The 1,153,433-nt window shown below is 39.5% G+C and overlaps 1 protein-coding gene, 1 long non-coding RNA gene and 1 other non-coding gene across 7 annotated transcripts; 2 read left to right on the top strand and 1 right to left on the bottom strand.

The window, feature by feature from the left end:
* Positions 1–4,553: 4,553 nt before the first annotated feature.
* LOC123613333 (uncharacterized) lies at positions 4,554–14,354 on the bottom strand. Of its 2 annotated transcripts, none has more exons than XR_012507109.1 (4): positions 13,961–14,354; positions 11,194–11,283; positions 10,628–10,934; positions 4,554–9,948 (listed from the first exon to the last, which is right to left on the bottom strand). It is a non-coding gene; the product is annotated as an uncharacterized LOC123613333 (long non-coding RNA). The 2 variants fall into 2 exon arrangements; XR_006720705.2 differs by having other exon boundaries at positions 10,628–10,718.
* A 69,437-nt stretch (positions 14,355–83,791) lies between these two features.
* On the top strand, positions 83,792–83,898 carry LOC123613346 (U6 spliceosomal RNA). Its single transcript, XR_006720722.1, has one exon. It is a non-coding gene; the product is annotated as a U6 spliceosomal RNA (small nuclear RNA).
* A 110,557-nt stretch (positions 83,899–194,455) lies between these two features.
* PARD3B (par-3 family cell polarity regulator beta) lies at positions 194,456–1,139,430 on the top strand. 4 transcript variants are annotated; one of them, XM_074364121.1, is made up of 23 exons: positions 194,456–195,294; positions 320,233–320,334; positions 545,777–545,948; positions 610,460–610,569; positions 667,382–667,470; positions 675,441–675,527; positions 681,203–681,328; positions 683,525–683,883; positions 686,308–686,447; positions 687,578–687,706; positions 713,027–713,212; positions 726,257–726,427; positions 730,624–730,756; positions 737,457–737,556; positions 745,884–745,999; positions 777,280–777,324; positions 829,809–830,015; positions 830,946–831,183; positions 921,575–921,685; positions 964,007–964,309; positions 1,012,386–1,012,518; positions 1,056,666–1,056,745; positions 1,139,288–1,139,430. In XM_074364121.1, exons 1-23 carry the CDS (start codon positions 195,175–195,177, stop codon positions 1,139,373–1,139,375), a joined length of 3,345 nt encoding a protein of 1,114 aa, XP_074220222.1. In that variant the 5' UTR covers positions 194,456–195,174; the 3' UTR covers positions 1,139,376–1,139,430. The 4 variants fall into 4 exon arrangements, with proteins under 4 accessions (XP_074220222.1, XP_074220220.1, XP_074220223.1 ...); XM_074364119.1 differs by lacking the exon at positions 1,139,288–1,139,430 and adding an exon at positions 1,114,086–1,118,778 and having other exon boundaries at positions 194,457–195,294; XM_074364122.1 differs by lacking the exon at positions 1,139,288–1,139,430 and adding an exon at positions 1,097,690–1,099,663 and having other exon boundaries at positions 194,457–195,294.
* Positions 1,139,431–1,153,433: the final 14,003 nt, after the last annotated feature.

Genomic DNA, 1,153,433 nt, shown 5'->3' with positions numbered 1-1,153,433 from the left:
TCACAACATAGGTCAAATCTTTAAGTCCAAACTCCATGCTCTTTCTATAAGTTCTGTTTGGAAATACACTCTTAAAATTAGAGACTTTAAAGAATATATGTGTGCATTTGTTCTTAATTCTAGTAGGATATACCAAAAATGTATTCTTACTTTTACATGGAGCTAAATTCGTGGGATAGGGAAGCTGATTGACAGGGATGAAGGGAAGGGCACTGAGCGTGGGGGGTTCAGAAAATTCTTCCACAGTGAGATTGGAAATTTCTGGCTATAGCCGTGTGTGTGTGGGTGTGTGTGTGTAGCGATGCAATGAGGTTAAATAAGAGCTACCATAAAGAGACAAAGAGGGGGTGTCACTAAGTGGAATTTATATGTAAATCCAAGGGAAGCAAGTGAACTCTTAATAGCGTTCCAGCAATAACAGACAAGACTTTCCTTTTCTTCCCTACCCCTTTCTTCACCCCATTAAAATGAATTTCAGAAGCACTATCACACCAGAGAAGAAAAGAACAAAATTGTGTTTGTGTTTAAGGTACTGGATTTAAAATTTTTATTTTATTTAAAAGGTTTAATCTTCTGTGCCCTTTCCACCCAAGTGGGGGTGACGTTATCTTGAAAAGTCACTTTCTTATTACCTTTAAAATAGACTTTTTTTTTTAAAGTGGTGGGAGGGAATCTTGTTAGGGACTTCTTTTTCTCTAATGAGCTGTGGTTTCCTGATGTAGCCTGGATCTGCCTTAAAAGCGTCTTCATTCACATGCCGTTTCACTCAAGGGGAATTAAGCAGGTCAAACCCAAACAAGTTTTTCATTTATACCAAGAATAAATGATGCTCCCTTGGAAGTGCCTAGAGAAAAAAATCTAAGGAGAGATTTGATTCTAAACCCCAGCACCCCATGAGCCTTGAACTCCAGGGATATTGTTCTTGCTTTGATCACAGATCTATGAAAGAAAAGAAGAAATAAAGACCCAGTATGTTCTTAGCTGCATCTTGTCTTTAGATGGAAAATACCATATTGAGTTTCTCCCAAAAAGTAAGAAAAGCTATGCATCCATGAACGGTAATTTCTGGAGGGATATATGGCTTAGCACCAACTTTCCCCCAATCTGCTGACTTAGTCCCCCCTTGCCCCCATTCAGATGGATTGGTACCACCCTTTCTCCATCATCAAAACTGCATACCAGCAGTCTGGGAGTATCAGCAGATATTTATCTAAATTACTATCATGCAATTGAAATAAACTCAGTGCTACACGAAGTGAGGGGTACCTGAAGATGTGGACTCCTATGTCAGGATTTTAAAACCAATCTGACCACCAGCATCATGCTAAGGTTGTGTGAGGTCTACAGTGAGCCAATCTATGTGCCCCTTCTCCACACGATAGCATTTTTATTTGGAAAAATTCAGATAAAAGCCAAGTACAGGCTTAAATGATAGAGTCATGAGCAAGGGCTGTAAGCAGAAGTCATTCAGGGCCACAGAGCTACTGGAGGTAAGGACACCTCCCCAAAGCAAGGACCAACCTGAGGTTGGAAGGCTGATGCTCAGAAGACAGGTCACCCCCATCCTCACCACCCAAGAGGGCAGGAGAGGCCTCAGGGGAATGAAGGCGTGGCCTGGGCTGATTCACCACCATCTGTTCAGACATTTTAATGATAATAGCAAATAGTTACTGGGCCTTTGCCTCTCACCAGGCAGTGTGTTAAGAACTTGACCTGGAGCGCCTTGATTCATTTTCACAACTCTATGGGATTCTTATTAGATTTTTCATGGAAGAGGTGACTAAGGCTTGCAAAAGTTAAGTAACTTGGCCAAGACACCATGGTAGTTAGTGGTTGAACCATGATTCAAAGTGGGCAGCTAGACCCCAGCTGGCTCCATAATACTAAGAATTAAACTGTCTTCCACATGCTAGATAGTGCCTTGGGCACTGGGAATATCAACATGATGGAGACATTTCTCTCTGGCTTATGGCTGATTTTTTTCTACTTAAAGATTCATATAATCTAGTTATTTCTTAATGCTTAAAGGCTTTCCATGCCTCCAACCCCCATATTCTGGAGCTGCCTGTGCAATCTCCTTGATAATGACTGTCCCAGGAGTGGTTCTCAAGCAAGGCTGTAGGGGACTCTCCACCACCCTTTCTGGGGGATGTGGTCAGGGCATAGATAATTTTTGTGAATCCCCAGGTTATCCAATGTTTAGCCAGAGTTGGGAATCTTTGCAGCAGTTCACGGCGCAGCATGGGCTGTGCTAGTATGTCTGTGCAAACTTTTTGTCCTTAATCTTGTTCTCTATGGTGGGGGTGGGGGCATGTCTGTATGTAGCACCATTTTCAACTCTGGGTTGGGAAGTGCCTTGCTTTCTGTTCAGTACATGGTATAGCCAGGGCCCCGGCAGCAACTATAAAGCAATTGAAGTCTGGAAAAATTGGCGAGGTCCAGCTCTCACAGTCTGGTTGCCCACAGTTGGTCTTGGACAGGGGTGTGGGGGAACAGATGTCAGGTTGTTAATAGCAACCCTAGGGTTTTACTTCTATTAAATAAACTCCCTTGGGAGGAACCAAAGAGCCAGTGGAAATGAGATGTCACTGTTTTAAGAGGGTCATTTGCCCCTAATGATGGAGATAAACAAAGTAGGTAATTGTTTCCTGCCCAGAGAAAGGTCACTTGGGTGACCTCGTGAATAGATTTTTTTTAACCTCGTTTTGTCTTCCTTATCAATCACCTTTCATTACAAAAATAAAACTTCTATATGGCACATGTTATTTCCCTTTTTCAAAAAGATTTTAGTGAACATATTTGGCTAAACAACTAAATTCAAAGTGTTGGGGTTGAAGGAGTATTTTGGTGAAAATTACCACCAACTAACAAGGCCAGCTGGGACCAGTCAGTTACAGTCTTTGACCTTCTGCAGTTCATTTGCTTTTCTTTAGTTATCTTTTCCCAAACGCACTGCCAGTGGTCTTCAGGCTTTCGTTTACTGGCAGGTGCCGACTGGATCCCCATCTATAGTTACTAAGAGTCTGCTCAACGCCTAGCTTAAGACCTTAGACCTGCTACCTATCCAGCCAAGCCTAGAATGGCTAACGGATGTACAGAGTGCTTAGGAACTACCCTCAAAAGGATTCATTCCCAACACCACATCCTTCGTAGGACACTCTGACCTCGTTCAAGGAATACCTGTAGCTATTTCTCAAGGAATTCAGCAAGAATATGAAATGGTCTCAGGTTCAAAGTTATCCCTTAGTTTTTACTCTTTTCTATAAAGCTGCTTGACGTCTTGGTCTTATTCACCATGTAGATTTTATAATAATTACTTGCTAAGTCAATGGCTAAATATAAAATGCAGGAGTAAAATCATTGAATTATATAAAGCCTGTGCCTTAGTGGGTTCATTTTGTATTATAGGAAGGATGTGGGAAGCATGTGAAATGTTAAATAACTAATGGTATTCTGGACCTTTCCACCCCAGAAAAATTCTTCAGTGAGTCATTTTCAGACAGCTTTTGAGATAGTTTTAGAGATTTTCTCAGCCCAAAGAACTGCTTATAATGGAAACAAGTAGAGATATTCAAGAAGGCTTTTACCAAATATCCTATTGTTATTCAAAGGGTATTTCAGCATTTTAAAAAATATTTTTCCCCTTTTTTAAAGGGAGGTACTGGGTATAGAACCCAGGACCCTGTGCATGTTAAGCATGTGCTCTACCACTGAGCTATTACTGCCCCCTCCCTTTCCCAGCATTTAATTCACTAATTATCCATTCAATTCTTTGACAATGTTGGATTTCTGAGTGGCAGGGCCCGAGACACCACCATCAGTGCTCATGGTGGGGACTAGGTGCTGGCCAGTCCCAGTGAGGTTTGCTGGTTTCTTTCCCTCTGCGGAACCCCTAGCCCAAGAACAAAGTCTCACCACTGCCCCAGCTCAATGTTGCAACAGAAACTTTGAGTTATGTGGGAGAAGGCAGAGGGTCGATTAAAGGACTGGAAAATGAGACCTATGAGGAATAGTGAAAGGAGTAGGGATTACTGAGCCTGCAGAAGACAAGGCTGAGGGTCGCTTTAACAGCCTCCTTCTTTTCTCTGGAACAATCTCTCAAGCCAAGGAACACGGCCAGCTGTTCAGCATCTCCGCTGAAGACCAACCGGGAGGAAATAGGTTCAAGCTACAGCATTAGGGATTTAGGACACAAGAAAGAATTTCCTGACTTTGAGAAATGTTAAACATCAGGAAAAGTTACCCACAAGGGTTGAGGAATCTCCTTCTCTTGGGTATTTTAAAATAGGAGATTTTCATAGCTGTCCAGAATGATTTAAAGACCCTAGCAATTGGGGGGTGGAAGAGATATGACCAAATAATCTCTTTTGGAGTATCTTTTGGTTTGAAAATCTAATAAGGCATTTTCAGAATTGTTCCTAAAAATTAATACACTTAGAGACATATTCTCTCCTGATCCTCATTTGTCAGTCTAGTACAAAATTTATGTTAAAGTAGTATTTAAAAAGGAAGAAACAGCAGGATTGAAGGCAAAAATAAAAACCCACCTCATTTACAGTTACAACTCTTCAAGCTATTTGCGCTTGAGAAGTGGAGTAATTCTCTCTCTGAACAGAGCCATTCAGTCTGTGTTCTCACTGTAAAGTAAAGCGCAACAGAACTGCATTGTTTCCATCACAAGGTTACCTGGAGTATCAATTAAGAAATGAAAGTGCCTTTTACAGTGACAATAATTATGTTATACACATGCAAAAACATCATTATGGAAAGGTATTTTTATTTAAGTATCTCAATACTTCTCTCTAGCTTTCATTTCTGCAGAGAACCGAGTCAGGTCTGACAGAAGAAACTCTAAACTCTCAAGGCACGGCTGGCTGTTCCTGCCATATCTCTGGCCCACAGTCAAGAAGAAAGTTTAGAGAATTTCACTTTGATGTCTGGCCTTGGAATATTTCCTGGTGGTCTGACAAACTCAAGGGCTTCCAACTAGAATTTCAAACCCAAGCAAACATCTGAGCTCCCAATCAACCACTTGGCTCCGTTAGATCCAGGTGAAGAGGCTATCATCTTGTTCCAACCATTCCCCAGGGATTTTCACGAGTGTTGGGGTGGATCACGTGGCTTAAAAGGCAGCTCAGGAAAATTGCTGAAGAGACCCCAACACGGGTTCTGGAAAGTGGCTCATGTTACAACATGCTGGTGCCATTTGCTTGGCTAAGAAGCTGTAAGAGGAGACGGCAGATGAGCCTGGAGGCACAGACTTCTCCTCTCTCCTTGTACAGTGCCTCCTTAATTTGGTGAATGTCAACTAATTGGGAAGGCTTGAGGAAGAAACCTACTGTGTAGCCCAGGGAACTCAATTCAATAATTTGTTATAGCCTTTAATGAAAAGGAATCTGAGATAGATAGATAGATAGATAGATAGATAGATAGATAGATAGATAGATATACACATACACACACACAACTGAATCACTGCTACACCAGAAATAAACATAACACTGTAAACTGACTATACTTCAATAAAACAAACTGAGAAGAAAAGAAAAGAAAAGAAACCACATCACTACTTCGAAGCCTGTTCCGAGGTGGGACTGGGTTTAACACACTCTCCCACGGCTGTGTGTTCCCGAGGCCAGCTTCGCAGCTCCCCTGTCATTTTTTTTTAATGCAAATCTCCCTCCCCTGGTGAGACCACTTCCCAGAGTCCTGGAGGTGGTTGTTTCCCAGGCATCAGTGTGGATTTACTAGAAGAACTTGGTTGGGATTCTACTCCAGAAGAATCCCATCTCAGTAATTTACAGGCTTTCTCCTTGCTAATGAAGATATTACTTTATCCCCAAATTACCAAGCAAAGAAAAGAGGAGGGAGAAGTTTTGGGATGGAAGGAGTTGGCTTATTGCTAGTGAACCGTGATGAGAATTGTCATTAAATCTTCAAGCTCAGGAAGACTCCACTCCCTAAAAAAGTGGAATAAAAGACGAAGAAGGCAGCATTTATTCAACAGCAATTGTACCACATAACCCATCAAAGTCAATGCACAAGCAGTCACGGGGAAAGAGCATTCAAAACCACATCCTGAAACCGGCGGCAGTGACCCCAGTGTCAGCCCACTGCCCTACAGTCAGAACGTGCATTTGCAGCAAACCACTGACTCTCGAATGGGAACGCTACGGAGTATTTTCATTTTTATCCTCAGATGAGTTCAACTTTTTCTAGGGCCTGACTCTTGGAGGAAAAAAAAATTTTTTTCTCTTCCTGCTGGTCTCTTGGCAATTTCTTAGGTGTGAGAAGGAGAATAAGAGCTAAAACAAATGCTACTTCTGGGGAAAAGCCACATTCCAGATGAATTTCTGTTGCTTAGTTTATTCCCATATTTTTCCTTCTCCCTGGGGCATAGAGTGTTTTTTTACCCCACTCTATATGCTGTGTGGAGTCACAACTCAACATAGTGAGACACACACCAAGTCAAGTGTGTGAAACTATTTCTTGAGTTATGCAGTTTTAACCTTCACATTAATACTTGCAGGGGGAAATGGGAGGGTCCCCCTCCCCACAGAGTTAGCTACCTTAGCAGGTTGTTGGAAGGAAATTACATTGATGAAACAGTTAGACAGTGATTAATATGCACCATAACTCATTGCCATATCCCTGTTTCAGCATTCTCCTCGTCACAGTGGGATGTCCAATTACTCACTATCGATCAGCAATTGCATTGCGTGCAATAGAATGGCAGCATCAATTTATTTCATCCTATTGAGTTCCCGCCAATAACAATTGATATTTGGCACATGCTTCGCAGAGACATTTGTCTGCCATCAGGGAGTTGATTAACAGGTTGGCAGTTTGGATGTTTGTGAAAAAGGGAGGAAAAGTGCAAACTGCTTATGAATTCGTTCTCAGACCTGATGTGAAGGAAAAGGCCGTGTTCTCCCCTCCTTGTCTAAATTTAGTCTCTGCGATCAGCTGTTTGCCCCTGCCAACCAGTTCACATTCAACACTGTTCTGCCCTTATTTTTTATTGATAATCATGTGAATAATTAAAGTCCAAGTGCATGAAACCCACATAAATCATCTTCAGGGGGCACATAATGAACCTGGGCTCAGCCATTGCTCACAGCATAAATTAAGGCCAAAATATTCACGGTGTAAACCAAGCATGTCGTTGCCTCCTGCAGAATTCATAGTAACCTGCTTGTCACTCAAAACCTACCACCCTCAGGGGAGTCCGCTAGCAGAGGACCCTTCTCTCCCCAACCATCACAATGACCACTGACTATTTGCCTCTCCTTTGCCTCAACCATTGATGCTACGCAAGCAGACGACATGCTATTTGTTTTGAAAGTCCCACTTGCTTCACTTGGCCAGTCCTGCTGCGGCCCTAGCATTTGCTCTGCGCTTACTTTGAGAAAACCCAAGCAGCCTCATCCAGGGCTATTAACCTCTCTCGCTAATGTCATCAATCACGTGCTTGGCACCTGGGCTTCGCTAGACAAATCTAACAACATCTGCCACGCATTCTGCAACTTTCTTTGGATTCCTCACACTTTATTTTCGCTTTCATCTCCTCTTGCTGGTGAGATGTATGTCTGATCCTGGTCAGATGCCAGGGAGCTGGTAACGTGCCATTCTTCCACAGGGCGGCGTGCCTTGTGAGAAATTGGGCTGGCCACTCACTCGGGGCTGGCAGGTGTACCTGGTGCCAACATCTGATGGCCACTGAAGCTTTTCCTCGGAGAACTTCCTTGATTCAGAGGACACTGGAGTCTGAGAAACTGCTCATATGTGTACATGGGAACAGTTGGCACATTAAAAGCATCTTTGGAAAAAAATCGTTTTATTTAGGCAATAGGTCACAGATTTCCTGCCCAGACCTAGGGAACATCCAAGAGCCCTACTCTTTGGTCATCCACACCCTCTCCTTCATCACCCCCAGAGGCAAGTCCCATTTTCTTTTTGTGTCATCATCATTCTTCAGACCAGCATTTGCCTGGCATCACGGGGTCCTACCTGTCACCCTGACTGTGGCTTTCACACACCCAAGATGACACCAAGATGCTTACTCTGATTGAAATGTTCAGGATCCCAAAGATCAATAGCAGAGGCTCCTCTTGGAGGCGTTAATGACTCCCCACCCATTTCCTTATGGCAAACATGTCCTCCAGCCAATATTCCTAGGACTTCTGCATCCACGAGCTTAGAGGAAAAAGCCAAGGTCCTGAAATATCCATCAGGCCTATTATTTTATTAGTCACCTTGTGAAAACTTAAATTTGTCCTCGACCTTTTGTGATGGAAGATGAAGAGCGTGCAGGAGAGAGAGAGGGACTGTTAAATAAAAAATATCTGCTTCCATGAAACTGTCATTAGTAATGAAGAGTGCATTTCAAAGTTCTCCATGAGGCATCCAGGGCTATTTAAATGATCAAGGGAAAGCGCACTCATACCTCAAAGATCTTTTTTTATTATTCGGTAACTTCACTCTTGGCTTACTAAGCCTAATATTTATCTTTTTCAATGAGCCTCATACATTGTGAATCTTTTTTTTTTAAAGAAAAACTCATGTTTATATAGTTTACAAGCTCATTTATCTTCACTACATAAAATTTATTTTTTATGATAAGGCTGTAAAGTAAGGGATCATATTTTAAGGTCCTCCTCATCTTAAAGAATTCTTGAACTGCCAGTGTCTAGGGGAGAGAGAAAAATGAGAGTGCTGATTCAGTCAACGCTGATGCCAGTGTATCTTCATTCTAAAGAGCTCTCAAATATTTAATAAAAAATTTTTTTGTAATAGACTTAAGTGAAGTAGGCAGCAAGACATGCATCATATGATGTCCATGATAAAGAGACTGTAATTGAGGTGATGGGAGGAGCAGGCACTGCCCTCAAATACACTGATATTACATTTTTTTCCACTTGGATGCCCTCCCCACGCACACTAATCCATGGACCTGAAGGGGAATAATCCACTGACATCCAATTTTCTGCGAGAATTTTTTTTTCCCTTCCTGAATGAGGCAATTTGTTCGTGAAGTAGCCTAAGTATTAACCCTTTCTCAACTAAATGGTCTTCACAAAAGAAAGATTAATTCTGGCATTGGAGATTAAGGTCACTGAATCAAAAAAACCTAGTCAGATGCCCTCAATTTCTAGCCATATCCCCTCTTGTCTAGAAAAATAACAAGGGAAACTGATTTTTTTTCCAGTAAAGCAGAAACCAGGAAAGCTCAATATTGAACCTGCAAAAATCTTGCGAATGAAATGGGGCGGCAGCTCCACCAGATTCTGGTTCTAAATGTTTTCTACCTCTGAGACAGAGCTAGAAAAATACACACACACACACACACACGTATATGCAAACAGTTGGTAATTTAACAAACATTTATATGATGCTCAGTTCAGAGTAAATAAAATATGAGCTCAGGTTGTTCAGAGTATAGTGGGAGAGATGCATGCAAGCAAATTACAGAAAGCGTGGAAATCATCAGGAACAAGAGTATTCAAAAGATCCGAGAAGACAGAGGGCAGGCGTGACTGCAGCAGGGAGCGTTTTTTCCAGGGAGGGCAGGGTTTAGAAGGAGGGATACGGGGAAGGCAAGCCAAGAGACAAGCCGGGATGGTGCTATGAGCAGCCTAAGAGAGCGAAGTCACAGGGTGGTTTGACCTGCTATTACAGGGCATACATAACAGTGACTTATTTTGCAAGCTCTTGCCCCATCTACCCGTGCACGACCTCAGGTCCCTCCACGTTCCCCGCCGCACCCCCACCTCAAGTTTCTCACGGAGTCTCCGGGAGGTACCTCACACGCGCCAACGGAAGAGGTCCAGTTATCATCCGCTCCGCGCGGGCCTCCCTCTGCCAGGCAGCCCTGGGTCCTCTGGTGCTGCTGAGTCCCTCGGCGCAACTGCCAGTTATGCTGAGCCCAACCTAGTAACAGAGCCGCTCCTGAAAGACAGTGTTGCTCCCACAAGATCTCACTTCCACTGCTGCTATGTCCCCTCCCCCCTTCAACTACTCCCCTGTTCTCTAACCTTGGAAGTGTCAGGATTGGTCCCTATAACTGTATCAAAGGCTACAGAGGACATTAAACATACTGTGGACTCTTACAGAATTTGTAGTGAGGCATTATTTCCATTTGCACACGCAGGTCCCTCTGTCTGAAGGCTCCAACATGGGGAACTAGGGACTACCCCATTGTATTCCCAGAATCATCCCCACCCACCCTGACCCAGGCCATGCTTGTACGCCTGGTTTCCACATCTCTCAGGTAGACTTCTCTCTTAAGATGCAATTCAGCCCTGTGCAAACACACACAGGGTAGTTGACTGCGTGCTGGGTTGTCTCAGTCCCTGCGATGGATGTGGTTCAAGCTGAGACACCCTCCCCCATACCCGGTGACCGGTGACATGATTTGGAGAGTTCCTTAAGAAGCCCCATTAAGTCACTACCACTGAGAAGAGAGGTCTTATGTACTAAAACTCTTAGTTACAAGAGGGGGGAAAACTGATCTCAAATGGTTTTTTTTAAACCCAGGAAAGTTCACATCATTGGACAATCAGATGGCTCCACTTCTACAAAACTTGATTCAGCCCTCAGACAATGGGATCAGAACTCAGTTTCTCACCTTCCATTTCTTGGCTCCACCTCCTTGGCTCTGCAATCGGGCTGGTTGGTACCAGGGCAGCTGCCAGCATGTCCCTACGCTATATCATTCTCTGTGTATTACAAGCAGGGAAAAGAGAAGGTAAAAAATTTCTCTGTCCCAGAAGCCCTGGCAAAATATCCCCTTACAGCACATGAACTTGAGCCGTCACGATGGCCAGAGTGACACAGTGGCTTAGGAAACTGCCCTTTGTCCCAGCCCTGGATCTGGGGATAGAGTCCACTCTGCTGGGAAGCACATGATGGAGTGTGGGTAAAGGAGCACTCTCCTAGAGGAAAAATCAGAAAACTGTCTTTTAAAGGGGGGGAGGAGGATAGAAGGTAAGTGACCAAAATTTTAAAATCGATATTACCCCACTATTTGTGTCCCTAAAATATTGTGGTTGCATTGGCACAAAGGTGATTTAACGAGCTGGAGTAGAGTTATTTGCACTGTCGGGAGAGCTTGATGGATGTTAGTCTGCGGGTCTGAGGCTCAGTGAAAGGTGTGGGCAGGGGGAGGGAGGTGGCTTGGGCACAGGCACTCACCTGGGGCTCTGGACACCTGGGAATGGGGAAGGTGGACCACTACCTGGATCAGTCAGACCAGAAACCAAAGAAGAACCAGCCGTGAGTCAACTGAAATGCACAAGATAAAAATAGTAGACTTCAACATAAACATAAAACAAAACATTGCAAAAATATCGGAGACTACATATCTAGTCTCTGGGCTGAGGAGAACTTCCTAACCAAGACTAGAAATTCAGAAGCTAGATAAGAAAGGATAGGCGTATCTGAACATATAAAAATCAAGAGGATTTGTATGCAAAAATCCAATAAATAAAATCGCAGGCAAATATCAGAACCGGAAAAAAAAATTTACCAGATTTAAAACAGTTGGTATCTATAACATATAAGATCTTTTTAACATTGTCAAGAATAAGCCAAACAATACGATAGAAGAGTCAGTAAAAGATACAAATAGACACATCACTGAAGAGCACATCTAAACGGCCAAAAGCATTTTTTTAATGTTCAGTTAACTAGTAGTTACGGGAAGGCAAATTAAAGTAACAATGCTATGCCATTTTATAACCATCAGATGGACAAATTAGTAAGAACCATCACACCAAGTGACGTTGGCTGGTAGGAATGTAGTAATTGAGAGAGTGTTCTTACATATAGTGGCAGAAATGTGATGCGTTATAGTTGTTTAGAAGAGCAATTTAGCAATAATTATAAAAACTGGAATTACATTTACTATTCAACTCAGCAATTCCACTCTTGAAAATTTATTTTATAGGAATAAAAGCACCAATACATGAGGATATTTGTGTGTGTCTATGTGAGATCATTGTTCAAAGCAGAAAAAAAAAACTGGAAACAAAATGAATGCCCATCAATAAGAAAACAGCCAAAATTGTATGGAGTATTCACAACATAGAGTATTGTACAGCCATAAAGAGAATGAACCAGAACTATACCAGCTGACTTGGTTTACTTCATGGGCATGTCAGGATGAGGAGGCACTTATAATATATAATATAATGTATAACCTCATTATATATGACAATTATAAAACCTGAACTATATTAATGCAGAGAAAAATATGGAAGAGCACACTTTAGATTGTATTAATTGATTACCTAGAGAAGAAATACCAGGGTATGGAGAGGGGGAAGTAAACAGCTGCCCTGGTTTGCCTGGGACTGGAGGATTTTCCAGAATGTGAGGTTTTCACTGCTAAAATCGGGACAGTCTCAAGTACTCTGGAATGCTTGGTCACCTGAGAGGGGCCAAGGCACAGGATGGCATGAGAAGGAAAAGGTGAACAAAAAAGGGGGGGGAAATGTGATTAAAATCATGTAATCATATATACATTCATGTGAAATTATTTATTCAGGTTGATAGTTGTAAAAAATGAGCTCTAAAAATACTTATTTTCACAATTTTCTGTACAATTTAAGGAAAGATTAAGTCCCACTCACTGACTCCTAGGATCTAGAGGAAGCTGCTCTAAAGATGCAAAGGCTAAAGGCAGCTTAGATTAGGGAGGGTTCATTCAGTAAATGTTCATTAAATATCCAGTCTGCGGAGTAACTTACCTACTGTTGACACAACACATAGAAGGTGGTCAATAAATATGTTGAATGAATAAGCAAATTTCTGGCCATAATTAGAATACATATTTCAGTTGATCACTGAGCAACATGGGTTTAAACTGTACAGGTCCCCCTACAGTTCTACAGGATCCGTGGTTGGTTGAATCCAAGATGTGGAACCATGGATACTGAAGGACGTCTATGGGATTTGAACATCCGTGGCTTTTGGTATACACGGGGCTCCCAGCCTAAGGGTACTGAGGCATGACTGTATTATAACCAGAGCATATTATAACCTGCAGACAGCATGATCTATCTCAACAACAAATGCTCTAGTAGAGGTAAAAACAGAAGCATATGAGAACACAGAAGAGGAGGCACTGACTTAGCCTAGTGATATCATGGAAACTCGACAGAGGAGGACCACTGAGGGTTTGAAGAAACAAGTGAGAGTCTGCAGAATGGAGAAAGTAAAAAGGAAACTCTAGGAAGCACAAACACCGAGTGCAAGGCCAAGAATCATGCAGAAGCAGAGTACCTCTGGGAAAGACTAAGAAGCGTCCTGGGGCCCGTGTGTAGGGGCGGCAGGAGTTGGGGAGGGGAGGGGAGGTGTCAGAGGCCTGCGTACCCTGCCAAGGAGTTTGAATTCACTTTGACGGCACTAGGGAGACAGAAGGAGTCTCCCACCAGGGAAGGGACACAACTGGATTTCATTTTTAGGAAGATAATACGAGCACCAAGATGGCAAATTGACTTTACGTCAAATGCCAGTTCCCACTGGCTGGTTGTGGGGACTTGAAGGACAATGCTAAGAAAGACTGTGCGGTCACCCCTGTCTGGGCTTAGCACTGAAGTGCCATGACTGGTCAGCACTGTCTACTGGGACAAGGGAGAAGGGGAGGCTGACAGATCTGCTGTGTCCTCATGCTGCACCTGCCGGCCCCGGGGAGGAGGAGCCTCCCGGAAGTGAGTGCCGTCGGGAAGAGCAGATTTGACTCATCCTCTCAGGGGATGAGGGACATCACTGACATCACAGAGGTAGAGAGGAGCAATCAGAATCAGAAGGGATTTCAGAGGTGAAACCAGTAGGACCGGCCGAAGGAATGGAGGAATGGACGAGGGCCAGGCACTAAGGGACCCTCTGGCTGACAAGTTTCAGACGAGGATTGCTTTACGATATTGGAACCAAACCCACTTGGCTTCCACACACACACCTCATGAGAGGGCACTGAGGACTCAGCAGTTCCCAGAGCTGCCGGGGCACAGCCGACACGTTTTGCCACCAAGTCACTTTCCGGTGTCTGTGGCCCCGGCTGCTTACCGCAGCAGTCCTGGTGATTTATTCTGCAGGCAGCTCTTGGAAGTTGGAAGTTCCTCCTGGAGCCGAAAACAGGAAGCATCGCCCCTCACCTGGCCGAGGGGCCAGGAAGGAATCCGTGGACTCTGACACCGCTGCGGGGCGAGCTCCCATGATGTCAGCGGTGTTTACCGCCACCCGGCGCTTCCCGTGACACAGGGGCGCAGCTCAGTCTCTTCACCAGCAGAGAGGAAGTGACTAACCAGGAAATCACCCCTCTCCCTCCACCCCCCGCCCCCCAAGCAGAGACGCTTTGGACTTTCACTAAAAATATCAACACCATCTAAAAATAAAGTCCATCAGCTCTGCCCTTGCCCCGGGAAATCCTGACCAAAGCTCGTCTGACGTCACCACCAGCCCGGGTCACGTCGCGTCTCAGAGCCACACCCCAGCTGGCCTCTCAGCTTAAAGTGCATTTTGAAACCAGTCCCCACCTGCCTCCCCATCAAGGAGAGGGAGAAGAACGGCTGACCACGATTGTAGCAAACGAGCGTCTTCCCAGGGGACGAATGGTCTTCCAAAATTCTTCCACGAGCTCACACACCCAAGTGGGTTTGTTTCCTGTCTGGTTGACTTCCTCCGGGCTCATTATGGTTTCAGTGTCGTTTTCCAGAGCAGGAAAGAGAGCAGGAGCGGGCCTTCGGCAGCCTCGAGTGGACATGCGGCGGCTGACCTGGAGGAGAGAGGGTCTCCGTGAAGCCATTTGTTAGGAAACCACTGACAGGCGCTTGAAGCATTTGGTAGTGGCGCTGTTCCTGCAGCTGGTTCCTGGGGCACTCAGTTTGCCGCAGAGTTTATATCCTGTCTTGTTCTAAGAAGCCGCAGCTGAAAGTTGGAATTTACCTTTAAGGAGGGGAGAGGAGGCTCCTGATAGGCTGGACTGATCTAGAAGCAGAGCTGGGATGCCTGAGCCCCAGTTCAAGAAGGAAGGATGGAGAAATCAGAACGAATTCTTGATTCAGCCCTTAACTCCTACATTCATGGAAGATTCCCGTTAATACGGAGCTGAGTTATTGGCTTTACTTCCCAAAACAAGGAAGCAGGAGGGTCTCAAATAGGACCCTGACTCCAAAGGAAGTAGCATAGCGTAGTGGACAAAGGCTTTGAAGTTAGACTCCTGGGTTTCCATGCCGTTGTCACCATGTGCAGCTGTGTGGTGTTGAGCTAATTCCTCAGGCTCTGTAAGACTCCTGTTTCCCAGTTATAAAAATGGGAGTTGGCGTGAAGATGAACTGCAATATGAAATGCCCAGTGTCCCATGCATAGCCAGTGCTCCTTGGACATCCCTGCAGGACACACAGTGTGCATGAATGAATGGATCCCGAGTGGTTGGCCGATGGGAAGGGCATGCAAGCTCAGTAATGAAACAAACTGAGACCAGGCAGTGGAAGGCATTCTTTTATTGCCAGTTCTCAGTCTCTGCACCAGAGAGCCCTGGAGGAAGGGGATGGAAACTGTGACACACAAGAGATTTTGGGGAGGGGGGTGGTGCACACATGAGGAGGCCATGCTGGGCTGTTGGATGCCCCCTCAGACCTCACTGTTGGCTGGAGCATTCTCTCTGGAAGGACCCCTGGGAAGGCTTCAGCGGTCACTGCAAGCCTGGCCCCCAGCAACTTGGCAGGCAAAGAACTCCAGCCACCTCCAGGGCACAGCAGTAGCAAAGAGGGCTATGGCCAGTGTGACTCCAAAGTGGTGATGGGGAGGGAATTATGGACTATCAGGAGGCACTTTAGGAGACCAGGAGGTGGGCACAGAATGAGGACCGTTGATAGATAGAGAAATAGAGAGATAGATAGACAGACAAATAGAAATGGAAAGACAGTTGACCCTTGAACAGTGTGAGTTAGTGCACCAACCATCCATGCAGTCGAAAAACTGCATATAACATACAGTTGCTCTCCCTATATGCTGTTCCTCCTATCTGGGGTTCTGCATCTGTGGATTCAACCAACCACCAATAGCATAGCATTGTAGTATTTACTACTGGAAAAATTTCCACGTATAACCCATGTCGTTCAAGGATCAACTGTATATACGATATACATATAAGAACAAAAACCTACAATGAACAAGAAGAAAACAAAAGGAAAGAAAGAAAAGGGAAGCACCATGTTAGGTCCCATGAAATATTTGGGGTTGCCTGTGAGCCGCCTCTGGAAAGTCCACGGTTCACTGCCCTTGTCTTCCAAGGCAAGTCAGCACCTCCTGGAACCGAGGAAAGCTCACTGAAGCGGAAGGAGGCACCCAGGAGATGAGAGGGGATGCTCCCAATATTAATTAGAATGTCAGCTCCATGAAAGCAGGGATCTTCATCTCCAGTTCGGTGAGTACGCTGCCTGGTGCATGGTAGCCTGTCAATAATTATATGATGAATGTGTTTGCTGACTCTGCCCTGTTGTTCTCTCAAAGTCTTGTTCTGGGTACATCGTGTGGGGCATACATGCGTCACGTTCATATCAGTAAATACAGTGTAGTTGAGGTTTTATTTCAAATGTTAATTGTCATTCCAGATGCTGGTTGTAGCCAACGCCCTTCTTCCTAACAGCTGAGGGAAGCAACCCAGGTCATGGAGAGCAAATTCTGACTCAGAAATTCTAGTGAGGCCCCAAACTGGTGCATATTTTTATTACTTAACATACATCATGGCCCAGGAGTAATTTCAAAGCTGTGCAGACCGTCACAGTCAGGGATTCAGCACTTCCCCTCGGAGCCAACTACACCCCCCTCCCTACCCCCTTCTGCAGATTTGGGGTTTTTTTGGTTTGGGGGTCATGGCAGAGTAGATCCTCTAGGGGGCAGTGTGTGCATACGTTTCAGCCAAGCAAGCACGGCGTTTTATGGTTGCTCAGGTAATTGCCACAGCAACAGGAGATCTGGGGGGTCTGAGAAACAAAACGCACTGTACAAAGTTGTTCTTTAGGGAGAGCAGCATAAAAGCGGCCTGAAAGAAGTGCGCAGTAGAGGAAAATCTGTGACACAGCAGAAAACTGGGGGATGGTCATGTTCAAAGCTCCAACCACCGAACTGCTTAAGGTTCAACACAGGAACTATTTGGCATGCTCCTTAACATTTGCTAAAGCGTTTTTAATATTTTTACTTATTACCTTCTACATTTCATGTTTCTGAAATCCATGCAGAATTGTGTTTCATCCTCTTATCTATTCTGGGTGGCAGTTCAAATTCAATTAAAGTTAACCAGTTTTAATTGAGTAATAATAGTTCATACTGTGTTATTGAAAGCTTATAACGTCCTGAATGTTTTACTGACATGACACGGTTTAATTATTTATATGACATTGTATAAAGCTCCCACATCGCTATGAGATGAGGATTCCTCTCATTTTGGAGAGGGGAAACCGGCTCCCTAAGGTCCCTAGCCTAAAACTTGAGTCCAGAACCCATCCTTATAATAATAATAATAATAATAATAATAATAATAATAATAATAATAATAATAATAATAATAATAATAATATATTCCCTTCTATAGCAGTGCCTCTCAAACTTAAATGTGTATACTTATTACCTGCAGATCTTGTTAAAGCACAGATTCTAACTCAGTAGGTCTGGGTGGGGCCCAAGGGGGTGCATTTCTAACAAGCAGCAGGTGATGCCAGTGCTGCTGGTCCTTGCACCACGTTTTCAGTAGCAGAACCTAGAAGAGTGTGTATGTGTATAGGGGGCGGTATAAAGATGTACACGTGGTACAGTCCCTGCCCTCAGGTAAGGGTTCAGGCAAGTACACAAGTAACAATACCGCAAGAGAACGCCTATGTGAAGGGCACAGAGGTACAGACGCAGAACAACTCAATAGATACTAAGTGACGGGCTCCTAGGGTAGGATAATGCAGCCCAAAGCTTTGGGAGGGATGGGCAGGAATGAACGAGACACAGCTTCTACCTGCAAGGCACGTGCAAGCTGGTGGAGGAAGGCCAATGGAGACACAAAACCCCACAGGTTTACAAAACAGGCTCCCAGGAGGGCTGTGGGAGCAGGAAGGAGGGACACAGCGGGGTCAGTGAGAATCTCAAACAATTAGAAAGCAATGTATTTAAGACGTTCAGGAAATGATGGCTCTCAGCTGGCTGCTGCCCTAGAGGAAGGCTTCGTGAAAGAGATGGTGTTGGAGAGATACCATGCAAGACAGATGGAGTTTTGACAGTGGATGGAGAAGGTTATTTCAGGGAGAAAAACCAATGTAAGCTAAAGTTCTGAAATATAATAGTACAAAAAGCTAATTTGGGGACGAGTGCAGAAACCTATTTTCCTATCTGGACGCTGTATAGAAAATTATGCTGGAAGCTATGTTTTCGAGCAGTGATTTTCAATTCATATTAAAAATCAAAGAGTTGAAAAAGATTTTGATGCTGGGGCTCCACTGCCAGAGATTCTGGTTTCATTAGTGGAGCTGGAATTGGTATGTTTTTGAATCTTCATATTTTTAGCCACATGATGTGTGTGAACAGGCAGGTTTGAGAGCCATGACCCTAGAGCAGTGCTTCTCAAAGTGTGACCCCTGGACCAGTAGCATCAGCGCCACTTGGGAACTTGTGAGAAATGTAAATTTCTGAGGTGGAGCCTGGAATCTCTGATTTTAACAACCCCTTCTGGGGATTCTAATGCAAGTCAAAGTTTGAGAACCGGTACTCTAGAGACTTGCCACTCCAAGTGTGGTCCATACCCTTGCTACACGGGCATCGCTGGGAAGCTTTGACAAATGCCAACTCTCAGGCCTCACCCCGTGGCTGATGAGTGAATCAAAAGCGCAGTTTTACAGGATCCGTAGGTGATGGGTATGTAAAGTTTGGGAAGCACTTTGAATTTCTGGGTGAGAAAATCTAAACTTTTTTTTTCATAGAAGTATAGTCAGTTTACGATACTGTGTCAATTTCTGGGGCACAGCATAATGTTTCAGTCATACGTATATATACCTATATTCCTTTTCATATATTCTTTTTCATTATAGGTTACTACAAGATACTGAATAGAGTTCCCTGTGCTGTACAGTAGAAATTTTTTACACTGTTGGTGGGAATGCAGTTTGGTGCAGCCATTATGGAAAATAGTATGGAGATTTCTCAAAAAACTAAAAATAGGCTTACCGTATGATCCTGCAATCCCACTCCCTGGCATATATATGGAGGGAACTCTAATTTGAAAAGATACATGCACCCCAATGTTCACAGCAGCATTATATACAATAGACAAGACATGGAAGCAACCTAAATGTTCATCAACAGATGACTGGACAAAGAAGGTGTGATATATATACACAATGGAATACTACTCAGCCATAAAAAATAGTAAAATAATGCCATGTGCAGCAACATGGATGGACCTGGAGATAATCATTCTAAGTGAAGTAAGCCAGAAAGAGAAAGAAAAATACCATGTGATATCACTTATATGTGGAAACTAAAAAAAAGAAAAAGAAGAAGAAGAAGAAGAAGAAGAGAGGGACAACAAATTAACTTACTTACTTAACAGAAACAGACTCACAAACATAGAAAACAAACTTATGATAACCGGGGGGGAAAGGGGTGAGAAGGGATAAATTGGGAGTTCAAGATGTGCAGATAAATAGATAAATGAGAAATCTAAACTTTTAAAAATAGTAATTGGGAGCAATTGAAGGTTATAGAGTGGTGACATAATTCATTAGGGTTCTAGGAAGAACAATTTAATAATTGTGTGTAAGATGGATTAAATACAACAGATCCTGCACAATATACTTTATTTGATCCTGCCAGATAATCATAGAAAATTCGCTTGTCACTCACACCTCCCCAGACCTTCTTCCCCCTTTGTTCCTTCTTCTTCTTGGCTCCAGCAGAGACTAGTGCACTGGGGTCCTGGGTACAAGCCTGCCTCACTGCTCAGAGCTCCTTTCATGGTGGAATCCTGCCAGCCATTGATCCAACAGTGGGAGTTATCTCAGCAGTGTGACTGCACTCAGGCCCCAATTCCAACTTGTATAATATTTCTGATAATAAGAGAGCCTAAATGAAGCATCCTTTAAAAGGCCTTCACTGTTAATTTGGCACAGGGAAAAAAGCCAGCCCATTATACTACGTTTTCCAGTCATCCTGCTTGTGCTGTATAGACTCTCTGAATAGATGTCTGTAATGAGATTACGCAAAATGGAATTCATTACCTGACTGAAGATTTATTGCTTTTTAACTAGAAATACAAGGCGATACACACTCTGCTCCCAGAGTTGGCTGTATGACTGCTCTGCATCTCCGTTCCAGAGTGGGTACGGGAAGGGATCGCTAAGGAGCACGGGGTCACAAGCCGGAAGGATGGAGTGAACAAATGTGTCTTCATTAGGACAGAAGCGCGGGAGCCCCAGAGCTCTGCGGCTAAGTTCTGCTTCCCCGGTCTCACCATGAGGACTGTAGATGGGCCAGTCATCTCCCCACCAGCATAGCTGGAAAGACTCTAAGGGGCCCTGAAATGCCGAGGTGCTATAAACTAGCGGTGTTCAGTTCTGATGAACATTAAAGGGAGAGTGTAGTTAATCCCTCCACACATACTGATGGCAGCGTCTTCCCACTGGGCACCTTCGGCTTGGGGCATTACAGGCCCACGTGTTCTGCCCAGCTTCTCCATCAAGGCAAGGGCCTCGAGGTGAGTTGATAGGCTTGGCTTCTCAGCGCTCGTTGTAATCTGTATTTACCATCATCATGTGTATTTTAACACACCTCTGGTGCATGGCGCGCCATTGAACGCTGCACAAAATAGGTAAGAGAGACAGGACCGTGGCCTCATTGGCGAAGGGTAGCAGCTGTATCCAGGAGCACCCTGGGAGCGTTCCTCCTTGCACGCTGGTTGATGATGCTCCTTGGTCCCCACGTGGTACCATCTTTGCTTCTTCACACTGTCCTGTGCCACCTCCACTGAACTGGCCGGAACCAAGAGAGGTCATGTCCATGCAGTGGCCTCTTATGACCACTGTAACCACCGCCCATTCTAGTGCCTCTGTCCTCGCCCCCTTCTTCCTCAAGCCCTTCCCTCTGGCACGCAATGTAAAAATACTGCTGATGCTGGCTCTATGTGAGATAATCATCTTAAATAGATGATACTCACATGGATAATAGGATAAAGTAAAGCAGGATGGGCAAATTGATAATTGCAGATTAGAAGGAAACTTAATTAGCAAACCAAACAAAAGCCAAATTTCGGGGGTAATAAGCATGATGTGTTAGCATTGTTAAGAATGAGATACCTTCCCATGTCTTTATCCCTGAAGTTAAAAACCTAAGCAGCCTCCTCGTGTGTGGTAAAAGTGTATCTGAAATGGCATGTTCTATTTGTTTGTTTAAAGATTTCACATTTTAAAAGCAAAAGAAGCCATTATTCCAGATATTTATTTTCCCCGTAGCTTTAGGAACTAACAGGGGGGAAATGTCATCATAGGTTATAATAGTGCCCTGGACAACTGCAGGATGAGCCACCAGCCTGAATTCTTGTTATTATTTTAATTTGTATATAAACCTTGTCAGATAGCCAGGCATATTTTTTTTAATGCAAACTAATAGCCATCCTCATCTGATGTTCCTGAGACAAATATGACAATGACAATGTGCTGTTAAAGGCCATGTTTGCACTATCAAAATAATGAGATGGTGGCCCCGGCTGCCTGGTAATTTCAGCTATCTTTTCATCAATTTGGATTGTCACTTGGGCAACACGATAGACAGATCTGGAATTAGCGGTTTCTAAAGCTAGAAAACATCACATTTTCCTCTTTTTGGTGAATGCAAAATGGTACAAGCTTCTTTGTGTCTCATGACCTTGCAATCTAATAGAATGCCTCTAATATCAGACCCTAAGTGCAGACTGGGATGCTGGGACTGGCCCACATGGTACCTTTGCCATGGCTGCAAGCAAAATCGTCAGGTCAATCTTTCCCAAAGAGCTAGAAGCCCATGGATGTGGATTCTGTGACTGTCCAGGGTCATGAATTCTACGGTGCGGTGTTCCTTCTGGGAAAGCTGGCCTGTCTTCTGCCTACTCTTGCAGTTTGAGGTCTCTCAAGATCAGATGGATGCTTTCAGGGCTTCAAGTGAATTTCCAATACTCTAACGCAAAGTCCCGAAACACCGGTCAGCGAGTCCCCACGTGCTCTTGCCTGGGCCAGGGGCTACCAGAGTCATCACTAGGATGTTTCCAAACAGCACATTTAGTTTGAGGAATTACTGACCAAAAGTCCTAACCTTGCTGACTTTGTTATTGTGTGTTGATGTTGCTACATTGTGACACGTCACAGAACAAAACAAAGACTCTTATCTGAAATAATTATTATTCATCCTTTGCTGGGAAAATACTTGCATTGCAGAACTTGACTAAAGGTTGGGAAGTAGGGGGAGTTGAAAGGATTTAACAAACTTTTAAAAGAGAAAACATCTCGTACACTAGCATATATTAAAAGTTTATGAAATCACAAACACACTTTTGCCAGAAGAGTATAGTTGCTAACATGTTCACTCCTTTTTTTTTATTATGTAAGCAAATAATGAGTCCTTCCTCGCTACAAAGGAGTCAGAGGTTTACATAAATGTATAGAGCAAAATTTGAAAGGTGCCCTTTATTCCCCCTCCCTTCTTTCTAGATTCTCACATTCTTTCCAAGAAAGCAGATACTTCCTTCCTGCTTTTTTCCTATGATTTTATAATACACATGTACATGTGTACAAATCTTTAAAGGTTAAAAATAAGTGGGATCACACCATCCATACTGTTCTGCAACCTGATTGACCATTAAATATGTGTCAGTACACATAGCACTACCTCATTCTCTTTAACAGCAGCCTAATGTTTCAAATTAAGGGTGAATCATAGTATATTTACACATTATCCTATTAAATATTGTTTATGATTTTATTTTACTTTTCCAGTTTCAAGCTCTGAACATTCTGCACATGGAACCCATGTGCAAGTACACCTTTAGGTTGGGTTTCTAGAGTAGAGCTGCTTTTATAATTTTAATGACTATAGCTACTTCCCTTCCAAAAGAGTTCCTCCACCATAGTGGGATTGCAGAGTCATAAACAGAGTACTCTCCAAATATATTCTCTTAGAGACAGTAGGCTCAGTACCTTGGAAATAAACAGACCTGAGTTGACATCTCAGTCAGTTCTGATACTTAGCTCCCCGGCAAGCTCACTTGTGTATAAAATGAGGATACTATTACTGATCCTTGAGGGCTGTTGGGGGGATAAACGTGATAACATCTAAAAAGCACTTGGCGCATAGTAGGTACCCAATAAGCCATAGTAATTATTAATGAGACTGTGGCCTGAATTCCACAACTTGAGAGAAACACAGCAACTAGCAGTTTCCAGAAACAGAAATGACATCCTGAGAACGAAAAAATTCAGATAAATGTATACACAGAAGCTGCATCTTGTTGGTTTTGAACTTCATCAACATTTCTATCTCCTTCTTACTAAAACCGAGAGAAGCCGCTCATTGTATTAGTTTCTTTAACCTTTGATCTCGATCTGCAATTCAGTCTCCAGAAGTAAACAGAGCACAGACAGCATTCCCAGTTTACTTCTGGATATTTTATATGACAGGGAGGTTTATGCAAGGAGTTATGCTTCGTTAATTCCCTGTTCCCAGGTTAATATTAAGATTAACTGGCATTCCCCGAGCACTTGGTGATGTAGATGTCCAACCTAATTTATCACTCTGGCTTAACGAAGAAAGTTGTCTTTCCCTGTCCCACCTCCCACTGCCTCCTTGGCCAAGATCATCCATAGAGTTGTCTCTTCTTCCACTTCTCCACTTTATAATATGGTGTGATTGCTGGCATCACTTGCCCTTCATATTTTTTATTAATAGGGGGCTTTCTAAGAGAATCAATTTTGGGGGGTAGATAATTAGGTTTAATTATGTATATTTTTAATGGAGGTACTAGGGATTGAACCTAAGACTCATGCAAGGTAAGCATGCACTCTACTACTGAGCTATACCCTTCCCTCAGCCCCTGGAACACTTATTTTAAAATTAATTTACCTCATCTGATTCCTAGCTTTCAGCTGTTGTAGCAAACCTGTGTGTGCACCTGATCACTCAGATTTAGATGGAAATATCTACCCTATCAGCTTAAGGAATGGCTAAGACGGGACTGCTCATTTATTGCCAAGAAATCATTTGGGGCTTATAAATGAGGAATGGTTTCCAAATCTCCATGTCCAATAATATCTGCATTGCCCTAAGCCTTATCTCACCTATTTAATTCTTTCTCTTAGCTGCCAGCTGCCATCCACAAAAGAAGAGCAGAGGCAAATATAAAGGGATAATTATGGGAAGCCTCTTTATTCAAAAAATGGCTTTTCATGATTTTAAAAAGAAAGATATAAATCAAAACCAACCAAAGGCAGCCCCAGCAGCCCTTTGGCAGAGGTGTGTTTTGAAGCCTTGCTAGATGCCTGGAATGGCGTGGTGGAGGGAAGACAGCTTCTCAGTTACAACGGAGTCTCTGGTCCCACTCCACCTGGCCATTTACCAGGGGGGTGACCTGGGGCATGTTACATGGCCTCTGTGAAGTTCACTCATCTCACCAATAAAAATGAGGTTAATTTCAATACCTATCTTGTAAAGTCAAGGTGAAGATTAAATGAGTCTCAAAAATGTAAAGCATTTAGTGCCCCCTACAAAGCCACAAAGCAAATGTTATAGAAATGTTGGCTATTGGTGTTTGTAGTTAAGAGTCCAGGACCTGAAATAGGCTTCCTGAGTTCATATCCTGGATTCGTCACTTATGACCTGGCTGACCTGGAGCTGCTAAGTCACCCTTTAGAATGTGCTTCTATATTTGTTAAGTGGGAATGATAACAGTATGTCAGGGGATTCTTTTGAGAAGCAATGGATAAGAGTCAGTGTTCGGCATTTAGAAAGTACTCATCAATGTATAATACAGTTCATATTGTTTTTGGTGAACTACATTGCAAGATAGTTATGCTATGTCCATAAAAAATTTGTTCTGGTATGAGTGACTGGGGATTCCTGCACTCTTTCTTCTTGTTTCTTACAAAGGCTGATTTTAAAATATACCTAGGTCTGCAGAAAACTATCTGGAGACATGGCATGCCATTCTTATTAATATGTTGGGATTTTATTGACGAGGCAACATGTAACCGGTGGACCTTGGACCTCAGCCAGAGCCGTCATTACTGCAGTAACAAATGGACCTAATTATAAGGTGGTTTTACCTAAAAGGTCAGCCAAAGCCACGTAACCAGAGGCTGGCATTATGGGAAACTCCTAGTGTATTATATTGCATGTCAGTATTAACACAATTTCTGCTACTGCTGTATGAATGTTACAGTATTTAGAGACCACAGCTTTCTATTCTGTGTGTACAGTCGTGCACACACACATACACACACACACTCATACACACATGCTTTTCCCTGGGGCAACAAGTCCCCCTAAGCCCCATGGTTCTGAAAGCTGGCTGTGTTGCTGGGGGACTCCTATTTTTCAGGCTAGTTGCACAGCTGAAATGAGTCCTTGCTGCTTGTAAGGCTTGTTCCATAATTCCGTTTGGCTGAGGCAGGAGACAAGTACCTCATTTTAATTAGAATTTCAAGCAAACTGCATTATGTTGTTGTGTGTTATTCCAAAAGGATGTACCACATCAAGGACAGCTGTTGATGGAGTAAAGCATCCTGTTATTCTGCTTAAGAAATAAAAATCCTCTCGTTCACTTCACATGCTCTCTCATGACACTGCTCCTTACACATCCCCTGGAACATAAAGATGAGCCCCGAGGCCCTCCAAGACCATCAACTTGCTAAACAAGATGCCAGGTAATAACCACGGTGCCCATGACAATGTGGCATTGTCACATCATTAGCGGGCAAATCACAGGTCTTATCCTGCTCTCTGTGTCTCTGAGGGATTGCTGCAAATCACAGAACCCTCTGAGGGATCCCCTGAGAGAGGTCCTAGCCTGTGTTGAGGAAAACCGGGAGCCCTGCTGCTTTAGACCCACAATTAAGTCCCTGCTGCTCTCCAAACCAATGAGTTCTTCCAAGTCATAATCTAATTTATTTTTCCCATTTTCTAAGTAATGCCAGGGTAAGTGCGTTCATCACTCCAGACTCACTGATTCTAATTCCTAATTCAGACTTGTTTGTTCAGTAGAAGGTAAACAACCCCAAGCTATCACCCACCCCCATTTATTTGGAAAGAGAGAGTTTCAGTGGGAAAAGATAAATAGCATGTCAAACGTGGTTTGGAGGGGCTGTGACTGAATAATTTCTAGTTTCCTTCACCTGTCTCCAGCTGTTGTGGCCCACTGTGACTCTGACGGCTTGTGCTGGCTTGGCTGAGCTGCTATTCAGTCAAATCAGATCAATACTTCTAAGTATTTGTCTGATAGAATAACCTTAGGCCAGTCCAGGAATTCACACATTGAACCACATGGATGAGGATGACTTGTTTCCAGTTATCTGCCCATGAACACAAGCTCAACTGGTTGATACCTGTAATCCTAAAATCCCTTAGAAAATTAAAGGCAGGCCACATTTAGGGGATTGATGGACCCAAAAAGCCCTGGGGATGCATCAATTCAATTCCGCAAACGTTTATTGGGTGCTAGTACATACAAGGAAACATGGGAGAGATAAAGATCAGCAAGATGTAGTCCCAATTCTCCAGTATAATTTAATACCAGGTTATAAACACATCAGTAGTTAATTAATTGTTATTTAGATTTGGCCTTGTTCCAAAGGAAGAACATTTGTAAAAAATACATACAATAAGTCAAAATGAAATAAAATAGTAATGCATGAGATGGGGTTGGGGAAAATTAAGGGTGGGGAAAATTCAAATGAAGATGGAAGTGAAGGAAGTTCAGAGAATATATACCATGAGAAATAATGCTCATCAGTGGTAGGCTGTAAATTTGTCTTGGAGCCTCCTGGAAGCTGACACAAAAGCAGAAACAAAATTGGTTTATTGTATGATTGACAATGTCTATATTGATCTTGCTCAAGAAAAGAAGGGCTCTACCAGGTATGGAGACTATAAGAGATCTTTCTCACACAAAGAGGATTTTGCTTTGTGCTAGTGAGTATCCATGACTTACTTATGGAGAATATAATCATGATTTTCATTGGCTGGGAGCAAGGGTTGTTTGTTGCTTATGACCCCAGCATTCCGTCACCTTCTTCCTTGCTGCAAACACCCAACTCATATAAGCCCCAACGGCTGGATATTGGCTTTCCCAGACTCCTTTGACATGTGACCCCATCATGGCAAATGGGACCCAAAGAGTAGCATGCTGGGAAGCTTCCTGTCTACTGAAAAACACCCAAGTCTGGATATATCTAGCATCGTTCTGGAAAGAGTAAAAATACTATTATAAACATTAATGGGACACATGAAAAAAATACAACAGTGTAAAAAATGGAAACATTTGACTCAAAGTACACACTCATTTCTGAAAGCAATCTACTACAAGATTCAGAAGATAACATTGGGAAATCATCAGGAATCTTTGAAAGAATGCAAGAAGACAGGCCACTATAAGTTAGATGCTTAATGAGACAAAAAGCTGAGATTAAAATTCAGATCAACAGAACTAACAAAGATCCCAAAAGATCTCAAAAGGTAATGGGAGTTCCAGGTAAAGATGGAACTTTAAACTAACATCTCATCCCTCCCTAACCCTTATTAAAGTCATACACATGTATCTTCATATGAGTAGAGAAAATAGAAGAAGAAAAAAAATGGCGAAGTTTTGAAGCTGGAAAACAGACATATAAAAGCTGACTTAACAGATCTGAGAAAGCCAAATTCTAAACTAAGAACCAACCTAGTTTATACCACAGACTCAGTAATCAGTAGCACCAGTACTTCTAGAAGATAGGATGAAGGAGGAAAGGACAAAATATTAGGAGGACTGAGAAAATTAAACAACTAGATCACCAGATTATCATCCCCAACGATGGACACACACACATGCTGCCATTGAATACAAGCTCTTGTCCCCAGCTGAAGCCTGAGGGTTATGTGATAGGGTAAAATGGAGGATCTCTAGGCATGGGGACACCAATGGAGACCCCTAAGGTTCTATACCACAACCAGGAAGGTTAAGTACATATTTACATACTGATCTCTAGTCCCTTTTTCCATTAGCTCCCAAAATGCAGGCCATCATTTTTCAGGAAGGAGATGGATGAGTCTTCTCTAAGGGATGTGGCCATCCCATGGTGCTAAAAGCCCCCAAATACTGACAGTGGAGACAGTAAAAGCTCTTCAGTGACTCACTGAGGTTAAGCTGCACCAAGGCACTTGGAGAACTGCCTATCAGCCCACTATCACTCCCCTCTTAAATATGAGCAAACAGTCAAAATTATCCAAAAGTCCAAAAAAGCAAAAGACAAAGGAGAAAACAAAAGAAAAAAAAGAAGAAATTGGAAGAAAAAGACAACATGCACGGAGAAGAGAACATTAAATAGTATACTATAATTAATATCACCCCAAAGATAAAACAGTTGCATACATAAAACAAGAACAGGATGCTCTGCAAATGGAACACAGAAACAGAAAATGTAAAAATCCTTTGGATAATATATTGTACAGCACAAAGAAGTATAGCCACTATATTAAAAATAATTTTAAATGGAATATAATCTATAAAATATTGAATCAATATATCATACACCTGATACTAATAGAATATTGTGAGTCAGCTATACTTCAGGAAAAGTAGATATTTGGAAAAATGCAATGGAAAATGGAATTCACACGAATAATAGTAAAAATCTGAATCATGTGGTGAAACTTGGAATCAGTCATATGGAAAGTAAACTTGGAAACTTTTCCTGGTTTGCAGGAGCAAAATCACAAGGATTAAAATGACAGGTATAAGATAGATACAGAAGGTATATAATGGAGAGAAAGCACAGGTCATTGGCGTTCTCAGAAAGGAGATCAGTTTAAGTAGAAGAGAAAAATAATAACCAAAGCTAAGAAGAAGAAAGCCTTCCTGAGAGGAAAAAGATCTGTACTTGCAGGTTCAAAGCACCCACTGCATCCAAGCCAAATGGACTTTAAAAGACCCTATCCAGGCACATTCTGGCCAACTTTGGGACTAAGAGAATGAAAGGAAGGTTTTGCAAGGCTCTAAGCCAAAAAGAAAAGAAATGACTGACTACAGAAGAATGAAAATGAGACTAGCCTCAAACATCTTTTCTATAGCTTGAAATACTAGAAGGCAAGGGATTAATTTCAATAGAATTTGAAAGAGAAACAACGCCATCCAAGAACGTTGTACCCAGACAAATTTTATGTGAAAGCAACAGAAGAAAGTACCCTCAAATATGCAATACATCATGAAGTTCTTGAAAAAAATTATCTGAAGATGTGTTTGTACTGCCTGAGAAGGAAAACTACATTTTTAAAGTTTCACAATGTGAAGTTAATTGTACAAAAGGACTGGTGGTAAATATGGAACCATTTAGAATTGAGAAAGATCCAAATTAATTTTTGTAAGTGTGGTTATAAAAGTGGACACCAACTTTCAGACTTATTTTTAAATTAGAAGATATATAATGGTTGGGAGGAAGAAAGAGAGAAAAGGGAAGAGGAGAGAGAGGGCAGAGACAGGGAGAGACAGAAAGCTTTAGTCGTTAATGACATTTAAACATTAATAATGACAGAAATGAGAAGAGAAGAAGGGTGGGAAGTAAAATTGTGCATAAACTTAGTAGTTGTCAGATTTTGCTGTGCATTGGAATCATCTTGGAATCTTTATGAAGCACTAATGCCTGACTTCCTCCCTTAGATATTTCCAGTTAATTGGTATGGGGTGCAACTACAAGCTACTTCCAATGTATGGCAACAATTGGGAACCAGTGGCTTAATTCATTAAATAGGAAAAAGCAAGGATGGCAAAAAGATTTCAGGTTAATTTCCAACTACTGACAATTGGCAATGACTGCCCTGGGGCTTTGTGGAGGTCATATCCAGGCTCAATGGGAAACTGCTCTGATCTGCTTATAACTATCCTCACCAGAAGAGGAGAGAATGACATAGCACATTTGGCATCCCTGGACTGAAGTAGATTTTGAAACTAAAGTAACTATTAGTGGCTTAAATAACAGCATAGATCTCTTCCAAAATATTAGAGATAATGAAAGCAAAGAAAATATTGCCATATAGTAAAAGTCAAGAAAGTTGGGGAGAAGACAGTGGAAAAAAAGACTAAGAAAGTGGGGGAGGAGGAGGAGGAAAGAAAGCACAGTAGGAGAAATCCCAAAATAAGATGGCAAAATATGATCAAATATGTTCACTGAGCCTATAAATGTAGTTGGGAAAATCTCCTTCCTTGACAAGTATATATTTAGATTGTATAAGAAGAGTAGAGACAAAAGACTAGGAATAGATTTACTGTATGACCCAGGAATCCCACTCCTAGGCATATATCCGAAAGAGCCCTACTTCAAAATGACACCTGCACCCCAATGTTCATAGCAGCACTATTTACAATAGCCAAGACATGAAAACAGCCTAAATGTCCATCAACGGATGACTTGATAAAGAAGATGTGGTATATTTATACAATGGAATACTATTCAGCCATAAAAACTGACAACGTAACACCATTTGCAGCAACATGGATGCTCCTGGAGAATGTCATTCTAAGTGAAGTAAGCCAGAAAGAGAAAGAAAAATACCATATGAGATCACTCATATGTGGAATCTAAAAAAAAAGAAACAACAACAAACAAAGCATAAATACAAAACAGAAATAGACTCATAGACATAGAATACAAACTTTCATCGTCTCTAACAATAAGAATAGCAAATAATGAGATTTATGGAATGTGCCAAAGCAGTATTCAGAGAAAAATTATAGATTTAAATATTTTTGTATAAAGAAGGAAAATGGGAAATAAATGCCCTATAACTGATGTGACTATGAGAAGGCTGTCCCCATTGGAGGGAAGCTGAGGTTGATGTTGGGGGCCATGAAGATTTCACTGTATGAGTTATGCTCTGCCTCTGATGTTCCTTCTTCCAAAGAAAAGTTCTTCAATTCAAATTCCAACCCTAGAGCTGCACTGATATTCCTCTCCGTTTTTCCTGATGATCCTAGCATAGGTGAAAAGTTTAGGATTTATATATGGGCTTTTACTTTGTTTTAAATTAAGCTGAATTAATATATGAGAACTGTAAGAATTAACAAGTTATTGTAGTACCATTTCTAAATCCATAATAGAAACAGCTTCTTTCTGAGCTCATCAACCCTGATACTGGGCATTTCTTTTCTGCTTTACTCCATTTGGGGGAAGAAAAACAGACATAGAAAAATAGGCTCCATCAAATAAATTATCATTTCCCACAAGCCCAACTGCCTTAAAAAAAATCATATCAGGAGCAAGTTAAAATGTATCCTAAAACAAGAAGCTTATTTTAAAAATCTTTAATAAGAAGTAAAATCTAAACCTCCATAGCGTAAAATTCTCGAGATTCCTCTATGCCCACATTGCTTTGCTAAGTACCTGCCTTCTCCGGTGTCACCTTATGCACTGGCCAGAAAGAACTCACCCAGAGCCTGGGCCCAAAAGTGTCTGAACCTGAGCCAAATGGAGATGCCTCACTCTGCATCTGCTCCATGTTTTCAATGACCCTTGCATCACGCTTGCCGAGTCTCCATAAACTAAATCTAAAACCGAGAGAGGCTGCTGTCCTGAGATGCCTACAACTGCTCCCGTTCCACTCCCTCCAGTCAGACCCTTCAGACAGGGACAACAGCATGAATCAGACTCAATGGGTCATGATGACTGGCTAATTCCCCCCACCGCTAGCTCCCTCCTTCTTCCCTGCTGGGAGTTTCCAGCATGCTGTGTAGCCAGGGCCAGGCTACTTACGATAACGCTGATTAGCCAAATTAACCAAGTGCTTTGCTTGTGCACATTTACCTCCCACTGTTTACTCTTTGGCCATTTTAGTGCTTGTAAACACACATATATCAAAGGCAGCAACAGCAACCAGCACTGAGCCTTTGTTATGGTACCATACATTAAAGGACACATATATATATACTTGTATATGCATCAAAAAAAGGCCGACAAGAAACCACATGAAACTGTTGCTAACGGAAACTCTGTCAACAGTGGAAACATTTCCTCCTAGGAGGAAAATGGGGGAGGTGATAGAGGAGAGAAGCTTTGCTGTATTCTTATTATTTGCTTTTTATTTCATTTGTAAGGATTGTTGTGACACAACTCTACACTGTTGGAAATTTCTTTTACAATGAATATGTAGTACTTTTGTAATTAAAAATATTTTTAATGGGGGGTACATACTGGTAGCTGAAATTATTGATGCTCTTAAGAAAAATATTTCTATTATACAGTGTCTATAGAATTTGAGAATTTGACTGGGGTATCTTGTATCATCATGACCAGGGGCAAAGATCAGAGGAAAACAAATAAGCTCTCTCAGGGCTCAGAAGTATACCAAGGAAAGAAATGGGGCAAGATGAGGCTTTGACTAAAGGTAAGAAGATGATGGAGTGGCAAGAGAGAAAGGGGTCCTAAATTGCACCAGTAGCATCAAGAACTAGTTTCCTCTTCTATGTTCTTGTTGCTAGTGTCCAATGACATAACAATTCCACTCACTTTCCTTTTGCTCTTTCCTCTTTTGAATAGTAGGTATCATTGTTCTTTCTGGTTTGTCTTCCTTTCCTCCCTACCATTGTGCATCAACTGTGTTGACATAATTATTTGATTCACTCACTGGTTGAAGAAAAAAGGTGAAGGAATGACAACAGAAGCAGAGAAGCAATGCACATCTCCGGGAGATCATGGCTTTTGAAGGCAGTGGCCGGCCGACATATCCTGTATATATGACGCTCTTGGTATGAACCTGGGTTACTTCTGTTTGGAAAGTGTTTATGAACATCTGGAGAAGCATCTTTAGAACTATGTGTGGCAACAAAAATTTGCTTGCTCTGGGCAACCAATGGGTGAAATAGCAGAACATTTGAGTGTTTCTTTCAAGATAAGTATAAAATTCTAGAAAAGTCATATATCAAAAGTCAAAAGGAACTATATATCTATATCCTTTAAGGGAACTCCTCCCATCTGCAGGGGTGGGGCTCCTCAGCAGTCAGGATGCTACTCTTTCTTATTGTCTTACTGCATTGGCTGGGTCTTCCAGTACAATCTTAAATAGAAGTGGTGGTAGCAGACAAACTTTCCTTATTACCAATAACAGGCATGTTTTGTTTTTCATCACTAAGAATGGTAATTTGCTCCTTTTTTTTTTCTTGGTAGATGCCTTTTGTCAGATTGAACAAGTTGCCCTTATTCCCAATTTGCTGATTTCATCATGAAGTGGTATTGAATTTTGTCAAGATATTTTTTTTCCGCTTCCATTGAAAGGTTCAAATGAGTTTACCCTCCCTCCCCTTTACTCTGTTAATGGTGACTTGCATTAATAGACTTTCAAATGTTAACCAACCTTGCCTGCTGGGATAATCCCCATTTGGTCATGATATATTTTGCTTTGTATATGTTACTTTTGCCCTATATCAAGAATAAGTCAAAGACACATATTGTAAACCTTAGAGCAACAACTGAAATAAAGAAATAGAACAAAGAGGCTTAGAGAATAAGACAATAATGGAGATGTAGGTGATTTTTGGAGCAAATTCTCTTCATATCTTTCTCTTCTCTAGTACTCTGTCTTGTAAATCCCAGCTGCCTTAGCCTGTTCAAACTCCAAGCTCTGTCTTTTTAATCTAGCAAGACCACTGCACTCTGCTTGGGTTTCCCTTCTGCAGACCATGATCCAGAAAGTGCCTTCAGATAGAAAGCTAATGTGATTCTTGGGCTCACTTTGTTTGCCTTCTATCATGGATTACAGTCTTGTTTTGCCCATTATCCAATGTCTGAAAATAGTTGTTTACAGTGGGAGGGCAAGCCTGATACTAGTAACTACAATATTGCCAAAAATGAAAATCACAAGATAGGTACTTTTAAAAACATCATCATTCTGCAAGTGTTATTACACAAGTAGGTATTCTTAACACACAAACAGGTAATGTTAGTGTTTCAGGAAGGACTGTGTAACATCAATAATTCAGACTCTTGTAACAAAGGTAATAAAAAGAGCATAAAAATTAACTACCTTTGTCCAGATATTTGAGGCTTAGCTATAAAAGTAGTGTCGGTAAAAATGATGGCTTGATAAGGAAAATTCAACTCAAGATGGGGTAGGTATCCTTTAAAAATCAGTGAAAAGACAAATGTAACTGAGAGAGGGAACACGAGTAAGCCAATTAAACACATACATGCTAATTATGGAGAAACAGTGACAGAGTGGGTGGGTTTTTTTTTTTTTAAGATAAAAGTAAAACAAAAATTGGCTACTTTGAAGCAAGTTACTGAAGAGAAAAAATGATGATCATTAGTCTTAGAACATTTAGATACAGGCAGAGGGTAGAGCCTCAGATCCTGTGGGAACTTTTCTGGTTTAAGGATTCTATGATTAAAAATAAAAACTTTAAAAGCCATTACATTAATAGGCCTCATTTCCAAACCATAAACTAAAGTATCACCTTATAGACATTCTGTTTATAGTTTTTAAGCAAAGGAAAAGGAACAGTTTTTCCCTCATTTTAAGGTGAATCTATATAATGAGACATGCACGAATCCAGGGATATCAATGCAGACTGGACCAAAGACACTTTTTACAAGATATTACACAAACCACATCATCATTATAAATGCTGCTTTACTTATTTGCATAGTTCCTCATATCATTAATTCTTGACTTTCCTGTATTTGATGAAAAACAAGAAAGTAACTTTCTCCAGAATTTTCTACGCCTTTCATTCATAGTTTTTCTTTTGAAAAGCAACCCCATCTATGAACAGAAGGCTAAGGGAGAGGTGCTCTATCCTTAAGAGAGCAAAGAGTTTAACTAAAGTTTGTTTTACACTTGTGCATTAATTTAATTCTTTCAACATTTTTTTCAGCTAGGTCAGGAAAGACAAATAGATTTTATATTTAATGCTATCTTCTAGTGACTGACAGGTGCTGTCTGGAGCTCTGTACTGAGACTGAAGATGCTTTTCTGGCTCAGCCAGGTTGATTTTCAGTTGCATCCCGCCCTGGGCAAAGACGGAGGAAGCAACCCAAAGGGGCATTGCCGTCTCTACACAAGTCCCCATACTTGGCTTGAGGAATACTGTGGTGTCCTCTCTCTAAGACTGATAAGGAGTCATTCCAGCAATAATGATAACTATGATAATAACGGTGTATCAATCAGGGCTCAGTTTGAAAAACAGAATCAACTCCAGATATTTCAAGTAGGAAGTGCCTGGAGATTTAACAGGGGATTGGGTAATTATCAAGCTGTTGCAAAGGCTGGAGGAAAGAGGACCAGGGAAAGCCATCACCTGATCTCAGCTCTGCAAGGAACTTTCAGAGAGTGAGAAAGTTGCAAGAGTTTTTGAAAAAGGCTGGTGCTGATCATAGCTGCCTACAGCATCAGAGCATGGAAAACTCAGCTCTGGGTAAGGAGTCAGGACTAGGACTCAGGTCTGACTCTCCCTTCACTAGTCTTTCTACAACACAGCCTTGTTCCTCCTCATTCAACTTTTGCCACCATTGTTCTGACATGCATACCCATAATTTTATTGGTTTTTTGCTAGTTGTTTCCTCTTATTTTTAAGTATCAGGTATGCTTTTTACAAAAGGAAAAAGGCTGCCAGTACTGTTAAAAACTTTATGGACCCTTGAAACTCTTACTTCTGGGGCTTCCACGCTACCCCCTAGTAGGGGTTCAAAACAAGCCAAGCCTCCCCAAAAGTGTTGCTTTTGCATAATTATTTTGAGCTAAAGGAAATCAAGACCCTGCAGTTTCCAGAGAAACAACTGGCCCTCCCTTAAAAACCCGGAAGAATTTAAATTAGGGATTTTTCCCCAAAAAAGATCTATTGTCAGAGATAAAATTTTGTCTCAGTGGCACCATCTATTTGGTGAGCAAATATCTAATTACCAAACATCTGCTCTTCTCCTTACTATCCTGTGAATGACCCTCCTGTCCTTGGAAGCCCCAGGTCCCTGTCCCATTCCTTAGCTCAGGATGATATATATACCTCATTTTACCTTTCTGTCTCTGCACCTTTCATGTATGTGGAGTTTCCCACACGTACAAAATTAAATTTGATTTTCTCCTGTTAATCTGTCTGTCCGTTTAAGTCTTAGACCAGCCAGAAAAACCTAGAAGGGTAGACAAAAGTTCTCTTCCTCCCCAACACCCTTTCAAATATATTAACATGCACCTACTTTTTGGGTTAAAAAAATTAATTTTGCTTATGAAATAATTTGGCTACAGACAACTAATTTAATTTGAGATTGGCTAGGATTTCTTGGCAATCACTTTGTGAGAATCTTGCAAAGTGTGAAAAATTTAACTTTCAAATTGTTTTAGGTGTAATGAAATATTTAGGAGTCGTAAACATGACAATTAATAAAGTTGGCCCAATGTTACATTTTGTAGATGTTTAAACATTTATTAAATTCAATTTTGCAGTTTTCTTTTTGGAGCTAATACTTTTTTTTTTTTTTTTCTGGCTCTCAAATGCTCTCTCTAGTACTGAATGGCCAATGGCCCAGGGCCCTGTGTATTCCGATCTGAGCTCTTGCTGCGTCTCTCTCGGTACCACCAGTTCAAGCATAGCTCTTGGAACAGGTGTGAGCCTTCATACACACTAATCCCAATGAATGGAATGACCTCCATTAGCCCCATACCCTCCCAGCCTGGTACTCACTCTTCAAGGTTTACCTTCTCATCAGGTCTTTCCTAAAGCCTCTCACCACACCGTCTACCTGCCTGTAGAGCTGACCTGTCCCTCGGCTCTCATGGAAACTAAAGTTTGAATGAAAACATTTGTTACTATGTCAGCTTTGCTTCTCAAGAGGGATCATTTCAATTTTGTAAGAGCTTATTCCAGCACAGGTGCTCATGCATGTAGAATTCACTACTAAAATATTGTGCATTAATGTAGATTCATTATGTAGCTTTTAAGCATCTCCCATGTGCAAGACACCAGGAGGGGTATCAACAAAGGATTTAACACCACCCTTTTCTTCTAGTCATCTCTAATTTTTCTTTGGGAGTTTTGACCTATGAGATAAAAATTATGTCATTTTAATTTATTTTTTAATTCTTATTTTTTATTGAAGTGTAGTAGATTTACAATGTTGGCATCAATTGTTCAGCAAAGCAATTCAGTTATACCTATACAAACATACATTTTTTTCAGATTCTTTTCCATTACAGCTCATTACAAGAAACTGAATACAGTTCCCTATGATATACAGTAGGTCCTTGTTGTTTATCTATTTTATATATAGTAATGTAAATCTGTTAATCCCGATCTTTTCTCCCCCTTCCCCCCCATTAACCACAGTTATTTAAAATGATGTCATTTTTAAATTGATTTAGTCACTAGACTCAAAACTCAGTGCTGTAACTATAAACTTTGCTAGTTATTTTCATGTGATTTCTTCTTTTTTTAATTCAGTATCCCAAAACTGTGTTCACAAAAGAAGATGGTATAACAATAATGTATGTGGTAGGTTCCTGAATATCAAAACATGTTCATGTTCATAATTTTATTTGATCCATACAAACAATGTGACAAAAGCAGGGCTGGTAACATCATCCCCACTTTACAGATAAAGAAACGGAGGCTTCAGGAAGCTAATAAGAGGTAGGGTCAGATGTTAGGTCAATATCCAATCATAGTTTCACACTGCAGTAGTTTCATGTAGTTACTCACTAAACATTTTGGCCCGGGTTCCAGAATGTTACATTGAAGGCAGAATGGTTACAAATTAGCAAGGCGGATAATTCAGCAGTGAATGTAAATGAGAGTTATAAGATAAATGACATTTAGTGACATTAATTAAATGATTAAATTAAACCTGATATTTTAATCAGAATTTGTTTGTGTAAAGTGCTAGATAAAATGAAATGTAGTTTAACCTAGTTACTTTTAAGATTCCAGTTACCATAACAACTTCTTGTGATTTCAATTAAAGGTGGTCTTTTCTTTAGATTATTTTTAGAACTTCGGTTACCATAACAACCAGATGCTGTGTATTTGATCAGTTAAATTATTCCCAGAGTTAAAATATGGTGTTCTCTTGAAAACAATCAAAATCTGATAAGTGGTGTGTCAGGAATTAATGCCCAAACGGTGACGCAAACTCAATTTTTCAAGGAGCTCACATGTGAAATAAACGACCAATGAATCTTCCTTTGTGTGCTGGGCTTATGATGTTTCTCAGTTACAGAAATCAAAAAGAGATTCTTTATCAATTGGAGGAAAGTGGAGATGTCAGGTTCTGGGGTAATACGAATTGTCAGAGCTACAAAGAGAAATGATGTAAATGATAAATTCGTTTTCGCTGAGTTTGGGGGCCTTGCAGGAAGTAACGTTACCAGCACGTTGCCCGAGCTGGCCGTGGGGAGAGGAATTAAGCTTTCCACAAGAGATGACAGCTGAAAAGAGCTCTGCCTTTCTGTGTCCATTTCCTCCCCCACCCCTCTTCCATGTCTCAGAATTTTGAAGGGGTCTGCTCCTACCTTAAGGAACTGGTTTCCTGGTATCGAGGACAAGAGCCACCACATACTAACAGGCTGTGCAGTTAGAAGCAGGAGTGAGAGGGCTCAGAAACAGGAGGATGGCAAACCAAGAGGTCAAAAGAGAGCCGGGAAGCGCTAAGCTACAGGGGGAGGCCGACTCACTGAGGAAGGCAGAAGAGAAGGAGGGGCAGGCAGGCTACGAAAAACAGCCTCCTCCGTAGCCACAGGCCCTCGGAAGACATAAATAGGCGTAAGTTAAAAACCCTGATGGCCATCAGCCTCCAATCATGTGGAAATATTCCTGACGTAATGGGCCCAAATGCACAGCAACATAACGTCTGGAAAATTCCCTCGCTCTCGGAATCAAAGTCCTCACCTGTTGGGGGTAAACTGGCCCTTCCAGGCAGATGTCTTGCTTTATTTGATGGGCACCCCTCCACGGTGGAGGTGGTTAAGGACAAGCGGCACATCTGGTTGCCCTGGAGGAAGCAGCCCATTAAGGGACAGGTAAAGATGGCCTCGCCCAGGTCCTCGCCCTCTGCCCGTGAAACGCGGGGGAGAGCGTGGCCTTGCGCCCGCAGCCGGCGCAGGAGCGGTAGACAGCGGGTAGGAGTGTCAGCCGTGGATTCCGGGCTTAATTATAGTCCTCCTGCTTAATGAGGTTCCATGAGGAGGAGGGGGGGGTGTTGGTGTGTGCTCATGTGGCTGGGGGTTATTTAATTAAAAAACAATAAAGCTGCCAGCTGCCGCTGGTTAACAATCTGGAACCCTCCCCGCCTCCCCCGGGGAAGAGCGCGGAGCAGAGGGCTGAGGCCCCTCCAGGCTGCGGTGCGCCGAGGTTCCCCCCGCACGTCGCCTCAAGCCACCCCGGCTTCCTTCCCCAGCCCCTTTTGGTTGCCAAAAATATAGCTATCAGGTAGATTTACTGAGCCAAAGTACAGCCAAAAATCCTATCCACCGTCTTTGCTGTGTGCTTGTGGGGAAACAGAAAAGTGCCTCTGGAAAGAGACGCAGGAGAACTGAGAGAAAGGGGTGTGTGTGTGTGTGTGTGTGTGTGTGTGTGTGTGTGTGTGTGTGTGTGTGTGTGTGTGTCCTGTGCTATATTTCAGTTACCGATAAAGATAAAGGACCAACGCCTGCATGTGAATGTCACCTTCAGTGACTCCCGCATCCCCTAACGCCTCTTAACTCTGCTAGCAAGAAAGCAGAACACACCTGCACCGTGAGTTTCCAGGGGGCCACAGCTGTGTACTGGTGAGGTGGGATGGGGTGTCTGACAACATCCTCATTTGCCCCACAAACGGAAGGATTCCCGTGGCAAATTATTCACTCCCTGGCGTGGCACTTAAACCCAGAGGCCCCACTTGCTAATGAATCCGATTCTTAGCTGACTTCCATGTTTGACTCCCTAGTAAGTGGTAACCATTCTGATTTGCCTGGGACCGTCTGCATTTTAGCGCTGAAAGTCCCATTCTGGGCTACCCCTCAGTCCCGGGCAATCCAGGGCAAGGGTCACTCTGCCTCTAGCATTCTAGGAACCAGCTTACATGATTAGGGTCTCTCTTGGAATTATTTAGCCTTGCTTTTTTGCCAGCCCAGGTGGGCCATGAACCTCACAGGAGTGTAGTCCATCTCGGGATTCTCAGCCTGTGGGTGTGTGTTCTCTGGCCCCACCTAGCATCCTGTGCCAGGTGTTCTCTTCTTCATCTCCTATCATTTGGCTAAAAAGACAGTTTATTCTCTTTCCAGCTTCCAATCATCTAATCTTCCTGCTTAGGAGCCTCACATGTCTCAAAGTCCTATCTTCTCTACAGCGAGACTCTCCTGACTTGCACATGCCCTTTTAAGTCCACCAAGTAGGCTGGCCTGGGATTAAATCATCTTTGTAATTACATTTAATTTGCATTCCTAATATACAATTTGCATGAAAATTGCTTATGCCTCAGTCTGATCTGGCTCTGATCTAATCCATATTTATTTGGGAGTTGAGGCACCATCATAGGAGAAAACTGTGGGCTCCTGGTCAGAAAAGCTGGCTCCAAATCCTGGCCTTGATATTTACATGCTTAGCAGACTTACATCAATCAGTACTGCCGTGTGAAAAATGAAGGTGGTATGATCAGGACCGAATTGCCTTCCCCCAAATTCATATGTCGAAGACCTAACCCCTAACACCTCAGAATATAAACTTTGAAATAGGGTCATTGAAGATGTAATTAGTTAAGATGGGTTCATACTGAAGTAGGGTGGGCCCATAATCCAGTGTGATTGGTGTCATCATAAAAGGGAAATTTGGAGACACACACAAACACGGAGAATGCCACTTGCCGATTCATGGAATCACAAGTTGAAAATACCCGAAGGTGGTACTAGAAAGTAATAAGTGAGAGGCCTGGAGCAGATCCTTCCCTTGGAGCCTTCAGAGGGAGCAGAGCCCTGCTGGCACCTTGACCTTGGACGGCTAGCCTCCAGAACAATGAGACGATAGATTTCTGTTGTTTAAGCCACTCAGTTTGTGGAACTTTATTATGGCAACCCTAGCAGACTGACACAGATGGTAACATCTATATCAGAGGATTTTTGTCGAGGATTAAATACATTTGATTATTTGTGTTGAAAGCACTTGGTACATAGGAGTCATTAATGAATAATAGGAAAAATAATACAGAGTGGTGGGTTACCTGAAACTTACACACCTTGCAGTGTCAGAGTTCAAATTCCGTTTCTGGCTCTGTTATAATTTATATGATGACTGCAAATCACTTCTGCCTCTCATCTCTCTGATCCTTATTTCCTCATCATCGAATGGATATAATAGCACAAACTTCATGGGGGAATTTTGATGATTAAATAAATGATTAAATAAAAGACAGTAGGAAAGCACGTTAACCAGCTTTATAACCAACGGCCCCAGGGCTTTTGCCTTTGCAATGCAGAAAGCACGAAATTTTAAGCCTCCTCTCTCAGCAGTTGCCCCCACCTGTGCCCCCTGAGTCCTCAATCTGAGGCCAAGAGTTGTGGCAGCTGACAGATGAATGAGCCTGAGAGGCTGCCAACCCTTTGTGTGTTGCAGGAAGTTGGAGCTGTAAGGCCTACCCTTTCCTTTCTCCCTCTCTGCCCACCCTCCCACTTGAGGGCAAGTTTCTTGCTTTTTTTCCTGAGGATCAAAAGAGCTATGACTCTGATAGTGAATGGTTTAAACCCCCTTTCTTTTCTTTTCTTTTTTGGAAGAAACAATTTGATAGCTATAATTATTCCTGCAGACCCAACTATTTTCACAGAAATTAAATACGTCTGTGGTAGTACTTCAGTACATCAACGTGTTTGTTACACTATCAAAACCAGGTTTTTGGGGTTTTTTTCCTGCTATGTTGAAGAAATGAACAATTGAGTGCCAGATTGCAGAACTGAGGTTTTCTTTAATATTTACTGCTAGCAGGCACATTTGTTCTCGGGGAAAAAAGCACAGAGTGGGGCTGCTTGTATCCAGTAAAACCCATGGTTGCCATTCATGTACAACCCCTCCCCCAGGATTAAACATTTAATATTGCTAATGAAATGTTAGCTCAAAATGAACATCCAAGGCCTTCAAATATGAATGCCCTTTGACCCAGTCAGTCTTATAGAAATTTAGCCTAAGGAAAGCAATATTCAGGTGTTCAATAATGCAAAGATTTGTGTACCAAGGGTATCAGCATACCTCAGAGATACGGAGGGCTGGGCTCCAGATCTCTGTAACACAGTGAGTCACACAAATTTTTTGGCTTCCCAGTGCGTGTAAGTTACGTTTATACCGTACGGCAGTCTATCCATTGTGCAGTAGCATTACGTCTAAGAAAACATTTTTATGTACTTTATTTGATATACTTTCATTGATAAATTAAGGTATATACCTTAATTGATAAATACTTCATTGCTAAAAAAATGCTAACCCTCGTCTGAGCCTTCAGCATGTTGTTAATCTCTTTGTAATAGCAGCATCAGAGATCACTGATTACAGGTCACCATAACAAATATAATCATGGTGAAAAAGTTTGAAATATTGGAACAGTTATCAAAGTGTGACACAGAGACTGGAAGTAAGCAAATGCTGTTGGGAAAATAGCACCAATAGAGCTGCCTGACCCAGGGCTGCCACAAACTTTCAATGTATAAAAACACACAGTATCTGCGAAGTGCAGTAAAATGAAGAGTGCTTGTATTCAGCAGAGAGTATTTCTAATACATTTTTGAGAGAAATCTTAAATTTCAGTCACTAGGAATTGGTCCAATAAATATGGTTCTTATTAATTATATATCATCTGACCATTAATAATGAAACAGATTTTTATCTATTGACATGGGAAAACTCTTACATGAGCAAGTTACAAAACAGTATGTAAAATATTATTCAAGTTTTGGGCTAAATGTTTGGATGTATAGGGAGATAGAGTGTATGTGACAGAAGAAAAAGGGCATAGACTAAAATATTAATCATAGTTACTTCTGGGTAGAAATACTATTACTGATTTTTATATTGCTCTTTATGCCTTTCTCTTTTTATTTTTAAAGTGAGTATGCTTTATCTTTATAATCAGAAAGGATTATTAAAGCTTTATTAGCCTAGAAACCTGAAGGGGAATTACTTTAAATCAAAGGAAGCAATAGGGTGTAACATTTCCCAAACCATGTTTCAAAATACATAGTAAGAATTCTTTAAAGCAAGGGTTCCCTAGTGAAATAAGTTTAGAAAACACCTTTCTTGTTCTCTTTCTTTCTCTCAGATTCACAATGCAAATTAGTAGCAGCAGCAGCAGCAAATAATTACCTAAACTCAATTTGATCATAAAACATCATTTTTTCTTGTTTCACCTCTTAATAATATCCCCTGACAGCTTAGTGCCCTGAGAAACACAGTTTGGGTGGGAAATAATGTCAAAACAAGAACCTTTCCTGCGTCTATCTACCAATTTGGAGGGATAGAGGAGTCGTTTGCTGTTTCCATCCCCAGCATACAGTCTCCATGTTCTCAGTTCCCCCAAACAGCCAGATTTGTCTTGTAAAATCGGTCCTTCCCACTGTCTAAGGGCTGTGTGAATTGGGGTCGGGAGTATAAGTCAGTCAAGATGACATCATCTCTCTAACCACGGTGGATTAAGCATGATCAGTAACCCCAGCCTAGTCCATCCAGAGCATGGCATTTCCCTAACCACAGTAAGTGGTACAGGTGAGTGCAGTTGGATCAGAAACTAGGACATTTGTTGAATAACTGTGGGAAGTATTGTGCTCACAGTACTTGGACATGAAGAAGAACACATAGAGCAGTTGCTGAGGGCAGCCATCCTGTGACCACAAGGAGAGATGCCACGTTAGGGAAAAATGACCAGGAAGCAGAGCTGGAGTCTTGATAGAATTGTATCTGATGTCTATGTACCTGTGGCCAATAAATCTCTTTTCAATTTGGATCCATTTTTCTACTTCCAGCTACAAGTGTTCTGATTCAGGAGACTCAAGAAGAATTTCAAAGAGATAATTAAGAGGAATAAAAAGGAGGCTAATCCAATGCCTTAAAAAACACAGTTCATAGAGACACATTTAATCAGTGCCTCAGTCACCTGTCCAATTCCACAGGCATCCTTTAGATTATGCATCCATTATAGTTTATATTATGCATATATATTCACATTTCCTTAGCTTTAAAGTGTCCCAGAATAGACATCCACAGTCACCTGGAGACTGGGAAGGTAAGGGATATCAAAGTTTTCTCACTAATCTCTTCCTTACACCCCCTATGTCTGGCCAGAACCCCACATCCTTAGGATGAAACAAGCAATAGTGGCAGTCCAACCAGGATTGGCGACCATCTATCTCTCTGGTATTTTCCCGATACAGTAATGAAAGTGCCAGTGAGTTACAGCATCAGAGCTGTAAGCAACTTGCCATCAATCAGTGTCTCTTCCCATTTTTTCATATTTCTTGCTGCTTTCTGAGCTTTTACTGAATCCATACCATGGGATTTCTGGGAAGTGCCAACAATCTAATAGAAAATGGAAGCTTTGAACGGACACACTACCCTCCTTGACTTAGGTTTCTCTCCAACAGCTTCCATCTCATTGATTAAGTGACATCTGCCACAAACAGTGTCATTAAATTGTCAGGAAGAACTTCCCCGAGAATTTAATGGGAAAAATCAATGCTGGCATTCCAACCACTTTTTCAACATGATAAAAGTCCTCCTTAAAAAAGGCATCCCTGTTGCACCTGTAAACCATGTCCCAAGAGGCTTGAGAGCCCATCTGCTGATAGAGTGTACAATTTCTATCTACAAACGGACTTTGTGTACACTTAAGAGTGGTTGGATATAAAAGGCTGGTTGAGCCCCATACCCTAGCAAGATCTGTCAAGAAACAACAGACAACAACCTGGATACAAATCACTACTGGTGCAGGGAGAAGTCAGAGAAGTGTAAGGGATGACACATTCTTTATGGACTTCAAATCAAATTGGGAGTGAAAACTTTGTTACCTTTTTTTTTTTTTCTCAAAGTTGAGGGCCTTCTTACCATAGCTGTGTGAGACAGGGGCCAGCTGTCCTGAGCAGGTACTGTATTCTCAAATGCAGACATACACCACTGGCTCCCACCACCAGATAAACCTAAGCTCTGGTTCTCCTTGCTCTATGAACTTGAAATGGAGACAGAGATTGAATATGATTTGTTAATCACTGGTGGTCACCCCAGATCAGGGTTTTTCAACCTGAGCAGTACTGATATTTCGGACAAGATAATTCTCTGTCGTGGAGGGCTGTCCTGTGCATGGTACTATAGTTAGCAGCATCCCTGATTTCTACCCACTAGAGGCAGCAGCTTCTTCCTTGTTGGGGCAACCAAAAAAACATCTTCAGACATTGCCTAATGTCCCCTGGAGGCAAAATAACCCCTGACTGAGATTCATTGTACTAGATTATTCTTATTGTGGTTGCTCCATCCTCTATCAATTTAGTTAAGCTGGGAGTGAATTCCTCCCCGACTCCCAGAATTCCTCTCCATGTATGTTTCCAGGTTAGCAGTGACTACAAGAGACATTTTGCATGAGATCTGAGAGGTAGTGTGAAGCCTTAGCTGTTTGGTAAAGCTCTGAATTTCAGTGCAGAGTGCCAAGCACTGTGGCACCCTGTGCACATTGTCGCTGATCTGCTGGCTCACCTTGTTGGCACAGGTGGCACCTAGACCCACGGCTCCTCCAGCGCCTGCCAGATCTCCTTTAGCTGAGTCCTGAGTCAAAGAGCACCAGCTTCCTTCGCAGTTGCTAGCCTATCGGAATTATCATGACTTTGGGCTCAACACTAGACATGGAGGCAGCGTTCTGCACAAACCGCTTCACCAGCTCCCACCATTGAATACCATCTAATCCCCGTAATAAATTCTTGATTCTGTGCCACTCATAGCAGTTCTGCTTCTCTGACTGAACCCTGACTGATATGCTTACAAGTAGGGGTTTCAGGTTGTAGTGACATTTTAGAGAAGAACTGGGAGAATTCCCAATGTTCATTGTACCCCAGATAATTAGTCTAAGCCAAGCCAGGTGGTTCCATCCCTCTTGCCAGGGATTTGTTCGGGGATGCACAGAACTAAGTCAGTTTAAGCCAATGAGATGTAAGGAGAAGCTTGCTTGGGGTTACTGGGAATAAAAAGTCCATCTATCTTATCCAAGTAGAAATAAACACAAAAGTAGGCTGTATCAGTGGCTGCTGGCAGCTGTCATGTGACCATGTGGGGAACTAGCTTTAGGATAAAGCTGAGACCATTGACAGCAAAGAGAAAAACCAAAAAGAACTTAGGTCTGAAAAATTCTGAGCTGTCGAATCAATAAACCCAGAAGCCTTCCCTGCTTCTGAACGTCCTTTTGTATGAGATAATAAATTTCCCTAGTATTTAAGCCAGTCTGACTGAAATTGTCATATTTTTAATGGGTTCAATCCCCAGTACCTTGTGCATGCTAAGCATGCACTCTACCACTGAGCTATACCCTCCCTCTGAACTGGCATATTCTTAGAGTCGAGTCTGGATTAGACCTTGGATACAAATAAATCCTCATCTCTTACAGAAGATTTGACCTGGTCACCCCAGGGTGAATACCCCATCATTTTTTCACACGTACTCTTCTGTTCCTATTCATCTCAGACCTGGAAGTCTAGACAGCCTTCCTTTGCTGCTTCTACCAATTTCAGTTGCCTCCTCGCTGCCTACTTCTCTCAGCCTCAGATTTCACCTAACACTTTCGATTTAAAGGCAAAAGACAAACAGAACTCAGCAAAAACATTCTCCAGGAAATTTGGGCATGTGCATTCTTGATTCCATCAGGACCAGGATTTACCTGAAAGGTTTGGGTCTTCTCCAACTATGACCCACACCTAGCAGTCCCAGGCCACCTACATCCAGCAGGAAACAGGCACGTATAGAGGCAACAACTTAAAACCCTACCTGGAGTCTCAGCACATTCTGTTCTCTGGGGCTATTCTTGTCCACTGTAAGCTTTTGGACCACTGGTCCCCACCCTTTGGATGCTCAGTCCGTGGGGATAGCAGGATGAAATGAAGAGTCATAGAGGGGCTGCTGTCAGCAAAAGGTGCCTCTGTCTCCAGATGGTGGTGAGAGGGGCCCAGCTGGATTTCATCTCCACTCACCTCTGCTGCCTGGCATCTCTACACCAGGACACAAGTGGCACAGCCCTGAGTGCTGCCATGGTCAGGAACGTTGGAATTCGACCAACTGACGTTTAGAGCTTTGCTGCTTTTACTGGAAATCAGGCATGCCAAGCAACCTCTCAAAGTCTCATTGTCTCATAAATAAACGGAGAATAGGAAACTCTGTCATCACGCGTGGTGCATGGTGGAAACTCCATAAACACGGTTGTCTTTGTCTGCTCCTCCTCCACCTCTTCACTGCTTTAGCTGACCTCTCTGACCCCCAGCCCCTCCTCATGGGTATCCGCCCAGTCCTTCAGCTTAGCTGAATGACCGGTCCTACCTGCAGCTGCCCACATTCTGGCAGCTGGAGGGACTCATATTAGGAAAAGCCTGCTGTCCAGGTTCAAGGCAAGCCATGAAAACTTTCTGGTCCTGTAAAAGGAGGGAGGCACACAGCCCCCAGGGCCAGAGTGTCACATTTCTCAGGGAAGACATGGAGTTGTCAGGAGAACTTGCTGAGCGCACCAGTGTTGCCTTCGGCCTTTCACTCATGTCATGCCTGACTCGGGCATCTGAGCCTCATGTTTCAACCCTGGTCACACCGATGATTGTCAAGTTGGCTTACAGACAGTGGCTTGAAAGAGGCATAATATGCACATGGCTGTGATCCAGCAACCTTGAGCTTAATCCCTCTCTACTGTTGATTAACTGTGTGACTTCAGAGAAACCATTTCAGCTCAGTTTCCTCCAGAACCTAATTGGGGGATTATCTCACACCATCTCAGATCCTGTATCATCTGAGGGTGGGGGAGGAATGAGTGCATTACGAAAAGTGCCCTCCTCTGGCTTGTTTTAAGGATTTAGTGTCTTTCCAACCAGATAATCCCTTGAAAGTCTTGGTTTCCTCAAGAGTCAGGTTTGAGCTCCAACCCCCATCACTGAGGTGGAGCCCAATATTTGGTTAACTGAATATCATTATATGCTTTGAACATGGCCCTGCATTTCAAAAAGCCTGTTCCTTATTAAGAAATATATATATACATACGTATAATCATTCAAAAATGCGCTCTAAGAAAAGCAGCTGCCTTAAGAATCTTTCTGTGGAGAAGCCAATTGTTTGGGAATTGGGAAGCATTCTGTCACTTGTGAAAAGCAGCAAAAAAGAGAGAGAAAAAAAAGAGGACACAAGAGAAAGAGAGAGATGAGAGGCACAAATATATTGACAGACGAGAAGAATAAATGTTTTCGTTGTGGGCGTCGCACAGAGGTGTCGCACATACCAAATTATGACATAACTGTTGGAGTAACAGCTGCAGCTGTTGGCTTTGTAAAGTGATCCCACAACACCCCACTCTACTCAGTGCAGCAACGTGCCCAGGTCACTTCACACAATGAGCACAGCCTCATCCCAGGCCACGTGAGCTCTGTGCCAAACGTGGCTGTATCACAGCAGCAGGATCAAGCCGGGAATAATCGCATCCTTAGGAATAAATCCCCTGTGTAACACGCTGAAATCCCTTTTAAACAAAGCAAGCATGTGAATCTGCTGGTGAGCAGGCAAATCCCTTGATGAATTGCCAAGGAAGAGCGCTGGGTAAAAATTCCATATGTTGCTCCCATTTCCATAGGATAAAAACTACTAGATGGAAAAAAGTTGACTTGGGTGAACTTAGGAAGATGCTTTTGGCTTTAGTCATTTATTTATTTGTTCAACGAATATTTCTTGAGCCTGTGTGTGTGCCAGGCACCAGGCTGTGAACCAGAAATACAGAGACGGAGGTAAGCACTGAGCCAATAGCGAAACAAATCATTAATTCACGGCAATTGTGACGACCTCTTTAAGGAAGAAGAACTGGATGCTAGGTGTGTGAATAACACACTGTGATTCCTCTTTGGGAGCAGGCGGAAATGTACAAGCTTGCAATCACTCTAAGCCCACTTTGAACAAGAGGCAGAGAGTTGGTACCCAGAGAACTAGAAGTTCCAGTGAGAATTTTTTAAAACTCATCTTTTAATGTTGTATTTGGTAGCATGGTCCTGTCATTGACTATCCAGAATTTGGCAGTGAAAGTGTCAGAAGTCTCATGGTCTCAAGTCAGGGAGTGGTAAGCACTAATGGTAATTGTACATAAGGGTAAAATCCCCTTGACAAGAAATACTTCCCTCTGTCTGCGTCGGTTCATGTGGCGTCCAAGATCACGGGCTCTGGGACCAGCCTGCCTGGGTTCAAGTCTGTCTCTACTGCTCACTAGCTGTAGATGTCAACTTACTTAAATTCTCTGGGCTACAATTGCCTCATCTGTAAGACAGGAATAACTCTATTACTTCTTTCATAGGGTTGTTGTGAGGATTGGGTAATTAAATACACAAATAGCACCTCGGTCATACTAAATGCTATGTTAGAGTTGCTGTTATTACTATTCCTCATACCTACATCTAAGACCCTCTACTGCAGCTAAATTATTATATCTTCTCCAAATATTTAATTTCTTATTATCCAAGGATATTCAGACTTGGGTTGTTCATTGATCTCAACCCAAAACCTCTGCTTTTTCCAGATGTGAAAATCTCCTGACCCCTATACCACCCTTAATTATTTTCATGCTATTAATCAAAATACGCAGCCAGTTATACAGTCTGCTTCCATCCATGACTAGATATGTTCTCATTTCTCAGGTTTTGTCAGGAAAGATTTTGCTAAAGATGCTGTCTTCTGTATGCGCCGGCAGTCACACAGCAGAGGGGTCAGGGTACCTCCGTAACATTTCCTTGTTTAAGAGTTAATATGAAGTGGAAGTCTCCAGCACCTAATTCCCTAAACCACACACCCTGTACCCCAGCCACATGGCCACCTTCAAGGAGTATAAACAACTAGGAAGAGCCCTGGAGAGGCCAAGTACCATCATACACATCCTTCATCCTTGAAATCACAGCCAGATACAGGAAGTCCAAAAATGAAAGAAAAAGTCTCACTAAGTCCGATTGATAATAAGTTATTTGGCCTTTGACTTCCATTGTTCATGGAGGGGTCAGGACATCTTTGACATCTTGGAAGAAGATTGGCTTTCTTGAGCAGATGATGGAGAAGATTGTGCTGAGTTTTGATCATTCGTGTATTCCCTAGTTCCTCCACACAAGCAGACTGTGAACGAAAACAACTCTAAAGACATGTAAGCACTATGGTTAATTGGGTATGCAGTAAATACAACTTACTCCTGAAGAAACAGTTTGCTGTTTATTCACTGGGGGAAAAAATCCTAGCTTAATACACTGACAGAACATGACTATTGTGGGGCAGGTTGGAGGAAAACCCTGTTCAAAATGTTTTTGAAAGGGCAAATAAAAGCCATCGGATTCTTTTCTTCCTTTTGTACGTCTTCACCTTATTTCCTCGTTTGTTCTTTCCTTTCCCTTTTCCGATTTCCTTTATAGCTTATCCTTCTATAAGTGTTGCAGGAGACTTTTCCCAGAGAGAGTTTTCTGAGGCATGTCAGCTAATTAATTATTTTTCAACATTTTTTCTATACCTGACCTCTGATCTCCTGGCAGCCCTACCAAAATTCTTGTTGCCTTCTTTACTCACCCTAGAAAGATTCTGGGAGGAGGTGATTAATTGGCAAACGGGGAAAACTACACTGTCTTGAGACACACAGAGCATATCAAAATCAGTCAGATCCAAGTTCTTGAACCCAATGCTGTTTCCCTTCCATGTACGTACGCCCCGTGGGAACCCGGTACATCTTCTGGCTCAGCTGGAAGCCTCATTTAGGTAAAAGCCAGAGAGAAAAGACTGTTTCACCCCTATGTACTGCGTGTTAAAATCCACCTCTCTTTCATCACTTCTGTTCTTGAGTCCCCAAATCAGAGGCCTGGTACTGCCTGACAGGCATCACTGATCTTTGGCTGAGAAGCCTGGTGATGATTCTTGCCCATCGCTGACGCTGTAAATTAGCTACAGCTGGTGTTCACAAGGCAAGGTTGTGCACCTGCTGCCCTCACTTGGCAATCAGAGACTTGTCTTCCAAAACACGTTACCTTCCCTCTTCCCCTCCCTCCACACTAGATGCACACAAGCTTTGATTTCTGAGGGTCTCTCTGAGGCAGTCTGCTGTTGGATATTTTGCTATCCTGGTTTTCCATTTGATGAAATAATTCAAATGACATAGATGCTACTAAACATGGGGCAGGCTAGAAGATTCCCTTTGCAGGGGTGAAACATACACCTCCGACTCGTCACAAGTCATAGGGAGTAATGCTTTCTCAGGGAAGTGCAGTCCTGCCCATGGTGGGGAGTGATTGTCAGCAACCACCAGCAACGGCAGAATAAGGATGGTGGGTAGGGCCAACCTTATGTGTGAGTTTCAAGGCTGCATGCGCTGACAATAACAGTTTTACTTTCTGTGATGGGCCTGATACCGTGACCAAAATGCACCACGTGGATGAGAAACTGGGCTCTTGCTCGCTATGGGCTGAATTCCATCATGACCATGTTTCTTGTACATTCAGTGGTTATTGACTCTATACACCTGCCCAACTAGCCCAAATTACCTTGCTGTGTGTGTGTGTTTTTTTTTTTAACCGAATTGCATACCACATTCAGTGTTTCAATAAACTAAGCATAGCCGTTTAAGCTACAAGGGGTCCACGCTTCCAAAATTTTGCTTTTCCTGTCCACCTAGAGCAGGATGTGTCTCATTACGGAGATGTGAAATGGGAATCTTTGCTTTCTTATGAATAATAAATAGAATCATGAAAACTGAAAAGAACATAGCAGGATCTTGCATTTGGAGCTGACATTTAGTTAGCAGAAGTAAAATTATGTTAAAAAAAATCAATATGCTTTGTGAAACTTTCCATATTTTTAATTCACTTGCAACAGATAATTAGCTCATATATTTAAATTAGCCTGCTGAATTTTATTCAGCAATTTTTAAGGAGATCGCATGCTATTTCATTCCAACATCAGTTCAGCCACTAATACAGAACAAAGAGACAGCTCCCCTTCCCCTGCTTAAAGGACTGTTTACGGCTCCATTTCCAGCCATATGATCTGGATAGTTTTCTCTCAATGCCACACATTTGCCAGTGAGTCTTTAACCTATGTGAGGGAGGGGACGGAAGATGAGAGGAGGAGGGGCAGAAAGACAAGGGACCAAGGGAGCATCTGAGATCAGGACTTTCACTTGGCTTCACCCTGATTGACTCTGGGTGACTCTGGGTGAGTGTTCATGGGTTTGGTTCTTCCTTCTCAAATGAGAGCACACACGATGGGAGAGCCTCCCCGGGCAGGGATTCTTTCAGGAACAGAGGCATCGGCAGAGAGGAGGCTCAAAGGACGTGGCATTTCCCCTTAAGAACCAAGTTTAAGCCCAAAGTCTCCTATGACTGAAAATATACGACCTCCTGGGGGGACATGGAGGGCAGGGTAAGTTCTCTTTATCATGTTCAATTTGTTTCCCAGAGCATCCCAGGTGGGGAATAGTTAGGTTCACTGGGGACTTGGCCTTGCCTTTCAGTCTTAAGTTTGGTTCTAAGGTTCAGTTACAAATATCATGCAACATCTTATTCATTATTTCAAGGAATCTTCTTTCCTTTTCATTTTTCCCTTTTTCCTTTATCTCTAGTGATTTTCAGATCCCTCTCTCTTCCCATCACTGTTCTTTCCTTCATTTCCAGGCTTCCCCCGTTCCCTAGCACAGACTTTGCTTTCTCACCTTTTGTGTCTGGCCAGTCCTTCAAGAACCATCCCCCATCTCGGAATAGAATGTTCTTGCCGTCACATTTTTAGCAGGCAGGGCACATTGTGACCGCGTCTATATTAAGGGAGAGGGGAGGACAAGACTGTTTACTTTCTCAGAAGGCTAAACATCTCGGCTGGGAGTCCTTGACTGTGTGTGTAAGGACACAGACAGAGAGGACAAAGGCCAGCAGAAAGTGCTTCTGCCACGGCGATTTGCATCTGAGCTCAATTCAGCTCTGCTTTAAACAGTCTCATTTGAATACGCAGTACATTAGCTCTGCTGCTCCTGCTCCGGATCCAATATGGGAAATGCATTCATAGCTCAGTAACCTCTCCCCCACCCACTCCAGACCACTGGGGAAGAGGGTGGGGAGGGGCTCCAGCAACTGCAGAGAAATTGTATGTCAGAAGAATGTCTTTTCATCAACTGCTCTGTATCCCTCAGCTGCACTCCAATAGGAGATTTGCATATTTTCTCTTACTAATGGAAATAAAGACACGATGAAGATTTTGTTTTGTCCATTTAAAAATACTGCTTGGCCCCTTGTGCTTCTAAATATGCAATGGGAGGAAACGCTTTGTTAGGCTAACGGAAACTGGGAGAGTTTCAGACGACAAGTCTACCATTATCATCCGTGTGAAGGACCGCAGCTAGCAATCGCCTCCAGAATACTTCCTGGCAAAAAATTAATATGTAGATTTATAATATAAGGCTATGTGAATGTAGTCGTGTAAAGGACCACTGATCTGAAGGAAATCAGCCTGCAGAGAGCCCTAAATTATGCAGGAGGCTGAAATGGCATATTATCCAGTCCCTTTCTTTTCAGTGTTCACAGAGATTCAGATATACCTTGTGGTCTTTGTGTATGTCTTATTAACTCCTTGTCTTCTTTCGGCCTGAGAAAACCAAAGATAACTGAAGGATGAGAATGTTTACGCGTGTAAGGAGGGTGGAGTTGACGAATGTTTGAACCCCAGAACAGTTCTTTATCTGGCTATATGTGAAATGTAATAATACTAAGGTAACGATATTGACTTTTTTTTAACAAACATGCCGTAACTTATATATAGCCCAGACTTTTATCAATGCCTTAAAAACAGTCACCATAGGAGGCTGAGTTTTTGTCATTTTATGGTTTTAGTTTTTAATGGTGGTTTTTGTTTTGTTTTAATATCACCCTGGGAATTGTTACTAAAGCCCACGGCATTTTCTATTGAATATTGCCAATGGAACCAAGTTTTTGTCATTTGAGGCTGAGTTTGATTTTTGCAAATAGTCAGATATTATCTGGAGCCTGAGTAACCGGCGAATGAGCTGTTAAGTGTTAGTTTAAGTAAGATCTTCTTCCATAAGTGTGGCCGTGGCAACACAAAAGGTCTTCTGAGCTTAGTTAAGTGCTGCTGGAAAATGGGAGATATGTGGAAATTCACACTCACTGTGCCTGACAAACCCCCTGCCTTTAATCAAAGAATTGTAGCATTAGAAGAAAACTCAGAGGTTACAAATTTCAAGCCCTTAGTTGAAATAAAAAGGCCACAGTGGTGAAATTTTACTTAAAACAGTGTTTTTTTTTTTCTTGACTATATAAGTTAAAGTAATTAAAATTGTGTTTAACTAGTTCTTAAAAACTACAAACATTTGGATGCTGTTTGTGTGTGTGTGTGTGGTCAGTGTGATTGTGTTTGTATTTGTACAACCTACTTCCAGAGTATCCGATCAGCTCTCTACTAATTTCCTTACTTTGGGACTGTCCTCTTCCTCCACATCTAATTCTTGAAACCACAGAGGTGGGGCCCAGCCATCCATGTTGGGAGGGTGACAGCTGCCCTTGGAGATGGCTGATTGGACCAACAGTAACACCTGATTCAAGGCAGGCCAATCAGATCCTCTCCTCTGGGAATCTGGGATTGGCACTTAGGGGGTCGTTCAACATGGCTGGATCTAGAAGATACAAAGTTGGCAACTTAAGATTTCCAGGGTGCAGAGAGCCAAGAAAGCTGGTCCAGAGAGAAGGAAAAAGTAATAGAGAAGACGTGAAGAGGAAGGTAAAAATGAGAATAAGGGAAGAACTGCCTGTGTGTCTGAAGCCTCTGGTTCCCAGTCAGAGCCTTCCTGAAGCCTGCTTGTGTTACTGCGCTTAGGTTCCTTAAGCCAACACTGCATCCTTAAATGATGTGTTTTAAATGTTTATTTTTATTTAAGTTAGATTGCTTTGATTTGTTACTCGCAACCCACTGGATCAGCCGGAACAGATTATGCATCTATCAACTCCCCAGGGGGCACGGAATCCGCCAGCCTCCCTCAGGAACCAGAGTTCTTTTCATGAGGACCTGATGGGAGAAACGGGAATGGGACAACGGCAGGGCCCAGGCCAGGAGACTTGAGTCATCTGCTGACCACAGCTTTCCAAAGGATACCAGGGGTGAGCAGGGCTCCCTGCGAGGTGTGGGAGAGTTGAGGCATCTGGACCGTAGCACACTGACTGCTGACTGTGGGAAAGGAGCAATTTTTAGTGTGACCTGTCTGGTCCTGTGAAAGGTCCTTATCTGACACAGCACCAGGGAAACTGGGAAAAGCAACTAGAACATTGTCATTCTCCCACATTCAGTGCGTTCAGGAACAGCCTGTGCACCGACCCCTCCATTGCCTGGCCTAGAAGATAGAAACCCAAGCTTTTAGAGCAGATGCACAAGGAGTGGCACCCGATCTCCATCTTCACTCATCTTCCAGCTCATCCAGCTTCATGCTTTTTGATGCAGAAACATGAAACTACTGGTGTGCCCCTCCCCGACGGCATACCTCCTGCCCGGATGCGTGTAGTTTCCTCTGCTTGGAGTGCCCAGCACACTCTACCTCCCCCTGCTCCATCCTAGCCTCCACTGCCTCGGCCTAGAAAATTCCTATTCAACTTTTAAAACACTCTGTAACAGTCCATTCTGGATGGCCTTCATGGGCCTTTCTCCAGCCCAGGATAGAATGAATCCCTCCTTTCTACTTCAGTACCTTATGAATATTTCCACCACTGTCCTCTCTCACACTCTATCGTAATGATTTGTTTATGTGTTTTCATGACAGTAACCATGTCTCATTCACTTCTTTTGTTTTAATTGAAGTATAGTTGATTTACAATGTTGTGTCAATTTTTGGTGTATAGCAGAGTGATTCATTCATATGTATATTTTTCGTTATAGGCCATTATAAGATACTGAATATAGTTCCCTGTGCTATACAGTAGGACCTTGTTGTTTATCTATTTTATGTATAGTAGTTAGTATCTAGAAATCATAAACTCCCAATTTATCCCTCCCCATCCCCTGTCCCCCTGGTAACTATAAGTTTGTTTTCTATGTGAGTCTGTCTCTGTTTTGTACATAAGTTCACTTGTGTCTTTTTTTTTTAGATTCCACAAAAAAGTGATATCATGGTATTTTTCTTTCTCTTTCTGGCTTACTTCACTTAGTATGATGGTCTTCAGGTCTATCCATGTTGCTGCAAATGGCATTATTTCATTCTTTTTTATGGCTGAGTAATATTCCATTGTATAAATATACCACCACTTCTTTATCCAGTCATCTGTTGATGGACATTTATTGTTTCCATGTCTTGGCTATTGTAAGTAGTACTGCTATGAACAATGGGGTGCATGTATCTTTTCAAATTAGAGTTTCCTCTGGATATATGCCCAGGAGTGGGATTGCATGATAACTCTATTTTTAGTTTTTTAAGGAATCTCCATACTGTTTTCCATAGTGGCTGCACCAATTTACTTTCCCACCAACAGTGTAGAAGGGTTCCCTTTCCTTCACACCCTCTCCAGCATTTGTTATTTGTGGCATGTCTCATTCATTTTTGAATGTCCAGCAGCTAATAGTTAGTGGGTGCACACTGACTAACCTGTAGCAGCTGCTCTGGTAGTTAACACCGTTTTTGTGTTCAATATATGTGGAAAGCAATGAACTGAAATTGTGTAAAGTCATCTTCTGAGGAGGCTCTAAAGTATTTGTTCTAGAGAACAACCTTACCTTAGTGCAAGTGACTATTGGAACTTTTTGCATTTTTAACTCTGCCACCTGCTGCTTCCCAGGAGATTGAGTAGATGTTCCATACCTGAGAGCTATTAGGAGCTATGTTGCTCAACAGAGATATTTGTATATGAGAAGCTCCCACCAGTCTTGGGGACCATGGCAGTGAATGCAAATGTCAATTATTTCCCCCTGGTTCATATAACTGGAAGAGGTTCTGCACTGGCACCAAAGTCCAAAAACTCTGTGAAGTGGGAACGACTTCTGTTTTCTGCTCAACATTGTATATGTAGCATCTGAATCCAAACAAGGCAGCCAGTAAATATGTGTTAAAAAAAAAAAATAACGGGTGGGAAGAATGGAGGGAGAGGAGAAGGGAGGGAGAAGGAGTAGAAGAAAGGAGGGACTTTATAAGGAACATTTTTAACTACTGGTGAAAAATTAAATTCACCCTCTAAAATGAGCCACATACAACAAAATCACAGTTAAGTGAAAACATACATAGTAAATGATAAATATTGTAGAGTGCAGTTCCACTGTTTCATATACACCATCCGTTATCAAAGTGTTGGTAAAATTCTTCATTTAAGCAGTAGGGTCAGGCTGTGGTCAAGATCACTGTGTGGTCCTATGTCTCCAAGCCAACTTTCTTCCTTGAAGATCCCACCCTGGCACTGGTGCTTTGGTGTTTATTTCAAAAACCTTTCAGTTAAACTCTGTTTGAATAACTGAACAGTCTGTCTATGAGCTTCAGGCATTCCTCCTCAAGATACAGTTCAGTAATTTGACTTGTGTTGCTGGTTTACTCAGAGTTGTTCTTCCCCCAACCATGTAACACTAGAACAGTGGGAGTCCAACAAAGCTCGAGTTGTAAAAGAGCTCTCTTCTCTGAAAATATCTCGTCTTTGCACAAAAGAAGTTGTCTAGACCTTCCTGGATTTGGAGGACACATGCCTACAAAGAGATATCTCTGAGGCTGAGTGCATCTCTTTTGTGGAAATTCTCTCTCCTCTATAATTATTTCCTATCTCATTTTCAAATCTTCCCTTGGCTTTAGAGCAGTGGTTTAAAGTGATAATGGTTCACTAAAATGTCACCATCAGTCTTTTCCAATTAAGTGTTTTGTGGTAGCTACTATTGCCTTAGATCATAAAATGGAATCATGGAAAGTTCGAACTAAAATTGTTGTGTGGAAGGTAATCTAATATAAAACCCTTGTTTTACAATTGACTTAATACAGTCTTTGCAAAGCCAAGGAACTTGCCTAAAATTATGAATGAAGTCAGTGGCAGAACAAAAAGAAGAATTTCAGTCACCTGTATTTCAGGCCGGTTGTCCTTTCTACCATACTAGGTAGGAACAAGTCAAGGAAGGTTACATGAGAGTGAATGAGGCCAAGGTCAAGTTCTTCTGATGCCTTAGACCGAGGAGACCTGAAGGCAAGGATTGACAGCATTGCAGAGTGGTGAAGAGAAAGATCTTTGAATTCCTATTCGGATTCTCCGTTCCAAGATTTAATAGTTATGTGACCTTGGGGAAAGTGGACCTTTCTGATCCTCAGTGTTCTTATCTATAAAAGGAGCATAATAAGGGTGCCTACACCAGACAGCTGTTGTGCAAACTAAATGATGATGTGAGTAAGCAATTAGCACAATATCTACACGTAGTAAGTACTCAAAATAGCAGAATTGTATCTTATATTGAACTTGGGCTAATTGGCTTCATCATATGTCCTCAATAATTGATAAAGAGAAAGAGAGAAAAGATGTATGTAAGAGTGAGACCTGGGGGGAGCATGAGAAGAGAACTGTGTGTTTGTGGGTCCCCTGGTCAGTCTCAGCTCCTAGATGCCTCTCGTACCATGAGCATCTCCTTGCCCCTCAGGAGATCTTTAAAGAATGTATTTGTTATATGCCATGTTCTTTGGATGTCAGCCAGCTTCATTTGGTATACATATGAAGAGACCCCAGTCTGCTCTGACGTTGGAAGGACAGCTAGATGGGTTAGGCTTGTTCAGAGTTGTAGTCTTCTGGTCTCCAGCATGACTCTCTACGAAATCAAGGAAAGTGTTGGTGAAATGTCATTTTTGCCTTAGGCTTTGACTTGCTGTTCTAATTCTTTCATTGGATACACTGGCACCTTAGATATCATTATCCTGGTATATATCATCATTATCACTGATGGCCTGTCACAAGTCCCTATTGTTGGTCTGGAAATCTCCTCTCTGGGCATTGTTCTCAGAGTTCCTCTCAAAAGATGACACTTACAGAGTCTCTCTGCTTCCCACACTATATGAGCAGAACCATCCCTGAACATCTCGGAGAAGATGCAGTGGGTCTTCCAGAAATCGGCACATACTTAGTGATTAATTCCAGGGTCCTGTGAACCCTTCCCGGGGCCAGGACTAGGGGAAGGCTAATGATGCACAGAATTTAAGGGGGCACAGAAAACCCAACAGAAAATATCTTGATGCAGCATTTTTTAATTATGTAAAAAGATCAATGGTGAACAAAATTTCAAAATGTTAAAGACAGGACTGGTGATTTTTCCTTCTACGTCAGACTCAAAATATCTTGCTCCTGCACTGACCTCACCTTCCTGGGTCCCTTGCACTCCTCAGCACACACACCAAAGATGTGTTGACCCTTAGAGCCTCTTGAGTGACTGTGGAATTACAAAATCAGCTCAATTTAGTCATGTATTCCACAAATTGTATTATTATATGCCAGACACTATTCTGGGTGCCTGATAGCACAGTGAATAACCAGGAAAAAAATCCTTTGCCTCCATGGGGTTTGCATCAAAGTGAGGGAAACAGACAATAAAGAAAGGAATGAAAAAATACATAGTATGTGTCAGGTTCCTTGGAAAAGGAGGATTGAGGATTCTATGGATGCAGCTAGGAATTGAAACCTTAAATAGGATGGTCAGGGAAGGACCCACTGAGAAACCGACAATGAGCGAAGGCCTGAAAGAGTGAGGAAGCAGGTGACGGGGCTGCCTGGGGAGAATCATCCCACGCAGGGGACCGGATAGTGCAAGAGCTCTGGAGATGGTTGTTCTGAGTGAAGCGTGGAGGTCAAAGACAGCAGCTTCCCCGCCAGAGTGGAGGTTTCTTGTAGGTAAACGGTAAAAATCCTTGTCCGGCAGCATTGGCAATAAAGATAGCAAACTCAGTAAGAAAAAGGAAAACTCTAGTTGGGTGAATGGGTGGATACCTGAAAAAAAAAAAAGAGAGAGAGAGTTCTAAAAGAATGAGGGGAAGTTTGGTGGGCAGTCAATACTGTCTGCATTAGGAACTTGTTTTTTTAATAAGAATGTGACATGAAGTAAATTAATAAAAGCAGAGGTATCCACATAGAGGCCAGAGTGCTGACAAAGAAGAAATTTTAAAAAAACTATCTGAATTTAAGGAAAACAGGAACCTCCTCTCACAATTTTGCTCTTCTTGGTACATAGAAAGTGATGCCAAGCCAACAGCCGGAGGCGGAGCAAATAGTACCTGATCTACAATCTTCAATCTCATAACTAAAAACCCCCTAATTATTCTAATGGCAAACAGAGCTCTTCCTTGTCCATGTAACATTGGGCCTAAGATCATAGTAGGGAGCAAAGGGTATGGAGTCCAATCTGAATGTCTTGAGGCGTATATTAGCTAGATGGTTACCACGGGCAAAGCTGTGGTTGCCATTCAAGATTTATTCAGCTGACAAATGCCAAATTCCTAATATGAGGGTGATATGAATTGCAGCAATGGATACTTACTCATTGTTCAGGCATCTTCGTAGGGCAAGGACTGCAACATCCTTCTGACGACTAGGCTTCCTATGACTAGACTTGCTTCTTGTTTTCAATCAAGAAATGCCAAAATGGTTGATAAAGAAACTAATAGCTGAAAATAGCACTGTTATGCACAGATGCTTGGTATTGGATTCTGCTTGGTATAGTTGCTTTATATCATTTAATAATCAAACGTCCAGAATTCCAGATAGGAGGGTCAGTCTACAGCATTATCAAAGATTTTGAAAATATTTAAAGTTTAAAGGACCCTACATTGTTCATTATTGCTCAAAACAATATTGAAATTCTTCTTGAGCAAATCTCTTTCTTGACCAAATCTCTTTCTTGACCTAGGAGATGAAAAAACACTGCTAAGCCTTTTTCTTTGGGTGAACTCGTGGGTCTGTGCTCAGAAGACAGACAGTTATACGTGTGATGACAAACCTTAGATTGCAGAGGCAGCAGAGATGTAATAGAGTGCCTGAACCAGTGCTTTCAGCAGCAACAGAGTGCAACCTTTTTCAAAATAGCTTTTCTTCAAAAACTGTTTGGAAATACATAGATCTTTGGATTTAATTTTCACTTTATATATAATGTCATCTCATGAAATCCTAAACCTTATTTCATCTTACACATAATTTCTACCATGAAATAAAAAGAAAAGAACTCTGCCTGCTTTCATCCCAAGTTTGCTAGACTTAAGAATTATCTCAAAATAACCCATATTACAAATATTCTCTGATGAATAGAAAAGACTATTAGTCAGGATAGACTAAGTTATGATACAGTTATAAATAAAATCTCCATGGCTTACTTCCATGTTTCTTTCTAGTTCATGCCCACTCCAATATGTGTGAGGCAGTCTTCCCTCATCTTGTCAATGCACCATCAGGAACATGATGACCAGAGGTGTCCACAGTCTCCTTGGCAGAAGAAGAGGGAGCTGGAAAATTAGACGGAGTGATTCTACTTACATCCAATGGCCAGAACGCAGTCACATGACCCCAACCTACTAGGGAAGATGGGGAACAAATATACAGGAGCTTATGCCTGGTATAGTGAGCGCCAACAGCCCTGCTTCAGTCTGATCTGATATACGCTCCTTCCTCCCACATGTAGAATCCAGTCACACCATCATCACCCCTAAGAGTCAACCTCAAATCTACTGCCTTTAGCTTACAGTCTGGGATCTCTGGGTGACACGTAATAGTCTCTGTCAAGTCTGGATGTGGCTTCTCCTGGTCCAGAGACCAGGGAACTTTAAAAAGACTATCTGTCCCACCTAATGATGGAATAAAGACAGAATCGTCACAATAAATGTTCCTATTTCAAAAAAAGAAAGAAAAAGAGACACAAAGTAACCACCCACCTGGAGTTCTGAAATCCTACCGGCCACATTTTGGAGACCACTACCTGGGTTGAGGGAGGTTCCTGGGTTAGCCCTGATCTGTGCTCCCGAGGGGCTTTTCTCGTTTAGCTTCTTCCCTGACCACACCTGAAAGGGGTGAGCAATATCCTCCTCCAGGCCATAGCCCTCAACGTTTGCTCCAGCTCATGGAAGGCTGAGGACCAAAAGTTGTACAGCTCAAACTGTCAAAGTCTTTTTATACTCCAGTCTCATGGGTTTTTGGGGGGAGAACACCACTCCCTCAAAAATTCAATAGACTTTTTATCCATTTGATTCTAATCAGCTCCGTGTGGTAATAAATACACCCAGAGGCATCTCTTAGTCATCATTTTCATGTTTCCTCTACTTCTTTGTTTTCTTACTTCTGTTCCTATCTGTTGAAACTAAATGGTGGCCATCTTTCAAATTTGGAGAGAAAAGTCACTCTCTTAACCTGATGTGTACTCAATTGCTTTCCATTTTATTGGGTGCTTGCAGCTCAAAACGTTTTTTAAGCTCCACCTCTTACCTTTTAGAATCTAGAAGCAGTAGGCTTTTCCAATCCTAAAATGCCTCAAATTTCTGGACTTGATTTCTCTTTGTAAACTGGTCAGTTCTCTTCTGAGCTCATCTTTCTTTACAGTTATTAACATACTGTTTTCCAACCTTCTCCCCTAGAGGTGCAGCTCAGTAAGCACATGGTCTGTGTCCCAAGTTACTGTAGATAGCAATTTTCCCAAGTGTTCTGCCTCTGCATAACGTGAATGAAGACTTTTCCAGCCTTCAGTATTAATTTCTTCACCATATAGTGACCATTCACTAATTCAATGGCACCTACAGATATGTTGAGTTTTAAGTATGAAAAAACAAAAACAACCCCCCCAACTTTTAGGGATTTAATAAAATAAATACTATTTCCAGCTCCTACAGTGTGTAATGCATGACAGGTAGCCCTCCTTCTTCTTACAGCTGCATCACCTTGACTACCTGGCCTCCAAGGTAACTGGATCTGAGGGATAAAATCACTGGCTGACCACACTAGAAAACTTTAAGGGATGGCCTAGAAATGGCAGACATTATTTAAACTCATCTTCCACTGGCCAGAACCCCATTATAAACTCCAACCCAACTGCAGGGTGAGTTAGGAAATATTGTGGAGCAAACAGATTTGGGGACAGAGCACTCCTTCTCTGTCACCTATATCCCCAAAATACTAAACCCAAAGATACCCACCAAAAAAATGTAAGGTTTGGGCAAGTTACTTTACCATTAATTCTTTGTTTTCATTATAAAATGACCTTAATTTTATTTAATCATAATAGAATTATTGTGAATATTTAATGCCATGACACATAAAGTCCTGGCGTAATACTTGATGGAGAACAGTCTCCCCTAAAAAGGTTTGTAAAAACCCAATAGAATATTTCTCATTTGTTCTAGGTTTTATGCAGAGGGATATCCTATTCTAATTCAGGCCTTAGTATTCTTTATAAAATAACTGCAGGAAGTAGTTTTGACCTTTGGCAGCCATGCAAGTTCCCTTTCAGAAGTCTGTTGATTGCATCTTTAAAATTGAGATTTTGTTCTTTCGTCGGGATTTTGGTATTCCCTCCAGTGTTGCTTTCAAGAGCCCCAGCTCAAGTGTAGATTGGATAAGTGTAGATCCTTCTGAAGGATCTGATGGGAGGTTCGGACCAATGGGCTAGAGGAGATGATATTCTCTTCAGATTGGGTACTTGGGACAAGGACAGTCTATTTGGGAGGTGATCTCAGGAAGCAAGGTGAGGGAGAAGGGAACTGAGACAGAAAGGAAGTAAAGGCAATAAAGGGTGTGCTAATGACTGGATCACCACAGTGGATGATGGGGAGTCTTCTTGGGCTTTCCAGGACATCCTGCAGAATACAGTTCATACAGGTCCTATGAAGGCTTGGAGAACCTGGATATGTATCCACCAACTCTTGTCTCTCAGTGTTTGGGGTTCATTCCTGGGACGTTGCTCTCCGTACTTCCAGCCTGCCCCCTGCACAAATGATCATGCTCCTCCAGCCAGAGCGCTCCCCAGGCAGCAAGAGGCAAGACCCCCTTGGAAGATCTGGGAACTCTCAGCAGCTGACTTCTGGAGTGAGCCTGGAATAGGAGTGTGACATCAACAGCATGGAGCTTATATTTAAAATAATTCCCCTTGGAATTTCTGAATCACGGGGCCATGTAGCCACCATTCCTTACCAGTATCTCCATTAAAAAAAATTATTGATAACTCTAAAGTGTATCTCAAAATTTTCAAATTACGATTTCCTCACAAGAAATTAAAAGGTTATACATTGGAAAATTTGCTTCTTTCCCAGTCTATTGCCGTCTCATCTCTCTCTGTACTGGATTCTGCCGCATCTTGTTCTACATTTGTTCATCATGGCCACATTCTCCTTCTATGGCAGGAGAGAGTCGAAGGGCTCTGGGCAGCCCAGCTGGTAGCATTCTTGAGGAGTGGAGGGAAATTTTCACTGAAGCCCAAGAGACGGCTACTATCACAGTAGCAAGCGAAGCTGAAAGCAATGTCATTGTAAACATGAGCCCAATAAACAGAAAGGATGGAGACGGGTGGGTGAGTTACAAAAACCGGAGAAGGCAGAAGCAAGCAGCTACTTTTGAGGTGGAGTCCAGAACCCAGGCATCAGGCAGACCAGAGCGGAGCAAGGGTTGGTTGGGTGTAAGTGGGAAGAAGCAATCACGTGGGAATGCTTGCTGCCTTCAGTTTCCTTCTAGGAGTCAGGTGGATCACTGCGCATGGGTGAGCCCCTGAGGCTGAAAGTCCAGGATGAGGCAGACGGTAGGAACCCCTCGACTTCTGTACATTTCCTGGACTTTGCCTCCCTCATCTCCTAATCTCAATCACTCCCATTTATCGTTTTTGTTACATTTTAACTCATTTTTGCTGTCTTACTTTTTCAGTGTAAAATGCATCCCTGGGTTAGAGCTCCCTTTTTATTCTGGATTAAAAAGTTATACTCTTCATAACTCCGACAACAACATTTTGGCAGGAAGTTAGCAGGAACATATGGGCCTCGGCATTTTGATGCCCAGACTGGCTTCTGCCAAAACATTTCTTTGCTGTCATATAGATAGCAGCAATGTTTGGGACTGTTGGGGAATCATCCCACACAGCTCAGGCTGGGGAACGCTGCTGCCTAACAGTCTTTGTGCGTAGCCGAGGGACTTCGCATCCCTGGGTCTGGGAATTTTCAGAGGCAGGAGGGAGGCGGAGTCAGTCAGCATCCACTTCTCAAAGTTGCGTGAGCTCCAGGCTGTGTCCCCTGACTTCAGGCACCCGAAGATGGTGGTAGGATGCCTGGGGTAGGAATGTAGGCGGTATTGGTCAGAATCCAAATCAGAAAACAGAAACCATTTTAGTTTTAAAAAGAGAGAATTTAATGCAGGTAACAGAAGAACTAAAATCAATCAAGAGACAGTAAACAACTCAGAGATTAGCTGGAATAGGAAGCCATCAGCACCTTCCAGTGGAGGGGCAACGGGGAAGGTGGCGTCAATGGAGCTCAATGGAATTTGGAACCATGATGAGCTTGTCCAATGGGATCTGGAGCCAGAGGATGGACTCAGTTACTGCCAGACATCTCCTGAGGCTGCCAAGGAGGGGGAAATACCCTGGCTCCCCTGGCCCCCACCCTCCATCTTCTTCTAGTCTTTGCACTAGATGAAACAGAAGGCACTAGACATGGGAGCCTGAGCCGCTGCCCCCTGCCATATAGAACCGAACAAAGGAGAGCTAGGGTGGACCTGAGAGCTAGTGGTACGCGTGGGGTGGCTGGTGAAGGCAGGACAGGTGGGGGGCTCTCCCTCAGGACCCCAGTGGTAATGGGAGCAAACTGGGCTCCCTGACTGTGGGAACCCCCAGCCTAGCACCAGGGAAGCTGCTCACCTTGTTACACCCCTCCTGGGGGCACTGAAAGGTCACTTTTCCTGGGAGATGGTCAGGAAGAGGGGACCTGAGGTCACAGGGCTCAGCGTCTGTCCTGACCTCGGCGGGCAGCTTGGGGCAGGCAAGGCCCAGGCAGGCACTAGACCTCAGCTCCCTGACTCCTCGGGGGCTGCAGGGGGGCCACGCGGGGCTGACTGGACCCTGGCATCCTGCATCAGTCATGTACCCTCCTGGGCCTGCTTAGTCACTGCCTCACTGAGCCTCACGGTCCGGGTCCTGGAGCAGTGCTGGGGATGACAGGAAGTGGACCCAGACAGGGAACAGGGAGCAGCCCTGGGCCAGACTGGGGTGGCCTTGTTTTTGTAAAACAAACATTTTAAAATAAAAAAAAAAAAAGAGGACTGATCTGCAAAAGGGCGGAAGAAATTAGTAGCTGGGATGGAATAAGCCACCCACTCCTGCCCTCTAAGGTGGGAACGCCCAAATCCCCATCAGTTTGTCTTGGGCCAGCTCCATACTCAGGATATCGTCACGTGAAGGAAAATAACAGTCACGTCATTATACCTGAATTCACACCAGCTACCTGATGTGACCCGTCTATAATCTGATATACTATTATATCCCCATTGAGTACGTGAGAAAACTCAGACGGAGAAAAGTTAAAGATCTGTCCTGGGAAGCAGTGGATCCAGGGTCCGGACACAGGCAGGCCAGCTGCAGAGCCCATTCTCCGCCTGCTCCCTCGCCTCCCCCGCCCCACCTCCTTGGCTCTGCTGCCTCCACCCACTAGCGATCTGGCCCCCATCACTTGTCATTCTCGGAGGGGCCCAAGGCTCACACGTGGCTTAGAGGTCTGTGAGCCCCTTCTGAGAACCCCCAAAGCAGCTCCTGGGAGGACCCTAGGATGCGGAGACGCTTCTTAGCTTCTCTGTTTCTCCATTGCTTCTTGTTTTCTATGCTGCTTATTCATTCTGCACCCTGACCTCCAGTGGCAGAGGTACGTGGCGGGGGGTTAGTTTTGTCATTTGCTAACCATAAATCCACCTTATTTTCCTTTTAATTCATGCCTGCAGTTTCTACTCGATATGTACCAGCTATCCCAAGCCCTTGGTATGATGATCTTGGTGCTGTTTTATTTCCAGGCAGCTGGGACCCAAGGGTTAATTGTTATTAAGCTGGCAATGGGAGGCTAGTATGTGACAGAAGACAGTTCTTTGGGCATAAGCTAACACTTTCAGCTTGCAGCTAAGGGACCTCCAAGGCGGGGGGGGGGGGACAAAACAAAACAAAACCCTGAGCCCAGACATTATAGGAGTTGGAGTACTGCCTGCAAAGAGGCCCGATCGACCAGCCAATGCACGGTTCTTCAAAGGCAGGAGGTCTGATGCCAAGAAGTGAGACGATGGTAGAATATCATATGGGAACCATAACAAGATGGTTTATATCATGAAACCAGGCCACTGAGGACTGGAGAGCAGCTGACATATTATGTTGAGGCATAAGAATCCCTAGACAAAAACCAGACTAGGCAGTCACAGTTGTCGGAGCGTGGAGCTCAGCTCTGGAGAGGGGACTTCAGTCACCCAGTAGTAGGTGCCAACCGAACTATATGAGGCTGGAGATGCTAAAGCCAACTGGGCTAGCCCCCAAGGTGTCTACAGTGTAAGAGGGAAGGACAGAAGTAAACACCTAATCACAGGAAAGCACAATAAATAACATAACAAAAGATGAGGAGGGCGTAAAGGAGAAGCATCCTGATTCCCAGGAAGAAGCAATAACATGCTAGAAATTTCTTAGGTAAGAGAGAGCATGGCTCGCTTAGGAAAATGCAAATGAGAGTCCCAAGAAGTGACATCAGAGAGATGAGTTTGGAGGCTACCTAACCAAATGGGTTTAGAAATCATGTTAAAAGATGTGTTTCCTTTTTCCCAAGGTCAGTGGGATGCTGTCAGAGGGCCTTATGAAGGGAAGGCACATGAGCAAATGTGGCTTTAGGAAGACCATCCTGACACTGTGACAGATGATGGACTGGAGAGGAATCAGGCTAGAGGCAGGAGAGAATTTAAGGGGTTGTTTCAGTAACAGGCAAGAAGTGAAAAAGTTCTGGAACAGTGACAGTGAGAAAAAGTTCTGGACCATTAGCAGTGAGAATGGATAGAAGGGGAATATAAGAGATTATTTAAGACTGTGGGAATGATCATAACTAGTGACTATTTGAAAGCAGGAGTGCGAGAAAATTAGGATTACGTCCAACTTTCAGGCTTGAGAACTTTTCAGGTAGTTCACTTTCTAAAGCAGACAACACAGAAGATGGGATCAATCTTGGACAGGTTGGGTTTCAGCTGCTGGGGGATAATTCGGGTAGAGATCCTGCTAAGAAATTAGAAGAACCATCTAAACTAGTAGTTAAAATCTTGAGAGAACCGTTGGCACTGGTTTGGGCCACTGGAGTGGAGAAATGTCATCACCCAGGAAAGACGTTGGCGAGAAGAATGTTGTGGTTGGTTCTCCGCGGAATCACCAACAACTAAGGAGATGGGAGGAAAAAAAACTGAAAAAAGGGCCAGAGTCAAAAGAGGAAAAGTTCAGTGTCACAGGTGTCAAAGGGGAAGATTTTCAAGAAAATTATAGTTAACACTGCCAAAATGCTGCCGACAAGATAAGGGCTGAAGTGTTTCTACAGGTTTTGGCAAATAGATCACTGGTGTTTTCGCATCTTCTCTGGACATTGCCTCATTTCCTCTGAGCTGTGTGGCCTTAAGCAAGTAGTTGAATAATAATCCTACTTCACGGAGTTTTTGCGAAAATTAAATGAAATCTCTGCCCACGCAGGAAGGGCTTGTCTCCCTCTAGAATTTACTTCCTTTAGACATATTTGCAGCCACGGTGCTCCAATATGTTTTAAAAATAGATGACCTTGAAGAAAAGATAGTCTTTCCAACAAATGATGCTGGAGCAACTGGTTAACCACATGTAAAAAAATTTTTTAAAAAGAATTCAGACACAGACCTTTCACACTTCACAAAAATTTTAACTCAAAATGGATCACAGACCTAAATGTAAAATGCAAAACTATAGAACGCCTAGAAGATAGCATAGGAGAAAATTGAGGCAACTTGGGGTATGGTGATGACTTTTTAGATAAAACACCAGGAAGGCACAGTCCATGAAAGAAATAATTGACAAGCTGGACTTCATTAAAATTTAAAACTTCTGCTCTGTAAAAGACACTGTCAAGAGAGTAAGAAGACAAGCCATGGACTGGGAAAAAGTATTTGCAAAAGACAGATGTAATAAAGGACTGTTATCCAAAATATACAAAGAACTCTTAAAACTGAACAATAAGAAAATAAACAACCAGATTTTTTTAATGTGCAAAAGCTTGAATAGACACCTCACCAAAGAAGATACATATGGCAAATAAGCATATCAAAGATGCTCAACATCGTATGTCATATAAAAATGCAAATTTTAACAACAAGATACCACTACACACCTATTGGAATGGCCAAAATCCAAAACACTGATAATACCAAATGCTGACAAGGATGTGAAGCAACAGGAACTCTCATTAGCTGCTGGTGGGAATTCAAAATAGTACAGCCCTACATTGGAAGACAATTTGGTGGTTTCTTAGAAAACTAAGCTTACTCTTACTGTATGATTTAGCAGTTGTGTTCCTTGATATTTACCCAAGTGAAATAAAAACTTACATCCATAAAAAAGCTACACATGAATGTTTATAGTGTCTTTAATCATCATTGCCAAAACTTGGAAGCCACCAAGACGTTCTCAGTAAGTGAATGGATTAGTAAACTGTGGTACATCCAGACAATGGAATATTATTCAGTACTAAAAAGAAATGAGCAATCAAGCTATAAAACCACATGGAAGAATCTTAAATGTATATTACTAAGTAAAAGAAGCCAGCCTGATAGAACTACATCCTGTATAATTTCAACTGTATGACATTCTGGAAAAGGCAAAACTATGGAGTCAACTAAAAGATCAGCAGTTGCAAGGAGCTGGGGGGAGAGTGAGATGAATAAGCAGAGCACAGAATATTTTGAGGTCAGAGAAATTATTCTGTATGGTACCACAGTGGTGAATGCATGTCGTTATACATTTGTCAAAATCCATAGAATATACAGCAAGAGTGAATGTAAATTCTAGACCATGGCTGATAATGATGTTTAAATGTAGGTTCATCAGCTGTAACAAGTGTACCACTCTGGTGATGGCTGTTGACAGTAGGGAGGATGTGCGTGTGTGAGGAGGGAAGGGCCCGGGGGTATATGGGGATTCTCTGTACTTTCTGCTCAGTTTTCCTGTGACCCTAAAACTTCTCCAAAAAATTATCTATTAAATATACATATACCTTTTAAAATTTAAATTTAATATATTATATATATAAAGCTTTATTAAATTTAATTTTTCATTTCACCCTTAGAAACAATGATCTGTCAAAGTCTTCTATAGTGGAAGTGGAAGTGGAAACATGGCGTATATCACATTTGGGAATATTACTCCAACCTATTTACTGGATGACCCAGCACACCTTTCTCCTAAATTTGGAAAAATATCCAATATTTAACATTAAGTATTATGCTGATAAATCTGATAAAATTGAGACCAAGTCAATGTCTCTCACTATCTCTACTTTTATTTCACATTGGACTTGAGGTCCTTGCCAGTGTTATAAGTCAAAATATATATATATATATATATATAAAAGATGTCTTTGCATGTGATATGTTATGTACATAGAGATCAAATGGAATCTACAAAGAAGCTATCAAGACAATTAGTAAAATGACCAAATATGGTCTATAGATTTAATATAATTCTGATCAAAATCCCAGCAACATATACTTATGTACGTTGACAAGCTGATTTTAAAATTTAAATGAAAACACAAAGGATTTAGAACAACCAAGACAATCTTGAAGATGAAGAAATTTGGAGTATTTACAGTGTCAGATTTTAAGACTTCTTATAAAGCAATGTAATTAAGACAGTGTGGTATTTGGATACAGATAAATAAACCTATGAAACAGAACACAAACATCCATCAACAAAAGAATAGATAGCATATTTTGGTGTATCCATATAATGTAATACTATACCACAAGAAAAAAGAGCCAATTACTGAAACATAAAACAACATAGATAAATTTCACGAAAAACATGTCGAGCAAAATAAGCCAATACAAAAGTACATGCACTGTGATTCCACTGAGATGGAGTGAAAAACAGGCCAAGTTAATCTATGAAGACAGAAGTCAGAATACTTGTTATCTTTGGGAGGATGGGATATTGACTGGAAAGGTTATGAGAAAATTCTGGGACAATAGGAATGTCCTTAATATGCACCAATCTGGATCATGATTATCATGATTATATCATGAGATATCTCTCTGTCTCTCTCTCTATCTCTCTCTCTCTGTCTCTCTGTCTCTCTCTCTCTCTCTCTCTGTCTCTCTCTCTCTCTCTATATATATATATATAGGCATACACTTAAGATTTATACTTTTCACTATATGAAAAACAATGAATTCTAAAATGCTTATTTGTTTCTTCTCAGTAAGAAGTTCAAGTTGCAATAATTCATCTTTTATATTGGAGGGGGTGCCCTGGCACACTCAGACAACTACACCCCTAAAAACATCACCAATGTGGGAGGTCCCTAGATCCTCATAAGATTTTTCTCTCACCGTGTTGTGCACATTTGTTTTGGGGCATTCAGAGTATTTGCCATTTCCTGCTCAACAGGTCTGCTTACCATGACATCATTAATATGTTGGATCAACTTCATATCTTTTGGAACATCAAGACAATCAAGACTAGGAAAGTGTCATAACCCTGGCGCATAACTGTAAACAAATGTGTACTCCTCTCATTCCCAGGAGAATCTGGATTTCTTTTGATCCTCCTTCATGATGGGAATTGAAAAGAATGCATTCACCCGATCAATAGCTGTATTCCAAGTGCTAGAGGCTACTTTGATCTCTTCTAGTAAAGATACCACATTTGGCACAGCAGCTGCAGCTGGGGCTCCCACTCATGTAAGTTTACCACAGTTCACCATCTTCTGCTATGATCCATCTGATTTTTAGGGACCATACAGTGAATCAAAAGAGAATAGGATGAACCACCTCAGCAACCTGTGACTCCTTGAGAGCAGTACTCAGCCCTGCCATTCATCCAGGGTGTGTCATTGCTTTCATTTTAATTTCTTGCAGGGGTAGAGAGGAGCGGTGCAAATTTAAGAGCTTCCTACATTAGCTTTCTATTGCTGCTATAACAAATGATCATAAATTTAGTGCTTAAAATGAAAGAAACTTATTATCTTACGGTTCTGCAGGCCTAAAGTTCAAAATAGGTTTCATGGGGATAAAATCAAGGTATTGGGAGAACTATGTTCATTCAGGAGGGCCTAGGGGAGAATCTCTTTCCTTGGCTTTTTTAGCTTCAAGAGGCTTCCTGCATTCTTTGGCTTGTGACCTCTTCCTCTACCCTCAAAGCCAGCATCATAGCATCTTCAAATCTCAGAATCTGACTTCCTCTTCTGCCACCCTCTTCTATTTATAACTCTTGTGATTTTGTTGGGCCTCCCAGATAATCTAGAATAATTTCTCCAGTTCAAGCTCAGCTGATGAGCAACCTTAGTTCCATCTGCAACCTTAATTGCCCTTTGCCATGTAACTTAACATAGTCACAGGTTCCAGGAAGGAGGACATGGACATCGTTGAGGAGCCACTATTCTGCCTACCATACTTCCACTAATTTCTGCTGTCATAACACCCCACAATCAAGTAATGAATATGAGGGCTTGCTCACCTTCTGGGTAAATTCAACCTAATGATGCATTTAGAGCTGGGAAAATAATCATAGGGTGGTCCACAGATCCATTGTGTTCACTGTGAGGTGGACCTAGAACAGGACTCTGTTTATCACATGACTTCCATAGCTCCTATAGGCATTTCAATTCCCTTGCTCTGTCACTATCACCTATGATCTGGTACCCAGCAGCCCTCAGAAATCAGCTTTCTGTGAATGTACAGTTATCCAGTAGATGACCTTTAGTCCTTTGAAGGTAGTTTGGGAAAATAGCTACTGCTATATGACGTTATACTTCCTGTGACATCACGGCATCTTTTCTCCAAATAAAATAGCCTCCCTTTCAATTAGTGGACTCTGGGTCTGAGAACTGAGGGATTGTGATTTTCCAGGACAGCTTCTGACACCAGCTTTCTGCTGGCCCACTATTAATTTTTCTGGTTGTATAGGTCAAACAACACCATCATCAGCTGCTCAACTGTCTTGCCCCGAGGAATACCTTGATCTGTTAGGTGTCTTCCAACAGATTTCGTGACCCACAGGGCTCCTCATTGTCATTCTAGCCATATACCCATTATGGAAATTATATTTGTCTCACCTTCTGATGGTTAAATGCTGACACCTGGTCTCTAGGATGCCAGAAGCGTATCCTCTGCAATGATACTAAGTACCCCAGTACTGTAATAACCTTCCATTCCACCCCTGGCTCACAAATGATAACCAACATTAATTTCTCTCATTCCCCACTGCCTAAGTGAAGCGAGTTCTCTGGGTCCCTCTGGAGAACACAGAGAGCTGTTTGTTTTTGTGTTTTGTTTTTTGGTTTTTGTTTTGTAATGAATCTATTCAAACAAGTCCACATCTCTGATTCTTTTGACCTGTTCCTTATTCCTCTGCCAGGACAGTCCTGGCATCTCCAGTTCATGTACTCTAGGCCTCCAGAAAATAGGAGGCTTGAGAATTAAGTTGCAGTAGATAAGGCTTGTCTCCAGAGGCCCTTGCCAGGATGTAAACCTTGCCAGTACTCATGTCAATACACTCTTCCTTACCAAACCTTCTTTTTATCCCCTCTGAGCAGCCTCAAGTTACATTCCAAGCATACTGCCTTGAAATTTATTGGGATACATAACCTTTGGTGAGTAGTTCCCCTTTTCCTCATAGTGTGGAATTGCGTGAGGGATTGTGATTTTTCCAAGATGTGCTTGACATCAGCTTCCGACTCCCCTACTAATGGCTTTTTTGTTTGTTGTAAGTCAAGCAGCACCATCATCTGCTGCTCAGCTGTCTTGCCCCTGGGAATACCGAGGTCTACTATACACCGTCAAAGGTTCCTGTGAGTCATGGGTCCTCATTATCATTCCAGCTGTATACCTTACTGTGGAAATTACATTCACCTTGTATATGAACAGTGCTTCCAGTTTGCGCTACACTAAGACTTGATGCTGGTTTTTGTTATAGACCAGGGGTTGGCAGACTAGGGCTGGACACTTTAAATTGTAGTAAAATTGTGGAACACAGCCATACCCATTTATTTATGTATTGCCTATGGCTGTGTTCATGCTACAGTGGCATGGTTGGGTAGTAGAAACAGGGACCATGAGGCCTACAAAGCCTAAGGTACTTGCTATCTGACCCTTTAAAAACCAGTTTGCCAATTTTTGGTCTAGATCAGCTCTGCCCAGCAGACCTTTCTGTGATGATGAAAATGTAAGGTCTGCACAGTTCAACATAGTAACCACCAGCCGCATGTGGTCGCTGAGGACTTGTAATGTGACTGAGAAAAAAAATCTTGATTTTATTTCATTTTGATTGGTTTATCATTGCATGAGACTAGTGGCTATTGGATTGGACAACACAACTGCAGAAGCAGTGAGGAAGTCGGGAAAAGGTAGCGATCTTAAGGAGGACAAACACATCTTGAAGTCATCCACCACAGGGAAAGATCTTGCACAGTCTTCAGAAAATGCAAGGTTGCTTTCCTCTAACCGAGGGGAAAGGATCACCTTTGCTGGTCCAGGGAGCAGAGGAATCTGGGGGTTGACAGAACTCAAACACATCCACCCAGAAGTCCTCATCCTAGGTCTCAAGCTGTGAAGCCAGCCTCTTTGTGGTCCCACCACTCTTATGTTTACATTTTGAGCCTGATTATTAGCACAGCCTTCTGGATGCAAGAGATGAAGTCCTCTTTAAACAATGGCACTGAGGCATTCTGGTTTCTGGACCATACCTTGAATTGATAGATTGTTGACCTGAGTTTTTTATTTTCTTCCTTCTTGTGTGTGTTAACAACAGCAACTAATTTCCCAGCCCTCATATCTTTCAAGTATTGCAGTTATTACATAAACCAGTACATCTTCTTCCACACGCTCCCACTCTTATCCACCATAGTTGAAATCTAAGAAACTGTGTTACTTTGCCAGGCCAGAGATGACTGTTGTCCCACTTACGGGGGATTACCCCATCTTTCCCATCAGTTTCCCATTCTGAGTGTCTGCTTCCTATAACTACTCTTGATGTCAACATTCTTAGTCTGGGTTCTCCTAGAAGAAGCCCCTGAGACAAGGATTTGGGCACATGTGGTTCACGGGGACCAATGCTAGGGGGGACGGGTTGGGGAGTGTGAAAGCAAGACGGGAAAGGGTAGGAAACCAGTATATGGTATGTTAATAAACAGATCACTATGAAGGGCACCTGGGGCTCAGTCCTGCTGGGAGCCCTGGAAAACGGCGTGGAACACACCTCAGATTTGTCCTCCGACATTATTGACTGAGGGATTCTCCCTGTGTGTCAATTTTCTGGCACTTCCTGCCTGTCAAGGGCATAGGAAGAGAGAAAAATCTCAAATGGAGAGTTACAGGTGCTTGCCCTCTTCATTTTCAGGAATGGTGAGTGTCGAGGTGATGTGGGCAGGGTACCAACTACATCTGCTACAGCACCGAATACGTTTAAAAAAAAAAATCTGTGAATCCATGATGGTGCTCAAACAAAGAGGGGTGGCCAAAGCAATAAATGGGAAATCAAAGCACAACACACACACACACACACACACACACACACACAAAACCTCTTTGATCGCCATTGGAGGTAATCAGTATATAACACGTCATTCTGACAATTGGCAATTAAAGGGGAAAATTAAGCATGGAACCTAAGTTTCCTGTATGAATAGTATTTCAGGGTCATCAGTTAGCCCTGGTCAATGAGGAAAAAGTCTTTAAAGAAAAGTTACCATTTTCATCATTGTTTTGTAAGACTGAAGTAACATGAAGTCATTAATTTGCTTTAACATATTTCGGAATATAAAAGGAGGGTAGATGAAACAAATGAGGGAAATCTTGATAAGTATTGAATAAATGGAGGTTCACTCTACTATGCTTTTTTTAATCTAAGAGAGAGGGAGAGAAAGTCTTTTGCATTTCTTCTCCCTTCCAGCACTATCATTAGCCTCAAGTTGCATACACATTCTTCAAATCCTGATTACCCATTATTAAGATAAACAAAGCACTAGATAATGCACTCGAACTGCAATCGACAGTTTTTTTCCTAAGATGCAAGTTCCAAATCATGATTCCCATTCCTGCTTTGATCACATTATAACCTTAAAGTTTCCCTGATGAACGGAATCACTTACAGGTAGCGAACGCTTGCTATGAAATCATGCGTGTCTGCACATCTCATAGGTTTTGTTGCATGTATTTGAATATGAGGTTCCCATCAGAATGCCTGGCACGTAAGGAAGGTACTAAGTGTTGACACTGTTTCCCACCATCTCCTCCCCTTCCCAAACCCAAGAAGGAAAAGATCCTTTCAAGGTTCTTCCAAATGTAAATATATTACCTGAGAAGGGCACTAAGTTAACTCATTAGCACCTTTTAACACATAAGCAGAGTTTACTTTATCAGATTAACTGTAGAAAACAAGGTCCCCCGAGGCAATGGGACATCGGCTGCATAAATGTCGACAGGGACAAGGTAGTAGGGAAAGTAAATACATAAAATTCGATCTCACATTTGTTTGTGGAAATGCACTTTCTGGGTTGCTTTTGTTATCAATCTCATTTCATCTTCACCGACCTCTATTTAACAGCGAAGCCTCAAGAAGCTTAAAGCATGGAGCCGGATTCAAACAGCTACTAATAGACAGAGCTAGAATTCGAACTTGAATCTTCTGACTTCTGAAGGAAGTGTGGAAGTCCGGAGCCCAGAAGGAGAGCTGTGAGGAACAGGGAAGAGCAGAGTGAGGACATCTCAAAGAATGAAGAAGAGGTGGGGTATTTGCCCTGTTCACAATGGGACCCCCTTGGGCCTCCCTACTGTAGCTGGGATTTCAGTTTCTGTATGTGCCTCTGTCTTACTTACACAGAATCACACCTGGGCCAGTCCTTTTGGTGCCTGGAATGGCCTAACGTTCAATTCTTGAACACCTTCCTCAGGAGAGTCATGATCGCATTGTTTTCACACCCAGGTCAAAGCCAAGTAAGATCTCCTTTCAAATTTTCTGAAAAACAGTCTTCAAATTATACCTACAGAATATGTTCTGATTCTGGAAAAATCTAATTTCATGTTTCCAATCTTGACTTCATATATGATATTTGATTTTTTTTTTGAAAAACTATTGATAATTACCCCTATTTTAGTCATTTGAGATCCAGGGCATAGTGAGTTTTAAAAATGCTTACATCCTGCGGAAAACACTTTAAAAAAGGAAAGAGTCATATATTTTGCTGATTTTATAAGTCATATATATTTGTAGCTTTAAAAATTCAATTCTTAGAGAAGTGTACAAATGAGACAGTTTCCCCCATAATCTCATTCTTCAACATGAACCCCAGTTAATAGCTCTATGGCTCTTCTTTCAGACTTTTTATTTTGCAGAGTTTACAAGACACTTTCACATACTTCATCTCACTGAAACTTCACAACAGCAGTATTCAATTATAAATGTGAGATTGGGGAAATTGTTTTCCAGTGAACTTTAATAACCTTCTCACAAAAAGGAGCTACCATGACTGACTACCTTCTATTCACATTTTTGCAAACCCAGGCCAGGATTTATTTGCTGTGACCTTTTCATGTTCAGTTCGTATAGCAAAGAACAGACTGGGCTGTGGAGAACAGAATCAATCCAAAATCTGCTAAGCATTTTGGTTCTATCAGCTTCAGCCTTAGCTAAACAAAAAAACATTTGCATGGGTAACAGATAAAATGGAGCAGTCTTCCAACATACTATCAAGGATGCTTCTTCAAGATCACTGACAAATTAAAATGGGGGACTAGCCAGTCTAACCGTGGTATAAACCTGAGTTCAAATTAGAGTAAATGGTGGTATCTCTTCCCAAATAAGTGGGTAGAGATAGACTTAACACACCAATTACCACTGGAGATAAAGTAACAGCTCTCAAATTAATGGGCTAAAACAAGTTCCCCCAGGCTAACAGCATAGTCTTGGGGTTAGCGCCTTAATTAGTGGGCTCTTTGTTCTAATAGATCTTTTAGACAAGATCTTGAAATCAAGTCTGGGTTGGGGCGGTGGAGGGGTTGGGCGGAGGATATTGGAGAGAGCTTGAAGTCTTAGGAGAAACCGCTTGCTATATTTTTAAACTAGATTAATGGAAAGATAAGAACCTTGATTCTAAAAAGAGGCAAATCAATCTTATCTCTTGATTTAGTTTGTCTATAATGAACTGCTTATTTCGGCCTAGGAAGTGGCTTCAATGAACCCATTATGATGGCCAAGGACTAACCATGATTAAATTTCCCTCCAAGGATAAACAAAAGGAGAGTTAATAATTTTCAGTCTTGCTCCATTTCCAAATCATGAAGAGAAGTGTTTACTAGGTAAATTAGTCTTTTTTAATCATGTTTATAATTGTGGCTTCAACATTTGACGCTTGCACTCTTTAGTCTCAACCTGAAGCTGCAGGAAATGGTGACTGAAGTGGGTTTGATTTCCCCTGAAACAAAGAGGCAGCAACAGTCCCTGAGCTCCCTGGCCTCGGAGCAAAATGCAGAGTGATCTGGAGTACTGTGACCTAGCCTGAAACATTGTAATGGCCCCGGTACTGAGTCACGTCCTCACAAAACAAACATCTGTCTCTCTAACCCTTCCCAGCTTGGGCGGGGCCCCCACCCCGGAGCCGGAGCCGGAGCCGGAGCCGGAGCCGCCTTCCATCAGCGCTGAGGGCTTTGGTGACCAGACTCTGGCAGCCCATCTAAGAAAAAGACATTCGGGGAATTTTAAGTGGTTTGGATCAGCAGTTGTCATGTACAATTGATGTTCATTTATATTTTACTAGCCAAAATCTAATGCTGCCCCAAATTGGGAAAGAAATATTTCAAATACTAATCAGGCCCAATCCTGCTTTAATGTGAAAAATGAGCTGTCCTACCTTTTTTCAATCCTAGTCTCAGAAGAGAGATTTAATATTTCCTGACAGTGCTTTAAATACTTTGCTGTTCAGACTTCAATGAATCCACAATAATTATATCAGTTAAACCAGCTTGGTTTTTCCAAAGCTGTCTCCAGGTTAGGGGACTTTTGAACTCCTTATCATGGCGTTCATTCTTTGATACTAGGTTTAATAGAGGAAGAGCTGATGATACTCAGAGGATCACCATTTAACCCTTTGACCCATTTACCTATTAGCTATTTTTATTTTTTGGTTTTTGTTTTAACCTATCAATTCAGGGCTCTACAATTTCCCAGCCTCCTCCTTTCCAGGCACTTAATTGCACTGAATCTAGGAGCCATATGCTATTCCCAGTGGAGTTTCAAGGGAGGCCCAATGGTTTTTAATTCCCAGAAGATCAAGCAATAAAGACTTCAGTAGATTATCATTCAGAACTGACTTAACAGTGAGGATCTAACCAAGCCTTTTATAGGAGCTTTTATTTTGTCATTTTGATAAAGAAGGCTAAAAAATGACCTTTGTTTCACAGATGGGGAAAGCATGAGATGGTTCACCATTGCTTTTTGTGGGGGGGAAATAGTACCAGGTTCTTTAGCTGGAACTCAGTTCCACTCATTCCTCATCACTCCTCAAGAAATCCAACAATTTCATCATAGTTGCGTCTTCAGTCAGTATACTCATTCTTACCGAACCACACTCTCCAGTAAAATGAGAATTTCTCAATGCACTGTATTGGCAATCTCCAACCTTCATCTCCACAAGGGTTGAGCAAACAAAGGAGCACAGTTGAGAATGATTTTCCATCAGAGGAACAGCCAAGGAGCACTAAACACTTACGTACAGCCACAAGGCAAGCGTAGGAGTTGGAAGGCCTCCCCTCTGTGTGCGCAGGGCAGCGGGCCTCGCCTTCTGAAGGTGTCAGGGAATGGTAGGTGGAGACCCTCTTTATTTCCACAGATGACCCCTGAATCTCCCCAGAATCTGTCTTGACTTCTTGGGAAGTGTAATTAATACCGCTACAAACCAGTGATCACATTTGGGAACTCTTTCATTGCTTTCCTACAATTTCCTATGTAAAAATAAATTAGAATCTGTAGAGTGGATGCTTATTAATAAAAAAAAGAAATAATCAAAGAGATGAACATAAATGGTTAAGAAATCAGAGCGGGCTTGCACAACACAGACATTGCAGGGTCGAAATTGAGGAGGGATGATAAGGTTTGCTTTGTGCTTCTCACTCCATATTTATGATGTTTCCCCTTAATTTTCTCATAATCAGTGATTTGCTGTTTTACATGTCACCACGTCTTATAAATTCAGACTTTCATTTGATGCTCTGTTTTTTAATCCTATCTTACCCATTGACAATGATGCTCCAGGAGAAATATCAGTAACTAAATCTGCTATTTTTACTCTAAGTGGGAAAATTTTTGATAATATTAACAGGCTAACTTAGAAAAGGTCACTTCTTAGGGCAATGAGTTTGGACTATTTGTAGGATTAATGCCAAATTGGGATGCTATGGTGGTAAGACTTTCAAATTTGGGAGTCAGAGGACACAAAGTCTAGTTCTGATTTGGCCCTTTATTAATTATAGGAGCTTCTTAGTGGAATGTGTGTAATTTAAACTTCCCCTTTTAGTTTATAGGAAGTATATAGCTATGCATATATTGGTTAGCTCAAGCTACACCTGAAGAGTGTCATTTGCTCTAATCAAAATTTCACACCATAGGTGTTGTCAGCTAGTCTTCTAGTAAGAAATCCCACCTTCCAGAGGGGCTCCCTAACAAGGATTTAGCAATCTTAGTCTTCCAACACCACCACCAGAGTATTCTTAATTAGCATAATGCATGTTAAAAATCTGTTTTTATTGGTAAAAATTAATTGTCAATTAGCATGGGGGTTGTTAGAAATGGGTTTTAACCAGTGCAAACAGTGATTTTAAAGATTCGTGGATCGTATAAAATATTCTAGAGACTCCCTTCCCAATTGTATAAACAGAATAAGAATCTAGAAAACCCTGTGTCCTGTACCTTAGGGATATCGTTCCTAGATTGTCCTGGGTCCGGCCATTGACTCAGTTCTCAGTCTGCCAGTGGCCTGATGCCTACCATGAGGTTACAGGAACTCTGCGTCTAGAATACGATCATATCTGCCTCAAGTGAACAGTGCCTGCACGGGTGTGGTTAGACTACCTAAAAGCTCAAGAGCTGGAATTGATCAAGCTTACAGGTTACTTTGTATGAGTTGTTTTGTGCCTGCTCCCTAGTAAGTGTTTAACGTGCACCTTTATACACAGACAAATTTGGTCAGAGATTTCTTTCAGTCTAAACTGGTGAAGAGGTTGTGTGGGACATAGTTATGCCTAATTATCTCTAATTATTGGTGATTATTACCACTGTCCACTAAATAATCTTTGCAACATTACCCTTCACTCAGCATTGACGTCTTTTTAGCCCCATGCTAAATATTCTTAATGTCACCCAGGTGCCTGTGGGCAACTAGAGGGTAATAAACTCATAGATCTCCAGACTATCAGTGGGATTCAGTGCACAGGGCTCTCCTGGGCTAGCAGTCCCCTCAGGACCCTATGGTCTGTTCTGACTATTACATGGTCCTTGTCCCCAAATCCCAGAGGCAGTAAAGATTTCTCCACTTCCCCTCAGGGAACAGAAGCCCTGAGGAGTACTGATCAGTACTTCCTGCAGACTAATTTCCTGCGGACTACTTCCATGGGGCCACAATCAACCCCTTTGGTAACCGCCCGTAAGAACAGAGCACAGATACGGATATCCTGTGGCCATATCATAGACAGAGGTGATGACGATGACGACAATGACCATGGTTGTTAATACAGCTTCCACACAGCAAAAAACAATGTCTCCGTGGATTGTTTGGCTGCACTTAAGTAAAACTCAAGGAATTTTAGCTTAAACCACTGTTTTCCTTTTCATATAAGTCGGGCAATCCTAAGCTAGTGCAGGGCTGCCACGATGCTACCAGGGACCCAGAGCCTCCCTTCCTGCTGCAGCATCGTTCATTTGTGGCCTTGGTCCCCGTGCTTTCTGGGTGGCTGCAGCACCTGCAGGCATACAGTGGAGAAGCATAGAGAGCATAGGGCCTTCACAAAATAAGCTTTTGCCTTTTTACTCAGGAAGGAAATCTCTCTCCAGGGAATTCTGCTTACATGACATTGATTGGAACTTTGTCATCCCCTAGCTGCAAGGGAGTTGGGGAAGGGCATAATTTTAGTAGGGCATATCACCATTCTGAAAAAAATAAAATTCTGGTAGGAAGGGAGAAGGGGAACGGATAGTGACAGGCAACTCGTACTGTGTGCCGTTCCTACTCATCACCAGTCACTTTACCATGTACTTTACATACGTACCATCTCTAACATTACCCAGTAACCACGTCCACATAAGGAGACTGAGAATCAAAGGCTTTTGGTAACTTGTCCAAGAAAATGGCAGATCCATGATTTGAATCCAGGTCGACTCAATTCACAATAATATTAGTTACCATTGGTCAAGTGCTTGCTGTGTGTCATGTTCCTCTAGGTGTTTCATGTGCATTGACTCATTTCCTCCCCCTAGAAGCCCTCCAAAGAAGGTATTTTTATTATCTCTATTTATCAGATGAGGAAACCAAAGCTCAGGGAAGTTAAGTAACTTGCTTAGAGTCACTTTAACCCAGATCTGTGTGAATCCTTAGCTGCTGACCATCCACTATACAGCATCTAAAAAATTCAATCCTTTAAACTGTGAACATTGCCACCATCTTACTAGGATAGTTAAGGCACCAAGCAAACAAGCCAAAGGTAAAATACCAATAAGGCAAGCTAATCAATAGTACAACTTAGAAGGAGTAAATAGAGGAGGAGCCGGAGAATGGAAACTGGGAATTCAAGAAATAGCAAGGAAATGAATAAGGTTCAAGATGGTGTTTAAGCGTGTGCCAGAATACACACTTATTATTTTCCCCTGATACAAAGGGCATCTTTCTCTACAGTGGTGTGTACTCTTGATGAAGTCACAAGGAAACATCTACCACAGAAGACCGATGCTCATTGCCTGCCCAGTAACCATTTTCTATTACGTACTAATGGAACTCCCATTTTACTAAGAGCAACATTAGGCTCGGTTAAAATGATTAACTTCTATAGACTTCCTTGCCTCTGTGGGTTAGCCAATGACGTATAAGTAAGCACCATTTTTGGTTAGGGCTTCCTGAAGAATTATTGTTTATCACTGAAAAGATACAAGTTTGTGCTTGCTTTAGCAGCCCATATACTAAAATTGGAACAATACAGAGAAGATTAGCATGGCCCTTGTGCAAGGATGCCATGCATATTTGTAAAGTGTTCTATATTTTGCACAGTTCCCAGACGTTCTGCTACATCACTGGCTAATACCAAGGAAACAATGAATCAAAGCACAGCATATGGCATCAGATATTGAAATTGTGATTTTCCTCACCCAAATGAGACAGACAGATAGACACAGAGACAGAGACAGAGAGATGACCTCTATTGGTTCATTCATATACCCTTTATTCACTTCTCTTCTTCCAGTCTGGAATGCAGTTGTGATGTCTGGTGTGGCAGCAGCCATCTTATGAGCATGAAGATTATAGTCTCATGCTAAGGATGACACAGTAGGAAGATGAACAACTGCTTAACTGCCAAGTCCCTGATGGCATTGTAGCACCTCTATACCACCTAAAGCTTGCCTATCTCTGGATTTGTGATGATTTATGAAAAATAAACCTCTATTTAGTTAAACTGCAGTCATTTTATTATTGTTGTTGTTGTTACATGAAGCTGAAAAGAATACCAACTGATAGAGGTGGGCATGCTATTTCCTTTTTCAATCAGCTTTATTCTTTCTTTACTACCAAAGTTATCTCCAGCATAAGGCATATCATTGTCATTGACCAGCTTCAACTGTATAGGGGACCAGGTGTGATGCTGATTAGTCTGGAAGGAGTGATCTTTTGCACTAAAGAAGGCCTCAGGGTAGTAATGGGGCATTATACGAAGAATAGAAGCTTTGGCAAATCTAATCTTCATGACAATGTTTACTCCTCCACTCTGAGCCTCAGCTTCCTTATCTCTAAATTGAAGGCCATACTAATCTAACTTAAATATTTACTGGGAGTTGTGTGAAATGCCTAACTCAAGTGGTCTGTATGTGTTTTTCATTATTATGAAGTCCCCTCTCTCTCACCAATACAAATGGAAGAACTCACCTCACACCCTCCTACTCCTTCCTCAGTGCATCCCTCCGCCTTCTTGTGTTTTGGAAAAGGATCTGCCTGGTTTTCATTTTATCTAGACTTCTTAAGGTTAAAAAAAAAGTTATTGGGGAAAGGAGTAGGAAGAAGAAACAGGTCTATAGCATGTAACCCCAGGCATGGATGACTCTGCTCTCAGGCAGAAGAGAAGCCACGAGAAGAGAGAAGCCAAACGTCTCCCCCTTCCTCAGAGCTTGCATTTTCCCCAAGTGAAACAGAGACCCGAGTTTGTGACCATATCTTAAGGGCCACAAAGTATAACTGCATTTTAATTAGGGTTTTCCTTGAGAGCTGAGTCTTCCGAAATGTGCCCTTGGTATCAAGTCATGATCATCTATACTATATATTTGCACTATGCACATATATACATACCACATACATATTTATATATAACATTAATCTGTTACCATGACAACTATTACAGGACTAACAAATTAAACATTATGACTCCACTTTAATAAGAAAAAAGAAATTCAAATGAAACACCAAGCATTTGTTTAAGCACAAATAGCATTAGTAATTAAATACACAGAGACAATACAAAAAAAACCCACAAATTAATATTTAGAAGCCTTTTCCAGTATGGAAATTGGCTTTGATGTTGTTTCCACTTTTCCTTTGCTTTGCATTATACATCTTTATAAATTAAGTGTGGCATTGGGTTAATAAGAATGGATCTGCTGTGTTGGAGCCCTCACACACCTGAAAGCTCAGCTCCCATTCTAAGTAGTCACACCTTCCGTAGTCAGGGAGAAAGATTTTATGGCTCTTTATATTCATCAAAAAGAGGACTTTTTAAAAAGAAAGCTTAAATGTGAATTTGGTCTTACATCTCCTGTTTCATTCAGACAACATGTAGAACTACCCCTGGGGTTCTGAATATATTAACATCCTTTCACAATTAACCCTAATGGGACAAGTGTAGCATTTTTCCAAGTAGATATATTCAGAGCTGAAAAATACATAGTGTTTAAATAGATCTCATTATATCAGCTACACCAAATCTCTCCTCTTTCTATACAGAGCATTGCACCTCTTTCCACTGTCATGCAACATTAAAATAGGAAGGCATACACAAGGATGACATGGATTTGACAAAATATTAATGATTTGTACATCACTTTAATGCTTCAAATCTGCAATTCATGTATGCTAATTAGTTCATAATGGGCTGTTGAAGAACAGAACTGTCATCCTGCTGCTTCACAGGTTTCTGGAAGCTCCGATTCAGCACAGACTTGCCCGGTTGGCTGCTGGATTCTGGGCTGTGTAACATGGCAGATCTATGGAAGCATCCCCCCCACCCACCCCAACACAACTGTTTCCTGAATGTGGTGCTTTAATCTATCTGAGTCACGACGGCGTATCTCAAATAAGTGATTCCTGGGTGCCGCAGTACATACCGGGAGCAATAGCATAGCATCACTTTATCTAAATGATTGATTTCTGGATTTAGGCTGTCAGGCTATACCTCAGAGGGCAGCTGTCAGCTTCCTAAATGTATGAAGTTGTATTAGGCAGCGTATTTTGAAAATGTATGTACAACTTTTTTTTTTTTATATATTTACAGATAAAAAGGGATGTAAAACTTGGAGAGAGGAAACAAAGGGGGCTTAAAAGATCAGATACCTCTTCTTACTGTGAAATCATGTCTATCTTCCCCAATGCAAGAAAAGCTGCTAACAGTCCCTTTTTCCTTTGGTCTTTGTGCTGCTGGGGCAGAGACAAAGACTGTCACGACAGCAGGAGAGGGTGAGACTGAACGGCTTCGCAGACCAAAGGGAAACACCAGGGCTTGCTGGGAGCTGCGAGAATTGAAAACAAGTTGCTCTGTTTTTACTGGAGAGAAAACTGATTTTCTCTGATCTCGTGATAGAGGCTGGACCCAGTGTGGTTCTCATATCTCATCTGCCGATCTGTGAACCCAGCTGCTGCGCATGTCCGGAAAGAAGTTTATACAAGGAAACAAGCATCAAGTTTGTCTTCAGATTTGAAATATTAGTCAGGTTCCTGCTTGCTAAGATTTTGTCTTGAAGACTCTAAAATGAAGATGTACTTAATTAAAAATAGTTTTTTCACTGGGAAAATATGAATCAGAGATCATAATGGAAGAACTGAACTAGGCCAAACAATATTCAGAATGTAGTTGAGCTATGAAGAGATTTTAGATAATTAGGAATAGAACTTTTATAAATATGCAAAACAATGGTATACTGAAAGGGGCTTTTCAGTGTGATTAAATTAATAAGAATTATTCTGTTTAGAGCTTTTGTTAAGGACTGCACATAATCATGGTGGAGGAAAAATTTACTACTCAGAATAGGTGTTTAATAAATGTTGAATGAATGAAGGATGCTCTTCAAATAATGTTGTGGCTTAGGGAACATATAAAATGATATTCCAACCTAGAGGTGCATATGCTTTCCAGTCAGCAAAGGAAACTTCACATTGACAGAAATGACAGTGTTTTATCTACATTAGACATCTGAATAACACATTCTCGGGAAGGAAATTAAACCATGAACTTGAAGCTCCCTCCAGACCTTGGGTTATTCAAATTTGCAGATTTAAAGTTGTGTTTTGGAAAGTATTTAGGAGTGGGATGGCTGGGTCATTTAGTAGATGTATGCTAAGCTTCCTGAGAAACTAACAAACTGTTTTCCAAAGTGGCTGCACCGTCTTATATTCCCACCAACAGTTTATGAGGGGTCCTGTTCCTCCACATCCTCACCAATACTTTATGTGACCAATCTTTTTAACTTTAGACGTTCTAATAGATATGTAATTATCTCTTGCTGTGGTTTTCTTTGCATTTTCTTAGTGACTAATGATGTTCAGCATCTTTTCATGTACTTATTTCCCACCTACAAGTCTTCTTTGGCAAAATGACTGTTCAAATCTTTTGCTAGTATTTTTTTTATTTTATTTATATTTTTAAAATTTGTTTTTCTTTACATATTCTATTTTTTATTTATTTACTTTTTTTAGCTTTTTTTTTTTTTTTTTTTTTTTTGGTGTGTGGGGTGATTAGATTTATTTATTTGTTTATTTTTGGAGGCGGTACTGGAGATTGAACCCAGCGCCTTGGGCATGCTAAGCATGCACTCTTCCACTTGAGCTACACCCTCCCCCTTTACTAGTGTTTTACTTGAGGTTTTTGGTTTTGTTTTTATCAAGTTTTGAGAGTTCTTTGTATATTCTGGATATAAGCTTTTATCAGAAATATTAGTTGCAAATATTTTCTCCTAGTCTGAGTCTTCTCTTTTCATTCTCAATAATATTTTTTGAAAAGCAGACATTCTTCATTGGTGAAGTTTTATATATGTGTGTGTGTGTGTGTGTTTTGGTATCATCTTTCACTGATCTGTCTACTAGAAGTTTACTATTTTATTATCTTCTGAAAAAATGGATTTTATCTTTATTAATTTTTACTCATTTTTTTGGCTTTGATTTCATTGATCTCTGCTCTGATCTTCATTATTTTTCTTCATCTGCTCATTACATATTTCATTTGCTTTTCTTTTTCTGCATCTTAAGGTGGATGCTAAAGTCATTGATTTTAGACCAAAGAGAAATGTAAGCATATGTAGATGCAAATATTGTTGTACAAATATTCTATTTATTTCTGATTGTCAAAACCTGGAAACTACTCACGTGCTCATCAACGGGTAAATAAAGACATAAATTTTGCTATATTTATGCTATGGACTACTACTTAGCAATAAAAAGAGAAGAAATATTATTACACAAACTATGTAGATACATGTGGAAGTAATTATGCTGGAGAAAAAGGCCAGAAAAAAAGATGAAACTCCATGTGATTTTATGTATATAAAGTTATAAAAAATGCAAAGTAATCTGTGATACAGGTAGATTAATGGTTGCCCAGGGATGGGCATGGAAGAGCAGTAAAGTGATGCTCAAACCAGGCACTGGGAAGCTTTGACAGTGATGGAAATTGTCGTTAACATCACTGGAATCAGTGCTTCAGGGGTGTACACAAGTTTTAAAACTGATCAAATCGTATATTTTAAATATGTGCAGTTTACTGTATGTCTATTATACATTAACAAAGTTCTTTAAAAATACACCATTATAAAAATCATAATGGCTGCAGGAGTGGAGAAAATAATTACAATACTTATATTTGAGTCATATACAGAATATATTAAGAAAAAATTTTTATAACTCCATAATAAGAGGAGAAATTGCCCAATAAACAGTAGGAAAAAGATTTCAACAAGTCTTTTATAAAGAAACACATATGAATGGCCAATAAGCCAAGAAAAGAGGCTCAACACTATTAGTCATCATGGAAATACAAACTAAAGCCACAAGGAGTTATCACAACACCCCATTCGGACAGCTAACATTAAAGAGAGTGATAACGTAAAAACACTGGCAAGGATGCAAAGGAGCTGGAATTTTAATCCATTGCTGGGTGAGTGTAAAATGAAAAAACCACTTTGGAAAATTGACAGTTTTTTTTTTAAGTTAAACTTATATGACCCTTAGTACCCAACAATTTCTCTCCTGGGTGCGTACCCAAGAATTTAAAGCATATATCTACATAATATATGAATAGTCATAGCAACTTTATTTGAAATAGATCAGACTCCCTCCTCTGCTTTGAGGACTCCAATTACATGTATATTTGATGTTTAAAGTTGCCCCCCCCCCCCCCAAATAATGCTCTGCTCATTTTATTTTTCAATTAAAAAAAAATTCTGTCTGGGGTTCATTTCGGATAGCTTCTATTGTTATGTCTTCAAGTTCACTGATCTTTTTTGCTCCAGGGTTTAATCTGCTGTATTTTTCATCTCAGATATAATAGTTTTCATATTTAGAAGATAATTCAGGTCTTTTTTATGACTTCTATGTATCTACCATTCAGTGTAATGTTTCCTCTGGCCCCTTGAACTTACAGAATACTGTAATATAATAACTCTTTTAGTATTTTATCTACTAATTCTATTATCTGTATAATTCTTAGATCAGTTTCTGTTGATTGATTTTTGTCTTCATTATGAGTCATACTTGACTACTTCCAAATGTTAATTCAGAATGTTAATTCTGTTCATTTCTGAATGGGTATCAGACACTGAATTTTATCTTTTTGGATGCTGGATATGGTTGTATTTTTATAAATATCCTTGAGCTGTGTTCTGGAATGAAGTTGAGTTACTTAAAAACAGTTCTGTCCTTTCAGAACTTTGCTTTTGAGCTTTGTTATGTGGTATTACAGCAGCCTCTATTCTAGGGTACCTTTGTCTCAATACTGAAGCTAGACCTTCTACCCAATGCCCCATGAATTATAAAGTTTTCCACTCTGCCTCGTGGGAACAAGAACTATTTCTGGCTTTGGGGGACTTCCTGGCACTGTTCTTCTAATCTTTTCAGAGAATTATTTCCCCAGGTCTGGATAGGCTCACAGACCAGCACTGATCAGTACTCAGCTGAAGACTCGAGCAGCACCCTCTACAGATCTCTGCTCTCTCCTCTGACTTGCTCCCCTGAAAACTCTGGCCACACAAACGCCACCAATGTACTCCACCTGGGATCCCACTCTGTACCTCAGACAGAAACCTTCCAGGCAGCAAATCAGGGCAACCATAGGGCTCATTGCATTTATTTCCCACCTCTCAGGGCTCAATGACTTTCACTGTGTATTGTCCAAATCTGAAAAACTATTGTACAATATATTTTGTCCAGTATTTAACTGTTTCAGGAAAGAAGGTAAATCCCTGTCATTTAGACATTGCTGGAAACGGAAATCCCACCTAAGTCTAAGTTTGCCCTGCTACTCAATGATGACTTTCAATGAGTAGGAGTTTTTAATTTTCAGTAAGTCCATTTTATCAACTTTTTTTTCATGTGCTAAGGACTATGAAGAATACAATAATAAGTGAGTAGAATACACTTGCTTTTCCAAGAGGCTCTCAATCTTGAAAAGAAGTAGGAAGTTACAAATAATACCTGGGGGAAAAGAAGGCTCAGGTGGTCAGCTGAGAAGAGTAGAGCAGGAAGAGTTAAGTATAGAAATGGCCAATAGCTTCTGGTTTGAGAGGAGAAGAGGGTGTTGTGTTAGGCAGAATAATAACCTCCAGAGATGTCCAAGTCCTCATCATTGAAGCCATGAATGTATTACCTTACATGGCAAAGGGGGTTTTGCAGATATGATTAAATTGAGGATCCTGAGATGGAGAGATGATCTGCGGTCATCTGGGTGTGCCCAGTATAGTCACAAGGGTCCTTATAGGAGAAAGAGGGAGACAAGAGAGTCAGAGAAGAAGATGTGACAATGAGCAGGTGTTGGAATGATGAGATTTCTGGAAGGGACCATGAACCAAGGATCAAGGGCAACTTCTAGAAGCTGAAAAGGGGAAGGAAACAGATTTCCCCCTAGAGTCTCCAGAAGGAAAATAACTCTGGTGAAACCCTGATTTTAATCCAGAGACCCATTTTGGACGTCTGAACTCCAGAACTATAAAGTATAAACTGATGTTATTTTAAGCCAGAATTTTGCACCGATTTATAATGGGAGGAAATTAATGTAGGTCTTGAATAGTAGGACTGCTTTTTGCTCCAGTGGGGGAATAAACTTCTCATATGGAGGGTTCCTCATACAGTGGTGACATGAAGGACCAAATTAAAAATACCTGTCAGCCTCTGTTGCTGGAATAAATATTTGGACTCAGCATGATGGGTAGTTCTTAGGCAGGTTCTTGGAGCAACCCTGGAGTCCTGTGAATCAGAAGGAGTTCCCCACCCTCTCCCCTCATTCCAAAAGGGAACCCACATAAGGACTGAGGGGAAGCAAGGACTTTACAAGATTTGGAATTAGGAATTTTATAGTATTTAGCATTCTAAATGGAACATTCTTCCTCCCTGTATAAAATTTAAGTCTATTCTTCAAATTTCCTACTTATGTTCAGAAACACAAGGCTGAATATCTGTAGCTAGAAGACTAGCTCTATATGACTCTCTTGGCCATATTTCTCTGCAGCTTGATTTTCCTTTTCTTGAAGTAATTTTCTAGTATTTATTCAAAGAAGTTCTTGTCATGATGCCTGAATACTTTGTGCCCATTTGAGGTTGAGACAAAATGCTTCTTTATTAATGAAAATTCCATAATAACCAGCACAAGATGTCCGTATAAAGACTACAAGCAGACACAAGTCTTTTGCCCAGATCATTGCGTTAGAGGGGCAGGAGCCAAGGAGATAGACTGCAGAGAGCAGAGCAGTCTCCTTCCTGTCTCGGGTGGGAACAGAGCCGAGGACACACGGTTGTCATTTTGGATTGTAAAAGTCCTCCCTGCGTGTGGGGATGTGCACAGACAAGCAATGAGCTGAACGTGCACAAGCATTGTATTGGATGAGAACCCTGCTCCTGGCCAAACAGCAAATAGCAGGGTGCATTGTTGAAGCTAATCCGGACTCCCTCGGCTTCCCGATGAGAAATGAATAATGCCCCACAGCCTCATATGTCCCGGCATTGTGCTCTAAGTCCAGGCAAGACTAGCAGGAGACAATGGGCTTAACGATTTTATTGCTCCACTTTTTGGGGGACAGGGCCGGGGGAACACTTCATAAGGGCCTCCTGAAACAGGCCAAGACAAGATCTCAAAACAGAACAGGTGAGACAAGATGTTCATGAGAGGAATTAGGTTTACAGTGCCCTAAATCTGTTTGGTTATTTTATTTACCAGATGAATAATGCTTTCAAATCAGATTCTGCCTACATAGGATCAAAACAACTGTACAAAAAAAAAATTTAAGATAACCAACTTTTCCTTTCTTGATGACATGACATTAAGGAATTGGTTTGATTGACAATTTTCTCAATTTTTTTTTTGAGTTGATTAAAAGAATTCACTTATTTCACTTACCTGAGAAAGTTTCCATTTAGAAATGGGTTCAGTGTGCAGTTGTATTGTGTGCCTGCTTTAAACATACACACACACACACACACACACACACACCCTTCTTTCATCTCTTCTTTCCCTCTCCTGACCTGGGAGATTCTTATTACAGCAGAGGCTAAAACAATACTAGTATAATTGAGTTGTAATTATTCCATGCTTTTGTGCTATCATGTGGCTCCCAGAATACTTATATCAGGTTCTCCCTTTTTGGAGTTGCCAGTGAAGTGGTACGTAGAGGTTGGGAAGCATGTTTGAAGAAATCTGGCTTGGAGGAATACTGCAGGGGCAAACATCTCCTGGCAGCCTATGGGGCTGAAGGATGCACGTCGAGTCATGTGAATCATGCTGTTTACGAGGCAGGTGAGAACAATTTCAATGTAGGAGGAGTTCAAGGGAGTTTGGTCCTAAGCGTTAGATGATTAGGCAAAGAGAATTCAACGTAGAAAAACTCTATGGACCAGAAGAGTAAACAGTAGAGTCATGGAACAGGTGATTTTTTTAGAACAATTGTGACGTGAGGCTAGAAGGCCCAGTAGAACGGGCCCTGTTTCCTTAATGGCTACAGAACTACAAAAAGACTTTCCCGTCTTAGACTTGGAAATAGAACTGAAAAAAGGAATTCTAAAATCTAAGCCAATTGCATGCAAGTGGCCTCAGTGCTATGACTTTATGCAGAAAATGCATTATTTAGCGCCTATCACGTGTAAGGCACCTGCTGGTGGCCAGAGTTCAGCAGTGGACAAGACAGGCCTGGTCCTCGTCTTCAATGGAGCTTAATATCTGGGGAGGAGATAAATACGGTAGGCCAAAGAATGGCCCCCAAATATATCCTCATCCTAATTGTTGGACCTGGTAAATATGTTCCCTTGCACAGTCAAAAGGACTTTGCGGAGGTGATTAAGTTAAGGTTCTTGAGGTGAAGAAATGAATCAGGATTATCCAGGTGGGCCCAAGGTAATCACAGCGATCCTTGTACAAGGGAGGCAGGGGGACCAGGGTCAAGAGAGATGTGATAACAAAGCACAGTTGGGAGAGAGAGAAGGGGCCACAAACCAAGGAGTGCAGGTGACCCTCAGCAGCTGGAAAAGGCAAGAAATCAGATTTTCCCCTAAAGCTTCCAAAGGAAATGCAGCCCAGCTGACACCTTTGCAGCCCAGGGAAACCCATTTCAGCTTTCTGACCTCCAAAAATGTAAGATAATAAACGTATTATTTCAAGCCACCGTTTGTGGTCATTTGTGACAGCAGCAATAGGAAAATAATACCAAAAAAAAAAAAAGCAAATAATCACTCTGAACCCTGTTTCACCATCGCCGTGAGGGCGCCACGCAGGGAAAGCACAGGGTGCCCGGGAAAGGATGGCAGAGTTCAGCTCTCAAACGAGCTGGCATCCCTCCACGCCTCCCCCCTGGAGGAGACAGAGGAGGAAGTTGAGCAGGAGAAGAGGGGAGGTGATGTGTTGCAGGCAGAAGGACCTTGGCAAGACCCCAGTGCATGAAGGAGTGTGACGCACTGGAGACTAGGGGAGGGGGCCTGCAGCCTAGTGAGCAAGGGGACAGTGGCAACAGGAGCATCACAGAGGGAGCAATTCTCCAGTGATCTTACACTTTATCCAAAAGGAAGGGTCATAACAAGTAGGTACAAGATCAGAGTCATGTTTTGGAGGCTTACTCTGGCTGCTGTGAGGGGAATGGAAGTGAGGAAGGGAGAGCAAAAGGGGTGATGCCCGGTGAGGACTGTGGCATTGTCGGAGCCCAGGAGGATTACAGGAGTTTAGACCAGCATAGTGATAATGCAGGTGGGAGAGCAGATAGATTTGGGAGAATAGAATCCATCGGACTTAGTGATTGGTTGATTTAATCAACAATTCTTTTTAAAATTGCTAATTAGTGTTCCATCACATGATTGTATCATAATAGGTTTATCAGTTCTCCTGCGGATGACCGCTGGGGATTTGTCCAGTGTTGGGCTATTCTGAATAACATTGCTAGCAGTATTCCTGTACCACCTTTATGATGAACATATAATATGCTTTCTCTTGGGGAAATACCTAAGAGTCCAACTGCTGGGTCCGGGGGGAGGGGTATATTTAACTTTTTAAGAAACTGCCCACACTGTTTCCCAAAGTGATTGAACCATTTCACACTCCCTTTGATGATTGATTGGACTGAGAGGGTGGTGCAAAAAAAAATCAAGCATGTTCTTTCAAACTGAACGATGTACCAAGCTCTTTAAACAGCTCCCTGTGTTTTGAGTGTGGAGAGAGACACAGAGGTGAAGGTCATTTTCCTGTGAGCACCTTCCCTGAAAGACAGAATCCCTTGGTTCCTTGGGTAGAGGAGGAGGGGAAAAAAAGTTGTTTAAATTGTCACCAAATCATTCTGGGAAGTATTTTAATTGCAGACTGGTGGAGGCCATATTTCACCAAATCAGAGATGGGATCAGAGGCTCAAATTTCAGAAGCTACTTGCTCTTAGTCTCAGACAGGGAAACTGAGGCCCCAAGCTGTTAGGAGATGCTCCTTCTGCCCTTAGTGGAATGGAAGTCTGGTTTTGATCTACACTGTGACACACTCTGTGTGCTCACACTGTCTTTCAGATCTCCCCCACTCCCCTTTTAGCCTCCAAATTTGCAATTTTAGGCAAAGGCCTCTCCCTCTTCATCACTCATCACTCACTGAACAGAATCCTTTCTGTCAATCGTCCCTCAAGTCCTCCCTCCAAAAAAGGAAAGTGTTCCAGAGAAGGGCAGCACCCAAAAACCTGGATTCTGAGAGCTAAAGACTGTACCAACCAGAAAGGACACTGAGACGAACAGGCTGAAAACAGGACAGGCAGAGCAGGATGTACAGCCACCAGTCTGGAAAGCTAAACTGATCTACATAGTCAAGTAACCAAGGAAGAGCTATGAAAGGATGACCTTCTAGAATGAGAGCTGAATCTATAGAACCCTGAAGCCCAGCAGACTCTGAGTTTCAAGGGAGATTTGAGGAGCCTTTTACAAGAGAGTGATGATCTTACACAGCTTTAGCTTGTAAGAAAACTGGAGAGGCAAGGAAGGATATATTAAAAAATACCTCGGTGGATTATAAATGGATTCTTTTTTTGATTGTTTAGTCTCTTACCTAGGGAGTAAGAATTCCTTGAATTTAGAAGAAGGGGTTCAATGATGGCTCCTCACCCAAAGATATGTCCACCCCAAGCCTCTAGTGTGACTTTATTCTGGAAAGGGGGTCTTTGCAAATGTCAGTAAGTCAAGGACCTCCAGATGAGATCATCCTGGATTATCTGAGGGGCCGTAAATCCTATGACAAGTGCCCTTAGAGGAGAAAGGCAGAAGAGGAGGAGAGGGCCGTGTGAAGACAGAGGCAGAGACTGGGGTCTGCGGCTACAAGTCAGGGAAGACCTGGGGCCACCTGAAGCTGGAAGAAGCAAAGAAGGACCCTCCCTTAGACCCATGAAAGGGAGTTCAGTCCTGCCAACACCTTGATTTCAGACTTCAGACATCCAGAACAGTGAGAGAATGAGTTTCTGTTGACTTTTAGCCACGTGATTTGGGGTTATTTGTTACACAGCCACGGGAAACTAATATAGGGTGGAAAGGAGATTCTTGTTCAGCAAGCCTAAGTTTGGGATGGAAGGAGGCAATGAATATATGAGTGCGGGAAGATGGAACCAAGGATGAGTGGGTGTGAAGTTCCAGCTAAGTCCAGGCAGAGTGAAATCTAAGAGCAGAGGCACTGGGGGAGCAGAAATTGTCTATGTGGCCGGCTTCTCTTATAGGACCACAGCCAGGGCGCCTCAGGACAATTCTCTCATGCTGCTCTTACGTTATCTACCCAGTTTGGAAACAAGATCCAGTTAGAGATTGGGAGGAAACCACTTCCCCCATCTCCTGCAGGTTCCGTAAACACATGCCACGACTTCACTTAGTTCGGGCTTATTACCAGTAAAACAAGACATGCAATTCCCTTCTTTTAATCATTCTTCTCATTATTTTTCATTTTCTGTTTTAGTCGTCTCATATTTCTCCTCTTCTGTCAACCAGTCCCTTGGTTATGCATTTTTCTTGTCATCCACCTTGGAAAAACAAACTAAACAGCATAATTAGTGTGGCTGGTATGAAAGATGTGACTTTTCAGGGGTGGAAAAGTCACTATTAATTGTTGATTCATATTGTAAACATCTTTGACTCCCATGAGTGGACTGGGTTTCTGGTCCCCACCAGGCCCTTCATGGGGTCCACAGACTCTGTCAAGAAATGATGACTCAGGTGTGACTCTAGCAAAGTGATCATGGTTAAGACTAGGGTGGCATCACACCAGAGTTTGTGTGTCGAGGAGAGAAGTTCATTCTCAGCTAAAACTCGACCAAACTGGGTGTCTATGTTCAAAATTTTAAACCCAGAATTTTAACTAGGAGGGCATTTCATCCTGCAAAAAATAACAATTCAATCTGAAATATAGTCTCTTTAATCCAGCAGTGCTTGATGTTTGCAGTTGATTTTCCTCTGCAGAGCCTGAGAAAAACCTCCCTCAACCTGGTTCTTAAACATCACCCCTGCCCCCCCAGCATCAGAGGATTAAATTGCTAAATTTTATTCAAGTTTAAAACTGGATTTAAAATTGGGGAAGTTGTAGAACGGGGTCCTTACAACCCTGAGCTTCAGGTTGTGATGAATCTGCATTTTGAACTGCAAACATGGTCCATCTCACAGACCTGGTCTACATGATAAAACGGCTGTTGTGAGCATCAAAGAACTTCATGCAAGTGCCTGGCATACTGTAACTGCTCATCAAATATGTTCATTTTAACAATACTGGCATGGGTTTACCCCGCCATGCCCTGTGATACACTTCTCCTTTTGATATCATTCATAAATTCTATGGTTTAAGCAGTTCATAAAATCTCGGGGAGGGGTCCCAGCAGCCCTTCCTGGGCTTTCCACCACAGCCCTCATGTCCCTCTTCTTCTTCCTCAAATGGTCTACAACAGAGAAGACAGGACTTGATCAATGTTTAGTCTTGCATCGTTAGCATTCCCGTCTTCCATGGAGAGCCAGCGTCACACGGTGCTTCAAGCCTGGACTACTTTCAAGCCATACTTTCTGGTTTCAAATCCTAGCCTACCACTTACTGGGAGTCTGTTCTTGGAGCTCAGGATGCCAGATGAAATACAGGATGCCCAGTCAAATCTGAATGTCCAATAAACCACAGATGATCCTTTCGTGTAAGTGTGTCCCACACATCACATGAAATATTTGGTTTGTCAGCAAAAATTTGTGAGCATGCAATATATGGGATGTACTTCTACTAAAATATTATCATTTGTTATTCTGAAATTCAAATTTCACCGGGTGTCCGTATTTTTATTTGCTAAATCTGGAAACCCTATCTTGGACAAGTGGCTTGATTTCTCTGAGCCTCAGTTTCCTCATCTGAAAAATGGAGCTAAAAACAGTATTGCCCTCTAAGTATCTGTCTCACAGACTTGTTCTGAAAGATTCCATGAGTTGATATGCGTGAAGTTCTTAGAACAGAGCTTGGCAGATAAGCACTAACAAATAAATACTAATTAAAGAAATAATCCAACCAACCTTTTTTCAAGCTGTCTATACATGCCTCACATAAACAATTGTACCTTGTTCTACAAAAGCAATATTTACAGTCTCTGAGCAAGGCTTAGGGAACGAGGGGCCTGATGCTGTCTTGGGTGCAGTCATTTCAATGATCTTCCCAGACTCCTTTTTCCTTCCCCACAGTAGTGCCCACGGCTGATTTGGACAATTAGTTACGTCCCCCCCATTCCCATTCCTCTCATTGCCCCAGTGTCACTCCACATGGGAGTCTGCTGGCGAGTGGTAGATAACAGGGCTGGAAGGAGGGAGGTGACCTCAGCTGCCTTCCCATCCCCCTCATCACCACTGCCACTCCTCTCACTGTCTCTCATCAATTTCAGGTCCCATGTCACCCCCTGCTCATCTCATCCTGTCCCCAAACAAACCATAGGAGCATAGGAGGCTCACACTGGATGGTATGCCCACAGGGTCGATGCCTCTGTCTTCTTGTTCAAGGTCTTAGGAAGGGGGCAGGGAGGAGGGGTGAGAGAGGAAGAACTGGGAAGGGGGAAGGGCGAAGGGTGCCTTCTCTGTTCCGAAGATCCTCCCAAGCCACATGTCTTCAAGCCCTATGGTTACTTTTAGTCTTCTTCTCATGACCAGCTCACCACCCTGTTGTGAACCCAGGCCAGGGATCTTCTGAAAAGCCTCCGAGGTCAGACTCAGGAGCCTCAGAAGAACGCCTCTTCGGGCAACTGGGGTCACATGGCCTCAGGGATCAGATCTGTTTTATTCTGTATGTTTTGTTTTTGCTCACGGTGGAGAACTAGAACCTGAGAAAAGACCTGTATCAAGGACAGGAAAGCCAACAGAAAGCCAAAAGACTGCAGAACGAAAAACAAAACCACCCGGCTGGAAAGAGAGGCTGAAACCACTGGAAAAGTGGGAAGGAAAGCCTGTGTGAGCGACAAAGTCCTCAGAGAGAAAAAGGGAAAGGACACCCAGACTCGGGTTCTGAGGAGTTCAAAGCAGCACACGGTTGCATCAGTCCCTCCTCCAACAAGGCGCCAGACCCTCGTGCCACGTTCAGCCTTCACGTCTCAGTCTCTGACCTGCAGGGAGACTCTGCTCGAAGCTGCAAGAGCCTCATTCAGTGGCCTATTGGTAGAGTCTCAGGGTCCCTGCCTTCCGGACCCAGAACCTAAGATCCCACCTGCAACAGTGAGAAGAGCGGCCATGGTGTCCCTGCGCCGCAGAGACAAGGCTGCCCTGGTATTGCAGTGACCCGTCCCTGCTGAATGAACCCCTTACGCCCAGAGGCTCAAAAACAATGTACTCTCCTGCAGTTCTGCAGCTTGTCTGGGCAACTCCCAGTCACGCCAGCTGGGGCACTGGAATGACTGCCGTCATCTGGAGACTCTCCTGGAACTCAGCCGCGGCCGTTGACAGACTTAGTCTCCATCCACTGAGGCCTCTCCACTTGGTGCTCGGGCTGCCTCACGGCATGGCGGTTGGGTGGTCCCCAAGGGACATTCCAACGGGGAAAGTTCCGAAAGGGAGGAGGTAGAAACTTCCAGACCAAGCAACAGCTGGTCCCAGAATTGGCACAGCATCGCTTCCATCATATTCAGCTGGTTAAAGTAGTTAGAGACTCAGCTCAGGGTCAGATGAGAGGCGAGTACACAAAGGTTTGGATACTGACAGGCATGGTCCTTGAGGTCATCAAAATAGCAGTCTGTCACATCTGTTTTGTAGATTCAGTAGCACTTCCAAAACAACACTCTGCCTCACTGAACACGTTTTGTTTTTTTGTTTTTTTTTTTTTTTTTTTTTTGCAGAGTGCTGCTTTCTACCTTTACTTAAGGGTCTCACAATTGAACAGACAGAACAAATACACAGGTACACAAATTCCAGTGGAAGGCATATCATGAAATCTTGCTATTTAAATAAATGAAAATGAAAAGGATTTAGCAGAGGGGAAATTATTCTGAGCGATAGGATTATGGGAAACTTCCATGAAAATTGCTGGGAATGTGCTTTAGAAATTGTAAACCATGATAAAAAATATATAAAATATTACCATTAGTGTTATAAAATCAGTGGCTCTTCAATAACGATACTTAGTAGCTTCTGCTTCCTCTAAGTCTAGTGCACCAACTTGTTCACTTCTCAAAAGCATACTGGTAAAGACTTTGGGCTCTGTTGTTAGCCCACCAAGGTTGAAATCGTAGCTGTGTGACCTTAGGCAAGTTAATTAACCTCTCTGTGCCTCAATGGCACGACATTAATGTGGAGAGAATAATATCTTTCTCATAAGGTTTTTATGATTTAATGTATTTGAGGTGCCTAGAATGGTGCTTGTCACATAAAAAAATGCTCATGTTAACTGTTGTTGGTGATTATAATGAGCTGAATAATGCTTCTCCCCCAAAGATGTCCCCCCTACAGGAATCTGTGACTATGTTAACTTACATGGCAAAAGGGACCTTGCAAAGGTGATTAAGGACCTTGAGATGAGAGAATAGTATCCTGGATTATCCAGGTGGGCTGATGTAAGTTCAAGGATCCTTGTAAGAGGAAGGCAGGAGGGTGAGAGTCCGAGCAGGTGATGTGATGGTAGAAGCAGAGGTCAGAGAGGTGCACAAAGAGTCGGCAACCAAGGAAAGCTGGCAGCCTGTAGAAACTGGAAAAGGCAAGAACAGATTCTCTCCTAGAGCCTCTAGATGGAACATATCCCTGCTGACCTATTTTTGGACTTCAAACCTCCAGAACAATAAAATAATAAATCTATGTTGTTGTCACCCACTAAGGTTTTGGGAATTTGTTACAGCAGCAATAGGAAATTAATGTGATGATGATGATAACGAAGATGATCATCTGAAAGCCAGTGCCTCCTACACACAATCAAGAAACAGAATCTAACCAGTCAGAGAAGTGCATGCTTTCCAGTCCTAGGGGACGGCATCAGGTAGCAGGCTTGATAAACACAGAGTGAGTCTGTGCATTTGATTCAATCAAGCTGTCACAGTTTTTTTTTTTCTTTTTAGATTTTGAAGCCTCTAGTTCAAACTTCAAAACAATGCTAACTACTTTGCATTTATATTTTATGACTTGTCTTTGAACATTTTCATCAATATTTTATCATGAAGTCATGAGTTTTACTTTAATTATATATTTTATAAAGGTTTTCATCTTGCTTAAGTGTGATTTTCTTACATATTGGGACCACTTAGGGTGTATATTCCCCTTTGGGTTACACATCCCTAAGCATATTACAGCAGGGAAAGAGAAGGGTGCAATATTCTGAAATACTAACAACTTACATCTGCATCGCACTTTACAGTTTACACGGTTCTTTCATCAACTTCATCTCACTTTGCCAGTACAACATTCCTGTGAGAGGAAAGCTAGACTTAGGGAGATTGAGAATGAATTACGGAAGTGGCATGGCTATTAGGTAGTAAAGTCAGGTTTTAACACAGGCCTCTTGACTCAAAGAACACATCCGTCTGACATCATCAAAGATTTTCAGGGAAAAAAATTCAGAGATTTATCTATTGAAAAATAAGGCTTCCCATCCCTCCCTACTAATCCCCCACTACTCATTTAGGTTCAGAGGGTCTAAAATGTTCCAGATTTGAAGATACATACATGACATGCAATACGGCTGTCCTGGTAAGTCCAAGTTTGAACACTAGTCCATTAAAGCCTGTGTATTCCCACCACCAAAAGAAAGACATTGAGGATTATGTGCTGAAAATTTCTCAACACCATCAGTAGCAGACACATTTCTTAGGGACTTGGGGGTGTGAGTGAGGGTTGTGGAGTAAGAGAAGATAATACATTTTCTTGGCTGGCAACCATTCTTTCAGAATCAGTCTAACTTTCATTTCAGTCTAGTAAGCTGAAAGTCTAAAATGTTGAATGAAGAACTTGGCTGTGGACTTCCCATACAGTTCCTAGCCAGGAAATCTGAATTCAGGTCTTAGATCTTTGAATCTGGGGAAAAAAGAGATATTGATTACCGGCGAGAACACGGAGCAATGCTGGAGATGTTTCAAGATTTTGTGCTGCAATCGTTACTAAGCCCATCATTTTATAGCACCTTTGGAAACAATTGCGCAGCTAGAGATTGAACAATAAAGCAATGAAGAGGAGCCTGGAAGAAGCCTAAAAATAAACAAACACACAGACTTGGAGACACTCCCACCAGAAGAATTATCCTTAAATAATGGCAACAGTGAAATCTCATCCCTTCCATGAAGCTTTTCTTTTGACCTTGACCAGATATTACCTTCCAATTGTGAAGTTCTATAACACCTAAGTTTGAGCACTTTTAGAGCTGAAATGGGAATCCAAGAAAACATCTAAGGGAAATAATCTAGCCAGCTGGCTGAATACAAGATCAAGATTAATTTTTTAAAAATAGCTTTACTATAAATTACCAAAAACCAACTTGAAAATACAAAATGCACAATAGGAACCAAAGATATAATAACTAGAAGTAAATCTAACAAGAATGTGCAAAACCTAAGTAAGTAAAACTAAAATTCTACTGAAGGAAATAAAGAAGAGTTACATAAATGGAGTTATGTTATGTTCCCGGATGCAAATACTGAACATTTTAAAGACTTCAATTCTTCCCAGATGAATCCTTAAATTCAATGTAATCTCAATCAAAATTCTACTGAATTTTCACAGAACTTGACAAGCTTGTTTTAAAATTCATATGGAAGTGAATATGGACAGAATTAACTAAGGCCTTTAGAAAAAAATAAACAGAGGCATATCTAACAGATTGCAAAACATGCCACAAATCTATAGCTGTTAAAAGAGTGTGATTTTAGCATAGAAATTTATTTTTTAAATCAGGGGAACAATTTAAAAGCATAGAAAAGAGTCATGTATCTATGGGAATTTAGTACATGATAAAGGTGGTATTTAAAATTAATGAGTATAAGTTACGAATGCATCCTGTAGCAAGTAACAGACACCAGAAAAATCGTAGCCTCATCGACAAGGGTTTATTCTCCTCACATAAGAAGTAAAGGCTTGGAAGATCCACGTTCCCTTCAGCTTTCTATTCCAGGCTCCCAACCACACGTTCTTACCTTCATGTTTGTTGCTTCATGGGCAACCCTAGCTGCCCATCCTCCAATCTCACATCCCCATTTTAAGCAGGGGTGAAAAAATAAATAAATAAAAGAAACAAGGAATAATGAATGTTTATTGAAAACAGGACTTTTCCGGAAGTCCCAGTGGGCTTCTGCCTCTGTCTCATTGGCTAGAACTCTTGTTGTGCTATCACTTCAGCTTCCAGGATGCCTGGGACATATGGATGTTTAACTGAACACAGACACAGTGAACAAAAAAGTCTGTTTTTCTTTTCCATAAAGAAGAAAAGGAGGCTGGCTGGGTGTATCTACCCCAAAAGGGCCAGTCTCATGGGTCTGAGTCCTGCGCAGTCACACAGGGCTCTGTGCTTGGTTTAATGCTCTGTTATAACCATCTTAAAATTCTTAATAATTTTACCTGTGAACTTCTGTTTTGTAAGTGAAGTCCAACAGGACAATGGCATATGTGCATGAGCCCAGGAGGTAGGTGTGATATGCATGCTCACTGGTCCTGTCACCCTGTTCACGTATAGCATTCACGATGACCCATGAGCAAAGAACCCTAGTGGATCCATGATTCATGGAAGCTCAGTGAGTCTCAAAGCAAGTACAAAGTAAGCACCTTGTATCTGTAACTGAGTAAGGGAGGACAGTAACAGCTCTGAGAGGCATGTTTTCTGTTCAAACCAGAACTTGCTCCAAACAGAAAGAAAGCGTCTTTTCTTAGAAGGCATTCTAAGAAACATGAATGATTTAGGAACCTTCTCATACCCTTTCTTATTCATGCTACTTCCCTGCATTAGCCAACTACTTAAGCTGAAAATGATGACATAGAGGAAAGGAAAACAGGGCAACATATAATTCCTTTTCCTTTCTGTTGTTCCTTACTAATTAGTAAGTGGAAGGCATAGAATGTGCATGTATCAAAAAGTGACATACAAAAAGGTGGAATTAGTTTGGTACAGTGTTCTCACCACTCCAGTAAGAATAAAATACATATGCATATACAAGCCATGATAGACAAAATGTACAATTTCAGTGATTATGCATACATGTTATGCACAGGGCTGTGAGCATGTCAGGAGAGTTCATATGATTAGAAAAGACCTGAGAAGACCCTAAGTTCTCATCTTTGGATAATGAAATCTCTATTAAATTACTAGTGATCACCAAAGCTAACCAAGTAGAGACTTCAGTGGCCACACATGTCAAGGAATACAAAATTGTTCGGAAAATTTGCTAAACAAACAACAACTACTACAACAATAACAAACTCCAGGAAGGGACAGAATCCAAATTCTAGAATTGGCACATTATAGAATTTAAAATGTCTGGTTTTCAACAGAAAATACGAGATAACAAGAAAGTATAAACCATACACAAAGGAGGAAAAAAACAATCAATAGAACCTGTCCTTGAGGAAACCCAGACATTGGGATTTTAAATCAGCTATTTAAAACATGTTCAAAAAACTAAAGGAAGCCACATTTAAAGAATTAAAGGGAGTCTGAGAATAATGCCTCATCAAATAGAGAACATTGTAAAGAAACAGAAATAATAAGAAAAGAACAGAATAATAAGAAAAGAAAGAATAAATAGAAATACTGGAGTTGAAAAGTAAAATAACTGAAAAAAAATTCACTAAAGGGATTTAACAACAGTTTAGAGCAGGCAGAAGAAGGAATCAGTGAACCTGATAATATAAATTTAGATTATCTAGTCTAAGGAATAGAAGGATAAAAGAATTTAAAAAGAAAAAGAACAGAGTCTGAGACATGTCAACCATACCACCATATGTACAATGAGAGTTTCCAAAAGAAAGGAGACAGAGAAAGGGGCAGAAAGAATATTTGAATAAATAATAGCTGAAAACTTCTCAAATTTGATGAAAAACATTAATCTACATATCCAAGAATTTCAGTGAATTCCAAGTAGTGTAAACTCATGAGTTTATACCTAGACACATCATACTTAAATTGTCTAATGACGAAGGCAAAGAGGGAATTTAAAAGCAATAAGAGAGTAGCAACTCATTACATACAAAAAAAAATCTATAATAAGATTAGCAACCAACTTTTCTTCAGAAGCTATGGAGGCCAGAAAGCAGTGGGCTGATATATTCAGAGTGCTGAAAGAAAAAGGTGTCAATCAAGAAATCTGTATACTGCAAAACTATCCTTTGAAGAAGAAATTAAGACATTGCCAAATAAACAAGAACTGAGACAGTATTAATGTATTTTTTATTTATAACACTTTTGTCTCCTATCTAATTTTACATACAGCTGCATAAAACAATAATTATAAATCTGAATTGAAGAGTACACAGTGCAAAAAGATGCAATTTTTATAATAATTACAGGACAAAAAAGTTTTATAGGAACAATATTTCTACATACTGTTAAAATTAAGTTGGTATTAATCTGAACTACACTATTTTAAATAAGATGTTGATTGTAATTCCCAAGGCAATTACCAAGAAAATAATTCAAAAATATATAATAAAATACATAACAAGAGAACTAAAAGATGTACTTAACAAAAAAAGAAGACAGTAGTGGAGTAATAACAGGAGCAAGAAGACATAAGTTATGTAGGAAACAAATAAGACAATGGCAGATGTAAATCCTACCTTTATTAGTCTGCTCAGGCTGCAATCAGAAAATACCACTGCTAGGTGGCTTACATAACAGATACTTATTTTCTCACAGTTCTGGAAACTGGATGTTCAAGATCAAGGTGCTAACAGGGTTGGTTCTGGTGAGGACTCTCCTCTGTTGCAGATGGTCACCTTCTCACTGTGTCCTCACAAGGGCTTTTCTCTGCGAACCTACACACAGTGAACAATCTCTAGTATCCCTTCCTCTTCTTAGAAGGTTATAAGACCTGTTGGGTTAGGGTCCTACTTTTATGACGTCAGTTAACCTTAACTAGCCCCTTTAAGGCCCTTTCTCCAAACAGAGTCACACTGGGGCTTTGGGCTTCTACATATGAACTTTTAAGGGGACAGAATTCAGTCAATAAAACTATCTTAGTAATTATTTTAAATATAAATGGATAAATACTCCAATCAAAAGAAATGAATGGAAGAATGAGTTAAAACATATGACTCAACTATATACTGTCTACAAAAGGCATACTTTAGATTCAAAGACACAGGGTAGGTTGAGAGTAAAACAATGGAAAAAGATATACCTCATAAACAATGATCAAAAGAGAACTGAAATGGCAGAAGATAAAAAGACTTGAAGATAAAACTTGTTACTAGAGACCAAGAAGGACATTTTATAATGATAAAATGGTCAATTCATCAAGAAAATAGAGCATATTTATGGAGCATATATAGGTATTATATATATATATATACATTATACATCTATATTATATTATATAATATATATCATATATTATATAAATGTATAATATATAATATAGATAGGTATCATATATGATATCTATATATACACATGATAAATATGTGTGTGTATATATATGTATGTGTGTGTGTATGTGTGTGTGTGTGTATGTATATGTATATATATATAAAATAACAGAGCACCCAAAACACATGAAACAAAAACTGGCAGAATTGAAGAGAGAAATAAGCAATTCAAAAATAATAATGGGAGACTTCAATATACCACTTCCAGTGATGGATACAACAACTAGCCAAAAGATTAATCAGGAAATAGACTTGAGTAACTATAAAACAACTAGATTTAGCAGACACTTGTAGAAAACTCCACTCGATAACAGCAGAATACTCGTTCTTCTCAATTGTACATGGAACATTCTCCAGGACAAACCATATGTTGGGTCATAAAAAAGTCTCAATAAATTTAAAAGGACTGCAATAGTACAAAGCATGTGTTTCCCAATCACAATGGAATGAAATTAGACAACAACAAGGAAATCTGGGAAATTCGCAAAAATGCAGAAATTAAGCAACACATTCCCAATAACAAACAGGTCCAAGAGAAAAACCACAAGAGAAATCAGAAAATACTTGGACACAAATGAAAATGAAAACAAACTTACCAAAATTTATGGGATGCAGCTAACACAGTGGAGAAATTTTGCTCTCTCTGCATTGCTTGAAATTCTTAAGAAACAATTTCTTAGGAAATAATTCTAACTGTCAAGAGTTTGTCGATTTCTCATTTAACAGTTGGTGATCTGGTAGCCTAGGAAGGCTGAACAACTCTCCCACAGTCGCACTGCTAGTCCATGGAGACTCAGGAGAGCCCAGGGACCCCAGGTTCCTGCATTATTTGTGGACCCATCACACATCCCTTCTCCATCACACTTCTGATACCACACTGCTAATACTCAAATAATTCTCTTTGCTTCTACAGACTACAGTTCACTGTGCATTTACTTGAATACACTAGACTGTTAGTTCATTCAACATGAAGACCTCCTTGTGTTTCTCTGGGTGCATCTGCACGGCACTTTGAATAGTAATTACGAAAGCATCTGTTGGGTACCTATTACCTTGTAGGCACTGGGCTAGGCAGTAGAGATAAAAGGTGCACAAGGCACAGTCCTTTCCATTGATGAGGTCAGTCACAGTCTAGTAGGTGCTCAATAAATTATTTGCTGATAAAGTAAATGGATTATGAAGACTCCAACTGGGCAGTCCTGTCTACTTAATAGCACTTGCTAGATTTACTGGAATATATTAAAACATCATATTAAAAAGCTCAGGATGAAGAGCTAACCATATGCCAACTTCTCCGATAATATATTAAAACCACTAGTGACTATCCCAAACTCACATTTTTCAGACCAGAAAGGTCTAAAATAAGGTCTAAGTAAAGCTTTTCCTATCCAGACAGGTGATTTCCACAGACAAATGAGATCATATGCTTCCAAGCAGTAGGCACTTCCTGAACTTTGACAAATAAACTTAAAAGAGATTTTTTAAATATTGACAGCAAGAATAGAAAATGCATCCAAGTTTAGAAGGTAAACTCAATTATGGATGCAGTGTTAACATACTCACATAGAGAAAGAAACCTGTAAGAAATGCATTGCACTGTGGTCTGGACTGTTCAGGTCTAGGTCTTCCTAAAGAGCAGTAGGTCTGGGCCTAGCTCTGTTACCACCAGACTCAGCCACGTGCTGTAGGCGGGACTGTGCCAAGGCTGGGCAACAGTGGATTTCATTCTCTGTGGACTCCAAGTGTCAGGCTGATGCAAAATGTAGCTCTGGGAAGACCCTGCACATTGGCTTTCAGAGGTCACACGGTCTCTTGCTATTTGGTGAATCTTTTTCCCTACGCAAAAAAGGAAAATTCTGTTATCGATCAGCTCAGTTACAAAGGATAAAGGCTGCAAAGGCTGGAAAAGAGTTCATCAGAAAAGGGACCTAGAATCAGTCTTGGTGACCCAGAGGCTAAAGAAACATTTTCATTGCTTCTAAATTGATGGCCCAATGAATTCAGATTTTTTTCAAATCTTAACTTACTATTTAATAATGAATATTTAGTGAATGCTTTAGTCCGTGTTGGATAGTTATGCTGCAGTGAAAAAAAAAATCTCCAAATGTCTTAGTGGGCTAAAATAACAAAATTTTATTTCTGGTTCTTGCAACATGTCTATCACAAGTTAGCAGAAGCCTCAGCCCATTCTAGTCACTGAGAATTCTAGGCTAATAGAGCTGCCACCCTCTCAAACACCATGCTGGTCACCGTGTCAGTGGAAAAGACTGGTCTGGCAGGTCTTGTTCTGGCAATGACATGATTTTGCCCAAAGTGACACATATTGCCTCCACTGACAACTCATTGGACAGAACTAGTCACGTGCCCCACCTCAACCTCCAGGGGGCAGGAAGGGCAGAGAGCCAGGAATATTTGGTGAATAGCAATGACTTTCACAGATTACAATAATGATACTCAAAGCAGAACAAGAATTCCAGCAGATTTAGTAAATCTCTGCCTAAGGACCATCAAACCCTCATTAATAAATGTTTAAGCTATTATGCGCCAGGCTCTGCATGACTATACTTCAGACATTTGCCCCACTGTTTTGTGATCTGCCCTGTCCTGTCCTGTTCAGCCCATCATTTACCTCCCAGCAGGCAATGTGGAATCATAACTTCTATGTCTCCACTGACTGCAGAACCCACCGTGTAGAGAAGCTGTGACGAAAAAATCAGTTCAACTGAAAATTGCAGGTGGAGTATTTTTTGAACAGGTTCTGCAACAATAGAACATGGGTTTTACTATGATTTGGAGTTGAACATCTGTAAAGACAAGGCTGCAGTCTCACCTGCCCGCAAGGGACAGACAGGTAACACAAAGGCATGGAGAGGCTCTGAGCGGGAGGGCGGAGAGGTGGGGGCTAACCTGAACCCGTGAGAACAAGGCCAATCCGAGGGCGCAGAGGTTCTCATCTGGACTCTTGTGGGGAATTTTGGTTTTGGATTTGCGTCCCCCAAAATCTTTTTTTTTTAAATTACACTCTGTGAACCAAATGAAGCATATCATAAGCAAAATTTCACCCTCAGGCTACCAATTGGCATCCTCTGCTGAACAGGTTCGGGTTCATAACATTCGTCTCACGAGCTGGTTTATCTGCTGTTAGGTTCCACTTCCTGTTAGGAGCATAGGCTCACAGTTTAGGTGCTGCCACTGGGTTAACGATGGAGGGGGCATCAGAAGTCACAGGCTGTGAGTGAGGACGCAGCTAGGTTTGAATTTTACTGCAGAGAGTGCATGAGCTGTACCTTGATGAACTAACAATCCTTCTAGAGAAATAGTACCCTAAGAATTTTAAAATGGACTTTTTAGTAATAGCTAAGATTTCCTTTTAAACACAGGGAGTAGTGAAATATATATTCAAATAAACAGCATCCAGTTATAGGTAACATGTAGCTATTACTAAATTTCATTATTACTAAATTGTGAAAATTTTTTATTTCATCCAATGAGCTTGCTCAAGTTTTAGCCTCCGCTCCAAGCTCCTCCTCAGATTACACGTGCAGGATTGCTTAATGGTTTCAAAACATGGAATATGGAGCCAAATTTGCCGTCATCAGCTGTGTGATCTTAGGTAAGTGGGCATAAGCTTCTTCTCTATGCCCCAATTTCTAATCAGAAAAATGGGGATAATAGTAGTAACTTCCTCTCTTAGTTTCTTAACACTTTCTTACTATTTATTTAACTATGAGAATCTGTGTTGTCACTCTTTACTAGAGTGAAAAGACCTTAATTTTCTTTTCCAGCAAACTCTGTCCTTGACAGCTATTCTTTGATTGTTATACAAAGTCACTCAAAATAAAGGAATGTCTGTACAGGTACAGTAAAATCTTAGCACAATGGTCTTTCTTTGGTTGGGCTTTCATTGCCATTTCACAACCTGGGTCTGGTCCACATTTCTCAGGAAGCCCAAACCCTGCCTCCTTTTCTTAGCTGGAGACTCCTATCCCACACCCACCCTTCTGCAGACACTTTAAAATGCACTTGAACACCATAGACCAATCATTTAGCAAAGTAAACAATAATTTCTTCACAGGGGACTCCTAAGGGATCTGTGGTGTTTTGATAATCTGCCGTCATGGAAACAGCAAATGAAGTGTTTGGGTCATTGGAATGCTTTTAACTCGCGCTTCCTGTGGCAGAGACTACTAATTGCTTCTCAGTAGCTTTTCTCCCCTTCTTTTTAAGAAATTTTTAGCTGAGCCCATTGCTGCCCCACTAAAACATTTCTCTTGCAGCTTAATGTTGCCACGTGAAAGTTTTGGCAGAAGAGATGTCAGCAGGACTGTTGTGAGCCTTCCAGGACTTCTTAAAGGGAGAGTACCAATCTTTTCTTCAAACTTTTCTCTGTCACAACACCTTGAATGTGGATATAATGGCTGGATTCTTACTCCAGCAGCTATTTTACAGTATAAGGCTTAAGACAGCAACTCTCAAAGTGTAGACTGAGGACACACAGAGTCCCCTAAACCCTTGTTTGGGAGGTCCAAATGTTTCAGTTCCCTTTTCCAATCACGTATCTATGTGACGCTTAGAATTTTCTTCATAGACTTCAAGCAAGGCAATAGATTGCAATGGCTTGCATGCAGTAACAAATATTTGATTCAAGTTGTCTTCTATTATGCCAGATATGGATTTAGAAATATGTAAAATAATGTCATTCTTCTCATTATTTTGTTTTGTTTTAGAAAATATCATTAATTTTCAGAAATCTGTGTTATTAATGTTTACATGTAATCAGTTTACTATTGTTATTTTAAATTAACTTACGTGTGTATAAAATTTCTCATTTTAATTTCTAATATGGTAATCCACGTAAAAACGTCTTTTGGGAGGGCCTCAATAATTTTTAAGTGTGTTGAAAGTGTGAAGAGTGCTCAAAGCTTGAAAACTAAAACTAGTCTAGTCCCACATTCCAGGAATGGCAGAGAAATGAGCTATAAAGAGCCTACGTTAATGTCACGTTCCTTTTTTGTGAACAAAAATTAAACTTCTATTATATGTGAGCCACTATCATTGGAAGTGTTTCTGTTATATACAGTCAAACTAATTTTTAACAGATACACTCATGCTTTCTGTTATTTCAATTGAGACTGTGGCTAAGAACACAACAAAGCAATTAAAAGCTCAAGATGTTTCATTAAACACCCTTAGTTTGAGGCGGGAAGCCCTATGAAAAAGACAGTAGGACCCCCAGGTAGGGCTACTACCCTCCTGCCGGCACCATTTGGTTCCCTGGCCCTCCGGCATTATCTCGCTTTTTAAACTCTGAAACGGCTTACTTCTAGGAAAGTGGAACATATCCCTAAGATTCTATTGGTTCCCTGAGCTAGCTCCTGATTGGTCCATTGCCCTCACTCCTGATTGGTCCATTGCCCTCACTCCTGATTGGTCCATTTCTACAAAGCTGTTCCTAATTAGTCACCTTTGTTATACCTTATTTGCATATGATGTTACAAAATGTTGTGAAGTCTAGACTGGTAGCCTATAAAAACCTGTGTAAACCTACAGACAGGGTCCAGAGCTCGGAGTGTTAACTCCTCTGGGCCCACTGGAGTAATAAACCTGAGTTCTCCAACCCTCAGAGTGCTGCTTGGTCTCTCGCCCGGATCCAGGTTGCTGTCACAACTGAGATATAACACTGAGCTGTAACACACTTTGCTGCAACATTTCTGGAGGGCCCAGCGAGATTCCAACCATGCTGGACCCTTGAGCCATGGGGGCAGCAGAGCAACTGCCTGGAGGTCGGGAACTCCAAAAGCGAACAAGGAGGCACACCACCCGACGGTATTCCAGGTCCTCCTTCGTGGAGGTGATTCAGTCCTCTGAGCGGCTATGCCCCAACTGGACTCGGTGGTGGGAGGGACCAACTTACCAAGCAACACGGCCAAACAAGGTAGGAGCCCCAGGAAGCGTCCATATTTAGGTTAGGGTATTCAGGTTCTGTCCAAGTGGACAGAAGTGGAGGCTGATCACCTCCTCCAGGTTCCCCGTCTGATGGTATTCCAAACGGGGAGATCAGGTTAGATTAGGTTAGATTAAGGACACCCTGGGTGATAGGGAGGGGAATGTGCAAATAATCTGTGTGTGTGTGTGAGTGTGTGTGGCCTGAAAAGCATGTGATCAGGTTTGAGTTTGTAGCTCCATGGCATTCTGCTACGGAGTTCAAGTGAGTCCCAACCTGAGGTTCCGTGGTGACCTCATATGGTTCATTGTGGTATCGGCCCCTCGGGGTATCAATTGGAGTCAGTGGCTTATACTGACCCACCAAAGCTAAGAGGCACCATCATCCCCGCAAGGGGAGAGGCCAGGTGGATGCAACGAAAACCCTCCCTTTGTCTCATTTGCCACACCGTCACAGGGTGGCTACACAGGGAGGGAAAGGACATACAACAGCCTATAAGTAAACAACCCCTGTGCCCTTGGGGACTAAAATGAGACTACTTTAAAAAGTCTCAGACACGACCTTGTCACCAGTCCCCTGGAATATCCTGTGGCAATTAATAAACCAGCCTCAATACTACCCATTTGTCTAAAATTAAAACCGCAAGACCTGAGCCAGAATGAGCCACCCCAGGACTGGCCGGAACCCTCTTTTGAGGTCCCCTTTTTGGTCCATTTATTCTGCCACCAGCTGGCCACCCCAGCCTCACATTTTGTCAGTTCAGGCTATTAAAAAACTTTGTGCAGGGACTTCTAGAGCTCATCCAGGCCCAGAAGAGCATCAGCAACACCTGCCTGACATGGAACTCTCATTGGCAGCACTTGCAGCCAAGCAGATAAATGTCAGGCACAGTGAGGCAGCGAGCTTTTTGAGAACTCCACTGTTCTGAGGAGTGGAAAAACACAAGACACTAGGGTCACAGTCCGTGGTGCCAGAAGCAGATCCACACCTATAGGCCATAAAATCTGTCAACTAATAATAATGGGAGGCTCAAAATCAAAGCCGACAATTCTGGACTGCATGATTAAAAATTTCAAAAAGGGTTTGGAAACTATGGGATTAAATTGTCACCAAGGGAGAGCCAGGTGATAAATAAGGGGCACCACTCTTAAAGTTGATGCTCACTTCACATGTTGATGAGAGCATCAAAAGGGGGAAATGAGGTGGGAGGCCCCATGAAAAAGACAACAGGACCTCCAGGCAGGGCCACTACCCTCCTGCCGGCACCATTCTGTTCTCTGGCCCTGTGGCATTATCTCGCTTTTTAAACTCTGAAATGGCTTACTTCTAGGAAAGCGGAACTTATTGCTAAGATTCTAATGGTTCCCTGAGCTAACTCCTGATTGGTCCATTTCCCTCACTCCTGATTGGCCCATTTCTACAAAGCTTGTTCCTAATTTGTCACCTTTGTTATACCTTATTTGCATACGATGTTACAAAATGTTGCAAAGTCTAGACTGGTAGCCTATAAAAGCCTGTGTAAACCTACAGACAGTGGCCAGAGCTCGGAATGTTAACTCCTCTGGGCCTGCTGGCATAATAAACCTGAGTTCTCCAACCCTCAGAGCACTGCTTGGTCTCTCACTCAGATCCAGGTTGCTGTCGCAACTGAGCTATAACACTGAGCTGTAGCACTGAGCTGTAAAACACTTTGCTGCAACAGTTGAGAGCACTAATTTAAACAAGACAGTGTGAAGCATGCAATCCTGGCCTTTTTTATACCTGGGATTTCACAAATGTCTAATTGCAGATTTTGCAGAAGTTCTGTATCCAGTTTGTCCTTCCTGTCACCAAACCTAGTTTTAAGGGAACAGAACTGGCTCCAATAGCCTGGCACACGTGTAGCCAGGGTGGAGGCAGGGAGATTCTTCTGTGTCTGAGGACCAGGTCGGTCACAGGGTTGCCCCAGTGCCCTTGGCAGAGGGCCGAGTTGGGTGGAGCAGAGGCCATGCCCCTGGGAAAGCTGCCCTCAGTCTCCAAGGCACCTCCTCTGTGTTTCCTGCCTTCACAAAAGACACGAAGGAAACCCAGCAGCTGGTCCCTGCCAGGAAGTAAAGGATACAGATTCTAGGGCCGTGGGAAAGGGGGACAGGAGGCCAGGGGAGGCGCTTCCATGCTGAACACCAGTCTAAGGAGCATTTCGGAAAAAGAAAAGCAAACGCTTCCTGTGATGTGTAACCCACTTTCTACACCAAAAGGAAGAGCCTCTGGTCTGCTGTATGAAATGCATACAATTCCCTTTTAGAACAGAAGACGCGGCAAGGAGGCTAGACTTCCTGTAATTCACAGGGCTGAAACTCATCATGTCTGAAATTCAATTTGCTGCTAGAATTTAAACCTGGTCTGTGCTGAACACTGAATAGAGGTGAAGCAGAATTTTTCCATATATTTGCAATGCATTTTAAATCATAACTCTCTTGAGAATAATACAGCAAATTTGCTTTGTTTTAAGGCTCACAAATCACTACATAATTCTCCAGTCTAGATTTTCTCGCCTTTTTTTACATTGCTGTGAATCCCTAACCATCCTGTCCACCACTATACCACCAACACCTGTAATAAAATTGTGCTGGGACAGGGCTGAAAATGCCTTCTTAAGGTCAGTTTGTTATCAGCAAAAGGAACTTACATGATCAGCATATGTTTAATGGCTAATTATTTAAACTGTACATTGATAGGAATTAAATATTCAAGTGTAATAGTTTAATTGATTAAGAGAATTTTTTCCTCAGATGATGTAGTAACTCAAAAAGCATATTGGTGAGAATGTGCTTTTACTATTTAAATGACTGATTTCCTGCATAGCTTCCCCGTTAAGAAGCTGCTTTGTTCCTACTGAAATGAAACCTTCACTCAAGGGCTGTGAAATCGCAGAGGTGGCTGTGAAGAGCTCAGCCAGAGAGACCAGCATGTGCAGAGCCCTAAATGGGGAGGGGGGAGGTCCTCATTCTTCTCCAGCTTCTGAGCTGACTCTCAGATGGTGCTGTCTGCTTTGTCAGGTAATATAGGTTGCTTACCTTGCAATCCCCCAGCAGGCCTCCTAGAGTGTCTAAGACTTAGATGGTGGATAGCAGTGACAAACTGTGTGCATGTGTGTGTATGCATGTGTATCCATGTTTTCCTGTGTTGCGCTGTGCTGTATAGTGGACTGGAGAAGCAGGACTCCTATGTTAAACAGTGGTGAGTCGTGCCCTTTGGAAAGAACTTTAAAAAAAAGTGCCAGAGGACTCTCTGAATTGTTAAAGGAGGGATTGGAAAGTTCATAGTAATGATGCTGGCAATCTGAATGAAAATGCACGTTATCTTATAAATGAGGAAACGGAGGCTTAGAGAGCTTCAATGACTTGCCCAAAGCCACACAACTAGTTAGTGGTAGCCAATCCAGCCCAGAGCCTAATTTTCGTGGTTCTTAGCTAGCACTCATTTCCCTCTGCCACACCACTGTAGGGAGCTGGTAAACAGTAAAGCAAAACTGTGAAGGCATTTTGAATATGCTTTCTGTGTCCTTATAGCATTTGTCACCATTTAGTAAAATTATTAGTTAACCTATATTCTCCACTAAATTGTGAGGTCCTTAAAAATCAATAAATACATAGTTATTTATTTGCTTCCCTTGTGCCTAGATCCAGTGCCTTGCACATAGCAGGCACTCAATAATTGAGGAAGAAAATTCCTATTTATTTTGAACTTGTCCTGATCATTCTTACATGAAGCTATGAAGTGGCCATACTGGGAAGATACATTAGTTAGGGTCCAGCCACGGAAACAGAAACTACTCCACATCTCTATAGGGGATAGCTACTATAGGAAATTAGGTACACGGTATGGAGGAGACAAACAGGGAGTGGTGAGATGATGATCAGAGATTATTTACAGAGGAAAACTGGGAGGACGCGGTATTAACAGAAGTGTTTAATGGGAACTAGTATTATGGAGGAAATAGTTGTCTTACAGGAGGTGGGGTCTTTGTGGAGTTGGACTCAAAGCTGGAGACCCCACAAGAAGCAGAGAGAGGGGAGAAATACCCATTTCCCCTCCTGCCACCACTCTCAGTAAAGGGGGCAGGAAAGAGCAGATGGTTCCTGGGAGCTTGGCCCTCTCCTCCAGTGTGTCTGCTGCATCACTGCCCCTGACGTGACAGAGGTCCTTCAAGACCATCCGCTTCGCTTCGTGCTAATGCAGCATTCACCAAGTAGCCCTCAAACCTTAAGCCGAATTCTTTTTGCCATGCTGTTATTTCAACCAAAGGATGGAGAACTTGTTTTTTAATAGCTGGTCCACTAATCCACAAGGAGAAGAAAAAAATCAATCCAAACAGCTAAAAGTTGTTAGTTTAGGAGCTTCTCTTGCTTTTTTGTAAATTAGGAATGAAGGACCTAAAACTTTTTGACTGATACAAAAATAAAGCCTGTATTTCAGCACAACATAGTGTCAAAGAGAGAAGGTGGGTCGGGGCGGGCTCCCAGCAAGGGTCCTGGAGCTGCTTGGATTCTTTTGTAAGTTCCACATGAGGGTCATCTTTTACATCTAGATGTTTCTCCCTCCTTTCTTTAACAACAAGAAATAAATTCTAGCCCAGAGAAAGAGATACCCTGGCCTAGGATTAGGAAAAAGATAAAGAAAGGAAAGGAGGATGATCTAAAGCTCCTTCTTGCAAAGAACCTGCCTCCTGCTGTCTCCAGCAGGCCTGGCCTCGTCCAGAGAAGCCCTCAAAGAACTCCCTTTACGCTCCACTCTCAGATACTTGCACAGTGAAATTTGTTGATGTCAACAGTTGCAACAGAAATTGACAGACACCGACATTTAGGAAAAAATCCTGCAGGCCAGATAAAATTGAGATTAAACCAGAGCAGCTCAGGGGACCAAAGAAGCCCCTACTCCCCGAGTCTGGATGGCAAACACACGACATCGATGTGTATCAGATGTTATCAAGGAATTATTGCTAGTGTTCTTAGGTATGATACAGGCAGTGTGGTTAGCAGGAGGTTCGGCAGTCTTAGGAGACACATGCGGAAGTACATAGGGGTGAAGCTTTAATGATGTTTGCATTTTATTTTCAAGTGATTCAGCAAAAAATGTTATAAGTGTGTGCATATATACACACATATAAACATAGATGGTTAAAAGACACAAGTATGGGAAAATGTTAATAATTATTAAATCTGGGTGATGAGTATAAGGATATTTTCAAAGCTTTTAAGTTTGAATTTTTTCACAATAAAGCTCAGGAAAAATAACTGTTGTCCATTCAGCAAGTATAGTTTCAGTCATCAACTAATAACATGGAAATTTTTTCTTATAAAAACCCCTATTTCTTGAGTTTGGCAAACTTGAACCAGCTAACTATAGTCTAAGTGAGTTAAAGAATTGGCTTTCTAAACCTGGTAAGCTTGAGTGACGAAGGCCTTGACTAGGGTTCACCCTGATGAAACCAGTATTACGAGCCTCCAAAATATCGTGACATTCCAACCACTGTAACATGAATGTCTGTTGTACTGACTTGGATTTAGGGCAGTATTCTCAGCTGTTCCTTTATTCAGCTGGCATTTATGCACTTGCCCTGGGGCCCTAGGACTGGAGAATAGGCACAGTCTACTCTCTAGGAGCTTCTAGACCACAGGGGAGATAAACACAGGAACAAATGTTGGCAGTGAACAGTGACCGGAGCAATGATTCAAGGGGTCACAAGGATAAGGGTGAGGACAAAGGAAGGAGTAGTTGCTTCAGCTGGGGGTCAGTGAAGGACTAGGAGGACAGGATTCAACAAGGAAGTATATCAGTCAGAGAGGATAATGAGGGGATGATTTACAATAGTGTGGTGGGATTATCACAAACCCACATGGATGGTGAAGCCACCAACTGTGGCCTAGAAGGAGCAAGAGGAAGGGGCCCTACCAGGACTCGGTGGAGAAAGCAGTTGTGGTTTGGGCTGAAGGATTCAGCCAACCTGCAGTGACCCAACAGGGAGGGAGACGGAGGAGGAAATCCCTGGATCCTGTCTGGCCCCATCAGCTCTCATCTCCCACCAAGGCCTCCCACTGGCTCAGGCCAGCCAGAAGCCAGGGGACCAGAAATCTTGGTTGTCCCAAAAGTTCAGCCTTCAGAGGTAGAGGGCAGGGTTGGGAAGCTCGGGGCCAAAACAACGTTATTCAGCAAAATGGATGATGCTGGAGAAGGCCTTGAAATAGGGGTAGGAGAAAGGGGGTATAGAGAGATGTCCACTATGGGAAAGCGAAGGCTGAGTTGTACAGCAGGAACAGCAAGGCAGAAGGTAGCCTCACAGGCTCAGGAAGTGCAGGCGTCTCAGAATGAGATTTAACTTGCTTGACCAATGGAAGAAGGGAATTGGTTATAGCCACCTCCTTGTCTCATGAGCTCTCCCTTAGGATCAATCTTGTACCATTTTGGCCTTTTTAAATATGCAAAATAGATGAGTTTAAATTCCTTGAGAACGGTGGCTGGCACCGTGCCCTTCAGAGTTCTTCGGGCCCGGTGGTGTTTGTTGGCTTGTCAGGTGTGTCTGCTTAGTACTTCCCCCTGAATTTTCAGCTTCTTGAAGGCAACCATGAGGTTGGACTTGCCTTGGCACCTTGTAGAGTGCTCTGCATGTTGTAAATAATGATAGATGTCTAGTAAGTGATTTATAGGCAAGGTAAGACCTGCATCCATGTCCTGAGACCAGAGAAACTTAGCTCTTATGAGAATTAACTGTGATTCACTATAGTACTAATAGATCACAGATTAAAAATAAAGGTGTCTTAGATCAGTGATTCCCAATTTGTGTAAGTACGAAGTTCTTCTCTGAGTATAGATTATTTTTACAGAGTCCACATGTACTAATGGATCTAGTGTACACTAAATAATGATAAAATTGCTCTGGGTTAATATATACTTAGAATTTATTAACCAAAGCATCCAAATTCATTCAAAAGTTGTTGTATTATTCAGTATTCATTTAATGCTTGGGATCCATGTGGACCTTGGAAATCTTCACAATAACTCTGTAGTTGAGTCTTCCAACTGTAAGTGACAGATACCTAGCTTTATAGTATAAGCAAAAAGAGAATTAGTAACTGAGACATTTGAGAAGTAGAATGAGTTTTAAAGAAGGCCCTATCTAGGCATTCAAATAATGTCACCATGCCTCCCTCTCCCTCTCCTCATCTATAAACTTTGCTTTCTCCTCTATTGGCTTCATTCTCCAGCTGATTTTCCCTAGTTGGTGGCAAAGATGGCCTCAGGAAGTTCCAGGGATATTTTGTCCTTACAGCCAGTGAGCCAGGAAAAAGAGAGCAGCCTCTTTTTCATGCAGCATCCCTGTCAGTCCCTCAGTGTGGATTTGCATCAACTCTGGTTGTGTTAAATGCCCACTTCATCCAAGGAGGAAGAAACTCAATTTGTCATCCAAGATCACGTGATCATCATGTGAGGGAAAATGGAGGAGGAGGGGTTGTAAATAGGGCTGGGCAATTCAGAGAAGGCCAGAATGCTGAACAGACTAAAAAGGCAGATAGGTGGTACTGCAACCCAGAGGCTGTGAATAATACCCTTTTCTGCTTCTTTTCTCCCTTTTCCTCGTTCATTCATGCAGCATTTTTGAAGATTCACTTTATGGCAGGTATTATAAGAAGAATAACGTTCCAGTAAACCATGAAGTCAGCAGTATCTTATAAGCCCTGTCTTGTTTTTGTTGTTGTTCTTTGAATCTCTTTGCAGAGATTCACATACCTCTCCAAAGATAATGGGAACTCTATTACAATTCTATAGTTTTTTAAAAACTTTTCCCGCCTGTACAATTCATTCAGTCAATAATTTATTGAGCAATTACAATGTGCTAGATAAAATAGTAAGTATGAATACAAAGCCTAAAACGTTTTTCAGGTTTTAGTTGCCAAGATCTAAATTAAGAATTCTTTAAACAGTGAATAACATTACAGCCATTCAAAATAAATGTCCATGTTTATAGCTATCTGTTGATATTAGCACTATTGTGGAGGAGATGATATGATTTTTTTTTTAACCAGAGGGAGAGAGAAAGCAATCTTTATGTCCATTTTTAGTGATTTTTTAAAAAACATTCTAAGTCTTCTATAAAGTATTTAGATTATTTTAAGTCTTGAATAAGCATGCTGTACCTTCATCACAGTAATGGGAAGATTTTAATCCAGGGTTATTTTCAAAAGTGTGAATTACATATTTCGCTTATGAGCTATAGTATTTGAATTTTAATGCCTTAATAAATTTCTTTGAATATATGGAAAAGATTCTACTCTGTTGACCTTTTTAATAGTCTACTTTCTCATTGGCTACCTATCCTAAACTTTTCTTCCATGTTAGTAGAAATTGTTGCAGGAAGAGGAGGAGTGGAAATGCCAGCCAGTCAGAAAGCAGAATATTAAAAAGGTCAGCCTTGCACAGTTTTCTGCCATCATTCATAAACACATTAAACATCCAGTATGTCATCTCAGGACCAAGATTGTAATAAGAGCAGAAAATGGCACAATATTAATTCATCTTCATGACAAATATTGTAATGTGAAAGGAAGTATACAAGCTACAAATATTTGGTTACCATTTTTTAAATATCTTAAATGCTGTATAATGTAATGAGACTAAGTTTACACTTCCTAAAGTCAAATCCTCGCTAAATATCTACTGCCTTTCAAAATTAATGGGGTTCCTTTGGGACTACACTGAAATTAGGCTTAATTCCCAAGAGAGCTACTAGTATTACTAGTAGCTAATAAAAGACATTCGCTATTTTAAAAAAATAAGTAGGAACTTTAGTTTGGCTTATATTTCACTTTCACTGTCATTAACGTATTTGAATATAACTAATCATAATTTTCTCACCGTTTTAAATCATTACTTTGTGACTACCTCTATGTTAACATAGTTCCCAAATAAAGTAGTATTCCTTCATGATTAATTCTGTCATGTGACAGAAGTTGCACTACATAACTAATAAGAACAGAAGTAGGGGCTTGTATATTCAGAGTCTGAGAAAACTCAGGCAGTCAATCAAATCACATCGGGTGGTAAGCGCCCTGTGCATTCAACATAGTTTTCAATCTCTGTCTTTCAGTTCGTGTGTATGTGAGGTAAGAGGGAGGAGAACCAGAATCCTAGCAGGACTCAGAATCCAGCTCCAATTATTTACTGAAAGAACTGATCCGAGTTGTGCACAGGAGTGTGGGAACTAGCGAGATGGAGGCAGCCAGAGACCGGCAACAGCAGAAGTTCATTATTGCCTCTAGCAAGAAGGGCAAGGAGAGAGTGCTGTAGCAGAGCTCTGTGAGAGCCAGAGCTTTGGATGAGGAGCTGGAACCAGGAGCTGGAGCACCAGGGGAGGAAGCCACCGCCAAGACAATGAAGCACAGGCAGGGAGGGGAGAGGGAAGGAATACCACGACCTCTCTCCTCCCACATCCCATTGGCCAAACCCAACCTCACACCAGCTGTCAGGGAAGCCTGGGGGAGAGAGGCGTCAGGGCCAGGCTGTCTGGCTCAGAGCAGAGAAAAGGATGGGCAGGGACACAAATGGACAATAAGCAGCAGAGACGTTAAGGAGGGGAATCTAAGGAAGCTTTGCTGAAGGCAGTATTTGAGGTCCATCATGAAAAGAAGCACAGTGGAGGATGAGAATAGGTGGACGAGAAAATGGAGATGAATGGAGAGAATGAAGGAAAAAGGAATCAAATATAGCTCTCTGGGTCAGACTGGAATGCTGCCGAAGCTATCTCTTTTAGAATATTATTTGAAAAGCTGCCTTAAATGATGTTAAAAATAAATAAATCTGCCAACAACTGTATAGAATATCTCCTGGCACATTCATTTTGAAATGGGAGATGATGCTGAGAGATTGTGAACATCCATCTTTGGTATTTTTTTCTTTCATGAGAGCTTTGGGCATTAAAAGAAAAATTCCCCTGTGAAATCTGCCAGTCTGAGTTCTTTGGTACTCGACCAGTTGTCGAAACAGTGAATGCAGCCAGAGTATTGAGTGACTTGTTAACAGCAGTACCATCACCGCCTGTCTTTTTACCATAGCTTATTTACTGCTAACAAATATCATCTTGCGCTGCTAACGCGTGCCTTTCGCCCACTGGATCCTGGAGTGCTTTATGAACTACAAATGCAGGAGCAGCTGAAATAGAGCTCTCTCTGGGGTAGAATAAGACAGCTGTTAGCCTTGCAGAAATGTTGCACAGCAGCCTGAGTGGAAACCAGGGAAGGGTTCTCAATCTAATTGAAACTGCAAGAAGAATTTAAGTTGATGGACTAATTGTGGAGGTTGGTGTTTATTTAAAAAAAAAAAAAAAAACACAAGGCTTGTTCTTCGCTGGTAGTGAGTGGCACAGTGACTTAGTTCTATTTACTAGATCTCGTGGCTTCCATTTAAGAGATGAGGAACCTGAAGCTGAGAACCACAAACTGTGCTCAAGAGAATTGGATTGTGATGTGTGCCCTTTGAGTTTCCAGTTGCTCGTTCTCTTTAGAGTCACAGAGCAAACAGGCACATCAGCTGGGAAGCAATGATTTAGTACCAACATAAGAGAGAGAGAGATTACACCCAGGGCGTGCACGATTTTGCAGAAACTGGGCTATTCTGGGAAGGTCACCATGTGATCCCAGCTCAATTTGACCCTACACAGTTTATGAACTCAAGCGAGTTCCCAGAGCCAGAGGTGGTATAAATGCAAAACACACTGTTGCCTTTAAGAAACAGCAGATTATGAGTCAATGAAGCTTGAGATGGATTCGTTTGCAGTGGGCTCCTCTTGTCTAACGCTTCCTTCATGCTGGAATGTCACATTAATTGGTTCTTAATTGAACAATGTGCTTCCAATTTTCAAAACCCAGCAGAGTATAAAACAGGAAGTCAGACTCTTGCTCCTTGGAATAGACAGTCATACGGGTAAAGACACAGTTCACAAGGATTAAACTCTCACAGAGGTTGGAAGCTGTCATGCAAACACTTCTCTACTCGTCGCTGTAAGGAATAGCCCTTCAGGTGGTTGATTGCCACATGGAGAGCATTTTAATCCTACTTGTTTGGAGGGACAGCATCCCCTTATCCTTGAGGTGTAAGATGATGACTAAAACCTTCTCAGCTACTTGATTTCTGGAAAACCAAGATCACGGAATGTAGCCATGTGTCGTATCTGGTTAATTACCAGTTCCTCTATAAAGAAACAATTTCCTCTTAATTTATGTATTTAAAATAAGTCATCATTGGCTCGTTTGTGTATTAAAATAAACCATCAGTGGTGGTAACTAGATAAGTCCTAGACATGAGAGTTTTATCTGCAATTAAATTTGGACCGAAAGGTCTCCTTTCCACCTGAAATTAAAAACCTGTTTGTTCATGTTCTCTCTTTGGAAGTGTTCCATGTACAGGCAAGTTTATCTTTCTATCCTGAAGAAATATTATTTTTAAACAGGAGCTGTGTTCTGAATTCATATGGTGTGAAAAATCAGACATAGAACTAAAGTTGGTTTCTTGCAACAAATAAACCTTTGGGAAAAAAACTTGTCAAGTTGCTGTGCTATTTTCCCCCCGATACTGCAGTGCCTGGGGAGAGCACAAGCAGAGTGCCTTAGCTCAGACTTAGGTGTGTGTTTGTTTCCAGGCACATCTGTATCATCCTTGCTCATCTTACAAGTCAGAGGAGGGCTTTTCTATTTGCATTCTCAGACATGGCTCACTCATCGAAGTTGGGCTATTTCTGCCTCTTGCATCAGAAGTAGAAATGACATTCTTTCTCCCACTTGCATCATAAAATATGGTCTTATGTAGCAATTAGTTAGCAACTGATAATGCAATTGATACAGACTTCACTGCTTCTTCCAGGGATGCCCTGGTCCCATGGTTATTATAAACATAGGTTTTAAAAAGGGAAGAAATAGCCCATGAGACAATGCCATTTTAACCACAATCACTCCGATTTTACTGTGGGCGTGGTGACGATATTTTGGATTAGGATGCAGTTAGATCGTGATTTAAAAAAAAAAAACCCAAAACAGTGTATATCACCAACAAATCAAATACAGCTATTGCTTCTCATCAGTGTAGAATCCTTGTGGACTTACATCCTTTAAAAACAGAGTTTGGAATAAAGGTCAATCAAAGGTGCATCTAAGAAACACACCGTGGTCTCAGTGAGTCAACTCTGAGCCTCTCCAGCTGTGAAAGGCCTCTGAGCCTTCATCCTCCATCTTCATGGCGTTTACTGTGCTGACACCCTGATCTCACATCTTCAAGCTGATCAGTCTCATTCACTCACCACCCATTCCTTCTGCTCTAACAAGACTTCCTTAAACTTCACGGGGACCAAGTCTGGCATCAGAGAAGTCAGCATGGCAGCAACACTGCCACAAGAGATAAATGTTTCCCTGGGTACAAACTCAACAATAAGTGCAACATTTGACAAAGAGGAATGCCTTTGGCAGCCCTGTTCATTCTCTTTAAGAAATTGACACCGTAGAGAACAGGAGCAAAGCCCAGATAATGACAGCTACAAAAAGCTTTGGTAAGCGAAGTAATCAGGCCCATGTCAGCCAAGCTCTTCTCTCATGATCTCTTTCCTGAACAGCTGGTAAACTCTGATCAATGAGATATTTTTCAACATCTATGGCAAATCATCAATCAGTGTAAGGTGATGCTCGACAGCAATGATCTAACGGCAATAGCAGACTTGAAAATGGCCCCTAGTTTGAGGAGAGTTGCCTATGGTAGGTTAGAGCTTTCAGGACTCTCTTGTCACCAATTGCTCACCCAGCAGAATTCAGTCTCTATTTTATGCAAGCAGCTATGCTCGACTGATTCCTGCACTACAAAGGTGCTTAAGACACCGGTATCTCTGCTGCTTCTGGGGATGGGGAGAGTCCAGAGACTCCTCTTTGCATGACTTCTCCTCCCTGCCCTCCTACAATGGCTCCACTGGTGAAAAAGAGGTAAATGGGTACAGGCAGAAATTATTGTTGTTTAGTCAAATGATCCTCTCAATCCATCCATTAATTTAGAGATCTTTCGCTTCCAATTCATACACTGACCATGCTCCCTGTTAGCTCTCGTGAGGGACTGTCATCATGAGGGTCCCTGATGAACACGAGGCGTTTGCTGCTAGAGGGAGGCCAAGTCACACACGTGTCCCTGCTTTAGAGGATGATAACTTCCATACAATTGGTATACAGTGTGAAGGTGTTGCAAGGAGGGATGAAGCACTTGCGGCAGAAATTAAAAAGAAGTAAGAGGAAGGGCTTCTTGGAGGCGGTGGCGTCTGAGTGAGGCCTCAAAGGATGTGGAGAATTTACATCTGTAGCAATGGAAAGTAAACAGTGCAAATGGAAAATACCACGGCAGAAAGACTCTTTACTAAGGTGTTTAAGATGTTTTAGCCCGAGGGAGAACGGTCCGGGCGTGCACTGGAAGGTTATTAACAACGGGTTTCTTGCTTTACCTTTTATAAAGTTCTTATAAAGTAATCCCCTGTTATTCAGGGGGAATGTTTTCCAAGACCCCACAGTGGATGCCTGAAACCTCGGATAGTACCAAACGCTATACTATGTTTTTTCCTAACATACATACCTTTGGTAAAAATTAATTTATAAATTAGGCACTGTAAGAGAATAACAGCAGTAACTAATAATAAAAATAGAACAATTATAACAACACACTGTAATAAAAGTTATGTCAATGTCCTCTCTCTCTCAAAATATCTTATTGTACAAATTTAGTACTTTCTCCATCTTAACTAAGTCCTTCTCCTGCACTGTGGCTGTAATTTTTGCAGTTTGAGGTGTGACAGCAAAACTAGCGCAAATTTCTTTTTCCTTCTTCACAGTTTTGAGGATAGAAGATTCTTACTGTAGCTCTTAGCAACCTCAGCATACAATTGTTTTTTCTTTCCTTATTCGGTTGAGAATTTCTACCTTTTCAGTTAGAAGAAGCACTTCATGGCTTCTCTTTGGCCTAACCGATGTGCCAGCATCAATGCTCTTGTGCTTTGGGGCCGTTATTAGGTAAAACAGGTTACTTAAACACAAGCGCTGCGATACTTAGCGAGGGTAACTGAATCAGCTGCTGAGTGACCAGTGGGCGGGATGCGCTGAGCAGAGGGATGATTCACGTGGACGGCGAGGGACTTCATCAGGCTACTCAGGGCAGCGTGAAATTGAAAACTTATGAATTGTTTATTTCTGGAATTTTTCATGTAATATTTCCAGAATTGCAGAAAGCAAAACCACAGATACAGATGGACCACTGTATACATTCAATCTTAGAGGGGCTGTGGGGTGCAGAGGGAGAGATGGAGAGTCACGAGCCGCAGTGCCTGGGCTCGTGGTCCCACGCTGCCACTTACCGGCCGTGTGACGTTGGACAGAATAGCTCCGTTCCCTCGGCTGTGAAATGGGGATTATTACGTGCCTACCCCAGAGGTCAATGCGGGGATGAAGTGATTTCATTCCCTGGAAACATCTAGAACACAGTCAATGTTCAATAAATATTAATTTTCTAGTCTATGTCTCAGACTACTCTATGAGAGTACATGCTTCGTGGCAGATGAGGAAACAGTGTTTTTCAGGAACCACCCAAGGACCTGGCAGAGTTAGCGGTCACATCACATCGTCTGGCTCTCAAACCCATGACCCCAAAGTGAGAGAACTCTTAAACATGCCTTACCACCACCCCATGCTTTGCACTCCAGGCAGTGGTCCTCAACCAGGAGTGGTTTTGTACACACGCTCCCCCAGGAGACATGTGGCAGTGTCTGGAGATACTTTTGGTTGTCATAATTAGGGGGTTGCTACTGGCCTCTAGTGGGTAGAGGTCAATTATGCTGCTAAACATCTTCCAGTGCACAGGATACCCCCACAACCAGAAACTTTCCAGCCCCAGATTTCAGTAGAGCCCAGGTTGAGGAACCCTGCTGTAGGCTATCTCTTGCAGAGGGAATCATATTTAAATATTTCAACAAGACCCCGTTTTGCATACAATACTATGCTGAAAACCATCAAAGCAAAGGGCAAGTTGTGGAGCCAATGAAAAATCTAGGTGTTGATAGAAATGTTAGGGGTTTTCCTCTCGAATAGAATGCCTATGTTCATAGCGGGGGGTGGGGGGGGAGCGTCCCTAGCAGTATGGGGTGGGGGAGAATCATGTGAAACCACGATTTACTAAAACAAATCCTGAAAAGCAGTTCAGCTGCTGCAAGAGGCAAACAGCCCGTGCCTTCCGCCTGCTGTCTGCAGTGTTTAAAGCCTGCAGCTTCGCACATACACACCCACAAAAATAAGTTATTTATTTCTACCCACAGCTCAAGGCTACCTCAACTGTCAAAGGTGCTAGAGAGAAAGTCCCCCTCTTCCTATAGTTAATCATCATTGAACTTGGAAATGTCACTCATTTCATTGATTGTGCTGTGATTATACTTTTTTCTCTTTAAAAGGCTATTAAATCAGGTAGAAAAGACCCATTAATTTTCTATTATAAATAGTCTCATAGGCATTAAATACTTCATTGCTTGAATTAGTTGCTGTAGTTTACGCAGAAGAAATTCTCTGCGATGCTGTGGTTTTATGCCTTCTGTCAGCCACTCTCATCTTCCCCCAGTCCTGGGAACAATAATTCAGCTTCCAAGCACATTAAATGTGCTGTAAATAGTACCTGCCTCCACAGCGCCACCTTGATGGACAGATCGACCTTGTTGCGGTGTCATAAATTTGAAGGCATCTAATAAAAACCACCACGTGCAGCCAGACAATTTTGTTCTGAGACTTACCAGGAAGTTCAGCAAAGCAGCTCACCTTGCCCGTTCTGCTGCCACCCTCACTCCCAACTTTGCTCCTGGAGTCACACCGTTATGGGATGTTAATAACAAGAAGAGCTAGAAAAACAGCATTTGTGTAACACTTTCCAACCTACAAAGCACATTTATGAACATTGTCTTATTTGATCTTTATGACAATACTTAGAGCTTGGAGTGGCAGCTCTTACAAAATGATTCAGTAGATAAGAGAACACGGTACTACCTACTCAAGTCATATAAAAACCTCTTCCAGGGCTTCAGGTGAGCTAAGACGAGGAAGACCTATAGGCAATGTTCTCATAGTAGTGCAGGGTCTTAGCTTGGCCTCCCCCAGCAGCAGAACTTGAGACATGGAACTGAGTTTAAGTGGTCTGGGAGATGATCCTAGGAAGTGCCAAGAAGGGAGTGGTGAGACAAGACAGGAAAAGGTGCTTTATGAGCACGTTACTCAGGCTCAGTCCTACAGGGGAACCTTATATATAGTGTGGAGTGGTCCCCCCCTGACGTGGGGAAGCTGGGGCATTGATGCTCCACTTCCCATCCATTATTGCCTGAAGGCTGTTCTTAGGAGGGCAGATGGGATGAACTCTCCGACATTCTGTCCAGGCTGAGAGAAAACTCCCAGAGTTTTAGACCAGCCTGTGGAAGGCTAAGCACACCAGGGAGTGTTTCTGTCTTGAAAATCACCAGTGTCTACTGTGGTAGCACAGTGTCAAACCTACTCAGTGAGAACGTGGAGATGGACCTTAGCTCTCTTTTCTGTGCCATCGTGTCCCTGACTTCCTTGTGACTTGCATCTTTTAATTGTCACAGCCCCTCTCCTCCTTCTGAGGCTTAGTACCTTCAGATGCATTTCTCCCTCGCTGGTAGGACATCTCCCTTCTTCAAAGCTTCTCCTCAGATTGTGGACTTATTCCAAGGCATGTCTGATTGCTAACTTAAAACATCTCCCTTCTTAGGCAGCAAAGCAGATCAAAATCTTAATTAACATTAGGCCCCCAGAAGTAGCTCTAGGTCTGTACATTGTTTGGTTTGACCCACTCATGGCTTTCACATTCTTAGTTACCTGCCACATTTTTTAAAAAATTAAAAGATTTCACCTCAAAACTGGCATTCCCCTTTTCTCCTGAAGCATCAGATGATCTGGCAACATGACTCTCGTGAAGGCAAGACAAGGATCAGCGGGGTGGAGGCTGCGTGTCTAGAGAGGACACATCTTCTTCAGCCGGCCACATCCCTGCCACCCTACACTCAGCATGTTCTCATCCCAGCCACCTGCCTGCTTCTGCAGGCTTTGGAATTGATAACACCTGACCTATAGCACATTGGCAAAGAGGGAGAAGATTCTTAGAGGTTGCTGCTTTTGTTACCCTCTGTCAGCGTCCTTGAAATCGCACTATCTAGTATGTAATTACTCTTTGCACTTACCAAGCCTTCTAGCTCTAGAAGAAAGTGAGGGTTTGTTGAGATCTTTGTATGAGGAATGACACACACCATTATATAAATGTACATCTAATTTTCATTAGACTTGTCCTAGGTAGTGCCTGAACTTTAAATCCTATCAAGGAGAAGCGGATCTGCGTTTGAAATAGAAATTGCTAGAAGAAAGAACCAGGAAGACATTTAGATAATTTCATCCGGACGTGAGGAGTCATAGCAAATTCCATCTTTGCATTATCTGTAAGTTGGGAGCCACCTGTTCTTCATGACTGTCTGACGGTCGGAATGAGAGGCTCTGAGTTTAATTAAGTTACACGTGTGGGAGGAACAAGCTTTGCAGCAGCAGTTAGATTATTAATGGACTTCTATATTGAAGTGCTCACATTTTTGAAAGGCTAATTACAATATAATTTTAGTTTTAAAATATTGCTTTGCCAAGGGTGGGAGTTGTAACATGTGTTATTAAGTGGTACCTATTTTTTTTTCCAATCTTGGAGGAAATACTGGTATGGTTATGGTCATCTTTAATATCCAGTTTTTTCCCTTGCTTTTGTACTTGATGCGTCTAACTCCTGGAATAGAAATATATACTCCTTGACTGTCAAATATCAAAGAGTGACCCTGGAGTTCTTTGGACTTTTCTGAATTTTCCTAGGAAGAAAGTCAAACTGTAGATTGAGTAAACTACATCTCATGTTTTTCTTTGCTATCTGAGACCCGTGATCTTATCAGCCGTACAATTTCAGTATTTCTCGGGGGAAGACTGAAGTAGCTGTCTGATGAGCTAGTTCTGGAATGGATACTACCATCACCTGGTTACAGCTGCACAAGTAGGGCTCCGGTTGATTGTAATGGGAATCACATGATTTTTAGATGCAAAAGCCTGATTTAGAGCTCTTGTGTTGGAAGCGCTGTTTACCACATATTCCACGTGGAAATCAACACACATCCCTTCTACCAGCATATCCTCCCAGTGAAAATCATGGTCACTCAGTAAAATTCCAGTTTTACCAAATCAGAGAGAATTAACCTACAGAAAGGAACATGAATAGTGAGTAATCAGGACTTTTATATGCACTGGGAAGAGCCTCGGGGAGAAGAGGTGTTTTTCAAGCAGCACCTGTTCAGAGCAGCCTTCCCCTGGGCCAGGGCCAGTCGACAGCTGTGATTAGCAGAGGTTGACACCAGCATCAAAGCGGCCCCCCAGCTCAGCATCTCCACGTGCCTATCCAGACAAACGCTGCAGTAGCTGGCTGAGTACGCTGGAGTGATACAAGGCTCAATTACCTCCCATTAAATTTTGCTGTATTTTTTTTAAGTCATTCTGCCTGAAGGAAGTGCTGGAATTAAGGAGAAAAGCCTTGTGGGCCCTGGAAGATGACCAGCCCCTTAGGCCATTCCTATCACTCTCACTCTCTTGTCTAGAGTCATGTTTTCTCCAGCATGACCAGTCCCTAGCAATGAACCAGGATCCTGCCATTCAATCCTTTGTGCAGGCATTTATACCAAGTCCTATTATCCTGGGAACAGAAGGGTGTCCGTGGAAACCAAAACAACACACAGGATCCTTTTATCTGAGTATCCCAAGGCCAAGCGTGTTCCTGCAGCTTTTGGAGCCTGCAGCAGAAGCCCAGTCCTGCGCTGGCTCTTCCCTCCCCATCTCCAGTGTTTTCTGACTGGTGGAGAGCTGACTTCTTCCTAAACCATCAAGAGCTAGTAGTGGCAAATCTAGCCTCCTGTCTTACCCCAACCAAAGCCTCTCCTAATAATTGCTTACCTATCTTCAGTTCTAACCATGGCTGTGAGCCAGCACCTCGCCTCTGACTTCCTCTTACATGTTATAGTTAATCATGCTAGTGAATCCAGTTCTCTGATCCCTCCAGCTGCAGCTGTTTAACTGCCGAAAGAGGAAGGGAAGAAAACTCCCACCATGTCTACATATCCTGTGAGCAGTAGTAAAAGGGTCAGAAAGAATAAGAAGTGAAAGAAATGCCAAGACTATGTGCACACAAGAATGTCCCCAGACTGGTAAGGATATGGTAAAAGAAGGAAAGGCTCCCTGATCCGGCTCTACTTGGCCTTAAAGTGGTCTAGAGTTGGCCACAGTTAAAGATGAGTCCGTAATCTTGAAAGAGAAGAAAGCCAGATGATCCAGAAGGAGACTGAACTCAGCTATGAACTCTTGTGTACTAGAGGTCGTGGCTGGCACTATAGCCGGACGCTCTGGGGGAAGGAGCAAAGATGCTTGATTTACTCAGGTTGAAGTTATAGTCAAGCCAACAAAGTCAGTGATAAAGCAAGTAACGGCCGGGTATTGTGATCTCTTTGGGATTTTATTCGAGTTGTGGAGTTTGGGGATGCAGAAAGAAGAGGGAGAGGTGGTATGTTTTTAAAAGCCTTCTGAGTTCTCATTCTGTCTCAGGCAGGAAGTATTAGCTGGAAGGGGAGCCCAGTTTGTGGGTAATCGAGCCCTCAAGCTCTCTACAACTTTACAGTGTCGGGGACTCTGATGCTTGAGGCTCCTCAGGTAACCTTCAGCGCCTTAGGCTCCTGGGCATCCCGTGATGAGAGCCTCAGGACCCTGAAGGCTCCCAGCCTGCAGTCCACCCTCCCAGGGACAAGTGGTGATGGCTTCTTCCTTGTGTCCTCTTTCTGGTTTGAAATGGGAAACGATTGTTAGACATAATTTCTTCTTCCCCTTCATCATTCCTAACCCACCTCCCTCCCACTTACAGTCTACACCACCTGGGACAACGCAACCTAAGGTAATCAGGTGCATTAATTACCGCAGAGCAAGGGCAGAGGCCTGGATACCTGTTGTGCAAAAGCCTAGGTGCCTGAGGGAGGGTTTCTGTACCTGTTTGCATATGGGAAGAAGGGCATGTTCAACTTTTGACAACAATTTGTCAGTATAATCCTTGCCTTATGTGGACAGCATGGAATCTCTTTTTTTCCCGGGGCTATATTCTGTCACTACGCAGAACACTGAACTGCAAGGTAATGTCCTTCAACCCGCAGAAACCAAGAGGGAGCAGTGGCTGGCCTCCACCTGGCACACCTCTGAATTCGTAGTGAGCCAGGGATCCGGGTAGAAAGATAAGAGCCTTAGCTCCAGGTGCAAAGGTGTGGGTGTTTGGCTGGCTGAGAAAGAACTGAGGTCCAAGAAGGAGAGATGAGTATCAGTTAGGTGTCACTGTGCCCTCTGGAAGCACGCCTTCCCAGCAGGTGCCCAGTCTCCTCAGACTCCTCTCAGCGCTCACTCCTGTGCCTGCACTGTCCCCTGAGGAGCGGGCAGGCCCTCCCCTCAGGGAGGGTCAGCCTCTCAGTAGCCCTTTCCTCCCTCCCTCCACCCCCACCATTGTGGCTTCCAAATCATTTCTCTTTCCTCCTTTAAAACCCCAGCTCAGATGAAACTCAAGGCTTGGACTACCCACTTGAGCGGCTCAGCACTCACCACCCTTCCCCCACCTTCGTGAAGGACTTCAGCGTATCCTCAGGCTCTCATCCTGAGGCCGCATTCAGCAGCCCAGTCCACCTGTGTTCAGGCCTCCCGGTCTCCAGCCCTTTGTTCATCTGCTTCAGACCCCTTTTCCCCTGGCTGCGTTCTGATCTATGTTGCCCCTCGTTTCAGATCTCATTCTTGGCCACCCTTGCCTGTCCTTCTAGAGCACTTTCTTTGGAGCCCTCCGTTGCAACAATTCATCAATGCAATGGAAGCCTCCCGTCTCTTGAAACCACCTACGTTTAGCTGTCCACATGCCTCGGTCCTGGGCTTCACTCTCCAGTTTATCCAGGTAAATCCCAAGGTCCCTTTGTGAGTCACTCTCTTGCTAACATCCCAAACCTCTGCCCTGCTTGGTCTTGGTCTTACTAGAATGGTAACACTTCGACCACCCCCTGGTTGGACATACATCTGGCCAGCTCAGTGTGACTGGAAAATATTAAACAACTAGACTAACTACTTTCACTTTCAATTTGTAACCGCCCAGTTTTACTCATAAATTACATTCTGTTTCCCCAGGGATTATAGCTCATCTTGGAGACCATTAAACTTTCCCTCCTACTTCCATTTCTCTGCAGTCTTAGCTGATGTCCCTTCTTCAACCACAAACTAAACACCTTCTGATCAAAACATCCTTATCCTGCCATCATCAAACTTACAAACCTGCCGGTTCCCTTCTATCGCAGAGGAAATGGTGTCCTTGCTCAGATGGGGCTCCAATACCCACCTCCTCTCACTTCCACCAGACGTTACTCCTTAGTTATCATCTCTCTTTCCTGCACCATCAAATGGTTTCTCATTCTCTGCTTGATTGCTCAAACACACTTTAGCAGAGGCTATTTATTTAATTTTTGGAAAAGCAAAGCATTCTCATCATTCAAATGTTGAAAGGTACAAAAAGTTTTCCAAAGGAGAGCCTCCCTTTCCCAGTGAGCTCAAATGACCTCATTCTCCTCCCGTGGACAGTCAGCCTTTTCACATTCTGGTGTATACTTCTTGAAATACTTCATGCGTATGTGTAGCTACATACAAATATGTATGTTCATTTTCTCCTTTTGAAAACAAAGGTGGCATACTACTTGAATTTTTCTGCAGTTATCTTTTTCACTTAACAGTACACGTTAGAGATCATATTCTGAGTTAGTTCACATAGCTTACTCATTCTGTTTTACAGCAGTATATTCCATTGTGTAGATGTATCATAACTTATTTAACCAGTTCTGCATTAAATATCTTTTTTAAAAATGAACAAAAACTGCAGCCTTCTGTGATCTCACATTTCCCCTCCAGTGACCTTCCATTTCTCCAAACTCCTCAGATGAGTTGCTACTCAGATCACGCCTAGATCTTTATCTCACATTCATTCTTCACCTAACTTCTGTCTGGCTCCATTCTTTACCAAAATTGTTCTTTTCCAGATTACTAAGTTCAAGGACTATTTCTCTGACTTTGTCTTACTTGAATTCTCAGGAGCAATGTTAATCACTTTCCCCTCTTGTTTCCAACACACCATATACTCTTGGATTTCTTATCTTCCAGTTTCCACCTTTCCTGGACCTTTCTCTACCGACCTTTATTTTTTGAAGTACTTTCAGTCTTCTTGTCTATCTACCCACTGTCCCTGCATGAATTCATTCTGACTTTTGGCTTTAAATTCACATACTGATGGTCTCCATATTGATAGTGCAAACCCAGACTCCTCTGAACTCCACATCCACCTGCCTGTTTACCAGCTTCCCTTGGAGGTGAAATAGGAATCTCAGCCTAGACTCAACTCAGATCCCCTGGATCCTCTTCCTCTTCCCCAAGCCTGTTCCTCCGTCAGACTTCTCACCGCGGTGCACATCAGCGGTCTCCACCATTATTAAGGCCAAAAACCTAGGCTTCATCCTTGATTCGTCTCTTCCAGTTATTCAGTCCATATCCAAGTCCTGTGAGTTTTATCTGCAAATGCATCCAACTTGTCTACTTCTCTCCATCTTCCTATCCCCCTCCACATCAAGCTACCACCCTCTCCCTTGGACCATCCCAATAACCTCCTGAGGCCTCTCTCTTCCAGCTCTTGTCCCCTCCAATGGATGCATTTTTCTCAAGGAGCCAAAGAATTCACTTCAAAATATAATGATTATCATGTAGATCAGATTATATCGCTGTACTACTCAAAACGCTTCAATGGCTTTCTTTTGCACTTAGAGCAAAATCCAAATTCCTAGTGATGGCCATTAAGATCCCAGATGAGCAGGCCAGGGTCTCCCTAACTGTTTCTATTCCCCTAATTTCAGCCCTAAGAGCAATGGCCTCCTTTCATTACCTCGACTCACTGTCCCCTCTGCCTGGAATAGTCTTCTGTTCATCTGGACATTACTGGCTCATTTGCACCCTTTAAATCACAGCCCCAATGTCACTGCCTCAGATAAGTCCTCCCTGACCATTTCTTTTCCCCACCCCCGAGCTTTCTCACAGCACCCTGTTTATTGCCTTCACATGAAGCATTACACCCTATCATTAGCTCATGTATTTGTTTACTGCTTTTTTCTGTCTCCCCCGCTAAGACATAAGCTCTAAAAGGCAGGACCCACTGGGCTTCTTTAGTGTCTAGCCCCTGGCACAGTGCCTGGAATTTCCTGGAATCTCAGTAATTCTTTGAAGACAAAATTTTTCCCTAAACTGTAATATTACTAAAAGAATTTTGTCAAGTGTTCTGATTTTTAGTAAAAATCCCATAAATATTATGTATTTTCACCCTACTCATAAAATTTTTTTGTCCTTTTGAAGGTACCAAAGGATTTACGTCTAGGACCAAAAAAACACATTTGGTAGTTGTTCAAAATCTATGGATTTTGCTTCACTTAAAGGCTGATGTTTTTGAAAATCCTAAATTTTACTTGTCCTACAATTTCATACAGAAATTTTAATTTTTAACTTTTCTCAAGTTTAATTATTTTTACTTGATTTGATGAAATAAAGCATTAAATAAAATTCTGTGATGTCATAGGCACATAATTTCTCTGAGAAAGCTCAGAACTTACCAAAACAAAAACAAAAACAAAAAACTTTGGGGGGATTGTCCAGCTGACAGTTTCAAAAGCAACACTGGTAGAAGTGATCCAAATGAGGCAGCATCTTGTCCTCAGATTCGTGTCTATTGTGGTCATGCATTAAGATCTTTAATCTTAGTTGAAGGAAACTATTGCCCCTCCGTGATTGTCATTGGCCAAATCACCACTCCCAACCACTTTTTTTTCCACCCCTTGTCTGTTCCCATAAAATGTGGTGCATTCTCCCCAGAGCTTTCTTAATGCAAAGTCATGCATACATGTTGGAGTTCAAATAAATAAATCTTCTCCTATTCACTGTTTACCATTTATATCACAAAGCTCCCGCTGACCAGCTGGCACCCATGGAGACTCTAAAGGTTCTGGGGCTTGATTTATTTTTCAGTCTCTTGATTCATCTGCATGATGCCACTGTTGTATATTACAGGGGCAGGGCCATCTCCTCTATAAATTATGAAATCAGCTGGGAAGTCTGATTGCCTGTTAGTGAATGTGCGCTCCGTGAACATTAATCTACACACTGGGCTGCAGTCAACAAAGTCCTGGCTTCAGGCCAAGCCACCAGTCCTGGAGCACTTTTGACTGCAAGTCAGGCTCACCAAGTTAGACAGGTGTGGAAGACGGATCGCAGAGCAGCAATCCCAGCTCTGGTTGGATACGGAGGAGGGTGGTGACTTTAGATTGAAGAAACTCCAGAAAGGCTCAGCAGAATAGCTTCAAGTAGACCATGACAACTGAGAAGCAGCAGTGAAGTCCAGCCTTTCTGGCACAGAGGATTCAGAGGTAGAGTGGCTCTGAGACATCACAGAAGAGGGGGGCCAGGATGCAAAACAGCTTGAGGCCCACAAAGATTCAGGATCTGGGAGACAAAATCTAGCTGATTAAGGGCATGTATGCTGTGCACATCAGACCAAGAGGAGTGTGTGTGTGTGTGTGTGTGTGTGTACAGATGCATCTACCAGAAATGAGGCAGCTTCCTTCCAAAGTTACACCATTTGTCAGTGGTGTCATCATTGCTAAAGTCCTCCATAAATCTTAGGACTACATCTTTTAAATTTTCTACAGAAATAATGCATGGCCTTTGCCAAAAAATAAATAAATAACACACACACACATATACAAAATTGTCCTGAAGTGTACAAAGAGTATAATGTCAAATGCAAAGTTGCATATAAAATAGATAAACACAAGGTCCTACTGTGTAGCACAGGGAACTATATTCAATACCTTGTAATAGCCTATAATGAAAAAGAATAAGAAAAAGAATATGTATGTATACGTATAACTGAATCACTATGGAGAACATTATGGAGAGTCCTTAAAAATCTAAATATAGAGTTACTATATGATCCTGCAGTCCCACTCCTGGGCAGATACGTGGAGGGAACTCTAATTTGAAAAGATACATGCTCCCCAATGTTTATAGCAGCACTATTTACAATAGCCAAGATATGGAAGCAACCTAAATGTCCACCAACAGATGACTGGATAAAGAAGATGTGAGATAGATAGATAGATAGATACACACACACAGTGGAACACTACTTAGCCATAAAAAACAATGAAATAATGCCATTTGCAGCAACATGGATGGACATAGAGACCACCATACTAAGTGAAGTAAGTCAGAGAGAGAAAGACAAATATCATATGATATCACTTATATGTGGAATCTAAAAAAAAAAATGATACAAATGAACTTACATACAAACAGAAATAGAATCACAGACATAGAAAACAAACTTAGGTTACCAAAGAGGAAAGCAGGGAGGTTGGGGGGAGGGTGCAGAGGGATAAATTAGGAATTTGGGATTAACACATCCACACTGCTATATATAAAATAGATAAACAGCAAGGACCTACTGTATAGCACAGGGAACTATATTCAATATCTTGTAATAACCTATAATGGAAAAGAATCTGAAAAAGAATATATATATATATAACTGAATCACTTTGCTGTACACCTGAAACTAACAGAACATTGTAAATTAACTATACTTCAACTTAAAAAGTGTAAAAAATAAAAATTAAAAAAGCAAAAAAAAAATCCCTTAGAGGTACAGCAGGTAGTTAAACCCTATGGAAGGTTTGAGACCCCTTGATTTTAACCTTAAATGTTTAATTCATATGACATTTTAACAAGTCATGAAATGCTTTTTTTCTCATCTTAGTGTAAAAGAAAATTTTCAAGAAAAGGGTAAATCTACTGGTGGATGGCATATGGAGGTCAAGATCTTACATAGATTTTTAGTATTAAGGCAGAACAAATGGACTGCAAGATTACCAAGAAAACAAATTCAGAGCAGTAACCTTTTGCAAACTGCCAAATTGCTGGCAAGATGAAAGCAGGGTTGCATTTGAGAAATTATGCAGTGTTGTGCGTCTCGGAGAAATGTACAGCACGGAGAAGTATATGTGTTTTCATCTGAAACTCTATTTTTAATATTCATAATGACACCAACTGAAGCAAATCTGACTATATGTAGAACATCCAGTAAATGGTGGATGGTGGCGGTAGGGAGGGGGGAAGTTAAATGGAAACAGAGGCTCTGGTGAACCAAGTATATTTTTGAAATATCAGACACCTTCAGCCTGGATGCTGAAGATCACTAAGCAGGGTGAAAAAGAAATCGAACGTTTGCCCAGAAAAAGTCTGAAATCGCAGCAAAGAGAAAGCTGGATTCTCAGCAGTGTGAAGGAAGGGAATATAGGAAAGAAAATGTCTCTCTGCATATCATAAAAACAGCAAAATTTCCAGCATATGCTGCTATTTTCCTTTTTTATTTTGGCAGACCATTTTTGTGACTTAGTTACGGGTGGGGTTGTTCTCGGATGTATGTTTCAGCCAAGAATGATGAATGCTCAGACTATTTTTCTGACCTTACATGCATTTACTTCTTGGTTTTTGTGTTTTTTTTAATTCCCCATGTGCCTTCTCCTAGTGTTTTCTATCAGATGGGGTTCCCAGGCAGCTCCATGTGGGATCACATCAGAGATGTGTGGAGTAATTCCACTTAGATATAATATTGACCCACTTCTGAAATGTGTTCCCTTATTTCCTATGTTTGTTTTGACATAAACAAGAGAGTGAGCCAATGAGAATTTAAGTAACAGAAGACTGATAAAGAAGCCAACACACACTAGTAAATTTCAGCTCCTACATCCATCACTTTTTTTCTAGACTTTGAGTAAATTACACATAAAGGTTTTTTCATAGTTCAATCAGGATATTAGATATTTGGGTCTATATTATTTTCTGATTTTTTTTCCCACTCACACATTTCTCTATGTTGATAAAGCTCACATATTTATGTTTAATACCTGCTGGATTGTTCCATGTTCTTAACATGCTATTGCTCGTTGAGCTGTTGCCCTTTTGCAGTGCATCTGAGTGATTATTAAATTTTTACTATTATATACAACAATATATTTGTGTAAGATATCATGTATTTATTTCTCTATTAAGTCACTTTTTACATATTTTTCAAAAAATGGAATTCCTGCATGAAAAGGAAGCTAGTTATGATTAGGAAGCTCCTGTAACCTCCTACCAAGTTGTTCTCCAGAAAGCTTCAATTTGCTGTGCCAACAGCCATGGAAAGTATGTCTGTTTTCCCATATCGTTTGTGAAATTGACCTTTCTCACATTTACTAATTTGAGAAGCTCACCAAATGGATTCTCATTTGTGTTTCTCTAATTTCAGAAAACACTGTGACTTTTAATGAAATTATTTATAGAATTTATTTCTTTGTGTGCTAACTCTCTGTTCATCTCTTTTGAACATTTATGAATGTATATGTTTATATGAATTTTCACATATTTTTATAATAGAGACAGTAGAGAAAAGAGGTCGAAAGCATGACTCTGGTGCTAAATTTCTGGATTTGAATTGAGGCTCTGCCACTTACTAGTTAGTAAACTTCAGCATGTTGTTCCACCACTCTGCATCTCAATTTTCTCATCTGTAGAATGGTGATAATAATAGGACCTGTCTCACAGAGATGCTGTGAAGATTAAATGTGTTGTTATATGCAAATGCTTAACACAGTGACTGGCACATAGTAAGTTTATGTAAATGTTCCCTTTTATAAATAAGCTTTTGGTTTTAAGTTTGCAATTTATTTTTCCATTCTGTTACTTTCTTTTTGGTATTTATTCTATGACACTAAATTGAATATGTAAATATACCCAAATATGCCCTTTTATTGCTAGGAAATATGTTGTTTTATTAAGAAAACTCTTTGATTATTTGGATTTTGTTGACTCTATGGTATTAGAGTATGACTTCAAGTGGAGGTAATAATTAAAATATTTAGCAGTTGACAACATTTAACAATGATTAATCACTGCTTCAGGAGCCAATCAAAAAATTTAACAATAGGAATCAATCAACCAAAACAAGGCATCCACCGATCAGAAAAGATCTTATCAAATCAAAAGTTGGCATAAACCGATAAAAATACACTCTGTGCATCAGTTAACTATTTTCTGCACTACTAGCTAATTGTTCTATTGACGTATATTTAATACCAAATTCTTTCCAAAGCAGGATATTACTTCGGATTTGCAGTACAGCCATTTCTCCTTCCAATAGGGATATTTAAGTGGTTTAATTGTGTTCAAAGCATGTGTTTTACCGTTTACTTCTAGTTACTTAAAACATCTACTATAGCTACTCTCATCAGGACCATACGAATTGCAAAGTAATACCAGAAATAAGCAAAGGTCAGCTTGTTTATGCAGATTTCGAATGAAATATTTAATGTATATCAGCCATTTAAGCCACGTAGTATAGATTTGGAGACGTGTTGTCACAACGTTAAAACCGGATAAAAAGTGAAATAAAATGGGAGCTGCATTTACCAATCTTATTAGCAAAGATTCCAGGACTACATGTTATGTGGACTATATCGTGACTTTGTTTATCACGGTTCCCCCATTCTGTCTCTTCCCTTTCGAACTGTAATTGGTGTGTTTCATCATGTGCACATACTGAGACTTTTGAATATCTCTGTAGGAAATACAGTGCGGGCCATCCTATTAGAGGGGCGTCCCCAGCACACTGAGGGGTGGGCTAATAAAGCCGGCACACGATGGGTGAGCTCAGATACAAGCAAAAGTCACCCGAGGAGATACTGCCTTGGCTAAAAAGGCAGCAAGATCAGGTCTTGACGATGGCTAATCATGGGGTTAACATGTTCTAAGAAAACAGGTGTCAACTTTGTGGAATCCACAATTTGGAAATCCAGAAAATGTGAGGGCCAACATTTCAGAGTTCACGGCCGTCATCGGAGGAGGGGGCATTGGACAGAGTGTGAAAGTGTATAAGAGGCACCCCCAGGAGCAGTGGGGAGTAGGGAGCAAAAACAGGGGGGAAGCCTATGTTTAAACCCCAGCTCTGCCACTTACCAGTGATTTCAGTCAAATTACTCAGCCTCTCTGGGCTGGCTTTCTCCTCTGTAAAATGGAGATGATGATGATAATGCTGACCCCGGGGACAGTGAAGTAAGCTGATAATACATGAAAGCATTTAGAAAACCACCCAGCATATAGGGACTACAGAAGTCGATAATGAGTAGAGACTTTAGAACACACCTAGGACATAGTTAGCACTCAATTATTGTTTGATGCTATTAGTCATAAAGATTATTGTGCTTGGATGACATAGTGACCAAAGCGACCCTCTGACTGTCAAACAACTTCCTATGTAAATTTCCCAAGTGGGACAGGACGTGCTGATCTAAGAAAATGACTGTCCGGTCCAATGAGGTGGTTGGAGCTCTCATGGAAGTTGATCTGGTGTACGTATCATCCTGTTATGCATTTGATTTGTATGACTTTGGCTGAGGAAACAACAAGATCTGCTTTTCAGACCTGCAACCCTGAAAGCTTGACTTTGGACAGAGGTGACTCCATTGAGATGTTATCCCTTTGCATGCTACTGCCTGGGTGACAGGACCATGGCCAGTCACAGTCACATCCTCCAGGAAACTACTCATGAAATGAGACCTGCGGAGCTGGCATGAGAAAGTTCTAGCGGAGCCACAGGAAGGTTAGTTGATTTGTGAGCACACACCCGCCTCAGGCCGACACTTGCAGACTGTCGACAGTCTCAGCAGCACAGTCGCTTTTGACCCTGAGCATCAGATAAACATGCAGAGTGCCATGCAGCCAAACTGCTTTCCCGTTAGTGTCTGTTACTCAAGGAATTGCTTATTCCAGCAAAGATGTGGCATTCACAAACATGCACAGTGCTTTTTGTCCTATTAATAGTATTCAAATAATTAATTGTGTTGTGTCATCCGTTATATTCACTGAGCGGCAATAATTTGACAAGCGTGGTGGTATAAATACCCACCAGGCACCCCATGGGTTGTAGGGAGTCCTGCAAAAGGTCACTGCGTCTGCTGGAGACTTGCTGAAATGGTGAGGAAGGCTTTACAGAAATTTTGCTGGAAACCCCCACTGGGAAGATCTGTTTTCTATGGTCTTATTCATTTAAAATTTAATAATTTTTCAGCATTTATTGCTTTGACAACAAGCTCCCATTAGAAAAGGAAAAAATACAAAGTAAAAATCTTCTCTCTTGCTTCAAACCGTGATAGTTTTATGGAATGCCATTGTTTGAAACCAAATGCCAGGACAGTGATGCTGGAGCTGGGTGAAAGTTACTGGCTGAACTCCAGGGAAAGGACTCAACAGCAATCTCACTCCAGTCCCAGAGACCAGGCTCGTGAATGAGTAATAGAAAGCAAGTTCAGGTGCTGAGGGTGCTATCATGATCCAGAGATGCAGTCCTCATCACGTGTATATAGCATCACATGTTCACCAAGACCTGGCATTCTTCCTGGCCTTCCAAGACAATTAATAAGTCCCTTACTGACTCTCTTTTTCTTTAGGTTAAATACCTATAATTCATTCATCATCCCTCTTAAGAGACGGTTTGTGTTCCATCACCATCTTGACAAGATTTGCCCAGAAGACCCTTTAAGAGGGCCATATCCTCTGTAGGATATATGGTATATATCCCAGAATATACGATATCCCAACTTTAGAAACCAAAGGGGTTACACTCGCCCATCAAAGTTGTCAGCTAACTACATTTCTATGCCAGTCCTGGAGGTCCTCCCAAAAGGAGCCATGTGCTATGACTCAGCTTTGACAAAACAGCCAAAATTCACCATGAACTTGTCATTCTTGGGACAGGGTAAAGTCTTGAGAGCAGTTTTTTGAAAGCTGTCAAAGCACAGATGTTAAACTTAGAGAATAATAAAAGAAAAAAAAGGAGTAATGAAACTGCCAACTCCTCTCTTCTCTCCAAGCTGTATTTAGGCAAAATTCTATTTGTTCTCTTAAGGAAAGAGAAGACTGTCAGATTTAAGGGCCCAAGCAAACAAGAAACAAGGCATGTTAATTGAAAGAATTATTGTAATCGAAGTTTGAGTGCAAAATTACATCCTTCATAATTTTACACTTAAATGAAGTGCATTTCTGCCCATGCTTGTAAAAGACAGAGAATTTTCCTCATGTCTGACACATCAGACACCAATAACCTTGCCATGCAGTAACCAGAGAAGAAGGCTGGATGAGTCTGAAAGCTTTTTTTATTGTAGTGAACACGAGGATGGGAAAAATGCATTGTCACTCCATTATGTGGCCATCTAGGTGTGGGGTAATTGATCAAAAGCCCTGAAAGTGTGTCTGCAGACAACAAAGCATGTAAAAAGAAAAGTTTTGGTTCTAGAAAAGTTATATGCATTTAGCTTTTTATATATTATAAACTTTCATATATTCTGTATTTCAGAATTAAAGCATCGTGATCTAAAAATGTTATAAAATAAACATCAGCTAAATGAATCCAGGCACCACTTGATAAATGTCACTATACTATATGCATTTGTGACACAATACAAAGTAGGGCTTAAAAAATATAAGGCACTGATGCTTAATCATTTTTAACAACTATTTTTGTAAAAGTCCCTGGTAGATGCAATTTACATGTAAAATCTTTCAAATATCAGAACGGATTAATACAATAATGAAGAGAACTCATAAATGAGCCAGGTGGGAGAGGACTGCCAGGAACCTTAAGTCAACTCTGCTCTGCTGATGGCTGCATTACTCATGATAAGCATCATATAGTTGATGTTCTAGTTGGTCCTGGATTATTTCTCTGTAACAATGAATAGCTTTTCTGAGCCACCTCTATGCTTTCCTTCAGTTTCTCCTATGACAAATGGCTTCTTGCAGTTAAAGAATCAAAGTGGTACAGTCATCCAAATGTAACAAAGACGTGCGGTGTCTCTGTGTCAAGCTAAACAGTCTTGAGGTCAGTGTTCCTTAAAGTGGGGTTCCAGACACCTATGCTGGAATCCCCTAAAGAGTGTCTTATTTACAAACAGGATTCCTAAGTCCTGTCCAAGACTTAATGACTCAGACTCTCCCAGTCTGTAGACTGGGACGAGGCCTTTTCAACAAGCTCTCCAGATGATGATCTATATCATAGAGCTATACACCAAAACCTACACACTAAGTCTTGAGAAACAACCCTGTAAGGAATTGCACCAGGTACTTGAACTTAATTAGTCTTGTAGAAATCAGTGGTCCACAGCCCTGAATGTGCAGTAGAACTACTGGGGGAGGCTTAAAGCCACACAACCATAACTGCACTGAATCCCCAAAATACCTAATCTGGCCTGAGGTGATGCCTCATGTGTTATTCTAATCTATAACTAGGACTGAATGTTCATAGCCGCATTATTCCCAACAGCCAAATGTAGGGAACTCAAGTGTCTATCAATAGATAAATGTATAAATAAAATGTGGTAAGTATATATATATATATAATATATATATACACACATAAAATATATATACAATGAAATACTATTCAGCCTTTAAAAGGAATGACATTCTGAAACGTTGCAACATGGATAAACCATTAAAACATTATGCTAAGTAAAATAAGCCAGACACAAAAGCACAATTACTGTCTTCTTCTTCTTACATGAGGTATCTAGAAAAAGCAAATTCAAAGAGTTAGAAGGTAGAATAGGGGTGACCAGATGCTGAGAGAAGGGAGAGATGGGTTTAGTGCTTACTGGTTACAGGGTTTCTATTTAAGGTGATAGAAAATATTCAGAATGTGTAGGGGTAATGGTTACTAATAGTGTGAATGTCTTTAATGCCACTGAATTGTGTACTTAAAAATGGTGACAGTTACACTCACAATTGTAATTACAATGATAAACTTCATGTTAGGTCTATTTCACCACAAAAAAAAGTTTAAAAAGGTAAAACACATATATAACTGGCACTGAGAACTTCTGTACATAACAGACACAGGTGAAGCAAACCACTTGCCAAAGAAACTCTTGCACTGGTCACTCCGTCAGTTAAAGCAATTTACCAACTCTTCATTTCCCCTGAAAAAAGGTGAAGTCCTGAGCATGGACTGAAAGGCCTCCAGGACTTGGCCCTGGCTCCCCATCCCATCTTATCTCTCATCCCTACCCCCCATCCTTCGTTCCAGCCATAAATTCAAACTGAATGACATGTAATTGCCTGAATTAACTATTTGGATCCACACATCCGTGCTTTTCCCACTTGCTCTTCTTTTCTGCAAAGCAATCTCCTTGCCAAAGGCTCCTGGTCCAGCTCATTATTGAAGGCCATAGTGTCAACCCTGGCTACACATTAGAATCACCTGGGGAGGCTTTTAAAACTAACCGTGCCTGGGCCTCTCCCTGGACCAATGCAATCAGTCTGTTTCAGAAGTGGGAACATCTGAGTATCGGTAATTTTTTAAAAAATGCTCCCCAGGTGATTCTAATGTGTCCCCTGGTTGGGAACCACTTGTGTACTTGTTCCTCGATGTGTGGCTTGCTGACCAGCAGCCTTGACATCCTCTTGGAGCTTGTTAGAAATGCACAATCTCAGGACTTGTTCTAGACCTACTGTGTGAGCAGGCCAGTCAAGATGACTGTTGTCTTGCTGTCTGTACATCCACTGCTCAACCAGTTCCTGCTTCATTCACATGACTATCTAATCCTCTTCATTGTAGAGTTTAATTAGTAACCGCCTATGTGCTTGCTCCCTGCCCCAGCTGCTGGTTTCCCTGGTAACTGATGAGCCAACGTGGCATCAATTCTCCCTATAAATGGTAGCCTCCTTCTCCCCCAAGGAGGGAGGTCTGCTGCCCTGTCCTGCCTGCTGCCCTGTCCTGCCTGCTGCCCACGGTGGGGCTGTCACTCCAGGATCTTTGGTTCTGGCAGGTAAGATTCCCCTGTCCTCCAGGCTCTTTCTTTGATCTCAAGGCTGGGCAACTACAAAGCTTGCAGGCCTGCAGGGTGCAGCCCAACACTTACTGATTCAATATTTACATTGTAACAATGTTCATTGGTCATTTATATGCACATTAAAATTTGAGAAGCGGTCTGAAGGCTCATCTCAGGGCTTGAAGAAGCCCACTCCCAGCCACTGTAGCTTTGTTGGCCACAACTGCCTAAAACATACCTCTGCAAGGGCACTTCTCTCACTGTATTAGGATTTTGAGATTTTGTGGTTAAGGATAATATTTTATATTTATATCTTTAGTACCTAGCTGAGCCTCTTTCATAGAAGCTTCTATAAACAATTACTTGAATTAAATTAAAACTTAAAAGCAACAGTTAATCTTCTTAGTTAGAAATCTCAAAGCCAATGATAACACTCTCAAAGTAAATAAGGCAGGACAGTAATAAAAAGAATCCACAAAAACAACCCACTTATTGAGCAAGTGTTATGTGCCAAGACCTTCAAATATGGTATGTTCAGTCCTTACGATAGCCACACAAAATAAGCATTTCCATCTGTTTAGTAGATGGGATAATTGAAGGTCAAAGAAGACAAGAAATTTGGTCTCAGAGCTGTACATGATGGGACTGGGATCTGAATCCAGCTTTGTCTTTCACGGCCCATTTTGCTGAGCTTCTAGCAATGTAAATAAAACAACCTTCATTTCAGGACCTCCTGAGGGTATCTTTATTCCCTGCTTGATTCCTTTCTGACCTGCCACTCCCATCCCTCCCTCTCTACCACTATGACCTCCCCATTGGGTTCCAAGCACTTTCTCCCGTCTCCGTTCTGTCCACCTCTGCCTGCTTTCCTCCCCCTCAATGGCCTTGTCCCCTCAACAGGAATTGAAGTACATTTTAGACTCTTGTTTTAATTTTCAAATGTATTTGCTTTTTCTAAAATTTAATATCAGGTCAATTACATTCCTCAGTAGGTATTTAAGATTTCTGATAAGTCCTCTTCCAATAGGACTTGAAATAGGTTATAGATTAAAATACAGTTCGAAGGTAATTTTAATTGGAAGTAAAGGATTGTATTGTTGCTTCTTTTTGGTTTGATTGTATGCAAATATATACATTATAAGCCTAAATTAAGTTATTTTTTGTTGGGAAGTCAGGCTCCAAGCACCACTCTTGTCCTTCCTTGCCCTTCAACAGGAAAAAAAAAAAAACCCAGTTCTGCTCCACACTTCTTTTGCTTCTACGTGTCAAATACCAGATTGGATGAAAACATTAATTTGAGGAAGTAAATGTTTTATTATTTATCTAAATATCATATATAAATATGTATCTTCACTGAGAACTGTAATAGTTGGACACGATCCAGTTCACAAATATTTTTTCTTTGAAAGAATGTGTTGTTGTTGTTGTTGTTGTTTTTAATAGAACATTTCAAAAACTTCCTAATAAGAAGCAATGGTAACATTAACTTAAGCAAAATGTCAAGACCGAAAAACCCCAAATTTAATATAGAACAGTAATTCCTCTGCTGGAATAAAATTTGAACAGAAAAGAAATAGCAGAGTGATGTATAGCCTGGTATAGCCAAATAAAGATTACCACAATGTTTTATGATGGCATTGTAAAGCCAAATGGGATAAAATCGCTGTAGGGTTGAGCCCCCACAAAATAACAGACCAGCCCTGGCAATTCAACCCCAACAGTAATATATGTGTTGGCTAGTGTACCCTCTTTGGATGTCTTTCCCCTGTATTTCTTGGTGAGAACTATACCCACTGTGAAGAGTTAGCCATCACTGTAGGGTGACCAACTTACGCAGGTGTGTCCAGAACTTCCTCACTTTAAGCTCTTACCTTTGTCCTGAAAACCCCTCAGTCCCAGGCAAACGGTAATGTTTGGTCACCCCACCTGGCGGTCGTGTTGTGCCTGACCACAGTGCCCCTCCCTATTTGCATGTACAGGGGCGGTACTCTGACTCACACTGAGTCAGTCACGTGCTGTCTCCTGGCTAATCGTCCTTTTCTGCTGCAGGTTTGAACTGAGGAGATGTAAACCAGGTCTTGGGCAGCCAGGGCACTGCATGACAGAGCTGGCTATGCCCTCTCCCGAGGCATCCCATCTAAGGCACCATTCACATTCTAGATGTTAGAATTCTATGTGTTCACTTAACACTTTCAGTGGCAAAGAGTCGTGTTACTCCAAAATCAATATAGTATGACAATTTCCTGAGCGATGGAATTAAAGTGTATTCAGGAAGGAAGCCTATTTCTAATTGACACCTAAGTGTCATATGGGCTGGTGGCCACCCTGAAGGCCGTGTGCTTGGTGATATGGTTTAGGGGATCTGAGAAACCCACTCAGTGGAGAGAAGGGAGGACAAAGAAGCCATGAGCATAAGCAAAGACCAGAGCCCATGTGTGTGAAGGCAGGCATCAGTTCTTCATTCCAATCTTCCACCCTGAGCTTGACTCCTTCTTTAGGAAAATATTCAGGGAACTTTCAACAAAATCCTCCTTTTTATTTAAATCAAATAAGTGGATGCTATAACTCAGAATTAACAAAGCTAAGCCTGTAATTTGCATCCAAAAATTGTAAGTTGCATCCACATGACCATAAAAGAAACATTATCTGACAAAAATTGTTACTTTTATTTATTTTCTGAAATGACCAGAAATTTCAATAAAAATAGTTAATCTTCTTAGCACATTACTCCATGCAGACATCGCCTCTGAAAAAAAAATTTATTAGGGAAATCATAACTGGGAAGAACATCTTGAGTGTACATTGCCAATTACATTTAGCAAATAATAATAAAGACATCTGGGAGTGTAGTATTAATAGTCAAGTACCCTTTGGATCTCTGTAAATAGATATTATTAAATCTTAGTAATCCAACAAATTCTGTATAAGAACTTAGCCTGATGGATAAGGATGTTGTTACTGGCAAAGAGATTAGAAATGAGCATCAAATTTGTTTATCTCTCCCTGTCAGTGATGGGCATATAATGCCATCCTTGAGAGAGCGAAATGAAAGAAGTCTTCAATTAAACCCTTGATAAGAAACTGCAGAATATCCATGCCACTTCATATTCTTTTTATAATTATAAGTCTTGATATTTTCCAAAGCATTTTGTGTGTGCTCAATCACATGTGATATCTAGAGGCTATCACATAAAATGTAATTCAGTGGTGGGATTGCAGGGTTTCTGTTCTATAGTATCACTAATAGTGGCAATACTGTGTATTTCTAGAGGGCTTTACTCTAAAAGCAGTTTAGAGAATTGTCTCGTTGCTCTGCACCTGTGAAAGCGGCAGCGTCAGTGCTTTGCCTAGGATGAAGAAATCTTTCTAATGTATTCTAAAGAAAGTCTCTTCAAATCTTTACTTACCAATATTACACACTCTGTGGCAAAACAAAATGAGCTCTGCATCTCTGGCATAATTGAAAAGCTTGTTTTTAAATGCCATATGTTGCTGGGATTCATGCTGTGTTTTTAATGATTATCACACATGCGAGCAAAATGCTATATTAGTTTTATATTCATATAATTCCTCATTATCACAAATCCAGACAATGAAAGACAGGAATGATATTAGGGTGCCAGAGATGCAAAGAATCTCCAAGTTCTCTAATCTAGCAACTCATCTTTCTAGACCACTGAATTTAAGTCATCGCAGATAAATGGTAGCATTTCCTTTTCGATTTAATAAGTGTTTTATGGAGGTCCACAATGCACCTATACAATGGAGAATAAGTTGAAAAATCCAATTCTGTCCCACTCTTAAGGACTATACAGTAGTTCCTTCAAAGAGGTATAAAATAAATAGAAAATAAATAGTAGTTTATCAATGTTGTACATAGCTTGGAATGACAAGTAGAGGTTCTCAAATTTCAGCATATCATCAGAATCCCCTGGTTGTTTAGTTAAAATACAGATTGCTAGGCCCCCACCTCCCATTTCTGATTTGGTAGATCTGGCATAGGAACCGAGACTTTGCATTTTCAACAAGTTCATAACGCTGACACCGTGGATTCCTGGATTGTACCCTGGGGAACCACTGCAGTAAAATACAGGGACTGAAAATATGGGCTCTGGAGTTCAAGTGCAGAGTTTGAATCCTGACTGCAAAATCTTGAATAAGTTACTTATGCTCATTGCCTCAGTTTATTGACCTGTAAAATGAAAAAAATAACAGCACTTAGCTCAAGTGTTGTTGTGGGAATTAAATGATGTAATGCTTATAAAGCAATAGCACGGTGCCTGGCACATGGTAAGCACACAATACATGTTCATTATTAAATGTTATTTTATGTTAGTAGTTCCATACACCAGTTCTCAGACCAGTACTGGTGTGTGGAAAACAAAAAACATGTGTGTGTGTGTATATATATATAGTATAAAGTTACAAAATGTCTTGGGAACAATTTTCTTTTACCCTAACCTAACATTCTTCCTAATTTTTCATGTTGACATATGTTTATGTCTATGAAAATAATGGTGATAGAAATAGTTTTATTTATTTGAATAATAAAAACTTGTCAATACCATAACTGTTACTCTCCCCCATTAAAATTTGGGGTTGCAACAGAAAGAAATAGAGGGGAGTTAGGATCGGGGGCTTCTCAAAAGGGCTACCATAACTGTGTCATCCCACAAATCTCAGAAGGGAGACGGGGAGCTCCTGTAGGAATGATACCCAGCTGTGACAAGAGTAGCAGTCGTGGGAAGGGCTCAGGAGGTCAGGGTGTGAGGGTGGAGTACACAGAGCACAGTGCTGTCTCTGTTCGACTCACTTGATGTAGCAGAACAGGGAGCTGAGATGTGCCGGGGTGGCCTCCCTGTGGCCTCCCCTAATGGTCAGCATATAGTGCAGGACACCCATCATGTTGTCATAGCAACTTTAAGGCAAACCTATGTCAAGGCCCAAAGCAAGAAGCCAGGGACTAGACCCATGTTCTGACCACTTGACTGATGATCTTTCTAATGGCCAATTCAATAAGGCCGGACTTAAAATGCATTCTCTTCTGCCAGTAAGAATGCAGGTTATCCCCTGGGCTTAGGGAGTGAGCCTGGTGGTGGCAGTCAGATGTTCCTCTCCCTGCCACCCTGATCCACGTTGTCATCAGGCAAAACACTTAAGCCATACAAAACTCTCAAAGATAAAATACAATATTTCCTGGCTATTTTAGTTTAACTGTTTTGGCCCTACCACATTTTTACCGACCTAACCACATTCTCAAGACTTTGGATAAGAAGGAAAAATTCTAAGCAAAGATTTTGAAGAAACATTTTAAGTTCCATTCAAACCTCTTTAGGTAGAGGTCAGGAATGGAAATGAGGGAGATCGTAGGATTCAGGTTAAGAATTAGTGGCATCTTTGGGGTCCACATAATAGATAATGGCTAAGTGTTTTGATGATTCATTGATCTCATTTTGAACATAAAAATGGCTCCCCAAATCAGCCATAGCAGAAGGACCTGCTTCAAGGTAGACAGAGTCTCAGTACCTAAAGGTCATCAAAAAGTATTGTCTTAGGGGAAGAGAGAGAATTTCTGCAAATCAGATATCTGATAAGAGGTTAACATTCAAAAATATATAAGGGACTCATACAACTCAATAGCAAAAAAATAAATAACCCAATTAAAGAAGGGACAAAGGACCTGAATAGACATTTCTCCAGCATATAAATGGCCACAGGTATATGAAAAGGTACCCAACATCACTAATCATCAGGGAAATGAAAGTAAGAACCACAACAGAGATCATCTCACACCTGCCAAGATGGCTACCACTAAAAAATAAAAGATAACAAGTATTAGCGAGGATGTGGAGAAAAGGGATCCTGTTACTCTGTTGGTGGAAATGTAAACTGGCACAGTGATTATTGAAAACAGTGTGAAGGTTCCTAAAAATATTAAAAATAGAACTATCATATGATCTAGCAACCCCACTTCTGGGTATTTATCCTAAGGTATTTAACTGATTTATTTTTGAAATCAGAATCTGAAAGAAATATCTGCACCCCATGTCCATTGCAGCACTACCCAAAATAGCCAGGATACAGAAACAACCTAAATGTCCGTCTACAGATGAACGGGTAAAGAAAATGTAGTGTGTATAGATATGTGTGTGTGTGTGTGTGTGTGTACATATACACACACACACATTATATATGTATATGTGGAAATTTATCACGAATGGTCATCAATATTGTCTCCTTTGGACCTTTACTGCCCAGATTCACTGGTGATGCCTGCAGCCTGGCTTATTCTCACACCTCATCTGGCACAGTTGTCATAACTTACAGTAGGTGAACAGTCCCTTATTTTAAATGAATAAACATGGATATACACCAAAAGGAAATAAAATCCAGATCTCAGGGAGGTATTTGCACTGCCATGTTTGTTGCAGCATTATTCATAACAGCCATGACATGAAAACTAAGTGTCTCATGACAAATGAATAGATAAAGAAATTCTGGTATATGTTCACAATGGAGTATTATTCAGCCCTTATAAAGAAGGGAATCCTGCCATTTGCAGCAACATGGGTGGACCTGGAGGACGTCACGCTATGTGAAAGAAGGACAGTCACAGAAGGACAGATCCTGAATGATCTCACTTATGCATGGAAACTAAAATAATCAAACTCATAGAAGCAGAGGGTAGAATGGAGATTGCCAGGGGCTGGGGGAATGGGGAAATGGGTAGGTGATGACTGAAGGGTACAAAGTTTCAGTTATATAGGAATAAATAAGTCCTGGAATGCTGCTGCATAGCATGGTGCCTATAGGTAACAATACTATAGTATACTTAATATTTGCTGAGAAAGATCTTATGTTGTGTTCTTACCACAAAAAGAGAAAATAATATCAAAGTACAGGGGTAGGAGGAAAGTCTGAGAGGCAATGGGTATGGCTGTGGCCTTGAAGGTGGTGATGGTTTCGTGGGTGTAAACTTAACCCCAGGCTCAGCAGTTCTATAACTTAAATATGTACAGTGTTTTACCAGTAGATCATACTGCAAAAAAAGGTTTTAGAAGAGATTAAGTGAAAAGCATTGTCTTAGTTTGGGTTTCTCCAAAAGCCAATCCTGAGATGAAGATCCGGGTGTAAGTGTTTATGTGGGAGGTGAGCCCAAGGAAGCGTGGTGAGAGAATGAAGTGAGACCAGGAAGGAGAAGAGCCAGTGAAAGCAGGTGGTGGCCGTGGACAGCAGGGCTCGGTCCTGCCAGAACTGCGTGGACCACTCAGAACTGTCCCCTGAGTTGTTAGAAGTGGGATTGCTGGATCATATAGTAGTTCTATCTTTAACATTTTTAGAAGCCCGGACACTAGCTTGGTTTTTATCCATTGCAGCAGCCTGGAGAATGTGCCTGGCAAACCAGCTCCTCCGGGAGCTAACTGGCTGAGGGTCCAGTGGCCGTGCTTTGAAATCACTGGCCACTTTTGTGCTGAGGCCGCACTTCCCATGGGCTGCCCACCGATGACCATGTGTGATGGAGAAAAGGCAGGCATTTTCCTGAGAGACATGGAACTCCTTTCTTGGAGACTTTGGCTTGAGGACTTTCTGATAGCTTTGCTGAACCTTCCCTAGAATGCACTGCCAAGTAGGATGCATCCACCTAAATTTCTCATCACCAGCTTCCTTCAGGGTCAAACTTGCATCCTGGTCTTACAGCTCTCCCAGCCTTCCTTGGCCCCCTCTCTATTTCCTTTCACACAGCATTTCCCCTGCAGGCCTTTTAAATCCCCTCTTCACATCTGCTTCTCAGAAGACCCAACTGAACACATCCACCACTGCCCAGCCTTCCTTGGGTGAGGACTGCTCCTGGGGGCTCTAATTTCCAGCACTTCCAGTCTACCCCATGCACTGGCTCCACCTGCTCCCAGGACCAGCAGACCCCCTCAGGCAGGGAGATACAGGAAGCCTCCTCCAAGGGGACTGTCAGTTGGTGGCCCCTGGGTGAGCCTATGGGCAAAGCATCCACAGTGACAGTGTTTGCTAGGAGGATTATGGTTTGCTTATCTGCTCACATAGGCAAATAGATTGTTACACTGTATGAATATGACTAGGAGAAGAGGAGGCTTCTAGGCAGTAATATTCCCAGGTCTTTATTGGGAAAAATAATTTCCATAATTAGGGCTACTTTGTTTTTGCTTTCCCAATATATCTAGAGGTTTATTTCATTTTCTTCCCGCTACTTTTCTCATGACTTCCCAATTGGATTGGTTGTTATTGATTAAAATGGGAAATGCCTCACGTTCAGAACATTTGCATCTTCTGGTAACAAATAGATGTAAAAAGATTCCGAAGAGTCGTATATAGCAATGAGTCTTATAGTAGGTGTTTCATAGTGTTGGTTTTCTTCCTACTTAGCCGCCTGTGGATAAAGGACCATATGTACAATTCGGAAGGCGCTGTGGGTCATATTCCTTGTGTGGTCATAAACAGGACCAAAATGACATAATTATATGAAAGCACTGCTGCAAAGTGTAAAGGGCAAGGAGGACTTACTTTGAGGTCTTTGCAACTCATTACTACACTGGTTCCGATGGACCGTGGTCAAGGCAAGTCCTCAGAATCAGGACACCTGTAAAGAGGAGAAACTTCCCAGAACATGGTTAGCATATAATATGTCCTTCCAAATGTATGTTCCACTCTACCAGCTTACTTTAAACACAACTTACAGCTCTTTTAGGATATTCAGACCATAAAAGCCGTTTTTAGCTACGGAGAAAACATTCTGTTCCATATGTTAGACAATGTACCATTTGCTGTAATTCCAGCGTCCCTGAATGGTCTACATTTATTTGTAATTTAATAGAATCCATCTTCTGCCTTTGGGATATTATAGAGCATGTGTACCATTAAAAATATAGTTGATGTATTCTACAGCCTGACTTAGCTGCAAATGTAGAGAAATTATTGACGCTGCGTGATAAAAATGACGAAACGTGAAACCTTAAGAAAAATGAAGAATCTAATTTAAAAGAATGGAAAAGGCAGAGATAAAATCAGGACAGTGACTGATCCAGCACCATGCACCAATACATCTTTTATACTTTCTCTTCTTAAACTGAATAATAGAGGTAGGGCAGAATTTGCATTGGTGTGAATCACTCAGATCAAGAGATAGGAAGAAGGGTATACATATATTATCTGGTCAGTTTTACCAGACACTGTTCAATTGCTCAATGATCCATCTGTCTTTTCTGAGCCAGATTTGAACAAAGGTGACCCTCAGAACTCGTTACAAGATCTTGTTATTTGAAAAACATTTTATTTTGTATTTTCTTAAGACAGCCTCAAAGATTAATGTCTAAAATAAACTCAGCTGTTGAAAAATTTTAAAGATACAATCAGCAAAGTAATTCAACCTGCCCCCGATGCTTTTAATGCCAGTGATGAAACTCTAATCTGTAACAAACTTGGAGAAAAGCAACAACAACACTCCTGGGTCTTCGTAACTCCTTATGTACATCTTTCAGCTAACAATTTTAGCTTCAATTTTATCCAAGGCAAATTAAATTAAACTTCACTAGAATTCTGTAGGCATCTTCCTTCTCCGCTAATCATCCCAAGGAGTAGAGTTGGCACAAATTAAAATACTAAAGATGTCTCAGATTTATCGGAACAATGCAAGGCTATTTAAGCAAAAACAAAAGGTGAGTGGGGCCAGGAGGGTTTAACTAAGAGTCAATTCTATTCCAGGCTCTACTATTCATTTGATATTGACCTTCCTTAGCTTCAACTGATTTATTTGTGAAGTGAGAGGGCTGGGAGAGGGGTATAGCCCAGTGGTAGAGTATGGGACTTGCATGCATAAGGCCCTAGGTTCAATCCCTGGTACCTCCACTTAAAAAAATAAATAAGTAAGCCTAATTCCCTCTCCTCCCCCCAAAAACCTACATTAAGGAGAGGTCTTCTCATTTTGTACCTTCTACTTAGCTCCGTCAAATTCTACATCACTAAATAATAGGATCACATTCCATGTCTTATCAGATGATATTTGGGAAGTTACAAAACAAGCAAAAAAGTTAGGATAATAAAGCAAAATGTCAGAGCACAAAGGAGCTAGAAGGAACCAAGGAAATGGCCCAGGAGATCCCCATCTTGTTAAGTAAGAGAAAATAAGGCACAAATGTATGTCCCATGTGACATGAAAAGCCCTACGGAAAAATCTATCTCTGGTCAAATCACGGGGATACTTGAGCTATTTCCTAAGCAACAGATTGATATTTAACTTGTGATCACTGAAGTTTACAGGCAATTGCATTTTCATTTTCATTTGGCTGTGAGAAAGCTCAGCACCAGATTTGTGGCCCATTTCCAGCAAGTTTATAGGGTAAACCCTACTCCTGCCTAATCCTGCTTTCTGACACATCCATGCAATTTTTTACTTATTGCTATCTTGATGTATTGAATGTGAGGCAGATGACCTTAAACAGTCCCTCACCCTGCTCACTCTCTAATTCCCTTTTACTCAAATCACGAAGACGTATATGGATTAGAAAAAGAAATTTTTTAAATGGTGATCAGAGAGAAATTATTTTAGAATAGTGCTACTCATCTTACATGACCCAGATGTTCCTTCATCAAGGGGTTAGATCTTACAAGGACTGTTATTATCTTGCAAGGAGTAAGATCAGAGTGATGCTAATTGTGAAACATTCATTCCTCTTGCAATTAAACAAGTGCGCACATACCCCCAGGTGGTACACAAGATGGCCTATTAGAGTACAGAAGGAAAATACAACAATTTTTATTTTTACATAATTTTTATTTAAGCTCTACTACTGATTTAATATAAAAATGACCATGGCAACACAATTCTGTCCATATGTCAAGACTGGTGTCACAGAAGGATTCATGAGGAATTAGGAGTGAAAAGTGGGATTTCCACAGTGCAGTCTTCATTCTTGTTGCTGTTTATACGAACCTGGCTTATTCACTCACTCTCACAAAAAGGACAACACTTACAATGTACAGAGACTCCTTACATTATTGACAAGGAAAAGACCCAATAGCAGATGAGCCAAAGATATAAACAGACAATTCACAGAACAGAAAAATCCAAATAGCAACAGACGTTAGAAAAGAAGGTCAAACAAAATGAAAGGAGTGTAAACTGAAGTAACGATGAAAAAGCATGCATAGGTTGGCCAAAAAAATAAGTACCGTTAACACCTGGGGCAAAAGAGTATTCTTGTGCGTTGTAAGTGGAAATGAGAACTTTTACAGGCAAGAGGCAGGAAATTATGTATGATTCCACATTCATAAACTAACACCAAAAAAACGCCCCTCTGCCTATGTGGATATATTTAGTACATGTGTGTTTAGATGTATATGAGCATGGAGAGACATATGGAAGGATATATATATTGGATTGGTAATATCAGTCACATTTTGGGGTGAGGAGGTTTAGTGTGGATGGAGTAGGAAGGAGAGGGGGAAGGAGAGTCCAAAAACATGAGGAAAAAAAGATTGCACTAAAAATAACATGTATGACATGAACACATTTTGAATTTTTTGCATAATTTTATATAGAAGAACTTAAAAATAAAGTGGAAAATAAAACTTCTTAAAGCTTTCAGCCAGCACAGTGTATGTCTACTCTAAGGAACTACAGTTGAGGTGTTAGAAACACGGCAACTTCTGCCTTGGTCAGTTCTCCCCAAGTCCCAGACATCTCCCGGGAGAGTGACCATCCCCCATAGGCAAGGGTAGGAGGCTAGACCTTCACCCGTGGTACATATGCATTTTACACAAAGCATTAAGTCCTTCTGAGATCACATTGAGGATATGAATGAACGAAGAAATGCATGAATAGTTCAGGCTACAAGGTTAATTTCTACCAGCTACCACCAACACCAAAACTGGGTTCTAATACACTGAATTACAGTTGTAAAGAGTTCTCGGGTTTTGTAGTCTAACCTCCCACGCAGGGGTAATAGACTGTTCTAGAGCTTTGCTGAATGTTAGCACAGTCTTCCTAGAACTGCCTCCCAGTGGTTCTAATTCTGTCCCACGGAACAAAACGGAACATCCTCTGGCACTTCTGTGCTATAACTCTTCACAGAGTTGAAGACAGCAAGACGATTTGCTTTGGTCTCCCTTTCTCTGGACCAAAGAGCCCCAGATTCTAAAATGATGCTTCCTGAGCTTCCAGATGTAGTTTGATTCTTTTAGAAAACAGCAGGGAAAGAGTGACTCTGTTTCCATGAAAGCAGCCCAAGACCACCCAAACACTGATTTTTTTTTTTTAAATCACATTATTAGTTCAATTTGAAGTTGTGATCAATTCCATTTATTTTAAAATAAACTGCTCCCGTATGAGCAATTGAGCTTGTGCAATTGATTTTAAGTATCTAAAAGAGTAACTGTGTGAAGCGTTTCTTAGAATTTTGGCCTAGGATTTTAAATTATTGTGATCACTTCACACACCAATTTTGCTATCTGTTCTATTAGTAGGTACATTGCTCCGTAACAAAATACTCCAAATCTTAACAGCTTAAATCAACACTGAGCATTCTATGGGTCAGAAATTGAGAGCAGCTTCACTGGCTGGTTGGTTCTGACTCATGACCTTTCATGAGGTTGTAGTCATCATGTCGGCCAGAGCTGCAGTCATCTGAAGACCTCACTGAGCTGGAGGATCCAAGTGCAAGTTGGCTTACTTACATGACAAGTAAATTAGCACTAGCTGTTGGCAGGAGTCCTCTTGGGCCAGGTGGGCCTCTCCATGGGGTTGAGAGTCTTCCCACTGGGTGGCTGGCTTCCCCCAGGGTGAGTGAACCAAGAAAAGAAGCAGGAAGGAAGCTGCAGGGCCTTTGATGTGTCTTGGAAGCCACACAGTCACTTCTGCCAAGTCCTCTGGAGAGAATTAGCTCTACCTTTTGAAGGGAAGGGTGTCAAAGAATTGTGGATATATTTGAAACCACCATAGTGATTTATTTGCAAACTGAACAAAAGGAAAAGAGGAGTCAAAAGATTATTAAATGGGCTTGGGTTTAAATCCTGCTTCTGCCACTTACTAGCTCTGTTAAGTCCCTGGGAAAATTATTAACCACTCTGAACCTCTTTCCCCATCCACAAAAGAGAAAGAGATATGGTGCGTACATCATTGGATTATAGTGGCAGTTAAATAAGATGAAATATTTAAAATACTTAGGACAGCATCTGGAATACAGTAGGTGTTCACTAAACTGTTCTATTTCTTCATTCAGTTGATTGATTGAAATGCTGAAAGGACAGAACATTGTGGTTTGAACAAAAGACTATCTTGCCATGTGCCTCATAAGGTCGTTGGTGCAAGAATGTGGTCCCCTATCTCTCTATTGCTAGGGTCCCAGGATAAAGAAATAAGACAGAAACCTGGTAATCAAGAATGGGACACAAGATTAAAGGGGTCAGACAAAAAGATACACATTAAATTTACATCCTGAGTACATTTTGTGGGCACCAAATAATTTGTTTAAATCTTGTGTCCATTACATGTTTTGCTGAAGAACAATTACCTTTGAAAGAGTAGAAAAGTCATCTATGTTCTTTAAACACATTAAAAAGTAGCATAAACAAAGGGATTTTTTTTTTTAGAAATGGCAAATAGTCCATTATCTTTAGCACTCGTTAAGAAACATAAGAGCTATATAATCCCTAAGCTATATGAAACATTTAGTAGAATAAGTTTAGTGTTCTTTTTCTTTCTAGATGAAAAAAAAAATGTAAGCAAGGGTGTCAAATAAAAGAAACTGATATTTGAGCTTCACCGTATCAAAAAGAAAAATCAAAATGTAGGCATCCCCTAATCTGTTTTCCTTGCTTCCATGCAGTGATTTGCATTTTCAAAGTTCCTTTTGAATGTAAATGAATCCTTACAATATTCCAAGACACAGAATTATTATCTCCACTTTACAGATGGAGAGACTGAGATACCAAGACCAATCTCACCTCAGTTCCTCAAGAAATTAGAGTGTGGAACCCAGTCAGAAATACAGCTTCTGTGCTGCCGTGTTGACGGGGAGGCTGTTACGATGTCAAGCGTTGTAGAATAATTTTGTGTATTCCCAGCCACTTTACAAATAGAAATGACAGTAATAACTCTTGCATGCTTTTCAATATCCAAACTTACAGGCCATTACCTAGCAGTTAAAAAAAGAAAAAAAGAAAAAAAAAAGACTCCGTCACCAGATTTATGAAGGCTTTCTTGAATCTCTGAAAATATAATTTGTATTCCAACCCAGAAGAAAGTGCTCTGATTTTTGTCTATGCAAGACCAATTTTAAGAGGGTCCAAGACTACTCTAGGGGTTTGACTGAGGCCGGCCCACCTTTCCGGTTTTCATATACTGTCTCTTAGTCATTTATGGCTCGGCATTGACTGTGGTAACAGATCATCAGGCACTCGTGACAATACGTGGCAGTTCACAGTTCATGGCAACGGTGTGCTCTGCATGATGGGGTTTCCAGCAGCTCCGTGGTTATGATTATACAACTGTGCATGGGCCAGAGAAAGAAAATAACCCGGCCGATTATATTTCAGTACACCCATTAGTGGATCAGCGTGAGACACCATCAGCAGTGCAGGGATTCATCAACCTCACAGGCACCCAAGCAGTGTTAAAAGCTTTAACTTTACTAGAAATATAACAAGTAATAAAAACAGACAAGACCTGAACTGGTCTAATGGACCTAGCACAAATGTGGCAGAAGATTAACAGCACTAAATTCTCAGGCGTGGAAACTTCCCCCAGTATTCAGTAAGCAGTTTTTTGAAATTCAGGGCCTTCGGTACAAATCTTTGTGTCAGCATAAATGGGTTCCTAGATGGACAAACTTTCATAGTCACACCGAGTTCATATTCTTCAAAACTGTGTTCAAGTTCTTAACTTAATGCATTTTGCCTTAATGCACTGTTGTAAATCCTTTTCAATCTATTTGTGAACATTTTATCTACTGTTGATGAAAATATTTTCTTTCTCATAGATCATATTTAGATCTAGGCACATCTACCAGGGCCATCCAGAGCATTTGCGTTTTTATTTTATGACAATATACTTGAAATGTATAGAAAGCTATGAAAATAATATAAGAAATTCCATCTCACTCACCACCCAACTAAAGGGTTATATTGTCAATATATTTGAAGCCTTCTGTAAACTCTTCCCAAATGCATTCACCTTTTACTCACTCAGCAACAACGCCTCTGCTGAATTTGGAGTTTATCATTCCTGATGCCCAGCTAATGTATAGATAGTGAACAACTAGTGTATAGATAATATATGTGTGTGTATGTATATATGCAATATTTACTATTATTTTTAAGCTGTATAGAAATGGAATCTCTTAAGTGTACTATAGATGTCTTTTGTAACTTGCTATTTCATTAAACATTATTTTTGTAAGACTCATCTGTATTGATACCTGTGGACCCAGTTCATTCCCTTTCATCACTGTATAGCGTTCTTTTGTGTAGGGATAACACCACTTGCTTATCCATCCCCCTGTTTTCTGTTAGGCAGCTTGTGATTATCATATAAACTTCAAGCACGTTTTTGTAATTTTCAGTGTGCCCTAAAGCTATTGAAGAAAACAAACACATGAATGTTAGCGGGTTGTGTTTTCTGGTGGCGGACCTTGAACTGCCTGTTTTTGAATGTTTGTGGCTATGCCATGTTTTTTGTCAAGCCTATGATACCTGCCATGATCAGATTTATTATTTTTTGTTATCATGATTATTATTTTGTTCTGAAATAGGTAGTCTATGTGTCTAAGGCAGTGGCATCACCTTATTCTTCTAGGCATTCTTAACATCTAATCTAGTGCCATATTATATCCATAAACATTCCTGAGTGGTCTCCATTTGAGAATAGCATTAATGCTTTATGGACGCATTTCTATTGACCAAGTATAGCTACGGAGAGGAAAGCTTCCTCTCCACAGTGTAAGCCTTCACAAGTACAACAGCCTGAACCGTAAGAGTAGACCAAAGACTAAGGGGAAAGGAATGTCGGTGAGTCGCGTGTGTTGCCTGAATCTAGTTTTCTCATTCATCTAATATATCAAACGCTGGCGATTATACTATTTTTCAATACTTTTATATTACAAAAATGGATAATGCTATTGCAATCTGCCTACTCTTAGTTGTTTCAAACTTAAAGCATAGGCTTTTGCAAGTGGCAAGAGAATCATACACATAAAAAATGTACAGAGAATAGTCATGTTTCTAATTCACAATAAATAACTTAAACAAGAGCAATACAATTGATGCATAGCTACATAGCCATAAATGATTGCTGTCCAACAAGTTACTTATTTGAAATAAAATGCATTTTCAATCAATAGGTGAAGTGCACATTATCTTACAATGCCTCCGGGAGGACAAAGAAAAAAATTGAAAGCGAGAATCAGCAGTCCATGGCGTATATGATGATTGCTGCTACCTTACTTTTTTTCCCACATTTTTTAAAAAGGTGATTTATTCTATTTTGTGTCAATTTTCTATTACAAAAGTAATGCGTGATCATTCTGGACAATTTTAACTATTTAAAAAATTACTAACAAAAAAATAAATATTCATTACTAATTTTATTTTTCAAATCTAACCACTGTTAATGTTTTAGTACAATGCATTCTCTTATCTATGCATATATATACATTTTTAATAAAACATGAATATATTATAGAAAATATTCTATGGCCTTTTTCACTAAGCAGTATATCATGCATATTCTTTTGTTGGCATTATTCTCCTTTACCCTCATTTTTTAATAGCTCTATATTATTCCATAATGTGGACAAGCTATCACTTATTTACCAGGCCTCCATTTTTGAACGTTTATTTTCACCCTAAGTTTTTTACCCTCATCAGCAATGTTGTAGTGAGCATCGTTAATGATAAATTTTTGTGTACATCCATGATGCTTCATCTGGGATAAATTCTTAGAAATGTGATAGCTAAGCCAAAAGCTACCCACACATAGAATGTTTCCTTATGTGCCACCAAACTGCTGTCCAAAGAAGTTGTACCAATTTTCACTCTCACCGTCATAGTTTGAGATTGCCCATTTCTTCAAACAATAGTTTTAGTACATTGCCTTAGTGACCTCAAGGCTTCACTTCTCCTGAATCTATACCATTTGCTCTGTGACTTTCCAGTGGCCTCCTACTGTGGCTGGGGCATAATTCCCTGCTCCTAACCTTGATCATGTGCACTTTCTCTAGCCAATGTGATATTAGCAGTAATGATGAATAAGCGTCCTCTAAAGTGCCTGCACTCTTGTGCCTCTGCCATCACTATGAGAAGACATTACCTAGGCTAGTCCACTGGTCTCAGGAAGAGGGTGAGAAACAAGAACAGCAGAACTGCTCTCCAGCCAGCCACAAAGTGTGTGTCTGAGTCCAGCAGAAACCAGAAAATCCACTCAATTGAGCCCGGTCAAGATTAGCCAACACCCAGCTGACCTGAAAACTTGGGAAAAATAATAAATCATTGTTATATTTTGCTTCTGATTTGGGGGATAGTTTGTTATGCAGCAATAGCTAACTGATAGAGTTACCAATGCTACTCTCCCCACAACAGTTAAAATTTGGATAAAACTTTACAGATTACAAAGCCTTTTTATTATATTGCCTTATTCATTATTAACATATAGAAAACCAGCATTCAGAAAGATTCTAATTTGCCCAAATACTCCCAGTGATTCAGTGGCAGAGACAGGGTTCAAACAGAGATCTTATAACCATGCACTTTCCTCTAGTCCAGACGTTTTCTGTGAAGAACCAGGTAGTAATTATTTTAGGTTTTTCAGGTCATAGGGTCTCTTATTGTAACAGCTCAATTCTGCTGTTGTAGCACAGAAGCAGCCATAGACAATACATAAATGAATGAGTCTGGTTGTGTTCCAATAAAACTTTATTTACAAAAACCATCTTGGCCACTCCACAGGGAATGTCTGTGGCTGGCACTTCCACCCCTTGAGTCAATAACTAGCAACTTCCTCATCAGTACTAATGAAGGGGCTGAAAGTTTGGCACCTCATCTTCCAAAGTGCAGACCACCTATCTGAATTACATATATACAACCTAGATTTTATGTATATATATATTTATATATATATATAAAATCTAAATGATATATGTAATATATATAAAATCCAAATGACATATATATACTATGTATAAAATCTAAATTATATATAAATTATATGTATGACTAATGCTAGTATATATCTAAATACTTTATTTATATATATATACTAAATACTATGTAGACACATATGTTATACCAAGATTTCACAGCTTCAGACGTGACAAAGATTTATCTTGTTCAATTTCATTTCAATTTCATTTGAAAACTGAAGTTCCCAGGGAACCACAGTAAAAAAAAAAAAACTGGTGGTAACATACCTCCGTGAAAGCAATCGCAGGTTGAAGGCCCACTGCTGCAAAGGAGATGACGTTTGGAAAAAAATGTGTAAACGGCTGCTGGTCAATCATGAAAATAGAAAATAACCGAGCAGAATCCATCAAAATAGGTGATGTGTGAAAATGAGAATTTCCCAACTTGGTTCACAAAGGAGCGATTTGAAATGAAAACCCATGAATGCATGAATGAATGAATGAGTGATTGAAGAGGTGCTTAGGGAGCTAATGTCAACCCAACTCGATCTCAGTAAAGGTTAATTGAGACAAGGCAGCTGTCTCATCTGCTGGGGGGTGTAGCCCACATCAAGAGGCTTGGCAGCAGCGATGGTTTGCACAGTTTTAAAGGGATCGGAAGCATTTTCAGTGATCGCTGGTTTTAGAAGAGCTCAGCTACGGGACACACAGTGTAGAAAGGAGCAAGAGGCCACACTGAAGTTCAGGACTGAATCCCAGCTCTACCGTTTACCAGCTGTGCGCCCGGGCAGGGGCGGGGTGGGGGGGTTGTTGAGGCCCCCTTGAGCCTCTATTAAAGAATATGTAAAATGAACATAGTAATAGATGTTGCCTCATAGGACTGTTCTGCAGATTAAATGAGGCAACATGCTTAATGTGCTTAGCACAGTCCCTGGCCATGTGGAAAAAATCCATAAATTATTGGCTTTTTGTTAAGGCCAGAGCTAGGTGCTGAGGATAAACCAAAATCTCTGCCCTGGAGAGACTCAAAGTCTAGCGGGAGACACAGATCCAAAACCAGGCAACTACAATGGTGAGTTGTGCCTTAACAAGAGTATTTATGAGGATTCTGGGGGGAAAACAGAAAGAAATGGCAGTTCTCTCCACTGAGAGTCAGAGGTACTGAGCGTGTGTGAGCGTGAGACAGAGATTATTATGAATGTTGCTGAGTTACAGTTGTAATAAACTACAATCACCCAACTGTAATATCCTTGAGGGTAGGGATTAAAGACTAGCCCTGTACCCAGCATAGCCCTTGGACCCCAATCATGCTTTGATGACTATTTGTTGATTTATAAATTATAATAAAGACAATTTTTACTTTAGCAAAGAAAAAATTCAGTTGTGTGAAGAAGAAAAGCAGTCTGGTCTTTGCTATCCATATGGTCAAGTCCTGTATTTTTGAGGCTCTTCGAGCTTATCTAGTGGTATTGGTAAGAGTTTGAGAATAAGTGAAATATAAGTTTGCATTTCCATTTCAGCCCTAATTTACTGACTGTTAGACCTGAGGTAAGTGATTTGCCCCCTCTGTGTGTAAAATAATGTTTGGTTTAGAAGTTAAGAGCATCATCTCTGCAGCTGGGCTGTCTGGGTCCAAATCCTGACTTTGCTACCTGTTAGCTGCATGATGGTGGACAACTTAGTTTGGGTTCCCCCTGCAAAACCAACCTTTAAATAAGGACTTGGGTGCATGTAGTTTATTTGGAAGGAAATCTCAAGAAGCACAAGTAAGTGAAGGGAAGGAAAGGGACAGGAAGGAAGAAAAAGCACCCCCCATTAAAGTGTGCAAATGGGCAGGTTACTGCTGGGGAACTGGGGCTTAGCTTCCATAAGGTGGCATGAAGAATTAGACTCAGAGTTCTTCCACCAGAGGTGGAGGAAACTGGGACATTCGTGCACCAACTTGTGAATGTCATTAAACATTTTTTTAATTGAAATATATTTGACATAAAACATTGCATAAGTTTAAGGTTACGGCATGTTGATTTGATACATTGATATAGGGTAGTATGATTGTCATTATAGCCACAGTTAGTGTCCTATCACATAATTATGTCTTTTTGTGTGTGTGTGTGGTGGGAGTAAGATCTAGTCTCTTAGCAAGTCTGATGATTATTGTTGTCCATACTCACTATACTGTGCATTAGGTCTCCAGGGTATATTTGTCTACTTGCTGCAAGTTTGTGCCCTTAAACAGCATTCCTCCTATTCTCCCACCCCCCAGCCTCTGGTAACCACTGTTTTGCTCTGGTGTTTTGCGAGTTTAGCTTTTTCAGATCCCACGTGTGTATTATTATACAGTGTTTCTCTTTCTCTGCCTGATATCTCATTTAGCATAAGATCTTTAAAGTCCATCCACATTGTCACAAATGGCAGGATGTCCTTCTTTCTCATGGCTGAATGATATTCTATGGTATAAATATACCACGTCTTCTTTATTCATTCATTCATCAATGGACACTTAGGTTGCTTCCATATCTTGGCTATTGTGAGTAATGCTGCGATAAACCTAGGAGGGCATTTATCTCTTAGATACCCTGTTTTCATTTTCTCTGGGAATATACCCAAAAGTGGAATTGCTGGATCACATGTTGAACTTCATTGATTGAGAGTTGTCCCTAGGGGAAGGATGAAGTACTCAGCTCTTCCAGGATGCCCTCCTCACAGGCTGAGCCCGCAACCCTGGCTCTGGTGAAAACCCCAAGGCAGAGAGCCTGAGACCATGGGCACGCGAGGCAAGGAGCTGTCTTTACACAGAAAATGTCCATGGCCACTGCAGGTCACGTCGCCACTTCAGGTGAGCCATGGCGACGTAAGCAGGGCATCAACAGTGTGTGATGTACATTCTAAGTTTTTTTCTTTCTTTCTTTCTTTGTCTGTATATTAGAATCCATAAGGGAGATTTTACAAATGACAACCTAAATGCAATGCTTGATCTTTGATTAGATCCAAGATAAAAAATACAGCTAAAAGGACATTATCAGGATGATTGAGGAAATTTAAATATACATGGTCTGCCTATTAGGTAACATGACTACATCACTGTTGAACTTCCTGGATATGAGAATCACATTGCGGCTGCTTAGGAGGTGGTCCTTGTTCTTAGGAGATACGTGCTAAAGTATTTATGAGTGATGTGGAATGATGTTTGCAACTTTCTTTCACTTGTTCCCAGAAAGAAAAAAGAAAATAAGAAACATACGCATACATGCAGATGGAGAGAGGGGAAGAAATTCAAAATGGAAAAATTTGAGCTGGTGAATGTAGGTTAGGGTACACAAATGCTCACTGTACTATTATTTTATGACTTTTGTGTAGTCTTCACATTTTTCAAAATAGAACAGTAAAAATGTGAAGAGTGACTCTGTCCCCTAGAGCAGCGTGAGGATTCACTGAGATTTCCTGTGTAGGGATGTGTAGTGGGGCTAAAAGCAAAGACTTGGTCCAGGCTGCCTGAGCTCCAGCTCTGGCTCTCCCAGTGGGTGACCTTAGGCAAGGGACTTCCTTGGGTGCCTAAGCTTCCCCACCTGCCAACTGGAATTGATAAAAGTACCTTCTTCATGACACTGTTGTGAAGGTCCAACGATACAACATATACACAGGGCTGAGAATTGGTGCCCGGCGTCTGGTAAATATGTAACCAGTGTTAGGTATTAACAGCATCATCACCACGAGTGAGTATATGTCCTAGTTTCCTGTTGCTGCTTCAGAAGGGTCCCAATGTGGGCAATAAATGATATGATCACCCTGCCGTTAACCTGGAGGGCTACTAAATGAAACTACATAAGAACAGTGACACTTTCACAGCTGGTGCTATCAGTTTTCTTCATCTTCCCTCACACCCTCATCCTATCTGTGTCGGGAGCAGGACAGTGTGGCACTAGGTAGCAGGTGGGGAGCCAGTAAGGAGATGAGAGGACAGTGGGGTCCAGTACCAGGCAGGACGAGTAGGGATGGATGCCCAACAAAAGCCGAGAATAAGGGATTCAGCCTTGGAACCACTAGTCCTAGAGGGACTGAGGAGATGCTGGACCACTGGGCAAGCCCCAGGCCTGTGGTAGAGGGGAAAGTTGGGGCTTAGTCATTAGAAATGTGACCAGAAGGTGAGGTTTGATCAAAGGAGAGCAACGCAGATGGTGCAACTGGTGGAAAGCCAGAGCATGACAGGGGTCTGGTTATCGTCGTGTCTATGTTTCCTAGGCTTACATTAGCTCTGCCTGGGGAGGGACCTTGTTCCAGCAGCTGTTGTGGTGCAGTTCAGGGGCAGCATGGTGAAGGAAGGGCACTGACAACGGGAGACCTAGCTTTCAGTCCTAGCTCTGCGACTGACTTGATGAGAGACCTTCGCCAGATGACATTCACTCTCTAAGCCTTGATTTTCTTATCTATAAAAGTGAGGCATCAGGTCCCTGCCAGCCTTCTAACCCTGTAGAGATAGAGTAGTTAAGAGCACAGATTCTAGAATCAGACAGAGCTGATTTCACTCCACAACAACGTGGTAATGGGCGAATCACTCAACCCCTCTAAGCCTTGATTTCCCTTGATTACATAGGGAAAATAATCATACTTATATCTTAGGGATTTCATCAAAATTTAAAAAAGCATCAGCTACGTACCTATGACAGAGACCAGATATAATATTTAGGATTAGGCTCAGCTGCAAATAACTGAAATACCCCCAAATAGCAGTGGTTTTAAAAGGTGGATGTTCATTCTTCTCTGATGTCCAAGAAGTGCCCAGAAGTCAGGGCAGGGGTTGTATGGCATTCCACCATGTCGGCCACTCAGGGACTTTCCGCCTTGTTGGTCACACTGAGTGGCTTTCCTGAGGTTACTCACTGGTCTGAGATGGATGTTGGAGAATGTTATCTTTAATTTGGGCAACCATCAATTAAAAACCAGGAGATTTTATGGAAAAAAGAGAACTAGATCTTAAGAACAATCAGTAGTTTCTGTCACAACCTTCAATAAATGTTAACTGCTATTTGCAACACTACTGTACAATTGTTTGCATTGTATTGTAGTATTTTGTATACATTTCTTATCATTTTTCCAATGATTCTACATGTAAGAATGAAATGGCTCCAGCAGCTCAAATTAAAAGGATTGAAGATAACCACCCAAAAGATTGTTAGAAAAACTGATTTCCATTAGAGCTTTACTTTCACTTCAGTCACTTTTAGGAATTTCAGTATAGAGAAATAAGTGTCACTCTGGCATCTGATTTCATATTCATAACAATGTGCAAAAAATGGATTGTGTCCTAACATGATTGAGAAACTATGGTTTGGTTGATGAACTAAAGATGATATAGAAGAGAAATCAAGCAACCATAAGGCCCTTAAATGTCTGGGAATAGTACATTTATTTTAATAGCACAAAATGGAAATCAATTCCAATTTCAAGTGAAGAATATATATGTGCTGGAATTAAATGCTCTTGAAATGTTTACACTTCATTTTGGCTCTAAAAGGAAGAGAAATATCAAGAAGACTGTGGGATATAAGAACAGTTATATATTAAAAAATAAGGATCCATCCTTCACTGAGGATTTTTTTAATTGGCACGATGCAAGCCAATTAAGACACATGCGCCATAATAAATTAGACGTTAGAAAACTGAGAAATAAACAATAAGAAATACATCAATGTAAAGATAAATGTTTAAAAGATGGAAAATTATGGATGCATCTATTCAGATCCCATCTCTCAAGCTGTTTGACGTTATTTGAAACTTTACATTTGCTCACATGAACATGAAAACCCAAACACAAGATTGGAACTCTGATCGCAGAAGTCTTCAGAGTACAGTGGATCTCTAGACTTTTTACCTTTTAATTTCCTAATCTTTAATCATCACGATATAATTTTTTATTGGGTTCAAGAATTTGTCATCCATCTTCTCTTTTGCATGATCTGGCTAAATACATGCAAGGATGCTTGGGGGAAACCACTCCCTCCTGCACAGTCACCACCCCTCCTGCACATCCACCTGGCAGGGTATTAACACGCCATTCAGGGAGCACAAGGAACACAGGGAAACATCAGCATAATTAAATCATGCCATCAGCCTCTGAAGTGCACTCCCAGCTGTGCGGCTCCACGTGAAGGTGCTTTTAAATACAGATCACCTAGGGGTCTCGTGTGCAAATCGAACTTTTCTTCCCTGCGTTCTGTCAGAAGAGGCAGAACAGGATGTAGCAGTTGAGAGCCAGAGACCCCAGCTATTTCCTCGATTTCAATCATTTTAAGCTCATTTTGCAGAAATACCCAGCTACCATTTATGTCTACAGGATGTTAATATCTGTTTGGAAAGCGGAAAATTCATATAAATTAGTCAAGTAGTGAATCTAATCACCTATTAGGAATCAAACATCTGGTGTCTGCCTTGAGCGAATAGAAGGCATTTTCTTGCTTGACCCCATGCTCCTATAATGGCCCAAATCAACCAAATCTTCCCTCTCCTGGCTCCCTTTACTGGTCAGTTCAAGACAATCTGTACCTGTGCCTCTAGCAGACTTGGATCTTGAGTGCTTTTTGTAAAGATTTCAGATTTCCTTTGGTTTTTAATGGCTTGTATTTTAATGTCAATGGATGGCCTTGCTGCCTTCTCCTCTTTTTTCTTGTCCTTTTACTGATTTGTTTCCTCCCTCTTTTTCACCTCTTGGTTCAGTCCTCACATCTCTGTCTCTGCACACATCCTCTTCTTGTGCTTGGTGTCTTTGGTGATGACTCAAGGTAATTTTCTCTCTTGCATTGTTTTCCCTAATTTCAGGACAAGCTGTTGAAACGTGTGCCCTGTCGCTGGATCCTTCAGCTTTGAGACACGGGCAGCAGTCTCTGCCGTAGGAGCAGATGAGCCATAGGCCCATTTTACGGTAAGGGTAAAAAGTGGCCAGAATGTTTTCAGAGGAACAGGGGGGGCTCTGATGCTTGGGGAGGAAAAGCATCTTCTCAGATCATTTCATTTTCCTCATTCAACACTGGAATGTTGAGTTGTCTGTATTGGCCAAGATTCCAGCAGGAAACAGATAACAAAATTAGCAGGGGTCATTGAAAAGAGTTTGGAGAAGGCACTGTCTACAAAGGTATAGGCATGATTCAGGGGACTCAACAGGAAACAGTGAGGTATGCTGGAACTGGTGAGGAATGGGAAGCCATCACCATCCTAGGCCTAAAGAGGAAGGTGTAGGAGGAGTTACTCAAGTTGAAAAAACCTATATCTGCAGGAGAGGACCACCTGACAGGAGTTGTGCGCTTTGTTCAGAGTCCAAGTCAAACTAGGGTGACTCAAGAGAAAGACGATGAGAAAGTAACTGAAGAAATAAATACCCTGACCTCTTTCTCCACCTCCCTCCAATCCCCTACTGGTCCTCCCATTGGCCAAACCCAACAGGAAGCCATAGGTCAATGAAGCTGATGCAGTCCATAGAGGATAGAAGCATGGAGGACAGTTCTGGAGGGCGAACAGTATATACTGCAATAAGTTAGTTTTTAGAAATTTGACTTGTGTGTGTAGGTCCGTGCAATGACACTGATGATATGAAAATATTTATGAGGATGAGGACAAATACGATGATAGTAGTAGTGTTGGTGACAGTAGTAGTGATGATATCACCTCACTTTAAACTTCCAAAGTGTTTCTATGCACATATCTCAGTGGCCCCAGGAGTAAAGGGACAAACTCTGAAGTGCTTGGATTTGCTTTGTGAATGACCAGGTCTTGGTAAATTGTTGACCTAGTGGTAGGTATGTAACTAGAATACTTTATTCACTTATTTTAATGATAAGTATTGAAAGCCTACTATGTGCCAGGCTCTGTACTAGTTGTTAGAGAAAGAATCCATTTCTCCTTGGAGTATATACTCTATAATTAAGTTTGAATTTGAGAAAATTTCCCTGGTGAAAAGGAGACCTAGCTCAGTAATAGAACCACCCAGAGCTATTGTTCAAACTTGGGGATGAGTATGACATCTGCAAGCATGATAATAGGGGCTCAGTCCGCCTTCCACCTTTGGACTCTAATGGAACCCTACTGGGTTTCCACTTTCTCCTTGTCTTATCTTGTTTAATGTTGAATGCTGGGAAGCATGAAAACACCAAGTTAAAAGCAAATACGGGGGGAAGGGTATAGCTCAGTGACACAGCACATTAAAAAAAGATAAGTAAATAAAAATAATTACCTCCTCCCCCCACCAAAAAAAAAAAAAAAGCAAATACAGCTATTACAATCTAATTTTAATCCCTGGCAAAGGGCAATAGCAGGATTGTTTTGTTTTTCTGTGTTTTCAATTTGTTAAAGACCTACATATCTCTTTGCTGAGGAAGTTGGTGAATTAGAAGGAACATGGGATTTGCAGCCAGATCAGAATTTTGAGACCTGGATCTGCCAGAGACAAGCTCTTGGGCATCAGACAAGTCGTTTTTTTTTCTGAGCCTCTATTTCTTCATCTACAGAATTGGAATAGTAATGTTCAGAGAGCAAGGTTTTATATGGATTAGATGAGTATATGAAAATTTTTGTTGAAACTACAAAGGCATATGCAAATCTTAGTTCTTATTATAAGAATTGGCTGGTGAATTCACTGAAATATTCAAATGATTTGTTGTCAAAAATTTGGATATTGAGAAAGATCCAGGTAATTTTATTTTTTAATCTAGATGTTTGGCATCATGCAGGCATAACCACAAGTGCTTCTATAAAATTTCTGTGCAAATGCATTTCCTTGCAAATGAAGTGAATTCTTCAGATAAAGGATTATTTCTCAGTAAGTTTATTTGAATGTAATTGCTCTTCTTTTCGGACTCAGCTACAACTTCAGCCACAGGCTTCCCCTGTCTGCATCCTGCCCTTTTCATACTGTTAACCTAGAGGGTTTCGGCAGGTTCCTACCCTAAAACCTACTTCCCTGCAGAATCTTCCAGAGGCTGTGGTTTCAGACTAACGAGATGTGAATGTGCAAATTCTGGCTCCGCCACTTTCTAACTATGTGACCTTGAGAAAGTACTTAACCTCTTTGAGCCTCAATTTCCCCATCTGTATTATGGAGGATAGTGCTGGTTATTCTCTGCTTAGCCTTCCACCACAAAGAAATTCCGTATTCCTTTCTGCTCTGCCCTGGGAGTCCAACCCCCTACAGATAACATCAGTGAGACTCACTTGAGCCCAGCCAATGGGATATTAGCATGCAGAAGATAGAGAACTGGAATATTTCTCTTTTTTATTTTTGAATGATGTATATTTGTTTTAAAAGAATTCTTTTTTTTTAAATTGAAGTATATAATTGATTTACAATGTTGTGTTAGTTTCCCATGTACAGCACAGTGATTCAGTTACGTGTGTGTGTGTGTGTGTGTGTGTGTGTGTATGTATATATATATATATATATTCTTTTTCATGCTCTTTTTCATTACAGGTTTTTACAAGTTATTGAATATTGTTCTCTGTGCTATACAGTAAGAACTTGTTGTTTATCTATTTTCTATACAGTAGTTTTTACCTACTAATCCCAAACTCCTGATTTACCCCTCCCCTCTTGTAACTTTGTTTTCTGTGTCTGAGTCCATTTCTGTTTTGTAAATATGTTCATTTGGATCATTTTTCTAGATTCCACATATAAGTGATATCATATGATACTTGTCTTTTTCTGTCTGACTTACTTCACTTAATATGAAAATCTCTAGAACCATCCACATTGCTGCAAATGGCATTATTTCCTTATTTTTTATGGATGAGTAGTATTCCATTGTGTATATATGCAACGTTTTCTTTATCCAGTCATCTGTTGATGGATATTTAGGTTGCTTTCATGTCTTGGCTATTGTAAATAAGACTGCTGTGAACATTGGGGTGCATGGATCTTTTTGGATTAGAGTTCCCACCAGAAATATGCCCAAGAGTAGGATTACTGGATCATATAGTAACTCTATTTTTAGTTTTTTAAGGAATTTTAACACTGTTTGAGAGTTGGAATATTTCTTACTCCTCTCTTGCCTCTCAGTACTGCAGATCTGACAGTGGCCACAGGACTCCGAGACCAGCTTTGGCAATGGCGCTTCCGTCATAGTGCTAGCGATCGCTGGCTCCAATAACACTGTTCCCCCCCTTTCTCCTCTAGACCTACAGCTACTCACCCTTTTGCTAGTGTCTGGTACCCGGGCATCCCTATTGGTTCCCATAACCCTGCACATACCTGTAAACAGTCTCTTCAGTAAGTTGTCTTTATGATCCTGCCTCCTCATGCTTTTTGTATCCTGCTGGGATACCTATTGATACAGGAGTTTAATAATAATGCTACATCCTAGGATTCTGGATTGAGGACTAAGCAAATAATATAGGTAAAGACTTAGAACAGGGGCTGAGACACAAGAGCTCAGTAAACATCAGCTGTTATCATCTTGCTCTCCACTTATCCCCGAAGCCTTAGTTTTCTGATCTGCTTTCCATCTCAGCCTAGAAATCAGCCTTCAGCTCCCCTTTATCCCATGCCTACCCCAGTTCGTAGCCCTCCCTGGCCCAGCTTCTGAGACCCCAGCTTTCTAGATTGTCCAGTAGGGAGACTGGACAAGAGCAAACATTCCTAAAAATAACTAATTCACGCTATTAAACAAAATCAATCTAAAAAATTACCCATGCAATTAGAAAATAAGTTGAGTGACCATGTCATTAACTCTCATTCATGAATTATAGCTTTAGCATGTGTATGCAGCAGAATAATTTGTGGAGAAATACATGAAAAACTAAGTGTTAACCTCTTAACAGGAGATCCATCCTCAGTAAATCATAGAGGGAGGAACACATTGGGATAATAACACAGACTAGTAATGGTGATAGTAGTAAATTTCAGTTTGTCAGATAAATTGAAGAGGCTCATAAAATACCAATGAAGTCCAGTTTTAAAAATAATTATTAGGCATTTAAGGTTTTTCAGAAATAGATAAACAAATATAAAACTCATTTTGTCAGGGTGTAAAATCTTCCTTCAAACATTAGTAAGGCAGTCTGGGGCATTGTGGAGAAATAGAACCAAAATAACTTTTAAAAAAAGCAAAGAGTCAATGTTTCAGTCAAATTATTTCCAAACCCAAGTTGTATAATTATAGGGATGACTTCCACAGAGATATTCTGGTACTGCACCATCTAGGACTGGTTCAAGAAAACAGAGCCACCCCCAGCTGGGGCAAAGAGGGGCTGGAAGCCTGCAACTGGGGGACTCAAGAGACGGTCACAAACCACCTCCCTGAAGCACTAGCATGGGTGGCACAGTCAGGGCTCTCAGGAGAGTCTAGAAGTCATGAGCATCTAGCCACCAAAGCAGAACCATGACCTACAGTTTAGAATCTTTAAGAAGTCTACAAAGAGCCACATGGAGAGTGCAGCCATGTCTGATCCTCACTGACCCACTAGAATCCAGAACCTCCTGGGGAGGAGGGTCTGGGAAGGGCAGTTCCCAGACTTTGAAGGGAGTGATGGTGGCGTTGATGAGTCAACAGCACACAATCCATCAGAAGTGCTACCAGGCACCATCCTGGGTACTTTAGAACCCTGTCGCATTTAATCCTAACAAGAATCATATGTAGTAGGTAGATGTATTCCCATTTTACAAAACTAAACAGAGAGCCAGAGATACGCAGTAACTTGTTCATGATCATACAAAGAAACCAGATTTATACTCACACTTATCTAGTTTTCTATAACATCCTCCTTCCCTATATAAATAACAAAAGACCATGCTTTTCTTATCTTCAGAACCCAAACTACTATCAAATAGGACGAACATTTTCTATCATAGAAAATTGAATATATGAGAATGATAAGTTGGGTTAGGTTGAATGAGTTTTGCAAATGAATGTCAATAATTTACCAAGTTCTCTTTTTTTTTTTTTTTTTTCAGATTAGCGCCCACTGTGCTCTCATGCTCTGTAGTGCCTCAGAATGCAAAATAAATCACACTCCCTGGAGCTGACTTAGTACTGAGTCCCAGTAAAATAATACCTCACTTTTCAGCTGCTAGAAGGCGATTTGGTTCTCCCAGCAGAGAAGAGTCATGAATAAAAATTAGTCAAGCAGAAGTCAAGCTTCAGGAAGTCGAAGGCTGGGAATGAGTGAGGGTGTGCTCTTAATCAGAACCAGGACTTCATTTCCACCTGCTCACCCCAAGGCCCAAGCTGGGCCCACTCAAGAACAGGTTCAAACTGGGAATTGCTTCAGAATTTAACTAGTCTTCTAGGACCACGAGTTTCTCAAATAGTAGAAAGCTCCCCAAACAGCTGCAATCCAGACATTCATTCCCGATCTGTCCATTTTCTGTAGGAGGGAGACATGAGGAATAAAAAGGATGCCAATTTCCCCTTGTTCACATAAATATGAGACTGGAAATAAGCAAAAATTAAACACAGACTATAAGCTAGCCAAGAAAGTATATTAATTCAAAGAAAAAAAGAGAAGCTGAAAGACAGAGGGTCCAGGTGACAACAAAGAGAAAATTTTAATGGAAAAAATGAGTAGGAGGGGTGAAGGGTATGAATCATGGTTAGAAGAGCATCTCAGAATCTAAGAGCCTTGAGATGGAACAGTTGTAAATAAAGTGGAGGTCTAGGGTGCAGATGCGAGATTAGGTGTCTGAGGTCAAGTTAAGTTGAAGGCTACCAACAATTAGGAGATTCAGGAACAGTGTTGGCGGTCAATGGACTTTGATGGTGAATAACTGGATCCCATTGTTCCTCATGTTAACTTCACTCTTCCAAGATCCTCTGTTCTCTGGTCATCCTCCCCACCCCCAATCCTCTCTCCCACTCACCTTGCTAATCCTCAGATTACTGTCAGAGACAACTGTATAACCAGGTTGATGGACTACATTGGAAATGCATAGTTTCTGAACCACACTGAGTCCCTACTCATTCATGCTTAGCAATCTTCAGGTGATCCTAGTTAATTCACATTTTTATTCACAATAGTAGCTCTTTCAAACTCAAAGCCACCTACCACCTACCCTTCCTGCTGCCATCCTGATTCTGAATAGACAACCTCACCTCTAACCTCACAGAAAAAGAGAAGCAGTCAGGCAGGCACTTCCCTAAAATCCTCCCCTTTTATATTCAGACTTATCCATCATTTTATCTGTCCTTACCTGACCATTGTTTGCTTAATCTACCTTCTACCCAACTGCTCTAAAGAATTTGCTTCCTGAATTAGCACTCCAAGCTTGTGTCAACAATACCTGCTTTGCTATTGGATTCTTCACCAAGACCCACAAATATGGTAAGTCGTCTTCACCTTAAAAGCAAACATGCCCTTGCCCATAATCACTTAAGCTGCCACCCTGTCTTTCTCATTAACATTTTATGAAGCCTCACTTTCTTCTTTCCTCACCAACCATTCATTCCTGCACTTCACTGAAACATGCAACAAATATGGATGACAGCTAAAAGCTGGTTTATGTATCTACTGCTTACCTGATACCTACTTTAAAAGACCACTACTTTTTCAGTTATACATAAACATACATATATTCACTGTCGCATTCTTTTTCACCATGCTCTACACTGAAATTGACACAACATTGTAAACTGACTATACCTCAATAAAATAAAATTAAAAAAAAAACAAAAAAGACCACTACTAACTTACTTGCCAAGTTCAGTCCTCACCGTTTTGGTCCCAGTTAGAATTTGTCACTACACCTCTCCTCATTGGAATCCTCTCCTACATTAGCCTTAGAGGTGCTTCCTTCTTCGTGAACTTTTTGTATTTCTCCATCCATTTGTTTACAGATTCCTTGGCGAATCCTCTCCTTCCTCCTTCTCTTTAAATGTTGATTCTCTTCAGGATCCATCTTCAGTCTTCCTTCTTTCTTATGTGTCTTCTCTTACCAGTTACATCAAATTCAGTGAATTCAACTATGCCATGATTCCAAAATCTATATCCAGTGCCCAGATATTATCTTCTTGGTTGCCTACTAAATGTGGCCATCATTTGGCCTGCAACTCAACACATTCAAAACAGTACTCATTAATTCCCCTGTATCAAATCCTTCTCCTTTGTTTATAAAATTTCTCCCCAGAAAAGAGGAGAGGAAGAGTTTGGGTAAAACGAACAACTTAAAAGAGTCTACAGCATGAGGGATGGGAAGGGAGGAGGGGAAAGGGTTAGTAAAACTTAGAGCAACATTTATTGTCTGTTTCTTATATTTCAGGCACTGTGTTAGGTAGTTTTCATAGATAACATATTTATTTATTATCTTTAGTGATTTCACAACAACCATATGACGTGGTGATAAAGGAAAAATAACGGCTCCCTAAAGATGCTCGTGTCTTAATCCCCAGAACCTGTGACTACATTACCTTCCGTGGCAAAATGAACTTTGCAGATGTGATTAAGTCAAGGATTTTGTGACAGGAAGATTATCCCGAATTATCTGAATGAGCTCAACATAATCAGGGTGTCCTTTAGGAGAGGTAGGCAGGAGGTTCAGTCAGTGAAGAGGATGTGAAGATGGAAGTAGAGGTGGAAGTGAGGCAGCCGTGAGCCAAGGAATGTGGACTGCCTCCAGAAGCTGCAAAGGACAAGGGAGGGGTTTTCACCTAGCATCTCCAGAAGGAATTGATTTTAAGAACCATTTCAGACTTCTGACCTTCAGGCTGTAAAATAAGAAATTTGTGTTGTTTTGAGCCAACTAAGTAACCCCATTTGCACATGAGGAAATTGAAGCCCAAGGAATTTAAATAGCTGGTCTAAGATCACATAACTAGTAAGTGGTAGAGCTGGGATTCAAGCTCAGGTATTTTGGCTAGCCACCCGGTGTGCTCAGTTGCAATGCAAGCCCAAAGAGGGCTGTCTAAACTGATCATCCAAACAGGGTGGAGATCCAGATGCAAACACCAAGAGCTAAAGAAGGAGAGATTGGAGAGCAAGGGAAATAAAAGCAGGGTGCAGGGATTCAAGAGTGGTCCTGGGCACCTAGGTGCAGTCAGCACTGCTGCCCAAGACTGACTTCTGCTCACTCAGTGCCTCAGTTCTAGGAGGGCCGGCACTGTTCACAGGATAAGCCAGGGTGGATTTTTGTTTTCCTCTCCATTTTCTCTCCATCCCCACCAACCAGTGTGCAAGCTAGAAACTTTGGATTCCTTTGTTCAAGAATCTTAATGAGCATTTCTTTGTGCTGGGTGATGTGCCCGGTCCTAGAGATACAAAATCATACGTCCCCTTGCCTCCTTGTTACTCTCTCTTTCATAATCGGCATATCTTCCTCTGGCCTCCTGCCGCATTATTGATAACTCTGCTATTGTATAGTTAATCCCCGTTCTTCTACCTGACTGCAGCAAGCAAAGTTAAATGTTAGACTGACTCTCTTTAGGAGCCCAGGGCTTGGGGCCATATCTATATGCTGCTGGCCGAGTGTGTTTGACAATATGCAGAAAGAGCCCTGAAATGCTGATGAAATGTAATAGTCAGCAATTCCACTCCTAAGACTCTCTTCTCTGAAAATAATCAGATTGAGATATGAGTGTAGTCATTTCAATGCTGTGCATGATAGTGTAAAAATTAGAAATCATCTAAATGTTAACATTAGTGGAAGGGGTACCCAAATCTTGGTGAATCCAGAAGATGGCAATCTATGCAGCCACTAAAAAATATAATGTTTTCACATAATGTTTGGTAATATAGGGGAATGTTCATGGTATCTTGTTAAATATAAAAAAGTAGAACCCATAACTATACTAATAGTAGCTTAATAGCGGTTAGCTTTGCGGAACAGAATTATGGGTTACTCTTATTTTCTTACATGTATTTTTACCTATATTTTTAAATTTTTCTATGAACATATATTGCTTTTATGGTCAAGGTAAATAGAACCAATAAATGTTATCTTAAAAAACAGTCGAGGAGTATGTTTATGCTGAATATTCTCTGCCTTTCTAGACTCTTCGTCATCCCTACTCTGTGCCCCAGGAGAAGCCAACCTCCGTGGACTGCATCACTAAGATATTCTTGCCCATGGTTTCAAGTTGAATTTGACCAATAAGAGGCTCTGGCCAAAGACTGGCAAATAGGAGAAGAGAGAGGTTGGGCTAGCCATTCTCCCTGCTCTCCGGCGCGTCGCGCATCTTTAGAAGGAAGCACGTTGGGCAGCGGCTGTGCTGCTTCACCTGTGGCCACACACGCCGCCGTGCCGCTCCTTCCCACAGCCCTGGCTCGCTCTCTCGGCTCTGGTAGATGCCCTGTCCTCTTGCATCTTCAGGCCTTGTGCCTCTAGGCTTTGTGCTTGCTAATCTCTCAACACCGTCCCTGGTGTTTCCCTTCACTCTGCCCACATCTGCATGTTGTCCCTGCATTAACTCTTTTCAGTTAAAGCTGTGAGGGCACCATCTGTCTCCTGCCAGGCCCCTGACTGGTTTGGTGTTTAAGGTGAGAATACCACAGCTGCAGGAATGCAGAGAGGGTGAAATAAGCAGATGGCTGGTGTGCAAAGAGCAGAGGTAGCTGCACAACGGCAAGATCATTGGGAAAAGCAGTGGAGATCCGGGTCTGGATACAGAGTGATTTGGTTGGAGACTCTTTCAAGAAAAGTGATGGTGTTATCCAAAATTCCAAGTTCAGCTGGGGTAAACAGAACGTTGTGGAAGAAGTTGAGCTTACAGTATCCCAAATATAAACTCTGCTGCTAGATTTGCAACTTTTCACGGGAAATTTGGAGAGAGTGGGTTGATGGCGCCAGTTCAGAGTTCATTTATAAAATTTATGGATGTGGAGGTACATCTGTGGATGCAGCATCCATCACCTTTCTAAAAGATGGACTCAAAGCGCAACACTGCAAAGAGCATCTCGTCACCTCTCTAGTGCTGGGTGACTTTGCTTTAGGAGTCACCCTTAGCCTGTGCTTCTTGTTCCCGCTCAAATTCAGTGACCCCTGCTGTTCTGACCAGATATCTAACCCTTCATCTTAGCCTGGGCCGCTGTTACTTTCTGAACCAGACTCTAACATTCTCCCCTAGTTTTTGGCTTCCCTGCACCCAACTCAGGATTGGCAGCCCTTACCGACTCCTTCCTGCCACTAGGCAGGTTAGACCAGATGACAGACACGCCCCTGCAAGTAGACTTCCTCAAAAGCTGGACTTTGGCCTTAGAGCCCGAGCCCCTGGCAGAGCGATTTGAGCAATAAAAACCTTACATGTGCACAGTATACTTTTTCCAAGGACTTTTGGCTCTATCTCATTTGAGTCTGGATTTTCCCCCAGGATGAAGGTCAGGGGAAAAGAAAGGTAAAGAGGCTGGGAAGCTGCCCCACAGCCAGATTTAACTCCCTTATTGCCCCTAAACTGGCAGTTACGGAGCAGTGTTTTCTTTTGGTCATAAAGTTGTAGGAATTTCCCTTGGGTATGAAACTCCCACCCCCACCTTGTACCCTTTCTCCCCGATTGCCCCTGCAACAGAAGGGCAATATTGCCGGAGGTGATTTCCAGGGATTCTTTCACAAAGTAGGCACTGAAACTGGTTCTTAGCCTGTGTGTCTAGATATAAAGCCTTTTTAATGACCCCAAATAATGAAGTCTTGGGCAACCGACTCACGCCAACTGAATTCACAAAAATTGAAGCACAAATCAAAAAGCAATGCTTTAAATTTTTTTTTTAATCTCATGTCAATTCTCACAACAATCCTAAAAGGTACATAGGTTCTATTATTTATTCCCTTTAAGACAAAGAAACTAAGACACATAAAGGTTGAGTAAGTTGTCCAAGATCCCACAGGTAAGAAATGGCAGAGCCCAAATTCGGCCCGGAAGGCAGCCTGCGTACCACACCCTTAACTGAAGCACCAGGCTTCAAGGGGCCACTTAGACTAGACTTTCACGAAGTCGTGTTTGGATCTCACATTTTCTCCCTGAGGCAAACAGATGGAAATGCAACCTACAGACAAGATTGCTTGGTGAATATTAAGTGCAAACAAATGGGAATTAGATTTTCTTAATGAAGGGTTCTTCAGCTGAGAGTGCTTGAAAGATATTCTTCCCCCACTGAGGAGAGCACCAGCCTACAAGATGCCTGGGATCTTCTGGTGAGGGCACCTCTTTCTTGGTCAGTGGTAGGGACCATCAGGCCAAATTCTCAGCCCCCTCCTCCTTCCCTCCCCCTGCCTCCGAGAGAGTCTTCAGTTAACGCTTTCTTCTCTTGGTATGTTAATGTCATTGTCTTTGCCACAGCTTTAAACATGCTAATTACCAGGCTTTGAGGGCTGCTATTCTCTAATCTCCTGATTGGAATTTAATCCGGAAGCTCATTAGCCAGCCCTTCCTGAGCACTGATTCTCGGTTTGCATTTACTGACTCTGGCCTCATCCTTTTGAGTTGATTTGCTTAGTTTAACTCTAAGTTCTGAGGTACTTTACTATCATTCTTATGTATCTTCAAAACTCCCTCCTTTCCAAAGTTGAATTTTTTTTACCTTCCTTTCTAATGTCGGCAGGAATGTTCCAAGTCAACAGTCATCACAAGTGGCTCCCATTTGGAAATGGACAAGGCATCTAGACCTTTGGTGCATGATTTTATTTTGACTGTTTTGCTCAAAGCTCCATGATATCAACTGTATAGAGTTGGAAGAAGTTTCCTTGGGGATGCTAGGGAGAGGGTGAGGTGATATTAAAACTCCGGGCATTTCTGTCCTGGACAAAACGTAGGAAAAGCACTGTGACTGGTCCTCCCAAGTAATCTTGATTAAGTGGCACATTTTAAAATGGATAACATGTTGATGGGACTGGTAAAACTAAGGCACCCATGACATTGGTGAGAGAATCAAAAACACGTATCAGCCACCACATGTCGGAAGTGACACAGCCTCACAGGAGAAAGATTTATTAAAATTTTTCACCGACAATGGTATGAAAATTTGCACTAATTCTCCTGTAGGCCACAGTCTACTGATCCAATCTTCTCTCCCTACAGTGTAACCTCTAGGAGAGCACAGGTGTGATATATCTTGTTCACCACTGTCTTAGTCTGCTCAGGCTGTTAGAATACCACTGACAATGGGATGGTATGATTACGACTTATAAACAACAGAAACTTATTTCTCCTGGTTCTGGAGGCTGGAAAGTACAAGATCAAGGTGCCAGTAGAGTCTGTATCTGGTAAGAGCCCACTTCCTGATTCATAGATGACCACATTCTTGCTGTGTTCTCACACAGCAGGAGGGGTGGGGAGATCTCTGGGGTTTATTTTATAAGGGCGCTAATCCCATTCATAAGGGCTCCACCCTCATGACCTAATCCCCTCCTAAAGGCTCCAAATACTATCCCATTGGGGATTAGGACTCAACGTAGAAACTTGGAGAGGACATTAGGTCTACAGTGCTCTTTGTATCCTCAAACAGAACCTGACCTGTAGTAATCCCTTGAGAAATAGTTACTGAACAACTGAATGGGTGTTTACTCAGTGATTACTCTGGTCTAGCTCATAAAGTTGTAAAGAATCTATTTTTATACACATATTTTGATTATAGTCTTCATGAAATATTGTAAACCTAAGGCAGAGGTGAGAAACTGCCTGGATGAAGTTGAAAGACTAACTGAAGTAGCATCTTATCCTTTAGCCAGAGAGATGGGGAGGAAACTTTTTGTCCTGATGGAACAGAATCTAAAACATATTTTTTAATTAATACAATATGGTTGTACTATGGGGTCAAATGCAAAATTCAAATAATATTTTTAGGTAGAATAGAGACAATAGAGGTGTGTTTTTCTTGCAGTGGCTGCCTTCCTGAGACTCTGGAAGTTCAGACTGAGTCTTCTATGCCTTTAGGAGCCCTGCTCAAAGACCCTCAGGTAATAGAAGTTTTAGCTATTGTATCAAGTCCAATGTGAGCCACCTTGACTGAATTATTATCAACGAAATCTCTTTGGTTTAGGCTCCATTTTCTGCTTGTCTCTCCCCTACCCACACTTTTAAAAAAAATAACGAGACATTTACAGTATATTGTCTCACTTATTTATCCATGCATTTTTATCTTTAAGTTGGTTGGTCAGTCATTACCTGAGCCCTTATTTACGTGCAAATCATCGTATCTGTGAATTTTTAACAAAGTTCTTTTATTACATTATGTCTTGGGTTGGGTTATCTGGAGAACACCCTATGAGATGGAGATCCATATGTAGAAATATTTTGGGGAGTGTACTTACAGTCAATTCTTGTATGGAAGTGAAGGAAGTAGGATTGTGCAGAGAAAAGAATTGCATAGTGATGCTTTTTCTACAGAGGTCTACTATAATTGGGATGACCATTCAGAGTTGACCAGTTTTAAGGAGGGGATCTGGAACTTCTTTAGGCCCTGCCCTCCACCTCTCTCCCCCACCATACATCACTCAGTGAATGTGGGTGTGTGGGCTGCACCATGAATGAGACATGATTTGGGTCAGGGAGGCTCTATGCCATTATGAGAAATTCCTGGATAGCAACTCAGCTGAGAGCCTCAGCAGGAACAATCTCAGCACCAGGAGAATGAGGGCTCAAAGTCCTAAAGAGGGGATCTATGTGATGCATCACAGCCTACACTGTTACCACAGTAGGGTTCAGTGCTCTTCCAAGGAGTTCCTCCTAACATGTTCTTTAAGAATGCATTTGCATTGCCTCTGGGTGTGTTGGCCATATTTACAACCTTCAAATACACTTAATTTATTTGAGACTTCAGATGGACACACCCATCTCTCTATTCTGGAATGCAGAAAAGTCACAGGCCTTGACTCTGTTCTTAGGCTGGATTTTCCCATCCTGATATCCATAGCAACTCCTGAAAACTAGTGTTTGACTTTCCAACTTTCTTTCTTCCGGATTTATTGAAGTATCCATGGACTGCCAGGTTATTCCCATTTATAATGCAGTTCACTCCTAGTATGTCCTGGGTTCCTTCTGACAACAATATATTTTAAAACCCTTGGGTCCATGGCTTGGCCATCATTAACTTATTGTTTATGAACTTATTTCTTCTTTAATGTATTAGTATTTATGTTCTTTGCTACAGATAGTTGTTTGGTTTGGTTTAAAGATTGGCCTCACTCAGAATAATGTAATGACAAAATAATTTGGGTCGAGAGTGGTTGTTACCGTGATAATGCCTGGGGACTGGTACTAACAGGTCAATGAAGGCAGCTCCAGTAGTGCCTTCTCCTTTCTCATGGACCACGGGGGCCTCAAGAATTGAAATGGGCTTTCATTTCTTTCACTAACGAGCAGCCAAATCTCTCTAGTCTCCAGCCTACTTACTAGAAAGGAGCCAGTTTGATTGGCTTTGCTGATCACCAATTACTTTCCCAGGTATAGCTCTTAATATCAGGTTATGTCATGGGTCATCGGTTGGTTTATGGATGGATGTCCTTGAATTAGGGGCTACTCTGGGTCTAATCAGTAGCTATCCTAGTCCTTTAAAGAGCCTATATTGGGAATACAGCAAAGGAATGTAGAGAAAAAGCTGATGAAGTTTGTTAGAGGTCATGACCAACATACACCGCTCATTGTTTACACCACCATTTGGAGGTATCATGTAACAAAAGTTTATTGTCCATTTGACAGATTGATAGCTCTTTTTATTTGCTGTGAAGTTATCCCTTTTGAGTCTTGTGAGATATGTTGATAACTCCATGTATAACTTATTTAAATTCTTTCTTATATTTATATTCTGGTTATATAAAGAGAAGTTTGAAGATCATTGCAAAAAGGTGTAACTAACATGTCCTAACAAGACTGCACATGCTTAAAGGAAAAATTCTAATTCAATCAAGTTTTCTTGATAGTATTGAAATAAAAATGACTTATTATTCATGTAGACATGTGCTAAAGTATTAATGGATTTCTCAAATAATTTTATGCTTATCACAAATTTAAAGTTGGATACTCTTCAAAGCTTCCATCGTGAATCCATGGATTAGTGTCTAAAATTATATCATATAAATTAAATGAAATATTATCAGATAGCATTGTAGTTAGACATCTTCAGCATTCAAAATTAACAGGATTTTTAGGTTTGCTGCTTATAGTCCTGTGTAATCAAAGCTAAACAAAGCTATTAATTTGGGTTTGATGACTGAGCAAGAGTAGGAATGTTTTTATTTCTTAAATGATGGAAATTAATAGTTACTCCAGCAATCAGGGAAAAGCTTTTACATTTTGCTGTTAAAATGTCGAAGCACTTTCTCTTGAGAAAAGTGTGAATTGAGCCTAGGCTAGGAAAAACGTATTTTCCTAAACATACCAAATTGAATTGAAAATATTATTAGCACCTTTCCTAAATCAAAAATATTTGTGAGGCTTAAAAGCTTTGTTTGTGAATTACTGTAGAAGCCTGCCAGGAAAGACCTTTTGGGCCAGTTGTTACTTTTGCTCCCAGTTATTTCCCTGCCCTTCTCCTTGTAAATGGCTTCCAGCTAGTTTAGCAAACGTGAGGCACTGGTGGGAGCGTGGAGTGCAGGAGAAAGGAATCCCAGGGTCTGGGCGTCTCTGTCTCTCTGTCTCTGTCTCTCCTCTGGCTGTGTTTTCTTGACACAACCCCTTACAGTTCCAGATCTCCTCTGAACAGCCCCTCTCTCTGTGCCCCCAGCTTCTGCCAGGCAGTCAGTCCCTGCTGTGGATTCAACTCCTGCAGAGCAGCCCAGCTTCTGGGTTCTGCTAACACTAACCTCTTCCCTGCATCCAGCCAGTCCTAGAGAAAGAAGCAGCTTCCTGCTGTGGCAAATCTCTAGTTTGCTTTGCATTTCCTGTTTGTGTTTCAGCTCCTCCCATTAGCAGAGTAATTAACTGCTTGTATTGGATTCCCTCTGTTTGAGATAAGGGACGAGTCATGTGGCACCCCTCCCCCCTGCTGCCCCAGCACGGGATTAGTAGTAGGGCTGGACTGTAAGCAATTATATAGTTCACTACTTTGGATAAACACAAGTACAGTTTGGGATATTCTACAATTATGTACATATACGATGTTTCACTTAAATATTGTTTTATTCAATTTACTCCAGCAATCATATTTTGGATTCTCCCCCAGCTTTCAGTTACTTTCTACTGTAATTTTTTATACATGAAGATGTCAGAGTAATAACAATCAAATGCTGTTTTATGAATATTACTCCTTTGCTCAAGCACCTAGAGGCTATTTCTTTGATGAAACAGATCCAGATTCCTTAGTCTAGGTTTTGTAGCTCTCCCTCAATTATTTCCCTCAGTCACTTCCTTCTTCCCATATCTTTATAAAGGTTATAACCTTATATCCTATGCTGTGCTCCCATGAAGCCTATCTGTTCCAGTCAAACTATCTTGCCTTCCATTCTTAACATTCAATTTCCTGTCCTCTACCACTGAGTATTCTCTAGGGCAGCAGCATCCATTCTTATCACATCTTTGATATTGATAATATGTTATATATAGAATAAAAATAATAACTGACACACATGTGTCACTTCCCTGGGTCTCTCTCATCTTAAATATTGCCATTCTCCTGGATTCTAGTCTAAGCCCTGTTGTCTTTTCCTTCTAAACTCCTTTTTTTAGATGATCTCCTCCAATCTGATGAGTTCACCTCCAAATCTCTGGCCCCTAAATCTAAATATCTAGTCCCCAGACTCTCTCCTGAGCTTCAAACCTTATATTTCCAGATAATTAAACACTTGTACCTGGCTCCCTTGCAAGCACATCAAACTCAAAATATCCCAAACTGAACTCACTCTTCTTTTCGCACCATGCCCAGTCCTCCTGCAGCCTTTTTAGGATTCTCTCGCTTTAATTAATCATGTCACCTCTTAGCCAGAAACCTGAGCCTTTCCCGACTCCTCCTCCAAAGCTTGCCATCTTTGATCTGTCACACATCCTGACAGATCTCCCCCATCTACCCTTCCTCATCACCAATGTCACCTGAGTCACTGTTGGAGACAATGTCTTCCACCTCATTCCCTGCCTCCCTCTCCTCACTTATTAATGCTCCAACCAAACATTCTTCCCTTTAATTCCCCTAACACACCAATCAGTCTTGTCTCAGGACTATTTGCATTTGCTGTCCCTTTTTCTTGGGATTCTTTGCAAAGTCCTTTTTCCTCTTGTTTATCCAATCTAAACAGATTCTCTCTGACTCCACTGTTCCTTATCACACAGCCTGTTGTTTATACCCTTCCTTACACCTTATCAAAATCTGCAAATATTTCGTTCACTTGGTTAGTCATTTATCATCTGTCTTCCTCACTAGAGTCTAAGCTTTGTGACCACTTTGTGTTCAGCAGATTACAGGTGTTGAGCAAATATTGCTGAATAAAGAAATGAATGATGGAATGAATGAACTAAGTAGGGGCTTTTATCTGTCTCCTAAGTCCCCTGTATTCTTCCAGGCACAAGTCTGATCATGTCACTGTCCTGCTTAATAGCCTCTCATGGCTTTCTATTTTCTGTAATAGTCATCTCAACACCCAGCAACTCTTTCTGAGATTTATCATGGTGGCAAGAATAAGGGTTCAGAATCTAAAGTTTAAATTTGAAACTGCAGGAACAGATAAAACAATGAGCTCCTTATGATCACCTTCTGGCCCAAAGAAAGCCCAAAGCCTTGAGCTAACGTTGGTCATATCTGTTGTCTTACATTTCACTACCAGGCAGACAGGAAGAAAAAAAAAGCACTGGACTGTGAACTAGAGGGTCTGGGTGCGGAATGTGGCTGGTCATCTGACCTTTCTAGTCCTTAGTTTCCTCATCTATAAAATGAGGAGATTGTACCAATAATCTCCAAGGCCCCTGTCAGCTCCGCATTTCTATGATTCTCATAGACTATTCTGTCCCAGGATTAGTTTTTGGAGGATCAAATTAAAAAAAGAACTTGTAAATTGTGTAATAGAACACAAATCATATTATTTTTCCTATGAGTGTGACACCCTCATTACAAAGCAAATAGTACTTGGACTTCAGGAATTGTTAATGACAATGATGGTGTGTAGCTTCCAAGTATTATTTATTACTTTTTAGAAGTAGTTTCAAGCCCTATGAAAATAAGTGATGTGCAGAAATGCCAATAAATAGAATACAAGTCAGAGGAGGGCAATACATTTTGCCTTCTATGTGCTGGGTGCTTTACGTATGTTAGACCTTAAAATAGGATTATCATCACATTTCATAAAGGAACACAGTGAAGCTTGGCTACGGTGGCATAGATGGTAAGTGATGGAGTACTTTGACACACGGCTCTATCTAGCTCCGCTCTGCTGGTTCTGCCTGCCATCTTTTTATACACTGAAGCATCTGGTGCCAAATTTCAGCTCTTTCTCTACCTCCTGCCAATTACCTACTTCCTGAGGAACACCAACTCACTTCTCAAAGTAAAGTAAAGGGATACAAATGAAGGGCAGACGGAGGCCTTAGGAAAAGTGTGTAGAATTGAAAAGAGAAGCCTTGATTACAACCTCACCTGCATTCAGGGTCTATCCTTGGGTAACTGAGCTTGTTTGAGAGCACCCCTGACCATTGCCTATGGCCTCCTTCTTAACTCTGTCACAGAAACCTAGTGGTGGGAGGACCTGGTGCTACTCTGAGTAGGACCTAGTCCTAGTGATCAGCACTCATGGGCCCTAATACACTTCAGACCAGGAGATCACACAATAAAGAAAAACATCTAATGATCAACTTCTAATGAAACATCTTTGGAACAGTTTCCTTGATTTGTGTTGGTTTATTTTATTTTTTATTTGTTTATTTTTAAAATTTTTGTGGGGGAGGTAATTAGGTTCATTTATTTATTTATTTTTAGAGGAGGTACTGGATATTGAACCCATGCCCTTGTGCATGCTAAGCAGGCACTCTACCACTGAGCTATAACCACCCCCATTTACTTTGTTTTTTAAAGAGGCACTCATTTCATGATTCAGGTCATTTAAAAAAAAACACAAATCAAAGTAGGATATTAATATTGTTAGGGTATAATTTAGTAGGATGGGTGGTCCAGGTGAATCATTGTGGAGACTGATGAGTCTTACTTACAGAACAGGCATAAATAAGAACCTTTCAAAAAGCTGATAGCCCACAATACTCCCTTCAGGGTGTAAAGTATTTATGTTTTAAGGAAACCTATAGAAACACTCAACAAATGAATGCCATAAGGTATTTGGAGACAAACACCTCTTAAGAAAAACTCATTCTTGCCAAGTTAAAAAACAAAAAACAAACCCAAACCCTTTGCTTTTAAATATGGAAGGAAAGAATGAAAAAATCATACCCATTTTTCTCTTTTTTTCTCTTATGCTATCACTCTGGCACCTGCCTTCATAAGGAAGCTAAGAACATAATCTATTATATAATTGCTCTAAGAGTCTTAGAAAAAAGACTATCTTCAATTAATTTTCATGATAAATAGTGCTTATTATAAATAATTCCTTGAAAGATAAAAATATTTTTTTAAGAGTACAAAACAGCAGAATGGATGACAGGTCAACTATGTATTAAAAATTATTCTTTCTTCAATATATACCTAATGGTACCTGTCATTTTAGTTATACGTTCCATAACGCAGAGCAGTTTAATAATACTGGCCAATATTATTGTTCCCTGCATAACACATTTTCACTCGCTACCCCAAAGCGGGCTAAGCTGTTGGACAACAAATGAGAAAATATCACACCACAGACAATATTTACCCATCCAACCAGCAAAACAAGAAAATGGAGCCCAGGCCTAGAATCCTCTCGTGTTACTCAATCAAGGCAAATTACTTATTGTCTTCTGCCCAGGAGGTCCCACGGGGCATGAAATACTGATTTAGGAATTTGCGGGGCATGATTATGTGTTGTAACTATGTTCTTTTATGTCACTTCTTAATATATGATAAACGGTTTCTATACATGCTGTGATGAGGTTGAATAACAAATTAAATCTATTTAATAAACATGAGGGGTAAACGCTAAACTCTTTATAAGTGCTAACTTGGGTCATTAAGGTTCACTCTCCGGTGTTCAGGATTGCCCAATGCTTTGTTCATATGCGCGCCTTGCTGTCTAGCTTGTCTGTTCCTTCATCTCACAACCTCACAGCCTCAGCTGCATCCGCAAGTCTTGATTCCGCTCTTTCTGGGAGTGGGATTTGGAGAGCCTGCGTGTTCTTCATGGTTCACTTGGGGCTTCTCAAAGCCAGGAGTTGGGTCAGGGCTCTAAGAATTGGAAAGGGGCTAAAGCTGGTCTAAGAGGATGCTTGTGATGTGAAGAAGAGCAGGAGCTATTCATTATCTGAGCAGAAGAGGAGGAGTCTGGAGCAAGTGTGGGGGGAAAAAAGCCATGAAACATAAGGAATAGTAACATGCAAGGTTATTTCACCAGCTAAAAATCTTTGCTCTGTACCATTCTCCATGTCTATATAATACTCAATACTAAAAGAAGGTCACCTATTAACGCAGTGTGTTAGTATTTACTTGTCTGTTTGCTTTTCTCGTTTGGTACTGCCCACGTACCCGTGTAAGATCAGCACAGCCGTTATTATGAGACTCTGCAGTCAGATTCCCTGGGTTCTAATCCAGCCTCTGCTAGTTCCAGGGAATGTGATCTTAACCTCCTTTGGCTTCAGTTCTCTTGTCTTCAAAAGGAAGATAACAAAAGTATCTCTCTTGTAATATTATTGCAAAGTAAAATAAGATGTAGATACATTATGCATACTTACGTATGTATGTATATATGTACATAAATAGTATCTATCTATCTATCTATCTATCTATCTATCTATCTATCTATCTATCCATCATCTTCACCTAGCACAGTGCCTGGTATTGATCTAAATTAATAATGTTCAGTAGAATGATCACATTCACTGTTGTTTTGTAGTTTCTATTTAACTTCTCTCATCTATAAGCCCTGCATCCCTTACCATCTATAAGACTTTGGAGGGTTAGGAAGCAATCTTACATTTTGTGATGGCTAATTGTTTCTTTGTTATCCCATCTGTTGGGGGTTCATCCTTCTCTTATTCTCAGTCCATATGATTTAGTGGCAGGTGAACCACATCTGGCCAATCAGGGTATGTGACATAAGCTTGGATATGCAAGTCCTCACCAGAAAAAGGCTCACTGATGTCTGAGATGGCTGACTTGAAGGCTGTGTAAACCTGAAACACTGGGGTGGCCATCTTTGCCTCCTTTGGGGAGAACCTGTCTGAGAATGGAGACACACCGACGAACCCAGAGCCAATAGATGGAGAGAGATGGCCCCTGAAGGCATTGTTTGAGTTTCTGATTCAATCTTGCCTCAAAGCAGTGCTCTTTGGCTCTTCTGATTTTAATAGGAAATAGATCCTGTCTTTAGTTTATTTAAATTTGTTTGTATTGGACTTGCAACCAAATTAATACTAGTCTACATCCTCTTCAAATCAACTTGCATGAGCCTCTTTGATGCCACTGACCTTATATGAGGCCTTGTACATAGAAAACACAATATATTTGTGGCATATATGAATAAATTTAAAAAAATTTAAAACTCTCAAAATCCATGAGCTCATTAATTTAATATCCTGTGCTTTATCAAACTGTCCTAGGCAATTCAAATTCAATTTAAGTACATCTTGATGTAGGAACAAATTCCTTTTTTAAAGAAAGGAATGATGTAGCCTTGAGGAACTTGTTGGATGAACTGGATTGTGAAGAAAACTGTGTGGGGAGACCAGAGATTCAGCGTTGAAAGAATTGAATTCCTTTTAGCATAACTAACTCCGTGGTCAGCTCATTCCCTTAACATCCAGGAGCACCTTTCTTCATGATAAAATGAGAAGAACAATGCTTGCCTTACAGGGTTGTTTTTAGGCTCAAAGGAGCTCACTGATGTGTGAGCTAAGAATGGTAAAGATGTTAATGTTGAATTTTTTCCCCCAAATACGCCGATATCAATTGGTGACGGATACATACCTGCCACAACATGAGCCTAAATGTGTTGAAAAAAATTTTTTTTCCTAGTCAAATGTACAACAGGAAGCAAGTTTCAGAAGTATTTATGTGAACATGCACAATCATATCTGGGTCTGGGATGTGACCTTTGGGAGAATAGTGAATGCTCTCGCCTGTAAAAGAAACGGTTCCACTGACGCGTTGTCTCCAAGAATCCCTTCAGTTTTGCCATCTCCGGGCTTCCGAAGGCAATTGCGATGCTGTGTTAAGTTCCCAACAGGTCCTCTGGCCATCCCTGCAGCTCAGTACCTGTGAGCCTTCACGCCTCAGGGTGTTTTTGATGGGCGTGGCGAGAAGCACCTGCTCCCGGGTTCTCCTCGAATCTTGCTCCAATCTCCTGGTTTTAAGGGTGTAGCTCTGCAGTCGCCCAGCTAGTCCCTCGAGTGTGCTGTATGAGATCCGGTTTCAGTCCCCCCGTGGGTAGCTCTGAGGTCCCGTTACAATTCCCTAGAGCCCGGTGTGTGTGCAGGAGGGACAGAGCCAGGGAGAGACCGAGTGAGGGGACGAGTCTCCGGGCTCCGGTTACCGCCCCGCACAGCCCCCGCCCCGCGCCGCCGAGTGTGCGGCGCGACCCGGAGCGCCGCGGCCCCTTTAAGAGCCGGGCCCAGGCCGGCCCGCGGGCCGCGGGAGCCCAGAGCGCGGCGCGCCGCGGAGGAGTTGGGATCCGGCGCAAAAGTTTCCTCCCAACTCCGGCCCCGCGCGCCGCCGCCGCCGCCCACTCCAGCCCGGGGCCTGGGGTCGGCCCCACAGCCGCGGCGGCCAGGGCCAGGGCTAGGGCCAAGGCCGGGCCTGGCCGGCAGTTTCGCTTTGGCGGGCGCGGAGCAGCCGCCTGGGCCGGGCCCGAGCGGGAGCAGGAGCAGGACCTGGAGGAGCAGCCCGGCCGCCGGACCGCCGCGTCCCCGGCCCCCGCCACCTGGGAGGTAGCCCTCCTCGCTGTCGCCCCCTCTCCGATTCCCGGCCGCCGGCGGCCGCCTGCCCGGGGAGAAGGGGCGCTGCTGCGAGTTCCCGGCCCGCAGGGGCGCCGCGGGGGAGAGGCGCCGCGGGTCTCCGTGCCCGCCCGCGCCGGGTGTCCCCCGGCAGTGGGGGCTGCGCCCGCCGGCCCAGACACCTGTTCGGCCGGGCCCGGCGTGGTCGCCGGGGGCCAGGATGAAAGTGACCGTGTGCTTCGGCAGGACCGGTATCGTGGTTCCCTGCAAGGAGGGCCAGCTGCGCGTCCGGGAGCTCACCCAGCAGGCGCTGCAGCGGTACCTGAAGACCCGGGAGAAGGTGGGCGCGGCGCGGGGGGCGCGCGGGCGGGGCGGGAGGAGAGGGCGCGGCTGCGGGCGGGCTGCCCGGGAGCGCTCCGCGGCCACAGCACCTGCCAGGTGCCCCAAGGGCAGGGTGGGACGCTCAGGGGACGCAGAGCACCCTGGCGACTTGATTTGCCACTACCTGTGGCCACAACTTTTGTGTGTTGCTAATATACGTGACGGGTGTGTTTGGGCGTTTGCGGGTCTTTCTTCAACAAGGGTGGTGGGAGGAACCACAGCATCGGAACCACAGCATCAGTATCACTTGGGGGCTCCTTAGAAATGCACCATTTGTGTCCCAGTCCGAGCCCAAGGCCTCAGAATCTGCTTTTCAACAAGCTCCCAGGTGATTGGTATGACCCCTGAAGTTTGAGAAGTCCTGCTTTAGGAGTTGTTTGAGGGAGCAGATCTTAAGGGAACGCCTGAAGGTGCTGCTCACCGCAGGTGTGATTTTTTGACCTGCTGAGGCCAGCCCCCAGCTTCTACTCCTCCGCTTAGAAAGTTGATTGGTTCAAGTCACAGTCACAGAAGTTATAACTGATGGGGTCCTTGGAATTTCAGTCTTGTGAGCCATCCTCCCTCAGTGACAGGCAGGAGATCAGGTAGAAAGATGCTGTTTGCTTACACCAGTCGGTCTACACTTTGCTGTTTTTACTTTAATCCCACACATGCTGTGAACATTTACTACATGTGTGGGCTGGGTCAGGTCCAGGGCGACTACTGAAATGATGACAAAGATTGTCTCCAGCTCTGTCCCTGAAGTCAAGGACCAGTGAAAATTAAGTGGAGCTCTAAAAGAGTGTGTGTAAGTGAGCAAGGCATGTTCAGAAGCCCTAGCTGGACTCTGGAACTCATGTAAGGTGTGTGGGTAACGTGCTGGGTCTTTGTGTCCTCTTCAGTGGAACCTTTAAATGAAGGTGTAGAAGAGCATCTTTATATTTTTCGCATCCTCAAATGGGACATCTTGTTCGCCCAGATCCTCCTCATAAAGTCGTAAACTCTTGCTTTAGAGGCCAATGGTTCTCTTAGTATTTGTTCTTAAGCTGTGAGAACTGTGGAAGTAGTGTGTTGGCCAATTTAGTGATGGAAGCCAATTTAGTGATGGAAAGATGTAATTTCTTTTAATGTCTTACAGGTTATCCAAAAAGTAATTTTGCTTCTTCTAAATATATAATTGAGGCATTTAGGAAAACCTCCGCATCTTCTGTGCCTCCAACAAGAATTGTTATACTATACAGGAAAAATTCTACACTAGGTAAATACATGTGTATGTTGCTTTGAACACTCAAGAGTTGGAGGAGAGCATAGTGAACAGTCTGTTAATATATTAAATATAATCGCCAAAGCTGGACCCTTTACTAATGGAATTGAGGCAGAAAGGGAAAATAATCAAAGTGACCTAGAAAACTATAGGAGTATCTACCCAACGTTTTTTGTTTTTTTTTCCCCCCATTTTTACAACACTATGTACTGTTTATTTTGTGTAATTCAGTTAAAAACAAATTTACACAAGTAACCAGTTGTCCTTTAAGTCATGTTTCACTAACTTTCGAAAGTAAGCCAAGATTAAAAGTAACAACATTATTCAAATTATTAAAGTATATCTCATTGAAGGATTGTTTTACTGAGATAGTAAACTTATTCTTAAATTTTTAAAATAATTATTAAAAATAATTTATCTCTAAAAACTTGTATATTTAGCAGTTTAGTACCTGGAGCTGTCCAAGTAATTGAAGTAAGCTATAAACTTAGAAATAACATTCAGGGAACTAACTATACGATAGTTAATGCATTGTAATTTGATCTTAAAAGGTGTTAAAAAGCTATTGATATTCTGGACTGAAAGCATAATTTATAATATCACAGATCCCATAATGTAATTGTATTGATCAGTTTACTATTATTACGAGACATTACATTTTTCTGTGTTTACATTTATATATTAGTGAGTATGACATTTAAAGGTCACCTGCAACCTATAAGTACCCCTTCCTTTCTTTGGCTTTTAAAATCTCAATTTAATAAGTGGCAAGTGATATTTTTCCTCTCCCAAAATATTTCTCTCTCATAATTTTATTTTAAATAGCACTGTAATCATAACAAGGCTTAACTAATATTAAATGATATGCCTAATGGAACTAAAATGTCAAGAAATATTCTGATAAATTCCATGCATTTATCCATTGAATTTCGAAAATAATGGGAAAAGACCAGAAATGTCAAAATTCAATTTGAAAAACAATTTGTTATAAATTTACTTCCTTTAAATCAGTGAAAGACTTAAAAGACTTGTTTCCGCGAACAGCAAGGTTTTAAGTCCTTATTTAGTAGTAATAACACGACCACCAACATGAATTGTGCTTACTCAGTGCAGGCACTGTTGTAGGAGCGTTACATATGTATTAAATGACTTACTCCATGAGGTGGGTACTAATATCTTCATTTTACAGATATGGGAAAAAGAAACACAAAAATATGACTAGTACATGGTAGAATTGGGATTTGAACCCAGGAACTGTGTCTCCAGATCCTTACTCTCCATCATCAACTAGCAACCTAGTAGGTCCTTATGCATTAGAATTTATCCATCTTATTTTTTTACAGTTTGTGTTAAAAAGATAGCTCCATCTACAAACTGCTACAATAGCCTATCAACCTGAAGACAGCAGTCTGGTTAATCTTGCACAGGGATGGGAACATCCACAAATTCCTCTTGATTTTATCTTTCATGGTATAGGGAGAAGTCAAATTGCAGTGACAAATTTTGCAGGATTTGCAAATCAAGTACGAAATATCTTCTTCAGCCTACTTACAAACTGAAAAATTAGGCAAGATCTCTGAGCTATCCAGGTAGAGACATATAAACAAATTTAGTGGGAACATTAATGAAAATAAGCCTGTCTCTTTTGGGGCCCTGAATAATTTAGATGGGAGAAAGGCCAGTTTCAAGATTGAGGCTGGTGTTTCTACAGTTTGAAGGCTAAGTGAAGCCCAAGGAGGCCATTCTAGATTTTGGGGGCAGCAGCAGAGAAGGAGCCACCTCCAAGTGGGAAGAAACAGAGAAAACTGGTATTTGTGGAATGTGGGGAACCAGCTGAATCAGCATCAGATAAGGCCAGAAGTAGGTAAGATGCTGAAGAAACGGAAGGAGCTTTGGGGAAGGGAGCTTTTAATCATGTCCTGAAACCTGGGACTTGGAGGTTCCTGCGGCCTGCCCCCTCCCTGTCATTGGATGAACTCTACTAGGGAGGTTCATTGACCAAGGGGCAAGAATTATAGGGTTGCTTGTTTTTGGATCCTGGTAGTTTGTCATTGTCCGAGGCTCTAAATCCAATTTAGTTAAGTAGTTAGTGGAGAGGAGATTGTCTTAAGTAGTCAAGGTGGGGATCATTGAGTAATTAGTTAATTTATCATCAGAATTATGTGTCGCAGGTGAGTGGGTAATTGAGCTGTATCCTGCAGGGCTCTCAACCCTGGCTGATCATTAGTTACCTCAAATTTTAACACTTAACATTTTAAATAATAGGAATGCCTGAGTCTCTTTCTCCAAGATTCTCATTCAGTGGGTTTGGAGCAGAACCTGGGCATAAGGATTTTAGAAAGTACTCTGGATGTTCCACGTGCCCTGCCAAGGTTGAGAACTGCTAAACTAGTCTACTACCACTGATCTTTTAGTATCACTGAACTTGTCTGATTTTTAAACTCTTTTGATGGCAGGTACCATGTCTTAGACATCTCCAGACCATCCTGCTATTAGCAACTATCTTCCTACTCCTACCCTGAATGAATTCTCACAGCAGGTGCTCAAGTAATTTATTAAATTGAAGACTCATTTTATATATAAGTAAATAAGGGAAAGATTTGTTTAGTAATGAAAGTATAAATGAGAGTATATTGTGTGTGTTCAGGATTTGAAATGAATCAGGTAAGACCATTGAGGTCATGGGAGTAGGTATGATGGAATTTTTAAGAAGACTTGCAGATCTCCATGTATGAGGATAGTTTTTTCTTTTTTTACGTCAAGAAACATCTAACTGACTTTCAAAATGAATCTCTTCTATATTCAGATATTTTGAATAATTTGCTTGATATGTTGAGACCAGCTTCCCAGATTAAAACAAAATCAGAGCAACAACTCCATTCCCTGATTGTGAGTTTAATCTAAGAACTCGTGCAGTAACAAGAATCTGGTGTGATATTCTATGGGACTGGCCTGGAGGGGGAGGCTGGAACTCTTGAATGCCTGAATTTTTCAGCTTTTAATGTCTCGTTCCCAGATTTTAAGGTTCCTGTATTCGTAAACTAGGACCACACTGGATTCCCAAAATGCTTTTCAGTTTACTGGGCACTGACTGACTCGCGTGCTTAATTTCCTATTCAGTCGTCTCCTCTCTGGATGCGCGGACTAGCTGCTCCTCCCGGCGTGCGGACAGGACCGACGCTCCGTCAGTGAGGAGCATGCTTCTGACTTGGCTTTGGTTCTGCTGCTTGACTTGCACGAGCAGCCTCTAAGTTTGCAAATGCAGAGCTTGTGTGGCCTGCTATGACCCACAGACGTGTTTTTTCAGTTCTGCTCAGTGTTATATTTTGACTTAGTTGCCATGTTTAAATATTTTGAGATTTCATGCAAAAATCCAGACTTCTGTCTTCTTTCAGGAAAAAAGACTCAGAAACCCTGATAATGCTGGACTTTACTTTCCCACCTAGCAACCATCAGTTGGAGCTGAGGACACCTCTTTCTCTCTGGAAGGAATCATTATGCTCTAGTCTCCATTATTACTTTCCCAATAGATGAATGTAAGTTATTATTCTCCAGTTAAAATGCTCTCAACAAGATTATCCAGACCTTACAGCTAAAAGCCATGGTTACTTTTCTGTCCTTATTTTTAATGTTATACCACCTTTTAAAACTCTCTCTACCCATGAGCTTTCCAGGACTTTTAAACATGTCTCTCTCTTCTGTGTCTTTGCAGGTGCTATTTCTTTGTTTGCTGGAGCCTCAGGGTTCTGGCCTTTCTCCTAATGGGGTCTCATCCATTCCATGGCTTCAGCTACCCTCAAACCTCTAGCCCTGAACTTGGTATAGACTCGAATATCCACTGGCCTCTGGATTTCACCACCTTGGTGTCCCACATAGAGTTGGAGCCCAGCCTGGTCTGTGCACATCTGCTTGTCTCCATGCTCCTGCAGCCTGTTTCTCCATTTCTGGTGCCATCATCCCCTTGGTTGTCTAATCCAGAAACCTGGAAATCCTCATTCCTTGATGACCTCTCCTCCTCCATGTTCCACCACCTGTCTACTTGGTCAGAAAGTTCCTTTAATGTATCCAAGTGATATTTCTTAGATCTGCTTCCTCCTTTTCACCCCAGATCACGTGTTTCTCATTTCTGCTGTGAGGAATTGCAGCAGACCCTTAACCCACCTTCCTGCCTTTACTAGCTCCCAACTCCTCCAACCTATTCTCCGTTGAACACCTTACAGCTGCAAATCTGATCATGTCTGGAGTACTGCTGGGAATAAATAGCTCTCCATTGCTTTTAGGTAAGAACCTAAATTTTATTTACCTGTCCAGTATCTTTATTCCTTTATACCCTTTCAGCTCATACATGCAACGTAGTGTGGGTTCACATTTTCCCCTACCCCAGATAAATCCTGCTCATCTTTTGGGATGAGTCTCCAGTTGCCTCTTCTCTAGGAATTCCCTCCCTTCCTCTCCTCCTCACTGTCACTTAGGGGCCTCATTCTTGGGTTCCTAGAGCTCCCTATGCTGTGCTTTCATTTTGAGAACTATGTCTTACATTGTGCTGTCTGTTATTCAGGGTCTCCTAACTTAAAAGACAGCCCCCGAATGACTGGCTTATGACAGCGGAGACTTCTCTTCTGGGTGGGAGGTTGGGGCTTTGACCCACACAACCCCCTGGCCACTGTTCCCTTTGGCTTTGGAGTTTTCTGCAGATCCTCTGCACTGTGCTAGCTGATGAACAATGCGTGTGTGGAGGATGCCACCGGAGACTTGGGGCCTGGACTGGACGTGGCAGATGTCACTTCTGCCAGCATTCCACTGGTGAGACTGGCCATGTGCAGTGTCTAGACGCAGTGGGCCCAGGAAAGTAGTCCACTTGGATATAGGAGAGCTCCTAGCCAGGCTCTAGCACGCAGTGCAGTCATTTTGTCTCCCCTACTATACTGTGAACTATTCAAGAGCAAAGACGAGTCTTAAGTTATTTTCCTATCCCTGTTTTTAGCACAGTACCTGACATACAGTATATATGCCATAAATGCTTGTTAAATTATATCCAATTTCACATCACTTTCATAAAAATGAGAATGACCTTGAATTCTACACAATGTTGTATAAGTTTGAATCTTTGTATGTGGTATAGTTTTAGAAAGTCTCAATGCAGCATCTCTCTCGATTGTCTTCAAATACCTCATCATATCTGCGTTTGCTCTGGGCAGTAGTTTACTGGTCCTTTATACCTGCCACACTGATTGTCTTAAATAACAGCGCCAAACTCTGACGGGTTGATTCACTTCTCAGATTTTGGAGACTGCTCTGTAGTTCCGGATTTTCAGTGAAAGAACATTGTAATGTTTTTGTTTCGTATTTGAACAATGTTTGATTTTTCAAATGTGTCCTGTTTCTGAATTCCATGTTGATTTTAAAAATGATTCCAGACTGTCTCAATTTGTGTGAATTCCTTATTTTTGAAAGGCACTGTATCTGCATTGCAGGACTGCCAAATTAGGCCTGCGTCCGTCTCTGGGCTCCACCACTCTTCTGATTGCTGGACTCTCTCTCTTTGGGTTGCAATGAGATGGAATTGCAGGATACGAAGGACGGGACTGTTAAAAAGGTTTCACTCTCAATTTAGTCTCTATCAGATGCTGCCAAGTATCATCCAGATAAATATGCCCTGTACCGTTTCTGTCCTCCGCCTCAAGGTGAAGCTGTTAAACTCAGCAGGTGGTCCTGGGCCCTGGAGGAAGAGCTAGTGGTGTCCACTGGGGGATGGAGGCAGATAACGGAAGAGATGTCTGCAGTTCTTGGCTAAGCCACTGTCAGCAAGACTAGAGAGCCACACTGACAGGAGAAATGATCAGACCCATTTCATAGCTTCATTTGAGGCAGAAATTAAGAATTTATGGGAGTTCCAGTAATATACTATAGCAAGATTCAGAGTGAGTCTTGCCACTATTCTTTCTTTATAGAGACATGAACCCTCGAAAGAGTGATCTCTAAGCAAAGATGGGCATCTGACAAGGGATGTGTAGACATAAAATGCACTCCTTCCTGTTTATACGCAGGTGGCCTGTCCTGGGGAAGGGATGCAGAGAGAGAGTGGGATACCTGACTTAAGAATGATGGGAAATAACTGCCATGTCTTAACCCCATCTGCATCACATGAAAAAGTATGTTGTGCATTCAGTGAGGCCCTAGTCGCTTTGCTGGGTGGCTTATAACAATCTAACAACCCAAATGTCACTTCAATCACATGAGAGAGGATTTACAGAGTGACGCTGGGTCAAGCACTGTGTTTTGTGCTGGGGGTAGAGAATAAAACAAGGCATGGTCGCTGCCCTCATCAGGCTGTAGACTAGCAGGGCAGAGAAAGCAATGTCCATAAGCACAGTGTGGTAGCCGGGCCCCGGAGTGGTGGACAGAGGCAGTGGTTGACTTTGACTGTGGAGCAGGGAGAGATGGGGAAGCCGTGCAGGTGTCACTGGGAGTTATACCTGGACAGGGTTTAGAAGAAAGAATAGACATTTGCCAGGGCCATAAGGGTAGGGAGGGCTGCGGTGGGGGCGGGAGGGTGGGAGAGGAGCAGCCTGCCTCCCATTGAAGATAGACAAGTGTTTTCGGGGGGTGGGGAAGAGAAGAGCATTGTGGACAGTTTCCCAGGGGCTATGGTGGGAGGGAACAGTAGGAATGAGGCTGTAGGGAGGAGGTGGGATCCTAGCCAGGGGGCCTTTGCTGTGACTGTCTGAAGAGCTTGAGGGGTCTCCCGCGTGCTCTGGGCAGGGTGGGTGGCGATGTTGTTTGATGGGCTTTTTTCTGTCCATCGCCCTGGCGGATGGAGACAGAGGGAGCTGAAACTGGAGGAGGACTGGTCCCCGTGCTGGCTGTGGGAGTGGGGGGCCAGAAACATTGAAGCAGGAGAGGAAATGGTCTTAGAGACTTCAGGGGCAAAGAAACCAGTCTTGGGAGTTTACCCTTGATGGCAAGAGAAGCGTGGGTGGAAGTGAGGGAGACGGAGCAGCCTGAGATCCTGTTCAGTAGGCGTCTCAGTGACTTTACCTGTGCTCCGGGTGTTGAAGCCTGGGGGCCCAGAGACAAATGGGATGGAGCCCCAGAGGTCGGGGTGGGGAGAGGCGGCAGGAGAGGTGGGAGACTAAAGGCGGATGCAAGGGTTGTCGGGGAGTGTGTGAGGGCTTGGCCAAGATCATAAATCATGAGTTTGTAAAGGTGCCAGTCTTTTGCATCAGATTTTTGGCTTTGGGTTAGAGCCTTGATTCAAGACTGGGATTGAGGGCAGATGTGGAAAAAATGTGGCATACAGAAATAAAAGTGGTCAGACTAAGTTGATGAAGGTATGAACTATGTTGGTTCTTTCAGACTTTTGTGATGGAGTCGCAGTGGCCGGAGCCCTCTGTTTGCCTCTGCAGACCATCTCCTGACCTTTCTCCAGCCCCCTCTGTGACCTAGTAGGCTGAGCAGTGTGGGCTCTGTTGTTCTCTGGAGTCTCCCATGGAGAGAGGTCCTAACCATCGGAGAGATCCCAGCAGGAGAATGGAGATGGGGCATCCCCCTTCCTGCCAGGTCACTGTGGGTTGGGAGCCCTCCCTTATTCAAGGACTTCCCAGGCAGTCCTCCCTGCGTGCCTCTCTCCACTGGATCGGCATCCACTCCCTCCCAGGCCCTTTGGGTACCAGCTGGTGGCAAGGCCTCACCACTTAGGAGCGCTATCCCTTAATGTTTTACCATAACCTGGTGCAAATCTTTACACATAGTTTCTTTGTTAAACTCGTAAGTGCCTAATTTGAGTGAACCTTCTGTTTCTTGCCAGGACGTGGACTGATAAACACAGCAGTAGTAGGTTTTCCTTTATGACCCAGTCTCCACAGCATGTATATATAAATGAAAGAAGTTTCGGGAGGATACTCACCCTTAGTATAAATGATGCCCTCTTATTTTTTTATTCTGTTGTTTTATTCTTTAAAAAAAAAAAGTAGTTGGGACATAGTAAATTGATTTCACTGACCACTAATGGATTAGGGTCTATAGTTAGAAAGCCACTGGGGCGACCTGATATTTAGGGGACGTTGGATAGGTCATCAGGTCAGATGATACTGGAAATCTCCACAGCTTTAAGATCCCATTGGGTTTTGTTGTTGTTGTTGTTGTTTTGTTTCCTTTTGGATTGAGATAAACTGTGAGGTTAAAGGTAAATTCCTAAAATCAAGTATGCGTCACAAGGATTTAAATTACACTTTATAGATTATATGGCCAAGTACCTTCTATAGATAAGATTTAGATCTTGACACTAGTGAGTGGCCAGCATGTGAGCTCAGAGGCACCTTGGCCCAGAAGTTCAGGTGGCTTGATAAACTTCTGGAGAAACTGAAAGACTTTTACTTGCCATCCCATATTTCTTTCATCATGACATAGTCATAGTATTGGTAACTTCAAATATTAGGTTCTGGATTACTTCCTTTTGTAGCAGAGTTGAGGAAATGCAAGATGGATAAATGATCCTTGTCTGTATTTATAGACACATTTATAGAGATTCAGTGGGTTTGAATTTTGACAGCAGTGTCTGATCAGAGGCATTTTCCCAGAACCTGAAGAAAAACCCCAAACTGCAGTTCAAAAATCTCTAGTAAAAAAAAAAAAATTCTTTTTTGGTCGCTGCTACTAAATTTGTGTTTCAGATCTTTCTCCCTTTCCTTCCACTTTTGTCTGTGGATGAGGAGGGCTGCTTGGAAAAGTGACCGTGGGTAGCCCAGAGCCCCTCACCCCATTGCTGGGTTAGTCTCCTAGGATGGCAGGGACAAAGTGCCACAAACTGGGTGACTTTAAACTGCAGAAATATTTTCACAGCTCTGAAGGCTAGAGGTCCAAAATCAGAGTGTTGGCAGGTTCATGCATCCTGGGAGAGGAGCTTCCTTCCCCCTTCCAGCTTCTGATGGACCTAGATGTTCCTTAGTTTGTGGCGGTGTAACTCCCATCTCTGCTGCCATCTTTATGTGGCCGCCCTCTTCCCTCTGAGTCTCTCCTCTTATAAAAACACAAATCATATCAGATTAAGGCACACCCTAAAGACCTTACTTAATGGAATTACGTCTGTAAAGCCCTTGTTTCTAAATAAGGTCACATGCACAGGTACCAAGGGTTAGGACTTCCACATAACTTTTGGGGGCACAGTTCAACTCACAACAATTGCTATTCAGTTTAATGCATTTTTTTCTGCTTTTATAATAAGAGATATTGAGAAAATTCTATTGATTCCCCATTGTCCTATGCACAATTTTATAAATTTTTGCTCCAAAATGATCCAGATAACTTGCTTCTGGTTTTATTCAGAAGTAAAGGTCTTATGGTTTGATACCACTTACTACTACCATCTCCACTTGGACATTTTGATATCTGTGCCCTTATTTCTATCTGCCTCTTCAGCTGACCTTGTTGAGACTCACGTTGGTCCTAAGTTTCGCCTCATCCCATGTCCTTTGTGCTCTGGCTTCACCAGGCATGACTGAAGCCTTGTGGCTTGTATGAACTGAATTCCTGTTCAGCCTGTAATTACATTAGAGTGATTTTGAGCACCTGTCCTGTGCCCTACAGTGCCGTCCTTTCCTTGGGGCTTCATAGTCCAGTTGGAGAGACATGTATACACCCCTGTTTACTCTTAGGGTTTGAAGGACCTGAAAGAGCTTTTTTATGTGGATCAAACCTATCTATTATTTACCATATCAGAAATTAGATTAAATGAAAAGTTAAAAAATATGTATAATTTAGGATAATGAACCCATAATGAGATCACTTATTGTCATGAAAATAACTGTACGTTTCAAGCAAAAGAAAACTTGAGTGAGAAGTGTGGCACATTTTTCCTTCTCTTTGATGTTTGCTTGTTAGGCAGCTGGATTGTCGAGTGTGCCTGCCTGCTTATTCAGACTGTTGCAGTATGTTATTTTGGTTGAAATATAGGAAGAAAACCCTACCTCGCATAGATATGTAGTTGGAAGGAGGAGCATTTTAAAAGCTTTTTCAGATACTTATAGGTGTGCTTTTGGTGCGCTATGTGCAAATCCAACAAGTGATGGTTTGTTTCTATCTTTCTTCTTTTCTCATACATTTATTACACTGTAGTTTCTGTGGGTCAGGATTCTGGCACCAGTTACCTAGAGTCGTCTTCTTACAACCTCACCAGTTACAGTGGAGATGTCAGCCAGGCTGTGTTCTCAGGAGGCTCGACTGAAAAGAATGTAATTCTGAGCTCGCTCAGATTGTGGGCAGAATTCATTCCTTGCAGCTGTAGGACTGATAGCCCGACCTTTTACAGGCTGTTAGCTGGAGGCCACTCCCAATTCCTAGAGGTCACTTTCCAGAGGTCACTAGCAGTTCCATACCACGTGGACTTTCCCAGACTGACTGATTGCTTATCAAGCCAGCAAGGAGGATCTCTAAAGCATGTTGGCTAGCAAGACAGATTCTTTATTACTTAACAGATCACGGGAATGACATATCAATAAGGATTGATTTCTTAATGATGAGTTGCAACGTGGACTCTGAAATTATACCAACATAATTTTCATACTGTTACATTGTAATTCACTCATTTATGTTGTACTTTGAATAGATCTTCTATCCATGTGCCATATTCTAGCATCATACATTGGTCATTTGGAAAGCATTGGCTCACCAAGTTATACAAATCTCCCAAATGTTGAAACATTTCATTATACAGTTTCAAAAGCCACATACGTTGATATTACCATCAATTTCATCAGAAAGGTGTAAGTCTTGGGAAACTATCAAGCAGACAGTGGTGGATACAGTTTTCTAAAATTTTAATTTTTGCTTTAACATTGGCAACAAATACTGTCATTTGTTTTTCATGAAGTGCCGAGGTTCACATCATTCATTTTTGACATGAAAAATGCCGAAAGCTCAAGTGTAAATAATCGCAGTTTGTCTGTCAGTCATTCTTTCAGATGAAAATAGTACTCCATGACAAAACCCGTTAGTTCAGTTCAACTCGATCACTCACTCATACGAGTGCTTGTCCCTGAGGTGACCATTGTGTATCAGTGTGCAGAAGTGCTTTATGTGTACTTTCTGTTTCTTTACAAGAGTCAAAAAGATGTGAAATCAAGGGTCAAAAATGAAATTTTTGTTGTTTCATCAAGGTCATTCTTAAGTTAACTTGATCCTTTTTTTAAATGCAAATGAGTGACAGCAAAGAATACAGTGATTTCTAGCAGTTTACTGCCTTGATTCTAACTAAGCAATTTTACCCACCATTGCTTTTGCACCAGGAATGCCAAGTGTCAACATACTTGTTCCAAGTGTAAACCATGAGATTCCAAAAACGTGTTCAACATGTTGACTATTTCAGTGCCATTGTTTATTGCCGAGCATTCACATACAAAAAAATTCTCCAGTCAGTATCAGCACCGAGTAGCCATCTCATCCAGAAGAAACAGCAAGTTCAGTTACATCTGTAGATTAATCCATTTGTGAGGCAAAGGTGAAGTTCTGCAGATGGAATATTAACTCAGTCTCCACATTTGTAGCCCGATGTTTCATTTGAGGAATTCTTGTATCGTTGGAAAGTGGAACTGTCATACTCTTTTTTTTTTTTTATTCAAACTGATTTATCATCCAGCAGGCATTCTGCAATCTCAGTTGTACAAGACTTTCTTAGTCTGTTAGCATGCACTTCTCCAGCTAATGCAATGCAGTGGCTTCCCCTGTAAGGTGCTCCAGTGGCTTTTTCATTTCTAGTTAGAAAAGCTGTAATGTTTGGCTTTAAAGTACTCATCATACCTGCATTTTAAAATACTCACTTCCTTTTCCTTTAAATTCTTAGTGATTCATTTCAAAATGATGCTACGACTTAACTATTTGAAAGTGTTCTGTTGCATTAGACACAATAATGTAAATTACTAATACCTATTAAAGTCAAAGAAAAGATGATTTTCATGTTTTTATCTATTTACAGTTTTACACCCTCCTCCTTTTTTGGTAGATTTTTCCCTTCCATGAATCAGAGACCTCTAGTTTGTCAGTTTCATCTTTTGAAAAGTATCCTTACATGTCGATAGTCCAGTTGTGGTGGGTGGAGGAAGCAGAGTTTCTAATTCTCCTCTTTTATATGTTGAATTTTTTTATTGTAGCAAAATATATAACAAACTTTACCATTTTCACCATTAAGTGTACAGTTCTGTGGCATTCAGTACTTTCACACTGTTGTGCATCCATCACTACCATCCATCTCCAGAACATTTTCATCTTCTCAACCTGAAACTTCATACCTATTAAATAGTAACTCTCCATTTTCCCCTCTCCTGAGTCCCTGATAATCACCATTCTACTTTCTGTCACCATGAATTTTACTATTCTAGGTACTACACATCAGTGAAATCATACATAGTCCTTTGAGACTGGCTTATTTCATTTAGCATAACGTCTTCAAGATTCATCCACGTTGTAGCATGTGTCAGAATTTGTTTCCTTTTTAGGTTTGAATAATAGTCCATTGTGTGTGTATACCACATTTTATCTGTTGTTTATCCATTCATCCATTGATGGACACTTGGGTTGCTTCCACCTTTGAGATATTATGAATAATGCTCTATGAACATAGGTGTACAAATATCTATTCGAGTACCTGCTTTCACTTCTTTTGAGTGCATATCCAGAAGTGGAATTGCTGGATTATATGGTAGTTTTATGTTTAATTTTTTGGAGGAAACTCCATGCTGTTTTCCGTAGTGGCAGCATCACTTGAGATTCCCACAAGCAATCCCAAGGGTCCCAATTTCTCCGCGTCCATGCCAGTGTTTGTTGTTTTCTCTGTGTGTGTGTGTGTGTGTGTGTGTGTTTAATATGTGACAGCCACCTTAATGAGCTCAATTGAAGTATCTGATCTCTCCTGTTAAATCAATGATCTATCTTTAAAATATAAAAACATTATACTTTTTAAAAATTTTAGAGTCAAATGTTACATTCTAAATTATAGTTTTATATATTTGAACATTTAGAAATACTTCTGAAAAGATTTGAAATACTACTTTGAATTTGTGAAAGGACAAATAAAATGTGTAATTAACCTTTTGGCTTTGGCCGTGTAAACTTCCTGGAAAGGCCTTGAGACCCCCAAGGATTCACAGACCTCACTCTGAGACCTGTTTGCTGGAGTCTAGCCCTGGGAGACATCTTCACAGTGAGTTTAGGCACTTTTTCCTTAGGTGAGTAACAGCTGTCTCCCTTGGTCTACAAATCTATTTACTGACCAAAAATTTTCTTCCTGTGGTCTATACCTAAGATTTTATTTTGTTTTGTTTTTTAAAAATAACTAAATAATAATAATAATAATAATAAAAATAAAAAAAAATAACAAATCTGTTGTTGAAATTAAGGTGGGGAAGGAAGAATGTATTGTCATTGACTGGGAGCCTGCTTAGGGTCTGGCACAGAAAGTAGGAATAAATTGTACTTTTCTGGTAACAGAAATATTTTAAGTCTGTCCTCAATCTTCTTTAATATTTTTTAAAGATAATTTAAGGAGAATATTCATATCAGCCTTGATGTTTAAAAATTTCTCTGGAGCAGCATTTACAAAACTTGTTTAAAGTATTTAAGATAAGTTGTTAGAACACCAGTTGGCATGTGTGGCATTTACTGCTAGTATGCTTAGAATAGGAAAACAGCACGTCTCCGTGGGTTAGATGATTACAAGAAATGATTGAAATTTGACTAAAAAGTTACAACAAAAGTTAGGTATATTGTTTTGTATTTTATAACCTAAGCGTATCACTATTTACAATGACATTCCAAAAATACCAACATTTACATGGGGATTTTTTGTTTTTTTTTCATGAGCCACCCACTGTACATTGGGAGTGGTTGTGCTGAATTGGACCTTCTCCCGAGGTCAGGGGCAGCTTCACCTTTTTTGCTTTCACTGCACAAATTACATATTTACACTCTTGTAAAAGGAGTTTCTCTAAATATGACAAATTGTCTCCATATATGTAGTTCAGATCTTTTTTTTTTTTTTAAACCAAAGGTGGTGATTATTTATCTTTACTTTATAATAGGACATCTTTTGGCTATGATTCAGATGCTGTTTAAAAATCATAATGCCTTTTTTTAAACTGATTCATGGAGAGTAGATTTGTTATAACTGTTTAAATAGATAAGCAATAAGTTTATACTGTACAGCACAGGGAACTATATTCAATATCTTGTAACTTATGGTGAAAAATAATATGAAACGAATATATGTATGACTGAAGCATTATGCTGTACACCAGAAATGGACACATTATAAACTGACTATACTTCCGTAAAAATATATACAATCAAAAAATATATTGTATAGAAATATTAGCATATAGGTTGAAATGACAAGAAGCGTAATAATAGAGCAGTGGTCATCAGATGATAGAATCCATGTGATTGCCAATGGAGAACGTGGCCTTGTGTACCTTTGCACAAACTGAACATTCTATGTTCCCGTAGCAAACAGTCTTGGGTGGGGTGCCTGGCATTCTCAGTTACGGCCATGTTGTTTAGGTGGAGAGTTGCATATTAAGACATTTAGAAACTAAAAATTGAGAGAAATTTTAGTTTTCTTTTGTGTTAAGATCATGAGGAATACAGTGTTGAATATTACTTTAAATTGTTCCATGCAGTGATGAAGAAAACTAATTGGGAGTGGGGGGGAGGACACTAGAAGGAAAGTACATTTGGGCAAAAAGTGATGAGATGATGCTTCATGTGGGAGTGCTTCTGTGCACCGTGGGCTACTTGCTGTGGCCTCAAAGGTCAGGACGCTAAGCATCATTATGATGGTGTGAAAAAACCTTCTCCCTGCATGTTTGTCATGATTTTCTGTCTTTGGGCCTGGAATATTGAATTGGAATTTTAAAGTGTGTGATAAAGTTTATCATGGGGTTACAAGGGACTCAGGGTAGCGGTTTGGATGATCCCAGGGCTGGAGGCTTGTCTGATAATCCGTGCTGATGAAATCAAAATCTTGGGCCTCCTTTGAAAAGGCAAAGTCTGGCAGGGGATGGTGTTTTATAGATGAAGACTGTAGTATGTGCAGTGAAGCAGTGCACTCACATCCCAGCGTGAGAGAGAACTTTCTGTACTCTGCGGGAGGCAAACCTTGCCTCCAGAGAGAGTCGGGTAGACTTGATGAATTCATTACTCCCAAGAGGTGGCGTGGTGGGGAAGCGTGAACAATTTGGCTGTGTTTATGACGTAGGGCCAGCCCATACCTTGCCATTAGGGTTGATGTGGGGAAGGTAAACACACTGCTGTGTGCTCCTTCTGTGGTTGGCCTGGCAGAGGACAGTGCGTCGAATGAAGCCTGACAACATCTTTGTCAGCCTGATCAGGATTGTCTCCATCCTGGTAGATTAGGGGCTTGATTTCTGCGGATAGGTGGTTGAGAGCAGTGTGGTTTTAGAACCTTAACATTGAGGATCTCAGTTGCCCGCATAGGAGCTTTATTCCAAAGGCAAATGGGGAAAACAGTGATAATGACACGATAAAGGCAGTCCTTTTAGGTGGACTGACCAAGGGCCCAGCGTACAGGGTGGATCAGAAGCGGGGAAACTGAAGATCAAATAATTAGCTGTTATAACCGAGACACTTTAAATCTGGTTAGTAATAGCTCTGATTTCTGTGTGCCTCATTTCTACTACTTTAGGCAATATTTAGAGTAGAAAATCTGCTAACTTAGACTGACAAAGAGAGTCAAATAGATCCATGTGGGCTTTTGAGAGAAGCACTGCTCTTGGTGTCTGGGGCCCGGGGCAGAGCCTAGCGTAGCTCTTCTGTGAACATGAACTGGCTCTGTCTGTGAGCAAGGCTCTTGACCTCTCAAGACCTCAGACACAGAGCAGCTTACTTCTAAGGCTCCTCCCTGGCAATCATTTTATTTTTTTTTTCAGTGTCAGATTTATTACCTTCAAGTATAGATTTCTAAGTACTCACTTCTCTGTGCTGCCAAAGAGCGGTCTTTTGGGGGGGGGCCTATCTTGATGACGGATGCTGAATAAATGACTCATGTACAATTAACAGTGTACACTCCCATGCAGACGACTTCTGAGCTCTAAGTCTCTCATAATAGTTTTCAGTCCCTTCAGTAGGGTTAAGCCCTTGAAATTTTGTTTGCATCTTTAATTTATTTGGGAAATGAATCTTTCTGAGATGTACATAACTCATCTCCCTAATTAGATTGTAACCTCCTTGAAAGCAAAATGCTTTGTTTTGTTCTTTTGCTTGTTTTCATCCATTATAATGGCTTAAATAGCACTATGCATACAGAAAGCACTTAATAAAGTATGTGAATGAATGAGCAGCTGGAGCATGCATTTTCATCTAAATCAAATTATTGTGCACTCTGACATTTTGAAACACGAATTAATATAGGTTTAGGCCTATGATATTTTATGACTTTCCTGAATGAAATAATGTGTTTGTAATTATTATTGCTGTGGTTGCATGTAAGGATGATGGAAAAGGTCAGTCAGAGGCCAGGAACGGCGCCCACAGGGCACTGCTCTGGGGCTGATCGGTGGGAGTCAGTTGATAGTCGTATCGCTTTTATTCCCTATGTGGAAAGGAAATACCGTCTTCAGGAGGTCAGTCTCTGAGTGCCCTCATGGATCCAGAGCGGTGCCCTACACTTGGGGAGGGGGAAACACAAAAGTCAAGAGTTGAGAAGTGACAGAGCACTTTGTCAGTTTTCTGGCCAGAAAGAGGAGGACACTTTTCTTGACTAGAGATGATTTTTGAGATGAAAGCTTTCCAAGACAGGGGATGCCTGGCTTCTACATTTAGTTTCAATGGGAGACAAAGGCAAGGGGACAAGAAGAGAAGCATGAAGAGGGATGAGAAGGAGGGGCGCACGGTGGCGATGCCAGGAGAGCAGCAGACGTTGCTGGGGGAGGGCAGTGGGAGGAAAGAACCCAGCTGGCAGGGCTGCTTGATCTGGGAGGAAGCTGACCTCTGTCCACAACAGGAGCCCTGGACCTTCCTTATGTTCTAACCCAGGACATTCACTGATGCCATCATGATAAGTCTGACCCAGGGTTCGTGGGAATGAGGCTTTTTGCCCTGTGTTTTAAGATATTGCATCAGACGTCAGTTAAAACAGATAATTAGATATTTAATTTCTTTGTAGGAAGCATTTCTATAAACCCAATAAGTATGTATGTTTTTTCCTCATACCAGCTTAGTTGTTTGATCCTCTGAGGATCTGAGCTAAATAGGGGGGTGTTCCAGGCAGCTGTTTAAATTTTGTAGATAAAAATCATAAAGCTAGTAATTCATTCATATAACCAGTATTCATTGGCTGGCAAACGTGTCAGAAACTTTGCCTGTCGGTGGAGATACTATAAAGATATTATCGAGTTCCTGCTGTCGTGTGGGAAATTAGGGTTCTGTCTGATGGTGCACATCACCTGTAAAGCATCGTGTCTCAGAGAGGACTGCTCTGCCTGGGGAGCTGGAATTTTAGAAGCCCTCCTAAAAGAGATGAAACCTGGGTCTTCACTGCTGCCTGAAATTATTGATTCAGAAATGATCTTTGAATGAAGCCACAGAGACCACGTGTTGACATTGACTGGGACAGCCTACCTGGGCTGGTTGCTGTGCCATTCCATCCTGTCTGCTCTTCCATCCCCAGTCCAGGGTCATTCCTTGCTTCACATATGATACTGAAATGAGATGTAAGAAACACCTTAACATTGACCCAGGTCTCCACACTCTGCCAGCTCCGTACTTTCTGTACCCACACTGGTTTTCACTCGCAGTGTCTTTCCCACCAGATTGTAGGCACCTTTGTGGTCATGATAACGGCGGTGACATTGCTGTCGGCAGTGGTGGTGATGACACCTGTCATCCTTTGAGCATTACTCAGCACCAGACGGTGTGTATGCATTATCTCATCTGACGCCTGCAGCCTCTGGGAGGGGGGCTGCTGTTCTAGCTGACCAAAGATGCCACTGAGACTTAGAGAGGCTTGAGGACTCTCCATCCTGGTTGTCATCACAGAGGAATAGGTGGTCACTTGTCTGTCTGGTGTCTTATTTCTTTCTTTCTTTTTGTGTGTGAATCTGTCCATACAGTTTATATCCTTCCTCCCTGCCACGTGCTCAGTTAGTGCGTGTTTTTGTTTGTGGTGAGTGTGTAATAAGTGACAGATTCTGCTCTGTGAGATTATGCCCCCTGTTTTCTCATTGTTCTGGCTGGCACGCTGTCTGAGTGGTCCCCAGGTGCCCTGGGTGCCAAGGCATTGAAATGCAGGTCACTGTTTGTCCTTCAGCCTTGCTCTTCTGCCTTTTGTGTTGCCATCACTGGCTCTCTTCTTCTCTTTTGTCGGAGAGTCTGTAGCTCAGCACTCTCACTTGGCTTCTGCTCTTGGGTGTCACCGCTTACACGCCTGTTCTGTCACTGTGGCTAATTTCCAGACACTTTCTGCCTCTGCCGACCCCTGCTAAGCCCAGGCTGACTAGTCTTTTTACTCCTCTCCTACTCTCCTCCTTCTCTTACGGAATCTCCAGTGTATTTCAGCATCCACGTCAGGAGGCTGATGAATGGGGCATTTGCTTTGCTTGTGAACCGACCAGACATTTCACGTCGAGAATCCTGCTCTTGGTCTTTCTCCCGAGCCTATCCCTGGGTGGCTGTGGGGGTCCAGGAATACCACTTGGTCCTCCCAAGGTCGTTGCTTGTCTGATGGTTGTGTACAGCTCCCAAGTTGGAGCCGTTCAAGAACGAGGGTACCAGAGAGGATGCGTTACTGTAGTCATAACTGTTGATTAGGAATAAAACAAGTTACCACTCTCCTAAAACTTTTTTCCATTTCTGTGCTGTCTTTTTTAAAAGAAATTATGACCAAGTTCTTTATGAAACCCAGCTAGCAGCTACCTCACACTTTCTTCATAATAAATTTTGCTTGAATATGTGGATTTTGTATTTTAACTCTCTGACAGTGACAGACTTAGTCTTCCCTCCAATGGGCATTTTGCCTGTACCTCTGTCATACCATGCTTAACACTCTTAAGAGGGTAACAATTCCTGGTTTTTACGTAGTGTTCTGAGGTTCAACCCTGGTGTGGCAACACCTCAGTTTGGAGAGGAAAAAGCATGACGTGGTTGTCACTTGTGTGGACTTTGAAGTGAGATTAGTTATTTTCAAATAGAAGCTCTGCTATGTATTATTTGTATGACCTTGGACAACTTATACTCACTGTGCCTCAGTTTCCTCATCTGTAAGATGGGGTTATAGATAGCTGTGAAGGACTACATGTGTTCACGTCTCTAAAGTGCTTAGAGAGTTCTGGACATACACTGACAGCCCACATATGTCTTCAGTACAATGTCCATGCCTCTCAAGTGGACCCTGAGCAGGTCCAGCACTGGGGTTTATTCCGAGTACCAAGCATAAGGCCAACATGCAGTTTCCTCTCAGAGGTTTGCTGACTGTACACCACAGTGTATAAGCACATCGCAAACCTTCTACTAAACCTCATTAGTCCTTTACATTATTTTTTATTGAACAAATTGTTCTTCTGAGCTTGTTTCTACTCTTCAGGTGACTCTGCTTTAGTTTTGGATTTTCATCGACTTGATGGTGACTCTTTTGCTGCTGTTCTTCCTGGCTGTCCTGGGAGCATTAGCCACTAGAAGATTCGCTTTGCAGTTTCACAAGAGCTGGCTGTCCACTAAGTATAACTTACCTAAGACAATAACCTATGTGGCTTCCTTGAAATCTATGTGTTGTTCAGCCTGCATGGTTTCTGAAATTATAAAAATGGGCATTCATTCCCGTGTGTCTCCTAATGCTTTATTTCTAATGCACGTGCTCTTGGGTAACAGGAACAGTGGTGGCAAGCCCTTAAACTAGTTATTGCATTTTGCTTTTTGAATTCTAGACGTGAAACCATTCCCAGGAAAACCTAAGTTATATCATAAAGGACTTAAAACTGTTTAAATAGTTCAGAAAATGTGGTGGGTAGGCTTCTTTTCAGTTCAAGGGAAAATGTAGATTATTGGCCCTCTGAAACCCACTGACGCTAAGTAAGCAGTTTAGATTGGAATCTCCCATTTGTCACCTGTTGGTCCAGATGAGCAGGCTTTCCTGTCTCCCTTTGGTACAGGAGGGACTTAAGTTGGACATGCTCTCGAGTGACGTGGTGCTGGAGTCTGATGGCATCTCCGTTGGAGATGTTCGCCCGTGCTCGCTCTCCTCCCAGCTCTCTGACCATGGTGCTCACCAGTGCTTTTAAGACCCAGGGCTGACTTCAGTGCAGTGTCTGAGACTGAGAATAGGCATGCCCATCTGATTTAAAACCCTCTTCACCCAGTTAGTTCAGCTCGTGGTCTTGGACAATACCTGCCATTTAGTAGAATCAGTCTTTGCTGGCCCCTTCGGTGTAAGGCCCTGTGGAGATGCAGGTCTGTTACTCCTACCCCGTGATTTCTCAGGCAGTCCTGGCCCTTGTCATGGGAGCCTCGATACCTGGGTCTCAGCTCCTCTGTTATTCCTGTATTGTATCTCTCATTTTATAAACCAGGTTATAACCCTTTCTTTCCCTTCTGGGCTCCTCCCTGACCCCCAGTTTCTTTTTAGGGTCCCTGAAGTTGCACCTACAGTCTTGCTGTTAATAACTCTGTCCTGAGTTCTTGATTGATTTTGTATACTTGACTTGAATGTTTGACTCTTTAAGTCACACAGTAGCTCGAGGCAGCCTAAAGAGAATAATTGGTAGGGACTTGCCTCCCACCAGCAGCTGGGGTGCTGCTAGCTTTGAAGACAGGGCTACCTTAATCCATGCAGGCCCCCTGGGGCACAGCGTACATTTGAATGTGCCTCAATGTGATCTAAGGCAAAAGAGGGGAGACGAGGGGACTGGGAATCAGTATCTTAACTTCCTTTTTTCATATAATGCGATGTTTGTTTTGTAAATCAAGGGATACTCTGCATTATTGCAGCACACTTCATTTTTTAATTAAAAATGAAGTGCTAATTCTGCATATCTGAAGTTGATGGTACAGCAGGCCAGTGGTTCTCAGCATGACAGCAACAGGTGTATGTGTGTGTGTGTATGTGTATATATGTATATGCATGCATGCATGTGGGTGGGGGGCTGCATTATATAATGGAATGGTGCTTTTCCACAAGAAGCATGTCTGGTTTCTCCCCGTGCTCATCCATTCAGTTTCCCAGGGGTAGTGGTGGATTTTTAGGAATCACCGGCAGGTTCTTATCCACTTTCCTTTATGGCGTATTTGGGCCACACTCACGGTGGGTCGTAGTCATTGGTCACGGAGCATAATAGCAACAGGAAATATAGCTAATATATATTGATCAATTATGCTGTGCCAGGAACTTTTTCTTAAAATGGGTATTTTTCTCTTGTGCTGAGTTAAGGCACGCTTGACAATTCTAGCATGATAATATTCGAATTTGAAGTATAACTTGACTGTATATGTCTGTATGTTCATATACATATTTATTCAGGCCTTGAATCATCTTTTTTTCTTGGGGTGGGATAAATGAGCTTTGTAAGTTGATCCGAGTGTATTGTTCTTCATTCTACAACAGAAATCAAAGTACTTCCTTTATGTATTCTTAAAACGCAGGCTAGAGCTAACATGTATTTATTAATCCTTACTGTGTGCCAAACTCCATGCAAATGCTTTCGTTGTATCGTTCCATTTAATTCTTGCAAAAGTGAAGATGGCCCTTGAACAACACAGGTTGAAACTGCGCAGGTCCGCTTAACATGCAGATTTCTTTTTCAGTAGTAAACGCTACAGTACTGCATGATCCACGGTTGGTTGACTCTGATACGGAGGAACCACGGGTTTGGAGGGCAGCCTGCGAGTTATATACAGAGTTACATTTATGCGGAGGGTCATCGCCTCTAACCCTTCTTTGTTCAAGGGTCCACTCTACCTCCAGTTTTACCTCTCTAATCGACAGATGTGGAAACTGAGGCATCGAGGATTTAAGGGGCGTGATGCTGGTAACAGCTAGCATTTCATGATTACTCCCTACCTGCCAGACACGTTCTAAACACTTTGCCTTGTTAACCTACTTAATCCTCACAGCACTTTCATGAAGCATTTACTGTTATCATCTCGACTTTATAGGTGAGGGACCTGAGGCCTGGGGGGTAGTTGCCTAGTCCATGGTCACCCAGGCCAGGTCCTGAGCCCAGACTGCTTGGCTCACATTGGACAGAGACCCTGGAAGGGACTGGGGCTCTGAACCTTGGTTTTCTGTCACAGAACATCTCTTCTCAGAGCTACATTGCCTCCAGTTTTTTAAAGGCAATTAAAAATGATGGTTAGCAAGGAGTGGCAATTTGTTTAGATCAGTGGCTCTCAGCTAGGGGTAGTTTTGCCCCTGGGGACATTGTGCAAAGCCTGGAGGCATTTTTGGTTGTCACCACTAGTGAGCGGCTCCTCTTGGCATCTACTCAGTAGAGGCCACAAATGTGGCCCTCACAGCACAGAGAACAGCTCCCCTGCAGCAAAGAATTATCAGCCCTAAATGTCAGTAGTGCTGAGGCTGAGAAACCCTGGTGTAGAATGTTCTGAGTAGTCCCTTTTCTCTCACAGATTCGATTCCTTTTGTTTAAAATTATGCAGAAGATAGTTTTGGGCTGGAGAGTAAATAGAAAAAGGGGTTGGGGCTGATACTAAACTTATAGCAGGGGCGGGGCTTGGCTTGGAGAATATTTAGCTATGAGTTGTGTTCATCTTTATTTTAAATGCTGTGCTTGAGTGGATTCATAGGATCACAAATTCCAGGTAAAGGACCCCTCACCTGCTGGGATGTGGGGGGATGGCATCTTTAAGTCCAGTCATATAACTGGATTTGAGATACTGTCTGGAGCGTATGTCTCTGGGCATCTGGGTGGTAAACACTTCTTTGTACATGTTTTGTGTGTGTGTGTGTGTGTGTGTGTGTGTGTGTATAAGAGTGACTTCATGAAAGATGGCTTATGCCAGAATAAGAACACAGCAGGTAAGAGCGTGAGTAATCTTTGTCTCATGAGAAAGATATAAACTAGTTTATTCTAATGATGTAATACTTGGGTGCTTGATTTATCACCCCCATTTCCAATGAGGCAAAACCTTTAAGGACCAAACAGGATATAAAAATTCAAAGTGTGTCTTTGTAGTCTGGCCTTTTCCCCTAAGCAATTAGAGTGTCACTTCTGTTCTCAGAGTTTTCTGTTTGTGGATGCTTCCACGGATCATGGTTAAGACCTCAACACATGAACCCATCAGGGGAAGTTCAGAAGCTTTTGAAGCTTGTTCCCTGAGAGAGGTCCTAATCTGGGAAGACGCGATTCAGTCGGACAGCACAGCGGAGAAGTGTGATAGTCGGGCTTTGCCTCAGGATTGTCATAGCCCTGAGGAGCCGAGTATTCACTTGTGTGCTGAGCAGTGGGGACCCAGGGTAGGAAAGGTTGTGAGGGAGAGGTGGCCTTTGAAACGGATCTTATTTTAAGAGAAACTTACAGGTGTAATCCAGGTAAAGTACCAGTCTCGGCAGATGTGGCGGCCTTTTAAGGGCAGGCTGGGGGAGGGAGAGGAAAGGAAATCATCATCATCACAGCAAGAATACTCACAGCTTCCGTTTATTAAGTCCCAGCTTTGTAAAAGCACTAGTCTAGAGGCTTTGTGCTAAATGCATTGAATCCTCACAGCGCTCTCATGAGGTTGGTTTTGTCCTTCACAGAGAGGAAAACCCTGACCTAGCAGGGCCCAGTGTCCTGGCCGCCGTCACAGGGCTCTCGTGGGCCACACGCAGCCCCTGGGCGGCAGTCCATCCGGTTCAGGCTTGGCGTTCCCTGTGTGCCGGGGGGTGGGGTGAGCAGAGCTGTGCTGCAGTCAGATGAACATGCCTCTGGAAGAAATGCCTGTGACATACCTTTCTGTGCCCTTAAAGAGGAGTAAGTTTGGACTTCATTTAAGGAAACTGGCTCTGTTATATTTGGTCTCATAGACATTCTTGGAAATATTGTGACCTGGAAAATTGGACAAGTGTGATTGGAGTTCATCTGGCCAGAGTGACTGATTTGGGCATCGGATGTGAAAGTGTCAGGACAGGCTAAACAAATGGTAATTGTTACCACAGAGCTCTCCTCCATCAGAGCCAGGATAAGCCAGCCTGGGATCAGTGGCTGTTTGGATTAGCTGTGAGGATGGAAGGATGGTATATTCTGCCCTCCACTGAGGCAGCCCCAGTGTGGGAGTGAGAATTGCCTTTCCTTGCTTGACCATCATAGCTAATATTACTGTGCGCTCATCTGTCTCCTAGATTTTATACCTTTTTATACCTCCCCCCACCCTCTCCACCCTCATGACAAGGAATTGAAGTCTAGGCTTTGGTTAGAAAAGTAACAAGTTAATAGTATATCATAATGTAGTTGGTGTTTATTTGTGTTTCCTTGAGTGGCTCTTTTGTGAAGTTACTTTACTGTAAGAGAGGTATCTAATGTGACCTACAGGCTCAAAGAGAATTCAGTTCCATTCCTTCCTGGCTCATTCATTCATCAAACGTTTATAGAAAGCCAGTCCTTGACCTGAACAGGCTCACAGTCTAGACTCTGGAGGAAAACACAGACATGGGAACCAGTCAGTGTGCTGGCAGGTGTGAAAGAGAAGGAAAGGAAGGTGGCCAAAATGTCACAAGCCCCTAGAAGGAGGGGGTCCTGCTGGAGGGAGTAGGGAGGGGCTAGGGGGCAGCTCTTAGTTCTGGGGAGTGTTTTCTCTATTCTGTTTCATCCTCTGTCCTAGACTGATACCCTGCCCTTCTCATCATTGCCCCAGAGGGAGTCTCCCGGGTAACCCAGCAAGATGGCTGCCCCCCTTCATTCTCCCTGAGGGCTCCTCTCTCTCCTTCCCCAAGGCTGACACCCAGGGCTCACTGCCTTCTTCTGAGACTGGTGAGCTTCTGCAGCCTCCCATCTTTCCTTTTTTCTGTCATCTAACCCTAGCCAGTACTGTCACTTGTCACAGAGGTGGACAGAAGCATACAGGATGTTGAACATTCTGTAGTGGAAAATATATAGCAGACAAAGCCAGGTAACTCCGCTCGGGCGGGGGAGCGTTTCTCGTGCGGGGCATCGTCTCAGGTGTGGTGAGCAGGCTGCTGTATACTTTTTTGCTTCCTAGATGTTGTTTTGGACTTGTTTTCTTCAAAATGTGCTCTATGAGTATTGTCCACACCTGACCCTATTAATTTAGAGACTGTAATAAGGATTGTGGTCCTAGGGGACTGAGGGGGGCTCCATAAGAAAGCTGTGATCTTGTCAAACCTGTAATAACAATTTGTGTGACACACAGAATGAATCCCTTCCATGGAGAGGAGTTGGAGGAGTAGAAATCACAAATTTGGAAGCAAAGTATCTTTTGTTAAAGTATATTTTCAAATTGTAGTACTCTTGTGGAAGACAGATGACATTTTTATCAGAAGAGTTTCAAATTTAAGCAGACTAGTTAGTCTGCTTTGAAAAGTCCATTTTCTTTGCTAAGTATAAGGTTGCGTATTATAGCTGTGAGTTCCTAATTCTAATAAAATGCAAGCCAGTAGATGTATCCTAGTACATTTCGTCAAACCGTGAACCGTTAAGGGCTTTATACACGGGAAGGCTAACCTATTTTAAACCAATTAGTTTAATTAGGAGACAGATTTGGAGGGACTGAAAATTGCTTCTTGTTCTCTGAGCTCTGCGGTTGTAGGATGGTGTACAACGCATGTCTGTTTTTTCTGAGGTCATCTAATCTCCTAAAAGAGGTTTTAGATACTGAGTTGCATTTATAAGTAAATTATGTCTCATTTTCTACATTCTTTACTTTTTCTTCTGCAGTCATTAAAGCCTTGCTGTGTTCTTGTTATGTGTTGATAAATGCTTTGTAATTATTGTACAATTAAAATGTTGAACTTGAATGGCTATATGGATTTTTTTATTAAAAAAAAACCAACAAACCCTTCTCACTAAAGAAAGGCCAAGTGGTGGGGGAGAACTGGCAGAGAAATATAGGAAACAGGAACTAGACTGACGGGAGTGGGTGGGGAGGTTCCAGGTCTAACAGCCTCGGCCTTGGGTGTTCACTGGCTTCCAGGTCCTGTGCAAGGGCTCTGTGTGGGCTCACCGTCTCAGTCTCCCTAAGAACTCTGAGATCAACATTATTTCTGTTCCCATTTTAAGGATGCAGAAACTGAAGCACAGAAAGGTTAGTTATCTTGCCCAACGTTACACAGCTACTGTGTTGGAGACTGAATTTGAAACGAGGCAATCTGCTTGCAGCCTACAAAGGTGTTGATGGGAGAACTAAGTTGGAATTGCATCTACCCAAGTTCCAGTCCTACTGGCTGCTTCCCAACTCTGTGATCAGGGGTGAAGATGTCTAACCCACCTGAGACCATTTCCCCATTTGTCAGTGGATGTAGTAATACTTACAGTATAGAGTTGTTGAGAGTTTCAAATAAGGCAATGCATGTAAACAGTTTGGCAGGTAGAAGGAGCTCGGTGAACACTGCCTTCTCTCCTTTCGGTTTCCTATCCTGGGGAAGTGGCGTGGGAGCTGGGTTTGCAGCCTTGACTTACCCTGAATGTCCTGGAGGTCTGAGGCACCGCTGAGATCTCTGAGAGCTCTGTGCAGGTGCTTAACCCCATCTGGAAACTTCCTGTGGTTTCCTTTACTCTTTGGTCATTCCAAAGAGAAGTTTTGTTTTTAGAAATTCATGAGCGCCTGGTTACACTTTGCCAGGCAGAAGACTGCCCTTGCAGTGGTCTGTCCGTGTCTACGTGAACACAGCTGGACAAACGTGCTTTCCCAGCAGAATGAATTCTCCTTGGTATCCATGACTCCTTTGTCTTAAGGGAAGATGCATGTTTACTTCTTTTATCTTTGACTTCTTTCTTTGGGTTACTTTTTCCTTAATTCTAAAGAATGAGGGGAAACAAGTATAAAGGAGAAAAAAAATTCTCTTCTGCCGTCTTAGGGTCTTTGGCTGGGCCTATGAATTAAACTGACGTAAGACAGATGAACAGGGGAAAAAGACACACTTCATTAAATTTTTATATGTACATGGGAGCCCTCACGAGACCTAAAGAAATGACCAGAGCAGGAAGTTTTTATACCTTTTAGACAAACAATAAATTTGTGAAGAATTGATAAGACAAAGGGGTTTGGGCCGGAGGCAGTAAATGTGAAGAAGTGCCCAGGAGGACGGAGTTAGTGCTGCAAGGTTGTTTGTCAGATTTCCCTTGGCCCCTGATTCCCCAACTCTGGTGATAGAATGTCTTCATTTCTCTTGGTACAGGGAGGGCACCTCTACATAGGAGTTTATCTCCTGCTTCCAGAAATAAAAGGAGGGTCAGAGTGCCCTTCTGGCACCTGCTGTTGTCAGGTACCTTTAACTCAAAATAGTGAGCGTGTCAAAGTGGCATGTTTTGGGGTGACATGCTCAGAAGTCCTTCACAAGTTTGAGTGAAAATAGGTTGTAATGTCTACCTTGACTTTTTTGCTTATTATTCTCATTTCCCCCGAGGGTCCTAAGAGTAAGAGGTGATACCCGACCTCAAGGTTTCTCTTCTATAGGATGGGCAGTGTATGCAGATTCATTTATGGATTTGAGACCCAGCCCACCCCCTCTCTGCTCTCCCAGTCCCTGGTCCAGCCACGTCCCTTCCTGTGCTTGGTTGTGGACGGAAGGTTTTTTATACATCTAGAAAGCAGCATTTAACAGGAGCCTCTGCATATCCATGTATATGCCATTTGCTCCCTTAAGGGCAGTTGGGTGTTTACTTGTGCCATGATTCCTGACGTGTGGTCCAAGGACCACCTGCACGAGAATCCCTTGGGGTATTCATTAAAGAAGGAGATTTCTGGCCCACCCCAGATCCCCTGCATCAGAATCACAGTGTCATTATTTGTGGTTTTAAAGTATGCTTTTCATGGGTTGATCACATTTCCCTTTGAGGAAGAGCAGCAATGCAAACTTGTCATTCAATTGTGTTCAGGTCTTGGCGCTCACATTTTAAGGGCTAATTTTCTGTCCTTGGGGCTTGTCACTACCAGTGAAGGCCTGTTTGCCAGAGTTCCAGGGAGCTCACTGGTGAGCAGAGCTGGGAGTGGTCGGAGAGGGCTCCAGGGGGACCAGAAGGTAGGGGAGGTGATGCCTGTGGAGCCAGAAAAGGTTGGAGCCAGGAGTACGTAGTTGATGGAATTAGATTCAAGGCAGAGGTGACTGGTACTCTCAGCAGCTCAGAGGAGTAGAATTTAGCTCTCTGAGAGCAGAGGAGGGAGATGAATTCAACCAGGTAGGAGACAGAAGCAACAGGAGGCTCCAGTGGGAAAAGTGCAGAGATGGGGATATGAGGCCGGACCTTGGCCAAGGGACCTTTTGGAACTAATTAATCTCAAGTCTTTTCCTCAAGGTGTTTACGATGACTTCCCAGTCTAGCTCCTAGGGATTCGTTTGATAATTGAATAATTAGACAGAGTATAGTGCATTGCATGGATTAAGTGTACACATTGCTTACAAGTGAATGGTAAAATGGAAGATAGCTAGTTAAGAGCGCAGTTAAAGTCCTAGGAACAACCCGAGTTAATTTTTGAAAATGTGCTGTTCTTAGTGTAATCCTATAGAATATTCTAGAAAACAACAAAGACAGGTGTACACATTCCATCTTTCTAGGGCAGTAGTTCCCAAGCTTTGCTGTACATTGGAACCACCTGGAGAATGTTTTAAAAAATACTATTCGCTGGTTCCCGCCCCCAGACCTTCTGATTGAATTGGTATGGGGTGTGATCTGGACGCTGGGATTTTAGAAGCTTTCCAGTCTTTCATTTTTAAATGAGGGAATTCAAGCCTAGAAAGAGCGTGAATTTTTCCAAGGTCGCATGAGAGCAGAGACAGGATGAGATAAACAAAAGTCTCCTGACTCTTAGCTCAGGGTGCAGGAACCACTCCAGGCCTTACAGAGGGATTTTAAAACAGGGCATTGTCGACAGAGGTGATGCAAGAGTTGAGGAGGCAGACTGGCCATGGTGAGGCACCCCAGGGACCAGCAACAGCAGACAGCAGCTACATCACCCCTAGGATGGAGAGATGATGGAAGCAGGTGGTGTTTCCAGATCCCAGATGCCAGAGCAATCTTAGAAGGAGCTAGAACCACCGTGGTGGGGATGGGGGGCTGCCTGGCAGGAGCCGAGACTAATACAGGGAGCTGGAGATGTACCAGAAGCAGAGAGGGAGAAGGAGAAACATCCTCCCTTCTCTGCTCTCTGACCAACTCTGCTCTCTAGTCTTGCACCAGTATTGCCTGTTGGCCAAACCTGTTGGGAAGTGTTGTTCCCTCCAGAGCAGAAGCAGCAGCGAACCTGAGAACAAACCAGCAGGTGACTATACTGTGGTCTTTCTGAAGTGCAGAGATGCTGTGTTTGAGCAGATCTCTGTTTGGATGATGGTCCCATTAAGAAGGATCTTATGGGACTTTCTCAGTAAATTATAGGTAGAGATAAATTTTATTTTGGAGGAATAACCGTATTGAAGCAGGTGATTTCTTATATGCATTTTCATTAGTGGTGTGATCGAAAGGCTTAATACGGATGTGTACTTTTACATTACTGTCCCCTTTTTCAATTCAGGTCCGTATCTCTTTCCCATTCAGCACATTTACATTTTTACAGCCTTTATAGTTAAAATATATATCGGTTTAAAAAGACCCATTGGCAATCTTATCTGCACTAAATCTTAAACATTTGTTCCTTTGAGAACTAGTTACTTTCTAGATGTATCACCAAAGCCAGATGATTCCATAAATATATATGAGATGACAGACTTTGCTTTACTATACCATTTAAAGGCATCTTTAAAGAAAAATGGAATTATAGCACACTGCATTTTATTTGTTCTGCCTGATGGGCCAAGTACTTTGCACCCAGCGGAGCTAAGCCCTGACATCCTGCTGTTCTAACAGTAGCTCCCCTGTAGTGTGCTGCATTCTTTAGACTTGGATAATGAGTCTGATGTCATATAGGGAGCTTTATTAAAATAAATACAATACCATAGTTCCTTTCTAATGGCACTAGGATTAATTCGTTGTAGATGTATACCTGACACTCTTTGAATCAACAGACGTAGCAAAGAGGCTTCAGCTGGTGACACCACAGGCAGCGAGTGGGTTTTCAAAAGTGTGTCCCGACCCTGACATCAGTGTCGGTGTTAGGCATTTCTGCAGGTCATGATCTGAAGACCTGTGTCTCTTTTAACCTACCTCACTGAGCTGCCGTGAGAGCAATTAAAACGGGCTTGCCCCTGTTAAGAGGGTGAAGCTACTTAAACACTGAGGATGCTTTGCCAAGGCTGCCAGCGAGGGAGCTGCAAGAGTCTGGCTTAGAATTGGTTCCTAATTTCTGGCCTTTTGCTTGGATTGTCAACTTACAGATTCCAGTAGTGTGTTCTGACTTTGTTTTTCCTCTGACTTACTCTGTGCTGAATGCAAGCTTTCACTATCAAAAAGAGCATACCGGCCTGGGATGTCCAACTTGCACATGTCTGCTTCCTCCCAACAAGTCCGCGAGGAAGTTTCACCATGGAGGCATTTCGTGGCTCGTCTATTATTTATTTGTTAATTGGACTGTTTTTAGTGATGGGGGATCTTATATTTTAACATAGCCCATGAAATATTAATAGTAATTATTAAATAGAATAAATCTCAAACTTTAAGTATTTTGTAGCATTGTCTAATTTAAAAAATCCATGTGACCAATGCTGATAAATGTGGCATGTTCTTGTGATTTTTTTTTTCACTGCCATTGTCTATTTTGAACAGAAACTGGGGACAAGGGTATGTAACAGTTTCTTCTCAAGGTGTATAGGGGTGCTGGATAATGGCACAAAACCAGGTCTTCCAGACTGTATTATATAATACAGTGCAATCTAATAATGGAAGGGAAGCATTTAGTTTTAGGAAGCTACTGACTCTTCATGTCTGTAAAACTGTGTGTGTGTGTGGGGGTGTGTGTGTGTGTGTGTGTAAAAACTGGGAGGAATACCGATAGTGCTGTAGAGGATGTGCCAGTAAGACTGAGGACACACAACTTACATGGGAAAGCCAGAAAGCTCATTCTAAGAGAGATGTTTAGAGTGTAAATCTCATCTTTTATAGGATATATGGAAGAAAAAAAGCCATTTTGTGATGGTTAATTCTGCTTATATAATTGCATTATTTAAAACAGAGAGATTCTTTTAAAAAAATTGAATTTTCTATTCTCCACCTACCTTAATTACTTTTAGGGGGCTTTTATTCATTGTAGGCAGTGGATTGTCCACAGATAATGGAATTGTTGGTAGATATGTTCACTTTGGAGCTGTCCTGTAGTCGAAATGTGAAGATATTTGGGCTGCTTATGAGGGTATTTAAATACAAGAAGTAGCTTTTCATGTTTTGGATTGAAAGCAAAGAAAGCCACTTCATTGATTCTCAATTCATTTTGTAAAGCCCCGAATTACTAAAATTAAGTTCATTCAGCTCAAATATAATGAGTCATTTTCTGTTCAGCTTCAAGGGAGAAGAGCAGACCCTGGGTCATCTCATTTGGTTTTTTATTTGCTCACACACCTTTCATAATACTCTGAGGGAGGGGGTGCATTAGAATTATTGTGGTTTTGATTGAAGTAGGAAAAAAACACAGTGTAACAAGTCACGGTATCTGAATTTAGACCTTAAACCAACTGCTTCTCACATGGCTGTGTAGACTTCAGTGAGCTGGGCCTAGATTCTCTTGGTCAGATTTAGATCAGATTTAGAATTCTTTCATGCAGAACAAGCTAAACAGTATGTGGGAGTGACAGGAACCCATTTATCATGCACATAATGAGAGCAAGCTGGCCTGTAATAACACAATGTTTTTTTAATAGTGAGGATGCTAAAACATCTGGAGTAAGCAGGTAACCTGTGCATTTAATTCAAGGACTGAATCATAAGAAGGCACTTTAGGGAAGGCCCTTACCATTATGGAGTGCTGGATTTTTCTACTTTGGTTCTTGTAGAAACTTTCATCCCCTAGTATTTGAAATGCAAATATTTCCACTGGGCTTTTGGTATCTTTTATGGTTTTCAAAGGCACTGCATCATTATATTTGGTAATTTCATTTACTTTGCATAATTGTTCCTAATCTTTATTTTTGAGATTAAATCTTCTTCTAGAATACTTCAGTGAAAGGTTCTTTTCTTTTTATACTTGGAATACATCACTTAAATGGATTCCTGCGTTTACTTTGAAAACAAAGAAATTTAAATAAAAATTCTTTCTCCAAATGAAGAACAGTCCCTGGAGAAAGTTTGTTTTTTTTTTTTAAAACTAGAGTCATAACATCTAAAATTAGAAATTATTATCAGTCCTCCTTCGATGCAGAGAACACAGAGCTGGGGCAACTCTACTTCAGTCTAAAAACCCCCTGTTCCTTCGAAATCCCTCCTAAAATGTGGTTTCCAGATGGCTCGTGGCCTTGGTGTTCTCTCTTAAACTCTTTTGTATGCCACATTGAAAGAAAAAAGCTCAGCAGATATATTAAAATTTTAAAATGTTAAGACCAAGCCTCACTATGAGTGCCTAGGGGAGACCCATGCAAGTGGACCAGTGGAGGCTTCGACAGGACTCTGCCCTCAAGGGGCTGCATACAGTCTTGACGACAGCACGTGTTCATGTGCTACAACTGGGGCGGAATAGAAGAGATCCTGTCATTAGGTCATTTGGTGGCAAAACCCATGTTAAAATATAAACGCAACAAGCAGCGTGCTTGGGAAAGGAGGGGGCGGAGCTGGACCCTGACAGACAGGTGGGGCGCAGAGGCACGAGTGTGGGAGTAGATCCCGGAGCAGATTTGCAAGGAGGCTGATCTGACTGAACGGTATTCATGCTGGAGGGTAGTAGTAATAAGGGGGAAGAGAGGAAATAAGACCAAGAACCAAGAGGCCTCAGATGCCACTCTGGTGACATTGAACTTGACACTGAATTTACTCAGGAGCCAGTGTCGGCTTTCACGAGCTGGTGTGACTGAATGAAGGCAGAGCTTTTATCAGGATTCATCTGTCTGGGGGGTTTAGAATACCCTGCAATGGGAAGGAATGGAAGACCAGATACAGCCGTTGCTCAGGGTTCTAGGCCCTGAGCACATGTTTGATGCAAGTAGCGAGGTCCAGCTGAGGATGGATAGATCAGAAAGGAGAAAATTAAGAAGAATGTGAAGGGTTGTTGGAAGTAACCCGTGACAGAGAATTTGGGCCTTAAATGACCACGATTTCTGATGTAGGTGGTAAAGGAAATGTTGGGGCCATTGACAAAATGAGGGTATCAGGAAGGGAATTACTTTGTTTCATACTTCAGGGGCGAAGTAAAGAAACTGACTAGCTGCGTGCTCTTGGGTCGGTCAACTTGTCTGTATTAGATTCTTCATGGAGAAAATAGGCGTGTGACCCCTCTCATCTTAAGGTTATGGTGAAGACCAAGTGAGAGAGAGGAATGTGACAGTCAAAATAAAACAAACAGACAGAACTTCAAGTTTTTACAAGTGCAAGATCACAAAGTTTAAAGGAAGTGGAGTAATAGGAAAAAATAGGGAAATGGGTCTGATATGAAACATGAGGTGAAGATGTGATTATCTAACTGTTTGGGAATTTATTTGCAAGGACTGGCTAAGGGCCTCCAAAACCATCTTCTGCCCTTTGGCCAAAATCATCTTTCTAAAAACAAATCAGGTCCTTTTTCCTTCTTAAAATGTTTCCTTGTCCATAGCATGAAACTCTGTTCCCTGAGTAAGACCTAAAATCTCTTCACATTGTGGCCCCAAAATACTTAAAAAAAATTATACACTGAACATTATTTAAACACCCACTCACTATATGGCAGGCATTGAGCTGGGTTCTTAAGATACTGAGGTTGGGAGGCATGGCCTCTACCGTCAAGGAGCTCACTATCTAGGTGGGGGGTGCATATTAGTAAGTGGGTGATACAGACCAAGGGAATGGGGGGCTGTAGAAAGAGAAGCAGGGGAACACCTGATGCAGACATCCTCTCTGAGGATAGAAATGAGGCCGATATCAGGGAGGGCTTCCTAGAGGAGGTGCCAAAGCTGAGTTTTTGCATAGGGGTAGGAGTCAGCCAGGGGGAAGAAATGAGGGGTGTGGGTGGAGGAGGGTGTTTGAGGGTGTGCCTAATCTCCTTTGAATCTCATCACCCAGTTACTGTTTCACATAGAACTTTAGTCATGCTTAATTACTGTTAGCCATTTCTTAAATATGGGAAAGAAGTGGGTAATGGTGGGGGAGTGGTCCTGGACCATAGGACGGGGACCGGAGACCGAGACCAGGACTCCTCCAGACAGATATACACGGAGCAACCATATAACTTACTATTCAGACTGAGGTGCTTTGAGGAGTGAGAGAGAGTGCTGTTAGTCATTGTGGCTGGGATACAAGTATAAACTGGGGCTGTCCTGGGTATATCAGGATGCTCGGTTGCTCTAGGCAGAGAACCTTCTGCTGCTGTGGTCACACCATCATAGCAAGCCTGCTCCTGGCTCTGACCCTCTCCCTGTTGGACTGCTTTTTGGGATGAGCCCATGATCCAGTTCTGTAGGAAAGCCTCCTTTATTAGAAGAATGAGGACTGAAGACTGGGTATGGGCATAAGTCCCCTCCTGCTCAGGAGTGGCAGCAGCTGTCACTGGGCTGCGTGGGTGGGTGGTGTTATGGGAAGCCTAGTAGGCAGCAAACCCAACATGGTCCCCTGTTTCAACAGTCAAGATTGGACCCTATGGATGAATTGGGGGTGAGGGGCGGGGACTTGCTTCTTGAGAGTCAGAGCCCTGGTTTCCAGTCTGCTGTGGATTAGCTGCTATCCTGGGTGGTCTCTTCCCCTCCCTGTCTCGTTGGGACTGTGAAGAGGGCAGGAGGAGATGATGACGATGCTGGTCAGGTGGACACTTCACTTACAGATGCTTTGTTCATTCTTGTCGATAAGGGTGCTGATGCTGATGGTCAGTCATTAAGAGCCCTTCCTCGCCTTCTCCTCGGTTTATGGGTGTGAGGTTCAGACTTGCATGGCTGGGGCAGGGAGACGGGAGCTGGAAACATGCCTTGAGAGCATCTCTGTCTTGTGGCTGCTCTAGTATGAATGCAGAAGGCTTTGCTTGTGGCCAGAAGACAACACGGACTGTCTCCAGGAAAATGTAGCTTATAGTTACCAGAACTTCCTTTTAGAAGGACTGTGACTCAGCCTTTTTAATGAACTGTCCAAGTTTGATTGCCCCTGTGTTGAAATACCTCTCATTAAATGAGAATTGGTCAAAATATTTGTCCTTTCATTCATAGGAAGGACTGAATCGCCATTCTTTCCCCTCTGAAACTGAATGACAGTAACAAGGATTTAAATGTGTTTTCAAATAATATATACAGCATAAAATAGGGTTTTGTTTTAAAGATCGGCAGTCCGTATTGTGGTTGTCTTCAGCATTTTTTTATACATTTAATATCTCCATTTGGGGATTCAATAACTTAAATGGGAAAAAACTGCAATTTTAATAATAAGCCCAGGTTGATTGCCTACTTTGTCTTTTGTATTAAAATGAATGTTGCAATTACTATGTATTAATATCCAGTAAAACTACATTCTGTTTTCATTTGGTATGAAAAAGGATTGCTTCCGAGCAAGCGCACACAATTTATCCTGGTAAATAAAATAATTCGAAGTGTGTGTGTATATGTTTATTATGAAGCCATCTTTCAGAATTCACCAAATGGAAAGAGAGGGAAGCTGATTGTCTTTTATTGTGGAGCTGACAGAATGTTTATTAATGGCCATGGATTTGAAATGAGCATCTTACTAAATGGAAGTCTTGGGCCAACCTCTGACCCTTTTGTCTTAAAGGTTTGAGAACAGATAATATGAAAGAATACCAGCTCTTTTCCAGATGGCTGCATGCCTGATGTTCCTTTATGTTTAGCTGTCATTCAAATATGAATGCCCAGTGATTATAAGTGTCTCTTTCTCTTTTCTGGACTGAAATGAAACCTTTTATGCATTGTGTGTTAAAACAGATTAACTGTTTGGCTCATCAGTAGGGAAATGAGAACAATAGCTGCCAGCTCAATGGTAGAGTAAAAGAACGTCCTTTGGGGTTTAGGGGCTAAGGTTCACAAGCAAATGGTGTGTCCAAGTGTCAGGCTTGGGAAAGATGGGTGAGTTAGAAAAATAGTTCTCCTGAATTTTAATTTTATAACTGCATCTGGATGAGGGTGGTAGTATTTTTTTTAGAAGCATGCAGGGTTAAGATTCAATTTCCCATACTTTTACATACACTTTTCAGTTGGTCCATCATTAATTTCTTGGAGTTCTGCTGTGCAAGATGAATTAAAAATGATGTGTTCATATATAATGACATGTGTCTTATCATGCAGGCATAATGCAAAATTACTGTATAATGTTTTCCTACGTTCTAAAACATGCTATATTCTAAAAATGTGCTGAAGTTGTCTTTTTAAATGTACATATATATATACAGACACCACATATATATATTTTCAGATACCTATAGTGGAATAATTTGAATCTCATTTTTTTACACTATTACTAGCAATTTTGTGATCTGAAAACCAAGTAAAGGTGGACGATGATCATTTAGGTGTGGTTGCAGTGCAGACCCGCCTGGAGGGCACTGGTGAAACTGATGACCCCTCAGTGACCTCTGCACTAGAGGCGACGTAGGAGATGGCTGGAGGCCAAGGGTCCAAGGGGACCAACCGCATCCATTGTAGGAAGCTAGACTACTTTGAAAAACGCGTGGCTCCCTTATATTCTCAGCAGTCGAGTAGGAGGATGGCTCTCATTTTCCCTGAAAATCCACAGAATGAGTTAAGTACAATATTTTCATGACCTAGTGTTAGAAAAAGAGCAAGTCTGATCCATTTATTTAACTCTTATTTGAAATGATTATTTTCATGATAAAGGGTGTGCTTCTGTTGTAGTGGTTCTTCTTCATGGGAAAGCCCGCCATGAATATCTGTTGTTTTAAGTAACAGTTGTGTTTCCTTAAACACTCATGATGAAAATAAGCTTAAATAAAATCGTTTGCTTTTTCACTTTTGTTAATTTGTCTTCCTGGAATACTTTTGATGTTTTAAAATTTTTATGTGTCCTTTTTTATGACTTATGCCCAGTTTTTTAATAACAGCTTTACTGAGATATAATTTACATAGTATATAATTCACTCATTTAAAATGTAAAATTTAATGACTTTTAGTATTTTCAGAGCTTTGTGTCTATTGCCACAATCCATTTTAGAATATTTTCATTACCCTCCCCCCAGAGAAACCCCATTCCTCTTACCTGTCATCCTCTAAGCCCTCAGCTCCTGGCAACCCCTTGTCCGCTTTCTGTCTCTGTACATGGCCTGTTCTGGGCATTTCATAGGAATGGAGTCATGCAGCCCACTTGTGGGTTTTTTGGTGATTAACTTTCTTTCTCTTGGTGTAATGTTCTCAAGGTTTATCCATGCTATCCTTTTTATGGCTGAATAATATCCTATTAGATAGATGTACTACATTTTGTTTATCCATTCATCTGTTGAGTGACATTTGGATTGCTGTATTTGTATTTCTGGTAATTTATGTGTTTTTCTTTTCTTTTCTTTTCTTTTCTTTTTTTTTTTTTTTTGGTCTTTGGATATTTATCTTGCACACGGTGTGGCCTCTATTAGGTTTTAACAGATGGCAAAGCTTTGGATGTTACATATAAGCTGTGGCAATGACTAAAAGAGCACTGTGGAGCCGAGAGCTGCTATCTCAGGTCTTGCACAGAATCCAACAAAATGCCCATGGACAGTGAGAACAGCGAGAATGTAGAGCCCTCGATGTAGCTGGAGGCTCCCCAGCATCCAGCGTACATAGCAGAGCAGTGTGTGCAGGGAGAGGGTGGTGGTGGCGCTGTGCAGATGGGCTACTGTGTCTTGTACTATCCTCCACGGCACCAGATCAGTTGGCATCAATACATGCTTGTGTGTGAACCCTTGTGTACAACACCGCCCCCCCCCCCCATTTACTGTCTTCAGAATGGCAAATACTCTAATAGTCTGCAGGCTCCAAATTCTCCCAAGGTATTAAAGTTGGAGGGAGGGCACTAATCTAAAACTGTTATATGTATAATGACAATAATCCCAGTGCACTCAGTAGTTTATATATATTTTTATTTGAGTTCACTTAATTGTTCTAGGTAAGTACTCAGTAGAGCAAGGAGTGATCTCATTTGCCAGAAAATTCAGGAAACAGAACTGACTCAGACTCTCTTGGCCAGCCAGCAAGGAGAAACGGGACCCCCGGTCCTGCAAATGCGGAACTTGTGCTTGTTCTCAAATATCTGCCTCAAAACCTGTTCTCAAAACCTCTGCCTTCTGCCTTGATCTCCCTGTCTCCCTTTTGCTAATCATGACCAGCACAATCTACAACTTTAGTGGCGGCATCTGTGTTTTAGTGTGAAAATGTTCTTACTGAAAACTGTCATTAGGGAACTCAATAATAGTGTCTTGACTGCTCTGTCACAAGTGCCAAGATCAGCAGTGACTGGGGCACTCTGGATGTCACAGAGTGGTCCCATCAGTCCAGAACTGTATAGATGAAAGGGTCTAGATTGAGGAGTCAAAGTAAAGCAGATACTGGGTGAACAGGATTTCATGAGGTTATCCTCGTTAATCCATGGGAATGGGATCAAACGCTAAAGCCGGAAGATGCAGGACTCTGCACACCTTACTAACTGAATCATTGGCTTGCTCTTTCACTCACTACCAAGGCTTCCTGTACATTTTAGTAAATGTAGCATCGATTTATAATAGCATTTCTCTAATATGATGAGAAATAGACTGTGTAGAGTCCTTCTCTTTAGGGTTGACCAACACGCATTCTCACAGTAACAGCAGAGAATTACGATGATCATCACTAAGAAGGATGTGAGAGGAATTCAGAGAGGGTGACAGTAGTGGCCACGTGTGGAGAGTTTGCTGTGTTGGGGATAGCAATACACAGATTGAATCCTTACAGCCATCCTTTGAGTAGGTTCTCTTAGCTCCATCTTAACAGGTGAACAGGTGAGAAGTAAGTTAGTTTGCCCAACACCAAACATCTAACCAGTGGGGAGGCAGACCACCTGGGCCCCGGAGCCCCAGGCACAGGTGTAGGTCCCGGTGTTGACCTGCTGCCTGTAGCACTCAATCCCGCATCACCCTTTCCCCATCACCGCTGAGTTCTGTGAACGCGCCTTCATAGCGAAAGTAGTATTTTTCTTTCTTTCTGTTCGATAGATCTGTTGATGGTTATTTTATTCCTTGACCTATGAAAGTAATGCATACTAATTGGAGGAAAAATTCAGAAAGCACTATGGAGAGAAGACAAAAAAAAAAAAACAAAAAAACCACCCTTGAAATCCTGTCATGTAAATAGCACAGAATTAAAGGAAGGAGTCTTCAGCTATGATGCTGTCTGCGAGGTGGTTTGATCGGGTGCCTTTGTGAATCTTCTTTAACCATCACTGTCTATAAGGGCAAAAGTCCAAATGTTGCCTGCAGTGACCTGGCGGGAGAAATGCCTATTCCTTGGGGTCATGAAGCTGTCTTACAGAAAAGGCTCGCTCTAAGAATTTCCTGGAGTTGTTTGCAGGTTTGCTCTTTGTTTCACAGGGTGCTCAGATGCTGCTTCAGAGCAGGAAATCCTGTTTGATCCTTGGGGTACCTGAATTACACCTTAGTGACGTGGAAGTTTCTTTGTTTCTATAGGAAAAGGCACTCAGACTATCTGCCTAAGATGCCGAGAAGGCATCAGCTTCCCTCTGCTGTCTCCAAAGGAGAGCGAAGGCTGGTTTGCCCCACTTCATCCCATGCCCCTCCCCTACTGACAGTTGAAGTTCTTTTTTTGAAACTTTGATGTGGATCCCATGATGAGGCCAAGCACTGAACAGATGAAAAACTGAGATGGAATCTGAGAGTTCTGACAAGGATTTGCATCACTGGGGATAGTGTGTTAAGCCAGTGGTTAAGGGTTTGGCTCCTGCCCTCACTTCCCCTGGTGCTGGTGAGATTTCTGCCTCTGTAGAATATTGGCGGTGGGGAATGAGGGGGAGTATGGAAGGAAGCAGTTGGGTGAGAATAAAGAAACAGTTTATAGAAGCATATCAAGTATTATGGATGCTTATTAAGAGGTGGGACATTTATATATTTTATCCAATTGAAATGGTCATTTTGTAAGGCCTTTTTATCACTGTGGGACTGAGGAAGCTGTTTCAAACAGTGAAGTGTCTTTGTGTAAAGCGACAGATAAAAATAAGGGCATATGTCACAAGTTTCACGTCTTCTTACTTGGTCTTATGTTTTGTAATAATCAGACCCCTGGTTAAAATTGAGACTCAGAATTTTATTTTTAAGAGAAATGGGAGAATGCTGTGCCATTGGGCACAATGTGAATTCTTCAGTGAAACAAAGAAATAGGATTTTATTCATTCTCTCAGCAAACTTTTAAAATTGTGAGCAACTGATTATTCGCAGGTGCTGTGCTGGATGCTGTGAGCAAGACGTGCTCTGCTGTCGTCAGGTTCTCTGACTACTGGGTATAAAGACAATTAAATTAAAACAATACAGTGAGTCTTGTGATGGTGTTTTTTTTTTTTTTGATAGAGAATGAATCTCATAAATAATTACATTTAGAATTATGAAATCATGGGATAAAGGAATATGATGTCCTCAGTTTTTATTATCGAATAACCAGTTTCCTCTTTTTTTAATTAAAAAAACTTTATTATGAAAAATTTCCAGCTTATACATAGAATAGAGTATGAGCCCCTCACCCCATGTGTCTGTCACCTGGCTCTTCTAAGCATCAGTCGCTGGTCAGTCCAGCCCCGTTTTTTATACTTTTTCTGTCTATTTTGTTCCTACTTATTTGTCCTTTCAAGAGATGCTGAGAATCTTGCAGCAGGGCTTCTTGTGTGATAAGGGAGCTTTATTGAACATTATCTTCCAAGTCACTTCTTGTATCTTTTTTATTTTGCCAATCTGGAAACAGAGAATGCACGACACATGGCTATTTTTTAAGTTCTTTCTTTCTTTCTTTCTTTCTCTCTTTCTTTCTTTCTTTCTTTCTTTCTTTCTTTCTTTCTTTCTTTCTTCCTTCCTTCCTTCCTTCCTTCCTTCCTTCCTTCCTTCCTTTCTTCCTTCCTTCCTTCCTTCCTTCCTTCCTTCCTTCTTTCCTTTTCCTTCCTTCCTTCCTTTCCTTCCTCCCCTTCCTTCCCTTCCTTCCTTCCCTTCCGTCCTTCCTTCCCTTCCTTCCTTCACTTCCTTTTCTTTCCTTTCCTTTCTTTTCCTTCCTTCCTTTTTTTTTTTTTTTTTTTTTTTTTTTTTTTTTTTTTTTTAGCAAAAAGACAATAAAATGGTTATTTAACTCCCAGGTTTGAAGCTGAATCCTGCTGCTTGTCAAGGGGCACCTTTTGCTGGCTTTAGAGTTTCAGAGGTTTGTTTGCCTGGTGGAAAAGTATATGGAGTGTTGGTTGCAAAAAACCTGTAGCAGATGCAAAAACATAGAACACCCTTCAAATAATCTTTCAGCCAGGCCAAGCTTAGCAAGAAGAAGAATTGCAGAGCAGTTGTATTTGTGGTTTATATTTATATACGTGTGAAGGTAGCAATTTCAGAATTCTAAGGAATTAAGCTGGCTGGAGAATCGGGCATGGGAAATTGACCTGCCTAATTCATTGGCTCAGTTTTTGTGGTGCTTGTGATCTGTGATGGGGACACTATTCCGTAGCACTGTGTAATGCTTCCACAACTCATTACTGAGAATGGAATAATTTTTCTTACATGGCAGGGGCTAAGGCAGATTTTTTCTGGTAGAGATTTGAACCATTGATAAAGCCTCCCTGATAGTCCCATTGTGGAGGCTGTTTATTTGCTGCTGAGATTTCCTCTGAAAATGCTTTCCTTCTTTCTTTCTTTCTTTTTTCTTAAAAAAAACCTCATCTCTCCAGGCAAGGTAATGGGAACTGTGAGAAGCCAGCACAAGTCACGTCAGCTTAGCCCTAGAATGTGGCGAGAACGCAGTTGTTTGCGCAGGATTACACGGCTGGCACGGGCGAACGTGCTCTGCAGACTCATTTCAGTTCTTAAACAGCTCAGTTAGCGACGCAGGGGAACGGGTGATGTTGACCCTTTTCTACTCTTGGGTAGACAGTCTTAGGTGGGCCAGGGAGCAGGGAGCTGGGACTGGAACGCGTCTTCTCTGCTGTCTGCATGACTCGCTGTCCCAAGGAGAGCATGGCACGTTGTTGGCGCTTGGTATTTGTTTGAATAAATGAGAGGGATGAATGGAAATATTCAGCTTTTTTCCAGATATGCTTTATAAAGCCTTAGTATTAGGAGGAGATCTTTGGAAGAGAGTTCCGTGGACAAATAAGTTGGAAAATGTTAGCCTCTGGTAGACTCACTGAGGGTTTTTTTGTCTTGCGACGAAGAAAAATCATTTTACTTTTGTTTAATCCAGTGTATAAGACCATATGATTGTGGTACCTTCCATAGCATGTCTATTCATGTCACACAGAATTACTGTTATGGATAAGAGCCTGTGGAAATTCAGCTCCAAATGAACAGCTTTCTAGCGTATTTGGCATTTACCAGTTAAGACCACCAAATCAAAAAATTAAGCTCAGATCTTGGCCTCTGCTTTTGTCTTAGTGTCATTCCTTTAGTTCCCATGTTGAAACCTCAACTATCTTCTCTAACTTGAGGATTTAGACTTCACATTTTCTGTCCCTACTTATTTCCTGCGTTATTCTTTTATTTGGGCATTAAAACAAACTTTTTCTTATAAGAAAAATACAAGTTTAAGTTGGAAAATTAAAGAAATATAGATAGGTAAAACAATCTTACTTAAAGTCCCATTAATGGAGATAACTGTGCTTTATTTCTATGTTGTTGTCAATCTCCTTTAGAGCTCAGACTAGAGGTAGATTGCCTGGGTTCAAAAGCCAACTCTTCCACTCACTGGCTGTGTAGCTTTAGATAAGTTATTTAGCCTTCAGCCTTAAAGACCTCATCTCTAATATGGGGATAGTGACAAGGCCCCTATAACGGGGTTGATATGAGGATTAAATGAATTAATATATGTAAAATGCTTAGAACAGTACCTGGCAGAATTTGTATAAGAGCCAAATTAAAGAAATAATGTGTATGCATTATATATGTGCATACACGTGTGCATGTATAATATTACATAGTTTGCACACATCGCAAGTTATTTAAGTAGTACACCATGTTGGATGTTTAGGTCATGATGGATTTTTCACAATGATGAACAGCTCTGTTATGAATACCTGCCCCTCAGATTTTTTTGAGCATCCGTCATTATTTCCTTAGGTTAATTTCTTAAATTGGAACCACTGGATCAGTGGATGTGAATGTTTTTAAGACTTGGGTACAGTCTTCCTACGGAACTTGGTAAGACAGCCAGTCAGTGCTGCTCACAGCTGTGTTTGGGGCACCTATCTTTTTCATTTTTGTCAATTTGGAGGGTAAAACATTTTCTCATTAAAAAAAAAAACAACTCTACTAATGAAGTTAGTTTCTGCCATATGGATGGATTGGCCACTTGCGTTTCTTTTTGTTTGTGGCTATTTACAGTTTGAAAGAAAAAAAAATGGACAAAGGACTTTTTTTTTTCTTTTGTGAGAACCCTTTTTATATTAAGGATTTTCATACCTTATCATTTGTTGTGAATATCCCCTGCATCCTTTCCCCCTTTTCTTAGTCTTTGTACGTATTCTCCCATTTCTTCACTATATTGCCTGGATCCAGACATTTCTACCTTTTTTTTTTTCTAGTCTAGCGTCTAGCATAACTTAAGTGAACATTTATGTAATACTAGCACTAACACTCTCTGCAGAATATCTTTAAAAAAAAAAAAAGGAGTCTACAGAGATGAAATACCAGTTGTTGAAGGGCATAGGACAATTTTTGAATTTTTGTCTAGTGAAGAAATGCCTTTGAAATTCTTTTTTTGTCCTAGAACTGAAGCGATAAGGTTTCAATTTTTTAAAGTAACATCTCATTCATATTTCATGCTTTTGTGATGCTGACCAGTACTTTATTGGCCTCTCTCTACCATTTTATTTGCAAAATGAGTTATATGCAATGTGAGACTCATAATATTAAATGACTTTTATGTAGACTTACTGAGCTAGATGGTTGAATCTCTTTGTCCATTTGTTAAGTTTAAAGTACGTTTTTTTTCCCCTGAATACATCTGTTAATGATGAACTTGAAGCTTTTGTTTGTTACCCCACTGGGTAAGAATGCAGTAGAGAGATTTCTTTTCAAGCATTGATCTTTAAGCACATTTCCTGGATATAGACCTTAAGACCTCTATTTTATAATAATGGAAGTAAAATATTTGATGCATTGAATCTTCTCATGCATATAACCTCGTTTTCTACTCCATTTATTTGATAATTGTTTCATCATTTCAAATTCAATTTGTAATAGCAATGAACACTCTTTAATATTTTTCTAATAAGGATTAGTTGGAGAGGTTAATATGGTCAGAAATTTAAAGAAGCCCAGAGTCATCTTAATGAGTGTCAGGTAATTAACCTACATGAATAGATTAAAGAAATCAAGCAGGCACACTGATGGGTTTTCCTTTCAAGTTCAAATTTAGAACATCATCTGTGCAGTGGTTAGGTCTTACACATTAGATGGTGATTGCTATATTGTTTTTTAATATATAAAAAACTTAATAGTGAAGCCTTATTAGAATTATTCATCAAATTTGATTAATTGAAGGATGATTATGATATGTGATAGGAATATTGAATTCTTATATGTAAATTATATATTTTTTAAAATAAATAGGCTCTCCCCAAAATGAATTTGTTCATGAATCAGGAACCAGTGCTTTAGTATGTCAATCTCCCGTTTCAAGAAAAAAATCATAATGAGAAACTGAAGCAGTTTATGGGTGCTTAATTTAGGTCTAAGAAACTTGATGAAGGTGATTGTTGCTGTTATCCTATGAAAGCTATTGTTCAAATTTAGATGAAAATTTATCTGTTCCAGTGGTGACCGTAGGATTAAAAGAAAAGTTCTGGAAGTAATCTTGAAAGCAAGACTTCACCTTCTAAAGTTATTCAAACATGAAATTTATCTTCTTAAAGAATTGAAGAAACTTATGGCAATTTCTCCTTTATTTAGTGAATTATAGTAAACTTCATATAAACGATGTGTTTTTCTGGCCCTACTAAAGGCAGTGTGCAATCTTCTTTTCTTTTCTTTTCTTTTTTCTTTTCTTGTTTCCTTTTCTTGTTTTCTTTTTTTAAGAACTGTGGCAATTTTAGAGCTTGAAGAGGCGAACACCAGAGATTATGAATATTTATCCCTTCATTGAGGGGAGTTATTTCTGGTTGAGGGTAAGTAGCACCTTCTTGGAGAAAGAGACAAAATCTGGGTTTGTATTCCAGCTCTGCACTTGCCTTCAGCCTCAGTATTCTGTTTCATACAGTGAGAACACAGCTTCATCACATGGGCAAGATAAATGAGATATTGCTTGTGAAACACTTTGTACATCTGCTAAATGATATAAATATCAGATGCTTCATTGTTTGCTTTTAGGTGAAACTTTTCTTGTCACTCACTCTTCAGTGTGTCTTCTCCTTGCTAAATGCACTCTTTCATTTAGCTTAATTTTCAGTCTTTTCATTCTCTTTTGCTACAAACTCTGCCCAAGAATTTTCTTAAATAGTAGCACAAAGAAACAGTGAAAATCAGACTTGTATCAAGTTCACGGGATGGTAAGAATGTTATAATTAGTTCTATACACACCATTTCTAATCTGTGACAAGTAACATGTCCATTTAGTTCAGAATGTTGGGTTTCAATCTGGATTGTGGCCAGTTTTTCATTGTCACAGACCGTATGGCCAACTTGCACCTAACAGCATCTCTCTGGTGGGAGTCCTGACTTAAAAAGGAGACTAGGTCAAATCAGGCCATTTGGGACTCATGTGTGAACAGCTCTGTGCTGATTGTTGGTGTGGGTGGGTGAGATGAAAAGATAAAAAACACAGGAAACCTGAAAAAACACATGAAACCCTTAAACTTCATAGCCTGATTAGAAGATGACATTACATAAAAGTCAGAAGTTGATACTAAGTGTCTCTCAACTACTCATTTGGTCATTTGGATTTTATAGATTATGCTCTATTTCCCCAGCTCTCCTGGGGATGCAGGGAGCATCTTTATACTACTTTGCATTGCCATATTGACCAACACAGATGTTTCCTCTTAGCAGATGCTCAATAAATATTTTGAATCAAGCTGTAGAACCAGGATAATTATAAATCCCTCTCTACTTGTAGAAAAACAGTTTGTACACAGGTATTACTGATGCTCAGTTAATAGCATCCTCTGAAATGCTGAGAGCAAATTTACTTCTCTGAATTATATAGCTGTGTGCTCACTTACTTATCTTTTAAAGTGGTCAATAAGTGAGGCTTCTTGCTTAGCACAGGAACAAGAAGTACGGGTGGAATAGTCTTGTAAGTCAGAAAAGTTGAAAATACTGATCTTTATCATATAACCTGAGGCATCTAAGTTAATTTTCTTCTATGCCTTGATAACTCCTATTTTATTAAACTTGCTGTCAGCCTCTTTGAGAATTTGCTTAATTTTTCTGGATCTGACTTTCTAATTGCATACTTTGTATCAGAAAGGCAGTATTTTACCTGTGGTTGAAATGATTTGCGGGTCTTGATTCACCAGCATTACTTCAGGAATCCTCATAAAAAGTATTTCAGTGGTTCTTGTTAATTTCCCTGTTGGGGCAAATTAAGTGCTGAGAAGTAAAGTAATCCACAAAGTCTGAACTGTTTGGATCTCTGAGGACCATCAGGGACAGATAATGAAAACACTGAAAATGTACCCTCCCAACTTCAATATTATTTTTCTTTAGATCAGACCATAGAACATTTTTCACTGTGCTAACAATCATGTGTACCAAAAACGTAGACCCGTAATGCCTGTTAACTACGTCCTGATAGCAACTTTGCTTTATGGACTGCACTTGATACACTCCTGCCACAAGGGCATTTGGCTAATTCCAAAAGGGACTCTGCGCAGAAAGAATGTGAAGCATGCAGTGCACACCAACAGGAGTTTGGAAAAACACTTCCAAGTTCAAGTAGCGCTTCACATTGGTATGAAAGGTCCGTGTTCGTTTTCTGGCTGTTTCCACCGTAGGAGCCATGCCTCACGCCTTGCTAGGATAATTCCACCTGGGCTCAAACAAGTGATTCCATCTGGCTCATCCAGGCTCCTCTGTGGTCAGCCTTTGGGTGATTTCCTTTCATGTGACCCACTGCTACCTGGCTTGTAGTTAGTACCGTTTGCCGGGTGAGTAATACATATTTACTGAAGAGCTCTGGGTCATTTCCATCACACTTGAATGGCATTTGGTGATGAGTCTGAGAAGTCAGCTGCTGGGATGATTACATTTATCATTAATGACCTCATTTTCTAATCTCTGAATATTAACAGTGTTCAGAGAGAATATATTTTTATGGGAAATGGCCTACAGTCTTGTGCCTTTAACATCCTGAGTGCTTTTTCTCACCACGGAGAGTTGGACAAGGGCAATTCTTTGCTACAAAAGGGGTGGAGGTTATTTTTGTATAAATTCTTTAAGTATTAATATTTTTAGATTCCATTCTGGAATTCTTTGTATTAGGAAAAAAAAGTTTTAATATTAACTCAGTAAGAGAATATAATCTATGATGTGGCCAGTGGCCTAGTGCAAAAGCTAAGCTTGTTTAAAATTAACGTTTCCCTTTCAAAGCTGTTTGACATCCAGTCTTTCCAAATGATTCTTTAAAAGCAGAAATAAAAATTTACTCCTGAAAGTCATGTGCTTTAAACTGCTTGCTGAAACATGTCCAGAGATGTAAGATTTACATATTTAAAATCATATTTGACCAAAATGAGACATATGCAAGTAATTTTAGATTTTTTGGAAGGGGAGCCATTGTAATGCTTTCTGATCTGTTTCACTCAAGTGTTGCCTGAAGATCATCCCTCCAGCTTTGAGGGAATCAAGCCAAACCTTTCTTTCTCTTCTGAGTGAGTCTCTTCCTAGGAAAGCTTTTTCTTACCCCTCTCCTGCTCACACAGCAGGAAAGTGTTACTGGTTAACTGGCAACCGGCGGCTGGCAATCCCAGCTGCACGTTGGAATCACCTGGGCTCCCCGCCCCGCGATTGGCTTGGGGCGGGGCGTGTTTCCCAGCTTCCTTAGGCGGTCCTTCCAGACGCCGAGTGGAGAGCGCGCGCGGGGCAAGCGGAAACGAGCATGAGCAACGAGGTAAGGTTTTCTCTCCCTCTCTTTGTGGCAAACCAGCCCTTTCGGTTCTGTTTTTACCGCTTTTTATCGCGTAGGTGGTTTTGATTCTCGCTTTCTCAAACTTCAACGTAAAAAGCCCTTGGGGCGGTGGAGCTTGCTAACAACGCCAGTCCTTGGGCCCAGATGCACCAGCTCTGAGCAGTTCGGGGTGAAGTGAGGGCCGGAGCGCGCCCAGCGACTTTGACAGTTGGTGGAACTTGAGGATTCATTTAATAAACGATGTGCTTCCGTTGTCTGTTCCAGCCCGGCAAGCCGTTCCAAAAACGTACTGTGTTAGCATGTTTACTTTGTTACATCTCATGGGCTTGTCGGGCAAGAACGAGGCCCAGTTTGGCTGGGGGATGCTTCTGTTCCACACGGGGTCCACTGGGTGGGTTGCTTGGTGGTGAGGCTCAGCTGGTGGCTGTTCTGGAGGGTCCAAGGTGGCTGAATTCCCATTTCTGGCACCTAAGCACAGGTAGCTGGAAGGCTGCTGGGCCCAGCTGGGCCCTCTCCGTGCTCTCTTGGGGCTTTTTGACAAAGCTTCTTAGCAAGGTATTTGTACTTCCTACAAAGGTGATTTAGGGATCCTAATAATTTGCCCTGAGCTTTAGATGATTCTGGAGAGCGAGGCAGGAGCCACAGGGCTTCTAACGACCTGGTGTCAGGAGGCCCAGAGCATCGTTTCTGCCACAGTCTTTCTTGTCAAGCAAGTGCGTAAGAAAGCCGGGGGCAGAGCGGACTTCGTCCAGCTCCCTCTCAATGAGAAGGGCGGCAGAGAACTTGCAGCCAGCTCTTGGCTGCCCTTCTCTCAGAGGCAGAAGGTACGCTGCTGTGACTCCGCTGCGCGTTTCTGGATTACTGATTCACAGTCGCTAGTTACTATCCTAGTTCAGTGGCTCGTTATCTTTCACTTGCTTCGTTTCAGTGATTCCTTTTGGTATCTCTCTACGTACACACTGGTCCTCCTCCTTTGATTCACTTTATTCATGGCGCAGGTCATCTTGAAGCATGATGCTGACCGGGGACCCTCTTCCCTGAAAGTGTAGCTGGGTCTCCCTGCCTGTGTAGAAGGTGGTCTGGAGTCTGTGAGAGGAAGCCTAGTGTAGTGGTTAATGCCGCAGATCCTGGAGTGAGACTGCGGGTCCGAGTCCTGGCTCTCTGACTTCCTCCCTTGGTGACCTTGGGCGATGTTCTCCATTTGCCTGCTCTGTACTTTTCACCTGTGAAACGGGAATGCTTATAGTATCTACCTGAGCGGATGGTTAGGAGAATTGCTGCGTCATGCCCGCAAGTGCGTTGGGATGTGGTGGTGGTGTCTGTTGTTGCTGTTAATATTTTTATGATTCAAGGCCTGTCAGGCTGTGTTGCACCTTGGATTTCCACCCTTATTTCCTGTGACTCTTCGTGTAATCCTGTGACTCTTGTTGTAATCCCCGCTGCAGCCTCACTCAGCTGCCGCCTGTACTGTCTCCATGGTTTCCGTGTTTTCTGTCTTGACCTTGACTCGTGCTTCTGCCTGTCCGTGGAAAGCCGACTTCTCTTGCCCTCTCTTTTAGAAAGTGGTTTGACCGCAGCCTTTAGAGGGCTTTCCATAGATGGAAGCTGGAATCGTACTCATTTCATGACCAAAACGAGCTTATGTTTGGTCCTTCTGTTTTCTCATCTATACTTGAGGGCGATACTGTGCCTTTAATATTGGTTTTTAAAACTGGTCATGGTTCAGGAAAGGTTAGATTATGGTGCAATAACAAACAATTTGAAAACTTCAGTGGCTTCAGTTACATATTTCTGATGATGCTGTCAGCCTCTTGTGGGTCATAAGGAGATTTGCTCATTATATCATTTGGGGTCTTGGCTGCTGGAGGTGCCATCTTTTTAAAATTTATTTATTTGTTGGGCTAATTAGGCTTATTTTTAATGGAGGATGGAACTGAGGATGGAACCCAGGACCTCGTGCGTGCTAGGCATGCACTTTACCACTGAGTTACACCCTCCTCCCCCACCAGGCTCCATCTTAAAACAGGTTTCCGTGATTATAGAAAATCAGGGAAAAAGAGGTGGGAATCCATGTTCTGGCTCTGAAAGCTTCTGCACAGAGAGGCCTGTGTTAATTATGTTCACACTCCTTTGGCCAGTCACATGGCCAAACCCAAGCTCATGTGGGCGGTGAAGTGTGGTTGTATTGTGTTCTCAGAACAGGAGAATCAACAGTTTGTGAACAAGCTCCAGTGGCGACCACAGATGATTCCCTGGTCTCATCACCTATTCCCTGAAGATGCTGCTGAGTTAATAGGACCAAACTGCTACCGGAGCCTCACCTGTGTGCATCTCATTAGGTTGTAGCATTCACTTCAGGTGAACTAGAGAGACTCCTTTAGATCTCATTTGGATGCTATCCTGCCTAAGGAACACAAAACAAAAAAAGACATGAAGTAGCAGTTACATTGTGTGTGTGGATTTTTTTAAAGAAATATTAAAACCTCAAATGTTCTCATGTTTTTTACATGTATTTCCCTTTAAAGAAAGCTATTTCTTCCCCTACCCTCCACTTTCATTCTTGCTTTAAAATAAAAGCTACTTAGTAAGACATGAGGATGTTCCAGCGTCCTAGAACAACCATGCGGGGACAGCAAAATAGAATCTTTGGCAGAGCCGCTAGGTTTCTGGGGTTTACCAAATTGGTTTAATAATTTAAAGGGATAATGATCTTGGCGAATTGGAGAGATAGTCCATAAATGTATGATAGCTTTTAGTAGCTCAAAGTTTAAGATAATGATCAAAAGGAAATTGGTAGAAGCAGACTATCACGTATATGAAAGATTGAAGTGATTAAACTCAGCAGTTGGAATGTTTGTTTGATAGTGTAAGCCTTAGGAAGGCTCACCACAGAACTTAGCTTTAAGGATTTCTAAAAATTAGACTCCAGATGGAAGCGCTGGAGCGTTAGGGAATAACCAGCTAGAGAGAAGACTGGCAGGTAAAGGGCCTGGGTCATCACTGACTGGCTGATTGTGTCAGCAGAGTAGGGCTTCTGTAAAACACGTTAAGTTGGCGACATTACATATTTAACTGGGCCTTGTAAGGCCCACAAAGCAGTGCTTGTGTGTATACGTGTCATTTTGTGAGTGATGTGGAAAAAGTATATCAAGGTTCAGAAAAGGAAGTCATAAAAAAATCACCTAGTACAGTGGAAGCAGAGGATTTGGGAGCCGGGGGACTGACGGGTGTGGCTCTGACTGGGGAGGTGTTCAGCTGGCCCAAATCGCCAGAGAGCTTCAGTGAAGGGTGTGGCCTCACATTCCTACCAGAGACCTGGTTAAGGGATTTTCTTAGAGGGGGATTAACTCTGAATTGGTTGCTTAGAGTTCTGTTCCTTAGGAGTTTTAGGGTGGCTGCACTAGATGCCTGGAAGAATCTATTAATGTAAATTGTAATCCTATGAAAGCCATGGTGTTTTTAAAGAGCTGGACCCCCTTTGACAACTGGGACTTTGAGCAAGCATCTGCCCAGAAAGAGGCCCTGGTGCGTGCCACGTTGTGCTTCATGTCAAAGGTTTAATGGGACCCTCAGTTGAGAGTCCTAGCAGAAGAGACAAGGGGAAATTTGCAGAATACTTTGTGTCCCCAGCAGCCAGCTACTTGACAGATATCTGTGGTGATAGAGTGGATGTCTTGCTGGTTTTAGATGGGCAGTAAGGGGGAATTTGTTTGTTTTTAATTTTAGGCATTTTAAACAGCACATGCTTGTCGATTTTAAAAATATTTGCTTTAGCACAACACTAAATATTGGGAGGGGCAAGGAAAGTTTACAGCAAAGCACATTTGCTTGGGGAGGTTTCCATGGCTCTCCACTAGCTGTTACATGTTTATATCTCCAAAACTTTCACTCTGGCTTTTTTCCCAGGAAAGAAGTATCTGCCCTTTTCCATTCTTCTACCGTGTGTGTGTGTGTGTGTCTGTGTGTGTGTGTGTGTGTGTCTGTCTGTCTGTCTGTCTGTCTGTCTTCAAGAGGAGGGCACTGGGAGTAAAGCTGTACAGAAGGCTTCTTTGCTCCCAGAATCTCAAGCCGAATGGAATTGCTCTGAATTGGCTGGGTCTCTCTCAGGGTTATGCCTGGAAGGAGACTGAGGGAGGATTAGAGTGTAATGTGTCCTGGGAGCATAAACTCTTATTAGCACAAATAAATCAACTGATTGGCTCAGTAATGCTGGGAGTGCTGGTAACATTCATAGGTCATTGCATGGGGGTGTCAGTCAGCTGGGAAGTATTCAGATTATGATGTCCTGACTTTCACATGCTGCTTATCATGCCCCACCCCCAGCTACATACGTGTACAATGCATGTATGTTTGCATGATTGTGATGCTATTGGGGAGGGTAAAAGGACTTTAATCTTTAATTTACATTTCTCAGATTAATAGGAAATGGTTATCGTGTTAAATTGTGGGTCAGAAACTGGAAACTTATTTAAAATAAAGATTGAGACTGTGTACTTCAATAATCTTTGTCTCCGTGTGCTATGTAAATCCTGTTATGACGGAATTTCAGTTCAGCTAATTCCTTGCTGTATTGCTCTGGAGTTTACAAAACTTTTAAGATATCCTGGTTAAAAGTTACAGCTTTACTCATACTTTTGTTTCTAAAGTTAAATTTGAAGTGTTTGAGATATTTTCCCCAGTTGGCTTTTGGATCTATTTAGAAAGTTTTGACTTTTAAAATTAAGTTTTTGAGAGTATCAAGGTTAAAGCATGATGTATCTGACATCCTTTTTTTTTTTTTTTTTAAAGTAAACCCCCAAATATTTTGCAAAATGTTCTGCAATTGGAGAATGGTATTTAGGAAGAATTAAAATTCCGTATTACTGCAGGATGATCAAACCTGGGTTTTTTGTTTGTTTGTTTTATTTTGTTTTTCAGTTTAATGTGGCAGATATTGACAAGAATTTCATTAGTTTATCAGCGTATTTCTGGCTGCTTGTTCCTGGGTTCTCTCTGGAATCACTCGGCTACATTGGCCTTCACAGAGGCTGCTCTCCAGAGGTGAACGTCTCTTCCCCTCTGAGCATTTGGAGAATAATACACGGCCAGTTGATCTTGTCTGCTTTACTGCTGCCCAGAAATCTTAAGTATTTATTATTCACATAGCTGTATTTTTATTACACAAAGTTCAATTAATACATGTTTGAAAACCTGTAGAATTTTAAGACCTCAGTGATATTTCATCATTTATGCTGAAAATGGTGGCTCCAACACTGCATTTTCTGCTTTTCTAAACCACTTCCCTGGTGCCACCCCTCCGATGGCAGTCAGAGGGTAGAGCTGCACCTTGCTGGCAGAGTATTTCTGCAACCAGAGCAGGGAGGCCTTCAGAGAGAGCTTTCTTGCCCCAAAGTTGTTTTGTAAACACAAAACAACAAGATTTTTATTCTGACTCCTGTCCTGCTAGGGGGAGTGGTTAGCTCAGTGGGAGCCCAAATGCATTAAGAATTAAAGGAAATGGGTTGGGAGACTTTCTTTACTCTGGAGCCAGGTAAGAAGTAGCTAGTGTCATTCTGAATGTGCTACAGATGAAGAAATCCTTGTAGCTCTCTTAGGGTACTCGTTTAGAAACATCCTATTAAAATTTGCTACATAGTTAAAGTTGACATTTTGAACCCTGTCTGAGAAAGCGCGAAACCCTTGTCATGAATAATGCTATGTAGAGCAGTAGATTAGGACATCTACCTTTTATCTTGCTTTCAATTCTGATGTGGCATTCCATTGTAGTTAAAGTGTTACTTGGAAAGGCAGAGGTCGTTTGGAGATTGTGTTGTGGCATGTAAATAAAACTAGTATAGTCTGTTTCAGAGTTACACTGCCTTTCCCCTTCTTCCTTCATCCCCATTCAAAGGTTGAGAACTGCAGTTTTTTTGCATGAAAAGCATTATACTATGTATCATAAAATCCAAAGTAAAATGAAGAAAACACTGAAGTGGTCTCCTTTTTAATCTTAATATATACAGAGTTACAGATTAAACTGGAAAAAAGTCTGACGTTATTTTAAAATATGCTGATCTGCTTATTTTAACTTCATCTGCATGTATCACACAAATAAAACTTTAAAATATATGAATGCAAGCTTGCAGGACACAGCAAAAATGAATGTTTCTTTCAAACCTATCAACTTTTAAACCAGAAGTTTCAGGCTTAAAACACTGCAGGTGTTGGACAAGGTTTTGGAGAAATTGCATTTTAGACCATGAGAATTTTCATTTTTACGAATATGTGATATGTCTGATAATCCTTGAAAGATGGGACCTTCTTGGTCTATCTTCTTTATTCTTACAGCGGCACGTGCAGGAAGTATGCACTGTTTGGTAGTGGAAAGTGTGATGCTCACTGTTGGGAGATACTGGGCTGCCCCTGCTCAGCTTTGGTTGGTTGTTGCCTCGGTGGAACACAGGCTGTCCATGGCCATATTTTTGCCTTTAGAAGGGAAGATAGCAATCTGGATCCTATTGCAGTGCAGTTGGTTTTTAAACATAAAACTACAACTCAAATAGCACACGTAGGTCTGCAGGTTGAATCAGTCTGGGGATCCCCAGCTTATGATCCTTGGTGAAATCATTAGACAGGTCGCTCTTCTTTCCATTTATATCTAGTTTAAAACAAGATGGGCAGAATTTATTCACACAAATTACAAATATTTACTTTTCTTAGATTTTTTTAATAGCCTGGTTTGCTTTGCCAACAAAAATTCAAACTCCGAATTTCTTTGCAAGTGTATTTTTTTGGTAAATGTGTCTATAAAGTTAAATGTATATTCCCTTTCTGTTACTTGATACTTGAAATCTTTTAAATTTTATTTCAAACTAATTGAAGCAAGACGTTTAAAACTACATGTAATAGCTTTTTCACAAATACCAGCAATTTCATGTTCCATACCTTCCTACTCCTTAGTGGCAGCCAATTTCAACCTTAAATGCTTCTCATTTCTGAGCAATTTGCCTGAGTAAATATTTTTTGATTTTAAAATTTAGGATGTTTTTGGTTGATACAATGATTTGCATAGTTCTTTTTCATTCCTTCCTCCTAGTTTACATCCCCTAGCCCTCCCTCCCCACCTTCTGTGCTTTAACTTAAAAATTTCGGTGCAGTCAATATGCAGTTTTTACATTAGTATGACTAGGAAATATAGTTCAAAGCTGAGCCACATAACATACTATAATTTAATTTTTTTGCTTATACAAATATTTTGCAGGCTTTGGTAATGGTCTCATTTTTTGTTTAGTGATACTTCTTTAAATACTTGCAAACACCTCTAGTAGACTTCTGAGAGGATTCTTGGGAGCTTTTTTGGTGGGGATTTTTTTTTTTTTTTTTTGACATTCATGTCTGTAAATATCTTTATCCTTTACTGATACTTGATTATCAAGATGAGACATTCCAGGTTGAAGTAACTCTCTTAGAATTTAGAAGACTGTGTTTTATTTTCAGTTTTTAGTGTTAGTGCTGAGAAAGCCTCCTCTTACCTGCCTCGCACCTCCAACCTTCCCATTTTCTTCTCAATTCTCTGCAAGTTCATGATGTGAACTTGCAGAGAATTTATTGTGCTAGGCATTTTCATCATTTGTTAGAGATTTTAAGTCTATAGGTTTATTTTTCAGTTTGGGGAAACATTTCTTTAAGGCTCTCTTCCCCACCAGCACATACAATTTTTCAGTTATTTGTGGCTCTTTTATTTTGCTGTTTGGACTTTCTGTAGTGTACTTCTAAATTATCTTTCACTTATTTTTGCCTTTTTTTTTTGTTGTTGTTGTTCTACTCTGAGTCTTTGAGGTTTATCTTTATAGAATCTTAAATTTCTGCCATTAAAATTTTAACTTCTAAGTTGCTTTGTGACTCTTTATATTAAAGTATGACTTGTTTCATGGATGCAGTATTTGCTCAGTGGCATGAGTTTGGCCAGCTATTGTCTGGGGTGCTTAGAGTGAGAAGTGAGATAGAGAAAACCTCACCTGTTCATTTTTAATGCAGACTTCCATCTGATTTCCTAGCCTTTACATGTGCTCAGCTGTGTTCAGTGTCTGCAAATTTCACATCCCACGTTCATAGTCTCCATGGCTTTAGTTCTCCATAGAGTAAACCTCTAATTTTCCTCTTAGCTGGGGGAAATGATTGCTGGTGTAGTGTCAGCCAGTTCTCTATTTCCAGTCCTTGCCTCCACCTTTGGGGCATCTGGTGCCTCCGGGTCCTAGATCTTTGGTTTGCTTCTTGTTGGCTTCTATACTGGCTCAGGTATTGGCTGTCTCTGCTTTGTTAAGCCAGGTGTTACCCATCTACCTGCTTTCAGCCTTCCAGATTGTGTTGCCACCTCTCACTTGTGAGGATTACCACTTCTACTCTTTGTGTGACTTGATATATTTTAAAATTCACTCATTTTCTTTTGGGGGAGGGTGGGGCCATGGGGAGGTTACCAGGAGAAGTGCCTGTGTGTAGCTCACCAGGTTTCTCTCGAAATCACCTCCTTTTGGAGTTTATCTTAGTCTCTTCAGGCTTCTGTAACAATATCATAAACTGGGTTGATTATAAAACAACAAATGTTTGTTTTCACAGTTCGGTAGGCTGGGAAGTTCATGATCACGGTGCTGACACATTCAGTGTCTGGGGAGGACCTGCCTGCTCACTGATGGCCGTCTTCTCACAGTAACCTCACGTGGTGGAAGGAGCTCGGGAGCTCGGTGGGGCCTCTCACAAGAGCACCAGTCACATCCCTGAGGGCCCTACTCAGGACACAAGCACCCCCCAAAGACTCTACCTTCTCATCCCATCATTGGATTTTTAGATTTTAACATAGGAATTTGTGGGAGGGGGACACAGTCATTCAGCAGTGGAGTCCAACTGAAGAAATTTTTGACTCATTTTTGATTTCATGCTATTATAAACCCCTGCTCTTCTTTGAGTGTGTATATCCCTAATATAATCTATAGTCCCCTACTTCATTATTTGACACTTCCTCATTCTTAGATTTTTCTACAGCTTTACAGTGCCTTCATCACTCTTTAGTGTTTCTCACGTGCAAACATCTGAGTAGCACAGTAGGCACTTGTTTCTGATTCGTCATCCTTTTCCCTTGTTTGAGCTCACGCTTTCCCGTTCTTCTTCATTGTATGTAGCTGTCAAGTTGAATAAGCAAGACTCAAGGGAGATAATCAGCCAACAACTGTACTCCTGTTCCCCACTGTCCCTTTACATTTATTCCATGTGGTTGGTGCTTCCCTTGTCTTTGGATGAAATGTGCAGCACATCCCAGGCTCTCTGGTCAACTTGAAATAATCAAATGCTCTCCTGTCAGTAATTGATACAGTTTAATGTATCAAAACTTCGAACTTCTTTCAGAGTTAGTGGTTATGCACTTAGCCCAGCTGAAGTCTGCAGAGGATGTCAGCAGCAAGGGGCGAGGGGACACGGCCGGCCTCTCGTCTCTGACCTCGTGCTCGTGCTTCCGAGTTGCTGACCTCAGGCTCTCTCACTCGCTGCTGGGGGATGAGGGGTGGCTGGGAAGGAGGGCGATGTGGTGGTTCCCACTGCTGCTGCAGCAATCGAGCACAAGCGCCGTGCTTGACAGAGCCGGAGGTCAGGGGACCAGGGCTGCTTTCGTGTCTGGAAGTTGTCGGCTAGACTCGGTTTCCTTGTCTTCTCCAGCTTTTAGAGACTGCTTGTGTGCCCTGGCTCATGGCCCCATCCTCCATTTTCAGAAGCCTCCTCCTGTCACATCACAATCTCTTTGCCTCTCCCCTCCAGCTTTCTCTTCTACTTTTAAAAACTTTCGTGATGACATTGGGCCCACCCGGGTAATTCAGGATACTTTCTCATTTTAAAATCAGCTGACTAGCAGTTTTACTTCTGTCTGCAACCGTGACTCATCTTCAGGGATTAGGAGATCTTTGGGTCGGGGGTCATTATATTCTAGACTAGTATCACTAAATACTCTTGCATCTGTGCTCTCTCAGGTTGGCCAATGTTTAATCTGACTCTTGTGGCCTTCTGCAGGCCATCTCCCCTCAACTCTCTCTGAGAATCATCTGCTTTTCTCTCATTGGTCAGCTTTTTCTTGGCTGCTGAGAATCCAGCAGTTAACACCCCCTCCCTCAATGTATTAACACTGTTCTGCAAAGATCTCCAACTACTAGACCCCTTTTCCTCTGGGCGTGGAGTCATTAAGGGCCATAATCTAAGAGCCGCATGAGCTCACGTGGTAAGCCCCACATGGAGTGGTCTGCGCCTTACTTTGGGTTGTGTCGCCTAGACTTGGGGGGGGGGGGTCTCCAGTGAAACTGACAGGAATGTACCATTTCAGCATAAGGTTCACATTATATTACATTCAGCCAATACATTAGTGTGCAGTATGTGCTAAATTCTTAAACTTTATCACCTTCAGTCTATTTTTATTTTTACCTTTTTTCTAAACCTTTCACATTTCTCCCTTACAAAAAAATCATCTGTAAATATATTTCCCCATCTGCAGTCTTTCAGATTTCTAAAATGTTTTTTCTCCTTCCCAAGATTCCTCTTTTGCCAAGTTGCAGTGCTGTCTTAGCATTCCTTCTGGAAGGCTTGTACGGTTAGGGGTTACACTACGGCCAGGGTGAATTCGTACAGATAAATAGTGCCTCCTGCAGAAACCGGCTGTTTTGACCTCACGCTGATTCTTGCAAGCTGCCTTCTAGCCTGTAAGATAGACTCAAATCACAGATGCTAAGACGAGACTTGTTTCTGCCTGGCAACTCTTTTTTTTCCCTTCAAGGCACAGTTCAAATGCCACCTGTTTTCTGGTGCCTTTCCAGGCAGACATTGGTCATATTCTCCTGAAGGGCACAGGCTAGGTCTTCTGAGGGGAACTGGACAAGACCCAGTCTGCAAGCCAGTGTGAACCAAGAAGCAAGCAACCAGCATAAATATTCTTTTGGGATTCTTTAAACCTCATAACTTCACTTTTCCCAAATAGGTATCTTCCAGTGTCCCTGGACAGACAAGGGTATTTCCTCATCCATTGTCTCTTGTTGTCAAACGCATTGTCTGAACTTAAAGCTCTTCTTACTGGGCTGTATTCATGCCCCTGAATTTTCACCTGGGATTACAAACTAGCCTGATGAGGAAGCAGTGTGTCTCGTAGAAGGCTGAGGCATAGAATGCCCATGGATTGTGGGGTCACAGGAGCCTAGATCTGAAACCCAGATCTGCCCCTTGCTTCTGGAAGGACTTCTGACAAATGATTTGGAGCCTCAGTTTCCACATCTATAAAATGATACTTTATTGAGCTGTGAAGACTCATGTAATTGAAGCAATGTGAGTAAAATGCTGTTTAGAGTGCTTGGAACACTGATCAGACTTCAATGGATTTGACCACAAACTGCAAGGATGATGATACTTGGGTCAGGGATCCTGTCTCCAGGAAAATTCCTTTCTCATCAACTTTTTATCATGCAGATGCCTCGGAGTAAGATAAGAAGTGACTAATTTTCTAGTGTGACTTTTTAGAATGTCTCTTGCATTGAAGGCAGTCCTAGGTTCTAGACTGCTGACATGAGACTGGACTCAGGAAATGAGTAACAACAGAAAGGAAAGGGGTGGTGAGACTTGAGCCCCTGTAGTTTTACGTAGGAGTGTCTTGTGTTGTAGTCTGTAGACTTGTATGTCTAACTCCTACCCATTGCTTACTGCCCTTGGGGAATATATTTTTCTTTCTTGTACTTTTGATTTTTTGTTTTTTAAACTTGTGTTCATCTGGTAGTTATGCAACAAATATTTTCCTGAATAAATGTTTCTGTCTTTTCTTCTAGTTGCCTCTACATTAGCTTGTTTTCCTTTCTCGCTGAGATGTTTCCTGCCCTGGATCACCTGGATTTGACATCTGGCTGTGCCCTCTTTGTTTTTTTAGGGAAGTCTTATTCCTCACCTCCTCCTATTCCCTTTTAAAGGAGGGCCGACTCTTGGTTCTGTGGCTTTTCAGCAGGGTTGCAATGCCGTGACTGGAGAAGGTCAGCATTTGGACATCACTCTGCATTCAAAATGAGCACCTCCAGTGGCTTCATCGCATGACCACCGCTGAGCTCATGTCTTCCAGTTCTCAGTGTGAGCTGAGGGATGGTCGCAGCAGAATTAATTGGCAGGCATTTCATCATCGGCTCTTGGTGGCTGAAAACAGAGCTGTCCTTTTCTGGTCCCCTCATTTCCTCTTTTGAGAAGGATGTAATGTCTGGAGCATGTCTCCAGTATGACCGTTGTCACCAGTATCACACCCTTATGATTACAGCGTTTCTCACCGTGGGCGAGTGACATGACAAAAACAAGAGCTAAAGGGCATCTCACATGGATGGGACCCAGCCTGTTGGAAGTTGACTCATTGGTAGGGAGAAATAAGCCGACATTCCTGGTTGTAGTAGGGTTGCTTTATTTCCACATTAAGTGCAAGCTACCGTCAGAATGACGTGTGGGCGTTCATTTCTAAAGCCATGTGAACCGATCTTAGTACTGTATCAGGCATGTCCTGCAAAAGCAATCTGGTTTCCTCCAAAAATGTATATACCTTTAGAGACCCTAAACTGCTTATAGATAACAATAAAAGCCACACACACCTGATACCCTACCTTATAAAAATGGTCTAATTTTGTCGTCTTAGGGTGAGTGACTCTACCTGCAGGTCACTGAGCCTGAGACTTAACTGCCGCCTAGCAGGGGAAAACACCACTAAAGACCAATTATTTAACTTTGCAAGTGTCTTTCACATTAGACACAGAAGTTGAACAGCCTTCTACAAATCTCCACCTGTGGCGTGCATGCTACTGCTGAATACCTCGTGAAATGCTGTCGTCAGTGACGCTGCTCAAGCAGCCCTGCCCCTTGGAGGTAACAGATCTGCTGTGGTCATTCAGTGAGGTGTGCTTCTAAGATTAATGTGCAAAGATAACATGCCTTGATTTTTCCATTAGATGAATTTAATGCAGGGATTTTTATGTGAGGATCAGCTTAGTGTACTGTTGTACTTGCCAATGGATTATTCCTGAGATACAGTAGGGTTGTTAAGGGTGATCTTAGATTTTAGGCCCACTTCTCTTTTTACTTAGAGAAGTGTCAGTGGAGAAAAGTGGGGATTAATAAACAAATCTCAGCTTTGCCTCACTGGAGCCACCACCAAAAAGTCACGCCAGCTTTTAGTCCTAGTGTGTCCTCTTTGATTTTAAGAGAGTTCACATGTGTTGACATGACATGGGGACAAATCTAAAACTGAAAATCATGGAGCAGAGAAAGGTAGCTGATTAGATCACAGTGTTTCTGAAATAAGGCCCTTAAACTGCTAGATTAATTAAGTATTCATGAAGCATCTGCTATTCTGCCCTCTTGGTTGCTGGGGGAGGGCACAAAATGGGATGTAATGAAGTCTTCAGGCCTGAAGATCCAGAGGCTGTTTTACCTCCAAACTTTACGTTTTAGTCATTTGTTATAGTTGAAGTATGAATGACTTGACAACATTTTATTTCCAAGAGATGGTATTTTGGAAAGTTTCTGCATATAATCATCTCCCAGATCCCTTCATTTGGCACGTAACAGAAAAATTTCCCAATTTCAGCTCTCATTCTTGGTAAAGATGGCTTATTTGCTTGCTTGTTTAACTCCAAACTTTAAGTAGAATCACCGCGTTTTTAATACTTAAGTGACCAAGAAATACCGTGTAAACCCTACCCTTACTTGTGAGTCTTCTCTGCCCTTTCATGACAGTATCTATCTGTCCTCACTTCCCCCCAATATTAGCTAAAAGACAAAGCATTTCTAGAAGCAGATACACTTGGCAGTTGCTTACAGATTGCCTCCCATGAGTGAAGAGAGTACCAGAAGGAAGCGGTGAGCTCTATTTCATTTGCGCCCACAGCCCGATTTACTTTAAGCCCCTGGACATTCCTGCAAAAGTATCTGCTTGGTTGATTGAACTGTATTTTCACCTTTAAAGGCCTGTAATGCTTACTGAGAATGCTTACTAGCATGCTGAAGGCTTCTAGAACCCTTTCAGTTTCCATAATCCCTCTGGGCCCTTAGCCAGGTGTACTTTCTTCATTTCTGCCTCTTCCCCACCTCCATGCCTCTAGTCCTCTGTCTCAGAATGAATAGCTTAGGAATAGGCAGCTCTGTCATTTTGGCTTCAACTCGTAAGAGAGAAAAAATTGTATTCGTTGACTCTGAGTCAAGTACTTGGAGTAGAGAGAGTCCTTTAATTGGTTAGTAATTCTGATAAAAGGCCAACATTTTTTTTTTCATTTTTTTTCTTTCACAAAAGCTATGAAGGGCAGGAGGCAAAGAAGTCTGAAAGTCTGGACAGAAAAGAATTTTCCAGCCATAGGTAATAGTTCAGAAATAACTGTTGTCTCAGGATAGTCCAGGTACTGGACTCCAGATGACTTACTGCAGCCGAGTTTTATTTCTTGGTTACTCTGGGTTTTCAGTGTGAGTTGGGAGGGAGCTTGGTTACTCATCATGGTCACTCTGGGACCCAGGCTGACAGCTCCATCTTGACACAGCTTTCCAACCACTGAGCAGGAAAAATACTGTATTGACTCATGTACTAGCTAGCTCTTAAAGGCCACAGTCCAGAAGTGGCATATATCATCGCTTTTCATGATTCATTGGCCAAAGCAATGCACGTTGCTTTCAGAGAGGACAGGCAGTGTGATGCCATCATGTGCTGGAAAGGAACAGAGCGGGAATATTAGTGAATGGTTCCTGCCTAGGTGGTATGCTGAAATAATGCAGGTACTATGGAGGACATGAGAAGGTTTTAAAGCCAGATCTGAACTCAGGGGATACCTGCATATGTTGACACTAAAAAGAGGGTGTGAGAACACGAACTATATATTTAGCCCTCTATTGTATGGTAGCTATGCAGGGGTGTTCCAGCTGCGTGCTCCTGACAGTAATGGTGGCTCACTATGGGGAGGGATCTCCATGCTGGTGTGGCTAAAACAGTGGGGCGTGGGGAGAGGAAAATAGGACTTTCTCTAGACTACTCTGAATGTCCTCTCTCCATATTGATACTTACCTACATTTCTAGCAAATTACATAGAGAATGCAGTTCTAATTATTTAGAAATGTAAGCACCTGTGGATTACTGTAGCCTACAGAGAATACTTGGTGTCAGATCTGGACCTCCCCTGGTGCTGTGTTCCTACCTCAGCTATCACACTGGTATGTCTTGGTTATTGCAATACATGGCTTTCCTCCCGTATTGGACCATAGTCATCTTGAGAGTAGAGACTGAATCTGTTATTTTGGGAGGCTTGATGGAGCTAATGTGGTGTCCTATACATAATTGTGAAATTATTCCTTTTGAATGGATTCATTTGAGAAATACGTTGAAGAGAAAAACAGGCTATATTAGTAAGGATAATCTGGGTTACGCTGTGGTAACTAACAACCCGCATACTTGGTGTCTTAACAAAACAGGTTAACTTCTCGTTCACTTAGACTGCTGAGGGCCAAAGGGGCACTCTTGGGTAGCTGTCTTCTGAATGTTGGCCCAGCGTTTCATGGAGCTCAGCATCAACACAGGCTTTCATGGACTTTACAGCAAAGTAAGAAAAGCCTGCAGAAATTAGATGCTTTGGCCCCGAAGTGACATCCTTGAAATGCCTAACTTTATGGTTAGGTTATTTAGAGTAGGTTTTTAAAATTTATGATGGGTTATTTCCTGCAATTTCTGGAAGTAGAGGAATTAGGATACTGCAGAGTGTAAACAGTGTCTCCTATACTGGCATAAAAAGGTTACTGGGTAGCCCTTCCATTGTCTAGGACTTTTTTCATGCAGGGGAAGGCATGCCTCCCATACTGACTTCTTTCCTTTCACTAACTCAGATCCTCACCCCTTTTATTCTTTCTAGCAGTGCACCCATCTACCATCTTACTTCCTGGCTCCTCTTTCTACGACCCTACATTTGTGACACTTCCAAGGATGGCTGGACAGTGGCTCTGGGTTTCCCTTTGACAAACAGCTGGCTCTTATTTGAAACTTTGTAATTCCAAGAGAAACAATGCTATCAACTATGTGAGCTATCAAAAACATTTCCATCACCCGTTAAGTTCTCTCCTGTCCCTTCCCAACTAAGTCCCCCAATCCCATAAAGAACCACTGAACTGACTATCAAAAACTGGGTCAATTTTACCTGTATTATAATTTTATGTAAGTAGAATCACACATGCATTTGGTCTTTGTCCCAGCATATTTTTGAGACTTCATCCTTGTTCTATGTTTTAGTAGGATGTTTCTTATTACTGAGTAAGTATTACATTGTATGATTACACCATAGTGTGTCCATATATTCTCCTGTCACGTATCTGGGCTGTTTCTAGTTTTCAGCTATGATGAATCAAGTTCCTGTAAACATTATCGTACATGGCTTTTTGCACATATGTTTTCACTTTTCTTTGCTAATACCTACAAGTTTGCTGACCTTATAAAGGTCATTGAGTTGAACTTTTAAAGAAATTACCAACAAGTTTTCTTAAGTGATAGTACCATTTTACACACCCATCAGCAGTGAGTGGGAATTCTTGATGCTTCACATCCTCTGTAATATTTCGTGCTGTCAGTTGTCTTTTAGAAATTTTAGTGGGTGTATTGTGAAATGTCATTAGGGCATGATAACTTTTAGAACCCTTCTGTTTTTATTCCAATTCTTGCTTGCAAGTAATTAATAAATCTTGAAAAGGAGTCTCTGCAATAGTTTTACCTAATAGGTTAAGGAAGAAGATCTTGGATTGCTGTCTTCCACAATAGACAAGGAAAAGATAGAAAGGATAGAAAGCAAGTTTGGGAGCCTCAGGTTTTGTAGTAGTGAGAAATCAAGTAGTTCAGCTCTAAGATGACCCAGGCTGGTACAGATCTGGATTCTTTAGTATTGTTAGTGAATTGCTTTGTGATGCTGATCCTGAAAAACTCTTCTCAGTAGCTGTAGTCCCATCTTCCTCCAATCCTGGTTTGGTTTGCAGAACTTTATGGAAAAATGTACTGACCCTGTCATGTACACTGGCACTGCTGGAGGAGGAAGTACTACTTTGTGAGGTTTAACAGTATACAAAAATCTGTTACTTTTCTACACACTAGTATCGAACTATCAGAAAGAATGCTTTTTTATGATCTTGTTTAAAATTGCATCAAAAAGAATAAAATATCTAGGAATAAACTTAACCTAGGAAGTGAAAGACCTATACTCTGAAAATGGTAAAATATTGAAGGAAATTGAAGATGATACAAAGTAGTGGAAAGATACCTTGTGCTCTTGAATTGGAAGAATTAATATTGTTAAAGTGACCATACTACCTGAAGCAATATAGATTTAATGCAATCTCTGCCAAAATACTCATATTTTTGGCAGAACTAGAACAAATAATCCTAAAATTCATATAGAAGCCCAAAGATCCCAAATTGCCAAAGTGATCTTGAGAAAAAAGAACAAAGCTGCACATATGACCCTTCCAGAATTCAGACTATACTGCAAAACTACAGTAATTAAAACAGCTTGATAATAGCACAAAAGCAGACGTAGAGGTCAGTGGCACAGAATAGAGAGCCCAGAAATAAACCCACACACCTATGGTCAATTAATCTACAACAAAGGAGGCAAGAATATACAAAGGAGAAAAGGCAATCTTTTTAAGTGGTGCTCGGAAAACTGGACAGCTTCATGTAAAAGAATGAGATTAGTATATTTCTTTACACCATATGCAAAAATAAACTCAAAATTTATTAAAGACTTATATGTAGGAAATTAATAGAAGAAAATACAGAGCACTCTTTCACATAAATTGTAACAATATTTTTTTGGCTCTCTCATCTAAGGCAAAGGAAACAAAAGCAAACATAAACAAATGGGAACCTAATTAAACTTCAAAGCTTTTGCACAGCAAAGGAAACCATTGACAAAAAATACTGTATCATTATGCTGTATACCTGAAACTAATGATGTATTCAACTATACTTAAATTTAAAAAGCCTGATAAAAAATGGGCAGAGCATCTGAAAAGATCTTTTTCCAAAGAAGACATACAGATGGCTAACAGGCACATGAAAAGATGCTCAATATCTCTAATCAGAGAAATGCAAATAAAGCCACAGTGAGATATCACCACACACCTATGAGAATGACAAAAACACAACAGATAATGTTGGCAAGGGTGTGCAGAAAAGGGAACCCTAGCATAATTTTGGTGAGAATGTAAATTGGTTATAGCCACTATGGGAAACAATATGGAGGTTCCTCAAAAAATTAAAGTTGGAACTACTATGTGATCTAGCACTACCACTTCTGAGTTTATATCCTAAGAAAACAAAAACACTCATTTAAAAAGATACATGCACCTCAGTGTTCATAGCTGCGTTTATTTATAGTAGCAAGATACGGAAGCAACGTAAGTGTCCATCAACAGATAGATGGATAAAGAAAATGCAATACATATATACAACAGAATATTAGTGATAAAGAAGAATGAAATTGCCATTTGCATAACTTAATGGACCTGGAGGGTATCATGCTTGATGAAATAAGTCAGAGGAAGACAAACATGTTTTCATTTAAATGTGGAATCTAAAAAATAAACGAGTTAATAAATGGAAACGAACTCACAAATACAGAGACTAGTGGTTGCCAGTGGAGAGAGGAGAAGGGGAAGGAGCAAGATAGGGAAAGGGGATTAAGGGGTACAAACTACTGGGTATAAAATAAGATGCAAACTGTAGTATACAGTATAGGGAGTAGAGCCAGTATTGTACAATAACTTAAACTGGAGTATAATCTATGAAAATGTAGAATCACTATGTTGAAGCTAACATACTGTAAATCAGATATACTGCCTTTAAAAAAAGATTTGGTTTAGGAGAACAACTTCTAAAAAATGAAGGACATCTGCTAGTAGGTATAGGTATGTGTCTATATGTGTGCAATTATTTTTTTTGCACTGAGCTGGACACTGAGTAACTTTTACTCCATTCCATATGTGTAGTGTTTGCTCCCACCTACCCTTTCAAACCTCTTGAGAAATATGCTTTAATAAATCCTAGAAACTGACTTCTTGAATGGTATTTCTGCCAAATAATGCAATCTAGTCTCAAATACCCAAATTAATAATCTCCCTGAATTTTGACTGTGCTCAACATATCTTGGGAATGGAGAAGTTGGATAAAAATAGTGTCTCTAACATGTTGACCTGTTTCTCTCCATTTTTAATCTATCATATTGACTTTATGAAATTTCCTGTAAACAAAGCTGTATATTTCACTTCCTAGTTTTATTCTGAAACACGGTAAAACATTCACAGAACTCTTACCTAGTTTTTCCTAAGTAGCTTTATGTGGTCTGTCCTATTATCTGAAATGAAGGCTTTGGGTCAGGGGCAAGAGGAGAGAAACTCAACAGTCAATGTAGGTAAGCCATTATTTAATTTTATTTTGTTAGATGCAGCCTGTATTTATAAAGCGATCAACGAGACCTTGTGTTGGAAAGGCGTCTTTCATTCATGTGGGTGGGTGTCAAATACTTTGGTGTCTGAATGTGTTGATTTGTATAATCATTGTTTTAATCTCATCTCTTGGTATCTTATCAGGGAGAACTGGTTATTTCTGCTCTGACACAGGCCCAGCAATGAAGGGTAAAATTACACCTATAGTTTCAAATATATAGTGACACTTAGTAAGGGAAATATTTAGTGATGGCCGAGGCTGGGACTCTGTGAAATCTGAGGAGGAATCCTCCAGCCTAGGTCCTAATTTGTAACTGGCAAGGCTGGACGTAAGCATGCCTCTCACTTTGCCGTCTTCTAGTACCCTGTGTGTGATGCTCTCTGACTTGAGAGACCTGACCCAGCATCTCTGTCAGTTGAAATCCTGTACGTCCTTCAAAAGCCGCTCAAGCACCACTTCTTCCACAAAGCCAGCATCACTCTGTTGTATCTGAAATGATCTCTCTCCTCCGAACTCCCATAACACTTAAGTTGTCTCCATATGGCCTTCTTTACTGAGTACTTGTAGCCCCTTAATTTCACAAACGACTGCATAGGACTCTATCCCTTGATTAATCAGAAGTTTTTTGAGATAAAAAATAGCTCACATTTTTTAGTCTTTGTATGTTCTGTTGTTAGGTTAAGTGCTTCACAGGGATTAGTTTATTTAATCATTGTAGGGTTAGGTTAGGATACCATATTTTAATCATTTATATTCTATTATTTATATGGTATACCATGTTACTTACAACGCACGTCGTATTTGTCACATTGACTGTTTTGCCATCTGTAAAATGATACAGTAGAGAGGTCAAGCAATTTGTCCAGGCTGGCACAGCAGTGGCCCGGCCAGTTTCTGAATTCAGACCGTCCAACTCTTTAACCTCAAACATAATACTAGGCTTCATCCTTATGCTCTGCAAAGACTGTTGCATATAGTAGACTGTCAATAAGTGTTTGAATTAGTGGTAGAAATTCTTGATTGTACAACGAGCACTTAGTGGGTAGAAATCTGTAGTTTAAGATAGAAAGATACATAGATTCTCTTGACATTAGCAAATATAGACATCACGGTTTAATATTTCCTACTACATTTCGCTTGCTTTGGCAATCCTTTCTCAGAGATGGTAGACTATAAATTTCACCTTGAGTTCTGAATTACTAGAACTCATATTAGTTATGTATGCTAATAGATAGCTGTATTTTAAATGGTAATTTTATTTTTTAAACAAAAGTCTTTATTTAAAAATAATTCTAGATTTACAGCAAGTTTTGAAGAGAGCATGAGAGGACCTGTATACCATTCAGCTGGTTAATTTCATTGGTAGAATCTTAGTTATCTGTAGTCCAGTATCAAAATTAGGACATTGACATTGGTATAAAGTATGTGTTTAGGTCTATTGTTTTATCACTTGTGTAAATTCATGTTGTCCCTACTACAAGCAGGATATAGAACTGTTCCATTATCACAAAAGTCTCCTTCGTGCTTTCCCTTCCCAGGCACAACCATACCCTGTGCCACCCACCTCCCACTTACCTGTTCCTGTGCAACCAGTCATCTCTTCTCTCTTGCTATAATTTTGCCATTTTAAGAGTGTTGTATAAATGGATTCAGACAGCATGTGACCTTTTAAGATTGGCTGTTTTTTCACTCAACACTATGCCTTTGAAATCTCCCTAAGATGTTGCATGTATCGATTGTTCATTCCTTTCTAGTGCTGTGTAGTATTTCATGGTATGGTTATACCACAGTTCATTGAACCATTTGCCTACTGCGGAAATTTTGGTTGTTTCCAGTTTTTAGTTGTTACACATAAAGCTGATGTGCTCAAAATGGATCAAAGACTTAAACATAATACAAGATACAATAAACCTCCTAGAAGAAAATATAGGCAAAACATTGTCTGACATACATCTCAAAAATGCTCTCCTAGGGCAGTCTACCAAAGAAATATAAATAAAAGCAAGAATAAATAAATGGGACCTAATTAAACTTACAAGCTTCCGCACAGCAAAGGAAACCATAAGTAAAACAAAACGACAACCTACGGAATGTGAGAAAATTTTTGCAAATGAAACCAACAAAGGCTTGATCTCCAGAATATATAAACTGCTCATACAACTTAATAAGAAAAAAACAAACAACCCAGTCCAAAAATGGGCAGAAGACCTAAACAAGCAATTCTCCAAGGAAGAAATACAAATGATCAATAGGCACATAAAAAAATGCTCAATATCACCAATTATCAGAGAAATGCAAATCAAAACTACAATGAGGTATCACCTCACACCAGTCAGAATGGCCATCATTCAAAAGTCCACAAATGACACATGCTGGAGAGGCTGTGGAGAAAAGGGAACTGGTGGGAATGCAGCCACTGTAGAAAACAGTATGGAGAGTCCTCAAAAGACTAGGAATAGACTTACCATATGACCCAGGAATCCCACTCCTGGGCATATATCCAGAAGGAACCCTACTTCAAAATACCTACACCTCATTGTTCATAGCAGCACTATTTACAATAGCCAAGACATGGAAACAGCCTAAATGTCCATCAACAGTTGACTGGATAAAGAAGATGTGGTATATTTGTACAATGGAATACTATTCACCCATAAAAACTGACAACATAACGCCATTTGCAGCGACATGGATGTTCCTGGAGAATGTCATTCTAAATGAAGAAAGCCAGAAAGAGAAAGAAAAATACCATATGAGATCGCTCATATGTGGAATCTAAAAAAACAAACAAAAAACCATAAATACTAAACAGAAACTGACTCATAGAACACAAACTTGTGGTTGCCAGTGGGACGGGGGGTGGGAAGGGACAGACTGGGATTTCAAAATGTAGAATAGATAAACAAGATTGTACTGTGTCGCACAGGGAAATATATACAGGATCTTGTGGTGGCTCACAGCGAAAGAAAATGTGACAATATATGTACATGTATAACTGAAAAATTGTACTCTACACTGGAATTTGACACAACATTGTAAAATGACTATAACTCAAAAAAATATTTAAAAATAAAATAAGCACCCCCCCCAAAAGCTGATGTGGACAATCACATACAGGTTTGTGTGGACAAATGACCCAGTTTTCATTTGGCTCTAATGTCCAGGATGGTCATTGCTCAGCTGTGTGTTAAGAGCGTGCTCAGTTTTTAAACCATCAAACTGTTTCCTAGAGTAGCTTTACAGTTTTCCTCTCCTCCCATCGTGTATGAGAGATCCAGCGTCTCCACATCCTCCCAGCATTTGCTGTTGTCACTAGTGCTTTTCTTAGCAGTTGCAGCAGGTGTGAGTGATACCTCACTGTGGCCTTGCTTTGCATTTCCCTAGTGACTCCGGATGATACTACACATATTTCCATGTGCTGGTTTGCCTTCAGTGAAATGTCTCTTCATGTCTTTTGCCCACTCTCGAATTGGATTGTTTGTGTTTTACCACTGAGTTTTGAGAGTTCTTTATATGTTCTAGATATGAGATGAGCCCTTTATCAGATACACAATTTTCAGATACTTTCTTCTTGTCTGTAACTTGTCCTTTGGTCCTCATCTTTGCTCATTTTAAGGTAGAGCTGAATCCTTTGCCAGGGCCGTAGTTGTGGACTCGGAAAAAAAAAATGCATGGAATGATGTGGGTTTGTGTGCCCGCTGCTCCTGGACAGCTGTGTCGGAGGAAAGAGTGCCATCTACTGAAGCACAGGGACCAGTTCTCCAGCACAGGAACTCTCAGCAGGGAGGGGCGAGGAACAGGCTCCTTTCGGGTTCTGCTGGAGAGGGCCGGCTACCGTTTGTAGAGAATATGACGATTGCTGTTTAGTAGAAAACCACCACCATCCCCTGCCAGGTTAGGGGATTGTTGTCTGCTTAGTACACCAGGTCTCCTGACAAAGAATCAGCAACAGAGGTAATAAATAAGAGATGACATTGGTGCCAGCTGATTTCAGACATCTCTTGCCTGCATCAGCTTGGTTTGTTCTGAGTAATTAAATTCCTCTGTCTAATTAAAGCAATACATTGCTATTAGTTCTAGCTGTATTTATAACATATGCCTTGAAATGACATTTGTAATAAAGACTTACCTGACCTTTGTAACCTTTGTTTTAAACAGCTTATTTTATAAATTTTTAGCTTTTACTAAATTTGAATACATATTACATGTAAGTTTTTCATGCGTATCTCATAATATAATGAAAATTCTTTACTTTTTGTAGAATTACAAAGGATTCTAGAATTACATGAGGATTTACTGATATTTATAGCTGTATTATCTTTCCATACTGTTTGTAGCAGAGACTATAAATAGGCTTAAAATTACAAAATTTATTGAAAATTGGTACAGTTAGATATTTAGAAAAAGCTATTTTTAATTATGGAGTGGAAAATTCCAGTTTTCTGTATGTCAGAGAAAAGGCAGCTTTAATATTTCTGGCACAAAGACTTGGTAGTCCATTTTCTGGAAAAAAAAAAGTTTGAAAAAAATTTGGCTTTAGTATTATAAAACTAACTTGGTAACTGAACAATTAAGAGCAGAATTCCCATGGAGGGACAGTTTGGGTGAGTTCAGATAAATGGGCAGCAGATTTTTGAGGTGTCTTCCTGTAGCTGGAGGGGAAATGGGCATGTATCGCATGTTTGGCACAGCAGCTGAGTATACTTAGTTATGAATTCCTTGCCATTCTCTTTACTATTGCTCTTTCCATGTGTCTACTGAGAAACAATGTCATTTTGCTTTCATGTTCAAGTTCTCTACCTGTGGCAGATGTTTCTAGGAGAAATGTTTGACATTGCTATTAGAAGCACTCATGAAGTGGGCATAATTATGTTATTTGGATACAGGTAGGAGATGAATATGATTTACAAATTCTTTTTTACATACTAGAAAAACAAACCCAGATGAAAAACAAATCTGTTAGAATTATGGAGCTCTAGAAGAAAACGTAAAAATTTAAAGTTCCTGTTTTTCCTTCCCTGTGTTTCTTGGATTTTTAAAAATAATTCTGTTCTCTCAAACTTTTGATAAATCTAATTGAACTTTTCTATAATAGTGAAGTAAAATTTATGTCCCTATTTTGCTATCTAGCTTTCTCCCACTCCCATTTTAGGAAAATCAGATCCCACCCTATCCCACCAACATTTTCTGATGAATCTTTTCAAAAGTAGAGCGAAGTTAAAAGAATTTTACAAGAACGCCAGTAGACCTAACATCTAGAGTCCATCTCTTAATCTGTCATATATTGATGTATTTCAAAGTAAGTTGCACATACTTAGTATGCAAATCACTGAGTTCAATATTTGTATTTTATTTAAATTTACATGATAGAATTCACAAATCCTAAGTATATGTTAGCTGAGATTTGACAAATGTGTACACCTCTGTAACTCAGTTATCAAGATACAGAACATTACCATCACTCCAGAAGGGTCCCTCATGCTCCTTGACAGTCAGTACTCATCTCTCAGAGATTACTTTGCTAATTCTAAAACTTCATAAGAAAGGAATTACACAGTATATACTCTTGGTGTCTAGCTTTGTTCATGGGCATGTCTTTGAAATTCATCCATAATGTCACATGGATCAGTAGTTCTTTTCTATTGATAGGTATTATTTCCTTGTATGACCAAACTATAGTTTACACATCCTCCTTTTTATGGGTACCTGAGATTCTAGACTTTTAATCCTAGGAAATAACATTTTGAAGGCTGTGTAGTAGCATTTTATTTAAAACTATATTGTCTTGAGAAAGACAAGTGTCTTGTCATATCCCTTATATGCAGAATCTAAAAAATACAAACGAGCTTATTTACAAAGCAGAAACAGAATCAGACATAGAAAACAAATTTATGGTTACCAAAGGGGAAAGGTGGGGGAGGGATTAAATGAGTCAGGGAATTAGCAGATATGCACTACTATATATAAAGTAAACAACAAGGACCTACTGTATAGCACAGAGGAACTAGATTCAGTATCTTGTAATAAACTAAAGGAAAATAATCTGAAAAAGAATATATATAAAAAACGGAATCACTTTGCTGTACACCAGAAACTAAAACAACACTGTAAAACAATTTAAAAAACTATACTGTCTCCTATACTGTTTCTTCTACAATTATCTCTTCACTTCAATTTTGGAAACTCTTAAACATTTGCATGTAAATTTTATGATCTGGTCATTTGTGTCTATGCCTAACGTGACTCACTGGAGCAAAACCCTTGGACTTTAATTATTACCCCTTTCTCTGAAGGCTGAAGGATATGGCTTTGTGCTTCTCGCTTCTCCCTACCAACCACTACCTTAGGATCATCTTAGGTAATGCCTTGGCCAAGTCTCTGTAGTGTTGATAGACTTGGGCTTAAATTCCAGTCATTTTTTAAATATAAAAATGTAGTTTCTAGTCTGTGGAACAGTTTCTGTTGGGGCTGTTGGTGGTGATGTTGGTGAACAAGTAGAATTAGCAAATGCATTTGCAAAAATTTAATATACACCATAAGGATGATGCATAAATGCATGAACTCAGGGAGGCCAGGAGAATAGCTTTTGAAAAACTGATTTGGAAGTTTTTTTGCTGATTCTTCTGCAATATTATGAAGAGCCATTTAATCAGCATCCTTAAGTTAACTGTGTATAAGCATATACCAACCATATTCAAAACTGATCAGTGCCTTCATTTTTTGATCATCTGACTCTCAAGGTATGGGAAAGTCGAACTTTCTCATCATTGCATCATATTGTAAACTCATCTTTGTATAACTAAAACTTTCTTTCAAGTGTGCGTGTTTAGACTCCTAAGATCATCTAATAAGTCAGGAGATTGCTTGGCTCACTGTTCTTTAAAACTTCGAATGCGCATTGATAATGTTATCTGTGGATAGGAAATGCATGAAGCACAGTGTCTTAATGCCTTGATTGGACAAACTGGTGTAGAGAAAGAATAATTTTGTGACTGTTTCAAAACTGTTTTCTGTTTGTTTTAAAAGAGAGGGGAGAAAACAGGACATCCTGTGGTGTATACCAGTTGTAGAATATATATGATAAAGGTGTTTAGGTATTTGCCTGACAGTACATTTACTTAGAAGAGCTTGAGGCTGGTAATAATCGGTAAATATCCATAGAGGGTTCCAGCAGGGTGTACGTCCCATTGCCTAAAATTGCTTCAAAAAAGGTCTCATGAAGTTGGATACCCTCCAAAGCTTTTACAGAACAAAAGAGATGATCAAACTTGTAGCTGCTCATAGAGAAAAGAACAGAATAATGACTTTGAAATCCTATAGGAAACTTCAAGTGGAGCGATGATGTCCTTTGAAAAATCTGTGAATAAGAGCAACAACAAAATTAGCTTTCCAAGAATTAGAAGTTTGCCCCCTGCTTACCGTTTTACATTTTTTATAGCTCATGCTCCTGCCAAGTGATTGGCTTTTCTGTTTGCGTGAACTCTTCTTTCTGCCCTTTGTGTTGTTACCTCTGATTGGAATCCCCCTCGCGCATTTAGTCATCATTCAAAACCTCGTTCAGGGATCACAGCTGCAGTCAAGTCACATGATTGCTCCTCGCCTTCCTTGAGAATTAACTACCAATCAGTTCATTTTTCTACCTCCTCTATATTTGTCACTCTTGAAATAACTCTGATTTTTAATGACTGATTTCCCCAGTAGTAGGATTGCAGTGAGAGTAATGGTGGCAGCGCTAGCCGTGGTAGCAGCTCTGGCAGCAGTAAGACACACCTACGTAGGGTCACTCTGGGCCAGACATTGTTCTGAGCTTTTCACATGAAGTATCTCATTAAAGCTCACCGTGTTTCTGTAATTTAAATTCTATTATGTCTAATTGTGTATTTCATTGTCTGAACGAGTAGTGATTTTAAAACTCTATTTTAGGTTAAGCTAATACCTTATTGATGTTTCTGTCTAAAAAGAACATATTGACTTATCCAGCATTTCTTATAAAATTTTATGCCAAACACTGCAGACGTTTTCTGATCAGGTCAAGAAATACTTCACAAGTAGACTGAAAAAATTCTTGATGTGTATATAGCATTATATATAGTAGGATAACTCCAAAGTTGAGAATGAAATTGTAAATCCAGTGTATGTATGCTCCTAGTCTCTATGCGCCTGAAATAAGGAATCCTGCCGCTCTGCTTACTTTCAGTGCTTTGAAACAACTTAAACTGTTGAGCTTGTGATGCGTGTAGATGATATAAACGAGGCCCCATCTATCTAGTACTCTCATGTTAATAGTGTTGTAGTCACTCTGACCCAAACTGGTTTTTGTTCACACCTTAGGCACCATTAGCAGCTGCGCTTGTAAGGACATGCAGTAACAGGGCAGGGGTAGTGGGGTTTGTGTGGGGGTAACTATGACGGAAGGATGTTGTAGGGGGTGTGAAGGTTGCTTTGAAAAGATGTTGAAGTTTATGATTATGGAACTTGGAAATTTTGGAAACACGTGAAATGATTTGAGTGGTTAAGTTTCATAGAAAAGAAGGTAATAGACAGATGTTGGTGGAAGATTTGTGTTTCCCAACATCTTTTTTATTGAAGTATAGTCAATTTACAGTGTTTTGTTAATTTCTGGTGTACAGCATAGTGATTCACTTACACATACGTATATTCCTCTTTATATTCTTTTCCATTATGGGCTATTACAGGGTATTGATTATAGTTCCCTGTGCTCCACAGTAAGACCTTGTTTATCTGTTTTATGTAGTAGTTAACATCTGCAGATTCTAACATTTTCTTTATCTTGCCTCATTCTGCATAAAAATATCTTGGTTTTGGTAAAACAAATAGATTGCTTTATAATGTGTTCTCTGTTAATGTTAATACTTCAAAATATTAATATTTTTGTTCAGAAAAATATGAGGTTTTTCCTTTTGGAGATACGATTGATCACATCAGAAACGAAACCCCTCAGTACAAGAGGGTTTATTTCTACTAAGTTTAGAAGAAAGGATAAATAGGTATTTATTATAGCTGGAGGAAATTTTAATAAAATATTTTATGGTAAATCTCAAACCTGCAGAAAGGTCGACAGGAGGACAGCATAGTCACTGCAGTGTCTTCCTGGTACAGCCACAGTCACTCCCTGGCTTTGTGTGAATGTGAATCCTGTGCCCAGCATCCTTTGACTTATTTTCAAGCAAATCTCAGAAGTTCCATTTCATTCTAAATATTTGTCTGTATCTCTGAAAGATGAGGATTCTTTACAAATATCACTGCATCATTATTACCAAACCTAAAATTTAACAGTTTAATATCATAGGTCAAGGTTTAAATTTCACTGGTTGTCTCTTCTGTAATTTTCTTGAATCACGATTCAGACAAGGCCCACACATTGCATTTGATTCATGTCTCAAGTCTCTGCCTCTTTAGAGTCCTCCTTCCCCCTCTTTGTTCTAGCAACTTATTTGTGGAAGGAACAGGATTACTTGTTCTTTTGTTCTCTGTAGTTTGTGTTTTGCTGATTTCATTCCATGGTGGTGTTCAACATGTTTTTTGGTCTCTCTATTTCTTTAAGTTGGTATTCAGATATAGAACTGTGGATTTTTGTGGGGGAGGGGAGGACTATTATCACAGTCATTTGGTGTCTTTCAGGAGTCCCATCATGTAGCTACTTCTCTTTGTTCATGGCTGGATAATTTGCTAGAGCTATTGTTTCTTTATGGGTTTGCAAAATGGTAATATTCCATTCTTTCTTCACTTGTTAGCTGGAATAGTACTAAAGAAATTGTCATCAACTATTTACACACCCTGAGGGGCAGGTGAAAGGTTGTAGAGGAAAGACAGATTTAATGCTCAATTCTTCTGCCTTCTTACTAGTTTTCAGAAAAAATGGTTCTGTAGAATCTTCAGAAGTGACTAGGCACCTTCTAAACATGTATATGTATATATACATACATACATATATGTATATATTAACATTATTATTGTGAACACATGGATATAAACCTGTTTGGTGGGTTTAAAAATTATCGTTCTCTTTGCTCAAGTTTCCTCATCTTTTAGCCGTTGGGAACGTCTTCAAGTTGACAGTCTTTGAAGGCTTGCTTGCTCTCTGCCATGACAAAATCTTCCAGCCTCAGCTTTTCCTCCCCCAGACTAGGATCAGCTGTTCTCCATGCAGCCCTGGTTTTTCAGTGGGAAGTTGTACTTTGGGAACCATGATTTGAGTGCTAGAAGTGATTATTGCTACTTGGTCATTGTGTCTAGGTTTTTCCCAGTGGGTAGAGTTAAAAAAAATAGACATATGTACCTCAAGTTTATACTGATGCTTCTAACAAATTTAGGAATATATGGTTTTAATCTTTATATAATTTAACAATATGGTTTAATAATACGTAATAATCCTAAATTATATGGTATTGCTTTTGTTTTGGCATCTCTTTTCTCTAACATAACTTGCTTCCTAAAGAATTAACATGATTTGTTTGCAAATGTTACCTGTTCTTTAAGAGAGGTGGAACACTGATTCATAAGTTTTGAAGCCACGTATGTTGGGAACAAGCTTCAAGTTCACTCTCAGTGTGGGGCAGACATCTGGGCAGTGTTCCATGTGTCACATCACCACAGGGAGGTGTTAAAGACAGGTTACCAGAGAGAATGATGCAAGAGATACAGGACTGAGGTCTGGATCTGCCAGTTTACCTGTCACTTGTCTCCTTGTCTTACAAAATGGGCTTACCTCCGAAGCCTTTTATGGAAGATAATATATGTGAAAATCTTGTGTAAATTATTCATGTATCATAATAGAAATTGTTTCTCAGCTTATTAAAAATGAGGTTTTGAACTACTGGACTTCTGGTGAGCTTTGTTGTCAAGATTTGTTTGTTCCTGCAGGGCATATTTTTCTTAAGTTGCTGGCATAGCCTTCCTAATTATCTTTAACTGATCCCCATCTCTGTAGTTAAATGTATGTTTGTAGGCTGCTTTTGACGTGAATATTTGATGGGTTAAATATTTGACTTAAATATTAAATATTTTTGTTTAAATTACAATGCCATGAAGTGAGTGTAGAAAAGAGGATGAAAATAGAGGGGAGTTTCACATCAAAGCGTGTTCCTTGTTTTCGGTAATTCCTCATTTCTCTTACCCAGTGCCATGGAGTACCATAGACCACAGAGGTGTACCCCTGTGTGTATAAATAACCTTTCCCTGAGGAGAACTTCAGAGTGTTGGCGTCACGCTGTGGAAACAAATGGCAAGTACAGGTCAGGGGCGTCAGCTGGAGACAAGAGTTGCGTGTTTGATGCTAAGCTCATCATATGGCTCATGGGTCTTTCTTAGCTAAATAAGACTTTAAAGTCAGGTTTTTCTGTGTGTGGGTTTTTTTTTTTTTTTTTTAAGATTATTGTTTCTGAATTCTCAAATAATAGAGTTCTTTCCTATCTTGGTGCCATGTTTAGCCACTTGAGACCTAGTAGGGAAGTGGCCAGCAGGCCACACCAACTATGCTGGTGCTTCCTGGGTCCTGCCTTCAGGTCCCACATGTCAGTGATAACGTTCAAAAACTCACTCTGTATTGTTGGACAACTGCATTCTGCTCATCTTAACAATTTTAGCCAAACTTTGCAGTTGGCAATGACCTTCTCTCTAGAGTCTGAGCGTGTAAAACCCATTTACAGTATCTCCATATAGACATTCATAACATTTATTTGCATTTTACCAACAATTATATTTCTATATGGAGTTAAAATTGTTGCTTAAATACTTAAATATTTCTAGTATGAAATAACCATATTACAAAACTTTGGAAAATAAAGGAAGTAGATAATTCTGTTAACTTTTTCATGCTGAGTGTTACTAATGTGTTTTTTCTCCTAATGGTCTCTTCTGTTAATTCTGTACACAGTTCTGGAGTACATTTTTGTGTTTTTTTAGACTCGTGCTCCAGTAAACTTACGATGACAGAAAAATTTTGTATGTCCTTTCATAGGAATTACAATTAACACTGAAAGACAAGTTTTAATAATTTTTGAAGATAGATTTATTAAAGTTTTATAGAGTATCCAACTACAGTATTCCTGGCCTATTGTTAACCATTCATTATATTTTCTTCCAGATTTACTATACCTCTCGCTTTAATATAACTGTCAGTTTAGAGAATGCATAAGGTCTAAGATATATACATAACATGTTTAACTGTTCCCCTATTAGACATTTACTAACTTATAATATTTTTAGTGTTGTAAACACAGGGTGAACATTTTTGTGGACATACGTTTCTCATATTTTAGATTATTTCTTTAGAATCCCAGAAATAAAATAACTAGGTTACAGTAATATTTTTATAACTCTGGATTTACGTTCCTGGATAGCTTTCTATGAGGGTTGTAACAGTTGATATTTCTAGCAAATTGGTTAGTTTTCTCTTTTGTATGGTTTTTCTCCTCCCTCTTGCCCCTCATCATACACATCGGTCATTTCTTTTTTCAAGGTTTAATGTTTCCTTTAAGCTTCAAAACAGTTCCCGTCTCTGCTTTGGAAAACCCCATGGTTCTTGGACAGGAGAAAGGCCATATTACTGCAGTGGGGCCAAGCAGATGGGTGTGGAAGAGATATGGGTCTTGGAAGATCCTAAAAGGGAGAGGTGGTGGTTGTGAGGGTGGCAGAGTAAAACTGAGTTTGATTTTCCAGTTTTTTTGTGACATTATTCATGATACAAAGCTGCCTCTAAGCTGTAAACGTTTCAAAGCCCTATGTTAAAGAATAAACCTGTGGCTAGGTTTTTTTTTTTTTTTAAGATGGTCAAGTTAGATCCTTAGCCATCAAGCTGTGCTTTTTCTTATAGACAGATTGGAAAAGCACCAAGCAGTGGTCTCTAAACCCATAAAAATGACTTGTAAACTTTACTGAAGATGTTGTAGTCAGGTTGCACGGTTAGGAACCTAATGGATGTCAGGGATGTCCAACTAGACAAGTCTGTCGTTCCCCAGAACATCACTAAAGAACGGGCATTGCTGAGCAACCCTGCAAGTTTATTAACATGTCATTGATAACATAACTCTATACAGCAGTCGTGAGGCACGCCAATGTCTGAACGAATGTGGTCCTGTGTAGGTAAAGGACTGGAGGGCTGGGATCTAGCCCCGCAGTGTCGTGAATTGATTTTCACACACTGAGTATTACTGCTCACTATATATTTAAACTGGCTGGAGTGAAGTGTAATTTTGTTATCAAGAACAAACTGGACTTTGAAAGTGATATTTTTGTCAGCCATTCAAAACTAGCGTAAGAACATGTTACAGAGAAGTAATGAAAATAGACCTGTTGGATGTAACGTTGAACTATTACACTTTCCGTTTGGCTGTGCCGTCAGGAGCTACGCTACAATGATTTTGGCCCTTAAATGTCTGTGCATTCATTATACCCCGTGCTTAGTGTGTGTGCTTTGTAGGTGCTTCGTCACACAGTACTCTGTAACCTGGTGGGAATGAACTGTATAGTGCATAGCGGGCTATTTTTGCAGAATTTTAGACTCTGCACCTGACAGTGTCATCCTTTCATTCTGGGCCCCAGTCTCTCTTTGTTTATTAGGCCTTTTGTTTCCTCCAGGATTGGTTGGGAGCTCAGCAGCCACATGTCCTTGGGCAAGTGTCTTTTAACTCTTCTGAGGGTGGTTTTATGATCAGTAAATTATAAATGCCGATAAATCCCAGCCTGCTGTCCCTGGCAAATTGGTGCCAACAGTCCCCCAGGAACTCTAGCTGGAATGGCTAGGGAGCCTTCAGGGGCTATGCCTTAGGGTCCAGATAATTGGAGAAGCTGAGCAGCAGAAACTTTTCTCTTTGCAGTGGAGGTTGGGGGACAGCATTTAAAATGGTTTTCATAGCACAGGGAACTATATTTAATACCCTGTAATAGTCTAGAATGAAAAAGAATATGACAAGAAATATTAATATATATATAAAACTGAATCACTATGCTGTACACCAGAAGTTAACACAATGTTGTAAATCGACTATAACTTAAAAAAATTGGACTTATTAAACTTAAAAAAATTAAAAATGCAATCTTCAAGTCTAATTCAGGTAAGCATTTATAATGAAAGGTCAGGTGGAACATAAAGGCCAGATAGTCCAGGTGTGCTTTGTTATCCGAAGGCCAGGATTTCCAGAACATTATTTCTAGAAAAATGATTCTCATAAGGATGAAAATAACTCTTACTGCTGTTATTAACAGCTTTTGTTCAGTACTTAGTTTGTACTAGACACTGTGGTAAAGACTTCCATGTATATAATCAAATTCTGTCAATGATGCTTTTTTAAGATAGATGCTATGAGCATGTTTATCAGATGAGGAAACCAGTACCAGGAAGGGTCAGTGGTGTAGCCCGGGGGTGTGTATGAGATAGGAATGCAAGCTGTGTCTTCTTTCTCTTTCCAAGTACACTCCTTCCTTACCCTGCTCACCACCCCTGGCTAGGAAGGGTGGTAACCCTTCCGGACTGCATGAACAGGTCCCTTGCGCTCTTGGCTTCCAGAACGGTTCGGCCAATGGTGGGTGTACTGATGGGAGAACATGGGGCAAAAGAAGAGGATGGCTAATCAATGTCCTGCTTCCCTCCCTGCCGGGCATACTGTATGTCTTTACCCAAGGCTACATCTCTTGCCAGGGAATCCTCTCCTGGATTTTGGTGGCTGTTTCCTCTCCTTGTCCTTTCAGAGAGTAGTCAGTTACTGTTATGAGACCTGGCATATTCCACTGTCCCTTCTGGTTTCCATAAATCCTGCGCATGCTTTTTGTAAATACTCTTCATTGAATTCTCCTGAATTACCCAGTTGGAGTGTGCCATCTCTTCTAGTCAGAGTCCAGATGGGTATACTGGCTCTCCCATTTTGAGCAAAGGAACCACGCTAAGATGAGTGTGTAAATCTTAGGCAGTTAGCAAATGTTAAGTATCTACAAAGCATGGGACACTGTGCTGGATATATAGTACAGTAACTAATGAAGCAGCAGCCATAGACTTTGCCTACTTTTTTAAAAAGAAAAAGTGATCTAGGAAGACAGAGCATTTAAAATAATACAAGGCAGCATGAACTCAGTATGAGTTCAGAGACCAGAGGGTTCTATATGGCTGGTGGCAGAAGGTATGAGCAGGTGCTTGATTGGAGCTTTGGTACAATTAGGTCAAGATGGAAAGAGGAATTTGCAAAAAGTGTTTTGGGGCCAACGAGTGGATGGGTCTAGGTGGGGCTAAGGGCTCCAGTGAGGGGAGCAGTGGCGGACAGGGGAGATGCATACTCAGGTTGAAAAGTACTTGGCCTTTTTTTTTATTTATAATTTCGGTTTTTTGAAAAGCTATTTTGTATCCAAATTAACATTTGTTACATTTATAGATGTTCATGCTTATTATAAGTAAAAACTGGTTTGAAGTAATAATGCCTAACCTAGTTCTTTTTGGAGAGGAAGTCAGATTTCTTTGAGTATCTGTTGACTCCGTGTGTCAGGCCTGCACTTGTGTTTGGACACACCATGAAGGTAATTCCTGCTCTTGGTTTAACAACACTTTGATATAATTATCATTACTTCGTAATTACAGTGATAAAATGCATTCTTTGGGAACTTTCCCCTTTTGGAATACTGGAAATAAGTGTGCTTAGTTACCTGGTGTCACAGTGATTTTTCCAATGCTTGAATTTCTAAGGAATCAGCTCCTAATGTACTTCAAAATAAAGCTGATGTCTAATAAAATTCTCATTTTAGAGATGGCAGTTCTTTGTAGAACCTGAAAAGGAAAACTTTAAATCAAAAAGAATATTCACAAAAAGACTTAACGTTCTTCTGTTTAGAACTACTGGGAGGGAAGAAGGGCTCATAAAACTATCTTAGGGGAAGAACAGCCTGGAGGCTTAAGGATCTACTTTACCTTGTCAAACATAAACTTAAGGGTGAGGCGGAGCTGCAGGAGAGAGCATGTGTGGAGGGATGGGGGGACCTTGATCGCTCCTGGTTTATAGTATTCCTCGAAACATGATACGGAATTACACCTCAGCTTTTCTCTAAGTATCTGTGGGTACCCTGGTCTCTGCTATACTGCGGCCCTGGCTTTAATGGCCCAGATTGAAGCCATTGGACCAGAGGAGGAGAGGAGCAGGGCATGAGCATGTGAGCCATGCAGGCAGCAGGTGGGGCTTGTACCAGGCCACTGCGTAAGCTGAACACCGGTTACAGTGTTGCTTTATATTAACCGTACATTAACTGAATTTAGTGACGTGTGCTTTTCCTAGTTGTTAAATGGTTATCGTCACAGGGAAGCTTGCCAGTTCAGCAGCAGCAATACATGGAAAACTCTTTATAGTTGGTCTGTCATGATGCTAGGGAAATTTCTGATAGCTGTCAGTGGTGATTGGGAGCAAAAGGACAGCTAGTAGTTAGTATTTAAGTAGATAAACAGCAAGGTCCTACTGTATAGCACAGGGAACTATATTCAATACCTTGTGATAGCCTACAATGAAAGAGAATATGAAAAGGAATATACATGTATGTATAACTGAATCAGTACACTGTGCACCAGAAATTAACAACATTGTAAGCCAACTATTTCAATGAAAAAAAAAGGCATTTATAGAAGGCTCTAGGTATTGAAACATGCATCTCTACCAGGAGACTGAGAAATACATCCTGCCTGGTGTGACAAAAAGACCACCTAGGTATGCTTCTGGTGGAGGGTACGATTTCATCTCATGTGGCCATCTGCTTCCAGGATTCGCCTCTTCCCTCCCTGTAGTGAACGCTCTAGTCTGTCTCATCCTCAACTTTATCCCTATCTCTAAACACTTGCGGGATGTTATTGCTTGAATATCTCACTGCCACCTCAGATACAGCATGTCTAAAATAGAACTGATTATCTTCCTGCAAATTTGACCCCTTATATCACCTACATTGTAAAGGATACTACTGATCACTTACTTGTTCCGATTACAAACTGCAAATTCTTCTTGACATCTTCCCCAACAAAGTTCACATGTGCAATGCTTTTGTATGAAATCCAAGGTTGGTTTATTAGCCCTTCCTGGAGCCAACTCAAGGATACTGAGTGACTGAGAGGAAGACATCAAAGGTCCACTGTCCAACATTTTGTGTCTGGGAGCTGGTAGACTGCTACCTTTGGTAGTCTTGTCTCAGCTGCTTCTTGTAAGAATTCTTTACTTAGGTGACACAAATTCACTTTTGTCCTCTGAGGGGGGCTGTCCCTTTCTCTACTCCTTTGGTTACACAGCCCACCACCCCATCTGGGACATCTCGATAGTTCTCTTTGCTCACCTTTCAAAACCCCGCCAAGTTAGACTTCTCTAAAGTTGAAGTTATGTCTCTAGGATACTTACTTTTCAAATGTTGCATTACAGTGTCTTCATGGGGACACATCTCCACTTAGGGACCAAAAGTTCCTTGAGGACAGGGACGATCATTACTTTATTTTACTACCCAGAGCACCTGCTCCACATACAGCAGATAGTTTCTTTTTTGATGTCTCAACCCTGCTGATCACTTCATCTTCATATGTGGTCATCAATCTTTTTTGCATACCAAGGTAGATTTTCTTAGTATTTATGACTTCTGTGTTAACTGAAAGGGAAAAATAGTTCCACTGACTTTTTAAACAATAAACATAAACATTTTTTTCAAAGCTAGAAATTTCTCTTTAGGTGTTTTGAATAACTGTAAATTAAAAAAAATTTAATTGGACATTAATGTATGCCAATTTATTAGTAAAAGAAGTGGGGAATTTCCCATAGTAGGATTCTTGGGATAAATACATAGTATTTCCCTGGGAATATGCAGTTTGAAAATACTAGGATCCACTGAATCCCAGCTGACGTTTGTTTTGTGTGATATCATAATTCATGCCAATTGGATCTGCATGTATTTACCATATATTCTTACGATACTTCTTATTTAAATCAAAATGCTCCTCCCCAGAGAACTAGGGAATATAAAATGGCAAGCATGAACCCACTTTTTCAAGACTGGAAGCCATTGTAATCATGTTTCTGCTCTTTGCTGCCACTTCTTTAAGATACAGGTACTCAGTGAAGTTGGTTGGCTCACCACATCTTTAAATCTTGGGTGGTCTAGGCAGGAGTTAGACAGAGATGCTGGTGCCTTTACATTATTAACAGGATTCTGGAGAATTTTTATTTGATGTTAAAGCTGTGAGAATGTAAATGGAGAGAAGTCATATTGTGTGTATTTGATGACCACCTGTGCTCAGTGAGGCTGAGATAAAGCAAACTGTTACTTCATTGGCTCTACAATGGTATTTGCTTAACTGTATTAAGTAAACTTTGAGAAATCTCAGGCCCTCTGATATAAAATATGCTATTTTTCAAGCATACTAATTTATTAGAAAAGGAAAAAGTGTCCATTGACAGTTCTATATAGAATTTAGGTGATAACTTACATTTTTTTTAACTGACTCTTCAGAAAAGAGTATTCAGAAGAAATATTCATACTTTTCTATTTTTTCCCCTCAAGCACTTCACTAATTATATGAAGGGAAAAATAATTTTGGCTTCATGGATTTCTTAAGAAATAGCCTGTACTTTTGCTTAATATCATATATCATACAAAGGATTTTCCTGTGTCTTCCAGCTCCAGGTCCCTTAAACCTTTGCTTGTAAATAGTGTTCATCAGCCTGTGAGTTAGCAGTCAAATGCTGCTGCTACCTCAGACTTCATAGTCCACTCTTGTGAGAGTACCTTACTACTTAAGTACTTATTAAATGAGCTATTATTAAGATGCAAAAACATAGAATGATCATGTAACTTCTTTTGGCTAAGTAGAGCCACACACACCGCTCACTAAGCATCATAAGTGGGCAATTTCAAATTCCAAAAGCAAGTGAAGAAAATACTTCTACCACGCTTGTTTGCTTTCTTGATGTGACAACATAAAATGTTAGATGTTTTCTGGATAGTGAGTGTCTTGAGTTTCTTTTCAATGGCTTTTATCATTAAGTGTGACTGCAATATATTTCTTTTCCTTCAAGGATGCTTTCTGGTTCCAGCCAAAGCACTGATTTTTTTTTTTAACAGTTAATTTATTCTGGTTTCATTGGTTTATTTGGCTTTTGTATGAGTTGCTTCATTAAACATTTTAAAATGTGAGATATACATCACTTATAAAGCATGTACAGTTAAAAGAAAAACTATAAATTATGAAGTATATACTTTTATACCTGTGTAACCACTTCCCTGTTCAAGAAATTGAATGTGTCCTGAACCCCAGAAATCCTGAAGTGCCCCTGCCAATATTAAGCCACTAACCTGAATTTGTGACTATTATCCCTTGTTTTTCTTTACCACCTAAATACTATAGAATTCTAAACACTTTAGTTTATATACTTACACATCTAGAATAGACTGCAAAGTAGACGAACACTTCTAATGACACTACCCTTGCAGTTTTGAAGCTCTTTGAAAGACAGTGTGACAAAGGATTACATCCAAAATACATTAAAAAGAAAAAAAACCCTGTCAAAACCCAATAAGAAGACAAACAGACCAATGAAACAATGGGCAAAGATTTGAACAGACACTGTAAGGAACACGTTTAGCATCACAAGTACTGGCAAGAATGTGGAACGTCCAGAACTCTCATCCATTACTGGTAGAAACGTGAAACTACAACCACTTTGGAAAGTGGTGTAGCATCATCCTGTGAAGCTAAGTATATGCCTGCCATATGGCAGAGAGTTCACAGGAGTAAGTACTTAAGAGAAATGAAACACATGTCTAAAAGTAAACTTGTACATGAAAGTTCATCACAGCTTTATTTGTAGTAGCAAGAACCTGGAACCTGAAATATGGTATATCCAACAATGGAATGCTACTGGTGGAAATGCAGTGGTGGATACATGGATATGGATGTATATATACATTGGTCAAAGCTCTGGAGGTACACTTAAAATAGGTGTACATTAGTATATGTGAATTATACCTAAATAAATTTAATATAAAAGTACATATGGTAGTTATAAGGAAATGAGATTAAATTCCTATCAGAAACTAATGCATTGAATACATACCATTTATATTGTTGCAAATGTAATTCCAAAAATGCATTCAAAATTTGAGAAGCAGCAGCACTTTCTAAATACCTGGATAGCCTCAAAAAAGAAAATCACTCTCTAAAAAGTTTAAAGATGCTTACTTCTCTGTACATTTAATAAAGTTGGTCTTACTGTTGTGTAGTCACCATATCCAAATACACATTAAAAACAAAACCTTAAAAGTATAATTATGTGCACATAATAATAGTAATAATATTAATAATAAAGTAATGTGCAGAAAGACTCTAGGGTTGTCATAGAACTATGCCTTAGCATCCAAATTTTAGTGTCTCCCTTAATTACCAAATCTGCCTTTTATTGTTTATATTATTTGTACCTTTTAGGGTTTTTTTTTTTTACAGCCATTAAATCATGTTCTAGCACTCTGTCCTTTCCAAAAAGCTATAGTTGAACACCATGTATAGACAGTATTTAATTATCCACTGTATTTTCTGTCTGCTGCTCTTAATTCTAAAAATTGCATCTCTTAAAAATGTTATTTTTCTAAATTGTGTCTTCATATTACAGTTGGATATCGCATGTAGTGATGGTGTAGCATTCTGGGTTAGACACACTACAATATGGCAGCTTTTCTTCCAGTCCTATATCATATGATTTAAAGTAAATCTAAATTTTTTCCAGTTAATTAGAAAAACAAGGATTAAAAATATAATCTCCAGATAGGACACAGAATGTATAAACTGCCTAGAAAAAAAGATAAATTTAAAATTCAGATCATACAATCTAAGCTAGTCAAAGTGGGAGAAAACATTGGAAACACAACAATATCCAATAAAGGACAGATACCTGGAATATATAATGTATGCCTAAAAATTGGCAACCCAACAGAAAAATTAAGTAAAAAAAAAAAAAAAAAAACTTCAAGAAAAAGAAATATGCCATCCCCCCAAACACAAGAAAAGTACTCAGATCTATTGATTATCAAGGAAATAGAAATTAAAATTACAGTGAGATACCACTATATACTCATCCAAATAGCAAAGGCAATAACTAATAGTATTAAGTGTCGACTAGGACAGAGAGGAACCAGGACCCTGACGATGGAAGGGTGGATTGGCATGACTGATTTGCCAAACCATTTTCTTTATCTGGTGAAATTGAAAATGAGTCTAACCCTATGATCCAGTCATGTATTAAGGAGAGTCATACACTTGTACCCGGGGGTGCATGTGTAAGAATGCTTTATTACAACCTAGCTCACAACAGCCCCAAACTGGAAACAAGGCAAATGGTCATTAAGAGGATGGGTAACTAGATAAACAGGGTCCTACTGTACAGCACAGGGAACTAAATTCAGTTCCTTGTAATGGCCTACATTACATATATATATATATATATATATATATATATATATATATATATATATATATATATATATATATATAAATGTAATAAAATGTATAACTGAACCACTGTGCTGTACATCAGAAATTAACACAACATGGTAAATCAACTATATGTCAATAAAGTAAATAGATACATAAAAAGTGAATAGGTAACTAGCTAGCATCTGTTACATTAATGAGGGAATTTCATAGTTACAAAAATCAGCAAGCTACAGCTTCATGCAGTAACGTGGGTGAATCGCACAAACATTTTTGAACAAAAGCATCCAGACAAAACTGGGTGAGTACATTCATATAAAGTTCAAAAAACTTGTAAAACCAAACTAAGATGTTGAGGATTCTGTACCGGCGTACCTTGGAGAGTGCAGGCTTGGTTCCAGACCACTGCAATCCAGCAAATGTTGCCATAAAGTGAGCCCCATGGATTTTTTGGTTTATCTTCTGAAGAAACTAATTTCTGAAATGGTGTATTTTTCACAGCTCCTAGTGGACTGAGCACACTGCACAGTACATTCAGAGCAGAATTTTTGGAGACCTCTCTGACACCAGAGGATCTGAAATACACTGCTCTCCACAGAGAGCAGCGCCAAGGGCGCAACACACCTGCCCTCCCTGAAATAGTTCTAGTGCCTTTACTTCTGGTTGTGCTCACTGCAGCTCTTCCCTGAGAGTAGAGGGATCCCTCGTGACTCTGGAGACTTACCATCATTTCATTTACTGGAAACATGGATGTCTTACTGTTGATGCTTTTAGTTCTGTAGCAAAATTCCTTGTGCAGGTGTCAGTAAATCATTCCTCGTAGAGAACGCTGTTTGTAAGCAGCACATTCCAGGCTGTAGATTGCCCAATTCAGTCAACCCTCTCCTCTTCCTAAAGCCATGTGGTCATACTGCCTGAATTTCTGTGGTGGAACTACTTTCCCTTTTCTAATTCAGAGCCCTGCCTCTCTCTCCTAGCCCTGCTTGTCTGTTGCGCATGAGAAGTGCCTCCTTGCCTGCGTTCCCAGCATTCCCAGCTTTCCCATCTGTACTGTGTCTTTGCCTCCCAAGTGGAAAGGCCATTTCACCTTGCAGAGGTTTTAAGCACCCTTTTCTTATATATTCTGAAATTATACTTCACTTCTTCATTTTTATACAACACGTATTAAGCATCTCTATACAACCTGTTAGGAGTTGGAGGATACAAATCATGAAGTAGTCCACGAGACGATCATGACCCAGGGGATGTCTGTCCTTAACTGTGCTGTGGTGTGAGAAGCACCATGCTGACACGGGGAGACCTGAAGGTCAGTATATACACCTGTGTTGGTTAACAGTGCGTAACAAAGCACCATAAAACTCAGTAGCCTTAAACAACGAGCATTAACTGTTGCCTGTCTGTCTTTAGGCCAGCTGCCGTATTCTGGTTTTCAGTGTGTTTATTCATATCTGTGGTCACCTACAGCTTGGGGATGTGTTTCTGCTGGTATTCGCTGGGCCCTTTCAGATACTTGGGGGTCAACCAGCTGTAAGCTGGTCTCTAAAACAGATTTAACTGGGAAGACTTACCTCTGGTGGTTTCTCCTCCTCCAGCAGGCTCATTTGGGCTTTTTCTCATGGCAAAGCAAGCCGAAGTCTAGGTTCAGAATTGGCACATGATCAGTTGGCAAAAGCAACTCACAAAACCAGCCAATATTCAAAAGGAATTGCCTTGTGATGAGAAGTGCTGCAGAGTTGCACAGCGAAGGCTGTGGGTGCAGGGCATGGGAGGAGGAGTGTAACTTGGGTCATTTTTACAGTCAACCTACCAGTGTACTACAAAGAACTGATGATTGAGTTGGGCCTTTCATGGGCAACCAGGCTTCTCTGAGGTGGCAAAGTGGGTAGAAGGCATTGAGCATGGACATGTTGAGGGTTCAGATGATAAATTGTTAGGTGTGAGCAGTTTTGTTTCACATTTGTTCCTGGTACAGTACTTTGTGTTGGTGTTATTTTTTGATCTCACATCACTGTTTTTAAGAGTCTTACTGTTCTAGGTCTGCAGAGATCTTAGGTCAGTCCTTCATAAATGAGGAAACATATAGAAACATTCAGCGACCCTTTCCAGTTCTCTGATCGCATACTTGACAGAAGTGGAAGAGTTAACTCGAATTTCTTCCTTCTGTGTTGCTCTCCATAAACACTGTCCATGTTTCCAGTGTAATGTTCCATGTGTGCTTTTTCAGTGTGACCTGCCTTCTAACACGAGCAACATCATCTCATAGAATCTCTCATTGTGGGCTGACCAGAGAGGCTTGTGTGAATAGTGAGGGCAGATACCTAGCTGTCCTGGAGAGAAGGAATAAGCGTTAAATGATTTAGGTGGTAGTGGCTCCCATGTGGTTTCACTCTGCCTTTGTGTTCTAGGCACAGTCCTGAAGTTCTGAGCTCACACACAGCCTGGTCTGTCCAGAGTAAGACAGTGATGTCACTGGATACTCAGGTTGACTACGTTAGTCTTAATAATTTTAGATCTGCTGCTTTTGGGGATCAGGGTCAAGTGATTGTCACGGACCGAGTTGTAGACGATGCTGTTTGACACATGTATTCCATTCCATGTCTCAGTCCCTTGGTTCTGTTGCTAGGAGTATGGAAATCTGGAGGAGAAAGAGGAAGCGACTCCAGGTGTGTTCCTTATTTCACACTTAACCTTTGTTTCCTACTTACAAGAACTATTAACTTGTAACTTAATTCCTTCTGGAGAAACCAAAGCACAATAAAGAAACTTGGAAATGGGTCGATAGCTTTATGAAGGCTACGTATTTAAATTTTTTAAAAGGCTGGTTTTTATAGGCCGTACACGGTCAAGTAATTACATGAAACAAATGAAAGCATGATCATTCGCTTACATAGGAGTATTTGAAGATTATACTTGAAACAAATGGCACAGTGAATTGAAATACTTCATTATACTTGATTTTAAGTAGTGTGTCTCACCATAATTTTTTTCTATTACTTTATTTTGATGATATACTTTGCCAAGCCATGGTTGCATGCTACTAACACTCAAGGAGCCTTACAAAATAATTTTTTAAAACTAAAAAAAATGTAAGAGCTTTTTGATAACATATACACATTTTAGTTTCATGTTTTCTATAATTTTTGAGTATTCAAATGTTTACTGACACCTCTGTGTGCAAAGCCCCTGGTAGAAGCTGTGAATGATACAGTGATGCTTAGGACCTGATCCAAACCTACTGGGCAAAGAAAGACAAACGTGCGACTATTACAAAGTGCTCTCCTATGGCAGATCATTTTTCTGATTGCTCGATGACATTAATTTTCCATTTCGCATTTGGGTTATGCTGAAATTTCATATTTTGACCTTTATTCAAAGACACTTGGAAGAGTAAAAGTTAAAGCCTTCCCTACTGAAATCATTCAAGTCAAACTATTGTGGAAGAGACCAGGCAAGCTGGAGCTGCTTTACAGAGCAAGTGCAGGATTGAGTATTAGGTGTGGAGTTAATTATCTGTACATCTTGTTTTACATTCCCATAGATATAAACTTCCTACTTTATTGGATTCTACAGCTTAAAGAACACAAAAAGGATTATTGATGATTACACCTAAGTTTTAAAAACATCTCTGCTCTTAGTAAATAAGCAGCCTGAACAAAAAATTCTAGGAAAGGGTGTCTGTTGTTTGCAGGCACTATGTAAGCCAGAAACCTCTTTGAAAATTGGTGACCTTTTTTTTCCCCCGCCAATTATGTCAAAACTGAGGAATGGTAAAGGAAAGATGTTGCATAATCTCCAGAATATGCATCCAGTGGTTTCTCTTTCTCTTTCAAAGAGACTTAACACAGGTTACTTAATAGATGCTGTTTTCACCGTTAAGTAGGTTTCTAGAAATTATGGGCAGAGCTCACAAGAGTTTTACATCTTTATTCATTTACATTATGTCAGCTTCTGATACTAAAAAAAAAAAAATTGTCTCCAGGATCCAACAAAAGTCATCATATTTAAGGATCCCAACTTTTATTTCCAGGGCACAACCTGCTATTACCAATGTGTCTACGAGTATTTTATTTCTTCCTAATAACTTATGCAAAGAAATAGCCAGGACCCAATCAATCTTTATATTCTTTACAGACATTTAAAAGCTTACAGATTAAAATGCACAACCTAAGTTCCATTTCTTTGGGGGTATGTATAGCAAATATCTCAGTCCTTGAAAGTTTAAGTAGCCAGGCCAGCTGTCGTATTGTTCCAGGTGTTTGAGCATTCTCTGGCTGAAACACCAGTGGAGATATGATGATCCCAGAAAATGCTACTAACTCCTCAATTTGTATTCTTAGATGTGTGACTGCTTTTTTGAGTGTTATCAAGTGTTTCTGACCTAAAAAGTAATCAAAAATAGTGATTTTAGCTTTCTGTTACTTCATTGGAAGAAACCTACTAATTTTGACAAAACTGGGCAATTTTTTTACGTTACATTACTGTTTGGCTCACAAAGATAGCCCTAAAGAAGTCATTTTTTCCCTTGTGTTCTCAGCCTATGCTTGGGGTCCCTGGTACCGGTGAGAGGGATCCCCTGAGATATTCTGTATGAAACACCTGGCCAGGCCACAGGTTTTCAGCTTAGTCAACAGTGGAGGTGGACAGGGAAATCACAGGAGTGCAGGGGGCTGCAGGAAGGCAATAAGGAGTCGTGGAGACTGGCCAGGTGGAGAGAACTCCGTGTGTGTGTATGTGTATGTGTGTGAAGTCATGGCTCAGATCCCGCTGATTACTTCACAGTAGAAGGCAGGCCCAGTTTTGACAGGTTGTATGCCAACAGAACCTGGAAAACCAGATTTCTATGCAAAATTTCCCACTGTTAAAATACTGCATGTGTCAAAGAAAATACTTCTGTAGGTCAGGCTGGATGTGCACCATGGTCTCGACTTCCCTATATGTGGATGGTGGCATTGAGACCATTTTATCATCATCTTAAGTGCTTTCATATATTATTTAACAGCATTAAAATAACAATCGGTCTTCATAAACAATAGGTACTACTTACAAAGAATATTACAACTACCTTGGCCCAAGCCAAAGTTCCTTTTCATGCTAAACATAAACTAGCACCCACTACTCCTTAATACAATCCTGGCATTAATGCCATTCCCTTTCTAAAATTGGAAGACTCTGAGCTAAATCTGTTTTCTGTCTGTGGGTGGGGCTCACAGCTTTATGGTTCTGCTTGAAAAGCCCCTGCGGAAGCTCACCTCCAGCTGGAAAGGTCCTGGCACGAGGAGGAGGTGTGACGTGCTCGTGTGACGTGCTCGTGTAACAGCTCTCAGTGAGGTCTCTGGGCAATGGACTTCCTTTTCATCTGTCCCCCTCAGGGAAGATGCAGTTGAGCAAATGTTTATTGAGTATTGGACCCTCTAAATTATAAATTTCCATCCCCTGTGTTGTCTCCCTTGGTCTGAAGGTTTTCCCCTTCAATCAATACTTTCCATTTCAACCACATTTATTACCGCAATTAACCATCTCCTAACTGGTCTTTGCTTTTTTTTTTTTTTTTTTTTTTAAGAAAAGCAACAAGCAGATACTTCCAGGCCTCCTAAAGAGACGTGTCTTTCCCTCCCATCCACAGCCTTTAACCATTTTAAACAGATAGTTATTTTATGGAGTACTTACAGTTTGCCATCTAATATGCAGCATTGGAGGGGAGTATGAAAATAAGATACAGAAACAGATGCTCTTTAAAAAAATGCTAATTTACCGTTAAGTCAATACTGTCCCTGAAACGAGTTCAGAGGCTGTGTAAAAAATCATTAGCAGATCCAGCTGGCATCCAGGTAAGCACTGGTCTCCACTCCATAGGTCACAGAAATGTATTTCTGAAGTGACTACTCCTGTGCTAAATGTTGATCCCTTAAATAAGTTGCTTCTTGTGTTTGGTGATTTTGTCCCCCTTCTGTCTCTGTGAAATTTTTGTCCTTTATTTTCTTTTAGGAACATAACACATTAATTCCTGCTAATAATAGCAATTTTGTGATGTTTCAGAATTCCTTAAGAAAAGTGCTGCCAAAATCTAGCTTGTTCATAACTCTGTATAACTTCAATTTTAAAGCATAAATGAATGAATTATAGAATATGCAGTATTGCTTTGTGGGATATGTCATAAATGAAGCCACTAATTGTCAAAGCGTCATAGGACTTTGGCAAAGGTCCAGTACGAGTTTAAGCCCTGATTTCCCTCCCTCCCAGAGCCTTGGATGCTCCCTTGTGGCTGAGTGGTTGAATGTTTTGCCCAGGGAGCCCTGCCAGCTGGTTGCCCTGCTGTCCCTTCAGGTCAGGACTTGTCTAGGTCAGGCTGGTAGCTTGTGGTTACCCTTCTGGGGAAGAACAGTTAGTTCTAAGGACCTTCTTACAGCGCTCAGTTCCTCTGCAGTCAAGCCTTTGTATTCAGTTGTGTCTTAGGACCCAGTAGTATCCTCCTCCTTTCCTTGTTTTCCACCAAAGGAACGTCCCAGGGGGGATGATGCAGAGATGAGATCCCCACTAGATGGGAGTACCTGGCGAGTCCCCTGGGCACTGCCCGGCGCTGATGATTGCTCAGTCTCCCTTGTTTCCCCCCTGTTGAACAAGAATACCGGGAGGAGTCAAGAAGATGCTTCTGAAGCCGTTGGAGTCTCCCTAGTCCACAGGAGTGAACCCTCACTTCAGTTTCCTTTCCTTAAAATGTCTCTAAACAACATTTAATATTCAAGCCAAGCACTTCAGTACCAGAGGCCGAATGAGCCAGGAGAACCAGGCACCCTTGCCTCCTGTCCCTTTGAAGTACAGTCCTGTGTTATAGAGGGTTCAGACATTTGGTCTCAGAACCTCTATACTCTTTTCAATCCTTGAGGATTGAGCTTAAGTTTGTGGTTTATATTTATCAATATTTTGATTAGACACTAGAACTCAGACATCTAACACATTTTAAAAATTCAAAAATGAGCCCACTACATGGTAAAGAAATTTTTTTCTGAGAAGTAACTTTTTTTAAGCTAAAAACTTGAGTGAGGAAAGTACTGTTTTACATTTTCGTGAATCTTTAATGTTAACTTAATGGAAGACAGCTGGACTCTCATCTCTCTGTATTTGTTGTGATACATTCTTTTGGTTTATGACGAAAACCTCACACAGCTATGTAGTTGGAAATTGTGTATATTCTTTTTTGATATTATACCAAGACTTGACAAGTGGTAGCGTAAAGGTTTTTTGCAAGGATGAAACTGAAACCGTATCAATGAACTTTTAATACTCTGTTAAATTGAAATCTGTTGGTTTATCTTGCATTTTGAATGGATATTTTTTTCTCATGCATGACTTCATAACATCATACATTTGTTCCTTGGAAAATATTGGTAGCTGTTATGCAGATCTTCCAAATGTTAACATTGTATGATGTCAGAATTATGTTAATTAATATCACCACCAATCTCATCAGAAAGGTCTTTAAGTATTGGGAAGCTATCAAGTTTACTGTAGTTGATACAAGTTATCCAAAATTCTGATTTTCATCTGACGGCTGGAATTTTATTATTGACAACAAATTCTATCAGTTTTCCTTGAAGTGACAAGCTTGCTTTATTTTTAAGAAATTGTCTGCCAAATTCTAAAGTCTGAAAATCCAGCGTGTCTATCAGTCATTCTTTCAATTGATGGTATTGTTATGGTAACAGCTAGGTCAGCTTGCAACTGATTGCACAAGTTCTGTTCCCTTAGAGACTCATCACATACCAGGAGTGCTTTGTGCATATTTTCTATTTTGGCACACAAAATATTAAAGAGACGTGTATTCAAGAGCTGAGATTTAATAACAGTTACAATGCTTATTGCATCATCAAAGACCTTGAGTGAAACTTTTTTTTTTTCTTAAACTGGGAATCAGTGGTGTTAAAAATAAAATGACAATTCATAAGGCTTGGTGCCTACTTTACCCATCATTCCCAAGGGCAACACAGTGAATAAGGCAAATAAAATAGACTTATTATGGAAGTAGCTCTGGCCTCCTGGACCCCCTGGAAAGGTCTGGGGGACTCCCACAAGTTTGTTAGAACTGCTTCTCTAGTACATATGTTCTGAATTCCTAGGTTGCATTACCAGATTTACACTCATGCTACAGCACCATTATGTCCAGTGAAGAAGCAGAGCTGTGTTACTTTGTCTCCTTTATCCAAGCACCCAAAACTAAACAAATTGCTTCCTTAACATTTGCCACATTTTAATAATTGGTCATCTCAGTTTACCATTATGAGCAGGTGGCATGAGCTTAATCTGAGCAGTAACCTCAGACCGTTTTTCCCCAGCCTGGTCCTGGTCCTGCATGTTGGCTCACACATCACCTCTTACCCATCTTTGCCTGTCCTGCCTCCCTGCCATCCTGCTGTCTTACTGTGATTTCACTCATTTCCTGAGGTTCCTCACAGCTTATCCTGAGCTCTGCATTCTCCTACTGAGTTTCAGTACTGTTTTGGTGAAAATACCACCCCTGTCCTTGGTCGCAGTGTGGCTACTGAAAGGTATTTGCTGAATTGACACCCACAGTGATACAGAAGTGTCAAGGTCAAACTTCTGGGAGCTGAACTCATGTCCATTTTTCTAATAGGTCTACTTGTTTTACCAAATAAAGGAAATTATTCCATTAGATTGTTTTGATTTAAAAATAGAAACATGAGACTGAAGGCAGATGGGTGGGGTACAGAATACTTGAAATGTCGAGTTGGACCTGGGCTTATAAATTCTACGTGTGGGTCCTTCCCTCATAAGCTTGTGGACCTTCTGTGAGGGAAGCTACCTCTCCATCTTACTTTCCTCGCCTGCATACGAGTGTTAGTAATGCCTACCTGTAAAGGTTGTAGTGAAGATTAATCTCATTATGTGTAAAGCAGCTGCTACAGTGTGTCACGCCCAGTAGATAGCAACTCCTTTTAAAATAATAATAATGTATTTGTTTGGTACTTAGACATTTACCAGTTCTAGTTTTAGCTCTCATGTAGTTACATTCTTCTAGAATGAGGTGGTGTCCTTAGAAAAGTGGGGGGTTTTTTTGGTGTGTGTGTGCATTAGCTAAAGTTGTGAAACATTTTTAAGTGTATGAGTCACAGACAGCAGATGAGAAACAAAATGCAAAAATCTTGTTCAGTATTCAAATATGACAGCAAACAAAAACTTGTGTTGTTCAAAGAATAGGGACCTTAATTAGATGGGACTTCTGGTTCATAATCTGAGGCTAATGTTGTTGCTTTGATATAATGTAACCTCATTACTGTCTAATAATTTACTCGTTGGTTAATCATACCAGTAGATTTTACTGTAAGACTCTCCATTCCTTTTTTTGAGATATAATTGATATATTAGTTTCAGATGTACAGCATGATGTTTTGATATTTGTATATATTGTGAAATCACAGTAAGTCCAGTTACAAATTTTTTTCTTGTGATGAGAACTGTTAATATCTAATCTCATAACAACTTTCAAATATGCAATACAGTATTACTACCTGTAGCCACCATGCTATACGTTACATCCCTGAGTTCTCTGTTCCTTATTCAAATCTCAAAAGTAGATGACACAGCAGAAAATGTCTGAGCTGATAAAACTGAATATGGAATAAAACATCAGTTGCTTGTTCTCAGATGCTAGACTTTTTTAAAGTAATGGATAAATACTAGCTTTGTTTTCATCTGGGAGTCTCTGTTGTGTCTGCATATATCAAAATGAGCTGTAGAAGTGGCTTGCTAACATATGAAGCATATACAGTTCTTGTCAGCTGGGGTGTAATGAAGTGCTCGCCACTCTCCAAGTTAATCATTAAAGGCAAACTTTTGATCATTTGTCTTAACATATTGAAGAATGCAGATTTAACCTGTTTGACATGATAGGAATTGGGAATGCATTGTATGAAAGCACTTACAATGAAAGGATATTTTTATTTCCATATTTAAAAATTGATTCTAAGGAACTTTCTTTTTAAGCACATATTGGCTCTGCTGAAATCCATTCTGAAGAACTTTAGGCAAATAGCTTCTGAGAATTTGGACTCATTAGCAGGTATTACTCCTTTGGCTGTATTTCCTGATAATAGTTTTCTGTAAGAAATGTGAATGTCAGGGAGCGGAAGCAGTAAGAATTTGTCTCCCCTGCTTATTGGGGAGTACATACCCGGTGAGGTAGGGCGAGGCAATCCGAGGACTAATCAGTGCCTTCCAGCTTTCTCCCTTTCTTTCACCTCAGTCCTCATCATGTTTGTTGGGCATTATATATACTGCTTAATAGGAACTTTGGCATATGTAAGTATTTGATGTACATATTAGCTGGACCCAGTTTTAGCAGACCCATTGCTCTCATGGAGAAGACTGCAGAGAAGATGTGTGCACTGATGTGGAAATGTTAGGAATTTGGGGGGAGTGGCTCCTCAGAGCCCTGCAGTATGTGAATCGTGTGTGTGGCTGTGATTTTCTTGATATTTTTTGGACTTTGATCTTTAATCCAGGCTTTTAAAATTCTTCAGAAAGTAGGAAATGTCCCCACTTTCGGGTTTTAAAAAAATGATGAAAAAATACACATACGTAAAATTCGGGAAAGGTTGGCAGAGGCTTGAAGAGTAGCCTGTGAAAGGTGGAGACCGGCCTGGAAAGCCCCACCCCACAGCTGTTTGGCTCCTGTTAAAATGTCTGTGAAGGCTGTGCCAGAGGAACCAGGAAATTCCTCCTGGCATGGCTCTTCTGTGCCATCTGGTTCAAGGCTGTGGCCCTGCACCCAGTGATGATTTCCTTGTTTTGGAAGAAGTGGGCCACCACATTCCTCAAGCAGTGAAAGAAACATTCCACCCATTCCAATTATCCATGCCTGTGACTCCTCCTGTTTTTACACGGATCACTGGCTGCCAGCTCACTAGACCAAGACCCAGGGACATTGTGCTGTGATCCTCCCACTCTGCCACGGGCCACTTCTGTGATCTGAGGGAGTATGTTCAGCTAATTAGGGCCTCAGTCTCCTCATCTGCGAAATGAAGTAATTTGATTATTTTGTCCTTCATGAAACAGTTTGTGACCTCTTACCAGTAATCTGTGAGTGCTGTGTACTCACAGTAAAGCTGTTTTGCAAGGAAGTAGAAATAACTGGGATAAACAAGGTTTAGCGTTGGTGTTGATGGGCGTGTTCCTTACCAAGCCTTAGCACCGAGGGCATTGTGGGAACCCCTTGGGGGCAGTATGTGAGAGGCTGTGAACTCCTAAAAGAATGCTGTGACAGTGATTTGGTCCTTGCGTAGAGCCTGAAGCTGTTCGGTAACTGTTCACTGAATGATGGTTGACTGTTTCCTGTTGCCTGTTGTTTTCCTTTTTGGACTTACTCTGGCCCTAACCACTCTTCTGTGTCTACATATGATGTTATCCACATGTCAATAACCAGTGTTGACTTTGTGGCTTGGTGAGCTCATACTGGATTTATGATGCCGGGCTGGGTTCTTGGATGGGAAAGTAAAGGAAGTCTACTGAAATGATGAAAACATTGCCCATTCACTTGAAAATGAAGCACACAAACAACTGATAATAAAGGCAAAATGAAAGATATAAGCTAAATGTGAGCAAGGTAATGTGAGGGCATGGTAGAAGAAGAAATTCTGATTGGAGGATTGTGGAAGGATTCACAGGTGAGATGAAGTAGTATCTGAATTGGGCCTGGAGAGATGATAGCTAAGATTAAAATAGGGAGGAAAAAATAAAGGTTATTTCAGACTAGAAAGAAGGGCTTTTTAAGTTGAAGCAGTAGAGGGGGAGGGTATAGCTCAGTGGTAGAATGTGCGTTCAGCATGCACAAGTTCTGGGGTTCAAGCCCCAGTACCTCCACTAAAAATAAATAAGTAAACCTACCCCCACCACCAAAATAGATAAACTGAAGCAGTAGAGAACTCCAAGCACATGAGTATGGGAAGGGCGTGGAGTATTTGAAGGAGAGTAGCTGTCGACAGACCGGTTAGGTGACTGTGGCTATAGTGTGGAGAAGAGACGATGGTTAACTGTAATGGGGAAGTAGTTGTGGAAGCGAAGATAAGGGGGTAGATTTGAAGTAGATTCAGCATATAGAATTGACAGATTTTGTAAAAGGATTTCATATAGGGGTGAGGGGGGTGGGTGAAGATGAATCCCAGAGTTCTGGCTCACAGAACTGAAAAAATACTGCCATTCACTGAGGAAGGCAGTAACTGGGGTGTGAAATGTCTGCACTCGGTTTTGGGCGTGTAGGTTTCAGGCATCTATAAGGCGTTTATATTCAGTAATAAGTCTTGGTAGAGATGTGTTTGGGAACTGTTATTTAAAAAAAAAATTAAGACTTTATGTTTGTAGAGCAGTTTAACATTCACAGCAAAATTGAGGGGAAGGTACAGAGAATTCCCATTCATGCCCCATCCCACACAGGCAGAGCCTCCATTATCAGCATCTCCCAGCAGGGGGGTTGGTTACCATCTATGAATCAACGTTAACATATCATAGCCACCCACAGTTCGTAGTTAACATTATGGATCACTGTTGGTGTTGTACATCCTGTATGTTTGGACAAAAGTATGATAACATGTATTTATAGTTATGTTATACGTGTTACTTTCACTGCCCTAAAAATCCTCTGTGCTCTGTCTGTTCATCCCTCCCCTGACAACCACGAATCTTTTTACTGTCCCTGTAGTTTTGCCTTTCCAAAGTCTCATATAGTTGGAATTACATAGTATGTGGTCTTTTCCAGGTTGGCTTCTTTCACTTAGTAATCCAGTTGACCCTTGAACAAATCTGGGGTTGGGGTGCCGACCCTCCACGCAGTTGAAAACCCACGTGTAATTTATAGCCAGCCCTCTGTATACTCTGTTCCTTCGAACCTAGGGTTCCACATCTGTGGATTCAACCAACTGTGGATCATATTTACTATTGAAAAAATTCCACATGTAAGTGGAACTGTGCAGTTTAAACCTATGTTGTTCAGGGGTCCACTATATACATTTAAGTTTCCTACCTGGCTTGGTAGCTTTTAAGTGCTGAATAATATACTATTGTCTGATTTATTGTCCATTTACCTACTGAAGGACATCTTAGTGGGATCCAAGTTTTGGCAAGTATGAATAAAGCTGCCGTAAACATCCATGGTCAAGTTTTCATGTGGACATGAGTTTTCCATAAGGTTTTGGGTAAATACCAAGGAGCACAACTGCTGAATTATACAGTAAAAGTATGCTTAGTTTTGTAAGAAATGCCAAACCATCTTCCAAAGTGGCTGTACCATTTTGCATTCCCACAAGCAACGAATGAGAATTCCTGTTGCTCCACTTCCTCATCAGGATTTGGTGTCAGTGTTTTGGGCTTCGGCCATTCTAATAGGTGTGTAATACGATCTCATTGTTTTAGTTTGCATTTTCCTGATATATGATGTAGAACATCCTTTCATATACTTTTTGACTATCTGTGTGTCTTTGATGAAGTTTCTGTTAAGGTCTTTGGCCCATTTGTAAATCAGGTTTTTTTGTTACCTTATTGTTGAGTTTGAGTTCTTTTTGTATTCTGTATAATTCATTTATCAGATACATCTTTTGGAAATATTTTCTCCCAGTTTGTAGCTTTTTCTCTGAAAAAGATAATATCAAGAGAATTAGAAATTTTCTCATTCTAATAAGGTCCAGTTTGTTATTTCTTTCATAGATCTTGTCTTGGGTGTTGTATTTAAAAAGCCATCACCTTAGCCAAAGTCATTTAGGTTTTGTCCTCTGTTACCTTGTAGGAGTTTTGTAGTTTTGCATTTTATGTTTTGGTTTGTAGTCCATTGAATTACTATTTGTGGAGGGTAAAAGGTTTGTGTCTAGATTATTATTATCTTTTGCATGTGGATATCCATCTGTTCTAGCACCATTTGTTAAAGAGACTGTCTTTGCTCCATTGAATTGCCTTTGCTCCTTTGTCCAAGATCCGTTGATGGTATTTATGTGGGTCTCTTTCTGGGCTCTGTTTTGTTGCATTGACCTATCTGTCTGTTCTTTTGGTCATAGCATACTGTCTAAATTAGTATAGCTTTGTAGTAAGTTTTGAAGTTGGGTAGTGCCTGTCCTTCAACTTGGTTCTTCTCTTCAGTGTTGTGTTAGCTATTCTGGGTCTTTTGCTTCTCCATATAAACTTCAGAATCAATTTGTCAATATCCACAAAGTAACTTACTGGGATTTTGATTGGTATAGATCACATCGATCTATAGATCACACTGGCAGGAAGTGAAATCCTGACAATATTGAGTCTCCTTATTTGTGAGCAAGGAATATCTTTGCTTCTCTTCTCTAACAGAGATTGTGGAGAATCTGTGTAATTTCTTCCTTAAATGTTTGGTAGAAGTAATCAGTGAAACCATCTGAGCCTGATACTTTCTGTTTTGGAAGGTTATTAATTATTGATTTAACTTATATATTAGATATAGGCCTATTTAAGTTATCTCTTGTGTGTTTTGACAAATTGTGTCTTTTAGGGAATTGGTCCATTTCATCTAGGTTATTAAATTTGTGGGTATAGAATTGTCCATAGTATTTCTTTATTATATTTTCAATGTCCACAGGAGCTGTAGTGATGTCCCTTCTTTAATTTCTGATATTCATCATTTGACTCTTTTCTTCTTTCTTAGCATGGCTAGAGACTTCTTGATTTTGTCTTTTTAACCAACCAGCTTGGTTTCATTGATTTTACTCTATTGTTTTCTTGTTGTCAGTTTTATTAACTTATGTAATTTTGATTTATTTCTGCTCACTTTGAATTTAGTTTGCTCTTCTTTTTTCTAGTTTCCTAAAGTAGAAGCTTAGATGATTTTTAGATCTTTCTTCTTTTCTAATATATGCATTCAATGCTATGCATTTTCCTGTAAGCACTGGTTTTTATGCATCCCATAAATTTTGTCTCTAATTCTTCAAGTATTTCACATTTTCCTTGACTCCAAGTATTTCACATTTTCCTTGACTCCAAGTATCATTTCTGTACATTTGACTTACAAATATGTATGTCCTAGTTCTCCCCCTGACCTCTCCTCTGAGTTCCATTCCAATATGTTAATCTGCCTTTTAAATAGCTTAACCTGAAATCACTAGAGGTATCTCAAATTGAACACATGTAAAAACTAAATTCACTTTTTTTCACCTTCTTCTGCCTTCATCCATGTTTCCCTCTTTATTACAGATTTTATAATGGACTCACTTATAGTCTTGAATTTTAGTGGGATTTTTCCTGGTCAGCCCCTGGGGAGTCACAAATGGTGAAAAGGCATTGCTTTTGTAGTAGGATTTTTATATTCCCACTGTGCCTAATGCTGTGCCTTTTATGTTTTGGACTTTGCCTTTTAGCGTGTGAAAGACTTATAAAAAGTTCAGAGAAGAATAATGAAAAGTATGCTTAATGAGGTAGTTTTGCAGAGTCAAACCTTTGGTTATTCTTGTATAGGAAAAAATAAAGCACGGGGTGATTTGATGATAAACCTTCACATTTGTTGTGGAAGAGGTGTAAATAAAAGCGATTTTTCAGGTCTATGAAGTGTTACTATGGAAGCAACTTTTCCCTAATGCATAAGAACCCAATAAACAGAACAGAGGAGAAAAATTTGGTTAGAAACACTTTTCTGTTGGTAAGTGTGCGTCTGAGGGTCAAATGGGCTGGCTGAAGTAGTCAGCTGGTGACATTTGATTGGCCTTACTTAGTTGGCGTCTGTTCTGATTAGTTAGCGCCTCTATGCTTTAGATTAATAAATTTTTTGATTACTTAGAATTATTATTGCCCAGTTATTTAAATTTTTATTCCAATCCTAAGTTTTCTATTTAAGTCTTTTTTTTTTTTTTTAAATCTTTTGGACTGTTTACAAATAAATGCTCCTCTTGGATAAAATTCTCTGAAATGTCAGGCCTAAATTTGGATGTGACCCAGCATTTCATGAAGGCTGGTCTTCTAGATTGACACTGAATATATGTCTTTTATTTGCTTCATTATCCTAATTTCTAACCATTTTAATTCCAAACACATCTCTGATACAGGTATTCTAACACCGATTTTAATTTGTATTTAATTTGGAATACTTATTAGAGCTATTAAGACATCTTAAAAAAAAAAAAGGACAATGTTATCATATTTGACCCCTGTGGTAGGTAAAATAATGGCCTCCCAAAGATGTCTACTTCCTAGTTCTCAGAGCCTGTGTATATATTATGTGGCAAATGAGATTTAAGGTGGCGTATGGAATGAAGGTTGCTCATCAGTTAACTTTAAGATAGGGAGACTCTCCTGCGTTGTCCTGGTGGGCGCAGTGTAATCACAAGAGTCTTTATGGATGTGCACATATATAAGGAACAAGGAAGCAGAAGAGGTGATCAGACTGGGCTGGCCATGCCTAGCCTTGAAGATGGAAGGAAGCCTTGAGCCAAAGAATGTGGGGAGCTACTGGAAGCAGGAAAGGGCCAAGGAAAGGGTTCTTTCCTAGAGCTTCCAGACAGGATTTTGACTCTGCTGACACTTTGATTTTAGCCCAGTGAGACCTGCATCACACCTTGGACCTGCAGAACTATAAGATAGATTTATATTGTTTTAAGACACTAAGTTTATGGTAAATTTGTTATAGGAGCAATAGGAACCTGATAGACCCTTCATTATTGCTGCTTAGTTACATGAAGGGCTTGCGTCTGACATTCTGGTTACCAGGCATTTATCATTTTCCTAGAAAAATTAGCCTGTTTTGCTTTGTCATCAGAGGCAATCATGCTCATTCTCATAAAGAGTGATAGTTCTTGTCTGTACCAAATTGGGCATGATTTGTTTTGTTATGGAATGTGATTATATCCGTTTGTGACTATATACATATCTAGTGTGTATATATATACATACGTGCTATATGTGTAACAAGTATATGTACTATATAGAGAAAATATAAGATGATATTTTGGGATAATTTAGTATGTATTGTTGTATTGAGGTCAACTTTCATAGCATATGTATCAAAGTAACCCAGTATAATTTTGGGCAAAGAGTAGACTGTAAGAAGGAGAATATATTTGAACATTCTTGTTTGAATGTCTTGGGGGTTATGACATTAGCACTGGAAAGAATGACAGTCACTTCCTATTTGGTTTGTCAGTGAACATGATTTCCTTGGTTGCCATAAATGTCAGTACTGTCTTTTGGCTTTCAACTTTTGCGATCAAATTATAGACAAAGTATGGTTATCATTACAGAAGCGAATGTGTTTTCAACTTTGATAATATAAAAGCAAAGGTAACGCTGACAAAAATGGAAAGTGAAAGGGCAGAAGGGGAGAGAAGTAAGAGTAAGAATATGATGTCGTTTTTTTTACTCTGAAGAGTGAAGGGATACTGTCTTGAGATAGAATTGAAAATAAAAAGTTGTTATTCATTAAAGATAAAAGTAACCATTCAAATAAGCGTTTTTAAATAACTACATTAGGAAAAAAGACTGGGTAAGTTTGAGGACTCTAGATACAGTCAGTTGCTATCAGTGATATCAGAAAGTCAAAAAGTTGAGACCACTGAAATGCATATTATTTAGAGAGAAGGAGATAACATTGAAGTACATTAAAACAGATACCTAAGGGAGTTGCCTCTGGAGAACACACTTGGGCTACCCTTCTGTATCACTCAATTTTTAAAATGGAAGTAATATTTACACAAGGCTTAAAGTAGGAGTTGGCAAACGTTTTTCTTTTTGTTAAGGGTCAGGCAGTAAACATTTTAGCCTTTGAAAGCAATGTGATCTCAGTTGGAGCTATGCAGCTGCTCTTAGAGCATACTCAAAACTCACACCAATAAGTGTGGCTGTGTTCCACTAAACTTCCACTTACGAAAATAGGTGATGGATAGGGTTTGGCCAGAGGACCACAGTTTGCTGATTTCTAGTTTTAAGAGTCAGATGCTGCTAAAAGGCCCCTACTGCTTCTAAGGAGCATCCACTTTAAGCCCTTTAGCTGCCCTTTTTGGTATTTATCACCATAATTCTAAATTTATGAATCCAAGGGATAACTGTGCTCTTATTTCTAAATATGAATTTACTGCCAACTCTTGATTCATCAATTTCAGACATGATCTGTTTCCATCCTGTTAGGATACTTGAAAATTAAAACTTTCTTATAGCTTCTTCACCTTTTCTCCCCTTTCATCTCCCAGAATTATTGTTGGAATTTTGGCTTAAATCTATATGCAGTGTTTTCCACTACTGTGACCACATAGATACTGTTCATTCTAGAGCCAATAACAGTAGTTGCTTCTTGTCTTATACAAATTTTTGGTTTTCTTGGAGTTAATGTATTTTATTTGCTTAGCTTACTTTGAATCTCATGCTTTCTTTGTTCTCCTTCTGATAGTTGTTTAAAATGACTGTCAGTTCCCACTAATAACCTCATCTACAAAACAGAAACAGACTCAGACATAGTAAACAATCTTGTGGTTACCCAGGGGGAAACGCGGTGCAAAGGGATAGATTGGGAGTTCGAGATTTGCAAATATTAACTACTATATATAAAAATAGATAGAAACCAGGTTTCTTCTGTACAGCACAGGGAACTATATTCACTATCTTATAGTAACCTATAATGAAAAAGAATATGAAAAGGTATGTATTATATGTATGACTGAAACATTATACTGTACACCAGAAATTGACACAGCATTGTAAACAGATATACTTCAATTAAACAAAAAAATTGCAAAAAAAAATATGATTCAGTTCCATTTTCCATGGAGTTAAAACTGTCATACAATCTGCCGATTCATAGTTTTTCCTTGATGACTTTGCCCCTGGAGCCCTTTGTGGTGCTGACCCGATCAGGATGGTCGCTCTCCAAGCTCCTGCATGGCTACCATATTAATTGCTGTCACTTTGTTTTGGGGAATTCCTTCTCGTCTCTTCTGTACTGGGCCCTGTTTCCTGGGCCACTCATTTTGGTGGTGCACTTTCCTTTAATGGCCTGTGAGGAGTGGCTGGGGTGGAGGTTAGGCCTGGCTGCTGGCTCTGTGGGTAGGGTTGGATGGGGTAGTGAGGCTGGGATGCAGAACGTTCAGTACTCAGCCCCTGTTTGCAGTTTGCAGCCCTTTGTCTTCAGCCCTTCTCTGTGCCTGGTGCCTTGGTGTGTGGACCCCACTCTGGATCCATTTACACCAGAAGTTATATTTCTTGCCTCTTGATGAGGGAGGTAATGTGGGCATGCAGGAGTTTGACTATTCCTTTAAAAGGTTTTCAGACAATGTGTGTTCACCATTTTCAGCCCCAACCTTCTTCCAGTTTTCATGGAGCCTGGTGAGTCCAGACTGTGTTCCAGGCACATGGGCTTGTTTTCCATGGGAGCTGTCTCCATCCAAAGGCACTTGGGTTTGACCTTCATCCTCCCTGAGAAGTCATTACTCCTTTATCCATCTGTTTTCTGTCTTTTATACTGTACTTTGAACTGCAGATATGTACTGGTTTCGTTAAACAGAGTTTATTGTCCTGTTTTTGAAATTTTCTTGTCTGAGTTTGATTTCCAGGAAAGACGGGATGGGATTAGATGTAACCACTGTAACTGTAGGTGTATGTTAGCTAGTACTTTTTTTCTTTTTCAATTAAAAAATTTCTTTCTCTGCAACTTTAAAAAGAAATAAGGATTGAATTTTTTTCCTTGGACTAAGTACAGACCCACAGTTATCTCAGCATTTATATTAATAGGTATGTCTAAGTGAATATATATTTAAATCTATGTGTAAGCATATAAAATTGATAAGTGATATAACTCTCAGAAAACTTTTCCTCAATATTTTATTTTTCTATAATTATTGTCATCTTTCTTTTTGAGGTAGACGCTGAGTCTGCCATGTTTCTTGTTGCTGTCATTTGCCTGCTGCACAGTTGGCATTTCTGCTTGAGGCTTCCCCCTACTGTATTTATAAACTGATACTGTAATTGTGTAACGATTCCATAATTTTAGATAAAACTACATAGTTTTTAGTATTGTCATTTACCCTCGTGAAGTGTAGGTAAGATGTTGAGACCAAGGGAAGTCCATCCCAACCTATTAGCAGATTGCCTTCTGGAAGTTTTATTGGCTGCTTGTTTTTGGACTTTGACTAGCATTTTCCTATGTAAATAATATTTAAGTGGACATTTTTCTTGTCTGTACAGGCCTACTTTTCCTACATCAATGTTTTAATTAATGTCAACTAACTATGTCAATTAATTATGGGTCCTGTCTAAGGCACTGGGTGTCAGGGACAGATAGCCAGTATTTCCAGGACTTCTCACACCATTTGTGGTGGAGGACTAGATTGTCTTGTTTGTTTGCCTATAGCAAATTGATACTTTTATAAAATACAAAATCATGTGCTTGGATATTGCAGCAATAAAAAATTGCTGTGAATCATTTTAAAATAATTACTCCCAATTCCTGTATTAACTTTGTTGCAGAAAAACAGTTCATGGACTGCATTGGTCTACAGACAACATTTTGATCAGAAGCATAGGGAAAACTTGGAAAGAATGTTTCTTCCTGGCCAAAGTTTTGGCGGATCGAAAACTTGCCTATAATTCTGATACTTGTATTTATGGAACTTGTGCTCGGTTCTAGCTTTGACTTCTTTTACAAATGGCACTCTTTATCAAGCCAAGGGGTGTCTCTTTGCCCCCTAAACTCTCAGCTTTAAACAATCATACAGGGTAGTAATGAATAACAGGCACTGTTTATTGTATATCTATTGTAAGGGGAAAACTGCGCCAGATACAGGGATTACAGTAGTATATGCGTTAGAAATGGCTCTGCCTTTGTAGAATTTTAGCGTATGATGCCAAGAAGGAAAACACACGCAGGTGTGTATGCCTGTGTATGTGCATGTTTGTGAATATGTAATGAATTCGTCACGATCCAAGGGGGGGCTAGGGCATTGCCATTTTATATGAGTGGTGGAGTCTGGATTTCGGCAGTCTTTCTGGCTTTAAAGCTCACACTTTTCCCACAGAACAGTTTCATTTGAGGGCAGGGGGTAGCAGGATGGGCCATCTTTATGTGGCCCATGTACGGTCACACCTGCATCAGCCGTTCGGAGGGGACCATCCAAGGTGCAAATAGCATATAGGTTCCTTCTTCTACCTTCCTGGAAATATTTTCATTTAAAAGAAAAAACCAGTTTTACACATGTTTAATGAGGATATAAAATGAGTAGAATTTTGATGTTACAGAGTTAGAGCGAAACTTTACCTGGTGTGGGTAAGTTACTTTTGGAGAGGTTGGACTGGCGGTTACTACCACGTGGTATTTTCAGCTCTCAGCCATGCTTTTTTGACCTGACCAGTGAACTGGTTTTCCCACTCTAATAAAGTCCCCTTTTCTAGGCTCTGACATCTTTTACAAAGATCTGCAATAGACTTGCCCACGGGCACAGGCGTTTGTTAGGAGACCTGTCTGCTTTCTCCAAAATGCCCCGGCTTGCCTCCTCAAATCTTTGCTCAAGTGGTACCATTTCAGTAAGGCCTGACTTGACCACCTTTTTAAAAATATAAGCTCTCCTCACTTTCCATCCTGCTCACTATAATTTAGTTTTCTTTCCCATGTTCTAAGGTGCTGTTAAATTTACTTATTATGTTTGTTAATTACCGTCTGTCTTCTCTCTTCAGTGACATGTAAGCTTTATTCTTCCAAGGATGGGGTTTTTTCCCCTTACAATTTGTTAATGGATGTTGCATCAATGATTGCCTTTGACATGCAATCCAGAGAGTGTGTCTGCTCTTCTGATGCTGCCCTTGGCTTGATCAAAAGGTGTAGGTCATATGATTAAAGCTTTTGTTTTAGTATAGATGAAATGGTTTTCTCTGTTACAACAGGAGGGCTTTTTATCCTCTTTTGTTGCTCCTTTCTGTTTCTCCTCATCTTTATTCCTATGCCAAATACACAATGGATGCCAGAAGTAGTTCTAGGTACTGGGGGTATGGAAGTGAAGAGGATAAATGAGGTTTCTGTATCATGGAGCTCATGTTCTAGTTGGAGGAGACCGAGCAGTATAAATTAACAGGTAGTTGAATAAACTAATGATCATGCTTGGTACTGACAACGGGGGTGGAGAATCAACATTGGATTGACAGTCAGGAAGGACATCTGAGCAGGGGATACTTGAGCATAGCTTTTCCTACTTTCTGTGCTTTCTTTGTTCTTTTGAGCTGCATCTGTGATTCATCTATAGTGTTCTGGAGGAAGGACGACCCTGTTGTTGGAGAAACAAAGCTAACAGCAGTAGGGAGTAATGACCCAATACTTTTGAAAATCAGACACAGAAACTCCTTCACTATTCCTATTGCTGCCATACTGAAAAGAAATTCTGTGAACGGTGGTTGGGAATAAAGCTGATAAGGTCTTTATGTTTATCTTCCTGTTAACTTACTTTTAGAAACATCTACCTCTTCTGATGTAAACTAAAATTCTGTTTTCTTTCTTAATTTATTCAGGGATGGAGCTTAAAACTTTGTGTTTGAGTGGAGAGCTAGAGGTTATGGTGGTTACCTGGAGAATGCTTTAAACCTTCTTCATTCATTTATATACGTAAAGATGCACACCCAATTGATTATTTGTCAAAGGTCTTCTTTGGAGTTAGTGTAAAAGATGCTAGCGTCATAGCAGCAAGAAAGTTTGAATTTAATTGGTAGTATTAAGTAAAGCTTGAATTGTATATGAATTTGCATTGTCAAATTCTTATTAAAATCCATTTTGTAGCAGAATTTTTTTTTAGGTCTTTATAATGAATACATTCTTCAAAATATAGCTTGTCTTTCTCTTTGGGACATGGCCTCTTCCATTCTTTGGCTGTAGATTTTGCATTCTTTTGGACCACACAAGTTTCTAAAACCTTGGCATCCAGGTCTTTGGACTATAAAATTTCATTGAAAACAATGGAAAATGGAATTTGAAAAAAATCAGGTGTTTTCTTTAAAATTATCTTGAAGCATTGTATTTCAGTGTTACTACATTAGTAATGGTTTAACATTTTAAAAGTCTTTCATACTGGGAATCTTTCAAAGTAGATATTTCAATTAAAGGTGTAATTTTTGTTCATTTCAGACTTTAACATTTTGTTTTCCTGATAGAACTTTGGTTTATGATTACAATGTATTTAATCCTGAAGATTTAGATAAGGCTTATACTTTTAAGCATTTAACTCACTCTTAGATCCAGGAAAGGAAATTTCCATATTCTTATAAAGACAGTGTGCTGTGATGTTGCAGGCAGTAGATTTGAAAATAATTAAGATTTGTCCTTTATTAAACAAAATATATAAGTATCTGGAACTTTTTTCCTGAGATAAGTTTAGGTTAATTCCAGGATGAAAAATGAATCTTTAAGTTCTTTATGTAAAGAAAGCTGCTGAGGTCATGGTTACTTCACAACGCTGGATGGAAATGACATGGAGTAATTAGCATTCTTTTTATTATTTAGTTGATATATGAACTAGAAAATGAAGTGTATGCTTTGATGGTTAAATATTTTTCCTCCTGCTTGAAAAGAAGAATGAGAAGTATTATCAAAACTGGGATTAGGAGACAAAATTGGAAATTTCCCTTGGAATTGTGGTGCTCTTGTAGTGAAGTCTGCAGTGAATTTGGTGAGGATTGTATGTCACAAGCCAACAGCTACCTTCCCTGAGGCTTACCCTTTATGTATTCTGGTTTCCCTCATAAGATCGAAGGGCTGGTCTAGGTGGTTTGTGAACCAAAGGATTCCTACTAGTTTTTGAACATATAAATTTACTAGTCAAGGCTTGAAAACCCCTAATTTTTTGGTTGCGGGGGGAGTGGGATGATGGGGAAGAGTTGTTTTAGAGTGAGAAGATTAGTGTTGTAAGTACAGTCCTCTTTCAGTATCCATGGGGGATCAGTTCCAGGACCCCTGCAGATGCCAAAAGTCCCTGTTGATGCTCAGGTCCCTCTTATTAAATGGTATAGTACAGTCAGTGCCTTCATATCCATGAGTTCTGCACCAGAGAGTAATATGAAATTTTCAGTTTTTTTCCCTACCAGAGTAATTCTTTTACTTTGGATATGGAAGATCTTTTTCTTAAATTTGTTTACAAATTAGTGAAATTTTAGGTTGCCCAGCAATCTGCTAGAATAACTGATACATGGGGACATTTAAGTTGTTTTGGTCATGGACTTTCTGCTTGGTGGTGCACAGTAATTGTGGAATTCTGCTGAACTGCTGAAAACATTCTTGAGATACGGCAGACCTTTCTTCTTTCAAGAAGTGTTTCTAGGTCTACGTTCAGAGTCCTAAGGAGCTTTGAAATTCTAGATGCTGTAGGTTTGAGAGATGGAAGGGGACTTTAGGATCACACAATTCACACTTCTTATCCTGTAGCATCCTTGAGATACGGCCATCTAGCCTTTGCTTGACTCCTAACGGGGCTCACTAAATTTCATCATACTCTACCATGAATTTTAATAGGCATTTGAGAAAGCAAATTCATACAACTTAAGCTTTACTTGATACAACCAATTAAATCCAAATTTTCTTTCTGCTATGATGCTAGCATCTTTTACAGTAACTCCAAAGAATATCTTTGACAGATGTTATCAATGATGTGTCCATCTTTATTTTTTATTTTTATTTAAAAAAATTCTTTGAATTTATTTTTTGTTAAGTACAGTCAGTATACCATGTTGTGTCAGTTTCTGGTGTACAGCATAATGTTTCATTCATACATACACATACATATATTCCTTTCATATTCTTTTTCATTATAGGTTACTGCAAGATATTGAGTATACTTCCCTGTGCTATACAGTAGAAACTTGTTTCTCTATTTTATATGTAGATGTTAGTACCTGCAAGTCCCAGACTCCTAATTTATTCTTTCCCCTGGTAACCATAAGTTTGTTTTTTATGTCTGTGAGTCAGTTTCTGTTTTGTACATAAGTTCTTTTGTATCTTTTTTTTAAAAACAAATTCCACGTATGAGTAATAGCATGTGGTATTTTTCTTTCTCTTTCTGGCTTCACTTAGAATGGCAGTCTCCAGGTCCATCCATGTTGCTGCAAATGGCATTATTTTATTCTTTTCTATGGCTGAGCAGTACTCCCATTATATAAATATACCACAACTTCTTTATCCAGTCATCTGTCAATGGATATTTACGTTGTTTCCATGTCTTGGCTATCGTAAATAGTGCTGCTATAAACATTGGGGAGCATGTGTGTTTTCAAATTAGTTTCCTCCAGATGTATGCCCAGAAGTGGGTTTGCTGGATCATATGGTTAAGTTTATTTTTAGTTTTTTGAGGAATCTCTATACCGTTTTTCATAATGGCTGCACCAAACTACATTCCCACCAACAGTGCAGGAGGGTTCCCTTTTCTCTACCCGCTCTCCAGCATTTATTGTTTGTGGACTCTTTAATGATGGCCATTCTGACTGGTGTGAGGCGATAACCTCATTGTAGCTTTGATTTGCATTTCTGTAATAGTGATTTGAGAATTTTTTCATGTGCCTATTGGCCATTTGTATGTCTTCACTGGAGAATTAATTGTGTGTGCATCTTTGTGTATGTGAATGAAAAAGGTTTAAAGTATTCTAAGGTAATGACCACAACCTTTAGCTCTTTACTCTCACATTCTCACATTCGATAGCTCTTTTTAAAAGATCTTTCTATGCTGAGCATCAATATACCTCTGGTGTTTATGGGACTTTTCTGGAGTAATATAGAGTAAGCCAAATTTTTCTTGTACATGACAACCTTTTAATTTGATGAGAGTCTCGTATGATCATTTAAATTTTACCTGTAAAAGCTCAACCAAAGAAAAAGGAGGGGGGGTAAGAATTTGAGTACTGTAGTTCATTCAACTTGTATGAGCAGTGAGCATATATCCCAGAGGAAGCCCAGAATGAGAGACTCTGCTGCTACCTGTGTTGTTTCATTTCCCATGTGCTGATGGTATTGAATATATCTCTGGCCTGACTGGGGTTCTAAATGCTTATGAAAAGCATTTTTCACAGAACATATTCTCCAACATAATTGAGATACTTTAATTGGTGCTTATCTGAAAAAACAATAATATGCTCTACTCCTGGATGAAAAACAAGCAGTGTTGGACTTAGTGAAAGGAGTTACGTTTCATCTCCAATATGGTGTCTCCCTGGGAGATTTCCACAGATAATTTTAACCATAAGAGATTTTTGTCTTACTGAATATCTTTAAGAGCTCAGTGCCTCATAAGCTGTGATTTTACTGTATTGGAAATTGTGAAAAGTGTTTTCCTTCTGTTTAAACAAACCTAAATTATATGTTATGATGAGGGAGCTGACCTACTTCCATCCCCCAAGTGGGTGCGCTCCCATTTGTTAATAATTGTCTCAGTACATTTTGAAATATTACTCTAAATGTGGGGTGGCCACTTTAGCAAAGGACAAGATCATTACCTGCTCTGTTCTGGACACAGAATCTCCATTAGCACAGCCCGAGATGGGGGGCACGTTTTTAGTAGACCTGTCACACTTCTGGCTCATTGAAGCCCATGGCTCACTAAGTTACCTCCGTGGGTCTTAGAGGTTTTGAGTAACTGGTGGTCATCAAGCTTCCTGTTCTGTTGGTGGGATAACCTGGCCGCCCCATCTTTTAGGACTCCTACATTTCTTTTATTTGCCTTAGGATTCGTTCTTGGATTTCTGAGGAAACTTGTTCTAACCAGCTTTTCAGTGGTATGCCTTTGTTATCTGTAGAGGTGTCATGCGTGAAGGAGCCATTAGGTATTGCACTTTGAAGAAAGAAGCCAATTTTGTGAAGCAAAAAATTCCTTCCATTTTTATGTAAAGTTTTAGAGTATAACACACGCACAGAAAGGTGTATGAATAACTGTAGCCAGCATACACATCAAGAAAGAGAACACTGCTTCAGAAGCCCTTTGTGTGCTTTTTAGTCCCTGCCCTTCCCCTCTCCAGGGGTAACCAGTCTCCTGACTCCTAACACTGTGAATTAATCCTGCCTGTTTTTGAACTTATTATACATGGAATCATAGGGTATGTACTTTTTTTTTTTTTATATTTAGCTCTTTTTGATCAGTGTTATACTATGAGATTCACCCATATTGCTACATAAAGTTATAGTTTGTTCATTCATGTTGCTGTTTAGTATTCCACTGCACGGGTGTGTCCATTCTACTGGTGATGAATATTTGAGTTATTTTCAGATTTTTAGGTATTAGGAAGAATCCTACTATGAGCATTCTAGTACTTATCTTTTGGTAATTCTGTATATTCATTTCTTCTGGACTCAAAGCTGAGAGTGGAGTTGCTAAGTAATATGTGGATGTTTACATTCAGCTGTATGCAGTGTTTATGTTCAGATACTGCCGATTTTTTCCAAAATAATTGTATAAATTTATGCTCACATCTTCAGGATCTGAGAATTCTGATTGCCCCAAATCCTCACAATCCTAACCCAAACCTTATGAAGTTGAGCAAGAACAACATCTTTATAATATCAAGTCTTTCCATCCATAAAACACTTCCTTAATTTTTCCAAATATTTTGTGAGTTTTAGCTTAGAAGCTTTACATGTTTTTGTTAGACTTAGTCCTAAATACTTGATTTTTTGATGTTGTTATAATTGTTACCATTTTAAAAAAATCTGTTTTTCTGCTGTTGGTTTGCCTTGTTTAGTGCGAGGTTTGCCTTGTTCGCTAAGACGCTTTATTGTGAATTGGGGTGAATGTTCTCACGTGCTTGTGTTGCCTCCATTGTGGTGATCATCAAATTTTTATCTTTATTCTCCTCTATTAATTTGGTGAATAACCTTGGTTGGTTTTTTAATTTTAAATCACTCTTGCATTACTGGAATATATCCCACTTGGGCATGGTGTTTTATCTTCTATATACATCATTGAATTTGATTTATAAATGTTTTACTTCAGCTTTTTGGATGTGTATCCATATGCAAATTCTTGTACTTTTTAATAATTTTCTTGTGGTGTCCTTGTAAGGTGTTTATACCAATGGTATGCTGTCTTCATAAAATGAGATGGGAAGTTTTCTTTTTCTAGTTTCCAGAAGCATTTTAATAAGATTGATACTATCTTCCTTAAACACGAGGAAGATTTTATCTGTAAAGTAATCTGAGCCTGGTATTTTCTTAATGGGAAAGTTTTAAATTAATAGCTTCAATTTTTTAATGGTTGGTTTTTTGATTTCTATTTTCTATTTTTTATTAAACTATAGTTGATTTATAATAATGTGTTAGTTTCAGGTGTATGATGAAGTGATTCAATAATACATATATATTCTTTTTCAGGTTCTTTTCCTTTATAGGTTATTAAGATACCGAAAATAATTCCCTGTGCTATACAGTAAATACTTATTTATTTTATATATAGTAGGGTGTATCTGTTACTGTCATACTCCTAATTTATCCCTCCCCCACCCCTTTCCCCTTGGGTAACCATGAATTCATTTTCTGTCTGTGAAACTGTTTCTGTTTTGTAAATAAGCTCATTTGTATTCTTTTAAGATTCCACATATAAGTGATATATAATATTTGTCTTTAATCTGTCTGGGTTACTTCACTTAGTATGGTAATCTCTAGGTCCATCCGTGTTGCTGCAAATGGCAATATTTCATTCTTTTATATGGCTGAGTAGTAGTCCATTGCATACATATAGCACATCTTCTTTATCCCTTCATCTGTTGACTGACAATTAAGTTGCTTCCATGTCTTGGCTATTGTAAATAGTGCTGCTATGACCACTGGGGTATATGTACCTTTTTGAATGAGTTTTTGTCTCCAGATATATGCCCAAGAGTGGGATTACTGGATAATATGGTAACTGTTTTTAGTTTAAGGAACCTCCATGCTGTTTTTGTGTATATTTTCTATTTTTTTAAATTGAACTACAGCCAGTTACAATGTGTCAGTTTCTGATGAACAGCACAGTGTTCCAGTCATGCACATAACACACACATTTGGCTTCATATGCTTTTTCATTAAAGGCCACTACAATATATTTCCTATTTTTATTGTCAGTTTTGGAAAGTTATATTTTTCAAGATATTTGTTCATTTTATGTAAATTGTTAATTTTAGAGGTCTAAAGTTTTCACAGTACCCTCTTAATAACTGTGAAATCTATGATGGTATTGCTCACCTTTTCCTTCTTAATACTGGAAATTCATGTTTTTTTTTTTTTTCCTACAGTCTTACTAAATATTTATCAATTTTATCAGGCCTTTCATAGAACCACCTTTGATTTGTATTTGTTTTATATTTGTTTATTAATTTATTGGTTATTTTGCTCTTTATTTCCTTCCTTCCGTCTTTGCTGTTATTTTCTAGCTTGTCTTTAGCTTTTCTTTTTTGCTAATATCTTCATTAAAGGCCACAACTGTTCTGTTAGGCATTGCATTAGCTGCCTCCCACGTGTGTTGTATGTTAATTATTTTTAAGTTATAAAATACTTTCTAATTCCCTTTATTTTTTATCTGTGGATTATTTGGGACTGTATTTAATTTCCAAATAACCAGGCACTTTCTGGATCTCTTTCTGTAATTGATTCCACCATGATCAGAGAGTGTATTCTAAATTATTTCAGACTTCTGATACTTGGTGTATATTTCATATTCTCTTTAAAGAATGTGTTTTCTAATATTTTGGGGCACAGTGTTTTGTATGTGACAAATAAGATCACTTTATTAATTGTGTTGTTCAGATAATTTATGTCTTAATGAATTTGTTTCCTATCAAAAGTCTCCCACTATGATTGTGAACTTGTGTGTGTGTGTTTGATAGCTGTCCATTTTGGCAATATATGTATTGAAGTTCTGTTATTGGGTACATTCAGGGTTAGAACTATTTTCTTTCAGTTGGATTGAACTTTATATATCATCATGAAATGTCCCCCTTTACCTTTAGTAATATTTCTTAAGAGTCTCCTTTATCTGATGTTAGTGTGGCTATATCAAGTTTCTCTTGGTAGAGTCGTAGATTTTTAGAACTAAAAGTGAATTCACAGATCAGTTGATTGATCTTCGTTTTATATGTAAATGGAAGTTTATAACTCTGCTGTTGAATTCACTGGGTATTATTACTTTGGTCCCATTGTAGTTCTCCTGGGATCTTTGGAAACATGCTCGATTTAAGTGGCATCAGCTCAGACCCGTCTCCTAATCTTGTCTCAAGTTTGCACTTGATCTACTTCCGAAAGGTGGAAACCTGTCCTGAAGTTGGGGCCAGCTCATAGCAAACTCTGTAGTCATTACTGCCTTTGCCGGCTTAACTCTTTCCTTTCAAATGTCAGTGCTGCTTTGCCATGTTTTGATCAGGCATCGTTGTTGGGAACTACTCTTCTTACACTGTCTGTGGCTGGTTCTTCAGAGACTCCTGCTCTCTGCCTGTCCCACGTAGTCTCCAGACCTGCTATGATCTCTCTCTTTCCTGGATGCATTCTGGGGCATCTGATTTTCTTTTGGTCCTGGGTAGAAGGGAGAATCACCCAGAGCATTATGATGGAAGTAGTTAGCTAAAATGTGCATGCACAGAATACTTCTGGTACCTCAAGCTCCCTTTCTGCTCTATTTTCCCTTGCTTCCTAAACCTTTTCATTTCATGATTATGAGTAACTATGCTCTGAATCTTCTCTCACTTGTGAAACGCTGGACACACCAATGCAAAGGCCTTGGGGCCCTGCATCATTGCCCCTTTGTGTCCTCCGCACTGACCTCTAGGTGGTCCATTGTGCAGAAGGCAGTAGAGCTTCCAGGTTCACTAATGATGAAGCAGCAGAGGACCAGAGTAATGGCAACTTGAATGGATCCATATCCTGGTAGAAATGGGTCTGATCTCCTTCTTAGGTAATTGTGCTTTTTGTTAAGTTCTTTAATCTAAAAGTATTTTCTGTTTAAACAATTCACCTTGGCTCTTCTGTCTGTTAAGCATTTGACCTTCAGTAAGTCAATTCACCTTTTCATGCCTTGCTTTCCCCATCTGTAAGATGGATTGATAACTATTTCATAAGGCTGTTTGAGGATAAATGAGTTAATCATATAAAACACACAGTACCTATTGTACCTGGCCTATAACAGGCACTAAAATTATCTGCTCTGATGATGATGATGATGAAGATAATGATGAAAATGGTGAGATCTCATTTTATGGATACACTCCAAATTCAGGAAGTTCAATTCTACAAAGAAAATTCTAATTTTCTATTAACTTTCATTTTATAATTGCTCTTGTGTTCCTGTGGGTAAGATTTTTCTTGTGAGAACATGAAGCCACTAAGAACTCAGTTGCATTATTGAAAGAGGGCTGTGATTGCCACCACTGGTAGACACAGCCCTTCTCCATCCACTGACTTTTCCTTCACAGCATTCCCCTCCTCATTCATGGACTTTGCCACCTTGCAGGCTATTTTTTCTTTTCTTCTACTAGAGGCACTTCGCTTTGAAACCCTCTCTTGATCATTGACATATCTCTGGGCCTGGTAGTCATAACATAGTAGGCTCTGGCTTGCCCATCTGCTTCTCTGCATATTACAGATGCAAAATTACTGTTCTTCAAAACTTTGGCTACTCTAAATTTTCAAGAGTGTGGGGCCAAATTTTATGTCATCTGCCCACAGTGAAAGATAATGGTTGCTGTTAATATCAGTGCCTGTTTGGTACAGTTTCTACATTGATCATTAAAAGTACCCTGTAACTGTATTCTTTCTGTAGAGCATATGTTTTTGTTTCATTTTCCAGTTCATCCTTGTAGACTATTGTTAGTTTTCAACTTCCAGTAGGGTTTAAGTTAACTGTACATTATTTAAGAAATGGATTAGATACTGATCAGAAGTGGAGGAAACATAATGTATATTATGTTATTTTTCAATACTTTAGTGACCCTAGGAGTGTAAGTAATGTGATTTATTGCATAGCACACATACTAGAGATATTTCCAAAATAATTTAAAAGTTACTCGTATTATAGATATTTGAGCAATATAAAGGTAGATTAAATGTCACGATCCTGAAAAACACAGTGAACTTTTCCAAGTGATTAATTGGGTGAACCAAGGCATATATGTGAACATCTTTTCATGTTTGATCAGTTTTATTCATGATGGCAATAAAACCAAGTAAATGAAATGCAAAATGTTGACTGCAATGTAATGGTTGAAATTTTTATATGCATAAAGGAGTCAGGGTAAATTTATGGTCTTTCAATGGCTTGTTGGCTGCTAATATTGTATGTACTTTCTTAAAGTGATCTATAGCACCACTGCCAAAATGCCATGGGGACACAATCACAGTTGGTACACACTGTGTGTGTTGATTTACCTCTCGGATATGTGAAATGTTAACTCTGAGACGGATGTCGTATAGCTCATCGGTTTTTGTTCAGCGTTGGATGTATGCTCATCATTTGCCTTCGGAGTGTATACAATGGCAGTGTCAATATAGCATAGAGAGTTAAAATTGCAAAGAGTCTTATATTCTGGCACCATGTAGTTCACTGAAAGTTTTTCAGATTGAATTTGAATATATGATTCCCAAATGTATCAAAGTGCTATTTTACTTAGGTTTGTAAAACTTCTGTACTCTTTTGAATCAAAATCAGAGATAAATGTCTTAGTTTCACCTCCTGTGCCTTGTTTTCCAGAAGGTCTTAGATCCCACAGGTGTGTGTGAGGGAGGACTGCTGTGTGACTTAACAACCCATCTTGCTGCCACTTGTCTGCTGTTCCCTTTGCCACTGATCAGATCCTATCCCCTGCTGTTTCCTGAGTTCCCTAGTTTGCATCAGTCTTCAGTGTCCTTCTTTCTGTTCCTCCCTCTAGGCAGGAAGAAGGAAGGGTACTTTAACTTATACAGCAGTTGTTGGGATAATTGTTTATCTCAGTCTTAGGTGATAAAATCTGCTTTTCCAGAGTGTGGAGAAAAAAACAGACAACTTGATAGATGTCTGGTTTAAGTAATTGACTATACAAAAATACAAACTCTTTAGAATACATCACCTTTTATAAACATTGTTAAAATCAGCAGGTTTCATCTACAGAGCTGTAATATATCAAAAACCAACTCAATGGAAGTTAATGGAAATTAATTAGATGGAACTCCTGTTGCAAGAAGGCCATTTCTGTAAGGAAACATGTAATATTCTATAGATTTCAGCCAAAGCCCTGGGTAGATTTGGTGAAATTTGTTGCTTGTAAGTATGGCCATGCCAAAAAAGATACAACTCCCAAAGGGGCACTTCTGGGCAGTTCTTTTTTGCTCTTTTCTGTATATTCCAGTGGCCATCACGTATAGTGTTTTGTCTACCCAGTGTCTTTCATGTTTAGAATCTAATCCGTTGTACTTAGCTCACCTTTTAGAGCACCATTACCTTGAGATGAGCTCGCAGATTAAAGAATCTGAGTGAGGGATGCTTTTCTTACCTGGTTATACAGTCCTTGCTGATATCTTTGCAATCTCTATCTGGGCAGAACAGAATCAGGTAGTTTCCTAACAAGTCATTAGTGTTTTCCACCTATAAGCCTAATATTAGAAGCAAAAGAAATTCCTTTCATTCTGTTTGGAATTGCTGTTTAGATACTCTATAGACAGCTTAATTTTGAAATGTCAGAAGACTAGCTAAGCAGAATTCCTTCGGACTCTTTAAGCTTATCACTTTATCAAGTCGATTATTGAAAAGCTATGGGCTTGAGCCTCTTTTCAGTAGCTCCATATAGATGCTTTGAAAGAATTATTTAATAATATGCCCTTGCCTTTTATCAGGGGACAGCTAAAGAGAGGCCTGTATAGTAACCATTTCTGTTAGTTTCTGTAAAATTGCAGTTGAATTCTGTGGGTTATGTTAGGGCTTACTCTTTATAAAGATTCATGTGGTAAAGACTTAGAGCTTTATCCTAGAATAAACTCCTAAACCTTCTCACAAACTGGTATCTAGTCCTTTAGTGTATACTGGGTGCTTATAGCTCAAAAGTTTCCCATGTTGAGGGGCTTTCTAAGAATCACAGAACCAAATTGATCAAATGGGTATACTTTGATTTACCGATTTAAGTTAAAAGGCTAAAATTACCAAACATTTATCCAAATAAATGGGAACATTTGTTTGGGGTGTTTAAAATTTTTATCACTGGATCATATTTTTAAAGAATCAATTGTTTTTTTAAAATTAAAATGTATTTTACCTTTATGAAAAATTTTAGTCATGGAACTTTCTGGTTTTTCTACCATAGGATCCTGGTTACTGGATGAAGATTCATCACTTAGAGTACACAGATGGAGGAATCCTGGACCCAGATGATGTCCTGGCAGATGTCGTTGAAGACAAAGATAAGGTAGATGACTCTAAAAAATGTTCCTCTTTGTTTTCCTCTGTAGAGCGGCATGTTTTTCCCAAGATTGAGATCCTTAACAAACTCATGTGTCAATTATTGTTAAAAGATACCATCTGTTCAGGTTTCCCCCTCGACAGCCCATAAATCAAAGTTCTTCATCAGATGCCTGGAAAATCTTTGTCAAGGTTTGGGAATCTGCTCATGGTGGCCTAATTAATAGACACTTAATTCCCAAGAGTTCCTGATACGCCTCGGGAAATTAGTGTCAGGCTTCGAGGCTGTTGGAATTCTCATTGTCACTGTTGGCTCTGGTATTTCTTCTTGGCCCTTGCTAAGTGTTTAGCTTCATGCCTGAGACTTGAATGTGTTTCAAAGGAGAGCATACAATGGGGAGAAAGGTCTTATGAAGAACGATGGTGAAGATTTTTCTTCAAGTAGCTGGCAAGCAACTGTCTTGAGTGATGGTCTTTGTGTTTCTATGGCTGAAGTGAAAAACACTGAGTTGAATATTTCAGAAAGTTTGAACATACTTTGCCATTTACTTGGGAATAATCCCATTGCAAATATCTTGCTTTAGTGGGATTATTCTTCTGATGTTAAACTGAAAAAGGTATAAAAGTAAACTATTCAGATGCAGTACCCCAGGTTATTGCTGTTGAGACAAATCATTTATCACTATATCTGCCTGGGGCTTCTCTGATCAACAGCTGATGTGTTTTCCAGAATTGAACTGCAGCTTTCCCTGAGACATCCTTGCTTCTAAGTCTTTTTTAACTGTGCATCCTTAGTGCTGTTGGTACTAGGCTGTTTGATGTCTGTAAACATGTTTCTATGAAATTTCAGGTAGGGGTGTATGTGTGTGTTTTAATCAACCGGACTGAAATATAAATAAGTGATTTATTTAACTTAGGTAAAAATTTACATTTTTTTCCCATAAGATCTTTTTGGTCTGTTGAAATTTACATTAGTCTTTGTGGATATTCTGTCCATTTATTTTTCCTTGTTTTCTGTTGAAATTTAACCCTGGTTTGCTTTGCATTTTAACTAGCCATTTCATAAGGGACTTAGCTCCTTAAATTGTAAGCTCCTGGAGGACACGGACTGGGAGATTTTTATTTCTTCTGTATTCCTTGTGTTAATAATAAATGGTACAGTGTTTTATGCAAACTTGATTCTCAAAGAACACTTCTGAATTTATTTATTTTTTATTGATTTATAATCATTTTACAATGTGTCAAATTCCAGTGTACAGCACAATTTTTCAGTTATACATGAATATATATATATTCATTGTCACATTTTTTTCTCTGTGAGCTTCTGAATTTAGAGTAAAAAAGAAAGCTTACAGTTGCCTCTTGCTGTATGTGATTTTGATGCACACTTCTTATTTTTCGGTCTCCTGGTAAATGATAATGTAGTATTTACCTTCATGACACAGGAGGGGGACTCTCCCTGCTGTTTTTCCCTTTATATTGTTTCTTCTCTACAGCCACCTTCTTCCTTTGAAATATTCTGGGTATTTGTATGGTTTATGAATGAAGAAGGCCTTCCCATCTCACATTTCACTGATATCCAGTGTATTAAAATAAAAAGCTGAAATGTGGCAAGTTTAAGAAAGGCCAGAAGAACAAGATTATACTGTATAGCACAGGTAAATATATACAAGATCTTGTGGTAGCTCACAGCGAAAAAAAAAATGTGACAATGAATATATGTATGTTCATGTGTAACTGAAGAATTGTGCTCTACACTGGAATTTGACACAACATTGTAAAATGACTATAATCAATAAAAATAGTTAAAAAAAAAAAAAAAAGGCCAGAAGAAAATGTCTTACCCCAGCCTCATCTAAGAGCTCATTACAGGAAGGATGACTCTATGAACAGTGCCCAGGAACATCACTTGTCCTGTGCAGCTCCTCCTGTTAGAGAGTTACTTTTAACTGTCTTGGCATTGCAGTTTTTAACCATAATACATTTATTAGGCACAGAAATAGCTTTCTTATATAGAATATGTTTTAAAAGGACTTCACCACTCTTACTAAATAAAGTGAAAAAAGTGAGATAATCAGTTAAGATCCTAGCAAAGAATTAGCACTGTTGGGGTTTACCCATTCTTGTAATGTACTTTTACCCATTATCTTAATGCACTGTAGTGCTGCCTCATGAAGCCTGAGTGGTATTGTTCTGCAGATGAGAATTTACACTTTTGGTATTGCCAGAAATAATTGTACTACCATTTTCCTTTTTTTTTTTTTTGTTAAATAATGCAAGTGAAAAAAGCATCACTTTTTTTCCCCCTGACATTCTCTCTGCAGTCTTACAATTTCCTTACAGTCCATTTGTCTAGTGTGGGAAGAAGGTTCTTCCAGACGTTTTCCCTTTCCTTTTTGTCAGTGTAGAGTAAGAAGTAATTATAAATGATGCTCATGGATGTTTAGTGACATATCAGACACACCCAAGATCCTTGGAGACAGTATTGGACTTAGATGAAATTACAATTCACCTGCTTTTCAAACTGGTTACCTAATCACCTCTTATGTTTAGAATATAGAGAGAAGCAAGCCCAAAGAGGCACGGATAGATGTATGTAATCCTTGTGCTAAATCTGCTTACCTCAGCTCCCAGGAAAGACTCTAGCTTTAGTCGAGAAATGGCAGTTAGGGGGCCACCGATGGCCTACCTGGAAAGGATGAGGCAGGAGAAACAGAATCTTGGAATCAGAAAGCAGTGTAGGCTGAAGCTGTGTATTTAGTGTATGGAAAAGCTATCCAGTAAACTTCAGTGAAGACTGAAATGAGAGGTCAGCTGGTGTTCTACTTAAAATCATACAAGAGGCTAGTAGAGTTGGTTTTCTAAAGAAATGACTTTCAAAATTTCTGGTATCGGAAGTGTGGCGTCTTTGGCCTCACTTGTGTTATTCTTTCGGCCAGCACAGTGCAGAGTGCGTGTATGATGCACTTTGGGAGGCTTTGTTTTATTTTCACTTGCTCTCCCAGTAGAGCCCCTTCACAGGAGAACTAAGTTTTTGCCATATTACACTATTTCTGTCCTGTATTTCATCACAATATTGGAGCAGCTTTGGAATTTTGCATCTTACGATAGCCGCTATTTGTGTAAAATGTGCTAACAGGTAGTAATTACCTATTTGTGACCGTCATTCTCAAGATTCTTCAGTTTTATGTATCAGTCTGATTTGGGGTAACTAAGAATTTACGACTTTACATGCCTCTCTCTTTCTGGCCACTCAAGGCCACTGACTTAGTTCACCCAGTAACAACTTAACCCTTTGCTGAGCACTAGCAGGGGCCCAGTGTGGCTTTGGCACTTACATATTTTATTTTAATTTAGAGCACCCCTGCAGGCAAGAGTGTCATCTCCATTTCTGGTTTCCAAGAACAGTCACAGAAGTTGGGTCGCTTGCTGAAGATCACTCAGGTGATAGGTGGCAGACACAGACTCGGGAACCTCAAATTTAAATTTCCACCCTCCATTTTGTTCTACAACAGGCAGGGCAGTGTGTTAGGTGTTTGTATCTATGGTCTCTAATTATGAAAATTCATCAATCATAAGTGAGCATGAATTTGCTTTTACATAATTACCACCATTGTTAAGATATGCAAGGGAACTATGGAGTATAAAACAATTAATTCAGAATTAGTATGTCTTGCATATGTGGTTAACTCCAACTCTCTTTGCCTGCAGCCTGCATCTAATGGAGTGCAAAGGGCTGCCAGGTTTACCTCTGTTGCTTTCTCTTAAATCTCCTTTTCCCAGGACCCAGATGACTCAATCCAGGTAAAGTTTAATCCCACATGGGCCCTGTAGATGACATTTGGAGTCTAACCACTACGAGCAGTTTCACATACATGGTGTGTACTACATGCAGCATATCATATAGTGTGCTGTCTGCAGTGGGCAGAGTAACAGCCCCGAAAGATGTCTACATTCTAATCCCCAGAACCTGTGAGCATCTGTGTTACATGGCAAAGGGTCTTTGCAGGTATAACTGAAGACCTTAAAATAAAGAAATGATTCTGGATTATTTGGGTGGGCTATGTGTAATCACAAGGCTCGCTAGAAATGAGAGGAAGGCAGGAGAGTCAGGGTTAGAGAGATCCAATGTGAGAGTCAGCTGGTCATTGCTGGTTTTGAAAATGGAACCAGAGAATGGAGGCAGCTTCTCCAAGCTGGAAAAGGCAAGGGATCAGTTTCTCCCATGGTCTCCAAAGGAGCTCAGCTCTGCTGGCACTCTGCTTAGCTCAGTGAGACCCACTTTGGACTTCTCACCTACAGAACTATAAGATAAAATTGTCTTGTTTGAATTCACTAAATTTGAGGTAATTTGTTATAGCAGCTGTAGGGCATTCATACACCGTCTTAGGCTGTTTTAAACTTGTAAAGTGATGATGGTCTTCTCAAGTTTCATAGTAACTAGGCGTTGAAGATCCTGTGGTACAAGGAAAATATACTTCAGATCAGTTGATTGCTCTTTGCATTTCTTCCAAAATCCATCACAAATTGATTCTTAATTTATGGGGTGAGCCTTCATACTCTGGGACTTGGATGTTAAGCACCTTGGTAGTTATGCTATTGTCCTGTATGGAAGTCATTTCAGCACCACACCCAAGAGGTGTGTAAAACTCATCAATTTCTTGTTGCACATGTAAAGGCCTGAAGACTGATGCCCCTGCAAAACTTAATGTTCACTCACTGATATTCTTTGAGTGTGAGGACCTCTGAGTATTGAGTTTTGTTTTTTTTTTAATGATTGTTTTCCTTGTCAATTGTCTTTATTATTTCCTGACTGGGTTGTAAAACATAATTAGAATATGATACTGAAATATGGCAGTGTACGACTTCTAGTATGCAAACTGGATTACTGCCGTGGTTTTATTAATACACAGAAGTAATACAATGTGGTTAAGTACATAGGAGAGAAAAGCCTCTGTCTTTGACTGTCATACGGGTTCACTTTGGAGAGATGCCAATGGTTTTGGACTCCAGCGAGGGCAGGTTGGCCCCCTGGGTCACCTGTGAAGTCTGGTATTCAGATAGTATGGTTTCAATTCAGTTTTATCCCTTATTAGTTCAATGTACTTGGGCAAATTCTTCATCCCTTTCAGTCTTGATTTACTCATTTGTAAAATGGATATGATGTTAGTGTTACAGTGTAGGAAAACTGCATAAACTGTAAAAAGTTTTGAGTCCAGTATGGTATATAGTAAGGGCTCATGTGTTAACTATTGTATCAATAATATTATGGTAATCTTATTAGTGTAGCTTTTACCTGTGTTTTTATTTAACCATTAAATGTTTAAAATTTAAATATTAAAATATCAAACTATTTTACTATACATTTTAAATGTTTTTTAAAAACCTTAAATTTATTTGTTATTACATTATTTAATAGTTTAATAAGAAGATGTTTTATTACGGCAAAACATTTAGGTAAATGCTGGTACTATTTGAGAAATTCAAGTGCCAATATGAGTAATTTTAAAACAAGGATCCTTTTATCAGGATGTGGTGCTTGGTACTAGAAGCAGCATTCAGGGATCTAATGTGGTTTTGAAATAGAGACTGTTTGCACAAGGAATGAACTAGTGACCTAAAACCAGACATCAGTCCATAAGGACAGTCCATAAGCTTTCGGAGCACGCTCTGTTGCCCTCTAGTGGAGTCCCCAGCTACCTAGAAACTGGCTCCCAGGAGGTGCTTCCTGACTGTGATGATGCATGTAGTTCTACTACATTATAAAATAATTTTTAGTGTATTTTTTAGTATAACTCACAGACTCAGTCGTGGATAGTAAAATCAGAGTTTATATTTCACCTCGTGATTGTTGTTTCCTCATGGTCACCAACCACATTGTTATTTACCTATGCTTTTGTGAGACTTCTTTGAAGGGCTAAAGCAAAATCTTTGCATTTAAAACTCTTTGTTTAAACTTCTTACGTCTGTCCTGTTCACTGGCTGCAAGGCTATTGGCTGGTGGTGATGAAGTTTGTGACTTCCTCAGTGTGTAGCTGAACAATTTAGGAGATTATGTTCTTCTAGGGATAGGGGATGCTAAATTTAGACTCCTTTAAAAAAAAAAAAAAGGTCCTGAATTAATTACTTCATTTTTGAGTTCTCATTTTGTTAGTAAGATGGTTCTCCTTGAAATGGGATTCTATTTCAAGTCCTTGATTTTTTAGCAAATCAGAATATGGTGTTCTGGGTTTTTTTGGGTTTTTTTTGAAGTTTTTCTTTGGTTCACAGGTGTAGTGTTGAAAGCACATTTGAGGGGTAGTTTGGAGAATGTTTCAGAAATAAGTGCAGAAGCCCAAAAGGATTACCTTGACGAAGACATTCTATCTCAAACTTTTTTGGGTTTTTTTGGGGGGAGGGATTAATTAGGTTTATTTATTTATTTTTTAATAGAGGCAGTGAAGATTGAACCCGGGACCTTGTGCATGCACTGTACCACTGAGCTGTACCCCTGCCCCCCAATCTCAAACTTTTAAAGACTACTCTCTGCTTATAGAATTACAGAGTTACAGAATTCTAGAACTAGAAGAGACCTCAGCAGTAGTGTGGTCTAGCCCTGTCATCTGGCAGAGGAGAAGCTACCTGAACTGAGAACAGTTTACAGGGCTTCATATTTCCAGCTGATTTCTTTCCTGTCTGTTTCTGCATTTCCTCCCTGGGATCCTGATAACATCTGGATCAGATCTGGTGCAGATCACAACTGCTCAGTTTCCTGCTCCAAGTTGGCTTCCTTCTTTCGACGTCCTAATTTTTGTCACTAGCAGCATCTTCTAGTCTTACAGGCTTCAACTTGCAGTCATCTAAAAATATTAATTAGTTAATGCAGTTTATTCTTAACTTCAACCTGCTTCATGTCTGTTCCCCTCTTTGCATTTCCACAGCTGTGAAATATAAAAATCTACAAAATCTCAGGCAGGGTCACTTGGTTGATAAGGAAGTAGGAGTCTTTCTCTCCCTCCGCACCCCTCACCTGTTCTTTGCCACAAGTGCAACAGAGTGGCTGGGAGTATGGATTTTAAACAAAGTCGGTTCATCTCTTGGCTCTGCTGTCTGTTGGCTTTTGGCAAATGCTTAACTTTGTCTTTAGTTTCCTCATGGGCACTTGTAGCTAAAAGAGTACTAATTTTATAAGTTAAAACACGTGAAGTATTTAGGAGAGTACCTGGCCTGTAAAAAGTCATCAGTAAGTGTTAGGTGGTATTATAATTAGCATACCACTACTGTCATTAATGTAGATTACATTGTTCCTAAAGTATTGCTTAGGTGATAACATTCCTTCCAGAGTGCAAGTGTGTAATCACGGCTAAACCTCATAGCTATACATTATATCCAGAGCCTTCAGAGTGTCCCCAAACTATCTTCCTCAAACTCAACCTTCTCAAACCTCACCAGGAACAAAACTGCCGTACCGATAATTCTCTTAGGTACCATATGCTTTCTTGCTCCCTGGCTTTCTTCATGTTCCACTTGTCTAGGGTATCCTTGTCCCTACTCCCTGCTTATCCAAGTTGCATTCTGTGTATCATGGAATGAAAACTCCCTGAGGAGAGGGTCTTTGTCTTGTTCACTGCTGTATTCTCAGTGCCTGGCACTGTGTAGCTGTTGAGGTGGTTGTAGGGTAGAATGGAGTGAGTGAGTGAGTGAATGAATGAATGAATGAATACGTCTATGTTGTCAGCTCTTGAGCAAGCCATTTAACTGCTCTAAAGCCTAGTTTTTCTTTTTCTTTTTTCTTGATAAAAAGAGTGATTAATGGTATCTTTTTCACAGTGTCATTGGAAGGATTGAGAGGCTGTATGTAAAAATACAGTATAAATTATAAAATACTATATACATTACAACAAAATGTATTTATTCTTGCTGTTCAATCCTTACCAACCTTTCAAGATCCAGGTCAAATTTGATTTTTTTCTGGTTTGTTTGCAGACCTGTCTAGTTCTAAGTGAATTCTCTGTTACTCTGTACTTTTATAGGAATTATTAAGTGATCTTTTTAAAAAATATATTATTGCCTAGTAACATTGATCAGTTTCCATCTTGAAATTCTTAAGAATATTATCACAGTTTAACTTCATAAGTCTTAGTTGTGTCTCTCCAAATGTTTTGTATACTCCTTTTGGATTGTGATAGTCTCTTCAAATATTTAACACCTGAACTTTTATTTGTGGCTTGGTGATTAATGAATGTTTGAGTGTAGTTAGTGACAGAGTTATAACTAGAATTGAAGGTTTAATTGTCCATCTTTTCCTTTCTTATCTCTTAAATATCTCATGAGGAGGCATTTTGTGGGCACGTTTCAACCCCAGAGGAACACTTTGGAATCAATGCCATGGGACCTCACTACGGCAAAGACAAATAGTGTTGGGAGATACTTAAACCAATGTAATCCGGATGATGGCCACATCAAATATGTTCTCCCTGGTGCCTTCTGCAGTTTACTTGGTTGGCAGTGATAGTGTGTGTGTGTGAAAGAGTCTGTGTGCAGGTGTATGTGTGTGGGGAGTGTATTCACTCGCCCTGAGCATGCTTGTTTGTTGTGCACATCTGTAATGCAGAGGTTTTACCAGGGCTTGGAAAGAAAAGAAATTATCAAGCTTGATAGCGCTGTTAATATAGATAGGCCCTTGAGTACAGTGAAGAGTAAAACGTAAGAACATTTTTGATATATGTGTAAAACTTCAGGTTTGGAGGGAAAAAGGCAATAAAACTAGAGATTATAATAAACCTTTACTTAGAGCTAAAGAAGTAATTGTGAAAAAAATCAATGAGCATTTCTACCTTTACAGCATGCCTTTAGCCATGTGTTACTGGACCTAGTTCTAGTAATGTTCTCTCTCACAATAGCTTCTTCTGAGGCTGTTTGTATAGGCATATCTATGCCCAAGAGTTATGTGACCATTATTATTTTTTTAAAAATACATTTATTTTTGACTTACATAACTTACAGATGACAATTTCATTAAAACACCTGAAATTACATCAAATATAAAGCTACTTAGATTATCAGACATCTTCTCTGAAAAATGTAAATGCCTCTGGGTGCTAATTGAGCACCCTGTTATCAATAGGTAAGCATGTATTGATTTAATCAGATTGCATCCCTCTGCCATCAGCTTTGCTAAAGGAATATTATTCTAGAGTGTTACGTGGGAGTGCACTGGGCTTTGGCAGTTTGAATCCAGGTTGTTCATAGTATTATTCTAATCTCTTTCAGCCCGTTTTTTTTGTTTTTTTTTGTTTTTTTCATTTTAAGAACTACCTAACCCTGTTCCACCAACCACCCAGGGTTAGTAGGAGGATCAAATGAATTTAAGTTCATGGTAACTCTTTGAACTATGATGCACCAAATAAGTAAAGCACTTCTGTCCTTACATCTCGCAGCAGCTGTCCTGAGCTATTTAAGCAAACATTTCCTTACTGTCCAGGAGGAACTTGGTGTGGTATAAGAACACTGAGCCAGAGGAAGGGAACGTGAGAGAAGTCGGCAAGGAAGGAGGCTGGTTATGTGAAAAGAACAGTCTTCTCTCCTTGTCATCCAATGAGGGAGAGGGGACCTCTTTAACCAGGAAAGGGGAAGAGGTGAGAATTACAGGGAGAGGCAGGTTACCGAAAGGAGAAGGGTTGAATTCACCATTAGAAATTTAAGGGATGGGAAGAAAGGCCATCAATGCTTCCACCTGCAGACACGCGAGGGAAGCATCAACTACTGGACAAGGACAGTTTCCCAGGCTTCCACGGTTCGGGAACCTTGATGACATTTGTGTGTTTGTGACTAATAGTACATTTCTTAAAATGGAAAGGGGCTGGGTACTTCTTTGAAGAAGGCAGGGTGTCTCTATCTTAGTTCTCAAGAAAAAGGGTAAAGTTAGGAGATAAAAACACCTGAATAACTGGAATCCTATGATTTAAGAAACAAAATGAAACAGACCAGTAAGGATGCACGCTCAGTACTGACAAGTGTCCTGGGAAGCTTAAGCACCTGTTTCAGTTCCTTGATGCTTTCCCTAAGAGAGATTACCCATTCAGTGATTTCTTGGGAGTAGCTCTGTAGCAGCCTCTCAGTTAATCTTTTTCTGTGCTGGTTCTTCTATCTCCAGGAGCTTAAACTCACTGGATATTATTAATTAACTACATTGTGAATGGACTTTTTGGGGCTGCTCTTGGAATCAAATTGATATTTATAACATTGCAACAATTGAGATACTTGTTCCAAATGCCATTTACGTTTACAGACACCTTTCACTTTGTGGATACATTTTCAGTAAATAAGAATATTTAATGTCCTTAAACTCAAAATTGTAGCTTTTTAAAGTCCTAGAAGTATATAATTTTCTGTTAAAAGATAAAGTGTATAATCTAGAAGCTTCACTTAGCGACTTTTGTCAGGATTACTGAACTTCATATTTGCTGCTTTAACTTTTTAGGCTCTTTTTAGCTCCCCTTCTTTTGATGTTATGAATCAATTTTGAAGGATCAAGTGACATTTCCTTAGCCTCCTTGTGCAGACTTTAATCAGAGGAGCAAAATAGCGTAGAAGCCTGTTCATATTTAATATCTTTATTAATCTCAATTCAAAATGTTACAAGTGAAACACATATTTACATAGTACTTAACCATGAACAGACCAGAAGGACTGCAGAGCAATCTGACTTGAGATGCCTGGCATAGCCTGACAATCTGAAATGCGCATCTGTCACAAAAAGTTGGAGAATCTCATAGTTCATAATGGATAACAGGGTTAGACCCTGATTTTCTAGATTGCTAGCTTAGCATAGCCACCGTGTATCAGTTCGAAATGAACTCAACATGATATGTTTTTCTAAGTAGCCCATCCTTCAAGTATGATTTTTACAATGCTCTTGGGTGAGTTACTGGAAATACCTAATGTTGCTAATACGGAAGAACTGTCTTCCTGCTGTTCTATTCCCACTTGGTTAGGACATATTTGTTCTTCCCTCTTTTAGTCTTACTCATCTTGAATTTGAAAAGTTTCCTTAATTTAGTTCATAGTTCCGCCAAGTTATTTGGTTCCTTCCTATCAGAAGTTTTTGAATTATTGGTGAAGGAATTAATCCCCTAAGGTTAAAAAATATATTTCAATTATTTGGTTTGCTCTACTTTGATTTCTTAGGCAGGATTAATTGGGAATTTTTCCATTTGGTGAGAATTATACCTTCTTATTTTAAATTCTTTATTGTCCATGATTGTTGTGTGCTTTTTTCCTAGAAGGGAATAATTCATGATATTAAACTATTAGATTTATGTTTCTTACAAATTCTCACTTAATGTCAATATATACTTTTTGAAAGAATTAGTAAATATCTTAAAGATTGGGGAATCAGAAGGAGTTCTGCTTGTGACTTTCTTAGATACTTAAAACTTAAGTAGTTAAGTTGATGACTGTCTTACTGAGGAACAGAGAGGCTATCTTTCCCGGCGATCTTTTCTTAATCCTAATTTTTATTTTAACAGCATGGAATAAACATTTGGTGCTAATCTTGAAATACTGGGATTTCTCTCTTACTAGATACAGTCTGACCGAAATCAGGAACTAAAGCAAATAAATTGAAAAACAAAACAAAACTCAGGCAGTGTAAGAAATCTGTGAGAACTGGGAGTGAAGCATAGTAATCTAAATAACTCTCCAGTAGCATGAGACAGTCATGTGGCTAATACTCCAGCTTCTCTTAAGCAGTGAAGACGTTTTGTATTAATCATAGTTTTCTCAGATCAGCTGGAGAGAGAAGGAGCCCTTGAGGTGACATAAGGTTCTCCTCCTCCTGTCCCTTACCCAGGTTGTAAAGAGGTTTCTCGGCATAGCAAGGGCAGCCTGGAGACCAAGGTGCCCTGGGTCCCTAAGTGGGGCAGAATGGGGACTTTTTTCTGTCACTAAGGCAATGGGAGTGCTCAGAGTATGGATACTGGGAATCTTTTTGTGTGTGTCATATAGTGAATGCATTTTGTATCCCTGTAATAGACAGTCATCTTTTTATTGACATTTAAATCATGATCATTCTTTTCTGAAGTAGCTACGTGGCAGTTAAAATCAGAGTTCTTTGAACTAGCTGCAGAATTTGCCCCTTTCCCTAAATGACATGGAATATTTAGGTATATTTAGGAAGACTGAATATTAAATGAAGGAAAGACTCCAGATGGATTTGTAAGAATGTCATGTATGTACTAGGGGTGGGGGCATGAATGCAACTGATTAGAAAAAGAATTTGCAGATTCAGTGTGCTGATGACTTGGAGGAAGTGCTGTGATAAACGTCAAAATAAAATAGGGAACAAAGAATAATATGAATAAGAAAGTGATAGAAAAATGATAAAATAATGTTGACATTTCCTTAGGGAGACCTAATGTCAAAGGCATAAACGCTCAAACTATTTAGATGTCTCTTCCCCAAATGGAAACTACTTATTTAAGGAAGTTAAGTATTTAACTGCAGTGGTTGAACATAATGGGTGAAATAGTTTGCACTTGACAGAGACTTCAATCTGAGATGAATCTTGTGCTCATATTTAATGCATTAAAGTATGGAATACAACTTTTGGTTGGCCAAATTTTAATTTTAAACTTTAGCATCTTTGGTGTACATACACACAAACAGAAAATTTATCAAGTTGGCAGGTTTCAAGAAAACTTAGATTGAGAACTTATATATTTCTTGCTACACTGATATTTGAAATGAACATTCAAATGGGAATAGAATGTTAAAACTCCCTGAAATACTGTTCTTTAAGTCTTTGTTGTTCATTGGAGGTAAGCTGAAAATGAACATCAGATTTATTGAAATGAATACTTAGAGAAGTCTGTTTCCTGGCAATTTAATTCAACATACTGCTTAGATTTTTCCCAAACTATTTTCCTTTTAAATGGGGAAAAAAAAGTTTCTTTTATTCAACAATAGAATCTGATGGCCTAATGTCACCAAAAGTAAACATGTTAATATGGGATTTAGAAATTTTTAAAGTTCTAGATAGAACTTTATTTGAAAATTTAACTTCTATACGTGAAAATTACTGTCTCTGGAATATTCTGAGTACTGTTTTGACAGTCGTACACTTTATAAGAGATAAATAACATAGATTTAAAAAGTTTGATAGTGTCTCCATATAAGGAGAGGAATGCAGCCCTGAACTGAATTTTTGACGCACAATCTTTTATTATGACATCTAGTTGATTAATGCTTCAGCCAAATCATTGTTTTAAAATATCTCCTTTCACTGTCCATTAGATCTGGGGCTGCAAGCACTCATGAAACCTGGCATCCGCTTAGTGCGCCTCATTGTTTACTCTGGGACAAAGCCAGTGTCTTGGTTGTAGTGTTTAAAGTACAGTCCAAATGCTTTCTTTTAAGAATTTGTCTAAGGCCGGACAGTTTTTATATATGACTCTCTTGTTGCACTTGAGTGACATGTGGTATGAAGACAGACAGTATTTTAAGACTACAAGGTGGTGAGCCACAGGAGTTTTGAACCAGAGGCACCTTTGTAGGTTTTTTTTCCTTTAAAATTACTTAAAACTATTTCACTACTAAAGGTGTCTAGTACCTGTTCAATTAAAGTCAGAATACAGTAAAATATAAAGAATGCCAAAATCATCTGTAATCACATCAAGGAGAAGTAACCATAAGTAAAAACTGGGCATATACATTTATTGCATATATGTATTTCATACATGTATTAAGATATAAATACTACATATGTACTTTTCATACAAAACTGGTACACTGACCTGCTTTTCTTTGACTTAGTGCATTGTTTTCCTGTGTGTTTATTGTTTAAAAGGTGATTTGTAATGTCAGTGTAGTATTCTATGTGTGTTTGGGGATTTTTAACATCCTTCTTGTTCTGTTTGAATTTTTGGTATAATTCTAGTTAATAATTACTGTAGGTAAATATTAAAAACAAGATATATTTTTTAGTATAAAAATTTGAGGATATCTTAGGAAAATGACTTTGCCCCTTGTCATGGAGCCAGTCTGTGGCTGTGTCAGGAGTCAAACACAGATCTCTAAAGCCGGAGTTCTTGACTCTGTCTAAAGCACAGTGGTTACTTTTCCCGTGCTCATGGTATTTTTCTGGAACTCTACTGAGTTGTCTCTGCACTGGTTCATGTGTAAAGTGTTTGTGCCATGAATCCATACCCATTATGTAGTTTTTCTAAAACATTGTTAAAGAGATGGGGTGTGTGGGAGAGGGGTTGGGCTGGGGATTCGAAGGAAGTGACAACTAATTTATTTCCATTATTTTATGCTCTTGCAAAAATAAAAAAAAAATAGGTTGTGAATTTCTTTACTTTTATGAAATGTTTTAATTTTTGTAGAGTTGCCATGCATTATTCAAGACTACAAAATGATTTGAATTTCAGGAGCAGACAGATTTTCTGATGAGGATTTCAAGCTGTGTAATTATGAAACCCATATAGGTTAAAAGTTCAGAACTCGTTAGCTTAATCATTAAAAAATAACCAGTTAATAAGCATGGCGTTTCATTTCAGAGGGGTACGGTTTCACTATCACTTACTGAGGTACTCTTGGATTCTGCCTCACCCCCCACTTCATACTCTGAGTGTTCATAACTGCATACCACATAGCTTAGCCTCTATTCCTGCATAATTTATAAAGAAAATTCATATTTTATGGTGGTAAATTCGATGCCGTAAAGTAAGGCACGTTTCTAGTAATTTCTTTAACAATTTTCTTGGCTCCTTAAAAATTCGAGGAAGTTAATGGGTAAGTGCCAAATATCAAAAAGGTCCATTGGAACCTGTTACTATGATGTCAGGGCATACATTTAGGAAATGAATTGTAAAAACCCTTCAGATAAAGCATAAATGTTCCTGAATAAAATGTAAGGGAATTCATGTTTAAGTTAAAGAGCTCATAAAGGAGAATTTTTTTATTGTGGTAAAACATCCGTAGGAAAATTTACCATTTTGACCATTTCTAAAGTATATACTTCACTGGCACTAAGTATATTCATATTGTTGTACCACCATCACTGCTGTCCATCCCCGAACTTTTCATCATATGAGTATTTTTAATTTTAAATAACATACTGCAGATATCATTGAGAATATGTTTGGATTTGTAGAAATGCTTAGAACCTTTAAAGCTTTTGACTTTTCAGTTTATGTAAAAATTAGCTTTGAAGTTGTAGCTTTTGTTATTTCAGTTAAAACACATGACATCCATGGATACAAATGAAATCTTTGCACAGCTTTTGAAAAATTATCGGGATCATGCTCATTCTTTGGGAGGCAAAGATATTGAGGGGAAAACTGTATTCACATAAAAACAATCTTAAGAAGAACCATTTGAGATGATTAAAAATACCACGATCATCAAACAGTTAAAGATGGAGAATAAAACTTGGTATTTATGAGATTTTTGACTGGCATGAAGATTTTAATGCATATTATCTTGCTTTGCTAATCAAGGTGATTGAGATGCACTTGCCTGTTAAATAGAAGTTGCTCTCGGCTGCTTTTGGTTATCAGAGCTTTTACATTTATCTTCTCTTCATTTGAATGCTACACAAACCCTCCCTTAAAATCTGAGTGGGTCACTATTTTTTTCCTTAGATTACCACTGTTACATTCTGAGAATGTGTTTTTTCCCAATGCTTAGAGAATGATAACAAAAAGGAATTTTTTATTGGTTCATTTCATGCTTGGTAAGATTCCAACTGTCAAAACATTATAAAATTTTGAACCTAGAGGCACATTTCATCACCAGAGTACTAATTAATACAGAGAACTGGAGCGAGTCATTATGTAGTAGTGTTTATTAGAGCTGCCCAATTTTAATGTTTTTTGGACCAGAGACACTTAAATAAAAGGTTAAGCTGTTTCGGCACAAAAGTGGGAGGAAAAACTGAATGGTGCATGCAACACTGTCAAATACAATGCGAGAAGGGTGGAATTAATTGAAAATTATTCACCTACTTGCACTGAGATTCAGCATCTTCTTTCAGGGATGCTCTGAGCATGGCAGATGCTGTTCTTGGTTTATTTTTGTTGTGTTTAGTGTTGGGGACCTGTTACATGTGAGGCGCTGGTGATATGAGGGAAATGTGAAAGAAAGCGTCTCCCTTCATGGAGTCTATGTCCTTGAAGTAGAACAGAGACAAGAAGCAAAACTGTAGCAATCATGGAGCAGAAAGTGCATAGTATGTGCTATAAAGATCAAAGTGCCTGAGAAGGGATAAAGACTTGGAGCGGGGGTGGAGGGGTGTAGGACAAGTGCGTTTTTGGTGAAGTAGTGAAAGGAGGCTCTTCTGAGGACATGGCATTTGAGAACAGCAGTGAATGAAAGTCATTTGAAGTATTAGTCATGTAGAATTTTAATTGTAAGCACACAGGTACCTAACTTATACTGATTATGAATAAAGTAACTATAAACTGAGCTATTAAATAAGCAGATACCATAGTTTATTTAATAGGTATTTATTAAATATCTCTCATGTAAAAGGCACTGACTAGATAGCAGACTACGGAGGAGAAAAAAAAAATAAGGGATGTGTCTCTACGTTCGGGACAATTAAAGTTGCGTGTCAGACACTAGTCTGTGAAGAATAGGAGAAGCAAGCAGGCCAAAGCAGTGACGTGTAGGAACTAGCAGGTTCTTCTCTTTGGCCAGAGTGCATTATATGGTATTTGTATGTGGTTTTATCTCTTCATCTCCCCTCCCCTCCCCAGCCAGCACTGTGAGGTCCTACAGTGATGATCATAGCTGCATTCCAAGTGTTTAGTGCATAGTAGGTTCTTAGCAAAGGGACTTTGGGTAAATGGGTGAGTGAATGCAGACAGAAGGCAGACCTTAAGCATTTTTAAAATGTGGTTTTGATGAAAAGGAGAAAGAGGTTAGCTTTGCATGTACTTGTAAGAGTGATGCTTATTTTATTTAAGAGGAGGGACAAATCCAAGGTGTGAGAAGGAAACAAGGGACAATGGAGAGGAAGCAGACCAGATGCAGATGCGGAGAAGAGTGATAGATTGTGACTCCAGAAAAATAGATGAAGTGTGTTGGGCTCAGGTGGAGGTTGACCTTGGAAAGTTTGGAGGGACATTTTCCCTTCAAAGATGGGAGAAAATGTAAGTGGGATTGGAGAGATGAAGAAAGATTTTGAGATGTGGAGAAAGAAGTCTAAGCTGATGATCTCAGTCATAGTCTTAGTGAAGGAAAAAGGGGAACCATCTGAAATAAACAGAGTAGAAGCTCTTAAAGACAGATGGGTTTCAGAAATGGAAAAGTTTGAGATTTGAGGAAGATAATAGAGAATGTATCATCTAATAAGTACCCCCTCCCCCACCATAGATCTGGTACAGTGTCCCCTAATGATGCACATTACAGTGCTCTTGCAGAGAACAGTAATATTTACACGTAGTGGGATAAAAATGACAAATGCAGGCAGCATGGTTTGTACCAAATTTATAAAAAGCAAGAGAAAGAAAAAAACACAAATAGATTTTGAGACCACTTTAGATGGTAGAATATCTTGAGCTTGTGCAATTTTCATTGTTTGTATGTGTTTGTAGGTGCAGTTGAGAGGATCAAGGTATTTAAGTGTTGAAAGATAGCATTTAGGGTCGCTGCTGTGATGTCTAAGAGCAGTGAGAGAACTTCATCACCATGTAACTGTGCCTGTCTATGCAGTCTCCCCTGCATGCACGTACAGTGACTCCCAGCAGCCTGGACGGTGATCCAGAGCAGTCAGCAAGGACTGCAGGTTTGCTTTTTTCATTCCTGACCGGGATGTGCTCTTTTGGCATTGAGGAGCTTAAATTTTGAAACCAGCAAGTGGCTTAAAGTCTGATGGTTCAGGAATGGATGAAGGTAATGAAATTTTTAGGAGACTTTTTTTCCTCTCCCCCTTTAATGAGGGTACTAGGGATTGAACTTGGGACCTTGTGTGTGCTAACCACGTACTCTACCACTGAGCTGTACCCTCTACCCCTTTAGGAGACTTTAAGGAAACCTCTGTTACAGCTTTTTCATTTTATTATGATTAATTCTTTATATGGATTTTTCTTCCATATATTGATACATTCTTGAAGACTTTGTTGTTTTATTTATAGTTTTATTCCTAAAGCCAAGCAGTGTGCCTCAACATATGTAGTAGGTGGCTGATGACTAAACAAATTGTTACAGTTAGTACAAGTATGAAATATCATAATTCCTTATGAATGAGCTATGACTGAACAAATGAATTATCACCCCTCTGTGTTTTCCCATGTGTGCACACGTGTACAACTTTTGGACTGTATTCTCCAAACAGGATTATAATCCATTTTTCAGTACTGTTGCAGTTTAACAGAATTTCCGTATCAGTAGAGATTTGTGCTAGTTGATTTTATAATCTCAAGTAAGAACAATCTAAAGGCTACGTAAAGAACTCTTTGAAGAAAAAAATTAGTGTTTTTTTTTTTTAATTTTGAGGGGAGGTAATGAGATTTTTATTTATTTACTTTTTTCCTTTTAATGGAGGTACTGGGGATTGAACCCAGGACCTCGTGCTTGCTAGGCATGCGCTCTACCCCTGAGCTATGCCCTCCCCCACATAAAGAACTCTTAATATTAACATTGGACAAAATGTTAATGAGAAAAATCAAACAGTTTTATGGGTGTGACTTTGGACTTTGCATTTCATTTTGCAAGTGTTTTATATTGAAGATTGTGAAGCTCTGTGCTGAGGGGGTCGTTGTAAAGACCGTGGAGTTTGAAGTCCCAGGGGCAGTGAGAGGACAGCCTGAGAGATCCCTGAGGGAACTTCATCCCGCGGTCAGCATCTCCCTGGTCAGATCTCTAGACTCACAGCAGCTCTGGGATGTAACTCAAGACTCGAAGTCCCTAAACTGGGAGGAGTAACTCCCCTGCTATAACTGAAGAGACCTGTTTGACTGTAAAAAGAATTCTAATTTTGAGGACAGACTTTCAGTGTGTAGTCTTGTGTTTATGATATACACAACTTGTAATTATGAAGGAATTAAATAGTAGCTAGCATATGTAACATGCTACTATATTTCTGACATTCATGCACTTAAACTTGGTCATTAGATTTCATAAATGATTTTCCAGCGTTAGAATACAGGCACCGATGAAGATTACTCAGCCTTGGGAATTGAATGATCACATCATTAATAGTGAAATAAGTATCACCTTCACTTGTTTAAAATACTCCTAAAAATTCTCAGTATTTCTCAGAACCTTACGTATTTGTCACATCAAATAATTTAGTTTTTATTTTTCTTTCTAGGGATTTACTTCTAAAGTGTAACATAAAGCCACAGAATCCTAGAAATCAAGTAATGGGATGTGACTTTTGTCCTCCCCCCAATTGTGCATTTCTTGGTCTTTTGTACAATTGCTAATTGATTGAGAGAGGAGTCACTTGACTTTCTTTTTACTAATAAAGCATGAAAGAAAAGTGTAATATAAAACTCTTCTCTTACAGAATTGTACCAGAGCAAGTTTGTATGTTAAAGTGTCTCTTCAAGGTCATGATACATCTTTTTTTATGCTTTCCTTATTGTGTTGGGTCAGAAACTACAAAGTCCTTTCATGGTGATATTTCTTTCAAGAAGCTGTAGTCAAATATCATCTGTGTTAATAGTCATTTCTGAAGAAATCTTTAAAAAAAATCTTCCTTAAGTGCTTTAATTTATCCACTTGGACTGTTGAATGATAAAAGAAGTCTTCTTCCAAGCCTTTTTTGGAGCTAAGAACAAACAAAATGAAAAAAATCTTCTTTTGGTGGATGGTGCTTTCTCATGTAGCATTTTACACCTGGAACACGGAAGATGGCTGAAACTCCACTGAAATAGAAATAATGTTTTGGGGCAAGATATTTACTTAGAAAATGTGCAAATAAGTTAGTTGCATTTCTTTTGCTATGTTCTATTCCTAAATTTCTTTACTCCTAAAAGGGGGAAAAAAACCCCAGTCTGCAGAGTTGTAAGGGTGTTCTGAAGCACTTGGGTGCTAGCCCCATTAATTTGCTACTATACTGATAGAATTCAAGGACTTTTAGGTTTGGGCTGTATCATGTGAATAACCAGTAACATATTTTCCACAAGAGCAGAGCATACTGCAGTGTTTGACATGGAGAGAAAAGTGAACCAGAGGGAAGACGTAAACGAACTTCTGCCAGGCCATGAGGGATTTTGTGAGTTTGAGGTCCACTTTCATCATCCCAGAGTTGGATTTTCTCATGTCTTAAGACCTTTAGTCTTAGCATGTGTATATTACTGTTCTCATCTTTCTCCTCTATGATCTCCAGATTGCAGGATCACAGTACACGCTACCTTCGATTCTCTTTGAAGTTCGGCTACTGTTAAACATAGTGGACCATCCGTCTAGTGCCTGGTAAAGACAGCACCTTCTTTCTGCTAGTGTTCAGTTACTGGATACATATCTATCTGGATTAGGTCTCAGTTTTCTGGGGTTCAACACTGAGTCATCTTAAGATAATTGAAATCAGGCCAAATAAAAACATTTTCTGATTGGAATATTAGCCATAGGCTAAACTTTAAGGGTCATTTTCCCTTTGCATTCTTAGAATGTATTTGCCTCAGGAGTAAGCACTTGCTACCTAAAGGATTATTATCTTTAAGGAATTTTAAATTTGATTGAGGAATGATGGTAATTATATTTTTGAAGTTTCATCTTTTAATTTTGAACAGGCTGAATAAATTATAATTTAAGATTTTTTTAGTTCCCTGAGGAAAATAAGCCTTTTCAAAAAATAGGAAAAAATTTATTTTGGTTTTGTTGACTTGCAGAGTGATCTGTCTTTTTAAGGCTTGTATTTCTTACATTAAAATAAGGTTTCAGAAAAATGTGTCTTCTAGAAAGACATGTGATTCAGTTTCTTGCAGATATAAGAAACAATGTTTCCATGTATTCTAAAAAGAGAGAAAAAGGATTATGAAAAAGATCTTTTACATTGTGCCTTACTCTAGAACATGCAACTCGATACCTGTTAAAATGAAGCAAGTTCAAAATCTTTGCCCTGCCTAACTATACGTTGAGATATGTTTGATGAATTTTTAAAAAGCTGTACTTTAAATCATTTGAAGAAATGGGAGGCATGCTCGTGGGGTAGAGTTTTAGATGGGGGATCAAAGTCCAGTACTTTTTTGGGCTCTCACTGCCAACTGAGTGATTATGATCGAGTCCTTCAGTCTCCCTGGGCATCCCCCTAATTTCCCAGGTTGGGTGTCCAGTTCCCATTGCCCATATTTTTTCCTTATTTTTATTTGGTAAAATATACAGAAACCATTCTACTTTCTGTCCCTATGAATTTGATCCTTCTTAGGCACCTCATGTATGTGGAATTATACAGAATGTGTCTTCTTGAGACTGGCTTATCTCACTTAGCATAATGTCTTCAGGGTTCATCCATGTTGTAATTGTGCCATACTTCCTCTTTTAAGGCTGAATAATACTCCATTATATGTACTTACCACATTTGTTTATCCATTCATCCATCAGTGATGTTTGAGGATCATCTGGTATTTTTTCTGTCCAACTCTGGAATCCAGAATTTCTCCATGAAGTTGTGGTTCCTTTTTTGGAAGATGGTATTTTGAAAGATCCAGGTGTTAACTGTAAGGATGTATTGTTTCCATGTCCTCTCAGAGTTCAGGGCTAGGAAATACATGTGTATTAACTCATGTCCACACATTCATATTTATTTTTATAGTTACCCATCTGTTTAACTGTTAAAATCGCTTAGGTCATACTGCTATCTCTGCTTCCAGTCGAGTACTGTGGGCTTCATTCTAGCCTTCCCTCTCTCCTTATTTATAGCTCCTTTCTGTTAGAGTGAGAAAGCTGGCTGTCAGTACCCATAACATACATGTTTGTGCAATCTCATTATATACACAGTATAGTTTCACATTTGTTAACCCATACCCCTGTAAAAAGCACATTTACTGGCTAGAATATAATATTTGTGTACTTGAATATTCTTTTCAAGATAACTGCAGTACCCTCATTAGACTAGGAAAAAACAAACCCTTGAAAGATCATCCAAGTCCTGTAAGTGTCCGTATTTCCCTATTGGTCTTATTTTTTTTCCTAAGAATTTTTTAGTTTGTGTCAAAATCTAAATAAGGCCCCTGCCCTTTCTGAGATTGTTTTAAGAGCCAATACATTCACTTTCCCCACATTAGTTTGGACCTCTGTCACTTGTCACCAGACTGTCCTGACAAAAGCACAGTGATTGATCAGTCAGCTCTGCCATTACACAAAGAATAATAGGAGGAAACTCTTCTGCCTTAAGGAAATGATTTCAGGAGAAACCAGTTACAGGGAGAACACGCATGGAAGTACTCCAGATCGTTTGCGAACAGCCCATACATTACTCTCTAGTTATCTCTGTGGTATCAGATCATATGAAATGAAGGCTCTCATAACTTCTTTCTTCACCGTAATTTACAAAAAGAAAAAAAAAAAAAACCGACCAACAAAAACATTCATCACGAAGTCAGGACAAGTCATCAATGTCTAATACCTAATCACTTAATCACTTTGCTTGTGGATTCACCATTCACTTCCCAATTTGACAATATGTTATAGTGGCGTGCTATAATTTTCATTTTGAGCTATACAACAGAGGTGATATTGCATTTAATGGCTGAATGGCTTCCATGTTACAATTAGAGGTATCTTAAGCAATGAGAGGTGGCAAATTATCTTTTAAAAACAAAATTATAGGACACTCACAAAGTACCAGTTTCTAAAAGGCTTACCAACAAAGTATCCTTGAAATGAATGCAGAGTATGATTTGCTAATCTCTACTAAACTGATTGAATTGAGGTTATAGTTGCTTTTGAAAGAAAATTTTTAAGAAATTCTAGTGTTAAGAGATCAAGAGTGAAGAACTATTGGAGATAATAAAATAATTAAAAGAGATTAGTAGTCTCACCCAATCATTTAAAATGTTTTAATTTAATATAAGGTCCTGTCTTTAATGAAGACTTGGTGTTTAATCCTAGTAAAGTTTAATTCCCTGTGACACTGACACATTCTAAGAACAAATTTTGAAATGTGCTTTTGAAAATCATTCATATTTCTAATGGGTGGATTCTTTCTCCCATAGATTTTGCTAGACAAGAATTTTAGTTGTCATTTAAAAATCTGCTTTTTAAACTCTTTCAGTTATTCAGCTTTTTAAAAAGCACATACTGTTTTTCTATTTCAGCTGCTGGTGACTATGAAACTGAGTATTTCTGCCACTTGATCAGTTAAAACGTAAATTGTAACCCAGTCTACTTTGTTTTGTAACTTCTGTGCATAACATACAGGGAGACCTTAGTCATATTCCTCAGTTTGAAATTTGCAGGACATTTTGGAGAAGATGGTTGTCCATGAAAGGGAGAGTCTTTGGAATGCTCAGTTTCTTGCAACCTAATTAAGGCATTTCCACAACTCCCTTTGTCCCTTTGAATTAGCTTCCAGAGACCTAAAGGATCAAGTCCAGAGTCATGGGTCTTTGGTAATATGGCCTCAGCTAGTCTTTCTAACTTATTTTCCATATACACCCCACTTCCCCACCCTCGCCCCCCCAACTCTGGATCTGGCTTTCACATTTCTCTGGACTCGAGAGCCTCGATTCTCACAGTTGACCTTTCACGTATGCTCCCCTCTCCCTTCTCTCGCTCACACACCCCTGTACATCCTCTGTGAATCTGCCTCTGGTTAGAGTCCCAGTCCTCCGAGCTCCCTTTCCGCACTGCATTGACTCAGACTCAACCTGTCATGGAGTTTTGTAAGTGTCTTCGTACTTCACTAAATTCCTTAATGTGGACCATCAGACTTGCCTGGCATTCACGGGACTTGAACCTGACATACTGAAGCTCCGTCTCAAACAGTGAGGCCATGGATATTTGAACGAGCACTCTAGAAAATGCTACGTATGCTGACATTGGCACGTTACTGCATCAAAGTGCCTACTTTAAGGTAGGGACCAGTTCTTAATTGTCTTTGTATCTCAGTGGTTGGCATTTGTTACATGTTGAATAACTGCTTGACAAATAAACATTAAATGGTATGTGAAACCCTATCCTATCCCTGTGAGGTAATCATTATCTTAACCTGACTGCTGTTGGCCCACTTACATTTGGTATTACGTTAAGGATATGGCACTTGCTACTTAGAGTGTGCTCTCCGGACCAGCAAGATCTGCATCATCCAGAAATGCGGGCTCTTGGGCCCCACTCTTGACTTACTAAGTCAACACCTGCATTGTAACAAAGCCCCGTAGTGATTTGCATGCACACGACCGTTTGGGAAGCATACTCTTAGTGAGTTACAGTGCACTCTTGGAGTATAGTGGGCAAGATTTTAGCCCATTGGACAAATAGTGACTGTTTAATGAGACCAGGGAACTTTAATCACTGAAAGATAGGCGTTGAAAGAGTGGGCGCCTGGAGGAGAAGGTAGTGGGAATGGAGTGTTACAGAAATTAGGACATGCTGTGGAAGAGCCAGCTGTGCATAAGGTTATCTGATGTCTTTATGTTGACGTGAGTTGGACTAGGACACTGGGGGGAAATTTCATTCTTTTCCTGTGGGACTTTCACCCATGGACTGTGCACCTCGTCCCCTTCACTGTTGCAGAGTGAGCCAGTTAATAGTGATTGCAGCCTTAATAAGGTGATGTGAGATTTAGAAGCCTAAAATACCTTTGTGGAAAACCCAAACATTATTTACCTCTGTAGGAAATAGTTTCAAGGGAAACCTGAGACTTGGATACCCAGATCTGAGGTATTTTGGCTTAATAGCAAACTATTTCTACATTTTTAATGTCCAATCAATATGCCTGCGTGACTAAGTAATTAAAACTTGTTAATGACTCCCATAGGGTTCTCTTCTTAGTAGAATCTACTTGTAAACGCTAAGTGAGGAAACATTAAGTCCTTCCATCTCCTCTCCTCTTTAAAGTGTGCCTCCCATTTTTCCCTGTCTCAGCACTGTAGTTACAAGCAAGTGGAAGCCTCCTTCCTCTTTCTTGATTTCAATTCAGCCAGTTAGAGGGTGTGGTGAGTTTAATGGTGGCATAGATGGAAGGGGAAAGGGCTTGGGGGCCTGCGGTTGAGTAATCCAACAGACATCCAAAGTAATGATCATTTAAACGTGTACACTGAAGTGTGAAGTGAGCAGAGAGACCTGCCGTGTTCCCCGTGTCAACTGAAGACAGGCAGGCAGGAAGCCAGAGAGCAAGCTGAGGGTAGCAGAAGGATCCGGAGAGATGGCTGGGCTGGTGACGTGGTGGAGACGACACGTGCGCCTCAGGTGGCTGGAGCGGCTGGAGCACAGGTGTGGCTGCTCACGTCTGTCAGCCGCGACACCCGGGAAGGCCTCAGCTTGGTAGACTGGGCTCAGTTTGTGTGCTCTGCGGCCACAGCGATTGACATTTGTGATGACAGTTCTGCTGAATCACCGCAGGCCCACTCTGCATATATTGCATGTCTTTTAATGTTACGTGAATGGTCTACTTACCGCACTTTTGGTTTCAAGGGGCAGGATCTCACTCACACTGATTTAAGGTGTGTGATTGTAATGATACACGGAAATTTCGGGGAACTGGAGAGTAGAAAAGCAGGTGTCACGAGACACAAGAGTAGGAATGGGAGCGTTTTCAGGACCAGAAGCAATTATTCTCTTCGGATTTACGCGGTTTTATTCATCTCTGTATGATTCCCAGGGGGCATCTGGTCTCTCGATGTCTTGTTCTGCTTCTCACCCTTTTTCCCCATGGTTAGTTTTCTCTGCTTACTGACCTCGCACATGGCCTCTACCCCCAACGCTGTCATGATTTATTAGGTTCAGTATCCACTGTTAACTGGCAATGGTCTCTTGTGTCTTGGGTCAAATCCAAAAGCGAGTGAGATTACCAGATTTCTTTAGTTTATGAGCCAAGCCAAACCAGTGCTTGGCTGCCTTTGAGAGACGTGCGTCCCTAGTCAGCTGTGTTGAGTTTGGAGTCGGCCATACGACGTGCAAACCCGCTTCCCTCAGGGGCTGCAGAAAGCTTCAGGCATTAAGATACATATGTGTCGTTGCATTTTAATCATGATTACTCATGACGTGCAGTTAACCGACAAGTGTACAGCTCTTTTCAAGACACATTTGGTGGAATTTACAACCATGAATAAAATACACCTTGGGAGAATTTATAGTCCAGTGGAGAGACAATAGCTGATTAACTGAAACAATTTTTTCTTCAACAGTTTTGAAAATAGAGTGTATTTATAGTTGTGTTTTATGATACTATTGAACTTCCTACTTGCTATCTGACCTCATTTTGTAAAGACATGAGTCTAATGAAACTTTTCAAAAGCACATCTTGTGGATTACTTTAGTTGAAAGTACTTTGTATAATAGTTATAATGGAGTAATTATTTCATGGCAAACAAAGCTAATGTGGAATATTTGTAGACTGAGGTATGTTTTCAAAGCCTAGTGGATTAGCAGAGAATTGAAGAATTAGGGCCAAGTGCCTTCAAATGTTTATCTCTTTATTTTTGAAGTTAAAGCTGATATTTTAATAGACAGGAAATATGAGTGATGAAAATCTTTGATCATTTTAATAGTAGATATCTTTAAAGTGTAAATTAACTGCTAATTTAATTCATTGTAATGCTATGTGAAGTAATGTGCTTTTACTTAAAAACTTGTAATTTTGATGAAATACGTATATTTTTAACCACATCACTTTCTGGTTATTTTATTTTGCCTTTTCACACAGTTCTTGCATAATAACAAACTTTTTTTCATTAAAACATTTTTGTTGATTTTCAGTTACATTAAAACTAAAGAAATCAGAAGTATTGTTACTTATATAGTTGTCTTTTTTGTAATTATGAATTTCAGGGTGATCTGTACAATCATTTTTTATGGAATTCTAAAGTTTCACTTGTTCATGGAAGGTAAGTTAAATTATACAAAATAACCATCTGAAACTTTGTTGTGAATATGTAAGAACAACAGGTAATCCAAACTGTTGAAGTACTATTCTGTAGTTGTGAATAAATCCCAGGGGAAATACGTTCATTCATAAACTACTTCTCTGCTTTTTTCTGTTGAAATACAATTTTTCAGTATTTTCCTCTTAAAGTTACTTCCTTTTCTGAGGTTTCTTTGTCAGGATTTCCTCGAGGCATGTAACAATGCTGCCTTTGTAGGATTTTTATAAAGGTCAAAAGAAAATACAGTTAACTGTTATTTAGCCGAAGATTAATTGATGTTGGATTAGTTATACTAAAGGGAAAATAGACATTTCATTCTTAGAATTTTAAATTGCTATGAGCCAACAAAAATATCCACATTAGATAGCATCTCTTACTTATAGTTATGTGGTAACAAACAGAAGCCACATTGGGTTCATTACCACATGGGAATTCCTGCTGTCCTGGCCAGTCCACTGCGTACCTTTCATAGTCATGGCTGTAGGTGTTCTTGTTTTGTTTTTTTTTTTTTTGATCTGTGGCCTGCCAAATTCGGAATGGTGGAATGGTGGGGGGCCTTCTAAAATGTAAATGTACTAAAATAACTGAAACTAAAATGTTGGAATCAAGGTTAAAAACTGCATATTGCTGAACATTCAAGCAACAGTTGAAATTATCCATCAGTTAAATAGAGAACACTGTTAAACAACTTGCATGATACCATGCGAAGGAATCAGAAGATTTGTGGTTGCAAAAAGAAAAATAATGAATTGATGTCTTTGGTATTTTCAGTGAGTTCTTGCAGCAGAAGGCAAAAACAAAAGGTAAAAACTAAACTTAAAGAAAATAGGTCCAAGGACCTTGATCAGACAGTGCGGGTTCTGTCAGCCAGCACTGGGCATGCGAAGTTCAGCTGCATCCCTGGGATTCAGGGCAGACAAGGTGGGAGATCACTGCTGCTTGCTGTGTTTGCTGGGCTGTAAGTTCTGCCTTGACAGCGGCCATATGACAGTGGCTTAAACAAGATACCGTTTGCTTGTATCTCATAGAGACATCTGAGCTGAAGGTGATTTTGAGGGTGGATGCGAAGCAGCTCTGCTCGTAGAGGTCTTTCTCATCTGTCTATCATGCTTTTCCAGTAGTTTTTATCCCTGTCTATACATTAGATCCATCTGGGGAGCTAAAAAAAGAAAAGAAAAGAAAAAAAAGACTCCTGGGCCCTACTGTAGTTCATAGTTTAATCTCTGAGAATTAATACCACCCCGGACTTCAGTTGTAATCGGTGGTCAGGGCTTAGTCCATAAACCTCATGTGTTTGCAAGAGAGGCTAGGAAAGATTATCTCTAGCTGCAGGAAGGGTGCAGCTAAAACCTGGCTGGTTTTATTACTGAAAAGAAGGTAGGTACTAGGGGATCATCATTTGTCATCTACCTGTGAGTAGTGAGTGTTGGACACACTCAACGAGAATAATGATTTCAGATCAGTTGGCAGAGAAGAAAAGATAGTGGTGGAGCGTGAAGTGAATTAACACAGGGGTAACGGGGGTGGTGCTGTACTGAATGCCTCCAGGAGACAGGCTGGAGCCTCGTAGGAGTCAAGCAGGTGAAAAGGCCAGGCCTTCCCTAGCACGGAAGGGCTGCTCTAAAGGGGCACCTCTGCCAGCTGCTGCCTGGTCCAGGAGTGGGCCAGGTTTCTCCAGATTCAAATAGAACGCTAGGTTTTTACTGAAATGTCAGCCCAATTTAACAAGTCTTTAGGTTGGATACGGATTAAGAGCCACTTACTTACAAATCCTGACCTCCCTTTTATGGAACAGTATTTGGAAGACAAAGGGTATTTTTCTCAGTGACTGATGTTCCCTTAAATTCGTCCTGATATTTAGAAATATAGAGACGAAATTTGCTAAAAATGATAATAGTAAAAGATATTTTAACAGACAGTCACCTTTTGGCCATTTTAGTAGCACTGTGTGTGATACTTTAGCATTCTTAAGCTGTTATACGTGAATTAATTTTACGTTTTTAGAACTCTAGTTGTGAAATGAGCTTACAGATTTTGGCTGCCTTTATCTTAGCAATCTTCTGATATTTGCCTCTAGTTCATTAAGAGCTACCTCTTTATGTAGAGGCACTTTGTGAACTGTAACGTCACTGTACTGATATTTTTAGTGTTTTGTTCTGTGTCTGGCGCAAAGCACTCAATGAATGAATGCTGAATAAATGACATCTTTGTTAACCATTAGTGTTTCCATCCCCAAGACAAGACATCTACTGATTGTAATTAATATTAGTGAGAAACCACAAATAAGAAATATTTCTGACATACTATTCTTTTATCAATTTTTATAAACTTAGGTAGAGTGAAATAAACTTGTTATCTATTGATGAATATTGAATCTTAAAGATTGAATTAATTACTTGGTAGAAATTTGTTAAGATGTTATTCTATGAAATGCAATTTGTTACAACTTTATAAGGACATAAAGAATCTATTCCTGAAACTACCTAACTTGTATTTTGGGATGAATTTGCTTACCTGGTAATATGTGGTTGTCAAATGCTTTGGTGGTGACAACTTCCTGGAAGACAGTGCTATTGAATTTGATTGGCTCACTTTCTGTAATTTAAATTAAAAGCAGGATTCTGGGTGCTTCTCAGAATAATCATGTTTGGTTACTGTGCCCGTGGCTCAAATGTACTACTTTTGTTAAAGGCAGTACTGTGAGGATCTCATCTCTCAATTGCTTGACTGATGAGAAGAAAGATGAGGTTTGGGGGCTGATACCTGCTCTTAGAGGTTAGACAGGTATTGTAACTGTTTACTTCTGTTGATTTCCACATGGTAATGCTTTTGGTCCTTGTTAATCAGGATGGGGAAACACCAAGACTTCGGTGAGTGCTTACATTTTGCAAATTATCATGTTTACAGTGCAGTCACTTTGTGGAGCTGTGTAGAGACATCCTCTGAATATGAGCAGGATGCTGTCCTGCTGCCTCTTTAGTTGTTTTAAGAGGCACAGAGGCTGTGGTCTGCAGCCCATTCTCGCTCTCAGCCTCCTGCTGTTTTGTTTGGTCAGGAACAGTCGAGGATTAGCATGGGAAGGGCGAATCCTTCATCAAAATTTAATAGTCGAGGTACAATTTTTATGAATGTCACTACTTTGATACTTCACCCATCTCTGGAAATGATTACTTGATATTTAGATATAACAATCTGGCTACTTCTAAATATGAGAAGAATATTTCCTGGATCAGCTTTATTAATTTTTTGGAAGAATTAACTGAACTTGTTATAATTTGATCTTTTCACCCCATCACGAACTTTTAGATGCCACTGAGTATATTTTTCACAAAGTGGACTTCTTTTAATTGAGATACAGTTGATTTACAAAGTTGTGTTAATTTCTGGTGTACAGGATAGTGACTCAGTTATACATACATGTATTCATTTTCATATTCCTTTTCATTGTGGGTTATTAGAAGCTATTGAATATAGTTCCCTGTGCTATAGAGTAGGACCTTGCTGTTTATTTCACATATAGTAGTTTGTATCTGCCAATCCCAAACCCCTAATTTATCCCTCCTTGTCCCTTACCCCTTTGGCAACTATAAGTTGGCTTTCTGTGTCTGTAAGTCTATTTCTATTATATAAATAAATTCATTTGTGGCAATTTTTTTATAGATTCCACTTAAGTAATATCTTATAGTATTTTTCGTTCTCTTTCTGGCTTACTTCCTTAGTATGACAATCTCCAAGTCCATCCATGTTACTGCAAATGACTTTATTTTATTCTTTTTTATGACTGAATAGTATTCCTGTGTGTGTGTGTGTGTGTGTGTGTGTGTGTGTGTGTGTGTGTATGTGTGTATTTACCTCAACTTTATCCATTCACCTGTACATGGACATTTAGGTTGTTTCCATGTCTTGGCTATTATAAATAGTGCCTCTATGAACACTGAGGTGCATGTGTCTTTTTGAATTGCTTTCATCCAGATATATACCCAGAAGTGGGATTGCTGGATCATATGGTAACTCCATTTTTAGTTTTTTCAAGAAATATTCTTACTGTTTTCCATGATGGCTGCACCATACTACATTCTCACCAATAGTGTAGGAGGGTTCCCTTTTCTCCACACCCTCTCCAGCATTATTGTTTGTGGACTTTTTAATGATGGTCATTCTGACTGGTGTGAGGTGATAACCTCATTGTAGTTTTGATTTGCATTTCTCTGATAATTAGTGATACTGAACATTTTTTCATGTGCCTATTGGCCATTTGTATGTCTTCATTGGAAAAATGTCTTTTTAGGTCTTCTGCCCATCTTTTGATTTCGTTATTTGTGCGTTGTTGTTGTTGTTGTCGAGTAGTTTGTATATTCTGGAGATTAAGCCCTTGTCAGTTGCATGATTTGTAAGTATTTTCTCGCACAAAGTAGACTGGTTTTAAGGTGACTTAACCATTGACAATGATTAGGTTTATTTTATTTATTAAGAAATGTATTAAAAATGAATGCTACATTTATGGAGAATTCATAAATTGCTCTGAATTACTTGACATTTCTTTTAGGCATAATACATACATTGTGTAATTTGTGGGGGAAAAAATGTAGTTTGGTTATGTTTCCCAGTAAACCAAAGATATTTCATCTCTATTCTTCCAGGGTTGTCAAGAAATAAAAAGGAAAATTTTGTCATTTAGTTTATTGGATTTTTCTTTATTCCCAACACCACCAGTCGGAAGACAATAAACAACTTTTTAACACTGTAATACATGTTCTGAAGGGAGATCCTCTGTTTCATGTTGATTTAAAAGTACTGTCTTCCTTCGAAGGAAATAAAAGTAGTCTTGTCATTCTTTTAATTGCAAATGGGCTGGAAATCAGCAATGCGCAGAGAGAGCAGCATGAGAAGTCACTTAGTAGAAGTGAGCTGAAAATCCAGGATGGAGGCCGGGTGGTAGAATGATACAGGTCACTGTGATTTATGGGAGAAAGTGGGGCATGATGGAAGTATACTGAAGGTTGACCAGGTAAGACTTTCGAGGGAGGCTAGCACATTGTGACTGACGTTGGTTTAACCTAATTTTGTGTATAATCTGAGAATAAATTCCAAATTGCTTCTGGCAAGACATCATGATTTTTTTTTTCCTGTGCAAGTATTAAGTTTGCTAGTTTGGAGTTCTCCTATGCCTTCCGGACACAAAACAAGAACATAAAAATTGTTATTCTTATTCTTACAGTTACTAACCTAATGGCCAGTGCCTTTGCTTAAAACTGGTCTCATTATATTTTCTTCTTGGTCAGAAACCCCTTACGTACTGCTTGTCCTGGAAGCCTTGATGTTACTTGTGACATTCCAAAGCACTTTTCGTTACACTTTATCTCCATCCACCTTAGAAGGGCAGTTAGCTCTAGCTAGTTTCATTAAGGAAAGTTCGATAGGAAATTAGTCATTTTCTCATGCATGGTTGCTAATCAGAGTCTTAGTTTTTAGCTGATCTTTTTTGCATTCCACCTTGCCTCTTCCTTAGGAGATACTGGCAAATAATTGATACACAGTTTAAAAAATACAATGTCCCTCAGTCTTATGGTTGATTCAGAATGAAATCTTTTATGGATTTCATGCCCCACGTGGAGCAATACTCAGTAATGTATTCACTGGGAGAGTGCACTTTAGAATTAATTATTTGTGTCATTCATTCAGGTATTCCCTCACTATTAAATTATTGCTTTTTTATTCAGTATAAATTTGCTTTTCACTGTTTTTGGTGTGACCTTTGTCATCAGTGGGTACTTTAAAATTCCCTTCCAGGAATTCCCTCTGATTATCTGTAACATTTTGGTTTGAATAATAGGCATACTGCACAACTTGGAGAGGTGGCCCTTTGATACTCAGTCTATTAATTATTGATGGAGTGACTTGGGGGAAGTGCAGTATAGGAGATACAAATTAGTAGAAAAATACTGTCCTTGCTTTCAAGGAGTTCATGGTCTTATTGTGGAGATAAGTTGTACCTGGGAGTCTGATTATGTGTCTGAGCAAGTAATGCAGGCCATGTATACTGTAGGATGGGTGTGGGTGAGCATGAGGGAAGGAGAGCTCAGAATGATCCAGTCCATTCATAATTACTAGGATTTGACTGAGCCATCAGGCAGGGCAAGAAGGAGTGAGAATTGGGAAGTGGTATGGTGTTAGGAAATAAGCACGGTGTGGTGTGATAGGCATTCTACACTGAGCTACAGTGGAGGATGTGCTTAAAAATAGAAGAGATTGAATAGAAGGAAATTGAATATGAAGAAAGACAAACACATCTAGATTTTCTTCCTGGAAGTTTCCCTCTTTCGTTTGAACTTGGACATTTAAATAACCCATCTCGAAATTTCGCTTAATCAGACAGGAGAGGAAACTCTTTGTAGGACATAAAGTAGTTTGGCAGACACAGTTAAGGATGTTACTTAAAGAATCGAGGACTGTCTTTGAAAAAGGTGTGGTCTTTTCTTTCCTGGAAAAAGCAAGAAAGTGCCCTAAGCTTAGAATGAAATACATGAAAATGTATTTTAATATTCCCAATTTAATAAACATAGAAAATATGGTTAATATAAAGTAAGAACTGCAGTGAACACAGTAATTTTACTTATGTCACATGCTATAATCTGTTTAATTTGCTGCATTTTATTTCCCTTCTAATCACTTGAATTCATGTTTTGGCAACACCTTAAAATTTAAAAAATACCTTGGAACTCTGATCAAGTATGAACACTGTCTTTGCCTTAGTGGTGCCATTTGGTTTAATAACACTGGCCATGTACAGGATGTTACTTTAGAGTCTGTGAAATCCACCTTACATATTTTGTTTATTCAAGCAAGCAGGTATCAAGCATGAGTGAGTTTGAGGCTCTGAAATGTATTCATCCAATATGTTGTGAACTGTTGCCCTTCCCTTATTGATGGGATCCCAGTGAGAATTTCAAGGAGGACACCAGAAAACCAAAGAAATGCCCCTGTGGTCAACTCTGTAACTTGTGGGAGGTGACAGTAAGTGTTTCAAGGACAGTTCTGAAATGATCCCCACCAGTGTCACATAGCCATTGACATCTGGGAAGTGACAGTAGCTGACAGACCATGTTGGCATGGCAGAATCAGAGATGGACTAGCTCAGTTGGAAGAAAGATGTCATGCTGACTAAGAGGCTGAGAAGCAGAACGCAGCAGTGGCGGCCCGTGCGAACAGGGGCTGTTAACGTTAACCAACAGACAGGTTGAGTCCAGCGAGGTCTGCGGGCCCCCATCCCTTGCTCTGCGAATTTGTACACAGGAGGTTCTTTACTGTCAGCAGTAGCTTCTCTCAGTAAAAGGGAGGAGCTGTTTCTGTTCATTCTCACGCTCATATTGGACAGTGACAGGTAAGGAATGTACCTTTTGTTATGAAGAAGAATGCAGTTTTAATGTGAGTTTGACCTTGAACGCGAAGAATTGCTGAGCCATCACTAAAAGTAGCTGCTGGTTTATCCTCTTACATTCCTGATCTCACACACCTTCAAGATGGTAACCCAGGAGGTGCATTGTGTTCAGGGGCAAGGGGATGAGAGACCTATGGACTGTGAAAAGAAAGTGATGGGGATACCTCTGCTTTGCTGCTTCAGCACCTGGGCTTCTGTGCGCTCCTGGAGAAAAACTGTCCAACTGGCTGTTGTGGCTTGGCTTGCTCCTTCTCTGTTCCTTCAGTGGCCGTTCTAAGACCCCACTTCCCTCCTTAAGCTCCAGCTACATCCCTGGCCTCTGAACTCTGGATTGATGATCTTCCTAAGCTGCCTTATGGAAGAATAAAAAAGGACCTTGAGGCTTGAATAAACTTTCTCAGTTTTTCACCTTGTTGTCTAACAAAATTTAATTTTTGCCCTCAAGACTCAGAGTTGCTTCTCCTACCCAAGGCTAGTTCTTCAGCTTGCCTTTTCAGTCTCATTCCCTTCCTTCTACCCCCAGACCTTTAACTTCATACTCTCCTCTCTCCTGTCTTGAACCTCTCTCCTCCACTGACTTGGCTCAGCTCTGCCTTATTAACACCAAGTAGGGAAAACAAACAAAAATCTCCTGTGTGTCTTCCTTGCATTCATTTCTCTGCAATTTCCTAGTCTTTTCCCTTTCCCCTTTCTGAGACTAGTTGCTTAGGGGAGTTGTTTAAGGAGAACATGATGATCTCAGTGCATCGCCTCTTTCTGCAATTCAGGTTTCTGACCTTGTAATTCAGTGAGGCTCCTTGCACCATATAAAAGGTCGCCGAGGACCATAGTAAGAGGCAGTACTGCAGGGCAAGTGAGAAGGTCGTCAGGCAGAATGGAAGCCTGGGGCCGAGCTGATGGGCCCTGGCTTGTGAGGTGGGTAAGGCGGCCCTTACTGTTAAGTGCTTTTTCTTGTCCTTTTTGCTTGTTTGTTTTTTATTTTTTTTGGTGTGTGTATGTTTATTCCATTTGAATGACCACACCTAAGCATTCACTGAGGGCCTAGAATTCTGTTTTTAATGAATTTTCAGTCTCTAAGGAATACTGTAAACTCAGTAAACTAAAAACATTTCCCAGGATTCCTCTGTGGAAATGGTTGGCTTCTAAACACAGGTTAGATATTTTCAGTCATGTATTCCTATAATTTTACCAAAACAAATAAACATGGGAACTATCTGAGGGTTATCTTTATCCATTTATGTATAGTTTGTTCTCCACCTAGTTGCAGAAAGTTCTCAGATCAGTGACTGTAGACTGTAGCACAACTTTACTACCACAGTGATGAAGGAGAAGGAAACTGGAAAGAGGTGAGGGGAGTCGAGGGCTTCAGGATGACCAAGTATGAGCAGTGATGTGAAATGCAAGAAGGAAACCCACCCTGTTCAAGTGGAGTACGCCCACGGGGCTGTGTTTCAGGGACTGAAAATCACAGGAGTTTGCTTTAGCAAAGAGTAAAAGGTGTTGAGGCTGAGGCAGGAAGTGCATCTGGTTTAATCAGAAAACTTAGCTGTGAACGATAAAGGAGAAGTTGGCTGTTTATTGGAACGAGTGTGGTCCCCTAAGGATTCATTACATAACACATAGCAGGGCCCTACAACCTGCAAAGCCTGCTCACTTGGGTTTTTTCTTCTCCTCCTGAAGCTCTCATTAGGTCTGAGAGTAGAAGTGTTACTGTTATCCTCACTTCTTGAGATGAGAAAATCATTTCAAAGTGTGCATTGTGTCCACCACCCACGTCGAGAGCCGCTGAGCTGAGATTTGAACGGAGGTTACCGTAATCCAGTCCTGTAATCTTTCTGCTTTGTGAGTCATCTTCCCTTTTAATCTAAGAGTATTTGATAACAAAGGCAGAAGAAGAGGAACTTTTAAAGATAATGATAGAGAAGATGTTGGGAAGGGAAGGGCTGATTTTGAAGACAGAGTCTCTCAGTACTTGGAACAGGTTCTAGAATGTGGGAGGGAGTGGGAGCTGCCGTTACCCCTAAAGAGGAAGAAAGAAGTTCATTCTCTGTTATTTCAGGACATGTTGACAGGCTGAATATAGGGCCTGGGATTGAAAATGTGTTAAGGAGTCTTGGTGGGTATGAGGCGAGGGCCTCGTTCCACATAGTCCCCAGGTGAAGCCTGACACAAAGCCTTTGATGCGCATTCCCTGGTGATGATGCAAAATAATACATTTGGCTGCAAGTTTTAATTGGGTCTTACGTTGTCACGCAACTTCGTATTCGTGACTACTGTCTGCCAGTTTTCATGGATCAGACATGTAAGAACTGAGCGCTTGGCTCCTTAGGTTGCCAGGTTTTTATACATTGATCCCGATGTTTCTTTCAGAACCAGCTCTTGCAGGATAAAGAACTTAGAGATTTGTAAACTGTCCCCATGCTCCTTGGATCCTTGCCTATGTTCTGAATGGGAAGAGACAAACTAGGCTTTCTGGAGGCATTAACTGGCTCATCCCCCAGGCTCTTGTTTCCATAATGCTAGAACTCTTGTTCTGATAAACCTATAAATGATTATCCACCTCATAGATGCTGTGTTGTGACTTTTATGACATAATCTTGAAATGTGATACCTGGTAGACACCTCCTGTGTCTCAAAATGTTGTTGTATCAGTAACATGTATTACAACTTCCTTAACTTTTCTCCTTCAGATGCTGCTAACTTATGAGACCCCAAAGGATGAAAGGTGTATCATTGTATCATGTAGCAAAGCCCTATTTAGGCATTTGGTAAATGCACTGGTCTTATTTTTAAAAAATGATTATAATACCCTGTTATGTGACTTAATTCTGTAACTCAACAGTGACCCGCATTCTTCATTAAATACTTGCTTTGGATAGTTTAACCCCTTTGGTTAACCATTTGTGTGTGTGTGTGTGTGTGTGTGTGTGTGTTTGGTTATTTTCTTCTCCAAAAGAGTAAATAAATTGAAAAACTAAATTAGTATTTATATAGTTCTGACTACTGTGACCACTGATTCCTCCTCCTTTAATTTTTTTCTTTTTATATAAATCATTCTTTTCATTTTCCTCTCTACTTACAAACTGTTGAAGATATATACACACATATAGGTATATATAAATATTAAGATATTTGTATACACGTATCTGTACCTATATAAATGATGGTTATTCCTTGGGTTGTAAATGGTTAATTAATCTCTGTAGCATACTTATACTGCTTTGTAAGCAGGTTTTCTGTACCATCACATTTTGTCATAGATAGCAAAATTAGTATATAGTTTTTAAAGGCTCAAATGGATGTTAAAACTAAAGATGGAAGAGTACATAGCTTTCCTTCTTAAACTTATGCCCATCCTCTGAAAAGCAATCTTGCAGACAGATAGATGTAGGCAAAAAAAAAAGTGGGAAGGCCGTTGTCTTTCAGCAGAAAAAAATTGCATGGTGATATTCTGAAAGGCTCTCATTGGAGAATAAAGGGTGTAATCTCTGTATTAAACACAGATGGAATATTTCAGTCTCAGCCGTCACTGAAAAATCTCCGCATTAGCTTGGATCGCGCACCTTTGGGGCATGTATAAATGACAGTGATAAAACTACCTCTTAGCTGAGCTGGAGTGCACAGCATCCCTTTATCTGTGCCATCTGGTGCTACAGAGGACGGCAGGTTCTCTCTGCCACGATTTTTCTTTCTTTGGGATTTGTAGACTTCTTTAGCATAGAATGTGTTTGACCAAAATCAGTCTTTGCCCAGATTTCAGTGGCAGCAGATTGAAAATGGAAATGGAATTCTAGGGGATTAAAAGTGTAGGAGGAGGCAGAGAAGTTAGTTAGACACACTTAGATATTTTGGAGGCTGGTGGTTGATTGCAAATATGGTGCTTTGTAAGTCTTGACCATATCTCCCTCCCTAGTGATGGGAAGCTTTTCCTAGTTTTTGTTTTTGCCATTTTTTTGAACTGTTGTTTGTAGCATAATAATAATAAGCAATTGATGCTCTGATTCTCACCCATTGAAGCAATGAATGGTGGTTATTATGCATTAGGGCTCTTACTTTATTGTCAATTCTGCAAATTGGCTTACAGTGCTTTATCACCACTTAATTTATCTATTTTAAGACCAATCAAAAGATTTAACTGCCTGTCGAGTGTTGCAATAACCTGTGTTCCTTTATTGTCTACCATTGTCTGTGATTAAAATCAAAACAAAGTTAGATTACATTTTACTAACAAAAGAACATTCCTTGAGTGAATTATGACTTAGTGATAGAAGGTTTATAAATTATTAAGTTTTAATATTTTCCCCCTAAATTGGGCTTAGATTATGTAAGAGCAGTCTAGGCCCACTTAGCAGTTTATTGATTGTCACAAAATACCAATGCAAGCGCTGACTTTCGTCTGGATGCGTTCAGTAGAGAACTGAGCAGAGCTCCGTAGGGTTTATCAGTAGAATCACCTTTGAATCACCTGAGTCCAGGATACAGTCATGAGACACGAGAATGAAAAATTTACACAAATAAAATTCGGAGTTCTTTGAAGTTAAAACTGAATAAAATCACAGGACTTACATTTATGTTGAATATACAATTACAGGTGGTCTAGCTGAGAGTTAAATTCATTTTTGAGTACCGAGATGGCATAGTCCATGTTGGCGTAGAACCTGTTCTGACCAGATTGGGTTAGAGCAGAACTCAGGCGAGTTACCTGAACTCTGACAATATTTTCATTTCCTCAAAGCTATTTACTTTCCCCTTTCCATAAGGGAAGGATGGGTTGAATCAGCGAGTTCTCCTTTTCAGTCTTGCTTGCACTGAGGTGGTTTGTTTTCCATAAGCCTCCCAATGTACCCTTACTATCCTCCTTAGATGTAAAAAATAATTGTATATTTTGGGGGCTATGGTTTTGGAATAAAAGAGTGAAGTTGTCTTATCTAGCAATGTTAACTTGGTAAAAAGCCACGTGCATCTGCCTGTTGCCCCCCACAAGCGGCTGTGTGAAGGAGAGGGCTGGGTTTCAGAAGCTTGACCTCAGTTCTTAGACACAATGGATGGAGGAGGGGGAAACAGCACAGTTTTCCCCTGGCCGTGTTTTTCTCCGGACATCTCGGTGCCCCCATATTCTGGTGCTGGGTTGGAAACCATTGATAGGAGACCATTAACTTATTACCTTGCTCTTAGTTTAACATTGCTGTACATCTGTTCACAAAGGAAAAACCAAGGATTTCTTACTTGCTCCTTCCCCCTCTGGAGACTTTGAAATTCAAGCATTTAGTAGAAGCCTGAAAACACACTAATCAGCAGAACTCTCATTTTTGTCTAATTCTAGCGGCATGCATACCTTACCTGTGGGTATTTGGGCTAGGAGATAATCGTATTTGGATGCTCATCTTTACAATCTTGAGTAGGTTTATTGTGAGAAGAAACTATTGGAGAAAAATGCCTGATTTAATGCAGAAAATTTTCAATATAGGGCCATCTAATTTCTACCTTTCTCACTCAACTTTACCGTGAGGAGAACGGCGCCCTAATGATGGGCCGCACTCAAGCTTCCGTCCCATTCCTAGCAGGGTGCCTGCCGTTGTGGTGCATTTCACAGTAGTTTTTTTGGTGTTAAACATTCATTAAAGGTGTTAAAGGAATTCAGACAAGAAAGATAGAACGTGAACTTGGGAAATCTTGTGTTGGTAACCTAAAAGACACTCAGTCTAATAAAGTCACCACGAAAGGACTCAGAAGCCAGCTGGGCAGGGCTTGCATTGGAAATTTTGAGCATCAAAAATGAATAAAGTATATAACATATTGTAAAATTGAAAAGAAAATTTGAGATGGTAGCATTATTCATAGTGATATACAGTAATACCACTAACAGTGGCATTATAAAACATGAAATACTTAGGAATAAATGTGACAAAATAAGTCCAAGATCTGTGCATTGCAAGCTGCACAACATTGCTGAGAAAAATGAAAAAAGATTGACCTAAATGAAGAGAGAATGTTTATGGATCAGACTATGCTATTGAAATGCTAACCTTCAAATTGCTTAAATATGTGTTTAGTGCAATCCCAACAAAACTCAGTAGGCTTATTTTATTTTATTTTATTGATAGGAACTGATAAGCTGATTCTAAAATTTAAACTGAAGTAGAAAGAACCTAGAACAGTGAAAAAATTTTGGAAAAAATGAAGAGAACTTTATAATACCTGATTTTAAGACTTTCTTAAACTACTTAAGTAAAAACAGTGTGATGCTGACATTAGGCTAGAAAAATAGATCACTGATTTGTGTAGAACTCAGAAATAAACCATATTTATGTCTGTTAAGTTTTCACAAAGATACCCCCCCACACCCGGTAATTAAATGGAGTAAAGGATAGTCTGGTCAGCAAATGGTAGTAGTAAAATTGGATATTTATATCCAAATACAAAAAAACAACCTTTGTATTTTTACAAAGATCATAGATTTATAAAATACCTAGAAGAAAGCATTGGGGAAGTGTTTTTCCATTTTATACTAGGCAAATGTTTCTTACATATATATACATGTATCTAAACCATAAAATGAAAAATTAGACTTAATCAAAACAGAATTTTTGTTCTTTAAGGCATTGTTAAAGTGAAAAGGCAAGCCACAGACTGAGAGAAAACATTTGCAAGACATAGTTGGTAAAGGACAAGTCTCTGACATATACAAATAACTCTTAAAATTTAATACAGGAATTCATCCTGATTAAAAAATGAGCAAAAGATTTGAACAGACTCATCACCAAAGAAGATCTACAGAGAGCCAGTAAGCGCATGAAAAGTTGTACCATGTCTCTAGTCATTAGAGAAATGCAAATTAAAACTATAATGATACTATACCTTGAAATACATTACTCTATATGGAAATAGCTAAAGAGTAAAGAGTGAAAACAGCAAGTATTCGCCAAGGGTGAGGTACAACTGGAACTCTCATATGCTGCTGGTCGTTATTCAGAATGGTACGATCACTACGGGAAACAGTCTGACATTTTCTTAAGTTTTACTTAAGTCTGCTTAGCCGTCTGATTCTTAGGTCTACCCGAAAGAAAGGAAACACAAGCTCACACAAATACTTGCAAGTGAATGTTCATAGCACCTCACTCATAACAGCCCCAGAGTGGAAACAACCCAGATGTCCATCGACTGGTGAATAGAGGAACAAATTGTGCTATATGTATACAATAAAATTCTACTTAATAAAATGGAACAACTCGTTTTACATGCAGAAGCGTGGATGCATCTAAAAAGCATTTTGCTAAGCGAAGGAAGCCAGACACCAAAGACCGCATACCATGATGTGATTCCATTAAATGAAAATCTAAAAGGGCAAGATTATAATCATGTAAATTAGATCAGTGGTTTCTGGGGGTAGGGTGAGAGAATTACCTGCAAAGGAGCAGGAGAGAACTGTTGGTGGAAATGTTGTATATGTTGACTGTGGTGATGGTTGCACAACTATGCACATTTGTTAAAACTCTAGTCTTAACCTTTAAAATCAGTGAATTTTGAGTCCCTGGTGGTCTAGTGGGTAGGATTTGGTGCTTTCACCACCGCGGCCCGGGTTCGATTCCCAGTCAGGGAAATCTCTTTGTGTTTCCATAAAATCAGTGTATTTTATTGTATGTAAGTTTTCCTCAGTAAAGCTGTTCAAAAGTAAGACCATAGTGGTGTTTGAAAAAAAGAGGATTAAAAAAAATAACCCCCCCAAACAAACAAATGAACTCCCTAGTAGTCTGCCAACTTAAACTTGAGGAATTACTGCATTTGTAAGGTTACCATTTTGGAAATCCTAAAGTAGCCACTGATTCAATCAAGAACCATCAATGACTGCTGAAACCATTTGGGGAAGTTGTTGAACAAGACATTTTCAAAGATTACCCTACACACTGTTGACTGCTCTTATGGGCTAAAGTGTGCCTTTCCTATGGTACCCATGCTTGCCATCAAAATGGATACCACCAGCAGAGGATAACCAGACACCGTGAGCTCTGGGTGTGCACTTGGATGAAACGTTCTTGCTCGAACTACTTAACTGAAATCTAAACCGAGCTAAAATCTAAATCTGATTTTCAGTTTACAGGAAATGTGAGGGGTAGAGGAACACATTTAATGACGTAAATAAATTTGGCCTAATTCTAAATTTAAGACTTTCTATAAATGACAACTGGACTGGACTCTTCAACAAGTTTTGTCAGGAAAACTCAAGAGAGCTGGGGAAATTATTCTAGATTTAAAGAGTCAGAACAGACAACATAGTGCAATGTGTGGAACTTGATTGGATCCTGATTAGAAAAAAAATCATTGTAAAAGAAATTTTTGGGCAAATGGGAAAATTTGAAAATATGGCTAGGCCATTAGACAAAATGGAATTTTTTTGATTTTTTTTTTTCATGTGATGTTATTATTGTGGTTGTGACCAGAGTGTTCTTATTGTTTGGAGAAGCATAATGTGGCATCATGTTGTCTGCTACTTAACTTGGTTCAGAAATAAAGGAATGATAAAACACCAACACAAAGATGAAGCAACTGTGACTTTAAAGGGTGAACTTTAAAATCACCTGGAGGCCTATTCACTCTCATGTCTGCATCTGGGCTGGAATGACTCAGAGGCTGGGCTCAGCTGGGACTGTCAACCAGGGCATCTAAACACAGCCTCTTCTTGTGACTTGAGCTTCCTCTTAACGTGATGACCTCAAAGGAGTCACATTTCATATATGACAGCTCCACATTCTCAGCACAAGTCAAGTGTTCACCTAAAAATGTTATTTTACCTTTTAAACAAGACTTGACCCAATGTTGTTTTCTATGTTTGATTGTTGGCATTTTGCATAGCTATTTTAAATCGTGTTCAGATGTTCTAAGAGACGGTTTTGTCTGCAGAGGGAAAGTAGCTAAGCCTTCTAAATTATAAAATTGAGACTCTCAGATGAATGAAAAAAAATACGTATTACATATATATCATAACTAAGTGGCATTTTTACTTCATTTCAAAATTCTTGGCATCAATTTGAATAATGCGTAGCTCTACACCTTTAAGAAGACTAAAGCATGAATACCGCAGGGTTTGCTCTGTTCCCTGTGTTACCACTAACAAACTGTTGGAATTTTGTAGAGACAGTAACTACCATCTTATGGAAGTAGGAAGGTAGAAATGTTATGAGATAGGGATATAAAACTTTATTTTTTTCTACTTTCTTTTATAAAATCAGATTATATTTCCCCTGTTTTGAGCTTCCTCACAGAAAAGGAATGGTGAACTTTTTCTTGTGTTACCTAGACTGAGATCTGAAAATGCTGAGTTCCATACTTACACCTATGACAGATCTCAGAAAATTAGGACTCCATTTAAATCTTCATGGGGCTTGAACTAATAAGTGTGTCAGAGTGGCCACCTGCGACCCTGGCTCTCTGCACAAAACCCCTGGTGACGCCCTCTTAGTTCACCATTCGGTACTTGCTGACATTTGTCTTGTTTGGTTGAAGCTTTGAGCCTCATGTTATTTTCCCTCTATGCTTTGGGTTATTAAGACCATGTTCAGTCTAACTAATTTTGGAGGAAACTTCTTGAATAATCTCCTGTGTTGACCTTCTGTTTTTGGCAACTTGTGAAAAATAATTACCTCTTGTTTTTTGGTTATTGTCCTGTTAGTGTTTAGCACCAAAGCTTTTACTACATGTTTCCTGACACTTAGCAGATGTAGTGTAAAGTCAATTTGGGGGGCTTTTCCAGTAGGGACACAAGCCATCTGGCTCCAGAGGAGTTCTTTTCCCCCCTCCCAATCATCGCCGTTCTACTCATTCCATCCTAGGCTTCTGTGAAAATCCTTTTTTTCCAAGGATTCAGTGGACCCCTGACCTAGAACATTAGGACTGAATGATATTTACCCTCAAAGTTCTGAGGTTCTCAGTCCATGGATCCAACAGCATCAGTGTTATTACCTGGGAATTTGTTACAAATGCCATGTTCCTAGGCCTCACCCTAGTCCTACTTGCCCAAAACCCTGGGCTTGCATCCTAGCAGTCTGTGTTTTAAGAAGCCATGCAGGGGATGTACATAAGTCTAACAACTCTGTCTAGGTTTGCTGTTACTAGCATTTAACATAAATTCTACCCCCTTATGCTTCTGCAGAAGTATTATCGTCTTTGGAGAAGTCTCTTTTATGTGCATCATTTTGTTATCATTACTACATATAAGTGTATGTGTATATATATAATGACAAACGTTTTTCTTTGTGAGTTAATTAAAAAAAATACAAAGCACTATCTCTGCCATCATCTCCTGCAGAATTTGAGGTAGATAAAAAGAAAAATCACGTAAAGTTGGAGAGAGAAGTAGATCAGAGTAGAACTCTACGGAGCTGGAGGTTGACAGACTAGTGTTGGGAAGACGAGGAGGAGAAAAAGGTGGAGTAAGGGCAGGAGCTGGGTGTGTAACTTGCGTTGAAAGCTCAGCTGAGGACATCATCAAGGCAGCTGAGCAGGAAGACGGCGGAAGCTGGTGCTCTGCCGTGTCAGGACGGGTCCCTTTCCAGCATAAGGCAATGGATGAATCCAAGTCCTTTCCTTGGTTGATTCACTCTCCTGACCTTTAAGAACTATTTTTGCTTTTAGCCCTCTGTACACTCCTGCTGTAAAATAAGATGGCTTTTTGATGATTGCCACTTTGTCCACAATTTCACTAATTTTGCTATAGAACTATATGCTGTATATTACAGCCCTGAATTGTATGGTAGTGTCCTAATACGCAGACTGCAGTTATTACTGTTAGATTAAATACGGAAGTGGTGTCCATCTGAAAAGAGGCATCAGTTGCTTTCTTCAGAAACATGTTATCATTGTTTCATTGAGTAAGAGATTTCACTTACATTGTTTCCACTTACAAAGCTTTCTCTCAGATTTTGTCTTGTTGAGATTCCACACGTCCTGCTTTGCAGTAGTTGGGAAGCAACTTGGCTTTGAGTAAGTTCACCCTCCTCTAAATTTATTTATTAGTTTTTGAGGGAATGTTTATTCATTATATTTTTAAAGCTATATTGAAATTATCCTTAGTTTGGGTATAAGTACCCATTGTAGATGCCCACCAAATACTGGTTGAGAGGATGAATGGCTTTGCTAATTTAGTTTGAGATTTTTTGAGAGCTGCTTCTATGTTAGTAAGGTGTTTGGAAATACGCTTTTTTGCTATTGCTCTGGATTGACTTTTGTATTATATTTTTGTGGTTAAATATTGATCTCTTTTTTGAAATTCTTAATTGCTTATAGATTTTTTAAAGTTGATCTTTATTTTATGGTTCTTTGCTTTAAATGTTCCACTTAATTTCAGATGGGAAGGATTTAAAGCAAGCTCTAAACTAGGATCGACTTCGTGTACATGTCTTGAACAATGTGCCGGTATGCAGTTGTGCCCCATGGCGCTTACTGGTAAGGCCTCTCATTGTGTGCAAGTGGAAGGGAGAAGACCTGCTTTGTTGCTTTAATGGCTTTGTGCAAAACGGCAAGAACTTCAGCCTTTTTTTTTTTTTTTTAAATAGAAAACTCATTTGGGTTTCTGACTCTCTATCATTTCTCCCCATAGCTTCCTGGCTGGCCTGTCACGTTGTTTTTCCCTTATATCTCATCATACTTTTCCTTCCCCTACATTCTCTCTCTCAGTTACTCTCACGGGTCTGTCACACTTAGATACCACCGCTAAGGTAATCTCAGACCGTTCCTGGCTCCTTCCTCTCCCCCTCATCTGACATTTCCGAAGGGAGCATGGGGATGCGGGCGAAGTCCTGGTTTCTTTCACTGAGAAGTGCTTTGACTCTGGTAGCAGTCACCAGCTACTAGGACTATCTTAAGCACAGCCTTACTTCAGAATGTCTACAGGAGCCCAAGAGCAGGCACTTACAAACCTGGACCTTGCAAAGGAAAGTAGAATACTACCAAAAGCCGAGTGTGGTGCCTTTCTCTATCCGTGTCTGCTCCATTTTCTTCTCCACTTTGTGAGTGATTTTTGGAAATGATAGCCAAACTGGAGCAACTGAATTTTTCAATTACCTCCTTTCTCGAGACGAAGCCTGACTGAATTAAGATCTTTGTACCAATAGAGTTATTCAGATTGGCCCAACTTGGACTACATATTCCCCCACATCCAACACACTGTGGATAGGAATTAGGGTTTACTGGAAAACAGAGGGTGGTCCCCCAGTAGCCTCCTCATTCCAGTGTGAGGTCATATCTGCTCAGACTCAAACTGGGCCAGAACCAACAAAAGAAAACCCAAGGTTTTCAGTTTTAATTGATAGAAACCTTTTCAAATTTTACATCACATTTCCCTAACTATTGATAGCCAGTTTCAAACAGAGAGTTCTTGTCTTTCAGGATAGGAGAGACAAATGAATGCTTTTAATCACTGAGGAATGAGGAACTGGGAGGAAGCAGCTGAAAGAATGTGAAAGAGAAAGTTTCATTGCTGAAACAAGGTCCAAGAGCATTTAGGAGGCGGAGGTCCAGGGCCAGTCACATGTAGCTGCTGGCCTTGGGCAGAAGAGATACATTGTTCTCATGGATCAGGAGTATCAGTGTGACTGTGTTTGAGTTGGAGAGTTGGCAAGCTGAACTCCAGTAGGGGCAAGGGTGCCAGATAAAATGATAGTCAGGATTGGGTGGAGCCTGGAAGAAAATGGTGAAGTTTGTGATGAGTGGGGTGTGAAGTAGAACTGTGAGTGAGTTAAAGGATTCCTGAGGGTGACACTGAAGCTGAAAAGCCAATATCTGACCAGGAGGTACAGCTGTGCTCCACTCTCCCCAGAACTTGGCCTTTCCCTTCAGAAGCAGGGAAAACAGGTGATTCATTAATCCAGGTGGAAGTGTCAGATGCAAAAATGAAAGAAAAAAGATTGAGAAGGGATAATTGGCAAGTGAGAAAGTGGAAGTGCTTAGTTGTGGGATACAGTCTGAGCAGGAAAAGAAATGAAAACAGGGAGGGGCAGAAACTTTGAGGACTTGAAAAGCTTTGAAAAATCTTGAAGGTCTTAATGTTGCAAGCTCACATGAGCTGATAGAGAGAGATGGAGGTTGGAAGATGAAATTCCAGAATTGGTGCTGTTGGATCATTGTCAGGTCCAGGTTATGGCCAGTGATTTCCTCTTGATGGTCGCTCCTTTGGAGGAAGTCAAAGAGCATGGATGCCAGGGCTCTTTAATGAACTGTCCATGAAGATGTTCATAACGTGTCATGATGCCTATTCTGTGCTGAGTGCTGTTACCAATTTTGCAGATATTATTTATAATAATTATAATAACCTTACAATGTAGATACTGTCATTTATCCATGAAGAAAGTTGAACCAACGTAAGCAATGTGTCCAAAATCACAGAGTTAGTAAACCCTGGAGTCAGGGTCCTGCTGCAAAGCCAGTACTGTTTACTCATTGAGTCTCCCCAGTTGACCATCTACCCAACCCCTCATGCCTGCTTCCTCCTTCCTTCATTCTTTAATTTGTACTTTTCTTCACTCTAAAAAAAGAACTTATGACAAACAAAAACATGTAGTGAATCAGGATTTTAAAAGTAAGTGGGAAATAATGGTAAAATTTAAAAAAAAATAGAAAAAAGATGAAATCAAGGGTAGGTTAGTATACACTTAAGGTATTAATCTTGTCACATCTACTAGGTTTAGGCTGTAAAATGAGCTGTCACTTTAAGAGCAAACATGACCAAAAAAAAACACCCATGACTTGCCATGCTCAGGGTTGATAAGATAAAAATAAACTAGTCCCTCAGAAGAATACAACTCCCATTACTGAGGTGGTGGGGGGATGTCAGAGCCCGTGTAAAGCCATAAAGAACATTCTGAAGGACACTCTTAGAAAAACATAGCAATGTATTTCATTGAGTTTTTTATGATAGTATCTGTCAAGGTAGACAAAATAAAATTAGTTCTTTCAGGGTTAAAATCATGTGGTTGAAATCAGTTTTCTAACTAATGAAGGGTCAGAATTTAGAGAGACCTCGTCAGTTGCCAAACTTTTTAAACACTGGCAGAGAATAAGATTGCAGCTGGAGATGAGTAGAAAATGTCATAGCAGAGGAGCAAGAACTTCAACCTGGGATGGTGGTAAGATGACACCGAGTGGAATAATCTGAGCTTTGCAATCAATCATTGGTTGCAGTTTCTTGGACTGAGTGTTCAGCAATCCCCAACCTGGATTAGGGCTGAGGACGTCGTGTATGCACTTAGAGCACCCAGTACATCAGGAAGTAGCAAATGAACTCTAGGCGGATGAGAGTGGATTCTGGAACATTCTTTTTCTTTCTGTACTTGAGTACTTTTTAAATAAGGCATCATCTTACCATCTTCAGGGCAGTGGTTCTCAAAGTTAGCGTGCATTTGAATCACGTGGAAGGCTTGTGAAGGCCTATGTCCAGAGTGTATGATTCAGTAGGTCTGGAGTGGGGCCTCAGAATCGCGTTTCTGACAAGTTCTGTTCTTTTTTATTTTGAGGTGTAACTGACATCTAACACTCTATTAGTTTCAGGTGTATTTAATATTTGCGTACACTGCGAATCTTACAAGTTCTTAGGTGATGTTGATGCTCCTGATGAAAGCTCTCACTTTGAGAACCACTGCTCTGCAGACAGGAAGTAAAGTGGAATCGGGTAACGTTTAAATATTAATGCTAACAGTCTAAATTACGAGAAAGGCTTAGATGTTTTTTCAAAAATTTTTATTTTCATATACCCATGTCCTCTCTAGCAAGCTAATGATTAAGAGTCAGTCCAAAGGTAGATCTGATGGGACTTGATTTAATTTGTTAAGAAGGATCATTTGTTCCTAGCAGACTTGATCATTTGCATGCTTATAATTTTGTGTACACGAGCCAACCCCCTTTTCACTGATTTTTATCAAAGATAGGTTTTATATAACCTGTGTCAAATTCACAATTAATTGAAATTCTTAGATTTCACAGGGAATTTTTTGTTTTCCCCAAAACTGATCTGTTAATTATCTGAAGTGCAAAGGTACAAAGATTCTAGCCTGTATCTCTAGAATGGTAATACCATGGAGGACCATTTGAATATGAAAGGAATCATTTCTTGATGAGTTCAGTGTGTTAGAGACGTGGTTTCTAAGGTTATTGAAATAGAGAGCTCATTTTAATGACTTTTTCTCCCCAGTATCAATGGGCCTTCCATATCAGGTTTTGGGTCTGGGAGAATAATTTTGGTATATTTTAACAATACTCTTATTATCTAGCCTTGAGCTCTAAAAAAAATGCTTTATGGATTTTTTTTAAAGGATATCTCATAATATTAGTAAATACTGGGATCGCACCAACTCAATTTTGATGTGCTGAGACAACAAAATAGGCTTTATCTCTTTTTTATTCCAAAAATAGAGCCACTCTGGAAAACGTATTATAAACAAAAAAAAAGCAAAGAGATGTGAGGTATTTTTCTTTGGTTCTTGGTATGGTTTAGAAGATAACCAAGAACTCTTGTAAGAATTTCCTGTATTTCCTTGATGAAAGTATGTGAGTTAACTGTGCTTGAGGAGGTTCTATTATAATACTCTCACACAAACAGCTGAGGGTTGACAGAGGAACTCACAGAACGTAAATCTTAATTTGTGTCCATCTGATAATCTCATGCAGAGTGCTGATGGCTCTAATTTTTCCTTTTTAGACGTTGTTTTAATGCCTAACAAGATAAAGTTCTACATGTGGAAAATATTAATGTAATTAAAAACATTTGGCTTTTTTGCATATATTTTCTAAAATTAACTGTCTTGTTAACACTCGTCTCTCTTGTCTCTAATTGGGTTGAAATGTGTGAAAGAAAAAGCTTTGATATGGAACTGTTTTTCAAAGAATGGCTCTACTGTGCTACACATAGAGGAGCTAGTAGATGTGGCTTTGAAAAAATTTCTCATGTCAGCGTTTTTACTTAGGTGGCAAAAAGATTTAAATAAGAATTTGCTACATCTCAATGACTGAAGTTTTTTTGTGCATCATTTGGAAATCTAAGCATTATCTATCGCTTCAGAGTTGAAAGGTGGTGCTCTAAGATCTGATTCTGAAGAAATAGTTTGTCTTACTTTAAAATATTAATAGTATCATCTATCTTATAAAGAAAGGAAGCTGTATTTACTAATTTCCTTTCCTACAGGCATGTAAATACTATTTTTCCTTATTTCAGGTGTTTAACAACTGGTTTTGACTGACTAAAATTCTTAAAAAGAACTAAAAACAAAATTTAAATAACATCTGAATGAGGTTAAAATACTGTAATTTGAGTAACTCTTATTAAGGTTTTACATAAAAGGAAAAAACCTGCAGACCATCCTTGTTACAGTTTCACTGTAAGCAAACACCCAGTATATTGAGACAATGCTTACCATTTTTTGAAGGTTGAATTTTACATAAAAACAAGGTTGTATTGTATGCCTGTGGAAAAGTTAATATTCATTTCTTTCCTATCATCCTGTGAGTTTTATTAAAACTGCTTCCACCTGTCAGCAAGAAGTAAAGAGAATCACAGTGAAAGGAACTGATACTGAATTAACTTTCTGAAGGAAAACAGAAGCATCTGCCCTTTTTGAATCGCGCCGTGGACTGCTGGGGTCTTGGCTAATCACTGTTGCAAAAGTTTGGGAGGATTCAGCGTCTTGAGGGAGGGAGGCAGGGGCATAACCAGGTTTGGTGGGGTCTGAAGCAAACCTAATTTGGGGGATTTTCTTTAAGGAAAACTCCACAAAATATATTTTCCTTAGGAATTTTATAAAAACCTGAGACTAAGTGAAATCATCAGATTCCCGCCCAGGCCCCTGAAAGAGTCTCTGGCAGGAGGGGTCCTTAAATTTAATGCCTTCAGGGTAAGAAGGAGGAATGTAGATTTTGCCTGTGGACAGGAGGTGGCCTCCGTAGTTCCTTCCAGAGCTGGCCGTTGTTTTCAAGGAGCAGTTTTACTTCTGCAACACAATTGTCATCTCGCCTTCTTCAATCCCGGCTTCCAGAGCATCTTCCTATAACCTGAAATCTTCAATGAAACTTACTGAGTAGATACTTTTTGGTTGGTCAGTTAGGAGTTGACCAAAATCTAGCACTTGGCTGATATTGCTGAAAATGGAGAGGAACCGTGTCATGGGTATGGTTGGCAATTTGTTGGATTTGTCCATGTTTTAATGTAGCTGCAAAGTACTGGAATCACATTCCTCCTAAGGAAAAGCGATCTTTGACTTCCAGTCTACTGTTGTGTTCTCGAGGCTCAAGAGGAGAGCCATTCTTGCATCGCATGTTACTACGTAATATATATTGTCCATCGGGTCTAACGTGTCGAGGGCTGTGTAACTGCCTGGGTGGTCTCGATGTCTGGGGTGCCTTACTAGATATCTGCTTAGTGACACAGAGAAGTGTTGTATTAAAAAATACAGGCTTTAGAACTTAAAATATTTGGTAAGCATAATCACCATACACCAGGGTTACCTCCTAATATTGACTGTAAAACATTTAGAAAATACGCTTATTTTATATGTTCAGGAAGAAAGATTATCTTTAAAAGGTGGATTTGGGAGCTAGCACAGTGGCTTTGAGCATATCACTTACTGTGTGCCACTGGGCAGTCTTTGTCTTTGTCTTTGCGCTTCCATTGTCTCGTCTATAAATGTGGGTCTCCTAAGGTTCTTGTCACGATTAAACAGCACAATAGATGTGGGGTGCTTGGTGAAGTCTCGTAAACCCTTCCAAGTATTTACCTATTGCCACAGCTGCTGGGTGGCCATTGATTCGGCATTAGACAAGTACACATCTGAGAAATTCCTACTTTTAGTAAATGAATAAAAATCGGTGTCTTTATAAGCTTGAATGTTCTCCCTTATCAGAAAATGAGAACTGTGTGTAACACAACCTGTTTTCAGTTTCGCCTTAGATAACAGCATGCTCAGAGCCAAATGCATTATTCCGATGCTGTAATTTGTTCAAGCCTGAGAACAACTCCTTTGCTTTCTTTGGTTGATCTCTGTTCTCTTTGATCTTTTAATTTCTAATTTTATACCATCTTAATCCATAAATCACTGCCAAGCCTTTTGGAATGGGAGCGACTTACATAAAATGGTCTATCTCCCATTCCCCATTAACATCTTTATCATGTTCAGTTGCGTGCAGTTCTCATTTGTGTGGTTTTAGCTGTAGCATGGATTCTTCCCTGGCTTCATTGGGAAAGTGGTCTGTTCTGCACCCCGCCTAGGACCTTCTGTAGTGCACCATACAGGCTAATTTTTTGTACCACATTTTATGACACACGTTTGAAGAGCATAATGCAAGTTATCAGCTGCTTGCTAAAGGCATAGACTTAGAAAATGACAGGAGTCCTGTTCAGTATTCTAGAGCCAAAAGCGACATGGGAGGTGTAAAACACGGTTTCTTCAAAACACCCAGGCCTTTGGCTTGTTTACTTGTACTTTATATCCCATCAGGAGTAAATCAGCCACCATTAAATGAGATTTCAGGGCTTTCTAAAAGTGAGAAATTTCCATTGAGAATGCAGCTTGTCACGTTTTTATTACCTAAGATTTTGTAAGCTGGAAATACATTTTTTCTCTCTTCCGCTTTTCTTCTACATTATAGCTAGGTGTGACCTCAAGTGTGTTGAAAAGTTTCTACCACTAAGTGGTATTATGAATGATTCATTATTAAATACATTTGTTTGCTATTTGACAAACAAGCCATTATAGGCAGAAATAAAAATTTGAAGAGTCACAGAGTTCTGTGGATGTATAGCTGAGAATACTGCATGTAGATACTAGGAAAATTTTCCAACTCTTGCCTGTTATTTAGAAAAAGTTGAGCATCTACAACCTACTTAGAATTGTGAATGGGTGGTATAGTTAAGCAAAAAGCCCCAAATCTGACATTGATACTTGAATGGGAGACCCATGACCTAATTCTAGCTGTGTCACTCAACGGTTAGATGATTTTGAGCCAAAAAGTTACTCTCTCTACGCCTTGATTGTCACATCTGTAACACGAGGAGGGTTGGGTTAAATAGATCTCTAATTCCCCATTCAGCTCTAATAGGCTTTGATCCTGTTTTCATAAAGCTAATACAATGAAAAGCTTTATTCAAAATCAGGTGGTGCAGTATTATTTAGGATTGCTCCCTGGAATATATCCAATGGTCAGGAATGAAGTTCACAGTTATGTGTGGTCTGAAGATACATTGAACATTCAAAGACAGTAACCAGTATCTGTATTCCTGTGGAACTTGTGTTCCACATTCCATGAGAGGTAATTGATGGTCCGGTCAGCTACTGTGGATATGCTAAAAGCAAGCCTCAGCCCACAGTTGGGGCCATGCTGATTCAGGCATCTGTAGAATTGCTGTGGCTTTCCACTTGCCTGCTAGGATTCCTGCAGTGCAGATAGCCTCTGGGAAACAATGCCACTGTGAGACAATTCCAGTTCCATTGTGGAGGAAAATGAATTGAGAACCTCAAAGTGGGGTCCATGGACTTGTGTGATCCACAGCTGCCCAGCAGACAGTTCATGTGTATGCTTGACAGCTGGGCAGGAAAAGAATAAGAGACAGCTTTTGTTCACGTACATTTCATAAACTTTAAATGCTGACAGATAGGACAGGCAGTATAGTATATTTAATTATGAATAATTGTAAGATAATAGAGCCCAGGATAGTTAAGAGGGAACTCGGGAACTGGTCTTTCTGGGTTCAGATTCAAGCACTGACTCTCAATTGCTGTGTGATTTTGAGCAAGTTGCTTAACCTCTTTGTGCCTCAGTTTCCTCATATACTGAATAAGTCTAATAATAGTATCTACCGTATAAGGTTGTTGTGAGGATTATTGTATCATTAAATGTAAGGCATTTAGAATAAGATCTAGCACATAGTAGGTGTTGTCTGTTATTAGTATCATTACATCGTTTTCACAGAACATTTAGAATGTTTTCAGTGTCAGTGGAGAATAGATTTGGGCATAAATAGCTGGAAGTCTGAAGATAGAAATAGCTTAAGCTGGCAGCTTATTTCTGTCAGATATTAAAAAAAAAAAAAAGTTGATAGGTACCCAGTGCATTGTGATGCTAGGGACCAGGCTCCTTTGTTTTGTTTTTTGTTTTGACCAGTCTCAGTGGGTTATTTTTAACCTCATGGTCCAAGATGGCTGCCCAAGCCATCTTGTTTGAATTCCTGCCAGGACAAAAGAAGAATAGAAGAGTGTGCTCCTTCATTTTAAGCACAAGTTTTCAAGGTCACGCATGACCACTTGGCTTACATTTTGTTGACCCCTTAATTACAAGGCTACACTAAGCTTCAGAGGAGACTGTAAAGTGCTCGTTGATGTGATGAGTCCACAGTGCGGTTTATTGAGAGTGAGAGTGTGTGGGGGAGCAACTAGCATCTCTCCACAAATGCTAATTTGGAAGACTGGATTCCTTAGTTTTCTCAGTTAAGGTGTAGGTCTGTTGCTAAAATATGTGTTTGCATCTGATTTACATGTTTAAATATTCAATTTTTGTTATTACTATTGTGTTATTTTAATTCTTGTGTACACAAAAATGGATTGATGTCTCAAATGTGATTAATTAAATGATAAAGATAGAATTAAAATATTAGCATCAGAACTCCAGTTCAAATGCTGAATTTAAACCTATATAAGTAGATAGGAGGGGCTCTGGTCGTGTCCTAACTTACCAGAGGCTTCTGAATAAGGAAACATGTGATGGGCAAGTATGACCGTGAGTATCTAGCATTCAGACTTTACTGGACTGGTGACCCACTGACCTCTGGTCACCTGTTAGGAAACTGTCAAAATGACCTTTGCAGTGTGAAATCAGTGATCTTTTTTACCACCCCCCCCCCGACAGACAGACTAAAAGCCTTGGAGACATCATTCAGAATTTCAATCTTGCGATGTAAGTCATACTACTTGACCAAGAAGCTTGTCAACTAACCCAAACACTCATGACAAATATGTGTAGAGGGGAAGCAGATGAATTATTGGCCAAACCTCTTTGTTAAATGATAGGTCCGTACCAGTGGCCATCAATGTGTAAAATAGCATTTGCTCTTCTGTATACTAACATTTTCCCTTCTGTATACTAACATTTTCCCTTCTGTATACTAACATTTTCCTCACTGAGGCAAAAGAGCTGAGGTGTAGACACTGAATCATGACTGGGAATATGTAAAATACCTCTATTTATTCATTCACTCCGCACATATTTTTTCAGGGTCTACTTTGTGTTGAGAATTGTACCAGGCAATGGAAAGATAGCAGTGAATAAGAGACGAAGCCTTTGCCTTCATAGAACTTACTTCTAACAAGATAATTATTTGATGACTTTTCGCATTATCACTTAAGACCCTGTGCTGCAGGAAAAGGGAGTGATTGTTCTGAGAGTTCTAATGTAGACTGAACAAGGTGGATTAGGATCTACGGAGATCTGCTGAGAGAGTAAACCAGGTTTTTTTTTTTTTGCAGGGGGTGGAGTGGCATTGCTTTGTAAATAAGAGTTTACCTAAATACTTTTTCAGCCTCTGCTTTATTCCCTAAAAGCAGTTGCTTATCAATAATATGCCTCCTACTTAGGATTCAGGGATGAAGGAACTTATGAAAATAGTGACTAGGATGGAATTGCAATCAGTAAGTACATATCTTAATGTGCTGGACAAACAAATGTAAGATTGGTTTCTTTCCCCACTGAAGAATGCTGGCTGGCTGTCCAGTGGTAAAGGGGCCCAAACAAGTTTTATCTGAAAGATGGAATAAAACATTTCTTCTTGGTAGAGGATTCAGTTCTTCATATTATTCTTAAGTGGCCTTCTTGGTTGGTGTTTCTCTGTGATATTCAGTTTCTTGAGTAGCCTGACCCCACCTTTTTGTGACTGTATTATCACAGTGTTAAACAGAGAGAGCAAGTTACTGGGGGGTTTTGAAGAAGACTGATTATAAATACTTTTTACCAAGAATTTTGTTTTTTTCTTACTAGTTGATGATTTTCTGCATTTAGATGAAGAACTTGACTGGCATGTGAAAATGTCTGTAGACATGCCTTAGCGGGATATGAAGCTTTATTTCTTTATGTGGAAAGGAGTCATTAGCCTCACTTCACATTTCAACTGACCCTCTGAGAGCAGATGTAAATGAGATACCTCTCCTAGTTCCCAGGTCTGCATGAACTGAATATCGGAACTCTCTGAGAGATCCACCAAACATACATCATTCCTAAGACTCTGATAGAGAAGGAAGGACTTTCTAATCTAGATGAAATAGGAAGAAAATTAGCTAAATATGTAAGGAGTCTAGCTTACAGTTCATACCAAACAGCGATAACTTAGTGGAAGATTTAAGCAGAAACTCATCTCTCATTGATGTAAAACTATTGTTAATTTTAAACATTTGAATTTTTACTTAAAAATTCTAATGACTTTGTTGTTGTTGTTTAACAAGATGGTGTCTGTGTGCGCTGAACATTTGCTAAGCAGCTCAGAGATCCTTTAAGTTGGAGAAATGCTACTCCAGCCAGAGGAATAGAAATCAGATGCACAGACAGCAAGATGATGAAACTTAAGAAAAATTAGAGTTGGGCATGGAATAGACAATGGCTTTTTCTTGTCTCACAGATCTGTGGATTGATTGGTTGCTTTGGGGGTCACTCCATCTGTGTGCTGCTGCGCTTAGTTAGGGCTGCTTGATTTTCTTCTGTGTGGAGCCTCTCTCTTCAGCCGAACTAAAGCATGGTATCTGGGCGTCATGTTGTGGTTTCCAAGAGAACCAGACCCAGAGTTTAAGTGCTTGCCTGTCTCTTGGCCAAAGCAAGTCAAGTGGCCAAACCCTGGGTCAGCATGAGAGAGGGCTACACAAAGAATGAATCCTTCAGGCATCCATGGGGTCCACCAGTGAAACAGTCTACCACAAGTGTGGAAAGAAAGAGGCTTCTGATTGGAAATACTTGTATTTCTGATGAAACCTAAAGACTTGGTTTCTTGAGAGATGGGGTAAGTTTAAACTAGAAAATTGAATTGCTCTATGAATATGAGAAGCAGGATGTTTTAGGGCTGTGGTCCTCAACTCTGGCTGCCCGTTAGAATCTCTTGGGGAACATTGGAAATTCCAGATGCTTAGTTTGCATCCTGGGCCAATTAAATAAAACTTCCTAGGAGCTGACTTAGCATGGATACATTTTAAGGCTCTTTGGCAGGATTCCAAAGTGCAGTCAAGGTTGAGAATCACTGTTTTAGGGTATGTTTCTGTTGAGATGGACTTGAAAGAGGACAGCCCTGTCTCTTTCTGGCATCACTGGGTGAGATAAAATGCTTGCCAAATGTGCACTGAATAAGGATCAAGCGTGGCATTCTTTATGATTTTTGTAGGGCTCTCAGGTTATAACTTCTTCCAGTTGTTCTAAGAACATCTTTTTCCTGAGGTATCATCTCGATCAAATTTCTCCTCTCCTAGAACCCTAAAATGGTTAAGTATTTTCTCTTAAGTGACGTTGAAATGTCAAATATGCTTATATCTGGTTTGAGGTCCTCAGTTTTCTGTCTCTGATATTCCTGTTCCCTACTTACATCTCCTGTAGACTCAGGGTTCAGGATATTTGGAGTTAATGTAAACCTGGAAATGATGGAGAGGTATCTCACTTATATCTGCTTTCAGAGCATCAGCTAAAACACCTGTCACACATAAAGTGATGCAGTGGGATTAAACATAATATATTCTAAACTTCAAAAAATGTAATTTATCTTGGAGATTTTACTGAATTTTGGCTTTCTGATGATTTCTTTATATTTTATTGTATGGCTATAGCCTAATTTATTTAAATTATCCCCTCTTGGTAACATTTATACTTCTTTTGGTTAATTGTTATTTCCAACATATATCTTCATGTACATGTACATATTAATAACAGGGGAATTTCTCCATCAAACAGTGCATGCACTTAAATTTGATACGAATTGCTAAAGTGCCTTCCAAAGAGATAAATTTATACTTCCACAAGTTTATAAGAATACCTGTTTTCCAACATCCTCATCTACACTGGATTTTAACCAAATTTCTATGTTTCCCTTTAGTTTGGGCCCTTGTTATCTCATCTGAATGATTGCAATCGTCTATTTTCTCTGCTTACCCTCTACAGAGACGTTAGCAGAGTGTGGTACATATGGAAGATTCTCTATAAATGTCAGAGTGGTAGACTTTACTGAATTGAAGAACAGATTCAAAAATTTCTACTTTTGTTAATCACAGTCACAAAAATCCAATGTAATATAAATACTCCATGGTGCTACTTTGAAACCATCCCCTGTCCTAAAATAAAAGAAACCAAATAGTCTGTACTAGGTTTGTATATTTTTTTAAAAGCTGAGCAAAGTACTGGAAATCTACCAACAGGTATGATGCTGGTATGGTGCTTTGCAGATAGTGGGTTGTAGCATTTTTGAAGAGTGTATGTACATGTAATGAATATTTCCTTTTGGAACTGTGATGAAAGTATCTCTGCTTGTTTAGATTTTGTGGGGATTTCCTGTTGTATACAAACCGTAGAGTAAGTAGCTAATGAAAGTCTGACACATGTAGTGGAATATTTAGGAAAATAAGAAAAAAACTACAGCTTGTATAATGAAGAACTGGCATTGAGCAATATTTTATTGTGATTAAAAAGTCATGACTTTATGAATTACTTTTCATATCTGGTCTCTAGTTTTTCTTTTAATATATTGAAACTGTTTTATTAATAAGGAAATTTAACATTTTTTGAACCTTTTACTTTGAGGCAAATATAATTTTCCTGGTTCATTATTAAGCTTATCTCTCTTAAATATCTTGCCATTTTTTGAGAGAGATAGAAAATGTGGAAAGCTGTATTCTTTAGGATTTTAAGAAATATTTATTGTACTTGTTATATTAATAGAAAATTACTGGCTTTATGGGTGAAAGAGCAGTGTGCAATATGATGTCTTTCCTTTTCAAAATGTGCATTCATCATTGACGGGAGTGAAGTTTTATGTTTAACATGGATTCATGAAACTGAAGGTATGCAGTGTTTTTTTATTGAGAAGTATGTAATTCTCTTCAGGGGCATTTCTTTCTACCTGTCATTGGAGAACCTCTAAATAGCTACTTAACTTATTGACTGTCTTCTGGATTCTAGTATTTGTACTAGGTATTTTACAGATTTTTTTAATTTAATCTTTACAAGAGCCCCTTGAAGTGTTACTACCTTTTATGGCTGGCAAGAATAAACCTCCATTAGATTAAGTAGCTTGGCCATTGATGATATAGTTTGTTAGGGGCAGAGCTAGGGTGCAAACCTGACTCTTAAGTCCACGATCATTGTATGCCCAGAATGATGTTCATGGGGTTGGATTTTGGCCAAGAAGTCAAGATTCCCAAGGGTTCATTTTAGTCTTCCATCATCTTCTGTAACTGTTGTCACTTGAACATCATGATGTTCCAGAAGCTAAAAAGTGGGAATGGTCCCATTTTATGGTTCTCACTAGAATGTAGCCTTACTCAAGGGCAGACTCTGCTGAAGGAGTAGCCGCCAGGATAGAGCTACCTACCAGTTGAGAGCAGGAGTAGCTCTTTGTAATGTCAAACCACTGAATCCGTCCTTCCTGTTGTATGCCTTCTGAAGAATCAGGTTCCAGTGAGAGAATTCAGTTGTTTGATCAGTTCTGGGCTGGTTATTATTTTCCTTTTATTAAATTCTCCCACTGATTTTCTTTGGTATGAGGAGCTTGTGTGTGAGAACTGCAACATTCAATTTTTATAGTTTCTTTACAGTGTAATTTCTTACCAGGATATCTTCGATTATTTTATCAGAGTTTTGATATTAAAGTATTTTTTAAAAGTCTGTTTATAATGCTTAAGACTGAGTGTTCATCCAGTTTTTGTATTTAAGACAAGAAATTTTTCCTTATTTCAGCTCTAATGAAGCACCACGTTAAATATGTATTTATCTGGCAAATAGTTACAGGCCTTGTTTTAAATTTTGTGATGTTTTGAAATGTAAATAGAGCATATGATATAGTTATACTATTGATTATGTATATTGTCCTAGTGTCATAGTATCTACATGACTCAGACTTTCAATTTCAAACATCTCCTCTCTTATGCTCCTGAGTGGGATATTGTCATTGCTTTATTATCTGAGGAAAACTCTCATCTTGCCACTGCACCTACAATCTTCTTTTTAATCAGACAGTGCTTATTTATTAAATAAAGATTTCCTAAAGCTGACTCAAATGTGTAGAAACTGAAGAGGCAGGATTTACATTTATTTATATTATGGTAGAAGTAAACTTAAAATTGAGCCTTTATGCATATGTCAATATTATTTGCTTTGAATTGAATTAAAAGTAATCTGTATATTGCTTTTTTTTTTTTTAAAGGTGTCATTTGAAGCAATATGGGCATTGGAGTTTTAGTTTATTTCTTTTGATGTCTTGGATCAGACAGTGACTTTTTCCCATTTGTTACTGCTTTTAATGTTACGTATTTTCTTTAATATGCTGATTAGGGAACTTGGCTGTCAACTGCTCCCCTAGCTTTAGTTGACAGGTTTCCTGCACTGCCCTCTGCCTTTCATATTTGTTGCAAGCCTACAGTATGGCTCTAGGATTTCTTCCTAGACATGCATCTCTTGGCTCTACCTTCCAGGAGCATTGTGATCTGTAAACTGCATTTCACTGTTGACAACACCTCTGCTGTTCTATCCAGTTAAATCTGATCTAGCTAAGACAAAGCCAGATAGCCCCTATGTCAAGTAACCACATACAGATTGAGTGTACTTTGTGTTTGTGCTTTAGTTTTATGGATTAAATGCTTAACTCTATCTGAATATTTTGTGCAAGTGCATTTTTTAGGGCTGACACAAAGGCAGCTATGCCTGGGTAAATTGGTTTCTTGTCTAGATTAGCAAAAGACTCAAAATTCTTCAAAATATAAAAGGTTTTTTTTTTTTTTTTCCCACTAACAGATACTAGTTTCCAGTGAACTGAAGAAGATGGATCTTACAGAAAGTGAAATTGATTTTAAAGGATTATAGGACTTTATGAACTTATTTTTTAAAGGAGGTAAATAGTGCATTTTTACTGTTGATAGCAGAAATTCCTGATTGGTGCATACCATGAGGGTTTTTTTTTTTTTTTAAGCTATTTTATGAGCTCTGAAGAATATTTGGAGCACTGTTAAGGCTAATACCTCTGCTTAGATATTGAGTCTCATGGACTTGGTGAAAGTATGTAGTAACATATACCAGGCCATTCATGGTTGTTCACTATTTAGTACTTATAATGTGAAAAGATAATATGTATTGGTTGTTGATCAGACCCAGTTTTCTTCCATGGTCATAGAATAATGAATTTCTTAATCTACGTAATACTTAGGAAATGAATATTTGGCCTATACTTAAAGATATTTATTTTCCTAGAGACCAAGTTTTTTTTTTCTGTGGGAAGATTTCTTCACAATTTTGATAGGCTTTACTAATAATTTTTTTTTTTAATCTTGAATAAACAGAGGAACAAACCTGGATGTTGATACTGAATTTTCCTAGTTTAAATCTAGGCAAGTTGGCTGCGTGACCTGCAGGCTGAATTTGGCATGCAAGGATGGATGTGTGTGTGTGTGGTGCATTTTTAACTTAAATTTAAAACATGTTTGGTTAAGACAGACATTCTGTGGCTGCAATAGTTAACTTTATTTTCATGTAACACTATCCTGCTTCACCCATTTATATTTCCTGCCTGGCTTCTAGACTCATTTGAGCGTTTGACAATTTTTAAAAAATCAATTTAGGAAGAACTGTTGCATTTTATGTAATTCTGGTTGGTATTCCAGTGGGATTTGGGTGGGGAGAGGAGGAATGAATTTAAAGGTCATCTCTGGACCATTTTCTGGGTTATGGAGAGAAAGTTAAATGGAGATTTACACCAACGAGCTAATTTTTTTTGTTATAACAAGCCAGGTTTTAACTGGGGAAATAACCTTTCCATAGGATTCAACTGGCTCAGCTCCAGGATAGAACAGAAGTCAGCCAGCTCCTCTGGGTCGATGGTGATGATGCCGTGGGTTCTCAGCGTGGTCACCAGAGCCGCATCAGCATCGCCTGATAACTTGTTTGGGGGAGAAATCCTCAGCCTCATCCAAAAGCTACTGAATGGGTGGAGGCCTGCAATTTGAGTTTTAACAAGCCTTGCAGGGCTTGTTTTGTTGCTCCCTAAAATTAGAGAATCGTTGGTCAGTTGAATCTCATTACTGCAGTAAGATGAGTGGAATGAGGTGGTGTTCCTTGGATTGGAGAAATTGGAGGTCTGGTCTTGACTTACCCTGTTGACACCTGTGTGACTGTGACCCCCTATATTTCTGTCCCTTGACTGTGAAATAAGGGAATTGAGTTCTATGACTTCCTTCAGATGGTCCAAGGTGTGAGTAACTTCAGAACTTTGAACTGTATTATTTCTTCTCTCCTACTGCTATGCAATTAAAAGTAAAAAGCCTGAAAGGAGTACCATTCAATCTTCCTCTGTTGAAGGGGCTGTGGGAAATAGAAGTAGATCATTTGTCAGGGGCCCTTAGGCTACAAACTAATAATGGAAGAAATGGCCCTGAATCTTCGTAACACCTGTAGGCCTTGCCTTAGAAGATGCTTGACAAGGACAGTTGAAATATTTAGTGGTACTTGATGTGCTGGAGTATGAAACAGAGTGTAATTTAAGCAATTTAGAGCCCATTGAACTTGTCGAGCTAGTGCAATTGGTATAGCCAACAAATGGTTATGAAGGAAGCAGTTAATATAAATGGTTTCCTGTGCTACTTGGCCTGCTTTAAAAACGAGTAAGTTACAAAATTCTACTCTCAGTGTTGGTTTGGTGTGGATTTCTTTTATCACAAACTTGATATTTGTGTTTAAATCATGCTTTGACTTTGCAAGTAATTCCTTATATTTTATTTTACATAATAGCCAGAAAAAAAGTATGGAATAATAGTTTATTAGAGTGATGAAACAGGTGAAAGCTGCTCTGCTTTATCTGATCAATACCTGACAATTCTTAGAAACTTGCTTCTGAATCTCATCGATTGTTTTCTGTTTTAAGTAGTACATACGATTTAAAAAACCTTAATATTCTGATCACAAAGCACTACTTATTATAGAAAATTCACATATCATAAAGGTATATAATAAAAAAAAAAGCCCCTTGGAATTCACTTCTACTTTTGCCCACTATTCACAGCAACTATTATTTGTTGTACTTTCCTTCATATTTTTGTCTAAAGTGCACTCCTGAAAATATTAGTGTTGTTAACACTTTGTTTCATGTTCTATGAGCGATTGAAGTTTCAATTCCTTTGGTAAGTTTAGGGCAGGATTCTAGTGTAATTATGAAATCTTTAGCTTATATTCATCCTCGTAAAAGGGAAATACAGATATGAATGCCATTAAAAAGTAAAAGCATAGAGGAATTCAAATTAAAAAAATTGAGGAAACAACCAGCAAACTAATATGCTTCTCAAGCTTATGAAGTAGAAAGGTGCCCTTTTATAAAATAGTATATTATGAGATTATAATAAGGGGTTGATTGAAGTAAATGATTTTGCAGAGTTGGTTTCGAAATTAACTTAATGGTAATATTCCTGTAGGAAAGTCTGGGCTGGAGTATTCTCTGTTGTCGCTTGTATGTTCAAAATAATGTGTCATTGTCTTTGAGAATGTGCCGGGTTAAATCTCAGAAATGATCATCATTCACTCCATCAACAAATATTTTTACAGATCTGCTGTGCATCAGGCGTGATAGTTTTTGAGAGGTTCACGCAGCATTTTCATTTTTCTGCCCCTTTGAAGGAACAGATCTACTCCCACTTACTCACAGCCCTTGGCACCACCCAGAACCAGCTTACACCCCACCTTCTGTTCATGCTTCTCCCACCTTCCACCCGTATTAACATCTGACAGACACCTTCTTCTGTCAGGAGTCTCTGGCTGTTTTGTCATTGACCATGATACATTGAGAAAAAAATTTACTCTCTTGTGTAATTTTGGCAAACAGCAGCCCGAGCTCTGCTTTTCCAAACAAATAAGTTACAGATTGTCATGTTTCTGTTGGGAGAAGGAAAAACGTCCAATCAGAAGAGAATTGAAATGATATCAATTAGGCTCATTGTTGGGCAAATCGCTGGTGTTAGGTAAGAATTGTGGATAAGAATAGCCTGGCCCCCTTAAGGATCAGAGCCGGCATGTGTGCGTGCATGAGGAAACCAGGCCTTTGTCAGGATCCTTTCTGGAACGGCTATTAAAGTAATTACAGTAATTTATAGATTTTTCTTTTCCCCCTTCCATTTCAAAATGGGGTCCGCTTTTTGTCTTTTGTCTTGAGCTCCTCAGTTGGAGTGTGTGTGTGTGTGTGTGTGTGTGTGTGTGTGTGTTTGTTTGTTGGGTCCCTCGCCTGGAGTCTCTGTGAACTCGTCTGCCCGCGGCCTGGTGAGGGGCACTGCTCAGGGACACCCAGCGATGGCTTTGCCATCAGGAAGCCCAGCTTTGGAGAATAACAAGAGAATTTTACCGTACAATACCATATCTTTGTGGTTAATTATAGTTTGTCATGGAATCTTGTAAAATCTGTGTTTGATTTAGAGACATTTTCTCTGAATGTCTTTAAAAATACCTCCACTCACAGGTATGGATTTTACATTTTTATGTCACTGTCGCTTGTGTATAACAGCAGTAGTCCTTTCTGCATCCGACTTCTAGAGGGTGACTTTTAAGAATCTCTTAACTACATAATGTAGTACGTGCTCATCGTGCAAGACTTCTAAATTTACTATGATAGAAGGACAAAAGGAGTTTTAGGTTGTTGTCTTTTTTGGAACTTGATTTTTTATAAACTTTTATACACTTGATTGTTTACCCATTTAATAGCTTCAAATCCCAAGAATTCCTTAGGACGATTCATGCTTATTTTATCTTCTCTTTGCCTGAATAAAACAAATTGACGAGTGACTTTCTTTTTAACAAGTCCGCATTGAACGTGGAGATGAGGCTATTTCTAACTAAGCCTTCGCATCATTGTTTACGATGGTAGTTTAATGTGTATATATAGTGTACATTTTTAATTTCCCGAAATCAGGTGTTTATCCATAGAATGATGTTTCACAAGGCAAGAAGACATAGCATGTTACTTACCTTCTTAGAGTCAGAACTGAAAGAGTTAAGGCTTTCCTGTTCTGTGGATCTAGCACCGTAACCACAGTAACCAAGTTACTGCTATTTGCTTACTCCTAGCAGAGACCAGAGTTGGTGGTGGCAAAAGTCTACTTCACAGACAAGCACAATTGCAAGTGATCCCAATGGGTTAGGATTCTGAGGTATAATTAACTATTTCTGTTTTTTAAGGCCTGTGGTTTTAATAGAAATAAATTATATTTCATTTTTTCAGGTATTTTGATCCCTCAGCCGCCGCTCAAGTTTAATATAAAGGAAGTTTATGTAGTTTATAGTTTGCATTTTCTTAAGGGAGCAATTGACAAGGACTTTTTTTAAGGAGGCAGAGACAGAGTTTGGTGTAAGTAATAGAAAAATTAATTATGGAAAATATAGTTTCTCCGTAAAATTACAATAATGCTGAGTTTTGTAAAGGATGTGAATGTTAATTTTGAGTATTCCCATAGAAATGCAACAAGTGGAAAATGGTTGTATTTTGTCTGATTTACATAAAACAACATGTATTATAGCTATCTCTAAAAGTTGTGGGAAAAACATGGATGTGTGTGTGAAATAATATTCATATTTTATGGCAAGAAAAGATAAGTTGAAAGAAAAAAATTATTCTTGGCTCTTTTGCTCCCTCTCCCTGACTCACTTGGCACTGTGTGTCTGCATTATGTATTGACCAAACCTCCCCCATTGACAAAAATACCAGCTCAACCATGAAGAGCGATGTTCTCCTAGCACCAAGAAGACAAATTTGAAAAGATAATATTCCTTCCTGATCTTGTACGGGGTCACATGACCCACCAGGATGACGCTTAGATCAGGATTATGTAAATTGTCAATATGTCATTTAATGTACAGCCCTCTGTCTCAAAAAACTTATAGAACTGTGCTTTGATTTCTAACCAGTGGAGCAGTTCTCAGAGCTTTCTGAGATGTTCTTGCTGGGTTATAATCCTCAAATTTGGCTCAAATAAATTTTTCTATTCTTTCTTAGATAAACTGATTAATTTTTCGTTGACATATGCTAGCTTAGAGTAGTTTGGGCTGCTGGGAAGAAGTACACCTGCAAATTTAATATGTTCAAAGCCAGCTCCTCATTTTCAACTTTCAGCTTTCTGGATGCTTCATGAAAGACTTTTATTATTTTGACTTTACATATGTTTTACATCAGTGTTATTAAGATAATTTTTCTCTTCTCTGGGAGAATTAAATCTATCTATATCAATTATGTCTATTAGTGATAAATACTTAAATGATCCTGGAAGTCTTAACTTTAAGAAACTGGTAGAAGATGACTGTCTTTTTAACAAAGTCATATTGAGTATTTGGCTTTACCTCTGAAATACGAAATTAGCTTTACCTATGAAATATGTAAGAAGCCAAGTATTCTTGTAAGCTCCATCATTGCCTTGGATGGTAGTACAAGCCTCCATCATCTCTCTCTGACCACTCACTGCAAGAGCCTCCTGCCCTCTCTCCCTTGTGCCTTTCATCCTGACTTCCTCTTTCCATCCATACCCCCCATATCCCTGCTAGGGTGTTTTAAAATGATAAATCTGATGATGCCACATCCCGCTCAGAATGATTTAATGGTTTTTCGTCACACTTAGAATGAAATCCAAAGGGTTTGTCCTGGAGTGGATCCATCTCCTGCCACCCTGGCCTCATTTTTTCACCCTTTTCTTTCCCTCCCTACACTCTGGCCACACTAGCTTCGGTGCTGTATTTTGAATTTGTAGTTTCCCAAATGGGAGCTTCTGTACCTTCTGTTTCCTAGACCTGGATGGAAGGTTCTTCTTTCAGATATTTAATGACTGCCTGGTCTCATTCTGATTTCTGCTCAGATGCTTAGTTCATTTGGACTGCTATAACAAAAATATCATGGACTAAGTTGCTTATAAACAACAAAAATTTTATTTCTCAGTTTTAGAAAAAGGGGAATCTCAGATCAAGGTGCTGGCAGAGTTGGTGTCTGGTAAGACCCTCCCTGCTTTCTGGTTCTGTCTGTATGGTGGAAGGGACACCTGTGGGGTTCTCTTCTATAAGGGCACTAATCCCATTCATAAGGGCCCCACCCTCATGACCTGATCACCTCCCAAAGGCCTCACCTCCTAATACCATCACACTGAGTATTAGGTTTCAACATATGAATTCTGGAGGTAAACATTCAGTGTACAGGAGATGCTGTGGACTCAGATGTCTGTCTTTACTACCGTGTCTCAAACAGCAACTCTCTCCATCTTTATTTTCTTGCTTTATTTTCCTTTGCTGCACTTACTACTGCCTGTCACATTGTATTGTATATTTCCCTCCATTAGCATTCAAGCTGTATGAGGATGGGGAGTTTTTATTTTGTCCTCCTTCTGTGGACTTAGTTGTGGCACATTATTGTTGGTATAATTGTTTAAAAAATGACTATTCAAAGGAACTAAGCTTGAGTAGGTATAAAGATCCCATTTTCAAATGATCAAGAGGAGGTGTGGGATGGAAGCAGGGCTCCAGCTTGAGGTCAGCAAATGCTGCTTATTTTAAAACCTATGTTAGATCCTTCAACAGCTCAGACACCTCCCTACTGCTTTCTCTCCTGCTTGTGCTTAAACCTTGTGTATCCTACTTTTTTATGACTTCTCTCTTGGAATCATTTTTTAGAAAATGCTTTTTGATGTATAACTGAAAAACAGTCATAATACCTTTGCATATGCACTGCTAGGAAAACTTTACCGTTTTATCACATTGTATGTTTCCAAAATCACACCCACAGTCAGAATCTGCCCAGTACATCTTTCATCGTCTCTGTCTACTTGATTATTACTCTTCAGTTATTTATACTTGGAACTAAGGAAAGAAATTGTGCCTAATGTTTCCCATAAGAAATCATGGCATTTCTGCACACTTGTAAAGACTAGTAATTCCTTCCCATTTACGGTAGTATTTTTGTAAGAAATACTTCATTTGAATGGTCTCTAGAGATCTAAAAATGCCAATGTATATCCTCCAAATGGGTAATTTCTTTTCTTATTGTCAGTGGAAATGCCTGTTGCCTGAATTTCTGGGTTACAGAAACCTTGAGGGTTTCAAATTTGTTTAATTGTGTCTATTGAAGATGACTTTGTTGGATAATTTAAAAATACAGTGGTTAAAATAATTTAATTGGTAAAACACTGATAAGAAAAGCCTCATGTCTGAGCTGTGAGGAAGTGAGGTACACTGCATACAAGCATTTTTGGCTCTTAGAAGTTTAAGCACTAACCCTGGACAGCTTTACAAAATGGCCCTTCTTTTCAGTGAAGTCTGTTATATCAAATATTGATCATAGATATAGCCACTCATGATAGTAATAATAATTGAATGTTCACGTGACAGAAACTATCCTAAGACTTCACATAATGTCATCTCTCTTAATCCTCAAAACATATTATGAAGTCAGTCTTCTTACCCTTATTTTGAGTTGAGTAAATGAAGGTTTAAGGTTAATTAACTTGTTCTTGGTTATGCAGTTAGAGTTGATGGAGACAGGATTTAAATCCAGGGACTTCTCACTGTCAAACCCAGGATCTCAACCCATGACTTGGCTGAGGTTCGTGATGACTTTTTTTCTCCCTTGTAATAGAATGATGCCCACTGTGTGTGTAAACCTCTTGTTTGCCATCCCCACCTCCATTTAAAGCCCCAGGGAGTAATTTGGCTGATTTACCTGTCTCTTCTGGTTATTTCTTAGGGCTTCAGTTTCTGGCTGATGTCCTTAATGCATGGACTCTGTTAGCATCTGAGAAGAGAAACCGAACACCGTAATTAAATCAGGAAGACTATTCGGTGGCATTTTCCATCCTTTTGGCTTGTAGGTACCGCTGCTTCTCTTGGGGGAGATTGTGTGATACCTTATTTCCCACAATCCTTAATGCTTGCGTAAGAATGAGCGCTGCCATGGTGAACTTTCATCATGGAAGTTTGCTTTTCCTTTCATTTGTTTTGTCAGCAGAAACGCTGGGATTCTGGTTTACTAGCTAAAAAAAAAAACCTGCCAGTAACCAAACACATGGTCTGACAATGTTCAAAATAAACTTTTGTTGTTATTTAACCTTTTCTGTAAGGAAAATTATTGAATGACACAGTCTCTTGAGAAATTTTGCTGAAATGCTGCAATACTCTTCAGATAGTAATTACAGTTGTTGATATGTTTTCTAGCTCTGGGACCAACATGAGTGAGTAGAACAGGAGTTGAAAGCCTTCAGGGTTTGCAGGAGTGGTTTGATAGGATGACAAGCATTAATTGAATAAGCTCTTTAATATAAAGTTGATTTATTGAAGATGGATTCTGGATGAACTTGTAGCCTCAGAGGTGAGGTAATAGAATAGCTTCCTCTTGAGGTTACCTGTGTGAGCACAGAATAGATCATTAGTGATAGAACATCATTTCGTGGTAATCTAGCTGGCAGTTGTAATATTTTATTATGCTATTTAGGTCTTAAGTAGGCAAGTGGCCATTTCTCAAATGCAGAAATTGTATGCAGTATTTACGACTCCCTTTTCTAAGCACTTTTGGTTTTTTCCGTATAGACAGAACATAATTGTGAAACTTTGCCTTTAAATAATTAAACTTGGCTACCATTTTAGAGTTAGAAAACTTGTCTTGGGCCTGAGCAGCCAAACCACACAGCCACCATGGTAGGATTCTAAGTCGAACCAAAGGCACCAGAGAGAGGATTTGAGAGATCTGGGTGGATAGCTTTAGGGTGTTGGGTTCACTTTGCTGGGTGCCTCCAAAGTTGCTAGTGAGGTTGAACAAACAGTGACTCTACAAAACTCGAACTAGAAACGAGTGGCATTCTTTGGGGGTGATTCTTCTTTCTCTTTCGTGTAAGGAGGGAAATTTCAAGCCCAGCAGAGGAGGATTATATTAATATTTATTATGCCTAGCTGGTGGTCCAGAGATCTTAAGGAGAGGAATAACAAATGGGGGTGGATAAAGTAGGAGTTGTTGTGTGATACGGAAAAGGGGACGTGAGTACGTGACAATGTCCCAGCAGAAGTAGGAAAGCTGCCAAAGGTTTACGTCTGAGCACTGCACGATGTCCCCTTGGCGGCAGCGGAGATGATAAATAAACCCAGTGAAATGTTCATTCCTGTCGTGGAGAAGGCTGAGTTTCAAATTAGTGAAGACTAAGAAGAATCAAAGTCCAGAAAGATGACTGTAAACAAGCTGCACAGGACATTATCAGTTTACCCAGTAGTGATCAAATAACCCTGAGGATTAGAAAGCATTTGAAGTGAGCAGGAAACCCATTTTGCCGTCTTTGTAGCGAGTACTCGTCAGGACGTTTGGAAGCAGTGTGCTTTTTGGTTAGCACGCGGGCCTCCTGGCTTCAGGCCAGTGCTCTTCTGGTACACGACTTTGCGTGTCAGTGGAGGTGGGGAGAGGGAGGCAGAGGTGACAGTAATGGAAAGAAACAGGAAGGTTTATCCATGAATTTACAGGAAGGTGGCCAAAACCATGTCTTATTCTATACCCTTGAGACTGTTACCCTTTTCTTATGTCCTGCTTTTTGTAGCTTTGTTAAACAGCGTTTTGCAAAATATCTCTTGCTGAGTAGGATGTTACTGTGTGGTAATTCTCTTAATACTTGAGAAACATTGAACATTTTGAAGCTGTGAAATGACAGTCACCTCTGTCATTAGAGAAAAAATCGTACTGGTAAGGTGGAGATGGTGTTGGAATTGAGAGAGATTGCAGAGATGTAGAACACTTGGGGCAGTTGCTCACAAGAGCCTGCACCGAGGCGATGACGGTGAGAGTAGAGAGGAGTGGAAACCTGAGACATGATCGTGGGTAGGATGTGTCTACTTTGTCAGGTGGTTGAACTTAGATGACAGCAGTGAAGGGCAGTGTGGGGCGGGTCTAGATTTCTCGTGTGGTTGAGTCAATAGTGACTACAAAACTAGAACTAGTCACTTCAGTATCTTCTCTCATCACTGCCAAGCAACTCGTTGCCAAGTCCTGTTGACTCTACCTCCAGAGTACGCAGTGAATTCTTCCTATGGACTTCACTTCCACCACGCTAGCCCAAGCTGCCCTCTACTGCCTGGACTGACTGCTACAGCATCTTCTTAACTGGTGCCATGGTATCTGCTCTTTCCCCCTTCCATCCATTTTCCTAATGTCAGTGACAGTGCTCCTTTCAGTGTGCCCTTCTGATCACTTTACTCTCTGATTTCACCTTCTCTGTGATTTCTTAATACTTTTAAGATAAAGACCAAAATCTTCCACGTGGCCCACAAAGTGTAGTACTGTGCACCCCGCCTGCTGTATCAGCCTCATCTCAAACCTTTTCACTCCATTTTCATGTGGCTTCAGCCATTCTGTCCATCTTTCAAGGTGTCAGACTCTCTTCAGACGTGCTTCTTCTGCACGTGCGTTTTCCACGCTTGAGATGCTGTAGCCTGCCCCTGTCCCTAGGCCAACTCCTCCTCCCTTTACCCTCTGAGTTTTTCTTTATAGAAACCTTCCTTGAGACCCTTGACTGGGCGTGTCCACTTCCTTCTGTACTCCCGTTCCTTACATAGTTCAGTGAATGAGGTTCCATGAGACCAGGAGTTCTTTCCAGTTTTTTAAAAATTACTAAATCCCCAATGCAGTACCTGGTAGATAGCAGCTGTTCAATAAACATATTCTAGGTAAACGAATAACGGCTTTAGTGGAACAGATGTGAATTGTTCACATGGGTCGTTAGGAATACTTAATAAACTGTCTAGTAACTAGTCATTTCTTACATCTCTCAGTTAAACCGAGGACATAATGTGGATCATGTTTTGGTTGACAGTTTTTTGAAGACCAGAACAATATAGTCAGACATGGAACATTCTGGTAATTTGATAGGAAAGTAGAGGAACTTGGAAACTTAAAGAACCGAAGACTTAACATGTCTCATGGTCTTTGCCTTCCCTTGTTTCCTGCCGACTGCTGTATTGATTAAGCAAGATCATGACAAAATAACCTTCTGAGCAATCCTAGGTCACGTGGCTAGTAAGCAATAGAGTGGGTGATGTTTGAGGCCAGACTGAGGTATAGTTCCCAATCCTGGGCTCAGGCACTCTTACCTATTGAATCAGGTGTAAGATGATGCAAAAATACTTTGTAAGCTGTAAGGCTCTAAACAGAGTAAGGTTTAGCCCACAGATGATACATCCAGCTTGCTCTCTGAAGTAGCTATAAACTGTATTTCATTAAATGGTGGAGAGGAGAATGGTGAATTCTGTATACGAGGTAGCATTGAATGAATCAAGTTGAGCTATTTTGCAAAGGCTTCATTGTGATTGTGTGGCTGTATTTGGCAAGCAGAGAATTCCTAATTTCTTCTGCTGTGAGACTCCCAAGGAGACATTTATATTAGCAATACTGAATTTGCAAACCTGCATTTTAAAATTTAGCTCTATTTGTATTCTTTGTCTCTCTAGGAGGTGTTCGCTGCATTATGAAATTCTGTGCTTTTACCTCCTGCTAAGGATTTGAGTTCTTAGCCTAATTAATCATTAAGTGTTGTCAGTCTATCATGATGTGGTTAATTATCAGAGAGAGTGTATGTGTTTCAGTCATGACCCTTTCCTGGGTAACTATAGAAACCTTAGCAGGACTGGTTATTATCTAAAATTATAGAATTTGGTTTCTAAAGCATTTTAGCCTTTGATAGTTATGGGCAAATAATTGGTCATCATCTAGAAAGAAAGGAAAGCTTGCATGAAACGAAGATTTTAAAATAATGTATACATTCTAGAAGTGTGTTCTAAATAATTTATAAATAATAAAAATGTGTTTATAGAATATTTCAGATGATAGCTTAAAGGCTTTTGTTAAACAGTTTTGTATATTTGTTACAGAGCTTTTTTACAAACTGTATTTATCACCAATAATGTTTAGAACCATTTTAGTACAAGTCTAAGGTAATTCCTGACTTGCACTGGTCCAGTGATATTACAGTGAATAGCAGCTACATATCTGGGTTGGTAACAGCTAAATTTAGGGGCTATAAACCTCTGCATATACAGACAACATGAATATTGTACAGTGTCATTTGAAGAGAACAGAAGTAAAAACACTTGTTTTTCCTATTCTGAGAAATTCCATCTGGTTTAGAAAGAAAGCAAGATATATCATTGCATTTTTTTTAATGTGAAGCTCAACAAGCATTATAATCTGAGTGGGGTTGAACATTAATATGGACAGTGGAAATCTGGCAAATCTGTACCGTCCTTAGTCTGTCACATCGTTCAGAGAACAGGGAACATCCCATTTCTAGGAGGCAGTGTTTAAAGTGTGTTGCCCTCTGTCATTGGATGAGTGGAGTTTAGTGACATTTAATAATAGTGATTTGTTTTCATGGTCTAACACCTGAACGGCTTTTTTATGGTCCTCCTGTATTTCGGGGCATGTTTACTTTCAAGGAGAATGTAGTGACCAGAACTTTAATCTGCCTTGTAGCTTGGTGCTAGATTCTTGGAAATTTACTAGAGCAGATTAATGACTTTAATGCACGATTGCAGATAATATAAGCAAAGTATCAAAATATCAGTGAATGAAATCCTAAGGCCCAATTTAATTCTGTTATAAAATTATAATGAAAGTGTACATGTAAACATCTGTACCTGAGACTTGGATCACTTTGTCAGCTAAGACTACCCAAGCTGAATCCTTAAAGTTGATTTCCACGGTTGTTTGCATCACAGGCTAAAGTCACGTTTAAAACTGATCATTTACTTTTCAGTTCAAAACAGAGAGGTTTTGGCAATAAGGACTCAGCTGTCAGCTGACTTGGTCTGCAACAGTGGTAACAATTGCTTTTCATTATTGAGCTACTTAAAAATTAAGTAATTTATTTTCATCAGAAATGCAGGTCACTGCAGATGTTAATGATTTATTGGTTTGAAAAAGAGATGCTTTTTTAAAGATAGGTGATCCTGTAGTGAGTAAGTCCAGTAGGTACACCTAGCCCGAATCAAGCTTTTTTTCGTTGATGTATTTTTTAGTATAATTCTCCTACGGTGACCCAAAGTGCTTAACAGGCCCTACCTAAACATCATAGTCTGAGGCAAACTGAATCAACAGGCAGTTGATTGTTGTTGTTGTGTCATTGTTCAAATCCCTCACTACATACTAATAGCTTTCTCAGCTTTGATTATCAGATTCTACTCTTAATATTTATGCATTTTCTAACTCTACAAGTCGGCAGGCTGTTTAGAATTTGCTTGATGAGTGACGATGAGAATTGAATCTCTTACTTGAAACTACTGAAGTCACAAATTTGGGGAGCTGAGAGTGTGTTGGAACTCTGGTGTGGAGAGCGTAGTGTCACTGGTTTTGTTATGCTGGAGTGTTGCTCAGCCTAATTATCTAAGAATCTTCCGGTTCTTTGGCGTGCTACAGCTGTGACTTTCCCTTTGTCTCAGAAATAACTATCTCCCATACTGCATATGTACAACAGAATGTTTTTTCATATTAATAAATCACTTATGAATTTTATTCCTTGTTTAAATGATACTGTTTACTAAATATATATTAAGACATTCCTGATTGTTTATCTGCTCCAGTAAAGCCACATCAGTGATCCATTTTTGAAATATTTTGAATCAGCCATATGAAAAGGAAATTTAGTGCAACTTAAGCTATTTCTGATAATTCTGCAAAGATTATATTTCTCCACCATATATATCTAGTTAGGCAACACATTTATCCTTTTTTTATTTTTATAATTTCCTTATCCTTCTGGATTAAGTATGGATATTTCTGATACAGTTTTAATTTATTTTTATACTACTGGTTACTAGTAATTATTGGACCCACATCAAATACTGGTGAGTTCAAATTCCAGCTGACAAAAGTGTCCTATACCAGATTTGTGATTTTTTGTTTGTTTCAAAAGACTACTTGTTCCCTAAAAATGTCTGTTCCATCTGCCTTTTGTGGCATTTTCCTTTTAATTTGGATTCAAGAGGAAGATGTCTATGCCACAAACTCTACTTCTCATGCTGAGCTGGTCTGGCAGTGAGAGAACTGTAAATGACTTGGCAACCTGATTTGTCTCACATGGCCTCACCTCTGGAGCTACTTACTGAGGGAGACAGTTAAGTCTGGAACATGCTTGTGATGTTGTAGAATGAGCAATACTGACCTAAGTGCAGAAAACTTTATATAATCACGGTCAGTGTGTTTAAGTCAGGGTTGGTGTTTGGTGAAGGCTCTCTTCCTGGCGTGTAGACAGTCATGTCCTCGGATGGCCTGTGCACACATGGGGAGAGAGGGATCTCTGGTGTCTCTTCGTCCTAGAAGGACACTAATCCTTGTAGATTAAGGCCTCACCTTTATATTCTCATTTAACCTAATTACTTCCCTAAAGGCCTTATCTACAAATACAGTCACATGGGGGTTAGGGTTTCAACATACGAATTTTGGGGGCATACATTTCAGCCCACAGCGTAGTGCTACTACATACGGAACTTTTACCATGTGCCAGACACGCATTTACAGACAACCATTTACACATGAGGAAACAGATCCTGAGATGAAGTACCTTGCTCAAAGTCACAGATAACAAGGGGCAGAGTTGGGATTCAAATCCATATAATCAGGCCTTACCTGTTGGTTATTCTGTCCTTAAAATAATAGTGACATATTTACAGCTTTTCCTTGCTAAATTTACTTCTGGCCTAATATTGGATGAGATTCCTTTTGGCTTTTTTATACATACAAAACTGGTTTTCTTTCTTTCTTTTCTTTTCTTTTTCCTTTCTTTTTTTTCTTTTGTAATTCACTTTTTACCTGTTGTAACAGTTAAGAGGGCAGACTCCAGAGACAGAGTTTATGGGTTCATAGGTGTCTTTTTCTGGAAAACAGGGAATAGATACCAACTACGTAGTTGGGATGTTGTGATAATTCAGTGAGAGAACACTTATTAAGGACTTAGAAAGTGAGCCTGGTGCCTGGTACACAGGAAATATGAATGAGTATTAAAGATAGGGCAGTAAATAAAGGATGAGCTCAGGCAAGAGTGATCTTCTCTCCCTGTCTTAGGAAGGCTTACCTGATGGAAAGTGTTTTGTTATAAATCTTACACACCTGCTAACTAATGGCAGCACAGGGTTCGTCACAGAATTTATATGCTCTGGCAAACTTGCCAGTTAGGCAAGACTTTATAAAGCAGATATTATTTGCAATTTTTTTCCTCTAAATGCTTTGAAGATATCATGGGAATATTATTTTCCTTTGACCTGTAGGTTATTAAATTCCTATTAAAGCCAGATCTTCATGTTACATATCTTCATGTTACATCTTTAAAGGACAACCTGTGCCTTTCCGGTGTACGAATAGGATCCCAGATCTCTAACATACACACAGCCTCAGCTTTGCGTTGCTCCTGGCGTGGTTAGCCGCTGAGGTGCTCTGCCTGTGCCCGGACGCTTCACATGCGTCCTTTTACCACCACACAGTCCACTGCCGCGGGAGCAGGAGCAGACCCCTCTCCTCCCCCTGCTCTTTCCCTTCCCCGCTCACTGCGGTTCTGGTGCGACTCTGCCCTGCTGCCCTTCGTTTCCTAAGGCAGGGCCTGAGGCAGAGGGATGGAGGGTAGGAAAAGCAGGAAATACCTCCTGGACGTTTCTGAGCTCCCCCAGGAGAAGTGTAATTCTGGAAGTCGTGACTAATTTCTGTGCCAGGATTTAGGCTGAGTCCTGCTGGGGGAAATGGCATGTAGACATTCATGCACAGCGTATTAAATGCCAGGGGAGAGGAACTAATTCTGCTCTGGGGTGTTGGAAACCATCAACAAGAAGAGGAAGTCATTTATGTTGGGTCCTGAGGGTTGATTGCCAAGGTTACTGGTTGCTAGGTACAACTGAACTCCTTCTGAGTTGTCTTCGGTGGCAGGTAGCCATCTGTAGGCTAGTCAGGGAGACGAACTACCAAGGACGGCATTCCTCCTGGGGGAAGTTGTTTGGGTTCTAAGCAACTTATTTACAAATGTACCACTGGCATACAACCCATTTGTAAGTTGGTATAATACAATTGTTTTTATAACTGCTCCTATGTAATCGTTCATTATTGATGAAGATGAAATTTCCCATCAAGTTCACACTGAGGTTTTTTTCAGCAGTGGTGATGGAGTTGTATGAGTGCCCCGTTATTCTCGCTCAATGTCTGCTTTGACCATTATCATGCATTTGCAGGACTTGGGTTAAACACAGTCTGTGGCTGTGAAAAAGATGTAAACTGTGGAACCCACATGCACATCAAACCTACGTTGTTGTAACAAGTTAAATAATTAGTTATGTATGTACACTAACCATAAAACTCAAAAAACTGACAGTAATGTATGAAGTGTATGAAAATAAATCACAAAACAAGTACAGTGCAAGAATAAGCACCCAAACTGTGAAAGTATAGTCAGACTTGACCTACTGTTCATGCTATGAGAAATGATATTTCTAAATGCTTAATGAGTTTTTACTAATTTCCATTAATCTGAGATGGGTTTCTTTATGTCTTGTAATACTTTTCTCATGATTTGAACTTCTTTCTAATCTACGATTTCCCCCAGGAATTGTGTAAATGCTTCTGTTCCTCCTGTGACCCGGCTCCTCAATCCCTGCAGCATCCCTTTTTTCCAGCCCCTCTGGTGAGTTGTACTGAATGAAACACCAGCAGTGCCTTAGATGAGCCAAGCTCTCATCTCTAGCCTTTGCTGTCTCCCCTTCCCCATCCCCATCCCCAGCTTGACAACTCCTCCCCTTTCGGGACTCAGCTTAGAAGTCGGATGTTCTTGGCCATCCCTCCTTGACAGGACATAGCAAGGCTACAAAGGTGTTCCTGCAGGCCCTACCAAGCCTACAGAAATATTTGGGATGTGTCCTTACCACAAAGAGTCGTGCCTACTAGTCCCCTTATCTGGACCACTAGGCTGCTTTTTATCCATTATTTAGTCCCAGGTGCTTTCCCCGTGACTGACATGTAGGAGGCACTCAATAAATATGTGTGTGTTGAATGAATTCGTAGGTTATATTTTTGCCTCTTCTCTCTCCAGAGTGTTTTAGTTCACCGGTAGCCAGAGTCTTTATTGGCTGTCTTTAATGCATCCAGATGTATAAATGTGTGGAAACAGCAAACTGATGCTTTTTTAATTTGGAGCCTCACATAATCGTATGGGGAGCAAGTTATTCAAGTGGCAACAGAAACTTGGTATACGGTGATAGGCACATCCTCATTCAGTGACATCTTACATTCATGAAAGTCACGGTGTATTTTTTTACAGAGATGTAACTTACTATTCCTTGAAGTCTTATATTTTGGATTCTGTTTCGGACTCTTTAGAAACTGAAGAATGCCTTTCTTGTGCTAAGGTCCTCCATGTTTGCCTTCTGTTTGTTTGCTTTTAGTCCTTTCTCTGAATTACTGAAGCCCAGAGCTCCAGTGACCTACATGCACTTTCAGACTCTGTGTAGTGGCCTGAATTTACTGCCATCTCCTTGGATGGCAATAAGCTAAACATTTGAAAAATTACTGCATCTTAGGGTACCAAAGGAGGTCACTGGAGTTGAGTCCAGCTAATAAGTTTTTTCGTCCTATTTATTTTCCCTTGTCAGTGTTGCTCTGGGCTCCTTAGGAATTTATGAAGAATGTGGTGCTGTTTTTTTTTTTTTAACTTAACAAATCATCTACATTGATTTTTTTAAGGAGCAAATAACAAAACATCACATCTAAAAATAAGTTATTTCAGTGATGGTACATGGCAGTCCCACCAATGCAATGAAAATCTATATTCATCAAAATATAGATACTTGGAGTATCAAATCCTGTGAAAATTGTGAGCTTTTTGCTCCCATTCTCAGTTTAATAAAGACAAAAAATATCAATAAGACTAAAAACCATTTTCCAGCCAGGCAATCTGCAATGATTGTAAGTCAGAGAACTGCTTTGTTCTTTGGGCACGTAGGGTGCCAGTGTTGTTTCTGTAGAGCCCAGATCAACTAAACATACACACATTTCTTGTTGATCCTATAGCTTTTGCATCATTTTTATCGAAGTTGAAAGGGGAGAGTTTGTTTCCATGACAGCCACACATCACATCTCTTTGAACCCTACCATGTGCTGTTGAGAACACTGCTCATCTCCGAGTGCTGCTGGTCCTCATTCTTAGGATGAGGGATCCCTTCACCTGCTGCAGGTTTCATTTCTACCTTTGGATTTCCCTGGTCTTCATCTTTGAAAGTACCTGATAGTATATTTCAGTTTTTATCCCACCGTCTCCCTTCTTAGAGACTTCCCAACCTTTGTCAGTCTTTCCGATGTTAGAGAGCAAATCTGTTCCCTAAGTACAGACAGCTGTTGGGGCAGGAGTGTTAAAAGGAACAGTAGCTCCAGCCCTTTTGTGAAATACGTAGTCAGCATCGTGACTGCTGGAGGTGGCTATTCTGGAGGGCTACCCGTGGCTCAGTACTGAGTGTATTCAGTCTTGTTAAACTTGGTCCCCTCTCAGTAAGCAGGATTTCTGGAGAGCAGTGTGATGCTAGCAAGAGCAGGTCTTGTTTTCCCTTTGACCTTGTCAGTAAGAGAGTTTTGCTGTTTTCTCGTTTTAGTGCAGCCCTTTCAAGTTGAGGTATTAGGATTTGAAACCTCATTATATTCTTACTGGGTGGAAACTAATTTTCTTCTATTACTTTTCAAAGAGAAAACGTGTTTTTAATTGGTCTGCTGACTTTGAAGGAAAAAGAACTTTGGGGAGGGCTCTGAACACCAACTTTATGGACAGGGTTGAATATATTCTGTGATGCTGTGTCCCCCTTCTCCCTCCTGCTGACCGTGGGTGGGTGGGTGGGTAGGTGTCCCCTCCTCAAGTTGTCTGTCTTGGCAGAGCGTGGCGACTGAACTGGGTTTAACCGTTGATCCTGCGAGACCGAGTTCCTTGTGGCATCGTGACTGTCGTCTCGGTGCTTTGTACAGTACCTGGGTTGTCGTTGATGTTTAGTACGTGTTTTATGAGTAAATTTGCCTTTATAATGCCTCCTGAACAATTTGTATGTCATACCAGGTGGCAGGTTTCTTTCCTAATGGTTGTGTGTAGGAGAATCTCAAGTTTCCAACTGGATATCCACTTGCATTTTACTAGATGTGTTGGGGCAGTAGAATGCACATCGACTAATGGTACCTGTTACCTGGGAAAGGCGAACACCCTGATCAGAGAGGATTAGGCTGAGATATGCTGATACTGGCCAAGGAAATTTGCCCCCCTCCTCCAGCCTAACATTCTACTTGAACAGAATTTATGGGACATAGTCTTCTGTTACAGCTCTGCTTTATTGCCTCACAGGGACAGTTGAATTCCCTGCTATAGACAGAGAAGTGGTACCCAGAAGATATGAAAATAATGACAGCTAAGGAAAGTGTTACCATGAAGGTTTGATTTTAATTCTGAGCTGAAGCTACCAGGAGAGCCAACAAACAAAACTCAGTCATTTTTTATAAAATGAAAATTAAATGTTTAAACTTTGGATATAGTAGCTTCATAAAGCTAATCTACTTATTCTCAGAAGTTTTAAGTCTATCATGTTGTTGTTGTCAATAGTAGTTTTAGTGCTCCATTTCCAAGAACAGTGGTGTCCTCCACCAGTCCTTTACCTGAATTCTCCAGCTGGGTGAAGGTTAATTTTCAGCTTGCTAGTAACTGTTTGAAAAACAGTTCATGAAACAACTCAGATCTCTTGAGTTGCCTCTCTCCTTAGATCTCAGGTTAGTTGTTGTGTAGGTCATAAGTTGCGGGGTGCGTGCCACTCCAAAAACTTTCCCTATAGTCTTGAGGGTCCAGAGTTCTACCTGCCGTATTTCGTTATGAAGGTTTTAGTGCCCCTTCAGTTGAAGTTACTTAAGTCACAGTCCTTTTTTTTTTTTTTCGGCAAACCAACCAAGTCCTTGAGTCATTAGATAAACTCAAGCATTGGGAATGACTTCATCTGCAGTCAAGGTTCAGAGAAAAGATAAGGACTTAGTATGTTGTAGGAAGGCCTCTGGTGTTTACATCCTGGTCCCAGTGCTGCCTGCACAAATTTTCTAACATGGAGCTGACATCACCTATTCCCAAAGCACCATCTAAGAATCTGCCAATTTAGATGAAGCAACTTTTGAGATAACCGGTCAATACAGGAGAGAATGAGGTTTTCCTAAGGCCATGGCCTCTACGTGGTTGTTTTTATTTCTTGCTTTTTATTTAGTGTTTGTCAGTGTTGTGAAGGGTCCAGAAAATGGAAAAGATTGTCCTTAACTTTTATGACTTCAGTTTATCGTATGAGAGAAAATGCTCACCCAAAAGAAAATAGAAAGTGAAACCTTCTTTATCTTAGAATTGGATGTAAGCTTAAAGGCTTTTCTTTAGTCATTTTATGGCCACCTTGGAAATGTGAACACGGGTCCTGCCACAGCCAGAGTTGTAATTTACCCCCTGATCAGAATGAAAATGATGGCAATTCACTCTTGATTTAAATGTAGTCCTTATTTTCTCTAGTATTATTGCACAATATTATTTTCTAAAGCGCTGTTTCTCATCGACAGTGTCTTCCCACTATTGTATCATTCTCCTATTATTTATACATGTAAGAACTCTGCTCCTCATAATCCTAAAATTCATTTATAATAATTTAAATAAATAACTTTATTTTATTTTATCTTATTCTGAAAGAAAACTGACTTTCTTGGAATGAATTTCTAAAATATGTCTCACTTCCCATTTTGCCTTCTGAAAGAAGAGTTTTGGAGGATCAGAGGATTCTAAGGGTAGCATGAATCTTGGAAGCCATTTTGAGTCATGAGGCTCACTTTACAATTAGAGAAAGCAAAACTGTTTCAGTGGCTCACCTGAGGATGTGAGTTCATGGAAGTAGTGACTGTAGGTCTCAGTCGTCTGATTACTTCTCATCGCATTGCTCCTTTGGAGTATATCAGATTGCCTCCCTCTTTTAAACCAACGATGGTACCAGTAATCAGATTTTAAAGATCAGGGCCATGATGTCATTGACCTTGTCTATGTCCTTGTTGATCCTGTACCCAACTTTTTTCCAGTAAAGAAAGTAGAAGTGCTTAATCGTGATCCCACCTTGGTTTTTACTATGTCAGTGCCTATGCCTGCTTATTTATTAATCTGCATTACTCCTGCCTTTCAGATCTGAGAAGTAGAAACTTTGTACTTGGATGCTTTTTTAAAAGTTCTTCATTATTAACAATCCTTTGCCTAACAGTGTCTGAAACTTATTTTTATCACATTTGCTAAAATATGTCCAGGGATATGGTTTTAGAAAAAATGCTAGACTGTTATCTTTTACATTTAACAAAAAAGTTCTTTGGAGCTAATGCCCTTGGGATACTTGATAATGAAAGTCAGAAGGGTGTTAAAAATCTAATTTAGAAAGACTTCACCAATTTGGTAAATAGAAAAATTATAAATAGTGAGTCTGGTAGCAAATATAAATTTATTAGACTTTTGATTGGTTATGGATGTGTGCTGAACTTTATGGGTAAAAGCACAAATATCAGAACATATTATATTCTTCTATCATATTTTTTCTTAAAGTACTTAAAATATCCCTTTGAACCTACTTCACAGTTTTTGCTTGTTAAAGAATATAGCAATAATAGTTTTAAACTTGAAATCTTAAGAGAAATCATCGGGACCAGAGCTTTCATATTTTTTATCAAGTTTTATGTTGACCAAAGAACAATAATATGTACCTTTTATTTTCATAGTGCTGTATTGTAAAGAAAACCAGACAAAACCCTGAGTTTCCTTTTGAAATAAGGTTGATTTGTTTAATAGCTAGAGAAGTGGAAGGAAAAAGGCCAAAAATTTGGAATTTAGGATTTTCCTACCTATAATTACATATACTGTGTCTACCACTGTCCATCCTTCTACTCCCAACACCCCCCCCCAGCTGAAACTTGACCCCAACAATACATATATTTCAAATACCAGCTAAAATACAAACTCAGTCCAATGATGAAGTCCTAAGTATGTCAGTTAGAATAGCCTATGGCTTCTAATTCAGAGAGCTTGCAACCTGGTGTGTTTCAGCTAATTTTAATTCTCCTAGATGTCTCAAACACAAATTACTTGATTACCTCCTACATCTCTCTTACTCTGGGTTACTGAACATAATAATACGATTTTGCTTTTTTTTTTTTTAATAGACCCATTCATCACCCTGATCATTTAGCACTTCACAAACAGCTGGTGGCAAGCAGTATCACTAACATTCTTTTAGAGTTCTTTTGGTTTTTTTTTTTTTTTTTTTTTTTTAACCCTTGATTCTCTTGAGCAAGAATAAGACAGGAAAAAGAAAGACCAGTTTTTGTTTAATCTGTAGTGATCAAAAGAAGTCCCCAATATTAGTAGGGACTGATTTTGACAGTAACTTGTATCTGCAAAATGTATGAGGCTGGCTCTATTCCAACTTTTTCTTTATCTTTTTCATTTTTCTTTTCTCTTTGATGGTAACAAAGTTTTAGTTATAGCTACAATATTTTGTTCAGATTTTAGAAGACTATTCCTTAGTTCCTTTACCTTTGTCATCGTGGGGATAGTCTATCCCCTCGTTTGATTTGTGAAAAACTCCTCATTTTTCCTGAAAATGAGCAGACTCCTTAGTCATACATGTATTTTGGTTTTGTGTCAGTGCTAATAAAAAATATAGTCAGGATTATAAATCTGAAAGTTCTTTAAATGAGGGTATAGTTCAAGTATTCCCAATAAGTTCTTTCCCTTTATGCTTTCCCTTATCAGCTTTCTATTCTTATTCTTATTCTTATTCTTATTCTTATTCTTATTCTTATTCTTATTCTTATTCTTATCTTATTCTTTTACTATGAAGCTCTCCTTTCTCTCCTTTTTTATCATTATACATGTCAAAATAACTTTGAGAGTGAGTTTTTTGCTTTCACTGAATATACTCATATCGGGCATGTTTGCATCTGTTAGGATCTATAACTTTTTTGTGGCACTTTACAACTCTAGAGACCACCTGGTTTTGTGTAATCCCACTATGGGTGTGTTCCTAGGCGATGCCATTTATTTGGAGCTCAGGGAGATAGAAAGAAGCTAAAACTGCTGTGTTATGGGCGGTTAGTAGACTTGGGTGAAAGCAATGAAGGTACCTCAGGGTTTTTTGAATGTTATTGGCAATGTTCAAAGCAGCACTGTTGTATTTTTCTGAAGGGCAGAACTTTCTTTTATAAGATTTTTAATCAGTTTCCCATATTAAAGTTCAAATCTCTGTAAATTCCACGTAACCAAGGAGATGTATTACTTCAAGAAAGAAAAAGAATTATAGTATTGCAAAATTATTTCCTTATTTGACATCAGTATTACTCTAATAAAGGTAACTTGTATTCTTCATATGGTGGTGCACTGACACTGGCGCTCAGTTCACTTTGGTGAAGTGTCTGCAGAGGTGTGTTGGTAAATGTTTATTTACCAGCACTCAGGGCCAGATGAGGTCGAGTGGGACTGGTTTGTAGCATGTGCCACTTACCGTGATGAAATTACTCCTCCTGTGGACAATTCCAGCCTGTCAATGTGATGTCACTAGGCGGAAGGTGGGTAAAGGCTTGCAGTTGCTCACCATCAATAGTCTTCTTACCACACAGGTGACAGCAGATGGAAACAGCCTCAGAACCATGGGTCACAGTAAAATGTCACCAAATATTTAGGAAGTGATGTGTTTTGAGTTTTTATTATATTCGTTTTGAGCATAATTTATTTAATTGTAATTTTATAAAACGAGATATTTGATCATGGATATGGTTTAACAATTGACTCACAAAATGCCTGAAATTTAACAGTCTGCCCCAAGTCGGAGTAAGTCCTCTTTGGAAGATAACTGTCAATGCTTTGTGGCCAGTCCTGTTATATGTGTGATTTGTTTCTTTAATTATTGTCCTCACCTTTGAAAACGCTGCTGCTTACTCTCTCTCTAGATACATACCATTTTTATTATCATCATGAGTATAAATATATGAATAAGCTGCTGAGGTTTGATGATATGCTTGTTTCTACATAAAGTAAGTTAAAGATAGGTAGTCACTGTCCCTCAGAAACTTAAAATCCAAGATACGGTACTAGTCATGGAAAGCACAGAAACATTCAAAATGTAAGCAGTGAACAAAGACTGAGTTAAATCTTCAAATTTGGCCAAACTCAGGTAAAGAAAAGATGTTCCATTACATTTTCATAGTTCCGTGATGCCTTTGGTGATTAAAATATATTTTGTGGAGCCCTGCCCCTGTCTCTTTCAGTTTTTGTACAGACGGATAGTGATTTTGGAGACATGCCTTTGCATTCCAGCCAGGAAAACAGTGTCCGTCATTATACTGTTAGATATGCTAGAGAAGCTTCAGTGAGCACAGGACCCTCCCTCCCCTGGTCTGCCCAGGATGGACTTCTGAGACTACAGGGCATATGTGAACAATGTCTTGTGCTTGTTGGCGAAACAGAGCGGGGAGGGGTTTCCATTTACTGAAGGAAAAATGCTCAGCAGCCTGGTCTGAAATGACTGTGAGAAGCCAGTCTCGCCACTGGACACCACAGCGTGTGACTTTCTCTTCTGTTACCAACAGAATACTTGGTAGCAACCCAAGCTCTCCTTACACTATAGAAATGTCTAACCTTTTATATGGTTAGATCGTTAGAGAATATGCTAGCTGAGCTTGTCCAGAAATGCATTTCCTGAACTCTGCTTTCCCATTTCCTCTTACTGAGGACAGGTATGAGCATCAGTTAAATATGGAATACTTTTCCTGCTTTATATTTCATATTTCTTGTATTACAGCCAATATGATAAGTTATTTTTAGAATTTACTGACAGCAGGTCACTTCTTTCCCTTACAACATACTTTCTTTTTCTTAAGATGAAGATTCTATGCAACATATTAATCCTCCCATTTTTTTGTCTTGGTGACCAGGAATTGAAAGTTAAATTTAACAGGTCTGTGTTAATAAGTGTGACTGAGACTTGTTTCCTGATCACTCTACATGTTTAACTACTTTTCTCTCTTTTGTATCTATGTCACTATTTATAAGGAACACCAAATCAGAAGATAGGGCAGACATTATAAACACTTTAGTTCAAAGAGCTGTTAATGGAAGACATGATAGTAGTGTGTTTGATTAATATGCCATGCCAGTAAGTATTGGTGGTTGTCTGTAATCTTAGTTGCTGTTCCCAGTCACCATCCTCTTCTCCATCACTTCCTTGACCTATACAATCCTGGTTTGGGGAGAGCTGTGATTGACCTACTATGTTCAGAAATACGTGAAGTGATTGAGCAGTAATGTTGAGAGATACCACTACCTGGTGTTTCACAGGGAGTAATACAGCACTGCACAGACAGGTCAAGGGTCACAAATGGGAAGAGACATTACATGGCAACAGGGCGACTGACAGTGCCGCTCATCACCACAGTGGGAAGAATGGCACTGACCCGATGTGGAGAATGTCACCAGCATCCAGCACACAGGTCAGAGAAAGGAATTTCACCACCCCCAAGACTAAGAAGTTGTTTGAAAGGTAAACAAACTCGGCGGCAACTTCTTCCTCGGAGCATTTCAACATAGACCACTCAGGTGATGCCGGGGCGCCTGGCACATGGTGAGCTGTTAGGATCCTTTATTCTCATTACCACAGTTCAGAAGAGCTGCGTGAGGATAGCCAGGAATAGCATCCTGACATAATTAAGACTCACTGACCTACTTGTCACACAAGACCACCTTGTGAAGCCTAGGAAGTGTGTCATCTTTTAGATGAATCCATTCCTGGGTGACATTTGTGGTTAGCATGGTAATATACTTCATAAAATAATGAACAGTTTCTGGTCTCATGTATTGAAGTCCACGTACTCTTTTGAGTAGCCATATGCCTCTGGCTAGGCTGTATTTATATATACTATTCTATTTGCATTGTTCTTTGACCATTTTAAAACTATTCATTAGATTAAAAAAAATCACCCTATAGAACGGTTGAAGCTTTCACAGGAAAGTAACCTGGTTTGTGTATCATTATTTAACAGCCTTGAGAGTTACAGCACATGAGAAAATTTTTCAATTAAAATATGGTGATTTTATGAGTCCAGGTATAACATTCTATTCTATTCTATGTTTAAGTAGACTACTGAAATACATTCTTACAATTCATTGATGAACAGGTTTATTACCTAAACGAAAATATAATCAGTTAAAAAAAAAGTTTGCAGCATGAGAAGCGAAATGTCTCATTTTGCATGGTTGTTTTGTTATTATGTTATTTTCATAAAGGAAAGTTATTAAAATAAATATTGTACCAGGAAAGTATACTGTAAATAATTCAGGCTTACTGGAAAATTACATTAAAAGTGGATACAAAGAAGGGAGCTTGGACAAATACATTAAAAAAAATGTTAACTTATAAACAGACACTGCTGTTTCACTGCTCTTGGTAGTTTATTTGACTTCCTTTTTTTATGAAATAAATATATTTTATATTAGCATATGAGGCGTCTTAAATTTCTGGACTTTTAAAAATGAAATTTATTGCCACATCAGGGTTTCTACAGCAGGAGAGTTTTTTTGGAAGAATGCCATTGGCCCAATGAGATAGGAGAAATGCTCTGTATAATTTGAAAACACATTTCTTTAGGTGAATTAAAAGGCTAAGGAGGCCATTATAAAAATTAATATAATTCTCTTGGGAGATACCGTCACATTCAAGGATACTGAGATTATCTCTGAAATATTCTGTAAGAAATTTATTAAGTTTTGATTCATAAAACCTCCTGCATGTTAGGTTGCATTTCTATTTGCATTTGTTAAGCAGTTTTATTTATCCTGGAGGAGGGTTTTGTTTTTATCTCCATTGTACTTGAGAGTAAAATCACCTGACTGTATGATTATTTTTGCAGATTGTTTATCCCTTGCATATTTGTGCTTTGCACTTGTGTTCATGGAGTTCTGTCTGGATGGGGAAAGGGGAATGGAATTTTTGTGTCTGTTGCTGTAACGAAATATTTTGAAGTACTTAGCACAAATTGTTCGTTTTATTCTTTGTTTACATATTGCATTATACTCTACTGGTTCTTTATACTGTACAACGTTTGACATTTTTATTCTGTCTCTCAATGCGCCTAACACAGTGTTTGGGGGCAGCTGACAGAAATAGAGGTTGCCTTGACTTGGAGATTTCTCAGTACAGTTTCGGACCATCAGTGCTGTGAATTTGATGCTGAGTGACATGGTCTTTTAGGGGATTTCTAGGTTCTTGATTGGCTGGGTTGAGGTGTTGAAAGTGACTACTAAACTGGGGATGTGGCATGGAGTGGGATCGGAGTCTGGTCTCTGGGTGATTGTCTGTGTATAATCTAGGTAACTAAAGAAGGTCTTTTTGTCCAGAGACTTCAAAGTATACTGTTGGTGCCCCCAGTGTTCTCTTTCTGTGACCATTTCCCCTTTTAAGCAGATGGTGCAATTAATTTCAATAATTCAAACTGCTGTCCTACATATCTTAATATATATTTGGTCCCTCCCTATGCTTTCTCCTACCTTAATTGATAGGGCTCTAAACATGTTTATTCCTTTTCTTTTTTTGTCTTTCCTTTTCCTTTTGTTCTATATTGACATTAAATTGAAAGCCTCTAACCCTGCTTCATGCTATTGTCCTTTTTTGTTGTTTTCTTTTTTTTTTCCCCTGGTGCTTTCTTATTTCTTTGGTACTCAATTGTGTGTTTGTGTGTGTGTGAAATTAATGCTACTGAACTTTACATCAAAACTTGGTTAACATGGCACATTTTATGGTATGTATATTTTAGCATAATACAGAAAATATATAAGCTTTCTGATAAAACGTTAAAAAGTTCTGTAGAAGGATAGCTCCTAATAGAGCAGGTAGAAAACCCCCTGCAGATGAGAACAGAGTGGAGTACAACCCCCAGGCCTCGTGATGGCTGGCCTCTGGCATCTGAGCCCAGGGAGTCTGCAGGAGTGCTGTCTCTCCCTAGAGGTGCAGCAGGTTGGGGAATTTCCCTCCAGCCTCAAAATGACTTCACCTACATTAAAAACTAACAGTTGTGTAAGTTTTTCCCTTTTGTACCACTCTATTATAGTACCTGTTGGCTCTGTGGGGAACATTTTGCCTGATAATACTTGTTTTGTTGGAGTACATTTTCTTGATACATGTACACACCTGTAAAACTATCAAGGCGATGAAGAGACCCACTTCCCCAAGTGTTTCCACCAGCTGTTTTATAATCTCTCCCTCATGCACCCTTCTGTTCCCCCTTGAACTGCTTTCTCTCATACATACCACTTTGCGTATTCTAGGTTTTTATGTAAGTGGAAGCTGTGTCATGTTCTCTTCTGTGTCTAGCTTCTTTCACTCAACATAATTATTTTGAGGTTTATTGATGTTGCAGTCTGCAGAAACAGTTCATTTCTTTTTATTGCCAAACAGTATTCTTTATATGGATATACCACAATTGGTTTTTTCATCTGTTTATAGACATTTGGGTTGTTTCCAATTTTTGACCATAACAAATAAACCTGCTATAGATATTTCTAGCTAAATATTTTTATGAATAGATATTTTCATTTTCTTGGGTAAATATCTAAGAGTGGAAAGGCTAGATCATACTATATGTGTATGTTTAAACTAACAAACTGCAGAAATGGTTGCATGATTTTACATTCCCACCAGTGATAAGAGTTCCAGTGGTTCTACGTCTTTGCCGACAATTTAGTATGGTTAAGCTTTCTAAAATTTAGGCGTTTTAATAGGTGTAGATTATATTCATGTTTCTCTTGTAACAAATGATGTTCAGCATCTCTTTATGTGCTTATTTGACATTTATACATCTTCTTTCGTCAAGAATTCATTCAAAACTTTTGCCCATCTCATTGGGTTGTTTTGTTACTTTAGTTTTAATGGTTCTGGGTACAGGTCTTCATCTGATAAATAGTTTGACAGTACTTCAGTCTGTGACTTATCTTTTCATTCTCTTAAAAATTTATTTGAGGGTAGAAGTTCTGATTTTCATGAAGTTCAACTTCCTTTACTTTTCTTTGGGTCATGCTTTTGGTGTCATAGCTAAACAGCCTTTGACTAATTCCAGGATGCAAAGGATTTCTTCTGTTTTCTTCCAGGAATTTTCTAGTTTTAGGCTTTACAATCAGGACTGTAACTCATTTTGAGTTAATTTTTGTGTAATGGGTAAGTCATGGGTTCAAGTTGATTTTTTGCACATGGATGTCTGGTTGTTTCAGTACCAGTTTCTAAAGAGACTCCTCTTTCTCCACTGTATGGCCTTTGCACATTCTTTTTCCATGTGTCTGTATCTTTGTTAACTTTGCACTCTTTTGAAAGATGGATGATGACCATATATCCATAGTCCTGTACTCATAGCTGTCTTGATTAATGTAGCTTTATAATAACATTAGTCTTGAGATAAGTGTTCTGTAACTTTGTTCCCCTTTTCAACATTATTTTGTCTATTCTGGATCCTTTGCATTTTCATAGAATCAGCATGCCAATTCACAGAAAAGGCTACTGGGAATTTCATTAGATTACGTTAACCATATAGTCCAATTTAGAGAGATTTGTGCATCTTGCCAATATTAAGTGTTCCAATCCATGAAGAAGGTATGTCCTTCCATTTATTTAATTCTTCAATTTTTTTCCCCCAGAAATCTAATTTTTAGTGTATTAGGCATTTCACATCACTTAATTCTGTTGTAATGTGATTGCTTTTTTAATTTCAGGTTTTATTTGCTGGTGTATAGAAATACAGTTGATTTGTGATATTGGTCTTGTATCCTGCAACCTTGCTAAATCCACTCGAGATTTATGTGTGTATGTGTGTGTATTTTTCAATTAGGCCATCTTTATAGATTGTCCTGTCCTCTGTAAATAAAGAATTTAATTCTTTTTTATTCTTGAGTCGCCTTTCTTTCTTTTGCTTGGCTTATTTCTCTGCTTAGAACCTCCAGTACAAACAATATTGAACACAAGTGGTGAGAATGATTATTTTTGTCTTATTTCTGATCTTAGAGGGAAAGAATTCAGTCCTTCACCTTTAAGTAAATTATTAGCTATAGGCTTTTTCGTAGCTGCTTTTGCTATGGTTCGGGAAGTTTTCTCCGTTTTCTAGTTTGCTAAGAAGTGGCTTTTTTTAGTTTTATTTTAAGGGCAGAAGTGGATGTTAGATGTGTCACATGCTTTTTCTGCTCCTATTAAAGAAGTTTGTATGGTTTTATTTTTTATTTTGTTAGTATGGGGAGTTACATCGAGTCATTTTCAAATGTAAAACATCCTTGAATACAAGTAGAATTGTAATAAGCTGCACTTGGTCATGCTGTATTACCATTTTTGTATATCATTGAATTCAAATTGCTGCGATTTTGCCCAGAATTTTTGTGTCTATTTCTATAGTTCTGTGTCCCTGTCCTGCCTCTGTGTGGTTGCCAAGGCCTCATGAAGTCAGTTGTGGGGTATTTGCTCCTTTAAATTTTTGTAAGAGTTAATATAAAATAAACATTATTTCTTCCTTAATTGTTTAGGTTTGGAGTTTTCTTTGTGGAAAGAGTTTAAGATAAAAATTGAATTTCTCTACTAGATAACAGGATTATTCAGATTGTCTATTTCTTCTTGAATGAGCTTTGGTAGTTTGTGTCTTTAAATAAATTTTTACACTACTTTTAGTTGTTGAATTTCTTGGCATTAAGTTTTCCATAATATTCTCTTACTATTCTTGTATTATCTATAGATTATGTCATGGTATTACTTTTGTCTTTCCTGTTATTGGTAATTTTTGTCTTCATTTGGGTCTTTATTCATGGTCAGTTTGCCTAGAGGTGTGTGTGTATAAATCCATATATATGATATTTGTATATATGAACCATCTTTTGGTTATTTGATTTTTCTTTTATTATTTCCACTTTCTAGTTAATTGATTTCCACTATTATCTTTATTATTTCCATTTTGCTGCTTAGTTTGCAATTTTCTCTTCCTTTTCTGATTTTTGGCGTTTGAAGCTGAGGTCACTGACTTTGAGGTCTTGGCTCTTCACTAGTATACGCGCTTGTTTAGTGTGCTTAGTTTTCCCCTAAGCACTGCTTTAGCAGCATCCTGCAAAACTGATGTGCTTTGTTTTAATTTTCACTCAGTTCAGAGTACTTTGTAATTTTTTTTTGTTGTATTCTTTGACTCTGTTTAAACATGTTATTTATTTCCCAAGCATTTGTGAGTTTTCTGGAGATGTTTTATTATTGATTTCTAATTGAAGTCTGTTCTCGCCAGGGAACATATTTTGCATGATTTCATTGTTCTCAATTTGTTGTGACTTGTTTTATGACCAAGAACATAAGTCTGTCTTGATAAATGTATTGGGTCTAAAGTACTGACAGAAGAGTACTGAAATCTATGACTCTAACTGTGGGTTTGTCTGTCTGTTTCTCCTGGTTGCCAGTTTTTCCTTCATTGCTTGTGAAGATCAGTAGTTAGGTATGGAGTGTTCAGGTAATTTATGTCCACTTGATGATTTGACCCCTTTATCATTATGAATTTGTCTTTTTTTTATGCTTGACAATGTTTCTTTGCTCTGAAACCTACTGTATCTGGTTTTAATGTTGTCATTCTGTCTTTTGATTAGTATTGATGTCATTTTTTCCATCTTTTTACTTTTAACCCATTTGTATGTGTTTACATTTGATGTGAATTTCGTGTAGGCAGCATGTACATGAGTCTTAACTTCTTAAATCTAATCTGACATGTACCTTTTAACTAGGGCATTTAGACTATATGCAGTTAATGTGATGTTTAGATGTAGATCTATCATCTTGTTATTTTAGTTCCATATTCCTAATTTTCTGCTTGCTTTTTCATTAACTAAGCAATTTTGAGATTTCATTTTTTTTTTTTACCCTGTTGATTGATTATCTGCAACTCTCTATTATGTTAGTGGTGGCTTTTAAGATTTATATTTTTCTTCCTCAGCTTTAGCATATCAGGGTCTACCTTTATGTGGTATTATACCACTTCGCATGCATGGAATGCCTGGCAATTCTTCATTGAATGTCAGACATTGTAAGTTTTACCTTGCTGAATGCTAGGTATTACTTTCATGTTCTTGATCGTGGTTCTGGCACACAGTTACATTTCCTGGAAACAGTTTAATCCTGTTTGGTCTTAGCTTTAAAGTTTGTTGGCTGGGACCAGAGCTGTGCTCAGTCGAGCTCTAATCCTCACTCCTGCTCCATGAGCCTCCTCTGTGATCTGCCCGGTTTTGGGGTGTTTCAGTCTGCCTGCTGGGAAGAAGCACTCTCTTGGCCTTGTGTGTGGGTGACTCTGTTACTTCTGATCCTCTCAGGCTGTTTCCTAGTAGACATGGGCTGATCAATACTCAGCTGAATATTTGAGGGAGACCCTCTGCAGATCTCTGGAGATACTTCTCACTCAGCGCTCTCCTCTTTCCTATGAACTCTGCCTGCCTTGGACTCCTCAGACTCTCAGCTCCGTCTCCTGAACACAGGAAGTCTGCTGGATTTCACGTTGGATGCATCTTCTTTATCGATAGCCTGCAAACTCTATTAGGGCAGGGAACTGAAGCAGTTGTGGTGTTCAACATGTTTGTTTCTTGTCTCAGATGCTTTTTGTTCCCTAATGAGTGTCCTGCAAGCTGTTGTTTTATTTTCCCTGTTTTTTTTTTTTTTTTTAATTGTTTGAGGCAAGCAGATTAACTGTCCAGTCCCTGTTACTTGATCTTGGTTGGAACTAAGGTCTCCCAGGAGTTTTTTTTTTTTTTTTTTTTTTTAAGATGAAATATGCCTTTATAAAGGTATACTTTTGAAGACTTTCTCTTTGGATTGATTGGTGCAGGTCTATTCTAATGGCATAAGCTGCCTACTGCCGAGAGTAATTTCACTACACATACATGTATCTGCACTAGCATTCATCAGCCTCTTGGGTAGACTGTGGAAAGACTTCCTTAGCAAAGACTTCCAAATGGTTATAAATCCAAAAAGTATAGTAACAAGTATAAACTAGTAGTTCTTGCCTCAGTAAGAGAGTAAGAGAACTCGGAGAAAAAGGGATTGGATTTATGGCCTAACTTTTCATTTAAGAAATGCATGACCTTGGGAGAACTATTTATTTATTTTTTTTTACCTATAATCCTCAGTTCTTTCAGGAATAAGTGGAAATGTTGGTTTAATCAGCTCATAAGTACAAATTAAAGTTGATATTAATTATTCACACTGATTTTTCATTTTGAAGATATAAGATGTTAATGCAAACTGTTTCTTATCCAAACAAGTTTTATAGAAACATTGAGCTTTTTAGATACCTAGGATACAGGAAAGTATTATATTTATATTGATCTGAATGTGCTAGTGTAGTTTCAGTGATTCCCGTGGGATGAGCATACAGTAATTACAATTTTAAGTAGTTCGTATGTCTGAAAATGTTATCATTGCATATATTAATGCTATTCAAAATGCAGTTGTAAAAAGAAATATGAGGAAAATTATTAAAAAATTATCAGAATGAAGTTGAGCTAATAGGTGTGACATCCAATTATAACTTGCCCCAAGAGAAATATCAACTGAAAGTTGAACATTTCAGTCTCAGCTAAGATCCTTGCCTGTGCTGACTGAGACGAGGTAGGCTGCATAATGAGAAAGGAAGTCTTTGTTACTATCTCATGCTGTTAATACCTTGATATAATTTAGAACCTATGTATTATATATGTGGATTGAACTATCATTTGGAAGATCATTCTTTATTTAAAAATCTTGCTATTTTCCTGAGAGAATAGGCTGAAGTCCATTTTGGGATGTGTTAAATTTAAGTAACCCAGAGTGAGAGGTTATAGACAAGCAAGGGAGGAGGCTAGAATGATCCATGTGGTAATGGATTAGACTTGGACACTCTAATCAGTATTAAACTTATGTTTCACTTAATATAGATGCAGATGGGGATATATGTTTACATACATATATATTCATATATAGAGACATATATATTCACATTACATATGTATATGTTATTAGTATGTACATACATATGTCCTTGCTCTGGGATCTGAGAGTGCCTACAAGCGACATCAACAACCCAGTAACAACAAGCAGGCCTAACACCCAAATCTTCTAATACCATATTTGAATAAAACGAAGCAGCGCTTTTTAGAGAAATGACTGATGCTAAGCCCAGAGCATCTTGGAGAGCCAGACAGAAAGTGTGTTTTTAATGCTTAAAAAAAAGTCCCACAGTGATAAGAGTATGTCAACTGGACACAACGGCCAAATGAAAGACTCCCGATGGCCAAAGCTGGAACAATTTGAGCAGCAAAATAAACATATGCTTGGGGAATGTAACCCAGATTATAAATATCCATGAGTCTGTACTGACGTGAATGAATTAGTGAGGAAGTAAATGGGGAGGAATACAGCCTGTGTGAGAGAATTCCAAATCATAAAGGAACTCTGCCATCATGGAGGTGAAGCATAGGTCCTCATTCCTTAAGTGAGCTGAACATAGTGACCTCTGTCTAGAGTGCAAGAAACTGAAGACACTACTTTAGCCGGGTGGTCGAGAGTAACATGACAGTGACAAGTCGTGTTGGTAGAAGGTGCCCTCGCTGTGACTTGGTGAGGATAGCACTTTACTTCTGTGGCCTTCTTTCTCAAAGCCCATAAACCCAGCCTAATCATAAGCAGTCTAATCATAACAGGGGAAGTCTGAGAAAGTGTAATAGCCAAGAGGAGCCTTTGGAAACACGAAAACTAACTGTAATCCTGGATGAGATCCTGCAACAGAAATAAGATATGAAGTAAAAAGTAAGGATACATGAATAAAGCGTGGACTTTCATTAATGGTAATATGTCAATATCGGTTAATTGATTTTGACAAATGTACCATGCTAATGCAAGATAACTGGAAACTGGGTGTAAAGTATATGGGAACTGTGTCAGCTTCACAATGGTTTTATAAACCTAAATCTATTTGAAGTTTTTTTTTAAGTACTTAAATATGTTTAGTTTATTTCTAGTCTTATTTTTGGCAGTTTTCAGTTATGATGAAACAAAATATAAGCAGTCTACAAATGGACTTGAATGTTCAAATCAAATAATAAATTTGCTTCAACGCATTTTTGTATCTGTATAATAAGCATGTTTCTTAAATTGCACAACTTGTTCCCAGTTATTTTGAGTTGAGTGCAACATCCCTCACCTTTCTTTATTGGTAGTGCTGAGTAAATACTGAGAGAGAAGAAATGGGGAAAACAGATTTAGCTTAATAAGAGTTGTCTCATGCTGTGTAATGCAGAACATATTTCTTCTACTAACTTCCTTGATTGAAAACAAAATTTTTAAGCCCTTGAGTTGCCTTTTGGAGAATCATTGTGCCATGATGGTGCTGCCACTTGGAATACCCTTTGCAAATACTAACTTTCTTGATTTTTTTAAGGTAAAAATATTAACTAACTGCATATAAACGCTTCCCATCAGCTTCAACCACTCTCTGCATTGCTTTTGAAATCTTTATCCCCTTCTGAAGGAGTGGCAGTTCAAGTTTCAAAATTTTGGACCCATTTGTTTCTCTTCTACCATAGCCAGCTTTTTCTACAGTTTTATATTTATCTCTGTTCTGGTGAAACAGAATGGCGTGTCCTCCGCAGATTTGTTATAAGACAGTTGGTTATCTTGTGCTCTTATTTTAGCTGACTATCAACATAAAGATGCTGGAGTTTGTGAATGGAAAAACAAATAAAGGAAATGATGGTGTAATATTTAGGAAGTATTGTGGAGAATCACTGACTGTTTTATTTTTTAACTGTTTGCTTGTCATTTATGTAAAACATGTGCCATGGTAGATAACAGAGATGAGAAAGAACAATTCTGCCTTCATGGACCTTATGGTCTGGTAGCCACATACATAAATGTAACTAACACAGGATTAAAAAATAAAGTACAAGCCAGGAGATGCTGCTTATTGTGATGTCTGTGACGCTTATTAAGAAATTGTGTTCTTATTGTCATTGATACTTACTTCCTTATTAATGTCAGAAAAAAGCACAAAACTTCAGTGGCGTGTAGCAAGAAATAAGAAGAAATAGTGAAAATGAAAAAGATAAGAGGAGGAAGGAAGTTAGGTATGGGGATTCTAGTGCTGAAAACGTATCTGTACAAATCTGAGCTCCAAAGGAAAGCACTGTGAGCCACAGCAGGATGCAGTTTCAAAGAACTGCAGTTTGTCCATCAGATGTTTTTCCTCTTCCCAGCCAGACCCACTTTCCACCCTTTTCCACTCTGCTGTTTGCGTAGGGCAACCAAGCTGCCGTGATCCCTTGTTGTCCAGTTTCCACTTGGGCTTGGCTAATGGGCAACCCCAGATGGAGATGAAAAGAGGAGGAGGGAAGGTAGGCTGTTTGATCCCTGTTCCCTCCCGCTGCCTTCTGCAGGGTGGCTGTGTCCCTCTGCCAAAGGCCACACTCCCATTAAGGTAGCGCTGGCCCCAACACTCTCCTTCCTAGCTCTGGAAACACTTTGCTCTTGCTGCTTCAAGCTCAGGCACCCTGGTGGCCATTCCACACCCTGGAGGACTGCCTTTACGTCTTGTGTTTTTCTTCACTGGTCCACGCCTTTTACATAGTCACTGTGTTAAACTCTTCTTGAATTGTCCTTATCGGAGTGCATCATAGGCTTCCTGACTGGCACCTTCAGAAAATCAGAACCACAAGGAGCTAATCTTCATTCAGCCTTCGCACTTCATTTTATAGATGACAAAAATGAGGTCAGCTTTTCCTAGGTGTCTAAGTGAATGGTCATGACTGGTCTAGAATCTAGACGTGCCAGACTCCTAGGCCAGCATCTACTCTTCCTAGTTCTCATTTTTCATTTGCTTTGAAATTATGTGAATACTATGTTTCCTTTTTTAGGCTTTTAAAGCTGAGGCAATGAACATTCCAGCGTTCAGCTTTTGAGCATGTGGAAATAAATGAAAAGTGCCCAAATGAGAACAAACAGAGGTGTTGATTCAGAGATTGTCGGAGCGAGTGAGTCAGCCACCATAACTTTGTTTGGCAGAGATGCCAAGGCAGGCAGGGGGAGTGGGAGAGCCTTTTAATGGCAAGAAGTTTGATGTATGCTCTTGCTGGGGGTCATGGGCCGGGTGAAGCTGGAGGCAGGCCCGCAGAAGTCCAGTTGTGTTTGTTGTTGAATCACTTTTTTTGCAGCATCAGGTCAAGAGACTGGCTGCACAGTCAAGTGATGGAGTCAGGTTCCTCCTTAGACACAATCCCATTGCACCAAAGTCCCCAGACTCCTTTGAGTTTTATTGCCATTTTGAAAGAAATTCTGGGCAGTAAAAGTCATATAGGAAGTTTAATTTTGGGAAGAAAGCAGAGCAGAGAGGAACCTCTGAAATTACATATTATAGTCTGACTGTAGCTCTGAAAGATATTATATAGGTTAGGAGCAATGGGAGCTGACCCTCATCTCTCCTGATACATATTGGGCCTCCTGGCGGAGATTGCTGGGAGCCACGTCTCCGTAACTAGTGTTACCTGCTCGCACAGTGGAGCAGAGTTATCGGTCTGCTTTGGGACTTAATATTCCACGTGTTGACTTAGCATGGGTCCACCTGCAGCAGCTGTTCTCCAGCAGCTGGCAAAGGCAGAGGTTCCAAGTTGTCAGATTAGAGTAAGACGGGTTATAATTCCATTCCATTCAGTGCATGAGTTCCATTCATTGGCCTGTGAGCTCCTAAGGGCAAGAATCGAGTCTTATTTTTATATAACTTGGAACTACCTAATTTACATAAAGGGTTGCCTGTTATACCTGTAGTATCTTTTTTAATTATTAAAATATTGACACATAGTATTTTTTTCCCTTGGAAATAAAAATTTTTCTTTATTCCTCAGCCTATTGCCACATATAATGTGAGTACATCTTTATAAAGTAGTAAATCATTTTGCCGTTGTTTCTTTGCAAGTTTTATTCCCATGCTTTTCACTTGTGGTCCTATAATGTGAGGCTTGTTGAGTTTTCTAGTGATTGATTTCATGTAAATCAAAAACTGAAGAAATAGCAGTCACTATTTGTAAAATCTGATCTCAGCAATGATCCATATTCACAGTTGTTGAAATATCGTGTGTGGAGCTAATGTTAGCAATCCAGCATTGGCAACATCATGCCTTGTTTATTTACAGGTTTTTGCAAATCCGTACAGTGATAGAAATGCATGAAATTATAATACTTAGGGAACTTTGTCACAGAGGTAAGGATCTGTTCATGTATTTCACGGAAATATTAATGTAATTGGTTTCCTTTAAAACTTTTGTAAAAATGGCAGTGATAGTTATAGAAGTAGGTTCATGCTTAGTTAAAGAGATCTGGCCTTCTCTTTTGTTAATGAATGACTTCAAAGCTAAAATTTGCATTAAGAACATTAATGTGATAATTTTAAAAGTACCCATTAGTCTGACATTTTTAGGATAAGAAAACTAAATTCTAGTGAAGTTGAAACATGTGGAAGAACAGTGGTAGATATTAGGCAAAAAATAATCTGATCACAATAAAAATATGCTTTTGCTTGAGAATCTGTCAGAAGGAATTCCAAGTATTTCAAAAAATGCATGTTAAATGTGCTTTACTACAGTTTTGAAATAGATTAAAATTCTATGCAAATTAATGCAAATAATGTGGCTTGAAGATTAAGTTTTGAAGTGCTATCTTCATTCCCTGGAGTAAATGGCTGTTGAAGAATGGATGTATAAATATCTGACTGGCTGGCTGGTGGGCCGAGTGAGTGAATGAATGATTGAATCTTTTCTTTGCTTTGAAAGCTGTTACATTTTCTTCTCTGCCAGAGGGCCAGTTTTTGATTATATTCAAAGTAGATTCTAGGAAGTGGGGCATTGCAACCCCAAGTTTAGCTTAATCACTCCCGTTCAACCCCCTGAAGACTATTCGCCCCACAATGATGAGGTTCCAGTGCAGAATTTCTAAGCTGTAATGCACCTGAACACCAAAGCAGGAGGCTGTTTTCTCAGCACTCATTTATTCATTCAGTACCTATCTTTTGAGCACCTCCTAGGAGCCAGGCGTTGTTGTAGATGCATCAGTGTTGACCGCTTAAACGGGGATCGTTACTGTTTTTGCCACCTGTTCCTTCTGGAAGTTTCCTCTTCCCTAGGAGTCTGCCATATTTTATTTTCCTGGCTTTCCTTCTACTTCTGTAAAATTTGCTTCTTTTTCTATCACCTTTTCTGACCTCGCCTTGGGAGCTCCCTGAGGCTCAGTTTTTGCCCTCTGTTCTTTCTCTGCTCTGGTGATTCTCACCCCTGGCTATGATCACAACCTCTGGGGTGAGGCCCCAAGGATGGACACATTTTAAAAGCTCCCTAAGTGATTCTGATGCATCGCTGGAGTTGAGAGCATTTTTTATACTGTAATCCAGGGAATTGCCTGTGTCTCAAAACATCACTTTTGTCTCTCCTGATTAGTGTCATGCCAGGATATCCTTTCACTTAAGTGCCTATTCGTGCCTCTGGCTAGCCAAGAAGATAGTTCCATTTAGAAATATCACTTCTGTGCTTTATCTCCAAAATAGCCTTACCTCCCAATTTCTTTGAAGTATTCTTTAATTCCAGTCCATAAGTGGTAATCTTTGACTTTTCTTCCTTCCTTCCTTCCTTCCTTCCTTCCTTCCTTCCTTCCTTCTATTCAGTGTTTTTAGCATATTATGATCCGGGTAACTCTCATGAGGTTAGTGCTAGCCACTCATTTGCCCGTGTGCGCTTGCTTTGCTGCCTGCTGGGTCACACTGAAAGGTCTTATTGTAGAATACAAAGCTCCAACACCGAGACCCACGGGTTAGCTTCCATTCAGAGCATCTGTTTCAGCTGTCGGTTAGGAGGGCCTGTGCCTTTCCCCCTTCTGCAAAAGCCTTCCCTGACTTCTCCAAGACATGACCGCCTTTCCTTTTCAGGGCTGTGGATAGTACAGTGCACTGAATCACGTAACTCTCATACTGAGGTTAGGCTGTTACCTAGAAGACAAAGTCCTCACTAATCTTGTCCCCAAACTAACTGTGACTGCCCACTTCCTTTTATCAGAGACACTTTTCAGGAAAGGTGATGAGACATAGCTCAAATATTACATTAGCAACGTAAGGAATGGGAATGTTAAAAACAGAAAACGCCTATTATAAAATACAGCTGACCTGTGAACAATGTCAGGGTTAATCCTCCGTAACGCACCGTCAACCCTTTGCCTGTATCTGCGGCTCCTCAGCAGGTATGGATTCCGCCAACCACGGACTGGGTAGTGCTGTAATATTTACTGTTGAAAAACAGCCACATGTAAGTGGACCTGTGCAGTTCAGATCCATGTTGTTCAAGGGTCATCTATGTTTTCTACAAGTATATAGTCAACCAACATTAACTGGATGGCTATTATGGGCTAGGAACTTTGTATTCCTATTATCTTATTTCATCATTTCTGGGATTTCAAAATGTAGAATAGATAGACAAGATTGTACTGTGTAGCACAGGGAAATACATACAGGATCTTGTGGTGGATCACAGCGAAAGAGAATGTGACAATGAATGTATGTATGTTCATGTATAACTGAAAAATTGTGCTCTACTCTGGAATTTGACACAACACTGTAAAATGACTATAACTCAATAAAAAATGTTTATATAAAAATAAAATAATAAAGCAGTGTTATCTCAATTTTAAGAGGAGGAGACTGAGGCCCAGTAACATCCATCGGCTTTCTGCGTATCATGGGCATAACTGGGACTCCACTTTAGGTCTTACAAGTTGAAATCTGGTGCTTGGTCTCTAGTGAGTTTTTTTTTGTTGTTGTTCTTTTGGTTTTTGGAGGCGGGATGGCATGAGGGGTTAGGAGGTTGCGCTTCTGTTCCATTAGTAGTTTCCTTTCCTGAAACTCGGGGAACATGACAGGTGCTCATTAAGGTGTTAGCAAATAAGTGAAAGGTGAGAAGGATCATAGGGTAATCTGGATTTTCCAGATCTCCCTCCTCCAGAAGCCCTTCTAGACTCAGTCCAAATCAGAAGGGCTACCAGGAAGAGTGGTAGTTTCTAGCCTTGAACTTAACAGCATTGTTTAAATAATGCCTTGTTATGGGGGCTGATTCTGAAAATGTTCACAAATTATCTAGCATATGAATTTTCCAATAAACTATTTTAATGAACTAGGGTTTGAACTCTGCCATTGTTGTCTGAGTATTTAGACTAAGGAAGATTTCAAGACCATGTAGACCAAGTTTATTTCCTTCAAAAGAAGGAATTAATTTTCCCACCACTGTGTCTTTGAAATGGGAAATGAGGCTAATGTTCCCATGATGGCTGTTGTCCAGTTGAGAATGACTTCCTGTGTCAATTTCCAGGGCACAGGAGACCCAGGATGACTTCCATTCTCTGCAGCTAGAGAGAAGGGAGGAGAAAGCACTTCCTTGGGGCAGCTGCTGTTCCATTCAGTCTCTGTTCTATGTGTGAAATATAGTTCCTAATCTGGACTTGGTGGGCAAGTTGAGTTTAGAGAATTCTAGCTATTTTTGCTGGAATTTATCTATTATACTTTAAAAGGGTTAGCTGTTTTTATTTAAATGATTTACTATTTGATTCATTAATTGAATAAGTAATAGGTTTTAGCCATCAAGGTAACCAAATTCTGTTGTCTGCACTTTCATTTCCTAAGTTTAGCCCAATAGCTTTGTTTTCTTAGATGCTATGTAGTTTACAATTTTTACTTGAACTTTGCTATGAATAGAAAAACTAGGAGTAAGAAGCTGCACTTCAAAGGGAAATGCAGTTTTACTCTTTGAGCTACGTTGCTGAGATCAAAAGCACGTGAGGGGTGACCTGGGTGTCCGGCGCAGGTAATTGGAAAATAAGTACAATTTCTTAGTACTGCATCTAAAAATGAGGACAGTATTCTTTAAATACCACGTTTATATAAAAACTTGAACAAACTCAATCCACATGTCTTAATTAGCTACTATAAAGACATTTCATTGTTTTCATAATGTGTTCAGAAGTGAAACTGCTCTTATTTAAGTATTACGTGGCAGAGATGTTAAAATCCAGTCTAGAAGAGAGAGAAAGGAGAAAATGATGCTGTGCCAAAGATATATAAGAAGAGAGTTTGATTACAATCAAAGGCAAACAGGATTTTCTTTGGTCCCAAAGCAGATCTACTGATTTTACTTGGCTTATTTTTGTACATTTTTGGCAGCTAAAGAATGGATTGCCTTTCAGACAAAAGCCTTCTCACTGTAGTGGCTCATTTTGTAGTCCCTACTTGGTACTAATAGGACCTTCTTACTTGAGAGGGAACTATTCCAATCAACAGGGATGTCAGGATTTTGTGAAAGAAGCTTTCAGAGCTTTTTTTCCTACAATACAAATCAGTCGTATTGAATAGGGTTTGTCACACTGGTTCCATGGACTCCTGAGTGTTGTAGGTGCTAACTGGGAGAACCCCAAGCGCAGTGTCCCGTTATCATTTTAATGATCTTAAAAATTAGTAATTATATTCTGGACTTTCTGGATGACTCTTTTTCAGTTTGCTTACAGATTTCCTTGTCCGTGCTTGCTTTCATGTTTAGAATTGATGCGAAGGTAGTTGACTTTTCTGTATGGGCAAGAATTAAACCACCATTCAGATACAGAAAGGGAGGGGATGTTGAATCATCTCGTGGTACACACCTTGTCAGTGTGGACTGGATTCATGTTGAAAGGAGTTGAATTTCATAGGGAAGAATGGACAGGCCATTCTAGAAGAACAGCCAGAGCGAAAGCTTTCATGCCATCCTTGGGAACAGCTGTGTGTGGGGAGGTGCAGTAGACGCAAAAGCAGACTGGTGAGGGAGATGGCATGAGAATAATCTGTGAGCATAAGTGGATTCTAGGCTGTGGAGAGTGCCCTGGGCTTGAGCAGTGACGAACCACTCAAGGTCCAGGACCACACTGTGACACAGGCAGAACTGTATTCTAGAGGAGGTTTTTTTTTTTTTTTTTCTGTTAATGTATTGCATTTCCTTTTTAATAACATCTCCAATGAACAGTTATTACTTGTCTTTAAATAAACAAAGTACTTATATCAAAGTATGCTGGGCACTCTCAAGAGAAAATGGAAAATGAACACCTGGTCGCTATCATTAAAGAACTAATATGCTTTGAAATGGAAGGAGCTCTACAGGTGTAAGTTTGCATTATTGCTATAGTAGAAGAAAAAGCATTGTTCTAAGCAGGCAATTGAACTTACAGAAGATTAATAGCACTAAAAATACCTTCAGACTCTAGCTTGTTACCTAACAATGCTTTCATTTATCTTGAAAAATGGTGAATGCAAATTGCATTCCCTGTTATGGTTTGATCATTAGGAATTTTATAGTTATATAAATGGACACCATGTTATAGATAAATCTTGAAGAGTCCAAGTATTCAGTGTTAAAATCACTTGAGGCAAGGACAACAAAAGCAAAAATAAATGGGACCACATCAAACTGAAAAGCTTCTGCACAGTGAAGGAAACCATCAACAAAATGAAAAGGTAGCCTTTTCATTTGTTGAATAGGTGGGAGAAGATATTTGCAAATCATATATCAGTTAAAAGTTAATATCCAAAATATATAAAGAACTTGTACAACTCAATAACAGGAAAATAAACAATCTAATGGAAAAATGAGCAGAGGATCTGAATAGATATTTTTCCAAAAAAGACATATATATCACCAACCGGTTCAAGAAAAAAGATGGTCAACATCACTAATCAACAGAGTAGTACAAATCAAACCTACAGTGAGAAACTAGTACTATATGTCAGTTTTTAAAAAAGCACTTGATATTCACTGTGTAGCATCTTTGAATGTTACAGCTTGGGAAGATGAGAGTTATCCTTCCCTTTTTTCTCCCACAGTTGGAGGGAAAGGCCACAAGCCATTACAGAGTAGCCCCATGTTACTTGGCTTCTTTAGTAAAGACCCTGTTTCCCAGACTAGTATTGGCATTGGGTTAATTTAACCAAAACCATACAGTGCTCATTTCTTCTCTGTGCTTAAACCCTTCCAATGTTCTTACAATAGAATTCAGGGTCTTTAACATGGCTCACCGCTCTAAATGCCCTGGCCCTGCTACCTCTCCAGATTCATCACCACTGCTCTTTCCCTGCTCCTCTGCACCCACCACAGAAGCTTCCTTTCCCTTCTTCCATTCCAAACTTCATCCTGATCTCCACTCTTCACCTGGCGATGACATCCTTCCCATACTCATGAAATATCTCCTTGGGAAAGATGTTCGCCTTTCTTGATCTTTCAGGCTAAGTAAAGTATATCTGTACTCAAAACTTAACCAGTTTTTTTCCTTCGTGGTAGCTCTTACTTTGATGTATTTATTTGTATTTGCCTTACCTGGTCCCTCAACTGGTCTACTGTCTTCATGAGCAAATGCACCGATTTTCTGCCATACACCTAGTGCCCAGCACAGAATAGAGGGTCAATAAATACATTTTTTTAAAACTGGTGTTTGGACAGAGAGAAGGGAGTATTAAGTGTAAGATTAAAATATAATTGGAAATAGAAATAATTCCTCAACTTTAAATTACCAAGCAAATATCTGCTGAGACAAATTTGAATCCTGTAAAGGAGCTATGTTTCAGTGGTCCCGGACAAAATATATTTAAGTGAAGCAAATGGTACATATATCTGGCCATTACTGAAGCGTGAGAAGAAGTATAAAAAAACTTCAAATCTTTTGAGTAGCATATATATGTTTATTAAGTATTACTCTTATTAGAGATCAAGGTAGTTAATTAAGAGGAATGCGTTTCCACAATGGAGAGGGATTTTGAAAATTAATAGACTGGAGCTGGAAAAAGGAAAATAAGAGTGAAAGCTTAAAACACAAGGAGAGAGGAAATTTCTCCTACCCCAACCCTCCTCCCACGGATCAGCAGCAAGAGTGTTTATTAAACCAAAAGTGATCAAATCACTTTTACTGTTTGAGTGTGGGCTGAAAAAGACACCTGCATTTCATGAATTGATGAGTAATTGTTTTTAGTTCTGATTGTGAGTGCCCTGTTGATTGCAGTAGTGTGATGTGGTTGAAAAAGCACTAGGTTTAGAGCTAGCACACCTGGATTTAAGCCCTGGCATCACTTATCTTATATGTTCGACCTGGGACAAGGCACTTAACCTCACCAAGGGTAATTGGATTTATGAAATGGTGTCCTGGAGGATCCTTGTATGTGTCAAACGAGATCATCACAGGAGAGCTCTTGGAGAATGGTATGCGGTACTAACATAAGCTCTTTGGAGTTGGGTATGTGGTTGTCCTTCAGTATCGCACTTGGCACAGATGAGGGAGCTGCATCCTGTCTGGTCCTCTGTTCTGAGCAGACTTGGTGGGTGATACGCATACCAAGAAATGTACTTTGATGCAGAACGTGGCATCATGCATGTGTGAAACAGTGTATTTTGCCTCTTCATAGTTCTTCCTTTTGACGTACACGTGTGGGGGGAGCAGCATCATGGTTGGAAAAGGAAGATCTAAGGCATGAACAAGTTCAGTTTTGAAATAAAGTACCCATTTACCCACCCACTTTAAAATCTATTGTAAAAATTATCAAAACATATCTGAGAATGAGGTAATATAAATACATATTTCCTGATGTATTTTGGTAGTAGCTTTTAACATGAATGAAGCTTTTAGCTTCACTTACAGTTTTATGATTTTCTTCCGTTGACCAATTAAAAGGCTTATGTGGGATAATTAAGTACATAGATGCTATTGGATTTATCAAGGGACACAGAGTAGGTGGTTTATTTTTTAAAGCAGATTATTTTGCATCTCAAAAATTAGAATTTTATATCTCTGAAATCATGAAGCACATTAATCAAAAATATTCTAAAATTCTCTTTTACACATAACTTAAGAACTTATATGTAATAGATACAATGATGATAATATGCATTTTTAAAATACCTTTAAATTATACCAGAGAGCAAAAATAGGGTGTGTGTTAGGGCATATGTGTGAAGAGAGAGGAGTATGTGTGTGTATGCAGATGTACGTGAAGAAAATACACTGCTAACACCAGTTATTTCTGGGATATGTGATTATGGATGATAGTTTTTAATGATTTTTATTTAGTGGATTTTCTACAATGATCATATACTTTGTTGATCACAAGAAGGTTATGAAAGTAAACTTTTACATGCTGTATAAAACCAACATACTTAAAGAAGAAAAATTTCCCTTTGAAATTAAAGATCTCCTCACGAACAGCATCTCTCCCTGCTTTTAAAGCACGCTTCTGGTGCCCCGGTAGATGTTTCATCCTCTGTAACATAAGGCATTTAATTAACATCCAATGGTGTATGATTGGGCCCCCTGATGTAGCATACTTCCACATGAATTATTATAGTGTAACAATACTAACAAGGAAGTGTAGCTGGCGAATTTGCATAATTAGTAAAACTATATGAGAATATAAGCTTCTCCTTTTATGTATTTGTAAGCTAGTAAACAGTTTAAAATGTGATTTTGTAAGATACCTCATCTTTTTAAAATCTAGAAACATGTTTGGAGTAACAACTTTTTAGTAACTAAATTTGGTGTCAGTGACTTCGAGGGCCTAAGAATCTTAAATGTTTGGATTTTCTTTTGATAAATAAATACACACACATTTATTATATCCAAAAGGGAGCTTTTCCTGTGCGTGTAACACTCAGCTTTGTAAGCTGGTGAATTGGGTTCTCAACAAGTTTGTGAAGAGGCCCTGCTGACCCCCCTCCAATGACGAGCTCACTACACTGTGGAAGGACCATCCTCTAGTTGGGCGGCTCTACTTGTTGAGAAATTTTCCCATGATATTTGCTTCTTTTTAATTTTTGCTCTCAAGAGTACTAGTGAATAAGACTGTGTCGTCTTCTATGAGATAACCCATCACATATTAGAAGACCACCATCCGTCCGATCTTAACTTTCCCAACACCCACTCCCAGTTTGGTTTATTCAACAAAACTATCTTGAGTACTGAACTTGATGATTGGGGGCTACCAAGATGACCATGATAATGTCCTCAAGGAGCTTACAGTGTGATAAGTGGGTAATAAAGTAAGTGCAAGTGAAGAGTGATAAACGAGGGCTATGAAAATACTGAGATCTTGCAAACTAACTTAGTACTAAGTAAGAGGAAGCTTCTCACAGATGGCTGTGGTTGTGTCAGACTTTGAGTCAAATAGGAATTTATTTCCAAAGAAGCAAAGCGAAGGGCACATGGTGTAGACAGAACATCAGTGGCAAAAACTAAGTTTCAAGACCCTACCCAGCCTACTGAGAAGAATCTGCGTGAGTTGGTCCTAGAGTATCCTTCTCTGCTAGTTGTTTGTAGAACATCATTCAAGGAAAGAATGTTTTAACCATAAAGTTAAAGTTATATGGTACTTCGCATTAGATGCTCCACAGAAAACAAAATGTTGGCTTTGGAGTTAATTTTTGCTCAATTTGGAATTACTTTTTTTTTTTTTTCCCCTGCTGGGCTCCACTTCGTCTTTAATTGTCAGGAAGGAGCTGTTTGTTACAACTTTTGAAGTCCAGCCCTGTTTGAGTTACTACAGTTTGGTGAAGTTGGTGCTTCCGGGTATTACAATGTTGATGACGTATATTTATCTCGCTTTACAGAGCACCAACTGTATGCCTTTCTAGCAGCGTAAATTTCCACGGCAAGGTCAATGTTGGTAATAAGGCACATAACTTGGTATCATGTCAATTATGCTTTTTCTATGACAGCAGATACTTGACTGACATAGTTAAAAGTATTCTCTTATTTCCAGTAAGCTAGTTTTAAGAAAACCCCTAGCTATTAAATGTGTAACTCAATAAAGTCAAACTTCCCGATGATTAACTCTCATATTTTCCATTTTGCTTTTAGAAACATTTAAGAGGGCGACTTCTTGATGCTCTCTCTGCTGGAAGCTGATGTGAATGTGCCACCCAAATCCTTAGTTCCCTTTGTGTTCTTTGAGAAAGAGATGATTTGTCTTCCTCTTTCTCTCCACCCCTGGTACTTTGCTCTTTTACTCTCTCGGTTCCTCCGGGGCCTCTTTACTTTTACTTACTTACTTATTTATATTTCTATGGCAGTTCAGCATTCTCTCACTCAAGGTTAAGGAGAAAGGGAGAAAAATAAACTGGAGTGTAATGAAAACGAAGACAGATCATCTTAAAAGCTGGCAACCAAATCATCCACAAGGAACATCTTGTTTTGTTCAGGACAAGTTGAAAACTTGAATAGAAAGCTCTCATTGTCTAATGCTGGGTTTCTGGTGATTTCCAGGTATCCCAAGACCTGTCTCATTTAGCAATAAATATTTTAGTGCCACTTAGAAAATGTATGAATGTATTTTTCTTAAAAGAGGCATCCCTTTCCACTTTGTGTAGGTTTCTCCCCTAGCCCCATATACATGCATTCAGAGAGTGACAGGATGAGAGATGTCCTTCATTTTCTCCATCAGGACATTGGAATTTATACAATTATGTAGTTAATATAATTTAGTATTATTAACATTATTGAAATAGCTTATATTAAGTTACTCAGTAGTAGCAGTACATAAATCATGGGTAAAATAGTTGAAAAAAATGTAAGGCACATTTAAGGGCTGAGAAAGTTTTAAAGATGTAGAAGCATTTTCAAATGCTGATTTTCTGTGGTAGCTCTAGAGAAACAACTTGAGGACCTTCACAATTCTACAGGGAAAATTCCACTCGAAAGCCATTTTTCCTTTACAAAATACAGCATAGAGGACGCATAATGTATCTGTACTCAACTTTCAGTCTTTTCCTTTAAAATTAATACTTAGCGTCAGGCTTCCCCTAATTGCCATTGGAACATTCTTTGTGGCACCAACACAAACCAATCCCCTTCATGGGATGTTTTAAAAGTTGTACGGAATTTTTTTTTTCCTCTTGTTTAATGTTTTTTCTGAAGTATGAGTACTTTTAGTAGTTTCCACTTTGATACTGATTTTGATTATAGTTTTCTTCGTATGAAAGTTAACATGCATGATGAATTAATGTCCAAATGTTCTAAGGTTCAATCTGGGACAAAGCTGATCTTGAAGGTAGTATAATTTCACTAGAGATGAATGAATCAATTGAATTAGAGTGGGGTTGAGTTTATTAGTGTTAAATGCATCAAATTATTTAATTTCAGAGGTTTAATTCCTTTATTTTTATACCATGTACAATAGCCAAAATCCACACCTTAAAAAACTCTTCATACATAAATTCATTTTCATATTCTTTTTCACCATGAGTTACTACAAGAAGCATTATACTGTACATGAGAAATTGACACACTGTAAACTGACTATATGTCAATAAAATACATATATATACGGAAAAAACAAAAGCAAAAAACTCTTTACGAAAGTATGGTTTTTCAGCATCTAATTTTTTTTAAATGGAGTCCACATAAAGATGGAGATAAACAATTCACATCCTTTGTAAAGCACACTGTTTCCTAGACTGCCGTGAAAACTTAATTGTGTACTGTGTAAACATGAGATCATGCCTGGTAAAATTAATTTTATAAAATTGTAAAACTTTGAATGTCACTCTTTGTCAGTGTTATGCTTTGAAAAACAACACTTTCCACCTGGCCACTGTGTGACCTAGAGGTAGCTTTCATTTTCTTTTTAGCTAATGTGAATTCTAGAAATGCAGAGATACTGAAAACATCATTTCTTTACTTTCAGAAAAAAACATTTATTGCTAGAACCTTTGTAAGTATATGATCTCCCACAGGTTGTCGACCTGTATCTTACAATTGCTAGTCTACCTGGAGTGACTAAACCACTTAGTGCTCAGCTGAGGTTGAGCGAGCTCTAGTGGAAACAATCCAGAGTCTTACCCGTTGCCCTCCCTAATTACCCATTTAAATATACTAAAATTGGTTTTAAAAAAGCAAAGAAAAATAGTTGAATTTGTTTTTCTCTTTTTTTGTTATAGATTTTAGAAGACAGTTTCTAACCCGAACTAGAGCTTGAATAATGCAGTGTTGAGTACACTATGGGAGCATAATTGTATATTTCATGAGGAAAACGAATATGTTTGTCCCATCTAACCACAATGACAACTACTAGAACTTAATCCTATAGTTTTTTTTCTTTTTCCCCCCAAATAGAGGACATTTCTGAGTTGGTCACACTTTCCCCATGAGCAGAACATCGATGAGGACAACTAAGGGTAGCTCACTCTGCTGCTCTGTTTTCTAAGATTAAAGCCACAGTTTTCTACTACTTTTCATTTCTGCCATGTAGGGCTCCTACCACCTTATGTGATAGGATGACTCTGGTGGGAGGATTTCAGTGCCTGAAAGCTCCCAAACAGAGCAGAATGGAAAACTCCAGGCCCAGAGCTATCTTTGAGGAGGGGTCCCAGAAGAAGATGTCAGCCCACGCTGAGAGGAATGACGCTAGTACAAAATTACTGTGAATTAGAAACCAGAGAGTGTGCAGGTGACAGCAGCCATTGTAAAAGGGTAACTGGCTTTTCAGCTTTACTTATTTGTAAAGCTGAAAAATGCCACTACTGTGTCTTGTTGAGCTACACAAGTAGCATTCCAGAAAAAAAAAAAAAAGGAACCTTGTTAAGTGTCTGTGCAGGTGATACTGTGCCTGGAGCTTGTTGCTGCTTAAATGGTTTTATTTCTGAAGGTGCAGATCTTTAAACAGAGTCTATGGATTTTTTGTATGGGAACTAGAATATTGACTTTGCTTGATAATGAAGGCAAATCTCCTATGGTTTATCTTTCCCTGTTTCAAGTGAAAATCATGTTCTCTCTCCCTCTTTATTTTCATGGGGACTATGAAAGTTTCCTCAGTTATACTAAAGACATTTGTGCCCTTGAAATAGATCATTGTGTAAAATACAAATTGTCAACATTGTATCACAGTAATAATCACTTGCAAAAGAGTTTTTTGGTGCTAGTACAATTTAAGAAATTTGTAATTAAATTGTCATTTTAAGTGAAGTAAGGCAGAAAGAGAAAGAAAAATACCATGTATCACTTATATGGAGAATCTGAAAAAAAAAAAAAAAAGACAAGCGAACTTATTTACAAAACAGAAAACAGACTCGCAGACATAGAAAAATTTGTGTTTACCAGGGGGCAAAGGGGGTGGGAAGGCATAAATTAGGAGTTAGAGATTTGCAGATACTCTTATATATAAAATAGATAAACAGCAAGTTTATACTGTATAGCACAGGGAACTATATTCAATATCTTGTAGTAATTTGTGAGGAAAAATAGTATGAAAACAAATACATGTATATGTTCGTGTATGACTGAAGCATTATGCTGTACACCAGAAACTGACACAACATTGTAAACTAAATGTACTTCAATAAAAATATACATATAAAAGTAAAGTAAAGAAAGAGAACCTTTAACAGTATAGGAAGTTAGAAAGTATATTTTAGAATTGAGTCTAAATGAGTAACGCAATTCAGGTTGGTAATACTCCAGAAGATTCAGCTGCCTCATGGAAAATTCAATATCTGAGTAATTCCTAGTCAGACTAAAGATTTGAAAAATTAAAACTGTTTTCTATTTAGTTAGGTTTCTTTTCTCAGGATTGATTTTATAGCAGAATAATGAGTTTGCGTGTGTATGCACTTAATAGTAGTTATTTTTTGAAGCAGTAGTCTTTCAAGTCCTTCTCTAATCTCTTTAGCATCTAAAATGAGCTAATATACAATTCCCAGGTGGCTACTAAATATTAGATATGTTGACACCAGCAGGGGTGTATGGATGATGGTGGGAGGGAGAAAATGATTCTACATAATTCATATGCTGCAGAATTAAGGTGGCCTTGGATGCTTTCATTCCCTTTAAAGAATAATGTTTTCTCAAACGAGGATTAAATAAGAGCCTCAAAAAAGAAAGAAGTGATATATTGACATTTGATGTGAAGAGTTATTATAAACGATGAGGGATCAGTGTCAGAAAAGAATAAAACGTGTTCCTAAAGAATGGAGGGGGAGAATCTAATAATTACATTTTTAAAAATACACCTGAAAAATTAGAGGGATTTTCCCATTTAAATTTGTCGTTGAAAAACTCACTTGGGTGGGGAGAATGTTTTTGATAGCTGGTGGGGATTTCTGAGCAAATGTGCTGGAAAAAATGACTTTGAAACAGCGGCTTTTTTTTTTTTTCCCCTTTGAAACATTTTAAGTCTTTGTTCAAAGCTGATGAAGACACTTGCTCTGTACGACAGGCCTGCCCTGTGTGTGGCTTTCCTGGTTTATCCAGAGCTGATTCACTACCAGCTTCTCCCTTCAGGCCTCAAAATTGTTAAATTTCTTGAAGGGACACCGAGTCATTAGGAAAAGTCCTACGAGAATAAGGGAAAGTAAGTCATTTTCCTAGATTCGGCTGCATTTTCATGGGCTTCAGATCCATGGTAACGTGGCTCTCAACCTGAAAGGGGCATTGGAATCCCCTGGGAGCCTTACTTAGTAACTCTGGTTTCTGGGATCCGTCTGCAGAGTTTCTGATTCAGAGGGTTTGAGCTGGGGCCTGAGAATTTACATTCTAGCAGCTTCCCTAGTCATGCTGTTGCTTCTAGTCTTCGGCAGACACTTTGAGAATCTCTACACTAGTGGAAGCATGGAGAAAAAACAAAAACCTTGGTCAAAAGTTTGGTAGTCAGCTTCCCATTGGATGAGTACGGGAACTACCCTTTATTAATTACTAGATCCTCTGCTAGTTCTGTTTTTTTTTTTTTTTTTAAATTTATTGTATTGTAGTAAGTCAGTTTGCAATGTTGCCAGTTTCTGGTGTACTGTGTGATGTTTCAGTCATCCATATACATGCATGTATTTGTTTTCATATTCTTTTTCATTACAGGTAACTACAAGGTATTGAATATAGTTCCCTGTGCTATACAGTAGAAATGTTTATCTATTTTATATATAGTTAGTATCTGCAAATCTCAAATTCCCAACTTATCCCTTCTCAGCCCCTTTCCTCCCTGGGAACCATAAGTTTGTTTTCTATGTTTGTTTTGTAAATAAGTTCACTTCATTTGTCTTTTTAAGATTCCACATACGCATGATATCATACGGTATTTTGGTGGGGAGGATCTAGCTTAGTGGTGGAGTGCCTTGCTTAGCATGCATGAGGTCCTGGATCCAATTCCTAGTACCTTTGCTAAAAAAAAAATTAGTAAGTAAACCCTAACTATCTACCCCACTAAAAAATAAAAAAGTCTATAAAGAAAAGAAAAAAGAAAGCCTTGCTAGGTCTTGACATTCCATCGCCCATCCAACCTTGTGAGGGATTTTCCCATTAAAATTTTTCTTCTAAAGACTCCCTGGAGTTTAAAAAATCAGGAGAATGATTTCTGTTAGAATAACTGTTTAGGATTTCTGAGCAAATATGCTGAAAAGAATGATTTTGAAACATTGTATCTATTTTTAAACTTTAAAACATTTAAAATCTTTGTTTAAGCCTGACTCCTAATAGAGAAGATTGCTCTGTGTTTATCTGTATTACCAAATCACCTGTACCGAACTCGGTTTCCTTAATTAACCTAGCCAAAGTTTGAAGCCAGGGACACAATTGCATCTGAATGTCAGCCTTTGGGTCTGAAGTCTCACCTCTTTGCATCAAAACATATTTTGGTGCTTGTTGCCAAACAATCTCTATTTCCTTTTTTTGTTTGTTTTGTTCACATGTTGTTCAAAAGCTTTCAACATTGTGTTTATTTTTATACCAATGATTTCTAAGTTATATTCTGACCTGATAGCTCTCACTGGCAGGCAACACTAATTATTTAATAGCAATTTGTGTATGAGTAATGGAAAGGTACAAATGTGAGAAAGGAGCTGAAACTCTCAAATGGTTTTAGCAAGTTAGTGGAGAGGATATAGAATTGTCTCTTCAGTGAGAGATGACTCATTGACCATGAACTGTGCTAAGAACAATACAGACATTATCTCACCTAATCTCAAATGAGCCTGTCCCCCCAAAAATTGTTACCTTTGAAATGTTGACACTCATTGCATTTGTTTTTTATTGAAACTGATGTCAGGGAGCTGTATGATATTTCTGTGCAAATGTCACTTAAATCATTCTCAAGTTACTCATCTATCCATATTTAAGACAGTGAATAATTTCAGTACCACCACAAGTTAAAAAGTCATAGGTAGGAAAACAACAATATGAGACCCATTCTGAGCTGTGCTGATAGCACTGAAAGTTGTTTAATTGGAAATACTAGTTTAAAATGATAATTTGTTTAATTTAATATTTTAATTTGTATAAAGAGTTTACATGGAAATTCAGCTTTCTGAAATATGTTCTCACTGAGATGTCACATATGTTATTAAAAATATTAAAATCAAGTCAAACTTCTGGCAGTACCTTGTGAGCATCTTGGTGGTGGTGGATACATGTTATGTATTTTTAATATCAGACGTATAGCCCTGCGTGGTCTCATGTGTGTGCTTGGGGTCGGTACTGAAAATGATGAAATATTGCTTCTGCTGAGTTATAAATTTCTTTTTAGTGCAGATCAACCTGTTAATTTTTTGTGTGAGAAAAACAATTTTATAATAGCTTCAAATAAGAACTTGAACAAATATGTTGACATGCCATTTTATTTTAAACTATTATAACCTACATTATTGATTTACTCCTTATAGGTATATTTTTAAGTATGACAAGGCTATGTTTTTATATGTGATTTTATTATTTGACCTCTGACCCCACCATCTCTTACCCAGCCTTCTCCCCACAATGGGCTACATTTCTAGGCCAAATGATTAAGGTGAGAAAAGATGTAAGATTTTCGAGATATCATTTCTCTCAGAGAACACATCTTAAAATAGGAAAATGCATCGTGAATGTTAAGGATTACCTATAGCTAAATGAGAGTTGAAAATAGAAGCATGTGTTGAATTGAAAGTCAATTTGGGAGAATGTAGTAGAGCATAGCCTGACAGATGTTAATGTAACCCTCAAAGGGAATAAACCAGAAGCCGTGAAAGTCTGCGTAACTACCACTCGTTATGTTCTGTGATGTTCCTACCAAGGTAAAAGGAAGCATGAAGATGAAAATAACTAGTTTATGTAAAGCTGTATATTCTAATTCAAGATTTAACTTTCTGTCTTGAATGATTTTTTTCATGTAAAAAGTCTTAACTTTAAATGGCTATAACTTGTTACTTGCACAATACAAAATTTTTCATAATAAGCTTTATTGTAGAAATCATAAAATACAGATAGGAACTTTATTTTAATATTGTCCAGATTTTGCTCACAGATGCAAAATTACATTTGTAGGTATGTAAGGGATAGCAATAAAATGTATTTTAAACTCTTGATGGTCCTTGTTTCTGTTTTATAAGAGGGAAAATGGGTTCTAAAGGTTGCACACATGCATCAAATCTGATTTACTCTTGTTGAATAAAAGAGTGTGGCTGATTTCTTTCAATTCTGAGAACCTGGCATAGACACCCTTGCCTTTATATAGATTAGGAGTGAATAGATTCTGATTTCAGCTGATTTAATTTCACATAAAACTGTAACCTTCACAAGTACACATCAACCTGAAACTCATTAGAGAGCTTTTATGATTTTAAAACTTTTTTCTTCATTTGTATAGATAGTAATTGATCTGAAAAGTATCTTTCAGATTTTATCATTCTTCTCACCTGTGGAAAGGTTTGCCGTATAAGCCTGTATGAAAGTGGGAAACAGATATGTGATGAACCACCACACATAATTAAAAGACAAGACACAGATAGTAAAGAGTATCTGCTATTTAACAATGGATTAATGTCTAGAATATGAAAGAAGTCTATGAATCAAAATAGAAAAGAATGAAAAAATAGTAAAGAAATATGAAAGTTTTGAACAATAAGTTTATAATAGAAAAGAAAGACAGATGGAAAAATGCTCATTTTCACTGTTCCGGAATTGAAAATTAATGCAAAGTACTTTCTGAAGATTGGCAAAATTGATAAGGATTGATGATATAGGAAATATGTTTTAATTACGAATCAGTATGTACACACAGCGAGACTTGAAACGAAAGTTTCACAAACGGTACATACATTTACTATAAGTCAAGTACACTTGTGTCTTTTTTAGTCCATTCTACTTTCTCTTAAAAAAATTGTAACCCAGTAAATTGATTTTATCTCAGCTGCTTCATAGTATTTAATTGTAGGAATATATCCAAATATTCCTTCATCTGTTTTACTGTTTACAGACATTTGGGTGGTTTTCTGCAGTCATTCTCCTGAGTGGTGTGACCGTGAAGACTGTTCACATCTCCAGGTTCTCACTTGCTAGGTTCCTTCTGGTAATGGAATTGCGTGGTCTTTGGGTGTGCGCTTGTTTGGCTTTCATGGATACCCTCACACTCTTCTCCAGAGTGTTTGGTTCCAGTGTGCGCTCCCACCAGTGTAAAAAGCCTGCCATCGCTCTATTTCCTTGTAATAACATTGATCTGACTTTTTAATTGTTGCCAATCTGGTGGGTATGAAATCATATCTTGTAATAGCTTCATTTTTATATTCTTCTAATTTTCAGTGACATTAGGTATTTTCATGCATTGAGTCATTTCTGTTTCCTCTGTGAGATGTATTTATGACTTGTGTACATTTTTCCTTTGTATGGAAGGATTTTCTTAATTTATAAACATTTTTTTCTTATGTCCTGAGGATTAATTCTTTGTCAGTGTTGTAATTGAAGGCTTTTCGAGGCTTCTCACTTCACATTTCTCTTTTGATAAAGAAAATTTCTTGATTTTAATATAGTTGAATTTGTCATTTTTTCTTCATGAATTTTTTTTAATTTTGTTTAAGAAATCCTTTCTTATCTCAATATCTTATAGATAGTAAATAAAATCTTTACCTATAATTGATTGAATATTATGTAGAGGTCTAATTTAATCTTTTTTCCATTTGGATAACTAGTTAACCTATGACCATTTAATGAAAATCCACCCTTTCCCCAGTAATCAAACAAGCCATAAATGGTATGGATCTGTTTCTGGGCTCTCTGTTTGGGTCAGTGGCCAACTTGTCTGTAGCTTTTAAAATTCCCGTTTTAGCTATTCGTTCAACACGTAATTATTGAGTGCCTACAGGCAGTTTACTAGATATTTGAAAGAACTATTTCCTAGACATATGAAATAACTCAGTGAACAAAATAAAGATTCTTGCCTAGGGGAGCATAGATTCTAACACAGAGAGACAGACACATAAATACTAAGTATTAAATAAATAAGCTATATAGTATGTTAAAAGTTGATAAATCCTATTCTTGCCTCTGAGAAAGAAAGGAAAACTAAAGCAAAGGATTGAGATGGACAAGGTTGGGGGAAGAGTTGCAGTGTTTTACAGGGGAGACTGCTGGTTCAGCAGGCCCTCTCATCTTGGTTTTCTTCCTGGGTGTGTTTATTGTCCACTATATGGTTCCCCATAAAGAATTTAGAGTTTACTTGCCTAGAATCATGAAAGAACTAGATAATTTGACTGCATAATTAATAAAATTATAAATAGTAAATACACTTTATTTTGGTTCTTTTATTTCACTTTTAGAAAATAGTTCTTGTAGATATAGGGCTATAAATTGACAATTTCAGCACTTTGAAAAACACCATTCCAGTATTTGTTTTATTTTTGTCGTTGATGCCAAGATATCACTGTTAGTGTCCTTACAGTGTCTTTGTAGTTGATCAGTTTGGCTCTCATGATTTTTAAATTCTCTTTTCTTTATTAAGTTTCACTGTTATGCATATAAAAGTGAGTTTTGTTTTTAAAATTATCCTGTTTGGGATTTTTTTTGGATAAAAGTTTGGTAGCTCTACTCTTAGTAATTTAAATCAATTATTTCTTCGCAACTATCTTTCTGAAACTTGTGTTAGATACACGTTAGACCATCTACCTCCTCTTCATGATGCTTTAATCACCTACTTTTATATTTTGCATCTTTTAGTGTCTGTGGGCTGCATCTGGATTGTTTAATCTTTAATTCTTATTTATATCTTATTTCCATTTCATGAATTTCTCTTCTTCAGTAATATCTAATATGCTATTTTACATATTCATCCTATTTTTATTTCAGTTATTATATTTTTCCTTTGTCCTACCACCTTTATCATTTTTGATTTCTTATTCTTTCTTTCTAAAGCTTTCTTTTTATTTCTTTAACACATGAAACACAGATATTTTACATTCTCAGTTTTAACATTCTAATATGCAGTATCTTTGAAGACTTGATTTTATTGTTTCTTGCAGTCTGAATCTCATTCACAGTGCCTTGTGAGTTTTTTTTTTTTTTTCTTCCTCTTTTTCTAAGCTACAATTCTTTAGAATTCTGTGGAACTTACTTGAGAATGTTTGTGTGTCTTTTTTTCCCTGCTAGCCATTTGGGAACATTACGACCCAGAATCGCTTTAAATTAAATTCTTAGCTTCTAGTGACTGGAGTTCAGGATGGGTGTATCCGTGTGTGATCCCCCACTCCCTCTCACCTGCTGCCAGTGTCAAAATAGTCATGTTTGCTTCCTGATCTCCTCCACGTGGTGAATTTATTTTTCAACAGTGTTGCAATGACTGTATAGAGTTTTTACGTCTTACCTTTTTGTGAATATCTGCAATGAATGTCTACTATTGTCTCTTTCCCTTCAATGTTTCCTGGGCGTTGCTTCCTTCTCCTATACCCTTTGCAAATGAGTAGGGTCCATGTTACTAAGTTTTGTCACATACTCTCAAAATAAAATTAGGCTTCAGTGTTTACTAATTTTTTGGATCCCTCTTTCGTTTGATTATAGCCTATGTGGATTCCTTATTGTCCTTCATTTATAACTTTCATTTTTTAATTGAAAAATGTTATCTGCCTTTGTTTTATCTCTCATTTAGAGTTTCTTTCATCTTACTAGAGGTTGAAGTTTCAAGCTCATTATTAACAATTTTTAAAATCCACTTTTAAGATTCTTTTTAAAGCACTTGTTAAGATTCTTTAAGGTTGTTTTCTCATTTATCTCAAGATTGTATCACCGTAGTTCTTTGATGTAGAGGTTGCTTGGGTATTTAAATTGACTCCATGAAAATTTTTGCAACCATAATTTCAGGAAGGGAAAAATGTCACAAATGAAAAGAAGTGGCTATTGGAAAAAGATGTCCACTGAGGTTTAAGAGTCAAATTCGTGGTCTATTAACCTTGACAGAATAATTAGAATGCTGTCATTTTTCAAGCAGATATAAAAATTAATGCTCTGTAGGACTTACAGGACATTCAGAATCTCCTGAGAGTTATGACTATTTCTAGTTCATAAATTACTATATGTATATTCTTTAAAAATAGAAACTCTTTTGGTGAATATATTTGTATAAGTCTTCTAAACTCAGCTTGTCTGCTGTGTGTTTCAGCACATGACTCAGCTGAATACTGACCTTCTCTCGACCTTTTGAATGAGTGTAGTTTGAGGTGCTGAATTCTAACTAATACGAGGAGCAAGTTGGCATTTAGGGAAGGGTGAAGCACTGACATCTCTGTAATCTAACTTGTGAACCTTTTTATGAAATTTAAATGTTAGTACAATGGTATCACAGAACCTTCATTTAAAGAATCTTTAAAAGACTACATTTCTCCACATTAGGGCTGATGAGTGACACCTTACTTAGCATTTATGAGAATGGAGAAAACTTCAAAAGATAAAGTCTTTCAAAATACTCTTTTTCCTATCCCTGATGAAATATATTTAGTTATGAGTTGGACCTATATTTAAATTAGCTTTAATTTTTTTGATCAGCATATGTGATCCTCAAAAATTGGAGTTAAAGTATATTGTTTTATAGAAAGATAAATTTTCATTTCATGTTTCTGAGAGTAGTGGTGGTTTCTGCTAATGGGGAGATTGAGAATTAGGGCATAGAGAAGAAAATAAATTTGTATTTTTCTAATAACTGAATAGTTAACATATAATATTATGTATGCACATACGTCTATTCATATGCCCACACATTCGTACTCTTTTTGAGCTGGTACACATTGGTCCAGGTCTCAAATGGTAGTCAGTCATATTGAACAGGATGGTTTGCTTTGTCAAAAGTCCATTACTTGGTGAGTACAGATTTGCTGCTTGAAGTTCAGTTTATATCTTGTTGCTTTGTTTCATTTTATTGAAAACATTATTTGATGTGAGATTTGGTAATGTGGTGTTCTTGTTTTTATACTTTTTCTCTTCTGAAGGAAGACTATCTCATTATTCTTTCTTCCAGTAGAAAAGAAGTAATTGAAGCTTCTGTGTCTCTTTGATATTTTGCAGAAAGTTAACCTTTCTGGGACAGCTGAGATTTATTGTTTACTGTGACTGGACTCGTAAGCTTTTGAGACGTGAACCTGGCTAAACTACCTTAATCAGCCCAAGTATGCACACGCGTATATGAGTAATGGGGTGAATGTGATGAAAACATGTTAAAAGCTGAGGCAGTTGCTGCGTTGGGTGATTCTGGCTTAGCAGGAAGTTGCTGATATGTGTGTCATGAGCTCATTCATTGTATTATCTGAATTTCAGTAGGCAATGCTGGGAGGTTTTCCCAGTCCCTGACTCCTGTTTTGGTGCATTATGCTTTATCTTCATCATGGAAGCAACCGCTGACCAAATGCTGAAATATATGACTCCACCTGTGAGTTTGCATACCTTGAGCGAGGACGGGGGCTGGGCTTAATGTATCTGTTTTGGTTTTGCATAAAGTCTCACAGTGCTCCACAAATGGTCTCTGCCGCCTTTGTATGGACAGCTTGATGATTATGACTGTCTGGCAAACTGCACTGAGTGCTTGCTGTTGAAAGAATCGTATTGTTACCATCTGGTGAAGTAAGACAGAGGACTGCCGAAGTACGGTTGGTCCCCTCACTTCTGCACTAAACAGTTGAATTAGGCTTGTGTTTGGTTACCAAATTGTGCCTGTGATTCTGCTAATTCCCCTTAGAGCTGGGAAACTGCTTCTAAAGGTCAGAGGAACTTGAGTAACATGAAGTTCCCAAATGCATGTCACTTGTCTAAATCAGAAAATGAAGTATAGTGACTTACCCTTGTTCAAACCAGTGGATTCCCTATTTCCCATTTATTCATCTTGGTGAGGCACATACTTTCCTGCTTTACCTCCTCAGTCACCAATAAAGATTAGCTGAACAAGACCAGGAAACATTTCAAGTCTGCCTGCCCATGCGGTTTTGCTGTTTGTAAGTTCTGGAAGAGTGTGGTAAGAAGTGACTCTTGTCCTCCATCCCCTCCATACCAATCCAAGTGACTTTCCTCAAGACTTGGGAAATAATAGAATATGGGGAGACTATCAGAACAATATGAGACTGTAAGTAGAATAGAATTTAACTTCTTGACAGCATGAGTGGTAAGTAAGCATGGTAGTAAGCTGTAAAACATGTTTTACAGATTTTGGTTCTAAAATTACCTTTAAAACGAGATTCCTTGATAGTTATTTTCTCTACCAAACTGTATTTGACTTTAGCATTATGTATTTTATGCCGATTAAATACATAATCCTAGCTCTATATACTTATTATTAGATGGACACACTGCAAAAAAAAAATGCCCATTATCAACTGGCCAGCATAATGATCTCAACAAAATGACATGGACCAAGTGTTTGAATTAACTTTTTTTAATAGGGAGTTTTGATTGATGAAACAGTTTGAGTATGAAATTATTACAACTCGCACAGTGTGATATAAGGAGAGGTACTAGTGTTTTACAAGTGGCTACCCTTTAATATGTTCAGAAGATTTTGGGGGGGGGCTTCTTGCATCAAGTTTTGCTTGTCAAAAACTTCTTCAAGAGTTTGTTAGGTGATTGCCCTGCTTTTAAATTCCAGTGGAGTGCAGTGCTTTTTAATTTCCGTAATTATAATTATGCAAAATATTACATATATGTATGTGTATAGGTATGGTTCTAGTTAAGACTTGTTATAACTTCTTATAATACATAAATATAAATATAATAAAGCATATAGTTCCATGTGGCTTTTTGTCCAATCTTTAAATATACATATTGAAAAAAGAATAGACATACTTTTTCCAAGAAACAAATTGGAATTAAGTGATGGACATGAAGCAAACATCTTATCAGAGTTGAAATTTAAATACTGAAAAAAATTCCACATACAATTAGCTTCTCTAAGCAGTGGATTTCCAGGGATTAGTTAACTTCCCAAGAGGTTAATGCTCTGCATCTCTGGTTGCAGTTGTAATGTGCCTGAGACATGCAATAATTCTGCAGAAATGCAGTGCTCTAAATGTCTTGTTTCTTAATTATAAAAGTTGTTGCAATTATTCCATTTTATGTGCAATTTATTTAAGTTCTAGAAGCTTAGTTAACTCAGCTAAAATTTCTTTAAGATAGAATGAAGACTCTTGAATATGGATCTGTCACTAATAATAATAAAGAGGAACCCTCTACAATATGACTTGATGTCTTAGTATTAGAAGTTAACATGTTGAAGTTCTTTCAGTTCCTAAGTCATTAAATTGTATTTATTGATTGTTCATCTTCATTCTTACCAAATATTAGTGTCATAGAGTTCTTTGGATTATTTGATCATCAAAATACACAAGAATTTGCCAGAGTTTCCTACTCTCTGCTCTTGGGCGTTATTTTTGGTGCCCTATTTTCTTGATAACCACTTACTTTTTTTTTTTTTTTTTTTTTTTTTTACTGTTATCCACATGGGCATCTATCACTCATCAAATGTCATTAAGTATTCCTATGTACCAGATCTGATTCGAACAGCATATGATGCGTAACAGCATATGGTGCAAGTCTACTAGAGGGATGGTTGGTTAAATTGTTGATTGTGGTACTATGTGAAAAGCTCCATAATAGCTCAATAGAAAAGGGATTTTGGCATCACATAAAAGGACATCTCAATCAGCTTGAGGAGTGAGAGAGGTCTGGGTAAATGTCACATGTGGGCTGAGTTGAGACTAAGAGTTTAGTGCTTACTAGGTGAAACCTGGACGTATGAAAGAGCTAGGGCAGAATGGTAGGCAGGGTCAGGGCATTTCGGGTCAGGGGTTCAGCAAACTACAGTCTTCATTTGGTCTTCATTCACTACGTGCTTGAGTTACACAGAATAAATCAGGATTAAGGAACTTGGAAATGAGAGTCAGTGTTGGAACTTCTCATACACACAAGCTCGGCAAGCCAAAGGGACATGGTGACAACCGTACCAAATAATGAAATGACTGATGAATGAACTTTGGAGCGAAAAAGAAAAATAGCTGGAGAAGATGTTCAATTACTTTTTTCAAATGTTTTCACAAATATTAACTGAGCACTTTTTATGTACTAAACATGGGGCCTAAAACTGAGGAAACAGTAATGAACACAGTAAATACAATCTTTGCTCACATGGGCCTTAGTCTAGCAGGAGGAATATATTTTAGTAAATCATTGCATAAATAAATATGTAATTACAAGTTATGAATCTGCTAGTTAGAGTAAAGGATTTAAGAAAGAGAATGGAGGAGTCATTTAAATGTAGCAAAGGTCAAACAAGCATTTTTTTTACTCCGTAATATATGTTTGTTTATTTTTCTTTCCTTTTCTCATTTTTTGAAGTGTAGTCGATTTACAATGTTTCAGGTGTACAGCAAAGTGATTCAGTTTTACATATACATACGTATCTGTATATATATTTCCAGTTTCTTTCCCATTACGGCTCATTATAAGAAATTGAATATAGCTCCCTGTGCTCTACTGTAGGTCCTTGTTGTTTATCTGTCATATACATAGTAATGTGTATCTGTTTTGAGGAAGGGATATCACGCTGTGCCCTAGGAAAAGGTGGGAGATACCAACGGATGAGCAAGGGTAGAGCATTCTAGGTAGAGAGTGAGGAGCGTGTGTCAAGATCTAGGTGGAACAGAGCTTCGAAGGAACCGAAAGAAACTCTGAGAATGAAGTAAAGCAGACAAGGGAACCAGGGATGTAAGATGAGGCTGGTGGGGTGGGGTGGGGAGGAAGGTAGAAAAGAACCCAAAGGGATCAAAGTGAAGACGAAGAGTAAATTAGAAGCGAGACTGGGGGAGCCAACTCTTTCAGGTCTGCAAGGAAGTGATGCTGTTCAGTCAGAGCTCAGGGGGATTGTTCTTCCTTTATTACAGTTTTACAGAGGAGTTTCTTTAATGCACTAAGGAAGATGGATAGGTGAAGTGATGAGAGTAATCTGTGCTAAGATTGCAGGTTAGAAGAAGGATTTATCCAGGATTTTTCTGAGAAAATGGAAGGAACCCAGTTTGGAATAAAGAGGTGGTAAGGTTAGCAAGGAAGTCTGAAAAACCTGCTGAAGAAGCAGGAAATAAGGGTTTTCAGGAGAAGTGTCTGGGGGACTCTAATGATGGTATCATTGTTTTCTACCAAGAATACATGGAGAGTACACTTGAGTGAATATTCCATAGTGAAAACATAATGCTGGGCACATAGCAAACATGCAGTGGTTTTCAGAATGGTTGATGTCCTTGGGACACAGCGCTAAATGTCTGCTGAACAGAGGGTATTCTATCATTCTGTTTAAAAAGGGGAATATTAGAAAAAGGAATATTATATCTTTATCATAAAGATAAGTAGACTATATATATATTTATTGAAGTATAGTCAGTTTACAATGTTGTGTCAATTTCTGGTGTGCAGCATAATGCTTCAGTCATACGTGAACATAACACATATTCGTTTTTTTTTAACATTATTGATTTATAATCATTTTACAATGTTGTGTCAAATTCCAGTGTTCAGCACAATTTTTCAGCTATTCATGGACATATACAGACTCATTGTCACATTTTTTTCTCTGTGAGTTATCATGACCTTTTGTGTATATTTCCCTGTGCTATTCGTTTTCATGTTCTTTTTCACCATAAGTTACTACAAGATGTCAAATATAGTTCCTTGTGCTATATAGCATGAACTTGTTTTTTATTCTAAATATACTGGTTAGTATCTGCAAATCTCTAACTCCCAGTTTATCCCCTCTCACCCACTTACCCTCCAAGACAAGTAGGCTGCTAAGGTTTTAGGTCAGACAAATGCATATACAAGTGCATGAAGTCTGTGATGATGTAATTAGATGATATTCTTTGAACAGTTTCTCCTTCTCCATCCTCCTTTAAAATTTTTAAAGAATTCCCCATTCATCAGTTTTTGCTGAAGAGTCAGTGAAACTCAAATTATTACCTGTCTTTATATCACCATCCCAATGCTGCCTGTTAATCCCCTGGGAACTTCTGACATCTTTTCTCAGTTTTCTTCAGTTAATATCATTGATAAGCTTTATGAAGTTACAGCTGTCTTTATTAGCTCATGATTTTGCATCATGCATTTTAGGAGAGGGTTTCTTCATGAGAAAATAACTTTTACTCCTGAGAAAGAAGACTGTTTGTATTAGTCTCTCACACACATGGTGCCTTTGTGGGTGGTTCTGTTAGGAAGAGAGGTCACCCCAAGAGAGAAACAGTGATACAAACTTGTCTCCCAAACAGATTCTTAGACACCTGGAGACATGAGGGCCAGATTTGAACATGCTATTTTGAATATGTCTTTCAACTTAACCCCTAGTGGAATTCATCTATGTTCAGAGCTGCTATCTTTATGTTAACTTCTAAATAGATCTAATAGTATATTAATAACTTTAAACTTCTGGACACTATTTAATCAATTTATCAAATAATTTGTTAAGACCATCATATTAACCTCTCAGTTTTCATCATGTGGTAAAAATTCCTTTCAATTTCAAGTACCAGAGAGGATCACCTTGATTGAAGATACATTTATTTTGATCACAGTTAGAATTTTTTAAACAATTTTATGTTTCAGAACACTTGTGGCTTTTAACCTTCACAAAACCAAGTTATCATCCTCCTGTTTCTAATATTCTACATGGTTTTGCCTAAATTGCTGAGGAATATTAAAAGTGTTTAAGGACTTTTTCCATTCCCAAGTTTCAATGAAATTGGAATGTAAAATATTAAATGTGCAAGTGAATTCTGTTACAGGATTTTTGTTAAAAATTAAGTACTTTAAGGCAAAAGGTATTTGTGAAATTTAAGAGCAAAATATAACAGCTAATTGCTTACTTTTTCCCTTTTTCTTGAAGTGGTCAAAATATGACTAATGATAGCTATTGTGAAAATGTGCTTAGCAATATTCATAAGTAAACTATGAATAATAGACACTATTCCGCTGTCAATAGAAATTTTGGAAATCAAAACTAGAAACTTCTTATTACACACATTTAGTATAGAAAATATGGAATACTTTAAGAAATTGATTAGAAAGCCATATGCCCTAATTTAATGGTTTGTGGTTTACAATGCTAAAAGATTTTCTTTTTTTTTTACTGTGAAGGTTAATACAATAAGAGCACCCTACACCATTTATAAACATCAGATATGCGTACAGAGAACATTAGCATCTGTTTGTAAAAATTGGAAAAACTCAGATGTTGTGGCTTTAAATATGTATAGTTTCTGACATTTGGGTAGAATGATATCTTTTCTTATAAGTGAACTGGATTCCTGACATTCACTTAAATGCTAATTTAATTTTGGCCCTTGGAATAAGAAAGGCTTCCAAATTTCATGACAGTTGAGTTATCCTGGGATTCTGATGAGTGATTAGGAACAAAAGGGGCCTCCCTCTGAAGCCTGGACAGTGATGGAGACATTAGATAAATTCCCGGCAGTAACAAGTCTAGAAAGAAATGTCTTGAGCGTAATCCACAGCAAAGCCTGAAACCCTCTTGCTTTAAGGAATTTCCTGGTGGCCTTAGGGAGGATATTAATGGAACTCTTTAGGCTTAACCTCTTTAAGAGACTGTTATGCAGCCCTTGTTGTTTCTAAAGTCAGGAATTTTAAGTAGATTAGAATGAAGAACAGTGCCGTGCCGCATAAAGTTAACATTATACTGTTAATAACATTCAACTGAATTCCCTCTACCAGAAGTTGTTTTTAAAATAATCAGGATAAACTGTCAGAATAAGGATTGTTTTCCCCTCTTTGCTTCTTTATCCGAAGAATAATTCTTTATAGTTAAGAATACCTTATAAAAGCAAAAAGGGAACAGAACAATAAAAATTTGTTACATTAATGACTGATTCTATGTTGTATTATAGCTGTCTAATTCTTAATTCCAACAGGGAAGCAAAAAATAATTGAAGAAAATTGTTTCGATTCAAATCATTGAGATTTCTGTCCCCATGAGAACCAGTGGGTCAGAGGACAGTGTTGGGATGTCTACCAAGAGTGGTTAAAAGGGAAGGGTGCTAGTTTGCTCCCTCTTTCTCTTCTGGAGAAAGAGCCATTTGAAAAACATACGTACAGGCAACATGGCCTGGACTGGGAAGCAGAGACGCTGGCAGATGGTACTGCAGGATGGAGAAACTGCTGGCAGATGGCTTGGACTATTTGAGCAACAAAGACACTTTTGGCTATCAACGTGAAGAGCTGGAAAGAAAGAAGACGACAACTTCTCCAGTGTTGCCAGCTTGTGTACAGAAAACGTTTTGGCAGAATGGAGACTGATAAAAGATACTCAATTGTTAACTGCAAGGAAAGCAAAGAGTTGTTGTTATTAAGTTTCATGAAATGCGTTTCGTCTGGTGTGATTTGAACATATTTTCATATGGGAGAGCCCTTTAGAGATCAGCTAAACCAACTATGCTGACTTGAGTATTGGGACACACTCGTTCTGTTTTATTACTGAAAAGATACCTTTTCAAAGTTTTATTTACAAAAGGTGTAATCCGTGTGTCCCTTTATAAGTTTTCTTAAAAAAATCTTTATTGACGATTCCATTTCCCTGGCTCCATATCGTGTGGTCAAATTGTAGTTGTACGTTGTAGGGCTTAGGAGCGGTTCTCGTTTGCCAACCGAAAGTGCCCTTCAGCCGTGGTTAGCGTGCTAGAATCCTGTGTTCTGAGGTCAGGTTTGGCTAACGTGACACATAGACTTAGAGTTTTATCAGCAAAGGGTGTACATAGTTGTCACTGAATTACTTTGGGGGTTATAGTCATCCCCACACGTGCCACATTGGTTTTCTGGAGTCTCTGAAGCCCCGTATAACAAATCGGCATTTACTTCTTATGATTTCATTGGGGCTGCTACAATTTTTCATTTGTATCTTTGTCACCTAGTGCTACCTAATATCTCTCCCTCACAGGCTTTTTGTTAGGTGTTTTGTTTCCAGAATTAATTAATTTAGATGACTTTAACCTAATAACTTTTATCCACAAGCAGCAATTTAAACTGAAATATATAACTTGGTTGTTCTGAAATAATACTATTTTCATATATCAAGACAGTATTAAGAAAAAAAAATGTAGTAGTGTTTTTCAATCGAATTTTAAATTGAAACACTAGGAATAGAAAAACCGAGTTCATATATATATGTATGTATAATTTCTAATAATTATTTCTCCCTAGCTCACTGAAGTTTAAACTTTTAGTATCTCAATTATTCAGAAAACTGCTGAGATTCTGGACATAACTGAAGGTGCTGCTGAACTGAGATCAAGAGATAAGAAAGGTAATTTCAAGTGATGTCACCCAAGATGCCTCTAAGCCACCAAAATTACTGTCTTCATGATTATTTAACTTTTGATAAGCCCCTTCTTAGAGCTCATGGATTCTTACTTTACACGGTATTCTGTCAGTCTTCATGATCTGATTTCTGATTGGAATTAGAGGCTTACATAACAAGTGTGGGGATGTCAAGGCACAGCCCTAACATAGGGGAGAAACCATAAAAACAACTCAGTTTACTAAGGGATGAAATGATGGCTTCAAGAACTCACGAGAACAAAACTTATTTCAGTAGGTTGTCATTAAGACACTTAAATTTCTCCAAAATGTGGTCAAGTTTTTTGGTCACTTAAGGGGCAGACATTAATTTTCTGGACAGTTTGCTAATTTAGAGACTTTCATACTTAAAGAGAGTTTAAATTATGTATGATTTTAAACCTATAGTTTCCATAAATTGGAAATTATATTTAAAATCTTTGCTTAGAGGAGTATGCCTTCATAGTCCACATCTTGTATCTACTTCCCAGAGAGAATTGTTTCTTCCTTGTCATCTTCATTTTTTATAATGATGGTGGCAGTCGTGGTACAATGAGAATTGCTAGGTCATACAAGCCAGGCAGCTGTCATTCTGCCTTAGTCTTGGGCAGACCACATTACTTTGTCTCCCTAGTCCTCTGTTTTCTCACCTATCAAATAAGAGTTGGCTTTTAATGTCCTTTCTCCTTTTCTTAATCACTGAAGCCTTTCCTGCCACTCCAGGGTACAACTTATAAAAAGGAGGAAGAATTGGTATTGACTGTTTTGCGACCACGAAAAGGAAAGCGAGATCCAGAAGGTATGCACTGATAGATGTTTGATTATCAAGCATCTCAGATCTTACTCCAATTTACAGCTAGACTCCTTTGCACTTCAATGCTGGTTTCCTCCTCTGTGAAATGAGAGATTTGATTCAGCAGGATAAAATCTGCAAGGTTTTAACTGTAACAAAGACTGTATGATTTTTAAATTCCATTTACGTCTAGAAAAGGGACCTCTCATTAGGACACTCATCCAAGAACCTCTTATTAGGACTCACTCAGCTGTTCTGGGCCCAGAGCTGCACCCCTGCATCATTCCTGAATTTTTCCCCTTGGCCACTGGCTTCCTCTACCATTGTGATACATTTTAAGTCTTTATATGTTAGGACAAGAGAAATGGAGCCGTCCCTATTCATCACTACACCTCCAATTTCTAGCCAGATACTTGTTGAATAAATTACTGTGAACATTTCTAGCTGTTACTTGACTCTCAGTCCCTTGTTTGCCACCAGAGTCCCTGTCCTGCCATCACTTCCTCAGGCTGACAAAGCTCTTAAGCCTCCTCCCCCTGCTTACTCTACAGCCAGGCAGGCTTGTTCGCCTCCTCATTGTCAGTCATGATGCATTAGGGACTGGAATTTTCAGTCTGTTTTCCCCTAGAAGTAATGTTTAAAAATGTTGTTAGCTTTGGTATATTGTCCTATAGATGTTGTGTAAGTTAGACACATTTTAGTTTCCTGGCTGAAAAATTTAACCGTTATTTACAGTGCAATATTGTTTCTCAGGGAATATATATTCTGGGTTCCAAATGATTTGCAAATGAACTGTTGTAAAGTTACCCATTCGTAAGCCGAGATGGTCCTTTGGCAGTAGGTGTAGAAAGGTACATCGAGATAAGAATGGTGTTGACATACGTGAAGTTTGTCTTGCCTCAGAGAGCTGTGTGGCTTGTGACAAAGGAAGAGACTATTCCCCAGTCAGTAATTGACTTTTCTCACATATATGCATTTTCACGTGAAGCAAAACCTTTCCAGAACACATCTACCGCAAGAGCAAAGTAAAGTGAAATCTTGTAAAAATTGAATTTGAATAAGGGCTTCATTATTACAAACTTTGCCAATCCCCATTGTTTATGGTTCAAAAGAAAATATAAGTGGATTATTTTCATTTAAGCTGTCATCTGTGATTTGATTTTTCCATGGGGTGCTCCTTTCATTTTGATAATGCTTCACTGGGGAAATCGTACAGTAGCAAATAGACTGCTTCCTGTTCTATTTTGATACGTCTGCTTTTCAGTGTCTTAGAGTCATTATGTTTTCTTGGACTGCTTTTGTATACTCCAGAGTCACCCTTGTACTTCTATCCTTGCGCATCCTTAAGGTCTATCTCCCATTTCTGAATATAAACCCTCAGACAGGGGGCATTATCTGATTTGCTTACCACCATTCCCTAGTCCTTAGAACAGTCTATTATGTCTGGCACATAATAGACACTCACATATGTAAGTGAATTGAGTGCTTTGGCTATTGATTGTATAGGTCAAGATTTCTCAATCTGGGCACTGTTGATGTTTTAAGCCAAATAAAACATCTTGGTGAGGGAGCGATCTTCCACGTTGTATGATGTTTGGCAGATTCTTGGCCCACTAAATGCCAGTAGAACCCTTCGAATGCAACAATAAAAAAATGTTACCAGACACTGCCACTGAATGAGAATCCCTGATGGGGGTAGAAGAGCGAATCCCAAGATTTGTATGTTACAGTGGTGAAAGTCAGAGGTACAGGGAATCCATTTCCTCCATCAGGAGCTGTATGACCCCACACTCTGGTTCCTGAATCTTTGAACCTTGGTTATCATGAGAGTTAAAGGGCTTCAGATATCATCACCAGCATGAAGCCCTTGCTTTCCAGACAGATCCTGCTTGTGGCCAGAAATAGCCTCCCAATCCATCAGGTCTCCCCAGTCATTCTGATCATGTATCTTTACTGAGGGCTTGTACCAGATCATCATGATGTCATATGTAGCACATAGACTCTTTCTATTATTCTGCTGTATTATTTTATTTTGCTCTTAATTGATCGACAAGTACTAGTAGCCATCGGAGGAAGAGTGAATCACAACATGTATCATGTGGAGTGCTGAGTCAAAAAAAATGACACACGTGAACTTACTTGCAAAGCAGAAACAAGACTTAAAGACACAGAAAACAAGCCTGTGGTCACCAGAGGGGGAAGGGGAGTGTGGAGGGATAAACTGGGAGTTTGGGATTAGCAGATGCACACTACTATATATAAAAGAGATGGACAAGGTCCTATAGCACAGGGAGCTGTGTTCAGTATCTTGTAATAGCCTGTAAGGGAAAAGAATATGAAAAGGAATTTATATGTGTATAACTGAATCATTATGCTGTACAGCAGAAGTTAATACAACATTGTAAACTGACTGTACTTCAATATAAAAAAATTTTAAAAAGATGAAAAGACTACATGTATAATAAGAAAAAAGTCTTTGTTACCATGAGTATGTTTTGCCGGGGGTGGGGGTAGGAATTATAGACTGCATTTTATTCACCTAAGTAAAATCCAGAGAGTTCAGAGATTATTTGTACCATTGATTAGCTGTGGCTCTGATGGCTGTATGTTCTCACTGCTTATTCTCTGAGCTTTGGTCGTGAGTTACTGTGAAGGTTAGGTGAAACCATGTGAGTCACTGCGAGCTGGGCATAGAGTTGGTGCTTAAAAAGTGTAAGCTCTCTTCCCTCCCCTTAAATTTCCCATTTGTGTGTGTGTATACATACTCATCTATTCATACCTCCATCTGTTCATAAATGTCTACATGGATAATTATTCAATAATTAATATATTTAAAAAAATCTATTGATTGCCTATTTATCAGGTTCTGGCACTGTTATAGATGCCGGAAATGGAGCAATGAAAAAATGGTAATATCATGCAGCCACTATGGAAAACAGTGTGGAGATTCCTCAAAAGACTAGGAATAGACTTACCATATGACCCAGGAATCCCACTCCTGGGCTTGTATCCAGAAGGAAATCTACTTCAGGATGACACCTGCACCCCAATGTTCATAGCAGCACTATTTACAATAGCCAAAACATGGAAACAGCCTAAATGTCCATCAACAGGTGACTGGATAAAGAAGAGGTGGTATATTTATACAATGGAATACTACTCAGCCATAAAAACCGACAACATAATGCCATTTGCAGCAACATGGATGCTCCTGGAGAATGTCATTCTAAGTGAAGTAAGCCAGAAAGAGAAAGAAAAATACCATATGAGATCGCTCATATGTGGAATCTAAAAAACAAAAACAAACAAACAAAAACAAAGCGTAAATACAGGACAGAAATAGACTCACAGACAGAGAATACAGACTTGTGGTTACCGGGGGGTGGAGGGTGGGAAGGGATAGACTGGGATTTCAAAATTGTAGAATAGATAAACAAGATTACACTGTATAGCACAGGGAAATATACACAAAATGTTATGATAACTCACAGAGAAAAAAATGTGACAATGAGTGTGATATGTCGATGAATGACTGAAAAATTGTGCTGAACACTGGAATTTGACACAACATTGTAAAATGATTATAAATCAATAAAAAATGTTAAAAAAATGGTAATATCAACAGCAATCATTAATAGTATTGAGGATTTTAGATTATGTTCTCCACTGAGTTGTGTATAGGGTAAAACTAGCAAAATTGAGAATCACTCTGGAACAGTTGATTCAAGAGTATGATCATTTGAACTATTGTTATTTATTACACACAAAACGTTTGTCCTTGTCAAAACAGTGTTGTGGTAAAGGACATGACTATTTTTTAGAAACAACTAATGCAAAATATTGAAAGCCTGAACCTTTGACCTAATTAGTTTTGAGCTTTTGACCCTGACAAATTGGAGTGGTTTAAACATTAAAAAAAAAAAAACAAAAAACTTTTCAGTTTGATCCTCCCTTCTGGTTTATTGTACTTCTGCGCACTCTCAACACTCAAATTAGTGCTTGAGATTGCATTGGGGGTGAAGTGCATTTCTGTATTATCTGGAAATATTTGTGTATCTTCCTGTCTGAGAATATCTGGATTGCACTGAATTTCCTCTCTGGGAGATGGGCGAAAATAACTTTTTGCAAAACATGACTGCATCATCCCTAAGCACCATTACAACATGTTTAATGGGCTGTAATAGTATTTTTATTATCTTATAACTTTGGCTCCCTTAACGTGTTTGAAGGTCTTTAAAATGCACCTGTGAGCATTGTTCCATGTGCTTTGTGTCCCCTGAATAAATATTATACCCCGATTGACTTTTTAATTTTGAAGTTTGATAACAGTAATGAAAGAGAAATCCCTGACCATTTTATACGTTTTGCCACTTCATTTCACATAGCTTCTTTCAGTTTCCAGGGATGTATTTAGTAGACATTTGTCTGTTTTGAATGGGTGTTACTCAGTTGTTTAGAAAGAAAGTGGGGAAGGAGGAAAAAGAAAAGAAAATCCCACCTCTGCTCTGCTGGTCTTTAGCTGGTGCTGTGAGGCAAACAGAGGTGTTTGAAATGTTGAAACCGATGAACCAACTCTCCCATCCTGAGCACGTGAGACGAAGGAGCGTCTTGGGCTGGCGAGGCATCCGTGTGGAATAGGTCTTAGAGAGGTGGGGTTGGCCTTGGAGGGATGAGTACTCCCAGAGAGAGACATCCACGGTGTCCTCCTGGTTAAAGCACGAATATTGTGGAAAGCATCATATGTCACTCACTTCTGGGATGGTGATGGGATTATGTGAATGACTTCAGCTGGGTCTCTACCCAGGTGGAGTTACCACTCTCGATGGCCTTGGCTCCCCTGGGCTCCATGTACATAAGGGGACTGTGCTTAACTGCCAGTGAATCGGACGTGTTTTGTTGAGAAAAATTTAAATCAGATTATGTATAATAATATTATTGAGTATTTATAATGAGCCAAAGATGGTGCCCAGTGCTTCAAGTTTTATTTCATTTAACCTTCAAAGTAATTCCACTATTAGCATCATTATTATCTTCGTTTTATAAACGGGAGGACTATTTATAAGGATTGTGTAATTTACATACAGACGTGGTGCCTGTAAAGGGTGGTGCTGTGGTAGGAAGATGCAGATTGTAATATATAAGGTTTAGAAATCATCCATGGTCATGCTTCAGTCATAGAATTTTAAATCTAGAAAACCCTTAGAAACCAGAAACTATCCAATATCCATACCCCACCACTACCATTACCTCCAATGTTTCAGAAGAGGAGCACCCTGAATTACTGAGGATTTGAGTTTTCCTTCAAAATACCCTGACAAAGCTGTAACTTTTAACAATTTCTTGGGAGGGCTTTTGCTTTTATTGAATTTTATATTAATACTACTTCATTAGTAGTGCTTCGGATTTAGATAGGAAGTGGATGGGGTGTGCTAAATTGATGGTTTAGAGTTTTTTAATCTGTTGAGTTGGGGTGTGTCGCATGGGGCAGGTGTTGAGCTGGGGAGGTTGAGGTGCTGCATCTATGATGGAGATCCCATGCAGTGGTGCTTAGATGGAAGGAGGACCCGACTACCGGTTGCCAGTTGGTGTTTAACATCCAACAACGAAGAAACTGTATCTATCCATACACGAATTAGGAAAACCACCATTAAGAAGGCAAAATAAGATATGATGCATACTTTTAGGCTGCTAATGTGATGTATATTTTCCTCTTAAAGGCTGTTATTGCTACCAATTACCTGCTTTTTACGTTGATCAAATACGATTTGTGGAAACGATTTGAGGCATATTGTATGATACCGTTTGTTCCCAACTCTATACCACCATTAGGATTGTTCTTTCAGTCTCTTTGCTTCATTTCAGTGTTCTTCCTTTTTTTTATTCTTATTTTTCATTGAAGTGTAGGCTGTGTACAGTTAGTTTCATGTGTACAGCGAAATGATTTAGTTATACATAAACATTTTTTTTTTCCAGATTCTTTTCCACTACAGCCCATTACAAGAAATTGTATATACTTATGGGCGGAAACCCACTTGGGGGACATGTTAAAAGATTTTCATGTAAGAATCCTGGACTGGGGCCCAGGAATGTTCATTTTCTCCCCCTCATCTCACCCTAAGAGATTTTGATGTGAGTGGTTCATAATCAAACTTAGAGAAATGTTGTGGTAGGATTGTTCTTCTGATCTTTCCAAGATAAAGTTTCCTCTGAATATCCCTCATGTAAAAAAGGAAATACTTAGCTTGTTAGGCTAGGGGCAATTTCTATTTTTAGCCATATATAAAATTGGAGCCTTGAGCTGAGTTTGTCTTTATCGAAACTATATTTACGTACCTAGAAACCTAAGAAAACAGAATATTCTGGTGACTTCTTTGATGCGGTGTGAGGTGCTTTCTAAGGTAGGCAGTTTTTGTTGGCTAGGGTTCTTTTGATCCAGTCATATCACACTGGACTGGGACATGGAGGTGACTAACATTTTGCTTTTCCGGGATCAAAGAATACTGAAAATGGTACGAGAAAACAAAACTGAGTTTTCCATCTTTTTCTGCCTTTAACTTCTTTGTGTCCCCTTCCCTTGCTCTTCCGGTATTTTGGAGTTCGATTTTTAAAAGGGATGTGTGGTATTTTTAACGTTGGGTTCATACCTAAATATCAAAATGCTCCTTTCTCCACAATGGCTATAGAGGAGGAATATCCAGCTGGTTCCCTGTTTTCTGTTTTTCAGCCTTTGGTTAGCATAGCGTTTCTGTTGCGGCTGCAACTAATATGAGAGTGGGTTGCAGAAGCCACTTCTCCTGGCAGTTTCCACACCTACCTGGGCACACCGGGAAAATGAGGCTTTTGCTTTACACGAATAGCCCCTTTTTCTCCTTTTCTCTCCCTTTCTCTCCTTTTCCGTCTCCCTCTCTCTTCTAAGGGCCTCAGAAGGAGCACGTTCACTGGGGTGGCAAAGAAAGTCCCCTTAGTTTGCGAAGCAAGTAAACTAAGTAAGCTGTCAGGCTCCAAGCCAAATGAAATGCTATGCATGACAATTCATTGGATAACTACCAAAATACCTCTTACTGTAACTGTAATTCAGAGCATCCCTCGCTGAAGTTAAAAAATGATATTACTTAATTAATTGGAATGTTTCTAGGGGTACTCACCAAATGTCTGCACTGTTTGCATGCTAGGTTTGGACACTGCCGGCAAGGGGAGGGACTGATAAATTAGTAAAGCTCTAGTTTGTGCTGGGGATTTAGTCCTTCCAACAAGAAGTTGGGTAACTGTGTCTACACATCATTGATGAGGAAAATGAGGGTCCCACAGCGTTTGTTGATGTCTAAAACTTAGGGATTTCTCATTACTTAACATTACCTCTGAGTGAGTCAGGGTGCTGATATATCACTAATAATAGAGCTATAATTTCTGTCTTGAAGGGTTTGTATTCCAGCGAGAGAGGAGGAGCCATACACACAAATTACAGGGTTTGTAAATTTTTATTAAGGGGCAAGTGGGTAATATAAAGAAATGCTGTGGAGGTTTTGAGGAATGAGATAGGATGCTGGGCTGGGGCCATCATGAGAACATGTCATTGTGGAAATAAGAATTGAAATGAATTTAAAGGACAAGGAGGGTCTTGATGGATTGGCAGAGACAGAGATGCCATTCCAGGTGTGGAATATACTTCAGCCACAGCAGAGACAGAGCCCATGACGGTGGCCGAAGGACAGGACCAGTGATGGGGAGACCGTAGGAGACCCCGGGAGAAACGTGAATGTCAGGCTTACAAGGTGGGATGTTATACGGTGGTAATGGGACACTTTTCTGTTGAACAAACATCAGCCATGAGGAAGATCAGAGTTAACCATGAGAATGTGTGCACGTTGGAACTGAGAGTGAGAATAGCATACTAGAGGTTTGCTGAAGCCAGTTTGGAGATGATTGAAATAATCTAGCCTTGAGATAATGAAAGTGTGACCCTAGGTGGTCGTGTAGAAAATACACTAAAAGAAGCGGATTTGAGAAGCGAATGACAGAGTTGAGTGGCTGACCAGAACCAGAAAAGCTAGTCAAGTATGACATAGATGCTACCACTCAGAAGAGAAGGTAAATACATACCGACATCCCCACCCCCCAAAATTAGTTTTTGCCAAATGCTTATCTTGCTTATCTGCCAAGTGTAAGAAACACATCAATGGAATTAAAGCTTAGGGGAGAGTGGAAGAGATTTACCTGGAAGTCACAATTATCCCCACTGTGTTGTTCGTGTAGATGCTTACGTGGTTCTGCTGGTAGCTCCGGTGGGAACCTACCTGGAAGCACTGGCTCACTCAGTATGGGCACTAGAGTCCAGATCTCTGCTGTCCTAGCTGATTGGGGTCATCTGGTCACGTTGCTAAAAATTGGAAGACATACGCTCATGCTGAGCTTGTAAGAATAACAATTATGTACTCTCATACTCTTTTATAAAGCTGCACTAAAATTAATTTGGAAATTTTGTGGGACTTCAATAGAAGCAAAATAATAAACAAAAAATGAGTTAGTTTTTAAAGTGAAGAAGTATACAGAATTATATAGAATGTTTCCTTTGTGCCTCTTCAATATCTTATTTGGATTCTAGTCGAATTGAGTTAAATACCAATTTGTTTTGGTTTCAGAGATTTTTGTTTTGAGCTCCTCAGTAATAAATGATATTTAGAGAAATGTGAAATTGTCTATCCATTATTAAATATGTTTAAAAATGTTTGAAAACATTTTATAAAAAATCATAATTAAGGGATTATACTACTGTTTAAATTTGTAATATCAAATGCAAACTCCAACTCCGTATGTTTTGATGTACTGATTTTATTCAAATTTGCCTTAACAAATTCTGTTTCAAGTACATTTTTATTCCTGGTGTTTTTAAAATTTTAAGGTCTAGAGTTATTTTCCTAGCTGGATTTTCATTGTTTTTTTATTTTACTGCTTATTTTTTATGTTTTCATATGAAAGGGACATTTGTAGATTGTTCACCAATTGTAATTATGTTCTTACATAAACCCCTTTTGGAGGCTTTGTGTAAATTTCCTTTTGATTTATTGTAGACTATAAACAACTCAAAACAGATTCTATTGTTTAGATTTTTTTAAAAAACACTAATCATGTCATTTTCTGCATCATATCCTGATTTATCCTTCAATTTTAACTTTGGAAGTGGCTTCCTCTTTGTTTTCCTGGTCTCAAGGCAGAATTCAGAACATGCAGAACAATGGGTGAGACAGGAGAACATTTTCAATGGGACAGAAAAGTTTAGTTCTAATCCTTTCTCACTTCTCTGTTCTATTTTTAAAAACTGAAGTGCTGAAAACATAAATAATAATGATATGATTTCTTTATTTAGAAAATCAGCTGTCAATTACCTAATGAATATTCTTTTTAATCAGTGTTAATTGACAAACTTCCTGCACTTGTAAACTCAGTGCTTGCATAATGGGTTCATTTTGACTGTTTCTGATTTCCCTTTTATGTTTCAGTAGTCCTGTGGGCGATAATTCTGTGTTACTCCCTGAGTTCCCGAGTCTGGAGCTAGATGGAGCTATGAGATCTTCTGTAAATGTACTCCAGGGCAGTGGTCCTTCTTCAGGTCTACTTGTGACAATCAGTGTCTGTTGCCCCTTTAAGCCTCTTACCCCTTTACTCTTTTTTTTTTTTTTTAATTGAAGTACAGCCAGTTACAATGTGTTGATTTCTGGTGTACAGCACAATGTCCCAGTCATGCATGTACATACATATATTCTTTATTCTTAAAGAGAATGTGGAGGAGAAATCCGGACTTTTTAAAACACTGTCATCAAAATGGATAGATAATCCCACAGTTCTCTAATTACCCAGTATTACTGAGCAGCTAAAAAGACAGCCTCCCAAAAACAAGACAAAAGGAGAAACACACACACAAGCTAGATAAACCTACCCTTAACTGAAAGCCAGATTAAATGCTTTGTCATAAAAATATATTCATTTGTTTTCTTTTCCAAAAGAGCATCATTCTCTGAGAAATCCACCAAACACAGAATATGATAGAAAAAGGAACATAAGGCAGTTGTTTCAGGATCATCTGCCACATTTCATATGCGTATGTGTTTGCTAGAGAGATGTAATTATATACGTAATATGCGTAATGTAGGTTCATATAATTGTATCAGAATGTGGAAAATATTTCACCAAGAAAGATGAAAAGTTTTGCCTGAAAGGTTTTGGTTAGACTTGAGAGACCAGTGACTTGCAGAGTCCCCTGTGTGTAGGCTGGTTTAGAGGGTCTCATCAGTGAATCTTGTCCATGCCTACAGAATGCTTTGGAGGGAAAAAAAAAAAAGCTATTATTTTGTGTATGTTGCTTTGTTTTTCTCTCAGCTCTCTGGGGCCAGCTGTGCGATTCTCTTCACTTGTTATTCAGTGTGTTTAAGTCCTGAGAAATATGTGCAGACTCGCCGTCTCACTGCTTAATGTCTGTTAGGGCAGAAGTTGTTAAAGGTCATCTGTTTGCTTTGAGAAAGTAATTATAATAAATAGTTCTGTGTGATTCTCTGGTTGCATTAGCTTTAGCTCTGTGCTATTCAGATATTTGTGTGATTCTGTGGATGATTTTCATTTACTTAATTTGGCAAATACTTATTTGAATTCTACACTTTCTTTGTCTTGTTTTTTTTTGTTTTTTTTTTTTCTTTTTTTTGAGTCACACGTAGTCTAACCTGAGTCTCTTATTGGGAATTACATCTCCTTAAGCTTCATTCCCCCTCTACATGCTGCAGGCTTTACCTGCTTTTCAGACCTGGGGTAGTGGACAGTGCTTCAGATCGTCCCTAAAGGCTCTCAGGGCTTGAGAGGTGGTTCTTGATTTGGCTTTCGTAAGTACAAAGAATATTTTGTCAATCTAGGTAGCTAGTTATTAGATAAATAACAAAAAACAATAGATATATTAAAATAATTGTAAGATAAATGAAAAAGATTAATTAACAGTTAAATAGACAGAAGTCTTACATCTGAGAGACCTGAGCACCTAAAATACGCATTAAAAGGGTTGCACTAGAGCTAATATCCTTTACAGGCGAAATCTTCTTCAAGCCCTTCTTGTTCGTTGTTTAAATACAATTTGACTTATCAGTCTCTTTCCCTACAGAAGGCTTGAAGGCCATTCAGCCCTCACAGCAGTGGTGTATGGTACACGAGGCATGGTCCCATTTTTACAAGCGAGGGAACTGTAATACATACAGCTCAGGGGGCCTGAGCCCTTGGTCTGCAATCATACAGCTTACTAAAGTTGGGCTATCTAGACTTAGTTACCCGACTTTCCAGTCAGTGCTGTCCCCAGCTAGTCATCCTGCGTTTGTCCAGCCAGACACCCCACCCCCATCCGTAGCACTTCCTTAAATACACATTTTGTGCCAGACACCCTTTAAGCTGCTGAGCATTTAATGCAAGATGACCCCCATGAGGTCTGCTTGTGAAGGGAGACAGACGGTAAACAAGTCGGAAAAACAAAACTGAAACAAAAACAGTATAAAACTATAATGTGGTAACAAAGGACAGGATGATGTGTGAGAGAGTGACTAGAAACAGCACCGGGTAGGTTGATCATGGAATGTCTCTCTGCAGAAAACATACCTGAGTCCACGTTACAATTCTAGAAGCAAATAGAAAGAAAAGACAGTAGGCAGCTGGCAGCGATAGAAGAGGCAGCCAGACAGCAAGCAAGCAGAGCAGGTAGGAATAACAACAAAATACGAGTATAGGAGCTCTCATTATAGAGACAGTAAAGGGCCCCTTGTAACACAGATGCCTCTCAGGATATCCCTGCATCCCAGCAGGGTGCTCTACTGAGTGCTCATGATGATTGAAAGAAGTCACACAGAAAAAAGATGAACTGTGTACTTCCTGTTTCAGAGAGTAAGCACTTTTAAAGAATTTTAGAAAAATCATACATTTAGAATAAATAAACTTTGACGTTTAAAACGAATAAGGAACCATTAGTGCAAACTTGACCTAGAGAGAATACCATAGTACTGAAGATGACAGAGAAGGGAGACCTAATCGCAACATTTGTATTTCCCAGATTGTAAGTGTCCAGAATAAATGGATGTATGAAGCAGGGCAAGATTTTTTTTTGTTATTGTTATTAAAGTGAAGCATAATTAGCATACAATAGAAGACACATTTAAAGTAAAAGGTTCAGTGAGTTTTACCAAATGTAATCACTTTTGTAACCACTACTTCAATAAAGAAGGTAGCACTTTTCCGTCACTTGAATAAATTGCCATGTCAGTTTCCCCTCATCCCCAGAGGCGACTGCTGCTCTGATTTCTATCCTGCTAGCTTCCTTCTAGAACTTCCTATCAAAGAAATCATCCTGTGGGATTTGGCTTCTGTCATTCTACGTAATGAAACTCATCCATATAGTTGTGTGTATCAATGGTTTATTTTTTATTGCAGAATAATATTCCATTATATGGATATACTAAAGTTTATCATTTTCCTTAGCTATTCTAAGTTTTTGTGAAGTGATATTTTGTGGTGTTTTTAACTTACATTTATCTTATGATTAATGCTCTTTGATCCTTTCATGGTTTTAAAAGTTTATTTAATCTATATGTTTTTTAACAGTTTTACTGAGATACCCCATAAATTTCACCTGTTTTAAAGTGTGTAATTCCTTAGTTTTTCGTGTAACTACACAGTTGTGCAACCATCACCAAAAGCTATTTTTAGAACATTTCATCATCTCAGAAAGAAACCTTGTACCCATGAGCAGTCACTCCCCATTCCCAATTTGTGTATTTTCAGCTGCTGTTTTAGAATTTTGTATATTCTTTATCAGAGTCCTAGTAAATAGCTCTATTGGCTTGTCCAGGCTAAGCATGAAGATGACACATTTCCTTGAAGTTTCATCTGTTCAAGTTGCTGTGCAGAGCATCTTGTGAAAATCTGTAGGTGGAGAGCTCTCAAGGTTGAATGTGGATTCCTGTCACCTAAGGATCTTGTTCTAGTGCAGATTCTGACTAGGCAGGTCTGCAGAGGGCTGAGACTGCATTTCTGACATGTTCTCCCATGATGCCCGTGCTGTGGGTCCCTGGGGCCACATTGAGCTGCATGGTAAGAGATTTTGGTCAGATGTCTTGAAAGAGGGACAGTGTGAGAGAAGCTGCATTAGTGCTGCGACATTTTTTTTTATCTGATGGTTTATAAGCAGAGGACATTTTTATTCTCAGAGCAGTTCTTCATCCATTTGGGGTTTTTAAAAGTTCACCACATCTCTTTGTACGTATATAAAAAGGGAATGGGTTCTAAGAATTTTAAAAGGAGAATTAAGAAGAAGGTCTTAAAAATCTTACAGCATGCCATTAGTTTGCTGATAGCTTACCAAGGACCCTGCTGAGGAAGGAATGAGAAACAACTGTCCAGGGAGAATCCTTTAGGGTTTCAGGACTTGCCCTCAGTTTCTGGAACCACTTCTTCACCTGTCTTTCCTGGAGCTTTCAGAAGGCCTAGGGTGAAGAGGGAATTTTACTGAGACTTGATGGCAGTTGAGAGATGCTGGCCTGGGCCTGTGGAAACAGAGCAGCCTCCTTTCCCTGCCTCAGCCAGTGGATTGTTAGTTGAATGGTGAACAAAAGGACAATGCTATGCTCAATAATTACTCAAAGTATTAAGTTTGGCTTAAATATTATGTCTTATAAGGTGCCATAATCCAGGGGTTTATTTACAGAGCTCTCTTTGCAAATGTAATAGCCTCGACTCAGCCAGTGCTTGGTAAGAGCTCTGTATTGGTGCATCTAATTTAAATGCAAATATTTTCTTAAAAGTTGGCCATAAAGTACCCTTCTACTGAGCAAACCGGTTTTTTCCTACTGTTCTCCTTCATGTAACTGGAGATATATTTGGACAAAACGATTGTGGGGTAGAGTTAAGGATTTTGATTTTCTATTAAAAATTCAGAAGTGGAAGTTACTTGGTGCGACCCTTGGCAGACATGTAGACCTAGCAGATACAATGCAAGGAAAGCTACACATCTTGATTTTTTAAATCTGAGTTCTTTTGACAAGAGGGAGCTCTGCCTCTGCTCCAGGAGCTGTTCTGTTGCTTTCACACAGATCCCTCTCTCCGAGCCTGCAGACATCCGGACACTTGGAATCTGGCTTCCTCGGAGTAGTTTTTCATCATGTCCAATTCTTAGAAAATTTTAAATTGTGTTAAGGTATTGGATTTTACCAGCAGGGGCCACTGCCTTACGTTATCTGAAGTCTTGATTGAAAAGCCCTTAATTTGAAGATAGAAGTTATGTAAATGAAAGCGCTCTAGTCTAGAAATTTTGAGTAGCATGTTGGTTTAAAGTGAAGTATGTGATTCTGTCAGTCTACCAGAGGATCACCAACAGTGCCAGTATATTACGAGGGCTCAGAGCATGACTTTCTTAAGCACACCAATAGTGCTTTCAAGTAATGAGGGTCAGCAATTAAGATTTATTTAGTAATAATTCCAGTATATTTGCAAACTCTGTTTCTACTCAAGTTTAGCCAAATACCGTGTAACAGTTTGAAAACATCCAGTTAGGTGCCCTACGTCATTGTTTCGTTCATTTCAGAGAGAATAATTCTGGCTACAGCAGTTTTAACTATGACTGTGTGTTCTCAGAATTGAGTAACTTCCTCAGACTGAACATATTAAATTAGTTTCAATTTCCTGCCAAAATTTATGGACAGGTTGTAAATGAAAAAGCTGCCTCTGCTCTTCATTATCACTATGTATTATAGTTTTTAAAATAAAAATGTTATTTACTTGCACCTACTGTCAGATATTAAACTACAGAGGCATCCATCAACAGTTCTGTTGAGGCTGTAAAGAAAAAAGTCATGTAACAGCACACCTGGCCTCAGTGTTAAAGCAAAGAGTTAGTGTTACAAGGTGACTTTGATATGTCAGAAAAGCTAATTATGTCCCATCAAAGGACTGAAGAAATTGCCTTTTTTAATGAAAAGTATTTTATAAGTGGTGACAATGATCTGAGGCAAAGCAGTAAAACTAGGTATGTAATTATATAAATTCTTTAAATTCTTATTAGACTTAGCTAATTGACATGTTACTGTCCCATATTGTAGGAGAAAAAAAAAAAGTTAAACATGAAAAGCAGAACAATGGTTTTGGACTGTAGAGATACAGTCTAATCTAAAATTGAATCTCTCTCCATTTTTTCCAAGTACAGTCTCAGTTTTTTCCTGACACTTACTGATAGTCATGCATGTTTTTATTTTATGTTGAAATAAGAGAACAGCAGACTTTTAAAAGAATAAACTGTTAGTCAACAAAATGAAAAAGCAACCCACAGAATCGGAAAAAAAAATATTTGCAAACCATCTCTGATAAGGGCTTGATATCCAAAATATATAAAGAACTCATACAACTCAATAGCAAAACAGAACAAATAACTCAATTAAAAATTGGCAAAGGACCTGAATAGACATTGTTCCAAAGGAGACATACAGATGGCCAACAGGTACATGAAAAGATGCTCAGCATCACTAATCATCAGGGAGATGTAAATCAAAACCACAAAAAGATATCACCACACATCTGTTAGAATGGCTGTAATCAAAAAGACGAGATAACAAGTGTTGACAAAGGTGTGGAGAAAGCGGAACCCTCGTGCACTGTTGGTGGGAGTGCAATTTGGTGCAGCCACTGTGGAAAACAGAACAGAGGTCCCTCAAAGAATTAAAAATAGAGCTACCGTATGATCCAGTGATTGCACTTCTGGATGTTTATCCAAGGGAAATGAAATCAGTATCCCGTGTTTTCTGCAGCGGTGTTCACAGTAGCCGAGTTAGGGAAACAACCTAAGTGTCCATTGACAGATGATAGATAAAGAAACATGATTTGTGTGTATATGTATGTGTGTGTGTACTTTAGATACAGGGGAATATCATTCATCTATAAACAAAGTTGGAAATCCTGCCATTTGTGACAAAGTGGATGAACCTGGAGACATGCTAAGTGAAATAAGCCAGACACAATGAAAAATACCGTGTAATCTCATATGTGGAATCCAAAAGAGTCAATTTCGCAGAAGCAGGTTGCCGGGGAGCTGGGGAGTTAGGAAATGGGGAGATACTGGTTCGAGGGTACAAAGTTTGAGTTATAAAATGAATAAGTTCTGGGTACCCAGTGTAAGCATGGTATTTACAGTTAATAATAGTGTATTGTACACTGGAAATTTGCTAAGAGAGTAGGGCTTATATTCTCACCACCACTGCCTTCCCAAAAGGTAACTATGTGAAGTAAGATGATGAATGGGTTAACTAGCTCAATTGTGGTAATCATTTCACAATGTATAGGTTTATCAAATCATCACATTGTACACCTTAGATATATGCAATTTTTGTCAATTAAATCTAGATAAAGCTAGAATAAAAAGAATAAACTATACAGTCCTTAAAATAAAAACACCATTTTTGTAACTTAGGGTAATAAATTACCCAAATATTTTTTTACTTTTGATACGTATATATGTCTGTGTGTTTTCCATTCACCTGTACACGTACACACACAATATGTATGAACTTAATTTTTATTTCTTTTGAAGAGCGGGTGATTACAAAATGAGTCCTGCTGTTTTGTATTTCAGGGTTAAGAGCGGAACTTTTTATTGTCAGCTTTGACAGAATGTATGTGATTATTAGTGATGTCTTTTTTTAGAAAATTGTGAATTATAGGAATGCTGTGCAGGAAGAAAGAAGTGAAGCATGTAGTAGTTACTTAGGTTTCCAAAATTGACAATTTTTTTTTTTCTCCTTACGGAGGGTTCTGTACTTAAAGCAGAAAGCTGTGGTTGGTTGCTGTTTGGGATGTGGAAAGGTCTATGCTATGGGTGTTTTACTCCTGTAACTGTCATCACTTCAGAATGGTCCGATTATAGCTGTTTGGTAGGAAAGGTGGGTGAAGAAGTGATCTCTGGCAGCATTCTAAAGTGGTGACCCTTTGGTTTTTTTAAATTACAAATGTGAGAGAAATTAACTCATTTTGGTTCCTGGATGCTGGCATGGTTCCCGAAGCTCCCTGTTTCTACATCCCAGACAGAAATCCAACAGGGACTGTGACAGGGCAGCCAACAAAGAGGTTGTTTCAAGTGTTTGGGGTGGGAGAATGTCTCGGGGCATGCTTCAGATATGGATTTTGTGATTCTGAAGTCATAAAGTCAGACTTGAAGGTATGGAGCTCATGAATGTGAGTACAGGTCATCGAGGTATGGCGTGTGCCCTCATCCCAGCTCATGTTCTGTGACAAAAACCAAATTACCTACCTCTGTGCGTGCCTTAAAATGCCATGGTCAGCTCTGAGACTGCTTAGATTCTATGGCAACGTGACACTCATAGAGGAAACCAACATAAAAATAATTTATAGGAATCTAGGCCAGAGCATTATTTTGAGAATGGAATGCCTTAATAGGTGGTGGCTAGTGCAAGACTCTAAAATCTCATTTCTCCTATTGCATGTTGTCCTTTGTAAAGCTATTAGAAATTGTCTCTTACCAGCATTTAGAAGTCTGAGGAACTGACTGGTTGGTGGTAGCGATGCAGGAAAACGGATGTGAGGCATGAGAAGGGCCGAGCCCCAGGTTTCGGTTGAGCCTCTGGGATGTGCCCCGCCAAGCGTGGGTCCTTGGCTTCGCTCAGGAAAGAATTCAAGAGCGAGCCACAGTTGAGTAAAGGTAGATTTATTTAGAGAGATACATTGAAAGGCAAGAGAAAGGCCACAAGGTGTGGGGGTTGGGTGCACAGATTAAAAGTAGGTACACACCTCATAGACAGAATGCGGGCTGTCTCCGAAGAGGGACAGAGAGGCGGCCTTAAGGTGCTGGTTTTTACGGGCTTGGTGGCTTCGTATGCTAATAAGTGGAAGGACCAGTCCAAGTAGCCAGGGGAAGGGGCTGGGAATTCTCTGGAAGTTGGCCATTTCCCACCCTTTGACCTTTTGTGGCTAGCCTTGGGACTGCCATGATGCCTGTGGGCGTGTTATTCACCATGTTAATATATTACAATGGGTGTATAATGAAGCTCAAGATCTGCTAGAAGTTAAATCTCTCATCATCCTGAGCCTCAAGGCCTACTGGGGGTTGAATCTTCCACCATTGTGATGTTAACTGCTGTGGCATTCCGCGAATGGCTGCGCCCTGCCCCCTCCCTGTCTCAGTAGTTGGCTTCTGTGCTTGTGCCTGGGCAGTTTTTGTACTTACAGCTCATAGCTTGATGCTGAAATTAGGTCTGCAAGAGCTGAATACCACTGACATACTCTTCACCAGTGCTGGATCGACTGGCCAGCAAAAGCCAGGTGCCAGACGGCTGTCAGATTTAAATGGACTCTCACTGATTAGCAGAATTTCAGTGGGAAAGAAAGGCGAGGTTCTTTTCCCTTTGATTGTTTTATTAAGTGTGAAATAGCTAAGCATCCTTTCATATTGATCAGACATGATGTGGCTGTTCTGAAGGATTCATTTCTTTGATGTACCTGGATTGTGCTTCTCGAAAGGAATAGACTGGACCCTGATTTTCTTTTCTAGACTGCCAACTTTTGATATGTGGAGATTGCTCTCTGAAATGACCCCCTTTCTGAAAGATCGTTCTCACTGTTTTCAAAGGGGCTGTCAGAGCCCAAGGAAAGAAAAGGTGTGCTGTCGATGTTCTTTGAGAAAGGCTGGAGGAGTTGTTTGGGCTTGAACATCACTTAGCTCCTTGGAGTTATCAGCCGTTCTCCATCTCTAGCTTTGGCTGGTTGCCTGCAAGTTTCATATATGTAGTGGTTTGGAATACAGCAGAGTATGCAAGAGCCTTGTTATCTTCCAGAAAAGTACAGCTTATGTGGGGCTGCACACAAATGACTTTCCCATGGACAGGATATCTGGTCTAACTACTTTAAAAAATTGCATAATCCTATAGGGAGCCCTAGCTAACTAATGCAGTAATTATCTAGGAGAGGAGCCAACATCCAGCAATTATATTAGAACAAACGTGCTGCAGTGTTTCTGTTTGTGTATGTCTCTTGGCATCTCGAATTAATATTTTATCATATTTCATTAAGAAAAAAATTAGCCAGAGAAGCCTTGGAAGCAAAATCATTGGAATTATCTGTTGTGTAAGGTTAGGACATTTCTATGAAATTTCTTCGATCTTGACAAAATAATTTCACACCACTGAAAACAATTAATGTTTCCCTCATAGCTAAGCAGAGGCAAGGATTTTCTTGAGGTCTGTGCTTGAGAAAAACTTGACCCTATCAGATGTTATCTTTAGCTATTTATTTTTTCTTTGTTTTTTAAGTCTGTCTATGTAAAATATCATTTTTGAATGCTTAGGGTTTTTTTTTTGCTGAATGAAGAGTAGATAAACATTGCTCAACATCTATAAGTTGGTAAACCTTAATTGTCAGTTATTTTTTCAGGATGCTGCTTATTTTATGTATAACTTTGCTTACACACTGATAATATAGACTAACGTTTGGAATTTTGCTTAATAAAATTCAAAAACAACTAGGAAGATTTAAGGTCTTTTTTTCTCTTTTCTTTCTGTCATGAGTGACTCAACACTGTCATTTTCAGAGGCTGGGAAAATGAATTGTTTTAACTGGTATATCCCAGTCTGAAAAATAACAACTCTTGGATTTGGTAAATGGTCCCCAACAGTGACATGCTGATGCTAATTGGATTTTTTTCAAAGGCAAATTTCTACTGGATATTAGGCCAGGCTAATGGACGATCTGAGCTCTTTTGCATATATGACACAAGAGCCTAGTCTGGGGTCATGGCAGAGGGGAGGATTGTTCAGAGAGAATGAGTTTGTAATCAGGCATCAAGAATACTGATCTTATGGGCAGTCATGAGTTACCAGCTCGGCATCAGTCTTCCTCTCCCAGGGTGATATGAAGGGGTGCTTTTGCACTGCCCAGAATCTCGAGTGTGCTAGGAAGGGCAAAGTTTGACCCGGGTACCAAGAATTGGTGTTTGGCTGTGGTTATCATTCTTTAGAGGGCCTGGGAGATAGTTGACAGCCTGATCTGAAGCATGTCCAAGACACTTTCTTCTATCAGGCAGCAAAAACACCTTCTTAGACACACCTAGATATGCATGCGTGCTTCCTTTCCATTTGAGCAAGGGCTCAGCTGCACTGAAGAATGAAGCTGTGAACTAACTTGCACAGCATTTGGAATACAATGGCTGGGGTTGATTTTAATTTGAAAACTTTGCATATTCAAGAAAAGCAATTGTCTCAATTCCCCATGTTTAAAAATCTGTACCATTCCTCTGTTTTCCAGAAGTGAGAATCCACTGAGAAATCTTTGTTACCAGCCACTACTTTCATCCCATTGTACAAAAAGTTGTTACCATTAAATTTAGTGCCAGAGTGCTCTAAATATTCTTCTAGATTGCATCTTCCTTGAGAACAACGGACTGATAATCCTTTTATAATTCTTCTAAAATTTAACATAATGTTGGGTAATCTAGAAATGTCAGGAGTCACTTTACCACTGGATTGATTTTTTTTTTTTTTTGGCAAATGGCTGATTTTTGCAAAAAATTTATCTGTAGATTGTCTCTTATTTACCTCTCTTCATTTCTCACAAAGGATTGTTTAATGTGCTGGTAGTCAGACTCCCTGACAAAACATCTACACTTAAGGCTATGGGTTGATTCTAAGGACTTAAAGTTTAGAATTTACTAAACCTGTGGGTGGTGGACAGCATCTGAATGCTTATTAGAAATACAGAATTGTGCCCTTCCTCTCAGGCACTGACTTAGAATACTTTTGAGGAAGGTAAAGTGATGTAAGTCTCCAGAGATTCAAAACTACAATGGGACCTCAGAGAGTTACCCTTCAGTACCATAAAATTCCTTGTGGAATTTGGGGGATTATTCCAACCCCACTCTTTGCATGCCTTTACAGGGAATAACAGACTAGACTTTTCTATGAATAGAAATGAGCTAACTTTGCTTTTGTAAAGACATCTTGTAGTCCACATCTAGAAGGAATATCGGGTAAATAAGAACTGATATTTTTTCTGTCTCTCTGGAAAAACTAGTAAAAATAAGTTTCTCAGTGGTTGTTTAATCACCAGTGTCATCCTCATGAACTGTTTATTATGTTGGCATTGTGAAGTAGCAAGGAGACTATGGACTTTGGAACCATTTGGAAACTGAGTTTAAATCCTGGAGTTGCCGATTACTAGAACTATGTAGCCTAGAACAAGTTACTTAATATGTCTAAACCTCGATATCCTCAACTGTAAAATGGGACTGAGAGATCAACTTTTTACAGTCTCTTTGCTGCACTTTGGTTAAATACCAAGGAAGCATTTGAGAAGATCCTTGTAGCTCACACGTGTTATGTTGCTAAGGCATGGTAGAGAGGACCACCACCATCGCTATCTCCTCCTCATCCTCACCAACATGTAAGGGTTTCCAATGGAACCTGTGTTAATGTTTTATTTTCCAAAGTACTGTCGAAACCTGAATTATTGTTCATTGTTCCTTTTTCCATCGTTGGTGTGTCTTCTGGATTCAGATGCATGCATACATTTTCTTTGTGGGGATAAATACAAGGTGGTAGCTAATCTTCCACCTCTTTAGGGCTAAAAGTGAGACTTCTCAACCTTGAACAGAAGCAGGTAGAAGACATCTTAATCCTAGGAGATCACTGCAAATGAGGTTGCTGCTTAGTAGACAAAGACTGATGGGGTGAAAAGTACAAATAGATAATGTCTGCATATTTGAAGTGCAACATTTGAAACAGATGCAACAGTCCCACCTTAGTAAGGATAAATGAAAGGTAAGTTACATAATTTGAGTACTTTGTGAATAGAATTGTGGCTTCATAACCAGTAGAGTGACTTTTTTTTTTTTAAACCTTCTGTATTTTTTTCCCCAAAGAAATAATGGAATTGTAAGCAGAATAGAAAATTTCCATCTGGTAATAGCAAAATTTTCTTTATAGACATAAAGCAGTTGTCTGTGTGCATAAATTTTTCTTCAGAGAGAACTAATAATCTTTGAATGCCATTTATCTTAGCCATCATTCATGTGTTGTGTTTTGTTTCATCCTTATGAAAGTCTTGTGAGATAAGCTGTGTTATTCATATTTTAAAGATAAGAAAATAGTTTTAGAGATGAGTAAACTGGAACTTGATTCAAGATCTTTGCTTGTCCCACTTAGAGGTTGACTGTTAGAAAGGATATAGAGATTGGAGACCAAGTTTGTTGAACCTGATTATTGTGGAGAATATATTATAACATGTTTCAGGCATCTAGTTAGTTGCATATATGTGTCTGATTTCAAAGTCTGATTGTGAAAGCCTTGAAGATTCAGGGGCTCTAGTTTTGTACCTCAGGTAGAGGCTGGCATACCTTACAATTGCTCACGAAATATTTGTGGACCGAATGCTGAATGGGCTACACGCTACTCCTTTGAACGATTTGCTGTGTGTGAAAACAGCTTCCTGACACAATGGTCATCACCAGAACAGATTCATTTCTTCCACATTTCACTTTCTAAGTGATGTTACGGTGCACTTGGACACCTGTAAAGAAGAGCTGAATTGTAAAGTAAGTTTTCCAGTTTTCTTTCCACAATTTTGTGACTTAAAACAACTCTTCAAACTATTTGAAAGCTTTTGGTTTTATTTATGAAAACTGCAAAGCAAGCTGAGCCAACTGTCAACCATGAGAGTCTTCTAATGAGTCTTGCCTGGGTAGGTTCACACAGGGATATGGGGAAAGAAGACTAACCTTCGTGCTTTCCATAAACCAGGGTCAAAAATTAGGTTGTATGTCTTCAACCTGTTTTTATGAGTTCCCATCGTAAATCATGCCATTGGAACGTAAGCATTTGACCCTCATGATGAGGCATCAAGAGAGCTGTCACCATTGCTCTAGCACCAGTGTCTCCAGTAAAAACTAGAAATGCTCTGTGAGCTCCCATGGTGAGTTTCTGGCTGTTGCTTGTCCATGTTTGGGGTCTTGATGTTTTATGAATTATTCTTTAGTCTGTGTATTTCTATCACACTTGACAGTTCTGATTAATAGTCCTTAGGCTGAATACTAGTTTTAAACAAAGGAAAATACTTGACATTATTAAGCAGAGCCTTCTTGGATGTGCTTTGGGAAGCAGGAGACAGAAATTAAAAATATTTGAGATTGGTGTCTAGGCAACATAGGAAATCAGACAAACAAATATAATCGATAGTATATCTTCAGTACCAGACGCACCATAAAAACTGTTCGGTTCGTCTTGGGCTGGTGTGAACTGCTGAAAAAGAAAAATGTTTTCTATGGACAGAGAATGATCTCCAGATGAGGACACTTGGGGATTCTTGTCCTTTGAGGGTTTGTCAGACAGTTGGTCTGTTTAACATCAGGGCATCATACAAAGGCGATTTTTTTTTTTTTTTTTTTTTTTTTTGAGATGAGGCTTGTTTAACATCAGGGCGTCATACAAAGGCGATTTTTTTTTTTTTTTTTTTTTTGAGATGAGGCTTTAGCCTAATGACTGTGACTGCCCAGAAGTCACTCCTGGGGTCTGACAGGCAGTCCCTGCATCTTCAAAGGCCTGCAGGGTAGGTATCATTACACTAAGCATTTTATGCAGCAAGCCCATCGAGGCATGATTTTTTTTAAATCAGTTTTCAATCCCATCTGTTCAAAACTAGGTAAACTGGATCTCTTTGGTTCCTTTGTTTTTTGTTTAGGGAAAGTTATCTGTTCAATAGAGACGGATAGTAATTGGATTATATTACTGTAATTCATTTATTAAGAGAGCATTAGAATCCACAGTAGTGTGTTTCCATCTTAGAATCCACAAATTACCAATTAAACACAATCTTCTGTTCTAAAACAATGTGATTATTTTTATTTAAGCCTATTTTGGAAGCTGAGTCACCCGCCGCCTACATACATCTTTGTTTAAAAAGCATTAGTGGAATATTCCTACATCTGTAGCCATCGCTTACTCATTTGTCATTTGCAGGGGTAATTGGCGATAGCTGTTCATCCAGACAAAGCCTGACCACGCTTGGGGTCCCTCTTCTGCCTGTTGGCTAGTTATGGCAAGTTTTAAAGGCAAAGCTCTCAAGAAATTATACCACTTTAAAAATAAAAGTTGTTTGAGAATGGTGGCACACTACTGTGTAAATAAAAAGAAGGCCAGGCTGCTATAAATGAGCAAGCTATTTTTCTTAGAGTTAACAATATTGATTGAGCACTATTCTCTACCTGGCTCCATTTCATTCCCTTTGGGAATTTTCGCAAATTTACAATCACATCCCTTCCCTCAAGCATAATACAGAGTAATTGTAGACATAACAAGAACCCACGTGAAAACCTAAATAGCAGTACTGGCCAACTCCACAAGAGGTGTAAGACAGGACAGCGCACATTTCAGAAAGTTACACTTTGGTGTGTCCTGAGTTTATGTCAGAGCTCACCGTGGAGTTGAACAGCCAGAAAAGTCTTCAGAGAAATGGTGAAATTGGAGCCGAGCCTGAGGAAAATGTAGGAGCTTAAGGCCCCAATGTTCCCGCTGGGAGGGAGGATATGAGAAGAGCAGGGAGGTACGTGGCATGGGCCCCAGAGAGAGCTGAGAAGCAGGAGAGTAATGGGAGGCTGGGATCAAAAGGGCAGAAGCAGGAATGTTAGACAGGAGTGAGCACTGATTTTTCAGGGAGAACAGAAAGTTGGAAGGATTGCAAAGATCTATGCTTTTCTAGAAGTCTGTATGGAAGTGGCGACCAAATGTTGGTGGATGTGCATTGGTGTGTCATCAGCAGTGAGGCTGAGGTGGAGGACGCTAGGCTTGAATCTTCGTCTTCTCCGTGGAGGGTATCGGGCAGCTGGGACAGGGGGTGGTGATGCAGAGTTAGAAGTGCAATGGACCAGGATGTCCTTGGAGAAGAGAGAGTGGCACTCAGAGGGTAGACAAAGCCCAGGGAAGAGTGCTCCGTGCCTCGCAGCCAAAGAAAGGACATGGCTTTGAAGTCAGTGCCACAGGGGACGTGGATGTGTTAGAAGGTGTGGAAGGACCAAGATGTTGAGGTCTGAGAAGAGTCCTTCGGTCATGATGACAGAAACCTTTTGAGAATGCAATAAAATAGTAAGAAACATGCAAACCATTGAGTAGGCGTAGGAGAGCATGGCTAGGTATGTTAGGAAATATTAAGTCTGGTAGAATTACAGTCCATACTGTTAATAGGTTATTTATCTCCCAGATAAGCGTATTATATGCAAATGCAAGGGTGAGATAAGTAGATTGAAAGGACTGAACTCCCAGAGCTCAATGCTGCATGAATCTGTTGACATTGCACCATTTTAAGAAACCCTAAGTGCGTCATGCTTCTTTCATTTTGCCTCTCGGCTGCTTGAGATTTGGTTTCTGGACCCTTTACCTCTTTAGGGCCATTTCAAGCCAGAGACGAGCCCTCCAACTGTGTTGCTTCACATCCCTTACACCCATAATACTTGGCTCCATCTAAAGATCTTCTCTGCTTCTTTATCACTTCAATTCATCTTACAACATTAAGAATTAAAGACAAAAACAGGTTTTAATAGTGAATGCCATGAGGCGAATGGTCTTCCTACCCTATAGTAAATGGATGTTGACACTTGACAACTTCCTCAATGGGTGATACCAACTATATAATCTGCTAGCTCAGTGCAAAATGAAAATGCTGAGTGGATTGTTCAAAATTTAGTAACAGGACAGCAACAAGCCAAGCATTAAACCAAGAAGGCAGGTGGCTCTTTGACTGCAGAGGTTTGCATAGGCGTGAAGCTGGCCCTGTCTGTGGAGACTGTTCAAGGCTAGTAAGAGGACAGTAACCATTCTGTCCTCCTAAGAAAAAATATGATGCAGAGTAGTATGAAGCACATCAGAGCAAAACAGTGAATGTTGTTGACTGAAGTCCATCCATGCTGGCGGATTTGGCTGGACATACCTCTGACAGTCATTCAAGGTGTCAGCATAATTACTCTTGTGTTTTCCATCTCATCCACTGTTGATCCCACAAATTAGGGAAGGTGAAGAGAAAATCGAAGGTGTTAGGTCTCTGTTCGAGTACCCCAACTGCAAGTCTCTTCCCACTTAAGTAACGAATGAATTTTCTAATAGCCTTGCTCTGAAATGGGAAGTGCTATGGTCAGTTACCCAGAATTGCTGATTCTAAAACCATCTGAATGATGTGATGACTTTTTTTCTTCCTATGGGAAGATGTGAAGGGTTGTGTTTTGTTCTTTGGAAGTTTAAATTTACCTTCTCTGGGGCTTTCTGTTTCACTGCAGCTGAAAGCATGGTTTACTGTGTTTGCGTTGCCTTTTCCATGGGCGGGTGGGTAGCAGTCACCGCCGCTCTGATCCGTGTGGCTCTCAGCTGGCAGTGTGGGTGCCACATTAATGGTTCAGTGGCCCGAGTGTGTGTGGGAAGGTGTGCTTTGGTTCTGGATTACATATGTAAGCAGTCATTTCTTAAATATTTATTGAATAAATAAATGGAGAAACTTTATTTGATATGTGTGTATGTGTCTTTTTTCCCCATCAACATCTCAGCAGAAGATGACAGAGCATGGAACAGCATGGTGGTACTGGAAATGCTTCTGCTTTGCGAATAGTAGGAGAAATTAATTTTCATTCACTAGTCAAGAAGTTTCATTTGCCTTCACATCCAACAGTGGGATATCTCATTTGATGAAATACAAGCTTTTGGCCAAAATGTGTGTACATTAAACATAGATTAAATTCACTGGGTAATTATTTAAAGGATGACTATGTTAATGGGTTTTCCATGTTTGGGGTACTGTCATTGATTTTCTTTTTCCCCTTCTCATCGTCTTTGTCTGAGAATTTAGTTATAAATGAAATTAGCTGAAGACAAGCCAGGAGGACATTCTCCACTAAGAGTGTCGCAGAGTGACAGCTGAGATAGATACATACACGGCTTGAGGCCTGACAGCTGCAGGGAGGCAAGGGGTGTCCCCGCCTCTCCCCCTCCCCATCCACTCATCCCGAGTTCATTTTTATTAAGTGATAGCACGTTTTACTGCAGCTACTACAGCATCTTTCCTGTCTGGAGGATTAGAATGTTTGATGCAGATGATGGTCTGGATCTAAAACAACCGTGACATTGATCCTTTTCAGCGGGTCAGAGATATCATCTCTTGCCATCAGCCACTGACTCCACTAGGATATGCTAGGAATCTGTATCTAATTACCTGTGCAGCTAATTACCTCTGCCATGTTAAGCAGCAGCAGTAATCTCATTTCCCTTTCAAGTCCATTTTACGGCATCAAACTGTATTATATTCCCCTTTTAATGGCTGCTGACAAAATTACTGCAGCACCACCCAGAACTCGAGGAGGAACCAGCCTGCCCATGATGCTGCTGCACCTTGTATGTTTTCTGTTGATTCCTTTTGTTTGTTTGTTTGTTTTACAGTGAGCTATTAAATACCTCTGTGTCTGAGTTATCTCCCCCAGCTCCATTTGTTGGATTAGCATTACCTTCCTGTGACAAGACACTATATCAGAAGTAATCGATCTGATTAGCATGGAGATGATATGAACACAGATTGTATTGATGTTTAATAGTGCAGGCATCCAGGTGCTGTAAACATTATAGATGTTTCTGTATGCTGTGTGCGAGGTCTCTGTAATGAAGACAGCAACCACAGCAGATTTTTAGAGCGCGATGATTTATTTTCTGCCAAGTGCCACGGTGGGTCTTGCATAGTATATGGCGCTCCTGTGCGGGATCCGCACAAAATGTTTTAATCAGCATTCAAAATAACGCAGATATTTTCACCGGACAGTTTCTAATCTTGCTTTTATTAAGAGATGCTTGCCACACTGCAGTGGAAAGCCTACTGCAGTCTCATTGAAAACCAGCCACATTCTTCTCTGAGCCATATCCTCAGGTTACCTTATTATTATAACGCATCCCGTGTTTTATAGAAAGACCTGCCAGAGTTTTGTGCACCACAGCCTCTTCTCATTCACACCACATAATCAAGCTTAACATTTAGCTTTCATACCTATTTTTACTTTGATTAATTTTTTTTGCTAAAGATCACTTCTTGATCTGGATTCTGCGGGTGAAGGAAGAATCTAGCTGGCCACCATTTGGGGGCTGGCTCTTGGCAGTCTGTGTGAACAGAAGGGAGTCTCTGCCAAGGAAAGTTTTGTGTAAGTGGATGAACCTTTTGCTGGGGATACAGTGGAGAGAGGACATTCCTAGAAAAAGATCTTGCTTTGACATTAAGCATTAATCTTGGTATCTACATACTTCTATAAACTTGTTCTGGAAACTAAGAGAGGTGGAGGGCAGGAGATTGCTTTTCTTTCTTTTGAGAAAAGAAAATATTTGGAGTTGAGACATTTTCTCATTTCATATTTATATAATCTTGTGGGCTTCTAAATTTTCTGTTAGATCATACTGCCTATAATAGAAAAATAGGAAGTATGAGTAGATGATCTTAAACATGTTCCTGAGAATTGTCATCTGTGTGTATGTACATGTGCATATGCACGTATATTATTTATACATATGTACACATACACATGCAGTTCATACTCCCACACAGATATATCTGCATGTGTGTGTGTTTCTGTGTACCATATTTACTTGTGTCTAGCCTGCCATGCGTGGTTTTTTTTGTCTCTTCCTTTCCTTTCCAATTTCCTTTACTCCGCTGCTCTTTTCTACATAGACACCTAGTACCAGAGCCAAACACAATTACTTATTTCTAAAATTCACTATTCTTTTCCATCCTCTTGGCCCCCCAATACGTTGTTTTATTTTTCCTTGAAATGTTTCCCCCACTCTTGTCACCACCATACCTGAGAGCTAACATTTGCCTGCCAATATCAGCTCCAAACCTCTCCCTTTGGACAGTTTTTCTGAATTTGCCCATCCGCCAGTCTTCAGTAGTGAGCAGTGCCTTCCTCTGAGCACCCCGAGAACTTTGTATGTGGCTTCTATTACCATATTTCTGATCCTGTGTTTTATATGGCCATGCCTTTCTGCCTTGGAATGAGGACTCTTTGAAGGCAGTAATTAATAATTAACTATGTCTGTGTACATGGCAACTAGTGGGATGCTTAGCAGCTCCTTTTTATTAACGTATGTATTGAGTGTCTCTTGAAGCTTACATTCTGATGAGAGAGAAATAATTAAAACATAATTATGTAACCGATGGTGATAGATGGGAGACATGGGGAGGGCAGTGTAAGCAGGAAAATACTATATGGGGTGAAGAGGAAGGCTTTCTTCAGAAGGCGCAGTCAAGGTGGAGAGGGCAGTGAGACTGGCGCGTGCCTGGACTCGTGCAGCAGGAGCAAGAGGGGGTATCTGTGGCTGAGTTGACTGTGCAGAGGGAGGGTGGGGGAGCTGAGGTCAGTAGAATGCACTGGGAGGAGGAGGGTCTTTTAGAGCATTGTGAGCCACAGTAAGGGCTTTGGCTTTTACTTGGAGTCAATTGAGGACTCATTAGATTAGAGAGTTTTGAGCAGAGACATGAAATCATCTGGTATATCATGGCAGATGTAGGATAATTCTGGCTGCTGTACTGGAAACCAGTGATGGAGAAAGACTAGTAATGAGGCAAGAATAAAGGTGGTGATGTCAGTGGCTTGGACCAGGTTGATAATGAGAGGAGATGAAGAGATGTGGGCAGATTCTGGGCACAATTTGAAAACATCCTCAGTAGGATTTAATGATGGATTAGATATGGGGAAATGAGAAAGAGAAGAAACAGAATCAATTCTAAGAGTGCCTGCAACTATAAGAAAGGAGTCTCCATTTATTGAGATGAGAAAGCCTGCTTGAAGGGGTCTGGGCTGGGGGGAGGGAAACTTGATCAGTCCTGACTGTACGAGTCTAGTTAGAGACACTTATCACACATGTAGGCAAAAAGAACAGATAGTTACCCAGAACTAGAATTTGTAGAAAAAGTCCATATAGAAAAATGCATTTGGGTATTTCAGCATAGAAATGTTTTTTAAATCATGAGACTGGATGATTAGGAAGTGAATGTAGGTCTGTGACTTCGCCCAGGGACATTCCAGTATCTAAATAGCAGAGAAGTGTTGGGGAAATGGAGGAACTGGCATAGAGGAAGATTGGAAGAGAGCCTGGTGTCCTGGAAAAAGCATTTCAAGGAGGAGGAAAGGATCACCTGTGTGTGATGAGGAAGGGAGAGCTGAGAAATGGCAACTGGAATTGGAACTTGGAGGTAATAGCTCCCCTCCAGGAGAGCTACTTCAGTAAAACAGTGAGAGCAAAGCTCTGTCTCAAGGGGCCCTGCTCTACGGTTGAGTTAGAGGAATGGGAATGTCCTGGGAGGGCAATACAGGGTCAAAGGAGGGATTCTTGTAAGACAACACTAAGAAACTAAATAAATGGTGTTTGTATGGTAGATGAATAAATGATCACATGAACATAGTTAAAAATTCCAAAGCTGTGCTGTCCCTCCCCCCGCCAAAAAAGCATATGAACCATGTGTATAGTTTTTAATTTTCTAGTAACCACACAGAAGTGTAAAAAGACCAAATTGATTTCTGTAAAAACTTTTCTTTAACTCAACTTATACAAATAATATTTCAAGATATAACCAACGTAAAATGTCTTGAGATAATACATGCTCTGTTTTCATACTAAGTGTTTAAAATCCATGTGCATTTTATGTATATAGCACTTCTCAGTTTAGGGCAGCTGCATCACAGGTACTCAGAAGCCACGTGTGGCTGGTGGCTACCATGTTGGCTAGCACAGTCCTTGATGCTGTACCTCACAAATAAGAAAGAGCTATGTTGTAAGTCAAGCGAAATATTTTTATTAAATCATTTCATTTATTCAGAGTGTATAATTTGTACCAACTGATGCAAAATGAGTAAGAAATTGATACAGAAATTAGTTTTTTTTTTTTTAGTTAGGTAATATAAATACAGGAAACTATTTTTAAAAGAACATTTGACTTGTGTCCCTTTCTCAAAGACACTAAGATTTTCTCTCAACTTTTTTTTCCCTACTAAAATAGAAAGTTTAATTGCCGTTTCAAATGTGTGGTTATAGTAAAAGTTGAAATGGGTTTAATGTTACTTATAACATTTATAAAGTTTGGGATGATTTAAAGGGCATTAAATTTTTTTTTGGATGAATTATACATGTTGCTACTCAGAGATTAATGGTGTCCTTTGCAAAGAATGTGTGTATTCTACTTGAATTTGTTGAAATTATAGTAATGGAATTTCATTTTTGCAAGGTTGTATGTTAATACAGACATTTTCTTTAAATAAATAGTTTGAGGTGAGGAAAAACAGAAAGGAGTGCAAAGTGGGGTTCAAATAAGTTGAAACTCGGTTTTTAGGAATACTAGAAAAATACGGTTAGAGCCATGCTATGGTCACAGGCATTATTATTTTTATTTTTTCACTTAACTTTCTGTCCATTAAATAAGTCAGACATTCCTGCCTCAGTTCCTCTTTACAAAGAGGAAATGGACTAAGTGCCCCTTAGAATACAGCAATTCTGTGAGTCTCTGAAATGCAAGTTGTTACACTGAATTGCAAGTTTACAGTAAATCATAATGTACAAATTTTGCAATTGTACAAATGGTTTGCATCCAATAATGAAAGCATAAAATGAAATAAATAAACATGGTAAACACTCCATGGAAGCCACTCCTGGATTGAGTTATTGGTGTTTCAGAGATGGACATTTAAAGTGAATTTCATGAAAATAAATTCCTCAGATTTTTTTCTTCAGATTTTTAAAATATTAAATATACTGATAGACCATGTAGATAGGTGTTGGGCATAGTGCCTTTTAAACAACAATAAAAGAACACCTTTAGTTCATAAAAAGAGCGATAATTCAAAAAGAATAAACTTTATTAGAAGAAACAAATGTATTTTAAAAAGGAAAATGGGCTTTATCCCCTTAAGGTAGAGATTGGCTTAAAAATGTTTGTACTAAATTAATGTTTTTTTTTTGACAAGTAGAGAATTAAGGAGAATTTTTTTAAAACAATGTATAACTCAAGTGTGCATAGGGCAGTTGAAGAGGAGGATGAACCGATAATGCATTTCTCTTGGGAAAAATCAAGGAGTGCATTTAAAAACAGAATAATTTGGAGAAATAAAAATCTAGAAGATTAGGAGATGCTGGGTTATGTTATAAAATTTGTTTATCTCCTTCCCTTAACCATGTATGTTTTTAGAATCATCTTTAAAAGGCTAGTTTGGAATGTCTTTTGCAATTTTAAACCAAGAGCTTTTTATGAAACTTTTAAAAAGTAATGCTTATCATATTTTTATAACCATACATATCTTCAGAGTTTTGCATTATGTAGCCCTTTAACACTCAGAATATAGTTTAGATAATTCACAAAAATAATGTTACAGTCTAGCCAAAGAGTCTTTTTCACTCTATCATGCATTTAAAAGTTATATATGAATACAATTACTTGAATTTACATTTGTTTATTCTGTAAACATTCATACTATAATGTGCTATTTTTGCAATAAAAGCTAAGAAACTCTATTATTCTTGCATTACATTCTTCACTAAAAATTTACTGTTTTATTCAAATAAACAAATTCAAACTTAATGAATTCCAAAAGAAAAGAACTAATATTAACTTGGCTTCATTGTGCTTTATCTCCAGAATATTTTCTTCTCCTTAATCAGATTCTTCATAGATACAACCTCTTACCTCTGTTTAAACTCACTTCTTTCGACAGCACTTTGACTGTAAGAACTGAAAGAATATGTGCAGGAGAGCGAGCAGTAGAAAAGGAATAAGAAATACTTAAGCTGAAGGGGATGGTTCTTACAGCACATAGGGCGTCCCCCTGAAAAGAGTGCTATCTGTTCTTTTTGGTAAGCAGTGGGACACAAGGAACAGTATTACTGATTTTGCTCTATAGTAAATAGTCCTCATATATAATCCGAGCAATAAATAATTTATTTCCTTAGGACTTTTCAACTATGAGCATTTCGATTTTGGAATATCCAGGCTTTCTACTGAGACTGTGCTTGAACCAAACTTTTCTATCACGTGTCCTTTGACACTGTTCTATGTGCCTGTTTGTTCAGTAAAGTAGGATTCTGCAAATGCAAGCTGCTGTTACTATGTGTGATTCTACTTTGGGATAAGTAGTAAATGAGGACACTAGAGGTTAGGTTTTGAAAAGAGGGGGTGAATTCAGTGTCAGCAAAGTTTGGGATTTTTGCAGTAATGCAGTAGTGAAGGTAAATGAAGGAAAGGCCAAGTGGCTCTTGGCTTCTGCTTTGTGCCTGGTTCTGTCTGGATCTTACCTAAGGGTGGTGTGCTATGTGTTGATGAGATTCAGCTCAAGGGCTCTGGAGTTAGGCCACCTGGGCTAGAAGAATCTCTCTCTCAGTGGTGACAACTTGCACACTTGACCAGTCCATCTAAATTTTAGTTGTCATATATATGAAATGGAGATAAATTTTAGGACATATACCATACAGATCTGAAAGGACTAATGAACATCATATATGTAAATCATTTAATATAGTTCCTGGCACAGTGTAAGAGCTTAATAAATGTTAGCAATTAAAGTCATCATTAATACTGTTTTTATTATTATTACCTGTGTTATTTATAAGGGAGACTAATGACAATGGAATTTGAGAGATAGTTATGCAAGCATGAATAAAATTCAACAGTCCTATTAATTAGGAAGGGAGCTGAGAAATATCTATTCAGCCAGGTCTAGTGCATTAAATAAAGGTTAGCTAAAGCTTTAACCATTACTAACATCCTTGTTACTTGATTCTCTGAGACCAAGGCCGAGCCTAATTGTTTGAAGGTCATAAAATTAGAAAGGCTTTGAGCTTTTGTCTAAAATTGAAAATTGTTGAAATATGGTCTCCAACACATCAAAATGAGTGTATTAGTAGTTAATTGCATCTTCAGGGAAGGAGGAAGTTGAAAAGATTTTAAGAAGTGAAGAACGATAAAAGGAAATTAATGTGCATTACTCAGTATTAGCATTTGCTCAGTGTTGTGGTGTCATGGATATCCTTTTTTAGTGTTTTTCTTTATTTTTCAAAAATATCTTTAACAAGTAAATTTATGAGGTTTTTACAAGTTTATTAATGCTTTAGTTCTCCAAGCCTTATTTTTGCTGTAACGTAGGGCTTAGACATCCTAGAATTTGTAGATTTAGGAGGGACTGTTATACATATGTCTTTCTTGATTAAGTTTCTTGTTTAGATTTCAATAAAATTGCCTTGAATCAATTTTGGAGGACAGAGTTGGTTCATGCATTTCAGTCTGTAGGCTATGATAAATACAGAACTACTAGACTTTAGGTCCCATTGGAGAAGTGGACAGATACCTGAAAGTCAAGTGAAAGTTGAGAGAAAGGGTTAATAGTCTGTATCCTAAAACTCTGATTCCTGTGTTTTTAATTAAACATTATCTGAGATAATTATATGTTCATATATGCTTATAAGAAATAATAAAGAGGTTTTGTACCCTTTACTCAGTTTCCTCAGTGGTGACATCTTGCAAAAACTATGGTACCATATCACAACCAGGATGTTGACATTGATAAAGTCAAGATACAGAACAGTCTCATCCAGGATTCCTTGTTAAAACTTTGATTTTTGATGGCTAAGTCACTTCAAAGGGATCAACTTAATACTGAGCTTAGTTCAAAGAAGCAAGCCAGACATTTATCAAGAGAACATCGATCATTAGTTTCCACCTCTTAAATGGAATGTTTCGGCCATCAATCCGGCAGCAGCCACCAGAAGAGAACAGAAGACTATCTCTGATATCGCTTTAAAGTAGTGAAAAAACAAACAAACAAACAAACACTAATGTATCTGATAGACCTTGATTGAATGAACAAGGAATGAAAAGGTTTCTGTAGATAATGGAAGGACTGAAGGTAAAAACTTAACTAAGAACCACGCACCAGTATGGAATGATCGTTTCTGGAAATAGTAATGACGTTTGCACAACAGTGACAGTTACACATTGTGAATGTACTTGATGCCATAGAACTTCACACTTAAAAATAGTTAAAAGGGTAAATCTTATGGATATTTTACTACAATAAAAACCACTAAGGAAGCAAGCAAACAACCACAACAGATGACATTGACTACTTCTTGTCTTTTAGCTACAGTTCAGCAGCTTTTTTTCAGATAACTTTCTTTTTAAAAACATTAGTTTTTCAAATATATTTTAAGTAGAAAGGATTATTTTCTTTAAAGAGCTGTTGGAAATTTAAGGCATGCTTCAAGTGGTTCTATAAATTAGTTGATCTGTATTCTTCACCCATCATCTTAGGGTTTAAATTCTAGGTTTGGGATTTAAGGATTCAGAGGTACTTCCTGAGGAGCTACGTATTTCAAGCTGTATGAATAATGGTTTGCTATTTGTTCCTACAGCATTTCTCTATATCTTCTAGGTATTTCTTTACATGAAATGCCCTGCTTTTTTTGAAACTTAAATTAAATTTAATTCATCTCTTTCTACTGTATTTGGACAAAATGAAGTTATTCACCCAGCAGCAACTGCTGAATTGAATGTGTACTTTCCCGGTGCTTCTAGTTCCATGGTGGGCCACTGGTCACTGGAGTTGTGGTCACTATGTGAAACTCCTAGAAATGGTGATTGGTGATGACACAAAGAACAATCCGAGACAACCTCCAAACTGGAGTAAAGGTTTGAGGCAGGAAACTCTTGAGAACAGAGCTGGCTGAAACATGGTTGAATAATTGAGGTCTTTGAATGAGAGGATAATACATACACCTTTATCATTGTCTTAGTCTGTTCCTACTGCTATAGCAAAAACACCAGAGCCTGGTGGTTTATAAGCCAAGGAGATTTATTTGTTCTGGAGGCCTGGAAGTCCAGTATCACAGTGCTGGCAGATCTGGCGTCTAGTGACAGCCCACTTCCTCATACACAGACATCAGTCTTCTCACTGTAACTTCACATGCAAGAAGAAGTAAAGGAACTCTTTGGGTCTCTTTTAATAAGGGCACTAGTCCTTTCATGAGGATCTCACCCTTATGATGTAAACACTTCTCAGATAGTCTACCTTTAAATACCATCACTTTGGGCATTGTGATTTAACATGAATTTTGGAGGGCCACGAGCATTCAGTCTGTAGCAATCGTATACAACAAGGAAAGCCATTTTTCCTTTAGACCTTTATGGTACTTATGGTTTTAAGTGAGTAGCTATGTTAAAAAATAAGAAAAGTTGTGGTTCTCTTAAGCTTATCTTGCAGAACGGAAAAAGTACTTGGGTACTGAGAAATGAAACAGAAGTTTGAGTTTGAAACTAATTGGCAACAACTTGTATAAAATATTCCTTTCTTATTGCCCAAGTGTGATATAAGTATAAATATCACGTTCCTATTTATAATAAGACCTGTGGCCAACATTCAGTATTTGAGCAACAAGCTTCTAGACACATTGTGTTATGTATATGAATTTCCACACCCTTGTGGGAATTTCTACACCCTTGTGGGAGCTTGTATTTTGTTTTACCTTACCACATTGGCCAAAACCATTGTATTGTGCTAAACTTACCATCTCTTTGAAACCTAGCACTGTTTTTTCTATCTGTAACCTCTTTTTGGGGGGGCAGGGGAGGTAATTAGGTTCATTTTATTTTGTTTATTTATTTTTAGAGGAGGGACAGGGGATTGAACTCAGGACCTTGTGCATGCTAAGCCTGAGCTATACCCTCCCCTCTTAACATCTGTAACTTCTTGCTGCTCTGAATCCCACAAACCGTGGATACTGTAACTTTTGCAGAAGCCTTCCTAATTGGTTCACAAGTTCTCTGTTCTTTAATTTCCTGAAAAAGTTCCTCATTCTCTTGTTATTGATCTGAAAGAAAATGAAGAATAAATATAATTCTGACAGTCTTCATCTCTTTCTCTCCACCTTTTCATTAGAAAAGGCAATCATTGCAGTGTCCTTTTATATGTAAATCTTATTTTGCCTCTAGCCATTATAAAGCTTTATAGAAGCTAAAATTTTAAAAACCTGTGGCAAATAGAAAAGGCTTAGCTATATTTTCAGTCTCTATAGAATCCTCTTTGAAATTAGATGACCACCTTTTCTCAATGCTGAGATTATTCATCATGCTGTCAATGTATAATATCAGTCCACTATTTGTAATTTCTCCTGGCTAAAGCATCCCATTTGCTATTGAATGCTACTTGAAAGAACATCATTGATCTAGGCCACACGCAAGAGTTTTAAAATCTTCCCATCAGAGGATATTACACCCGTATAAATAAAAGAGGCTCTCATATTGTTTTTGTGAACAACTGCTTTATAGTTCTTTAAGTTCAATAAAGCACTACCCTTTGTTAAACTTAAGGTCTTTATTGTTTTCTTTTGTTAAACTGTTTCTGTATTCATAGTCCTGGATAGTTTTATTAATTAATTTAACTTTACCACTACTCAACTAATTGCTATTAAAATACCTTATAATCATTGTTAAACATGTTAATTCAGATATTGACCGTTACCATTATTAACTGCTATCGTGATAGAGGCCTGGAAATGGATCTTAATTTGGCTTTTTTTTTCCCCCCAAACTTAACAGTTAATAATACACCTCAGGTATCCCCTGCTAACCTAGAGGTGATTTTTATTTATATCCTCTTCTGAGCAACTTTACCAAGGACATTTGGAGATTTTGTAAAGTTCATATTCTGTGGGTAACCCTGACTTCTGTTTTATTTACATTAATTTTAATTACCTCTTGGTTGAGAGGCAAATTTTCTGTCATTCGGTTATACTTACCTATAAATTGGTTATAGCAGCTTCTTTAATTTCTATTCATTTTTCAGAAACTCTGTAGTATCCCCAAAAGGGTTCCTTAAAAAATAAATTGAGATGTTAATTGGGATGTTATCTCTTTTATCTTTTTATTTGTTACCTATTTTTGTTTCTGTTTTTCACCTTAAAAAGTACATCGATCGATTTGACGGCCTTTTATGTGCTTCACTGCTTTTTTGTCCTTCAACTTTATCTTACTCAGAATTGATTTTAGGTTTACACACTTGAAACTGTTAATCTTCTTTTAAGATTTCCTAAATTTATTATGTAGGTTGTGGATATGTTACGGAATCACTGTTGTGCTGAGTAAGTGGGGCTGTTGATTTTTATTAAAATTAAAGACTTGGGGAGGCAGCGTGGTGAGGTGAAAAGAACATAGGCTTTGGAATAAGATGAACTTGGGATTGAATCCTGGCTTCTTATGTTCCTGGAGAGGAAAACATCACTTAAACTCTAAATTGCTAGGTTGTTGTGAGAATGAACAGCGATAGCATAGAGAAATTCCCAGTACATGGCAGTGCTTCAGTGTCCCCCTTCTGCCCCTGAGTTAACTGAGTGGAAGAGAAGGTAGATATTAAGCAAAAAGCAACTGGAGGGGTGGTGATGTTCTCAGCAGCAGGAACCAAAGGGGGTTGGACGAAGGATATATTTGGTGGCCTTGGGCCTGGCAAGGTGGCGAGGAGAGGAAAGGGAAGAGGTAGTCACAGAGCAGGGTTTCTGAGCCTTCTCCCTGCTCTCCACTGGTACAGCTGTCTATCATTTTCCTTTAAAACTGTTTAATAAATTGTGGCTCAGTCTGAGATTTCTGCTGAAAGAAAAGCAGCATCACCATTTAAAAGTAAGATATTTGAGGACCCAAATATAAATACACTCAGGATCGCTAAATGGAACTGTTTTTAAAACTTTGTACAGGATGCGTTAATACTGGGGGGGGGGGGGGAAGAGGGAAGTTTTCCCTCTGGAATGACTTTCAAAGGAGTGCACCTCAGCCTCTAAGACGCATGAGTCTCAAATCTCTGCTATCGTTGAAGGGCTGAGCATGCAGTGGGCACAGTGGGAACAGGCTGGTAGGCATAGTGGCTAGAAGTTGACGGGGGAAGGGGTTACAGTTAGATTTTATTGGGCAGCTGCTCCCCATTTCCTAAAGTGTTTGAGATGAATGAACTCAGCACACAACTTAAATGGGTTAATGGGGGGAAAAAGAGACTATTGAGGACCAGTGGCAGCCATCCAGCAGCATTTAACACCTTAAAACATTCCCAGAAATGAAAAGCTGCTAAGTCAGGGGGAACAGAAATAAACGAGGATAGCAGGTGAAAGACTAAGATGTTTTTATGGGTTAATCTAAGAAAATGAACATTGAGATGCCTTTCCAAATAAGGTGGAAAGTAACGTGGACAGGACTGTAGGGGCATTTGTGGCCGTTACTCTACTTTGGGTTAAAATGACTTTGTGGACTGCTGGAATAGAGAAGGACTTTCTGATCGCAGTTAATGCTTCGTGTAGCAGCACCTTTTTATTCCTTGCCTGGACTGGCTAACTGCTTAAACACGTTTTCTGTGACTAAGCTTACAGGGCAGTGTGTCATTTGGACCGTAACCATTTGGTCAGAGAGGTAAAATGAGCCATTCCCGTCTTCTCTGTGTGGAGTTCTAGAGTGGGTAGCCCTGTGAGAATGCAGCTAGTTGAGACTCAGACTTTCCACGCTTTGATGCCCATAATAACTCTCATCTCACAGAAAAGTGAAAATTGCAGTTAGAATGCCAAAGCCCTTTTTCATCCTTTGTTTTCTCGTTTCCTTGGCAAGCATGCATGGGTGTGTGTGTGTGTGTGTGTGTGTGTGTGTGTGTGTGTGATGAATATCAGGGCCAGAGAATTCTCCCATGCCAGTTGTGTATGTGGCCAGCAGACCTTATTATTAACCAGAGAACACGTGATATTTGGACTGTTATTGATAATTATTTCTTTTGCTCCGTGTGGCATTCAGGCTATAATTTCAGTGCCTTCTCTTACGTTGGGAATTTAGCAACTATTGTTCTGCCTAATAACCATAGCTTGAAATATACATTAGCAGCCCAACTAATATTCGTGAAAGGAGTGAGTTCAAAATTTGTTGTCAGATTCATCCTGACCTCCAGCTGTGGAGGAGGCGGCTTTCTTTGTAGCATGGCCACAAAGTTGTGTTTCTCCCAGACTTACTTTCATAGTAAACATCTCACATGGGATTACTTAATCTGCATAGATCCCTAAGCCATTTGAATTGGAGTGCGTAGGGGGATATCCTGGAGAATGGATGTCACTTATAGATAATGAACATTCTTTGGAAATTTCAGCTTTTCTCCTGAGAACAAGGTACGTTGCGAAAAATTGAAGCAACATGACATTTTCTTTTGAAAAGTGAAAAGCATTTAAGCTTTTTTAGCAACTGGAAGAGCGTCTGTGGAAGACGACGACTGCGTCTGTGATAGATGATCTGAATCCACGGGGCTGTGCTTCTAGGTCTTGTCTGTAAAAGCGTACATTTTAATATACCTTCTACTTTTCATTTGAAGGTAAATTATACTCTAATAAAATCCCTCGGGAGGAAAATTCCCAAAGCAGCTAATATCCCTAGAGCATCCTGCTGATAATACAGAAACATTTATCCTTTGCAGATGGTTTTCCTCTGTAGGTCTTGATATTAATGAAAGGGACATTTTGGGCTCAGCCAAAGCCTTATTTTCATGGGATTCAGAGTTCAATCAGTGCATTGTCATAAAATTGTGTCTTTTTATTGATATTGAAAGACTGTCTTGACTTACATTATTTCTCAGACTTGTTTCTATGAAGTTTTCAAAGTCCTCTTCTCTCTGTTTTTGACACACATTGGATTCACTGCAAATTATATTGTTACTAGCCTGTCTATCATAATAGTTTAAAGCATTTTCTAAGCCCCTTGGTGCTATCCGATACCAAATGACTTAAACAGATACAATTTCTTCCTTCTTTGAGCTTTTAATGAAACAGAATAATGATAGCAAAGGAACTAGTAAGGGCATTCAGAAATAGGAACACATGTTAAGACTACTTAACCAATGTATCCTAAAACTTTTGAGCCAAAAGGAAATTTAAATATACTTAAGTATAATTATCACATATTGAAGATGAAATTGAATCCTCTATAAATGAGTCACTCAAGTTCATTCAAAAAAGCAAGTGTAAGATATTGAACTGAAACACCAGATCTCTTCCTTGACGGTTGTTCTTGTGAATCATACTTCCATGGGAGTAAAATATGAGTGATATCTTCAAACTAGTCTATCAAGTGGGGGTATCTTTTTTTTTTTTTTTAATGATCCTCAGAGATGCACATTGGGAGAAATCGATACTATCCTTTTTTTATACAAAATAAATTACTTTATCATTTGCATAATACTCTACAAAGCATAGAAGTCTAGGGGATACAGAAGAGTACAAGAGACTGGCTTAAGTACCAGAGAGTCAAGAGGGGAAAATGTAATAGAGCCTAGGCTCTGCTGGGCGCGCTGCCATCCTTTTATAATTCGTGAATTCTCTATGACCCAGATGAATTAGCAGCACCTAAAAGAATAATTGATGCTACTAAAGATCTGGAAGGACTGCCTAGCTGGAGTAGCTCTTTCTGTTTCTGTAGGTATCTGAGATTATTTGACTGGGGAGTTTTCATGTAGTATATTTGACTTAGGTAAAATTTAAAAACAAACAAACAAACAAAACCCCTCCTGAACCTTAGGGCTTAGATAAGATTAAGGGCATGAATCTGGGTGACAAAATAGTTCCCTGGATCAGTGCTATCAGTTGTGTTCTTTCCCAGAACCGGTTTGTGTTGCTTCTAACAGATTTAAGCCAAAAGGGAGTTTATTGCTAGATGTTTACATAAGCTCCACAGTCTGCAGAAGGGTTCAGAGGTTATGTAGTTAGGAACCACACACATAATCATACCTTAAAACAAGAAAAGATACTGCCATATACTTTGGTCAAGAGTGTAGAATGGTACAGTCATTTGGGAAAGTAATTTGTCTACATCTGTTAAAATTGAAAATGCACCTGCTCTTTCACATAGAAATTACATGGCTAGGAATTCATTCTGTAGAAATAAAACATGTATAAAGTTAGGCATACAAGGATATTTATTGCTGTTCATTCCCCACCCCCGGCCCCCAAGCAAGATAATGTTCACTGCTCTTGGAACCTGTCTATTGTAAATATAGAGGGAAATGCTGACAGACACAGACTATGAAGCCAGGATTTGATAAGTTTTCTACATCTTGGCTCTGTGAAGCTAAGGGTATGTTACTCAACTTGTGTGTATCTAAGCGTCCTCAGCTGTTTTGTTAGTCAGATCTTGAGAGACAGAACCAACAGGGTGTGTATGTGTGGGTGCGTGTGGATGTGCATGTAAAGAAATTTATTGTAAGGAATTAGTGTAGGCAGCTGTGGAGTCTGGCAAACCCCAGGATGTGCAGGGTGAGTCAGCGAGCTGGAACCCAGGAGAGCTGATGGTTTCCTTCCAGTTTCAGTCAAAAAGCATGAGAACCAGGAGAAACCAGGGTTTCAGTTTGAATCCAAAAGCAGGCAAAAAGCTGATGTCCCAGTTCCCAAGCAGTCAGGCAGAAGGATCCTCTCTTACTCAGGAGAAGGTCAACATTTTTTTTTTAACATTCAGTTCTTCAACTAATTGGATGAGACCCAACCACATTTGGGAGAACAATCTGCTTTACTTAGTCAGTTGATGTAAATGTTGCTATCATCCAGAATCACCATTACAGAAACACTCAGCATTTTTAACCAAATGTCTGAGCACTCTGTGGCTCTATAAGGTGACACTTCAAATTCCCATCATACCTAAAATGAAGAAAATGCATGTACCAACACGAAAGTTGACATAATTGTTAATAGTGGTTACCCTGAAAGTTGGCATGTTGTTGGAGTTCAGAGTTTTGGATGGGACTTTCATTCAGTTTGTACGATTTTTTAAAATGTTGAGAACATGGGTGGTTTCACTTTTGGAAAGAAAATCAAATTTGTTGCACAGTATTCCAGTGCATAAATCTGCCATAATTAATACAGATTTTCCTTTGTTGCTAGACATTTAGATTTTAAGCAATTTTTCCCATACAAGAGAAGGGAAGGCATTCCAAATAGAAAAACCTAAGTATATAGGCAGGAACAATCATGATCTAGCTCATTGCTGGAAAGGATGTAGAAGGGGATTGAGTATTACGGGCTGATTAGGTGACGAATGGGGAGAAGTATAGGTGAACCTGTGTTTAGAAGAAAACATGGAGAATTTAAAGATACGATTAGATGAAGAAAGGGTATAATAGTGACCTGAAATGAAGTGAAAGCAGCTCTGGACTAGGTAAGAGGCTGTAAAGAGAAGCAAGCTTCCCCAGGACTTGAAGGTTTCATAAAATAGGTTGAGAACTTTGATTCGTCTCCATAGTGTAATGGATAGCTGGGCCAAGGTCTTAAAGAAAAACTGGACCTAGGTGAACTTTTTCTTTTTAAAGAAGAGAACTTTTTTTTTTTTTTTTTTTTTTTTTTTTTTGGTTAAGGAAGAGAATTATTTAAGAAAGGGTAGCCAGGGAAACAGAAAACTGAGAGGAACGAAACTTGGAGTAACCATGGCAAAATAATATTGACTGTACTTTCTAGCTAAGGGAAGTGCAGATTCAGAAGAAGAGAAAGCCATAGAATAACAGTGAGATTGAACAAAAATTTGAAAAATACAAAAGAAATTTTGATGAGTCAGAAATGACCGTAACATGTGTGGCTTCTGAGGGAGAAATTAATGTCTTGCCTACGTTTATGAATCAGAGCAGTGTAACAATAGGATCTTTATTGAGCTGGGCCAAGTGGTCTGTAAAAAGGGTGCAGAACTAATAATTTGAGATTAAGTGAAGGTGACAGATTTAATAACATTACTACATTACTCATAAGTTACTTCATTTTATGGCATTGTGTTAACATTCTTGTCGTCTTTATGAGCATTTCAAGCACCAAGCACATGGACATGCTCAACAATGCCTGAGAAAAGTCAAAGAACAAATAGATGAGAGTGCAGACAGACAAGGCAGTGTGTGGCAGATAACTGTTTCCCGTTGTGCTGGAGCAGGACAATGGAGTATACTCTGATGATTCTAGGTTAGGAAGGAAGCTTAAATAATTCAGGATGCTCCCGTACGTGAAGTGCCCAGCACCATGCCAGGTACACTGCTTGGGAGCTGCTGTGACCATCATCAGCATTCTTGGCCTCCCCGTCATCAGAGGTGTTCACCTAATTGTCAGGAAGTCTAGAGAGCACCAATGGCCAAAAGCCATGATACTGTCAAATATTCTAATTTCTTTAGTATTTGGGGAGCCAAGAGCTCATCAGCACAACTTCAGGAATTCAGAAATGTTCTTTTTCAAATTTTCAAAGATTTCTCCATTTCATAAAGGCAGAATGTTATCAGGAATTTGCTTCTGGGCTCAGAAACTTTCATTTCAGTCTGCAACAGTGCTTTTCCATGATGCAGTACTATGATTTTCAACCTTTGATATTTGTACCTTAGGATATATGTGGTTGTTTGAAAATATCAACAGAAAGTCACAACTAAGCCCAGAACATCTACTCATAGCAACAATTTACTTGAAAGTTTAGGGAAACAAAACATATATTTAAATAAACTAATATATTATTGGATACATCTGAGTTTGGTTAAAATACTTAACGTTTAAAGGTAGCTTGGGATCACAAAGGGTCATTTTAGAAATGTTCCCAGTTTTCTAGACTAGTATTAATTTGGATTATTTGTTTAGCTTTCTCTCCAGAAGAGGCAATGGGGATATTTTGGTTTAAATATTTTAGAAACATTGTACGATAATTTCAAAGGAAATTCAATAGAGTAACATGCAGCATAAAAATGCATGACAATTTGGAAGTGATGCTAATTCTTGGTTTATGTAATTCAGTGTAAAAACGATTGTAGCCTTTTAATCACCCACTTTTATAACTTTTTATCTCCCTTATATTGCTTCAAAGGAATAACCCAAGTCAATAAAGTAGCAGTTGACCTGAAATTTGCATTTATTATGTTGTATTAAATATTTTATGAATCATTTGTATTTGTCTTGATTTTCATAGTGATTTTGTGTATTTAAAGAAGATATCTTTTTTAGTGTAAATACATACGTTAGTAACAGTTTTGTCAAACTTTAAAAGTATTAAGTATACAGATTTTAGATGCATTTCCAGCAGGAGGTTTGTTTTAAAGAGAGAAAATTGTTAAGAAGAGTTAAGTATTGATCTTGTAGCATGCCCAAAGTGTGTTTGCCTTTTGATATTGAATATAGACAAGTCTGTCAAATTATTAAGCAGCAAGAGAGAAAAAAGTCTTGAAAGTTTAATTGGGGAATAGCTATATAAAACTATCTGAAAAACTAAGATGGTAAGTGAGGAATGTTTGAGTTCTTTGTCTTGAGCATTGTTACGGGTCCTATTTTATTTTAGCTCATGTTTGTTTTCTTCTCTTCACATTTATCAGAATTCTTCCATGTTCACCTGGCTAATCTGAAAACTAACCATGACAAATAGATGTTTGGAAGCATTAAAATGATGACTGTCAAAGGGGCTATTACCATTTATCATGGAAATGAATTCAACCCACTGATGGTAATTTAGCTTATGGGTAAAATGAGCCTCATATGTTTATCAAATGAAGTTTTCAAATGTTTAACTTTCTCACAACAATGTTTTCTAAGGATGCAATATTGCATCTAATACTGTGTTCACAAGAGATACTTCATCTCATAAATTCTCAAACTCTATTCTTAACTATCATAGAAACATGGAGATTGAGAGATTGGTTCCTAACAAAATTTGATGGGCAAATTTCCATAAACTTTTATGGGAATATTCTGTTGTGTTCCTCAGTTCAGTATCTTCTCTGAGTAGATGGGTGACACTCTTGGGCTCCAGAATCAGACTCCCTGGAATTGAATACAGTGCCATCTTTGAAGAGCTGTGTAGTATCATTTTAAGTTCCTTTTCTGATGATAGTGCTGACTTTATATGACCATGAGAGGATTATGAGATGATGCAAAAGTGCTTAGACAGAGTCCTCATGGTACCCAAACCATGAGCTGAGGTACCCAAGGGGTGCTACAGAAAACTCACAGGGCCATTGCATAATATTTTAAATTTCTGTGAAATATCACCTGAGCTACTAGTCCAAGGTAGTTCAGTTTCAATGTTAGATCGTATTCTGTTCCTTTTGATGATGTCATATCTTTTCAAAGCTGAGTTTTTGTCAGTTGTTAGGATTAAAAAGTACTAGGTGATCATGCTGTTGGAACAGGAAATGAGGGAGCTGGTGTCTGGTTTAAGAAGTTGTGCAGTGCCCAGTGGGCACATGCATGGCCGTTAGTTGGTGATTGTGTTTATTTAAGAATTAAACAAACATATTTTGTTCAGTTTATATGTATTTCCTCAGATGGCTGCTGCAGACTTTGTAGGCTATCAATAATTTAATTCTTTGGTCTTTGCTGCTTAATGAGTAGAATTGTTAGGTGTTTCACTTAGCCTGAAGTCGCCATGAAAAAAATGACTGAGAAAGGCTCTGTGCACCAAGAAAGTTTGAAAATCTGTGGCTTAGCATTATCTGGTGCATGCAGTAAACCCTCAGGGAGGGTTTGGTTGTTTTTGGTGGTGATGTCAGTTGAAAAGTCAGAAGCCATTTCCTTAAATGTAACTGAAGTTCCTCCAGTTATCCTTTGAACTCTTCTTCTGTAATGACAGCTAGAGGGGAGAGGGAGGAAGAGAACCAGAACAGAAGGAGGGAAGGAAGTGAAATGAATAAATCCAACTAGGAGTGTGGGAATGAAAGCCACCTCCCATGATATGGAGTAGATGGAAACTGCTTCCTGCAGAAGAAGAGGGAGGGGCTTATCATGTAGGAATAGCTCGAGAAGTCAGGAGAAGACATCCTGTGGACAACCCCTATCTAGCCTTGAAAGGAGGGGATAAGACATGGTGGCGCCAACGTTGGAGCAGCTGTGCAAGAAGAACAAAAACCAGCGGAGATTTAAGGCCAATGGTGGGGCAGGGAAAGAGCCTCCAGAAGGAGGGGTGTGGCTCCCATGTGTGTGCCTGGGGAGAGGCTCCAGTACCCCTGACCCAAGGCTGCCAGCTGCTCTGGACTCCTGCCCACAGCCTAGGCAGCCTGGGAGTGGGGGGTGGTTGGGCTGGGTAGTTAATTCTCAGAAGCTGTGCCAGGCACTCAGCCAGGGAGAGATACCAAAGCCAGGAAAACAGGAGGGGAAGGCAGCGGTGAGACCCCCCTTTCTCCCTCACTTCCCTCACCTGTTTGGGACTCCTGGATGGATCAAGGGAGGGGGTGCTGAGATACAAAGAAAATTGTTCATCTCTTTATCTGCACCATTACTGTACCTCTCAGTGGATGGCCTGGGGAAACACTTGTCACATCTGGAAAACACTTCCTTGATGAAAATAGAGAATATTGTTAGCTAACTCCTTTTAAGTATCCTACATGATCATATAGATTTTTACTTCCTTTCAACCACTTTTTTTCTCCAAGTGAAATTGCATTACTTTTTTTTTTCATTTCATCAAAGGGCCCATTCTACACTTAAAATTGAATTTTATTAATTAGATAGTTTATTAATTTTAGAAAGTTCCCCTCTTTAGAGAAGTCTTCTTCCACAACGAAGCTGTATTTCATTTTAAGTTTGAGTAATTTCTATTGTTCCTTTGATAATCATTGTATTGCTCAAACTTGTTAAGCATCATTTAAAGAAAATTTTGAATTGTGGCTATTTTAATAGTCATTATTTTGCCATATAATTTTAGTTACAAATATGTAAAATATATACTAAAATAGATAACTTTTTCAGGGTTATATGTGGGCCACTGAAGTTTAGCTAAATAAACTAAAGCTCAGCTTTCATCTTGGAAAAACCTAAAAGTAAACATAAGATATTTAGAGAGCTTAATGTTCTCAGAATTTACATGGCCTCATAGTCTGAAATAGTGGTAACAATTTTGGGGGCTCCCACAACCCTCATCTTCTGAGATTTTTGGCAAGTCTTCAGTTAATACTCAAGATACCCTATTCACTGGGTTTTTCTGTGGTTTTATTGTCACTGATACTTATTAATGACATGAGACAAATAAAGTGCCCTTTCGTAATTGTTGTCTCAAAACATTGTAAAAATCAAATGTGGAATAATTAAAAATGCATTTGTGGTTTGTGGCTGTGAATTTGACTACTTAGAAGGTTGAGTGGTGGGCTTAAATGTGTTCTTGATAGGTTTGCGTGGTTGATTCCAAGTTCTGGAAACTGCCCTGGCGTAATTTGTAGTTGGCTTCAGTGAAGGGAGAGTAGGATGCTTTAAAGTACAGTTGACAGCTGTGCACACAGGCGCAGATAGCTGTTGCAGATAACTGTTAAACCCTTTACCTTCAACAGTTACTTTATTTTCAAGGTAAAAAATTAGGGTCAAGTAGTGTATACCTACTCACTTTTCACTATTCTTGCAAAAATACTTTCATTCAGATCTAAGAATATTTCATGGATTTGTGAAAAAGACTGTTTCACTCACTATGCCACTTTCATTAAACATGTAATATACATATGGTTATTTTGAACTTCATAGGTCATTTTTAGATTCAGTTCGGTATTAATTCCTAATCACAGGCAGCTTTTTCTGTTGCATTCACAAAACTGTTAGATTCTCTGAAGAAATGTAATATTTTAAAATTTCTTGGTTAACCCAAAGAATGGGTAAAGTAATGTAACAGTGGTCCAATTTATATGGGTAGCATATTGAATTTTAAATGCTATGAGGATTTATTAAAATGCACATTTTTTTCCATCAGTGCAATTGCATTTCAGTGATAAATAATCCAGAAGAGTTCATTTGTAAGAAAAGCTAAATTAGAAAATATTTTCTGTGTATAAAGTTGTAGATATTTTTTATAATAAGTGAGGAAACTGTAATTAGAACTGATTTATCCATTTGTCCATAGAGTTCTCTTAATGAGCAAGTGTATCACATATTCTTCCTTGTGATTTTTGGACCATTTACATGAACAGTCCTTTGCAAATATGGGCAGGATTCATGATCCCCTTCTTTTCTGAACTTCTAAAATAGGAAACACATTTCAGTTCATTCTTTATTTGACAAACACAATTTATTGTGCGCCAAGAGGGCTTCAGGTATTTTTCTAGGTGTAGGGGACATAATGCAATGAACAAAATGGATGAAAATCCCTGTCCTCTCGGTTTCAACATTTTAGTGAGGAGAGCACTTCCTAAATTCAAAGTAATAAGTAAATATATCACATGTCATAGGGTGATAAGTGTTCTGTAGAAACAGAGGAGGGAGGGAGGATAGAGAGAGCCAGAGGAGGACGACTTAACTGGGAGTCACCAGGGAAATTCTCACTAAGGAGGTAGGATTTGAAGCCTGGGAAGTGATCAGTGCTTGATAGGTGGGTAGATCAAATAGAGCCTTGACAATTATTATAACAACTTCACTTTTATTCTGTAGTCTGAGAAGCCAGCAAGGCCTTTTCAGCTGAGAAATGACATGATCAGACTGCATCTTGGGAATTGAAGGTTGTGTAGAGCAGAAGGTAGGAGCCAGTCGGTGTTCCTTAGCAGTAATTTAGGGAAGACCCGACCGTGGCTTTGATTCTGGGTATTCAGGAATGATAGACCTATTGGATGTGGAAAGTGAGAGAAACAAAAACAAAGGATGACACTAAGATTTTTGCCCCAGGCAGTTGGAAGGATGAGTTGATTTACTGAGCATGGAAGGCTGTGAATTACAGATGTGATGAATGCTATCAGAAGTCTGAAATTTGGAGTAAAGACAAAGACTGAGATATAAATATGAGGATTCTATTTTTTTTTAAATGATCTAAGGATAAAATACTAACATTTTATACCTTTTTGTTTTAAATTTGGATCAAAAAGGTATTAACTATGTAGACAATTAAGTTTATATATTTTTATTCAGAGCATTTTATTTGTTGTTCAAATAGAAGTTTATTTTACATTCTGAAAGGGTATTGTGGATGCTTATTATGATTTGTGGATACCAACTAACATAAGGTACTATTTTTTTCTTTAATAGTGAACTCTGGCAATAGTAAACTAAAAGTGATTGTATTTTCATTATTTTAGTCCAGTTAAGTATTTGAATTTGTACATAATGAAAGCTTTTTTTTTTAAGATTAGTTTACAAGAGCTTGCTTTATTGGTTAAAGCGATGAAAGTTGACAAAATTAAGAAAAGCTTGTAGCACCACATGTGTAGCCTGATGCATTTCACTAAGATTTGATGGACATTCTGACATCAGGAGAGAGATTTTGTGGAATCAAGCTACACCAAGAAGGAGATACATTGTTACTTAAATGAGTAGAAGGAAATGTAATATATGTACCTTTGAATTTCTCCTTTGAGAACATTCTTAACGTAGAAGGAAAGCTGTTGGATTTTAAACATTACAGACAGACTGTTTGTTTTTGAAACACCCTAGTGCTTAGTAGTGTCCTCTCCTGAGGGAGAAATTTCTTTGCTAGACTTGCTTTGAAACTTGCTTTGAAAATACTCTTTCAGTTACTTTTTTTGCTGAGGTGTAAAATTTGCAGAAGTTATGGAAAAGTACTGTCATTTTTAAAGGTCTGACATGCTATTTGTTCTTTCTGAAGGAGTTTGTGATTTTTGTGTTTTGCCTGGCTTAATCATTTGTCCCACTCTGATGGATGTCCAGCCATTGCCTGCATCTCCTAGGGACCACTTACTTCCCAGAAGCACCATGCCTCTGTGATGTGTTCTTCTTCCCCTGTGATCCTCGAGCCCCCCTATCTTTGCACATACCCTGTCTTCATTTAAAGCTAGTACTCATTACTCCCCAATCCTTCACACACCTTTTTGCCAACATTTTAGTATGAACATTTTCAAATATAGGAAAAACTGGAAAAAATTACACAGTGAAGACCCATATACTCAACACTTAGATTTTACAATCAGCATTTTACAACATTTGGTTTGCCTGTCATTTCTGAACACATCTGTCTGAGCCTCTCTTCAGTCCACCTTATTTTTGATGCATTTTTTAAGTAACTACAGACATGAGTGCACATCATCCCTAACACTTTAGCATTCATATCATTGACTAGAATTCAATTTTGTTTACGGATCTTTTTAAAGTAAAATTCACATATGATGCAAGGCACAAATCCTAAGCGTATCATTTGATGAGTTTTGACAAATACATACACCTGTGTAATGGAAACCCCTGTGGAGATTTGAAAGATTACCATTACCACAGAAAGTCGCCTTTTCCCAGTCAGTCTCTGTCCCCCACCCCCAACAGCAGCCACTGCTTTGATAGTTTTCTGCCACAGATTAGCTCTGCCTGGTGTAGGACATCATGTAAACTGAAGTATACAGTATGTCCTCCTATATGTGTGGCTTTTTTTTTTTTTTTTTCAACTCAGCATCATGCCTTAGAGATTTGCCCCTTGTTGGGTACGTAGCAGTTAGCTCCTTTCTAATGACGAGTAGCATCCCACTGTATGCATGTGCTGCAAGCTGTTTGGTCTCTTGTTATGGGCATTGGAGGTATTTCCATTTTTGAAGTATTACTAATAAAATCAATGTGACCTTCCTCTCTTTCAAATACAACTCATCCTTCATCTAATAAATAGCCCCTCCCAGTCTTGTTTAATGTAATCTAAGCAGTATAGTTTATTTGAGTTTCTAAAAACACTTTGCGTATGAGAGGAGGCTGTTTTTTGAGACTCGAAATGAAGGATTTCAGTGATGTTTTTGTGCCCTGAAACCTCTTCAGCTGCCTCTTCCAGGCAGTCATGTATTTTCTGAAGTCCTCCCATTTAGACAAGCACATTGGATTTCTCCTGCAGATTCTCTTCCTTAGCTCTTACTTACTCCCCGTTTAATTAACTTGAGGGCAGTAGAGGAGCCTTACCTCCTTTCATGTATGGCGGCCATAAAGCGCTTTGTGGAAGTGGGTTTGAAGAACTTTTAGAAAGTCCCTGGCAATTGTGTGTCTAATCCCCCCTCCAGTTTAGAGCATGGCAGGACAAAAAAGGCTGCAGGTTTGTGCCTCCATCCTGAGATTGTGGGCCACCAGGGGAGGCTGATCTCTGTTAGGCTGACGAATAAAGGGAATTTTGGATGTGACCTTGATGATGCCTCTGGCGATCTCTTTTCCTAGAATGAGGCTACCGTACTGTATAACTATAGGACGGCTAAAACTACTGGCTATCAAAAGACTCTACTTTAATTTTTGTACTTCCTCGTCTCTGAGTTGCCAAGAGCAAGCCATGGAGCAGGCCGTTTGGTGTGTCCTTTTGTCTAAATACCCTTTCTGACTAACCACAGCGCTCAGCATGACATGGTGGGTTTATGCCCTGGGGTTCTAGGGCTCTAAGTTTGAGCCAGGAAAGAGGAAGGTGATAGAAAACCTCCAATGAAAAATTCAAAGACCTTTGTGGCTCATAGCAAAGAATTACTATACTTGATTAAAAGCAAGGCCAAGAATCTAATTTTTGCATTTTCCCTCTCTTGCTTGTGTTTTCAACTAATGTTGTAGGGCCTTTTATTTACTCAACCAGATTGACAAGATTATAAATGAGAGCTGTGTGTGGAAGCCTCTAATTTTTCATAAGTAAATGAATTAATTTATCATCGCTGCTGTGTTTTATTGCTGTCTCCATGCCAGACTGCCCTGCTCCTTTATTCCCCCTTTTGCCTTCTAAACATTGGATCCATGTCATCGTGTTTGACAGGTTTCTGATTCCCCTGTCAGATGCAATTTGGTGCTAATCACATTTCCTTTGCTCAATGTCAATGATACAAGCCATGCATAATATTCCTGTATGTCCACTCACTCACTTGCAGTGCAGCTGGAGTATCTTGGGCATTAATCTGATAGAATGCCACATTGAAATGCAAAAATGATGCTTAAGCACTAAGATAATGTGGTCAGACAGATGTGCAATAGATAAGTGAGGCTAAACTGGTGATCTTTGCTGAGGTTTGATGAATTTTATTTCATTTCTGAATATCTCTTTACAAACCTGAGACTGTAATCAGTGCTGGTTCATTAGACCTTCAGCATTTTTAATAGAATTCATTCGTTGTCCATGTATGAAAGAACGAGAGTTATTTTTCCCATTAAAAAGCAAGTTATAGGTAGTTATTTTTATTGTTGAAGAGTATTCCTGTCTCAGATCACATACTTGATCAAATGTATGAAAGTAGCTAATAATCTAGAAAAACCTATTTACAGAATCATGTGCTAGTTTGTAGCCTAGAGGAAATTCCAAACAATAGACCTTCCATGAGATTAACCTTAGGCAGAGTATGATGGGAGGGTTTTGTTTGATTTGGGCAGAGGGTGATGGCCGTTTATTTTTTGAAGCTGAGTGAGATGCTTTGACAGTCAGAAAGGGAGAGAGCACACACTCAAGGAAGAAGAAACAACATGAAAATCATAGACAAGGGAGGGCATTATTTATTCAGTGAGATGGCTTGCCTATTGTGATGGTCAGTGACACTACAAAAGCCATTCAGGAGCATAAGGGAAGATCTTGATTTTGTAGAAAAGAGGAACTAATCTTTTTTTCAAATGAGTCTGTGTTATGTTTAAATTTGAGTGCCCCCACCAAATTTGATGGTGATATGGAAGAAGGATTAGAGGAGAAACCAAAAGGAACATCAAATAGGGACCCTTGCAGTAGGCCAGGTGAGAGATAAGGGCCCAAACCAGGACAGTGAGAGCAGAAATAGGAAACATAAACACATGTAAAAAGCATTACTAACTAAAAGTTGTAGTTACGCAGTTGGGTTGGATGTGGTGAACGAGGGTGGCTTGGTGAAGGAGGGATGAAGGAACAAAGATATTCCCGGTTTCTAGGTGAAATAGGGTGCTGTGGACTGTGATGCCTCTTAAGTGAGAAAACCGTAAGTGTAGGTAGGGTGAGATCATGAATTCAGTTTGGATTATGCTGAATTTGAGGTTCCTATGGGACATCCAAATAGCAGTGAGCAGGAGGTGGAGATATTTGGTGGCCATTTTCATACATATGGTAAATAATTGAAATCATAGAAATGGTTGCAGTTGCTTTGCAAAGAGAGCATATAAGCAAAAGGAGAAGCAGCTAATGATGAAATCTTGGAATTAAAGCTATATTTAAGGGGAAAAGTGTACCAAAGTGAACTGAGAAAAGACTGAAATAAGCAATTATCCAGAGAAGGGAAATACTGTGAAAGCTGGTGTTGGGTAGGGGACAGTCAGCTCTATCAAATGCACCAGAGTACTTAAGCAGGAGGAGCACTGAGGAGGGATGGTTGAATTAATACCTAAGTATGGAGTGTTCAGCAAGAGCCGAGGCAGATTCCATGGAGTGGTAGAACTAGAAATCCTGTTGTAGTTGGTTGAGGAGTGAATGAACGATGTGAAACTGAAGATCCCTCATGTTGACAGCTCTTTTAAAAAATTGGTGGTAAGGGAGAAGACGGAAGAGCACTGGGCTTATAGCTTGAAGAGCACATAAATACATAAAATGATTTTTAAAAACGGGGCATACATTCTCAATGAGGGTAATGCTGCCCTCAAAGGACTGAAAATTGGTTCTTGGAGAGCAAAAACTATCTTAAATATTGCAATGGACTGTATCCGAGAGAAGTTCGACTGATCTGATAAAATCTTATTCCTTAGTGTTTAATTTCTCTTTTTGAGTATTCTTGGGTATCATAAGAGCAGCATCAACTGAGTTCATGGAAAGCACACATTGTGTACAAGATCAGGGCTGTAGCGTTATGGCAGTTACATAGCTGTGACGGGAAGACTTTTGATCCACTGCTGGATCTCAAAGTTGTAACCTGAGAGGTGGTCTGTGTCTTCCTGTTAGCTGGCTTGTGACTGCTGTGTATTTTGTTCCTCAGTCTTTTTGTGTGTGACTTGGGCTTTGAGAATTAAACTGAAATAGTTTACATTTTGTTATTTAATTTTATAAAAATTATTCAACCCATCATCAAATGTATCCAATGCCAAAAAGAAAAAAAAAAGTTGGTACTATCTGAATGATTAGCTAGCAGCCAGTTCAGTTAAAAATCATTTTCTTAATCAAGCAACACTTAAACAGTTAACTGAACTAACAGTTAACAACAGTTAACTGAACTAACAGTTAACAACAGTTAACTGAACTAAGAATATATTTTAACGATTAAAATTTTAATCATTTTACTTTTGCTGGAAATAAAACAATTTTGAATGATTTTTTATAAATTTGATTACATTTCTATTATGTTTATGTAAATTAGTTTCATATTAAATTTAATAATTGTAATATATCTAAGTAAATACATGCCATTAAAAGTTGCTCAGTAAATGTAGCTATAGAGCTAAGTTAAATGTTAATAGCTTTTTAATTTCTAATTAAACTTTAACTTAAGAATTTATTCAGTCATTCTTAACTGCATTGAATAAAATTTGTAAGCCTTATATTTACTCTTCTTATGTATAAAGCATAGATATACATACAGAACTTAAACAGATAAACAGGATATTAAAATTTCATGTGAGGTGGCATTAGGAAAACAATGTATTAAAAGGCTCTTTACAGAGACAATTGTGAATGAAAGGTTGAGAAATACTGGGAAAGAGGAATCTTACTATTTGCTTAGTTTTTGTTCCTTCTTCAATTGAATGATACCTTTTCTGTGAGATTTACTCAGCGCTGTGATACCACTAACATTGACTTTACCAAAAACGCCTACTTCATTTGAGACCCAGTGCTTACAGAGGATATATGCTTAATGAGAAACTTTATACACACAGGTAATTTTGATTCATAAAAAATAATAGCCATGATTTCAGAGGCTGAAATACCTAAAATGGTAGGTCAAAATTTTAATAACCTAAATTGAATTTCAGTATAACCCAGACCTTCTGGGGCACTAATGATATGTTATCAGTGTGGCATTTGTCTTGGTGATAGAGGACTTGATGAATGATATTTCAGGAAAAAGCTTACTAAACTCAGAGGGACTCTGAAAGCTATAACACAGTGAACTAAAGCCACTGTCAGTGAAGGAGAACCTTGAGCAGTCAGATCCCATGAGTTTTGTCTTGAAACAGTTAAAAGTTGGAAAATGTGTGGTTTGACTGTGCAACCAAAACAGCAATCTATTGAACATTAGTCTGTAGGGAGTTCTCAAAGGGTAAAAAGACTACCCAGAGACAACCTGAAACAAAACCATCCCAGTTTTCCATGGGGGAAGATGCTTTCATTTTCAAGCTGTTGGAAGTGTTAAGAGAGTAAAATCTTCCCGTGCAATTAGTAATGGATCATTGATAAACAATGCTGGTAGCTGCTGGTAGCCTGTTTTGGTCTGAGACATTGTAAAATTTCAAACTGGCATTCTCAAATAAGTGGGCATTACCTTCATGTATATTTTACCCTTTTTTAAATTTCAACATTCAAGGGGAAAAGTTAAAAGCATATTCATTCACAGCAATTTCATGTATTAAAAACCTATCACGATATCATTTAGGTGCTGTTAAAATCATATGTGAATAGTCTTTTGCAAGATTCCACTCCCTCTTAAATATCTTCTGAATATCTTTGTGAAAACAGTTATTCAACAGGATCAGTCCTTCACTGTATGTAGAATTCTGTAATAGAAACATTGAGGATTAAAAACACACACACACACACACACACACACACACACACACACACACACACACACACACACACACACACACACACACACACATACACACACATCTTGTCCCAGCTTTTAAGGAGCTTGAAATTTAATGGAAGCGCTAAAACACACATATCTAAAACTATTCACAAACTAAAATAAGGTTAAAAAAAAAAAACAATGCAAATGATATATGTAAGTGTCGAACTGGATTTACAGTAATGGAATGATCAATCAATGAGGTTAATAAAAGACAACTTCCCAGAAACTGAATACTGAACAGGGTCTTCAATGAAGAGACAGTGTAAATTAAAATTAGAATTGAAGAAGGAAGAAATTCTGTCGCGTGTTAAAAAAAAAAAAAAAGGAAGAAAAATATTTTAGGTAAAGGTATATGAAAAAGCCAACAACTGATGTAGATACGGGAATGGTGATCAGTCTTCCCTGAGTAGTAGATAGGTAGGAAACCTTGGGAAGGAATAAGAATGGCAGAGTGGTTTTTTCACTACATCTAAGCCTTGGCAGCTAGAAATACGGAGAATGAAGGGGGAATTTTATCCCTTCATACGGTGAGTATGAAAAAGAGAAGTAAGAAATCCGCTGTGATTATTTTATTGAGCACACTGCTTAGCTTTGTAGTCGGGACTGAAGCAAAGCCCCGCCCTCAGTTGCCTCCCCCTGCTTGGGTAAGTAGTATCCATTTCTTTTGACATAATAGTTGTAACAGAACTCCTTGATCCCCAACGACAAAAACCGGTGCTGGCTACCTCAAGAGGAAATATATTTGAAAAACATGAGTGTTTGTAAAATCAAAGGGGGCTAAGAATTGAGAATTTATGAATGGGCAGGGAATCATGGCAAAATGAGGAAGCAGGAGTTGAAATTGCTTTTTACTAGGAATCAACTGGCCAGTATGCAATTCTGTAGTAAGCAAACACTGAGCATTTTTTTTCATCCTGTGTCCCTTCAGTGAGATTTAAAGTTCCAGGAGAATAGTATTCTCTGAGCTTTGGTCTCATTTCCACCTCTACATTGTACCACAGCAAAGAGAGGGGCAATATCTAGAACCTTTGTCTTCAGTAGTGAGTTCCAGGCACTTGGATGTACCAGTCACACAAGACCACACACAAGGTAAATCCCCTCGAGACAATCAGGGACCTCTTAGGGATGGGGAATGGATGTTGACTGGCCAAATACTGAGAAATGTCCACTCTGTTATCTTTGGAACTTGAGTGGAGAAATAGAAGTTTATCCTAGAGTCTTTGACATATGAAAGCAACTCTTGATCAGTTTATTCAAACTCTTTTTATATTTATCAAGCAACTTCTTTTTCTCTAGTGAAGTTCCTAGGTGAAATAGTTCTCCAAGGAAAACAGCACACCCTTCACCACTAAGAATAGAACCTGAGAATTCCTAATTAAGGCCAATTCAGATTACGTTAATGAAACAGCTAGGGGACTTAACAGCTAGAAGTCCCAATGCAGTGTTGCACCGTGCCATACTCCTACAGAATCCTTTCACAGCATGTGGGCATGATCTGTGAAAGCATTTTGTCATTTCTCTCTGAGGCAAACCAAGCCTCCACAGCAGTTTTTAAGTTTCTTCAGTTAATAATCTCTTTGAGGCCATTGGACTCCTAACTTCCAATGCAGCATTCTAGAACCTGAGGATAGTTCTTAACAGTTTCTAAATGGTCAATAGTATAGCATAATTTTCAGGCTAGTTTTCCCATTATGTGCATGTGGATACTTTTACCATTCTTTTGATATTAAACATTAGTGTTATATATTTTAAAGTTTCTAAACTCTAAATTCTAAACATAAGAGACAAAAGATCTGTATCTGTTACCTGAAAGCCAAGCTAACAATGAAAGGGGAGTAATTAATTCTCGTAGTATGTTTGGGATTCTTTCTTTCAAAGACAATAGCATAATGCAGCCAGAATTATTATTAATGATCCAAAGAAAGGCTGAAAATTAGACTAAACAAAGTTTGAATTTTCACCATTATTTTATTCTCTTTGAAACTGAAGAATAGCATGTTTTTGGCAATACTGAGAAAATGAATAATCACAGATAATGCATTGACTAATAACATAATTGTATGTTAATAATACAATTGTATGTATATTTGGAGAATTACTACTCTAGCTATTTTGGGTTATAATTATAACCTTAAGACCCATATATTAATGGTTTGGATTGGTACATGAATCCATTCTGTTACGAATTATAAGCACATCAAGCTATTCTAATATGAAGGCTTGGTCACAGGTTTTTTCTGTAGCCCGTTACTTTTGCTCCTTAACAAGTCCTAATAATCCTTTGGAAACTATGTAGCTAAGGTATTAAAAGAGACATACAGACATATATACATGTATATACATATACACATACATGCATGCATGTATATATGCATATTATACATGTTATGCTTGTCTGTGTTTTTTTAAAAACACATATCTAGGAGTAAAATACTGTATCAGTTACCTGTTGCTACAGTAATGCTGTGTAATACATAACCACAAAACTCAATGACTTAAAACAACAAGCAGCTTTTCATTGCCAATGAATCCATATACTAGCTAGGCAGATTGGGTTCTGTCTGGGTTTAGTCTTGTATCTTTGGTAATTGTGGGTCAAGTAGGCAGATCCCCTGATCTAGGCTGTGTTTGTTCCCATATTTGGTGTTTAAACTGTCTATTGAATGGTCTAGGGTGATCCTGACTAGGACAACTGGGTTCTTCTTCATGGGATCTTTTACCCTCTTTCAGGCTAGCCTTTGTTTTCTTAGTCGTGCAAAGTTCCAAAGGAACAAGCAGAAACGTGCAAGTCTTCTAACAGCCTAGCCTGGAAACAGCACGATGTCAGTTCTGCTGAATTCTAGTGAATGAAGTAAGTCACAAGGCCAGCTGGGAGTCAGGGAGTAGGGAAATAGACTCCACCTTTGATGAAGGAGCTTCAGAGTCACATTGCAAAGGGAAATAATCCAAGGAGAGGAGTAACTGGGCTATATTTAAAAAAAAAAAAAAATCAACTTACCACAAAGCTCATATACCTAAAACTCTCAAAGAGTTTCACAATATGATTTGGTGTTTAAGAAAGTGGTGTTATAAGTCCTTTGCAGAGCAACAAAGAAAATAACTGCTTTCGGACGGGAGATTCATCAAAGGCATCTTGGTCAGTCTCGTCATCTAAGTGCAGTCGTGGGGTGGGGATCCCAACCCAAACAGGGAGAAGAGAACTTGGCCTAACCTGGCTGTCAGTGAGCTGTGAACCCATCAATTTACCATTCCCTCTGCTTCTTTTTTGCCTCTTTGTGGGAACCTGCCTTTAACTTTTGAATTTTCTCCTGATTCAAGAGTAACAGTGGTGAGAGTGGAGTGGCTGAGATCATAACTAACCAAGTCACCCACTGGAGCTGGTGAGGGCTGTGCAGCTTCCACCCTACTCAGGGTTTCTTAGATGAAAATGTGCTGCTTTGAAACTGGGGCTTGACCTGCGTGGTATCTGTCCTGGCTGCCCGTTTACAGAGGAGACGTTTGCTTATTGTTCCAGTATCTGTAACTGACCCCAGGTCCCTGAGCCTCCATCCTCCTGGTCAGTGGCTACACAGCTGGTTTGCTTAATCAGAATACTTAACTATTTAGTTATCCTCAACTAAATATATTTTCCAGGGAATGACATGGAATTCTCTTCAGTATGTTTCTGAAAAGAGTTTGATGTTAATAAAGTATGACTGTGTATTGTATGTGGAGGTTATGGTTTTGGAGGTATCTAGACTGTTTTTGGAACAGCAGCAAAAAAGGTCATCTTGTTGGATCAAATAATCTGCTAATGGACAATCTAACACTTAATTGACATTGAAAGCTAATGATCCCCAGTAATCTAAGCTTCAAACTTGCCAATGTTAATGACTTGAAGAACGGATCAAGATACCTTATTTGTTGTTCCTTCCTATTAAGAAAATATCTGAATATTGCTGTCTTATCCTAAGTAAAACTTAGAAATTGATAATAAAATGAGTCAGAAAGGACTGATAAGAAACTGCATTTAAGTACTAAAATGAAACAAATATTCTTCCAGACTTAAAGTTTTATACTGAATTTTGCTCACCAGCAAGGGTTGAGGCTAGGCGGCAATCTTCAAAGATTAAATAAACATGAATTGAATACAAAATTTCCTTTTGGTTCTTACAGATTTTTCAGAATATCAACTAAATGAGAAACTTATATAAAGAACTGTTGGTTCTTCCCTGGGACATGAGCATTTGGGACAAGTTCCTTTCCCTAGAATGCTGGTGAAACAGAAAATGAAAACAAATGTTTTGTCTCAACTCATAGGACATAATTATTTTTCTTATTTGCTATTCTGACTACCCAGACAATTTAATTCTTCCCAAATCCAGCTTTATCCCTACTCCCATTATACTTAACAGGATGACATTAACTTTTAATTTGTTGAGAGTATTAAGGCTCCCCAAGTTTAGCTCCCTTAATTCCCCCCTCCCATGACATGAAAATCTTGGTATGTTTTCACTTGCCTCTATTTACTGTGTCTGAGTCAGAAATGGTCTTCCTCTTTGCCAAACCCAACCCTCTAATTTATGGTTTTAATCATAATCCAACATCTTCTTGAATCCCTGGGACGTTTGCTCAAACGATTACATTTTTCCTCAAGTTTCTCAAAGAAATGTAAACAATGATATTTTCCTAAAGAGAGCTTGAAAACTTACATTTTTAATTCCTCTCTGTGTATGATCTGCTTTCCCTGTTACTTACCAACATGCTCAGTCTCTCTTTATTCTTAAAAAAAATAACCAAAACACTGCAGTCTTTTAAACTCCATGTTGTTTTGATCCTTTTCATTTCCTGTCTGAAGTTCTGGAGTATTTTGTACTCACCAAGTCAGCTTTATTACCTCCCATTCTCTCCTTAATCCAATAATCCAACCTTCAGTTTCCATGGCTGCTTCCTCAGCACTTTAGGAAAACTACATCTTTGAAATAGTCTTCATGTAGTGGTCGAATCCTGTGCTCTGTTGTTAGGCCCTTATAACCCTCAACCTATTTACCACGTTCTTTTGAAGCTCCAGCCTCCATTGCTTCTGAGTTTAAGAACTATCCAGTGCTCCCAATTGCTTGTTCAGGCAGTTCTCTCTTTATTGGCTGCCTCCAGTCCCCCTCCCCCCTTTTTTTTTCCCAGTCTCTTAGATCAGTAGTTTGTCTTGCTCCCTCTGCTTTCCGTACTACTATAAAACTTGTCTGAAAATCAAGTTTAACCCTTGCATATATATTTTATCTTTTCACCTAAGTTGTAAAGGCCCTTAAGGACACAGGTGAAATCTGCTGTGCTTTTGTTTTCTCGTTCTGCCAAGCAGGGAAGTAAGCAACGTTCTCTAGGCTGATGGCATGGTCTCCGGCGCAGTTCCATTTACTGGCTGAGCACTGAGGGAGGGAATGGCTTAGCTTTAACATAGAACCAAAGCAGAAATGGCGGATCTTCAAGGACATTTATGTTCTCAGAGTAAGAGTTTTGTAAAGAGTTAGCACTCTGGAGTCAAACTGCCTTACTTCGAATCCCACCTCCAGCACATTAGCTGTGAGATATCAGTCAAATTTCTTCACTATTTTAAGATTCGGTTACCTTGTTTGTAAAATAAGGATAATCGTGGCATTTACTACTGGGGTTAATGAGATTATTCGTGAATATCTTTTAACATAGTGCCCTATAGAGAGTACTCAGTACTGTTCAGCAGGTCAATTTTCTTACCAGTTTAGGAGTATTCATTTGGGGGTTAGGAAAAAGCCCGTTTGATTGTAGTTGGTTTTGAAATAATGTCATCATGAGGTTTTTCTATAGGTTGAGCTTGAAACTTTAGGTTATGAAATAGCCACTATTTTTCTTATAACAGAGGATGTAAATTACTTTGAATTATACCCTTACATAAAAGCTTAGGAAGTTTTTTTTTTTTTTTTTTTTTTTTTTTCTCTTAAGGAAAAACAATATTGGAAAGTTTTCCAGATTGGGGTATGTGGCAAGTTTCCCAGCTTTTGCTATCTTTTGGAGACCATTCAGATATTACAAATCTGATCTAGCTCACAGACATGCAACTCACTAGACCAATGACTTTGGTTAATTCACTTAAATCCTCTTTGGACTGTAAGTTCTTGTGAAATAAAAACAAACTAAGGACGGAAAAGAAGAGCAGTCCGGTTGCTAAATTGTCAAAACAGAAGAGTAAATTTGCACCTCAGTTTGGCTGGCGTCTCTGAACATAGGAATCCGTCTCAGATACTTAGAATCAACATTTTGTTTCTGAAAAATGTTTGATTATGAGCAGTATTTAATGACACAACTGCAAAAATCTTACACGATTTGATTTTGGAGAGAGACACCCTCATAGATCTATTTACCATTCTTTTATCTGGATTTGTATCCTTTTAGGCCAGGAGGCTACATACATAGTATTATTTTAGTGATCTTTCAATCATTCACCTATTTAATGGACTGCAATCTATTGTGGCATACTGTTTCAGTAGGGAGGATGATATGGAAGTTGTTTAAGCAGTTTTTATGCCACTTTAAAAAATAGCTCAAAATATATTTCAAGCTTGGGTGGGAGACTTTCTTGTCATAGTCTAGATTTTAATTTTAGGAAGTGTCATCCCCTACACTTGGTTATGTTTTGTCTCTTTAATGAACCTAATGTCCTGATTTTGTTTTCCTTTTTTTTCCTTTAGTAAAAGAAGCAGTTGCACTTAAGTTCTCCTCCAAAGCAATAAAATCAGTATCTGCCTTTAATGATCTCTGTTCAGTTTTCATTCCAAAATTTTATTTTGCTTATGAGCAACTGCCATTCCTCTCTAGAGTAGGAGAGAGAGAATTTTTTACTTGAAAGTATTGTATCCTTTCTGCATATGACAGATACTCAGTGTTTGTTGAAGTGTATTTGTTGACTGTAAGAAAAAAAAAAAACCAAAAATGTGATGGAGGAGAATAGAAATCTGAAATAATGTTATCAGGAAAGAATGCATTTCTGATTAAGTTAATATTCTTTAACTGGAAGTTACATAGTATATAGTATAACAGCTGAACAGGAGTATTGCATAGTAATTTATGATTAAAAAAAGATCAAGAGAAAGACAAGTCACAGACTGAGAGAAAATGTTTGCAAAAGACACAGCTGATAAAAAAACTATTGACCAAAATATATAAAGAACTCTTAAAAATCCATAGTAAGAAAACAGTCTGACTAAAAAGTGGGTCAAAGACCTTAACAGACACCTCCCTAAGGAAGATACACAGACAGCAAATAAACATGAAAAGATGCTATACATCATATGTCATGAGGGAAATGCAAATTAAAGTGACCGTGAGATGCCACTAAATACCTATCGGAATAACCAAAATCCGGAACATTGAGAGCAGCAAATGCTGACAAGAATGTGGAGCAGTAAGAACTCTGAGTCATTACTGGTGGGGATGCAAAATGCTACAGCCACCTCAGAAGATAGTTTGGTAGTTTTTTTTTTTTTTTTTTTTTTTTTTTACAAACTAAGCATCCTTTTACCAAAGATTTAGCAATTGTACTCTTTGCTATTTATCTAAAGAAGATGAAAACTTATATCCACACAAAAACCTGCACACAGATGTTTAGAACAGCTGTACTCATAATTGACAATGTTGGAAGCCACTGAGATGTCTTTCAGTAGATGAATGAATGGATAAATAATAACCTGTGGTATATCTAGACAGTGGAAAATTATTCAGCACTAAAAAAAGTTATTGAGCCATGAAAAAACAGAGGGACCTCACATGCATATTACTAAGTGAAAGAAGCCCATCTGAAAAGGCTACGTACTGTACAGTTCCAACTATATAACATTCTGGGGAAGGCAAAACTATGGAGATAGTAAAATATTTGTTCAGGAGTTGGCAGGGGGATGGGGGTGGACGGACGAATAGGTAGAGCACAAAGGATGTTGAAGGCAGTGAAAATGCTTTGTATGATACCATGAGGATAGATACATGTCATTATACATTAGTCCCAATTCATAGAATGTAGAACACTGAGTAAACCATAAAACTATGGACTTCGGGTAATTATAATGTGTCAATGTAAGTTCATCTGTTGTAAGAGGGTACCACTCTGGTGGGGGATTTTGATAAGGGGAAAGCTGTGTATGTCGGGGGTAGGAAGTATAGGGGAAGTTCTTGAATTTTGCTGTAAATTTTAAACTGCCCTAAAAAAACTTAATTTAAAAAAAAAGCATGTTTATTAAAGGGTGGGTAGATGAAATAAACACAAATAAAAACCATCTGGTCTTGTCCTTAAAGATCTGTCGTTAAATCTGGGCTTCTCATTTTTACATTTAGTCCGTGGTATCTCATTAAGGCGCTTACGTATCTTGTTTGTCAGGCTTTTGGTACTGGTGGTGGTAACTTCAAGGTGAAGCAGCTATTCCTGTGCCTAGTTTCTTTGACTCATGAAGAATAATTGTACAGGGTTATGCATGATTAAATAACCCACAGCCTTAAATCCTATTTGGCAAAATTCAAGGCTCCCTAGGCTGTGAGAGCCTCTAAGTGACCTCCGTCTCAAACTTCACAGTGTAATTTTAGTGTTAAGAACGGGCTGCTCTAAGGTGTCTGTAGGGGACATTACTTAAAGTTGTTTAAAGGAGTAACTTTACATCATTAGAATAAATAGCATGTGTAGGGCTCTGTGCACGTCCTACATATCTGCCTGGAGTGAAATTACTTCCCAAGCTATAGATAAATGAAACTAACCCAGACACTCTCAAGGAAGAGTAGAATATTGGCTGATGAAAATTGTGTATGGGTTTAGGGCTCTCAAGCCACAATTAATTTACATTTGATTTTAATTGATGACACCCTGATATATCAGAGGTTCTTTAATTAAGAAGTAAAAATGTAGGCAAATTGGAATATTGGTAATTGGAAATAGAGGAGGTTTAACTAATGAAGTGTGGCTTTATTAAATGTTTTGTTCATTTCATAGAAAACATTATGTAGAACTTATTAACGATTATCTTTTGTTTAAAAGAAACAGTGCTATTTGGAGGATTTAGATTCTTTATTTAAAAATATGTGCTGTGTTAGAAATAATGGTTGTGACCGTAAAGCCCCAAATTGCTTTTAATGTTGTGCGTGGACTACTAAACCACCCTGCTTTATTATAAGCTATCAGAGTTCATCTTTTAGTGACTTTTGGTCTAAACCTACATTTAATAAATGGCTCTGCATTGTAAGATTTCCAGCTTAGCCTGTCAGATCTCTTGGATCTGCTCAGCATCTCACTTAGAGTTTCTCCTCTCTTTTGTCAAGTCTCTAATAGCATTGCCTAGAGTGACAAGTGTCTGAAAAATGACACAGATTGTAATTTGCAGTATTACCTTTACTGTTGCAGATTATTCTCCCTTATAATTACAGCTTACACAAAAGTCTGCTTGATACTTCCTTGTAATCAGAGTAATAATACCTTGCATTTATGCAGTCTTTTCTCTTGTGAGCTCAAAGCACTGTTACAGGCACTCTTGTTAATTGTCACGACATTCCTATGAGCAAAGCAGATGGTTGCAGAAAGGGAGGCTGAAGTGTAACCAGGTCAAACAACTTGCCTAGGGTAAAGCCATAATCAGTGACACTGACGGGAAGGAAGCCAGGTCTCCTGATTCTAGACCAGTTTTCTGTCTTCTGCATCACTTTGCCTCCAATTTTTTTCACTTGTGACATCTGTTTCCATCATTGTCATGCTGTTAATTACTTAATATCATTTTACTGCAAGATTAGCTAAAGGGAGCAGATACACTCTGACTGTTTAAAAATATGTTTAATGCAGCATGACAGAAACAGTGACACTTCATGGGAGGACAGGTAGGGTGTTAGGATTTTGGTTTCTTGATGAGTATCACTAGTTTGGGGGGCCCCGGGGGTCCATTTTCCCCTAAAGGGTGTTTTTTGAATGATGCAGCTGCCTAGAAGCTATTGGTCTTGTTTTCTTATCTGAATCAACTGAAGCAAAACATGATCAATTAGTTGATTACTGAATGATACTCAGTGAAGTGTCCACTAAATTAGCAGATGTATCTTTTTATGCTCAATTATCCAGCTGTGTAGTCAGGGTTTTGAGGCTTGGTAAAAATAGAAAACCTGTGTATATAAAATGTAGGTAAAATTGCAACCTATTAACCGTGCCGATTTTTAATTAAAAATTTTTATTCTTTCTACATTGAGGTGTGAAACTGTAGCTCTTATCTGGTCATTCCACATCCCATTCCTCTGAATGAAGGATCCGGTCTGAAAGCAAAGTGGGACCTGGAGTGGGTATTCATTAGCTTGTTTATTCAGGGGTACTTAGTGGTAGGGTGGAAAACTTGAAAGGTATATCCATCAAAGTTTTCCCATGATGTTTGAGTCTAATATATATGACTCATTGATTTAATAATAGAAAGAACTGATTTAATTGTTCTGACCGCAGATTTATTGACAATAAAGTATAATTTGGTGACCAGTAGGTCTTATTTTTACCCTCTTGCCCTGGTTTAGAAAGCCTTGTTTGTTACAAGATGCTTGATTATGACCCAATAATCAGACTTCTATTTTAATCCCACAGTTTCACTTCTTTTTTCTTGTCTACATTGACTATTTTTCGTTCTTACTTTCCTTATGTATATGTATTTTTAACTTTGTCCTGTTTGTACAAGGTCACCATGTGTCTTGTGTTAGTTTTCTGAGAATATGTTAAGAATATATATATGTATATATCAGACTCAGTTTTCTCTTTCTGATTTTTTAAGAAGTAGATTTTTTGGGGGTTTTGTTGAGTATATTATGTGTGACTGATGTATATTCTTTAGAAATAAGCTGCTTCTCCAGGCACAGGCCATATCGTTGAAACGGTAGAGTCTGTAATACCTTGAGGGCATAGTTTGAACAGAGCTTCTAGTTTCCCTAGTTTAAAACAGCACTGTTTTAAATAACAGCATTGCTATAGTTTTCATAATTCCATGATTACAGGTTGTAAAATAATAGCTGATTGCATGCTATTATGAGGCCTGCAGAATTCACAGAAAGAGCAATTAAAAACAAATGTCAAAGTACTTAATATTGAGTATACACTGTGTACTAGATTCCAGAATGTCCCTGAGTGTAGCTTTTATCTTCTAAATAGAAAGTAGGATTTTGCTCGCATTATTCTTTGGGGATGATTGTAAATATTCCGTTTCACTGGTCTGTTTGCCGAGTGCTCTGGGAGAAACGGACCGCATGCTTTTTGGCCGTTAAGCCTCAAATCCCAGAACAGAGCTTTGCTCCAGGGCCTGTAAGAGCCATGTGCTTCCTTCTCCATCCTTTGAGCTTCCTCACCTAATGCTCTTCCTGGGCCACGTGCCATATGGTCCGGGAGTCATCAGTGGGAACAGCTGGTGACTTCTCTGCTTATTAGTAGCCATCGTGTCTGAGTCAGATGGATTCTTCAGTTTTCTCTTCAGCGGTGGTTTGAAAACAATGCATGGCTTATAAATAAATTGATAAAGGTAAAACTTTGTAGATTATCTGTTAAAATATTAGATCATCATCTTTCTCCCTTCTCATGTGCTTTGGACTATCTGCCCTGGCAGTTTTTTCTACTTTCTCTTGCTTTTTAAAATATAACACTGGTTACTAAGAATTCACAAGATGGCAAACACTGCCTATGTTATTTATTCCTAGTAACAATTTCATTGAAAAAATTATTTGATTGTCTTGATTTTACAGATGAGGAGGCAGAGGTTTAGACATCTTAGAAATGTACCAAATGGTAAAAGCTAGTGCGATACAGAGCCAGGATGTGAACAGAATTCCCTGGCTTCACACCCCAAACTCCTGACTCTGACACAAACTGCTTACTCTTTGCTTTGCTTTGGGTTTAGGGGATACACGTGTTTTGTTTAAATAGTGACATGAGGCCTTATCCGGGAGGTAAATAAATTACAATGGTGACTCTTTAAAACTGTCATACTGGGTATACATACAGTTTGGTAGGTCAAAGAAAGAGAATCAAAGTACAGAAACTGATGGAAAAGCACCCAGGAATTTAGTATCTGAGAAAGGTAGACTATGTGTAAGTAAAAATGATAGCTAATATGTACTATGCACTTATAAGATAATAGGTATTATAATAATACGAGGTTCAGTCACAAGTAGTCACAGGCATCAGGTAATATTATCCCCGATTTACAGACACGGAAGTGAGTACAGGCAGTGCTGCTTAAGCAGCTTGCACAGGTGGCACAAAGGAAGGCTCTGCCGGATCCCCAGTAATTTTTTGGTGTGTAAAGGGAACCACTGGCGTAGATCGTGACAGGACCAGGGCGAAGAGAGCCTGACTTGCTTGCCAAACTCTTTACTGAATGTATTTAATTTTTATAATTGGCTGTTTTCCCCCTTTTGATTGCTTCCCCAGGCTGACTCCTTCCCACCTCTTTTATTTTATAAACATACATTTTTAGCACTGTTGTCCCTCCGCGTCCATTCAGCTGGTCTCCGGATCCCTGATAGGTATTCGACTGCAGTTCCTTGGATCTCTCTTCTAGAAAGACTGCAGATGTGCGTTTGAATTTTCTTCTCTGTTAAGGATTGTTTAGCTCTTGGTCGTGGTTGCGCAGGTGTGGCATTCTGCCATGTGACGGGCTGCCGCAGGGGACACTAGCTTCGTAGGCTGTAGGAGCTTTTCAGTGCCGTTACCTAAGGTGCTGTTACCAAAAGTTAGGTGTGAGTGTTTCTAGACCTTGATTCCTGGAACATGCCATCATCCTCACGGCCTAGATGGGCCCCGCTGATGTGGGTCTGTCCGTACGGCTGAAGGGCTGCGGTGGGGCCGACGGTCTCCCGTAGCTGGCTGTGCGCGCCTCCTCTCCAGCTGTTCCCAGGGGTCATCGTCTCCTCAGCCTCTGTCTGTTCATGGTCCTTTTTTCCTCTTGTTTCCATGATACTGAGAGTATATAGGCAATTTCAAAAATTTAGAATCCTGGATCCTCAAATATTTAAATGCTAGTTCTCCTTTGTAATGACAACATAGAACAGCTTCAGTCTTAAGAGACCTCTCTTTGGGGGAATCTGCCCCATTGCAAAGGTAGCTGTGGTTAAAAACCTCAATGTTGTGGTCACAAGTAGAAAGAGTGGAGAAATTCTTGTGATAGAGACACGTGAGACCGACTGTGTGTGTGTGTGTGTGTGTGTGTGTGTGTGCGCGCGCGTTTTTGCCTCCTGGGCCTGACCTTGGGCTTTGTGTCAGCTGCTGTCACTGCTGTCTGCCAGGGGAAGACAAAAATGATGCCTGATGCCTTGAATGTGGGGTCTGGTGTATTCTGTCTGTCTGGATATCTAGATTTTTTTCTTAATAAACTGTGAAGTTAGAAATATTAAATAAATCATTGTCCTCTCCCTTAATCTGAATGTCACTTCTTGACCAAACAATAACGCATATTTTTTTTTTTTAAGGAAGCCGTTTTGTCTTTCTTTAATCGTTCGTTTGCACCAGTTTACCTTTGAGCCTCACTTTGCAGAGAGGCAAAACCCTGATAACGTTTGGGAGCTTCGGACTCCAGGGTTGGAGAGTATAGCTTTCCTGTGCGCTCACAGAGAAGTCCGCCGTCTTCCCCCCAGTCCCCGGCGGGCCGGGGAGGCCTGGCCTCTCCAGCCTCTTTCTGCACCCCTTTTCTCTGGCTCGCTGCATTCCGGCCGCGCTGACTTTGTCACTACTTTGCCTACGTTGCAAGGCCTCTCTTGTCCTAAAGGCTACACACATGTGATTTCTTCTGGCTGGAATTCTCCCCCTAGTTCGCTCTTGCTTTTCCGACCGCCCCCACCCGCCGTCACCTTTTAGCTCTCAGTTTAAATATCACTGTTTCAGAGAGGACTTTCTTTACTAAGTCCCTCAACTGCTCAGTCTTGTTAATGTATCTCGTAACTTCTTTCTTTTTCCCTTTACAGCACTTGCAAATTTTATAATTATATTTTTGTCACGCCTCTTTCATTCCCTAGACTAGTACTTCTCAACCATGGTTGTGCAGTAAGGTCACCAGGAAAATTTTAAAACCTGCCATTGCTCGGATGTCATCCTAGTCAAATTGAAGCAGAGGTTAGAGCCTGATCATCAGTATTTGTCAAACATTCTTTGGATGATTCTGATGTGCAGCCAGGGTTGAGAACCATTGGGCCAGATCATAAGCAACAGAAACACAAAAGATGGCATCTGTTGACCAGCCCGTGTATGCCCTGCCTAGCTCAGCTCCTTGTTTACGAAGAGCCCATGCGGGATCCACAGTGTATGGATAAGGCACAGCCAAATCAGTTACGACCACCACTGTCCTGTAAATCAAAAATTTTTGAAAGGTTGTCTTTTTAAATACCTCATGTAAGGATAATGCTGGGATCTTTCTCCATTAACCCAAAATAAAATGAAAAAATAAGATATATTGTTTCCTAATAGGGGTGGCATTGTCCTTCAGGGGAGCTGTTGACTGTAGGTAGATTAGATCACTAGAAGGCAGGTGGTGAAATTTAGGACAGTATGTTACAGAAGTCTTTTATTCAGTACATCTATATACAACTATGCTTAAATAAACCAACAAAATAACAGTGATTGAGAGATTGTGCTGTAAGAATAAATGTCATGTTCTATTCTGATATTTTAAAGTTAACCTTTGTAATATGTACATCATTTCATAAATGAAAATAATGTATTTTAGCAAGATTTCATCATTTTTTGTCACTCAAAAAGCCACTGAAATCTGAGGCAGAGAATATTGCATTCTAGTAGTATTTTATCACTTAAAGGCCCTATGTGTACACTGTGTAATGAGGCGCTTACAGTATCCTTCAGAAATAAAAAAAGATATTATAATGCTGTTATTCTTGGTGTCTACAGTTTAAGTGGGTTTTACAAACAGGACCTTATAGCTTATTATAAACCATTGATAAAGTATTTATTTCTTCAGGGGAACTCTACCACTTATCAGAAATTTATAATAAAAGCTGTTTCTTATCATACCATGCTTTCTCAATGAGCATGTTTTTTTCAGGCCACAGACTGTCCCCAAATGTACATAAGTTCATCATTATCCCAGTGGTTTTCTGGTATCCCCTGATAATAGCATACCTGCTATTTTACCTTAGAAACAAATTTGTAAGTTGAAGTATTATAATTTTTTTCCTGAAATAGGAAAGATAAGTACTGCTTTTACAGTGATCCTTTTAGCAAAAATATTCATTGCATACCAGGCACTGGGGTGTTCATAATTCCTATCACAATACCTCAGAGGGTAACGCAGCAAGATCTGTGCTTTGGGAGAAGAGTGCAGAAGCGTTCAGTGACTTGTCCAGGTGAACCATCAGGGTATTAGTAGGACAAGGAACCCTGGCTCTTCTGTTCATCTAAGATAACAGTCCCTCATTCCTCCTTAAGAAATGTGGTACTATCCTAGTGGTGCGATTGTGATCCAAGAGGTAAAGGGTCAAATCAGAAAGTTGGGGACAGTTCTCTGGGACATCCTGGGCTCTCCAGCTTGCAGAGTGATAGTTAGATGACTGCAGAAGTGTAAGTGATTTAATTTTTTTCAGTGACGTACTTGAGTTTTGGGTGTTTTTTTCACTCGTCTGTTTTATCTCTAAGTTTTGTGCCTAGAATTGATTCCATCAATCATATACATGAGTGTCACACAGATACAATTGTGTTGAGTGTTGGGAGGTACTACTGAGGAGCTTGAGGGACAACTCACTGGCTGTAGACATAAATGGATGGGACGGTTCTAAGGGTGGGTCTGTTGTCACAGTGGTTTTGGACACAGCTTGCAGACTGGACATCAGGCCTGAGTTGCTGAGAATGCCAATTGATGTTCCAGTTAGAACAACACATACACTGGGAGTACCTGCTACAATCAAAGTGTGAGACTCAGTTTTGCAGGGCCACTAGTACCTCAGGTTGCTTATAATTTATTAGGAGCGAAGAAAAAAAATAACTGTAGTGTAAGAACGAGTGGAAGAGCTGTAAAAGATGTGCTGAAAGATTAATCATCTCAGAGTTAGTTGATTGAGTAGCAGATGTTCAGTGTCATGTTCTGTTCAGTCAGCATGGGAGGGTTGAAACTGTCATCTTTGTCACTTATAAACCTTGGGGTTTGTTGGGTATTTATTTCCATATGGTTAGCCTTAGCCATAACATTTTTGTTTTATAGCATAACCTTGAGAGCCATATAACGTCCTATTTTATAGGAGTTAATAATAAAATTCATCAAGATGTATGCATTAAAAAGATTTCAATATCATACATATATTGAACACAAAATATTTTTAAACCTTTGTTTCATTGCTAAATGGATGAATTTGCTCTGTTTTGGAAAATTATAATGTTATAGCCTATTAGGATGGTAATTCATGCCCTGAAAACATAATTTAACAACACAGCTATCAGTGCCATGAAAGAGTTAATGCACAGTAGTAGCTGGGGACATTTTGTTTTGTTTCCCTCTCTTAGACTGCCTAGCAAGATAAGATTTATTACTGCTGCACCTTTCCTATGGAAATCAGGCTTTCTAAATGGGTAAATTAAAGCTCATTGTAAATTGCTGAAGGTAATATCAGTGTCCATTGTGCTGCAGGGTTTCCAATGTGGGTCTTTTAACCTTTGGTTCCATTCAAAGGAAATTTTCTTGAAAGATTTATTCTCTCTCTGATGGCATTTTTAGACACTGTACATGGTGAGTGGAGTGTTGGAGAAACAATTTGGATTTTTTTTTTTAAAGCTGAATTTCACTTAATTTTTTAGAGCTCTCATTATTGCAACATTCTGAGTGTATTTTGCAAACACATCCCTGTATATGTTCTAAGTGTCAAGTGGAGCTACTGGAATATTTGGTCTGAAAGGAGGTGCGATACAGAACTTGAACATAGCCATTCCTAAATGTGCAACTATGTTGCTTCTATATAATTTTATATGTAATTGATATATAATTTTGATTCAACGATTGCTCAGTTGTTTAGATTTTTTTGATGTTCATTTCAGGTAACATTCAAATATGTGGGAAAAAATCTGAGTTGTAGTTATTCAGTACTTACTATTTTGTGCAGCTGGACTAAGTTGGATTTTTCAATATGTAGATTAGTCTTCTGCAGACTATAATAAGCAAAACAGGAGACGTGTTACAAACCAATTGCTTAAATGAATAATGAAGACTAAAGGATTTTTTGTTGTTGGTTGCAATTGAAATTGGCTATCTCTGGAAATGTAACTTCTCCTTTCCCTGTTTTTATAGTAACGCTGCATTAAGATGTCAGGTCAAAATATTTTTTTTCTTTCTCTCTCTGTTTTGATATTTCATTCGAGAACCAGTATTTCAAAAAATGTAGTGATTTAGTACAAATTCCTTAGTTCCAGTCAGATAAATAAACCTTAGCAGATTCTGTGAACTGATTTATTGATAGAACTCTGAGGGATCACAGCCTTTTTGAGAACATTTGAAACATTTCTGAATTCTGAATTTTATTGAAGTCGTTCTCAAGAGAGAAGCATAGTGCGAGAAAAGCCCTCTTCTCTTTCCAGAGACTCGGACATCTTAACAAAGCTTGAACTTTCTTCTTTAAAGATCATATTAAAAGCAAACAAACATATTAAACATATTAACTAAACATATTAAAAGAAACTCCTAGGACAAGTGATAATCCAAACATTGTGCTGGTCACCAGTGATTGCTAATAGGAACAACCTTCAGTGTGGTCAATTTCCTATGACCCATGGTAATGAAATTTAAGACTGGCACAAATATTTGGAATACAAGGAGATCTCCAGACTCGTTTTTACACAATGAATCTGACTTCTTTGCAATCTGAGTTTATTATCTTTTTGTTGAGGAAAAGATTAAGAAGTATCTTGTGTAAATGTACCTCTTTTTAAAATGATCTTTGCCTTTTTTTTTTTTTTTAATAAACACATTTGTTTGGAGATCTTCACAGAATGAAACAGTTTCTGTCTGCTTTTCTTAAACCCAAACATCTCTCCCAAAAGGAAGGTGACATGAGAGGCCCCATGTGCCAGGTGGATGTTCCTGTGACCTGTGATGAGACAACTCCAGGTTCGGGGCAAGCGGGCGGCTACACAAGAGAATCCAAGGTGCTACTGTGAGCTCTTGATTGTGCCTTCTCCCGGGGGACTGCCAGTGGTACCAAAGTTAACAGAGGGGCGTGATTTAGTGGCCTTTGCCCATGCGAATCCTCTGGTCTAATACTGCCCTTTGCCCAGTGATGGTCTGTGCCAGGTTTTTAGGTCCTGCAGCTGCTCATAATGGATGTAAATGATTTGTGCCATGAGAAAACAAGCAGTAAGACTGCTTGAGTTACCCAATTGGGAGTGTATTTTATTTTATTAGACTCCATATTAAAGATGTGTTTGCAGGATCACATAAAGGAAGTGAAAGAGACTGTTTGGGGCAAGTAGGGAGGAAATCCATCTTGTTGGAGCGAATGTTCTCTGCTGTCATCCTGACACTGTCCTTGCTGTCTGTAATAGGGAAACCAGGAATACTGGACAGAGAAAACATTAAAAAATGAAAGCTGAAAAGTAAACTAGTAAAGGGAACTTTAAAAAGAATACTAGCAAGTAAGCTAGTAAAAGTAGAAAAGGAGGTTGGGCATTCAATCTTATGCCACTTAAAGGGAGCTACGCTGAGAGTAATGCAAGTTCTTTCTAAACCAGGATTTTAAAAGAAGAAAAAGTGAGACAGTAGAAGACAATCTAAGCACAACAGAAAGAATGAAACAACTGACACACATTTAAAATGAAGTACACCAAAACAAGCAGCAGCCAGATTGAAGCCAAGTGACTTTTTACAAAGTTAGCCCTGTAAAGAAATGTAAATGGGAAAAAGGAGAAGTAAGATGCCCGACGTAAAAAGCGTCCTCAGAAATGAGGCAGCTCCAGTGCCCGGGGCTCCATGGAGACCTCCAAGGGCGGAGGCAGAGCTGCGCTGCTGAGGGCTCTTGGGGTCTCCTGCCACTGGCTCCGGTCCCCCAGCTCCCTCTAGGACACCTGAGAGGGCCAGGAGAGCTGCCCTGTAACCAGCTATCCAGCGAGCTGCCGGCCGCCAGCTTCCCCTTGCTGGCTTCGCACAGGCACCAGAGCCGCCACGCCATCTCCATCCTCGTGGGAAGCCCACTCCCGGAGGGAAGGACCCGCGATCAGACCAGTATTCTTCAGACTAGCAGTGGAGGCGAGATGCCGGGTTCACCACCCCATTGTAATCAGCTGCTTTATTAGTGAGCTATCTAAACATAGAAAACCTGTGTTTTGAAAAGGTCTGCTTTTTCAGTGGCTGGCAGGATGATTTTCTTGTAATTGTACCTGACATGACCTAATTAAGACTCCCCCCCACCCCCGTCTTCCTCCGCCTTCCTCCACTCTCTCTCTCACACACTCACACACATCCTTACACACCCTCTCACTCAACACCTGCAGTCCATGTGGAGTCGCTCTTCAATTGCGTATGTCTGGTTACTCAGAATTCAAGTTCCCAGGCCGTGTATTTATCACGACTCCAGGCTGTGTGCGAGGGACACAGGATGCCACGTTTACAGAGTGCTGTCTGTTGATACCTAATCATATTCCCCAAAAGAGTGAAGGTGGCCTTCTTCATGGAGCCGTTGCTGGCACTGAAGGTCTAACAAGCGCATATTATAAAGTCATATAACCTAGTACAAATTTTAGGAAACCTATCCGTGGGCAAGACAAGGTCTTTTATTTCCTGTCTCTAACCTTTCAGTCCAGCCTTCATTCTTCTATTTCTTTTCCTCTCAACCTCCAGGGACCTGCGCTCCAAACACATCAAACTAGTTGGTTGGCATTTCACAAACAGTGAATTTGCAATTTCCTCCTCAGGTGCTTTGTGTATGTTGTTCCCTCTGCCTTCAAGGGCTTCCCAATCCTGCCGCCCTGTGAAATCATGCTAATTAAGGCCCAGCTTAAATGTCATCTGCCCTCTATACCTTCCTGAACAGCTTCCCAGCAAACATCCGTAGAATGACTTGTCCCCCTGCCTGGCATTTTCCTCATTCAGCGATTTCATCACATGTCAGTGTTTATATTGACTTTCATGTCTGTCTGCCCTTCCTGCTACTAAACTGATAGGTTCTTGAGATGGGGGGCAGGGGCTGTGTCGTCAGTTTTTAGCACAGTGCTTAGCATGCTGTAGGTATTCAAGAAATGTTCCCTGACTGCAGAATCTGAAGCCCTCTACCTAGGTTTTTGTTCTGGGCTGCTGAAACGAACTTAACGTTTCCTTACTCACTGAGGTTCAGTTTAGTCCAGGATGAACACCTCACTTCTACATTGGCTTTTGAGCGTTGATCTGTTTTCTTGTAGCTCAGCTTGCCCTGTTTTGAATCCAGGAGGTCTTCCATGTCTTTCAGTTTTTTTCCTAAAAATCAACCTTAGCCTGGAGATTTTATAATTGATCACTTTAAAAGTTGTGCTTAACCGTAAAGAGCCTGAGAAAACTATGTTGCTTCTGGGTCTGAGACTTCGTCCTGAAATACTAATTTTTGCCAGTTGCTTGACCTCTGGGTAGGGAAGCTGTATGAGTCAGGATTCTCACGAGGAACAGAACCAGTAGGGTGAGTAGGGTGTCTGTGTGCATATATACACAGATATATGAAGCTTATTCATAGGAGTTGGTTGACATGATAACAGAGGCTAAGAAGCAAGCTGCAGACCTAGGAGAGCCAATGTGTAGTTCCAGTCCAAGTTCGAAGGCCTGAGAATCAGGAGAGCTGAGGGTGTAAATTCTAGCCTGAAATCTGGCAGGCTCAAGACCCAAAGAGAGCAGTGTTTCAGCCCAAGTCTGAAGGGCAGGAAAGACCAACGTCCCAGCTCAAACAGGCAGGAGAGAGAGATTTCTTTCTTAATCTTTTTCATTCTATTCAGGATTTCTGCAGATCGTAGGGGAGGGCAATCTACTTTACTCAGTGTACTTACTGATTCCAGAGTTAATCTCATCCAGAAACATTTTCACAGACACATCCAGAAATAATGTTTAACTAAGTATCTGGACATCCCATGGCCCAGTCTAGTTAATGTGTAATGTTAGCCATTCAGAGGCAGTTATATGTGTTTTGCCAATGATACCAATCAGCTTAAGGAAGGAGTTCTGTGTATAAAGAGTATCACTTATTTTGTGAACTGATAATGCAATTACGGTCTTTGCAAGAAATCTGAAGTATAGACTCATCTGATAATTGCATTTTAATCATGGAAGAAGTATAGAATGGGGGAAAACCCATATATTTTCTAGTCAGACATATGGCAAGAGTCTCAAATTTAATGATTTTAGGAGCTCTGCAAATTAGTAATCAGTGGACAGCGTTGAGTAGATGCCAAGCCAGAATGGTGGGAACAGCGGTGCACAGGAAAACGCGATACCTAGTTTAAAGGCATGCACGTTTTTTAAAGTTGTAACTTCAAGTTAGCCTTTGACTAAGTGCTTTCCTTGTTTATCTATTAACTAGCCACAGGACATCAGAAATTTATTCAATTTTTCCAGAACTCAGTTATTTTATTAGAATAACCTCAAGATAATTTTCATGTGCTTCACCAGCCAGTTCAGTTTGGAAGCTTGTGAAGTAACACTTTTGCTGAGTTACAGAGGTCTGAGTGGAATTGTAAAGAAAAGCGGCACACCATCCTCTGAAACACATGATCCACTTTCCAGTGACGTGATAGTGAATGGTTCCATTGTTCTGTGGACTATCAAGGGCAGAAATAGCCTAGTCATATTTTTGTATCAAAAAGTGACTATGTATACTCATGTGCTTCCAGATGTAATGTGACCACATCTCTTGATAATTAGGTAGCAAATCCCTACAGGTGATGCCAAGTCTGTCTTCCCATGTGTCTGCATGCTTTCTAAAGCTTGTGGCATGCATGCTTCCTGTTGTAAAAGAGGACCACTTTCAATGCATATGTGTCGGTGTGTGTTGATTTTTCTCGTTCAAAGTCTTTTCGTATAGTCCTGAAGCCTTCAAACTATAATTTAAAGCAAGACAGCCTCTGTGGATTTATGGAGTCATTTTCCCTTTGGCTAAAGCCCTCCGTGGTCACAGACCGCTAGATTTAAAAAGGCAGCCAAACCCGTCCAAAGACCGACATAAATTTTCAAAGGTAGAAAAAAACGGTGCCTGCTTATTAAATTAGTGAGAATAGAGTATGTGGCAGCTACAAATAAATGATGTTTTTCCCCCTTAAGTTGGAAGCAAAGGCTGTTAGAGATGTGTGATATTTGACTCACATTTGTCAAGTTAAGCTACATTAGTTGAGAATAATTTGCATGTTGCCTCATGCGCTTACTTTAGACTTCCGTTTGGGTTGGACTAGATAAATGGGTTCACCTTTGCCAAAAAGCTCCCAGCGATAAACACATTTAAAACGTTTTCCCCAGCATACAGAGTCTGCACATGAACATTAAAAAAGAAAAAGTTGGGGGGGGGATGCTGTTGTCTCACCAGACTCTTCCCCGGTCCTCTGGTATTTATGTCATGGGGTTTTCTAAATGCAGTGTCAGGCATCCTCCATGGGTTCCTTACATCCACTTTCCCTGCATTGTATCCTGTTGGTTCATAGAAATTACTCATTTTAGCCCAGTAAAAATCGGGCTTTTTCTTTTGGTGATTCATTATGGGAAACCATTTTCACTGACTTTCAGGGCTTCGGGGAAGAAAACATGTTTATCCTTGACAGATCTTGGTATTTTTCCATGTCTCACAGGAACCTTTCCAAGTCTTTCCTTCTATAAAAACAAAATAAATTATAAGAATGGAGACTTTCTAAACTAAAGTTGATTAACCGTGCAGGCTTTCTAGAGCGCTTTTTGAAAAACGCTGCACAGCGTTTCCAGTCGTGAAACGTGTGTGACAGGATTCTGTTGGGAAGCAGCATCTTCATCCCCTTTAATCCAAAGGTGCTGTTAGGAAATACAATTTTTGCAATCAGTTAATGTTTGGAGTTCTGTTTTATTAGCAAACTAGGTTATATTTCTATGGAAATGGGAAATATTTCTCCTAATCCTAATGTGAATACCCCCTGAGTGGAAACTAGGTACGAAACGTGAGATAGATATTCTATAGTTAGTAATTCCCCAGTCCTCATCGGCCTCTGCCTTTCTTTTAGTTTCTCACTCGGTGCTTATCACTAGACATGGTGAGGTACCTACTAATAACATTGTATATCTTTTTGTTTAATAAATATGTATATATTTTATTGAAAAAAGTCTACATTTTTCTGATGTTAGCCTACTTAAACATTATAAATCAAGCCTATCTTATTAGTCAATATTCACTCCAATATTGCTCTGGGCTGGGAATTACTTAGTCTCTTTAAATTGACTTTGTGCATTTCTAATTAGACAATAGTAGGGTATATTCTTACACTCGATACACACTTAATCTCTAGATACCAGATATTATCCAGGATACAAATTGAGTTGAGTCTTAAAGGACGAATAGGGCTTTTGGTCAATAATAAAAATAATGATAATGATGATAATTATAATAATAGCTAGGGACTGGCATTACAGGAACACTTTTTTTGTGGGTAGCCATTCTGCTAAGTTATAGCTCACATAATACAATTCGAAGGGAACCTTAGGATGATGAGGAGGTGCTGAAGTTTGACTGGCTTCTGACTCGGGCTTTCTCACTTACTGGCTGTGTAATCCATCTGACCTCTCAGTGCCCTCAATTTTGGAGACTAATGGTAGCTGCCTCCAGGGCTGGTATGAAAAACATGTGAGATAATACAGTCTGATACTATGAATTTAAAAAAGGTAAATGCTCAATAATTGTTTAGCTACTGTCCTCCTCCATATTGTATAAAGAAAATGGTTGAGGCTCAGAGAAGGTACATAACTTCCCTACATTAGAAAGGTTTGAATTCAGACAGTCTGGCTCCAGAGTCTCCAAGTTCTCAATTACTAACGATTCTAGGAAAGGAATGTATAGTGCATGGTACTTTGATACATTAAGATATTGTAATATGATTGCCACTGTAGTGGTATTTATCACATTACAAAATTACAGTGTTCTTTTACATTTAAATGAAAAAACATCCAAGCATTTCTCTTTGATTTAAGCTGTATTCTAAGCCGGTCTTGTATTTCCAGTGAATAAATATGAGCCTGAAGTTCTGATGGGAGACTCTTTGGAGGATAGGGAGTTTACATATGAGGTCTCACCGGAAACCATGTACCTGAGCCTCCCCACCCCCCGCCCCGCCACCTCCCGCCCAACACAAGGTCCACGCGCTGTAGTTGCGTAAACTATATACCTCCTCACTGCTCTGGATTGATTTGACTCAAGGATTCTGACTCCAACTAGTAAAGATCACCAGGACTATAAACAGATATATAATACCTGCCAAGGGGACTGGATAATTGCTTATCCAGTAGCCAGCATATACTCTCCCTGATGAGAGACTGATGTGGGATATCAAACCACGGTCAGATGACTTGAGGTCAGTGAAACCAGGGTAAGTTTAGGAAGGCATATGGTTTGAGCAGGGCCGTCTTCACGGGTATGTGACCTGTGCAGTTGCTCAGGGTCCCGTGCTCGGTTCAGACTCTGCTGTTGCCATCTTGGAATGCTTTAAAATTCCTGAACCAGGGCCCCACACTTTCATTTTGCACTTGGCCTCAGAAATTTTGTGCTTGATCCTAGACTCATGAGTTTAATGATACCACACTGTCATCCCCATGTCTCACCCATTTCACAGTAAGGCTGTCCCTCCTAATGAGACTGCAGATTTGTTCTTAATCCAGTGGATCCTTCATCTGGGTAACACTGACACTGACATGGCCAGTGTATCACCTCTGACACCATCTCCCTGACTACTGTTACTTATCTTATCTTACTGACATACCACTTCTGTAGCTTATTTATACAGTGAATTAAATTTGTCCTGGGTGCATATTTTTAAGATGATTTGGTGTACTTATAAACAGACCTTAACATATTTATTTAATACATTAACTCTCTGAGAGAATTTTTGTTTCTTGATTCTTTAAAAAGTGCCCCAGATATTACTTCTGTGTTATAGATGAAATAAATGTCATTAGGTTGAAATTTATTGAAAGGGGGATTAAGTGGCAGAGCTGAATGGATGCTAGCATATAACCGAAAGCGTGCTGGTACAACAGGGCAATGTGTCTAGCAACCCAGTATCATTAGGGTAATGTCAGCAGACCCAGGACAATTACGCTTTTAAATAAACAATGAAAAGAAGATTTGAGTGAGAGTTAAAGACCTAATTTTTTTTTTTATTATTATTAATGCATTACTGTCAATAGTCAGGTCCTTCTAGAGCTTTTAATCCTTAGCGTATTGAGGGGCAGGGAGACAGTTTACAGAAAAGCAACAAACATCTTTGATGACTGGGCAGTAGGGGATATAGAAGAAAGAAAAAATATGAACACTAAAAATTTCTGTTGTCTGAGGGACAACAAATAAGGGAATCTTAAAGTCTTTAAGGAAGTGAAAAAAATTAAACAATTTTGTTCATACATTTCTTTTTTTCTACATTTTAATAAAGGATTGAATGGGATTTCAACAAAGTTTGTAGACAGCAGTGACAGACATTTGGATTATAAAATCATTGAAATATTTAAATTTTATTTGTGAATTTTTAAATTGGAATAGCTTTTATCCATCTGTATTTGTTTAGAATATGAATTATGATTTAAAAACCAAAGGGCCACCAATCCAAACATTTCCCACCTGCTCTCTCTTAAGGGACTATCAAAGTAGTAAATTAAATGAAACCGACACTGTTTTTCTACTTGCCCATCACAAAGTATTACTGGTTCCAGGTGACTACCTATTTACAAGGGACCTTTGAAGATTTAATAGAGGGTTTTAAGTGAATGGAATACCGTGCAATGGAAAAATTTACATCATAAACAAAATTGAAAGGTAAATTAGCAAAAAGAAATTTGCGAAGATAAAAAAGACAAACTTAATATACTTAAATAGCTTCTCCATGTTAAGAAACATTAAAATCAAAATGAAAGGGCAAAGGGTATGAATAAACAATCCATTGAAGAAATAAAAATGGCTTATAAAATTATTTTCAATATTACTAATAGTCCAAAAATTGACCTTAAATGGGAGGATATAATTTTGTCTGCAAAATCATCAAATACTGAAAAATGATACTACTGTGCAAAGATAACCTCGACTTGCACCCAGAATGGCTGAATAAGCTAAATTATTTATGATATGGCTAATTATGTTATGACATATTATTCAATCATGAATTTTCTCCATTTTTTTTGCAGATTACAATTAGAGAAAATTGCTCACAAGAAAATCTGGGTAAAAATATCAGAAAACTAAATTGTGTGTTACATAGTCTGGGTCATGTAATGGTAACGTGTATATATAAATGTGTAAAAAAGAAGAGTGGAGGAGAAGCACCAATATTCTATCAGTGTTTTTGGAATTTGAGATGATCTTGCGTGTCTTCTTTTCTACTGTGTATTTTCAGAAGTCTGGTAATGACATCCTTTGAAGTTTTGTTCATTTTCCCTCCCTCTCGCCCCCAAGACACAAACACAGCTCATACGCAGTTGGCTGGAGGGAACTGAGGGGCTTCATGATCCCCACATTTTCTTGTCCACACATTTTTCTCTTGGCCTGGAAAACATAACAGCCTAGAGCTGCAAAGTGCAAAAGTGGCCCTTGGGTTTGGGGGGTGTTGGCGTGAAGACTGCTTTTGAAACCCAGTCATGGAGGATGGTCACAGCAACCTGGATTTTTTGAGTCCATTCCTAATTTCAAAACTTGCATTCCATTTTTTGCCATAAGGAGACCTGGTATGTTTTAATTTTTGATTTAGATATCATAGTTTTTATGCCTACAGAAGATGTTTTCAATTTTTTAGGAAAGCCCTTTGCACTAAAGCTAAAAATTGACAACTGACACACAAAGACCATCTTTCTACAATTAGAGACAAGACCTAGGGTGCAGCTCGTCCTTGAAGAGGTGATGCACCTCCTGTGACTGGGCAAGGAGCAAGGACCCCAGGCTGCCTGTCTTCAGGCCCCAGTTAGCGAGGAGGCATCATTCTATGTGAGTTTAGTACACCCACAATCATAATTACAAATCTTGACATTTAGAGGCTCCCCAAGTCAACACCCGTCCCAGCAGGCTTAGCCACATTATCACTAGTTAGGGAGACGTAGAGCAATTAGAAGCTAAAGGAAAAGGTTAGCTCTAATGCTCAGACGGGAGGCGTTCAGGAGCTAAACCCACCTGTGATGACAATGTTAATTTTTTTTAAATATCGGCGTTGAAACCTTGTCACCCGTGACACGGAGGATCTGAGTCTAAATGGGATGTTGGAGGGAAGTGCTTCCGCATCCCTCAGTCAGGCTATGCACTGACCTTTCGGTCGTCTCCACAAGTTGCTCAGCTGTCTTGAAATGTCAGAGAAGGTAGAACATCATTGGACCTGTCATGAGGTCAATCAGCTGGTGCTCCAGCCAATTTGCCAAATGTGTCCATGCCAAAGAGTCTGTTCTCCCACCAGCCTGATGAAATGCAGTATCCATTAATCACCAGCTAATTTTTAGGGAGTTGTGACCTTCCTCATATTTGTAGTCCACTCACAGCTTTACCTGGCCTGGTGAGGGGAGGGGATTCTCAGATTGGGAGTATGAGGCCACCTCAGGGACATGTGAACCTGCTGAAACTTATGTTTGAGGCTACTAGGGTGACTGGCTAGGGGATGCCTGCCTCAGGCCAGCACTGACCTATTTTATTTAGAACATTCAGAACGTTCTGTGTAGTTTGCTACTCCTAAAGGTATTGCTTATAGCTCAACTGCGTGCAAAAGACATTCTCTATTTGAAAAATTTAATGATAGAGTGAGGTCTCATTGTTTTTTTCTTTCAACCTATCAATTCTTTATCTGTCTTTAGAAGGGGGTGGCTTTGTCATCATTCTCCACAAAGGTTTATTATCTGAGAGCTGTTGAGTTGTCTTAAAAGGCAGAAAGGTTTCTTTTTTTTTTCTTTTATGAAATAGACTGTTCTATTTGTAGCCAAGTCTCATAAATTAAGATACTTGTCAAAATAAATGAATAGTATGTTTGTTATATTCATGACTTAAAATCACATCTGATTGCTTACTCATTAATCCACAAAATTAAGCAATACACCCTGGATTGCAGTCATCAGTACAAACAAGCAGGGTTCTTCTAACAGTCAGATGTGATGGAGAACACTGTGCCGTTGTATTTGTTTCAAAACTAGGTATGTTGACGTGCAAGTTTGCTTTACAATTTTAAAAGGTTTCCTCTGAAAGAAAATCAAGTACATGAATATAGTCCACCAGGAAACAAGATTGGGATTATAATGTACTAAGTGGAGTTTAGATGGAGAAATTGTAAGATGCACTTTTGGAGTGAACCTCAATGATGAGCAGAAGCTATTTTGCCCTGAATAGGAGCACACACAGTAATGGAGGTTACCTTATTCCCAGGTGGATGGAAAGTTAAAACACAAGGAGATAGTGTCAACATAGAAGTATTGACATCCATGTAAAAGAGACGTTGCTCCTCCTCTTGGATATAGCAGAGACCTTAAAACATTCATTTACCTGACTCTTTGTCAAGTACCATACTGAGAACTTGGAATATAAAAGTCAATTTTACTTTAGTTTTCACAACTGTAAAATGGGGATAATGGCACCTTTCTCATAGGGTTACTTAAGAATATGAAATCAAATGATATATGTAGGCACGTTGAACAGTGCCTAGCGCGTAGTGAGCACTATGTAAGTATTCATTAAATATATATTTTTAGATGATGTGACCCCCAGTTTAGAGTAGCTTACAGTTTACTTTTAGACCGAGGCAGGTAAATCAAGGTTCTCCATGCCGTGTGACCAGTGTTGCTACAGAGAGGGACGTGCTATTGTGGAAACACGGAGCCTGGTGGAAGGCTTCATAATGGAGACTTGAACTTCGTTTTGAAAGCCATGAGAATATATAATGAAGAATTTTAAGCTGCAGCAAGACCTTGTCAAGTCTGTGATGGAAGATCGCTCTGGCAGTGAGGGTTGTGGGTAAATGTCAGGCGGCTCAGACTGGAACCCAGAAGTGGGCGGGGCCCTGGCAGTGGATATGTGAAGACCTGGCCAGAGGCAGTGTGGCATTTATTGTATGGGATAATCCATGCAGAGAGAGATCACCCTCACATTCCTGCAAGTTATTGCCTTCAAGGATCTGTTGACAGACCTCTGGTTGGCTGTGGTAGCCCTGGGCCTTGGCTAGGAGATGACCAAACTACATTTCTGAGACAGTTACAGCTTTGGTTTGGTTAGAGAATAGGAACTGTAGGGAAGTAGGGAAAATGAAACAAAGCCAGTGAGATAATACTCAATGTGGGTGTTACACCATCATAAATGCATGTATGCCTTGTAATTCACAAAGTATTTTCTCACATGCTGTTTTATGTTTTCTGGTATCATATATACTTGTTTCAAATAGGATAGTCTTTCAAAAATGCAGGTTAGACGTATGTGATTTAGATAAGAATAACTTGAAGAAAAAGCATTTGTGTATGTTTGTGTCCATGCATTTTAAAACAACCCAAGTTGTATCTTCATTTGTAATAGTGTACATGCTCCCAAGACTTTCAGAGCCCCTGAGATTGGATAAAATCAAGGAACCATCTAGTGATATACTGGGTAAATGGCTGGCAAAGCTACTCAGTGGACTGAGATCAGCTCTGAAATTTCCCATCCAATTTAACCCACGTATCTTCAGTTTCTTGTGTGTCTGTTATTTTTAATATGTGTAATTCTGGACTGTGGAAATATTATTACTGACAAGACATGTATATTATTGAATGTTTTTTGCATTTCTGACGTTTGTGTTACTCTGATAATGCTTGAGACACTCTCCTGGCTTCTGTACCTGTTTGCTTTTCCTACAGCTGCCCCCTGGGTTCCCTAAGATTAGAGCTTGGTGGCTGCCTGACCACCTGACCTCCGTTAGGCCACCGGGACCCTTTGCCTGACCATCGCTATGGATGGTGAAAGGCACAGAGAAGAGGTGCTCAGGCTTCCCCTGTGAATATTAGATCTGAGTTGTGAATGTCATTTCATAAATGGTAAGCTGTTGTTAGGAAAGTAAAGGATGCAGCAGAACAAACTCAATATTCTCTAAAACTTGTCAAGTGGTAACACCTCCTCTTTAAAATTTTAATTCAGTATAGTCAGGAGAAAAATATAATCCAACATAAAATGTGGCTAATGTCTACCTGGCTTCTTAGTAACTTAACTACATAAGTAAAGGAGGCAGATGTATTTTTGCTAAAATATGGGTGGTTTTTAAATAGGCATATTTTTCTTATTATGGTTCAATTTAGGCAGCTGCCTCTTTAAAAAGTGATAAGGAAAAATAGGGTTCTTAGTATAGCTGAATAAATCATGTTGTTTTCTTTAGGATGGCGCTTAGAGCTGTAAAGTTTGTAAAGGCCCCTGTTGTAGATTTTCTGTTGGGAGAGGAAATGAAAATCGGTTTTACCTCACTTGCTGAGTGTTGGTTGAACTTTTTGAGAATCAGAGTTGTTGCATACAGTGCTCTGAGATGCTGGATCTGATGGTAGCATTTGACAAGGAGGCTAATATGATCCGTCTAATTTTTAAAATCCAGATTAAATGCTTTTAGCTGGCTGTCAAAATCCCATGAAGGAGAAGAATCGATTTTCAAACCTTTGTTTAAAGTGGCATAAAATTAGCTCGGTGGCCAATTGTTCTTCAGTTACAAGCAGATGCATACATTTAAATGAAATTCTGCAGTGTTTCACTCTCTTCCCAAAGGTGATAATGTGTTTTCCTCTACTTGTGAAATTGTTGTAATTTCACAGTCTTACTTAGATTTAATTGTGTTTATTAAGATTTGAGGCAAATGATTCCAATTTTATTTTGTAGGATACTGGGGTTTTGTTTTTTGTCTTAATTCTACTTGATAGTTGTTGGTAACATGGAATATGTATGAAACAGTAAAAAATAGTAGTATGTTGTTAAATTCAACAGCTTAACCCAAAGAACTCAATATGGCAAATAAGCCTTTCTTAGTAGTATGTTCGTTTATTTGACATGTAATTAAAATAGAGCCACACATTTCTCAGTGTAATTACTAATCCAAAAAAGACTACTTTTATAAATACAGTTTATTATGGTCTATGAGCATTTGGATCATTCTTTTGTCCTCTGTGTAGGCTAAAGATAATAGCATCAGATGATAAAAACTCAGGCTATAAAAGTGACAGAATGCTACAGGCTGACGACAGAGCAAACCACATCATGAATATTGAGAGACTCTGCAATAAATGCACTTGGTGGCATTTATTATTAAAATATTTACTTGTCAGTGTAGAAACTCAAGGCGTTGGTATATTGCTTCGAGTTATGGTAGAAGTGGAGCAGACAGCACAAACCATGTATTTGCTCGGCGGAGGAGCAGCGCTGCATGTCTGGAGGTTGTGTGTTCTCGTGTGATGAAGAGCGAGGAAAAAAGAAAAACAAAAATTACCTATTTGATGTGTTTGATCTTGGTACTGTCTCTGTTCCCCTGTCAGTCCTGTGATAAAGAGATTAAAGGGAGGCAACAAAGTAAAAGCAGAATAGGAATAAACAAGTCAAGTGGGACTGAGTCTGAGAGCCAGGGAATGCCAGCTCAGGGAGGAAAAGGAATTAACATTTAACCTGCCATTGTGTACCGGGCTCTCTGCGAAGCATTCAGGCCTGTTAGGGGTATTACCAAGGACTTCAGTAGTCTACCCCCGCCCTGCCCGCCCCGCAGCACACACCCATGCAGGCACTTAGACACCTTTACCTTGTTTGAGTATAAAAATAGGTCTGAGTCCTTAAAGAGATATTGATGGTGTGAAATGGTGCAGAACACATGGCTCTTCTGATCAAGTCTGTTATTCAGGGTCATGGATATTGTAGATTATCCACAGCTCTTTTCTTTCTTTTTGGTCTTTGAGGTTGTTATTGTTGTTGACTTTTCCACTATTTTGACCTTTACACGGTAAATATGAGGAAAAAAGATTGAACTATTCTATAAAATAAGGCGTATGCATGATACTTTTTTCTAGGCAAATCCTAGTTTGAGATGTTCCTTCCAGAGACCCCGGGGAGGGAATGGTCAGGGGATACTTGCAGTCAGGAAGCCAATGCCTGGTCTTGGAACTGGGCACACCCCTGGCTTCGGCAGTTGCGATCCAGTTATTGAAAATAATTTGTACCTGCCACATTCATGTATCTGTTTTCATGCGTTTTCCTAAGTTCATTTTAGGAGGTAGGGATGTTTCTGAGGAACACACTTCACCTGGACCTCTAAATAGAGGTACAGAACGCATGAGGACAGTTGCCTTAATTTTACCGACAATTAAGGGGAAAATCTTTTCATGTTAAATCAAGCATAGAAAGCTGGTAAAATGTAAAATTGATGTGAGTGTGTAATATAAAAAAGCCCAGCACTTCAGTTTTGAGCTCATGGTGTGACAATTGAGGCTCTGCTTCTGCTACCCTGGAGGTGTCTCCACGTTTGTTTTAAGCCACTTCGGGGGAGAGACGTAGAAGCTTCACACCGGATCCGTCGATGTGGCCTGTGGAAGAAAGCCAGTGAGGAAGCAAGTGTCTGAGGCCAAACTGCTAACCCTTCCCGTCTCTCCATCCACTGAGCACCCCTAGTTCAACACTTCCGCTCCCATTCAGAGACCAAATCAGCAGATCCTCCCTTTCAGAAATGAGCCTGAAGAGGAACGAGAAGACGCATAATCTCCACTTCAAGAGCAGAAGCAATTTCCCCAGGGTGGAGTAGAAAATGAGGAATTTCTCCCCCGTGACAACAAAGTCAAAACAACAACAGTGATGATACAGGTTTATATTGGTTGTTTATACTCATTCATTCAAAAAAATTAATTTTAATATTCTAACAACATAGGAAAAATCTAGTGTCCTTTCATTGTTACTGTAGGTTTTAGTATATAGTTTTCCCTCATTTCACTTGTTATGTTCCAGCACATACATGTTGGGTGCTTCCTCTGTCTAATTCACTGTTCTAGGTCATAGGATACAGCAAACAACAAAATAGACAAAAATCATTTTCTTCTTGGAGCTCACCATCTAGTACAGTTTATTAGGGAGTTGTACAGGGAGACAGGCCATAAAATAAGACAGATGACAAAAGACTTGGCATTGAGGGGTGACAAATGCTATAAAGGAAAATAAAGGAAGTATGGGAATTAGGGGGGACGTTGCAACTTCAGTAGTGTGGCCACTGAAAGCCTGGCGTTTGAGTAAAGATCTGAAGGATAGAGGAACAAGCCACGTGGGTATCTAGTGGGAGACTGTGTCTGGCAGAGAGAGCAGCAAATATAAAGACACAGAGAGGGACAGAGGGGATAGCAGAGCTGGATAGAGTCTTGAGAACAAGGGAGAGTCATCAGGACATGCAGTCAGAACCCTAACTGGGAGCCCCTCACCGTGCAGGCCATCGCTAGGACTTGGGCTTTATTCTAAATGAGGTACAAAGGTGTTACAGGGCTCTAGTCAGAGGATAGACACCATCCACCTTAGTCTGAGTGCCATCATGCTGGCTGCCACGTTGAAAATGGATTGAAAGGGAGCCTGGGTGGAAACAAGGAGCCCCGGCAGGAAACAGTTGCACTAATCCATGGGGGAGGCTGTGGTAGCTGTGTCCAAAGAGTGACAGTGCAGTGATAAGAAGTGGGCAAACTCTGGTTATAGCTTGACATTTCTTGACAGATTGGATGTGTGTGTGTGGGGAGGGTGTGAGAGACAGGGAGAAAGAGAAGGAAAGAGGGGTCAAGGATGACTAATACATATTTTGGCCAGAGCAACTAGAAGGATGGATTGTCATTCATTTGGGATGTAAAAAGATTATGGAGAAAACTTTGGGAGATCAGTTTTTGGCCTGTTGGGTTAAGCAGTTGACCATATGAACCTGGAATTGAGGAAGAAGCTCTGGGTTGGTAATGTTAGTGTGGAGTTTATCAGCATATGCTTTCTTATATCTTTGCCAGGAGACAAATGTGATCACCAAATTTAGACACATTGTCTTTAACATTTTGAGGATGAGGGTGAATAAGTGAGAGGGAGCTTAATGGGGGGGGGGGGAGGGATGAGGATGAAATGGAGAATGTGTGGTGCCGTGGAAGGCAGATGAAGCAAGTCATTTAACGAGGAGCCAGTAATCCGCCGAGTCCTAGAATCAAGCTAGAGAAGTGACATTGAATTCAGCAATCTGAAGATTGTTTCTGACCTTTATAAGATCGGTTTCAGTGGATTAGAGGGGTGAGAACCTGACTAACGTGGCCTCAGGGAAGAGGGGGAGGAGAGAGGTTGGGACCTGCTGTCTGGACAGACAGCTTTCAGAATTTACTTCACATGGAGACTGAGAAATGGGGTGGTGTCTGTAGGGGTGAGTCCTGAAAAGGTTGTTGTGGTTTTGGTTTTATTTTTTGATGGGAAAGTGAATAGCATATTTGTAGTCTGACCTTCCTGTGTGTATCCAGGGATTAGATGCCTAAATACTGATAGAGATCTGTGGGGACAGGAGTTCTGATCGGAAGTCAAGTCTGTTTGAAAAGCTCATTTTGGATCATGGGGTCTTAGGGAAATGTCAGTGCTGTACTGGGTGACATGAGAATACTGGCATCAGAGAAGCAGAACAGAAGGGGCATCAGAAGATGGATAGGGCAGCAGAAAAGGAAGGCATCCAAAGCAAATACTGCCTGCTTGCATTTTGCATAAAGTTTAGGTTACTGCAGTCCCTAAGGTATGAGTGTAGAATCTTCCACATGCCACAGAAATTTGATCTAAATGGAACCTTAGCAAAAACAAAACAAAACAAAACAAAAACCTTTTTAAATAGAATTTTTTTTTTAATGACCAACTCATCTCTGTGGGAAAGGTAATTCTGAATAGTTTTAAAGGTGGAGGCAGGCCATTTTCATGCACTGGACACTTTGGAAACCAGTATGCCTTCTCTGCCGAGGGACTGGAACAGTGGTTGATGTTAATTAACATATCTCTCTAACACTGTCTGCCAGGAGCTCTGTTAGCCGGTAATGTAGGTGTTCTGATGAACCACATAATTTAGCCAACAAAGACCTACAACATGTGGTTTAAATTAATTATCAGTGTAGAAGGAAGCGTGAGTCTGTGTCTACTGTCCATGTTGAGATGAAGAATCTCTTACCAGCGAGCACCTGTGGGGCCAGGGGCTTTGTCTGGGCCTCGGATTCAGGAACTGATGCTCTGCTTTCCAGGACTAGACGCTTTATTCCATCCATTATCCAGACATCCAGAGAGGCTCTGCGGAGCTAATGCCTGTCAATCATGGGATTGGGAGAGGGACTAAGCCAGTAATTAATCAAAGAGATTATGAGATTTGGGGAGCCCCCAGGTCTCACTCTCATCATCTTGGAGAAAGTCATGTATTGCCTGTATCTCCAGAGTAGAGACGCGTTCTTTAGGGCCTGACATCCTCCTGGACAGACTGCCAGTATTCCGCCAGGTGGCCTCTCTACAGTTTTCTTTTTGGAAAATGGTTACAGTGTGATCTGAATCCCTGGATTGGTCTAGATTCTAGTACAAACTACTGTTTAGTCTGTCACTTTGGGAAACGAAATCTCTGAACTACCCTGTTGTCTCATTAGATAAATAGGGACAATAACATTGTTACTACATAAGCTGTAAACTCATGTGGATGTAAAATTAGCGTGGAACACAGTGAAGCATCTTAAGGAGGGAAGGTTACATAGGAGCCATAGATAATGATTGATTTATGGGTTATCAATTTTAAACTTTTCTATTATACTTCTGATGGGTATCTTTTTCTCTTTTCCCCAGTATTTTAGGCACATAAGATACACTAAGAGTTAAGGATGTAGCAAGAAGGAAGACTTACCAAAGCTGTTCGTGATACCAATATAATAAGCCATTTGCTGAGTTGATTAGTATACTAAAATAAATGTCACAGATATGTGTTAGAATTCACCAATATGCAAAATTGAAGTTATAATTATGTTACAGAAATGGTAATGAAAATAACACGTCTACCACATTTAAAAAAATTGATTTTATTTTCCTTTTCAGGACTTAATGTGTTAAACTCTTCATTTTGGCCAGAAGATTAGGAAGATAGAGTTCTCCTGATTATTTTTATACTAGAATAATCTTTCATTATTAATCCATTTAAGTCTTATCTCAAATCAGTTCACCAGTGCTACCAATTAAAAATAGAAAATGTATGTGCTCAGTTTCAAGAATTAAAAATAATGCCTTGGGAGTAGCATTTCTTTCCTGTGGTGAGAGGATTGTTGGGTTTTCCAATTAAAGACGACTCCATACTGGAAATGAGTAGTCAATTACGAAAATTATTTTTGAATAGCCAATTTGCATATCCCTAATTGTATTCATTTCTTTTTAAAGACTGAACTTGAAATTGATGATGTTTTGATTGGTTACCCCTGCACTGGTGGTATTAATACTATCACCAACAAAGTTCCCCTGTGAATGGGGCTTTGAGTGCCTTTCCCGAATAAATGTTTGAATGATAAGTAGATTTGTTTTATTTAATGAATGAAAATATCTAAAGACTTACTAGCAGTTTTCCAGACTTGCACACACTGCCCTTACTGAGTTGACAGTAGCATCCTTGAGCTGCTTGCTGCACTCACATTTGGACTTTTCCACATCAGCTCATGAGGCACATTTGAAGTTCCTACTATGATGGTGTCTGCTGGCCAAAAATGTGTTTTCAGCAGGGCAGCCTTCACCACTGATACAGCAGTGTTTACACAATTACGTGATATTTTATGTTGCCCCTATTTTTAAGAAAAATGACGTGGAGATGGACAATTAAAAGTTTTTATATCAATGATGGGAAATTCTCATATGAAATAAAATTGAGATGAAGATTGAAATTATTAAAAGTTCTGATGTTTAGTTTCATTGGACTTAACCAATCCACATGGAGCTAGTCATGAAGGAAAAGAACAAAATTACAAGCATGTAGTAAAAACTGGGATATCTGTGTGTACAAGATAAAGACAAATGGTGTGTAGCTATGTCTCTACTTATTATGGTTGTGTGATTTTATAACATCTTTGCTGATGTCCTCTTCTACCATGTAATCTGTTCCATCTCTACATAGTCAACTTTCATTTTTGGCAACACTCTTAAAAAAAGAGATACTGGCATCCTTTCAACCATGCTTCAATTAAAAACAAACAAACAAAAACAAGGTGGTGAGGGGAGAGGAGGCAGCCTCTCATTCCTTCAAGAGAATTAGCCAAAATTGGATCTCTGTTTAAGGAGTATACAAACCAAAACTTTGGTTTTTTAAAAACGAAACAAAGATCACAATCAGCTAGATAACAGTGTCCTTGTGATATGAGTGTCCCACAAAGTAATTAGTGTTGTTGGGTTTGTTTGTAGCTGATTGCTGTGTTTGACGAACAAGAACCACTCCACAAGATTGAGAGCCCTGGTGGAAACCCGGCAGGCCGGCAGAGCCCAGATGCTTTTGAGATGGAAGTGGCTGCCCAGCTGGCTGCGTTTAAACCAGTTGGTGGAGAAATTGAAGTAACCCCTTCTGCGCTGAAATTAGGTAGGTGTATTTTTGAGTGGTATGCTTTTCATCTGGTTGAAATACATCATTTTGTTGGCTATGAGTTGCTTCTACTTTATGGCTTAACCTGTCAGTATTTGTCTTTCAAAAAACCTGGTTTGTCTTTCTCTAAATTATGATGATAGTGATAATGATAATGATGATGATGATGATGATGACGTAGAACTTTGTGGTGACTGACGCTCAGGCAGTGGATGCAGCTTTTCGTGAACCATAGGTGAATCTGAATTACCTGCCCTTGAAGTAACATGGGGGAGGAGTTGGACTGTAAATGATGAAGTTTGTCTGTAGCCTACGGGGACCACTTAACTTTTTTTTTAAAGTTATTTGGAAAAAGCTAAGGGTTATCAAGGAATCCAGGCTAGAAAGAAAAGGTCATTTTCTGTGTCAGCCACCTTTTTATTCTCCACAAACTGTTTATCTCAGAGTTTGGGGGAAACATTTAGTTTCTTAATTCTGTCCTATGATTTACTCTAGCAAGAACTGCTCCTCCAGTGATTTTGCTCAGAGAGTCCTTTTTTGTTGTATCTGGTTTGAAAGTGTTGGTAGAGAGAGAAAATAAACATTCTTCTAAAGTTTTTGTGAATATATGACACCAAGGTAAATAATGTGTCAGTTATCGGTGATACCTCTCAAAGTTAGTTTTAGGTCAGTTTAACAGCCTGAAGTTTTGAAAATCCACTAATGTTTTGGTACTTAAAACTGTTTTTTTTATTCCTGTTGAATGGATGCCTACATTTTGAAACAGCTCTAAGCACCAGGTGTAGGTTAATTCTCAAGCTAGAGCAGAGGTTTTTTTCTACTTTGCAAAGGAAATTTTTTTTTAAAGCAAAGCACATGCTTAAGATTGTAAAAATTGTACCTATGATAGTTTTTGCCATATGAAACAAAATATATACTGTAAAGTTTACTTTACATACCACAAAACTATATATCCAAATTTTGTACTAATTTTCTGGAAAGCATCTATAGTGCCCCTTTTAAAATAAGCCAAGTGGAAATTAATGACCTGCGGTCTTCATAATTTCTGTCTGTCTTTCTGGGAACCAAGCTAGTGAAGTCTGCTGGAGCTCAGACCTTGGAGGCCTTTGTGGCAGTTTCTCTTCATCTGGAGAGAGGTTTGTGGCTCCAGCAACCTCACATCCCTATCATTCATTTGCATAATGGATGCCTTTTTATCCATTATGCAAATGGTACGGGAGGAAAATTAGGCAATAAGGGAAGACGAAAAGAGAAAATTGCTCTTGCTTTTGCTAATATTCTATTTATAAGCAAGCACTGTGGTCTTCAAAGGGCTGAACCTCAGAGTACCCCTGTGCCTGGAAATCTGCTTTTTCACCTTTCTCCTGTGAGCTTTCTCGGGGGGAAAAGTTTGTTTTTCTTTAGCTTTTCCACAGTTTCTTTTGTTGATCCATCTGAGCAATATAATGTTGAATGCTGAGGTTCCCCTTCTTTGAAAGTGGACTTTCTGCTTCTTCAATACTGATAGAAAATAATATTTATTAAGTGGTGACCATATGCCGGACACTGAGCTCAAGGTAGTGCACTGAGTATTCTAAATCCTTTACTCATAACAGCTCCTTTAAGCCTCATAACGCTTAGTTGAGTTCTGATTTCTGACAAGAGGAGACGGGCGCAGAGCAGTTACGCAGCTCCTCGGAAGTCACGCAGCTATTCGGTGGCGAGGTCAGAGTTTGACGGATTCCTGACTCCAGTGTCGGGGACAGTTCTGCAGTGCGGCCTTTCATATGCTGTTTGTAAAAGAATACATTGGTACGGTTTTCCTGAGGTTGGCTTCATGAGTATATCCCAAACCCTGGAAATGCTTAATTCCCTGGCTTCCAACCCCATGCCGCCTGGCACCCTAGACTACATGGTAAGATTAGCCAGCCTTCACTGTTAGGTGGTCAGCGTTGCCTTCCCACCGTCTGCTCTGAAACCATGGCATTATCCCCAGCTCCTTCTCGTTCTTCCCACCTTCCACGCTTTCTTCAGCCTTTTCGTCCATGACCACTGCGGCAGGCCAGAGGTTTCTCATCGGTCAGACTACTGCAGGGCCTCAAACTGACCTCTTCCTTTATGGTGAGTGCCTGCTTTCTCCAACCCCTGCTTCTACCAGAGCCACCTTCCCAAGTCACGAATCTGATTGGATAACTCCCCTGCTTCCCAGCGTCCAGTGGCTTCCTATTGTGAGGAGAACCAGGTCCAAACTCATTAGCAAGCTGATGCAGGTGGTTCCTCCAAATTAGCTGGAGGAATTTGGGTAGGGATGAGTGATGAAGAGATCATCCCTTACCTACCCTCTTGCTTCCATCAAAATGAGTTCTTTGCATTTCTGGAACTTGAAAAAGCAAAGAAAAAGTATTTATCGAGTTTCTCAAATTCAAGAAGAATGCAAAACAACCAGCTTTGGTATCTGCCTATTGTGTTTTCCTTTTGTTGACTTCAGGGTGGGGTGTGATCATGGGTTGGGCAGAGGGGATGGAAAGATATACTTGGCAGCAGATGCCATGTCCATGGCTCTTCTGGGGTGTGTCCTAGTTGTGCTGTCCCACCCACCCTGAGACCCTGTTTAGAAAAGGAGTGGGAGGGGGTGGTCAGAGAGGGAGTAAGACAAGTGTTCTAGCAATCCATCATCACCGGCTGCAGATAAAATGCCGAACCCCAAGCCCTGGCCCTTCCTCTGCTCTTCACTAAGCTCTCAGAGGCCACTGGAGCTGGATTTTCTTCTCTCGGGGCTCATCCGCCCAGGCTGGTACAGCAGACGCAGGGCTGATCCTCGCTGCTTCTCTCATTCTTAAGATCCATCCAGGAAGATGGAGAATGTAACCATTGTCTATTCACATATATTTCTTACTTAAGGAGACACAATTGAATAGATGTTAGGAATCAAGACGTTCTTACAATTATGTTTTACTGATATCTGAAATAAAAATACACTCAACGTTCAGTGTAATTTTTATATCTTTTTCCAACACAAGATAATCATCAACAATAGCCAATTAAAAATTGACCACCTGCCCCACATACATGGAGACACAGGTTGCCCATGGCTTTTTTTTTTCCTTTATCTTCCAAGATGAAATACTCATGCACAGAATATGCCGAAAGTTCATATTCAGGATATTTTCCTGATCTGGCCACTTCTCTGCCCACTTCTAATACTGGCTGCTGTTCCACAGTCACCTTAACTGACAGCCACCATGAGCCATGTGTCTTTCTCTACATTTGCTACTTTCTTTGAAACCTCTGTGTCTTTGTAGTTACCATTCCCTTCACCTGACTCACCCCTTTGCCTCTTTTCTACCTGGGGAAATTGTATGTACCTTTTAAGTTCAAGCTCAAATATGACTTTGTGAAGCCTTGTCCAAACCTTCAAGATAGTACAGTAAGTGTACCATAAGTATGTTTCTTAATTCTTCAATAAGGAAGGGATGCAAACATGAGTAAATTTTCTACCGACCGAAAGGGTTCATATTCATGCGTCCTATAAGCTAATGGGGTATATATTTTTAATTTGTAAGACGAGTTTTAAATCATATGGGCAAACACATAATTCTAACTTCATTCGTCTGAGTTATTTCCCACCATTTATTTTCTAATGGATTTTCTAATGTAATGCTAAATAACTAAGTTCTGACTCAGCCCTTACTAGCAAATTATTCTAACACTTTAAGATTTTATGTTTCTGAAATTGGCCAGTGCATTTTACCATATAGAGATTGCTAACCTAAGAGTCTATTTAAAACAAGAGACGTGGTGGAACAAACACCAAGCAGTACAGCAAACACATTTGCAGAGTCCATTTAGACTTGAAAATCACCTAGTTCACCAATTTTCCAAGTCTTCTTTGTGGAACCCTGTGGTACTTCTTAAAATGTTTCAGGATTTCTGCAAATACTTGATTCTAGTCAATTAATAATGTTTGCTGAGCATTTAAGTTCTAGATGCTGTTCTAATTCATTCATGTTCATTCACTGTACAAATAGAATTGGTTATGGTAGCAGGGAAGAAAAGGATGCAGACGGTTGTCCAGGAGGCAACAGAGAATCCATAATACCGTTTTGAAGTCCTATAGGAAAGAGACCCACATTCACTCCAAAGAATTCTTGGCACTTCTTAGAACAGCTTATGTGAAGTACTGGTCTGTTAATAGAGAGTTCCATAAAATTTCATATTAGCAATTTTCTAGGCAATTAACATTATTTTACAAATGACCAAATGAAAGCTTAAACTCAGTATGTGCTCTGATGTCAAATAACTAGTTGGTTAAAGGCATGGAATTGGACCTGGCATCTCTGGGCTTTCAACTACATGACTTTTTTTAGATTAACTGTAGGTTTCAATTATATATATTTTTAATATTATATAGGATAAAATAGCACCTTATTTATCCTTTCAGAATTGCAGGAGAGTATAAATTAGTAAATAGATACTATGAATAGTTGTAAATGAAACACCAATAAGGAAATAAAGGCCAGAAAATTAAGATGGAGGAAGTTTCTTTAAAATCCTTCTGTAAGTTTCAGAAATGAATTTGCTCTTATTTCTTCATCCTGTGTGTGTGCACACATGTGTCTGCATTTACATGTGTATATTTCAGGAAAAAAATTGCACCAAAACAAATATGCTGATATTTGGGATACCTGGGTAACTTTTTGGTTTGTTTTGTGGATACAGTTGTACTTCTTGACATTTCAAGTATCTGCATGTAGCGCCTTCTGTTTGGTAGCGGCCCCGTCTTTGTCCCTTGAGAACCAATGATATGGAGTTGGTCCAGACCCTACAGTATTGAGTCTGTATGTCCAGTCGGGTCATTTAACAGGTATCTATTACATTTTTCAAAACGAAAAATAAATCAGGACACACTTGGCACTTTAGAAATGAATATTCTGAACTGAGACCATCCAGGTTACTTCTTTGTGCCACTAACATATCTCCCTGGGCCACAGTTATCTAATCTGTAAAATAAGCCTTTCTTGTTCTAATGGGCTATGATTGTCCCAGGAGAATTTCATTTAACACCAAGCAGAATTTGAATCTTCTCCATGCCCCTGTCAATTTCCATCCCATGGCCCCAATTAATTAGTAGTTTTATCTCAGACCTTTTGATAATTTTTCTTGTTATTTTTTGGCTGAAATTTGCTACTTTGGGTTGTACTTCTATGAAAAAACATCTCTTTAGTTATAATTATTTTCACAATGCAATTTAAACAGTGTATCAGGATAAAGACTACTTTAAACTTCGCTGTTGCCACTCTTGTGATCTATATTACCCAGATGTAAAGCAATCTGATTAAAGTTTGGAGTTGAAACGATATTAGCTTTATTTTGCTCTTGTGTGTTAAACTTTGAAGATGAGATACTTTCTATTTGAAAGTGATTCTTGTTTTTGAGACTTAAAAGCTGAAAGGTGCCTCAGATGCTTTATTGTTTCCATGTGTGTTTGTGCTGCTTCAAAACTGAAATGAAAATTATGATTGTATGTTTGTTATGATATAATTATTTTCAAAACACTGAGTTCTTCTCTCTTTATTTTCGGTAGTTCCCAGATAATACTGTGTAGCCATAGATTAGTGTTGGAAATGGTGACCGTTTTCTATCTGATTCTGACTAATTTACCGCATAAGGGAAACATATGGGATCGTTTGTCTGAATTTTTAAAGAAACCAAATCCCTTTATGGCACGGATCTTCAGGAAAAAATAAAGAAGGGGGAAGTTTATTCCTTTAATTAGGCTGCAGCATGTAGGTAGCTGCTGTGCCCATAATGTGAGTTTAAGTATTGGCATCTGATCCTAGACAAACACACCCACACCACACACATCGCGGAACGAAAGCTTGGGGCTGGGCCGTGCTTCTGCCGGAGCCTTTGAATTCTGACTACAAAGCACCCAAGCCTGTGAGGGTCCCTTGTTACTGGAAGCTCTCTCCAGTGGGCGGTGAAACCCCAAGCTGAAATGACCAGGGAGCTGAGGTCACTTGCTTGGATGAATTCATAAGTCATAATTTGGTCATTGAGTTTCATCCTATTTGTTTCCTGTTGGGGCTGATTCTTCAAAAGTTAACAGCTAGAGAATGGCTTTCCTTTTCTTCTTCCCTGGGAGCCTGGTTTTTTTCCCATGCAGGCTTGGATGAATGATGCTGTAATTAGCTATGGTAACCTTGCCAGGCGATCATCAATCAGTCCTAGCCACGTAGTCAACAAAGTTTCTGCCTGCTTTTCTGCCATGTCGGTAACTAAATCAGAACTGGGGAGGTCACAGCGTCCTAACCCATTTCTAGCACCATTCTTTTTCTTGCTATTGTTGTTTTGGGTTTTATTTCAGTTTGTTTTTAGAGTAGGTGAAAAGTTGCTTGATTTGGGGGGGAGGTGGCACAGGGAAAGTCATGTCCCACATTGAATATTCAAAATGTAATACTCCGGAAAAGGGCCTGAGGTACTGAGTTAAACGAAAAAATAAAATCAATATCTAAAGACAAGCAACTCTAACAAATAATAAAAAGTAATTACTACGCGGAAGTGACTTCTGGTTGTGTTAGTGAGGTACAGATGTGAATGATAATTCAAATATGAAGTTTTCAGTACGTGTGCATTGACTCTTGAGTAATAGCTGGTGAATGGTCAGTGTAAACATCCTAGACAATCAGTTCATCTAACATTTTGTAAAAATAACATGGTGCATTTGGCTTGAAAATATTCCATATTCTTATACATGTTTTTTAAAATAAGACATTGTTTATTAAATGATAGAATGTTAAGCAAGGGGAAATAAAAATTGATAATATCCTGACAGCCATTTTCCTTTTTCTATTTTCTATCCAGTTTATCTTTGTATTTTAATCTTAATTCAGTTCTTTTTTTTTTTTTAAACACCTGCTTAGTCCCCCTTTTGTTTCTTTTCTTTAAGTTTGTTGTTTAGCCAATGGCTAAATTTAGTACCTAAATTGGTACTAAGTTGATTGTACTATAATAAAAGAAATTATTAAAGGGAAATTGCATTTAGCCATTTACCCCCCAAATGTAAGACAGTATATAAAAATCAAGCTTTCATTCTTGTTCTTTTCCAGCTATGTTTTCTAAGTTGATTATATGACCTCAAAATAAAAACAAAACAAAAAAAAAAACACTGAGTGTACCGTATCTCTCCTCTCTGGCCTCTTGCTGATGCTAGACCCACACTGAGACAGAGTCTGCAGATCCCCTCATAAACAAACGGAATGAAAGGTCACCTTCCTACTGCTCACTTGGTATTAGACCCCTGGGTTTTCAAGCCTCTTTTGCAGATTGCTTTTAAATAGTAAGCCCAGTGAAGCCCTGTTTGCAGAACGCTAGTCTCTGACTGGTGAAAATATTTTCAGCCACACTGTCATACTCACCTCCTTGTAGTTCCCTGGACCACTGATAAAATGACTTTGGGTTTGTCCTTTTAATAAAAGAAACCATCCTCCTCCCCCTGACCCAACACACACACCTATAGTCTTTGCTTCCTCCCTCTCCCCACCCATTACAACTCCCGGCTTCCTTTTTTGTAACCAGTTCCTAGTTCTCTGGTCAGCTACTCTGAGTCAGTCAAATAGGACCAAGCAGAATGGCCCTCGTTCTCTAAATATAACAGCTGCTTTTTAGAGCCTCGTTGGTTTTCACGTGTCTGTTACAGAATACTTTCAAATTACCTATCCATATTAAAAATTTCTTAACAGTATGACTCAAATTTTTATATACATAAATCTTTGTGGCCATAAAATAGATACATTTCTCATAAATTTCTAATCACACTTAAACAAATTATTTATGATAACCATGCTGGTTTTCTTTTGCAATTTGAAATTCAAGAACCTTGCTAGCAACTCAAAATATGGTAAAGCCTCTTTTGCACTAACAACTTAAATGTAAGATTTAGCCTTTGGGACTTTTTCTGTGTGTGTGTGTGTGTACACGTGTTCACATGATTTTTTTTTCTCTTTCTGCCCAGATGGGCAGGGGAAAAAAAATCCACTAATTTAATTATTTACAGAAGATCCATCTTAAGGACAAGTCACTCAGAGTTGGACACGCTTTTATGACTGGCTCAGGATTTTCTCATTTGCTTTATCTGATAAACCCGTATGATGAATTACGCCCCAACCTATGCACATTTGGTTATTTTCTTGATCTATACCCATTTGGAAATTTTACTAAGATCTTGATTTGGCCCAATGAAAGTAAGAAATACTGAAACAGCTTGATCTGTTCATTCTCACATCCCAAGGTGATAAGGAAAGGTGACAGGCTTTGCTTAGCAATTGCCTTAAGAAAAGCTCGCTCTCTCTCTTGTGTTTACCCTTTTTTTAATGTTTACCAGATAAAATAGGACAACCTCTAGATCTCACCACCACACCCTGTCAATTTATCATTGAAACAATGCATCCATCATATGCTACACAGAAAATGGTATTCATTCTGTTCGTTCTTAGGCTTAATGAGAAGATCTTGATAGCTATCAGAAAATACAGGTAACCTTATAAAAATACCAGAAAAATTCCAATGACTGCCCTGTATAAGACTCTTTCTGAAAGTCTTCAAACTCCTTTACAGATGGAAGAAATTTGGGCTTTATTATTCCTTTTTCTGTGTGTAAAATTAAAGTGAAGGAAATTATACAGTGCATCTTGCTTATTTTCTTTCTGTTTATACAGAAGACTGGACTGTGATTACTTAATGCATGTGTATGAAATATGACATGATCAAGGAAAATAAACGAGAGGAGGGTTTTTGCCTTACCACAGCCTCTTTAAAACCGTAACACTTGTATTTGGTGTTTTAAGATAACATTGACTAAAGAAGCCATTACTTCAACGTCGTATTTCTTAGAACTGTTGATAAGAATGGTGTTTCCATATCCTTTTGCACTATTTGTTCTGGAAAATGGCATGGATAACAGCAGGCTGAATGGCTTTATGTCATCTGGTTCTGCATAATTGCGATGATCAATTAAAAACTCTGCTTGTGTTTTTAAAGCAAATAGACTTTTCTGCCCCAGAGATCTGAAAGCATGAGGCAAACTTCTTATTTTGGTCACAGTTCAGGAATAATGTCCTTTGACCTCATGACTTCAGTTTGGTGTTACAGCTCACTGCCCTCCGGGTGGGGAGCTCAGCATTTGCACAACTGACATCTGCTCCTTTCAGATGGCTGTGCTGGAGACTACAGCTCTGGTACCTGATGGCAGTGCTGCAGAAGGTGGTGTCGGGCCTGTGGCTGACTTCAGTTAATTGATAGTTATTTATTGCTGGCCCAGTAGATGAAAAGTGTCATTGCTAGGCAACCAGAGGAATAGACAGCAACACAAGTTGTGAGCTCATCTCAGGCAGCTTACAATCCAGTTGAATGAAGACAAATTACTGAGTGTGTCTCTTAACTTGGTTAGGCTTCCATTTTTATACTTTACAACTGCTGTTGTAATAACACAGAGCCCACAATCACAAAACCGTGAAGTGGAAAGGGATCTTACCTCATAAGTATGTTTAGATGTGCACAGAAGCTGCGTGTGCCAGTAGTTATCTGCGACGTGTCCTTATAGCTTGGTTAATTGTCTCTTGTTTGGGTCTCTGGTTGATAGGTTCATGGAAATAATGAAACTTCAAGTTTGGAACCTGTTTTGCTGTAGTTTTCGTTGACTCTCTGTTTTGGGCAGGGTTAGCTGTAGCTCCTAGTAGGTGACAAAGAATAACTAGGGATCCCTAGTCTTTCCACTACCACCCACAGTGTCCTGTGCTCCCCGAGTGAGATCTCCAAGGACTTAATGACTTGACAGACGAGCATTTATGTCTTCATGCATCTATTCTCCGCGAAGACACTCGTGTCAAATGTACTCTTTTAATTCTAGGTAGTGAAGTTGGAGACCAGACTTCTGCCCTGGTGAATTGAAGGAATACACTGTTCAGAAGGGTTAGCTGTGCCCTCAACAGGAGGTGGAGTTCAGTGGCCCACTCCTTTTCCACTAAGTGTCACATAAACTACTGATTGGACCTCAGTGAGGGTCTTTTCTTCTCCAAATCTATATGCTATACTTCAGCCTAATTGATGTACGTGATACGTTTAAGAAAGTTTTAGTTTCACTGCCTCTGTTCTTCTGACTGACAGTAGCATTCTCCAGGTGAGGGTCCAGACTGGCTAAACTTGACTGCCCTGTCTCAGTCCTTCTACGTTGGGGCCCTACTGAAGAGGAGCATTTTGACCATGTTAGAAGATTCCCATAGAGAAGTAAAGAGAATGAGTTTTGTGTTTTTTCTCCTTTTCAGACTTTTCCAAAACCTTAGTCAAAAATTAACTTTCTTTAAAAGACCTTCCTCAACTGCCTTCTTAATGCTTTATTTTTAAAAATCGTGTTTTAGCATTTGTTTTGTTGCTGTCATCAATTTGATAGAGTACTTTCCTGTCTTTGCAAGGTGAAGTTATGTGAAGTTAAGCAAAGTTCTTGTCTGTAATTCTTATCTTCTTAAAAATTAGTTCTATTCTCCATATCCAGGATATAACCTGAATGTATTTGACTTCATATCTTAATGAAGAAAGAAGGCAATGCATTATTTCCAGGAAAAAAAAAAAAACAAGAGATAGAGAAGGATATAGATGGCATATTACCTGTTTACTTTACAACAGTGTAGTGTAGAAATTAAGAGTAGAAGCCATGGAGCAGGTCTATGTAAGTCAAATATCACTCTGTTCTTTGAAAGCTGGGTGATCATTGGTAAGTTATTTAACATCACTGTGCCTCAGTTTTCTCATCTGTAAAATGGGCAGTATTGGTAATGACCAAATGGAGTTGTTATGAGCATCAAAAGCACTCATGTGTCTGTAAATAGAAAACACTTAGAATAGTGCCTCCCATAGAATAAGTGGTAAATAACTACTAGTCACTTCTGCTGTTTTCATCTTTATATTTGTTATTGGTCATTTGGAAGAAAATTGGAAAATCTTGTGTTTATGTGATTGCTATTTTGGTCTGGCTCTTTGTTCTCCCTATTTCTCACTTTCAACTTTCATCCCATGGCACTGTGTTCTCTTTCAGAAGTGTAGATTCTGGTTACCTCAGGCCCTCTTCTAAGCCATAAATTTTTTTTTTTTTCTCTCTTCAGACTTAACAAGATAAATGGGAAAATGGTTTATTGAAGCCAGAACAATACCTAGGGACATTAATCAGTGTAAATATAATTGCTGCAAAGTTTTCAAGTAATGCCTTTGTGCTGGTTTTTAGAGATTTGTAGAAGGGTAATTGCTTTGATTCCTCTTATCTTTACTTAACTCGAGTACTTACTTTCATGTCCTCTCCCTGATTCAGCATATTGTTCACAAGAATTTTCCTGTGGAATTGAGAAGTGCATGCTGTTCATGTTTGACAGTACCTTCACACAAGGGAGTGGGGATATATTTTTGATGTTGTTACTCTTATCCAACTGGCCTAGAATACCATATGAGTCAGGTTGCCAGCAGGAAACAGATGGCGTGCTCAAAGGTATAATAGAAGAGAATTTAATAATGAGATTATTTAGGAAAGTGAGGCACTCAAATTCTGAAACAATTTGAGACTCCTTCCCAGCCCAGGCCCGGAAAGGGACAAAGGGAGACAGGTCTTAGCAAAATGGTGAGAACTACAGATGTGGGCGGGAGGGGCTTCAAGGAGTAGAACCTGTGTGTGACCTAAGGTTGTGCAGCCACCACTTTGAAAGGGGAAGCTGGCAGAGATGGGGATAAGCATGCTCGTATCTCTGTCTCCCTACCCTCTGATCTCCTGCTGATCCTCCCTCAGGTAGCCAGGGGGAAACTGGTCTGTGTGGTGCACCGAGTTACTGAGTGGAAGTCAGTCTCCTGGGGTCAGAACAAGGCTTAGGAGATGGGGGAGTGGCTCCAGGCCACAACATGGAGACCACCTAGCACAAGTACCTAGTCTGCCTGGCTCTGAGGTGACTTTTTATAAGGCCCTGGTGGAGATCAATAATGTGTTAAAATGAACAAGCAGTGGATTATATGTTAGGCATGAAACTTATCTACTGGAATATAGAACTCACTAAAGCAGACTTCTTTCCTTCAAGTTGTTCACAATTTAAAAAAAATTGTTTTCATCCTTTTTTTTTAAAAAAATTGAGACATAGCATGGGTAATATTTCTCTGTACAACACACTGAAATGTATTGCCCACCTTTATGAAATAATTCTGTTGTGCTGACTATAATTCCACTACCCGTGTAACTCAGTCAGCGAAGCATACTGGCGTTCAGTTCACAAACACGTGGACTCAATACACTGTTTTGTGTCTCCTCCTTCCCGAAGTTTTATAGAAACGACAGTTGAAGTAAGAATAAAGAGGGATGGTATAGATTGAAATAAAAACAATGGAAATGGGAAGGGGGAAAGTGGAAAGTGAGTAAAATCGGAGTTATTTATATAGTATGCTAGAAAGATTTGAACTTTGGCAGAACACGGAAGCGGAGTAAGGAGAATCGAGGGTGTCTGGTGGTGAGGGTGAGCCTCCAGCCCTGAACAGAGCTGCGTGGAAGTGAACGCTTGAAGGAGGTGAGGGAGTAAGAGCAGTTCAGATTGGTTAGAGGAGAGAGGAAGGGAACTGAGAATGTGGGAAAGTCCTCCTCTTTCATAGCAAAGGATGCTACTTAAAGCAGCTTGAGTGCTACTTAAAGTTTGAAAAATCAAAAAGTTTTGTACACACACACACGTGCACATATGGTTAGCCACCAAAAGATAGAAGAGTTATAAAAGAGCATAAAACAATAACTTCTAGGACATTGAGCCTGACAGTGCACAGGAAGGAGAATCTTACTTCTTTCTGCATAGTTTGAATTATTGTGATGGTATGAACTGTTTTTACAACATCAACAAAACAAACAACTCGGTGAAGGACAGAGGATCTAAATAGACGTTTTTTGAATTAACTCATACAGGTGGCCAACAGGCACATGGAAAGATGTTCAGCATCACTTGATCATCAGGGAAATGCAAATCAGAAACAATGAGATATCACCTCATAACTGTTAGGATGGCTATTATCAAAAAGACGAGGAATGACAAAATGTTGGAGAGGATGTGGACATTGCTGGTGGGACTGTAAATTGGTACAGGCACTGTGGAAAACAGTATGGAGAGTCCTCACAAAATTAAGAAGAGAAACCAGATGAAGAATATGACCCAGCTATTCCACTTCTGGGTGTTTAACTGAAGCACATGAAAACATGAGTTTGAAAAAATACGTGAACCCCTAAGTTTATTGCAGCGTTATTGGTAATAGCCACGATAGGGAAACAAGCTTAAGTACCTATCAACAGATGAATGGAGGTGTGTGTGTGTGTGTGTGTGTGTCTGTGTGTGTGTGTGCATAAAACACACAAAATGGAATGCTACTCAGCCATGAAAAAAATGAAATCCTGTCATTTGTGACAATGTGGATGGACTCTGAGGGTATTATGCTCAGTGGGATAGGTTAGATGGAGAAAGGCAAATACCCAAATACCACATGATTTCAGTCATGTATGGAATCTAACAAAAAATAAGAAATAAAAGACAAACTTACAGCTACAGAGAACAGATTAGTGGTTACCAGGGTGTTGGGGGGTTGAGCAAAAATGAGTGAAAGGGGTCAACAGCTAGACTTGTGGTGCTGATCACTATATAGTGTGTTGAGCTACAGTGTTGCACACCTGCAACTTGTACACACACACACACACACACACATAAAACATTTTAAATTGGGAGGGGGGCACATTAGAACACAAGTAGTAGGCAAGGAATGTCAGGGACGTTATTAGAGAATGTTGAAACCACTCTTGATGGGAAAAGATAAATCATTTGCAAAATTAAGGACTTATTATTGGTAAGGCCTTGTTTGTAACATACCTGTCAGTTGCTCTCTTTTATCCAACTCACAGACCAAGCTGGGAGGCTCAGAAAAGACTATGACCATGGCTAGCTCTGAGAACAGTTGCAAAATCCCCCCAGATCCACCGCGAGTTAAGCACACCAGTGCAGGGGTGGCATGTCTCAGCTGCCACCTGAACTGCTTTCTGTGTCGTGAGAGTGCTGGTTCACATTTCACACCATTACCAAGTCACTTCATTTGTATATAAAGTCACACTCACAGTATATAAAATCAAGCTTGAAAATTTGAGTTATATATATGGCAGAAGGAAGAAAAAAAGGTTTTCTAATTAAACCTTTTGAAATGGAAAAAGAACTATATCGTTGCTTGTAGAAGATGTATAATAATTCAGTATTAAATAGCGTGTATTTACTTAGGGCTTAAATCACTGTAGACCTAAAAATAAGTTACTCATTGTATCTAATGAACATTAATCTGCGTTATAATTTGTAATATACGCTGTAGGGCTTGTCTTTTTGTTTGTTTGAGTGTTTGATTTTACTTAAGGGGAGTCTATCAAATTGTGAATGTTTGTAATGATATTGGATGTAATTACCTCAGTCTAGAACAACTGAAAATACTTCATCTGTGGTGTAAAATAATTGGGATACTTTTTGTTTTGTTTGGATTATCTGGATAATTGCCTCTATTTTCCACCTGACTTAGTGTAAGTAGACACATGCGTGAGTATTTTCCAGGAGGCTGCTACTTAGGGTTTCTTAGCAGAGTGACTCGAAGCTGAAAGGTCTGATAGTGAGAAAAGCTGATGAGCTAATGCAATTTTGGTTGTTCAGCTGGTTATTGGGTCTGATGATTTTTAGACATCATGTAAGAATTTCCTTATTCGGTAGTTTCATTCTGAGATAATATGGGTGCCATTAAATTTTGAGCAAATACATTTGCTAAGTCTGTCCTGTGACCCTAATCAACTGAGAGTGCGTTGTGAATCGAAGCTCATGAAGTTTCAGACTGAGGTTTTGGTAAAGACTATATCCAAAAATGTGAGAGTGCACGTGTTTTGTATGGATAGAAGGGAAAAGGAAGGTGAGGGAGGAAGACAGTTCTCTTCAAGGAAAGTAAAAATATAATAAAGTCAAAGTCTGATACTAAATTTGACTACTGAGTGTAGCTGATAATTTGGAGGAGATGATGCAGCTTGTATGGAGGAAATATTCAACTGTAATAAAATAATAATTTTTATTAATACAAATTGAAAATTATTAAAATTTTTTTCTAGATCTGAGAAATTTTCATTGTATTTACAGTGTAATGGCCAAATTAGCAAAAGAACTAATAAAATACATTTCTTGTGGAAGGATCTTGACTTAACAGTATTTGACAAGTATTAATAGATCTTTGTTAAAATGTATTAATAACAGTCAGGATTTTTCAATCTTCTCCGTAGTCAGTTGAGAATAATTAAAATAATTTTTATGTATTTTTGATGTTATAAATGCTGCTACTTTATCACGAAAACTGTTGGAGCTTCATGTTCAGGAGGGAATGGAGTTAAAACTGGGTAACGCTCAAGGGAAGATTTGGCAAAATGATTTCACAAAGCTTCAAATTTAGATCAGTCATAGCCAGGGCTCCTAGGAGAGGTAGAGTTCCTTGTCTGTATTTAATATGAATAACATTAATATTAAAGATAAATTTGTGTAATAGGTGAGCCAAAAAGGGATGTTACTGAATATGTGAGTTGGCAGTTTTTCCAGGAATGTTTAATTCAGTAAAAGGAAATGGAATGGGCCTGGAATTTAAAGGACAGGCTTTCTTTTGAGGATTCAGACGGTGGTGGTGAGAAAGAGAAGTGTCATTTCTGCATTGCATCCCTTCCATCCAGTTATGTACGTGGATGAGGGTTTAATGGTGTGGATCCCAAAAATGAGAGCCCTGTGGAGCTACTGAGCTTCCATCTGGTGGAAGTGATGTCAAGCAGGCGTGGACCAAGTCACTGGGGGAAGGAATATGTCCACCTTTGCTCCATCCTCACCACAGAGTACTTCACGTGTCTTACTTTACCAAGTGTTGAAGCAAACAGTCCTACACAGCTCTGTCACCAACAAAACATTCTCCACAACATTTGGAACATCTGGCGTGGCATCGCCCCCAAAGCCAATTGGTAACGTTGTAGGCTAACAGATTAAGAACTCTCTGCTTTAGTCTCCCTCCCTCTCTAATTTCCCTTTCTCCTTCTGTCTTTATTTTAGGCCTTCCTTCCAATTTTTTTTCTCTCTCTTCTTTCTTTCCATCCTCTTTCTGCTCCCCTCTCCTTTCTTCTTTCCTTTCTTTGACAATTATGCATGAAAGCCCAGACAGCAAAATTAGTCAATTCCTAATGCACATCTTTCTGAGGAATGATGCTCTTTATGAACTTGGGAACCAAGACTAAGTGCTTAAGTGGTTGAGTAGACACAATTGGAATCAAAAGGTAGAATTTCTTATATTGGAAGGAAAGGTTTCACATTAATTGAAATGAAATGTGTGAAGTCATTGAACTCAAGGGAGCATGTATAGTTCGCCAAGATCTTTTTAAAATAGGGGAGGAAATTTCACAGTGTTTGCATTCTTGTCATGTACCATGGACATGAACATGCCTGGAGTTGGACCAGATAGACAGAGTCTTGCTGAAACTGATCTGAGCCTCTACCACCCTGTCTTACATCAGTAGCAGAAGACCTTTCTCATGCCACAGTAATTAAATTAATAAAAACAAACAAACAAACAAAACACTTGAACAAAGTGGAAGCAAATGGAGCCCCAGATACCAAACTGGTTTCATTTGGGAGGAAAATGTTGGAAGAGTTTGGGAGGCATGCATGCAGTAGACAAAGGATGCTACAGGAGAAGTAGCTGGATTGTATTGAAAAGGACGTAACTGGGGCCGTGTGCTGGAGACCTTCATGGATGTGCCCGATACGTTGCATCCTTCGCTCACTTTGATAGTGGCCTGTGGTGGCAAAGCAAATGGTCCTGATTCCTTTCCTTCACTAAGCCCTGTTAGGTGCCATTGCTGACTGAAAAGAAGCCTCAGAGGTTGCAGGTACATAAGTCAGCAAAGTACACAAGGAATAATGGCTTCAAAATAAGCTTCTGAATCATTCTTTAGAACCTGTGTAAGGAACTATGAAGTGTTATGGATAGCCCACAGCAGCCCTAAACCATGATTTATTTGAGCATTGGCAATTATTAATTTGTAATAATCACGACTTTGTCTAGCATAAATCATATTAATATTGAGCACCTTTCTTTGAGCTCTTAAATCTAGTTTTGTAATACATCAAACTAAATGTAAAGACTAGTATGACAACCCCTTGAATGGTGACGGTCCTATTTTGCAGGTCTTGGAGCTGTTTCTGAGTAAAGGGAGATCATGCAGTTGTTAGTTTCCGTCGTTATCAAGTTTATATTTCTAAGATGTGCAGTTAATATTACTGTGTATTCTTACTATCATTTTGAAGTGATTTTCTTAGATTTCATAGGGAAGATTGTTCAGTTTCTCAGGTGTTCTACAGAGTATAAAAATTACTTTGACAAAAACTAATACGATACCAGCTAGAAGAATAATTGTCATTCGAATGACCTTTTTTGGTGGGTAATTTGAAAGACAGCCTTCTGCCATCTCTCTGCCAGCCTTATAGTTCCTGCCAGAAAATGCAGGAGCAGAATTTTAACTCCAGTGATAAGATTCTCTTCAGTCATTTGTTGCCTATCTCCCTCAGTGCAGTTCCTCAAAATTTGAAAGCTCTTTCTCTCTCTTTAAGGGATTTTTCTCATTACCTGGAGAAAATGCGTCCTATGGGAAGGGATTCTAAAACAATAGTACAGGTGCTGAATCAAATTTCCCAGGTGTGTTGGGGATTCTGTTGTAAGGATGGTAAATAGTACTGGTTTGGTGTTAAATGGCACTCTTGTGTCCTATTGGAAGAGTTAATACAACTGCCGAAGGTGCCTTTCCTTACAACAAGGGAATAGCTTTGACTTTGGAAGAATATGGACTATGAAAGTACCCAGTTGAAATACCCAAAAAGAAAAAAAATAAAAGCACTTACTAGTAAAATGAAGACAATTAATTTGCAAATAAGTGTGTTTTTAAAATGTGGCCCTGGGGTGACATGTAAATCCAAAAGACCAATATTTTCTCTGAGAATAGAATGACTGGAAGATTTTTTTCCTTTAATTCTGAGAGTATCCCCAGAATGGAATGCTCATTGATTGATCAAATATGTATTCTCATCAAGAATATTTCATCAAGAGTATCAAAGAAAAGTTTTTTCTGCTGTTCTGGACCACAGATTATAAAGGTGACATGCTTGTTCATGTGTTTGTCTTCCCCGCTTTCTGTGCAGCGTGTTGCATGGATGTTGGGCCACGGTGCATTTTGTTCACTGCTGTATCTTCAACCCCTGGAACAATGTCTGGTGGGTAGTGGTCAGTCAAAAAATATCCACTGAATGAATGCATGAAAAAGTTGAATAAATAATTAACCTATGATACGTTACCTCTGTATTTCCTCTAAGTACATTTTCATCTTTTTTTCTTTTAGTATTTTTTTTTTCAGCGTCCCAAGACTGAGGCTTTTTCCTTCAGTCTTTTCAAGTTGGAATCTTAATCCTATTTCACTGCTTTTCATTCAACAAGAATGTTAAGCATGTGCCAGGAATAGTTAGAAACATTATCTATGATTCCGGTACAGGAAGGTGGTTTCATTCCATTAGCTTATTTCTAGGGAGTTTACGGATTTGCCTCTGTGTTAATCCAGCTGACAAGCAGAATCCAAAAAGTCCCTTTTGAAAGGATAGAAAAAAGAGGGATTGTTGCAGTGGAAAGGAAAAACAGTTCAGTTAAAGAGGTGGTGAGGAGAAATTCTGGGGGTGGAAGGGAAAGGGAAAGAGAGACAAGAAAAGAAAGAGAAAGCTGTGGTCAAGCAAGAGAAGACATGAGACTAGCCCTTCCTGTGTGGAAAATCAGGCCAAGTTACTAGCTGAAGCTTGGCATTTGGGGTGTATTGAAATCCCACCCGAATACATAGTGCTTTCATGCTCTCAAGAAAAAAAAAATATCTGGACTAAATAATTAGATATGACAGAAAAAGGGAAGAACCTTGTTCAAGGATTTCTGATTTGGTGATTGTTCCTCATATCACACCCCTGAATCTACTGAACTCCCACTCCCTCTAAAATGAGTAAAGACAAAAGAGAAATCAGAGAAATTTACAGGAAATGGTGCATACATTTTATAAGATGGTAAGTAAAGGGTATGTTGTCTAGTCCCTGACACATGTGCACCAAAAGATGATCTAATTTTGAAACCAAATTAGTTGATAATTGTGTTTAATACATGTATGATCTTTTGAGAATACTATGAAATAAAGAACATGAAATATGCTATGCCATTTTACTACATATAGAGAAATTGTGGCTGGAAGAGGTGATGAAAGTAAATGCCCCTGTACCAGAAGCTAGGTCCCTTAACTCATCACCTGGGGCCGGTTCTCCTACCACCTTGAATCACCTGCTATGTACCTGGCTCTGTGAATGCAGTTTAAGCACAAGGGAGACCAGTGAGGGAAGTTGCATGGAGACAGAGGCACATGCAATATAAGAAATAATTTTTTTAAACTATTAGATCTGTCCAGTAGTGGAAAGAATGGGCTTCTTCCAAAAGGAATTAATTCATTTCTTCGTTCATTTATTCACCAAGGAATGTTTACCAGGTGCTGCCCGTGGAAGCACTGGGTTACGTGGTTGACTTACAACAGTGGGCAAGATTTCAGTGGTCTTTGCTGTGACCGCACATGTAGCCTATTACAGGAAGGCAGATGGAAATAATAGCCAGAAAGGATGTGAGTGGAGTGATAAGATGAATTTGGGCTACCATGAGAACTCCACCCAGGTTCCCTTAACCTGAGAAAAGAGCTGGAGAGGAGAGATTCTGGGAAGGTTTCTCAGAGGAAGTAGAGCATTGACTAGGCTAGTGAAATTGGAAAGAAGATTCCACACTAAATGAGTAGAATTTTATGTTAAAGGAAGTAAATAATGTCAAGAGTGACAGCCGTAAGGAATATAAAATGGGGAGAGAAGTGTGGAGAGAGTTGGCTGGAAACGGGGAGGAGGCCGGTTCTGGAAGGGCCTCGGTAGCCAACGTAAGGAGCTCCGTCATGTTCTCAGAAGCCACTAAACGGTAGTTTGTTTATCATGTCTTGAAAAGGTTAAAAAAAAAAAAAACTTACAAAAAACTGCATTCAGTGGGAAGAGTAGAAATGCAGTGAGCACCCATGTACCTGACAGCTGGTTTGAAAAATGGACATTGCCATTACCTTTAAAGTCCCCGGTGAACACCTCGCCAAGCCTGCCTATTTCACTTTTATCTCGGCCATTCTTTTGCTTTTCTTTGTAATTTGACCACATATTTTTATATCCCTAAGGAATATATTATTTAGTTTCATAAGATTTTTAACTTTATAGATGGAATTTACTATAAAAATTTATCTGCACATTTTTCTTAGTATTTCTTTGCTGAAAAGCATCCATTTTGTTAAATGTACCTGCTACCCATTCATTTTCACTGTTGTATAGTTTTCCAGTTTTCTTTTAATGGACATTTGTGTTTTGGCCAGGTTTTTACATGCAGCATGGCTATAAACCTTCTCCTCCATGTATTCTGATCAGCATGTGTAAGAGTTTCATCTAGGAAATATGCCTAGGAATAAAATCGTTTATTCATAGGTTATGCCACTTTTCAAGTGTGTTAGATGATGACAGATTATTTCACACAGTGATTTTTATCAGTTTTTTCTCTACTATGAAGTAGAAGAATTCAAGTTGTTCCACATAGTCAACAAAACATAATATTGCATATTAATATTACATACCCGGAATACTAATCACTTTATAGCACAAACATCTTCTCCCACTTGATGAGTAGTCTTTTTACACCTGTATGTCTTTTGACGAGCAGGTATTTATGATTTTAATAGAGTCGAATCTATCAACCCTTTATGCTGCTTCTCCATTTATTTACATCTTCTTTATTGCTCTTCAGTGAAAGTTGATGATCTCTTCATGAAGTTCTTGTGCCTGTTTGGATTTACTCCTAAATACCTGAACTTCTGATGCCATTGCAAAGAATATTTCTGAAGTATTTTGTTTGTTGCTGGAGTACAGAATTCAACTGAATTTTTTTAAGACAGAAAATTTCCTAGGACTTTTATGATTCATAATTTAACTACAGTTTGTTGTAGGAGTTGGAGTTATCTGCAGGTAAGTACTGTTTCATTTCTTCCTTTCTAATTCTTCTTTTTTTTCTTTATTAATCCTTTCTTGCCTTGCTATGCTAAGACCTCCATTGTTGAACAGAAGTAGTGATTGCAGGTGATTTTATTCGTGATTAATAAGAATTTGCTCAACTTTTTACTCTTGATTGTGATTTTACTGTACAATTTTATATATATGTATATAAAATTTGACACTGATATATTTAGGTATTTATATAATTTATGTCATATGGTTATGTATATAAACATCTATCATAACATTTATAATAATACAAATATATATTTATACTATTTAATATTTTAATTTTTGTTTATATATGTGCTTATATACATATACATATATACATGTGTATATACATACATGCACAGATATATTATAATCATGGGTGAAAAGTATTAGTGAATTCTTATTTTTTATTAAGATTATTAAGATCACCCCCTGTTGCTGCTTCTGTTCAAAACTGTAATGGAAGTCTTAACATAGTAAGCTAAGAAAGACAATTGTAAGGATTAGAGAATAAATGAAATAATTTTTTTCAGGTTAAGGAAATCACTTTCAATTTCTAGTTTACTAGAAGTTTTCGGTGTGAATGAATGTTAAATTTTACTAAACATTTTTCTATATCCATTGAGGTGATTAAATATTTTTCTCCTCTAATCTGCTAAAACAATGGATTGTATTAATTGATTTTGAAAATTTAAATCAAACTTGCATTCCTGTGGTAATTCTAAATTGGGAATAAAGAGTTACTGCTTTTTTATGTTGCTGAGTTTAGCTTGTGAATATTTTCTTTAGGACTTTTTAAATCTATGTTACTGAGTGAGATTATCCTCTAATTTCCATTCTTGCACTGTAACTAGTTTGGTTGGAAATTTTTGCTCAGGAGAGGAGATTTTCTTGATTTGAGATTTAACTGTAATACGGAGCACAATTGAAAGTATAAAAGAGTGTGGTCATTTTTCATAGACAGACAAGTATTTCATTTATAGATTGGATGTGATATAGAGAATTTGTGGCTGACAGATGCTCTACAAAATTCTTCCCAACCCTGAAATGTGTTGGTTCTGTAGTTCACTATCTTTGCCATCATCATTTACCTCTTCTCTAGAGAAGTGCTAGGAAGGGTAGCAGATGGAAGGAAAGTCTGGTGTTGCCCTGTTAAGTGGAAATACATTTCAAACTATGACACCGTCATAAGAATAATTTTTAAAAACATTTACTTAGAATTCCCATGGTTTCATGCTCTCTTATATTAACTCATGAAGTATTTTATACTAGTCTCAGCAACTTGCTCTAGAATATGCATAGAAATAATTTAAAATTGAGTTTTGAACTTCGAACGTGTTCTTTTTCAATCTCACCTGATAATAATGCCAAGTGCACCAAATCTTTTCTATCCCCTGGAGATGAGAACATTTTCCCTGTGATGTTTAAACTTAATTCCAGAGTCCCATCCCACAGATAACCATTTTCCTTTCCCCTGTACATTAAAGTCGTCTCCTTAATTGCTGCAATAGTCACAAGAAGGCAATTGGAGCTGGAGTGCTCTCGGTGGGAGAAGAGTGCTGCCGCTGATCACAGAGAGAGTGGTATAGAGAACCACCCAATTTACTTCGGAGGATTCAGCCGTTGTCAGCAGGCAAGCGGTACATAATATATTTTACCTGAGCTCTTAGAGTGATAAGGAAAATGTTTGGTGTGCATTCAGGCCCAAAGAAACTTTTAAGATTTATCTCAACAAAATAGTGTTCAGACGAAAAATAGTCTATATACTTCTAGGATACAAGGGCAGTATGCATTTCAAGTGTTTCCACTCTGGGAGTTTGCGGAATTGTTACCAGTGAGGAATCTAAGCATGGCTGAAGTCAGAGTATACTTTCCTCTTGCTCCCTTTGCCTTTGTAGAGAGGCTGTGCGTCTCTGAGGGTATGTGGGGAAGGCAGCTCTGTTCTGCTACTGAAACGTGATCGTATCAGTCACAGAGTGGCTGAGCAGATGCCACACGCGGGGGAAGTTCTGGACAGAACAGCATTAGCAATAAGCCCTTGCCTCCCCTGGTGGGACCAGCGCTGCGCAGCTCAACTTGCGATGTTAGGCTTGTTAAATTATGTTTACGGTGCGGCCGTGGCCTGCGTTCTGTGCCGGGTGAGCCTGCTCTGGTGTCACATATAAAACCTGTTGCTGATGCTTATTGAGTGCCTGGAGTGGTTGGGGGACTAGATAAGGTTTCTGCTGGTTCCTCATGTTGTACGAGTAGCTTTTCCCTCTTTGTTCTGGTTTTCATTAGGTTTCCCTAAAAGTTCCACATTTGTTATATTATCTACCATATATCCCTGAATATATGGCCCAGTCAAATAGAAGGTGACCTCCGTTTTCCCAGTGAGGATATGAAAACTTTCAAGGAAATAGGAAGAATAGCCAAATGTCTGCTTAAGTTGAATTTATGAACTTAACTAAACATACTTTTTTATAATGACATACGTAAAATTTATTAGTGACATTAACACCTTGCTATCATAGGAACTATTTTGTTGTTGTTGTTGTTTACTCTGGTTTCCTGAACACAGCATTGTTACTTTGTCATCCTTACTTTCTGGTTTGAGGCTCTGAACTTCTTGAATCTCTCTGCATGACACTGTCACTCGGAATTTTGTCCTGAATCATCCTTTGCACAACATCACGCATGTTAGGGTTGTTTTTGTTTTGCTTTGTTTTTTGGTCCTGTAGGTATAACTGTGTGATAACCACTTTGTGGCTTTTTACAGTGATACTTAAATGCCAATTTACAAGAGTTATCCAATACTTAAAACTGTGAGGTCAGACCCCAGGAATACTGATTCTGTGTTAAACTTTTCCCTTTTGTTACTGATTTATAGTCTTTAGTCTGAATAGGCTACCCCACCCCACCCTATCCCCGTATCTTGGTGGCTGAATACAACAGAATCATTTCCTTTCCATACCAAGTCCACTGCAGATCTGGGTGGCTCTCAGGAGCAACAGTGATCCCGGGTGACAGGCACTGTCATCTGTAGCTGTGCTGTCTGGACCACCTGGCTTCCTGACTGGCACATCATGGGTGATAACTTTGGATGGTCTCAGAAAGACATTTAAAACTGTGACTCAGAAGTGGCACACACTGCTTCTGCTATACACCCATTGATCAGAACTCATCAATGAAAATGTCAGTTGGGGTAGGAACGTTCCCGGCCCTCCGCCTCCAACCGCCCCAGGTGCTAGGAAGGAGAGGAGTGACTGGGGCAAGCTCTGCAAAGCTGTATGTATACCACCACCCAAGACTAACATTGCCTGAAGCTTGCCTTAGGCTAGTGAGGAGCTTGTTGAAGTCAGTGGCCCCAGGACGTGAGAACTTTTTAGTGTTGATTGAATTGGGCAAGACGGTTCACCTTACATATCTCAGATACAGTATTGAATGAAGAATGGAGGGAGTGGAAGACCATTAAAATTTAATCGGGTACCTTTATGGGTGACATTCCACGAGAAATATCAAGAAATTCACCCTAAACACAAACATACTCACTCCATTCCTTAGTAAGTGGCTACTAGCAACATTCATATTACTCACTTGAGTAGTTGAAAGACTCAGTGACCCATCAGTTCCCTTGAAGCTTGTCAGTAGTCATGATTGACAGCATTCATAAGGCGAAAGTGTGTGTTCCTAGCCTACCAGCCAAACAAGCCACAATTAAGTCCTGGCCTTCTCTCAGGCAGTCCTGCCCTTCTCTCAGGCAGTCCTGCCCCTACCTCCTTGCAGACTGTGAACTAGATTTAAAGAATAAAGTCCAAACTCGTAACAATTCATGGTCTGGCGCTGACACTTCAGACAGACCACATCACTGAATGGTCCCCAGGCTGAGCTTTCCAGCTCTGTGTCTTCACTGTTCTTTCTTCGATAGGAGGTGTTTCCTGTGATCACCCCCACTGAGCTTCCTCCCCCAGTGACATTTTTTACCCAGAGGAAAGCATCTGGTCTTTCCAGGTCCAAGTCAAATGCTTCCTTTTTCAGGGAGTTGTCTTTGAGTCTTCTCTGCGATTCCACAGCCATGTCTTTTCCTCATTCTAATGTTATAACCCTGCCTGATCTCCAACCACCTCCGCCTCCATAACTCTTGTCGAAGCCTTCATCCTCTCTCCCTCTGAAGCCCCTCTACCTGCTCTCCTGCCTCCACCTTTGCCGCTTCATAGTCTATTCTTGCAACAAGTGTGGATTTTTTAAACAGAAATCAGATCAAGTATTTCCTCTGTTCCAAATCATCCAGTGGCTCTGTATTTCATTCAGAGTAAAAATCAAATTCCTTACAGTGGGTAGAGTAGCTTTCTATTGATGCTGTAAGAAATGGGTAGCTTAAAACAGTACAAATTTATTGTCTTATAGTTCTTTTTACTAGGCTAAAATCAATGGGGTTGGCAGGACGGAGTTCCTTTCTGGAGAGATTCTAGGAGAGAATCTGTTTTCTTGTCTTTTCCTGCATAGAGAGACCTCCTGCGTTATTTGACTCCTGGTCTCTGTCCGTCTTTAAAGCCAGCAGTGGCCCGTGGAGTCTCTCATGTGCTGTCACTCTGACATGGCTCTTCTTCCTCCCTCTTTCACACGTGAAGGACCCTTGTGATTACATTGAACCCACCCAGATAGTCCAGGACAGTCTTCCTCTGGTAAGAGTCTCAGCAGATTGTCAATGTTAAGTCCACCTGTGGCCTTAATTTCCCCTTGTCATTTCATATAACAGATTCACAGGTTCCAGGAATTAGGACAGGGACATCTTGGTGGGCAGGGGTCATTGTCTGCCTACCATAGTGGATTACCAGGCCTCCGTGGTCCAGCCCCTCTTACTTCTCTGATCTCAGGCCCCATTACTTTGCTGCAGGCCCCTGTGTGCCCATCTCCCTGGTCTCCTGTTATTGCAGATTCCTGAGATGCTCTCACTCTGAGGCTTTGCGCTCATAGGTCTCAGGCTCACTCTGAGGTCACCGCTGAAAGATCCACATTGCTAACTGTCTCCCCTCCTTTAAGCCTTTGCTCAAAAAGCACCTTCCCATCTTAAACACACACACACACACACACACACACACACACACACACACACACACACACACACACACACACACAATGAATGTATTTACAAAAGAGAAACAGACCCACAGACATGAAAAACAAACTTACAGTTACCAGCTGGAAGGAGGTGGAGGGATAAATTGGGAGTTTGAGATTTGCAGGTACTAACTACTCTATATAAAATAATTAAACAACAAGGTCCTACTGTATAGCACAGGGAACTATAATCAATAGCTTGTAGTAACCTATAATGAAAAATAATATGAAAAGGAATATATGTGTGTACATGTATGACTGAAACATGCTTTACAGCAGAAATTGACACAACATTGTAAACTGACTATACTTAAAAAAGAAAAAGAAAAAAAAAAAAGGCGCCTTCTCATTGAGGTCCATCCTGACCTCCCCATTTAAAACCACAGCCCACTGCCAGCTCACACTGCACTTTGTTTTTTCCTAATGTTGTATCCACATCTGACATTGTAAATGACTTTTTTCTGCTTGTTGTTTACAATGTAAGCTCTCAAAGAACTCAGAACTCTCTTTTTCTCCTCTGTTACATGCTTAGCCCCTAGATTAGTGCCTGGCACATAGTTGACAAGCAATAAATATTTGTGCCATGGATGAAATATTTCTTGTCATTGTTTTAATTTTTTTTCACCTTTATTGAAACATGCTTAATATGCAAAAAACTACACATATTTAATGTGTATATATCAATGAGTTTGGACATGTGTAGACAGATACTCATGATACTATCACTACAATCAAGGCACTAAATATATTTATAGCCTCCAAGACTTAGTGTGTCCCCTTGCTTTATATTTTCATCTATTTTTTATGGTAAGAACATTTAACATGAGCTCTACCTTGTTACAGTTTTAAATGCACCCTGCGGTACTGGTACCTGTGGGCACTGTGCTGTCCAGCGGGTCTCTAGAATTTATTCACCTTTGTGGCTGGAACTTTATACCCAGTTCTACAGCAACTGCTGATTTCCCCCTCCCCGTCCCCGGCAACTACCATTCTGTTCTCTGCTTCAGTGAGTTTGAATACTGTTTTGTTGTTGTTGTTGTTTAATACATGTAATTATTTGCCTGCATCAGAACTTTCCCATAGCCTCTGTGAAGGGGCCATGATAGAGCTTGCTTTGGGGCCTTGCATGGTGTCTAGCATGGGAACTGGCTTGTGGTAGGCACTTGGTATGTGTCAAAGTGAATTATCAAAACAAGGTCTTGGGGGGAGGCATGAAACCCATTTCATTTTATGAGTCTAGACTGGATTTCAGGAACAGAGTTAAGGAGAGTTTCAGGCAATTTCAGAGTCATTGTAATTGAGGAGATGGGCTAGGTTAGCCAGGTAGTGGAAGAGTGGCTGAATTCTTATTAAAACTTGGGGTATCACTATATTGCTTCTTAAAATTACCCCCTCTAGGTCTTCAGCCCCGAGGGCTCTTTTGTTCCCGTCTCAGGGAGGGAGCCACGGAGGAGAATATTTAATCATTCGGTGCATTGTCAGGGTGGATGATGAGAAATATCCTGTATATTCTAGCCTGTGCTCCTGCTTCTGAAAGAGTTCCTCTCCCTCTGAGTAAATGAATTGAGGAATGAAGATTCGAAAGACCAGGTGTTACTTTTTTTTTAAAAGAAGGTTTTGTTATAAAAATAAATGAAATCTGTATTTTATCATTTCAATTCAGGCTCTAAGCATGCACTGTAGTTACCTTTCATGCAATGTTCTTGCAATAATGCTGTTTCACTGGGCTTTGTAATGAAGCTTTGATTTGCATCGCTGTCCTGAGAACTTTCTGACAATGCTTAGGTAATGTTATGAAGGCAGAAGGAAATGAAATGAAATGGTGGTAATGCATGTCCATTGTGAAGAAATGTTAAGTTGCCAAGGCAATGTCATAGCGATAATATTTTCATAAATTAAATTAAGATACATACGGCAAATAAATATTGCATTTCTCTTTATTATCACTTCAAATACATGAGGATAACTATTAGGATTAAAGCCAGAAATTTCTAAAGCATCTCAGCCAAAACGAGATGCGCTATTCATCAGTTCGACCAGACGTGCTCTCAGGATTCCTGTCACGTTTATTTCAGGCTTCCAGCCTCTCCCCCTCCGTGTCCTCTAGCAGCCTCTCTGCTGTGCTCCTCTGCTTCCTGAAGCCGGATTTCTGTTGAGAATTAGTGGGAGAGTCAGTGTCATTCTGTTAAGCCTCTCTTTCATCCTGCAAAATCAACCCTCTGGTTTAAGTTCTGTGCCTTTAACAATCAAGCTGATTTTACTTCCCTCCCTTCCTCCCTTCTTTCCTCCCTTTCTTCCCTTTCAAGGAGGTAATTCATTTTCAGACTGTTAATGGTGGTATTGGTGAAAATCGCCTGCTTAGGACAGTGTTACTCTGTTGGCTCACTCAAGTTCGGTTTTCAAAGGTGAGAGGGACTGCCTGAGTTTGCTCAGTTTCCCTGTGAAATGGGAACAGATGGTTCCTACCTTATAGGTTATCATGAAGAGCAAGTGTGATTCTGCCTGGGAAGAACCCAAAGCAGTGCCTGGACCCAGCTGTGAACAGTAGTAGGATCTGGGTTCAAATTCTATACTTTTATTTTATTTTATGATTTATTTATTGAAGTATAGTCAGTTTACATTGTTGTTAATTTCTGGTGTACAGCATAATGTTTCAGTCATCCATATACATATATGTTCCTTTTCATATTCTTTTTTATTGTAGATTCCAAGATATCAAATATAGTTCCCTGTGCTATAAGTAGAAACTTGTTTTTTATATCTATTTTATATGTAGTAGTTAGTATCTGCAAATCTCGAGCTCCCAATTTATCCCTCCACCTTGTTTCCCCCTGGTAACCATAAGTTTGTTTTCTATGTCTGTGAGTCTTTTTCTGTTTTGTAAATAAGTTCATTTGTGTCTCTTTTTTTTAGGGTCCCCATGTAAGTGATATCTTATGATATTTTATATCTTTCTGGCTTACTTTGCTTAGTATGCCTTTAAATCACTTGTTTAAAAATTAGTGGGTAATGTTGAAGTAATACATGCCCATTGTAGGAGAATTTTTAAATGTTGGTAACTGAAGGGCAGATATAGATGTTACTATAATCCCACCACCCACAACTAAGCATAAACACACCAATTTCATATTTCGGTGTATATATTTCTAAACTCTACTTTTTAATAGAAATGGGATCATAATACACTTTATTGGTAACATAACTCCCTCATCCCCAGTAAATATACTCTAAGACTTTTTCAGTATCAATTTATTCTTCTACAAAACTTTTGGGAGTAGGTGGCACAGAACATTCCAGTGTAGAGTCATATCACAGTGTTAAATATTTAGATGGTACTAATTTTATGTAACTTTAATTACAATGCCTATCCCAAATGACTCTATTTTATTTTTAAAAGTTACATCAAAGTAGAACTAACCCCCTAATACAAAAATAAAGTGTCATATAAGCCTGTTTAATTTGCTTTGTATACATTCGCTTGGTAAGTATTTGTACCCTTACTGTGTGTCAAGAACTGTCTTTTACTTCACTTAATTTTTTTCCTTCTGAGTCTCAATTTCATCCTGATGAGTCATAATGTATCTGAGGTGGTAATATTTATTTCTGAAACTTCTCTGGTGTATGTGATTCTTGACTGTAACAGTAGCTCTGCAACCTACCTAGAAGTTACATCATCTTGGAAAAATCACTTAATCTCTCTGATACAAAGGATTGTCAGCTCTAAAACAGGGCATCTGTTTACAGGCATCACAGACTGTGTATGTGGTATGTTACTGCAACAAGAAATTCTAACTTCTTAACTTCTGACTTATTTCTACCATGTCTTAAATTGATTTGCTTGAGAAAGACTTTTTGCCCTGTTTTATGCTTAAAGGGTTGTTAGCTTTAGAACTGCTTACAGTAGCCAACACATTGAAGGAACTTAAATGTCCATCGACAGATGAATGAATAAAGAAGTTTTGATTTGACACAACATTGTAAAATGACTATAACTCTATAAAAAAAGTTCAAAAAAAAAAGTTTTGGTATATATATGCAATGAAATACTACTCAGCCATAAAAAGGAGTGAAATAATGTCATTTGCAACAACATGGAAAACCTAGAGATTACCATACTAAGTGAAGTAAAGCAGAGAAAGATACATATCATATGATATTACTTATATGTGGAATGTAAAATATGACACAAGCAAACTTATTTACAAAATTGAAACACATAGAAAAAAGGGGAAATAGTGGGGGGTAAATGAGGAGTTTGGGATTAGCAGATACAAACTATTATATGTAAACTAGATAAACAACAAGGTCCTACTGTACAGCACAGGGAACGATATTCAGTATCTTATAATAATCTATAATGGAAAAGAATATGAAAAAGAATATATATATTTATAACTGAATCACTTTGCTGTACAACAGAAACTAACACAATGTTGTGAATCAACTTTACTTCATGTTTTAAAAAAGGGTTGTTAGCTTTTATATTTCTCTTTTATCTCTCAGTTTATTTAGTCTAAGGATGTATAAAGCTGATTTCCATTTATTGTTCAGCACTGGAAAATACAATAGTAGAGCAACCAAGTGGAAGGCAAAGGGGAGGAAATGGGCTCTTCAAAAATACTTTTCTGAAAATATTAATAGCAACATCAAACGTCAATGAAGTTGATGGCAGAGAAAGGCACATTTCTTTAAAGAAAAAGGGCAAGTTTATTCTGAAGGCAAGGAGGGGGAATTCACCACTTTCATCAAATACTCATATTAAAGGAAGCCCAGAAATACTCTTATTGGAAGAGCTGGTTTTCACGTGAATGGTCTTCTCCCTTCTGTGAAACGAGAAAAGACTTGTGCCTGTAAAACAATAGTGGCATTCCTTTACTAACATTGTGCAATATTCAGTGCCCAACTCATCAAATAGGCAACAAGTTGAAAACGGAAGATTTGACTTAATGCTATGATGTGCCATAAAGTTTGAAGCCAAATCTTATTCCTTAAAAAATCTCGGATCATCTATAGCCTGAGAATTCACTACGGTGTCTTCTCTATGGCGTCTTCTACTCTTCTTTTTATTTGCTTATTTGTTGAAACTCCTCTCATGTGCTTTAAAAAAAAAAAAGAGAGTGCTATATTTTGGTACATGTAAATTTAAGATCAATATGTCTGTTTTTTGGGGGGAGTTGTGGGAGGAAGGAAGGGGAGTAGACTTTCTCTTATGACCTCATATCCTACTTCTTCATATTTAGTACTTTTAACCTTATATTCACCTTTACTCATTTGAATATCATCATTTCTGCTTTCTTTGTTTGCTTTGTATCTCTTAACCCATTCCTTTTTATCTTATTTTTTTAAACTTTATTAATAAAAATGTGCAAAGCTTAAAAAGTCTAGAATTGTATCAAGGACATAGTCCCTGGCCCTAATTCCTGCTCTCTAGACAACTATTCACATTTCTTCTGCTTGTTTTTTCTAGTGCTGATCTGTTTCTAAGTAGAAGGCTTGTGCTCTTTTTGGTACTTATTTTTCAGTTTGTCTTTGTCTTCCTAGTTATGGAAGCTGAAGATTTAAACTCTCTTATACTAATCACCCTTCGCTTTCTTTCCCTCATTTTTCAAAAATAGTTATAATTGAGTTCAAATCTGTACTTTGTTCTTATATTATTGTTTTCTGTGTGTATATATATGTATATACATATATAAATGTATGTATACGCAGTGTGTGTGTGTGTGTGTGTGTGTGTGTATGTATATATATACACTACAGAGCATGAAGGGCATTTAGACCACATTCCCTTCATTACACCATTTTTCTAAAGTGAAGTGATTAATACATATCAATCAAAATATTTAATTAAAAACTTCCAGTAGAAATGTAAAAATGCTCACAGTATCATCAGTCATGTCAATCTGCCAGTTTGTTTTTGCTTGAAGTTATTCCTACTGGCATCCTCCTTCAGGCTTCCCCTCTAAAGGCCTCTGCCCAGCCAGTACCGACAATTCCCTTTACCTCTCCCCTGGGTTGAATCCCTCTTTTTTGGGATTTCATGTTTTCCCATTGAGGTTTATTCCCTCATTTTCATGAGACACACCTTTTGGTAACTTTCTAAGAAAGATTGCATGGGAGCAGACAATTTTTGAGACCTCATATTTCTGAAAAATGCCTTCATTGATTGATTGATTGACTTGATTTATAGTTTGGCTGCATATATAACTCTAAGCTAGAGATCTTTTTACTTCTGAATTATGAAGCCATTGCTTTTTTATCTTCCAGCCCTCAATGTTGCTTTAGAGAAGTATGGTGCTATTCTTATTCCAGATTTTGTGTACCGATTTTTTTTTTTTTTTGATATTTGGGAAGTTTTAGGATTCTCTTTATCTCTAGTGTTCTGAAAATTCAGTAGTATTTATTATCAGGTTTGTGTATTTTCAGTGAGCTGGGCCCTCAGTTGGATATTTTAATCTAAAAAGTCAGAGATCTCAATTCTGGAAACCTGTTGCATATTATTCATTAGATAATTAATACTCCTTTCTATTTTTTCTGTCTTTTTCTTTCTGGAATTCTGCATTAGTTGGTGGCTAAAAGTCCTGGATTGATTCTCTAACTTTTTCTATTTTCTCTTTTATTTTCCATCTGTCTATCTCTGTGCTACTTTTGGGGAGCTTTCCTCAAACCTGTCTTCTATCACCTCTGTATTTATTTATTTATTTTATATTTCCACCACTGTGCTCCCAATTTCTAAGAGTTCTTCCTTACTCTCTGAATGTTCCATACGTAGTGTCTTACTTTTGCCTTCGCTTCTCACATTGTGTTATTTCTGAATCCCTTCTGATTGTTTTGGTCATTCATTTTAGAGATCTTTCTCTATTATCTCTTATCCTCAGTTGTCTGTTCATGTTTAAGAAGGATCTGATTGCAGGCTCTCTGTGTACGAGGTCTGGTGGTGATGGGGCGCCTCCCCTGGCTGGTAGCGCTCTTGAGCTGACTGGACAGAAATCCTGCCTTTTTACTGGGGCTCCTGAATGTCTTTACACAGATCTTGTGTTAGTTATCTACAAATCACTCAAAACTTAGAAGCTTAGAAAAGACAAACGTTTACTATCTCACAGATTCTTAATGTCAGGAATAAAGGAACAGTTTAGTGACTCCGGTTTAGGGCCTTCCAAGAGGTTGTAGCCAAGCTGTGGGCTCGAGCAGCAGTCATCCTACGGCTTGACCAGGTCAGTGAATTCACTCTTAAGTTCACTTACACGATTGTAGTGACGTGATTGTTGGCCGTCCTTCATCGCTTCCCTGTGTCGATGAGGCTGAACAAGTCATTCAAGAGAGAGAGCAAGGAAGCAGGTCTCCAAGACAGACGTGTGATTCTGTAACCTCATCTCAGAAATGACATACCAGCACTTACGCCATGTTTTATTGACCGCGTGGGCTAATTCCGGTACATGGTGGGAGGGGACTACAAGAGGGTGTGAATCCAGGAAGTAGGGATCGCTGGGGGCCATCACAGAGGCTGGCTACTATGGATTCCCCAGAGAAAATTCCTCCAGACTCTTTGCCTGGAGTATGAAGCCTAGCCGTCAGTGTTTGGGGAACCCGGGAAGAGAGAAGTGGGGCTCACCTTTCAGTATTCAGCTTTTGCTTTGTTCTTTGGTTCCCAGTACAGTTCTTCACACCCTCCTTCTGCAGTTACTCCTGGCATCTCACCGTGTTGCTCCTCTTTGGTCAGTCTCTCCAAAAAGTGCAACCCTTGATGTATTTAGGGATGAGAGAATAAGGGGCTGGATGGTCTAGAGCATCCAGACTGATGGAATGAAATGGGACAAGACCTGCTGGGCATTTGGTAGGTTTTCTATCAGTCCTCCTGCTGTCAGCCCACACTACCTTCAGAGGAACCTAGTTCCCCAGTTTTTGAACTTTGCTAGTTTGCTGAAGCTTCTGTTGGCTTCCCCACCCCTGAGAAATCTTAGGTGTCAGCTTTCTCCCATCTGGCAAAGTCATTACTTATGTCTCCACTTCTCATCTTCCAATGTTTCATTGGTGTCACTCACCAGCTCTCATTTTTTTCAGTATTCTTTGTCTTTGTGGCCTTAATCTTTTTTTTTTTATTTCATTGCTTTTGTGATAAAGTGTTAGGATAGACGAATTTCTGTATTTAGCCTACCATTTAGTATGTATTTCCATTTTTTTCTACTCATATAATTTCAATATATACCTTGATGCTTAGTGTCTCCTACAGAGTTTACTTTTAGAGAAAGAATTCAAAATGTTAACAGACTAATCAGCTTATCCTGCCCCAAGCTTTCAAGATGATAATAAGATGGATTTTGTTTTCTGTGGCTCCCTTGATTTCTGGCTGCTTTAGAATGTAGGTTTGTGAGGAAACAAGAGTAGATTGAAATGGTCAGTAGCATGACATCTGGAGAATCAGCTTAGAATTCCAAGGATTTGGGATTTATTTTGGACTGTTCTTTAAAGTACCCATTACGACAAACACTTGATAGCTTAACACACGCAACTACGTAAAAGATAATGTTTTAACTGCACATATAACTGAAGCATATCTGTATTTGTCTCCAGTTTTAAGTGTTTAAACCTGCCTGTTCTATACAGTGTTAGGATCAAAGAAAGAAAGCTATAAACAAGTTGGAAATATTTATTATGATACCGCAAGGTGAAACTAGTGAAGTCATTCCGTGGGTAATTTATGACACTGCTAGATATCAGACACATAAGAAGCTGTCCTAAACTCCCAAATGAAAGTAATTCCGAAATGTAGCATTTCTAAAATTAGTAACTTGTACTTGTGTAGCATAAGCAGAAGATTAAGATGTACTGAAGGTTTTAATCTTCTTGCTGATGGATCTAAACTCTAGGTAGTATTTCCTGCGACTCTGATTCTTGGTCACACACTGTCCCTGCCCAGGCGAGCTCAGCCCCTGCCTCTCCCATCTTGAGTCCACCTATGACTTTAGACCCAAATGTGCTTTCCCTCAGTCGGGTGACAGCTTCCCGCCAGAGACCTCCCCAGGCAGACACAAAGCCGACATCTCGGGGTTGTGTGTATTGTCTGTACCTCAAATGCCAATTCTTACTTATTTTCTATAGTCTTTTGTTCATCTGTCTTCTAGTATTCATAATTTATAACTGTAGTTTAATTATTCAAAATAGTTATTTTTAGATGTTTGAGGGTTTTTTTCCCTCGGACTGTCTTGTGTATAAATGTCATCATCTCCAGTGAGACTGTTTAATCTGGGGGGGGAGAGAATCTTCTCGTGCTGCTGTGTGTTTGCTGTGCTGCGGTGCAGGGTTTCTCGTCCTCAGCACTCAGGACTGACACTTGGGACCTGGTGAGTCTTTGAGGACGGGCTGCCCCGTGCATTGTGGGTGGTTGAGCAGCATCCTTGGTCTTTGCCCACTAGACACCAGTGGTACTCAATGCCTACCGCCATGTTAGTGACAACCAACTTCTCTCCAGTCACCGTCAGATGTCCTCTGTAGGGGTGGGAGGGGGCAGTCGTACTGGTAGAGTGGAACTCATTCTGGGGGAAGACCCGAGATGAGTTGCCAAATACTGGAGGTGGGGACTGGCTAGGTTGAGAAGATTCTGACATCTAGTCTTGCTGTGAGACTCAGGCGTGTGTAGGAACTGAAGGAGCAAAAAGAGTTCCCGGCTGCTCCAGAAGAGGTGATTGACAGTGCTGTGAGTTGGCATCTGCAGAACCACAGTCAGCTTCAGAGGTTGAAAACCTCTTTAGGTGAACAACTGCTGAGGTACCACCGGCACCAAGGGGCAGCGTGACCTGTACTGTGACAGTCGCGCTTCCACAGGTGATGGAAGGAAGCAGTGCGGCAATTGAGACAGTTTGGGGCCCGAGGTGTCACTCTACTGTGAAATCTGTAGACAGAGAGGGCATTACATCTATCTTTTTATCTTTCCATCCTTGCCTCTGTCTATAAATTCACCTTGTCAGCAGCCCGGCTGCAGACTTAGCTATCTGAATTGTCCCGCTAACCAACATCACTCCGGGAATTTGGAGAATTCTTAGGAAGGGTGTCCTATATTCATATTGGCATGCTTCTACTCTAAATTAAATGAAAATAAGAGTTGAACCATACACTAAATAAAAATAAAAGTAGCTTCATTTGCATGCTGTACCTAGTATCATCCTGGCTCCTTATGTCCTTTTCAAATAACGTCTTGGAAAACCAGAAATTTCCTGACAGCTGGACTTCCACCATGGCTGTTTTAACCTCTCTGCAGGTGCAAGTATATTTCTGTCATTCTGCATTTGTGGTTCTGATGTCTGACTGTCACGTGTAGTGTTACTGAAGTCTGCAGGGTAGAACTGCCTTCTTATCTATAGTTCTCAGGTACAGAGCATGAGGGGATGGTTGTGACGAAGGAAGTGATATCTATTTCACACCTGCGCTGCCCTGGTTTGCAGACTTGGGGGGAAGATGCCTGAGTAATGTTCTTCATCAACGTTTTCTTCTAGGTTTTGGCAAATAATTTTTTTCTGTAAGGGTATTTAGTGTGTTCTAATCAAATGTGCCTGCAGTGATCTTGGGTTTTAAGAATCACTTGCTTTTATTATTGTATTATTATGACAGGTTTTTATTACTGTATTATAACAGATGTTCCGTGGGCAGCTCCTCTGTGCCATGCAGGGTGCTAGCAGCAGAGAAGGCAGTAGAAGGCGGGGACACACAGCCTCTGTCCTCATGCAGCTCGTAGTCTAGCAGAGGGGCAGTCACCTAACAAGCATGTAACCTGAACTCTGAGAAAGGGTACAAAGATGACAGTGTTCAGAGAGCCCAGTTCAATGAGAGACTCAGAGACCTCTGTAAAGAAGCACATTTTAGGCAGAAGGAATGTTTCTGTCTTAGGCCTTTCTGGACGGAGGCCAGTGCTACAGGCTGAAGAGGTCACATTCTCTATGTCCTGTGAGCTGTTGGTTTTGTTATGTATTTTTATGTTAGCATCTCACGTGAACCGACACGTTTACATGTCCTTCACCTCGGCAAGGTGCAGACAGTTCCTGAAAGATACAGATTGTGTCTTATTTATCTTGGTATACTTCAGTCCAGAGTTTCACAACTCAATAGTACTCAACATTGAATTGAATAATAGTAAGGAAGTGAATGAGTGAGTGAATGTATGAATTAATGAATGAACAGATTGGAGGATGCAGTAAAGGAAGTTGGTGTCTGCTTTGTCCTCTGCATTGATGCTTTCTCACTCCAGCTGTTGGAAACCCCGTCTTCTTACGAAGTGAGATTTCTTACCTCGTTTGGAACAGTGGCCCTATGTGACTTTGGATGTCCAGTATTGAGCACAGTGCCTGGCACTGAGCCATTCAGTAAGTGAGAAGTGAATGAATGAAAGAATGGGTTTGCTGTCCCCATTGTGAGCCTTACCTAAGCCTGCTTGCTGACCTCTGAAACCCAGAGTCTTGCCTGTTGGCCCAAAGCGTTCCTGTACTCTGTCTGCATCCCCCACTCCCAAAAGTTACGCTTAAGTTAATTTGTCTAGAAATGAAAAATTGGTTTTATCTTTAAAATACATCTCAAAACTGTCTCTTTCTCTGCTTGGGCCAAATCACCATCGTCTTTCTCTAGTGCAACTACCATGATCTCCTCTTTTATCTCTCTACAGTCTATTCTCTACAAAGCAGCTTAATGTATCTTTTAAAATATGAAATATAAACGTCGAATTTAAAGCATTCTGTAGATCAGATCATGGCTCTGAGAACCACAGTGGCCCTCTGGCACATGGAAAGAAATTCACGCCTCAGCCCCTCGTGCCAGCCCCTGCCTTCCTTGGCAGGCTCATCTCATGCCCTTTTCCCTCTTGTTCTTCACGCCACAGACACACCGGCCTCCACGCGTGCTGTCCACATACCTAACTCTCATTCCCCAGATGAGGATCCTGCCCAGACAGGCACTCAGGAACTATTGGAGACAGGAATGGTTATTTAGTCTACTGATCCTCAGTTGCTGTATGACCTGTGGGACCATTTCTTTTCCAAGGAAATGGAAATCGTATGCAGGGCTCTAACATATCAAGGAAATGAAAGTGGTGTTACTCTGACTCCCCTGGGAACACGGAGAGCGGGAACCTCCTCTGGGTGCCAGCGCTGCTCCTGGAAACGTAGGGCCCCATCAATCACGGTTTGCAAGACAGTGATCTAATCCCATGGTACCTGCCTGTTTTTTGTATTTACTGTCTCAGGCTTCTCTGAACTTGGACCACTGTCCTTTTGGGCATGCAGAATGTGCTTCCTGTCTAGGTGAACTCCTGACTGTCTGCCTTCTAAGCCTGCCTTCTTACATGGCCAAACATTCTACTCTTGAAAAGTTAACACAATCTAGGAAAATAAGATGGACGTATGGAAGTTAAATAAGACATTTATATGAGTAACTTCCAGATAGTTCCCCAAAGCATCATAAGAGCCCAAAGAAGTAAGAATTTACTGGAGAGGGTGAGAGAAATGCAGGAATAATTCATGGAGTTGTTGGGACATGAGATGAGGATCAGAAAGCAGTCAGGAATAGAAAGAAATCATCCCGGGAGTCTCCTGTGCATTATAATCTGAGCAGAAGTTTAAAGGGGGTGAGAAAGCTGTATAATTGAGAGGGAGCTGTATTGTCCTCGCTCGCACTATGAGAGAGACTTAAAAGTATTTGACATCACACTGTAAAAGGCACTGATGTCACACTGGAGGCAGATTGAAAGCTGTAAACGAATGGGGCCCTGGAAGTGTGCAAGGTAGCTGACAGAGCAGTAACCTGAGAGCTACATGTACAGAATAAACCTTGTGTTTTAGGCACGACTTCAAGCACTTTGTGTGAATGTCCCCTCTTAACAATTCTTACAGAAAAATGTCATCATTATTTCCACGTATGTGTGAGGAAACAGAGTTTTAGATATGTTATGCTACTTGCTCAAAGCCAGAAAAATTTCATAAGTGTGACAGGCAGGATTTGATTCTCTGTTAACATTCATGCTGGAAGAAACAAGGGTGGGAAAACCAACTGGGCATTTTTTTCATTAATCAAAGTCAAGAAATGAGAAGGGTCTAAACCAAGACTTACGACTTTGGACCAGTCACAAAATACTCCCTTTCTGGAATTCTCTGCTTTAAATATAATTGAACTTAGAGTGGTGTTAATGGAAATGGAAGAGGGTTGTATTCAAGAGACATTCACCTCACTGTGGCATAGAATTAGTTTGAAAGTCCTTTGATTGCTACAAATTTCTATATAAATGAGCCCCTCTGCTTTGAGGGTCCACACATACAGTTTTATTAATTTTCCCAAAGGTGGACTGTCCGGACACCAACAGCCAAAACTCACAAAAGATGGCTTTGTGAACCTTACAATAATTGATCACTTTACTGTGGGGAAAGAATCTGTCTTTAGAACTGGGGTTGGTAACCTGCATGAGGAAGTCTCCTCAGGAGACTAAATCATAGGGCACAGGTTACTCATTGCAAAAAGAATTAAAAGAGGAAACTGATTATTCTTAAGGGATATTTCCATTAAGCTTGGGCAGCATGGTAAATTACTCTTCTCTTCCGAAGGATCCTTCTAACTCCATGATTTTATGTTTAGAAACAGAGGATCCTGTCTCCTAAGAGCTGTGCAAAAGATCTGTGAATCCTTTCTCTCCAGCCCCTGCTATCTCCCCCCACCCCCACCCACTTTCCTATTTAGAGCGAATTCGTGTTTGGAAGTTGTCATGATGTAGAGGAAGGAACAGAGGCTGGGAGTTAGACCTGGGTTCTGACTCAGGCTCTGCCTCATACGGCCTTTAGGACCTTTGCTAGATTACGTATCTTCTCTGTGTCTTGGGTTCTTTCTCTATAAAACAGGTAATCACATCTACCTTTGCAGAGTTTGTCAAAGGAATGCACAGTGTGTGGAATACCTCGCTTACAGCTATGTACTGTGAGGTTGCAGACACTTAAGTGAGCTGGGCCAGTTGCGTAGCACAGACAGAGCATCACACCCTCACTAACAAATGCAAATAAAGTAGTTACTGTTGTGATAAATATCATGTCCAGCCTGGAAGAAAATATTATTGAATGAACTAAGTTTTTCTTTGTTTTTAATTTGTCACTTTTCAGTTCTTGCTTCTGAAGATACACCTTGTTTGTTCCATTCTTGGTCAGGGACATTTTGGCAGATAGCTAAGCTCATCTATTATGTTTGTTAAAAATAATAATAAAAAGAAACAACTGTAAACAGTAAATGTTTATGGACCTCAAATTCCAGCATCATCTTACCAGTGCTCATAGGCATTTATTGTTTTCTAATTCTGGGCACATCTGCCCATCCTGGATCACTGTCTTGAACAAGATCTCACCATTTTACCTGGCTTTGCCTACTGGTCTCACCAGGGGACTCTCATGCTCACCTAAGCCCTCCTCCCAGTCATCACCCTCATCAATGTTTTGCTTAATGACTTAACTTCTTCTTAACCTCGATTGACTAAATGAAGTGGCCCTAGACTCTACTGAATTGTCCTGTGTATGCACTCTAAATCCTGGCCTTGTCACTGGGTGATTAGCAGAAAGTTGGTACCATTGACAGAAGCAGTGAGGTCAAAAGGGGAGCTGACAGGAGGGAAAAGATAAGTATAATTTACAACACAGTTAGTCTAAGCAGAGGTGATATTTAGGTGGTTAGAGATAAGGGACCAGAACTCTAGTTTGGAAATGTGTGTTTTTTAACAATACTGAAAGATGAAGTTCATGCCTCAGGTATTCATTCCTTAAATGTTTAGTAAGCATATGCTGTTGCCAGGCACCCTGTGAAGCCCTGGAAGTAAAAATGGGAGTTATTTGGAATTCTGAAAGGCAGTCACTCTCTAGAGTAATAAATAGGTGTGATATATCTGTGTACATGTATCTACTTATTTATCCAAAGAATAATTGCTTTGATTTAATATCCAGAATTTGAAATGTGATTATTAAATCTGGAAAGAAGGACAGAAGTTGGGAGACCAATGTTCTGAAACTTAGTAGCCAGATGGCTAAGGCACCTATTCTGAGCCTCAGTTTTCTCAGTTACAAACTAAGGGTATTGGACAAAATTAAATGTACTCAGCTGATCTCTTGTCAAATCAAGTGGTTCTGCAAAGACTGCAGAAATATTTGACTTGGCTTTTGGAAAGTGTAACAAAAATAATTTGCATGCTTAAATAAATGTATTCTAGACCTAGAATTTGCCTCACTGGGAGAACCTCATTGTTCTTGACCCAAGCTTATAATTAAAAATTAAAGGTTACAAATATGAGTTAGCTGTACAAGTAAAAAATGCACATGCAAGTTAATAAAATAACACTTTTTTTCCTGTTTTACTTATCGTGTTTTATACAATATTTTGTTTGTCCAATGAGTTCAGCTGTTAGAAGTTTCCATCACTAGTTCACACTGCGATACCCACCTCAGCTCTAAGAAGCGAGGCCTTTTATGACTCACATAATAAAAGTGATTTTTACCTGAAGTCATCAGAATGGATGGTTCTTTTTGATTTAACAGCTTATGAGATGTAATTTATAATGTACAATTCATCCATTTAAAGTGTATAGTTCAGTGGTTTTTTAGTGTATTCACCTAATTATTCAACTTTTATCAATCAATTTTAGAACATTATCACCATGCCGAAAAGAAGCCCTGCACCCCTTAATAACACCCCGTCACCCCCTACTCCCCAGCCTGTCCTCAGCCACAGGCAACCACTTACCTACTTTCTGTCTGTATAGATTTGCCTGTTCTGGATATTTCATGTAGATTGAATCACACAATAAGTGATCTTTTGTGACTGGCTTCTTTCACTTAGCATAGTGTTTTCAAGGTTCATCTAGATTGTAGCAAGTATCAATACTTCATTTATGTTTATTGCCAAGTAATATTCCATATTATTTATAATACCACATTTTATGTACCCATTCATCAGTTTATGGACATTTGGATTTGTTTCTACTCTTTGGCTATTATGAATAGTGCTATCATGAACACTGATGTACAAGTTTTTGTGTGGACCTAAGTTTTTATTATAATTTTTTGTATATATGCCTAGGAGTGGAATTGCTGGGTTATGTGGTAACTCCAGTTTAACCATCTAAGGAGCTGCCAGGCTACTGTCCCATAGTTTCCACACCACGTTGCATTCCTACCAGCAGTGCATAAGAGATCCAGTTTTCCCACATCCTCACAAATGCTTGTTGTTTTCTGCCTTTTTGATGATAGTTATCCTAGTGGATATGAAGTGGTATGGTTTTATTTGCATTTTTCTGAAGGTAGAATGGATAGTTCTTGGGAAAAAAGTGTCAGAAACTGGGAAAAAGTAGAGAGAGAGAAAAGAATATGAGGGCTGGAGATGCAGAGCGGGAGCTGCTTACAGAACTGGCCGGGAGGCAGGGCGTTGGGGACAGGCCATGGGAGACAGGGCCGTGCTCCCTAGAGCCCGCCGTTCTGGACTAAGGCCCCAGCACGCGCCTCAGTGGTGGTGCAGTTGTGGTCCTTTAGGGAAAGGCAGGGGTCTGTGTGTGTGTGTGTGTGGCTCATTCTCACACGCCCCGTACTCCCCGCATGAACTCGCTTCTTCAGTGTAGTCAGAATAGTTTGGATGTGTTTACTCCTCCCCAACCCCCTTCCCAACTCAGAATGGCCATCCCTGCCACTCTGTCATTGATGACGTGTTTCCCTTCTCCTAGAAGGACTTCCCCTGCTTTCCCTGTCCACCCCAATCCCACTCTTAATACTTGGATTAACATCCGGCCCACTGCCCATTGCAAACTCCTGACATTTTGGACATCGTCACTGTGTTACTTTTTCACCCTTGCACTGTGCTTGGGAGGTTTGCCCCGTTCAGCTTCCCACTTAATGATAAAATTGTCTTGCGTTGATCACATTATTTTATGTAAGGTTTCAAGTATCCCAGTGTGTTCCTTAAAGGGAAGGAAGGGGTTTATGCTGCTTAATGTTGCCTGTAAACCAGAAACATGGGCGCTTGGTAATAATAGAGGTGCTTAGTGCACCTAACGTGGAATTAAAACAAAGTGTTATCCTTCCATTTCCATCTAAACTCTTCTGAGAATTTCACAAATACAGACAGATTCTCACTGACCTTAGGGGGGAAATGCCCTTAAATTCAGTCATAAACACAAGGGGAAGAGTTTCTTTTATATTTTCAGATAAAATCTATTTCTAGGTCAGATTACAGTTGAAATTATAACATTTCTTTAGGGAATTGCTAGTTTATAAAGGATCTGAGGAATGCCATCAATGCTTCTTATGTTTGGGGGGCTTGTTCTGTGTATGGAATTATTTGTGAAATGTCTGTCTGTGTGTTGTTGAAGTCAGGTGGGTAATAGTGCCTCAGCGAGATGTTTCCTTCCAGATGTTAAAACCCTCGGGCCCTGGCAGTGGGACACTTCAGTTTAGAGACTCTATTGTTGAGTTGTCCCCAAGGTTAGTCTCCTGCAACATTGTAGTCCACTTCTGTCCTTGAGCTCTCATTCTGAAATTAGAGATAGGCAAAGTCAAGCAAACGAGGCAAAGGTTAATACTGGCAGGCTAATAGGAAACAGATGGGAGCATCAGCCTTGAAGTGAGGTCCCGCTAGGAGCCTTCCCTCAGAGACCCAAGATGACTTGAACTGGAAATTTGACCAGGAAGGAGCTCCCCAAGCGACCTTGCTTCAGAGCACCTCAGCTGAAAGGGTGACAGAGTTCAGAGCGAGGTGATGGGTGACAGAAGGGCTGAGAGAGCACAATTACCTGTGGGTTGCTTCAGAACTACAAATTTGCGATCTAGCAAATAAAGCAAATGTGAATGGTTTCATGAACCTAAATAGATAGGTATACAACTGGAAAGGTGTCCTGAGAAGGACTATTTCAATCGTTCAATACAAATACATCCACACGGGCTCAACCCCAATTTTAGAACTTTCCCTGAGGAGTAGGGAACAGATTCTGAGTAGCTGGAAGGGAGGGTAAAATTATTATTGAGGCTTTGTTATGACACAATAAAATTTATTATAAATGGAAGGTAAATTACGTACTATAGATTTTCCTGATGCTGGGCAAGTATTGCCATAAGTTGCTGTCGCTCACATTTTAGGATTCATTTTTCAGCGGCTGGTTAGACTGCCGCTGGAAGTGGGAACTTTGGAAGGACTGACTACAGAGTGGAACCAGAGTATGTGGGGTTGCCGTGTGGCAAACAGGAGGGGACAACATTCACTGGGCACCTATGATATTGTAGGCCTTGTGCTGGACACTGCTCACTCTTTTCAGTGACCTTGTGCCTTTCCTTTTAATCCTTATTTTAAATATGAGGAAACTGAGACCCAAGGAAGTTAAGGAACTTTACCTTCAGGTAGATGGTGGAAACCACAGGAATGGATCCTTTTGATTCCACAGCACATGGTGGGTTTGTTTTGTGTTTTTTTGGTATATATTAGTTAAGGTGCATTGTCAGAGTGCCAGAGTCTTTGTACCTGATCAAACTCCTTTTGCTTCTACTTTGAGAAAATTTAAAAAAAAAACTTCAAAATGTCAGAAGTTATCTTTTCAAATAAATTAAAACCTTTATTTATATTACTCTTATTTCCATAATTTGCTGTCTTTAGTAATCACCTGCTTATTTTATTGTTTAGATTTAACAATATAAAAAGATAATAAAAATAAGTCTAATGACTATATTAAGTCAAATTACACTAGTTGAATGTTAAATGGTATATTACGATGTGACAAAAAGTGGTGATGTATTATACATCCTGTCTAATATTACCTACACATATTATCTTCCATATGTAATTCTTTTACTTTGTGAAGTAAGCATACCAGTATCTTCTCAAACCAGTTCACTTTTAAACACAATATCTATGCCTGAATTCTAACAGAAGTCAGATTTTGCCAGCCAACATTGGATTGGAAATGCCTCCATTCAAAATTTCCTACAAACGATCGTTAGAAATGTATTTTAAATTTCATTCTAGTGAAACCAACTTAGAGTGAATCTTAATGGGCTAGAACAAAATAGATCTTGGATTGATTTTTCCCATAAAATATGCAAAGCCCTATTTTTTAAATAGATTTTTTTTAACCTCTGCGATATTGCTCCTTTTCTCTATTTAACAATGAATTTGTCTAAAACATTTCTTATCCAGACTTTACGTAGATTACAACAGAGTTAACATCTTAAAATTGCCAGGGTGGATGGAAAGCACAGAGAAAGACCAGAATTTAGGTCATGTTAACTTCAAGCCAGTATTTTGCCTGTAATTCTCAAGAATGATGTGCAAAACTGCATTTAAAACAGTTTTCGGTCTCAGCTCTTCAAAATATTATCATTTGTTAAGCAATATAACCATGCACAATTGTAACAAACCAGACCACGGTTGTGTTTTCCCCTCCCTGACTCCACAGGTCTACCAGGCAGACTGTGTGTATCACACAACATCCATGCAAGGCGTCCCTCTACATCTTTCTCTTTTTCTTGCTTCTTGTTACTTACAAAGATACATACTGTGCCAGGCACTAAGCTGGTTTCAACAGCTATTTATTTAGATTGTGTGAACTGGAGCTGAACTTGAACCCAATTAATAGCAACTGAACTTGAACAAACTGATAGGAAATCATTACAGGCTCAGTTCCCTGGTCCATTATCCCTGAAGAGATCATCCGACAGCACTCCAGGTGCCTTTTCTATGCCAAATCTTGGTGCAGTGCCCAATCAGAGAGTGTCGGGGGGATTAGAAGTTCGGTTGCATCGGAGTTAGCTCATTACCACATTTGTGATCGCTTTCACAGAGAGGAGAGGTGGTGATCCCACTGGGCGGGATTGCAGAGAAGGCTTTGTTTTCAGTACCATCTGGCACATGGTTGGCACTCATTAACAAAGCACAATGTCGATTAAAATAATCATTGTCCACGGACGCAATGCTGCTTGGATAGGTCCCCACCTTTGGCCTCCTAGCAGAGGAAATGGAAGAAAGGGAAGGCTGAGCAGAGTTGCCTTGGGTAACTGGTCACTGAGTTTGCATCTTTCTTGGTGCCTACACCTTCCCCGATTCATCTACCTTATTTTCATTTTCATATATTTATTTATTTTTAGTACCAGTGACCTTTACCTTTATGGAGCAGGATTACAATGAACCTGACCCTGTTCTCAGTTCCCAAGGACCCTAGTTATGGCACTGCAGCTTCGTAACTAGACACTATGCTGTAGCGCAGCCAGGAAAAATTTGCTGAAGGTCATTCAGCAGAGTGCTATTTCTTCTGCATCTTGAATTAAATATAATTGAGGGTTTAAGGCTTTCCGCTTTTAAAGGGTGCATTACTGGACTCAGCGATTCAGGTGATTAGTAAGACTGCCTTGTCCTCCCTTAAGAAAGCAAGCGTGGATTTACATTAGCATCTCTAGGACTTTAGTCTGGCAGAATCTGCTTTGATTTGTTCACAGGAGTCTCCCTGGAAGGCTGCCCTGTGCGTAGGGATAGGAGTGCAGGCTTTCAAAGACACTTGCTTAGCTTAGGTTAGAATCCTAATTTTACCGTATACTACATGTGTGGCCAGGACCACCCTTCTCTTGGTCTCTGTTTCCTTAGCTACACAGTGGGGTAAAACACATCCTCAAGCTTTGAATCGCTTGAATCAGTGTGAAGATGAACAAAGCACTTAGAATTGTGCCTGATGAGCTCCTGATGAGGTCTAGCTGTGATCATGGGTCCATCCCCATCATTTTCTGCAAGGATTCATTCTTCCTCATATCTGTGTAACTTTCCTCCCAAACGATGGGACTTAACTAGCTGTCATAATGGAGGTGGTGGTGAAGTGGGCGTCTGTTCAGATACGTTGACCAGCTCTTCCTGATAAGACATCTTGTTTTAACTCCTTGTCATGCTAGTCCAAGGTGAGAAGAAACCAGCTGATGTGGGCATTTTCCCTTTAGATGTATAGTACGTTCATATCATGACAATTAATCACTTGTTTCCAGAGCAGATTTTACATATCTTATACTACAGAAATTAGTTGTATGTTTCAGGGCTACAGGTAGGCACTCTCACTAATGATCATGTGGTTCTCTTTCGTTGTGGAACCATGAACAGCACGTCCCTCAGCAACCTAATGATTTGTGTCTTGTGATGCTGGGGGTAGCCAAGACTTTTTAAATTCTGTTTGCCATTTGGGATGTGGAAAAGCCTCCAAGAAACTGGCTTTCTGCAGGAGTGTTTAAATATCACTCATTCCACGAAGAGAGGATGACAGACATTTTAGATACAGGAGAAAGATTAAATGCATTTGGCTTAACTAGCAGCACTAAAAAGGGCTGCATCTTTGTCTTGTTGCTGTTTATCTTCTTCCCAGCAGTGGAACATTGAGCTTCCGCAGGCTGGGATTCAGGTATTAATGCCGAGTTTAGGTCAGGCAAGAGTGTGTTCAGTCTGTGACACTTAGATAGCAAAGGCAAACTGCGCACGGCTATTTGTCAGGAGTTCCTGTGTGCCAGTGATTGCATGCTTGTGGCTCATAATCAGGGCGATTCACAGCAGCCGTTAGATGGGCTTACTGGGGCTGTGTTTTCCTTTTGCACTGCTGTCATTGCCAAAAATGTCAGCATTTCTCCTGCAGACCTGCCCTTAGGACGCACGCACGGTGCCCTTTACTTGGGTTCAGTAGCTCGCTGCAAACATCACGGGTAGCTTTTATCATCTTGAACGTGTTGTCTCCCACCAGTCCCTTGAAGAATAAATTGGAATAAATGCTTTGTTGTTTTTTTCTTAAGGGATACTCTGGGACTGTTGACAGAATTTGTGCCACAATGTTCTCTCGGGAAGCCTTGGTTTCCAGATTCTCTGCCTTGGTTTAGCTGTGTACACACTTGAGAATCAGCAGCGAGATGTCATGTTGTTGGTTTTTCTGTATCCATGGAACTGGATCAGTGGTCTGGGTTCCTGTTGAGCAGATGTATAAAAAGCTAAACATCTCTCTGGGTTTAATAGCAGCCTGGCTCTGAGGTCCAAGGGTGTCTCCCATCCCCACCCCACTTCCCCATCCCTCAACAAACCTATGCTTTGTATCTGACCTTAGAAGTTGAATCGGGGGGGAGGGTTTAGCTCTGTGGTAGCGTGCATGCTTAGCCTACACGAGGTCCTGTGTTCAATCCCCAGTGCCTCCATTAAAATATATAAACCTAATTGCCTCACTGCACACACACACAAAAAAGGTTGAATCAGCAACCTGTTTTGCTGACTTGTCATTTAATTCTGTGTATCCTGGTTCAGGCTCACCTACATCCCTGCATGATTTCTCAACCTACACCTGTCCCAGCTCTCTGGATTATTTCCTTAATTTAACAAACATTCATATAGGGCCCACAGTATGTCAGAGTCTGGGTGCATCACACTAAAAGCTGAACAAGTCTCTGCTCTCAGGAAGCTTCTATTCTGGCTGAGTCAGTAATTACACATGTCAACAAATTCACAGAGTATTTCTGATAGTATCATTGCAACAAAGGCAAACAGATGAAAGGAGCTCTGAGAGGAGAAGGAAGAGCATTCAGAACAGAGGGATCAGCTAGTGCAAAGGCTCTGGGGCAGTCTGCAGGCATCAGGGAAGATCCAGAGCCGTGAAGGAGGCCAGAGGGCTGGAGCTTAGTGAGCAACGGAAGGAGAGTTGTTGGGAGAGAGAAAAGCCCAGATCATCTAGAGTGTTGTAGGTCTTGGTAAAGAGGTGATTTTATTCTAATGAAAATGGTCAGAAATGAGGACTTGAACGACTGCTCCTGCAGCCCCTTGAACAGTGGGAAATGGATGAGTGGAGGGATGGATGGGTGAATACCCACTAAGGAATTACCCACTAAGATGTCGATCTCCTGGGAAGCCCTCTCCAACATCTATAATAATAGTTCTCTCTCTTCCTCCTACAGCACTTTGCAGTGACTGCTTGGATATCTTTAGTGACATTGCCTAATGCATTATTGTGTTCAGGTCAGTGTCCTCAGAGCCCTTTGGAGGTCAAGGACTATGTCATACTCCTCTTTGTTTCCCCAGGATTTAGCACACTTCCTAGAATTTAGCAAGTTTCCAGTAAATGCCAACACAAAATCAATGTTAAATAGGACACGAAGCTCCAACAGCAGATGGGCTCTTGGAAGCAGATTATCAAACTCACTGCTGGGCTACTCCATGTGTTCCCTTAAGGTGTTGGTCATCCCCTAGAGACCTCCCAAGTCAGTCTGATTTAGAGGGCTTTTTTTTCTTTTTTCTTTTTCAAGTACTTTTGACCATGACTCAAAGCAAGAAAATGCATTTCACATTGCAAGTCAGCACAAACCTGTGGTATAACTGTTCTAAAAATAGTAATAATAAAGCATAGCTTTACCGTATGTAAAGTCTATTATTTTCTATGCCATCCATGATGTAAAATGCTGATTATAGCCCTTTATATTGATTTCAAGATTTCCGAGCGGGTTGCATCTCACAGAATGAAAAAATCTTGCTTTGAGGATGAACAGATTTTCCTGAGATGAGAGTCAGAGAAGGCAGCATGAACTCTACCTGGCACTCAGGCTGCCTGAGTGTACTCTGGTGATTTGTTGAATGTTTGCCCAAAACTAGCAGTGACCATGCAACCAAATAAAAAATGCTGTCATTGACAGACACTTGGGTTGTGTATGAGGAGGAACCATCGTAATCTAGAATTCAACTGTTTTGAGCACTGGAAGGTTGTTGGAAGTAGGACTCCTGGGCATCTGGTCCACCGTATCTGGACATGACATTGTGAATGTTTTAGGTAAATGTGTTGCTTCTGAAATGAAACCATGGGCCCACTGAGATATAGAGAACTTACCATTTCCTCTGCCAATATGTTTATATAAATATTGCTGCCGTTAAGCGTGCTCAGATAGCAGAACTATTTCAGTCTTTTTATCTCTTTAAAACTAATTTAAATCTGAGCTTTAAAAGACTGTTTGATACCATATGTTTGTTTTAGATAGGAAACAATCTATTCTAAACATGTGAGTTTATGAAATCTGTATTCTAAACATAAGGGCTTATATAGGCTGTGGTAGGCTGTTCCATGGCCGCAAAGTCCTCCCATCTTAGTATGTGTGACCCTGTGCCATGTGACTTGGCTGCTCCTCCCATCAAGACAGCAAGTGTATTTCCTCACCCCTGCTAAAATGTGTTCTCATATGCTTTGCTAAGATTCCAGCATTCGCTGGGGAATAAGTCTTTCTATTGTGGCTTGTAAGTCTAGTCTGAAATTGATGGATTTTCTCTTCAAAGACCATTTAAAAGCTTCTTTTTGAAAATGACCAAAGGCTACAGACAGGGAGTGTCCCAGACCTTTTGTGAAAACGTTGGATAGACTTCAAGAATACAACCAGAGACCGCTGCCAACTGGGAAGATACCCAACACACATGCTGTGTAGCTGTGAAGAGACAACATGGGAGAAACAAATTAAATGATTTAGCAGGGTCACCAGTGTAGCTGAGCATTCCACCTATTTCATTTTGAGGCCCAAACACCACGTCTGTGGAAGCAGCTCTGTGTTGTGCACATGTGTGTATGTTTTCTAATCTAGATAGATAACATAGTATTGGGTGACCTAGACAAACGTAGTACAAAGACAGTTCCGATAGCATCCAGTCTCTCACGTACAGCTTATAAGGGCAAGTCCTCCTTTTCTATGCCCGCTTCTTTTGGAAAACAACACTGTGTTGGTTTACTTGCCCTGAGAAGACCTGAAGATGAGATTATGGTCCTTCAACTCAAATTAAAGGAAGCTTGTCTCAAGAGCAATTTGACAAGTTCGATTACTGGCTGATTTAGATACTGGCCTCTTCTGTGCACCTGCAACTTACTGCTTTTCATAGGTGGGAGGTCCATGTTGTTAAATTTCATTCTTAGATCCCTCCTGATCTTGGCAGAGTTTGCTTTAATTTGCTGTTCTGTAACTTCTTGTCAATATTGTCTATTTCATGCTATTCAGTTATAATAAATACCTAACCAATATAATGCAGTGCTTATGGATATAGTGGGCTTTTGATGTAAGCTAGGTAAAACAGGTATTACCTTTGAGTTAATAAATATTTCATTTTCTGGCATAATTTGGTTTATTCCTAGGACTTGTGCAAAAAAGATACAGTGATATAAACTTACTTGTTCTGTCCCTTAGAGTAGTCATGGATTTTCAATCTTTGGCTTTTTTTTTCTTTTTAATTGAGTAAAACCCAGTCACTCTTACGACTCTCAAAAATCCACTTGTAGAAAATATGTTAAATTTAAACCAAACTCTGTATTCCCCATACTTTGCATTAGCAGGCCTTCTGTGTTCAAATGCCTTTTCCTTGGAAGTTAGCACCTTAGTGCTGTTAGCAAGAGCGTTTTGCTCCTTTTCATGAAGAATCCTAGAAACACAACCTAGATTTGTATCTGTGGCCTTTGGGTTTTGATGCATGTTGAATCTGATGCCAGGACTTACACAGAAAAGTCAATAATGATCCGTAGATCATTGCTTCGCTGTGCCGCTGGGTGAATTAGTCTGCCGGTGTAATGTGCTCCAGCTTGTGTAATGGGCCTATTTAGTAGCGAGACAGCAGCCATATGAAACACCTGGGTGGTCTTCAGGGTGCTTTCAAGTGGATTAGATTCCAGTTATCTAATGTGAGGTCACAAAGGTTTGGACAGCTGGGGCCATTTCCACATCATGAATAGAATATGACCCCTGCCTACCGGATGCATAAGGTAAAAGGTGCCCGAGGTCAGTGCCGACCCCTGGGCTCCGGGAGTAGCTGTGGGTCACACAAGTGAGGTCTCAAACCACAGTCGCAAATGTTGGAAAAGTCTCCATGCAGGATGGGACAGGATAGAGTCACATTTTCCTGTGGTGCTTTTATGAGACATGTTCCTTGCCAAGGAAGCCCCATTTCTGTGTTGTCTGGATTGAGCTAAAGTTGATTGACTCTTGTTTAGAATTTTAAGTGCTGTTAAATAGAAACTATGCCTTCCATACCAGAAGTAAGGCCCTGAGAGGCATTAGGTCCCTTTGCTACAACACAGAAGGCAACATTTGGGGCACACAGGCATTGGCGTAAGACCATCTTTTCAGTGTTCCTAAAAGATCACGGAGGCTCCATAATATACTGCTTCTTCTAGACCTTCCAGGGACTTTGAATGATCCAATAAAATGGGATGATCAAAGGTTTCAAATGCAGCTGATAAATCACATAGATTTGTGCCCAGAATGCCTTAAATTGACTTGTGGATGTTTCTCATCTATCATGAAGGACTTGATGATTTGAATGGAGTACTTTGATGTTGCCAGTAATTGTTTGCAACTGCCGCTCAATGGCCTGAAGGCATTGCTTGATTTCTCCCTTTCTCATCTTGTAAAGAACTAGTGAAGTATTCTTTCTGAGGCTGTGTTCAACTCAGTGGAAGCTGTGAGCTACAACCTAGGACAAAAGAAAGGTTCCATAAACACTTGGTACAGACCAACATCACTGCCCTAGTGAACCATCCGATATGTGCTCCACGCTGCGTCAAACAGTCCTCCCAAATCCAGACCCCCTCCACTGGACACATGTGGAAACTGACTTTTATGGTTTTCATAGGGGAATTACTACGTAAACCGCTTGGAAGAGATAGCTCCACTTATTCTTTTAGTCAGCATTTTTCATATGAAAGCTACAAATGTGTTTCAAAATTGTATTTCAGTCAGTTCTTCTATACTTGAAAAAAATGCTATGGATTATCTCCCTTTGGAAGCTTCGCTGTTACTCGAGTCAGATTAAATTGAAACTCTCCATTTTAAGACCTTCTAGTACTATTCTTCTGACCAGATCACTCCATTTCTCCTCTGCTCACTTGGTTCCTGCCTGTTTTCTGGCTGAGCAAATCTTATCAGTCTCTGTGCAAGCGTGTCCGTCTCTAACCTCCAAAGTCATACGCCTCTCTGTCTACGATTAAATACCTTAGCCGTCATGTTATACCAGTTTATCAGCCTGTGTCTGTTATGCATTTCAAAATTCTGTCTGAAAGTCAACTCTTCCAGAGACTCTTTTCAGGTAAACTCAACTATGTCCCTTCTAGTTATTCCATGGGTTGCCACAAACCTTATGAATATAGATGAACCTCATAAATACCAAGGATGTAAGAGAGTAGATGATAGAAAACGGGAAGATCAACTGACCAGGCAATGATGCCTTCCTAATCCACGGTAATTGATAGGATGGCTGTCAATATTTCAGAGCCTCTGCTGGAGTTATTTAACAGTGCTGTTGATGTCACTTTTATGCTCATTTATCAAGTTGCAAGGGTGATAACATATGCCGCATCAGTGTGAATAGTGTTTGTTTTACAATAAATGTTGATGCTGAAGAAAAATAGTGTTAGGTGAAGGGAAACAAACCTGACAGTAGCACTTTATTTACTTAATGGGGGCATAGACCCCTCTCTCAAACCAAAAGAAAATTCCCTTGTTTGCGATATTTCTGATTCCAAAGATTTCTGAGGTTGATCTTTGTTCCTCTTGCTCTGTTTAGTTCAGTTCAACAGGCATCTGTTAAGTACCCGCTCTGCTAGGGAACCTAAGTGATTGACTAAAATGAATTGCTTGCTATCAAAGAGCGTACAGTGTAGTGTTGCCCCACCTCACTCTTGTCCCCATCACTCTCTCATATTCCTGTTTCAGAACTTGCTTTATCCCTGTATTGAACACCCACACTCATTTGTGTATGTGTTTATTATCTGTCTTCCTCCAGCTGTTTACAAGCTCTGCAAGATGAGGACCTTTGTGTGTTGTGTACTGATGTATCCAGAATGCCTTGAAGGCTGCCTAGTATATTTTAGGCATTCAGTAAGTATTTGTTAAATGAATAAATTAAAGGGAGACAAAAAAAAATACATCTTTTTATAAGACAAAGCAGGATGTGATATACCCTAAAAAGTCACAGAAGCAGATTTACATTTTGTAGGGCTCTCAATGTATGAAATCCATGGAGGTTGCTGTTTAAGAAAAGGAACATAAATTTTTCATATAAAAATATATGTATATATAAATGAGTATTTTTGAAATGAAAAAAAATCACAATTTAAAATTATAATAAAATTCATATACTAGAGATGTCAGAAAATATGAAAAACAATATTTTGTTGATGATATATTGACTACATAATAATTAAGTAATACCTGAAAATAACTTATACTTTTTTCTACAATTTTGACTGCATATTCTTTAATAATCTATTCATATGTAATATCATTTTATATACACTGAATAAACAGACAATTCAATCTTTGTTCTAGCTTGGTTAATCAAAATGTTCTTTGTTTAAGTAATATTTGAGATGTATAAACATGGGCTTCACACATACATACTTGTAATCTGTGAAATGGCTGCAGGTCTGTTTCTTACTAACAGGAATTCTAATTCTATGTCCCATTTTCAAGTATATTCCATATAGAAGAGGATTTCCCATGTTGAGGTATCAATGAAAATTGAATTGTGTGATTACTGAATTATATATGTATTTTTTAAAAATGTTTTTGAAGCATGTTTCAGGCATACAAGCAAGTAATTTAGTCACACACATATGTGTAAGAACATGTATTTTTTCAGATTCTTTTCCATTATAGGTTATTACAAAATATTAAATATAGTTCCCTGTGTTATACAGTAGATCCTTGTTATTTACCTATTTTATATATAGTCATGTGCATCTATTAATCCCAAATTCCAAATTCATCCCTCCCCCGCTTTCCCCTTTGGAAACCATAAATTTGTTTTTTATGTTTGAGTCTATTTCTGTTTTGTAAATAAGTTCACATGTGTAATTTTTTTTAGATTCCACATATATGTGATATCTTATTTATTTTTCTCTGGTCTGGCTTACTTAGTATAATAATTTCTAGGTCCATCCATGTTGCTACAAATGGCATTATTTCATTCTTTTTTTTTTGGCTGAGTAATACTACATTGTGTGTGTGTGTGTGTGTGTGTATGTGTGTGTGTGTGATATTTTCTCTATCCAGTCATCTGTCAAACATTTAAGTTGCTTCCATGTCTTGGCTATTATAAGTAGTGTTGCTATGAACATTGGGGTGCATGTGTCTTGTTGAGTTAGAGTTTTCTCTGGATATATGCCCAGGAGTGGGATGGCTGGATCATATGGCAACTGTAAATTTTAGTTGTTTAAGGAACTTCCACACTGTTCTGCATAGTGGCTGCACTAATTTGCATTCCTACCAACAGTATAGGAGGGTTCTTTTTTCTCCAGACCTTCTCCAGCATTTATTATTTGTAGACTTTCTGATGAAGGTCATTCTGATTGGTGTGAGTTATCACCTCACTGTGGTTTTGATTTGCATTTCTCTAATAATTAGTAATGTTGAACAACTTCCCATGTGCCTGTTGACTGTCTTCTGTGGAGAAATCTCTACTTAAGTCTTCCACCCTTTTTTGATTGGGTTGTTCATTTTCTTGATATTGAGCTGTATGATTGCTGAATTACATATAAATTTATACATAGAGTGAGTGAAAGAATTTTCCATAGACTAGCTCCTGGCTTTGTACACTTCCAATCTTACTTACCCTCCAGTACCCACACTCTTCCAAAGCTAAGGGCAGAAAGAGCACAGTCATTTCATTGTTCTACCTGGCCCTGTACCTTTGTATCGTGAAGCTGGACAAAACAGTAGGCAATGGGGACATAGCTATATTCCTCACCAGAATGACTGGCAGTAACTTAACTATACATGGAAGTATCTGTAACCACATAAACAGTCCTCTACTCTATTCAAATGAAATCTGTCTCCAACTCTGTTTCCCCTTAACTGAATCCCAGAAATGTTCTTGGCCATTCCAGTTTCACCCAACAGGAAGGACGGTGTGGTGGAGGGGACATCGGGGTTGAAAGAGATAAGAGTTAACCTATAGCAATTAAACTATTTACTTCTGTAAAGTTTGCAAAAATCATACAGTCATGTGATCATGTTCCTAAGCTTCCTCCTGGGAGCGTGTGAGAGGCCCTGAAGTGAGGCTTCATTAGCTCCACAGCAAATCTGTATGTAGATGTTACAAGGAAGTAGAAATTCTTTATACCTTCAAGGATGGACAGGATGATAACTGATTGCAGTAGTAGAGATTGATCATTTAGGGGGTAGAAGCAGCATGCATACTGAGGTCAGAGTCTGCAAGGCGTTTTTAGGCAATGGCAGGCAGTACCATTTGGCATGGACCATGTGCAAAGGATGCAGAACAAGACATCATCAGAGAGGTGACTGGGGGAAACCAATGAGGTCCTTGAACGCCAGAACAAGAAATTGGAGGTTAACATGCACATGTCAGATCCCTCCCTTCGCCTCTGTGATTCAGGAGCCTTTATTTGGATTTATGAATTCAGGTATCTTTATTTGTGTTTGTTAATGTTGTGTTCTTTTTTAGAGTGTTTACCTTTCAAAGGCCAGGACTTTTGCTTCTTTTGAAACTTCACTGTAACCTGTTGTTCTTTTTAAAAAGTCTTTGGAATTTACTCTTAACCTAAAATGACCATTTTTTTTTTAATTCCTTCCATCAGCATCCCTGAGACACATAGAGCATGTTTTGTCCTTTGCTTGTCATTGTTCTCAGTATAATGGTTGAAACCTAGTACATGTCTGAGACATGGCATTAACTGACCTAAAATAGCAGGAGAAAGTTGATATTGTGCTGTAGTTTAAACAGTATGAAAAATTGTAGATTTGTATATATCAACTGGATAAAATGGGAACACTGCAATAGGAGAAAAGGCTTGTGCCCTCAGGAATGCAGCGACAGTATACTTTGAGTTGTGGACGCATGACTGTCTTCAGAGGAAAGTATAATTCCCAATAAAAGTCAGTTAAAACCCCCCTCCCTTGTTTTTACAGCAGTGGTGCTCTCATGCACGCATCTTTCCAAACACCAAAAGACACCTTACCACGTGTGTGCTCACTCATAACTATTGTGTCGCTAGACTGTGCTGTGAATTGCTTGCATATGTCCTGTTGTATGTTGAGGAGGCTTTTTGGGGGGAAGGTTTTGCAATCCAAAATGAAAGAAAAATGATTCCATTAATCAACTTGAACTTCTTGTCTGCTTTTACGGCAATACTGGGAGCCGCTCTCCTCATGGAGTGATATTTAAGACTAAAGTATTTGGACAGGTAAAATTCTGCTAAAATGCAACTTGGTTTCTCTCATGTGGTTTTTCCATCACGGTATCAGCTGCGGCATTCATCACACGCCCGACACCAAACCTGGTCAGGCACTCCTGTCGTGAAAGTGATCTCTTCCCAGTCCGTGGCCATAAATTACACCGCTATTGATATCATTACCAATTTTTTTTATGGGTCTCCAGGTTTCAGTGCAGGGGAGTTTGTTAGACATCAGTTGAAAAGCCCTATCTTGTGCCCATAAAATACACACGTGCGCGCACACACACACACACATATACCACACACACACACAAATTCAGTTGTCTCCCCAAAACGAATGATGTATTACTTTCACTAATATTTTTTTAACTGAGGTATTTGCAGGCTTAGTAGGAAAAGAAGACTAGCCAAGCATATAAATCGTTTGCAAGAAGACCATGCAAGAGGTGCCAGTGAGCCCTGACTAGCAGGCCGAGCACCATGCCGGATGGGTTAATGTTTGCCTTTAGTTTCTCACTCCTCAACACCCCTTCTTTTTAATCTGTATCTTTCTATCCACATCTTTCTGTTTGCCGACCTTTTTAGATGAAAAGCATTGCTATTGCACTGAAGAGATAGCACTCCCATTACTTCCACACACTTACCCACGTGGAGATGTGACCTCGCAGTGGATAAGTGCTGAGTGAATAAAACTGGAGTAGAAGTCAAGTCCAAAGACTTAAGAACTTAATTTATCTGGACTTCGATTTACTTATTGTCTGTATAAATCACAGAAATCTCTCTTTTCCGATCAGGACTGAGACTTTGGTGTATGTAGCTTATCCGACATGCTCACTTGGTTGAGGAGGCGGAGTCGCAGCCCAGCCACTTCCTGGAGGGCGTATAGCACCAGAGGCACCTCTGGAAGGCAGGGTTCCTGGCGCTCACTCTCTCTGCACCATCAATCAGGGGGACATATCCATGCTGTAATGTCAAATTTATTCACCAAATGTTGACGTACAAGATAATTAAAAGGCATTCTTCCAGGTGCTGACTGGTTACAAAGTCAATCAAGGAAATGTACTATATGAAACCAAGGTGCAGCTTAGGCATTCTATTACTATTATTAATATGCAATTAATATTGCTTACTTGGCAGAAAGTTTCTTTTCCTATTTATCTCTTTTTAAGTCTGTAAAAATGTTAACTGTTTGCGATTCGTTTTCATCATCAAAGTGAAATATTTACCAATTTAGGTGTATCTCAGCAGCAGTTTTCCCCTTTTATGTTTATCTCGTTATCATGAGCGTCAGTAGCATTGGAAGGAGAGCATGTTTTCGTTCTTCAAACCATGTGTTTTGGCGATGTGATAATTAAGTAGCAGAGAAATCATCCCTTAGAGCAAAGGAAAACTGAAAAGCCCAGCCTTTACCCTTCTGTGTACAGAAGCAGCTGATCATGTTAAACTCTGGTTTCTTTCTCCTTTCTCCCACCCCACCTTTCCTCCAGGCTCACCTCTGTGGCTTTGCTAATAACCACACGTCGTTCTAGATACACTCTGAAGATTCCATGAGCAGATAAAATCCTGGTTTTCTCATTATGCCATCAATAGGCCTCTACTGATTCTTCCTCTTTTCCTTTGTTTACCACAGGTTTGTCTCCGTCACTTATTCTGGAAGCCAGTGTGATTTCTAGTACGAACTTCGCACTCACCTTTATGCATGCACAACACATCTAGTCTTGGATGGCTCATGCATATCAAGACATCTAAGACATCTTAGATGAAAAGCATATCATTAAAAAAAAAAGCTGAAAAAAAGCCAATCATTCTAACCCTCAGTAGGCTGAAGCCAAGATTCATGATGTTGTTTTTCTGAAACAAATCATAGCAGTTGCTAGAACTTTCCCTCTGCTTGTTCTTCCTCAAGAAGAAACAGAAGCTTGGTTTTAGACTTCTTTTGTATGCTCCTCCTCACTTGCTTTGTACGGGGAGTCACTGCTGAATTCTGTGCCCTTGTCTAGTTTCTCACTCCTTTTCTGCCTGTGACTGCTGAGTGCCTCTTTACTTTCTTCACATGGCCCTTCCAGCCTCTCCGTGCTTGGGGCCTCCCAGTTCTTACAGGATGCCTTGCCAGCACCTTAACTGGGAGCCCCGAGAGCTCTTCAGGTGTCAGTCACCCCAGGATGAATTAGCACCAGTGTGGATGATGAGCTGGCCTTCCGGTTTAGCTCAGGAGAATCACTGACCATCCTTAAATAAATCTCTTCTACTCTCCATGCAATTTAGGACGTGTACCCTTATGACATCTGACATGGGGCTCGTGCTAAAGCCATCGTTTCTTTTCTCTCCCCACTGCATCATCATATGGGTGATTCTTTTGGATCTTTGTTTCAGCCTCTATGTCTTTCTCAGGCATCTTTCAAGACCCCCCAAATAGAATTTTATGTATAATACATCATCTGACATTTAAGCTGATTTCATCCCAAACACTTATCTAAATGGGGACAGAAAATCCCTCCAGGTGTGTGTGTGTGTGTGCGCGCACGAACATGGTTTATACTAAAGAGCAACTTGTGTTTACATAGATACCACCTTAAATCTGCATTCGCCTTTATATCTTGCATGACTCATTGATGTACCAATTTGAGCCTTGTAAATAGTTGATGCCTCTTTCAGAATTCTTTTCCCCAAACTGGATTAGGTGACCCTCCTGTGGGCTCCCTTAGTTACATTTACAAGGGGCATTGGACAAGTAACGGTACCCCTTTGAATTCTAATTTTACCGTCATTAAAATGGTGATTGCTTGAGAACTGGAAGATGCGCCAGTGTTCGTAGACACCTGGGAGATCACTCCAGTGCCACTTTACTCAAAGCCTGGGAGAACCTGATGAACTTAGTCATCTTAAAAAGAACAACAGTGAGTGTCTGTGTAAATTCTTCCTGCGTGTAACATAAGCCCTGAATCTACATGGCAAAATGCTCCAACAAGAACTGAGCGTTCCTGATATGGTAAAACCCGATCTTTTGAGGACAGAGCCATTAGTAGCTGCACACCTGATCAGGAGCTCTTCTGTTGGAGGGGTACTGCTTCTCTTTGGCTGACTCATGGGCTTCCATTAAGTTTCTGTGCATCTGGCCAATTAAAATGGGACTTGATCCAATCTACAGTGTGTGTGTCCATTGGTAGGGTTTTCTCGTAATCCAAACATCACTCCCCTGGAACACTGCACTGGGACCTACTGTTCTGTACACTGAAATGTTTCTTATCCCCACATCTCCTTCTTTAAAACATATGCTTAGAATAAGCACTGTGATTATTCATCTTAACATTGTCCACTCCTTGTATAGGTTGACCTCAAATATTTAACTGAGTGGAGAACATAATGCATTATATCAGACTTTATGCTTTAAAGTACTTAACATTCCTTATTTTATTTAGTCTCTGCATCCAGTGGCTTTTATACTTTGATATCAAGGAATAAAGCTGTTCCTTGAGCTGACCTGAGGGCTTTTGCCTCTAAAATCTGATGAGTCATTTCTCAATTACCTGAAAGATACCAATGAATAGTTTTTTTGGTTGGTTTTTTGTTTTTTTTTTTTTTTCATTTTGGAACTTTCTCCCCACCTCACTTTTTTCTTAAAAGCTTAGATTTCTATAGTCAGGCTACACCTGATTTAGCACGGAATTGTGTTCTTACTTACATTTACATAGTATTCCAAGAAAACTGACTTGAATTTCAGTTCAGCTGTTTGATCAGGTAAGATAACACTGCTCACAACAATAGCAAGTGTTTTTGCCTCCTTTTCCTGTGTGTGTATATATTTTGGGGGGTGAGGGAGGGAGGTTTCTGTGTGAAGACTGTCTGTCGGACAGTGGGAGAGTGCTGTGTCTCATGAATGCCTTATTCTGTCTTCACGTCACATCACAGAACTGATGGAAAGCTATCACTGGGTTTTAAAAGATGAGATTGTGTCACTGAGCAGTCTAATGTCACAGAGCCCGAGGAGGTAAGCTCAGTGTATTTGAGTCCAAAGTCCTGGTCCTCTTCACTGTCCCACCACTGTAGTTCTTAGTGTTAGTGTCTAATCTTCTCTGCTAGGTTATAAATTCCTTCAGTGGAGAGGTTATGTTTTATTTACACCACCTCCTGCATCACCCCGAAGAGGTTCCATAAAAACAAATGTAGTTGTCTCCCTCTCTTTTCAGCCTGGCTTACAAGGTGTGCCTTCTCTGTTATACATTTCCAGGGATTTGCCCAAATCATCTTCAGTCCTTTTAATTACTTGCTTTCTGTTACACACTAGGATGTATCTTTCCTTGTCTTTAAATTGTAACTCAGTCTCTTCCAGACAGTCACTTTCAAATGGGGCTTGGGAATTAAAAAAATAAATTTTAAATTGCCAAGTGAAAGGTTGTTGAAAACTCTGTGAGATAGTAGTTCATATTTAAAGATGCTCCTTAAGACATCCAAGGAGAAATTAGATGACTCAACAGGAAACATTCAAGTACAAAATACAGAAAAGTACAGAAGAATAAAACTTATTCCTGATGAATTGACTGTATGTTCAAGAAAGATCTACCTGTCTTGCAGTTTGTTAATGCTCCAAATAGTAGTTGGTACACTGATACAAAACTGTCACCTTCTGGGAGACACACGCTCTAATACAATGCCATACTGACTGATTATAGAAGTCCAAATACATGTTATTATAAAATTATGTTTTAAATAATATATTTTGTTATTAAAGCATCAGATATTGACAGTAAGTGAGGAGTCACTCATGTCTTTAAAGTTGAATGAAAACTATGTACTATGGCTTATTTAAGAAAAATATACTTATTACCCAAGAAAAATGTCTTTCTCTTTTCCCCTCTCTCTCTCCCCCTCTGTATAGACACACACACACGCACACATGCACACACACACAATATTCTGTATATATGTGTGTGTGTGTGTGTATGTGTATGACTTAGCTGAAAAAAGAATGTAACTGAAGTTGTCAGTCACTAAATTATCCATTTCTGTGCCTCTAAATCAACTTATTTTGTGGCTTTGGTGCCCCATGCTGGTTTTACGTGTTTTGTATTTGTCTCTTCCCAATTTGAGATGATTGGCGTGCAGTGCACTGGTCTGGGTTAAATGCTTGGAAACAAACCAGAGTTTCAGGGAGGTGGCCCCTTTCTCTTCTTAACTTTAACGGTAATGGGCTGCTCCTGAGGATAACGCATTTAGACTGACTTGTTCACTTCGTGTTCATGGTAACTGAGGGGCTCAACCTGAGAGGCTCTTGGTTGTCAAATCACCTGAAGGAGGGAAAAACATATTGATGTGGAACCAGGACTTGATTGTCTAAGATTTTACAGTACTTTCTCTTGCTTTTATTCTTCTTGATTTTTTAAAAATGTTTCTTTCAGAGAATAAGTGCCAACCATAGAACTGTTGGTATGTGACTTACTTAAGAAATGTTTTAAACTAATACAAATGAATGTATATGCAAAACAGAAGCAGACTCACAGACATAGAAGACAAACCTGTGGTTACCACGGGGCAGAGGGAGGGGGAAGGGGCAAATTAGGGCTGTGAGGTTAACAGGTGCAGAGTACTGTGTATAAAATAGATAACAAGGATATACTGTATAGCACAAGGAATTATACCCATTATCTTCTAATAACCTATAATAGAATGTAATCTGCAAAAACCCTGGATCACTACGCTGTACACCTGAAACTAACAAAATACTGTAAGTCAACTATACTTAAGAAAAGGTTTCAGAGTAGAGGTGGCAAATTATGTAGTGAAATGTCTGCCAATAAAAAAGAAACAATGGAATGTGAACTTAGATTTTATAATACCTTTTGGCATAGTGTTTCATCCTCAGTAGCACATTAGTTTCTTATTATAAAATAAGTTATTTTTTAAAAGTGACTTCTAACTGAATAGGAATGAAAAAGTATTAGCAGTTCTATGTTTTGTACACAGAATAAGAATGTTGCAGCACGTAGAAAAATCAGATTTTTTAAATAACTTCAAAATGGATTCAATCTTTATAACTATACCAAATAAAATGAGGTCTGAAAAATGTTATTTTTAACCTACAGTAGCTTGAGAGAGTTGGGGAATTATTTTCAGCATATTGATAAACAGAGAATTGCATTTCTACAGTGTCTTTTTTCCCCAGAGGCATAGAAATAAAAAGTTAATTTATATAAGAGAGCACTTCTTCAGTCACAAACAGATTTTTTGAGTGTCTCCTCTATTGTGGCCAGTTGTTTATGAAGCGGATTATTTCTGGCCTAATTGTAGGCAGAGTAGTAAGACCACTAGCTCTGCTAAGGTTGAATTTCATTTGAACTTTGTAATAGTATGATCTGTTTTCAGAATTTAATAACTGACTCAAATATTTAATAGTGGAAGCTTTCATTAAATTAAAAAGAAATCAGGATATATTTTTAGAGGAACTAACTTATTTTCCTTATCAGTTTTATCTACTTTAGGAGAAAAGGAAGAGAATGAAACCAATCTCTTTGTGTACCTAAATAGACATTAATGCTATTACCCCAGAAAATAATTTATTTCAGTAAATATCATCATTCAAAAGATTTGGGAAGCGCCAAATGGCAGTAATAACTATACTTCTAGCTCTACTGAATAGCAAATTGCTCTGACTGTGTGAACCTCTTCACTTGTCTGCTGGATAATCATTCATTTTAATACTCAAATGTATTTTCTAGATCAATTTTCAGCTGCACACCACCAACTTTTGCATTGCCTAACCGTTTTCTGTTAAGTACAGTGGCTTGCTTTAAAATGCAAATGGGAAAAGAGGAGAGTTGCAAGATTTTGTTTCAATGTGTCATTCTATAAATAGATGACCAAGGATCATTAAGTGAATTAATTTACAGGCATTCTTAGAAACAGAATGTTTTTACACGAAAGCATGTTGTAAACCTTTTTAATTAAATGGCATTGTACCCTGCACTCCCCTCCCCGCAGGGTTCTCTTGACCTCTCACCTCTGATTTTGCCCTACAGGCACTCCGCTGCTGGTGAGGAGAAGCAGTGACCCAGCGCCAAGCCCCCCTGCTGAGGCCCAGCCAAGCGCTTCACACCCCAGTGGCCAGAGTCTGAAACCTGTTATGCCAGTAGGTATCCTGCAGTTCGCATTTCTAATGAAAGATCAAAGTGACTTACCCATAAAAACTGACTGAGACCTCGCACTCTTTAAGTAAGTGGATCATCAGAGATCTTTTGCTAGGACATGCAGTATTCGTCATAAAGATAACCAGCAGGAGCTATCGCCGGTATACAGTGATAGTCATAGCTGTTATTTATAAAGCTCGAATTACATGCCTAGTGCCATTTAAAGGACTTTACATTAAGTCATCTACACTTCCACGTCAGAGTACAAACGTGTTTCATTGATACCGAAATTGGGGCAGAAGGAAGTTTAGTGATCTAAGGTCACAGCTAGTAAGCGGCCGAGCCAAGAATTTAACCCAGATGGTTTGGCTCCAGAACCTATGCTCTTAACCAGGGCACTGAACTGTTGGGTTTCCCTCATCCTCCCGCTTCATAATGCTCCAAGGTATAGTTTATCTATTTTCACTGTGTTAACACAATGCTTTTGTGAAATCATATCATGATGAATGGCGATAAAGTTTCAAGCTACCAGTGTCATAGACATGTGGTACCAGCACTGTGTTTCTAGATCTCAACTTTCAAATAAAGAAAAAGTAAAATTATATAGCAATAAACGTGCTTACAGCTAGATACACCTATAGCTGTCCTACTTGTAACTGAGAAGTTAAGAGGATAATAGTTTCCTGAAGAGACGATGCCCGTCTTCCATTTGGGGCTGTGAGGTCCTTCTGCTAAATCCTGAGTCGCTCTGAAGAGTTGTAACTGTGGTTCATCCTTTAAAACAGCCTGAGAGTTACATTTTGGATAATGGCTGGGTATCATTGCGATAGGTGATCTTCGATAACGTAACCGTATTTAAAGGTTTCCTAAAAGCAAGTCTCTTCTCGATTTTAAGTCTTACTCCCTATAGTTCCTTCAGGGAAAATAAAACTGTAGGTAAATAAAGATACTGAATGAGCTAAATGGATTCTCCCAGTTTAGTATAAAATATTCTCATCAAGAACCAATGCCAGTGTGTATGAAGTAGGCATCACCATATGAAATCATGGGGTAGTTACTAACAGGTTTGCAGCACTATTTTGGCATATTTATTTTTGTAAACAAGGAAGTACCTGTCCTGAGTGTATTTTAGATGGAATGTGTTCTCACTTTCCATCCTTCTGAGGAAACATATTTAATGGAACGTTACTTTAGTAAAAATCAGGTGTGTGTGTTCCACTCTAATGATGAGTACAAACAGAACCGGTATGTGGTGTGGTGCATGTCTGTGTGTTTAATGCACACTGATTGAGACCATGTTAAGCCTAACTATATTGGATTGGAGGAAGAGAAGAACTACAAAAATGAGAGAATTACATACAAGAGGAAAACTCTAATCTACTGCTTATTTTTACGATGTTAATATACCCTAAGACAAAAGTCTTATCTTAACGTGTTACCGTGATTTACATGCAGAAACTCCACCATTATTTAGTTCTGTGCTTCTGCACTTAGGCTCTGTGTTGAGACCAACTGAATGAAGTTCAACTGTGCGTTCAAGTTTATGGATAGCAAAGATGCAAATTCAAATTCAAGAAGAAATGCTGACACTCAAAATCCTTTTACCTAACCCTGTGCAAGTTCTCAAATATGGGTTGGGTCCTTTTGTATCAATAGTAAAAAGGAAAGCAGATTTCCTTCTTCCCTCACAGTGTTCCCTGTGGGTGATGAAGTTCAGACCTGAGACCCAGAGAAGAGAGTCTGGTCCTTGCCTTGTCACTGAATAATGGCACATCCTAGGCTTCTCTTGCCTCAGTTGTAACATTCTCTTCATACAAATTTTAAACACACATTGTGCCTTAGTTATCTTTCTCTCTCTGATCTCAAGTACATAGACGGTGCTCAGTGTATGCATGTTGGACTTAGGAACGCAAGGCTCATATTAGTCTTGAAAAAGCCCTAGAAGTTCTTGGCAATTACCTAACTTTCCTAACTCAGGTATGATCCCTGTCTGCTCTAAAGAATCTGCTGGGTAAGTGGTCATCTGCTTTAAGGTCTGGTCCAGGCCAGGCAAGAGACAGTTTAACTGCACTACTGTGCAAAGGGTAGGCAAAGTTAGTAAATGAAGACATTTAGTTGTGTCTGTTTTTATCTAGAAGAAAAATACATTTGTGTGTGTGTGTGTGTGTGTGTGTGTGTGTGTGTGTATTATAACTGTCTTCCATTATCCCTGCGTATCCTATATTTGATGAGTACACCAGATTACAAAGATTGAAATATGAAAAAAAAGTGATATAAAGATCTGGTTAATAATTTTGTATTAACTAGGTGTTGAAATGATACTACGGTGAATTGGGTTGAACAAAATATATTTTAGTTATTTTCACCTGTTTCTCTTTACTTTAAAAAAAATGGCTACTAAAATTTTAAAAATATATCACATTCCATTCCTATTGGATGGAGCAGCTCTAGACGGATGTGAAATTGGATATAACACTAATGAAATGGTTTGAGAGAAAGTTCTGTGCGTTGCACGTCGTCTCTGGAGTAACAGTGTGATTAGGTCTGCCTGGGGCAGTTTCTAGTTCATACCTGTTGTTCTGGCATGTTTATTAACAGTGTCCCAGCTAACCCTCAGAGGTGTCCCTGTATGGATGATAAATTATAGTCAGTTTACTGTTGGCTCAGCCATAAGAGGAGCGGCCTTTCAAGGAAGCCATGGGAACATAACAACTGCAGCTGTGCCTGGGAGCTCACCGCTGAGGGTGTTCTGTGTGGCCAGGGCCTGAGCCTGGGGAGTACAGAACTGGACACTATGGATTCTTCTCCGCCTCTCAGACTCCGTAATTCTGCTTCTGCTTCCTCCCCTCACTTGAGCTGCACTGTCCGTACTTGATTCTTATGATTTGATAAGTGATGATGAATAGGGAAAGCGTGTGATAATGTATCCATGAAGCAACTGATATGAAAAATAATTGCTTAAAAAGCTCCATTCAATTGCATTCATTTCAATATACAAGGGAAAAAAAAGCGACAACAAAATTTCCATCTCTTAAGCAGAGTGTTCAGATGTAAGTAATTCACAGATGGCATATCCCCAAGTGGGTTATATTCAGTCATTCCCAAGAAATGAAACTGACTTACAACCCACAACATAAGAAGCTGTAAGGATGAACATTTGACACATTTGATTACGTTGAAATACTGCCTGTAAAACCACAGTTGATGATTGTTATTTTTAGTTGTACTTCATTAGGCTTGCTGTATAGAGGGGAGAGTTTTCTTTGATGTCCAGAGATGTGTTTTTGAGCTGTTGGAGAAGTTGCACTTGTTTTCTGGCTGGTTAAGTTATTACCAATTGGTTATTTAAGATGTACACCCTTAGACAAGTTGGAGTTTTTTCTTTTTTTTTTTAAAAAAAAAAAGGAGGTTTTAAATTAGAAAAATCAGATTCTCTGCAAGCTTCTAATTCTGTGTATATTGCAAAACCGCCAAATCGCGTATATGTCAGAGTACCACCAGCTAAACAGCATGGGAATCTGTTTCCTTTCTTCCTCTTTTCATAAATCCACTTAATCAGAATAATATAATTATTAATGTGCAAATAATAATGACTATTTATCTTTCTGGGAGTAGAAAATTCAATTGTACAGACTGCTTTTGAATCAAAGAGAATCCTGGGGGCAAGATATTACAGTGAGAGCTTGATTAAGGGCGGTCTTACCTTCCTTCCCTTGATTGTAACCTGGTGTTCTTGGCTTAAGGGCATGCCATAAAACCAGGTTCTTGAAATTGATGTTCCTGAATTTCCGGATGGAAGAGAACTCTAAAACAGATGTGATTTTTTTCCCCTTAATATCCGGTTAACTACCATGGTTGTTCTGTGTTTTAATGACAGTTTATAGTTTCACATTTAACCCCTAAGGCAAAATGATCCTACAGGGTGAGTAAATTAAAAAGTGGATTCCTGAAAATTGTAATGTTGCAGTGGTTCTCTTTGTTCTAAAACCATTACTTGTCTTGGGTCACCAAAATAAATTAAGAAAATACTGTTCTTTTTTTTTTTCAAGTCTATATCTATAATATATACATTTTATTTCAAAAATAAGATGCCAGTCTTTGAAGTTGTTAAATTGGAAGTTCCATGGATGGGTTTCAGAGAGTCTGTTAACTATCTGAAGTTTTATGCCATGGTGGGGTGCGAGTGCGCGTGCGTGTGTGTCTGTGTGTGTCCTGAAGGCATTCTATCACTCTTATCAAATTTCCTTGCATCAGAAGGAATACAAAAGATTAAGAACCACTTGTTTTGGGATTTAGGATGAGATAACGTGGGAGAGCCACCAATTATGAATGATAGAGATAAAAAAGTAAAGTGGAAATTGCCACTGTCCTCCAAATGTGTATTAAATACTTAAGGTTATTTCATCGTAGTATCACCATTCTTATCCAGCACATATAATGTGAATTCAAGATGTGCAAATGAATAGAAATTTTTAAATTGCTGCATTGAGAGATCAAAAATAATCCTTTAGTCACTAGCAACACTGTTCTTAGCAACAGTAAGATTAGGGGAAAGGGACTCTGACTCTTTTGGGAAGACACCCTGGGCAGAAGTGTTTCCAATAGTCCTTTGTGTTCAGTGGGAACGAGAAGTGAAAATACAATATCGATGTTTTAGAGTTTTTGGAATTTCATCAGTGAAGATAGTGGCAGGTAGCTTCCAGTGAAAGAAGATATTTCCGGTGAGCAGAATCATTCTCTTTGTGTCTTGCATATATATATTGATTTGAGAATTTTCCCTCGGATGTCACGAATATTGAAGTTATTATAGTCAACATTCCTCCTGGGTTAAATGTTTTCAAATTCATGAAAGAAACCATTGGAATATTACAAAGAAAGTGAAATAGCTTGGCTTTTAGGATTAAAATCATCAAACTGCTACTGACGTATCAGAAGACTTTTGGTTGTGGGTTGTTGACTTGTCAGAATCCAACATGGGAACTTAACAAAAATTTTGAATGACTGAATCAGATTTTTCTATCTGTCAGATACACAATTAAGTAGCTGTAGAAACAGTGGAACAAAATAGTTGTTGTAGACTGATGTATGTTGGAGGGAAGGCTCTATCCATTGCTTTCCAAGGAGGAGAGGGTGGATACTGAAGAGCAAAAGGGAGGAGGAAATAGCATGTAATATACAATCGCATTATTCAGCGATCCAGGAGCCTACAAAAGGTTTTTCTCTTTTTTTTCCGTACTCCTGCCACAGTGATTTAATAGTAGTCCTGGTGTTTGTAACTCCAGCTGTTCACGCTGTGTGCTGATAAGACCAGGGGTTGGAGACACATTGCAACGATGGTTTTCATATGGCTTTGTTTTTAAGAGATAAAGCTGCCATCCAATATTTCATGGGGTCAGATGTTTACTTAGTTTGACAAGTTTAGGCAGCTTAATTTCTGAAGCAGTTATGTTTGTAAGACTCGAGTACAGGTGGGAAAAATCCAGAAGCCAAGTTTATTCTGCAAACATTTTTCACCGAACCTTGCAGAAGTTGGTGAAACAAACTTGTCTGAATGTCTGTGCCACGACTAATCAAGGAACCTGAGGATTGTGGCCCCTGTTTAGGTGGGAGCTGGTGCGTCATTCTTTTTGGATCTGGTCCAGAAATGAAAGTCTAAAAGAAGGATCAATATTCGGAGGTCAGTTTCAAAATTAAAAGGGCAACCATGACACGTTGTCTTAGGCTGTTTAGATTAATCTGCACCTAATGAAAATTGAATGGGTTTTGCTTTTATATCAGCTGAAATTGATCGATCTCTTAGATGTCCACGACCCCTGCCACGTGCCATGCAGAAAACATGAGGCCTGGTCCCTGTCCTCAGGAAACTTACACCCTAGTTATGAAGACCAGACCTAATGCCATTAAACAACCCTAGCCATCTACGAGTGTATATGGTCAAATGATAGATTTTTTAAAAGTTAAAATTAGTGTCCTTTGCCTTTAGTCTACACTCTGCTCAGCCTCCCAGGCCTCTCAAGGGAATCACCATGTGCACTCTCTCTATTAGCTCTTATCTCAAGTATAACTGCTTGTTTACATGTCTGTTACAAGATGGCTCCTCGGAGGCACGAGCTGGTGTGTTCATTTTTGCATCCAAGCCCTTAGTCACGGTGCCTGACACTTAAATACATGATTTAGGTGATTAAAACTTTTACGTCTGAGATGGGCAAAATGAATTCAGTCCAACAGCTTTTAACTATTTTGTAAACATGTGTGCATGTATGTGTATACATATGCGTGGTATGTATATATAGAGACACACATGTATCTATGATTAGAATGTAAAAATGGTGAAACTACACTGTTTTGCTCCATAAAAAGCTTTGATTTAGGATTTTCTGCTTTAGGAATATGTGTTACCTGTGTTTTGGTTTTTTTTTTTCAGTGTTGTCAAGGGGAGAGAGAGGTTTAAATACAGGTTCTCCACTTGGAATTTAAAATGTGGATTGGTGGCTGAGGTCAGCAGTTTCAAGTGAGACCTGATTTACCTGCTTACAATTCTAACAATGACTTCATCACAGAAATTGATGCTGAGAAAGAGTAGAATTATAAGGAAAGAACAAACCTTGATGATGCTGGAGAAGAACTGTATGAAGCCTAATCTTGTCAGTGCCCACGATATGTGAACAGAGAACAGAGATTAATGTGTGTTTCATGGCGTCAGTTATCTGCGTTCGACCTTTCTGTCAACAAAATCATGAGTTCTCTAATCAAACAGTTAGTAATCTTGGTAGTTGTAGCTTTATAATTTTCTAATAACTATGTTCAAGGAATTTAGAAAATCCTTGATTGGACTAGAAATTTCTGGAGAGGATATCTCATATACCCATCACATCTAAAGATTTCTCCTCCTAAGGTTTCCTCATAGCTCATCTTCTTTAAGAAGTACTTCTGGTTTCAAGTGATTGGGAAAAAAATAAAAATAAAAATCCCAATACGTGAATTAATTCAAAACCGGTATGGGAACATTCACAAGGTGTTTCTTAGAAAAACACTAATAAACGTCTCACGTTAGCAGTATGGGCTGTTGTTCTTAGGGACTCAGACCAGACTAGCAACTTCAGGGTTCCAGATGTAAATAATTAACTTGACTGGTATGAATTCATCTTTAAATTTCCTTTTAATGTCTCAATATTTATAAGTGCTCATGGAATGAGGCTGTATTTCTATGCAAAACATCAAAATTTATTGCTCAATGTAATGATATGAAGAAATACGTATTTTTTAAAAAGCTAAATGCACACACAAAGGTAGCAGCATAAAAACATGCATCCGTACACTTAACTTCTTTGGAGAAGAGCACTGCTTAAATCTGCAGACTAAAGTAGATCACGTTACTTTAAAGTGAAAGCTCAAGGGTGTGGACCATGTCTTCTGTAGGTTCTGATCTGCCATGTATGTCTTCCATGTTGTAGGCATTTACCGAAGATTGATGGCACAGAAGGGAAGGGTTAATGAGTGTTCACCTTGAGAAGAAACAAAACAGTCAGTATTGAGAGGAAAGGATTTTTTTTTCCCTTGAACATGGTGTAATTCGTAGAAATCTCTTCTGATGGGAGTTTTTTTTTTCCTCCTTGCAACATAAACTCTTCTGAAGTGCAGGTTTCATTTTTTTTTCTTTTTTTCAAAATCTAGTCATCAAATGACACTGTACAGACATTTAAAAGACTTTTTCCCTTTCTCAAGAGGGTGGCCCCTTTCCTAATAGCTCTGTGCTTTAAAACAGAATTCTGCCTTAGATGAATCACATTTTAAAAGTAGCTACTGTATGTGTTTTACACTGGTGGAAACATACAGCATCCTCGTAAGCAGCGTGTGAGCTTGTCACCGTACAGCTTTTGATGTCTGATTAGATGATCATAGGGACATCTGGAGCGAGTTAGTTCTGAAGTCACTGGTGTGAGGCACTGGAGAATCCAAAGCCTTCTGACAGACTTGAACCAGTAAAAACATCACTACTTTTAGCAAATCTTTTTTAACTTACAACTGGCTGACAATTTTCTGACTGACGTAGCCGTGATGTTTTCCAACTGCCTTTCCAGCCTCCTTTCTCCACAAAGCTCCCTACCCTTTCAAGCAAAGAATGGGTAAATGGCATTTGTTGTAAAAATCATAAAGGTTTCTCCTCCTTTAAAAGGAAAAAGATAGATTTTTAAGTATCAGAAGCCAGCATTGGTGGACTTGCTTAAAGAATTTGTATTGTCTCCTTTTTCTCTGTCTTTAATTTCAATCATTATGTTACACATGCTTTCTTAATTTTAAATAAAATATATTTGGTACTCAACTATGTTTTCTGAAGATCCAAAGATAAATAGGCAACCAAAGTGAATGACATTGCTATAGTGTAAGACCATAATTTTAGAACACCTATCAGAAGTTCATATATTAATCTAGTCAAAATGTTATTACATATAAGGATTGTTTAGTTAAAGGTTGTATAATTTGTCCAATAAGGTTATATTGATGTGAGATGATTCCTTATTGTTTCATGAATAAAATTATCATATACCTGTAAATATCTGACTATATTTGTAAAATTTGACCATGTCTCTCTCCTGCCCTGAAACAACTGATTGATTTCCATGCCTCCAGAATATATTTTATTTTCTTGATATGGCTTTTTTATTGTGGTAGAGTGCACATGGTATATACCATCTTAACCATTTTTAAATAGACCGTTAAGTTTCACTGAGTATATCCAGATTATTGTTCAACCATCACACCATGCATCTCCAGAATTCTTTTCATCTTGCAAAACTGAAACTCTACTTGCTAAACCGTAAGTCCCCATCCCCCCTCTCCCCAGCTCCTAGCGGTCGCCATTCTCCTTTCTGTATCTGTGATTTTAACTACTCTAGAGAACTCATATCAGTGAAATCATAAAATGTTTGCTTTTTGTGACTGGCTTGTTTCATTTAGAATAATTTCCTCAAGGTTTATTCATGTGGTAGCCTGTGCCAGAATTTCTTCCCTTTTTAGGGTAACATGTATGTGAAACATTTTGCATATCTGTTCATTCTTGGTAGACACTGGGGTAGCCTCCATCTTTTAGCTATTGTTAATAGCGCTGCTGTGGACATGAGTGTACAGATACCTTTTTCAGACCCTGCTTTCAATTATCTGGGGTATATACCCACAAGTGGAATTGCTGGATCATGTGGTTATTATGTTTTTAATTTTTTTGAGAAGCCACCATACTGGTTTCCATAGTTGTACTGTTTTATATTCTCACCAGCAGTGCACAAGGGTTCCAATCTCTCTACATCCTCACCAACACTTGTTATTTTCTGCTTTTTAAAAATAGCCATTCTTATCGGTATGAGGTGTCATCTTGAAGTCTTGAATTGCATTTCCCTAGTGGTTAGTAATGTTGAACATCTTTTCATGTGCCTGTTAGTCATTCATACATATTCCTTGGAGAAATATCTATTCAAGTCTTTTGTCCATTTTTCAATTGGGTTGTTTTTGTTGTTGAGTTTTAGGAGTTCTCTATATAGTAGATGATTTGCAAATATTTTCTGCCATTCTGTAGGTTGCCTTTTCACTCTGTTGATAATGTCCTTTGATACCCAAAAAATCATTTTCACGAAGTCTAGTTTGTCTCCATTATTGCTGCCTATGTCTTTGTTGTCATATCCAAGAAATTATTGCCAACTTCAGCGTTGTAGAACTTTTGCCCTATGTTTTCTTCTAAGAGTTTTATAGGTTTAGCTCTTATGTTTAGGTCTTTGATCTACTTTGAGTTAATTTTTGTATATGGTATTAGGTAAAGGTCCAACTTCATTCTTTTGCATGTGAATATCCAGTTTTCCCAGCACCATTTGTTGAAGATACTGTTCTTTTCCCTTTATTCTTGTCAAAAATCATTGACCATGAGCGAGAGTTTATTTTAGGGTTCTGGACATTACTTTTTACAACCTAAGTGCAGCCCCAGTGTTTAGCTTCAACTCTAGCCACACCACACTGGGCACCCCATGCACGCTGCTCAGTTTCTCACACGTGCACAGAATGTGTCTGTGTCTTTGCCCAGCTGTTCCTTCTGCCAGGCAAATGACAAATGTCATTCACCCCACTTCCCCCTAGCAAATGTACAGTTTTCTTTGAAAACCCAGTGCAGTGATCTCTTTCTTTCACTAATCCTGCCCTCACCTCTCCCTTTTATAGGCAGAATGAACTACTTCCTGCCCATGGCACATAGGCATATCTTTATTATAATTCTTTCTACTGTGTGCTATAATTTTCCACATTTCATGTCTCCCTTACTAGACTCTGAACTTCTCATGAGTAGATCAAATTTTCTTTCGCATACCCAGAATAAAACATCGGTTTTCAAGAACAGGAGGCACATATAAAAGCTTTATATGAAGAACAGTACAGAGTACATTTTCCTATCACATAGTAGCCTATTTAAACCACAAAGCGATTTAATTGCAGTTTTAACAGCATTAATCTGCATGCTAGGTCTGCCAACAGATGGCCACGTAATTCTACCCAGGATATCATGGAGGGAGGGGCTTTCTTTGCTCAATTCCAAGTACATGTCAGATGTGGACATTTTATTATATATATTTAAATAAGTTATTTCATCCCTGCTAGAAAATCTGCTAGATCAGTTATATTTAATTTTATTTCATAGATGAAGAAGCTAAGGCTCAAACAAGTTAACACATTTGCCCGAGATCATATAGCTGAGAAGTAGCAGTGCTAGAATTTTACTTCAAATATGTCTTAATCCACAGTATAATCTCTTTTCATTCTCCACTCAAATCAAATGTTAATCTTGGAAGTAGCACCCTAGGGTCTGTACCTTTGTCCCACTGATACTGTCATTGTTCAAATGCTTTGGACAATCTTCATCTGAAACTACCTTCAAAGCCAGTTTATAAGCTGCTTCCTAAAATAAATAAAAGAATTTTCTCATTTTATACTCGCATGTTATTTTTCTACCAAAAATGGTATTGTTCTTTGATGCCAAAATTTATATTGTAAAGTTGGTTTCAAATGACTTGATTGTTTATACAGTTTAGATATCCCTGTGCAGCAGAAAGATTTGCCACCACAAAAAATCTGATGGAGGCATTAAAAACATTTATGGAAGAATAGATTCAGATGTGCTTAAAGCAGCAGAGTTTTATAGCCATTCTTTGTTTACCCAATTGTCTAGTGGTTAAGACAACTAGGTTTTATCCCTGACTCATCCCTTGGCTCTTTGTCAAGTTAGGCAAGGATAATTTTATTCTCTGTCTAGAAGAAGATTGCCTTCTCTCTTGCCCACAGTGGAATTGCGAGGTTAATGCCTTTTATCTTGAGAGTATAGCATTTAGCAGACTGTGGGTGCTTAATATATGTTAATAATAGTGATAATAATGAATGTTGATAATTAAAGTTCTTTTATAATTACCAAATTTCTAATGTGTGTTAAATATAATTAAAGGGAAATGATTTAAGTTAATATGCCTGCATACAAAAACTGGAGCTAGCCACAGCTTTTATTTTTAGCTTCTTAAATAACATCATGAGTGTGAATCCAGTATTAAGAAATCCAATTATGATGATAGTGTCGCTCTGGTCATGTATGGAGAACCCATGCAGGGTCTGGAAATGAGAAGGGCATCTGTTTGAGTTGAAAAACATGGCTATGAATGGGAAATCACAAGGGACTTCCGTGATGGGAGTTTGACCACATGAAATTGTACATCAGACATTATTATTGTAATCTACCCCCATGACACTCTCCAATTTCCATGAGAGAAAGGTATTTTTTCTAGAAGCTGGACACCATCGCAGCAGTGGATAACAAACAGATCTGCCCGGAAGGTCTCTAGAAGATGCAGGTAGAGTAGAGGAAACCATAATTACAGATAATTTCCCATGAAATTCACCTTGGTGACTCATCCTTCGAACTCAGATTATGTCCTAAGGTGCTAGAGTGGTAGGTAGGTGGGCGCTGAGAACAGTGAGAGGCAGCAGGCTGACCTGGTGAAGAATACGGACTCGTTAAGCTTGACTACCTGGTTCAAATCCAGTTCTACCCCTGAGTACATGGTTGACTGTTATCAAGTATGTCCCTTTTTTTGGTCTCGCTTTTCTGTCTATAAAATGGTGATAACAGCAGTACTTATCTTACAGGGTCATCTTGAGAAATAAATGAGTGATTGTAAAAATTCTTACAATACACAGTAAGTACTGGACACGTTTGTTGAATAAATATATGTGCTGGATTTGCACCAGACATGAAGGAGGAAAGGGTGGTGGGATAAGGTAGGCTCTGGAAGCAGTTCTGAGAATCATCTTTTATAAAAGCTGAATTTGTTCAGGTTTAGCTTTCATTTCAGGAAGGCACTTAGTACACAGCTAGGAAAAAAAAAAGATTCCGAAGTTGAACATTAAATGTAGGTTGAGCGTCTGTTGTTTATAGAGGCGATTGCACCTTCTTTTCATTTATGGGGGAAGAAGGAAAAAAAAAATAATGAACCTTCCGAATACCAATTCTTAACGCAGTATTGGAGCTGCGTCAGTGAATTCAGCCCCATTTTCCATTCTTGATGTGAAATGGTTCTCTTCCTTGTAAACATTTTGTTTAAATTGAAAACCTAGAAAGAAACAGGAAAGGAAGATATATTAAGAAACAGGCCAATTTCAAATGGTCAAACCTGTCCTTCATCTCAGGTAGTTTTCTGAAAGCCCCACCCTTCATTGTTTCCCTGGCTTGCTCTCCCTCCCCCTCTGCCTAGAGTCACCTCTCTCGCTTGTCTGCATGGCGGGTCCCTTCTCATTTGTTAAGCCCAGGCTAGAACATAACCTCCTTTTTAAATCTCTTCTCAAGAACCCTTCTCCCTAGCAGAGGTTTGGTGCTGTTTCAGCGATATTTTTTTTTAAAGTAATGTAGGCCATAGCAGATTGCTGAGATCATGATGAAAATATTTTTGGAGGAAGCAGTATCTAATACAGGACCGAAATATCAGGGGCCACCGCAGTACCGGTGCCTCTAGGTATCTGGTGTTCGCGTCCGCTCAGTGAGAACAGATCACACTTCTGTCATGAGCAGTGTCATGAACACTTATCATTCTTCTTCATGTGTGTGTCTCCTTCCTTCCTCTGGGGTGGAAGTGTGATGAGGGCAGAGGATGTGCTTTTTATGTTGGCAGCTTAGCACTTGGCAGACAGCAGATACTGAATACCTAACTGACTGACTGAAGAAACCAATGAATGATAAAAACAATGAACACGCCAATGGAAAGAAAGAAAAAGGAACAACTTCTCAGATTCTAACAGGTTAATGTTTTTATAGGAGAAAAAGAGGCAGTATTTAAAAGAATACAGCGTGTTACAAAGTATGTTTTTATGCTTTCTGCATTCACTGTTAAATATTAGCAAATGGACTTCATTCAGCATGAAAATCATTTTTCTGTCTCTGGCACAAAACAAAGCAGAGCAGACGTAGACCTCTGAGACCGTTATGCCATTTCTGTGATTTCCATATCGTTCTTACTCAATTCCTCTAAGTCACTTTCTGGCTTCTTTCAGTTTAAACGTGATGGCAGTCGTAGGGGAGGGAATTTGTGTGGAAATGATTATAGTCATTTAAGCTCAGCCTCTGATCAGTGCTTTCTTAACAATTGGAAAATATGTAATTTAATTTAATTATCTGTGTGTATTCAGGAGAGTAATTATAGAACTTACCAAAATGACCACTTAATGTCAAAATTCGAGTTTTTTTCTGGGTTTCTAAATCTCTTTTGATGAAAAGATAAAATAGAAAATAGAGACTTTGTGCAAGTATGTTCTATTAAACTTGTGAATATTAGGACATTTTTCATCTGGGCTCAGATATGCATTCACTGAATATCCATAAACGACCTTCCATAAAATAACAATTAGAATATTTATTCTTCCTAGTACTTCTGCTTCTATTTCTTCTTTAGTTATCTGTAGGTTGGTTTTTTTTTTTTTTTGACAAAAATATTGAATAGTTTATTTTCTGCTTTAGCATAAGCCAGGTGATTGTTTTCACTTTTTTGAAGTGTAGTTAATTTACAGTGTTGTGTTACTTTCCGGTATGCAGCAAGGTGATTCAGTTATACGTACATAAGTGTATTATTTTTCAGGTTTTTTTCCATTATAGGATATTACAAGATATTGAGTATAGTCCCCTGTGCTATATAGTAGGTTCTTGTTGGTTATCTATTTTATATATAGTAGTTTATATCTGCTAATCCCAACCTCCTAATTTATCCCTCCCTGCCTCTTCGCCTTTGGTAACTGTAAGTTTGTCTTCTATGTCTCTGAGTCTATTTCTATTTTGTAAGTAAGTTCATTTGTCTCATTTTTTCAGATTCCACATATGAGTAATATCATATGGTATTTGTCTGTCTTTGACTTACTTCACTTAATGTGATAATCTCTAGGTCCATCCATGTTGCTACAAATGGCGTTATTTCATTCTTTTTTATGGCTGAGTAATAATCTATTGTGTATATATGTACCACATCTTCTCTGCCTATTCATTTGTCAATGGACATTTAGGTTGCTTCTGTGTCCTGGCTATTGTAAATAGTTACCTTTAGTACTTACACAGATAAGTTATGAAACCAGCCTCTAGCCATTTCTTGTGTGACTCCACCCCATGTGATAGAAATCCTCTGGGTAAAATATTTTGTTTTGCTTTGCTTCTACCACGTATAGTTAAACTGATTTTTTTATTGCATTGTGTAACTTAAAACAATTTATCTAGGAACTGCCAAACTGATTTTTGGTTTTAAAGTGTTTGCTAATTTTCAAATTAGTGGACCAAAGACAACATGTAAAACTAAGTATTTTAAAGCAACAAATCGAGGCATCAATATCAGGATAAAATTCTTGTGGTCTAATTTGGAGAAAACTTTTGTGGAGTTTTAGCTCATTGCATGATTTCTGACTGATACTATACCTGGAGACCACTATGGAAAATTAAATCTTTGTCAAGCTCTCATAGTATATTCCCACATTTGACTGTGAACTTTCTGGGCTCTTTTGTTCACAGGCTTGGACTGACTCTGCAAAATGGTTCGTAATGTCTTTGTTCACTTAACAAACATTGTGCCAAGTACCATAGTTTGTGCTATGGATCAAAAGATGAATAAAGCATTGGCCTCCCCCCAGAGCGCTCCCATTTACGTGTCTCTCGCCCTCATCCATTGAGAAGCACAGATGTGTACATGGAAGTTATGATACAAAATGGCAGGTGCCATGATTTTCCTATGTTCAAGGAAAATCTGTAGAAAATAACAGGGGGATTTGAACATCATTCCTGAGGGGTCCAAGTAATGCTAAGTCCTAAAGGATAAGTAGGAGGCAACCAGGCCAAATCATAGAAAAATGCATTTTAGCCAGAGGTTTACAAAAATAAAGCCAGATGTGAGAAACAGTTTTCCCAAGGTTGTCTGTAGGAATTGCAAATACTTTGGTCCTGTTGAGAGAGTTTGGAGAGCTCTAAGGGGCTAAATCATAAAAGACTATATATGTCATATACAAGAGCTTGGCTTTAATGTGTTATGTAGATCTGCTGAAGAGTTTGAAGTAGAGAGGTTACAGGTTCAACTCTGCAAAGACCAGAGCAGAGATAAGAGAATACTTAGGAGTTTATCATATTATTAAGGGCAGAGGTGGCGACAACCTGAATTACATCATGATCGCCTTATGTACATTATGGACTCAGTGATTGATTGATTCAGTAATAATTACAGAACATTCACAACCACACTTGCTTTGTGCCAGTTATTGTTCTAAGTGCTTCAAATGTTTTATTCTCTCTAATCCTCATAACAATGGTAGGTACCATTTATATCCCCATTTTATTGATAAGGAGTTGAGGCAAAGAGACAAAGGTCAGATTGCTCAGTCATACAGTTAACAAGTGGCAGAAATACTTAGAAAATAAAGTCCACGGATCATGGATAAGAGAGTAGAGCATACAAGAGATGCCCGGAAGAATTCCCAGGTCTCACTTTTGTGTCATAAGGCAAGTGACTGTTATACCAACCAATGAAAGGAACTTAGAAATCAGTTTGTAGGGTGAGATACAAGCATTGGTGCTTGGACATCAAAGAAATAGGAGCTCAAACCTTGAAGTCATTGATAATCTTGTTAAGAGCAGTTCCAATAGAGGAAAGTGGGGTGGAAATGGCTGTACTATTGGTTGAGAAGGAGATTGGAGGCAAAGAAGTGGAAACAGCTCTTACAGAACTCAGGACATCAAGGAGAACACACACAGGTAAATTTTATATCCCAGTAACCATTTAAGAGCTCTTAATTTCCGGTGACAAAAGTACAGTGTAAAATGACTCAGTCATAAAATGAAGTATTGGGTTTTTTATTTTAATTTCTAAGAATGCTACATGTAATCTATGAGCATGTTGAATATCTGGATCTTGGGAAGTAGGGGATGCAGCTGGGCTTCAGGAAAAACTGAAATCAGAGATTCAATTGTCCCTGCTCCATTATCACAGATTTCATCATGTTTATCTACAGATGCGCTCCCTCAACAGAGGAGAAACAAGACTGCTAACAATTCTAGTTTTCCCATCTCCAGAGAGGCACTGAATCTTTTTCTGGGGTCCAGGAAAGAAGTCTGGTGACTTGAAGCCATGGCTACTTTAAATCAGCCATAGCAAGGGCAGGTGGCGGGAGCAGTCTCTAGCCACGTGACATTTGGTGCGTGGGTCACTGGGGGAAGGGCAGTTTCCAGGATGGGGAGGACTGGGCAGATGTTCTTGTAGATCTATACCTAGAGCCAGGTCCAGGTATAAACAATCACTGATGACAGAGTGTACTGCAAGTTCCAGGAGAGCTCTGCACTAGGGTGGCCAAGGAAGCTTCAAGGAGAAAGATGGCTTGATGTGGGTCTTAAAGGAAGGATGAGTATTAGGCATGGAGAATTCAATGAGCAAATTCATATTAACAAGGATACGTCAGCCGTGTTTGGACAGAAGCAGACCTTACTGGGCAGAGCAGAAGAATTCTGAAGGTACTGTTTCTAAAAGAGTAATCCAAAGAGAACGTACCTCAGAAATACCTGCAGAGTTTGCAAGAATGCCTATTCCTGAGCTCTGTCCCAGTCTGTTGAATTACAGGCTTTGAGAGTAGAGTCCAGGGAATTTGCCTCGTAAATATTGTTTATGGTATCCAATCTCCAATGCAATGGGAGAATGCTGTGAGGTTAGTTTATAAAGAGAGACTGGACGACGTGGCCTGTGGAGGACAAGCTACTTGAACACCAGGAGGTGTGATCAGAGGTGGAAGAAACCCTTGGAAGCCTAATTTTCATAAATTATTCAAAGATGTGGTAGGTAGAGTGAAAATATCATAATATATTTGACAAATTAATAAACACACTGGAGTTGTGAAAAACAAATTAACTGTAACCTTTTGCATGAAATTGTAAGTTGTAAACATCAAAAAAAAAAAAAGTGGGACAGACTTTCTGTTGGAGAGGAAAGGAGGGGGTGAAACCAAAGGACTTTTAAAAAATAGGATAATTTGATGGGACCATAAGGACACCCTGACGTGATACATTGTCTAAGACACAAGCATATATTTTATTCATTCCTCATTTAATAAATCATATTTACTATCATCAGCCTCATCAAACAGCAGACAAGGAGGGAAAAGAAACACCTGAACTTTCTCTCTGAAGAAAGGATTTTTGTCTCAGGCCACAGAAGCAATGATTTAGGACACAGACCCCTTTGGGTCTGGAAAAGTTAATGTATCTCAAGTAACTAACTGACATTCACTGGAGGTAAGAACAGATAAAGTTTCCCCTAAAGATCCTGTGTGTGTTATTCTGCTCTCTGTTTGGTGGAGGCTCTAATCTTAATCTGATGGCGTTGAACAGGACAACCTGCCCCTTTAGCATTTCTCTGTCTGACAGGACTTCTGATATTTGGTTGCATGGTTAATGTCAAGCATAAAGAGAAACTGGTTTCTGGTAAAGCAGTTAGGAGAGGGTTTCTGACTCATGGAAGACTATGCTGATGGAGGAACCAGTGAAGCAGAAAACCCCAAACCACAGATAATGTTGTTTTTCTACCTGGATTAAGAACACAATGTGTTCAAGTTACACAATACAGCAAATGCGTTGTGGGGCCGGAATTGGGAGCCCCACCTTCTGGTCTCAGCTGAGAGACTGAATTGCGTGGCCTTGGAGGAGTTACTTTACCTTCTGGGAACGGTTTATTCATCTATAAAATGAGAAAGATTTCATATAAAAGAAGAAATGGTTAAAATGGAGTTCTCATTATAATACTGGTAGGAACATTAATTGCTATAACACAGGTGGAAATTATCAGTGATCTTAATTCTCAGTTTAAGAATTTGTAATGAGGAAATATTTTTCTACCCACTTTTTTTTTTCAACTTTAAAGCTTTTATTTAGTTCTTAAATTATCTGATTTCAAGGAGTGTGTCTAACTTTTATTTTCACTTTTTCATTATGTCTCTCAAGTGGCCAAGAATACATTGAAAGAGTCAAAACTGGCTTGGGGTTGGCTTCCTCTAAATCCCATGCAGTGCCTAAAGGGAGGGGAAGTTGTGCACCTGAGCAAAACTAGAGGTTCTAACTGGAAGGGAAATATGATGAAATTATCTTAATAGAAAACCAACACTACTCTCTCTGGTCACCAATATTCTTTGCATCCATTTTTTTTTTTCTATTCTGTTTTCTTATTCTGAACACTGAGCTTTTTTTTGATTTTAAGGATTGGAAATATCATTCCTAGTCTGTGACTTGTCTTTTAACCTTGATTTTTTAAATTATAGACACTTTTTAAATTTTAACACATTTATGCTTTTAGTTCTAGTGTTTTGCCGTGTGTATGTTTAAAGAAATAATTTTTTTTTACCCTGAATCACAATGATATTTTCCAGTATTTGTTTTATTTTTCACATTTAAACCTTTAATTCACCTATAATTTCCTTAAGTGGTGTGAGTAGGGATCTATTTTTATTTAATTTTTTGTTGTAGTGTAATTTAAAGTAATTAATGAATATTGATTATTGAATGTTATTTCTGTTTATTCAGATGATAATTTTTCACCTTTAATCCCTGAAAGTAATGTCAGTAGACTTTCTTATGTCCAGTCTTTGTTGCATTCTCACAGGACAGCCTCCTTGGCCATGATGTGTTGTTTTTTCTATATTGCCAAATTCTACTAGCTAATTTTTATTTAGGATATTGTCATCGATATAACTGAGATAGTTCTTTATTTTTTGCATTGTCTTTGGTTTTGGCCTTATGACATCTATAACTCATGTGAGCTTCACAAAATGAGTAGGGAAACTTTCAGTGTATTTTTCCCCCATTCTCTGAAGCAATTTGTGTTTGATAAAGGAATTCTGATTCTGTAAACTTGTCTGTTCAGTCTGGAACTGTGTATGTGGGTGCTGTTTATTTTTATAAGGGATCATAGAAGGAGGTGGCTAATATTGTTAATTTTTATGTTTTCTATTTTTTTCCTTTATCAGTCTTAGTGATTTGCCTATATTATTATTTTTTAAATCGTTCTTAGAAAACTTTTGATTTTGTCCATCTAGTCTTTTTTTTTTCTGTTTTAATAGCTTCTGTTCTTATTTCTTTTATTTTGCTTTAGTTTTAAGGAAAGTAGGAGTAGAAAACAATAAGTTTAAGTACTTTCCTAGCTTATTACATGGTTATTTATTTCCCTTTCTTCCTTTAAATGCACTTAAAATATAAATTTGCTTCTCATGAAAATACGACAACTATAGTAGCTGCATCTCTTAATTTTTGATACACAGTACATGCATTTGTTACTCATTTCAGTATGCTTTGATTTCCATTGTGATTCCCTCTTTACCCTGTGAGATAGTTAATAGTACTTTTTAAAGTTGATGAATGTATTACTCTAGACCCATTGCTAATTCTTTTTATTGAAGTATAGTTGATTTACAATATTGTGTTAGTCTTAGTGATTCAGTTATATATATATATTTTACAGTATTTTCTATTATAGATGATTACAACATACTGAATACAGTTCCCTGTGCTGTACAGTACATCCTTGTTGCTTACCTATTTTATGTATTAGTAGTTTGTATCTGTTTATCTCATACAATTAATTTATCCCTCCCCCCCTTTCCCTTTGGTAACCATAAATTTGTTTTGTCTGTAAATCTGTTTTTGTTTTGTATATAGATTCTTTTGTATCATTTTTAGATTTCACAAAAAAGTGATATATAATATTTGTCTTTCCCTGTGGGACCTCACTAAGCATAGTAGTCTCTAGATGCACCAGGTTACTGCACATGGTGACATTTCTTTCTTTTTTCTGATTGAGTAATATTCCACTGTGTGTGTGTGTGTGTGTGTGTGTGTGTGTGTGTGTGTGTGTGTCCGTCCGCACCTCACATCAGCAAATCATCTGCTGATGGGCACTTGAGTTGTTTCCATATCTTGGCTATTGTAAATAGTGCTACTATGAGCATTGAGGTGCATGTGTCTTTTCTAATTAGTTATCATTGTTTCTGGATATATGCCCAGGAATGGGATTGCAGAATCATATGGTAGCTCTATTTTTATTTTTTTAAGCAATGTCCATACTGTTTTCCGCAGTGACTGCACCAATTTACATGCCCTCCAACAGTCTAGGGGGGCTTCCTTTTCACTACACCCTGTGCAGCATTTACTGTTAATAGGCATTTTGATGCTAGCCAGTCTGAACAGTGTGAGGTGATATCTCATTGGGATTTTGATTTGCGTTTCTCTAATAATGTGATGTTGAGCATCTTTTCGTGTGCCTGTTGGCCATCTGTATGTCTTCTTTGGAGAAAAATCTATTTAGCTCTTCTGCCCAATTTGGATTGTGTTGTTAGTTTTTTTGATATTGAGTTGTATTAGCTGTTTATATATTTTGGAAATTAAGCCTGTGTCGGTCATATTGTTTGCAAATATCTTCTCCTATTCTGTAGGTTGTCTTTTCATTTTGTTGATGGTTTCCTGTGCTGTGCAGAAGCAGAAGCTTTTAACTCTGATTAGGTCCCATTTGTTTATTTTTGCTTTTATTTCTTTGCCTTGGGAAACTGATTTAAGAAAATGTTGATACAGTTTATGGCGAGAATGTTTTCCTATGTTCTCTTCTAGGAGTTTTATGGTGTCATGTCTTATATTTAGGTCTTTAAACTATTTTGAGTTTATTTTTGTCTATAGTGTCAGAGAATGTTCTAATTTCATTGATTTGCATGTAGCTGTCCAGCTTTCCCAACACCTCTTGTGGAAGAGATTATCTTTTCTCCATTGTATATTCTTTTCTCCTTTGTCATGGACTAATTGACTATAGGGGTGTGGGTTTATTTCTGGGCTTTCTATTCTGTTCCATTGAACTATATGTCTGTTTTTGTGCCGGTGCATTGTTGTTTGGATTACTGTAGCTTTGCAGTATAGTCTTAAGTCTGGAAGGGTTATGCCTCCAGCTTTGTTCTTTTCCCTCAAGATTGCTTTGGCAATGTTGGGTCTTTTGTGGCTCCATATAAATTTTAGGGTTATTTGTTTCGGTTCTCTGAAAAATGTCATAGACCCATTGCTAATTTAATCACAGTGTTCAAAAAGAGATTTATATGATACTGATTTCTTAAATTTTATGATGATACTTTATAACCCTAATGTATGGTTAATTTTTATAAAAATTTAATGTGTAATTAAAATCAATGCTTGTCTGCTTGTTTCTCTATTACCTCAAGATTATTCATTTTGTTGTTCGAATACTCTATATAGATTTTTAAAACATTTTACCTATCTGCTAACCTCTGACAGAAGTGTACTGAAATTCCCCAGTATGGTTATAGTTTGTGAAATTCTGCTTCTAACTTAGTGAGATTTTGTCTTATGTATGCAGAGGCTGTGTTATTAGCTGCTTATAATTCATAGTTGTTACATATTCTTGATAAGTTCTTTTGTTTGAAGTTTTTCTCTTTATCCTAAATATTAGTAATTTTTCATTAAATCCTATTTTATCTGATATATTTGTAACCGTCATTTTATTTTTTGTAACTGTCTTCTTGGTATATTTTCCATCCCTTTATTTTCAACCTCTCAGTGTGGTTTTGTCTTAGACATGTAGATAGGGGCATAAGGGACATGTAGATAATGTCTTTTAAAATCCAATCTGACTATATATTTAAATAGGTTAGTCCAATCTGTTTACAATTATTGTGATTAGCGTCTTATTTCAGATTATCATTGGACAAATGTCCCCACCCCCTTTTTTCTTTGTTTCAAATCTCTATACTTTATCTGTATTCTTATTTATTAGTCATAAATTTTAATGTGTGTTAAATTTTATTATCTCATGCTAAAGAATTTTGAAGTAGATTTGAACACTGATACAACAAGCAGAATTAGCTGAAATAGCATTGGGGATTCACCCTTGGATGCTTGAAAAATAACCTGACTAGAACCTCACCCTGAGAGGACCGGGCTGCACTTGAACTCATCTTCAGTGGGGCCAGTGGCTCCCTGGCACCAGCAGCAGGCACAGTAAATTCCCACAGGCCTCAAAATCTCCCGGTTGAAGGTGGCCAGCCTCTGCAGAGCACTTCAATAAACAGCTAGTATCCACACTCTGCACTTTCTCGTGCTAAGCTTCTTGCTTATTCCTGCCACTGACAAGGCTCTCATATCGTCCTATGGTCCAATGAAAGTAAGACTAACAGGGTATGTTCTGTGATGCCTACCCATGGCATGTCCAACAGACCACCCTGGTCTCTGCTCAGCGTTCCTTAGGATTAGTGGAATGGTCAAGGAACCTGTGCAGTCTCTCTTCTTGCCACTCCACCGGTACTCACCCCCTCCAACCTCCTCCCACCCCCACTTCAATTTCCTCAACCCTCTTCCTAACCTGTTGTGTGTGAGGTTGTAAAATCATGCTGAGCCCTGTTGCTCGGTATGTGGTGACTGCTAAAGTATCTGCTTGCAAAACAGAATCCGTGTCATACAGTCTCCAAAAACTTACACATGTGTCTCAAAAAGAGAAATATTTCCTCCATTATAAATATAACATGATCATGCCTTATAAAAGTAATCTTTTTTTTTATCATATAGTACCTAATCTGTATTAAAATTTCTTTAAATGTTCTCCAAATATTGTTTCCAATTAGGATTTAACCCAAGACCACACATCTGATTGCTGGCTTTCACATCTCTGTAATCTAGAGCAGGCTCTTTATTACACTGACTTGCAGAAAAACCAACCTGTTGTCCTTTAGTAGGTCATTTTTTGTGGATTTGATTGCTTCCTTGTGAAGTAATTTGACTTCTTCTAGTCCCCTGAGTTTCTGTTAACTGGAAGTTATATTGAAATGCTTGATCGAATTTAAGTTAAATGTTTTTAGCAAGATTACATCATAGGTGACATGTACTTCTTATGTATCAGGTCCAAAGACACAAAATATCTCTTTTGTTTTGTTTTTCACCATTAGTGACCTAAATTTGATTATTAGATTAAGATGATAACCTCACTGCAAACATGAATTTGCTTCACTTGCAATCAGAAATAGTCATTTATGGACTAACTTTGGTACTATGTCCAGTTACTAACAATAGTTTTTATAACAGATGATTATTTTATCCTGAAACAGTAACTTCTTTAGGTATTATAATATGATGCTTTTTAAATGCTTTCATTTTTTTCCCCTACACTTCCTGGCATTCCTTTATAATACAGTGATTTCCCCAGTTTTCAACTGGAGCTGTTTGATTACTCTGAAATATAGTTTATACCATTAATGTAGGAAAAATGCTTTTTTTTTTTTTTTTTTTTTTTTTTTACTTTAAACGACTAATTTTCAAAGTAAATAATTTCATCCATTGAAGTGCCAAATGGTGACAAAGGAGTTTTCTCTGGCTTTTTCTTTCTTGAGTATCATTACGGACTCAGAATTTCATACATGTAGTGTATTTCAATCAATTACAGTCAATTCTTTGTGATACCTCAGCTTTGGTGAGTGGGAAGCTCCTTCAGACTAACTTCTGATTTTTGACATCAAACTTCCTTGCTTTCTGGAATAGCCAGATTTCCCGAGGTCAACTTATACATTTCTGGCCCCAGGCTTGGCATCAGTCTTCTCTCCAAAGATCCATAGAGAATGGTGTGGACGTGAACCAAAATCGAGATCCTAGGTATATATCTTTTTCCTGAGAGTTCATTACTTCTACACCATTTTCTGTCCACAATTGGAAAATTTATGAATATTGGTATTTAAAATCTTGAGCTCAAATCAATATCTCTAATTTAGTTTTAGCATTGAGTTTAATTTCTTTGATTTTATAATTGCTTCTCTTTCACCCTGAAAGTCTTAGTTGCTCTTAACTTTAACATAATTACTCACTTGATTTATCCTACAACTTAAATTCAAATAACAGCACTGATATTAATGTAAACAGCACAAGATGTACTATCAGAGCATATTGATCATAATCATTTGAATAAATCATTTTACTTTGTAGTTTATCATGTTTATGTGTATGTAGAGAGATACATACATACATATACATAGTAATTTTTAAAATAAATTTTTGTTATTCAGAATTTGTCTTTCTAAACATGACTGTCACTTTTACTCACTCCATGTACTGATAGTACTTTCATAATTGTTAATGTTGTTTGTAGATTTAAGTTTTATCTTTTCTTTAAGTTCATAGCACTGGTCATTAACATTTTAAAGTCAGTAATTAATATAGCAACTTGTTTGAGCAGTTGTACTTGTCTGATTCATGCCTTCTCATGAATTTTCTTTTTTTGTTTTTAATACTAAAGTACTTTATGACTATTTCTGTGAGAGGGTATATGAAACATAAACTTGAATTTCCATGATGTCTTTAGTTTTACCCTAACCCTTGGATGATAGCTTAGTTGGGTATAAAATTCTAGGTTGCCAGTTACTTTTCTTTAAAGCTTTGAAGATCTTATTAATTGTCTGCTGGCAACTATTTTTGGCTAATAAAAGTCTAATTGTCATTCTTTGGTGGATGGTATACATTTTCTCCTTCCTTTTGGCATTCTTTTCATTGTCAAGGTGTTTTCTTTAGCACTTGAAGTACAGTGTCAACCTGAGGGCTAATGTTTTCCTTCTGTTCTGAAAATGTATCATCTCTTACCTCTAACTGTAGTGAGTCTTCACAATTGCCTTCATTTTCTTCTTCTGGCATTCTTTTTAGACATTCATTGGGATCTTTCGACATTTTCTTCTAGAGTCCAGCAAGTCCATGGCTTTGGTCTCACTCACCACTTTGTTTTTATTCAGTTTCAGGGATACTATGGTGTTTATTTTGTTGAGTGAAACTTACCTTTTAGAATTTATTCTTTTTATATTTAACCTTTTATTTATGTGTGTTTTAAAAAGAGGTGGTATCAAATCCTTACTATTTTGCTACTTTTTTTTTTGCTGGAAGGCACTAATATTTTTAAATGAAAAATGAAAAAAAATTTCAGTTTCTCTTTTCTTATGGGATGAGTACTGTGCATTATTAATGCCATATTTAATCATAAAGCCATATAAAATCATATACTCTTTCAATGTATAGAGCATCCATACTCTTGATCTTTATTAAAATTTTAGATAAAAATTGAGTTATTTTTATACTCTTTTTATGAACATGTGTCCTCATACATAATAAACTTTGCACTTTAATTTACCTTTTTTATAAATAAATAAGATACAGTTTAAAAACTGTATTTCTGTCATTAGTAAATCATGCATATTGAATGATATATTCACACAGTCTACATTAAAAAATGCCTACATTTTTATAAATTTATTTGAATTTAGTAAGTAAAATAATTCAGGTTACTAATTAAAGGGTAAGGAGAGATATCCAAATTCTGTTTCCTATCACTGGTTCACAAATGTAATATAGTTTACCATCTAGATATTTTACATTCTAAATAACATTTTCTCATTTTTCTAGAAAATATTTTAAATAGGAGAATTGAACATAGGAAGAAAATAACATTCGTCTCTGTAACTATTTATTTACTATTAAAAAAATAACATTACTGGCTATGGCCACATTAGTTAAATTGTGTTGATAATATTTAGCAACAGTGATGATACAGGCTTTTGAAAAACAGTATCAAGTCAGATATATTAAAATTTTATGAAATTAAACTTAGTTCATTGAGGATAGAAATGTTATTCTGTTCTTTGATTTGCTTAATATATGGTATATAGTAACTGCTTATTAAATATTGAATTGCAGATAGTAAATTTCAGAGGAGTTGTATGATTTTACCAAGTCCTGACTACTTTTATAAATTTGAAGATATATCTTCTGAATATTTTAGATTTGTCCTTGAAACTTAGCACGAATATTATTAGCTAAAAGCTAATTAGTTGAAAATTTTAAAAATTCAGATTTAGTTTTCCTGCATTCTATTCCAACTACCTTTCCGTGCCCCAGAGTTGAATAAATGGTTATTTTTATACATGAAAATTGGCTGCTTTTAAAAACAATTTTAAAGTGTGAAATAAAGCTACTGTTTCACCCCCCCCCCCCGTGTACATAGTGTTTTTCAAGTAAATCAGGATGTGTTCTCTTAAAAATCATCTTTTTTTTATTTAAAGATGTGTTGTTCTGTAGTAAAAGGATTGGTCCTGGCATTGTCCTGCTGTGGTAGATTTTAAAAAGATGTCAAAAAAACTTGTCTTACTTGCTTTGAAGTAAGAAACCAAGATAAAAATAAAATAAAATTAAAAAGAGCTTTGACGACATTTCATCTCATGCTATTTTTGAGGGGGAAAAGAAGAGCCCAAATGTATATAGTAACCTTGTGTCTTGGTAGTAATTCTGTAGACATTATCAGATCAATCTAAATTGAGTTAGTGTATATGTGGTAGGCAGAAACTGGTAGAAATTAGTTTATCTTCCCCAGACTCTTTCTGTTTTCTTTGTACAAAATAGGATAAACTCGTTTTTTTAGACCTGATTAGGTTTCTGTGCGGCTTTTTTCCCTTTTCCCTAAAAGGGCAAGGATAGGCCATACTTTGTTTAGATTCACACCAACTATTAAAACAGGAAACCATTTAAAAGCCTTAGGCACATGTTTGACATCTGTGGCTACTATTGGAAAGATATGTTTGAATACAAAACCTGAAACATTTCCAAGTAAGGAATATGAACGATTATCCCTAACGCTTTTTAGTTTCGTTGGTTGTAACAACATATTGAAGCCATAGAATATGATTCTCATGGTGGCTGTACCTGAAAGCAACCTAACCTGCGGAGAGTCCTCTTTATTTTATGAGCAGGGTCTGTACAGAATGCGTTTCATCTCATCAGACAAACTGAAAAGCTGTTGCATGGCTAATGTTCGTGGACATTTTAGAAGCTTGTTTGTTTTAAATACCCATTGTTTCTTTTATTTCAATGTGGACTTCTGTTTCTTCAATGGATACATTTATCTGTGGGTCTTCTCATGTAAAGCTTGGATTGTATTCAGAATATTCGTATCAAAAATGCTTGACTTATATAATGCCTTCTGAAATAATTTTACTAATCTGCAAATTGTCTATTTAAATAAAAACAGATTTATTAATTGCAAAGGAATATTTTTGAAAGGACTTTCATTTAATCCACTTTAATGCCAAGCGTTAAATACATTGTGCAATATATTTGCGTATATCAAGGGTTTACTTCTCACTGGAGCTCTGAAAGTTGTTAATATGTGAGGGAATTTCTAACTCTCTCTTGAGGAATTTGAAAGCAGAGATTAATCTCGGTTTATGTAACTATTTAAGAAAAAATATCATGTGTTACCTCTTCCATCCAGGATGATCAGCAACTTCTCTTCACAGAAAATGGTGCTGATTTAGTTGCTGTGCCCTTTATATCATTTCTGTGAAAATACTGTGATTAGCTGAGCTCTTAGTAATTATGTCTGTCTGATGTGTCAAAGAGGTTTATTAAAACTCAGCAACAGCTGTTACCTAGTAGTGTCCTCTTACTCACTGTGCATCAGAAAACCTGTAAATGTTCAGAGCTTGGCTTCTTTTTAAGATGTAAATGGTGACACTCAAAGACTCAGGCTGCCCTTTTGTTTTGTACATATTCAAAAAAAAAAAAAAAAGCCAGCTTTCCAATTTATTCCTTAATAATAACAATCTTCCAAGACTCCATATTTTTCTAGGTCATTTAGACAAATGTTGCTGTACATCAAAATATAATTAAATGATACATTATCAGTTTAAATTGCATTTTTGGTGTATTGTTTCGGAATAATTGTGATTTATGGTGCTGCTGACTGCTTTTATAATTGTTAAGTGTTCTGTGGCTCACTGAATGTTTTTAACTTTGTTGTAGTGCCCAAAGGCAAAAATTGCAATGGGTACAATTTTATAAATCAAACGCATTAATAAATAATTTTTCCATTATGACTCTGGAGTAAAGAGACCTATATAGGAGGATCTTTTAAAAACATTATTACTTATAATTTGATGTGGCTTTAAATGAGTCATTGTACATAATATATTGTAATGAGACAATCTTTTCTAGCCCTACAGGTATTTTACAGCAAATTTCACTGTGAAAGAATGTTCAAGAACTTCAGGGAAGTCAGAGAATGAATTTTATGTTTTGTTGGGTTCTTTTGGTTAAAGTTAGAAATTCTGTACTAGTAAGCTTTGGTTCTCATATTTGTAAAGTTTTTTTTTCTCACTGATTATGATGGAGAGATGAATTATTGAATAAAATGACTGAACCCTCCTGGAGGAAAAAAAAAATGTTTAAAATTTATATATAGAAAGTGCAAGTCAGTCAGTAACATTTTAATGTATCCTAAAGAAAAGGAAATGGAAATCCCAAAACATTGAGGATTATTCATGTGCCTATGGGAGTTTAAAGTTCATCCTATCTCCAAGAAAATGAGAAACTTTACCTCTTTTGTAGGTTGCAAAATTATTTCTATATTTGCTATTTCTTTATAAGAAATAAATTAATAGATGTTTGCCTTAGCTGCCTTACCTAAATGAGAGTTCTGGATAGACAGTTTTTCTGATATAATGGTGAAATACACAAGGCACTATCCAAAAGTGACATTTTACTTGACCTCTACAGTTCAACTTTTTTTTTTTTTAATAAATGCACACACTTTTGCTTTGACTGTTGTCAAACTATGGATCAAATTTTAACCATGATTGGAATTCTCATACTTATACTTAAAAAAATAAAAACTCATATTCATCTATAATAAATAAGATACCCCATGCCAGCAATGAACAAGTGCTTATAATTTTTTAAAGCTATGAAATTATGTCAGAGTATTTTGTTATATAAAATTTTTCAATTGTTTATGTAATTGACAGTGAACATCACAGTAACTAATTTTTAAAGCATCTTGTGCTTTATCAGAGATTTTCAAAAAACCTTTGATTTTACCTAAATTTCTGACATTAAATGGTTCTGTTTGTAATTGTCCTATAAAGTTTTAAAAAGGGAAATGAGGAAGCTAAACTAAAAATATGACCTTCAGATTAGATTTTGAGCAGCCTGTTAAACACTGTAGGTGTAAAGCTATCTGTTTAATGACAATCTTAGATGGCTAATTCTTGTAGTATGTAACTAGATTCCTGCAACGAACAAAATAAAGGCAGTCAGTCAAAAGCACTGGTCTCCAGTGCATTAACAACTCCAGTTAAATAGCTGTTGGCTTCAGGAACATCTAAAGCTGTTGGCTAATAAATTGTATCTTGTGTTACATATTTTTACGTACTATTTACGTATTTAGGATCGTATGCTAGGGGAACTATAGATTGGAATCCCTGTTGTTTTCAGTCAATAATAATTGTTAACGTACTTCAGATTTAATGTTCGTAGTTTAGAATTTCCCACAGTGTGTTCCACAGATGATCCCAGGTCAGATAACACTGGAAAATGATACATGCCATATTCCCTCCATGAGGGCTCAACATACAGCAAATTTAAAATTCTGAGAAGTATTATGTAAAGAATTTTGTTTAATTTAAACTAGTGTTTGCTAAATTTATTTTACCATAAGACCCTTTTTGCAAGGACTGTCTGCTGACAAATAACCTGCAGAAGACACTGGGAGGAATATAGAAATACCGATCTTATTACAGCTCATTAATAGCAACAAAAGTAAACCCTAAATCTAGCCCACCATTTGCACAGGATTTTATCAATTGCCGAGTTTTTGTTTGTTTGTAAATATCTAGATTTAGTTGACAGGTGAGTAGGAAGAAGGGGAAGAAGAGATACTGTTACTTCTAAGTAATCTCTAAAATCATTGTGTTTGAAGGGCCTAGGAGCTCGGGGTTTGACTTCATTTGGGGCCTGGAACAAACTGTAGTACTTTTTATGGTCTTGTTTCGCTTGTTTTTCAGTTTACAATGTCAGGCAACCTCCTTTTGAGTTTTGAAATTCCATGTCTCAAGACTGAATTTTTGGTTCCTTTTTTTCCCCCTTTTTTAAGAATCAGATTCTAAAGATAAAAGATAAATAACAACTAAGTCCGCACCGTCTTAACGTAATACTCTCAATATTTTGCTAGCTGTTTGGTTTGATGTATGCAGTCTTGACACTAGAAGCAGCCAGTGAAGTTCATTGTCTCGTTGTGTGAGTGATCTCTCTTATTTGAAGAAGCCAAGAATGAGGAGACATCCCCTCTAACCCCTAAATCTTTGTCTTAATCAAATGCAAAATGATTTCCAAGTAAACTGAAACCAGCTCTAAGATCTCTTAGAAGATGATTGTGAGAAATGACTGAGAAATAATAGCAATAGAGAAGCTTGAGATTAATATACCCTTGAGGAGTCTTTGTTTACAGAAAACAGGAGCATTAAGTAATCACACTTAAAAGAGATTGTTCTGTTGAATACTCAGCATAGTTACTAACCACCCTCACTGCTCCGTGTTCTTATTTAAACAGCAAAAGACAGTTGGCCATAGGAATTTCAGTGTTGGGAGTGGGAAGTATGGAGCTAATAGGACTAATACAACTTGCACCAGTGTTTCTTTAAATGGAGAGTAGTTATTTGCATTTGCCACAAATTAAACTTACCTGGCTATTAAAATTCTACCCTCTGATCCTTGACTTAACAATTAAGAATGGCTTCCTTGTGGTTTTTCATCTAAGAGAACCGGTTAACATATTTATAACATATAAGGCTTTCCAAAAAGGCATTTTATGTAATTAAGAGTAAAGTATAGTTTGTTGAGGTAAATGTGTCTTTTCTGGTGTTAAAAGTTTAACTTAAACTTGTTAGGAGCCATGAGGATTTTAGTAAATAAGTAAAAGCACTGAAAACTCTGATTGGGTGTTCATAATTTAGCTTTGCTCTTTTATTCAATGTGACAGAGCAATTTAGTATTTTTAAGTTCACTCAGTCGCTACTGCCACATCATTCTCCGTAATTTTTATAGATTGCACAGTTTTCCTTTTGTGTTTTCAGATGAGAGTATTTCTTTTCTAAAGACATGCCAAGGATTCCCCTTTTTTCCCTTAGTAATTTCCCCAACTCCTTCACCCAGTGAATCTTATTTAATATATGTTTCACAAAAGTGTTTTGCTAAAGTACAAATTCAGAGTAAATATGACTTCATTAGTTTAAATTCACATTTTTCAGTCCATGGAGTAAATGTAATGATTATAAAACATGTCTGTAAAGTCTTTGACACCCCCTCCATCAATAACAGGTGTCTCTGTGCCCTCTACATGAATCTAGATTGACATTAGTGACACCTTGTCACTAATAGCATCAGCAGACATTATATGGCTTCTGAGACCAGTTCATAGAGGCCACACAGCTTCCACCTGATTCCCTAGGGAAAAGCCCTCTAGAGGAAGCCAGCTACCCTGTGAGAAGTCCATCACTCCAAGTCCACTTGGCTGGAAGGGCCATGTGTACACACCCTGGATGACAGTCATAGCAGAGCTTGACTATGCCCAGCTCACATCAACTGTCGGCCAAGTGTGCCATCTTGAATGTCCAGACCTGTGCAGCCTTGACTGCCCCCCACCCCGCCCCGCCAGCCCACATCTGACTGCAACCTTATAGGAGACCCCATATGAGAGCTGCACAGCTTAGCCCTTCAGAATGTCTGACCCACAGATATGTAAATATAAATAGCATATGTATCATTTTTATAGCATTCAATTTTAGACTAATTCGTTATGTGATAATAACCAGAACAAGTAGGTTCACTAAATTACTCAACTCTATTCTTACATCCTAGAATATATTCCAAACGATAGTCATGATTTTTAAAAATGACTTTGCCTCGAAGAGTTTAACCCATTAAATTATTACCTCATGAGTCAATCTTTATAAGTTAGAAACATATTCTTCTAATTACACATAGGTTAGCATGTGTTGAAAATGTAAACCATAAATTCATATTTCAAAACAAAAACACTTCGTAGAATTAGGCTAAAGTGAAAATTAATGTGCTAGAAAGTTTAATTCTCGTCCAATTATAAAATCATAGGCAATTGCCTTAGTTTATATTCTTGGATTCTAAGAGGTTTTGTATGCTCATACGTTGCTGCCACCATTTGCCAATAAGTTCAGCTTGCTGAGCGGTGATGGAGAACTAGAACTCTTCAAGCCTTTGCCCGGAGCCTTTTACTTATTTTATGTATGTTTCCTAGTATTTATATCATAGAAGTAACATATACATATGCTTAAAACTTGATACCAAAAAAAAAAAAAGAGTAAAATGCAATATTGGCCTCCCTGCCTCCTATTCAGTCCCAATCCCCAAGGCAAACATTTAAATTAAATATTACCTATATTCCCCTCTCTTGATTTGTCAATGTTCTATAATGTCTTCTCTTGACTACCTGCTATCACAGATGAAGGATTTGACACTTAACATTACCTACCACTTCCCATTCACCTCCTCTATTTCCTGGCTTTTGCATATAATTTTCAGGTTAATGGTTATCTTTCGACTAATAGTTGCCTTTATAGTTCTAAATTCTACACTTAAACATCTACTTCTTGATTTGCCTACCTTAGGCAATATTTTCATTATGATAAATGAAGGAATTAGAAGCCTTTTTTAATTTAAATTTTCCTTGATGCATCATTCTGTTTGTGTGAGGCCATTAATATTTTTATCTAAAAATTCTTTATCCATTCTACTATTGATGGATATTTAGATTATTTTCACTTTGAGTCTGTTGTTAATAAAGCTGCGATGAGCATTCTGGTACTTGTCTTTTGGTGCACACATGTACATGTTTTGTTTAGTCTCTGCACCTTGGACTTAAAGGCTGGGTGCATATGACCAGTTTCTCAAATGACTGTTCAAAATTACACTGACAGCCGCAGTGCAAGAGAGTAGGAGTTCCACGACCTTACCAATAGTTGGGATTGTTTACCTTTTTCATTTTAGCCCTTTTCATGGGTATGTTGTAGTATCAAATTAGGGTTTAATTTGTGATTCCTTGATTAATGAGGTTGAACACCTTCTCGTATGTTTATTGGCCATGGTTTTACCTTTTTCTGTGACGTGCTTATCTAGGTCTCTTGCCCACATTTCCGTTGGATTTCCTCTATCTCTCTCCTCTCGTTGATTTGTAGGCATCCTTTATATGTCCTCTTTAAGAACCCTTTTATCAAAAACATGTGTTGCAGATTATCTGTTTGTAGCTTGCTTTTTCCACTCTCTGTGTAGTGTCTTTTGATGAAATTATTTTAATGTAGCCCAATTTATCAGTATTTTCCTTTATGGATAGTGCTTTTGTGGTCTGTTTAATGTATTTATCCTTATCCCAAAAGCATGAACATATTCTTCATTGTTATTTTTGAGAAGCTTTATTATTTTTGTCACTCCCTTTTAAATCTAAAATCTACCTGAAATTTATTTTTCTAGAGTATAAACTAGAGGACATTTTTATTTTTTCATGTATTTATACAGATTTGACCCAGCATTATTAATTTTATAAAGAATAATTTACTTAGTACTTTCCAATTTCTATGCTTTTATTCCCTTTTCTTGCCTGACTACAATGTTAAATAGAAGTGTTGAGAATAGATATTCCGCCCATTTTCCCAGTCTTAACTAGAAAACTTTCAGTCTTGTGCCATTAAGTACCATGTTATGTCTAAATTTTTCATAGATATCCTTTGTTAGGTTGAAGAAGCTTCCTTCTTTTCCTAATGTTTGAAGACTTTTTAATCATAAAATTCTTTTTTTTTTATAGCTCTTCTGTTCTGTTAACATGATGAATTATATCAATGGATTTGTGAATGTTAAATCAAGCTTGCATTCCCAGTATAACCTCATTTGATCAAGATACATTATCCTTTGTATATATTGCCAGATTTAATTTGCTAATATTTTACTAAAGATTTTTACATCTCTGTTCATGAGGGATATTGGTCTGTGGTTTCTTTTTGGGGAAATGTCTTTATATGATCTCGGTTTCAGAAAAATGCTAGTCTCATAAAATGAGTTAGGAAGCGTTCTCTGCTACTCTCTTTCTAAAAGACTATAGGATTGATCTTTCTTTCTTAAATGTTTGATATATATATTCAGCTAGGCCTGTAGCTGTCTTTGTGGGAAGGTTTGTAATTACAGATCAGATTTCTTTATATGATATAGAGCCTTTTGATTTCCATCTTTCTTAGTGAGTCATTAATTTGTGTCATTCAAGGAATTTGTCAATTTTCATCGAATTAGACAGATATATTGTCCTAAGTAATATTGGCACTTTATTTTTCTCTTACCGTCCACAGGATCTATAGTGGGGTTCCCTCTTTCATTACTGACATTGGTAGTTTGTGTCTTCTCACTTACTTCTAGGTCTTTCTAGCTAGAGATTTGTTAACTTTATTCATCTTTTCAAAGGATCGGCTTTTTATTGATTTTTCTCTATCATATGTCCCTTTTCTGATTCATCAGTTTCTACTCTTAATGTTCTTCTCTTTCTTATACTTTACTCTTCTTTAGCTTTTGAAATGGGAGCATAGATATTTTATTTTAGAAAAGATTGTTGTAAATAACTTCAGACCAATAACTTGAAACCTTTGCTTTAGTGGACAGTACATTACTAAAGCTTTTTCAAGAGAAATTAAAATCCCAAATTAAATATGTAATTATAAGGGAAATTATAGATTAAAAGATAAAATATACCATTTTTTAAAAAGGAGGGGGGTAACATCACAGACTGTCCTATATATATAAACTCAGTGGTGTAAAAATGATTCCAAAAAATAGAAAAAAGAAGAGGACATACTCCCTAACTCATTCTGACTTTAGTATATTCTTAATATCAAAACTATGTAAGAATGATATGAAATGGGCAAATTATAGGCTGATTTCACTGTGATAGGGAAAGGGTAAACTGTGGTTTCAAAAACCTCAACAAGTTTGTTCCCAGGCCACCTCTTTTGTTCTTAATACTGTTGATTTGTGCCTCCTCTCTTTCATTTCTTTCTCTTGTTCAGTCTTATCATTGGCTTTTCTATTTTCTTTTTCTTTTGTTTTTGAAGAATCAATTTTTGGCTCTGATGCTTTGAATGGTGGCATTATTGTTTATTTCTTAAAATTTATTTTAATATTGTCTCTTTTTCCTTTCATTAGGCTTATTTAGTTTTCAGCCTTTTTTCACTATTTAAAAGTATTTTAACCTCTTTATTAAAATTTTCAGGCATACACAAAAATAAGATAGTATAATGAACCCCCATGTAACCTGTCAAGTGGTTTCCATAATCAGCAATATATTTTCATGTTTAATCTGTTCTCCCTCTTTTTAATTTTACTTTAATACAGCAAAGCAACTTTGAGACATCATGCTGTTTTATATGGAAATATTCCAGTGTGCATCTCTAACAGGAACTCTTTAAGCATGATCACCATTCTATCATCACACCTGGCAAAATTAATAAATAATTCTTTAAATATCATCTAATACCTTGTCCATGTTGAAACGGATTCAGATATCTAAAACATTCTTTTAGTCGCTTTGTCTGCAGTAGGACCTAAACTGTGCCCACACATTGCATTTGTTTATCATGAATCTTAAGATTCTTATTTTATAACTGTCATTCATCTCATTTCCTTTTTTAAGTTCTTTGAATTTGGGGAGAAACTAGGTCATTTTTTTTTTTTTTACTGTACAGATTCCTGCATTCTGGAATTAGCAGATGGCTGCCTTGTATCATTTAGGTTGTTTTCTCATGCCCTGAGTTTTCTGCAGTTAAATATAGTGACTTGGTTGGATTCAGGATCAGTTCTTTTGGCAACGGTGTTCCACAGGTGGTGCTGTGAACTTACTACCTATTTGAATCACACTGTGGGGAACATGGTGTTTAGGCTGTGCAGGGTCCTGATCTCTCTGTAAAATCCTGTTACCTTTTCATGTGATATTTTTTGTCATCTATTAAAGGCTTTCTTTTTTAATATAAACATTCAAGTTTTTAAAAATTATATAATTTTAAAAATCATAGCTGCACATGTTACATGTTATTAATTTCCATTGTGAGTTGTTCTTTGACTTGTAGTTACTAAGATACATGCTTTTTAGTTTTTTTCCACTAATGTGTGGGCATGGGGTTATTTGTTTTTAGGGTTTTTTTCTTCATTATTATTTTAACTTATTAATTACACTGTGGTCAGAGAACAAAGTGTGTATAATCTCTATAGGGTTTCTTCAGGTTATTTTATGTTACAGTACATGGTCAGATTTTCTTTTCCCTTTATATGTTGCTTTTCTTGTATGTTTTTAATATGCAGTTGTTTTCTTAAAAAGTTTTCAGATACCAGTTCATGTTCCTTTGAACATTATACCTAACTTTACAGTTGTGATATTTAAATACCATATATCCATTAGTCTGTATTAGCTATCAGTTATTGAGAAAAATGAACTAAAATCTACCATTATGATGGTGGATTTATCAATCTCTCTTTGTAATTATATCCATCTTTTATTAAGAGGCTGTGTTGGGTACGTAGGTTGATAATTATTATATCTTTCTCTGGATTGTTCTTTTTGTCATGTAATTAATGGCCTTTTAATTACGTAATTTTTTTTCAGCTTCGTCTATTTTGTATGTAAGATAGTTGTACAAGTTGCTTTTTTATTCATTATTTACTAATCTTTCTCTTTTAATTTTAAAACTTTCCATGTTGTCATGTTTTAGATATATCTCTTATGAAAGGTTATAGTTGGATTTTATTTTTTAAATCTAGAATCTCTGCTTTTATTTATACTATGACTTTAAAAAAACAGAAAATCTTTAGAAACTTTTTTCTAAAAATAAAGGATATACCCTTATTCAAAATATTTTAACCACAAATTAAGTAAGGTTATTTTTATATAAGAAACTGATTGCCATTACAAAAAAAATTATTCTATGTATATTATCTATGACATGATTTTTTTCACTTAAACAATTGTTTGCACTTAACATTCATTTCTTCTCTTTGACATTTACATATTTTAAATAATAGTCATTGATATTTTCGCTGTCTTTAAACTTTTTGCTTAAACTTCAAGTCTCATGTATATTTATATGAGGTGCTTTCTATTAAATTATTGGCCCTAAAACCTTTATTGATAATTTGATATTGAGTCTGTTTTTCCATTTTCCACTTGAATTACCTTTGGTCAGAATTGTTTATTGCAAGAAGAACATGGAATCCTGAAAAACAATGGAAGGTCAAGTCTAATACCTGTACAACTTGTTATGCTGCTGTTAATACAGAACATACTGCTTTATTAGCATAGAGCTTTATTAATAAGTACAGATGACTGTCCCTCCATTTAGATTTTGAACCTTCACATGAAGAAGAGCTAGTCTAATTAATTATGACACTTCTAATTTCAATTAATTTACTATTTTAATGAAGACTTCAACAGGACCTAATGCTTTTTTTCTCCCAGGTGACAGTAAATATTACAGAAATAATGCACTTTACCAGGAGGTACTGAAGCACAGCTCTTTGGAAAGCCATAGAGTGCAGGCACGTTTACATGACAGGAGCATTCTAAGTGGGCTTTCTTGTGGCCTCTTAATTTTCCACAAAAATGCACATGGAGTATGAGAGACAGAGGGAAACACATGGTTTACGTGGGAGCGCTCACAGAGGCTTCTCTTTGTGTTTCCCCAGAGACCAAGACATCCGGTTGCACCTAGGTCTGCCTGGTTTGAGTTGTGTCAGCATCAGTTTTGTTCCAGTTTTGAAAACTTCGGTTACTATGACTGTATTTTGGTTATTGAATATGTTTCTCAGGTTTTAAAAGTAATTAATCTCTAGCTCCTTTATATATTTCACCATGTTGAGGGAATCTGTGAAGGCATTCCTCAAGGATGGTGACAGAAACTAGTCCTGACTCAAAACAGGATCTGCTGCAATTAATTGTAAAAGAGAAGGGAAGGGTTGGCACCAGAGCCTTGCTCCACCGCCAGTGTGAGAGGCCCTGGACGAGTAAACCCACAAGTGTTGTGACTTTTCCGCCTATCCCGCCCTTGCAAAGACTAGGAGGCGTATTAAGTTGTGTGATTCAGGGAACATAGCAATTCAAAACCAGATGCTCAGACCACTAAGCCATCCCTTCTGGCACATTGTAAAGCATGCAGTTGTAAATATAGCAGATAATTGAAATTTAGATTTTAGATAAGGGTATTGTTAGCAGCCCTCCTCAAGCTTTCATTGCTTAGAGTCTCAGAAGTTTATTTAACAGTTCATTTTAATGCAGTTACTGTCAAAATTAATTAAGCCTATTTATTTTTTCTTTGTCTTGTATTTTTTTAACTCTTTGATGAGGAGAGTATTAACAATAAAAATGAAAGTGTCCGAAATTAAAAGTGCATCCACACTGAAGATGGAAAGTATTCTCTATATGGGGACATAAAATTTTGAGCTCTCCTTTTAGTTTCTTTTAAATTTCGGCTTAAGAAATACATAGTTATTTCTTCATTGATTAAAACTGCCACCATCCTTCTTTGTCCATCATATAGTGTACCTGCCATAAATTAGCTGCTTCATTTCTTCTTTTCATGCTAATTAAGTAACAGTCATCCTTGCTTTAAAGTAGGGCATAAATGTGGCTTGTTAAAATCCTGGCAGCCCCGAAGCTAGTTTTCTTTGTTTGTTGTGGGTTTTTTTTTTTTTTTAATGTTTCTTTAAGTCATAAACTATGCCATTTGGTCAGTAATTTTCTCCTCTTTCTTCCTGTCTTTAGTATAATGGACAAAAATGGTCACATTTTAGCAGGTTCTTGTCACTGCACAAATATCATCTGTAATGAGATTATTTGAGGAATGAAAGAGATAATCTATTGAAACCATTCCTTACCCAAAGGTAAACAGAGGAAAAAGTAGAAGTCTGTGAAGAGTAGTATTTTGAAAAGACATCATCTTGGAATGAATGTCACCATTTCACCAGTGTTAGTATTAGATGTTTCAGACGGCTAAGTAGTATCACCAAGGACAACATCATTAAAGAACAAACAACAGCAAAAAAGCTTTACTAGGTTCAAAGTGATACTAATCAAAACAGCTATTCAGGATAGGAATGAGCAGAACTGGTATTGTATCGCTCCACAGCGGTATTGTGTGTTGACTAGAAGCCAGACCTCACAATTGAAGCATGGCTTCAAATGGGACAGTGGAATGATAGGAGACAGTAGGGTTAGGCCAACTGTTCGACTCCAGAGCAATTGTATATTGAATGCTATGTTTATGCAGAAATGTCCACATGAATGTGATTCTAAGAGACCCATCAAGTAAATGGATTGGGCTTTAAAGAGTTTGCAACTGCAAACCAAATGCCTACCAATGAGGCTCTAACTCTTGGGCATTCACCCGTCTTTCCAGTGACAGACCCACACACTGAGAAGTCATCATTAGTGTCCTAATGGAACCTGAAGGTAATGATAGAAACATATTCAGTGATGCATGAGACAATTGTACAGAGTCAGTTCCTTTAAGGGGAAGGATTAAAATTTGACAGAGTTTGGGCTTAAGTGAAGAAATCAATTAAGATAAGAAGTCTAGATGTATGAGCACAACAAGCATTGAATTATTCAGATGGACAGGAATAAAATAAGTAGGTTGGTACATTGCTTTGTGAAAATAATAGGGTGGAATGTGATAAGCTGGAATTGGGGAATGGCTGAATTGCTTCAAAGGACAGTGGGGAAAAAAGCCAACCAGCTGTGTCAGTTTCAAACCATTTGGACTTAACCACAAAAATGCATAAGAAAACTATGTTAATTAAAAATTGACCCTCAAGTTTTATTCTTCTTTAGGCTAAAAGTCTGGCAGTAGAATGGGACAGACTCACATCACATTAACAAAAATGGTTACTGACTCTCACTCTTCCCTTTCTAAGCCTTTTTATGTCTTTCTGCCTCTCTTCTGCCTCCTGGTCTCAACTTTTTTGTGTTATAAAGGAAGAAAAATCTTTCCCTCTCTAATCTTCTACAGTTGACGGCTGGAGCCCAAGAAGCAACTTGATGAAAGACATATTAACAAGAGAAAAAAACAGGTTTAAATATGTACACATACACATGCACACAGAGAATTAACAAAGAAAGCCGGCTTGGGGTGGTGGCCAGATGGCTGAGGCTTCTGTACCATCCTAGGCTAAACAGGAGAAAAGCTTTGGGTATCCTGGGCTTGAGAAGCAATGTATGGGAAAGTAAGGAGAGAAAATATGTCTTCTTATGCAGCTAAGAGTCTTTCGGGTGTTAAGTGTTCACTCCTGGAGTAGCTCTCTTCATGGTAGGAGGACATCTTTACAAATGGAAATTTTCTTTACAAAAGGGGAGATTTATACTTTATTTTTAGGCAGTTAGGGTCAGGTAAAGAGCTTTTCCTGTGTGGTTCTTAATTGACTTTACCTCAAAATAATCCTTTCACCAAAGTGGCATATTGTGGAGTGGCATCTTCTGGTAGCCTTCAGTGTCAGTTATGCAGATTTATCTGTGTAACTGCTCACTTCATGGTCCAAAACTTAGGACCACTGTCCTCTACCAGAATCTTTGTGCCCAGCCATAAAACTACAAGCCATCCTGACGAGTACAGCTAGCCACCTGACTGGGGAGAGCAAGGTGAGCCCTGATTCCACGTCCGGCTCCTTTCTCTGGGCACATCAGCCCACTGCTGAATACCCACCACCGAATCACCATACATTTCTGTGTTTGGTGAGATGATGAACCTGAGCCTAAAATCTGGATTCTCCATTTACTGGAACAAAGGATAAGATTAAGTCCATCATTTTGTACAGACTCTTTGTTATCTAGTACACATCCTTCTGCATGCACGTGTTTCAGTCTTCAAGAATGAGTTAAAACCAAGCTCTTTATTTATTGTCATATATGTAATTTGATCATGTCTTAGAAGAAGGTCACCCACAGAAAATTAGCCAATATATTTGATAAAATAGACCTTTTATTTTTGTTTCCTGTTGTCGTTTCCTTCTGAAGAGCTGTTAAATGCTGTAATTTTAATCTGCTGTAATTGCCTCACAAGTGGATAGGTCATTTGCTGTATTTTGTAGAGGCACATCACCTGAGTGCCCTCAGCTACAGGAGAAGTATTTCCCTTGTAATAAGAAAAGAGAGAGGTTTACATCACCATTCAGTTTAAAAACCCTTATCTGTCAGGAAGCATGCACTTTTCTATGCAACCTTGATTGTTCATTAGAAGTATGAGGTTTCGTCACTGATTAGACATGGCTAAAGGCTGGGGTGATGGTATTGTGACAGACATCTTAACAGAAATTGGATAAAAGGAAAATCTCTGCTTTGTTCAGGCCAAGAGAAGCTTTGATTAGAAAGATTCTTTCTTTCTTTTCCTTCCTTCCTTCCTTCCTTCCTTCCTTCCTTCCTTCCTTCCTTCCTTTCTTTCTTTTCTTGACTCTGTCTTATTATGTTGTTGAATAAGTGATCCATAATACATTTGAAAACTAGCTGCTTGGTTTTTTTTAAAACTGGTCCTGTAGTACACATCACTTAGAAAAATATAGCTCAAGGGCCATTCAAATGTTTACAAGTATCAATACATTTGTTGCTGGAGAAAAGGTTCTTGTCTCACATGGGAAAAAATTCCAGAGTGAGCCATAGTAAGTGAAAGTGGATTTATTCAGGCAGATACGCACTCCATAGTCAGAGTGTCGGCTGTCTCAGAAGGCAAGAGAGGTGGCCCTGAGGTGTGGGGGGGCTTAGTTTTTATGGCCTGGGTAATTTCATATGCTAACTAATAAGTGGAAGGATTATTTTATTTAGGGGAAGAGGCGGGGATTTCCAGGAATTGCCCCCCCCACCCCGCCCGCCACCTACCTTTTGGCTGTTTATGATCAGCCTGAGAACTGTCATGGTGCCTGTGGGTGTGACATTTAGCATGTTACAATGAGCCTATAAATAAGGCCTAAGGTCTACTGGAAGTCAAATCTTTCACCATCTTGGGCTAAGTGAGTTCTAACCAGTTTATATTCTGTCCTCAATTGCTGTATCATTCTTTTAGTGGTTGTTCCCTGCCTCCTTCCCTTCTGTCTCAAATTGACATTTTGCTGAGTGACTAGAAAGATACAATTTCTCCTTTGTTTGTTATTTCTGCATGCAGTTATGAAAAAGTTCACTGTCCTGTGTTTCTATGGAAGGGAGTATGGGGATACAGTCTGGTTCACAATCAGATAACAGGGTAAGTGCATTGATTTGTTCACTGATTCATTCATTCACTAACTCCACTCACTATAAGCTAAGCTGAAATAATTTAAGCGAGGAACCTAAGGTGAACTGACATGGCTTGCATTCTTCCAACTTTGTAAGGTGGAAGCCATGTCAATTTCCTGAGGATTTCAGCTGACCTCTATCAGACAGTGTTTCCCAAGTGTAAGTACTGTGTTCTTGAAGCCTAGTGAATGTGGATGTGGGAGAGGTGGCAGTGATGCACATTCTGTGCAGAAAGATTTGCCCAGTGATTTTGGGAAAGTCTTTATGAAGTTGGTTTGTAGCTCTTTCTTAAGAGGAACTAGAACATAATGACCTGCCAGTTCATCCTTTAGCAGTTTTCATTGCTTCAATTTCTTACCCCACAGAATTGTTCCACTAACTATGTCCATTTGGTGGCTCTGAATGGAATTCAAAGATTAATCTGGGGATGATATTTGGATTAAATCATCACTGTCTAATAGGAACAGTTTTAAAAATGTGAATTAAGAAATCTAATCATAATGCACCTTTGCCACATACTTCTAGTAATTATTTGGACCAGGGGTTGGAGGAAGAAATTTAAGCATTAGAGGCTGAAATTTGCCCATCCCAAAATAGCCAACAAGTGGACAAGTAGTCAAGGATAACAGACCTTTAGCACTTACAGATTCAATATTTGAAATTTCATATATACTGCATGTAAGTCAAAGGTCCAGAGCATGTAATAATTTGTAATTTTGCCACAGCACAATGTGAATCACTCACACTGGGAAGTTCATGAGCAAAAATGACTTAGCTTGTCAGGAAGGCTTCAGAAAAGACCACAGCATTTACTGACAGATTTTGAAGGGATGTTTGCACTGCACCTCTCCCCTCCCTGGAGGTTCTCAGAAAGTAGATGAGCAGTGTGGTCAGTGAGATCCCCTCCCACGTCCACTCAGGCTTTTTATCTGTAGCAGCCACTGCCTGCCCTATTCATACATTCTCCCTTGTAGCAGTCACTGTTTAAGGATGTGTCTGTAACAACATTTATTATCATTTCTGTACTACAAATCTCATGATTCTGTCAGAGATATGGGCTTGGATTAACAGCTGAGTATCAGTTCTTAAGCTTGAGATCATAGTCAAGACTGGGAGATTGGAAAACCCTGAAGTTTTATGCAGAATTCTGAGTGTGTGTGCATATGTATATTGGTATCAGGAGGGAAACCGTTACTGTCATTAGTTTACAGGTGAGACTATCAAAAAAAAAAAAAAAAGTTAAGAACACTACTTTAGATGGAGACTGGCTAATTTTTGTTAGTCCATTTACTTACGCATGCTGTGACACATGAGAAAGGACTGAGACTGGAGAAAGGCTAGCAGTGTGCTTGGCATCTGGCTGGTGCTCAGCTGAGTTCAATTGTGGAGCATACAAAAAGTGGACCAGTGGAAAGCTCAGTCGCTACGATCTCCTCTCCAGCCTCTTTGCTTTTCCCTCCCAGAATAAATTCACTAAGATGAAGAATATATGTGTTTTTACCCCCAGTGCTTGGCACAGTGCCTGGCAGAGGGGACTCTCCATAAGTATTTGTTACCTGAATAACCCTGTTTTATTCCTGGGTTTCCTGGCCCTAAGTACCTTATCATTTGGTATGTTTTGGTTCTCAGGAGCATCTCTTTGGTAAGTAACCAGGATTCAGCTTAGAACCCCTCCCCTGGCTTCCTGTGTTTGATTTTGCTTTTGGTTACAGTTTCTGAAATAGAAGCAAGAAGGTGCTGAGTGAGGTCAAGGTGCAAGAGGAAGTCATCTGGGATGAGAGAGAGAGATAAGGCACAGAGAGGAGATGAATTGAGCTGACGGGACAGGAGGGAAGGCTGGAGGGCCAGCTTGGAGATTGGTAGATGAAGGCAGAGAGCAGGAAGCGGTGAAACAGGATGCGGCAGGGTCCAAGGGAGGAAGCGAGGGAGTCTCAGTCAAGAAGCAGCTCCAGGATGGGGGTTGGCAGCACAAAGAACATGAGCATGTGGTGTTTCATAGGGTGGCCGGGGAAGTGGTTTCACCAGGGAAAGTCGGATTTCCTTTAAATCAACGTGGCAGAGAGAATACTAGAAGCAATTCTTGAGCCTGTGAAAGAGTTCCCAGGCATTCTTGAAAAGACTGGGGGCAGAGGGTTTGGAGGCATTTGGAAAGTGATAAACCAGAGAGATAAAGAGATGTCCAAAGAGGGAGAAACACTGGAAGAAGACAGCTGACCCAGGAGATTTTACTTTATCACCTTGACCTGAGTTTCGATGTAAAGAGGTGAGATAAGGGGGAGGGTATAGCTCAAGTGGTAGACAGCATGCTTAGCATGCACAAGGTGGGTTCAATCCTCAGTGCCTCCTCTAAATATAAATAAATAAATCTTAATACCTCCTCCTTAAAAAAAAAAAAAAAAGAAGAAGAAGAAGAAAGAAAAAAAAAATGAGACAGTTGGAAGAAAAGAGGAATATTGAGCAAAAAGTTTCAAAATGGCTGTGCTGCAGTGGTGGGGCCTGGCTCACAGCCCTGCCTCCTCAGGTGAAAGGTCCTGCCGGGACCAGTAGCTTCCAGCCTGCAGGTTCAGGATGTGGAGGTTTCCGTGCGGCAGGGTTCCTTTCCCAGCTGGCAAGAGCCTGATGAACTTGAGCTTAGATAGTTTTAAATATTCATTTAAATACATTTTATAGATAATGAAAGACATTTTAAATTACATAATAATAAAATATAAAAGCATATATAAAGAAACATAACCAGCCGGGTACAAATTGGCACATTCTCTTGTACTTCAATGATTTCAATCTGTAAATAAAGATCAGCTTTCAGGTCTACTTTAAATTCTCTTGCCGGTGATGGTTCCTGCTTGCAGCTTTGAATGCAAAAATAGTGCCGGATTCATCTCTGAATCCTACCTCCCGACCCTTGCCATAGTCTTACATGGTGACCCAGCGCGTCAGAGAGGATTCGTTCACATTGGGATATATTTTGTCCTATCAGATGTTACCTACGTGCCTTGAAGAGAAAGGATTTCTAGGGAAATGATTTCTTTATCCAGTGAACACTTCTCTGAAGTGGGAGACTTGCCACATTTTAGTCCTGTGCAAGGTGATAGGTATTCAAAGATGGAAAAGGCACGTTCCTCGCCTCCAGGATATCAGAACTAAGCCAGGGAGACAGACCCTTGCAGAGCTTCCGTGTGGCACACAGGTGGCCTGAGGAAGGAGACTGAGTACTCCACGACAGAGCCCCCGTTCTGTGAAAGGAGGGGTGGCTGTTTGTCAGGCAAGCAGGAGTGTTCTAGAAAGCTCGCGTGTCTAGACGTTTGCTAAGCATCGGCTCTGTGCCAAGCATTGTTCTGGGCTTTGATGACATCTGAGTGAACAAGACCCCTGCCCTCGTGGTGCTTGTGTTTTAGCTATTGGTGGCCCAACCAGTGAGCTACTCCTAGAGCAGAGCTTCCCCCACCCCTCAAACACTGTAAAGGGTTTTAAGTAGAATACATTTGTATTTGAATAGAAATGTATGGTGGTTTCCTCACATGATTAGAAGTTCTGGTTTGGCTGTAGCTACTCTTCCAACTTTCTGTTGTGTCTCTATACTGAAAAGGAACAAAACCAAAAACAAACCTTCTGCAGACTGCTGCCTGTGACTACAGCTGTTCTCTGCGGGTCAGACCTCTGCACCTTATTTAAAGCTGTTTCCACGTGCCGTTAAAACCCAAGACAGTGCCTCTGGCTCTGGATCACCCCCCGGCTTTCCTCCCACCAGGACTTTCGCCTCCCCTGCTGCTCTTCATTCTTCACATACGTCTTCACACATTGCTTCAAGTGCATCTTAGGTTGTCTGAGACAATCCTTCCCCAAACCGTTTATTTTCAGTAGGTCTTATAAGCGAGTGGGATAGTTTTTGAAACCAGAGGCTTCCAGTAAAGGCGTCACTAAGTGAAATGCAAGAATGACAAAGTGAATGGCAGAATGATTGTGTAGAAAGATATAAGGAGGCCATAGTAGAGAGACCGGTGCACAGGGCAGAGTGAGGGGGCTTTGGGGCTGGATGAGAAGGGAGTGAAATGCCAACAGATGTAGGAAATAAGACAGACTTGAAAAAGTCCTTGTGCACGGCTTATTCATGGACGAAGATGGGTTGTAAACTTGATTCTCCATCTGATATTTCAAAGGAGTTTTTCACCGCAGACTTTTGGCTTCCTACATTTTGAGAAGTTTTGGAAAGGTCCTACTAAACTATGCATACACATAAATCTCTGCTTTTTTTTTTTTTTCTCTGAAACAAGTCCCTACGGATTTAGTTATGGATTCAACATTTTCTTCCACCTACTTTCATAGGGAAAATTTTCATAGTGCAGACCAGCAGAGAAGTGTGCCAGTGCCAGTGTGAGTGACATGCATGTGCAAATGGAAAGTAGGCCTTTAATGATGTGTTCTTTTATCTTTACATTCTCCTAACCCAGCCTGGAATTTGTACGCTTTGCTTAAATGCATGAGGTACGTTTACTAGAGTTAAACTTGATTGAAATATATTTCAGCCGGCAAGAAAAACAGTTAAGCTAGAAAATTTTTGTAACGGCTGAATTACCTCAGCTTCCTCAAGTCTTTTTATAGTTGCCAGCTTTAGGTGATGGTTTGTAGTTAGACGGGAGGCCCTAGCGCCATCAAACTGTCCGTTTGGACAGACTTGTATTCTGAATATTTGAGAAGATGATACAGTTTAAATAGGGAGATTAAATGGAAGAGAAGCAGGTGTTTACAGTACCTTTGATCACTTGGTTTATGATGGGAGCCTGATCTGAGGCAGACCCTTATGGAAGAGTGTGATGTATTGTTCAGTGTTTTTACCTTTCCCTAGTATACAGCACTGTCGTGTGTACCTAAGCACTGGGTGCCAGTGGTTTTGAAGGACTCAATAATACAGAAAACTAGGGCAAATTAGGGTAACTGGGTGGGGGAAGTAATCCATCTGTAAATTGAAGTGGCCATTATCAACATATTTGTGTCAGTCTTGTATTTGAAAAAAAAATGTTTTCCACTTTTCCTTTTCACATTTTTTGCAATGTGTCATATGAGTATGAGTAAGAAACTGTAGACATTGAAAGAATGGCTGCATTGCCTTCTTGAACTTCTGAACTTCCACAGTTCTGAGGACGCAGAAGCAGCCGTTTCATTGAACATAATTTGCTTGGGAAGTAGCGCACCCATCGGTGTTGGTGTCACGCTGAAAGAGCAACTGAGCAGGTGCAGTGCTGATCTTGACGTCAGGGCTGGGTTTGCTTTTTGGTGCCTGGGTAGGACTGATCGGTGTGTCTGGTCAACCCGCAATTCCCTCCTTCCTCCAACCTTTCTTTTTTAAACCTGCAGCTGTGTTTCGACTGCCTGATACAAGGTTGAGTCAAGGTCACTTTATAATTCTCTTTAAAAAAAAAAAAAAAAGAAAAAAGAAGAAACAAACAAAAAAATCCCAGCAGGTAGAATGTGTACAGGGTATGCATTTAAAAATTTTATTTAAAAAAAAAAGTCTTCTCACATCTAAATCAGAATACTGGGAAATCTTAAAGAACTTTTACCTGTGCTAATTAGAACAATAAAAAGGAAAGGAAATACCCAAGGAAAGATCATAGAGAAAGAAACAGAAAAAGAATGAGGAATGGAAGGAGGGTTTTAGTTTTATTTCAAGTATACTTTATCTCATGTCATACATTTGTTCCCCCAAAGTTATTTAGAATCAGTATGTGAACAAGGTATATAATTATGTCTCTGTGTGAGTTGATTTCTCAAGGGAAGCTTCCAAAAAAATTTTTTTTCTTTCAAAGGAATAACCACCCCTTTTATCTGTTGAAGGATTTTTATTTTTCATTAGCTGGGATTTACCTGCCTTACTATTTGGTGTCCCTTCACTAAGTTCTGGGACCTTCTATACCTGGAATGGACCTTAGAAATCTTGTCCTCAGTTTACAGCAAATGAAAGAGGGGGCTGGGAGACGTGGTGACATCATTAGGCAAAGCAGTGAGAGAACTTCTGTTAGAACCTGCATCGCCTCTGTCCTAGACCAGAGCTTAATTTTACTATTATACCTCGGTCTGTCTTACTTTTCTTAAACCTATTAAAACTGTGCAGTGTCTCTGAAACACAAACCAGCTGAAGAGAAGGCCTGGCCACCTCTGAATGTGCTCAGAGTCAGCGGGACCTGGCCTGAGCAGCACGGCACCCACAACTGCACAACCCCTGTGAGACCGTCAGCTGAAAGATCGTTGACTTCCAGTGTGTTTTACAAAGTCCAGAGGTGTTTAAACTCAGCCCGGTTTCACCCCATAAACATGAAGGTGGCTCACCCTGTCGCTTGGCGGTGTGGGTGCGTAAATGTGTGCACACGCGCCCCACGAGCCGAAGTTTTGAGCTTAGTTAGTAGATTACTTGTGACCTAATTAGATCTATTCTCAAAAAAACCTTTATTTAAAAGAATGCAATTATTAGCACTCAGTCTCTAGAATAAGGAGACACTTGATAGTTTTTTATATAAATTCTTTTTTGTAATGTTTGATCATGTGATATTGTTTCCTCACACCACTTGTCTAAAATCAGTGGCTAAGAATAGCCATCACAGGATAACTATATCTAACATGCTTGTGTACAAACCTGCATCTTAGGAGACATGGGTCCTAAGTGATCTTGGTTCTTTTTTTTTTGACCCTTAGTTTCACTTTGAACAAGATATTAAGCTTTTTTTTTCCTTTGAACATGTTCATGTATAAAATTGGGATAGCGTTAAAAAAGTAAAAATTAAATCCAGCAATCCCACTGGCATGTATCCAGAGGGAACTCTAATTCAAAACGATACATGCACCCCCAATGTTCATAGCAGCACTATTACAGTAGCCAAGACATGGAAGTAACAACAGATGACTGGATGAAGTTGTGTGTGTGTGTGTGTGTGTGTGTGTGTGTGTATAAAATGAACTACTACTCAGCCACTACTCAGAATAAAATAATGCCATTTGCAGCAATATAGATGGACCTGGAGATTGTCATTCTAAGTAAAATAAGCCAGAAAGAGAAAGAAAAATACCGTATGATATTAGTTATATACGGAATCTTAAAAAAAAAAAAAGAGAGAGAGACACACAAATGAACTTCTTTACAAAACAAACAGACTCACATCATAGGAAACAAACTTATGGTAACTAGGGAGGAAAAGGGGGGAGGGATAAATTGGGAGTTTGGGATTTGAGGATACTAACTACTATCTATAAAATAGGTAAACAGCAAGGGCCTACTGTACAGCACAGGGAACTATATCCATTACCTTGTAATAGCCTATAATGAAAAAGAATATGAAGAGGAATACATACATGTGTGTGTATAACTGACTCACTGTGCTGTACACCTGAAGTCAATACAATATTGTAAACCGACTACACTTCAAAAAAAAAAAAAAGAATTCTGGACTCTGGCTTTGTCACTATCCCAGTAAGTAAAAAGGGGTTGTCACCTCACCCTTCTAGGGCTCGGTTTCCTTAGCTATTAAATGAGTGGACTAGACCAGCTTGTCAGCATCATTTTTTCCAGGGCGTACTTAACATTGCTCAGGATTTCTGAGGATCTGCACTAGTTACTATAAGGCGGTGCCAATTTCTAGATATATGGATACATAGTCTAATATGTATATAACTATTTACATTTGTTTTTATATACATATGTATGTATATATAAAATCAATTATAGGCATGTTAAATTGCCAGGACTGAAATATTCTGGGGTAGCATCAGTGAAGCCAGTTGAGGGATTTCCCATGGCAAGGCATTGCCCGGGGCCGGAAGAACCTATATTGGGTCAAGCTTGAATAACAGTGTTTGACTACCAAAACGCGTGTTTGTCTCATATGTGTGCTTATCAGATACAGCTTGTTTTTACTTGAGCGCAGATATTCTTGTTCTAAAAAGTCAAAACAAATATTCTGAAATTAGGCCCAGAATTTTAATTTTAAAATTTACATGATGTTTATGTATGAGCACCAGGCACCTAACCTGGCATTCACATCTTCTCCGTATAATTTTTCTATCATTCTCACTCTGAAATTCATATGCAATTTCAAAAGAAACATTTGCAGTTGGCTTTTCAGAATGCAAATCTTGTTATAAAATGCACCTGAGCTTTTGAAACTTAACTCAGTTGCTGTTAAAATTTGTGGGCAAGTGGTTTCAAATGTGGCTAAAATGCATTGACGAAGGGGAAAGAAATCAAGGCCATATATTTTCACTTGTAAGTCAAAGGGAGCCCTCTATTAATAAAGAGACATCTATTTCAGTTCTCATCTGAGAGATGAAGGGCTGAGCTGTAAGGCTGCTTTTAATATTGTTTTATAGCTGTGGTTGACTAGGGAAAAGCAATTTGAACTTCGGTAACATTTTCTTCCAAAAAGTTTCGGGAGTGTTAAGTTTATTTGGAGATACATAACTTAATGAGGCTACATCATGAATATACTTCCCTGTATGAAATCATTGACTGGTACCCACCGTGAACTGAAATGATAGCCTGATGTCAACACCAGGATCACCCTGGGGAGAATTCTGCCCCGCCTGGTGCTTGGCCCCTTCCAAGCAGCTTGTGAGCACTTGCCATGTGAGCACTGGTGCTAACGAAATGTAAACACCTTTGCTTTCCAGCTGCTGCTAATTGGTTTGGGAATATTTATGTAAGTGTTGATTTTAAAGCTAAAAATAGTGCAGTGATGTTTAAATCCAACTCATTCTGGCTGTCAGAAATGCTCCTGTGATCCTGAAAGTGTTGCTAAAAATGTTCCCTTTTTAAAAATTGTAGTAATTAAGCTTGTCTGTTGCGAGAGCCACATATGATATGTTCCCTGCTCTGATAATCAGAGAGGTAAAGGACAAGCTTCTTAAAGGTCTCTGCCTGGCTGGCAAGATGCGGCCTCCTGCTGAACTTTATTAGGGAGCCAAGTATTGTCATGTGAGCAAAAGGAAGAGACAAAGTAAATTTCAACACAGCTTTATCCTTTTATGTTCTATGCAACTGACCACATCTCTATTTTAAATTAACATTAAAAATAGAAATTAGAGTAATTTTGTCAATAAAATTAAGTATAGAGCTTCTCAAATCATTGTATTTTCTGGAGGCAAGTTTGAGGATTTGAAATCACATAATTAACATTATCTAAATGTAAAGGTGAAGGAAGAAATATAGTGATTATTCAGCACCCATTGTCTATACTTCTAGCTCCTTATAATCAGATTAACTTTTCCCCTTTATTTTCAGATGTAAAATTCATGATTTTACAGATTTTTCTCAAAATTATTTATATAGGCTATGAGGAAAAAAGTATCATTTTCATTTTTAGATATGTGTGATTTCGTGACTTCATTTCAACATGTAATTTAGTGAAGGAAAAGCCTAAGTGCTCTTAAATTATTGCTTGTCATTTATTTGGTAATTTTTGAAAAAATGATTATATGGACCCTGTCAAGAAATAAGCTGCCTTTGTCTCTACGTCTTGAAGCACTGCACTGCTACAGTATTGTTGAAGTCAGTTTGGAATTGGCTTTGTGTCCTTGTGGGATGCCCTAAGCGTTTGTCTGCCTGCCCCATCTCTAGACAATATCAAAGAACTCTTTTACTGCAATATATAGAAATGATTTTGACAAGTGACAAACACTGCCCATCAGTTGAGATGATAAACTGTAGTTACTACCCTTTTTGATAGCTGTAGCCAGACAGAGCTTTTGATGCTTCATTTGAAATAGTAGAATCCTTGTCTTAGACGTAGAAGTCTGTGAATGTGTGTCCTTTTAAGTTTGTAGGTATTGACATGATTGCTATAAACCTAAAGTCAGTTCAGAATTACCCTTGAGCAAATTATCACATTGCAATTGGCCCAATATTGCTTTCAAATTCTAATTGACATTTTCATTTACTTGAAGCATTAAGTATGTTGTTGACATAAATAAAATCTACACTTACTGTCTAACTAGAACTAGAAAAAAAATCCTTTTAACCTTGCAGAATGTTGATTTGAACCAGAAAATATGATATTTTCTTACTTTGGCATGGGATCAACAAGAAAATTCCAGCTGGAGTAGGGACCAAATAGTCAAACATAGATAGTTAAAACCTTGTAATAAACATCCCATTTTTTTCTTTGACATTGTGAAGATACATGTCCCTACACAGTTATGAAACCAAAGAGAATGTTTATTTTAATAACTGCCACTGTTAGCTGCTCATAGATTAGAAGACTTTATATTGTTAAGATGATAATACTCTCTAAATTGGTCTACAGATTTAATGTGATCCTTATCAAAAGCCAGTTGGTGTTTTTGCAAAAAGTTGTTTCTTGGATTCTAAAATTCATATGAAAATGCAAGGGACCCAGAAGAGCCAAAACAAACTTTAAAAAAAAAAAAATTGGAGAACTCTCAATTCCTGATTCCAAAACTTTAGTAGAAAGCTAGAATAATTAAGACTGTACAGTACTGGCATAAGTTTGCAAGTATAGATCAACGGAATAAAACTGAGAGTCCAGAAATAAACCCTTGCACTTTTGATCAGTTGAGTTTTGATAAGGAGTTTCCCCTAAGTGGGGAAAGAAGAGGTTTTTCAAAAAATGGTGCAGGCACAACTTAATATCCACACGCAAAGAATGAAGTTGGATCCCCTACCTCACACCACGTACAGAAATTAAGTCAAAATGGTAATAGGCCTAGTATAATAATTAACGTTATAAAACTCTTAGAAAAAAATTCAGGAGTAAGTCTTTGTGCCCTTGTGTTAGGCAGTGTTTCTTAGCTATAACACCAAAACACAAGTTACAAAAGAAAAAATAGATGAATTCTTAGCTACAAAACCAAAACACAAGTAACAAAAGAAAAAATAGATAAATTGAAATTCATTCAAGTTAAAAACTTTAGTGCTTTAAAGGATCCATCAAGAAAGTGAAAACACAGCCCATAGAATGGGAGAACCAAGTGTTCATAGCAACATTACTCATAATCAGCAAAAGTGGAAACAACCCAAATGCCCATCAAGTGGTCAATGGTAAAGAGAAAGTGGTATGTCCATACAGTGAAATATTTGGCCATCAAATGGATTGAAATACTGTTACATGCCAAGCGTGGAAGGGCCTTGGGGATGTCATGCTGAATGATGAAGACACATACCTTATGGTTCTGTTTATGTAAAATGTTCAGAATAGGTAAATCCTTAGAGACAGAAGGTAGGTTAATGATGGCCAGGGGCTGTGGAAAGGAGGAGAAATGGGGAGCACTGGCTAATGAGTAGGGGTTTTCTTTGGGGGGTTTTGAAGTTGTTCTAAAATTAGATAGTGGTGACAGTTGCAAAACTCTAATTTAAAAAGGACTGAGTTGTACTTTTGGAAAGGGTGAATTTAATGTAATATAAATTGTATCTTAATAAAGCTTTTATAAGAGAAAAATAGTGGATCTTAGAGCTCCAGTCAAGCCTTGAGATGATTGCAGCTATTGCCCTGCTGATATCTTGACTGCAGCCCCATGAGACGGTCTACCCCAGGACTGCACCGCTAAGCCACTTCCAAATCTCCGACAGAAACTTTGAGAAATAGTGTTTACTTTCTTACCCATTTAATTTTGAGGTAATTTATCACACAGCATTAGGAGACTAATACAGTACCATTCAGCTTACTTATTCATTAACATTCACTAAATGAGCTCTGTGCATCATGTACTTAATACAGAGAGGACTAGACACAGCCTCACCCTTCAGAGAGCCCCCTCTTGTGTGGGAGAGAAAGATGAGAAAGTTAACGATTTTGACATACATGCAGTCATCAAATGTTCTGACATGTGTGACAAGTTCACATATTTTGTTAAAGTTTCAAGTTCACATATTTTGTTAAATTGTCTCCGTAAGTATTTTTGTAACTTGCCTGACCCTGTGTCTTTTCTTGGTAAGCATGCATCAAGCCCTTCATAACAATGTGAATATTTGAAAGCTTTCAAAGATGCTATTCTTTGAAGATTTGATGCCTTAAACTAAAAAGTGTTCTTTAACCTTCTGATTTTTCTTCCCTTTCTTTATCCTCATGGAGAGGAGAAAACGAATAAGTTTCTAAAAATCTAATGTAGATCAAGTCCTTCACAAAACTACCAACTTAGCTAGGTTAAATGTTGCTCATTCAATAGCTAGGTTAAATGTTGCTTATTCAATCTAAAAATGAAATATATTTTTAAAATCATTTACAAGGACAAACTGCTTGAGCTGTGGCTCCATGTCTTGTTTTCTTAAAAATATTAATCCAATTCCTTTATGTCCAACCTTTTAACTCATGTGTTGTAATGTTTTGTTGAAATGCATTTAGAGCCATGAAAGCATCATGTGACGTGTTGTTTCAGTGAATCCTGCATCCTTAACTAGCACTGCCTGTGACTCTGCTTCTGAAGAGTGGTGTATCTGCAGAATGACTGTTAAAGTCCAGTTACAAAGCCTAACAGAGATGGGTGGGCAGTATAGCTCAGTGGTAGAGTGCATGTTCAGTCGTGCGCAAGGTCCTGGGTTCAATCCCCAATGCCTCCATCAAGGGAAAGAAAAAAAAAAAAGAAAAAAGCCTAACAGAGAATTAGTGTCTTAGGTAAATGAGAATTGCTTCTTTTTCAAATCCATTCTTCCTTCTGCATCATATCCAACTCAACTTTGTCCTGGAGTGCAGAACCTCTCTGTAAGCAGAAGAATATTTACCATTAAAAAAAAAAAAAGAAGAAAGACCTACAAAAGATTGCTTTGGCAGTTCAGGGACTTTTATAGTTCCATATAAATTTTGGAATTGTTTGTTCTAATCTAGTTCTGTGAAAAATGTGAGTATTTTGACAGGGGCTGCATTGGATCTGTAGATTGCTTTGAGTAGCATGGCCCTTTTGATAATGGTGATTCTTCCAATCCAAGAGCACAAGATATCTTTCCATTTCTTTGTATCATCTTCAGTTTCCTTCATCAGTGTTTTACAGTTTTCAGAGTGTAGATAACCTCCTTGGTTATTTCTAGGTGTTTTGTTGTTTTTGTTGCAATAGAAATATTTATACCAGTTACAAAATTCTGGTTTTTGAAGTGGGGGAAAAAAGTGAATGAAGGGCTGCAAATGGCAAAATATCCTTTTTTATGGGTGAGTTGTATTCCATTGCATATTTATGCTGCATCTTCTTTGTCCATTCATCTACTGATGTGCACTTAGGAAGCTTCCATATCATGGCAATTATAAATAATGTTGCTGTTAGGAGTGGTGTGTATGTATCATTTTGAATTAATTCTTATTTTGTTGTTGGCTTTGTTCCTTTGACAACTATGTAAGTTTAAAAAGCTAAAGCTAAGCATTCTTAGAAACAATGAACAGTACATATATATAAATTTTTTAAACGTGCAGTATATTGTATGTATGTATTTATATGCAATATATTGTATATATGCAGTCAAACTGTAACAATTCTACCTAATAAAACTGAAAAGAAAAAAAGTGTTTATCATTTTAGAAATTAAATGGTTAATTTTAGTTTCTCTTTGTTGAAGATCATCCTCAAATGAAAGTCTTAAGACAAAGCAAAAACTCCAGATTTCTTTTCCTGCACTATTCCTGTTATACTTTTGACAGACGTGACCTTGCTAGGCAACTTTTTTTTTCATGGATTTTGCTTTCTTTTTATTTTTAGTGTCACCGGGAGGGTGCAAGCAAGTACAGTACATTAAAGCTAATACATCACCACCTGTCAATGGCACCTTCCCTTTGGACCCCCTTTTTCGTGCTGATTTCAAACATTCAGTCCCAAAAGCTTATGGTTGAGTAGCAGGAAGCTAAATGATGTATTCCAAAGCTCTTAACATATTGCCTTGTGTAAATGGCCCATTTGAGTATTTCAGAAACCAAATGGGAGAGAAAAGAATATTGAAAGCACTGAAAAGATTAACACCTGTTTCCAGTCTTCAAAGAAATTGGAGCACACTATATATCCGGAGTAAAACCATTTACTCTTTCCTGTTGAGATATTTTATTCAAAAATTTCAATTCCATACACATAGGATCCACATGTTTATGGGTTTGTTTCACTGCAGAATTCCACACAGGACTTAGAAGATGGAGAAGTTATGAATGGTGCGCAGACGGAACTATTGACATCGCCGAAAACTATGGATGCCTTGAGGTACTCTCTTTACGTGAATAAGAATATTTTAATTCAATTTAATGTTTGTATTTTAATGGCTTATGGTTGTTTTTATTTAGGAGGAAAGATCAAGATAAATAGAATACTAGAGTGATACCTAATTCTAAAATTAATTGCTTAATTACTCTTTTCTCTTGTTTTCTTTGTATGATATGAGAACTTCTTGACAAACATATATACAAATGAGCTTCAATCCTTCCAACTCTTCTGCAACCTGGATTTCTTAATTGCTTTTTTCTTCCCTTTGAACAACATTTCTGAGTTCATTGTGGTTGAGTATTTTACTTTGACGTTAGCTCTTTGAATATCGCTTTGCATTGTGTTTTTAACAATCTTGCAATATTTCACCCTATGTATTTAAAGTAAATCTAGCCTATCAAACAGGATTTTCCGTGTTTTTAACGTAAGTAACTCATTATAGGAAGTCAGCTGTACTCATGTTTACCGGTACTTCCTTTGCTCAGTGTTAACTTCCAGTTCATCCTTGGCTACTGCCTGGGTCCAAATCCCAACTCTGCTTACTAGTCTAGGAGCTTAGGCAGGTTGCCCATCGGTCTTTGCCTTAGTTTCTGGTCTGTAAAATGGAAATAATGTTAAAACCTTCTTCAGAGGGCTGGAATGAAGACGAAATTATTTAACATATATAAAGCACTTTGAACAGTGCCTGAGTCAGAGTAAGCCCTGTGAGTACTTGCTGCTGCCGCTCATACTGTTACCATCATCATCTCTCTTGTTATTAGCATCATCGTCAATATCATCATTTTTAAAGCTGCTTCAAATTTTGTGTTAAGTCATTTCCTATTTACTAGGTTGTTGTCTTCAGCACTAGAAGGTGATGATTCTCAGGCTGACAGTCATCCATTCATTCACTGAGTCAGTGTACCCCTTTCACTCAGTCCAATTAGTAACAGGCGCCTAGCATGTTACGTGGAATGAGCTTTAAAAAAAATGTGATCATCTTTTATCACGCTGCTATACTGCGTGGATTGTCCTTAAGTTTATAATTTATGGCCCTATGGCATAGTTACTCATTCTTTAGATTGTTTCTTTGATTAATGAGCTGCATAATATTAAAAATTTGGTGCAGAAAATCTCCAGGGCACTCTCTTTTTAGAAGTTTGATAAGGTTGTTTTGGGAGGTAAGCGTAATGAATGTAATACTCTTAATTCTGTTTGCCTTTCATTTCACTTTATTTTAATGTCAGCTTTTTGAAAAGTTTGCTGACATCTTGGCTAAGTATTATGTGGGTAGTTGTTAGAGAGTGAACAGTTGTTTGCTTTATGGCTGCATGGACAAATTAGCTAAGCTTTCTCTGGATATAAGGAGTTCAGAGAAATGGAGTATAAGAATTTTTTAAAATATTGTTATTTAGTTAAAATACATCTGTGTTTATGTGTAATTTTATTATCAAAACAGACTTTTTGCATGAGTTTTATTAGCACCTTGAGCAGGCTAAGAAGGTGTGACTCAGAGTGATTGACTTCTAGAGACCCAAACTATATTCACCACCCTTGTCTCCAGGTCCTCTGACTCTGGCATTACCTGTTGTGCGCACCTTCCCTGATTCCTTGGTGGTTTATTTCATGCAGCATTACCAGGGCTAGGAAACCTCACTGGTGCTCGCCACGTTTGAGGCCAAGTTTAGAAAGTAGAGCGAGTGCAAATTCCGTTACTTGCAGATGCTGGGTGGGAGGAGGATGCGAAGCATTTTAACAGCGTGGAATGCAGAGCTGGGGGTGGGGTGCAGGAAGCTCAGAGACTGCAGTTCCAGGAGAGGACATTGATTCTAACTGATATGGGATGAGGAAGACACACCCAAGGGAAAATAGGAAGCCACTTACTGCTGAGGTGTGCGGTCACTTTTTCTCCTGGGGCAAGGAGGGTCTGATACCACCCCTAGAGCTTGCTCCAAGAATAGAACTCTGGGCTTACTTCCATGTAGGTGGCATGGAAGCTAAGGAACGTGTTACAGAATCCATCTCGAAATGTCTTGAACCTGTCCTGCTGTTTGAATTCCCATAGTTATTGCTCAAGCCTTTGTTACTTTTCTGTCAGACTACTGTAATAACCTAACTTCTCCTGAGCATCAATCTCTCCTTGTCTAATTGATCCCACATATCACTACTAGATAATTTTTAAACCACAGCATTTATCAAGGCATTCCTTAGTTCTAAAACTTAAGTCCTGAGTTTGAGCACTTCCTGTGTAACCTTGGACTAATTATTTAACCTCTTTAAAGTTTTTTTTTTCCCCCCTGTGGAAAACGGGCAGTTGCACTAGCATAATACTAAATGAAAGACTGGATAAACATTCATTCCTATTTCAATTGTCATTATCACATGTACAACAGTTTATTACAACTATTTGTCATTTTCCCAAACAAGAGTGTGATTCCCCCGACGCATTCCCGAAACCTAATACAGATCTTGGAACATAATAGTGGCATATTTGTTGAATGAATAACTGACTGGATAAAACACAATAATTCATAAATCATAACTATTGACTGCTCACCCATAATTAACAGAAACATTTATATTTAAGGAAAAATAACATTTAGAGGGAGTTCTCCAAATAGCCGTACAAGACGCATCTCCTGTGAAGTACTTCTCGGTTTACTTTGATCTTAAGAAGACAGTGAAGCGAGAGGTTGCTCTTGGGTGTTTCTTTTTTAAAATAAAATTACACCTTAAGGTTCTCTTTAAATAGCAAGTAATATGTACAAAAGACCTTCGCCTCATGCCTAGTTTCTCTCTCATTCCTGACCTCACCTTATTCCAGACTTGCCTTTTTTCCCAGGCTTAAAACTGTTACCATTTTTTATCCCATCTTCTCATTTGCCTCTGGTATCTGTTCATTTGGCAAATTATTGACAGAGTCCATCTCAAAGTACCTTGACTCTTCCCCATGTTTTCATGCTTTATATGTAGCTATAATCATTACTCAAGCCTATTACCTGTTGGATAACATTATTGCAATGATTTACTAATTCCTTGTTCAAGTATCAGTTTCTATCTTTCCTATTTCTAGTTGATCCCACACATCCCTGCCAGGTAAAATATTTCTAAACCACAGCATTTATCACAGTGCTCCTCAGTTCCAAGACCTCTAATGATTCCATTTTCTGCAAAATTAACCATGATTTTTTTTTTCCAGTTTGGAGTTTGACATATCACACTGAGGTTTGATCTCAAGATGATGGTTCAACCTTATCTCCTCAATATCTTCCCCTCTCTTCTCCTCCCTTCCTCCCCCTTCCTTCTCTCTTTAATATTACAGCCAATCAGCGTGTCCACAAACCATCCTGGTTCAGTCACTCAGAGCAGTTTTCTCTCCTATGCATGCCTCTCCAGCTTCTTCCCAGCTTTTCTGATTGAAGATCCATTTGCCCTTCTCAGTTCCCTCTGAAATCCCACTCCTTTGAGAAGATTTTTCTGATTCCAGCTCCCCTTCCCAATCCTGTGTCCTCTTCCTCTGAACCTCATCAGAAAGTACCTCTGCTCTGAAATTCAAGTGTCAAAGTGATTGAAAACTATGTCTCTAAAAAGCAATAAATTCCAGTTTGAATCCTGACTTTACCTTACATGAATGGTGTGATGCTTGACAAACTATTTAACTTGTTAAGCATCGGTTTACTAATTTGTAAACTGGAAGTGATATATTTACTTTGTACATTGGTTGTGAGTACTGTTATAATGCCCAGAAGATGGTTAACATACTGCCTCTGCAAAATAGCTTCCATTCATTGAGAATATACTAAAATTCCTGCTACTGTTCTCTTACTTTGTATTATTTTACATTACCTGGTCTAATCTACCCCCCTAGATTATGAACTCTTCAAGCATTAGACTTTGTTTTTACCTTGAAGAACTTCTTCATTGGGATGACTCAATTAAATATGTGTTGAATTCAGGTGCATTAAGTGAATCCCACCACCACCAACAAATTCTTTGTTAGATGTTTTACTCATTATAGTTACATCAACAAGACTTTTCACCATCCAGTAGACCTCAGTGTCAACCACAAGCTCTTTTGGAGGTTTCTCTCTGTAGTCCATCTCTCATATGGCTGTATATGACAGTCCTGGCCATCAGTCCCCAAAGAACACCAGCTCTTACCTTCTCTCCATCTGTTACAGCCCAGTGTTTTCTCTACCAGCAGTTTAATTATGAAGGAAATATGTTCCTCTATCCTACCATATTTAAGGGTTAAAAAAAAATGCTTACTGAAGAAATCGATTGGAAAAAGCTGGAAAGCTGGAAATACATGATTCTCTTTTAATAAATAAGCTTGTTTGTTCCCTCAGAACATTCTAATAGTCATGCTAATAGCTGGTATTACTGAGCCCTTTGTACATCCCAGATACTGTGTGTATGACGTATGTGTATAATGTTCTCTATTTTTTTCTTTAAAACCAATCCCTCTGTTTGGCATTTTTCTTAATTCCTTCATTGTCCCAGTTAGGAAACTGATACTTTTGGTCTTCGTTTAAGTGATTTGACTCAGACACCCTACTAACAACCACTACTAGGGTATGCTGTCTCTCTAATTTCCCAAGTTAACCATGATTTCCTTCTGAAACAAAGCGTCTTCCCCTCCAACACCCCCGCCCCCCGCCCTCAGTCCCATCTTTTCCTTACCCTATCCCTGGCCTATCCCTGGGCGGACTCATCTTAAAGACGCTGTGTGTTCATCATGTGTGGAGGAATTGGAACTACGGCCATCCGTCTGCTGCTCCAAGTGTGTTCTCTCCCTCAAGCTCCATGTCTGTCTTCTGGAAGGAACCCAGTGAAGCACTTTCCATCTAGTTCTTGACCTAGCTGTTCACAGCAGGCTCATTTTAAACCACTGATTCTGCACTTTTGCCCATAGTTTTGTCCTAAACTCTGAGATAGGTAGCAGCTGGTTCCAGTGATTCTTTGAATCAGTTTTGTCATTTGGACCTTAAACATTTAGGTTGCTTAAGACTATTGGACCGAATGTCTTGTGACTATCTGCTTTTGTTTTAGTATGTCTTAGAAAGTTGTATAAAGTTAGTTATTTTGAGCTTAGTGAAATCCTCTGACTCTTTCTGTGTCACTGAAGTATTTTTCCTTCACCCCATAGTTCATTTTTAGTCTGTTTTTCACAAGTAGCTGCCAGCCCCTTTTTCTTTCCACTGCTGGAATATCCTTCTCACTTCATTCTTTACATTTTCCGTCCTCAGTCCACCTCCAAAGCATAAATAAACGTGTACGTATCCTGCTCATTGGTCCTTGAACTCTGCTTTGCAGTTTGCCTAAACAAGTAGCATCAATGCATATTTTCACATCTTAGTTAAATATCATTTTATGAGATATGTATTCAAATAATTTTGTCTAGTCCTCCTTGCTGTGTTCCACAAGGGTGTATATACAGAGATTTCTACAGAACCCCATTAGTATATATAACACCGAGTGGTTTTGTCCCCTTTTAAAATAAATAAAAATATATGGACTGGTCTATGAGGCTTCCTTTTTCAAATGCCTTTCTTTCCATCTTGAAACAAATAATGGATAACAATTTATAAAGAGCATGGTAAAGCATAGTCTGTGTAAAATGTGTAATGCTATATTAAATAAATCTAATTCTCTAAGTGTCTGCGTATTACAATCAACAAAATTGAAAGTCTTTTATGCTTTTTGCCTAGGATAATATTTTTGTCATAGTAGTTTAACATTTGTCAAATATCATTCTAGCCAAAAAATTGTAATTGTCACATACAAAGACTGCATAAAAGTTTATTCTGAAATACTGAAGAAAAGGAATCTGACAGAGTTGAAATAAACCTTAATACTGCAACCCCCCAAAAAAGTTTCAGTATTTTGAAATAAAATTGATTAACAAATTAGAAGATTTTTTTATTCAGTGAATGTAAAAATACAAGATTGATGATTACTGAAGAGTAGGTATCAGTATGACACATAGAATTTATTATGTTTTACAGGAGTTTTGAGTGAGATAAAGAAATATTTGCAAACTAGAAAAAAAAGAGAATCTATAAAGCCATTCTAAAAATTTTTAAGCTGAAATCTTGTAGTCTATACTGAATACTTATATTCCAAAGCCTCTAAATAATACACATGAATGTTCTATCAGCATGTGGATATTTAATACATTTATTAGGAGAAATTTATGTCATCCTCTAAGTACAAAACTGTAAAAATACATTATAGAGGTAGAGATAATAAAGTTTCAATGGTTAAACAAGATTTTAGTCTCTTGTCTTTAGAAGTCTTTAAAATAATATCGTAACCTTAGAATGTGAATGCTTTGGGTTTAGTCTTCCTTAAATACCTATGAATGAACTACAAATCTGTTATTATATAAACATGATTGCTTTGTGGTCCATTGAAAGCTATACAACTTTCTCTTCCCACCAAACATCTTATCTTCAGGACTTATAATGCATATCTATATAGTCTACTTCATATGCATATATTCAAATGGTGTCTTTATGCTCACACAGAAAATATAGAGAAGAATCTATTTTATCCCATGATGCCAACACTCTTAAGATTTATTTTGTTTGTAACTTTTATTCCAGGCCTCTGATATAACCTGCTTGAGTGAACAAGTTTTAAATATATCAGCAATATCTGAGCAAAACTCATTTGAAATTTATTATCAGTTTGAAATTCCATCATGTTCCACAAATGTTGGAAACTGACATGCTCTTTTTTGCAGTTCTTAATGATAATAGGTTTGCAATGAAAACACATTAAAAATAAGCCTAGTCCACTGATGAGAATATATTTAATGTATTTATTTTAGATTGCTGATAATTTAGGGAATACTTCATGCGGAGTGAATTCATCAGGCATCTTGTTTTCTTAATGCTGTTCTCAACTTTACAGCAAGGAGCCACAATTTCCCCATTTTCAATTTGGAGCAGAGAGGCATTGGTAGCAGCTGTAGCTCTTAATTTGACATCTAGTTTCAGGTCATTTTCATGTAAATAGAAAACAAGAGAGACCTGCCTACAATTTCCGTAATAGGGATGTTTGCTTCAACTTTATCATTTTTCCTCTGGCAATTTTATTTTCTCTCTCCAGGATTAAAGGAGCCAATAATTGTTCATGGTTATTATTTTTCATCTTTATAAAAACTTGTTAGTTTTACTTTCTATTACTCCAGAGCTCCCAATGCCTTATATATTTCAGTCATACACACTATCCATTAATGTTTCTAGCTCATCCTTTCCTTAATCTGGAGTAGGTTAGGCAGGTCAGGCTTTCTATTTCTTTCTGTAATATATTTTCTCCAAGCTTTGCAACTTCTTTTTTACCTCTGAAAAAAAAAATAGGTGAAAATTTGGAATTGTTCCACTGAATACAACTGATGCCTCATTGAAAGGAAAGTTTGAGTTTTGATTTATAATGCTTTGAGCATGCCCATATGTACCACCAACTGTGGCTTCACAGTTGTTTAAAATGTAATTCTGTGCTTTTTCTAATAAATACGTATTTTATTTCATTTTTTTTCCTCTGTTCTGGGGTATAAATGCTACTTTATGCTTAAGCATAGATATGCTTAACTCCATGTATTTTGCCATCTATACAGTAATTTTCAAGTGTATCTCAATGGGGAGAAATTTCATTTTGTGTACATCGTTTTTAAATATGTTGATTTATGCAGATTAAGTTAAGTAGGAAGTTATTTTTGTAGGTAGTCATTTCCATTTGTTCCTCTTCTAGGAGAAAAAATAAGAAATCAGATAGTCTTTTAAACATTTTATTTCCTGGATCTTCTGTGACATACCAGCAAATCACATACCCCTTTGATTTCATCTCTGCTGTCGAATTTGCAGTAGTTGTTATAATCCTAAACTTTTTTGTTTGGTGTTTTTACTGTGCCACATCTGGCTTTTTGTTTTGTTTCTGTTTCAGCAGAGACTCATCTGTACTCTTATTTTTTTTTTCTGCCCCAGTGATATGACAAGAACAGTGGAACTATCTGGGGAAGGAGGCCCCTTGGGAATACACGTAGTGCCCTTCTTTTCATCTCTGAGTGGAAGGTAAGATGTTTTCCTTACATCAGAAGCTCATACTAATGAAAAACTTGACTTGAGCTCATTTTCCCAAACATTTTCAGAAGATTCAGTATACATCTTTATTATTTAGATGAATACCTCAAGATATACTTCTATTGGCCACTTACGTATTAGAAACAAAACTAAAATCACTTACTTCTAGGATATGATGGAAAAGAAAAAAAATCATGGTTTCTGCATTTATAATTAACTAAGAAGTACTTTCTTAAAGTATTCTTATCAGTGACATGTAGTAAACAGAAACCCGGGGAAAGACTTGAACATATATTGTTAGATATATATAGCAACTGAATTTTTTAATGTTCAGACATGTACTTAAACAAGTGAAATATAGTAATCCCAAACTGGTATTTCTTGATAATGTTCAGGTGTATATAACTTAGAATAATAAATATTCTAACATTATAAGTAGTTACAGGAGAAGCTAAATATGTTTTGATGATTTTAGCTATAGTAGCAAAATGCCATTATGGTAATTATTTTGTTCCAAAATGTAATCAATTAAGCATAATTTACCACACCTTTTGAAATTTTAGGGCCATTATGTTTCTAAATCTACTCGGGTAAACGGTAATGTAGATTGTGTCACCATTTCTTGAAATTCCTGTCTACCTAACTGGACGTAAAACTTACTTTACTGATGGGAATTAAAGTGTGTGCCTGAGAGTTAATATTAGTATTAGTGTAACAACCTTACAGAACTAGTACTAGACATTAGGTTACTTTTCAATAGGATGACTGCCTTTAGCTCTAGACTAATACTGAAAAAGGCGATCAGAAACTTAAAGAAAATTAGTTTCTCACCCATATGACATGACTGTAATTAATTTGCTAAATTTATTTTCTTGAATGTATCACTGGAAGGACAAAACACTGATTTTAGCTTAGGGAATCAAAGGCCAGAAAAGTCTGTTGATTTTCTCAAGGTCACACAAAAGCCACATGCCCTCACTGCATTGCTCTTTCTAGAACAAAAATTCTCCCAAAGGTTATATAGTATTAATTTACTTATTCTGAGTATTTATTCAATTCAGTCTGCCATACAACAGAAAGAGCAGATTTAGTCATGATATTTTGGTTGGCATCATTTTCAGCAGGTAGCCATCTGCTACCTGTAATTGCAAAGTCATCACCTTTTTTAGCAAATAACATCTGATGCCAAGCTCTTGCTGGAATGCATGTCCCCTAAAAAGAAATGAACTGCAAAGCTAGTGGCTCTTATTGTCTCATTTCCTGTATGTGTTAATAAGTGTGTTTATAAATGTTACGGGTTATGGCACAGGACAAGCTGAGGTTGTTTTTGATAGACAGGGAGACTATTTACCCAGTTGTCATGAGAAATTCTAATGGCTTTTGGCAGAAGTGGGCTGATAGAGCTTTGTGAAATACCAGAGTGGTTAAATTACCAGGCCCTTTAGCTTAATGAAGCCGGAATAGAACACAAGATCATCCCAATTTTCAAAACATGAAGAAATATACAATGTGACAGTCACCACACTTCATTTTCAATAGTTGGGAGAACAAGTTGACCTTGTGGACCAGAAATCACCTTCTCCCACTTTAAATGAGGAAAACACACTAGAATGTATTGATTTTCTCCCTGCTCCTTCCTGTTCTGATTTCTAGCATAAGCCTTGCAGGAGAGGAGAAAGAGTATTGGACTTGGATTTGGAGCAGTTGGATTTGAATCTGTGTTCCCTTTTGTATAAGCTTGAGCAAGTCCCCTAAACTTGCCTCTTGTGAAAACCTACTTCACATCAAGGTTATGGAGATTAAATGACATTAAAAATATGAAAGCCCCTTGTAAAACACACAGCAGATGAATGTGTGAAGTATTAGAATTATTCCTACTTTGGCTAAAACAGAAAAGCCTGGTTCAGAAGTGCACTTTTATAAGTTCATGGTCAGCTGTTCAGTAACTTGATGAAATAGTTGCATAATTTTTTTTTTTTTTTTGCTATCCACCAGTATTATAGAAAGGAAATTTAATTAAAAAAATAGTATGGAAGTTGAGACATGAGCCAATAAAAGTTAAGAAGTAATGAGTACAGGCTGAAACAGCACACTTAACTCAACCCATGTGTCTAGAAGCAACTGCATATAGAGCGTGTCAGACAAGTGTCTGACTTCCTCAGGCCATGTGGTCTCACCGTGTGAGCGCAGGGGGTGCGGGTGGGGGAGTTAGGGTCATAGTAGTATACTTAGTTCTTAATTTCCTTCCATTTATTGGCTTATGTCATTATTTAAAATTAGAATTTACATTTAATTATTTACTAAGACTACTGTAATGGGCTTTGCCTTCAATTTCTTTTTGATTTTTTTTTTCTTCTTTAAGAAAAATAGAGCCACGCCTGTTTGTAGAATGAGCTCTCTAATCAAAGTTAGAACACCCTGAGTACCACACGGTGGCTGCTGTACTGGATAAGACCTCAATGGATTTATTAGGGTGCAGAATGCTACTTGTATGGAGGAACGTTGGCTTGCACAAGAAAAGCAAAAATGCAAAAAAGAAAAAAAATCAGAGTCCCTGAAAGTTAAAAGTGACTTAATTTCATTTTTTTTCAAAAAAGTCAACGTAGCTTTGTTTTAGAATTAAAAGTGTGAAATCTAATTTTTTTTTTTAGCAAATAAAGATAGCATAATATACCTGTTTCATAGTAAAGACAGCTGAATACGAGGCAGAAGGCAGGACTGAGTGAAGAGTGACAGGTGATGTGAGGAGAGGAGATGTTTAGGTAGTGATGCTAAGCAAGCAAGTGGCTAAGGTGGGAAGTGATACAGTGTTAACACTCCGGTGATAACAGTGGGAAGAGAGGAGATAGCAAGCAGAGGGTAGGTTTGTGACTAAATGAGTATTAGAAGAGCAAGAAGCAATCGTTACCCCTCTTAATCACAGGGCTGTGGACTTCAGCCTCCATTATCACTGCTTATTAATGCAAATGAACTGGTTCGTCTCAGCCTACAACTCCTCGATGGCATTAATTCTTAAATCCTGAGGGTCTTGGTCCCAAACAAGACAGCTCCCATAGCCCTCTCAGTTAAGACAAAGAAGGTAAAGAGGAACTCTTTTCTGAGACTTTCCATGCTGGGGGATGAAATCAAATTGGAGGGAATCCATCCCTTCCTTAGACTAAAGAAGGCAGGAGGGATTTGTTGCCAGGGACCGAACTAATAAAATCAGTCAGTTTTACATTTTACCAAAATTACCTCTGACACATGGGTTTTATAGTTGGGCTTATTCTGTCAATAAATTTTTCATGGAAAGTTAGGTTATTTAGATCAGTGAGGTTCACATAGCATACTCCAGCTGTAATATGCCAGCTAAATTGCAACCCAGTGGCCTGAAAGAATTAATTCATCTCCCAAAATGTGAAATTAAATCCTAGGGAGTAACATTACATGACTGATGATGTACTGAATTAAATTAAAGGAAGACTTGAATGCTTGTTAAAAAAATATCGCTTACATAAACTAGTTTATAACCACATGTGAGCTTCCTAATGGATCATGTTGTTGTGAATCCACCATAACAAAAATCCAAAAATGTGAACTATTAGAGAGTTGTTTAATTTAGGAGAGAAACGCTGTGTTGTTGTATTCGTTTTTCCTCTTTTTGACACGTCAGGTAGCTCAATTTTTAATATTATGTTACGAGATTAAGCTGGGATTAATTGCTTAAAAATACCAATATAAATCTCAGATCCTTTATCTGAAAATAGTAGCTTTCTCTTCCACACAAAATATGATTAACTTACTAACCTACTAGAACTAGGAAACGAAGCATCACCGCACGCTCGCCCTCCGACCCGGAGCCTTCCCTACAGTAGGTGGCGTGACCGTTCACTCCTCTCTCCTTCATCAGCGGACGGTGTCCATTTCACTTTTCTGAAGTGGAGATCTAAGTGGCCCTGCGTGTGACTCTCCTCCAGCCATCTTGAGGTGACCTGGGCTCTTTAGATTCACTGAGGCCCTGGAGGCAGAAGCCCCACTCTGTGGCACCTCCAAACAGGAAGACAGTTTTCTCCTCCACCTTCATCAGAGACTGCCCTTCTTCCATGGCTGATCCTAGTATTCACGCATCAAATGTGCTCATGTTTTATTTGGATTTGGGACTTAGTGCAAGGGGACTGTGTCATAGCTCCTAAGGCCCCTGTGGGAAAGAGGATGACAAAGTAGGGAAACGAGGGCGAGGGAAGGGGCGCAGGCAGTTTCTCCACATCCAGCAGACTCCTCTTGGAGGATGTATCTGTCTGTCTGTCTTCTGAGACAGTGGGACCCTGACATGCCACAAAGAACAGGGAAATCCCGCAAGTGAGAAATGGCTAAAATATACACGAGTTTGATTTCTTCTAGGTTTTAGTTCAGATACTACCAGTATGTAACAGGCACACGAAACTATACACACACACACACACACACTTTAATTCTTTATTTGTATTGCTGTAGTTTTCTTTCACCTTTTCTTTTTCTCCAGCCCCCTCCCCTCTTGACTCTAAGCCACAGCCATGAAGCACCAAGAACCTGCAGGTATCTTCTCAGAACCCAGACACTTTCTGGTTAAAATTTCAGACGACTCTTCCCAAAGCCCTGTCTTCACACTGTCACTGCCTCGCTCAGAAGCAGCGAGTGGCACGGATACCACTCCAGCCTCATCAGTCAAGTCCATCAGCTGGTATTCCAGGCCCCTGCTTGTGGCACTGGCCTCCCCAGCCAGTGTGAGCTCCAGCCCTGCTCCTTACATGAACCCGCCGGGTTTTCGCGCCTCCCTGTGTATTTTCTCTCCTTCTGTCCAAATCCAGCTCATTCTTCTGTTCTAGTTTACATCCCACCTTCCTTCCAAAACCTCCAATGAACACTCTAGGCTTATTGATATCTCCAGGGTTTTTTGTTTGTTTGTTTGTGTGTTTATTTTATTTTATTATTATTATTATTATTATTTTTTTTTTTTTACAATTTTTACTATACTCGAAGCCTATGCTGACCGTTGTCCTGGTCCCACAGGCTTGCCTCATACTCCTCCATCTGGGGCACATTGAAAAAACCCTCTATACACACTTGATTCAGTGGCACTAACAAATGGGACTGAATTTCCTTCTAAACTGAGTGATACGATCTGTGCTAGATGTTTACTTCTTAAAACGCAGACTATTGATCTGGGCAGGAAGACTGCAAAACATTATCATGTATACCTAACCCTCTCCCATTATCAAACATCGTGTTGCTCCCTTGGCACCTCAGACTTAACTATTACACAGTCGGCCCTTGTGTGATGCCCTCTCCAAACCACGAGTCCCCCGTGTCCTGAGCGCCAGTGAACTCCACTAGCTTTTTCTAAGCTTTCTACAAGCATGGGAAATAGAACTGTAGCTCAGTGTGCTCTGGGATGGTGTTTGGGTCTATTTGTCTTGAAGAGCTTCTTCTTTTTAGTGATTCATATGTGTATGTGTGATTTTTTGATTTTTTTTTTGTTTTTTGTTTCTTTTTAACTAAGGATTTAAATAACAAACAGTAGCCAGAATATAAAACATAATTTCTTTCAGAAGTAGAAATCAACACTTATTTCTGAACAGTTGCAAGTGGAGAATCAAGTCACGTATTATGATTCACTAATTCTGTTTTGACCTGAATTTTGCATGTAGGATTCTTGGGCTCTTCATCCGCGGCATCGAAGAAAACAGCAGGTCCAAGCGGGAGGGGCTGTTTCACGAAAATGAATGTATTGTAAAAATCAACAACGTGGACCTCGTAGACAAAACCTTTGCTCAGTAAGCATTTTTCCTTATTTTATTTACTTTGTGATTCCTGGAATGCTTATAATCATTACTGAGCTCATGATGATAAAAATGTAGGGTAGAACTTGTGGTCAATTCCCTTTGACCCCAAAACATCCATTTTCACATGCATCCTATGATTGAGCATCCTCAAAGGTGGCCTGCACATGTCCCTGACAGCCCGAGAATGGCAGACCGCAGACAGAGCAAGCCTTCTGCCTGGTTGTCTTTCTGGGGCACCAAGAGATGGGCTTGTTTTTCTTGGGATACGGGTCAGTTAGACTGGTATTTAATGACTCTTTTCACAGACTGTTAGTTCAGCTTATTAATTAACTTCCTTGGTGTCAGCCGTCTTCCTTAAGCTAAATATCTGTGAGAGATGTCTGTGAAGACTCACTGAATAGTAGAAACAAAGGGAAAAAATTAAAATACTCTCCTTCAAGAAATCATTTCTCTGCATGTGAAAATGTTACAGGAATAGGTTCTTATACCTAAGAATTAGAGTCTGCAGCAGTTGGCATATATATGCTTTTTTTAAATGTAGATTGGCATTGCAGCGGAACAAGGGGATAAAGATGAATACTCTTTAGTAATGACCGCCAGCCTCTCTTGTGTCTGCTTGAAACAACTCTTAATATATCTTCTCTGTGACCATTAGTCTCCAATATTGTGTGTTGTGTTGGGGGGGCGGGGGGTGAGTGATTGAGTGCCTGTGGGTGGAGGGGCATTGGGCACTAGCTGCATACATGTGGAAGAAAATGAAACCTTAAGAGTCTGTTAGTGAAAATAATAATTGGCAAAATTATCAGTTATCAGTTATGATATTATCTTTATATAACACTGTGCTTTTTTTACAAGGACTTAATAGGAGTGCAGGGCAGACATGGTTACCCTGATATTTTACAGGTAGAAGTTGAGGCTCATAAAAATTCAGTATGGAGTAGAAATTGACTCCTGGTCAAGGAACTGAGCAGAGGAGTTGGGCTGTCTGTGTGACGTCTTCTCCCTCCTCCCCTAACAATGTAAACTCTTCAGTAAGGTGACGGGGAGCTCAGAGAGCTGTTGGAATTGAGATTGAATATTATTTGGTGTGGCTGCTCTGCCTGAAATAAAGGTAGCTTCAACAACATTTATTCTTTCTAAGGACAAGTAAGTGTGGAGATGGCAGTCCAGAGTTGGTATGGCAGGTCCACCATCAGCAGCGAGTCAGGCCTCTTCTGTTTTTCTGCTTCGCTGTATTAATTATGTGGCTGCTATCTTTAAGTTGTGTCATGGTCACAAGATGGCTGCTGGGTTGCCCTCCATCACTTCTGAATTTCAAGAAATAGGAAGGAGGAACAGTAGAACAAAAATTACTGCTTCCCAGACGAGCCAGCTTCCCTCTAACCCCCTCACTTACATCCCATTGGCGAGATAGGCTGCCCTATCTTGCCTAGTTTTCTCTAGTCCTAAGGCTTAAGGAGGCGTAAGGAAGAAGGAGAGAAAAAGTAGCAAGGAATTTGAAGGAAAACATAAAGTGCTAGGACGAAACAGTAAAAAAGTATAGGTACTCTTTAGTAGAATATGGGGTGGGGTGGTGCATATTGGATTGACAATCCACTATGATGCTTGACACAATCAACACACCTCCCACATGTCTCCATGAGGAGCATTGTGTCAATATTAAACTTCTAGAACACAGCCCATGTTAGAAAAGACCTGTGCTTTAGAATAAAGTCCTAAAAGGAAACTAATTGATAATCTGATCAAGAGTATGAAATGATTTTTTTTTTCCATCTTAAAGTTAAAGCTTGCTTTTATATTTACTTTGGTAAACACATCTGGGTTGATTTTCAGATTTAGAAATGCTTGAAAGCTGTGGGTTGTTGGGTAACTTACTCAAGCTCTTTGAGTCTCAATTTTTTCATTTTCCAAAATGAGAATGAATTATACTTACCTAACATGGTTGTTAAATAAGATTAAATGAGAGAATCATGCACGTTGCTAATGCACTTGTAGCCCAGTGTGGTGGCACCTAATGGGCGGGTGGTAAGCGGTACCTAGTACTTAATTAGAGAAGTCTTGCTGCTAGTAATAGTGGTGAGCATCCTCTCTGCTTATGCTGCTGTGCTGCTTCCCCAGCCACGATGCTGGGGTGCTTTAGACGGCATGCTTGAAGGCGGCATCATTATCCATCCACTGTCTTTCAAGGGCTCAAGATGTCTTCCGTCAGGCGATGAAATCCCCAAGGGTGCTCCTGCATGTGCTTCCACCTCAAAACCGTGAGCAGTATGAAAAATCTGTCATTGGACCTCTTAACATTTTTGGTAACAACGATGTCGTTTTGAGAACAAAGGTGCCGCCTCCTGTCCATGGAAAATCGGGAATAAAGACAGTAAATCTCGCAGGAACAAGCGGTCTTGAGGAAGATACATCGGCTTCCCTGCAACAAAGCAAGAGCCCCCCACTACCAAGACTAAGTAGAAAGCCCCCCTCTCCCTCACTCTCCCCTCTCATGGGGTTCGGCAGCAAGAAAAATGCAAAGAAAATTAAGATTGACCTAAAGAAAGGTAATTATTAAATTATGCCTAATCGCATTCTATTATTGTAACATGTCACACTGGTTAAGAGAAATGCATTAAGGCTAATTTTGTTAATTCTCCCTTCATTTAATTGAATCAAAGAATAGATTTAAGTGTATACTTTGGTACCAAATTTCTGGAAATTGTAGTACTTTCTTACTCTTTTTTTTTTTTTTTTTCTGGAGAGTGGGTTATTTGAAACAAGAAAATTAGGAAGACATACTGGGAAGTAGAAAGAACTATTTCAAACTTGATAGAAACAGCCATATTGTGTCACAACTTAATACTAAATAGGCACTAAAATTCAGTTGTCCCTGTTTCAAGCAAGATGAGTGATGTTTGAAGAATTCTTTAGTCCAAGTCCAAAAAGCCAATTTATTATTTCTGGTTCTCTAAGATACTTCTGTATTAGCAAAAAGTTATTCCTCAGCAAATATGTGGTAATTATTAATTTCACTAGTTTAACATTGCAAACAATTTTTCAAATATACATAATTTCAAATGCATGTATAACCTTTTCTTTCTTCACTGTTTTCAACTTTTCATTTCAAGCCCAGATCGATAAGACTAGATCATGCATGTTCATACATATTTATGCAGTACTGCACATACACACATAAGCATTCACGTACTTCCGTGCTTTTGTTTATTTTGTAATGTCTCTTGATGATCGCTTCTCCCAGTGCAACCTTCTGCAATCCGGTGTGATTTTTCAAGACTCTAATTTAAAGAATCCAAGGTTTCATGGATTCTTGTCTAAATTAATAGAAAATTTAGTGATCACAAGGTAGTTTTAGAATACGTAGTAACATACATCTAAAGCAAATAGCATGTACCTTTAACTAAGAGAGATTATTCTGAAAAGTCCTCTGGTCAAAATTGTGTCCCCCCATAAGAATTCTGTACTGGGAAGAAAATGTACTGACTAGGAGGCAAAAGTACTCCTGTGTGCTTAGCAATTAGATTTTTTTTATAGAAATGTATCCATTGTGCTTTTCATACAAATTATGCAGCTATGTATAAGGCGTGAGGTTAAGTGGTTTGAGGATAGATAAACCAGACAAAAAATGTGACCTTAAAAATTCATCAGAAAGCCTTGAATGCAAGAATAAAGAATATTACATAACAGCTATGTTTTGGGAAGATAAATCTGACAGCACAAAGATACACTAAAGAAGAAGGTGAACAACAAGGGATCAGTGAAGGGTGCCCTGAATCTGTCTGAATGTAATATGTATGCCTAAATAGCTGACTGGATGTGGGAGGGAAGAGAGAGGAATTAAAGCTACTGCTGAGGTTTTCAGCCAGGGTGGCCTGTACAATGGAGATGCCATTACTAGAAAAATTAGGATTTTAAGTAGAAAAAGCCTGGATCTGAGTTGGAGATGGAGGTTCAGAGTGAAGTATAAAATGCTGGTGAAAGTATATGCTTGGTGATATCCAGGAAGTTGACACCAAAGAAATTAGTGCCAATCCAAGAGACTTAGGTGTCATCCACAGGGAGATGGTAGTTACAGCCAGGAGCTGGCCAAAGCCTAGAGACAGATTGTTCGAGGACTGGTCCTTGGGGATCATTTGTGTTTACATAGGAGAATAGTAGGTAAGAGAAACAGCAACAAATATGATGTAAACAGAGAGGCAGGAAAATAATCAGAAACTGAAGATATGAAAAACAAGAGGGGTGGTTAATTTCAAGAAAATGGTTGGTGAGAAGTGTCAAAGCTAGAGGGGGAAGATTAGAATAGGAAAAATTATTGGATGTGGTTATGGGGAGGTCATTGGTGATGGGAGATGGAAGGGGCAGTCGGATTACGGGGGGGTCATTGGTGATGGGAGATTGAAGGAGCAGTAGGGTTGAAGTAAGGATGCGCTAAGGTGGAGAAATCTAACCATACTTTTAGATAGAGGTTAAAAAAAAAATACACTTGAAGAGAGATGGAGATGTAGAATGAGACAGGAGCAGCCAGAGTGAGTGATGGGACAGTGGAATGCACCGAATAAGGAAGGGTGACACGGGTACACAAGGAGCGCCGGGTTGGCAGCTGATGGAAAGCCTGCCACGTCAGACGGCATTTGCTTCTCTGGAGGGTGTGAAGTCAGGTGTTGGTTTACTGAGAAATCGATCTCCTGGGTAAACGGATAACATGTGGCGTTTCTTCCAAGACCTTCATAAATGAAAGTAGTAACACATCTAGATTGGCCCTAAATTCACTGCGATACCATCATGGCCTATGAGGAACTGAATCTGTATTTGAAACAGGAAAAACTGAAGCATATTTAAAATAATTTCTGGAATGCCAATATTTCACTTCTCGTGCATTAGTGTAAATTAGGTAGATTTTGCTGTAAGATGGAATATAATATTAACTGCTGCTTACGGTGATTGTGTATTTTCCTGGCCTTATACACTAGGCCCTGAAGGACTTGGTTTCACTGTGGTTACCAGAGATTCTTCCATACATGGTCCTGGTCCCATTTTTGTAAAAAACATCTTACCAAAGGGCGCAGCAATAAAAGATGGCCGCCTGCAATCCGGGGACAGAATCTTAGAGGTAAGAATCAGAATGAATATCTTCAGTAAAATACGTCTTGGTGTTTAAGTACATAAACATATAGTCAATTTTGAACACAATATATTGAAAACTGTACTTGCAGACAAGATAAGGACTTTAATCAGAAAGCTAGTTAATGGATAGCCTGTTTGTAAGTCTCCAATAAGAACAGTGATACAGGCCCAAATAGCATTGCAAAGTTTTCCATATCTCCTTTCTTACATCTGCCTCTTAGGGTCCCTGGGGAATTTGGGTCAACTCCAAGAGTTCATCATATATTCATTTAAGGCCAAGAATTTGAAAGTCACACCCAAACCCTGGTCACAGTTTCTTTAAACTCTTCCAAGGGTGGACCAACCTGTCTCGGGTTGATCTGTGCCTGTAGAGAAGTATTTGGGATACCTAAAGCAAGAGTTTTGTTTTGTTTTATTTTGTTTTGTTTTGTTTCCATTTATTTTTGTTTGATAGTATCATCTTCTTGGCTAAATAAATATTGTCAAATTTATCATTCAGGAAATCATTTTCATTGAATCTGGTTGGTTCCATTTAACTTTCTCATGGAGTGGAAGCAACACTATATAGCTTTTTATGTAGTTCTAGATCAGAAAGAAAATGCACCAAATGACTAATGTAGCCCCAAATTAGAATCTCCAATAATCTGTAGTGACTTGTGGACTATAATTTTCTAACATGGAGAACACTGTTGAATTATAATGAATACTCTTATTTCTGCAGGAATTTGCCATGTGGTAACAGTCCATTTCTGCTTTTTGTATTAGGCAGACAATGATACCAGTTAAGCATCTGAAATCTGTTTCCCTCCTACTTAAGGAAACATTCTCTGGTATCTGTCAGTCCGAGTTCCCCTTCATAGCAATATGATGTCTTAGGAAAAACTGCTGATGCTCGTTACTGAATGTCTGAGGTTGCCCAGCACCATAGTAGCGATGGTTAGTATATTGCTGGTGTTATAAACAAGGTTGGTTTGGGCTCATGTATTCAGTTTTCATCTTGCCAGAGCTTCACTGATCATGGGAGCCCATTTGCTGCTTGCTTTCACAAGCCATCCAGGGTGGAAGGAGGTGGCAAGTGTTGTTAACTGTGGCCACTCATATGATTGCATGCATTAGGTGAATGGCAGAGATGTCACTGGACGGACTCAGGAAGAGCTCGTGGCCATGCTGAGGAGCACCAAGCAGGGAGAGACCGCCTCGCTGGTCATCGCCCGCCAAGAAGGAACTTTTCTGCCCCGAGAGCTGGTATGTTCCGATCACAGTCTTACTGACGTTCCGGTACGAAACTTCATATACTCAGTGACTTCAGAATAGCTGAGAAATGAGTTCTAAGTCATAGGCTCCATTTCTAGCAAAAACTGAATCACACTGAGAGTGTTCTGCCCCATTTGGGGCATCCCTGTTTTAGAATGTTGATGCAGTGAGATGGTTATTTGCAAACAGTGCTTCAGGTGTACAAATTCAAGCACCTTTGAAGGAAGCAATTTAACAATATTCAGCTAAATAAAATACACACTGAGTATGTGCTGTGGGTTAAGCCCTATGCAAAACACAACCAGCAGAAGTGTTCATAGTTCTACCTTAGTGAAGTTTGCAGTCTAAAGGGAAATTAAAATGTAACCAACTATTTAAAACGGTGATAGAGTGCTATAGTAATACATAGCAAGGGAATTTAACCTAGTCTTGAAGGCTGGGAAAGGCATCTCAAGAAAGAGAATCTCTAAAGTCTTATTAAAAATGTATACCATTTGACCTAGTAGCTACATTTTGCATAATTTGTCCTAAACTGATTATCAAAGATGTGGAAAAATTTCTTGTCCCATTGATTTTTTTTTCTAAAGTCCTATTTATTGTAGTGATATATTGGGCACTGTACAACCAGAAGGTATTGGTTAAATAAATAACTGGATAACTTTCCAATGAAATATAGTAACTACTTAAAATGGCCTCTGTGAGGAATTAATAATGAGAGAAGGTTCATAGTATATTGTTAGTAAAAAGTTGGGTATAAAATGATATATACAGTATGATCAAATTACATTAAAATCTAAAAAATTGCTGGAAGGAGATGCACTCAAGTTGTTGGAATTATGACAGGTTTTCATTTTTTCATTTTTTAACAGTGAACATATCATTTTATTATTGAAATATTTCTTAAAAAGGCTTTGGGGAGATCCAGAGGATTTTAATGGTCAATCATGGAGGAACAGATGTGATAAGAGGACTTTTAATTACCCTTTGTTTTTTATTTCCTTTGAATCTTTGTAAGAAATGACAAAGGCACATACGGGTAATATGATACGTTCCCAGAGTTAGAGCATCAGAACAGTGACAAGTTAGTTGATAACATTTAGTGTAGTTGACTTGAAAAAGAGAAAGTTTAGGACACGTGATAATTGCTATCAAATACATAAAGAGTTATTGTATGGATTAAAAAGTACATTTTAATCTGTTTCTTCAAATAATTTATATCCATTAATTTGTTTATGTATTAATTCAAGGAACAAGTTACTGAACATGTGTTGTGCACTAAGTCGGAGGTTCTGGGGATACAAAAATAATTAAGACTAATTTCCTGCCCTATGTGAGCCTGTACCAAAACAAATACTTGGAAGTGATGATGTTACAAGAACTTTCTAACTGTCGGAGCTGTCCAAGAAGGAAATAGGCTAGTTAGCATACTGAAACAGAATCTGCCTCGCCACCTGCCAGAGAAGCTCTGGAAACAGTTCTCCCATTGATAAAGTGATAAGACTAGATAACCTCTAAGATTCCGCCTTTGTTACATGTGTTTATATTCATGTTTGAATATAGAGCTTTCCTGAATCACCTCTCTTATAAATATATATATATATATAGAGAGAGAGAGAGAGGGAGAGGGAGAGGGAGAGGGAGAGGGAGAGGGAGAGGGAGAGGGAGAGGGAGAGGGAGAGAGGGAGAGGGAGAGGGAGAGGGAGAGGGAGAGAGAGAGAGAGAGAGGGAGGGAGAGAGAGAGAGAGGCGCCTCTCTCTTACATATGGAATACACAACTCTGCCGTGGCATTGTATATTTTATATGTAAGAGAGGTCTATATATTCTTCATGTTTTATATGTAAGAGGTCTATATATTCTATATATTTGTATTATATATGGAATATTCTATATTGTACACATAGAATATATATAACAACCTCTCCCATATAGAGAATATACAGGCTCCTTCCCTCCGTGTTTCTGTAGCAAAGAGTTTCCTTTTGATTCCTCCTCCTCGTTCCCATCATCGTAGCCATTTTCCTCTTGCCCTGTTGTATGCTTTGAGAAGACCTGTGGCAAAATAGGGAAAGGAAGATACACTCTCTTCCTCCTTTCCTCTACTTAATTCTTCCATCCCCAGCCACTTTGGAAAGCAGAATCTTGAATTTCTGCCTCATCTCCTCACTGAAGCTCCTTACTCTTCCTAAAGAGAATGCTGTCAAAACTTGAAGTCTAGATTTTTTTCCTCTAAATTCAGATAGATTCTTTCCTTCAATCTTATTTATCCGAAGACCGTGGTCTTTCTCTGCAAGGGTCAAAGCGATAAGAAACAATACAAAAGGGAACACCATGGATGGATAGCAGGAAGCCCTTACACTTCATGTTTAATTATTTGCCGGTGATAAAAACTCTTAGAAGACCTCGGGAGGACTGTGTACTTGTCCCAGGGACAGGAGAACTAGGAAAGAAGTTTTGGTGTATTCTGTTGATCTGTGGTTCTGGGAGGAATAAAACCCTGCATAGAAAGAGAAATACTCCAGGCAGCCCCCAGGCATGCAAAAGAACCCAAGGACAGAGCTGCAGCTAGGAACTCAAACCCTCAGGAGTCCCTCATTCCCCATCTAATAGTTACTTATACCCGTTTTCCATATGTCCTCTAGAATTTCCAACTGCGCAGCTAATTACTTCTTCCTACAAGCTCTCCACTCCCACCCACCCCCATCCCACCCCTGGTAAGAGGGAGGGGAATGCTGGTCTTACTCCAGTTTGAAACTCTGAATGCATTTTCAATCAAAAACAATTACATCTAGAAGTTAGTAAATGGAATAAGAGAATTTGGGGACTAAAGGGACCTGAAAGAATCAGTGAGTCCAACTCCACTTTTGCAGTTGAGAAAACAGAGGCTCAGGGCTGTTGAGTAACCTGCCTGTGGATGCACAGTGAGCAGGAACTAGATGCCCAGCTTTCCTAACACTTAGTATCATCTCTGGAGCTCAGCTTCTGTCCTCACCACCTACTGTGTGATCCAGAGCAGGTCACACAATCATTCTGGGGCTCAGTCTCCTCATCTGTATCATTAGATTGCGGTGAGGATTAAAAGACGATAATCTCTAATGAGGATGTCATTAGATTGCAAAGCTCTTAGTGTTGCTTCTGATCAGTTGTAAGTCTTCAATACACGTTAGCTGTAGTTATTTCTTCTAGAACATTACCACTTCTGTAGTATTAGAAACACAGTACTATATTTTATTGATATTATGGGATAAATAGATTTCTGCAGGCTTACCTGGGACTAAACACTATTTTGAACATTAATTGTCTTCTTTTCCATCATTTTAAAATGTGTTCTGGTATGCAAAGTACTGAATTACAAATAAATTTTCAAGCCAGGCAGCCTGTATGTATTATTTCACTCTCATTAAATATAATTTAGTAAAATTGGATTTCTATCCCAGAAAGTGACATCATAGGCCAAGCCCACCAAGGAGCACATTAAATAAATTATGCAACTGTGAGATTATGAGTGACAATAAATTGTTTGTTCTCATCATTTTTCATTTTACACAAAATCTGGAGGGCCTGTAGTTAGTATCCATTCTCTAAGAATTTTCTGCCAAATAGTGTCTTTAAAAAATATTTTATTTCTAACTATCCAAATAAGTGGAATATTCTTTGTAACCACGCAAAGTAGGAACCTTTGAGGCTTACAAGCACTAAAGTAATGTAGACCTAGAGTCTTAGTTTTGGAGGAATACGAAATACATTATTTTTCCAGCCCAAATACCTGTCTTGAATCCTAAATAGCAAGAACCATGCAGGAAGTTTAAGGAGAGGTCATGTTTGGTGTGCACGGACTCTTTCCATGGGAACTATTCAGAGTGTGGCACTGGACTGTTTTAAAGCATGGGATGGGGAAGAGTGTGCAATGTGATTCATCTTTGTGTTTTACTTTCGAAAAATTGAAGGTGGTATCATTTGGGTCTCTTCTCCCGTATCGTGATGGATGCTCACACTTGACTTTCCATTGAAAATCTGGCAGGATGAAGGAAGGACAGCACTTCCTGCTTTTGTCCTGTTCTATCTCCTTTGAAGAAAACAAACTGTGTTTATTGGTTTCCTGTTCTGAGATGCTGTCCTCTCCCTTTTGTTACACTGTGCTATTTCACGAGCTCTGCACCCTCTTCACAGCGCCGCTCTGCCTGTTTTCTGACAGTTAAATCTTCCTCACTTCCTTGTTATCATTAGCTCCTTACGGCTCACAGCCAAGGGAGCATGTGGTCAGCAGTTCCCCAGGAAGTCCCAATATAGGATGGTCCCTCGGATGTGACCCTCTGTCATTCCAAAGGCCTCAGCATCCATTTCCTGGTCATTTCTCCTGACTTGCCACAGAAGAGAACTGTGCTGAATTCTTACATTTGCTGCTCCGTGTCTTCCTTCCTGAGCGACTAGTTAGTATCACCATTGTAATGGCACATTTAGCCAGCCGTCCTTCCATCTGTGGCCAGCTGGGTTGAAAATCAAATGAGAGGAATTGATGTAAGAACATTGTAACTATTTAGCTCTTTCTAGTATCTTCACCAAAAGAACTGTGCTTCAAAGGTAATCTTTCCAGAATCCCAGTCTGGAAGATCCTTTGACGTTCTCATCACCTTACTGAGTGAGAGTTTATTAAAGAGGTGTTCACATAAGGAACATTTTTGCAAAAGGGGCTTTGAGATTACTGTCAGTAATAGAATCAGAAGGTGAAACTGCTGTGTCTGCACCTGCACTTGAAACGAAAACCATGCTACTTATTTGGTGGTTTGTTTGGTCTGTTCTGTAAAAGACACGGTCTGCAAATTCTTTTCCATCCCTGGTACCTGAAATTCTTTTTTTCCTGTGCAAAGTGTCATATGAGTTATCTTTCCATTTAGAAAAGATTCTGAAAAACTGAGAGTTTTCTATTTCCTCCGTGCCTTTACTTTAAGAGCTTCAGAGAACGATGCACTGAGCCTCGTGTGTGCCATGTGTGTGCGTGTCCATGTACATGTATGTGGATGTCTTCTTCCATTTACTGGGGGAAAAGAAACCTTCTGCCATTTCACTGTTAACCTCTTTAATGTTTCATGTTCTGACCTGCTGCCTTATCTTTAAATTATCCAGAAAATCACAGCCACCCCTGGTGGGTAAAACAAGCTGAGAAAATTTCAAATGTATTTATAATTTCTACCTGCCAAGTTTGCCCGCTATTAAGCGCCAGCCTCTGCAAGGGGGATTAACTATATTTCAAGCGAGCAAGTCGCCCCTGCCTGGTGTGATTGAGGTCCCAAAGTTAGCCATGTTTGTCATGCTAATCTTCTCTCAGGAACATGGCTTTTGCTGAGAGAAAAAAGAAAAAAAAGAAAATGATGCACACCCATGTGGAGGCTCCCTTAAGAGTTGCTGAGCATGCGATATTCCAACGCTGCCATGTTTACCAGTCCCTGTGACTGCCTTTGCTAAGGCAAATGACACGTGGCCCCAACCCCTTCCCGGTTTATTCTCTTCTTCCTAAGTGAAGAATTCACACCTTCAAATGTCAAATTATTTAACATCATGAATCATGCAAAAATATTAGTTTGAAATCTTCCGTGAACCTCGTTTAGCTGATATATTATTTTATTCCCTTTGGCTGTTTGATTCAAATGATTCTATGCTTAATTAAGCAAGGTACTTAGGGAAGAATGAATATTATAGTGGTTATTTGTGGATAAGTAGCAGAAATTGAAGGATGATTTCAGGATGATTTTTCTACCTAAACCAAAGTACAAGAGTTATGTTTTCCAATTTAAATAATTATGCAGGAACTAAAATGCATTGCTATATTTTATAGATTCTCCAAGTGTGGTCTCAGACCAACAGTGTAGCATCACCTGGGAACTTGTTAAACATGCAAATTCTCAGGCTCCCTCCAGACCTAAAAAATCAGAAACTCTAGAGGTGGGGCTCAAAGAAGTGTTTTAACAAGCCCTCCAGATAGTTCTGATGCTTCCTCAAATTTCAGAACCATTAAAGTCGTGGTTTAGTTACAAAGAGTATAAGGCCTATGGGATAAGTTAGTGAATGTAACTGACTAGCTTCAATAACCCAATTTTCAACTTCACCTTTCTCTTCTGCAAACAATTTCTTGTTGTGTGAAATGTATCCTGTGAAAATTTCAAGCCCAGTTGAGCTGTGGCTCTTTGGCCATGTGCCCCTCCTTTTGGCCAAGGGCCAGTGCGGAGTGCAATCCAGTTACTCAACTCAATTACACCTGATTCATTTAGGCAAACTCAATTGTACTTGACTTTTTCAGGCCCAACTCGATTGTGCTTTAAAATTTTCACACTCAATTTGATTGTGCTCCAAATTTGTTGCGTGCCACCTTGTAACTTAGAGATTTAAACGCATACCAAAGGGAGGCGCTCTTAGGGATGCTTAGAAGATCGGATTACTAGTATTTGTTCGAGGTTATACCTAACTTCTCCTTCCCTTCCCCTTTGGAATGCTGCAGGTAAGGTATGCTCCAGTGGTCCATGCAGGGACCACACTCTACCATCCCCATTCTGCTGTGTTGGATTCAGAGTTTGCAGAGCTCCTAAGAAAGTGAGCCTCAGAGACGCTCACAAAGCAAGTATGCTAAGCTGTTCCCATTCGTCTCATTTTAAAGATGGGGAAAGTGAGGCACGGAGATGTTGTCCCTTACCAACATTGACATCGTTTGTCAAAATCAGAAATGTTTTTAAAGGAAGACTTCCCTCTCCCCAATAAGCATCCGACTTCTCACTTGTGCTGTGTACTAAGAGACTAGCTCCTTCATCTCTGCCAGTTTTTAAAATGCGTTCGATAACCCACAAGGCACAGGGATTAATAGTCATTTGCTACTCTCTAGGAAGTGCTCATACCTAAAAGAATTTTACTGAACCCTTGTCAGCAAAATCTAGTCTTGATAAAATAGATGATGATAAATGCTCTGGTTCAGCGTTATGCAAACAGATGGAGGAAGTGCTGGCCATTTTGCCTGGCTGTATGGCTTCCAGGTGTCAGAGTGAAAATACTTAATGGCTTTTATCACAAGGCTGGTTTTGTTGGAGACTGGAAGGTGGTGGCAAGAGGAGTGGTCTATGCTGAAAAGAAGCTCTCATGACATTGCAGAGGCCTGGAGCCTCATTATATAGTAGTGCAAAGTGAAGTATGAGGAGCTATGAGACCTGGCCAGACTCTCATGGCACAAGACATATGTCTTATGAGTGGCTACTGCGGCCACGATCAGGCTTCTGGAGGCTAGAAACGAGAGGCGCCTTCTGAAAATACATGTTTAAACAGCTCAGAGAAAGGAAGACTGTGACCCACCACAGACGATATTCTTATTATCCAGTTAGCCAAATGTTACCAGTAATTCATGCCAGCTGTTGGTAGGGAGCAGCTGGATAAGAAGGTGGTTACCAAGCTCAGGGGGTGACCTTGATTTGCCTAATTACCACACTGCCTGTGATCAGTACACTTGTTAAGGTACATTTGGTGTAAGATAAGGAAATGCGTTCGTTTTGTAAAGGGTATTTAAAGATTAAGGGGAGAAAATGTACTGCCTTAATTGATTGCGGTTTACTTTTCCAGCTGTTATCAAAGTAAATACCACACATGTGAAACTGCCGCAAGAGTCCGTTTCATTTTGAACATACACTGAGAGGTCTGAACGTGTTTCATCTGCCTGTTTTTCAAGAAAATGTGTGATCTTTATCATTAAAGGATATCAGCTTAAGATTGTTACTTTTTTTTTTTTCTCCTAAGAGCTGATAAAACAGAGATAGACACTTAAATAACAATCTGTTGCCACTTACCTCTTCCCAGGCCCCGTCCCCAAAGATTCTCTGGGCAATGACTTTTAAATATGTTCTCATTATTTTTAATGAGTGTGCATAACATATGACGCATAATACAACAGTAGATAGGTGCCCTTTTACTGAACTTGTCAGATATAATAAAACATTGAAGGAGTTAAGATGCACTTTTCTTTAAGATACTATAATTATTTAAATTAAGATGCCCAAGCACAAATTGCCCACTATTCAATTCCCATTGCTAAAGAAAGCCCCACCATGGTCTGAGTTCTCTCTCTAAAAAACAAATGTTTTATCACAAATGTGAAAAAGACAAAGGAACATTCAATATTGTTATGTCTCTCTAAGTTTACCCTTCTTTAAATCTACCCCGATGGCAGGATATTCAATTATAAACGAGTTCAATTATGCTTCCTGGCCACTTACGGAGTTATATGAAAGACTTTTATCACCAGGTCTTTCCGCAATTAATTCTTTGCATTTCTTAGAGGCTTAGGACCAAAGGAAGGATTGTTTCACAACTTAAAATGCTGTTTTAGTTTTCTTACATTTCCTCTTTCTCTTCTCTTCCTTACTCCTTCCTTTTCTTTCTGCTCTGACCTATCATCCGGCCTTTCTGGAAGCAAATAACACTCAGTATGGTATCTTGCAATAGTTTTAGAATATTTTTATTTCTCCATTACGTTAAAATGCCAAGTAGAGATGAAGAGGAAGGTAATAGTACATTACATTAAATTGCATTAAAATGCCAGGTGGTAGATAAAGATGGTGGTAGAATAGAGAAGTTTATCATCCTGCAGAACAGCAAAGCCTCCCTTTGCTAGTCTTTATTATGTAAACATTGGTGCCTCTGGCCTTAGTACCCTGCAGGTGAACTACAGACTTGCAACCTGACTCACAAGGGCTCCTCTCGCCTCCTAATATTCCATCTATTTAATACAGGAGTAGATAAGTCATCTCCCTTTCCCTGCTTTGTTGCTTAGCAACATTTTAACAGCGACACTCTTGCTAAGCATAAATTCCTGTCCCAATTTAAATTAGTTATTTGGGATTAGCCGATATAAACTTTATATATAAAATAGATAAATAACAAGGTCCTACTATATAGCACAGGGAACTATATTCAGTAGCTTGTAATAACCTGTAATGAAAAAGAATATAAAAAGGAATATATATATATATATATAAATGAATCAGTATGCTGTACACCAGGAAACTAACACAGCATTGTAAATCAACTATACTTCAATTTAAAGAAAAAGATAATTAAGCCAAAATATTAAAAAAAAATCCTGCCCCTATTCTGGATACATCCCTCCCCAGATGAGGGATGTGCTTTTCCTTTCTTTCTCTCACCCCATGTAGAGGTTTACTCTTCTACAGTAGACACACACCCACGACCTAGACTGGGGAGTGAGAGTTGGGTTGTGTAGAGCGTGAGGAACTAGTAAGTACTAAAATTAAATTATCAAAAGAAGAGGTCATTTGACAGCAAATAAGGAGAAGACTTTGATTATCTATAAAATGAGGAGACTGAACTAAATGGTCACTTAGATCTCTTCCTACTGGAAAATTCTCCGAATTGCGGTGCATCAAGTTCTGGCATGATGCTCTGTACAGCTAGCGCCTGATTGTGAATGATCTGTGTATATAAATGGGCAGCAGGAGCCTGCCTCTGTTTGCTTGTTCCACAGTTCAGAATGCCTTGGGAACATTTGACCTAAAGGATGCCTTCTCCTAAGTAAACGTAGAGCTAACAAATTGCCAACAGATATCTTTCTCCTGGCCACCTTTTCGACTCCCTGCCGTTGCGGTGCTTGTTGACACAGCAGTTAGCAGACACAGACGGAGGCCTTCTTCCAGGGCTCTCCCACAGCTGTGGGTGCCATAGGAGACTCACTCCCCCAGCCAGCTCAGAAGGAAATGTGTTCTTTCTCTCCTAAATTGGAAATTCAGCTGTATTTTCCCATAGAACATTCTGAAGTATTGCCTATGCACTAGAATGGAAATTACTGTATACTGTTACGTTTTGGAGATACTGAGAAATGAACAAAGTAGGTTGGCTAGTTGAAACCAACCTCGGCAGAATTTACCAGTATTTCTTTTGAGGGAAAAAAAAAAATTCAAGCTGTGGGAACCAAGTTTACAAACAAACTTAGAGCATACAACCTATTTTCTAACTAGAAATTGCCTTATCTGGATCCGCAGTCACAGTTTATTTAAAGCTTACTTCGATTACACATAAAGAGAAGAAAATGAATCACAAACATTATTCATTAATGTTTTGGCCATCCTTAATGCAATAAAAAAAATCTCTGTGTTCTGTATTCTTCTGTTGGAAAAATATGACTGTGTCAACACTCGCAACTTGTTGAAAACTTGGCAGATATTTTCAATGTAATTATTAATGCAAGCCACCTCAATCCTCTTGGGTACTAGACAGGTGGTAAATACATTATAGAAATAAATATTAATGTAATTATTAACTTGATGATTTTATGTGCTATGTAGGCATGCAAGAAAATTAAACAAAGATGAAGGCTGTTGAACTTGTTCACGTCCCAGGACATACATAACAGTGACTTATTCCCCGTATTGTAAAGAGTTAGAAATGCACTAGATCGAGCCTTGTCTTCAGCTGCAAAACTGAGTACGATTGTAAAAAATTATATATATGTGTAATTTTTCATGGTGGCTAAGTTAATAACATGCCACTATAATTTGTGTACGACTGAAATAGGAAGCAAATCACGTGCATCCTAGTCGGAAAGAAAGTATGAAACAAAATACCCACAAACAAGTCAGAAGCTTATTTTTTAAAAGCCCAGTCTTTGCAGTCAGATAGAAGTTCAGAGGTTCCTCTTTAACCTGTAGGGTTTCTTGCAGAAAAGAATACCGATGACATATAAATGCCTTACTTCCTTCACAAACCTTTGAACATGTAACCCGAAGATTGCGTTGCCTCTCACCCTCAGCTCTCAGTAGCTCTCAAGGGACTTGGCACATCTTATCAGACAGGAGCAGCCAGCCAAGGGCAGCCGGCACATTGCGAGGCCAAGGCAGGGTGGTGGTCAAGGCCATTGGGCAGGTAGCGAAAGGCCTCTTGCTGTGTGAAACAAATGCAGTTTCCTTCCTGCCTTCTGCAGGAGCTAATTTTGTTTTTCACTTCTCTTCTGGTATGAGAACAATAAGGACTTGGAAGGCCATTCTGCCTGGAGGAGATGTGCACCAGATTATCATCCGTCCACAGACGAAAAGTGCCGAGGTCAATGAGAACAGGCACTCCGGGATGAAGTAAAAGGTTTAATTGAAAGTACTGTCCCGGGGGAGATAGATGATTGAGCGTGCTATTGAGTGGACATCAATTACCATAGACCAGAGTGAAGAAAGTGAAAGGCGGACCATTCCATTTTTTTCCAAGTTCCCAAATCTGTTTCTCTTTAAGAGAAAGTGGGAGGTCATCCTAATAGAATGCAAAGAGGGGAAAAGTCAGTTTTTGTTCATGCACAGTGTTCTTAGAACATTATTAAAGTTTCTTAGGAAGGTGCAGCTGAATTTTCTACAAGAAGAGATACTTTTGTTAGAAGTTAGAGATCTGGGCAGAGTACAGAGTCTGATGCCAAACAATGGTTAACATTGATATATATCTATTGAGTTGAGTTGTTAGTAAATGTTTTGCACTTACTCGTAATTATAAAATTTTTTTTGATTCTTTGATCATGTCTCTCAGCTGTTTTAGTAGGTTAGGTTTTCATTCTACAACGTAACAGAAAAAATAAGTTGAGGCATCTGAACATACGGTCCCCATTAAAAACTAGACATATCGCTGAAATATGGCCATCTTTATAAATCACACGTATTTCTTTAGCCAATGCCCTGCTTTTGACGTGGCTAAAACAATGAGATGAACTCTGCATTCACAGAGACAAAGTCTGGGATCAAGAACTGCTTAACAGGAAAATAATCGGTCGGGTGTCTGTTTTGCTAGTCATTAACATATTTGAATGATGACTTTGAGTCTTCTTTCAGGTCAGATATAGTATAAAAAATATTCTGGATTATCCATGCCCAATAGGCAATGGATTTGAAAGGACAAAGGCAGGGAGATAGCAAATATATCGAGTGTTGTATTAAGTGTTACACATAATGCTGAATTTAGTTTTAAAAAAATTCTCAAAGCAACTTTTAGTTTATTTGCTTTTCAGTTTTATTTAGAACAAATGAATTCGCTCAGTAAGTGAATTTTAGTTTTAAAAGTGAAAAATTGCTTTTTTAGGGTTAATTTGAACAGGGTAGTTGCCAAATAGTACCAGCTGTCATAATAAAGTAGAAGTGAGTGACAGGTTTACTCCACCCCATATCAAAACTCAAGAGCGGATATGGTGATCAGATGAGCCAAAATAAATGTGAGTTCTTAGAAACATTTGCAAGCTATTTTCTTGCAGAGCTCAGCCCTTCATAGGCATCAAAGTACATACAGGTCATGAGTAAGCTTAGCACTGTTACCGAAATGAGAAAGAGGAATTGCTCTGTCGGTGGAGGTATCCCAGATACACTACCTGATATCCCAAACTCCCATTTGATGATGGTGACGGTGGTGATGACAGTCTATATTGCAACGTTTGGGAACTTAATTAGCAGTTTTTAAACTAATTTTTAATATTAATGAAAATGTGGCCCATTTGAGCTACAATGGGAGAACTAACTGCTACAGCACTTGTCAGCAGTGCTCTTTAAATATTTACTATACAGTTACTCTCGGGTGTGCATTGGGATAGTGCTAGCGGCATAAATACAAGTGGAGTGGTCCTCGTTGCCCTTGAAGTCCTTAAAGATTTGTATAACAAATAGCCATTATATAATGTGATTAGTGTTATAATTTAATTATGAATAGAGACCCAGGTGAGGGCCCAGCCACAGAGACAAGGGGACAGTCGAGATGGGCTTTGATGGGTATGTAAGAGTTTGCCAGTGGGGGTCAATGTGGGAAGAAGGGAGAGAATGATTTTTAGGTAGAGAGAATCACATCCATAAAAGAGAAGCTCCTTGTAACATTTAATTAATTAACTTCAATTTCATCTAACAAATGTGTTAGAAAGTTTAGAAGTGCTAAAACTATGCTTTTATAGATAACATGCAAGACATAACTGTCACTTTTTTTTGGCCTTTTAATGGCATTATTTCAAGAAAGGCATTATGGTAGGGGAGTGTCAACAGGATAATTTATGGAATCATCCTGTAACAAATATTTTTATACATATGCATTATATTGGGTGCTAAACTGGATTCAAAATTGAATTAAACATAATTCCTGTCTTTGATGAGATCACAATGTTAGAGTTAAGACAGACACACCAGCAAATAATTATAAAAACAGAAAGTGATGAGGATCTTAAGAATGGGAAAAAGACAGAAAATGGGAACTGAGAGCAGAGCAAATTGCTTTCCCACTGACAAAATCAGAGAAGGAAGAGGTGGCTTACATGCTTAGACACAAAGTCTGAGTGTTTGGAAACTAAAGAGTCTTTGACTTCATTTTACCACCGTAAAAGTTCTTTTGAGGTTAAAATAATTTTTGCACTTGAGATATATCTCAAGTGTATATACATATACACACACACACACATGTATATATACAAACATACATATAATACACGAAGTATTTTTCCTTATTATGATTTCATCAAGTATAATAAGTGTAGGTCTGTACCGTCAGAAAAATGCTTGACTGAAAAGATTCATTCACTCATTATGCTTAGATGAGCCTTTCTTTTTCGAGTATCAGCAAGTAAAAATGGACCTGTGATGGGTTAACATAAAAAATAATAATTTATTAGGCATGAGCTAAACGGAGATAGTCTTTGTTTAGTCTTTGAAGCACACCTGACTTTGTTGGAAAATGAAAAGCCTTTAGTTCAGGGAAGAAAGAAGTCCTGCTAAACCTGCATCTATTGATTAGAAGTGTGCTGAACTTTGAAACTTGTTGTAATTACACACTGATTTTACAGGAATTGAGGCTATAGTAATTGCTCCCTTACCCTTGTCCTGCTTTCTTATATACATAACAGCAAAGGAGAGGAACATTTGAAAGATGAATACTGAAGAAAAATAAAGTGAAAGGCAATATATTCATTAGCCCAGCCAAGTTATTTAGGGCTCTGGGACCGTCTGAACAGTCCCTCTTAAGAGCCTGGAAGAAACAGTGCAGGGATGTAAGAGAAGGAATCTTCCCCTATCTAGGCTGCCTACTTCCTGTGCTTTGGGGAGACCTCACAGACCCGGAAGCCACTCTGAAGTTCAGACTGTAAGACGACTATAGGATGGTGTCTTAGTCTGTCATGGCTGTTACGACAATACCACACACTGGCTTATAAATAGCAGGAACTTATTTCTCACAGTTCTGGAACCTGGGTCCAAGATCAGGGTGCTGGCATGTCAAGTGAGGGCCCTCTTCTGGGTCGCAGACTTCTTATTGTATCTTATATGGCGGAGGGGCTAGGGAGCTCTGTGGGGTCTGTTTTATAAAGGCACCAATCCTGCTCATGAGGATGCCATCCTCATGATCTAATCACCTCCCAAAGCCCCACCTCTTAAAACTATCACTTTGGGGATTAGGATTTCAACATACGAATATTGGGGGACACAGTATTCAGATGACAGCAGATGATGTATACATGTGTCAAATGGAAAATGTGATACCAAAAGAAGAGAAAGACATGATTAAGAGAAATATAAACCCTATGATATATCATTAACCCTTGATATTTCCCATATCTTTCTCTCTCTTCATATATATATATATGTATATGTATCTTCCAACCTTAGCCTGTAGACTTGGCCATGTGAATTCATTTGGCCAGTGAGATGTTAGTAGATGTTTTGTGGGCAAAGGTTTTAAATGTACTTTCATTTGTGCATTTCTGCCTTTAATCATATGAGGAATGTGTTTCAGATACCCGGTGGTCTAAAGAGGTTGAAAGTTGCTTGGAGCAGATACACACCTAATCCACAGCTTGGAGGCCAGCCTGCCTGAACCCAGCCTAGATTAGCTGGACCCCAATCAACTTGAGATGTGTGAGCCAGGCATAAATGCCTTATTGTTCATATCACAGTTTTGGGGTGATTTGTTATGCAGTATTTGGGGGCAACAGCTGACCGACACATTCAGTCACTTTTCCCCATTAATTAACTCTGGGTCGATTTCCCTCCCCTTTCTCTTCAATTTGTTTATAGTAGTGACGATAGGAAGATATATCCACATTTCAAATCTAATGGGTTTCATATGCTACAGAGCTTAAATGACTTCTTATTTTATAGTCATTTTTGTCTGAAAATTAATTTTAACACAGTAATTGATTTAATTATTAAGATAAAAGCAAATGATATGTCTGTCTACCAATGGCATGTTAGATGTATGGTAAGAACCTTCTCATTACAGTAGTAAACATGTACTGTTAATTTTAAGTGGTCACTACCCACTGAGATTTCTCAATCTCTACTTGGAATTTAGTGTTATTTATCATCAATAGTAAACTCAAAGGGATTGGTTTCCAGCTGGAGTCTCATCAGATGCCACTCAGGCATCAGAGAAAAGGGAAGAGTTAAGATGGTTATATTTTTATAATGTAATTTTCTTATAAGCCTTAACCAGCAAACAAACTCTGCCTCCCCCAGATGGTGTTACTTCCTGGAGGCTGTGGTAGTACTGTTACTATAATATATAATATTATATATTATATTTAATAAACATGAGTCTCTGTGCCTTAAAGTGAAAGAACATTGACTGGGTCCCTTAGGGAGAATGCAGATACCCGAGATGTAATCCCTGCCTTTAGAATTCTTGAGTTGGGAAGAGAGCTATAATGTCTTTACTAAAAGAGTTTGTACCCTAAACAATAGCACATATACTTAGAATGGAGGGTATTATATAGAACATTCTTAAATTTTTACTCTAATTATTTCAGAATTTAGTCTGTGACCGCACGTTTCCTAAGGGCCCAGTGAAAACAACCTGTAATTCATTGTCTTTAAACTATCTTCAGAAATCTCCCAATCCAAAACAAATTTAATTTTTTTTTAAAAGTTTCTCACAAGCAAACTAAATGTCATTGATTCTCCTGTGAGGAGTAAGGACTCCCTCCTTCTAAAAGCTTCAGAATAGACTTGCTATTCTGCATCTTTTGAAGCCTGGCGTGAGACTTTCCTTCCATTGTTCTTGGTTGTTGATGGTAACTGTGTCGTATGACATGTGCACAGAAGGGTGATGCAGAAATAATGAAACTGGAAAGTTTAACTGTGAGGTTGTGTGGCATCTTTAGGGCCTCGTTCCTAACCTGCAAGATTTCTCTCTGGAGCCTTCTCTGATCTCTGCTCCATTCCTTTCATAACCTTCTTTGTGTTCTCTAACGCAATGTTTCCTTAAGTGTATGCTAGGGAACACTTTCCTATCATATGCTTCACGCAAATATGTGTTCTACGGTCAAGTAAAGTAGGGAATATATATACTAACTTTTAAGGACACTGAGCAGTCCTAATATAAACCTTCTCCCTAGAATTTTTCATCATGGAAACCCTCATTTTCCCCTCACATGCATTGCCTGTGCCCTGTGTATTAGACCTTAGGATGATCCAAGTCTTAGAAGGGCTCAGTTTCTTGGCTCCTGAAGCCAGCCCTAATTGGGCATGGCCTCGGGCCAGACTTCCTCAGGAAGCCCTCACAGCCTGCGGACTGACTGTCGTGGGGTCAGGGGCACCTCCAGTTCAGCCAGTGCCACCCCCTTCCTGAGTGGTGGCCCACTGGGCTGTGGGTGGAACAAGTACCACAACACCATGGTCTGGTGCTCACTTCTTGAAGTGCTGTGTGTTTTTATTTATGTTTTGTTTTTGTTCTTTATGATCTTGTTGTCTTTTAAAGGCATTCAGTGCAAGTGGCCTGACATACAAAATATCTGTGACGGCAAAGGCATTAGAAGTGTTTGACCTAAGAACCAGCTTCTCAAATGGGTCTGCTCCTCCTCCAGTCAGGCCCACTGTGCTTCCTTTTCAGATTGTTGGATTATTGCAGTCATATTGTTCTTGAATCTTATATAAGAGATTATATTCTTATATTTACCTACTGAATTACTGCCTATAAAATACTCAAAGACATTTTTACTCAGATTTCCTGAATCTACTTTTAACAGGATGGAGTAAACACAAAACAAAAAGACCTGTTGTTCCTTGATATTAACAAAGGAGGTTCTAGTTTTATATGAACACATACTGTCTGAATTATAAAATAATAATTTACGTTACTTTCCATGACACAAAACACTATATTCACTTCTTTAATCTTTATCTGAAAAGGAAAAAAAAAATTCCCAATGTCCTTCAACTGTTGAATTTGCTGATCTTTCAAGTGTATTTACTGTAAGTAAGAGGGGGAAAAGGTTGCTATAGGAATCTTAACTCTGACTTACTTTACTTTTGTTAGTTTTAATCTCTGATTTAGTATTACATTAAGGTACTTTTATATTGAACAGGCAGTAAAAGAATGGTCATTTTTTGACATTTGTTTTCTGGTATTAGATTAATCCTTTACTTAAAGAAAATTGTATTTTGATAAGTTCAGTCAGAGATCAGCTTTTGCTCTCAGTAGTTTCCCCCTTCTGTCCCTTTTCTGGGGAATGGATTTCAAAAAACATGAAAAAGTGTCTCAATTACAAACATTTTATAGAATTTTCTTCTTTCAGGTCTTTGGTTAATAATTACTTTTAAATGAATGAATGTGTACCTCAACAGGTCCCATAAGGACATATGTTTAAAATACTGATTATTGAGCTAACCATAACAACATCATTTAAAATTTTTCCTTCATTAGAAGTAAATGGCAGTGTTGCTTACATATGGTTCTATGAAGCTTTCCCCCGACTGACTACAACATTAACTTATATTCTCCTTTTCTATATCATTGATACATAATAGTGAGTTTGGGGTTAACTGTCAACAGCGTATAATTCAGAATTTTTAAAAACCTATCTGCACAGTGATCTCTGATTCTTTTTGATGACTTGTCTGTATTGTCCAGAGGGCAAAAGACGTTAAAAGATAAGCTGTCTACTCGTAAATCACCAAGAGTCCTTCTGATTCAGCGGCACTGGAGGGCAAGTCCTTTACTGCTCATTACGATGACCATCTTTAGGTCACCACTTACCTTGGCATGTGCCAGCTCCTCGTCATCTTTTCTTGACTCTCTGAAAAGTGCAGTCTAAAATAAAATGCCTCCCAGCTGGTGGAGTGAGTCTCTGATCCCCACTCAAGGATGATATTCACATTTTGAACTTTATATAATCCAATTGGCCAAAAATCTTTCATGCTTATAATAGCTTCTCATGCTTTTTCAGAAGATTAAAAAATTTCAGAAAATTAAGTGTTTTACAGGTGTCTTGTCTTTTCATTGTTGTGAAAATTTATTTAGCTGTAACAAAAGTTTCATCACCTTAAATTTCTTAGAATTTTTAAAGCAACAGCTTACAGTGCTTAAGCTTATTATAAAATATCCTAGCAGAATTGCCAGGTATTGCTTTTGCTTTCTATATTAAAAAAAAAAAGTATTAAAAATATTCTTTTTTTTTCCTTAAAGCCCTTTTGTTGGAGTTTTGGTAATTGACAAAATAATTGCATGTGAAACATAACTCTTGCATAAAGTAGGCTGCTCACAACACAGACTAATTACACATTTGGGAGGCGAGGCAAAGACATCCAGAGCCTGCTTGTGCTGAGCCAAGAGCACTGCATTTAATGAAATGAGGGCCATAAAAGGTTCAGCATGGATGCTTTCAGGTCTGACCTGGGCTTCTGGGAAATTGAACATTGGCCCTGCAGACTGGTGATTCCCCCGGGCCTTGAAAAGCTGGGTTATTACCACTTGCATGCGTGAATCAAGCACTGCTTTGCAATACAAGAACATTTGTGATCTCAGAGATGGCCCCATTTGGAACACTCTTAATCTAATAATATAGACGCCCCCCCTAGCCATCCATCCTCCTGCCTCTCTTTCCTTCTCTCCTGCCAAGTAATTACTTTCAATATTTTTTTGATAAAAATGGTTATGTTTCTGGCAAGGTCCGACTATGTAGATTCCTCTGTTTCCTCTTACCTGTTCTTAAACTCTGTTCCTTCCTGTCGGGTTATACTGTGAATGCAGCAGAAAGGCCCTCCCATGTTGTTCAATAAACTTTTTTGCCAATTATGTTCCATGTAGATTGGCCATTTTACGTGACAAGTAGTAGATACTTGATTAAAAAAATTGTTGAATCACTCTGGTTTGTTTGCAAAAATTTGATGATAGGCTCTTTTGTTTTTTTTAAATGGAAGTGCTGGGGGTTGAACCCAGGACCTTGTGCGTGCTAAGCATGTGCTCTATCACTGAGCTGTCTGTACCACCCCACCCCAGCCCCAATGATTGACTCTCGTCACTCAGGCCACAATGGGTCAGTCTCATCTGAATTCCAACTGTGAGAGGGTATTCATTATGCTTAGAAACAGAAATAGTATTACAGGGGAAAAAAATAAGAGAATGGAGAATTAGAAAAGGAAATAACTGAATGGGAAGGAGAAAGGGAAATATATATAATCAGGATAATAACAGAAAAAACATCTGTAAGAACTTGAAGAAAGTTTGCATAAATGAGAACAAAAGGTTAAGGTTATGGATGGATGGGATAAAGCATTAAAATGGCTTATAGAAATGAGGAAGGAAAAGGCAGTTAACATTTTACTCATCATTTGGTTTTGCACTTCATTTCTTTTTTTATTTAATAAAAATAGTATGTATGTGTATATGTGTGTATATATATGTGTGTGTGTGTATATATATATACATGTTTTATATATACATATATATACATATATATATATATATGTTTTATATATATTTTATATATATATATAAAATCATTGCAGTGTTTTCCAAATTAAAAACAGTGATTCATTTTTGGATTATGAAATCAATGTTGTGGGTTGTGGCAAATTTAAAAAAATGAAATAGCACAGAAAATATTAGAATGTGTTGCCCTCTGGATAGGTATCTTAGGAGACTTTCAGTTATATATGTGTATGTGCACACGTATATGTACATGCGTGGATGGATAGAAAGGAAGACGTGCTAGGTAGATAAATAATGCAGCTTCGGGTACTTGACCACAGTGCTTCCCAAACTTAATGAAATATACCATGAAGATTGCTGTTTGCAGTGTTCACTTACGATTTGAAGTACATGATGTAATTTTAAGTCATGAACAGTCTAGTGTCCATCACAGATTGGTAGCTATGACACGTCTTGGTGCCTTCATTGAGAATCTGTGGTTTGAAGCTGAGCTGGGTTGTCATCTCTCCTGGGAGGAGGAAACGTGATATGAAAAGGGAGGTTAGACTAGGTTACTTTTAAGGTTTCTTATAACTGTGATGCTTTATGCTTTTTATAATTATTTTTAATGTGAAAAATAATTTGTATAAGCATTTAAATTAATGAAATCTAGAACAGTAGGAATCAAATGTGGTGCCAACAATTTATTCATTTGCATATATATATGTATATACAGTCACACAAATATGCATTCACAGATACACGTGTATACAGATAGGCGGCATTTCCTATTGGACACTTACTCATATGTATTAATTTATTTATTCAACAAATATTTATCCAGTGCCTATTTTTGAGTTTGGCACTGTTTTAAGTAACAGTGATACATTGATGGAAAAAAAAGAAGAACAATATAAAAGTTTTTGCATTCAAAAGGCTATTTTTAAAAAGTAAGCAAGCAACTAGACAGTATAAGACAAATGCAGTGGAGAAAAGGCAGGTCAGGGCAACGGACATGGGTAGGGCGGGACTGGGCAGGGCTTACAACAACTTTAAACTGGCCAGGGACATCCTCACTGAAAAGCTGACATTTGAACAGAGAACTGGGGGTAGTGAGGGAATGAAAAGCTGACATTTGAACAGAGAACTGGGGGTAGTGAGGGAAGGAGGCCTGCAGGGGTGTGAGGGGGGAGCACACCCAGCAGAGGGAAGAGGTGATGCCGAGGACTGGGGGCAGACGTTAGATGCGGTAACTTAGAAAGTGAGGATGGGAGAGAAGGGAAAAGGCCAGATAGTTGATTCTTAGGACACTGGTGTCCTGGGATTGGTGAGATGAGAAGAATGGGCAAAGGGTCTTGGAAAGGAGTAGAGAGCGAAGTAGTTGAACACCGAAAAGAAGTGTCCCAGCATGGCGGGAAGAAGGTGTTTCAGGAGCAGAGCTTGATAAAGTGGGTCTAATGCTACTGGAGATCAAGTAAGATGAAAGCTGAGGATGAACTGACCACCGGATTTGCGAACATGAAGGTCACTGGTGACTGTAAGAGGAGCTAGTGTGTACACTCACATGCACCCGTATTTACAAAACATGTACGTATTATATATACTGTGTGTAGTTCTAAAGAATAAATATTACTGTAGGGTATATAAATACTGTATCTAATATACATGGTATTAGAATACATGTTTGTGCTTGTGTGTACCTACTGTGTGTGTAAACGTGCATGTGTGTTATAGAGATGTGTTTACTGTCACTGCACTTGGCAGTACAGTAACACAGCACATGGTTCTTAAATCTTCATAAATTCCTTTTAAAAACATTTTTTCATAATGATTGAGAAATATTTGGGGAAAAAATTATAAAGAAGAAAATGATGGTTCATATTGCAGTGGAGGTAGGTCACCGAGTGTTTTCTATGCAGGTGGATGGAACGGTTGGAGGGCGGGCAGGCAGATGAGTAGGTGTCTGAATATGTGTATAGAGTATATGTTACATATTGAAATGCACTGTATATAAGCTTTATTTAATATTGTGCTATATTTTCATGATTAAAAGTCTTTGTGTCAGTACTATCTTATATAATTCTATGACTCTTAATAAAAAGTACAAAAACAGTATATAGTTAAGCATAACGAACCTAACGAACACAGCTTGGTGGGCTGCATTTTTCTGCTGGGTTCTTTATGAGTAAAAGGCAGCATTTTGTATGTAGAGCAATGATTTAATATTCATCACTTTTATACTCTGTTCTTCCCACAAAGTTCATGTTTCTGCCCTGGAAAATTAGCCGCCATATAGCCAGGGAGATAACTAAGTGCAGACTTCCTTGGTTCATTTTGACCATCTCAGGGGTCAGTCATGAACCTGTGAGCCTGAGACCCAGTCAGCTGCAGGGGCTTTTACTGCTACTTGGGAACTTACCACCAGATAGCACTGAGGTCCCAAATGCCTCTCTGAACCCTGGCTGTCTTGAACTTAGCTGCATTTGCAATTGTTGATTCAGGGCAGTGGTGTTCACTCAAAGGTGATTTTGACCCCAGCGGGTATTTGGCATCGTCTAAGGGCATTTTTGGTTGTCACAACTGGGGAGGGAAGTACTAGTGGATAGTAGCCAAGGATTCTGCTAGATCATAATGTCCTACAATGCACAGGACAGCTGCCATAGCAAGGAATTATCAGGCCACAGATGTCAGCCATGCTGAGGTCAAGAAAGCCCAAGTTGAAGATCCTGTGTGGGTGGCCCTGGGCAGGTGCTAGGGCATTAGACCTGGGCACATGTAGTCGAGGCATCTGGACATCCATTCTGGACCTGGCTCTTGGAACCTTAAGGACTTGGTATTTACAGACATGGCCTCTAGTGGCAAAGAATAAGAAATAATGAAGAGACAGAAAATAAATTAATGAAATTCACATGATTTCCCTTACCATGTCAGCCTTTTTGGATCCAACCCCCCACCCCAATTACCTGTGGGTGGAAAAAGCCAGGGAGACTCCTGACGAAGTGAGGGAAGGGGTCTTGTCTAAAAGACAGGAAGCCCGGGAGGGCCCAAGGTCTGGATGTGCCGCTGCCTTTGGGCTCATGCTCTCACTAAGGTCCTGCATTTGGGGCATTTTCCCTGCTTCACAATGCAGTATGGCAAGGTTTGAGTTTAGTTTTCAGAGTTGCTAGTCAAACCAAAGTTATCAGGAGGAAGCATTCAGCCTATTGATTTTTTTTTTTTTTTTTTTTTTTTTTTGCACGTTAGGTAAAGGGACATTTATTTCTAACAGAGGAAATGGCTGTGTTAACTACAGTAATGGCTTCCTTCGCCATTGGGAAGTTTGCTATTCTTAGATACCACTAATTATAACTTCATAAGAAAGATGTAAAACATCAGTATAGTTGGGTGGAGAATGTGAAATTGAATGATGTCTTACTGTCAGACTCCAAGACAGGAATCTGTCTTGGAATTTCTAGTGGCTAGGTCGAGTCACAGCGACCCTCAGAAGTTGAAGAGTAGTATAGCAGTTAAGTGTCTGTCACAGGAGCCACACTGTCTGGGCTTCACAAAGCTCCAACATCGATAAACCTTATGGACTGTAAGCATGGTACTTGCCTGTTGCATACCTCAGTTTCCCCATCTGTAAAGTGGGCATCATAATAAACCTCACAGGATTGCTGTGAACCGTGCAAACATTGTTAGCCACTGGTTTACTTTTGTTATATTTTCAGCTCTCAGATATCAGGGACTTAAAAAGGGTAAATTAAGTTTCCAAAGAAGAGAGAACCATAGTATCACCTAGTGTCAATTTTGTTTTTACCACTTACGTAATAAATGAAAGGGGTTTGTGCAAATAGTTGTTCTCAGTCTTACTGGGAATTAAACTCAATTGACAAAAGAAAACTGACTATGGAATAAAGTGGTTTGAAGGTATTACTCCAGCAAAACTTGTCTTTGTGTTGCTTTGTCTCTGGTAGATAAAAAGCCAGAGAAGCTTTCTAGTTCTTCTCTAAAATAGTGTTCACAAACTTCTAGTGAAAATAGCCTTTTTTTTTTTAAATTTACACTTTAATTCAGTGGAACCTGATTAGTCTGAAATTAACCCAATCTCAGAGAGGCCTGGAAACATAAATGATTTTGAAATGTTATAGATTCTAAACTGGACATTTTGGAAGGCAAAAATGAAGGCTAATAATTTATATTTAGTATTTAACTCTGGCATTCCAATGGGGAAAAAAAAAAGACAGCTAGTTTGTATCAAACAATGGGATTTGTTTCTTAGATAATAATATGATAAGTTAAAGAGCCAACCTGTAATAGGTTTATTAAATTAAGCAATAAAGTTTCATTTCTTTGAAACTACCCATTGTCAAAACCTTTACAGCTAACTTCATTTACAATGAAATTAAATGAAGGAACTATTTCTCTACAGCTAGACATGGACTTCCTCTGTTTTGGGAGGAGTTGAAAATGCCATGTCAGTGGATCTGGCTATGATCAGACCTCTTCATCCTGTTTTAATTGTGGGTTATTTGCTACTTCTGATTTTATAGCTGTTATTTTGTGACTGACATTCAGACATTCATGGTAATTTTTAAAATACATAATTTTACATAAGCATCCCTCAAAGTGACCTTAAGATGAGAGTCTCTAGACATAATTACAGAGAGGAAGGAACTACCGACCTCGAGTGAGTTGATGGTTTCCAGGGCTATCTCATTTTCAGATTTTTCAGTTAAACACTGGGGCAGAGTTTCACAATTCTGCAAGCTTGGGAAGGATGCAGAAGAGGCACCTGCACAGTTTGTCATGTGGGCAGCACCTCTCTCCCCGCTGCTGTGTATTTGAAAACACGAAGGACCAGATATGATTAATCGCATGCTTCTCCTTGAAGACCTGAACCCTAATTATGCCTTTTGCCACCATACTCTATATTTTTTTAAGAACAGCTATACTTGTGGCTAGGTGTCATTTGTCAAAGAGGATGTGAATGTTTGTTATGCATCATCAGTTTTGTTTAGGTGCAATAACTAATTGCCAGCGAGTTATACTATCCAAAAAGCAAGCTTAAGGTGCGAGTTTTGACAAAATGAAATTTAATTCCGTGATGTGTATTAAAAATCATATCTCTAACTTTAAAATTAACATTTTGTTTTTAGTGCTCTATATCTTACTGACAGTGTTTATCAGTAGCATTGCTTCAGTGGTAAATGATATGTTTTAAATGATATAAGCCAAATATTCCCCCAAATTTTAGCATGTTTCTGCACTGATCTCTGCTTCTGCATCTGTAAAATGGAGGTGTTGAGATCACGTTATCAGTTAAGATCTTTTCTGGTACCTAAGAGTCCCTAAGTAATGTCTAATTATTGAGAATATTCTGCTGAATTTCCAAATATGGAATGTTTCAAATGGTATGACTGCCTTGCCAAAGAATCCTCTCTGTTGACCATCACCAAATATTATTCCCAAGAACTGCCCCCTTCCACTCCGTTGATGTGGTGGTGGCCCTCTGCAGAGAGAGAAGACCAACCTTTGCCCACTCAGAGCAGGATTACAGCTTTTAGAGGTCCAGTCATCCCATCTTGCCATCTGCATCCGTGGTTGGCCTTCTGAGCATGTAAATATTAATATTCCCTTCACTCTTTCCACATGTGCTTCCCCAACAGAAAGGAGAACCTGACTGCTGTGCACTCTCCCTGGAGACAACTGAGCAGCTCACCTTTGAGATCCCCCTGAATGATTCTGGTTCTGCTGGTCTTGGGGTGAGCTTGAAGGGGAACAAATCTCGAGAAACTGGAACAGACTTGGGAATTTTCATCAAGTCCATCATCCATGGAGGTGCTGCTTTTAAGGTGAGTAGGAAAGATGTTTGCACATTGGTGTGAAGATACTTAGAGATGTAGCTGTTGTGCTTGGGGACCAGATGGAGAAAGTGTCTGAAGGCTGGAGACCACTGAGGCTTTTCTGCCAGATGTTGGAAATGGACATATGAACAGATCTGAGCAGCAGTTTGTTTTCATACTTTCAGTGGTTAATTTCATGCCCTGGAGATAGTTCTAACAACCCATTATGATTAATATTCTTTCTTGAATTCTTTCTATCATGGTTAGGATTCCTCCGAATTTGTAACCTAACAAAGTTAAACCTAAAAATACATAATCAGAAAAAGCAAACTTAAAAACAAGTCGACATCAAGACAACAAATAGGAATCTGATACTTCTTGTGCTTGTGAGAATGAGAGGTCAGTGGAGTCTGAGAGTGACTGTAGCGTAAATTGAAGGTCATTCATCGCATTTTATCCAATGGAAGATGACCGTGGTGCCAGGAATGCGTATTTGCCTTTGAACTTGGAGAAGCTTACATGTTTCCAGATAAAAAGGAAAGAACGTGATTCTGCCCTTTCACACTGGGGTGGGCAACGTGATCGTAGCTGTCCACTTAATATAATGGTTAACTAGATTTGCCTGGGTTCGAATGCAACTCCACCTCCATGTGCTCTAACTAGCACAGTATTAATAGTAATACCTAATGTATAGGGTTGGAAGGATTAGATAAAATACTATACACAATGTGATTAGAGCGGTGATGTGGTTATAGAGAGGGGGAAAACATGTTTGTGCGTATCATCAGCTATCCTCACCACCACCATCATCTCACGATGTACAGTGAGATTTCCAGGGTTTGAATCCTCCCTTAACATCTCACCCTCGGTGAATGTAGGCAAGTTATCTGTCCTCTTTATGCCTCAGTTTCCTCATGTGTAAAATGAGTAAAATTCATAATGCCTACCTGCTAGTGCTCTTGTGAGGACAAAAAGAAAAGAAAAAGTGCCTAGCGCCATGCCCATGATAAACTTTGATTAGCCATTAGCCATTCTTAAACAATCTGGATATGAATAACGCATGTCCTCTCCCACTCACAAGCCAAGAGGGCCTAGTTAGAATTTGCAGGAGCCCCCAGTTCTAGGATCCTGGTTTTGTTGAAGCCTTGGTCTCCTCCCACTTACCATTCCACTTGTGCTTCAGACCTAGGCACTGAGCTAATGTCTGTTATAAGCAACGTGTTGTGGCTAGACAACTCTCTAATGCACTCCTTGGATCAGTTAGCTTCTGCTGCATATTAAGTAATGACAAAATTTCAGAAATATACCTCTGTAAACCTTCATTTTCCTCCTGGCTCTTCAGGGCAGCTAGAGAGGCTCTGATTCAGGCTGGCATGTCTCTTTCACAGCACAGATCTACAGATCTGAGTGTGCACCACGTGTTTCAGCAGGACTTGAACTGCCAGGCTAGTTGGTGTCAGAGGGCCAGCAGCAGTGGCTGAAGCTCTTAAGTTCTGGGCTCCAAACTGGCACACTGTCACTCCTCAACGCACACCAGTGGCCAAAGCAAGTCATATGACTGAATCCAAGATCAGCCCGAGGGGTAGGGAAACAGTCCACCCATGGTGAGGTGATGGCAAAGGTCTGGATGCAGAGAAGGCTGAAGAACTGGGGCCAATCATCCAGTCTATCAGCCTCTCCAATCTGGCTCAGAAATGCTGAACGAGGAGCAGAAGGGAAATGATAGTAATAACAACAACATCAATTAACATTGATACTGTTTTGTGCTTAATGTATGTGGACCCTATGTCAAGATTTTAGACAGATTCTCTAATTTTATTCTTCACATTTCCACGGGATTATTACCATGCCATGTTATCAAAGCAGAATTGCAGATTGCAGTGGCTACTGCCTGGCTTATGGTCTCAAAGCCAGGAATTGCTTAAGCTAAGATCAGAATTCGGGGAGTCTGACTTCCGAGCCTGTGCTGCGCTGTCCTGCGATGAAGGCTCTTTGATCTCATCTATTCATATTTCCAGAGATCAGAGGCTGTTGCCCTGGAGTTGTCTTATGTCATGCTTGTCATCCTTAGCCAAGCCATCTAAACATGTGCTGTGTTTGAGGATGAATCTTGGTCATATTTGTGGATACCAGCTTGACATCTTCTCATTCCTAATGACAGCTCTATTTGCAGAATGTATTCCACGTAAAATTGAAACTGAAATGAAGTTTTGGAAATTAAAAGCAAACATCTTAGTTTTTTTAATGGGCAATAATTTAAGCTCAAGCAGATATTGGAGAGCAGGTTTAATATGTATATCCACGTTTGCATAAGTGAGCATCTCCTTACCTAAGCAGTTTCTAACAGTCCTGTTTCTTGAAGAAAGATTTCACTTTCCATTTGTGTAAATTTCTTTCCTGACACTGGTCTGCTGAGTCAGACCATCACACCATTAAAAACTACCGGACAGCATATTTATAGCTGATCTTAAATCGTAAGCGGCATCAATCATGAATTTAGCCTTTTTGTGAATGTTTAGTTCCATTTGTCTTGTTTACTTTTTGCCGTGTAGAGGGTAGAGGCCTAAACTTTGCTCAAAAGGAATCTGATTAACTGGGAGGGAAAAAAGTATTTGCTGTTTCAATAATCCACTGTTACTCCTCAGAAAACTGCCACCTGTTCTGTGATTCAGGATTAGGTCTTAGAAACATTGTTTTGAGACTTTGTTCCTTTCCCTGTTTAGAAGATACACATGTAACAGACTGCACTGTCCCTGGGGCAGAGGGGAGATAAGCAGGGGTAGCATCCACTTTAGCATCTGGCCCAAGATTTTTTTTACCTGAAATCAACAAAATCATCTTTCCGCCAGAGCACACTCTTTTTCTCCGGCCCTTCATACCACTAATTGGTTATCAAGGTGTTTTCCCTTTAGGGAAGGTGGATTTTTGAAAACTAAACTACTTTGAAAAGTATGACCAAATTCTTCCTGTGGATTCTGTGCGCTGTGTTCTCCTGGGGACTTCCACTGGTGTAAACAAAGATAGGCTACTTCTTGCCAGGTGTAGAACTGCTGGATGACTGTGACTATAATTGAGGGCATCTTTTTTTTTTTTCCCCTCCTCTTTCCTCACTGGTTGTTGCTATCATTCCATCTCTTATTTGAGTCACTTCTAATAGAGATGTAAGTCTCTCTTTGAAAATAAAAGCATCCAGCTACCCTATAATTCCCTCTTAAAAGTGAAACCCTCACCTACTCCAACAGCAATCTAACAGTATTTTCACTCTATTCAGGATTATTCACGTGCTTAATCTCACCTTAATATTTAAATTCCAGCCTGCAAGTCAAGAAGCAAAGCCCAGACACTCTTCCCTGCTGTTGTCAGGCAGCAGCAGTTGCCATTTAAGGTGGCTGTAGGCTGCGGAATCCTTTGTAGACCCTCTGAAGCATCTCTCTGAGCTGTACTTTTCAGTGTACAGCCAGTGACCACTGACCATAGCAGCCAAATGCAACTTAGAGTATTGATGCTGATTTGCTTAAATAATAACATGCATTAAAAGTCCCTGGTTTCATTTTAGTTTTGGTCATTTTTCCTGGGCATTTGCCCCTGAAGTGTAATGTAATTGCTTCCAGAACCAAATTATGCTAGACACAAGTATGTATGATCACTTCTCATGAACCGAGAACTATGAGTGGAATGAAATTAGGATTTCATGAGGATGCTTTTCTAAAATTTCCTTTTTGTGATTGGAATTTAAAGTGAATGTGTTGTTGTTACTGGTAAATGAAATGACATATTGTCTTTGTTGCAGTCAGGAAAAAAAACTTGAGAAAAATATTCTTTCCCAAAATCTACATAAAATGAGCTTTTCCTTTTTCCAAGGAAGCACACATAAAAGTCTCGATGATCAGTTTGAAGACCTCAGATAATTTCATCCTCATTTGTTAAACATTTTGAATTCTGAGATCAGTGGCTTTCTTTTGCTTTGCTTGTGATGTACTAGTTAACTGAATATTTTTTAGAGACAATGCCTTTTTACATCTATTGACTACACTAACTTAAACTGCTTCTTTTTCTTCTTTTTCTATCTTCAAAATGAATCATTTTTAGAAAATATATAACTAGAATAGTGATATTTTTAAAAACTAAGGTAGAATATTAACACACTATGTAGTAAGAATAAAAATCCCATGGAGTCTGTTGTGCTAATTTTGAATGACGTTTTTTATTTGAATATACTCACTGTGGAAGTGGAATGTGTTCTATTGAAACCGTGAAACAATAATGTGAAAAATTAAAATTTAAAGGCAGTTTTTGCTAAGGGAAAAATGCCATATATCAGGCAGATTATTTAAAGGCTCTTAAATAGAGAGAATGAATTTAAGAATACCTGTTATTCTTTAGAAAATTAATTAGCCAGGTTTGTCCTTAAGAAATACTACTTGATGATGATGAAATTAAATGAAAGAAAAATGCCTGACATAGCTAATTGCAAAAGCATGCACTCAGAATATGAAATAGACATAATTTAAGTAATTTGATTCTTGTGTGCTAAGGAAATTTGGAATACTCGTTCTGAGAGATGCAGAATTGCACAATCTACCATTTAGTAATGGGTAAAAAAGAAATTTTAAGTAATACAGGCAATCCCTCTATTTTAAAATGACTAAAGTATGAACTTTTGGAAAGTATACACAGTTCTAGAATTTCCAGCAACACAGTGCTTAATCCTCAATCTCCAAGTCTCTTCGTGATACGGAGCAGTTAACAGCATTCAAGCCACTTAATAGAAGTGTGGTAGGAGTTCTTAGCTTGAGTAATTCCCACCTCCATTTCTGTTGGTTTCTATAAATCATGTGGTGGATCTATAATTAATGAATTCAAAGGAAGATTAAAGGGACAGCTTTTTAAGGAACACAAGTGTTGAATGATTTCCCAACTACCCATTTTTCTGAAAATTGATAGTGTTTTCTATGGGTGGGGATCTGTAAATATCATTACCAGTAGTCATGTCGTCCAGGTTCTTACCTCTGACAAAAGGACCATACTGCCTGGGTATGTAAATAGCTTTATTGCAAATTCTCAGCTGTTAGAAGCCAAACTCTAACATTTCATCCAACCGCAAAAATGTGATAGTCTATGAACAATTAAAAGAAGAACTTCGCCTAGAAAAATTCACCATCACTGTATACCAATAAAAATTTTTCCTTAAAAAAAATTACTAACTTCAATGTGAAAAAAAAAAATCAACTGTTATGCCAACTATTTTAAACCGATTTCCTTTTTACTAAAAAAGACAAAAATATTAGTATGTATTAAAATAATCCAGCTTATTATTTATCAGTCTTCTGCAATAGTAACTATTTTGTAAAGATATAATGTAACATTACTCTTAAAAATCCCACAAAAGCAAGTCATTGCTTTTCTTGCCCATTTTTAATCACTTTTACATTTTTATGAAAATAAATTTATATCATGCTGGATAAAATTTTAGAACTCTGTATCATTTCGACATATACTTGAACTCCACGATTGTCTCAATAGGCTTGACAAAATGTAAGAGTTGGTAGACCTCATCAAAAATGAAATTATAATCTATGAAAGTTGATATAACATGATCATGATACTTTGAAAACAGTACCTTTCACCTGAAAAGCTATATTCACCTTCATTATGAGTATTTACAGGAGACACTGAGTTCATAATGCAATCGGAGTTTTGTTCTAGGCATTCTGCTGTGGGTCCAATTTTTTAGTGACCAGACTTTTAGCAATCTTAGCACAAACGATAGTGCACATTTTTAAGTGAATGCATGAGATCCTTTCATTACATTGAAAAGGCCTCTGAATTTCCAATCTGTTTAGGCATTCATGTAGAAGCTTCTTGATTCGTTTATAACACATACACCTTAATAAGTTTTTATTATCCAGTGTTCTAGACTTTCAAAGTAAACTAAAAATAGAAAATCAAGAAGGAGAGAGGAAGAGATGGAGAGGAAACTGAAAGGCCAGGAAACAAAAAAAGAAGTGTGAAACAAGCACAGAGCGCTGTTGCTGCAAAGTAGACCAGGGAGTGTTTGTGATGACTCTAAGTCAGTGCTTCTGAAACGTCTTGCTGAGACAATTAGAAGGTGCACTAATGACTATAGTAAAGGCTGTAAGTTGCAGTATATTTATTTATATACCATATGTTTACAGAAGGTGTTTTAAACATATAAAATGTTTATATCCATTTTGAAAACGTTGTGTCAGAATGGTTTGAATTATGTATATTCTGATGCTTTTAAAAAATACTCTTCAGTCATCTTTTAAAAAAAAAAAAGTCTCATATGCCAGTAAATGGTATGCTGAGTAAATGGTATGTTGCTGGAACTTCACTGGTTTGATGTGTAGAAATGGGGTGAGACTCTTAAGATAATAACTGAATTAGATAAATTCAAAATTTTACAATAGCTGAATAAGTGGATGTTGAGCCAGGATACAGATAGTACTTGACAGCTTCACTTTTAGAATTACAGCATTTCTCAGAGCGTATGCCAGCATACCCAAGCCAGCCTGGGCTCACAGATCTCTCAGTCACAGTTTGTAAATTACAGACTTTGTCCATTGTAGGTGGAACTGACACCAGGTCCAAAGAACCCGAATGAAAGATGTTTCAAGGGACTCAATGTAGCAAGCACCTCTTGAACAGGTACAGCAAGTCATACAATATAGAGCAGACTGCAGACTGAAATTTAAAAAGGAGTAATACAGGAAGCAGAATAAATACATACATAACTCTAAAAGATAAGGTCTCTGGTAGACAAATATAAAAGCATCGTGAATGTTGAGATGGAGCAATTCGTTGTACCTGTGAAGAAAACTGCAAATGGAAGGCATTTGCTGAGCTTTGTTTTAAAGAATAGATATTCACAGGTGAGCAGGAATGCAAAGGGCATTTTGGAGACAAGAGTGTGGGCCAAGTCACCATGGTGTATACACCGCAGTGCAGTTTGTTGTTTCTGGAAAATTGAGCTCTCATTGGGGAAGAATGGTGCTGTTCATATTGGTAGAAATTGTGTTAGGACAGATGATATAAAACATTGACCAGTGTAGGTGGGTACCCTTCAAGACAAGAACGTACATGCTGCTTTCTAGTCTTACCAGCTTTCTTTATTATCTTTGTTTTAAAAACTAGACGTTAAAATCTTGATTTATTCTTTTCCTTTCATTGCTGTTGTTTGAAAATGAAGTTAAATGATTGCAATCTGGAATGCAAGGCTCTTTCTAGGTTGAATCCCCCCCCCCAAAAAAAAATACGGTAAGCAGATGTTGTCATAGAGTGATTTGAGCACCTTGAGAAAGATTTGTTCAGAGCAGTCCTCTCCCTCAGTCAGGTGCTGTCTTGCCTGGAGCCCCACCCTACTCCAAGGAAATGCTGCTCTGTGGTCTGAAGTCAAGCTTTGGGGTTTGGGCCCTGAGCGTTGACGATAACCCAGAAGGCTTCACCAAGGGCCGCATTAGAAACAGGCAGAGGCAGGAGCCAACATCTGGTTGTGATTAATCCTCTCAGCACCCTGGCCTAATGCAGACTGGCCTTGGGCCTCAGCCAATTACTCCTGGGTTAGGCAGCCCACTCCCTCACGCCTGCTCATGTTTTGCTGAGGCTAGTTCTTTGCCGTGGCTTCCTTCTCTTCCCTCGATGTTCATCAAAACTTCAGAGGCAAAAGGGCCTTACCAAACACTGCCCCGAAGAGGTAGATTAAGCCTTGCCCCGTCACCAGTAATCAGGGCAGAGGCACAGCAAGGACTGAACACCCAGTTCACTGAGAAATCACAGATAAGCTTCAGCTGGCACATAAAACATTCTACAAAGCACATGACTGCTCCCCCAATACGAAGACTTATGTGGTCCACATGTGCAGTTGTGGAGAAACCATCGTGTAAATATTTATTTTTAAGAGGTGAGAATCTGTAGCTTTTATTAAATTCTCAGAGGAATCTAAGAGCCCATAAAGATCCAGAATCACTAGCAAAGTGGTTGAAAACATGGACTTCAGCATGGCCCAGACCTAGTGCAAATTTGCTTTTAAATGTGTGACTTGTAACAATGCACTTAACTTGCCTGATCCTTGGTTTCTTCTTTTATAAGAGGGGAGCCGTAGTCCCCCGTGTGTAGGGTTGTCCTAAGGATAAAGTTGTCGAGTGCATATAAAAGGTTGAGCCCAATGACTCCACAAAGGAGAAACCCTTTAAATAACAATATCCATCGATCACTGTAGTACCTTTTGTCATCTGTAGAACTCTATTTTGGAAGCAGCAAAGCACAGTGGGTACATACCTGCGTCAGACAGGTAGACCTGGCCATGGCAGTATTCTTTGACAGATCACTTCATTTCTCTGAACCTCCATTTTCCCATCTCTTAAACAGTGGAGAGCAGTGCTTGTATCACAGGGTTGTTATAAGAAATGAACGAAAACATATGCAAAATATTTGCACAAGGACTGGCCTGTGTCAGGTGTTCCGTGAAAGGGGGTGTGATACTCAGACATCTTGTCTCCTAGTCTGCTCTTCCACCAGCACAAGAACCAGGTTAGGGCTGATGAGATTTGAAGCCGTCCCAGGGCATGGCAGAGACCTAAATCTCATACCAGTTTCTATTTGTCCTAATGTGCCTTGAGGAAGCTATTTTTTTCTTTACTCTGTTCTCCTTCCTCTTTTTCTTATTTTTCTTCCTCTTTGGGAACTTCCTTTACTCCCTCCTAGCTCGAGGATGGATAGAGTTGGTTGTGGGGGTTGCCGAAGGTAAGGAGTATAGTTGTGGTCTTTTTGGTTAGGGGTCTGATGGCCATAAAGTGGGAAGGAAAGTGTCCTCGTTCAGGCTGCTATGACAGAGTGCCGTAGACTGGGTAGCTTTTAAACAACAGAAATGTATTCCTCACAGTCCTGGAGTCTGAAGTCCAAGATCAAGGCGCTGCAGATTCAGTGTCTGTTGAGAGGCTCCTTGCTGGTTAATAGACACCTGTTTTCTTGCTATAACCCCATATGGCTGAGAGGACAGGAGATCTCTCCTTCTGATCTCTTTTATAAGGGCACTAAATAAATACCTTCTGAATGGTATTGGGGGTTAAGATCTCAACTTATGAATTTGGGGAAAAGACAAACATTCAGTCCATAGCAGAAAGGGCATTTTTTTTCCTTTAACAAATGCAAGAATGATCCTAGATCATTAACAATCATCGTAGAATTAGGGTGATGAAATAAATCTCCTAGAGAAAATAAATATCCTAGCATTACTGAGAAATACCCCTGGATAGTTGAATTGACTTATGTAAAATCAGTTGATGAGAGTTACCATTTTCCTGCCTAAGAATTTACTTAAATAGAATATTAATAGAAAAAATAAGACCATGAAAAACTATTTTTCTGGGTCAAAATTATACCAGAGTAGAATAGACATACACAATTTTGAGGGATCTTTGATGAGTTGGACTTCATGGAATCAATTTCATTTTAGATCAAGATTAGACTTAGGGGTGTGTGTGTGTGTGTGTGAGTGTGTGTATGTGTGTGTGTGTGTGTGTGTGTGTGTGTGTGTGTGTGTGTGTGTAGCCAGATGAGTAAGCAGTCCCCATCCCCACTCCACCCCTTACAGCTTTATTTCTTGCCCTGCCATCCCTCAGTGTAGTCTCCCACCTCCATGTCTTCTATCATCTGGCTTGGCTTTCATACAAGATTCTCTTCCAGAAAATATCTGGTGGCATATTGTCTTCTCTGGATTTGAAAGTCTTTTTTCTTGAAGCATTGTCCCTTTAGAGACCAGTCATTGTCATCTATGGAGAACACAGAATGGTTAGTGAATAGGGACCACTGAGAAGTCAGGACTCGGGCTGTTCAGATCCAGCTCTGACCTTAACTAGCTGAGCGAGTTCTAATCCAAGTGGGAGTGCCTTCTCTCTCTCTTTCTCTCTTTTTAAATTATAGCTGATATACAATGTTGTGTTAGTTTCAGGTATACAGCAAAGTGATTCAGTTATATATATGTATATATTCTTTTTCAGATTCTTTGCCATTATAGGTTATCATAAGGTATTGAATATAGTTCCCTGTGCTATACGGTAGGCCCTGGTTGGTTATCTGTTGTCTGTGTGATAGTGTATATATGTTAATCCCAAACTCCTAATTTATCTTCCCCCCACCCTTTCCTCTTTGGCAACCATAATTTTGTTTTCTATGTCTGCGAGTCTGTTTCTGAGGAGTGCAATAAATTGTTTCTCATCCTCTTTGGGCATCACATTATTTATTTATAAACAAAAGAGGCTAGACCACATGATCTCTCAAGGACCCTTCCAGCTCTAAATTCGGTGATTATATTCTAAATGTTAGGACAATGCAGTGCTTACTGGCACCACCATGAATGGAATTACCCATCATTTATCTTCTAAAGGAAAAGTAAAAATAGCAACAGAGCAGCCAAGCTTAAAAATGAGAGTATGTGGATTTCTATCACACCTGCAGTTCTCCAGTGATGCTTGTGAATGTGAATGTCTTCTAAAAAAAAAAAAATCCTGCCTGTCCTGGGATGAGCTGACCTGCTTTTTTGTCTTGGACTTGGATGCAGCAAACGTGTCCTACTTCAACGTAGTTCCACATGCTTGAGACTGGGAAGTAGCTGAAAATAAAAGTTTGTGCTTAAGATTCATTGGTGAGAGATTATTTTAGGTTTTAAAAAAGTGTTTTCCTACATCTCCCTGTCTCTTATTTACCTCTTCACTTGTCCCGTACTTCACAGAGAAGGTTCCCAGTGGGATCTCGCTCAGAGTTCGTTCCCTCGGTTCTAGACGTACCCGTTAAGTTTTCATCTCTCTTCTTCCTCTGCTAGAGGATGAGGTGTCCTGCCAAACTGAGCTTCTCCAGGTCCAGCACTAGACCTCGTTTCCTGTTAACAGAGCTGGGATCCTGATCCAACTCTCCTGCTCCCTCCTCCTCTTTAAAAACCACACGCTGGTTTCCAGTCCTCCTAAAAAGATGCGCAGTGACCCTCCCAACTTTCTCAAGATGCAGCCCAGTCGTCCTCCTTCCATTAAACACCATGAAAGAACAGAATAATTGCTGGAGTAAAGTGTCTCACTTCACTTGACACAGCCATTATGGTTGTCTCACCGTGAGATAAGGGAAGTGAAGTGTTTCCTCTCTTGTTTGGCCTTTTCTGTAAAGCTCATTTCCAATTTCACTCTGAATCGGGGTAAAGGTTAAGTGGAGTGGGAAAACACGAGGAAGGGAGAGGACGTTAGGCTCTGTCGAGGCAGTGCATGCAGACGCTTTACAGCTGGATGCTACCCCCTTCTCATCCCCTCAGGCCCATCCCCACGCCCTGCCATCTCAGCTTTGTTCATTGAACAGCGTACACTCCTTTGGGTGGCCTCTAGCACCTGCGTGGCCAACACCCTGTCCAGTGGGAATCATGTGCAGTGCATCCCCACGAAGGCAGCAGCTCTGCCAAGCAGCTTTCCCCACTCCCCCTCTCCCCGCTGTCGGCAGAGGGACTTCCTCAGACCATCTGCTGCTGCATTAGTCAAAGTTTATCAACTTGTCCACAGGGCTGCTCTCCCCAGAGCTGTCTGGCTGGTCCTATTGTTCATTGTACATCTGTTTTTCTCATTTCTTCGGGAAGTCTCTCTTTTTTTTTTTCCCTTTTATATTTCATTCTGTTAATTTGACCATGGATCCCAGATACTTCTAACTGCAAAAACTCTTGAGTATTTCCCTTTGCCTGTTTTAGTGTTGCACAACTGTAGTCTACAGACAGATAACAAACGGAGAACGAGCAGAAAAACTGAAGAGCCACGGTTCGTGAGACTTGAACTTAAGTCTGTTTAGCTCTGACTTCCTTTGTGATCTGAGCCAAGTTACATCACTTGCCTGCCTCGGTGTCTTTATTTGTAAAGAAAAAGGCAAGAGTAAAAGCATTGATCTGCTTAACTTCTTGAGTTCTGTGGGAACGAGAGATAATCTATGGAAAAACTGTTCTGCACGCCCACTGGTATTTCTGTTAAGTTTATTAGCAGCAGTGCTGGCATCGTAATGTTCCTAAAACTGCATCTGTGCCGCACAGCGAGAAATCTCCACCCTCGTGTAAAACAGGTATGACGCGTGTGCCTAACCTGACTGTCAGTGTTTGCAGCATTTTTTCCTTCCAGGCTGCATGCTGGGAGTCACGCTGTGCTCCCCTCCAGTTCTTCTGTAGGAAGGGCTGGCATCTCAGTTTGCTTAGTTACTGCTTCAGATGCCAGCTTGGGAGAGACTTCTAGCTGAAGATGACTAGTGTCTCGCAGTGATTTAGACTAGAATCCAGGCCGCCCATCTGCAAGCCCAGGTTCCGTGTGCTCTTTGCTGTATGGTGTTCCTTCCTGCACGTGCTGGTGAAAGTACTCATCGGTCAGAGCCTCTGCACAAAACAGTCCCCTCTGCCAAGCGTTCCTGCCAGACGGCATCATAGCAGGTTAGTCCTGCATCACACACCTCTGTGTTCTTTTGCCAACTAGCAACTTTTTGCTTGTGTTAGAGAACATTACGTGAGATTTTTTTTTTTTTTCTCAGCACTGTTCAGTAGAGCTAGCAACAATATCTGGGAGACACATTTCTCCTGTCAAGCACGCAACCTTTAAGCGTGATCTCTCTCTGTGCCTGAAAATGCAAGCCCGTGTTTCCAGTGATAGGACCACTTCCTTTTGCCTCCAAATCCCCTCTCCTTGAGTCAGCAGTGTGGTCACTGCCAGAGCAAATGGCAGAATCAGGCTAGGCTGGCTTATTTAGCAGAGATTTAGGTAAGGCACCTTATACAAATGTTTAAATTACTGCAGTTCAAGACTCTAAGATTTCTAAAATACACTTCCACACAGTTCATTATTGTTAGTATTTGTGACAATTTGATGAAGTCCAGGGCCTTTTGCTGCCATAGAAAATAAATCCTTGCTAATAGCTGAATTTGGTTTTTCTTTTTTTCGTTATAAACTTGACCTTTTCCCTGAAACAGCCACATGTCATCACCATGCTTTTCTCCATTTAACACTCTTTTTCTTTCCTCTGCCCTAGGATGGCCGTCTGCGGATGAATGACCAGCTGATTGCAGTTAATGGGGAATCTCTTTTGGGAAAGTCTAACCACGAAGCTATGGAAACACTCCGGCGATCAATGTCCATGGAAGGGAACATACGAGGGATGATCCAGTTGGTGATTCTGAGGAGACCAGAGAGACCAGTGGAGGTAATGCAAATCGTCATTTCCCCCAGCAGAGTGCCCAGACAGCCACCAGAGCATGGCAGCTTCCATCACTAGTGCAGTAGCTAGACTCGTCCGGATTCTGAAATCGGAAAAATATGCCCAAGGGGTGCTCAGATGAATATCTGTGGCAAGCAGGTGGTTGTGTATTTTAGGTATAACTAGAAGGTGTAAAAAATGTGCATATAAATGCAGTAATTTATCCAGTGCAACAAGTCCATATATTCTAGTTCTTCCCCCCAGAAATTTCTAGAGCTCTGGACTTCATGAATAGGTCTTACTTACATAGCAAAGCATTAAAACATAGAACATGTTATATATTTTTTGAGTGATGTGCTAACAGTGTCCATACTTTAGAAAGTTTTTAACCAGATGTGTACAGTTCTTAATGTGCAGGTTATTATAATGTAATTAGTGTTCTCTGTTTGCCCCCAAGATGTATACCTGGGTAATATAGATCTAGGACTTAACTGATTTAAAATTTGATCTGTTAAGCAAACTTTACCTTTCATTTTATTAAATAAATGTTTTAAAATAGTTTTGCAATCTTTTATCATGTTACTTTATGGATTTTTAAATGTAAGGAATATTTTTACTTACCCGTGAAATGTAAGCTTAAAATAGTCTTGAATGCTGATATCCCTAAACATTTCGTTACAAACAATTATTATATTTATATTACATACTTATATCCTTATATAAATACATTATTTTATTTGTCATAAATATGAAGTTTTCCTAAAACACTATTTTCTCCTATTAAATGTGCCTTAAAATTATTTTAAGAAAAGGTAAGAAGAAAAATTGATAATAGGAGTTAAGGAAAACATTAGTGAATCACACATTTATTTTCTAAGGACAGATGATGTTTGTGTAATACAGTAATATGCAGACTTAAAACAATGCTATTAAAAATAAACTAATATAAAATATTTGTTTTAATAATACATTCAACTTAAAATTTTTAAAAATGTAAGGATTTTCAAATTAAGAATAGAAAGTAGTTGGAGCTCAGAGTGGTTAAAAGGTGGGGCTCTAGAGTTTGGGATTACTTGAGTTAAAATCCCAGGTTGTCCATTTCCTGGCTCTGTAGACAAACAGAGTTGAGTGCTCAGTACTTGGTGATAGCAGTTCTATTGTCTGTTTTATCCATTGATACATCCTTACTTCCCAGCACCTAGTAGACACTTACTAAATATTGTTGTGTGAAGGAATAAAAGTTTCATCTGAGACCTACTGCATCTGAGAGTATCTAAGCTGAAGTAGTAAACATATGAACTATATCTTACTTTGTTACATTATCAGCTGTTGGAAGGGAATAATGGTACCTTTTTACTGTTCTGAACATAACCTTGTAAATGTTAAATAAATGTAAATTGGCCAATTACTGGAGACTATATATAATGAGCCAACTCGTTTCCCACATTTGTGTCTGCTTAAGTGACAGAGAGGCTGCCATGAATATTTAATGGATTTACTTGTGTACATAGTCATAAAACTCTCATCTCTTGCTTGCTACCATGAGAGAACTGGCTTCTTTCTGGATGAATGTGGTTGTTACTCTGGAGCCCTACATGTCCATGGAACCCCGTTGTTGGAGGCGGGTGTGAAGGATGGCCTGCGGGCCCAAGTCACCCCTTCCCATGCATCTGTGTTTTAGATCTCCCTTAAGACTTCTTGGAGCAAAGATACTTCGTCTAATAGAAAAGTCTGGATTACTCTGCTCTAGAGTTTCATATCTGTGCAAATAGCAAAAAGAAAAAGAATGAAAAAGAAAAATGAATGTGGTTGCTTAAAGAGTCGCCTCCCCACCCTCACCTTCCCTCGTTTTACATCTCTTTAAAATCTATGAATGCTTTGTGGATAGGTGTTTTTTGTTTTGACTCATCAAGTTGAGACACTTTATTATTTGCATTCTACTTTACTTCAGATGTTTTCATTTTAATTATCACATTCTGGTCTGGGTTGACAATAACTCCATCAGAAGAAAGTACTAAAATTTTAGTTCCTTACCGCTCCTCAGGGGTGTCTGATTAATGTAGTTCATTGGGGAATCTATTGGGAATAAGAAATGGGACAAAAAGCAGTTTTTATGAGGACATTTCAACAAGATCTGTTTTTAGTTTCCCTAATATTTACATGCTTTCCACGGGGGATGAGCAGGCCCTTGGCTCTCAGAGCCAGCGAGAATCTCTATGGCACCCGTGAAGATTAAAGAGTGTTTTTTCATGTAAAGACAGAAGCCTAATATACAGCTAATCTTTATTAAATTGGAAAAAAAAAATCTGTAGCTATTTGATCTCCCAAATCTGTTTTACTGTGTCAAAGCATATGCTGTGTGCTCGTGTTTCTGGAGAATTCTCTTGTGGAACAGCGATCACCCTCAGGTACAATAAAAAGGATCCGTAACCTAGAAAAAGGCCTCAGCACGGCTCATACATTCAGGGAAATCAATTAGTTAGATTTGGGAAGAATACCAAAATGGTTACTTGAACATTATATTGATATCAAAAAAAAAAAAAAACAAACCATGAAGGCGCTACTTAAGTAAAGTCAAAATATATCGTTGTTGGGGTATTTTCCCACATTACCCAGATGTACAAGATACGTAAACAGTTTTGATGAGGACCTCGTGAAGAATGCATAATGAGCCCTTGATTGAATCAGAATCATTTTAAACAGAAACATGTTTTTCAAAGGATGAGCTTGAAGTTCAATTGTAATTCTATTTGAGCCTAGAGACTTGGTATTAAAAAATGGGTTATGACCTGCTTTTTTTTTTCCTTTCCCCAAAACATTTCCCTCCCCGCTGTAAGCTCAGCTTGGTGGCAGCAGAATATGTTTAAAAATCCATTATGTTTTTTATTGGCCAGGACACTAATGGGGAGCCCCGTGACAGCTCTATTTTACGGGCTGAATACTTTAATTAGGCTGGTTACTGATCACTTGTTGGGATATCGATTGTGTCATTTATCAAAGAGCTGGGGAAAATTTTTTTGTTGTCCCTGTTGTTGTTGTTAAACCAGAGCACTTGACTATGCAAGGTAAGTCCTACCTCCCAGCCTGCCAGGGCTCTAGCTGCGATTCGGGGCTAGTCTGCACCCAAATGGTTGACTAACGGGACAGGGGCAAAGGGTAACACTGGGGGTGGAGAAGGTGTGATAAGCCTTGACAAAAAGTTCAAGAACTTTCAGCAGCTGAAAACATTTTAATTATGAAGACTGCTTGCATTGAATGTTTTAAATATTTTGTTTAACTAGCAGGAGACTGAATTTTTGTAACTAAAGAGGAAAGTATAAATCAAATGCATTGTTTGGGCCAAATGCTCTTTTTCGGAAGGAAAGCGCTTTGAGGAGCAGATCTATGTTTTTTAACTACTTCTTTAAAATCTGTTAGGAAGGTGCTTAATACGGGCGAGCGCACGGCCCAGTTCTCTGTGCCTCAGTCCTCGAGAGCAGGAACCAGACCTCTCTGCAGTCGGCCCTCTCCTCTTGGCTCTTCAGCACCTGTGGACTGTGGCTTGTGCGGGTGTCACTGTGGATATAGCAGTTTTAAGGAAACTGTGAATTTTTTACAGACTGTCAAAAATCAAAATAGAAGGGGGAAATATGGGGTAGGGGGAGAGGAAAAAGAAATCACAGGAGAACCACTGTCGGGCGTGGTCACAGCAGCTTGTTTTAGCTCCTGGCCAAAAGGTCCAGTGTCTGCAGTGGGACACACTCATGGCATTTCAGTGGCAAACCTGCCTTGGTTCTGACTTGTCCTCGAGCATATGCACTCAATTGCCAAGGGGGAGAGAGAGAGGAACCAGCTGGTTGGCAGAGAAACACCCTTGGCATGAAGTGTAATCTTATGTTGACACTGCCACAAGCTGTACTCCCAGATGGAAGAAGATTTGAAAGAAGCCAGTTGTAAGTGGCGGGAAAGAATAATAAAGTTAATCCTCTTTTGTGTTGGCTATCGGCACTCCTAATCCTTCACACCACAGTGTCAGTATTTTTTATCTTGTATTCAAAGATGTTTTAACTGATAGGGCCATTTTGATTTTCCACAGTTGAGGACTTAGGTGCAATAGATTCTTGAAAGATTATTCATGAATTCATCATTCTTTCACTTTGCTTCCACTGACCAAGTTGGGACATATTTAAAAAGCCAATGTAATACTTATTTTCATCCTTTAGGAGCAGGCAGAGTGCGGGGCACTTTCTAAGCCATGCTTTGAGAACTGTCAAAACGCTACAACCACCTCCAGGAGAAATGATAACAGTGCACTGCATCCATTGGGCACTTACAGTCCACAAGACAGACCCAAAGGTAAGATTCCATCCATTTTCGACTACTGCAAGTGGTGTCAGAAAACACGAGAGTGTTTGTTGGTTTGTTTGTTTGTTTCTAAAGGAACAAAGGGGAATTAATTAGACTAAGTGCAGACTTTGTTACTGTGAGTCATGAACACAGAAATGGGTGGGAGAGCTGACTCACAAGTTGTGAAGCAGATTCCTGGCATTGCCTCCAGTCTAAGTGACAGTTTCTTTGCTTGCTGCCCCAAACACGGAGGGTTATGTTTAAAACAAACCACGCCTGGAGAAAGAAAACGGCAAACTGTTATTTTTTCAAACAATCTGTTAATATTCGAAGTTACCAAGTGTAAATAACTGCTAACCTTACAAAATAGATGGTGTAGTATTAAACCATAAAATGGTCATAACACAGTTCACAGATTTATGCTTGCTTCCAAGTGCAGTAAACACCATGAACTGAGACCAAGATGTGATGGTTGGAATGTTCCCATACTGTCTCCCTACTCGGTCTTTCCTCGTTACCTTGTATGGATCACATTTTTGAGTAGAGTTCTACGTGTAAAAAAACGAATTTTCTTCAAAAATTATACTTTAGGTCGCCAACAAAGTCTTTATTTCCCCGCATCTCCTTTCTTTGGTTACCTTCATTTTTTTGGACTGCAAAAGCAATTGATAACCATTACGGAAAATTAAGAGAAAAGCTATAAAGAGAAAATTTAATGTTACTCGTATTTATGTCTCTTAAAAATACTGATCAGTAACATTATGTATATAATTCAACTTTTTCCTTCATGTAGATATGTGCACATAAAATGAAATGAAAATGAAATATACTGTATATAATGTTTAAGAACTTTTTAAAAATTAATAGCACATTATGAACATCTTTCTGTGCCATTGAATGTTCTGCAGGCTCTCATTCAGCCGTCTGTTGAGAGGAGATGCTGTTTACGTGCTCAATTCCTTGTTTACACTTATGAGGCCACCAAAATTTAGCTACGTGGAACAGTTTCTGAACTCTGAGACTTGTTAATCTGAGGTTCCTCTAGAATTAAATTGTTTCATCAGAATTTTTTCCTCTGAATTCCTCCATTTCAGTGAGAGGAGCAACAGCTGTGACCATTTATTAAATGTGGACTGTCTGTGAGATACTGTGTTAAGCAGTTTATACGCACACTCAGAGTGGGGAATATTATTCTCCTCATTTTACAGATGCAGAAATAGTCAGAGAGGAGGGTAAGTTACTAACCCAAGACCGTATGCTAATCACTGCAGAACCTGCAGACAGCCCCTGTCTCTCTGACTCAAGTTCATTCCCTAAACCACAGCGTGGGCCCTGTCTTACACTGGCCTCTTAAAACTGTTGAAGTCCTTTCATCTGATGCTAAGAATGTCCATTAGAAGCTGACTTGACTTTATGTCAGATAAAGACACAGTCAGTATCAGGGAAAAAAAAAAAAGAAAGAAAGAAATAGTGTATCTTTTCTCATCTTAATAAAATTAAAAATGTTCTTGACAGAAGCAAGATCTCCTGAGCCCTTCAGTCACAATAGCAGGAGAACCTGGAGAAGGAACAAAAAGTTTTTTTTCCACACTAGAAGAGCCTTCTCTGGAACTTCAAGAGAACTAGTTAAAGGGTACACTTAGGAAAAAAAAGTTTAAATAATAAAGTCCACTCAAGACACACGATAAAAATAAAATGCAGTGATACTTTGGAGCTTCAGTAGAATGTTGAGAGTTTGTATTTCCACTGAAGAATTTGAGTCCTTTAGGCACAGAACCACTGGGAAGTTCTGTCTCTCCCCTTTCTCCTAAGACATACATCTGTGATCCACAAGGTCCCTGTTACACTTCTTCCTCCCACCTTGATTTTCTAAGGTAACAACAAAAATCCAGTTCTTCTGATTTATATCTTAAAAAGCACTTTTTCATTTCTTTGTGGATCTGTGATACAATCCTCAGTTGTAAGAATTAGGCCTATCCAAAATGTGAAACAACCCAAGTGTCCAATAACAGATGAATGGATAAACAAAATGTGGTATATCTGTACAATGGAATATTATTTAGCCAGGAAAAGAAGTTCTGATATATGCCACAACATGGATGAACTCTGAAAACATTATGTTTAGTCAAATTAGCCAGACACAGAAGGATAACCACTGTGTGACTCCCCTTATATGAAATATCTAAAAGAGGCAATTTCATAGAAACAGTAGATTAGAGGTTACCAGGGACTGGGGGTGAGGAGAATGGGAAGCGACTGCTTAATGGTTATAGAGGTTCTGTCTGGGGTGATGAAAAGTTTTAGAAATAAATAATAGTCATATTTGCACATTGTGAAAATAATTAATGCTCCTGAATTATATAAGTTGACAATGGTTAAACTGACAAATTTTATGTGGTATTTAGTTTACGACAATAAAAAATAATTTCAAAAAGAAAAAAAGAATTAGTCCCATCAAAGCATAGATTTATTGCATTTTAATTGTAAGAGGCCAATAGATGAAATGCTCTTATTTTTTAATATAAGCCTGTTGACTGAGAAACCCAAGATATATATAACTGAATTTATAAACATGATTCTGTAGAAGAATATCATGATCATCACCTCTTTGTGATGTTAATATCATCTTCAGTTTTTAGAACCACTGAGTGCTCCTGAGTTTCAGATGCACGTGAGGTGGCGATAGGTCACTGAGTGAGTGTGGTCTCCCCACCACCAAGTCTTTTTAAGGAGCCCCCTTAGAAAAACAAGATTAGCTTGACGAAATAGAATGTCTCGTGAAGAGAGGAACTGTTACAGTCAAAACATTAAGTTTTTTTTCTTCCCTTCTTCCTTTCCTTTGTATATTTAAAAATCCAATGTTGAGACACTGTGTTCCACCTATTTTTGTAATAATAGTACATACCACCCACGGTTCCACTGTTATTTTTTATATATATACATATTCCTGTCAAACTGTTAGAGAGAAAAGGCATTTTTAGAACTAACGTTTGTAGAAATTGTTAACACCAGAAAATTCACATTCATGTGGGAGAATTGCTTGCAATGCCCTCAGTGGAGTGAGTGTGGTGCTCCAAGACAGTAACAAGGATGGAGGCTGTGTCCCAGCGGTTTACTATAAAATCCTATCAAGCATTTGAATGGTAATGAAGTGCACAAACACTGCATTTTCTGAAGAATCTTGCTGGCAGATCTCACCCGGGGCCACGTAATAGCCTAAACACAGTTTGCCTCTGGTTTGTTATTCCTTCTCTCTTCCTTGTTCTCATCTCCATTTGTACTCTTCCCCTGCCTCCTCCCCCTTTTCAGTTCAGATGAACTCCAGCCCCTGCCTCAGTCACCCGTTGCCCCACATCTGCCCAGAACCACCCACTAAGATCTCCTCCAGGCCTTTCATCCTTCTCCCAAATCAAATGTTTTGGTTCTATGTCCTGTCCCACCAGATCATGTTCCCCAGGGTCCTCTGAAGAGACACATAATAGTGTAATTACTTGTAATGTGTCTCCTCCCAGGAACCTGCATGTATCCACCCATCTGTAGCATACAAGGCATTACCTCTGCAGTGGTGGTCAGAAATTGAATTATACTTTTCAGTTGACTGAAGTTTATTGGATACTTCTATTGTGCAGAATGCACTAGGCTGCAAAGATGAATACGAAGCTGATATGATTTTCAAGAATCACATCCAAAAAACTAAAATACTTAGGAGTAAATCTGACCAAGGAAGTGAAACTTACTATACTTAAAGAACTGCAGTGCACCGACTGAGGAAATTAAAGATGACTGAACAAAATGGAAAGATATCCCATGATCTTGGATTGGAAGAATTAATATTGTTAAAATGGCCACACTACCCAAAGCAATCTACAGATTTAATGCGATCCCTATCAAATTACCCAGGACGTTTTTCACAGAACTAGAACAAATAATCCTATAATTTATGTGGAATCACAAAAGACCCAGAATTGCCAAAGTAATACTGAAGGAAAAGAGTGAAGCTGAAGGATTAACCCTCCCAGACTTCACATAATACTACAGAGCTACAGTAATCAAAACAGCATGATGTTGGTACAAAAACAGACATATGGATCAGTGGAACAGAAATAAACCCACAGACTTCTGGTCAGTGTTTGACAAAGGAGGCAATAATATACAGTGGAGTAAAGACAGTCCCTTCAGCAAATGGTGTTGGGCAGCTGCATGTAAATCAACAAAGTTAGAATACTCCCTCACATCATACACAAAAATAAACTCAAAAGGACTTAAAGACTTAAACATAAGACAAAACACTATAAACCGCTTAGAAGAAAACATAGGCAAAACATTATCTGACATAAATCTCAGCAATGTTTTCCTAGGGCAGTCTACCCAGGCAATAGAAATAAAAGCAAAAATAAACAAATGGGACCTAATTAAACTTAGGAGCTTTTGCACAGCAAAGGAAACCACAAGCAAAACAAAAAGACAATTTACAGAATGGGAGAAACTATTTGCAAAAGAGGAGACTGAAAGTGATTAATTTCCAGAATATATAAATAACTCATACAACTTAATAATTAAAAAGAAACATGCCGTGAAGACCTACAAGCAATTCTCCAATGAAGACATACAAATGGCTACAGGCACATGAAAAAATGCTCAATATTGCTAATTATCAAAGAAATTCAAATCAAAACTACAATGAGGTATCACCTCACACCAGTCAAAATGGCCGTCATTAAAACATTCACTAACAATAAATGGTGGAGGGGGTGTGGAGAAAAGGGAACCCTCCTATGCTGTTGATGGGAATGTAGTCTGGTGCAGATGTTATGGAAAACAGTATGGAGATTCCCAAAAAGCTAAAAATAGACTTAGCATATGATCCAACAATCCCACTCCTGGGCATATATCTAGAGGGAACTTTAATTTGAAAAGGTACATGCACCCCAATATTCATAGCAGCATTATTTACAGCAGCCAAGACACGGAAACAATCTAAATGTCCATCAACAGATAACTGGATGAAGAAGTTGTGGTATATTTATACAGTGGAATACTACTCAGCCATAAAAAAGAATAAAATAATGCCATTTGCAGCAACAGGGATAGACCTGGCGATTGTCATTTGAAGTGAAATAAGCCAGAAAGAGAAAGAAAAAAACCATATGATATCACTTACATGTGGAATCTAAAAAATAAAAAAGACAGATGAACTTATTTATAAAACAGAAACAGACTCATAGACATAGAGAACAAACTTACGGTTACCAGGGGAGGAAGTGGGTAGGAAGGGATAAATTGGGAGTTTGAGATTTGCAGATACTAACTACTATATATAAAATAGATAAAAAATGTGTACTTATATACACAGGAAACTTTATTCAATATCTTGTAGTAACCTGTAATGAAAAGATTCCATCCATCCAGGGCCAGATCAGAAAAGGGTAGAAGGGCAATAGAGTTTGCGACTATAGACTAAGGCTTATCAAGCTATGGCCCTGGCCCCAGACCGGCCTGCCAGCTGGCCTTGTGCATCAAGTTTCATTGAACACAGTCGCACCCATTCATGTATGTACTGTCTGTGGTCATCTCTGCACTGCTGTGACAGACTTGAAGAGTTGCAACAGAGATCCTGTAACCCACAAAGGATGAAATATTTACAATCTGGCCCTTTGCAGACAAAGTTGGCTGACTCCTGCTTTTAGACTGTTCTTTTAAATTTTTTTTTAATTGAACTATAGTCAGTTTACAATGCTGTGTCAGTTTTTCATGTACAGCATAATGCTTCAGTCATACATGAACATACATATATTCATTTTCATTACAGGTTACTACAAGACTACAAAGTTGACTAATTTGCCCACGTTCATCCAGCATTAGGAACCGTGATTAGAAACATGCAGCCTTGCTCCACAAACCATACTCTTAACCAGGATGCTCTATAGTTTTTTCATACGTTAGTTAATATTTTCATTAATGATGAGCATTAAATGCCATAATGTATATAATGCTTAGCTCAATGTGTGGTACACAATAAGATCTCAACAGACTCTACTTGTTAACTAGTTATTGTAGTATTCAGTATGCATGTTTATTTTTTTCCATGTAGAATAGACTGAAAAAGCAAACATTTTTAGTAGGGAGGAAAGCCAGGATTCTGACCCCAGTCTTTTGCTTCCAAGGCCCCAAACCCAGGGTTTTCCACTACAACACAGATGCAATGGAGTTTTTTTTTTTTTTTTTTTTTTTACCACTACTAATGGTGTCTAATGGTGAGTGGATATACTGTCTTATCTCATGATTTTTTTAAGCATTTTTTGTCACTGAGGCAAATGCTTAAATCACCACCTAATCCAGAGCATTTATTATAGGGTCCTGTTTACAAAAATGCTAAGTCATAAAAGAAATGGCTTGTTAATCTTCCACAGATCACAGATAATGAATGTCCGCCTTCCCTAGATGGGAAAAGGTAGTTAAGATACTGGGCTTTACTTGCCTGGGGTTGCCAGCAGGTCACCAGCACAAAAACATATTAGCCGGCTTGGTCTCCTCATTCAGGCTGTATTAGATGTCGTTGAATCCTTCAGTTCTGTATGAGGACTTAATTCATTTCAGGGTTGGTTTCTGTGTTGGTGAAATTGCGTCTGAGAGATGGACTGAAACAGAACCAGGCACTGAACAGGTCTGCCTGCCGCTGACTACAGCTTCATTTGTTCTTTGTTTATAGAGCTCTTGCTTCCCAATGACAGATGGGCCGAGAGCAAAGCACCACCCTCTCCCCCACCAAATCCCGTTCTGGAATTGGGCCTTGAAGATTACAGCCACAGGTATCGATAAAATGATATATTGTAAATGTTCCCCGTTATGGTTTTTCTGGGAAAACGCAGCAACCTTATTTTAACTCTATTTCTTTCCAGAATGGAAATCTCATAGTATCTATAATTCCTTTCCAGTGAAAGCTTCTCATAGCTAATATTAATAGCTGAGATTGTTCGTATTTTTCTTCCTGGAATTTAAAATTCATCGTATGTTATTAAAGTACTTAGGAAAATTGTTGAATTTGCTTTTACCATGTTAAAAACTGGAAAGGTGGAACTCAAAGAAAAGTTATTTGTTAAGGTATAAAACAAAATTGAGAAGACATAAGCTTCATTTTTTTTTCTCATTTGTAGTTGGCAAACCCTAAAAGTATTTTTAAAATAGATATTCCAAGGAAGTTAATGGAATCTAAAAATTAAAGCACCACCATATATAATCTAAACTATTGAAACAAGTGCCCGATATTATATCCACTCTGTAATAGAAACCAAAAAATCAATAATTTTTAGAATCACACAAGCATGAGAGAGAGATTTACTAAGCATACACACCTTTTGACTAGTAGAATTCATAGATTTTGTTCTTCTGATGAGTTTTAAAAATCATTAACTTGTCCCTTTGCTATTTTCTATATTTATTATGCCTGTTAAAAACTGTGTATTTTATTCTGTTCTGTGTCTCATGATAATCCTGTGAAAATTTTTCATTTTTCTTGCCGCAATGCTTGGGTCATTCCTATTATGCTTTTTATTACAATCGTCTAAAAATAAAGCAATATAACAAGAGTATAGCTAGCTTATCAGCTGGAAGCTTACCTGTGTTTAGCTATCTCTGATTCTTACATTTTTGAAGTCAGCCATCTTACTCAAAGTACAGTTTCTTGAATTAGATTGATAATCACAACAATTTTCTAGATCAGTATCTCTAGAGGTTTCTTGAGTGAAAATCTGGACGCATTTAATTTTGTTCATTCATTTCCATTGTCTGCCTCAATCCTGAATCAAACGTGACAGTTTGGTAGCATTAAAAAGCCCATTTTAAAAATAATTTCTTTCATTCTACTTAACCGTTTATCCAAGGTATGTAAGTGAAACTGTTGGAAGACTGCAGAGATAAGTCAGATATAAACCTGTGATACTGTATTTGTAATAAATATGTATTTAGTCTTAGTTCCATTTTTGGCACCAAGCCTCTAAAATCCTTGGAATTTCCTAAGTATCAAGGCTGATAAAGGTGCCTTATGTTAATGAGGTGGCTTCTGGAGGCACCTGAGGAAGGGGACTGGTTGCCAGTAGAGCCAACCTTGTGTTTAGTAGGTTGGAACTTGCAGGCTCACTCAGAGAGGTGAACATTGAATCAGTTGACAATAGCCAGTGATTTAATCAGTCATGCTATGTAATGAAGCCTTCGTAAAAACTCAGAAGGACAAGGTTCAACCCAGGTTGGTGTATATGTGGAGATGTGGGAGAGGGGCGTACTCAGAGAGAGCCTGGAGGCTCAGATCCCCTTCCCACATACTCTGCCCTATGCAGTTCTATATATGGCTGTTCCTGAGTTATATCCTTTATAATAAACCAGTGATCTAGTAAGTAACATATTTCTTTGAGTTCTGTGAGCTACTTTGGAAAATTAATCAGACCCCAGGAGTGGGTCTTGGGGACCTCTGATTTATAGCCAGTTGGTCAGTACTACGGGTGACAACATGGACTTGAGATTGGCATCTGAAGTTCAAGGAGGGGTCGTTGGAACCTCCAGTCTATAGCTGGTCAGTCTGAAGTACAGGTGACAACCTGAGCTTGCAGATGGCATCTGAAGTGGAGCGTGGGGGGCTGTCTTGTAGGGCTGAGCTCTCAACCTGTGGGACCTGGTGCTTTCTCCAGGTAGAGTGGAGGTGTGGGGGAACCCCCACAACACACATTAAAACTGGGTCCAGGAACCCAAAAGGAAACCCGACCCTCAAAAAGACGGTGGGCTACTAGGTAAAAGCGACAACTAGAACATAAGGTACAAAGTGACCTTAGCCAGGAGGTGTAGATAAACTGCTCTGGACACCTGAGGCAGAGAGAGGAATGCTCCTAAGCAGAGGAAGCAGGGAACATGTTAAGGAAAAAGTAACACTTGAGCTGAACCTTAAAATACGAGTAGAAGGGTGGACCTAGAAGACCCAAGGAGGAAGAGAGTTTCAGAGAGAGGGAAGGGCAGAAGGCACAGATGGAGATGGGAAAGTAAGTTGATTTGGGCAACTTGTATCCTGGCTGACTGGCCAGCTGATCAAGTCCAGAGTGCAGGGACAGAGAAGACAGACTGCATCTGGAAGATAGTAAAATCTTACAGTAGGGGATTCAGCAGATAAGATCCGGGTTTTAGTTGTGTACAACATGGATTAGATAAATGGAGGAGAGTTAGTTCTGCTAGAAGCCAGAGACTCTGTGGATCCCTTTGGGGGCAGTTGCAGTAGAAGATACTGAGGGCCTGTGCTGGGGAGGATGGGGAGAAACTTCCTGTTGAGAAATCTTCAGGGGACAAAGACAGTTCAGGGATATTTCAGAGAGAACATTACTGAGAATTCGCAACTGCCTTTTTGGCTGCTTCAGGATCTCCACAGATTTTTTCCCTTTTCTTTGCAGTAAAACATGTTTCTCCATGATCTTGGGGAAAAGGGGGGAAAAAAAAAAAGCCTATACTGGCTCTCACTGCTGTAAATATCACATAGTGTGAACCAGTAACTTCCAGCTCCTTCTCACCCTCCTCCTCCCTAAACTACTGTGTTTAGACTCCATTCTCGCCCTTGACTAGAACTGCTCTTTTCAATCAAAAGTGTAACTTTTCTCAGGCTTGAGTCTCCTTTAGTCTTTTTTTGATTATTGCCATTCATTTGCTCACTTACCCATTCAGAAGTATTCATGGAACTCTTAGCTAGGCACTGTTGAAGGTACTTGAATGGATTGTAAAGGGTCCCTGCCCGCAGGGAACACAGTGTCCTCGTGAACAGACAGACACACACGGATCCTTAGGAAGCAGCCTGCTGAGCAGTAGATGCAAAATGCTGCTGGAGCCCAGAAGAATGAGCCACTAACTCTGCCTGCAGGTGTCGAGGAAGGTTTTAGAGGACAGAGAATGTTTGAAAGGTTTCTTGAAGGATGGAAAGGAATTTACTAGGCAGAGAATTGGTGGGACGGGCAATTTAGGGTAGGGAAACCAAATGATGGGAGAGGGGAAATGCATAGTGTGTTCAGGGTGGCTGATCACTGAACACTGGGGGAGGAATCAACAGGAAAGCATTGTCTGCCGTGCCTTGTGAGCGCCACCTTCTCCAGAAAGCAGTGGAGAAGCGTTGAAGGGTTTCAAGCCTTGGCGGTGACAGTATCAGGTTACATGAATTCAGCTGTGGAGGATACATGGCTGGGGGAGGCCCTAGACAAAGGTGCCAGTCTGGGAGTACTGGTAAGGGAGGAGAAGGGCTTGAATGGAGAGAGGAGCAGCATGGCTGGAGAGGAAGGGACAAAGCCAAAGACATTTCCGAGATGGAAGGAACAAATCTGAAGCTTTGAAACTCTCTCTCTCTCTTTGGATCCCATGACCTGCACCATCCTGCAGGCTGCTGTGTTGCCTAGGTGACCAGCAGCGGTGGGGGTTTGGATGTGTGAAACTTAGGGTCAGGGAAGTGTTGGAAGGGAGCCAGGAGGCTTGAGCCAAGGAGGTTGTCTTGTCTTTAAAAAAGAAAAAAAATTTTTTTTAAACCTTCTAAAGAGGAAGAGAGGGCTTTAAGGGGTGGAACCAGTCTTGTGAAACAAAAAACTGCTGTTTGATGAGGAGTGAAAACCAAATTTGATCAAGCTTATGCCTGTACTTTGAACCAAAATGAAATCTGGAATTTACTAAATTTATTTGTACTGTTATGGGGCAGTTATAGCTCAGTTGTAGAGCATGCACTTAGGATGCACAGGGTCCTAGGTTCAATCCCCAGTCCCTCCATTAAATATATATATATAAATAAATAAACCTGATTACCTCCCATATCCCCCCAAAAACAATAAAAAAATTATTAGATGAAAATTTAGGATATGTGTTTCTAAATAAAATACATATACATATGTGTATGTGTATATTATACATTTTCTACATGATACCTCAGGGAGAGTTTAAGGCAAATCAACAGCAAACAGAATATATTGAATTTTATTAACAGTTGAGGCAACATTTAGTTATCCCCTACGTGCTCATGTTTTCCCTCCCTCCTGGTTCTCTCTCAGTTCTCTGTCTGTCTCTCTTTCACACGTGACCTGCGTCAACTCTCGCTCCCAGCAGCCAATTGTTGAAGCTGATTCACGGCCACCGGAGACCTCAGACATCATCTTTGTGGCTGCCCCATGAAACCTTCCCCTGCCTTTTTATTTCAGACTGTTCTCCTTGAACATTCATGCCGGGGTCTTATGTGTCTTTCTCATTCCTGACTTGTCACCCTATTCAGGACACTGGCATATGTTTCATGCTGCCCTTATTTATTCATTATGCAGCATAATTTGACATTGAGTATTGTTTCTCTTTGATAGATCCCCTGGTTGTTCATGCTGAAAACACAGTCTTTATCTAAGATACGTCTTTGGCCTGTTGTCAACTTCCAGCTACCACCATAGCCCACTCGGCCATGAGCACATGCTAACTGCCTACAGAATTAAAATATGTCATATTTCATAGTTAATCATTGTGTCACCCTCTCACACCAAAAACTTTCAGTATGTAGCATAAAATTACAAACTGTTTTACTAATCTAATGTGGGTGTTTTCACATTAACCAGTTTTTTCACATTAGCCAATGTTGTGAACCAGTATTTTCGCGTTAACCAATTCAATACTACACTCATCATTCAAGTGCATTATATGTTCACATTGGCTCTAGTCCCCTCTCGGCTCATATTACACTTACTTCCCTCCTTAAATATCTGCCAATCTGATATCAGCATAATTTCTATTTTGTACAATGGCACTAGGGGTCCTTTGATAGAAGGTTTTCAAAGTGTACCCTTGGCCACGTTGAAAACAATGGTAACAGAAGTACCTATCACCATGATCAATTTAATGGACGTATCCAAGTATACACACACACCCACACCCACACATGCGCGCGCGGATATTTGTTGCATTCATACATATAAAGCAGCTTTTTATTTCTTTGATCATCCTTGATGGGATCTCCACATCTCTACAAAAAATTCACTTTGTTTAGACTGATCCTTACTTGATGTGACTGCAGTGCCATCTTGGTTTTTGAATGGGGATGGGGTTAATTGTTTCCCAAGTGTCTGGGAAAATTTGAGTTCTTACTCTTAAATTGGTCAAGTAATGCTGAGTTTGGTCAACTAAGACAGTAAAGTCGGTTAACCAAAACATTATTCAGCTGGGTAGATTCCCTTTGTCTGCCTTGAACAGAGCACTTGAAATGCAGTGTGATCTGTTTTAATGAAGAATATTCATGTTGGTCCTAAACTGCCTCCCGAAAAGCTTTCATTATAACATGTGGCATCTGCTTTGATTAACCCTTTGGTTTTCTTTTATCTCATGACATGCACCACTCTGTTGACACAAAAAGCAAACCTAGATGCAAGCCACCTACGAGGGTGTGTGTGGCTTTGCACTAAGAGGGAAAGTTTGGTTTCTGTGGATTCAGGGTCAGGACAACCTATGTCCTAGGCTGGGCACCATTTTAACCAAAGCTTTTGTGGCTCTGGGAAACCTTCAAGAAAGCATGGTTCTGGTCCTGACTTTGCCACTGGCCAGCTGTGTGACCTTGAAACATCAGTGGACACTTTGGGCCTCAGTGTCTTATCTACAAGAGGAAGAGTTAGATGGGGTGAACTTTAATGCCTTCCAGCTCTTAAATTCATTGATTCTGTGAAGACCATGAGTCTTTCTGACACTAAAACCACATATCACCAGAGATCAAAGGATGGGAAACTGAGCACAAATAAAGGTCAAATAACACTTTTAAAGTCAAGTGCTTCAGAAACATTAGCGCTCAAGGAGAAGCTCAGGTTGACCATAGCACCTCAGAATTCTTCTTTAAAATGGGCTGAAACAATTCAAACATTGCTGTTATGCCAGGCCAGTGTCAGCAGCACTAGTGGGTCAGGATTTTTGTACACAGCTGGCGCATGTTGCCACCATCACTGGGTCCACCTCTCATGTGCTTTATGTCAGTAGCTTTCTCTATTGAGAATGCAGCCAGACACCAATACTAAGAACCCAAAAAGAAAAAGCTTCATCATCCTGAAGGATAGATTTAAACTTCTGTCCTGTTACATGCAAATTGTATTTGCATATAACATCCTCCCATATACTTTAAATCACCTAATACAATGTAAGTGCTATGTAAATAGTTGCCAGGGCATGGAAAATTCAATTCTTGCTTTTGGGAGCTTTTTGGAAATTTTTTTTCCTGAATATTTTTGATCCCAGATTGGATGACCCTAGAATGCAGTCTGGAGGAAATGGAGGGTGCACTGTATAGTTCTTTGCCGGACAGTATGTCAGGCACTCCTTCAAAGACCGCTTTGACCTCCAGAAGTAAAGAAAAGGGTTAAGCGCTTGCTTTTACTGTGCTCTTATTGTGTGCTAGGCACTCCTGTCGGTATTTAACGTATCTTAGTTTACTTTATCATTACCGCAACTTTATTGAGTAAATTCTATTACTGTCCATTTTATGCACTAGTGAACTGAGGTCGCGCACCCTGGCATCTAGCGCCCAAGCCCAGGGCCCTAAACATCATACCACTTCCCTTCTAAATAGGAGGGGAGAAGGGCTCTTAGTCGCAGGCCCACAGAGAGTCTGACAAAAAAGAAGGCAAAGAAACTGTAAAAAAAAAAAAAAAAAAAAAGGATAACTTGAAAAACAGACATTTAAAGTCTTTTGGGGAAAAAAAAAAAAGTTTATTCATCTACTTATTTGTTTCCTAAATGCTTCTGTAGCACATACTCTGCGCCAGACACTGTTCTCCTTACTTTACAAATCTTTATAGCTCATTCTATCTCTTAACCCTACGAGGTAGGGAGCTTAATTATACCCATTTTGGAAACAGAGAGGCTCATGGGCTCGCCCAGGTACCACGGGTAGGAACGAGCAGAGCCAGGGTTTAGAACTGGGCGGACCTGCTCCGGTGTCTGTGCTTTTGCGGGCTGTGCTGTATTACACTATATCCCAATAATGGAGGCTCGTTCATTCAGCAATATTATTATTGCTGCAAGGCAATATTAAATATGCATGACTAATAAGTTTCAAGAAAAGATTAAACTTATTTTGGTATATTAGGCTAAGAAAGCGAGATCCCCTGTATGTTTTAGAAGGATTCTCATTCAAATTAGTTGAATTTTCTGGTGGTTGTTTTCTTGTTTATAGTGTCAAATCCCAACTGTTTGAAAAAAACGCAACCTCATTACTCTCAGATTTACAAAGAAACTTGATTGGAGTTTTCACTGTATTTAAGATGAGAATAAAATTGTGTTGAAATGAGCTACCATATTTACTTTCTAAATACATGAGAGTACCAAGGGAGAAAGAGACTGTAATTTAATTTATGAAAAGTGTATAAATACAATTTCTTTCTAGATCAAGAAATAAGGTATTGTCTGTAAATTGTCTTACATAATCTCCTCCATCTTCAAGCAGAATAAATAAAATATTCAGCAGAAATAGAATTCTTTGAGATTGAATACAAGTACTGTAATGGGCATTTGATGTATCTTGTGTCTAAATTGTCAACTGTGCTTTTCCTGTTATTTCCTGTTGGTATTATTGATGAGCAGGCTATTTGCTTAGCATTAACATTAGTTTTAGAAAATAGGCCTAAATAAAGTAGAAAACCAAACTACTGCAGCCATTAGTCATTCAACAGGATGGTTTTCTCTAAAGGATACAGCCCTTTCACTTGTTTTTAAAGGAAGGGCGCGCTGGGCGCACAGATCTCTCTGAACCTGCTTTCAGGCTGTGCTGATGTCAAGCGACATCCTTTGACGCTCCAGTGCTTTCCAGGTTCGCCTTCCCCACTTAAAGTTATATATTGTACAGCAGGATCCCAATTAGCAGAAATCAGTGAAGAGGAAAACATGATATTAGCCGGAGAATATTATTTAAATTGCAGATTGTGATAAAACACATGAAAACAGAGTTGCTCCATCTCATAAAAGAAACCTGAGGTTCAAGAAGTGGTAGAAATGTAGGGTTGGGAGCTGTAGGGGGAGCGATGAGGGGCTGTGCTTGAAATGAGAACTGCTGCCTTCTGGGGAGGGGGAGGAAGATCATATTCTGAACCTAAATACGGCATATGGCTTCTTTCTGCAGCTCTGGGGTGGACTCAGCAGTGTATTTTCCAGATCAGCACATCAACTTTAGATCTGTGACACCAGCCAGGCAGCCTGAATCAATGAATCTGAAAGCCTCAAAGAGCATGGACCTTGGTAAGTGAGGGTGAGGTGACATCCAGGTCAGCTCTCCAGCCTCCACCCATCTGTCTTCCTGAGTGTCCTGTCTTTGCTTCTTCAACTCCAGCCTTAGGGGGCCAGGTCCGCTAAAGCCTGGAGGAGGGGAGATGCTCATCTTCTCTTCCCATCTCCTCTCACACGTTGAATTGTAATTACCCCTTTTTAAAAGAGAGATAAATGACGTTTTTGTAAAGTGGTCTGCATAGGTCAGGAAAATGTGAGTATTCCTTCCGGAGAATCTGAATGCCGTAAGCATCTTTTTCTTGTCTGCTGGTTCCTTTCCACTTCTCGTTGTCCGTACCTATTGCAGGGCCTGGGAAAGTGATGTGATTGAATCCTCTTCCATGGGATGCCCCGTCTCTATGTGCAGTGAATAGGGAGGGCAGCAGTGGAGATTTATCACTTTAAATGCCCGTCTCCAAATCCTGTAACACCATATAGGGGGCCTCGGTTTACCAGATTAAGGGTAACAAGGTACCCAGGGTTCATGCCTAGACAACCTCATCGAAGTTCTGAGTCCCTCAGGGAATTCCTGGGTAACCGTTGGCTGCCAGGGCCTCTCCAAACTGTGGGCCCCAGGCCCTGAAATGTGAGACCCTGGAAGACATCTCAGATACCCAAGAACATCGCTGTCCTCCCAAGGACTCAGAGAGAGCGAGCTATTAGAGTACGGTGCTGGTGCAAACTAAATTCTCAGCAAAATATTCATTGCTTCCGGAATGTTCAGTGGCCAAAATTTGCATTTTTTTTTCCTTGAGGCACATTACATATTTCATTAGTAGCAACAAGAAAATAGAATAATCAAAACTGCATGTTCCACAAAACAATCTGATAAATAGTGCTTATCTGTTACTCATTTACAGGAGTTCAAAAAAGTGTTCCATCCTGATGAAACCAGAGAAATTAATTCTGTTTTCTATAAATTAACTAGATCACTGGGGTACATTTGCTCTAATCATCTACAGTGAGAGACTGATAGAAAGCCTTAACAAGGAAGCTGTCTGGAGCACTGGTCAGAACAGGGTATTTTCTCAAGCATGAGCTTCTGACAGACCACAGGAATAATGTGTGACAGTGATATAGGTGATTACTAATAATTTAAGGAGCAATTTATTTTTATAGAGTGCTTGATAAATATTTCCTGTTCTGTCTTCCCAGTTTCTCTATAAAGAAGATGAATGGATAAAAACTGCTCTTCATTTGGGGCAAGAAATATATTACTGTTTTCCTCATTTAGTTTAAAAAAAAAAAAGAACAGTGGCCAAGGTTTTAAAAATCTCTGCAAAAGAAAATAAAATAGCATCCATTTTAAGAGAGAAAAAATGATCACATCCATAAAAATAAAACCTAAGGCATGTCCAGAAACAGAATTTGTTTATATTTTTTGATTACTGAAAACTTTGTTTTTGAGTTTTCTTTTTTAGATTGAAATAGCCCTTGCAAAATATATATAGTTGGCAGTCGCCCGTTGCACTTTATTGTACTTATACCATAAATGACAATAGTAACATTTGTTCAGTTTAATTAACTGGGCAAAGGTCATGAGCTATTTTCTTCAGGACACAGGTATCTAACTAAAAAAATATTGGCTTAAATGCACCATACAGCACAAGTGGTAAAATATGCTACAAAAACATTTTTAAAGTAACTGTCAAAGTTTGGTCCCTTCCAGGAAGTGCCAAATTAAAGCTAACACTCTTGTAGAGGGCTCTTGGGGTCAACCTTCTAGAAACATTCTGAACCCCTATTCCCAGAACAATGAGTGAGCTCAATAAACATGTTGATTTTCTCAGTGAGTAAACTCAGATGATGCCAGAATGGTAAACATTTGGAAGTGTCTTTCCTGTTTGATTAGATGAAAAGAATATTGGAAGTGGTTTAGCTTCCCACATACATAGCACTGGGCCAGTGTAAAGAATTAATGTATTTTCTAAAAAGGTTGGTGACTGTGCTCATAGGAATAATCCTCTCAGCAGGGTCAAGATGCATTCTTCAAAACGTAAAGAAAAAAAAATAAAATCCCAAGGTATTTAGGCTGAATAGCAAATTAGTGCTATTTGACTATTTTTGACCTAGAGAAACAGCAATTTGATACGGTTCACAATAAAAAAGGCTAAAGCCTCCTATTTATTATATAATTCATGTTGGGTGTTCCTCCTTTGAAAGCCGTTAACAATCTTCAAAGGCGAATAGGCCTCATTGGCACCTTCTTTGTTTTTGTTTGTTTTATTTTGTGCTGTTGAGTCTGCACTAGTATTTTCACTGGCAGATGATGTTCGAATCATTTTAAAAGTGAGTGGGTTCCGTTTATTTCTTTTTACTTGTGTTTCCGAAGACAGTAAATTCTTGTGAAAAGTAAAGCCTTCTCACCCCATCTCCTCCTCCTATTTCCCAGATACAGGCAAGATTTAAAAATAGCTTGCTACGCATGTCCTTAGAGAAAGCGCTCTATGTATTTGCTTTTCCGCCTATGGACGTACGTCAAAGTCACACGTTTTGTTTCTTTATCCTAATTGTATGGTGTTATGTTACATGAATGAATCTTGATTTGCAATTTACTTTACCCCTTTGGATCAAATTTGGACTTAAGGATTTGGATTTTTTGGGTTTGGGTAGCGGGGGTTGGTCCATTTGTGCTGCTTATTCTGTGATCTGTTTATTCATATACTTTGCCAAAAGTGTTTCCATTTTTTAAATTCTTTTTCTCTTTCATCTTTAGAATATTGTTGTGTGTGCTGTAAATAATTTTCTGCAATTTATTTGTCGTCTTAGTTTGGTATGTAGACGTGCTATTCTACTGATAAGTTGGTCTGTCCCACGCCCATGTCACCCTCTTTCAATTGTCATCCTATTACATTGTATTTTGATAACTTACAGAACAGTCTTCCTCTGTTTTTTTCTTCTTTTGTAAAATTACTTTGGCTCTTCACATGCATTTATTCTCCCACATGACCTTTAGATCAGCTCGTCAAAATGAATTTAAAAATTAAATAGGAATACTTCCACTGCATGTGCCCATTAATTATGATGTTTGCTGTTGGTTCCTGATACAAATGTTTTTATCAATTTATGTAAATTTCTTTGTACGCCTGGCTTCTTGCAAATTTTTTTATTTGCTCATTTGGTTTCATCAGGAATGAATGTTGAATTTTATTATGTGATTTTAAGGATCTATACAGGATGATCATGTGTATTTTGTTCTTTATTCTACTAATATAGTGAGTTAATAGATTCTCCAATTTTATCTTTGATTCTTTCTGAATGACTCTAAGTTTTTCTTTGCATTTGAAAAAGGTAGAAATGAGTAACACAATATCGAAGTTCTCTGAAATGTAGGTGTAAGACACCTGATTATAATTTTGCTCAGTGTCATTGATTCCTATATATCTAAAAATTAACAATTTTTTGAGGCTGTTCTGCCTCATTATTTGTGGATACTTTTGCTGGCATGCATGTGGCCACATTTAAGTCAGATCAGAAATGATTAAAATGATGAATAAAGGGAATTTATTTTTAAATAATTAGATGTAACTATGCTCATTCAAAGGGGTTAGGGTGTCATTTTCTGGGTTTTCCAGAAAATCAATCTTTTTCTGCTAATTGTAGACTTTCCTCTATTTATTTAAATTACCAGAATTACTATGTTCAGTCTGGATCCCTTTAATTTGCTTATAATTGAGCCTGTGTGGGTGTTGAGTTGGAAGCTCTCAGGAGCTGAATAACACAGCTGCCTCTTTGGCCTTTGGCATAGGGTTTTCCCCCAAAGAGCTGCCCCTGTTGGCAGTATGCCAGGGAGCTACATTCAAAGACTTTTTGATGAGACATAAACATCTTTAATATCCAGGCCTGGTGTTTTATGACCCCGTAATACTATCTAAGAATTAATCTGAATTATTCAAAAGACAGCACTTCAGTATTTTGGCCCATTCCTTGACCTAATCTATAGCCCCATTCAAAGTGAAGTTTAAAATGCTATTTCCCATAAGATTTTTTTCTGAGAGTTTTCTCTTCTGTTTCAAATTGGCCTCCTACTCCCATTTCAGAAGGGTGTTCAGTAACACAGTTAGGGGAAGACAGAGGGCAGTGCAGATGGAAGATGCTGACCAGCTGTCCTGCCTCTGTTCAATGAGAGGAAATGAGCTTAAAGTGATGCATGAGGCATTCAGAGGAAATCTTAGGAAGTTTCCTGACAATGAAGATTGCTAACATTCCACATCTCACAGTCTCTTAAAAAAGTGCATGTGTCTTGAATGACTGTCCCTAAAATCAAGACGATAGATAAGTTGGCTAATTCTCTTTCAAGATTGGTGATTCAGCCATTTACTTTTCTGTTAGTTGCTTGCCATAAATTTGTTTTAAGACAGAAATATGTGTAGACACAGTTGAAGTAAATTATAATCAGCTGATTTCTCTTATCAACAAAAGGTAACTATTTCAGCCCAATTTTGAAATTAACCCTTTCATACACATCAGGTTTTCCTCTCAGAGAGCAGTCAGGTATCTCTAGCATCCAATGGAAGACGGGCACCAAAATAGTATAGTGAGGGACTTTCATATGCATTCTCAGTAATAAGAGAAAAATTCTGAACACTGAATACTTAGAATTTTTATAAAACTGTGTATTCTGATAACTGTGGTGCTGATTTATCAATTAACATATCATGTAATGCCATATAATATATTAACATTTTTCATATAAATTGTTATTTATATCCATGGATCTTCTTAATTGCCCATCAATTAAGTAATACTTCTGCATATGGTGAAAGCTGGAATGAGTACCACTGTTTAAGATATAACTTTGACTTAATAAAAAAAACAAAGACCTGGTTGATAAAGAAGAATGAATGGTAATACTAAAAGAAAGTGTCCACCACTCAAACAGATGAGGAGGAGTGTGAGGACATAATCAGGCGCATACCCTAAGCTTCAGGAAGTCAAAATGAAGGCATTACTGAGAATACTTACTTGTTCATTGAACAGATATTTATTGAGTACCTACTATGTGCCAGGGAGTGCATTAAATCCTGAGGATTCAGGAGTAAATGAGAGAAATGATACTTACTTCAGGTACCTAGATTAAATCCCTTGTGAGAAAGGAAAACTCAAGAATTAAGATTCCCAGAAGGAAGTGTTGACATGATGATGATAACGCAGAAGGAGAGGGAGAGGCATCTGAAGCACTGGTGTGGCTACTTGAGGAACTGATTGATCACCTTGGCCATGTAGAGAAGAGGAAGAGAAGCAAATCGTGTCAACAACGAGTAACAATAATCTAAAAGAGTAAGTGTAGGAAGCGCTAAACAGCTGCAGTGATGAGGCTTTCAAAACCTGTAAGAGTTACACAGTCGGGCTATTCTTAGAGCGCAAAAAAGAAAGTGTGGTGGCCCATTGTTTAGAGCACCTAGCAGCTGTCAGGTGGAAAGCAGAGCCCCCCCCTCCCCAGTTCCCGAGTTAATTTTATCTGCATGCACACGAGAGAATGCTGATCAAACTGGCAAAGCATGGCTGCCAGCAAATGGGAGTCTGGACAGTTTATATCACTGCACACTACAAGGAGTGTGATTCTAAAGCCACTATCCCTGATCATTAGAAATTAAGAAGAGTCCGCCTCACACCGGAGGACAGGAAGCCAATTGCCAGTGTTCACAGAGATGATGAGTTCCAGAGACAGCCAGTAAAACTAGTGATCTCAGTGCTGATCCTCAGAGGATTTCCGTGTTTGTAAAAAGAAAAGAAAAGAAAAGAAAAAAAAAAAATTAGCAACCTCCATGGAGGTCTCTGAAACAACTGATGTCTCCTTTCATTTCTGATAGAATTTCTAGACTGATAAAGCAGGGAAATATTACAAATATAGTTTACATTGATCTTAATAAAGGTGTTTAAATTTGTTCTTGGATTGAGACTTTTACCAGAGTAATAGCATTACTCTGTGGGTAATAGCCTTAGAATGCCCTTTCCCCAAGTATGCTAATTAAGGCTCATTGTCACTCTGAACGGAATTAAATAACATATACTGAAGACTCTGTACCTGCTCCCTCTCATTGTATTCTAATAAAACAATGGAATTTGATGAAGAATAGGTACATTTAAGTTGAATGAAGGCATGAAAGGCATTCTTACCAAATTTTCAGTAGATTTTGTCGCAGAGAATTGGGTAATGTGTTAGATTGACCGAATTAGCATTCAAATGATTTATCCAGAAGTGAAAAAGATAGAATTTATTAAATAATAACAGGCATTTATTGGGTACTTTCTATATGCCAGGCACTATCCTACGTGAAAAAGATAAAGGCTTCATTCTTAGGGTGTTGTCATCTTTGTTGGGGTAAATAGATGATAAAGTTGCACATAAGAAAATAAATAATAAATTTTCAAATAGAGATGATTTCTCTGAAGCCAAATTCAGGTAGAGATGAAGCATGGGGAGAGGCAAGCCTATTTTAGATAGGGTGGTAAATGGTAAAGGTATTATCCTGAAGTCAGGTTAGCAGAAATCAGTTGTACAAGTAGAGGCTTTAGGAGACCTGGTGTAAGAACAGTCACTGATGTCCCTGGTTTTTAGCTCTTGCCTGACGTGGCCACCCCCAAAGCTAGTCCCATGTCACCTGATCAAGGAAGACAACAGTTCCACTGTACCCGGAACCGGTCAGAACACATCTATAGTGCTGTGTTTAACTCTGGGTACAGTATTTTAATAGAGACAAAAACAGTATATAAGGCATCCAGATATTGATGGCAGGCTAGTAACCACGTCTGATGAAACACCGTTGAAGGTTGCTAAATAAAGATACTTTGCCTGAAGGAGAGGTGACTTAGGAGGCGTCTGAGAGCTCTCTATAGATATTTTTGTGGCTAATATTGAAAAGCTCAAATCTGTTTAAAATTGAACCTGCACCCCAGATATATCAAGTGATGACAGCCATGTCAGATAATGCATCAAGTTTACCAGATTTGATGTCTAGGAAATTAATAATGACGGAAAACTGAATTCTGGTTTGTGGTATGTTTGGTATGCAAGGAAAAAAAATATATATATATATATAAACAACTCATGAAGACTGGGAAGAGAAGCAAAATTCACCAGAAATTTGGAAAAGGAACCATTGTGTATTTTTCATTATGAGATGAAGGATGCAGATTTAAGAAAAAAATTAGTGTACCTTCCTGTTTATATAGTTAATGTAACCATGCAGGTTATAACTGAAGTAGGGTGAGTAGATGGAAACAAGTTAAATGAGCATAGAGAAATATACATCTCAGGACTCAGGCTGAATTCTTCTCTGGTGAGCAAAGAGAAGCCAGGAAAACTTAGAATAACTGACTTCACACATCCAAAGCCAGGCCTCTTTCAAAACATTAAGAAAAACCAATATTTGCCTTAACTAAAACATGTAATTAAATTTCATACAGTTGCACATTTAAAAATGAAAATGAATTATGGACTAGTATTATTAACTAAATTACAATGATATAGATCACTTCTCTATACCTGTAATTTCACAAGATCATTGTATTAGAGCAGAATAATGCAGATTCTGTTTAAAATTGAATAGAAGAACTATTTGGGTTGGAAGCAAAGGTACACAAATGCTTCTGTCTGTAAAAGACCTGTTTTCCTCCGTGTAATTCTGTATGTATCTTTTTTTCTTGGTTTTTTTTTTTTTTAACATTCCCTAAGAAATGCATTTTCAAGAATAATTTGACTGTGTGTCCATGTACTATTAATTGGAAAACGATGCCTTTTATGTAGAAATGGTACATGGATGCTACTTTATATGTTGTATCCTCATCTGAAGGTTGTGACACCTTCCGTCCCAACACTGCCATACTCCAATGAATAAATGCTGCTTAATGCCTTTAAAACAATTGCTCTCATCTACCATTTGTTGAATGACTGAGAGGCCCAACTCTCTTACATGCCCCTATCAGGAAGAAAATCATCTTTCAAGCAAGGATTACTCCTCTTACATAAAAACACTTAACCTGGTACCCAGAACATAAGAAGTTCAGTGATGTTATTAGAAAAGCAGCAGTCACCCAGAGGGCAGTAGTAGTAGTTGTGTTAGACGTGAGCCTCTTCATCTCCTACACACTTTTTTTGGTAATTGGTGGTTGACTTGAATCATCAGTATAAGTAAATTCTCCTAAGTATTGTGAAATACTAGGGGAAAGGTTATTATGGATTTTGTAGGTAGATTCCTTTTTTTTTAATTAAAAAAATTTTTTTTAATTCTAATTTATTTTTTAGAATGCTTTTTTTAATTGACATATAGTCCATTTACAATGTTGTCTCAATTTCTGATGTACAGCATAATGTTTCAGTCATACACACATGCTTATATTCATTTTCATATTCTTCATTATGGATTATGACAAGATATAGTTCCCTGTGCTATACAGTATAAACTTGTTGTTTATTTATCTCATATTTAGTACTTAGTATCTACAAATCCTGAACTTCCAATTTATCCTATCCCATCCCTTCCCCCCCCACAAATATAAGTTTGTTTTCTACATCTGTGAGTTTGTCTGTTTTGTAAATAAGTTCCTTTGTGTCTCTTTTTTTTTAGATTCTACATATGGAGTGATAGCATTCTTTTTCTTTTTCTGCCTTCACTTAGAATGACAATCTTCAGATCCATCCATGTTGCTGTAAATGGCATTGTTTTTTATTTTTTATGGCTTAGTAGTATTCCACTGTGTAAATATACCACAACTTCTTTATCCAGTCATCTGTCGATGGATGTTTAGATTGCTTCCATGTCTTGGCTATTGTATATAGTGCTGCTATGAACATTGGGGTACATGTAGCTTTTTTAAATAAAGTTCCCTCAGGATATATGCCCAGAAGTGGGATTGTTGGGTCATATGTTAAGTCTATTTGTAGTTTATTGAGGAATCTCCATACTATTTTCCATAACGGCTGCACCAAACTGCATTCCCACCAACAGTGTGTGAGGGTTCCCTGTTATTCACACTCTCTCCAACATTTATTGTTTGTGGACTTTTTAACAATGACCATTCTGTCTGATGTGAGGTAATACCTCATTGTAGTTTTGATTTGAATTTCTCTGATAATTAGTGCTACTGAGCATTTTTTTAATGTGCCTATTGGCCATTTATATGTCTTCATTGGAGAATTGCTTATTTAGGTCTTCTGCCCATTTTAGATTGGATTGCCTTTTGTAATTAAGTTTATATATTCTGGAAATTAAACCCTTCTCAGTCTCATCATTTGCAAATATTTTCTCCCATTCTGTAGGCTGTCTTTTTGTTTTGCTTATGGTTTCTTTTGCTCTGCAAAAGCTTTCAAGCTTAATTAGATCCGATTTGTTTATTTTTGCTTTTATTCCTATTGCCTTTGTAGACTGCCCTAGGAGAACATGGCTATCTATGATTTATGTCAGATAATGTTTGCCTATGATTTCTTCTAAGAGGTTTATAGTGTCTTATGTTTAAGTCTTTAAGCCATTTTGAGTTTATTTTTGTGTATGGTGTGAGGCAATGTTGTAACTTCATTGATTTACCTGCAGCTGTCCAGTTTTCCCAGTATCACTTGCTGAAGATTCTTAATTCAATAATGGCTCGCAAATGGTCTCAAATATTGCCATAGTTTTCCACTAAGATTATATTTCTTAAGCTGGGGTATTGTTTAGTGGAATATATAGATAAGAAATTAAAATCTAGTGTCTAGAAGAAAAGCCCACCACTGTTTTCCCACAAGAAATGTAAAGAAAACTATAAAATTTGGAAATGTTTATGGTTGAGCCTTAACTAATGATACTATGCCAATAACAAATGTACGCCAGATCTTTCCTGAACTGGCCTCTCTGTATTCAGAGCATTACTTGTGCTCTGTTGGGAAATCTTGATCCATGGAAAAACTGCTTTATCCTTTAGAACTGAAATATTCCAGACCCCTCTTAAAACTTGGATTAGTACATGAAGTGCTTTCTTCTTTATATTTTGCACCTCCGTGGAGACTCCACATCTCGAATACTGAGCATTTTAAATAAAGCCAAATATGAACCTTTTTTTCCTTCCCACTTGCCTTCGCTTTCTAAACCATTGTTCATATTTAAATGAAATTCTGTGTTCCTTTTTAAGGAACTTTTGTACTAATGTAAAAACATCTTTATAAAATATGAAGCTAAGGGAGCTATGCAAAGCTAAACAAAATATTTAAATTCTTCTTGCAAATATGAAACATTTCAGTTGTTTTGAAGTGAGGGTTCCATTGGCTGAAGATATTATATATAAATAAATAATTAAATACAGTATAATAAAGTATCATGTATAATATAATGAATCCATGTTAACGAAGTTTGGGAGTTTTACAGTTGTCCCTTCCAGATGGTATTCAGAATAATAAATATTTGTTATTGGTAATACTTTATGCAGAGATTTAAGCTACTGTAGGAAGGCGCAACTATCTCATTTTTAGGTGCAGTAGTTGCAGTTTGTTCTTTAAAAAGCAAAACATCTTTAATCTTGCTTATTTTTATTCTCATGTATACATATTCATATTTTTATATTCTAACTTTTCCCCAGTTATTGTACTAAATATATGCTTTTCAAGTTGAGTCCTTTAAGAATAATCTAGCTTAAATATTAGACTCTGTGTCTTTGCTTCTATAATAATATCTTTTAATTGTAAAGCTTGCTCTTGAGTGAATGTAACCTGTTTTGCCTAGTATTATATTATTTGGTTTGTAATTTGTTTCCAATTTTTTTGCTCCTCCGAATAGCAATGCATTGACCCTACTAGTGTATAAACCTTTGTAAATAATCATGATTATTTCATCATAGTAAATTTTGATATGTATAACTCTTTGGCCAAATGTTGTATAAAGATTAAGGCTTTTGACATCTGTGACCAGTTGCCCTCTCAGAAGGAAATTTAGCTCATCTCAGTAGTAAATGAAAGAATCTGGGTGTCGTCTTTTGTTTTTTTTTTTCTTTTTTGCCAGTTTTGACTCAAAAGGGCTATTTGTATTTTACTTTTAAAATTACTTCTGTGGGTAAACATTTTTCATATATTTATTTGTTGTATATTTTCTCTTGTGAATTATCTGAGCATTTTTGCTGTAAGGCTGAAAATTTCTAAATTAAATATCGCTTTTTAGAAGTAAAATGTTATTCTACATTAAAGGTCAAATCTCAACTATTGCTCTTGGGGAAAAATAGATATTTGCTTTTACTTTCCTAAAGCTAAGTGTGTTTCTTGCTCCAAAGTACATATTAATTACTACATCTGTATCTTTCATTAACTGGTTAGAAAATGTCTAGCTGAACATGAATCAGAGGCAGAGTCAGAACTTGGACTTATTTATGAGAAAAATGTCTTAATCTAGGGGAAGTCCATTCATCTTACTAAAACAATGTCTTTGTAGTTCTTCATGGGAACACTAAACCTACTGTACTTTATATACAGTGGTTTTGGCTGCTTTAGAGCACATTAGTACAAGGGCTGGTGTCACCAGAAACACTTACTCTGTTTTCATAAGACTGAAAAAGTTGTCCAGCACTTGAAGATATAATTTCAGTCCCATGTAAAATTCATCCATCCGTCTCTTCCTTTAACAAATATTCATTGAGCGCTGCTTCTGCGCTATGTACTGTTCTAAATAATTGAGGCTTATCAGTGACAAGACAACAGCATCTTACTTCTGTGAGTTTCCTTTAGTGGAAGTAGTCTCAGGAACAAAGTTTGAGAGATTAAGAATATAAACAGTCATGATAAAATAAGAGAATACAGGCACCAGACAGATATCTAGTACAACAAGCTAACTTGCACAAATTGTGGAGAGAGGGAACATGACTGGAAATGCTAATGATTCAATCCCCACTTGGTTTCTAATGTTCATAAGAAAAGGTTAGGAGGAACTCTAGCCAATGAAGGTATTAAAATTAAATAAAATTAAAACAGAGATCAAATTGGAAATTGACTAATCATGAGTGATGGTTTGAAGTGAGCTGGGACTAGCCGATCTACGCTCTGCTGATCCAGGAGCTAACTGGCGTAATCCCCAAGCACAACACGATTGTCCTGACGGAATTGTGAGACCTGTAAAGTTTCAGCTGAAATTTCTTAAAAGTAAAACAAGAGTGTACCAAGGGATTGGAAAACATTTAGCCCATTTTCTAAATTTGGAAAAAAATAATGTAGCACCCAAACTGAGTGAAAAATGAGTTATCAGAGATGCCTGTTTCCACCCTTAATAAATCAGTAGATTCCAGGTAAATAATCTTAGTTGTTCTCTGTTTTTTGTTTTTCTCTAGAGGTAAGTCACAAAGCAAAGTCCTCCATCTATAGCCTAGTAGTGAAGGCTTATCAAAGATTGAAGATAATATAAAAATAGGTGAACATAAAATTTAATTAAAACTAAATAGAGTGAATGTCTTCATAATGACTTGAATGATATAGTAAAGAATGGTTTAGCGAATTTGGAAAATTCTGAGTTAAACAGCCATTTAAATACAAGATGGTTCACTGCCTTTAATGTGTTTTATGCACGTTGTGGGCTTGTCCCCACAAGTTTTCAAGATATAGTGAAATGCAGCATTTCCCAAACTTACTTGATCACAGGAGCCTTGGTTACAGACCATCTCATAGGAGTAGAGCTCTGAGGAATGCCCTTGGCAGAGAAGATGTGTTTGTGAGGTTGAAAGATGATGTACAAGAATCAGAGCAGGGTGAACAAAGGATTTCCGACAAGCTGGGACATGTGGAGCAGTGCTGTGAAGGGGGATGCAACCTGAGAGAGCATCTCCAGGGTGGAGAAATGTCTACGGTCGCTAACTAAGTAGGAATTAACTGCAGAGCAGCGTGAAAGAGCAGGGCTATAACCAAGCGTGAATTGATCACGGATGATGATGACAGAATGTGGCTGGCTGCATGCAATATGTCTCAGGAAGAACCTCTCATATGTTACTGGATTGTCAGTGGCTAGAAACTGCAGACTTTCCTTTACTCCTGGTAAACAGATCAGATTTCCTCAGCCCAGTATTCAAGGCAGTGATGATACCTATTAATCTACACTATGAAGAGAAAAAAGAGGGAACATAGTATTATCTATAATGGTAGTGGTAGTACCTAGTGTTTTTTGTGCATTTGCTATTTACCAGGTGTAGTTATTTGCCATTTTACAGATAAATGTAATGGTTCATAAAGAGACTGACTTCTGTAAGGTGTCATAGCTAGGAAGCGGGGTAGCCAGGATTTGAACTCGGGTACATTTAACTTCCATGCCTGGGCTCTAAACCCTTAAGCCTTTCCGTTGCAAGTGAGAATTATTAATTTCCCAGTCTTAACTCTAAAAATGGAAGACTCATCATCCTCTCTTCCTTCCTATTTAAATTTTAACTTTCATTCAGGGCCCACTCAAGTCTTGCCTGCTCCAGGGAGCTGTCATTTTTTCCAGCTCTTTCTCTGACTTCCTAAAGCAATTACCTTTGGTTTTACCAATTTTAGCACAGAATTGCGTACTCTTTTGAGTACCTACTGAGGGAGAATTAATTATACCCACTCCAGTCAGATTGCAAGCCCCTGCAGGGTCATTCCTTACACTTCTTTGGCATCTTCCTTACTACTTAGAATGTGTAAGTGTGGAGTAAATCCAAGATGGAAGATATGAATGGATAGCATGAGAGCAACCTGGCTGTGATCTCAGAAACCCATTGATCTTCATGATTGATTTCACTGATCCTACTCAGTGGGCAGGTTCACCTTTCCTACATCAAAAGATTGAATGAATAGATGAATAAAAATGCAAATAAATGTTCGATTTGGGTAGCAAAGTCGAGTAGGGCTAAAAAATATCTTAGGAGGGTGTAGAATATAGCATTCTACGTTCACTTTTACTTACCCAGACTAGTTTTGTTCATTTGAAAGTGTTTAGAAAAGGTTCATAATAATGAACAGATTTAAGGGAAGAGTCAAACACAGGAAATATAATAGGCTAAGGGCTTTAATTCCATTACATAGAAAAGAGTGAAAGCAGTTGTTTAAATCTTGAAGAAAAGGGCTGTGTGCTTTATTTCCTAATTGGAGGAATCTATGAATAAATTAGGCAATCACTTGACATAATTGATTTAGATCATGTGAATTCCCTCTCACTGCCAGAGAGGGTTAATTAGATCAGATTGTTTTGTGGCCCTTCCTAGACTTCCATCCTTGACATTTTTCCCCCTTTGTATTCTTCTATCTTTTCCTTTGGTTATTTTCTTTTTAAGCTCAAGAAGTATATCCTTTTATTTATATTTTAACGTATAAGACTTTTTCCTTTTGTTTGTTGAATTAAAAGAATTTGAAGATAATATTTCTCTAACAACAACAGAAAAACCTGCATGCTTCTTACTTATGAATCCCCTTTTCATTTTCTATAAATCTGTTTGCAGAAGGATACTGTAAGCTGTGCATAAACCCTGTGCCATGGGAATTATATTCAAAACATTCTTGAACTGCTTGCTTTTACCTGCAGCAACAAGAAATTGAATTACATTAGTGTAGAGCAATTCGATTGCATGTGAGCTGTCACGAATGTTGTATAAAGCTGAATATTCAGAGATTTTTTTTTGCTCACCTTGGGTCACAGAGTATTAGTCGTCATGACAAATATCCCAAAGTGATACCAAAAAGAGTCTGAGTCAAAGAACATGAGTGGCTCAGAATAAATTGAAAATATTCTACACAGCTTACACTTGGTGCAGGCTCCCCCACTACGGCTTCATAACGTCTATGCCTGTTTTTATCCACAAAGCAAATTTTTATTTAGATTCAATCAAAGAATTTATTGATACAAGTTCATTCTTCTTCCTATAGCCTCATGTGCTAAGACAGCTGAGGATCTTTAACAGGCCTCTTATTAACGTAACCTGATTTAAGCAGTGTCCGGCATCGCTACTTGATATTGTTAGGTATATAAGTTAACTCTTAAATTGGCTAAATTAACTAAACCCTTAGATGTCTAAATCTGTATCCATATTTAAAAAAAAAAAAAGCTCTCACTTTAAGGGCTTATCCATAAACAAACCATAATTTAGAGATGTTATTATACTGAAAATATGGTCACAGAATCATTAAGGACAAGAATTTCTAAAGATAATTCAGTCTGTCTACCCTACTGGAGAAGCTCATGATACACTCCATCATTAATGAATTGGGAATATTATATTTGTAAGAAGAAGGCAGTAGTCTTAAACAGGTGTTCAGTATATCATTACTGTGTACTTTTCTAAGCATGTTTTAGAAGGTTCATTTTGAAAATAAAATGCTAGTATACAAGAGAAATATGTAGAGAAGTTTATTTGAGTGAAAAGAGAAAATCTTTTTTCTTAAGTTAGAGAAGAGAGTGACTATGGATAATATACGTGACACTAAGGAAAGAGCAGATGAGTTCACTTTGGATTACGTTGTTCTTTTTAATCCAGCAACATCCTGAAAAGTTAATTAATTTGGAAACCCCAACATTCTTAAAATAGGATTAAGAGACCCTGTTTAAGAGACACTTAATCATCGCTCCCTATTAGCCACACGTTCTGTGTTGTTCAAGAGAATAAAGGAATAATTATAAAATACATGACAAAGGATTAACATCTTGAATATAGGAAGAGCTCTTGTTAGTAATTGGAAAACACTTCAATACAAAATTTGAAAAATATATGATCAGACAATACACAAAAGAAAAAATGTAATCAGCCGATATATGTTAAATATATTCAGCCTCTCAAATAATTAAGGAAATTAAGATACTATATAGGCAGACATTGGCAAATGTTGCAAAAGACATGCGCCAGTCTTGCAACACATGCTTGCTGGATATTTAAGTTGTTGCTGCTTTACTGTAAAGCAATGTGGTAATTCTATAAGGCACCTTAGCACTCAATATTTTTATCTTTTATCCAGTAATTCCATTTCAAGGAATTATCCTACAAAAAAGATTTAAAGATTTGACCATGATTTAAATTTAAGGATTTTTCACTGTAGTGAACTTAATTTTCCAGCAATAAGAGAGTTATTGAGATTGTAAGCTATTAATCTAATAGATATGATAGACTATTATGCAACCAATAAAAATCTTCAGACTATTTAATGACATGAGATGTTAATGATAAAACACTTGAAGAACACAGTGTACAATTAATGTCTGTACATGTGCATAGATGGGCGTGTCTATACATATATCAATAACGGAATACATATATCAATGGCGGAAGTTGCAAGGATCATTTTTATCTTATTTATACATTTCCATATATTTCAAATCTTCAAATATGTATTACATTCACAATTAGAATAAAATCAATTGGCAATATTAAAATAATTTTAAAATAGAATTTAAAAAGCAGGTAATCCTGTCCATGACAGAAAGAAATGGGGATATTTAACTACAAAAAGGACAAGGAAGGTGCAAGGTGCATTGGCTGACCTTGCATCATTGAGGACTATCACCGAGAAGAGAGGCTAAGAGTATTTCTGGGCAGAATGATGAGACGTTTGTTGACAGCTTTCAGGTCGACACAGAAAGTTACTCCCGACCAGAGTAGGCGCACACTCCACTGCAGCGCTCTGAGAGCTCTACCAGCGGTGGTGTGATAAATGGGAGTTTATTTGTCACACACAACCTGAAGTCTGAATAGGGCAATTCAGGGTCCCAGTGAGGCCATCAGAGACCGAGGCTTCTTCTCCTTTTCCCTTCTGTCATCCTTGATCTGTGAGCCTTTGTTTTCATATTTGTTATTTCAGTGTCCAGATGGCTATTGTAGCTTCAGAAATCATATCCCTGTTCAAAGGAAAAAAAGAAGCTGGTGGGCAGGGAGGAGACAAAAGGGCCTGCCACCATTCCTCCCTCTCTATCAAGATACCCAGTATGGTCTAAGTGCCGCCCAGCGTGCTTCCACTTTCATCCCACTGGCCAGGCTATGACGTATCACGTACCTTCTAGCCAGAAAGTAGGTAGGGAGAGCAGACTTGTCGGTGACATTGCATTGTCTGCCCTAGCTGCCCTGCAAGGTCATAAGCTTCTGGTCCCTGCTTGTGTGTAGAGGTTTAAAGAGAGCCTCATGTCCGCTGGCTGAATTTCTGAGTTCTCTTAGATCCATGTCTTTAGAGACCATTATTTCAATCCTGTTTTGACAGAATTGTAGAATCAGTTAGAAAAGTGGTAAAAGAGCAGTGACCTGATTCCCTGTCTGTGGTCCAAGTCAAGCTTGACCACTTACATTTGGGCTGGAGCAGAGGACGAGGAGTCAGAGTTAAGACAACACTGGCACCATTTTCAAACCAGAGAATCTAATGAAGGCACAAAATACAGAAAGGAAACACCCAAATGGAACAGCAGTAAATCATTAGTTTCCTTCTTAATGATTCTAAACCTATGGTTTTTAACTTTATAGTTCCAGGTCCCGAATTGTTGAAACAATCCCTCGGATTGAAGCAGGCAGTGGTTTTGTATTTTCCTCCCAGTCATTATAGGTGCAAGGCTTAGAGCCAGCGTGCTTTACAAGGTCCTACCAAAGTATCCAAGACATGAAAGAATTATTGGCTCTAATCTATGAGAATAAAGCAGGAAATTAGAAATTGATAAATATTTGACTATCCCTAAAATGTAACTTTATGTCAGTTTTATTAACTGTTACATTTAGAAATAATTTTAAAATATCAATACGTTACATTTGTATTTTGGGTTTTTTTCCACAGGTCACAAAAATTTCTAGGTATGCACCGAGATTGCTAAAAAAAAAAAAAATCCGTCAATACCTATTAAATGAAGCACTCACACCCAAATAATTTTAAATCAATTTTTCTAAATCTCTTTCAAATTTTTGCAACAAGATACTTTATTTAATGTAAGAATCGGGGCAGCAGGAAGGAGGGTGTGACGCGCCATATATGCAGCCCACTGCTTTTCCTTTTTGCTTTCCTTTGTCAGTAGCCTCTGAGGCTTCCAAAGAAATCCCTGGTCTAAGAACAAAAAAGGTTCAAAAAATTCACTGCTTGTGAAGTCACTTTGGACTCTGGGTCTGGCAACTTTCTACTTTGCCTATTAATGGTTTTTATTAGCGCAACCTTTTTCAGGATTCTTAATATACCTTAAGATCTTCCATAAAGATAGTGGATACTTAATATGTATGTGTAATCACCTGTTCTGCAAAAAGGAGCCGGATTTAAACGAGCTCGTCTAATAGATCAGTATAAAATACCAGATCGTTTCACTAGAGTGTATGCAGACCTTTGAGCATCCTATCTAAGTGAATGGTTGTGTGCTCTGAATTGGAGAGACAGCACATAAGCCTCCAAATTAATATCCTCTAATAAACAATGAGTCTGGATGACAACTTCTCAGAATCTATTACATACTAGTAGCCTTGGTTTTGCACAGTTTGCATGTTAAACAGTTGATGGTAGATTCTGGGCAGAAATAGAGACAGTATTACATACTTCAGTTCATGCCAGAACAGAAATCTTTTGATAGCACTTATCGTAGCCAAGAACAGAAGCAACTATACAATCCCCAGCCAGAAGCCACATGCCAAAATTAATTCATACAAGAATAAACTTGCTGTCTTATGTGAAGTTCCTAAGCTTTAAGGGAAATTCACATGAAAATCCTGGATAGCTCGGGTTACTAAATGTGGAGGGTTATAGTTCAGTTCTGGCCTGGCCAATTAATTTTACAAGAAGAGACACTGCCTAGTGATGGGGGAGTATGTTTCTACCCAGCCTGCCATCCTACAGGTACCTTAAGAGAGCAGGGATGGTGTTCAGTGGCGTACGCTTTGCATGTGGCTTGGGCGTAGCAGGCTTGCTTGTCAGATGTGTAAATGACATACACAGTTTGCTGGGTTAGCTAATGCACTGGATGACAGAATCAGGATTCAGAAAGGTCTCAACAGGGAGAACTGATGAGCTGCAATTCAGAAGATTAAATTTAATAGGGATAAATGTAAATTCCCGTACTTGTGTTCAAAAAAAGAGGCCATTGCCTCCTGTCTTACTTCCATCCAATTCATTTTCCACGCCACAGCCTGGGTGATCTTTTTAAAACACAAATCTGATCATGTCACTTCCTTGCTGAAAATCCCTCAGCAGTGTCCCATTGCCTTGAAGATAAAGACAAAACTCATTAATGTGGCTTTTGAGATACTCCATGCCTGACCCCTCTCTCCATCCTCCACTTACACTCTCACCTGCCACCCTCTCATGCTGAGCACTTCAGATCTACGGAAGATTTTTAGGTTCTATGTGTGGGACCTGTTTGGGGGCTTTCATGCTTCTTCTGCCTAAAAACCATCTCCACGCTTCCCTGTACATCTGCGGGTCTCAACTGAAAGCTGCCAGGAAGGCCTAATCCATAAACTAGGCTCAGTCTCTGTGTTACCTATTTTCTCAGTTCCCCAATCATCCTTTCATTCACAAATATTGAGTGCCTTTCTGTACCAGGCACTGTTCTAGGTCCTGGAGACAAAATGGTGCACAAAGCCCGTGTCCACAGGGAGCTTATGTTCCAATAGGGAAGATTTCAGGCAGTGGTGAGTGCTTTGTAGAAAAATGAAGCAGGATGAGGAGATAGTGACAGAGAGTTGGGATGGAAGGTCCTACCTTAGGTCAGGTGACCAGGCAGGACCTTTGTGAAGATCTGATGTCTGTGAGGAAGTGAATGTGGGGGGCAGTGAGCTATGTCAGGGAAGATCATGTCCCAAAACTCTAAAGAGGGTCATACTTGGAATGTTTAGGGAACTTTAATGAGGCCAGGATGGGTGACATACACTGAGCAGGGGGAGAGCCATGCAGAACAAGGTGGAAGGGCCACAGAAACCGGGGCTCAGAGGCTAAAGTAAGTTTTTAGATTTTCTTCTGAATGTGATTGGAAGCTATTGGGAAGTTTTGAGCCCAGAGAGTGTTATGATAAGTTTTTTTTTTTTAAAGGATTACTCCAGCTTCTGTATGGAAAATAGACTAGAGGGAGTGAGTGCAGAATCTCAAAGATAAGTCAGGGGGTTATTCCAGCTGAAGGAAGCTTTGATCAGGAAGGTTTGCTAACACCCTTTTCGCTGTGTACAATTAGTTGTGTGCTGGAAACGCTGCTGGTACACGGCTCGAGTCTGTCTTTCACTCCACAGTCCCTGGTCCAGCATACTAGTGGCTCTCCGAAGGTATTTGTTGGACAAGGACCTGGCTTAACAGCAGTTAATGTAAAAGAGACTTCAGGATTTTTGTTGGCCATACACTTGATGAGCCAACAATAAGCCAATTTGGCTGCCAAAATCTAATGCTGTCTTACATTGCATTAAAAAGTTGATGGGAAGTGAAAAAGAGATGTGAGTCCAGGGCAGTTGGTGCCACTTCTACGCTATCAAGATTGTTGATCTGATCCTACACCATTTTTTTCCTCTATCTTGTAATAATGGCAGCTGTCAGTCCCAAGACTGCACACTGGATTCATTTGTGGTCCTCTCTGTTGCTTCCTTCCTATGTTCTAGCAGTAAGTCCTCTGTGATGTCACTTAGATTTGTCTGTTTTTTTTTAAGATTGTTCAGCTGCTCTAACACCATCTGAACAATAGTCTATGCCTCTCCTTGGTAACAATTTCCAGGTGTACGAGTCTCAAAACAACTTATGACAACTCTGTTTCTTCCTTCTGGGAGCGTCAGCAACCATTTTTAAGAGACAGCATGTGCTCTTTCACATGGCTTGTTATGAAATTCTACTTTAGGAGGTAGTGGTGACTAGTGAAATATATGGTTCTTGATGGTGAAGCCATTAGCAAAGTCTTCCCTCTCTGACTCACATTGTAGAAGGAATGTGTGCTTTGAAGTCAGGAACCCTCCAGATCCCAGCTGTCTCACTTGCTAACTTTATGACATGATACCACTGAGCCTCAGTTCCCTCCTCTGTGAAGTGAAAGTAACCACTCTCAGAGTTTTTATGACGATTGAATGAGACAACATATATTAAAATGCGTAGTGTGATTTCTGACACATGTAAGTTGGTAGTAAGTTTTCGTTTCCTTCCTCTTTATTCCTGTGAAAGATAGAATCTCTATATGGAAATATACATTATGATTAATGGAATTAGAGGTGTGTTGTTTCACTAGTTAATAGTGAATAATAGTCTTTCTTGTGTAACATGTAGGGTAGCCTGTGCCCTTTTTTTCCCTGTAATTTAATCAGTATCAATTTCTTGCTGAAAATAGAAATATTTATCAAGGGTCTAGGAAACATGAAAGTTTTCATAGTCTGAGTAGTAGAAATAGTCCAACCCTTGGGTAGATCCCAAGAATTCACAGAAAAAGAAGTTTCCTGGGAGGGATCTCACACAATCCTTTCCCTGTCATAGATTTCAAAGAGAGAGACAGTGAGTCAGAGACTCCATACAACTAACTTTTGAGGACCTCTGTGATCTATAACTGTTTATCACATAAAGATGAATAAAATATTATATTTGCCTTCATTGAAGTTGCTCACAAATCAACATAATACAGGGTGGAAAGTTGTACATTGACTTGAAGGCAAACCTGAAGTGTTCTGGGGGAGTCAGAAATAGAATACCCTACAAAGAGGAGGTTACAGTGGGCAGCTGGGCCCAGGAGAAACACAGGGTTTATCTGTGAGAGGTTTGAGGCATTTCCAATTAAAGATAAAGACAAATGGGAAGAAACCAAGAATTGCTCAAAACAACTTCAATAAAAGGTGAATAGAGTAAAATATAAGAAAAAAGCTAAAGAGAGTTCAAACCTTGAATAAAAGAGTAAGGAGACTTCTCAGCAGTTGAATTTAGTGAGGGTTTGGGGTAGGTTAGAAAAATGATGAAGGTGACCTTTAGCATAGATTAATCTGGGCATGGTAAATAAGATTTAAAGTGGAAGAGATGGAGGCAGGCCAAGAACAAGTTGGAGGCAATTGCCAGAGTTCAGCCATAGGATGGAAAAAGCCTTGGGTCCAGTTTTGAGGACTCTTGGAAGGAAGATGAATGAGCACTGCTCATGAGGATGGCATTTGTGCTGTCAAGGCAGGAGACTAGCCCTGGGCCTAGACATGGTTTGCTTTCAGTCCACCAGCTTGGGTGTGTTCTCTTTGTGGTCCAAGAAAATTCCAAAAAAAATTTGTTTGTTCTTAGCATTGATTTCATGATATCCTTCTGTTGGAGAGAAGCAGGTAATGAGACTTTCCAAGAATATTCTCAGTCACTAATCCCATTCTTAACTCAGTGTTTTCTCCATTGCACCTTGGGTTACAGTTACACAAGTAGGCTTAGCGCCATTGGTTCTAGGACTTAGAAAGCTGTGGTTGTAAGAACATAGATGTTTTGATTTATTTAATATTGTAATCATTTTGCAACTTATTTCAGAGAAATTAAATAGGACTATATCAGAAAACTTGCTATAAGATTCATATTACATTCTTTGATATCTGAGTTAGGGAGATAGGGCTGAGAGTCCAGGGAAAGCAAGATGGTTAGAGTTTGAAGAGTACAAGAGAAGACATATCTGCATAGAGAGAGAACTCCAGAAATATCTAGACAATCTTTTGTGGGTATTACACCATCTACTAATAAGAGCACACATGTGAAGAAACTACCAAGGCTGAGAAAATAACTCCCCAGAGTAGCTAGTGCTTACGCAAGACCACCAACAAGGAACCTATTCCCACCAACAAGGAAAAACCTTAAAATCCACAGGGCATTGGGTAAGGTATGCATGGAGGTACTGCCTCTGTATTAAGGCATTTCGGCCTAGGGTAAATGTTGCTGTAGTCCTGCCTAACAGATCTTAAAAGCAAAGCCTCGAAAGATGAACTCTTCCCAAGTAACTCAACTATATCCCAAAGATGTGAAAATACTTACAGGATTATAAAAATACTGAGCACTCAACAAGGTAAAATTCACAGTATCTAGTATCCAATAAAAGATTATCATGCACACAAAGAAGTATGGAAATATGACACACAATGAGTGGAGTTGATCCTGGGAATGCAAGGTTGGTTTAACAATTGAAATCAATTGATGTGAGTCACATATCGACAGACTAAGGAAACAAAAATTGTATGATCACATCAGATTACACAGAAAAGTATGTGACAGAGTCCAATATTATTTAATGAATGATACAATTTAAAGAAAGTTTTTTGGGAACAAATTTGCAGTAAAATTATAAAGAAAAGCAAGAAAATTGTGGAGAAAAAGGAATGAGATTGGAGTGGAACACCTACAGGGCTTCAAAGTAAAATAATATTCTTTTCTCAGATCTGTTGGTTGGTACACAGTGTTTGCTTTATTGTTGGCTTTTGCATCTTACATATGTTATAAATATTTTAATGTTGCAGTACTTTAGAAAAGCAATTTTTGTAGTTCGTGGGTTTTGTTTTTGTTTTTGTCTGAAGTTGTGTTGTAACAAAAAGACATCTATTTACAGCTTTATTTGGGGGGGGTGGTTATTAGACTTATTTATTTTTAGAGGATGTACTGGGGATTGAACCCAGGACCTCATGAATACTAACCATATGCTCTACCACTTGAGCTATACCCTCCCCTCTTCTGTTTACAGCTTTGGAAACTTGCAACATTTGTGTACGGAAAGGAGTACCCTGTGTACTAGTACTCGGCATTTTTGTTAATGCAATGTGATATTTTCTGCAGACAGAATGAATTGCTCTTTTAGATATCATTACCATGTGAAGAACAACAGTGAGATTAGTGCCAGCAAGCCCAAAAATAAATACATAAGAACTGATAACCTAGTTATTAGAGAAACACTGCAAGGCATATTTTTTCCTACAGTTCACTGCTCAAAATGTAAATGAGTTTAAAATAAATGAGTATAAGTAGCTCTATCGAATCATAATCTTTATTTAGACCTATCCCAGAATCAGACTCCAGTCACCTTCCCCTACTCCTTCCTTGCCAAGAGTGTGTCTGCAAATGGCATCACAAGAATTTTACTTGATTTATACACATTTTTGTCACAACATTCATATAACCATATGTATACCACAGTGAACATATGTCATATTTATTGGTCTAGCCCCTTTAGCTGAAGGGACATATCTAAATTGCTGCTTCCTTTCTTTAATCTTACAAATACTGCACTCATTCACTCAGTAAACATTAATGAGTACCCACGAGGGTGCTAGTCATGATTCCAGACTAACAAGGAAAAACAAGGCATATCTCTTCCTTAAGGTGCTCATAGTTTAATGTGAAGCAGACCCATACACAGATAACTGAGATATTTGCAAATTACTTTGATCCCTGCGCTCAGCCTGGAGACATAAGAGGATGACCTGGAGATGACATTTGAATGGGGTCTTAAAACACGTTTGCTAAGCAGGAGAATGGATGAAGTTTCATTGTGATTCAGACAAAATTGCACGCGTTGTCTTTATATTGTACAGATGCATGAAGTTGCATGGCCTGTTCAAAAGCATACTTCTGGTGTGCTGGAGTGCAGAGCACCTAGCAGAAGTGACGGGGTGTGAAAGACAGGCATAATCCTCTTTGAGCACTTGCTTCTGCTGGATTCCATGATAAGTTTTATGTCCTGTAAGTTGTCTCATACTTTGTGGTAGGCAGCATTGTCTACATTTTACAAATAAGTTCAATGCACTTGAAAAAGACTAAGTAGTTAGTCTTTGGTCACACATGTAATTAGTGTCAGAATCCAGGTCCCTTTAACATCAAAGCTTGAGTTCTTCCACTCTTGTCATGCCTACTTCCTTACCATGAATAAAAAGATGTCCCAGGTGTATTGGTTCAAATAATCAGTCACTTAAAACCTTTATTATTTTTGTGAATCCTCATGTCTGTGTGACTGTCTGCTCTATTCCTAAAGTGTATCCTTTTTCCTTTATTGTTCTGTTTATTACACTATGTTGTGTCCATGCAACATACTTATTTGTATTTCATCGTTAAACCCTAGGGTTGAGTGTCTGATTCTTTTCAGAAAGACAGTGTTTATGGAATGGATTCAAAACAAATGAATTAATGAATTAATGAATTTATTTATGAATGAATTAATGAACAAATGAATTAATGAATTTATGAAGGAATGATTTGGTTTTTCTAATGCTCTTTAATGAGATAAAGACTAGTGTAAGAACATGAAAAGTGTTGGATTTTCCTAACTTTAGGAAACTTCGGGCTTTCCTAAGATTCATGGAGAAAGAAAGGGAATTCTAAAGAGATCACTGAGAAGTTGTGAATGAATGCCCAGTTGGATAATGATGAAAGAGGGGCCCCTCATTTTTGTCCTGTGGCAGCCTGGCTGGGAGATGCCCTATAATGTTAGAAGAAAACTTCAGCTGTTGTGTTCCAATTAGCTTATTGTCAGAGCAGTGGCACATCAGGGATGAACTTGGTTCTTTGGGGGAAGCTTGCTAAGATAGATGGTGAGATAACCATTTGCATCATTATCTTGTACTAATTCCCCAGCCCCTTTTTTCAGCAAAAGCCTTATTTTCTTTTTTGTGTGTTTTTTTTTTTCCCCAAGAGAAGGAAGAATTTTTCAACACATAAGAATTTATAGTGCTGAAAACTCAAAAAGTCCCCCTAAGGAGAAACAGTATGCCAAATAGTCATTGACATAAGAAAACACTATAAATTAATGCAGTAATAGTTCATGGTTGCTAAGGAGGGAACTAATTTACAACTTGAAACAGGTTTGGTTCCTTAGAAATTCTGGAAATCAATCAGTGGCACAGAAATTGATCTGCTGAAAGAGAAGCAAATTGATTCTTAATATTGGCAACTACATCCCTTTTTTTTTTTTTAATTCTGAAGGAACAGCTTTTAGAAACAAGTTTATTAACCATTAAGGAATTACTTGATATTTAGTTTCCTAGCAAACTATCCGAAGAGAAGTATTTATGGCCTCATTAGAAGATAGATTTTTATTGTGCCAAATATCATCTTCAAAATTGCAGTCTCTACTATGTCAAAGATATGGAAATCAAAAACTAAATGAAATAGAGCTGTCTCTGTGAAAGACAAACATTGCATCATGTTTTAGAATGCTGCTTTGCATCAAACTATCTCAATATGAAGTAGTGGAAATCTGAACACATTTGCATATTCCCCATTCATGACATAGTGTTGGCATTCTCAAAAAGAATAACTGTAGCTGATGGCAATTTTCATCTGAAGAGATTTGTGCATGTTAGCAATATACCATCTTCTGTCAGCATAGGAAGAGCATATGGGGCCCATTAACTCACCAAATCTGCCACCGTTCTGCAAATTTTTATTAAGCAAGTGCAGTCCCTAATAGTCACTTATATTACAGAATGCGTATCAAATGCTATCAGTAAGCAAGGGGATTGTTTTCACCCAGTGAGAATGCATTTCAAGTGTATAAGAAAGCTTGACAAAAGAATAAAACACTTTAAGTGATCACTATATTAATATAAATATATCCAACTGGGACGCCAACATATGAAAGTATTATATGCACTTTAATGTTTGCCACTAGTAAGTTCTCAGAATGCCATCTTTTTCACAGATTTTCCTCCCTTATTTTCTTTCTATATGGTTTCTCTCAATTCTAACAGTGAACCTGGTTGAAATTAAGCCAAAGGACGCTGTGCATTCAGCCACATTTTTTAAAAAGGTGCCATCGGTGCTGAGTAGTTGTAATTAGCGTCAAAGGTCTACAGTCAAAACAACTGGAAACATAGACCATCAGGGTGCTGTGTTTCCTGAGCAGGTCTTTCTGAACCAGAGGAGGCATCAGGAAATTAACAAACATCCAAACCAGAGTGCCCTCCTTCTGAAATACCTTATAGTAAAATCAAGTGGTGTCCATTGATCTTGAGTTGAATGCTAGGAAGCAGGAGCTTAATATAGAAATCCCATTATCTGAATAGCTCTAGAGAAATCTCTAGAGAGGCGAGTCCACAGTGCCCTCTAAGTTCTTAATAACAGTTACAATAATAACGTCTATGAATTTCTTCTTCAGGAGTCAATGTTTCACTGATACCTCTTCAATTACTGTAATAACCCTGTAAGGTAATCAGGAGCAAGCAGTACCAGCCCTTGGGTAAAACTGAAGATAAGAAAGGGAATAGAATGTGCTCTGGAAACTTGAAGGAAAGAAGGAAGGGAGGAAGTAAGAAAGGAGGGAGATGGGAGAGACGGGGAGGAGAGGCAGGAAGGAGGGAAAACAGTCTGTCATTAGAACCAGGACAAGAAAGTTTGGCTCTTGTTCCATCAACACTCTTACTCGATACTTCTGGTACCCTACCACTTTGCAACGGAAGACCTTCCCCTCACCAGGCTCACTCATTTTCAACCCCTTGTCATTAAGATCTTTGTTGGAAATGACATACCTGCCATATTAATACTGCTGCTGTTCCCACTGCAGCGCTGCCTGCATAACATGCAATGAAATGAGTAGACAAAGCTCCAGCCCTGAGAGAGAGCTCTGTAGAAGCTCTAAGGTAATGTGAGTTATAAAGGAAGTTGAGTATTAATTATAACACTTGTCATTTAAAGAAAAAAACTTGGTAGTGTATGTAATTTTACCTCATTTTCTCATTTGCTACTGTTATTTAAATCGCTTCCCTGCACTAAGCATGTGCATAAAAGATGATTGTTCCCAATTTAACCTTTTAAATAAAATGTATTCTATTAATTAAGTCATTACAGCTCCCTCTATTTTCTATTATGTTTATTCATTTATTTTCTGTCCTGAAGATAGACATCTGTGTCAGTGACTATTTTGGAGAAAGACCCCTAATTTTTATGCCTGTCACCCATTTGGATTTTCTACACTGTTTTTTGAAATAGTTTGTGTTAGTGTTCTTAAGACTTTCAAATTAAAATAATAAGTATTCCTACTAAAAATAGCACACAGTATTCAGCCAAAATGTTGTTAACCGTGTTCAACCTAACATGGCTGGAGAATTTTCAGTACTTAAGTTGGCTTTGATTTAATGGGATAACTTCTGTGTTAAAGGATAAAAAACAGACGAAAACAAAAGAGTAAAACCCTATCCTGGCATGAATTCCTTTTTCAGAATAACTGCACATGATAAGACCGTATACGTAGTGTGAATACCGTACTTCCTTTGCCTTTCTTCCACTGCAAGATGAACTAGGAGCCAGGTAAACTGGAAGGCAAACCCTGCTGCGGGTGTTGGGTTATCCATGAGATAGCAGTTGAAAGTACCTGTGCTGCAGACAGTTGAACCATAAACACCGTCACAATCTCAAATTCATAACCTTTACCACTCTCACAATTTCCATTAATCAAAAGTTTTCATTTATTGAGAAATATGTACCTGGAACTGTGCTAAGTGCTTTTGTACTGCTTTTTCATTTAGTCCTCACAACTCCCTGTGTAGCATTTTAATCTCATTTTTCACATGGGGAAACTGAGGTTTAAAAGAGCTTAATAACTTGCCTGATTAAAGCTGGAATTCAACCCACATCTGTCTCATTATTAATCACGTTATTCTCTAACATGTAATGTAAATTATTTCTGTTTAGTTTCTCTGTAATGATCTAATAGCTAAAATTCATTAAACATTTACTATATGATCTTCTAAGTATTTTTCATAAACTTTTACATATAATCTTCATTACAATCCTATGAGGAAGACGATATTATCCCCACTTTATATATATGATGAGATTGAGGCACAGAAAGTTAAAAGAAATCACATGCAAACTAGTAAGTATCCAAGTCAAGATTTTAACTCAGACAAATGATGTCTCATCTGTGAAATGGGATGAATTATTTTAGCTTGAACCCATTAAAACTGTAGATTTCCAAACACGTTAAACAGAGTTATAGCTAGCACTCGTTAATGTTGGTCACCGAAAAAGGTTGCTGTTAATAATGTATATTCAAATAAAGAGGGTAATTGTTTTCTAACACAGTGGTGTTTATAAGTGTTTTCTTATACTGAATTGATACTATCAGAATTTGAAAAGTATAACAACTCTTCTATGATTTATCACAAGTATAGTAGCGTGGTTAAGAGCGCCATGTTTAAGTTCTGGCTCCTCCATGTATGAAGTGTGCCTCAGTTTCTTCATCTGCAAAGATAATAATATCTGTCTTTACAGATTATTGTGAGCATTAAATGAATTATTAGATATAAATTATATAGGGTAGAACCTGCATATTATAAGTTCTCAATGAGTATTAGCTATAAGTATTATTATTTTTTAAATTATCATTATTTTCCAATATTTTTCCATTTATACTGTAGATTCCACTATAAATTTTATGTTTGTGTGTGTGTGTGTGTGTGTGTGTGTGTGTTTATTCTTTTTCAGGTTCTTTTCCATTATAGGTTATTTAAAGATGTTGAACATAATTATCTGTGCTATATAGTAAATCCTTGCTTTTTATCAGTTTTATATATATGTATATGTATATGTATATGTATTAATCCTATACTCCTAATTTATCCCTTCCCACCTTTCCCCTTTTGGTAACCGTAATTCTGTTTTCCACTGTAAGTTTTCTTAGAGCTAGGAAAGACAGAATCTGGCCCACGGTTGGCCAGTTGGTAAGTGTGGATTGACATCAACTGGAAATAGGAAGAAGAGTCTAACAAGATCCTTAAGCAGTTAATGCCAGGAAAAAAAAAATCACAAATATGTAATGATTTTATCTAGAAAATAAAGAATTAGCTTAGGAAAGGAGGGCTTGGTGGGTGTGGGAAGATTTAGGTATAGTAACTAGTCAATGAACTATGACAATGTTGCAGGTAAAGGAAGGGGAGGCATATTATTACTCTGAGGCTGCTTGAATGTTCAGGAGATTAAAGGATCACCTCCTTGTTAGCAGAGTTCCCCTCATCTTGCTTCAACCCTTGAGTCACCAGAGTTTTATAGGCTAATGTGGTCAGTAACACATGGTGAATATTGAACAGCTGTTATTGAATATTGAAGTGATAATCCATGCAGAGTTGCTGAAAGATTAAGAACTTTGCCTCTATGTTCATGAGAGATACTGGTTAATAGCTTTCATATAATGTCTTTGCCTGATATGGGTACCATGGTAATACCAGCCTCACAGAATGAGTTGGGAAATATTCCCTCTTCTGAATTTTCTGAAAGAATTTCTGTAGAATTGGTACTACTCCTTCCTTAAATGTTTGGTAGAATTCACCAGGGAAGCCATCTGGGTTGAGAGCTTTCTTTCTGAGAAAGTTTTAACTACAAATCCATTAAAAAACAAATAAAACTATAGAGCTGCTCCATTATCTATTTCTTCCTGTATAAGCTTTGGTGATTTGTGTCTTTCAAAAATTCATTTCATCAGAGCTATGTTAACCTAAATTTTTTCCTGCTCCTGAAGCAAGATCCTTCTTCCTACTCTAACAAATGCCCCGGAATTATGAAGGTCTTCACTCTGGGTATTGGGAATAGAAACTTTACTCCCAGCTTTGTGTGAACTTTGGACACTGTGCTTTTTCCCCTGTGGGTACTTCTGTCCTAGGCTGTGGGTGGTTTCCTGCACACGCATGTGAGCTCAGCCTTTAACTGAATAGGTGAGGGGGTCCTCTGCAGATCTCAGAAAGGATTCTGTAGCGCTCTCTCCTCTCCAGTTCTCTGACCTACAGACTCCATCTGCCTTGGTTTTCCTGGACCTCCAGCTTCATGTCGTTAGGCTGGGATATCAGTGCGCTCTGCCCGTGCTCCCCTTCCTGCACCACGACCTGGAAGCATTCTCCGAGTAGGAAGCTGGAGCAATCGTAGGACTTACCCGACTTGTTTTTCCATCCTTCAAGAGTCGTTGCCCTCTGTTGCCTGATGTCCAGTCTCTTGAATGCTGCTGTTCCATGTTTTATCTGTTTTAAAACTGTTTTCAGGAGAAATTGTAAATCTGTTCCCCTTTTGCTCCATTTTGACCAGCTACAGAAGCCTATCCTTGAGGACCGAATGTATATATTGCTGCCATGCTCAGAGGGTTTTATTTTACATGATAGAGCTTTGGATCCTTGAGTTTAATTTCTGTTTTTGCAGATATAGAAACAGCAATCCAGTTAAAAGAACTGAAAATATTGAAAATTTGTAAGAGAATTAAATGATACTCACAGAAGATTTCATAAACATGTATTTCTTCATAGCTGTCTTTAAAATACCTACCAATAGAAATGAGGGGGGAATGATGGAGGAAATTTTTTTCTCAAATCTTTGCCAGTAAAAGATTTAACTTATTACAAATCTGTATTAATTTGTTGTTCAAAAAATGGCTGATTTACAGGCAGGTCTGATCCTTGTCTCTTTTATTTCCTCACAGTGCCAGATGAAAGCAAAGTCCATTCATTGGCTGGACACAAATCTGGTAAGAAATTCCTTGTAACTGACTTTATATTCTCCTTCCTGGAAATCACTGGCTGTGTTTGAGTAGCATTTAGAACCTGTTTCCATCCACTCGTCACTGAAAGGCTTGCTAATTAATACATGAGATGTCTCTGACTTCCACAAGGATGAATTATTGCTTGGCTGTGTGTATAGTGGCATAATGTATGCTGACTCAAATGTTTGAGAAGAAAGAAGAAAGGTTTCCAAAAAAGTAATTGTAAAGCCAAAAATCTTTAACCTGTATGCCAGCAGAACACATAGAATAACAAGAAATTACAAAGAAAACCCAAGAAATTTTGAAATGCTTTTCCATGATGATTCTCACATAAAAGTGGCAGGACAAAGATTTCCAGAATAAGAAAAATATGGCCATTTCTTCCTCCTCAAAAAGGAATCATCTTTTTTCGTGTCAGTAAGAGGACTGGGCCTGAGGTGCCTGGATTACCTTTCTTTAGTCTTATGAATGAGCTCGCTGGAGGTGCTCTGGGAAGTCCACAAGGACCTCTGAGGGTCTCTTGGCTCTCCGTTGTGTGTGAGGTACCCTCAGGTCTAAAATCCAAGCTTTTCCTTCATTTCCAAGTGGCCTGCCTTCTGTTCCTTTGCCCTTTCTTCAGCATCATTTATCCACATTTGTTGAAAACACTGAAAGCTACTAAGCTGGTACATACAGCACTAATCCGTTTCCTGCGAGGGTGCATTATTTGGGGGAGGGGGGTTGCAGAACATCCATTTTACTCTTAGAAATGCCACTCCCAACAACAGGCGGGCTGTGATTTGTTGGTATCCCTTCTTTCTGAAACAAAGAGGGCTTTCCCGTCACCAAGCATCCCCTGTGTTTATGTGCCAGTTATGTTTTCAGCAGTGAGTGGGCTTGATGCCTCATTACTTCCATCATCTTCCGAGGCAAGATTATGATTTTTTTGTTTTTCTTTTTCTTCTTTCTCCGGATTCACTAGTGATAAAAGCAGGGAAGGGCTGGTTCACAAGTCTTAGATGTTTTCTTTCTGGCTTCTCCTAATAAAGAGCCTAAGAGGTTAGATCACTGTGAAAGAAAAGATTTCAGTGGGAGAGGCGCACTGCCGCATGGTGCTTGCTGCCATCATACTTGTCCACTAAGTTCTCTACTACTGGAAATGTTTTTAGGAGTCTGAGAAGGAAGGTCTCATGACCATGGAACTCCAAGGATAACCTATATTATTTTCATCTTAAATGCATGGTACTGCTCGTACTCAGTTCTCTTACACATACTAATACTGGAAAATAAAAATTTTTTATGTACTGGTATAGGCTTCAAGGTATAAAGTGGAAGCATTTTTTTTTAAATGTTTATCAATTTGGTTTTTGAAAGCAAGCAAACAATAAACCTTCAGGTTTTTTCCAGGAAATCAAATCTTATTCTAATTTTATTTCATTTCCAAACAAATTACTATTAGCCAGTTTCTAAAAATGATTGTCACTCTTTTTCACAGAGAACATTATCTTAGTAATGGCTGTAATATTTTAGACAGATTCAAATGACATGTTTTTATACAGTGTGATATATTCTAAATAAATTAATGAAGTACGCTGAATACAAAAATGGAAATAATCTTCCAAATTAAAAATGTCAAAAATGACATAATTTTAAAGCTGTCAGTCAGGTTCATTGTAAGCTTCATGTGGTGGCTTTGCTTTAGCTGGTAATAGAGATATATTACTGATGGTCTTCATATCACGTGAATCAAACTGTTGAAATGCATCAGGTGTTTAGAAGAAGAGCTTGGTCCCTAATGAACTGCTGTTACAATATTCACCATTCTTACATTTTAAGTACTTTTATATCCTATTCACAGCATCATCAGTTTTTTCATTGACTATCTGTGGAACCAGTGCAAATGCTGGAAAAGAGAAAAAGAAAACTTGATAACTTTGGAGCCAAAGTGGCGTATGATAAAACACAATTAAGAGGGCTAACCAATCTCCTAAAATTGTTTGCTCTAGAGTTAAATTACATGAGAGCACTCTGTAAAACATTAGAGACAGTACTGAGAAAATGAAAAGCGGCATTAAAGAAAAATATGCGACTAAGGTCTTGAATTATAATGATCCTCAGGAACTCATCCCTCACACACAGCGCAGCTCCCAGTGTGGGCTGCACTTAGGTAGAGCAATTTCCCATTAGGCTTTGGCGGTGGTGGCAGTGACGATAGTGAAAGAGAATTAAGGGTCCTTTGGATTCTGGCAGCCTCTTCCAGTTACAAAACCATTTTTAAAATTCTCCTAATATAGGACCATAGTCTCTTGTCTGCTACCGTCTGCAACCACTAAGCATGGGCCAGTGTGGATTGTGATGTGTGATGTTCAGTGATCATTCATTCTTATCATGCCAGTGTCAGCTTCTTTTTATTTCACCTTTCCCTTCCCCAAATCCTTTCTCCAGAGTATTTGGGTGAAAAGACTGATCTCTCTTTTGCTAAAGAAGAGATCTCCCCCTGTTGCTTTTTAATTATAGAAATGTGGGCAGCTTTCACACTGTCCAAGACCATCAGGAAGTTAAATTAAATTGTATGTGCTGACCTAAATCTATCATCCATCTTCTTATTCGGGATGATATTCAACATTTTAATATATTCATCTGAGTTAAAATTTCTTCTGAGTCAGCTACTTAGTGTGTAGAGAACCATTTCATGCCAAGTTCCATCTGTTGGTCTGGCTTGGGTACCTCCCAAATTTGTGACAATATTTTTGGCACCTTTCCTTGGCTTAATCTTTAAGTGGTCAATTCCTCAGAGCTCAGATCAAATCAGAGTCTCAGGTAAGATAAATCTTTTGAATGTTTTTGGCCCAAAATGTAGTATTTTCCTCACTCCTTTTGGAATCAGTCCAGTATTCTTGAAATTTCTCTAACCATCCACCTCAGGGGCTTCCTTCCACTGGCAGTGCACTGCATCTCAGACCTTGGCAAGGAAGCGGGCAGGTGGGTTCTCCTGTTGATAATCATATGGGGTCCTCCTCCACATATTAGAGGTATTAATGTTTATGGAATGATGCGATCTACTCAGAGAAGTTAGGAGCAAATTGCTTTTTGTTTGGTTCCTTGAAGAAAAATCACGTGTTTCAGAGAGCCTTGAAAAACCAAAAAGCTGTCTGTCACCTTTTCCCCTGTGTCACTAATTGAATTCTTACAAAACTCAAATCCTAGCAATGCATAGGGGGAAATAATTTCAGCAAAATGTATATTTTAAACAATAAAACAATTGTTTTAAATGACAAACATTCTTAGGGGGCATTGGAATCCAGAGGAAGCGACATCAAATTTGTCATACTTTTTTTTTTTAATTAGGTTTTAATTTTGGCTATACACAGACTCGTAAAGTGTATCTGAGAAGGAATCATTTTCTTTTTTTTTTTTCTTATATACTGAACTGACACCTAAACCAATAGTTTAATGCTCCTCAGCAATCAGACAGAAAGGACTTACAAATTTTACTTTTTTTTTTCCCACTGTGTCTTCGTATTTTTTTTTGTTTTGATTTACTGCTTAGAACTGTTTTAATATGTATTGACTGTCTGCAGAGATCTCTGCTGACCCAGCTCTTTAAGATGATGCAGTACTGAGGAAAGCCGATGAGTCCTGCTTTATGAGCTCTGACATATTAATTAGCAAAATGGACTAAAAAGCCTTCCTATTTCTATTTTAATTTCTTATAGTCTCAAACACCTGTCTATATAGCTGTAAAACAGGCAAGTCTGTAAAAGTAATGGTTGGCAGTAAGTCCAGACCTTTTCTGAGGCAAGTTTATCAATTAATGAGCAAGGACTCATTAACCATCTAGGGATCCAGGGGATATCTCCAGATAAGGTGCGTTGCAGCCGGTAAGTACGGTTGGTAGCTTAATACATTTTGCTGATGAAGAAGCTAAAATCAAGCTCAAGGCATTTAAGTACTTGTTCTGTCGGTTGGTGATGAGTGGGGTTAGGCTATAAACCCCGATACAGATCCCATGCTTTTGGCCATTTTACTTTCCACCAGCGTGTGCCTAACACCTCACAGTCTCAGGAACTGAGAATACAGGAGTAAGACACAGTCTAGTTGGAAGACATGACACACACATCAAAATATCTTAAGAATCCTTCCTGACCTTTTGTAACTAACCCCAGCTAGCCGAATCAGGAGCACAATAGGTGTAATTCCCTACTGCAATTCAGTGAGTGTGAGAAGGACATCTAATCTGATCATCCGTGCCTTTGTTTCTCCGCGTGCAGGTATGCATGTGTACGTGTATATGAATGTGTGAAGTTAAGAGATGTATGAGAGAGGAAATATGCATGTGATGTACATGTATTATGCATAAATTATAGCAAATATGCATGTGATATGTGTCTTATAGCAAAGACTAAGAGTTTAATATGCAATTTGCTAACTTGACAGACATTACATTCTGCTTTCTGCTTTAAATGCATTGTGTGTAAACTTCAAATCCAGAATGTTTAAATGTAGTTGAAGAAATCGCTGGATCTTTGCAAAAGAAAAGGTAAAACAAAGTTAGTCAGAGAAAGGCAAATATTATATGATATCCCTTGTATGTGGAATCCAAAAAATAGTACAACTGAATTTATTTACAAAACAGACTCACAGACATAGAAAACAAACTTGTGGTTACCAAAAGGGAAAGGGACAAGGGATAAATCAGGAGCAGGGGATTGACAGATACACACCACCACATTTAAAACAGATTAACAACAAGGCTTTACTGTATAGCATAGAGAACTATATTCAGTATCTTGTAGTAATGGAAAAGAATTGAAAAAGAATATATATTCATAAATATGTATATAAAGCACTTTGCTGTAATACTTGGAACTAACACAATATTGTAAATTGACTATACTTCAGTTTTTATAAAAAGATGGTTTAGCATAGTTATATCAAGCTAAGAAACATGCTTAACAGTGGGAACCATGTTAATTAAATAAAGCTTAGCAGAATTAAATCTGTTCTACCATTAAAAAAAAAGAAAGAGAAAACATAAGGTGATTGGATAGAATAATGAGTTATTAAATGACATTTCATAAACTTTGTTGAGTCAGTATTCCTTAGTTTTATAGAATATCTAGATTAAAATATGCATTTGAATTTTGGAAGACTAGCCATGGTCATTTTTCATATTTATGTCTTCTAATTGAATTACTGTTTTTTATGACCTTCTATTGTTATTGTTGATGAGGAACTAAAATCTTGGAGTAAGTAAGTGAATAGTGGACTTGAACTCTTTCTTTCCTCATCAGTGGGTTAAGGTAATATTGCATGGTTATCTATTTGGACAAACATTTTTATTGGGTATTTTCTCAGCCTTTGTCATGTTATTCTGGATAAATACAGTTTTAGACACAAGAAAGGTATACATTACCCACATGCTCCTGCTTTGGTTTACATTTCCATGGGGTACAGGATGTTATCATTTAAAAAATTAGTGATATATCTAGGATTCTTAACATAGAAACTTGATTATGAATCAACTCTAGCATCTCCTGCGTTGCAAAAGGTTAGTGATTAGTCTCTAAAATTCAGTGAATCGAATTGAATTAGAAACAAATACAGCATGAGAAGATTATTGACTATTCAGACGTGGTGTGTGCATGTCTAAATTTCATCAGTAAATAGAGACTACATTTTTTTTTACAAATCAAATATCAAAATTTTTTCGGTTCCACTCGTGCTTGTTAAATGCCCACTCTGTAGCAGGTACTGTGTTCAGTGCTGGAGATACAAAGTGACATGTGTCAGACAGGAAGTGCTTCCATAGCAGGATCTGAAAGAGAAATAGAAGTTTGAGAAACAGAAGAGGTCACCGAGCTAACACATTCCAGGCACACGGAAAGTTATGAAAACAGGAAACATGATGTGTTCAGAGAACTGTAAGCAATTTGGCACGGCAGAAATGCAAAGGGGAGAGTGACAAGCACGAAGGCAGAGATTAGATCATGGGGAACTCCTACCAAATGAAAGAATGAGAATTCCATCCTACAGGCTCAGAGAATCTAAACAGATTAAAGGAGGAGAGTGGTCGGCTTTCTAGTCTAGTAACATCATGCCTGTGGTTGTGGGGACTTGAAAGGACCAAGAAACAAACAAACAAGAGGCAGGAGTCACCAAGAGACCATCACGATAGTCCAGATAAGAGACAATGTGGGCATAAATTTAAGTGATTAGCAATGGGAATGGAAAGGAAAGTAAGAAATATTTAAGACAATGAAGCTTTGAATTTTGTGTATGTGTGTGTTTAACCAAACTTAGTGGGTAAGTGGTGAAGAAGATCCAATTTGATTCCAGTGTATCAGTCAGCTATGGCTACAACCATGCTGCATAATAAAACCAACAATAGGAGGATATAGCTCAGTGGTAGGGTGCATACCTATCATGCACAAGGTTCTGGGTTCAATCCCCAGTACCTCCATTAAAAAATAGATAAATAAACCTAAATACCTCCCCCCAATAACTTTTAAAAAAATAAAATGAAATGAAAAATAAATTTAAAATAAACAAATAAAATTTTAAAAAATAAAAAATAAAACCAGCAGTAAATATTTGTTTCTCGATCACATATCTTCAGGCAGGCTGGGAGTTTCTGATCTCAGAAGTGTTTGGCTGGGCTTGGCGCCAACCTGAAGTTCAGGCCCAGGTTTTCTGCATGTGTCTTTTATCCTCCTTGGACCAGTGGTTTCTTGAGACAAATACTTTTGATAACAACAGTGATAAGGTGGAAATAGAATAGAAAGGGAACCCATAAGCTCTGTGCCAGTTTTCATGTATTAATGGTGTGACAGTGAGAGTAATAGAGGGGGTGGTAAGAGGAGTAGAGGAAATTTGACAGAATAGCATGCGCTGTGAAGGAATCAGGGTTTTACATAACAGTAAAGGAACGATGTACTTGAAAATGGAAATAAGAAATCAGAAGTTGAGCTTCCTCCCAACAGTGACTTGCATGATATGGATGAGAAGGAACAGCTTCAAATGAGAGACCTGCAGGAGAAGCAGAGTTCTTAGTGGAGAGGTAGACTTCAGTTACAGCTAAAAGGCAGGGGAATTTTCAAAGAAGAGGGTGGAAGTGGACAGCATTTTGCCAACCATGGAAGGATAGTGGAGACTCAGGAAGGCAAGATTGAGGAGTCCGGGATGGAGGGGAAAGTGGGATGGCGAGTCACGTGGGAAGATGTGCAGAGTGGTGTAAGGCGAAAGCACAGGAAAGAATAGATGACCAAAGATACATCGTCTTGGGAAATGACTGAGGATGGCAGGAGTGATGCCCCTGGTTTGTTTAGATGGCTCTGCAAGTTGCCAAGAGAATCAATTCTCACACTTTGCTAAACAGAAAAGAAAAAGGCTTGGGCCAGTTTAGACTCAGTTGTGGCCTGAATAAATTATTTCTTGTAAAGAGATCTGTCTGTGAAGGATGAGGAGATGGAAGATATTCCAGGAGGAGATGGAAGATTTTCCAGGAGGAAATGGTCCCAAGGTTACAAGGTTTGAGAAGACGCTTAAATTTTACTAGGTGTGGAAATTGAGAGATGGTCATTGGAAATCACTTCAGCTGAACAGACAGGAGAGCCAGATCAAAATGAAGTGGCCTGAGAAGGAATGGGAGGCGAAAACAAGGATAAATGAGCTTTCAGAAGCTTATTATTAAGAAAAAGAAGAGAGATCTGTCTAAAGTTGTTTTTATTGTTCTATTTCATGTTATTAATGAGAACCAAGTTCGTAGACTGAGAAGAAAGAGACGTTTGTAAGAGAATGAAGAAAGAGGAAATTGTTAAAGGGACAGGATGAAGAGTGTAGTTTTATAGCTGTTGGCTTTAAAGAGAATGAGCTAAGATAGGAGGGAAAGTAGCAGAGATACATGTGGTATAGATAAATTTATAGGCAGAGGGAGGTGAGAAATTAAGGATGTTAATGGTCTTTATTTTCTCGATGATGTCAAAGTCTACACTGACGTTACAGGCTTGGCCAATAGGCTGGCCAAGAAAATAAGAAACACTATAGGTAACAAGTAACTCATGTTGGGATGTGTTTAAGTCATTGAAGGAAAATTTGTTGAGAAACTATGAAACAATATATATACACCTACACGTGTACATGCTCACTGCATTCACAGGTTGAGTTGCAAATGAGCTACAATTTTTCTCCAAACTAAAATGTTATCTCTTGCAGTTATATTTTTAGTTCTCTATTTATAGTGGAATTATACAATATTAGGACTAAGTGGGCCATTATATATCTCTAGTACAACCAACATATTTTGAGGAGTAGATTGATTCCTAGAGGGGGAAAATCACCCCCCTTCCCCACCAAAGGCCCAGCTGGTAGGGTCTGTTGACTTCTCCTTCAGCTGTCTCTTGCTTTGTGAATTCAAACATCATTGCTACCAGTTTTGCCTGAGCTACTAACCTAAAACTGTCATTAAAGTCCTCAAAATTTCCCCACACCCAGCATAGATAGCAGAAAGATGGAGTAATTTGGCATGGCACTGATCTTTTTCTTTTCAATTTCTCCCATTGAAACACACCAGAACTGAATAAGCTGCTGTATATGAAAAAGTCTGTATTTCGTTCAAAATTTATTACAGACTTTGTCACAAAGCCTTTATCTGTTTATAGTTGCTATTCATTATACTTTATATTTTTATTATGGTGTTCTATTTATTTTTCCCCTAAATATAAATGTATAGGACAAATTGTTTTGTTCCAAACTCCAATGGATGTTTGTCGATACGGTGTATTTAGGTACATATTTTCCCCCCATGTCCTTATGTATTGATATTTACGTTACAGAGTTCTCAGCAACAAAGCTCTTGATTGTCCTGTCTCTCTCACAATTCAGAACTTGACAGTTTATCCTTGGATATATAATTTATTGTGTTCAAGTGTGCACTGCTTCAACAAATCTAAGGTTTCTACATTTTTTAATTGTTTGAACAAAGTGAAAATGATGTTATAAAGAGAGGAACATATTTCTATATATGTTAAATTCTTTGAATGTGGCTGAACTCTCAAACTTCACTATCTGTGGGGAGTATGTGTCTTGTACATTTAGAAAATAGTGGTTTGGAACTGACAATTCTTAATAGTGTTTCTAAATGCCAGCGGTGAAAACAATGTTATTAAATGATTACATGATGGTTGACAAATACAAAGTGGATGTTTGTCATCACAACTTTACTATAGGCTGAGCTGTCTGTACCCAACTTTGAGCTAGCTCTGCAGCTGGAGAGGAACAACAGTAGGAGCCACAGAAAACGACAGCTGACCTAAAAATTACACAGGAATGCCATCATCAGTCACAGTACTACTGTATGGACTTGGGTGTATCGTGGGTAAACACAAATCACATTCTTGAAAACACAGTAACTATAAATTATAAATTATGAGCACCAATTCTGTCCTCTTTCCTTTATATTTAGCTTTAGGATGTCTTCAGTCAACTTATCACAATGAAACTATTTCAGTAAAACTGTTGGGCTCTATACTTACTAGCTTTAAATGATGGCTGTCCTTTATCAATAGTGGGCTTAGCAAGAGCTAGGAAACTTTCCATTCCTTTAAAATTATTTTAGAAAGGTTTACAGTGAGACCTAGAATTTAAAATCACTCTTCTAAGGAAGGTATAACTTAGGTTTAAATTTGTTGTGGAGGAAAAAAAAAAATAGAGACTCTCTGGTTCCAATGACCCAGAGAGGGTATAGCTACCTGCTTGTAAGAGCTTTTATTTTAAAGTTTTATGGATAATCTGGTTGCCAGTGTTAACTGAATGGCTGCTTAGCCATTCCAGCAATGGTTTTAATTCTAAGCTTTCTCAACAAAAAATTAGCCAGCATCTAACATTGGAAGATCAAGTTTAAAATCCAACCTGGGACATCTGAAGAACAGCTCTTACATAATAGATGCCCGATCAGTGTTGAATAATATAAAATGTGTCAAAGCCTAAATTTTGTTTTTAATATCTGATAGAGGTATAACATTGCCAACTAATGGTGAGAAATATTTTAGAATATATTGGCCTTGATAATGCCAGTCTTGCTTTATATTAGATCAGTTGTGTGTGTATTCTGTCTTCTGAAACACAGAAGAGTTTCACAAATGAGTACTGTTTTGTGGAGGGGGGGAGGGGAAGTATTAAAAGACTTGTATGTTTCAAGAAGGGTTTTGCTAACTTAAAAAACACTCAGTTATTCCTGTATTTAGACTCTGTCGACAGGGATCACTGTCAATATCTTTACCAAGTCTAACCACAGCCTCTATCACCTTGTCTTGATCTGCCCTTGCAGACTGTCTCCTGCCACCATCACCCCCCAGCCCACCCCATCGGCCACATGTTCCCAGCTCAGAGCCACTCACCACTGCTGTCTGACCACATCTCTTCTTTCACACCTCAGAGCCCCAGCTAAACTCTTGGAAGGCCCACCTCCCTGAGAAAACCCTCCCCAGCTTCCTCAGACAGGGGTCTCCTCTGGTATCTCACCTTGTTTAACTTCAGGTGTCTCCAGACCCTGTTTTTATCCTTTTCAACTTCTCTCACCCTTCTTGCCCTGGCTCACACTTCTGCTCCAGAGACGATTAGCCCCCAAGGGCTCCCTCTGGCTGTTTTTCAGTCTCCTTTGAATAGTCATAACTTCCTTAGACTATTAATAATCCCAAGGCCTAGCTTTTCCTCACATAGACAGGAGAACTCTGCTATCTGCTGAATGAAAAGGCAGGAATCAGTGACAACTCTTCTATTAAGCCAATATTTATTGAGCACTTACTGTATACCAACCACTGTGCAGGTACTACGAGTGCAAGGTTGTATGGACTGTGGATTCCGCCTCTAAGGTACTCACAGTTTGCTAGCAATAGTAGGAATGAAAACAGTGAAAACACCACGTGCTTATACATAAATGTGAATACGTAGAAAAAGGAACAGTGGGTACCTGTACTGAGAGGAAGAAGATAGAGGTTGGGAGTCAAGGGGGATTTCTGCTTTATCTATATAGTATTTGAATTTTTACATCGAGACTATGTTTATGTACTGGTTGGGTAATGAAAAATTGATGGGTGTAGAAAAATGAAAACTTTTCAAACATTCTAAAATTTCTCATGCCAAATCTAATACTCAAAATGTTGTACAAATGAGAAGATTCATTGTGGGGACTGGCACAGAATATGCACAGAAGAACCCCAGGAAAAGGGATAGTTTCTGGGAAGGAAATGAGAGACTGAATCCCAGAGTCACACTGGGAACCAGTTGGGGGCCCAGAAGTGTTTCGGGAGGAAGGGAATAGCGAGAGGCTTAACCGTGAGATACTTCCATCTATGGATTACTGGGAAATGTGCCAATGAATAATAAATTTGGGGAATTTTAAACACTCCTGTCAATTTTTGGTATCCTAGAGGGCAGGAACTTAGTCTTTGAAATGTATTTAGTAAGGCACCCACTTCATGTTCTTGTGCAAAAATTTCTTTTTCAGAGGTTCCTGATGTCCAACTGTGTCCAATAAAAGCAGAATTATAATAAGAGGGCTCATAATGAATATGTAAAAATTAAAGAGAAAACTTAAAGCAACCTAGATTACTTCCCCTTGCTAAAATAAGCAAATGCAAATTTATTCCCACTCTATTGATAATTAGAAACCACACACCCACACAAAACAACTTACAGATTCCACCCATCAAAATAGAACAAAGCTGTTCAAAGTTACCTTTTGAATAAAAACTCTTTTATGAGCCAGTCTTTTTTTTTTTTTTTTAAATGTGCATGCCTTTTAAACCAGAAAAACTACCACTGCAAAGAAAAAAAAAAAAACTCAAGATAATTTTGTAAAATACCATGATAGGCCATCAGGTGGTTGTTAGAGGTATTTAGAAATGTTGGTGTCAACCTGGTGATGGAGGCGTTTTACTTGTTATGCTAACAGGCTTCAGAGAAAATTCTCCTATTGGTTGGTTCAGTGATCTAAGTTCATGAAGTATTTTAAGTGGTTTATATGGACACTTTTTATTTTTGAAAAGTAGGCGTCTATACTAATGTGTATCAGTAAAATACTGGTTTTCTATTTATAATAGTGCTACCTTTTTAAAATAAAAAATTGAAAGTATGAGATGTTAAAAGAATATTAAAAAGGAAATAATATAAAATATGTGAACATAGCAAAATATTACAAAATCGTGTGACACAGATTGCTGGAGTTTGGGAAACACTGATGAATTTTATAAGTTTCCATCAGCATTTTTATAGTTCTCATCATCGTGCTTTTTTTGCAAAGCTCAGAGAATTTTGGTTTGAGAAAAGTACCTCCGCTCTAAGGCCTTTGGGCTGTGTAATACTCACACTCTGGGTACCGTTTCCTGTCCATAGACAAATGCCTTCATTTCTGGTTAATCACTGGCTCCTTCAGCAGAGGAATGTCCACATCTTCAACTATTTCTTGCTATGAATTTCTCTCCATTGAGTTTAACTCGAATTATATTTTCAAGTGCATTCCTCGAACAGGCCATCTTTATCTGAGAAACAGAACGGATACAACAATGCCCTTCTGAGTAAGCCCAGAAAATCTTACAGATGCAGTTAACCTTAGCTTTTCACTTTTCTTTACCTAGCCCGTGAATCCAGCAGGGAATCAAGTTGGCTCCATGGAAATAAAACCCAAACTTTACTTCCCAGCCTTGCCCAAGCCACCATCACCTCGTGCCTTCAATAGCCCCCTAACTTCTACTTTCTCTATGATTCCATTCTCCTTACAAGAACCAGAGGGATCTTTGGAACACATGAATCAAACCCCATGTCCTCAAATGCTTAAACTCCTCCCATGGCTTCCCATCACTCCCAGAAAATAACCCACATTTCTAACCAGGGTCCCTTGGACCAGCCTCATCTTCCTGGCTACCTCATCCCCACTGCTTCTTCCGCCTCCAAATGCCTGGCCTGTGTTGCCTGCTTTCAATCTCTTCGACAGGCCAACTTATTCTCTTTTCAGGCACTTTGCACGTGCCTTCCCTCTGCTCAGAATGATCTCCCTCCACTTCCCATGACTGATTTCTTCTGAAGTCAGTTCTCAGGTCAAGTGTTTTTTTGTTTTGTTTTGTTTTGTTTTGTTTTTTGTTTTTCAAAGATACCTTCTCTGATCACCCCATCTAAAATAGACAAAGTAAGTCAGTTTCTGTCGCTCTGTTCACTTCCTGATAGCACTTATCACAACCTGTAGGGTGTGTGCGCGCACGCTTTTAGTCTACTGTCCGTCTCCTCCACCTACAGAACACGAGCTCCACAAAGACACAGGCCTTGGGCCCCAGTCCAAGAACAGTGTCTGGCAAAGAACATAGATTTGCTCAGTATTTGCTAAGTCTTTCTTGTATGTCTTTTTGCATAGTTTTACTTTGAAAGTTTTCACATCTTTTTTTTTTTAATTTTTTAAACATTTTTTTAGTTGAGTTATAGTCAGTTTACAATGTGTCAATTTCCAGTGCAGAGCAGAATTTTTCAGTTATACATGAACATACATATATTCATTGTCACATTCTTTTTTGCTGTGAGCTACCACAAGATCTTGTATGTATTTCCCTGTGCTGTACAGTATCATCTTGTTTATCTGTTCTGCATATGCCTGTCAGTATCTACACGTCTTTCTGTTTTTAAGTGTATATCTTGTTTAAATTTTTGGTTGTGTTCTGACAATCTAAATTACAACTGGGAATTGAGTGCATTTACATTACATGATCTCAAGGCGGACAGCGCATTGAGATCACTAGCATATTTACCTTTACCTTTATCATCTTATTTTATGTGTGAGCCACTTCTTACTTCTTACTGTCTCTCTTCTTTCTTGGCCTTTTAGAATAAACTCCTGTTTCATTTTGTTTTTAATCCTACTCTTTTCTTATATTAATTTGAAAATTATACATTCAGTTTTTATCACAGATACTTAATAAAAATCTAAAATTACTTTAGACATAATCCTTTTCATAAACAATACAAGGAACTTAGAATATTTTAGCCCTTCTTACCCCCTCCCAATTTCTATACTATTTTCCTTTTTTTTCTTATTTTTTGATCCCACAGATTATATACTAATTTTAATGTTTTCTGCATTTATTATTTGTTCAAACTTACCAGTATATTTATCAATTTCTTTTCTTACTATTCTTTCTTACATCTCAGACTTTCCTCCTGCAGTCTTTTTCCTTCTTTCTAAAGTATGCCCTTCAGACATTCCTTTAATGATGGTCTATTGATTATACTCTGTGTTCCTTATCAGGAAACATCTTGTTCTTGACAGCTAGTTCTGTTGAGCATACCGTGTTAGGCGGACAGCGCATTGAAGATGTTGTTCTACTGCTTTCTGGCTTCTGCTTTGAAAAGTCAGCCTTCACTCTAAATGGCCTCTTTACCAGCAATCAGTCTTTTCTCTGGATACTTTCAAAGTCTCTTTGCCTTTGATGTTTAGTTTCACTGCAGTTTAGGTCTTGCTCTAGATTTTTTTTGCATTATCTTTCTTGGTTTATAGTATCTCCTATGGCTGTGTATTAATGTTTTCCATTACTTCTGGGAAATTATAAATGTTAATCAGCCTCTTCTCCAGTGGAAATCTTCCTAGATGTATGTTAGACCTCACTCCTCAGCCACATCACTCACACCCTTTCATACTTCTCTATCTCCTTGATTCTGTGCTCCACTCTGAGTAATTTCTCCAGATCTATCTTCTAATTACAATTTAGTATCTAAATGTCTTTTGTGTTTCTGCTGATTCTCATCCATGGCGACTTTTTCTTCATGAATTTGGTCATTTCTGTTTGGATGTCATATTGGGTTGGATATAACGTGTGAGGATTTGGGGGAGCCTGATTTGCATGTGCTTTTCTCTGGAGAAGACTGAGATTTGCTTCTTCTGGGGGTGCTAGCGGAGTGCTACTAACCTGGAACCACTGGCATATAATTCGTTGGCTGACAGCTTAATTAACTGGGAGAAAATTAATTTGATTTAATACCTCCAAATGGATAGTCCTGTGGTTGAAATTTCTCAAAAGAGAGAAAGTGATTGTTATTTTTTTTTAAATTGTCATTTTCCTTTTCTAGAGCCAGAGTAAAGACAGATTTTCTTGGACTCCCTTTGCTGAGAACGTGTATTCAGGGGTTGAGGTTTTTCAGCCCACGCTCTGCTAAGGTTGTAGGTCCTTTTAAGGGTTTCTTTGCTTCAGAATTTCCATTACTTTCCTATGAACCAAGCAGTGCATTTAAATGTGATTTGTTTTAAATTATCCAAGATCTGTTTGTATTTTATTATCAAGATTTTGAGAATTAATATGTAACTGGAAGTGAAAGTTTTGAGCCTAATAATTGCTGAATGAATGAATGGATAAATGAATGAATGATTATCCTTTTTAAATGGCTGAGTTCGAATAAACCATTGGACCCAATGCAGATTAGAGCACGTGTTCAGCCAGATATAGTTTTATCTCACTGGGTCTGGATTACTTCTGACAAAACAAACCAATCCAAAATGATCCTTAAAAGTATATGGAAAGCCACATGACACAGAACCAAAGTTAGGAATGATGTTCATAATATGCTGAGAAAGTTTGAAATGGAAAATTCCCTTCATAAGAAACTATAAAAAGTTCTGGTTATATTTGTAGTTACAAGCTGTGGTTTATTACACTGTCTAGAAATTCTTATAATGATTCATTGTTATAGGAAGAAATAAAATAGGGTTTACAGAGGAGCTTCTATCAGATTATGACGTGCGATGCTGTAAAGTGGGGAAGAAGAGGCTTATCTGGCTGGTTGTTGTCACTGCCTATGTGGGCCGTGGATCAGATGCTGATTAAAAATTTTTTCTGAACTTCTGGAACGCCCTTCAGAGTGAATTCCATGTCACAACCACACCCAAAGAGTAGTATATGAGAAGGCTGTTTGATAGATCCTGTAGGTACTAAAACTAATCAAAACCAGTCCTGTTCGCTCCAACAAAGCTGGCCTCCCATATGTTCTCCTTTTTTTGTACCCAGTGCTGTTTGTTTTTTCTCTTTTGAAGTCCAGAAATTCTGATACTTTTACAGAGTTTTTTATGCAATTTATCAGTTATGCAAGACTCAGGTTACCATAGAATAGGTGATGAGATTGGGCAAAGGAATGACATGAGAATTTGGAAAACGACAGCTCATGGTCCTATTACTGAAGAGCTATCTTTGCTGTTGGAGTCTACAAGGATTAAGGAAACCCCATTATTTCTCTGGAGTAAAAACACTGACTTGGTCAGCTTTAGTACAACAGATGATGTATCAGTTTCCTATTGTAGAAGAATAAATCAATAGGCTCTTTTTCTTTCTCTGTGCCTTTTCATCCTTTGTTCCTATGAATTAGAATTTCTGGGTATGGCATCCAGGGTTGACATTGCACACACGATACCCTTGGCTCCAAGGAGGTCGTGAAATTGGATCATTTCCCAGATTATACATCTGCCCCTCTAACTTGCATTTCACAGCATATGGCTGTGGCAGAGGGGGCAAATTAAAAATTGTCTCTGCACTGCCTCTGAAGTGTAAGAAAGAGGAAGCACCTTTTCATCTGGTCATGAAGTTGTAACTGGAGTGTTAAAAGGGTATGGGTAAAACTGTTTTCTTGTGAATTCCCTTCAGTAAGTTAAAAATGCATTCAATTTGTTGCAGTCATAGAAGTCATACAAAGTACTATATAATAAGAACACAGAACAAATGAAATCCCAACTTCTGTTAAGGAACTCGTGTGTCATTTGAAATGTGCACAGCAGTACCATCGAGGAAGAACAACTTGGAATGATCTAATTATTGCCTTACATTGTATTCATTTCTCAAGTGCTAACAAATAATTTTTCTTAAAAATGTTTATGTCTATATGCAAATATCTATTGGAGTAGTAAATTTATTTCAGAGGATATCAATCATTAGGGCTTCTTTTGAAATTGTGAAAATTTAAGATTCTGCCAACTAGGTATAGAATGCTACCAAAAAGCAATTTAGGGCTAATTTGAGACCCAAGGTTACTGGTGAGTTGTTGTGAGGATAATGCTCTATGGGTCTAAAGAAATAGCCAGAGTAAGAAGGTAAAGAGATGGATGCTAAAGGAGATGTATCATTTCCTCTCCTAAGCTAGTCTGTCACTTGTGCTCTGAATGCATCCCAACTATTTCTTCCAAGATCTTCTTCAATCAGTTAATGACTTTCTCTTTCATCTTCACATTCTCCCTCATCTTTGGCCCCTTCCTTTCATCCAAGGAGGAATAATCTAGGTGAAAAAGAAATAGTGGGTGGAAACAGTAGGAGTATATGGAAGCAGAGAAGAACAGAAGGAAGGGGAGTCTAAGCAAAAGCAGTGGATAGTAGTAAGTGCAGACAGGGACTATGTCCTAGAAGTTTTGTTTTCCTTGCTCAGGAGTCTCACATTATCATTTGAATTGCAGACAGAGTTACCATCTTAAAACAAAAACTGGGCCATCCCATTTTACTTCTTTGAAGCCTTCAATATGGAACAACTAGATAACCACATGTAAAAAGAAATGAAAATTAAAAAGGACCTCTACCCGTACCTTACATGATATGAGAAATTAATTCAGAATAGTTCATAGATCTAAACATAAAAGCTGAGACTATAAAACTTCTAGGAAAAAAAAAAAAGAAAAAATTTTAGTGATGGTGGATTAAGCAGTATATCTTTTAGGACCAACTAGACTATGAAGTTATTTGAAGTAAGCAGTAAAGAGAGGTTGAAGAAGATTGTTAGAGAAACTAGGAGAATCGATAAATATATTATAAAAGATGTTGCAGATATAGGGTGTAGAGGGCTTGACAATTCCTTGTATTTGCGGACAAGAGATGAGAAAACTCAAAGCTTATCTGAGACTTTTAGGCTGGAAGTTCAGCAGGAAGGTGATATCTTTAATCAAAATAAAAAAAGGAATCATGAAGAACAGTCAAGTTATGAGGAAGAGGCATTTGAAAATATGAGTCTGGAACTCAAGAGAGGTCAAGGTTAACAATACAGATTTAGAAGTCATCTGCATAGAGGAGATATTGAATCTTAGATTTGTCCACAAGATTGCACAAATTAAATTAAGTAATAATTCTTTAAAAGAGTTAGCAACCATTAATTCATTTGGTTAACTAAAAGCTTAAGATGAAGGCGAAGGCAGTTACTAGAGTTAATGATCAATCTCATTTTTGCTATTATCATGTTTAGTGGCTCGAAACAACTAGGATTTTTGTTCTGAAAATTAGCTGTATAGAAATGCAAAATTTCTAGCAGTTACAAATTTGATATCAAGTATGTATTTATATTCTTAAGGGATCTTAAACACAAATGGGATTTTTTGTTCAAGTTTTTAATATCAGTTGGATATAAGTGCACAGAAGTCATTATTGCAATGAAATTGGCACCAATTTTGCCCCTATAGTCTTGTGTTTTCTTTTAAAATGCTTGTTTTTATGCTTGTTTATCATATTAGTTGTCTGTTTTTATCAATGGATAAAAGTCAGCTTATACACAAATTTCCACTTAGTAAAAATAAATGTTGAATGAATGATATGTTCTTCCAAAGATAGTTAGTGGTATAAATATACTGTTTTTTTTTCCAGCTTTCGTCTTCAGAGATTATTAGACAAATTTTCTTACTACTTAAAAATACTTTTTCACACGCATACATAGAATGTTCAAGCCTGCAAAGAATGACTTATATCTGTAACAAATGGCTAATTGATTTTACACACATATAAGCCATCTATTTTAGTCTGCATACTCTTTATGCTTGTGTCTCCTGGTATTAGGGCTGAAATTCTCACAGAAACTTCTCTAAGCTTTGCTGTCCTCAGAGCAAGTAGGGAATACCAACAATGAAACTGGACGGAAATAGCACCAGTGACTTACTCCAGAATAAATTAATATATTTTTTGAGGCTTGGACCAAAAAAAAAGGACTTCCAAGGATAAAAATAAAATGCCCATTTACATGTGGCCTTTGGGAAATGTTGAAGTGGCACATAGAGTAGATGCACTTCCAAGAGTGCAAATCTGAAAATCAGTCTCTAAATTTTAGTGACAACCTGGAATATTCATTTTTAAAATTACATGAAGAGGTCTGCAGCTTCTTTTTCTTCGTTGAGTTTTGATGTGCTGGTGTAATTATGATGGTGTTTTTCTACCCACAAGTGGGATAATTTCTTATACGTACGGATTAGGATGGAATCCCAGGTGCTCTTTGATATGCCACTTTCAATATTGCTACGGACATACTGAGACTTCACAGAAGAGACATTCAATGCCATGTAGTTACGTAGATGTCACTTTTCATTGTTTTATTCTCAAAAATGAGGAAAAACTCTCTCCTAGAAAAACATTGGTAACAAGGAAGATATTTTTGTTTTTAAACTAATGCCCAGTCCTCTTTTTAATACTTGATATTCATTAATTACAGTAGGTCCAAGTCACATGCTAGTATAGAAAATTGAGGTACTCAAATCTTTTGATTTTTTTCAGAAGTGAATTTTATCAGATACGTATTTATTAAATTAAACAGGCTATCAGCTAGAACCTAGAAATTCTCTGTTCATACAGATTTCTATCATCTTGGAACTTTGCCGGTGACATAAAACATAAATCTTGAGAGAAGGGCTTTTGATTTTTATTAAAAGTAACTTGCACATCATGTAAGGCATCAATCAGAAGACTCATTAAGAACATTATACAAAAAAATTAAAATATTGCTTCCACTAAGATCATACCACTATATCCTTGAAAATACATAGCTTCTTATCTGAATATGCTTTGCCTTTTAGACTTGATTTTGAGTAAGAAAAAGCAATTTTTGATTAAATATCTATTGATTTACTGTCTCCCAAACCCACCAAATAGAGTTTATCTAAGACTAAAATGCAGTTACCTCTAGAATAAATTTTGGCAGCTGAAATGGAACTTGGAAACTTTTAGCTAGACACAGAGAATTTACTGAATTTAAAGCAAAAGTAAGGTGAACACCATTTTATCTCATTCAAGATGCAGCGGTATTTTAAGGAGGGATAATAAGGTGTTGGCAACCCAATATAACAAATATATAAAAATAAATTTAGTTTTTTAGTTCACTGTGTAACATTGTAAATCAAAAGTGCAATTACTGAGGGGGACGGTATAGCTTAAGTGGTAGAGCACATGCTTAGCATGCACGAGGTCCTGGGTTCAATCCCCAGTACCTCCATTAAATAAATAAATAAACAAACAAACAAACCTAATTAACTCACCCCCCAAAAAACACTTTAAAAAATACAATTATTAGAGACTTTATTGGAGTCATAAGCAACTGTTGCTTAGTAATTTCCCTGAAGGCACATGTGCTAAAGTCTAACACTGTGAGAGTTAGATCAGGGGAAGTACTTAGCATAGCACCTAAACCAGAGTAACTATTCAATAAATGTTAGCGATGACTATGATTTTTGTTGCTGTTTTCTATCCCATCCTTCTTCTCTCTTCACTTTTCTCCTTTACATCACTCTTAATTTCGAGAAGCATGATTTGGGCTATCTAAATTTGAAGGTCCTCTTCTTTTGACAATAAAAGGATTCTTTTTAGTCTCTCACCCTGTTTCAGCCATCATTGAGGAAAGAGGAAGAGATGGGCAATGCTGAAGGTCTCTTTGTGGACGTACCTTGCACGTGTGGTTTTCAGAGCTGGGTTAAAGGGATATAGGTGATTTTCAGCGGGATGTGCCACTTTTCAGATGTGTTATTGAATTACCCTTTCAGTCCAGGCTGTTCAGAACATATTCAATGAAGAGAATCCCATCCTCAGTCTTATTGGTACTAAAGGAAATAACAGGGAAAAAAAGACATTTCTCCCACAGGATTTAGAATGTCTGCAGTTAATTTTCCCAGAGGATTTTTGTTTGTTTGTTTTCTAAAATCAATGCTAATGTAATTGATTTTAAATGTTTGCTAATGTATACCTTGGTTTTTTAAAGATGGGAGTTCATCCTAAGTCCCCTTTTCTTATTTTTCTTTCATAGGCCCACTAATATTTCTCTGTCTCAGCCGACACTGATAACAGAACTCCCTTAACATTTACAGATTCATACAGATATGACATAAAGTAGTAATTCTTGACTTCTCGCTGTGTCCTGATACTGCACAAGATACTCTGAGAATCCCAAAGAAGTAAAAGGCATAGGGAGCAGACAAATGTTCCCAGAAGGTAGAACTTACACGTATGAAACAATAAAGAGTAAGTGATTTATAAATACTGAACTCTGAAATAGAGAGCGCCAGATTGTGTGACACAGACAATAGGACAACAGGGCTTAGAGATGGGCGAGATCAACGTGGACTGTATTCATCAAAGAAGGATTTGGCCTGAGCTTTGAAGGATTGGTTGGATTTGGATCAGGACAGAGGAGAGGGGAAAGCATTCCAGGCAGCGCAGAAAGCAAAAGCAAACTCAGAAGCAGAAATGTCATGCAAATGTCATACTATGCCCTAATTTTAATGATTCTGCAGTCCTAGGAGGTGACTTTGATCTCATTGTAATTTATATCAGCAGCAGACTATTCCAGCTTTGTAGCTGGCTTCATTTAGAGAGAAGGAAGATTGAAGAGTGAATGCCGAATAAATCCATTTAACAAATCATAATAGTAAATAAAAATAAGAAAAAGCTTAGATTTTAGTTTCTAGCAATTCCCAGCATGTTCTTTAGTCCATGGTTTGACTTTAAGAAGACAGAATTCTTAGGGCACCATAAAGAACCTCAAACATTCAAGATAACTAATCTAACCTCTAAACTAGAGGAAGGACGTTTTTCTTAATACTGTGATGGAAAAGGCTGCTGCCATACTTTATGCAGCACCAACTCTGTTGGTTATTAATCAGACTCTTTTAAGGTTAAACTGCAGGCCTGCTCTCATCCCAGGGCCTTTAGTGAGTGAGCCCTAGTGAACATAACCATCATTCAACTTCTTGCCTTCTCCAGTGAGAAAGAATGCTGACATCGAAATGTTTTAGAGTCAACTGCAAGAACTCATTAATACTGTGCCAAAGTAGGAACTGCTGATCATCAGGGATTTGATCACAAAGTAAATTAGAGGTTGTGCATCACCATGTCTTGTGACAAACATGCATTAGTAAAAGTAAATAACCATGAAGACAGACCAATTAAGGTCTGCTTATATAATTGGCTCTTGAAAACACTTTACTCCAATAGATTAGAAGAAAAATGAGCATCAACTTGGAAATCAAATTGACTCTTATAATAACGAACAAAAGAACTGTTACAGGTTTATAGTAAAAGATCCTGACAGAGGCCAGTATTGATTCAGATTACTGGTTAGCACTCTTAAGATGCTGTACTTTTCTGGGTGTCAAGAATCCCCTAGAAAAATAAGAGAAAGAAAATTGAGTTTCAAGTACATAGAAACCTTTGATTTGAAATGAGGTGAAAAGGAACTAGTGCTCTAATGTCACTAGTGTTATGAGGCAGTGATTTGTGGATACAGAGTCAGAAGGCAGGTCCATAAGTAGTGTTAAATTTTTAATTCTGAAATATATGGCCAGTCCAAAATAAGCTTAAAAAAAAAAAGGTATAGTTTTGAAAAACATACCAGAGGTTTGACCAAAGAGAAGACCTCTTAACTCTTTGGAAAAAAAATTTGAAAGGAGTGAAGATTTAAATATGATCATGACTGGAATAGAAGTGGAAAAAGAATAAGAAATGACATCATTTTAACAACCTCATTAATGATGTGATAACAGGAGACTGTCTTAGAAGTTATTTCATTTGTGGGCTGGAATTGCCCAAAAGGAAGAAAATGTAATGTTCTTGTGGGAAAAAAAAAAAAAAGTCATGCTCAAGTGTGAATTTCCAAGCAAGTGGTTCATCCTTATAATAAAGTAAGTATAAATCATCCAGTTTCAGAAAGCCTGTGAGGTTGGAAGAGCAAATATTACTCCATTTTATAGATGAGGAAACCGAGATGTTGATGCAAATGGTAAGGCGTAGAGTCTAGATTCAAACGCAAATCACTTTTACTCTAAACATTTTTAACAAATAGATCACTCAACACTGTTAGAATTTTTGCATTTGCCTTTGAATAAATAGCATAGATAAATTCCTACCTAGATAGCAACTCATTTTATTACAATTTTCTGATTCCTCAAAGTCAAGTTCTCAGTGATTAAAGGTCTCCAATGTTTTTTAAACCATCATTTAGATTTTTATGCTAAAAACTTTTTGGTTCTTAATCCTATGGAAATGATACACTCTTATAACTAAATAGACTACTTTTAAACTGTTTTCCAGTTTTATTTTTCTGTCGTTAGTAGTATATTTCAGACATAAAGGAAGTCAAGAGGCTTCTTCAGGTCATGCTTCCTGAGTAGGAGAGAGAAAGCAATGTTAATACCTTGTTAGAATTTCCAAGAACTTTTATGTTCAGGAATTTACATTCAGGAATTTCATTGATTTTTTTTTTTTTTTTTTTTTTTTTTTTTTTTTTTTTAGTTCCCCCAGGGGGCAGTTGAGCTCCTAGGCTGCTGATTCTCAATAACTAAACTCATACCTGACAAACAAAAATGCATTACTCTGTGACAAGGTGTAATTAGTAATTTCCCTCTAAACTGGAATAGTCATTTTAGCTGTCAGAAGTATTTTTTTTTCCTAGTAAAAAAAAAATAGTAATTCACTTGCAAAAAACAAATTAAGATCTGAACAAGCAAGGGGGACTGAATCACCTGAAAGGATATGCTTCTCCACTTTTGGGATGTACCATAGACTAAGTGTTTTCTAGGATTCCTCCTGATACTTTCACCAGTTTCCTGATTGACAGATAGCAGTTTGTGAATTTTGAAAATATGTAAATTTCCCCCTGAAGTAGAGCAAATAATGGAAGGTTTTAAGAGATATCTTCAGATCCTTCTAAGTACAGGGCTAAATTAGGTCATAATACTATTTGTGTCAGTTAGGAATGCTCTAGGCTACAAAGCACAGAAAGCTCTACTACTGGTAACCTAAAGAAGTAGTGTTTATGCTTCTGACATAAAAAGTCATCTAGATACAGGCACCTGCTAGCAGGGAAGAGAAGGAGGGAGAGTTCAGTGGACATTAGGTTGGTTGTGTCTCTGACTGTCTTGGCTTCTCCTTCTTTACCATCTCAGGGCAACTCTGAACATAAGGTGCATGGTGAAGACAGGATAGGGCTAGCCTTATCTGTCCTGCTAGTAAAAGCTAAGGTCTTCCCAAGAAGGCTCCAACTCACTTCCACACATATCTCCTTATCCAGAGCTGGCTCAGTCCCAAACCTGGCAGCAAAGTGTAGGATGTGAGTATTTGATTTTCTAGCCTCTATTCCAGAAATAGGGAAGAAAGAAGGTGGTTGGGAATGGGGGTGGAATAACCAACCAACAGTCATTGCTATGCCACAAAATATAATAAATTCTGCCACTAAAATATTTTTTTCATAAATTGCATTATCCCATCGTAGTTGGAGCATTCACCATGAGCTTACCTGGATCTAGAAATTAATGACTTAAGGAGAATTCCTGTATGTCCAGAGACAAGCAAAGAAAAATCATACTCCCTGAGAATGCAGAAGCTAGACTTTGTGCCAGGTGCACTTTCTGCAAAGTGATTCAGAGTCATGCCTCAGCAAAATATCGGATTGCTCCCAGACGAGCGTCTTCAGAGTCACTTGAGAATGTAAGAAACTCCAGTGTCAAGCATTTGCTACAGAGAGTGATAGCAGGAAACCCTCATAGTCCCCATGTTTGAAGAATTTCCTTCATGAAAAAATGGCATTGCTAAGTAATAGTGATTGGCTGGTTGATTGTTTAATCTCTAATTACTGACATATAAGTAAATATGCCAGTAACTATAAATGTGTATATGTGTGTGTGTGTGTGTGTGTGTGTATAATTTTAGCCCAAAGCAGAAACATTTGCTCTTTTAGGACATTTGTGAGCTTTCTAAAATGTACAGTGCTAATCATGGTTATTTTGACATTTAGAAATAACTTACAGATCCTCATTTTTGCCTATTATTTTCTAAAGGGGGCTCAAATTATAGATCAGGAACCCCAGGTTGGAAAGCACTCAACTTTCCACTGATGGTCCCACATTGCTTTTAGGAAGAAAACATTATGTAGTATTAACTAGACTTATTATTTCTTGATATATACAAATATCAGGTCATCATGTTTTGCATCTGAAACTAATATGATGTTACATGTCAACTCTATCACAAAGAAAAAAATTGTATCAGATATAAAATTTATTTTACCTTAAATAAGCTACATTTTAATAGTGTATTAGCTTCCTCTGGTAAAATTAGTAAAAGATGTTCTTATTTTGTCTGATTCCCTGAATGAAAGGTAAAGAGTTTGTTTCTGGTAAAATTTTGTTTTATTTGATTTCTCAGAATTTAATAGTGCAATATATATTTTACCACCTTGTCATACATTTTCTTAGATAGTTATATTTCAGGTAATCTGTCCCCTCATTCCCATGATTATTTTCCTCATAATTATATTTGTATTTGGTAGATAAACAGCACCAATGGCAGGAAATGTGCAGACTTTAGTATATTGTATATAAGGATCATTACATTTTATAATTACTTGTTTTATCAACTAGGATTTGTTTAGCTGCAAGTAACAGAGAGTCAGTGACAATGATTCCCCACAAAGAGAGTTTATTTTCCTTAGGCATCAAAAAGGGCAAAAGCAGGGGAGGGTGTAGCTCAAGTGGTGTAACACATGCTTAGCATGCATGAGGTCCCGTGTTCAATCCCCAGTACCTCCTCATTCATAAACAAAGAAACAAACAAACCTAATTACCTCCCTCCCCCACTTTAAAAAAAATTTGAAAAAAAAAAGGGCAAAAGCAGTCTAGCCAGGGTTGATATGGTTGCTCAAACAAGTCATCAAAGCACCAGCCTTCATCTGATCTCTTGTTCCTCCATGCCTTACCATGTGGCTTTCAACCTCATGTTTTCAAAAAGGCTGCTGTCCCTCCCTTTGCAAAAAGGAAGGAGGATAGATGGAGGGCAAAAGATATAAAGCATACCATTTTCGTTTTCCTTCGTTCAGCTCCTTTTGTCCAGAAAACAGAAATGTTGCTGAAATTTGACCTCCGAAGTTTTGTTCACATCTTATTATTCAAAATCATCACATAGTGACCCAGAAGTGCAGGGATATACAGGGAGGTGGACATTTTGAACTAGTCAGATTGCTTCTCCAAGCAAAGTCAGGATATGATTAGAAGGAAGAAGGTGAAAAAGGATTTTGGTACAACAAGTAATTGTACTTAAGACAGATGAGTTAACCAAATAAAAATTGTCCCCTTTATTATATTAGTTTTCCCCCCTAAATTTAACTTAAAATGTCTAACACAATTGAAAACTAAAGCAGTTTTGCAATGTAGACACTGAAATTTATGTATAAACGAGTTCAGTGTTCTCTGAACAACAACTGATACGTACGTTGCAGGAACTTAATGAATAGTAAATTAAATTGTGTTGATTGCTTCAGTGATTTTCCTTAATCTAAATTTTCACTTTAACAGTTGCAACTAACTATTCATATATACAATCAACTCTAAATTACCAAAAGGCGCAACTCTGGATTCCCATTATTATTGGAAAATCCAGCTATCCATTTCTTCTTTGCATTGTCACCTAGTGGAAAGCTTTCACTCCTTTCTTGATCATAGGGTAAACTATTCTGCAACCAAATTCAGTATTTGTAAATGCAGTTAGAAAAAAATGTTTACTTTCATAAGCTACCTATGTTGTTTCATTTTTGTTACTATGGAGTCTAGCAGGTTGTACAGTTCCATGGTGGGGGGGGAGGGGCTATTCATGTAGACCACCTATGAGTCATGCCAGTGGTACCCCAGGGACTGCACAGCACACAGCCAGTTGAGTGTATGTGAGTACTCTGGTTACTTCACTGCACATTTGAGGATCAGGTCCTGTTTTGCATTTTCCATATTATTAGCTTGATCATCTAGATTAGGACAAATACAGGAATTTTTCTAAATTAGTCTATTTTCCCTTATGTATGTACCTAAATTTTAGATAAATTACTAGTATTGCATTTAATTTCCATAAACACTAATTTAATAGAATTTAGTATCTATAGGTTCTTTATTTTCTTTACTCTTTTATGAATAGACAGCATGTCCACATGCTTTTGCTGTAGTGTATTGGGGCTAGGATGTATTTGCAAGAGTATTTGCCAACTAATTTTATTCTCTGATATATAGAGGAAAATATTGTTCAAGACCTTTTAGAAACTTGTATTGCGTTTACTTTTAGTTTTTCTGAGAAAAAAAAGGAGCCATCTTGTTCACTCCAGGGAGAAATGTTTCTTATTAAACAATATTTATTATTAAACAAATTTATGGTACATCACCTTTGTTTTTGTTAACACCTCCTTTTTCTATATCCCTTATTTTACATAGTTTACTTTTACATTTGTGACTTTTAAAAAAATTAATTCTGCTTAATTTCTGCCTGGAATTATTCAGGAATCTATGTCAATATATCTCTGACTTTTTCCAGATGATCCATAGTATTTTCTCTTCTTGGTTTTTCAATAAGTTGTCTCTAATATGGATGTCTTGATATTACCTTTATAATTTAAAATATTTTTAAAAAGCTGTGGTAAGATGAGGAAATATCATTTAACTAAATATTCTTTAATATTTTAAAAGCAATTCTTATTGTTACCTTTGCCTTAATTTTTATTACCCTTTATTGTAGAGTTGCACATTGTTTCGAAGGGCTTTTAGTTTTTATTCTCCACTTGCTTCTAGATTTCTAACTACTTGTGTATCTTTCAAATACACATGTAAACATAGAAGAAAAAATGTAAGTAATACTGCTAACTGTGGAGGATGGCAGACTGTTTGAGAAGGAAGTGAATAAAGAGGTAACATATAATCACGGATGAACCCCAAGACCCAGTGCTAGGCCACTTCCAGTACCCTATTGGAAAGGAAAAAAATCTCTTGAGTTTCACAGATAAGCCAAAACTTCCTTGTATTTACCATGCGCTGAAAATACAATTAGCAGTGTGTATGGGGAGAAGAAACATAATGGAAAGAGAAATTAGTCTCTGAAAAGCACATTCTAATGAGGCCATGGAATACAAGTTCATGTGTCTTCTCTCCAAATATTTATTGAAGAGATCTAGCAATAAAAACCAGGAGCTGCCTGCCTCTTTGGATTACCCAAAAGAGGTGATTGTGATTGCATAATAGCATTTTTTAAAAAAATCCAGGATTGCCTTTGTTGTTTTTCATCTTGAATTTCTTGAATTCTCTCTCTTTTGTCGATGGAAAACAGAGAGCTTGTACAAAGTGATTCAGTTATAATACTTTTTCCTTTTCTTTTCCATTATAGGATATTAAATATAGTTCCCTATGCTATACAGATAGGATAATTTGTTCTTTTTTTTATTATTGAAATATATAGTCAGTTTACAATGTTGTGTCAATTTCTGGTGTACAGCATAATGTTTCAGTCATACATGTACATGCATGTATTCCTTTTCGTATTCTTTCTCCTTATAGATTACTACAAGATATTGAATATCAAATATAGTTTCCTGTGCTATACAGTAAAGCTGGTTATTTATCTATTTTACATATAGCAGTGTGTATCTGCTAATCCCAAACTCCCAGTTTATCCCTCTCTGACCCCCTTTTCCCTTTAGTAACTATACATTTGTTTTCTGTCTGCGAGTCTGTTTCTGTTTTGTAAATAAGTTCACTTGTGTTTTTTTTTAATTCCGCATATAAGTGATATCCTATGGTATTTGTCTTTCTCTTTCTGACTTACTTCATTTAGTATGATAGTATCTAAGTCTATCCATGTTGCTGCAAATGGTATTATTTTATTCTTCTTTTTAATGGGTGAGTAATATTCCATTGTGTGTGAAATTTGTTTTTATCCAGTCATCTGTTGATGGACATTTAGGTTGCTTCCATGTCTTGGCTAATGTAAATAGTGCTGCTATGAACACTGGGGTGCATGTATCTTTTCAAATTATAGTTTTCTCCCAATATATGCCCAGAAGTGGGATTTCTGGATCATATGGAAACTCTATTTTTAGTTTTGTAAGGACTGTCTATACTGCTTTTCACGGTGATTGCGTCAGTAGACATTCCCACCAACAGGGTAGGAGGGTTCTCTTTTATCCGCACCCTCTCCAGCATTTATCACTTGTAGACTTTTTAATGGTGGCCATTTTGACTGATGTGAAGTGATACCTCATTGTAGTTTTGATTTGCAATTCTCTGATAATTAGCAATGTTGAGCATTTTTTCATGTGCCTATTGGCCATCTATATGTCTTCTTTGGAGAAATGTCTATTTAGATCTTCTACCCATTTTTTTGACTGGGTTGTTTGGTTTTTTGTTATTGGATTGTATGAGCTATTTGTGTATTTTGGAAATTAAGCCCTTGTTGGTTGCATCATTTATAAATATTTTCTCCCATTCTATAGGTTTGTCTTTTCATTTTGTTTATGGTTTCCTTTGTTGTGCAAAAGCTTATAAATTTGATTAAGTCCTATTTGTTTATTTTTGCTTTTGTTTCTATTGCCTTGATAGACTGCCTTAGGGGAACACTGATAATATTTATGTCAGATAATGTTTTGCCTATGTTTTCTTCTGGATTTTATGGTGTTATGTCTTATATTTAAGTCTTTAAGCCATTTTGAGTTTATTTCTGTGTATGATGTGAGGGAGTGTTCTAACTTCATTGATTTACATGCAGCTGTCTAGCTTTCCCAACACCAGTTGCTGAAGAAGCTGTCTTTTCTCCATTGTATGTTTTTGCCTCCTTTGTCAAAGATTAATTGACCATAGGTGTATGGGTTTATTTCTGGGCTCTCTATTCCATTCCGTTGATCCAAATGTCTGTTTTCGTGCCAATACCATGCTGTTTTGATTATGATAGCTTTGTAGTATTGTCTGAGATCTGGAAGGGTTATGCCTCTGGTTTTGTTCTTTTTCCTTGGGATTTCTTTGGCAATCTTTTATGGTTCCCTATAAATTTTAGGATTATTTGTTCTAGTTCTGTGAAAAAATATTTGGGTAATTTGATAGGGATTGCTTTAAATCTGTACATGGCTTTGGGTAGTCTGGCCATTTTAACAATATTAATTTTTCCAGTCCAAGGGCATTGGATATCTTTCCTTTTATTTGAATCATCTTCAGTTTCTTTTATCAGTGTTTTATAGTTCTCAGCATATAAGTCTTTCATCTCCTTGGTCAGGTTTTTTCCTAAGTATTTCTTTTTTTGATCTAATGCAGAGCTCTAAATGCATGTGAGTGTGATGTTTAATGGAAACAGGATGTGGTCTGATTAATGGAAAACAGGAACTATCGTCTCAGGTGTGTTGGTGGATTTTGTCATCATTTAGTCCAAGAACTCTACACAGAGAGTCTTGATACAAGTCACTGAAGCTATTGCTCTCACGGAGGTGTTCTCTCCCTGAAAATTTGTAATGTGCATAATAAACTGAGTATAGTCTATATTAATTGCTGACACCGGGAAGTCATCTTGGAAAGGAACACAGGGGCAAAGGAAATTTGGATGGAAGAGTGTTCGGCAGCCCCCTCCCGCTCAGCACATTTTCCTTTTGTGCTGAGCCAGCAGGATGTCTGGTGCTGGGAGAGCTTTGGCAAACAACCGAGAGAGAAAATCTACCTTCTGAAAAGGTAGTGAAATCACACAGACCTTCGGCTCCTTAGTATTTATACAGTATTTGTGGAATTTTCCCTTTTGTTTTCTTATTCATTCTTAGTAGAAGAAAGGACAAAAAGACCTGATGAAAAGCTTCCCCAAGAAAAGGCTTTTTGAGGGAATTTAAAAGGAGACAAAGGAGTCAGAACACAGGTTACTTGTGCAAGAACTGAGGGAGGAGAGAGTTGCCAGGCAGGAGCAGAGGCGTGACCATAGGTTGGGGGGAGACAGGGCACCCGCCAGCACACAGACGGCCCCTCTTGGAAGTGTGGGTGTTTCTCCTGGGGAAGTAAGAGGAATTCCTAACAGTGGCCTATGGCAGTCATAAGCCAGCATCTACACAGAAACTGCTGCCTCTGAGCTTCATAGGAAGCCTCTGAGCGGAGAAGCCCAAAGGACTTCGGTAGAAATTTGCATCTCTGGCTGGGAGACCTACCTGTAGCCATCGCTTCTGGGTTTGATTCTCAGCTTCATAGCTGGTTCAGTATATGACCCTGAGTCACTCTTAGCCTTGGCTTCTTTTGGTTTAAAATGTGGAAAATAATAACATCCAACCTCATAGGTGAAGATAGATTCAACCATGTATGTAAAAAAGCTAGCAGTTTTTGGCACTCAGGACAAGCTTTGCACATGTTAGTTGTTATAATTGAATGATCCCCTCCTTTGCAAAAACAGGGATGCGGTTAAATAAGAATTCATGCTGTGAAAAGTCAAGGAGGGGCAATCTTTGACACTACAATAAGGAAAGTTCAGTTAGTCAAATGACAATTATTGAGTATCCACTCTGCAGGGCACTGATACAATGGTGACTGTGACTTTATCCCTGCTTTCAAAGAGCTTAGACTTTAGTAAGGAAGATAGATACATACACAGACAACATGCAGAATGATGCATAATCTACAAGAGCTGTTGTATCACATTGTTTAAGCACTGAACCTGGAAATGGAGTGCTTGAGTTCAGATCTCAGCTCTGTTGCTCACTAGCTGTGTGACCTTGGACAAGATACCTAACCTCTCTGTGTTCAAGTTTCCGTTTATATAAGTGACAATAATACTACCACTTGGATCCAAGAGTTGAGGTGAGAATGAATCTTGTGGATACTGTACAGTGCTTAGAGTAATACTTGGCACTCAATAAATACTAGTTTTTATTATGTTGTATTAGAAATGAGGAACCTGCCTGCTTTCCTGTGCCTTCTTTCTCTTGACGTAGAGGTGGTTAGGAAAGGCTTCCTGGTGGAAGTGGTGTGTAAGAAAATCAGGTTGAGGAAGGGCTGTCCTAAGAGGAGAGAAGAGAATCCTAGAGAGAGCAATGGCATGTACCAAACCCACAGGACAAAGCTAGCATCTTCTAAGTGCAGCAGTTAGTTCAAAACGGCTGGGATTTGGAAAATGTGGGCGAGAGCAAAGGAAAAAGGAGAGAAGTGAGGTAAGATGAGTGGAAGAGGCCAGACCATGAAGGGCTTTGTAAACCAGCCTAAGGAGTTTGGACTTTCTCCCAAAAGCAGTGGGGAGCCTGGAGGAGTAATTTGATCAAATGATCAAAAATCCTGAAAACAGATGCCCAGAGGGTGAACGTGAATAAAGACAGCATTGAGCTTGAGGGTTAAATGTTGGAGAAGGCCCACAGTCGGGGAAAGGGTGAAGGAGGGGCACAAGGAAAGGAGTCTGGGGAGGAAAGGGCACCTTATGAGAATAAGCAGGTAGCCCTGGGCCTGGATGCTGGAGAGGTTTAGGATTTCAAGCAGAAAGGGTTAAGCAAAGTCTCGAGTGCGGTGGAGAGATCAAACAAAATAAGGACTGAGAGAAGTTTATTGGTTCTGGCAATTAGGAGGTAATTGGTGACCTTGGAGCATCGGGGAAGCACTGGAGCTGGAAGCCATATGGTAAAGGATGCAGAGACCAGGAGAAAGTCGGCTCCTGGAGGAGGGCTCTGGGTGCGCCCAACCTGGCACTGAAAGAAGGGAAAAGAGAGCGGTGAGAGGACCCAGGAGCTTTTGAATAGGAAGGACCCAAGAGATGATTTCAGTGAAGAGAAAGAATGTCTAGCCTCTGAGGGGTGGAGAGAACCAGGATACCTGATTGGTTCAGAAGGGAGAGGGTCTCTCTGAATTGGACACGAGGCTCAGAAGGCACAGTGGACGCAGGAACAGACACCATTTCTGAGGGTGGGAGAGGAGAGGCTCAGAGGACTTTTTAAGTTTTGAAAATGAGGGGAAATATGTAGAAACAGGTGACTTGCTGTCATGGCAGGTTTTGAGTCAGCTGCTGTGGGAGAGACTTGAGAGAATTAACGAGAAATGAGTAAAACAATTGCTGGGCACCCGTGAGGCGAAGTGGGACTCCTTCACAATAAATTAGTGAATTTAATTTTCCTGGAAGCCTCCTGCAGTTGTGAGAAAGAAAAAAAAAATGCGTCCACTTAATTTCTTAAGACACTTGAATTTAATTCTAATTTAAAACTTTAAGAAGCTACTGAACTTTATAAAACGGTGTTCGTTTTCCAATTCCCTGAGTTCTACTAACCTTTTCCAGAATTTACCATTGCCTTTCAAAAGAACTGCCAGAGTAAGTGTGGCCCTGTGGGTGCCTCCTCTCCTTCCACTCGCAGTATTGGCTACATTCCAGAATTCTTTACTTGTTAAAATGTTCCAATCAGATTTCCCTAAACGTTGGCCCCTCTAACTTCTACAACTTGTCCAAGATGTAACTCTACCTGACTCATGTTTCTGCCACTGTCACTGCCTCCAATGTTGGCGGATTTGGTCCATTCATGTATTTCATCTCTTACCAGCTTTCCTCATTATATTCTCCCAGATTTCCGATTTTTTTGCTCTGTTAACGATGTGCATTTGCCGTAATCTCACCGTGGCATTATTAAAATGTCCAGTTGTCCAAAGGGCAAGCTAAATGGATGTCTTACCGTGTGGGACGGAATTTCTCCTTAAATCTCTGCTTTTATGTTTTTGAAGTTTAGACTTAAGAAATACCTCGGTCGCATTTTAGAGCTGTTCCCCAAAACTCTGAAACGTTTCTGAGTCACTTCCTGATATGCAGGACCCCTCAGAGTACGAAGGCACTTTCAATGCCTCTGCAAAAGGACATCCCTTCCCTAAAACGGACCCCCACTTAGAGGACATTTCTCATTTGCTGATAGAATCGAACCAGACCCAAGAGAAGCACATTCTGGGAAGTAAGTTCGCCAGTGTTTCTGACCATGAAAGTAGGTTTCTGAAATCCAAGATTATTCCCAGCAGGGAGCCTAAATACAGCCTGGAGCTACAGAAAAGAAAAATCCCTATTTTACCTGTTATGTCTATAAATTGTGATCACTTATTTTCATTCCAGAGCCTTACTTTGTGCTGAACCATGAAAAGCAAAAATACATTTAAAATATTAAACTGTAAGCTGTTAGGGGTAAAAGGCTCCCTTTGTGTCAGGATTTTTTCTCTCTGATGGGATGAATAGTAGTCGCCTTTCTCTGACATAAATAGCTTTCATATAATACCTTCCAGTGAGGGGGAAAAAAATGGCTTTAGGACAAAATACAGTCACCACTCCTTTTCCCCATGCATGAACTTTTGAACAGAAAAATAACATTAACAGATTATTAAACTATTTGTCACCAAAGAAAAGTATATGGTATTTTTGTGCCTTTAATATTTTGTAGCAGGAAGAAAGAAATCATCAAAGGGTTAGTCTTTCTTGCCCAGCTTTCAAAATCCACAAATTTTTCCCTTTCCACTATGATTCACAATTGTCCTAGGTTTTCAGACTTGTGATTTTGTTCATTATTGCAAATGGTTTAATTTTCATTCTGAAATCTGGATTCAGTTTCAGAGTTCAGCATGAGAGAAAGGAACCATTGAAAAACACTTTTTTCCTTTCCTTTTTTTTTTTTTTTTCTTTTTTTTTCTTGAGGGAAGGCTTTGATTCTCAGAGGATGTCAAATTCCAATGTCAGTTTTGTAAATAAGTATCGAAAAGTCTGTTGTCTTCCCAGGCCAGGCTGGCTGTCTTGTTTGTGTGTTTGTAGTAAACTCATCTACAAATGCTTCCCTGATAAAGTTAACACTTAGTTAATTACCCAGAGCCTTGACATGTCCTATAATTGCCATTTGGCTAACAAACATTTGATATTTGTCTTGGGTAGAATTTGTCGAGACCCAGAGAGGCAAGCTCTTGATGGATGGGGAACAAACCAAATAAATACAGTATTTTATGTTCTTTTAATTCAGGGCCAAGTGGATTTGGATGAAGTGTTTATTTAGTTTGCTGGCTGTTTCAAGATGCTGTGGTGTATTGATTCCTTTTATTACCAGCAGCCGTTTAACCTGACCTCTTCCAGATCCAGTATTTTAAAAGCCATAAATTTTAACTTTACTTATGAGCAAAGGCTGAAATGCTGTGAAAGCCTTTTTATTAGTTGAGCTCCACCATTCTCGATGCTCTCGTGTCACCCATGGCAACAATATTTAGGGCTTCTTAAATTAGAGTGGCTGCTCGGCTGCTGGGGAGGGGCACAGGCAGCTATAAAATGAAGTCATAAACATTCCAAGCGGGGAGGATTCCATGATGCGAGAGCAGACAGGTGCAAGAAAGAAGGGGCAGCCTCAATGAGGAAAAGATTTGGGTTGATCATGTTAAATAAACATTTGCTTTAGCATCTCGGATACTGCACACTATTTGGACATGAGGAACAGAATACCAGGTAACCAAGGAGCAGGGAGGAGCCAGGGACCAACTTGGGACACCAGCCTTAGACAACTGCCCTGGTCTTCATGTCCCAAGTTCCAGGCACAGCCTTCATCTCTGGAATCGAAACAAACCAAGAAATTGACTTTTTTTCCTTTTCCCCTAAGCTGTGAAAATATATGCTTCCCATCATAGACTGATTTGAACAAGATCTAGGAGAGACTCTAGGATGTCAGTTCTTATCTCTTTCAAGATATCATAAACTGTCCTCCGAGGACAGGAAACTGTTTTATGTCAACCAGCAAATCAAAACCATTTCATCTTGAAATAGCCCAGAAATAATGAACCTCCTGGCCAGGTGTATACACTTTAAAGGGCCTAATTTTCCATAAAGAAGAAGAGACAGACACACTATATATATGAATTTATTCCTGAAATGCATCAGTAGGTGAGACTGCCCTTATATTTGGAGTGGAGGACAGGAAGAGAATTCTCCTTTGTGTGACTTCCTGGGTTTAGCTTGTGCACATAGTAGCTTTGGTCTGCTTTGGAGAAAATTGCCCATCAGTTTCCTAATTATCAAAGATGTTTGTTTAAATAAATTTTCTTTCCTCAACCCCTGGACCTCTTTTTATTTGATCATGCAGCAAAACTCTAATACAGCATTAGTGGGGTTATATAAGCAAAGAATTATCATTTCACCATAGGAAAAAGACCCAAGCTACAAAGAGAAAATCTCATATTGAAATAATTTAAATAAAAACGCCTACGACAACAGAGAAATGTTGAATGAGGAGATTCCCTCCCCCCATCTTCATTTTATATTTCTTTGCAGAGGAATTTAATCCAAAATGATATGTGTTTGGATTTGGTTTGTTATTTCACCTTCTGATTCTATTCTGTTTTTCCTTGATGATGGTCTGCTTAAGAATCCTTACACTACCTATGGCCAGAGACTTCTGTCCTAGCATTTTAAGAAGCTAAGTATTTTTAATAACTTGAGTGATACTTGCAAGATAATCCTTAATATTTGCCTCCTCTTTGGATAGTTTAGTGACTTAAATGAGAAAAGTAAAATATATTTAAATGTCTTGCTATTAAAATTATGTTGCTTCCCCAAATCATGTTTCTTAAATCACTAAAATAAGAAAAACGTTCTTAGTAATTTGGAAAAAAAAAAATCAGGGTTAAAACAACATCAGAATTTTACCATCTTTCAGTTTAAAAAATTGCCTAAACTCAATAGATACAGATCTCACACTGTCCAAATCATTGTTTGGTCTTCACATAGAAACCAAAGGCCTGAGAGTGTGGGAATCTTTACACGACTCTGGCCAAAGCCTTCTGTCCTAGCACGTTAATAAGGAGTTAGGCATTCTCATTGATTCAGTCCGTTAAATTTAATTTAATTCAGTTCACTAAACAGCAGCAAAAATGTTTAATGTTTTCTTTTTCTATAACCTTTTTTGAATCAAGGTGGACCTAAACACATTCTTTATCCAGTCTATCATGTGGCCCATACCCCTTTTGATAACCATGCATCTGATCTTTTTTTTAGAATTTTAATTGTAGTTAAATACGCATAACATAAATTTACCATCTTAACCGTCTTCAAGTGTGCAGCTCTGTGGTGTTAAGCACATTCACGCTGACGAGCATCCCACTTCTAAGATACCAGATACTCTAGTACAGCCCCCTCTTCCCTGCAGTAAGCAGGCTGCCTCTGCCGGCAGAGCTGCCGTGCTGCATTTGATGGTCTTGGGCCGAATGTTTTCTTCTGCACCCACAAGAGGGAACGCAGTTGTTACCTTGGGAAAGTTACTCAGATTTCTAGAAAAACTTTCTGTCGGGTTGGCTGTCATGGTGTGAATTAAAAGGTTATGTCAGAGGTTAAACTATGCAATTAAATCAAGAAAGCAGATTGTTCTTGTAGCTGACATTAGCTTTTGCAAAGAGACTGGATTAGCTGTACTGAGTCACATATAAGCTGCACAAAGGGAACGTTGGGAGAAAAATGATTTCACCAGGTACTTCCCTTGAAAGAAAATCGTTCCGTCTCGCACCTCTGATTTCTCGTCTTAATTCTGTCACTGCAGGAGGCTTATTATCCTGCTCCAGATTTGCACACAGTGGCTGATGCCTTGTGACGGGCTGTTTTTGTTTTTCCGCTTTAGAAAGCACTCCTCCCTAAATAATTGTCTGCAAGTTAACCTTTTCTCTTACTGGAATATTTAGTGGGATAGCATATAGAAAATAGCAATGTGTAAGGGAGACTCTTTGGACAGGAGATAAATTCTTTGAGGCCACGAGGGTATCATTTATTAAATGACTGCTCCAGTCCACTAAATGGGCCCCTTTTGACCTGAAAGAGTTAATGCTGTATTGAAAGTGTCTGGCTTGTCCCCAGCTTCTCTCCCTTGGAAGGCTCTGACCCACTAATGGCGGTAATAATAATAATAGAAAACAACCCCGCGCTGCCTCCATCACTCGGAAACTGTTAATGGTATCCTAATGTTTTTTATTCTTTAAGTGTAACAGAAAACTGACAATCTGCTCAGCTAAGATTTCAAACGTAGTATTTTTTTCATTGCCGTTTTTACATGCCATGCAGGATGCTGAGTAAGGAATAAGGCAAAGCCTTATAATTGGCCTTTTAAATCATCATAAACATTTATTTTTCCCCCCATGGCTATTATCTAGTGCCAATAACTCAGTCCTAAGATGATGGGAAAAACTATTTAATGATGCATCACACACTCCCTCCTAAATTCTTATCCACAATTAAGCAGGGAATAGAAAAATATGACACTTTTCTCAAAAGTCGATTTAAACATAAGAGCAAAGGCAGCTCTTTTTCATGTGTGTGGGAATATTAGCGGTGAACCAAGGAGTGCTTTCTTTTTTGACATAAACACTTTTTAGAGAAGCCAAAATTTTTTTATTATTATTATAATTAATTATTAAAAGTAGAAGAGGGCTCTGTAATGTTTGACACAGAACTGGGGCTTCTGGCTGGATGGTTGACGTCTATAAAAGGCGAAGCATGATAATACCTCCTTGTTGGGTCTGTTTAGGAGATTATAAGCATTTGGCACAGCGCCCATCACATAGTAAGTTCTAAATAAAGATAGCTATTGTTACTGCTTTTGAACCAAAACAAAACATCCATCCCAATTTTAGGTCCTTCAGTCATACACACACAGGGAAAACGTTCAACCTAGTACATGGTGCCCTTAGAAGCCCCCTGCCTTGTTTATTACCCACAGCAATAGTGAAGGAGTGTATTTGAGCTACTGTGTTTGGACACAGAGCCTCAGACTTCAGAGACCTCGTACTGCCATTGGGGTCAACCGTGCCTCTGGTCATCTGAGCGCTTCACTCTCTTTGCTTTCTCTCTGCCCTTCCTCATCTCCATGCATATGACTGCTCTGCAGTAGACAGATTGGTGGCCTTGCTGCCCTCGGCCGGCCTCTGCTCTCACCTCTCCCCTGCCTTGGCTCCTGGACCAGTGCTCAGTCTGTCTGGTGCTGCTCAGTTTTCAGAGGTCCAGGTCAGGCCAGAGTCTTCTTTTTCTCTGCTGACTCCCACCATTGACTCCATGTCTTGCTTGATCCCTCCTTGTTTTGGGGTCCTTTTGAATTCTGCATTTGACTCTTCATATAGACAGACTGCTTTGCCCTGTGAGCAGGTGTTCACAAAAAGATACCCCTCTTTGTCTTCATTTGATCATTTCAGTCCAGCATCTATGACAGATGTAGAGGAAAGCATCCCTTTTCTTCTTAACTAATACTGAGTTTGACCTGTATGCATGGTGCGTTGCAGCTTTGCTACCTTCTTGTACACGTGTAATTTCATCTGATCACAACAAAAGCCCATGAGATGGCATCGCTGTTAACGTAGACAAGGTACTTCACCTACCTGTGCTTCCATTTCCTCAACTATAAAAATGGAGATAACAGTAGTATATACCACGTAAGTTGAACTAATGAATGTAGCTGTAAAAGTACTCAGAACATGCCTGGTATAGATGGCTGCTGGTGTTTTTTTACCATCATCATTATTATCATCCTCAAAATAATCATTTTCATTTTCCACTTTTGCTAATGAAGAAACTGAAACCCAGAGAGATTAAACAGCTTGCCTGGATTTCAAGTCTTCCAGTTCCAAGTCCACACCAAAGATGCCTCAAGCATCAAAATCTTTATCGTTAACCACCCTCAACTGCTTGCTTTTGGCCCAGCATTTCCGTAGTCAGTTTACAGAGAAGTTCATAATTCACAGTTTGTTTAGAAACTCTATGAAGGAGAAGCTTAAAATGAACACACCTGCACAACACTAACCTTTCTGCAGAAACAGACACCTCCTCCCTGTGAGGCAGCTCCATCTCTTCCCAAATGTGAGGTCTCTTGAGTAGCCATGGGAATGCGGTGGGAAGAATAGGCAGCTAAAAGTGATACCAGGTTTACTCTTACGTCTTTAAAACTCAGAACAATATGTGTAATTAGCACAGTTGTAGATAGGCTGTTTGAACCCTTGGTCAGCCATAGCAAGGACTGATTGTATTCATCTTTTGAAAGCCCTTCTATTAAAGTGTGTAACAATTAGTAGTATGTCTGTGGTTATTAGTAATCATCTAGGGAATGGTCCTCTCTTTCATGATGGAGTCAGCGGCCAAGCTAAGCAAGTCAATTTAATACAACTCTTCTCATTGTTGGGAAATTTGTCTCTCATAAAACCCACCCTGTAATAGATGAGAATATGCCCACCTTTGGTACAGCGTCAGACACACATCTCACTGCTGTTATCAGCTCTGTGCTTATGATCCATCCTTTCACCAGCATTGTAGCCAAGGAACAGGCCTTCTTGTTCTTCAAGCATCTGTCTGACCTGAGTAGGAACAACCTGGTCGCTTGTTATGTGAAGGAGATATAGGAGGGTAGGGTACTAAGTCAACACTCTTTAGGTTACACTCGAAAGAAACGAATTTCAAGCTGGCTCTTACGAAGAAGATAATTTGTTGACTCAAGCCACTGAAAAGTTCAGAGGAGCATCTACATCAAGGTGTGATTGGATCCAGGGTCCATGTCAACAATACTCTCTCCCAGCCTTAGTTCCTCTCTTTGAACTTTGTAGAAAAGCAAGGCGGCTGCCAGCAGCTCCAGGTTTATCCACCCAGTAACCACACGGCAAACATGATGACTTTGTCCTGGTCACTCTACCAGGATTACTTCTAATTAGCCAGCAGCCTCCTCCTGAACCAACCAGGGGGATGAAATACACTGAGCAGTCATGCCCGGGTTAGAGGCATACTCCTGGGTGAGAGTAAGGGAGGCACAGTAACTCATGAAAAGTCAGGACACCCCTGCCAGGGGGAAGAGTGGTTACTGGGTAGGGAGGAGAAGTGGCTGGCAGTAGCAGGGGGAGGTAGAAAGGACAGATCAGGATAGCTGGAGAGTGGAGATGCTCTTTCTGTTTCTCCATGAGCTTCCCTGAGACAGAGTAAAGCAGTGTTTCCAGGTACCCCTAACTTTTCACTACAATCCGGCAAGAATTTCAGTACAAAAAAGACTGATCACAGACTTCCCTGAGGGGGTGTTATTAATGGAAATACCACCTCCTTGTAACCTTCTTTCCCGCCGCCGAGGGCTCCGCGGGCTGAGTTATAGGGAAGCTGCAGCGTGTTGTCAGATTTCACAACAACATTAAGTGGGACTTCCTTTTCATATTTGCCACCTCATTTATTTTGTGTGTCCCCATGTTATTAGTTTTACTGCCCATTAATCATTATATATTATAAAATACAGTAAAGTGTGCTTACGAAGAGATAGCACTGGGTCTGGCCATGACACTCACAGCTTAGCCTTGCCGGGAGGAAGCTGAGGGCTGACAGGCAGCGCCCGCATCCTCGCCAGTCCCCGAGGCACCGCTCTGAGCGTTCCTTCCCCACCAAGCAGACTAGAACACGTGTCTTCAGACTTTCCCATCCAGTGAAAGAAAAATCTGAGGAAAGTTCTTGTTCACTGTGAGGACAGATGACAAACAATACAAAAAAATGTTTTTGAAGAAATTGCTTCACAAAAGTCTGACATTACAATTGTGAAAAGGAAGAAAGTAAAGAATAAGGTATTTTATTAGCAGGGAGTTTCATTGCTATAAAATATTTTAGTCTTCCTTCTAATTTGGCCTATAAATTTCTTCCAAATTATTTTTCCTCCATTAACAATATTATCAAGTCATTTCTCTGGTGAAAAATTTTAAAAGGCTTCCAGTTGCCCCCTGCTCTGAGTCACACCTTCTTAGCCAGATGTCGAGACCTTTCCTATCTTTCTTCCTCCTCTATCCCTACACATTTCCCACTAATCTCCAATTTTCCCTTACCGTTCATCCATCCTATGTCCCCACCATCAAGTAGACATGTCAGGATTTTTCGTCATGCTTTTCCTTCCCTTATAGTGGAGTGATGGTTACCTTCACTTTTCCAGTGTATTTGATCCATGTTCTAGGACAAGTCCCACTTCATTCATGAAGCCTAATCCTGTGACCCCAGATCCCAGTGTGCTTTCTTTTCTCTGGACTTCCCCAAGTCTAAACTACTCCAGCCCTGAAGTCTGCTGTATGTCAGTGTTCTCAGCTCCATCATTCACCAAGATGCCTGTTGACTAATGATCCCAAAAGTCTGTGACCTTGTCTGGTGTGACACTTGGTTGATCGTGTCATGGGTCGGTCTCAGGGAGAAGAGTCACCTGGCTGGTGAAAGACAGCCTTTTACTTGCTGTCCCCAGTGTCGTATTGTCATCGAGTGATTTGAACACTTGGTTTCTTTATGGAAAATGCCTCTGTAAGAAATAAGCTTACTGGGGCTATTGACGGAAGTAAAATGTACAGAAGATGATTTAAAAAGTGATAAAGAATGTTAAACAGTACAAAACCAAAAAAAAAAAAGTAGAAGTTTTGAATGAAGAGTGAAAATTCAAAGCTAATGATGACTCAGGCCCACAATGTAGGGACATAGAAACAGAAATCCTCCTGGCATTCTGGTGGTTGTAGATAATCCTCCTAATGAGTGTAAACATTGCTCGTGAAAGAAGACATATGGTACAAACTAACGTTTACTGAACATTCACCGTGTGCCAGGCCCCACGTTCAAGCTCTGGATCAGATAATCCTCTAACTACCCTGCGAGGGAGGCGCTACATTCTCTCTCCTTTACAGATAAGGAAAGTGAAGCACTGAGAGGCAAAAGCCTCACCCAGGTTAACACAGTACAGAGGTCAGACTGAGACACAAACCCTAGCAGTCTGATGTCTGAACCCGGGCTTGTATCACGTGTTGCTTTAAAGGTTAAATTTTTAGTGGATGCTAAAGAGGCCGTTAATTAGTGGAGTGAAGAGATAACATGTTCCCCACTGGAAGCATAATTTCAGAGAAAGCTAGGAATCAAACATCTTATTTCCTAAAACTTGTGGCTCCGTATCACCTTTAGATGGATACGTCACAAACATTAGGGAACGACTCTATGTTCCATGGGGTTATCACTTCGTGTGTGTTCCTCTGTGCTCACCACGTGGATTGTAACAGCTTGGAGGAAAGAAGGTACTTTGTCTTTCATTTCTGGGCATCAGAGAAGGTGAGAGGAGCTTTAGCGTGTTCAGACATAGCGTATGTGTAGCTCTGCCAAGTCAATGGGCCAACCTTTCCTTGTCTGCCAACTCGGGGTGTTTAAAAGAAGAATGGGAAGAATGTTGAGTTGAGTGGTTCTTCTAAAATTTACATAAGAGAGAGCACTGAAGTACTGCCTCTCAGGAATCGTTCTCAAGTCATCAGGGTTAGGGGAACCACCAAATACTACTGGAAATCCTCTAAATTCACCTTCAAGTAGAGAGTACAAAATTATTCCCAACAGATAGCCATTTCTTCAGTCCAGCAGCAGATTAAGTGCCTGGTTTGTGTTTAAGGGTGGAGACACAGGAAAGATAAAAATCTTGAGACCCATGAATCACATTCCCTGTGATAAGGTGCTCCTGGCATGGACAGCAGGCAGAGACCATCGCCTCACGCCTGTTAGAATGGCTGTTCTCACAGAGACGAGCGGTAGCAAGTGCTGGCACGGAGGTGGAGGGAAGGGAATCCTGCGCGCTGCTGGTGGGAATGTAAGGTGGTGCAGCCGCTATGGGGGACGGTATGGAGGTTCCTCAAAAAATGAAAACTAGAACTACCGGGTGATCCGCAATTCCACTCATGAGTGTATCTGAAGGAAACAAAATCACTATTTTGAAGAGAGATTTTTACTCCATTTATTGCAGCCTTATTCACAATAGCCAAGACATGGAGACAGACAACCCATGTGTGGATGAATGGATAAAGAACATGTGGTATAGATACACAATGGAATATTATTCCACAATAAAGAAGATAGAAGTCCTGCCATTGTGACAACATGGATGGACCTTGAGAGCATTATGTTAAGTGAAATAAGTCAGAAAGATAAAGACGTACTGTAGAAGCTCACTTATATGTGGAATCTAAAAAAGGCAAACTCATAGAAACAGAGACTAGAATGGTGGTTACCAGGAGCTGAGGGATGGGGAAAATGAGATGTTGGTCAAAGGCTACAAATTTACAGTGATGAGTTCTGGAGGCCTAATGTGCAGCATGGTAACTATGGTTACAACACTGAATTACATACTTGAAAGTTGCTAAAAGAGTAGGTCCTAAATGTTCTCACCGTAACATGAAAAAATGGTAATTATGTGAAGTGATGAAGGTAATAACTAATCTTACTGGGGCAATCATTCTGCAATATATACATGTATCAAATCAAAATCAAAAATAGAAATATACATGTATCAAGTACATAGCACACCTTAAATTTATGCAATGTTATGTGTCAGTTGTATCTCAATGAAAAAAATAAAATAATGTTTACCCAGGGTGAAAAAAAAAAAAATCAGAGACTTGCAGGAAACAGTTCCTTTCTCCTAACTCCAGCTCTCTCCCAGACACACACTCACTCTGGGGCACACTCTCACTGAGAGCAATAGTGAGTAAAATTGCTCTCATTACCTAATTTATTTACCCTGCCCTTCCTCCCTCTTCTTCTTCGTAGCTCTCCCTGGACATGAACAAACAGTTGAATTTGGGTAAGATCAGTTGTGTAAGATGTGGCCTCATTTTGTACAGAAAAGAACTCTGTAAATAATAAGCAACAGGGAAATGTTAGTTACCATTGCTCTTGTCTTCTGTTCCTCTTAGGCTGTAGCACAGCTCTGAGCGACAAACAGTACTCGGTAAAGACTCATTGATGGCTGACTTGATTTTGGCTTGACATTTTAACATAGATTGAAACCTTAGTTAAAGTGTATCTTGTAAGAGATTGTTACTCATCTTAACACAAAACTGAAAATCCTTACTTTCTATCAGTTCTGGAAATAATAACTGAGTAATTGAAAATTTGAAGTTTTGTTTGGCTTTGTTTTTCTTTTTAGGATAGTCAGTTAGCTATAAAATGGGAGAAAATAATAAAGTAAAAAGTATGAAAATAATTTTTGGCCCTAAAAACATACAGGTACCCTGTTTACACAACATCATGCAAAGATATCTTCATATGGACACCATCCAAGAGATCCATCAGTTTGACCTTTTAGTTACACTAATGGTTCTTTAAAAAACTTATTAGAATTCTTTATAGCATACTTTATTTTGAGAGTATGACAGTATCCAACCCACATAAGACATAAACCACTCAACAATCAAAAGCATAAGGTCAAGATGTCCTCTTGAAGCCAGACATACAAAGAATAAGTGGTAAAAAAGGAAAGGGTCGGGGTAGGGGGTGGAAATCACTGAAACAATTTGTGTTCTGAATGAAAAGCCTGTTACCAAGATATACAGGGAGGAACTGCAAGACAAACAGGGTGTTCTTGGCAGTGGGTAAAAATGAGACTATTCAACATGCTTGTAAGGAGGTAGACAAGGCAGAAATGGCAGGTAGAAATGGCAGACAAGGTTGATATTACAAGGAGAAAAGTTAAGCAAAAGGAATGACTGGTATAAAAATAAAGACAAAACATAGAGAAGATGAATGAATAATTATAGGTAGGGCAGAAATGATTAGATCCTTGAAGGTGACACCGAAGAACTGAAGGGTCCATTTAAGAAGGATCCGAGGCTGTGTGCGCACTTTGAGGACATGAAGCAATTGTGGGGTGTATTGTGGGGTTGACTCCCTGTAGCCTCTAGACTCTGAAGACAAGGGCCATCCATGTGTTGTAGCCACCCTTTACCTGCACCTTCATTTATTCTTATAACAAATATTTATTTAGTCCTTCTCTGCACTGAGGATACAAAGATCAACAAGACTAAGAAAATGGTAGGTGGCGCTGATCGATCCTATTAATTCTGCTCTACAGAGAGGAAAGCTTGCCACTTCCTTCAGTTTATTTCACTCTGAAATGAGTCTTTTTTTCCCAGTTAAATAATAAAAGTGTTTTCCCTTTAAGTAGCCACATTTCCCTTCCAGAAACCAGTGCTATTTATATAATTTTTAAATCCATTGTTACCTTGAATGCCAATTTGGGAAGCATCCTTGTTGTTGTTTTTAATCCAGCGGAGTAACCCTGATAAGCCAAAGACAAGGACAACAAAAGATTGTAACAAACCAGTCTATTGAAAATGAGTTCAACTGAATTTTTCAGTGGCTTTAAGAGAATCTACCCAGAGGTATGGTCATATATATTTTTAAAAAATAGTTTACCTACTAAATTGAACCACAGGGTCCATTTTCTTACCCACAAAGTGGATAAGAAATAATAATAATAGAAAAAGCAAAGTGTCATGAGAATATTTCAGTGTAATAAATTCACTATTCATTACATTTGTTGGATATAATTTGAGTCCAGCAAAAAAAAAAAAAATATATATATATATATATATGGCATTAGATTTGGACTTTCATTTCATAAAAGAAGGAATTTTTAGTGAAGAAAATTAAAATAAAGAGTTAACACTTAGCAGAGATTTGAAGTCACTTGGACGGCCATGCCCACAATTGTAATTAAAGCATTGGCCATATTTGTTCACCTAATCTTCCCATAATTTTCTCTAGATATTTCCATTTTAAAACAGACATAAAATAGACAATGTTTGGAAACAGAGTAGGGAAGATTATGCAAATATATGAATCTTAATGAGAAGTTCATTATTGAACATTTTGACACGAATTTCAGGAAATGATAAAAGACCCTGGGATTTACGAGACTTAAAAGGAAAAAAACTCTGCTCCTAGAGAACTTGGAAATTGCCAGTAAAAGAGCTGAGATCCAAATGACAGCAGATAATGTATAAATCAGATTACATTGTGCCCTCTGGTAATGAATAGGAAACGGGGGCCCTGTGATAAGCTTGGAATGATGATCAATATTTGGAATACTGAGATAGGCAAGAAGGTAATTAGGCCCATTATGGACACAGCACAGATAACATAATTTGGGAAATTACACATTGGGATATTATGGGGAATTTTTTTCTAGGCTAATGGATTTACAACGATATCTATTAAAGCCCATAAGACATTTTGCCTCTAGGGAAAACTACTAAAAAAAAATCAAACATACAAAATTTTCAGTAAGTGTAATCTAAAATAAAAAGACAAAGTGGGATGTGTTGCAGAATAAAGTAGTGGTGTGACTTCCTACTTGGAATTTATAATAATTTTTCATTCAAAGAGTTTTAAGGCTATTAATTTCACATCACAACTCCCCATGAAGCAAGCAAAGCACTTCTTTTGTATTTGCCCAAGTTCATTGCTCGTAATACAGCAAGGCCAAATTGTTAGTGAAAGCAAGCTATCTTGACGAATTCATGGCCTCTCAAGTTTCATGCTGTGTCCCCTGGATAACACTGCAATCATTTTGATCCCCAGTTTACTACTGGGCATAATTCCTTTATTTTAGAGGGAGGGGCTCTAGCTTAATTAATTTTCGCTAAGTGCCTTGTGGGCCATTGATGTTATTGAAATGCACAAATTAATGCATTATTTATTGTTAATTTATCATAAGTATTTGCTAATTGTAAAGCTCTAGCTGGGAGAAAAACTTTCCGTGTATCTGCGAGTGAGTACCTTCCCCCAAATAATTCTTTATGTTTTAATAAGAATGGATTGGAAGCAATTTCATCAATAATGGAGGATCCAATTACTGGTCTCCTGGATTAAGGCATTCTTTTATTGCAAGATTTTAATGCTAGAATGGGAAGTTCAAACATTGCCAATGAAATCGCAGACTAATTAAATGATTATAGCCTAAGGGGAAGGGTATCCAGGACTCCACTTCTCCACTATTAATCTTCCCAAGAAGAGCATCTCTATGCAATGAGCAGATGGATATATATGCCTTATTTCAAGAGAAAAAAGCTGTAAGGAATTATTTGGGGAAAATCAGTTCAACTTTTGAATAAAAAAAGAAAGGATGGTATTTCCTTATGAAGCTCTTTTCACCTTCTTGTAGAAGGAATGGCTGTGTTTAGAAATGCAGTGGTGGATTGAACCAAGGGAATCACGCTAGACCTTCACTTACTCAAATGTTTGGAGTTGCTGCAAAAGCAGCAGTGACAGTACTCACCACCACTGCTTTACAAGCGCCTGTTATGTGTCCAACATTCTTCTGTCCTTGTCTTCTCCGAATTTTACAGGTTAGGAAACTGAGGCACAGGAGGGTTACGAACGAACAAGAAGTGGCCGAGTTGGGGGGTGCTGGGATCTTCCGCAGCCTCTCCTCTTCATCACTGTTAGTTGCCTTGCAGGGAACCACCAGCAGTTCTCAGCCATAGGACAGAAGTGGGAATCCAAGACTGAATCAGAAGAACTGAGGTCCACATCCAAACAATCCTCCAGGAAGGACTTTCTGTTTTATACTACGTTGAAGTGGGACTTGCTACCTACAAGGCTGAGGCCATGGCTCCACATTGTTTTAAGACTGTTCTGTAGAGGGCCCTCCCCACTTTGCCAGTGGCTCTCTGCTGCCCTTCTCAGCACCTCTCTCATGCCCATGGAGAAGTGGTGGCAGATTTCCTTTGACTCTTTAGACTTGGTGTGTGTGTTCATTCTTTTCGTAACACTGTTTTTCTGGATGATGGAGAGCAGTGGCTGTGTCTGAGGATTGGTGGAGCCAGAAAACACGGCCCTAAAGTTTTCCTCTGTATGGGGAAGGCTTCCAGGACCACGTCAAGCCAGTCCTTCACTTGGGAACAGGTAAATCTTCAGAAATGCTATAGCATCTTTAAAAAAAATATTCCAGTGATGTTTCTTTATGATGCCTTTATTTTAAGGAAAAGTTTGGCACTTGGAACTTTTAAGAGTAGTTTTATTAGACCACTTTGAGAATAACTTCTATCATGTAAGTTCCCTCTTTTAGTACCTTTGGTGACCATTGTATCATTGTTTCGAGAAATTTGTGAATGTCAGGTACATGTTTCTGATGGAAAGATGAGTTTATCTGGATCTTAGGGAACATGGTCACTGAATGTAGAAGTCGCCAGTTAAAAATGTAAAGCCTTACTACTAAAGTTTGGGAAAAAGATTTATTTCTTGGCATTTGCAAGTAACTTAAACTGGCCTGGAAATCACTGAAAAGTCATATTCAGATGACTTCTGTAGATACTCAAAATGGGACAAGTAAATGCTCAAATTTGAACACAGTCCACCTTGTGACTGATAACACGTGATATTCAGAGATCACTCTCTAACGATTGCTTAAAGTCAGCCACAGCCAATGTCACATCAGCTGCAGATGAAAATATGAGGGATTATCATATTTTGGGATGACTTCAGTGGGATAGAGTGATGGAGGTTTTGATTTTGATTAATTACTCAATTTATCTTACCCTTTCAAAGAGACCTCTACTTTTAGTGGGAGCCTAGAAAAAAGTATGATTTGTGTAAATGGTTAGGCTAAAAATAGACAGTGAATCTTCCCATTCTGAAAGCTACAGGATTTCCAATGCAGTGTCAACCCAAGCTGGGATTGGTGAGGGCGGGAAGAAGGAAGAGGGATTGAATGTGACAATTTATGGTACCCGATGCAGTCTTTACAGGGTAGAAGACTTGACTTCAAGTGTGTTGCTGAAATTTAGTGCTGATGCCATCATTTGACATATTAATCCCTTGTAACCAGTAACCTTGACCTTCTCTCAGAAGCTGTGGACATACAAGGGAAATGTGAACCCTAGTCAAGGTCCCTTTCAGTTGGAGATTCAATTCAGTCAGTTTAGTGCACCTGTAAGTCCTCGTAAGGACTTTCCTGATTTCAGATTCTCCTCTATACCATCAGTCTTTTTTCCACTACTATATCCTGTTTACTCCCTAGAAATAAATAAAAACATTGTTTTCAAGCCTGAAAATCCTTGAGTCCACATTTATAGCCAAGACTCATTCGCCGTTTTTGCTTTTAATTTTACTGTGCACTATATCCACTAGAGCTAGGTAATAATTTTGGCCAACATTAGTTGACATGTCTAATTTGTGACTTCTATTTATGTAAAGTGAATTAATTGCTGTCTCTATTAATCCTGCAAAACCCATGAATCCTTAATGTTCACTTTGCTCAGAATGAGTAACAGTGTATTTGTTCCTTCTCACAAGTGACTTCTTGCCGAGCTTTCGATGCTCTCCTCTTAGATAGCACGCCTTGTATCTTGGGTGATTCATTCACTTTCATGTTCCCTGGAATTTACTGCTGAAGGTTGACATGAATACCTACAGTTTGGGCTCTAATATAATCTCCCGAATAGCAATTAATAAATAAAAGATGGGCACTGTTGTTGACAGAGGAGCTGGGCTTTCTCAGATAGTTTTCATCCTCCTGTTTTCACCAAACTTCATGTCGGATCCCTAGGGGTTGATGGAGTAGAATATTTTCTGCAAACTCCAAAGCTTTTACTGGTGCTTTAATACCCCCAAGCCTCTGTGTTGCTTTTTGTTTTCTTGTCAGAAATGATCTTATTCAGTTTCTGTTTCTCCCACTCACCTTTCTTCCTGGGACTGTAAGAAATATGCCTCTTTCTGGATTTAGTAGCAGCATACTCTTCGTATGTATGATTTGCAAGTAGCACCTGAAATTCATCCCTGAAATTTCTTATAACCTTTTTTTTTTTTTTTTGCTTAGTCCCTTCTTTGTTGCATTTATTGATGATAGACTCTTGCTTATGAAATGCAGTATTTATCGTCATCATGGATATGGTTCAAAGTGCAGAGTTGCCTCGTGTGAATTAATGATGAAACTATAAAACAACAATAAGTTTCTGCATTTTGTCTGCTTGACTAGGCTCAGAGCTAATCAAGGCTAATGCTCTTATTTTAGAGCTGGGGGCCACTAGAGGCCATTTTAAGTTGCTTCACCATAATCAAGTAGAGGGCAGAGGCCAAGTACAATTTTAGGCCATACAGAGCAGAAGGGGCCGAGTTAGGCTGCCCAAGGGCAGTTCCCGGTTCTGATGCTCAATAGGTGTGTATCTTTAGACCAGGTATTTCACTGCTCTGTGCCTCAGTTTCATCACCTGTAAAATGGGAACAGTATTGTCAGGAACACAACTATAAGAATTACAGTAGGTTAATATAGACAAAGCCCTTAGAACAGGGCTAAATAAACACTCTGCATTGTTAGTTATTTGCATTATTGTCATTATTTTGACTATTTTAACACAGTCACAACATACAGGAGGATGCGTATTGTGCTTTAACTTTATACGTGTCTATGTAGGCATTACACCTTTGCTGTACTTCTTTTTATTCCTTGTATTACCTAGTATTTTGTTAAGGAACTAGTGATGATGGCCATGGTGGCAGCATTAGTAGATGCAGAAATAGGGATCATAGTAAGAAAAGGTGGTGCTCTACTGAGCCCTACTAGTGCTGAGCATCCAAGTAGGTGCTTTACGCACATAATCCTCATTGTACTCAATCTGTGTCTATTGAGAAACTGCAAAGTGGTTGATTTCCAGAAATGCAAGTGTAGCACCTTCATAACAGAAGCCTCCTTTGTAACTGGAGAGCATCGTGAGCTTGGCGCTGGTGGAAAAGAGCCCTGCTGAAATTCCTTCTGTCTTTACAGTGAGCCTTGTGCTGCTGGTGTTTATAGAGCCTAATCCCGTTATGGACAACTGGGAGCCTGGCTGTGGGCGGGTAGGGAGGGCAAGGCGTGGGTGAAAAAGGACAGATACAGGCTGAGACGAACAGTGCCAATGGGAAATACTACATGTCAGAGCACAAATCATTAAAATTCACTTAGGGTTTTTTTTTTTCTTTTTTAGAATTTTGTATCATACAAAGAAAGTGGCCCCTTTTCTAGACACCCAAATTGAAATACCTTTGGAACAATACTCATTGACACAGAAAAGCTGTTTTCTTTCTTGCTTTGCTTTATTTATCCATTGACTAAGTAAGTTGCATTCATCATACGGTGACAGCACGAGAGCAATGTAGTGTTTAACCACACGGATTACAGTCACCTCAGTGCTCTTTGATTTCTGTGCATAGTATGTTACTTAATAATTCTAAAAACAATGGTGAAAATAGTAAAAGTGACAATGTATGGGAGTGCTGGGGATGGGGACTGTGAGAGAACCACTGACTATGTTAGGTGTTCTGTGTGTGTGTGTGTGTACGCGTGCATGTACACACTCATACATCTGATCTCTGTAGACTGCTCTAACCTCTCAAATCCATGTATATGTGTGTGCGTACATATGCATATGCACGCATATTTATTTCTATATACGACGTATATTATCACTTTAAATCTTCCCACAACTTTATAGAAAAGGAAACCAAGGCTCAGAGAAGTCAAAGTACTTGCTCAAAGTCGCAAAAAGTAGCAAAGCTGGGATTTAATGCCAGGTCCCACCCACACAACCCCCGACTTTTTGAGATAAAACAACAAGTCTTCCCACTGCACCCAAGTGCCTTCTTAGGGGAAGAGTGACCTTTTGCCTCTTCCCCCCTCTTTTTTTTTCCCAGAATCTCCAAGCAAAGATTTTGGTCCAACCCTGGGTTTGAAAAAGTCCAGCTCCTTGGAGAGCCTGCAGACTGCAGTGGCTGAGGTCAGGAAGAACGAACTTCCCTTCCACAGGCCCCGACCGCACATGGTCCGTGGCCGGGGCTGCAACGAGAGCTTCCGAGCAGCGATTGACAAGTCTTACGATGGACCCGAAGAATTAGAGGCTGGTAAGGCAGCGCGCTTCCTCAAATGGGTTCTTCCCCTCCTTATTATCTGCAAATCATAGGCAAGAATGGGTGCTTAACTACAGAGAAAAATGATTTAAGGATCACAATTATATTTTTGATATTAAAAGTCATTCATTTTCCTGATGTGTTTTGCCCTTTGGCTTAACGAACATGGAATTGGATAACGCAATAATGCAATTTATTTTACAGTGCAACACTAAAGAAATGTTCTCCTTCAATTTCCTACAAGGACCAACTATCATTCACCCTTAGGGCAGGAGCACTAAGTATGCATTTCTTGACATTCTTATTCAAGTCATTAGAAGCAGCCTCCACCCCAGGACTGGCTGCATTAATTGGGGAGAAGCAGTTGGGTGAGACTTGTACTCGAAAGCCTCTCCTGGAAAAGAACTCACCCGGATTGTTTCCCAGCACGTTGGCTTTCTGAGCCAATCAAGGTTAACAAGCTGCTTTCAGAGAAATTCGTGTTTTACCACCTATCAAAACTTATATTACTGGCTAAGCAACCAGTGTCCCCCACTCCCAACATCAAACCTTGCTTGAAGTAACCAGATTTAGGCAGTTGTCTCTTCAAAGGTTATCCATAGCCCCGCGGCAGCGTAGAACTCCAGAGGACTTCTACTCATTCTTCTGTACTTGACATTGTAACTTTTCTTACTTTTTTTTTAAATTGAAGTATAGTTGATTCACAATGTTGTGTTAGTGTCTGGTGTACAGCACACTGACTCAGTTATACATGTGCATTTATATCCTTTTTCATATTCTTTGTCATTTTAGGTTATTATAAAATACTGAGTATAGTTCCCTGTACTAAACAGTAGGACCTTATTGTTTCATTTCAGCTTTTCTTGAGATACTAACAGTAAGGGCCCCTGACCGTGTGTATTGATTTTTTTCTTCTCTGTACAGATGGACTGTCTGATAAGAGCTCTCACTCCGGCCAAGGAGCTCTGAATTGTGAATCTGCCCCTCAGGGGAACGCTGAGCTGGAGAATGTGGAAAATAAAGCCAGGAAAGGCAAAAAACCGAAAGAGAAGGAGAAGAAGAAGGAAAAGGGCAAATTGAAAGGCAAGGAGAAGAAGCAGAAAGAGGGAAACGAAGACCCAGAAAGGAAAATAAAGAGGAAGGGACTCGGTGCCATGCTGAGGTAGGAACCTGCTTGGAAGGCAGAGTTGGTGGTTTGGTTTTGTTTTGTTTTGTTTTTGTGTCTCCTGGTGAAATCACTCATCTGTGTGCACTCAAAAAAAAAAATGCAAGCTTTCTCTCCTCTTCAGCTAGATGCGTTGAAGTCTAAACTGTGAATGTACTTGTTCCTTTTCTGCAGAGGTGGAAGGAGCCTTGTTGGTTGGTTCCTGGAGCTCCTGGTGAGGACAGGAAGCTGTCATAAATCTTGTCAAAGGCCAGCCCTTGGGAGAGGCGTGGCCAATGCCCTCAGCCCTGGGTACCAAAGCTCTCTGTGGCTGAAGGGAGTGCTGCTTCCGTCAGCATAAGGGAAGCAAGAGGCAAGGGAGTCCTCAGCTGGTGACCCCCTAGGGCACCCTCTTTGAAGTAGAGAAGACGGGAGACATGAGCCTCAACTCTGCTCCCGTGCCCCCTCCACGTGTGATTCTAGGCCTGTGCTTGGCCGGTCTGTGGGCGCATCGGCTGTCACCCTCACAGGCACTGTGGTGCAGCGGAGATGCCACTGCGTCCGGAGTCACAGCGCCTTGGTCTGAACCGATGAGCCTCCACACGTGAGCTGCTGGGCTTCCCTGAGTCTCGCTTCCCTCTCTTTGAGAGCAGGGCTATCACACCTGCTGTCCTGACTCAGCGGGCTTGTGAGACGGATGCCTGTGGCCGTCAGTCCGTTACCAGGCAGGGCTCAGCAGGGTGCCGTCAGGAAACAGCGTTCTTTCTTTCCCTACAGCTGCCTTCAGATATGCCCTGATGATACCGTCAAGATGTCCACAATTTGATGACATCTCAGTTTTCTGAGTGATGACTTCCTGATCACTTTAGGGTATTAAAACAACCACCTTGTCGGGGGGTAAAATGTACCATCTAATGCTAATCACCACTTTTTTCTTCCCTGCCCCTCAGGCCTCAATGCCAAGGAGGGCCCTGCAGTCTGGTGGGAGGCAGGACCCACCTTCTCCTGTTTCTCAGTCTCTGGAACCAAGGGAAGGGAAGGGCCTTACTAAAACAAGGACAGAGTCTGATCTGACTGCTGTATCTGGTTTACTCTGGCATTTGGGGACCCTTTGTGGACCACTTTGGTGGACTTTTCAGGGGGCTCCTTACTGCATCAATCACTGGTATAGGAGATTTATTTCTCTCCCTAAGACACTCTGACTCTTAACCTCTGACCTCCGATAGCACAATTCTGGAGTCTCCTTACCCCAGACTTATTGGATGATGTCAGTTGGAGATGGCTTTAGCCTTTCTTCCAGAGCATCTTCTTATAACGATAGAACCTGCTATGATTATGAAAATTATAGTTGCTTAATTACAGGTAATGCTTAAGACAGTGCCTGATAAATAACAGACATTCAGTAAGTGTTAATTGTTGCGATGAGCAGAATAGTGGCCTCCCTAAGCATGTCCACATCCCAGTCTTCAGTACCTGTGAGTAGGTGAGGTGTGTGACAAAAGGGAATTAAGGCTGCAGGTAGAATTTAGGTTGCTGATTAGCTGCCCTTAAGGCAAGGTGATTATCCTGAATTTTCTTCAGTGGGCCCAAGGTAATAACAAAGGGCCTTAAAAGTAGAAAAGGATGATGTGACCATGGAAGAAAGATACAGAGAAATGCAGTGTGTGGCTGGAAGGGACCAGGAGCTAAGGATTGTGAACAGTCTTAAGACAGTGGAAAGAGGAAAGACATGGATTCTCTCTGGAAAACTTCCAGAAAGGGACACAGCCTGCCAGTCCCTTAACTTCAGCCCATTTCTGCTGTTTAAGCCACTAAGTTTGTGGTTAATTTTTACAGCATCAATAGAAAGCCATATAGCTATTTTCATCATTATTATGTCTTCTAAAATATAGTCATTTATAAGGGAAAAAAATCCTCTTTAAGGTATTAAAGAAAAAAACTATAAAGATTTAACTAAAGTAAATAGAAAAACTGTCACATACCCATTTTCTTGAATATTAATAGATTAAGTCTTAACTTTGTATTTGATTTCGGGAGATTTGATTTGGGAGAGTCATAGTCCATTGCCTGTAGTCCAGAGCTGCCTCTTCCTGTTGTCCAATATCTGCTGTATTTTCCTCGGGTAGAAATCGCAGGTTCTAAATCCTTGAGACATGTAGCAACTCGGATTTTGTTTCCTTTCACTGTTTTAGCAAAATTAAGATCTGAAGGGTGGTGTTTGATTTTTTTCTCTCTGGTGTAAAAATAGCAACTGTTTTCCATAGCCTTTTGCATCTGAGTTTGTGAGCATATTGGAGTTGCTGCTACAGGCACATTTTCAACAACAAAGAACACAAAAGCTGTTGCCATTAGCCAACAGATTTTGCTTGAATTCTCATCTGTTGCTCAGATGCTATTGACTTAGTTTCTTATTTAAAAAAGATGGATTGCTCTAAGGATCTCTAGGAGTTAGATGGGTGGTTTAAATGTGTATCATTTTTTCCATTATCTGCATCTCACAGACGCTCTCCTGAGTGCAGGGCTTTGATGGAGGTAGTGCAGCTTTACCACGTACTGTGGCACTTGGCCAAGGGCACGAGCCGCCACCGAGTTTCTGCCTCCCTCTCCTCACCAAGCCACTCGTCGTGGAAGTGCGAAGGTGTTAGCAGGGGCCTTGTCTTGCCTGTGGAAAGCTGAACGTTGTGTGCTTTCCTGACACTCGCTGGACCCCCTGTGTTGATGACATGGAGCAGCACCTATTCCCCATCCTTTTGAAAAGATTGTGGGGGGTGGGGGGGTCGCATTAATTCACGTCTTCATATGTGTTGTCTGGTTCCAGGATGCTTACGCTTTGCTGGTTTCAGGATTACCTCCTTGCACATTCGACTGTGGCTCTTACATAGGCTGTGAATCATTGTGGGAAAATACGCAGCTCAAGGACCTGCCAACTTCAGTGATTTCCCTGTATCCTCTGTTGACCTGCTGTTGAAAGAGAATTTTTGAGGATCAGTGGGTTTCATTGTACCTGCAGGAAAGACCACCGGTGGTCCCTTGCAGCCCTAGGGGAAGTTCAGGCCCCTCCGTAGACAAGCCCGTGGCTGTCAGGCCCACAGCGCCCTCCTGGGCTCAGGCAGATGTTTTCTAAGGACTGAAGATCGGTATCCTTTGGCTGAGAAAATCTTGCCCTGTTTCAAGTGGAAAACTCAAAAGTCCATTCTTGGTTTCTTAATTATTTAATAACCTTGTCAATCCTTACATTCTTTAAACTGAACCCTGTCGCAGATGTGTATCTAAAATCCATCCCTTTATATCGTAGCTGCTGTGTTCTCCTCTTGATATGGTAGACCGCTCACTTCAAAGACCTCTGGACTATCCATTTGTTCTGGATGTGAAATGGGAAGGCCTGATGGCAACTGAGAACCTTATTCTCTGCCCTTGGAGTGACTTGGTTCTCAAGGGAACTGTGCCTGGGAAACTCCTTTTCTGATGGATCAACAAACAAAGTGTAAAGCCTTCCAATAGGAATTTCGTTTCTGTTTTCAATATATTTTGCCCATATTCATTTGATTAGTAATATATATTGAATGCCTCCTTTTGGCCAAGCACATTCATGGTTACTCTTCAGTTACTTAACACCAGTTATTAAAGGCCTACTTTACGTCAGGTGCTGTTCTAGGCACTGAGCACACAGCAATAAAGTCCCTGCTTTGATGGTCCTTTTTTTTTAAATCTTACCAAAGGAAGGAAAAGTCTAAGACTTTTGAATTTTCTTGGTGAGTTTAAAACAAAAACAAGCAAAATATCACGAAACATCTAAACCACCTGTAACGGTGAATTTCCCAGGGAGTGATCGGGTGTTTGCCTAGGATATGTCTGGGCCAAAGCAGTATCTTGTCAACTTGAGGGAACCAACAATCAATTTATATGGCACCGAACAAGACCTCCAGGCCATGGCTCTTGTGGAATTTATATTCCAGTGAGGGAGAGAGAATAAACAACTCACTCAAAATAATTGAGATTATTTCAGGCTGTCGTAGATGCTGTGAGGAAGGTGAAGTCAGAAGGGATGGTGTCCTCTCCCCTTCAGTGACTGTCTGCCAGCCTCGTACAGAGTGCATCTGCCCAGGATACACTGAATTTCCAACTGATACCTTATCAGAACTTAGCACACTGTGGTACTAATACCAAATCACTTTACGCCTGCTTTTTTTTTTTTCTTTTTTGCAGGATATGAATATGGAAGGTTATTTTTAAATCAACTTCACATAAACCTATAACAAAAAAGCAAGCCCAAATCACTGTGTTTTAGTATACAAAGCCCTATCATACCTGAAGTAAACATTCTGAAGACACCTCATCTGTAATCGAAACGGTGAACTTGATTTGTAGCTGTTTGAATTAACTCCATTCCTCCCAGCCCATCAGTTAGATATTCTTTATTATTTCTTCTTAACTCAGCTAATTAGGAATACCTCAGGAATACACTGCTTCAGTTTCTACACTGAAAAACCTAAACCATGAACCCGAATGACAAGGGTATTTTTCAAAATCCAGAGGCTTCACCTTTTTATTTCTAAGCTTTGCAAATGCTAAAGCATCTGTTTATTTCGTTTTATACTAACACATACTACAGACATACCTCATCTTATTAAGCTTCACTTTATTTTGTGTTGCACATACTGTATTTTTCACAAATTGAAGGTTTGTGGCAACCCTGCATCGAGCAAGTCTGTTGGTGCCATTTTTCCAATAGCATTTGTTCACTTCACTTCTTTGTATCACATTTCAGTAATTCCTGCAATAGTTCAAACTTTTGCATCATTATTATATTTGTTACAGTGATCTGTGATCAGTGACCTTTGATGTTACTAATGCAAAAAGATTACAGCTTGCTGAAGGTTTAGATGATGATTAGCATATTTTGGCCATAAAGTATTTTTTAATTAAGGCATGTGCATTGTTTTTTAGACATAATGCTATTGCACACTTAATAGGCCAAAGTATAATGTAAACAGAACTTCTAATGTAAACCAAAAAATTTGTGTGACTTGTTTTATTGCAATATTGACTTTATTGCATTAGTCTGGAGCTGAACCTGAAGTATCTCTGAGGTATGTATGCCTGTGTATGTCTTATTGAAACTAGAAAACTCTGTATCATGGCATCCTGCTGTGAAGTGTTTTACAAAGAACACTCCCCCCCACACACACACACTCTCTCTCTCTCTCTCTCTCTCTCTCTCTCTCTCTCTCTCTCTCTCTCTCTCTCTCTATCTCTCTATCTCTCTATCTCTCTATCTCTCTATCTCTCTATCTCTCTCTCCCGTCCACCACCACCACCAAATTAAATCTTAACTAAGTTGAAAGTCTGTCCCTTACAAGCTCTGAGGCCTTCATGAATCGCTTTGAATCTCGGTCCACTCATCAGTAAGTTGCAGCTAATAACACATACTCTCCAAGTTGTTGTGAAGTTTAAGTTAAGCAATTTCTGTGAGCAAAGCTATCAGTATGGTGCCTGGCGTGGTAAGCACCCTTTCTTATCGTCCCTCAAGGCCTCACCCCAGACAGCCAATCACCATCTACTGCCTTTGACGTGGAGCCCACTAAATTTCTGCTTCGATGTCTTATTTTCCCTCCAATTGCTATTATGTATTTCAGGTGGACATACTGTCTTTTTTCTCAGCCTGCACAATTTTGCATAATAAACTGTAAGAAGGAATGACAAAGCAAAAATCATTCAGTCATTTATATTATCAGCTTTGGGTCACCCCTTTGTAAATGGAGCCCTGAACTCTTTTCAAAGGTTATCTAATTTCTTGGTGGAAGGCAAACTTTCTATTGCTGAATACAAATAGAAAATGGACTTAAACGGAGAATCAGTTTTTTGTTTTGTGCTCTTTTTTTTTTTTATTTTACTATCTGTATTTCAGGCCAGAATGGATGGATGGGTTTTGGACTTGGTATTTCTTAATGCATGGCTCAGAGTTATTTCATTGGACCGCCTCATAATACATTACGCCCAAAGATACATTTTGACTTGATTTTTAAATTAGGTTAGGTAGACTGAGTAGTTAGATCTCAGGGAGCATGGCGTGTCTGTCGTACATTTCTCCTCCTTACCTTGATCCCGTGAGGGCTGTTGCAGGTCTCGTGTACAATGAGAGTAATGCAGCTTAGCCTGTCATTACCTCTTTCTAGGCAACGGTTGTAGAATGTCTGGTTATCCCTTCAACTTGATGGGTCTAGAGGTGACCTAGCCAGTGTAGCCAGGCCAGCAAACTTGTAACAGTCATTTCCCCAAAGGCAAAAAGGCCAGCGTTAAGGTGCTTGGTTTCATGAAGTAGAGGCCAGTTTGAAACGTGAAATTTCATATGAAAAACGAAAGCCAAAGTAGATCCGAGTTCGTAATTCAGCTTCAAGCTGGATACAGAAATACATGGAAGACACAGAGCCTTGCAGATCAGGGTAAAATGGCCGCATAGATTGAGTCTGAAAGAAATATAGGACTATGGCAAAAAAAATAAATTTGCATGTCAAAGGCCACTGCCGGCATGGCCATCCATCCTCCTGCATGGCTGGCTGTGATTGCAGAGGAAAGAAACAGAAGCCGGAAACACACTACAATTTAGTTAGGCTCATTTTTTGCCTCTTTGGTAACTCTTGAGTTTTCTCACCTCACGGTCCATCTGAAATTATTTACTTTCTCTTTCACAGTATGAGCCATGAATATTTTGTTTCTTCGTTTTGTTAATTTGCCAATTTTCCTTTGAGCTAAGTGCCCTAGTAATTTTAATTTTTCATTTGAGTTTGGAAGAGCAATGACCCTTTTTTTTTTTTCCTTTTCATTATTACTATCACAGGCCTGGGCTCAGAATGCTACTTTTTTATGGCCAGCAGTGTTGAGCCCATAATGGAATTGCAAAGTAGAGAGTGTAATATACCGATATTGACTTCCATTAAACCCAGTGGTGTGATAGCTGATAATATTTATATATTTATGTATTATACATCCTAGCTTTTGTTCGTTTGCAACTAAGCACCAGAGGGGAAAATTAGCATCATAATACGAATAGATTGTGGATGAGAGAATGCAAAGAAGTGGAGAGGGAGCCTCTGTGAATAGGGCAAGTGATATAAAATGATGGAGAGAGATGTAAGTATAGTGTCTAAAAAGTAGAGATTAAATTTGGATCAAACAAGTTTAGGATTGCTTGGTCAGCATTTATTTGAGAAGACGGAGAGACAGATGGGGTACTCCTCTGATAGGCCGAGTGCAGAGACCGATGAGCTGCTGCAGTGCCCAGCATGCGGAGTTTGTTTGCTGCCTGACTTTAATAAATTTTTTTTCAGCTGTCAGGGATGTCTGCAAATGTTTGTTCATCGTTCCTTTTTGGGAGGGGTGGGGTATGTGTTTACAGAGGGGTGAGGAGCACGGATGGAGTTAATTAGTGTAAAAATGTTCAGGTAGCTTGTTTTCAAAATCATTTTAAAAGCTGATTTGCTGTTCATCGTCTTCCCCTCCCACCCTGTGTAAGCTTGACTACTCAGTAGCTCTGTTTATAGCTGTCCAAAGCCAGATGATTTTCTCATGCTTACCACAATAAAAAATGATCCCGTAGAATGTCAACCAAAAGGCTATTTGTTTAACGAGGATTCCCTTCTCTTCTTAATATGCGCACGCAGCTCTCATTAACGTTAATGTGAATTACGAAAGAGCACTAAAGAATAGACCCCTTTACCTCATTCCTTTTCTTGGATAATGAGGTTTAGATTTGTTAACAGATCAGGACAAAAGTCCAGTGGAAAAAAAAATCAGCTTAACTTTTAAAGAAATTGATATGCTGTAAAGAACTTTCACAGGGGCTAAAATGGAAGCTACACATGAATAAATAAACTTCATTAGCATCTAAGGTGAAATAGAATCATTTAAGATGCTGGGTTAATAAAATGCAAAGGATTTCCTAATGGACCTATTTGCATACTCTTATTAAATGACTAATAAAACATATTAACAACAGTTTTATTCATATATATAAACACTCATAAGTTCCTAGTTGAGATTGTATTTGCCTAATATGCTTTGTACCATGTCCAGTGCAATGTCATGTCCTTGTAGGATGTTTACTTAATACTATTAGATAATGACATGTATAGATTTAATAATTTGCTTGAAGGAAAAATGGAATTCGTTCTTTATTTAGCACCTTTTATCCGAGAACTTCAATGTAATTTACCAACATCCATCTTCAAGATGCATGGGAGATGAAGTGGCGAATAGTAGCTTTACTTTGCAGATAATGAAGAATGAGACATGGAGATGTGAAGCAGCCAGACTAGAGACCAATTTTGACCTGATAATGATAACAGGACTCCTCTTGATCATTGCTACTATTGCATTAGCATCTAAAAGTGCATTGGCACCAGCCATAGTTCTGTGTATACTTTCATACACCCATGCTTCTCTATTTTTGCCATTCATTAGGTTTTTCTGTCTTAAGTCAACATATAAAACAGCAACTTAATTATATAAGATGGTTAATAATTTAAGGAAAAGACTCAAACCTTTGGCATAATAACTGTACCTGTTTTCCTCATAGAATAAGAAAGAGGCTTCCCAGAACAATTAAAAACAGGTATGGGAGATCCACAGTTTGAAAAATAGATAAGAGATACACAAATGTTATTGGATTGCACATCTAGAACTATTATCTCAACCACGCTAAATAACACCCACCAGGGTTTTGGAGACAATCCAATTTTGTTTCTCCAGCTAGCTGCTGATCATTTCTGCACGGTGGCTTTGCCTCACCCTTAGCTTCAGCATGTCTGAAATCTAATTCATCATCCACCCATCTAAGTCACTAGCTCATCCCGACTTCCCTGATTCTGTTTGAGGCACTGCCAGGAATCCCATGACATCTGGGATGCCTCCCTCTTCCCATTCCCATTCTTCCATCAGCCAGCAATCCTGTTGATCCTTACAAAATGTTGTCTCTTACATCTGGACCTTTTTTTCCCCCCATTTCCACTGCCATAACTCTAATCATGGTCTTTGTTATTTATCACTAAATTGTTTCAATAGACTCCTAACCAACTTGCCTGCTGTTTTCCTTTCTTCATTCCAGTTCATCCTAGGCATAGTTAACCAATCATTCATTCAGTCAGTTATCAGACATTTAATAAACACCTTATGCCCTAAAATGCAATGTAGCTCTCAGTGGCAAAGAGCAGATCATCTAGAGTCATTCTATGTAGGTTCAAATCCCAGCTCTGTTGCTCTCAGCAACTACTTGACCACCTCGCACTTCAACTTACTCTTTTGTGAAACTGGAGTAATAGTAGCATTTACCTAATAGAGTTGTTTTAAGAGTAAATTAGGTGATATATGAAAATGCCTAGTGCATAACACATTCTAAAATATAGTCTACTAGTAATATTCTGCTCTAGGAGCTGAGATTCTCAATTAGCTAGTAGTTCTCAAAAATCCAACCGTATGCTGGAGTCATCTACAGAGCTTGTTAAAGTTCTAGATCCCTGGACCTTATCATCAGAGATTTTGATTTATTAGGTGCAGGGTAGGGCCTGGCAATCTCTGCTGATTCTGTTGCAGCCAGTCCCAGGAACCTCCATTTGGGAACTACTAACTCATAAAAATAAAATTATTTAGTTTGGCATTCAAACCCTCTATATTCTTATTCCAATTTATTTTTCTTTCTTTTTTTTTTTTTTTTTTTTTTAACTATTACTTTCTGTAAATTCATCAGTCTAGCCAGATTACTCACTGTTACCCAAAACGAGCTTTGTGAAGCCCAGAGGGCCCCTTCTCTTAGGATAACCTGCCTTCCTTCTCTCCCAGTCCTGCCAGGCTTCTGAACCCTCCTTATGCCCCATCTCCTTTATGAATCTTTCTTTGACCAGCATGTCTCTCTTTCTCATCAAAAGTCTTAGAGTTTGTGTCTTATCCTGTAGTACCATAGGCTGACTTGGTTTTCACAGGTCTGTCTCATGTCCACAGAGGGACTGTAAATTCCTTCAAGCAGAGGGACTTTCTCACAATGTATTTCACAGTGTTGGCCTTTAATAAGCTTCTGCTGATTGACTGGCTTATATGGAGTGCTAATTGGAGTAGGCTTATTTGGATATTAATGTGTTGTGCCCTTTAGTCATTCTTGGTAATAATACTGAAAATAATGAAAACAGTGGAACTGGTTCAAGAATAAGAAAGAGGGTGAACTGCTTTGGGAGTTTTTTTTTTTTTTTTAATTTCTGTTTGAAAGAAAGGTTGAAGGATGAGTTACCTAGTGATGGTAAGCAGCTGTTCACCATCCCCACTGAGGACAGGGCTAGAGAAAATGGGCCAAAAGCACTATCAGAAAAAAATGAGGTTAGATATAAAAAAGAAGATGGTTTTTAAGCACTGGAATGAGGTTTCTGAATAGGTTGTGGAATTGACCTCCCAGAAGTACTTTAATGGTAGGAAGGATGAATATCCATCTAAAATGATACGAAAAAATTTGCCCATCAGTTCATTACTTTAGTATCTATTAAATGCTACTCTGGGGAAAGCCAGGAAAAGATATACAACATGAACCCTTTACTTAAACTCAATATTTAATTAAGATGACCCATAAATTAAATTATTAGCAACGAAAGTGGGATTTAAAATTAAGAGCCAGACTGTGAGGTTAGAACCGTAATTGTGGTTGGAATTCAGACATATACCCTCCAACCCCTCTCTACCTCTACTCCCCCAAAAAACCAACCCCAGGCCTTTTTTAACTAAATAAGTTTTCAATTTGTCTTTCCAAACTGTTTTTCTAAGTTGAGTGGAGCAGTCTCCAATCTTTTTTGAAATAATGTATTCAGTACTGTTGAGCAGGCAGCTAAGTATACAACAAAATGTACAACCAATCTTCTTTTCTTCCTGACATTTTTTTCATTCATGCAATACATGTCGATTAATTGTCTACTAAGTGGCATCTTCCGTTTGGAGATAACCACAGTAAACAAGTCAGATGTGTTCTCAAGGTTACCTACAACCTTTCCTTAAAGTGTGGTGGGGCTTCATTAAAGTGGCATAAAATTGACTAAGCTCCTTTTAAATAAACAGAGCATCCCTGAATCCCATGAAACTATGGTTAAACTATTCACAGTGTATTTAGTAAAAATACTAACAGTGAGATGTCTCAATATCTCAACTTAGATGTGTAACTGCCTTCTTGGATGGAGGTTTTTCTCTGCCTTGAAGATACATACTTTGTATACGCTTGCAGTATGTGTATAAATCATCACTGTGGTCATGGACTCCCCGGCTACTGGCTGAAAATAATTATAGTACAGATGTGTCTGTGGACTGAAATAGGTAAGGGTTGAAATCTGAGAAGTCATTTTCACCAAGTGAACTGGCACTGAATTGAGGGAAATAGCCCAAGACTACTAACCTTTAACTTGCCAAAATAGAAAACCTAATTAGAGGCCAAATAAAAAATTTGGCCTTTAAATATATTGGTACTCAGAGTGTCTTTTGTTCTGCATTGGAGTGAGTAGCTCATCCCAGTTTGAGGACTGAAAAGCCCACACCCAGGGGAGCTGCTCAGTTTTAAGCACTCGGGCAGTGGACCACTCTGGTCTGCATTCCCAGTTTGATCTGAACTTCCCAGCTCTTCCTGCCCCATTTTTTGTTTATATGCCACTATATAGTCACAAAAATTCTTTGAAAAATAAATCAACACTAAAAAGTAATTTTGTTTTTAATACCAAAAATTTAAGATACTTATGCTACAAATAAAAAAACATAAAAGAGTGGAAACTATAAAAGAAAACTTGAATGAACTCCTCTGTTATCTTAGTTTTTTAGGCTGGTTATCCCTGGGCTGGTATCTCTTCTCCTAAGGCTTTCTTAGTGTCTGAAAAAGCCACTTAGCTCCAGAAATCAAAGAAGAAATGTCTTGGTAGAGAATGACTAAAAGTGGCGTCCCACTTCCCAACAAAAGAATTCTTAAAATATTATATAAGTCAAAACTCAAGAGAAAGCTGGAGGGTACATCAACCAGAAATAATGGTTTCTAGCTCTGCTGACAGACTCACTAGCGAACAGTAAAAACCCTAATTCTGGGGCTTTTGGTGTTCGTTCCTCCCATTGATAGGTTTTTTTCTCCCCCAGGGGCTGTAATTTTCCACTTTAAATTTGAACTCTAGTCAATGTATAGTAGAAAATCAATATCACAGATTTGTTCTGCTTTCTTTTTGCCTCCTGGAATTTTCAAAGTATGTGAAGGAACAGCTTTTATGATGAAGATGGACTGTGAAATGAAAGGGTTGGCTTTGACCAGTTTCTTAGAACTTTGATGCAGACACTCAACACCAGGCCACCAGTGCCGTTTCCTCCGTGTCTCTGCCGTGGCTTCGTTAGCCCCACTCTACCAGGGTATTTACCATCCGGAGTGATTTGATTACGACACACTTTTGTAAAGACTCTTTGGCAAGTGAATTGGAACTTTCTCTTAGAATATTTTTCCTATTTATTCCACCTTCTCCCCTTAATTTTTGTTACTATTTTCAGTTGCAACTTCTTTCCCAATATTGTGACTTGAGAGGAGGGAAGTCGAGGAAGAAATTCACCAAAAACCAAGAGTAATCCAAAAACGTAGGTGTTTCACATGTACACAGGTGACAGTTCTCGCATTGTTAAAAATAAGCAAAGGTGCCAAGCAGCTGTTGCCAGAAATGCAGACACAGGGGCGGGGCAGGTCATTCTCACTCCCTGGGGTAGGTTAAGCTCCCTCCGTTGGCAGTTTTAATCCTTTGGTCAGCCTTCTAACTCCAGCTCACCCAGCATCTTCTCAGTCTCAGCAGGCTCAGGCCACACTTTGTGGAAGATCTGATTGCTCTAGACTTGAGTTTGAACTAGTCTGCATCATCTTGGTATTTTCCACTAATTTTGTACCACCTGGAGTATGAGGACCATATCTAATGAATTTCTGTTTCTTTCCCAGTACCACTACCTTTGCTTCCTTTGCCATCCCTCTGTCTTCCTGTCAAGTTTTCTCATAAATATCACCCAATTTTCGGGTTCCTCCTGGTCCTAGTCTCCTGAACCAAACACAGAAATAGATTGACTATCAGTAGTCTTGCCCTTGACCCTGCTCAGCTGTGTGCACTTTGCATCTGGCATCTGGTAGCCTCACCACAGAACTCAGCAAACTATGGAACTCTGAGTAACCAGGACTCTTAAATGAAGTACTGCCTCCCTACCTTGATGGCTTTTTCTCTGGGGTCTGCCCAGCAGCACTACCTAGTATCCTCACCAAAAGTCCCCACTTTGAACCCCATCATCTTAGACTAGAGCCCTGGTATAGTGGAACTTGCTTATTTCTGACAGGTTACACCCATAACACTGTCTCCTGGCTCCATCTCCAGCCCCATAAGTCCAGAATATTTTTCCTTGAACCTCCTGTATCTTATCTGATTTTCAAGTATTCACCTGTCATTTGCTTTCCTCACTGCCATGGCGTGTGCTGCTGATGGAATATGCCTGAATGGACCATTTCTGGGCTAGTTGGCTGACCTTCCAAAGGCAGCCTCTGTGCCTTCAAGTGATTCCTCCAGCCATTATTCACCCTGGGTAGGCGGACTCTATCTAATTCCCTTCCCCAGTGATCCAATGTTGTTCAATGTATCTGATACCAAATTTGCTGTTGCTCACTGCCTTGCCTATAGAATGCATTCAGCAATGGATTGCTGACTTAATTCTTGCTTCCAAGAAATCCATTCTAGAAACAGTAACTAACGATCGCTGTCTACTTGCAAATCCTTCCATAGACTGACTTGATTTTTAGATGACAATTGATATTTTTTCTCTTGCAGTTGTTTTTTTAATCCAAATGATTCATTTTTGAAAAACTCAAGTATTAATTCTGAAAGAGAAAAACAAATCCTTTGAATACTGGAATCCCTAACAGAAGGGACTCTCCATTTTGGAGATACAGGTTAAACTTCCTGATTAGCCCTGTTCTTAAGTTTTGCATTTTCAGTGTTAAACTTTAAACTTACCATGTTTTATTTCAAAAGAGATGTATCAGCGTTAACAGAAATAGTGGTAGGTTATAGGATGTAACAGAAATGCTGACAGACTGTTTAACAATAATATGGCTGGCCGATACCATTTTAATCAGTATTGTCATTAACGACTATCAGTAGAGAGGATGAGATGTTCTTGTCTTTGTGAATTATGATTTATGGCTGGCACAGCAGTCACACTGAAGTATATTTATTTTACAATATAGAGACATTGATTAAATGCACATGGCATCTCAAATACAGTTGACATTTTAAGTCAAAATTATTACAGACACACAGCCATTCATTTAAGCTGTTGCTTTAAAAATGTGTCTCAACTGATTGTTAATGGAAGAAAGTCTAGCTGGGCCAATATTTCAATAAGTTGATCCTTTATTTTCCTGGTGTGATTAGCCCGGGGGAGATTTGCCTCCTTTGGGCAGTCATAGTATTTTGCTTTTTGTAGTGGACAGAACACCAGATGAAAATAGTTCCTTATGTATATACACATGGGTTCTAGGTTGCTCAGAAAGTATTCTCTTACTAGGATTCAATCACTTTGGGTTTCCTTTCCATAATTGTCCCTTTCTTTTCTGAAAAATCTTGCCTTCTAGTCTACCAACCTGCGTAGGAAGTGAGTCTTAAATAATTGATGACAGCTGTAGCTGAAACATTAATATCATTTAGGGATGATGGTTTTTGTAATGTATATTGTTGCCTGCTGCCAATAGACCAGTGACTTTAAACAACATAAGTGTTTGAGTATTGATTGTTGATTTACAAGATTGAGCCAATAGTAATTGTGTCTGAGAGCATACTTATATACCAAGGCCATAAATTCTCTGATCTGTTTTCCTATTTATGTCTTTTTAACCTCAGAGCTTACTTAGATTTTTCAAAACATTTTATTATGAAATAATTTTGGACTTATAGAAAAGTTACAAAATACAGTATAAAGAATTCTTATGTACCTTTCAGCCGGAAACCTCAGATGTTAACATTTTACCACATTAGTGCAAGCATTTTTCTCTCTCTCCTTTTCTTTGTCTTCGTATGGAGAGACCCAGGCACGCATTCCTTTTTTTCCTGAATTATTTGTATTTGCAAACCTGATGCCCTTTGACCCCTAAACTTCCTTTGAAGCAAGCACTGCATCATTGTATCATTTTTATCCTGTACTTGAGTAAAGAGCTGGCCTCAGTTCAACCTCAAATCAGCGAAATTAGAAGTTATAAAATGAGAAAGGTGGTGATTTCACACATGATATAAGTAAAAGGAAGAAAAAGTATGTGTCATTCTTTTACTTTTGTGGCCTGTGTTATCACCGTCTAATCTGAAAACCTAAATTAAGTCAGTGTTGACTTCTGGTAAATGAATACACATTTCCAAGAGTGAGATGTATTCCTTTGACAGTTAATGAAACTTCAAAAGTAAGACATCTGCAAAAAGGTGCAAATATCTCATCCTTGTGATGAAGTCTCATTAATCATTGAATTTAGCACAATGTGCGTGCATGAGATGGTAAATAGGAAAGTGCCCTGCTGATTATTATGAAAATCATGCTGCAGAAGGCTTCTTAGAAATCCAGTGCTATCTTTTTCTCAGCCTTCTTATCCTTTCCACTTTGCTGCAAAGGATTTATTGATACGGCTGGAGGGGTAGCTGGGGGGCAACACCAGTCTTTGATCACCTTAGGGCTTCCCTTATAAATATCTGTGCGTTTGATAGCATTTTGAAAACAAAATTGTACAAAGAGAAATGTAATATGATATCGTGAAGTTGAGTTCATCCACGGAATTTATAATTTGCCTCATCAGAAATTGGAGAAATATGGTATATTCTACCAGTCTCTTTAATTGCATATGTTAGGTATCTGGGATGTTTTAATTGGAGAGGCCACTCCAAGGGTTTCTGACTTTAGTGAAGCTCCTGTGTCTTGAGAGAAAAGGAGGCATAGTAATATTGCTGTGGTATAAAAGATGCATAATATGTAATATTATAGTAGGGTATAATATAGAAAACAGGTGTGGCTGGTGAAGAGTGCAGGGATACATGTCTGTTGAGAATCAGTACTTGAATAAGAAAAACTACAATTCCCTGAGCATTCAGTCCAGCTTTTGCAGAAAACTAAACCAGTAATACCTAAGTGTGTTCCTCATCACCGGTCTGTCCCTAAATTACGTGAATGTCATGGTAACAACCCTCTTATGCACATGACCACATGTTGGCTGAATTTGTCCATATTGCTAACTGGAGATAGCTCTATTCTGAGTAAGACAGAAAAAGTACAAAATAGTGTAAGCAGTCTGCAGAATCCTTTTCTTCTTTCTGTCAGGATTCAATTAGAGCAACTGAAATCTACTCTGTTCTTCTTGTAAGTTGACTGTGTCTTTCAATGTCTGTGTCCCAAATATCTTCCACAGACAAGGTAATGCAACTATATGAAGCACTTTCAAATTTTTTAGCCAAAAAGTAGTTTGTGTAAGTGTTGTTATATCACTGACATCTTTTTTTAACTTTTTAAAAAATAAAATTGGTAGGTAGCATTGTAAGTAGTTTGTGAAAGTTAATATGTCATATTTTATTCTATAAATTAGCTGTGTTCTATCAAGGTGAGTGGTAAAGAGTTTCCAAAAGACAAACCTTATTTGTCCATTTACATAGAGTATCCACATGCCATGACATGGGGTTTATGAAGCATGTGTAGAGATAAACTTCTAAGGCACAGTTCTGGGACTGTCTAAGAATTACGTGCACAATTTTTACTGTAAGTGAGTATGTATATTTTTGTGGAGCAAAAGTCCATAATATCCTTCGAATTCTCAGGGGGGTCTGTCACTCCGTTTCAGAATGGAATCCAGCCTCTGCAGGGCCGTCTGTGTCCTCTGCCTGACAGGTGGCTGATGTTCTTATTTCTACTCATTGCCTCCTTCCATTAATGTATTCATCATTTAGTTGGCTGCAGGTGTCATCAGAGTAGGAATGTAACCCTCTGTGGGAAGAACAATGAAGTATAGAATGTTCATCTCAACACTTTATATCCCAGAGGCCTCCTCACGATGGACCCAGGTTTGGAGATAACCACCTAAGTGCAGTATCAAGGGAAGCACCACTGTTCACTATGGAAGGGCGTTTAGTAACGATTATCTTCTTTCTGGTACTACAGTTGTTCCTCAGTATCGCTACTGGGGATTGGTTCCAGGGCACCCCAGAAATACCAGAATCTGCAAATGCTCAAGTCCCTTATATGAAGTGGTGTTGCATTTGCATATAACCTATGCACATTCTCCCGTATACATTGTCATCTCTAGATTACTTAAAATACTTAATACAATGAATACAATGTAAATGCTTTCTAAGTAGTTGTGAATGCAAAGTAAATTCTGTATATATAAATAGTTACCCTCACAGCAAATCCAAGTTTTGCATTTTGGAACTTCCTGGAAATTTTTTTCCCCGAGTATCTTCCATCCGTGGTTGGTCCCGTCTTCAGAGGTGGAATCCTGCAGAGGGCCAACTGTACTCTCTAGCTAGCTTCCATCAAGTGCAAACCAAATACAGCTCTCCTCAACCTAACGAAGAAATGAATCTTTTTAGTTGAGACTCTCTGTTTATGTTTACCTGTGTTTTTCAGGGGATCCTCAATGCTGAGGTTTCTCCTTTGCTGTCAAAATTCAGACCAAGAAATTTCATCTATGTTTAGGTAGCCCATTATGATTCACACCACTAGGACTGCAGTGCACATCTTCTTTTGGTAGGTTCTTTACAGTGTCTAATAGAACTAGGCTGTCAATTCATACTTGGCCATTAGGTGTTGCTACATTGCACAATATAGTCCAAACTCTAAAGCAACCATCTTTGGAACTCGCAAATCTATAAAATAAATTTTTCTGTTATTAATTCTGTACATTTAAAATCTCTAACATGAATGTGGTTGAAATAAGAGATGCCTATAATAAATAGAATGTCTAGGTAAAGTTTACCCATAATAATTTTAATGTTACAAATAGTCTATGCCTAGCCTTGTAGAGCAATGCTCATTTTTATTAAAATTTTAAAAATTGATACTTCCTTGAAAAACAAGGACACAAATAACCATTCAAGAAAGTAACAGTCATTTCCTTTCTTGAAAGGGCAGGCAATTAGAGATGTAAGTCGAATTGCAGTTTAATGAATCAACCTCCCTTTTAAAATTAATAATGTTTAAAAATGAGTTGTTTCAGTTCCTCCTAGATCACATTCTCCTTCTCAAGACTACTTCTCCCATACTCTGGGCTCCTGCTCTCAAGGTATTCCTTTTAGCTTTCTGGCTGCTACTTCTAGCTCCTCATCTTGGCCTCTTAGGAGAAGCTGGCATTCCCTGGACCTCTATACCCTGCCCTCTCTTCTCACCCTTTTTCTTCTCTCTCTCTGTCTCTCTCTCCTCTCCTTCCTCCCTCCCTCTCTCCCCACCTCTCCCAGCAATCTCAACTATAAGCCAGCCTTTGCACCTAGGGTCTGGATCCACATACACAAAACATCCTAAATGATTTTCCCACATGCCTCCGTGGGTACACCAAACTCATCCTGTACATTGTGGAGTTAACTGCTTGTCTGCCCTTACTAAGACTATCCAGGTCAACAAAGTGATGCATCCTTTCCCCTCACCCCTCCAATTCAGTCCATTACGGGGTCCCTAAGTATGTAAATTCTTTCTGTTCACCTTCATTGCACTTTCTTAGTTCAAATTGTCCTTATTTCTCCCCAGATTACAACAGTGGCCATCTAAGCAGTCTTGACTTTCTCTTCCAAACCCCCTCTGCCCTGCATCTACAGTATTGCCTGTGTGATCTTCCCCAAAATAAATCTGTTCTCCTGCCAAAATTTTTGCAGTGGCTTTACAGTGTGTTGAAGTGCTTACATTTCCAAGATGTCATCTGATGCCCCACCTTTATTCCCTCCTGCAGCCATAGATAAGTACCTACAGTTGTCAGAATGTACTATGAAAGCATTAAGCCATCAATGCTTTGGGCCGTCCCTGTTCCCTGTGAGTAAAATGCCACTTCCCCATTCTTGAACCCACACTGTGCCCCTGGCCAACTCTTAGACATGCTTAAATGCTGAGTTCAAGGGTCACTTCCCTAGGAATCCTTGCTGGCAACCACTCTCTCCTCACGCAAGGCTGGCTAGATAGGTTACTCATATCATCCCATTATTTTGAGTAGTCAGACATCCTGTATTGAAACAGTGAATTTTTCTGGTCCTACTTTGGAGGTACCTGGCTACAGAGAAGGTTGTTGAATTTCATAGTCCATTATTATAATTTACCTGTAATTATAAAGGCAGATAAACACAAAAACATACTATCATCTTAGACTTCATTGCTTGTGGATCTTAATGTGAAAATCATGTGATATTTTATGAAGCTTTAAATCTGAGGAACTAGGATCTGTGAAAACTGCCTAATTTGTTGATTTGCATGTGAAGTGTGTGGTTCCCAGTGGGTGGTGGAACATGATTTGTCATGTAGCTTACTAGCTCTGAGCAGGTAACTGGTGTCAGTTCCCACTGCTGTTACAAAATAGATTTGGCCCTTATTATAGCTTCTATTTGAAAGTTACTATTAAAAACCGTATGCTAGAGATAGGAGAGTGCTTTGCAATGATGGATGCATTTTATGTAGCAAAGCAGGAAACAGTGACACCATGTCTTAATGACACTTTATATTCTGCCAATGTACTTAGCCACGACTTCCTCAACTGCATAATCTAAAGTAAACAAAAATCATATTCCATTAGTGACACAATTCGACAATTGAATTTTTGGGATGAACTTTTGGCATCCATTGAAAGAATTGGCTCCAACCCCAGAGAGGGGGTTAATCTTTTTAGGGCATCATTGCCTGGAAAGTGGAAGAAAGAGATGACCAAGTCAAGGAATAAGAATAAAAGCATTATCTCTAAGAGCTAGAATGAGGGAACAATTCAATGGTTATCATTCTATGACCACGTTTTATTCAGTCATTAAAAAAGAGAGAGGATATTTTACTGAGGAAAATTGAAAAAAAAAAAATACACATAATCCCAGTAGGCTGAGGCTTGGTGTAATTAAATAATGTAACATTTTACCTTTTTATCTTAATAATTCCCTAAGGTCTCAGGCTAAATCTATGCAGAACAAAGTTGGATATCCCAGTGCTGAGAATATTTACCGTAGCATCCACCCGGTTTGGGGAAATGGATTCTTCATTAGAGAAACTGGTACATTCTTGTACAGTGATAAATACCTAGTCAGATGGCTATCATGTAATAAGATAGAATAAAAATCAATATTAATCAGAGCAGACAACTGTTTCTAGTAACAGCTCAAAACCCTCAAGCCTTAGATATTCTCTTCAGTGCCCTTTCTTTTTTTGTTACAACATTCTCTCCTTCTGACATCAAATATTCCTCTAATTTAAGATCTTTAGCTTTTAATCCCGTACTCTGATCGTCAGGGCTCCTGGCTCTGGCTCTTCTTAGAGGGAGTATGAAGCTTCTCTTCAGAGATCTTCAGAATGCACGTGGCTGTGATTTTCTTATGTAGGTATCCCAAGATTAAGCTGGAGTTCAGTACTGCTTTGATCTCATCCATCTCTTTCCAAAAACTTGAATATTCAGCCCATAATTTGTACCTATCCACTTGATTTCCCCACTTTTATGAGGCTATGGCTATTAATTGCATCTTCCTACTTTTATAGCAAGTGGGGAGACCCCTACTCCCAATGCTGACTGCTGTCGTACGGACTCTGGCATGTTGCAGAGGCGGTAATGACAGCTGTCATAGTGACTGTTACAGTGCCGATAAGGACTGATGCTGCTCTGAATTCTTGACATTCATTAGCTCAGTTACTCTCACAGTGGTCCTATGAAGTAGGCAGTGTTACTGTATGCATTTTACAGATTTAGAAACTGAGACATAGACAGTATGACTTGCCCATGGACACGCTGATTCTAAGTGGGCAGAACTGCTGGGATTTGACCCCAGCAATCTTCTTCTATATTCCTTTCTCTTTATACTGCTTGACTCCTTGCTGCCTTGGCTACTCTGGGTATCTTAAAGATACTTGATCAGTCACTTTTCTTGTCCAAAGGTTAAAAGAAAAAGACACAGGTAAGGTCTACCTCAAGGGATTATGGTTAGAATTAAATGATACAACGTATCTGAAGTGCTTAACTCAGTGACTGATACAAAGTAAGTACATATTCATGTTGGCAATTATTATTATTATTATTACTATGTATTATCAACAAATGTCAGATGAAGGAATTAATTAATATAGAGGCATAACTTAGCATCACTAAGTTGATTACTCCCAGTTGGTTATTCCCAGTTGCGTGATTTCTGTTGAGAAGCTCGTTTAGTAGACTCAGTAGTCTCCGTGTGGTACTTGGGCTCTTTCCTAAAAGCATTGTACATAGGAATCAGACACCCTCATGCCGCCTTCTTCAAGTTAAAGAAAGAGCTATTATGACAGTAAATGACTACGTTTTTAGTATAGCAATTATACCACTAAATTAGAAATTTTGAAAATATATAGGATAACCCATGGAATGCTATAAATTGTTAAAACCCCCCGAAGTATATGCTGTAGGAAGAGAGACCTATTTTACTGTGTTTCAATGTTCTTGCCCTGCTTTTCTCTTTATTGCTTTATGAGATTGACATTATATCATTATCTCTCATTGTCACCTTAGCCTTGTGAGCTTTGGATGCTGCTAATGTTATGGTAATAACTGCCACAATTTGCAATTTTCACTTGTATTAGACCTTGATTCATTTTTTTTTTACCTACCTTGTATAACCATCACTGAGTTTTCTTGCAGATAATAAGCAACTTAATGGTTTTTATAAATGAATACTGGTGTGAAATTATCAGAGCAGGAAAATCAATATTAGAAAATTTCCTATATGAACAGCAACAAAAATAGAGTAATATGAAAGGAACTGTAAATATTCAGAAATCAAATGAATTCATGATTTTGAAACTAGTGTTAGAAATTTTATAATTTAAAACCTGCTGGTTCACTATGCTTTTTCAATTTCACTGTACTTTTTAAAAATTATAACCTTCCTCCCTCTTGTTTAAATTAAAAATAACACATCTGGGATGACTGCAGAGCTAGTTTTTTCAGAATGCTTTCCTATTTTTCACAAAAACCATGTCTTGCACTATAATTGGAAATTATATAAAATCAGGTTCTTGAAGGGAATCCATCAAATGTCTCCTGAAAAGTCAGTATATTATATTTTTGTTTGTTTGTTTAGGTTAAATGAACTCTAGAGATTCATCAGCCACTAGAAATATAAAGTGTTGAAATGGTGTGTGTATATCTTTTCCCAAACATTTTCTTCCTTGTGTTTCCACTGCCAGTCACAGTCCTGCAGTCCCACCTCCTCCAGGATATTCCATCTTCCCTGAAGAAAGGGCCTAATGGCAAAGCTCCCCTGCGTCTCGTTCCCTTTGCCCCTTCTCTGGCACACCATCCGTTCACTTGATGAATATTTGTTGAGCAACAAGCGTGCATAGGCACCGCGTACAGTGATGAATGAGCTGCAGCCCTACTCTCAGAGAACTCAGAATACAGTAACTTGTCACTGACCACCTTATATCATTAGTTGTTTTTCATGCATCTGTGTCTCTGTCTTAAAAAGGGCAAAGGCTACAATTTTAAACTATTTTGCTTCCTATATACCTTTCACCTAGCAAGTGCTCAAGACATTTTACATTGAATGAGTGAAGTGACGCACCATCCAGAGGAGAGCAACATCTGGGTTGGGGTACCCCACTCCTAAGCCAGAATGAGCATGGACGGGGCGTGGCTAAGACCATGATTGTATGCCGTGCGGCTCATGTCTTAGCGCACCCAGTAGATGACTTTGAAGTAACGTAAAATATTTCATCGCACACCATGAAGAGTTAGGTGTTCATTTCTAGACTATGCTTAGGTTCCTTAGTCTTTTTTCCTCAAAACAGACATAGTTTTATCCAGGGCTATTAATGGCCAAACCTTGACTAAAGCCATTGACTTCTCTCAAATGGTATTTGATTATTTCTTCCTCTCTTCTCCTCTACTGAGAAGAAAAAGGAGAGTGAGAGATGGGAAGGGATAAACATGCAGTCTCTCCCCAGGTTAGAAATGTGTAATAATGAACTCAGGAATATGGCTTAAATTTGCAAAACAAAAGAAAAATGTTTCTTTAGTAAAGAACTTTTGTAAAAGCACACACTGCCCCAGTAAAGAGAAAAAAGAAGAAGGACTGAGTCCACTGGGAAGGTAAGAGGAAAGCAGAAGTGTTCTACACCTATTCTGTCCAGTATGGTAGCCGCTAACCACATGTGGCTTTTGAGCTCTTGAAATGTAACAGGTCTGAACTGAGGTGTGTTGGAAGTGTAAAATACACACCTGATTCCCAAAACTTAGTGTGAAAAAGAAAGTAAACCATCTCAAAAATTTTTATATGTTGAAATAATACTTTAGATACATTGGGTTGAATAAAATATTAATCTCACCTGTTTCTTTCACCTTTTTAGTGTGGCTAATAGAAAATTAAAAATCACGTATGTAAGTCATGTATTATAGTTCTGTTGGACAGCACTGTTCTGGACCCTAGGTTTTCAAACTGGGCTCCTAAGGACCCTGCCCTCCTTCCTAGTATGGCAGCCAGAGACCAGGGAGAAAGGGCGCAGTCCATCCCATCAGAGAAACTCCTTATTTGTTTATCAAATCAAGTTTCTAACATTGAACTTCTTTGAAGGAAAAAATCTGCAGCCAAAATGTTGGCCAACCCTAGTCTTGGAATATTTTCCATCCACTCTACAGATGTAGAATGAGAAGAATAAGGAGGAGGGAATAGCTCAGTGGTGGAGTGCGTGCTTAGCATGCATGAGGTCATGGATTCAATCCCCAGTACCTCCATGAAAAAATAAAGAAAGAAAAATACATAAACCTATTTACTCCCCCCCTCCCAAAAAAAGAATGAGAAGAACAAACTCAGATACCTTCCTCCGTCCCCTGTCACTACACTCCATGCATTAACAAGAGGGGGGCTGCTAGATCCTTCTGTAGTTCTTTGTTATTTGGGGAGTTCATCAAAAGTGTATTTGTTAGTGAAGTTTTACTCCTTTTCTCTAAGTTGAGAAATTTATTTGCAGTGGAATGTCTTTTAAGTATTCCTAATTGATAGCATGGAGGGCCAAGTTACAGATGGTCTTTATTAGGATTTTTTTTTCTTCTGGAAAATGTAGACCTCTTCCCCCCTGCCCCCTTAGCAACAGCGATCGGAGGATGATTGAGTGGTCTCTTGTGGAAATATGTATTTACCTATGTAAAGATCAGTTTCAACTCAGCACATTCGTCTTTAACCAGTGAACTAACCTGTAACCTCTAAGGGGTGTTGACGTCTCTTCAGCTCATGATTCTGTGTGTGTGTGTGTGTGTGTGTGTGTGTGTAGGCATGCATGCGCATACACACACATATTGTATTAACTATGAATACAGCTGTGAACTTAGAGAAGAGCTTTTAAAGCAACTTTGTAAATTTTATTTTCTTAAGGATTAATAATCCTGACCATTTTAATCACCCCCATACACAAATAAAGTTAACACAAGGTCACACACCTGATTGTACACCGTGACCCCAACTAGAGAATGACAGAAGCAAACAGGAAAGAAAAGAATGAGTGGCATATTGTAAAAAAGCCATTGATTTCTTTGACACTAATTGCAAACAAAAATAGCCATGGAACCTCAAGGGGTATTTGTATGTGTTTGTTGTCAGAGAGTAGATACAGGGACCCATAATAAAGAACAGTTTCCTGGTTGGAATATTGTCTCTTCTTTTGGGAGGTTATAGATTTTCTTCCTCTGTGACCTTTCCACTTGGTCCTCAGAAAGGCACGTTGATTTGGCTTTGATGAGTTTTACACATTTTATGGAAAGGAGGCATTCTGATGTGCGAAAGTTTGCTTGTCATTAGCTGAATTCATTTTTGTGCAAAATGTTAATCCATAGTTCACATCATAGTGAAGGACGAAGCGTAAGTGAGAACATACTAAATCAAGTAATGTTTTCCTCATGTATCTCTTCTACCTCAGGCAGATGTGCATACTCAGTGATATAACATAATTGACTCGTTCCTCCTTGAATGTGGGGTTTATACATTTTTCCATGATCGGAAAGGACAGAATTCTGTCTTGAAGTTACAGGTGAAGCATTTGTTTTGCCATCCTTTAAAAAACAAGAATATCTGAAATTTCAGGTGAGGAATAAGCCCAAAGTTTATGCTCTGCCCTCCTTCCTGTGTCCTTCCCTCCCTCCCTCCTTCCATGCCCACTTCCGTCCCTTTTTCCTTCCCTTTGTCTCTCCTTCCCTCTCTCGCTCATTCCAAAGCACCAACAGGGGAACTACAGATAGCAGACCCTCTCATGGAACTTACCTTCTTTGTAATTTTGTATTTTTGATCCATTCTGAATATAAGCATTAGTAGCCATGTCATGAAATAAGGCAATTCCAAATAGTTTTGCCTGCCCCATCTCTGAGACATGGTGGGAGGTTGTAGAAACAGACAGCAGATGTCTACCATGTCTACTGGCTCTTATCTTCAAAGAGTACCGTGGTGCTCTCTCAAAGCCTTTGTTCTCAGGCACTGATTATGCTAGTTGTGGAGTTGTCGTGCATGTTAATATTCTCTTCAGTGTGGGTGTGCGTCTAATATATAACATGACTCTGAGTCCTCCATGCCACGTAAACCATGCATTTCTGTGTGTTCCCCTGAGGTGCAGCGAGCTATAGTGGGAAGAGTATTGGCCCCAAGAGGCAGGAGATGTGGATTGTAAGCTTGTCTATTCTGTCAACTCATGGGATCGTCTTGTCAAAGTCACTGTAACTTTCCAGGTTTAGAGGTGTCAGATTTGTAACTAGCTTAAACTTGGTTATCATAATTCTTCTTCCAAACTCTAAATATCTAGGGTTCTATGAAAAGATGGTGAACAGAGGTTTCACTACAGAATTATAGCAAGATGGTGACCCCTAAACTCAGTCTTACCTCTAAGACTGAGCTCAGAGCCCTTCTCTTTGGTTAAGAATATTTCTTTGAGAATGAGCATAAGTAATTAATAGGCAGTTTCACATGAGTAAGAATATATATGAAATCTGAAATGTGACCATTACATCATTTGACCATGAGTTCACTTTAAATTAGTGTAAGTCTGAGTTCTTCAAAGAAACACCCAGTAGGATACACACACACACACACACACACACACACACACACACACACACGAGATTTATTATAGGAATTGGCTCACACAATTACGGAAGCTGAGAAGTTCCACAATCTGCTGTCTGCAAGCTGGAGAGTCAGGAAAGCCAGTGATGTAATTCATCCTGAGTTTAAAGGCCTGAGAATCAGGGAAGCAGATGCCTAAGTCCCAGTCCTAAACCAGAGACCTGAAAACCAGGAGAAGATGGGTATCCCAGCTCAAGCAAGACAAGCAAATTCACCCTTCCTCTGCCTTTTTGTTCTATCTAAACCCTCTGTGGAGTAGACGATGCCCACCACATTGGTGAGGGCCAATCTCTCCTGAGTCCGCCAACTCAAATGCTAATAGTCTCTTCTGGGAGCACCCTCACAGACAGACCTAGAAATAATGTTGTGTCATACATATGGGCATCCTGTAGCCTAAGGTGATGCATAAAATTAACCATCACAGTCTGCAAGTCAATGGACAGTTATTTCTTGGACCTATATCCTTAAAATCTATAGAAAGCTTGTGCTCAAAATGAATGTCTCCATTTTTGATTCTTACGTTGGACCTAGACGCTCTCCTCTTGTTCCCCAAGGGCAACGTTTATACCACTTGGCTTGAACTCCTCTCTCCCTCTCTACATTTCTTCTCGATACCTGCCTTTAACTTTCACTTAAACTAATAACTTGTTGCACAATTACCATTCTTTAGCTCTCATTCAGGAGACAGTCAGGTCTAGTTGCCGACTTTCACAGACTGATGAATTGGGAAAACATTCCTTCATTCACCAATTCGCTAAGTGCCTGTTATTTCCTGGGAAATGTTAATAATCCATTCTTTGCTCTTAAGGAACTTGTCTTCCAGTTGAACAGGTAAATAATAAGTAATTACCTGACCATGCAGAGTAACCATTAAGAAGAATGTGTGTGTGAGAGCCCCACATCCCTTGGTTGGGAGAAGAACAGTGACCACTTACAAAAACCATGATGTAAATTTAGGCACAGAGGTGGAATCAGGGCCCAGTTCATCTTGCTCTAGACATTTTGTCAGTATCGTAAGGAATAATTTTAGGGTTGGCTCTTTCTTTAGTGGAACATTTTTGTTAAGTGGTCTGCTGTCAAAAAAATGTTTCGAATTGCAACCTAACCTTTTATAATTTAACCTAACCCTTGTCATTAAAAAAAAAAAAGTCAGTAGCTTCTTTGTGACTTTTTCAGTCTCTGCTGAGGCGATGTTCTCCTAATTGGATAACTTGTACTTCTGAGTTTAAAAGAAATCCAACCAGATACATGATTCACAGTGCAAACACTGGTGACACTTTTTAGCAACCTGACTTGGTGAAGACATCTCTGTGTGAAACTGTCTGACATGAGGCTCATTTAAGCTAATAAGCAATAATAATTTGCTGACTCGGGATATGGTTCACAATTTTGGTATGCTTGCATCTTTTGTCTACTTCTATGTATTTGAAGTTCCTGAGTGAGTGTTCTTAGATGCATTGGGAACATGTTTTCTAGATATTATCTCAATTCCCATATGATCTTTACATCTGTTAGAAAGCATGTGCATTTGGAAAAATGTTTTGGCATCAGTTAATGTTTTTATTGACTGCAAAGCATCTCTTAGGTAAAGTTTTGTTGATGGATAAAGTTGAAATGCCAAAGTTGATCTACCCTATCCTCTTTAACTTTTTAGTTGTGGAGATAAGAGGTTTACTCAACGAGGGTGTTAATACGACTTAAAGGGTTTTTTTGTTTGTTTATGTAATAAATAGTAAATAAAAATAAAATTTTTTGTTTACATAATTTATTTGTGTACAAATAAATACATAATAAAATCAGTTTTATAGAGTGGGCACATGAAAATTCCCTACTATTACTTTCAAGTTAAAGGTAGTGGTTTTCTGTGTTGGTGTTTGTGATATGTATTATTAATAACTTTCTTTTAGTGAATGAAGTTAATGAGTGTCTATGTCAAGAGTAGCTGGCTTACGACATTCTAGTTCATTGGTAATTATATAATTATCAAATTAGTGTTCTACCTTTTTTTTCAAATAACGAAAGGCTTTGTGAAGGAGCTTTGAGCATATTCTACATGGGGGAGAGAGAGTGCAGATTTCCCTTTTACACGTGACAGCAGCTACCCAGAGATACAAAGGCTCTGTTGTAGTTATCCCGGTCTTACATCAAAATTTTCGTCCCAATATGTGATTATAGATGTTTTGACTCATTTGTTTCTGTTGTCTCCACTTTCTCATCTGCTCCCATTCTTTAGTATTATTTTCATTCCCAGTTAAATTGTTAAACTCCAGTTACATGGAGAATATCACCATGGGAAAACGTAAGTTTATTTATATCACATCTAGTTCTGGCAACAGCAGTGATATATAGCGTAGCTTCTCGGTGCTTCTAGCGTCGTAATGTAACCAGCTTTGACTTTTCCTTAGATGAAACAGCCTACTCTAGATAATCCATTTCATTGTTTTATGTCTCAGTGTTACCATGTAGCATATCAGTTAATGATGATTACTCCTGTTTAATTCACAAGAATTCTGAAAGGATGTGTAATAATACAGTGTTTGGCTATGAAGTATGTCTCTAATAAGGAAGCGGCCATGAGCAAGCCTTTTCAGGTGGGGATAGAATTCTACAGACCTAATGTTTAGGTAACTGATCTTTGTTGAATTGTAGTGCGTTTCCAGATAGCTTTATATCCCAGGGTACACGGAGGGAAGCTTCACAGCTGAGCCAGTGTTAGACATTCTCACTTCTTTATTTTCTGTGTTACACAAGGAGGGAGAATGCAACAAACTGAACAGGCGTTCCTGGGAAAATAAGTGTGGAAGGAACCCAGAGATTTGAGTGGGGGAGGGATAAGATTCAACTAATGGTCCAGCGGAATGAAGACTATCCTTAACAGTTATGCATCTCTGGTAGCTTCTACCAATTGGTAAAATTTATAAAACCAGTTTGAAATTTATTGAACACAGTTTTATTCCAAGTTGATGCCCTGAAATAATCAGACAACACATTTCTTCACACATTGGTTTATGTTTGTGTAGGACATTCTTCACTTTGAATGTCAGTTCATCATCTAAGAAGTACCTTAAGGCAAGTATTAATCCATTTTACCATTAGAGGAAGATAAATTTTTTGTGGTAGTGAAGTCACCAACCACAGAACTGGGAAGGATAGACTATATGCAGAATTACTGAAGCAAGTTTCAAAAATATGAAACTATTAAATTCTAAAAAAGAGAATTTTACTGGAATCAAATAAGTTCACAAAATATGTGCAACTCAGATACAAGCTTCAGTGGTTTGCCCTCAGGTGGTTTAGTTTTTTGCTACTCAAAGCATGGTCTGTGGACCATCAGCTGAGAGCGTCACTGAAAAGCATGTTAGAAATGATCTCAGAATGCATCTCAGGCTTACCGAATTCGAGTTTGAATTGTAACCAGTTCTCCAAGTAATTACATGCAGTTTAGAGTTTGAAAGGTGTGGGTTTGGTAAACTGTAGGGTTAATTTTCATAAATAATGTGGTTTGTCTGCCAAGAAAAATTGTGAGCACAGACCACCTTGGGAAGCTCACAGTGTCCGGAAGGAGAGGAAAATCAGACTTCCTGTCCCGATCACTTTGTGTAGTGATGGGCACTGTCCTTTAAACTATTCTTTAAGGATATATTTCAAGGACACTGACCAGGGTGGTGAAGCAGCTCAAACCAATTTCATAAAAGGAATAATGGAAGAAACTAGAAACATTTGAGCTGGAGAAGAGAAAGCAAAGGAGTTAGAAGAGCTGTGTTCAAGTCTTCAAGGAGCTGTCCTGAGAAGAGGGCAGGAGTAAAGCAATTGATAGAGACAATGCATGGGAAAATATAGGAAGACATACCCTTGCTAAATATAAAGATGAACTTTAAAACACTTACCTGTGTCTTAAAGTGGATCTTCCTTTTCCTGTAAGTAGAGAGTCATGTTGTCAGAGGTTTTCCAGCAGAAACTAGAAAACCATGGACTAGAGGAAATACCCCTGCTAAATGCTCTCCAAGCACCTTGTACTTCACCCTGGTGACACTGGTCACATGACTTCTGTAATTTTAAAATAATGTTCAGAAACATTCTCTGTGTGTCCCATCCGGGCAAGGGACTGACTGTCTCTGTCACTGACTGTTCTATCCCTAGCCTCTAGTTCAGTGTCTGACAGAAAATGTTCTTATATGATCCAAGGAAGGGAGGAATACATGGGAGGGGAGAACTGAAAAATGTATTTGTTAGCAAAGTCAAGTAATGTCTTTGATACGCCAGGCACTCAGGTAGGCCTAAGTAAACAAAACAGATTAATATTCCAGCTCTAAAAGTTCATTTCCCCATGAGATTTTAAGTAGCTCCAAGAATGTATATGTGGTCCATACAGAAAGAATGAAGAGTATGAATCAGATGTCTTTACTAGAGTAGCACATCTTGGAAGAAGTTAACACCTTCAGAATGTCTCAGAGACCAACCAGACCAACAGGAAGGGTTTAGAAGTTGAGACGGAGACCCCACTTTGTTATTTCAAAATTACCTTGAGTGTGGAGTTAGAATGGGTTCTATAAGGCTGGTGAAAAGCTTGGACAAATTAATAGAACTTCGGAGAATGTGATTTTCCAAACGGTAACATGTGGGTCAGGACAACATGGACATATGGACGTCTGTACTACCAGAGTACTTTCGGGAATATGCTCTCATCTCAGTGTCTGCTTTTGTGATTTATCTTGATTACAGCATGGTATTAAGGTAATACGTTAATATTTAATATTAGAACCATTTTTGACCTAAACATTTTACCTGAAATACATCCTTTTATGGGAATTACTATATACTCGTTGAGCCTCATTCCATCCAGGTGCCCACATTTTTTCCTCATCACCACGCATCTTTGATTTTATAATGTAAGCCAGGAGGAAAACAGGATTCATTTAACAGAAAATTGCTTTTCACAATCTTCTCTGGAATCTCTTTTGTCTGTTACCCAGGCGATATCTATATTATTACTTTGTCCTCAAAAGCTTTTACCAATTTGGCAACACAGAAGGACTAAATCGCTCTTCTTTTATCTGGCTTTTCATTAGGAGAGAAACTTTCCAAATTCATTTCTGTCTGCCTTTTCCTCCGTGCTAAATCTTGTGTGTCTTGAGTCTCTCTATAATAAATACCCTCGTTATGACTGAGGTCATTTCAGTTCTTCCTAGTATTTCAGTTTCTAATGAAAGCGATGCCAAATGACCAAATGGATAAAGCTCCCCTTCTGTCCACCTCCTACCGCCCCCCCAGGAAAGCAATCCTGTCAGATATCTGCTAATTGCCGTCCATGAATCAGCCTCATGAGCAGCCTTATCTCTGGTTCCTTCTCCAGCTTTCTGCAGATAGCCAATAACACGCACTCCGAGCGTGAAGGGGATAAAGATGGTGTGACTCTCAGAAAGCCAGCCTTAGAGTGGAGTTAGAGCGCTGTTTAGATTCTTTACTTTAATGGTTCTGACATGATTTATTTCAGCCAGTTTGCCTGCAGACATGGATGGCTCTAGTTGCTTCAGACATTTTAACTTGGGATCCTACAGGCACACTTGTACTCCAGTTGTTCCTCCTGCCTTACACGTAGGTCCTGTGTCAGGACATCTTGTATTAATCAGCCTTTGGTGGTAACTTTAGGCAAGTAACGTAAGCACTTTCTCCGACCATCTGTAAAATTAAGAAGTAACTACAAAGCATCTGACACATTCCTTAGAAAAGCACCGTCCAGCCACCCTGGCCTGGCTCACAGCTGTGATGAACAGCACGCTGTGTCTCCACCTCCTGACGTGTGTCTTCTTTCCTGTCCCTCTGCCCCCTGCCTTCCTGACTGACCCTGTACCTTCTCTTTCTCCCCTTAAGCACTTCCCCTCCACCCTCACCCCCAGGCCTGACCCTACTCACACCTGCTCCGGCCCCATCTAACACAGGATGTTTTAATATACTATATACCTGGAAGAAAAGGAAATTGAAGTTGCCACCGTGAACTTTCTTCTCTTTCCTTCTCTTTTGAATGGGGAAGTGTAGCACCGACAGCACGGCGGCTGTTTCCTTGGCGGCAGTGGGAAAGTGGTAGGGGGTTAAGGAAAGGATGCTTAAGAAGTTACAGCTTCCAGCAGACAGACGGTGTTTGATCTTTTAATAGTGTTGCCATTGGGCCTAATATATTTTTTAACATGGGAGATGGTGAGAAATCAGAGCTTTGGAGGTAGGAAATGAGTTAGTTGGTTTTTGTTTTTTGTAACCCAGAGGAGACCAGAGACCAAAAGCTATGGAACTGTCAGGTGAAGTAGAAATAGCGGCGTGTTGATACAGAATAAGTGAGATGCACAGAAACATATCAAGTGAGGACCTACCCATGATGCCCTGAAGAGAGGAAATAGGCAAACAGGTGTGACGCTGGAGGGAGAATGACAGTGGGTCAGTGGAATGATTTCTCCGCTGCCCTCCAGTTCCGCACAGGCTGTGGGCAGCTCCCAGCCCATCATCTCGGGACGTCTCTTACTTGGCATGGCTCTCTCCAGAGAACTCACCTGTTCCCGATGGTCCTTTGATTTTGCATGTCTGACTTCAAACTTCTCTATGGATGTTCCTAAGAAATGCTGAATACAGTCTTCAGTACCTCCCCTGACAACTGAGCATTTCTGGTCCTCACCGGGTATCTGACCTGGGAGCCACCAGCTCTGTTTCTGCACCGTTGCCATTATGGTCTTTCCCAGTAGCGTCTGAGTATTTATTTGAAAAATGTAGGTCATTTTGCACCATTTAAGCTACTTGGACTCTATGTAAAATTGTGTGGGTGTGGTGGGAGGAGAATGCCAAAGAACAAAAGTAAATATTCTAAACTCTGGAATGTATCGCCAAAGTTCTCATCCCCAAGTTGGGTAACTGGGAATTTTATCTTATAAGTCTTCCTCCCCTTTCGTAGTACTTAATGATTATTTGACTTTCACATTCAAAAGGGAAAAAAATTAAGGGCATTTTTCAAAACCTCAGCACTTAAAGGTATTACTACCAATGAAGCCCAGCAGAGTTTCAAGAGTTGAAAACAAATGGTTTGGTTAAATGTTTCTGTGTGAAGTTAGACACCCACCCAATTGCAAGTGTCTCTATGTCCTCGGGAGCCTGGAGAATTTGAACTCAGAAATGTCCTGGTTCAGAGAAACTGAGTACAACAGAAAGCAGAGTGGGACTGAAACAAAGAAGTCATGAAAATCTGAGATCTGTGGGCCCAGTATATTCTCTCCAGAGCGATCTTCTGGAGAAAACGAGCAGTCACAGAGAAAAGAGCTATGGATACTGATGGTGTGAGATGATCTAACAACAAACCTAACTTACCACCCAGCTCTGCTACAGTGAAGCTCACTGACCACTCCGATCCACCCAGGTCCACAGAAAGCCTGCTTGGCCTTTAGTGATACATAAACATTAAACAACAACTGGGATCACCAGACATTTGAGGAAGACCCTCACAGGGAAGAAACTAAAATTAAAAAAAAAAAAATAGATGCATGAATTAAGAGGAAAAGGAGACAAAGCATAAGGTCAAAGATGGCATCAAATAATTATAATGTTATCAGAAATAAAAGCAATTTTATCTTCGAGGCAAAACTAGATACAGTAATAAAAGAACAATCATAAATTATTATGAAAATATTATAGGACTAGAAAATTCTGGAGGAGTTCTGCTAGAAAGTAGAACAAAAGGGCAAAACATGAATAGTAGTAAAATGGAGCCTATTAGATCATGCTCAAATGTGCAGCCTTTGATGGATGAGAAATTTCTAAAAGAGAAAACAGGAAAAGGGGAGTAAAAGGGAATGTATAGCGTAATTAATGCGTAGCCTCACACAGTTTCACAACATGAAGAATAAAGAAGATTCTTAAAATTTCTAGAGAGGGGGAAAAAAACCCAAATCTCCTAGGAAGGGTCAGGAATGAAAACAGTGTTAGACTTCACAACAACAATACTGGAAACTAGAAGCCATGAGTGAGATGCCTTCAAAGTTCTGTGGAAGTGATTTTCAGGATAGAATGCTTTATTTGGCCAAATATCAATCAAACATAAAGGTAGGCTAAAGACGTTATCAGACACGAGGAATCAGGCAGTTTCTCTCTCGTGCATTCGTTCCCGGGATTTATTGGAGGATATGCTTCACCAGATAAAGGAGGATAAATCAAGAAAGCGGAAGACAGCAGATCCGGGAAGCAAGAAGCCAACCCAGGAGAGAACAAAGGGAAACCTTAGAACTTCAGGGAAGGGAAACCCATCTGACAGCCGAGAAGCCAGGCGCAGCAGCAGCTCTCCCGGGGAGACAGCAAGATGAGGGAGACAGTGCAATGGGGGCTCTGGGCGGGAAAGCTTCAGGGAAAGCAGTGGAACTGACAAATGTGGAATGCAATGGCAGGGTTGGAGTGACCAGAATTAGCAACCACATGTAAAAACAATGCAGATTTTTTAAAGCAGCGACCATTAATTCCCAGGGAAGAAACGAACAAGAAAGAAAAAAAAAAAATTCCTTAGTATACTGCTTGGCTTAGCGTTGAGCAGTGTTCACAGGGTTATAATCATATAAGCATTAAATTGAGTATTTATGTAAGCCAAATTGTGGCATAACTGTATTAGGAGTTTGGGAGCACATGGGAGGATGAGGACCCCAGATAGCTAAAACCTTTATCTCCCACCATTGAAGGACACCAAATAATGACTAAAATTTCTTAAGAAGTAACAGGATGAGCTCATCTTCTACAAGTGTGCACATCAGCCCAATTATTTCAACACGGTTGCCTCGGGAGCAGGTCTCAGAGTCAGCAGGGAAGATGCCTGCTTTTAGTACATTTTAACTTTTAAAATTATGAAGTATGTATATGTATTATTTTGATGAAATAATTTTTTTCAAAATAAAAAAAGTATCTTATATTAAAAACTTAACATAAACACAGATTTCTGGCTTCCCCTGGAAAACTAAACCACCTGGCCCCCTGGGAGCCCTGATCCATCTGACAAGGTGGCTTGCTCCCTTTAGCTGACGCGCATGCTCTCCACCCTGCCACAGTCTCCCCCTTGCCCTCTTGTCTCCCTGCAGCTGAGGCTCAGGGTCGGGTGTTATTGTGCATTGTGATTATGCATTTTACTGGCTGCAGAGTTTAGAAAATCAAGGGACATAATTCTGAGCTCCTGTCTCCTTGAGAAGAGGGACAGTGAAAGAAAGTCCAAGCAAGAAGACTTTGGGTTTCCTGGCTTCCTGTACTAGGTTATCTGCCTGGCTTCCGAGGCATTCACGTTGTCTGACTAGAATCCGCAATAATATAGCACAAGCTTTTGTTAGCTCTGAGCACAGAGACCATCCTTCATATGGTCACCTGTTTATAAGACGTTTTATAAACTTTGTCACCCTGCAGCTATTTCTTTTCCAGATTACTGTCTCCAAAGAGCTGATTTTTCCATTTCTCTGATCATCCCCAAACACTCTCAATCTCCATTGTTTCTCTCTCTGCACAGTGAGGGCCTGATCAGTGAGAAATGACTTGACTACTTCACAGCTCTCACCCACTTTACCGCAGTTCCTGCCTCCCGGTGTCCTGTCTCCTTTTTAAATAGCGCCATTATCCTGACGGCTCGTGCCCAGTGGGTGGCCTTCTGTGACTCCTGTGTATTTTTCTACTGTGGTCGACACACAGTGAATACATTTCCATCGTGTATGTGTGCACTTGGGTTTTCCTCCTTAAGTGCAGTGCCCTCCATTTATTTCCATTAAATTTTACGTTCCTTATTCAAAAACGCTTTTCTAAATTGGTCAACGTGGGTTTTAATTTTTCTGCTGCTGTCAAAGGTGCTGGTTACCTCTCTTTGAATTGTTGTAATTATCATGCTTTGTAATGATGCTATTTTGTTATTCAAATCATTGGTTGAAACATGAAATTAGGTAGACTCTAGGCCAGTCTCTACTGAATACTGGGAAATGCCACGTCAGGATCACCCTTGACCACTGAAAATCGTGTGTGTTTTTAACTTTGAGCAAGTTAACTAGTTACTTAAAGTAGTTAAGTAGCCTGAGTTAAATATAATCTCTACTTTATTGTTTAAAGTAAACATGGTTAAAGTCAACCTGTGTAGGAACACCCAGGATATAGAATTTTACACTCTTTGTTAGTCTTGGGTATACAAATTCCAAATAATTTGAAATTAAAAGCCGTAATAGAAGAAGGAAAGTGGATCAGGAAAAATCCCAAAGGTCTTTTATTTAGAACTCCTTGAATAAACAGCATTGGAGTAGTAAGATCAATGATAGATACTCTTGTCTGATTCAGAATAATCTGAGAAACAAGCTGCACATTTTCCATTTCAGTTGATGTCCTGACAAACATACTAATATTTGAGTAATTTGTCTCTTTCTTCTTACAGAAAATAAGTAATTGTTACCAAGCCTATTGCCCAGTGATTTAGGAAGGATTTGGGAGCTGGGTCTAAGCAGAGGAAGCTTTCCAGAGCAGGTAGTGGTAATCAGAGTTTGCCAGTTGGGTCCTCCAGGAAGCAGTAGCTAAGATGAAGTCAGAGTGCAAGAGGTTAGTAGAGGGGACAAGTTTTAAAAGGGAGGAAGCAGAGTTGGGCAGGGAGAGCCTTGACCAATGCACAAATTTCACAAAGTCTTGGCCAAACCAACAGGAGCTCCAGATTGAAGACTGCCCATTAGAAGAGCTCCACGCTGGGCGAAAACAGGTGGCCCGAGAACCTTATACTGACTGGTGGCTACCTTGGAAGAGCGTGGCCTTAAGTCCAAAGCTGAGGAGGAGCCTAAAAACAAGAATAGCTAGAAGCTGTCCCCTACATTTACAATCTGCGCAGCTGAGCGACAAGTTCGTTCTTGAAGGCAGATAAAAGCAGTGCATCTTTATTGCTCTACGTAGAACATTCTCTTTATGGCTGAAGAGCTACTAGAGATGGTTTTGCCATTCTGGTCCTCTTATTTTCAACATTTCATCAACACATGGAAATTTCACTCTTCTGTACCAAAGTAGTATCATCATAGGAGAACGAAGCTCCCAATACCTGAAGAAGCTCCCAAATGTTAGGTAAAGGGGTACCTGACTGGGATGGGCAAGAAGTAGCACAGTTGGATAGGAAGGAGACTTACCCAAGCATTGACCCTACCTGAGGATGACAGAGAGGTAACCAAGGAATCAGACATGGTCCATGGTTACCTAAAATATCAGTTTCCCACTCATTACGCAAAATGATTGCATTTGCTTCTTTGAAAATGATTAGCTCCCAGCACTGAAAATCATGGAGAGAGAGTTGATTGGGAATTTTAATCATCCAGAATCAACCCTAGTTTTGAGAGACATGTATGCCCTTTAGTTCTCTTAACACCAAATTGTGCCTTTGAATACTATAATTTAACTGATAGAGAAAAACAGCAGTTAAATAAGGGAGATTTTCATTTTACAGTAGAATGGCTACAGAACAGCACAAGTAAGGGATAATAATACTAATAAAAATTTGTTAGGTAGTGTTACAAAGTGACTTGTTGAATTCTGGGAAATACAAACAAAATGAAAGGGGAAATTCAGGTAAAATAAGAAAAAACGCATGCAAAGATACAGAATAATCTTAGCATTGATATTGTATATATACTGGCTCATTACCTGCGGCCTCAAAGATCCTAATGTGTTTATTATGCCATTTACCAAATGATAGCTATTTCCTGAACAACTGGCCTCCCTTGTCCTTTGTTAATAATGATGCCTGCACTCTGGGACAGAAAGATAGAAAAAGCCACCTGGAAAGAATCAGCAGGAAGTAAGAGAGGAATGGGTCATCTCTTTAGCTTGATCTTGTACACTGTTCCATTGGCTTTTGGGGGGCATCTGAAATATGTCTTAGGTGCTACAACTAAGTCTTCAAGGTAGAAGCCAGGAAGGGGAAGGAGAAAATACCAAACACAGTCATCTCATATGGAATTTCCCTTGGTCTTTACCTGGCCTGCCTCTCCGAGTTCTATTGGTGTGAGAGAGATCTGCCAAGGTCAGCTAGTAAATAGCAACCAACGTGTTACTTCCTGTTGCAACCATTTTCTTTTTCCAAAGCAGATAAATAGTGAAGAAACATCTACTTCCCTGCATCACGCAACCAGCATTACAACACAGGATTTCTTAATTTAAACCATTTTAAAATAGGAATATGCAGGTATTAATTATTCATTTGTATTTAAGAATTTCTTCCATTAGCATTTTACACAGATAAGAATTGAAGATATAATTAAACTTAGAAATGAAAACCGAGGTTTAATTAGTGAGAAGGTAGCACTCAGATACCTGACATCTTCCCAATCATATAATAAAATGTTATGAAAGAAACAGTTTCTTTTTCTTCAGGTTAGGAAAGGGAGAAAGAGGGAAATGTGATCACTGTATTCCATGCTATTTTATGTATGTCGTTTGATGGAGCACAGACCTGCTAGAGTTCTTTTACCCAGAGTGTACATACACAGTGAACGTGCGCCAAGATGTGCCCAGGCCAGCACCGAGCAGCCATCAGCTGTGGTGGTGTAGCTGGCTCCCCTTCAAGTCTGTCCCAGCCCCTGACTGTTTCTTGAGTTAGGTCAGTAGTCTTTAAATGCTGCTGTTTTTCAGAAAGCCTTGGGTTTCTGGATTGGCTTACCAAAGATTGGGGTTTAGGTTAAAAGCACATCATAGGGAAACATGTGTTGAACATTATTCTCCGTGTGTAGACTTTGAAGAGCCTCCCAGGTATATGTAGGATTTCGTATGATGAGGAGATGAATTCAGTTCAAGGTACTCAATCTTACTGCCAATCTTTTTCAATAAGAAACCGTCTCGAGCCTCTTTAGTTTGCACATCTGTGTTTGATAACATAGGAGAATGTCTTTGATTAGACTTTCAGAGTAATCATTCAAACACGACTTTCTCCTCTGCTTTGCTGCATCTTATAAAGTTAGATTTTGCCCATTAGTGATGCACTTGATTGCACAGAAATAAGATTGGCTTTATGAGAGAGTATAATCTTGTTCAAAACATGACTTCCCTCACCCCCTCCCCACCAAAGTGCTGCTATTTTGGTGTTAGAGTCCCCTCTACCGCCACTTTTATGAGCACATCCCAAAATACAGTTTTCTTTTTCTTTCTTTTCTTTTATTGTATTTTATAACTTTTAATCAGATTTTTAATGGTACCTCTGTAGCCTAAGGCAATGTTACAAGTGGCATGTTCTCTTCTCTAAATCATTTTTTACTTTTCTGTAACCCTAATGGAATTGAAAGAAAAAGAGTCTCTGGATTGTCACCCAAACACTTATTTATAATTTCCTACAATATGCTTAACACTTCTATGACTTAAAATCTTTTAAAGCATCTGTATTCTTCATTTTTGCTTAATTTCTATGTTGATTTGTCTCTAGCAATTACAAAAGTATATTCTTGGCCTTTCCCTTTTTTATTATTTATACAGTTAATGACTTTTCTGTTTTATTTAAAAAAAACTATTAAACTATTTGTTAAAAAACTATTTATACCTTGTTGACAATTAGTAATCTTATTAAATTTTATTAATTGCACATTGAATCAATGCTAAGGGCAGGTTTTTCTATATTCTTCATTCATCTTCCTGGTTTTCTCTTCAAACTAAGTGAAATTCTTTCATTTGCTTTTTTTCAAAAGGTGACTGTTTTGTGGGATAAAATACCACAAGTTGAATTGGAAATAGAGATAGTTGGTGCTTTGACAATTGTTATTGAGCCATTATTCTCTGTTTTCTCACTTTGTCTGCCAGCACCCCCATTTATGATATAAAGTTAAATATTTCTTTGAAACCAGTGTTTTTTGATGAGCTCTTTCCTTGGAGGAATTGTATCAGTGATTAATCTCTTAATCCTAGTTGGCCACAGTCTTTCTGTTCACTCACCTATTAATTTTGGTAGATTGAGCCCAGATCATAGCACAGAGCGGTGGGTTTTCAGCCTGTGAAAGGATGCCCTCAGGCTAGGCATTGGGAGGAGGTGATTCTGCCAACCGTGCCCAGTGCTGACTTAGTGGTAGAGTATATGGCTTGGACTGGAGTGAGAAAGGAAGGCAGAGCTACGGCAGAAATTTAGTAGGTTTTAAGAAATGAGAATGCGGCCGACCAAAAACAGTGGTTCCATAGGCAGAGATCTCTGCAGTTGCGTTGCCTGTCAGGAGCTTCAAGAGAGGAGTAATTGCCTTGGAAACTGGAGGCGAGTATTCCATTTCCAGTGACATCTTCTGATTCTTTATACGGCTTTAATTCTAGAATTGCTAAATGTAGCTCTAGGAGCGCATTTCATTGTTAGTCTGTCTTAAGTTTATTAAAACAGGTGAAGTAAGGCAGAAACAGGATAAAACATAGATTTCCATAGACCAGAGACTTCCCTTAAAGAGATGCATGATGGCTTCTGCTGGATCTGTCTGCAGACACAGCATCCCAGCTTCTTTCTGTCAAACTACCTGACTTCCAGGATGTATGTGCAGTCCTAAGGAAACACAGCTAAAGCCAACTGTTTAAAAGAAAACCATTCTTTATGGAGTACAAAGCTCTTTTATAAGACTAAATTGGATGGTGGGGAATGTTTGGATAAATAGTCTTACAGCGGCTCAGTTCTACCCGGTTTGCTCACAGATATCCATAAGAGCCTTGGATCTTGTGTGTATATATAGGGGCGGTGTTTGTAATTGAGCTTAGTATGTACTCTTTGTAGGGTCGGCACATGATGGGTTTCCCTCGTAACGATAACAGAATCTTACATCAAGTGAACGTGTAGGAGTGAATATTTAAACCATGTGTGAGGAAGAGAAAAAGAAACATAGTGGAGCTTTTCTTTGTGCTGTACGGTTATGGATTATCTTTGCTGGCTGGATATTTATTTCAGATTTTTGTGGTCTCTCATGTCCTGGATTATAGGGAGTCTCGTAAATGGGTTTCATATGGTAGCTGGTGACTCTAAAGGGCTCTATTTTAAGATAATTAACTTCACAGTTTTAAATTAGATCTCTGGCGCTCACGGAATGAAGTAATTTTGATTTAGTGATGTATGATTTTATTAGGTTAGTTAATACCTATAGGAAAACTGAATATTTGCTTTAATTTACCTCTGTCTCACTTTCCCTTAAATATTTCACAAGGAAAACAAGGACACAGGCGACCATTCTTGTTCAGATGCACAGGTAGCATTTGGTGTCTGTAGTAGCACCCAGTGATACTTTTGACTTCTCTGATATGAGACATTAGAGATATATAACCAGTACCAGACTTCCATAGCCTTGGGTTTCACTGACTCCCTCGTTCCTCATCACCTAAGTCTGCTCGTAATTTTGCACCCTCCAGCATCCCTTTGTCATGCCCCTGACTTGTTACTTGCAACCGCTGATTCATCTAGCTTCATTGCTCTCATGAAAACCAGTCCCCACTTTATCACGTAATTCAGAAGTGCCCTACTATGGTAGAAAATAGTAAACCCCCCCCACCCTCCAACCAGTGGTTACATCATACAGAGAAAAAATCAATTTTTCATCTTTCTATCCGTTAAAAATCTCCCCAAAATGTATTGAGGCAGGACTCAGAACAGACTCTACTTACCTTCAAAGCAGTGCATTTTCCACACGCAATCTAATAAGGATTTGTCTAGATCTTCTGATCCTACAGATTTCTTAAATGTCTATGTCTAGACTGTCCCATGCCCTGGGAGTCATGTGCTCCACAATTAACTGTAAGTGAGAGAAATTAAGAGGACCAGAAGGAACCTGTGCAAAAGGAGGAGTGCAAATGTGCCCCTAACAAGAGCAGCACATGTTACAGTTGATCCAGGAAGCCTTCCTTTCACACCTCCCAACCCCAGCCCTGCACTGGCCAAGGTGCCCTTCTGCTCTCCTGGCATATGCGTAAGCCTCTATTTTTTTTTTTTAAGGAATCTTCATAACGGCTGCACCAAACTACATTCCCACCAGCAGTGTAGGAGGGTTCCCTGTTCACAAATACACACACACACACACACACACACACACACACACACACACACAATGGAATACTACTCAGCAATAAAAAAAGAATAAAATAATGCCATTTGCAACAACATGGATGGACATGAAGGTTATCATTCTACATGAAGTAAGCCAGAAAGAAAAGAAAAATACCATATGATATCACTCATATATGGAATCTAAAACAAGACACAAATGAACTTATTTACAAAACAGAAACAGACTCACAGTTATAGAAAACAAACTTATGATTACGAGGGGAGAAAGGGGGTGGAAGGGATAAATTGATCATTTGAGATTTGCAGATACTAATATACATAGAATAAACAGCAAGTTTATTCTGTATAGCACAGGGAACTATATTCAATATCTTATAGTAACCTATAATGAAAAAGAATATGAAAAGGAATATATGGATGTATATGGATGACTGAAACATTACGCTACACATCAGAAATGGACACAACATTGTAAACTGACTATATACTTCAGTTAAAAAAAAAACAAATTATCACAGAACATTGTGATTTTTCTCTTTACGTGGCTCTCCCACTCTGGAACCCCTTGAGCGTATACAGCAGATCTTACCTTTGTTCCACCAACATGAAACAATTTCTAGAATAGATTGGACATCTAGTAAACTCCTTAAAGAAATGGTCTCTCCGTAGCCCAAGGACTCTAGTTTATTACTTGATACATAGAAGAAATCCAATAAGTGTTTTGTCAAAAAAGTCAATTGAATAAAATAAAACCACTTCAGAGTCGTTAACTTCCTTGGTGGTATGATTGAAGCCTTGTGTTTCATGGGTGAGAAGACGAGTCTGGAGAGATGGAGCCCGTTTGCCCATCACTCTGCAGCACATCACTAGCAGCTGGAATTAAAGCCAATGCACTGATTTACAGCTCAGTGTCCTTTACACTCCAAATTGTTGGCTGCCTATAGTGTCCTGGCATTACAGAAACAAACACATAGTGAAAATCTCCAAAATATTATCTTATGTGTGCAAAGCACTTTAGAGCCTTACAAAGTGCTTTAATAAACACTCTCACTTGCTTCTTGCATTATCTCAATGAGATCAGTAAGGAAGATCATATTTCTGTTTAATAAATAAGGAAGCTGAGATGCACAGAAGCTAGTGACTTGCCCAGAGTTTAGGACTCAAATCCTCATTTTCTGATGACAGCTCTATCTTTCATGCAGCTGTCTTCTGGTGCTGCGAGAAGGAACTAATATTTCCAAGGATAGTTTATCCCAGAGATTACAGAGATTTTTACCATCCAAAAAGTATTAAAACTGGGTGGGGACCTTTCCAGAACATTCTAGATACGAAGCTTATGCAGGATTGGATAGGCTGTGAATTTGGAATGGGAAGGAAAGTAAGCTACAGGCTGTCATAGAATATTGATCTCCTGGGATAAAGTGAGGGTAAGTAAGGTGAGAACTTTCAAAATGGGAAAATATATATGATATATATACACACACACACACGCGCGCGCGCACGCACACACACACACACACAGAATAAGCACGTGGCTTAGAAGTGATAGATTTGTGTGAACAGGTTCCAAAAGAGAGAAGACATGTTTGATATAAAATAAAATAAGGCTTTTTTTTTTTTTTTTTTTTCTTAGAAACATACTTCTCAGCTTGGTGTGCCTCCTCCTTCCCATTGGCCAAGAGCATCACATCCATTGTACCTTAACAGGGCTGACAGCACGGATACGCAACCTGCGCAGCTGCCCAGGGCCCGCATGTACAAAGGTTCTGTGCTTTGACCAATGCCCTGCTGTTGCCTTCTGGACAACAGATTCCACATTTTCATTGTACATGGAGCCCCACAAATGATGTGGCCAGTTCTGGTCAAGAGACTAGGGCCTTGCCAATATTTTCCAATTATGTGGGATTTTTTTTTCCTCCTTTGCAGGTGATTAATTCTTCAGGATACAGAAATCTTTGAACCATGATGCATACTTTCTATTAAAAGAAAAATAGAGAAGATTGCAAAGGTAGTAGCAGACATGCAAAGTAAGCAGAAAGGCTGAACCTAAAGTGATTCTGTTACATCTTTTCTTTACGATCAGTTCCTGAATGATCAACAAGTGATCAAGTGTCAAGAATTAGGATTTTTTAAATGATCGATTTAATCTTTTATCTTGCATTTTTTGCACATTGCCTCGATTATATAGAGTAAGTGATCACTCTTTATATGGAGAAAATGGTTGTGACTGAACAATCATGAGAGCTTGATGTAGGGGAAGATGTCATTTTTCTTCTAAATAACTTGCATCCATACCCAGAAATTTCAAAGAGCCAGTATAAAATCAGTAAGAACCCATGAGCTTACACAGCCGCCCCCTTACCAGATGCCTGAAAGTTCCTCCTCCTCCCCTTCCTCCTGCTGTCCCTTGACAATGTGTTTTTTTTTTTTGATAGTGGATTTTTTTTATCAAACTTTATATTACTTCTCAAGCCTGTTTTGGGATGGTTTGACACAAAACTTGAAGAAGAAAATTGAAAAACTGTTTTGTACATCCGTGTGTTTTATCGGCCCTGCGGTATATGTATTAGCACGATAGTAGGGAAAGTGTGGGGATTAAATCTAATATTGATTTAGGTATTATCCTTCATTGGGAAGCTTTGCTGAGTGCACACATAAAAGAATATCACTCCATTAGCAATAAGCACAAGAAAATTCTGGGAGAAAAGTTTCTCTTTCTCTAGACTCAAATGATACATATCACACTATTTCAGTAATGATCACGTGGCTGCTTCCCACCTCTGCTCCACTGTGATCTTTTCTCTTCCAGCCACCTGTAACAGTGAATTCAGACCAACATATTTCTATCCATGTACTCATTCATTAATAAAACAAAAGTACTGCATACCTGCTAAATGTTAGGCCCGGTGTGGAGTGGCGGGGAGAACATACTAATTCATCATGATGAACTTTGATAGCTCCCTAGGAGCTTCAGGTGTGTATCCGCGTTCTGGAGCTGTTGAAGCAATTGAAGACAAAAATATGTCTTACACACTTTGGATTGGATGTTGAGAACAGAATATGCTCCGTGAAAAACTTCCTGGGTTGAATTCAGTTTGGAAGAGAAACAGAATTACTTTCTGGCTTATAGACAGTAAGAACTCAAGGGATACGTGTCAGGGAAGAAAAAGGGCCGACACGGGTACTGGTGTGTGTTTAATAAGAGGTAAAATAACTTGCTTAAGTGAGTGAAACCAGAGGATGATTTTAGGAGGGCCCATCGTGCCAGAGAACAAGGAGGAAACATCTCTGTAGAGAGTAGAAAATGTTATGTGAAATGAGAGATTTTTGAGGTTCTAAAGGAAAGTTTTAGCTGGGGAAATGCAAGGACATTTCTGAGGTTTGTGAAGAAAGAAATTGTCGGTTGTAATTATGCAGGCTGCTCTAAAGTCAGACAGGGACAGGAGAGGATTACATCTCGGTCACTGTGAGGGTAAAGCTAAGGGAAAAGACGGTAGGGCTGCAGGGGCCTCTTGTCAAAGATGTTAGGAAGTCCTAAGAAATGTTAAAGTGGGAGAAATGGAGATAGAACAAGAAGCCATCGATGCAGCGATGTCACTGGGAAAAACTCACACTGTAATTGGGTCTTTGGCTCTGGAGGGATCTTAAGGACTGGTTAGCAGTGTTCCCACACCAGGATGAACCACAGAACCATCTGGTGAACTTTTGAAAGAGAGATCCAGCCTCCCTCAGTTCACGTGGTGAACCTTTCACGGATGGGAACCAGGTGAGGTGGGCTAAGCTGTTCCTGGAGAGCCCTGTTGGTCCCTACCAGTTACTCCAGTCTCATTATCTTTCTCTTGCGTTTCTATCAAGCATCTCTTTAATTCTTTATCCAATAGCTTGAAAATCACTATTCTGCTGTCTCCGAAATGTGTATCCTCCCCACCTCATCCCCCTTTTACAAGCCAGGCAGTTTACCTCGGCCTACTCTCCTGCACCCCCACATTTTCCAGGCCTGCTCCAAGATCCCCACAGAAGTTCCACAGCCCTGTCTGCCAGTTCCTTCCGTGAGCTTGGACGAGATTCATCTGGGCCTACAGATATGAACACATTGAAGGCAACCTGATGCTCTTTTTTCAGTTTTATCACCTCTCTCAGGCTTCAGTTCCTTCTTAATCTGTTGGTTTGGGGCTTAGTTTGAGGATCATTTTCATTGGTAGGGAAAGTGGGAGCAAAACAGAAAGCCAACAGTTTCTTGTTCTGTCTTACTGTCATCTGCTAATACTATAATACCTGCCCCCAGGGGGATGGGAACCATTCCTCGCATTCACTCTAAACATACGTTAACAATTCCTTTTATTGTCCTCTGCGTTTTTTCTCCAGCTTGAGCTCATTCTCAGATTTAACCCCTCCTGACGGGATTCTTACCTGATCCTCTTTCTGCTGGTTTTTGATTGTGCTTTTTTCCTTCTCTTTTGTATCATTCCTGTCTCACCAGCTATACGCCATTCTTCACATGCCTAACTCCTCCGTTGCATTTTAACTCATCTATCTAATTTTCAGTTTCTGTTGTCTGCATTTTATTGTTGAAGGTCTCGCTTCTCCCCTAAGCCGTCTTTGTTCCTTAGACACTGGTTCTTGGACTATGTCATTCTTTCCTCTGAACTTTCAGAAAGGTGTGTCCCCCAAATCTTGAGAAGCGTGGTCTGTGGCCCAGTTTGCTTTAAAATTGCAAGATTTTCTGGATCCTCCCTAAGCCTGTGGAATCAGAATCTCTGGGGTTGGCTCCTGGAATCTGGTGATTAGAAAGTTTGTTTGTGGGGGTAGGGTATAGCTCAGTGGTTAGAGTACATGCTTAGCATGCATGAGGTCCTGGGTTCAATCCCCAGTACAGCCATTAAAATAAATAAGCCTAATTGCCTCCCCCTCCCTAAAAAACCAAAACCAAAACCAAAACCAAAAAAAAAAAAAGCCCCACAAACAAAATAAATAAAGTGTTTTAAAAAGACATATCTAGAACATTGAAAAAATAAAAATTAAAAATAAAAAAAGAGAAAGTCTGAGTGTTTGGAAAATGGCTACCCAGCGTGTCTTTCCCTGACTCTTAGGAAAACCAAGTAGCACTTTCTTTCAAGTTTCCCATCACTTAACTTTGCTTTACTGGTCCAGAGTAATGGCTTCTGTCATTAACCCCTCCAATTTCCAAAAGATTAAACTGTCAGCAAATTAATAATTTATCTGTTGTTCTGCTTTTAGGAGAGGACCACTTCTGAAGATAACTTGTATTTCTCTAAACACTACTATATGTTGCGTCCAGGATAAGACATGACATACAGAAGTGAAATATTATGCATGTCCTTTGGCTGGCAAGGTTGTCTGTAATGTATTTCCTTTAGAATCATAACACATAAATTTAGTTTTGGTTTCTTTCTGGACTGAGTGCAAAGAGTTGAGTAAACAGTAATCCTTAGTTCATAGCTGTAATCATCATTGGTCTGCACACAACCCCTTCCCTGGTTGAGTTTCTCTCCCATTCTTTTACTCCAAATCCACGATCCTCTCCCCTTTCCCTCCATGTGTACTCAATGTAAGGTGTATGGTATATAGTCATAAATAATTTAAGTTGTATGTATTATAAATAAAGTTGCTTTGTGTAGGTATTTTAATTCACAGAAATAACATTTTGCTCTAAGTATCATTCTTTCCTTTTTTCCACTCAGCATTGTTTTTAATAGCTATTCCACATAATTCTATATCAGTCTGTTCCTTTAATTATATTTTATGGTATGTGTATACTGTATTTTACATCTGTATCCTCTTGTGCTTCCAACTCCCTCGTACCACACAAAGACGTTAAGAAACGTCCTCATACGTACCCCCTAATGGATCTGGGGAAATTTCTCTTGGCTTAGAAGCAGAAGAGTCTTAGAATACACGCATCCTTTCTTCACTAAATGCTGCCAGGCTGCATCCCCAAATCACAGTATCGATACATATTTCCATCTCCCAAGGTCTCCACTTTTTCTAATTTTTGTCATTCTAATGCATACCAAGTTGTACTTTGCTGTGTTTCAGTATAGCTTTTCTCCCATCGCTTGTGAGCTTGGGCGTTGTTGGGCATTGTCTTATACGCTTGTTAACTCCTACGGCTGCTCATTCTGCAATTTCTTTGTTTATATCCTTTGCCCATTTTTTGTTGGAATTGTTTATTCTTTTGAGTTTTCCTTTTTCTTATCAACTCATTTTTTTTATTGAACTTGTCAGTATTCCTCATAAAACAGAAATTCTTAATTTTTTTGAGTTATTTATTTTTAAGATTTTTTATTGATTTATAATCATTTTACAATGTTGTGTCAAATTCCAGGGTTCAGCACAATTTTTCAGTCATTCATGGACGTGTACACACTCATTGTCACATTTTTTTCTCTGTGAGTTATCATAACATTTTGTGTTTATTTCCCTGTGCTATACAGTGTAATCTTGTTTATCTAGAAATTCTTAATTTTATAGTGATAAATCAATCCATAATTTCTCCACTCCGAGGTCACAGAGACTCCTATGTTTTCTTCCCGTTGGTTGGTGGGGTTATCTTTTAAGTGTATGTCTTTAATCCAGTTGTGTTCCTCTTTGGTTTATAGTATTATAGGATTATAGTATTGGGAGGTAGAAATTCAGCTTTATTTTTTCTTAACATAGTAAGAAAAACTTCCAGCACCAGCCACTAAACAACATATTCATTTCCCGGAGAAGTGTGGTGTCCTGGGAGGACACTGCCGTCCACTGGTCAGGAGCATGGCTCTGGGACCCAGCTGCCCAGGTCTGAATCCTAGCTCTGTCACACACTGGCTTTATGACATACGCAACCACTGAGCAGTGCTCCAAGTTTCAGTGAGGAGGAAATGAGATGTCCCAGGCACATTGAAGGCACTCAGCTTTTGTCGTTGTTTACCAGGTTCTCCTGCATACCTGGGTCTGTTACAGTCTCATTATTCTACACTCAGTTTCATTGGTGTCTTTTTTTCCTCGTACCAATGTATGTGATGCATGTGCCTTTCCAGCTCACCTTATATACCTTCCTCAACTCTTTCTTCTCCTTTCTCTTTGCTTCTTTCTTCACCACCCCGACCTATCATCACTTCCCCAGTTTTGTGGATTGAGAAAGTTGATTCTGTCCATGTTTCCTTAACTAGACAAAACTTAGACAACTAGTATAGACAGGGGGAAAAAAATCTTGGAAGAAACGAATGCGTAAAGCAACTTGCTAATGTAATTGATTAATTAACCATGAGATACATAACTGTCAAGCAGACCCAGATACTTGGGTATTTTTGAATACCTGCTCATTCTTCTCTGCCGGAGAGTATATTCGACAAGCATTTCAGAGTCAGGAGCTCATGGAACCAGAGTAGGTGATAGGTGGAAGATCTAATGTTATCACACCATGTAGCCAGAGACATATGCATATTATAAAATATAATATCCCATAGTAGAAATACACACACCTGTCAAGCAGAGCAAAAAGCTCTAGAGTTACCCAGACCGCTCCCTCCTCTGGACAGTGCTGAGGACAGATTCTTCCTTGCCCAGTACCCTCTCTGCCCGCAACCCACACATACGTGTCGGCAGACACCTCATTTCTCACATATTCATTCTTCAGGTTTATCAACACCATTGATTAAGCCTCAGCCATCTTCCTCCATTCAGGCTATACACACCATGATTAGATTTCTGCACCCTGGGTTTCATCGTGCCCCTTAAGATAACATCTTCACAAAAGCACAGGGCTTTCCCCACGTTCAGGGGATAACACATTGCCCATTTTGCTTCTTTCCATGCCATGCATCGTGTCCGCACAGAGTAGGGTTTTGTTTTTTCTGACTACTTTTCACTCTCCCCTTTAAGGCACTCTCTGTCCAACAGTCCTCCCAAATGCATTCTTTCTAGTGCCTTTCCGTTGCTTCTACCCTAATCCATCTTCCCCACCCCTGTCTTACCTCTGCTCCCTCCCCAGGACTCAAGCCAGTCTTCCTCTGCCTTTAATTCATACTCATCTGCTGGCACTTCAGTGCCTTGGAGTTGGAGGGACAAAGCATTGTGATCTTTAGAGTAATTTTTTTTTTTTTTTTTTTAAGATTCAAACAGCTAAACCTTCCTTTGAATCCACTTAAACCCATTTGTTCCTGGCAGCTGTTGACTAACCTCTGGCCCTGAGTGTGTTTTGCAGCATCAGAATTTACTTCCAAAGATTCTTGCTAGAAGAAGCCAGTGACAGTGAAAAGCAGTCACTGCTGATTCAGATATTTTATATCAATTATTTTTCTGACTTGACACACAAAATTGAGTCACAGCATTAAATATAGGTATTATTATACAATTAATGTCAGAACAAAATAACAGCCTGCTTTATTTTGATTTTCGCATTGTACTTATAGCTATTTATTTCTCTTGTTCAATCATAACTTACTTTGACTTCGTGTTCAATAGGTTCTGCAACAAATTTATAGTTAAATAACATTATACGTCTCATCTCAATCAGTCATACTGCTGTAATTCAGGTAAACAGACAATAATGAAGTAGGCAGGGCACAGAGGGTGTGTTCTGTTCCTCAGAGAGCATCTCAAGAAGCCTGGGTCATAAGTGAGGATCCCCCAGCCCCCTTTTGTTATTTTTCTATACCATCTGAATCTGGAGATGTATAATCTCTTAGGTAGCCTGTTTAGACATAACCAGGGTCTGCCACTTTAATCATATCTGCAGCTTACACTTAGATACATTAAACTTGTCAAACTGGCCACCTTCATTAGCTCACACTAGCTAGTTTATGTGACATAAATTCAGGAATGAATTATTGCTGTATTTTGACATTGGGAAAATGGCAGACAGAGGGGGATGAATGGCCTGCCTGAGGTTACACAGCTCTGAAGTTAGAAGCCAGTTCTGACTCCTGCCCTCCTGCTGCGCCTCTGCATTCCTAATGATGGAGCTCTTCTCTTGGGAAATACTAGGTTCCCAGGCACTGCAGGGCCACACACGTAACAGCGCTAGAAAGGTCTAGAACGAGCTTTCTTGTAGATACATGTGGTGAAGTAGGTAGGCTTCCACCAAGTGCTGGCACTGGGGGAGTCAGGGCGTCTCTCCAGCCCTTGCCAAAGCTGTGGGACCTCGGATTCCCTAAGGGCCTTCTCCCCAGCAGCAGGGTGCTGAAAACTGCTGTGTGTTCACTGCCCGTTGAATACAAAGAGCCATCAGCAACAGCTAAACAACAAGCGTAGCTCTCCTCACACTGCGAGGTTACCTCAAGCCCACTGGGACCTCAGGAACTAGGAACTAGGAAAGATTTAACAAAAGTCAGAGCATCAGAGAACTTCCAGAACAGAGAACTGCCCCAGAAGGGCCAGCACTGTGGGATGCCTTGATGAGAAACCCTGGCAGTAGAAGAGGAGAGGGGCCTTACCAGCTAATTTCATGGTTTTTTCCCCAAGACTGGTCCCTCTTAGTACCAGGATCTGTCAAAGTAAAACGAGCAAGATAAGGGTCAGTTGAATGAGGTAAGACATATAGAGCATTTAGTATAGTGTCTAACACACAGTGAATTCTCAGTGTCTCTTTGCAAGTAAGAAAGCAAAGCAAAGAATGTGACACTGAATATATGTATGTTCATGCATAACTGAAAAATTGTGCTCTACACTGGAAATTGACACAACATTGTAAACTGACTATAACTCAATAAAATAAAATTTAAAATAAAATAAAAAAAAGAAAGCTAAGTAGACAGGAATAAGTGCACAGAAATTAGAATTCAGCCTTGGAAAAAACAGAAAGGCTGAGAAGCAAAATGGTTCTCTTTTCTGGAGCCCCTTTTCCTCCTTTCTCCCAGCGCATCTTATGAACACAGTGTAGACGCCCTTTCTGGGGGTCGAATACATTCGTCAGTTGTAAAATGGAGTAGAAATATGGAATTCTTAGAGATCTTCAAGTCATTCAGCCATGCCAGAATAACAGAACAAGGAAGACGTTTCTTGTTTTTCCACTGACTTTATTTTGAAGTTAAGACACTCAGAGGCATTCAAAGCCAAATAAACCAAACTTCAGACCGAGAGTCCAGATTCTGAAGCCCCCACAGGTTAGCGATTTCCTGCAGGAACTTCCTCGAGAACCATTCATCTTCAGGATCTCCTCCTCTTACATCTCTTTTTTGTCAGTCATGACGTACGTAAGAGACCTGGCATTCCCCAGCGTACTGTTTCCTTTGTCCCCTGTTATTCAAGCCTAGAAATTACATCTGAGTCCTCCTTGTTGCAGGTGACAAGCAGCGTTTGTTTTGCATTTTGATGCAGTCAAATGCTCAGGTTCCAGCCAGAAAAGCCAGCTTGGCCCGGGCTGGTCATCTCCCAGACCGTAATCCTCTCCACCTTTTATTCGTGTGGAGGCAGCTCAAGGTATTAGCCCTCTCAAAATTGCAAAGCCTTGTTTTGTTTGCAACTCTTGAATATCGTATTACCGGGCCGAGTGTGGTTTTATTGTCAGCTGGAGTATGCTTAAATGAAGTGTGTGGATGCCTCAAGAGGGGCCACGAATTCCCTCAGCACTTACCGTGGGCTCTGGTAACAAAGACACTTCTGGGCTAGGGAAGAATGGCAAGTGGCTGTGACTCCACTGCCAGAGTCCTACAGTTAGTTTAATTATAATACCTCCTCACAGGTGCTCACTTCTCAAGAAGCATGGAAGGTTGCTCACTCTCTTGGAAGTTTTTAAGTCTTTTTCACCCCAAGACCTCTTTTAGGAAGCCTGCTGTGGCCTGGCGGGTGGAGACATTCTTTTCGGCCACATGGCATCAAGCCAGTTAGTGGATGAGGTCCCCTTCTCACTGTTCTCCAAGTATCACATCAGGGCCATGTCGGCCCAAAGAACTTTTTTTTTTTAACCTACAGAAGAAGGAAAAAAAATTATTATCATTTAGAAAAAAGAAAAACTTAATGATAGTTTGCTTCCATTAAATGTATCTTTTTTGGGGACTTAATCTTTGTGCCCAGATGTCTTAAAGACAACAAGGGGCATGTATCTCCATAGAAGGAAAGGCTTTGCCAACACAGTGTGTTGTTACTCCTGTCATTTGTTACTTTCCTCTTATTAGTCACACTGATGTACTTAAGAGTGTCTTTGGATGAATTAATTGGTAACTGTTGAAGAAAAGTGACACTTGGCTATATTACTATATGTGTGAATCACAGGGTGCTAAATCAGTAATATTTGAAAATAGGATTATTCTAGTAGTTTTGGAAAAAGGTTGAGGGAAAATGAGCACACAAGAGTGATCGGGTCTTGTGAGCTGTACTCTGGGGAAGGAAGTCAGTGACAAAATCAGCCGAGTAAGCAAAGCAAGAGATTACCCTGCATCTGTCTCTACCTATCCATCCATCCATCCATCCATCCATCCATCCTTCTATCCATCCATCTATCCACCTATCTATATTTATTTGGCTGCAAGTCTGTGGAATTCATTTAAACTCTTGTTTTTCTTTCCTCATTATATAAACATTAAAATTAGTTTTAAATTCCACAAGCAGCCCTATACTGATGGAAAGGAGAAATAGCCCACAATTTTGTGGTTGGAGGGAATAGAACTTTAAATTTTTCCTGAATAATCCCCCTAGACTAATAATCAAGTGTTGACTCAACTCTTAACATTGCTGTGCAGTCCTTAAATGGGCTGAGGTGAGGAACTCCCTTCTTAAATATGATGACAGCCTAATGTTTTGTTCTATCAGTGGTTATTACAACAGCTTATATTTATGAAGTGTCTTTTTCTGAAGAGTTTCTAGGATTCTGTAATTCTCTGCATTTTACACGTGGGGACCCAGAGGAATAGAAATGTCACATCATGACAGAGGGACAGAGCTAATGCTAGAACACGGCTCTCTTATCTTCCAGGTTATTGCTTTATCTTATCATGCTGCCTGTCAGCATACAGATGACACTCAAATCTGTTTCCTTTCAGTGCTAAATTCACAGATTTTTTTTTTTAACTGACTGATCCTCAGTGGACAGAGGCAACCAGGATATCTAGCACTTAGTCACCAGCCATCTGGATTCCACATCCTTTGAAGTTTTGTCTTAGTGCCTGGGGGCATGTGAGGTGGCTCTAGGGCCATGTGATGTCACTAATAGCTGGTTGATGCTGAACCGCCAAAGGTGTCAGTAGCAATAACTGGGTCTAGCTTTTAGTTCCTGTCACAGATCCCTAAGGGTGCAGAAGCTGAACCATCACACTTGGTCTGAGAAACTGTAAAAACAGAACCTGGGGTTCCACATAGCCACCCTCTTCTTTATCGTGTGTCCCCCAGTATCTTTGTCTACTAAGAGGTCTGAGCTCTCCTAAAATATCTTCTTAGTGAAAGCAGTGGTTTCTAGAAAGATGATCTCTGCCTCTAAAGACTTCACTGAGACCTACATTTAGTGCCGTGTATCTTCACAAATGATTTGAACTGTGTAAAACTTGTAAAATTTGGAGACATTTACTAAGAGTGCAGTGAGCATGATTCTGAGGTTTGTAAATCAGTTAGGACCAATAATCTTCAAAGTTGAAGGCACCAAGTTTGCGTAGTTGAGAGAAGTGAAAGCTAAGAAAAAATAAAATCCTTTGCTGGTGGTGTTTATGTGATGAGTTACTCTGTAAACAGTGGTGATCAGATGGTTTCCATTCCCCTCTAAATGAGGAGGGGAGAATGGAAGGAAACAGTTAAAGTAAAGCAGAGGGGATTTAAGTTAGATAAAAGGAAGGACTTCCTGACAATAAGATTCTTAAAGCCTGGAATGGTTATCAGGACAGGTTATGGACTCGTCTTATCTAGAGACCTTTAAAAACAATGTAGATGCCATCTGTCTAAGGTGCTTTAGAACAGACAGCCCTAAAAGCCTCTCAATGGATTAGATTATCTTTTAAGGTTCTTTCTAGTCCTATGATAAACAAGAGAACTTGGAGTATTAGTAATTGGCCAATTGGTAAACATCGCAGTGGCAAAAACCATCTTGACCCACTACTCACCTCCCCCACCCGCCCGCTGCCAGATAGCCAACTTCACAATTACCATTTTAAGTGGACTTGTTCAGAGACCTGTCTCTAAGTTTCATAAGAAACTGAGCGTTTCTCCGAGTTTGTTGCTATTTTTACAGAGTGTTTTTTATGTGCGGAGTCTTTGAATTTATGTAGTTAGGTCAAATGATCCTTTTTTTATTCCTTTTATTGCTTTAATGTTAAAATGTTCACAATTAAATTATTTTAGTTTTATAAAATGATTTATAAATAAATAAGGATTGTCAAGGTGGTGTTTATTTATATTACTAAAAAACTGGAAACAACCTAAATACTCAACACGAGGGGATTTGTCATCATAATTTTGTCCTTTCCAGATAATGGAATAGAGTGGAGCTTTTAAATTTCTTTTTTTTTTTTAATTCAGGAACATTTAATTACCTGGAGGAATGCTTTATATGGGAAAAAATAGCATATAAAACTGTATCCGTGGCATGATTTCAAATGCCTTTATACAAGAAAACAAAAACCTTGGAATGAAATATACACCAATATTGGTGAGATGTTGGTGATAGAACAAGGGCTTTTGTATTTTCACTTGAAATATTCTTTTGAGTCGTTCAGATTTTTCTGTAGCATGTATGGATCTTTCTTACTATCAGGTCAAAAAAGTTGTAAAATAAAATAAATTCAACTCTAAAAAGTGAACAATCACATACTTCAGACACAAAACTAACTTATCATTGTGGTCTTCCCTTTCATTCTCTCTCTAGTGTTTCTAAAATATTTGTAGAAGATTTGACTGTTAGGCTTGGCATTGCCCTCACAGAGGCACTGTGTCTGTTTGTAATGCAAATTGTGTCTAGTCTCAATTCAGGAAGCTTGGGGAAAAACAAAACAAAACAACAACAGTAAACACCCTCCATACTGAAGCGCTCTCATAACTTCCCGTTATCACTTGCCTTCCTCTGGACTCAGGAAATGAGTCAGAAGTTATTGTGCTTCATAGCCCATGCTTCAGTTCTCTCTCCTGGCAAACACTCTGAAACATGAGTTCTTGTGTTAAGTTTGATGGGACTCTGTTGCATACTTCAAGTGTAGTTATAGCTTTACCTACTCAAATGCTTGCCCTCTCTTCTGTGGCTGCAAGAGAAATTATGATTTAGAAAGTGTACCACTATCAGCTGACAAGAGTGTGTGAGATATGTTGGTGTTAATATGCATTGCCTATGATGAAATTTAGCATGGACGAATTGGGAGTTTGGATTTTACTCAGTATCCAGTTCTTAGTGTTACATATGAGAGGTATCCAGCCACCTCTACCAACCACCATTACTCTCCTAATTCAGGCGTTTATTATCTGTCACCTAGACTAGGTTTTCCAACATGTAGGCTTCTAACTGGTCTACCAACACCCAGCATCTTTCTGCTGTGCTCCATCTTCCAGCCGGTGCAAGAATGATCTTTCTCAATTCCAGTAGTCATGTCACCATTTTTCAGTAGCGCGCCCTCACCTGTAGGATGAAGTGTAAATTCTTCAGACAGGCTGTGAGCCTCTTCCTGTTCTGATCCTGTCTTCTTGTCTCATCACATCTTCAGTTTATTCTCCAGTTGTAAATTCTGTTTCTTCAGTGTGAAACTGTCTCTTGAAAACAGAGTTGAAATAAAAATCATTCTCCTTTTTTAAGACCCACATCAAGTTTTTTTACCCCATGCTATAAAGGCTTCTTCTGCTTACTCAGTGAGACTTAAGTGCTCCTACCTCCCCATTACAGACAATCACAATGTAATTATTTGTTTGCTTGACTTTCTCCTTGTGGGGCACTGCGCCATTTAAGGGTTTAACTTTTACATCCTGAGCACCTTGGACAGAGCCTGGAACATACTAGTTGAGAAGTAAAACTTTTTGTCTCATTAATATATTAACTAATAAAATGGCCTGGAATAAAATACAGGCATGCCACATTTTATTGTGCTTTCCTTTAGTGCGATTCACAGATACTGTGTTTTTTTACAATTGAAGATTTATGGCAACCCTGAATTGTCAGAGGATGGTTAGCATTTTTTAGGAATAAATCATTTTTTAAATTAAGGTACGTACATTGTTTTTTAGACAGTATCCTCTTGCATACTTAATAGACTGCATTGTAGTGCAAACAACTTTCATATGCAAACCAAAAAATTGGCGTGACTCACGTTATTGCAATATTTGCTTTATTCCAGTGGTCTGGAACTGAATCTACAGTATTTCCAAGGTACGCCTGTAGAAATTAGATGCTTTTAAAATAAACAGGCAATAAATAAGCTCAGGTCATTAGCAGCAAGTCATACCATAGACTTAACTTCTCTTGGCTCAAGGGAACTCTTCAAGGCTTTGTCCCCTGAGCCCTCCCTGCTGGACTGCTCCCAACAACATCTTTTCCTCAATACCCCGAGGATGTGCCTTCAGAGTGACATGGAGACCCTTGCAAACAAGGAAGAGGTCCACAGGGAGAAAGAGGCGGAAGACACTTTGTCATTTTTCACCTTGCTCTCTAGCTGTCTTAATGATGTGGTGAAATTAAAGTTATAAGTTGTTTTCTAGACGCGTAGATACCAGACTTTTCATGGGCTAATCAATTCTGTAAAAATGGGAGGTCACCATAAAGCAACCAAGTTTTTATTTCATCAAGTTAAAACATAAACGAAGCTCATCTGCTATAATCAGTGTTTCATTAAGAAAAGCACATCTTACATATTAACAAAATAGGAAGGATGTAATCACAGAATGTGGGAGAATTCTTCAAGTTAAACAAATGGAGTGAGACTTCCCTGAAGTGGAGTTGTACTTACTTTTCTCATTGTGTTGCTGCTTGGTGAGAACTTACCCGGACCAGCATGAGATAACAGGCAATAAGGACTAGTTTTTTTAAAAGAGGGAGGGATGGCCTGCAAATAGCAGGACAGTCAAAGGGCAGGAGGAGGAACAAGGAGCTTCTCCTGCTGCTCACAACTGACCTTACAAAACCACTGGTTGCCAGGAGGCAGACACGATTTATCCTGCCCGTCTTCTGATGTTTCCAACTGCTAAGGATTGCTCTTGGGTTGAGTAGGGGGAACCTATGTCTTGAAAACTGATTTCAAGCTGTTACTTAGGAATTTCTGAAAGTATCAACAGATGACAGTAGTACTTTTTAATGGTAATGAAAAGAGCCCTTGAAGTGCATTCTGTCATCTTTGTTACTTACCAAAGTCTGTTGATGGTGAAGTGGGTGGTCAGGTTATGTTTGCATTGGCATGGCAGCCACTGACTTAAAAATAGTGATGTCCATGTATGGGTTGTCGTGTGTTGCTTTTAGCTGGTGGATGGTCTGTAGTCCGTAGTTCGTATACATGTCATTTCAGCCACAAGTACCCCTAGAGGAGCAGCTGTAGGCACCTTGATGTTGCTGAAGGCCCCTCACCCAGCTTTGATGGTGGTGCCTAACTTTTTTGTTGGCACCTTAGCCTATCAAGATCAAGTGCTGGTTGACATCCCTCATCATAGATCAGTGTTCTGATGACTTTTATTCTCATAAGTGAACATCATCTCAGAAAGGTGGGGCTCCGTTCCATCACTCTATTTAGCTAAGCATTGTTGTTTTGAGAGAGAAATGCATGTTTAGTTTTAGTATCTCTAACATGGAACAAAGTTATGAACAGTTCAGTCTTCAACCTGGCATTGTAAATTTAGCGTGTCAACATAATAAAGCATAAATAGCCACACATAAAGAAACTTGCTCTATTTAGGGCCAACTTTCTCTTTCTTGTGGTTGAATTTATTAAATGTGGTAGGTGGACAGATTCTTCCAAGTTTTGAGCTATGAGCTGGAGAATCCAAAAGCAGCTTATGATTGTGATACAGTTCTTAGTGGTTTTGTTTTTTTGATTGACCACTGTGTGGACATAAAATTGGAAAATCAGATTCAGGGCCTGGAGAGTTTTCTGACTTGTGTGTATATATTCACATATTCTAGGATTATTTTCTGGAGGAAATAACCCATATTCAAAGTATTAGCATTTGGAGCTTTTTCCTTTGAATAACTTTGACATCTTCTAAAAAGCTTACACTTCCCTGTAACCCAGTCATTTAATTTTGGGAGGAACAGTTTTATTAAGGTGTAATTCACAGGGCATTCAGTTCACCCATGTAAAGTGTACAACTCAGTGGTTTTTAGTATATTCACAGAATTGTGCAAACACCACCATAATCAATTTTAGAATATTGTATCACTCTCCAATGAAACCGTGTACCTGTTACCTGTTAGCAGTCACTCCCCATCCCCCTGTCTCTCCCCAACACTAGACAACCACTAATCTGTTTCCTGTCTCTGTACCTCTGACTGTTCTGAATATTTCATATAAATGGAATTATTCACTGCATGGTCTTTGGGGACTGGCTGGTTTCACCTAGCATGCTGCTTTCAGGGTTCATCCATGTTGTAGCATGTGTCAGTGCTTCATTCCTTTGCACTGCTGAGTAATACATCGTTGCGTGAATGAGTACCACATTTTACTTACCCGTTCATCAGTTGGTTGGCATTTGGGTGGTTTCCACTTTTGGCTATTATGAATAATGCTGCTGTGAGTATTCACGTGCGAATTTTTGTACAAATGTATTTTCATTTTTTTGGATCTATACCTAGAAGTGGAATTCCTAGGTCATACGGTAGCTGTACGTTTAACTTTGTGAAGAGCTATAAAACTGTTGTTCAGAGTGACTGCGCCTATTTACGTTCCTATGAGCGGTGTATCAAAGTCCTAAGTTCTCCACGTCCTCGCAAACATTTGTTGTTACCTATCTTTTTTTGTCATAGCCATTTTAGTAGGTTTGCTGTGCTGTCTCCTTATGGTTTGATTTGCGTTTCCCTAATGACTAATTTTCTTGAATTTTTTTCTTGTGCTTATTGGAAATTTATATATATTATTTGGAGAAAAGTCCAGTCACATCCCCAGTCACTTCATTTTAAGACCTGTTTTCAAATATGAATGAATCAAAAAGGTAAGGAATAAGGCTATTCCTCAATGAGGATGAAATGAGGGTAAAAAAGGAAAGAATTGGGTTCCTGTAGTTTCCTCTCTTTTCTTATGGTCCTGTCTATTAAATGACTCACAATTTATTTCTTACTCACACTGGATGAAATTTAAACTCCCTTTAAAAAATACATAAATGTTTAAGCTTCAAAAATTAAGCTTTTTAGGGGGAGGTGGGGTAATTAGGTTTGTTTATTTATTTGTTATGTATTATTTAACAGAGATACTGGGGATTGAACCCAGGACCTCATGCATGCTAAGCACACACTCTACCACTGAGCTATACCCTCCCCCACAAAAATTAAGCTTTTACTATTAAAAATTTAGAGGCTTGTCTTTTATCTGTTTTTCTTTCTGAGTGAAATCCCTTGTTAGACATAAGCAGGGAAAGATGGTCAGCTATGGATACTGGGATGTAATCCAAGATGCTGGATGTTTCCCTGATTCTCCAGGGGGAATCTGAAGATGAACCAGAATCTCGGGCTCACACCATTTCAGAAGCTAAAAGATCTAATCAGAATACCAGCTTTCTCCATTGCTCTGACCCTGGATATTCTCAGTAGACACCTGTTAGTGGTTGAACAAGATGACTCCTTAAATTGTGAAATATTTTATGGAGAAGATACATCTGTTAGAACTTTTCTCCACAGCAATGGGTTATGATGTACTTTTTTTTGCTGTGTTTCTACTAGTGCCTTGCTTCCACCAGAAGCAAGAGAGAAACTGTTAGAATTCAAACAGATTCGGAACAGTCTTTCAACCCATTTCAAATGAAAGGGAAAAAATCAAAACGAATGAAACAATCAAAGCTCCTATTAAAGTTTTATTACAAAAAAAGTAAAGGAATATCAAAAAGGAATAAAACAGCAAGTCTTAACTCCATGGCAATATTTCCCATCCTCAGTTACACTTGATACTTTTATGCTACAAGAAGAATTAATATGTAGACCTTGAGTGCATTGATGATTGTTCTGGACTGGTAATTGTGATCTTATTTAAACCCAGTGACTATCCAGCAAAGGTTGCCCTCTATCAGTGTGATACCTGGGGCGCCTTCCCCTTTGCTCCATCCGTACCGAATCATGCAATGAGATTATTATTTCTTCATGCTAAAAAGAGGTAATGTTTAATCACTTCAAATTTTTCTAGTACTAAATTCTATATTCCGGTCTATTTTGGTGTCTATTTTCTAGGCCCTGTTTTCTTATTGTCTTCTGTAAACTTTTCTCTTAATTAATTAATATTCACTAAGCATGTCCAGATAGTAGGGCAGAATAACCATTAATAGTGACCTTTATGAGTCTTTTATTTTAATTATGTTATATTTAAGCAAATATATCCAAACTATTATCATTTTGATATATGTTATGAACTCAATTGTAGCCACTCAAAATCTGTTCATTGAAGTCCTGTCTCCCAGAACCTCAGAATGTCAGTGTATTTGCAGATTGGCTCATGGAAGAGGTCGTTAAGTTAAAATGAAGCCATTTGAGGGGGATCTTAATTCAGTATGACTGGTGTGTTTATAGGGAGAAGAAATTTGAACACAGGCACACACAGCAGGAAAGCCACGGGGTGACACAGGAAGAAGACAGTCATCTAGAGGCGGTTAAGAGAGGCCTCAGAAGAACCCAGCCCTCCTGACACCATAATCTCAGACCCTTAGCTTCCAGAATTGTGAGAAAAGGAATCTCTGTTGTTTAAACCTCCTAGTCTACGGTACTTTGTTATGACGGACTCTGGCAAACGAATACAAGGTATAATTAATATAAAAAGTATCAGTAAGATAGTTTATATTCTTATTTATTTATTTACTTTGGGGGAATCTAGTCTCTGAAATCTACTGTGTAGTTTCCACTCACCAGCACATCTCATTTTGGACTAGCCACATTTCAAGTACTCTGTAACCATATGTGACTAGTGACTACTTCACTGATGAGTGTAGGGGCAAAAAAATATATACTATGAGAGTCTTAATGATGGGCAAAATGTGAAATGAGGAGTCCAGGAGGCTAAGAAGTTTACTGGAAACAGAGAAAGAGTTCAGTATCTGTTTTTTTGTTTGTTTTTTTTTTTCATTTAGAATTAATGTAACTACATTATAGAAAATTCAGAGAAGATAAAAAAGAGAAAGGATACCCTCTTCCCCATAACCCCATTCCTAGAAAAAAACCACCTAAATTGTAATATTTGTCTTTAGCCTTTATCCTACATACTTCCTTTATTTTGCATATCTTATTTCCCACTTTTATTTAATATGATATCATAGCCAATTTTCCACATTGCTACAGTCCTCACATCTGTCATTTTTAATGACTGTGTAATACTCCATCAAGTGGTGGCAACAGAATTTAATTAGTGTCCTTTAGTATGACAGTGTTTAGTGTATGCAAAGAAAGTAGATTAAAAGTGTAACACTGAAAGAACCAGACCAAGGAAATGGGAAGTTTTAGAGCAGAATTACTTCTGATTCTTCAAAGGTTGGGCAGATTACCAGGCATGAGCACAGAACACAAAGACTGAGCATAGATGATAAATAGGTTATTTTCTAATCAAATAAAATTTAAATTAATGTGATACATTTAATTATATGAAAAAACTTAATGACCCTTTATGGTAATTAGGCATAAATAGTACATGTTGACACAGGTAGTCCTGTAATGTAATTAGGGCTACTTTACGTGGCCAAACAGAATTTTCAGTTTTCCTCCTCTCAGTTTTCTCGTCCTTATAATCAGTTTCAATGTCAAGTATCACTCTGATACTTGTTTTATCCAGCTGTAGTGGATCATATTTTTCCCCAAATTATATCTTGTATGTATTCATTAGAAATGATTACTTAACATTCACAGTGGGTGAGGTACCGTGAAAGACAATATAAAGGACACAGGTAATTTTGATATAGTTCGTGATTTCAACTGACCTTCAAGGTGAGTAGCTCTTCCATTCACTTACTCATTTATTCATTAATTTATTGAAAGAGTAGTACAAAATAAGGCTAAAGAAGTGAGTTGGGGAAGGGTTGGAACGAGCCTTGCAGGCCAGGCTAAAGAGTTTGAACTTGATTTCAGAGGCAATAGGGAGCCAGCAGAGATCTTGGAATGAGGCTTAAATACTCATGCACACTTATATACATTTTTGGAGTGAACTCGCTGAGGACTGTGTAGAATGGACTGGAGCAGGAGAGATTTGTGGCAAGATGTCAGATTAGTAGGAGACTGATGGAAAAGACTGGAGGGAAAAAGATAAGGGCCTGACCAAAGGCGCTGGCAGAGGGAGGGGAAAGAGAAAGAATCCCTAAGTTTGTAGTGTAGGAGATGGGTGATACGCTGGGGTGGGCTGCAAAGGGGGAGGAGGAGGGAGAGGGCCCGAGAGAAAGATAATAAATTCTTGACTGTGAGGAGCATCTGGACACACTGGCAAGGAGGTCTTGTTTTTAGGTAGTAGATTGAAAGGGAGACAGGGAGAAAGAAGACCTTCTAGACATTAAGGAGGAAAAGGCAGAAACGTAGGCATGCCAACAGAGCTTGCCCTGTAGGCAGTGAGAGTTTGGCAAAGTATAGGATGCTGGACTGCAGCTGATTTCAAAATGAGGTATAAAAATGTACCACAGAAATCCTCTGTAACCATAGCTAGCGGAGTTTAAGAAAGTTCTCTGAGATAAAATCCAGGCATTTATAACAAATGCTCATTGAGTGTTTTCTGTGTTCTGGACAGCGTTCCAAGCAATTAAGCATCTATTATCTCATTTAGCTATTTCTAATCCTATGGTATATTTTCTAGAGTTATTTCAACTTTACAGAAGAGAAAACAGGTTTGGAAGGCTGAGGAACGTGGAAGGCCACTAGATAGCTAGAGATGACTTGGAATCAAAGCAGGCAGAGTTCACAGCCCGTGCGTCCTCACGCTGGGCAATGACTTAGAGAATTCCTGGGAGGCAAGGAAGCCTAAAGAGCAAGATGTGGTGGGGATGGGTGACAGAGGCTGGGGGAGCCGTCAGTCACCTACAGCCCTAGGCAACACGGAAGACACAATGTTGATGTCTGAGGCCTGGGGAAGCCCGAGCAAGCAGCAGTAGAGAGAAGTGATGACGTGAAGTGCTGGGAGAGGGTGGGAGGGATGAGGGTGAGCCTGGGTGGTCTGCCAGTTCAGGCAGGTAGAGCTAAGGGTGACCGTGAGGACTTTAAAGGAAATCATGGCTGCTGCTTTCAAGTCCCACATGCAGCTGAGAAGGAAGTGGTGTGCATGCAGGTTTATGGCAGCATATATTCTGCAATCATCGCCACAGGGCATGTAAGTGGGAGCTGAGGCAGAGAGTAAAATCAGTACTAAGCAGTTCTAAGGCAGGAGGAAATGAATTGGAGGTGGGATGAGGCCTGTGTCATTGTGGGTGTGGTGGAGAGCCTGGGGGAAGAGGCAGGAATTCCTGGGAGGCCTGGAAGCAAGTAGATGTCTGCAGTGAGAATGGAGAAGAGGTCTGTTTTCTCATTTGTTTTACTCTTTAATAAGCCTGGAAGTAGCTCTCTCAGTAGTAGAGGCAGGAAAATGCTGAACAACTTACAGGCTTAGAGATGAAAACAATAGCTTTTAATATTAATTGAGCACTTTTAGGATGTATTGGACCTTTTTTGCACACTTTACAACAAGCCTATGAAAGAAGAACACGGTAAGGGTGAGCTGGGAGAATTCACAGCTCCCATTTGTGAGAGCCCCAAGCAAAGCCAAGTTTCAATTAAGATAAAAAAAAAAATTGTAGGAAAAGTTTTAGTGAAGGGACAAGAAAATACAGTTTTAGAGTTAGAAGAAATACTGTAACAGATAGTCCATAGGTCAGCGTTTCCCGTACTTGCCGGAACTAGGCATCACCTGGGGTTCCTGGTAAAATACAGTTTCTCATTCTGGAAATTCTGCTTCAAAGTTTGGATAGGTCCTAGAACCAAGTTTTAATAAGTGCTTTATGATTATATAAGTTTGAGAAACACTACCAAGGAGTGTGATTGCCAGGGTTAAGAGTGAGGTCAGCACTCAGAAGAGGATGCCTGAGGTGTGAGGATGGGATGGGAAGGAGAGGAGAGAAAGAACCAGTACCTGGGTAAGCCTAAAAGGAAACAGGGGACCCTCAGTCCTGTGTTTACAGGGAAGGAGCTCCAAGTCTCCAATTTGGCAGAAGCCTGCAGTGATCTAAGGACTGGTCCCCACCCCAGCCAACTCCAGTAGCTGGGAGGGGTCTCCTGGCTCACGTCTTGCACAGATGACATGAGAGCCCACAGAACTTTGGGTCCCTCTTATCAGTTTGACCTCAAAGCCGGGCATCACAACAGTTGATTCGATTTTAGAACCTAAATATGTCCTCATCTGAATCACTACCTCACCATCCCCACTCCCCGTACAGAACAACTTATACCTGCTTGCAGACACCTCAGATCCCTTGCTGAGGGATCAAGGGTATACCATCCTTTTACAGTTTTAACAGATTTTAAATGCAAACACCAGGAAGACAGGAGGCAGTGAAATTCACTCACAGCACAGTGTAACCCATCAGTCAACCAGTGTAAAGGTCTTAGTGGCCCAAGCAGGCATTTGAACAAAGATTGGAGCCTACTGGGGGCCCTGGAGAGAGCCACCTCCCTTAGGGGAGAGAGGAGGGAAGGCAAAAGGAGGAAGGTTTCAAACCTAAGTTTCATTTTTCTCTGTTTTACTAAGAAGGCCCAAGGCTGACCTGTTTGTATTCAGAATAGAAAAGCTAAATGGGATTTCCACACGGGGGTGTCTGTGTTGCCAGAGATCATCCTGATGGGGCGTCTCAGGGGCACCGTGCGAGTGCTCGAGGGCTGGATGTTAGCAGAAAAGAGACTGGACTTTTTTAAACGGTAAGAGAAGAGAATGATCTCAGGGTACTTCTAAGGCAGCTGCTGGTCAGCTCTAGTTAGGAGTTATCAGTGGGTCCCTTCAAAGTCTTGAAGGAGGAAGCCATGAAACAAACATCCCAGAAAAAATATGGAGGGGAGTTTGAGAGGCTAAGTACCGATCCTCATCAACTGTGATTGAAAAATTGTAGTAATCTGAAGCACAGGAGCAACGGTTGTTCTCAAAGGCTCCATAATTCAGCGAGTTCACTACAAATTCATTGAACCACCTCTGGTTTTGCTTCAAATCCCTGCCACCACCAAAACTGTTAGAGGCAATCAAATCCACAGTTGTAATTTACAGCTACTGTATTGACAGCCAGGCAGATCCTTCCTCCCAGAGCTTCATGGTATTGGCCTCTGGTGAACCTGGGCGCTGGAAAACGTTATTGAGTGAAATCTGTGTGTGCACACTGAATCTATGGGGATGATTTTAGAATGTACCCAAACTTCAGTGTTATGGTGGGGTCTAAAGTTATCTTTGGATTTTGGATTGTTTAAAGCAAATACAGAGTCTCATTTTAACAGGATACTGGCGATGAGAATATACCAACTCTTATAGTACTATCTTAAAATATAGTTTCACAAATGACTTCTGCATTATTCCATACCCTGTGCCCTTTGTGTGTCAAATCTTAGTAACTGGCAAAGAAAAAAAAAAGTGGGAGCTTCTTACATAATTTCGTTGAGCAGGTGTTAGACTGAGGCTTCATATTTGAATCCATTTACTTTTTAAAAAATGATCTGTGGACATTTATTTGCCTGTGGCATATTGTACACATAAAATTCAAAAGTTTTCAAAATGACAGTTGCTGTTAACATTTGCCTTTGTTCAGTCCTTAACAGTCAAGATTAAGTTATCTATCACAGAGCTGCTAATTACAGATGGCCTAAGTAGTGACTTCCTCCAAGCATGGAGTTCAAAGTAGATAATGCCAAAGCTTTGGAAGGTTGAAAGGTGCTGTATATTTATCCCTTCCTTGCATGTACTCAATCATGTGTCTCCTTCCATTTTAGCCGTTTCTGCTTCTCTTCTTCACCTCATCTTTGTACTGCTTGAGGCTAATACATCCATCCAGCATTAATGCCAGGCTCCCCACCTCCATTGCTTGGGCTATAGCTTCACTTCCTTTTCCTTTTGAATCTAGTAAATTCCCAACAAAGGAAGTGGGATGTATTAGGAGGACCTGTTTCTGGAAGCCTCAGAAACACGTAGACAATATACCTATTCCTGTTTGGGGGGGAGGTCTGCCCTTAATGGTAGGAACAAGATCAGTAAGAGGTCCAGTGAGAAGTCATAGGGATGAACAAAGGAGAATAAAATTAACTACATGTGTCCTTCTTCCCTCTTTCCTTGTCATCCTTCACCTTCTGCTTTTCCTTCTTTATGTTTTAAAACTTTTTATTTTGAAATAATTTTAGAGAAAAGTAAACCTTACTTGAATTTCGACAGTTTTTCCATTCATGTCTTTTTTTCTGTTTCAAGATCCAGCTATTCCACACTGTATTATTAGGTGTCCTTGGTCCCCTGTGCTCTGGACAGGTCCTTAGTCTTTCCTTGTCTTTCATGACCTTGATGCCTGAAAGAGTATTGGTCGGTTATTTTGTAGAACATCATCAGTTTGGGTTAGTCTGATGATTTGTCATGATTAAACTCAGGTTATGTATTTTTGGCCAGGATACTACGGAAGTAATGTGCCTGTCTCAGGGGGTGCGTGATGTCAATATGTCTCAGAATTGATGATGTTAGTTGTTTTTTTGTTTTTTTTTTGACGTATAAGTTGATTTAAAAAGTTTTGTTAGTTTTTGGTGTACAGCAAAGTGATTCAGATACATACATATGTATATATATTCTTTTTCAGGTTCTTTTTCTATCATAGGTTATTACAAGATACTGAATATAGTTTCTTGTACTCAACAGTAGGACCTTGTTATTTATCTATTTTGTATATGGTAGTATGTATTCTGTTAATCCCAAACTCCTAACTTAACCACCCCCCCTTTTCCCTTTAGTAACCAGAAGTTTGTTTTCTATGTCCGTGAGTTTCTGTTTTGTAAACAAGTTCATGTGTGCCATTCTTTTAGATTCCACATGTAAGTGATATCACATGATATTTGTCTTTCTCTGTCTGACTTACTTCACTTGTGACAATCGCTAAGTCCATCCATGTTGCTGCAAGTGGTATTATTTCATTCTTTTATGGCTGAGTAGTGTTCAGTTGTATATATGCACCACATGATGGTGCCAATCTTGATTGTATTGTTAAAATGGTGTCTGCTAGGTTTCTTCGCTGCAAAGTTACTGTTTTTTCCCTTTATAATTAACCCATAACTTGGGAACATATTTTGAGACTATGCAAATGTTCTGCTTCTCCTCACACTCACCCAGTAATTTTAGCATCCATCCGTGGTTCCCATCGGCAGCCACTATTACTGTGTTATTCTTTTTTTCCTCTCTCTTTTTTTTTTAATTGAAGTACAGTCAGTTATAATGTGTCAATTTCTGGTGTACAGCACAATGTCCCAGTCATGCATATACATACATATATTCATTTTCATATTCTTTTTCATGAAAGGTTATTATAAGGTATTGAACATAGTTCCCTGTGCTATACAGAAGAAGCTTTTTAAAAATCTGTTTTTATATATAGTGGCTAACATTTGTAAATCTCAAAATTCCAAATTTATCCCTTCCCACCCCTTTCCTCAGTAACCATAAGATTGTTTGCCATGTCCGCGAGTCTGTTTCTGTTTTGTAGATGAGTTCATAGTGTCCTTTTATTACTTTTTTTTTTAGATTCCAGATATGAGTGATATCATACGGTATTTTTCTTTCTCTTTCTCGCTTACTTCACTTAAAATGATGATCTCTAGGTCCACCTACTGTGGTATTCCTATAGTCATTTTGACTTTATTCTTCCCTCTACGTTCACGAATTAGAATTCTTTTCTAATGAAAAGCTATCCTTTCTCCCTCCACCATTACTTTATTTATCCAGTTATTTACATTATTATAGACTCATGGATATTTACTTTTTTCCAGTCCTGTCATTATTCTGTTGCTCAAATAATTGCAGCTTTGGTTTTTGGGAGCATTTCCAGGCTAGCTCCTGTCCCCTTTTGACTTGCCCAGGATTTTTTGAGAACTTACTTTCTTTTTGGCACTGTGAGATGCTCTGGAATTATCTCATATTTTCCTTGCCACATGCCAAGAATCAACCACTATCCCTCAGAGGAGTGATTCCTTTTATTACAGAATCCTATTCAGAAGCCAAGATCTAGGCTCTAGGAGTGCTCATTGCTTGAGTGTCATGGCTTCTAGACCCTCTCAGTAGATGGAACTTGGAAATATGTGTACTAACCTATCATATGCTCACAGCTGTATTCATTTTAGAATCTGTGTATACACTTAAAAATCATGAATTTATGCTCTTACCTCCAATTCCAGTCCAACACCACTGTGTTCACTGTAGTCTTCCCTGTCCTTATTTGTAATTACTTTTTCATACTGTGAAAAGGCTGGCTGTCTGTAATGTATTTAATTATTTGTTCAACCCTAATATATACCTAAAGTTGTTTCAGAATTGCTAACCCTTACCCTTGTACTAACCAGAGTGTAATGTTTGTGTTCAATTCTTTTTATCTTTATCCATATTGTATCCCGTCAGAATACTGGTTTCCAGTGTTATTTGGGTTAGTTCTTTTTTTTCCCCCAAGCTGTTCAATGTGGTTATGTTAATTATTTGCAATATAATTAGGTTCATTTGTTATTAGTTGTATTCCTATCTGAGGTTCCCCCACATCTTGATTGATTGTTTTTAACGCGCATACACTAAAATTCACTCTGTTGTGTACAGTTCTAGGGGTTTTGGCAGGTGCAGAGAGTCATATATCCACAATCAGGATATGCAACAGTTCCAAAACCCCAAACTCTCCCCTCCACTCCTGACAAGCACTGATCAGTTCTTTGTCTCTATAGTTTTGCCTTTCCCAGTATGCCATAAATAAAATCAGTCAGTACTCAGCCTTTTGGATTTGGCTTCTTTCATTTAGCAAAATGCATGTGAGATGCATCTGTGTTGCTGTGTGAGTCATGTTCTATCATGTGGACACTGTACTCCCTTCTTGTGACGTAATTTGTGATCTTTGTCCATGCATCTAATGTTTGCATTCATAAAATTGCCCAGTGAACTGATGCTGAAACTGTGACTTTAAAGGTGTGTTTTTCATCTTTCCCCGAGTACTGAGTTTACTTCACTTCGTCTTATTTACTGAGGTTATTTTCTACAACCATCAATCATTTTAACATTCCAAGGAGGGTTAGAGCCAACCCTTAATTCTTTTTGGTAAGATTGACAGGGAGTATGGATAATTGAAATCCTCTCATAATCTACAGGCCTTGTAATAGCTACTTCTTCCTCCAACTACTTAAAGGTAGCAAAATTGACTCCTTTTAAGTTTTATATCCTTTCCCTTCCTTTACTCATCCTCTGGTAGAAGCACTAATGAGTCCTCAGGTGGCCATAAAAATGGAAAGACAGAAAAAAAGGGGAAGCACAGGCTGTGGGTAATCTACATAGTAGATAAAAAGCCTCTGTGTCATTGAGAATTGATTGCACTCTAGTAAAATTGATCTGAGTACGGATTATGTATCTTTGACTTATTTTAAATTTCCTTTTAATGCTTGGCACTTGTTGCCTCAGTGATAGACTTATGGTCAGTCCTAAAAGTCTACCTAAAAGAATATATTCCTACTCAGAAAATATCAACCTCCCAGCTCTATTGTCTCTGGCAAGTACCTGTGTGCTCTTCACCACAAAGCATGGCATTAATTTGTGGCACTGAGAAAATCTTAATTGCACTGGAACGGATATTTGTAACTTATATCCTTGGATCGGCACATTTGGATAGTCTTTTGGGAATCTGTGAACTTCTAGAAATTACATATATTAGTGTACGCACATTTTATGGGAGGGAGAACCCTGTTTTGAATCAGATTTTCAAAACTGCAAAACAAACAAAATTAAGACCATTAACCAGAAAGATTATCTGCGTGACTCCCCTAATGTTGACTTAATAACCCTGAAAGCCCTCATATCCTGTCTTTTTTAGTCTAAGAGATCTTCATTTGGCTTCAAGAAGCATTCACTAGACTATAAATTCCTTAAGAGAAAGTGTTAAATCTTTTTTTTCCCCTGTGTCTCCAGCACCTAGGACAGAGTCTTATATATAATACGTGTTTGAGAAATACTTCCTGAATGAATGAAATATTTTTAGGCTACTGATAGGACTTTTTAGTCTGTTGATGATATAAGAAATCCGACTAGCCCATGCTGTCTGTGAGACATTTTAATTTAATTAGTTTGCAGGAATCCATCAAGCTTTGTCATATATCAGTTAATCCACTAGTAAATCACTAACACTGAATGTCTGCAGTATTTTTTTTTTTAGTATTTTTTATATTTACATCATGCGCCTTCATTCCCTAAATCCCTGTGGCCTTCACTGGTGATAAATGGAAATATATTTCCCCTTCTCTCTTTTGCTACCCAAGAAAGTAGAGGGTTGGATGGATTTTGAAAAGATCACTTTACAGTGTGAAATCCTGAGGGAAAAAAAGTTTCTAGTGTTTGTTTGTTTTTTTTTTAACTTTGCATGTAAGCTCTAAACCGCAAAACTGTGTTATTATACAGAATTTACCGTTCTAGCTGAGTTTTGGAAGCCTGGGTGATCTGACCTCAACTACAAATTGGTCACCAACAATTCCAGTCCATGATCATCTCTTCAGTCAAATAATGGTGCCATTAAAAAGTAGCATGGTCTTGTTTGGGGGTATATCAGCTCTGGCTCTCCTGGTTCAGTATTAGCTGAGAGCTGAGCAGTGGGCCTCAATCAGTAAAAAGCTCAGGAATTACATTTATTTAAGGTTGCTATAGTCATTAAAATACACTATACATAGATATCTTATGTTTGGGCCACAGGCTATTATTAAAAACAAAAGTCAATATTTAAAAATCAAGATATTTTACAAACATAGACCAAAGTTGCTAACTTTTTTTCTTTGAAGCTGGTAGAAATCACTGGCTCATATTTAAAACACTCCCTGTAAATCTCAAATGCTTGCTTAAATTTAAGTTTCACCATAGTCTTTCCTCTTTTCTGAAAGTCTCTTGTGGTATGCTAGGTTTGCAATTCTGTGGTATTGCAAAATCTGGAACCATATTCTGTCTTTCACCTGTGAAAATGTTATAGTTAACCCACATATGTTCAGCCAAATGCACTGAGCTGTTTTTCTGGGAGAAGTGATGGATTTATGCTGCTCTGTCTACACATTCTTGGCCAGTGCCCTTTTGACCACTGGCACAAATTTGAAAGACCGTCTGCGTTGGGGGTAGAGCTTGTGGTTATGGACTAGGTCCAAGTTAACTGGCCCACACAGGGGAGCCAACCCATGACCTTGACCCCATTACCACAGTGTTCTAACCAATTGAGCTAAATAATTGAGTAATTGTTTCTTAGCAATCTGATCAAATCAGCTGGCATATATTAAGAGTCTGTCTGTGGACAAGGGTGAGGATGTCAGTGAACAAGGGAGCTTAAGATAATGAGAAAGTTATCAAGTCCGCACATTGGTTGGCATGTTATATTTGGCCAAGTAGTCACTAAATTGGGCTTTGTCATTATAGCTAATTGCATTTCTGGGCAATTGAAACTCACAAAAAATCTAAGCTTTTATTGAGTTGGATTCCTTTTCAGAATTCAGAATTTTGGGTGAATAATTCATAACATATGCACAAACAATTGGGGAACGTAGCAAGATGGAAAGAACTTTGTACTGAATTGAGGGGTCAAGTCCCTGTTTGAGTCTAACTATCAGTGTGGCCTTAGGCATGTTGCTTGACTTTCTGAGCTTTGAGCAGGATTAGCTAAATATGATATCAAAGATTCTTCCACCCCAAGAGACTTCCCATAACTCTACAATTTTGAACCAATAAAAAGCCCTTTGCCTATAAATCTCTTTATAACTAAAAATGCAAATGAAATATTTTTCACAGATAGGCAAATAGTATTTCAGAAGTGCTTATTGAACAAACATTTTTGAAATGTATTTGAGTTTGCATAAAATCAAAATATAATACACATGTTTCACAAGAAAATTTAATGTAAATTCAATAAATAAATAAATACATAGGCCATGGTTTCATATATTACATGATAGGTTCTTAATGGCATTTTATATTTCAAAAAAATATATATGAGTCACCTTGAAAATTTTGCCTTCTTACCAAATGACTGTTGTTTTAGATGCAAGGTATTGATCAATTACTTTGGGATTATTATTCATTAATCTCCTGAATTGGAGTCCATTAATGTGGCCCTTTTAGATCTACCTTTCCTCCCCCTTACTTGCTAAATTTAGATTAAATACGTTTAGCTCAACCTTTCCTTACCAAACTGTGCATTTTTCTAGTTCTTTTCATTCTTACTAAAACACTCAAATACTACATTTATAGAACTTAAATAGTGGTTAGATTTATCGTTCTTCTATCCACAGTGAGTCTTCCATCACTAGATTGACTGGATTAGTGAGTCTACAGAGCTCAGTGGGATGGGTCCTAGAGAGTGTTAGGGCTGGTATAAAATGAATGACAACAGCTTAGTCACACTTGAAATAATATATTGGTTTGGGTTTCCAAATAACCTTCTGAAATAAAAAACACTAATACTGTGGGTTTCTGCAGGATCAAATATAACTGTAGTGTTTGTAAAAAAGATTAGTTATTGGAAGTCGCTTCAATATTAGGTGGTGAAGTTTAGAAATACTAAACCTGGGGAGACCAGAAGCATTAAATCCAAAGCCAAATACAGGTTGCAGGTGTGCTGGGTGATGATTAGCAACCCAACCATCTTCTGAGTGATGCTGTTGGTGTGCCCTGCGCCGTCCATCCGAAGCCACAGAAACACAGGCTGCCAGCGCATTGTCACAGATTATGAGACACTCTGTCATCTGCATGAGTGCATAGCTGGGCAAAAGTAAAGTTTCTACTATCGTTCCTTTTATGTGATATGATCCAAAATTGATCTGATATTTTAAAAGAGCCCCAAAGATAAGAAAACACCCTCAGGTCAGTTCACTTGATTGAAATGCCTACCTTTCTTAAAGAAATGTTCACCAAAAATCACACCTGGATTGTCCTACTCACAGGCTCAGACCTTTGATTTATTTAATTATGTGCTTCGTAGGACAGTGCTGTTAATGACATGCATACAAAATTTCTAGTATTGATTTCTTTTATTATTCTGTGAGAACACTGGTGGCCATTTTGAACTGTAGAATAGTATTAGGAATTTATGGGGATTACTCATCTGTGGTATTGAAGAAAGGAAAAATTAGCCATCGGTACAGGGAAAAGAGGAACAGGAAAATATACTTACATAGCAGAATAGTAGTTTCACAGTCTAGTGGACAAGCAAATAAGAGCCTGATGCTTTGGACAGACTATAAATCAATTTCTGATTTCTTTGGTCAAATTGTAAATCATCACTGTGGTAAGCTACTGTGCATTTCCAGGCGAAAGCCTGCTTTGTGATTGTGTGTTACTGGTAATAGCTCTTTGTGAATTACAGGTGATTAGAAAACTTTTCAGAAATCAGGTTGTTGTTTAATCCTGGCTATATTTTCTTTAGTGATGTTATATTGCTGGAGAATAAGATTATTTCCATTCTTAGAAAACTGTATTAAAATTCCACGAGAAATCTGTGAATGAAAAAGGTTGCCTGCCGTATCAACAAACAAAGGGTGCTGTGGGCATTAAGCCATCAGCCAGTACCACTGCCCCTGCCCCCTGCCGTGAACCTGCGGGAACTCAGGACAGAGACTAGCAGGCTTGGCCTGGTGCCAAGCCCTCGGCCACTGCAGCCACCCCAGCAGTGCACCCGGAGGGGACTCAGAATGGGGAAGAACAGGATACTGGCCCTCGATAGGTAAGGTGTATATCAAAGGAATGATTCCTGTGAGCCCAGACATAGGCATCTTCCCATACACAGAAAAGTGCTAAATTCATTAACTTGAGATGTCTGGTTTTCTTTAGCAGTAATCCCTTTTGGGGGGGCTAAATGTTTCCCTTTTTTTGAGGGGGATTATAATTTTATTTATTTATTTATTTATTTATTTATTTATTTATTTATTTATTTATTTATTTATTTATTTAATAGAGATACTGGGGGTTGAACCCAGGACCTCATGCTTGGTAAGCAAACACTCTACTACAGAGCTATACCCTACCCCCTAACTTTTAATATTCCAACTACCTGGTCTTTGTTGCAAAACTCCTGTATACCCTAAGGCTATTCCCTTACCTCTTTGGAGCAGTACTTCAAAGCTATCTGAGAGGCTGCCTCCAAGACTCGAAGTCCTCAGAAAGTCCACCAAGTAAAACATAATTCTCAACTTTTAGGTTGTGCTTTTTTTTTTTCAGTCGACAAACCTATTCCTATGAAAAAGATGATTGTCTTTTGTCCAACCCCTTCTGGACAAAGGGAAACATTGTTGACTGCTTGATCGCTCTGGAGTGACTATCACTTTGTCCAATGTCTTTTGGTGTGAAGTGTTCTCCACCTGGAGAACACCTATAATATTCGCTGTGCACTTCAATGAACAAACAGCAACTCTATTTGAAATAATTAATTGCTCCTCATTTTGTACTTGGCAACCCTATCTTATTCATGGGTTCCAAGTTTTTAAAATACAGAAAAGTTAAGGGAAGGGAGTTTTTAGACTTTTTAAAAATAATGCAGACCCTTAAAGGGAACACAGGTTTGAAAAATTTCATGAAACTTGTGACTTTTTGGCCCTAGAAGAGTCAAAGTACTATGTAGAATTTCACTTGAGACATTCAGGATAGATGTATATGTATATTTTTTCCCTCTCAACCTATTCATAGTTGAGAACCAATTCCATTTTATGGGCTACTCTTAAGGGACTTAGTGAATAAAAAGGGATATTAGTTATTTTAAACCTAACATAAAAATATTGAAATCTGATCCCTTACCTTACAAACTAAATTAGGGCTCAAATTTTTAAAATTACCCCTTTTTCCAAAAGAACTCTTCTGTGAAAGAGTACAGATGGGGGTATTATTATTTGAAATTCTGTTAGAGTGAACTAATGACTAATGATTTGAAACCTAAGATTAAAGAGGTCATAATTTGTGAAACGCTGAAATTAAAAGCCTGAGTACGTGATAGACATCATGTGTTTTTATAGATGACACCTTGCAGATTAATCATCTTTAATGACAGCTTTGGGTTTAAATTTTATTCTAGAATTTAGCCTGGTGTTTTTAAACAAAGTGTTTGTACAACAGGAAAGAACTGGTCATCATGAGATAGAAATCCAAGGTGACTCATTGCCCCCATAACACTCAATAGCCAAGTGTTCATTACCTTTATCAGGTGAGTAACTGTCTGTCCTCTCTTTGGTCTTACTGTGGCTGTAGACATCCAGGTCTGTGACTAGCTTGTAGCTGCCACACTGAAATTAAACTGGTTGGGGGAGCCTTATGGGAAGATAACATGCTGAGTTATAAGGCACCATTGGGTCCTTCTTCTAGGATAGAGGCTATGAAGAATGGAGACAATTGATGATTCCTGAAATCCTAACCTTTCATTCAGCTCAACAGTTGTTGAACTTTTACTATGCATCAGGCACTAAGAATGAGACCACATTTGATGAACAGACTTGTATCCTTAGCCAGCTACTCGAGGATCTGGCCCAAAGCTGGTGCTGAGCAAACACCAGCTGAATGACTGCATGATTGCGTGGATGCATAAACGGGAGAAACATTAAAACCCAGCCCTAGTCCTTGAGGAGTTCTAACTTAACCAATGGTCAAAATAGTGCCCTGCCCCAAATACAGCTGGACATCAACACAAGCTCTCCTCCTCTTGGGACTCCCTCCCTGAATCCACTCTCTGTCCCATCTTGGGTAAAGATAAACATGCCCACCCAAGTTAGTTTTGTTCAGTAAAAATGTTATGCACATGAGAAAAATAAAAACTCTTTCAATATTCGTTCTAGTGAATTGAGACATCCTAGAAATTAACCCCCAACGACTTTCCCTTATTCAAAATTGCTTTCTCTTCTGCAGAAAAAGAAAAAAAAAGCTCAAAGTTAAGAGAGCGTCTACCTTTTAAAAATAGTTTCAAACTTAGTATCACTTATTAAGAATCAATATAATAACCCTTTTCTATTGTTTAAGGTGCTCTTACCAGCTCAGTCGTGCATTAATTATTTTGCTTCTTTTGTATTTGTACAATAAATGCTTGACAAAAAAAGCCACATAATTTAAGATTTTTATACCACAATGAAAAATTTTCCCACCCCCAGGGAAAAAAAAATTCTGTGATGTTCTATTGTCTTTTCAGGGAAATTTTTATATATTAAAAAGAAGAAGAAGAATGTGAAAAGAAAAAAAAAAGCCCTAGTTATACTTTATGTGACATGTAGAAGGTTTAGAATATAGAGAGCATAAAAGAACATTACACGAGCTATAGAGGGATGAAGCTGTGTTCTTGATTTTAAATTTCAGATAAATATGATTTCAGCTTTGATCCTACATGGACTAATTCTTTTGTCACTCAACTAATTAATTCAGTATGCTAGAGAAAAGATGCTAATTTGGGCATCAAAGAAGTGATAATTTTTTTTTGTTTCATCAGAGTTATAAAGATAAGTTTTACTCCCACTAGACTAGGTCTGGAGCTCAATTGTTTTATTCTTGTTTGGTGCAGATAATTCCAAGAAATTGTGCCCTGTTTCTCTTAACTTCTGATGATGGAGCAGTAACATCCTGGATTCCCTTTTTTTCTTTTTTTTCATTGATGGTTAGTTAGTTATGATGTGTCAGTCTCTGGTGGACAACATAATGTCCCAGTCATACGTACACATACATATATTCATTTTCATATTCTTTTTCATTATAGGTTATTACAAGATATTACATGTAGTTCCCTGTGCCATACAGAAGAAATTTGTTTTTTATCTGTTTTTATATGTAGTAGTTAATATTTACAAATCTTGAACTCCCAAATTTATTCCTTCCCATCTTCTTTCCCCCAGGTATAGCATTTACTATGTCTGCAAGTTTGTTTCTGTTTTATAGATGAGTTCATTAGTGTCTTCTTTTTTCTTTTCTTAGATTCCACATATGAGTGATCTCATACAGTATTTTTCTTTCTCTTTCTGGTTTACTTCATTTAGAGTGATGATTTCCAGGTCCATCCATGTTGCTGCAAATGGCATTATTTTATTCTTTTTTATGGCAGAGTAGTATTCCATTGTATAAATATACCACAACTTCTTTATCCAGTCTTCTGTTGAAAATGGTCTTTTGCATAGTCACTGTACCAAAAAAAAAATCTCAAAACCAAGCCAACCAACCAAATGAGCAAAAAAAAAAAAACCTACAGTCATTTCTTAATACTGTTGTCCTTTTGTTCTTTCCACATGATGAGTTAGACACCATCATCTGTCCTTTCTGATAACAGAGTTTACACAAAGTACACGTATGTTAATATTTGTGCTATTGGAATAAGTTGCATTCGACATGTTATTTAGAAGCTTTGAATGAGACCTCCAGTTTCCACAGAGCTTTTAGTTCATCCTCCCTGGATTTCTTTTCATTGACTTGAGTCAGTTTTTCCCTTTGCAGGCAGCTTGCTGAAATGACCCCACCTGCCAGTGAACAGACCTCAGAGATATTTCCTGTGGGGAGATATTTCCTTCTGCAGGATGAGTCTGTGGTCAGTGTGGCATGAGCCCTGGCAGGTTGAGCTTGGGAAGCCACGGGGGCTGGGAAACCTCCCACAGTTGGTAGAAAAAAAGTTTAGACGTGAGATGTGGCTTGGTCTCAGAACACTCTTTCCTTTCCTAGTTTTTGGATTTCTGGAGCAAAGGAGATAGAGAAAAGGAAGGAAAAAGGAAAAAGGGGATGCTGTGGCTGCCCAGATGGAAAGGAAGTATCTGGCTCTTGGGCCAAGTCTGAATTCCGGCCATGTGTTCTCTTTGGATCAGCACTAGCGTTTTATGCGTAGGTCATCAGTTGCACTCAAGCAGCCTTCAGAGACACTTAAAGATTCACTTAAAAGTAATAAAAATAAAAAGGAAGAAGCCACATATTCTGCTGCTTTGAAATAAGTAAACATTTAATAAAAAGAAAAGCCTTTCTAACTATTAAGAAAACATAAAAATGCAAAATGACCTATTTCTTTAATGCTCCTGTTAAATATATTTCCCAGAAATCAGAAGCATTTAGTCTGAATCACTAAGGCTCTTGCCTACAATGTCTTAAAGCCAGTGAGAGCGTATGAAAGCAATTAATCAAAGTTCACTGTGGTCCTGAAGAGTATTTTGTCTTCTGGAAAGCAGAGGGATAGAATAACTTAAAACCCAGTGTGGTAGTGACAGTTAATAAGCTTTTTATAGTCCCTGTGTGGATCTGAAAATCATACCTTATTAGTATCTTTATCTTTCCTGCTCACTCATTCACGCTTATTTTCATTTAATTTTAATTTCTGGCCTCTTTTTCATATATTTTCCTCTTTTTTTTTTTTTTAACACAGTGATGCTTTAATAATCTGAGTGGAGTTTTCATTTGCTACAAAAATGCTCAGCAAAAGTAACTGCCCAGTGGCTCACAAATCCCTTAAATGATTCCTACAAGTCAGTCTCCCATAGGCCTTTTTTGCTTATTTGTTTGTTTATTTTTAGGAAGGTGGGTGATTGGCGATATGCATTTTGCTTTACTTTACTTTACTTTCCGGATCCTCCAGAATTATTTTTAATGTGTTTGGTGTTTGCAAATCCATTGCGTTTCCTAGCGCCTCAGTCTGGGAAAGCAAAGTAGTTCAAGGATTCCCAGCAGCTCAACTGAGCCAGAGAGCTGCTTAAGCCTCTACCCGGCAGATGTTTTATCCACTTATGCAGAAATCCTAGCACGTTACAGGACCTCCCTGCTTTTCCATCCTAAAAACAAACATCAACACATCTGAGATCCGAAGATTCCCTGCTTCGGAATGAAGGGTCGTCATGACCACCAGTTTAGGGTTCGCATCTTGGGAATGAGCAACAGCACAGAGGAAAGTAGCCCTTTAAGGGTGGGTGAGAAGTCTGGTCTCAGAGGAAGTAGGAGATAAAGGTGTCGGTGGGATTAAACAGTGTTGGTTGTTTTCATACAGCTTGTCTTCATCTTGGAAACATATAAACACACCCAAAATAAATGTCTAAACAATATGCCAGAAAGTAACATTTTAGTCGAACATCTAATTTTTAGGACTTCAACTCCTTGACCCAGTTTGAGTTAACAAGAAAGATTTTTTTTCATAATTTTTTTTGATTGAAGTATAGTCGGTTTACAATGTTGTGTCATTTTCTGGTGTACAGCATAATAGTTCAGTCATACATATACATCCATACATTCATTTTCATTTTTTTCATTATAGGTTTCTACCAGATAATAAATATAATTCCCTGTGCTACACAGTATAAACTTGTTGTTTATCTATTTTATATTTATTAGTTAGTATCTGCAAGTCTTGAAGTCCCAGTTTATCCCTTCCCTCCCACTTTCTCCCCTAGTAACCATAAGTTTGTTTTCTATATCTGTGGGTCTCTTTCTGTTTTGTAAATAATTTCATTTGTCTTTTTTTTTTTTTTTAGATTCCACATATAAGTGGTATCGTATGGTGTTTTTCTTTCTCTTTCTGGCTTACTTCACTTAGAATGACAGTCTCCGTGTCCATCCATGTTGCTGCAAATGACGTTATTTTATTCTCTTTTATAGCTGAGTAGTATTCCATTGTATAAATATACCACAGCTTCTTTCTCCAGGCTTCTGTTGATGGACATTTGGGTTGTTTCCATGTCTTGGCTATTGTAAATAGTGCTGCTATGACCATTGGGGTGCATGTATCTTTTAGAATTAAAGTTCCTTCTGGTTATATGCCCAGGAGTGAGATTACTGGATCATATGGTAAGTCTGTTTGTAGTTTTTTGAGGAATCTCCATACTGTTTTCCATAATGTCTGCATCAGCAGTGTAGGAGGGTTCCCTTTTCTCCACACCCTCTCCAGCATTTATCGTTTGTGGACTTTTTAATGATGGTCATTCTGACCTGTGTGAGGCAATACCTCATTGTAGTTTTGATTTGCATTTGGTTTCGCTTATGGTTTTGCTTATGGTTTCCTTTAATATTGAATTTTGTTTTGCTTATGGTTTCCTTTAATATTGAATTTTTCTTCAGTTCCTGAAGCATCAGTCCACTCAGTTTCTGCTCTCGAACACCTCCTATAAAGGAAATCCATACCTCTTTTTGCAAGCCATGGAGCGGACTTACAGAGCTTAAAATATGACCCTCTGGTATGGAAAGCTATACTGAGTTTTAGAGCATTCCACCTCCCTCGTGAAAAGTCACAGGCATTAGCCACAGCACTCTTACACACTATGGGAGACTGGAAATGAGAATAGTTTTCTTTCTTCATCAAGATTGATTACAACAAACACAAATCTGTATGTCTTTCTATCAATACTAACATAAAAGTAAGCAGTGCTCTTAGGTACCAAAAAAGGGGAGGAACTCTCTAATTGGTCAATTTTTACTAAATTTTTATCAGATTCATTAATTCTTAGGTATGATGGGAACCATTTGAGGTAAACAAGACGTTTGTGACTTTGGAGAGAAGCAACAGCTGAAGTGCACTAAACCATGTGAGATTGCAACACATAATTATGTGTATAAATGTATTTTTTTGTTGTTGTTGTTTTAACCACAAGTATTTATTGATGGGTCGAAGAATACAATTTTAATGGAACAATAAGGCACAACTGTGGATTAAAACAGTTTGCTATACAGCCAAAAGGAGGAGAAAGCCATAATCTTAGGAACTTTAAATATGCAGGTCAAGGAGCCTCTGAAGTACCTCTCTAACAGACCAGTGTCAGACAGTTCTTCCCTTTTGTACAATTCCTATAATACATTGCTTGATCATGAAGTCAGACTGAAACTTCACCAAGAATTCCTCAGTCGTTTATACTTGATTCATCCAACCTGGTCACTCTTTCTTCCCCACTCTTCCTAATCCCTTTACAGTTTTTTTTTTTTTAAAGCAATTCCCTTCCTAAAGTATTGTGTATGCATCTTGGGTAGCCTTCCAAAGCAAGGAAACAAGCAAGCAAGCAATGAGTCAAGAAAATCAGCCAAGGACAGATACACAAATGAAGAGACTCACAAAGACAGATGTTAGGATGCCAACAGCCTGATTCAATGTCTGCGCTAAGCTGACTTAGGCAGAGAAGTTGCTCTGGTTCATGCAAAGGCCTATAAAGCCACCTCAGGTTGTGCCACTGGTGCCAGACCCCTTGTTTCTAAGGGATCAGCAGTGGTCTAAGAGAGGAGCTAGGAAGTCAGTGTAACCCGGCAGCTAATGATGTAATACATTCAATGCTTTGGACCTGTATTAGGAGCTGACTGTGGCTTCCAGCATGAGCATTTGCCAGGTGTAAAATTCAGAGAATTCTGTGCAAAACTTCAAGACACTGAGGACAATCTTTAAAACTCGTGGACTGGGATGAGTTACTGGCATATACATATACATATGCTAATTCAGAACCTAATTTGGACTACGTCAAACAACAGAAACCTTTTATGGGTGAATGTCAGAATAAACCATGGAAACATTGTCAAAGATCTATGAACTTCTCTGCCCCCATGTTTTGCTTGAGTTTTTCAAACTGTATAATTTATAAAATGAAAAGACAATATCATGTGTAGTATGTAAGTGAACTAGTTATAGGGAGAATGAACCATTATCCAAGTCCAGAAAACATGACTGAGCTTTGTGCCTTTTCACATCTGATTTCATTCCCTGGATTTCTGAGTTTTGTATTAGTCATGACTGGATCTTGTAGCCTTTTCCAAACGCATCAGTGACACCCAAAGACATTTCCTGATTGTAGGAGGAGAAATACATCCTGTTTTAAACTTCCAGCTATCCTTGGATTCATAGCTCACCGCTGATTTTGTGTAAGAGTGAGCTTTTTTCCTCGTCTGACTTTTGAGTGCTCACCAGCCAGTGTTCAGGGTCACTTTTATACAGTGGTTTCACCAAGTGGAAGGAGATTGGACACGAATAGCTGCATAGACTGCCCAGTGGCTTCAAGGAGAAGAACTGTAGACAGATACTAGATAGCAGAATTAAGAAGTGAATTAAATGAGAGACTGGACCTGGAAAAAGCCAGAGATAGAGCTATACGGATTGCAAATTTGGATTATTTGTCAGAGTTCATGGGAATCTGGGAAGGATTTGAAAATCATCACTATTTAGAAAGCTCAAGGAAAGAAATAGAAACAGAAGAAAATATTTGCCAAGAAATTAAGGGATAAGTACTGAGCGTCTACTATAACCTTCATTGTATAGAAAACAATAGGGATGTCGGGGCCTTGTTTACTTAGCTGGATTGAGGAGTTAGCAGTCTGCCTAACAGTTGACATTGTTAGAGATTAAATTCCATGTGCGTAATCCTTGTGGTAGGTAGTGGCTGCTCAGTAAATGGCTGGCTGGCTGAATGAATGAGCCCCTGTTAAATTCTCCTTCCCCAGATGGCTGTCTAGGGCCTCCCTGTGTAGGCAAAATAGCAGTGCAAGTGAGGTTTGTTTCTGTTGCTTTTCTGTGTACATTTTCTGCGGTTCTTTTCCACCTAGAGTGTTCTGTGCCCTTTGATTTATTCATTTATACCAGGAAGCCTCATTTTGTGGATGGAGTCATTTCTCTTATACATGTTGCATCATATTAACTGATAAATTAATTACCTGGGAACTCCTTCACTCCCCCTTTATCAACTCTGTAAACAAACTAGTTCTCCCCTGGCTGCTGCTTTTTCCGAGGTTCCTCTGCTCTATTTAAGGCCAGTCTCCAGAGATTCTGTATACCTCTTTCCTCTTCTTTATCAAGAGCTTTGTTCTTCTAGGCCAACATCCATAGCAGCAGTACTCACAGTAACAACAAGGTGGGCACAACCCAAATGTCCATTGACAGATGAATGGATAAACAAATATAAATGTGTGTATAATGGTATATTATTTGGCCTTTTAACAAAGAGGGAAATTCTGCTACATGCTACAACAGAGATTAAACTTGAAGACATTACACTGAGTAAAATAAGCCAGAAACCACAGGACAAATACTGTATGATTCTACTTATATAAAGTACCAAGAACAGTCAAGTTCACAGAGGCAGAACGTAGAATAGTGGTTACTAGGGACTGCGGGAAAGAGACATGGGAGTTACTGTTTAGTGGGTACAAAATTTCAGTTTGGGATGATGAAAATGTTCTGGAGATGGATGGTGGTTTATGGCTGCACAACAGTGAGAATGTATTCAATGCTACTGACCTAGGTATTTTAAAATGATTAAAATGGTAAATTTTATGCAATATATATTTTGTCACACTAAAAAAGAAAGTAACTTTATTCCCCTCTCTCTTCCATCTCTAAACTCTCACACTCTCTGGCATTTCTTCTTACCAGCAAACAAAAGCCTTCTGAGACCAGCCAAATTGCAAACCTCCATTTCACCCCGCTTCCAGCAGCCACCCTACCAGCCACACCTCCAGAAATGGTTGTACCCACACAGGCACACACTGTAATACTTACCTGCCATTCACTCATGAGATCACACCCACCTGGCTTCTGCTCACATCACTCCACTGAACGTTGCCAAGGTGATGAATGGCTTCAAATTACCGAGTCTAATGAACTCTTGCCAGTCCCCGCCTCCCTGGACTTCTCCACAGTGTTCACATCTGCTGACCATGTCTTCCCCCTCCCAGCACTATGCTCTCAGACTCTTCTACCACATCCTCCTAGTTTTCTTCCTGCCTCTCTCACTGTTCTTGTTCCGTCTCCTTTGTACACTGCCCCCTACCAATGTTTAAATGTTGTAATTCCTCAGGACTTTATTCTTGGCTCATCCATCTGGATTTCCCAAAGGCATACTAAAATAATTCTGCTTAAGTGCACTTTTGATGCCTCTCCATTGACCCGCCACGTCTAAGTCACTGTCTTCTCAATGGCCACCGGTCATCCAAGCCACCCTCATCTTTCTCCCACACTCCTGCAGTCAGTCGTCCCCAGTCAGCTTTCCTGCTGTTACCTGCTACTTTAGCAGGCAAGATGGTATTTTAGAACATGCATCACGTTGTATCGCCTCTGCTTAAAAAGACTTGGTTACTACTCTGATTCTCCTCTACCAACTCTTTAAATCTATGAGTTTCCTTACTAGCTTCCCTATCCCTTGAATCGCTCAGAAATGACCTGCTGTCACTCTTAAACTAAACTCTTAGCTTCTCTCAGACCCACATTCCGTCAACCTTGTCTTCTTTTCTATCTGAATCCTGTGCAAAGATCCCCTGTGCTCTCCTTACTTCAGGGACTCTGGCCTTCGTTCACTGCTTGGAGTGCACCAAGCACCACGCACCACGCACCATGCATGTCCTCTGCATGTTCCTTATGTTCACCCACAAGGCTTACATCCCATCCTAGCTTCTCTGGAACTTCTCGCCCTTAGCGTCTCAATTTAAATGTCGTTTCTTCATTGAAGACTTCTCTAATCAATCAATTGCCTGTTATTTTCTCTTCTAACACCCTTCATAGCACTTTTCACGACTTATAGTTACATATTTATACTTGTTTGGTGACTGTCTCCTCTGTTAGAATGTAGATTTCATGAGGGTAGGTTCTGGTTTTGTATCCCAATACAATATCCACCTACACCCAGTGCTCATGACAGTGTCTGACCCAGAGTAGGTGCCCGATAAATATTTTTGAAACAAATGCACAAATGAAAGAAGAAAGCAAGCAAGCTAGTGTTCCATGAAGCTGTTTCATATAACCTCTCTGCAGAAATGAACAGGAACAGGTGTTTTAAGCAAACGTATAATTCATGATTATCTAAATTTACATAAAGGGTATGTTGAAAGGTGATTTTTCCACTTTACAAAAAGATCCATCATGAGAGTCTCTAAACAGGCTTCCCAGGTATATGGAAACTACAGTTTTATTGATTAAAACCATATGTTTGCATAGAATTCTTCAGGAAAATATCTTTTCTATAAAGCAAGGTCGACCCATAAGCAATTTCCTTAAGGCACGTAGCCCAGAATGGCCAGCTCTCAAATTTCCTGGGTAACAGATAATGGGAGGCCTGGAATGCAGTGGATATTTGAAACCCTAGAATGCAAAGCAGTCATTTCAGCCATTTAAGGTCTCAATGACTTTTCTCACAAAAATGGCTAATGGGGAGATGAATCAATGTATTTGAATCTCCCCAACTCCTCTCTCTGTATACCAGTGAAAGTATGAATGGTTGTGAAATGCTCCCCAAAGTGGCTACTATGAAAGGAAAACAAGGGCTTGTAAAATTCACTGAATTGATGCCTTTCTCCCAACTCCCCCTACCACCACGACCACCACTGATAATTAAGTTGTCTGATTGCAAAACTGGCAAAAAATTCAGTGTGTTAATAAGTAGAAGGCAGTTAACTTCACTGAGTCTGAATTTCCTCATCTTAACAACATGGGAGCCCTTTTGAAGATTATTGTCTTATAATTCTGTTCTTGAACCTACCCAAACTTTATAAAATAAAAGTAATTGGTGACATTTCTCTCTGTCTAATGAAATAAATTCCGTAGCTATTTCTGTCTTCCTTACTGGAAACTTGAATAAATGATCATGAACTTTAAATCAAAACATAATATTTGTGGAATTGGTTGATTTGACTATTATGGATGGTTCTTTCTTAGAAAAAAGTGCTTTGCAGAATTTACTTACAACTAACCTTTTCCCTATCACACATATCATACTCGGTCGCAAGCACAGGAAGCTCCTCTTGGATTGCAGCGCAAGTGAAATATTTTAGCTGCAGGAAGGAAAAACATACTGGTCATGGTAATAAAGATCAAGGTTGACTAGGGTACAGGTTAGTTTTACCCTTCAAAACTAAGAGTACTTTCATCTCAGAAAATCTAATACCTCCAAAATTTATAAGAAAATATTTGGGACACAGGAAAAACAAGCCTCGAGTCTGAAGAGATCTTGGCAACACTTTTGCCTTCATCAACTTCCTGAGGTATTATTTTACCCTCACTTTCTACAATTTTAATTTTTTTTTTTTTTTTTTGCTTCAGTACTGCTATATTTGGTGACATTTTGAGGGAGAATTATTTTTCTAAGTGATGTACTAAAGTATTAACTTCTCACATAAAGGAATTTAGAGTAATAATGTTCATCCCTAAGACTCTTCTGCATGGGTCTGAAAAGACAAAGAATGTATTTATTGAAATACATTCTTTAGATATCTTCTGCTTTGTAAGTTAAAGAGAAATCTTGAATATATTAACACATCTGAATTATTTCAAAGTTAATGTTCTTGTATTTTATCTGTATTCTTTTCTCTTCCTAATTGACTTCTCTAAATGATATTATGTCATTTCTTCAGTGAGAAAGAGGAATAGATTCAGAAAGGGAGGCAGAAAAGAAAAAGAGACCTCTCCCCAAAGGTCTCCCCCCCACCAAAAAAAAAAAAAAAAAAAAAAGCTGGGGTTGGTGGAGTTGGTCCCATCATTGAGATGATGATGACTGATCAACCAAGATCCTCAGCCTAGACTGGATACAGAGAAAGAATTGCAGTAGGAGCGAGGACAGATGGAGAGTTGGCAAGGAGGAGAGAGGAAGTTCATGAGAGAGAATTTGCTGATTAAAATGTTAATTGAAAAATATTAGAGAAGTCAAGGCTGGGAGAGGCTTCTGAGGAAAGCAGGATACAGCCTGTACTTGGAGAGCACCAAGACTATAGATGTCATAGTCATATCTTCCATGTGTATATCCTCAGAGCTTCCATTTAACCAACAGCCTCTGCTTTGGATTGAAACACAATCCAGAAGGAGACAAATATTTGCCCACTTTTATGAAATTCTGAAGAAGATAGGAGTTCCTTACAGGTTTATAATTCAGGTCCTCATGTGAGGAGATTCTGACTCCCTGTGTATGTGTTGAGAGGCTGGGGGACAGGTGGAAGTGAGGGAAGGAGGGCAGTCAACCAAGCATGTGTAATTTGAAAAATGTCCTCAGGTTGGATGGATGGGTGCATAGATACATACATAGATACACAGATAGGTTGAGTAAGCTAAAGATAGAGATGCACACATATACAGAGTTAAAATTTGTAGCTATTTAATAAGAAACAAGAGACACATAGGATTTCCTTAGATTTAAGAAGAGTCTTTGACTAAAGAACATGCATAACTGAATGACTTTTTTCCTGGTTATCAGCAGAGCATCAAGTCATTTTCTTTTTAATTTGTGTTCATACCAAGACTATGGGAGACTGCTTCCAAAAAAATATCTATTGGGAAAAATGCCTATCATTTAAGAATATGTCCTAGTAATAATTAATCACAGCTTTTTTTTTTCCATTTCAAATGTGCAATTTAATTTTCCCAAAAGTGCTAAGGAAACACAATATTCTTTTAAAGTATCATAATTGGAGGAAACCCTAGTGTACTGTTGTTTGGAATGCAAATTGGTACAGCCACTATAGAAAACAGTATGAAGTTTCCTCAGAAATTTTAAACTAGAACTACCCGGTAATCCAACAATCCCATTTCTAGATATATAGCCAAAGGAGTTGAAATCAGTATCTCACAGAGATATCTGTACTGCTAAGTTCACTGCAGCACTATTCATAATAGCCAAGATATGGAAACAACTTAAGTGTCCATCAATAGATGAAGGGATAAAGAAGATGTGGTGTATATATATACAATGGAACATTATTCAACCATAAGAAAAAAAGGAAATCCTAACCATTTGTGACAACTTGGATGAATCTTGAGGGCATTAAGCTAAGTGAAATAAGACAGAGAAAGGCAAATAATTGTATGATGTCACTTATATGTGGAATCTAAAAAAGACAAACTCAGAGAAACAAGTAGAGTGGTGGTTACAAGGGGTTGGGAGATGGAGAAATGGGGAAATGTTGGTCAAAGGGAACAAACTTCCAGGTAAAAGATGGACAGATTTGGGAATCTAATGTACAGCATGGTGATGGTGATTCTAGCAAATAATACTCTATCATATAGTTAAATGTTACTAAAAGAGTAGATCTTAAATGTTCTCATCATGAAAAAGAAATGGTAACTATGTGACAGGATGGAGGTGGTAGCTAGTGATGATGGTGATTCCTTTTTAACCTATAAATGTACAAATTCAACACATTGTATACCTTAAACTTACACAGTGTTATATGTCAATTACAGCTCAATAAAGTATCATAATTGCTACTGTGCCCAGTTAACTGCAAATATCCTGAGCACCAAGGAGTGCTCAGAGTACACTGACCCTGGACTGATTTAAGAAGCCTGAGGCTACATGAGAGAGTGAATGTGGCCTGAAAAAAAAGTGCAGTGTAGGAGGTGACCCAAGTTCTAATCCCAGTCCTGCCCTGAACTTGTTGGGTGGTCTTGGTCAAGGCTCAAGTCCTCTCAGAGCTTTTGGCTCTTCTTTTGTAAGATGAGAATATTGAAAGTCCCTTGAAGCACCATCACTGTATGATCCCTTGAGTTTAATCTTCAATGTCAGTGCCACCTGGAGCTCTGGAGGGCCTGATGAGGAGGTCGGTCCATTTTTAGCTGTATATTAATGACAGCCTTGCAGTTCTTTAATCCCTACCGAATGATGGTTTGAAATTTTTAATCTTTAATCATGATTTTGTATAGACTGCACAGTCAACAGCCAAAGAGAATGAAGGAAAGAGGGCAGAGAGGAAAAGGAGGGGACTTGAGTAACTATTATTTTTCTGCATTCAGTATCTTATTTTACTTCTATACTATGCAAAATAATCTTAGCTTGCTTAGAATAAAGCATTATGATTTAATGAGGTCATCTCGTAAGTACCTTCCGTTAACTGTGAAAACACCATGATTATCGTTCACAATCATCTTCTCCATGTTTCCCTAGATTTGGAAAGAAGAAAGATGACAAGGGTGGAAAGGCTGAGCAGAAAAGTCCTCTGAAGCATGGTGGCCTGAGAGAAGAGGAACTGGAAAAAATGAAAGAAGAACGCGAGAGGTAAGTAGAAATGCTGAGCCTTTTCTTTGATTTTCATGCATGGTCTGTGTTTAATTTTCTTATAGTATCAGTCACCTGGAGAAATCTTATTTTAAGAAGCATAAAGATAGACTGATACAAAAGGAGAGACACCTGATATAAATGGAATCTGCCTTTCTGGGGAATTTTTACTTTATTTTGAGAAGAAATTAACTTCATGTTTTTATTTTACTGATACTTACGATTCCATAATATGCTACCCCCAGTTTTGATTGTATGGATGCTTATGCTCCCTATGGTTTAAATGAGGAGTTCTTTTTTTTTTTTTTAATAAAAAGGTCATTTGGATATTGATGTTTAGAATGATCAAATTTCCATAGTCTGTTCCTAATTTTTGTCAAGCTGTTGTATGCCTTCTTAATTTTATTCTGCTAAGCCCATTTGAGTACTGTAATCTGAGAAGTGCATGCCCTTCATTTTTAAAAAGCCAGTGTCTTTTATTAGGCCATCAGCAAGTTGCGAAGTATGTTGCCCATCTGTTAAAGAGCCGGTTTCATTTACTGAAATGACAGTTTGCAAGGGCTGAAGTCTCCTGTTTGAGGAGCTTAATGTTCCATTTGGACAAGAGGTCCTTCACATATCTTTGATGTTAACTCTGGCACTTATCCCAAGTAGGTGCGTAAATGTCTGATTTTGAAACATGTAATTGCGTATTCATATTTGTCCTGAAAACTCTGCCTTCACGACTAAATGAAGCCTGGAGAAAGACTAAGATTATTATACAATTTTAAGTATGTGATGCTGGCTTGATCATGTATGAGGTCAGATTTGCCCAACTTTTCCCTTACTCATTAGTAATAATAGTTCTTGGAGTTTTTAAAAAGTAAGTTCTTGTTCTTATTTTAATACTCTAGCATGTGTACTCAGAAAATCATACTTTTTCATTGTTTTTTCGGGCGTAAAGCAGGCTGAGTGTCTACTGTTAACCTTTGACCCTATCTTGTAGTCTATTCCCCTGAGAAGGCTGGCTTTAGCAAGAAAAAAAAAAAACTATTTAGTCCTTTCTCATTTTTGAGAGCTTGACAAGCTCAGTTCCAGGGTCAGTAGAGCAGTTAAGAGGAAACCGAGTGCTTTCCATTGTTGTTGACTATTCACCTGTCAGAACTGCCTTGAAGAGAAGAAAGATGAATTCTCCATCATAGCCCAAGATTCAGTAATCTTGTAACGTAAAATGTAGTTCAGGCTAAGATTTTAATGCATATATTGGCAAAGACATCCATGTGGTGAGTCCGCATCGTAGATCTTTGCTGCTCCCCTGACTTCACTTCCTGAGGCACCATGTCTTGCCTCATCTTCAGGAAACTGAGCTGTTTGCTAGAATGCGGACTTCACATTTTTTGCACCTCAATACTTGCTTGGGGTTGGGGGGTTTCCCCTCAGTAGCTCGGGACCTCTATGCCAGCTAGAAAATTGATAACTCATAAAATAAGGTGGGTTGTCTTTAAGCGAGAGTTCATTTCCTTTCTGGCTTTGCCTTTAGGAAGCAGGTGCCTGAGGGAGTTCTATTCTTAAAAGCAGAACTATAAATTCACCTCAGCTGGTTATATAGCCTTCCAGTCCAATTTTCTTCAAATATGTCTGGTCAAAATATTGAAAGGACTATACTATTAGCCTCCACTTAGGACACTCCACATGTGGACACATAAAACACATCTGATATGGGTTTTCTAGAGACAACATCATCTCAGTCATGTACTAGGGGAAGATGTAGACAAGTTGATTTTATGGTTGGGTGCTATAGAATTAATGACCAAGGGCATTTCAGCAGCTCAGAGACTGAAGACCATAGAGGGTGGAGGTCAAGGCTGAACATTTGGCATTGCTCCCAATCCTGGAGTCCCATTTCTTGGCTCTCCACCACCCATAAGAAACCAATTCACAACTCTTAAAGAACTCAGCAGATGTATCACTCTTCATGGCCTGGCCACGGGAATAAAAAAATAGAATAAAATAGGAAATAGCGTATACAAATTCACAAGGTTGTCTTTTTTTGGACATTTGGAATTTGCTATCTTAAGAGGGTTCAAGCCATCGAGTTGCTTATTTGTTTCATCCTAGCTGTCATAGATATTGGGGGTGGGGTATAGGTCAGTGGTAGAGTGTGTGCTTAGCATGTAGTTCAGTCCCCAGTACCTCCATTTAAATAAATAAACAAACAAACAAACCTAGCTCTCATCTATATAATGTTTTTTACATTAACATCCCTTTTTCAAAGAGTTTAAAGCACTTAAATAACATATACTGTATATTGCTGAAGCCAGCCTTTCCCAACTTGTGAAGGACAATTATTAAGCTTTCAAGAATTTTGTGAGCTGGCTGTTAAACCACTAGTAGCTTGAAATTGGTCGTGGTGGGAGTATTGATACACAGAAATTGGCAAATGATGGTAAACTGGGTTTATTCAAAGAGCCAGTTCACCAACACACTGGTGCTGCTTAGTTACAACCAGGAAGAAATGATCAAAAGTAGAGGGAAAAAAAAAAGAACTCAACCAAATCAAACCACATGACTTCTTATAGATGGCTGTGTTTCTCAAAGTGTGGCCCATGGACCACCTGCATCAGAATGAGTCACTTGGGGAACTTGTTAAAAAATGAAAATTTGTGAGTCCCACACCAGACTAGCTCTATCTTGGGAGCTCAGGAGTCTGTGTTTAATAGGTTTGCCCAGTGTGATTCTTCAGCATTCTGAAGTCTGAGAACCCCTGAGTTTGAGAGATAGGATTTAGCTGGAACATTAGATTAACTATTCTCATTCTATGAAAACTGTTACAGTTTGTTTCCCAAGAGGATTGAATAACCCAGTCTAAAAATACTGCCATCCTTCTCAGTTGCCCTCTCTGAAGCATCCTGGCACATGTTCTGCAAATTGAGAGGGCTCCTTACCAGTGCTCACTCACCCTAAGGGAACACGGAACACTTTCCCCATACCCCCCTCCCATGCACACAAGACTTACAAAGATAGTATGTTTATTAAGAAAATTTTGGAAACATAAAAAGTATAAAGATTATTAAAATCATGTATAATTCTCCCATAATTCCATCACCACTATTAAAATTTCTATGAACTTTTTATTATATATATTTTTATTTGAAGACTTAATATTCATGCTGCATTTATCTTACTTTTTACCCAGCATTATATTGTGAATATTTCCCCATGTCATTAATGTTTTGAAAGTATGTCATGTTGATGACTGCCTAATATTCTGTGAGATCAATATATCATAATTTATTTACTTTCTGTTATCTTCAAACAAATAGTCTATTTCCATTTTTCACTGTTCCAAGTAATACCTTGATGAGCATCCAGGTACAAAAGTCCTTATAGATTACCTCTTAAATCATATAATTTGAAGGTTCAATTTCCTTGTAACTGTTTTGCCCAAGGGTTGATCTACACTCAACTCTACATTTTAAGGTTATATCATTCCTCTCCATTCCTCTCATTATTTTTCTTACGACTCTCATATCTCATTTTAATTTGCCTCCGTATCTAATTCCCACTATGGAGCTGTTTTGATGATTTATATGAATTTCTTACTCATAACTATAGCTATGAGAGGGTCAAAAAAGCCACAACAGGTGGATTGAGTTACTAGGTTAGATTGAACGAATGCAGAGTCTAGAACAGTGGTTCTCAGTTCGAAAGGTGATGGGGGAGGAATTTTGCTTCCCAAGGAACATTTGGCTGTTTCTGAAGACATCTTTTATTGTCCAAACCTTGGAGAGGGTGTGGAGAGTGAGTTGCTATTACCATGTGCTGGGTGGAGGCCAGGGATATGGCTAAACATCATACATTGCTTGGACTTGTACATTACAAGACAGTTCCCATCCCCCAACTTATCCGAGTTATCCAGTTCAAACTGTCAGTGATGTGGAGGTTGAAAACCCCTGTTCTACTCTCTGGACTTCACAAAGAATAGGGGTGCTCTCCTGGGTATTAGAATTGCATTTTCTCATGACACCCCATGGCTAGTGCAGAATGATATACACCAGGTCACGTAACCCCAGAAGGATTATTAGCTATTTGAGAAACTGTTCCCAAAAAATTGCTAGTGAATATTCCATCACTATAAGCTTGCAACAAAAAGTTTGTCTCAAAAATGTATTTTTAGCACTGCCCTGCTGAGCACTGGCATCAGTGGTGATGCCTGTTGATCAGGTTTCAAATTCCAAGAAGCTGCAGGGGTTGACAGTGTGTCCAGTGACAGAATCATCTGGAACAATAGACTGAATCAAACATAAATAAACTTAATAGGAATAAATGTAAAGTCTTGCTTTTGGGCCCCCAAATGAACTGCACAAACACAGGATGTGGAAGGTTTGATTTAATACCAAATATATGAAAAATTTGCCTGATGGTTTCAGTTGAGGGTGAGCTTAGCATGAGTCAACATGAGGATATGCCTGCCAGAAACATAAGCCAGTCCTAGGCTACATTACTGGAAGTTCATGTATAAAAATGAAGGAAGAAACAATCATTTCTGTTGTACGCTGCTCAGATCACACCTGGAATGTCCTTTGCCTCTTTCACACAGAAAATGGCAGCACTAAATCCATGTCTTTTGACAAACATGGGAGGACGTGGGAACACGCAGCCTGCAGGGTTAAGACTTAGTCGATTTCCCACAATTAAAAAAAGATTAACATAGAAAAGGAATTAGATATATTTTGTAGCATCCGTTCTCCATTGTCGCTCTGTCTCCGCTTATTCATCCGTTCATTCATTTCCTTGATGATACTAACAAGGGATTCTTTTAGGAGAGGTAGCCTTCAGCTTATTAGAGGGGAAACATCCTGACAAATTAGAGCGCCTCATGCAGTGGCGAGTTTCTTGACATGGGGAGTGTCTAATGAGAAGCTGGTGATTACACTGAGAACGGATTAGTGCACCAGGACAGGACTGGACTAGAATCAGAGTTTCATAAGACTCAGTCATCAATATAGTATCTTCACTGCCTTATTCACATCTATATATATCCAATAAAATAAGAATTTACATAAGTGCAATCCCATGCAAGTTAATATAATTAAATACATCAAAAATTATCTTGTGTGTCATTAATGCTGCATTTGTCCTTAGATGATCTCTATGACCTTTCCCAGATCTTAGCATATGAGAAATATACATCTCTCTGAATATAGAAGCATTTACTTTGGATTCCCTAGAGTGGCCTTCTTTGAGCTGGCTATGGCATTGGTTCAGTGACGTGTATGCACTATTCTTATCTGAATGTAGAAGCCCAAGTTTTTTGCTTATAATTGCATGTTAGGATTTTCTTAGTCTCATATTTGATTTCCTGAGCTGATCGTGTGTCCCCTCCCAACATAAATCAAACAGTCCATGGCAGGGAAGCCCTGTTTTAAATAAACTCATCATTTTGCTCATGCTTCAGTGAGATTGGCCGTAATAAAACATTAGTTCCAAATGCTTATATCCATTGCTAAAAGGGTGAATCCAATTTTATATTCAAAGATTACTTCGCCTAGAATTTTTTATCAGACTAAATTAAATTAGGGTTTTCCAAACATTCAGATTATGTAAATTAGTGTGGTGAGCTGAAAGCAAGAAATTGTCTTAACGAGTCAGTAAACCGTGTATTTTTTGTTTGATTCTAAGACTTTATCTTAAATTTGTAACTTTCTTCAAAGTGTGAAATTATCCAGATTCTTGGACCTATAAAGAACCTAACAGCATGCATTTCGTACTTCTACTGTTAATACCTTCTCAAAAGTCAGGTGGAGATTGGTTAAAGAAAAGTATGTTCAGCCGATTTATTTGATTATTGCACTTGGGGAAAAGTCTCCGTTAACGAAAGGCTGTCTTCCATTAAAATCCCATATTACTGATCCTGAAATAAAATTTCCCTAAATGGAATTTCTTACTAAAATTAGGGGCTCAGGTGGAGTTTAATAACGTATGAGTTTACACTCAATCTTCTCTCTTACCATGTCAGAGTTTATTTTGCACGGGAGCTCATTTACTGTGTTAACGAAATGTTGTTTTGGTAGCTCTTATTAGAATCTTAGTAGGGTAAGTGAGGAGATGGGGGGTGGGCGGCAACCTCTCAAGCTTCAGCACTGAGAAGTATGAAAACATATGGCTCTTGTTTTCAACAACTGGCCTGAATGGAACGCCTAAGTGAGAGCGAAGCTAAGATTTAGGAAAGTTCATCGGTTTCGGTGTCTGAATTCAAGGTTCTTAGTTTTCTTTCCTTGAGGAAGCCCTCCGAGAACTGCAGAGGCTTCTCCCTTGCCTTCAGCTGAGCTCCTTGTGGCCAGTTCCCTTAGTTTAAATCAATACATGTGTTTTTGATATTTGGCAAACCAAGATTTAATTACACAGCTGCAAGTTCCCCACATAAACGAAATGCATCTTCGAGAAATAAAAACATTCAGAAACCATTTAGAGTTTGAGAATACAAGTGGGTGAAAATCTATTCCCAACCTCTCAGCATTTTATTTAATTATGGGAGATTTTTCTGTTACTGGAAATTGAAATGAAAACCAGAATGAGGCTAGAGTTTATCCAACATTTGTGCATACTGAAAAATGAAGATGCTTATTATATTCTAAGGAAGAAAAGGAAATTATATTCTGAATTAATATTTTAGTTGTAACCTACGTAAATGTTACACTTCTAAGTACATAGAGCAACAAATGAATTGACAAGATTTTTGTCATTATTGTATCCTAAAAAGAGTGCATATTTTACTGAAGGAACCAGAAGGTTGACTTTTTAATTTGCCAAGAGAGTCTCTATAGTTAATTATTTACTGAACTTAAACTTTGGCACTTTTTAAATTGTTGAAAACACCCATGTTTTGGCATGATTACATACAAATGATTAATTCAGCATGGTTTTACTCCTCACTGAATATCCCTGTCTTTTGCAGTAGAATTTGCTAGGTCCTGTGGTGTGGGCAAAATAAAATGTTGGAACAATTCCCAGTTTTAATAGTTCCAATTTATTATTACCACTGAACCCTGATCAGATCATGGACTGGATTAGATCCCAGTTTTTCAAAATGCCCCAATTTATGGCTCCCTTAGAATCCTGATAAAAATGTGTATTTGAATAAGGCTTTGGTTGGCTAAAAGAGATCCAGTTAATTACTTTTAGATTCTTATTAGATCATCATTGCATGGAAGTTATGAAAAATATTACTCGATGGTGTTTCTCGGGACAAGGTCATGTTCTCATTTTATGCTGACAGAAAGAAGCTATCAGATTTCTGTTTTTCATAGTACTAACCATCACAGTAAATGAAAAGAGATTTGCTGTATCCCAGTAATTACTATTGATGCTTGTGTTAGGGTAAGGATAGCCTTTTTCCTAGAATAAGAATTAAAAACAGAGAGAGAGCAAGAGCGAGAGAGAGGAGAGGATGTCACAAACACAAGGCGTAGTGGCCACACCCCTACCAGCCCCCAGTCAGGGGCCATTTTTCAAAATTTACATCTTATTTAGAGAAATGAGGGAGTGAGACATGGGGTGGGGTGCAGGTGGCTTTCTTCTCTGTACATTTATTTGATCTTCACGACACCTATCTTCTCAGCAGTGCTTGTGGTCCCCAGCAAAATTGGGCACATGACTGTATTCCTAGAGACAGGAGATGGGAACGCCTACATCTTAATGTCATGCCAGCATTTTTTATGAGCCAAAAGCCTTCTATGGAACTTGAATCAATGTTAGAAGTGCTATATTGGCAACTACTTGTCAGCCGAGCTGGATTAATACATAAAAGGAATCACTTGACTGGCATGCTTTCCAATGGCCATTTAGACAAACTTCTCAGATTGAAGTCCACCAGCTCTTTTAAAAAGTGTTTTAAAAGGATACTCTTATATTCAAATACCCTGGAGTGACACATTATATTACTGTATTCAATTATAGTGCTCTTGAAATACATTCTGAAAAGGAATTATGCTAAATTACCTGCAGTGATCCCACAGAAATGTTTAGAATATTTGATCTGATAAAAACGTGGAAAGAAGACCTAAATTCTGTTGATCTAGATACTTGGTTTTGAATACACACACAAAAGATAGAGTCAATATAATCAACAGACTTCAGTAATTCACTGGATTTTATACCAGTCAGAGGTACGGATGTATTTGGTTCAGTGAAGGTTACATACAGCAGAGGCAGAATTTGAGAACAATTTCCTGTGAAAGCTTTGGGCAGCAGTAACTAGACAGAAGGCTTTTGGTGACGAAAACTTAGGAATGAGAGTTCAGTACTTATTTTGTCAATTATTTTCATGTCTTTGGATAAACAACTTTTGAGAATGTATTCTTGAATTCCCTCTTTTTATTAGCATGAACTGAAATGATAGTAATAATTCTTTAGGGCCTGAGTTTTAGACATTTTGTTTGGATAAAATGCTTTTTAACTGCTAAGTTCTTTCAAAGAAGAAAATTTGAATAAATTAAAGTTAAGTATTTTCTAGGTTTTCTAAAGTAGCTCATCTTCATGTCTTATTTGAACATGTGCTATGTGGTATCCTGCTTTGGAAAGCTTCCGTGACAGCACACCCACTCTGGGGGCCAAGGTGGCTGTTCCTGTAGGTCTGCAGAGCTGCAGGCTGAAAGTATGCTCCACCTGTCATCTTCCCGATCTGCTCCTCTTCCCCTCGTCTTCTCCATATAGGCATCTTAACCTAGGCCTGTGATTTACAAACACCACATTTTGAATATGCTCTTTCCAAATCTCCTGGGCAGTTCTTTATATCAGTGGTTTTCAAGTAGGACTGGTTTTACCCCCAGGGGCCATTTGACAATGTCTGAAGACACTTTCAGTTGTCACACTAGGAGGAGGTGCTACCTGAGTCTAGTAGGTGGAGAGCAAGGGTGTCTCCCACCATCCCACCGTGCAGAGGACAACCCCGACAATAAAGAATCACTCAGTCCAACATGTCAGTTGTGCCAAGGTTGCCCAACCCCATTTGGGATAAATAGATAATCAGGTAATCTAGACAGAGAGGTCCAGGTGTAGAATGACATATGCTATGGATATGTCTGTGGTTGGGCCTGAGGATGTGTATTTTAAAACTATTTCCCAGGTGTTGCTTATAGCTATGTTGGGGCCAACTGGCCTGGGTGGTGGCCCAGGGGAGGCATGTGGCCAAGTAGAAAGATTACAAGACCCAGGAGTGGGTCAGACCTGGGTTAAAGACCTGACTCTGCATGAACACTGTCAAGCTGCTTAACCGCTTCAAGCCTCTGTGTTCTCATCCGTCAAATGAGAAGTCTGTTTTTCAGACGTGAAAAGTTGTACTTCTAAAGCAAGCTCCTGGTTCACTCTAAGGTGCTCAGTGTTAATTTCTGACCAGCTCTGGGGATTAAAGACCCCAGGTAATCCGTTTAGTTATCCTTTGGGAGCCCAGAACTGTCTGAGACACACCATCTGTGAAAGTTGCTGAGTTGGATACTGTCCTGATGAAGAAGGCCAACTTGAACGCAGACTTTGCCCGGCTGAGAGTCATGCCAGATACTCCCGTTCAAGAAGCTTCTCCTCGTTCCTTATTGATCACCAGTTGGAAGTTGTTCCTCGGGCACAGTGAGCTTGGCACAGGATGGCAGCGCAGTAGCTGGGGAGCGCTGGCTGCAACCAGTCTTGGCAGCCACGGAAACAAATTCAGGGAGGAGGGGTACAAATGGCATGGGTGACTGCCAGCCTCTCAAGTTCACAGGGTATGTGACTGCAGAAAACACTTGTAACCACAGTCATGAAATTCACAACATCCTCACATTTGCATTTCTGTTAAACATATTACATTAAAGGGAGGATCACTCTGGTCTGCCAGTATTTCGAATTCAGTCTTTGGTGGAAATGGAATAAAAGTGTCCTTTTCTTTCTCGTCCACTGTCCCCCACCCCCCTGTCCTTCCTCTGTAGTTTAATCACTTAATGACTTTGCAGTGCATCTGAATTGACTTCAGATTGGTGTCCAGAGAAACCTGACCCCTTTCCCAGGCTCAAACTCCAGCCTCCTTCTGCCCTGCGCCCTTTGTTTGATTTTGATATTGAAAGTTAGAGATTGAAGTGGTTTCAGCTGTGGCACAAAAGTCTCCTTTTCTAAGGGGTCACATAAAGGGCTTTTTTTTAAAACAACAATAACAACTGGCTGTTTAGATGGAAACTGTCAGTATTCATGTTCTTGGAGGAACTTAACAAATAAATAATAATTTGTGAAATCATGATTTCTTGAAGCAGAGATTGTTAAATATGGTGGGTTGGGGAAGAGTGGATCCGTAATAATAGCTTAGATCAAAGTCATTCCTCTCTCCAAACTCACAACGGCTCTCTCTTTCCTATTGTGTACAGTCTAAACTTCTTAGCCTGTTGTATCTGACTATAGCCCGGCTTTCCAATCATAATTTCCATCCTGGCCAGTGAGACCCGTGTACTCAGCCAGTCTGGAATGTTCACTCTTTTGGAGATTACTTTAGCACTCTCCAACCTGGTGCCATTCCTAATACCATTCCCCTTGCCTGGAATGCTCTCCTTCTGCCTCAATTCATCCAGATCAATGCAAGTTCAATGAAATCCCACTTCTTCCATTTATACCTTCCCAAGTTACCTAGGTTGGAAGAAAATTCTTCCACTAAAGTAACCTGGCTCAAGTTACTTAATTTGGCTAATCTTACTTTTTTTTTTAACTGCAAAATGGGTCTATAACTATCATAACATTGCTGTGTGGACTAACTGAGATGGTGAAGTGAAGTGTTCAGAATAGTGCCAGGTATAGAGATGTTCAGTGTGTGGTGAACTTACATTTTTCTTAAAGACAGTGTTTATTTGAAAGAGAATGAGCATTAATATAAAATATTGTTAGATTCGAAGCCTGACTCTTCTGTGCATTGGCTTTATGTTTTGTTGAAACTTTCTGAGCCTCAGCTCACTCATTTGGAATTTTTTTTAAAAAGGAGAAATAATATCTAGCCTTCAGAGTTCCTGTGAAATTTTTACATAAGATGAAATGCATAAAGCCTCTTAGAGCAGAGCTTGGCCCAGAGTCGATACACATTGTTATTATTATTGTTATTTTGCTGCACTGAATTGTGGATGTTTGTGATTACAAACATGCTTTCTCTTCATTACTAGCTTGTAATGTCCTTAAGGTGAGAACCACGTTATAATTATATTTCTACTTCTCTCAGCATTACATTTCACAGAATAGGCACTCAAAACACAGTTGCTGAATAATGGGTGAATGAAGGAAGGAACAAATATAAAACTGCACTGATTTTAATTTTATTTTTCAAGTGAATAGTTGCTGGAATGGAACCAAGAGGCAGAATAGGCTAAATCAGTGGTCGACAGAGCTGTAGAGTTTAGAAAAATGAGACCTTCCCCTGGGCTATGAAATGGTGTCAAGAAGCATGAGATCATTTGTAACTGGCAGTGGAACAGTGGAAATGGGCCACTGAAGCGTAGTGGCCAGCCCATCCGGGCTGTCGGCACCTGTTTCCCTACCACTGAACCAGATCTTGAGAGACAAGACCTTAAAGTGAGTGAAATTCATCCATTTCACAAACAAATGGAAATGTTACGGGCCTAGAGAGTTATTTGTTTGGTTGTTGGTTTTGGCTTTGTTTTGGGTTTGGTTTTTATGGGCTTTTGCCCCCATTCTCTTCCATTGGTTTAAATTTAACCAGTGGAAATTATTTTTAAGTACCATTCATTTTGACCTTTTAAAATGAAAGATTTGCCTTTATGGGGAAGACTGAATTTGATTGTATAGATGAGAGACACTGTCCTTGGCTTATTCTCCATCAAAGGAGGATCCCTTTTGTGCTGCATGTTGAGCTGATTTGATCAGAATTCATCGTGCAGATTCTATTTCAGGGGACAAGCATAAAAAACTGTAATGGAGGTGGAGGATCAGGAAAAATAGCACCAGCCGTTTGTAGTATACCAGATGCCATATAGCTGCTCTTGCAAGGAGGCAGTATCACTAAAACCCTAGTCCATAATTAGGAGTCCACACTACCATTAAATTAGGGTCTCTGCCCATAAGGCAATTCCTTATTATACACTCTCCTGCAACTTCGTGTCTTTCCTTCTTGTCTAGATCCTAGTTCTCTTGAGACATAGATTGCAACTTCTACCTGTTTCATTTCCTTACATCTCAGTAGAGAGAAGATATTTAGTGAAGTGCTGGTTAACTTAAAGTTATAAAATACTATAAGATTTAAAACAAGTTACTGATGTAATTTTTTAAAAATGAATAAGCTTCCAATAATCCATTGGAAAATAATAACTGTGTATTAAAATATGTTGCCTAAAATTCTTGCTTATTTTTGAAACTATAGTGCTTTGTTTAAAAATTATTTTGATTATAATAGTAAGCACCAGTTTTAAAAAAATAAAAAAACAAATGAGTAGAAAAGGAGTTGCTTAGATAAATCATTTTTAAAAAATAATAGTGAACTCTATTATTGACAGTAGCAACAGCTAATTAAAAATTCTATTAGTGAAGATGTAAAAGATGGCACATTTCCAATTCAGATTGACACTGGGGATGCAGACATAATTGATATTTGTTCAATAATCCTAAAGCGTTTCATGGTCTTTAATAGAAGTTGTGATAGCCAGAGAAAGTTTCAACTGCAAAAAATATATATTCCAGGTACTTAATGATATTTTCAAATCAAATATGAGTCTTTGCGAAAATACAACGTTTTAGCTGAATGATCATCAAAGGATATGTTAATGGGTTGACTTCGTTAAAGAGAAAAATCACTGAGTCAAGAAAATACATAGTGTAATTCATATATTTTTGATCTGGTTATAGTGGATGTAATAAGAAAGCCAAAAGAGGATAATTTACTAATTGGACTTCTAAATTTCAGAGCTACATTTTGTAATGGTCACATAAATAAATGCATATTAAAAAAATCTTCAATAACCAACCATTAAATATTCCACTTTGGGAAAACAAGATCATAGCTTTAACAAATGGTTCAGTATTACAGTTGGCTGCTTTTGATCTTATTAAACTCAGATTGAGTATGTTCCTATATTTTTTTACACCACAGATTAAAATCTAGAGGTAGTAGTTTTTAAAGTTTTTAGCAATCAATTCTGTTCCCAATAATTATGTATTTACCTTGCCAATTTCAAAGGATAGATAAGTAAGGCCTGAAAAAGAAAGATTTTAAATGAAACCAGAACATTTTACAAAGTGTTAAGAAATGGGCAGTCAGTTTTTTAGGAAACATAATTCTTTTCACCAGCAAACAAAAATTCAATGCCAAGAAAACTGACATTATGCTAAAATATTCCCTGCCTCAGATATGTGTGTGACTTAACATAAAAATGGATGCTTAATATCAATGACCAATTCACATCATCAAATGATAACTGTTCAGAGGAAATAAATGTACTCTACTGGAGCTAGTCATGCAGCCCTCATTGACCAATCTGAAATAACCTCCTGCAGATGTCAATTACCATGGTTCACACTGCTGTAATTTACATAAACTTGGCTCTGCCTAAGTTCAAAAAAAATTTTTTTTCAAAGTTACATAATAAACCAATATGGTGTGTGAACCAAGATGGAAATTTAAGTTACCAAAGATATACTTAGAGGTTTTGCTTCTAAGCAAGAGAGAGGAACACATTTTACTAAAAGCATGCCAATTAAAGGGGTAAAATTGAGGAAGATCTCCAAAATATCACAAATTAAAAATAAAATGTGTGGTGTGTTTTTACAACTTTTCTGGAGCATTTGAAAACATACAAAACTATGTAGACATGTTTATGATTCTATTTACACGTTCATTTTTACATTGCCTTATAATCAGATAATGTTAAGGAAGGAATTTTTTCACCTAAAGGAATATGAGAACGTGTCGGGCACAGACTAGCTAAGGAGTGCTTACATTTTGTTTAAGTCCTTTGTGGCATCTGAGGTCATCTTTCTGATATTAAGAGAGCTTAGCTGGCTGAAAGTTTTCCTATTTGTGCGAACATCTCCAATTGTGTGTGTGTGTGTGTGTTTGTGAGACTGATAGTTACATAGGTAGGTAACGTGCATGTTGGTTTTATAGTGCTGGGTAGTACACTTCTCAGCCCCCTCTTGAGCATTTAATAATCATTCCTTGACTGATTGGAAAAGTAGTATGCTTCAGGTTTAAATGAATTATTGCACAGCATCAGTTTACATGCCGTATAAAAGGATACCCGTGAAGAGAATTGGCTACTTGGAGGAGGAGGGAGGTGCTGAAAAGAAATCGAGAAAAATGTCACTGGGAGGAACAGAACACCCTGTGGGAAAGGTAACGCTTCCACCCCCACACTTCATCCCGGAAGTGCTGCTGAAGCCCTGGACCTGCAGGTGAGCTCACCACGCAGTTGGCTTTGTTAATTTTGTTAAATGAAGACCGCTGGTTGGCTCAAATGGTTACGGCAACATGCTGATAAGGTTTATATGGTAAAAACTATACCCCTTTCTGAACTATTGATGCATTAAATAATCAGTACCCGTTGTGGTCCAGAGTACTGTAATAGCGTGTAACTGACTCAGAGATTCATTTTTTAAAAGGATCAAGAAGGGATCTTTACCATCAAGCCGTCCGTGACTCTTAAAAGTAGCCCGAAACAGTACCTCTAACTCCAGTTGAACATCTGAAAAATGTATTCTCTTGGACAAAAGGCCTTCAAGTTATGGGGACAAGTGAACTCTTATTTTTCAGGAAAAATGCCTGAGAGGACCCTGGAGCATGTCATCATTTTATACAAAAGGTGGCACGTTCCATCCCATACTGAGTTCATCCAGTGCATCTCTTTGCACCTCTTCTTCATAGCCCTCCAGCCTGATCCCCACATGCTGGTACCTTCCTGAAAAGATTAAGCCAGCCTCCTTTACCTTTTACTGAAGTGCAGAAGTATTTCTGAATCTGTTCTGTGTTTAACAATACTAGGTACCATTCAGGCAGGATGTGGACTACAGACTGGCCTTCTCGAGAGCCCTCCATTGAGGTCACGTCCTGCCTACTTCCTGTGCATTTTTAAGATCGAACAAGCAGGTTTCTTTTTAACTGGCCATACTCATTTGGATAAATTATGGCTAATCCTTACTGTCTTCTATTCACTTTTTTTTTCTTTTTCACATTTCTCATATGAAAGGTCACCTTTCGTTGGTCATTTCAGTTGAATAGTTCCCAATGTGAGTTCTAAAATCATGGAAGAAAGATTTGTATATTGGTGAATTTTAGTATTTTTGGTCGTCTGGAGAAGTAACATAATCCATTTTACGTCCCTAGATCTTTTTTCCTCAAGATAGACCACCATGCCTTTGAACCTGAAGTTAAACTGAGGTCATAGGAAAATTTTCCACTTAGAGGATTTGGGTAGATACCTCCTGCTACAATTCACTTTTGACTTGTTAAGTTATGTTTGGACTGAATTCTTACATAATTCAGCAAACATTAATTGAGCAGCTAGGCACTTGGGGAAATAGCAGGATAAGGAAACACAACCTAGATGGTACCCTCAACAGATTCATAATTAAGAGAGAGGAGAGAGACCAACACACAGATAGTTACAGTAAAGTTACACTGTGATAAATATTGCAATAAGACAAAAAAATGCTGTATAATCACAGAGAAGGCAGCCAGGAAAAAACTATGTTATAGCTGAAACAATAGAACAGACCTTCTTTATCATCTGATATTTCTAGACACTTTCAATGAAGTCATTAAAATCAATTGTAAAGTACAACTGAACTGTGCAGCAAATTGAGAAAGACTTTTAAAAATCTGAATTCTTAATCCCATCAATAATATATGATATTTTTGCTGCTAACTAGAGAGGAGTTTAAGACTCAGGAAAAAATTTTTATTTGAAATCTAAAGGAATTTCTAAGCAATCAGTGTACTTTCTATTATAGTTTCTTTTTCTAAAGCTGAGAAAGGAGACATTTGAAAAGTTTAGGGCAAAATTTTCCGGGAAAATGGCAGTTAGTTGAGGCAGCCACATAACTATAGGTTTATAAGTTTATATTACGGAAGACCTAGTCTGCAGAAAAATACAGAATTTCTTTAAATATTTTAGCTATGAAGAATAATAATTTTAGTAGTCAGGAAGGCATTTGACAAAATATTTCTGTTGATAGGCTGAGTTTCATGCATTCTATTTGTACATGGGTCTGTGTGCTACATATATGTGTATATATATGATATGTGATAACAGCACCATAATCCAAAAAAGTAGAGCAAATTGAACTTTTGTAACAGTTTTGAAAAAACCAATTCGGGTAACAAAAGGCCACATTTTTCCCCTTTGTCCCACGTATTGCTGTGGGTCTCTTGGACTCAGGCTGCCTGAGAAAAGTAAGTTCCATATTCTATACAATTCACTTACCCTTTAAACTTTTTCAAGTTAGTAATTACACCAAAATTGCATTCATATGAACTCAACTAACCAGATTCTTTCATAATTCTTTTAAACACCCACAGGAGAGGAAAAAAAAAAAAAAACAGGGGGAGGGGAGAATCAGGAGAAAATAAGACACTCCCCAGTGCCAGGCACGTGGTAGGCAGGCAGGATGAGTAGATCGAATGGATAGGGTCAGCTTACAGCTAATATTTAGTTACTACATTGTGACTTTTTAGTATCTCGGGAGCTACAGGATAAATCTTGACTTCTGAGAAGGATGGCCTTCAAGTGATTTCTGTTCCTCAGTCTTCTAAAGAAAATTATTTTTTAATTTAAATTTCTTAAATTGAAGTATAGTTGATTTACCATTTGTGTTAGTTTCTGGTGTACAACATAGTGATTCAGTTGCACATGTATATATATTCTTTCTCATATTCTTTTTTCTTATAGGTTATCATAAGCTATTGAATGTAGTTCCCTGTGCTATACAGTAGGACCTTGTTGTTTATCTATTTTATATGTAGTAGTTTGTATCTATTAATCTCAAACTCCTAATGTAGCCCCTCTCTCCCTTTCAGTTAGAGTAAGTTGAAGGATTTGTATACCTTAGAAAGATTTGCAACTAACAGAGTCAAGCCAAAAGCGTTTGCTGTTTGCTCTCGATCAAGCTGAAAATTCAGTTAACCAGAACACTCCTTGTCCCCTGAGCATTCTGGCCAATCCGGGTAATGTAGCATCTATTTAAAGTGTCTGCCCTGTCCAGGGTTCCACGTGGACCTGTGCAGGAGCTGGAAGAACCACGCGTGTGCTTTTTAAACGCTCCTCGTGGTGTGTGCATGTGCAGGGTGCTTCCAGATCTGTCCTCTCTGCTCCTTCCCCTCGATGGCTGTTATTATCATTGCTACCAATTGTTTTTTTATGTGCCAGCCACACTCTTCTAGTACCTTCAGTGGCAGTAAGTCATTTGGCCGTCTCTCTTTGGGATGGGTACTATTATATTTCTCATTTTACAGGTGACAGAGAGGTTAAATAATTTGCCCATGGTCACAAAATTAGCAAGTGGCAGAGCTTGGTTTCAAGCCCAGGCTGTCTGGCTCCTTCTCCAGACATCCTGCTTCTCCATTTCTGAAACAGCAGTGTTAGTCTATCCATCAACCACTGCTGGTCTACCCAGAACAAGGCCTTGCTCCCGAGGAGCTGCGCAGTGGAGGATGCTGCCTCCCGTGAAGCTCTTACGGCAGAAATATAAATGTAAATTTCACTCATTAAAACCATAATTAATTTATTGAGAGTGAATTGTTATTATTTCAGGGACGAATGCATATTGCAATATGCTGATTATTTTAATGAACCAAGGAGCCTCTTCTGGGATACTTCTACAGTGTTACTTGCAAGCAGGTCACTGTAGATTTTCTAGAAGGGGGAATAAAAAGATTGCTGCTCATTTTCAAGTTTTGCTTTATTAAAAATGCAAAAGAAAGGGTGTGCTGTATAATGTATTCAGGGGGAGATGATAAGAAGATATCTTTGTTTAGGAAAGGCCTGACATCATCTGTTTTAAATTCACGATTCTCCTTCTGGGGAGTCGTTTCTTGTGTTACTGATGTCAGCTGCCAGAACTAGTTTGTGTAGGTGTTGTGCCCACAGTAATGTCTCCAATATAATTGTGATGTTTGACATTTAGAGCCATTTATGTGGGTTCCTTCTCCCACGTTCCACAGCAAACATATTTTCAGTCTCTTCATAACACATAGTATGAAAGCTTCCAGAATTTGGCTTACTTCTTCTCTTTATATGCCTTAGGGTATGGGGTTGGTTCCATTGCTCATATTCCAACATTGCAGAAAAGATTAACATTGACACACGATCCTAGGCTCTGAAAGAAAATAGGCCATGCCTAAACACTTCCACTTAGGACCCGTCCATTCCATTTATGTGTAACCTGTATTAGTTTCCTGTTGCTGCTGTGACAAATTATCACCAACTTTGTGGTTCAAACAGCACAGATCTCTCCTCTTACAGTTCTGGAGGCCCCAGTTCTGTAATCAGTTTCATAGGAGTGAAGGCGGCAAAGTGTAGACTGGGCTGATTCCCTCTGCAGGCCCTCGGGGAGAATCCATTTCCTTGCCTTTTACTTTGGCTGCCTGTATCCCTGGCCGATGGCTCCTTCCTCCGTCTTCCAATCCTTGTTTCCATTGACACATGGCCCTTCTCCCTCAGAGTCGGCTTCCCTCTGCTTCTGTTGTCACATTATTGAGTGCCTACCATGTGCCAAGCACTGTGCTAGATACATCAATGGCAAATAAGTTCCCTGCTCTCATGAAGCTCACATTCTTGTAAACAGATCAGTGAAAAAATAAAATCAAGTAGTGATAGAACTACGTACAAAATAGAATAGAATAATATGACAGGGAGACTGGACTGGAGGGGTGTCTGAGATGCTGAGACTCGAATCACAGTGATCTGCAGCAGCCACAGGAAGACCTGGGGGCAGGGGGTTTCAGGCAGAAAGAACAGCAAGTGCTAATCAAGCCTGAGACAAATGAAGCCGCAAGACTGGAGTTTGATGAGGAGGGTAGAGAGTGGCAGGGCCAAAGTCGTGGAGGTAGCCTCATAGGTTAGAGCAAGGAGACTGGGTTTTATCTATGTGTAAAAGGAAGTCATGGAGGTATTTTATACAGAGAAGCAGTTACACATTTATTTTTTAAGAGGTCATCTAGGCTGCTATTTAAAGAATGAATTCTCCCCGCAGGGAGATATCTAGCCACACCCTTCCTACCATTTAAAATTTATACCTCTTTACTATTAGATGGAGCCTGAATAAGATCTAAATCTCAGGTAGTAATTGAAGAAATTGAAGGATGTTTCCCCACATCTTAAAATGCAGACCACTGCGGCACCCTGCTAACCACAATAAAATATGCCAATCCGACCCCCTGCTTCTTCCCAACACTTCACAGGCTTTACTTTTTCCTTTACTTTTGCAATTCCTGGTTCCAATAAGAAGTAAACCAAGCCTCTTTTCAATGTTAAGAAGCTTCCTATGTTAATGATAAAACCTGGAGCAAAGGGTCCTAGCTGGACCACGGAATAGGGAGCCAGTCAAGTAATGGAATGCCGTGCTCAGAACTGAGAGAGAACACTCAGAAGAAAATGGTGGCATAATATCTATTGGTCTTTGTGGAGGAACAGATGAGGATACGTCAGGCATTAGACTCCCATGTACAAATGCCCGTTGCCTATCATATCAAATTCAATCATTCTTGCCGCAGTTCTCAAGATCACGTACATGCAGCATATGACCCTTTAAAAAGCTGCCTTCAAAGCACCACACTGCCACTTTGGAACCACTGGTTGTGATTCAGTATTTCTCCTCAGTACCCACTGGAGAAGGAATGGGGTCATTTCTAGTAGTTGTCTTGTTACCTAATTGCATGATAGCTCTCTGGCAGAGTCACCATAAGCAGCAGGTACCATGTGGATTAGCTTGTTGGACCTTCTCTGATGACTACATGGTGGTGATCATCTAAAGTGGTGGTTGGCTTTTTCTGTGTTCCGCCCTTAACATGTACATAGAGGAAGGCCAGTTGACAAGGATGCTTCTGGTGCTGGTTCATCTGAGGCCGGGACCCCTATTAAGCAGATCCCGTTCCTTTTGGAATTAGGAGGAGATTTTAATTTGCAGACCTGATGGACAAGCCTGTGGTTCTTCTAGTACTATGGACTAAAAACTAGTCTAGCCATAGATCTTAGTACACAGGAAACCCTCAATCAAGGTAGGAACCAAAGAAACCAAACTGACTGATAGGCTCCCTTTTTTGGTATGTGTCTGGACTTCTGACAATATTTTATATAGTTTCTCTAGGACAAAGTCACATAGTTAGAAGCCAAACATGACAGCCCTAATAAGCACTGCAGAAAATACAGTGGTTGGATAACAGTGGTTGCATGAATACAATAGGAGGGAAAAGACTGTGCTTTCTGCTTCTTTTAAAACTCTCCATCTTGCAGGGAGCATGACTTTTCATAAGGGCCCTTCACATGTTGGCTGGATGGAGATGGAAGGATAAAGCATGCTTGTCCTTGTCTTGGATACAGTCATGGTTACATACCTAAAATGATTTTTCCAGGCCCTACGGAGGTCAACAGAATTTCTAGAGTTCTTCATGAGCCCAGAGTTCTTTTAAGAAGATTTTATGTGACCTGGGAGTAGACATTCATGGCCTGGAGAAATCTGGCACTTATTAATTTAATATATTAATTTCCTTGTTAAGGAAACAAAGGAAATGGAGCAGCATGTGCTGTGTGGATGTCCATGCTCCCAGTGCTTCAGCACATGTTTATGTGAGTGAGTGTTTAGAGAGAAAGATCAAAGGCGCGTCCAGGAGAGCCCTGGCCAGGTGTGAGATTCCAGGTGACAAAATGGAAGGAAAAGACGAGTTAGAAGGGAAAAGAAAGGAAATGTAGCTAGTTTCCTTTGATTCTCTGTATTTTTCCTGTTTCCTCCCCCAGGAAGTTTATGTAGACTTAACAGTAACCCCCAAACAGTCAACCCTGGGGACTCAGCCAACAGTCAGCATTAGGGACTTACCCTCACTCTTTTCCATATGATGACAACCGTGACACCATGTCAAAGGCCAGTCATTTATTTTTGCAGATATCACCCCTGGCAGTCCCTAGGATTAAAAAGTGCTATATTCCTGATCATTTTAATATGGAAAACTTACTTTCCTCTCAGCTTCCCACACTGCTGCATATAACGGATACATACTAACTGAGGGGATATTAAAAAATAAGTAAAGCCTGCAGCCTGGGGCAGATAGGATCCTTCCATCCTGGTCCCTCAGAGAACTTGCTCCACAAAGACAAACAAGGAGCTGGGTTTTGGCTCGGAGCAGGGACAGGGCTGTCCCTCGGTCTTCCCCGAGCCCACCTACGGAGCGCCGACCAGGGCGGAGCGCACAGCTGCACAGAGAGTGGAACTACCGGCGGCGCAGGTAGAGCGAGAGCGGTCCCCCCGCCTTTCGGGCAGGAACACAGCCCCTGACCGAGGTGCTGGGAGGGGGCACGACCCGCCCTCCTACCCGGCCAGTCTGCAACATCTGACTGCGGCATCCGGAGGGGCAGCGACCCGCCCGCCCACAGCAGAGAGCTGCACCTGACCCAGTGTTAGGAGGAGGCGCAATCTGCTTGCCGACAGGTGCTGGGAGCAGCACAGAAGAGGGCGCCAACGGAGGGCCTCTGAAAACAGCAAGCTGAGCTTCCAAAACAGGACGAAGACAGAAAGACTTTACATTAAAAGCACACAGACCCCAGGAGAACACCGACAAACCCCCCCCTTTTTTTTTAAATCTGTTTTTACCTGTTCTATTTTCTATTACTCTCTTAATCTTTACTTCTTAATTCATTTCTATTTCTCTTGGGTTTTGGTGTCCTGCTAATGATTAGACACAGGTTTCAAATACATCTATTCATCTCCCCCCCCCCCTTTTTTTGTAAAGGTTTTAAAAGGACGTCTCAACCCGATTAATACTCTGCTTCAACTCACTCTTCTATTATTCATTATACACTGTTTTCAGACCCTCTTTCTCCCTTCTTTTAAAATTCTTTCTCTCTCTCTCTTATTTTTTTTTTCTTTTTTTCCTAAGTTCTATTCCTAAATAGGCATCAGATAGATAAAATCCTTAAGGACCAAAATAAACACTGATACTCCATAAACCACAGTGCCAAAGAGGTATGAGCAAGATGAAGAAGCAGAAAAACCTTTCCCAATTAAAAGAACAAGAGAAATCCCCTGAAAGAAAGATCAACGAAATAGACATCGATAGCCTACTAGATCAAGATTTCAAAAAAGGAGTGATCGAATTGCTGAAGGAATTAAAAGAGATAGTGTTTAGAGATATAAAATATGTCAAGAATGAAATTGAAGCTATAAAGAAGAGCCAAGTAGAATGGGTAAACTCATTGACAGAGATGAGGAATGATCTAATAGCTGTGCAAAGCCGACTAGATAATGCAGAGGAACGAATTAGTGATCTAGAAGACAGGGCAATAGAAAGCACCCATTCAGAAGAACTACAAGAGAAGCAAATAAAAAATAATGAAAATAGCATAAGGGACCTATGGGATAATATAAAGCGTCCCAATCTTCACATAATAGGGGTCCCAGAAGGAGAAGAAAGATCAAAGGGGATTGAAAAGGTTTTTGAAGAAATCATGACTGAAAACTTCCCAAACTTAAAGAAGGAATCAGATATCCAAGTACAGGAAGCTCAGAGGGTCCCAAACAGGAAGAACCCAAATAGGCCCACACCAAGACATATCATAATCAAGATGGCCAGAGTCAAGGATAAAGAAATGATTCTAAAGGCAGCAAGAGAAAAGCAAAGAGTAAGTTACAAGGGAACCCCCATAAGGCTCTCAGCTGATTTCTCTACACAAACACTACAGGCCAGAAGGGAGTGGCAAGATATATTCAAAGCCCTGAATGAAAAAAAGATGCAGCCTAGGATCCTTTATCCAGCAAGGCTATCCTTGAGGATAGAAGGAGAAATAAAGAGTTTCACAGACAAAAAAAAGCTGCAGGAGTTTAGCAACACTAAACCCATGCTAAAAGAAATATTGAAAGGGCTATTCTAAATAGAAAAGCAGCAGGATGCTATAGAAATGAGAAACACACAACTGGAAAGGTGATAACTCATGAATTACAAATAAAGTAAACATGAAATTATAAAAGAAGACATACAAATCACTGAGAGTGGGACAGGGAGGCAGGGAAATACAGAATTTTTTTCTTTTTTAAATTTTTTTAACAGTAGGATGGGTTTGAGATCATGTTACTATCAGTTTAATAAAAACAGTTATAGTAATGGGTTGACAGATTTACAAAAAAGGGTAACCACAAGCCAAAAATTTACAAAGGAGTCACAAAAATTAAATAAAATCCATGATAATACAAAGGAAAATTACCAAACCACAAAAGGAAGAAGAAAGGAACAAAGAGGATATACCAATTCAACTGCAAAGATAAGTTCAAAATGGCAATAAACACACATCTATCATTAATTACTGTAAATGTTAATGGACTAAATGCTCCAGTCAAAAGACACAGAGTGGCAGACTGGGTAATAAAGCAAGAACCTTCAATATGCTGCATACAAGAGACCCACTTTAGGGAGAAGGACACATATAGATTGAGAGTGAAAGGATGGAAAAGGATATTCCATGCAAATGGAAAAGCCAAAAAAGCAGGTGTTGCAGACAAAATAGACTTTAAAACAAAGGCCATAAAGAAAGATAAAGAAGGACATTTTATAATGATTAAAGGAGTGATACAAGATGAGGATATTACACTCGTTAATATATATGCACCCAATATAGGAGCACCTAAGTACATACAAGAATTACTAACAGAGATAAAGGGGGATATTGATGGGAATACAATCATAGTTGGAGATTTTAACACTGCATTAACATCACTAGACAGATCTTCCAGACAGAAAATAAACAAGGCAACAGAGAAATTAAATATTACAATAGAAAAACTAGATTTGGTGGATATTTTCAGAGCATTACACCCCCAAAAAATAGGATATACATTCTTTTCAAGTGCACATGGAACATTTTCCAGGATCAATCATGTACTTGGGCACAAAAGAAACCTCAACAATTTTAAGAAGATAGAAATTATCTCAAGCATCTTTACTGACCACAATGCCATGAAACTGGAAATCAACAACAGAGAAACAAAGGAGAAAAAAAGGAAAGCATGGAGATTAAACAATATGTTATTGAAAAAACAATGGATCAATGAGGAAATCAAAGCTGAAATTAAAAAATACCTTGAGACAAATGATAATGAAAGCACAACCACTCAAAACCTATGGGACACAGCAAAGGCAGTGCTAAGAGGGAAGTTTATAGCGATACAGGCCTTCCTCAAAAAAGAAGAACAATCTCAAATAAACAATTTAACCCACCACCTGAATGAATTAGAAAAAGAAGAACAAAAAGCCCCAAAGAGCAGCAGAAGGAAGGAAATGATAAAGATCAGAGAGGAATTAAATACAATAGAGATTAACAAGACCATAGAAAAAAATCAACCAAACTAAAAGCTGGTTTTTTGAAAAAGTAAATAAAATCGACAAACCTCTGGCCAAACTCACAAAGAAGAAAAAAGAGAGAGCACAAATTAGCAAAATAAGAAAGGAAAATGGAGAAATTACAACAAACAAAATAGAAATACAGAATATCATACGAGAATATTATGAAAAACTATATGGAACCAAACTGGATAACCTAGAGGAGATGGACAAGTTTCTGGAAACATACTGTCCACCAAAACTGAATCAAGAAGAATCTGAACACTTGAACAATCCGATCACTAGAAAGGAAATAGAAATAGCAATTAAAAACCTCCCTACAAATAAAAGTCCAGGACCGGACGGCTTCACCGGGGAATTCTACCAAACATACAAAGAAGAACTCATACCAGTCCTTCTCAAACTCTTCCAGACGATTGAAAAGGAGGGAATACTCCCAAACTCATTCTATGAAGCCACCATCACCTTGATACCAAAACCAGGCAAAGACACTACAAAAAAAGAGAATTATAGGCCAATATCACTGATGAACATAGACGCCAAAATCCTCATCAAAATTTTAGCAAATAGAATCCAACAACACATAAAAAAGATTATACATCATGACCAAGTGGGGTTCATCCCAGGGACACAAGACTGGTTCAACATACACAAATCAATCAGTGTAATACATCACATCAACAAGAGAAAGGACAAAAACCACATGATCATCTCAAACGATGCAGAAAAAGCATTTGATAAAATTCAACACCCATTTATGATAAAAACTCTCGCCAAAGTGGGTATAGAGGGAACATATGTCAACATAATAAAAGCTATATATGACAAACCTACAGCCAGCATAGTACTCAACGGTGAAAAACTCAAAAGCTTCCCACTAAAATCTGGGACAAGACAAGGATGCCCACTATCACCACTCCTATTCAACATAGTCCTGGAAGTCCTAACCACAGCAGTCAGGCAAGAGAAAGAAATAAAAGGGATCCAAATTGGAAAAGAAGAGGTAAAAGTGTCATTATATGCTGATGACATGTTACTATATATAGAAAACCCTAAAAGGTCCACACAAAAGCTACTAGAGCTGATTGAAGAATTCAGCAAGGTAGCAGGTTACAAAATTAACATTCAAAAATCAGTTGCATTTCTTTACACTAACGATAAATCAACAGAAGAAGAAAGTAAAGAAACAATCCCCTTTAAAATAGCACCCAAAGTAATAAAATATCTGGGAATAAATCTAACCAAGGAGGTGAAAGAATTATACACAGAAAACTATAAACCATTGATGAAGGAAATTAAAGAAGACTTTAAAAAATGGAAAGATATTCCATGCTCTTGGATTGGAACAATCAATATTGTTAAAATGGTCACACTGCCCAAGGCAATCTACAGATTTAATGCAATCCCTATCCAATTACCCAGGACATATTTCACAGAACTAGAAGAAATCATAATAAAATTCATATGGAACCATCAAAGACCTAGAATTGCCAAAGCATTACTGAAGAGAAAGAAAGAGGCTGGAGGAATAACTCTCCCAGACTTCAGACAATACTATAGAGCTACAGTCATCAAGACAGCATGGTATTGGTACCAAAACAGACATATAGACCAATGGAACAGAATAGAGAGCCCAGAAATGAACCCACAAACTTTTGGTCAACTCATCTTTGACAAAGGAGGCAAGAATACACATTGGAATAAAGACAGTCTCTTCAGCAAATGGTGTTGGGAAAACTGGACAGCAGCATGTAAAACAATGAAGCTAGAACACTCCCTTACACCATATACAAAAATCAACTCAAAATGGATTAAAGACTTAAACATAAGACAAGATACAATAAACCTCCTAGAGGAAAACATAGGCAAAACATTATCTGGCATACATCTCAAAAATTTTCTCCTAGAAGAAATAAAAGCAAGAATAAACAAATGGGACCTAATGAAACTTACAAGCTTCTGCACAGCAAAGGAAACCAGAAGTAAAACAAGAAGAAAACCTACGGAATGGGAGAAAATTTTTGCAAGTGAAACCGACAAAGGCTTGATCTCATATAAGCAGCTCATACGACTCAATAAGAAAAAAATAAACAACCCTATCCAAAAATGGGCAGAAGACCTAAACAAGCAATTCTCCAAGGAAGACATACAAATGATCAAAAAGCACATGAAAAAATGCTCAATATCACTAATTATCAGAGAAATGCAAATCAAAACTACAATGAGGTATCACCTCACACCAGTCAGAATGGCCGTCATTCAAAAATCCACAAATGACAAATGCTGGGGAGGCTGTGGAGAAAGGGGAACCCTCCTACACTGCTGGTGGGAATGCAGTTTGGTGCAGCCACTATGGAAAACAGTGTGGAGATTCCTCAAAAGACTAGGAATAGACTTACCATATGACCCAGGAATCCCACTCCTGGGCTTGTATCCAGAAGGAAATCTACTTCAGGATGACACCTGCACCCCAATGTTCATAGCAGCACTATTTACAATAGCCAAAACAAGAAACAGCCTAAATGTCCATCAACAGATGACTTGATAAAGAAGAGGTGGTATATTTATACAATGGAATACTACTCAGCCATAAAAACCGACAACATAATGCCATTTGCAGCAACATGGATGCTCCTGGAGAATGTCATTCTAAGTGAAGTAAGCCAGAAAGAGAAAGAAAAATACCATATGAGATCGCTCATATGTGGAATCTAAAAAACAAAAACAAACAAACAAACAAAAACAAAGCGTAAATAAAGGACAGAAATAGACTCACAGACAGAGAATACAGACTTGTGGTTACCAGAGGGGTGGAGGGTGGGAAGGGATAGACTGGGATTTCAAAATTGTAGAATAGACTACACTGCATAGCACAGGAAATATACACAAAATGTTATGATAACTCACAGAGAAAAAAATGTGACAGTGTGTATATGTCCATGAATAACTGAAAAATTGTGCTGAACACTGGAATTTGACACAACATTGTAAAATGATTATGAATCAATAAAAGTAAAAAAATTAAAAAAAATAAGTAAAGCTATTTTGGGCTATGTACAAATGTTACTAACAGTTAGACTAAAGAGTAAGAATAAAGCACATCAACAAGTTAGGAGCTTTATCCCTCCAGCAGAGCCCCATCCAGGGCAGATTCTTATACCACTTTTTCCAGTGTTAGTTTGGCCAGAAACCCGGCGCATCTTTTAACGACTTCAGTGCCTAATGACACCGTTTGTAGGGGCAAGGTATGGGATTGCTGTGAGGAAGCCATGCATTATCAGAGAAGATAGTATGCACTCTGTCATCGGTCCCTTCTTCCCCCAACCCTTCTTTGGGGCTAATTTCCCAATGAAAGCTAAGGATGTTTACTAAGCATTTCTGAGAAATTTGTCTACATTATGAGAATGCAAATTACAGGAACTCAGTACATTAGCAATGGAGAAAGTTTAATGGGTCTGGGAAAGGTATAAATTTAGGGAAAATGTAAATTGCAATAATAGGAGAACCTTCCCTGAATGGCAATTCTCTTGAAGTGATAGGATTTAGTAGCAGTGGGAAGGTACTAACGATTCTCACCAACTGACGTTGTAAAAATGCAACTAATAAGTAGGAATTGAAAATTACTGCCATGATTTTAGAATAACAGGATGAAATACATTTATTGTCAAATAGATAAAAACCATTTGATTCGGGAAATTTAGTTGGTCCCGGGCTGTGTAGGATATGGTCGTGTAAGATTTGGGGTCGTCCCCAGCTAGGCAAAGAACCAACTAACCTCTCAGGGATATCCAGAATTAGAATGTCCTGAGACCACACGTGACTCTCAAAGGCTTCCCAAACTTTGATGCCTTGACCTGCTTTATTGAGCATCAGCATGCTCTTTGCCACATGACATTCAGCAAAACACAGGCACAAATTCATGTACGGTACCCAGTCGCAGTATCCACGAGGCAGCATAGCATCGTTTTATTCTGCAGACCAGGGAGGACTCCATATGCTGCATGTATGTGCCAAGAGGGAAACACGAAGGAAAAAATCCCCCTAAAAGATTCAATTAACAGCATTAAAAGAATTTGCATGTCAGTATTGTAGAATATGAAACTTGCTACGCCAAAATATATCTATTTATTTATTACAAGAGAGGTGATAAATTGTCCCATCAATCTAGTTCCCTTCCCACATCAGGTCTGGCTTAGGCTGACAAGAAAAATGGACAGGACAACAGGAGATCGTTTAGAAAATGTTATAGACACCCAGGCAGGAATGAGGAAATGTGAAAAATATTAATGCAGTTAAAATAGCTTTGTTGAAAAGATGAAACATTGATCACAAAGATTACATGTAATTCTGTATTGGCTGTTCAAAATGATGATGATGATGATAATAATAAAAATAATAAAGAACTATAATTGTTCATGGTCAGGTATCCTTGCAGCTTTGAAATAGCATTCAGAAGGAAAAGCTGAAGAAACTGGGCTTGTTCACTGGAACAAAGGATAATTGTAGTGACCTAATTGCAGCTTCTACTATAAAAGCAGGAGTGATAGCAGGACAAATTATGTCCACTGTCAAAATAGAAAGCTATGCAGCAGGTAGTTTATAATCTCTTTTAATGATACTACTTCTTTTACCCTATAGCTCTTCCCTGAAAAACCTTTTCTGACCTCAGCTACTGTCACCACTACAGGTAGCAGACCTCCTCTTCTGCTGTCTATTCATGTCTGGCTCTGTTGTTTGGGTTCACACGGTAGCAACAAAGAGAATTCCAGCGCCTACGTCTTCCCAGCACTGGTCAAGTCAGTTAGAATTTTACTGTTGACACATTTCACATGAAACAAATCAATCAAGAAATAGTGTGCAAAAGTAACAACATCTTATAAAGCTTTTAAGCATAAAGGATGAAGTATGAAATGCTAGTCACTAATTTTCAAGTAGAATTAGAAAAGACCAATGACGAACTCAGAAAAATATATGCCACTTACATCACTAAGAGCTAATATCGCTACTGCACAAAGCTCTTTGCAAAAAGAGGGGGAAGATGACAATCTGATAGAAAAATCAGCAAAAGATATGGACAGCTCGCAGAAGAGGAAATGAAAATGGCCCTTAAACATACGAAAAGATACTCAGCATCACCTAATAAGAGACAAGCTAATTAAAATTTCACTGAAACATCACTTCTCACCTAGGTTTATCAAATATCCCAAGGTTTGACATGTACTCTGTTGGTGAGACTGTAGAGAAATGGGCACCCTCCCACATTTCCAGGGGTAATGCAAAATAGAACAATCACGGAAGGAAATTTGTCATAATCTAGGGAAATTATGTCTGAGTTTCTCTATAATCCAGCAATCTTACTTCTATGAGTTCATCTAAAGCCACAATGAAAAAAATACGGACTGACTGCTGCAAAGATTTGTCATTGTGGCATTATTTGTAATAGCAAAACATTGCAAATACCCAAATGTCCAAAAATATGTGATTCATTAGAGAAACAAAAGCATGTCCACACAGTAGACTACTATGAAACCTTTTTAAAAATGAGAAAGATCTCTGTTTACTAATACGGTGTTTTCTTCTAGATATTGGCATGTAAAAAAGCAAAGTGTGGAAAAAATGCTAAGTAATCTACCTTTTGTGTGAGAGAGAAGAAATATAAATATATAATCATGTTTGCTTTCATTAGAAAAATAAATATTTATTGCTTAAGGTAGAGAGGACTGATGAAAGCTGTATACCTGTATGTTGTATACAGTTCAGTTCAGAAATACAAATGTTTTACATACTTAACAAATGAAATTTAATCCAAAGAAAACAAAAGGAAATCCCCCGAAATGGAAAAGAAACCAAAATGAGTAACCTAACGAACTGGTTGCCTGACTCAGGAAAAAGAAATACTTGCAGTGATATGGAACACAGCGTTTTGACTGTACGTATTTAGTGGGATACATTCTAACAAAAAATGAGATATGAACATTTCAAACTTCATTCAATAGTTTGCTAGTGATGTTGGTATTATTTTAAAACTATATGTATTTAAAATCATATATATGAAAACACAAATAGTTACGTGTCATTGGTATTAAGAATTAAGGTTTTTTGTTTTTAAAAAGAGAAACAAATACAACAATTTTTAAAGTGAAGTAACCCTCTATAATGTTAAATCTGAATCAGAAATAACAGTATGAACTCATGATATATTTCAAAAACATGTATTTCCTAGCTGTATCATAGAAAAGTCACAAAAACAATGATAACCCAATGCCTGTGAGCTCTCCATGGTGTTCTCAGGGTATCATTTCCCATTAAAAAAAAGAGGGTTCGTGGAGAAATGGCTGCGTTCAGGATAGGGATACAAGATACTCAGCATGAACCGAGCTCAGCTTGTTTGTCAGAAAACAAGGACCATTCCATTCCATTTCTCGGCTTATAGATGCATGACTGTAATCTCTGTCCCCATCTTCACGACCCTTGTCTTCTGATTCTTCTCTTTCCTCTTTATAGGGTCACTTGCCATTGGACTTAGGGCTCATTCAGATAATCCAGGATGAGCTCATCTCGAGGTCAACCTTTTATCCAGAGAAGTTCACATGGACATATTTTTTGGGAGACCAACATTCAACCCACTACCGTACTCTTCCCCCCAAAAAATTGAACCTAAGTCTAAGACTCTAGCTGTATGTTCTAACATGGTAGCCACTTGTCACATGTAGCTATTTAAATTTAAATTTAAAAGTGTCCCTTAGTCACACTAGCCAGATTTCAAGTGCTCAGTAGCCAAATGTGGGCACTGTATGACACAGCCCATACACAGAACATTTCTGTCATCACAGGAAGATCTATTGGGCAGCGTTGCTCTTGAGCTACCGTTCATATACAGGAAACGTGGGGGTGGAGGAACAAGTTAAATCACACTGGGAAGAAGCAGCCAAATCCAGCAGGTGGGACTGCCTGTAGGACAATCTGCCTGGTTCTGCAGCAGTACAGTTGCATGGAAAAATTGAAAAGCGAAAAGGAGAAACAATATATTTTTATACAAGAAATGAGACTTAAGAGATATAAACCAATTCAAGATAAATCCAATGGGAAAGACACATTTTGTAGGCACTTGAGGAAATTTGTTTATGAACTAGGTTAATAGATGACACCAAGGAATACTGTTAATTTTTAAATGGGATAGCTAATAGCATTGTTGTTATATAATAAAATGTTCGTAATTTATTTGATATGCCTTCTGAAGCACATAGGGATAAATGCCTAAGACTTGCTTACAAAATCCTTAGCAAAGAAATTTGAAAGGAAAAAATACATGAAAAATGTGACTAAATCTTAATTATTATTGAATATGGAACAAGGTATAGGCATGTGGGGGTTTATCTCTACATTTGAGTATCTGAAAGTTTTCACTATAAAAATTTTAATATGATTATGTTTAGATTATTTGTAGTTAATATAAATGAAAGAAACATTAATATTGAAGTCAAACAGCTGCGTAGAATTCAAGAATCCAGTTCCTGCCGCTTAAGAAATGTGAGCTCTCAGGCAGAATACTTAACCTCCCTGAACCTCCGTTTCCTCATCTATAAAGTTGGGGCTTTTGTAGCTTGTGAGAATTAAGTTATACAATCATGGGGGGAAACCATAAATATTATTAATGTCTGTTCTTCCTATTGGGTAGATGAAATGCTGGATAGAATGGGCTCTTGTGTGTAGTACAACTGCCCTAATTTAAAGTGTTTGGAGGGTACTCTTAATTACAGAATATTTTAAAGTTCTAGTTTTATTCTTAGTTCATGGGTCCTGTCACCTCTTACCATCTCCACTGCTACACCTTCATCCAAGTCACAAACATCTCTCACCTGGATTATTGTAATAGTCCCCTAACTTATCTCCCATGGCTCTTTTCTCACCCGACACTCCTACCACCTTCTCAGTATAACAGTCAAAGAATCTCTTTAACATGTTAAGTCAAATCATATCGCTTCATTGCTTGAAATCTCCCACTGGCTTCCTGCCTCACTGAGAGTAAAAGCCAAAATCTTTACCATGGACCTCAAGGCCTGATTGACCTATGCCCCAACTTTCTTCATGGCCTCTGACACCTCAGTCCCTCACACTGGCCTCCTCCCTGGTTTTGGTACTTTGCTGCCTCAGGGCCTTTGCACTTGCTGTCCTCTCTGCCTGAAATAGCCTTCTCCAGTTATGTGTACAGTTTCACTCTCCTCTTCTTCAAGACTGTAATTTAAAATATTCTCAGTGGTGCCTTTCCTTCCACGTATTTAGAAGTGTAATTCTCCCACAAAACTCCTACTACCTTTCCCTGTTTTATTTTCCTCATAGTACTTACTACTGTCCAATATTATTTTTTATTTTACTTATCTTGTTGTCTGTTTCTGCCTCCCTGGACTAGAATATAAATTCTACAAGGGCAAGGATTTATATGCACTACTCAATCCCCAGCATCTCAGCATCAAGAACAAAACCTAAAACACGTTCAATAAGTATTTGTTGAATGATGAATGCAGAAACTTGTGATAGACATAAAACAAGTTGTCTAGCCTTTGGGAGATGTGTTTTTGGATTAATAACAATGAGATGTATGTATCAAAATCAGCAGCTGGCTTATAAACTGGTACTTTGGAATGGTTTAAATTGCTTGAGAAGGGGTGTGTTTCCTTAAGCAATTTAAATATTTTCTGAGCAATCACACTCATTCTGTTAAATTGTTATGATAATAATTACTTTTAGTTAATGGGGGAAGAATTATATATAAGTAAATTTAGGATTCATGACTCCAAATGTGTTAGATCTTATCACGTGGATTTTAAAAGGAATAAATAATTGGCTTTTTTTTTTTTTTTTGCCTTTAAGTTCTTTTAAGTTTTAAGTTTTTTAAGTGAAAAATAATTTATATACAGTGAAATATTCAGGTCCTAAGTAAACAGAAGAATATTATCGACTTTATTTTGAGGACTGTATATCGAGATGCAGACTATTGCTGTCACCCAAGGTTGTTCTCTCATTCCCTTTCCCATTCGGCACTCGCCCCCAACTCCGTGAAAGAACTGATCTGATATCTATCGCTGTAGGGCTATTTTGCCTGATCTAAAATTTCTTATAAGTGAAGTTATATACTAAGTTCTTTTTTGTTTCTAATTGCTTTCACTAAGCATGCTAATTTTGAGATTCATCCCTGTTCTTGAGTATAGTTTATGTTTTGTTATTACTGATTTATATTCTATTGTATGAATATACCATTGTTTAGCTATTCATTCTCCTACTGATGGACATTGAGTTATTTTCATTTTTTTGCTAAAATTAATAAAGCTGCTACTGAACCTTCTTCAAGGACCTTTGTGGACATATGTTGCTGTTTCTCTTGTATAGGTGCCTGAGAGGTGAATTGCTGGGTCATAGCTTTAGTGAATGTCTAGTTTTATGACAAACTCCCAGACCTTTTCCCAAAGGGATTACTTGAGGTTATACTTCTACCAGCCATGTGTGAAAGTTCTAGATGCTCCACATCCTTTCCAACATTTGGTGCTGTCATTCTTTTTCACTTGAGTAATGGCACCTCATTGTGGTTGTAATTTGCATTTCTCTGATGACTTACAATGCTGAGCACTTTCTTATTAACTTACTGGGCATTTCTAGATCCTGTGTTGTAACCATTTAAGCTTTTTGCCCAATTCTAATTGGGTCATTTTTCTTTTTATTATTGAGTTGCAGTTATTTTCTTTCAACATATTAGATATAAATCCTTTGTTAGATATATGTGCTGCAAATATTCTCTTTCTCTCATTTGCCTATCACTTCCTTGATGCATTTTGATGAGAAAGCTTTAGTTTTGATGAAGTCTAATTTACCAGTTTTCTCTTTTGTGGCTCATGCTTTCTGTATCCTCTCTAAGAAATATTGGCCTACCCTGAGGCCGTGGAGACTTTTTTTTTTTTTTCATTCTAGTAGCTTTATTGTTAGAGCCTTCATGTTAAGGAGTATCTTCCATCTTGAATTGATTTTTGTTATGGTATAAGGTAGAAAACAATGTTCTTATTTCCTTTATGGATACTCAGTTTTTCCAGCACCGCTTGTCAAAGAAATTGTCCTTTCTTAGTTGAATTTTTCGACATCTTTGTTGTAAATCACTGCACCGAATATGTAAGGGTCTATTACTGGACTCTATCTTCTGTTCCATTCACATACCTTCAGTTTCACCACTTGGCTGCTGGATGTTGGTTCTGCTCTTTGGATTTCTTTACAGAACAACACCCACCCCCAACCCCATTCCCACCCCTTTTTATCCTGGTGTAAAACAGTGGTAATTTGATATATGGTATTTATATTGGCATTTCTCAACCCAGTGCCATTAGATGTCGCATACATTTGTGGTGCTTTGATGTTTGCAAGTCTAACCTCTGAGCATAAATTTGATCAAATACTAAATTGGAACAAAGCAGGAGGAAAGATTATGTCTAATCTTTGGCTTGATTACAGAAGCTTTATCTAAGTCTTGAAGTCAGTAGTATAAGTCTTCCAATTGTATTCTTATTTTGCAAAATTGTTTTGGCTATTCTCGACTCTTTGACTTCCCAAATAAATTTCAAAATTACCTAAGTATGGAAAATAAACCAGCTAAAAATTATGTAAGTATGGAAAATAAACCAGCTAAGATTCTGGTTGGGATGATGGTGAACCTCTAGAACAATCTGGATAAATTGTCATCTTAGTAATTGAGTTTTCTGATTCACAAAGTATAGCTCTCCATTGATTTAGATCCTCTAGTGTATCTCATCAGCATTTTATTATTTTCAGTGTCTTTTGTTAAATTTATCCTTAAGTTCATAACATTCTTTAATCGTATTTTAAATGGTGGTGTTTTCTTGATTTTATTGTCTGATTATTGTCTATGGTCTATTAGTATGTAAAAATACAATTGATTTTTTATATTCACTTTGTACACAACATTAACAATAAAAGCTATAATTCAGGAAACTTCCCTGATACAAATTTTAAAACGAGCTTAAAAGTACATATTGAAAGATTGTCAAACCACAGTGACTTTTCTAGTAATATTATTAGAGTTGAAAGAAAAGCAAATAAAATAAGTTGACCAGATAAGCAAAAAGAGCAAGTTACTTATAAGTAATTTATAAGACAAAATTAGATTGTCAACTTTTCATCAGCAATATTTTGTCATAGAAAATGGAGAACAGTCATATTTCAAATACTCAAGGAAAAATGGTAAACCAGTAATTTTATATCCAGCAAAACTGGCTTCCAAATATAAAGGTCATACTGTTGTCAGCTTAAAAAGCCCTATCCCATGAGTTCTTCCTGAAGACTCTTGTAAATGACTGCATATTCATTGACATTAAATATGTGGTTACTTATAGAGCTAAGACGAAAAGAGAGTTGAATAGAAGTATTTTATGTAGCAGCTATGTGCTTCAGCAACGTAGGTATAGTACACCTACAAAATGGAGGGATGGGGGAAGAGCACATGAAAAGAGAAGTTTAACTCTTTTCAATAATCATATCGCTAGTGGTACAGTTGGCATTGTCATTTGGAAACTACTATATATGTAATATAGAGTAAATCAAGTTGTGACTATGCGATACGTAGTTCCAGCACTTTCTGTGCCTCAAGAAGCAGGATTCTTAATGTGGAAGGAAGGAGATACATATGTAATAAAGATGTGATTGAGGTGAAGAGGGAACCCCTGGAGACCTTCTAGGGTGTCCCACAAAGGTCTATTTCTTGACTTCATTAATCATTACAAACATGTTTTGCTTTATATCTGTTCTTTAATCCATAGATTTGTTTTGTATGAATTTCAGTATCTTTGTTTCATTTTATAATAAAATGTTAAACAAATTAAAAAGTTGTAGTAGGAACTCCCTCATCCAAAATTTTAATATTAGGCAAACTTGTGTTACATAAACCTCATGGAAATTTGCCAATAACTTTTATTAAAGGTGTTTATTTTGTAGGGGAGCTTTAGGTGGATAACTCAAACCAGTCTGTCCCACCACATCTGACTTACACCCCAGCATTAAGCAAATCACCGTTCTTGTGCCATTTGCTCATGTCCCTCTTTGTGACTGAGTGCCTCATACCACTTCCACATTTCTCTTCCCTCCTCCCGGAACAGGGTTGGCAAGTCCCTCCAAAGACCAGATCATGTGGCACTGCTTCCGTGATTCTTCTTCAAAACCCCTAAGCTGAACTGATTCTTACCTTTTGTACATGCAGTATCTTTGTTTTCCCAGTGAATTATTATTGTTTGTTTACATTTATGTTATTACTTGATAATGAGCCAGGGACTGATCATTGTTCCTTTTTTCTTTCTGGTATACAGCATAATATCAGTGACTATGAGTGAATAAATCAATCAGTCAGCCAAAATTAACAGAAAAATATGACACTTAAGGATCTTGTAGTCTAGTTGTGGAAGCAGAATAGCCAGAAATCAATCAATAAAAGGTTTTTATTTTGTTTTGGTTTTTAAAAAGTAATATATAACAATTACAGACTAATAGAGAATTTACTGGGTCAATAAAAAATAAATATAAAGAGTTTACTGGATATGCAGGTTGAAGAGGAGAAAGAGGAGAATTATTGAGGTCTATGAAGAGCTGTAAATGAGTAAGTTTTGCCTTTATTCTAGAGAAAACTAGAATCAAATAGTTGACTAATGGAGAATGGGTGCTCTAGGCAAAAGCAGTTGATTTGGAAAGGACCAAACAAATGTTCAATGAACAGTAATTCGAAGAAAATTATTATCATAACTGAGTTGATAATGGGGTTATGAAACATCAGATTTAGAAGACAAAGGATGCCTGCTGGCACCTTTTAATGTTTTGTTCTGTTTTGTTGTTTTAGTTTTGAGTCACTCCAACAGTCAGTATGTAGTTGTAGGGGACTTTTTGCATTTTTAAAAAATTTTAAATTATTCTAAAAATGTATGACATAAAAATTCAAACAATATACCTTGATTTCCACTCCAAAGGCAACCGTCATGATGAATTTTTTGTGTCTTTACATTTACTGTGCATATACAAAGATATGTACATATATCATACAGATATTTACGAATATCCAGACCCATATGTATGTCCTATTTCTTTTTAAGATAGAAATAGCATGACCCTGTGTTTTAAGCTGCACAGTATTTCTTTTGCAATCCCCTATTAATGCACATGGATGCTCATCTTGTTTTTCACCAGTATGATAGCACACAGCGTGTTTTTCTTTTTGATCATCTGCGATCCTTTAGTTATAATAAAGGAATTTATTCTGTTTTCATTTATTGTCATAACAGATAAATCTTATCATTATATTTTATGTTACTTTCTTTTTTTACTACTTTCTCTGTTCTCCGTTTTCTACTCTGTGGTTGGGGTTTTGTTTTGTTTTATTTCTCTTCTGCCCATAATTTGTTGTTTGACTCAGTTTTTTGTAATTGTATTTCAAATACTATAACCACTGTTTCCTGATTTATCAACTTTAAGTGGCAACTACTGATGCCTGCTTTAAAAGGTGAGGAAATAAATGCATTGAATATTAATGCTTTCCCCTAACTCATCTCCTTATTTTTTTTTATGGTGATATTATCTTTATATTGTCAGAGTTTGTGATATTTACATTTTGTGTAATTATTCTTCCTACAGATGTTTAGCCTTTATTTTATATTTAAATGAAGGCATTGCTCACCTTCATACCTGTCATTCCACAGCTTTGCTGGGCTGAATTCTTCATTTGGATTCAGTTCTTGGCTGACTGCTTTTCATTATTAAGTAGTTTTTCAAGATGGGTCAACAAGTGTTATATTCCCTTGAGTTGCTGAATGTTTGAAAACGTTTTTCTTTTGTCTTTATTCATGTTTGAGGCCTACCTGAATTTGCCTGAATTTTTAGATGACTTGGTTTTTCTCTTGAAAAAATTCTTATGCTTACTACAGGCAATAACCCTGAGTATTTTCTCTTTTACTATATTTAATTTTTTAAGTGCTTGTTATGACCCATTAAGTTAATTTCATCTTCTACAGTGTCTAATTCTTTTTCAGAAACCCATACTAAAATATAATGTTAGATGGCGTGGGCATAGTTATCTCAGGTCACCAGCAGCTTCAAGTCCATATGTTCCCTCAAAATATCTTCTTGCCTGATCTGCTGGGCGCACTGCCCTGAGGGCTTGTTTTCTATGGTCTTCCGTTTTGGGGAGAGCAGGTCATCCTAACAAGAGATCAGCCTGCTTAGTGAAGTCTCTTAGATTATTTAAGGTTTTATTTTGCTGAGTTTGTGGGTTTGCATCTCTGCTCTGCTCATGCTGCCCTATTAACTACAAAGGTTGATGTTTCTTTTCTCTTCTCTGCATTTACCTTGATGAAGTTTCTTCAGGGTTAGAGGAAATACATCTCTCAGTGGAAATCTCTCTCTTCTATCCCTGCCTCTCCTTCATTCAGAGTTTGGAACCACACAAAGATTTACCCTAGAATTCCAGACTCCTACCCCTGTCTTCAGACTCTCTTTTTCTAAGTAAAGTTTGTTGTCTGTAGTCCTCTCAACCGTCTCTAACTTTCAGGAAAATGTATACCCTGCTGGAGACGAAGGCATATATTGACTCAAGATACTACCCCCTTTGGATTGAGTTCAAATGTCATTGCATGCTTTAAGATTATGGCTATATTCTAATTCTGCTTTAGATGGAATTTTCTTCCCATTTTCTCAATTGTCTGTTCACTTAGGGTTTCAGGGAAGGAAATAGAGTAACCATGCCCTTACTCCATTTTTTTATTGCAATGTTCTGTTAGAGATCCTTGATCTGACAAAGATACGATGGAAATGCTCTTTGAGGGAGATTATTTTAGTAGCCTTTTAAGGTGTAGATTAAAGTAGAACGTGGTGACATACCAAAAAATCTCAGAATAATCTAGCCAGCACAACCTAATAGAACATTCTGCAATGATGGGATTAGTCTGTATCTGCACTAGCTCAGGCGGCCGTTGAATACTTGAAATGCAGTTTGTGAAACTGAAAACTGAATTTTAAAAATTATTTAATTATAATTAATTCCAACTTAAATTTATGTAGCACCATGTGGTTAATGGCCACTATGTTGGACAGCACAGATCTAGGCAATATAAAGCCTGAACACCAGACTGTGGCTAAAGAATTGCAAATAAAAGAAGCTATCCAAGAGGTATAATGGAAGGAGAAGATTTAAACAACTTAAAAGCAATGTGCTGGGGAGAATGGGGAAGCTGGTGGTGCCATTCAATAAAAATGGTGTATTATCCAGGGCTTTTGAAGAATAGATTTTTTAGCAGGTTGAGTTCCCAGTGATAAGGAGACATCCAAGTGGAAATGACTATAAATAATCAGGATTCTCACACAGAATTGAGGCAAAGAGAAATAAGAGTGACCAAAAAAAAAAAAAAATCTATTTCCTTGACATTTCTCTCTTAAGTCTCTTCTGCCTCCATACACTCTTTTCCAGAGATTGCCTTGTCCTCCCCCACACAGAGAGATCCTGGTGTATGGCATAATAATGATGGTTCAGAGAAATTACTGTTTCACCTACTGAGTGATTAATATGAAATTAGTTACTGAAATGCTCAGTGACACAGGGAGGATCAAGGAGAAATTTGGTTTTGTTGTAGAAAGGAAAAATACAAGATAAAAATACTGCTTTGCATATATGGAGTACTTTTCATCTGAGAATCTTTACCTATTCAGCAAGCTTAATTAATGAGAAAACATCTAAGAAAGAGAAATGATGAAATAAGGAACACAGATTCTAGTGTTCTATTTCTGTGATTTTTAAAAATCAAGCTTGATATTTTCCTCTTTCATTAATGCACAAGTGTAGCCCCGTGTGGCAGCCGGGAGATGCTCATCTTTCTGCTGAATGATTTCTCTAGAAGGCATCCCACTTAGGAGGAATAGGAACCACACAGAATCCCACCCCCTAACTTTATTGATGTCCTGTGCTCCATTTGCAATGGAAATCCATCCCTATCATCCTAGTGCAGCAAGCATCCTCTGATAATCCAGTCTGCACTGTCCCTGGAAAGATGGTTTTGTTGCAGAAGGGAGCAGGTTATCTTCTTTGTCAAAAATTATTCAAAACAAACATCCATGAATCTAGGACTGCCATGAATTGAAAGAGGACAGGCAGGGCCTCTTAACGGGTACCCTACTGTGTAATCTTCCTTTCATCTTCATTCAAAATCCCTTGGAGATTGAAGCTCCCCTTTGCACAAAATATAAATTCTTCTAATTACTTTTGTGTAGGGTACATGATCTGACCTAGTCAAAAGAGATATGCAATAATGCAGCCTGGCATTTATTTTCATCTGTTGTGACTGGAAGATAGATAGATACTGGGGGGGGGGGGGTTGTCCTATACCTTCTTCGTCTTTTTATTTTTCCTTCTTCCTCTCTACTCAAAAAGAGAAAAAGCCATTCTGCCAAAAGGGAAAATACCTTGAAAGATCATGGCTTTTAAAGATTTTTACAGAGTTTGATGTTCTGTAAAATAAAGCTAGCTGCCATGTGCGAAAACAGCTGTTTTTATTTGAAGAGGAAAAGATACTGAGAGAATTCAGTTTTTGTTCTTTCATCCAGGTCTTCAATATATATTTCTAGGCATGTATGGATCTTTCATTTCTAGCCCACAATCCTCTCAGATTCTCTGAGCCCAGGACTAAAGATTTATCCCTATCCTTTCTTGAAAGTCTTTCTTTCACCACCTGAGCCAGCATCGTCTTACTTCCTCCTCCCATACACAGTGCACCTTGTTTGCCCAGTGATGTGAGGTTACAGTCTCTCCTCGTTATTGCAGAACACCTCCTGACACCAGCAGGTCACCATCGTCCAATAAGATGCCACAGTGACCTTTCTATTTTAACACGTAACTGGGAATTTAGGAGAGAGTTGGTCTAACACTTCCCAGATTAAATGTCAAATTCTCAAAATTCAGATGGATTTGGTATCCACAGTAGTATATTTTTCTACTCCCATTCCCGGTAGTCTACACAGTACACTGATTAGCAGAAGCATTTTGTAATATCACTAAAGGCTTTAGCGTGGAGTTCTGCCAGTAATGGTGTTTAATTCACTTATATGTGCCAATTCGTCTCTGTCAGGAGCCTATTAATTTCTTCACTCTTTTACTCTGTCCCTAGCCCCTGTATAATGAAACACAATGATCCCCATTTGTGTAGCCAAAAAACTTAGAGTCTCTTATAAATTATCTCTGATCCTACTGCTTTTAGTGACCAGAAAGCCTCTGTATTTCTTTTTCATATTTAAATCAATTTTTGCAAGCTCTGTTCTTTAGAAGAATACACTGGAACTCTGAGGCATCAAACAGTGAAATCATGGACTAAGTATAAGATTCTGATGTGCTCTTTAACATGCATCCCTGTCCCAAGGCAGACTTCTATAATATCACGCCAAAGATGGACTGTTCCCATGGGCACATCCCATTTATAGGGAAGAAATCTTAATGAAAATCAGCCTCTGACTGTACAATCAGTCCAGTTATCAGATACTAAAATACCTATAGCATTGCTATAAAAATAAAGACCCTGTAACAAATAAAGGTCAGAAATGTAGAACTAGTTTTGTGGAATATGCTTTTGGCATTTCTGCATGGTGTGATCTCGAGTATCCAGGAAAGTGACAGCTAAGTGGCTGACCAGGAAGAATTAACATAGATTCAGGAGAGTGTATCATTGTTATTAGCATATAAGCTCACATACCTCTTGTTCCACATTTTTCAGGATTGGAGCAAAACATCAGGAGCTAAGGGAAAAGCAGGCAAGAGGCCTTATTGATTACGCTGCTGGTGCAATGGGGTCACTGCATGATATGGACGATGATGAAATGGACCCCAACTATGCCAGAGTGAACCACTTCCGGGAACCATGTGCATCAGCAAACGCCTATAGGTCTCCATCTCCCCCTCGGCCTGGAACACTGGGCTACCCTCGAGATGGCCGTCCACTGTCTCCAGAGAGAGACCACTTAGAGGGTCTTTACGCCAAGGTCAAGAAGCCATACCATCCACCAGTGCCAGCTGACAGGTAATATAACTTATGGAAAGATGAATGGAGTTTTAATTCAGTAAGTTTCAAATCATCTCTACCTCTGAAGTAGATGAAAATACATCCTTCGATCTGTTAAGCTGAAATGACATAGTACCCTTGACAAGTGCTATGCTTTGACCTACCCATAAGGTATCAGCTATCAAAAATAAAACAATTGCTAGTTATAAGGTGGCATGAATGAGTAGTAGTAGCTGAGTTCATGATGCAACAGGGAGCAATTTTTGAAGGAATATTGAAACAGAGAACTAGTGATAAAAAGAAATATTGTCCTTTCTCCTAAGAGCCCTACTGTAAAAAGACTTATTCAAGAGGATGGCATGATACTTGGAGGTGAGGAATCAGAAAAGAGAGTGGTGACTTCCAAGTGGGTGTAATTGAGGTGGAATTATAGGTAGCCTCAGAATTGCAGAAGACTTTGAAAAGATTGGGATTTTCTACTGAAAGAATACGCGATTCTGTACAGATATTCATGGATGATCAGAGGCAGAAAAGGAGGTAATCTAGGCAGTAGGAGTTTGATGAAGTAGAGACAAATAAGAGGTGACAAAGCCAAGGATCTTTACGCTCAGCAGCTAAGGAAAGAGATAATAGGACCTATCTGTCAGTACAATTGAAGTAGGTAGGGAAGAAGATGATTCCAGCCCAACCTCCTGCCAAAAGCAAAATGCCTCATCTCTTCAAAGGCTGATATAAGAGAGTGTTAGTCAATATACATTGTTAGGTGGCCCTTGGAATTACACACACGAGAAATGAGTTGACTGACCTTGGTTTAATCTGGCTGTAACTTGAAGTCTGGAGGGTGGAAAGGTGGGGGGAAAGGGTGGCAGGCACCAAGAGCTCTCATTCTAGATGGAAAAAAGACTTGTTTTCCAGATTCCCTTTGGTCCTGACAACCACCCAGTCCCTATTAGTCACCAGCTTTTGTGTGATAGTGTGATAGATCGTAGATGTTTACCGTTCACATTTCCCCAGCTGGGTGATATTATGCACTTTCAATTAGGTTGGGGAGAGGAAGGAAAATCATGGCGTTTTTATGCAGACTGTAAAGTGCAGCTTCACAAGACTGATTACCTTTCAGGGCCTTTCCAATAACCAAGTGGGAAGGAAGGAGCAATTTTTAATCCTTACTGTCAAGCTTCCAGGTTGATAGTATTAAAGAAAGATGGTAAAGTTTTTCTTTGGGATAAAATGAAAATATAAATTCCTGTGACTCTGTAAGACAGCCATAACAAAACTGTTAATTCAAAGGACTGATTAAGAGCTGGCCTTTCTTCTCCCAAGCCTTTATAAAGGGTTGAATGTTTATTGCGTAAATAATACTACCAGGCGCGAGTCTCTTCTGAGACTCAGACGGTCTTGCTTCTCTAAATCCTTGTAAAAGCCCTTTGGCGAGTGCCCACTGCTAGAATCCCAGTGCAGAACTATTTCTAGGAACCTCCAGAGCCAATATTTCAGTTCTCATTCCACAAAAATAAATACGAAGCATTCTGTTTAAAAAAAAAAATGTACACTAGTCAAATGGAGAATTCTGGGTTAAGCTACGCTGAATAGGTTTTCCGACTTCTGTCCTCTTCTCCCCAGTAGCTAATATGCATTGTAAGTCTCTAAGGGAGCATACAATAGTCAGCACTAGCCCAAATGTTGTCACCTAAGGTTATTTTTTTCCCAGCTCTTATGGCTATTCTTGAGAATACCAGGAGACTCTATTCTGAAGCTAATTTTCACCCAAGTAGATTTGACATGGACGGAAATCTCTTAAAATAATCATAACTCTAGCCATCACAGAGTGATATCAGAAAAAAAAATATTATTTACTGCCCACCCTAGGTGTATATAAGCAATAATCTTTCCTTTCGCTCTGACCTCTTTGTGTTAATAAATGATTGAAAGTTCTTTCAGTGGAGTTTTAGACTATTGCCATGTTTTTTTGGATAGCAGATTAAAAAGTAATTCTTTATGCTCAGAATTATCTTTATTCTGCTCTTATCTTTAATCATAGTTTAAAATTGCTCCGCTCCTTGTTCTTTAAGTCTTAAGCATTTGCTAATGTTAGCTATTATGATAATGACAGTTGTTATCATTACTGGTTTTTATCAATAAAATTCTGCGCTTTCCGACAAGCCTGGGCCCAGGTGAGTCTAAAAAGAGAGTTGCCGTGGCAGAGCCCCTAACAGTGTCCAGAGGCAGGAGCTCTGAGCTCTAGACCTACCTTACGTACACTTGGAGGCCTGCCATTCATTTAGTCATCTGTTCAGTCTTTCACTTGTTCAATAAGTATCTGTTTGGCTCCTACTGTGTTCCAGCTACTGCTGAAAGCTCTCACAATGATACAAAGATGACTAAGATATGGTCCATTCCAGAGGAAATCGTGTTGTAGGTAGGAGGGATCAACACATGTAGAAATAGATCATTGCAATTTAATGTGAACAGAAGAAGAAGAAGCTTTTCTTTTCTTACTCTGCTGGTCAGGAAAGGTCTCCAAAAGGAAATGCTATTTGAACCATCTCTGGAAGGATTCGTAAGAATTCACCAGATACAGTGGAAAAAATTGTTTTTCTTGCAGACTAATTAGTATGCACAAGGTGAAGTGGCCTGAAAGAGTGTGGACTGTTAGGGAAGCTCTGAAGCACCCAGAACACAGAGCGTGGGTGGGAAAGAAAGTAGTAGAAAATGAGGCTGGAAAGCAGATTGGAGCCAGATTGTGAATGACTAGTTTCCATCCCATACTCACACTTACTTTTTTTTAATTTTTAATTTTTTTATTGAAGTACAGTCAGCTACAATGTGTCAGTTTCTGGCATACAGCACAATGTCCCAGTCATGCATATACATACATATACTCATTTCATATTGTTTTTCATTGAAGGTTATTACAAGATGTTGAATATAGTTCCATGTGCTATACAGAAGGAACTTGGTTTTTTAATCTATTTTTATATGTAGTGGCTAACAGTTGAAAATCTCAAACTCCCAAATTTATCCCTTCCAACCCCCTTTCCCTGGTAACCATAAGATTGTTTGCTATGTCTACAAGTCTGTTTCTGTTTTGTAGATGAGTTCAGTGTCCTTTTTTTCTTTTTTTTTTTAAATTCCACATATGAGTGATATCAAATGGTATTTTTCTTTCTCTTTCTGGCTTACTTCACTTAGGATGACAATCTCTAGGTCCATCTATGTTGCTGCAAATGACATTATTCTTTTTTATGGCTGAGTAGTATTCCATTGTATAAATATACCACAGCTTCTTTATGTTGTCATCTGTTGATGGACATTATTTGGGTTGCTTCCATGTCTTGGCTATTGTAAATAGTGCTCTTATGAACACTGGGATGCATGTATCTTCTTGAATTAGAGTTTCCTCAGGATATATATCCATAAGTGGGATTGCTGGATCATAGAGTGTCTATTTTTAGTTTTTTGAGGAATCTCCATATTGTTTTCCATAATGGCTACACCAAGCTGCATTCCCACCGGCAGTACTCACACTTATTGATTGGTAGTAACTGTCTGCAAAGCTGTGTTAAGAAAGGTTCTGAAGTTATGCTTGAATAGTGGTGTCTGCCCTGGGCTCTAGAAGGGTAACAGTAGCATGTGTGCAGTGGGGAATCCTGTGCAGATTGGGAGCCATCAAAATGTCATAATTGGGGAATGAGCTGATAGCTCTGTATTTGGAGAAAATAGCTCTGCTAGTTTGATGGCAGACAAAGAGGAAGATATTTAGATGGTGAAACAAATTAAGACATGATTATAGTAGTAAAAGATGGCAGGGGCCTGGAATAAGAGAGTGGCATTGGAGACAGAAGAAAATAAGAAGCAGCCAAAAACCTTAGCTTAAAGCTAGGAGAAAGATGTTTAGCAGAGACCACAGAGGTGAGACTTTCAAATGCTTCAGAGAGGTCACTGGAATGAGGACTGAAAAGAGGATTTGGGATATGGCCACTGAGAGGTCATCAATTAACCTAAAACAACGTCAATAGCTAGATAGGAGGAGGGGAAAATTATAATAAGAGAACTGATTAGGAAGTGAGAACTTAGTAAGCCTGGTGGTAAAGAGAGAGTTTGTAGGATGGTAAAGGATGCATGTTGTGAAATTCCTTACATGACACTATTTCAAACTAAAAAGAGAATTCAGAGACCATCTTACATGATCATTGCAGAAATTGAGGCCCAGAGAAGTTGAGTGACTTGCTCAAGATAACACAGCATGAAGTCAGGACTTTATGTATACAGTGTCTGCTAAGTGCCAGGACCTGAATTCAGTACTGGGTTCATCAAGGAACAGGGAGGAAGATGGGTACCTTCTCCTCCATATGGAGCTTACCATCCGGTGGCTGCTACAAAGGTGTAAACATGCCATGAGAACACAGTGCAAAAAGTGTTCCTGCAAGGGAAGCATGAGGTGATGGCAGGGGCTGGGGCTTTGGGGTTGGAGGCACAGGGAACAGTGTGGGTGAGAGCCTGCCTGGAGGTGAGAGAAGTGTGGTGTGTTGGAGGAACTAGGAGAAGCTCAACAAAGTAGAAAATAGAAACCTGAGTAAGAGAAGTGATGACAGGAGATAAGGCGGGAGAGTCAGAGAGCTGGGCAGAAGGCAGATGAAGAGCCTGGTGGGCCTCCATGAGGAGTCTGCACTCTAACCTGTGATGGAGGGCAGGGCTCCCATGAGACTTAGTACTGGAATTCAACCCTGCTATTACTCCTCACCTCCTCATCTGCACAAGGAAACCTGTATTGACAGCCTCACATATTGCAATGGCTAAATATGATTTTACCTTTTGCATTGTTTTGGGGTCTATATAAAACATACTTCTATTTGTCCCTATATTTCTGCGTCAAAGGAACATATCATATGCGTATGGCCCACAGTGGCTTCCTAAGAAGGGCAATTTCTGCCTCTTACCGCCCTGACTCTCAGGGGTTGGCTCTGAACTTTCAGCTCATCTGAGAAAAACTTGGCTTAGAAAGGATTCATCTGTAAATGATGATGGTTTAAAAAATCCCTACCACCATAACAGATTCAAAAGACTGGATCCACACAGTGCTCTTTCTCCCAGGATTTGAACGTAGCATGAGTTGAGTCCTGTCCCCAAAGCCTGACATCTACTTTGGGTTTACACTGCTAGGTTCGCTCTGCAGCGCCAGGATTTAGAGAGTAAATGATCATTGAGGCTTTATATCTGATTGAGGAGAGGCAATGAAAGCGCACGTGGCACATGATGTAGTCGAGGTTCTGCATTACTCCCCAGGGTGGCTTGCCGCTCTTTACTGGAGCTTGCTAGATATGTTGAACCACACAGCCCATCAATAAAAATGCTCTTAGGTGTTAACTCCCCAAAATACCTGTATTTGTTTCTAAGTGATATTCACTTACTTCCTTAGTAATATATGCATTATAGAACACATGCCAAATATAGAATTTAATAAAAGAATGAGATTTTTTTAAAAAGTAATAGTTGTAATGCGATCTTTATCCCCTCAAATGGGGTGCACACAGCTCATTTTGGAGATAATGGGCTCCAGTCCAGACTCCATGGGGGCAAGGACCTTACCTGCTTTGGCTTACCATTCTCTCTCCCAGAACAGTCTGCGCTCAATAATTGGTTTGCTCCAAGTAACATTTCCCATAGCTCCTGGATCAGCCTAACTGAGTACAGAATTTAAACCTCATTAAGAGCCCTTCAGATATGTGAAGTGGCTGCTATGACCACCTTCACTAACAAACATTTATTGAACTCCAAACATGAGGCAGGCTCTGTGCTCAGAGCTGGCCTTACAAGGATAAAGAAAGCAACCACATGATGCTGAGAAGTAGAATCATTTCTTTAGTATCAACTTTTCTAGATATATCAGTCACTTCTTATAGTCCACACCTTTAGCCTCCTTGGTAGCCGTATTCTGAATACACTCAAGCCTACTGAGTTTATGACCGCCCTCTGTGGAACATGGCATGCAGGACTAGACACCGTATTTCACATACGGTCAGAAAAGCGCAGAAATCAATGGGACTCTTACATCCTTTGGTGTTAATTCTTTGCACGTATTAATATGGCCGAAACTTTCCTATCAGCTGTCATTACTGGCTTATATTGCACTTCTAAATTAAAGCCTCTCTTTTGTTTTCATTTGAGTTGCTCTTGAGCCAGATTCCCCAATATATTGTGCAAAATCCTATATTCATACAATGATTTTTTAAATGTAGAATATGCTCCTTATCCGAGTTAAGTATTTGCTTGTTAGGTTTGGCCAACTGTTGTAGGCAATGAAGATATTTTTAAATACTGACTTTTGTCCTCCAATATATTAGCTATCCTTCCTAGGCTTATATCATCCTCATATTTAATCATTGTGGACCCATCCATGTCATTGATAAGATCATTGATCAATGTCGAGTACAACCCCTGTGACTCATCCCTGGAGGCCTCCATTAATCAATGCTCTTTCAGATGTTCAGTTAGCTAGTAATCCAGTCTGCTGTTTATCTGGTGTGCATTCTCGGTTCATCCATGAACACTGCGGATAACTTTGTCAGATAGCTTACTGATACTAAGGTATACCGTGTTTGTGAGAACCCCTTGATTTACCAATCTGGTAACCCTGACAAGAAAGGGAGCTACCTGCTCTTACTAAATCCTAGGGTTAACTTTCTTCTCCTCCAAGTAATTACAAATAATGTGTTCATTTAGACTTTGTTAGGCAAAATAAGAATTCCTGTGGTCCATGTGATACTAGGCACTTAATATCCGCTTACTAAATACTTACTTACTGACATACCACAGCTGTGAAGTTAAATTGGCAAACGACACACAACTCCTCAATATTCCAGTTAAGTGGCTTTTATTCCTCAGCAGATATTCACCAATATTTGTAGAAAACTTTTATTGAGCATCTGCTGTATTCCATAGGTCATACGAAGAAGTTTAGAGACCATCCTTACCCTCAAGGAACTCATTCTAAAAGCTGAAACCATCCCCTAAGCAAATAATTACATTATAATGTATTCCATTAGAATGGAAATATAGAGAGAATATATTATAAAAATCATGAAATTGCACATGCATTCGATTTGGGAAAGACCTGAGGCTATGGATTGGTCTTTCTAGGGTCTTGCTTCAAATGTGTTAATTTTTCAAAACCTCACTCTCCTCCCTGTAAAGTGGGGACAAGGGTATACACTACTTCCTATGAATTGTTTGTGAACTAAACGAAATTATCCCAGGGCCTGATTCAATAAATGTTGAATATTACTATTTAGGAATGTTATTAGACTATATTTTATTGAACTGTATTTTGTATTATTGGGCTCTATATCAATGAGTATATCAAACTAAATATAACTATGTAGGAAGTTTATTGGTTATATCTAGCTGTTGCCTCTGAAAGCCATAGGTTTGGAAGCCTGTTAAATTCCATCTGTTCCATGGTCACATGGTTAATGGTTAATTCTAATTCCAGCCCAGACTTCTGCTGGTGTGTTTCAAAAAGTAGACACAAACAAACAAACAAAAAGAGTGTGAGGAGAAAAACCAAGAAAACTGGAAAACAGCTCAGATTCTTTTAGATCAGTCATAGCATCCCATAAGTGAAGAGGACACATAGCTACTTTTTTTTTTTTTTACTACACATTTAGCTACTTTGTCAATTGTTTGTTAAAAGCCGTAACTCATTAGATGCCCAAAAGCTTGTCATCAGAACTAAGCTATCTTACTACCACATCCCTTGCAGTGCTCATTTGGTTAAGAGTTGCGGTCAACAGTTGTCTATCAAATACACTAGCTAAATTTCTCTGGGCCCCAGAAGAGCTGTCGATCCTATTTGACTGTAAACAGTAGAAAACCCAACTGATACGTTTGTCTCAACCTTTAAGGAACATAGGTGGCCCTGGCCTCATGAAGTGGCCTCTTCTCATTCCTCTCCTTTGCTTTCCCCAGTGGCTAGGCCTCTTTCTCATGTTGCTTCATGATGCTCAGATGACTGCTGCAGATCCAGACTTCATGTCTGCTCTCCATGATGAAAGTAGGAAAAAGGCAATGGCTAATGAAATGTGCCAGTCAAGGTCATTCCTTTGAAAAGATTTCCCAGAAGACCCCAACAACTTCTCATCGGCAAAAGCTACATTTATAAGTCCCTTGTAGTTGCGAGAGGAAACAGAGAAATAGTGTTTTATCTTTCCAGTAAACAAAGACAAAAGAGAGGAGTTCAAGTGGCTTTTAGGGGAATCACTCTATGGAATCCACCAAGATTACCTTTAGATGATTTCTCTTCTTTTTTCCCCCACTTCCCTTTAATAATGCAAAAGTTATGGATTGATACTACATAGCACTCTATGCAAATAATAATAATAACTCCATGTGGGAGGCTATTCTTATTATGTAGACCTTCTTTTCTAGATGAGACAGAACTATTTCAGTCTGAATAACTTCTAATATGACTGAAGTAAAGCAAGTGGGGGACACACATTTTTAGTTTTCTGAAAAAACTGAAAACATACTGAAAAAGTATATTTGGGGAAATTCAAAGATGAGGGTGATGAAGGATAGAAAAAGCGTTAACAGGAAGCTTCGTAGCCAGGTATGAACATCTCTTGTACTCCTGGAGTAATGCAGGGCAATTGACGTCTCTTCACCAGTTTCTTGATTTCAGAGCTTTGATATTTCATTGAGTCGCAGCTCCGTCGTGCACAGTTCATGCCTCTGTTGGTATTTGTGCCAGTCTCTTTCTCTAGTGATTTTTTCTGTTAATTTTACTTTAGTTTAACAGCTTTTGCTCTCATTTCTGAGTCACAGCTTTGTGAGGCTGTGTGTCGGGATTTGAGCAGTGACTACAGTAGATTATTCAGAAATGTGTTCTTTAGTTTTTACAAACAAAGCCAAAGTGCTCTTATTTTAGTTTGGGAATCCCAGTGATAAATGCCTTATCCATTGAGAGTTAAATTCGTCATTTGAACAAGGCAATCAGATTTTTTTTAGAACATACTACCATCAATTTTTAAGTGACTTTTAAAGAATAATGAGAAATCTCTTAATGAAAGGATCTCCATGACCAGATAAGTGCTAATAGTAACTGATATACCATTAACTCTACTTTCCTCCATCCTCTCTCTTTAAAACTTGATGTTCTCATTAATTTCCTTTTTTCTGTCTTCTGAAAGCCTTACTCGTGGGACTATGCTAGACTTATGTCTGCCTAAGTTGTCAGCTTCCAGGGGTGACAAATGTGGACAACCTTCTCCTTTATTATACATGAGCTAGGCAAAGAGGTTGGGTACTCAGTGACCATCCATTTCTAAGACCTCCATCCCTGTACCAGCCTCAATCACTGGTAGTAAGTGAGCCCATGTAAGGAATGCTTGCTGAACGGTTACTCTGTTTTCTTAAAGCTGTCGTTTAAGCACTGGCTTGACTATTTTCTAAACAGATGTCCTGATCCTTAGGATGTATTCATCTTACTTATCCTGTTTACTAAGAAATGTAGGAAGGACTATACGGAATTACTTTAGACGTGTAAATAAGACAAAGAGAATAGAACAGAATACAGTCTTCTGCCCTCTAGAGGGATGCAGTTGATGTATGGGACTAGTAATGGTGATTATGCTGAGAGAAGGGTAAGACAAAGATGCTGTAGGAGCACAAGAAAAGGGCATGGAATGTGGGCCTAGATGGTCAAGAAAGGCTCCTTGAGAGAATCCAAATTATGACCTAAAGAACAAGTAGAAATTAGTCAAGCAGGCAGAGCAGCATGAATAGGGGCTCAAAAAGAAAACATGGTGCATTTAGGGAACTGCATATATCAGAAGAACTGGGATGTGGTATATAAATTAGGGCCAGCTGGAGGAAAAAGATGGAGGTCAATACAGGCCATATTGTTAAAGGCTGTATAATCTGAGATAAAGCATTTAGACTCAAGAGCAACAGGGAGCCCTTGAAATGGAGAGAGTGGGGGTGGCTTCTTCAGATTTACGCTTTGGAAATTCTGTAGAGTAGTTACCTATTTCACAAGTGTGAAGCTGGCAGCTCAGAGAAATTAAGAAACTTACCTATGGTGACACAGGTAATGAGTTGGCAGAGCCAGGACCCCAGCCCAGGTCTGACTCCAGAATCCATGCATGAGCTTCCAGCTACGCTAGGGATTTTCCAACTGCAAGCTGTAACCTGTAAGTGTACCTTGAAATCAATTTAGTGGGATCAACCAATTTTCTTTCTTTCTTTTTTTTTTTCCAAGAAAATAGGATAGAAAAGAATAGAAAAATCACTGCATAGATTGTAATAAGCTTAAGGATTAGTTCATAATTTCTTTAAGTTTTATATGTATGTAAAATGTATATGTATGTGTGTATATGTACACAGAGTGTGTGCATGGGTGAGTACTGGGGCATGATGGAAAATGCATCTCCCACTGTAGATTGCTGTTACAAGTGTTGGACTCTACTGAACATGTGCAAAGAGCATGCATGTTGTTCCTCACCTGCCAGGCACCCCTCACTCCCTCCCTTGCTCCCACATTCATTCATTCATTCTGTTAACAAACATTAGATGTCTGTTAGGTACAGGGCACCTTTCTCAAGTCTACAGAGGTACAAAGACACATCAGAAACCTTAGCCGACTTCTCTGTAGTAGTGCTAGATTTGTGTTGATCTACCACACTTACTCCAGGCCTTCTGTGACTTGTGGTTTGCATTAATCTATTAGGCTAAGCCACATACCTTTTCATTACACAATCTTTGCTGATACTAAAGACAGATTCCAAAGTGCCCTCTTCATAATTTCTTTTATTTAATGTAATGTATAATCAAGAACAGGCCATTGTTAGGTCAATTGCTTTCCTGTATTTATCCTTTCAAACAATAAATAATCAGTGGGAAGAGAAAGGGCAGTAAAAGATAGTTTTAATGTTAGTACTCTTTAAGTGTCCGACATCTTAAAGAGATGCTTTAATATTTATACGCTGTGAAATACTCCCCGCTCTGGAGAGCTGACTGGGGACTGATATTGAACCTGTACAGAAATAGAATTCTAGAGCCATTGTTTCGCACAGCCTCTCAATAAATCCTGAGCAAGCACTCCGGATTCCCTTGAACTTGGCCATTACTCAGCCTCTGGCTTTCCAAACTGCCGAGACTCTAAGCACAAAGCTAGGAGGGATATTCTCTTCAATGCAGATGCAGTGGAATTTCTGCATCAAGGTCAGTAGGTGGCCTGGGCCTGAGCCATGCCCATCCTTAGAGCAAAGCCTGGCTGCATGTCCTTGCACCACTCCTTACTGTCTCTCTGTCTTCCAGTTTAATAATCTTGCCTTTTATACTATTCAATCTAGTAATCCCATCTATGGAACTCTTAATTTTAGTCATTATAAGTTTGAGGTTTAACATGTCTATTTGTTTTACCCTGAGATTCAACTTTTCTGATGAAGTTCTCCATCTTATCACCTTTTTCCTTTTATTTTATTATTTTCAGTACCATGTCCAATAATGTACATATCTGGGTTAGCTTTGGGTCAATTTGTATTGTTTTATTTTTTACTTGCTTTTCAGTTATTTGGTCCTACCTCCTGGTATGCATTGTTCGAATACTAGACATAGTGCTGGAAAAGTTGTAGAAATAGTCTCAGGATGATGTTATGTTTTTCCAGAGAGGATTTATTTTTTGCTTTCTGGCAGGCAGTGAGAGTAGGGGCATATTGCATTAACCCAGTCTTGGATTGAGGTGGTTGGATGCTGGGTTTTTGTTGCTGTGAGGGTGGCCTATTTGTAGTTTACCCTTACTTCTGGGGTGTAGCCTTTCTGTGATCCTAACTGGAAATCTAGTTTGTTTACCAGGCCCTTCTTTCTTTGCAGACCATAAACTCTAATGTCTATGTCCTCAACTGTGTGAGAGTATCAGAATTTCTGCACGATCTCCAAGTCTCCTAGCCACTAAACTGTGCTCATTTTTTTAAGCATTTGATTCTGTGCTACTTAGGAATTAGTAAATAACTTGCAGAGAAAAATGACATAGAAAATTGGGCTCAATTTAACATGTTTACCTGCTTTTCAGAACCAGTCTTGGCTCCTCCAATTCTGGCTGCTTTGGGAGTTCTCCAGTACCTCCAGCAGTTTTTTTCCTTTTTTTTTTCCTAATTTGTCCAGCAGCTCTGGTTACTTTTATTAAAGTTAGACTACAACAAGCTATGCCACTGTTGCCAAAAATGGAACCTTTTTTTTAATGTTAGGGTTGATAATGCCAATTTATGTTTAGTAGAGTTTGCTGTTAGGATTAGAAGAACGAATATATTGAAAGCCACACGTATAGGGCCTGGTCAGAGGAAGCACTCATAAATGATGTGATATTTGAATCTAAATATACACTGATTTTTGAAAAGTTGTAGAAGAGATTGGTTATTAGTATTCAATTTTTTTCCCATGATGCTCTTTCTTGTTAAGGGCCCACAGAACAGCATCACTGTCATTCTCTTGAGTGTTGGTCTCATGAACATTACATCAACAACATTTCTAAAGGCTACCTCTCCTTACATGCTTGTGAGAGACCCCATAAGCCATCCTCACCACTTCAGTGACCATACTTAGTGAGTGGGAGGGTGGGTTTATTTCTTTTTCTTGCAGCTCAGGTCTCAGTGTTCTTCCATAGAGAATAGTATGACGGTGCTCAGCATCAGCCCTTTCTCCCTTCAGCTGTTTTCCTGTGTTCTGCCACAGCTTTCCACTCACTGCAGCTTGGTTCCAGCCTTTTTCTTCTGGCAGCGAGGCCAGTGTTGGTGAAAGCTGGAAAATACCTTACGAATTGGTTTCTCTGGGCACTTATGTGAGTGAAAACTAAGAAATGCCAAGAAAAAGAAGCAGAACTAGATCTCAGTGTTTTAGGAGTTCAGGACATGACAGTACCAGAAGGCTCATATGTGCTTAATTCCAGCTTAAAGTTTAGAAAACAGCTTTTATGAGTGTATGTGATTTCCAAGTCTCAAAACTAATTCACTGGAAAACAAAACATGTAAAGCAGTAGACTTAAATTTTCAGATCATTAGAGTCAATATACAGTTTTGAAGAGGTTCAGTCCATAAATTTCCTTTGGGGTCATTTTTTTTTTTCTGAGAAGGAATTTCTCCAAACTTAGCTGTATCAGATAAAATATGTCTAGAATCTGCTCAGATGTGGGTTTGGGGATCTAGAGGCATAATATATATGAGGATTTTTAAAATTTAGGATATTTATAGGAGATGATGGTGATGATGATAGCTAATAACAGTGTTCATGGAGCACTTATGATGTGTTCAGTATGGAGACATTTTACATGCATTGTGTTGCCTCTTGAGCAGTATTCAACTATCTATTCATTACTTCTCTTGAGGTTATCATGTTTCTTCTAACAGTCAATGGCGTGGAATTCAAAGTTGGGCATAAATCCTAGGTATGAATCCTAACTCTACCACTCTATCTTGGCCATAGTAGTAACATCCTTGAGCCTATTTTTCTTCACCTTCAGAGTGGAGATGATACCATGTCCCATGGGATTCTTGGATACCTAAGGAGTTAATACATGCTAAACCTGTAGCTCGGTGGCTGACTCATAATGAGTGCTCAGCAAAGTTTGGCCACTATTTTTTCTTCTCACTTTTTTTAAACCACTCTTGGTTAAGATGCTCGTCCCATCATTAGATCAGTCACATGGAGAATATACCTAATAGAAATATCTAAAAATATGAGAAAAAGGGATTAGAGGAACCACTGACACTGTATCCAGAACCAGCTTACCTTTCAGACCACGTTAGGAAACGTGGTTGTTTTATACTTGTTTGAGTTCCATAAAATTGACTATTTAATGAATCCACATTTATTCAACCAATATTTATTAAGATTTGGCCATAGTTCTTACTATCATGGAACTTAACAAGAAGACAAATACTGAATAATTATAACTACTTCTTGAGTCCTCCCAAGGAAAACTGCAGGGTGCGGTGAACATATTTGATGTTGTGACAAATCAGGGAAGAATTAACTGAGAAAGTAACATTTAAGTTGAGACTTAAAGAATGAGTAGTTAGTCAGAAGTTTGGTGGGGAAAAGGAATGAAAGGCATTTCAGATATAAGAGCAGCACCGGGGAAAGCCCTGATGTGGAAAGGAGCTTGGTATGTGTGAAGCAGAGGAAGAAGGTCCTATTACCAACACCAGGCAGAGAACAAAGAACTGAGGCTTAGTACCTGGATGAGGTAATCAGTCTGCACGGTACCTTCCTTTCCTTCATTCGACCAAGAAATACGCCCTATCACAGATCACAATATAGAAAAGGTGCCTCATTTTCTTTATTGCATCATATCATCATTCTCAGCCTATTCAAGGACATATACCTATTGGCTCCCAGAGATTTAACCCATTTCTTACCCCATCACTCACTCACAGGGCTAAGAGATGACTTATTAATCTGATAAATGTAAGCTCCTGCAGTTAAAGATCAACTTTTTTTTAACTGAAGTGTAATCAATTTACAATGTTGTGTTAATTTCAGATGTACAACATAGTGATTCAGTTTTATAAATATATATATTTATATATATATATACACATACACACACAGACACATATATATCTGTATATGTGTGTGTGTATATATATATATATATATCCTTTTCATATTCTTTTTTATTATAGGTTATTACAAGATATTGAATATAGTTCCCTGTGCAATACAGTAGGACCCTGTTGTTTATCTGTTTTGGTCCCAGGTAATGGTCTCAAACTTGAGCTTGCAAAAGAATCTCCCAGAAGGCTTGTTAAATCACGAATCTGGGCTCCATCCAGAGTTTCAGATTTAGTAGGTCTAGGGTGGCACCCTGAAATTGACATTTCTCAGAAGTTACCTGGTGATACTGATGCTGCTGGCCTGGGTTCTGTACTTGATGAATTACTAGTTTAAGGTGTCTTTCTTCTTTCAGCAGTTTAACATTCACCGTTAGTTCCTTAACTCAAAGAAAATGTACGGGAGTGCCCAAGAGGGAAGACTAAAATCAAAACTACACGTTACGGGTAACTTCCACATTTGCCTAATGGAACCATACCTTTTTGTAGGCAAGGCTTACCTTAAATACCTGTACTCCCAGTGCTTAGGACATCATAGGTATCCGTTACATGTTGGTTAAATGAACTGATCAGTGAAGGACTCACTGAATGGATCTAGTTCAGTGGACTTTATACATTATTCTTTGGAAAGCTCTCATGACTCCTTTCAGTCTGAACGGCCTTCTTGGAGAATAAAGTATTGTCATTCTCTTGGAATACAGCCTCAAAAACTGCAGAGTCAAGATATACTTGTATTTTAAGTACTTATTTGGATTAAAAACTGAATTGCTAACAGGATTACAAAATGCCAAGTTTGCTGAGACTATGTGCATGTTTGGTTCTAAGTTCTTTTGTCAGTCAGTAGATTTCTGTTTCTAATTACAGTCTTAATGTTTTGGGGTTGGTTTTTTTTTTTTGACACCTGCACACAAATTTTCAGTTAAAACCAGCTTCAACCACCATAACCACCAGTGTGTCACCTAGATTACATGGCTAATGAATACAGAGGTGCTATACCTCAGTTCACATTGTGATTCAGAAAACAGTCTGCTATTTTTTTCCATTTTCACTCCCACAGTGTTGTAAAACATTTTTAATGAACACTGTAGCAATTTTTCTCATTCCAAGAGCATGGAGTTTTAGTAGATGATGCAATATAACTTTAATATATGATTCTTTATGTTTGTCTTTGGAATCTCTATTTTTGGATGAAAGAAGAAGAAAAATGCCCAAGATTACCATAATTCTCCAAAATATAATGTTTATAATCTGGAAGTATATCCCTGCCACCAATCAAATCATAGCCTAGTCCCTGAAGTCTGGAGCTGGTTTTGATGTGGGCCATCCATCGGATCTCAGGTGTGACCCAGGCACTGGCTCATGGGTCAAAGCCTTCCATGTACTGCAGTGGACCAACTTGAACAATTCTGTGCCCAGTTTTTAGCTTGGACCTTGACTCTAGCTAACACTTGTAAAATTGCAAGTAACTTATCCGCAGGCTCTGATAATCAGAGTTCAACTTAGAGGAGAAGTTATTTCCGCATCAGCTGACCTTTTTCTTTTTGCCCTGTCCCCTTATTTGGTTTGAACTGATTCACCTAGTTGGGGTCAACTTGGAGGCAATATTTCCTATTCTTTTTTACACATAAAAGTTGAAGTATTTGAACAATGGATCCAAAATAATCATTGCACGAATGCACTCACTTAGGGGAGCTCAGCTGAGATAAGGGGCATTCCCAGACAAGTATCAGCTTTGGGCATCCAGGGTAGCCTCGGCCTGGCCAGGCACTGCCTTCGGGCTCTTCAAAAGGCAGCTGAGTGATGTCAGTGTTAACATTTCACTGCGCATTAATTCTTTAAAAAAAAAAAAAAAAACTGCCATTTAGTTTTAAATGCTAATATGCATATGGTTAATTAAGAAGCCAAAATTGGCTATAAGCTTGGTGAGCTCTAAGAACAGGGAGAGAGAGATCATTACGCTTCTGCTCCTAGTTAGCTATTTGTGAACCAGCCGATAATGTGCAAAATTAAGATTTCGTAAGTGGCATTTGAAATGAATGGTTAATGGCTGAAGATTAATTAAACAGTCAGAGTTGCTGAAGAAAAGCTGTTTAAAATTACGTTTATAGGCCAGTCACTTGCACACTGAAACCGAAATCCTGATAGATTGTGGCCTTTTTACCAAGAGAGCATTTTAACAACGTGGGTCTTCCTGAGTAGGAAGACCCACCCTTCTCACTCTCCATGCAGCCTGGCAGCAACCTCGGGGACGTTCCTCTGGAGTAAAAGCTGCCCAGTAGGAAAATGGACAAGAAAAGTATTTTCTTGAAGGGATTTTCGCTAAAGCCTTCATCCCAGGTAACCAGGCATATTTTATTTCCTTCCTGCCTGCTGCATAGTTCGAGTTGGAGTAGGCAGAACCCGTCGGGTTTTGAAGAAGCTATTCTAATTCTGTAACAGAGACAAGGAATTGCAGTATATTGTTTTTAACCTGTAGTGGATACCTCCTTATGTCTGAAGCTGCTAGCGGTCTTGGTAGTGGAAACATGGATTTTGTGCGTCTGGTTCTACCATAGATTCCTTGGGGGAAAGGTTTGTCTTGTGCATAGGAGTTGCTGTAAAAATACTTTTTGAATGCATTTGTCATAGCTCAACTCAATACATGTTGAATCAATCAATAAATGACAGAGCTACTGAAAAGTTTGGTAGTAGCCTGTCAAAGGCTCTTTTAAGTGCCTTCCATCCTACTCTTCTCCTGCACCAGCTATTAACGTGTGGTGGAGATGCAGACATGTCAACAAATAAATAAATCACAGCCATGCTGGGTACAGAGTAACCAAGGAAGGGGAGTTAGGGATCTCAGGGTGAGGGTGGGATCAGTCAAGAGTGTATTTTCCTATAAATTGCAAGTAAAATAATTCTACTGATTAAAAAAATATTAACATTAAAATGTACTTTTTTTTTTTTTTTTGAGTTCAGCCAGTTCAGTCCCCTGCCTCCAGGCAGAAGACCCAAATCATACAGACCAGAAAGTTCTGACTCCGGTTGCAGAGTTCCCCAGAGATGGAAACCCCGCAGCCTCCCTTGGTACCCTGTTCTAGTGTTAAATCGCCGCTCTGATCAAGAAGGTAGTGCTCTTTCCTCTTCTCCAGCCCTCGTTGGGTTGGTGGACCCTGTGAAACACCCATGAGACCCCTTGGAAGCCTTGAGAAGTTGATTGGTCAACTCCAGGCTGCTCTGGGTTCAGCAAGGTGCCTTGTAACGGTGAGACACCACACTTGTACTGTAGCGATGGTGGGACCTTGTTGTATCTCTAATAAGCCAAAATACTTTTCCTCCTGGTTTAAAGAGAAGGAGAGCAATTTGACAGTTTAGCATGTTTTAAAGAAGTTGTTTTTTTTAATTATTTTTTCATTTGCATATGTAGTTAAAAACAACTGAAGTTTAATCAAATGTTGTATAACTCAGAAGCCAAATTGCAATGTTTGATAAGAAATAAAATTAGGAATTATTAACAATGGTAGCCAGCACAAGACATTATTGAGAATTTGCTGTTGCTAGGCACTGTGTTCACTGCTTTGCCTGTATCATTTAACCTCCTGATCACCTGACCAGGTGGCATTATTACTATTCCCAAAGTACAGATGAGGAGCCTGAGTTGCAGACAGGGTAAGGAACCGGCCTGATGTCGTCAGGGGTGGGCCAGGGTTTGTACCTCGTTAGCCTGAATCCGGTGCCTAGACACTTAACCACTGTGCTTTGTTGACTTTTGTTTTCTCTTTAAAAAGTTATTCTTCTTTCTTTAACATTCTATTTCATTATCTCAACTCTTTTTCCCCCCATATGTATACAGTTCAAATCTATAAACTTTCCTTTTGGAGATACCAGCACTCTACGGAGAGGAGCACCCCCCCGCCACGCTAGTCAACCGCGGCTCCGGCTGCACTTGCGGGCGGCTGAGCGGCGGCAAGCCATTCTACTTTGGGAAAGGCAGTATCGGTTCCCTGTAGAAAAACTGATAATTCAGAGCTTTTTCCATTCTGGGGAAAATCGAACGATTCCATAGGAAGGAAGACAGGTCCTTCGGGGAGAAAACCTGCCTCATTGAAGGAATGGGGTAAAAACTTGCCTGCTGACGTCAGAAGCATCTGGGGAGCAGTGATGTGCAATAATCGCAGCTAAAAGCTGCATTAATTGACCAGTGATGGGTTGAAAGCTGCCTCCAACCAGGGTCCCTAACTCGCTGGTGCTCTTTTCATAAGCAGAGTGAGAGGCAGGAGGCCACTTTCCATGGGGTTCTCCAGACAGGAAGTGAGCAGCTGTGCCAGAGCAGTCTAGTTCTACCAAAAAAAAAAAAAAAAAGCTTGGCTTTTTACATTCAAACCATCGGGGGATCTTGTGAAAATGTAGGTTTTGATTCCAGAGAGCCAAAGTGAGGCCTGAGGTCCTGCATTTCTAACAAACTCCTGGGGTGACAAAGGGACCATACTGTGATGAACAAGGGCGTAGATTCGAATAAGGCAGTGCTCAATTGCTATTAATTTTCAAAATCATCTAAAATAAATATGTGGCAGATCTTTTTAAAACCTTCCAAAGTTTCAGCTGTCATTTCCTCGTTCTGGTGAGATGTGTGGGAGAAAGCTCATCCCTGCACAGGCTGGAATATTCTTGGCTCTCCTCGGGGCTCTGTTTCCTGGAAGGGAGGGAACGACTCTTCTCTCTGTCTTATTTGTGCTGTAAAAGCTGCCGTCTGCATCCGCGTCCGGGCTCTGACCTCTTGCTGCACTCGGGGAAGTCTCTTTCACCTTTGCCTTGCGCTCTGTCTCCGCGGTTGAATCAGCATAAATTTTCATTTCTTTTCTCAAGCTCTGTTACTGACCTGCCAAGAGAGGTTCGTTTTATCAGTCCAAATAAGTAATCCATTTTTTCCACCGCACCCCATTCAATTAAGAGTCTCGATAGCTCCATTTATTCCATCGTTTGATTTAAAGCCAGTTACATAAAAATTATGTCCTTTATTCTGATATTTGTGTCTTGGTATTATTTTAACTAAATACTGTCTTAGCTTCTTTGATAAAGAGTATCACCCTCATTGACCTACACCCTGAACAAGCACAAACATTTCTAGGCAATGCCCTTTTCCGTATTTTTGCTTGAATGCCAGTATTTTAGATTAAATTATTTATTCCTTTTTTGAACAACAGAAAGAAGCTGATACCACTAGAACCATTTGTAACTTAATGAGAAGAGAGAGAAAAAAAGATTTTTTTGTGGGGGCCGGGTCACATATTGATATATTTATGAATTATATGAAATGCCACTGAATTATAATAAATGGGAAGATATTCTCAATTAATGAGACCTCTCCTCTATGTGGGAAACAGTTAAAATCGAGAACAGAACCACTAGGCCCAACTTGGTGTCAGGACATGGGGGTAGTTTGACTTTAGGTTAGAGCAGCTCCGTCCAATAGAAATACAATGTGAACCACATGTGTAGTTTTAAATTTTTTTAGTAGCCTCATTTAAAATAAAATTAATCTCATAATGTCTTTGATTTAACTTAGTATATGTAAAATATAATTTCAACAAGTATTCAAAACAGTTTTTATAGAGCTATTTTATAATTCCTTTTTTCATACTAAGTCTTCAAAATCTGGTGTGTATGTGACACTTCACAGCACGTCTCCATTCGGACTAGCTGCATTTCAAGTTCCAGTAGCCATGTGTGGTTGTTGGCTGCCAAGTGGGACAGCCTGGAATCCCTTCAATATATTCCCATTGTCGGCCGATACTCCCATTTGAAGCTTTTCAGATACTAGAGTCCAGAGTAATGGGAGGACCCTCTCATTTTAGAGCAGCTCCAATGGCAGAAAACTTCTCCTTATGTTAAACCCCAAACTTCTGCTAGGGAAGGATGACTGTTCCTTCTCTCACAGGGTTTACGGGCCGTGTAAACAGTCCATCCCAGCGAACAGACATATCTGTCAGCGCTACCTTCTCCATCTCTAGAGAGATGCACCCCACCTTAGGTGCCAGCAGCTGCACAGTGAGGAGACCTCAGAATGGGCTGAGCTAGGAGGCAAGGTGCTGGTCTGATCAGATCCCAGATCTGTCCTTGCTTTGCCTGGAAGGAAGATAGAACCAACGATCTAGCTCAGCTTAGAAGGCTTCTACCTTAAACCGGAGAATGGAGCCTGGCCTTCAGATACAGAGTATGTGTGGTTCCCCCATATAAAAGTTTGTGATCAACTAACTCAGGCATGTGTGTGACCAATTACAACAGTATAACACACATGATTATCACGTAACTACAATGCTTCCTTCCTTCCCAATAGTTATTTATTCTAGTCAGGAATAGTAAAAGGTAGTCCCACAGAGCAAGACCTTCTCTTTCCTTGGGTTACACTCTTAATCTCAGTTAACTAATCTACCCCCAAGATGTCGTGTCTCTAAAAGTTTATGTAATGACGGCCTTAGTCCTCCCTTTGTTAATACCCACTTTTAATTGCAAGTCTTTCTTGCCCACCGTAGCTGCCATTTTGTGCCTGTGGCATCTCAGCATAGAACACCATTATCCACCCAGCTGCTCAAGCCAGAAATCTGGGGTCCTTCCTGAGACTCTCACCTCCCTTAGCCACACACCCAGACTCTTTCCCCGGAAGACCCATGGGAACGGGTAGCTTTGGTTCTCATGTCGATGCACTGCATGTGCCCTTGAGGAAATGTTGGGTTCAGCACTCCTCAAACCCTTCTCGTGATCCGCCATGCTTTCCCTTTAGCGGTGCACTAATCCAGATGAGGCTCAGTTTGACCGGCTACAGCGACTGAACTAGGGAGCATTGTCCTGTCTTACTATATGTGTTGCCTTTTACAGATGCCTCTTAAAATACAGCTCTCTTGTTGGCTCTCTTCTTGCTAAAGCTCTCCTTATGCTCCCAGTATTCTAAAGTCCCCAACCTTAGTTGCACAACCCAGGATCTAACTGACCACAGTGCCTTTTCTCCCTGTGCCCTGATTTTTTTTCTGGGTTAAACCCTGTATGTTATTCAGGACTTATTAGTTCAGACATCCCACCCCTCAGTGATCTGCCCAAAGCTTCCCCTGGAGACCTGTACCACAAAAGGATCGTGTATTAAAATGAACTGCTTCTTGTTTGTTCCCTCAGTGAAACCCTGAAGCAGGAATACTTTGTTCCAATCCCAGCACAGTTCCTGAGGCATCAGGTACCCAGTAAATATGTATTGAATGAATCAAGGAAGCCTGGTGGCTTCGCTCTTAGCTGCATGACTTCAAGATCACATGGCTCTCTGGTCACTCTTGGGCTGGCCAGCCTCCCAGGCTAATACGACGCGTCTGGATTCCTGGTCAGCACCACTTCCCTCTGGTTGCTTCCTCCCTCTGATCGGCTCTGATTCTTGGGTTTCAGTGGTCCTACCGGTTTCTACCAGTCCTTGGCTCTCACCGCTGGGGCAGCGTACCCTATTCCTGTTCTGTCAGGAGACGCCTCCTAGCCAAGTACCCCTGGATGAAAGACTTCCCGGAAGACAGCAGTCCTATTTCTTCCGTGTAGGCTCTGCTTCAGACACTTCCTAAGGGCATGGGTGGTGCTTCCTGTTCAGACGGTACAGTCAGCACAGTCTGGCTGCTGCCCCAAGAGAAAAGGCTCTTCTTGGCAATTACATTTTTTGTAAATCTCTTTCCTACACCCAATATTTGCTGCTGACTCCTGTTGATCTTCAGTCATCTCGCCTGCTGTATTCTAGGAAATTTTGCTGGAAATGAACACTGAACTTATTGTCCTCTAGTTTTTCTAGAATTTGCTTTGGCCACTTAAAAAAATTGACTGTGATTTGCTTTCTTCGAGAATCTGGGCACATCTCCCGTTGTCTGTAATTTCTCAAGGATGCCACCTATGTTTCCAGGGGCACTTCTTCCAATTCTTTCAAAACCCTGGATGTAATTACAGAGTACCAGCAACTCTGAAATGTCTTTAAAGCATCCTGGATCATGTATTTTTTTCTCTTCCTCCCATCGTCCTTTTCTGCCTCTCCTCTGCCTACCCTTGGTGGACACATCAGATGAGTCACTTAACGTCTCTGTGCATCTTTCCCCATCCACAAAGGCAGCATTTCTTCCCAGCTCCAAAATTACATGGTTCTGTGATTCTTTAATGGGAGCAGAATAGGAGTTCAGGTTGCTCTGCCTTTCCTCCGGTGCTGCTATCATGTCAAAGCATTTTCTCCTAGCAGTGACCAGCCCTTTCTTAATCCTCTTCAAAGTGGCCTTAGCAATTAGATAAAAAATAAGTCTTTAATATCATAAGTGGCCTTAGCAATTAAATAAAAAATAAGTCTTTACTATCAAGGCCCCTTAGCTCCCTTTGCATTTCACTGCTCTGACTCATACCTCTTTGCTCCCTTCTTTGTTAACCACAGTGTTCATGGATCTACACTCAAAACTCCTTCTGCTCACCTCTGCACTGATACTTCACCCTAACTCCAGATTTCAGGAATTACAGCATTACGCTGAATCTCCCTGAACTCTCATCTTGGAAATCTCTTTTTGTCTGTCATCCAGGTGGTCCTATCCTTAGATAATGAGAACTTGAGGTAGGAGATTTATAGAAAGCTTTTGGCAATAGAATTATATACACACATACATACATACTTAGATGGTTTGGCTGTGATTTTTTCCTTTCCTCCATCTTAATATCAAAATCTGTAATTATGCTATTGTAAACTTTATTTGCTTTGTAAAAATGTTCCTTAAAAAAGATAAAGAATCTCTTTTATTCAGTAATAATATCAAAACCTTTAAAGAAGGGGCAAGGAGTATGGAATAAAGGAATACAAGCAAGTCACTGTCAGTATTCCAGGATGATCACTCCTCCCACTCCAGTCCTCTGGCCTGGAATCTACTGCAGACCTACCTATAAAACCAATGCAGTTTCACATAGATGTGAATCATGCAGATACAGGAGTTTAATAAGAGATCATGCATGGAATACGGCAGAGAAAGTAATGTTTGGCTCTGTGTTAAACAGTGTGAAAAACTGTGTGGAACTGATGATGGAATCATGGGACTCTCTAAAATGGCACCCTGGCTTATGACAGACAGGTGGGCATAAAAGTATTCTTTAAAACAAAGCCTGTTGTGATTTTTCAAGCCTTGAAATGATACGTATCAGACATCAGAAGGGAGAATTGATCCTTGCAGTCTGACATTTGATAAATTGCAAGTTTTGTCCCTGCCCATACCCTTTAATTCAGAGACTGCAGTGTTGTTCACAGTTTTGTCTTTGTGGGTGGGTCCATGTTGATGTTTGTTGTTGAGGTTCCAAATTTTAGGAGTGGCCTGAAAAGTCTCAGGATAGAGTTGCCCAGATACAGCTGTGGCTCCATAGATAGAAACATGGCCCCTTCATTTTACGTTCAATTTCGTGTAACCAGAGCTAGGTTTTCAAATTGATGAAGCCATATATCTTTTTCTGCATACATGTTTATCTTCATTTACAGGCAGTGACTTTAAAAAAAAAAGTCATTATCAGTGAAAAACCTACTTTTTTTTCTGAGTACAAAAATAGTAACCTATGAGAAACTCACTAGAAAATACTTTAACCATTAATTTCACAAAATGACAACATTCAAGGTAACCTGTTGCAGCGTCCATTTACGTTCCAGGTGAAATGAAACTGTTTTGATCGGGACTGTCGCAGATCATTTCTGCACATAAAATACATGTGGGGACAGCTTTCAAATGGAGTGGTTGCTTTTTGTTTAGCAGGCAGGAGACTCTCCATTGTTGTCAGACCCTCTTTACAGAAGCATCACTATCCTCAGTGATACACAGTCACAGAGAAGAGGGAATCGTCCCTCAGCCTTACTTGGAACAAAAAAGAGCGAGGTTGGGTTCTGCCAGCGCTCAGCGTGTCTGAGGGCTCTTTTGTTCAGCTGGGCTGTCCTCTAGCCAGCAATGCTTTTATGGTCTTGGAATTAGACTTCTTTCTCCTGTGCTGGTTTTTTAAAGGTGTAAATAAATATATTCTTAAGAATATATATATATTCTTACTCTCTGAAGGTAACATGGGTTATGTAAACTGTGTAATTTGAGGGTTCTACTCAATTCATGAAGTCATGGAAAGTTAGGAAGAAAAACTAAACCCTCTCTAAATTTATCCATCCATACATTCACACACAGTTTCTCTTTAGTGCCTTTCAAAGTTTCCCTGGTTTCTAAAGATTAAATCCAAGTTGTTCACTTTTTGAAGAACCAGTGAAAACAATATAGCTTAAATTTCATCATTTATTGAAACAGTGAAGTTTTGTTTTCAGGGTGCATAGGGACCATCATATCATATTTCATAATAATAAATATTTTGTATCGTAGGTAATATGTGATGATATATGAAATAATAATAATTTATGTCATAAAAGGGGGCTGAAAAATATTACATTGATTTCTGTGTGTTTGTCTCTCTCAAGACTTTACCTATTATATTCCCAAGGACTAATAATTCTCTGTTCTTAAAACTTACTTGATGCTTAATTCCCAGAAGCAGAAGCCAAGTAGGGCAAAACAAGATGCCGGAAAATGGTCCTCACAGCTCTCAGTTTCTGTAGAACCATCGAAACCTTGGATAGTCATCAACCTTGGGTGTTTATAGTCAGCCAAATAAATAGAGGGAAGGATGAGCTCTGGACATCCCTTCTGGTCCTAGGATTGTATGGTTCTCAGGAGGGAGAAGGGAGACAAATGAGAGTATGGGAAGTTTGAATACAGGAAAAAGAGAAATTAATAGAGAAATAGATATTCACTTGGATTAGATGGAATGGCAACTGATGACCAAGAAAATGAAAAAAGAGAATGCCCCAAAATTAAAGCTGAAATGGCCCATTAGAGTCAGAAGCTGGGCATTTGCAAACGCCAGCAACTCCTTGAGAAGCTCATAAAAGAGAGCTCTGGATTAGGAAGTCGCCCTTGCTAGTTCTCCCACTCCATAGTCCCCACTTAGTCTCCCACTATAATCATCTCCCATGATCATTTTCAACTGCCAGACCTCTCAAAACTCTTTTTCCCCATTAATAAAAGGAAGAGTGCTTTTATAAATTTAGCATATTACCCATTGCAATATTCTGCCTTTCAAATCACAGATTAATTTTTCATGGATCAGTTATGAAAAATACAAACAAACTTAAAATTCTATTTATGATTCAGACGACCAACCAAGTAATGAGATTCTGTGTTATGGGAGCTGTCACATCTTGTCTCAGCCCTGTTGTGTCTAAATGTTAGCTCTCTTATTAAGCTCCATTAGAGGGTTTTACAATACCAAATTGTTTATACGCTGCTGATTTTCTGCTGCCTGACAGTAGGGCACGTTTCACCCATTAATGTTGGTGATAACTTACATTGTTAGTAGAAGCTGGAATAAAATTCAGCAGAAGGTGTCATGCACTAACTGAAATGCTCCTTTCTGTACACTTCCCAGTGTAACATTTTGGCCATGTATTTTTAAACTTGCGGATTCAGTCTGCCATCTTCTGAATGGGGAAATATTCTTTTCTTTGTTAAATCTGAATGACCCTTCTGCTACCAAATTGTATTTTTGTAGCCTTAACTTTCATCCCCTTATGTCCCCCATGAAACGCTGTTTTGCTCTTTCTATGTGAGATTTAAAGTAACTCATCGTTGTAGCTTTCCTTGTGGATTACAAAGCACTTCAGACACACGTTCCCATTTCCATCTTCACTACAGCCTCTCTTCCTTACAAGGAAGCTAAATCTGATTGAAGAGCAATCCCTCCCAAACTACCTACTTAATAAATACCAAATTTCTACCCCAGTCTAGTTAGCTCCAATGCTCTACACTCTTTTTATATTTGTATTATTTTAAGCTATACTGTTATTTTGTAAATTTTCTACATTTTATATTAAATTTAACAACCAAAAAGTTAAAGTAGAAAATAAAAATCGAATCATCAATTATCCCACCATCCAGAGTTGACCACCCTTCAAGATTTTAGACTATTTCTTCCAGTCTTTTTTCTGTGTATATCATTGTATATAAAACATCTAATTTGTGTGTGTGTGGTACTCACACATTTATATACATATGTAGTATTTACATGCGTGTATAAATTTTGTTATTTTGCCTTTCGGCCATTATATTGTGATCTTTTCCCGTGCCAGTTAATCTCTTCAAAACTATCACTTTCAGATGGTTACCTAAAAACATCATTATATAACTGTACCTTAATTTGTGTAACTTTTTTCTTAGTGCTACTCGTTAAGGGTGTTTCAGAGATTTCAGTGTTATAAATTACTTCCTGACAAGCACCATTATACATACATCTCGGACTGTTTCTGTAAGATTCCTAGAAGGGAAAGATGCATCAAGCTTGAAACATGTTGCCAACAATGTTCCAGAAAAAAATGAAGCATATAATGCTTCTATCCAGCCATGTAAGAGAGAGCTCATTTCACTCCCACATGATAACATTGAATATTATCTCTTTTTTCCCCCTAAATCTTGGCTAATTTGATTTGTGAAAAATAGTGCCTTATCATTTGAACTTTGAACTTCTTAGCTTCCTGGTGTGGTTAAGCATTTTTATGGAAGTCGGTGCCTGTTCCAAATTACCATTAGAAGTTTTCATTCTGTCTCAGCCCTGTTCCACTATCAGGAGGAGTAGTTACTGGAATCAACCTCTGCTTCCTCCCTTAAAGAATCTATTTGGATTTATCAAGACATATTTGGATGCAGGTTTTTATCCCCCTCTTGACAAAAATGAATGATTACACACCTGAGTCTTTTATACGCGGAACTAAGCCACACCTGTTTGGATCTTGTTTTAATCAACCCAGCCTTACCCCTAATAGAATAGCATCCCTTTGAATGGGCAATATTAGAAAAACAAAACCCTCACAGTAGATAGTAAAAGAAATGTCACATCAGGGTCTGGACATTGCTATGACAACCCAGGCTCCGTCTTTCACCACTCCCATCAGCATGTGTAGCAAAGGAAACCCCTTTGTGATGTTTAATCTGAGAAGTTTAATATTAAATATACATTTGACATTGAACGCTCACACCTTATTTGCTATTGTCAGGCTTACTTGATAGACAGCTAAGTCAGTCTCTTTTTATAGTCCATTTCTGAGATGAACTATAAATTTTGAAGCTGGGCTTCATCATTGCAGAGAGAAAAGCTTTTCTAGCCTATTGTTGAAATATAACATTTTCTAGGATTTACGAGGTCCAGATTCAGGAAGACCATTTGCCAAGCACTTAAGGCTGGTTTTGCTGCCCTTTGCTTTTCTTCTCCCCTGCAAACATATCTAGGGGGAAAAAATCCATTAGAAAAGAAAAATTATGAAGAACTTACTTGATTCAATATAAACGTCAGCCTAAGAAAGAAAAAGTCCTGAGCATCCCTGTGAGGAGCCTCAACCACACAGGCTGCTCCTTGGTGATAGGCATCCTGTTTGCTTCTGCAGATGAAGTGGCATCATATTTGTTTTGATAGGAAATGAGTGCCTCTGATTCAGAGCAGCGTTTTGAATTTATACATATAGTACGCATCCTCTCCAATCTGCTTCCTGGATTCTTTTTGAAATTCCATGATATGACGAGCTCTGTGATTTGGTCATATTCCATTTAGCTTGTTTTATTGCTGTTAATTTTACACAGGAAAATAGATTCTCTGAAACTTGTGATCACAGTAGCTGTCAAGTGGGCAGAAATGAAGAAAACCACCAGACAGTGTCAGATTTATTAAGCGCTCTAGAAGTGCAAAATTAATGCAGTTCTTTGTTTTTGAAAGGTTCAGTGTCCACAAGCTGGATTTATCCTAATGGACAAGCAGCGGAAGGAACAATCGTCAATTAGCTATCTCTTTAGCCAGACCACGCGTTGTTGGAACGCGTGTCGGGTGAGCCACCAGTGCACCTAGGCAGACCTCCAATTTGTTCATTTTGATTGCAAATGACTTAATTTAACATTTTTCTAACAAATGCATTAGGTAGAATGGTGAAGTTTCCTTTTTTAGTTTTTTTTCTTAAAAGAATCAACAGTGAAAAACCATGTTAAGTAGGCTTCTCACTCCATTTGTTTTCAATCACTGCCCTTAACACATGAAATTCTAAGTAGCCTATGACTCTTCCAAGCACTAAACAACAGCCGTGAATGTGGAAGGGAGAGTTCTCATGCCCCAATTATTGGCCTCTGCTTGGTCTGAAAATGTTTTATATTCACAGCATTATTCCTGTGCTAGATTATCTGCCTATAGTCCTTTTTTTTTTTTTTCATTAGCATGAATGAATTTTGTGTTAGCCTTTCACTAGTTTCAGTGTGCAAAAGACTTTGAAAGTAAAGTTTTGATTTGGGGGTCCCGCATGAACCATTTTTATCTCCGTAGAAGACTTAGGAATCATTTATTAAACTTATTACCTGAAAAGTTCATCTCCTAATCATGCCATTTGCTTCATGTAATTTCGTGGTTGCAGCATTAACATCTTTTTCCTCTCAAAAATATTAACCTTTTGCCTTGTGTATAATGAAAACATCTGTTGCTTGTCTGTGGCAGTGGTGTTTTCACATTTCTTTTTATTTGTGGGTGGATTCCAAGCTGGTTCTGTGAAGATGCACTTCAAACAAAATTCAGTAACTATATGTCTGGCCTTTTGTTTGTCAAATTGCAGGGTTTGAAGCCTTAACTGTAAAGCCCTGATGTACGACTTAGTCCTGAACTGTGCAAACATTTTCTTTCCCCCGTTAACTGCATCCTCCCCTCTTTTTACAACCAGGAATATGCTTCAGGTTATTACATAATTAACTATCTAAAATATTTTATGAGCAGATAAGCACAATGACACTGAGTCTGGCTTGTATATTTTTACAGCAACTCTGTAACTATTCTCTTTGGTACAGAGTAGAGGATGTGTATGGAAATGTTACTCCTGAATTTTTTATGGGTTCACTCTCTTCATTCTAGCTGCTGTCTCCCACAAAATTTGAGTCATACCTCAACTGTGTGAATCCTCTTTTAATGCTCAGTTGCCCTGAAGTGTGCAGTTGTGGAATATGTCTCAATGTCTTGAGTGAAGAAATTGGAGGCATTGGTTTTAACAAAAGCAATAAAATGACAACAGCTGAAACAATTTCTGGAGGTAAACAGACGTCTGTCCCTGTTGTCAGACTCCTACTCAGTGAAAACACTTAAAAAGCACATGACTTTAGCCTTTCTTTCTTCCTCTTGTGTCTAAGGAGGGCAGAGGCCTCTTGTGTCTTCAGTTTTTATGGTCCCTAAGATTTCAGTATAGAGCACACAGTATGGGAAACAATGCCCGCCTTATCACACTGAGTTACCTCTGCTGAACAATGAGTGTGTTTGCAAAGAGGTGAGTGTTCATGAAACAGATAGAAAAGAAGATCATAAGCCTGGGAAAGGCTTTTTGGTTTTGAGGGATGTTTCATAATTTTCTTCTTGAACCCTCACACAAGGACCAGCACTCTGTATGCAGCACGCTCAGTAAATTTCTTTTGGCCATCAGTGACTGGTCTCCGGTACCATGAATGTACCATCGCAGGACTAGGCTTGGTGGAGCAAGGAGAGGTTTACCTTGGGAAGCCCCACTCCACCACACCCAACCCTCTACCGGGTTTTCATAGCTTTCCCCCCGAATCAAAATTCCTGGTATCAAAGCATTAACTCACATAAAGATGAATGATGTCTTACAGAGATAGACATTCAGCACCATCTATATTTTTTTGGTTTGGGGGGTGGGGAATTAGGTTTATTTACTTATTTATTTATTTTTTAATGGAGATATTGGGAATTGAACTCAGAACCTTGTGCATGCTAAGCACACACTCTACCACTGAGCTGTGCCCTCCCCCACCATCCCTATTTGACTGGAGATTGAAGCCTTAGACTAAATTAAGGTTGAATTTCTGTCATCAGCCTGGAGGCACTGAGGAGGTGCCAAGGGCTTCCCAGTTACTCTGAATAAACTTACCTACTTGTCTCTCTCCTCTAGTCCAGAAGCCCCTTTACTGGGTCCATCCAGTTTCTCCTGAAAAGGTTAATTGCAAGCACTTCAAAATGTGTTGGATTCTAAATTATCCTGGAGCATCAGATTGAGCAGGTTTTTGTGGTTCTCTAAATCTTCTGCTGGACTGACTTCATCGGCAGTGACCCTACCCCATTTCTAACATCCTAGTCCTTTCTCTTTTGCCCAGAGCTGGACTTGGCTTAACAGCAAGGAGGATGCTTTTGATTGCACTGGATGTAGAATGTAATATTTCCACTTGGCACTTCTCCCTTTTGCCCTGCTTAAGATTTCGCTACCTCGGCAGAGTGCTAGAAAGTGATATGCTTATTAGAAAACTTTATTAATCAGAGTAGAGTGCTATTTGGCAGTTAGATTCTAATGAGGATGAGGAGCTAAATTTAATTCAAAGCTAAAGGTCAGCAAAACGTGCCAGCCTACCTTCTCTAAAGTGCGCTAGCTTGGATGCTCCCAGTTTCTGGACAGTTTCACCTGCAATGTGCCTGCTGTATTTAGTATGAAATAGCACAGAAAAGGTTTCCAGCAACACTGTTTCAGCACACATTTATTCCATGAGCATTAACAAGCCAAGTGCATTGCTGCTTGGCTAGACAGTCCCTCCGGGAGTGGATGGCACCAGATGTTATAGCAGCTGCTAAAAACAGGAGGCCATGAAAACATGATGCATTGGAGAAAAGTTCAAAAACTATAGAAATGTCCTTAAATGGCGAGCTATCTGGGCAATGCCTAGAAATGGCAAAGTAGCTTGTACCACACCATTGGAGATGCACTCACAGTGTTCAGCTTCTGAGCCTGGGAAGGAGAAATACAAAAAGGAAGTCATTTTCCAGGCGGCACCTAAAGGTGTTACTGAGTGAGTGCGGCCCCATGCCCCCCCACGCCCTCCCCACCCCCACACACAGCCCCTCCTCACCCTTAAATGGACCATTGTTTCCGCCCTTTTCCTTCCCACGTCTCACTGCACATTTTCTTAAATCACTTTCTTATTTTCAACTCCCACAAAAATCTGTTTATTGATTACATCCTAGTTGAGGGCAAGGCACCAAGTTCTGCAGAGGACATGAGAACGATTCGGCTCCCCACGTTACTGAGCCGCTAGTGGCTGGGGGTTAAACAAAAGACTTAAACTCTGTAAAACACGAATGATCATAATGCCACAGAGACCTCCATTTCTCACTTACGCTTCCGCAACAACCTCTATTCTGTCCTCCACAGAAAAGCTGAAATTGCCTTCTAAATATTTCAATTAGATCACATTTCTTTCCGCTTTAAAATCTTCTAACATGGTCTCATTTCACCGGGTAAACTCCAAAGATCTTAACAGGTCCCTCAAAGCATGTGGGATCTGTCTTACCCGCGTGTTTGACCTTGTCACTTACCCTTGGGCATTAAGCTCCAGCCACACTTTTCTTTCTGTTCCTTTAATGCATCGCAGTCATTCCTCCTTTGGGCTCTAGAGTGCTCTTCATAAGGATGCTTCTGGATGGTTCCTGCTTATAATTCAGATCTAGCCGTAAAAGAGAGAGGCCTTTCTTGACTACTCAGTCTGAAGTACCACCCAGTCGCACTCGTATCACCATATTGTACTGTGAGATCTGGACGGCTTCCCACTGCGTGATTCCCTTTTCTATTGGTTTGTGTATTGTCTCACTCACCGCCTAAAACATAAGGCCTCACAGTGTCTGTCTTGCACTCCCCTTGTGTTCCCAGGGCCTAGAACAGTTGCTTGTGAATAACAGGTGCTCAGTAAATATTTGCTGAATGAATGGAAGCATCTTGAAGGATTACACAGGCAGAGAACCATTCCTTGAGTTCGGGGGCCAGGCACTGATGCTGGAAGACAGTTGTGGAGAGGACATGGAAGGTCCCTGCTCTCACACGTCTTGTATTCTTGTGGAAGTCGGCAGATAGAGAAAAGTGAACAAATAAATAGTGAAGATGTGTTCACAGAGCAATCAGTGCTGCAAAGGAGACAGAGAGGTGACTGGGGGGGAGTGAGGTGAAAGGTCTAAAGACAAGGTGGGTTAGAGAGGGCCCCCTGATGCGGGAGAACGTGCCTTGAAACACTTGAGGTAGACCGTTTCAGGCAGAAGGAATAGCAGTTATAGACTCCTGGGGCTGAGACAAGCTTGGGCTGTGCAAGGAACAGGGGAGAGTAAGAGAGGAGCTGCCGGACATAGCAGAGAGTGATCAGAGATGAGGCTGAGAGGGAAGCAGGGGCCAATTCTGTGACCAGAGACCATGTAGTCTGAGGGGCGTGGTCTGGGAATTCGTCTGCACATAATGACAAGGCAGTGGGTGTTTTAAAAGTAAAGATGGATATCACTGTAATTATATTGTTTGAAAATTAAGGGACAAAATTACAGGTCGTACAGACAAAGGCATGAAAGAGGGGGTATGAGTGAGGGTAGGTTTAGGGAAAAATTTTTAAGTTGCACTGGAGGCTGGACAGCCAGTGAGGAAGGAGAAGGCTGGGTTGGAGGTGTTGGCAATGGGAAGACAACAAAGAGGCTTTCTGAGCAGGAGAACCACGTGAGCAGGGCCATACCTTAGGATCATCTGGCAACAGAATGGAGTTGGGATGGAGACACTTGTTACCAAGCTGTTTTCATGGTCTGAGCAATGGGTGTGTGAACTAGGCTTGTGGAGGAAGGACTGCATGGGAGGGCTCAGTGCTAGAGGCAGCTGACTACAACCAGTTGGATGTAGAATGCATGGGAGAAAGATAAGATACTATGGACAACAACAGTAGCAGCTCATTTGTTGAATTCTTGTTATGTGCCCGGCACTATTCTGACTATTTTAAATGTAATAACTCCTTTGATCCTCCAAACAATCCTCTGAGGTCTTACCATTGTCGGCCCCATCTCACAGACGGAGAGGTGGCATAATTTCCCCGAGGTGGGGAGCAGAAGGTGGCAGAACCAGGATTTGAACCCAGGCAGTCTGGCTCCAGGGCCTGTGCTCTGGAGGCTCTTCGTTGTTTTAAGCCTTGATGAACATGGAGAAGGAATCACAAAACCAGGAGAATCAAAGGGAAAGTAGACTTCAGGGGAGAGGTGGAAGATTGTTTCTGAACAAGTTGGGTGTAAGGTGTTGGTATATTCCAGGTGCAAATGAGGAGCGAGGACTGAACATAGGCAGGTGTCCCAGGCAGATGTGTGTCTTGGTCCGGGCAGGCTGTGTGGAGGACTTGCCTTGTGTGAGGCACTCCAGGGACCATCTGTGGAATGGATGGATGAATCAGTAGGTGACCACGGGTGACCATGAGAAGGAATGTGATAAAGCCCTAGGAGTGAACTGTATCCCTAAGAGTGACAATATGGACAAGAAGCCGTTAGAGAATCTTAGAGAAGGACCCGTGTTTAGAGACCAGTGGGAGGGGCACTGAAGGAAATGGACATGAGATTGACGAAGTAGGAAGGAAACAAAAAAAAAAGAGACTTTCAGGGATGTTGCTGCCTATGTCTAGTCCTGCAGAGGTTCCGGTTAGGCTGAGCCTCCAGAGAGCAGTTTTAACAGCAGTGATGGTGCAAACCAGATTGTCATCAGCCCTAAGAAAGGACAGCAGGTGACAAAAGGAGACAACAGATGATTCTTTTCAAAAGTTTGGTGAAAAGGGGGAAAGAGAGGCCGGAGGCAACAGCTTGAGGGCGGAGCCAGGGCTGCTGGACAGTAACAATTCATGAAGGTCCTTTCATTGCTCCCGAGAGAAGAGAATGAGGAACAGAGTCTTCTGGGCCTCCCCAGGGAGTTGTGTGTGTGTCCATCCCTGAACGCGACACGGGCAGCGGGGGCCCCAATCTGCACGACAGCAGGGTGATGACGTCAAGCCTGAGACACCACTTGGTTGAGAGCCATGCCCTCCCGGGATGTGTGCGTGGGATAACAGCTAGTTGGATTAATTCGGTGACACCTTATTCAGAGGAGGGTGGAAAGAACTGACGTCATCAAGCTGCTGATTTTATACAGAAGCAAAACATTTCCCCACTGACAAGAATTTGTGGCATTCGGCAGCTGTTAAAAAAAAAAAAAAAGACCCCCCCACCTTCTTCAGACTTCTCTGGACTTACATCTGTCTTCCCAGCTGTGAGCTGCTGAATTCCAGGGTGCAAAACCGAGGGAGACAAGTGGGAGGGGCATAAAATAATGATTACATGCTGCTTAAATATAAATCTCAGTTTATTGTGTGTTCATGGGCACATATCTTCCAATTCAAGTGTGTGCCTCACCCCCTCTCTTCCAATATCTGTAAACCTCGACAGTGTTAAGCATATGTTTTAATAAATATTTTGTTTGCTGTACTCCTATTAATATTCATAGGGGATGGAGCACTTTGGGTTTTGTGATTTCTAATAAACATTGATGGTGTTACTAGTTTGTACTGAGCATTCAGTATGCTCCATCAAAATGGCAGCTCTAATTAGGTTCCTTGAATTAGCTAATGGATTTTGAGAAAGATAGCTTAGAAAGCTCTTACAGCTGTCCAAGATACTCCTGCCATGGCAGAAAGACAAAAGGCCCCTGGAAGCTACAGACTTCAGAGCTTTAGAAATGCAGCTGACAGTTAAAAAGATAAATTACATTCATATTTTTCCAGTGAACGTCCTAATACTGAATTAATGTTATTCCTGTAGTGAGCATCCATTAAGGAGCTCATTTTATTATAAGGATGCATTTTGGCCATTAGCTCTTTTCTCTGGCTCCTCCTCTCTCCCCACTTGCCTTTTCCTCCCTCCAATTCCCCAGATATGTCAGATGCAGTATTAAAAAGCTTATTTGAGGGAAAGGAATATTTTCCTGTTTTTGTAGATTGTAAGTTTAGAAGCTCTCTTAGATGTACAGTAAGCATTCAGTTTAAAAAATGTCAAGGTAATACACACACAAATAATACAGTGATTCAATTTAAGCCCCGTGGCTTATATTTTACATAGAAACTCAGGGTGGGGGGAAGCTTCTAGCTAGTGGGCTTGTTTACACTTGGAGAAAAATGATTTTGTTGTCTAATAGGAATATCTCGAAGACAGCGTGATACTTCCTTCTTTCATCTTAATGTGAAATGCACAAAATAATGCAGTGCCACTCAGCGCATTCTTCACTCCTTTTTAAGAACGAAGTGTCTTTAACAAATGATGAACTGATGACATATAAATGACTAGACTTAATATGTCTGCAAATAGGGAGGAAAAATAGTTCTTGGTAGAACAGAGAGTAATAAAGCTTGTAACAAATAGAATTCCAGAAACAAATACAGTCACCCCACAGGCTCCTTTGAGCTGGGTATGTGAGTACTCATTAATTCTCTGTGTTCCACAGAACATGTCGCTCTCAGCTTGCCCACTTAGAAAACTAATACCTGTTACTGTTTAATCTGAAGAGTTACATCTCTCTAGGCACACAGTAAATCCATTAGGGGAATGTTTCCTGGGTCGTTAACTCTCAACCATCCAATTTCTGTGTTCCCCATTTGAGTCTTTGCAGTGCCTTTGTTTCTCTAAGTTCTGCCTGCCTTTTGGCCTTTTATCTTCTCATTAGAACCTTAACTAAACAAGGGGCTGGGCAAGGAAAAGATTGTGAATCAAGTCAATTAATTGGGGGATTGTTTACAGCTCAGGGAAAAAAAACTAAAGTTGTCCGTTTCAATGAGAGTTTTAAAAATCATCCCTAGTGTCTTATTTTTCATGCTCTTCCAAACCTCATATTTCCACGGTTAATTGAGAGCTGACTGAAAAAGCTGTTGCTAATAAAGCTGTTGAAACTAGGGAGGAAATAGAAAAGACTGTTGATGCAACGTACAGATTACAGATCAGACAGCTGTTTGGCCTCGGTTTGATATAAATAAGATGGAAAAGCCTTGTTATGTGAAGTGCCAGGAAAAAAAAAAAAAGGATACTCAATTCTTCCCCACACATGACTTCGCCATGATGAATAAAAGGCATAATTGACATCATGTTTATTGAAAAAAAAAGCAGCAACTGTCACACTGTTGAGAGGCTACTGAAAGCTGGAGGAAGGCATGTTTTTTATTCATTTTCACTGTAGGTTATTTATAGAGTTCAGTTGTCAGCAGCAGCATAGTGCCTCATTTTCCCTCGTCTTTGATAGTCCGCGACTCATTCACTTTTCAGATCGAGGAGACAGCTACAGATTGCTCCAGGGCAGGTACTCGGGCACCACCATTACCTCACCTGAACAGAGCAATGGCTACTTATTAATTGAGATTCTGTGACTACTTTCTCTTAAAGTGCCAGTGAAAATAAAAGTCATTATCAACCCATAATGAGTTGGTTTCATTTGCTTTGTTTTGTTTTTTTAACTTTTTGCCCTCTGATTTGGCAGCCAGTGCCCTGTTCCTAATGGGAAATGTATCACTATATTGATGATGCGTCATGCTTCATCACCAGCTAGTGTTACTGGTTAACAAGAGCTCTAGTTATAGAAAATGTTCTGTTTTCAAACAGGAAGAAAGTCTCAGTGTCCCATTGCCTTAAACTAAAGTGGCCCTCAAGGTACAGTATTCAACAGGTAGGGAAATGGAAATAGAAGGTGACTTTTGCCAGTAACTTGGTCAACCATTTAGCTTGAACTGTATACACACCCAAGAAATCATTGAATATAAGTGCAAGAAAGTCTCGCAGAGGTCAACTGGTTCATTTCATAGGTTATAATATATGGAAAGAGAACAGAAGGGTCTTCTGCAGTCATCCTGATGTAAAGAATTACTCTGAAGATGCTGCTACCCTACATGAAATTGTTCAGGATTCCATATCATCTTCCCTCTTGGAAAGATTGGCATATGGAGCTGTTCAAGTCCTGCTGATTTTATTTCCTGGGATTCTTCCAGCCACTACCACATTTCCACCATGCCTAAGCATGTGCCCTTTTATGTTGCCACCACGTGACATGTGATGTTCCTTCTGCTGCACACCCAGTCACCCCTCCTGATCCTTGCTCTCCTTTTCTCCTTGAGGCCTTTCCCAGCCTCCCCAAGCAGAGCTGATCACCCTCTCCTCTGAGCTACTGCAGGATTTTATTAGCCTTCGTGATACTTCCTCATAATAATTGCCACATTGCACTGTAATTATTTATTTATATTCCCATCTCCCTCCATAAGACTGAGATCCCTGAGGGATGGGTTCTGGGTCTTAATCACCTTTACATCACCGCAGCCAGGGACATGGCAGTGTTTTAAAATAAATAAATAAAACCTTAAGCAAATGTACACATCTGAAAACGTTCAGAGGTTGTTGGAAGACTTTTACAAAAGCAGCTGATGATCTAAAGTTGAAACCAGCTTCTTACTATCTAGTCTGTTCTAAAAAACAAAGTCACTGTTCTCCTGAAAAAGATTTGTAGGAATCTGAACATCTTTTACAAACAACTGAAACAGTCCATAGGAGATGATAGTATAAGCTGTCTCTATCCCGTAAATCCCTGATGTCAAAAGGCCAGCATGAGGTTACGGGGTTACCAGAGCTCACTTTACACCCAGGCAAATGAGAGCTGTGGGATATTCTTGGATTTGACACCCTTTGGGACCTAGTATATATATGTTAACTTTTTACATGGCTCTTTGGAGTTGAGAATCTGTTTGGATTGAGGAAATATTATAACCCTATTTAAAACTGCAGAAGAGCTCAGCATTAGTGCATTTCGGTGCAGAAGGAATGAAAGAATTAAGGTAGTATGAAAACACATTCTTAGTAAATCCTTGGACTGAATTGTTATTTTGCTAATCGCATCAGAATACTGCATACAGAAATCTATGTTTATGAGATAATAGAATTTAGCACCATGTATGTGATAATTAAGATCTCCCTGTAGTCACATACATATGTGACACATGCATACCTTCTGGGTGTTTGGACAACGGATCATACATCTCTTTAATGAGTAAGAACTGCTTTACGTTATCATGTGTATTTAGAAGGCGCTGACTCCTGACTTTGACTGTTGAGCTCCTGATCAGAATCTTTAGCTTCTTTCAGTTGAAAAACTTGTTTTTTTTTTTTTTTTTGAATATTTTTTCTCTCTTGTCACGTTCATTATTTTCCCAACCTCCTCCAAAGGAAGGGAAAGAATCAGTCTTGTTAAGTGAGTAAGAAATCACCATTTGAATGTACTGATATTTGACCTGCACAGGATACAATAGCCTATTCTGCCTGATGGAATCCTCTAAATTTAAAAAAAAAAAAATCCATACATTAAATCATTTAGAATCTCCTTATTTTTCCTTCACATTTTGTGGTCAATTAGTCCTTATTTCCTTATTGTGTAAAAGGAAAGGCCTAGGTGTCCAGCTGCTGGGAATCAGTGGCCTTTGATGGCATTCCATGATCCCTTGGGAGAAGACAGAGCTCATGTGTTTCCTCTGAGGAAGAGGGAATTTCACGGAGGCCTAGGAAATTCCCAAAGTTTTATGGCCTGCAGCCCACACAGGCTTATTTTTCCCAGAATTGACCCTGAAAGTTTAATCCACATCTAAATGTCAGTTATGTATTCCTAAAACTCAAGCTGTGTTTGATTTAGGCCTAGAAGATAATAATTTTATCTTGCGAGTCCTACAGGTGTTGGTGAGAATTTCTTTGAGAAAGTTGAGGGAGAGGGTGTATGCGTTTATGTGTGATATCATTAATTTGCGTGCGATATCATTAAAATGGTGTAAATTCCATAGATTTCTGCCATTTACTTTATCAATATTTTGCTAATTTTATTTTGGACCATAAAACTCTTCAAGAAAACTTGTAACGGTCCATATGAAATCATGCCTTAAGTTTAAGTTTCTAAAACCATTACATTAGACTAAAGTTGTGTACCACCAGAATTAACCTTGAAAGTACTTGAGGAGAATGCCATATTGGACCCGACCTATAAGCTCTTTCTAACCCACCCAGCACTCCTTTAGCACTGCATCAGCTGGCTCTTCCTTTGATTGAGCACCAGCCAAAGTAGCTGGCTTGCATTTAGGTGGCCATGTTGTACAAGCAATGCATATCTTGAAACGCTGGGATCATATTCAGTACAATGTAAAGCTCACATTATGAGAAGTAATTAGGAACTGACAGCAACCGAGGGAAACCAGTGCAGCCCATGTCCAGGGGCCTATGTTCGTTACATGGACTGGCCAATGGGAATACTACCACTACTTAAACTGCCATTTTCCCCCAAGCCCCCTTTTTTGTCTAAGTTCAAATACTGAAGCATCACTTAAATGCCATTGTGGTGCATTGTCACTATACTTCAGCCATGTAAGAACAACTGTAACTATATGAATTATAACGGTTTGCTTATCCTCTTTAACAGAAGACACAGTGGATGCACGGTTCCAAATAGGTCCAAATCTATTTTTCTTTGCATCTTTGTATGCTTGTTTAGTAAAGATGTAGAGTTGAAATGAAGGGCTAATTTTGCAGCCATCCAGTGTGAAATTTTCAACTATATTTCAAAATCTTTCTGAAGAAACAAAAATTACCATAAGAACACTTGAAAAATTCCTTCAGTGACCCCCACATATTTTGTATTGCTCATAAAATTGGCAAAATGTGCAGAGACAATATGTATCATATGTTTATACATAACTTCGACTGTGCCCAGTATTTGTGTAAATTACTGAATGGTCAAAAACACTGCTCTGTGTTGGAGGAAATATGTTAGAATACTATGCAAAATATAAATAACTCAAATGGATACTTTATGACTAATGGCAAAACTGGCTTCTGAAATTCGAACATAGCCAGGAGGGCACTGTACAGTATCAGAATAATGCAGTTATGTGTTACAGACTTATAATGGCAAGTTGAAGCTGTAAATAATAACTTGTGTGTTGTTGAATTGTGAATAGCACTGTCAGTGTCACTCCTAAGAAATTTGCATCTTTGCTAGAAATAGAGGAGCAGAGTGTTCTGATTAGAGAGCGGCCTCACGTTGTCTCAAGTGATAAAGAGCAAAGGTAGAGCAAAGCCTTTTATCAGAAGAGGAGATGACATTGATCTGGTGAGATTCTCCGTCACAATAATCAATCACATGGGAGAAAGTTGCCCTTCATGCATCAAGGAGATTACTTTCAACAGTAAATGGTGGTCGTGGTTCGTGGTATTAGTGGAAAGAAATTGTTTGCCATTATTCAATCAAAAGCGCCCAGGGAAGGGAGCCTACTTTTCCACTAGGGCTTGATTCATTGGGGTCAAAGTCCAGTCCAGGGTTAAGACTACCAGAACAAATCCTCAAGCTATAGGAGTCAGCGGGTCAGCTGACTGAGCTTGGGATGGAAATACCAAGATAAGGATCCCAAAGGGAACAGATGCTGAAAGCAGGAAACGTGTTGAGAAAGACAAAAGGTCGGATTCAGGTTGCCATGCAAAGTCAGGAACCCAGGCAAGCCAAGTCACATAGTCAGACTGTTGCATCTAGGTCCAAATGCCACTGCCAGAATCCGATGGCTGGGGTGGATGCCCACGTTCAGGATCATAGGCTGAGCTAACACATCATTGTACTTTGTGGGGTCTCTTCTTTGTGACCCTGATTTGCGTGTCAACCTCTCTGGACCAGTTTTTTACTTTTCTAGTTTTATTTTTTTAAAGAAATTACATTTTATTTTTTAACTTGTTGCTTTTAAAAGACTCCCAATTTTATTTTTTAATGGAGGTACTGAGTATTGAACCCAGGACCCCATGCATGCTAAGCACATGCTCTACCACTTAGCTGTACCCTCCCCCTGGACCAGTTTTTCAGCTTCCCCAAAGGATCCTGACATAAGGAGTAATTTTATTGAACCCTTAGAAATTTATACAAATGCATACTTTTCAAAGTTATTTATTAGCATAGAACATAGTTATTTCCCTCAGAATCTGCCACCAAATTTTCATGTGACATTAAATTGTCTCTTAAAATGTCTAAGCATTGGTGCTTCACTTACTAAGAAGAAGTATAATGTCAGGGATAATTGACAAAAATTGCCCTAGAAATAAAGGGAGACTCTAGATGTGAAAAACTCATTTTGTCTGTTACAGCATAATTCACCCTTTCCCCAAACTCGTACTCTTAATATGAGAATTCAGAGGCGGTCAGAATAAGCAAAGGGTCCTTAATTTAGAGCAATTGTTTTAATCAACAAAATAACTTAAATCTGATAGAAATTAAGTGTCTATATGAAGAAAGGCATATTCATGTTATTTGGGGAAACTTTTACTCAAAGATAATTGAAAAAGGGGTCACCATCATAGTGACGATGAATTGGGGAAGAAATTAGAAGAATTCCCAAGTGTGGTTCATGGGTAGCCAGCTATGTGTTCCAAAATTTCCCTCGACTAAACCATAAAAATCTTACTTATCAATGTACCTTTGAAAAAAATAGATATTCTTTATAAGAAATTAGGAACAGAGAGAAGATAGAGAATTTACATAATCATAATTTTTACTGAATATTGACACTGGATAATTTTCAGAGCTGTTCAGTACTAGAATATCATTTGAAGAATTTTATAGAATTAAGCCCATGCAAAGCCATTATTTATTATTAAATCTCATTTAGCATATATGGGCACACTGTATAAATGTATTTTTATTATAGAATGTTAAATCCATAGAATATTACTGTAGGTGCCATTGGGCTGTAGTTTCTGTAAATCTTTGAAACACTTTTGAATAATGATCCTAAGTACATACGTAAGAATCTCTCAAATTTTTTATTTGACAAAGTCTTTATCAGCAATGGAAAATAAGTAACAGCTGTGTCCATGACTGTCTTCAGCTGCGTATTCTTTTCCAGAACCTAATTTTTGATTTTAAGTGAAATTAGTAAAAGAATATTGCATACAGACAGTTAGATTTTATTATGTTTGTGTTATCAAGAGTGTGGATGCCACAGAGTCTCAGGTTTTTTGAGGGCTCTGTTCCCACTTTGGAAAAAAAAAATGCCTTGTTTTCTAAGGCAAAACTATAGTACTGCTAAATTTGAAATTTAAAACTATGATGATTTGTTTAGGTCCTTGAATGCAAAAAGACAAAAACAAACAACCATTCCTGTCAGCCAGGAAGAAAACCAGGGAAACAATAGCATAATGGCATTCTTGAAGGGTGAGTTTTTTTCTTCACTCCATATCTTTCAAAAGGAAGAAAACTTTTTGAGAAAACCTTTAAAATCCCACCCTTTTGTAAGTATAGAAAGATGAACACCATATTCATATAATTAAAACATCCCATGGTGAGCATCACAGTAACATTTTTACGGTAATGTTATAAAAAATTAAATAATCTATCAGACCCCAAACTGGAAAACAGTCCCTATTCTCCTGATTATTGTTGACATGCACACGTCTAATTTAAATAGTTTTATTCAGTGAGTTTGTAAGGATTATCACACCCAGGCAGGAGTATTCCTGTTAAAGTTTCGTTCTATGACGACTGTCTTTTTAACTGCATCACCAAATCTGAACCCCAGGCTCGTACTCACTCATCAGAAGGAAACACCCCTCCTTCGGAATGAAGAGCTACGTGTCTTGAAGGTATCTGGAAGTGACACAGCTCTTTGGAATTAACTGTATGCAATTCAATCATAGTCAGGGTGCACGTATTTACACACATGCCCACAAGGCACACACGCAAAGTCATTGCAGATGAATTCACAAGTCGAATCAATGGTTCTCTGCCAGTGACCGGCTCCCTCTCATTCAGTCCTTGGTGAACGTTACCAGGAGCAGCCCTGGCTGTCTGTCAGTCCTGGTCCTGATCCAGAGTTTCTTTTTTCATGTGGGATGGTTGTCATATGTTGAGTCTCTTTTGCACCCCATTCAGTTTTATACCAGTTTCCCACATGAGCCGGTTAGAGATGTAATAATAATTACCCAGAAATCTCAGTCTTCAGTTGCTCCGGCATCATTCCTTAATGAGTACAGACTTCATTGCATGTATTTCTGTTACTTTAGCTGTTTCGATTTCTATTTTTATTACAAAGATCTGTGCAAATAAAAGAATATCAAAAGGTATGGCTATAAATGTGCTGTGCTAAACTCCCTCTGCCTTGAAATGCCTGTGAACTCCTGCTGCAGAGTGCCTGCTGCATTTTAATGCCTTTCTCGCGAGGCAACATGATATAGTTGAAATAGCACTGGCTTTGGAGTCACGCATCTCCTGGTCCACCAGTCAACACTTGAGCTACCTAACGTATCTGAGCCTCAGCGTACTCATCTGTGAAATGTCAATAACGATGTCATCCTCACAGGTTCGACTGGGAATTAAATAAGATGAAGTACATAAAGCATAAATATTATACTCAGGGCATCAGAGGGGCTTAGTAAATACTAGTTTCTTTTCTTCAGTGTGGAGCAGTAATGGAAGGAGACCATGACATGCACAAATGAACATTCATTTTAAAATGTACTTCAATGGAGGTAATTATGAACTTGGAAGAATAGAGTTAGGTTCCAAAGGAGCAGCTAATGCCTTACTGTGATGTGTATTGCATTTGGGAATACATTCCTATAGGTGATAATGAAGAAAATGACATGGTTCCTGAGTTCCATTACAACTTGAAACTCTGTCCAGCTTTAAGCTGTTATAAGAAAAGCCTGTTTGACTGTACGTCTGCCTTTAAGAGCATAGGCGGTAAAAATTTACAAGAAATCACTACAATATAAATCTGTTTTGTTATACGGCTTGAATTTATTTAAAGTGAAGTTTCAGCACATTGAAGTGCAGGAGAGGCATTGATCGCCTACATAGGGATACAGCTTTGACAGGCACTTTTTTTGTAAGGATGGCTAACCTGTACTTTATCCAATGAACAAAAAATGCAGAGTCTAATTTTCTAACCAGCAACTTGAAGATGTGATTATTGACACTTTGCCAGATTTTATATGGTTGCAAGAGTATTTGAGTTACATCGTAAGCTGATGTCACTTCTGAGGCTATCAGGCAAAATTCTTAGCATCTCTACTGCTAAGTTCCATCAAGTTAGGAAAATAGAACAGTTAGCATGTAAGTAGAGGAAGGAAAACAAGAGTCTTCAGAAAATTAGTCCTCAAGGCTAGCCTTCACTTTCATTCTGGTTCAATATGTTGTTCGAGGACCCATTCTTTAAGATATAAATGAGATGAAGGAGGAGACGCAGGCTGGAGGGTAGTAAGCAGTGGTGGAAAGAGCCTTCTTTGAAGTCAGACCTTGTTCATCTATTAGCCACAAGCCTCAGATGCCTCACATCTATGGAGCAAAACCATGAAAGCTATATTTAAATATTCTTGTGTGACTTTGCAGTATTAACGATACCTGTCATATAGGAATTATGAGTAAACTCAAGTACCAGGTCCTGGGACTTGGTAGTGACTTCTTGAAGGTCTGGGTTAAGAAGGATTCTAAGCCCACCTCTAGGATCATGGAGAAGGAAGGCTGTAATTGATTAGTGATGTCTGCTCTGGGCAGAAAGTGGAGCAAATTAAAGTTTGTATTGATGTATTTGGTATATAAAATATTCCACAAATTGTAACTATTTAGTTATTGCTGCCTATGACAAAGGCATTTTTACATTCCTCTTCAAATTCCTACATCTTCAATACAAAATGGAATGTTAACTGCCTCAGATACAATAGCTGTGTATATCATTTTTATCGATTTGATGGTAAATGCATGTGTGTTTTGTGCCAAGAAGAGCTGAGAAATGAAATCAGAATTTGCTATTCCTAATTTTATTATGTAAAACAACTACTTGGGGAAAAATCTGATACAGTTACTGAAAGTAGAGTGAGGGTTGGAAAGAGGAAAAAAAAGAAGAGATAATGTTGAGATGTAGTCCTGGATTATCATGAAAAGTTTGTACAGTGTCCCATAAGTTCTTTAAAATATTCACACAAGGGAGAAGATGCAGCATGTTTTGCACTTAGATGGTCTATGAATTTCTAGACTTTTTTCCTGTTTTTCTCTGAGGCCAGATTTCTTTCCTGGGTAAATAGTCATGTTCCTGTCAACCATAGGGGATTTTCTGAATCCTAAACAGCTGATTTTGTATTCCTGCCCCATTCCTTCTATTTGAGAACTGAAATCTTATCAAGCCCATATATTAAAATTTATTTATTTATAGGCATATGGAAGAATGGCTTACCGTCTGAGTCTGATTATTTTTTCCCACAAATGTAGGAAAATTGTGGGGATTTTTAAAACAGTGCCTTATCAGTTTCTTTTTTTTTTTTTTTATTACTGATGACTCATCCTGCTTGAATTCAGTGCTTCAATTTCTTTGGGTAGACTAATAGATTATGTATGCTGTGTTTGCACCATGATGATTGAACTCATCTGGTGAGTCTGAGCAGGGCTCCTGCACTCACGTAACGGGCAGAAGCCTGCATGGTGGATTCAGGCACCGTTGTCAGCTCAGAGAACTCGAGAGAGGGAACTTATTCAAAATTGAGCTGCGCTGTCTTTCCCACCTTCCGTTCTTCAGAAAACCGTATCAGACCTTCCTTTTTTTCTTATGCTCTTTTCAAATTTTTGAGGAAAACTTACAAGTACAGTAGGAAGCAGAACTATTTTGAGAATTTTAAAATACATGTTGGAGGAAAATCAAGGTATACGATCCCCAAGGATCTGTCTTTTCTTAATCAAAGGTGTCGGTTATTTAGTGTCGTAGAGCAGGTAGGAAACCGAGAACTGTGTGCTGACTGTGTGGAGAGGGCCTGAGACACGTGGTCCTGCTTCCAGTTGACTTACAGTCTGGCTCAGGAAAGAGTGTTTTCCTTCCAAAAGACGGTTACTCACCATTTTCTTTTGAGAGTTTACAAGTATAGTTTTTAAATGTTTTAATGATATAGTAGATGACCTCTTTCTATGGTTTCAGATATCTCATTTTATCAGATATCTCACTTAAACTTAAAACTCAACTGTAATAGTTGGGGATCTTTTTAGCACATGGGGGTCTTCACAGAGGGGCCACTACCTGCCTTTCTCAGTCCCACCTGTCTCTTCTCCCTGCTTCTCCCATATACCCTGTATCTAGAGCAGTGATTCTCACATACCCGTGAAACATGAGTATCATTATAATTAATTGTTACAAACTGAGTTAAAGTACCAACATTTGCAAGTGATAGATTTTGTCATTTATTAGAGTATAATCAAAATATCCCGTAAGTACCAGCACTCACTTTTATTATCATTTGCTTCCTAACTGAGAGAGGGAAGGGAGCACATATCACCTGATACGTGTGTGAGGCAGGACAAAAAACGTTGAGGACCCCTGCCTGCCCAAACTGACTTCCTTGCACTCCCCAAAGCAAGATGCTTCCTCATTTCTGTCCTTTGTGTTGTCCTTCCCTCTACCTGAAATTTCCTCACCTCACCTGTCCAGCTGTTGAGCTCCTATGCATCCTTCAAGACTCAGCAAAAGTGTCACCTCCTCTAGGGAGCCTTCTGTGATCTTCCATGGCTCTGCTCTCACGTTGTCAAGGTTTAGGCAGCCTGTGTTTCAGCAAACCCTGTGCAGACCTCTAGCACCTACAGTGGATTATGGCCTTCTGTGTCCCTTTGAGTCCCCCACCTCCCAGACTGTGCCCTTTTTAGACAAGATCTGGGAACTGTTCGTTTTTATATCCCCAGGTCTTCATGTAAGGTCTGGCATGATAGGGCATTCAGTTATGCCTCAGATGAGCCAAAGTAGTTGAACAACTGTGGGGACTTGCCTAGCATCCTCCTCTTGCTTCTAGCTGTGATTGTATCACATGATGTTGATTCCGTTGAAATGATGGTGATAGATTCAAACTAAAAGGGAGCCACTGGCTGACCAGTGTGGGGTTGAATGGCTAAGTCTCTGGAGAAGCTGTAATTCCTGAGAGGAACAAGCAGCTTAGTAGAGAGGAGAACCTTGGACAAGTAACCGAGATAGCATGTTCTACTATGACGAGCCTTTTGCTTTTCTTTTTACTTCTTGGCATGACTTCCACCTTCTTCCACCTTCTCTTCTCTCCCTATGTCCTACCTACACCCGTATATTGGCACGTACCCCAGCCCCACTCCAGAAACTCACAAATGTCATTACAATTAACAGTGGCACATGTCAATTCTGCATCACACTGAACCTTCAGGTCAAATAACTGGTATCAAATAGGCAACACTTATTTGAGAAAATGAGACACTGCATTCAAATTTAACCAAACTCTGTACATATGATTATAAGAAAAAGGTGATGGCTTTCTTAATTGCCCTAAAGGTCTAGACCTTCTTACCTTCTCATTCAGAAGGCATTCATTAATCCAAAGTTAGATGTTTTGACCTTTGGAGCTAAACTTATGCACATAATGACTGCTTTTTGTTCATTTTTTCCAGTTTTCCTAGAATATTTGAATGATATTACTGAATCTTCCAAATTTGGATATCTGCTGCTTTAATAAAAAAAATCAAAAAGTGGGTTCCCAGGATAATGTACATTAGTGACTGTTTGTTTGATTATGTCCTACAGTGGCCGTCCCATGAGCGGAAGCGCTGACCGCATCCAAAAGTTGCGGAAGGAGTACTATCAGGCTCGGAGGGAAGGTTTCACTTTATATGAAGATGATGACGGAAGAGCAAGAGCTGATTATGACCTTCACTGGGTGAGTCTACGCCTGATTCCAAGCACTGAATTCATCTTTACTGAGACAGTTTAGCATGGAAGAACATGGCCCAGAATGTTCTGTGCATATCGAGGTATATACAGGTTACTTGGGTTTTACAGCTATGAATATTACCTGATCCACAGACATCTTCTCCCATGGAAGTTGTTTACCTAAAGCAAACCACACGAGTGCACCATGGTTCACTTTAATTGCTCTCATATTTACTTCCTGTTGGACTTGAATATGAACTTGTTGGGATGGAACAGATGTTAGCTATTTTAAAAAAGAAAAGGAATCTTGGTCATCATCTCCTGAGCCTTAATCCTTGCCCTCCATCTCTTGGGTCTCAGACATCTGGGCAAGCATTAGCAGACCATGCAACATAAGCCGTCTCTCCTTTGGAAAATGGTTATTAGAACTACATTTCAGAAAGGTTATCTTCAAAGATATCAATTGTTTGTATATTGCATCTGAACAGTTTGCATTCTGATGATCTTACCTGTGCATTAAGATCATCTTATTTTGAGATAAGGGCAGTTTTTTTTTTTCATTAGAGATTCTCTTTGCCAAATCCTTCAATATTCAGCAACAGAAATGAATACTGTGACCTCCAAAGAGAGATTCTCTGGGTTTTTTCAAAATAGCATGATTCATTCTCTTGTCTTTTTCAAGAAGGTCAGGTTGTACCTACAAAATACACTTAACTCTCAAGCACTCACAAAAAGTGCTTAGAGTTGGATTAAAAGTACACGTCACATACTTAGAATAGTGCCTGACACTGAGTTGGTGCTTAATAAATGTCAGCTCCTGCTACTGACGTGATTGGCACAGAGCTACACGTGGTAATGGTAATGACCTTGCTGTGAGCCATCGCTCACTCATCCTCTTGATGGTTACTGCCTTCTCCTACAGTTTTTAGTGCTGTTTTGAGAACCACATAAGGAACTGTCTTACCGTTGGTGGCCACACCAGCTCTTCTGAAGGACAGGTCTGTTAAAGGAAAGTTTCCGTTCTTGATTTTCACACTCATATTTATGTTCATGAGGTCAGGGTAGGGAGAGTAGAGTCCAGCCACTGAGCTGATTCCCTCTAGTTTTCATTTGGATACTGTGGCTTCTTAAACATGAAAATCACTTTACATTGAGGTCCAAAAGCCAGTTTCAGCATCCACCACTGCTGTGCAGAGCACCTGAAACTTCGTAGCCCAGTAGATTCTTCCTTGCGTGGTGGAGTTTAAAAACACTAAGCAGAAATGCACAATAAGAATTAGCGGTCTCCAACCAAATGGCTTTGGCCTCTTCCAGAGAGAAGCATCCTTTGACTACAGATCAGAACAAAGCACTCTTTATTGGTTTTACTACAGATGTTAGGATTAAGCAGAATGGAACTTACAGTGATGGGGCAACTGGTTACTTAGACTCTCAGTGACAGAAGAGAAAGATTTTCAGAGAATAACAATTTGATAACAATTCATTTCATTTCAAGCTTAATCAAGATTAACTTACTGACTTTGATGAAAGACTCTATACGTAAGGCTCTGCCCCAACAATCAAACAATAAAATTAAGTTGTTGAAAGTCTGGTTATGGTGGACGTTGTTTCCACCATAACCAAAGCAGAACACCACGCCCAACGCATTGAAAAGTCTTCCTTCCCAAAACCAGTATGAATGTCTATGAGCGAAATGAGATCGTAATTTTACATAAAGCCGTCCTGGCTGTTTGACCTTATTTTATGTGATCTCCTTACATCAAGCTGAAAGGATGAACATGCTTAACATTCATGAGACTTAAAGTTTCCTCTGACCGTCACCAGATGTGAGCCAGATAACTACACACTTGGGTCCTCCCTATCTTTCTTTTTTTTTTGGTTGCTGTGGAGGTTTTCTTTTAATCAAGCATTTCAGTGTAGAGTACACAGGTCCTCCCTGTCTTGATGGTTCTGTTTTTGTGCCAAGCAAATGTGTAACCAGACAAATAATCTGGTGAATAAAGGAGTATCTCTATGTTAATTTGTGTTTCCCTTGCTCAGGTGTATTGAGCTTTGCCAAATGTGACTGATTTTACACTTCCAGGGCAACTGGGGGACTATACCTTCCCAAAGGGATGCTTGGGAAATGCACTGTCATGAAAGAGGTGGTACTCCAAACCAGGGATTAGAATCTCAGCATCCTTTCCCATCCTCTCCACAAGCCAAGGAAAAACACTAGTATCTTTTGTCCAGCATAGACCTGAGAAATTACACCATTGTCTTGCTACTTTTGGAGAGACCTAGAAACTTAACATTCATTCCTGCCAGTCAGCCAGACCCAACAAAGCAGCTTTTATGAGACTGTGCTTCCTAGATCAGCTGGCCTTCAGCATCACGGAGGCTGCCTGTTAAAAACAGATAAATGTGGGGAGGGTATAGCTCAAATGGTAGAGTGCATGCTTCACATGCACAAGGTCCTGGGTTCAATCCCCAGGGCCGCCTCTAAAATAAATAAATAAGTAAACTTTACCCCCCCCCAATAAAATATATAAAACAAAAATGAAACAAATAAAAAACAACCAGCCAGAAAACAAACAAAAAAAACTGATAGACAGTCCATGAAGGGGAGGGATGAGGCCCAAGGGAGGGCTTCCAGGTGCTTCTCCAGGTGGTCATCATGTTTCTGACTTCCAAGTCTAAACATAGAGATAGAGTATTGATTCCAGTTGCTTCGGTAAACACCAAAGTAGTTCACCTTCTCTGACAAATCATGACATCATCAAAAAATACTTCCATGGACTCAGAATTCCCCAAGCTCCCAGTACCTCAGGTTGAGAGGCCTGACCAATATTCCCCAGAGTCCCATGACGCTGGGGAACTTCTGATCAATCGACGAGGAAATTAGGAGACTCCGTTATCTAATAACTATTTTTAAAATAAGCCAAAAAAGAATGAAAGTAGGCTCGCAATAGTCTTCAAAGACAAACTGATTAAAACAATCACTGGAAAGGTTATTAGGTTCTGTTTATAATTTTTTAGTGTATTTTTGTCAGTGGGACTGCCCTTCTTTCTTTGGCCCACCCTAGACTTGCTGCATCTTCTCAGGCCATCTTGTGGGTAGTTTTCTACCAGGGTTACACCTGCCCGGTGGCCCGGAGTGAAGCCTCCTCTTACATCTCTCTTGGGTTTTCACTTGCTCTCACCTTTCTCTTTCCCTTCTCTGTTTCTATTTCTCCAATTCAATTTTAACCAGTATTTGCTCAGCCTTAGTGTAGGCCCGGTACTGGTAACAATAATGTATTTTCTCTACCTTGGAGGATCTCACGGCCTAGCCAAGGATACAGATATCTAAGCCAAAACAAAACAAACAAAAAGAGGACATTAATATATGTGCGAAATGCTGTAGTGTAGGAATGCTATTATGTTCTAAATGAGCTCCGAGAAAGCAATTAATTCTGCTGGAAGCAGGGTGTGCATTAGGGGTGCTGGGAAGCGATAGAGAACATTTGGGAGTTGCCTCAGCCACATAATTTGTTCTTTTTCTCTCAAATTGGGTGTGTTTTTCTTTTTCCCAAAGGAGCTCCTGATTTATTCACTTCATTTGTGTTAAATTAAATGAATACACACAGATTGCAAGGTTTGTAAATATGGACATGAGACCTTAAAACTCTTTTCAGCAAGTCTGCTTTGTAGCTGTTTTCCCATCTAGGCTTTGGAAGGCTGTAAAGAACGAGTGGAGGGAATTGCAGCAGCAGCAAGTGAGATGCCTGGTGAGTTTTGAGAGACCCAATTAAGCAAGCAGGACAGGCTAGCTGTGAAGTGTCCGCATTTGCCAAAAGAAAGCATAATACCTGTTATCTGCTGGTATTTTATTTTCTGGAAAACTTGTTAAGACTGTCACAGTTCTCTGGCAACAGGCTGTGGTTTGTTGCTGTTGTTGTTTAGATTATTAGCAGATAAAGATCGTCTGCTTATTTAACAATATCATGAATATCCCGTAAGTAGCTTCGGAAATGGGACGACTCTAGGGTTTTCTAAAATGATTAGAACCTTCATTGCTGTCATTTTTTAAGAGATGCATGGCATGTATTATACCTCCTCCTTCCTCTTTATAATTCTTTGGCTAAACTAGAGGGATAGTTATCTGTAAAAGGGATGTGTAAACACATGGGTGGGAAGAAATTACACTGGTTTCCATTGCTGTAAAAGACATAGCACTATATCTTTATGGTGCTATGGTTCAGGTAGATCATGGTTGGAACAAAGAGATGATTGGATGAATAAATAAAAACATTTTGAAAGATTTATTCATTCTATTATGAAGATGGTTTAGGAACCAACTCGAGGGAACATACTTGGCAGCTCTCTGGACAATGAAAGACACATCTGGTGAATTCTGCAGTGAGAGGAAAGGAGGATCAGGATGCTGAGATCATGCCCACCATGCTAAGAAAGGATTTAGGGTGGAGTGTATAATAGCTGCACAAGTACAAAATCCATCAGATGGTTATTTTCTAAACATGAGGGATAAGACAGGTGAGCTTCTGCCGTCCAATGGTCCAATCCCAGAACTGAGACTTGTCTGTATCTTCCTACTCTTGCTCCTTAAAGGCATCTGTTAAAAACTAGGGACACTAAAAAACAACTCTGGATTAGTCAGTGGCTCTTAAGTTGCAACAGAAGACTAACTCAATCTGGCCTAAGCCAAAAAGGAAATTTTGTGGCTTATATGACTTTAAAGTCCATAGGCATATCTGACCTCAGGCAAAGCTGGGTCCTGCTCCTCCAGGAAGGCCATTAGGAGTCTGTCCTTCTCCCTCTCTCACCTTTGTTATTCTCTCTGCAGGCACCATTCTCAGGGGGCTCCCCCATATGGTGGCAAGACAGCCATCAGCAGCTCCAACACAACAATTCTGCAGAAAGAAAAATTGTCTCACCTCCCAGTATATCCAGGAAGTCCTAGAATTGATGGTCAGTGCCATCTTCCATGGCTTACTGGCTCAACCGGAGCCACATGTCCACTCCTAAGCTCCCATGGCCAGAAAGATGCAGTGCTCTTACTGGCCAGAACTACATCACAAGGCTGCCCTTGGAACCAGACAGTAGAATCAGAACCTGCATAAATTCCATGAATGAGTGTAGGGGAAGAGGTGGTCCCCTAAAGAAAATCGAGATGGATTGTTTTGTTTTCACAAAACAGTGGAAGGGAAAATGGATGTCTGGCACAGTTAGGCGTTGTCTACTGTAACTTCTAGTTCTCCTAATGATATAAACTTCCTTCATCTCCTTAGATGTCCAAGCAAAGAGAGAGAAATGACTTCTCCCTTCATGTATTTTCATAATTAGAAAGAACAAATCTATTATCATTCTTAAACTTGACTGTTTTCAGAATGTTTGTATTTATTCACTCAACCATCTTTTTGTTCCAGCCATGACCTACGTGAACTAATGCTGCCATTGTTGGCTAGGTAAAAGGATCATTTTGCTCCTGGTCCAGTATCTTTGAGCTATCCCAAGAATTCAGCTGGCTTAAGTGAGTTATTCTTGAGAAATAACCAGACCACTGGCTATTTGTTCAGATAGACGAGCAACATTTTGATTCACCCAAGACCTAGGAATTTGCCTGAAGGGGAGGCAGTGGTATTCGTTGGAAGGACAAAAAGTAATTCTCTTTCTTTGGGTAAGAATTGCTCTGTCTGTATCCTCGTGGATCATTGTTTTGTGACAAGCTCACATGCTATTCTTAAAAGCTTCAAACGATGGAATGAAGTAAATAATTAGAACCATCAAAAGTATGTATTCATAACTGTTGTAGTTCAGCTCCAACCAGCAGTAACCAGTCCCTTCTCAGTTGATGAGACCCTCTTGAGCTCCATAAACATGTCCTTCCCAGTGTGTCCATCCATCAACAGATGAGTGTTTCCCCTGATTTCCTGAAACAGCTGAACTGAGGAGTGGAAGAGGTACCAAGGCAGAGGACGGTCTGTGATTCTTGGTGGATTTTGGAAAGGCCTGAAATTTGATTGAACTTGATGTTGGTGAAACGTCAAATGCCACTTGAAGGGTTGAGTCTCCTTCACCTAGATTTCAAGAAGTAGTGAAAACTTTAGGAAAGAAGAAGACAAAATAAATTGAAGGCTTTTTTTTTCTTTTGTTGGTAGTTTTAGTCCTTTTATATTGCAATGCGGCTTTCACAGGAACATGATGACGTATTAGCCATATGGAAGATCATGTGAATGCATCTCTAGCTCTTAAGCATAGTATAAATCATTTTGAAAGGCGACTATGTTTATAGACAATCCTCAACATAAAAATAAATCATGCTTCAGAAACCCATTAAGAAATTGGCAGTTTGGACCTGGGAGTGGTTTTCCCCATAGGGAAAAAAATTGTTGGTTGTAGGATCCCAGACCAGTCTACAAAAAGCCCACTAAAATCCAATAACCTTGTGCTAATTATAAAACAATAGCTCAGAAGTAGGAGCAGGGAGTCATCTGAGCTGGAGGAGGAGTAGGAAATTCCCTTTTCCCTGTTTCTTGGACACATTTTTCTTTGGAGATTTTCTTTGGCCCCTTCCTGTCAGTCTTTTTTTTTTTTTTTTAATTTACAACTTGTTTCTTTTACTTATTCTTTTAATTAGTATTTTTATTGAAGTATAGTCGATTTATAATGTTAGTTTCATGTGTACAGCAAAGTGATTCATTTATACATATTCATATATTTTTTTTTCAGATTCTTTTCTATCATAGCTCATTACAAGAAATTGAATATAGTTCCCTGTGCTATACAGTAGGTCTTTGTTGTTTATCTATTTTATACATAATAGTGTGTATCTATTAATCCCAGACTCCTCATCTATCCCTCCCTCTCCTTTTCCCACTGATAACCACAGTTTGTTTTCTGTGTCTGTGAGTCTTTTTCACTATTTACAATAACCAAAACATGGAAGCATCCTAAGTGTCCATCAGCAGATGACTGGATAAAGAAGATGTGGGTGGATGGGTGTGTGTGTGTGTGTGTGTGTGTGTGTGTATAATATTATTCAGCCATAAAAAAGAATTAAATAATGCCATTTGCAGCAATAAGGATGGACCTAGAGATTATCGTATTGAGTGAAGTAAATCAGACAAAGTAAGACAAATGTCATACAATGTCACATATGTGGAATCTAAAAAGACTTTTTTTAAGATACAGATTTTATTTACAAACCAGAAATAGATTCATGGACATAGAAAACAAACTATCAGTCTTTAAGAGTGTTTCCCTAGGTTTCCTGACCCTTAATCGCCCCTACCTCCCTATCATGACACCTCACTTAAGCCCATGTTTTCCCCCAAAGTACTCAGGAATCCAGAGTTACCTGTCTTCACCGTCCTCCATCAGAGTTACTGTTCTCTTAGTTTGTCTCAGCTACATTCTGAGGTGCAGATAATCTGACCCATAAAGATTCTTCATACTCCCTGAGAGACTTCTCTTTTTAAAGAAGACATTTGATTAACCCTAACTAAGTAGAAAATTAGGGGCCATAGGGGACGTCTAGGAGGAGGGAGCAGGAGAGGGGTCAGTGGAATCTATCCTTGAGAACTGTCCCCTGATAAAACAGGGATAGTGACCCAAGGTATTAGGGCATTTCCCCACAGCCTGGACTTTCTTTCATGTGTTTCCCCACATCTCCCAGCCTGACCAGCTTCCTGTGGGAGATGAGCCAATTCTAGGAGTGGCACTGATTTCTCCAGCAAACTGGCCCTCACTTCCCTCAAACGAAGCATCTGTTTCTAAGTCTGCCCTCTGTGGCCCGTGGCCAGTTGCCACAACTCACGTTGACTATGACTCAGTGAGCGCTGTCTGAAAATCTACCCTGAAGACAGCTCCACCCTAAACTGTCATTTTCCCATCCAGTATTTCTAAACCCACAGCTAGATCCTGAATTCCCATATAGCAGGTATGGGAAGCATTTTGGAGCATGGACTCTGATGCTAGACTGCCTCTGTTCACATCCAGGTTACCCCATTGCTAACTGGGCAAATTTGGGCCATTTATTTAACCTCTCAGTCTCCTTTAAAATTGGGATAATAGTACTACCTCATGTAAGTGTTGTGACAAATGATTATTACACTTAAAGCACTTAGAATGGTGTCTGGCATGCAGTCAGGTGTTCAAGAAAGGTGAGGAGATTATAAGTGTTGCACATACTGAAGGTGTTTAGAAATAATATATTCCATTAGCCAGATAGCTGTTCTATCTTCATCATTATTGGTGCTTAACCTCTGGTTATTCCAGAGTCCTGGGACATTGTACACACAGAAAGCATTTGGGAGGCCTTCCGATCGTGCTCACTCTGGTTACCCCTGAGGTGCCCACAGTCCCTTCAGGTGGTAACTGTCAGGCTTGGTTGTAAGGCACTTTGGGCAAAGTCCATTGGTCAAAAGGTCAATACCTATTTCCCTCTCTCACACATAAACTTCAAAAGTGCACTGCTTTCATCCCTGACCCCAGGGGCACACCTAATCTCTTTAATGAGCTTATGCTAAAATCAAAGACCAAAGACCAGAAGAAAGTTCTGTTTTCAGCTCTGCAAAAACCCTGAAGCAAAGAAATTCTTGGGTCTAGTTAAGGTCTTAGAATAGGAGGGAGAAGGTAATACAAAGAGAAAGTATGCAAATGATTTATTTAATAAATTTTACTATAGCCAACTCAGTCACAACAATGACATCATTTACTCAGTGCTGATTCTATAAGTGAATACTTTATATAAATTATTCTAGACACCTCTATATGGTAGGTGTCTTTAATTCTATTTTACAGACGAGGAAACTAAGGTTCTAAGACTTTGCACCATAGTCACACAGTTAGTAGCAAAGATGATATTCCAGTCTGTGCTCACTCCCTGTGGAATCGGAAGGAGGACCTGCTGTGGCCACTGTTGAGATACTTTTTCTACATGAGTGAGATGTTTGAAACAAAGAGAATCTCTGCTGAACTACTGTTTAATTATCACTCTTAATTTGCTTTTAACCCAATAGAAATTGAACCAAAACCAAATATTGGTATTGTTTCATTACATCTTTGTGAAAGTCAAAATAAAATCATTCTTTTTAGGCTATAATCAAATAAGTTGGCCGATCTCTGGCTCAAACCCAAACCTAAATACCAAAAAGCAGGAAAAAAAGTTCAGTACCACATTATTTTTCCATAATATGTCAAAAAAAAAAAAAAAACCCTATGCTCTACTTACATTAGAGTGAAAAAAGAACTCTTTCTGCTTCTAATGAGCAATTAATTCCAGCTCAGGATGTCAAGTTTAGAATAGGTTAAGTTCCCCAAACCACAGCCGTTTGTGTTGGATCATGGTTAAAACCCAGAATTCCAACTTCTACAATAATCACATTCTTTTCTTCTACTGCAATGGGAGAAATGACCATTTTATGTAACATAGGAAAAACCATAGCAGAAACTCCTATGAAATCCAGATTTCCTAAACTGTTCTCAAAGCTGTTCAGAATCAGTTGGATACGTTTTGTTTTAGCAGAGCTCAAAAATTCTGAAATAGACTTTGGGAACTGAATTTTTTAAATGGAGCTGTTTGGAGGAGAAGATATGAAAATTCACTTAATTGGCGTTTATAATACACGTATCGCTCAACCCTGATGACAGTTGAAACTCCACGCGAGCCTTATTCAGAGCCCAGAACAGCCTCTTGCTCGACTCCCCTAACTGTAATTAACCAATGGCCATCTTGTTCTTTCAGTTTAAGAAAATTTTTGACTCGAGTGATTCTAAAATTTAACATCATTTGGTTCTTATTAAGTAGTAACTAGCCTGGTGTTATGATGGGAAAAAGAAAACTCAGAGAAAGCTCTCCTCTGAAGTTGACAGAAAGAACACTTGAATCAGAGAAGATCCTAAAATGATAATCATCACTACAGCAGTCCTGGAACCCCCATCCTCCACAAGAAGAAAGGCTGCTTTCGAACACATTGTAATGACACACACTAGAGTCTGAGACTTTACAGTCCTCCTGTGACGCTCATTAATTTCCCTGTCTCACTCCGAGCCTTGAAATCACAGTGCTAATTCTCAGAGTGTTTATGAGAAAGTGCAAAAGTTGATACCACTGACTTCAGCTGGGCTGACGGGAAAACTTCTCATTTGTTCAAGCAGATGATCTAAGAAGAAAGAGTGTAATGTTATTACTATAAACTAATGAGAAATAGTTTCTTTTCTGTTTTCAAGATAAGACTTCTATAAAGCAGTGCAGTTCTTGGGTTTTATCTCCATGAAACTTTCTTCAGATGACTTAGCTCATTTCATGTCGTCTCTCACTCAGTCTCTTCCCTCGACAGCAAAGCCAAAGCAGCACAGGAAGGAATAGGTTTTCCTCAATGATTCATTCCTTTGTTGATTTCTTTATTCACTGGATGTTTACCTATTTATATGTAAGTGTACATCAAGCCCAGCACTTCCATCAACAATTACCAAGAAAGGAGGAACACCTACTGATGTTTGTGTGTTGGTGTGTAGATATTAAAGTTTCTCCTTTAAAGAAACAGTAGGAAATGTTGTATGAGAAAGACATCTGTCATAATCTGATGTCTTTTCACCTAATGAACCTGCTGGCTCACTCTGTGATAATGGATACCCCCAAACCATGTGGAGATGCTTCCATTTTTTAGTTTAGTTTTCCCATCGTCACTAATTATCAGAGTCCTAGGTCGTTTCTGAATAGCAACCCTATGTTAACTGTAATTTATATAGATTAGCTACTTTTCCTTTCTTCATCTGCTTCGTGTGGACCAGGTTTCCTGTTTTCTGTACAATTCCCTTTACGGTAATTTCCCAGGTTTAAATTGTCAGGCAGCACTTCAGCAGCAACGTGCTCTGTGTGCATGTGGTTAGAAGGGAATCAGGAACTCACATTCCAGAGGAGGAAATCATGGTCCCACAATTAATGTGAATGACGGCAGGAAGAAATCTTTTAGCATAGTGCTTAAATTGGTGCTTGAAAAAAACATGCTATGGGATTTAGGAGTTTGTGGTTTACCTGTGGTGCTAGAACTGTTTTTAAATTTCCCAACTTCAGAAAGTGGATAACTTTCTCCTTTCTACATATAGTTGCATATACGTAAGGTTTTCAAAAGTCTTAAATATGTGATGATGAGGGAATTAAAACAACGACAGGCAAATAGGAATGGACTGACATTTTGTTTCCAGCATTCCATATTCTACGTAACTGATTTATAAATTTATCATAAATTTTGAATACCTTTGCAATTAGAAGCTCTTAAGGCTTTCCTTTCTTGAAGATTTTATCTACAAAATAAGAAAACCTGTTAGTGACTCTCATCAATTAAGGAAAAGAATAAACCCACTGTCACTTATTCTGTGTCGCTTTGGCTCCAGGATTGGATAACAAAGTTTCAAAGTGTATGGTTGTTTAGTCATACATTCATTTATTAATTAATTCCTTAGACCTTTATTTGGTGGTAACTTTGTGCCAGAAATTGACTTGACTCTGAGGAATTAAAGTGAATAAGCAGTTTGTGTCAGATGGGAAAGGCAGTCAGAAAACATGATTTCAAATATAATGAGATGTTTAGGAATAACTGTACAGGAAAAAAATATGTAAAAGAGAGACTAACCAAAAAATGAACTAGACAGATTCACTTTTATCCCATAAAACCTCCCAGTGTGTGTTCTGCCTTTCCTTTTGTCTGCATTTAGGGCACTTTGCCTCCAAGTAAGCTACTCCAATTGTCCTTTATAATTTCTAAGCAAATATAAAGTGGCTTTTGTCATCGGTTTTGCAATGATACTTTTCTTTGGGCCCAACCTCTAATTTTGAGGATCTGACCATTTGTGCATCACGTCTGTCCCAATTATTGATTGAGCTCTACCCTAGAGGGTAGTTTTTCTAACTGTGTGTCACAACTTATTAGATAATCATAAATTCAATTAGTCAATCACAGTCGACATTTTTAAAGATTTTTTTTTCTTTGAGTTGAGGGTGTTTTTATTTTTATTTTTCATTTTTTTCTTTTTCAGTTTTTAGTTAGAATTATTACAGTTTGACTACACATGTACATTATATTGCATGTAAATACATACATACAATATACTGTACTTTTTTTCAGTTTACATGTGTGTACTGGTCATTGTTTCTAAGAACAGATTAGAGCTTTAGCTTTTTAAACTTATATAGTTATCAAAGGAATAAAACCAACCACAAAATAAGACATTTTAAAAGATTTTGAATAGAATAGAATAGAACATATGAGAGGGCATGACAGGCAGTAATTATGAGTATTGGGGGAAATTTTGTTTCAGAGCCAGTGTGTACACATATACACGTATGTGCTGGGTTATGATCTAAACTGTATTTCTTCCTAGGGGTCATGATTTTAAAGGTTGAAAAACTCTATTCTAGGCTTTAAGTTCCATATCTGGTTGGTATTTGTTTCAGACCTGTGGCTCAAGACATTTTCTGAATACTGTTGAGTACTATCTGAAACATAATGAATGGCACAGCTTGCTTTTCTTGATTATATCTGTATCGCAATATGATATATAGATAAAGAAGGGAATAGACACAATTGGCACATATTTTAATTTTAATCTAGCAGACAATGGTTTATGTAGCTCTTTTATTTTTTTAATAGAGGTACTGAGGATTGAACCCAGGGCTTCATGCATGCTAAGCACACGCTCTACCATAGAGCTATGCCCCACCCCCCCAGTTTCTATAGCTCTTAAATGGGCATGTTAAGATGCTACAGTTACATAGCCGAATCAGGTGGATATAGTTAGCATACTCTAGTCTTTTTTGTTTTCCTGAAATTACTTTTTTTCCCTTTACATCAAAACAAAAAAATCGTTTATAAATGTAATACATGCTCACTCGAAAGAAATTTACATAATTGGTAAAAGTGTTAAAACGGCCATTTAAATCATCTATTATCTGACCACACTATAAATGAACACTGTGTTTTGGAGTATTTTCTTTTGTATAAGCACACACATACACACACATACATCTCATATGTAGTAGTTACGTTGGAAACCAACTGGATATGCTGTTACTTAAGCTACTTTTTCACTTTCTGTTATATTGTCAGCATTTCTCATACCACTAAGTAATCTTCAAAAATACAAATTTAATGTTTAATGCACAATATTTTCTAGAAAGGAGATTCAATAACTGATTAATCACCTTATCATTTCTTACATATGTACTAATTAGGTTTATAAGTAAATCTTTGTATCCTTATGTTATTTCTTTATCATACATCAATATAAAATATTCATTATTTAATATAAGGCTATGAAAAAATTTAATCAATACGAATAACCAAACTTGCCCCTAGAAAAGTTGTTAAGTTTATATTCTCCTACCAACATATTTATTAATATATCCAATGAATATTAATGGTCTGTTTTATAAAGGTTTCATAGCAGCCCTATTAAAATGGAATATTTTCATTTTTCTTATTTTTTTTTACTAATTTGATAGCAAATATCACTTTGTTTTCATTAAATTACAACTGAAATCAGGTATTTCATGTGTTTATTGTCCATATAAATTTCTTTTCTATGAATTTTTAATTTTTCCTACTACAGTATTTTCCATTCTTGCTCCTGAGTTGTCAGTGTTCTTGATGTTGAAGGAATATTAAGCCCCTACTATCAAACATCATTCAGAATTTTTTCCAACTTTATCTTAATCTTTTAACTTAATGCTACTTCAGAGAGAAAAAAGGCTTTTCCTTTTATGTAAACAAATCAGAGACTTTTATTAGTTTTCTTCAAATGGCATTTAAACATCTAACCAAGATGATCATATGATTTTTCTTCTTTTTCCAGTAATGTGATGATTAATATTAATAGGGTTTCTAATGTTGACTAGCCCTTGCTTCTAATATTGAATAGTCCTTGGAGTTCTGAAAAAATAAATCTACATTCATATGCTATTTTATTCTTTTAGGGTAGAGCATGAATTGCTAGCATCTTATTTATGATTTTATATCTATATTTGTAAGTGAAATTAGTATCTTAGCTTTTTGTTGTTTTATTTTCCCCTAAATTTAGCCGTTTTACATAGAAAGGTTATATTGTAACCTTTGTATATTTGTAAAAAAAAAAATTGTATATTTGTAAAAAAAATTGTATATTTGTAAAAAAAAAAAAATTGAGTGGCTTTTTATATGTTTCTGTGCTTTGCAACAATTTCTGTAGTCTAGGAATTACCTCCTTGTCAAGAATTTAAAATATCTTGTCCGTAAAACCATCTAGCATGATGCTTCTCTGAGAGTAAGTCTTTGACCCCCTTTTGAATTGTTTCCATAGATGGAAATCTTTGGAAAAGGAGATGTTTCTTTCTTTACTGAATTTTGGAAATTTGCTATCTTTTTTTCTATAAAATTATTTCATTGAAATTTTCAAAATTTTAGTATATTTTATGTATTTATCACTTAATATATTTTATAATTTTATTTTTCTGCTTTAATACATTTATTTTTACTACATTAGCTTATTATTTCTCTTTCCTTAAGAAGGGATAAAACTTTCTAAGTTATGCAGCTTATTTATTTCAGTTACTTTTTAGTTATATTCAATAATAATACAACTTAAGGCAATGAGTTTGCTTTTAAATTTAATTTGGTGAACTTCCAGAAGTGTTAGTATCTTAATGTTCTTCTTACTTTTTTTCTAGGTATTCTGAAATTAAAAATTTATTTCTCCCTTGACCAAGAGGGATCTTTATTATATAATTATATAATCTTTATTTTAATTTTTAAGGGTTTAGGGTTTTTCCATTTAAATTTTTATTAATGTGTGATTTTAATGCTTTGTAGTCAAGGACAGTAACTTCTGAAATGTCTGGCATTTATTAAAAGCTGGCATAATATATGTAACTTTTGTCATTTAAAGATTTTAATTGATTAAATTAAAACTAATTGCTTTTATATAAATGTTTATTGTTCAGTAAGTATTTATTCAGTGCCTATTAAATTCCAAGAACTATTAAGGTGCTAGGGATATGGCAGAAAGCAAAACGGACAAACATCCCTGCCTTGGGGTACTTGTATTCTAGTACATGACATATATGTATCACTATATTTTCTTAAATATAAGTCACACAATAAATTTAATGACAGCTTTTCAGGAAAAGAACAAAAAAAGGAGAATACCACCACATTAAATGTAAGTTTCTATGTTAAGAGCCATCTTCCTTTTGCAAATGTTTAATTGTAAGAAATGTGTGTCCTACAACTGGTGAAGTAATTATGAATTACGTTGTTTCTGACACTGTTTATTTCTTTAGCATCTTCTTGGTCTGTCAAAGATAGATAAGCCCCCATTTGATATTCTGTTGCTGACGCTTTCAGCTTCATTTTTTTTTTAGGTCTGTCTCTTGTAAAAGGTTGAATTGTGGTGTTTGATTCATTCTGAGGCTTTCTCTTCTGAAGAAATGTTCAGCTCATTTATATCTGTTATCATAACCAGTGTTCTTATTCTTTCTGTCATTTTGTTTTAGGCTTTGTGTTCTCAACACCTTTTTCTGTTTTCCATGTTTTAGCCCATGTGCTGTATTTTCTTTGATTATTTTATTTGGTAATTTCAATCATCCTGACTTTACAAAAACATTTTTATCCTATTTTCTTTATCAACATCAAAAATGAAATCATCTCTATTGAGTTCCTTCCCTGTCAAAGTAAAATGACTGTATGTTATTACAAGTTTTCCTCACTTTTAACCTGTGGTATTTTACATCCATCCATGTTTTTAAAAGAAAAATATGTATTTTCTTCTTAATATTTTGTTTGTGGCATGTTCCCTCTTATCCTGGGATTGCATTCCAAGTCTACTGCCAATCCTTCGCTTCAACGATTCCATAGTTGAGTTCTTTATCTTGACTCATCTTTTGGTTAACTTGCTTACTTTTTTGAGTAATTTTATACTTTAGGAAAAATATATAATTAGTATATTTTTTAAATCTTTAAAATCTGATAATATCTTTTATATATAAATCTCAGTACTTATTAATAATGCCTGGTGCTTTAAGGGGTGTAATAACTATGTGTTGAATGAATGAATGACATACCTAGTTTCCAAGGATTTTCTTCCTAAAACTATGTTGTTTTTTGGTTTTTAATATTGGTGAAAAAGAAATCTGAGGCTGATCTGATTTTTCTTCTTTGTAAGTAACCTCCTTCTCCTGTCTGGGTCTTCTGGGATTCTTTTTTTATTCATGATATTCAAATTTTTTGCCTGAATTTGTCTAGATATAGGTCTCTCATTGTTCATTTGGCCGGGTTCTTATTGAGTTCTTTCTATTCACAGCTTCATGTTGATTTCTTTCTGTTTTCTCAGTAGAAAGCATGGATGCTGTTCCTTAAAGATGATTAAATTTCCATTGCATCCTCTCCTACCTTATTGGAGGGGAAGAGCTGCCTGATGTAAATTCACATCTCCTGTCTAGAGGTTAGGCAGCTCAAGAGGACAGGAAGTGAACCCAAATCCTGAGCAATTCTTGAAGGAGAACTTTGCTTCTGCTTGGTTTCTCAGATTGTTTTGCTGAAATCCATGGGCAAGGGGTAGGCTTTGTGTGCCCTTGATTCTGTTCTGCCCTCTCATCCTATATTACCAGTGGCCCCCATCCTCATACCATTGTACCATTGCACATCATGTCAGGAGATAGTACTTTTTCTCTCTTGAATTGTTTTTCCCCCTGCTCTTTCCACTTCAAGAGCCCTGGGCTGTCCCGATGTACTGTTTAGGAAGGCTACCACTCCAGAGACAAGAGAAAATGTTCATCTCCCCATCAGCTCTGAAACCTCTCCTCTAGCCTCATGCCCCCAATGGAACAGTTTCAGCCTCCTCCTCTGGCAGCTCCCAAGAAAGCTGACTGTGAGCTGTCATCGTGCCCTCCTGTTAGCTTGGCCTGGGTGCCGTTTCTGGCAGATACACCTCAGTGCCTAGCCCTGGTGCGAGTTCCACCTATTTTACACGCTCTTGGTTATTTCAGCTGGAATCTGGGAGATCAGTAGTAAATTACCCATTTCACTGCCACTGAGTTCAGAATTTGATACCCAGTATAATGCCTGAACTTCTCCAGGAGCAAGGATGTTTTAGTGATAAATCATAGCAAGACATAGGACAGTTTTACTATATCACAAAGGCCATTTTTCTAGCCACATCTTATTCTTATTCACACACAGAAAAACAAAGCCCATCTAGTGGTATGACTGGAAAATATTACAGCTTTTTTCCCTCCTACACTGTTAACTCCTTGTTTTTCTTTAAATGGTTCTGCAACATGAGACAGGGTGTAAGACTTCCAAATTGGTTTCCTTACCATTCCAAGGAAAGGACCTCTGCAAAATGTAGTAACAAAGATGGTTTTCTGATTGCACGTCCATAAAACTCCAGTGGGACTAAGTTGAAAAGGCCAGAGAAGTTCAGGGGGTAGAGTTGTTGGTGGTTTTTTATTTACATTGGTGGTGTGAAAAATAATTAGGCTGTAATGCTGAGTGTTGTGTATATGCAGTTACCTGGGAATATATAAGTGTTTTATTTTTTTCTGTCAAGCTGCATTGTTTAAAGTGAAAAATAAAGTAGAGATCCTGGTTGCATGACTTCAGTAGTTCCTAGACTGAGGTCCGTGTTGTGGGTGCTAACCTAATAAGAGAACCATGTTTATAATACAGAAGAGCCTCACTATGGGTTTAAAACAGTGAGACCCAGCATTATTGAAGGCTTATCCCATCTCACATTGAACTAACATTCACCCTTGATTTTGGTGACAATTCCATCCCATGAGAGTTTCCCAAAAAAGGCCTGGCTAACTCCTAGCCCCTTCACCCCTGCTGATGGGATGACTGGAGTTTCTGTAAGTCCATGGTCTGTGCCCACTCTCAGGAAAGTGCAGGGAAACCTGTGGGAATTTTTTTTTTTTTTCAAAAGTTCTCTTAGAATCAGGTGAGTCCTACCTACTCTGACTTTTATGACCTCCTTTCTCTCAGGGTCGGGGGCTCCGCCTTCCCGTGAGTATCAGGTTTCCACTGAGGCTGAGAGCGCTGGGACCCCCAGGACCTTAGAGCTGTAGCTCCTACAGGAAATCCCTGACCTGGGTCAATCACCCATTTGAACTTGACCCAAAATACTTGCCGTCCTGTCGTGGACCATCTTGAACTTAGATTCTGTCTCACAGCTTGGTCTAATCTCTCTTTTCCACTCAGAACCTTTTTCTTATGTCTCTCCCGCATGTACTCATGGCTTCACCTGAGAGTTGGCTGTAAGGTTGTGTGGGCATGTGCATCTGCCCATCCTCATGCAGCTCTCACTGGTCTGGCCCATTCATCTGCTGCCCACGGATCAGGTGGTATCAGAATCTTGGCTTTTCTTTGGGATTTGAAGATACTAACTAGTATATGTAAAATGGATAAACAACAAGGTCCTGCTGTATGGCACAGGGAACTTTATTCAGTACCTGCAATGGCCTATAATGAAAAAGAATATGAAAAGGAATATGTATGTGTGTATAACCAAATCACTATGCCGTACACCAGAAACTAGCACGATACTGTAAACCGACTCTACTTCAGTAAAAAAAAAGGATCTTAACTTCAAACTAGAAGGGTTAGTGGATTACAAAGCTCATTCCAATATTGCAAGGTAGAGTTTCACAAAAAGCGATTGACCTTTATGGTCTCTTTTCCTAAAATACTGGTAAGTGTCTGCACCCAGAACCCGCCAGTCAGAAAGCCGACAGGAGCTCTCGGGCTTCAGTTCCATACGTGTGGTTCTCCAGCTTGAGAGCAAGCTCAACTTTGATGTCAAACTACTCATCATCTGTTTATGGCACTTACTGCCTGTCCGTATTTCCATTTTTAACTTGGAAACAAGTTTGACAGATGCCACATTCCATATTACTACCTTTTTTTTCAGTTCCTGTGAGGGAAATAATGTAAGATGCTCAATGAACTGACGTGGAAAAATTTAACCTTAAAAGAGTCCCACTGAGCGTCAGCTCAGTGCTTTGTCTTTAATAATTATTGCATTTTTCTCTAGTTTAAAATTCTGTGCAACACCAAAGCGCAACTTTACTGCCTAAATTTCCTGCTGTTTAGAATTGTCATCTGGGAGTGGTGTGGAGTAGGGGAGACCAACCTTCATCAATAATGAGTAGTGATTTTAAAATAATTTTAATGATTCTTCTATTCATATGTCCACACCCCCTTTCCAGGTAAATTGTGTTCAGGGACACCAATGGTCACTGAGACTCCACTTAGCTTTCAGGATAGTGAAGAAGTCAAATGAGAGGTTTGTAGCTCTGAATAAACTAGCACAAGTGTAGTTGATGACCAGACACACAAGTGTGACTATAATGAAAGTTACCTTGAACGGATCAGTTCTTCGGATGGCATCCATTTCTTTTGACACATGTGCTTGATACAATGAAGTACGGCTTCCAGAAAGTTAATGGAGCAGATAATTAATCTATTTGGAAGCATAAACATACACGCACACACACAGGCGTGCGCGCACTGCAGGGGGACAAGGAGCACTGGTTAGCACGCATCTCATCAAAACAATCTAAACGTACTTCTGGAGAAGAGTATGTGGCCTTCTGACCAGGGGAAAATAGAAAAGTCATTTTTGACTGCAGTAAGGCTTTTGATTCTGTGGTACGTAACCAACATCAGTAAAGGAGAAAAGATCCTGGCTGTCCCTTCTTTTTATCTAGGTGGGCGATGGTTTGGGGATGCTGGTAAAACAAATCACTGATGTTTCAGCCTCAGTTGGCTACAGCACACCAGGTGGTCTTCTCAGTGGGGATAACTGACCAGAACAGTTAACATTTTCATTTGCAACAGAAGTTAATTTGTTTGGTGTCTTTTATAATGTACCAAGCAGCTACCTGACATGCAAGCAAGTACACCTATAGGGTGAACACCTCATTCAAGTCTTTTTTATAGATTAAATCAGTGTATGTTCATGGATTTTGAAATAATAGGTATGGATGTGGTGGCATGACCTCCTTTGAGTATTAAAAAAAAATTATCTTCCAACATATTTTAATACAAATTTTACCTTTGTAAGTGGATGACCTGAAAAGAAAGTGTTTCCATGGTTTAAGGGGACACATAACTTGTTTATGATAACTTCTTCTCCAAGAGAGCCAGGCATGGATTGGGGACAGGCTTTGATGTCTGCTGGGAAAAGAAATCGCTGACAGCATTGTGTGAGTGAGTGGCTAGAAGATTTCACTTTATTTGTAGTTAATTCTGAAAATAAACTTTCATAATGAACTGCCGAAATACACACTTGAAGCGACCAGATGATCCATCAGGATATTTTTTTTTAATGTAATTCGTCGTATGTGACAACCGAGGCATCAGTTTAAGAGGAACAGATTAGGCCTGAAGTCTTAGCAACAGGTCTTCCCACTTTGCTCATTTCTTTTTATCCAGACTCTGTGTTCTTCCCTAAGAATCACTGAGGCCTTTCAAAGCTCTTAGAGTTCTCTTCCCCCCCCGCCTCATTTTTTTTTTGCCTTAGAAAATGTTATGTAAAAGCTGCCTTTCTGGAAATGAGATTCTATACTGTGAGGGTATCACCGAAAAGGAACATATTGATTATATTTCACTTTGTCTCCTGACATGGCTGTTTTGAGTTGGTGGCTTTCTGGAGGTACCATTAGCTAGAAATGAGTTTGACATCCACAAGACACTATATGGCTATGTTCCCTTCTTTTTACAGATGTAAATCTAGTTAAAGAAAAGCTTGTCTCTAAGAGTTTTTCTTTTTTCTTTCTTTTTTTTTTTTTTTTTGGAGGGTAATTAGGGAACAGATGCATACAGTTCTGAGAAGTATTTCTTTGAAGCACCATTTTCCAGTCAACTCCCTGACAGGTCCGTGCCCATGGGCTCTGGTGTGGACTTAGGGCAGAGGCCCTGGGTACAATTACCCATCTGGTATCCATCTGGTAGCACAAATGAAAGATAATACCAAATCACAGAGAAACTGTACCAACTGCCAACTTGGTACAAGCAGGCAAGGAGAGGTGCCACCCAACAGCGCTGTGAAGACTAAGAAATGCTGTCCATAGGGTATGCACATTTCCCACCCCGAGAACAGCACGCAAGAACATATGGAAAGGAAATAATACTGTGCACGTCTAACCTGACAGCTGCAACTTATTAAATATTAAACCAAGTTCTCTCTGCCAATATTAAGTTGCTAGTGGAGTTTGGGAGTAAATGTATTATCCTAATATGCTTGGGGCCTGTCTTTTGCTACCCCATGTCCATCCGCAACAGGGTTAACAAGACTTGAAGACTTCTAGGTGAGAAGTGAGTACCAGCCTCAAAAGGGCATTGGCTTTAGTTTACATATCTTGCCACTTTGCAGTAGTCAAGGATGTGCTTGCTGTGAAATGATCTAGACAGTTATCAATTCATTGCTTTCTCCTTATTTTTATTTCCCCCTTTACTGCTTTTTCTGCTTCCCTCCGGAATGCAGTATGCTCTGGTTATTACGGTGGCTAATAGTTGAGAATCTATTAATATAACTACCAGAGATTGGCCGTCCTCAGACAGCACCCTCCCATCCAAGCTCCAAATGGAAACGCTGGTTCTAGACGGAGGGGGCGTGCTTGCCTATGAGGCCACCCTTCCATGGAAATCTTTCCCATTTATTTCCTCCACTTATTCTGTAGTATTGGTCCCTGCCTTGCTTTTTCTCTCCATGAATGCCAGGTATGACCAAATAGAGTGAGAATCCAGTGACCTTACAATCACCTAACAACAAAACACACTCTCACGTAGTCTTTTCTATGCATTAAAAGGATTGTCTTCATAATAACATACATGTCTATATGGTAGTTTATATACTGCCATATATTTTGAACAATGCAATCACACTCATACCTCTAAGCAATTTACTGAAAACAGGAACCTATTTTTACCGAAGAGAAAACTGAGGCTCAGAGAAGTTACGTGGATGGCTGACAGTCATATCATGAGCTTTGAACCCAGATCATCTGACCCCAAGTTTGAAACTCTTCCACCAGATTTAGTTTTTTTGTTTGTTTAATGTCTCTGAATTTCTCTTCCCTCCTTACAAAAGAGAATATTAACTCCTTAAGGATCATTGCAGTAAGAATGAGACAGCCAGAGTCAGAGGTAGAGATTCTGAGTGGAGCAAAAACACCTCCCGCTGCACGGGTGGTTAGGGGAATGAGAACTAATCTAAATTCCTTTCTTTCATAAACTTCAGTATTTCATGTATTTCCACTGAGAGCTAAAGCAAAGAAAAATATCTTCCCGGATTGGTCACACACAGACCCATGCTGAACTATCCAAGGAGATAAAGTGGGGGGAGAAAGAAAGGTGGTGATTTAGAGGCACGACTCACCCGGCTAAGAATTGGAAAGTAATTAAATCGTTCAGGAGCACTACGAAGGTGCCCGGATGGAGGTGAGTGAACGAGGAGGTGTCAAAGGAGAGGGGTTATGATTCCAAAGGTGAGGTTTCAATATCGATGCAGACTGACCTGTGTGAAAAGCCAAAGTGAACTTAAACCTGAATCCACGTGGAAGAACTAAATTGCATGCTCTGTGCAAGAAGACAGAATATTGTAAATTCCCTGGCTTTTCTTCTTCCAACTTATGAGACTCAAGTCCTTTTACTGTAATTTATACTAATTAGTCTTTCCACTTAAATCAAGAGGGAAACTGCAAATGTAGCCATCCCTTGTCTGCTCCTCATTAGAGACAATTAAGAGTTAGAAGAACAAAAACACATCATAGGATTAATGATAAGCAAAGCCACCCAGAGAGAGAAACACGAAGCTGGAAATGATCTTACAGAGCTGGACAAAAGAAAATGATAGCCTTCAAGATCATCTACCCTTCTGGCTAAGGTCTAAACAGGGTCGAAGGTAGAATCTTCAGGTCATACTAGCCTCCCTTGCTGTATTCTTACCTGTGTTTTTCCTTTCCCCTGTCATAATGCATTTATTAAGAAATGCTCTCTCTCTCTCTCTCCATCCAACTCATTAGTCTCCCTCCATGGATAAGAGGTATGGCATTACTGATGAGAGAAAAATAAGTACAAGGCTAATCAGCCTTGCTAAATTCCAGCCTTGGACAGTATTGTCATGGCAGCTGTATTCCAGCATCCAGCCAGGACAGAGAGACACAGCCGAGGGAGTGGATATGAGATGTCCTAGCGCCACTCTTGGAGTCCCCCTGCTTATACCATTGTATACTTCCCCAAAGGGGGAAGGAGGAGATTAGGGAGCATTTAATTGCCTTATAAACTGATTGACAAATTGGTGACCTGATGCATATGGATGATCTTTTCAGTGAAATGGCTCAGAAGCCGCGAGCAGAGATCATCAGAGGCCATGATTTGCACACCCTCTGCAGGGTTATTACAGAGAAGCAGAAGGATGGGTTGATTATTCCTTCTTTCTGTGGGTTTTTTTTTTTCCTTGAATGTTTTCTTCACCTCCAGGGAAATACATTCTAGCAGCGTGAGTACCACTATTAATCAACACTTGTAGCAATAATCAGTGAGTGAAAAATGGTGACCAGAATCCGCGAATGCACTGGCATAACTGTCTTCTGAGTTTTCCTTTGTGATCATGCCTTGGCATTCTAACATGGATAATTTATACAAAATTAATGTTGGCACCTTCGGAGGTGCAAAGATTTATAGAGGCAGTGCTTACTTCTTCACCCATTAAAAAAGAAAGAAATAGTTTCTGGTCATGATGAGTCATATTTTAGAGCCTTTAAAAATACACTTGCTATCTTCATGTTACTTTGCGTTATGTTTAGCCAGCTAGTCCCTTCACTTTTGAATATGGGTGTCATGAAAGGCAAAACCTATAAGTTCTTCCAGTTTTTTCAGAACTTTCACCAGGATGCAGGTGTGAAAAATAGTCAAGAATTCAGAAGTAACTAGGATCCCAAGTTCCTTCTGAGAGCTGTCTGGTATTACTGCCAGAGTGAAAATAAAAACCATGGCTGCATTATCAGAGTGCCAAAATGCTGTTGCTAGCCACACCTGAGAAAGTAGTTTTCAAAATAGAGCAACTTGGTGATGACTGGTGATGATTTTAGACACAAGGGAAGCCATTTTAAAATTTGGTTACCACTTCCATTCCACCAAGCCACTTTTAAATTCATACCATCCCGTGATCAGTAGGACCAGTTCTGAGGTGCCAGTGCTTTGAGCATTCTCTGAAACTTTACTAAGTTGAGATGGGCTTTTCTGGAGCCTAAAGAAAGTCACTAAGGTGCAGGACCACATCTTACAGAGCGAACGAAAGATCAGGACTCATGGGAGCATATGACACTAGCCCCTTGTCTGTGGATCGCTCCTGTCATTAAAATCAATGCAACTTAATTAAAGCAAATTACAGATAGATACATCTATAAATAAAATATTAAAGTGTGCTGCTGAATATGATAATTGCTGCATATTTAGCAATCAGTGTGTGTGTTCTGCCTTTGCCAGGAGGAATGCCTTTCAGTGGAATCAATGGAGCTTTATTAAAAACCATCCAAATTAGAGGGAGAAATGCTGAGTGTTATAATAACACAAAATCACCATGTCAACTTTCATTGCAAAGAAAGGAAAGCAAAATATGTCCATCCCTCTTTTCTCACTCGAGGAAAATATTAGACATATTCTCTTTAAGATGTGGATGTTTCAAATTTATAAATTTTAATTTTTGTATTCTCTTCTCCCAGAAGAAGGCGGAGGGAAAGTAATGATCATAAATCAAACAATTCAGCAGTGGAGCTGAAGTGTGAGGAACACACCAGAGCCTGCATATGCTGTTTTATACCTTGATGACAAAAGACAAACAAACGAAATCCATACTCTAAACAGAGCTTCAAGTGGCTTGTTTTACTCTCCAAGCCACTAGACTTTCTGTGTGTGAAAGGTTTCATAGGTTAATCTAAAATAATGAATCTTAGAAATAAAAACTCATTTTCATCACCTTCCTTCTCTCCCTATCTTACCTCTGTCACCTCTTATCATAAATAAGAATTAAGCTTTTGGCCAAGAGACATCTTTTTCTTGTCAGGTTAATTTTAACGTATACCTTTAAAAAAATCTTTCGTCACCCAATTTACAGATCAATAGTGGAAAACATAAGGGTTAATTAAATCACTCCCAGGTGACCAGAATCATTCGCAAATTTAAGAAAATAAATACAAAAATTTTAAAAAGGCAAAGATTTCTATGTAGAATGTTCTAAGAGATGAAAAATGGATCCAGCTACTTCTAGAGAGTCAAATAGAAGTGTTTAAGAGTTCTTCCATTGAATCACTGTGTCTATTGTTTGTCTCTGGAAAGGGAAGGAGGAAAAGAGAGAAAGAGAAAAAAACATAAAAGAAAGCAAAAGGAAGGTAACATGAGGAGAAATGTGTTTGGAAAGTGATTTATAACTACTTTACTTCTTAAATGTTGACACGTTGAGTGACTTCTAGGCATTAGTCTCGGTGATGGGGAGACAACCAAGCTCTAGTTCTTGGAGCTTCTGTCTGTGAGGAAAGAGAGACAGCAAACAAGTGAAGAGCAAATTTTGGTCCAGGATTATTTCCATGAAGGATAAAAGCTGGGCTGTCTGGAGCATGATACAGGGCGAGGCATGCTGTTTTATGTAAGGTGGTCAGGAAGGCTTCTCTGCAGAAGAGACCTTTGCACAGTGACATGAGCAAAGTGAGGGACAGAAGCACACGGCTGTCTGGACAGTAGGCATTCTAGGCAAGAGGGAAATGTGCGCACAGAAGCCCTGAGATAGCAACTTGCTTGGCAAGCCGGAGGGGCAGTGAGGAGAGCAGCATGGCCAGAGCCGTGCGAGCAGGTGGGACACAGGAGGGAGTGAAACAGACAGATGAATGGGTGAGGCTTTTGGAGCAAAACTATTGAGTCCACTCTGCTTAACCAATCTCACCGGTGGTTGTTACTTCTAATTCTCTGAGATTCATGTACAATGAGTAATACTCATGCTGAGAAAACAGTACAGGGCTGGCACTGGGTGCTGTTTTATACCTTGCTATGTCTTTCAAAGCCCCAACTCTAGCAAAGGATTTTCAGGTGAGGTGACCTATGATTCTACTCTAGACTGCCTATGCCAGAGGCTGTCATACTCACAGACTGTTCATAGTTGTGACACGTGAGTTTTCCACTCCACAGAAGGGTGTGTACGGATGAGCGTGGAGTTCTGCCACATGTATCTTAGCCCCATGTCTATGCAGATAATCAATTGTGTTCTGCTTCCTTCTGATGTTATTCTGCGGTAGTGCCGTGGATTACACCCACCTGTGAGTTCTGCAGGTGATGGGAAGGGGAAGTAGCCACAGCCACTGCCCATACATATCACAGACACCCGAGCCCTTCTTTGCCTGTAACACACACCATCCTGTGTGTCCCTCAGAGTTGTTCCCCATGAAAAGGTAGAGGAAGGGGCAGAGTCATGGTCCTAAGGCTGTTTACAGGGGTACTTCTTCTGTGTCATAGGACATTTCAAAACTAAACCGTCTGTTGAGACATGTACTAGCAGTAATTTGCAACTTAGATACACACAACAGCATGACCACTGTGGTTCATTATAATCTGTGTATATTCTAGTCAGACTAAATACTGCCATTCAGGTCATACAGTAACACTGCCATTACTGGGGTGTTTGTTTGGAGCATGAAAAGAAATGTATTTGCTTTGGAAATCTCTGGAAATACTGATACAGGACCTGGTTTAATGGGACTCTTTAATTCATGGTATTTCCAAGAACAAGTTATGCGAAGCCAGTATTCCAAAAAAAGCTTTCCCACTACTCCTATGAAGTAGATGGAGTTCACTCCACCACCACTGTCATTTCCTCCCTTGTACAAGGTGGGTCTGGCGTCCCTGCTGCTTTGCTGCAATTCCTCAAGCAATAGCCGAGCGCCCTCATTTTAAGGATCCCCTCTTTCCATGACTCAAAGAAATTAGCAGTTAGAAGCACGTTGCAGTATTGGATCATTTTTCTTTGAGACCCTTACTAGTAGAGAATTATACTCCAAATCACATTTCCTGGTGCGCTGTCCTTTCCGATTGTAAACATGCCCAGCGGTGCTGTACTGTGTTAACCCACGAGGGTGGGTAGAGAAGCGATGGGGGTGAGTCTAATAAAAACTTGGCAGCAGGCCTAGTGAAAGTTGGAATGGCCCTAAAACCTTTAATAAGCGCTTTCTCTTTGTGTAAGTTCTTGCCGTTTGGTTTCCATGAATATCTGGGCAATAGGGGACTTTCAAAGGCATTTCCTCTGGGCAGGTATTTGAATTCTGATTGAGTGAGAAGGACAAGATAGAGCAAGTGCCTGATGGCTGTTAACTGAGTTGTGTGTCCTTGAAAATGCGGGCTGAATTGAATTCTGATTTTTCTAAAAATGAGGGGATGAGCTTTAGGACCACACGGTCCTGTGTTCCCAGGAATGGCGTGAGAGGGGCTCTGTGCCCGTTCTTTCCAAAGCATTGCAACCTCCTGCTCCCACTTGCTCGAGTTTTGCTGCTCTTTGAATTACGGTGTTTGATCTCAGTTCTGAAGGACAGAAGATTCTATTAGTTTTTTCTTCGGATGACCCTCAAATTGAGAATGATGTTTCCCCTGTGAACTCCTTATGTTTAAATTCAACGTTCTTCATATGGTCAGTGATTTACCATACGTGGTTTGCTAGCGTGACTTACGTAGTCTTGCTGTCTGCAAAGTGAAAGTTTCTCCTGGCCCTTGGGGAAGATACTCAGAGAGACCTACCCCCTGGGCTGCATTGGACCAAAGGACAGAATCAGGAGATGAAGATACTCTACTTCCTCTAAGTGACTAGGATTAATACTGGTGTTATTTTGAACAGATTATAATGAACCGCAGTGGTCATGCTGTTGTGTGTATCTAAGTTGCAAAGCCCAATTACATGATGGAGGATTTTTAGTAACCGGGCCCTTTGGATTTTAAATCCTCTCAGGTCAGTGCCCATGAGGAAAGCCTTCAGTAGGAAGGACCCTGGGGCTTCACAAAGAAAGTAAATCTGATTTATGGATGGACATGGTATTGCGTCTGTCACAAATACAGTATGAATGGGCGCTATACATTTTCTAACATACAAATCAACTCCCCCTGGGAAATTATCCCTCCTCCTAATGGATTACAGCACTGGAAGTCCTTTGCAATGTTCATCCTAAATTTTCACTTTTCTTAATTTCATTACATTGACGAGTAGAGATCCCTGTAAATCCTTTTGCCTACATCTTAGGGCTGTTAGATTTAGGCTAAAATTTGTAAATCAACTTACAGTTCTCCAACTGGGCCCACTAAAACAGTAAAATCATTTGTATATAATAAATGGATGCTGATTTCTGCTGAACATTTATACTGCACTGAGGCACAAGGAGTACACCGTTAAATAGATAAACATTTTTCTTCTTAAACATGGGAAATCATCAAACTAGCACTCAACTAGCATTTCAATTGCTTAGCTGCCAAAGTTAGAATTTTGTTTCTTTACTTAGAGAGAATGATGTCTAGAATTCATTTCTTTTTTCTTTTTCTTTTTCTTTTTCTTTTTCCTGTCTGCCAACCTCTTGCTACGTGATGCTTCCCCACAGACTCTGAATCTCTGCTTCTCTGGAGAAACTGTGCCTTGCCTGGCCTCTCTCTGAACACAGAAGCCAGGGATACTTTCAGACTTGAAAACACAACGATGAGGCCGTCACCACAATGCAGCACTGAATCTGGGCTTGCACTCATTTAGGAAAAACTCAACAATAGACTGTGGTAGGACCTCTAACAGAGTGGCTGAGGTCAACAGGTGGGGGTGGCTCCCTCCCTACCCTACCTGTGCATGGAGCTTCTTCTGCCCTGGGAGAGAACCCAGCTATTATCCTTGCCCCATCCAGTCTGTAGGAGTGCATGCATAAGGTCCTAGTATTTATGTGTGATCCCAAACAGTTCAATAACGTTGTAATAAAATGCAGACTTCACATTTGTACTGTGAAATGCCTAAATCACAATGAATACTCTTTCTTGACTTCACTCCGTGAAGTGGAATTAATGTTCCCTCATGAATTGGAGCATTGTACTCACTTGTTAATAGCCTCTTGAGGTAGGCCAGCTAGGTTAATCCAAGTCTGTTTTCTGTGGGTAGTTTAGGATTATGTGTTTCTCTGCTTGCCTGTGTTACATCTCACCTTCAAGATTACTTTTTTCATTTAAGTGGTTCAGTCTTTTAATCAGCTGGCATTTATTGAGCATGAAATATGTGCTGGACAATAACTGTTAACAAAGATCATTGTACATGATCATTATAAGGTAATAGTCTAGTTAATTATTTTAAAAGATATACTCTAGACTCTTGGAAAATGGGAAGTGAATAGCTCTGCTGAAGAGCTTCCCAGAGGACTTGATGGTGGAAGAAAAGGGCAAAGGGAGCAGAAGGGTAAGGAAGTGTGAGGGTGCATGGGGGTCAGGGAAGGACCAGTGGTTGAGAAAGGCATGTGTAGGGTACCTAAGGATGAAGTGATAAAGTATGGAAGGATGACGTGAAGGATGAAGGAAGGAAATGGGGCTGCAAAGATGATGATGATGATGATAGACTATGAAGGGCTTAGATGTCATGTTCAAGAATTTAAACTTCATCCTAGTCCTTGAGTAGTTTCTCTGTAGAGTAGTAAGAATGTATATACATATACACACATGTATACACACACACACACGCATATACATACCTCATCCTCTTAAATATCACATTATTCCAGCCACTCATCCTATGTATATAAAATGCAGAAAAGAGTCTTTTTTATAAGAGAAAGTAAGAGTGCTCCCTAAGCATACTCGCTTGCTCGCTCGCTCTCTCCTCCTCCCTCCCTCCATCTCCTTTCTCTCTCTATTACTCTCTTACTCTCTTTCCCAGGACTTTTTTGGAACGGTAGTACTGAAGAAGCTTCTATTAGTTTAGCCAGGGCAGATCGAGGGTCATGGAAATGACGCCTATGGAGCAGGAAAGAGATCTCCAGATATTTTTCTTACCAAAACGAAAGATCAGGTTCAATGTAACTGCAGCAACAATAAGAACAACCATGATTTCTTGACCATATAAGTATACTCTATACATATGAAATGTCCTTTGTGGTTTACATGCACCATACCACTTAATCCTTACAACCACCATCTGAGGTAGGTACGATTATTAACCCCACTTTATAGGTGAGAAAACTGAGATTCAGAAGGTAGCTTGCTCAAGGTTACACAGTCAGCAGATGTTGGAATTCAAGCCCAGCCAGTCTCTTCTGGACTAAGTGCTCCTAACCACCACACCACACATTGTGCAGACCAGGGGACACGACCTCTCAGTGTCCAATTAGAAACTCTTCATGTAAGTCAGTTTCCAGTTAGGATGGGGGGCCGTGGTATACTGTAGGGATGCTGGTGCTCTTTAGGACTGTCTCACTGTTGTGCCTCCCTCTTTGAGCAAAATGGTCTTACGAGGAATGTACAGCACCTGCCTGTCTCTCGGTCAAGGTGGTGGCATGGATGAGTCACATTATATATGAGAACATACTTTGATCATTGCAAAATCCTTTTTTAATATAGTATCTGATAATATTCATTTGAAATATATGTAGGACTAGACAGAGAGTTCATTTACAAACGGGACAGATATATTTTGAAAATTGGTACTGACCCCTAAGGGGTCAGCCTCTAGAAGAGCCCGTGGGCAGGGGCGCACCAGCATCCAAGCCCAGAAGCCAGCCCTTGCTGATCGCCCTCCCAGATTTTTCCCCAAGTGGAAGCACAGCTGTCACAATGGATGGCCAGCTGTTTTTCATTTTAACAATGGCTGTTAAAACCCACACATGAGTATTGTTTCTGTACTGGTCCCTCAGCAGCTTAGGTACCTGGTTCTCAAGCTTTAATCAGGTCACTGAACACAGTCTCCGAACCTGAACCCTCACCCCTTCCCTCAGGTCACTGCACAAAGCTAGTGCTTCCCACTCAAGTGGCATCGTCAGATCTCTGCTGGGTGGACTTCACAGAGAAGCCAGAGGAAGTTAGATGTGGCTCAGGTGGAGTGTTTTCAAAGCCATCTTAGGCAAAGAAGATGAAGCTTTGATGTAGACTTCCACTATTTCCAAAGCAACTCAGGAACAGAGGGGAAAACAATCTGAGCACTGGTCTCCTTGCATCCAAACTTCCCTCATTTGAATATGAATGGGCAGCTTACAGCAGAGGTCCAGCAGAGGGTTCCTGGAACCCCAGTTAATCACAGACTTGGCCCCTCCTCCCTGGTACTGGACGACTGTGGTGCTGTCATGCTATATCCATTTCTTGGCTCCTATAAGAAACTCGAGCTGATTTTCATTGTTGTTTGTCACTCTGTATATTTGCATAATTTTATATTCTAAGCTGAGTTCTTGATTTTGCAGCAGCATAACAAAAAAAAAAAAGTGTGAATTGGCAGGTTTGGGGTATGATTTGCAGCTGGTCTGTCGCTTCCTCTTCCTGGAAACTTCAGCTTACAGTATGGTACAATTATCATATTTTATAGGACCTGAGCTTATATTTACATCTGCTCATCTTTTGTTACTGTTTTGTTAAAAAAAAAAATACTCTCTTTTCACATTCATTTTTGGGTAGATGAACAGTCCACTACAACTCATTTTATACACTTTTCTCTTCTTGGTATAAATTCATACGGTCCAGTACTATTGAAATCAGAGCACCGAGGTCTAAGCCCTTTGGACAGTTTTTGGAGATGGAAAATGATGACAAGCAAATGTAGCCCAGGGTTACCGTAATACGTCTACCCACCCGCCTTTCACTCATTGTCATTATTTTGATTAAAATGTATATGGAAGCCACAGTGGTTTCTCAGGATGCAAAAATTATTGCAGAAACTTCCTCTATTAATGGAAATTATTAGAAGATGGAAATGGTACTCGAACAGCAAGAATGACATTAATTATGGGAAAAGCAATTGTATCTGGCAGTTGGCAAGCGTGCATATTCTTCAACACTCTTCCATGGGTTTGTGTCCAGCCAGCATTAGAAATCTAAAAGCTTTTTATTTTGGCAAAGTCTTCATAGCACTTGGACTTCCAGCGTCTACATAAAAGATAATTTGGAAAGAAATTATGTTGATGAAATTGAAGAATTCAGTAATAAGTTCTGTGTAGATGAATCAATGCCCAATTAAATGATTATATCAAATCCAGCTTTAAACGTTGACTTAAAATAATCACATTTTAAAGAGTTTGAAAGTGAGATGCTATATATACACCTAATCAGAAGGGCAGAGTTGTATTACCCAGCCTGGTAGGGGAATGGAGTGTTCTGATTGATCCACGAGTTTGATTAATGGAAACTTAGGACGGGAATTACCTGTATGCTGAGAATGAGAATAGTTTGCAGTAACCTAGCTTATTTCATTCCATAGTTCCCTTTCCTTTTTGCAACTTTTCTCTGCTTCTCAGGGTTTTTCTTTCCCTCTTTCCCTGTCTACACCCCCTTTCCAAGGCTCTCTTCTCTGTCTATTGCTGTTTTAATGTTCTCACCACCTTCTACAGAATCTGTTTCTTACCCACTACTACTTTCACCTGTTCTTGTCCCTTCGCAACATGAATACAACCCATCAGAGCAACATTTGTTGCCTTATTCATCCACTTGATTAGCATTTACTGAGCCCTTGCCTTGTTGAAGGCACTAGCTTGACCACAGGAAGAACTACCAAAACTACAGAAATAGACATCCTGCCATAGGCACAAAAGTGCATTCTCGGGGAACATCAAATGCCTAGTGCAATCAGATCATTGAGTGCATATGAGAGGGACAAGATAAAGCTGGGACATTAGGTGGCTGTCAGCTACTGAGAGCCTTTATTCACCAGTTAATAAAAAACCATTGAATGGGGATGTGAGTTTGGTTTTGCTGTTCATTCTAGGTCTTGACACATCAATTTTCAGGAAGTCATCTGTTTATTTCTTCCTTTTTCCTCCTCTTATCTTCATTCATCTTCCTAGAACTTGAATTCTGCTGGTATAGCAGTCAGTTGCAAAATAATTTGGTTAATATAAGTTTAGGGCTGTTGTGTGTCTGATTCCAGCATTAATGGTAGCAAGGGTCTGGTAACTTTGTGACACAAGTCACCGCTACACACTGGGGTGCATGTTCAGATCAACAGTAGTCATGCCTGGTGTGTCCAGTAATGGATTCTACCAGATAAGCCTCTCCTACTAGTGTACCAGTATTATTTTGAACTTACAGAATCTTTTCTAAGTAATTACATAGCTAAGATTCCTAATGGTTTTGATTTATACTCCAGATCCAAGTTTAAATCTAAACCATAAGCATGTTTCTAGTTTTTTTTTTTAAGGAAATGAAAAAAATCAAGACCATATAAACAGAAGAGCTTGAAAGTGGCGGTCTTCATAGGACTTAACCAAAGGACAGATATCATAAAACTTCCTTAAGAACACTTTGATAACATGTGCGCTACTGTTCAACAGGTCTGGTTTTTAAAAACTAGCTAGTCATTACGGAACTGATTAATTTTTGTGTGTTAGCTGCCAGTGAGTAGACGTTTGAGACTTGTTCTTCATTGTCTCGATAAATGTTAATGAACAAGGTGCTATGCCAGGCCTTGAGAAGGCAGTGGCTCAAAAAAGAGGCATTGTTTCAACTCTGACGAAGCTTACAATCTGATGTCTGTGTAAACCCAATTAGTAGACTGACATGCACGCATACTGAAAACAACTGTTGTACATAATACAGGATATTTTTTGTAAAAGATATCCCTTTACTAAAAATTATTTTTGCTCTGCCAAAAATTAACATATATGCATATACTAATGCCTCCATCTATGTTAAGTAAATATTGCTAGGCAGTTGGAGTTCAGTGGTGTGGCTATGATGACCAGAAACACATTCAGAATGCTTGTGGACAGTCATAATTTTACATATTCCATCCCATTGCCGTTATAGTTCATTTGAGCTTTCAGGTCTGATGTCTCAGTTCTTTCTTCAAGAAATAGAGCAACAGAAACTATAATGGTCACTGCAAACGTATGAGGCAGCATTAAGCATGAGAGAAGCGCCACTTTGGAGTCGGGCGGATCTCTGTCCAGATCTCGGCTTTGCCACCATAGGATCCTTTGGCAAGTTGCTTTAACATTCTCTGAACTTTAGCTTCCTCCTGTGTAAAATGAGGCAGAGATGGAAATGATATCGTTGATTGTAACTCATGATACTGATTGTAGGGTGTTCCAGAGAATCTTTTATTTCTAGTGACTATAAATGGGAGTGACTGGAACTTGCCTACAGACTAAAGGAGAAAAAAAATTCTGAAAAGCTTAAAATTTTGCAAACATGTGCACTACTTAGGCATTATAAATGCAAGTATGTTTTAAGTATACTAGAGAGCTTCAGGCAACGAATATCCTTTATAAGGCTTTGATGGTTAAAAGAGATAGTAACTCTTAGTAAAGGTAAGTAACTGTAAGAGACATGAGACTCCTTAAAAGAGACAGAACTCATAAGAAATAATATGAACAAACTATTATCATTTTAAGATTTGGACATATTTTGAAGGTCAGCTTCATTTCTTCTAGGATGACTAAAAAAGGTTGTCACAAAGTCCAATAAAATAGAACAGCAGAGGAATAAATAACTCACATATTACATCCAAGAAATGATTAGAAACCAAATCCAGTAAGTACTGTATCCTGGAACCTAGTAATTAACAAATGTAACTAACCAAAACTCCACCAAAGTCCTTTTATTCTGTTCCTGGAAAATACAGGACAGGTGAACAGACAGATTTCTTAGGGAATGCTTTTTCTAATACCCTTTTTTCATCTTTTCATCAGATCTTTGTCTTCTCCCAAGTGCAAGTTTATATGTCAGCCAGTGTTACATTATCTCTATTTGTAGGTAGACAGATGGGGAAAGGAAATGAGGAATGGTGTCTGGCTCTTTAATTAAAGATGCAGAGCCAGAGTTTGCTCTTCAGGCTTATTGGCAAGACACATATGCACACGTGCACACACTCACACATGCGCACACACACAGACTCACACACAAAGTGCATCTGATAGATGAAGCCAAATTTGTAAATTGTATCCACAATCATAGTTTCTATGGTAACTGTATCTTAGGGCCAGACACAAACAGAGCTGGGCAGAAGATGTCTGACTTTATTTTCTCCAAAGACAATCAGAAGAGAGATTGTTCAGGTTATCAAGATGCTATGGCCAATGTACATATGGCTAGTACATGGATGGTGCTAGCATGAGATTTAATGATTAAATCTCAATAAATGCTTTATAGAGTTGCAGAGTGCTTTGTGAGCTTTGTCATTCATCTTTAAAATAATTATGTACCTACACAAAAGTACTATATTAATGAGGTATAATTGGTTAACCTAAGGTGAAAAGTATATACAAGTTAACTTTTTAAAATCTGTTTAGATGAGAAGGGACTTGAAGGATTTATGTTTTAACTCCAACATTTTACAAGGGAGGATAATATAGGCACAAAATGGTTAAAAGGCTTACCCAAGAGTTATTTTTAAAAACATTTTTATTTGCTGTATTTTCTAAACTAGCAGATGTTCTAAGCAAGCCTATAAGCTGAATACCCAGTTATTTAACAAAATTACTGAAATTAAATTAGAGAAAATAAACACTTCAGAAATAATGGTTGAACGAGTGTGTGTACTTTCGCTTCTCTAGATAGCACATTTATAAATACATATCTCAGGAATAATACACTTCACATTGCAAAAGAGAAGTAATTAAACAGCCTATTTTGATTAGTTTCTTTTTAAGTGGAGTATTGTTAGTTTCTCTTCAAACACGTAGCATTTTAGCAGAATGTCTTAATGTCAGAAGATTCTCAAAGCCAAGTTCTTAACTTTTTAGATGTTTTTATTGAGTTTATTCTTTTAAAAATCTTCCAGCTCAACCTATAGGTAGGTAGGAGAAATATAATTAAAACAAAGCTTCTGGAAACTGCTCAAAAATATCTGTCATGATACCAACTTGAAGTGAAAAGCATATTTCCTTAAATGGCATCTAAATTTTTATCCTTTGCATTTTAATCTTATGATGTGTCTGGCAGCATGAAACTCATTTTTTGGTAATGGATCTGAGTAAGACATATTTGTAAATGAGAATGTTATGTGTAAGTGAATAAGCTGTATTGCAACTTTGCACAGTCTTTCCATCACAGCAGCTTTTAAATTTCCTCAGGAAAATTGACTTATGGAACATAAATTACAACATTGGCAAAAATATATCCTAACCTGTAGGAACTGGAAAACATGTTAATTTTGAATTGTTTCCGCTTTTTATCATCAGACATTTGCAGAAAATTTTGTGTGATTTATTCTTTTATTTTTAATGAATTGTTAAAAAATGTTTGAAAGGGCATTAAATCTTCCCCTCTGCCATTAATCTGCAAATGGGGGAAATAGAGGGGTTAAATGGCCTCTTTAGTATATTGCTTTACAAAACCGCTGATTCTAGCAAAGCCCGGCTAGAAATACATACTAATTTAAGGAACACGGAATATAAGCAGCAAGCTCCTTGCTTTTGTAGAGGAAAGACTAATAGCTTTATTTTAACAAGGCTCTTAACACCCCAGCCTGCAGGCAGCAGGCATTGAGTGAATGAAATTGGGAGAACTCCCGTGGACTAAAAGCATCTTAATTCAACATCCCCCCAACTCCCAACACCAAGCGCTCCTGATAGGCTGTCATAGGCTGTCATAATCCAGACAAAGAAGATTGCCACGTGCAAGGCACACCAAGGGATGAGCTTTTCAAGTTGTTTTGAATAAGCTCTCTGAAGTTTCACTTCCTGAGCAGTAGAGAGATAAATATGCCCAAAACCTAAGCGTAAGTTCTAACATTACATTGTTGTGGAAAAGACTAGGTTTCTGTTAGGGCTTAAGTCAAGATTATTTCTATCAGATGTATATTTAGGTCATTACATTAAAAAAGAAGAAACTGCATGATGCCAAGCAAGATAAAGGGCTTCTTTAAAAAAATTAATTGGATCAAAGCGGCTGACCTTATTTTTTGTGTGTGATGAGAGAAATTACCTAAAAAGGAGTTCTTGAAGCAGGAACATTTCTGAGGCTTGTGCACAGAGCACAGTGAGAAATGAGCTTATAAATGCCTGTGCCTGTTCTGTCCCCCCTCGCTCCCTCCTAAAGTGGCCTGACGTCCTAAGGACCTGACTGCAACTTATAATTAGATTCTCTCTGGCAGCCCTCTATCTGTAATTTCCTACTTTCAGTTCACAGCTATTTGCAAGAATCTTTGTCCCCAACACCATCATCTGTATTGCCACCATTTCTGTTGTGGATCTTAAAAGTGATCAAATTATGGGAGAAGTTTAGATAAATGATGACTTATCCATAAATCGAATATTATATAGCCATTAAAATTCATGTTTATGGAAATATATCTAATAGCACAGGAAAAGGTCAGTAATAAATAGCTGGGCGAAAACTTTATATACCATTAAAATACATGTATGTATTTGTAGATGTTAACTGAGGTCATCTTTGGGTGACTTAGAGAGAAAAAAACAGTTAAATCTGTTTTTTAGATAATGGAACACAAATTTATTTCTGTCATCCCCCTTGACTAACAGTGTGTCCCTGAGAGAGGCCACTTTTTCCCATCTCTGTGTCTTGGAGTACTTGGCATGCAGCTCTACTTAGGAGACACTAACAAATGTCTATTAACTTGAAAGTATTAATCTCATTTTCTGAGCATGATACCACAAGACAGTACAACCGGTGGTTGTTTATTTATTAGAAATCTATAAAGATTTTCAACGCCATAGAGTCCGGCTTTCTCTCCCCATCAATCCTTTGCAATCACTCTCAGTAAAGCACCAATTGCCATCTCATTGCCAATTCCCATGTACCCTTTTGCAAACCTTATATTAGTCAGTTGCAGAGAACGATATACACTCTAGTTAGTTTAAGCAGGAATAAATTTATGACACTGTATTAACATGCTTACAGAATCGTAAGGAAGGCTAGGAAACAAATTCTTAGAGATTTCAGGAATGACTTCCCAAGCCACACAGCACATCCAGGCTACCCAGGGAGCCTCTGCCACTTCTCTGAGGAAGCTTTTGGCTCCACAGCCACACAATGCCTATGTCACGTGCCACCATAGTTAGGAAGGTGCCACATCAGGAAGTTACCTTTAGTGCCACCAGCTCCAAAGCTGGCTATGAAAGCTATGAAAGCTACGCTCCAGCCCCAGTAACTAACAACAGCGTATCTGCAGACACTGCCACGGGAAAGCCAAGCACACCTTTGGACATTCTTGACAGAATCAACAATTCAAGTGTTATTACTGCCAAGGTTTCGTTTCTCAGATGGTATAGCCCAATTAAGTCACGCCCAGTACATTGACTACAAGGGAATTCTGGGAAAGGTAGTTTTCCGCCCTCCATGCTCTGTAGTTCAGACTGACACTCTGCAAGGCGGGAGTACTGGGTAAAGCACTTCAGCACCCAGTACACACCACAGACCTTGTCTTACTGAAGCTCTTGGCTGCTTTTGACACTGTTGACCACTCCCTCCTGTGTGGAATTCTTTTCTTGATTTCTATGATAATACTCTCTTGTTCTCTTCTCAACCAACTACTTTTACTCAGACTTCCTCCTGGGTTCAACTCCTTTTGCCTGCCCCTTCAATTATAGTATTTCTAAGAGTATTATTAGTATTCTGTCTTCTCATTGCATGTCTTGTCTTCTCTTCTGTCGCTGTAAGTTCTTCCCAGGCATTCTAATTCTTTTCCAAGGCTTCAGGTACCATCTACAAGCTGGCTGATTTCTCAGTTCTGCATGTCTCATCCAGATTCCTCTCCTAAGTTGCAAACTTCTATTCAGTTTTCTATCAGATGTTTCCATCAGATGTCTGACTCAAGCTTAATATATCTAAGTATTCCCTCCTCCTACCCCTGCCCCTACCACCTAAGTCTGTTTTTTTTTTTATTTATTGATTTATAATCATTTTACAATGTGTCAAATTCCAGTGTTCAGCACAATTTTTCAGTCATTCATGGACATATACACACTGTTTTTTAATTTAAAATTGTACTGTCTTGAGAACAGTTACCAAACCTACCTGGTTGCTAAGCCCAGAAACTTGGGCATGATTCTAGACACATCCTTCCCATTAATTCTCAGTCAGTTGTATTAAACTTACCTTCTTAACATCCTTATGTAACTCCCTTGTCTCCATCCCTTTGAATATCCCCTTGTTTAAGCCTTTATCATCTCTGACTTAAGACTGTCACTGGAACCTCCATACTATGGCAAGAATAACCTCTCTAACCTGTAAATACTATTACTTATCAAATATTACTTCTCAGTGGCTTTACCATCAAGTAATAGTAAAATCAAGTTCCTTAGCAAGAGCTCTTCTAAGATCCAGTCCATGTGAATTTCTCCAGACCTTAAACTCTGGGGTCAGACAGACCTGAACCTTGTCTGAGATCTCCCATGTACTAGCTGTATATTAGACAACTGCTCAGTTTTCTCATCTGCAAAATAGGGCAACCATTGGAGATATTTGAAAGGAATAAATGGGCTAATGCAGATAAAACATTTAGCCTTGTGCTTGACACTCAATCAGTGCCAAGTAAATGTTAAATTGTAGTAGTAACCTAAGAAGAATTTAAAAATAGAGAGATAGCCCGTGTTCTTGGATAGACTTAACATTGTCAAGGTGTCAGTTCTTCCCAACTTGACGTAGAGATTCAGTGCACTCCCTGTCAAAAATCCCAGCAAAGTACAAACTGATTCTAAAGTTTATGTGGAGAGGCAGAAGACCCGGAATAGGCAACACAACATGGAAGGAGAAAAACAAAGTTGGAGGACTGACGCTACCCAACTTCAAGACTTGCTATAAAGACTTACTTAATAATCAAGACAATCTGTTCTTAATTTGAAGTCATGACAAATAGATCAGTGAGACAGAGAGCCTAGAGACAGACTCACGTAAATAGAGGCAACTGATCTTTGACAACGGTGCAAGGGCACTATAATGGAGCAAAAATAGTCTTTTCAACATATGGTGCTGGAACAGCTGGACATCCATTAGCCAACAATATAAAAAATAAAAAGAATCTAGACATAAACTTTATATTCTTCACAAAAATTATGACAGACCTAAATGTAAAGTGCAAAACTATAAAACTCCTAGGAGATAACACTGGAGAAGATCTAGATGACCTTAGGTTTGGCGATGACTTTTTAGATACGACACCAAAAGCATGATCTGTGATGTATATGAGAACTTTCTGTACCTTCCTCTCAATTTTGCGGCGATCCTAAAACTGCTCTAAAAATCTAAAGTCTATTTTAAAAAGTGCAGTAGTGGGAATAATACTGTTGTAACCATAATAGTAGCACCAGTGGTACTGCTGCTCCTGTTACTAATATCCCTTTCCTTACAGCCTCTGGTCCTTCTTTTCCCCAAATCTTGACATTCCCGAAAACACAGTGCTCTATTTATTTCACTTGTGTTCTCTTTACTTAGAAGGCCCCCTCCTGCCACTCGTACCCCTTTCTCCCCTCAACAAACGCCTCCTCATTCATATTCAAGCTTCAACACCTGTATGAGGCTGTCTTCAGCTCTCCCAGGTGGACTCTGGTCCTTCAGACGCCCACCGCCTCCTTCTTCAGACTGACACTCCAGCAGTGATCTCACTGTACCTTAATCGTTTGCAGGCCTGTCTCCTTTATATTCAGAGCAATGAAGAATTCCAGCCCCAGTTCATTGTTTTGAATATGGTGCCTAGCATGGCCTTAAGATATAGTATGAGCTCAGTAATTACTAACTGAATGATAGCATTCAAGGTACTATGGCATTCATAGAGAAGCTCACAAACATACACAACTGGTGAACAGCAGAGTTTTGTTTTATTGAAGTACAGTTGATTTACACTATTTAGTTTCTAGTGTAAAGTGATTCATTTATGCATATATACGTATATATCTATTTTTAAAGTTCTTTTCCATTATAGTTTATTACAAGATGGTGAATATGGTTCCCTGTGGTATGCAGTCAACCCTTGTTGTTTATCTGTGTTGTATGTGGTAGTGGGCATCTGTAAAGCCCATACTCCCCATTTACCCCTCCCCCCCACTTTCCTCTTTGGTAACCATAACTTTGTTTTCTACGTCCATGAGTTTGTTTCTGTTTTGTAAATAAGTTCATTTGTACTGTTTCTTAGATTCCACATATAAATGGTATCATATAATATTTATCTTTCTTTGTCTGATTTACTTCATTTAATATGACGATCTCCAGGCCCATCTATATTGCTGCAAATAGTACTATTTCATTCTTTTTTAAGACTGAGTAATATTCCTACATCTTCTTTATCCAGTCATCTGTTGATGGACACTTAGGTTGCACCCATGTCTTGACTATTGTAAATAGTGCTGCTGTGAACATTGGGGTGCATGTATGTTTTCGAATTAGAGCTTTCATCTTCTCCGGATATTTGCCCCAGAATGGGATTGCTGGATCATATGATAACTCCATTTTTAGTCTTTTGAGAAACCTCCATATTGTTCTCAAGAACAGAATAATTTTTGATGTATAAGCATTACCACCCGTCTTTTCAAGTCTGGTAGCTTCCATGAAGTTTCTCCTAACACCTTCATCTGTGCTATGCTGGGAACATCCTGAATGGCATTGGTTCACACACTGTCCTACATCATTCTTCAGTTATTTCATTTCTGATGCTGGTTTTCCCAACAAAACTAAAAGTTTCTTTGTTGTTGTTTTTCATTTTGAGGGGAGGTAATTAGGTTTATTTATTTTTTAATGGAGGTACTGGGGTTTGAACTCAGGACCTTGAGCATGCTAAGCATGCACTCTTACCACTGAGCTATGCCTTCACCCGGCTAAAAGCTTCTTAAGGGTGAGGATTATACTACTTTTCACAGAGTCTAGTATGCCGGTAGTTCACAGAAGAACGGCAGCATAGGGCTCCGCGTCCCGCAACACCAGAACGTTAACTGCCATCGTCAGGCCAGGCTGGTTCAGATGACAGCCCTGAGTGTATTAACTTGGAGTTTTGTGGCCACATGAAAGATTAGTTGTAAATGTCCAGAGCCATAGTAAGGATACTATAGTAATGTTTTTCTAACAACCACAGCTAATAATCTTCAACGTAGTTCTGGTTTTTACATTAATTCTTCCTCCATAAAAAATAGGTCAAAAACAAACGAGAAAAACCTTAGATAGGAGTGACTGAGGACAACACTTCTATCCTTTGCTTCTTTTTCTGTGCCGTTTATTTGTCCCATGTCTGTCTGACACCATCCTTGCCACTAGTCTTTGTTAGAAAGGTCAGCAGTTTAAATCAGGGCTTTCCACCCAATGCAGAGAATTCTCAGTCTCTCTGTGGTTGCAGTCTTCATCCCACCTAGGGAGCTCACTGGGCTGTCACCCTCTCAAATAACTCTAGCTGCTCCTGTTCCTGTATTGGTGAAATATAAAGCGGTTTTACAGGACACACTTTGAAGGGCCTCCTGTAATAATTCAACACGAGGAGTAGTCTTTCTTACTCTGATTTTTTTTTACAAAATGCCCAAAGGCTCTTCTTGGGGGGGGGGGGGGCGGGGGGTAGCGGTAATTAGGTTTGCTTATTTGTTTGTTTGTTTGTTTATTAACGGAAGTACTGGGGATTGAACCCAGAACCTCATGCAAGCTAAGCACATGCTCTGCCACTGAGCTCTGCCCACCTTTATTGCTCTAAATGTGCACATACACTTGTTTTGCAGTACCTCCCCCAGCAAACCCTCCCTACACACCACCCAAGCTGAGATGGTGGTTTCATAGAGAGCTGGGACATTTAGTAGGAAGAAAATAAATTCCGGATTGAGTTACTACCTAGAAAATTTCCTCTGTGACCTTGACACCATTAACTTCCTGTGTTTACTAGCAAACTTCCTTTTCCCCACCATTGTAACAGTCCAGGTTTTCTATTTATTGCTTCCACGCCTATTATGTGAGAGCTCCCCAAGCACAAGAGCGAGTGCACAAGTGGCCACAAAACCACATGTGTTGAGGTGAACAGACAAGGAATCAGTCAGTCAACAGATACTTTCAGATACCTGTGTGTGTTCATCCTGTATGAGAGGTGGTATGAGAGGTCCAGAAAGCTGATATATAAAGTCTTTAGATTCATGGAACTAACACATTTTATTGAGAGCCTACTGGGGCCAGTCACTCACTGCCCATCAGAATCTCAGAGGCTGGTGGAAGAGACCTGAAGGGTGGTGAACAAAGGAAGTGCATAGGAAGGGACAAAAACCAGGAACGACCCACACTAGATAGAAAAGAGTTGTTCACTTCTCTCTGGTCATTTATAAGGGAGGGAACTAAGCGAGGTTCAGGTGATCAGAGAGGGCTTCCTAGAAGCTGTAGGGTAGACAGCTGGTTGTCAGCAATCCCAGTTACAAAAGTTTCATGGAAGAGGTACTTTTAAATATACATCCTTGTCACAGCCAAGAGGAGCCTAAGGAGAAGTGATGACTAAATGTAATACGTTATCCTGAACAGGATACTGAACAGAACAAAAGATTAAGTAAAATCTGAATAAACTGTGGACTTTAGTTAACAATATTGTATTAATATTGATTTATTCATTGTAAGAAATGGACCATACAAATATGAGATGTTAGTTACAGGGAAACTGGGCTCAGGGTATATGGGAATTCTCCGTACTATGTTCACAATTTTAAGACTCAAGCTGTTCTGAAAACTAAAGCTTATTTTAAAATGAAAAAAAAAAAAAAAAGATCTTAACAACCTCCAGAATATCCCTGGCATGGTGACAGGAAGGAGTCAGTTTGACAACGACCCTTTTTTTGAAAGAAGTGACTTTGTTGTTAAATGCCATGTTAGTGGCTTGATCATCAGCTCCTATAGCGATACTGAGTTCTTGCTTGCTTTTCCGTGGTTGATTTTTGGCAGGCGGCAGCAGCATTTGTGCGCTGATTATAATTCTGAGATGCATTGTCAGTAACCAGGGTGCATAATGGATCTTCATCTCTAATTACTTTTCTCTCCACAGGTGTCTGGAAAGGGTCCAGATGGGAACGCACATAACCTCCGCTTTGAGGGGATGGAGAGACAGTACGCCTCCTTACCCAGGTAGGTCACGGAGGGGTCTCCCATCACCATCTCACCCGCATATAAAGTCTTTAGAAGAATCTACATGAAATTGAAATCTGGCTTTGAAATAAGGGAATATGTTATAATGTTGCCTGACCGCCGTCTGCTGCAACCCCAGTGCCATCTTCACAGCTGTGCTAATAATTGAAACACTTGTGGGTTATTTTTTAAGGGAAGAAAATAGTATATCATTGCAATTGAACATGTCAGCAAGAATATTGGATTCTGAATGGAAATCCTAAGCCATTGCTATAAAAATCATATTGAGCAGCCTGCACCCAGCTTGGAGACAATATAAAATAGGAAATCCTCTGTCCTAGGAGCTACCCACGAGGAAGGGCATGCCAACCTTAACCTTGGCGCTTCAGGTGGGTGTTAAAAAGCAGGAGAGAAATGTGAACCCGGGAAGGTGTTCTTTACTTGATTTAGAATCTGACCGTGTTCGCTGGGCAATAAGCTAGCTGCGAGGCTCCCACCCAGTGGGGAGAAGAGAGGGCTGCGTGGGAAAGCTCAGTTGGCGATTCTGCCCTCACATGATCCACTTCGGCTGTAACTAGATACCCCTGAAAATGAGATACAGTTCTCAAACGTTTGTGCCCCTACCCGTTATGAGACGAAGCGTAATTTTAGTCTGCGATCAGTGGCACGTGACAAAGAGGAAACCTTTCGGAGATGACATCCAATGCAGCTATTATGGAAGTAAAATGAGTTGAGAGTGAGAATTTGTGAGTTTGAAAACAAAAACAAAGAAAGGTTAATGCCAGCCAGCAAACCAAAGTGTTAGGGAGTATCTCCTTTAAAAAGGGCGGGGGGTGGGGAGGACCCTAAGTAGAGATTCCTTATCATCAAACTGAATAGTTAGCTTGCTAACCCAGAGCTGGAGTTACCGTTTCGAGTTGCACGTTGGCTCTACTTCTGCGTGTGAAATGACAAAAATAACATCCTGAGTGTCACAACAGGCAGAGCCTAAGTGACCATCTGCTCTCATAAATAGTGTGTTGATTTTCAAAAGTAATAAAACCCAAGATCTAGCAGAGAACCAATTTTTAGCCCTGATTGGACAGGATACCCCAAAATACACTATTTGTAAAGCTTCTGTACAACTGTATTTTATTTATCCCCTTGTTTTCTCTTTTGCTGTGTTGTCTCAGTCTTCTTCTCATCCCTGACTTCTTATCTCTCCTTATTTTTCCCTGGCCTACTATTTTGTGTTCATTTCTAAAAAGGGAAGGAGTCTCCAAAATTCATTTTAAATATAAAATTTCTGGCTTTCAATATTGAAGTGTATGGAAATTGTGGTTAAGGCAGATGGAAAGTACTGTGTTCTTATAAGAGGGAAAAAAAAGAAGAACTGGAAACAGTTCAGTGTCTTCCTGGCCAACTTGTACTCAGACTGCGGAAATGGATTTTTGGGGGGATACAAATCAAAAGCACAGAAATAACATTTATGAATAACATTTATAGGCATAGAAATTCTTAAAGTTTCACTCATTCATTTATTCATTCCCTGAGTATCTATTGATCGTTTACTCTGTATCAGGCCCTGAGAATCTGGGGACTGGGGACACGGTGCCAACTCATCGTCACGATCCTACTGTCTAGGACAGGAGGCAACAAATCAGCTTTTGATGAGAGTTCAGCAAATGCTGAGATTAGTAATTATTAACAGAAAGTCCTCTGAATTTCCAACTCCTACTTATTTTTACTAATCCCTGAGATACTCCATCATGGCCGACTCTCAACATGTCTGTTTTAGGATTAAATACTGCAGAGGGAGTTTTTTGACAAAGGCAATACATTTATGTTGTTTGTGGCTCTGGAGCTATCATCACAATATACGAATTGACAAAATCCTGCCAGCCCCAAGAATATAACTGTAGCCAAAAGGGAAGCATCTCAGACTGAAAACAATTTTGATAAACGGTCCACTCACACACATAACACAGTGGTAGGAGTGAGGAGCTTTGCGTGCAAACACACCTTTGCAGCTGCCTGGCAACCAGGAGTAGCCATGATGGAGAATAAATAAGGCTCAGACAAATGCATGAGAGGTCCCTGGCGCTGGTTTCTTAAATGCAGGGGCTGCAACTTGACTTTCCATCTCAATATCTAAAGGGGAAATGCAAGACATCCTCACCAGTGTGCTCTGATCCATTCAAGGAGTGCATATTTACCCAAGAGGACACAGAATGCAGAGGCAGTGGACGTGCTGCTGGCTTCTGTGTCCCAGTGACACTTACCCTGGTTTTTTAGTCTTCCCCATCCCTGGAGGGGGAAATCACACCAGGTCCACTGCTCTCGCCTTTTGCCAGGAGAGGGAGGAGAGCACGTCTCTGTAGGTACCAGATCCCCTCTTAGTCATAGAGGTGGGGAGCTTTAAAATATTTATAGAGTTAAATTATTAATTAAAAATAGGAATAATTCCCTTAAAAACTGAAAATAGATTTACCCTGTGATCCAGCAATCCCACTTCTGGGCACATATATGGAGGAAACTTTAATTTGAAAAGATACGTGCACCCCAGTGTTCACAGTAGCACTATTTACAATAGCCAATATGTGGAAACAACCTCAATGTCCATCAACAGATGACTGGATAAAGAAGCTGTGGTGTATACATACAATAGAATACTATTTGACCATAAAAAATGAAATAATGCCATTTGCAGCAATATGGATAGACCTGAAGATCATCAGACTAAGTGAAGTAAGTCAGGAAGAGAAAGACAAATATATGATATCACTTATATGTGGGATCTAAAATTTAAAAAAGGACACAAATGAATTTATTTACAAAACAGAAACAGACTCACAGACATAGAAAACAAACTTATGGTTACCAGCGGAAAAAGGGGGCAGGGAGGGATAAACAGAGTTTGGGATTTGCAGACACTAACTACTATATCTAAAATAGATAAACAACAAGGTCCTACTGTATAGCACAGGGAACTATATTCAATATCTTGTAATAGCCTATAATGGAAAAGAATATGGAAAGGAATATATATGGGGAGATATATATATATATATATATATATCACTATGCTGAATGTCAGAAATTAACACAACATTGTAAATCAACTATACTTCAATTTTAAAAAAAAATGGGAATAATTCTATCTATAGGAAGTCGGTGGCCTACCTTATAGAGGACTCAAAATGCTACTTACTGATTCGGTTCCTTTGCTGTTTGTGGAGCGCATCACAGGGGTTTTAAGATAAACTCAACAATGCTGATTTGTATGCCAGGTTTGGAGCCATCAGCACACAGTGTAAATACCCCCCAGTGCATGGAGCTGGCGAGGAACCCCGGCCAAGGGGTGCCCTGCTGTGCTTTCGGAGAACTCTGTCATTTTAAAGTAGGCCCATGCAGCCTGCTGCCGGGCTAAATGACACTTGACACAATAAAGGCAGAGCCCTAGCCAGCTCGGGAAAGAGACAATTCCCGGCACTCGGCAGTTATGAGGTGGCCTGAGGCTAAGGGCTAAGCGATGTTAAGTGTTATTGTTAAGCAATGTTAAATCTTCTACCTCGGAAGAAAAATGACTTTATTTCCTTTCTCCTGAGGGTGCTGTTTCGGAAAGCAGAGCGTGGTTGTAATACAACCTCTTTGGCAAGCACCAGGCTTTTCCCAGGGCTCACGTTTTACCATCCTGTCCAGCCCCCAATTTTCCTTGGTGGTAAACAGAACGAAATCAGCATCCCCTGATTCCTGCCTGACACAAATTATTACTCACCCCGGGTGAGCGGGGAAGTGGCTGTTTCCTAGGCTGCTATAATGTGTGAACATCAACGTATGTATTTTTGCAAACAGCTTCTTTTTCACTTCAGCCTCCCAGCCCCTTTCAATTTTCCCAGGCCCCATTCTGGTTTCAGAGGCCTCCCTTCAGCAGTGAACTCTCTCCTCTCCCATCTCCAGCCTCCATCATTCCCACCTGGCCCATCCCCGGCCCCGTGGGATCCCATTATCCCTTCTCTGCAGATGGTTCAGTGCATCAGCACATGATGTTGCTCTTCCGGGCTTGTAATCAAGTGTTGAGTCCTAAGGAGGGAGCAGAGAGGCTCTACATCTCTCCTGTGGTCCTACAGGCATGGGTGATGAAAGGTTGCTGGAGAAACTCATAAAAGCATTCATTGGTTCCACTACAAAATTCACATTACCCCGCCCCAGCTGGGCCCCTGCTGCTGTCCAGAATGCCTTTCAGTCGTGCTGTCGACTCCCTTGACTATCCCGCAGTGGCCGTTCCAACCCTTTTTCTGCTCCTGTTAAGTTCTGCAAAGATGACTAAGGTCCCCAAGCCCAGTCTCTAGAGATGACCTCACTTCCTTTCCTTTACAACCTTGAGACATCCAACATTAGTTCCTCAACTTCTGCGCCCTACAATTCAGACTTGCTCTGTCTTCTCTAACACACACTTCCCAAGGGGAGAGGATGAAGGCATGGACTTGGAGTCAGGCCATAATTGTAATCCCATCCATTACCTATTATTACCTGTGTGACCTTGGACAAGGATCTAACAGCTCCAGGCTCAGTTTTTTAATCTGCAAATTGGGGATGATATTAGGGACTCTGTACAGTGTTTGTGTGAGTATTAAATATAATGATACAAGCAGACCTATTAGAGAAGACCCTGCGTGACGTATTTTAAGGATTTTTTAAAATGTTATTTCTTTTTAATTTTATCTCTGGGGAAGACTCATTCTTTTCTTTTCTTTAATGAGTCAAACCTTTACAACAGAGCTCATTCCCACTGGCTTCTTGGGGAAGTGCATCATCAACTCCCCCTCTCTCGGCTGCATCTTTAAGCCTTTGCCAGTTGCTTCCCTCCACCTGCCTGCTACTGTAAATGCACAGGCTTGGCTGCACGGCTCGCCGGGAATTCCAACAGCTGCGTGGAGATGTGCTGGGGACATCACTGAGGCTGAAGGGTTAGCCAACTCTAGGGAAGGACTAGTGATCCCGTTGGTCAAGGAAGAGGGCACAGCTAACTAGGATGATCTGAATGCTAAGTGGGCTGTGCACATGCTGGGAGACAACAGTTCTAATAGACAGGGAGTTCATATCAGGGATCTAGGATGCTGACTGGAGTCTAGGCAAGAGGTCACACTACTCTGCAGCAAGACTTCATTTCAGGCCTGGCATCTCCCATGGGACCATATCCATGTGAATTTACCAGACAGGCTGAGCGTGATGCTCTTGCTCCCAGGAGGGACATGGTGAGGGAGCAGCACTCTAATTCCTGGTGGGAGGAAGTCTTGAGATGCTACGAAGGTACTTCTGTTGGCCCAGGACTGGACCTTGCTGACCATGCAACTGTAATGACTCATAGCCGAGCAGGACTCAGGTGGCAGGACTACCCCATGAACTTGACTCTAGTCCATCAGAGACAACAAAGACCTTCCCTCAACCCTCCTTCCTCCTCCAGTTCCTGCTTGCCCTCCTTTAGGAAGAAGTGGCCAATTCCACACCACCCACTGAGCTTTAGCCTCCTGCCCCAGGCTTCTGACCACGCCACTGGTACCTCCAGCAGACTCTGCCTCCAGCCCTTTTCTTTATGGAGATTCTCTCTGAGCTGCCACCTCCATTCTTAGAGGTTCACTTCTCATCACTATGATAATGAGTCCAGAATGAACCTGGATCACCTTCACAGCTCACTCTTATTGCCACCCCAGTTAGAAACGTCTGCTTGACTTACCCATCCTTCTACCTCTGAGTTGCCTCAGAGCCCCCAAGCCAAGATCCAAACCCTCTGTTACCTTTCTTTAGCTCGTCTTCCTTTTCCCTTCCATACCACTTGTTTAGCACTTTACCTGTGCCACTGAGAACACCTTGGATTAGGTTTTGATTCTTTGCTGCCCCTTTCTGCCAATATTGGATTATAAATCCCTTGAAACAAAGGATATTGTTTTATAGCCATCTTTTTTTATATCCATCACTAGGACCTAACATAGGACCATGTATACTGTAAATTTTTAATGCGTTGGTACCCAGATGAGAATTGATTTATTTTTATGTAAGTTATGGGAAAGAATTCCTCTTAAGATTTTTTGACCATTTATTTCAAGGCACTGTTTTCCAATAAAAGTACTGATTTTTCCATGAGACTTTTCCCTGGGGTCAGTGGAAGTCCAGTCTTCTAAATAGTTAACTCTTACTGAGCACTCGCTATGTGTCAGGCACTATTCTAAATGCTTTGTATCTACTGACTGACTTAATGTTCACAGCAATCCTGTGACTCGGTAGCAACCCTATTATGATTCTCATTCATAGGCAAGGACACAGGCAGAGAGAGAGAAAGTGAAATCACCCAAGGTCAACAGCTAGAAGTGGGAGAGCTGGGAGTTGAACCCAGGCGGTCTGGCTGCAGGTTTATACATTTAGCTTCTGGGGCTCAGGTCATCCCGTTCAGAGTCAGATCCAAACTCTGCCACTATCACATCATGCCCGTGTATTATTCACTCACTTGCTTATCTTTCTCACTAAAGTGTAATTGCCTTTGAGGACAGGGACCGTGTCTTACTCATCTTTGTATGTGACACCAAACATTGCTAACAGACAGGTTAGGTAACGCCTTTCACCTGTCTCTGCAATGCTGTCATAAAATCAATTATCTTCCATTCCCTTGGCTCCTTCCCTTGAAATATGAACAGTTTAATGCGTAATTGCTAGATGAACATTAAGCAATATTCTTTGCCTACCAAGAAGGAAATCCTATTTTGTTAGAACACTCCTGAGAGTTGAAAAAGCAGTATCTGCAAATTGGTACTTTGGTTCTTTAAGATTAAGAAGAGTACCAACCCAGAAGAAAAAAGATGATGATAAATTTTCTGGTGGAAAGGGGCACCAGCACTCCCAGCGAGAGAGACTCCTTTTCTCGAGACTCATGCGGGACAAAGGCCTGCTCAGGCTGGATTTGGCTTCCAGTCCTGATGGTGCTCTAACCTGTGTAATTACAGAAGTTACTTGATGGGGAAAAAACGTCTCTCTGAACACCTCAGGCAGCTTGAACTTGGTTGTGTAATGAGAAGCGACTTACTAGAACTGATTTTGGGTAGAAAGACAACTTCAGAAGGAGCAAACAGTTTATGTTTGCTTCCTAGGAACCCAAAATAAACTCGCCGTCTAAGTGTGTTCCCCGTGTTCTGGTGTCGGGTCCAATTGTATGCACATCAGAAGAACGCGCTGTAAGAGCGCTCTTCCGGGTCAGCGTTTCAGTTGGGTCACTTTGTCAGCTTCAGCTTTCCTGTCTGTATATGCCTTGGCCCACCCCTGGGATGCAGGGCTAACTTTGAAGCTCGCAATGTGCACAGCTTCTGCTACATTACGTTCTCCCCAGAGCCATTACGTCACTGCTTAAAGACATCCTCCATCTCTGACTTCTCTTGTTCTTTCCTCCAGTTAGCTTTCTGCTCTGCTCACAGCTATAGAATCTTCCTTTGCCAACCTATCCTTGTTTTATGGCACTTGCTAAGCATATGGCAGTGACGTTCGAGTTCTGCAGAGATTTCCACCAAGGCCACGGTCCTGGTCTTTGCTGAAGCTAATCGAGATCATGATTGAATGAGGTCAGTGACAACTGGAGCAGTCACACATTGGGTGTATGTACATGTGAGCATGTCCGGTGCAGGTGGAGGTCCAGCCAGCTGGATCTGTAGAAGATGACAAAGTCTCCACGCTGCCTTGTTGAGTACTTCTCTCTGCCACAAGGCCAGTTCATCAAATAAGCTGTTTCATGAGAACATACATACTGCTCCCTGCAGCCCTGGCAGCCGGACGAAAGCTCGTCCAGCCTTTGAGGCCATTTTAGCTACAAGTACTTCTTCTCCGCAAGTCTCTAGACAGGGGCCTGTCCCTCTTCATCCAGATACGATGAATCATGGCCAGTCTCCCTGACACCTTCCTGGTGGCATAGTGTTATCTGAACAGCCCTTTCTGGCAGTGAAAAGCTACCTTTCAGCGCCCCCGGCTGTGGCTGCTGCTCTGACTCTGCAGGAATGCCAAGACGGGCTAAAGAACTTGTCCGGAGCCTGTCTTCCAGGTCCATGTGTGACAGAGTTTGCTGCTTTTGAAAATCAGTGAAGCTCTTTTACCCCTCCAGATTCCCTCCAGATTTAGCTTTCTCACCCTTCCCACTCGGTCCCTATGTTGAAAATCTCCCTGCCCTGTAAAGTCAGCTGCCTACTTGACTGGCCCCTCTGACACCACCTCACTCAATGCAGAGGACAAAATGATGAATTAGCAGCAATTTACTTCTTTGGGAGATTAAGACATCTCCACTGTCAACTCAAACTTCTTGCAGAAGGCAAAAAGCCCTCGCATGCAGTACCGCCTTAACATGCCACACAGCTGAGATCAGGGGGTTAGTGCTCCTGCTGTATCATTTTTATGTCACTTAGTTCCTCGGATAAAAGTCCATTTTAATCACACTTTTCATTTCCTCATAGCCAATATATCCTTGATGCCAGTTGGAATATTTGATTTTCATTATTCAGTCAGAGGCCTCCATTATGAGTATAGTTAGAATATTAGAGATTTAAAACACGTTAGGACCCATTACAGTACTGAGGTCCCCAAAATCGTTTTAGATGAATCTTGACGGACCACATATATTAAATTCCATAGATTTTTTTTTTACTTTTCCCTCATTTTCCATAGAAACTTCTAAACTGTTACATATTTACTTAAGTACGCTTTTTAGAGAAATATGTGCCTGCTGTTTCAAGTAGAGTGCTAAATCTGGTGTTACTTTGAACTTGAAACATACTAGGCTGGGTAAGCTGATGCCCATGTTTTCCCTCCTGCATATATTTAAAGCATTTATTTCTCAATTCTCCAGCCAAAAGGAAAGAAAAGAAGGTCAATTTGCATTTAGGAAGCTACTTGGTGTGTTGGTTTATGTCTCATTTCTCATATTCTTTGGTCATTCTGGATGTTTTCCTATTGTACTGTCCTTCCACCATCTGCCCCCAAAAGCTCATTGTTCTGGAATGACCGTGATGAGTTTCTTTTTTCTTTTCTTTTTTTTTTTTAATTTTTTATTGAAGTGTAGTTGATTTACAATGTTAGTTTCAGGTGTACAGCAAAGTGATTCAGTTATACATATACATATATTTTCTTTTCAGATTCTTTTCCATTATATGTTACTACAAAAGATCGAATGTAGTTCCCTGTGCGTGGTGAGTTTCTTGACCACACTGAGCTGTTAGGCATGATGCACGGCTCCCCCTCTACACCCACCTCCCTATCTTCCACATCTCTCCAGCCATTTGCCACTGTCACTTAGCCAAGTTCCCAGGTCTGTTGTATACAGGTCCTGTCCTGGTGTCAACCTACTGCCAGCAGGGACACTCTGGATAAACCAAGTATATTCACTCGTTGTAATATCTGGTTTGTATCTGTTTGTGAGGCCTGTGCTTTCTGATTATTTAAAATGACATGAAATCACTAAAACACGCAGGCATCTTGGATAAAAAGTGAGTGCCTCCCAAATGTGTGAACACATGCTATTATTCAACAGGAATAATTAAGAGTAAAATCACGAGATTTAGTTTCCATTTTTATGTACCAAAATCTGCACCCAAACTGTTTCAAAGATGTCACGTTCATTCTTAAACTAGCCAATTGTATTTAAAAGAAAATCAAACTAAGAGCAATTAAAGCAAAGGAAGTAAGGGTGGGGGTGTCACAAAATGCATCCAGTGCCTGTTGTGTGCTTTGCCTGTTACATGCGTCGTCTCAGTTTATCCGCGTCATCCTGCTGAGTAGTTGTCGTCATGATGCTCATTTTGTAAAATTTAAAAATCCGCCCCTGAAGTGGCAGAATCAGGGTCAGAATTCCAACTCCGTTCTTTCTGGTTTCCAAGGTCTTCTTTACTTGTCTTCACCATCCCGCTGACACTGACAAGTTAGGGAGAGGTTGGGGTACCTCTGCTTTTTTCAGGAGTAATATGAGTTCATGGGAAGGAAGATACCTTAGGCCATATTAAAAATGCATCCACATGTATTGTCTTTCAGGGCTCCAAAATAAATGAGAAACATTGAAACCTTCAGCAGTAAAACATACATACATACATACATACGTACATACATACATACATACATACATACATAAGACAGAGAGTAGGGAATTTCTCAGAAAAAAAAAAAAAGACTTGTGAAGCATCATTTTCATTCTTACATCACTCTGAGGTTTCCCTAAGTGAAAACAAGATGGCCACATTTTCCTTAGCACAATTAATCCCTTCATACGGGGAGCATAAATAAGGATGGGACTAGCCCAGCATTTACATCCCAGGGTTCTGTATGTAGAACTTCTACAAACCTCAGCTGCGTGGACCAGGCTCCCGTGTCCACATTGCACTTGGCACTGCCCTTCCACAGAAACACTGATCATGGGCCCCGGGGAGGAACCAACATTTGTGAAGTATTGATTATGCTCCAAGAATCCAGTGGGCACTTCAGTGTTTAACTCCATTTATTTCTTATAACAATCCTGAAATAAACAGTATTATCCCTATTTTATGGGTGAAGAAACTGAGGCTCAGAAATGCAAAGTGCCATGGCCAGGGTTGCACATAGAGTAAGTAACTGATTTTCGAGTCAATCCAGCTCTTTCTACCTCCAAAACCTATAGGATCTCTACAAATCAAGTTGTCTTGTGCGAGGCCAGCTACAAACAGGCAGGAGAGAAGCATTCAGTGACCATCCTTTACTAAGGCAGCACCCTCTGTGCTGACCCCACCCTAAATGACAGCAGTCTGTAACTCGGGGACATTACAATGAGCAAACCCCTAGCAGGCTTCAAAATTACTAAGAACAGCAACCATGAACCACAGAGCTCCCCTTAGCGTATATAAACAACTACCTCCTTCCAGCTGAAATATCTTTTAAAAAGTGCTCTCTTTGTAAAGACTGCCTCTTTGTCATGCTACTGTTTGAAAAAGAGACACTAGTTGGTTCCACTTCAGCAATTTTCATCACCAGGAAAATATTGTTGCTTCTTTCCTAGTATAGTCCTGGCACATCCTCAGGGGACATGGTGAGATATCATTAGAGATAACTATGGAGGGTTGGCTTCTCTTGACTCTGCTGCTTCAAGTCCAGAGAAGAGAGCTTTGGCAGTCGATTACCGTGGAGGTGCCACACGAGCCCATCTGTGCCCTGGATTTTATGTGACACGGGCCCCATGACCTCAGTCACTCTGCCAGGAAACACCTTGGTCCAGCTCCATTATTTCTAGCAAAGGCAAACATTTGTGGTACAAATGTGGGAAGGGTTGGTACAAAAAGAACAGCATCCAGAATATGTTCTTGCTCATATTCCAAGTCTTTAATTAAGCCTAGACAGAAGTGGTTGGGGCTTGTCCCAGTAGAAGTTTGGACCACTTGACAGTCAGCAGAACTGACCCTTCTGCTTGAACATGGAATGACATGTTAAATAGGTAGGAACCTGGCGGTCCTCATTGGCTCCTCTCCACCAACAATATGCACTGGGGCATCATTAGCAGACTTTAACCTTGACCATGGCTTGAAAGTGAAGACAGGGTGGTGACTGCTCAGATAAGGTTTCCGCCCACTAATTGCTTGCATGTATCTGAGGCAAATGCAGACTCCTTTCCAGAAATGATAGTGTCTGACAGCCTGGTTTTTGCAAGGTCCTGGAAAGAGCTGTAATTGTTGTAGCAGAGGTTTAAGATGGAAAATAAGCATGTTGAGCTATTTTGAGAAGTTTGCCACAGTGAAGTTTTTCTCCGGGAAACAGTCCTATAAAATCAGGATTGGAGTTTACGCTTGGTCGCTTTCCACTGATTCTTCGGTGCCTTTGACAATGGATGCTATGTGGTCTGGACTGTGCACCGCCTTTTATAGTTTTTTTCCAGCATCAAAATCAAGTCCACGTATAAGACAAAGTTTCCAGCCAATGTTTGAGATGAGTGATTTCCGGATGTGCTGTGTGCGTCGTGGCCAAGATACTGTGATGACTGCTTTCTGTGGGCTGGTCATAAACAAGTCACACGTGTGTCCACCTTGTTGACAATTTGAGTTCCTCAGTTTGTCCTTTTTCTGGTGACTCTTTTTGTATCTGATTTTTTTAAAAAACAGATCCGTTCTGAATTAATCACAGCTAACTGTGCAACTTTATTAGCCTAAACAGATGAGCTAGAAAAGTCGTCTACCCTTCCTTATTCCTTCATTCAAAAATGATTTACTGGCTACCTACCAATATACTCCATAGGTCTTGAGGATAAAAGTGTAGGTCCCAGAGGACACAGTCCCTGTACTATGGGGTTTATAATCCAGTGGAGGAGACAGTAATTGTACAGTCACAAAGAAACCATAAAATTGCCCATCATGAAAAATGAACAGATACAGGATTCATGAAAATATAATGGGAATTTGGGCCAAATCAAAGGAGAGAGTGAGCCTTGGGCTATGATCTGAAGAAGATTAGAGAGAAGAAATAAGAAACAGTCCAGGCAGAAAGAACAAACACTTGCAGAGGCCTCGTGGTAGGAGAGAACATGGTGGGCCAGGAGACTGAAAGGCGGCTGAGTGGCTGGAACAGAGGCTGCAGGAGAGGAGCAGAACTAGAGAGAAGTCAGAGCATGGCTGGTGACGTTAAGGATGTTTAGATTCACCCAAACACTCATTAGAAACCATTTGTGGGTTTTAGCAGGAGCATGACATGGTCAGATTTGTGTTTCAGATCTGCAGAGGGAGGTGGAATGGCTGCAAACCAGGTCAAAGCTTATGGCTGCAGTTTGAGGAGAGATGGTGGTAGTGCGTCCCAGGGTGGTGATGATGCTGGCAGAGATGGGGAAAGATGGAGGGAAGACCTGACAGCACCTGATGGTGGATTGTATGTGGAGGTGGATGTGGAGGAAGGGGGCAGGCGAGGGGGTTTGGTAAAGCCAAGTGTCACGAATTAATCCAGACACAGCAGTGTGGGTGGTGGTACACTTTCCCCAGAGAGGAAATGCTGGGAGAGGACTAGGCTTGGGGAGAAGATCATGAATATGCATTGTGATGTGCTGGATTTGAGGTGTCCTTCAAACTTGTACAAGGAGACCCTGTAATGTACTGTAGAGATGGCTCAGTGTGGGTGCGCACTACAGTGGCTCAATCCGGATGTTAGACAAATGTCTGTTCATGAGCACTGAGCAGACGACCTCAGGGCACATCGGGGTGATGATGTCATAAACCACAGAGGCTTCTACTCAGAAAGTACAAAGCGAGGCAGGTGGACAGTGCAAATTGCAGAGGCCTGGGCTCCGGCCCGTGGTTATGACATGTCTTCACTGCTTCTAAGGACAGCAGAGACTTATCTGTCACTGTCTGTGTAATTTCATCCTGGAAATGATGTTCTTCTCAAGTAGGAAGAATTGGTGACTTAATGCCATCTGGCATTCTGTGACTAAGCATAGCTCTGACCCCATAAGGCATAAGCATGAAGGGAAGAAGCAGCAGTGGAAATCGTTCTGGTAAGCGTGCTGTGCTTAGAAAACAGAACATTCTTGTTCTGAAATACGAGTGAAACATGTGGAGGTAAAAAGGCACAAGTCTCCAATTTCCTCTCAAATGGTTCAGGAAATACTAATCTGTACATGTGTATAATAACATGTATATGCATGTGTGTGAGTATATGTGGAGAAGAGAGGGGACGGAGGGGAAGGGAATAGAATGGAAGAAGAGAATAGATGACGAAGTATATGGGGCAAAATTGTGAAGAATTGGTGAATCTGAATAAAGGCTCTAGGGAGTTCCTTATACTGTTGTTTTTGTTTATTTATTTTGATGGAGGGACTGGGGATTGAACCCAGGACCTCACGCATGCTAAGCATGCACTCTGCCACGGAGCTATACCCCACCCACCTTGGACTACAGCGGCAGCAACAACAACAGCAGTAACAAGGAACAGTGGAATTGCTCATAGTTTTCTAGTACAAACTTAAAAGTAAGCGATGTGCTCATTCTGGAGTCTTAGACTGGGTTTGCCTCCAAAAGGGGACCCAGAGACAATTTTAGAGCAAGTGATTTTATTTGGGAAGCAACCCTGGGAAGCACTGGATGGAGAGTGGGGAAGGGAAGAAAGCTGGAACAACGAGATTTATAAGTAAGTTCCTGCTGTGGGCATCAGGCAGGGTCTCCTTCTGCTGGGGCCCTCTAGGAACCATACGGATGCACTCACGCCTTGTCCCATGTGACAGGCAAGGATGATGCAGTATTTACCTTTCAAGCTCTGTTCATCATTGGCTGAGGGCTGCCACCTAAAGGAGCCAACTCCACAGCAGGTCCAGGGCACTGGAAAGAGCATACCCCAAGCCTCAAAGCACACTGACTCAGAGTAAGTCCTGTAATGGACCTGAAGTGCTGAGGAGCCGTGGGTGGGGCCCAGCGACACTGCTACAACTCGAGTGAAGTCCCAGAGTCACAGTGGGTCAGTCCTGGTTGCCTTCCATGAGAGGAAAAATATGTAATTGTTAAGTAGCCCCAGATGGTCTTGATGCCTTCATTTTATTTTTGGAGGAACTGTTCTATGATTTGACCACATCGTATATGGAACACAGTGAATCACAATAACATTGACAGGGCAGCCCAAGAGCATAACCCCAGAAGAATGTATTTCTGATTTCTCTCCACTCAAATAATGCAGTTCATCAAAATGATGTAAAGCCTTTGACAAGTTCATTTTCTGCCGAGCTCATGCTCAGAACATCACTAAAATACAGCACCTCTGGGAGTACCCCTAGGATTATGGAAAGCCTCAGGAAAATGGAAATTTGGTAGTGAGGTGCCTAACTCAGGCATGCCCATTAATGAATGATGGAAGTTTGAGTGTCTGCAGTGATTCTGCTTGTGATCATGGCTGTAAACACATACCAGGTCAAGGTTTGCATAGATTTGAATAGGCCACTTTTGCTCCAGTTGAGAATAGCAGGGACTTGGCCACACACAGGGACTAGTCACACAGCCCCAGTCATGTTACACCTGTGGGCTCTGCAATCTCACCTTAGCATTAGGCTTTATGCTGAGAAACTAGTGTTGTATCCGTGAAGCCTATAAAACTGATCAATCACACCCTGTTCAGTTACGACACTTAAGCTCATCTTCCTGAGAACAAAAAGTGTCTGTCATAAGTCAAGCAGGCTTCAGGATAAATTCCTAACATGCACTGACTAAGTCAAAGAGTGAATATTTTTAAAGTTCTTGCTATATACTGCCAGACTGACCTCTGAAAAGATTGTACCAACTTATACCCTCACCAGTACTGCATACAAAGTATTTTTTAAACTGTCAGTTTAGTAGATAAAAAAGTGATAATTATGATCACTCTTTTAATTTGTGATTCCTTTACTCTGAGTGAGGTTGAATTTTACTCATACATTTGTTGAAATTTGTATGTGTTTTTTAGTCTGTGGTAGCTCATCAGTTTGCTATCATTTCTGTCTAGGTGCTTATCTTTTTCTTCTTGATTTGCTAGAACTCTTCATATATTAAGGATCTTAACACTGTCATACAGTAACATTATTTTAGTTTAACTTTATATTTATAGTAAATAGGAATTTATGATTTTAAAGTTAAATCGTCAGTGTTTTGGTTGATGAATTATTCTTTGCTTTTGTATATAAAAAGTTGTCTCTTACCAACAGATCAGATAAATATTTGCCCATATTTTCTTCTAGTTCTTTATTATTTATTTTCCCATTTCTTTATTCTACTGCAGGAATGTTTGGAACACACATGTCATCCTAATGTATTTTCATAACATAGTTTCAAGCAGTATCAACTGTGATCATAAAAAAAATGTGTGGTGGTCTAGACACCCATGTTAAATGGCTTTGTACAAACACCGTGGAAGATATATGTGTGCATTTCATCGACACATATTAACAGTCAGTTTATACCTTGCTCTCACTGCAGTTAGGCCCTGCATCAGGACACATGTGTCCTGAGACATTCTGACCAGGACCCTTGGAACGTGATGCAACACCAGGTCTTCAGTGTCCTGGGCATAGTTAGGATCACCCAAACAGGCTTCCTTCTTAAGGTGGCACTTCCTCTTGTAAAATATGCGCTCCTCTCCTTGGCCCTCTGGCATCTGATGTGACTGTCCGCAGTGTGAACAAGGTGTAGAATGCACAGGCCTGCCCTGCCTCTCCTGGAACACGCATTCCTGTGCTTCTCACATCTGCTTGATAAGAACTCTATGCGTGCTTCTCCAAGGCAGTGTTGATATTATTGGAAGTTGCTCTTTTACTTTCTATGAGAAAGAGACGCAGTGTTACCAGAAGGAGGCTTGCCCTGAGATAGTAGATGCGTCCATTTGGCTACACCCAAAGTAACTGTGAGAGGAAGGGTTCTTAATCAAGGGTCCTCATCTGACATGTCAAAACTATCCACTGATTGGTTTCAGGGGATTGCAAACTCCCTAAGATGATTACATGCCAAGCTTTTAATGAATAATAGTTTGTATATATTTTTGAGGGAAGGGGTGAGTGGCAAAGTTCTGTGACTCAGTAAGTTTAAGACTTAGTAAATTAGAGAGATTTACTGTCAACTCTTTTTAAACGGTTCATTAAAAAATCTTCACATGATGGTTCCTATGTGGCTGGCATTATTCTTTCAATGAAATGATAATGCCTTCATAAGATTATTTCGCTTGGAAAATTTATGAGAAAAAAATATCCAAACCATAGCTTACTGTATTGCAGGGTATCTGCAATATCAGAGTGAATATAATAGTCATAGCAAAAAAAAAAAAAAAAAAAACACCTTATTTTGGTCTACCTTTCAGTCCCACATAGTATAATGTGTGTATGTATTTCTATTTTGGCCTCTGCGTTTTTGTCTGCTTTTAGAAAGAACAAAACCTTCCCAGCATATAAATCCCAGAAAGTGGGTTAAACAGCATGAAACTCTTGACTTTGTACCCCCTCCCCCATCACACCCACCAGCAACGCGAAATACAGGGCCTGCTTAAGTTTCCAAGGCCACAGTTGTGTGTTCACCATGCTACCTAAAAAGGATTTATACATTCCACTATCTTCCCAGCTTTTGAAAAATCACATTCTGTTCTCATCTCCAGACAGCAGAGAGGGAGAGGCAGCCACTCATGGGACTGGGCAGAGAGCAATCTTCTTTGGAACAAAACGTACTATGTCGATCCCACCATAAATTATAGCAGCATAAAACTGCAGGAAACCCAAAGAAAGTAAAATACTAACATTAAACCAGAGCAACCCCTGCCGTACATAATTTAGATAAATAATCCATTTAATGTAGGTATTGTGATATAGTTGTTCATGTGCCACTGGCAACAGTTTATATTTGAGAAGAATAGAGGCATTAGCTTCTGGTAGATGGCAAATGTGTTTTATTCATTCTTATACTTAAAAGCCGAATGTCCTCAAATAAAATACTGATCAACGGCTAAAAATTTAAGGGCTGCTGTGTCTTTGTCTCATAATATGGATTTGTGGCCTAATCTAGCCTTGTCTTGCCCTTTTTGCCTAATGGTAGGATATTAATAAGAGGAAGATGGTTACATAAAACATCCTCTGAAAGTGAAATTTTTTTTTTTAGCATATGAGTAACTTCAGGTGGCTAAAGACTGGGTGAGCTAACCTGAAAGTAACAAGCTGCTCACTGTCTCAGCCAAATTAGGCTTAATGCTGAAAGGCATTCCTTAAGAAGTCAAGAAGGCCAGGGGGGTCAAGCCATCAGGCCAAGGAGTGCAGCTGTCACACCACCTTTTGTGGTCTCCAAGGGAGTAAGCAAAGAAAACCCGGCGTACAAAATCTCTCAAAGAATCAACAGGGAGAGCAAAGCAAAAATAACCAGATGTCCCAGAAGACTCTGTTGGTGTTATGCAGAAAGCTAGAGCAGGACGAACAGGGTTTGGATCTTATCAACCTCACTAATAAAAGTCACTTGGCTCTCCATCGAGAAGAGCAGTTGGTACAATATGGAAAGGTTTTAAAGACCATTAATTTCTTGAAATGAAACAGCTGGCCTTATTGGCTATTAAATAATGAGCCAGATTCTCCCCAGTGCCTAAGTCACTCTCTAGTAGTAAATTAGTCATTTAGGGAGGCACATTAACTCTTTAAGAAGATTAGAATTCGATTTAGTACACTTTATGCATAGGAGGAAAGTTGTAGGGAATCTGGCTAGAGCTGAGCAAAGAAAAGATGGAGACAAGATGGAATCAATGGATGAAAGTCAACCTCTGATTTGTGTTAACGTGACAGCTGAGATGAGTGTAGGAAATTCAAGATATTGAGTTGCTGAGGGACGTTTACAGTTGGAAGAGATCGTGATGCTACAAAGAGTTGGACACTTCGTTGATTGACTCATTCATTCATTCATGCATTCAATTTTTAGTTGGACAGCTTTGTGTGGCCGGCACTGAGCTAGGCACTGAGGAAATACTCTTCAATGAAATATGGCCCTTATCTCCAGGGCTTTACAGTCTAGTCTCTGGTGGCTTGGGTAGGGAGTGGAAGAGAGACGAATAGAGACTGCAATAGAGCAGGTTAAGTGGTAGAATTAATATTTGCATGTGTTGAATTTGAAATAAGGAAGTGGCAAGACATGTAGTTATGAAGCACCTTGTATAACAGGTGAAGAAGTTTGGTTTTATCCAAAAGCCCTCCATTGAAGGCTTTTAAACAAGGGAATGGTTGAATTAGATGTGCATTGTAGAAAAGCCTCCTTGATAATTTCATGGAGAATAAATTGGAGGGACAAGACTAGAATAAGGAAAGACAAAGCGAAGCTGTTGATATAATCCTTATAAGAAATGCAGAGGGCCTGAAGTGAGGCTGTAACGGGGGGATGCCAGGAAGAGAGGAAGGGCTCGTTCTCTGAAGGAAGTGAATTGACACTACTTGATGTCTGAGTAGATGTGGTCATTGATGGAAAGGGTAGGTACAGAAGTAACTCTGGAGCCCAGGCCTCGGACAACTGGCTGGAAGGAGGTGCCATTCTCCTTGGTAGATGCTGAAGGATGGGGTGCAAGATTTGATGGAAGGACAGTGTTGTGACAGTTCCAGTCCCTAGAAGGATGAACAGGTGTCACATAGAGAACTAGAAGTCATCCATGTGAATCACGTCATGAGATTTGAAAAGTACATACTAAAAGGAAAACTGAGATGCATAAATCTGCGGAAGTCTTCAAGTCTAAATCCCTGAGCAAATTGTGTTTTGCTTTGTTTGGTTTTTCTGCCAGAAGGGATTTAATTTCAAAGTTCCCGATGTTTCCAAACTGAGGCTATGTCACTGCTCACCACTAGCAGCATTCAAGTGATGGGAGACTAACATATAGGAAATAATCATCTTTGAAAAGCCACCTTTCTTTAACCCAGCACATCAATAGTTAATAAAGCATCACTACGAATATCAGGAAATTTACATTCTATGTTAAGAAGTCAAAAACTACACAGGTTGCAGACTAGGCAAGTTAACAGTTCTTTCGCTGTCAGCACTTAAAATCTATACCGTGCTTTCTCTGTATGGTATGGGGTGAAACGTGCCAACAAATTGGCTTAGATGATATATATGAAAATATGGAAGAGATTATATATTAGGGGGAAAACGAGAAATTCTTACATGTTAAAAGGTGTTGACAACTTCACCACAGAATAGCAAAAATGTCCTTAAAGATAAAACACTTATTATTTCAGGATTTCAGAAACCACAGTTACAGTGTTGTGCTATGTGCAGCAAAAGTCGTTTTTTCGAAAGAAAATTGACATCAAAGTTAACTAAACCAATAACTCTTGTGGCAACTTCATGATGAGAACCTCATTCTTTAGGAATGTGAAAAGCATAAAATTAAAGGGGTGGAGGGTTCATGGATTGCCTAAAGAGAACTACTTAGCAAAGGAGGACAAACAGGACTAAACATGTCACTCAGTGTTGGGTTTTTGGTTTTTTTTTTTTTTGTAAGTCAGGGTGTCATTCTGGTGCCATTGTATCATGGTTTGCAGGGAGAGGTCTCCAGGTAGATGGCCAAAAACTAGCCCAGTCAACGTTCCACGGGAGACTTGTTTATCTTTGTTATCCATGCGCTCCAGCTGTAGTAGACAATTGCTCCTCTAGAATAATTCCAAAAACATCTATACCAACAGTGCTCATTCACGTTCTCTGTCCTTCTCGGAGAGACCCTCTGTCATTCCTGGTAGTAAACACCCCCATTTTCTAGCACATGCCGGAATCAATAAAGACTCAGTGCTCTAACTGGGGGAAGCATCACATCATTTTAACATGTTTCCTAAAATTTGAACAGGAGACAAAGCCTTTCTCCTCAGTTACAGTAATGAGTTTAAAAATGGGCATTCCTGGGCTAAAATGTATATGATAGTATCTTCTTATTTTCTGTGTTGATCAGGAGAGGGAGCAGGAGAGTAGAGGGGGACTGGGACCCCTAGGAGCTCTAAGGGGACAGAAGCCACTGGGGAGTTAAACAAAGAGCTGCCACAACAAAGGCAGCATTTACAGACGTAAAAATAGAGCCTGTGGCTTCATCTTTCTCTGTCAGGGGCCCATCTCTAAGGCAACCTTACGAGAGAGGGGGACAAGCCACTGGCTGCCTCTTCAACTGTTCTTTGGCTCTAGCAAGAGCAAGGCATGTTCCACACCCAGATACATTTTTGAGTATCCTGTTTGCTGTTTCAAAAACCAACCAGAGAAAAATGTCAGTCGGAGCCAAAGAAGCAAATGTTTAAAGAAAATGTTTTTTTTTCCCTCTGATTTTTAGGCTTGAAATGTGGCAGGGAAATGAGGGAAGATTGTAAATAGGTGCTAAATCAGAGGATCTGACACACAGAGGGTGATGGGTGAACTTTTTAAGGAGAAAGCAAATGTACATGGATTTTGTATTTAAATCCCATCTGGGCCAAATTACAAAAAGCAAACAAAAGAAAAAGGATAAAGGAGAACAAAGAATAAAAGTAAAGTAGGTAACATGTATTTAAATTTTTCACAAGGATAGCTTAACGATAATGTTAGCAAAGCTTTTTTTCTTCCTCTGAAATCAAAAACCCTATGGAAATAAATATTTCTTTTAATAGGATCCTTAATATGTTCACAGCATCTCAAGTCTCCCTCCTCCTAACAGATGGTTTAATACAGTTGGATTTTGAAGGTACCTGGGCAACTTGCGGGGTGTTTGGCCTGCCTTGTGGATTGGTTCAGAACCATCCATTGCTTTCTAAAAAAAGATACTCTCTATTTTGTGGGCTCCTCTGACATTTATTTCTGAATATTGATTAGAATGATGTTCATAGGAAGCAGCTCGGGCTGTGGATGTTACTGACCTGGGTTCTTGGGCTCTTTAATCAATAGAAATTAGTACGAAGGCCAGACAAGGAATTCAGGCTTGTGCTACAGCACGAGGGAGCAGAAACAAGTAAGACGTTCTCTTGCTCGCTCCCCCAGTGGGGACAGGCAGGTCCCTTAAATGGGGGTGACACAGGGTGGGATCAGTGTGCGGGGCTGGAGGGGTGGCTCAGGCGGTCTGCCCACGCCCTCAGGTGCAGGGATCATGTGTGGTGCCCTGCTTTTGCCCTTGGCACTTTAGAAGTGGTTGGGTTTGGGCCTTTTTTCTAATTTTGTTTATAATTTGCTCCAACTGTACATGGGTGGTTATTTTTAGTCCCTTGTAGTTTCTTTATATTCTGTTGCCCAATGAGACGTTTGTCCAGGTGCAAGCACTGCAGTAAAGGGCCCCAGGTTCCAGGCGCCAGAGTCTAGCCTATGCTACAGGCAGATAAACCTTCCAGCTTCGGTGGTACAAATGCAAGGGCACCTAACTGCTTTGTTCTCTGCATCAATGACCATCCACTCTTTAGCATCTTCTAGCCGGTTTCTCACCAGGGACACTCACAAGAGCCCTGCGCCATTAACCATGGAGAAGCTGCTCTTCCACGATGAGCCCTAGCAGCCTCCCCAGGAACTGGTTTCCTGAAGACTGTCTTCCTCTCCCTTTCCTCACCTTACCTCAACAGGCGTTCCCAGTGCAATAGATCAAGTAAACTTCGTACGTCAACTAACTGTAGTAAACACCAAATAATAATGTGTTAGGTAGAATTTCATTAGTCCCCAAAATCAGATTTTTGAAGCTGTAAGAAAATATAGTTCTCTTCCTAGCATTCCAACATTCCAGTTGTTTACTTTTTAAGAGTCCTCAATTCTCTTTTCTAAACAGAAACAAGAGTTGCTATTCTTGTATCTAGTTGTTCAGAACCTACATTTTGGGGGAAAAATGTGGCTGGCATTGGGAGGGTTAGGGAAATGTGGAGGCAGCGAAAAATGTCAAAGTTAAGAATTAGAAAAATCTGAGTAACCCATATAAGGGAGAAAAAAGGCCCTGTGGCTTAGTCAGTTTTTCCTGGCCTCTCTTGTCTTCCTCCTTGGATATGCGGTCTCCCTTGTGACCCAGAGGTACCTTTCCATTGTGGGTTTGAAACTCATCCCCAAAGGGTGTCTCTGTGCCGATAGGGAAGGCAGCTGCGGTTATGAACCAGCACACACCAGAGGCTGCCAAGCTGTTGGGGACCTTGTGTGAATGGATGACAGTTTTAATTTCTCTCCCCAGCAGAGGTGGTATCCAGCCAGCGCTACTTCAAACCAATTTTGCAAATCACATTTCGTGGCTGAAAATTGGTTTACTGCGCCCGTCCCATTTTGGAAGCCAAACGTCCCTGGTTTAAGGTGGTGCCTTCACTGAGCTGGGACAGCTAAAGGGTGATTCTTTTTCCTGTAATTGAAATGACAGCATATTCTTCCACAGATTAATTTTAAATTACCCATGTTTATATCCTGTAATCAAAATGATAAAAACAGCACAGATAATTTTCTGCACTGTTCTTTTAAATGTTTTCTGAGACTAATAATAGCTGATTGGCTCTTGATATTTTTGCCTCAGAGAGAAGTTTTACTCCAAGCACACTAGCTCGAACTGTTTGTCATTGTATTCTTAATTATCGTTAACCTTGATTTTGCCTCGTATTAAAATAAGGAGGAATAAGGTTTAAATCTTAGATTCTACTGCGATTCCTTTTGTGGACTTAAAGATGATGCTTTCCTAAAGAGATCTGTTCCCCGGATTATATCTCACACTGAAATAAGGGCCTTCTTACTGGAAGAAATATTTCTGAAAAATGAGTACTTGCAAGAAATGTTCATCTGTGAACTTCTAGCAATTAGAAGTGGCTCCACACTTAAGACTCTTTAATAATGTCTGTTAAGCAGCATTTTAGCTCATTTTTATAACACATGCAGGTTTGGTGATTTATATTAAACATTAAACGTAATAAATTTAGATCTTTTTTTGCGTATGAGGCACGGCATCTCTGAATCACCCATTTAAGCAGAGTGCCCCCTGGAAGGTCCAATCTCTTGCTATCATTCATGGCCATAATAAAACAGGCTTCTCCTGCCTCTTTCTTGACATCTGTAATAATGCGAATGACATGTGTGTGGTGACACTGTAACAAGAGGGCGTGTTGATACTGCTTCATGGCGGGGACTAAAGGTCCATGACCAGGCGGTGAGCTGAGAACGTGTGTCAATGACTTCCGTCTCAGATGTGGTACCAAAAGCTATGCTAATGCCTATTTTAAAATTTTATTCAAAGATGATGTTTCAGTGTCTTAAAAAAAATGAACTTTAAATGCCTCACTCTACATGGCTGGAGTTAGTAAAAGAATTGATCACAAAGAAAGGAACTTTGAACACAAATGGATCTACTAATGATAGTCACATAAGAAAGATTTAAAACCTTCCTGTTTTTCAGCCATTCCACAGATGGTCGTTCCATTCTTCATTTGTTGAATCATGGAAAGGCATAAGACAGTGGGGAAAAGCTACTCTTTCTGATGCAACAAGAATTATAGTAGCCTCTTCAGAATTATCAGGACAAGTTTATCTCTAAGTGATTCTATTTCATACTGAAAATTACCTATACGTTTTGATTGCAATTTGTGTGTAAAATACCTAGATATACTTTTGGAAATCTGTACCTTAAAATGAGAAATGCTCACATTTCAAGCATTTGACTAGGGCTGAGAATTCACTAATACTTTCCATTAAAGACACCTGAGCAGTCTAAAAATTTTTGATTTTTTTTTTTAAAGAAAAAGATAGTGGAAGAAGATATAACTCCAGTTTTCAGGCATGTTAAGTCAGTCAGAGGCAGCTTTGTGGATGGGGTTTAGAGCTGGTCCGCACAGCCTGGCTGTGTGCTGGCCCCCAGGTGTGGATTCTCATCCTGCTGTCTTCATTTCTGCTTTCTACCTGCAAATAGTTAGGTGAGAAGATGCAGATGAGCCAGCCCAAATCCATCCCTCATGCAGTCAGTCCTCAATCTCAAACGAATTACGTTTCTACAGGCTGGGAACAAACCAAGTGTCCTGGAACTTGGAGTGCATTTTTCATAGAGAGGACGTTCTGTCCAGTGAGCAGGTTGCCAGGCAAGCAGCCGCACAAACCTATTTGGCCTGTTACATAACTGAAGTGCTGTCCACATGAAAATCGCTTTTAAAATATTGCTGCTGTGGGACGTTGACACACCTACTCCAGAGTGGGTGTTCTCAACGGTTAACAGACTCAGAATAACTCACACCCTCTTGCCTTCTGGGGTAACACACTGGAGTCTGAACACAAAATGACAAGTAATGAAAGCAAACAGAATGAAAAAACATTGCTTTGAAGAATACCAGTACAATGCTGGTAATTAAAGCAGAAAAATATAAAATTGAATAAGAAGGCATGTTTCATCTATTTTAATCATTGTACTTGAGGAAAAGCAGGTTCAATCAGGGAAGGAGGAGGAAGTAGCTGGAAGATGCTGTTCTGGGGGCGGCATCTGGCCACTCTCCAGGTTGATGACTTTGCTACCTTTGGGATTTTTTTTCCTAGAACATTTTGTAGACTAGTCTAGATTATTGCCTTTTCCTCAAATGCTTTTGGCAATGGAAGGAACTAATAGAAACAAGAAAAGTTCTTGAGGTATCTGGGGAAGAGTGGGAGGGGAGGTGGAGGATTCAGCTCTGTTCAAGAATTTGGTATTGCCTCTCATGGAGTGAACTGGCGTGTTTATTAGTAAGACCCAGAGGAAAACTGGGCATTGCTCGATTCTCTTGCTGACTGATGCAGGGGAGTTAAAAAAAGAAGAGATGAGGAAGAAATATTCTAGCCAGCAGTGACACTGGTAAAGAAGGCACAGAATCCAGGGCTGCTGGGTAGCTGAACGGGCTAGTCTCAGGGTAGTCAGGAAAGGAATCAGGAATGGGGAATTGGTTACTGGAGGGTGGCGTGGGGGGGTGGGTGGAGGAAGGTGGATTGTCGGTGTAGGTGTGTAAACGTATAACCTAATTATGTAAAATTTTTTCAACATTTTTTATTGATTTATAATCATTTTACAATATTGTATCAAATTCCAGTGTAGAGCAAAATTTTTCAGTTATACATGAACATATATATATTCATTGTCACATTTTTTTCTCTGTGAGCTACCATAAGATCTTGTATATATTTCCCCATGCTATACAGTATAATCTTGTTTATCTATTCTACAATTTTGAAATCCCAGTCTAGCCCTTCCCACCCTTCGCCCCCCTTGGCAACCAGAAGTTTGTATTCTATGTCTATGAGTCTATTTCTGTTTTGTATTTATGCTTTGTTTGTGTTGGGTTTTTTTTTTTTTTTTTAGATTCCACATATGAGTGGTCTCATACGGTATTTTTCTTTCTCTTTCTGGCTCACTTCACTTAGAATGACATTCTCCAGGAGCATCCATGTTGCTGCAAATGGCGTTATGTTGTCGGTTTTTGTGGCTGAGTAGTATTCCATTGTATAAATATACCACATCTTCTTTCTAATTATGTAAAATTTACTTAATTACTACGTAAGTGTGTGAAAGAGGTTGTTCTTGATTTGGGGAGTATTTATACAGGAAAGAAAAAGTATTCTGTGTACTCCCCATGGACTCTTTTTGTGAAGTGTAAGTTAGAGCATTACAAGTGGCTTTGAGCTTCCATTTGACGAATTCCCAGGCAATGTCTGTGTTACGCACTTGAAGTCCACTAAGACTGATGAGAGCATCAGAGATGTTCATGTTCGATTTCTGCACTCCGAGGACATATCTGAGTGCATGGCAATGATGACTGAAGGGATTGGGAGACATTGGAAACCATATACAAAGGAGAAGTAAGCCATCTCCCTTCTCCAAAGCTCTATACATCTATGTGCATTTGTGTATATGTACATACATATAAATAAATGCATGTTATGTGTGTGTATAATAGAGGCATACTATTCTGGAATGGCCTGAGAATAAATATCATGATAAAAATCATGATGATATTGGGGGTGAGGAGGATGAGGATAGCAACTGATATTCATGGACTGCATATTATGCATAGGCACTGTTGGAGTGTTTTGCATGTATTAACTCATTTAATTCACACCACAACTCAGTCAGGTAGGTACCATATTTCTCCATTTTAGAGTAAAAGAAAGATAACTTCTTGAGTTTCTTACTGAATTTTAGTTCAGTAATCCCCAAATGCAACCCAGGTGAATCATACTTTCTGTTAAAATTAATGCCATACTTGTCTGGCTAATTTGGAACCACCATTTAGATATATACCACGGGATAATGCAGACCTGCCACAATCTTGGGTCCACTGTCTTTTCCTGTTCTGAGTGCCCCATTCCCACCTCCCTTCCAATTCTAGCTACCCATCTTCTGGTTTGGTCTACACGGCTTGTGCTTGTCACTTCCAAACCTAGCCCCAGCATGTTCCTCTTAAACCAAAACACAAAGCGGCAAGGGCAGATTTTCAACCTTCATTCGTTTACTGGCAATACCTATTATAAGGGCCATGTTAACCATTGACAACTCTTAGACACTAAACAGCATTTTCAGATGTTCTTCTTTGAAATCTGATTGTGTAAATATTTAAGAAAGTGCTTAAAGGTTAAAAAAAAAAAACCAAACATATAATCACAGTTGAAAACAATTATCTGTAGACCAACATTTTCCAATATGGTAGCCACTACCACATGTGATCATCAGTATTTAAAATGTAACCAGCCTGAACTGTAATGTGTTTTAAATGTAAAATACACACCAGGCTCCAAAAATTTAGGAAAACCCTCTCTAAAAAATGTAAGATAGCTCATTATTTTTTATTGAAGCATAGTTGATTTACAGTGTTGTTAGTTTCCAGTGTACAGCATCATGATTCATTTCTATATGTGTGTGTGTGTGTATACTTTTTCATTATAGGCTATTACAAGATATTAAATACAGTGGACCTTGTCATTTATCTATTTTATATATAATAGTTTGTACCTGCTAATCCCAAACTCCTAATTTATTCCTCCTCCCCTTTCGTAACCATAAGTTTGTTTTCTATATCTGTGGCTCTCTTTCTGTTTTGTAAATAAGTTCATTTGTATCATTTTTTAAGATTCCACATATAAGTGATATCATATATTTGTCTGTCTGGCTTACTTCACTTGGTATGATAATCTTGAGGTCCATCCATGTTTCTATAAATGGCATTATTTCATTCTTTTTTTTTTTAACTGAAGTAAACAATTACATTGTGTCAACTTCTGGTGCACAGCATGTTTCAATCATATATATACATACATATATTGGTTTTCATATTCTTTTTTGTTATAGGTTACAAGATACTGAATATAGTACCCTGTGCTATACTGAAGAAATTTGTTTTTTATATATTCTATATATAGTAGTTAGTATTTGCAAATTTCAAACTCCCAATTTGTCCCTTCCCATCCCCTTTTCCCCCAGTAACCATAAGTATGTTTACTCTGTCTGTGAGTCTGTTTCTGTTTTGTAGATAAGTTCATTAGTGTCTACTTTTTTCTTTTTTTTTAAGATTCCACATACGAGTAATATCATATGGTATTTTTCTTTCTCTTTCTGGCTTACTTCATTTAGTATGACAATCTCCAGGTCCATCCATGTTGCTGCAAATGGCATTATTTTATTCTTTTTTTAAGTGTCTGAGTAGTATTCCATTTTACATACACACACACACATTTTCTTTATCCAGTCATCTATTGATGGACATTTAGGTTATTGTAAATAGTGCTGCTATGAACATTGGAGTGCATGTATCTTTTTGAATTAGAGTTTCTTCCAGATATATGCCCAGGGGTAGGATTGCTAGATCATGGGGTAAGTCTATTTTTAGTTTTCTAAGGAATCTCCATACTGTTTTCCATAATGGCTGCACCAAACTACATTCCCACCAACAGTGTAGAAGGGTTCCCTTTTCTCTACACCCTCCCCAGCATTTATCATTTGTAGACTTTTTAATGATCGCCATTCTGACCAATGTGAGGTGATACCTCATTGTAGTTTTGATTTGCATTTCTCTGATAATTAGTAATAGTGAGCATTTTTTCTTGTGCCTACTGGCCATTTGTATGTCTTCATTGAGAAATAGTTATTTCTTCTTCTGCCCGTTTTTTTAATTGGGTTGTTTGTTTTTTTATTATTGAGTTGTATGCACTGTTTGTATATTGTGGAAATTAAGCCCTTGTCAGTCACATGACTTACAAATTTTTTCTCCCAGTCCATAGGTTGTCTTTTTATGGTTTCCTTTGCTGTGAAAAAGCTTACAAGTTTGATTAGGTCCTATTTGTTTATTTTGGCTTTTATTTGTATTGCCTCAGGAGACTGACCTAGGAAAACATTGCTATGATTTAAGTCAGAGAATGATTTGCCTATGTTCTCTTCTAGGAGATTTATGGTGTCCTGTCTTATGTTTAAGTCTTTAAGCCATTTTGAGTTTATTTTTGTTTAGAGTGTTCCAACTTTACTGATTTACATTCGGCTGTCCAGCTTTCCCAACACCAGATACCAAAGAGGCTATCTTTTCTTCATTGTATATTCTTGCCTCCTTTGTCAAAGATTAATTGACCATAGGTGTGTGGATTTATATCCGGGCCCTCTACTCTGTTCAGTGGATCCATATGACTGTTTTTATGCCATTACCACACTGTTTTGATTACTGTGGCTTTGTAGTATTGTCTGAATTCTGGATGGGTTATGCCTCCAGCTTCATTCTTTTTCTTCAGTATTGCTTTGGTAATTCTGGGTCTTTTGTGATTCTGTGTAAATTTTAGGATTATTTGTTCTAGCTTTGTGAAAAATGTCCTGGGTAATTTGAAGGGATCACATTAAATCTGTAGATTGCTTTGGGTAGAATGGCCATTTTAACAATATTAATTCTTCCAATCCAAGAGTGTGGGCTATCTTCCCATTTTTTAAATTATCTTTAATATTCTATATCCATGTTTTAAAGTTCTTAGCATATAAGTCTTTCACCTTCTTGGTCAGATTTATTCCTAAGTATTTTTTATGTGGTTTTAAAGAGACTGTCTTTTTACTTTCCTTTTCTGATATTTTATTGTTAGTGTAAATAAATGCAGCTGACTTCTGGATGTTAATCTTTTATCCTGCTACCTTACTAAATTTCTTTATCAGTCCTGAAAGTTTTTGTGTGAAGTCATTAGGGTTTTCTATACATAGTATCATGTCATCTGTATATACTGACAGTTTTACCTCTTCTCTTCCAATTTGGATCCCTTTCATTTCTTTTTCTTGTCTGATTGTTGTGGCTAGGACTTCCAAGACATGTTGAATAGAAATGGTAAGAGTGGGCATCCTTGTCTTGTTCTACATTTTAGCTGGAAAGCTTTCAACTTTTCACTGTTGAGTATTATGTTCACTGTAGTTTGTCATAAACAGCTCATATTGAGATATGTTCCTTCTGTGCCCACTATGCCCATGAATGCATGTTGAATTTTATCAAATGCTTTTTCTGCATCTATTGAGATGATCATATGGTTTTGTCCTTTCTTTTGCTGATGTAGTATATTACATGGATTGATTTGCATATGTTGAACCATCCTTTTGTCCCTGGGATGAATCCAAATATCATAGTATATGATCTTTTTTATGTGTTGTAAATTTGGTTTGCTAATGTTTTGTTGAGAATGTTTGCATCTATATTGATCAAAGTTATTGGCCTGTAATTTTCTTCTTTGGGAGTGTCTTTGGTTTTGGTATCAGGGTGATGGTAGCTTCATAGAATGAGTTTGGGAATGCTCCCTCCTCTTCACTCTTTTGGAAGAGTTTGAGAAAGATCAGTATAAATTCTTTGTATGTTTGGTAGAATTCCCCAAAGAAGCCATTCAGTCCTGGCCTTTTGTTTTCAGGGAGGTTTGTTTGTTTGTTTGTTTGTCTGTTTTTTAATTACAGATTCTATTTTCACTTCTAGTGATCAGTCTCTTCAAATTATCTATTTCTTCTTGTTTCAGTTTTGGTAGACTGTATGTTTCTAGAAACTTGTCCATTTCTTCTAGGTTGTCCAATTTGTTAGCATAAATGTTCATATTATTCTCATGGATTTTTGTATTTCTGTGGTATGGTTTGTCATTTCTCCTCTCTCATTTCTTATTTTGTATATTTGAGTCCTCTCTCTTTTCTTCTTGTGAGCCTGGCCAGAAGTTTGTCGATTCTGTTACTCTTTCAAAAAAACAGTTCTCAGTGTTGTTGATTTTTTATATTTTTTCATCTCTATTTTATTTATTTTCTCTCTGATCTTTGTTCTTTCTTTCCTTCTGCTGACTTCAGGTTTTGTTTATTCTTTTTCTAATTCTTTTAGATGGCAGATTAGGTTGTTTATTTGAGATTGTTCTTGTTGTTTGAGGAAGGCCTGTATCTCATGAACTTCCCTCTTAGAGCTGCTTTTGCTGCATCCCATAGATGTGTAGTGTTTTCATTTGTCTCAAGGTATTCTTAAAATGTTCTGTTTGATTTCATTATTTCCTCTTTAATTTTCTATTTGACCCATTGGCTTTTTAGTAGCATGGTGTTTAGTCTCCATGAACTCAATTTTTTCTCTTTCTGTGAGAAATATTCCATCCATTTCTCCCTTTATGTCTGTTACTATTTGTTTTATGTTTTTAAGTGCTCTTGTATTGGGTGCATATATGTTAACAAGTATAATACCTTATTCTTGTATTGGTCCTTTTATCATTATATAGTGTCTTTATCTTTTTATGGCCTTTAAGTCTATTTTGTCAATATGAGTATTGCTACCCTTGCTTTCTTGTCATTTCCATATGCATGAAATACCTTTTTCTATCCCCTCATTTTCAGTCTTTGTGTCCCCTTCACCTTAAAGTGGGTCTCTTGTAGGCAGCATATTGTAGACTCTTGCTTTATTATCCAATCTGCCACTCTGTGTCTTTTGATTTGAACATTTAGCCCATTAACATTTAAGGTAATTATTGACAGATATGTATTTACTGCCATTTTAAACCTTGTTTTCCAATTGATTTTGTATTTCTTCTTTGTTCCTTTCTATTTTTGTTTTTCCCTTTGTGGTTTGATTTTCTTTTGTATTATACTTAAGTTCTCTTCTTTTTGATTTTTGTGACTCTATTGTATGTTTTTGATTTGTGGTTACCCTGTTTTTCAACTATGTTAACCCATTACCATATCTACTTGCTTTAGATTGGTAATCATATAGGCTCAAACACATTCTAAAAAAAAAAAAAAAAAAAAAAGTCTATATTTTCTTACTCCCCTCACTCACATCTTATGATTCTGACTGTTTTACATCTTCATGTTTATTCTTTTGCTTCTCATTGTAGTTATCATTGCATTTCCAATGGTAGTTTTCTATTTTCTATAGTCTTGCTTCTTTCCCATTTACAGAAGACCTTTCAATGTTTCTTTTAGGATAGGTTTAGTACTTCTGTATTATTTTAGTTCTTGCTTGTCTGAGAAATTCTTTAATCTCTCCTATTTTAAATGATAATCTTGCTGAGTAGAGTATCCTAGGTTGCAGGTTTTCCCCTTTAAGACTTTGAATATTATCTTGCCACTCCCTTCTGGCCTGCAATGTTTCTGTAGAGGAATCAGCTGATAGCCTTATGGGGATTCCCTTGTAACTAACTCTTTGTTTTTCTCTTGCTGCCTTTAGAATCTTCTTTTTAACTTCAGCCATTTCAATTATAATATATTTTGGTTATAGGTCTGTTTGGGTTCATCTTGTTTGGGACCCTCTGTGCTTCCTATACCTGGATATCTGTTTCCTCCTTTAGATTTGGGGGGTTTTAGCCATAATTTCTTCAAATATGTTTTCAATCCCCTTTTCTCTTTCTTCACCTTCTGGGACCTCTATTATGCATAGATTAGCATGCTTTATATTATCCCATGGGTCTCTTACGTTGCTGTTTTTTTTTTAATTTGTCTTTCCGTCTGCTGTTCTGATTGAGTGATTTCCATTATTCTGTCTTCCAGATCACTTATTTGTTCTTCTGCATTACTTAGTTTGCTATTCATTGCTTTAACTCAGCTTTCATCTTGGAAAATGAGGTTTCTATTTTTACTTGGTTCCTCTTTATAGTTTCTAGTCCCTTGTTACAGTGATCTGCACTTCTATCAATAGCCTTTCTTAATTCCTTCAGTATTTTTATCTCCTTTTTGAACTCTAGATCTGGTAGACTTGAAAGATCTGTTTGTTTGTTTGTTTCTTTCAGGAGATTTATCATATTCTTCTAATTGGGAGTGGTTCCTCTGCTTCATTTTATTTGTATTTCTCTAACTATGAATTTAGGAGTAACAGTTATCTACTGTGGTCTTGAATGAGGGCTAATTTTTTTTTAATTTTTTAAATTGAGGTATAGTCAGTTTACAATGTTGTGTCAATTTGAAGGGCTGTTTTTATGTGGGAGTATCCCTGTGTAGCCTGTGTGCATCTTAATATTTTTGTTGTTAGGGCTGTTTTTAGTATAGATGCCTGCCACATCTTTCCTCCATATGTGCTGGCTGTTATCCCCTTGATAGGGGGTGTGATGGGTGTTGTGGTGACTGGAGCCTGCACTAGATGTTGAGTGGGGCTTCCTCTTTGCTCTGTGGTTGTCAGAGACCTACTGGGGGCAGGGTCTGCTCCCCAGTTGTTGGACTAGAAGCCCTCAGGTCACATTCTGAGCTGCTTTGTAAGGTAGGCAGGACTGGAGTGCTTCTGCTGGGAGAGGAGCTGCTGAGTATCCCTAGACAGGAGATGTCCACTGGGAAGTGCCCTTTGTGGTGTCACCTGTCTCTTGTTTTGTGGGCTCACAAAGTACACTGTTTTTGGCACTGCCCTCAGCCCCACCTCAGCCATGGGAATGCAGGTTGTCTGCCCCGGAGTCCTTCATGCACTGTGCTCCTAAAGCCACTGGGGCAGATCTGCTTAAGTCAGGCTCCAGGACCTGCCATAGTCCTACACCTGGATCTTCCATGGGAGGTATGGAGTCAGCTGAGACACCACCACCCCCCAGTCCCATCTCTGTGTGCAGCCACTCACTGCTAATGCTGGACCTGCCCCAGCCACACAAAAGTAGTCTGCTCAGATGACCCAAATGTGCTGACCTTACAAAGGCACTGGCTGTGTAAATCCACTAAAGCCACCTGGGACACACGGCTCAGATATCAGCCCAACTTCCTCTTGGGGGCAACCCACCAGCACTCATGTGGTCCCAGAGTTCTTAGAGACAGAGCCACATTGGCTGTGAGCATGCTGAGAAGGGGGCTGCTATGGTGGAGTCTCCCCCCATCCTTCGCACATTAACAATGGGGCTTTTTATGGTGGGCCCAGGCTCCGTTGCACTCACTTCTAGCTGTGGCTCCTATCACGCTTCAGCCCCTTCAGGCTGTCTCTGTGCAGTCAGCCCCAGTCTTCTCCTTATGTCTGTCCTTTGAAGCCCAAGTTTCAGCACCGAGCCCCTGCTCACACCAGCAGGTGCACGTCTCAGGCTGGGGAGTGCTGCAAGGCGGCACGGATCCTCTGTGCCAGACACTCCCTGTACTGCCTGCAGCCCAAACAGACTGCTGCACTCTCCTCCAAGCCTCTGAAGCTCCCTTTCTGTCCCAGCTGATCACTCCACTGATGAAGTTCCCAGGGTAAGGGAACTTCTCTTCTTTCAGAGCTCCCTAATCTTGGTTTTTTGTTTGTTTTGTTTTGTTTTTTTGCCTACCCAGTTACATGACCTTTCTTGCAGTTTTGATTATATAAGATCTTCTGCCAGAGTTCAGTAGGTTATTTTGTGAGAGTTGTTCCACATAGACGTATTTGTGGGAGAAGGTGAGTTCCATGTCCTTTTATTCCACCATCTTGATCCCAAGCTTTCTCATTATTTTTACATTGATTACATGTTAAAATAATATTTCAGATATACTGGGTTAAATAAAATTACTAAAGTTAGTTTGACCTATTCCATTTTACTTTTTAAAGTGGCTATTAGGAAACTATAAAGTATGTAGATGGCTTGCATTGTTTTCTGTTGGGCAGCACTGCTGTGGACCCTAAAACGCAGGCTCCATAAGCAGAGTGGTGGTAGCTCTGCTGAACCTCCCAGTTAAAGTCTGAAAGGTACATGTTCAACCTGAGTCTTCTTTTTGGAAAACACTTTTTTTCCCCTTAAATTGTACATAATACCAGGCACACCTGGATTTCTAGATAATTACACCCACAAGTGGCTACATGCAGACACAATTAGGTGCTTGCAACTTGTCTGAAGGCACAGGTGTCTAATTGCACCCACAAATGGCCATTTGGCAGGCACCACTTATTGTGCACACAGCTGATTATAGGCAGAAAATGGCAACAACCAAAAAGGAGGCCTGGGTAATGGAGGCATGAAAATAGGTTCTGTGTCACCCACAGCCTTGGTGTGATCACTCCTTCCTGGCTTAGACTTTTGATCACTCCTTCCTGGCTTAGACTTTCTGGGGAATGCCCACTTAGGTGTTTATGGAAAGCAGCATATTCAGAATGCACAGGCTGGGAGATGAAAATGCATATGCCCCATCTCACAAAGTAAATGCTGTCTTGAGCTTTTAAGTAAATTGGGACTAACGAAACCCACATTGTCAACCTGAGTAACCTTAAAGTGGATTCCGCTCTGCTGGGACCCGCTGTTTATAATGGCTAAAAATGATGGAGTGTGTGAGAATCCCTAGGGACACTTTGGTAAATAGTAGTGTTTAAAGGGTTAATTCAACCTAATGAATCACTTAGTGGGGATGGGAAGGCCGGAGTGGTAGCCTCGGAAGACACGGCAGGCAGGCATTTATTGAAATGCGGGGCAGTCGGAGGGGGAGGCCAGCCTTGAAGCCTCGAGCAGTTGTGCAGGTCAGCCTCCCCAGGCAGGGAGTAATTGATATCCCTAGCTCTCATAACAGCTGAAACAACAAAGCTGGACATGGAAACACGTTCACTTACGCCGATTTCAATGTCCAAAGGAAATGTGGGGAGACGCGGAGGCCCTGCCTCTTCAACTTTTAGGGCAAGTACGGGAACAGAGAGTCTTCTGGCTCTCTCCCCTCATATTTCAGGAAGGGCTTTGTACTAGATTGCAGTAGCTTTGTGGTCTCTTGCAGAAAGCAAGCCTACTCAGCACTACTGATGATAAGCATCAACCCTCAGACCACAGCAGATTTGGTGTTGGAGGAAATCCACACTATTTCTTCATCACCATAAAACAGAGAGACCAGGCATTGGTTTCTGAATTCTTAGAAGACCAAGGATGCCTTCAACAAAGTTAGGAAATCCAAACCATGGCAGCTTGATGCCGTGTTTCCAGGGCAGGCAGAAAAAGATTTTCTCCTAATGAAATTGCTTTCATAGTGGGTATTTATTTGCCATATAAGTAAGTCCATGATTTACCCACCTTGACAAATACTGTGTCTTGGATCATCACATCCTTTTGTGCCTGCTCTTTATTTATGATGATTGCCGCCTACTCTTGAATGGCAATGCTATTGTAATAAATCTCCATAAAAAGCCAGTTCTCAGTTCAAGTTACTGCAGGCTGAATATGAGGAAGATAGTCTAAAAACACACACTGATTTTCCTCTTTTAGAAATTCTGTGACAGGCTTGCTCAGAACTTCTTTCATTTCAACTGGACTGCAGCTCAGCCTAACGTCAACCTACCATAATTCTTTCATGTGGAAGGCTATTATTCTATTACAATTTTCTCTCTTGTTGCCTAATATCCAAAGAGGGTTGGTGAGAGATTATTGCAGAATTTTCTTCATCTTAGATATTTCATCCCATATGATTATTCTTTAAAGGCACAGTGGAAAATCTTCTGTTTCTGATTATTAACCTTCTTTTACATAGCCTTGAGATACACATGGAAATTTTTCATTTCTCTAGGAGTTTGTTGTAAAGATAATTTTATAAATTTTAAGTCAAATTTTTTTCTCTATTTGACTCATTGCCCCTTGTTTGCTGCTCAGTTATTGGAGACAATTTAGTGCCAGAAGGAGGGAGCTGTCATGGGGTGATAGTTTTCTGCTGTAAAATGGAATTTGCAAGTTTCCAGTCTGGGCCAGATGTCCTTGTACTTTCTTATTTTAAAAAAATTCTTATTATGAAAAAAAGTTTTCACCAGTTGTTAACTTTGCTACCCAATACCTGATGGAGACTTCTGGTTTCTAGTTCTGAAGGTAAGGAGCTTGGAAGTCACCACAGTGTCCTAGCAAGTAGAGAGGTAAACAGACTGAAAAATCAGCAACTTTTCTTGGATCCATAAGAGAGGTGAGGACACAGGGAAACTGCTGCCCAAAGGTTGGAGAGACAGGCAGGCAAATACAGGGAGTCACAGCTCCCAGCAGAGACTCAGGAGTGGAGTGGCTGCAGGAACCAGCACCAGGGTAGGAAAACCTGACCTGTAGTTGGGGAATTGTCGGAGGCTCGGTGGGGACCCGGTCATGGGCGGGGGCATCACATTTGGCCTCACCAAATCTGGTAAGTGACATTTACCTCCAGGAGCTCCACTGGATTCCCAGAGTCAGTATCAAAGAAAAATGCTCTCGTTTCCAGCAGGGGGAGGAGAAAAGGAACCATTTTGAAACACTCTGTTCTTAATAAGCCCTGCCCTCAGGAGAAGCTAGTTAACCAAACCTAACTGACCTGGCGGAAGGGAAATACCCAACTCCAGCTGGCTCCAGCCTTTCCTGTGGGAGGAGGGAAGTACCCAAGTCCAGGCCACTCCGGCCAGCTTGTCCCACCTACGGGGAAAGAAAGAAACTGAGAAAGAAGTGTGCGGCTCACAGCCCAGAGGCATCGACTCACTAAAAATCTGTGACCTAATCACAGGACTGTGGGCTGCTTTCCTTCCCCCATACACCTCACCACCACATCACTAAAGGCCTATTTGGAGCAGTTCCTTTTACCCACTATATCACTTCAGCTATCAAGAAGAAGCTGCAAGGCATACTAAAAGGCAAGATAGAAACAAAAACACAATTTGAAGAAAGCAAACATCAGAACCAGACCAGGCAGGGATGTTGGATTATCATACCAGGAACTTAAAATAATTATGATTCATATGCTAAGGGCTCTGAGGACAAAGTAGATGGCACACAAAAACAGATGGGAAATGTAACCAGGGAGATGGCCCTCCTACGAAAGAACCAAGTACATGGTGGCAGTTGTAACGCTCTGCCTTAGTCTATTTCAAATTTCTGGTAACAACCTGCAGTGTAATTTCTTGAGCCTCTCTTTCAAGAAGCTAAGAGCAGTAAGCTTCTATGCCAACACATCCACCTCTATCCTTTGGTCTCAAGAAGAAAACCTCCCGTTGGTGTATCTCAGAAGCTACATCCACAACCACAGTGGACCAGAAGACCTGCATTACTATCAGGTGCCCTGTGGGGTCTACGATGCTACCGTGAAAATCATAAGTCACTGGTCAAAAAGTAAATGTCTATTCTTATTAATTGTCTTCATCTCCTTATAAACCACAATTGTATTTGTGGTATAGATTTGGTTTTACGTTCAGTGTTTTCATGAAGAAAGCTACTTAATTGAAAAAGATTCACAGTCAGCACTGGAATGTATCAGATTGAGGTTTGGTGGTTGATGGTCACATTATCTGTATTTAATAACCCACTGCTCCAATGCTCTGAATAATAATACCACAGCCATCAGAAGCAAGTTATTCTCTTCTCCAAATTTTGACATATAAGAAATTCAGTAATTGCATTGGAAGCTTCTGGTATCTCATTGTGTTGGCACTGACTTTACATCAGGAAAACAAAAGCCACAGGGAGAAAGCAGATAAAGCCACTGAGGGCGAATTCTATTTTAGGTGAACACTCAGGTCCTGGGTTATTTGCATTGGTTTTCTGCTTTTCATGGATTTGGATTTTTAGACTTTCTCTACCATGAACCCCAGCCATGACCAATAGTGGGGAAATAAGCAGAACTGCTGGTCTTCATCAAATGAAAAATAGTTATAGGCTGCTTTTCTTTCCCCTTTTCCTGCTCCCATCTCTTTTCCCAGTTTCCCATTTATAGCCATGCTTTGCAAAGATCAGCAGACCTACTAGAAGTGCGATGAGCACGGGAGTGGACGCAGGAGACAGACAGCAACAGCCATCGGCTCATTAAGGACAGGGCCCTGTCTATCACCTGTGTCCTCCGCCCTACAGAGAACCGCACATAGGAGGCATTCGACGAAGTTTTTAGGCAGAAAAAGATGGAAGGAATTTGCATCTGAAGGGAAAATATTCCAGACATTTCACTGTGAAAGTGTCAGGAAGGACAGTTCTCTATTTTCAATCATTTTGAGTTTAAGTGGACATTCTGTTTGTGTTAAGTTTTGCGGGCTTTCAAATTGAGCTCTGAGAGGTCTTTCATTGAAAACAAATTATTTTTCAGTAAGTTGTATTTTTGTCACTAAAAAATATCTTCTGCTAACAGAAATGCATAAAGCAAAAGAATAATTGTGGAGATGACATAGCATGTTTTTCCAAGTTTCTGTTCTGAATAGTTTGTATATCTATCTTTCCAAAAAATTCTTCCCAAAAACTCAAACTTCTCATTTTTGTTACCCACCCAGACCTTGATTTTTTAAAATACATTCAGCAGTTTCTATAAAACATGAATGACTGGAGCTTTTCCAGACAAGTAAGGAATTTTTCAAGTGTAGGATTTTCTTTATGTCTTCTGTGGAGCACAGTTTAAGAGGTGGTTTCAAAAAAAAAGCAATTGAACGAAGTAAAATAGTCACCCATACCCTTGATTCTGATGGTGGTTCAGATGTATACACTTGTAAAACCTCATGGACACATTTCTCGTAGTTCTCGTAGGTAAATTAAGCCTCTGTAAGTTTGAGGAAGGAAAAGAGAGGTCCATTTTTACCTGGACTCCCAAGTCATGTAATGGTGGCTCAAGCTCTCCTGACTGCTGGTCCCTGGCAAACCCCAACTCTGAGACCCACCCCATGACGTCCTGGCTCATACTTACCACTCTGTCAAAAGCACAGGAGAAAACCCAGCCGCCTTGTGCTGCTCCTGAGAAACAAGTTTCCATTTTCTTTGCCAGTGGAATCATCTGCCTGCCATTCAAATCAACATCATGTAAAATCAGTATTCCATAGGACGAAAGATAATAATCTCACAGCAGTCAGGCTCTCCAGACCTCTTTTCCCAGTGCAGCTCCAGAGCCAGTCCCACCTCCAGTGGTTTATATGAACAGAGACAGAGATGAGCAACTGATAAATGCTGTCAGGCATGGGGACAATGGGATAGTCATCTTATCTTGCTTTTTCTTTACACTCTTGGGTCTCAACAGGCAGGAGTTTTCCTGGCGTGGTTTAGATTTATACAGCTAGTTGCTAAGTACCTGCATACGCTTATTGTCACCTATTAGACAACTGGTAGAGGACAGGAGTTGGGACTATTCACTTCCTCAGAAATAGAGGTAACACAGCCGCCATGCGTAGTTACGGAAATCAGTTCTAGGCACAGGCATCTAAGCCGAAAGGAAGTCTGTCAAGGGCCAGAACCCAACAGGCCCTCTCCCATACTCCACGCCTCTTCTCCTCCCCAGCCAGCACCCTTTTTTAATCACAGTTCAATGAGAGAAGTACTCTAGGCCTCTGCTTTTCACCTTCTCCACGCTGGAGATGTTGGGAACTGTGCCAGGCAGAGGCAACACGATCTACAATAAGCTTTTCTCTCCCTTGTTTGTTTGTTAGTTACTGAAGTGAATGGCCACCTGCCCTTTCCAAGTACGTTATCCTGTAGTAGTACTTGTGGTCATCCCGTTAGGTGCCCTCCTCCACACACAGCAGGTAAGCATTAGCAGTCTCCCTCTATATTATTCAGGCATTTTTCTATATCCAATACAGAACAAAAATCTACTGGCAAAAGTAACTGGAAAAAAGTCCAAGGGTAGGCTTCTCTTCAGGTGCAGCTGCCCAGGAACTCAGAGAATGCCATCAGGAGTTGGCTTCCTTCTCCCCATCTCTTAACCTCTGTGTCCCTCTGTGTTGGCTCTGTTCTTAGGCACACTCTTCCACCCTGGGGTAGAGACAGTTGCCCACAGCACCAGCTTATTTCCTGTATTCTTAGTCACTCCAGCAAAAGAGGGATTCTCATTCCATCATATCTAACAAAAAGTCCTAGAACTGTCTCGGGCTGCTGGGGTTGAGTTATGTACTTACCCATAAACAATCACTGTGTCCAGGGGGTGTAGTGTTCTAATGGCCCAGTCTGGGTCACATGCCACCTCTGGAGTCCTGGGTAGACTCACCCCACCTGAACCATGGGGACTGAGTGGGGACATGGAGTGATTCCCCAAAACTCAAAATACCATAACCAAGGAAAGACGGGATAGATGCTAGGCAGGAAAAATGGCAGCCTTCCATGGTCCCAACTCTGAAGAAAAGGGGAGAAGGAAAGAGAATCAAGGATGAAAGAGAAAAGTTGAAGTGCTTTTGCACACTCACAAATAGAAGAAGGAATGCTAAACTCCTAAAAAATTACCAGACCCGAACACCAAACTGTCTTCTACTTCTAGGTCTGATTGTCAACTGCTGCACAGACTTCAAGAATACGTCCCCAAATAAATCCAGTGTGTCATCCATGCAGATAATCCGATATAAAAGAAGAGACAAGGGAGATAGGGACATTATGAGTCTTTGATGGTCTTTTGACTGCTTCCCAAATTCCTTTGAGTTTGGATGCGTGCACATGTAACCTACAGCTGCCCACGCAACTGTTTTTGTCTCTAAGAACATAAGCGATCCCACATCCAAGTCTTCCAGCAAGTCTCCAAGAGGTGGCCTCAATGTGGATACACTAAGTGGCAACTTGACATCAAGAATATAACCAGGACTGCACAAAAAAGAACAACTGTTTCGAGAGAGTGTACATCTTAGTGCATTTTGTATAAATTTTTTATGAACATAGTCCATAAATTTTAGGAAAGTGGTGATAACTTGCCTCATTTCCATCTGGAGGAAGCAGATTTTTAGAGAAGAAAAAGGCCTCTGGACATATCTGAATATTTGGAAGACTGAGAAAAGCATGTAAGACATTACGGAATCAGGAATAAACAATAAAAAAGTTGGAGCAAAGAGAAAAACAGTAACAATTTAAAAATCCAACGTTTGTCAATCACTTACCACACCCAGGCACTGTGCTAAGTGCTCTACATTCTAACTTAACCCTCCTAACTATTCAGTGAGGCAGGTAACCATTACTATTCCAATGTTACAGATGAGAAAATTGAGGCTTAATATAGGATAAAGGATAAGAATGTTCCCAATGTCATATTCCATTAGTGGAAACCTGGCACCACTTTTGCTAACTCCCCAGCTGCTTCATCCCGTGATGCTCATAGCAGGGTCTGTACTGATGGTCAGGATGGCTTAGCTCAGAGTTGGCTGAGACCTGAACACAGACATCCCCAGAGGTAGAAGAAGGGATCGGGAGAGGCTCCAGCAGGAGGAGGTAAGACCATCAGAGGCAAACAAGTCCATCCTGTTTGGACAAAAATCCAAGATCCCAGCATGCAGAGAGGAGCACAGCCTGAGAGGGAGTCTTGTAAACAAAAGACCAAAGGCAAAGGCTCCGTTAGCATCAGGAATGTCTAGCCACAAATGAAGGTACACAGCCTTGGATGTTAAGGTTTCAGAGGTAGGACCTCATTCCTCGTAGGATTTTAACAGAGAGGGCAGAACCTCGGATAGTATTAATACTATCAGTATCTCGTAACTAAGTAGGGCTTTGTCAGTTACACAGGATTTTCCATACATCTCTAATTTGATCTCGCAACAACCCTACGAGCTCGGCATTATAATCCCCACTTTTAAGTGAAGAAAATGAACATGGAAATTTCTCACTCAAAGCCAGTGGCAGAGCTGGAACTAGAACCCAGGAGTTTCGGCTCCAAGCTCAAGTGGTTGTTTAGCTCAAGTGGTTGTTTACCATCGAGCAGCTGAGCCCACCATCACAACAGAAACTCACTTACCAGAGCCAGTGTCTGAGCTGGGAGCTTGGTCACTAGGCAACAAGCAAGATGCCAGTTGCTGGGGAAGAAAGGTATGAGGCTGAAACTCAAATAAGCATTTTTTTCCCTCAGTCGGCAAGTATAGGTCCCACTCAACTGAAAGAAAAGAGGACCCTTTTTCCCACACCAGGAATCTCCAAATAACATTCATTTAAGAAATACTGAATTGAGTTTCAACCATATGCCAGGCATTGGGAAGTCAAGGGTGAACTCAGCAATACCCCTTACCATTACAGAGTTCACACTTTATTGGGGGACAAATAAGAAAACAGGTAATTACATAGAGTGGTTAGTAACTCCATAGAGCCAGAACTTTTTCTATGCAAGCAACAAGTCTGCATTCAACATTTTCCGTGATCTTACGTAAATTTAAACTAATCATGACTTAATTTTCTATCATTACTGATACTGCTCAATAAGTTCCCAAGAAGGGCATCTGATTCAGAAATAGGGGGTCAGGAAGAAATGGTCTCTGGAACAGCTAAGTTTTGACACTTTAAAACAAGAACACTTTCTTGGCCTCTGAGCTTCTCTACCCAGTAGCCTGCAGTTTGTCACTGCCTTATTTAAAGGGTCACCATCTCTCACTGCCCCCTTCTCCCTGCTTGCCCACATCCAACTCTTCCTTCAAGATCCCCTTAACGACCCCCTCATCAGAACCCTCAGCTAGAGCAGTGTCCCATGGTCCTTACTCAGCCTTGAACGTGTGTGTCCTGTCTTGTCTTTCATCTCGTTCTTTCTCTCCCTGGATAGCTGGTGAGATCCTCGGGGACAGACTCTGGGGCTCGTACCTTTTCACAGGTGCTGGAGATCTGGGGGCTCGTTTAGCACTGTCACCAACCAAGGAGTACGATGGCCCCTGGGCTAGATGAACATCAGGAGTTTTGTCCGTCCAGACTGAGAACTACAGGGGAAAGATAAAAGGATTATTTTTCAAGGAGACATTTGGCTTCTAACAGCAATTCTGATTGCCTATCCCTGACAAATGAAACATCCCCCTGAAGCCACTTCTTTCTACCAGAAATAGCACCCAGAGAAGAACAAGTAGATTTAAATTTAAATATTTTGTCCTGTCTCGATTTTCCATGCTGTTATTTTTTCAAATGGTCATGATGAGGGTAATTAACAACTTAATTCATTTGTTCTTGTTGTTGATACTTCTTTTAACCTCAATTGAGTGTGTTCCATACTTACAAATGCCTATAAAACTGCTAAAACTCCAATGGGCATTTTTCAGCTTCTGGTTTTACCAAACCGTGTTTCAGTAAACCTCACTTAAATTAATCGACTAAGTAGAGAATTCCCCAATGGGATGTTAGGGACGGGTAAGTATGTTGTAAATAAAACAACTAAAGGGCTAGTTCACACCTCATCAAATGGCTTAACCACCTGATAACAGTTAACTACATACATTGCTCATAAAATGCATGAGGCAAGGAGGTAAATCAGAGTCCCGTTTTTCTGAAGTGGGACACACCTACCCTTTTGCCAAGGCCTGGGATGAAACCTGCACAGTATCACCTCATTGGCCAGGAAAATATCCACACAGTGCCTCTCAATGAGGAGTGCAAATTCTAGTCCAGAAATCCCATTAGGCGAAGCAAGTTTCCCTTCATAATCGCAACCTTTGAGATAGAAGAGTAATATCAGATCTTGGATTCTTTTTACCCCAACTTCCCTCCAATAACGCTTTCACCCATATCACTGCATTTACTCTTGTGAGAAGAAAAGCACATATTACTTTACAGATGGAGAAACCAAGGCACAGATAAGTGAAGGCGGCCAGCCAGGGTCACCCTTGCAGAGGTCAGGCTGAAATGCAGCAGCGTGACCTGAGGTCAGTTTGGACTGCAGCCTGTGTGGTTTCCTGGAAGGGCCATGAAACTGGAATCCCCGATGACTCATTGGGGGCCACCTATTCATTTTACAGAATTGAAGATAAGGCCTGGGAAAGTAACACGACTTGTCTGAACCCCTGGCGAGTGACCCAGTCTTTGTAGTTCCTGACTGGGTCCCTCCTCCATACCACAGTTCTCTCAGGCACAGAGGTACTGATGGAGAATTTGTTTTAAAGAGTGAAAGGTAGACCAGGTACGGTGGTATAAATCTTGGTCTACTTCCCAGGGCACTGTCACTCTTCCAAGTGGGGAATTTGGATCACACACACCTGTCAGTGGAGGATGCAGATTGAAGGCCATGATGCAGAAATCCTGAGGGTGAGAGCTGTTCCCATGGGGCAGGGGCCTAAATAACTCTAGGGGCAGGGGGGCTGTCAAGGAGAGAGGCAGGAAGGAGCACAGCCTAAGGAGAGCGAAGCCCCTGCCTCCAGGGTACGGCGCTGCCCACTGACTGCAGCCTTGAAGGAAGGCAAGATCCCACTTTAAAGAAAAACAGGAAAGCTGAGTTTTTATGTGAAAGCCCTTAATGTACAAATGCCAGCAACTAGTTGAAAAAATTCTGTAAATACCACAAGTCTGTATACATATATGAAGATAATTATTCATTCGTTCGTTCGTTCATTCATCCCGTGGACCTACAAGCTGCTACCTCTGTCGGAGGACTTCCCACAGTGACACATACTAATGTGGAGTGGTTCCCATAGGCCCCCAGCACTCAGTCTCGAAGTTTGCATTTGTTTGCGGGTTTGTTTACTTACTCCTTCAAGGTCTTAGGTCAATTACCTTAAACTCCATATAGAAGATCCAGCTTTATTTCTTTTAAAGATGATTGTAACTTCAAATTCAACACGTATTGAGGACCTCAGTGTGACTGGTCTTTTTGTTCTTTTTTTTTTTTCTAATTGCAGTATAGTCAGTTTACAATGTTGTATTGATTTCTCGTGTTCTTTCTTGTTTAGTTTCCATCACAGCCCTGCAAGGGGAGGAAAGGCAGTCACAATATCCCCGTTTCACACATGAGGTCATACGCTTTACATATGAGGTCACTGAGGCTCAGAGGAAGTTCAGTCACTTGGATCGTATCCCTGCAAGGTGCCTTGTTTAGATCAAGCCCCTGAGCCTCCACTCTCCCCACTGCGTAGATGCATCCTGCAATCCCTCAGCACCGAAAACCCTGAGAGCAGCCCGCCCCCTAACAGACAAACGAGAACTAGTTCCAGAACAGGGTGGCAGGTTTGGAAGCTCGAAGTCCACAGAAGCACAGAGAGGGCCTAGAATCCCATCTCTCCTGACATTTAAAAACGAGCTGGCATGGAGCAAATGGTAAATAACATTTTATTTGGTAATGGTTCTTTAGTTTTAAATCACCTCAGCCTTTACTTTTAATTAATTTCCTTAAATTAGATGACTCATACTTGTAAATATTTGCTTTTCTACGATCAGTTTTGTTTAAATTATTAAAGCTTCAGCTTCGTGACTGATTTTAAGAATGGAGGTTGCCACTGTGCTGGTAACAGCACGCATGTGGTAAAATGGGGTGGTTTCATACTGACACATGTGCCAGCCCCAAATACGGCCAAGAGCAAGGCAGCAGAGAAGGTGAATTTATGGTTTTCTTCAGATTGTTCGAGGAATAAATCAGTAACTCAGGGAGTTAGAGAACAAATGTAAGATGAAATAATATGTGAAGGAGCTCACTCACAACAAAAGCTTGTCTTGCTCTCTTTTTTTAAAAGCACCCATCAATGGCTCTGAATCCACATATTATTTTGCTAAAGGGAGTAGAGGTGGAGGTCTGAGAGGGGGGTTGTGAAAAGGCTGAGGACAGTAACTGTACAAGAACATTGGAGACCCAAAAAAAAAGTGTTGATGATAGTGGAGTAATTTCACAGCCCCAGTCAGTATGGGCTATTATAAGCCTTGATTTGCTGGCTGCTCCATGTCCCCAGCATCAAAGGCAAGGATGGAACCCGAAAAAACTGGGCTGACAGTCAGGCTGTGTTACAGCAGAAAGAGAAATGACAAAGGATGCTCTAATTTCAGTGAAAGGGGGATGTGAAAGTAAAAGGTCTGTAATGACATTAATAACCAGTCTTTACCAGCCGCGAAACGATCAGCCAGAGGATGAACAGACCAGGGCAGGACGGGGTGGGGGGCTCAGAGCTAGTCATCGGCACCTAACACTCTCTTAATAACTTTTGTTATTTTTCAAAAACCATTTTGACAATACAGTTCAGTAACCTTTGTGCTGTAAATCCATTTCATCTGCAAAGATGAAAGCTGAGTAGAACAGGGTATTACACAGATTCTGTCACGCTGCTGCTGTCTCCCAAGTGCTCTGCCAAATAAGGAGCTGGATTCTGGGTGAGAGGACTGAGTGGAGCCAACAGCTGAGCCTCGCATGCACCCAGCAGGCCCAGCCTGGGCTTCGGAACCTGCTTAGCACAGACAGGAGGTGAAGGCCCAGGACTGCCCTCCACGCTTCGGTGGAAAGAATCACGAGGTGCCTCAATCTCACATCAGGATGGATCCAGAGAGGCCAAAAGTGCTTCCATCTATTCTCTGGTGGGAACTGGAGAAGGAACCGGCTCACTGCCTTGGGGCTGGCTGGGCAGCAGGGAGACTGTGAGAATATAAATCTCCAAAATACACCTGAGCAGGACTGTAGCTGCATCAGTTAACAAACACCAAACTCACCGCAAGTGGAGCTCTGGGGCCAGGCTGTACCTCCTTCGACGTGTCTGCTCCAGTGGAGGCTGGGACCGAGAAGCTCATGTCACCGATGAGACAAGGATGAGCAAAGTCCTTTTCACAGGAAACCAGCCTGGAGATGAAATCAAGTCAGTATTTGGAGGTGCTGAGGTCAAATCCTTCCTACCCAAAAGTGAACCCGCATGCCTCAGTTACACTTCAGGCCCTGGTCCACTTGTCCTTTAACTGCCTTACAGATTAGACATTAGAACTAACATGCTCATTTCTTAAGGCAGAAATTTATGTTTCTGCCAGAGGTTTATGAAATATGATCTATAAACCTCATTTAGTCTTATAAATTGGGGAGAAAAGATCACCTGATTTTTTTTTCAAAAAAGATTTTTGGCAGATCTCATATTCAGGCACAAGCAAAAAAAAAAAAAAAAAAAAAAACTCTACCAGTTAAATGGTCAGGATTTAAATTTAAGATGATCACATCCCCAAAGATGTAAATGCTGACACAGTCCCCAAAAGAACAGTGAACTCGCCCGTCTTTACAAACTGTGCCATGTTTTCATTCAAGGGGAAGTGCAACGTGCTCGAATTGTTTCAAAGTTTGGTGGCAACTGGCTTGAAGGTGACAAAATTCAATGTCCTTCAGATGCACATGCCCCTGTTTCTATGCTGTTGACTGCCCACAGCTTTACCTGCCTGCTGCTAGCCCTAAAATACTGTTTTTAGTCCAGTTGAAAAGGAACTTGAGCCTAGAGTAAGGCCAGAGAATGAGGACAGACAGCCAAGAATACTGAAGACAGTGTTTTCTAGAACCCTGGGGTGACTGGAGTGGGGACGCCAGAGAGGAGTCTGGATTTCTGGCATAGCCAACTGTACAGGTTATGTCATTCTCCCAAAGGACCACTGGAGGAGCAGCAGACTTGGGGAGAGGACATTACTTAATTTTGTACCTGTAGGTTTGAGGTGCCTGTGCAACCATCCCACAGCTAATTCACCTCAGTCCCCTGCCCCAGATCCCCCAGAACAAGTCACTCTCCTTAATCTGTCCCAGACTGAACTGCTCCTCACTCATCCACTGTTCAGGAGCCAGCGTCAGAAGAATGCCTCTGATTCCTTTCCCCCGCAGCCACTAGGCACCTTGTGAGCAGGTGAGAAGCAAGAGGGGTCAGAGGGTGTACGGTCTAGCTCAGTGGTCAAGCATGTGGCCTCTCGGTCAGTCCGCCTGGGCTTGAATCTACTGCTACTTCCTGTGTGACCTTGGTCAAATTACTTAATCTCTCTGTTCTTCAGTTTCTTACCTGCAAATGAAGGATAACACTAGTACCTACCTTGTGGTGCTGTAATGAGAAATAAACATGTTGAAATGGAGAAAATGCTTTGGGTGGCACCTGGCCTGCTGTGAGCTCTCAGGAAGGAGCCATCGTGCTTGGCAGGCTTTGAACCTCTGCCATTCTAAATCGAGCTTTCAAAGTTTGTTCCAGACTTCATCAAGGAGAGTAGTAGAACTCTTCCCAGCACTTCTATTTCTGCTTCTGAGTCTGAGAGTCAGAGAACTGCAGTGGCAGGAGTCTCTCAGTGAAATCGTGGCATGGAGGCTCCTCCCGATATACACACATGAAGGTGGAAGTATTTAAGACTCCTTCATGGAGGTCCTTGCCCCTAGTGAAGAGGAAGTCTGATGATCTAAGACCGTAGGTAGTTTACATCAAAATCTTCCTATTCCCAGGCTTCAGAGATTAACAGCAGAGGCACTGTGGCGGGTAAAGACGTGGCAGCAATATGAATAACTGAGTATCTTTGGCTATTTCAAAAACTGTATGTATTACTGTGAATATAACATAAATTGATCAGGGAAAAGCAGCTCTCATGAAGAGCATGTTTTCCCTAGAATGTCCTGTATCCAAGCAGTAACCTTGGACAAGAAACTGCATAGCGTTTCTCCTAAGGGGCAAGTGAAGTTGTTTAGAATTCAGGACCCTACCCTCTCGAACCTGTAGGCCCTCCAAGTCTGACCTTGAAACTGAACTGCTGTCTCTTGCATGACAACTGGACGAAGTCCTCAGTGTTTAGACGTTGAAACTGCAGGACCACTGTTACAACAGATAGAGAGGGAGAGGTGGTTTTAGTGGTCTAACAAATTATGATGATTTGTTTCTTTTGGTTGCCATTCTCTTTAAATAAACCTCTTCCATGGTTAAGAGGACCCTGGGGTAATTATATGCAGGTATCGCTCAAATGGATTTCATGACTTTTTTGCAGCCACTCACAACAGTTGTGGCTTTCCACAAGATTCCTTCTCCACGTATGCCCTCGTGCTGCCCTTTCTAATTGTGCTCAGCACCCATTTTAGAAACCTCATCCCCCCTCACAAAGGAAATTATTTTCGCAGGACCATTTTTAGAGACGATCTCCCGGCATCTGATAGGATGAAACGTTCTTAAGGGCCGTTTTCCAGATAACATCTGCTAAAGGGTTATATAGGATCCCATCCTCAGTGCGCATGCAGTTTGTAAATAACTAAATTCTTGGGTTTGTGGTCACTGTTGGAAAACATGTAAGAAGGAATTAAATGTGGGTGATCAAAATGATGCCTGTCTTAAACTGTTTTAGAAATGCCTTCCGAGCACTCTGTCATTATCATTCCTCTTTCATTTTCTTTGCAAACATCTCCTTGGTGTTAACTAGGGCCAAAAGCATCCGCTGAAAAATCTGCTCCCACTCCAGTTCTTTGCGGAGAGCAAGAGCCCTCTCCTCATAACGCAATGGGAAATGTGAGTGATGCAAGCAGAATTTTTGCCCGAAATTGTTTCTATCACATAGGCCATCAGATGATCATTGTATTTTATGATTCTGTAAAATCTGCAGATATCAAAGCTATGTCATATACACTGCAGAGGGCTCTGCTAATCCTGGCCAACCACATTCATGCTTGGACGAAGGGTGAAGGCCTGGTGATTGGAAACCTGACGCTGAAGGAATTCCAAACACAGGCTAAAAGCATCTCTGTCCACATAACATGGGCAGCTCACGCGCCTGTGAGCATATTCGTTTGTGCTGATCTTTTTGCCATATTTGTAGAAGAAGCAGGGAAGCAAGCTCCAACATCGGCTCTGCCGGTAAATAATCTCCGCGTGGCGTGCGTGAGAGGAGCACGGCTGTGCCAGATGTCGACTTTCTGCCAAGGGGTACAAAATACCTCTCTCAGCACCAGCAGTTTTACATCATTTACTTCCTCCCATCTGAACCCAAATCTGGTCACAGTCAACTGTTACCAAAAAAGGGAACCCATAAAGGCTACCTTGGAAGTTAAAAAATTGTGTTTTGGCTGCTAATAGCACGTGTAGTATTTTATAGTAATTAAGAGGGGTAAGATGCTGCCCTTTGGAGGCTTTTCCTTAAGTTAAGAAATCCATTGCTCATGCCTAAGGTGATGTGCTCATCTTTGCTCGTCAATTCTTCACGGCTCTCACGCTTGTTACTACAGAGCGCGTTTTATGACTGCTGAGCTCGCCCCCTCTCAGAACCAGTGCTCTTCTGGTCACTGGTATGTCTCAGCCGTAGCTGTTTCCCCTGTTATTCTTCAGCTCCACCTGTCCTCCCTCCTCCTAAAGGAGCTGAGCTCACTGGGTGAGAGACAGAGGTGCTTCTGAAACTCACCTTGAGATACATTGGTGAGTCACGATCACTGCTCTCTTGTAAGGGTTTGTCACTGATATCTGAAGAACTGAAGGTTGCAAATACTTTTCTCTTAATAAATTATAGCAGATTCAAAATTTCTCCCTTAATAATGTGGCCCCCACTCCCATCAGTCCCCTTGTTCTCTCTTGGATAGGAGGGAAGGGCACTGAGTTATAGCGGACGGTAGAGAAGTTGGCAGAATCCTAGCTTCTGCCTCTCCTGGGCATGCGTGGCTTGTGTGAAAGCCACCCATCATGTATGTTCCGGTGGAGAGAAGGCTGGCAGGGGCTGTGACAGAGGGGGACTGAACTGCACCTTTACCTCTGGCTCATGTTCATCAGTCCTCAAGCCCAGGTACTAGAAACTGGTGATCACACCAGGTTTTCACCTTTGACATTGTCTCCCTAAGGCTCCGAGACCTGGTGTACTGTATTTTTAAATGCATACATTAAGATATTCCTAGATTATTGTGTTTCTGACAGAAACAAAATTCTTTGCTGGACCATAATAAAACCAGTCCTTAACTGATTCTTGAATAAACACACTTAACCTGCACCAGTTAATCAGTCACGTAAGTCAAGGCAATTAAATTTGAGTCCAAGATTCATTAAGCACCTACTATGATTCAAGTACTATGCAAGACAGCAGAGATAAGACAATCTACTTTTGTTCTTGGCAAAGAAGACAAGTACAATAACCCAGTCCCTGAGAAAGTTTACAACCATTCTATGTTGGACCCATTCCAACCTTTCATTTCAGCCCAACGTCCTTCCCTCCCTCCTTCTTTAAAAATTAGCATCCAGTCATATGTCAACCAATGTCAATCTCTGCCTCTCAATGAGAGTTCACTTTCTCCTTTTATTCCTCTACACACCTAACTATTTCCAGCCCCTACACATACCTGACCTGCTATGGTAACCATGTGTATTTGTGGGGTTTCTCTTTAAACTTTCTTGAACAAAATCAGCATACATTTATGGAGCACCTATGATGTGCAAAGCCTTGTGCTAAGCTCTGAGGGAGATTACCAGATACATGAAACTCAGTTCCTTCCTTCGAGATGCTCTTGTGCAAGTATATAACCAGCCCAAGGCAAGGAGACAGATGAGGTGAGAATGACCTACTGTGGTGAGTGCAGAAGAAAGAGATTTTCTTTGCAGTTGTTGGGAGGGAGGAGATGCGGGGTAGATGAGAGGATTCAAAAGTGCCCCTGCCTCTTCATATACTCCAGGGGCTCATGCCCCTTTGTCTATTCCAGTAAGTAAAGCCACCTCACGCATAGTTAAAAGGCTCTGCCAGTTACTCAGTCCTTCCAATACAGAGCCCTTTCCCCAAAAGGATTGATTATCTTAGCAAATGTAAAAGCATCCCTTCCCTACTTCCATAAAATAGCCTGTTGGTACCCAGGAGCTGGCTCTCTGACCCATTTAGCCTCTGGTTTTCAGCTCTTTTTGTCTGATTAAAAATAGTGATATACTGAGATGGCAAAAAGAGGAAAACTTCATGTAAAGAAAGGAATCCTTATTGCTTCCTCACATGTCAATACCACAGAACTTTGTCCTGTTTACCCTGAATGGTTAACCATCATGATTACACTCATCTATGTGATTGGAGACTGTATGCCTGAGATAGTTCCTACAAATTTTCCAATCAAAATCTGAATCCCTTGGGTCTCCAAAATTGAGCCTAATCAAAAAAATAAAATAGAAAAAGAATAAGCAGTAAAAACAAACAAAAAAAAATTGGGAAAGCAAAACAAAGCAATCTACAGATTTAATGCAATCCCTCTCAAATTACCCAGGACATTTTTCACAGAACTAGAACAAATAATCCTAAAATTTACATGGAATCACAAAGGACCCCAAATTGCCAAAGGAATACTGAAGAGAAAGAACAGAGCTGGAAGAATAACCCTTGCAGACTGCAGACACCACCACAGAGCCACAGTCATCCAAGCAGCACGGTAATGACACAGAAACAGACATGTGGGTCGGTGGAACAGAAAAGAGAGCCCAGAAATAAATGCACAGACTTACGGGCAATCAATCTCCAACAAAGGAGGCAAGAATATACAATGGAGAAAAGCCAGCCTTTTTGGCATTTGGTATTGGGAAAGCTGGACAGCCGCATGTAAGTCAGTGAAGTTGGAACACTCCCTCACACCATACACAAAATAAACTCAAAATGGCTTAAGAACTTAAACATAAGACAGGACACTATAGACCTCCTAGAAGAAAACATAGGCAAAATATTCTCTGATAGAAATCTTAGCAATGTTTTTCTAGGTCAGTCTCCCAAGGCAATATAAATAAAAGCAAAAATAAAGAAATGGGAGCTAATTAAACATAAGCTTTTGCACAGAAAACTACAAAACAAAATGAAAAGACAAGCTACAGAAGGGGAGAAAATATGTGCAAACTATGTGACGGACAAGGGCTTCATTTCTAGAATACACAAACAGCTTATACAACTCAATAACAAACAACCCAATGCAAAACTGGGCAGAAGACCTAAACAAACATTCCTCCAATGAAGACAGATGGCCAACAGGCACCTGAAAATGTTCATTATCACTAATTATTAGAGAAATGCAAATCAAAACTACTAGGAGGTTATCACCTCACATTGGTCAGAAAGGCCATCATTAAAAAGTCCACAAATGATAAATGAGGGTGTGGAGAAAGGGGAACCCTCCTACACTGCTGGTGGGAATGTTATTTGGTGCAGCAATTATGGAAAACAGTATGGAGATTCCTTAAAAAACTAAAAATAGACTTACCCTATGATCCAGCAATCCCAGTTCTGGGCATATATCTAGAGGAAACTCTGTTTGGAAAAGATACATGCACCCCAATGCTCACGGCAGCCATATTTACAATAGCCAAGACATGGAAGCAACCTAAATGTCCATCAACAGATGACTGGATAAAGAAGATATGGTATATACAGACAATGGAACACTACTCACCCATAAAAAAACGAATGCAATAATGCCATTTGCAGCAACATGGATGGACCTGGAAATTGTCATACCAAATGAAGCCAGAAAGAGAAAGAAAAATGCCATATTATATCACATATATGTAGAATCTAAAAAAATTATACAAATGAACTTATTTACAAAACAGAAACAGACTCATAGACAAAGAAAACAATCTTACGGTTACCAAAGGGGACAGGTGTTGGTGGGGGGGATGAGTCGGGAGTTCAGGATTTGCAGATCCTAACTACTACATACAGAATAGATTAACAAGGTCCTACTGTATAGCACAGGGAACTATATTCAAATCTTGTAATAGCCTGTAATGAAAAAGAAAATGAAAAGGAATATATATGTATAATTGAATCAGTATGCTGTACACCAGAAAGTAACACAACATTGTAAACTGACTATACTTCAGTAAAAACAAAGTGGGGGAAAAATGAAATTTTAAAAATACCAATATTTTCATGATGGTTTCCTCAAAAAGTTATAATATAAATATAGGCTTGTTCTTCTTCCCTTAAGTAAATATAGTTCCTGAGTGAGTTTTGTTTTTTTGTTTTTTTTTTTAAGAAAAATACTAACACATACAAATAAAACTCATGGGGCCCCATGAAAAATGAGGAGACTTGAAGTGAGGTAACTTTGCTATCTGGATCTCTGTTTTCATCAGGATCTTCAAAGAAAGCTGCCCCTGGATTTCCCAGGGTTTCAAAGCACGCAGCATCGGTCACTGTGATAAGCATTTCTTAGCCCCCAGAACGGGTTGGGTTTTATGCTGTCCTGCAAGTACTGAATTTCACCCAAATAAAGACACTATGAAAAGGGATATTCAAAATTAACAAAGCTAAAATATTCACCCCCTCTTCTTCCTGATCCTATCAAATTCTGTCATTCGTGAACTGGGCTTTTTTTTTTTTTCTTGTTTAAAAATTGTTGTTTCAGTTTTATTTTTATTTATTTATTTTTAACGGAGGTGCTGGGGATTGAACCCAGGACCTCAGGCATGCTAAGCACTTGCTCTACCACTGAGCTCTATACCCCACCCCAAAAATTGTTCTTTTAAGTGTGTGTGTCTGCACACGCACACACACAATACTCGTAAGCACTTAGTTCTGGTAAGTCAGTGCTCAATTTCAAGCCAACAGTTATTATAAACAGCAGCAGCCCCCTCCCCCACCACAAGGAAAGGAAAATTCTCCCAGCTCTCTTTGAACCTCAAAGAGTGTTTGTATAGGCCAGCTCATTGTTTCTCTTCTCTCTGAAAAATTAGAAAGGATAACTGTTTTGATGAGTTCTACAGAAAAAGACAATTTCCATGATTTCATTTCTTGACAAAGAACAGCTACCTCACTTGCTTTCTGCCGCATGTAAGCAAACTCCCAGATGTAAAATCTCCCCTCAGAGGAAGCAGTGTGGCCCACAGAACGATCCTGAGTTCTGCCCCATCTGTGACGAGTGGCGGAGGGTCGGAGGGAACGCGACTGTCTCATGTGCACGCAGCCTGCACGGTGGCTCTGGCTCTTAGGGTGGCTTCTGCCCCGTCACCACTTGATCTGGGTCGTCTCTCCACAAAAAAAAAAAAAAAAAAAAAAAACACCAAGTCCTGCCTGTCTTTTATAATGTTCTGTTTTAAAAGAGAGGAATCTCCAGGGAGAGAACAGGACCCTGAAAGTCCAAGGCCTGGAATTCTTCCTTTCTCTCTTGCCATTTTAAACAGGAAACATTCATGCTAAGAGGGTCCGGAGGGAGCGCTGGTCGTATGTTCATTTTAAGGCAGATAATGTTTGTGTGTTGCAATGTCAGTGATTTATCCCAAGGGCTTAAAATGAGTGCAGAAAAACCACATGTTTCACTTCATGCAGAGAAATATCTTCTGTAGACTTTGAGAGAAAACATAGGTTAAGGATTTTAAGTGTTTCGGAAATCTCCAACATGAACCAAAAGGAAATAGGAATGAACACAGTGGGGGAGGTGGGGGCTTAAAATATTTTACGATAAAAGATATAATGAATGCTGGAAGTTTTCTAAATAAAAAATAACGTTCTAAAGGAAAGGGAAGATGAAATCCCCATCCTTTATTTCCCAGGGCTGGAGTGACAGAGTACACATTTGTGCTTTATTTGTCATGGGCAATTTAAAATAGAGCAAAGCAAACTGCACTGAATAATAGCAGTTGATGCTATAATAACTTGTATGCAAACAATGTAATTTTTTTATCTGAAAACTCTAACTAAATTAACCCAGGCTCAAGGATCTATCTTTCATTATTATGCATAGCCAAATGAAGACGTTAAAAAGAAGAGTGAGAATTCTGTTGTTCATCCTTATGAATGTGTTCACATGCTGCTTTCCACATGGACCCGAGCTTGGGGCTTGTCAAACCTTCAGTGATTTGGGGAACTTACAGACCTGTTTTCACATCAAACCCTGCAGATTACAGGGTGATTCTGACCCTCACTGACAGTGCTTGATTAACCAGACACTGCTTTCTTATAGCCCTGTCATTTCTTTCAAGTGTTCTACCAGTTTGTACTCTGACATTGGAGAGATTTTCATCATTTATTCTCGTTGCTGTTTTCCTTTAAAAAGAAATAATAAAACGAGGAGTGGTAGAAAGTGGGGAAGATCTGGGGACGGTAGTATGGATACGTGCACAGAAGGTTTATGAGGTTTTAAGAGCTGCAAACAGAACTCATCTGTTTAACCCCAGGCTAGATAAGACGCAGGCATCTGCGCACTGTTTAGAGACGTATTGCTTCTGTTATGGCAAATGAATCAGAAGATGCTTGTTGTCTTAGTAGAGAGATCCAGACAGGGTCGCTTTCTGTTAGTGTTTTTTCTTGCCCTGGACCTTTCTGTGTGCCTACTCATTACACAGTGCAACTCACAGCTGGTTTGGCTTTTCCCAATCTGCTACTGGCCACGTGGTACTTATTGACTTTGCTGTGGAATTGCTTTATATCAAAGTTTGGGGGTAGGTAATTCTAAGCTCTGGGTTGGGAATTTTTCTAGGAACTATAGAGAGCGGAGGGCACACTAATCCACGCAGGGGTGTGACAGAAGCTAACCAGACTCAGACCAAGACTGTGGCCCATGTAAAGAGCACCCCATAGACCAAGGAGAGAAGTATGCAATCCCTGGGAAATTTATAACTCCAAATCATGTGCATTTCCACCACCACATCTATGTCAGGCTTCAGGGCAGTGGAGAAGGCGAGGGGGCAAATGGTCACAGCTTTAACAGAGCCAGACTCTGCCTTGTTTAGGAAACTAGCTTGGTTACTGTAATAAAGGCCAACATATAAACAAGACAGAAGTGTATTTCTTCCTCAGGCACTAGTTGGTCCTGACTGACATGCTAGCTTCATAAGGCTGAGGACCCAGGCTCTTACCTTCTTGTTGCTCTGCCTTCCTCAGCATATGGCTTTCCCCCTGGGGTCTCCAGTGGCCAACAGAAAGGAGCGAAGAGAAGAGGGCCCCTCTCTTCCTTTTAAGGGCCCACATCATGTCTGGTCACATCCCAACGGCAAGATCCAGTCTGTGGCCACGCCACCTGCAGGGCAGGCTGAGGAATGAGGTCTTCAGCGGGGCAGGCGTCTTGGTAGCTTTTGATGTGTCTGTTCTTCTCTTTCCAGGGGAGGACCAGCGGATCCCATAGACTATCTGACAGCAGCACCTCGAGGCCTCTACAAGGAAAGGGAACTTCCATATTACCCAGGGGCTCACCCTGTGCATCCCCTCAAAGGGAGCTATCCCCGCCCCCCGGACCTGAGGGTCACAGATGTCCGGTATCCCCAGTACTACCCACCCCCGCCAGCCCCCCAGCACAAAGGACCCTTCCGACAAGATGTTCCGCCTTCCCCTCCTCAGCACCACAGAGTACCAGCCTACCAGGACATGGGCAGACCAGGGCCCCGAGGGGGCAGCCCAGACCAGTACCCCTACCGAGCCCAGGATCCCCGGCAGAAGAACCCCATGACCGCAGCCGTGTAGCTAAATGCCACCAAGCTCTGCCCAGCCCAGAAAGGAAGACATCTAACATCACCTTAAGGCCTTCTTCCTATTAAGAATTCTCCATGGTACAGATTAGGTTTTTCTCACTGAAGTTGCAACACTCAGCTGCTAATCAGAGAGAAAGAAAGGGACAGGAGTTTGGGGAGGGAAATCAGAAGGAAGAGGAGGGATGGGGCCATAAAAACCATACTGCCTGATATTTGAAATAGTTTTAGAATGGCTCATCTTACTAAGAGTGGCAATTGAACAGGCAAATATCTATGGAGATCTAGAACAGGGCACCTCCCCGGAGCACACACACACACGCCCCGTAGGATTGGCAGCCCAGGGCCATCTCTGGCCGGGATCATCGTCCATTTGGGGGCTAAGCTTCAGCCACCTTATTGGAGTTGTTCAGTCTAGGAAGAGTGGCTGCAAATATGGGCACCCTAAAGGAGTAGTTTTTTTCATTGGGAAAGCAACAACAGCAAACATGACGAGTGATCTTGAAATGTTTTATACCCAGAGGAAGACTGCATTTCTTTACTTGTAGACTTTCTCAGTTTCTTGGTACCACTCATTTGGTATAAGCATTTCACGTTTTCTCACTTTTTATATGAAAGCAAGATGTGAATGCAGTCTTAGTGTCCTGGGAGAACGTGCAAAGCTAGTCAGAGCTTCCAGAAGAAATAAATGTTTTCCATGGACCAATGCAGCAGTCAGGTTAAGAGAACTGAAATTCCCATGGTCCTCACCTTCCTTCCTCCCTCGTCCCAGTCATGATAGCGTGGAGAGATCTGGTTTCAGAGTCATCCCCCAATCTCCTGCCTGTAATTATTGTAAGCAGGGCCTCTACTTTAAGGCTCCCACTTGAGAGCTAAAATGTACTCGGGAAAAAGAGGGTCCAGTGGTTAGGGCGCACAGGAAGCAGGGTTCTGGAGATGCCAATTCCAGACTCGGTACCAAACAGGGCCATCTGCACCTGGAGACGGGGAGGGGCTGACTGTGCTCTTTGGGAATGATAACCAGCAGGTAGTAGATGGTAGTGACTGACTGTGTGTATATATGGGCATGCGTGTGCCTTCACAGGCGTGTGATTGCCAGGATAGAGAATGGAAAATAAAGATGCTTTCTGGAAAGTCTGATGAGGAAGGAAATAAAAAGGAAAAAAAAAAAACAAAAAAAACACCCGGAAAACAGAAGGGAAGGGAGAAGGAGCGTAAAACTACGTCATTCTATATCTGCTGTATTTCATTAACAAAAGTTAGGGCGGGACAAAGGCCAAGGTCTCCAGTTGGGAAAAGAAGGTCTTACAGCTTTGAGAAGCCGAAACTCCACCCTCCAAAACCCGTTACAATTTCTTTAGAACTTTGCAACTATTTTCTACTTATTTCAACAGAACACCTAAAACCTACAACCTGACCCAAAGGAAAACACAAGAGAAGACTGAGAAACAGCAAAGCTTGGGAACAGCAACTTGAATTGTTCAGTGGCTCTTGAAATACTTTAACCCTTTTTAATTCCTTCTTCCTTCCTTCCCTCTCTCCGACTCCGCCCAAAAAAAGTCTTGCGTTCAATTTAAACATATTTTGGCCAAGACTAATATACCTGTGACTGTTAGAATTTTTTAAATTATAGTATTATTGAATATATAGAGTATCTATCTAACCCAGTTTAGGTTTTTGTTTTTGGTTTTTTTTCCTAATTTAAAATAGAGTTCTGTTACCAAGAATGATGCAACTGCTGGTTTTAGACTTGGTGTTATTCACTGAACTTGGAGGGGTATCATTTTCTCAACTACTATTTACTTATGGCCCTCTTGAAAATAGACTGTCAACTTGTTTTTTGCCCTCTATCATCTCCTTAAGCCAAGCACCTTTAGATTCTTTGCAATTTGTGCAAAGAGGTTGAGGATTGGGCCCTGCTCACCTAGGGGTGGGGTGAAGGTGAGCTGTAGGGTTTCCCTGCCAACGTGTTGCAAGCTGCCTTCCCCTCAAGCTAAATAAACCATTAAAAGATAATGATGAGGGAAGTATGATGTGGTCTGAAGCATCAAAAATCAGCTCTTCAGAATGCTCCATAGTTTAACCAAATTTCTGTAGACTATTCGACGTAACCAAGCTAGAAGCTTCCTTCTGGATTAAGGTCAAGATCCCATGAAGGCCAGTGATGTAAGGTGAGATTTTCTGTGTGTTGGAGTGGCCCTTGTAGGAAGGATACATTTTCACCATGTTGCTACCTTGTAAGCATAATATCGCCTGTACTCAGGCTCAGGGTGAGCTGCTCCGAGCAGGGTTTTGTATTGTATACCTACACAATAAAACCGTTGCTAATCCTGAGGGGCAGCCAAAGAGGTGAAGATACTAGTAAAGTAGACCCCCCCCCAAAAAAGATTATAGCAGTTTTCTTTTTTTGATGTGTAACACATGCCCCATTTGACCCTGCCCGAAAGAAGCTAACATTGTGTGTGACAGTCTTCACCAAGCCAAGTGACAATTAAGAACAGCCTGAATGTAAGCTTCATACATGACTGTGTCCCACTCCTCCAGCTGTCACCACCAGAGGTATGGAACTCCTTCCCAGAATTTAGAACAGGTTGTTTAGAGTATTTAGAAGACCCAGCTATAATCAGTAGGTGCCCAGTAGCAGGAAATAGTTCCCTGTTTATTTAAGGCCTTGGAAAAACTCAATCAGGTGTCTCCTTGTAGCTCAGAATGCTAATAGCCCCCCAGAAAAGGTGGCACCCACAGTAAGCTATAGACCCAACAATGTACATCCACTCAGCTCCTGATCTAGCCACTGGGGTATCCGGGCCCTGAAATGATGTGTTCGCCTCAAGCCACTAGATGCTTTAAGGAGCTCTGTTTTTGTCCCTTTTTGCAGCAGTGGAAAGATGAAAGGGAGCATCAGACCACTGAAAAGTTTTAGATGCAGGTGAATTCAGTCCTCTGCAAGGGGTGAAACACAGCATCTCACTGACCATCTCTCTTCGGCTGTGGCAGTATCACTCTTGGTATAATATTGCTTCCCCACAACATCACATCACTGGATGAAAGGCAAGCTCAGAGTCAGGATTCTCTTAAATCGTGGTTGAGTAACAACAAAAATTGGGGTGGGGGGCAGAAATGACTGTGAAGCTCCTTATTCTTAAGATTTTTAGACCTATATGCATTGACCCCACAGTACAGCACAGAGCAAAAATCTTATAATCAAGAGCACAAAGGCAGCCACATACCCACTGTCACCCCACGGAGGAAACTCTGTGCACACTGACTGAGACAGGTTTGAAACTTCACTTTAGCTTTATTTTTGCTACCACTAACAAAATTAAAACATGATTCTTTATTCCTTCCAAAGAATTTCTTGAGTTAAATCTATCTTCGGAAGGAAATCCACCAGACAGTCTTCTGAGTTGCCATGCACAGGGCTGGTACGCACACAGGTCAAGCCTTTAAGAGTGTTTATTCCCTGACCTGTAACCACAGCAATCTTTTTCTTGGGAGGAACATCTTAGCATTTCAGAGGGATCTGGAGAGTTTGGTGTGGATAGGGATGTGTGTCTGTCAAATGCCCATAGGCATTAAACTCTGAACTCCACATGAACGGCCTTCAGATCGTTGCTAAATTGGGTAGACACCCTACTGCTTTCTGAGTCCATAAGCAACAGAAAGTCTAGATTTAGTGCAATCAGACGGGAGAGAGATGGATTCAGAAGCAGCCCACGATAGTATTTCTCTGTACTCCCAGCTCACACCGACTTAAGTGGAAATGATGCCCCAGTGAGACCAGAAAGAGGAGTCTCCATAAGATATCCCTACAAAGTCACCTTTCTGATAAAAAGGAGAATGAATAAGCCTAGAATCTCATATGCAGCTCTGACTTCTAAGGGAAACTCTTTCTCCCTCATGTCCTTAAATAGCAACAGAATCACACACAGCCTGACTTTTAAGGTGGGATTAAGGACAAGCCCAGCGTGGAGAGTGAACCAACCCCCAAGACTGCCCTGACTCAGCTCTTTCAGACAGTGTTATGTTCCATCTCTGCCGCCTGCAGTGCTGTTTACTACTGGAACATAAAAACAAAACCTGCTGTGGATACAGTCACTTTGTCTAGTGTTTTCCTGTGCTTGTATGATACCAAGTCTGTTCATAAGTTCTGAAGATAAATTATGTGAAATCCTATTTTGGCATATGGGGAGGGGTAGAGAATGAATTCTTTACAGACTTTTTCAGATGATCCCATTTGTACCACAGAAAACATTTTGGATGTTGTTATATATGAATATATAAATTTTTTCTTGTTTATTTTGCATTAAAGTAAAGCTTTATTCAGTCAGTAAGAGTCAGAGTCTTGGTTTTCACCACCACCAGTTTGTTTTGGGATTTGATGAATGAGTAGGTTGGTCTGGTCCTGCTCACCCTGGAATGGCAACGTCACAGGGCAGAAGACACAGGGAAAGGGGATCTATCACATGCTGGGTAAACTGGAAGCAGATGCTAAGACGGGGAGGAGTGAGCAGGATGTTTATTTGGGGTGCATGCAGGTTCAACACCCACAAAAGGCAGGGGAAGGAGACAGGACAGGGCAGGGGGAGAGGCGGGACTGCCACACCCTCCAGCTGGGCCTCAGCCAGCTCCACAGAGAATGTCTGAGCTGTGGTGGTCCCGTGGAGTTGTCCCACGTTGGGACAAGGGAGTCGGGCCTTTATCCCCCAGTCTTGGTCTTGGGATGTGGGCTACCCCGGAGGTGGGAAGGAGGTGAGGCCCAGGCCCAGGCAGTTTTGTTCAGGTGGGGCAGTCCCCAAGAGGGCTGCCAGCTGGGGTTCATCTAGGGAGGTGTTCATAGCAGCTGGGAAAGTAGCCCTTCACTCCCGAAGTGGGATGTGGGCGGAGCATCATGGCATCCCTGACAGTGCAACACTGTCAACCCCTCTCTCATGCTGGAGACGTTCTTACCTTGTCTACAGAAACATGATTCTGAGTTGGTTTTCCTTGAGGCCATCCCTGTTTCCCAAGCAACTTGACTGGCTTATTCTCAGCCCTCTCCCCCCTCTCTCCTGCAAGTTCATTCACAGCAAAAGGTTCCAGTGACCATCTCTGGACTGATTTGCTCACGATCTCCAACTCTGATCTGTCTCCGAGCACATGCATTTCCACTTTCCTACTGGACATCCCCACTTGGATTTTCCACAGGCTCTCTGCACGCATGTCCAACCTGAAAACAAGCCTGCTCTAAAGAAACCTGCTTCGCGTGACTCTGCTGGCCAGCGGCACCACCACGTTCACAGCTACAGACCAGAAACCTGGAAACAACCCCGGACTTCCCATTTATGACTCTGCCCTTTCCACACACCCACCCCCATCTGATGAGACGGAAAGCCAGCAATTCCCTCCAGCAGTCCTACCAAATAAGCCCATGCTTCCGGACACCTTGCCAGGCCTTAGTGCCGCCCCCTCCCTTCTCACCCGCCGTCCTCAGTAACCTTCTGTGTGATCTCCCACCTCTTACTGCGCCTGCCTCTGACCCACCTCTATACTATGCAGACCCACCACCTTCCTCGGTAAATAAATCTTACTGGAACACATACACATGGATTCCTTTATATGGTGTCTGGTACTCTTTTCACGCGACAATATCAAACTCTCCTCTGCACTGCCAGAGGAATTTTTCTGAAATGAAGATCTGACCACATTACTCTCTGGGAAGCAGCACAGTCTTGTTAAAAGAACACCTTTGAAACCATGGCGACCTGGATCTAAAATTAGGTTCAACACTAATTAGCTACATAAACTTGGGTAAACTACTTCTCTCTCTAGGCCTCAGTTTTAGCATTTATGAAATGAAACTACTACACGTTTTATGGGGTTTTTAAAGAATTAACCCACACGACAAATACAGGACCTCTGGAGCCAGTATGAACCACCTCCCAGGAGTCAACTGTCCACGTCTCTTCCCAACTCCATGCTCAGTGACGTCACACTGGTAGTTTGAAATAGATCAGGTTAGAAGCATTCACAACACAGAAATTAGCAGACCCTCTGGAGAGCCAGTTGTTAAACATAACCAGCACACCACTGTATAGAACACACAGTGATATGTTTACAGCACACTGCTGTACAGAACATATGTAGTTGCCCAGCAGTCAAGGAAAACTAGTCCTTGCCTGCATTCACATACACACACACAGACACAGACACACACACACACACACACGCACACGTACATCCTCACTCCGGGAAGCCTTTCTATGGCCCCTTAGTACTTACAGCTTAAAGTCTAAAATCCAAAGCCCTCCAAAATCTGTCCACTATGCCTTCCCCTCCTTGTGTCTTCTTACTCCTGCTTTTACATCTTGTGCCCCTGTTGTCTCAAATTACTTGAGTTTATTTGAACCAGGCAAATAATCTCACAGAGCTACCCTGGCAATATATACTCAGCATAGCTGCCCCTGCTCAAAATGCCCTTTGGCCTGTGGATCCTCGCTCCTCCTTCAGTCCCCAGGCTAACCAGCTCTCTCCCCACGAAGACTAAGCAGCAGACGCTGGAGGGAGGCTCCCTCACACCCCTCCCACCCTCTGCAAGCAGGACTCACGGCAGGTCGGAGGCACTAAACTGGAAGGCCACATTTTCCAGGTTTCTTCACAGTGTGGCTGCCATGCGAGGCCCAGCTTCTATCCGTCAGACCAAACACGGCGGAAGACAGAACCGAGGCCCAGCCACACTTCTGCAGGCCAACACAGTGGAGAGGCATTTGGTTTTACTGTAGAAGTGTCTGGTCTCTAGCTTCCTGGGGGTCAAGAGGCTGTGTGTGGGTCCCCGTGTTAGCAAGGATTACAGCTGGGGCTATGTGATTCTGTTGCGAAGAGTTGGAGGATTGGCTTCTCGGGGCCCGACTTTCTGATCTTCGAAACCGGCTCAGTGAGCTGGTTCTGTAGTGTCATTCTGAGATTTATTCTTGGAAGCTGTGCCTAGAGCCCGCTCCTCCAGCCCTTCCAAACGTGTTTGCAAACACCTACCTCCCTACACTAAATCCCCTTCTGAAGGGACTCAGTTCCCTGCAACTGAACCAACCGAGATAACTTCCACGGCCTCCTCCCAAGGCCGAGTTGGTAATCCCATCCTGTATGTTACGGAGACACTTTCTGCAGATCCTCAGTAAAACTTTTATTACCTCCATTACAATGATTAGTTTCCACGTCTGTGTGGCCTTCTGAGGAGTCTCGAATTTATAACACATTGCCTGGCTCTGACTATATGCTCAAGAAATATTTGTTGAATTCATTTGAATGAAGAAATGAGGTGTGAGGATTCTTTCCCTGAATTGCTGCACGGCTGACGGTCCACCTCACAGCTGAAACCATAAATCTCAACGTCCTGTTGTTAAAGATCACCTGGTTCTACTCTTGAGGTGAAAGGTGTTAGCTCACGTGGGCAGGCCAGATTCCAATTTAAAGCATGGAGCAGGCTAGGCGATTGTAAGTGCAATGGGTAATGCATTATTTAGAGAGTAAAGAGAGGCTTAAGTAAAGAGAAAATGTATTACTTACAATCTACTAAGATGGAAATACTTCAGTGACAGACGATTACTATTATTATTGTATAATTCCTTGGATTTCAGGCAAGTGCTCTGCAATCACTTGCATTACTTGTTCCTTTCAACAACTGCAGGTAGTGAGCTGGACGGCTCCCTGACTTTCCATAAGGAAACTGAGTCCTGCAGACAAGGGCACTAAAACAGAGGCTGGATGAATGCTACTCAGGCCTATCCAAAGAAACTAGAGATGACTCCCATTAAGTGTCTCCATGATGGAGATTTCTTTTTGGCAGCTATGCTTATTCTCAGTAATTACTGTTTACACTACATGCTGAATGTTTCATGATCACAGTCATTTTTGCTTCTCACACAGTCAAAGAACATCAGGTTCATTCTTATTTTGCAGTTGAAGAAACTGAGGCATGAAAGTCAACAGAATAACCCCAGAGCCACACAGTGGGAGAGAAAGCTAAACTCCCTTTACTCATTAAGTATTTTTTGAGAGCCTACTCTGTTCCCGGCACACAGTCCTAGCTCCTCTGGACTGTCTGCCACGTGGGTAGGTACCTTGCAAGTGTGCATCAGAAGTTCCTTCCTCAGCCTGTTAGCCAGTGTGCCTCATCCTAGTACTAATCACTGGGCTCTCAGAAGTCACCAGTCATGGTTAAAGATGGCCCGTGTTCTCTGGAAGAGGAGAGATACTTCAGCTGCCAACATTTAAAGTTCAACAACCATCCTTCTGACTTGAACCTTTGTTTGGCTGGCTGTTACTGACCCAACTCTCCCCACACAATCCCAAATACCTAAGTTTGCTGCATAGTTATGAATGTGTGACACCATTAAAAATAGATGAATTGGACCCTAACAACTTTGACCTTGTAGCTCTTCTGCCTAGTCAATCTAATAAGGAGGTCAAAAATAAAGAGATTCAGTTGTAGCCCAACAGATACTTCATGTCAGACACTGTAAAAAGCTGCAGAGAACCTCAGACAGGGAAGAGCCTTGGATTCTGCCCTCAAGGGCCTGACAGTTGAGGAGGAGAGAAAAACATGTAGACAAAGAACCAAAACTCAGAGCTCAATGTAGTCAGTGCTTAAGGGAGGTGAACACTGCCAGGGAAGCCTGGCTTTTGACTTTGGGTGTAGACAGGATCAGGGTAGGTCTTCTGGAAGATGTGACATCTGAAATAGTCTTACAGGATGGGAAGAATGTAACAGGCCAAGCAAAGAAGGATGTTGGCTCTCCAGATAAAGAACAGAACATAAGTGTCTGCACAGAGACGGGAAACTTCCAAATACGTATGATTCCGGGGGAAGGAGAAGGAAATACTGTGATGGGGGCTGGGGGGTTGTAGGTTAATAATTATAATAGCTAATATTATTCAGTGCTTAGCAAGTGCTAGATACTGGCCTAAATGTTTTTCAAAGTTTATCCCATTTAATCCTCAAACTCTATGAGAAAACAGAGCCTTAAATGAATTAAGTAACTTGCCCTTGGAATTTCAGACCCAACAAGAATCATTACTTAGAGGCTCTAGGGATTTGGGTACTTGAGAGAATCACTCACATAAATGGGCATTTAAATAAAACTGGCCCAGATGAAAGCATGAGGTGAGTTGAACTAGAGAAATTCATCAAATCATCAGCCCTTACTGGGAAGGGGAGGGCTAATATTTATGGTGTGTGGAGGAGCCATGCTGGTTGCATTCCTTACATTTCTCTCCACATCAATTAAGATCCCCATTTTACAGGTGAGAAAACTGAGACTCTAAGAGCCTAAAGCATCAGCTATAGCTAGTAAAGTGGCAGCTCTGATTTTAAATCCAGCCTTGAGTCTACAACGTTCCTTGTTATATCAATGAATAGTGAGGATTAAAAGTAAATCCCAGCGCAATTTCTTTTAATTCTTCATCGCTTACATTGTGATTACTATTTAAAGCGTGCGCAATGTTGAAGAAAACTCAGAACGTGTAAATGCAGATTTTGACATTTCAGACTCAAGAAACAGGCGGCCCTGTGTTAGTTCCACCATATATTAAATTATAATCTATGTAGACAGCAGTTTTGAAAGGTATCCAGGCAAGTAAGTTGTACTTTTGGCTGAAGTCAGACAGGTAGACGAAACTTTGATGACTTAATTCCCCCAACTATTAAAGGTATAAGCAGACCAGGACCCTGAGTTGGGGGGAGGCTGCCACGCCAGAAAATTTATTAAGAGCAGTAAAGTGCAGGGCCATAATTTCAACAGGTTATCTTGCTTCTCTGGCTAATTGTTTTCCAAGGTTTCTCGGCTCAGAACCATTCAGCATTCTTATCACCTGGGAAACGTGCGTGCTCCTGAGGACATTTTCCAGCACGCAGCCACCTCTGTCCTCCAGTCATGGCTATATTTTTGCTCAAAGAGCCGTTGACTAGATTTAAGAGCCGTCCCAGCCCCACAATGCGCAGTCTCGCTGATCTTCAGAGAGACGGTGGTGTCACCCTTTGATTTATGGAGAGTGTGGCTCAAACCCAGCCCTGTGCTTTATTAAAGCAGCTTTTAGCCATATTACACCTTCCCAGTTTCAAGCTCCAAATGCCTCCACCACCTAGCAGTCAAAATCCCTTTGATAAACAGTATTTGGGGTAATTGGGAGGGGGGCCTCCGCCCGGTACCCTCCCAGCATCTGCCTCCCGACCCCCCAGGTGTGAGATGGTGGGCGGGGAGGGGGCGCTGGAGACCCAGGCAGATCCCTGCTCTCCAGGTGGCCTTTCAATATCCGCTTCTCTCCTGACCCTCTCTTGACCTTCGCAGTGTGACAGTGTTTGGCCTGGGGCTGTGCCTCTTCATGGTGATTTTTTCTATCCAGGCTTTAAAGGGGAAGCCTCGTAGAGGTGCAGCCACACTGCTTGGGGACCCACTTTCAAAGGCTCCTGTTCTCTGAACTGTGTTCTGCAAAGTCCAGCAACAGGATGCAGGCCCCCAGCAGAGAACACAGAAGAGAAAGGGGCATAGAAGTACCTGCAGGTGAATCGCCCGGCCTGTGAAGCCTGGCTTTGTCCCAGAACACGGAACTTTGTCTCTACTGATCCATCAGCCCCTTCCCCAAACACAACCAGGAAAGGCTGGGGGCGGGGAAACCCGATTATTCTCAGCTACAAGTGCCAGCCGTGCTCTACTGAGAAGCACGAGGCCCTTCCCAAGAACCTGGCATCAGGGTATCTCCATCCTTCCCCACAGTGTCCCCAGCTCCCTCTGGGATCGTCACTAAGCCCTTACTGCTGTCTGCCACTCGGATCCTACACCATTCCCCTGCCTCAGCCAGCTCACTGGAGCGGGCTTGATGAACAGTCATGTTGGGTCAAGGTCGGGGTGTAACACCTGCCCTCCCGGACTTCTCAGTGCGGGATAAGCCATCCTAGCGCCGGGCACGGTGGTGGATGGGTTGCGAGTGGCTCTTTTATTGACAAGCTGGGGGACCCAGCTGGTTACTGACCATCTCTTGGCTTCAGCTCCCTGCCTCTGAAACGATGGTCATGCTGACCTCACAGGATGGTGTGGAGAGTACATGAAACAACGTGTATGAAGCATTTCTTACATCAGCCCACAAAAGCTCAGTGTTATCTACCATTATTGGCCCTGATTTTTGCAAAGAATCTGACTCTAGGTAGCACTTGAACAGCACACCATCACCACAAGAAAGCATTTTCTTTCCAATTCCCCGCTTCCTGTAAGAAGACTGGGTCAGATGCCTGTATGTCTTCAACACCCCTTTGCAACTTGCTACAAGGAGCTGGCCTCAGACTTCTGCAGGCAAGAGCTTGAATTTTATAACTTTGTTTTGTTTTTATTGTATTTATTATATAACTATCTCCTATTTATTAAAAAAAAATGATCCTGGCTTTTTCCCACTTAAGCTTTCATTAAAAGCAAAATGATTTAGGTAAATATTACATACATAATGGTACAAATGAATATAGCAACAATCAAGGCATGTTTTTTAAAAAAAAATTATGTCTAGAAACACTGTGCTAAGCCCGCAGAGAGGAGCCCCTAAGGCCTCTGAGACTTCCAGGAGACAGGGCAACTTCTGAAGGATGCAGGCTGTTTGGCTGAATCCTAGAACTCCAGGGTAAGTCATAGAGGAATGGAATGAGGCCAGAATGTTCTGAGACAGAGACTGTGCTGCCCAGGCTGACTTCCCCCGAGGGGATCTTCCCTGGCCTTCAGCCCCTCCCTGCTCCTGGCTGGAGTTCCACCACCTCCCCATGGGTCCTTTTCTTGTTCTCACTCCCCAGCAGTGGTGGCTGCAGGGGCATTTGGATGATTCTTCTGCTAGAGCCAGAGACAAATCAGACTGTACCCAAGAAAAGAAAAGCACTAGGTTTTTTTGCCCCAAACTTTGGAATTACATCAGCATTGGAGCAGGCCTCAATCTCTGCCTACCTGTCATTACAAAGCATCCCACCCTAATCCAACATGACCTCATTTTAAATCAATTATATCTGCAAAGACCCAACTGCCAAGGAAGGTCCCATTCACAGGTACCGCAGATCAGGACGTTGAGTCTATCTTTTGAGGAGGCACAATTCAACGCACAACACTATACCCTGTCCGGAGGCTCTCCTCTCTCCACACCTCCCACTGGCGTCCCATCAAAATTTCTGCTCAAGGTGCTAAGACTCGTGCACACTAAAGTACCAACAGCAGACTGCCCAGACCCTGCCAGTGCCTTCCTATGGTCCTTTTTTTCCCCTTCTTTACTGAAAAGGTCACCATTTTCTTGGGACTGGGGAAAAGTCAGCAAGAAATGGGGACATGTGTCCATCCATATTCCTTACTATATAAACAAAAACAAAAACAAAACAAAACTTGCTTTCCTACACTCACCTTCAACATAGGGGAGGTCACAGGTCACTGTTCTGGCCAATGAGAATTAAGCAGAAGAATCTGGGGATTTCTGAGAAGTGTCTGATTTCCAGATACAAACAGCACACCTGCCTCCTTCTCCCTTACATGTCCCTTCTCTTTCCTGCCTGGGACCTGGATGTGAGAGCTAGAATCCCAACAGCTATCTTGCAACCATAAGGTGATAAGCACAAAGATATGAGGTCAAAACCCAACATGCTAAGGATGGTGATGCAGAAATAGTATTTAAAAAGAGCCAACAGTTATTGAGCGTTTAATATGCACTAGGCATGGCTCTGGGCACATTAAGTGTATTAGTATATATTAACTCACTCACTCCATCAACCCCCATTGGCTGAGTATATTCTTATCCATATCTGCAGAGGATGAAACTTACACAAACCCACCCGCCACGGGCTCCATGCTATTAACTACTGTTGTGTTGTCACTCTCAGCAAAGGTAGAAAGAGTCGAGGGGTCCTGATGGTGTCACTGAGCTGCTACATAGACCTTTTCATTTTAAAACAATAAACCAGCATTGGTTGGGGTTTATGTTACTTGCAGCCGATTGCATTCTTGGCTGACCCTGATATTACCTCCTAGGGTCATCAAAAGGATTAAATGAGAACATATATGTCTGTGGATGGAGAACAACAGTCAGTTGATACCGTCTAAAACACAATTCTCAATAAAGGCTCTCAAATAATTGGTTTCAACGTTTAACCATTCAAAGAGGCAAAACAATTAAGTCAATAATGTGGTAGGCAGAAGAGTGGCCCCCCAAAGACACCCTCATGCTAATCCCAGGAACCTGTGAACGTGGTGTATTACTTGGCCGAAGGGACTCTCCAGGTGTGATTAAGATTAAGGATCCTGAGATGGGGAGATGATTGGGGGATTATCCCTTGGGTCCAATCCAATCGATCACATGAATCCTAAAAGCAGGAACCTTCCTGACCGAGGTGAGGGAGGTTCAGATGCTGCCACTCTGAGATGTGGACGTCACATGCCAAAACCAGAGAGAGGCCTCTATGGGCGACGGCCAGCGAGGAAACCTCAGTCCCACAACACGTAGAACTGAACTCCACCAACACCTGACTGAGCCAATGAAAGGACTCCCCCACCTAGAGCTGACGGAAAGGAGCACAGCCCTGCCAGCACCTTCATTCTGACCAAGTCAGACTCATACTGGACTTCTGAGCTATGAGACTATAAGATAATCAATCTGCATTAAATCATTACACTTGTGATAGTTCTCTATTGCATCATCACAAAAAATAATGGAATCTCAAGCAACATCCAGAGGGTTAGCTTAGGAGCTTTAGAGAAGGAACTGAGCTCCCGCTCACGAGGTCAGTGAGAATCCCACCACAGCATGGAATTCATCACGATCTTCATACGAAGCCTTCTTGCCTGGTGGTGTAACTGACCTTGTTTTAATGCAGCATGCTGGCGACCCCGACATACAACTCGAGGGGCACCACTCACATAGCCCCAGGGGTGGCATTCACACAGAACAGTGTGAACAGTGCCTCCTACAGTTGTGCAGGGCCACAGCCCTGCTGGTGAGAGGGCCATGGGGGATCACAGTGGGACTAGGGGCTGGAGCTTGGTGGGGATTACTGGGGCAACGTCTGTACGAGGGAACGCACGGGGGCCTCTCTGAAAAACACCTGCCAGCTGCCCAGTGGCTTTGGTATTAGAGAATGAGCATAAAATGCCACCTTGTAATGTCAAAAACTCCATTTTAAAAGAGAACAAAAAGGAACGTCTTGGGGTTTTCTCCTCTCAGCTGAGCCTCTGCAGTCAGGGGAGCTGGTCACTATGGGCCTTTGGGGGGCCCAGTCACTCCCTCTGTCTCAGCTAATGAGGGGATCCCCTTGAGAGGAAGCCAGTAAGGTTTAAATCTGAAGGTTTAGTTGAGGACAAAGTTGACTCTCTGATGACAAGTGTCTATTTTGAATAACAATTTGGTGAAAGAAATATTCAAGACCTTGAGAAGCACTTGTCCATCTAACCTTTTTCCTGGGGAAGACACTTCCCTCTACTCAGAGATGTGGAAACTGAGCCCCACTCCCTGCAGGGATTCAGATTCTGGGGCTGCTCTGTCAAACACAGTTACATCTGCTGACAAGAAACCAGTTATGTAAAGATGTGAGAAATGGAAATGCTGCACCAATTTTCCAGAACAGAATCTGCCTCTAAAAAGGTGTAACTTCATGCAAAAGATGCCTCATCATTTGAATAACAAAATAAGATATGCCAAAAAAAAAAAAAAAAGATTTCTCAAAGAGCTGCTGCATTCAGGTTACAGGGAGTACAAGCAGTATGAGGAATATTTCTTGTGCTATATTTAAAATGTTGTGTGAGAAAATAATGTGTTTTAGAAAAGGAGCCGAGATAATGTCACAGACTTTGCTTTAGTGACTGTCAAGTAAGTTTCCAGGCTGGTTTTTCTGTTTCTTACAGATTCCTGGAGGTAATGGTGAAAGCTGCCATTAAAATTCATTAGATGAAAAGTAAACATATTACAATTGATAGCATTCTCCTCTAAATTGTTAGCCCTATTAGTGAGAAACCTCTTGCCTGCCAAAGTCTATCTAGGGTGCCTGCTTCTCTCTAAGTACTTCTCCTGCATTTTAATCTCAGGAATACTCTTTCAGTGTTAGATTTCTTCCACGCACCACATATCACACAGGGCATTCCATGAACCGTCCTGAGATGCTTCTCAACTTGCAGAAACCGGGTGCTGAGGTGACAAGCAAATTCTTCCATTCCAGGCATCAAAGTTGGAAACATTACTTAAGGATGACAGGAAGAGATTTTTTTTTCCTATGTGCTCAGTTACTAAGGCCTGAAACAGCAGTCCACCCAGCTGAAAAGAAAGTCCTGAGAGCTTCCCTTAGAGCCCATTGAAGAGCCGTCTGCAAGTCCTCTCCTTGGGTTCAAAGCAATTCAAGGGCAGCAGAAGCAGAGGGAAGGCTCTGTGCCTGCCTGCTTGATCTTTGGACCTGTTCCTGTGCGGGCGGGCCCCTCCCTGGCCTGCCTCCCAGGGGTTAGATCAGGAGGAGAACAGAAAGCAGCAGACCTCACCCCACTGATGCAGTGACCCCTGTTACAGACTGAATGTTTGTGTTTTCCCCACCCCCAACAAAAAAATTCACAGCCCTAACACCCGACGTGATGGTATCTGGGAGTGAGACCTTTGGGAGGTAATTAGTAAACCCTCGCAACGCGATTAGTGTCCTTAGAAGAAGACAGACAAGATCTCGATCTCCATCTCTCTCTGCCAATCTCCAAGCTAGGACGAGGGGCCTTGCCAAGAATCTAATCTATCAGCACCCTGACCTTGGACTTCCCAGCCTCCAGAACTGTGAGAAATAAACGTCTTTCGTTTAAGCCACCCAGTCGTCTACGGTATTTTGTCACAACAGCCCGAACTACCTAAGACACCCCTCACCCACAGAATGTGGCATGATCATTTCTTCTTTGTGAAGTATCTTATCTCTGATCATTCCTTTTAGACACTCCTGCTATGACAATCTGCAGAGTGATTATCAAATCTGCAGAGTGCAGTTTGGCAAGAAAACTTTCCATGGGTCAGAATGTTTCTCCCAAACACCGAGTTGGCCCACAAAATGCATCATTCAGCTTGGCAAGCCCTATACTAACTGGCTCTCCTCATGGAAAAGCCAATTTCAAGCTATCCTGGGAGGCAGGTGACACCAAGCTGTTCCCCAAACCTGGCTTCAACAAGAACTGTGGGCACAGAAACGGAGCAGACTCTTTCCTCTCCTCCCATCTGCCTCCTGGCTTTGTCATGGTGGCCGGAGGTGATGGACTTAGCAGCACCCATGGGTAAGAAAAGGCTGCACTTCTCCATCAAGACAGTCCTGGGCTGGAATCCCTGCTCCACCACCAACTATGACCTTGAGTAGATTATCAAAACTCTCTGCGACAGTCTTCATTTACGAGGCAGTGGTAATAATTCCTGCCTCACAGGACATTTAAGAAGGTGAGTAAGATACCTGTGTACACATACCTAGCACAGCACCCAGACAGCTTCCTTCCCACTGTGCCTTCCTCCTGGCCTCTCTCAAAATGGTTCAGGAACTCCCATGGTTGGTGTGGCATCTCCTCCTGTGTTACCTACCCTCACTCTTTCCCAGGCTGTATCTGAATGGGTCAGGGTTTGAGGTTGACGTTGCAAAAGGTCACAGTGGCAGAACTAAAAAGTCTTAGCAGACAGCCTCCCCCAAAGAAGAGCTTAATGTTCATGGTGGGGCGTTCACACAAGATGGGCTCATCTCCGCTGACCTGAGGTTTAGTTCTGGAGAAAGTGGTGTGAACCTATCCTACACTAAAGGGGACAAGAGTTGGCCACTGACAACAACAAGAAAAGAAAACTCAAGCTCAGTTTTTTCCTAGCTTCAGAAAACAGAAAGTTGAATATAGGTGAATCGTTCCTGCAAATTAGAGCTTAAAGACCGTACTTTGCTTTCTCCCCACTGAGACTGCGGAGGAGAAGTTTGGGCCTTTGGTATCAGCTTCATACTGGAAATAAACCTAACATAATCTATTCATAACCCAGCTCTGAAGCTCTTCCCCTCAGAACTTTCAGCAATAAAATAATAATAATAATAAAACCAGGGAGGGAAGGATGAAGCAATTCAACTTATTTCATTATCTTGGATTTTACACATCTTGTTTGCTAGCTTGATAAGGGATGCTATAATCTTTTATGATATCAACATCCTTTTTTTATTGCACTAGATGGTAGGGGAATTGCCCCCAAATTAATAAAAACCATATGCTGGATTTTGATTAGAGATCACTCTGGAACGATGATTGATCTGGCTGGGGAATGAGAATAAGCGACCCCCGCTCCTCTTCTTTTTTAATCATATGCCTTTCACAGTCCCCTTGCCTCCTTCCCACCCCTGCCTTTGCCTTTATCTGCAAAACCAGGGTAATGAAAAGGCCTTATAAATCTCCGGTGTATACATTTGTTACCAAAAATTGCTTTGTAATCTGAGTTATCGGTCCACCCAATGCTATCTCTACTGCACTGGGGCTAGTAATAACAGCATTTCATGGTTGCGTCTGGATGTGTTGGGACAACATACGTGTGATGAGACTGGTCCTCTGAGCACATGAGATGTGCCACTGGCAGGGTCCCATTCCTTGACTCTCTAGAGAAAGTGGGAAATTCTCTTATGTTAAAGACAGACTAACCTAGTTAGCATAATCTATTCTCTGAGCAACAGAAAGTCTCCCAACTTGCTTGCTCCAACCCATCTCAGAGCCTGTTCCCATGCCTGACAATGTTTCTTCTCAACAACATGAGTAGCTGAGACCTACCAACAGCCAAGACAGTCCACCTTTGAAAATCCTTTCCTTTAGTCCCTACTTTAGAGTTGCTCCAACTATGGAATACATAAAAATACCTAGGAAATTTCTTAAAGCTGATGATCAAGGCATGTCTGTAAAAATGTAGTTTCACTAGGTTTGGGGTTGGGCCCATGGGTCTGCATTTTTAACATGGACAGAAGGTAATTCTGGGTGTGTGTGAGTGTATCAGAATTATATATATATATATATATATATATTTATATATATAAAATATATAATTTTATATATATATATTTATTTATATATAGTGTTTCTTCATGAGTGGTCTGTAGAACTATATATAAATAATAATTATATAATTAATAATTATATATAAATTAATTAAATAATTATAAATAAATAATAATTATATATAAATAATTCTACAGACCACTAATGAAGAAACACTATCCTTACAGGGATCTTCAAAATATCTTAGTTGTGTTTAAGAGCTTTATCTTCGGGATAAAATGCACTAGGTGCAAATCCCAGCTTTGCCATTTACTAACTATATCATCTTGGGCAATTTAGGTAACCACTCTAAGACTCAGTTCTCCTTGCTAGAGAATAAGGATAGTAATATCTTTATCACAGGGTTGTTGTGAGGATTAAGTGAAATACTACATCAACAATGCTAAGCACTGGGCCTAGTAATTATAATCATTCTGTACAGAGAGAGATTCCTAAAGAAAAATGTTTCAAGGGGAGCTATCAAAGAGTTAGCTGCTGCAGTATTTTTAAATACACCACAAAAACTATGGAAACAAACCAAGCAGAATATTGGCCTTGGAAAGATTAGTGGTAGGGATTTGAGGAAAATGAAGGTTAACAAGTTATGAAAAAATAAGAGTAAGAGAATGTGAAAGGGGGTAGAGTGAGTGGAGGTGTACAAATTTCACAACTGTTTTCAGTTGTAGGCTGGACAGCTGTATCATGCTGGGTGGAAGTGTGACTCCACTGTTGTCTTTATTTGGCGATTAATCGTCATTTAAGAAGTGTGCGGGTGCCGAGCTGACAAGCAGTAGACTGGGATAGCTTTTTGATGTGTCAACTTGGCTAGGCTACAGCCCACACTTATTAAATCGAACACTAATCTAGATGCTGCTGTGAAGGGATTTGGTAAATGTAATTAAAGTCACTAATCAATTGACCTTAAATTAGAGATAGTACCCTGGTGGGCCTGGATTAATCAGTTGGGAGGCCTTAAAAGCATGCTGAGGCTTTTTTTTTTTAAGAGAGAGAAGAAATTCTTGCCTACAGACAATAGCTTAAGCCTGTGGGAGTTCTAGCTTACCTGTGAGCTTCCCTTCCTGACAGCCTGCCCTATAGATTTTGGACTTGTTCAGTCATATCCATTGTGTAAGCCAATACCCTGTACTAAATCTATGTCTATGTCTATATATCTATATCTATTTATACATAACATATACATATATAGTCCATACATCTAAATCAATCCATATGTATAAAACCTGTCCTTTTACCTACCTACCTACCTGTCATCTCTTGCTGGCTGTCTCCGTGGTTGGACCTTACTGATACAGCTCTATCTGGTCCATGTTACGGAAAGTAGATTTAAAGCAGGATAAAATTATATGACTTGTAAATAGGCACCACCCCGCTCCTGCCCCTTTGCAGCCAGTGTTATGTCAATGTCTAACAGGAGAGATGAGAAATATCTCTTTTCCCTTTAAAATGGTCTTTCTTTTTTTTTTAGATGGTTTTATAGAACAACAGCTGGGAATTCTGTGATAAGTACTAAGGAAATAACAAGTGCCGTGGATTTTTTTTTTATCACTCTCAGTAATCCAAAGAGATTTGCAGATCTTATCCTAATACAACTCTGGAAATATCTCCGTGAGTGTGTTAACGGGAGGCATTATTAGTCTCATCTTAGAGATAAAGAAACTAGGGTGCAGAGAAGGGACAAGACTTTCCACAGGTGATTCAGCAAGTCTGCAGGTGAGACCCAACAAAACCTGGGAAATTAATTCCCAAACTCTCAATCCTTGCCGGACACCTGATTTGTGAAGGTAAATTTTGAAAAGAGAAGAGGGGAGGGTCGGGGGAGAGGGAAGAAAAAAGGTACTTCATTTTGTTTGAGGAAGCAATGTTAAAAAGAAGTCACTCACAGACAATGGATTTTAAAGAGAGAAATCCAACAGGGTATCATTAAAATGTATATGGAAGAAATGTAGTAGCTTGAAGAGACTTTTTCAGTGCATTGTGGTTTTTTTTTTAAAGTGTTAACATCTTACTACAATTATGCTCCCATTTTTGCTTATAAAACGCACAGGGGAAAACGTCTGAAAAAGCATGCACCAAAATGTGAAGAGTACGTTACAGGTGAATTTCATCTTGTTTTTGCTTCTCAGCCCTCCCTCACCTTTTCTACTAAATATATGTGTTAATTGTATTTTTAAAAAAAGATTTGTTAAAGAAGTATTCTATTTTCGTGTGATGCTTATTACTCTGTGGGCATTCGAAGACAGTCAATTTGATGTAGGGACCTAATACTTCAGCTGCTTCAGAGTGCCCAGGACTCAGTTGGGGAGCTTAAAGATGCCAGTTCCTGGGTTCCCCCACTCCTACCCCTCCAGAGGTTCTGATTGAGGATGCCTGGGAAAAGCCTCAGAATCTAGAGTTCTAAAAAGCTCTCAAGATGATTCCATTATAGCCAATAGCCGGGACAACACTTTGAGAAAAACTCTGATACGTGTTACTCCTTACTGAGATGTCTCTTCTAAGGTTACAAAATGCTCAATGTATTGAATATGGGTAAGTGTGGGAAGACCAAGAGCCACCCTGGTTTGCCTCCAAATAACTGAGAGTGTTTTTAACAGTTCTGAGTAAAACGTGCCCTCACTGCCGTGGCCTCGGGCCCCAACTCCTCCTGTCTGCACCTTTATACTTACGCCGAGCACATTTTGCCCTTCAAAAGTGATCCACAACCAGCAACATCTTACCTGGGGGCTTGTTAGAAATGTAGAATCTCAAATCCCATCCCAGACCTACTGAATCAGAACCCACATTTTAACAGGATTCAGGAACACTGAACTGGAAGACTGCAGCCACCAGAAATGAGGGCCACAGTCCCCAGTTACAGACTCCGCAGGGAGCCCCCATGTCAGGACCCCCATGACAGATTCTCACTGAGCACAGCTAATGCTTCTGGTCCAGCAAAGGGCACGCCTGCCGGAGCGTGACCTTGGTCTGAGATTTGGAGGCCAGGTCAAGGACGTCCTTCCTGTGTTGGGTGTGCTTGTCATCTTTGTCTCAGGCCAGTCGACTTCCTCCCCGGCCTCCCTCGCCCAACCAGCCGGGGGCTGAGGACACCCTTCAAAGCAAGGCCATGTGACTAAGCAAGCGGTAGGCTCAGTTCATTCATTTCCTCAGCCCCCCTTTCCGCCTTCTAGAAAAACTCAATGTAAGTCATCATGTTAATAAATGTGGCAGTGTGCAGGCAGAAACACAGGAAAAGCCCAAGATGAAAAGAAAAAACAAAAATCAGCAACAAACACACACACACACACACTCTAGTCTCTGCAAAGCCGGATATTTCTTTTTCTTGCTTAGCAGGATATGGCATCTCGGGCATATTTTTTTTCCCTCTTTTTTGTGCTCTTTTCCCTTTTTAAACAGACACATTTCAAATGTCAGTGGGTGATAGTGGAGCCAAGTCAAATCGGATTCAGGAGACCAAATAGCTAAAGGGTTTGATCTTTGCAGCTGTCTCTTCGAGGGAGGCTCCAGGAGACTGACCAGTGGGGGAGGCTTGCCGATAAGCTCAAGTGGGCATTTATTGTGCTAACTCGGGCCCCCTCTCAGTTTAACCTTTATTTACAGACAGGAACCGAAATGGTTCAGCTTGAAAAGAAAAGTCCTCTTTCCCCCTCCCCCCTCCTCTCCCTTGCCCCATCCCCTGAGGGGATGGAAAAGAAACGAGGCAGAGGTTAAGTGAGGGAGACAATAAAAAAGGACAGAGTCCTTATCTAAAATCTGAGTGACTGACAGAGAGTGGCAGCTCTGTGGCTAGTTTTCGGTTTTTTACACCTGCCTCCAAAAATCCCAAAGGAGAGACTTAGGCATATTGGTCCCCACCTTTCCAAGTCAGCCAAATGGAAATCAGACTCCGAACGAACGTGTCCCCACCCCCAGAGGGGCCAAGGCTAATCAGATATCCTCTCTGAGGGGCTGAGTGTCCAGGGACATCTCATATTTTAGCCGAGTAATTCAGTCTTACTTGCCTAATGCCTTACTGAATCTTGTCATCACAGCAGCCAAGTAGAAATTATATCTGCATGCCGCGTGGAGCAGTAAATCCTCGGGCTGTATTCTCAGTCATTCCATATTTCAAGGCGGGGAAGCTTATTTCTACTAGGCCGTTAATAACCGAAGTGACTGGGTAAGGAAGGGAAAAGTTTGTGTCCACCACTGGCGCCCTCACAGATTCGTCCTGGGGACAGGAGGGAGGGAGGGTCTGAGGTACCATGTTTTCACGGGACTCACGGCTGGAGTAGTGTCATGATCCAGGAGAGGGTCCATGGAAGTCGGCTCCTGCCTCCTTGTCTGATTAAAATAGGAGGTGCTTCTTTGTGCTGGAGGAGAAGCTGAACGGCCTTTCAGTTTTAAAATAACCCTGGGAATCACGGAGGCTTGCTGGAGGGCAGAGGGAAGCTGGAGGAAGGGAAGAGGACTAGCCACCAGAGATTTTAAGAGGCGAGGATGGAGCTGAAGATGCTAGGATCTGAAGAAGCAAGGTTGAGACTACTTGGGTAGATCAGTGAGTAAGGCCAGGTGAGCCAGGCCAGAATCCTGCTGATGTGACTGAGACTCCAGCCAGCCTTCCCCACCCAGGTCCCACGTGGAAACCAAGACTGGCTCTCCCAAGACCAGTCCCACATCCGCCCAGGGGAAACACTGCTGAAGCCTCTGAGTGGGCTGATGGTGAAGAGAGGACAAGAAAGAACAGAAGACAAAGAAAGGAAGGGTTGGGGAGGAGGAAGAGAGAGAAGCAGCAGAGGAAAATAAAGAGAAAAAAATCTATTTAACCTTGCCCAACCTGGGGCTTTCCAGATTTACTGGAGTATGACATCATTCTTCCCCTCATAAGATCTGTTACCACTGCACTGATTTATGTGGGGTTCACATAAGTGTCCCTCAGGAACACACTTGAAGAAATTCTGCATCACATCAACCTTTTTGCCTACATTTATTCTAAAAAGTATAGTAAATATATCGATTTCATTTTCAGGAGTGTGTGCATGCTTACAAGTGCACCTTTAGGTCCCTCAGTTCAAATTCTCACAACAGTGTGTTAAATTTTCCCATAACAACTGCTCAGTTAAATATCAAGCACTGACCAGTTTAAAGTGTGAAACACATAATTGACTATGGTGTAAACCATATTAATTAATGTTTCTGCATGCCCCATTTATTCTGTGTGTAGGCTATTTTCAAGGTTAAATATTTAATTAAAGCCTTCCGTGCTGACCAGAGGTGTCCCCCCCAAAACGTTTGTTTAGTGGGAGATAGCAGACCTCGGGAGCCCAGGCCTCTCCCACTCTCAAGCTGTGTGACCTTTGACGAGTCCGTTAGCCTCTCTGGGCCTTGGTTCTTTCAGTGGCAGGATATGAGTGTTGAACCAGATAATCTCTGAGGCCGACTTAGCATCAACATTTATATTTCGAAACCCTTGCCAGAGCAAACCTCCCTAACCATTACTGCCTCGCCATGATCTAAATATTAGACTTGTAAAATGTGAACAGATTTAATTTACTAAAAGCCTCTAATCAAGACCAAAACCTTTTACTTAAACAATTAGAAAACAATTAGCTGGGGAAATAAAAACAATTTTAATTTGCTAAATGGGCTTCCTCCCTCCTAATAGATATGGATAAGACCCTAACTAATGCTTCTGACCACACGGAAACCACACGGGCATCGCTGAGTCTGTGGGCAGAGGCGCGGGCCGGCTCGATTTTCTATTAGGAAAGTGAAAGGTGCTCGCATTAACCTCAGCCTTTTTGCAATGATTCATGTTTAAACATACGCCTAATGTTCGCAGGGCTGAGCGCTCCCCAGTCGTTGATCTATCCTGATGCCTAAAGGCAGATGGATCTCCCACAAGCCGAAGGCTATGCGATCATGCCTTTCAAACCGCCACGAAGTTCTGTGACTCTTCTAGACTGAACCCCTCAAACATGCTTCTGAGCACACTGAGTTACCCAACAGGAGTCTTTTTTTTTAATTCATTTTTTAAGGGAGGTACTGGGGATTGAACCCAGGACCTCTTGCATGTTAAGCATGCACTCTACCACTGAGCTATACGCTCCCCTCCACCAAGCCTATTAAATTAGTGAAATGTGAGAGCATCTGGCCCCAAGTTCCAGTAGATTCCAGCTAGAAAACTGTTTGATTTTACATGGTGCTCAAAGGAATGGAGAGGCAAATCTCCTCTTTCCACCATTACTCAAAAGCAGTAATAGAGAGCACACTTCATAAACTGCTCTTACTTAATAGAAAGCAATTTTTCTTTCAATTTAGAACACAAAATGGAGTAGTCCCCATTTTGGATGTTCTTTCAGGCTAGTTCCTCTCATCTTTTTGGTTTCTTTTGCCTTCCTCCTCTTTGAAATACACATGTTTTCATCTTGGGCAAGTTACTCCATCCCTGTGAGCCTCCTTTTCCTATTTATAAAGTGAAACCAAGATTAGCGCCGCCCCCATTTCACAAGCTCTTTCAGTTTTTATTTTGCCTTCTCTTATCCTCTCAAAATACACATGTTTTCATCTTGGGCAAGTTTCTCACTGCTCTGCGCCTCAGCTTTCTCTCTGGTGAAGCAAGGAGATGGATTCTCTGCGGTGCCTTCAAGCTCTACAGAAAAGTGTGGTGCAGTGATTTCTCATGCAAACGCTGGGAGCTGGGGCACCTGCTGATTTTACTTTTTCTCCCTTGTTATGTTACTTTTCTGCCCACCTTCATCTTAAAATTTTCTCTCCTTTCTTCCTCCCCCCTGGGCTATATCACAGATGCAGTCTGAGGAGCGCTAAGAGGGTTGACTCTGAATCCAGACCACTCAAATGTGAAGAGCAGCTCCAGAACTCACCAGGCATGTGACCTGGGGCACATCTGAGGCTCTTGGAGTCAGTTTCCAAGTCCATAAAGTGTACTGATAATAGGGGCACCTGTTTCAAAGAACTGTGAGGAGGATTCAGTGGCTGAGCTCATGAGAAGTGGTTAGAAGAGTGTCTGCCTCCACAAATGTTGGCTTTTGTCATTCAGTCTGGACAAGGTCATTGGATTCGCCATTGAGGAGTCAACTTGCACGAGTAGGAGTTCACGAGAATTTCTGGCAGAGAGACGAGGTCTGAGGGAGCCTAGGATGAGGAGGAGGACAACCAAGTGTCCATGTTACCCGCAGTCACCCTCACAGACGCCCGTGGAGAGAGAGGGTGCAGCCAGCAATGGAACGTGAGGACGCACAGAGCTACTTCAGGGCTAGACCAAAGCATGACCAAGGGTGAGAAAGAAGGAAGTCTCCCTGACACTTCTGCACAGGACACAAAATTGTTCTTGTGCAGCAAGGCTGGAGGAGAACCCAACAGACTTTGGATGCCACAGAATGGGAACCAAGGGGCACCTGGAGAGAATTCCACCAGGACAGATGTCAGCTGTCCCAATGAGGACTCCAGCCCCATGGGTGGCGCTGAGGGACTACATAAGCAGGGACATCATCTGGGGGCAAAAGCTGCGCATCCACAGGTCAAGGGTAAGAACAAGACAGCTGCTCTGTGAAGACTCTCTGACTCAGGGAGTGGGATTCCGCACAGAGCTGATGTCCTAACAGGTAAAAGTGGATGATTAAACCCTGTGGCCCACAGGTTTGCGTGCCCCCAAGAGGAAGGGGGGATCTTGGGTAGCACTTTGGGGTAAGAAGTTTGCTGTTCCTGAGCTAGACGCACACTAGCTGCACACCGGCTGCAGCCCTCCTCCCCGGAACCACAGCTCTCACCGTTTCTGAACCAAATGTCAGGATACCTGATGGGAATGCCGGCTTGATCCCCGATAAAGCCAACTGGAAAAGGTGGCTTCAGACTACAGCCAGGTCAGCTTTCTAACCTTTCACCCCTGAACTAGGCCAACATGACCTCCTGGGTGCAGGCAGGGGTGGACAACCTCAGTGGCCTCCTACAGGGAGAGCCCTCACCTCTGGGTGAGAGCAGAGCCGTCAGGGACCCTCCTGGAGGCAGGCAGGTCTGAAGATGGGGTGCTGGCTAGGCATGCACGAGTCCTTCTTCCAAACTTATCAAGTCAGGGGAAGGAGAGAAGCCAGGAGGTGACTCCAAACTTCCTCCACATAGAAACATGAAAGTGGGGAGATGAGAGGCTCCCCTCACCAGCCCTCTCCAAGGTCACAAATGCAAATGTTTATGGGGTGTTGGTGTGGCTGTGTGAACATACGAGAGTGTCAGAAGGTCATGAGCAGCAGCGGACAGATGTAGGGTCTGGGAGAAGATGCAGCGGGGGCAGAGGTCGCACTTAGGGAACAGGAGCACCCAAGCCCCTTCCAAAGGTGGCCCCCCACCCAGCTCTGGCCAAGTGTAGGACCAGGTGCAGGCTGAGCTCCTGAATGAGGATTCTTTTTCAACAGTGAAACTTCCTGATTGTTAAATGGTGACACAGAACTCAACCTCACATGGCCCATCAGAGCGCTGCCAGGTGTGGCCTATTGTATGGTAACCAGGTAATGGCCCGGAAGGGATGGACTGCAGGGATAATGGAAAACTAAGCCTGAAGGTGTTTGCTCTCTTGTGTAAGGGCAGAAAAAAGAGGGAGATTTCCTCAACAATGAACGAGGAGGGGCCCAGAGCACTGGGGCCCAAAGACAGGGTCTCCTAGGGGCCCTCAAGACTGGGACAGCTGAGAGATTGCTTTGTCACCCCAAATGGGGGGATTGTAGCCCTTGATCCATAAATATAGGAGGATGAAAGGGCTCCCATCTGGGAAAGAGGGAGATCTTGTCGGAATCTGCCTTGTTCTCCAAGCCCACACCCTCCACTGTCCTCAGTCCATTCAAAAGCCCAAAGAGAGGCGAACCCAGCAGCCAAGTGAGTCACCCAGTCTGGGAGGACTTTTCTTCCATCCTTGCTTCCCTTTTGCTCCCTTCCCCTCTCTAATTGTTTCCAGGGCCAGCACTGGGGGCAGACACCGTCCAAAGGGCTGCTCTGTTCCTCCCTCCCCCTCTGGAACAGGCCTCACAGGCTGCCCTGTGTTGCTAGTGCCCATTCATCTGGAACTAGCTGCTCACAGCCACAGCTAAAAAGGCCTTTCATCCACTCATTATCCCTCCACCAAAACCTCAAACGGGAGGAGACTTCAAAGTATCAGGGCCGAGTCTGATTTCCAGTCTGCGGCTGCTCCCCCGCAAGCAAAGGCAGGAGGGAGGTCTCCCACTGCCCTCAGGTTCTGCCTCGGCCGGCGGAGTTGTCATCTGTCTCTAGTAACACCCAGTCTGCTGCGTCCCTTTCCTCCTGGATCCTTCCATTATTGTGTCTATTAGAGAAACAAAGGCTTCGAAGAAGGCTCCCCACAGCTCTGCACCGCCCCCTTGCTCTGTTGAGAATCCCCTTCCAGCAGGACAAGCTGCAACACTCTGTCTTGGAGCAGCCAGTGGGTTGGGTCTTGAAACCAAGAGCCCCTGGCAAAGCTCCTGGATTTCTCCATCCTATCCTCCTCCTCCTTCGATTTCATTTCTGATTAGAACCATATTTTTAAGAGTAGATCTAAGACAGGGCTCTGAACAGCAAGTGGAATGGCCATGTCTCCATCCTGATTTTAAGGGTCGTGCCATAACCACCTGGTCTTCTTAGTTCTGGTTTTTTAATTGAGGTTGAGATGCACTCTCATACTTTGTAGATCTCTAAACATGTGTCATATGGTCCTCAAGTCCCAACAGAACCAAATATAAACCAGGATCTCTTCCTTCCTTCTCATCACCGTCTCATTTTTTTGAGAGATGCCCAAGTTGGTTGGGCAATACTCCTAGACAGAAACACATTTTTAGTCTGCCAACTGCCTAGACCAAGCATTAATGAAAAGTCTTATGAAGCTTTGAGCAGGTACAAACAAGCTGTTCACTGGATGACTTTAGTCCTGCTGGAATCTTAAGCAACCAATTTCTGACCTGTTTGGTAAACTGAGACTTGAACATAGCCTATCACTAAGAGGTATTTACTATCTGCCTCACGAGCCAACCAGAGATTGGAACATAGACTTTTGACTTAGATGGTATATTTGTGCCCACCCCCCTACTCCCACCACCCCCCTACTCCCACTACCCGCCTCCATCCTAAATCTAGCCCTTACAATTTCTGCTTGGGAATACCCACTGAACTGGAACTGAATTATGTGGCCCTCCCTTGCCATAAAACAGCTGCTATTTACTTCTAGCACTGAGGACATTCAGCCCTGACTCTCTGCCCATGGCTTTAACCATTGATGTTTCTCCATTAAAAGCAGCAGCTGTGTCTCAGGAGCCCAGCCAGACCCAAGGTGAAGGAAAGAGCTCCATGTCCCCATCTACTGCTATTGCCTCGTGTCTCATGACAGCTGGGATGAGTTGACATGAGGCAACTCTAGAAGCAAGAGTAAGAACTCAGCCATTAGCTCCAAGACTTAGATTGATAACAGTGCCTCGTGCATTTCATGAGCCAGCAGTCGGTCTCCTTTGGCTTCTAAGCGAGTGTGTCCAAGCCAGGTGTAAACCATCAGCTGATAAGTTTAGAGCTTAGACCTCTAAGTAGGTGGAGCTAGAGTCTATGTTCTCAAATAGATGTGGAATTGGGTGTTCAGCTCAGAGGTGGGCCTGGGGGGACACTCAAAATCACCAGATATACATTGCACAATGTTCTGATAATTTTATTTAAAGACCTATTTTTGGAAAAACAGTTCATCAGTAGAGACATTGCAGGTTTAGAATATAAAATATTTCATGAAATTTTAAGCAAGAATTTGAGTCTTGAAAGATGTTTTCTTGCTTGAGGCAGAAGATCCAAGCAAAACACTGGGACCCCCCACCCCCCAAGGCCAGCTCAGCTCCTCTGCTTTGCCCCAGGGTTAGAAACTTGGGAAACCTTGATAATCAGGATAATCATTAAGATTTGTCCCAGCTCTTGGATTCTAAAAGTACCTCCTCCTTTCTTTTCTTGGGTCCTTATTCTTTCCAGAGGTGAGACAAAGATATTCCATCAGGTGAAAACTACTTCTTGCCATGTTTGTGCTGTACCATCTACACAAAAAGCCACCCTGATGGGACACTGTGAGAACTGTGGATTCAAGGACATACAAAGCCCTGGGTGGTGAGTGCCCAAGGTCACTAGAACCAGGGGTTCTGCTGTTTACAATCATCTGATACCACTTCACAAGGAGGCCCCCGCTTCTAGCTGTGTGAGCTTGGGCCCATCCCTTAACCTTGGCTGTGTGTCAGTTTCCTCTTCCGTAGAACGGGGTGGTTCTAATAGAATGTACCTCAAGGTGTTGTTAGAGGATGACATGACTACGTATGAAGTACTTACAGCAGTGCCTGGCAGACATCAAGTTCTAGAAAAGTGTTTTGATGAGTAAATAAAATTTATTATGGACCTGCTCCTTTCTCAAGATATTTTTAAATTTTTAGTTCCAATAAAAAGACTGCCCTTACTGCTGCCACCAGAATTCCCACAGCAGTTATTATACGGATGAGTCGTAGGAGAGGGTTCTTACTCCCCCCTCACCATCAGCACTTTTTCCTCTCCTTACACATGGTGGGGTGGAGAATTTGTCTAGTAGCTCGTGCTAGTTATTCTAAGTAAGGCCACCCATATTAGTAAGAGAAAGATGTGTTTGGTTCATAGATGCTTGTGATAGGCTTGAATAGTGGCCTCCGAAAGACATCCACATCCTAATCCCCAGAACCTGTGAAGATGTTACCTTACATGGCAGACGTGATCAAGTTAAGGAACTTGAGACGGGGAGATTACCCCGGATTATCCTGGTGGGCCCAGGGTAATCACCACGATCTTTATAAGAGGAAGGCAGGAGGTCAGAGAGGAGAGAAGATGCTACATCGCTGGCTTTGAAGATGAAGGGAGGGACCACGAGTCAAAGAATGGAGGCAGACTTTAGAAGCTGGTAGACGCAAGGAAACGGATTCTCCCCTGAAGCCTCCAGAAGGAACACAGCCCTGATTTTAGATTTCTGACCTCTGGAACTATAAAATAATAAATGTGTGTGGCTTTAAGCCACTAATTTTGCACTAATCTGTTACAGTAGCTACAGGAAAATAACACAGTGCTCTATACCAAAAACTTTTTCCAGATGGAACCTGGAAAGTTCAGCTGCCTTGACCCTGAAGCAAGATGCCCAGACTGAGCCACAGCACAAGTGGAGAAAGAATGCAAGACGATGGCACTTTTTTTAAAAGAAAGATTTGGCATCATCTGCTGGACTCTGTTTCATGATCAACTAATAACGAGATCATTTGCCATCTGGTCACGAATTGCACCTGCAGGTGTTTCCAAGCATAGCAGGAATTTTTTTCTCTTAGAATAAACTTTAAAAGTTCTCATTTTTCTTTTGTGCCACTTCTCCTATTGTTTTTATTGACTTTTACTTACATTTTTGCGTATTTATATAATAATACTGACAACTATCACATAGCACAAGCCTTCTGTGTATCAGGCACTGGCCAAAGTATTTACCTGCATGCATTCACTTAATTGCCACAAGAACCTGTGGGAGTATATACTACAACTATGCCCATTTCACAGATGAGGAAACTGAGGCACTGAGAATAAATAACTTACCCAAAGTGACACATCCAGGAAGAGTATGAGGCACCCTTCAAAACCAGGTCATGTGGCTCCAGAGTCCATGAGGCTAACTGCTGTGCTATCTTGTCCCTTATAACAATGAACTTCCTCAGAGCTAAGACCCACTTTTATTCTTACATTTACCTCCCCACTCCCACGCTGCCATGCCAAGTACATTTATTGAGCTCCTGTTATTGCTAACGCTGTGGTAGACACTTTCACATAATCTCTGCTATAACCTCAAGTGCCTTATCCTACAAATACTAAAGTGGGAGAACCCCAGCTCTATTGTCTTTCCAAACCACCCTGCTGAATTCCAGACTGAGAGCACTGGAGTTGGAGTCAAGAGCCCTGACTGGAGTCTTAGCTCTTCCGCTTATTACCAGCTGTGCTACTAATGCCAATCTCCTCACTACTTGGGTCTCTGTTACTTCACCTCGGAAATGGGGGTGATGAAACGTAGCCTGTAGGCATTTCAAGCTTCTCCCGGATGGGGCTGGTGATACATCACAGCTGGGACACAGAGCTAGTTCCCAAGGCAACAGCCGTTGTCTGAGGCTGGCTGATAAAGCAGAGCTCTGGAGGGCACTCTACTCTTTCCAGAGTGAAACCCAGCTCTGGTCCCCCTTCCTGGCCTTCTCCAAGAGGAACCACCATCCAGTTGGAGATCTTAGAGATGACTTCCTCCCTGGGAGCAGCAATGCATCACCTGCCCCAACTCCCGTACCATTCATTTGGTGCACATGCTGTTTCTCCCTCCCTCCATCCCCCAACCAGGGTCTCACTGCCACAGGCATCAGCAGCAGCTTAGAGAACCTCACTGTCACATGGGGATGGGGGCAGGAGGCTAATGCCTAGCTGACCCTTTCCTTCATTGTGGTTCCAGACACCTACCCAGGCACTGAAGGAAATGTGAAGATGAAAGGCTACGGGACCTTCTTGTCTGAAATAAAGGAGAGGGTCCCAGTGCCTGGGAACTAGACATACCACCGATTTCTACTACTTCTCCAACCCAAGGATAAGGGAGAAAAGCAGCAGCCCAGGGCAACCTCCAACCTCAGCTCCAGGAACCAGGAAAGATTCTCAGTCACCTACCAAATTATTTAAAACATAATTCGAGAGGCCAAGATGGCAGAAGAGAAACACTTGAGCTCACTTCCTCTCATGAGCACACCAAAAATCACAACTATCTGCAGAACAACCATCACTGAAAAAGACCAAAACCTACCAGAAAAGATCTTCCACAGCTGAAGACAAAGAAGAAACCACAATGAGGCAGGCAGGAGGAGCGAACTCACAATGTAATCAAGTCCCATGCCCCTCAGGTGTGCAACCCACAAACCAGGGAATAATTATAGAGCAAAGGTTCTCCGGCAGGAGTGAGAGTTCTGAGCCCCACGTCCGGCTCCCCAGCCCGGGGACCCTGAATCAAGAAGAAAAATCCTCAGAGCATTTGGCTTTGAAGGCCAGTGGGGCTTAACTGCAGGAGCCCCAAAGGACTGGGGGAAATAGACACTTTACCTCTAAAGGGCACACACAAAATCTCACGCACACCAGGACCCATGGCAAAGGCAGTCATTTGATAGGAACCTGGGCCAAACCTACCTGCTGGTCTTGGAGAGTCTCCTGGGGAGGCAGGGGTCGCTGAGGCTGACCCTGGGAGGGTAGACGCTGGCAGCAGCCGTATTTGGGAGCTGGTTCTCCCATGTGGACGCTGGCGAACACCAGGTAGGTTCCTCTCTCGCTGGCTCCTCGACACCGAATTAACGCCAAGACCTGGCCCCGCCCATTAGCCTTTAGGCGCAGGCGCTGGGACCCCTATGGTCAAACAACTGATTGGCTGGAGACACAGCCCCGCCCATCAGCAGACCGGCTGCCTGGCCACCTCTAGAACCCGCCCTGCCCACTAACAGGCCATCACGAGCTTCAGGACACCCCCGACCCCGTAACTAACTGTGCACCACCCCCAACAGTTACCTAACGCCAGCTCTGGGATCTCCTGGCCCTGCAGCTAGTCTCCAGGACCCGGCTCTGCCTGCCAGTTGTCCAGCAAGGCTCTCGTTCAAATTCGATGGAGATCAAAAGCTTTGCACACATAATTCAGGATTTTAAATTGTTTAACTCTCTGGACATTATAATATGAAATTCTATGGCTTGCTTTTTGGACACTTTACTTTCAAGCACACTTTTGTTCCTCATTATATGTGAATTAAAATAGAAGATTGCCTCTATTATATCAGGTAAGAGATTCATAGCTACTTATGGACTTTACAAGGGCAGGCTATAATCCCTTGGTTACAACTGCTATAGCAGAACAATTCCGTCTGGCTCAGTGTTTCTCAGTGCTGGCTGCACACAGCATCATTTGGTTGAGCCTAAAGGAAGTATCAGTGTCCATATCCCATCCTAACTAGGAAAATCAGAATCTCTGGGCCAGGCTTGGTTTTTTGTTTGTTTGTTTTTTGTTTGTTTGTTTGTTTTTAACTCCTCCGTTGGTATTACCAGGCAGCCAGGATTGGAATTTCTGGTTAAGAGCTCAGTCTTTGGAATCAGAAAGACCCACGTTACTACTCACTAGCTATATAGCGACAGCAGGTCCCCTGAGCATCCCTTGCCTTAGTTTATTTTTATTCATTTGCAGGCCAATAAGAACAGTAGCACTTCAAAATTTGTTCATGTCATGAAATACAGAGAACATTAAAATATTCGTAAGAGCATCCCAGGAACTCCAGGAACCGGTAAACAAATGAGGAGAGGTGACCTTCTCAGGTGCTTCAGCTCTCCCGAGGGCTGAGGGGATCAGTACCTATCCACACTGCGTGGCCTTCAAGGCGTGCTGGTGGGGAGGCTTTGCAGAGAAGGGGACGAAGGGGGATTTTTACCAAGTCATCCCGTCACAGACTATTAGAGTTAAAGGGGGACCTAAGAAAATGATCTCTTCTAACTCCTTTATTTCAAAGAGGAGGAAACTGAGGCTGGAGAGGTGGGGTGACTCACACAGAGTGCCAGATCCACATTGGAGGTTGCCTTCGGTCAAAATCAAACCCCTGGCCATGAGGTGCTTACCCTCCCTTTGATCAGAGGGCAGTCACAAAACAATGCTTCCACGTCTTGTCAGCAGATCTGACTTAACATCACTCTGGCGATTCACCACGTGGATTCATCAGCCCCAATCTCTTCTTGCAGCCCAGGAGACTGACTGAGAGACAACTGTCTTAAAGCTCAGGTACCTGTGCAGAATGACAGCCAGCAAGTTTCTTTGCTCTTTTTCTTTTCCTTTTCAATCTGTAAAGCTGCAGTGAGTGAATGTGTACAGAATTAAAGCCAGGAGCGCGGGAACAAAGGTATCGTCGGAGAGCCGCTCAAGACTGACAAGTTCACCGCTCAGCATGTTGAAATCATTTGTCTAGCTGAAGGATTGTTTTCCCTCCTTCAGGTTTATTTCAGTTGTGGAATGGTTGGGTTTGGGAAGGGGGGCTGTTTGGGTCCTGACACTTGAGCTGCTTCTGCACTGCTGATTCGTAACAGACCCTTGATTCTGGAAAGGCTGGTTGCCTGGTTTACTTACAACTCAACTCCTTCCCCCACCCACCCCCTTAGTTCCGCTTCCCCACGCTGCATGGAGAGGAAAACCCAGAATGCAAAATAGAAAATGTGCTGGTGACAAAGAAAGGCCAAGATGCCACTGGTTACATGGGTTTGGAAGTGGAAGCCAGGTGCATTCTCTCCAGTATGGCTGCAGACTGTCTTTGAAACAGATGTCACCCACTCCTCCGCCATTCTCTTTGCCTAAGGGAGGCGCCGAGCTCCAGAATGGGAGACAATAGGCATTAATATCCATTGGAATGACAGCTGTTTATGACTCGCTTTGCTCAGGACACGTGTCCCCCAAGCAGAATGATTAGCGCTCCGGCAGAATACGGTATTTGTGGGTAATCAAAAGTGAATGACAAATCGTTTGGACTAAGGGGAGGCAGGGTCTTCATCAGCCTTTCTGGAAGTTCCCACCAAGAATAAAAAATGAAGTGAGCACAGAGCAGGAGCCTCCTTCCTACTCATAGCATGGTGGATTTGTTCAGTGTATCCTGGGAAAACTTACCTACCTCACCAGGGTGTTATGAGGATTAATTAATGTTTGTAAAGTGCTTGGAATTCTGCTGAAGAAATGTACCTTGTCGGTGCAAATTATTATCATTCTATAGTGCCTTTCATCTCAGAATCTCAAAGTGCTTCCCCAACAATTAATTAAACCTGACTACACCCCTGTGAGGGAGGAGAGCATCATTCTGCCCTCACTAATACAGCAGAGTTTCTGCCTGAGTCATAGAGTCTAATGTTCAAGTTGCCCTCCAGGAAGGAGAGAGACCCCATTAGCGAGCATCCCTAAGTGCTTCATAATACATGAGTCACTAACAATGCAAGGCAAAGTACTGTACCTGATTCCGACAGCTGTAAGGACTTGTTTAATTTTGTTTTGTCCCTAATTGTCTGGGCTGCTTGTTTTATTTTTCTCCCTCCCCAGTAAAGCAATAAGGTGCTTGTCAGATGAGAGCCCAATTAGCAGCTGTAACAAGTTACGGTGTCCTGATTACACCATCTAATCCCATTCCTAAACACCTGTAATCCCAGTAACAGGTTGCACCCTTCTCCCACTGCAGACACCCCAGAAGAAGTTGACTTACCTTCTACAAAAAAAAATTTAATAGGATTGTTAACAGGATGGGCAGTGAGATGCCATGTTAGCAATCTCGAAGCTGCAGGCTCGTCTAACATGTGAGCATCTCAAGCATGTATTATAATTCTTTTTTCATTACAAGTGCAGTAATTCATAAGCACAGATCTTTTGTATTGGCTCCTTTTAAATCAAGTGAGCATGTGTAGCATTCTAGTGTGTGCTGGAGACAAATCAGCCAGCAGAGTTCTCACCAAATGTGTTTTAAAACAGAACTTTTGGCATCAGTTCTGGACAGGTTTTAAGACAGGAATTTTCTCAGGAGGCCAACATTCTAGTCCTGAAAACCTGGGAGGAAAATCATGATTTCCAACTCTAATCCTTTCTAAGGGGTTGAGTTGCTGCATGACCTCAGAAGCATTCCCTAAGCTCACATAAAACTCCCAATTTCTTTGATGTTCATCTCGGAGCTGGAAGACCTGGGTTCTCAGCTGAGTTGACCACTTACCAGTTATGTTACCCTGGACAAGCCACTCACGTCCCTGAGGCCCCATTTCCTCATCTATAAAATGGGAATAATTATGGCTGTTCTGTATACTTTTTCATGTTGTTATGTGGCTGAGATCATTTTTATGTAGGAGTGCTTGTAAACCATGAAAGCTGTACAAGTGTAAGTGGCTCTTAGAGCAGAAGGCAAGTCACCATAAGAATCCCACAGTTATAGGATGACAAACCTGTTCGTAGTCATAATCACACTGAGGTAGCCACCTCCAGATGTGGCATACTTAACTGTTATCCATGCTAAGCAGCACTGATAAGGGAAATTGAAGAGCTCTAAGACGTGAAATTCTTGGGCCTTGTCAGATGGGTTGTAGAAGTTAAGGTTCTGTTGCTCTGGCTTCTTTTCCACTCCCCCACGCCCCCGCCCCATCTCCTAGTCTGCCAGTTCCACTGAGGATTCCTTCCCAGCACTGTGTAGTCATGATGGGGCTTCACGTACCAAGCCTCATCCACACCTCTCTACAAGAATGAACACATGAGAGAAGTTAGCAAATCAGAATACTCCATCCTCTGGCCAAAGAGATGGGCATCCACTCAGGCATGGCTAATTGGAGTGTCTTTGCAATGAGTGCCATTCAGATGTTGGGAAAGAGAAGTCCTCCTTCTATTGAAATTGCAAAGCTGGAAGGATGTGGGTTGCCTGCCACTTGAACAAAGCCCATTTGGGAATGTCACCAAGCAGAAGGGAGCTGAGGCGAGAGAGATGATTACACGTAGTAGCTGCAGTACAGGTGTGTACTGAGGGGCAGTGACTCCTGTGGTACAGGTGTGTACTACGGGACAATGACTTTACTCCTTGACAATGTTACTTGGGTCCTGGATCTAGCTGTGCCTAGGTGCCTAGGTAGACCCCTGATTTCCTGATTATAAGAGCCACTGAATTCCCATTTTACTTGAGCTAGCTTCCTGGTCCTTGTAATAGTATAAGACTTGATTAATTCAGGCATGAACTTACCAATGAAGTATGGGTGAGACTGATCAGTTAGTTCCCCCTTGGAGGAGGCTGAGCCATGTGACCCCAACCTCCATGACTGGATGAAACAGTTGCTTTGTGAATCTTTTCACAGAACCTACAGAGTTGATAAAAAGGTGATTTGAAATGACCGTGTTTTTTTTTAAGTGATTGTAGTTAGCCTCCTCACAAGTGAGTTGGTCATCACTGGAAATTTGGAGTCCATTCTCTCTGCCTCCTTCTCATAAATTAACCCATATTATCAGCCAGTAACTCTTCTCCTGACATTAGTTCCTCTGTTTGGGCTCCCCCTCACTTCCACCCCTGCCCCGTCAGAAGTCTTCATTCTCCTCTCCTGGCTCCGCCATTTGCATCAGCTTATTCTCTGTCAGGTTAGGTGCTGTCCCATGACTAGACTGAAAGCTCTTTGGGGACAAGGTTGGAGCCCCTAAAAGTATAGCACACTGCCTGATATGTAGTGGGATTCTGCATTTACTAAATCGATACTGGCTGTGACCTACAGCTCACTAGATTTAAGGGAAAGCTGAGGCACAAAAGAATGACTTGTTTATTCTGTTTATTCTGAGATCAAGCTGATTGGTTAGGCCAGTCAAAATATTTAAGTGTAACTGGTGTGTATGTGTGTGTGTGTGTGTGTGTGTGTGTTTTAACTCATTCACAGGCTTTTTGCTGACTGGGCTAGGGTATATATATATATATATATATATATATACTGCCAGGGTACATCATTTTGAGCCCCATCTCTGGTTCCAGATAGCCTGAGTTTGAATCCAGACACACTGTATGATATGGGGTTAATTATTGCCTTTCTGCATCCTACTTTCCTTATCCATAAAAATAGGCCAAAAAAATAAAGTCACATCATTATTGTAAAAATTAAATTGATTTGCGCCAGTATGAGTTAGAACAGTGCCCAGATCCTAGCAAACATTTAATAAATGTAAGATAGTATTAAGAGTGCAATCTAGAGGGGGAGGGTATAGCTCAAGTGGGAGAGCCCATGCTTAGCATGCACAAGGTCCTGGGTTCAATCCCCAGTACCTCCACTAAAAAACCAAATAAATAAATAAACCTAAGTATAATTACCTTCCCCCTGTAGTCCTCATTCAACTGTCAGGCCGGGGTTGTGGGTACAGAGTCCACCAGCACCTCTCTGCTACACGAGGGGCGCTTGAGAGTTCTTGTGACTGTTCTGTCTGAAATCAGGGGCTTGTTTCTCCACACTGTCCTAGGGGGCTGGGCAGCAGGTGGAAGGCTCATGAAAGTCTACAATGGTGTGTCAACATGGTGAGTCACAGATGGCATCTGAGATGTGGTTCTGGAAGCCAAAAAGAGGAGACCGAGAGTGCCCACCAGGCTTCGTTGGGAATCACAGAGCTCTTCTTCTTGTGCTTGTCAGTGTTCTTCTGGCGTGTCGCCCTTGTGCACACTTATTTTTCTTTATCAAATCCCGATGGTAAGTTCTCACGCTCTCGTTTTGGACATACACTTTTACTTTTTCACCAGTGTTTCTCCCCACCTAGCCCTGACCTGATCTTCATTTGCATCCCGTTGCGTGCATAAGTTGTGCAGGAGTGTCAAACAGATGAAATGATTCACAGGGAGAGTTTATATGTCCTCAGAGGCCTCCCACAAGGTAACTTCTGACCCCCGTGCACTCCGTTCATAGAGCTTTAAAATTTATTCAGCTTGCTAACGAGTGGGAGAGTATTTACAGAGGAGGGATGAGTCAAACGGGGACCATGAACAGATGGAGAAAAGCCAGTCGTTATGCTTCAAGTACATTTCCCACATTGGAACGCACCCATCAAAGCCTGGCTGTGTCGACTGTGCAAGTCACCCACATAGTATGAAACTGGGTTAATTTACTACCAAGCGCTTTGTTTCTCCATTGCATAATCACTAATGTGCCTCCAAAGAGGCAGTGTTGGAATGTAAGCCAGGGCAAGGAGCCAGCCAGACACGAGTTCCAGTCCGCAGCTTTCCTGCCCATCCTCCAGGGCCATTCTGATCTATGACAGGGACATACATGATGCCGCTCTTGTCTGTTGACTTATCTTCCATGTACCTCACTGGTGAGGTGTGTGTTTTACCGGCCAGGTTCCAGAGCATGCTGGAGA

The sequence above is a fragment of the Camelus bactrianus genome, chromosome 5 (genome assembly GCF_048773025.1).
Source record: "Camelus bactrianus isolate YW-2024 breed Bactrian camel chromosome 5, ASM4877302v1, whole genome shotgun sequence".
Taxonomy (NCBI): Eukaryota; Metazoa; Chordata; class Mammalia; order Artiodactyla; family Camelidae; genus Camelus; species Camelus bactrianus.
The sequence above is the reverse complement of the archived record's forward strand: the minus strand, read 5'-3'. Positions and strand labels throughout refer to the sequence as shown.

Bases quoted from the DNA above. Each gene is read 5' to 3' on its own strand.
- PARD3B (XM_074364119.1), top strand. From the start codon at position 195,175: ATGAAAGTGACCGTGTGCTTCGGCAGGACCGGTATCGTGGTTCCCTGC. The intron at 320,335-545,776 runs GTAGATGACTCT...GTTTGTTTGTAG, and splicing joins TCGTTGAAGACAAAGATAAG to CTGATTGCTGTGTTTGACGA. The intron at 686,448-687,577 runs GTAAGAATCAGA...TGCATGCATTAG, and splicing joins CCGGGGACAGAATCTTAGAG to GTGAATGGCAGAGATGTCAC.